This window comes from Ambystoma mexicanum, chromosome 7q (genome assembly GCF_040938575.1).
Source record: "Ambystoma mexicanum isolate Mex_15411 chromosome 7q, UKY_AmexF1_1, whole genome shotgun sequence".
Classification (NCBI taxonomy): domain Eukaryota; kingdom Metazoa; phylum Chordata; class Amphibia; order Caudata; family Ambystomatidae; genus Ambystoma; species Ambystoma mexicanum.
This window is the reverse complement of record NC_090941.1, coordinates 657,101,622-658,255,054: the sequence shown is the minus strand read 5'-3', so window position 1 is coordinate 658,255,054 and position 1,153,433 is coordinate 657,101,622. Positions and strand designations below refer to the sequence as shown.

Genomic DNA, 1,153,433 nt, shown 5'->3' with positions numbered 1-1,153,433 from the left:
GATGAGAGCGACAGTGTCGCCGACAAGGCTCCTCAAGAGCCCTCGCGCCCGTCGTTTCCAGTGCCACAGGACACCTCAGCGGCCATTTTGTCAGCGATTCAGTCCTTATGCTCGGAGATAAGGTCAAGGTTGCCCCTTCCCCCCGACGGAGGTACCTGAGCCAGACCCAACGGGGGAACCGGAGCCAGGACCTTCGGAGAGTCCACCGCATAAGAGGAGGACGCAGCATCCTACGCCACTTCTCCCACCTCTGCGGCCTGCTCTGCCTCCCCCCCCCCCGGTCTACTACCCACGGGATGATACAGGCACAGACACGGCTACGACAGGTACAGATGATGACTGAGGCGACAACGGGACGTGTCCCCCGTCGCCCCCTGCTCGGGCGTCCCCGCCCGACGAGATTGGATCCTTTCATGCCATGATTTCCAGGGCATCCGAGCTTTTTCAGCTCTGCCCAGAAGAAAAGAAGAAAGAAGGGTTCCTTTAACAATGGCGCGAGGCTAAAAGGAAGACGGTCCTTGCCGTACCGCTTCTCGATGACATCTGGGATGAGGGGCTCGTCCTCCTCAAGAACCCTACCAAGGCACCGGCAAAGAGGGACCGGTACAAGAAGTAGTACCGGGTCCCCGACGCTGCCCCCTTGTGCCTTTGGGCACAACCTACCCCGGATTCAGTCATCTCGGCGGCGGCAAAGAAGAAAGCTGGGGGGACATCGGCCTCGACATCAATTTCCCCGCCGGACGGCAAGGGCAGGAAGTTGGACACGATGGGACGAGGGATCATCTCATCCGTAGCGACGACTATCAAGGTGGCCAGCGCCCTGGCTATCATAGCCCGCTACGACAGGGAGTTGTGGTTCAAAATTGCCCCTCTGTTAGACTTCCTTCCGGATGCCAAAAGGGCTGAGGCCCTTGAAATCCTACAGGAGGGGGAGATTGCTTCGGACCACGCCATCACGGTGGCAACGGACATTGCCGACACCGGTTTCCGTCAGTTGGGCAACAGCATTTGCTTGAGACGACGATGATGGCTCAAGGCCCCGGATTTCCGCCAGGACGTACAAACCAAGGTTTTGGACATGCCCATCGACGGGAACAACCTGTTTGGGAAGGCGGTTGATGAGTCCCTTCAGGCCATCAAGACAGACAGAGACTGCCCGGGCACTGGGAGTGCTCCAACAACGACAGCCGTCCTTTCGGAGCTCCGGAGGCAGACAAGGTGCCTCCAAGGGATCCGGCAGTGGCTCCTCCACTTACTTCCAAGCGGCAAGATCTTTGTCCCAGGAAGCCTACAGGGGACGCGACAAGTCAGGTGGTGCCCGTCGTCGTCGACAATGATGTCAAGGAGGCAAGGCGGCCTCCAAACAAGATTGAACAGACTGTGGGGGTCGGGCCCCCGCCGAAGCACCCTGGTGGGAGGCCGGCTGGCAAGGTTCGTCAGCGTGTGGGAGTCCATCTCCTGTGACCGTTGGGTGCTGGACGCCCTGGCCCAAGGGCACGCCCTCGAGTTTCAGAAGAAGTGCCCTCGCGTTCCACCCGTGGCCAGGAAGGAAAATCACGTCCCTCAACTACTGTTGGAAGTAAGGGCGATGCTCAAGAAGGGTGCCATCGAGCTCGTCCCAAAGAGGCTTCGGGGCTCCGGAGTTTACTCAAGGTACTTCCTCGTAAAAAAGAAGACAGGAGGATGGTGCCCCATACTGGACCTACGACGACTGAACAAGTACATCAAGGCACAGAAGTTCCGTATGGTCACCCTCCATCATGTGCTGGGACAGCTGGAGGAGGGCGATTTCCTGTCGTCGTTGGACTTGGAGGATGCATACTTCCACATCCCCATTCTAAAAAGACACCGAAAGTTCCTCAGGTTCATGGTCCAAGGGCGGCACTACCAGTTCAAGGCCCTCCCGTTCGGATTGAAGTCGGCACCCAGGGTGTTCACCAAGTGCCTCGCACCGGTGGCGGCGCGGTTCCGCCTACAGGGGATCCACGTCTACCCAGACCTGGACGACTAGCTCATCCGGGCAAGGACAAGGGAGCTCGCCGTGGAGCACACTGCGAAAACTGTCCAGCTACTCACGGACCTGGGATTCTCCATCAACTTTCCAAAATCCCACCTGGTTCCGTCGCAAGTCACCCTGTTTCTGGGAGCCAAGCTCGACAGTGGCGCGGCTGGCCTTGCCGTCGGAGGAAAGGACCAGGACCATTCTGGGCAAGGTGCAGCGTCTGCTGGCCACGCGCATGGCCAGGGTAAGATCTATCAAGTCTCTCCTCGGGATGATGTCCTCCTGCATTTATCTGGTGCGCCTTTGCAGGCTTCGGATGAGACCCTTACAGGAGTTCCTCGAGGCCCGCTGGATCCAGTCGACGGGCAGCTTCGAGGACAGGATCCCTCTCAACGAGATGTTCCGTCAGGCGATCTGGTGGTGGGGTACCCGCTCCCATCTGTCGGCGGGCACGGATTTTCAGACCCCAGCTCACCAGGTGACGGTGACGACGGACGCCTCCCTGGAAGGTTAGGGAGCACACTCCGGAGATCTTCACGCGAGAGGCCTTTGGCTCCCGGAGGAGAAGTCTCTCCACATCAACATCTTGGAGCTCCGCGCGGTGTTCTGGGCCCTCAGGTCTTTTCTTCTGTCCCTCAGGGGCAAGGTGGTGAGGATCTTCACCGACAACACCACCACAATGTTCTACATCCGGAAGCAGGGCGGAACCAGGTCCCGGCCCTATCCAGGGAAGCCCAGGATCTGTGGCATTGGGCCGTCGCCCAAGGGATGTTTTTGGTTCCTCTTCATCTGGCAGGAATAAAAAGCACGATCGCTGACTCCTCAGCAGGGAGCTGCGCTCGTGCCACGAGTGGGAACTACGCCAGGATCAAGTGGATCGACTTCCGACGATGGGGCGAACCCCAAATCGATCTCTTCGCGACGGCGACGAATTCCAAGTGCCGGAGGTTCGCCAGCAGGTTCCCCCAGCCGAGGAGCATGGGCGATGCTTTCTCGTTCCCCTGGGACGGCCTCTTTCTTTATGCGTTCCCTCCGCTGCCGTTGCTGCTCCGGCTCATCAACCAGCTCAAAAGGTCCCGGTGCAGGATGATCCTCGTCGCACCGGCGTGGCCGAGGCAGATCTGGCTTCTGGACTTGTCAACGTCCCCACCAGTCAAGCTGCCGACCGACGCAGACCTTCTCTCCAGAGAAGGAGGTGCCATTCTTCACCACAACCCGGGGTCGCTGAACTTGCAGGCCTGGCTACTGCAGCACTACAGTTTGGAGGGTACGACATCCCGGCCGACTGCAGAGAGGTTCTTGCAAAGGGCAGGGCGTCCACCTCAACGAGCCCTTGGTGTTGCCAGTTTTCTTCCCGTGGCCTTTGTCGCGGGCTGCGAGGACTTTGCACTCGCTGGATGTAGCTAGAGCGCTGAAGTTCTACGTGGACCGCACAAAGAGTTTTCGGATGACGTCACAGCTGTTTGTGAACTTTGGGACTGTGAATCAAGGGAAGGCTCTCTCGAAGACTTCCATTTCCAGATGGCTCTCCGGCTGTATCATGCACTGTCACCGGTTGGCAAACCGACAGCTGCCCGGCCGTCCGAGAGCCCATTCGACCAGAGCGATCGCTGCTACCACGGCGTTCCTGTCTGGTGTGCCCCTGCTGGACATCTGCAGGGCTGCGACGTGGAGGTCGACACACACCTTCACAAGATTCTACTGCGTCGATCGGGACGCAACCTGTTCGCCTAAGGTGAGCCTGGTGAGGAGGTAAGAGTTGCTTAATGTTGAGTTGTTGTATTGCTTAATGTTGAGCATGTTGCCACTTCCCGTGGTTGTGCATGTGTGTACTGCTATGTATTTTCTTATTCATGAGCATGTGAATCCATGCCAGACCCCATGCTGGAGAAGGAACAAGTTACTTACCTGTAACTGTTGTTCTCCAGCATGGGTCTGGCATGGATTCACATGCGAACCCTCCCGCCTACCCCTCTGCGGCTCTTCACTTGGTCATACTGCCACTTTACGTGCTACCAAATCTGAGGATGGCTGCCGGAGGCGGGGCTTAGGGAGAGGGCAGTCATTGGCTGGGGGCAGTATGACCCAGAGACCAGTGATTGGTTACTACTAAGAAAGACAGATCAGAAACGAAACCGATACTGATTTTTTCTTTACCGAGGATTCCCAGCCTGACGGGGAATATTCATGAGCATGTGAATCCATGCCAGACCCATGCTGGAGAACAACAGTTACAGGTAAGTAACTTGTTCCATCCACTTGTTTTATGTTTATTGTAACATGAATAACGTTCACGCGCCAGAATTTGATACTCATTGTGCCATAACAAAAGCGTCACCCACACTATATATTCTAACTTCCAGCTCAAATATCCATACTGACTGTAAGTAAGCAGGCTACTTGGATGTGTAACCAAATCCCATACTTCCTCTTCTTTGTACATTTGTCATGCATCGGCCCACTTTTAGTTAACACATTATGAAACTCAAATATTAATTTGTCCTCTAAAGATTTTGAAAAGACAAATGTGATGTTCAGCATCTCCTACATTACTAACTGTTAGGCAGAACTCTATGCAGTACCCTTTGGGAACACTACACACAATTAAGACTACAGGTGTTAGCACAATCTCACCTTTGGTACAGGCCTGTGCTACACATTTATGTGGTAGCAGTAGCTGAGCAGCCGCACATCTCACGAGGGATGTGAGCAGTACAATATGTTACACAAAGGACTTGCAATCACAGTAGTTCAAACAAACACTCAAGGTTTCTTGGTAAAATAATATACAATTATTTACACATTTCATTAGAAAACATTCCACTAGCAAGAAGCCGCTCAATATCACACTATATATAATACACTACAGTAGACAACCAATACGTTTCTGAACAAGTTAGGCTCCCCTGAAGTGGGAGCAAAATGGCACTTCAGTAACTTTCAAAAGGGGTAGAAAGACAAAGGTTATAAGAATCAAAGCACAATTAATTTCAGAGGCAGGGGAAAAAGTTTGAGTTCACTACAAGAGGCAGTTCAATTCAATAGGCCTGGGGAAATCTCAATGGTTCAGTGTCTTGGATAGGATAGCGCAGTTCTGGTAGTAAACGGTTAAGTCTTTGCCAATGGTCTTAGAAGTAGTTTGCCAGAAAAAGTTATATGTTGGATTAGGAGCAAACAAGACTCCAAAGTTGGGAAAATTTCACAAACTTTCACTGCGGCATAAAGGATTTCCACACCGCATTTGCACAGTCCCTTATGGATGAAGAAAAGCTGTAGCTGTGGCAGTTGTTCCTGGCAGTTCCTGCAGATCTTTCAGTTCCTGAGCTTCAGTCGTGGGAACAAGAAGGACGACATCGGGAGGTTCCTGCACTGGCCAGGGAAGAAGTTGCAAGCTTGTCTAAACGTCGGTTTTAAGGTGCGAGTGCCTTAAAGTCCACAAACTAGTATCCTTCTCACTGGCTATCCGGTTTTCAACATCACTCTGAAGAAAATTCGACCAGTATGGAGACGGTGTCCAGGCGGCTTGCGAGTTGTTTGTTCCCACCAGCTCAAGGGAAGAAGTCGTCCTTGAAGGGGCTTCTCTGTCGAGGGGGTTTCAGGCAATTCGGACCTGCAGCAGGGCTTCACCGGGCAAACCAACGGTCCAGGATTTGCAACAGTCATCTTCCTTCAGCTCGTGTTCGGTTCTTTCGTTCTATTGATCGACTCTACCTTCCAAGTCCCATACACCTGCTTTTAAACAGTTTTCTCCCATTCATTCCAGCCTAGCTGTCACTCACCCAGCAGGGTGGCTCTCCTTGCCGGACAGTCAGCCAGCCAATCACGCCAGTGTGCATTCATGTCTCCCAGGAGACTAAGCACAGGGAGTTTTGGGCTCCTCCCTCACATCCTGTCAATCCCAGACACTCAGGAGCCAGAGGAGGGCTTCAGCACTGAAGCCCGCCAAAGGCCATCGAACAAAGGGACCAAACCTGGTTTGGCGCGCAGAGACAAACACTAGAAGGACCTTTCCTTAAAGAAACTGCAAAAAAGATGACTGGAGTGTGTTTTTACAGAGGGGTCTTGGGCGCCATATTGAAAAACATGGCTTGATCAAATTAGATCTTTACAAAATAGATAAAATATTACAACTATAAGCTTTAGATAAAAAAACGATATCAAAAGGTTTGTTTCCAATTTTGCAGTAAAAAAAAAAATAATCAAGAGAGATTATTTAAGGAACTTCCCAGGCAAAACATATTTTTGTTACCAGGACCCAATTTATTTCGTTCTCGACGTAACAACATTTCTAGGAACTCTTTCAAGGAAAGAAAGTGAAAGAGCAAGGAGTTTAGTGGGGCCCATACCCTTGTCATTTTCCACTCTCCCTCTAATTCTTTAAAATGTTTAAGTCCAGTATCCATGTTCTGCTTGGCCTCTATGGCGGTATTATGACCAGAGATCAGGAAGTTCCAGAATTTTTCAGATAACAGGCCTTCCAATGTGTTTACAAACTTGGAGAAGTATATTATTTTGATTTCCCAGGTCCCTTCGCAGTCTCGAAGCAAATGCTGCAGATTTTGGATTTTTGGATCTGCACATCTTTTACAGAGGATGATGGCTTTATGTTTTGGACCTCTGACATTCAGGATTTCGCCTGGATATTTTTGCAGATATTTTGGCAATACTCCCAGCTTTTTATCCACAGTTAGGAAGCTATTTCTTGGTTTTATAAGCTTAATTTCCGTTCCTGTATTAATCCAATCCATTATTTCCGTTTCCTTCTTTACTTTCAAAGGATTTTCTTTTAATATGTGTACAGATTAATTGATCTGAGTCAAGAGACTTAAGACTTTCACTTCCAACTTTTGAAGAATCTTTGATTTTTTCAATTGCAGCTGTATTTCTATATCTTTGTAAAGTGAGTTTTCTTTTGAGGTTACTAACAGTCTATACAATGAAAGCAATTTCCAACATACTTGATGCTCTAATGATTTTTGCCCAAGTTCGAATCTTAATACATGCATAGAGAGGCTTATTGGTAAACCAATGTTCTTTTCCTCAATTGCCCTTCCACTTTTTGCCAATCTATGTCCCAGAGTGTTGGTTGGGCCTCCAGGCCGTATAGAAAAGTCTGCAGTATTTTTGCAGCATAGAATTTTAATAGTGGTATAATGGAAAATTTACAGAGGTCGTATGAGTTTTTTTTCATTTGTGGCACCACTGTATCGACTTTTTGGTTCATTTCAGTTTCCGCCTTGCTGGTTGAGGGTGAGGAGAGGATCGTATAGCTTAGATAAACCAGATCCTCTGTTCTTTTGATTGCCTCCCCCTCAAAAAACCATTTACATAGTCAACGATCTTCTTTGGATGTTTCATCACTAAGATTTTAGATTTCTTAGGGTTCACTTGAAGGCCTTTCATTCTGGTGTAAACGCTTAAACCGTTTAATAAGTGCTGTATTCCTATTGCTGTCCTGTTTAACAGGACAATGTCATCGGCTTATGCAAGCCAAAAAGATTTTGGTGGAGTTTAATTTAGGGCTCGCCTTTGTCCAAGAATGCAGAAAAGCTCCTATATCTGCCAAGTATAGATTGAAAAAGAAGGGTGCTCCCAAACATCCTTGTCTCAAACCTCGTTCTACGTTGATCTTATTAGTGAGATGGCCTGCCTCATCCAGTCTCACCATCAGGGAAGTATCTCTATGTAGCTCGATTAGGATGGCTAGCAACCTTCTCGGTAGACCCCAGTCTCTTAGTTTCTGCCACAGTTTTTCTCTGACTTACCAGGTCAAAGGCTTTCGAGAAGTCTATCCAGGCTCCATATATTGGACCTTCTCCTTGCTATTTCGCATGTTCGGCGAGAAGATTCAGTGTTAAACCATTAATCGTGGTGGACATGCCGCGTCTAAAACCTGTCTAAATTCCAAACAGGACATTCAATGTTTTGGCCCAGTCCCCTAGTTCTTGTATGAGGATTCGCATAAATATTTTGCTTTCAATATCAAGCAAGGCGGTAGGCCTATAGTTCTCTGGTTGAGATCTATCGCCCCCACTTAAAAAATTGAATAACTATTGCCTGCTTCCATGATGAAGGGAAACTCTTCGATTCTAATATTGCATCGTAAAGATTATAAAGGAGATTTGCCCATGTTTTTTAATACCTGATAGGTCAGATCATTAGGCCCTGCTGCTTTTGATGTGGTGGCACTCCAGATTAGTTCTTCTATAAACTTTGTCATAGTTGAGCTCCCATTTTTCAGATTATTGTTCCTCTTCTGGGATTTCCTCTGTATTCTTAAAGTTTTTTGTAAGATAGTCTGTCCATCTTTTTTCAGACACCAAATTGCATTGAATGCTGTTACTGCCAGATTTGTTCCCTTCTTTATTTATTATTGACCAAAACTTACAGGTGTTATTTTCACATAAAGCTGTGAGCATCTGTTTGTTGTCCTGTTGAAGTCTCCGTGTTTTCCTTGCCCTTGACCACTGCTTGTATCTTTTTAGCTTTTGCAATTCAGCTCTAAGCTCTATTTGGTTTTTGACATTTTTTCTTCAGATGTCTGCATTCTTTCCTGTGGAGCTTTTTGTGTTCCCAAGTTTCTTCATGAAATATGTGTTGATGCTGCCTAGCTTTCTTTGAGGATCCTGAATTTGGCAAATGGACTGACCAAATGTATGATTTGAAATATTCCGGCCTGCAGTTTTCTCTATGATCTTCCAATGGGATACAGTGCAGTTTGTCGTTTAATTTTTTTCCCCTCTCTTGTATTTTGACAATACCACTTTACCTTTTCTCAGAGTGAGAGCGTGGGCATATTTGTCCGTTATTTTTGTAGAGTTCCGAATACATGCTTTTAACCGATCATGGTCGCTCCCTTCTCCACTTACGATCTCCATTAATATTTCCTTTGTTTGTAGGTCTTCAGAGACAAAGAAGTAGTCCAAAGTGGAAAAGGACTTCCCCCGTGACCAAGTTGGCTTTGATGGACTGTCTCCCTTTGCCAACCCGTTCAGCATAAAGGCCCCAAGAGTTAAAATAATTTACCCACTGTGTTCCTGTTTTCGATTTTTTTTTTGCCCATCTTAAGTTGTTCTTAGGGTCCTGTGTTGTTATGCAGAATTGAGCATTTAGATCACCACCCAGGATCACTTTGGCTTCTACATGAAACGGTGCAATCTTTTCAAGTACTGTAGACAATAACAGATGGAAATTTTGAAGACTGATCTGTGCTTGGTTCCAGTAGACGTTTACTATTATGAAATCCGCTACTCCCTCTGTTTGTACTCTTATTTTGCATGCGAGAATGCAGTCTTTCTCTATGGAAATCTAATACTTCTTTAGTCAATGAGTTATTTATTCCAATTAAAAGCTCTCCTGATGGGCGGCCTTTAGGTTTTTGGAATGCCGGAATAGTGAAAATTGTGAGGCCTTCTATTTCTATTGGATGCGTGTGCCAGGTTTCCTGAAGCAGAATAATATCAGAATTAATGAAGAGAGTTTTCTTTATGCTGCTCTTTGTGAAGGTGTTTGGCCCACGGGTATTCCAGCTTGTTATATTTATTTCACCTTGCCTAAAGATTCTGTTGCCCCAGGCCCAATCTTTGGAGCACCTTTGTGAGGATCTCTGGCAACGCCGCTAAGGTGTTGGTTTTTTGTATCTCTGTTGTCCCGCTGTGGGTTTGTACAGGACTTCTGATTTAAAGATTCTGTTTTTCTGGAGTTTGTCTATTCCGTAACAGAAGTTGTGCTTCCTTTTACCTTTAGTAGCTCTAGCGGGAGAGTTTCCAGAATCTGTAAATTGACTTTTTCCAGTTCTTTCTTATTACTTCTAATTGCGTTCCATGCTTTTAATGATGCAAACCCCACTTCTATCAATTTTGTGTTACTTTTATATGGAAATTTTACATATTCCAATTCTCCTGAGCTGAAGAGGTAAAGATTTGGGACTTTACCAAAGTACCCAAGTATCGCAAAGGGAAATGTGCTGTGGAATTTAATTTAGTGCCCTGAGCCATAGTTTCAGTACAGCATAGTCTTGCCCTTCTGAGTTATCTACCAATGCCTGGAGATGAGTGCTTTCCGCCATTAGGCCCTTACTCAAAGTTTCTTGCATTTGCTCTTCGCATTTCTCTGCTAGCTCTTTTTTTTTTGCCTTGGCCATTTTTAATTTCAACCAGCTTGGAGGTTGTTGCTTTGTCGTGAGGAGCTCTTTTTAGAAAAATGGGTGCAATTCTTTTTGGAAGGGCCCAATCCGAATTCTACATTCTTTTTTGGTGCACTTATTCTCCCTTTTCCCAGGAATATCGGGCCCATGGTGGTCCCTTTTTTGGGGAAACAGCTTTTTTCCCCCCTTTTGCCCTTTTCCTATTATTTTCTCTGGAAGGCTTGTGGGGTTCATGACCCCGATATTTAAGGTCTGTAGATCTTCTGTAAGGTCTGTTTGTAGACCTACATTTATCTTCATGATCTTTTTATGTTTTATTTCTTGCTTTTTGGTCCTTGGAACTGCTTCTTCTGTGCTCATTTTGTTTTCTTCCTCTAAGATTATTATGGATTTTTCTCTACATTCCATAGATTTGTTCTTTCTCCGCGTGGCCATTTCCAGGCTAACCCCATTAGGTACTTTTCCCAGTCGATCTTCTTGGGGAACTTTCTTCACTTTATTTTGTTTTTGTTCTTCCCTTAACAAATGTATCTCCTTTTGCTTTCTCACAGAGACCTTTCGTTGATGTTTTCTAAGGACAACTGGGAACGCAGTTGTACTTATTCTCTTTGCCTCTTTTTTTCCTGGCTTTTCTTCTTCCCTTGGAAACTGGTTTGCTAGCTTCTGTCCAGATTGGGGACCGAGCATTATTTGGGTTTTCCCTTTATTTGTGTTCATGGTGCCCGGTTTCTCTGTCCTCTGTTTCTTCCACAACATGAGCAAGCATCCTGAATTCTTACAGAACAGATTCTGAAAGCGGGGTGTCATCAAAATGGTAATTTCCATGTTCTTTACTTGTCGAGCACTCTAAGGCCCCGATCTTTTTCGTTTTGTCCACTTTTAGTAAGGATAATACCTCTGAGAGAAGACTTTTAGTAGAGTTCTTTCAATGGCTGATAGATCTAGTCCTTGCTTTGCCAACTCCACCCTTTGCTCTCTCAGAACTGGCATAACGGTAGTGTTAATTGTTGATGTCAACCCCACTATTGTTGATTCAATCCCAGTTGTTTCTCTTGACAGTTCTAGCAAGGTTCCTGATTGTAAATGCACTTCAGATTTTAGTAACTCAAAATCTGTTACCAACGAGTTTAATACAAAGTTCAGTGCTCCCAGAGTGGCAGAGTTAGCTTCCTTTGGGATCTCTTATTCCAGTGGGTAGTTGGCTTGTACGCCCACCCTCAAAGGTGTATTATTTAACTGTATTTCACTGTCTAGTTCTTGGATGGGCATCCCCCCTTTTGCCTCTTCGCTTTCTGTTGTAATTTCCACCAAATTTTGGTTTAAATTTGCTTCATCAGTGGCTGTCCGGGGGGGTGGGGGGTGCTTTCCTTAGACAAAGACTCATTGTCTTCACATTCTATGATGTCTTTGTGTTTTTGAAGAGTTGCATTCGAACTTTGGCTTTGTGTCTTTTTACCAAAGTGTTCCTCAATCTTTTTTTTTTATTTTGTTAGTAGTGGTCATATATTCCAGGCCACATTTCCATGATTGGGTAAAGTCGGATGGTGTACTTGCAAGTTCCGGCATCCCCATGTGGCTTACATGCACTTGGGCTGTAATTTTACTAGCTGGAATTATATATATATACAAAGTATGATTGCAGTTGTAGTAAGATGTACCTGAGTTTGCCTTAGTCCTTATTTTCGAGTCTGCCTCTTTGTTGGACCAAAGCTCCCCTGCAGCTCCCCTCAGCTCCAAACAGCCTCTAAATAGCGAACTCACGTCCGCCCTTTACTTCACTCTGGGCTTCACGCCACAAGTGTGACGTGTCGTTGTTTTTGGCTGTAGTTCCTGCGCACGAAATGTATCACGTGGTGCGTCAATCTCCAGAAACAGGAACAGTCAGTAGTTAAAGGGACACAGCCCCGCGCTCAGGATTTCCGATTCCAAAATGCTGCAAACTAAGGTTTGTCCAAAAGTTCCCGCGCCGTCTCTCCTCCTCAGTTGTAGATGCGAGGTAGCAGCCGCGGGATGCCAAAATGAATTATGAACAGCTCTACAGCCTCTAAACAGCGAATTCACGTCCGCCCTTTAATTCACTCCGGGCTTCACTTTCTTCTAAGGGGTTCCTCTAAAGCACCTATCATGCTCTTCATTGTATGGTTAAACCTCTCTACCAATCCATTTGTTGGTAGGCAGTTTAGAACTTGTAATTCACTCCACAGTTTTTCTACATGGCCTGCATGTAGTGGGACATAACATTGGATCCCCTGTCAGAGATGACTTCCTTAGGAAAACCTACCCTGGTAAAAATACCAAGTAGCACCTTAGAAACAGTCTGAGCTGTAACAGTCCTCATGGGTATTGCTTCAGGATACCTAGTAGCATGTCTACTACAACCAGGATAAACCTTTTGCCTGAAGAAGTTTGAGGGTCTAAGGGACCGACAATATTGATTCCTACCCTCTTAAAAGGGACTCCCACCACTGGGTGAGGCACCAAGGTTGCCACATTCTTGGCTCCACTCTTGCCAGATGTCTGACAAGTGTGACAGAGCCTATAGAATTTATCTACATCAGACCCCAACTTAGGCCAGTAGAAATAAAGAGAAATACTTTCCTTAGTTTTCTTGAAAGTCAAGTTACCAGCCAAAGGAATCTCATGGGCTAACTGTAGGAACTGTTCTCTGCTCTCTAGAGGCACTACAAGTCTTATGTAGTACCCTGGGATAGACCAAGTTGGTTCACTGTAGAAGAGACCATATTCCCAGTATTATTTGTAGGGTGAGCTATCCGTCCTGCGTTTCTTGTGTAGGGGCGCTTGACGTTTGTTGGCGTTTGTTGGCGAGTTGCTTCACTGGTGCAATACGCCTTCCTTGGGCCCAGGCCTGCTGTGACCCGAATCTGCTGGTAGGCAGGTAGGTTTGTTAATTGTAAGTCTGTTCTGTTTATGGTGGGAATTAGTTTGTCTTGATCTCCTTCTCTTCAGGTGTGAAGGTCTTGATGCTGGCGTGCCGGATTGAGAGGCACGTTTCTAGGTAAGAGAAAGCGCGAAGCGCAGCGCCTTTATTGTCTTTTAAAGCTAACCTGTGTTTTCTTCTTCTCCTCACAGGCCGCTGTGGTGCTGCGAGTGGATGAGAGCGCGATGAAAAACGGGCCCCCGGAATCCATTAAGGTAAGTACAGCGCTGTGCAGTTCAATATTGAAAGCAAACCTGAATATGTCTCTTTTTCTTTGCAGATGTTGCTGTGGTGCTCCAGATGGAAGCGTGGCATAGCGCAATGGAATTCAGGTAAGACTGATGGAATTCAATGTCTCTCAGACTTCCGGCAAAAAGGAAGTCTTAAACTAGTACTCACAGGTGAGTGATGTTTCTTCTTCTCTCGGTTTCCACAGATTGCAGGCCAGTTGAGATGCTGAGTGCTGGATGGTGTTTTCTCCGGTAAGACAGAATAATCTTGTTCTTGCAGGATTACAGGAAGATGCTGAAGACGAGGAGCTGGACACAGTGAGAGTCACGCTGCGGGTTGCAGAATAACTCCAAGCGTGTTCTGCAGTCAGGGTGTGGTTTATATAGCCCAGGTAAAGTAGTACCAGGGAAAGTAGTACCAGGCCTGCCACACTCAAAACACTAGACCGCATGGCTTGGGTTCTTAGAACTAGACTGTGTGGGGGCTTCCATGTTTGATTTAAAGGCCCATGTACATACATGGGACCTAGTTTGTACAGCCCTTCCTTCCAACATATGAGCCTGGTGCCCAAGGCGCCGGGACTGGCTCCAGGAGCCCTTTTGCAGTGGTTTTAAGACCTTCAGGTTTCTGGTGGGAGCTTGCTTGTGGCACAACTTGTGCGCCCTCACAGTCGTCATGACAGTGTTTAGACATAGGAGATGCTAGGCAACCCCTCCAGCACTCTATAGGAAAATAGTTTGTGCTGGGTCTATGAATTTAAAAAGACTAGCAAAGTGAATTTAATTTTACATGCACTGGGAGAGAGGAGTCAGTCCCAGAGAAGGTATTTAAGCCTTGGGAAGTCTGAAAGACATCCCTGTGCCATTGCACTGACGGTGCTGTGTGACACACAAGAAAAAGATGATGCCTATGGGGTTTGTCTTAAAACTCCATATCCAAAGAACACAAAAGTAAAACACACATCAAAATACATGAGTGGGGAAAAAAGGCTCACAGTCTTTCCAGGTAAAAAAATGTAAGTCCTAGAAATTCAGCAAAGTTGCTGGGGGTCTCAAAAGGTAAGGGAAATTAGCACATTTCTGAGAATTCTCCATAACACTAACTTTATCCTATAAGTAGAGAGCAACATTGCAATATCATTTGCTTAGCCTGCAAGTGATAACGGGTATGGACTATGCCTGAGATTACTCGTCCATAGGCACCGGATATTCATACAGGAGAGTACTTTTCACACAATCTGCATCATTTCCAAGTATTCAGAGTTCCTTTGGGCATAGACCTTCACACATTATATATGGTAACTCGCTTCTATACAAAATAATTTTCACTGAGCACTTGTGTAATCCTACACAATGATATAAGGGTGGGGTATGTTGCAAACAATCTTGTAAGCACTGCAAAATAATTGTGTACATGCAGAGTCAGGACATTCTTAAAATGCACATATTTTGAGGCATTTAAATATGCCTTGCTTGCAAAGTATTGTGGGTCTGCAAATATCCCAGGGACTGTTTACTGCTACAATCCCTCACTTTTTATAGTGCTCTATCAACTATTATTGGAGGCAAGCGCACAGGGGCCGGTGAAGCGTATGGGTGGAAGCATCACTCTTAGCGGGTGATGAACAAAGCAGCAAATTTCAAATACCAAGTCCGACATTTCGACAGTACACTGAAGGAAATGTGTTGCGTGTTTGCTAAAGGATAGGAAATTGTAGTACCCATCTAGGCAGCAGCACCTTCTTTTTCTTTCTATGCTCAACTGCTGAGGGCTTTTCAATATAAACATGTGTTCTGTGTGTGCAGTCTCTAGCATCTCCCTGCATCTTATTTAACTGATCACAAAGAATTACAGAAGCGAGGTCCATAATTATAGAAGAAGGCATAAATCATTTGTATCTCTGATGAATTGATGCAAATAACTTAAAAGGCACATGTGTGTGATTTTCTTCAACAGGGCTAGATAATAAACCCAAGTAAGGCTCTTGTTTAATTTTATCTAGGCTGTGGTGCGGCAGGTTGGGCAAAACTATACACTTTATTATGTGCCCTGTCATTTCACTCCCTATGTTAGGGGTACAAGCAGAGCTCTAATCAAATTTTGCTCCCTACTTGAAGTCAAATGATTTTTCAGGGAGTAAAAAAAGTAATTCGCTTTGCCAATAGGAATACTTACTGCTTATTAAAAGATGTTCTTTCCCCATAAAATTCCTTTTGCGATCGGGCATTAATATTATTAGAGTTCCTTCCTTACTATGCCACTGCTCTACTGGTCACTAATTCGAAAAAATATCAGTAGAGCTTTGTGGGTTGAAGCAATGATGGGTTCATTGTTTCTCGTTTTTGTTAGGCACATTTTCCTTTTTTAGGGAGTAAACATGCATGGTGCATATGTCTCTTAGCTCTAAGGCTGGTGTTATCACTACCCACAAGAGAACGCAATGTGGATAGTAAGCAGAGGCACAGGGATTTTGGATCATCATATTCTACATACATTTGGCCCATGTGTTTGGAAAGAGTATTGTAAGATTTTTAAGGAATTGCAGTGGCTGGGAAGAGGAAATTCCTTTCCAAACTCTCTTCTGCGACGGTAGCTCACAAAGTGGCTTACCTCATTAGTCAGTTGCACACATGGACAATAATGTGCGCACAACAGCCAACCAGTTCCGCACATAGAGAAAAATAATTAGAGGCAGCATTTGTTGGGAGTGAGTTGTTGTTATGATTCGTGGGTGCTGGGGTCCACTGTTGTAATGCCAGACCTCTCAGGGTGAACCTAAGGACATGGGAACAATTGGGATCATAAACCACTGTGCTCCTACTTTACCCACCACCTCCCCTGCTGCAGACTGTCCTGACTAGTATCACCCCTGCTCACTGTGATAACACCTCGCTGGTGCAGGCTTCTCCAGTTCCTTCACTGGATTCAGTGGCCCAGGCCTGCTGTGGCGCACCTGGTGCCCTTGGGGTGAAAGTCTTTATGGGCGTTTGAGTATGCGGTCGATCTGCGCTCTAATAATGTTCTTGCAGCGCTTCTATACTCATAACAGCTGTTCCACATTTATTGCACGTGTTCAACTAGATAAAGCAAACGTCCAAAAGCATGTTGTGTATCACGCACTGAAACAAAGGTTCTGATTTGGCAAATGTCCCTTGCAGTAATGTCTCTCTGTTTTCCCTCTGTTCTCACCTCCACGTCTGGAGCTGCTGCCACGTTGCATCCGCTGGATCGCATTTGCCTGAGGACTCCTGGTGTATCCAGAATCGCATTTGCCTGAGGACTCCTGGTGTATCCAGAACGCGGAAAGTCTGTTTTCTCCTTCCTTCAGCTGCTGAGGAGAAGCCGTGCTGGAATCTGAAGAACCCTGCGGGAAGATGAAAAGGAGGATCCGAAGTGCTGTAGACTCTGGAGTTGCAGGTGTGTTTCTGGACACGCGAGCCAATGCAGAAGATCCGGTTCCACTACACGTGGATGCTGAGCCGGAGGCAAGCGTTACGCTGCCTGTGAGCAGCCGAGGAAAATGCTAAGTGCTGGGTGTGGCCCAGGGCGTGGCTTATATAGCCCTGGGCTGCACCCAGCACCACTAGACCACCAGGGATATTGCAGAGTTGCTTAGTCTGGGGCCATCTTGCTTCCTATCTTGTGGCCAGCCTCGGGAGCCATCTTGGAAGTGGCGCTCAGCCACATAAACAGCCTGAAGCCTCTTCTTGCGCCAGTCAGTGACTTTAAGGCCTCAGAACTTGCCTGTGGTGATCTGGGTTTTGGGGATCGTGACAGTCAACAACTATGAGTGGCAGTTGAACGAGGATTTTCTGGGAGAGATCTTCATCAGGTGGGGCCACCCTCAATTGGACCTGTTCACCACCCGGAGCAACAAGAGATGCCACCAGATTGCATCCTGGATGGGGCAAGGTAGGGGCTCTCTGGGGACCTGGTGCAGATTCAGTGGAACAACATAAGCGCATACGCTTAACCCCCACTCGTTGATTTGCAGGGTCATTGCAAGGTAAAGGAGTCACGGAGGCTTTGACTCATCTTGATAGCGCCGTTGTGGCCAGCCAGACCTTGTTTCTCAGAAGTCATCCGACCATTGGATCAGCCTCCGGTCCCCCTTCCAGTGGGTCCAGCCCCCCCCCCCCAACTATCCCAGCAGGGAGGCACAGTAGTTCACCCTGCTCTGTAGACGTTAGCCCTGGCAGTGTGGTTCCTGAACAGGTCACCTTGAAACATCTGCACTGGTCACAGGACAACTTGGCTATAATTCAGGGGCTGAGAAGCAGCTCCAGAAAGAGTCAGTACAGAAGCAAATGGACCAGGTTCTGTCACTGGGCCAAAGCAAACAATATGGATCCTCTGGCATGCTCACTGGGCGACATGTTATATTTCTCTGCGCATCTGGCTTATTCTGGGGTGCAGGTAGACACCTGTCGCACTTATGGCGGCCATAGGGGCCTACAACAACTCCGGAGGTAACATCATCTTCTACTCCTCCAATCCGGTGGTCAAAAAGCACTTGGCGGGCCTGACCAGATTGTATCCCCCCAGTCAAGCGACCTCATCCAGTCTGGGACCTTAACATTGTGCTGGGCGCCCTGGCCTTGTGAGCCCATGGCGTCAGTGGATATCAGGCTGGTTACTATAAAGACTGCTCTTCTGGCTGGCCTTACATCATCGTGCAGGATCAGTGTGATACAGATGCTGGGGGCTTCAGAGCCCTATACCCTATTTCACCGGGACAAGGTCGTGCTTAAGACAGAGCTGGCTTAAGCACCACCTTGTCCCTTGTGCTTAAGACGCACTCTTCATTTCTCCCTAAGGTCATGTCATCCTTTCACCTTAACGAGGAGATAGTACTTCCGACATTCTTTGTGGATCCAAAGGATGAGGCTCAGAAAGTATTGCACTGTCTGGATGTCTGACGTGCTCCAAGATTTTACCTGGACATTGCAAAGGGCTTCCGTAATTCGGATGCCTTGTTCATCTCTTTTGATAAAACATGACATTAAGCAATTATAACGCGTCAAAGGGGACTGATGAATGGCGCTGGTGCCCCCACGGTCTTCCAAATTTAATGGTTAAGACAAGTTTTTCTGGTGAAAAAGGTTGTTTCACGTCCATAGCGAGGGACGCCCATAAAGTATGGAGGAAAGGGGACTATGGACTTGGAGTACGTTAGTCACTGCGGTGAGTTACATATAATTCTTATCAAATAACTAGCAACTTAGAAGGATGCTTATGTCACAGCATTTGCATTGCAGCGTTTAGTCTATCTACTTTATTACGCTATTTTCATGAATTGTGAGTAATGCAAAATGCCTCAACTTTACTCTTTTTTTTAATTTATTTTTTTACCCAATGTTTAACTTGGGCACCATAGATTAAAGATGCATATTTTCTTTTTATGCTGGAAGAAAATCCCACTCTGGATGGAAATGGTATATCTTTTGTTGGATGATGTACCTATATCTGCATCCAGGATTTCAACAAGGATAGTTTTATTTTTTTTGGGATGCATATACAAATTCAATCTGAGTATTATGACAATCGGTGTGTTACATCGTTTTAAAATTATTCAGCATATATCACGTTCTGCTTTGTCAAAGATAAAATCCACTGCCAGTTTAGCCTATCCCCAATTCATGCAAATTGCTTGCATGACAGGTAGCAGTAGTCAGCCAAGGAAAAGACAAATCCTATATTGTTGACTGCATCAAAGTTGACCCGGGCTTTTTGCGACCCAGCACCCCAAATGTTGTTCTCTGTGTAGTTCTAAGAAAAATCACTTCACAACTCTTACAGTTCAGTCAAGTTCTTATTTCAGAATGAATGACAGCCAACGCGTGTCCTTCCTCAGCATTACAAATTAATTCCAACAGTTTTAATTCCAGAATTGTCACACACCAATATTGGTTATAAAATTAACATTGGTATGAATCATAGGTCAAAAAGACACAACAGTTTTATCCATAAACCACACACAATCCAAGTCCATACATTTCATATACAATAATGTAAATGTGCACGTTGTGTGATACATGATTGTTATTCCCAAAAATAACTAAGAAATATTTATTTCAACAATTACAAAATATATGGAAGAAAAGGAAAAAGAGGAAAAGATTTTAAAAAACACAAGATATATAAAAAAAGGCAAACAGAAAACAATAACAGTCCAATAATCAATTTTTCAAAAGTTGCATTCTTAGTACAGGGTTAAATTTGTTCCAGTGCTGATTATCCATTCAAACTTCAATCTTTTGACATTTTGCATTCCGTTATAGGATTACATGAATGCAACGGTGCGAAGAAGCAACCCGGATTCCCTCGGTCTCATGGCACATGCATCCAACACCATACCACACCTCCTAAAGTGCTCCCTTCATACTCTAAACCTCATATTCTTTAAACACCAATCTAGGTAAAGTAAACAAGCAAAAGGCACACCTTACGTGGACCGTACTCCTCTTAGTCAATCCAATTCCTCCAAAAAGATGTATGTTCACAGGGTGCTACTCTGTACTCTGGAACTTCCTAATATAGACACCACAACATTAAATGAAATGAACACAGTTTAGATATAAGAATTTCAAAATATGTTCTAATGATGTACAATTTCTCCAGCATGGGGTCTGGCATGGATTCACATGCTCATGAATATTCCCCGTCGTCAGGCTGGGAATCCTCGGTAAAGAAAAAACCAGTATCAGTTTTGTTTCTGATCTGTCTTTCGTAGTAGTAACCAATCACTGGTCTCTGCGTCATACTGACCACAGCCAATGACTGCCCTCTACCTAAGCACCGCCTCCGGCAGCCATCTTCAGATTTTTACCGCACGTTCATGTGTTGGGATCCTCGTGCTATTGCTCTCGAGCATTAGTGCTATTTTTTTTCACGTTTTTTCTCAAAAACTTTGTTTTTTCGGTCTAAAGAGCCTCAAGCTCCACCGACTCTCCATCCGATCAACGGGGACCCGTGTCGGATTCGTCTGCGCCCCTCAAGGGTGAAGATTTCGTCGAGCTACGCTTTTGGAGGACTCCAGAAGCTTCTCAGGCCCGGACATGGCCCAGGAGAAGGGAAGCTCGACGCCCGGAAAGCTGTTCAGGATCTGCCCTGGATGCCAGCTGCAGAACGTCTTTAAGGAGGACGAACACTCCTTTTGTCTCTACTGCTTACATGAGGACAAGACGCACGTGGAGAAGGACTGCGCGTTTTGCGGCAATATGTCGCAGCGGACCATGAAGGACCGCCATCAACGTCTCGCCAACTGGCTGGAAGGGAAGAGCCCGTCAGGCGAGAAGAAGAGGAAGAAATCCGAGCGGTCTTCTAAGACCTTTGAGGACGCCCCGGCGACGGGGGTCCAACACAAGGCCAAGCACCGCGAGTCCACTGGCTCCGGGAGCGCCGAACGGTCGGGCTCTACGGGCGCCAGGCAGGGCGCACCCTCCCCGGCACCTTCAGCCACGAGCCAACGCTCTGGGTCGGGTAAGAGAAAGGGCGAGCACCCGGCGAAGTTCCTGGAGAGGCCCCGGTCGAGCTCGAAGGCCCCATTGGAGGGAGAGCGAGGCAGTGTCCCCCCCTCAAGGATAAGGCGGTGAGCGCACCTAAGGTGGTGAAGGCCTTAATCCATCCGGCCAAGCCCTCTATCGATACTGTCGCGGCGGCCCTGGCTCAGCCTGTGGAGGCTACACCAGTGGTGGCGACCTCGGGGCTCAGAGTCTCCCTGCCACCTCGGAGGGAGTCCTCTTTTGTGCCCATCGATAGGACCCCCGTGAAATCCCCGGCGGGGAAGAAAAAGGGGGGGGCAGGGCGTCGTCGTAGATTCGGCCTCAGCCTCGGAGGAAGAGCTGATTGAGGTCTTAAGCCACGGCCTTGGCGTGGAAGAAGACCGGCCCGTCGGCCCCTGATCGCCCGTCGGATTCCCCTCTGCCAGCGCCGCAAGACAACTCGGCGGCCATTTTGTTGGCTATACAGTCCTTATGTTCAGAGATCAGGACGAGACTACCGTTGCCAACGGAGGAACCTCTCCCGTCGGGGGATCCTGAACCGGGACCTTCTGGTGTTCCCCCGCCCAAGAAAAGGAGGATTCACCCTCCACCTCCTTTTCAGCCGTCGCGCCCCGTCCAGCCCTCCTCCCCGTCCACCCGAGGGGATGATACGGGGACTGACACGGCAGCGACGGGTACGGACGAGGTATACGACGAGGATCTACCGTCGTCTCCTCCCACCAGGGCTTCTCCGCCCGACGAGATTGGATCGTTCCACTCCATGATCGCCAGGGCATCCAAGCTTTTCCAACTCTGCCCTGAGGAGAAGAAAAAGGAAGGATTCCTTTATCAACGGCGCGAGGCCAAGAGGAAGACTGTCCTCGCGGTGCCTCTACTGGACGACATTTGGGATGAGGGCCTCGCCCTCCTCAAGAACCCTTCCTCGACGCCAGCTAGAAGAGACCGGTACGAGAAGAAGTACCGGGTCCTGGACGCGGCCCCCCTGTGCCTCCGGGCGCAGCATACCCCGGACTCCGTCGTCTCCGCGGCGGCCAGGAAGAAAGCAGAGGGGGGTGCGGCCTCCACATCGACTTCCCCACCGGACGGCGAGGGAAAGAAATTGGACGCTATGGGACGCAGGGTCATCTCGTCTGCAGCGACGACGATTAAAGCGGCCAACGCCTTGGCTATCGTGGCCCGCTACGACAGGGAGCTATGGTACAAACTGGCTCCCCTGCTGGACTTCCTACCGGACGACAAGAGGGCGGATGCCCTGGAGATCCTACAGGAAGGTGAGGTGGCGTCGGACCACGCCATCACTATTGCGACGGACATCGCCGACACTGGGTTTCGCCAGTTGGGCAACGGCGTGTGCCTTAGGCGGCGTGGATGGCTCAAGGCTACGGACTTCCGTCAAGACGTACAGACCAGAGTCCTGGACATGCCGTTCGATGGGAACAACCTGTTTGGGAAAACAGTGGATGATTCCCTTCAGGCCATTAAAGCGGACACTGAGACGGCCCGAGCCCTTGGGGTTCTACAGCAACGACGGACGCCCTTTCGGAGCAGCGGAGGCAAGGGCGCCTCCAAAGGTTCCGGCTGTCAGAAAGCACCACAGTATTAACCGAAAAGGATACGGTACTCAAAAGGATACAGGTGGTAGGGTCTTCTGGATCCCTGTTCGAGCGTTTTGATAGTTGTGAAGTCAAGTTAAGACCTTCCAAATGATACAACTCTCTGACCGGTAAAACAGGCAGAGCGATGGATCACTGGAAAGGGCGTGGGTAAGGTATAGGAAGTCAGCCTAGAACAACATAAAGTATCATGAATAACTGCCCCAACCTGGATATGATGGAATAGAAAATGTCATGAATGCACACACTGACCTTGAGTCTAGGGCAGACAATCCAGCAGAGTCTCTTGAGGAATCCAAGGTAGAACAAACGACAAGGAAGGGAAGATTAGTAAGGGAGACTTATCCCGAACGGAACGAGGCTCACGCTAGATACCGGGTTGATGCACCACAGGATAGCGTCCAAAGTACTGTTCACTGTCACCTTCCAATTATCCTTGAAAAGCTTCCTTCCCACGTAGAGTAAAGTATAGAAATGAATCAATCCCCCTGTTAATATCACAGGTGCAGGAGTTGGAAATAACGATCCTTTTAAGGTATAAACAAAGTTCACGCGGTTCTGTGCAGCCGCAAAGAAAAGAGCGTGTGCGTGTGGATTTACACGCGATTAGGATTCACGCAGTCCAGGCCAGCAGCGCTTGAAGATAGCGTGCGCGTGTGAATTTACACGCGAGCAGGATTCGCGCAGTCCAGGCCAGCAGCGCTTGAAGATAGCGTGCGCGTGTGGATTTACACGCGAACAGGATTCACGCAGTCCAGACCAGCAGCGCTTGAAGATAGCGTGCGCGTGTGGATTTACACGCGAGCAGGATTCACGCAGTCCAGGCCAGCAGCGCTTGAAGATAGCGTGCGCGTGTGGATTTACACGCGAGCAGGATTCACGCAGTCCAGACCAGCAGCGCTTGAAGATAGCGTGCGCGTGTGGATTTACACGCGAACAGGATTCACGCAGTCCAGGCCAGCAGCGCTTGAAGATAGCGTACGCGTGTGGATTACACGCGACAGGATTCACGCAGACCAGGCCAACAGCGTTTGAAGATAGCGTGCGCGTGTGGATTTACACGCAACCAAACAGCTCCAGGAATCAGCGTGTGATGGAAAACACGCTATAGAAGGCCCAAAAAGTAGCTGTAGTAACCTGCAAGGAAGCAGACCGGAGGTTCAGCTACACAACGCCAAATGATTCGATCAGAAGCAGCGAGTGAAGTTTCCACGCTGCTTAAATACGTAATGCCGTAGTTCACGTGACGAAGCAGAATATACGTGAAGTTAGCGACGTGAAAAGTGCAAACGTCGTTTTCCCGGCAACGTATCGAACAACCGCCATTTGGAATAGAACGGTCTAGCTGTTCTACGCGTAGGAGGTGGGACCACGTCCAGCATGCATGACACCGGCGGCGGTTTCTCCACCTACCGTCAAGCGGCCCGCTCGTCGTCTCAGGAGGCCTACAGAGGACGAGGCAAGTCTGGCGGACCCCGCCGTCGTCGCCAAGGAGGTCAAGGCGGCAAAGCCTCGTCGAAACATGATTGAACCGGCCGTGGGGTCGGGCCCCCGCCGAAGCACCCCGGTGGGAGGCCGGCTGGCGAGCTTCGTCAGCGTGTGGGAGTCCATCTCCACCGACCGTTGGGTGCTGGACGCCTTAGCCCGGGGCCATGCGCTCGAGTTTCAAAGAAGGTGCCCGCGCGTCCCCCCCGTGGCCAGGAAAGAGCTTCACGTCCCTCAGCTTCTCCTGGATGTAAAGGGGATGCTCAGGAAGGGCGCCATCGAACTCGTCCCAAAGAGGCTTCGGGGCTCCGGAGTTTACTCGAGATACTTCCTCGTGAAGAAGAAGACGGGAGGATGGCGCCCCATCCTAGACCTGCGACGTCTGAACAAGTTCATCAAGGCGCAGAAGTTCCGGATGGTCACCCTCCAGCACGTCCTGGGTCAGCTGGAGGAAGGAGACTTCCTGTCGTCGTTGGATTTGGAGGATGCCTACTTCCATATTCCCATCCTAAAGGGGCACCGAAAATTCCTCAGGTTTGTGGTCCAAGGGCGTCACTACCAGTTCAAAGCCCTCCCCTTCGGACTACGGTCGGCACCCAGGGTATTCACCAAGTGCCTTGCACCGGTGGCAGCGCAGCTGCGCCGCGAGGGGATCCACGTCTACCCCTACCTGGACGACTGGCTCATCCGAGCCAAGACGAGGGAGCTCGCCGTGGAGCACACGGCAAGGACCGTCCAACTTCTCACGGACCTGGGATTCTCCGTGAACTACGCCAAGTCCCACCTGGTACCCGCTCAAAACGCACTGTTTCTGGGAGCGAAGCTCGACACAGTGTCCCTTCTGGCCTCCCCGTCGGAGGAAAGGACCGGGTCCATCCTGGGCAAGGTACAGCGGATGTTGGTTTCCGACGCGGCCAAGGTGAGGTCCATCAAGTCCCTCCTCGGAATGTCGTCTTCTTGCATCTACCTCATTCCCATGTGCAGGCTCCGGATGCGCCCGTTGCAGGAGTTCCTGGACGCGCGCTGGATCCAAACGACGGGCGGCTTCGAGGAGAGGATCACACTTGACGAGAGTTTCCATCGAGCGGTCCGGTGGTGGGGCAACCGCGCGCATCTGACGGCGGGCATGGACTCCCAGACCCCAGACCACCAGGAGACAGTGACCACGGATGCCTCCCTGGAAGGGTGGGGAGCGCACATCGAAAATCTGCATGCGAGAGGCCTTTGGCTCCCGACGGAGAAGTCCCTCCATATCAACGTCCTGGAGCTCCGTGCAGTGTTCTGGGCCCTCAGGTCCTTCCTTCCGTCCCTCAAGGGCAAGGTGGTGAGGATCTTCACCGACAACACCACCACCATGTTTTACATCAGGAAACAGGGCGGAACCAGGTCCCCAGCACTGTCCAAGGAGGCGCAGGACCTGTGGCATTGGGCCGTCGCCCAAAGGATGTTTCTGGTGCCGTTTCATCTGGCAGGGATAAAAAACACCATCGCCGACTCACTCAGCAGGGAGCTGCGCTCGTGCCACGAGTGGGAACTACGGCAGGATCTAGTGGATCGCCTCTTCCGACGGTGGGGCACACCCCAGATCGACCTGTTCGCGACGGCGACGAACTCCAAGTGCCAGAGGTTCGCCAGCAGGTTTCCCCAAGCGAGGAGCATGGGCGATGCTTTCTCGTTCCCCTGGGAGGGCCTGTTCCTCTACGCGTTCCCTCCTTTGCCACTGCTAATCCGGCTCGTCAACCAGCTCAAGAGGTCACGGTGCAGGATGAGCCTCGTCGCACCTGCGTGGCCGAGGCAGATATGGTTCCCGGACCTTCTGGACTTGTCAGCGTCCCCGCCAATCAAGCTGCCGGTGGACGCGGATCTACTCTCCAAGGAAGGAGGCGCCATCCTCCACCACGACCCGAAATCGCTGAACTTGCAGGCCTGGCTCCTGCAGCGCTAGAGTTTGGAGGATACGACATACCGGCCGACTGCAGAGGTTCTTGCAAAGGCGAGGGCGTCCTCGACTCTTAAATGCTACGGACACAAATGGAAGAGGTTCTCTGTCTGGTGCCACGCACAGAAGATTAACCCTCTACGGATTACGGCTCCCCAGGTACTGCCGTACCTGCTGACGCTGGCCAAAGCTGGACTGGCACATGCGTCCATCAAGATTCATCTTGCTGCGATCTCCCGATACACCAGAACCACGGGCCGGACATCCTTGCGGTCTCATCGTCTGGTGAAAGAGTTCATGAAGGGACTGTTCAGATCGTTCCCACCGGTGAAGGCTCCGGCCCCGGTGTGGGAGCTCAACGTGGTGCTGACCAAGCTCATGGGACCTCCGTTCGAGCCTCTGCACTCGGCCCCGTTGAAGTTTCTGTCGTGGAAAACAGCGTTTCTTGGGGCCATCACCTCCGCACGACGGGTGGGAGAGATCCAGGCCCTTTCCTGCAAGGCCCCGTACTTGACTTTTCAGGACACAAGGGTGGTGCTCAGGACGCACCCCTCCTTCATGCCCAAGGTACCGTCGGACTTCCATCTCAACGAACCCTTGGTGTTGCCTGTGTTCTTCCCGTCGCCTTCGTCGCCGGCTGAGAGGACTTTGCACTCGCTGGATGTGGCTAGAGCGCTGAAGTTCTACGTGGACCGCACAAAGTGTTTTCGGAAGACGTCACAACTCTTTGTGAACTTTGGACCTGTCAATCAGGGGAAGGCTCTCTCGAAGGCTTCTATTTCCAGATGGCTCTCCGGCTGTATCATGTACTGTCATCGGTTGGCAAACCGACCGCTGCCTGGCCGTCCGAGAGCCCATTCCACCAGAGCGATCGCAGCTACCACGGCGTTCCTTTCTGGTGTGCCCCTGCTGGACATATGCAGGGCTGCTACGTGGAGGTCGACGCACACCTTCACGAAATTCTACTGCGTCGATCGGGATTCCAGGGAGGAGTCCAGGGTCGGCCAAGCAGTGCTGCGCAACCTGTTCGCCTGAGGTGAGCCTGTTGAGGAGGTAAGATGCTTAATGTTGAGTTTGATGTACTGCTTAATGTTGAGCCTTTACCACCTCCAGTGGTTGTGCATGTGTGTACTGCTATGTATTCTTTATTCATGAGCATGTGAATCCATGCCAGACCCCATGCTGGAGAAGGAACAAGTTACTTACCTGTAACTGTTGTTCTCCAGCATGGGTCTGGCATGGATTCACATGCGAACCCTCCCGCCTACCCCTCTGCGGCTCTTCACTTGGTCATACTGCCACTTCACGTGCTTCCAAATCTGAAGATGGCTGCCGGAGGCGGTGCTTAGGTAGAGGGCAGTCATTGGCTGTGGTCAGTATGACGCAGAGACCAGTGATTGGTTACTACTACGAAAGACAGATCAGAAACGAAACTGATACTTACCTGTAAGTATCAGTTTCTTAAATGACAGTTAACGCTTGGATTCCTGAATAGGAACACGCATAGAGGCGCGCTCCTCTATATCTTGCCAAATTCCATGTTAACCTTTAATACAATTGGGGGTATTATGGCCTTAAAACAGAGAACTCGGCATCTTCAAATACAAAGAATATATTTATTTAGAGTTTTACTATAAACAGCAATACCTAGCGCTAGATGTATCTTTTTTCTTGCAAGCTGGGACTCACACGGATTGTTTTTCTCCACACACACACCAACACACATACACCAAAAAAAACGATTACAGCTGCAGCTTTATTTTCCTTGTTCTGATTGAAAGCCTATGATTTACCAGCATAAAAAGTAACACGCACTGAAATAAATCTGAAGAAACCCAGTGAGACTAAAATGATTTACAGCCCCAGTTTTTTGTCACATGGTATCGAGGTAAATGCACCAATTTGCTTCCTAATAATCCATACTTGGCCTCCTGCTGACAATGGCCATTATACACAATTCCCATTTACTTTTATTATTGAGATATATTTTTTTTATTTGTTTATTGGTTTTTTCAGTTACAACATCAATTTTGAATAACCCACCACCCCCCGCCCGTCCCAACTCCACTAGCCCTTCCCGCTCTGCCCCCTACCCCTGGGAAAAGATAGGTCGCTTAGAGAATATAGTTTGTAGGTTAAACTAGAAGTGCCAATTGATTCCCTCGACTTCTGATAGTGATCATGCAGAAAGGCGAGGACCAGTCCCCATTCGGTTTAGAACTTGGCACTGTCCCCTTGAAGTTAGTAGGTGAGTCACTCCAAAAACAAAGTGATTTTACTCCATTCTCGGCAGCCCTAACAACGAGGGTTCTGCCGTTCCAAGATGGCCGCCGCCGTATTTTTGGCTTATTCCAACACCCTCTGTGCATCACTCTGATTGGCCAACTTTGCCTGATAGCCAATTGTGGGGCACCTGTAAGCGAAAAGAGAAAGCTGGCCCCCGACGAAGGCAACCGAAAAAGGCTCCACCTGACTGAGCCTGCCCAAGCATTACCGAGCACCTACGGTCCTACTCCTCTGCGTTCTACCAACCTGCCTAAACAAGGTGTGCACACTTCTATCCCTCTGCCGTGTAACTGCCTTATCCCATAGCCCACGCTATCTGCTCTAGGCTCAGCCCCCCACCACAGCTGCTGCCTGCCCCTTAATTGCCTCCTACCACCTACCTGCGGCATCGCCGTTCCAAGACAGCCCACTTTGGTCTGCGCTCGTATCCTCACCAGCCTCAACTGGCACCCAGCCTCCTGTTAGATGCCCGGCCGGTCGCCGCATAACTTTGAGGTTACTAACATTTGCCCAAAGACTCCACGTTATGCAAGCCACGGCTCCTCGGATGCCTGCCCATATGTACAATTGTTGCCCGGCAATTATTATCCCTTCAGCGCTGTGGCCATTACTTTGAAAGCTGCACTGTGCTGTTGTCCTACATTGAATGCTGCACTATGGCCTTATCTTGAATGCTACACTGCGCTGTGGCCCTACTTTGAATTGCTGCACTGTGTTGTTGTCCTACTTTGAATTGCTGCACTGTGTTGTTGTCCTACTTTGAATTGCTGCACAGTGTTGTTATCCTACTATGAATGCTGCACTGTGGCTTTATATTGAATGCTACATTGTGCTGTTGCCGTATCCTGAATGCTACACTGTGCTGTTGCCCTACATTAGATAGTACATTATACTGGTGCCTTTACTCTAAATGCTGCATTATACTGGTCCCATCACCTTAAATGCTGCACTGTGCTTAAGTGCTGTTGCCTCTACCTAAGAGTTGCTTTACGCTGTTATTAATATTACTTATATTAGCTCCCCACTGCCCCTCAGGTACCAGTTCCCTAGAAAGTGACTCTCACCAAACACTAGTATGCGCATTACAGCTACCATCCAGACTGCCTGCATCGCATTACTCATACAGAGTTTTATACCCTACCTTATGAGACTTCATACACCGACCCTTGGGAATTTATCCACCATGGCACCCACCAATTTGTCCAACAACACCACAACCAAACAACTTTCAGATATGAATGACCTTAAACACCCAACACCATGTAATCCCTGCACAACGGAGGCTAGGAACACTCGTCTCAGAGCTAGACTAGCCAAAATATATGAGCCTCCCATCAGCTCACTACCTACCTCTACAGTAAAAAGGACACCTAAAACCTTGCCCAGCCCAATGCCTGCAAGCACTAATTTAGCATACAACTGCCCTCCTAAGACAAAAAACTGTATAGGCGGGACCGCTTCCCATCCGACAACCACAACTGCCATGAGCCTGCCTATTAAAGGAGCTCTAATAAACTCCAGATCTTTAGTAGCACACGCCACGGAAATTGCTGACCTGATCCAGAGTGACAACCTAGACTTCCTCGCCATCACCGAGACATGGCTACACACTGCAGCAGGCCCTATGCTTATGCTAGCAGTCCCTGACAGTTATACAATCTTGAGACAAGGGTCTAGAGGCAGAGGTATCACCATTATCTGCAAATGCAGCCTCTCTATGAGATTAGCCCCCCCCTGAACGACATTCAATCATGTGAAGTATTGTCAGTCAAAGTATCTCTGACTAACTCCGAAACCCTCAATATCCATCTGATATATTGCCCCCCGGGCCCAACGAGGACATTTGAGGAAGATATTAACACTATTCTATCTAGTAATCTTAAAAGCTCTACTTGGGGACCTCAACTTGGGGTTCAATGACCCCTCGGACCAGCCTGCCTTAGCAACGGCAAATATTCTATCAGAACTTTGCTTCACCCAGAGAAGCAAAATATCTACCCATAACAAAGGTAGAATACTAGATTGGGTGGCAGGCTACAACTGGCATGCCAACATCCTCTCCATCTCACTGCTAGCTTGGACCGACCACTACCTACTCTCATTCATGCTCTCTACCAACAGACCCCTGTCTACACCTGCCCCCAGGGCTCCACCTACACTAACTAGAAACAAAAAGAGTATCACAGTGGATGGGCTTATCCCTGCCTTACTCCCCAACCTTAACTCACTGCCCGACAGCACTGACTGTGAGAGGCTGGTCAGGGAGTATAATAAAATTCTGGCCTCCTCCTTGGACCAGACCGCCCCCCTCAAACTTAGACTAAGTAAGCTGAAAATCCATCTGAATAAATGGTTTACACCATTTAAAATAAACCTAAGACAACAAAAAAGAAACTGCGAGGCTGCATGGAAATTACTACCATCAGAAGCCAACAAACTCAAGCTTACCAAACTGTCATCCCTCTACAAAAAAGAAAGATCCCTAGCTAAACTAATATCCTACGACACTCGTATATCCCAAGCTAAGTCTGATATGAAGGAATTATTTGCCATTCTTAAAGAAATAGACTCCCATGGCAATACCAGACATCTGTACTAAAGATAAAAAATGGTGCTCAGACATCCAACATGCACTAGCCAACAAAATATCTAACTTACAAAATAAAATATCCCAAAAAAATGTTTCTTTAAAGGACCTACCACTACCTAAAATAACTGGGAACACTGACGAAGCTCAACCCTCCCAATTCAACTTTTCCAAAGTATCTACTTTTCCAAAGTATCTATCCTCGAGGTGGAAAGAATTATTCTGTCCCTCAAGCCTTCCAACTATCAGGGTGATCTCTGCCCAGCACAGCTTATCAAGGATGCGGCTCGAGACCTATCACCCTTCATAACCAAGCTTATCAATGTGTCCTTTGCCACCGACAACATCCCTACTAACCTCAAACAATCATGGGTACTCCCACTCTTGAAGAAACCGACCCTTTATCCATCTACACCCACTAACTATAGGCCAATCACAACAGTGCCCTTTCTTCTAAAAATTTTAGACAAGGTGGCCTATATGCAAATACAAAAATATTTGGAACTACACCACTTGCTAGGAGCCAGACAATCAGGCTTCCGTCCACAACATGGAGCAGAGACTGCACTCATCGATCTCAAGACCCGAGTCGATGAGCTTAGAGACAGTGGTAAATCAGCTCTGCTCCTCCTTCTGGACCTCTCAGCTGCATTCGATTTGGTGGATCATACAATTTTATCCAACCATCTTGACACAGCAGCATATTTCTCCAAGGATGCCATAACCTGGATTAGATCTTTCCTAAGTGGCAGAACAATGATGGTCTTTTCCCCCTTAGCAGCGGCAGACCCCATACCCATCACCTGTGGCATGCCACAGGGGTCCTGTGTCTCGCCCACACTGTACAACATTTTTACCAAGCCCCTTTTCGATGATCTGGACCATCTCTGCATCACCTACACTAGCTGTGCAGATGATACTCAGATCCTCCTCCCTCTTTCAGGGGATTATGACAAGGATTTGGCCTTGGTGAACAGTGTGTACATCATCCAGGCATGGATGGCCATTCATGGTCTATGCCTGAATGATGATAAAACAGAACTTATCATCTTGGGTACCCCTACTAACTTAAAAAACCAGGACCTGACTATTCTTCATTCATAATTGACGGCAACCTCATTGGGTAGCACAGGAGGTAAAAACATTAGGTTTTTATCTCGACTCTACTCTCTCCTTTGCCAAACAGGTTAACTCGCAAGCGTCCGCCACGGCCTGTACGTGTAAACTTATTAGAACCGGTAAGCCATTTCTCTCTAACAGTAGCTGCACCATCCTGGCCAGAGCCCTCATCCTGTCCCGATTGGATTATTGCAACGCCCTTTATTTAGGTTCTAACAAATCCACCATTAGAAGAATCCAAACCCTACAAAATAATGCCCTTAGAGCGGCATTGGACATCTCCAGAAGAGACCACATCTCCGAGAGCAGTCGTCAGAACAACTAGCTCCGGACTAGCGACAAAATCCTTCTGTTTCTCACCCATAAATCTCTTAATAAAGCTGCCCCCATCTACCTCTCTGAGAGATTCCACAAACAGACTTCCATAAGACCAACCAGATCAGCAAACGGGGATTGCTGGTCCATCCCTTGATTCAAACTATCCACGATTGGAGGTAAGTTTCCCCGTTAAAGCGGCCAAACTTTGGAACTTCTTGCCTTCTACACTGAGAATAGACCAATTTTACCAAAACTTTACAACTAATATTATCTTGTGGCTGAAATCCAATGACAACTAAATCGCACGATATAGAATCCTGCACGAAAACTAGCAATGCCCATCTGCTAATTGTAAATAACGACATATTCTGCCTTTGTAAGAAATGCATCTCTCTTCTTGACTTGGCTACCCCCACGGTGATAACCATAACTCTATATACACTGCCTGTAATATTTGTAAATATCTGTGCTTATCTTGTATTATCTGTAAATACCTGGAAATACCCTTTTCTGTAAGCGATGCTTTGTAAGTAAGGTATCTTATACCACGATTCTCTGTAACTAAGCTTTGCATATTCTTGTAACTGCTGTGCCCTGATACCTCCGGGTCTGATGCGCATTATAAATAAGAAAACAAACTAACTCCAGGGCTACAAAGTTCCACGCTTTGGTAAACCAGTCTTGTTCATGCTGGGGTTCCTTTGCCTTCCAGTGTTGCGCTATAACCAGGAGTGCCACTGGGGATGATATTGCATATGCCGTCCTCTAAGGTTTTGGCCAGGCCCCGTTTACTTAGTCTCCCAACCACAGTATGCATTCTTTTATGCCTCTCTTGATCTGTTTGCTGAACACTTATTTCATGTTATAGTTGACTGTTCTCCAGTAGTCCCCTAGTTTTGGACATTTCCACCACATCTGGGCCCAGTCTCCCTCTGCCACCACTAATGGCGTGCAATCGTACTGGCGTAAAGTGCCACTGTTTCATTACCTTATACCATGTCTCCCTAGCCCTCTTGAGCATTGGGATATCCCTCCACAGTTGCTCACATATTTCCGTTCCTATGGGACCCCCCCACAGTCCGCTCTCATCTGGTCGTGTATGCATTGGATGATCTAGGAGTACCATCTGCTAGGAATTTGTAGACTAGCTTCTTGTCTCCCGGGTTAGTAGTAAGATATTTCTCGAATGGTGTAAGGGGTCTAGTCTTTGCTGCCTTGTTAGAGGGGGACAAACACCAATGGCTAAGCTGTAGATATTTTACCCTGTCGCTTTCCCTTAAGTCTAACTCCTGTTTGCACTGGTTGAACTGTTTTATCTCCTGGCCCAGTATCATGTCTCATCTTAGTGCACCCCTTTGCCTTCCATCTGGCAAATACGCCTGGCTCCATCCCTGGCGGGAATTGTGGGTTTTGAAACGGTGATGTGAAGGGGCATGGGAATGTGTAAATGCTGCTTTGGCGTATTGCTTGGTCCCAGGTGTCCGCTAAAAGGCCTGTAATGGCACTTTTGTGAAAGTTTGGTGGTCTATCTCTGCTGCTCAGCCACAGAACCTCCCCTGTAGGGGCACCAGTCACCACTCTACGCGCAGCCATATTTTTTGCTTTTAACGTGAACCATTCCTTAATATATCATAGTTGGGCTGCTTTATAGTAGAGGGAAAAGTTCAGTAAACCCAACACCCCCACACCCCATTATGTGTTGGGGCCATCAATATGTGCAGGGCCACTCTCAGAGCTTTGTTGTTCCAGACAAAGGTTGCCAGTATCTTGTTTAGTGCCCTGAAAAAGTGTTAGGGGACTGGACTGGGGAGTGCCTGGAAGTAGTATAGCAGTTTGGGTTGAATCACCATCTTAACAGTATTTATTCTCCCTGCCCAGGAGGCCGATAAAGGGGCCCAGCGACACAGCTGGGCTCTAGTTTCCTCCAGTAAAGGCTTGTAGTTCACGTCGTATAGCCCAGTTAGGGAGTTGGTGATTGTTACCCCCAAAAACCTAGTGGCCAGTAAGCTCTAGGTTCAGTATTTCTAATTTAGCAATATTAACTTTCAGTCCTGCCTCCACCTTAAACGCTTTTATCTCCCGAACTACCAATGGTAGAGTCTTCCGGATTAGTGAGGGCGAGGGGCATGTCACCTGCAAACGCCATAACCCTCTGATCCTCGCCCCAGAATGGGATCCCTAGCAGGTCTGCCAGCCCTCTAACTTTACTCAAGAATGGTTCTAAATGAATGGTGTAGAGGAGAAGGGATACAGGGCAACCCTGCTTGGTGCCTCTTCTGAGCGGGGTAGTATTTGATAGTTGACAGTTGATGCAAAGTCTAACGGTTGGATTGCAATAATTGGCACAGATCTTTTCAGAAAGGCATCACCAAAACCCATCATCTCCATCGTGTGGAACAGGAAGGACCACTCCACCCGCTCAAATGCTTTTTCTGTGTCGAGTGATAGGAGGACCGATGGAGTGGCCTTCTTTGAGACTTTTTTGATTAGGTGGCAAACCCTCCTAATGTTGTTGAACGTCTGTTGTTGCTTAATAACGCCTGACTGGTCTGGGCATATTTAGATTAGGGAGGAGGTTTTCAATTTGGTTCCCCAGCACTTTCCTATGAAGCTAAGCGTCTCTATTGATTAGGGCAATGGGCCGATAGGACCTGCAAAGTGTTAGATCTTTGAATGGTTTCAGAAACTGGACCATCTTCGCTTCATCCATTGATCGGGTTTCGGGATCCGGGTTCTGAAATGGGTTTAAAAAGGTTAGTCTGGAGGCCACCAGGGGGCGCAGGCAAGATGGCCGCCTGAGCCGATAGCTCCGCACCCAGCACCAGGAAACTTGCGGAGTTGAGTACGAAGAAGGAGCCCATCCCTCACAAGCCCCTCAAAAAAGGCAGTTTGAACCCTTGCCCTCCAGGGGGTCCAAACCAGGAGTCTCTACGACACCCACGGGCTGAGTTCGGCCGCCCGAGGTCTCCACGGCCCCTCCCCCTGCGGTCCCGAGCAACACGCAGGCGGTGCACGCCAAGGCAGCAGCAGAGAGCAGGAGCGGGGAAACACTGCGGCTGCCTGCGGGTGGTGTACCCACTTGGAGCGAGGAGAAGTCAGGGGCAGGGGACCCTGGAGGTTCCGCCGAGGCCTCTGGTGCCCCGCTCCTGGGCGCGGTGAAGCGGTGCGGGGCCGACGTGAGGACACGCTCGACATTGAACGTATACGCCTGCGGAGCTGAACACGGACCCACATCGCCCTGGCGAGAATCGAAGCAGCCCGGCACACTATTCATCCACAGGCGGAGTTGAACGGGCCCGCCTACCCTCACACCAGAGCTCCCCAGTCCGGGCCGTCGCGGGAGCGCGCCCACTCTACATCCGACTGGGGGACATTGGAGACGGCACGTTCCAGGTGAGAGGCCCTCGGGCCTGGACTTCATGAATTGGCCCCCACGAGCGCTGCTTGCCTAAAGGGTCCCTCCATACCCCGCCACAGAGGACCCCACCGACCACGACCAGCCATCCAGTGGTTTCCCTAACCATGGGGGGGGGGAAAACACGCTCTCCCACTGGCGCTGAAGCCCTTGAGTTACTTGGCTGGCACATCCATAGACAGTCACTCCGAGGGCACCGCCCCACCGTGGATAGCTCCGGTTTCTCCCAGTCTCTCCCCCCACACGAGTCCTATCGCGGCCGTGGGCCCCACGGCGGACAGTTGCCATACTCTGCCGCAACCAGCACCCCATGAGTTGGAAGGAGGCCCTCTCCAAGTACCAGTTTGCGGCCGGAGGGGACAAAATGGCCGCCGGGTGCCCATCAGGGCCGCCTCCCGACCTAGGAGCCATCCAAAATAACATCCAGATGATCTTGGAGGAGACACGTGGGATTCGGACCGACATGGTTGCTAAGTTGGCCGACCTTACCACTGAAGTCACCACCCTGGAAGACCGCGTGGAGGGAGTTGAGAACAACCAGCTCTCCACGGCGATCCTGGAGACGCAAATGGAGGCCAGGTTTCAAGAGGTACATCGTAGGGAGGAGGAATTACGGTTCAAGGTGGATGACATGGAAAACAGGGAAAGGAGGAACAACTTGCATATTTTTGGCCTAGTGGAGTCCAAAGGGGAGAGCCCGCAGGCACTGGAAGGCAAGGTTCACGATATCATAAGAATCTTCATGGGGGCGGAGGCCGACACCGAGATTAAACTCGACAGGGTGCACCGAGCCGGTGGAGGAGGTAGGGGCCCGAGGTCGGTGCTGGCCCGACTGCATTACTACAAGGACAAAGCCAGGATCCTGGAGAAAGCGAGGAATCCAATATATCCAATATGGAGACTCTAAGGTGGCAATCTATCAGGACCTCTCAGCCCTCACCAATGCGGAGCCATCACCAGATAGTTACAGGGTAAGGGGGTCAGGTATCGCTGGGGCCACCCCTTCTGCTTGGCATTCGAGTGGTCGGGGGAAAGACACCACCTGGTGACAGAGGAGGACATTCTGCGGGCCACTGGTGACCTGGGGGGAGACCGTGCCGGTCCATCTGGCGGATCAGGGGGTGAGGCCAGGAACCCCCCGTGGGACCCCGACAGACTGGGGCACCTCAGTGGCAAGACCAGGGACAAGGGGGCGCGCAAGTTCCAAAAAACCAGGCACCCATCATCGGCCTATGAGGACCACCTGAAATGACAGCAACATCACTTCATCACTTGAGCATGAGATTTCCCAGGGACCATGGTCGCTGGGGGCTATGCCGCTGGCTCGCTAGGGCCGGTGATCGGGGGTCACATGGAGGAGCGCCACGTTGGCGGCAAGTTGGGCCTGCATGGAGTTTTGGGTCTGTTTACTTTTTTTTTCTCACAATGTTTATTGACTTGTTCGATGGACCCGCACGTGGGGTACGTGCCTGGGGACACGGGGGGGAGGTGGGGGACCTCGAACGCAAGGTCACGCCCCACATGTTTGTTTAAAGGTTCATACACGTACATTCTGATTTGAAGGGAATGGGTTATCCACATGTTCACACTACCCGGGGCTGGGGTAGAGTCCTTGGTGGTTCTGAAAGGGGCCCCTAGGGGACCCTGACGTCTATGGAAACAAGGCGGGTCACCACACACGATGGAGACGCCAGACACGAGGTTGTATTCCCAAAGCTAGGGTTTTATTGCAAAGCAAAAGTCTCAGTTGGCCAACTCGGTCTCACACCCCGCGACGTGTATCTCTAGACCTCGAGGGACGCAAGAGAGTGAATTACGTACATCAGTTACATATATACAAAATGCCTATCAATCAGCTATGACATGTATAACACCCCTCTTCATTGGGTTTCTTTGAACTTGGTGTGACACTATGACACCTTCAAACATCTATTCTAGTAACAATTTGCAATTTGTGAGTGCGTAGGCATCTTTCGGTTATTGAATAGAACACAGCGCTTCTGTTCTTGGAAGCGAACTACATACAGGGGGGAGTTGCATTCCGGACCTTGCTATCTATCAGGTGCTATTCGTGTCCTGGGAGCTGACATGCTCTTAGCGGGCTCAGCAAAGGGGGGCCGTTAGAAAAGCATAATTCAAGCCTTTAGCGGTATTATTCTAACATATTCTACCATATAACGAGACTGGCTGGCAGCTGTGAAATGATTAAATGCCCTGCGGCTCTGCTTCAAGGCTACATTAAGGAGGGAGCCGGGCATTCTTCCTGGCGCTGCCTACGTTTGTGTTTCAGCGAAGCTCTTGTTATCCTCTCGGCCCTGTGGCCTTGTCCTTTTCATATACAGACAAAAATGTTCCACAGTCGAGCAGTGTAAGCGGAAAATATACTGCGAAGCAATAAGAACAGAAAGCAATGAGCAATGGTTAGAAAACAAAATGGTAATTCTTGTTACATCAAAATGGCCGTTCATTGGAAAACTCGAAAACCTATATTCTGTCGTATCGTGCATGAGACGGTTGGCCCACGGCCACCAAAATGCGTTTGCGGTCTCAAATTAGATTTCTAGACTGACAGTTCGTTGACCGTCCCCGAAGGATACCGGGAGACACGAACGAACGCCTCAAGATCGGTGGAGGGGATCGGGGGGAGGAGGAAAGGGTCATTCTCCCCCTCCCCCCTGTCCATCACCAAGGTCAAAACGGTTACACCTAGAGGGGTTTACGGGGCGGCTGAGGGGACTAGCCAGTTTGAACAAGATTCTTCTATTTTACAGCAGGCCGCACACAAGCATTACATTACGGTGAAGATAGAGATGGACTACCTAGATGAAAATGGTTGAAGGCAAGATGGGCACACTCAATGTCAAGGGCCTCAACTCTCAAAACAAGAGGTCATTGACCAGTAATATGTTCCGCAAACAACAGCTAATGGTGCTGTTCCTCCAAGAAACCCACTACAGACAGGGGAGGGAAATTGGAGCCAATTTTTGGGCCTCCCACAGAAGCTCGAAGAAGGAAGGGGTGGGGATCCTCTTGAGCAAAACATTCCACCTCACTAACATAGAAACCAAAAGAGGCTTTGGGGGGAGGTTCCTGGGGATTAAGGGTACCTATGAAGGGGAATGCATAACCCTGGCCACCCTCTACGCTCCCAACTCAGGTCAGATAGCTTTCCTGACCCAAATTCTGGGGGTAATGGATGAATGGGTTGAAGGGGCCATGATACTGGGGGGTGACTTCAATCTTATAATAGACCCCGGGCTGAACTGGTAGACGGCAAGGGCGACTAAACCAAAAGGGACAACTAAAGATAACCTAACGTTGCAGACCCTTCTGAGGTAACATTACTGGGAGGATGTCTGGCGAGTGGCACACCCGGAGCCCGGGGGATACACATTCTTCTCCCCCCCCACACCACACCTACACCAGAATTGATTTCCTTCTAACTTCTAAAGAGGGGAGTGGGGTAGCTACAGCCCCAAGGGTTGAGGCAATAACGTGGTCTGACCGTGAGCTTCTTGTGTCAGATTGGTCGCTCCCCCTGTCCCCCTGGTCAGTCCGGTGGCGGTGCAACGACACGCTCCTGAGGGATCTGGTCTTTAGGGACTTCCTGAGAGGCAAAATGGAGGCGTATTTCGAGTCGAACGACAATGGGGAGACAGATATGGTGACAGTGTGGGAGGCGGCGAAGGCCACCTTTCGTGGTCTCCTCATAGCTGAGGGTTCCAGGCGCAAGCGGGAAAGAGGGCTCATTGAGGCCAAAATACGGACGGAACTCAAGAGCCTGCGTGGTAGGCTTACCCAGGAGGGGGCTTACAGGGAGTCCCTCCTATCGGAAATGCGTGAGAAGCGCCAGGCTCTACACACGGTCCTCATAGGGGAGGTGGTCAAGAAACTGAGATACACGCGACAAAGGTACTACGAAAAGGGAGACAGGGTGGGGACCTTACTGGCACGTAGAGCCAGGGGTTGCAGACTGGAGAGGAGGGTCGGGCCTATTAAAGATGGGGAGGGTATGGTCCTCGATAAAAAGGCAGAGATAGGGAGCTCCTTTACAAACTTTTATAGGGACCTGTACACAAAACAAGGGGGGGGGAATCGTTGGGGGAGATCTGGGCTTATCTGGAGGAACACCGGCTGCCCCGCTTAACGGAAGCCGAATTGCAGAGGCTGGAGGGGGATCTAGCAGTGGAGGAGGTGGAGGCAGCCATCAAGAGACTTAAAGCAGGGAAGGCCCCGGGGGGAGATGGGTATACGGCCGATTTCTACAAACAATTCCAGCCCATACTGATGGAACCCTTGGCCAAATTGTTTAACCAAATCCGTAACAGAGACGATCCCCCCCACATTCCTACAGGCCCTCATCACGGTAATCCCCAAGCCAGGAAAAGACCTGACCGAGTGCGGCTCCTATAGACCCATCTCCCTCTTGAACCTCGATGCTAAAATCTTTGCCAGGATCAGATCAGACGGGCTTCATATTAAATAGACAAGCCTCGGACAACATGCGCAAAACCATCCATGTGCTGCATTCAAGGGAAACCCGGGACAAGGGGGTCCTCCTGCTGTCCCTGGACGCAGAAAAGACCTTCGACCGGGTAAGTTGGGCCTTCATTAGGGAGGTTCTTTCAGCAAGAGGGATGGGCCAGAGGGGGTTGGGATGGATGGCAGCACTATATTCCGCCCCCACGGCCAGGGTGGCCGCCAATGGGATGGAATCAGAGGCCTTCCCCCTGGGGCGAGGAACGAGACAGGGTTGTCCACTATCCCCCCTGATATACGCCCTTGTCATGGAACCCTGGGCGATCTCGATCCGCAACAATGAGGCTATCACTGGAGTTCAGATAGGCGGCTCCCACTGCAAGATCAGCTTGTTCACCGATGACGCTCTCCTCTGTCACTAAACCGTCACAGACGATCCGCCATGTGTTGCGGGCATTGGAGCGCTATGGGGACCTCTCAGGGTACAAGGTTAACGTGGGCAAATCTGTGGCTTTTATGGGGGGTTGACTACCGGAAACCGAGAAGGAGTATGTGGAGGGTCTCCCCTTCCAATTGCAGAGAGAGGGGTTCCGACACCTGGGAATTCAAATCACAACTGACCCAACGGACCTCGTCCCGAGCAATTTCACCCCTTTGTGGACAGAGGTCAAGAGAGACATAGAGAGGTGGGCGGTCTCGGGGTTCTCATGGATGGCACGACTCAACCTGATCAAAATGGTGGTACTTCCCAAATTTCTATTCCTCTTCCAGATGCTCCCCACTCGGGTCCCTACCACGTTCCTACAGTCAATGAAACGCACCCTGCTCAGGTGCCTCTGGGCGGGAAAGAAACATAGGATTTCCTACGACATCCTAACGAGGCCGAAGGAAGACGGAGGGGAGGGATTCCCAGATTTTGACACATACTACAGGGCTTCCCAGTTGAGGATTCTGGTCGACCACTTCAACCCTGGGTCAGAAAAGCAATGGGTGGCACTGGATAATAGGCTACTCGCCCCGGTCACGCTCGACAAGTGGTTGTGGGTCCCTAGAGCACACATCCCCAGGCGGGTTCTGGACCACCCGGTATTGGGTGTTCTGTGGTCCGTCTGGAAGGAGGGGAGCTACTACAGATGGCTCACAACCTGGCCCTCTCCGTTGAGTTGTATTTGGGCGCCACCATTCTTGGCCAAAGTAGCGGAGCCTGCCGCATATCAGAGGTGGTACGAGGCGGGCCTCATTAGGGCATGCCACTTGTGGGTGGGTGGGTCCTTCATGCCCCTTCTGGATCTGGAGGAAGCCCTGGGGCTGGGCAAGCTATCACCTTTCCGCTACCTTCAACTGAAGGGAGTCCTCTCCGAACCCTCATGGGGCGACACCCTCAGGAGGGACCTCACGGACGTCGAGAAAACGATCATCTCCACGCGAGGCTCCAGGGCGGGGGGGGGGTCATATCCCGTTTGTACAAACTCCTCTTGCTCTCGATACCTAGGGATCCCCTGCCAGCACGGACACAATGGGAAAAAGATCTGGGCATGGCAATAGATGATAAAAGGTGGACTAAAATGTGCATCCAGGACCACCGCTCAACGACCTCCCCCCAGTACAGACCCCAAGCTCTAAAGGTTTTACACAGATGGCACTACCCTCCACAGTTGATAGCCAGAATGAGCCCCCACTGCTGGAAATGCTGAAAGGAAAAAGGGGACTACATGCACATGTGATTTTCTTGCCCAAGGGTTCAGTCATATTGGGGAGAGGTCCTATCCTGGACCAAGGGGGTTGATGGAGTTACTAGGCCCCTCTGTCCCTGGTTGCTTCTATTTGGCATTGAGGTGGGAGATGACCAGGAGGACACCCAGGGCCACATGTTACAGGTCATGCTTGTGGCGGCCAGGAGCTGCTTGGCCCAGAAATGGAGGAACCCGCACATGCCTGAGGAGAAGGAATGGGTTGCAAAGGTTCGGGCGATATACGATATGGAGTTTCTAACCCATGTCCTGGATGAATCCAGATCTAAGATTGAGGAACTCTGGCTCCCCTTCTTTGAAAAATACGAGCGGCAGACCTGAGGAATGAGCCCTAGATCTGTTGACCTGTTCAGGTTCTAGGCCAGAAGGAGTTTGGGGACATCATAGGTACCTGTTGTACGAGGCACGCGCCTCCGCATGGGGTGCTACTAGGTTGAGCCCTAGACTATGTGTGCACTAATCTATTTGACAGTCCGAACTTAAAAATGCACAATGCGTCCCTGCACGACAAGCTTGAAATCGACACGTGTTCACTGGCGAGGGGGGGTGGAGGGGGGAAAAGGGTTATTGACTGAACGTTTTTTCTGGGCATGGAACCGAATTGAAATTATATGTTTGTTGTGATAACCTAAAAAATGCCAATTAAAATTATATTTAAAAAAAAATGGTTAGTCTAGGACCGAGGAGTTTCTTAAAGGTTTTATTGAAAATGGCAGAATAGCCATCAGGGCCGGGAAATTTGTTGGGCGGGAGTTCCCTGATTGCTCTTTGTACCTCTCTGATGGTGATGTCTTGCTCTAACTGTTCCCTTTCTCCTAGAGTTATTTTTTGAATGGGTACTGAATGAAAGTATATATACTGCCCGGCACTGTCGGGGCAGTCTGAAGCATAGCAGGTCATATATAATGTTGATAATTGATCAATGATGTCCCGAGTGGTGGTGTCTTTGTCCCCCCTAGGGTCATTATCTCGCGAATGGTCTGCAATTCCACATTTTGCTTCAACCTTCACACTAAGAACCTGTCAGCTTTATTGGCCTGGACATAGTATTTCTGTTGGAGATGGAGTAGACCCCTTTCTGCCTTTCTGGTATAGAGGAGTTAGTTTGCTGCAAATATTTCTATTTATTTTACGAAGTTGCATCCCTGTATCTGTTTCCATTTTGTGCATGACCTCCTGGAGCTCACACATCTCAGGTTCAAGTGCATAGGACTGTTTTACCCTAGCCGCACGTATTGCGATTAGTTCTCCCAGCAGGGTTGTTTTAAAAGCATCCCATAGACACTGTTCCGTGATGTTGGGTGAAGTTTTTTTTTTTTAATTTTTTATTTGCATGTGGTTCTATCAAAAAATGACAGAACCTTTACAAAATTTAAAACACAATAATTGTTACAGTATAATTCATAAAACATGTAAAAACATCATTCCATATAAATTCATAAAAGGACATAGCACATGTGCAAAGAGCAAGGCAGTTATTGAATTTGAATTTGAGAGAGTGCAAATACAGACATTCTTAGGTATAACGAAGATGAAGAAAATTCGGCATCGTTCGTATAGGTCGATCTTTACCAAGATTTACATATATGGTTTTCAAGCATTCATGTCCGCATGTTTATCTAGCTCTCTCTCTATCACTTTACAAAATCTCGTAAGGGCAAAAATAAGAGGTTTGTGATTGCCTTGCATCATACGGGCCCATAAAAATGGTAAACAATCAATATAATTAATGTTTACGAAATCCATAAATAAGACAGTTATTGCATATTTAAAATGAGGACAATATAAAATCAGATGTTTTAATGATTCTATGGTTTCAGTGCACATCGGAAATCTACACTGCTTATTTTCGCTATTCGTCCTACTACCAATCCAGTTTGCAGTTCTTTCTTTGGTATACAACAGATTAAATTTAAATCGTAAGAAAGTATTGCGGGTATGATTGCAGGGAAATTGAGTAATATGATCGTATCTTGGTGTCTGCTTTTTGGTAAAAAGATAGTATTCGTTATAAAGTTTGTATGAACCCATCTGGTCAATAGTTTTGCACCAATCGAACTCAAATAGCTTTTTTTTGGCATAAACCGGTCTGTAGTAAACATCCTCCACTGTGACATTAACTTCCTTCAGAATGGCATTAATTCTTGTCAAATATTGGACCATGGAAATCGTTGGTCTTGAGTTAATTGATTCCTTCATATCTATGTATAGGGAGTTTGGTTTAGGATATGTTATTTTTGCGAAATTGGTGAAGTCGCCATTTCCAGCGTGCGGATAGCGCTATGAGGCCTAGTTCGTGTCTTAGGACTGCATTGGGCAGTGACATTGGAAGAGACATCGCTCGCTTCAAAGATGTCCCTTGCAATTGATCTAAAATCACGCCCATTTCACTCAGACAGATATCTAATGAGTAGAGAATGACACTTTCAATTTTCAGTGTGAAAAATTCGAGGAGAGGCATTAATGAGAACTTGCAATACTTTGCATGTATTATTTTTAGCTGTGATGTCAGTGGTCGGATCTTGGTGTTCAATAGATCGCTCCATATTTTGATGGAGTTTTTCTCAGCTAAATAGTAACCTAGGTAGATGGTATCAATATTTAAAGGGATGATAGTATGCATAATATGCCATTGAGTTTTTCCAGTTCTCTTCTGGACACCGAATTTCATCACTGCTGTTTTTGCTGGGTTAGGAGCTAAGTTATGAGTTATGGCATATTATTCAAATAATCGTATTTTAGTTTGAAGGCCACCAGGAGTTGGATCAAAAAGGATGTCATCTGTGAAAGCGAGCCATTTCAGGTGAATGAGCCCAATTTTCACAGAGAATAGATTTTGCTCATCCCAGCCTTTGTCAAGGTCTGCTAAGTATAAATTGAAAAAGGTTGCGGCTAAGTTGCAGCCCTGTTTTAGGCCTATTGATTGGTTTGGTTATGTGGCCCTCTGTGGTAAGTTTGATTCTATAAGAAGTGGTAGTATGAAGAGCAATGAACCAGTATATTAGCACTAGGGGTACTCCCATTTTTATTAGTTTGGACCATAATACGTTCCGAATGACCGTGTCAAAGGCTGAAGTCATATCAATCAGTGCAATATAAACAGGGTTAGCAGATTTTGGCTTCGCTCCGGCGATGGTAAATGTCATCATCAAGGCGTTGAGCGAGATGCTCATCCCCATCCGGAATCCAGTTTGATATTTGGAATATGACTGATGAGTTTCAATGTATTTTTCTAGATCGTAAAGAAGTAAGATTGAGAACAGTTTAGCCTCTGTATCTATTAAAGCAATGGGCCGATAATTTTGAGGTAAAGAGGGATCTCCTATTTTAAATATCGGTATGATATTAGCCGATAGCCAGGAGATGGGTACAATTCCTGATTTGTGAATGGTCTCAAATTTACTTTTTAAAATTTGGGCCCATAAATCTGGATCTGCTTTATATAGGCAGAGGGGAAAACCATCAGGGCCAGCAGATTTGGAGTGGTTCAATTTAGAAATAGCCCATGTAATATCAGCAGTAGACCAACTTAAGCGCGAAGGTCTTTGTATCTTAACTTACTGATGATGGTGTTCTGGAATAGATCGGGCATCTGAAATTTGTGCGTGATAAAGGTGCGCCAAGTTGCTTCAGAAATGGCGTGTAATGATAATAACGGAACTTGAGTCTGATTATTTTTGATGGTTTGCCAGATGGTGCGCGTATCATGAGCTATAATTGCTATAATAAGATTGTAATTGATTTCATTGTTTCTTAGAATTCTTAAATGTTTGAGTTTCTGTTTGTAAGATGCTATGATACGGTTGCGCTGTATTTTATATGTATTATAAGAAATAGTCTTATTTTTTTCCAGAGCTTGGAGAGCTTTGTTTTTTCCACGCTTCTGTATTTTACAAAGGGGATCAAATGAATGGCGATGGGTAGTAACAGTGTTTCTATATTTGCTGAAATGAGATATGGCAGCCTGAATGATTTCTGGATAATTTATCTCTGTGATATTAATAGAGAAATTGCCAGAGATATGACGATTGGAAATAGCCAACGTTACGTATTGAATAAGTTGTTTACATAGAGCTTGGCTCCATCTAAGAGAGAGGTGGGGACGATCAATTTCACATAGCGTTGTAGAAGAAGCAACTGCAAGAATGGAGAAATTAATCTTTAAAGTGCCAAAGATTTGAGCGTGGCACCATAAGAGGTTGAGATGATTTTTAATGGGGTAGATATTGTAAGTAACGAAAATAAAATCAATAGTTGAGGATTTTGCTTCCCTAGACCATGTGGTCCATATCGTTTGTGAATCGGGAATAATGATGTCTAAAACCCAATCTTTTAAGAAGTTGCGCCATTTAGTGCCTCTCTGCTTAGATAGGATATTATTATTTTTTTTAGCCTCTAAGCTCAGTGGTGGTCCTGCAATCACAGTTGAAATCGCCACCTAGTATGATTTCAACGTTCTTGTATTCGTGAATGATAAATTCAAGTCAAGACTCCACCAGATCAAACATCTCATCAATTGGAGTGTGTGCAAGGTTCCAGTATATTGTAATGACTATTAAATGCTGGTACTGGAGGAGATCTATCTTTAACAGTACTGCTAATAAGTTTGCAGCCTTCCACACAATATTGGAACTGAACCCCAGTGCATTATCAACTGCTATAAGGATGCCTCCGGAGGGACGACCAGCTGAAGCTTGTATCGCTGGAATGCAATGAGTTGTATAGTCGGGCAGCAAGAAGATAGCAGTTTTCATGGTTTCTTGGATCATAACGATTGAAGGCCGATTGTGGCCATCGATCGTTGCGTGCCATTGGATAAGATTATGATAGCCACAAGAGTTCCATGATTGAACGGTTAAACAAGTTGTTGGGTGAAGTGTTAAGTTTGAAAAGCCTGAATCTTGGATTCTATTTCTTTTCTCAATACTTGGTCTGTTAGGAGTCCCCAAGGGAATGACCAGTTCCATAGGCCTCTCCCCGCCTTTGGCAAGTACAGCCTTATGGTCAGCAGGGCATGGTCTGAGTTCTGGATAGCTCCCAGGTCCATTTCACTAACCAAACCCAGTATGGAGATCGAGGGCCAGATTTAATCAATGCAGGAAAAGGTTTTGTTGAAATGTGTAAAGGTGGTGTACCCTTTCTCTTTCCCCTCGAGGGCTAGCCAGGCGTCTCAATACCAGTTGGTCTAACTTAGCTCGGAGGGCTTGTGATGGCTGGGGCTGCCCATGGTAAATGCACAAGCTTCTGTCCCTCCTCTGGTCCCATGCTAGGTTGAAGTCCCCCATCACAAGTACCTCCCCCATTGCGAGTTTTGAGGTCTTCCAAAGTGGCTCTAAGAAAGACGTCTCATCCAGTATTTGGGGCGTCGATGGATGCTATCGTTAGTGTTGTTGTGCCCTTTTGAAGAGTGAGGAACAGATACCTCCCCTGATTATCTGCCCTAGAGTCTAGTATTCAAGAATCAGGATCTGAGCGCAGGGCTATCGGCACTCCGGCCACCTTGCTTTTGGCATTCAAATTGTATATATGCGAATAGTGTCGTAGTTTAAATGTGTGCTTATCCTTTTTTCATGTGTGTTTCTTGGAAAGTTGCTCCCTTGAGAGGAACCACTCAATTTGTTTTCTTTTTGTGTTTTTTTTTTACCCCGAACGTTCAATGTTAGGCACTTGAATATAGGCTGAAATGGAGTGTTAGTATTGTTGTCACCCCCTTCCCGGCCACCACCTGTGCACACCTTACCCATCTGAGCATCCCCACTCCCTTCTCAAGACCTCCCTAACCTTTCCTGTGCCACCTTCCCCAAATCCCTCTCTCCCACCTCCCCTCTCTTGCCCTCCCCAACTTCCCCACGTCCTGGGGTGAACCGTGTAGCCCTGAGGCTCTCCCGGCCGAATGCCGATGAGGGAGGTTCGCTTTCCAAACCAGGACATAATAGAAGGGTGTCCTGGACGCCCCTGAGAGATTCCAAATGCGGACTGTTGTGTAGTCGCTCCGTCTCCTGCACTCCCGTTATCCATTGATCTTGCGCAATGACCTCGTCGGCCATAATAGTCTGCGTATGATGGCGAAATTTATTGGCAGTGTTTTGGGCTGGTGCCCAGTCGGTCTGCCATCTGATGGCCATTTCTGCGTTTCATCCCTGGGTTTTATACACATTTCCAAGGCTACCTCTGGTGGTGCCTTCTCGTTCTAAGTTCTTGGGGCTGGTGTCATCTTCCGTTAGGTGCAGAATATGCTCCCTTTATTCACATGAGTGGATCCTTTGTTGGCGCCCCACCAAATTGAACAGGAGACCGAAGGGGAATATCCATTTATATTTATTTTGTTTAGCTTGGACAGACCGCACAATTGGCCCCATCTCTCGTCATTTCTGGAGCGTCGTCTGGGCTAGGTTTTGAAATAATTGGATTTCTGTGCCTCACGCCTGGCTTCCCATAGGATGAGTTATTTTTGGGGGTAGCGTGTCAACACGGCCAGGGTATCTCTGGGGCCTGTCCTGTGGAGAACTTCTTCTGCATTCCCCTCTTCCAGAATGTCTGCAAAGATTTGTTGCACGGTTCCCTTAAGTTTAACTCCCACCAACTCTGGATTCAGATGTTAGATCTGCAGGACCTGTTCTCCAGGTCCTTGCATTGCAGTTCGAGATTGTGAGAAAGCCTTGCCAGATCTTCCATCGGTTCATCAGACTTTTTTCAGTCTTCCGCAAGTTCTTGAAGCGCTCTCTCTGTGGTGACCGTTCTCTCTCCTAATGATGCAACATCTCTTTTCAGGTCCTGAATTGACTATTTGAATTCCGCCGTGAATGTCGCAATCTGGGCTTGGAAGGTGACCGAGAGTTTCTCTTGGAATACATTGAAGTAGGCCTCGAGATCCTCCTTATACATCACCATTTCTTTCGCTGGCGTGTGGGTGGTCAGCGCTATACCGCTATTGCTCCTGGATGCTGAGGGGGAGGGGGAATTTGTCCTTGTTTTTGGACCAGCATTCGCAAAGGGTATCTTCTCTGGACTCCACCGGCCGGAGACGCTCTGCGCATCGGGTGGCCACTCCAATACCCCGCTAGGTAGCTCTTCGCTGTTGATAGGGAGAGCGAGCCTCTGCTGATAGCTGATCAGGGTCTCAGTGGTTCCTTGTGGGACTTGGTCTGCCGCAGGTTGTTGATATGCTCTAGGCTGCTGGTCGTGCCACTCGATGAGGATCCGAGATGATGGCCCCCAGCCCCCAAGTGGGGGACCTGCTCCTGGCTGACCCCCTGATCCCCTTCCTCCTTTTGAAGGGGTTGCCTCCTTTCTTTACTCTGCAGCCTTGTGGCCTTTTGGATACTCTGTGGTGGGGCCCGCGCTCCACTCCCCATTTTGGGGTGGGGGCGGGGTGGGCATTGTATTTGGCGCTGTGTGGGGGCCTCCTTGCCTGAGTTCTCCTGAGGGTCTAACGCCCCGAACTCAGAGCTTGCTCCTCACCTCCTGATGTGCACTGCCGGCTGTCCATTTCTTGAACGGTTTTGTTATCCCACAGATGGAGTTGCTGGCGCCACTAAGGGCTGGCGGGTTTCGGCAGGCAGCAGGCTCGGGGGCGCTAAGTTGTGGAGGGATTCTGGCAACCCTGATGCCTGATCCCTGTATTCTCACTGCACGTTCCAACCCCATTTATGGGGCCGCAGACGGCCGCTCAGTTTCCTGCAAGCAAGTCTGTTCCCCACACGGCTGCTCCGTATGCAGCGGGCCGCTCTGTATGTTACGAGGTGGCTTTCTACTTGCTGGGTGCTTGTTCCGCGGGACCTCTCCTCCCCTTGCCTTATCCCTTGTGTAGGGTGCTTTATTTAGGTCTACACCTGCGGGTTCCAGACCCCTTTGGGCTGTCGGCGCCGATGACCGATGTCAATCTACATTGCCGTTACTTATGTTGTCTTTCCCGATTTTAAGGGGCTGCGCCTGCTGTCTGGATGTTATGAAAGCATGGGGCCGTTGGGCCTCGGGAGTACTCCGGAGCTCGCGTTCTCAAGCTGTGTCGCTGGTACCTCCCGGGCTCCTTAGTTGCCCCACAGAAGTTGTCTCGGTGGCATATATTTCTCCGGGTGTTTTTATTGGGGGTCAGGGTGCCTGTTTGCTGCCTTTGCGGGAAGCAGGAGAAGGAGCATCAACAGACGCGACCTTACTCCGTCGCCATCTTGGAAACCCAATTATTGATAATAAACCCCTTGTTTGGACACTGCCACAAGCCCTTCAAGCCCAGATGCAGCCCCTCCTCTCACCGTGCACAAAGCTTTTGACTGTTTGCTTTGCAGGAAGAAGAAAAGAAGGGGGCGGGGAAGAGGCCAAGGGAATTCAGACAACAAAATAAACACACAGTGCTTATTTTGGTGTCTGATACAAGGAGCTACTGGGAAGCCTCAGGCGAGCTCCCAGTGGCTCGATCTATGCGTTGGAGACTTCAATGCCTTGTTTTCTCTCATCCAACATTTTTGAGGTAAGTCCCTGCCTACTCACTCATGCGCCTCCACTTATCCGTGAGGTCCTAGAGGTGCATTTAAATACACTTCTCAAAAGAAAGAAACATGACTTTGGGACTGTAGGGGGGGGCAGCAGGGGGGCGCTGGAGATAACTAGTTAATTTGTCCCCCAAGTAAGTGTGAATGCTGGAAGAGAACTACAATGCTAGCATTTGCTTTTGAAATTCCCAACAAAGCTCCAAGTTGTCTACTTAAATCAAGGCTTTTAAAGAGTCCGAAAATATACCTCACATTTTGAACCATAATGATGTATACTTGTGGCACAGCCAAAACGGGTTTCGAATTTGCCCTGTAACAATGCGTGTCTGTACAAACAACGCCTACAATTAAATAACCTTTACTATTGCTTGTTTTATATACATTCTCAGCTGTATTTGTTGCAAGTGCTACTTTTCAAGTCATTGCTAAAAAAAACAGTATTCTTTTATCTCTTGAATGCCAAACAATACATTGTAGCAACCAGAGCTGAGAGGAAATGTGGTCAGGTGTCAAGGACTGAGCAGGTTCACAGCCTGGCTTCAATATTTAATGTGCAAGTACAAACTGCCTCCCTTTCATTTAGTGCCCCCAGACCATTTCCCTCACCACACCACCACCCTGCCTCCGGACCCCATCAGCGGGATGGAACTGGTTGTGTGCGCAGAATGAGGCAAAATGTTGATATTCCACTTATTTTCTGGTTCTGGAGGAGGTCTTGGGCTTACAGCCAATACTGGATCTGAGGCTTCCGAATTTGTACCTACAAAAGGACAAATTCAAGAGGGTGACTTTAGCTCAGATTATCCAAACCCTTGAGATGCAGGACTGGTTGGTATCACTGGACCTTCAAGATGCATACTTCCATGGATTGCTGTTCTCCCTCAGATTCCTCATCAGATAGATATCCCCTTCCAGCTTCAGCTGCTTGGAAAAAACTTCGACAGGGCATGTAGTGGGGCTCGACTCCATCGTCGATGCTTCTTGACTCAATGCTCCATCGTCGGCTCAGGATGCAACGTCAGTTGTCTATATAAATATATACTGCGTCACTACACCCCGCACCTCAGTTCCTTGTTTCCACGCACTCGGCACTCTTCTTTTGAGGAATGCTAGCGATCTTTGATTTTCACTCAATGGTTTTGACAAAATGTAATTGCGAGCTCCCTTGTCCGCGCCTCGGATTTCGGTTCTTCAAGCACTGCTCCGATTGCAGCTACAAGATGTCAGTTGCAGTAACCGACCCGCATAACATCTGTGTGTGGTGCCTCGGCACTGGTCACGACACTGAGGGGGTCGCATCCTGCAGCAAAGTGAACCCGAAGTCCCTTCAGGACCGGGCAGCTATGCTCGCTTTGGGCACCGACTGCTGTCCAAATCACTGGTGCGGTCCACCATTCGGTCTTCGGAGGCCGAAACAGAGGGCCCCACACCTGAAAAAGAGAGTAGGCACCAGCGCTAGGTGAAGAAAAGATCACATTCCAACAGCCACTTGTCCTCGCATAAAAGAAAAAGGCAACACTAGTGCAACTGCTGAGTCTGCATCGGAACGCAGTATGTCATCGGTTGGGTCGGCGTCCAGGCAGGAATGCGAGGATTTTAAGTCCCAATTTATTGGCCATCTTTAGAAGGCGGCTGCAAGCTCTGGTAGCTCAGAGACGCACAGTGATTCCAGCCCCAGGGTAGCACTGGTTCTGACACCATCCACTTATGAGGCGCTTTCAGACTTGGCGCCGAGCAATTCTGACCAGTCGCCGATGCCGGGAGCTTCCCCCGTACCGCAGACCCTGATCGTTCTTGATGCACCATCGGCGCTGATAGCCATCCCTTCGACATCGACAGGCAAGCCCTCGACGAACCATCGGCGATGTGTCCTTCGCACTGTTATCTCGATCTGATTTTTTTCAGGTTGATGGTACACATTTTCATCGACAGTGACAAGGGTGATGTCGACCCCACTTATTTTGGGGCTAGCCAGGCGTACTATTTTGCTGACCAGGCAGACCTCATTGCTTTGGTAGAGGGACTGCAAGCCGCCAGTGGACTGAACACTTTACCAGACATCAAATTACAGCAGGCCCACCCATAATACACCTACTCATGCAAAGGTAAGGGCCCTCATTGACAGGGTAGGTGATACCTTGGGTGTGAATACCCCTGCTGTACCTGTCCAGGGCTATGAGCTCACGGACATCCTCAAAGATGCTCCCACCACAGAGAGAAATATGCCATTCAATCCGGCTATAGCCAACAGTCACCTCCTTATGTCAATGACCCAGCTCCATCCCCCTGCTTAATTCGAACTTGATCAGCAAGTATAGACTGGCAAGAGGAGACACTTTCTCTCCTCAATGGAGGGTTTGGTTTTTCAGGTGGCCACAGTCTCCACCAAGGGGGCTTCTTCTATGTCCAATTTGCCTACTGACAGGGAGGGCAAGAAAGTGAATGCCCTTGCAAAGAAAGTTTTCTCCTCTGGGAGCATGGCTTTAAAGGCCACTAATGTTTCCTGTGGCTTTGTGAAATATTAGTTTGGACTGTGGAAAACAGTTGAGCATGCAGCTCAATACGTCCATGAAGGAGTTGCGGGACCGTTTCTTGCAACTGGTGGATGACTGGAGGGATGTGGCCAGGCGGTCTTTGCAAATGGGCCTGGACATGGCAGACTGTGTTTGGCCGAGCAATGGGTTCCGCTATGGTCCTTGAGAGGCAGGCCTATCTGTGCTCCTCGGGATTCTCCCCCAATGTCGAGAATAAATTGTTGGACCTGGGTTTTGATGGGGAGAATCTCTTCGGCCCAAAGGCTGACTCCTTGGAGAAATTCAAGGAGCCCAAGCTTGCCGCAAAGTCGCTAGGCCTAGCTGCACAACAGCTTGCCAAAACTTCCTTTAGTTTTGCATCGAGGGGAAGAGGCTGCACGTGCAATATCCCCTACGGCAGGAAGGATCAGCTCCCATAAGCCAGCAGGGGCAGAGGCATTTCTTGTGCCCCTGAAAGGGGCAGAAGGGCCTCCAGAGGTCAGCAGCAGTGGCTAGAGCAGCTCTGTCCTCAAAGCTGCTTTGATTTCCCTTTCCACAACTCACTAGTTGGAGGACGGCTGTCCGAGCATTGGCTCCAGTGGCAGAAGATTACCTCCATTGCCTGGGTCCTGCAGCTCATGCGGTGGGGTTATTGTCTGCCTTTCTTATGAAAACTTCCAGACAGACCCCCACCACCTCCTTGCCAGCCGGAACAGGAGTCGATGAAGAACTGTGAAGGATGCTGTGGAAGAGGTACCCACCAAGCAGAGAGGGTTGGGCTGGTATTCCCAGTATTTCCAGGTGCCCAAAATGGAGGAGAACTCCATCCCTTCTTGGACCTCAGGGCCTTGAACAAGTTCTTGAGAAAACACACATCCAGGATGGTTACGTTGAGAGATTCGCCATGCTCTTTAGTTGCAGGACTGGTTGGTGTCCATAGATCTTCAGGACGCTTACTTTCATGTGCTGATACATCAATAGCGCAGGAGGTTCCTGAGGTTCCTCCTAGGGGACAAGCACTATCAGTTCAAGGTGCTTCCCTTTGGGTTGACCTCTGCTCCGAGTGTCTTCACCAAGCTCATGGCGGTAGTCGCAGCTCACCTCAGGAGATCCGGTGCCCACGTATTCCCGTACCTGGACAACTGGCTGATATGGGGGAGGTCGGCGGAGCAGGTCTTGTCCCATCTCTGGAACACCTGCTCACTACTCCACAGGGTGGCCTTCTCCCTGAACTTGCAGAAGTCCCACATAACAGCAGCTCAAAAGCTCCAGTTCATGGGGGCAGTCCTGGACACCCAGGCCGGGAAGGCTTTCCCACCCAGGGAGACAGTAGCCAGCATTGCCCAGATGCTATATCTTTTCCAGAACCACGACACCTTACCAGCGGCTTCCTCTGCCTCTTAGCCCTCATGGCCTCCTATATTCTTCTAGTGCCAGAGGCCAGGCCGGCAATGAGATCGTTAAAGTGGCTCCTGTGAGGTCAGTAGTCATTGTACCTCGGAATCTTGAAGGACGTCCTCCCTTTCCAGGTCCTTGGTCAACAGCCTATCTTGGTGGGCCAGTAGCATCAATTTGCTTACAGGGGAACCCTTCTGTTGTGCGCCATGAGGTTAGCCCCCTGATGGCTTTTGCTGAGTCTGAAGGGGAAGCATGTCCTGATCTTGACAGACAGTACAGTGGCCATTCATTACCTGAACAAGCAGGGTGGAATGCACGCCCTCCCCCTCTGCAAAGAGGCGATGCAGCTATGGTTCTTGCTATTGGAGAACCAGATCTCGGTCTCAGTAGTTCATCTGGCGGGGACAGAGAACAGTTGGATGCTCTGAGCATGCAGACCATGGTCTCACATGTGTGGGAAGTGTGCCAGGAAGTCCTCTCTGGGGTACCCCAGTGGTGGATTGGTTTGCCACAGAGCCCAGCAGGAAGTGCAAACAGTTTTGCTGGAGGAAATTCCCCGCGGACGGTGCGGTAGGGTACACATTTTTTTGTGGACTAGATCTTCCCTCTCCACTACACCTTCCCTCTTATTCCTGTCAATCAATGGGTTCTCTGGAGGTTGAGGAGGTTTCGAGCAATCTTGATCACCCTCGATTGGGTGAGGAGGACATGGTACTCGGCCCTTCTGGACTTGACTGTCTGCACACCTCTCTGGTTGCCGCACCGCCTGGATCTCCTAACCCAGTCGGAAGGTTGGGTGCTCGACCCAAAAAAACGGAATCTCTCAACCTACATGCGGGGCTATTGAGAGGATTATATATGACTGGGACCTTTCTGAGGTTGTGCTCAAGGTGTTGCTGGCTGCACACAGACCATCTACAAGATCTCTGTACACATGCAGGTGGAGAGGATTTGAGGCGTGGTGCAGGGAACGGGAGATTAACCCTATCTCTTGCCCCACCACTACAATGATGGAATTTCTTCTGTCACTGGCCTCTTCTTCAGGTCACCACAGTCAAAGGATACTTGGCCGCGTTGTCTGTGTTCAAAAGGTCTCCGGATCAAGGCTTGTTCTTCAAAATCCCAGTTATGGCCCAATTCCTGAAGGGCTTTGTAAATAAGTTTCCACCCATCTCTTTTGTTCCTGATTGGGATTTGAACCTGGATCTCGCCTTCCTCATGGCATCTCTTTTTGAACCGTTCCATTCTTGTTCCTTGCGGCTGCTGTCACTGAAAACAGCCTTTCTGGTGGCCATTACTTCGGCTAGACAGGTCAGCGAGTTGCAGGCCCTTTGTTGCAAACCACCATTTTTGTTTTTTCTGTGAAAATGTATCTCTTAAACCGAGACCCAGGTTCTTGCTATGGTGTTATCAGAATTCCATCTTTCAATGGATTGCTTTTCTCCTGCAGATTCCTCATCTTGATCGATATCGATCATCCAGCTCTGCTGCTTGGAAAATCTATAACAGGGGGCGTAGTAGACTTAGACTCTGCTGTCGATCCGTCTTATGCGGTGGTCCATCGTCCACTCCAGCAGTGATGTCAGGCACCATATATTTATTTCATTTTTTTGTCTTGGTTTATTAAAACCTTTACAAATTCACTTATTTAACATTAAACACCAATTATATACACAATAATACTTACAATTTTCCTTCATTTTTACATATCTAAAATCCTTAATTCATATAAAGATATATCTTATCCTTATGTTGTTCATTCATTTACAACCTTAATTCACTTTCAGAACTTCAAAACCAGCACTGAGTTTGACAAGCGGTTCATATCAGTATTCTTACTCCAAACTGCATACATTTTTTAGAAAAGCAATTGTTCTTATTTTTAGCACCATCGATTTCCCATGTAACATCTCATACCACAGTAATTCAGTATTTACACATGATTTATCTACAACAAACTGTTCAAAATATTCTAATTGCTTTCCCATGAGAGACGGGCATTTTAGTAGTAGATTAAATAATGTTTCATTTACTCCTTGTATCATACAATGTTTACAATATTTAAATTCTTCTGCATCAGGAAACGGTACATTTTTTATCTCTTAGGTATTTAGCACATTAGTTCTAAATCTCATCGTGCAGTTGCGAATCGTACGAGAAGGGTATTTAAGTAAATATGGTTCCGCCTTTGGCTCCCATTTCCAATATGATACAACATTCATGTATAATTTCAAATTTATTAGAGAGGCATTATTTTCAAGCCAATCAAAGGCCTTTAATATCTTTTTTATTTTCAGAGGCTTTTCTATCAACATGCTTAAGGATAGTCCGCAACTGCACATATATTTTTCAACTGATGTCTTAAGTTCCCTTGAAAATGTTCCTATGTCATTAAACATCCTATTATACAGCAATTTAGGTCACTTAACATACATTTCCTCCATAAACCCGCCTTTTTCCACTTCATATAACTTTCAAGTGAATATAAGCCAAGATCATATCTTAGAGCTTCAAATGGTAGACATTTGGGTACAAAGAATAGAACATTCCTCCATATCATACTTTCAACAATCTTTAAGTAATATGATAGTGCATCAGGGACAAATTCTAAGCCATATGTTTTTCTGGGTATTATTTTTTTTTAGTAGAATTCCAGGCAGTGCAGTATAGTGTATTTCCCATATTTCCTTTCTACTATCCTTAGCTGCTTGGCTGAATCCATGGCATTTGTTTTAAACAGTGTTTTATAAAAATTATTTGTTGGCATATTTGAAAATACAAAACCAAGATACTTCAACTTTTTTTGTGATTTGATTTTAATTCCTTCGCAATACCATGAGTATCCCTGTGTGACCTTAGTACTTCTCCCTATATTTATAATCAATGTTTTTTCAGCATTTATTGTGAGTTTCAGTTTCTTAATAAAGTCCTCAAAGGCACCTATTGGTCTTTGCAGCTCTATTTCAGTTGTATCAAACAACAAAAAATCATCCGCATAAATGCACCATTGCAAATAAACTTTTCCCATTTTCGGGCGGGGGGGGGCAAACGTTTCTCTTCTAGCTCAATGCCTGCTGAAGATGCATATAGATTGAACAAGATAGAGCCAGTGCACATCCCCGTTTCAATCCATTAGCAACCTTTATTTCCGATGTCTTTAAGCCTATATTACTCATTCTTACACATATCCTAGTATCTGAGTATAAACAAACCAGAATATTTAGCAAGTCGTTGTCAATGCCGAACTCCATCAATCTCCTCCAGAGTAGGGGCCTGTCTACCCTATCAAAAGCGAAAGAGAGGTCCATTGATGCAATATATAGAGGTCTCCTACTTTTAGTTCTGGGTGTACCTTGCAATTGCATCAATAACATACCTCCCGCATCAGTACTTATACCTTTCCTAAAGCCTATCTGCCTTATATCCAATAAGCTGTTATCTTCAATCCATTTTAGCAATCTATCCGAAACTATGGAGGAGAATATTTTTGCCTCAACGTTCATTAAGGCGATTGGTCGATAATTCCCAGGACACAATCTATTTCCTTTCTTAAATATAGGTATAACATATGATAGTAACCATGCTTTCGGTAGCCTCTCTTTATGTAATACATCATCAAATAATATATGAAGTATATTCGCCCATAACACCTTATTGTTTTTTTTTATCATAAAAGAGAGGTTATTTGGTACTGGGGTATTTGAGGCTTTAGCTTTTGTTATATATTTCTGAATATTTGTGGCAGACACATCAAGAGTCCACCCTGTGGCGATTAGCATCCCATTCAATATCCTCAGAATCTGATTCCCTATACAGATTTTCAAAATATTTTCTCCAATCCTCGTTAGCTATTGGATTAATTACCATCTGGATTTGGGTTTTCTCTGTGCTATTTATCAGAGCCAAAAACCATCTTGTCGTAGAGCTCCTCATAGATTGAAACAGAAGTTCAGCTTCATTTTGTTGTATGAGTTTCTGATGATTTTTTACCAATTTCTGTAGTACTGTTTACATTGTTTGATCTTCCTTCTTAGTGCATCATCATTCGAGAAGGCTTTTTTTAATTCACAAATTTGTCTATTCCTGGCGCATTTCTGTTTTTTTTTAATTGCTATATCATAATTATGCTTGTGATCTTTATGCATAGCTTTTTTCATCCTACCGGGCGTATGATATTCCTCTAACACTTTTTCAATAACTGTCATAATTGCCTATGGTGTATGCTTTAATTTTAGTCTCATAGGTCTGAGCATCATAAACAGTTAGCATCAGGTTATTAAACTTTTCAATTTTACCTGGATTCCATTTTATCTTCGAACCTCTGATATTTACCTCTATATTCACACTATACACATCACAATCATTCATTGTACTTTTTTTTCCACCAGGGTAGCACACAGGATAACATAGAATGATCACTTTGTTCCACCTCAGAAACAACAGTATATCCCATAGTTAATAATACAGACATGCCTACAAAAATATAGTCTAATATGGACTCTAGACCTCTAGCATGCCAAGTGGAATTCGTATTATGCATAATTTCAAGACCCCAGCTCTCCGCAAATCTTAGCCATAATCTTCCTCTGTTCTTTTTACTTTTCTGCAATAACTTTTCATCACTCTCCCCTAACAATGGGGTTAACATATCACTTTCGTTTAAGTGGCAATCAGCATTTAAATCACCAGCCAAGATAATTACACCTCCAGTTTTATAATCCTTCCATTCCCCCACTATGTTATCCATCATCATCATAACCTCTTCGAGATCATTATCAGATTTAACTAAAGCATTCCAGTAGATATTTATCAACATAACATCAATTACTCCTTCATCAACATGTATCTCCAATGTTACAATCAAAACAGTCCTCTAGTTGAACATCAGAGATTCTTCTCACTTTATTATCTTTTTTTATTGCAGTCACCACTCCTCCCTTTGGGCGACCCTTATTGCCTGTCTCTGTTTTTATGCATATGATCTCATACCCGTCCCATAAAAGGGATCCTGTTACCCACGTTTCCTGCAAAAATATTATGTCGTCATTTTGCATAGAATCACATAGCTTTTTGTCAGAAAGAAGGTGAGACCATCACCTAGTATTCCATGATAACAAGCCATAACACACTTTTGTGCTAAAGGGGTTTTCCCATAATCTTTAGTTGAGATATAGATTCTTTGAGTGACATTGCTAACTCCTGCATGTCTTTTAACAGACTGGTGTCGGTTCCATGAATCTCACGAGGCTCGTGTCTCTCTTCAGGTTCTGTATTCCTGATGGCACTAGGGTCGAGCCCAAAACAATCTTTCTCCCTTTTTTGATGGAACTCATATATATGAAATCCCTTTTTCTGCATTTTGGCAGCTTCTTTCAGGATCAGAGCTCTAACCAGAGGAGAGGGTATTACCATACACACAAAGTCAAACCTATACATATGTATAAAATCGACCAATTTAATATCTGTCGAGGAGATCAGATTTAAATCTGGGATCTCTGAAAATATGCTCAAAATAAATGGTCTATTTAATGGGTGGAATCCATCTTCAAATATATTACACATGATTTCACTATGCTCTTGCGGATAGATTGGTTTTCACGATTTCTAGTTTTTTCATTGGGATTTTGTTCACGTGTATTTCTTCCAAGTCCTTCACCACACACAAAGTCTACATTCCGAATACTATCTCTTCCCTCATCAGTCATACATTCATTCCTTGGTCTCTCATTTCCTATTACACCATTCTCCTTCGTACCAGTTGTGTTTATTTCAGGAGAATGCTGTTTCTTCCTCAGTATTTCCTTTACGATCTTTCTTATATCTAATTCAGAGTTCAAATTCTGACTATTCCCCTCTTTACTTTCATCAATCATGTGGCATGATTTATCTTGCCTCCAATCATTTCCTGCTGGTTCCGTTACCACCTTCAACGCTGTATTACTTTCACCGTTCATGTTACTAGTAGATTGCACTCCTTCACCCATTCTTTGTTCTTTTCTAATAATCTCTGAATATTCCTTAGAATCTTTAATTTTATTTATTAACCTCTCTTCATTCCGTCCATCAACATTCATCTCACTATTCATAGCCACAATGCCTTTGTCACAATTTTTATATCTTTTCAAGGCAGCTTACGTGTTAACACTCCAACATGACGCATTTGCAACCTTTGTTGATAAATCTGAGACCTTTGGTGCCTTTATTGGTACATCTGGTTTTGGACTATCTATATTCATGGGGGCGTTTGGATTTTTAAATATATCAAAGATATATTTCATTTATAATCCTATAGATTTCAGATTTGTGTCTATTCTTCCAGACATTTCCTTGTTTTTCATAGCCTCGGTTAGTGTATTCGGACCTTCAATATAGGTACATTGAGATGCTTTATCCTTTATCTGATCTTCCTTCAGACTCTCATGATTAGTATGTAGTGCCTCATTCACGAAGATGACATCATTCACCATTTTGTGTTTTTCATTTTCCCTTATGTTTGGATCTCTCAGGAATTTCCTAGACGAAGTTGTAAGCACTTTTTGCGCCTGTGCTTGCGCCTGGGCATTCTTTCTCCTTGTTTTTTTTCCGTTTTTTTAAAAAAAACTTTATGAAATCAGGCAAAAGAGGGTTTTTCTCATCACACACTAAATTTCTATCGTCCCTTTGGGGCGGAATATCTTTGAACGGCCCCCTAGGAGCTGCATCGAAGTCCTTTTTAGCAGCGCCTTCTGGAGCCTCACCATTATCTTTTGATTCCTCAAAAGTGCTTTTAAAAGCATTTCCCTGCATGTCGAAGTTGTTCTTAGTGGTTAGTGCTTTCATTTCCGTCATTCGCAACCATGTTTGGCAACATATATCAGGCATTGCAGTCAAAACCATAAATATTTCATTTGGCAACCTTGTGTGTTTGCGCAGTTCCTCCAACATCCCATTATTAACCATTGAACCACAACTGACTTCACACGATTGTTCCTGAGTTGTGCTTAATTTACCAATTTCATCATTCTGTTCCCTGTTTTCAAGATGCTGTGTTGAGCATAGTAACGATATCTCTCTCACCTGTGCCAAATATTGGCGGAGTATTCAAAAATGATTGCAACAAAGTAACAACCTTATCCATATTCGCCTCCCCCGCCCTGTCTGTACTAGGAGTATCCATTGGATGGTCATCGCAAAATAAAGATTGAGAAGGTTCCAGGACAATGGCCGCATTACCTACTTCCCCGCTATTTATGTTGCGTGTAGGTTGTAAAGAACACGTTTGCGCACATTCAAGCAATTCATCGTCAGTATCATTAGCCGCTTGTGGCGGCACCTCTGTCGCTTCTACAGAGCTCATTCTCCTGGTTTTCACGCCGACATGCAAAGAAAATGTGTCTTTCCTAATTATGCTTGATTTTTCATATCTCCGTTTCATCTCGGGAAACAATTTCTTTTGCCGTGTCTATTTCATGATTGTCCCTCAAAATGTACATGTATGTATTGCGTGCTAAAGCTTCTATTGACCACAGTATAAGAACTAAAAGATAAGAAAATCAGAAGAAAGCTTCCTACCAGTACCATGCACCAGCCCCCAGCCTAACAGGCGTAAAAGGCCACTTCTCGGGGCACTTCACATGGGCGCGCGCGTCCCTTTTTCAAACGCGCGATCAAGGGGCGTGGCCACTAGAAACAAATGGATAATATTGTGTTAAATGTAGTATATACGTTCCCTGATGAAATAAGGTGAAAGCAGTACTTAAATGTCCAAGTATTCAAAGTGCTGCACGTATTCCTACAGGTTCTTGACATGTTAGCAGGCACACATGTAACAATCCATAGTTAGCCACTCAGAGTCTCCCAGGCGTAACAGGCCACTTCTCAGGCCACTTCACATGGGCGCGCCAGGTGCCATATATATACCACGTCACTACGCCCCATGCTTCTGTTCCTTTTTTCTGCGTACTCAAACGCTGCATTGGGACCCCACTTGAGTATGCTCTGTTATCAGATGAAAATATTTCATTTTTGCCTCTGTTTTGCAACAGATCTCAGGTTTCAAGTGGTGCTCCAATTGTAAGGCCAAAATGTTGGTGACGGACCCAGACGATGTCTGTTTATGGTGTTTGGGTTCCACTCGCGACATGGAGGTCTGTGCATTGTGTGCCCAGATGCAACCCATGTCCCTGGAAACAGCGCTGGTAAGCTGGCCCTGGGCTGACCGTCGTCCAAATCCTGGCCCGGTCGGAGGCCAAGACTGAGGAGCCCACTCGTCACAACGAGGGCCAGCACCGCAAAAAAATGAAGAGGTCCAACTCCAGTCGCCATTCCTCTTCCTCACAGAAGAAACGATGCCACCATCAGCGGGAATCAGATTCTTCCTCAGAGCGAGGTAAGCACTCTAAAGGGCTGACTGTGATGCAGGAAATGCATTGGAGGGACAGTGCAGGTCAATGTGGGACTCCTGGCAGTGCAGCTCTTCCTCTTTTTGGTTGTGGTGAACAGACCCTTGGGACACTCTTATGGCACCCATGGATGGGGGTACAACCCTGTACCCCTAGAGTATGTTTTTGGGCACCACAGAGAAGGGTCTGGGCTGGTGGCAGCTCCATGCTGAATTTGACAGGTGCTCGGAGTATCCTCCAATTTGGGATACCCGGGCCCTGCCATTGGAATCAGTTGGTTCCTGATAGGAAACAAGATGGCCCCTGTGGCCCCTTGCTTTCTTTTGCCGGTTACCTTGTTTTCCCAAAGTCCCTTGCGCTTACTGGCTGTTGGGTGAAAGTTCCATATGTGGTATTATGGGGACGTCCAGGCCAGACTGGCTGGATCCTTCCCAGTGACCATCCCTTGGGGTGGGACCTGGGTTAATGGAGGTGTGACCAATATACATTTCATGTTATGGGTGTCTCGTTTCTAGTGTGTGACACAATAAATGAGACAGCCCTGCCCAAAACTAGTATGAATGCATTGTGGGCTTCTAAATGGCTTGGTACTTGTCCCAATCCACATTCCTTGCTGTGAGTGTCTGGATTGAGAAGAAAGGCCTGAATGCAATGTGAGCCTGATTAACTGCCTGCCTGCTGAATGCCCTTCTGAATGATTGGCTGCCTGAGCCTGGCTCAGCAGTGTGAATGAGAGACAAAACAGTATATCTGGGGACCTCTCTCTCACTGGAATTGTTCAGAAGCTGAATTCAAAACTTGATACTTGGCTTGAAGCCCAGCTGGAAGAAGAAGGCATTGCTGCTGCTTTCCTTCGACGCAATCCAAAAGCTGTCAAAAGCTGGCATGTCTCCAAGAACCGATCCAAGAGAGGACCTGGCTAGGAGACCTTCCCGAGCTACGAGTGAATATCGTGCACCAGCTAACCTTCACCAAGGCTCCCTGGAAGTCGGTCATCGAAAGGCTGCCGAACGGAGAATGGGACCGCCGATGAATCTGTAGCGAATCGCCAGGATGTCGAAGCCATCGACAACCGCCACCGTCGACCAAGGTTCGGAGGACCGGTGTAGCCTCATCGACTGGAGCCACAACACTCCATTGCATAAGACACTTAGAAATCAAGGACTCCCTTGCTCATCACCGTCGACCGCTTTGTCCCGCCGGAGAAAAGTCAAGGTCGTCAACAAACCGAGGAGAATCCACCGGTGGGTTCCCCGCCACCCAAAGTCCACAAAGACGCCGACGAAGATCTGAAAGCCAGCCGTGCTCGAGTCCCGATCGTCAACGCCAGTGCCAACGACTCGACGCCCTTGTTGGGCCTACGTTCTTCATTCAGTACTCTTTGCGGCAACAAACTCTTATCATCGAGGTGCACTGGCCTCATCTTCCAGGATGTCCACGAATGATCGTCGACTAGCACCGCAAGGACCGAAGCTGCTGCTTCAATGACATTGTTCACCTTTTCTTCAAGGAATCTCGATGATCCGTGGCTCCTGCCTTAAATGAGTTCACCCAAGAAGGATCCGTCTATGACTCATCGAAGAACTCTGCTAAACCAGGTACATTGGGGTGGTAGAATATTTTTAGAAGGAAACGAGACTCTGCTAAACAATATATGGACTGGGCTTGTTAATATGCTTTATTTCCAGTTTGCCCAGGTTGGGGGGGTCCTCACACAGAACTGTCTCTTGCGGTAGGGACCCAGTGTTCTGCCATTTGTTTAACCCAACTTGTCTTCCTCCTCATGTCTATTGTTGAATCCCTTTACTATTTGATGTGTATGCCATTGAGACAGTCAGCAGTTGGTGCAAGGATTCAAGAGTTAACTGTGGTACCACATAGACATTGTACATATTAACCATATTAGAATTGCCAGAGTACCAAGTGTGTTATTGATTTTGTATATATTCTCAACCTTATTTATATAAGGAACTGTTTTATCACTTACATAGTGTGTGGACATTCCTTTGTGAGGGCTGGGGGACTACACTATACTTAAGAACCAGCCTGCATCACCTCCTGAGAGCTAACCCTTGATGGTTCGTCCATTGCTACCAACAATAGAGAATCTTGGCTAGGATGCTCTCTGCTTCTACTCTGCCATATACAGGGCAGGAGTACAGATAACCCCCCCCAGTCTTTACACCGACCACCCGCGAAGAGTGGGATTCTTTTAAGAAGGAAATGCTCTAAATGTTTCGGCAACAGATGGCTGTTTGTCGGCTTCAGCGCCCGACCAGCAGGCCTTGGCAGTTAAAGAGGCGCTCAGCACCCCGACCCCACGCTTGCCAGGAAGTCAATGACTTCGGCACTGACTGACCCTTTGGGCCCCAAGAGGCGCGAAAATCACCCTCTACAAGCCTCTCCCATGGCGCCCCTCGTCTGTCGGTGCCATCAGTGCTGGTACCATTCCATCGGCCTCGTAAGGTTGCACTACAACCAGCTAAGCCCCCTGCCTCGCAGTCAAGCCACAGTGCGGAATGAAAAGCCCTCCACCTCGACCATCGACTTCGGCATCTTTCAACCGTTATCAAGGACAAATTATTTGACTCAATGCCGTCGATTTTCAGAACCGATCAGGCCGAGGAGTGCGAAGAGGTCGATCCCATCTTGGTGGGATCAGGCGGTGTCGACTATTTCGAGGACCAAGATAATTTGATGGCACCTGTTCAGAGCCTATAAGATGCCAGTGGTTTGGACACATCTCGAGAACTTGAGATGCAACAAAAACAGCCATACACTCACTCTCAAGTTTAGGGCATTAGTGGAGAAGGTGGATGACACCCTCAGGCTCAAGTTGTCCGCCAGTCCCCATCTTCCTTCCTTCCTTCTCCTGCAGGCCCGCAGGATCCACGTCAAATCTCCCTACAGACTGGTAAGGGAAAACAATGGACGCTATGGCCAAAACAGCAGCATGGATCTCAAGGCCACAAACGTAGCTTGCGGTTTCACTAAATTCTCCAACAGTTTATGGAAGGCTGTCGAGCATGCAGTAGAATATGTCCCAGAAGGTCTTATGCGGGACGGATTCATACAGCTGGTGGAGGATGGGATGGAAACACACCTGGATATTGCTGTGTTGGCCACTCCATGGGGTCAGCAGTAGTTATGAAAAGCCAGGCCTAATTGACAACTTCTGGTTTCTCCCCCAATGTACAAAACCGCCTTCTAGACATGCCTTTTGAGTGGGAGATGCTCTTCGGCCAGAAGGCGGATGGCTCTTTGAAAACATTTAAGGAGTCTAAAATTGCGGCTAAGTCGCTGGGTCTAGCTGCTGCACAGTCGACTAAGCCTGCCTTCAGCTTTGCCTCTAGAGGCAGAGGCTATGGGCGCTATGTGCCCTATGGCTGGAAAGTGCAACTCCCACAAGCCAGGCAAGGGCAGAGGCGTTTCTTGCATCCCGGAAGGGGCATATGAGCTTTTTAGGGCCAGCAGCTGTGGCTGAGGTGACTGCGCCTTCAAAGCCATTTAGATTTTTCCCCTCCCACGACGTACCGGTTGGTGGACGTTTGGCAGGGCATTGCTCCCAGTGGCAGGAGATAACCTCCGATGCCTGGGCTCTACAGTTAATTTGGTGGGGTTATTGTCTGCCCTTTTTAAGAAAACCTCCAGACAGACCCCCATCATCACTGATCCATCCGGGACAGGAGCTCCAGGAAGAACTGACAGCCCTGTTGTCGAAGGGTGCCATGGAACAGGTGCCTCCCGATCAGACCGGGTCAGGCTGGTATTCCTGATATTTCCTAGTACCCAAAAAAAGGTCGTCTCTATCTCATTCTGGACCTCAGGGCTCTAAACCAGTTCCTAAGAAAAGACTTCAGGATGGTGACGTTGAGAAAAATTCTCCACGCTCTCGAGCTTCAGGACTGGCTGGTGTCCATAGACCTGCAGGATGCCTACCTCCATGTGCCCATACAGCAGAAGCGCAGGAAATTCCTGCAGTTCCTCATTTGGGACAAGCACTATCAGTTCAAAGTGCTGCACTTTAGGTTGTCCTCCGCTCCAAAAGTCTTCACCAAGCTCATGGTGGTAGTCGCTGCTCACCTCAGGATATATGATATGGCATTTATAGAGCGCCTGTACACAAGAGTTTCTAGGCGCGACAAGACAAGGAGGGGGGAAACAATAGGGAGGACAAAACAACGATATTACTAGGCCTTGTGTCATTCAGATAGCACAAAGAGCAGGGAAGGGGGAGGAGAGAAGTGCGGGACAAAGGAGAAAACAGGAGTGCAGACAACTGGTGGCAAATAAGTGCAAGAGAGGGGACTGTAGCGTTACAGATACAGACCACAAGTGCAGTGGGGGACCAAGAGGCTGTGCAGGATTGCAGCTGGACAGGCAGCGGCCTGGGCCTGGGCCTGGGCCTGGATTCAGAGGGTTACCAGTGCATGGAACAGGCAGGTGATGAGCACTGGAGAGGAAGAGAGAAGGCAGAAGTAAAGCTAAAGGTCTTGAGTTGCTTCTGCTCTCAACTCTTTGCCTGGAAAAGCGACTGACCCTCAGAGAGTTGAAGGTGGAGGAGCGGAGAGCTCGAGAAGGCAGATATGTAGGGGGAGAAAGTTGGAGGTAGTGTGATCCCAGGCCCCAGAAAGCCTTGTGGACAATGCAAAGGGTCTTGAACATGATCCTTGCTGCCACTGGGAGTCAGTGAAGGGATTTCAGAGCTGCAGAGATATGATCCCTGGGCTTGAGGCCAAGGACAAGTCTTGCAGTCCTGTTCAAGCAGTTCTGTTGTCGCAGTCCTATTCCAGAGAACCGGAGTCCACATATTCCCATACCGGGATGACTGGCTGATCCAGGCAAAGTCAGCAGGACAGGTTTTGTCTTACCTGGAAGACACATGACTGCTACTGCACAGGCTGGGCTTCTCCCTTAACTTAAAGAAGTCCCACATGACACCGGACCAAAGGCTCCAGTTCATCATGGCAGTCCAGGAAGGCCTTCCCTCCCGAGGAGAGATCTGAAAGCAATACAGCAGATGGTCCATTTGTTCCGGAACCATGCCACCTTATCAGCCGCTTCCTTTCTCCACCTTTTGGGCCTCATGGCCTGCTGCATTTTTCTGGTGCCAGAGGCCAGACAGCACATGAGATCTCTTTAGTGGCTCCTACGGCAGCAGTGGTCTCAGCATCTGGGGCTCCCTCGGATCATCTCGGGGTGTCCCACCAGGTAGTTTGCGGACTCAGCTGGTGGGACACACGCAGGAATCTTATGGCGGGGGAACCCTTTTGGCCTCCATGACCTCGGACCTGAGTGGTCACGGATGCCTCCTTGAAGGGTTGGGGCGCTCACTGCGAGAATTTGCAGGAGAGCAGCCTTTGGACAGCTACAGAAGCCAGGTGGCATATCAACAGGCTGGAGTTGTGAGCCATCGGGCTAGCCCTGAAGGCCTTCGCCCCATCGCTCAAGGGCAAGCATGTTGTGATTCTGATGGACAACACAGTGGCCAAGAACTAAATGAACAAGCGGGGTGGAGTGCATTCTCCATCCCCTTTGCACAAAGCGATGCATCTAAAATCAAATCTTGGTCTTGGCAGTTCATCTGACGGTGGCAGAGAACAGTTTGGTGGATGGTCTGAGCAGGCAGAAGCACGGTCTCACATGAGTGGGAATTGTGCCCCAGAAACATTCCCTCCGATCCCAGTCATTCCTGCCATTTTCAGGAGTTTGTAAAGGTTTCGAGCAACCATGATCTTGAACGCCCCAGTTGGGGTGAGGAGGACGTGGTACTGTGACCTCTTGTCCACCTCACCGGTTGTCTCGGTGGCTAGATCTCCTCAGCCAGTGGGAGGGTCGGATGCTGCACCCGACCCCAGATTCCCTCAACCTACATGTGTGGCTCTTGAGCAGATTCGGTATGATGACTGGGACCTCTGAGGAAGTTCTTGATGTGTTGCTGGCTGCATGCAGACCATCAACAATATCTTTGTGTGCGTGCAGGTGGAGAAGATTTGAGGCATTGTGTAGGGACCCTCTCATGCCCCATCACAATGGTGGAGTTCCTTCTGTCACTAGCCTCTGCAGGCCGTCGAGTTACAACGGTCACAGGGTATCTGGCTGCCCTTTCTGTGTTTTAAAAGGTCCCTGGATCAAGGTTCTTTTTTGCCCATACCCGTCATGACCCAATTCCTGAAGGGCCTTCTCAATACATTTCTGCCAACTCCCTTTGTTGTTCCGGATTTGGACCTTAACTTAGTTCTGACCTTTCTCATGGCGGCTACGTTTGAGCCTTTGTATTCTTGTTTGCTTAAGTTGTTTTCCCTTAAGGTTGCCATCACATCGGCCAGTAGGGTTAGTGAGCTGCAGGCCTTATGCTACGAGCCCCCCTTTTTGCATTTCTTCAGAGAAGTGGACTCTCTTAAGGTTAGACGAGGATTGCTTCCGTAGGTTGTTTGGGAATTCCACCTTTCACAGTCCATTGACTTGCCACTGTTCTACCCTTCTCCTCACCCCTCAAACGAGGTTGAGCGCTTTCACCGTCTCGACCCGAAAAGAGCCTTGAGTTTCTATGTTGCCTGCACAGCAGAGTTCTGGAAGATGGACCAGATGTTTGCCGCCCTTTCTCTTTCCTGCAAGGGTCTCCCGATCTCTTCACAAACCATCTCACGCTCCATCATTTTATGAATCCGACTGCTACCAGTCGGCGGGAAAAGAAGGCCCACCGGGAATCAGGAATCATTCTACCAAGGGAGTCTCTGCCTCCACGGCCCTTCAAAAGGGGTTCCCTGTTCGGGACATTTGCTGTGCTGCCATGTGGTCTTCATTACATACTTTTACTAAGCATTATGCTTTGGACATTGCACATGGGGCTGATGCACATTTTGGCAGAGCTATTCTGCAGAACCTGCTTGTATAATCCTTTCTGTCCTCCCCATTTAGCTTACTGCTGGGGGAGTCTATCAAGATGAGGCGTCTGCAGAAGAAAAGCAAACCATTGAAGGAGAAATTACTTACCATAATGATCTTTCTATGGATTCTTCTCCCGCAGATTCCTCATCAACCCTTCCAGCCCTCCCCAATCAAAGTGTTGTGGCTCTTTGCTTATGATTTCAAGTGTGTTGGCATTGGCTTTTGGGGTGCTCATCTCTGTTACTAAATTGAAAAACAAAAACAAAAAACATTCTGATTGGAATATTTTAGCCTGTTGGTTTCTGTTTCATAGTTGCTTTTTAAGGCTGGTTAGCCTCCTTCCATTTTCTTATGCCGCGTTTGAGCACAAGAAAAATTGAGGAACTGAAGCATGGGGCCTAGTAATGTGGTATATAGAGGGCGCCTGACGTCACTTCCAGAGCCAACGATTGACCACCGCGCAAAACCGATCAACGGCTGAGTCGAGTTCCACTACACCCCCTGTCAAAGATCTTCCGAGCAGCAGAGCTGGATGATGGATGATGGATTTCTATCAAGATTAGGAATCTACGAGAGAAGAATCCATAGAAAGATCATTACGGTAAGTGATTTCTCATTCTCGGGTGATAGATCTTCCAGTGTTCTACCCACCCCCTTCCAAGGAGGAGGAGTATCTTCACCGGTTGTACCCCAAGGGAGCATTAAGCATCTATGTAGTAAGAACGGTAGAATATAGAATAATAGACCAGTTGTTGTTGGCCTACTTCCATTTCAAGAAAAGGTCTAGCTGTATCGCAGCTGACCATTTCACGATGGATCACATTGTGTATTTCTGAATGCTACCATACCGCAGGCAGAGAATTGCCTTCTTGCATCACAGCCCACTCTACCAGAGAGATTTCCACCGTTTAGAAAGGACTGTGTTGCCGAATTTTCTGCTGTAAAGCTTTCTTCCTGCCTCCATTGTTTTCCACTGTCAAGATGGATCGATGGCCGAGTCGAGGTCCACTTCTCCTCCCTGTCGAAGTTTTCTCCGAGCAGGTTAAGTGGAAGGGGATATCTATCTGATGAGGAATCTGCAGAAGAATCCATGCAAAGAACATTGCAGTAAGTAATTTCTCCTTCTACATGCCCATTCATCGAAAGCACAGGAAGTACCTGAGGTTCGTTTTAGGCCAAAATTGCTACCAGTACAGAGGCTCACCATTCAGTGTTTCTTTAGACGCCCAGAGTTTTTACCAAGCTGCTGGCAGTAGTAGTGGCTCGGCCTCAGGAGGGAAAGGCTTTCATGTTGTTCCCTACCTGGATGACTGGCTCGTCCAAGTTCGCTCCCCAGAACAAATGTCTGCACATTTGTTATGTGCAGTCTATTGCACCAACTTGGGGTTTTCCCTGAACTTCAAAAAGTCTCATGTTTCGCCATCCCAGTCCCTCTAATTCATTGGAGCAGTCTTGGACACTCACCTGGACAGACACTTTCCCCAAAAACCGAGTAGCGAAGATATCTCGGATGGTACATGTCCTCCAATGCCAGGGTTTAGGTCCTGCCTCAGCCTTTGTGCATCTGCTGGGTCTCGTGGCCTCCTGCATGCTGGTGGTCCCAGAAGCTTGGCTGCACATGAGGTCACTCTAATGGCTGCTCCATTGCCAGTGTTCGCAATTTCATGAACACATGTCAGATCTTCTGCAGCTGTTCAGTCAAGTGGCTCAAGACCTCACGTCATGGGACCTGAGGGGGAACCTGCTGAAAGGCACTTTGTTTTGTCAACCCTTGCCTCAGGTGATAGTCATGGGTGCATCCTTGACCGATTTAAGGGGCTCACGTGTCGAACTTGACAGTGAGCAGACTGTGGTCTCCCTCTGATTCTCAGGAGCACATCAATTTGCTGGAGCTGAGAGCAATCAGGCTGGACCTGTTTGCCTTCCTCCCCTTTGTAAATGGCAAGACCATGGTGATCCTGACTGACAACACAACGGCCATGCACTACCTGAAAAAACAAGGTGGTATAGGGTCATTGCTGCTATGCAGGGAAGCAATGAGACTGTGGTTCTGGGATCTGGAGAACAGTGTCTGTCTGACAGCTGCCATCTTGCCGGAAGAGAGAACGCCACAGTGGATGACTTGAGCAAACAGACTTTGGCACCCCACGAGTGGGAGCACTGTCAGGAAGTTCTGGAGGAGATAATTCTCCTGCTGGGGACCTCCTTAAGTGGATCCTGTCACTTCAGTGTGAATAGGAAGTGGGAGCTCTGCAACAGGGAATTTCCTAGACTGATCTCTGGGAACTTTCAACCTCCTATGTGCATTTCAGCTGATCCCCCATTATTTCGCTGGTTTTAAGGAGACGGGTTCACGTTAATTCTGATCACTCCAGCGGACTGGGCCTGGAGGACGTGGTACCCAGAGTGGATGGACATGTCCATTTGCCCTTGCTGGTGCCTTCCACAGAGAGTGGGCCTCCTCTCCCAGTTAGAGGGGCGGGTTCTGCATTCGATCCCTTAGCAGGTTGAATCTTGATTCTTGGTTACTGAGAGTCTAAAATACAAGGAGTGAGACTTGTCGGCAACATCCTTGATGGTCTCCTGTCAGCCTGGTTACCTTTGACAGTCAATTTATGCCTGAAAGTGGCGTACAATTTGGGCTTGCTTCCAGGAAAGGGATCTGGACTCTTTATCCTGTCCTGTATTGCATGTTTTCTATTATTTTGCTGTTTGTGGCCCAATTGGGCCTGCAGATCAGCACTGTGAAGGGATACTTGGCCAATATTTAACTTTTGTGAGAGGTCCTTGGAACAGGGCTCATTCTTTACAATCCCCACAGTTATGCAGTTCTTGCATGGTTTGAGAAACTAGTTTCTTCCACGCCAATTTGTGGTTCCAGCACGGGATTTGATTTTTGGTTTTGACATTTCTTATAGGAGCTCTGTGTGAACCCCTCTGATCTTCTGTTAGATTGATCACCCGTAAGGCAATTTTTCTGGGAGCCATTACTTCCGTTAGATGGGTGAGTGAGCTCCAGGCATTGTCTGTTAAACCTCTCTATTTGTTTTCCTCCAAAGAGAAGGTGATGTTTTTTTATAGATATCTTTTTATTGTTTTTTTAACACAAAAACCATGCAAACATTTTCTACCTTACACTTGTTTGTCCTGTCTAACTACATCCCTAAATCCCTGTGTTCCTGTGTTCATACATTGAAACAAGTCACAGCATATCACGTACACCCTTATCATGACCTTCCTGGTTATCCTAATCAATTTACCCCAGATTTTCGTGGCTTTCACCCCCGTGCCGTATATATTCGATGTTCCACTGCCACACACATTTCCACATCAGCAACCCATTGGGCCAGGGCCGGACACTCAGGCGAGCCCCAGCGTTGTGCTACATTATGTTTTATCAGTCAACTGCAGTGAATAAGAACAGTTTCTCCCATCGGCTGGTAGTGTCCTCCTCAGGAATACCTAGTAATAGCAGTTTGGGGTCCATTGGTATCGTTCTCCCCAGAGTATCTGACAGTTTCTGGCAACATCGGTGCCAGAAATCTCGAATCCAGGGGGCATTCCCGCAAGATGTGCATAAAAGTACCCTCTTCTCCCTGGCACTGTAAGCATTTTGGATCAGAGGCTCTGTTCCACCGGTGCAATGCGACCTTGGGGTAATATACTCTGTGCAGAATCTTTCATTGTATCAGGCGGAGCCTGGAGCTAATTGCAATCTCCTGTGGGTGCATTAGGGCCAATATCCAATCTTCAGGTTCCCACATCTGCTTCCCATTTCAGTTTAAGATTGACCAGTTCAGGGGTGGCAAAAGCCATTATAGCATTGTACATAATGGAAGTGACTCTAGTGGGTATGCGGTCTACTAAGAGGTTACGCTTCAAAGGAGTGTGCTGAGGTGTTTGTGTGAGTGAGGGTAGATGTCTACGTAGTGCATGCAAAATTTGCATGCAGTGATATCGCTCTGTATCGGGTAGTCCGAACCTTTGTTGTAATGTCTCAAATGGAGTGATATCACCCTAAGTGAGAATTTCCCCGATTTCTGTGATTCGGTCCTCAGCCCATCTCGGCCATATTGGCAATTTACCCATTTCAGCGTGGTTCTTGTTATTCCACAGGGGTTGCATCTGGGTCACCCTACCTTCCCACCCAATGCATCTATGAGCTTCCCTCCATACTAATACGATGTGCCATCGTCTGCAGATTTTTATTTTTGTAGAGGGGCTGGTGAAGCATTGCTAGTGCTGACATATTCTGTCTACTGAACATCTCGGCTTTGATGTGTGGTAGTTCCTGGTTACCATGAAATATGTTGTTAATTACTGTCATTTGGCTCACCCATTAATATGACAGAAGGCGTGGCAGTCCTATTCCTCCTTCCCATACTGACCTATGTAATGTGCTGAGGGCGATGCACGGGTGTCCCCCTCCCCATATAAGTTTCCTGAGGAAATTGTCTATCCAGTGGCATTCTGAATCAGGGATACAGAGCGGGGTGTTTTGCAGAATGTACAAGAAGCATGGTAGGGCCAAGGTTTTGAAGAAAGCTGCTCTGCCCATTAGTGTCAAGGGGAGAAGCATCCAATTTCGGACATTGTTGGAGAACCGTTCAGTGATCCGGTGTAAGGTATTGTGTACATAGTCTGGGAAATCTTGTGATATTTGAATTCGCTGATAGCGGAAACCATCGCGATTGACTCGATATGGGCAGTCCGATGGTATTGTGTGTCCCCTCCCCTCTTTTAACAGGAAAAGGACAGATTTTCCCCAGTTGACCCGCAGTCCGCTAAACGCACTGAAGCGTGCCAGCATCTGTGTAACCACCGGGCAAGAGCGGGCTGGGTCGCCTCAGTATATTAAAAGGTCATCAAAGTTCTAGGGAGAGCCTGTCCTCCTGACCATCCGGCCAACAAAAACCCAACCATGTGTCAACCTGTCGAAGCCACAGTGCCAAGGGCTCAATGGCTAGCGCGAACTGTAGTGGGGACAGGGGACATCCCTGACGTGTTCCTCTGCCCAGTGGAAAGGACCTGGAGGGCCACCCATTGACCCTGATCTCTGCTTGTGGGGCTTCATAATTCCCGCTAGCATCACATTGGCAGAAATTCCATCAGCTTGATCTCAAACAAAACATTAGATTTGTAGGGCTTGCAAAAGTGACATTACCACAAAGAGGCGGTAACCTCACTCTGATTCTCCGCCGATTGGAAGCACGCCTCATATGCCAATACAGAACAGTAATTGAGGGTCTGAACACGGACCATGAACTTTCAGTTTTTCTATAATAATGTTTCATTTAATTTGCTCAGACTATATCGTAAACCCTTCTATTATTGCCTAATTTAGTTTCAAGTTTCTCCTCCTATTGCCTTTCCTGGTCTGGTTCTATATCTAATTGTGTTCGTGTCTTTCACATAACATTATTTAACTTAGTTTTATCCCATGACTATAAGAAATTTTAGCAATCGCTGTGCACAAGGTTTTGGAGTGGGCAAACAGTTTTAGACAAACAATTCCCGGAATCCATCAAATTAGTAGAGAGCGAGTCCGTCTTATCACTCTTGCCAAGAGTTGTAATCTACCTCTTAGCTGCTCAATGCATTTATATCTCAAGGTATACATATAGTTGCCAATCATAATTTATCAATTTGGCCCTCTATAACACTTTACATCACCATATTGGAGAGATGTATTTGGTCTCCATGGCAACCTGAGATTTTTATTGGAACACCATTTAGAATTCTGTTATTTCTCCATAACTTTCAGTTGGACAATTGCTTAAATTAGTTTCAATATATTAGGTTTTGAAAATATCATGCACTATTTCGCGCGAGGCGTCTCTTTACCATTTTTCCAATTGAAAGTAACAGTATTTTAACCCTTCCAAAATGGCCGACATGAGTTTAGATGGGGTTCGACCATTTTGGAGTATACAGCGATAAGCAGGTCAATAAAAACAACAGTTCACACAGCGCATGCGTGGGGAATAGATCGTTCAGTCAGGACCACCGGGGTAAGTAACTGTCGCCGGTCCCTAGAACACCCTTCAATATGTGTTCGCATGCCCACCTGTCTATAATTAGACAAGCGGCTAGCGCTCTAACCTAATGATTTACCTCTCTTTCTTTTACGGCTTTGCTCCAATGGAATGCTTATTCGGATCAACTGTTTTGTTACATCTACAGTCGGATATATTAACTGGGTAGCTTTCCGCAATTGCGAGGAATATAACAAGGTATGCCATAATTATTTTAAAATTGCATAATTTAGCAACTCCAAATTGATTTATTACGACCAATGCCATAATCAATATCATTTACTTTAGGTTTGTACCTTCAGTACAACTACAACACGTAATCACGTATGTTCAACACTCAATCCAAGGTACCTTATATTTAGTTTTTTAAATCAAATTAAACCTTACATTTTTTGGCCACTGTGAATACACTGCAATTATGCACTAACAGTTTTCCCATTGTTTTGTCTCTCTCTTTTTCTCCGCACCCTCTCAACTCTACAACTTTGTTTCCAAACTGTTTATGCAACTTGAACCCACCATATTAACACGGTGGGTTTTCTTATTATCTGGTTGACAATGCTAAATGTATACAAATGCATCTGTGGGATCACCCAATAATGTATTAATTCCATATGCATTGCATGGTATAATGTTTTCTGCTACTTTTGGACTTAAAACGTTTTTGCCTTATATAATTTTACTCACGCCTCACAATTGGGGCATAAATGTGACCTACTTATCTTACAAATTGGGGGTCATATCACCCCTACTGCCCCATGGTACTTCTTAAATTTTGAAATCCATGAATTTGCATTTTATGGTTGCTTTACATTTATTTCTATGTTTTTCTCGTTATGTATTTTGTTACCTTTACAACCCCTTATATGGTTGACCATTATTCAATTTAATTTTAATTTTGATGTACAAGCCTCAGAGGAAGAGCAGTGTTGCTCGAAACACGTGTTAGGCTGTACCATACTCACCTAATAAAACTGCAAACCAAGCAGTGTCTTAAATCTGTATGTGTTGGCGCAGTGAGACTGGAAACACTCCTCCTTGGCTTCATAAAGTAGTTTCACCCATCCCAGAAAGGTCTCACCGAAACCCATCCTACGCATGGTTTCCCAGAGGCTCTCCCATATTACAGAATCAAATGCTTTTTCAAAGTCAATGGCTAAAAGAGCGAGAGATGTATCAAGGATCGGGCCGCTCCAAGAGCAGGTGAAGACGTCTTATATTCATGTTGTTGGATTTATTCGGCATGAAGCCGCATTGGTCTGGGTGAACTAAGGAGGATATAACTGCTTGTAGTCTAGTAGCGAGAATTTTAGCGAGAATCTTTGCTTCCCGGTTAATCAAAGAGATTGGCCTGTATGAGGAGCATAATTCTGGGGGTTTCCCTGGTTTAGGAATTACCAGAATGCTGATCTTTCACAGGTCAGGGGCGAGAACACCCTGGTCTCTGCTATGAAGAAACATCTTATGGAGGGGGCCTGCCATTGTTTCCTCAACCAGTTTCTTCCAGGTCTCCACCGGTATGCCGTTGGGGCCTGGTGTTTTCCCGGAGTGTATCTGGGCTATGGCCTCTGCTATCTCCAATTCCATGAGGTTCTTATCCAGCTGTATGCGTTGCGGCTCAGACAGCCGGGGGATCTCAATATAGTCCAGTATGGAAAGATCCACTGGGTCAGTTGGACCCTGGTAGAGTGTAGCATAATAATTCGCAAACGCATCAGCTATGCCCAGTCTTGCTGAACCAGTTCCTCCTGTGCATTTGTGATTCCCCTGACATGTCTGCCCCTCAACCCTTTTCTCAAGCCAGGCCAGCATCTTACCCACCTTCACACCCTGTTTGTATATTTGTGCATGCGCTTCTTGGTGGGCGTGTCTGCCGCTAACCAGTGCCACATTCCGAAGGTGCTCTCTGGCCTTCAGGAGGGACTGGTGCTTATCAGGAGTAGTATTTGTACGTATATGGCCTCCCAGTCACCTGCCTCTCTCTCAGCCTCTATCACCTTTTATAGTTGTTCCTTTTTCTTAGCCGCTGTCCAGTAGATCATCTCTCCCTGGAGCACCGCTTTGTAGGGCTCACATAGTACTACAGGGCTTTCAACCGTGGTGGAGTTAATCTCAAAGTATTCACTGTTTTTTTTTGTGTATATGGTCTACAAACTCAGGGAAGCCGAGGTAATAGCTATTTATCCTCCACGTTCTGGTAGCGGGGCGGGTTCATTTGTATTTATTTCTATTACCAGAGGTGAGTGTTCCGAGATGCCGCTGGGGAGTAGTGCCTCACTGGTTACCCTATATGTTTCCGGAGTCGGGAGAAAAAAATAATCTAGTCTGGATAAGGAGGTGTGAGCCCTCGAGTGGAATGAATAGCTACAGTCCAGTGGGTGAATTTCTCTCCACACATCACGGAGGCCCAGGGCAGATGCGAATGTCCTGAGTTTAGTGGGAGTGTTGGGATTACGTCCGCGGATGTGAGTTTGGTCGATTACAGTGTCCATCACATCATTAAAATCTCACCCAAGGATCCATAGATCCGGTTGGTGTTTTGTAATTATAGCCACAATATCCTCCATGAGCTCGCCCCCCAGAGCTGGCGGGGCATATACGGCCAAAAGCCCAGTTTCTCCCCCACAGTGTACCTTGTATCACCACGAACCTTCCTCTGGGGTCATGTTCCACCGAGGTCAGCGTGTATGGAAGACATTTGTGCATTAGGATCAGGACCCCCCAGGAAACCCTGGTAAATTCGGAATGTAACGCAGTCCGATAGTTTGTCCTTTGAAAGAGGGTGCCAATTGTGTCAGCTAGGTGTGTCTCAGTAAGGACGGCGACATTAGGGGAGTATCTGTTAAGCAATTGGGTGACCAGGCATCGCTTAATCCAGGATCCCAGGCCATTGACGTCCTAAGTAAGGAGTTTGAGGAACTGACAGGTAGCAGTAGCCCTTAACTGAGTCTGGGTGCCCACTATGGGTGTTAATGTGTGTTCAGCGTTGTGCCGGTATTATTTTCTGTGGACTTGGTTTAGACAAGTGACTGTATGGGATTTCTCACTCAGACCTACAACAAACTTAACCAAAGAACTTGAGTAAACAACCCTTCCTGCCCGTCACCGTACTCTGCCCCAATCTGAAGCATCTGTTGCCCGAACATTAACTGACAGCACAAACCAAGAACATGATCGGCTCAAGTATCCGTCTATGGGTCGTGGGCGGTAAACTAGCAACTGGCTCTGACACAAGGGTCAGTCTAAGGCAGAGCCAAGAAGCTAAAAACGGGGTGGGGTGAAAAGAAGGGGTAGCTGGAATCCAAGGCAAGAGCTGCCATGGCAGGTCCGTGGCTCATTTAGCTTGGGTTTCAGAGAGCATGTTGAGTGATTCACAGGTGTGTACCCTCACAGTTCTCATCTCTTCCTATGTGCCCTCGGCACCCTGGTTACTACCTTCAGGAATCTTCTGCTTGTTCAGGGCCATTCTGCTCCGGTGGCGCTGGGTGTCTCTCCGGGGGGGCTCGATCGAGGCGGGAGCGGGGTCTCACTCAGGCCTTTAATCTCTGTTCCTCAGTCTCCATCAATGTGTCTTTCAGCCCATTTCCAGGCCTCTTATGAGTCGGTAAAATGCACTGTAATGCTTTTATGGTAGATCTTAAGTTGGGCCGGAAACAGTAGTACGTATTTTACATTCATGGAATTCAGTCGCCTCTTCAGCTGTTCGAATGATTGGTTGGCGCGTTGCACCTTGCGGTGAAAGAAGGCGATCTAGGAGCCATTATATGTGATTGTTCCTTTTGTGCACGCCATCTGGAGAATCGCATCTGTGTCCCTATAATTTGGCAAGTGGTGCGCCAGGGGTGGGTCTTCTGGATGGCATCCGATGAGCTCTTTCCATAGAGGAAAATTTTGAAAAGGATTTGGGTGCGAAGATATCTGCCAGTTCCAAGAAAGGTTCCTTGCTGGGTCCTTCAGTTTTCTCAGGAAGCCCCAATATGCAGACATTATTCCGGCGCGACCTGCCCTCTCCCTCATCGACCTGTGCCTCCGGAGTCTTCAGGCAGGTCATTTACCTGCGGGAGCTGTTGATTAACTCCTATGAGGCCGTCCTCCACCCCAGAAAATACGCTGTTCCGCAACCCCGGTGTGGGAGAGGTCATCACAGAGAAAGGAGACCTCTGCCGTAAGGCCGTCCATTTTTTTCTCCATTGAGGAGCAAGAGTTGGCTATTGCAGCCATCACGTCTTTCAAGGAGAGGGGCTCGTCCGTGGTCGGGGTATCTGACTGCAGTGTATGGTTCACTGGTGCAGTCATAGTCTTTGTGGCGTATTGGTCCATCTTGCCCTCCGTGGATGTCTTTTTGGGTTTATCCTTAACCATGTTTTGATTCCGGTGGTCCTAGTCCCAATCACCTTATGGAGGGAGCAGGATGGTATTGTCTGCAGGCCTGACCGCAGACACTACCGTGGGGGCCAAAGTACTTAGGCATTGCAGGTCCTGACGGGCATACCATCTGTGAATCAATGTCTTGAAAGTGATTCCTGCCTATGTTGGCTTATTGCTTTGCATGGTCGTCGACCGTGCTGAGACGTGTATCTTTAGTGCGGGAGGTTACTTGGGTCCTCTGAGAACAAGTTCAGGCGCAGTTGCACTTATTGTAGCATGGTTCTAACTGTAGGCATAACAAACCTGGTAGGGTTACAGATGCGTTTGGGTGGGTAGAGTCCAGGAGTCCAGCCACGTCTCAGACCACTTTCTGTTCCTTTTAGCTGCTCATAGGTTTCTGGTGGGGAAGACTACTTCGCACCGGATGCCTGGGGTGGTGCCCTGCCGAAGAGTGTGGTGCTCCGGCCAGATCCCCCCAAGTCTCAGTCCGCGCAGCCCTGCCCTGCCAAGTCCGGTTCTTGTCTGTGATTTTTCCAATCTCAGAGGGCCAGGAGGAGTGCCAGGACAGGTGGATGCAGCCTCGGTATCTGTCTGACTTTGCTTTCATTTCTTGTGCATCATGTAATCGTGTTGAGGGCACAGCTGTACAGTGATGTTGATGAGTGCTGGATGCTAATGATGCATTAGTATATCAACCGTCGGTCTCAGGGTAGATGATTGCTCTGGGGGTCCCAGTCAGATGCTGCTTCGTGCACTGTATAACTGTCTCCGGGGGTGGTGCATAGACAGTGTGTGCACTATTGCGATGTTCCAACAGTGCGTATTTGAGAGTTTTATTGTGCTCCACCGTGTGATCAACCCCGCAGCACAGAATCAGTAATTAATTTGACCATTGTGGAGTATGGAACCCGTGCTCTGCCGGGGTCCTCGGATGGTAGCCTAGCCTTGGCTCGGTGGGCTCAACCCGTGTGCACCATTGGTCGGCTCAATGATGATGCTGCCGCCGAGGGGTCTGGGCTTTGTTAGTACCTGGTGGGTCCCTGTTGGTTCGTGCCTCAATGGGTCCGGTCTTCTACCTTCAATTCACATCGATAAAGGTCGATGATGGTGCAGTTTCAGCCAGTCACAGGGTCTGTAGCTCTTGCACAGAGGGCCGGGGGTCCCCACACAGAGCGATCTCTACCTCCAGCCTGCCTGTGGGGTGCCTGCCACTTCACCCACCAGCAAGAGGTCACATTGCCTGCAGTGGTTCTCCAGTTGTTGCAGAGGGTTATCAGAGATCTCACCGTCCCAATCTGACAATGCCCTCCCACAGATCCCAGCTATATGGTCATTATGTGGCGACAGCCCACCACAGGAAGTTGAGTTGTGTCCCTAGGGCTCTAGTGCTGGGGGATCAGCTGGATGTATTATGCACATACCATCTCTGTTGCGGGGTGCGTCTTTCTGAGGCTGTGGCTGCTGTTGTTGTCGGGGGCCCACCCTGTGAGATCCGGGCTATCCCTCCGGAGCCAATGGCAGCCTCCTTCCAGGTTCGGATCAGTTAGTTTGGACCTCGCTCCTGTCCCTGTTGAATGGCGGACCCACAGAGTCCCGAGACAGAGTGGGCCGATGTGGTCCAGCATACTGTGGCAGGGTTGGGGGCAGTCCCAGCAGATGCCGCCACCCCAGGCGGTCGCCCTTTGGGAAGGTGATCCAAGTAGTTCCTTGGGGCAGGCTGCTGCAGTAATCATGTATGCCTACTTATTATATATGACATGGGTCACTGCAGTGTCACAGTGAGGCCACTTTGTGTCGGGGTCTGGGGCCAATCAGTCTTGCGTTCCAAAAGACTGCACTCCGCCTGAAAGGCACAGCCGAAGCTTGTTGCTTCACCCTGGCATGCCGGGTCCGTACAGTGCGTCCGTGGGTCTCTTGCAATAGCTTTTGGGGGGAATCCTTGGAGGCCCCCACCACCTGATGGTGTCTCCAAGTTCTGGCAAAATTGAGGCCGAGATCACTGCCGTCAGCCGATGTCAGTGTCCGGGAGGTTAGGCTGGTAACGTCTCTTTGCTTGGTCCGCAGGATGATTGCCTCTGTGGGTCGAGATCACCACTGCACTGGGGCAGTGTAAGCTCTCTCATGGTCCGGTGCTCTGTCGGTGGCCCACGCTAGCTCAAGCAGGGCAGAGCTCGCCCGCAGCGGCTGATAACTAACACGTCAGGCTCCTGGTTCTGCTGCGTAGACAGCACGGTTCGATGGCCACAGGTGGTGTTTGTGTGGTCTCATTCCGCATCTCAGCACTTGTAATCACCGCTCCTCCAGATCTCAGCCTTCAGCTCATGGCCATTTTGGCCATGTTTTTCTGCATCTGCATGCCTTCTGTTCCGCACTGTTGCTCAGTCAGGAGTCGATTTCCAGGGATCGTTTTTCGCCCAGCGACTCTGTGTATTCATCTCTCGGCAGGTGTGTTTATTCTGTATTGCGCTATGGGTAGCAGGATTTTATTGCAGGATAATGTTGGCCGCCGTGGGAACTCGCAAGGACTCGCATCCTCATTGCTCGCCTGCTGGCCACGCCTTCGAGAAGGTGATGTTGAGAGTGAGACAAACCTAAAACAGTCTTGGATTTTCTTCTCTCTCAAAAGATCCATCTTCCTGTGTTTTTTTCCTCAGCCCCATCCTTCCGAGGCAGGGGAAAGATTCCATCGGCTGGATCCAGAGCGGGCTCTCAGTTTCTAGGTCTCTCGGACGAGGGACGTTTCGAAAGATGACCAGCTTATTGTGGGTTATGCTGGGCCACATGCTGGCAGGGTTGTGACTAAATAGACCCTATCGAGGCCAATCATTCTCTGCATTTTGGAATGCTATGATCTGGGTGTTGAAGGTGCCCGATGGTTTCAGAGCTTGCTCATTCTACCAGAGTAATGGCTGCCACTTCTGCTCTGCAGAGAGGGGAGTCCCTGCCGTGAACATCTGCCAGGTGGAAATGTGGGCTTCTCTGCAAATGTTTTCTAAGCATTGCTGCTTGGATTATCTTTCGCGGGAGGAGGCCCGCTTCGGCAGACTGGTCCTCCAGAGGTTTTTTTGGTATAGGTGGTGTCCTTGCTCTCCTCCCACCTTCAGGTCAATGTACTGTTGGGGTAGTCTATCATAAATTATGAATCTGTGGGAGGAAGGGAATCCATTAGAAGAACAAATGACTTACCTCTCTGGAATGGTCTTTCTGATGGATGTTCCTCCCATGGATTCCTCATTGCCCTCCCAACCTGCCCCTAATAGGGGATAGCTGGTACACCTTTTTATTTGCATGGTCTCTCAGCATCAGAATGCTAGGGAAAAGGGCTGGAACAGAGTTCATGCGGTGTGGTGCTTTGATATATACTGGCCCTGACCTCTTGTCTGGTGCATAGAGGTGTTGGATGAGTGCACTGCGCCCCGTTAGTGGAAACGTTTCCAAAGATCAGATACTCTGTGTATGGGATATCATAGTTGAGTGATCTGTGAGAGGAACATCCATTAGAAAGAGAGGTAAATACTGTGTTCTAGTTGTACACACACTTTGAAGCCTGGGATGTAGCCGTGTGCAGGCAACAAGATAATGGAGTCCTTTTAGGTTCTACATTTTATGGACAAAGGAGTATACGTTGCATTTTGGAAAAGCTGAAATGCATTATGCAGACACTTTGTTCAGGTTGGGCTATTCGAGCACGAAAGTTCAAATTTGAGCAATGAATTGGGGTGCTTGGAAGCTATGCACTGTCCCTGGATTACCACTATGATGATGCCACATACCACACTGCCAATCATAGCTGTTTCTCGGTCATAAAATAAAACCTGCTGTTTTTTCCAAAACCTAGGCAGCACACACTGCAGAAGTTCACTTTGCATGAACAGAAGGAATATAGGAAGCAACTCTACCAAATGTAAACTGTGCAAGGGACCAACGTACACTTAGTTTGTTCCCTCCCAGTTAGAAATGGGGACTGTGCCCTTTCAATAAGCTAAACTTATTTGAAGGATACACACCATGATCAGGAAATATTTGAACAGAGTATTGCCATATTTTACTGCAGCAAGGATATTTATCAGGTCACACGTCCTGAAAAAAAGTATTGGAGGGTTCAGGGCGTGGGGGGGCCTCATTAACTTTCAGTTGCGTTTCCCAATTGAAGAAAGTGCATAGGACAAATGAACCTCCACTCCGGTTTCTGTAAAAGTATGAAGGTGGTAGTGGTTTTAAAGCAAAGAATCGTTATCAAAATAGTACCTGCTGGGCAAAATTCCAATGTGAGATATTGTACACATAATTCATTACATTTCCCTAAGGCTGTGTGTGTGCACGCGTCTGGCCTGGCTAACAGACCTGTGTTCAAATTAAAACTTCACCAGTCTCTGAGAAAAGATACTGCCTCAGCTGCAATTGGACGGCCTAGTGGCAATACGCCTTTGCTAATGATTAGGAAAAGTGATAATCATAGGGATACATTGGGACAAAGTAGCTCAAACTGATAAAAAAACATCCAGGCTGAGGGAACACGGACCCATCTATTAGATGCTCTTACTGGAATTATTAGTACCAGAGTGTCAGTTAAAAAAGGGAGAAACCACTGCACTGTGTTGGAGTAAGGATAGTGTTCCAGAGAGTGGGTGTTGTAGCAGTACGAAGAGAAGAGGAATCTGAGAGAGGGAGGGCAGTTGACCATGCCAAATAGGCCACAGAAAAGTGGTGGAGGGGGCTAAACCAAATAGGCCACACACTGGGCCTCTTCAGGAGTTGGCCGGTAACCCGGTGGTAACATCGTGTGATACCGTCCAACGCTAATGGTGCTACCGCAACTCGGTCCTGCGCAATGCCATGTTCTGCCCAACTCGTGATTTGGTCAGCCCCTAATTGCGGCGGTAATACTGTTACCGCCGCATTTAAGGGCTCAGGCCAAACTCGTGATGAGGCCCACTGTGGTAGAGCTAAGACTTGCAGGAGAGAATGGAGAAAATACCTTGCTGTGGGGTCTTGACTCTGAAGCTGGACATGCCAGAGGATACTGAAAAAGGAGCATGTTGGGTAGCCTGCTGAGGACGCTAAACCAGATCGTACTGTTAGCTGCACAGCCATGAGAACTGTAAGAAAGCTGATCACCCCGAGATACCGGCGAAGAGCCTGTTGTGAGCTCAATCCCAGCAGTGTGACCCTTTGCTCAAGGGTTATAATTACTGCAAGCTGGAAAGATACCGGGGTGTGTGGGGGTAATGGGAAGTCCTACTGAAGGGAAACGGCTGCATGGTCTTGTCCCAGTAGAAGAGTGTAACACTGCTACTCTTCAGACAACTAATCTTCAGATCTGCCAAGGCCATGTCAACTGTGAAGCCCCCTAGAACTGTTTGGTTAAGAATAAGGACTGAGCATTGGATTGAAGACATAAGGTCTAATATGATGCCCTCTTCACTTGTGTTGGTTATTTCTGTATCCCCACACTTATCTGGAGTTTATCCCTTTCATCCCATAGGCCCTTTAGTAGTTTGCCCATCCTCATCGCTCGGACCTAAAACCATGCATACAAACATATCCTTAAGTCAAGGTTTGAACATCATTGATTGAAAAGGATGTGATGCGAACAACATTTTCCTTGCTAGTTTTTTAGTTCTCCATTCATGTTCTCTATTTTCTACAGTTGCACCAAGTAGGCCATCCTATTTTGTTTTGTCTTGCCACTAATCTCCTATACATTCTTCCAACATACCTGGATGTGTAAATAAAGAAGTATTGATTGAACCAGAGGGAGTATTCTATTGATCCGCCCCTGCCTGTGACAGGATTCACACCAGAAACTCAGGCACAAATCATTTATATGGATTTTGATGGCCAAACATTATTTCTTTTAAAGTCAGTGGATGACTAGTAAGACAAAACCGTAAACTAAAATTAGATGGCAGGGCCAATGGGGACATTACCAGTACATCCTTTTCATAAATTGACTGTTCCCAGCAATGGCAGAAATCTGCATTGTCATCACTAGATTATGGACAAAAATGTTGTCAGTCTTCCTTTGGTTGACATTGAAGCAAGCAGCATGTGTCTGGATTCAGAACTTCATACAAACAAAGATCACAAGGTCTGAGAAGAGGTCCAGGTAGAAGAACCACTTTCTCATAACAGTAACTATCACCATACCCTCCAATCACATCAAGCATGTAGAAGGGAGACTCAAATTCTTCCACTTGTAGTGGTTAAAGTCACAAGGGACAAATGGTTGTATACATTTACCACATGGCATTTGTAAAAACACAATCAAAAACTCATGCCGAAGATCAAAAACAAACTTCAACGATTTGTTAGGAGATTACCATTCTACTTGCAAAGGACGCCATAGAACTCGTCCCGGGCAACCAGGTATACAGGGGTATTTATTCAACCTACTTCCTTGTGCCAAAAAAAGATCTAACAATGCGCCCAGTATTAGACTTGCGCCCTGAAAACAAGTATGTCAAGCCACAAAAGTTCTGCATGACTACACTCCAAGAGGTAATCCCCCTACTAAAAAAGGGGGGATTACATGGCGACATTGGATGTGAAAGATGCCTATTTTCATATTTCAATGTTCCCAGCGCACAGAAGGTTCTTGTGTTTCAAAATAGACAACCAGCACTACCAGTTCAAGGTGTTGCCCTTCGGAATAGCCTCGGCTCCAAGGGTATTCACCAAGGTACCTGGCGGTGGTGGTGGCGCACCTACGCAGGGAGGCAATCCCAGTGTACCCTTACCTGGACGACTGGCTCATCACAGGGGAAACCCCCTTAATTTGCAGACTAAACATCCAAAGAACTATTAACCTCTTCTTCCAATTGGGCTCATCAATGAATGAGAAAAAATCAAGCCTAGTGCCAAGCACCTCAAAACGGTTCGTAGGAGCTGTCCAAGACACCCAAGAGGGGTTAGCCTTTCCATCAGAAGAAAGAATTCGGAATATGTTGCTGCAAATTCTTCAATATCGGGCCGGTCGCCAAATAAGGGTACGCAAAGCAATGCGTTTGCTAGGCATGATGGCATCTTGCATTTACCTGGTTCCACACACGCGCCTGCGACCCATGCAGGAATGGTTGGCGAAACAGTGGTCTCAGACAAGTTGTCAGTGGGACGATCTAGTGGTCGTTTCGCCAACACTAGTAGAGAGTCTTCGCTGGTGGACAATAGAGAATCTTACGAAGGGGAAACCCATCTACGATCCAGAGATACAGGCCGTTGTCACAACAGACGATGTCACGATCCATGCCCCTGACTCCTTCAGGTATAACAGCCCCCTGACAGCAGTGGGGCTAAAGCCCTTCACACTGACCCCAAGGGCCTTAAACCTCCAACAGAAACATACATGGAGTCAGTCCTGGTGCCTTTGGCGCCAGGCTCACTATCAGGAATAAATCAATACCAGTTTTGGACCTTAGTCCAACATGGAGGCCTGTTACACAGCTCAGTTCTTTAGAACCAAGCCATGCGGTCCAGTGTTTTGGGTGTGGCTGGGCCTGGAACTACTTGGCCTGGAACTACTTTACCTGTGCTATTTAAACCACACCCAAATAGCAGAACACGCTTCGTGTTATTCTGCACTCCTGCAGCGTAACGCTCACCGTGTCCAGCTCCTGCTCATCTGCTTCTCTGGCAGCCCGATCCTGAAGCCCTAGATCTGGATTCCATAAATAACCAGGAAGAACAAGAACAGCATTAGCAAGCAAGAACACTTACCTGTGAAGTAACCGGTCTTCAATCCATCCTGTGCTTCGCTTACCTCGCCCATCTCAGGAGTTTGCCGCAACCTGCAAAGGTAAAGAAACGAGGACAACATTAATAACAATTCTTACCTGGGCAAGCAGCAAGTCCTGGCAGCACCCTGCGCTTCTCTTACTACGCCCATCTTTGGGTTTCTCCGCAACCTGCAAGGGAGAAGGAACAAGGTCAGCATTAACAAGCACTTACCTGGGCAAGCAGCGCTTCGATCGCTCATCACTCCGGAACATCACTGCAACCTGTACCAAGAAGAGAAGAGAACACAGGTTAGCAATTAACACCAATAAACAGTGCAGCGCTCCGTGCATCAATAACTCACCGTGGTCTTCGCCATCGGTATGGCAACTCTGAGATCGCAACCATCCCTGTTAAAACAAAAAGAGATATTGTTGGGGAACAGCTTAGTGGAGCAAGACGCTGAGGAGACAGAGAAAACGGAGGGAAAGAAAGAGACAGAATAAAGACGGAAAAGACATAACTCACCTGGAAGACAGCAAGCAGAGTCGGAGTCACAGTCGGTCTGGACCCGACATAAGGGCACACAGACCAGTGAAGCAACTAGGTCCACGGAATGCCCACACCAACCACGCGCCCCTGCACAGAGATGCAGGACGGAGAGTTCAACGGACAAAAACCTAAGGTGAGCAATAACCACAAGGGAGGGGATTTGGACCAGAGGGAGGTGGGAGTCCACCCATCACAGAACCAGTATCTTAACCCTCCATTCTCCTGTTATAGGCGCTATCCAACGTCTGGCACATAACCAAGCAGAGAGCGGTCTGGGATAGCGCTTAGACCTCCATCCAGTATCATGTGGCGCCCTTGTGGATACCAGGTGAGCGTAACAGACGCCTCCCTAGCAGGGTGGGGAGCCCTCTACCTGCACCATACAGCTCAGGGTCTCTGGTCTCACACAGTGGCTCAGAACCACATCAACCTGCTAGAACTTCTGGCAGTCTTCAGAGCGTTTCGGGCATTGGAACCCCTCCTATCCAACCTCTCAGTGCAGATCCTAACAGACAGCACAACAGCAATGTCATACTTAAACAAGGGGGCACTCGTTCGCCAAATCTGTCCAAGCTTGCCCAGAAGATTTGGAGATGGGCACTCAAACGGAAGATTTACCTGTCATCCCAACATGTTCCGGGGGATCTTGACTCGCTAGCACATGCTCTGAGCAGGGATCCCCTCCCAGAAGAACACGAGTGGACACTACACGAAGAAGTCGTAGGAGACTTCTTCTCTCGGTGGGGTTTCCACACTATAGACCTATTCGCCACAAGCGAAAACAGGCAATGCCCATACTTCGCATTCGGGTTCCCCACAGCCAAGCTCCAAGGGGAACGCCTTATGGATGAATTGGTCAGGGATGTTTACCTACGCATTTCCACCAGGAAATGCGTAGGTAAAGGTGGTGGGTAAAGGAAGGTGGTGAACAAGATCCACAGGGAACCGATGATGCTCATCCTAGTTGCTCCTATGTGGGCGAGACAACCATGGTACCCACACCGACGCAAATTGGTGGTGTGCAACCCCATCAAACTCCTGTCCCGGTACAACCTACTCTCCCAGCACGAGGGGCTAACAGTGCATCCTCAGCCCAACTCAATGAACTTGGTTGCATGGCTCCTGAAGTCACAGAGTTCGGACATCTCAATTTACCCCAAAGATGTTTGAATATCTTGCTTGAAAGAGTCAAGAAACCTAACACAAGGCACTGTAACTATGTCAAATGGAAACAATTTGTTATTTGGTGCCAGAATAAGCAAATCAACCCAGTGGATTGTACGCTTTCTAATGTCATCACCTATATGCTCCACTTATTGGATGCAGGGTTAGTGTTTAACTCACTTAAAGTACACCTGGCAGCTTTAGCAGCCTACACCACTTCCCATAATAAGGGGTCATGGTGGAAAATGCCAGTTGTCAAAGCATTTATGCAAGGGGTAAAGAGACTCCACCCCCCAATTTCTAACCCACCCCCAATTGGGACCTTAATGTGGTACTTGCTAAGCTCATGGGACCCCCCTTTGAGCCCATGCACAAATCTAGTCTCAAACACTTGACTTATAAAACTGCCTTCTTAGTAGCCATCACCTCCATAAGAAGGGTCAGTGAAATTCAAGCTCTGTCATTACAGGATCCTTTCTTTACTGTTCATAAGGATAAACTGGTTTTACGCACTCACCCTAGGTTCTCACCTAAGTTCATTTCCAAATTCCATGTTAACCAGTCCATTCAGCTACAGGCCTTCTTCCAGGAACCCAAAAGCTCTGCTGAGGTGAAACTCCACACACTAGATGTGAGGAGGCGGTCCTCTACTATGTAGACAAGACCAGACCGCTAAGAAAGACAGATCAACTGTTTATCTCCATAGCTCCAGGCAGAGAAGGGAGATCATGTCTCTAAGAATGCAATCTCTAAGTGGATAGTCAGATGTATCCAACTGTGCTATTCCCTTTCAGATAAAACACTGCCTTTTATGCCAAGCGCCCACTCTACAAGAGGTAATGGAGCCACTCTGGCTTTCATTGCAAATGTACCCCTTGACACCATTTGCAAAGCTGCTACATGGAGCTCTATTCACACCTTTACTCAGCACTACTGCATTGACACTCATTCCAAGACAGATACTCAAGTGGGACAAGCGGGTCTAAGACATTTGTTCGCTCATGACCCGTCTCACATCCCACCTCCTTCTTCTAACACTGCTTGCTAATCTATGCACAGCATGTGATCTAAGCAGATTCCACAAGCCTCCAAAGGGATACATTACTCACCGTAATCATATTTCTGAGGCTTGTATCTGCTTAGATTCATATGCGCCCGCCCTTCCTCCCCTCTGAGAGAAGGTGCATGGATGCTTAGTCTCATCTATCTTATCTGCTTGGATACTCTGTACTCGCGCTACTCCTCATGCTACATCATGTCAGAAAAAATACAATCTGAGGGTCCTACCTGCGTGAAGGATCATGGGTAGAGGGGACGTCACACTAAAGATAGTATTACTGGCACGCCCTGGTTCGACGCCCCTTTTCGGGTTTCGAATAAACAAATTGTAATACTCTGCAGCTTCCACTAGATTTTGGCCTATGCGCTGCATGTGAATCTAAGCAGATACAAGCATTAGAAATACGATTACGGTGATCCCAAGATGTCACTTATATTTGATACTTTCTTGATGCCTTATAGAATATCTTCATTCTCTTGTCTCTGCATCTCTTCCATGTATGCCAGCTCGGCCCCGTGTGACGTCACCATTCTTCTCTTCCATTAATTGGTCCTGCTTCTTCTGGGATTTCATTCAAATGGCCATCATACTGTCTCGTATGCAAGTATGGCTTTCTCAATGGGAACCTTGCCTCCAGGATTCTCTTCGATATCTGTATTTTCACTGGTACCGCACGTGTCACACTCTGGTTCCCAACATATAGGCAATATGGGTGAAGTGGTCGAGGTGGGGTACTTGACTCCTTCTGTACACTCCCCCCTCTGGGCGATTCATCGACCACTCTACCATCATCCTTCATATTTAGACATCCTTATCTGAAGAAATGCTTCTTTGGGATCCATAACTTTGAGTCCCTTTAGGCATCCAGCTGATTTCACATGCTCATCCTTGTTCCAAGTAATAGTCATGCACTGTCCACTTGGACTGCAATAGATCCACTTTCCCACATATTTCTTATGGTTCTTCGGATACAGGAACTTGGTTCCCTCAGGTGCATGGATGCTGGCCTTCACAAAGTCCCTGACTTCATCTGTTAAGTCTTTGGCCTTCCATCCTGATTCAACATCAGTCATGATTTTCATCCCTATGGCTTTCTTTGCTGTCTTCTGGCATTGTGTGATTATTATCTTGATCACACAAAATCCAAGCAATACCAACATGATCAGGGCTCCAAGGAACTTGAACATGTCCACCATCCATTGTGGAACCCAGGAAAAGAGTGATACAAACCAGCTGTCATCAGCAATGTCTTGTACTTTGTCTATCATCTGAACGTGTAGCTTTGTTAGCATTTCTATGGCCTCTGTCAAGGTGCCATTCTCCTCGTCATGAGAAGGTATGAACGTGGAACATGATTCTCAGATTTCTGCACAAACACCTCCATCCATAGCTGTGATCATGTCCAAGATCTATGTATTCTGAAGTCATCAGTCGTATGGCTCTCATCTCTTCTCTGATAGCATTGAATCTCTTTATGGTAGTGTTGATTGTCTGTAGCAATTCCCATCTGGTAATCTGCAGCCATTTGGTATTTGCTCCAACCTGAATTCTCGGCGTGAAGATCAGTGTGAATACCGACAGTGTCTGGCTGAACAGTCTGTGCAAATAGTTCTCCCTCCTCATTCGATTAATCAGCTCCACAGATCTCCTCTTCCTCAGGTGAGCATCTGCTTTCGGGAAACTGTCCAGGTTCAAATCACTTTTAGGAATTGCCAATGCTGGGACATTCACATTCACTAGTGAGCATACTCCTCCCCAGTCTGTGGGTTGCTTCATATACGCTCTAGATCCACAAGCCCAATAGTGATCCATTATCACTGCTGTCCCAATGCTCATTCCTTGTGGCTCAAAAATTTGACTACAGTTCTGATTCACTCCAACTTTTCTTGTGCCATTCTTTCTGAAACACAGCTTTGCACTCTCCAAAGGCACTATCTGCAAGGGTCCTCCCCTGTCTTCGACCCAAGTCAGTAACTTAGCAAGTTTCAACCATAAAAGTGTACACAGCATTTGTGCATTCTAAATAGTTGGCTGGTAGTGACCCATTATTACCCAGTCTCTGCAGATCACTACACCTTCTTCCCAACCATCTGGTGATAACACGGATCCCCAGATCTGCATTTTGCCTCTGTTCTTCCATCTACAAATTTCTTCTGCAGATTTTCCTGGACTCTCCAGTCTTTTGTTTACCTCCCATCTGATTCCAGCTCCTTTCACTCCAGGTTTTCCAAATCTGATCACAAGGTTCTTAGTATGATCGCTTAGCCTTGTTTTTGTATCCTGGACATAGTCATCTGGACCTGTCCATTCAGTTGTTCGACCCATGAATTTGGCCTCTTGTACAACAGAATGCTAGGTGTGATATGCAATGTGCTGTCTGGATAGCTATTTCAATAGCTATGAAGATCTTCGACTTCCCATGCTATAGGGTAGGAGTGCACATACAAAGCATTCCTCCTTTGAGGTCCTCCTTCCCACTTCTTTCATATGCTGATACCATATGTTATTCCCCAAGTGTGCTATACTATCCAGGTAATCATTCAGCTCATGATCATCCTCCCTAGTGTTTCTCTTAGGTCTTGTTCTTTTCTTATGAGCCTCTATAATTATTTCATGAAACACATGTCAGTAAATCTTTCTTATTGGACCAATCATAGGAACATTTGTCAGTGGACTGGGTGTTTTTACATGTACTACCTGTGTAGGTTCACTCCTAAACACTTTCTTCTTTTGTCTCTCCTTTAATCAGGCAACATCATGCACATTTCTGGAAGCTGCTGAGTCGGCTCCAAATGTTCCCTCGATCAGCTTCAGCTGACTATACGATGATGAACAAAGGTTCCCAGTGAAGACCACGAATTGGCCTTTTACCAGAAGACATGAAGATTCTTCTTCCACATGAAAGAATGTTCCTTAACCAGTAGACTTTTGGATCTTCTCCCTCGAAAGTCTCATTCAGTTCTCAGTGTTCTCTGAGTACCAATTCACCTGCGCGATGATGTCTCTTAATATTTCATTATTCCTCTGATCCCTCAGGAACGTTCAGACATCAGTGTGTCTCCCAACGAGATGTGGGCATTCCTCAATCAAATAATAGAAAACTTAACTGACTAGTCTATGTGCATTATCCGCTGATAGGGGCATTTGCGTTTTCCCCACTGTACTCTGGAAGTGGAAGGATTTGCTCAATGATAGCTGTAAGCAATCTCCTCATGATTAGACCATTCTTAGGATCTTGCAGGAACATATTAATGCTAGCAGTTCTCCCCACAAGTGCTGGGTATGCACGCAAAATTAACAGAAAAACTGCAAGAACAATCCGTGAAACGTCATGGGGCACCACCATGGGCACCTCTGAAAAGAAATTCAGTGAGAAAGGAATCGGGGAACTGTTCCCTCTTCCAGTCGTCGAAAAGAAACTCCAAATCTGGCATGCTCTCCTTTATGATCAATACTTAAGCAGGTCTCGGTCCAATGTCAACAAACTCCTGTGGCTCAAGAACAAGTAGCTTCCCTTATCCTTTTTTAGTGACTGAAAAGAGTGTCCCAAAATAAGCCACAGTCCAATGTACTCTTCATCTTTATTCAACAGCTTCTGTGTCCTCCTTCCTCGTCATAGACCTAGTTTGCATGTGTTGTGGTTCTTCCCCGATGCTTGCTTCCAACGGGGGTGAAGGTGAAGAGGGTTCTCCAGCATAGATGTTCACGTCTCCAAGGAAAATCCAAGCGTGTCTGCCTTGAACTTTGACTGCAGACGGTGTCACGTCCTCCACTGTGAAGGGGCCATTAAAACGAGGCTCGTGTCACCTTCTAGTGAAGTTGCGGATTAGGACTGCATCACCAGGGAAAAGTTTGGGAAGACATAACTCTTTAACTCTGGTTGCTGTAGCATCTCCTGTGTTCTGAGTTGCCCCACACCCCTTCCGCTTGATCTGAAATGACAGATACTAGAGGTCATTCATGTAAGATAATCACGTAACTCCTTTACTAACAATTCTGCTGTTGTATGGGCATTGCTTCTAGTTCTAGACGGAGGTGTGAGAGGTGTCCTCATTCGCCTCCCTGTCACTATGTTGTGGGGCGTAAGATGGTGGTCTGAACCTGGCTGATTTCTCAACGCATACAATGCCAGTGGTAGCCAATGCAACCATCCTTTCTTCAGGGTAAGTTTCAGTTTGGTTATTCTCTCTTTAAGCAAGCTGTTGAGTCTCTCCCAGATTCCATTCGCTTGTGGGTGATAAGCTGATGAAAACGTGTGCTTTATGCTAAGCAACAGGCTTATCTGCTCAAAGACTTCATTAACAAAATGAGGGCCATTATCTGATCTTAATACTTCACAAATTCCCCATCTAGGAAATACTTCTCATACTAAAAATGTTGCTGCAGAGGTGGAGTCTGGGTGTGTTGCACCGTCCAGCTTCAATCCACCTCGAAAAGGGTGTAACGCTCACCTGATTCCCACGGAGGCGCTGGTCTTGGCAGGGTGGTAACTGTATCTTGAAAAGTGAAGTGCAGGACTCGATTGGCTTCCGGGGCTGGGCCTCTTCGCACGGTGTGTCTAACTCGAAGAGTAAGATGTCTGCAGGTGAAAGAATATGGGGTTAATGACCTGGGATTGTCGGGTGTCTCTCTCTCTCTCCCCCTCTCACTTTTCCGTGGAGCCCCAAGGTCAACGTGCTCACCTTAGATAGGTGAATGCTGGACTCTCCATCTGCGTCTGTTGCAGGGTGCCGTTACCAGTTCCTTCACTGGGTTGAAACATAGGCCTCTTGACTTCAGAGGATTGCTAACCGTCGTTAACTGCACGAACGGTGAGTTTCCGGGCACCTTGAATGTCCTTACAGTCTTTAGGTGCGTGGGCACGTTAGTATGGAATAGGGCTCTGTATAATGTTCTTTTCAAATGGTGCCTTTTGTCTTGCAGGGCTCTTGAGGCGGAAGATGGTGGTTTGAAGAGAGCCGGAGTTCGAGCCAGCGCATAGGAATGAAGCGCTTGGGAGTGCGTAAGTAAGTGCCTGTTGCCTGCTTTCGAAATGCATTCCAACTGTCTCTTTTCTTTTGCAGGTATGAGTTCGGATGCTGAAGAGACTCTGGAAAACGCTGGGGTATTTGCAGGCGCCTAATTGTGGATGGCGCTTGAGTAAATAGCCTGCCTAATGTCTCTCCTTTTCTCTTTCAGGTGCAGGAATGCAGCGTTGAAGAAAACCGGAATTCGAGGGGTGCCGGTAAGTAAATTCCCCACAGGAATAATTATGCTTTTGTCTTCACAGGCTTTTATAATGGCGGACGAGCAGCGCGAAGAGTTGGTAACTGCCGATGGATCAGGTGAGGAAAGCGCTGCGAGTGAGGGTTGCTGTGCTAACCTGTTGTTTCTTTGTCTTTGCAGGTGCTTCTGAAGGCTGGATACAAGAAAGGTAAGCTTTTGTTCTCACAGGTTCAGGATCGGAAGAATGAAGACTGGAACTGACACGGTGAGCGTTCTGCTGCAGATGCAGAATAACACGAAGCACGTTGCATCAATCGGGTGTGGTTTAAATAGCCTTGGAGTGATGAGGTGTCTTCCTCCACTGCCTCGCCCAGGAAAGAAAAGAGTTCCTGTTCTAGAAGAGTTCCAGTGTTTTATCCAGGGAGTGGAGCCTGCCCCACCCAGGTAAGAAACTAGTCCCGGCTCGTAGAGGATTCCCATATGGCTGGTAAATAAGCAGCATGGTCTGCTGCAGGTAAGTCCACCCAAGCATCTTTATACATGTTATGAGCCCGGCGCTTCCAGTGCCGGGACCAGTGATTTTGATGAGCCTGGTGCCACCGGCGCCAGGACAGGGTCCAAAGGTCCCAATGGGGACCGGCTGGTGCCTAGGATGAAGGTTAGAGGCCTGCTTCCAAGGACGTTGGGCTGGTCCTAGCCCCTTGGAAGCAGTGATTATGACAGCACCCCCCCTCAAGGCCCCTCCCAAGCGCGTCTTCTCCAGGGGTTTTGGCTTGTCGGGGTGATTTAGATGGAATTTCTTGACCAGACGAGGTGCATGGACATGTTCTGAGGGTTCCCAAGACCTTTCCTGGGGGCCGTATCCTTTCCAATCAACCAGGTAGTATAACTTAGATTTGGAGATTTTGGAGTCTAGGATGTTCTTTACTTCGAACTCAAGTTCTCCATCCACTAGAACAGGTTCTGGGAGTTTGGTCAATCGGGTTTCTGGTTGTACTGGTTTTAGTAGGGAGACATGGAATACTGGATGTATTTTCATATGAGAAGGCAATTCCAATTTGACAGCCACCGGATTAATTATGGCAGAGATGAGATAGGGTCCTAGGTATCTCGGGATGAAAGTGCGGGGTCCTTTTAGAGGCAGGTGCTTAGTGGATAACCAGACCTGATCTCCCACAGAGTAGTGAAGGGCATCTTTACGGTGTAGATCCGCTCCTTTCTTGTATAGTGCTTTAGCTCTTTGCAGATGGGCAGTGGCTTCTTTAAAAGCATGAGTGATTACCGAGTGCAAGTGATCCACAGCAGGTGTTTCGAGTTTTTGGGGAGGATCCAGGTTAGAGGTCCTAGGATGGGTTCCGTATAACAGGAAGAAGGGAGTCTTCCCGGTTCGAGAATGGATCAAATTGTTATAAGCATATTCAGCGATCCAAAGGATGTCCTTCCAAGGGTTTTCAGTTTGTTGGAGCATGCAATGTAAATATTGCTCCAGAGTTTGATTTGTCCTCTCGGTTTGTCCGTCAGTTTGGGGATGGTGACTAGTTGAAAGTCTCACATCAATCTTGGCTAAGCGACAGCAACTTCGCCAAAAGTGGGAGATGAATTGACTTCCTCTATCGGAGACCAAAACCGAGGGAAAACCGTGTAACTAAACAATGTTTTCTAGGAATTCTCGGGCTAACACTGAAGCTGAAGGTAGGCCCTTTAGGGGAATGAAGTGAGCCATCTTGGAGAATAGATCCACGACTACTAAAATGGTATTATACCCTGAGCACGGAGGTAAGTCAGTGATGAAATCCATGGACAGGGTATGCCATGGACAGGGAGGGATGTCAAGCGGGTGTAAGAGGCCGGCTGGTTTCTCCTTCTGGCTTTTATTCTGAGCACACACACCGCAGGAGATTACAAAGTCTCTAATGTCCTTCTTCCATGATGGCCACCAGAAATGTCTTTTGACCTTTTCCATGGTTTTGGTAATGCCAGGGTGGCCCTCCATTAATGAGTCATGATAACAGGAGATTACCTGTTTTTGTATTTTCTCACAGGGCAAGTACAATCGTCCTTGGAAATATGGTAGGTCTTGATCCACTGAGAAGTCCTTCCCCTTGAGTTGCCAGTCCTGTAATTCTGCCGGAGTTAGGAGTGATTTGACCGTTGTCTCGATGTCTTCAAGGGATTGAGTGCTGACCAAACCCAAAACTCTTTGTTCAGGGATTATGGGTATTGGTTCAGGATTGGTCAAGTGTTCATCTATTCCCATCCGGGAGAGGGCATCTGCTTTTCCGTTTTTACTGCCTGGTCGATAAGTAATTATAAAGTCAAACTCAGCCAAAAACAGAGCCCAGCGGAGCTGCCTGGAAGACTGAGCTTTGGCCGTCTTCAGATATTGTAAATTGCGGTGATCTGTCATTAATGTGACTGTGTGTCTAGCTCCCAAAAGGTAATGCCGCCAGGCCTTAAAGGCCGATCTGATAGCTAGAAGTTCCTTGTCTGTAATAGTATAGTTGATCTCGGGAGCCGAGAATTTGCGGGACCAAAAGGCTACAGGATGTAATTGGTGTGTAACTGGATCCCTTTGTGATAAAACTGCCCCCATAGCAAGACTAGAAGCATCTGTTTCAACGATGTAGTGGAGTTCTGGGCGGGGATGTTTCAGAACAGGTGCAGAGATGAATTTAGCTTTTAAGTCTTGGAAAGCTTGTTCCGCCTCTGTAGACCACTCAAAACGTTTGTTTTTCTTTAACAGAGCGGTGATGGGCTGGACTATTCAAAAGAATTTCTGGAATGAACCTGCGGTAAAAGTTAGCGAAGCCTAACATGCTTTGAACTCCTTTTACAGAGGTTGGTGAAGGCCACTTGATGATTGCATCGACCTTTTTTGAATCCATATGGACTCCGTTAGGCGACAGTATGAATCCCAGGAATTCAACTTGTTACGTTGAAAACGCATTTTTCAAGCTTAGCAAAAAGGTTATGTTGACGCAATCTCTCGAGGACCTCTTTAACGTGTTTCCGATGTTCCTCTTCAGATGGTGAATAGACGAGGATGTCGTCAATATAGACAACTACACACACACATCTATGAGTTCTCTGAGGACGTCATTCATAAAATACTGGAAGGCGGCCGGAGCGTTGCATAGTCCAAAGGGCATAACTTGATATTCAAACAGCCCATACTTGGTGCGGAAGGCCGTCTTCCATTCATCGCCCACTTTTACTCGTACCAAATGGTAGGCTCCTCTGAGATCCAACTTTGTATATATACATGCGTTTTTGACTTGGTCCAGGAGTTCAGGGATCAAAGGCAGCGGGTATCTGTTTTTAACGGTGATTTGGTTCAGGGCGCGGTAATCTATACAAGTTCTAAGGTCTCCTTCCTTTTTCGGAACGAAGAACAAAGCCGAAGAAGCTGGGGATCTTGAAGGACGGATAAACCCGTTAGCTAGGTATTGGTCCAGATATTGTCTGAGGTGGAGATTCTCTGGCTCGGTGAGGGCATAAATCCTACTGCAAGGAGGAGTAGATCCGGGTATCAGGTCTATTTGACAGTCATAAGACCTATGAGGAGGCAGGGAGTTAGCTTGGTCCTTCTGAAAGACGTCTTGGAATTCCTGGTATTCAGGAGGTAGTTGGGGAACCTCAGAAGAGATTGCTGCCAGTGAAACGTCGGGCCGAGGATAACAAGTGGGGATACATTCAGGAAACTGAACCGTCTTTGCTCGCCAATCGATCTGAGGATTGTGCTTCTCTAACCAAGGAATTCCTAGAATGATCTGGAACTGAGGGGCCTTGATCACATCGAACACGATTTTCTCCCAGTGTCCATCTTGGCTCACTAACGTCACTTCCTGGGTGGTGTGAGTTACTGGTCCGGAGGCTATGTCCGCGCCATCCACTGTAGTAATGACGTCTTTTACTGCCTTAGGACAAAGAGGTAGATTCATCCTTGATACCATTTCACGGTCCACATAATTGCCGATTGCTCCGCTGTCGATGTAAGCTTCAATTGCATGCAAACGATCCGGACGTTCAGGGCTAATGAGGACCATAGGCACCACGAAATGCGAGGTCACGGAACAGATTTTAACGCTCGGCAAGAGGACCTCTACACTTGTCGGGCTAGGTCGTTTCCCTGCTCAGAATTTGTGGTACAGGTAACTGCAGCTCCTACAGCCTTCTTAGCTGGTTTCACTGGACAGTCTCGAAGAAAGTGCCCCGAGTTTCCGCAATAGAGGCATAATTGCAGCTGTCTTCTCCTTTCTCGCTCTTTTTGGGTTAATGGTCCTTTCATGCCCCCTATTTGCATGGGTTCCACGGTGTCAACTCCCCTAGCTAAGGTCTGCGGTTTGGAAAACACTCGGGTATCAAATTTGGAACGATCAGCCTTCCTGTTCTGTAATCTGTGGTCCAATTGAACAACTAGGTCAATATAGTCTGAGCAGTCTTGTGGAGGATTCACAACTTGAGCTAACACATCCTTGAGCTCTCCACGCAGGCCTCTGTAGAAAAGCGTAATTCTCTTATCCTCAGGCCATTGAGTTTCCACTATAAGTCTGTTGAATGATGCGATGTAAGTCAAAAGGTCTTGATTACCCTGTCGTAACGAAAGGAGTTCATTGTCCAAGGCCTGCCCTTGTGAATGTCTTGCGAACAGTTTCTCCATGCTGGACTGGAAAGCCTGGAAATTATGAAGAACAGGATCATCCTGAGTGACTAAAGGGATCGACCAATCTGCGGCACTGCCACTGAGATAAGAAAGCACGAAGGCCACCTTGGCCTGATCTGTTGGGAAGGCTGCTGGCCTACATAAGAAGTGTAAGCGGCACTGGTTAATGAACACTGCAAATCTCTTTGGGTCACCAGAAAAGCGTTCGGGTGGAGCCAAGGGCACATTACCGGGTAGATTGATTTGCACTGGGTTTGTGGAGGATGCTGAGGGATAGTTTCCTCCTGAAGCGGGCAGAGGTGTTTGTCCTGCCTGCGTTTGTAGCAATTGCCTAGCGAGGTCATCTGTTCGCTCCTTGGATATAATCAGCTCTCTTCTTAGAGCGTTCGTTTCCTGACGAGCTGCATGTACTTACACTTTTAGTTCCCCAAGTAACTGGGCCAATTGATCGGTATCTGAGGTTTCCATTGCGCCTGGGTAGGAGTTTTGCGGTGGGCTTCGCGTTCTGTAACGCTCACCTGATTCCCACGGAGGCGCTGGTCTTGGCAGGGTGGTAACTGTATCTTGAAAAGTGAAGTGCAGGACTCGATTGGCTTCCGGGGCTGGGCCTCTTCGCACGGTGTGTCTAACTCGAAGAGTAAGATGTCTGCAGGTGAAAGAATATGGGGTTAATGACCTGGGATTGTCGGGTGTCTCTCTCTCTCCCCCTCTCACTTTTCCGTGGAGCCCCAAGGTCAACGTGCTCACCTTAGATAGGTGAATGCTGGACTCTCCATCTGCGTCTGGTGCAGGGTGCCGTTACCAGTTCCTTCACTGGGTTGAAACGTAGGCCTCTTGACTTCAGAGGATTGCTAACCGTCGTTAACTGCACGAACGGTGAGTTTCCGGGCACCTTGAATGTCCTTACAGTCTTTAGGAGCGTGGGCACGTTAGTATGGAATAGGGCTCTGTATAATGTTCTTTTCAAATGGTGCCTTTTGTCTTGCAGGGCTCTTGAGGCGGAAGATGGTGGTTTGAAGAGAGCTGGAGTTCGAGCCAGCGCATAGGAATGAAGCGCTTGGGAGTGCGTAAGTAAGTGCCTGTTGCCTGCTTTCGAAATGCACTCCAACTGTCTCTTTTCTTTTGCAGGTATGAGTTCGGATGCTGAAGAGACTCTGGAAAACGCCAGGGTATTTGTCGGCGCCTAATTGTGGAGGGCGCGATGGCGCGTGAGTAAATAGCCTGCCTAATGTCTCTCCTTTTCTCTTTCAGGTGCAAGAATGCAGCGTTGAAGAAAACCGGAATTCGAGGGGTGCCGGTAAGTAAATTCCCCACAGGAATAATTATGCTTTTGTCTTCACAGGCTTTTATAATGGCAGAGGAGCAGCGCGAAGAGTTGGTAACTGCTGATGGATCAGGTGAGGAAAACGCTGCGAGTGAGTGTTGCTATGCTAAGCTGTTGTTTCTTTGTCTTTGCAGGTGCTTCTGAAGGCTGGATACAAGAAAGGTAAGCTTTTGTTCTCACAGGTTCAGGATCGGAAGAATGAAGACTGGAACTGACACGGTGAGCGTTCTGCTGCAGATGGAGAATAACGCGAAGCACGTTGCATCAATCGGGTGTGGTTTAAATAGCCTTGGAGTGATGAGGCGTCTTCCTCCACTGCCTCGCCCAGGAAAGAAAAGAGTTCCTGTTCTAGAAGAGTTCCAGTGTTGTATCCAGGGAGTGGAGCCTGCCCCACCCAGGTAAGAAACTAGTCCCGGCTCGTAGAGGATTCCCATATGGCTGGTAAGTAAGCAGCATGGTCTGCTGCAGGTAAGTCCACCCAAGCATCTTTATACATGTTATGAGCCCGGCGCTTCCAGTGCCGGGACCAGTGATTTTGATGAGCCTGGTGCCACCGGTGCCAGGACAGGGTCCAAAAGGTCCCAATGGGGACCGGCTGGTGCCCAGGATGAAGGTTAGAGGCCTGCTTCCAAGGACGTTGGGCTGGTCCTAGCCCCTTGGAAGCAGTGATCATGACAAAGGGACATACCACTACAATCCTATCTGTATCCATTACATACTTGCAGCATGTCGACATAGTCGATATGCAAATGCTGAAAGGGTCCATTAGGTCTTTTGATAAATCCTCGAATTGTGTGTAATGTGTGCCCAGCAGTAAACTTTTGACATATGATACAATTTACTACATAAAATGCAATGTGTTCTACAATATTTGGAACAAACCAATCCTCCACAATAGTTGCGGCAAGGCTCTCAATTAAGGTGCACAGGGTAGTGCAGCTGCTCTCACGCTACCATTAATAAGGCTACAGGCATCACAGGTTTACCAATGCTGTCTTGTCACCACAATGCTTCAGAGGGGTTTAAAGAACACCCTCTCTGCATCCACAAGTCTTTCTCATCTTGAGGTGCTTTCCCTTGAATCTCTGCTAATTGAGTCCTAGACAAATTATTATAACATTCAGACACTCCTCATCCACACCATGCTTTAATTCACATCAGGTGTATTAAATGATATGAACATTTGTGTACATGCAACTCGCTTTCCTTCCTCATCTGCTTTTTGATTCTCGTGTGAGATAGTCTGCTCTCTTAGTGTGCGCTGCACATTTAACTACGGCAATGGCTTCTGGGAGTTGTAGTGCTCTAATAAGTCTGTCCAATAAAGCTGCGTGTTGTACTGGAGTTCCGTCCGCTCAGAGGTAGCCTCTTCTTTTCCAACATGCTAGCCCTGCGTGCAATGTTGATGTCACATAATTGTGCAGCTTGTCTCAAAAGTGAAACGGTAGTCGTGCAGTTGTCAATACTTCAAACTCGTCATTGGCCATGTGCTTCACCAAAGCGGCACCTGTATATCTTTGTCCATCATCCTGATCGATTCTTGAAGAACCGTCAATAAACAGAATTTCCCCAGCTGCCAACGCATTTTCCTTCACCCTCGGGAGTTCATCATAGAATTCCTCATAATTCGAGCATTCATGTGCATGCCTGTCCTGTGCCAGGGGTTCTGCTACAAACATGGCAGGGTTCACAATTTTACATCGAACTATGTTAATCGCCGGATTTGATAAGACAACCTCATAGGCAGAAGCCCTTTGAGAAGTCAATGTGCCTTTTAGGTTTTTCCAAAATGGCAAGCAATGCATGTTCAACCAACATCGTCCTGGAACACCCCATTACTATGCTAGCAGCCTTCTCAAAGGCGAACGCAGCGGCAGCCAAAGACTGTTTGCATGGAAAATGGCCTCTCATTATTGGGTCTAAAATACCACTGTACTATGCAAGGGGTTTGTACCCCAACATGGTTCTCTGCGTGAGTATTGCTGTCATAACAGTGCCATTCTTGTGCAAGAACAGAGAGAATTCTTCAGCATAATTGGGAATCCCTGAAACTGGAGCGGTGCAAATTGCCTTTTTCAACTCATCAAACCCTCTTCCATTTCCTCAGTCCAAACAATCTTCTCCTGAGTTGCCTGTGCTTTCTTCAGAGCTTGCAACAATGGCCTTATGTATGAACTGTAATCAAAGACCCATGCTCTTACATAGTTACACAGTGCCAAACATTTCTGCATGTGCTTTATCGTGAGTGGCTTTACTGTTTTCAAAATAGCCTCAGCTCTCTCAGGGAGTAACTTTCTTTCCTTCATTCGAAATTAGCTGACCTATATATAACACTTCCCTTTGACAATACTGTAATTTCTCCTTGTCTGCTTTATATCCTTTGTCTGCAAGAAAAATAATCAATGAAACTGAATCGTGTCTGCACTCTTGACTGAGGTGCTACGGACCAATATGTCATCCATGTATTGCAACACACTTTTCAAATCAACATAGCTTAAGTCCATCTGCAGGACTCTATTGAAAATCGATGGAGACTCACAATATCCCTGGGGTAGGCAAGTACTTTTCAGATGAGTTTGTCTGAACGTAAATGACATCTGATCTTGCGAGTCTTTATGGAATGGGATTGAGAAAAACGCATTTTTCAAGTCAATCACAGTGAAATATCGTGCTTCATCAGATTGTTGCATAATTAGGAACTAGAGGGAAATAGGCCTCAACAATCTGGTTAATCGGGTGTAAATCCTGAATTAAACACCACAAACCCCTTTCCAATCAGATAAATTGTGGTAATGCACGGTGACTCTGACGTCTTAAAAATACCTTCATCTGCCTCGCAAGACATGGGATACCATTGTGCTCGAGGTAAAATTGCCCCTGGTTTCAATGTATTCTTTACTTCTCCAGCCCCCTTCAATAGGCCTACGTCATAGGGGCCTGTTGTCCATAATGAAACTGGCACTTTCGCCATGTCTTCATCGAAATACTCAGGGCGTTTATGCACTAGCAACATTTTCTGAGGAACCTCCCGTTTAATTGCCCTTACCCAATAAGTAATGCTCATCTCAAATACTACTTTGTCATCTGATGGATGGTCTGCAAACATATCCTCATCAGTCAATCTGTAACCTTCCCCAATGGCAATCACTGTGCACCCTTGTCCGCCTTCATAATCATTCCCATCAAGCAAAGTCATGTCTCCCCGCACTATGGCTGCTTGTAATTCTAAAGGAAAGATTCGCCCTTCCTCTTCATACATAAGTATCTGGTATTCTCATAGTCCTGCCCACTAACCCTGGCAGCCATGTCAACAAAACAAAAGAAGGCTAAGCTAGTAGAATGCGTACCCCATAGTGAAAAACGTCTGGTTCTAACGGTGCTCCTTGCATGGCTATTTGTCCTGCAAATGCCATAATAAATTCACTCACCTTTTAAATAATGCATTCCTGTTGTTGAACACACTATGCCTTTATCAGTGAACGAATTTGTCATGTTCAACTTGGTCACTAAATGTCAACCGAATATATTGACAGGTGTATGCCTTGATTATAACAATGGCACAGACATGTCACACTCTGATCACAAGGTTCTTAGTATGATCGCTTAGCCTTGTTTTTGTATCCTGGACATAGTCGTCTTCATCTGGACTTGTCCATTCAGTTGTTCGACCCATGAATTGGCCTCTTGTACAACAGAATGCTAGGTGTGATATGCAATGTGCTGTCTGGACGTCTATTTCAAAAGCTATGAAGATCTTTGACTTCCCATGCTATAGGGTAGGAGTGCACATACAAAGCATTCCTCCTTTGAGGTCCTCCTTCCCACTTTCATATACTGATACCATATGTTATTCCCCAAGTGTGCTATACTATCCAGGTAATCATTCAGCTCATGATCATCCTCCCTAGTGTTTCTCTTAGGTCTTGTTCTTTTCTTATGAGCCTCTATAATTATCTCATGAAACACATGTCAGCATATCTTTCTTATTGGACCAATCATAGGAACATTTGTCAGTGGACTGGGTGTTTTTACATCTACTACCTGTGTAGGTTCACTCCTAAACAATCTCTTCCTTTTGTCTCTCCTTTAATCAGGCAACATCATGCACTATTTCTGGAAGCTGCTGAGTTGGCTCCAAAAGTTCCCTCGATCAGCTTCAGCTGACTATACGATGATGAACAAAAGTTCCCAGTGAAGACCACGAATTGGCCTTTTACCAGAAGACATGAAGATGCTTCTTCCACATGAAAGAAAGTTCCTTAATCAGTAGACATTTGGATCTTCTCCCTCAAAAGTCTCATTCAGTTCTCAGTGTTCTCTGAGTACCAATTCACCTGCGCGATGATGTCTCTTAATATTTCATTATATGCAGCATTATTCCTCTGATCTCTCAGGAACGTTCAGACATCAGTTTGTCTCCCAACGAGATGTGGGCATTCCTCAATCAAAAAATAGAAAACTAAACTGACCAGTCTATGTGCATTATCTGCTGATAGGGGGATTTGCGTTTTCCCCACTGTACTCTGGAAGTGGAAGGATTTGCTCAATGATAGCTGTAAGCAATCTCCTCATGATTAGACCATTCTTAGGATCTTGCAGGAACAGATTAATGCTCGTAGTTCTCCCCACAAGTGCTGGGTATGCACGCAAAATGAACAGAAAAACTGCAAGAACAATCCGTAAAACGTTGTCATGGGGCACCACCACGGGCACCTCTGAAAAGAAATTCAGTGAGAAAGGAATCGGGGAACTGTTCCCTCTTCCAGTCGTCGAAAAGAAACACCAATTCTGGCATGCTCTCCTTTATGAACAATATTTCACCTATAGAAACTGGCAATTCTTCAGTAAAAGGAACTGTATGTGTAGCTCCTCTGAACTCTTGAGTATTCCTGGCATTTCCAGACATCAAAAATGTTCCTTCTCGTATACATGAACGTGTTGCACCCATATCTACTCAAAATGAAAGGATGCGCCTCCTATATTGAGGTCAACCCTCGGTTCCTCTTGAGCATTGGGCGTCACTGATAGTATTGAACACATGAAGTCTCCCAGTGAGTTGTCCTATTGTGGATACATTCTCATCCCCGTACGCGTGAAAGGATTTCCTTCTTCGACAGTGACAGCCCCAATTCTAGGAGTCATTAACTGACACGGGCTTGTGCTCTGCTGTATCTGCATAGGTGACCTCTGTGACTGCCTTTGTGGCGGATTCATTATTGCTTGCTGTGTTTGAAAATCTTGTTGCATTCTCGGCGCTTGTGTTTGCTGCACTGTCTGATTCTGAGCAAACCCATCTCCATTCTGCTGCAAATATGCAGGCAGGTTTACTGTCCCCCCCTCTTGAGAATTGCCCATTATGCACAAATCCTTGACTTCTACATGTGCGAGCATAGTACCCTGACATACCACATGTCCAACATATAGGACGAGGAAGTCACCTAACTTGCCCCTCCTGCATGCCTTGACTATCATTCTGCATGTTTTGAAACCCACTTTGATTGCTCTGGAAGTTTCCCTGATTATTCTGAAAGCCTCTATCTCGGAAACCTCCCCTTGCCCGTGGTGCAAATCCATTGTTACCTTAATCAAACTGCCTTTGGTTAGTCACCTGCGGCATACTTGCTGCTTGCTGCAAACCCAATCCGTTTCCACTTGTCAACATCGCCCCTTCAATGGCGTACATTGATAGTTTTTTTGCACTAACTTTGCCTCTTCGCCTTTCCTAACATAGTCTTTCTTTCGATTCTTCTCTTGCAAAAGCCTGCAATAATGCGCAATGGTCAGCTGAATCTCTGCCCATAGCTTTGCTTCCATGCCCACTAATTTCTTGAGCTACTTTTGTACTGCTTCTGGCAGCCCTTGGCATAATATATGATAAAATACAGGCATGGATTTCCCCCAAGCCTCGTGTATCTCCAAAGCCCACTGCTCTTGGAAATTCTGAATGTAAACAAGAGGATCCTCCTCTTCCTGCATCTTTTTTGCCATTTTAGCTTCCATGTCGTACATGTCCGGATACAGTACTCTTAAGTGCTTTCCAGACCGCCGTCCTACTGTTATGGAACGGTGCTCCATCATGAGCAGTGGTTACCGTGGTAACACTAGAATACCCTGCTCTTGACCAAACATCGTCAGCCCTTTTCCCCAATGATAGCGATCAGGAGACCCTTAATGTCCCCTATAACTAACGTGTTTCCTCCTGTCATTTTCTCTAACTCATGTATCCATTTCCCAGCACCAGAATTTAAACTCAGGAGTTTGCACGTTAAATTATCCTTATCCATTTGTGGCCAAGGTATATACTGTGGCCTAGCTCCTCCCTTTTCTAACAAAGGAAACTGCGAGATCCCAAACTCACATTCGTGTCCCATCGTCTGTCTATCCATAGCATGGACAATGGTTCCGCTCCACCTTCTACCTGGCAGCGACCTTAACCTGCTTACATAAGGTGGCGAGTCCCCCCCCCCTCTCACCATGGGAGCACCCTCTAGATGAATCTAGTCGCGTCAATGATTCTGACGCCTGACATTTGGGTAGGTCTAGATCCGACCATCTTACTTCCTTGTCCATTGAAAAGCACCCTGCAGGGCCACATGCATTGTCTTCCTCCTCCCCATGGAAGGTTTCCCTGTCCTCGACTGACATATCCTGTCCCCAACTCGTGTGACTTCTCTCCTCTTCATCTCCATTTAGAGTCAGTCTACCTAATGACAGCTCCTTTTGCTCAAAACTGCATGAGGCTCTTTCTTTGTCGTACAACTGCGTACTCTCAAGTCAATCATTTTTACCCTTCCCTTGCAGCACTTTCTTAGTCCTCATATCATGATAGACTTTATCAATTGTGTCCCCAATGCTTCGAGAATCAAACTCATCCTCTAGATTTGCTCCAGACAGACCTGCTATTGGCTCGTCTAATGGGAAGAACTCTTGCATGTCTTCCCATGCCACTGCTGGATTTGGATCTATTAATTCCTCTTCCACATGTTCAAAAATGCGTGCGCTCTGCCTCCTCTTTCTTTCTAGTTCGTCAGCTAACTGTTTTCTTGCTTCTTCTTACTCTTGTTTCCTCTTTTCTTTCCATCTCTCCTTTCGTTTGCCCTTTGTATCCTCATCTTTTTGTCTTTGTATTCTTTTATCCCTTAATTTATGTTCCTACTCTTCCTCTTTCTTTCTAGTCTTTCTCGTTCTTCGATTGCCCTCTGTCTATTGTCATACTTTCTCTGTTCCTCTGTTCTTTTCTGCTTTCTCAGTTGTTCCTCTTGATACAACTGTTCCCGTCTGTCTATCCTTCCTTTTAGCTCCATCTTCTTTCAATCTTCTCTTTCTCTAACCTTTTTATCCTGTTCGTCACAATCTTCCTTTTGCCTTACGTCCTTGATACTCTTACCATCGAGTTTGAGCAAAATCTGACCATCCATCCATTCGTTCTGTAGAAGTGCTAACTCATCAGTCTTCTCTTTTTCTCCTTTCCATTGCTTTATTTCTCGTCCTATATCTACGGATGTACTTGGTCGATCACTTCTCTCCTTATTGTGTCTCTCCTTGTCCCTCAGGACCTTAGAGATTACATCTCTCTCAGTATTTTTCTCTAGGCCCTCGTCGCTCCTTTGCACAGGGACACTCATATGCCAGACTACTGTACTCTGTCACTGCCTTAAGCTCTCTTAATGGGTATAACCCATCATCTTTCTTAAGCTCTCTTAATGGGTATAATCCATCATCTTTCTTACTATTGCCATCTGCTTCATGCGCGGCGGGGGAGCAGAAGGCTCCTCACCCCCCCTCTTTGCATATATCCAATATCCAGTCTTCAGGGGATGGCTCTTCTCTTTCCTCCTGGTACATTTTCCGGAGCTCTAACCTCGCTAGTCGCTTGTCTAACTTTTTTCCCGTACATGCAGCATGAACATATGTCATCATATGCTGCAAAACTGCCTTCGATAAAGATCCCCATTTTGGCCATGGCATGAACATTTTGTCCGCCATCCCTTTAACCCATTCCGCACTATATAGTCTAAGCGTGGGTGGGTGTTTCGGAAAATGTTTGCAAAGGTGCATAAGTGGAGTAATATCCTCCATTCCGACTCATCACTCTTGACTGTCAATCCCCACCTTTGCTCTTTGCAGATTTCAAAAAATACATTTCAGAAAAACATCACAATATGAGCGTGCACCAATCGTTGCAGGCTCCAAAACACTTTCATATTTTTTACTTTAATCCTCTTTTTCATTAAACACCATCAATTCAAATTCCACTAAATAATTAATTCTCAAACCTTATGTTTTCTTTTCACATCTATCAATTCCTCTATTGTTTGTTCACGATATTCAGTCACATAAAACAAACAGAAAAATGGCATACTCGTCCGGCCATACACATTTCAGTCATCTCCTAAAGACCGACCTTTACCTGCCCCTAAAAAATATCCCGATTGGGATGTAAATTGCCCTCTTTAAACTCGTTTTTAACCGAGTTCGTACTCTACGTCACCCATCTGTAGGGCTCTAGGAGCGACTTCTTCTGTTACGTTCTTTAAAATGCAGGAACACTGGGTATATCCTTTACTGTGGCACCTTCCCTCACAATACCTTGTAATTGCTTGGCCTCTCCTCAAGTCAATTACCTTAATATTTCAATGCTCACCATTCTCAAGTTACTTTACCCCAACCTCCCTCAGTTACTTGTTTTTTTCCCTTATCACTTTCTTCACCCACTGCCCATTCACAATTTTACCACCTCACTCAGTTTTACTCACCATTAGTTTTTCAACTTCCAACTCTCGGGATCATGCGCCTCCTTATCATCCGTTTCAACTTTCTGTTCGTTCAGCTTCCTGTAGACGCCGGGAGGGGTTTCTGCCTGAAAACAAGGGACCCGACTGACCTGGCTTGCAGGACTTGCTTTACACCATTATCCGCTATCTACAGGGAGCTTCACATGCTTTCAGCTGAACGGCAGAGGTCGTGCTGAAAGGGGCCCCTAGGGGACCCTGACGTCTATGGAAACAAGGCGGGTCACCACACACGATAGAGATGCCAGACACGAGGTTGTATTCCCAAAGCTAGGGTTTTATTGCAAAGCAAAAGTCTCAGTTGGCCAACTCGGTCTCAACGCCCCACGACGTGTATCTCTAGACCTCGAGGGACGCAAGAGAGTGAATTACGTACATCAGTTACATATATACAAAATGCATATCAAACAATCAGCTATGACATGTATTACACCCCTCTTCATTGGGTTTCTTTGAACCTGGTGTGATGATGGACATCTCCGACTACTATGACACCTTCAAACATCTATTCTAGTAACAATTTGCAATTTGTGAGTGCGTAGGCATTTTTCGGTTATTGAATAGAACATGGCACTTCTGTTCTTGGAAGCGAACTACATACAGGGGGAGTTGCATTCCGGACCTTGCTATCTATCAGGTGCTATTCGTGTCCTGGGAGCCGACATGCTCTTAGCAGGCTCAGCAAAGGAGGGCCGTTAGAAAAGCATAATTCAAGCCTTTAGCGGGATTATTCTAACATATTCTACCATATAACGAGACTGGCTGGCAGCTGTGAAATGATTAAATGCCCTGCGGCTCTGCTTCAAGGCTACATTAAGGAGGGAGCCGGGCATTCTTCCTGGCGCTGCCTACGTTTGTGTTTCAGCGAAACTCTTGTTATCCTCTCGGCCCTGTGGCCTTGTCCTTTTCATATACAGACAACAATGTTCCACAGTCGAGCAGTGTAAGCGGAAAATATACTGCGAAGCAATAGGAACAGAAAGCAATGAGCAATGGTTAGAAAACAAAATGGCGATTCTTGTTACATCAAAATGGCCGTTCATTGGAAAACTCGAAAACCTATATTCTGTCGTATCGTGCATGAGACGGTTGGCCCACGGCCACCAAAATGCCTTTGCGGTCTCAAATTAGATTTCTAGACTGACAAACCCTCCTTTGGCCGTATGCCAAACGTCTCATCTATTTATTGAAACCTCCTCTAGTGATGATGAATCTGAAGTACTTATGTCTGAGTCTCGCATGCTATCGTGGTCATCATTGCCTTCATTAATATCTATTGCCATCAACTCTTTCATTACTCTCATCTCATTTGGCTCTGGGCTAGTTCGATCATGAGGTTGTTTTTTCTTTATCATATGCATGCATCCTTCCGTACATCCCTCAGTTACCTCTGCACAAACTATGGGTAAACAATGTATACAACAACAACCCGTTAGGAATATTCCGAACACCACTACTAATATTGAGATCAGCTTCCATACCCAAGAACGTAATATTCCCCAAAACCAAGATCCTATTCCCCAGCTCCCTTCTCCAGTGGGGAGTTCAGAGCTTAGAACGTGCATTTTCTTTATTGCTTCAAAGATCGTGGGGGAATAGTCATCGACATAAACGCAACATGCTGATCCCACTATTTTGCAAATTCCCCCAAGATCAACCAGGATCACATCGAGAGCCATTCTATTTTGCAGCGTCATTAACCTGATCCCTCTTTCTTCCAACATCATGTTAAATAATATATCTGTTGTTGTGTTTATTGTATTCTTTAGGATTCTGGACAATTGGCTTATATTATAGGAGTTCACTATCTGTCCTAAGAATGGAATGAATGATTTCGCTACATCAGTTGCTATTAAAACACCTTCGTCAGTCCTCTTGACTCTAGTTCTGGATAATTTGGCCATGGCTGCTGTTTCCAAGAGGAATACTCCTGGGAACAATAGCCCGAGATAACATGTACGTCCCCAGTTTCTGGGCAACCAAGGGTATGCTTTCTCTCCTCATATAAAAGAAACTGGATCACCTACGTATACTGGTTCTATTTCACATTTTAGTACCACTGTATTCATACAACCAGTATATGTTCCGACTGAAAAAGATCCTTTCTTTTTCAGGCAAAACGGGACAGTTCTTGGGCTATAATTCACTGTGTAAGATGGGGGAATCGCATCTTTGTTCCCTTCTGTTCTTACACGAAACGTCATTACAGATGTTTTTTCTGGCGGGGACAATCTATCTCGTCTATTTTGTCATGTTATCTTTCGTGTGCTTTTCCTCGTGGGCTCTGGGGCTATTACTTGTGCTTTATGGAAAATGGAACAACCCACAGTCTTCATTATTATCTCCTCAAACTCATTCATGTTGGTTCTGTCTAATTGACCCATATTACTCTCATTCCACTTCCCTAAGAACATTGCTCCTAAAGATGCACTACATGCAGAACTTAATGGTAATGGCTGCACATGCCACCCTATTCCGGCATGCTGTGGTAAATGGGCACATACCCAGCAGTTTGTTTTCTTCAGGATTGCATGTGTCATATTCATTATCAGAAGTAAGGTGTTATTTCCAAAACCTTCCCTGTGTTTTTATTCCATTGGGGGTAGGGTATAAGTGATCACCTGAACCGGGCTTTCAGTAGTGGATATATTAATTATTGGTAAAAACATTTCTAATGGGTGTATTGTTTCTACGCACCATAGTATTAGGGCTGTCGATATTGGTGCTACCACGCTCATAAAGCACATTATTATCGTTAGTGTCAGCATACAATTTGTTTTACCATGCGTTTTTCTTAAACTTATAGTCTTTATAACTGACTCATTTTCAGCAGTGGTGGTGCAGGAGGAGGCTGGAACCGGTCCCGGCATGTTTCTCGTCGTCCTCCTTCGTCCTTATCACAGTTCGTTGTGGATATCTCTCTTCGTCCCGCTTGCTCTGATGTCTATAAGTTCAATGGAATTCTCACAGTTCAGTTTTGCCTGTCCTTTTTAGCCTGGAATTGATTATTCGTTTTTAGGCGAGATCACTTGTCCCTTCTTATACTGCTCAGCGGACCTTTGATCAGTTTTCGCCTCAGTATCATGTACGCCCAGCTTCTCCGCTCTGGTTCTGGACACATGTACTTTTATGATCGCACCGAGGAGCCGCAAGTCTTGAATTGTCCGACTTGCACAATTCTCACGCTTCTCTCCTCTACACCCCTGGTTCCTTCTCCGTCCATGAGCTGAACCAGAGGTTGACATAAACACCAAAAGAAAAAGAATGCGGATCACTTTGTCTTCCGAGGCTGCAGGTTGTATCGCCTTGCTCCTGGTATCGTATGATCCGTGAACAGTGCCGGTGCACTTTCAGATTCAGGCTTGAAGTCAGCCTGTGGCGCTTCTGCAGGTGCTGGTGTGTGCCGCGCCAATGATGCAGATTCGGTCTTTGGCATCCTGGCAAGTGCTGGTGGGCGCCAAAGGGGTACACGATTTGGTTTTGCTGGTATCTGCAAGGCAGATTTCACGTCAGTCAGCAGTGATGTCGATTCTGCTGGGCAACGTTGGGGCACTCTTTGCCCCTCCCCCTCTTTGGCAATCGTCTCAGGCTTTGTTTCGAGTTTCACTTCACGTTTTGGCAGATCAGGTGGCTGCACACTGGCAACAGTTTCTTTCGTTTCTGCGACCGCTGTCTCTTTCCGGTCATCGGTGTCAGGCAAGTCTTTCAGTGCAGTTGGAATCTTCTTGGCATGGGTGGCATGGATCCACAACTTCCTTCCATCCACCCGTATAGCCGTCTGCGTCGGCAAAAGTACTTGATAGGGCCCGCGCCACCTGGGTGCTAATGATGACTTTCTTTCGAAGTTTTTTAGCAGCACCCAGTCTCCTGGCTCCAGCGCGTGCCCCGGACCGGTATACCGCACGGGTAATGCCTCCTGCACCTGCTGATGAATCAAACGCAATTTCTGCATTAAAAGGCCACAATAAGTACTAAGCACAGGATGTTCTATCTCACTGAGTCATTTTGGCTGAGGTGCGCACCACACATTTGCCGGCCTCCCCATTATGATCTCGTATGGGGAGAGCCCAGTTTTAGCCTGTACAGACGTACGCATGCATAATAATGCTATTGGTAATGCATCCACCCAACTCAACTTGCTTCCCGCACAAATCTTGCTAATCTTTGATTTAAGAATCCCGTTGTGCCTCTCCACAAGACCGGCAGAACTTGGATGCCTTGAACTATGGAATCTCTTATCAATCTGGAGACCTGCACATATCTGTAACACCACTGCACCCACAAAATGTGGTCCATTATCGGACCATAGGACACGGGGCAAGCCAAATCTGGAAAAATACTCCTTCAACATTACTTTTGCCGTAGTCATCGCTGTGCAGTCTTTTAAAGGATATGCCTCCACCCACTTACTGAATGCACATATTACCACCAAGACGTATTTTAAGTTTTGGCACCTTTCCATCTCTATGAAATCAAAATGAACTACCTCAAACGGCATGGAGGGTGGGCCAAAACTGCCTGTTGGTGTCACTGTTCCCTTTCCTACATTGTGTTGTAAACACGTGATACAGTTCTGCACCAACCTCTCTGCATTCTTTTTTATGTTTGCATTCTGCCATACTGTAGAAAGGTGCTGTATCATTTTTTTTGGCACAGATGTGCTTAGGGCTGTGGGCCATTGTGACCATTGCAGTCACATATGAATTTGGCAACATCCAGTTTCTAGTTCCCTTGTCCACCCAACAACCCTCCAAATCCAACTCAGCAGATCCCTCTGCCCATCCCTGTATTTCATCGGCCGTAGCCTCGGCCTGCATTTCTTTGACAGTCGCAACTCCATCTTCTATCATACAGGGTACTTCCTCTGTCTGAACCGTCATCATCTTGGTATTCAAATCAGTGGCAGTTTGTTTCGCAATCCTGTCTGCAAACGCGTTTCCCTCTCCTATTTTGCATGTTACTTTTTTATGTGCCTCGCATTTCACTATTGCTAGGCGCTTTGGAAACGTGAGTGCAGACAGCAATCGTACAATCAAAGAGCCATGTTGAATTCTGGCACCATGTGATATCAAAAACCCTCTCTCAGCCCAGAGTCATCCAAAGTAATTAACCACTCCAAACGTGTATTGACTATCAGTATATATATTCACATTCAAATTTTCAGAAATCTCGCAGGCTCTGGTTACTGCTACTATTTCCGTGGCTTGTGCTGAATTGTAGGGGATTCTTTTACTTTCTACAACACTCTCTCGGGTAGTGATGGCGTATGTGGCAGTTGTCGTGCCATCTGGTAATTTAAAACAAGAGCCGTCACAAAATAACTCTCCATCCGGCAATTTCTGTGGAATATCACTTAAATCAACTCTCCCCTTGGTTTCTTCCTCAGTGACCATTAAGCAATCGTGGGGGGGTGATTAATTCTTCCCAATTTCTTTTATGGTTAATGGCATTAATTCTGCAGGATTCAAAGCGCTACACCTCATAATTTGGATATGGGGCAGCAACAAGATGATCTCATATCTTGTCAATCTAGCAGAGGTGAGGTGTTGCGTCTGTGTCCTATTTAATAGAACGTCTATGGCATGTGGCACCATCAGAATTAAAGTGGGCCCCAATACCATCCCTTCCGTTTTTTTCACTGACGCAGCAGCCGCCGCGACAGATCGCAAACATCGTGGTAGTGCGCGCGCTACAGGGTCCAGCACAGACAAAAAATAGCCGCACGGCCTATTTCTTCCACCTTGTTCCTTTGTCAAAACTGCCAATGCACATCCTTCACTTTCACACACAAATAATCTGAACATTTTCTTATAGTTCGGCGTACCCAAAACTGGAGCCGAGCATAATGCAGTTTTCAATCCATCAAATGCTCTCTGACATTCCTCATCCCACTGCAAAGGCATAACCGCATCTTTTATAGTCAAATTCACTAATGGTTTCACAATCAACGCAAAATTACCAATCCATTGTCGGCAATATGAAGCCATGCCTATTATGGCTCTGACTCCTTTTTGTGTCTTTGGAATAGGCATCCAAGAAATATTTCTATGAGTTCTGGCGTTAGTCTTCTCCCTCCTTTCGGAAGTAGGTAGCCCAAGTAAACTCCCTCCTTTCGATTATACTGACATTTCTTCAAACTAGCTTTATGGCCATGTGCCGCTAGGTGTGACAGTAGTGATACAGTGCTTTCTTTACAAATCTCCTCTGTGTCTGCAGCTAGCAATAAATTGTCTATGTATTGAAAAAGTACACAACCCACGGGTAATTCCAGCATGTCTAGTTGTTCTTTTAATGCTCTACTGTAAATACTTGGACTTTCTGTATAACCTTGCGAAATCCGTGTAAATGTAAATGATCATCCCCCTAATGTGAACGCGAACAAGTATCTACTGTCCTTGTCCACTGGAATACTAAAGAATGCGTTCTTCAAATCTATTACACTAAAATATTCTGCTGAAACAGGTATCATTGTCAATATTGTAGTGCCGTCTGGCACTAGAGGAAATTGCGGATGTACTACTTTATTCAATGCGCGTAGATCAATTATGAAACGGTATGGTACCTCATTACCTCCTTTTTTATAAACCGGGAGGATCGGGCTGTTACATGTACTGCCTGTGATTTCCTATATTACCCCTAATTTCACCAAATCAGTAACAATACTCTTCAATCCTTTCTCACCTTCAACCGAAATTTTGTATTGGGGTATTCGCGGTAGGGTAACACCTTATTTTAAAATAATCTTTACTGGCTCTATCTTTAAACATCCCAAATCGTTGTCATGCATTGCCCATATACAGGATGGTACTTTACTTAGTTCCCCTGGTAACGCTTCGGACATGAATTCTGACACAGGGGCATTGTGTGGCCATATCGTGAGAAACACTCCGTCTGCCGTGCAATGTATAACAGAACCTAGTTTTTTTCAACAAATTCAATCCCAACAAATTTTCTCCACAATTTTCTGTTAGAAGGAAAGGACAATGTTCGGTAAATGGTCCTATGGTAACTGGGACTGGTTTGGACACTGGGTTTATGAGTGGTGTACCTGCGAACCCTACGGAAATATTCTTTTGCCCTGACAGTGGTATATTCGGAACCAGGTGATGGTCTATTGAACACTTCTGTGCTCCTGTATCTACAAGAAAGCGGTGTTCCTCATTCCCGACTCTCATTTCTACGTAGGGTCCTCTCTTATTCATGGGAATAGACACTGGTTCCGACCCCTGTCCTGGGCTGTCCTATTGGGGAAATAACAAATCGTCCGATGTGTAATCATTACTATTACTGTAATACGTGTTTGGCTGTGTATCGAAAACATTTCCACTCTTCCCTCTATTTCCCCCACTCTGATTTCCATACTGTTGATTTTGCTGTCCCTGACTCTGGTTTGGGCCATTTTGGTTTTGGCCTTGGTTTTGATTACCTCCATTATTATGATAATGCTGCATACTATTCCTATTTGGTCCATTCGCTCCTGGGTTGCTGTCTCCTCTGACCAGACCCATTTCTATTCTGTAGATGCGGGCATTGCGCTCGCCAATGTCCTTCCTCTTTACAATATGCACACTATTTCGGCCCCACTGTTCCCCCATGCATATTCGAACTACTCCTTACTTGTGCGTTCCCTCGCCCTCTATTATGTCCTACTACTTGCTGCATTAATACCCTTGTCTTTAGATTTACCCTATCCCTCTCTTCTTTTTCTTTTCCTGCAGTCACTCTGCGCTCATAATATTGGGCCATATGCAGTACTTCGCCAACGTTTTTGCTTGGCATGCACACTCTGATGTCATTATTAGATCCTGAATTGGAAGTTTTAACCCCTTCACATATTTGTCAACAAATAACCTCTTCCCTGCTTCTGAACCTACATCCTGCCCGCTGAAGTCTGTGAAAACTTCTTCAAATCTATTAAAATAATCTGTAGCCAACTCATCTTTGCCTTGAACACATGCAGTCATTTTGTCCCATTGGATTCTTTTCTCTGGAACAATTGTTTTTAACTTCTGTACTATACGTGCTGGTAATGCCACCAGGTTCGGTCCTGGTGTTCCTCCAACTGCTTTATTTCTATCCTCTATCATCAAATCCGCCCATGTGGCGCCAAAGGCAGTTGTCATCTACCTTCCTTATTTGTTTCCATACATCTGCTGGCAGGATCACCGGGAATATTAGGTCTATATCACCCATGGTAAGCACGGATGACTGTAGGCAGGACTTGTCACGCTCACCTGATTCCCACGGAGGCGCAGGTCTGGCTTCGAGTGCTGATGCTTCTTCAATGGTGAAGCGCAGGACTCTGATGATGGACAGGAAGGGCCCCGCTTTTCTGGCTCGCAGGAATATTCCCCTGTGCGTGAAAAGGGAGTATTACCTACTGACGGAATAATGCGCAAGCCTCCCACTCCCTTCCAACCCTCCACGATTCCCCGTGAAGTCTCACCTTAGGGTCTGGAAGGATGAGTTTGCCATCCTGCTTCTGATGCAGGGGCGCGTTGAAACCCAGTTACTTCACTGGATTGAGGTTTGATGGGAGTTCAAAATAAGCTTGAATATTCAGGTGAGGCGCTGTAAGAGTTCTGTTGCAAGTTCAAAAGTTCAAGCTTAATAATAATGTTCATTGTCTTATTGCAGCAAGCGCTAATGCTTATGTCTTTTTCCCGTTAGGGGCCAGGGTTCGGAATGCCGGAGATATGGCGCCGACCCGAAGTGAAACGTGCAGTTCCAGTAAATGACAGGTAAGTTCTGGATGAGCGTTCAGGTAATGTCTTTGCATTCGCTCATTCAATGTCTTTGTCTTTTTTCCCCATAGGGGCCGGGGTCCGGAATGCCAGGAAGCGACAGGACCCAAAATGAAATGGGAATGATCCAACAGGTAAGTCTTAGAAGGAAACTGAGCTTTTCCTATTTCCCTTCCTTCTCTCACCTTGTTTTCTTGTCTTTTCTCTCTAGGCTCAGGGAAGTGGGTGCGGATCCGGATGATCGCTGCTGAAGATGGAGGCGCCCAGGAAAGGTGAGTGAAATGCAGCGCTGCAGCGATCGAAGCGAAATGCTTTTAAAATGTCTTCCCTTTCAGGATCGTCGGTGTGACGTCTCCGTGATGCAGCTTTAGCTGGTAAGGTCTTCTTTCTCTCCAATTCTCTCTAATCTCCCTTTGCAGGCGACCTAGGATGCTGACAGGCGTGGCTGAAGTCCAGATGCAGGAGCGGATACGGTGAGCGTCCAGCTGCGAGGAGCAGAACAACGCGAAGCGCGAGTTGCTGATCGGGCGTGGTTTAAATAGCTTTGGAAGAAGTTCCAGGTATGTATCCTTCCACCGATCAGGTATGTATCCTTCCCCGACCACACCCAGGTGGAAAGTAGTCCCACAGGTAAAGTAGTTCCATTCAGGCCTCAAGAGGGCCTGGATGTAGCAGCATGGTCTGCATCAGGTAAGTGCACATTAAAACACTTGAACACATGTCTAGCTTTATGAGCCTGGCGCCTAAGGCGCCAGGACAGGGGTCCAACATGAGCCTGGCGCCTAAGGCGCCAGGACTGTGTCCAAAGGGCCCCAGCTTGGGCCCGCTGGCACTTCCCTGGGGGGAATGATGCCTGCCTCTGGGGTTGCTGGGTCGGACCTGGCTCCTTGGAGGTAGGCATCATGACAGGACTCTACTTCCTTGTAAAACCCTGCAGGATTCTTTCTTATATCCAGAATCGTCTGCTTTGTGTTGTTCACCTCTTGTCTGGAAAAGGAGACATGCACGTATTGGGCGGTGTAATGGGCTGTTGTTACCTGCGCTGCTACATTGCCCGCTGCGGGAACCTCCACTTTGGGCACAAAGGTAGGTGGGACCTCTCTCATAGGAAATGCCCCACTTACCGTCCCTCCCCCTTCTCTTAGATGCAACAATATTCCCAGATCCAATGATAGGGCTGTTTCTCCTGTTCCTTGTTCTAATGCTCTCCTATATACTGCCATTTTTTCAGGTGGGCTGGCCTTATCGTTTTTTATATCTTTATCTAATAAGTGTTCAACCATCGATTGTAGCGCTTTTCTTTTCATAGGCATGGAATATTCATCAAATATCTAGTGTATCTCCATTGTGGGAATACTAGGATCTGACATCCATCTAGACGCTTCTCGCATACATACTTTAACTTGTCGCCCCTTTGTACTGATGACATCGAATGTCATCGCTGTATATATGGCTCTACACTTTCCTTTCTATTTCTCCCAATATCTTTACTCCTGTATCTGGGTGAAGTAAACATTTCGGCATAGTCATTATCTAATTCATCTTATAAGCTCAAAAAGTCTATACACATGTTCTCTCACTTCTTCATCCCTCTCCCTACAGCGTGCTAATGCATTCAAATCTAACAATCGCTGCAGTGGTAATTTCCCAATTAGCTGTTTCCATCTCTCCACCAAATATTCACCCATGCATTCCAACACTACCTGTCTTCCATTGCTTCTACGAAAGTCACATATCGAAGCCAATGTTGCCGTCCCATCATTCCCGTCTATATACACATCTCTGCCTGTTGCTGCAATTCCACCTTCCTTTCCTTGCTGATTGCGCTGCGGGTTACCCTTGTGCACTGCTGTCGGTCAGTCCCGCCTCTTGCCCCCGTGGTTTCAACTTCAACCACGGGAGGAACGGACGGTACCGAGTCTGTGTCTAAGGCGGGAGGTGCGGATGGGACAATGGGAACAGCGAGTGTCTGTTGTGGGCCTGGTTGGCTAGTAGGAAGTGTTACGTGCGCGGTCTGTGGCTGTGGGAGGGCTTGAGCTACAGGCGGGGTCTGGGCAATATCTACTGACGTATCTGGTCTTACTTCTGATCTTGGGCCTTGTTTTGTATGGGTCAATATATTTTCTATCAATTCATCTGCTATGTGTAATTCTCTTTGTGGGTATATCTTTTCTATATTCAACTGGTCACGCCTGCCTGCCCTTCTTAGACTCTCAGTCCACACCTCCTCTTCTTTTTCTTCCGCTACCTCACCTTTTGATTTATGCCTGCTCGCATGCTTTGCTCTGCTTTTAAATCGGAGCATTGCTTCCATTCTCCAGTCTTAGTTTCAAATGCCGCAGGACACGCTTTCTTTCTTATCAACACCCTTTCCAAGTTATCTATCCTCGCCATCTCAAGACTACCATTAATCGGCCACTGATGTCTTGTTGCTTTCTGGTTTGCCTATGCCAAGTCTCACAGAATATTATCGCACCCACTCCATACTTCACATACATCTCATACGCCGGTTTTCCCCCAGGTGGTACAATTTGGCGATTTTCCAAAGATTGTCTACCGCAGCGGAAAAACCCCGCTAAGGTGGACAATACCCCAGGCATGTTTCAACCATCCCCTTGGTTAATCAACCTTACCTAGGGCGTTTGATTTTGCAAAGTCAACTCTCAACCAATATCAGGATGCTTTGAATCGGGGAATGACTCACCTGATAAATCAAGTCGTCTGTATACTGACGCACCAAAGGACGTCATGACTGCGTTTCTTGGCTTCCGCCTCGTTTCGGGACCCTCGCCTCCTTGTTCTCTAGCCAGGCACGTCGATTAGGGATCAGATGTGTGCAGATCTGCAAAGGAGTCTCATCACTTTTACAGGGCGCCCCGAACACCTCTTGATCCCGGCTTGATCGTCCCATCCGCACCGTTCTCTGCCTTTCTCAATTACAACGTTACGCAAAGGAACAAGTGGGGGAGGGTCCCTATTCGGGCGCCATCTTGAAAGGGGCTCCGAGGGGACCCTGACGTCTATGTAAACAAGGCGGGTCACCACACACGATAGAGATGCCAGACACAAGGTTGTATTCCTAAAGCTAGGGTTTTATTGCAAAGCAAAAGTCTCAGTTGGCCAACTCGGTCTCAACGCCTCGCGACGTGTATCTCTAGACCTCGAGGGACGCAAGAGAGTGAATTACGTACATCAGTTACATATATACAAAATGCATATCAAACAATCAGCTATGACATGTATAACACCCCTCTTCATTGGGTTTCTTTGAACTTGGTGTGATGATGGACATCTCTGACTTCTATGACACCTTCAAACATCTATTCTAGTAACAATTTGCAATTTGTGAGTGCGTAGGCATTTTTCGGTTATTGAATAGAACATGGCGCTTCTGTTCTTGGAAGCGAACTACATACAGGGGGAGTTGCATTCCGGACCTTGCTATCTATCAGGTGCTATTCGTGTCCTGGGAGTCGACATGCTCTTAGCAGGCTCAGCAAAGGGGGGCCATTAGAAAAGCATAATTCAAGCCTTTAGCGGTATTATTCTAACATATTCTACCATATAACGAGACTGGCTGGCAGCTGTGAAATGATTAAATGCCCTGCGGCTCTGCTTCAAGGCTACATTAAGGAGGGAGCTGGGCATTCTTCCTGGCGCTGCCTACGTTTGTGTTTCAGCAAAACTCTTGTTATCCTCTCGGCCCTGTGGCCTTGTCCTTTTCATATACAGACAACAATGTTCCACAGTCGAGCAGTGTAAGCGGAAAATATACTGCGAAGCAATAGGAACAGAAAGCAATGAGCAATGGTTAGAAAACAAAATGGTGATTCTTGTTACATCAAAATGGCCGTTCATTGGAAAACTCGAAAACCTATATTCTGTCGTATCGTGCATGAGACGGTTGGCCCACGGCCACCAAAATGTGTTTGCGGTCTCAAATTATATTTCTAGACTGACAGTGCGATATATCCGGGACCCCAAAGCCTATTGGGTCGATGGATTTTAAACCATCCTCTCCACTACCATGTGAACTGGCGGACTCCAGCCCTTTAAGACGAGGTAGCAATATCCTTGAGATGGATGAGGATGCAGAAGTTACTCAAACATCAATAATCGAAACGACTCAGGTAGTTGGCAAAAAGGTAACTGTTTTAATATCAATGATCTAAAACGGGGAGTACAACGGATGTCAGGGGACGTCTCAGCATCAGATCTCTCAATGCATCTTATAAAAGACATTCTTTTATAGCAAAAAATCATCATTGATGATGTCAATCTACGTATTACTAATGTCATCCTACATGGCAAACTACAAAAAACCGAGTGGCAATTGTGATAGGCTCTTAAGGAACCTCGAAGTATACAATCCATACTTGTCTATAAGAGTGAAGAAAAGTGATAGGTTTCTTAACATCAGGTGTGGCAACTAAGCCCTCCCCTTAAACATGTCACTAAATACACAACATTCCATTGGCTACACAAACTATAGGGCCCTTAATCACATGGCCTCCTACAATTGGTTGGCACTCTAACTTCCGTCAGTACTTTTCCACCTACGGTACCAGCACACAGGCTGGACTTCCAAGTAGTGGTTAGCTAGTCTACAACCATAGCTTCCCACCAATTAGCATATTCAGACATCATCACCTAAGTGGTCTGCTGTCAATTAAGGCTTTGAATGTGTTCTTTTGTTCTAGAGAATTCAGAGGAGTGAAGGCACGCTCTGCCCTCATGTGTAGGTGTGACCGTCGTGTCCGTGCAACTTCTTCCTTCCACGCGACTGAAGACCACAAAATCGAGCCCTAGTGTATCTAAAATATTATTTTCTAATAGACCTCTGACATCTTCCTTGTTTTTGTCCCTGCCTTCTGAAAAGGAGTTTCGTTCTTTCACACGATTTGTATCCAATGACTGCTCACCCCAGCCTAATAAGACCTTGGCTTCTTGGCTCATCCAGCCTTCCCTTTCAGAGAGATGCTTCTGTAATTCAATAGCTTTTTTAACTGCGACACACTGGAAGCAAGGCCTTCCTTCTCTGGTCCAGCTCTGCTACAATATGTAATGGAAACATCCATTCTTTACTCACTTATGTGTATGTATATGTATGTATATGATGGTGCATGCCGAAATGTATTCACTATAAAGCTAGCCTCAAGAATACTTTGTCTGCTTGTGTTTCTTTGCATATGTACACCTGTAATGTAACTTGATATCTTGCAGCATAAGTTTCTTAATCTTGATCCCAAGATGTCACTTATCTTTGATACTTTCTTGATGCCTTATTGAATATCTCCATTCTCTTGTCTCTGCATCTCTTCCATGTATGCCAGCTCGGCCCTGTGTAATGTCACCATTCATTCTGCTTCTTCCGGGATTTAATTTAAAAGAGCCATCATACTGTCTCGTATGCAAGTATGGCTTTCTCAATGGGAACCTTGCCTCCAGGATTCTCTTCAATATTGGTATTTTCACTGGTACCGCACGTGTCTCACACTCTGGTTGCCAACATATAGGCAATATGGGCGAAGTGGTTGAGGTGGGGGTACTTGACGCCTTCTCTACACTCAACTTCGGCAAGGAGGATAGTCTTTTTCAGTTCTGGCCACGAAATTGTGTAATACCCTACCCAAACCAACCACTTTGAAAGAAATGAAAAATCATAGCAAACTGCTAAAAACTGCATCAAAAACGTGGGTTAATTTTATGAAAAGCATTTTCCAAAACTCTTGGCACTACCATCTGCGGGCAACCAATCTGACTCATGGAACCTCTTCTGCTTTACACAGTTCTGCACCTTTAATATCAGTGAAATCTACCACCAAGAGCCAGGAAGTGACACCACCCTCACCTCATCTCCATTCCCCTTGCCCCTCAACTAACTCCTCACTACTAAAATCTTGCACCTCCCACACTTCTACAGACCTCCTAGGTCTAGTGTACTCACAGATTCAAACCCTATCCATCTTCTTTCAACAACCATGCTGTTAATGTTTGCACTCCAAAATTTCACGGGCTGCACATATGGCTAACTTGCACGGTTGGTACCAAACACAAACAGCTAAGAGATGTTCATATCGACACACCGGTAATGGATACTTCCGACCTGCATCCATCAATGCTAAAGGTTTGTGCATCTGCCTTCCCTTTATCCGTCTAACACGCACTGCCCTCCTTTGTTACAGACCCATGCGGACCGAGGCCAACATTATTGGCATAGGGGAGCTAAATAATACCACTTTACATGTCGCAGTGAATGATGTCATGAGGGTAATGTGAATGTTGGAATGCCCATCCTAGGTGTTCCAATGATAGTTGGAGATATGTTGCCTGGGTGGTGGGTACCAGTGGGTCCAGCTCCATGCTATCTGAACTTGCGAAGTAAGTTACCAAGTAACTGAATAAAGCACTGTACAGAATCATACCCGAGCATCCTTGGCGTTTGCTTTATAACACCACCGAGGAACCTGTCTTCTGTGAGGACAAGGAGACTGACTTGTGTTTGCTGTAAGTGAAAGGAAGGAAGATAAATAAGCTGTGGTAGTTGGGAGCAGCAAGTGAAGGACCAACTGCTCCCCAAGGAAGACCCCACCACCAGGGCTCCCAGCAGGAGAAAGGTAGGACGAGTGGAAATGAAGTGAAATGGAGTATTGCAGGACCACCACGGGAGCAATAATGACTCCAGAATAGGCAAAGGGAACGGCACCCCAAAGTGCCTATTGTATCGGGCTCTAGTAGGGGGAGTGTTTTATGTTAGATGTCTAAGGCTGCAAAGATGTATAGGTGGATCTTAACAGGCCTCAATGTTGGGGCTTGCACCGTCATCGTGACCTCTGAGGATGGAAGGCAACTGAAGAGTCTTAGGAAAGGACCCAGTAGTCTCTGCACGCACGTGATAGCCCTCTCGTGCAACACCCTGGTGGATGTGTGAGGAAACACGGAAGGAGGAAGCGCCCAGTGCATAGCAGTGAGGCTGTTCAAGTAGCCAGCGCGACATTATGAGAAGCTCCATTGGCATGAATGGACCACAGTGTATTCGTAGCGTGGCATTGTTGGCAGCTGCACGGATGAGATTCAGCATGCAAACAGTTAAATGAATAGGAAGGCTTGTGCGTGGGACCTGTGTTTGTGAGTGTTTTGTAATTGATTAGAAGGGGAAGAATTAAAGTGAATGTTCTTTACGGTCATTATAGTGAAGGAAGAGAATTAGTAACTGTGAAGTTGGCAACATGATTTAAGGGGTGTTCCTGGCTTTAAGCACAGGACGCCTATTCATGTTTTCTAGACAGGCATGGCGGTCTTTAGTTGTTTACAGATAAGGACATGTGGGAGATATTGATGCTCATTCCAAGCTAGTGAATAACAATTTTTGAAAGATATTCAGGTTTAGTATTGCAGTGAAATACAGCAAGGACTTTTAGGAAACATATAAAATGTGATGTTACATTGGCATTGTGACGTAGGTAGGATGGAAAATTGGTGTAAATGTATTAATGGATGGAGGTATGGAGTTATAGGAATGCATAATTTGTCTTGTATAGGTCGGATAGTATCAAGGTGTACTGTTATAGATGTATTGGTTGTAATTGAAGCATGGAAAATGAATGCATTTCAGCATTTATTAATGAAGCATTGCTAATAAATGCATGCAATTCAAGATGTATTGTTAATGAAGCGGTGCAAGTATATGCATGCAAGTCGGGATGTGTTATTGAAGCATTGCAAGTATATACATGCAAGTTAGGGAGTGTCATTATTGAAGCATTGCAAGTATTTGCATATAAGTCGGGATGTGTTATATTGAAGCAGTGCCGGTAGGTGCATTCAAGTTAGGATGTGTTATTGAAACACTGCAAGTTGATGCATGCAGGCAAGGATGTGTTGATGTTGAAGCATGGTGAGTATATGCCTGCAAGTCTAAGAGTTTGCTTGAAGCGGAGCATAGTGCTCTTAGTTATTGTGAGCCATGTGGAAGTGGATCACACAGGTGGAATGGAGAGGATGGTGTTAAATAGGAACCTATGGGGTGTGTGACGCATGTAGCCTCTTGCATATTTTTGTTGTAACAGTTTATTGAAAAGCCACCCTCCCCACTCAAAGTGTTACGCATCAAACTGTTAAATGGATTCTTTTATTCAGCCCTAAATTGGATGCATATCATATCATGCCCTTTGGATCCCTCCCCCTGAGCAGGACAGTGTACAGGAAATACATTTGTATTTATTTAAATTAAGTTATAGAAATCACACAACTAAACATGCCACCTTCTTTTTGCCTCACCATTAACTTCTTGTTACACAAATCAATTATACAAATTAGTTAAGAAAAATAAACCGCAAATCACAATTCTTTGCTTTTTACAAATTTCACTTCAGGAAATAATCAAAATAATTATAAATGTAGTGCTGTGCAGTTTTAATTTGCCTGAGGGCTTAAAAGGCTAGCAGTAGGGTTTCAAAATTGGTACAAATACATGTGTCAATTCTGATTTCACCTACACTTTTGGTTTAAAATAAACACAGGGTGATTTAGCGGTTTGTTTTTCAGAACCCCCGCTTCCCCTGCATTGGTCTGTGTTAGTGTAGTCGGACAGACACATTTGAATGATTTGGGGAATTTTGGATTTCAGACCCCCCCCTCCACTGAAAGGCCTGTGTTAGGGGAAGCTGGATAAAACGATTGGACTGATTTAAGAACAAAGACACCCCTCTTCCATAAAGACGTCTGGGTCAACAGGACAAAAGAGATTACCCTATTAAATAGGCTGTAGTCTTTCAGCGCACACTGGGAAGTGAGCTTTGTTCATTTTGAAGTTAAACAAAATCACGCTGTAGTGTTCCACCAAATGGGGAAATAATTAAATTAATCTTTTAGCTAAGTAGGCTAAGGATCTACACCATTTTTCACCCCCCCTGCCCACTATGAAGGGACAGGATTGAAGGTAACAGATTCCCCAATATTTTGGTTTCCTGGGGCTCAGTTCTACTTGCATAGAAAGCCTCTGTTTAAAGTTCAGGAAAGCCATCTGTGTTTCAGGACACTGGAAAGATATAGGGCAGGGGCCTGGTCACTGCACTATCAAGGAAGGCCTCCCGCTCTCCACCATATGACCCAGTCAGCATTTAGGCCTTCCTAGCTATAGACAGCTCCACCCAGATGCACTCTCAGCAGTCTCCTTTTCTTTGCAGCTGTCAGATGGCAAGTTGCAGCAGCACTCTTCTGATGGTAAATTTCAGCAGCCATGTCCTTCCTCCTAGTGCAGTCCCCCTTTTATAGCAGTGATGATGCCACCAATTTTGCAATCTTGGGGAAGTACCCTGCCAGAGTTCCTACAATTAGGAGTGGACAGTTACCTTTCTCTCTCCTCTCCACTCCAGCCCTTCTCTACAGATTTGTTTGAGTTTTGAGCAGACATATGGCAGCTTAATTTACAAGCCCCATTTGTTCTCATGTCAGATTGGCAAAAACTAGTTATGTGGCAAAACCTCGTAATTTTACTAAGAACTGCCATATACATATTTTCTGATTCAGCTAATCATGGGGAATGAAATGACGGCCAGGTCCGCACCATTTTGCACGGCTATATGGCAATTTTCTGCCGTTTCCGTAAAAAGCATAAGTTATGAATGCCATTTATTACCCATATTCCATTCCTAATTGTATCCTCCACCCGTTCACCAACTCTCACATTTGGAACATTTTCAGATCAGCCAGAAGCCTAGTTTAACTGGCCATTACAGTTCTCTAACTCGTAGGTGCATGAATTTATATCTCCAAAATCGCCTGGAAATTACCTAAAGAATTGTATGTAAATGAAGAAAAACCGCCTTATGGTTGCTGGGGAAAAAGGCCTTAGTTAAAATAGTCCTTTTAAATTAATTGTAAATCTTCATGTGGGACAAATGGCAATTCTCCTGCCTTCAGGCCATAAGGTCTCACTGGGTCAGCCTGTAACCAGAGTTTTTATAATTGTTTGTAGCTTGTTCTTTGAAGTTGGTTGATTGTTTGAAGCTGTAGCCCCTAGTCTTCATACCTGCTCCAGCCAAGGGCAATAGTCCTGCTATCACTGCTTTCAAAGCCAGAAAGTCTGGGATCACTGGGGTTTCCACACCTTTATCAGGACACACTTTATTGCAGTTGTAATTAGATGGGGAATGATGTAACATCTAGACTGGCAGTGGGTGATTTCTTTGTGACATTATCCCACCCACAAGCCAAAAAGATTTTCCTTGGGCTGATATTTTTCCATGGGAAACAAAGTAGCTCTTCAAATGTCACTGGTATTTTGAATGCAAAACATAATATACATTACTTTTTGTCAACACGCACCATGTCTTTTTCTCTGACATTTTTCCTATTCGGAATGGTACAGTTTTCACATTTAAACTGTAAATACACGTGGCTATCCGTTTTTGTGAAAGTGTTTAAAAATCCTGTTTTTCATGTGAAAGGGACCCTTGATTTTTCTTCTTGCTTTGTGAATTAAAATGCTGCTTTTCCTTTGGCAATTACAGGTAGGCCTTTTTCACGGGGCCCTTCAGTTTTCATTTGCAATCCCACATACAAAGCCGTTTTGTGTCAGTATTGAAAAATCCTGCTTTTCCTGTGCAAGGGACTTCAATTTGGGGCCTTTGAATGCACCCCATAGTGTGGAAAGAAAGGTGGTGTGTTGTTAGTGTCTGTGTTTTGGCAAGAACAGATTTGTTTTATGTGCAATCTTGTGTCCAGTGTGGGGTTAAATGAGATGTATGGGTGATGTCAGAGTGAATTATGTCATGAATGGAATGTGCATGTGTGCCCATCCTAATTGTTTGACTGAGAGTCAGTTGGAGAGATGTAGACTGGGCAGTGGGCACCAGTGAGTCCAGATCCATGTTTTCTGGATTTGAGGACTTACCAAGTGACTGAATAAAGCAACGTGCAGAATCATACCTGAGCATCCAGGGAGTTTGCTTGATAACACACCTGTTGCCTCTCGACAACAGCAACCCCGTGAGTGGTTACACCAGAAGTCAGCAGCCCTTCCAAAAGGGTCACAACTAACTTGTCACCTTGTTTAGATCAAGTACCACACAAGTAAGAAATAGTTTAATTTCTGTTATATGCAGCCACCAAGCCTTTGAAGTATTCTTGACCCTGTTCTCTTCAGTGCCATTAGACTGAGTGTGTATACCACTTTCGTATTACAATTTAGTTTCAACATACTATAAATCATTCTAGGGGTCATTGAAAAATGGTCTCTTCCCGGCTGCATCCAGACGCAGCCTCACAGGTGGGAGTAAAGCACATGGTATCTTTTTCTCCCTGAGGATCTTTTTAACATTTTTAAATGCTTTTCTTCACTTCTGTGATTCCGTACCAAAATAAGCATAGGATAGCTTTGTTCCATTGAACGTAACATTACCCTGTAAATGAGCCACTGCCAGTTATTTAACTTAACTTTATCTTGATATCTCAGCAACAAAATCATCACCACTCATGGAAGAGTTCCCGGCAGTTGCATCTGCGCTTGCATTCGATGTGCTCTATCCACTTGTATCTCTTTCAAAGTTGCACCATTGTCAAATAGCATGGGGGAGAAGCCTCCAGAGCAGGTGTCCATGTTCCCTTTTTCACTTCCCTCCGCTAAACCCAGCATTCTCGCATTCCTATTCTAAAGTGCTGTGTTTCATAGCCTGTGCTGCTGTCACTTCTCAGAGATAAGCCAGCACTTTTGCAGGTTTGTCCATTGTCTTCCAGATTCAAGATTTTTACCAACTTCAAGAGAAGCTTCCCTTCAGAGGATTAGTGTTAATGTAGATTTGTCACAGCTCAAGTAGTCTAATGGGACATGAATGTATGACATGGCAAAGTTGCGGGGCGGAGTGGCTGGGGATCAGACTGAGGGATGGATTTTAACATTTGTTCCTCTTGATTTCAGCCGACATGCGTTTCGACCTATACGCAGATATTTTTCAAAGCTGATCAAATATTCCATCAGGTGCGTCAATCATGTAAGCAAATCGGGATCCGAATATGCACTGAGTTGCCTCAGTGGGACATAGATGGCGTACTGTATTCTCATGTGAACACGCAGCATGCCATCCATGGAAAGGGACTGAAGTGTGGGTTGATGCAGGTGTTGGCTGTGGTCGGGAGGAGTGGATGTCTAGACTTGTCATTCTGGCTAATCTTTGGTTGTTCAGCTTTGGAGTTGTGCTGTCGGTTGTTCATATCCTATTACATGATGGTCGGGACATTGTGGCCGACCAGCATGGGAACGCAACCAGAGACAGACATAAATAACCTAGGAATACTCATGGACTGCAGACTATCCCTGGAACTGCGGGTCAATGCAATCAGCAATAAATGATTCTTTCTCCTACGACTGCTGAGAGGATTAATCCCCTACATTCCTTTCCCTTACAATCATATCCCAGCTACTCACAAGATTAGAATGTGCAAACAGCCTCTACATAGAAATGCCGGAAAGACTCACCAAGAAACTCCAAAGGGTGCACAATAATGCAGCGAGGATCCTATTAAGACTAAACAGAAGAGCCCACATTACTCCAGCACTGAAAAGCCTACACTGCTTACCAGTGAAAAAGCACATCAAATTCAAAGCACTCTGCACCGCCCACAAAGCCTTGCACAAACAAGGTGCTGAATTCCTCCAAGATGAGATTAGCCAGTATCCATGGGCCGACCGCTCTAACGGGCGTTCGGCTCCTGGCCGAATGCAATTCATCCTTGGGCCGGTTTTGCGAATAACATATGATTAAGTAACTTAAGGTTGCTTCCTGCTCCAAGTTGCTCTGCTCGCTTCGCACATAGTGGATGGGATGGATGCAGCAGGCATTTATTAAAGAAAGTTAACACTTAGTTACTAAGTGTTAACTTTCTTTGATTAATGCGCACACACAATAGTGAGGCAACCGTGCGATGCTGGGCAGTGTCCCCAGAAACCCAGCCATCTGTCGGAGTGGCGCCAGGAGGCAGCTGCACTTTGAAAAGAATATACAACATCAACAAATTCTAACAAATTGTCCTGTAGTGGGAGGGAGTGAGCTGAGAGCTCATCGCCACTTGCCTCCTGCTGTGGGCAACAGGCAATCTGGGCGGCATACGCATGGTGTGGTGTGCTGCTGCCTGGGTGAAGACTGCAGATGGTCACTCACACGACACACCCAGGCAGGCCCAGCAAATTTGGGAAGGAATGAACTCTATTCCAAAGGAAGAGTTGACACTGGCCAGGGGGTGGCCTGCAGGCCTCTGCTCTGGCAACCTCAGGCAAAGCAAAGCACGTGCATGGTGACACAGTGCAACAAGTGTGACGACGGGGCCTCTGCAGCCATCAGGCCGTCAGCAGCCTGCGCCTGGCTCAGGCCAGCCCAGCCCTGGCTACAGCCCAGCCGAAGTGGACCTTATTTGGGCAGGAGTGAAGACGACGCAGATGTGCTGGCGTACTTTACTGCTCACACAAAGCAAAGACAAGTAAGTAAACATAACAATATAAAACGAAGAAGCCGGTGGCAGTCCCTGGCTCACCTAGCTACCCTTACACTTGAAGAATGTAGTGTCTCGAGTGCGTCCTCCAGGCGTTCAAAGGTATATAAAAAGGCGCAATGCAAAAGCAGGCTATCCCATTTAATAACGCGGCTAAATTTAATGTGTGCTTACCTTAGACAAATGCGTATAATGCGTTGGTCTTCCTTCACATGCCTCGCGCCCACGGGCAGAAAGAAGTTTGGCTAAAAGAGCTGCCATCGTCCCAAAGGTTTCCCTTTTCTCTCACCGCATGCCCACTTTATTACTTGCACGCAGTAACTCTTCATTCGCACATCACATAACGCAAATGTGACTGATTTTTAGCTACTTCCGGTTTCTATGGTAAGCTTTATTTTGAACACGAGTTTACCTGCATTATAGTGGTAAAATGACTGCACAATTTCACACGTACATCAGTTTGCATACAGATACATGTATGCAATACCATGGATTAAGTATAAGTGCTGAATTGATCTGCCAGAACACAACTTTAGCAGTTCTATAATAAAATGTATTGTGGGCAACAGATTGTTGTTACTGCTTGCGGGTGGCAGTATTTATACACACCTTGCTAAATATGTGATATCGTGGTCTGGGATGAAAGCAGAAAGTACATGCTCAACAGGACAGGCTGTTCCATTATTTCCATTGTACTGCATTGGTATGATCCAGTTTCGCCCATCTGCATCAAGCCTAGCTCACGCAGACGAGAAGGCAATCCGTGTCAACTTGCTGTCAAGAGCACAATACACTGGTACACTGGTGAATGCTGCAATACAAGTGCACCGAAATTACTTTTTCTTGCAACAGGAATTTCATTGAAGTTAAAAGAATACTTGATGTAAAGGTAGCAGCTACATGCACTTCCATGAACATATTGCCTTCTAATTATTGGGTTTTCCCTGTTAGCCGGAAAGGTCGCTCTTGAATTTGGTTCACATTGCTGATGCAATGACAGAAAGCTAGTGAATTCTGATTTTTGTATGACAGAATGGTTACTTTGCATTTCCAGGGATGGTCAGATTCTTGTGGCTGGTGATGGTATTGGTTTCTCAACCGAGATGTCATGACAAAGTGGGTGGCTGTATTATTAAGTCTGCATGACCTATCCATTTTGGTTACAGGTGTGTCAGTCTGTCCAATGTATTCATGTATGTTTGCGTTGTCTGTGTGGGCTTATTCGTGGTACATGCTGCTGCGTCTTGGGGAAAGACATATCGATGACGCAAAAATATTTTTGATCTCGATGTATTTTTCACTTTTCGCCCAGGGTGGTTTGAGGGAACGTCGCTGGGGGATTCCTGGGCTTAGCATAAGGTCTACATGATGTGTCACTCACACCCCATTATGCAGGCATGTTGTATAACATGACTTTAAGCGGTTTTGTACTTGTACAGCCCAGCTCCGACAAGACTCCAACGAGCTGGAAGTCGAAAAGGTAAATTTGAGCTTGGAGCGGCCCTGAACTCCCAAATTACCAATCACGAACATCAGCAAATGTAAACAGACTCCGCCCTGGTGATGCTGCTCTGCTACCAGTGGGAACTGAAGAGCGCCTGTGGTAAGGGAGGCTTGGGACGTAAATTGCATAAATGATTTGGATTGGCTATGTGGGCTCTCTCCACAGTCCACAAAGGTTCCTCTGTTGCAGAGAGAACTGTACCTAAAAAGACCCAGACGTGGGGTCCGGGTCCATGCATGCATAGATTAAATGCTTCTGCCTGAACATGGATTTATTGCACTTTAATGCTGTCTCAGCTAAGTGCTTCTGTGATGCAGCTGCCTTTTGGTATCGGCTGCGATTCAAGAATACTGCAGTGCCCACCATTGCACTCAACTCAAGTGCACAGTTGCCAGTTGGCCCATGCACAATTATTTATCTTTCTTTAACAGCTGTTTTCAAACATCAAAATGGGGTAGGATTTACAGAGCAAGGAGAGAAAGGGAGCAGGAGGAATGGTAGTAGAGACAAAAAACAATGAGGGTAGAAGGATGGGGGAAAAGTTGAGGAAAGATGGTAGACAGGAAGGAAATAATGTGAGAGAGGAAGGAAAGGAGGGAGAGGAGAAGATGCCATGAAAGAAAGTTGCGAGAATGGAAGGGGAACAACAAAAAAGGAAGGAACAAAAGAAAAAAAAGGAAGTAAGGGAGGGGGCGAGGATGGAAGTTAGAAAGGAACTACTTGCTCCTCCTATTTCACTCCAGTAATATAAACCAGCAGGTTGAGCACTCGCTTTCGCTGTTGCGATCTGTGTGTGACCTGCAGGTTCTCATCCTGGCAAGGCCAACTCAGCCTTTCATTAGTCTGAGTTTGATAAATGAGTATCAACTTCATTTGGGAATAATTGTATGTAAATACGTTCTATGTATAGTGCTTTGGAAAAAGTGCTATATGAATAGCAAATCATTATCAAATGCCAGGGAGGGCAATGGCTACTGCCAGGAGTACCTTTGTGCGTCGCTCACAAAGTAAGTATTCGCCTGCTGTTGTCGCTCACGGTGGAGCCAGCCTGCACTTCGCAAGTTCGAATCCTGCATGAGCCCATTCAGCCTTTCATATTTCTGAGGTGGTTAATACACTGGCCACTATTCATTGCAATAATAGCACCTGCTATTACAGCACTTAAACGCAGGAGCTGTCAGGTGCGAGTATAAAGCACACTATATAAGAATGCAAGTTATATGATGTGTGGAAGTGGGAGCCTGAATGCAGTGTGTCTGGTGTGGTCAGATGTCTGCATTATGCTTGTTTTGTTGGTTTTCTCACTGCCCTGTAGAAATGCTGTACTATCAAGACTCATTTAATTGTGGAATAGTTATAGTTTACTTGTTGTATATATTTCTGGAATATTATGTTGTGCACTACTAGTTCTTCACTGTGCAGCCACAGAGCTAGCACCTGGAATATTATCACTGGTTTTCTCAACCGTTTACACAAAACATTACATGCAGCATTAACCCTCCATAAGTAGCATTTTCTATAAAGTCGTGAATTGACCTGATTCACGGATGAGGGTTTGAGGGCCACTTTTTTTTTAGGTGAGATGTGTGCCACTTTCTTTGTAGGAGCTTGGGCCTATTTCTTGTCCCAGTCTGCCCTGCCAGTATTGCCCAAGAAGGGACCTAATATCCAGAAAGGACCTACAAATAGAGGCAAAACACTACGAAAAAAGAAAATCCGGTGGAACAGCATTGACGTCTAAATGCCAACATCTCGAACACCATGCACAAAGAAATTAGAACCACAGAAGACCACATTACCTTCAGGAAACGGCTCAAAAACTCGCTATTCAATAGGCAATGACAACCTCAAAGGACACCAGCAACAATAACACAACCTCTAGAGTGGGGACGAGATGGGCCAACGCACTACAAACAAAAACTGGGCTAGATACCGTCAATCGTCAACCAAAGAGCTGCGCCAGAGGCTCCAACAAACTGACCGACTTACTGACTCATTCTCCGCTTCCTGCTTCTCCAACATAACTGACGCCATACCAGACCTTGGGCTAGCCACGCCACAAAAAAACTCAAGAAGAAACAGTTCCTTGTACACACCCAGCATCTCTAGATGTTGAAGCACACCTAGAATGAACCATCCACATAGTCCATAAAACCATCAACAACGCAACTACACACCAAGACACCGGATAATCTTACAGATACGGCCATCTGTGACTCTGGATCCCTTATGGACAATATCCAACCAGTGTGTACAACCAAACCCACCACAACCCCGCATAACAAACTAACACCAACACAAAACACTACCCCACACCTGAGGCACTGAATCTTACCCATATGGTCACTACACACGAGGCCTCTTCCAGGTGGAGTTCCACACCCACAATGCAGTGCATTATGTTAACTTCCACCAAACTTTGCACTCCTTTACTAGTTGGTACTTGTTACCCCTTGAGCCCATGCAGCCTGTTTCAGACACTTATGAAGTAGATACTATTTTTCTTCATATAGTGGAACTCCTAGTCTTCCTCAATGTGCTTTAGTGCCCACTTCCCAGTATGCACTACTCTCTCATGCCCACTCGTAGCACCAATGATAAAATGCAGTTGACATACCACCTCAATATGCACGTTATCCAGATGTTTCCCAGGCGAGTACTGAGTAGGGATAAAGTGGTCCTAAGTCTGCAGCCCAAGTTCCTCCTTCCTAAAATCATCTCTGAAATAATACTTAATGAACGCATCTCACTCTAATCTTTCTTTAGAGATCACTTAATGTTGTCTGACAGTACCCTATATTTGCTTGACGTGAGGACAGGAAATTCTATGTCCAACAATTTCTGTCCTTCAGAAAATCAGATTGATTAGTTGTGGCCTATAGAGGCCCCTAGAAAGGCTATGCTATCAAGGAAAAGAGTGGAATATTGGGTGGTTATCTGGATCTTTTGCTGCCATGAACTTGAAGGCCGAATGATAACTGGTTCAGTGACGACAGTCAAGCCGGGGCAGGGCAGCTATGGCTGCTTTCCATGCCGGTGTGTCGCAGGAAAACATCTGCAGGTCAGCCATCTGGATGTCACTTCACACCTTCTCCAGGTATTACTGCATTGATGAGAACACCAGGTCAGAATCTACAGTTGGTCAGGTGGGGCTGCGGCACAGCTTTCTCTGAAGGTAAGAGCAGCCTCACTCTCCGTTTCTGATGCCATTTTTGTGCTTTCACATGACCTTGTACATTATATCAGTAGTAGCATGCCCACTTTGGGTCTGTTACTCTAGAGGTGCGTGGCATGTGCATGTCTTACTGCTTGGTAATCTATTCAAATGTGAATCTGTGAAAGATCCAATGCTGGAGAAGAATTAGTTACTTGCCTGTAACTGTAGTTCTCCAACTTCGATATCTTTTATGGAGTCATATGCAACCCATTCTCCTCCCCATTGAGGCTGCACTGGGAAACAACTTTACTCGCACGGCAAAGGATTTGAATCTGAAAAAGCTCCTGTGGGTGGAGCTAAAGGCTGGCCACCTCATTGGGTAAGGCTAAAAAGAACCAAAATCAGGTGGAAAAGCTGCAAATTAGATTGTAAGAACAATGGATTTGGTGTATTGCTATTGTTTCTTTTCTCTTGTATACCAGGGGATTCCCAGTCTGATGATGGGGAATATTTAAGCGTGTGAATCTGAGAGATGCCAACACTGGAGAACTACAGTTACAGGTAAGTGACGAATTCTTCCGCTTTACAACTGTCATATTCACATTGAGTGCTATAAACTCCTCAATAATGCTTTTAATGTCTTCCCTGGCTGCCCTAGCTCTCAGAATTGTTTAATTTTCCTCAAATGTTCCCTTATGATTTTCCATCACCTTAGCATATTAATTCTGATTGGAGCATTATCTAACATCGTCCCTGCCATAATGGCTACTCTTTGCACTCTGGCGCAAAGCTGTAGACACAAACACATCATTTATCCTAGACTAAGGGAGGTGTGAGCGTGAATGATGTTTAGTGCCCATCTTCTGGATGTTGTTATCACCAATCATCTGATAGGTTGCTGTTTAATAGCTCTTTCCTTAATTTTGCTGAGGCCTCCCCCAAACCAGTGCATACTGGTATCCTACCGTTACATCGCAGCCCATTACCGCAAATTCAATTATATTGAATGTTTTTTGCAGGTTTTGCTGCAATATAGAAGGGGCAGTTGTAGAGTGGGTGCGTATTAATTAAGGTTGCCAGGGATGGGGGATGAGGCAGCTGTGGGGTGGTGGGGTCTTCCCTGTATTTATTTGCAATGAAAACTGCACAAAACAATTAGATGAAAAATGAATCACAGTAATGGTTTCAATGTAATCACATAGATCTGTGCATGCTTAGCATTTGTAGATCTATGGAGGCATCCAAAACCAAGTTGAAATCCCTGGCTACCAGACAACCCACAACTGCAAATATCTTAGTATATCTAGAAACGGTGCACAGATATTTGGCACTGTAGGCAAAAGACCATTTTGTTGCCCCCAATACCAACCCCATTTTTCCCGACTATACAATCCCCCCTCATCCCAAATGTGTAATGTAATGTAATGGCCATTTGTATAGCGCCTTTTACCATTGGTAAGGTCTCATGGCGTATCGGGTTCAACACGCCTGACAACCAAAGTCCAGGTATTGGAAATTTGTTAGAGTTATAGAATGTGTGTGTGCGCATTTTAGCCAATACGAAGGTAGGTAGGGGTGGCCAATCCCAGCACGTCACTCATGTTGAGCTGGCCAGTGGGTGGGTGCACAGAGGTAGTCTGGAGAGAATGATGTTGTGTGCAGCTAGACTGAATTTTAATGTGGTGGGTAGCTGCGTTCTAATGGCAGATGTGTTATGCAAAGTGTCTCAGAGTAATTCATGGGTGCTCAGTAGTCTGGAGAGTGTTTGAGAGAGAACATTATGTGTGGCGCTAGACCAAATTATATCGTGGGGGGTAGCTGCATTCTAGTGGCAGATGCTAAATATGTGAAGCAGGAGAGATGCTATGTGTGCAGCTAGACAGAATTTTATCGTGAGGGATTATAATTTTAATTGTTCATTCATAACACGCTTAATATCAACAAGTGGTTTCTAAGCGTGGGCTCGGGATTCAAACCTGTGTTACGCTGCGTTGTCTTGCTTCCTCCAAGACAAACGCGTTGCCCCTCAGCTATCCTTCCTTCCCATTTGACTGAGAGACATTATGTACACAGCTAGACAGCATTTTATCATGGGTTATAGCTGCATTCTAGTGGCAGATGCTAAATATAGTTGCATTCTAATGGCAGAGGTGTTGTGCAAAATATGCGAAGCAGGAGAGACATTATGTACACAGCTAGACAGCATTTTATCATGGGTTATAGCTGCATTCTAATGGCAGAGGTGTTGTGCAGAGTTTCTTATAGTAGTTGATGTACTGGAGGGTGCCGACAGGCAGACCAGCCTTAACCTTTCATCTAAATACACTAAATTAGCCATCCTTACAATACATCCAAATGCAACACGTTGGACTCCCCCAAACTCATCCAAATGCAACACCTGCACCACCCTAAAATTAATCTAAATGTAATGCATTTAAGTGTGTCTTAGTGCCATACCTTTGCTCCCCTCAGATTTATAAAAGTGCAACACATTGGTCGCCCTGGAAATGCATCTAAATGCGGTACATTGTATATTCTCCAATTCATCGGAATGTAATTAAATGCAATACATTAGCTATCCCCACAATTCAGCCATTTGGAACATCTGGGCTACTCATGAAATCTATCAGAAATCCAATCCACCGGCAACCCTCAAAAGTTCACCCGGATACATAATACTGACCTCACAGTTCATCCAAGTGTATTATGTAGAGCACCCTCACATTTCATCCAAATACAACACAATGGCTCATCAGTTGTGGGTGATTTGTTCATTACGCGGTCCTTCTGGGATTAAGTAGTTAATGCAGTGTGGCAAGTTCATTAATTGTGCTTACGGGAATAGCAATATCTTGAGGGCCCGCCGGAAGGTCAGTTGATTCTCTGTGTCGGATGTTGAGCGGCAAAAAGTTCCAGATAGTGAAGGCTAGGATGGAAAAAGTGGTGTCTCCAATTCTGGATGATTTGAAAGGGGGGGGTGGAATTACCAAAAGGAGAGAAGTGCCTAATCGCAGGTTTCTGGTGGGGTGACAGAGGGTGATTTTCTGTTGCAGGTATTTAGGGCCTGTCTTGTGTAATGGTCGGTGAGTGATGCACATGACTTTGAAAGTGACCCGCGATCTGATTGGGAGCCAGTTGAGGGTTTGGAGGGCAACCCTGATGTACTCTCTTCGGCCGATGGCGAGGAGAAAAGCCTGGCTGCAGACTTCTGGATTCTTTGGAGTTTTTGAGTTGGTAGGCAGGGTCACCCAGATAGATAGTTTGCGTAGTCTAGTATGGAGAGGACAATGGACATAATTGCTGTCACTCTGTGGGCGTAGGAGAGGTAAGGAAAAAAGTGTCTGAATATGCCGGGCTATAGGTAGCAGGATTTTGCCAGAGTGGATGTGCTGAGATAGTCCGGTCAGTGGCCATTGTGCATACCAGGTTTTTGACCGTGGCAGATGAAGTGAGGGGGAGCCTATGGAGGGAGACCAGGTGGTAAGTTGTGGGAAGAGGGTAGTCATCCAGCATTCAATGTCTGTGAGGAAGCATGCGAGGTAAGGTGGTGGGGAGGCAGATTTAGGATTATGAAAATGATTTGAGCGTCATCAGTGTAATTGTAGCAGGTGTGGTTGTGTGCACGTATAAGTATGGCGAGAGGCCTCATGTAGAGGTTGAAGAGGAGAGGGGGGTATAGGCAGGTGCCTTGGGGGACTCCCATTACTGATGGGTCGAGAAGGTGAAAGGAGAGGTTTGCAAGTGCTGTGTCCCTAATGCCAATTGGAGTTAAGCCTGTCAATTAGGACGCTGTGGTTAATTGGGTCAGATGCGGCTGAGGGGTCAAGTAGTATGAGTGCGGCACAGCCGTCTGTGTCTGCAGTTTTTTTTAAAACATATTTTTATTGTTTTTACAGTATTGTTTTTACAGTAAACACATAATGCACTTTAGCAACATAACTTCCCATATGTCCCTCCCCCCTCCCTTACCCACCTCCCCCTGAAGACGTGGTCCAGGTCCAGTTGCTCTCGGGAATGTTTGAGCTAAATATATCAGTAATTCTGATGTTGTGCGGGCAACATTGTTCCATATAGTCAGATTGTAGATATTCCAACACCCCCCCATTCTTTTGTGAAGGATCCCTTCGAGCCCTGTAAGTGGTGTGTGAGCTTTTCCATGGCCATTTGTGACCAGACCTTCTGCAGCCACGTCTATATTAGTGGTGGGTCGAGCTTCTTCCAGTTTTGGGCGATTGTTGCCCAAGCTGCAATGACTAGTCCCATGAAACGTCTCCTTTGCGCCTTATTGTGCTTCTTGGCCTGTTCTTTCATTCTGCATAACCACACTTTCTCCCCCAGCTGATCCGCCTCTGGGAACATCTTTTTCATTTCCGTTATCATTTCCGACCAAAATCCTTTGACCCCCTGGCAGTCCCACCATATATGCCTCCACGTACCTGCTTCCGGCCAGCCCCTCCAGCAGCGGTCGGACGATTTCGGATACATGTTATTGAGCCTCTCCCGTGTGTAGTGCCACTGGGTAACCACTTTTATCCACATTTCCCTGGTCTGCACTGCTTGTGTCAGTTTTGGAATGCCAGCCCACAGCTCCTGCCATTGCTCTTTTGGAATTTCTTCCCCTAGTGTTCTTTCCCATCTTTTCATATAGGCCATCCTGCGTATTGATAAAGTTGTATAGTGTGGAGACAAGTCTCTTGGCTCCTGAGTTGGTTATGATGTATTTTTCGAATGGGGTTAAATCCCTTGTGGCCGCCTGCGTGATCCCTGGTGATGCTAACCAGTGTCTGAGCTGTTCGTATTTGTACCTGTCCGCCTTTGTCAGGTTCCACATGGTTTTACATTCTGTAAATGATCTTACTTCTTTAACATGGAATATTTCCCCTGTTTTTCTGCACCCTGCATCTTCCCATTTCTTGAAGGATCCCATGTTCTAGTCCAGGTGGGAATTGCGAGTTCCTGCAGATGGGCATGAATGGGGCGGTCACTGTAGTCATGAAGCCCTTCCGTGTTTGTTCGTCACAAGCGTTCAATGTGGACTTCATGATTTCACTGATGCAGAGATTTGGGTGTCTGTGTTGTTTGAGTTTCCATAGGACATCTTCTAACGGAGTTCTGGCGACCACCCTGTCTTGGGTTACCCAGATCGTTTGTTGGTCATCCCCCAGCCATTCCTCAGCACACACAGTTGCGCTGCTTGATAATATATTTTCTGAAGTGTGGGAGTGACATTCCCCCTGCTCAGACAGGAGTCGTGACAACGGTTTTTGCAACCCTAAGGTGTTTCTTGTTCTAGACAAAAAGTGAGATTGCCTTTGAGAGTGCCTTAAAGAATGAGTTTCGAATTGTTATCGGGAGGGCGTGGAAGTAGTACAATAACTTGGGGAGAGTGTTCATTTTCACAGTTTGTATCCTACCCCACCATGATATATTTAGCGGGCACCATCGTTCCAGGTCCTTTTTTAATCTGGCCAGTAATGGGGGGTAGTTCGCTTTTATATAGCAGTTCTACCCTGTGTGTGAGCGTTATACCCAGATATTTGATTCCCTCATCCACTATTTTTAGACCTAATGGTCCTGCCTCCCTTTCCAGTGCGCCTCTATCCCCCGCTAGGTGTAGCATCTCTGATTCTTTCCTGTTGATTTTTTGGCCTTAGATCTCCGCAAATGCCTCTAGTTCTTGGAAAATATATGGCAAGGTCTTCCCTGGGTCCTCTAGGGCCATGAGCATATCGTCAGCATAAGCTATCACCTTATGTTGTCTGCCTGCCATCTCTATCCCCCTAATTTGGATAGATTCCCTGATTTTAATTAGTAGCGGCTCCAGAAAAATGGCATATAGGAGTGGGGATAGCGGGCGGATGTTTGGTTCCCCTGGTAATCCTTACCCTATCTGTGACTTCCCCATTAACTGCTATTCTTAGGGGGAGGGTAGTTGCCTTTGACCATATTTATGTAGTTTTCTCCAAATCCCATGTGCTTTAGTGTTTTAAATAATATGGACCATTCTACCTGGTCGAAAGCCTTTTCGGTGTCTAGTGAGAGTAATATTGCTGGGGTATGTGTAATGCCTACCTTTTCTATTAGGTGTATTAGTCTTCATAAATTGTCATGCGTTTGCATACCTGGGATAAAGCTTGATTGATCAGGGTGTATTAAGGAGGACAGCAACGGGGATAATCGAGCGCCCAGAATTTTCGTGTAAATCTTTTATCAATGCTATGGGACGGTATGCGCCAGGGAGAGAGGGGTCTTTGCAAGATTTGTGGAACACCAGGACCTTTGCCTCGTTCATGGACGGAGTTACATTTCCACTTTCCTTGAATGTGTTTAGTAGTCGTGTTAGGATTGGGGTGAGGATGTCTGCATATTTTTTATAGAAGGGGGCCGTGAAGCCATCTGGGCCTGGTGCCTTGTTATATGGGAGTCCTGCTATTGCCTTCTTCACTTCTTCTGTAATCTGGGCTTCCAATGCTACCTTGTGTAAGTGGTTTCAATCCAGCACTCCAACTAAGTCAATGCCTAATATGGGATGCCTAATGGAAACCCTTATTTATATATTTTTATGTCAAAAGTTTGTTTAATTCTGGATGATGTACCCTTATATAACGCCCCTCTTTGAATTCCCCCGGTCTCACTTAACCAAGAAATAGGTTTGTTTTGCAATTTAAAAGATTTATTTGAAGAATTGAACAATATATAGATTATACTTTTATGAATAATATCTGAATATCACACTTATGAATATGAACAATGATCAGCAATGGGTAATATTACAATATCAACAAGCTCTTTAATCAATTAGGAATAGGAAGAATAATCTAGCAGAGAATACTTTGTATGGGTTCAAGAGATTGCAATGATGGGAAGAAATGCAACACAGAAATAAAACTTGATATGACTTCAATCAAAAGACAATATGATCACTCTTTCCCGTTACTACTCACTCCCCCAACATGCAATATGAAGATATGGAATGAGGGCACACAGGTATCGGGAATAACAATCAACAATGCAGTTCAATCCCACTTCCCCCCCCAGCAAGCTTAGAGAGAACAGGTATGATTTTAAACAGGTCAATTGCTTTTAAATGTGGTTTGAATTGAATGGGAAAATGCTAAAAATGATTTTAATTCGCTAAATGAGATTCAGAACTAGTGAGAGTGGCTTGGGATAGGTTCAGGTCAACGCTAGCAATGATTGTAGAATGATAGCAGATGGAAAACGAAATTCAGAAGTTGAAAGCAAGAAATAGCTGTTTTACATGGGGTGAAATTGAGGCAAATTGCGGGACAACCACCAGAACAGGGCGCCTTCCGCTCCGATTTCTGTGCGCCAGGACACTTGACTTTCTTCAGAAAATATCAGCGCATAGATGATTATCCCTACAATTATCACAGACTGTATAATGAGAAGAATTCAGGATGGACACAAGATTATATAATGCAGTTCTGAATAGGTTGAAATGGATTGAATAGGATTACTTTAAACTAAGAGATGACTATGGACAGTTCTATACCAAATACTCACTCCTATGGCTTTGGAATGGAATGGGCCCGTCAAAGATCTGGTCAAGGGTTTGCCTGGGATTCTCTCGCCACCGGACAGGTCTCAGGCCCTGGGTTCTGCTCTCAGCAAGGCCCTCTGGTCTGCGCGGCCTCTTGGACTGGATCTGACGGGTTGGTTCTGGGTACAGCTCTGCTCTATGGGTCTGGATCTTGGTTCTAGCACAAGGTTCTTAGCTAGAACAGCAAAACAGCTCAGCCAGACTGTTGGATTTTGTGGTGCCCCTTGGAAGTTTAAGGGTTAAAATCAGGTTTGCAAGATTTTTTAAAGGCCTGCTGAAAGAGTTAATCTTTTTGGATTAGGCCTCTGCTTCAAAGTTCTAGAGTCTGGTTCTAGAGTCTGGATATGGAGTCTGGTTCTTCCTGCAGGGTGCTTCACCAGGAGATCAGTTGATGAGTTGAGAAAGTGTGGGTCTGTGGGTCCTCAACAGTCCCTATTTATCCATTTTCCGCAGTGGCTGGGGAGGCTGATTGTCTATGCCCTACCCTCTAAGGATCTGATAGATCAGAGAATTCCCTGTCCCCTGATTTGAGAAAGGAACAGTGTGTCATCATGTGTCAGAGTGATTGCTGCCATTTACAATCTAGAGAAGAACCTCCCCTTTGCTTTTACTTAGAAAATCTATTTTTCCCAAAAAACATATTTCCCTTATGCACAACTTGTTCATGTTACATATACACATCACAGATTAATTAAGGCACGTCTCTGTTCAAGTCCCATGTTCCTACGAGTTTCGGTTCACAAATGACGTTTTTTTCCCGCTTTTGGTGGGTTACACATTTTCAGATCTGTACAATTTTTTACATATACATGCACATACCATCTGGTCATACTTCTGTAATTTTCATGTGCCTAGCACAACCACACTAGCTACAATATTAAAAACATTAGTGGTTCAGTCTCAGAACATCGCACAGATTCCAGATTAGTTCTAAACTGTGAGCGAATTTTTCATTTTAATAATCTCTAAATTTCATATTTTTGTCAGTTCGCTACAATATTTTAGAAGTATTTTCCTTAAACATATATTTAATCCAATTTCAAATCCACATTTTCAGTCTGGCCCGCCTCCAAAGCTTGGCTGAGTCAGAGAGTCACATGGCTTTTCTTCCTGCCAGGGCAGTTTCTATTGACGCCCCAAATTAGCATTTCCATTCAGCTCAAGGGAGCCCTTTGTCTGCACTCAGAGCAACAGGCCAGGGTGCCCCTCCCAGTTCCTTCTTACACCAGCCTGCCAGTTTCTTAGCAGAGCACAGGAGAAAAGATTCCTTTGTTTAGGGAAGTGGTGTGGAATGTGTTTGAAGCCCAGTGTGGGAAACATTGACTTTTAAACCCAATGTCTGAAATTGTCTTGTCTTAAAATATAACTTACATTTTTAACAAATAGATCAACCAATTTCTTACTTCAAGCCTTTTTAGAATATAGTTTTGAATTGTATCCACCTCTTAGGCTTCTGATAGCAAGTCTTTCTTTGGCATAGTTTGAGTTCAATGTACAACTTTACACATGACAAGTTTTAAATCGCCGGCTTCTGACAGAGGTGAGTAACGGTACTACACCCATTTTTGACAGATTTCTTCCAGCTCAACCATCCTCAAAAGTGGACTTTGTTCAGATAATATATACTTCTGTGGACATTGTATTTATGTGGATTCTCGAAGTTGAATGATGTTCACCACCCAACAAGGAGGTTGGATCTTTTTGGGTGGTTTGTGAGCCATGATTTTTGCAAATTTGACAGTCGGGTAAAACAGATTTTTAAAACAGCTCTGTATTTCTTTTGCAATGATTTTGCTCTGTGGGCAGCCAAATGATGGGTTTTTGCAGTGGTCTCCTGTGTTCCCACTGACATAGGCAAAAGTGGATGGCGGCCTATTTTTCAGATTGTTACTGCGCACTTTCTGGTGATTTGAGCAAGCAGCATGATTTCCGGCGGCCATTCTGATGTTTCTGCTGCAAGCAGTGCACAGTAATGTTGCAGGGCCTGGACTAGTAGGTTGAAACATCCCACACTTGTCTTCCTCAGATATTTTTGGAATGGCCAGAGATTGCAGGAATCTGTCCTGCTCGCCCTCGTCCGGGTGTTCTGTCGCATATAACTTTTGGTGGAATGTCTTAAATGTCTCCCCTATATCCTTGGTGCGTGTTAGAGTCTCTCCTTGTGCATTTTTCTATGTCTAGAATGGCCATTGACTTTTGTTTTGCGGATAGTTGTCTTGCTAGGTATCTGTGTGCCTTGTTGGCTCTAATATAATATCTTTGTTTGAGGTATAGGAGGGATCTCTCTGCCTTTTTGTTGCGTAGCAGTTCCAGTTGTTCTTGGCATGTCTCAACGCCTTCTTGAGGCTTCTGGTGGGATGAGTCAATAGTCCCTCTCGTATATCTGTGAGTTTCTTTTCCAGTTCTCTTTCCCCAGCCATATCTCTGTTTATCCTTGGTGGCTTTCAGGGCTATCATATGCCCCGGATAACTGCCTTAAAAGCCTCCAATACCGTCCCCTGTATCGTTTTGCTCAAAATACTCCATCTTGTCCCTAATTGCATCACCCGTCACCGGGTCCATAAGAAGGTCCTGCGGAAGCCTCCATCACCAGAGCCCTCCCCCCTTCCCTTGGGTCCGTATATCCAACCATAACGGAGCATGATCCGACAGCGCTACAGGACCCATCTCCATTCCTTGCACCATGCCCATCATCCCCACTGACACCCAGAAGTAATCAATCCTCGACATTGTGTTGTGTACATGTGGATAGTATGTGAAACTGTTGTTTTGGCCCTTCAGCTCCCTCCATACATCGCAAAGCGCCATCTGATCAATTATTTGCTTGAGATGCTTGGACAGAGAACCCTGGCTTTGGGGTCCCCCCCGCACTCCTGTCTAATCGTGGGTGCCATGCCATATTCAGATCGCCCCCCAATACTACCTCTCCCTTCGCAAACCCCTCCAATTTCCCCATCGTGTCCCATAGGAAGCCATCTTGGCCTGTGATTGGTGCATATATCAATGCAAGAGTGAGCCTGGTCCCGTCAAGCATTACATTGGCAAACGCGAACCTCCCTTCCCCATTTGTCTGTCTATAAGAGTTGTGTCAACTCCCGCCTTTATTGCTATCATTACCCCCGCTCTTTTATCCGTTGCATTAGATTGTACCAGTACGCTGTATCCTCTGAGGTATACCTTCCTTCTATCCTTGGCTCTTATGTGGGTTTCCTGAAGTAACTGGATATCTGCCCTCATCCTTTTGAGCATATTCTCTACTTTTTTCCTTTTCACAGGGGAGTTCAGGCCCCTTACATTTAAGGTTAGTGTTCTGATCATCCCCATTTCGTCTTGCCCAGATTGGATGCCATAAGGCCCCTAGTACTATGAACCCGGCCATCCTCCGGAGTAACCCTCCCCCCTGATCCCCCTAACAATCCCCCAACTAAGAACCAAAAACCAACTTGGATCCCGAGGAGGGCCCAGGTACCTATGGGTGCTAAGGCGTTGAGCCTCTCACTCCCTGCCCTCTGTGAACTTGGGTTAACCTTTGCAGGGAGTCCTAAACCCTGCATCTTCCTCCGACCTTACTATGTGTCTGTTCCTGATTTCCAGCCGGGCCACTGGGTATAGTTATTTCCGAGTTCCTTCAGTGTGTACATCTCCAGATTCCAGTGGTTGGGGGCTGTCCCCAGCTGTCATCTTGCATGGGTGTTTCCTCTACTCCACCAATGGCGGCTTGGTGCGTCCCCTTCCATTTTGTTTCTTTTTTTGCCGAATTACTTCCCAGTCTTTTCTGCTGTTCCCCTTTTGCCTTTGTGCCCCTGCTGACTGCTTCCTCTGCCTGAATGCCCATTACATGGAGCCCTTCTTCACAGGTTGTCACTCTCCTTTGCTTTCCTTCCCACTCGAATAGAAGACCGAATGGGAGTGTCCATTTGTACCTTATTTCTTTTGTGACTAGCTCCCTTACCAGTGGGGCCATTTCACTCCTCTTTAGAAGCGTCACTGCCGCCAGGTCCTGGTAAAGTTGAATATCCGCCCCATTCATCCTTATGTGGTCTACCTGCCTCGCTCTCCTTAGGATCTGTTCTTTCTGCGGGTACGAGGAGAATACCAGCACGTCTCTTGGTCTTTCCCCGGGGGGCGCCTGTTCATTTTGGGCCAACTCTATGTGCTCGGTCGATCCCAATGGTGTCCTCCGCTTGCGCTTCGATTATGTCTCGGAATACTTCATGTACCGCATTCTTAAGGTCCTTGTCCAAGACGTTCTCTGGCATATTTTTGATGCGGATATTACATCTGCGGGACCTCACATTGGATCTCCAAGTTATGAGTTAAACACGCACTAGGTGTTCCTGGGTTTCGCTGTTCTGTAGCACTTCTTCTTCTGCATTTTTTCCTATTCTCTCAAGGGTGTCCGTCCTTTCTTCCAATTTGGCTACATCTAGTTTCAGTTCATGAACTGCCTGCTTCATGTTGTTCCTCAGTGTGGCGAACTGGTTCTGTACCGTCAACATGAATTTGTCCTGGAGTTCCATGAACCAAGCATGTATGTCGTCCCTTGACGGGGGAAGGTTACCCAAGTTGGGGGGATGGTGTCAGATGTGGGGTCTTCCTGTGTCCTTCCCCTGGTGACTACCGGGGGTATCTGACGACCACATTTGAAGAATGCTCAAGTCTTGTTTGGCTACCTGTGGGTTCGGCTGGTTCGCACCCCCTTTCTCCTTTGCCTTGGACATTACCCCCAAATCGTGTCAGACTCTTTTTGCTCCTTTGGGAGATGTCTGTGCTGTGCCTCCGAATTAGTGCCAATGCGGTCCTCTTCCCATTTTGATGGATTGGGCTAGTTGGGGCGGTTGGCTTTAAGGTTTTGTTGCCTTCTGTCCTGTGGGAGGCTTATATTCCCTCCTGATTCTTGGCGGCGGGGGGCCCTGGCTTAAAGAACCCCTCTTGTAGTGGTGGGTCTGGGGGTATTAACTTGTCTGGCTCTTCAAATTTTATCCGCCCTGCCCCTCTGCTGCTTGTAGATTTAGTGACTTGGGTGCGGGGTGGGAGTCTTCCCCCTGTTGTTTCATGGCCTACTAGGCCTTTTGTGGTTGCACGGTTGGGTAGGGGGGTGTCTCCCACCCTGCTTATGCAATCCGGTGTCCGCTGTTTGTAGTGCGCTGCTTCCTCCGCCCGCTCCTCCCCACGGCACTCCTTGCCCAGTCCGAGGCGCTGGAGCGGGAGCGGAATCTCCTTCGCTCTGCGGTGCTATGAGTTGCTTGTTCTTGTGGCAAACGCCACGTTACTGGTGTCCCTGCCTCTGGGTTCCCCTGCGCCTTCTATCCCCCTCCGCGGCTCCGTCCGTGCTTTTCTCGGAGGGGGAGGGGCAGAAAGTGCAGTGTTTGTGCTCGGCTTTCCGTGCCTGTCAACTTGGCACCTTTCAGCCGCTGGATCCCACAGCCTCACCAGGGCGCGAACTACTTCCCAATAGTGCTGTTCCGAGTCCTCGGCTGCTGATGTCCCAGTCGTGGCAGCCTCCTCTGTCTCCCTTGCCACGTGGGTCTAGCTGCGAACCTCAGAGGGGGAGGAGTGCCTCGCGGAGCGGTGCTGGGTCTGTTCTCTCCCCCAGGGGAATTTCTCTTATCTGCTATGCCCGCAGCATCTGGAGAGGTTCGACTGCGGTTTTTAGAGTGGATGCCCTCAGAATTAGTGCTCAGTGTGGTGCTTCAGTGCGGCCCGGCAGGAGCGAGACTCAAACGCGTCTCCCTGCGCCGGCGGCCATCTTGATCTCGTCTGCTGTATTTTTGAGGTTGTCCCATATGGAGGCAAGGGATGATTCAGTTCTGTGAAGGGGTCTGAAATCGGCCTGGTTGGGGTTGAGGAGGTGGTTTATGTCAGTGAAAATACTGAGTTTGGGAGTAGGCAGTGCGGTAAGTGAGTTTACCTAGGAAACGGGTGTTAGAAATTGGTCTGTAGTTTGTTGGACGGAGGGGGTCAAGAGATATTTCTTTATGGAGGGGTTTTATGTGGGGTGTTTTGAAAGCTTCTGGTAAAATGCCTGAGGTGAGAGGCGTTGAGGATGGATCTAGCAATGCTGCCTGCACAGGTTGATGCAAATATTTCTTTGAGGAGGGAGGGGGGAGCAAGAGTCACTCTGGCATCTGGATGGGCTGCTGCCAGTCAGTAGTTTGAGGAAGTCTGGTCTGAGATGGGGAGAAAGAGAAGACAGGGGTGGGGGTGGACTGGTCAGTGGGTTCATTTGGGGCAGCGGGTAGATGGTTTGAGAGTGCTGACAGTTTCATGTTGATGGTGTGCGTTCTGTCTAGCGCTGTGTTGTGGAATTGGTCAGAGAGGGTGTTGCAGAGGGATTGGGGAGATGTGTGGGGGAGAGGTGCAGGGGGCATGCATTCTGTGATGATCTTGTGAAGTTATTTGCTATTGTTACAGGAGTGGCGATTCTATTCTTGTAAAAAGAGTTTTTGGCCTTACAGATTTCAGCTTTGTACATGTGATGTTAACAGATGCAGGCTAATTTATTTTGGACGGTTGGGTCCGCTTTCTACGATCGTGGGAGTGATTTCGTTTTTTGAGAGATTTGAGGACAGGGTGAACCAACTGGGTATGGGACCTTGTTGTGAGGGTGTAGGTTTTGAGAAAGTGAGTGCTAGAAGGCTAGGTCTGGAGTTATGACCTTATTCCACAGCTTGACCTGGGATGATGGACCAGTCCTTATTCCAAAGCGTGACCTGGGATGGTGGATCAGTGTTTGTTTTCCATAGAGGAAGGGTTGGTGATAGAAGACAGAAGATGTCTTCATGTTCTGTCCATATGAGTGGTCGAAGGGATAGTTCAGGTCAGAGGAGCTAAGGATAACGTCAAGAGTGTGTCCTGATGTGTTGGTGGCACCTATTACATGCTGGGTCCGGTTGAGGGCTTCCTGGTTATCTAAGAGTGGTCATGCCATGGTGTTATCAGGGGCATTGAACCATATGTTGAGGTCTCCTAGTAGGGTGAGGGAGTGGTGGGAAACCTGTATGGCTTCTAGGCACTCACTTAAGGTTTTAGAAAAGTGTCTGTCATAGCTGGGTGGCTTATAGGTGAGAAGAAAGCTGAGTGAGTGATTGAGGGGTGGATGGATGGAGAATTTAACTAGGGGTTATTCCCACACTGCGCTGCATTCCTGTGTTTCTGAGTGTGAGATAACTAGGTGAGGTTTGTATACCACTACACATGCATCTCCTGACCACCATGTTCACAAGCTTTAGCATTTTTAAAAAAAGAAAATATATTGTGTTCTAGCCATATATAAAAAACAAAAGAACAAATGGCTTCCACCAACCCCACTAGCGCTTTACGAGCACCCCTGATTTGGAGATGGAGCTACCACTGGCTTTGTTTGCCATATGCCTGCCTGTCATGATGCCTACCCCCGGGGACCCAGACCAAGTCCAGCAACCCCGGTAGCAGGCATCAAGTTATCCCAAGCAAGCCCAACAACCCCTGCTAGGGGCTATTTGGCTGGAGTCCTGGCGTCTATGGCGCCCAGGGGCGTAGGAGACACATAAAATCTGGGGGGGACAGGGGACATCTTGGGGACTTTGCTTTATTTATTTATTGTGTTTTAGTCAAAGAACTCGACTTTTCACGAAATTAGAATTAAAATATCAGTATGTATTAAAATACAAATATCACTATATAAAACGAGAGAAAAGAAGAAAAGAAAACAGAAGAAAATTAAAGGATGCAGCAGCAAAGAACATGTCTTTGTATGATGCATTTCTGGATTTTTCATCTGACTATGTGGGCCACAGCTAGGACGCCAGCTCGTTAAGAGGCAGATCACCTATAAGTGGACTCCTGCCAAATAAAGGAGTTGCAGCCTTTTCTACCAACTGCAAGTTGCTACTTTTTTTGTGTGGGGCAAGGAGACGTGTGTGTCTCTTGGAATGGAAGGTTGGGGTTTCAAAGAAAGAGGAAATCTTGTTTGTACCTCTGAGTAAGTCCTGTTATGGGAGTAGAGGGACCAGGTGTGTGATGTTGCTGCTTTGACTGTCCTCCGGGGGCGGGGGGATACAGCAAACGAGGTTGAGCGATCACAAGCCCACCTCCTTATAAGCACTCCCCAGGTCTGTGGCCGGATGCGTCGGACCCGGGGGATGCCTAGTAGGTGGGGTGTATGTGGACCTAGGGGGGGTGGCCAGAGGGGCAGCCCGCTATGTGGGGCGAGCCTCTCACGATGAGTCTGGTCCCTCTTATTCCATCTCATGCTGGCTTCAGAGCCTAGCCTTTCATTGCCTTTGTTATTCTGAATGCAGAGTTGGATTCCGTTCCTTTCTCGTTTAACATTTGCTGCAAAGCCTGATCTATTTGATTCTCTCATATGTTACTAGGACGGCAGAGCATGGGTCCACTGCCCTGTTACATTATTCAAAGAGACCCTCTGGCCTTTCTTTGCCTCTCCCTTGTCTCACTCCTTGCTTGCTTAATACGTACCTCCTTGCTTGAACACTCAACATATTCTCCCTAACACAGTAATGGCAGCTGTTGTCTGTCTTAACTTCTATTTGTTGCGTGTCTTGAATTGGCCTCTTATTTCCGCTTTTCTGTCTGCAGGGGAAAGGCATTTGCCAGTCACTGCCATGATGGTTCTACCTGGCCATAAGAGGGCAACAGCTAGCCAATATTGAAAGAACATGGGCATAATATGCCAGAGGATGGCAACTGCCTTCCTAATGCCTACATATTAGACACAACTCTTGCCTTTGTTTCTAACAGTAATTCAGTGGATGAAGAAAGGCGAGAACACACATTGCTTATAAATGAAGGGGATGATGTCACACTTGTTTAATGTATGTAATCTGGAATAGGCGTCCCCAACCACAGGGACCCAGGGGAGTAACAGAATAGATAACAGAGGAAAAAGGGGGGGTCACATGAATCATACCATAGAGTAAATCAACAGGATAAATTGCCCACTGTGCAGGAGCTCAATGAGGGGATAGACCAGGTCAAGGAAATGTATAAAATCAATCAATCTTTAATGTACACATATCTAATAGCAATACACATAGTGCTGAAAACACAGTAAAAACAGCATAAAAACCAACAATCAATACTAAAGTACATATTAGTCTATAAGCGTCCTATAATGTAAAGTGGACACAGTGTGCATACATTGATTCATAAACATATTGCACAAGAGCATAGCTTCAATCTCCAATTAATGCCCAATATATATTCAAAAACAGAATTATATAGTCAAAGAAAAACAAAAAAGAGAGGAGAAGAGAAAATAAGGAGAGTCAAGAAAAAAAGTGTGTGTGTGTATATATATATATATATATATATATATATATAAGAGAGGGCACCATTCAACGCAGGTCAGAACAATCGGTATTGCCTGCAAAGTTAAATGGTTAACCCTAATGGAAAGTTAATTTAACCATAAACTGACAAGTTGAAATTGCATCAAGAATAATCGAGAACGGATGCAATACTTGTCTCCAATCCGACCAAAATAGTCAACGACCAGTACCTGGTGCAGCTGCCAACAATCTCATGGGCTGCACTGGTATCTTACAAAGGTAGTTTCGACGACTAGCAAAAATTGTCTAAGCTGTCTGTCTCTTTACCTGAAAAGAGAGAGAAGGCTTGACAGTAGTCTTCCTCAGGACAGGACGGAATTGGTAATCAATTGTGGAAAATTCATACAATTACTTCACATATAGTTTATCCAAGGGCACTTCTTAACAATAAATGAAGAATGTCTTGGTATTATTATTCCATGTGCCCCTTCTTCTTATGGTTCTTGCCTAGTTGATGAGGATGATCAGTGTGTTCCATCTGAGTTCAACTCAAAACTAAAATTACATCCAATAGGAAAAAACACAGAAAAGAAAAGGAATTATGAGAAAATACATCTGTAACGGTTAAAAACACATAATTAAAACCATTCCTTGACCTGATCTAACAACCCCACAGAGAGCCACCCGCATAAGCAATTTAGAAAAATGTTCTCGAAACTAATCGAGAAATGTTCCCACAATCTGCTCCGAAGAAGTCAAAAATGGGGAATCCTCAGTGAATGAGAAAATGTCAAGAACATATAGTCCCTGCATCCTTGCTGTGAATATGCTAATGAGTTAATCCAACCAGGCAAAAAGGGAGAGGAAAGCCTGATAAAATCATGGCGTTCACTAACATCCCAGTGGTAAGAAAACTACAGTGCAGAGTAGTGAGCATCCTAACAGTTCAATATACAACAATTCGTAAATCCATACCTTCAAGTCGAAGTAAATCACTCTTCCTGAATGGACCCGAAGAGAAGAAATCTGAGAGAAGTGCAAGTCTCTCTGTCGTGAGACATCAAAGTTTTGAAAGGGTGCAGAACAGATCCAGATGTACTCGGTATGAGCCCCATCTCTTAGTATTCTAATGCACTCCCCATCCTAAAGAAGATAAAAATAAATACAAACCAATTGAGAAAGAAGGGAAGGGAGGGGAAAAAATTGCAGAACCTTTAATTAGTCACGCTAAAATAAAGGTGCCAACCCCTAACGTGATCTGACCCTGTGTCTCAGAGTGTAATGCTCATACAAGAGCTCCGTTAATTATATACATAGGGATTTGTACCCTGTAAAATGCTTTCCAAGGCTATGCAACTAGAACAGTAGCAATCCTGCAACCTATGCAAATCTAGCAATAACAATCCTGCACTTGGGCGCTGGACGTTGAAAAATGGTTAAATCCCTAACATATAATGCAATGGTCATATGTCAACACTAGACAAGAAAGGATAATGTCGGAGGAAAATAGCCGACAGAGAGAGGACCCATCAAGTGGGAGCGAAGGAGAGAGAGAAAGAAAGAAGAGAGTGGCTCCATTCTTACGTGCCTCTAACCACTGAACACAAGACACGTCCAGTAATAACTGTGGCACACGCGGGACCACGAAGCCCGTTCCAAGCGAAGCTTCTGTATACGTGCGTTCCTCGAGCAGCTCCAAGATAAAAACGGAAGTCAAAGTGAAGACCACTTTGACTTCCTAAAATATTGTATCATCACCTCACGTGACTGTATAGAATAGTCACGTGACTTGAACTGGAAAACCCAGTTCTAAAAGGGGCACACCATGCAAAGCGCGTTGCATGGGAAAAGGGAGGAAAGAAAGTAAACAATGGTCGAGCGCGTCTGCAAATTGCGGGGAACGGCCAATAAGAGAGCCCACCTCGCCCGGGTCGGATTGTGAAACAATCTAAGCAGGCAGCAGAGTGCCTAAAAATTGTGTGCAAGTATAGGACTTGGGGTAGCGAAAAAATTAAACTAAATAAATAAATATCTAGCCCGTCTATATCGGGCAGAGAGAAGTGGAGAATGGCTCATCCTCCTGTGTAACCCTTATGAAGGGTCAGAATAGCCGTGAAAAATTGTGTATTTATTTAGATCTTGCCCAAAATTCCCGTAAAGGTCACGCAGATGACTCAAATAGCCTGAACTAAAGGGAAAGGTGAAAACAATGCCCCACGTGATCCAATAGGGGGTCAAAGCAGTAATATTGATACCTAGGACCTATTTAAATACCCATCAAGGTCGCCTAGATGACCCCAGTTACAAGACTGGTGGGGGGAGCACACAACCCCCAAAGGTGTACCTTGATGTCCTCATCAAGGGAGTTCTATATCTGAATCATACTTTAGGGAAGGTGAATCCACATAAAGATAGGCGCAACAACAGAGCAGCCGCTAGATACACACTGGCATGAATGTATAATGCAGGTCCATGGAAAAACTGTTGGACAAACGGTAAGAAAGATACAGGATCAATACTGGACTATTCTCTAAAGGTGGGTATGTTTCCAAGTGGGGAGAGCAGTACCAGCCTCCATTTTGATCATGCCAGGAGCTAATTTCCCGCTGCAATTAAGCGATTACCTTTTAGACTTCTGGCTTTAAATAACGTTCGTATCACCTGGAAAGCTCAGAGGTTGCTCAACAGGGTTCCTGGAGCACAAGGGGTACCCTACTCGTGGGCATGGATGATTGGAGGGCATTCTTGCCCTAGTTTGGAGCCTGGCCCCTACAGCCATGATGGGGCGAGGGGCCTATTACTTTTGGTTGTACGTACCCTTTGAGGGTGGGCAGACATTGCCTTCTGCTTTAGTCCACTAACAGCTCTGCTTTGCAACTTCATCACACATACCTGTCAGGTGGCATGCAACTCAATGCTACTAATGTTATCAGCCTCAGAAGTCTGGAATCCTTTGCCACATCAACTAGGGTACAGTCTTGCCACCTGAGACTTACCCATGTCTGAGTCGGCATCTGTCGCCCTGTGGGGAAGACACACACAGAATGAGCAGGGCACAGTGCCCTTGTGGGTTTTTCCCACTTCTTCCTCGGGGTGGGCACAATTCACTCCGCAGAGAAAGTGGCACATGCTGGGCAACATTCTCCAACTTTGACAATGTCACCCAAAGAGCTAAATTGGCCATTTGAAATACCTCTGTTGACTTATTATTGCGCAATCCACACTGATGGGTTTAAGTACCTGCTTAATGCGAGATGGGAATTAAGGGCATTTGCCAACACACTCAAGAAGCACAGGACACCCTCTTACCAGCGACATGCCATGCTCACTCATTCTGATCATGAATTGCAGTTATCTGGGGTCATGTTAAATGTATGTATTTATTTATTACATGTGTAGCATCACGCAAAACCCCCAAGCATCAAGGCGCAAAGTAAACTGCATGGAGTGGACCACTTCCATTGGCGCACGTTTTTACTTTTCCGCCACAAAATTGAAGATTTTAGCGTAAAAGGCAGGTGAAATCACATTGCTTTTCCACTTTGGAAGAGTGTAAATACCTCGCGCAATTAGCGATTGCTGGCATTATTGACAATGGCTTCCTCTGGACTCCGCCTGCTTTTACCAGGTTTCATTTTCAAGCAGATCCCAGAGGAATCCCTTTCCTTATTTCCACCATGAGAATCCATGCTGGCAGTAAGGCCACATTTGTCTGGTGGAGGGGGAAATACAGGGGGCCCTGGTGTGTCCACTCAGCTCCTGAACTCCACCCAGAAAATGCACAAAAATCTGGCCAATTAGAAAAAGCGACAGTATTAGTGTTTTCCACCACTTTTTCTGAACCTATTGACCTGAAAAATGCTGTGTTACATCGGAAGCTGAATGCATTCACTCTGCCTTTTATCCCACTGGAAGATTAAGCCAGATGCTGAACACAGGTGTTACATATCCCTATGCACAATCTGCATTTGGAGCATTAACTAACTGAGCTACCTTACAAACGATATCTCCTCTGGGGCTTTACCGTCTTAACCCCTTAACTTCCATGGGTATTCCCCTCCAGTGCCAAGGCCTTTTTTGGTGATTTCGGTATGTCGCCATTCAATCCCTTGTAACTTCTTTGTTACATGAGATATCTCAGCCAAAGTTGGCCCCTTTTTTCCCACATGTAGGCGGTTGTAATGCCACCCAGGAATCCTAGTTTGTTGTAGGGGGGTGAAAATGGCAATAGAATGTTGTACAAAGGAGCCTGTGGTGTTGTCCTTGTAAGAGCTAGGAACAAATGGTTTGTTGTGCTGGATTCGCCATTTTCCAGGCTTTCAAGAACAGATTGAGTGGAAACCAAAATAACATATTTTGATATGCTAATCAGCCGTTTTGGGAAAGGTAGGCGATTTTGGAATTTTTTGTCCAATAGGACATGCGTGGACGGAATGCAAGAAAAGGGTAGGAAAGCTGAATGGGAAGCCAGAAAGGCATACATTTCTGAAAAGTAGACAATATTCAAAGTTTAGGAAGCGTTGATTTGCACAGGTCAGGCAACAACTATGTAGGGAAAGATTCCATAGTTTGGGGAGAAATCGGGAAAATGCCAGAAAAAAAACCACAATTTCCGCACATTTCACTTGGGTTACCCACCAAAACACGCAGCCAATAACACATGGCCTACCTTCCCGTGTTCCCACACATTTCCTGACGAAAACGGTACCTCACATGTGTGGGTGCACCTACCTGGGTGCAAAGGGAAAAGCCTAAAACACTGGTAACACCTTGTCTTTTCGCACAGCAGATTTATAGCAATTTTGTTCATGTGGGCAACCTACAGATTTGGCCTAGGGTGTCGAAGCCACGAAGGAAAACAGGGTACCCCATGCATTTCTGAAAAGAAGACACCCGTGGGAATCCACAGAGGTCTGACTTGCGTGAATCGCCCCATAATTTATGACCCACAATCCCTGACAAAGTCTGACATTTGGTGGAAAAAATTTCACTTTGTCTGGGATTGTGGGTAATAATTTCTGGGGCGATTCGCGCAAGTCAGACCTCTGTGGATTCCCACGGGTGTCGTCTTTTCGGAAATGCATGGGGTACCCTGTTTTCCTTCGTGGCTTCGAAACCCTAGGCCCAAATCTGTAGGTTGTCTCCCCAAACCCTTTGGGGGTTACCAGTGGTTAGCCTTTTCCCTTTGCAGCCAGGTAGGTGCACCCACACATGTGAGGTACCGTTTACGTTGGGATACCTGTGGGAACGTGGGAAGGTAGGACTGGTGGTGTTGGCGGCGTCTGAAAATTGTAGTTTTTACACCAAATTTCAGACTTTGCCGGGGATTGTGGGTAATACATTCTGGGGCGATTCGCGCAAGTTAGTCCTCTGTTGATTCCCACGGGTGTCCTCTTTTTAGAAATGCATGGCTTTCCTGTTTTCCTTGGTGGCTTTGACACCCTAGGCCCAAATCTGTATGTTGTCCACATGGGCAAAATCTGCTCTGCCGAAAGGCTTGGGGTTACCAGTGGGTTAGCCTTTTCCCTTTGCACCCAGGTAGGTGCACCCACACATGTGAGGTACCGTTTTCGTCGGGACACCTGTGGAAACACAGGATGGTAGGACATGTGTTGTTGACGGCATGTTTCAGTGGGTGGCCAGAGTGAAATGTATGAAAATTGTGCAGTTTTTCAACCAAATTTCAGAGACATTTCCCTCTGCCCACCCACCGAAAACACGCAGAGAAATCTGAAATCAGAAATCTGCCCCCCGGGAAGGCTACATAAGGTGCCCCCATCCACTTATGCTGGGGGAAGAGGGCCACCCACCCTCTCAAACACAAAAAATCCTGGTGGTCTAGTGGGCCCACCCCACCCAAAACAAGTTATAATATATATATTTTTGTTTTGCACTTCCCTAGAGGCAGATGGGCACATGTGTGTGTGGCCATCTGCCCAGGGGGGCAAAACAAACTGCCCCAGGCTTGGGAGGGGTGGGGTGGCTCTGCCAATATTTGCAGTGGCCTATCCCCCCCACCCCTAATGGATGGAGGGCATCTCATGTACCCCTTCCTAGGGGCAGAAATCTGCCCCCAGGGAGGGCTACATAAGGTGCCCCCCATCCACTTAGGGTGAGGGGGAGGGGCCACCCCCCTGGCAAAAATCCCTGGTGGCTAGTGGTCCCAGTCGCACCCACAACACCCAAAACTACGTTTTTTAAAAAAAAATCGATTTTTTAGTTTGCCGCCCTTCCCTGTGGCGGATGATCACCCATCTGCCCCCAGGGTATTTTCCCCATGCTTTGGGGGCCAGGGGGGAGAGGGCAGCTTAAAAACAGATCCCTGCACAACACACCAGACACATATTCTGGGGGGGATAAATGACATTACATCCCCCCCACTTAAAATTGTGGGGGGGATTTGTCCCCCCTGTCCCCCCCATGGCCTACGCCCATGCAGCCAGGCCACCATCTAATGGAGTGAAGATGTAGTGAAAGCTCTGCATCCACTAGGCTTTCTAAATAGGGGCTTTAGTACAATGTGCAGTTGGAAATTTTAACCATTTTCACTGGCTGAATGTTCTTTAAAACAACAAATTTCTCGCAAACCTGTCCTGGTGCAACTTAGTTTGCTGCTTAAAGTTATAAATTGTGTTTCATGAATGTGTGCTACATTGCTTCCAGGCCTGGACTGGCCCACCGGGACACCAAGAGTTTCTCTCTCCTGCTTCTGGGTAACTTGTCTGACTTTTTCCTTATACGTGTATCTCTCGCTCTCCGTTTGCTCCTTCCTCTCCCTTAGTTTCTCTGTTATAGACCTCCATCTATAAACTTTCTTGGCTTCCTGCGGCCTGTTTTGATCATGCTTTGCTGTATGTTTTCATAAATATAATTTAACCCACTCAAAATGCATTTTATAAGAATGATAGATGCCCACATAATGGTATTTTCAAAGCTCTGTTATCTAAAAATCGTTTTGTAGTCCATGATTCACTGGAGGTTTGTGATTTGTATACACGTGTGTCAGTTGCATTAATAGGCGGTACTCAAATTAATCTTTCCATCATGGAACGGCCCAGCGTGATAGCAGACGGGGTGCCTGAAGCAATCATATACTAAATTAAAATAAACATATTTTACGGGAGAAAATAGATTTGTTAAGCTTCAGAATGGGACTGGAGCTTACATGCCATTCAAAGCCTTAACCGACCAGGGTCACACTAGATAACCTGAGAATAGTTATTACCCACCCAGTCCCACACCTGAAGATTAGGTTCAGACGCACCTACCAATCTAAACTATACTCAATAGGATAAAGATGGATCAGTGCAACATCACCAAAACGAGTCAGCCCACGAGGAACCAGCGAAACCCCAACCCACAGGTATACAACTGTAACGGAATCATAAGTACCTGAATCAGAACACAGACCCCACTAACCCAACTATCAAACTTCTGCATACTTAAACCCACACAAAACCACACAACCATCTCTCTCCCAGCAATCCGCATGCACTTTACCACACCGCATCAACACATAAACTTCACCCACAGCATTCGAGGCCTTCGCCTGATCCGATACTAGCACCAAAGCCCAGCACTCTGTGTATACCGAGCTGAAGCTGCCAACAGCACACCACCTCTCCCACTCTCCTTCTCCCCTCTTCCCGACTAACCCTACCCACCCTTCCTGTTTACAGATCCGCCAGAGCGCCTGGGGACCAATTCCGTTGGTGACGGTGTGATATACAAGTACCGCTAACATAACAAACATAACATTCTGGGACTTGTAGTCTCAGATTTCCCCATTAGAAGCCCAGGACTAAAAGTCCCACAATGCAGTGTTAAAACGGTGACTGGATTAGCATCTCCCATTTGGAATGAGGCATGTTGGCCTGTAAGATGGAGGCTGCCCTATATTTACCTCATTTAATGGAGACAATTTTTAAAGAATAGATTGTGCACACAGGGCAAATTACCAATAATCTGAAATGCTGGTGAGGAACATAAAGCTCTATACAGGGGTGGACAAGCCTACAGGGTTGGATTGGGCAATAAAATTGTCTCTGGCACCAATTGAAAGGTGGCCCACAGTTGCAAATGGCTATTCATTCCTTTTGTGACAGGCTGTGTAGTACACAAGGGGGAGGTTTTTGATAAAATGTTATGCAAATTGTGCATATTAAAGAATATTTATTCATTTACACTGGTCAACACTATTAGGAGCACAGTGAAGTAACTTATCAAACTGGCCCACATTGGCCAAAGAAGTGGCCCACATTGACCCAAATAAAACTGGCCCACACCAGCATTTTGTGTTTTTGGTTTAGCCATGGGCCTAATGCCCTATAGACCAGTCCGACAATGCTGGCCTATAGGGAACACTGGAGGTTACACAGTAGGCCTCTGCACCCTGGGCCTCTTGTGTGGTAACATATTTTATTTCCACATTTTCCCATAGGAAACAGTTTGGTCTTGCTGAAAATGTGTAATATGGGGCCACTTTTGGTTCCCAGTCCAGCCCTGATTGCTTCCTTAACTCACTAGCAGGTACAGTACTGGAACACACAGTGCAAACGTTCTTTACACTGTTGGGGTGGTCAGGAAGGTCCCTATGATTACGAGGAGTTCATGTTTCCGTGCCATATTTATCACTGGGGGTGGCGGTGAACTGGGCGCGCAATGCTGCAAATATATATGTATCAAGTGTAGTTTATTATGGACGAGATATGTTGCTTTTTAGTGTTACTGTTTGTTTGGAACTGATACATATTAAAGTTGCACACGCGTAGAAAGATACAATGTTAAAACCGCAAATGTAACATGAACACGATGTACACGGGGTGCTCGAAAGTACATGGAAACTGGAGACAGAAAGGGTTTCAATGCGCATGTAGAGTGGGGCCTGTCCTGAGTTCCCGTGGTAAAGAAGGAATAACATTCATAAAACACAAAAACACAAAAACACACATATATATATATATCCTAGTGCTAATGGGTGGTTTTCTCCGGATATTCTGGCAGCTAGGCAGCTCAAACGGGTGGCTGAAAGAGGATGGCGGAAATTTCCCACAACAAATACTCTGCCCTTATATAAAGAGGCGGACAATTATTATAAAGATGCTATTCTGAGAGCAGAAAAAGCCAAGATGGAAGAGCACGACCTGGGGGCAAAATCAAGCACCAGTGAGCAGTTCAATATTTTGAGTGAGCTTAAGGGGGAAATCACAAGAACCACAATTAGCTGTGGATGACACATGGTGTCAAAAGCTCCAGCAACGTTTTGTACAAAAGGTCAAACAGCACCAAGGGACCATATCAACAAACCCCTACATTTCTCATGTGGTTGGCATGAAAACTAGGACCTTTAGCTTGGAGGAAAGAGGCGCTGATGCCGCCTTGTTTAAGCAGGTGTCCGTTTTTGAGTTATAATTGTTGCCAACAATAAACCCACCCCATGTAAAGGCAATATTTTCCCTGGATCTGTTTTCAAGGAATACTTCACCAGTGTTGCCACACCAGTTATGTCCTTCATGAATCGGTCCTTCCAGGAAGGGAAACTCCCGGAATCTATTAAGGAAGCTTGGATCACCCCTTTATTAAAAAAGGAAGGTCTAGATCCACAGAAACCCCTGAACTATCGCCCTGTAACAAATGTCCCTTTCCTACTAAAGATCATCAATAAAGTTTCCTGCATGCAGTATGATGCCTTTGTCGAGGAGCAGGGCCTTCTGTCGAAGGGCCAGTCTGGCTTTTGGAAAAACCACGGAACGGAAACGGCCCTAGTGGAAGTGAAATCTGCCCTAGCTGAAATCGTTGATCAGGGTAGCTTGGCCATGCTGTTGCTGTTGGACCTGTCCACCACTTTTGATCTGGTTGATCACGATAGGCTGGCGGACAGACTAATTGAGGTGGGCAGTTGCTCAAAGTTGGCAGCAAACTGGTTTAGATCTTTCCTTGTACCAAGGAAGGCCAAGGTAGCCAGGGGGGACTTAAAGTCAGAAGAGGTCCTCCTTCGTTACAGTGTTTCACAAGGATCCAGTGTGTCCCCGCTGCTATACAATATATATTCTAAGCCTCCTTTTGATCTCCTGGATGCCTGGGTGTCAAATATGTAAATTATGCTGACGACACCCAGATTATCCTGGAACTATCAGGCTCGCATGAGGCAGACTCACTGTTGGTTGGTAGTCTTTGATGCCATTAATGTTTGGATGGGAAACAACTTTCTGGCATTAACTGACAAGAAAACCAAAATCTTAATTCTTGGCAGTGTGGCCAAACTTAAGACACTGGGCCCTCAATGTGAGGCCTGTATAATTGAAGGGGCTAGTGTCCAGGCTTCTAGCCATGTTCAGACATTGGGGGTGGTTTTTGATTGTAATCTAAACTTCAACAAGCATGTCTCTTATTTAAGGTCCATTTGCACGTATATGACTCAACTGCTATGGCAGATTCAGCCATACTTGTCAGAGGGAAATGGGGCCTTGATAGCCACAGCTACCATTAATTCTAGGCTTGACTACTGCAATGGGCTACTAGTCGGCACTACATAAGCAAATGTAAAAACATTGCACATGATTCAGAACGGGGCAATCAGAGCCGTATATGGCATTGGACATAGGGACCATGTTGCCAATGCCTGGAGGAAACTACACTGGTTCCCCGTTCATCAAAGGATTACATTTAAAGCATCCTGCCTGGTGTACAAATGCCTTGCAGGTATTGCTCCTAGTTATCTTGAATCATGTATCAGGAGACTGCCTCACAGACTAACGCAGTGCTCCAATAACAAGGAGCACTGCACCCACGCTTCAAACTGAAGAGATATGGAGGCCTGAGCTTTAAGGCCTGGGGTCCAAGGGTCTGTAATGATGTACCCCTTTCAATCAGGCAGCTTCCGTCATCTGCCCAATTCAGGAAAGCCCTAAAACCCACCAGTTTGATGGGTGAGGAATTTAGGTCTCGTTCACTTCTCTCGCCTCCTGGTCTCTGACTTCAACCTCATTGCGTTCTGCTTTTGTGTTTTTTGTTTGTACTGTTTTGTGAGCAATTAATAATAATTCATTAGAATAGAATAATATATGATTTACAGGGCCTGCGGTAGCGGCCTTGTAGTTATGGTTCAGTTGCTCAACTCATAGCAAGAGCACTTTTTGGGCAGCTTATTACTTTGCCCCCTCCTGGAAGAATCCTCACGAAACTCTGCAAAAAATGTATATGGCCCGTCAGATTGGTCCAGCAAAGGCTGAAGAGGTTTTGTGCAGGGGGGGTCAAAGTTATTAGGGGGGTCCCAAAATGTGTGGGTTTTCCCATAGACGCAACGCAAAAAATATTTTGCTCACGCCTACAGCCCAAACTGCAGGACGGATTTTCACCACATTTGCGGCAGGAGTGGCGGCTTGGTTCTGAAAGCGTGCTTTTGTAAATTTGGTGTAAATCTGTCCAGTCGTTTTTTTTTGTTAACGTAGGTAAAAATAAATGAGTGATATCTGTGTCCACTGATTGGATGGTGAAAAGCATGAGGCGTGTCATATTTTTTTAATCCATATTGGATTCGCAGACAGCGCCCGTTGTCCGCTAACACCACAGTAAAAACATGTTAATAACGCAACATTGCACTTGTCAAACTAATGAAACCATCTCTGGGGAGTTGAGGGGTGATGAGGATGGAATGGGATATGGCCATAAAAAGCCAAAAAAACAGGCATTTTTCTTCTCTGTCGTCTGCGAAGAATCCAGGGCAGTCCGTTGGTGTTCGCGGACATCTTTGCTTATTCCTGCTTTATAGGGTTGGTGAAAAGCAGTTTTTGGATGGCTTATAACTTTGGCGCCACTTGATGGAACTGCATGAAATTCTGGAATTTTATTCTAGACCCGGTTCAGAATGGTTTTGCAAATTGTGGTGCTGTTTTGTCAAGAGGGAACAAAATTAGAAGGGGGTGCCAAACTATTGTAAAGGCTTATAAATGTGGTGCCATTTGACGAATCTGCACAAAGGTTTACAAAAAGATTTTAGATCACGATATGAATGGTTTTACAAAGTTTGGTGGGATTTTGTTACGAGTGGACAAAATTTGAGGGGGTCTTAATATTTTTAGATGGCTTATAACTTTGTTGCCATTTGACGAATGCGGACAAAAGTTTTCAGCAAGATTATAAACCCAACCTTGAATGTGTGTGCAACGTCTGAATGAGTTTTGTCAAGTGAGGGCTAAATTATGAGTATTGTATTCATGTTTTTTTTTATGATTTAGTTTGAAATCAAACTTTACATTGTTTTGTTTTCCTCATAAAAGCTTTCAGAAAATCACATAAAAACATTTCAAGTGTATTTAATTTACAAGTTTTGTCACAACTTTTAAGTTACATATGCAAAGGAAAGAAAAAACAACACAAAAAAGAAAAAGTCCCTACATATTTCATCCTAAATAATTGTTAATCTTTGTCTATATACACCAGCTTAACATTTCCTCCACTTCTGTTCAGTTTTAGTGAGTCCCAGAATTGCACAACTCTCATAATCCATAATTTATCATGTCCCAACATAATATATGGCCAGCGATCCTTAATGTCCAAATTTCTTTTTCTCTACGGAAGCATACTGGCAAATATCTGTCGTTTATCGATCAAGGCATTACATGCCACAATCAGATGAAACGGGGATTCAGATTGTTTATCTTGTTTACAGAATCTACAAACATTCTTTTAGTTTTCAATTTGATGAGTCTGCGCCAAGTATTCCCGCGTTGGTAACACATTGAGTCTTAATTTTAGAAATGTGTCTCTTATCTGCCGATATGGACATTTTTTCAAGTATTGCGGAAATTCGTTCAGTATTCTAATATCTAGACCGGATGTATATCCAATTTGCATTCTGATTTAAGTTTTTTGTGTCATTATCCAATCATCTCTTTTGATTCTCGATTCCAATTTCTGAGGCCTAGTTATAAGCATTTCTTCTGTGGTATCCACCAATTGCAGACTTTGTTTACAATATGTTTTCCAAACATTTATCATTGTATGCATGTACGTTTTGACACTTTTGAAAAAATACAACATGGGCGGATTTGCAGCAAACTCGTCTAAGGAGCATTGGACCTGAAAGCATGGTTTTGCAAATGTGTCCGTGTTTTTTTTTTTTTTTAAAGTGTCATAATGTAGATACAAATGGCCATGACTACGAGGGACCAGCAATGGGGTTAAAGTGGGCATGGCCACCAGGGACCGGCTATGTGGTGAAGTGTTTTAAAATTGAGATAGGTTTCAAAGGGGAAGAAAATGTGCTTGTGGGCACAGGTTGAAGTGCTGGATGGGATTGCAGCAAATATGCACGAGGAGGGTCAGCAAAGTATGGTTTTGCAAATATGTCCTGTGTTTTTTAAGTGTAAAATGTAAGTACACACAACAGTGATATAACATTGGTATCTGGGCAATGGGCCTGTCCATCAGCAAGGAGAAATGTGTACTGTAATTTGCTTATTGGGCCATGCTGCATGGCCAAAGCGGTAGGTTTGAATGGGAAAACATATTCTGCTTGCGGGTTACAACCTGAAGTGGTGGACTACAAAAAACCTGCGAGATGAGTATTAGCAAGGACCTGAAAGCATGTTTTTGGAAATATGTCTTGTGTTTTATTTTTGAAAGTGTAAGAATGTAAGTATAAAATGTAGGGATATACATTTGGTGTCTGGGTATGTGTACTCTGATTTGCTCATTGGGGAAATCGGCATGGCCGAAGCCTATGCCCCATGGATTTGGAGACTGGCCATGGTTGCAAGCCATGAGCACTGGCCATTGGTTGCATTATTAGGGTATGGTGGACACTGAGCTAGGATGCAGGGTAGGTATAGTGAATAATGGGGTTGGTTTAGTTTGGCTTGGGTTATGGTGGAGCCTGATGACATAGGCAATTGAACAAGGATTTCCATCCCCAGCATGTGCTACTGATAACGACAGACATAAGTATGTGTTGCAAAAAATATGTTTCTATATATGAAAAGAGGAATTGTTAACAACTTGTATATAGTGCTGCAACACCATGAAATAATTTCACTTCTAAAAACCTATTACATTGACGGAAATAACTTTGTTAAAGGGACGTAATGGTTAAGATGCATCCCGACTCTTGGAACTCCTTTGCTCCAATAGTTACCCAATGGCGTCCCACCTTGGTATACCTTGGCATTTCCCTCCTGGGTTCTCATGAGCATTTGTCCATCCGTACTGCCAGTTCTCTTTATGCAATTCTCTCACTGCACAATTCATATGTGCATTTATAGGAGTATTGTGTACAATACTTTTGTATAAGTAAGGGTAATGTAGATGCAAAAGATTTTTAAAAGATTAAGTGGCAGTTGGTGTGTGAAAGCTTAATATGATCATAGAGTTATATGTACAGTTTGTGGAAGTGATTGGTGGATGGATGTGTGACTGTTTGAAAGGAGGCATTGAGGGAGTGTTACAAATATACAAAATTAAAGAGAGTAGAAGGGCTGCCCTATGTGATGGTGTGCACATGCCATCCGGGTCTTTTAATGATCCATGGGGTGGAAAGAGGACTGTGGAAACCGTGGATAGTTATAAAGGTTCATCAATTATGTTGCTTCTTGTATGGTAGAGAAAAGTATTTGAGATAGAAAATTGCTTCTGTCATTTTATATTTTTCACTAATATACAATTGTACATTAGCACTCTGGGCGGCAAGCCAGCCAATCGGGTGGGTAGGAATGTGGGCTAGAATCGCTGGTACAAGCCTGCGTTCCAAGCCGCCTGACGGCCGCCTGTCCCTGCCACCATCTTCCTCCCCTCTCTCCATCCCATTTTTTATTTATTTTTTCACCCCCTACCTTATTTCAGCAGCAGCAGCAGCGGTGGCGGCGGGTGCCGCCAGTGCATTTGCTCCTTCTTTTTGCCTCCCGTAGTCCACCATGGAAAGGGAAGAAGGGCCCCGTATGGGCATCTTTGGGATGCCGTGCGCAACCCGCTGTAGGGAGGAAAAGCCTTTTTTTATGGACCTCGGGTTAACGCTTTGGCAACCTGAGGTGATAATGGCCTTCATCCCCTGTTGCAGGTGCTGGAATGGGCCAAAATGGTCCGGATCCCTGGTTATCCGCCTTCGCTTTGCATGGCCCAAAAATGTGGGATAAATGCCACATTATTCCCATTAGCATAACACAAAATGCTAATGGTGATGTTGGAAAATCTGAGAAATGTAAAGTAGATAAACTATAAGATTATTTTTTTTCTATTTCTTTTACTGTGAAAGGTGTTGCCTAAAGGAACTTTTTAGTTTTTTTGCAGAAGAGTTCAGAAAGTAAGGTGTGGGAGGGAAATGAGGAAAGAGTCACCAATATGGAGGGCTAGGTGGACAGGGGAAGATGTTTCATGTGTGGTACATCTAAGGTAGGGGGCAGTGTTTCTCATGCTCCTTGATTACAGCTTCAAAAGCACTTAGAAATTGCTCCCCCTGCAGAGTGGTGTGTTGCAATATATACAGAGTACTGTTGTCTTCGTAAAACATGGATCAACAGCCTCTTTGTTCGCTTGCAAGGTAGCTTGTGGGATTTTGTGTCCCACATAAGTAGGCTGTGTGGTTTCAGTATTGGTTGAGGAAGATGAGGTGGAGGAAGACAGCCTAGTACTTGCTAAGAAAGGAACAACCTTTCTGAGAGCATTGCAGCGATTAGATTGGGTGTGGCGGCACATGGAGGTGGTCCCATAGGAGTACTGTCCAGATAGTCCGCGACTGAGTACAGCGTTGCACTCAGTTCATTTCACTTTGGTAGCTTTAGACTTTGGTATATTTCCAACAGTGGTAAAGAACTGCCACACCCATGATTCTCTCTTGGTGACAGAGGTAGGCACTTCCTCTGTCATCTTTTGTCCTCTCTATTGTCTTTTGAAGTAGTGTTCTCCTTTTGTTGTGTAGGCCCTCCAGCTGGTGCCAGTAGTGGTGGTGGCTCTTGGGGAGGAGGGGTGGTAATAGCTGATGCTATTTTTAAGATAAATAGCAGTTTTGCTAATATTCTTCAAAGTATGTGCTCTGTGCTAGATTGTTAATGGATAATGGGTAAGAATAGATGTAGGAGTTGTGCAAGGGTACATTTTAAGCTTGAAAGTTGCTAGATCTGCAGAAAATGCAGTTCCGAACTGTCTGCGAAGCAGGGAGCTGATTGCGAAGTGCGGGCATCATGCCGCATGCAAGGTCATGTGACTCTGTCTAGAAAATATGCGATGACGTCAGACGTTCGTGGATGTTGACAAACGCAAAAAAGGTGGAATAAGTTGCAAAAAGTGTATAGATGTGTTAAAAATGATGCTAAAAGGTGTGAAATGGCAGAGTTTTAAGGTGAATCTTTGTAAATTAGACAAGTGTTTCTATGTTGAGTAAGTATGATATTAGTAAATTGTAGGAAATTAGCGTGCACGTTGTTAAAGCAATGGTATGGTTAAATTGCACCAATAAAAACCTATACAATTCACTGAAAAAACGTTGGTAAAGGGACGTTATGGGTACAAGTAAAACTGAAAACCCCAGAAATTTGTCTTTTATGGTAAGATAATCAACCATAACTCGCACCACCATTGTGCACTGCTAAGACTAACACCCAGGACATGAACGATGATGTCACAAATGTCATTGATGACATCACTGATGACCTCACATATAAAATTCATTTTAATAAACAGTGCCTACAAGGGTATGAGTTTATAATGTTGGAAACAAGATGTTAGGGGTGATTGGGAGAACTATCATGAACTACTTAATGTATTAAAGAATGTACACATGTAAATAAATCATTATATTCTAGTGTTGTTGGTAGCAAAACCTAACCATAGATACATATAGGCAATGGTTGCAGCATTCACCATATAAGTACAATATTTTTAATCTGGTCATTTCTGATAGTTAAATAATAAATGCTACCTTATGAGAGTTTTGAGTAATGTTAAACATGGAATAAATAGTTAACAATTGAAAACTTACCACACACTTTTGTTAGAAGAAGAAATACATATAAAAACACACCATGCATTCGAATTAGAGGCACATACAGGGAAACTAGAGCAAGGAAGAAAGAAACAGCACCAAAAAATGACTAACGGAGTTAATCATCATGTACACAAATTGTATGTTTGAGGCACGCTTATTGTCCCATGGATATGCTCTATGAGCTCAGATTAAACTCTGAGGAAAGTACTTTTAGAACATGTAAAAAGGTTGTCTAGATATATAGCACCTTTTCAATTTTGGAAATTCTTTGTCATTAAAAACAAAAAATGTGCCTAATCATGTCAGTAAACAGAAAGAAGTGGTCCAGATATGTGATGTCATCAGTGATGTCATCTTTTACGTCTTAGCAGTGCACAGTGGTGGCGCAAGATATGGTTGCTTAGCTTACCATAATTGCTGAATTTCTGGGGGTTGTCAGTTTCACTTGTAACCATAATGTCCCTTTAATATTTTTTCATTGAATTTCATAGGTTTTTATTAGTGCAACTTAACCATAACATGGGCAAAGTTTAATAATGAGTTTATATAAATCTGCATGCAGGCGAGTTTTGTGAGTTTACTCAGACTTTGCAGTTAGGAGTTACATGATGCATTTTTAGGCTGCTGGGACATTCTGGTTTTTCGGGCCTGTGGGGTTGAAGAAGGCAGAATGAGTCATCCAGTAAAAGGTCAGCTTACGAGCAGGACAAAGGTTTACAGTTTACCAGTTCCGCAAAGGAACAGACATAGGGGGTTGGCCTGAGACCTGGGTATCTTGTGGTCGATTGTTTTCACAGGTTGCAACAAGAGGCTGTATGTACTGGAGTAGTGATCGCATAAATTAGTATGTTTTAAGACAAGCCAAGAGTCGGGGACAGATGAGATCATAATTTATCGTTCTAAGAAAACCTGTTTATTCAGACCTTCCTCGTATTGCTAGAATTTCCGAGCAGAACATGTGCAAATCACACTTAAGGTTAAAGGAGAGTTCCGGGACTTTTTTTTTATTGTCCCTACGGGTCGGCCATGTGTTTGTAAGCATAAATCGGTAGATCGTAGGAAACTTTCCTATGGACCTTACCCGACTTTTCGCCCCTTATCGCACTCGAAATCAGCCTCCATTTTGTGATAATCCTATCATTCCGCCGCATCGACCTGGCTCACCTGCCTTTGCGGCACTAAATCAAATCCCCCGCCCCTGAGCCTGACATCAGCAGACGCGTACTGCCCATTTCAAGCACGTCTCGTGTCAACAATCGCTGCGCCTCAGCTATTGACGTGTTGCCATGGAAATGGCAGGACGCCTCTTTCCCCAATAAGTATAAACAGACCGTTTCACAACATACAGCAGCAGATTTTCGATTCCATTCCTCTCTCTGTGTTACTTTGAGTATTCTGTGACTCGTTTCAGTGCTCTGGTCAGCTACCTTCGCCGCTTGTAGCCCGTGTGAACAGATACCAGTACCACCGCTATAAATTATTTTACTATCTTTACCGCACAATGGCCACAATAATGCCGTATATGTACGAGCCCGAGTACACCGAGGAAGAACTACTGGAAAGGCAAGCACGCGAAAACGATGGGGATTCGGACGGCAGTTGGGAGGACCAGTCAACGGATGAAGAGCCTGGACCATGTCGCATGGACGGCGTCTCCACCTGGTGCACGTGCAATCGGTGCGAGCTAATGCCAACTGAGGAGGAGAACTGCTGCTGCCGTGAAAATTCCGGGTGCTTGGCCTACATTTCGGAAAGCGAGCAAAGTCAGCAGGAAGGCGAGCAAAGTCCGCAATGCATCACCGAGCTGCCAGAGTTCAGGGAAGCCTGCCTCTCACGGACAGTGTTGAGGATGATGATGGTGCTTATGCACGAACTTCGTGGCACTGTTCGTCCGCGTAATCCGAGTAACGAGTAAGTATACTCTGTTTGTGATGTCAGTGATGCCACCACTATTTCATGGTCGTCTCCCACATATAAAATTACATTTACATCTCATTGGAACGCATGTAAATTGGTTCCATATAGTGCATTTTCTAGATATAATTTTTTTCTAAGGAAAATGACATGTGTTACCTGAATCGACATTGATAAGAAAGTTTGGTCAGTTTAATACAGTTTGCATCTTTTTTTTTCACAGGTGGTACAGGCTGGTGGCCTATCGTTGCTTCACTTGGTGGCTTCACGGGAGGCTCGGACACCGCGTTCGGAGAGTAATACCTGCCTGTGCGGTACTTGCCATTAGACAACATTTCCCCAGTGACAGTGGACAATACCGCGGATTTTCCCTCGATGTGCTGCAACCTCAACTTTACAATGTGTAATGTTTATTATTTATGTTTAATTAAAATCTAAAATAAAGCCCAACATATATTTTAACAATGGTTGTTTTGATTTTTTAAATGAATCTAGTGTATATTCTCCTGGGAGGGTGAGGTATTTATAAACTCACCCCCCTGCCTTCCATGTAGTAGATCCTGCAGCCATCCTCTTACATTCAGTTAGATGGCCTCTCCTTGGTGAGGCCCTGCGGCAAACGGGTCTTGTCTGCACGACCACCGCCCCGATCCACCCCCCGCCCTATCAAAGGCAGTTCGCACCGGGGTACTTGAGCTGCTGGCAAGTGGAGCTGTCAGGGAGCGATAAAGGCCAAGAGGTGCCAAAGACCATGTACACTTCAAAGTGGTCTATAGAGCATGGGTTTGTTGTTCCCATGTCTACCTCCAGACCCCGTGTCTCCTGCCAAGCATCCCCCTCACGCTGGACGGCCCCCTGCAATCCACATAAGTGTGTCTCCATTCACGAGTCTTCCTGTGTCTTGTCTGCACGACCACCGCCCCGATCCACCCCCGCCCTATCAAAGGCAGTTCGCACCGGGGTACTTGAGCTGCTGGCAAGTGGAGCTGTCAGGGAGCGATAAAGGCCAAGAGGTGCCAAAGACCATGTACACTTCAAAGTGGTCTATAGAGCATGGGTTTGTTGTTCCCATGTCTACCTCCAGACCCCGTGTCTCCTGCCAAGCATCCCCCTCACGCTGGACGGCCCCCTGCAATCCACATAAGTGTGTCTCCATTCACGAGTCTTCCTGTGTCTTGTCTGCACGACCACCGCCCCGATCCACCCCCCGCCCTATCAAAGGCAGTTCGCACCGGGGTACTTGAGCTGCTGGCAAGTAGAGCTGTCAGGGAGCGATAAAGGCCAAGAGGTGCCAAAGACCATGTACACTTCAAAGTGGTCTATAGAGCATGGGTTTGTTGTTCCCATGTCTACCTCCAGACCCCGTGTCTCCTGCCAAGCATCCCCCTCACGCTGGACGGCCCCCTGCAATCCACATAAGTGTGTCTCCATTCACGAGTCTTCCTGTGTCTTGTCTGCACGACCACCGCCCCGATCCACCCCCCGCCCTATCAAAGGCAGTTCGCACCGGGGTACTTGAGCTGCTGGCAAGTGGAGCTGTCAGGGAGCGATAAAGGCCAAGAGGTGCCAAAGACCATGTACACTTCAAAGTGGTCTATAGAGCATGGGTTTGTTGTTCCCATGTCTACCTCCAGACCCCGTGTCTCCTGCCAAGCATCCCCCTCACGCTGGACGGCCCCCTGCAATCCACATAAGTGTGTCTCCATTCACGAGTCTTCCTGTGTCTTGTCTGCACGACCACCGCCCCGATCCACCCCCCGCCCTATCAAAGGCAGTTCGCACCGGGGTACTTGAGCTGCTGGCAAGTGGAGCTGTCAGGGAGCGATAAAGGCCAAGAGGTGCCAAAGACCATGTACACTTCAAAGTGGTCTATAGAGCATGGGTTTGTTGTTCCCATGTCTACCTCCAGACCCCGTGTCTCCTGCCAAGCATCCCCCTCACGCTGGACGGCCCCCTGCAATCCACATAATGCCACGACATATACACGTCATTCATTCACAAACACACCCCTGGTTCGAATTCTTTATAACCCACTTCATATTTCTAATGAGAACTTCTTTGCGCTTTGCTAGTCAACCCGTGAAGGTGCTGGTTATCTGCTCTTCGTCTCTGTGAACTTCCGTGACCACTTTGAGCAAACTCGTCAGTTTGCAACCTGTGAACTGCTCCCTGTTCTACGACAAGAAACTACTCTGATCCCTGCATCTAACTGTTTGTTCGTCAAGGTAAGTCCATGTACCATAATCATTTTGCGTCCAATTTTTTAATTTATATCTATTTGCTAGTAGTCATCAAATTGCATCCATGTTTTCTTTTCGTTCACGACAGTACATGCAAGGAACTAGTCACATGTTCTGAGTTTAGTCAAATTACTTTTTCTATTTTTTGAAAGTTATTGAAATACTTATCCGCATGTGAATAACGTGTATAGTTCCAAGAACCAAAACGGACCTTGCATTGAACCTTTTATGTGTCATTTACTGTTTTAACACATTGGTATTCATAGAGAATTGTTGATCTTTACTTTTCAGAACTTTCCATAATGCCTGCCTGTTCCATTGGCGGTTGCCCTTCGAAGACCCATAACAAATCTGAAGGTACTATAATGCATGTTTTCCCTAAGACAATAGATCAGATAAGAGAATGGGTCCGATATTGCGGATATCCAGCCTCTGAGCTAGAAAGTAGAGTCCTAGAAGTCTTTGCGGACAAGAGGGGTGATCGATACCGCATCTGCAGCAGGCACTTTAGCCCAGACATGTACTCCACATCATTGCTAATAAAGAAGAAAACACCGCGAGCGAGGCGAAAATTGCTCTCAACCACTATTCCCACTCTATTCGTCCACATCCCTCCACTGGTGAGTCAAGTTTACGTATTTATCTCTCGGCCTTGCGGTAGTGTGTAGCATTAGCTAACAATAATTTCCCCATTTATGTATCCACTCAATATGAAGGCGGAAGATTCTCCATCCGTGTCGTTATTGCAGTCATCAGCCACTTCAAGCGCCTATCGGGTAATCTTACTTAGCTATTCTGACACTGACTTGTTTTAGGCATGTAAATCAATAGTTTTAATTGATCGTGTAATTATTTTACCTAATGGTACACCCTTGTACTCGTCCTCTAGTCTTTGTTTTCAGCTATAATTATTGTTATCCAAAATAATGCAAGTACTGTCTTTCAGGGAGATGCTGAGGAGTCCAACGCATTGACGACAACCGTAGATGTCACTCAGATGCTCGAGGTACGTTTCCGGACAGTTCCATCGATGGAGATCATCAGATCTTGCATTCTTGTAGCGTGATTGTTACACACAATGTTTCTTTCGTTTTTAGCCATTGATATGTCCTTCTGTCGTCGCCCTCCTATTTGTCTTCTTTTTTCAATATTGTGTTCATTACTAATGAAAGTCCTATGTTTCAGGGAGTCGATGGAGCATTAGTCCAAGTAGAAGGGGGAGCATGCAGTTACGGGTCGGCGCAACAGCTTGCAGAAGTGTGCACCGCAGTTACATCGTCCCTTGATGTTCTTATGCATTTCGAGGTATGGATACTGACAGTTCGATCAAGCGAAATCATATGACGTGATTACATCCGCTATACTTCCTTCTTTATTAACGCAAGTACTATGTTTCAGGGAGATGACGGAGCTTCTTCTACAAGAACATCACCCCTAGTAGTTGATGCAGATCTCTGGGTGGTGACACTTCCAACGATCGAGCAAATCGAATCATATTTACATATCCATTATTTATTTTAGACAACTGATCATTTGTGCAGGTCTATTTAGATGAGCCGTTGACGCCTGCTCAAAGTTTATGTTCTTTTTAACAAAATAGAAAAGCATACTAATGCAATTACTGTGTTTCAGGGAGTTGCTGAAGCGTCATCTTCAATAATATCATCAATGGAAGTCTATGCGGAGCCCGAGGTATGGATCTTGACAGTTCAATCTAACTAGATCAACAATGCGTGAACTATTGTCGTTTGAATGTTCTACACAATGCGTTCATTCGTGTTTTGCTATTGAGATGTACGTATGGGTATTGGTCCCCAAGTACATTTTGTGTTTTCAATATTATTATACATACTAATGAAAGTTCTATGTTTCAGGGAGTCGATGGAGCCTCAGTGAGTGATGGATGTGCTTATCATGAAAATATAGTCGTTGCAGCGCGAGAGGAAGTGGAGACATGCACACACGAGTCGGAGCAACAGCGTCCAGATGTTGAAGTTCGAGGCAAGAAAGTTTCAAAGAAAAGAAAGCAAAAGAAGGTTAGTGTCCTGTTCACTATATTATGTTGTCTTTCACTGTCAATAGTTCAATACTGTAAGTTGTGTTTAAACTGAACATCCCTTTTCTAATCTGTCCTCTAGTTGCGAGTGGGTGTAAGAACTAGATCTACACAGACAGTGAAGCGAACGAGAGATGTTGCTTGTCAAACCTTTTGGCAGGGACTTGAGACTGGAGATGCATCGTGCCAATGGGAAGAATATGAAGTGATTGACAACGGAGCTATACCACCACCAGCCATTGATAGTGAATGTCCTCCTGGTAGTTTGGATGCAGTCGGAGATCAATTCACAGAATCCACACCCGCAAAAAATAAGAGCGTGCGAAAGTTGAAGACATTGTTTTTTTCTCCCATCTCCGGACAAGGAACAGATGTTGCAATGGAAGAGAATGACGTGGACGACAATGAAACACCATCAATATCACTCAGCATAGCGGAAGACGATATCAGAGATTGTACCTTTCATGCGAGTGACATGTCCTCAACGTTACAGGCCGAACCAGCTGGGATGCAGAGTGACAGTATAAGGAAAGAGGCCAAATTCATTGTATTCGATAGCTGTTTGATGGATATTATTATGATGATGAAATGTGGGCATTCGGTTGGTGGGGAAGTATGTGGGGAGCCATTGATTAATGTGACTCGTGCAATTCGAGGCACTAACCTTAAAATACATGCCACCTGTACACAATATCATCCGTTCGCATGGTCTGCACAACCCATGCTGGGGCAACTGCCAGCAGGCAATCTACTTTGTGCAGCGGCCGCACTTTTTAGTGGTTCAAGTTTTAAAAAGTTACAGTATTTCTTTCAGTTTGTGGGAATCCATTTCATTGCGAAAAGTCAGTTCTACAAATACCAAACCGATTATCTATTTCCAGCCATCAGCGAAGCTTGGAGAATGGAAAAAATGTCAATGGAAAGTACATTCGCGGGCAAACGCTTCAGGCTAGCCGGTGATGGACAGTGCGACAGCCCAGGATTTTCAGCCAAGTACTGCACCTACCACTTTCAGGACATGGAAAGTAAGAAAATTGTGAGTTCGGTGGTCGTGCAGGTGTCACAAAGTACATCCTCAGTGGCCATGGAGAAAGTTGGCTTTGTAGCATCATTGCAAGAACTACAATCGCGGGGAATGGTGATCGACCTGATAGCCACGGACAGACACGTTTCAATTGCCAAGACAATGAGAGAAGAGTACAAAAATATAAATCACCAATTTGACGTATGGCATCTTGCAAAAACAATCAATAAAAAATTGTCGGCTGCAGGAAAAAAAAAAGATATGCAAGGTATTTCACAGTGGTCCAAGTCAATCAGCAACCATCTTTGGTGGAGCTCAAAAACATGTGAAGGGTCGTTGGAAATTCTACTGGAAAAATGGCGGTCAGTAATGTTGCACTGTAGCAACGTACATCGATGGTCGACAAATGAGCATTTCCACAAATGTGAACATGGCCATTTGTCCACAGAGGAGGCACGGAAGAAGAAGTGGTTGATTCCTTCATCCCCCACTCACAAGGCCATTGAAAAGATTGTATTTGATAAAACTATAACAAGAGATTTGAGGGGACTCACGGAATTCTGCCACACAGGAGATTTGGAGGTGTTCCACAATATGTGCCTAAAGTACAGGCCCAAAAGATTGCATTTTGGCATGGAAGGCATGAAAAATCGGACTCTTCTAGCGGTCTTGGCACATAACCATAATGTTGGCCGTCAACAAAGTAGGACGACCGGAACTTTAGGGACGCTTCGCTACAATAAGGCCTTCACTAAAAGAAGTAAACAATGGGTGATCAAACCAGTGTTTGAGGATATGCAATATGAGTTTATTGAGAGACTTATCGTAGATGTCCTCGATAGGCACATACATGGAGTGGTGAACGAACCTATGCAGGGGACAACTGCATTGCCACCCAACATTGCCTCTGTTCCATGTCCACCTAAAGCAGAGCTCATTGAGAAATACACATCACGGTTTAAATGATTGTAATTTGATTGTCTGTTCTCTCGAGTCTCCTCATGTTGCAGGCCCATTGCAATTAAACCAAACAGTAATATAAATCATTTTTACAAAAATTATAGAATGTTTCCGTATTGCAAAAACATGGCCGACCCATAGGGACAATAAAAAAAAAGGCACGCAGACAAGATGTCCCTAAAACTAACTGCAGCTAACTAGAAATGTGTGCTCGCTCAAAGTGAAGGTCAGCTGCTTTGATGTTTTGCTCGGGTGGCGGAACGGCCCACGACCCAATATAAGGTTCTATTGTGATTTGACCTTGACAGGCCGGGACCATCCTGAAAGACTAAGAAAAGATAATGAATAAAATTTCAGAAACGAAACGATGAGCCACGTTCATTAGAAGAAGTAACGTCGGCAAAGAAGGAGTGGTGTTTCGGGTCTGCCCTACACAGAGACACAATGGAAAATGCAAATATAATGTAAGTAACTTTTGATGAGTTTATACCGCAATTTCATTACTATACAGTGGCTTTAAAGACGGGTTCAGTTGTACTTGTTCGTTCTATGTGGCATATTGTTTTCTACCGCGCACTATCTTGAGGAGAAACATCTGCTTTTACTGAAGCACCTCAAAACCTTCCTCTTTGCTTCTGCTTTCTCTCTCCCTCTCCCCTGCTACAACTGGTCCACTGTCTGCGACCTCAGTCCTGGGCCCTTCCACTCTCCACCTGCACTGCCTCCCTGTCAACCCCTGCACTGGGGGACTGTCTCAGTATCCTACAGCCCCCCCTTCCCAGCACTTGTTCTGCACTTACCTTGCACTTGCCACCAGCTGGCCCTATTTATTTATTATTTTATGCTACTTACCTTGTACTCCACTCCCCCCCCCTCCATGCCTCGCCACGCCTTTAAACACTTGTGTACACCCAGTAGCGCTGTCCTCGCTATGAAATGAATAATTTTAATAAGGATCTGATGGTGAGACTAATTTCATTTTTTATGTTTTTAGGTACATCATTCACTACTGTCTGTGTCACGAGTACCAGACACCGGCGGACGGCTTCTACAGCCGCCAGTTGCTTCTCCGCGTGAACAACGTTACCACCCTGACCATTTTATGGGACGATCGCCAAGTACAAGTATGCCCTTATGCGGTACTAACGGTTAGATGCAACATACCTACCGTTGTGGTGGCCTAGTGCCTCGTTGTTGGAACAGCCATGCGATTATCAGTGCGACCGAAGAGCTTATTTTTATCGTAAACCAACACCCTGTGTACTGCACACGAACATCGCTTCCCTCAAGACGAACTAATTTGGATCGAGAGCAAAGAAAAATGCAAATCGCTGAATATTCTCTAAACATTTGATGTCCAATAAACGTACTTTGCCAAATGTACAATCTTGCCGTTTGCTTTTAAACCACGGTTTCACATTCCGAATTGTGGCGCTGTATTGTGAGATGCTCTAAGACCCTGTGTACAGCAAAGGACCATCGCGTTCCTCAATACGAACTTTTTGGAACGTGAGCAAATAAAAATGCAAATCGCTGAATATTCTCTAAACATTTGATGTCCAATAAACGTACTTTGCCAAATGTACAATCTTGCGGTTTGATTTCAAAGTACAGTTTCATATTCCGAATTGTGGCGCGCTGTATTGTGAGCTGATCTGTGTTGATTTCCGGGGTCTGTGTGGAGTCGCGTAGAAGACGCCTGGGCGCGTTTGCCTACGCAGCTCAGTCACGTCACGGATAGAGGCGGGGAATATGAATGTTTTGATAAAGTCTGTTTCAGGGGCGGGGGATTTGATTTAGTGCCGCAAAGGCAGGTGAGCCAGGTCGATGCGGCGGAATGATAGGATTATCACAAAATGGAGGCTGATTTCGAGTGCGATAAGGGGCGAAAAGTCGGGTAAGGTCCATAGGAAAGTTTCCTACGATCTACCGATTTATGCTTACAAACACATGGCCGACCCGTAGGGACAATAAAAAATAAGTCCCGGAACTCTCCTTTAAGATCAAGCTCAGCCGGCCTCCTAGTCATACCGAAGACAAACTCAGTCAGGTTAGGCGGATCATCATTCTCAGCCTTGGCCCCCACGCTATGGAACTCACTCCCACTTCACATCCGCCTAACTGAGGATTTAACGTCTTTCCGCAAAATACTGAAAACCTGGCTCTTCCCCCTAAAACCAACCCGTACCAAACTAACCCAAACAGACTAACAGCATCTCAATGACACTAATCCAACAAACTACCTGATGCAAGAAATTGACAGCTAATAACCCCTAATATAAACTAGAAGGACAATCGGAATTAAACAAGTAAAGTAGATCAAAGCAGTGAAATGGTTAATAAGAGTAAATCATACGGAAACTGTAAAGAGATTTAAACGCCTGAAATGGACATAATGCATGAGGAGTGAACAAAGTGAATGGCGTGGATGAAATAGCTAGAATGGATGAAGCGTGTGGAACAGATGAATGCGCTGAGTGGAAGAATTCATGAATGGAAGAACAGATGACTGTATAGTTCGAATGAGTGTGTAAATCGAATGAGTATGTAGACCGGATGAGTGTATAGAATGGATGAACATGCTGAGCGGATGAGTGTGTAGAGCGGCTGGATGTGTAGAGCGGACGAGAGTGTAGAGCGGATGAGTGCGTAAATACGGAGAAGCGAGTAGAACGCAGGAGTGCGTAGAACAGATGAATGTGCAGAACGGGTGAGCGTAAACCGAATGAGTGTGTAGAACAGATGAGTATGTAGAGCAGATAAGTATGTAGAGCGCATGAGTGTGGATAGCGGATGAGTACGGAAGTGCAGAGAGTGTGTAGATCTCTGGAGCAGATGAATGTGCAGACCTGGCGAATGTATAGAGCGGATGACTGGATAGAGCGGATGAGTGGATAGAGCGGATGAAGGTATAGAACAGAACAGATGAGTGTACAGAGCAGATGAATATATAGAACAGGATTACTGCATATTAGCAAATGACTTTATAAGGCTGATGGGTGCATATTGCTGTTGAATGTGTGGAAAGCACGAGCCCATAAAGCGGATGAGTGCTTAGAGCGGATGAGCGCGGGGAGCGGAGGAGCGCGGAGAGCAGGATGATTACTTAGGGTGGGTGAATGCGTAGAGCAGATGAAGGTGTAGTGTAAATGCGAGCGGATAAAGCGGACAAACGCCTAGAGCGGATGAGTTACACAGACCGGGTGAATGCGTAGAACGGATAAGCATGTAGAACAGATGAGTGCGGAATGCATGCAGAGTGCGGGAAACGGATGGATGAGCGGAGCGGGATGGATGAGCGGAGTGGAAGAATGTGTAGAGTGGAGGACTGCATAGAACAGACTTGTGGGTAAGGCCGGCAAATATATAGAACAGATGAGTGCATATGAGCGAATGAGTGCATATGAAAAAAGGGGTACGTCGAGGGGATGAGTGCGTAGAATGGGTGAGTTAGAAAAACAAGTGAATGCATAGTACGTGTGAGGGCATAAAGTGGATGAGTGCCTGGAGCGAACGAGTGCCTGGAGCGAACAAGTGCCTAGAGTGAACGGACATGTTGCGTAGAGCGGATGAGTACGTAGAACGAACGAGCGCAGATCGCATCCTGTACTGATGACTGCGTAGAATGGATGAGTACGTAGAGCTGCTGAATGCATAGAGCATGGGGCAGACAGGAGGGCATGCGTGGGGCAGACAGGAGGGCATGCGTGGGGCAGACAGGAGGGCATGCGTGGGGCAGACAGGAGGGCATGCGTGGGGCAGACAGGAGGGCATGCGTGGGGCAGACAAGACTGGATCGCGCGGGACAGACTGGAGCACGCGAGTGCATCGAGCGGACCGGAATGTGTGGAGCAGACTGGGGTGCATGGAGTGGATAGGAGTGCATGGAACGGACTGGAGCGCATAGAATTAGGTGACGTATATAGTATGGTTTGGAATGCAGAGAACGTTTGAAAGAGCATATAACCCATCGTATCACACCACCACGCTTACTCTCTCCTTTACACCACCACTCAACTAGAACACAGAGATACTATGACACCATTCGGTATAACTGTTCTCATACCAACATCCGCCGCACACTCCACATCTTTCTAAGTAAACACTGCTGGTTACACCCCCCCCCCCCAGCCAGGCGTTCTCCTCAGGCCTAACGCAGCCACATTCGGTATGGATAAATCCTGCCAGAACGAACACATACTGCTGATCTCTCAACCACCACACCTACCGCTAAGAAGCAGTTATTACACAAATTCCTGCACCAGCTGCACACATACCCGGTGCTCACCCGCACCTTTGACTCTCTCTACTGATCTGAACTTCGGTTCCCAAGGGCGTTCAACCTACCAGCGCCTTCAGACCATACCAATGGTATATAAGGTGCTCCATAAATGCAAAATAACATAACATAACGTTTGGGGCAATTAATATCGCCTGCAGTAAGGAAGGTAATGCCAGAGAGAACCACTGCAGTTCAGAGCATGCATCAGCCAGTTACTGTGAAACACATGCAGCAGTGTGTGGGGCTCTAACTATTGTAGATCATAGATCTTTGATTACTCTACTTATGTGAGGCCCTTATTGCAATGGCTCAAGGAAGCACAGAAGGTGAAAAGGCTGATAGCGTGGTCTGAGGAAATGAGGGCTTGTTTCGGGAGCTCAAGGCCATGTTCAGCAATGCTTTGGTCTTGGCGACACTAATTTACAAGAAGCCATTTTATAATTTTTTCTCATTCGAACGAGCAGGTGTTGACAGCGGTTCTGACCCAGCAAACATCGCTAGGCCACAAACCTTTAGCGTATTACAGCAGACTCCTAGACCCAGTGATGCAGGGTCAGTTCCCCTGTGAGCAAGCTCTTGCAGCAATGACTTTTGCGAATCAAATGTCTTCGATCAACATTGCAAAGAAGAGTGCTTAGGAGGTCTGACAGATCCCCTGTCCAGCATGCTGCACTGCTATTCCAGCTAATTGAAGCGCTAACTTTGCCAGCAGAGAGAGATTTAATCAAATGCGTGGCTTATACTAACCTCACTAATTCGATAGGGAATGAGGCCGCAGACAAAGCAAGGAAGGAAGCAACATTTAATTGTGCATAGGTTGTGCTAGGTGTACCTTTTACCGATACCCACAAAATGGAAACCGTGCCGCAACAGGTACAGGTATCAGCCCTGTGCACCGCAGTCCCGGTGCTCCAGAGACCAGAAATGCAAGGGGAAAGCCTTGACAGAACCATGAACTCCGGAAAAAGAGAGGCTGTGTTCTCTCACCCACAGATTGGCTTTGGAGACAGGAGGCGATGGGGAAGGTAGTAATGCCTGTAGAGCTTCTTCTTTTGGCTTTAGAACAACTACATTAGCTGTTAAATACATCTCGATGACAAATCACAGCAGAGCTGCAGGAGGACTGGTCTATCCCTAACTTACAAGTGCAGGTAAGTAGATTTGTAGGGAATCATGTCGTGTGCAAGGAGTTCAATCCTGGAAATACCATGAGGTCGGTCGGGGGGGGTCTTGCCCAGGCCCTCTCGTTCATTCAAGGAGCTCCATGTCAACTTCATGGTCATGATCACGAGATGCAGCAACTTCAGATATTTAATTGTTGTCGCTTGTTCATTCTCCAGGTAGCTTGAGGTTGGTCCCTGTGTACATCCTGATACTAAATCAGCGGAGAGATTTCTGGTGAGGGAGGTGTTTCTTTGGTGGGGAATTGGTGAAGTTTTAAAATCTGATAATGGAACCCACTTCTTTAATGCCTTGTTCATGTGAAATCACTTTGCTGTTATGAATAAAGCATGGGTTGTGCTAGGTGTACCACCTACATGCCAGCAGGATTGTGCAGAGACTCAATGGGGTCCTTTAAGGACTGTTTAGCTAAAATATGTTCACAATTAAACAAATCCTCGTATGTGTTCCTACCACTGGCACTATTTTATTTACGCAGTCAGCCAGGGAGGGACCACCACCTGAGCCCTCACAAAATTGTGACTGGGCGTAGGCTACAGACACCTCTCTCACCTACACACATGGTATCAGACACACATAAGACCGCAACAGTCCTAGGAGAGGAGTTTAGGGAGAACCTTAGGGAGTTAATGAAACATGTTAACATTATATCTTCACAGGATGTGTCTTCTCACCAACAGGAGAAAACGGCAAGACTACCAACGATCACCACAAGACACAGCATCTCCCCGGGGACCGCATCTACATCGGCACCTTCATGTGTCATTGGAACAAGAGGCGTTTCTATGCTATAAGTCATTTATAACGCGCCTGTGCACAAGTGATTCTACGTGCAACAAGATAAGGGCGGGAAGACAGAGGGAGGACAAAACAATCTTACTAGACCTTGTGCATTCAGATTGTGCAAGTGTAATTCACAAAGTGGAGGGAGAGGGAAAGTACTGGGGGAGGGAAGGGTGAAGTACAATCAGGGCAGCGCAACTCTGAGTAAGTGCAAAGAGACAGGGGCTTTGGGTTCCAGATACAACCCCTAAATGTGTGGTAGGCCCCGGAGGCAGAGCAGGGGGAGGGAGAGAGAGGGGGAAAGAGAGAGAGAGAGGGAGAGAGAGAGGGAAGGAGAGGGAGAGGGAGAGAGCGGGAGAGAGAGCGGGAGAGAGAGAGGGAGAGAGAGAGGGAGAGAGAGAGGGAGAGAGAGAGAGACACAGAGACTCAGAGACACACTCTCACTCTCTCTCGAGCTGCTTCCGACACTTCAGGTGGTCCGGCTCAAGTTTGGAAGGGTCAGGCAGGCCATTCCAAAGGTAGGCACCTGCAGAGGAGAGAGCTCTACCCCCACTCTCTGCCTGGAGAAGCGGCTGATCCTTGGAGAGTTGGAGGTGGTTGAGCGACGGGCTCGAGAAGGAAGGTGCTTAGAAAGAGAGAGTTGGAGGTGGTGCCGGCCCCAGAGGGTGGAGAGTAGAGGAAGGCAGATTTAGGAAGAGCCTGTTGCAGTACTCCAGCCTAGAAAGAACCAGGGCTCTGGAGAAAGTGAGCTTCTGCAGGAAACTGAGGAAAGGATACCTCTGAGGAGGTGCAGCTAGTAGTGGGCCTTCTTGGCAAAGTGAGAGAAGAAAAGCGAGAGAAGGGGTCCCAATGAAAAGGCGCTCAGTCTTACTGGCAAAAAGGCAAAGATAGTTGCAGGCACGCCATTCCTGAATCACGGATAGACTGTTGGGAATGAGCAGGAGAGGAGGTTGAGGGTAGCCTGGATGAGCGCTGAGTGTCATTTGCATAATACTGAAAGTTAGAGTAAAAGTTAGAGATAAGGTGGGGCAAAGGGGCCAAGTAGACATAGAAGAGCGAGTGTGAGAGGTTAGAGCCCCGAGTAACACCACATGTGGAGAGAGAGGTGGTGGAGAGAAAGGACCCAAGCTGGACCTGGGAGGGTCGTCCATGAGGAAGGAGGTCGACCAAGCTAGGGCCTGGTCCGTGATGCCCAGGTTCTCATGGAGACAATTGATCAGGATGGCAAGATTGACCGTGTCAAAAGCAGAGGGAAGATCAAGGAGGATGAGGACAGAAGGAAGGCTAGAATTAAGATTAGTGAATAGGTCTTCACGGGTGTTCAGGAAAGTGGTTTCCATGCCTCTAGCTGCTCTGAAGCCAGATTGGTGGTCATGGAGGCAACCAACAGATTCAGTGTGGAGAGTAAGCTGAGAGGTGGCCAGCTTTTCCAGAAGTTTGCCCAGGAAAGGAGTGACGGAGATCGGGCGGTAGTTTGCCGGACAGGAAGTATCGGCAGAAGGCTTTTTCAGGAGGGGGGACTTGAGTTCAGAGGGGGAAAGTTCCAGTGACAAAAGAGTGATTGCAGAAATTGGCAAAGGCTGGAGTGAGGGTGTTAATGTGGTCCTTGATGGTTCTGGAGGAGAAGTGGAGCCACCTGGTCAGCCACCTGGTCTGATCACCTCCTTCCTCTCAAAGTGGGCGGACCTCTCCTCCTCCCTCCTGGCCTTGACCACTCAACTCCTCCTTCTTGGGGACCTCAATATCCATCTTGATGCTCCCTGAACCTCCTCTGGACTATTTTGCGACCTCTGCAATTCTCTCTCTCTTTCTATTCTCCCCTCTGGCCCGACTCATTCTGCAGGGCACACGTTGGATGTTTTGATCTCCTCTGACCTCCCCCTCCCCCTCTCCATCCCTCTGACCCCTCCTCTCTCCTGGAGTGATCACTCCCTCCAATCTCTACCCCACAGGCCAAGCCAACTCCAACACTTCCACCTACCTTCTCGGTCATCCAACCCATGAAGCATGTGTCAGTTGAGGCTTTCACTGCCACCTTATCTCCCCCTACTCCTCCTCTGGCTGATTAGCATCCTGACATAGCCCTTTCCATGCTCTACTCTTCTATCTCTGATACTCTGGATGTGATTCAGACCTAGCTACCCTTAAACGTGAGTGTAAGATGGCTGAGAGGAAATGGCGTGCTTCTTGTATACCCTCTGAGAAATTGGCCTGCTGCCTGCTCCTAAGGCAATACCGGCTCCTTGTCCAAACTAAGAAGAGAACCCACATCCAAGCCCATGTCTCTGCAGCATCTAACAACTCGGCCGAACTCTTTAGAATCTGCAAGGAACTGGCCACCCCCGCTGCAGTCTCTACCTCTCCTGTCGCCTCCCAGGCCCTTTGCATGGCCCTTGCCTCTCATTTCACCTCAAAAACCCAGGACATCCTGTCCACTCTCTCGTCCTTGTCCTCTCCTTCTCTTTCCCCTGCTCTCGCTGCTTCCTCTGGCCCTCCTATAGTCGTCTTCCCCTCCCACTTTCTCTTCCTTTCCTCTATTCTCCACTGACAAGATTTCCAGACAAGTCTGATCTATGAACGTCTCATCAAAATAGGTTCTTCACTGTTCAACCAAATTGACATCCTTGCTCCTGCTCTGGCCGACTTCTGTAGCCTCTCCTTTGCCTCGGGAGCCTTCCCCTCTGAAGCACTCTCTTGTGCACCCTCTTCTCAAGAAACCCAAAGCCGACCCCTCATGCCCGGCTAACTGTCGCCCGATCTCCATCACTCATTTCCTGGGCAAACTCCTGGAAAAGCTGGCCATCTCCCAGCTTAATATTTGCATTGATTCTATGGGTTGTCTCCTTGGCCATCAGTCTGGCTTCAGAGCTGCCAGAAGCACAAAAACTGCTCTCATGAACATCTGTGAAGATCTGCTCTCCAACCTCGACTCATACATCCCTTCTGTCCTGATCCTACTCGATCTCTCTTCTGCCTTTGACACAGTCAACCATACAATCCTGCTCAACCATCTCTGTGATAACCTGGGTATCACCAACCAGGCACTGGCCTGGCTGACCTCTTTCATCGCTGATCGACCCTCCCAGGTCCAACTTGGGCCCTTCCTTTCCTCTATCTCACTCTCTACCTGTGGTGTTCCCCAGTGGTTAACCTCTTTCCCTGGCTTTTCAACCAATACCTGGCTCCTCTCGCCCACCGCAATGGTGCTCTTTGCACCAACTTTCAGTGCTATGCGGATGATACTCAGCTCGTTTTCAGGCTTCCCTCTGCCACCTCTTCTCCTCTCATCTCTGACTGTGTGTGTGCTATCCAGGAGTGGTGTGCTGTCAATGATATCTGCCCTAATGCCAGTAAGACCGTGATTCTCCTCATCGGCACACCTGCACCCTCCTTTCCTGCCACTCTCTGGCCGGCCTCCCTTGGCCTTCTTCCTGCTCCCACCTGTGAGGCTAAGAACCTCTGGGTCATCTTCGACTCCACACTCTCCTTTTCTTCACACATCTCTGATGTCTCTAAGAAGTCAAACTACCAACTGCACCTCCCCAGAGGCATTCTTCCATTCCTCTCCTTCCCCCAGAAGCTCACTGTCTCTAGAGCTCTGGTTCTCTCTAGGCTGTCTACTGCAACAGCCTCTTTCTAAATCTGCCTGCTTCCACTCTCTGCCCTCTGCAATTCATACAGAACAGGACTGAGACACTTGTCCTTGGCCTCAAGCCCTTCGATCGTATCTCTGCAGCCCTGAAATCTCTTCATTGGCTCCCAGTGACTGCAAGAATTAAATTGAGGACCCTCTGCATTGTCCACAAGGCTTTCTGGGGCCTGGGTCCATATTACCTTCAACTCTCCCTCCGTAAATACCTTCCTACTCGAGTTTTTCACTCCTCCACCTCCCTCAGGGGTACTTGCTTCTCCAAGCAACAAGTTGGGGGTAGATCTCTTTCCTCGGCTGGAGCCTCCCTCTGGTACAGCCTCCCTGCCTCTCTGAAACTTGAGGAGAACCACCTTCAGTTCCGGAAGCACCTCAAAACCTTCCTCTTTCCTTCTTCCTTTGCTCTTCCTCTCCCCTGTTGATCTGTCCGCCTCGGCACTGGGCACCTGGTTACCCTCTGATTTTGGGCCCAGGTCCCTGCCCACCCTAGCCACACTCTCGCACTGCCTCTTAGCAACCCCTGCACTTGGGTCTGTATCTGCAAGCCTACAGTCCCCTTACCTGCACTTATCCCTTGTCTGCGCTTTAACCTTGCACTTGCCACCTTGCTGGCTGCACTACCTATTATTATCTTATCCTTTGCTCTGCACTCTCTACTCCTACCCTCCCCCTTGCACTCCCCCCCGTCCCTGTCCTCTGCACTTGGGTGTTCTTGATGTCACTGGGCCTGCTTTTGCCCTCCCTTGTTCCCCTCCCTTGCCTCGTCACGCTCTGAAACACTTGTGTGAGAGCGCAATACAAATAAAATATCGCATCATACCTGCTTGGAAGACACTTTCATAGATCGGACTTGTCTAGAAACCTTGTCAGGAATGGTCGGAGAGAGAAAGGAGGCGAGGGAGAGGTGACCAGAGGGGGGCCAAGAGAAATAGAGGAAGAGGTTTTAGTGGTGAAGTGAGAAGCCAAAGCCATAAAAAGGGCCTGGGAGGGAACAGGAGAGATGGAGACAGAGTCATCTATGCCACTCTGACTGCCGTAAAGGTGAAGGGCAGCATGAATTGGATCCACCTTAATGATACTCGAAGGGATACCAGCAGCCCTCCTCCGGCGCAGGCATACAAGTTAACTACACCCTAAGGATTTGTTTCATTGCAAAGGGTGTTTTGCGAATAGAGGTCTGTAACTTAAATTGTTTTTGTTTAGGAAAAGAAATATTTAAAATTGTTAATTGTGTGTAAAATTAATATTTTTGTGGTTCTCTTGGTTCTTGGGTGGTCATGTCTGAAGATGACAACTAGTGTAAACAGATTGTCAAATTTTATGAAGTCAGAGGTGAAAATGTTGAGTAAAATGAAAAGCTGATAATCTTTTTGATAATGACAATGATTAATTAAATTCCACAAGGGAATGCACATGGTTTTGCAGCAGATAACGTATGGTATAGCCATATGGGGAAGGTGGGAAGGGAGAGATCGGTAGGATAGTGCTACATCTACTCTTATCCCCCATGCTTCTGGCGTTCCGAAGGTATTTATCCTGAGTGAAGCAGAAGTAGCAGATGCGCTATGTCTAGTGCACCTGGCACCAACGAGGGTTCAGGGGCAGTTTAAAGGGCAGTCAATTATGGCATCAATCATACCAATTTATGATGATTGGTCAATTGCCGAGCGTACAGAGCACACAAAGATTAGATGTGTTCTAAGAGTCCAATTGACCTTGGAAGGAGCTATTTTTTCTAAAAATGGATGGGAGCAAGGGGTGAAGTTGTAGAGCTTGAGGAATGAGGGGATTCTCAGAAAAAGGGGTGGCACGAATAAATCAAAATTGTGGGACAGTATGGAGAAATCATTGGCAGTATCTGACATGGCTCAAAGAGCTAGAAAAACCTGTTAAGATACTGACACCCATTATTTCCCTTTGTTTGAAGGGTGATAGCACAGTGCCCATTGGTAAAAATGGGAACTGCAGCAGCATGCTTTGCATCACAGACCTGGGTGGAGGTACAGCTGCTCTAATCATTTATTGACCTCTGGTCCGTATGCCTATAGGCAGTTGCCTCCAGTCTGGCGAGGTGTGTGCAGTCTCTCTACCCTTCATGTGCCCATTCCCATAATCCCAGAGGAGCACCTGGCTTTTGCCTGTCCAGTTACATCTGTGCCCCCTTTCTCCCCCTTGCCTCCCTTGCCTCCCCTAATATGGACAAATCAAAGACTATGCTTGACGGCTATAATCACAAACATTTGATATGCAGGAGAAGATCTAACTACCTGTCAGCAGCATCATCACAGGCTCTAGCTGACATTACCAATTGATTCCAGCTGCTCTGCCACACATACCTTTTTTACCTCCCTCCTGCCGCCCAATTAACAGCCAATACCAAATGGCTCCAGGTATGAACTATTACTCTTCAAGAACAATTCTCAGTCAGCGTTCAGTCCCTTTAGTGAAGAGTTGAGGGAACTCTGGCTTAGGACTTTGCAAAATCAGTATACACTCGATCTCCTAAGTATGCCGTAAAATTGGATGTACCTGTTGTACTTTTGTGCCTCCCAATGATGCCAAGAATGGTCCCCTCATGCAAACTATTGCTGACTTGCATAAATTGAAAGTGATGATGGAGACTGAGGCTGGGTTCGCCAATGACTTGTGTGTCAACTCCCTGTTCTCCTGGGTACCTTCTTGGTTGAGCCTCGCTGCAAAGATTGTTACCTATTTTTGTCTTTTTTTCCTCATTCTTTTCTGTTCTTGTCAAATGCTCTTATGATGTTGCTCTCCCTCAGTCCTCAAACCCAGCAACCACATTTCTCCAGCCCTGAAATCGCTCCACTGGCTCCCAGTTGCTACAAGGATCAAGTTCAAGATCCTCTGCATCATCCGCAAGGCTTTCTGGGGCATGGGCCTGCACTAGATCTAGCTCTCTCTTCCAAAATACCTTCCTTCTCAAGCGCTTCGCTCAGCTACCTCCAACTCTCTAAGGGTCAGATGCTTCTCCAGGCAGAGAGTTGGAGGTAGATCTCTCTCCTCTGCAGGTGCCTCCCTCTGGAATGGCCTCGCTGCCCCATTCAAACTTGAGCCGGACCACCTGAAGTTCCGGAAGCAGCTCACAACCTCCCTTTTCTCCACTGCTTTCTCTCTAACCTGCTGACCTACCAGTCCGCTGTGCTGACTGGTTGCCTAGCTACCCTCAAAGTCTCAATGGGTACCCGGCTCCTCCATGATCAGTCTCCCCTGCACTGCCTCTGGCCCTACCGCGCACTTAGAGTCTGCAACTGTAACCTCTACAGTGCCCTGCCTCCTTGGACTCACCCAGAGTCGTGCCGCCTGTGCTGCACTTACTCAGAGCAATTCTGCCCTTATTGCACTTCCCCCTAACCCCCGCCACTCCCCTCTCTCCCTTTCCCCTGCACTTGAGTTGTCTCACTTGCACAATCTAAATTACACTAGGCCTATTACGATCCTTTGCCTTGTCTTCCCTCTGTCTTCGCTTCCTTGTCTTTTTGCGCCTAGAAATACTTGTGTTCAGGCACAGTATTAAAGACATGACATATATCATATAAGGTACCAACATCTGCTGCAATGATGACTGTAACCCGGTTCAAGGCTAGGGCCACCACTGATTCATCCCATATGGGTTCTCAAACTGATGTTGTCTTGTGTCCTCCACCAAATTGGCATGCTTGTGTGGGGCAGCGGGTAGCTCATGGAAATAGTGAGAGGATGATATGGGGTTGTTCGGCAGAGGGATATACCCATATTGGGGTAGGTATGGAGGATGATTTGTTAGTTAAAGTATTACCTAAAGGGGGGAATGTTGGGGTGGTCAGGAAGGGTTGCCAGGATTACACAGAGCTCATGTTGCATACACCATATTTATGGCTGGGTGTGGCGACGAACAAGGCACAATGTTGCAAATACATATGCATCAAGTGTAGTTAATTATGGGTGAGAGATGTTACTTTTTTAGTGTTAGTTTGTTTAGAATTGATACATATTAGAGTTACACGCAGGAATAACATTTATAAAACACACACACTCTCTCTCTCTCTCTCTCTCTCTCTCTCTCTCTCTCTCTCTCTCTCTCTATATATATATATATATATATATATATAGCCACAGTAGTGGCCATGTAGTTATGGTTAAGTTGGTGTTTCCATAGGAAGAGCACTTTTTGGGCGGCTTATAACTTTGCTCTCCCTGGACGGATCCAAACCAAACTTTGCAAATGAAGTATTTGGGTCACTCTGATTATTTTTGCAAAGTTTGGTGAGGATTCGTCCAGGGGGGACAAAGTTATAGGGGGGGGGTCCCAAAACTTTTTTTCCCCATAGACATAATGGGAAAAAACTTTGCTCACGCCTACAGCCCAAACCGCTGGATGGATTTACACCAAAATTGCGGCAGGAGCGGCGGCTTGGTCCCGAAAGCGTGCTTTGCTTTATTTGGTGTAAATCCGTCCAGTAGTTTTTAAAAAAATGACTAAAATGTAAGTGAAAAACATTAGTGATATCTGTGTTCGCTTCGCGGACACACTTCCCTGTTCGCTCCGCGGACAGGACGGTGATTGGGCAAGCAGCTTGTGTGATGTCCGCGGACATCTGACGTGCTCTCTCATTGGATGCGGTGAAAGCGTGCAGTGAGTCTGGCTTCAGAGACGCTCGCCATCTTTGTTCCTCGCCGCCTGCACAGTAAGTCTTGTGTCGTCTCCTGTCCCCCCACCCATGCTCCGTGTCTCCCCTGTTCCTCCAGCCCCCCGCTCACGCCATCGGCACACGGTGGCCAGCGGAGGGCCGAGGAGCGGGATCTGCCGCCTGCACACGAACGCGTGTGTCTCTCTCCGTCCCCCCCACCCCCCGCTCATGTCCCGTGTTTCTCTCCCCTTCACCCACCCCCCGCTCATGCCCCGTGTCTCTCTCCCCTTCCCCGCACCCCCGCTCATGCCCCGCGTCTCTCCCTTTCCCCCTACCCCCGCTCATGCCCCATGTGTCTCTCTCCCCTTCCCCCCACCCCCCGCTCATACCCCGTGTGTCTCTCCCTCCCCCGCTCATGCCTCGTGTGTCTCTCTCCCACCCCCGCTCATGTCCCGTGACTCTCCCCCACCCTCCCACCCCCGCGACTCTCCCCCACCCTCCCACCCCCGCTCATGCCCCGTGACTCTCCCCCACCCTCCCACCCCCGCGACTCTCCCCCACCCTCCCACCCCCGCTCATGCCCCGTGACTCTCCCCCACCCTCCCACCCCCGCTCATGCCCCGTGACTCTCCCCCACCCATGCCCCGTGACTCTCCCCCACCCTCCCACCCCCGCTCATGCCCCGTGACTCTCCCCCACCCCCGCTCATGCCCCGTGACTCTCCCCCACCCTCCCACCCCCGCTCATGCCCGTGACTCTCCCCCACCCTCCCACCCCTGCTCATGCCCCGTGACTCTCCCCCACCCTCCCACCCCCACTCATGCCCCGTGACTCTCTCCCACCCCCGCTCATGCCCCGTGTCTCTCTCCCACCCCCGCTCATGCCCCGTGTCTCTCTCCCACCCCCGCTCATGCCCCGTGTGTCTCTCCCACCCTCCCACCCCCGCTCATGCCCCGTGTGTCTCTCTCCCTCACCCCCACCCCGTGTCTCTCTCCCACCCTCCCAACCCCGCTCATGCCCTGTGTGTCTCTCTCCCCTTCCCCCCACCCCCTGCTCATGCCCCGTGTGTCTCTCTCCCCTTCCCCCCACCCCCTGCTCATGCCCCGTGTGTCTCTCTCCCTCCCCCCAACCCCGCTCATGCCCTGTGTCTCTCTCCCTCCCCCCACCCCCGCTCATGCCCTGTCTCTCTCCCTCCCCCCACCCCCGCTCATGCCTCGTGTGCTCTCCCCGACCGCCCACCCCACGCTCATGCCCCGTGTGCTCTCCCCCGACCGCCCACCCCCCGCTCATGCCCCGTGTGTCTCTCCCCCTCCCACCCACCCCCTGCTCATGCCCCGTGTCTCTCCCCCTCCCACCCACCCCCTGCTCATGCCCCGTGTGTCTCTCCCCCTCTCACCCACCCCCTGCTCATGCCCCGTGTGTCTCTCCCCCTCCCACCCCCTGCTCATGCCCCGTGTGTCTCTCCCCCTCCCACCCACCCCCTGCTCATGCCCCGTGTGTCTCTCCCCCTCCCACCCACCCCCTGCTCATGCCCCGTGTGTCTCTCCCCCTCCCACCCACCCCCTGCTCATGCCCCGTGTGTCTCTCCCCCTCCCACCCACCCCCTGCTCATGCCCTGTGTGTCTCTCCCCCTCCCACCCACCCCCTGCTCATGCCCCGTGTGTCTCTCCCCCTCCCACCCACCCCCCGCTCATGCCCCGTGTCTCTCTTCCACCCTCCCACCCCCGCTCATGCTCCGTGTCTCTCTACCACCCTCCCACCCCCGCTCATGCCCCGTGTCTCTCTCCCACCCCCGCTCATGCCCCGTGTCTCTCTCCCACCCTCCCACCCCCGCTCATGCCCCGTGTCTCTCTCCCACCCCCGCTCATGCTCCGTGTCTCTCTCCCACCCTCCCACCCCCGCTCATGCCCCGTGTCTCTCTCCCACCCTCCCACCCCCGCTCATGCCCCGTGTCTCTCTCCCACCCTCCCACCCCCGCTCATGCCCCGTGTCTCTCTCCCACCCTCCCACCCCCGCTCATGCCCCGTGTCTCTCTCCCACCCCCGCTCATGCCCCGTGTCTCTCTCCCACCCCCGCTCATGCCCCGTGTCTCTCTCCCACCCCCGCTCATGCCCCGTGTCTCTCTCCCACCCCCGCTCATGCCCCGTGTCTCTCTCCCACCCTCCCACCCCCGCTCATGCCCCGTGTCTCTCTCCCACCCCCGCTCATGCCCCGTGTCTCTCTCCCACCCCCGCTCATGCCCCGTGTCTCTCTCCCACCCCCGCTCATGCCCCGTGTCTCTCTCCCACCCCCGCTCATGCCCCGTGTCTCTCTCCCACCCCCGCTCATGCCCCGTGTCTCTCTCCCAACCCCGCTCATGCCTCTCCCCCACCCTCCCACCCACCCCCGCTCATGCCTCTCCCCCACCCTCCCACCCACCCCCGCTCATGCCTCTCCCCCACCCTCCCACCCACCCCCCCTCATGCCTCTCCCCCACCCTCCCACCCACCCCCCCTCATGCCTCTCCCCCAACCTCCCACCCACCCCCGCTCATGCCTCTCCCCCACCCTCCCACCCACCCCCGCTCATGCCTCTCCCCCACCCTCCCACCCACCCCCGCTCATGCCTCTCCCCCGCCCTCCCACCCACCTCCGCTCATGCCCCGTGACTCTCTCCCCTTCCCCAGCCCCCCGCTCATGCCTCGTGTCTTTCCCCCTCCCGCCCACCCCCGCTCATGCCTCGTGTGTCTTTCCCCTTCCCCAGCCCCCCGCTCATGCCTCGTGTGTCTTTCCCCCTCCCGCCCACCCCCGCTCATGCCTCGTGTGTCTTTCCCCCTCCCGCCCACCCCCGCTCATGCTTCGTGTGTCTTTCCCCCTCCCGCCCACCCCCTTTTCGTGTGTCTTTCCCCCTCCCGCCCACCCCCGCTCATGCCTCGTGTGTCTTTCCCCCTCCCGCCCACCCCCGCTCATGCCCCGTGTCTCTCTCCCACCCCCGCTCATGCCCCGTGTCTCTCTCCCACCCCCGCTCATGCCCCGTGTCTCTCTCCCACCCCCGCTCATGCCCCGTGTCTCTCTCCCACCCCCGCTCATGCCCCGTGTCTCTCTCCCACCCCCGCTCATGCCCCGTGTCTCTCTCCCACCCTCCCACCCCCGCTCATGCCGCGTGTCTCTCTCCCACCCCCGCTCATGCCCCGTGTCTCCCTCCCACCCCCGCTCATGCCCCGTGTCTCTCTCCCACCCCCGCTCATGCCCCGTGTCTCTCTCCCACCCCCGCTCATGCCCCGTGTCTCTCTCCCACCCCCGCTCATGCCCCGTGTCTCTCTCCCACCCCCGCTCATGCCCCGTGTCTCTCTCCCACCCCCGCTCATGCCCCGTGTCTCTCTCCCACCCACGCTCATGCCTCTCCCCCACCCTCCCACCCACCCCCGCTCATGCCTCTCCCCCACCCTCCCACCCACCCCCGCTCATGCCTCTCCCCCATTCTCCCACCCACCCCCGCTCATGCCTCTCCCCCGCCCTCCCACCCACCCCCGCTCATGCCTCTCCCCCGCCCTCCCACCCACCCCCGCTCATGCCTCTCCCCCGCCCTCCCACCCACCTCCGCCCATGCCCCGTGACTCTCTCCCCTTCCCCAGCCCCCCGCTCATGCCTCGTGTCTTTCCCCCTCCCGCCCACCCCCGCTCATGCCTCGTGTGTCTTTCCCCTTCCCCAGCCCCCCGCTCATGCCTCGTGTCTTTCCCCCTCCCGCCCACCCCCGCTCATGCCTCGTGTGTCTTTCCCCCTCCCGCCCACCCCCGCTTCGTGTGTCTTTCCCCCTCCCGCCCACCCCCGCTCATGCCTTGTGTGTCTTTCCCCCTCCCGCCCACCCCCGCTCATGCCTCGTGTGTCTTTCCCCCTCCCGCCCACTCTCGCTCATGCCCCCTGTGTCTCTCCCTCCCCCCCGCTCATGCTCCGTGTGTCTCTCTCCCCTTCCCCCCCACCCCCGCTCATGCCCCGTGTGTCTCCCCTTTCCCCCACCCCCGCTCATGCCTCGTGTGTCTTTCCCCCTCCCGCCCACCCCCCGCTCATGCCCCGTGTCTTTCCCCCTCCCGCCCACCTCGCGTCTTTCCCCCTCCCGCCCACCCCGCTCATGCCCCGTGTCTTTCCCCCTCCCGCCCACCCCGCTCATGCCCCGTGTGTCTTTCCCACTCCCGCCCACCCCGCTCATGCCCCGTGTGTCTTTCCAACTCCCGCCCACCCCCGCTCATGCCCCGTGTCTTTCCCCCTCCCGCCCACCCCGCTCATGCCCAGTGTCTTTCCCCCTCCCGCCCACCCCGCTCATGCCCCGTGTCTTTCCCCCTCCCGCCCACCCCGCTCATGCCCCGTGTCTTTCCCCCTCCCGCCCACCCCGCTCATGCCCCGTGTCTTTCCCCCTCCCGCCCCGTGTGTTCCCCCTCCCGCCCACCCCGCTCATGCCCCGTGTGTCTTTCCCACTCCCGCCCACCCCGCTCATGCCCCGTGTGTCTTTCCCCCTCCCGCCCACCCCCGCTCATGCCCCGTGTCTTTCACCCTCCCGCCCACCCCGCTCATGCCCCGTGTGTCTCCCCCTCCCGCCCACCCCGCTCATGCCCCGTGTCTCCCCCTCCCGCCCACCCCGCTCATGCCCCGTGTGTCTCCCCCTCCCGCCCACCCCGCTCATGCCCCGTGTGTCTCCCCCTCCCGCCCACCCCGCTCATGCCCCGTGTGTCTCCCCCTCCCGCCCACCCCGCTCATGCCCCGTGTGTCTCTCGCCCACCCTCCCACCCCCGCTCCGTGTGTCTCTCGCCCACCCTCCCACCCCCGCTCCGTGTGTCTCTCGCCCACCCTCCCACCCCCGCTCCGTGTGTCTCTCCCACCCTCCCACCCCCGCTCCGTGTGTCTCTCCCACCCTCCCACCCCCGCTCCGTGTGTCTCTCCCACCCTCCCACCCCCGCTCCGTGTGTCTCTCCCACCCTCCCACCCCCGCTCCGTGTGTCTCTCCCACCCTCCCACCCCCGCTCCGTGTGTCTCTCCCACCCTCCCACCCCCGCTCCGTGTGTCTCTCCCACCCTCCCACCCCCGCTCCGTGTGTCTCTCCCACCCTCCCACCCCCGCTCCGTGTGTCTCTCCCACCCTCCCACCCCCGCTCCGTGTGTCTCTCCCACCCTCCCACCCCCGCTCCGTGTGTCTCTCCCACCCTCCCACCCCCGCTCCGTGTGTCTCTCCCACCCCCGCTCCGTGTGTCTCTCCCACCCCCGCTCCGTGTGTCTCTCCCACCCCCGCTCCGTGTATCTCTCCCACCCCCGCTCCGTGTGTCTCTCCCACCCCCGCTCTGTGTCTCTCCCACCCCCGCTCCGTGTGTCTCTCCCACCCCCGCTCCGTGTGTCTCTCCCACCCCCGCTCCGTGTGTCTCTCCCACCCCCGCTCCGTGTCTCTCTCCCACCCTCCCACCCCCGCTCCGTGTCTCTCTCCCACCCTCCCACCCCCGCTCCGTGTCTCTCTCCCACCCTCCCACCCCCGCTCCGTGTCTCTCTAACACCCTCCCACCCCCGCTCCGTGTCTCTCTCACACCCTCCCACCCCCGCTCCGTGTCTCTCTCCCACCCTCCCACCCCCGCTCCGTGTCTCTCTCCCACCCTCCCACCCCCGCTCCGTGTCTCTCTCCCACCCTCCCACCCCCGCTCCGTGTCTCTCTCCCACCCTCCCACCCCCGCTCCGTGTCTCTCTCCCACCCTCCCACCCCCGCTCCGTGTCTCTCTCCCACCCTCCCACCCCCGCTCCGTGTCTCTCTCCCACCCTCCCACCCCGCTCCGTGTCTCTCTCCCACCCTCCCACCCCGCTCCGTGTCTCTCTCCCACCCTCCCACCCCGCTCCGTGTCTCTCTCCCACCCTCCCACCCCGCTCCGTGTCTCTCTCCCACCCTCCCACCCCGCTCCGTGTCTCTCTCCCACCCTCCCACCCCGCTCCGTGTCTCTCTCCCACCCTCCCACCCCGCTCCGTGTCTCTCTCCCACCCCGCTCCGTGTCTCTCCCACCCTCCCACCCCGCTAAGTGTCTCTCTCCCACCCTCCCACCCCGCTCCGTGTCTCTCTCCCACCCTCCCACCCCGCTCCGTGTCTCTCAACCACCCTCCCACCCCGCTCCGTGTCTCTCTCCCACCCTCGCACCCCGCTCCGTGTCTCTCTCCCACCCCGCTCCGTGTCTCCCTCCCACCCCGCGTCTCTCTCCCACCCTCCCACCCCGCTCCGTGTCTCTCTAACACCCTCCCACCCCGCTCCGTGTCTCTCTAACACCCTCCCACCCCGCTCCGTGTCTCTCTCCCACCCCCGCTCTGTGTCTCTCTCCCACCCTCCCACCCCCGCTCTGTGTCTCTCTCCCACCCTCCCACCCCCGCTCTGTGTCTCTCTCCCACCCTCCCACCCCCGCTCTGTGTCTCTCTCCCACCCTCCCACCCCCGCTCTGTGTCTCTCTCCCACCCTCCCACCCCCGCTCCGTGTCTCTCTCCCACCCTCCCACCCCCGCTCCGTGTCTCTCTCCCACCCTCCCACCCCCGCTCCGTGTCTCTCTCCCACCCTCCCACCCCCGCTCCGTGTCTCCCTCCCACCCTCCCACCCCCGCTCCGTGTCTCCCTCCCACCCTCCCACCCCCGCTCCGTGTCTCTCTAACACCCTCCCACCCCCGCTCCGTGTCTCTCTCCCACCCTCCCACCCCCGCTCCGTGTCTCTCTCCCACCCTCCCACCCCCGCTCCGTGTCTCTCTCCCACCCTCCCACCCCCGCTCCGTGTCTCTCTCCCACCCTCCCACCCCCGCTCCGTGTCTCTCTGTCACCCTCCCACCCCCGCTCCGTGTCTCTCTCCCACCCTCCCACCCCCGCTCTGTGTCTCTCTCCCACCCTCCCACCCCCGCTCTGTGTCTCTCTCCCACCCTCCCACCCCCGCTCTGTGTCTCTCTCCCACCCTCCCACCCCCGCTCTGTGTCTCTCTCCCACCCTCCCACCCCCGCTCTGTGTCTCTCTCCCACCCTCCCACCCCCCGCTCCGTGTCTCTCTCCCACCCCCCGCTCCGTGTCTCTCCCACCCCCCGCTCCGTGTCTCTCTCCCACCCTCCCACCCCCCGCTCCGTGTCTCTCTCCCACCCCCCGCTCCGTGTCTCTCTCCCACCCTCCCACCCCCCGCTCCGTGTCTCTCTCCCACCCTCCCACCCCCCGCTCCGTGTCTCTCTCCCACCCTCCCACCCCCCGCTCCGTGTCTCTCTCCCACCCTCCCACCCCCCGCTCCGTGTCTCTCTCCCACCCTCCCACCCCCGCTCCGTGTCTCTCTCCCACCCTCCCACCCCCGCTCTGTCTCTCTACCACCCTCCCACCCCCGCTCCGTGTCTCTCTCCCACCCTCCCACCCCCGCTCCGTGTCTCTCTCCCACCCTCCCACCCCCGCTCCGTGTCTCTCTCCCACCCTCCCACCCCCGCTCCGTGTCTCTCTCCCACCCTCCCACCCCCGCTCCGTGTCTCTCTCCCACCCTCCCACCCCCGCTCATGCCCCGTGTGTCTCTCCCCCTCCCGCCCACCCTGCTCATGCCCCGTGTGTCTCTCTCCCTCCCCTCCACCTGCCTCGTGTGTCTCCCGCTCATGCCCCGTGTGTCTCTCCCCCTCCCGCCCACCCCCCGCTCATGCCCCGTGTGTCTCTCCCCCTCCCGCCCACCCCTCGCTCATGCCCCATGTCTCTCCCCCTGACGCCCACCCCCCGCTCATGCCCCGTGTGTCTCTCCCCCTCCCGCCCACCCCCGCTCATGCCCCGTGTCTCTCCCCCTGACGCCCACCCCCGCTCATGCCCCGTGTGTCTCTCTCCCTCTCCCACCCCTGCCCCGTGTCTGTCTCCTGTTGCCCCCCACGCCCCCCCACTCATGCCCCGTGTCTGTCTCCTGTTCTCCACCCCCTGCTCATGCCCCGTGTGTCTCTCTCCCTCTCCCACCCCTGCCCCGTGTCTGTCTCCTGTTGCCCCCCACACCCCCCCACTCATGCCCCGTGTCTGTCTCCTGTTCTCCACTCCCTGCTCATGCCTTGTGTCTGTCTCCTGTTCCCCCCACCCGCTCATGCCCCGTGTGTCTCTCCCCCTCCCGCCCACCCCTGCTCATGCCCCGTGTGTCTCTCTCCCTCCCCTCCACCTGCCTCGTGTCTCCCGCTCATGCCCCGTGTGTCTCTCCCCCTCCCGCCCACCCCCCGCTCATGCCCCGTGTGTCTCTCCCCCTCCCGCCCACCCCTCGCTCATGCCCCATGTGTCTCTCCCCCTGACGCCCACCCCCGCTCATGCCCCGTGTGTCTCTCTCCCTCCCCCACCCCTGCTCATGCCCCGTGTGTCTCTCTCCCTACCGCGCACCCCCGCTCATGCCCCGTGTCTGTCTCCTGTTCCCCTCATGTGCCGTGTCTGTCTCCTGTTGCCCCCCACAGCCCCCACTCATGCCCCGTGTCTGTCTCCTGTTCTCCACCCCCTGCTCATGCCCCGTGTCTGTCTCCTGTTCTCCAGCCCCTGCTCATGCCTCGTGTCTGTGTCCTGTTCCCCCCACCCCCTGCTCATGCCCCATGTCTGTCTCCTGTTCCCCCCACCCGCTCATGCCCCGTGTCTCTCTTGTTGCCCCCCACCCCCCGCTCATGCCCTGTGTCTCTCTTGTTGCCCCCCACCCCCCGCTCATGCCCCGTGTCTGTCTCCTGTTCCCCCCACCCGCTCATGCCCCATGTCTCTCTTGTTGCCCCCACCCCCTGCTCATGCCCCGTGTCTGTTCTCCCCACCCCCCCACTCATGCCCCGTGTCTCTTGTTCCCCCCACCCCCTGCTCAAGCCCCGTGTCTGTCTCCTGTTGCCCACCACCCCCGCTCATGCCCCGTGTCTCTCCTGTTCCCCCCCACCCCACACTCATGCCCCGTGTCTCTCCTGTTGCCCCCCACACCCTGCTCATGCCCCGTGTCTCTCTGTTGTTCCCCCCACCCCCCGCTCATGCCCTGTGTCTTTCTCCTGTACCCCCCACTCCCCGCTCATGCCAATTTCTCTCTCCTGTTCCCCCACCCGCTCATGCCCCGTGTCTCTCTCCTGTTGTCCCCCACCCCCCGCTCATGCCCCGTGTCTCTCTCCTGTTGCCCCCACCCCCTGCTCATGCCCCGTGTCTGTCTCCTGTTCCCCCCACCCGCTCATGCCCTGTCTCTCCTGTTCCCCCCACCCGCTCATGCCCCGTGTCTCTCTTGTTGCCCCCCACCCCCCGCTCATGCCCCGTGTCTCTCTCCTGTTGCCCCCCACCCCCTGCTCATGCCCCGTGTCTGTCTCCTGTACCCCCCACCCCCCGCTCATGCCCCGTGTCTGCCTTCTGTTCCCCCCACCCCCCGCTCATGCCCCGTGTCTGTCTCCTGTTGCCCCCACCCATGCCCCGTGTCTGTCTCCTGTACCCCCTACTCCGCGCTCATGCCCCGTGTCTCTCTCCTGTTGCCCCCATCCCCCCGCTCATGCCCCGTGTCTGTCTCCTGTTCTCCCCACCCCCGCTCATGCCCCATATGTCTCCTGTTCTCCCCACCCCCCGCTCATGTCCCGTGTCTCTCTCCTGTTGGCTCCACCCCCCGCTCATGCCCCGTGTCTGTCTCCTGTTGCCCCCACCCCACGCTCATGCCCCGTGTCTCCCTCGTGTTCCCCCACCCACTGCTCATGCCCCGTGTTTCCCTCGTATTACCCCCCCACCGCCCGCTCATGCCCCGTGTCTCCCTCGTGTTCCCCCCACCCCCTGCTCCTGCCCCTTGTCTCTCTCCTTCCCCCTCCACCCCCGCTCATGTCCCGTGTGCCCTGTACCCCCCCCCGCTCATGCCCCGTGTCTCCCTCGTGTTCCTCCCCACCCCCCGCTCATACTCCGTGTCTCCCTCATGTTCCTCCCCACCCGCTGCTCATGCCCTGTGTCTCTCTCATGTTCCCCCCACCACCGCTCATGCCCCGTGTTTCCTTCCTTTTCCCCCACCCCCTGCTCATGCCCCATTTGTACCCTGTTCCCTCTCACCCCCCGCTCATGCCCATGTCTCTCCCCTGTTCCCCCCCACCCCCTGCTCATGCCCTGCTGTGTTCTTTATACATCTCGCCTTCCCTTTCCATGGTGGCCATCTTGGTAAAAGATTTTCCTACTTACACCGGGACGCCGCAGGCGTCCCGGTGTAGGAAGGAAAATCTTTTTGTTTTTTTTACCACCCGGCGTTCCCACTTTGAGGACATAAGATGTTAGTGGTCGTCATCTATTGAAAAGGATGTTATGGTGACGTTGCACTAATAAAAACCCTTAAAATTTAGTTAAAAAAAAATGTTACAGGGACGTTATGGTTAAGTTGCACTAATGAAAACCTATGAAATTCAATGAAAAAACTTTGTTAAAGGGACGTTATGGTTAAGTTGCGCTACTAAAAACCTATGAAATTCAGTGAAAAAACTTTGTTAAAGGGACGTTATGGTTAACTTGCGCTACTAAAAGCCTATGAAATTCAGTGAAAACACTTTGTGAAAGGGACGTTATGGTTAAGTTGCGCTACTAAAAACCTATGAAATTCAGTGAAAAAACTTTGTCAAAGGGACGTTATGGTTCCAAGTAAAACCGAAAAACCCTTGAAATTCGCCAGTTATGGTAAGCTAAGCAACCATAACTCGCGCCACCACCGTGCACTGCTAAGACTAACACCCAGGACATCAAAGATGACATCACAAATGACATTGATGACATCACTGATGACATCACATGTCTGGCTCACTCTTTTTTCTTTTGCTGACATATCTAGGCCACATGGTTTTCTTCAGTAACAGTCAGAAACTAAAAATGTTATTTTATTTATTGACGTATCCTTCATGTAGGTTCTCTAATTCCCTTAGAGTCCAGTCACATCATATGAAACATACACATACGGGAAGAGACACGCTTGAAAGACAGCAATCCTTTTTGTGCATAAAGATGGCTGTACTTTCCCTGTATATGGTCATATTTGTATACATTGTACTCACACTACTTTCCTTAGGGTCCAATCACATCAAGTGATACATATACCTAGGGTAAATAGCAGCTTTGCAACAGAGAAATCATTTATTTGCATGAAAATAATCAGTTAAATTATGAATTATTTCTGCTACTACTTGTGCTTTTTTGCTAACTTCACTTTCCCTGTATATACCCATATTGGTATTTGTTCTTGGGTCTTAGTGTTTTGTCTATAGTAATGCAATTATGGAATACATGTGTTTTGTTAGCTACTTATTACATATTTTACACTACACAAAAATCTATTAAGAAAACAATTATTTCATTATTCAACATATTAACATTACGAATATTATACCTTCATCTTGTTCACTGCACACAGTTATGTTTCTGTATGAGTAGCTTAGTATACTAGATAGAACCCCATAATAGAATGCTATTTATATCAATGCATCGTTCAATGAACTAATTAGGGTATGATATTTATTGCAATGATCCTTGACACTTGTTTCGCAACATTATAATAAGAATCCCTTGTACACATATTTCATGAAAAGTACATACACATGTGATGTCATCAGTGATGTCATCAATGACATTTGTGATGTCATCTTTGATGTCCTGGGTGTTAGTCTTAGCAGTGCACGGTGGTGGCGCGAGTTATGGTTGCTTAGCTTACCATAACTGGCGAATTTCAAGGGTTTTTCGGTTTAACTTGGAACCATAACGTCCCTTTGACAAAGTTTTTTCACTAAATTTCATAGGTTTTTAGTAGCGCAACTTAACCATAACGTCCCTTTGACAAAGTTTTTTCACTAATATTCATAGGTTTTTAGTAGCGCAACTTAACCATAACGTCCCTTTAACAAAGTTTTTTCACTGAATATATATATATATATATATATATATATATATATATATATTACGTTACACAGCCACGGTAGTGGCTGTGTAGTTATGGTTAAGTTGCTAATCCCATAGGAAGAGCACTTTTTGGGTGGCTTATAACTTCGCTCCTCCTGGATGAATCCACACCAAACTTTGTAAAAAAAAGTATATGGCTCACTCTGAAATTTTCTACAAAGTTTGGTGAGGTTTGGTCCAGGGGGGGGGGAAAGTTATAGGGGGGTCCCAAAATTTCTTTTTTTCCTATAGACTGAATGGGGAAAAAACTTTGCGCCCGCCTAGAGCCCAAACCGCTGGACGGATTTTCACCAAATGTGTGGCAGGAGCAATGGCTTGGTCCCGAAAGCGTGCTTTTGTAAATTTGGTGAAAATCCGTCCAGTATTTTATTTTTAAAACAACCAAAAAGTATGCCACAAAAAATTTGTGATATCTATGCCCGCTCCGCGAACACACTTCCCTGTTCACTCCGCGGACAAAACACTGATTGGGTAATCGGCTTGCGTCATGTCCGCAGACATGCAACGTGTTCGCTGATTGGCTGGGATGAAGCGTGAGGTGTGTCGGATTGTTTCGTTGCGCCAGCCATCTTGGGTCCGTGTTTGGTGTCCGCGGACATCACAGTAAACACAAATTAAAAAACACAACATTGCACTTGTCAAACTTATCAAATAATCTCTGGGGAGGTGAGGGGTTATGAGGATGGGATGGGTTATGGCAGCAAGAAGCAAAAAACAGGTGTTTTTTTTGTCGCGTAAGTCACACGGTAGATTTGGAGGTGTTCCACAATATGTGCCTAAAGTACAGGCCAAAGAAATTGCTTTTTGACATTCAAGAGATGGAGATGTATAATCATGGAATTGTGGACTTGTAAAGATAGATTGTTGCTTCTGCAGTCTGCAACCCCAACCTTACCTTGTGGTATTACAGCGTAATACTACATTCCGAATGCCTGTTCCTCTATATTGTTTATATTGGTTGCCCAATATTTATTGATATTAAATAGAAGCAATTTCAGGTTATTTTACACTCTTAATTAAAACGCTTGATGTTTATAAATTGATGTGCTGGTGCTACACCCAGAGCGCGGCAAATAAAGGGCTAATGATGTCTGTTAAAATGTAATTAAAATAATAATGGAATCAGACTGGTGCCGCCTAGAGCCTGGCACCTCAGGCAGCCACCTGCAGTGCCTAATGCAAAGACCAGCCCTGCACGTATATCAGAATATGTTTTCATGGATGCAGTGAGGCAAGTTGTTGCAAACTAAGAATGTATGTTGATTCTGAGTGAAGGTCACCAGCTTTGAATTTTTGCTTGCGAGCTAAGGAAGCCCACGCATCGGACACACAGTATAAGGTTCAATTGTTTTTTGACCTTGAGAGAAAGGGACCATTCCTGAAAGAAATTGAATGAAAGGAGGTTTTTAATAATGAAAGACATGATAAGGTTATGCATTCCAAAACTGGGCTAAGGAACATGTAAATTCAGTTCATGAAGAATCGTTGGTGCATACTTAGTGTGCGTTACGGTCTGAGTTGGGCCAAGAAAATGGAAATGGTGAATATAATGTAAGTTTGATTTTCGACGATTTTATACTCGAACGACCATCAACTTATTCATTATTTCTGGGTTACATTCTACTTGTTTGTTCTGTGTGGCATATTGCAATGAAACGCAAGTACAACCTTTGTGTGAAGTGGTCTTTCTAACGTGCACATGGGGAGTCCAGCATCGAGTGCATGTAGACCACCACTCGGTTCCCCCAGGTTCAACGCTAATAGTTCGTTATAATGTCATGTATGACCATCTGGAATTGTGTACCACTTTCAACGTTGTTTTCTCTCTGTTGAGATTGTTTCATGTCTGTGCTAATTGTTTAAACTGTATGCCGAATTAATTAGTCAATAGGTAAATTGTAATAAAGATTGGCTAGTGAGACACATTTCTGTTATGTTTTTAAAACGGGTACATCCTGCCATTCTGTGATTGTCATAGATTCTAGATGCCAACTGACAGGTTTTTTTTAACCGGCAGCTGCAGATAGTTGTGAGCAACTGGATCACAGTGACTCTTTTTTGGGACGATCGCCAAGGGCCCATATGTGTAACGCTCACCTGATTCAACTGGCAGGTAAGTAAGCAGCATGGTCTGCTGCAGGTAAGTCCACCCAAGCATTATGAGCCCGGCGCTTCCAGCGATGGGACTGGGCATATTTATGAGCCTGGTGCCACTGGCGCCAGGACAGGGTCCAAAAGGTCCCAATTGGGACTGGCTGGCACTCGGAACCGGGGTTATGGGTCTGCTTCCAAGGGAGTCGGGCAAGTCCTGATCTTTTGGAAGCAGAGATCATGACAGCACCCCCCCCCCCCTCCTCAAGGCCCCTCCCAAACCGGGCTTCTCCGGGGGTTTGGGCTTGTTAGGAAATGTTCGATTAAATCTTTTGATTAGACGAGGCGCGTGGACATATTCTGCAGGTTCCCAGGATCTTTCTTGGGGACCGTAGCCTTTCCAGTCAATCAGGTAAAATAGTTTAGATTTGGAGATCTTGGAATCCAGGATGCTTTTGACTTCAAACTCGAGTTCTCCATCAACTAGAATAGGTTTTGGAGATGTAGTTAGTCGGGTTTGAGGTTGCACGGGTTTTAATAGAGAGACGTGGAAGACCGGATGTATCTTCATGTGAGGGGGCAAGTCCAACTTGACCGCTACTGGATTTACTATGGTAGTGATGGAATAGGGACCAAGGTATCTTGGGTTGAATGTGCGTGGTCCTTTTAGAGGTAGATATTTGATGGATAACCAGACTTGATCTCCTACTTGATATTGGGGGGCTTCCTTCCGATATTGGTCTGCTCCTTTCTTGTATTGTTCTTTAGCCCTTTGAAGGTGAGAAACGGCTTCCTTAAAGGCTTGGGTGATTGTAGAATGCAGGTGGTCTACTGCTGGTGTTCCAAGATCTTGGAGTGGATCCAACTCCGAGGTTCGAGGGTGACTACCGTATAAAAGAAAAAACGGGGTCTTCCCAGTTCTCGAGTGGACAGAGTTATTGTAGGCATATTCGGCTATCCAAAGGATATCTTTCCAAGTTTTTTCAGTTTGTTGTAGCATGCAGCGCAAATACTGTTCCAGAGTTTGATTGGTCCTCTCGGTTTGTCCGTCGGTTTGAGGGTGGTGGCTGGTCGAAAGTCTCACATCAATTTGAGCCGACCGACAGCAACTTCGCCAAAAATGAGAAATAAATTGACTACCTCGATCCGAAATTAGAACTGAAGGAAAACCGTGCAGTCGGACAATGTTTTCGAGAAATTCTCAGGCCAGAGTTGCTGCTGTTGGTAAGCCTTTGAGTGGAATGAAATGCGCCATCTTGGAGAATAGGTCCACGATTACTAGGATCGTATTGTATCCGGAGCATGGAGGTAGATCGGTGATGAAGTCCATAGAAAGCGTATGCCAAGGGCGAGGCGGGATGTCAATAGGGCGTAAGAGGCCGGCTGGTTTTTCCTTTTGACTCTTGTTTTGGGCGCATACTCCACAGGACATTATAAAGTCTCTGATATCTTTTTTCCAAGACGGCCACCCGAAGTAGCGCTTGATCTTTTCCGAGGTCTTGGTCATACCGGGATGTCCTTCCATTAAAGAATCGTGATAACAAGAGATTACCTTTTTCTGTAAATCTGTGCTGGGCAGGTATAACCGTTCTTGGAAATATAATAGGTTGTCCTTCACCGTAAAGTCCTTTCCCTGCAGATGCCAATTCTGTATGTCTGCTGGAGTTACCAGTAGCCTGGCTTTATCCTTAACTTCCTCTATGGATTGTGTGTCGATTACACCTAGAATTCTTTGTTCGGGAATGATAGGTTCAGGTTTAGGATTGATCAAATGTTCTTCCACTCCCATCCGAGAAAGGGCATCAGCTTTACCGTTTTTTGTACCAGGTCGATAGGTAATTATGAAGTCAAACTCGGCAAAGAATAGTGCCCAACGGAGTTGCCTAGAGGATTGAGCTTTTGCGGTTTTCAAATATTGCAGGTTTCGGTGATCTGTAATCACAGTAACGGTGTGTCGGGCCCCCAGAAGATAATGCCGCCAAGCCTTAAAGGCGGACTTGATAGCTAGAAGTTCCTTATCAGTAATAGTGTAATTGATTTCAGGAGGCGAGAATTTGCGGGACCAAAATGCCACGGGATGCAACTGATTGGTTACTGGGTCCTTTTGTGTAAGAACTGCCCCCATGGCAAGGCTCGAAGCATCAGTTTCAACGATGTAGGGGTGTTCTGGGCGAGGATGTTTTAAGATCGGTGCAGAGGTAAATCTAGTCTTCAAATTCTGGAAAGCTTGTTCCGCCTCGGTAGACCATTCAAAACGTTTGTTTTTCTTTAACAAGGCGGTGATGGGCTGGACTATTCGAGAGAATTCGGGGATAAACCTGCGGTAAAAGTTAGCGAAGCCTAACATGCTTTGAACACCTTTTACGGAGGATGGCGATGGCCATTTGAGAATTGCATCGACCTTCTTTGAATCCATGCGCACTCCGCTAGGTGATAATATGAATCCCAAGAATTCAACTTCAGTCACGTTGAAAACACATTTTTCCAACTTAGCGAAAAGTTTGTGTTGACGCAATCTCTCGAGGACCATTTTCAGGTGTTTCCAATGTTCATTTTCCGATGAAGAATAAACGAGGATGTCGTCAATGTAAACAACAACACACACATCTATGAGCTCTCTGAGGACATCGTTCATAAAATATTGAAAGGCGGCCGGGGCATTGCAAAGTCCGAAGGGCATGACCTGATATTCAAATAGCCCATAAGATCCAGCTTTGTATATATGCATGCTTTTCTGACTTGGTCCAGGAGTTCAGGGATCAAAGGTAACGGATATCTATTCTTAACGGTGATCTGGTTCAGGGCGCGATAATCTATACAAGTTCTAAGGTCCCCTTCTTTTTTTGGAACGAAGAACAAAGCTGAGGAAGCAGGGGACTTGGAAGGACCAATAAACCCATTCGCTAGGTATTGATCCAGGTATTGTCGGAGGTGAAGATTCTCAGGCTCGGTGAGGGCATAAATTCTACTACAAGGAGTAGTAGATCCAGGTATCATGTCTATCTGGCAGTCATAAGACCTATGAGGAGGTAGAGAGTTAGCCTGATAATTCCGGAAAACATCTTGGAATTCTAGGTATTCAGGAGGTAACTGGGGAGCCTCCGAGGAAATTGCTGCCAGTGCAACACCAGGTGGAGGATGACAAGTAGAGACACATTCTGGAAACTGAACCGTTCTTGCTCGCCAATCGATCTGAGGATTGTGCTTCTCTAACCAAGGAATTCCTAGAATAATCTGGAACTGAGGGGCCTTGATCACATCGAACACGATCTTCTCATGGTGTCCATCTTGACTTACTAGCGTCACTTCTTGGGTGGTATGCTTTACTGGTCCGGAGGCTATCTCCGTACCATCCACCTTAGTAATGACGTCCTTTACAGCCTTTGGACAAAGAGTCAGATTCATCCTCAAAACCATTTCATGATCCACATAATTGCCGATGGCACCGCTGTCGACGTAAGCTTCAATCGCATGTAATCGATCCGGATGTTCAGGGCTAATGAGGACCATAGGTATCACGAAATGCGAGGTCACTGAACTGGTTTTAACGCTCGGCAAGAGGACCTCTATTCTTGTCGGGCGAGGTCGTTTCCCTGCTCAGAGTTTGTGACCCTGGTAACTGCAGCTCCTACTGCCTTCTTGGCTGGTTTCACCGGACAGTCTCGAAGAAAGTGCCCCGAGTTTCCGCAATAGAGGCATAATTGCAGCTGTTTTCTCCTTTCCCGCTCCTTTTGTGTTAGTGGTCCTTTCAGGCCCCCTATTTGCATGGGTTCCCCGGAGTCTACTCCTTTGGTAGGAGTTGGTGGTTTGGAAAATACTCGAGCATCAAACTTGGAACGATCGGCCTTCCTGTTCTGCAGTCTGTGGTCAATTTGAACGACTAAGTCAATATTGTCCGAACAGTCTTGCGGGGGATTCACTACTTGGGCTAACACATCTTTGAGCTCTCCACGTAGACCTCTATAAAACAGCGTAATCCTTTTGTCCTCAGGCCATCGAGTTTCCACTATCAGTCTGTTGAAAGACGCAATATAAGCCAAAAGGTCTTGATTACCCTGTCGCAATGATAGGAGCTCATTGTCCAAGGCCTGCCCCTGTGAATGTCTTGCAAACAGTTTTTCCATACTGAGCTGAAAAGCTTGAAAATCATGGAGAACCGGATCATCTTGATTAACTAGAGGGATCGACCAGTCTGCCGCATTGCCACTAAGGTACGAAAGCACGAAAGCTACCTTAGCTTGATCAGTTGGAAAGGCTGCTGGCCGGCATAAGAAGTGCAACCGGCACTGATTAATAAATACTGCAAACCTCTTTGGGTCACCAGAAAATCGTTCGGCGGAGCCAGAGGTACATTCCCAGGTAGGTTGATCTGCACTGGGTTCGTAGAGGATGTTGAAGGAAGATTTGCCCCTGATGCGGGTAACGGAGTTTGCCCGGCTTGTGACTGTAGCAATTGTCTAGCGAGATCGTCTGTTCGCTCCTTGGAAATAATCAGTTCCCTTCTTAGAGCATTCGTTTCCTGACGGGCTGCATGCACTTCTGCTCTTAGTTCCCCAAGTAACTGGGCTAGCTGGTCGGTATCCGAGGTTTCCATAGCGCCTGGGTGGGAGTTTTGCGGTAGGCTTTGTGTTCTGTAACGCTCACCTGATTCCCGCAGAGGCGCCGGTCTTGACTGGGTGAATGCCGTATCTTCAAAGGTGATGTGTAACACACGGTTGGCTCTTTGGGCTGGACCTCTGTGCACTGTATGTCTGACTCGAAGAGTAAGATGTCTGCAGATAGAACATATGGGATTAATGAACTGGGGTTATTGGGTGCCTCTCTCCTCTTCCCTTTCTCTTCTCCTGTAGAACCCCAAAGGTTAACGCCCTCACCTTAGGTAAGTGAACGCCGAGCTCTCCATCTGCCTCGGGGCAGGGTGCCGTAACCAGTTTCTTCACTGGATAAGGGTGCAGGCCTCTTGACCTCAGAGGACTGCTGTCCGTCGTTAACTGCACGAACGGTAAGTTCTGGGCACTTCAAATGTCTTAAAAGTCTTTTGTAATGATATCTCTTGTTTTGCAGGGTTCCGGTGATGGCGGATGGCGGGCTGATGAGAGTTGAGGATCGAACCCGCGTGAGGAATAGAAGCGCCTGGAAGCACGTAAGTAAGCGCTTGTAGCCTGCTTCACGATGCGCACTAACTGTCCCTTTTATCTTGCAGGTACAAGTTTGGAGCTTTAGAGAAGCTGAAGGGTGCTGGAATACCCACTGGATTCGGTGTGGGAAGGAGTAATGGCACGTGAGTAATAAAGTTGCCCAATGTCTTTAAACGCACCTTCTTTTGTCTTTCAGATGCGGGATGCAGCGCCGAAGGCCTCCGGAGCGTGCGAAGAGCTGGTAAGCTTTTATCTTTCAGATGCCGGAATGCAGTGCGAAGACCTCCGGAGCATGCGAAGAGTAGGTAAGCCTTTGTCTTTCAGATGCCGGAATGCAGCGCGAGGCGTTGGTGACAGCCGATGGACCAGGTAAGAGATGCGCTGCCACTGAAGACCGTAGTGCTAACCTGTTCTTTCTTTGTCTTTACAGGTGCTGCTGAAGACTGGATTCCAGGATGGTAAGCCTTTGTTCCCTTAGGCCCAGGATCAGAAGCAGAAGACACGATGAGCATTCTGCTGCAGAGAATGCAGAATAACACAAAGCAAGATTCATCCATCGGGTGTGGTTTAAATAGCCTCCTGTAGTGCTTAGGTGTCTCCTTCCACAGCCACGCCTAGGTAAGAAAAGAGTTCCTGCTTTCCAGAAGAGTTCCAGTGTTCTGAACCTAGGGAGTGGCTCCTGCCCCACCCAACAGGAAAAGTAGTCCCAAACAGAAGAGGATCAGGGGTTCAACTGGCAGGTAAGTAAGCAGCATGGTCTGCTGCAGGTAAGTCCACCCAAGCATTATGAGCCCGGCGCTTCCAGCGCTGGGACTGGGCATCTTTATGAGCCTGGTGCCACTGGCGCCAGGACAGGGTCCAAAAGGTCCCAATTGGGACTGGCTGGCACTCGGAACCGGGGTTATGGGTCTGCTTCCAAGGGAGTCGGGCAAGTCCTGATCTTTTTGAAGCAGAGATCATGACAATATGCCCTTACGCTGTACTAGCGATTTGGAGCAACATAACATCCTTTACGGTGGTCTAGCCCCAAGTTGATGGAGAAGCCCTGGAATTCACAGTGCGACCCAAACGCTTCTTTTACCGAAAACAAACACCTTGTGTACGCAAAAAGAACAACGCGTGACTCACGATAAACATTTTGGATCGCGAGCGAAGAAACAAATTTGCAATTTGATTGAATATGGCAATAGTCGGATGTTCTCTGAGCGTTTGTTGTGAAATAAAAGTACTTTACAAATTGTACAGTGTTGTTTTCTTTTAAAGTACGGTTTAATTTTCCGAATTGTGACGTGCTGTGAGTCGATGTGTGTTGATTTTCGGGTTCTGCGTCACGTCACGTAGGTGATTATGGGTGCATTTGGCTACGCTGACGAGGAACTTCACCGAAAAAGGTGGACAATATCACTAGGTTTAATGATGTGAGGCTCAGGGCATATGATTTAGTGACGTCAGGGCAGTTTACCTTAGGCCGATGCAGCAATGGATAAGATTAGCACAAGATGGCCCCGCCCTGCTGCCAGATTTCACATGTTTACAAAAGAGGAAAACTAAGTTAAGGTGCATTGGAAATGTTTGTGGGATGGATCAACGCATGTATAAAAATACATGACCGAACCCTCGGGACAATAAGATTTTCTGAGCACTGCACTGAGGGGTGATGAGGATGGGATGGGATATTTCTGACCTGATTTCGAATGAGTTTACAAAGTTTGATGGGATTATATCTTGAGGGGGGAAAATTAGAGGGGTGGTCCTAAAATAATGTAATGGCTTATAAATGAGGTGCCATTTGACGAATCTACACTTAATTTGGCAAACTCATAATAGATCTAGATATAAATATTTTTGCGAAGTTTGGTGGGATTTTGTTCAGAGGGGGCAAAATTAGAGGGGGGCTGCCAAAATAATGCAAAGGCTTATAAATGAGGTGCCATTTGACGAATCTACACTTAATTTGGCAAACTCATAATAGATCTAGATATAAATATTTTTGCGAAGTTTGGTGGGATTTTGTCCAGAGGGGGCAAAATTAGAGGGGGGCTGCCAAAATAATGCAAAGGCTTATAAATTAGGTGCCATTTGACAAATCTACACAAAGGTTTGCAAAAAGATTATAGATCTAGCTATAAATGTTTTCGTAAAGTCTGAATGGATTTTGTGAAGTGGGGGCTAGGTTATATGACGATTGTATGTACATTCATTTGACACTTTTGAAAAAATAAAACGTGGGTGGATTTCCAGCAAACTTGCGTAAGGCGCATTGGCAAGGATCTACAAGCATGGTTTTGCAAATGTGGCAGTGTTTTATTATTTGACAAGTGTCATAATGTAGTTAAAAAAAAAATAGCGTTATAGCTTTAGTGACTGAGGGGTAGCCTGTGGCCATGGGAATAAGGTCATGATCCGGACAATCTGGCTACTGGCCATGACCAGAAGGGACAAAACATAGGATTAAAGTGGCCATGTCCACCTGGGACTGGCTTTGTGGTAATGTTATTCGAAATTAGGATAAATTTGAAAGGGAAGAAAAATGTGCTCGTGGTAATATGGTCATAGGGTTCTCTTTTTGCCTTCTGAAGGCTGCCATGGAAAGCGAAGAGGGGCCCTGTATGGAACCCCCGCCTTCCCTTTCCATGGTGGCCATCTTGGAAAAGGATTTTCCTTCCTAAACCGGGATGCATTAGGCGTCCTGGTACTTTTTTTTGATACTTTTTTGCCAACATTACATTCACAACCCCTTGTATGAAAAGTAAATGCACATGTGATGTCATCAATGATATTTGATGTCGTCTTTGATGTCCTGGGTGTTAGTCTTAGCAGTGCACTGTGGTGGCACCAGTTATGGTTGCTTAGCTTACCATAACTGTCAAATTTCAGGGGATTTACTTGGAACCATAACGTCCCTTTAACAAAGTTATTTTTACTGAATTTCATAGGTTTTTAGCAGCGCAACTTAACCATAATGTCCCTTTAACAAAGTTTTTTTACTGAATATATATATTCACTGAAAGAATGTTCTTAAAGGGACATTATGGTTAAGTTGCACTAATAAAAACCTATGAAATTCAATGAAAAAACATTAAAGGGACATTATGGTTACTGGTAAAACCAAAAACCCCCAGATATTCGCCAATTATGGTAAGCTAAACAATCATGACTCGCGCCACAGCCGTGCGCTGCTAAGACTAACACCCAGGACATGACAGATGACATCACAAATGTCATTGTTGACATCACTGATCCCATCACATATCGGGGCCACTTGTTTTTGTTCAATGGCATGATTAGGCTAGTTTTATGTTTTTACTAACAATGAGAATTTCAAAATTTGAAAAGGTGTTATATATCTGCACATTAATCTTTGTATATGTTCATAAAGTACTTTCCATAGAGTTTAATCTGAGCTGAAAGTGCACATACGTGGGCAATAAGCAGGCCTCAAACACACAATTTGTGTACATGACGATTAACTCTGTTGTCATTTTTTGGTGCTGTTGTTTCTTCTTTACTTTAGTTTCCCTGTATGTGCCTCTAATTTGCATGCATTCTGGGTTTGTATATGTATTTATCCTACTAAAACATGTGTGGTAAGTTTTCAATTGTTACCTATGTATCCCATTTTTAACATTACTCAAAACTCTCCTATGGTAGCATTTATTATTTTACCATCGGAAATTACCAGAATAAAAATATTGTACTTCTATGGTGCAAGCTGCAACCATTGCCTATATTTATGTATGATTAGGTTCCTCTATTAACAATAACGCTTGAATATAATGTTTTGTTTAGATGAGTACATTCTTTAATACGTTAAGTAGTTCATGATAGGTCTCCCAATCGCACCTGAGATCTTGTTACCAACATTACAAACACAACTCTTTGTAGGGGATGTTTATTAAAATGTATTTAATATGTGATGTCCTCAATGCCATTTTTGATGTAATTTTTCATGTCATGGGTGTTAGTCTTAGCAGTGCACAGTGGTGGCGTGAGTTATGGCTGCTTAGTTTACCATAACTGGTGAATTTCTGGGATTTTTCAGTTTACTTGTACCATAAAGTCTCTTTAACAAAGTTTTTTCACTGAATTTCATGGGCTTTTACCAGTGGCCCCTAATTTGCTACAACTTCCTAATATCATACTTACCACCAATATAGCAGCTTTTTTGTCCAATTTAGAAAGTTTCACCTTAAAGGAATAGTGCGATCAAAAATATTATTGTCCCGAGGGGTCGGGCATGTGTTTTTAAGCATACATTGATTGATCGTACAAATATTTTCTATGCACCTTACCATAGTTTTCCTCACTTTTACACATGCGAAATCAGGCAGCAGGGCACAGCCATCTTGCGCTAATCTTATCCGTTGCTGCATCGCCCTAAGGTGAACTGCCCTGGCGGTGCTAAATCATATCCCCTGAAGCTGACATCGCTAGACGCGTAGGGCCCATTTCACAACACCAATGCACCTCTCGTGTCAACGTTCACTGTGCTCCAGCTAATTATGTGTTTCAATGGAAATGGCAGGACGCCTCTTTCCTCAATAAGTATAAACAGACCGCTTATCAGACAACATCAGATTTGCTTTTCCAATCATTTCACTGTCTTTTTTTGTGTATCCTGTGCCTCGTTTCTGCTCCGTTCAGCTATCTTCGTTGCTCGTAGCCCATGCGAACAGATACTAGTACTATCATTATTATATATTTAAATTTTCTCGCAGAATGGCAACAATACAGCCCTACCAGTACGAGCCTGAGTATTCCGAGGTGGAATTACTCGAAAGAGAAAGATTCGGAAACAATGGGGCTTCGGACGACAGTTGGGAGGACGAATCACCATATCAAGAGCCTGAGCCTAGTCGCATGGACGACGTCTCCACCTGGTGTACCTGCAATTGGTGCGCAGTGATGCCAACCGCGGAGGAGCACTGCTGCTGCCGAGAAAACTCTGGATGCTTGTCCTACATATCGGAAGACGAGACACAGCTGCAATGCGTTACCAAGCTGCATGACTTCAGGGCAGCCTGCCTCACACGGTCCGTGTTGAGGATTATGATGGTGCTTATGCACAAACTTCAACAGTTCACCCTCACAATCCAAGTAATAATTGTACTCTAGATGTGATGTCACTTAATCTCCAATGCCAATGCATGTTCAATTGACGTGTAAAGTGCATTAACATCTATTGTTACAAGTATGTCATTTTCCAAATGTTGTATGTGCATTGAATTTCTGACATATTAATCTAATTTGGTCACCTTTCACCTTTTGATCTGATTGCTTTGTTTATAAATTCAGAAATATTTTCTGATATCCTTCCAATGCCACTAACTATGGGTCTCATTTCTGGTAGTTCATCGAACTGTTTATGGATTGCTGGTAAAAAATAAGCATTATTGATCACATGCAAGGAACCATCTTTCATTGTCTGTTAATCATTTTTTTGTGCCATTTCATAACCATTTCTTTTCTTTTGTTCATAATAGTTCTGGTGGTGTACTCTGAGTTTAAACAACCTGCTGTATTCCGATGTTCTGGCTCAATAATGTAGTTTGATTTGTTAAGTATGACAACATTACCTTCTTTATCAGCTTCTTTTATAACACGGTTATCTCTACTTAATTTTAATAACACATTTCTTTCTCTGTATGATAGATTTTGTCTTACTTTCTTATGACTGTTTTTATCCATCTGTTTTGTCTGTTATCACTGTTTTATGGGATGTGTTGATTAGAGTTTCATTAGATAGGAGAGGCACACATTTCGATTTCCTCTCCATTTTGATAGTTCAGATACAATATTGAGATCACTAAGTAATGGTGTTTCTGTAATAACAGTTGTCTCATTTCATGAGAACATAGTAATTATGTGTTCCTTTGGTCCTGTATAGTGAGGCCACCCACTCTGATTTTAGACTTTTCTAGATTATGATGTGGAATTTTATGTTTGAAATATTTCTTCAGTTTTAAATTCCAGATTAACTTAAAAGTATCAATTTGAATGTTTATGTAATTATTCTTGATGGCAGGCACAAACGGTAACCGCTTATTGATTACATCAATCTCAGTTTGGGAATGTTTTTTGTCAGACCAATTCATTAAAAAGCTCATAATCTGTGTCTCTTTAGTTGATTCTTCAGGCCTGATCTCATCCCGATTGATGTTTGCTCTTCTACTACTCCCACATCTCTCATGTCCTCCTTACCTCTTGACCTGTTAAACTTGTTGAAGTATCATCTGTTGTGTTTCCTTGAAATCTTACTTTTTTGATTGTGTTTCTCCTATTGCCTCTTGTATCTATGAATATGAGCTTCCTCTCTACCCCCGCTTGTATCTCCCCAGTGCACACCCCTGCCCATCTTCCTATTACCTGAAGGGTTAGAGGCCGCTATGGAAATGGAAGAGGAAATGGAAATGGAAGCATGGAGCTCCGCTTTCCATCTTCATGGTGTCCATCTTAGATAAGTATTTTTTTTCAATGAATGGGATGCCATAAGCATGTGACCTGTTCATTCAAACAAAAGATTGCTGTCAGTACCCTGGAACAAAACACCTGGGGTGCTAATAGCTATAATACCCAAGCTGGTGGACTGGATTGGGCAGTAACTGGGCCCTGGGCCGTTACTGCTCGATCCAGCCTGCCAGCCTGGGTATTATAGCTTAATTGTGAACCCAAATTCATTATTTTTTCTTTTTACTCTTTGGGTGGTTATTAAAAGAATCTTTTGGAGGTTATGGAGGGGATGTGGTTGGGGAGCACGTAGGAAAGAAAGGTGGAGGAAATGAGGAAGGAAAGTAGACTTTGTATGTTTTATATATATTTTCAAATTAAAAAAAGAGTAAAATAACTCAAGAACTACTTTCAGTTTCTGCCATGCTCCACCCAGGCATCCTCAATTGTCTCATAACTTTTGGTGTCCAGTGCTTTTGTCATTTAGCCCTTCCTGCAGTTGAAAACGCACCTACAAGAGACCTTTGTTGGCATGGTATGACCAACGCAGGGGCAGCAGAGGCAGGATTCCCATTATTGGCACCTGGAGATGTGGCAGTAGCAAGAGGTCATGAGGAAGCTGCTGTATTTTCCTCCATTTCCACTTCCTCTGTAGATGGTCCGGATATGGGGTCCACAGCACTGCAGCAAAGTCGAATTGCTTGCTGCCTGAACCGATCCCTGTACTGTTGGTCCACTTGCCGCAAATGGTAGCAGACCGGTGGTTCACAAAAGGAGTAGTCCCCAAACTCTGTGCATAAACAGTAGAAAAACCTCTTTGTCGGACCTCAACACATAGGGTGCACTGGTCCTGCTCCAGGTTTGACAGAGAAGCGTTCTTTGGTACTTGTAAGTACCTCCAGCACAAGGATGGTATGCAGCTCTTACGTTTGTATTTTTTTGGGGAGAGCTGGATGCTCGACCCACTCAATTTCCTCTTCCTCCTGGTCATTGGATGTTCCTGGGACTGTCACATCCTGGATCTTCTCATCACTGGCAGGTGCCTCGGGATGTCTATGGTCCATCTCCAGAAAAGATGAAAAAATAAAAACCAAAAGAAAAAAATAACCTAAATGTCCTAAGGAATAAAAAAAAAATATATAAAACAAACACAGAACAAATCCCAACAAAGGGAAAACACAAATGGAATGTCAATGGTAAAATGTGTGGATGGAGAAAAGTGCTCAGATGACAGAGGTGGTCCAAGTCTGCACAATGCCATCCAAAATTTGTCTGCATAAAAATGAGCAAAATTACATTTTACCTGCAGTATGTGTATGGGAATCGAGATCTGCATATCTGCCAACCAATCAGGTCTCAATTTGAAGAGCGTGCGCATAAGCCAATTGGTTCACAGTTTTTTCTACGTAGAAATCAGGTTCTTAAAAGAAATGAGTGTTTACTTTCTCTTTATTTATTCTTGTGTGTATAAAGTGAGCAATTTTATTATAAGTTAAACTATATATTAGTCATTCATTTTCATGCATGTTTTGTGTATTTTTTTTCTTAAAAGTATATTTTGACAAATCTAGTTCTATGAATAACATTGCTAATTTCAACATGGCCTGTGGTCCTGTTTGGGACCGAGATCTCAGGCAAAATTGTGTTGATTTTTATTGGAGCACATTCTACCTTTTGCCAAAGGGACTGTAATTGCATTTTCCATAGCCCTTGCATTCTCCCTTCAGAGAAAACTGTTACTCAAAGGTTAAGCTCTAGTTTTTATTTCATTGGGCATATGTGAAGATTGAGATGCGCAGACAGGAAAAGTTTGCATTGAGAACTTCTTGCATTAATCACCATTCTCCTCTTCCCCATCTCAGTACTATATTCGTAATTCACAGCATTACCTGTACATCCTTCTTACTCATCCCAGTACTTTTCTTAGATGTTGATATACATATGGAAAGCAAAAATCCCTCCCATTGTGGGTTGTGTGCACAATTTGTACAGTATTTATTTTCTTTGTCGTATCTGTACATCCCTCTTACTCGTTTCAGTAGTTAGCTCTTGATGTAAATATGAAAACAGAAAGCAACAATTTGAGAAATTGTGATTAGTGTGCTAGGTAGTGTGGTTATCATATGTGAATAATGTTCAATGTTTCCAGTGTTTAATATTATTTTTTTAGCCATTGTGAGGGGTCAGAAATGAGAGGCGGACCCAAGGTTGTTATATTTTCAGAGTCAGAAATTTTATTCAGCATAAAAATGGGTTGGAATAACGCCTCTCTAGCCCTATCTAAAGAAAGAGATTACCTGCATAGGAAACTAAATCTACGAACTAGCACGTGTCAAGTAATTAGTAACTTGGAAACCACCCTTGTGTCCAAAACATTCTAAACTGACCCTCACACTAGAAACAAACAATTAAGGGTGCAGGGAAATGTCTCTCACTTATGTTCGGTGTAAAGTGCTTGCTCATAAATAAAACATAAGGATAAATCCAAGAGGTGTTTTCCAAGGAGAAACCCTTGGATGCAGAGGATGGTTGCGGTCCTCTGGATTGCTAGATAGGATAGTGTAGTGTCTCTTTTAAACAACAATTCCTTGAGACTTTTACTCTGATTTGGAATGTTCTTGTTCAACTAACACATTCCGTAATATCCAATAATGTCTTTGTAGCAAAAGCGTTGTTCTTGAACAGCAATTTCTTTATATTGGATTCACAAGGTTCTGGTTCTTAAAAGATTGGCTGATGTACATCTCTATCAGAGATCCTCTTGTTTTTAAACGTATTGATATACACCCAAGCCAGGTATTCTTCCAAGATGTTAGAGGCTTGATATAACTTCAAAAGCCTGGTGAATTTGCATGTCAGAACCTCTTTCATATATTTTTCAAATTCTCTGGTACACTTCCCTGCCAGGTATTTTATATCACTGTTAAACTTTCTTTCATAACCTTCTTCTTTGGTGGATTCCTGATACATACTCCTTTGTCAGCATTCCCTTTCATTGGACTCTTCAGATTCCCTGGTATACTCCCCTGCCAGGTATCTCTCCTGAATGTTTAAAGTTCTTTTATAGATTCAAATGCTTTGCATATTTGACTGTCAATACATCTTTTATGGCCACAGTGTTAAAGTCTTTGCATAACTTTGGTGGATTGCCTGGTATATTCCCCTGCCCAGAAGTCCTGCTCTGGGGTTTTGCAGAGGCCCTGGTATACTCCCCTGTCTGGTATCTTTCCCCTCGAATTTCAACTGCCTGGTGTTTTTCTTTACCACGACTACTTATTGATGTCAATGTCCTTTTCAATATGCCACATCAGCACCTACTTTGTTTTGTTTGATGTATTTGCTTAAGGTAATACTCGTTTCAGCTCTCCCCCACTTTGACATCTCATACAAAGTTATTTGTTCAATTTTCGTTGTTGCACTTTCTCTTGTCAGTATTCAAATCTGTTTTCTTTCAAGCATCGATTTAATATTATATCTTGTCTGTTTTTAAATTGCCTTTGAGCATTGTCCATAATATCGATCTCACATACTTCATGCACTTCATTATATGAGTGTTGGCATGGCTCTGTGGCAAAGCTTCTTCCCTTGATTGTCTTCTGGCACGATGCAGACGTCTCCCCAGCGTTGCCTGACGCTCTGAATTCACTTGCCAGTTTCCCTCTGTGACCTGGCCCGGAGAATGCTGTTTACCGGTGCGATCATACCTCCAGGAGCTACGCTGTCCCTCTTGGTGCTCCTATGATCCTTCAGGCTGCTCTCCTCCCTCCTTCACGCCAGTAAGTATGACTTTGCTTTCACGAGCCGCGATACGGTTGTGTCCGTCTTCTCTCTGTCGGCTTTCTCCAGTATGGATTTATCTTGTACTGCTTCCTCCTTGAATAACATGGATGCCATTTTTAAAGGTCCCGGGTACTTAAGTTCCAACAGAACAACTAGTCTGCATGTTAGTCTTTGGACTAGGTTTGCATCAACTCTTTGCTCCTCTTCTTCGTCTCAGTACTTATGGGAGATGAAGTCCATAGATGTAACTATGGGGTTTCTGAATTTTATAATAAGGGAGAATAGTGGGGTGGACAACAAGCCATTCAAAATGTAGGTTTTAACTTGCAGGTGAAATCTGCTCTTCATGTCCCGGTGTCCCTTAACTGATCACACTTCCTCGTGAACTGCCAGCCTCCTTCTGCTACTGTTGCCAGCCTTGCATCTCCGGCTCCTTCTCTCTGCTCCTTCCTCCTGAAGCATTTTATACCTCTCACGTGGGGCAATTGACTTCAGGTGCAGGCCCTTAATGTTAATTACCAGACCCTGGCAAAGGCTATTAGGCCTGCATGCCTGTCTTTGTCTTCTGCATGCCTTCTCAGCCCTCTTCTTTGTGTCAGTCCCTGTGGGATTCCGGGACACGTAGTTCATTTTAAGGAAATCAGGTTTTTCTATTACTTGAGATTGGCAAAGACTCCTCAAAATGGAGGGATTACAGGGAAAGTTAAAAAGGGGTTCCTCCCAGACTTCCTGGTCTGATTCCACCCTCATGTGATCCTCCCGCAGTACACCATCCCCAGGGTCTGGATCAGAGAGTGCCTGTATTTTACCTGGCCACATGTGAAGGGTCCCAGACAAGATTCCTGGGGGAATCCCATTGGATTCTCCACAGCAGGTCAAATGATTGTCATGCTTTCACAGGATGTAATACTGGAAAGGAGTGGAACAGGTTTGTCTCTGTATGGCTTTTGACTAGCAACTGATTTAAACAAAGAGTGTGTGTCTTGCAGATGCACATCCCGCATGTCACAGATTCACAAAGTGGATATTGAGGGGAAGGTGTGTCTTGACAGAGGTGATATATGGAAAGCACTTGTATTTGTCTGAACAGGGTCGACTTGCTCTCACTGAATCTCAGATATTGTGCAAGTATTGTTTCAGTAATATCAGAACATGTACAATGCCTTCAAGGAGTATGGAGGTGTGTGTTATTCCCTCAACTCTCCAGAACCCGAATATGTTTGAGGTGGTTGCAGCACAAACAGGCATTATCAATTCACTGATGACTCCCAATGAGGCTGAAACATGTCCCGGGATACTTGTGATCTCGTGCAGAAGGGCTGTGACCTAGCAGTTTGGGCAGTCCAGTTTGGGGTAGGACCAAGCCTGATTTGCATATGGTCTTTTCCCTTCTGTAATGGCTTGGCAGGATGAAACACGATAGTCTACATGGTTGCCCAGAACAATGACAGAGGTTAGGATTTGTTCCAAACCTTCCAGCCATCACCTCTGTTTTGTTTATGAAGTAACAGACGACTACTCATAATCACAATGTGGATGGCACATGTCAAAAGGAATATTTCGAATTACGCGATTGTCCCTGGTGCCTAGTGAGACATAAGAAAGAATCTCTCATCAACCTCATAAAGCTTGCTGTCTTGTGAAACTGCAGGGAAAAAAAGCATTGTTCTACTTTTGTATCTTGCAGTTATTTTTACCGTGGTGTAGTGAGGATGGCTTGCTTGGTACTTTTGAGTCTTATCAAGCAGCATTTGAGAATAAAAAATGGGATAACATTTATCCCAAATGTTAAAGTTATTTAGTGATACTAGAAGAGGAATTTCGCCATGAGGTAAAGGTGGAAGCTGAAATTGCAGAGAAAACTCCTGAAGGAAGACAATAATCCATTGATAAGTCAAAATGCTCTTCGAAATTCACTTTTAAGCAATGAGACTGAAGTGGCTATGGAAAAAGTAGAAAATGTAATGCATCAAGCTAAGGATTCCGAGCTTCAACTTCCTGGTTTAGTAGCAGAATGAAATGATGAGCAGGAAGCAATTTTCAAACAAGTTACTGAACATATTTGTCATGGCTTGGCCATAATGGAAAACTGTGCTCATGCTCAGATTTTTGTCTGTTGCTGTACGTTAGTGGACTAGCTGGTGCAGTGAAACATTTTTTAATTCATGCCCTTCAAGCATTTTACCAGGAAAATACCAGCTGTTCTCTGTCTTGTGTACTGGCTGCTCAGACTGCCTCAGCAGCGTTTGACATGAGGTGTAACTTGCACCACTTGTTGATGTAACCTGTTGAGCATGAAAATAAGCGGGAATGCCAGCTCCTCTGGAGAAGCTGCTCTTGAAGTTTGTAGGATTCTCCGGAAAATTGAAGTTCTCATTGTTGACGAAGTTAACATGGTATCCAATTGCGTGCTTGCTTGTGTACATTTTAGAATGGCCGTCTAGGGAATGTGAACCTCTGAGCATACTTCCAATATCATGAACTTAACTTACTGTTAACATGAGGCAATCTGCAGATCTTAAGTATGCAGATATGTTTAAAAATGTCAGTGTGGGAGTGTTGAATGATGGTGCATGTATGGCCTTACATGTTAATGTATTTTCTTGTTGTCTACTATTGCAGAATGTGAGCGATTTAATTATATAATGATGGAAAGTGAGCAAGAAGACATTGTATAAATAAAGTCTGTAGATATTCTGGAAGGCCAAGCAATGCCATTAAAGTTAAATTGGAAAGCAAAGACACATTTGGTTGACTTGGAAAAGTCAATTTCACGAACAGCAGGTTTAGAATCAACTTTAAAACTGTGTGTCAAATCCAGAGTTATGTTGAGACTTAACTTGAATGTAGAGCTTGGACTTGTTAATGGAACAATGGAAAGAGTAGTTGGTGTTGTGCCTTATTCCCAGAGTACTTCAGTACATATCATTCTTGTGCAGTTTAACGACATTAAAGATTCACAGTTGGTAGAGAGAGCTTCTGCACATTTCTGACCTTTTTAAAGAATTGTATGTCTAGAAGGCTCAGCTTTCCCTTTGTTTTGCCTATGCCATCACAGTGCACACATATGAAGGTTCATATTTAGATGTTGCACTAGTGGATGGTATGTCCACTGAGTTAAAGGAAGGCATGTCTTATGTGGCACTGTCTCATAAAGGGGTTCTCTAGGATTAGATTTAATAGCGTTTAAGGACTCTAAAGTTGCTACTGATGTGGAATGTGTTATAGAATATAACAGTCAATGTTTATATTATGCTGTTCAGTGGGGTGCACTGCCAATCCTGTCATATGCTGTTACTGAAAGACATAGGGGGGAAATTATCCCTTCTAAAAAGTAAACCTTGACGGAGCAAGAGAACAATAGTGTTTCTTCTCATGAATACACTGAGTTGGCTTTCGCTAACACAACAGGTGTTGAATGCTATTACAATTTAAGTTGGACTTTGCTGTTTCAGATGATGTTAACGAAAAATGGTAAACACTCTTGCAGAATCTACACTATGTGGTGAATTAACCACTCTCCAAACACTGCTTAAGGCAGCTCCTGAGGATGTGCATTGTGCTTCTTCAATTAGTCCTGTGGTTGCTCATATTTTTCTTTCGACTCAACAAGAAGCACATGAGTTTCTTATGTCAATCTTTGAGGTTTTACAAAATGAACACGTTCATTTGGATTCTTTTGTTGGTTTGTCATGCGAGTGGTTACATGTTTGCTCCGGTTGTCATCAAATTATGGACAATGAACCTTTTCAGTGGTTTGTGTACCTTTCAGTACCAGACCAAGACATTGTTTCATTTTGTGATCTGGTTAGCAAAGCGTTCCCAGGACATGGTCTGTGGTCAATGTGATGCTTGCTACTAGTATACAATAAGACATTTGCAGTTTAAAGGTACTTGATGGTTTTGTGGCAAAGATATAGAGATGACGGTTCAAACATCAATACCAACATTTTGAAGTTTGTACATAATCACGTTTCTATATCACAAATATATTTGAAACCATTTGAATTATATTCCATGAAGGATTAAGCATTCTCTGTGTTCATTTTACAAGTTAGCTGCATAGAGAAAGTGGCTTGCTTGTGATGATTCTTTGATTTCTTTCAAGCCTCGTTTGCCTAGACATCTTAAGAGTACTTATCTAATTTTATTGGAACTAAAATGTACAATGTAGTCTGAGTTTCGAATAAAGATCCCCGTTTTATATTCTATCAACATTGATTTATACAGTAATCAAGGTTTGTGCCTAATTAGAAGTATTTTTTACATGCAAATATAAATAGGCAGTTGAGGCAGTTGTTGATATGCACATGATCCTATATAGATATACACTATATTTAGATTTTAAAAGATAAGCATTTAATAGTTGTAATTGTTTCACTATAAGTATTAGTAATTTGAATTACTAAAGATAGTAAAAGCATTCTGCAATCTTTTGTTTCTCCTTGTTATATAAAATTTGGTCTACAAATGCATAGTTGTAGTAACATTTTCCACTGATAGTTATGGTGTGAAATGATGTTGAAATGATGTCCCTTCTACATTATTTCTGGTGATAGTGGAATTCTTATGACAATGTATTTAATGTTAGGTAAATATTACGTTGAGGTAATAGGAAATGACGCAATGCGTGATGTTCTTAAGTTGAACATAAATTGGAGCCTCACTTTATGGATACAGAAAATGGTTATGTTAACTTAACTTTTATTGACACTTAGGTTTTCAATGGGGGAGACTAATTTTCAATGTGTAAACGTGGCCCAACTGTGGACGCACACAATAGTAAATTAGTGATTTATAGCCATTTGTCATTATACTTTTGTGTAAGTGAGTCCATGATTTATGAACTTTGATTAGTCAATTAGAGTTCTTTAAAAAAAAAAAAAAAAAAAGTATATTGGTATAGTGTGCATTGTTTGTCAAATACCTTACTATGTTACTACAGGAATATGTGAAATGTCTAAAAGTGTATTAGTAGTAGTATTGTATGTTTGTATATAGTATGTACTTTTACATTTTGCATTCTACTAAATAAAGTAGCGTATAATTGCACTCTACAAATAATTCCAGAACTAACTGTAGCACACTCTGTTGGTTTCATAGAATTCTGTAAAATATGATACACTTTCATTTAGGCGTCAACGTTTCCTTTTAAATGGTTAGATAATGATTTGAAAATGTAATTCAATATTTCTAAAACATTTTCAAGAAATCTATAGTATTTTCTATAAAAACAGTTTTTATGTCCTTCAATTTAATGGTTGACTGTTTATTAATTTAATATTCAAAATAATGTTAATAATACTTATATCTTTCCAGGTTAGAAATACAAAACCAATGTGATTCATTTAACAAAAATAGAAATAAGTATTACTTTTGTGAAATTTGAAAAACATTTATTTTGTAATTTTAGCAGTGTAATAAATGTCTGTTATCATGTTTGTTTTTCATACTTTTTCCTACATTCTTTTTTTGCTGTTTTGAAAGTTGCAGGAAACTGACACTGATCTTAACTATTGACAAATCATTCTAATTAAGTGAGTCTTCATGTTAAATGATTGATACTATAGTACATTCAAATACAAACTATAACATTTGATGTGGAGGTTTTTTACTCTCCAGTGAGTTGGGTTTTTCCTCCACTTTCCATGTGATAACATTATACAACCTAAGTGGTTTGGTACATGAAACATACATTTCTTTGTTTCTGTAATCATATGCTTTATTTTATTTTCAGAGTGAAAAATTTTGAATGTGAGCCATCATTTTATTTTCTGAGAAGGGTGAGTAGTGAACTCCTCGAGGTAAGATTTTTCTTCTATTACTAGCTGTACCCGGCGTCACACACCGTTCTAGCATATCTTAAAGGTTATTCATTAAATTTCGTCACACATTTATTTGTTCACTCATATATTTCATTGTAAACACAATTAACAATATCGTTATTCTCAGATACAACACTTAAGGAGCCGAATGATCGAACACTTGAGAGAGCAACATCTGTTTGCCCATGACTGAATACAGGTTTTGGAAGGTATAAGCAGATTCTGTCAAAGGTCTGCTCTTGTGACTTAATGGTCATTGAAAAGGCTAACCATATAGAAAAGTGTATTCTTTTGAATTTGAAAGGTATAATTGTATCAGATGGAATGCGAGGTATGCATGGTATAAGAACAGTATCGAAGTTTAATCCATCAGTTACACAGGCCTCTATGGATGTGCTTTGTAGACATGTCATTTTCAACCTTGTTCCATTGCAGAGAGTCCATCGCAAAGTTCCTGTGATGCTTAAGATTGCATAGCAGTATAATTACAGCACCCAATTTCAGTTTTAGCTTAGGAGGAGGCATTTGTCCTACAGCATTTCGCTCTTTAATGACTGAAACATTGAGCTAGCAATTAACTGTTCATTGACACTGGAACTGACATGCCCTGTGTGAAGTGAAGTGGCGTTGGAAAGAAGTAACTTGAAATTATTCTGAATGTTTGCAATAGTGGAAGGTGAAGGTGACCATATAGAAACATGCTCATTGTGAGAAACCTGAAGGTGTCTCACCTGTTAGTCCCCGGGGACCTGTTGTCCAGATGGCCAGGACATGGCCATTACCATTGGATCCAGTTCCTGGGGGTGACTAGTGCAGGAAGATCCCCTGGATGAGGGGTCCTTCGGGGAGTGGAAGTGGGACACCAGAGGTTGAGAAGTGGTACCCCCTTCCTTATAACACCTTTTCCCCATCCTACCAGATAGGATATTTAGGAACACAACCACCCTTCCCAACACAGACACTTTCTCACAGACAGCTTACCATGAGCGACAACAGGACTACCCCCTTCCTCAACAGTATTTATCCGGATTTTCCTATATTTACTAGTGAAAACTACAATCCCCATAATTCCTCCCCTCTGTTCTTTTCTAAAGTCACTGAGACAAGGAGGATAGAGATTGGGAGGATGAAGATTACCAACAGGGAACCACAGACACAGAAGACAGACTCTCCCCTTTCTACAGCAGACTGTCCCATTAATGAGGACAAGCTAATTTTATTTATTTATTCACATTTGTTAAGCGCGCAGCAGCCCGTGGGCATCATGGCGCTGGTTACAGTGGTTACTCATAGCTTAGTTACACACAAGAGAGCAGTACAGGCGCGGGAATCATTGAGGAGCTTGTTATGGTAGATGAACATGGCATAGATGCATACAAAAAACAGAAACTGAGCTACCATACTAGCGTATAAATCTGTGATATTGGACGTAACTAGTATGTGTAATGGAGGAGTACAAATAGTGGGTGTGTTATTGTGGCTATTAATTGAAGAGGGCAGTTTTAAGGTTTTTGCGGAAGGCGTGGAGAGAGGTTTTGGCTCTTAGGGCAGTAGGGAGAGCGTTCCATAACTTTGGGGCAAGGTAGGGGAAGCCTATTCCTCCTGCGTTGGCCCTATTGATTCGGGGCACTGTGAGTTGGTTGGTGTACCCTAGTCTGGTGGGCCATGTTGATAGTGTTCTGGCTAGTGTGTCTGATAGGTATGAGGGTGCTGAGAAGTTGATGCCTTTGTGTGTGGTAGTGCACATTTTGAATGTGATGCAGTCTTTGGCTGGGAGCCAATGAACAGTTTTTCTTGCTTGTGTAATGTGTTCTCTTTTGGGTATACTAAGAGCTGCTCTAAGAGAGTTATTTTGGGTTGTTTGGTGTCTAGCTAGGTTTCTGTTGGAGGTGCCAGCTAGGAGCGCATTGCAGTAATCCAGTTTTGCTCCTATGGTGGTTCTGGCAATAGAGAGGCAATTGTCCTTTGTTAGAAATGGCTTTATAGCATTGATGAGTTTAGTACTCAGTGCGGCGGCCGAGACAATGGCGCTAACTTGTTTATCCATGGAAAGTGTAGCCTCAATGTGGACTCCAAGCGTTTTAACAGAGGATAGGACTGCGATGACACAGTTGCCGATACTGAAGTTGAGATAGGCGGAACCTAGTTTGGCTAGTGTGGACTTCTGACCAAGAATGAGGATTTCAGTTTTGTCCCCATTGAAGTACAAGCCATTCGTGGCCATCCAGGCTTGGATTGTGGAGTAAATTTGCTGAAGGGTTCTAGCGTCTTGATGATAGCTCCCAGTGAGGGTAAGGAGCACCTGGGTGCCATCAGCATAGTTTGTGTATGTGATCCCAAGTGCATCCAGCTTATCAAAAAGAGGCTTGGTAAATAGATTATAAAGGGTGGGGGTAGTACAGGATCCCTGTGGGACACCACAGTGTATGATAGTGGGCTCTGCATTGGCTATGTTGGAGAACACTTTCATATCTCTGCCTTCTAAGAAGGAGGTGACCCAGGTTGCTGTGTGATTGTAGAAGTGCGCAGCATGCATGAGATGATTGGTGAGGGTGTTGTGGTCAACCAGATCAAACGCTGCTGAGAGGTCTAGGAGCAGGAGTAGTGCAGGCTTGCTCTTGTCAAGGATGTTGGTGATTTGGTTTTTTAAATCTAGTAAGGCAGTTTCAGTTCTGTGTCCTTTGCGGAACCCCGACTGTCTCTTACCTAGGATTGAGTTAGTTTCGAGGTAGAGTTGAATTTGTCTGTGGGCGGCCTTATCTAGTATTTTAAGAAGAAACGGGACGGTTGTTATGGGTCGGTAGCTATTAGGTTGAGAGGGGTCTAGCATGTTTTTTTAGGAGTGGGCACACCCAGGCCTCTTTGAGGCTGTCAGGGACCATGCCAGTTTTAAATGAGGCGTTGATGAAGGCAGTAAGGTGAGGAGCGAGTTGCTCAACGCATTCTTTGATGATTTTTGGTGGGCATGCATCGCCCTTACATTGGAAGGGTTTGAGATGTTCAAGGATGTCTATACATCTGCTTCAGAGATTTCTGTAAATGAGAATTGGGGAAAGTTGATATTTATGGGTTTGGGCCTGTTCTGCTTCTGGTGGTTCTGCTTGGGTAGTGCTTTGTAATGGTCTTAGATTTTGTTTTGGAGGAGGTCTATTTTTTTTTAGCATAGCAGATTGTATGCTAGTGCACCAATCTTCATCTTTAACGGTCTCGTCAGTGCATATGGGAGGTACTGTTAATTATTTAAAGATAGTAAAGAGTTCTTTAGTTTGGGAGTTAGCAGAGGAGATACGATTATTGTAAGCCTCCGATTTGACATTGAATATGGAGTCTTTGTATTTTTTAGCAATGGAATGAAAGTTAGCTTTGGTGATGTCACAGGGGTTAGTTTGCCATATTTTGAGTGCCTGGCGTTTGGAATTGCACAGGTTTTGGAGCTCCTCTGTGAACTAAGAATTGGAGTGGAATGATTTTTTCTCTTTTTCTAGTGAAGCGAGTGTTGATGACACTGGTAACTGTGTCTTTGAATAATTCTGCTAGGATGTTAGGGTCTGGTGAGAATGGTAGTGATAAGCATGGGAGGTTAAGACAAGCTAAGTCAGGCCTCCCTCTTTAATTACTCACACCTGACTCCACTTGTCTCTCCAAGGCAGCGTAAAAGGTGGTGCAGGAAAGCACACTTTGAGCGATTTGGGGATGATGGAAGGTGCAGGAAGCTGGAGGAAGACCAGAGGAGCTGCAGAGACCCTGGGAAAACTGCCTTGACACTGTCCCTGTGAGTCCAGAGGAGACTGCACTGAGGAGTGGGAGCTGTACCTTCAGAAGGCAAGACCAGGGGCAGCTGGGGTTGCCTGGTGGTACTTAAAGCAAGACTCCTCCCCTGGGCCAATCACGTGAGCCCCGGTCTCTTAGGGTCAGCAGAAGAGACCCTGACCTCTGAAGAGTATCCCCTCTTTGCTCCTGCAGCTCCCAAGGACAGAAAGTGCACTTTTGGGGAGTTGCAAAGTGGGAGCAAAATCCTAACAGTGTATTCTGGGACTGGAAGTCCCAAAACCCTTTTGGAAGTTTGTGAACCTTGGCAGAGGGGTCAGAGCCCGGAAGAGGGTGGCCCTAAGTGAACCATGTGAACTTTCTGAGAAGGCTGCGAGCCTGGAAGAGGGAGGCCTTTTGTGAACCCCAACAGGGGTCCGAGCCCTGTGGTAGGAGACCCTTAGGAACTTTTGTGAAAAGAAACTGGCACCAGAGACAGAGTAGTCCGGCGCCACGTAGGCGCTCATTCAAAGGTCTCTGGCAGGTGCCCCCTCTCGAGAACAAGGAGAAACTACAGGTACCACGAGGCCCCTGAGGAGATCGGAGTAAAGTGTCAAATTGGTCATTTGAGGGTCACACCAAACCCCTTGTACAGTCAAAAGTCTTTGACAAGTTGTGGTGCATGAACTGTGGAAAGCCTGACTGGGGGCTTTAGAGAGCCTGACTGGGGGCTTTAGAGAAAACCTCACTGGGGCTGAGACCCAGACTTGGTAGAGTGTCGAAACTAAGGGGTCTAGAATTACTTTCTGACGAATTGTGTTACTGGGACAAACGTGAATCCGACTGAGGGCTGCCTGCTAATTAGGGTGAACAGTAATACACCCCTAAACATTGTGATGAAAGTGTGAACCCGACTGCACAGCATTCCCTTAAGCCAGGCACAAACACCAGCTCCACAATACCTTTAAACTGTGAGTTGTTGGTCTGAACCCGACTGAGGGAGGCTGACGTTGAGAGGAGGATCGGATCCTGGCTGATGATGATCAAAGGGTGAAGAGTGATTACCCGATGTGAAGATTAACAGTGGGAACTTGTGCTTTGTGTTATCAGGCCCGCTGAAGCAGGAGACTTTGCGTGGAAGAGACTTGGGTCCTGAAGGGCCTGATATTGTGAAAGGAACTGTACACTTGTGGTGGAGATGCCCAGGAGTGTGCAGTGCTCAGGATTCCCAGCTTGTCCTGTGCTAAAAACTTGGGCAAGGGAGACCCCGGCTATAACATTCTGACTTATCATTTTTGTGAACACTTCTTTCTTTTCTGGTGAATATTGTCCCACACTATTTTTTAACTTAGCAGTAAGGATTGGCAATATATTCTTTTTAGTATAGGCCCTTTTTATTTGACAAGGCGCCACTAGGACTGCCTTATTATTTGATGGTCGTAGCTTGCCCCATGTTAGATTTAGGTTTAGATTAGGCGTTTTTCCTCACCCATTTATACAGTTTAATAAACACCCTGGAACTGTGATCACTTGTGTCTGTCTTTACTGTTGCCGCCATGAGTTCCTTACATCAGTCTGTTTGTTAAAATGATAGATGTTGTTGAAGTGGTATGGCACCCAGAGGTGCAGTTTGACCAACAGAGGCCAACCTAATACCGATAAATTGCATCAGGTGAGTACGTAAACATACCTAAGTGTTTTATATATAAAGAGATTGTTCATATGATGCATATTACCTTGACCCAGAAATGTCGATTATTGTGCTAATGTCACATTTTTGGAGTAAAAGCATGTGGTATATTTCAGGAGCAGAGATTTTACATTATGTCACCCTTTCTCAACTCTCATGCTGGACTTCCTTTGCATCTTGTACTCATGGTGGCTCTGAATCATGCTGTTCCCATCTTCATCTTGTATCCTGGCTTGCAACATTGTGTTACTACTGACTTCTGCAATTGTATTCACTCTCCCCTCTTGCTTCTCCACTCTTTGACGGCTTACTCTCTCTCCTCTCCCTTTTCCTATTTCCTCCTCTTACTTTCTTCTATGCACTTATTCTATCAGAATTGTCCCTGGACATAGTATGATAGCAACCTCGTCTGTCGCTCCCCAAACCCCTTAATGCCCCCCCCCCAGCACTATCTGAAACGTTGTCAGGCCTAGTACGATAGTCGCCTGTCTGTTTCCATTTCCTTCCCACTCTCCCCCTCCCTTCCTTATCTATGTCTTAGCTCTTGCACTATCTGAAATATCATCAGGCCGAGTATGATAGTTAATTTCACATCCTTACTGTTCATGGCCTGTAAGAATGTCATTGTATTTTCCCTTGTCCCACCCCTCCCCCCCATTGCCTTGAAGTGCATTGGAACACATTGTGTATAGGCGCTGTATAAATAAGCTATCATATCATAGATACAGTGGTATTTGTGACGTTAGGAGGAAAAGTGCTAGAATTACCGGTACATGAAAGGTATAGCATAACAAAACACTTGAAATTCAGTGAAAACGCTTTAGTTGAAGCACTGTTAAAGTGAAACAATCTGATGCCATGAAACACTTAAAATTCTGTGAAAAAAACGTATTTGAAGTGACGGTAAAGTGACGATTTAATGCGACAAAACCCCTGAAATTCACCAGGTGTTGGCACCTATGGCGCCTTAACTATAATGCCCCCATTGCATATCCACTAAGCACAATGATTACATAACAAATTACATCACTGATGACATCACTTATGGCATCATCAAGGACATCACTGCAGCAGTTCACATGAGAGATGCAACATTTGAAAAGGGTGTTTCTGCATAAAAAGGTAGATTCAAATGCAAAGCTTGATTGGAGTTTGCATTTAAAAATACTGTCCTTTTACAGCCATGGTATTCTTACACACCATAGTTACTCTACTGAATTACCATTTACCATGATGATGAACTGAGATGTCCGATCCAGCCCTTTAAGACAAGGTAGCAGTACTTTGAGATGGATGGGCATGCAGAATACACTCAATAAGCAAACTAACTCAGGAAGTTGGCAAAGTGTAACTGTTTTAATATCAATTATCTAAAACAGGGAGTTACAACGAACATCAACAAATTCGCTCGATGTTCACACTTAATGCATGTCATAAAAAAAGCAACTTTTATATAAAAAAACTCATCATCATTGACGTCAACCTATGTTGCAAACTACAAAAACCTACTTGGGAAAGTGATAGGATTACCGGGAACATCTAGGTATACGTTCCATACTTGTTGGGAAGGTGATTGGGTCTCTAACATCAGGTGGGGCAACTAAGACCTCCCATAGTGCAGGTCACTACGAATGTCATCAAATACATGACATCCCATTGGTTATACAAACTATAGGGCTCTCTAGTACGTGGCCCTCTATAATTGGTTCACACACTTGTACCCCTCTGTAATATTCCACCCACGCAAGCAGCATGCAGGCTAACATCCAGGTGCTGGTGGACTGGTCATAACCATAGCTTCCTACCAATTATCCTGTTCATCTATCATCACCCTTGCAGTCTGCCAGTCAATTAAGCTTTGAACTTAGCCTTGAAAATGTTCTCTGAGCTCAGGAATATGAGGGAGCATAGGCATACTCTGTATTCTCGGTTTTGATACAGCTCGTCCCAGTGTCTATTTTCATCCAACCACGTGACTGCAGACCATGTTTTCGAGTCTTTCTGCATTTAAAATACTATTAAATAATGAACCTCTGATGTCTTGCAATGTTCTCATTTCTCACCTAAGACAGGAGTTTTGTTCTTTAACACGTTCTGTAACCATTGCTTCGAACATTCAGGCCCAAGGTGGCCTTCACTTCTTGTTGTTGAGCCAGCCAAACCCTTCCTTGGTTCATCTCCATGGTTAAGTTTTCTGATTTCTAACTGCAACACACTGAAAACCTTCCTTTTAACTGGATCTAGCACTGCTAAAGTGCGTTGTGGAATCATCCATAGTTCATACGTTTCCTACGCATATATGTTGGCGCATCATCGCAATCTATTCACTATGTAGCTAGCCTTAAGAATACTTTGTCTACTTGTGTTACTGCATCTGTACAATTGTAAAATGACTTGATATCATCTTCATTATTTCTGTAGCATGAACATCGTCATTTCGAGCCCAAAATGTTGTTCATCTTTGGCACCTCCTCCTTAGAGTACCTATAGAGTGTTTATATTCTCTCGTCTCTGCATCTATTCTAGGTGCCTCATCTCTGTTCTTCATGACGTCCCCTATCTTCTCTTTTACTCAGTTTTCACGCTTCTTCCGGGATTTCATTCAAATGGCATTATATTGTTGTGTATGCATGTATGGCTTTCTCAATGGGAATCTTACTTCCAGGATTCTCTTTGTTATTGGTACTCTCAACGGTAGTGCACGCGTCTCACACTCTGGCTCCCAACATATAGGCAACATGGGGTTGGAGCTTTGGGTCGCAGTACTTGGCTCCACTTCTACGATGAGATACTATAGTACCTTTATCACATTGTTCTAAAAGCAGTGCCCTATGTAAAGAAAACATTTGGGTAGTACAATTATGCCTTTGCACCAAACCCCGAAAAATACAACATTTATTGGAAGGAACAGTTTCCGAAGTCATTGTGTCTTCATATATCTGACTACTTACTGTCAGTATACCAAAATAAAAGGTAGGTTTTGGCCATGTCAAATGGTAAAGGTTAGGGCATGTGGTATGCAAAGTGGGCCATGTTGAAAAACATTTTCATGTTGTGAGAGGATAGGGTTATCAAGAGTAGAGTAACTAATGTACTGAACGGAAGAATGTTGTAATGGTTTTAGTGCTGGGGTTTGAAGCTTATATTCCGCTACATGTTTTGGACTATAACTTCCATGATCCCTCACCATTGTCAGGATAATATGTCAAATGCATGGGTTTAGTGATTCAGACATTTTGCATTGTAAATATAAAAAGATAAAAATGGAAATGCATCTGCACTAATAACATAATAAGTACATATAACCGGTCAAACCCCCACTTTTTTTTATTTCCGGGGAGCGAGTGGTGTAATGGGGAGGAACATACAACACAGTTGGCACAAACCACAAGCTACCCCCCCCTCCTCCAGTTTAATTATTTTCTAGCCTATAAATGCCTCATTGAGCAGTTAAATAGCTTACACAACTACAAGATCCAACCTTTTCAGTACAAACATTTTCTACAACATATTTCATTTGGTTGGTGACGTGAGTTCACCTTTTATTCTCCAAATTTAAAATACTTAAAACAGACATTTATCACATATCATATTGTACAGTGCAATTGTGAAAAATAGGGTTAAAGTACCACAAAAAAGTTGTGCAAATGAGCAAAATATAGTACACATCAATGTTCTAATGATTCACGAACATTGGACTCGGGGAGTGCGGAAGTCCTTCCAAGCTTTATCCTTCGGTACACTTACAGACAGTACAGTGAGATACCTAAGTGACAACTACATCTATTTTGCTTCTATTCTCACTAGTCGCTCAGTGTCTTGTCATTGCTTGGTCTGACAAATGCTAACTTCCCTGTGGTATTCTGACTGTCCAATATCCCCTTAAATTGCTGTTACATGATGTACTCCTAGTATAATGTCGACACAGAGCGTTTTGGCCTTTTCATAAGGGATTCGCCCATACGTTGCGATCTCTACACAGATATCTTGTAGGCCTTCGTCAGGACAAACATTATCTTATTGGGATCAAGGGTCTTCTCTAACCCACTAAAAATACATTTGTGTCTGAAAAAATACAGAATACATATCAAGAGCCAGAATGTCTTGTAAATACACGGATTGTTTGCATAATCTGACATTTATTGGGCGAACTACTGACCTTGTTACGTAGGTATACAGGGGAGCATGTATTTATTTCTTCTGGCCGCATCTTAATCACATGGCATCATCTGAAACCAATTATAAATATTTTATATTTCCATTTTTGTATATATATATATATTGCAGTATAATATATAGCGCCTTGAAGTTTATAGCAACTCACTGAATGTGATGGCATTTTGTTACCAGCAATACTGTGGCATACACATATAGCCAGTCCTATGTTGTCAGTATAACAGGTAATATGTGGCTGGAGGCATGCAAGGTATGGAATTCATAATGCAGCCAAAGCCCAATATAAAACTACAGAGAGTAAAAGTGCATCATTTTTTTTTCTCTTTCTTTGGATTCCCTCATGCATAGAGGACTACATTATTGAATATTATTTATATAACTGACTGATTTAATTGACAATTACTAATCACTAATGCTAACTCATTAACATTATAATGTAGTCCCATGTACAAAGTGTGGTGAAAATACATATTTGGAAATTTGTTTTTAAACGTGCACTGGATTTTTCTCTTCTTTTCTCTTGCTGTGTAGAATGCAGAAAGCAGGAAGGCAGCAGGAAATCGAAAAAAGATAGTTATTATAATCTGAAGCTACCATTGTTTGGGACATGAGGATGTTAACAGAATACATTTTCTGCTAATATGATTGGAAGGAAGTGTATCTGCAGTTGTGCCACGTATGCAGAATGGGATGGTGCAGAGTTTTGCTGGGAAAAGTCTGACAGAGGGAGAGGCAGTTGGCTTTTACTGGGCTTCCAGATGGACGTGTCTGGTTTCACTTAGCGCTGTCTTGAGAACTCTGTTTTCGCCACACACTCCAAATATGTGAGATAACAGAGAAAACCCCTGCTGACTGGGCCTGTTCGAGTGAAAAGGAGATCGTATGGGAGAGGGGACTGCAAATATTTGGTGAGCATCCAAGGTCGAAGTGAGGTTATTTTTATGCGACTGTTTGGCGAATGTGTTCTAAAATTACCAGGCAGCTAGTATAGCAAAGCAAAAGAAATTCCCTGCATTTCATTTGTCATATGATAATGTTGCAAAGTGAATGTTGCTCTCTCTGCATTGTTTCTTTTCTTGGTTTTTATTTCAGAGAACAACGCGATGTAATTGGTAAGATGTTATTTTGAATTGCAATTGTTTTTAATACACACAATATAAAAGCAGAACATGTAGAGAGTTTTTTTTTTCTCTTTTCTTGGTGCATTTGGAATACCATTTATGACACGGGGAAGATTTTTTTTTAGGTAGTACATTTGTCCCCATGTAGATGAAATAACAGACAGAATAAGCTGTCCTAAAATAAGGCTTCGCAGTGATAAATAGTTGTATGCGTGTGTTCCCCAGTGCAGGCTGTCTGGGTGAAATATAATATAATACAATATATAGATTACTGGGGGTCTATGAACCAGTAATGGGGCCATGGACGCATAGTTCACTGGTGTAGATAAATCAGTGATAACAGCCACAGGTGGCACTCTATGTGAAAGTGTGGTGTTCCTGAATGTAGGTCCAAGGCTCTCCATAGATCACAAGATTATTATAAGAATAAGGAAGGTTTTGTGTATGATGGGGCTATAAATAGGGGAGGAAATTATGTTCACTACCAAGTAGTTTACCACCAGAAAATACTGGCAATAGTGTATATTACCCAATATAGTGTAATAAGATATGGTCACTGGAAGGAGGTAGGACCAAACCCAATCTAGATGCAAGGATAAGTTATCACCAAGTTACCACTCTTCTTTTGGCAGTAAGAAAATACCGGCAGACCCCAAATACACACAAAATACCCAACAAATATGGTGTGTTGCATGCCGGGAATGTGATTATAGAGCACCTACTGGGCGTGGCAAGTGTGTATCACACTACCATCCGTGCATTAGACGAAACCCATTTCATAATAGCAGTGTGACACTAAAAGTGAATTTCAGAATGTCTCAAATAGAAGCCACATTCTCAGACCAAGTGCAATATCTGGAGGCAAAGTTATATGCACACGGGACATGGTCATCAAATAATGCCACAGAATGGCATGACCGCATTTATGGTGAAGTACAGAAAACCATTAGGCAGCATTTTTGCAGAAGGCGGCATAATCCAGGTCTGCCTTTTGAGACTATTAAATGCAGCTGATAAACATGCAGAGAAAGGCTGTTTGATATGGCTATGTGCCAAGACATGGTTTATCCTGAACAGATCCCTGCAAATGCAAGAAAGTGATACAAAGCTGATTAACAGGTTAAGAGCTGATCTAGATGGAGCAATTTAAAAAGAGGAAATGTTAAGAGCAGAATTGGAGGTATGTCAAAAAAACATGCAGTTAAACATGTCTAAAAGCAAGAAACAGTTTGAGGATAGTGAACAAGAATTGGTACATTTGAAAGCGTTGGTAGATCATATTAGACAAGACAAAGATGAGGTTGTTTTGGAAATGCAGATTTTGTAAAAAGAACATTGTGAAAAAGAAAGTGATCTCCAAAATGCTGAACAGGAAATGGTTAAAATGTTTCAAGAAAGAGACAAGAGAAACAAAGAATTCAATGAATGCCAAATGCAAATGTGTGATATGCAGGAGGTAATAATAAGATGAGTGATGAAAACAACTATTTGCATAAGGAGGCAGCTAGGCTCCTTAAAAAGTGCAAGGATTTGGAACAGCAAATGTGCATTTCCAGGTCCCAGGATAGAAGGCAGGGCACCACATTCAATGGAGTTGAGGTGAATCCTATTTCTACCCAAAGAGCTAGTGCCTCAGTGATTGGGCCGGTGACTGAGCTTGGTTGTAGGGCCATTGTGGGATATGATACACCCATTGGGGGCCGCCACCAATCCCATACACCTGAAACCAGAATTGATTCACAAAGTAGTGCAATTCCATGCATAGCAACGAGTAGCCCCATAAAGATAATGAAATTCATCAAAGCCCTGATCAAACCATTTAAAAAAAGGAGGGGAGTGCTGCATAGAGGACCACTTTGAAGCAGCGCATGACATATTTAAAGCCCTCCAGATACCTAAGGAACAATACAGATACTATTTTCATTTAACTCTGGACGCCCCCACAGCCAGTATCATTAGGGGATTGAATGAACAGCAGAATATGACATGGGCAGAGTTTGAAAAAGAGATTAAACGTCACTTCTCTCCTTTCCAGTCATTCCAGGAGGCGAAGAAGGTTGCTTACACAATCACTGCTGGGCCTAATTCATCCCCTTGCCAGTTTTTGCAGGACTTAAAAAGAGCTTTTTCTCGTTTTGATGCATCTTTTGACCCCAATTCCAATGAGTTTAAAACTGCCTACTTCTATGGGCTACAGAAAGACATCATATCACAGTTGGTCCGTGAATTTGACCGTGACAAATCACTTGAATGGATTGTACACCAAAGCACAAAACTATATGAGGTACTCTATTGTCAGGGTAGGGAAAATGATAAATGAAAGACACTAAAACAAAATCTAAAGAACCCTCAGTAACAGTGATGGAAATCAGGTCAGCCAAAATGTCCCTTGAGTCTGCTTAAAGTCCAGGTAAAAATAATTTGACACCTGAACAAAGGTCGTCACTCTCTGCACCAATGTTTCAATCACATGATCCTAGTAATGGGGTGAGCTACATCAGCCCTAGGTACTTAGGAGATAGGCCCCGGGCAGGATATCAGCCTGATGCGGCAGGTATGAACAATAATCGGAGACAAAGTCAGGATTAAAGAAATAATGGTCCCTACCAGACATTGGGAACACAGAGCAGATTTGATCCCAACACCATGATATATGGTAATCAGGATAGACCCTGATATGTGGATCGATTTACTGATAATGGGAATCGACATAGGGGTCAGTACCCACAACATGAGAGACAGGACATGAGGCAGAATATGAATTGCACTCCACGTCAATACAATGATTCACAACCAACAGGGGACTACAACCAAAGGATGGGCGCACCCCGCTCCCCTCCACATATGAATCAAGAATTCAGGAACAATCCCAATAGACTTCATTCCCCTGAGAGGTATCAGAATAGATTCAATCAGGGGGAAAACAACCAATATTGATCTAGGCCACAGAGAGAGGATTCTAGAGGAATGGAAAGATTCCAGTGTCTCGAGGCCCAAGTGAAAAAGTTGGCTGAGCAAATAGGAAAGCTCTGTACAACACAAAAACAGTCATCAAAGGAGGGGGCAGAAGGCCATAGCACTGACCGGGTGGTCTCTGATAAGTGACTAAGTATTTATGATACATGAAGTGCCAAGAAAACAGATTGCTCTGATGTGAATTTGCATAATGGCTCTGAGATGCCTAATGATTTAAAAATGAAAGTACCAGTAAATGAACATGTGACAGAAATTGCAAATACATCTAAAAAAGAAGTTCGATTTAACCTAGAGCTAAATTAAACATTGGAGATTTGTACCAATGAAACAGGAAAACCTGAACTTCCAAAATAATAAAGACAGATTTAAGAAAAATGACTCGCGCATGGGGAATACCAGTAAACAGGAAGTAAGTGGGGATGCTATAACTCCTTCCCTGGGCAATCAGAACTATAACCAAACACAGGCAGAAAAAATAAATGCTCAAAAGGAGGGTACAGTTCAATCACCCGAAGAATTCTTTGAGCCACATATTGTTGAAGAAGTTAAAAGGACTGGTACCATACTAAATAACTACAAATGCACAGAGTTAGACAATGACAAATTGCCAAGTGATGTTGTTACACATGTTCAGTTGGAGGATTGTAGTGTGACCTCTGATGATACCTGGATGGATGGGCGAACAATGGCCACACTCCAAAAAACCTCTGAATATGGGGAAATGAATAAAGTCTCTTACACAGAAATGGACAGAAAGGAGGGAAAAATGTCTTTCCATTTACCAATGTGCTTAGCCAAAAGTGAAAAAGGCCTGAGAAAGGCGAGTCCTGAAATTAGTAAGAATTCCACTTGTGTGTTAGAGGAAGTTGAAGACAGGTATTATGCTCCCATCACTGTGGATGAGAAATGCAGTACATTTGCAATGATTGACACTGGCGCACAGGCCACAATTATGTCCAATTGGTAAAAAGTATTAATGAAGGGAGATCTCCACAGAATCAGATCACAATGAGGCAAAATGAAGGTCCCGTGCATAATTTTAACGGGGAGGAGGTGCCTATTATAGGTATTACCGAGGTTGACATAAAAATAGGAAAACACAGAATGAAACAGGAGGTACTGATCACATCTATTTGTGAAATTCCGTTACTGATGGGGACAGATTGCCTGAAAAGATTGTCTCCTCTCGTAGATGGGGTGAATGGAGTACTGTGGCCCTTAACCAAAAAACCATTGAGACCTAAGAAAATAAAATCACAAAACAGCAATATAAATGAATGTCACAGCGTTGCCAAAACAAATGATGCAGTAGAGGTATACCTTCAGAATAGCTGTAGACCTAGCTTCACTGTTATCTTGACGTGTCAAGATAAAATGCAAAGTGAAAATGAGAAACAATCTGTACAAATTTATTTGGACCCTAGGAAAAAATAGCAAACTGCAATAGATGAGCACACATTATGTTTTTATTTAAAAGAGAAGACATGCAAACAGAATACTACTCCTAAAACAGACACAGAGTAACACATTACTACTCTTGCTGAAATACACATGGAAGATGAGCAACCATGGGTTCACATTGGTATAAGTGACCAGAGGGAGGCCCCTGCTGCAGAGAGAGATCTCCCCTCAACTCGTTGCTTGGAGAAGCGGCTGACCCTGAGGGAGTTGGAGGGGGAAGAGCGAAGTGCTCGAGAAGGAAGATATTTAGGAAGGGAGAGTTGAAGGTAATTTGGCCCCAGGCCCCAGAAGGCCTTGTGGACAATGCAGAGGGTTTTGAACTTAATCCTCGCAGCCACAGGGAGCCAGTGTAGCAATTTCAGTCCTGGAGAGATACGGTCCCTGGGCTTGAGGCCAAGGACAAGTCTCGCAGTCCTGTTCTGGATGAGTTGCAGAGGGCGGAGAGTAGAGGCAGGCAGATTTAGATAGCGGCTATGACAGTAGTCCAGCTTCGAGAGAACCAGGGCCCTGGAGACAGTGAGCTTCTGGGGGAAGGAGAGGAAAGGAAGGATACCTCTGAGGAGGTGCAGCTGGTAGTGTGACTTCTTAGAAACGTCAGAAATGTGAGGAGAAGAAAGAGTGTGGAGTCGAAGGTGACCCCAAGGTTTTTTGCCTTGCAGGAAGAGGGCCAAGAGAGGCCGGCCAGAGAGCTGCAGGGAAGGAGGGAGTGGGTGTGCCGATGAGTAGAATCTCAGTCTTACTGGCATTAAGGCAGAGGTTGTTGGAGGCACACCATTCCTGGATAGCAGAAAGACCGTCAGAGATGAGGTAAGGAGAAGAGGAGGCCGAGGGTAGCCTGAAAATGAGCTGGGTATCATCCGCATAGCACTGAAAGCTGGGGCAGAGAGCAGCGATGCGGTGGGCGAGAAGTGCCAGATACTGGTTGAACAGCCAGGGAGAGAGGTTAGAACCCTGGGGGACACCACAGGTAGAGAAAAAGATGTCAGACAGGAAAGACCCCAGTTGGACCTGGGAGGGTCGATTTGAGAGGAAAGAGGTCAGCCAAGCCAGAGCCTGACCAGTGATACCCAGGTTATCACGGAGACGGTTGAGCAGGATGGTATGGTTGACAGTATCAAAGGCAGAAGAGAGATCAAGCAAAATGAGAACACATGGAATGTTAGAGTCAAGGTTCGAGAGCAGGTCCTCACAGATGTTCAGGAGAGCAGTTTCCATGCTTCTGGCAGCTCTGAAGCCAAACTGATGGTCATGAAGGCTACCAACAGATTCAGCATGGAGATTAAGCTGGGAGATGGCAAGTTTCTCCAGGAGGTTGCCCAGGAAAGGAGTGATAGAGATAGGGCGATAGTTAGCTGGGTAGGACGGGTCGGAAGAGGGTTTCTAAAGAAGGGGGTGCACAACAGAGTGCTTGAGAGGGGATGGGAAGACTCCAGAGGCGAAGGAGTGATTGCAGAAGTCAGCAAGGGCAGGAGCCAAGGAGTCGATGTGGTCCTTAATAGTTTTGGAGGAGCAGGGGTGGACCTGTGTTGACAAGACTTTCATAACTCGGACTTGTCTCGAAACCTCATCAGCAGAAAAAAGGGGAAAGGCAGAGAAGGAGAGAGGAGGGGTGGCTGCAGAAGGGCCAGAGGATGGGCAGGGAATAGAGGGGGGGAGGTGATGGGAGGAGAGCGAGGACAGGATGTCCTGAGTTTTAGAAATGAAGTGAGAGGCCAGTGCCGTACAGAGGGCCTGGGAGGGGACAGGAGAGGTAGAGACTGCAGCAGGGTTGGCCAGCTCCTTGCAGATTTTAAAGAGTTCAGCCGAATTGTTAGATGCCGCAGTGATTCGGGCTTGGATAAGGGCTCTCTTCCTGGTGAGAAAGGAGAGCCGGTATTGCCTTTGGAGCAGGCGACAGGCCAGTTTGTCAGAGGATGAACATGAAGCACGCCATTTCCTCTCTGCCACCCTGCACAAGCGTTTAAGGGTGACGAGATCCGTGTCATACCAGGAGTTACACTTGGCTTTGGGCTTCAGGCGGATTCTCATAACGGGGGCAAGGATATCAAGAGTATCAGATATAGCAGAGTAGAGAGTGGAGAGGGCTGTGTCAGGGTGGGAGTCAGCCGGAGGGCGAGAAGGTGGCAGCAAAAGCCTCAACTGACACACGCTTCAAGGGTCGGATGACCGAGAAGGAAGATGGCAATGATGAGGGTGGCTTTGCCTGTGGGGTAGGGAGGGTGAGGTGGGAGGAGAGGAGAAAGTGATCCCTCCAGGAGAGAGGGGTGGAGAGAGGGACAGACAGGGGAAGGTCAGAAGAGATCAGGGCATCAAGAGTGTGCCCAGCAGAATGGGTTGGCCCAGACGGGAGAATAGAGAGTGAGAGAGAGTCGCAGAGGTCGCGAAATAGTCCAGAGGGGGGACAGGAGGCATCCAGGTGGATGTTGAAGTCTCCAAGAAAGAGGAGTTGAGTGGTTGAGGACAGGAGTGAGGAGGAGAGGTCCGCCCACTCGGAGAGGAAGGAGGAAATTTGACTAGGTGGCCGATAGATAGTAGCCACGGTAAGGGAATGGCTAGGAGAGAGAGAGAGAGAGAGTCGGCAGATAAGACATTCAAAAGAGGAGTAGGTCTGCGTGGGAATAGCAGTGGCAGGACTCCACTCAGGGAAGATAAGGGCCACACCCCCCCAGCACGGTTGGGCCTGGGCACGGAGAGGATCTTGTAGCCGTCAGGTAGGAGTGTGTCAAAGCTGGTGACAGAGCTGGCCGTGAACCATGTCTCAGTGAGACCGAGTACGTTCGGGTCCAGTTCCTCAAGAAGGCGGCAGATATCAGAGGAATGTTTGACAGCAGAGCGAGAGTTAAAAGTGGCAATGTGGAGAAGGTTGCCATCTTTGAAGGACTTCCGGGGAGGCGTATAGATCAGAGGTACATCCTGGAAGTATGGAGTCCCACACCTTTATTGTTTTATTTAATTATTTTAATTTGTTATATTAATTCTTTGTTTTAATTATTTATTATTTTATAATTGACTTCAAATGTTTTGTTCACAATTTTAAAAAAAACATTGGACTATGGACAATTCAGTTGGAGAAAAATATGTACAATATTTTAGGAGAACTAATGGACTAATTTGAGATGAATTCTGATTTTATGGTGGTTAAGCAGTGATTTATTGTGTAAAATGTGAATATTCGTTTTGTTGAATTGCTATGATGGAAAAAAAAAAGGAGCGCAATTTGGGTATCTTCAAATTGTGGCTTGGGCCACTGCCAAATTGTCAGAAAAGGAGGGATAATGTAGTATAATATATAGCGCCTTGAAGTTTATAGCAACTCACTGAATGTGATGGCATTTTGTTACCAGCAATAATGTGGCATACACATATAGCAAGTCCTATGTTGCCAGTATAGCAGGTGAATATGTGGCTGGAGGTATGCAAGGTATGGAATTGATAATGCAGCCAAAGCCCAATATAAAACTACAGAGAGTAAAAGTGCATCATTTTTTCTCTTTCTTTGGATTCCCTCATGCATAGAGGACTACATTATTGAATATTATTTATATAACTGACTGATTTAATTAACAATTACGAATCACTAATGCTAACTCATTAACATTATAATGTAGTCCCATGTACAAAGTGAGCTGAAAATACATAATTTGAAATTTGTTTTTAAACGTGCACTGGATTTTTCTCTTCTTTTTTCTTGCTGTGTTGAAAGCAGGAAGGCAGCAGTAAAATCGAAAAAGATAGTTATTATAATCTGAAGCTACCATTTTTTGGGACATGTGGGTGTTAACAGAATACATTTTCTGCTAATATGATTGGAAGGAAGTGTATCTGCAGTTGTGCCACGTATGCAGAATGGGACGGTGCAGAGTTTTGCTGGGAAAGGTCTGACAGAGGGAGAGGCAGTTCGCTTTTACTGGGCTTCCAGACAGACGTGCCTGGTTTCACTTAGTGCTGGCTTGAGAACTCTGTTTTCACCACACACTCCAAACATTCGAGATAACAGAGAAAACCCCTGCTGACTGGGCCTGTTCGAGTGAAAAGGAGATCGTGTGGGAGAAGGGACTGCAAATATTTGTGAGCATCTGTTATGCTTGATTTATGCTTGATTCAAAATGGCGCGGACGCGCAATGCATTCTGGGAGCGCTCGGAGCCATGTTGGATATTTACTTCACACCGCAGTGAAAGGCTGCACACATTTTGCTGAAGTGTTAAATTCACAATGCTGAGACAAACATGCTTTTCTAAACCTGGTATGCGGTCAAGGCCATTTCTGCTGGGAAAGCTAACGTTGTTATGGCTTGCTACTGTTCTCCGTGGAGCATGTTTTTAGAGCAGGGAGGCCCTGCGTTCCTTGAGGGGAGCTCTCGATTGACCCAGCTGGCAACCGACGGCTGTTCCTCAACTGCGCAGATGCAATTTCCAGAATGTTCAAGAATTAACTCCTCTTTGTGGAGTGTGTATATATGCAGAAACCCGGAGGGGGTCCGGTGAGACTTCAGCCAGAGAAGGACTCTTACGTCTGGCCTTCCTGTGAGCTGTGATACTCTCGGCCTGGCTGTTCCCGGGGTCTTCCAGCCGCTTCTGGACGAGATGAGGACTTCTATTACGCTCACGGTGATGTATTTCTTTTTGACTTCTTTATTTCTTCTGTGATCTATGTCCATATTATTTTTAGGAGTTATTTCTATATACTTGTAAGCTTTGAATAAATAGCCGTAAAGAACTGATTTATCTTCTAAGAGTGCGTGGTTGTGAGTTATAGTGTCTGTCTGTTTTTTGGTTCAAAGTACTTGCTCTATAACTGCATTGATGATTTATGGTTGTTTCATGCACTTTTTGGGGGAGAGCAGTACATTTTTGGCATCATGAACAGGATGTACGTGATGAGTTGTTCCGTGCATCCAAGAATCTGTTGAAACGTAGATAAGATTTGGTTGTCGTGTAAGTGAAGTTTTTTGAAAATTGAAGTTTTTTGTTGTCTTTTTGGTAACTGTTTGAGTGCTTGTGGGAGTGATTGCAGTGTGGAGAAGAAAATATATAGGTTCAACAAGGTTTTGCTTTGTTTGCGATAATGAGTAGTTTGTTCAAGAAGAAGGTTACCGCTGGCGGTGACTGTTCTGATGTTGTTATTCCAGGTTGGACTAAGAGTCCGTATGATAAGTTGGCTCAAGCGTGGGCATGTGGTGCCGGTTTAAGTGAAACTTGGGATCCAAGGATTGGGAGATACCGATCCGACTGATGTAATTGCATGCTTGCAACAAGTTCCAGTAGAACGTGGTAAAGAATGTGCAGCATTAGGTAGGCGAGGTTGGGTTCTTTTGCATGCTTATAGGAAAATACATCAGAGGCAATTGGACATGAAAAATGAGGTTTTGCGATTAGAGAGAGAACTAGCTGCAGAACGGCAGACTGCGTTAATGCAGCAGATTCAAATGAAATTGTTTAAAGATAAGGCCGACACATATCAGGCGGTGGCCGAGAGGGCAGCAGTCAGAGTAGTGCGATATAAGTATAGGAAAAGGCGGGGAGGGGTCAACAAAAGAAAGGTGGCAACTGTAATCGCTACCGCTGGTGTAGACTGGGATCCAGACAAATGGGACAGTGATATGTTTGATTCGACCAGTCTAGAAAGTAGTTCTGTAGAAGAGTCTGACCCCAAACCAGAGGTGAAACAGAAAACAGTGGCGGCAAAGCCTGTTAGAAAGCGGCGAGCCGGACCACACCTGCAGAATCCTGGTGGTGGTATGGTGCATTTAAGTACTTTTGAAGATTACACACAACAGGAGGTTGGGGAAATGATTACCCGTTTGAGGCAAAAATCAGGGGAAGCTTTATTGACATGGATGGTGAGATTACTAGACGGGGGTGCTGCAGGGTTGTTGGTAGATTCTACTGATTCACCGCGTTTTTTACCACTGTCAATTGACACCAATGTACAGGAGGTCTTAAGAGCAGGACCGCCCTCTGATGCAAATGGTCAAGATACGCAGGTGTCTTTGTTGCACCTGATAGCCCAAGCATGTAACCGTAAATACCCTATTACCACAGATTGGTCCAGTGAAGAAACGAAGTGGTATACGTTGAGAGAAGCAATTCAAAAAGTCAGAGAGCATGCTATGAAAGAGGCGATTCACATAGACGCTCCTGATCACATGGGAGCCGTGTCGCTCTCAGTTTCAACTCGAAACATGGTGATTAGAAATGCGCCACCCGCATACAAAAGTGTCATTATCACTTTGCTCGTAGGCATGACGGGCAAGGCTACTGATGAGGTAGCATATGTCATTCAGCAACTTGCAGATTTGGGAGAGTGGGATAAGAGCGATAACAAGCCACGAGAGAGAGAGGGGCGTAGTGAGAGAAGAACCGAAGGCAGGCGGCAAGATAGTAGAGACTCCCGAGTGTCCCGAAAAAACATGTTTTTGGCTTTGTTAAAAGATGAAGAAATGAATGGCATTGAAACCAGTGTAATGTATGAATTATACAAAAAACGAGGACTTGCAGCAAAAAGAACGCTATAAACAGGTTAAGAAACAAGTAGTCACCACGCCACAGGGGGATACCTCACCTTCTGCTCCCCCTGCGGAAGAACAAGACAAAGGATCTATGGGGACATCTTCCCCGTACTAGCCGACATACACTGATTTGAGAAAAGTGGTGAGTGCAATGTTCGAGGCGGAGATGAGTCACACTCATTCGAAGTTTGACTAGGGCTTCGGCCAAGCTCCGGCAGCATCTGCCCGCATAAAAGTGGATAGGCGGCCTCATGTTGATGTTAGGATTTTTTGGGGGCCAGGAAACACACAAGGGGTGTGAGCATTGATAGACACCGGGGCGCAGGCCTCTTTGATTCATGGTAATCCGACATGATTTAAAGGCACACAGTTTACGATTACAGGTTTAGGGGGAAAGGAGACCCCCGCAGTGCAAACGAGAGTGGAGATGAAAATAGGCAATTTAAAGAGGCAGAAATACCAAGTGTTGATTGTCCCGATACCTGAATATATAATTGGCTTTGACATTTTGGAAGGGCTAACCTTGGGACTTGGCGGTAAAACGTACCAGTTTGGGGTGTGTGCATTAATTTGTACACCCATTACTGTAGGCAAATTGAAGATGCCCCCAGTGCAAGTGCCAGTGGCAACCAAGCGGGTAGCCATGAAACAATACCGCATTCCTGGGGGGGCACAAGGAAATTTCAGACACCATCAAAGAGTACGTGGAGGCAGGTGTATTACGCCCTATTACCACCTCATGGAACAATCCGCTCTGGCCGATTAAAAAGGGAGATGGGTCGTGGAGGATGACAGTGGATTACAGGGAGTTAAATAAACACACTCCTCCCTTAGTGCCCGCAGTCCCAGATGCTATTACTTTGATTGAAAATGTCCAAAAGTTTGAGGGGACTTGGTATGCAGTGATCGATTTAGCTAATGCATTTTTCTCCGTGCCAATTGTTGACGAGTGTCAAGAACAGTTTGTATTTTCATGGGGTGGACGTCAGTACATTTTCACAAGACTACCCATGGTGTACATGCACAGTCTGACTATTTGTCACCGGCTGGTGGCAGAGCATTTAGACAAGATACCTTGTAAACCTGACATACATATCTCTCATTACATTGATGATATTTTGGTCCAGGGCAAGGATGAGCACAGCGTGCAAAGTCAGCTAGATGTCCTTATAGAAGGATTGAAAAAGGAAGGGTGGGAGATTAATCTGAGTAAAATTCAAGGTCCAGCTGAAACAGTGATATTCTTAGGGATTCAGTGGCATCATGGGCATCGAGAAATGGTGCCAAAAGCATGACAGAAAATACTTGAATTCACTACTCCAACGAGCAAAAAGCAAGCTCAGCAGTTTATAGGACTGTTTGGCTTTTGGAGACAGCGCATTCCACATTTAGGGCAGATATTGGCCCCCCTCTACAAAGTGACACGAAAGAAATATGAGTTTCAGTGGGGGGAAGAGCAGCAGAGAGCCTTTGAGATGGCGAAAGACACAGTGCAGCAGGTGCTTGATTTATGGCCCTTGAAGGAAGGCGAAGTGGAATTAAATGTGTCTGTGCAAGACAATTGTGCTAACTGGAGTGTGTGGCAGAAACAAGACAGGAAACGTGTGCCATTAGGGTTTTGGAGTCGTAAATTGCCCGATGCTGGTAACTCATATACTCCGTTTGAGAAGCAATTGCTGGCATGTTATTGGGCTCTTGTTGATACCGAGCAGATGACCTTGGGTATTGATGTATTCATGAGACCTGAAATACCAATCATGCAGTGGGTACTGAGCTCTCCTAAAACGCATCGTATAGGACATGCTCAAGAAGCCAGCATAATTAAGTGGAATTGGTATATTCAAGACAGAGCCAAATCAGGAAAGGGTGGAGTGGCAAAATTACATGAGCATGTAGCCAACATACCGCCCTCAGATTACATACCACCGGAGGTGCCTGAAAAACGTGAGTCTCCCGTGAAATGGGGAGTCCCTTACAGTGATTTGACCGTGGAGCAAACAGAGCATGCTTGGTTCACAGATGGTTCAGCTCGATATGTGGGAACAGAGCGGTACTGGAAAGCAGTGTCGTACAATCCCAAAACAAAAAAGATGTTGACAACGACAGGGAAAGGGAAGAGCAGTCAGTTTGCAGAACTTTACGCAGTCTACCAAGCATTGAAACAAGAGACCCCTGGTCAATGTCATGTGTACACAGATTCATGGTCAGTGGCGAATGGATTGGCAGTGTTGTTGCCGACTTGGCAAAAGAATGGATGGAAGATTCATTCAAAAGAGTTGTGGGGAAAGGAACTGTGGCAAGATATTGCAGAAATGTTGTTACAAAGTGAAGTCACTGTATATCATGTGGACGCACATTGTGCCACAGATTCATTAGAATGTTGGTTTAATTCTGTTGCAGACGAACACACCAAGATTGCGACAATGGATGCAGAGACTCAGGAAGACGATATGGAGGGTTTGGCCAAATGGGCCCATCAGAAAAGTGGGCACCTTGGGGAAAAGCCTACTATCAGGTGGGCACAAGCTCGAGGCATCAGTCTTCCGTTAGAACTAGTGAAAACAATTATTTTACAGTGTCCCGTGTGCCAACACCAATTGCATAGACCTATACCTCAGATTGTTCGAGGCACATTGAGAAGAGGAAAATTACCAGGTCAAATTTGGCAGATTGATTATATCGGTCCTATGCCAAACAGCAGAGGTTGTCAGTATGCATGCACTATTGTAGTTACATACTCGGGATATTTGATGGTTTTGCCGTGCAAAGGTGCAACCCAATTGAACACCATCAGGTTGTTATACCAGATCATATTACATTATGGAGTGCCTTTGCAGATTCAAAGTGACAATGGGTCACATTTCAAAGGCAAATTGATCCAAAAATTTTGTCAGGAAAAGAGCATTGAGTGGATTTACCACATCCCCTACCATTCAGCTGCGGCAGGGCTAATTGAACGAATGAATGGGTTACTGAAAGAACAGTTGCGCAAATCTGGAGACGGCAGTTTGGCAGGCTGGCATGATCGTGTGTTTGATGCAGTGCAAGTCTTGAACAATAGGCCTGTGTATGAACATGAAACTCTTTTGATGCGATTAATGACTCCTAATTTACAGGTTCAACCCAATTCAGTTAGAGAAACATTGTTATACTGGGAAATTACGCCAGGTTCTTTAGCTCCCTATCGAGCAACTCCAGAGTCAGCAGGGGTAGACTTGCATTCTAATGAAGAAATCAGATTAGATCCAAGAGGAATAGTTGTCATTGAAACAGAGATTGGAGTGCAGATTCCCCCAGAGCATATGGGATGGATTGCCCCTAGATCTGGCCTAGCATTGAAGGGAGTTCAAGTGTTGGGAGGGGTAATTGATGCTGATTACCAAGGAGAGATCAAAGTCATCCTAATGAATAGTGGGGATCAATTGTTATCAATCCACAAGGGTGATTGAGTGGCCCAATTGATAGTCATTCCCATTAAATTGTCCATGATTAAGAAAGGGGAGCCTCCTACAGTGTTAACTACCCGTGGGGATTGTGGTTTTGGCTCTTCAGGCAGTATGGTACCGGGTGCAAAGGTGTGGGTGGAAAAGCCAAGTGGCCCACCAGTGCCAGCAGATGTCATTGCATCAGGCAAAGATCAAGTGGTTTTAGTAATGGAGCCTGGTAGAAAGAAATGGCAATATGTACCTGCAGACAAATGTTACCTAAGAGAGTGATGTGCAACACTGATATCTCTTTTCTGGGTTTGCTTTGTAGATCCTGGGTCTGGTTGGTGTAACTGTGGCACTAAATGGACCCCATTTGGGTGAATTAGACGATCTTCTGTTCCCAGCGATAAATGTCACATCTGTGCCAGTGATCAAGGGGATACTGATGGTGATGAATAATGTTGTCCCCAAGCAGCCCTATGCCAGTGCTGACAAGGCCGCCAGACCGAAGACATAGATCTGTGAAATGCGACAAACGCATCAGGAGCAAGTGAAAACGACCTTGATGCCAGTTGTGCAGGAGACCTTTGTAAGACGGAGGAAACACTCTCCTATGATCACCCAAGAAGAGAATATGTGGATATATCTGGCACAGCAAGTACTGAATATATCACACTTTTGTCTTACTGATGTGCCCGATGCTGAAGCTTTATTGACTACATGTTTAGTAGCGGTGCCGATGCCTGTTCCGGTTTTAAAGCATATTTTCGGCGTCACACATAATGATTCTTTAGTTCAAGACTCAGACATTAGAAAATCTTTTTCAGTTTATGAATATTGTCGGTTCTGCCAAGAAACCGACAAGAAATGGAGAAATTTGACACGTGTGATTACGTACAACATAACCCAAGGCTATGTGTGTTATATTATAATGTGCAAAGCACAATAAATTGGTAAATGCAGACAAATGGAGTTGACCAATCAGTACAATCATACTACGTTCGAGAGGAGACTGTGTTCACGAATGTCACGCAAATGCACCAGTGTAAATAACACTATGTCTTGCAATCATACAGTGATAAGTGCTAGTCATTTGAATCATGTGAAACTTCCAACAGGATGTCTCTTTTCATGTGGTAACATTACATATACTTATATTCCAGCTAACATTTCTGGAAGTCCATGTGCTTTGACTCAATTAGGCCTAATGATGATTCCTTTACACTCAGCGATAACTCGAGGTAAAAGGTAAACCTTTGAATCAGTAGGGCTATCTCCTGACTGTGATTCACATGTTCATTTGCTATCAGAAGCTGAGGTTTTAGCATTAACCCTTTCATTGGTAGGTGTTTGGGGTTTAGATGCTGGAGGTTACAAATCATTGATGAAATTAGCATGTTTAGTAGTTAAAAGTCTTAATCATACTTCGCAGGCTTTAGAAGAATTACTCCTTGATAGTCAAGTTATTAGAAAAGCAACTTTGCAGAACAGAGCTGCTGTTCATTACTTATTGCTGAAACATAATTTAGGGTGTAATGCCTTTGAAGGTATGTGTTGTTTCAATTTAAGTGACCATTCACGATCCATTGAAAGTCATATTCGAGGTTTGAGGGATCTCATTTCTCAAGTGTCTCAAGATCGTAACAGAAACTGGTGGGATTGGTTATTTTCATGGATACCTAATATTGGGGGTACACTACGTTATATTTTTGCTTGCTTGTTTGTTTGTTTTATTTATTTATTTACAATTATTGCATTTTATTATTTTTTATTCTGTCTATTATAATTGCTTGTTGTTGTTGCATTCAATGTATTCCCAATTTAGTTTTAACATTTTGTAGGTTTCAGTGACCGGTTCCAGTGCCACCTGGCTACGGAAGATAAATATCCAAAGGGTGGAATTGTTATGCTTGATTCAAAATGGCGCGGATGCGCAAAGCATTTTGGGAGCGCTCAGAGCCATGTTGGATATTTACTTCACACCGCAGTGAAAGGCTGCACACATTTTGCTGAAGTGTTAAATTCACAATGCTGAGACAAACAAGCTTTTCCAAACCTGGTATGCGGTCAAGGCCATTTCTGCTGGGAAAGCTAATGTTGTTATGGCTTGCTACTGTTCTCCGTGGAGCATGTTTTTAGAGCAGGGAGGACCTGCGTTCCTTGAGGGGAGCTCTCGATTGACCCAGCTGGCAACCGACGGCTGTTCCTCAACTGCGCAGGTGCAATTTCCAGAATGTTCGAGAATTAACTCCCCTTTGTGGAGTGTGTATATATGCAGAAACCCGGAGGGGGTCAGGTGAGACTTCAGCCAGAGAAGGACGCTTACGTCTGGCCTTCCTGTGAGCTGTGATACTCTCGGCCTGGCTGTTCCCGGGGTCTTCCAGCCACTCCTGGACGAGATGAGGACTTCTCTTACGCTCACGGTGATGTATTTCTTTTTGACTTCTTTATTTCTTCTGTGATCTATGTCCGTATTATTTTTATGAGTTATTTCTATGTACTTGTAAGCTTTGAATAAACAGCCGTAAAGAGCTGATTTATCTTCTAAGAGTGCGTGGTTGTGAGTTATTGTGTCTGTCTGTTTTTTGGTTCAAAGTACTTGCACTATAACTGCTTTGATGATTTATGGTTGTTTCATGCACTTGGGGGAGAGCAGTACAGCATCCACGGTCGAAGTGAGGTTATTTTTATGCAACTGTTTGGCGAATGTGTTCTAAAATTACCAGGCAGTTAGTATAGCAAAGCAAAAGAAATCCCCTGCATTTAATTTGTCATATGATACTGTTGCAAAGTGAATGTTGCTCTGTCTCTGTATTGTTTCTTTGTTGATGTTATTTTGAATTGCAATTGTTTTTAATACACACAATATAAAAGCAGAACATGTAGAGAGTTTTTGTTTTTCTCTTTTCTTGGTGCATTTGGAATACCATTTATGACACGGGGAAGATTTTTTTTAGGTAGTACATTTGTCATTTTTCCCATGTAGATGAAATAACAGACAGAATAAGCTGTCCTAAAATAAGACTTAGCAGTGATAAATAGTTGTATGCGTGTGTTCCCCAGTGCATGCTGCCTGGGTGAAATCTAATACAATATATAGATTACTGGGGGTCTATGAACCAGTAAAGGGGCCATTGACGCGTAGTTCACTGGTGTAGATAAATCAGTGATAACAGCCACAGGTGGCACTCTATGTGAAAGTGTGGTGTTCCTGAATGTAGGTCCAAGGCTCTCTATAGATCACAAGAGTATTATAAGAATAAGGAAGGTTTTGTATATGATGGGGCTATAAATAGGGGAGGAAATTATGCTCACTACCAAGTAGTTTACCACCAGAAAATACCGCCAATAGTGTATATTACTAAATTATCCATATTGAAGTTCCCATTTTGTTGAGATATCTAGTACTTTGAGTAAAGTGCATAGTGCATTATAGCAGCAGTTGGTCTTTCAGTAAAGTGCGATATACTCATATTGCACTTACCATGTTGCTGAAGTGTCTAGTGCTTTGAGTAAAGTGCCTAGTGCATTATAGCAGCAATTATCCAAAAGTATTGATAATTTCTTGATGTTATTAAAAGCCTAAAAATAATATGCATTGTGCTCACAATATACAGAACCATTTCATTATCCAAAGTATTCTCAATTTCCAAATACATAAAAATGTTAGTTATAAGGAAGGCAAGAAGGTAATAAGCATTTTTTTCAAGTGTTAAGAAAGCCTGTGACAAATTAACAAGGTGCAAACATATTAAAAAGCTCCCTACATGATAAAAACATGTAAAAAGTATTATTTGAAAGAAGTGCATTAAAAAGTATCAAAAGCTAAGAAACAGTATTGTAGTCTCACATTTTTAAACACAGCATCAATATTACATTATACCAGTTGTACCCAAGAAGGTCTAATTTCCCAAAAAGGTATATAGTTCCTCGTCATTGTTATGACCACCCAGGTTTTGTGTCTGATAGTCAATGATATATTTACATTCAATTTGTCTCAATTTTAGTTCTCGATTGCCTTCTCTCGGGTGTGATAAAATGTTTATCTATGCCAAAATATTTAAAAGAAGAAATATCTCCATTATGTTTTTCTTCAAAATGCTTGGCAAGAGGCTAAGTAGGATCTTTATTTTTGATGGCTCAAAGATGTTGTAAGATTCGAAGTTTCACCTCTAACTTCATGCTGCCAATATACCAGAGGTTACAGTCACATGTGATTACATAGATCACAAAAGTTGTTGCGCAAGTGATGTGTTTGGTAATAGTCACTTTCCTCTGGGTACGTGGATGTACATAGTCCTTAATGGATGTCCCATGTTTGCATGCCTTGCATTTTGTGCATGTATAAAAACCACCCTGATTGCTTGTTAACCATTGACTTGTTGGCTGTTTCGAAGTTGTAAAGAGACTTGGTGACAACTCAGTTTGTAATGACTTTGCTTTTCTAAATGTCACACTGGCATTCTTTTGAATGAATCCTTTAATATCTGGATCTCTTTGTAACAGCAGCCAACGTTTGGCCAAAATCCTCTGGATGTCTTTTGCCCCATTGTTATAAGTTGTAATAAAGCGTATATTTTCAGATTTGGTTTCCTGTCGTTTCTGTTCACTTTTCTCTACAATTTTCCTGAAAATATCTGCTCTTGTTTGCTTGGCGCATTGGGTGAAAGCACTATTAATTGTCAACTTTTTGTAGCCTCTTGCCATGAAGTTATTCGCTGTTAATTTGGCATTCTCTTCAAATGATTTATTTTTGCTACAGTTTCTCTTCATTCTTAAAAACTCACCATATGGTACATTTCGGGTGTGCACTTTCTGCATGAAGCAGTGAATTTGTGCTCGTTGGTTTTTCGATAGGTTTCTGTCGTTATTACTTCATTTCTTATCTTGATCTTAATGTCCAAAAATACCACCTCTCTTGGGCCATGTTGTTCGGTGAATTTAAGATGAATGTCCCGTGCATTCAAGATGTTAAAAAATGACATCCTTTCTTGTTCATTGCCTTCCCACACAATACACAAATCGTCAATGTAACGACGCCATAGAGCCTTGTTGGTGTGTATCTGTGGGGTTTCTTCAGAAAACAGTTTAGCCTCCAAAGCCCCCGTAAAGAGGTTTGCGTATGTGGGTGTTACTGTTGTCCCCATAGCCGTTCCACACAATTGCCTATAATGTTGGCTGTCAAACATAAAAGCATTGTGTGTAAGACAGAAAGAAGCATGTCTAATAGCATATGCGAGTGGTCTCTGAAGCTTAATGACCTTGTCGAAAGATACCTTTTAATAGCTTCCATGCCTTCCTAATGTTTAATGCATGTATATAAAGAGACAACATCCAATGTTATTAGTAGATACCCCGGCTTCCATGGTATTTGATCGATTTGTTGAAGAAAGTCTGATGTGTCCTTCATTTAGGATGGCAATGTCTGAACAAACGGAAACAAAAATTGGTCCAGATATTTCGATGTATTTTCTAGCAGAGAGTCAATTGAGGCAACTATTGGTCTACCCGGTGGTCTTCTCTTGTATTTGTGGATCTTGGGTAAAAAATGTATAATTGCCAAAATTGGAAAATCCTTTGTCAAGAAAGCCTTTTCCTGTACAGTTAATAGACCTATTGCATGCCATGTTGAAAGTTTTTGATCATATTCTGTTTTGTATAGCTTATATGGATTAGCAGATAGTTTCTCATAGTTATTGATTTGTTTAAGTTGACGCATGGCTTCTCTTTTGTAATCCTGCGTATTTAAGAACACTATATTCCCTCCCTTATCCGAAGAGCAGATGACAATTGTCTCATCTTTTTTTAGATTATTTATAGCTGTCCGTTCTTCTGAGGTTATATTGTGGTTCACTTTGTTCTTCAAAGAAGCCAATTTTTTCAAATCATCTATGATTAAATCCTCAAAGAGATCTATATGTGCCATGTTGTTGGTTGGTGGAATGAATCTCGATTTTTTTCTTTAAATGACTTGGTGCAGGCATATTGGTAAAAGGATCCTGTGGTACATTAGAACTCCATTCTAGTTCAGATGGGTTTAATTCAGTTGTCTCTTCGTCATTTTTTTGTAATGATGTTAAAGTACATAATGTTGGTATGTCTTTGATAGTCAATGCCGGTGGTATTTCTGGTCTTGTGTGGCCAGGTGTATTATTGTTGTTTAAGCCAGCAAAGAATTTTTCCAATCTGATTTTTCTAATGAACAGATGTAAATCCACTCTGCATTGAGCATAATCGAAATTAGACGTTAGGCAGAAAGATAATCCCTTAGACAGGATTTTGATTTCCGTGTCAGTTAATACTCTTTCTGACAAATTAACAACTTGTGCATTCTGGGTCTTCATCATTGTTTCTGTTTCTTGGTCTTCCCAGAGCGTGACTGTGGGGCTCCTGATTGCCCTCTTTTTTTTTAGTTTGCCTTGGCCCCTTCTCCCCCGTCTGTTCTTCCTCTTGTGTGCCTTGACTGGTTTCTGCCTTGCATATGTTTCCCAACTTGATGCAGGAGTTTCATTTCCTCTAAGAAAAAATATTTTGGTAGAGGTTCATTGGTACTACTTGAGGTCGAGGTATCTGTAGATGATCCCGCACTTGTTTCCATCTCTGAATCTTCCTCTGAAATAGCCAGAGTTGAATTTTGTTTTTGACTTTGTATTCCCTTTCTGATGGAATCATATTTTCTTGAGAAAGTATATATTCTTCCACTGGCATAATCCTCCTTGTCACAAAGGAATTTCCTCTGTTTTCTCTCTTTTATTGCTTCTTCATATTTGCTAATATTTTTGTCCATTAGTACCGTGAGATCGGTTGCTGTTTTAGATTCAGCTCCTGTATAAACACTTGATTCTAGTGCTTCTATTTCTTTCAAAGCGTTTGATTATCACTTTTGGCATACTTAATTAGGGTCGTTAGCATTTTGAATGAGCATTCATTGGTGGCCTCACTCCATTCTTGTTACATTTGAGGGTCAGGATCTTCATAAGTTTGGATGGTCAAAATTCTTAGACCCCTTGGAATTTGTTTATTATCAATATCATTTTGCAAAGATTTAATTTCCCACCATTTGTTTGTTTCTTTTTTGTGTAATTTTTCCAATAATGCCATTGACTGCTGTATTGACTTGGTTTGGCCAGTCTGTGCTTGTTGTATACTTTTCTTTGGGTTGATATTTTCATTAAACAAAGCGGAAGCTTCTGCATCTCTGCTTTGCTCCTTGTCCACCATAATTTGCTGTGTTAAAACATATTCGGTGATAAGCGGTGTATAATGTTACTTTCCTTGAAGTTGGAAAGCCCTGTATTTACAATGGCAATATAATTAAATGTTAGCCTTGGATTTTAGGACACCGTGTTTATAATATATGAGCGGATGACATGCTGGGTCATCAGAGTTTCCAGAAAACAGAGATCCGGGAAAAATATGCACAGTGCAATACTTTATATACAGACTACGGAGAAACAAGATCGACTGTGCTTTTGCACTGCCTACCTTACACACGCCTTCCGGGTCCTTCGACTCGAATGGCGTTGTGGCAGAGCTGTGCCCGCACGGTTTCTTAGGTCTCCGTATGTTCTGATTCCATTTCCCTGTTGAACGTTCCTCCGATGGGCGGCTGCGTTGCGGATCCTTGATAACTAAACACTTCTTTCCGACTTGCAACCGACACGCTCTATCCTTTACTTAGTAGCTGGTAGTTCTGCAAAGCATGCGTGCCTGTCCATATACGCAATGGGCCGCGTTAATATCCAAACAAAACAAAAAATGAAAGCGAATTGCAGCTTTCTGGACGGCACTCTCCTCAATAATAATAAAAATCACCCGGATGCGAGCAAAAGGATCTCCATCAGACGTCCTTTATTGTAGCAAAGTGGACAAGTAGCTCAGGAGAAAACAAAACAACAACGTGTTTCACCCTTACGGGCTTCGTCAGATTGTAGACATAAACAACAGGCTTCTCTTTTTAAACACTTTAAAAATAGGAGAGTCCTTCGTTGCTTTCCATTCAACAAAATCTTTATTCACAGTTCCTGTTTGTCTGAGTGCCATCTTGGAATAGTCAGATACAATGAGAAAAGTTGACAGAAAAGGGGTGTCTTGTGCTTTGCAATATATATATACTGAAAAAAATGTTTTAAAGAGATGTTATGGGCATGGATGTTTTTCTTGTTGGCCCCAATTAATTATGCATTGCCATAGTCCAATCTGGAGATCACGATTGCACGGGCCACTGAGGAGCAATTAGATGCTGACAGAAAGGGACCCAGGTTTCTCAGCAGCCTAAGGTAGTAGGAACCATGTTTTACCATCTGGTTGATATGAGCATCTGCACTAAGCATTGTAACACTTTGTGAGACCGGAATTGGACAACCGTGATTGGAGAACGATTGGTAGCTGGGGTTTAATTTTGCTCCAGCATGCTTGGTGTCAAAAACCATCAGCTCGGTCTTATCCCCATTCAGAAACATCCAGTTGTTTCTCATCCAGGTCTCAACGTGAAAATAGATGGTCTGAAGAAGGATGGCGTCCTTGCCATAATGCCCTGATAACTCAAGAACTAGCTGGGTGTCATCAGCATAGTTCAAGAAGTACACTATAAGCTCATCCAACAGGTAACAAAAAGGTTGAATATAAAGGTTGAAAGGTAGGGGGGACATAGATGCTCCATGAGGGACGCCACAGGAAATGGGGAAAGAGGGAGAAGTGGCCTCACCCCAACATACTCGAGAGATACGATTCTGGAAAAATGATCTCACCAATTTAATTGAGTCAGGAGTGCAGCAACCATGTTTCTCTAAGGCAAGCAGAAGTTGGTCATGGTCAAGAAGATCAAAAGCCGCTGATAAATCCAGCAGAACCAGCATGCCAGAGCGCCCTCCATCCGAGATTCTCAACATGTGCATCTGCAGGTCAAATAGAGCGGTCTGGGTACCGTGTAGGGGTCTAAAACCAGACTGTCTAGTATGCAAGATGTTCATCTTCTCCACAAAGGCTTGTAGTTGGTTAGTAGCACATTTATCAACCACCTTGAGGAGAAAATGACAGTTGTAGATAGGGCGAAGGTTACCAGGGTCACTTTGGTCCAGTCCTGGTTTTTTACCAGAGGGGTGATGATGGCTTTCTTTATTGAATCGGGACTTGCTTATTGGCAAAAGAGGAGTTGACAAATCTTATTGAAAAGGGTGCAAAGATATCCTTGTAGTCAAAGAAAAAAGTAGGGGGGAATGATGTTCTCTGGACACTGGGAGGGGCACATAGTCAAGAGCATGTCGGCAAGAGAGACAGGAGCAAAGCTAAACATATGCTCTAATTTATTGATCAGAGGTATAGGAGGAGGACAAAGAGGTAGATGTTTATCAGCCGAAGGTTTAGCTCTAATTTTGTCCCACACCTTGTCCATCTTGGCTTCGAAGGCAGTCTATATCAGCACAGACTTGGTCTGTGGGAGCCATGGTGAGGGAAAGAGTACTGGGTTTCTCTAAAGACTTCTCAATCTCAAAATGTTTTTTCTAACTGTTGTTTTTAGCTTCGTTATTAGCTATTCTGTAGTGTTTATCGAAGATCATCCACTGGGCTTTGTTGTCTACGAAAGGCATTCAAGCCATTTGGTCTCCACTTGACGTTTTTGATTTTTCATTTGGCACAGATCCTGTGTGAACCATTTCTGTTGAGAAGGATTATCAGTAACCAGTTTACTCCAAACAATTGCACTGATTGCACTTTAGAATGTGACATGTGATATGTGATAGATGTTGTCTGTTTATGTATTTTACATTTTGAAAATAAAAAGGTGAACTCACATCACCAACAATATGAAATGTGTTTTAGGAAATGTTTGTACCGGAAGGGTTGGATCATGTAGTTGAGTTAGCTATTTAACTGCTCAATGAGGCATTTCTAGGCTAGACAATAATTAAACAGGAGGAGGGAGTAGCTTGTGGTTTGTGGTAATACAAACATAAAACACCAATATGTAATGAGAGATGCTTGGGGGAGATCCATTGATCTGAAAGATGCAGTTTCTAAAAGTACAGTAAAAATCAGAGTGTTAAAATACTAAAAACAGCATATAGGGATGACTTTCACGATGTTAAGGATTAAATTGCAAGCAAATTACAATGACATTTTACAACATGCAGTTTAGGAGGGAAAGTCCTTAAAACGATAATTGCAGAACAAAAGAACTTCTTCACTCAGAGCAAACAAGAATCAAAGATTTGTAACATTTAATGGGAAGGAAGTTTGTATCTTGAGTTACTAAGACTAATTGTCCGTGAATGGAGTGAGCGAATGAAAGAGATGACATCAGATGGCAGAATGTGCAAGCGTAAAAATGATTGGTGAACTACGAATAGAAACCGCCAATTCCATAAAATATGTGCATGGCACAGAAGGACAGGGGGGACTGATCAGAAAAGAATATACTCCATATGAATACAGGAGTCAAAAGAATGTGTTGAGAAATTTGTGGGTAGAAGAACTAGATGCCAGAAGTATGGATGTTCTAAATGGTAACACAAAATGTGACATCCCCCCGAATGTTACATGGGAGAGAGATAAACAAAGAGCAATGCTAGATTATTTTGTTACATCATAAAACATGACTAATTACATAAGAGAGCTAATAATAACTAATACACCACAAAGTGATCATAACTTGGTCCGAATATACTTCAATAATGAGGCATCTAATCTCTCACAGAACTGGAATCAAAACCTTAAAGTAGAACCAGGAGGGAATCGACTTTGTCTAAATAGAAAGAAAATTGAAAACCTAACAAATGCCCTTGGTTCCAGTGACTATCAACAAGCAGCGAAAGAGTTAGAGTATGATGATTTATTCCAAATCTATATGGTGTAAAACTCAAAATGTGGAGAACTAATTATTAGAAGACATGTATATGACCTTGAAATAGTTAATGAAAAAGAGCACTTAGGAAGAGCCTAAGAGATACGGAGAACACGCACATGACGAAACAACAAACAGAGAAAGGAAAAGAGGCAAAATATGAAATATAAAAATTGCTTAAAATGCCATAAAAGTGATATGGAACAAAATGATGCAGAGAGAATGCTACTTTCACTGGGACAGAGAAACTCAAGGGACGTCTGCGCAGTTATAAATGAAATTGAAATGAAATTGAAAGACCTCAAAACATGAATCAATGGATCCAACACTATAAGGAGGTTTTTCATAAACAAATGAGAGATGACCCCCTCAGAGATAAAGCATGAAATCCTATGGGATATATCAATAGAATGCGATGATATATACAACAATATAAAGACTCTCAGTACCTCACGGGCTCCAGGACCTGATGGGTTAACAAACCAGATGCTTAAGGAAAACCTGCAAGAATTGTCAGTCTTTTGCCACAAATTATTTAAGATGATCATCAAAGAAGAAAGAATACCGGCTACCTGGAAAAGGGCTATAATTGTGCCTATTTTCAAAAAAGGAGCGCAACTTGAGCCAAAAAACTATCGTCCAATAGCGCTACTGGATGTAGTGGGAAAGATCTGTGCTAAACAGCTATTAAAGCAATTCACAGCATGGCTGCTACAGGCCGATGTGTGTGTTGTACGACAAACAGGCTTTATAAAAGGTGTGGGTTGTAGTCTAAATCTCTTCATGCTTAATGTAATGAAAATGGAGGCAATCAGAAAGAATATCTCGATTATATATTGCCTTCATAGATTTAGCTCATGCCTTTGATGGCGTGGATCGAGAGCTCTTATGGACAAAAGTGAAACAGAAAGGATGCCGTTCAAGTTTGCTGAATGCAATAAGAGAACTATATTCGGATACCTCTGTCCAAATCCATCTACACAAAAATGGACACCTAACTATACCCATCAAAACTACTCGAGGGGTGAAATGGGGTTGTCTGCTAGGAGCTACACTTTTTAATTTCTTTATATCAGACATTGGATCAGCATTAGAAGAGGTTCTTTCATTTCCACCTAAGTTAAATGGAAATTTGATTAACTGGATGATATATGCGGATGACATTGTCCTGCTGGACCTCACGCCCATTCGCCTCCAAAGAAAGATAACAGCGATGAAAGAATATGTAGACAACAGTGGCTTGGAAATGAATGTGCAAAAAAACTCATATTCTAATCTTGACGACAAATTTGTAAGGATGAAAGCATTCAAGAAAGAGCGAGAACTTCTGTTGGAGGCTGGGAAAAGAGAAGTTGAAAGTTCTGACCGAGATGCAATAGCTGGGAATCACAATGAATTCAAACATCAATGATGAACCAATAGCACAAAGGATGGTGTCGAAATGCAAACAGCTAGCAGCCCAGGCAGTCAGGATCCACACTAAATATGGAAAGTATTCCCTAAAACCAGTTGTACAATTTTATAGAAATAAAGTTGTTCCGGCCCTTACTTATGGTGCCGAAACCTTATTTGGATGCTCATTTAAGCTGTGGCTGAAATGCGACCACATCATATGGAGAAGAATTCTCCAATTACCTAGAGGTTTCCCCACTGCATGTATGAGGCTTGAGATGAGCTTGACCTCCATGAACGCAATAGTGATATGGAACACCTTGAATCTATACAGAAAGATAGATGATAAAGACTCTCGTCCTCAATTTAGGATCTTAAAGAATTGTTCGAAAACTGACAAAGATGATCTCCTTGAAAAATGGAAACGAAACTGAGAGGATATATTAACAAGCCTCCATACAGATCAAGAAACTTTAATACAAAACCCGAATGCAGTTAAAAAGAAACTTTTTGTGAACGGTTGGATCTAGACTCAACAGCTAAGAAAACTGCAGGAACATATGAAGAACTCCCCTGCTGAAGCAAGAAAACTAAATGCTTTACCAAAATATATGATTAGGTTTCCATGTAAGAGATATAGAGATATCTTTACAAAGTTTACATTAAGTGCATTTAAAACAAAAGATAATGAATTTAGAAAGAAAAGGCAGAGTCTCTAAAACATTTGCTGCTATTTTGCCCCAATCTGAGAGACGAACGAACACGATATATGGGGGCTGCAATTGGTAAATATCCTACAAGGACCGCTGACGATAGGTGGCTAAGAATGCATGAAGGCAACGATAAACTTATATTTGCCCTAGTTTTCTTCTTGGAACATCTGAAAGAGAGTCTGAGATCTAAGCTGAGAACAAATAGTACCTACTACTGCTTGAAAGACAGTGAAAGTCTAGATGAGATTAATGAACGTGATCAATAAGCGACAATGAGAAAAGTGGAGTTGCCCTCTTATCCCTGCTATCTGATCTCCCACTTTTCCTTCAGTCTGGTGTTGCCCGATCCTGTATTTTATTTGAGTTTGATGAGCACTAACTATTTCACTGTTTTATCGATGAATTGATTGTACATATTCTTTTCTTATTATACTGTTGATGTTGCTTGTGCTACATTTTCTTGTTTGTTTTCTTTTTCTGCTTGCTTTTTCATTTTATTCTTTCTTTTCTTTGCTGTATGTTTCCAAATGTGCTAACAAATTTAAACTATGTGCACAACAATACAAAATGTTTATGGATTGATTGGAAGAGGCCTGAAAGAGGAGAAGGGGCCTACATTTGGGAGACATGGGTATGCAGTTAGAATAGGAAGTAGAGAGTTTTTCTAAGGGACAGGTGCCCCCCTTTCTGTGAGAGAGAGAGGCACCTGCTGTCAGGCCAAGCTCTCTGGACTCTAACAGGGAAAGGCATCTGAGTCTGGCATTCCTGGGAGAAACTACAATGACTATAGAGAAGAAAGCTGAGGTCAGCAAGTGAGAAAGACTTCTTCACACATATAGCTGACTCCTTTGAACTATAAAAGGAGGTTGGGAAGAAGGCCATTGACTCTGCGAATCATCGTTGTGAGCGGAGCTAGAGATATCCGTAGTCCAGCAATGGACAGCCCAGGAAACCAGCAGAACTCTCCTTGAATGTAAGTATGTCCCAACACAGAAAAAAGAGATTTTAAGGTATGAACACTTCAAGTTAATTGAAACAGCGAGTGCAGATTGCACATTATTGAAATACTATTATGTTTAATGCTTTGAAAACTGAATAGAAAGACATTTTTGGGACTATTGATAAGAGGGAATTCAGTTTATTTTAGAACTAGAGATATTAGTATAGACACATACTTACATCACGCATGATCCATTGACCAGTTGCACTTTGAATATGTGATGCTGTGTTTTGTCTTCAATGGTGGATGAATTTCTAAATGAATACAAATGATCTAATCAGTAAATCCACTTAATTTGTGTCAATTTCAACCTATAGAGTTACTTGAGCTTGTGCCAAAAAGGTAAGACAAAGTATTCTGGAGATTGTAAAATGTATGTTTTATGGCTCTATGAACCTTGAATGAAAATGAAATATGAATTGCATGCAAATAAACAATAGGGGTTTTAGACATGACAGTAAACTATTATGCCATATAATCTCTACACCACTGCCTATGGTTGGTAGGGCTAGTTGAAGTCATAATGAAAACCTCTGGCCCGCCGAAGTTTGCAGACCACCCTTTGTATTACATCTGAAATTGTAGATTGCTATGGGCAAGACCATCTTTCTGTAGTTATCCTAGCATTAATTACAAAGCTTGACAAATGGTGTTGCACCTTCATAAAAGATATGGCATATTTCATCTGAGCTGGAATTCACGCTGTATATGCAAATGCAGCAGAAATGTTTGCTTACTGGCCAGTAAGGTCATTAAAGAGGTCATAGTGGGTGTCCTAACTGATTTCTGATGTGATTAATTTCTGATGGCATCCATCTGACATGTCATATGTGATACCATCAGTGTGTTTAGGGGCTGCACAATGATTGTCTCCTAGTTAAGATGTCATAGCTTTAACACCTGCTGAATATCCGAATATATAAATATATATATGAACAAGCACTCAGAGTGCGAAACGCGTCTTTCCTCTCTGTGTACCCTGTTTTGTCAGTTCTATTTCGTTTAATTAAAGACCTGTATCTTTCACTTTGTCAAGGTGTTGCCTGGATACTACTTTGCCCCAGACCTTGGAGTGTGGTCATTGCCGGTCTTTAACTTGGTTAAAGGGACATCATGGTTAAGTTGCACTAATAGAAACCAATGAAATTCAGTGAAAAAACGTTGAGTGTTCGAGTCCTTGAACAGTTTTGTGGACAGCACCTGCTTCACTGCTGTGCCTATTGGAGATCATGGCATCTCTTATGGCCATTGCTTCTGCCCAGCCAGACCACCACCACCATCACCATCATCTGGAGGGCATGGAGAGGGGAACAGGCATGGTGATACAGGAGAGGAGGATCAAGAGGAAGAAGAGGATGAAGTGGAGGGAGTCTTGGGTGTGGCCATTTTTTACGACTGTTGGAAATGTCCCACAGGCTCGTGCAAGCAAGGTTCGATGCACTGAGTGCAAACTTGTACTTGGTCATGGGAAACCTGGCTTGTATTCCTAAGGGACTACTTCCATGAGGCACCACACCAAATCGACCCACCCGACTGCTCTGAGAAAGGTGATACCTTTCTCAGGTAAGAGCAGCAGGTTGACTTCCTCCACCCCATTATCTTCATCTGCTCCTGTCACCACAAAGCATACTCTTTTGGGGCATAGGATCCCAGTGGCGGCTTCACAGGCCATACAGAGCGCTATTGACCTGTACCTTTCGAGGGACACAGTGCTATGCATGTACTGTGAAGCACCGATCTGTAGGGGGGGCAGTTAGAGTGCTTTTGAGGCTGCTGTCAAGGAGCATGAGAAACACTGCCACCTACCTGAATAAGGCCTGCCGAACATCTTACTCTTTCCACCTGCCCCTTCCTCCCTGTGGTTAGAGCCCCTTCCCTCCCTTCCCCCCCTACATTGCCTCTCATGAAAATAAATCATGAAAAATAAATGTAGAAAAAAACACAAAAAAGGTTCCTTTAGGAGCACCTTTTCAGAGTTAAAAAATAGAAGTGAGAAAAAAAGTCACAGGCCCCCTGTGTAGCCTGCATAGTCCGCGGACACCTAAAATATTCCAGGTGTGGGACAGTTGAAATAATTTTAATTGTTTTGCATTCAAAAAGGGTGGTTCTTAAAATGTTTGCCTTTTTATATATTTTTTTATTTTTAGTTTTGCAAACTGAACTAAGAAAACATTTCACTGAATTTAATTATTTCTTCTCACTTTAACAAAAACTGCTTCAGAGCATTGTTAATGTTTTCCACAAAAATCTGATTACCCACATCAGCTAGATGGACTCCATCTCGCTGAAAAATGTGGCCCTATCAAATTTAATGTTCTCATTCTGAAACGATGTCATGCCAACATCTCAAACAAAAGCACACACAGCTTTATTGAAGTTGCACCTCGATTTTTCCATTTGTGGACCAAACAAACTGGAATGCATCCACATCGGTCTCTGGGCCATGAGTGAAAAAATCCTTTTTGAATTAGGGAATTGTAGAAACTGTTCCCTCCACAATTAACTATTATAATGTCTGGATGTTTCAATTCAACCATATTTGTACAAAATGGGAGCAAGTCCACCCACTTCATGCATCGCACTCCATATCAGAACACTTGCAATTCAGGGAATCCAAGATTTTTAGCTATTCCACAATGCTCAGCATATGGCTTCAACCAATGGACTCGAGAGTCCCCCAAAATCCAAACATTCTGCCTGCTGAAAGACATTGCCATGGCTATTTTCAATCCTCTCAACTCCTACTACCAAAACTCCTGCTACCCTCTCTTCCTGTGCACCACACCCAGAAAAGCCGATTGGCTGAGCCCCCGATGTCCGCGGACACCACGACTGTCTGCGGTCTCCGCAGTCCCCTTTCCATGCTGGATAACCTTAAAAGACCGGATGTGGCATCTGCTGTCCGCAAACTACCGCAGTGTCCGCAGACAGATTGTCCAATTAGAGAGAGTGCCACATAACTCAGTGTACTCAGTGTACCTTTTCAAATGATTCACCCAACAATCTCCCAACATCCACACAGTGAGCTTTCGCGTCCACACAAAGGGGTGGTGGAAAAATTACACAATCTAAGTTATTTAATCTTTAGTGGTGACACTGAAAAGAACCTTTTTTGGGGGGAGGGTTACAGTAGTACTGTACACTCTGCATCTTCCTTTACAATTTTCTTACAAGAACTTTTTCAATGCATTCCTAAGATTGCAAAGCAAAATTGCATTTCCAACATCTGTGAAGTGAATTCCATCCTGACAAAAAAAATCAGACCATCAGAATTTATATTATCATTCTCAAAGATGAAATTCATGCAGGCAGCATATCAAAAAGCAGATACGGCTTTATTGACAAGCTGCCTTGATTTTTCAATTTGTGGAGTCAAAATGTTTGTTGCACATCTCCATGTTCGCCTCTGATTTATTTCAGAAAAAATAATCTGAGCAGCAGGAAACAGTTGATTTAGGCTTTTAAAGCAATACTTCAGGGAAACTTGCAAACACACTGGAGCCACACACCTCAAAATGTCCCCTCCACAATGCACAATCCTAATATCTGGACATTTAAAGTAAGCCATACTCTCACAGAATGAAAGCAAGCTTGCCCAGTTTAATCCACGAACTGCATGCCACAAAACGTCCACTTTTGCCAATTCAATATTTCCAAGGATGCCATGATTGTCAGCATACACCTTAAATGACTGAATGGAAGAGTCCTCCAGAATCCACACCGTCTGCCTTCTCAAACATATAGACATAGCTATTGTCCGTGCTCTCACAACTCCTGCAAACAAAACTCCTACTACCCTCTCTTCCTGTACACCACACCCAGCAAACCTGATTGGCTAATCCCCACAGTCTCCTTTCCATGCCAGGCATCTTCAAAGGACCCGGATGTAGTAGTGCCCGTGTAGTTATGGTTAAGTTGCTGTTTCCATAGGAAGAACACTTGTTGGGCGGCTTATAACCCCGCTCTCCCTGGACGAATCCTCACCAAACTTTGCAAAAAAAATATATGTGCCACTCTGAATTGTTTTGCAAAGTTTGGAGATGTTAAGTCTAGGGGGGTCCCAAAAAGTCTTTTTTTCCCATAGACTGAATGGGGGAAAAACCTTGCGCACGGCTACAGGCCAAACCGCTGGACGGATTTTCACAAAATCTGTGGCAGGGGCAGGAGCTTGGTCCCGAAAGCATGCTTTTGTAAATTTGGTGACAATCCGTTTTGTAGTTTCCTTTAAAATGACCAAAAAGTATATCTGAAAAAATGTGTGATATCTATGTCCGCTCTGCGGTTACACTTCCCTGTTCGTTCCGCGGACAAGTTACCGATTGGCTAAGGGGCTGGCGTCATAACCGCAGATACGCGACGTCTCTTCTCATTGGCTGCTGTGAGACGTGTTCTGCATCAGATTGTTTGGATGCGGCTGACATCTTGGATACGCCGAAAGCGGAGCAAGAACCAGCGTACATATGCTGTATTTATAAAACTGTTTTGCTGTGTCACAGACCGTTGTGGAAGGTTCAGACACTAAGACATGGGTGATCAATGCATTTGTTCTGGAGGTCGGTCTTCAAGATGTACTTTCCATGGACAGCTTGTACGCACAGAAAATGAGGGGTGTAATAACGATAGCATTTCAGTCCATGCAGTGGACAGGAAACTTCTAACTGTTGAAAGCACACACGTAGTGGTAGCCAACATTGAAATTAACAACATGCCGTGTTTGCATTACTTTTCCCAATGCCCATTATTATATTCATTAGTGCGCCGCCATGGGTGTCACATGCAACAGTGGTTGTGGCCAGGGCCTAGAGTCTTGGATGCATGGCCGTCGGCCGAAGGCCTTACTTCCAAGACTGTAGGCTCTGGCCACAACCACTGCAGCATTTCACACCCATGGATACACTCGTAATATTGCGTTTCGATTGGCAAGTTGTGGGGAGTGCGTGTAGTCTTGGAAGAACAAAGTTATAAGTAGTAGACGTGGAAGCCACTGCACACCCATCGCATGTAAGATCTATGGACATACAGCTAGGAGTGAAGCCTCTGGCTAGAAGCACTGAAGGATACCACACCTATAGAAAAAACCCCACTACCACACATCACTGAGGTGGTTGTGGGGAGACTCTGTAGCGTTGGGTGCATAGCCGTCGGCCATGCACCCAAAAACACACTTATACCTTCTTCATGATGTCTTTTCTATGGCTTCCTTGTACGCACAGAAAATGAGCGGTCCAATAAGGGCAGTATTTCAGTCCGTGCAATGCACAGGGAACTTGTAACAGTTCTAAGGACACGTGTGGTGTTAGTGAACATTGAAATTGACACCATTCCGTAATTGCAATACTTTTTCCTATGGTTATTGTATTCATCAGTACGCCGCTATGGGTAGCACATGCTACGGTGGTTGAGGCCAGGGCCTAGAGTCTTGGATGCATGGCCGTCGGCCGAAGGCCAAAGGCCTTACTTTCAAAACTCTAGGCCCTGGCCACCAATACTTCAGCAGGTCACACCCATGGATACCCCCTTACTAATACTTATCGATAGCCTGGTTGTGGGGAGTGTGTGTACTCTTGGGTGCAAGGCTGAAGGCCATGCCCCCAACAACAAAGCTATAACCTCTTCACTTACAAGTCCACATGGGTTTCATGTAGTGCTGTGGTTGTGTACAAAATGTGTACTTTTGGGTGCATGGTTGCAGGCTGTATGCCATACACCCAAGCATGCACCCAACAGGAAACTTGTAAGCTCTGCAGTTATAAGACACTTCACAAGCATATATTGAAATGTATGGCCATACACCTACAATTTTAGGCCCTGCGCACAAACAGTGCAGCATTTCAGAGCTATAGAGACACCCCTAGTATTGAACATCAGTCAGGTGGCTGTGGGGAGAGTCTCCAGTCATGAGTGCATGGGTGCAGGCCGTGCACCCAACAGCACAGTTATATGTAGTGTACTTACACGGTACAATGGGTACGAAATGGTGTGGTAGTGCATCACTCTGGCAGCTGTGGGGAGGGGCTGCAATCATGGGTGCATGGCAAAAGGCCATGCCCCCAAAAGTACATTTTTTCGTACTGTACTTATATGCCACAATGGATGTCATATGGTGTGGAAGTAGTGGCCAGGATGCAGAGTATTTGAAGAAAGCAAAAAGCACTGCAGTTGTAAGTAACTATGCATTTTAAATACTGTATACTAATACGTTCATAATGCTATGGCCTCAAACTGACCTCTGTAGCCTGTGGCTACAAACTACTGCATCATATCACAGCTATTGGTACACGTGTACTATGCAACATCATTAGGATGGTTGTGGGGAGGGCGTAGCGTTTTGGCCATTGGCCATGCTCCCAAAACCAAGTTTGTACATAGTACAATGACAAGGCACAATGGTTCCGATATGCTGTGGTGTTTCTAGCCAGGACCCAGACTCTTGATTGCTTTCCCAAAGCCCATGCACCCAAGACTGAAGTCATAAGCAGTGAAGTTACAAGTGAATATGGGTGTAGTGTAATGCGCTTGTTGTGTGGACGCCCTAGTGTCTTGCCTGCATGACTACAGACGATGGTCTGAAAAGTACATTTATAAGTAGCTAATTTAAAAGGACCATGGTTTTGATGTGCAGCGATGTTTGTGGCTAGGACCTATACTCCTTGTACCTTGGTGGTAAGGCGTACATGGTAGGTTACACACCGAAGATGCAAGGGCCAGCCTACAGGAACTGCAGCATATTAGTACCATAGATTAGACGTGTAAATTCACATGTGTAGAAAATGACTGCCAATATACTTACTCCTTACTTTGTTCAGAATCCACATACAATTTTTTAATGGTTATCGTACTTGGCGGAAGTATCCCTTTTTCCATTTCTGTGATAAAAGAAACAGCTATGTTAGTCTTTGCGTTTTTTGAAAATGTACTACATTGCTTAATAGACAGTTTACCTTTTTCTTTTACCCTCATATTTAGTTTACAAACCAGTGTACTGTGCATTGCGCTCAGTTTCTGTGTTTGCTTTTCTAATCCTTGGGTCTGGGGAAAAGAAATCCTTGTCAGATTAAAAAAAAACTTCATTTACTATGGTACTAACTACTTCCTTGTTTCCTTTGAGTGTTTCCTTCATCTTTCCGATTAATGTTATGTTTATTGCCTTCCTGCCTATTTTTAGCAACAGTTAGAGACCTGTAGGCGTATTCTACCTGTGCATTTGTTGCCAACGATCTCTGATATTCATTTCTGTGTGTCATTCTTACATCCTCTTGGGTAGTTAGATACCTGTTGGCGTATTCTAACTGTTTGTAGTCTTTCACATAATTTTTTTTTAAAATCTTGAAGTACACATTATTTCATAAATTTTGGCTTTAAGAACATTAAATACGCATTTGTAAGATTAGCCTGCAATCTCTGCTTTAGAGTAATGGTGCTATCATTACATTCGAACCATCCCAAATTCTTTTTAATGTATGCAGTGTAGTGACCCGCATTGGTTGTAGCTCCTGCATGGTAGATTATACCTACTGTTGTAAAGGTTTTCTTTCCAAGTGACACTTGACCGTGTGTGAATCCAGTCAGTTTGCAGTTGTTTTAGGTGCCATCTGCATTATAGCGTAGAAGCAGAAGTATTATGTTGGCATTATGTGATTGTATCAGTAAGGTGGAGCGATTGTCTGAATTGCAAATAGTACATAATCTGCCATGGTTTGCATTTTGTACAAGTTGCTGAAATGGAATGTTCTCACAATTTGGTATGGAAACCCACACAAATCGCTCATTTGGGATTTCTTCCTGTATGGAAGATTTCATTTACAGGTATGCTTTTGTTTTCCAATACTAATAGTATGTACATTAGAAATTCTTGTGGATCCTCTTGTGAGTTCATAGTGAATCTCACCATTCCAGCACATTTGTCCAATTGTTGCCTTACTCCCTGAACACTGTATTTGTTGTCAGGATTGCTTGTTGCATTTCTTTGCAGCACTAACATTTGCAAACACAATTGGTCTGTACTGTGGAGGTAAATACTGTTAACAATTGGTGGCAATTGAAATAGAATATTCATTGCTACATTTGCATCGCAATTTACCCCACTTTCATTTGCAAATTTGAATGGCCCAACAAGTTCTGTATCTGAGTTCATTTTTGGGAATTTTTGTTGCTTCTTTGCCGATGTCCCTGGTTTACATTCCCTACTAGGTTCTTCTATGTTTGCGGTAATTGATGAAACTTTAGCTTCTTTTCTTTTCTTTCCGGAATTTGATGTTTGATTCTGTTGCATTTCTGTTTCATTTAGTTTTCTTTTACCATGTTTTACTTTATCTGGAACAGGGTATTGTTTCAGATGAGGGGTGTACAGTGAACGCAATCTATTGTATTCTAGAATGCAAGGAATATTAGCTTTCACTTTACTTGCATCAAAGTTCATTAGCAATAGACCGTCAAGTGTATGTAAGCGTGATAATTCTACGTAGCTCATGCCCTCCTTAAAGACTGTTTCCTATATCTATCAATGCTTTGTCTAGGGTAAGACCTTGGGATTTATGAATGCTAACAGCATATGCAAGAGTTAGAGAAAATTGCTCTCTACGTATATACATGTCTTTGAAGAGAAGGAATCCAGCAATTGAGCGCCCTATCCTTTTCACTTCTAAAAGTTTATCAAAGCGAATATTCACAAACTGAATGTTGCTATCATGTGGGTATGATTGAAAGCCAACAACTGTGCCCAGTGCTTCATTAACTAGCCCTTGCTCTACGTCAAGGTTACGTTTAAGCATTACTCTACAATTTAAGGATAATTTCAATATTTTTTCCAACCCAGCTGTGTTGGAGATTGAATTTTCTAAACTATTTAGTCTTGTTGTGGCTTGCTCACATATGGGCACTGTCATACCATGTACGTCTAGTTTGTCCATGGGCGCTAATTTCCAGTATTGGTTGCATTTCTTTACTTAACATTGTTTCATTGAATTTGAAACAGCTTGCAGGAGTTGGCATTAAGGCCATACAATTGACACTTTTGTTCGCTATTTGTTCCATAACATCAATTGCACATGCATTGTCGCCATAAAGTGCATGTATGTGCCGGTTTTTCAATAAAACTTGTGCTTCTTGCGATAATACACCAACTCTAATACTTTTTAAGATGTTGGCATAAGTAAGATCTGCAGATTGCTGCATGTTCTCAGTTAATTCTCTATATTGGAAATGTTGCCAAAGGTTAACATTACCTATGCTATCAACAGTTTTCCGGCAGAGTTTGTGGCCTAAGGTTTTAAAAATCGGTTCACCTTTCACTGGTGTCAATTGTAGAAGATCTCCGAAAATGATAATGTGTTTCCCTGCAAAGAGTTCTTCGTTGTTACTTTTAAGTACTTCTTTCAATCTGAGATGAATCAAAGCCAACATTAGGTTGGAGACCATGCTCACTTCATCTATTAGTAGCATTTTCATTTGTTTCAATACTCGGCGTAATTACATTGCAGCTTCTGCAGAAAGTTTGTATTACTCTAATTTATTTTGATGCTCTACTGGAAGCAGTAGTAATCGGTGTAAAGTGACACCACCTATGTTGTAGGTAGCTAGACCTGTGGGGGCCCTAACAACAGCTGACAGTTTTTTGTTTGTCAATTGTTGAAGGAACTTGCTGATGATTTTGATTAAGAATGTTTTCACTGATCCAGCTTCACCACTGACGTACAGCAGTATAGTTTTGTAATTTTGGCAGGTACATTCTTTATTTTCGTGTTGTACATCATGTACAAATTGTTTTTTTTCATGTCTTCAAAACTGGTGCGCTGATCGTTGTTAAGTTTTGCTTGTTGTACAGTTAAGTCTTCTGTATCTTCTTGATACTGATACATGGTGTTTTCTACTCCTGCCATAGCTACTTCAGCCTCATTTGCTATTAGTGGGTGTCCTAGTGGTTCCTGATTTCCTGTTACAGAAGGTTGACTACTGTCAGAAGAGTCCTTATCTAGTTGGGCCTGAAGTTCTTCTTCCTGTTGCTGCTCATTGTGTAACATTGTTTTGTACTGCGTAAAGTTCACTTCGGTCATAGCGCTTTCATTTGCTTTGCAAGCATCTTTATAGCAGTCATAGTTTTCTAGTATGTCTTCCTCTTTTCTCCATGGTTTGAAAAGTTGTAACAGACATGTAATACAGTTCTTTCTGTTGAGGACTTTTTAATGACAATTTTACATGATTAATTAAGCTTCGTTTGGTTAGTAGCACTAAGCTCCCTTCACAATCGGTCACTCTATATCTATGTTTACTTTCATCGGGTTTTACATTATTTGTGTATGCAAAGTTTTGAGCTATGTGGTATAGACACATGCTTTCCAGACTGCTACTCCTGTTTGGATAGTATGTGTCCAGTAAATTGTTTTTCAGAATGTCTTGGCTGTTGGGATCATTTCTGGCAATTGTTTCTATGTCCTCATATGATTTTAGCACTCTTTTTCTAGATTTTGCAGGACCAAGACTGAGCCATACTATGTTGTCTGATTTTCCATACAAAGCAGTACCGGTTAAACGATATGCTGCTTCATAGGCGCCACATTCTCTATGAGAGAGCATTTTTATGCCCAGGCTGTGCAATTTCTGTGATAATGTTTTCTGATGCTAGGTGATCCCAGAGGTCTTGAAGCTCTGTTTTTTCTGCTTTTGTTAAGTAGGCTGTAACATATCATGCAACAGCAGTGGAATTGTCTGCAATGTGCTGCACATCTACATTTGCATTCCATAAGAGGGCAATGATTGCATTGTAATCATTGATATATTTTGATTCTTCCCTTCTTTTTATGTAATACGTGTTCTTAACACTATGTCGAACTGAAGACATGAAGTTGTTTACTTCACCTGTTTCTGTAAGTGGTCTAGGGAAACCAAAGCGGCATTTGGTGTAGTATTTACCTTTGTTTTTGTATTTGCAGCGACAATATTTGCCACATTTGTGTCTTTGAAATTGTAAAATCTGCTCATGCAGCTCACTATGTGTCTGTTCTGAAGGGATTTCACAAGTGACAAATTTTTGAATAAACTGCAAAACAGTGCTGTCACTGTCGTGACCAAATTTCGGTGCACCTTTGATCCATAACAGCATGTGAATGTGTGGTGCTCCTCTCGCTTGATATTCTTTTCTCCAAAAGAAGTGCTGCACTTCTCCAAGGGGAGAAACAGTTTTATTGCAAATAAAGTGTAGCATGGCAATGAAACGTTGATGGAAATATCTTGACACATTAACTGGATATAGAGAGCAAAGTTCTCCAGGTGTTAATATATCTATGTTGTTTTTGTTGCTGTTTGCTATGCGTAGGAACTCATGTAAATCTTCCCATGCATATTCGGCACAACTTAGCGTAACAAACCAAGTCCGTGGTCCTAGGTTTCTGATCATACAACGCACGTCTCCGTGCTGTTGGAACCAGTATTCCTTTGTACCACGTATGTTTGCAAACAAATTTGTTATACTTTATTGTAAAACCTCTTCTTTTTCCTGTACTTTTTATATTAACTGCGTAGCTGACATATTTTGAAAGTGGGTACCAAATTTAAGAATATGTGCAACTCCGTAACATAGTGTTGCTAATTCACTTTCACAGAGTAGGTGGAATATGTATTCCCAGATTTAGACAAAATGTGGATCTTGCGAATACATTCGTAATGAATGGTATTCTGATGCCCCAATCTGAGTGGGTCTATCATTGTATCTTCCACCTTTGCCAGTAGGAAATAGCAGTGGAAAAGCACATGCTTCTATTCTTTTTTCCCATATACTCATTGGTGACCCTTTGATTTGTCGCATTTGGTAAGTTTCTAGTGCATCATCTATGCTTTCATTGGAATGCAATGGATGAATTGTGTAATTTTCCAAAAGAGTGGATACTGTACCAGGATCCAGAAGTTCGAATTGTCCAGTTTCTGATGGCTCGTCAATCATTTCAGTTGTTTCCCTTAAGCTTTCATCAATATTTATTTCCTTGTAGTACTCATTATTGTCTTTTAGATATTGCAATGCTTGTCTAACTTTGTGTAAGTCCACTAATTGTTGCCACATTTTTTTGTCCTTTGTTGGTACTCCATTTACCAAGACTATTAAAGAATGCTCTATTGAACGTTCTACTCCTAGAGTGTGTACATTTTCCGTTAGATCTAATGGCAAATAAACTACTTTGCCACGAATGCCTTTCACCAATTCAGAGGAAGGTAATTTTGCTGTTTTTGGATGAAGGCGTATAATTGCTTGAAATGGGTGAACTGTTTGCATTATTATGCTCTCATACAAATTGAGCTGCTGTAGGATTTTTGGTAATGGAAACAATTCCAAATTATTTGTAATAGCATGTGAAGGAGTATTGCTGTTGTCTAATTTTGTAGCACAGTAACTGCAACATATTAGGCGTTCAGTTAGTTCATATTTGTTTTCTGCTAAAAGGTAGAGAGCTAATTCAAACCATTTAGAATCTTCATTGTCTTCTATTTTGTATGCTATGTCCACATTTTTTGTGTTCCTTTTGTAAAATATTCTGCGGCAACACACACACACATGGTTTGGTACTGAAGCCGATGACCTTTTAAATTTTACTATTTCTTTTCTGTATGTGTGTAGTAGAAGGTTGCTTTGTGCAGAATTGTTGCTACTATGGTCTAAAACTGTTGCATTTTGTAAGTGGCTCTCACTTCCAAAATACTTTCTCTAATACGGTCAATTTCTTCTTGTAAGTATTTGGTTGTACCATGCAGAAGAGTGGTATTTAAGTTGCCTAATTCTGAAGCTGGACTTTTTGCATAGTATATTCTATACAAAAGATTTCTTACATTGGAATGATGTATTGATATTCTTTTGATATCATGGAAGGTGCTTTTGCAAATAGGCCCAGAAATACAGGCTAATGAATGTCCTTTTAGTCCGGTGTATTTCCGCACTGGACAAATATCCATATCTTGCAGCACTTTCATTTTACTTTTCTCTTTACCTTTTACATATTGATTAAGGAACTGACGTAAAGATTTGAACGCTTTGTTTGGAATGGTACACATTGATGTGCACGGCCATTTGTATACTGCATGGTGTGGTTCTGCTGGATCGAGAGGTAATTCTGAGTTTTCAGGGAATACATTTGTAAGCAGTGTTTCTTGTTCCATGATGGTAGTATTGATTTTCTCATACCCTCGTCCACTGCTATGGATGGCAATTGTTTGTTTGATTTTGTTTGTATACTTCTTCATTAAAATATGGTTTTGTGGTTGTTGTGTGACTCCATTCACCACCACAAACATGTAAGAAATTAATTTTGTTCACATTCCGTTTATTGCTCAGTTTCTTTTGTAGTTTAGTACTTAGTTTTGTTAGTGCTTTCATCCTATTTAACACTAATATAAACAACTTCCTTTTGAGAAGGATTGCACTGTCCACGAGACCTTGTAGGATTAACTTTCTACGGTAGGTTTTAAAGGGTGAGGATGATTTTGGTCCTCTTCTTAGTAGATTCTGAAGTACTCTGTAACGAAACATTTTTGATAAAATACTTTTTTTTCCATTGTTAGCTGTAATGGAAGTCGTTTGTTTGACAACATTTTTGTGTTTTGTGACACATTTTGATGGAGGAGGTAAAGTTTCGGTAGTTGAGACGCCCTTTGTTTTGCTAACCAACTGCATTAGCTGGCTTGTTCTAACATTCTCTACAAACTCTACAACAGGTGGATGCTTACATTGGGCACTTTTATTTTTATTTGCTCTACTTTTGCGTTCCTTTCTACGGAGTTGCTTGTTAGTAGGCATTCTTTAGTATCTGTTGAAAAAAAAGGTATACGTTGGTCTGTTGTCCAATGTCTGTGTGCTGTGTGCATGTGTCTGATGGGGAAGGTCTTTGTCATGGTGTGTCAATGTGCATTGGACTCGTGCAATGATTTGGTAAGGCTACTTTATTGTTTTTATACTACTACAATGTGATTCAGATGAGAGTACAAAGTGGCTTACTTGTGACGAAACCCATTATTAATGAATGAAATGCCATAAACTTGCAACAGCAAATTCTTTTCTAAATCTAACCTTCAAAGGATTACGTATGTTATTTGAGTTCCAAACACATAGGGATTTGTGAGCCATTCTGCTTGTTATTCTTTGTTCAATAAATGGATATTTGTAGGTAGAATGGTTTAGAAATCAATGTTTGCTTTGGCGCCCAAAATAAACAAATAACCCACACAGCCTCTTTGAGGAGTAGTTACAATATAAAGGTAGTACTGTACTTACTTTTCTTTGCAAAATAACCGGGTTTCGTTGGGTATGTCGTCTGCAGACTACTCCCCTGTTGATTCTCAGTAGAGTAGTCTTCACTGCGGTGCAAAAAAACAAAATCAATGACTTTGTGTGTTTACAGCAGTGATGATACTGCACACATTAATTGTGATTCTTTCGTCACACCCTTCTACTTTCATATTTCAACCCAGTGCATGTGTGGATTTCAGTTCACTCTGTGCAGTCTTTCCATGGCATTTGCAATATGGTACTTGAAAGTCATTCAAAATTTCTAACAATGTTAAGTTTATGGAAAAGTCTTGTTTTTTTACACAGTGTACTATGTATAGGCGAGAGGTTTGTAAGCGATGGGGCACAGTAGTAGATGGGGGGAAAAATGTTCTACTTGTAATTAAAAGCACAATGCCAAAACAATCGGGAGACCCTCAGAGGGAGATGTCACCACATCAATCGGGAGCGCTTACTTTTCTCATACGATTACATTGCAAGTAGCATTACTGTAGCCCGTACACAGTACACAACTCCGACATTTTCACATACAAAATTGAGTTCCGCCCTAAATAGGCATGCTTGCAACATATGTATAGGTTCTGCGGAAGACAGTAAGCAGTTGTGCGGTTTGTCAATCATAAATCGGACATCTTGCACTTAAAAGAGGGATCGTTGGTATGTATTGCCTGTGCACATTTAGCGGCATTAATTTGTCTAAATTAAATCATAAGGGTTGCACATGTTCTCTGATTACAATATACATACCTGTATTCTATACTCATGCATGTGCGCATGCATGGAGCTGTACGTAGACATTCGCAATACTTGCACAGTAGCTTATGAAATAGGTGCTTTGCAATGATATGCGACTTCCATTCACAATAATCAACAGTAATTTTGAAATGCGCAATGTTGATGACGGAGTTAGGATTAGCAATGTTCAATGTGATTGGTGGATGGTTGTGTGACTGCTTAGTTGTGTCCAATGAGGGACTCGACTTGCTATCGCTGTGGAAAGGGTGGAAGGACTGGGTAAGAGTTACATGCCGCACGTAAGCAACGCTTGTCAGCAGGTAGGGTGTGTCACATATGGGTTTCTACAGCAAATCCTGCATGGAAAGGGGACTTTAGGCATCAGCCAATCTGATGTTCACATTACTCTTTTGTGTGGAAAGACGGTGCGTACAGTGAAGATGGCAGAGGTGCAGAGTGTCAGGGTTTTGGTGATTGGAGACATTTTTGTGCATGGATTACAACACTATGCTGAGAGTAGGTATGTGGCACACCATTTCGATGTCAGAGGAGTAGAGGTGGTGTGGAGCACTGACACTGATGGCAATGCTGCGGCAATTCTGCAAGTTTGCAGAGACATGCGTACAATGACCACTCCTCATGTGTTAATTTTGCGCAACGGTGCTTCCCATTTGGGATACTTGAGTTCACGTACTTTGTTGGCCGATTTGGCACAGTTGGTTGAAGCACTCATGACCATCTTCCCAACAACGAAAGTCATTTTTTCTGCTTTGCTGCCTAGAATAAAATGGGACAACAATTCGGTTTTCTGTCCAGAGCAAAGTATTGGGAGGTGTATCATCAATCGCGGCATGCATGCATTCATGATACGGGCTGGTATGTTTTTCTGCAGCCACTATAACATTGCTTCAAGCAATGCAGATTATTTGGAAGCAGATGGTGTTGCGCTATCTTCTTTGGGAAATGCAATGTTCTTTTGGAACGTAACGCTTGCTTTAGAGAAGGTTCTGTAATGGTTGTAGGAGTAAAGCAAGGACAAAAAATACAAAAGAAATAATAAAATAAGAGATGTCTGTACGGTATCTGGCCAAAAATAAAAAAAGGCTCTTTTCAGAGCCCATCTTAAAGGGGAAAAAGGGGATTGACACTTTAATGTACCGTCGTCATGCTCTGATCCTATACATGTCTGCAAACATGGCGGTACTTCGCAGCCAGCGTGTATCACCAATGGGGATTCAGGGGTGGAGACGCATGCAAATGAGAATGAGCGGAGCTAGAGATTGGTCCATAAAGTTCAGTAGGTGTGTTCTGAACTGGGCACTTTAGTAAGACCGTCTTCTCCCTGACAGGTCACCACACAGCCATGGCTTTCCATGCTCGAAAACAGATTATCTGGATTTTGGGAGACTCATGGATACATTAGTTGAAGGTGCATGCAGAAAGCTGCAGTTTGTCTCCAGATCTTGGATTTCCTCATGTGGAGGTGCACTGGCATGGCGTGCGTGGCATGAGGTGGCTGGACTTGGTACCTCTCTGTGTTACTTTACTGACAGAGTGTCCTCCAGATATACTTATCAATCACTGCGGAGGAAACAGTTTGGGCCATGTCTTTGGAATTTCTTTGCAATTTGCAATGAAGGAAGGACTTGCGAAGCTCATGGACATGTTTCCAAATTGTCACATACATTTTTCCTGTATTGCACAAAGACAAATATGGCTGCGTTCTTCTGCTTTTGGTCCACAAATGGAGAAAGCGAGACGCAATGTGAATAAGGCTGTTTGTGCCTTTTTAAGAGATGTTGGCATGTCCTCCTTCCACAATGAAAACATTTTGTTTCACAGCTCTTTCATTTTCCGCAGAGATGGAGTCCACCTCACATATGCTGGCAATCAGATTTTTCTTCGCAATGTACAAAATGCATTGCGACCTCTTCTAAATTCACACTAACCTATCAGACAATCCATTTTCTCCAATCCACAGTTTTTGACCCACACAACACACCACCGAAAGGCTCTTTTCAGAGCCACTGCTTACTCCCAGCGTCCACTTCATTGTGTTTGCTCCGTTTGCACCCTCCCTTTTTCCCCTATGACTGTCCGCGAACTTTTCCACCACTCCGCGGGGGTTTACGACCATCACTTCATAGTTCTATCTTTAAACTGAGAAAGGCGGCTCTGAAAAGAGCCTTTGCGGTAATTTTTGTTGTTTTCACGTTTATTGCTTCACAGCACACGACGCACTAGGAGAAGAGGCCAAAGGAGGGTAAGGAAGGGACATCAGCCACAGGGATAAGAAAGGGCAAGTGAACAGAGAAAGATATAGGGTGAGCTTTATTTAGGTAAGGAGCAGATCTTCTGGTGCTCTGCGACCGTAGCCTCAAAAGCACTTCGATAACTCTCCCCCCTGCAGAGTACTGCGTCACAATAATTACACACTATTGTCACCTTTGAAAGGAAAGGGTCAACAGCATTGCGAATGGCCTGTGAGGCAGCTGGAGGGAGGCGCTCCCCCACAGGAGTGTCTCTTGTGGTGGGAGGATCGGACACAGAGGATGCTGTGGAGGAACTCAAGCGACTACGCTCTTCACATGGCACCACCTTGCGAATGTCCGCAGTGTGGAACGAAGTGAGGTGTCGCTTCATGGTTGTCGTACCAAAGCTGTACGAACCAACTCTCCCACGACTCAGCACCAACTGGCACTGGTTACACTTCACCAGGTTCGCACGTGCTTTTGGTACGTTCCCATAAACAGAAAACAACCGGCACACCCACGACCCCCGGCGAGTGCTCCTACTGCTGAGTTCCTCCACTTCATTCTGTTCCTCCTCTTCTTCTTCCTCGCTCTCTACATCCTCACCCATATGTCTCTCTGAAGGCTCTTGGGGAGGTGGTGGTGGTGGCGGGTTTGGGGGTGGTGCAGAGGTTAATGAACCAACAGCAGCCATGGAAGCCATACCGATTACTTTCCTTTTGGTCACTACAGCAGTAAAGGCACTACACCTCAATCTGCTATAGCTAGAAGGAGAATGAAGATGTGCTCGGGGGTGTGGCCATTTGTAGGGATGGAGGGGTGTGCCTCATGACCGTCTTCATCACTGCAAAGCGGTACAAACATTTTACACATCAAGTCCTCAGGTCAACTATTGTCTGGGATATGTGAAATTATATTTTTACACTCTACAATATTTTGCCTTGTGTCTACAATTTCTTTTGGACTGTTGCGGAAGCACACAAACTGCGCAAATTAGTGCACACGGTCAGCGTGGGTACGGTCACATGATGATGTCCTGAACACATCCGCACCAGAAATGATAGTCCGCTAGATAGCAAATGCCAAGTACCAAGCGTGCGCATGCGCGCAAGTGTCCTACGGACAGTGTTCGGGTTCTCAAACAATTTCAAAGTGCGACACAAGTGAGACGGTCAGTTAGGGACATACTGCGCATGTGCATACATGATATGTTCACTGTACGGACAGTTCCAGTGTCCTTAGGACAACTCCATTTTGTTTGCCTACAAACTTGCAGGCCACCGCGCCTGTCCTACGACGGCACCATTTTGGCTGCGCCCGATAAGTACAGGTATACTGTCCTACACACACTCCCATTTTGCTTATTGACAGTCATCCCGGATATCTGGTGTGTTCTACGAACATGTTCCATCTCGTTTACAAGCGGTACGGCGAGGTATAATGTTCTTAGGACACCCCTTTCTGTTTATGTAAGCACAACTTCAACAGATGGTGCGGTCAAACTTCAAGTCCATCTTACCTGACATTAGTAAGGGTAGGTGTACTGCCTTTACAGCACCCACATTCCATTCCTTACTGATAGGTTGAACAGCCGCGCTGTTCGTGAACATTTTACCTCTTTTTTTAAAAAAAAATGTTTTCCTCACTCTCTTTCACTACAACTACTGTACAAAAACATTCCAAACAAACACACACTTCAGTCCAAAGAAATAGCGGGGGAAGCGGACACTGACACAAATATGGGGAAATTAGGATTCAACACAAGCTGGTTATGAGAAGATTTGTGAGGGGAAGAAGGGATGGATATTTCGTCAAACGTCTATTTTCATCTTCAAGGTTTGGGGATGGTTCACTAGGGAATGGAGAAGCGGGGCAGGTGTACAGGTGGGGCAACAGTAACAACCTTTTCCTCTCACACAGTCCTCCACAAACTTGTTGCCCTTTCTTCTTTTCTTTCATGGTCTGTTAAAAAAAATATACATATGTTAAATGCCTATAAAATACTGGTCATTATTTTGGATATGCAGAGCAATGTGTACCATTATTGTCGCTACCTTCAGACATTTCCCCATGCGGAAAATACTCCTCCAGCCACTCCAAAGTACTAGCCATTTCTGAGTTAAAGGAACAGAAAGAAATTATTATTTCTGCACCACATACCAAAAAGAAACACACACATACAAAAAAATGGCCTCCACTCACTCTTTTGATGTAATGTCCCTTCTTCCTACTGCGTCCGTCCACTGTCGTTCCAGGCTGCCGACTTTCTGTGAAGTGGTTACGATGGAGGCATCCTTTTTTCTTTTTTATGGTACCATCCATTTCATTCTAAATGCTTATTAAATGTGTCCTTTTCTTTTCACATCTTCAGGCTTCCATATTTACTTATTACTACTTACAATATCTTTGTCCTTTTTCTACGTTGTACACTTTTTGTGTGAGACAATAGTACATTTTCAGATACCCCCCGCCTCTTTGGGTAATGTTGATGCTGTCTGCCCCCGTCCGCAAACAGGCGCTCAGTCCGTCCCTTTCTATTATCAATAGGGAGGGGGTTCTGTATGTTCTATGTTAAATGTATATCAAGTACGTACATTATGCTACATATCTCCCAAAATCACATCAAAGTGTACATTCCACACAACACCTCCTTTGACACACTGTCATGATTAAGTTCCCATTCCAAAATCCTGTATAATTCACTACAAAAAAAATACTTCGTTGAGGGGACGTTATGGTTAAGTTGCCCTCCGAAAAACCTGTAAAATTCACTACAAAAAAACTTTGTTGAGGGGACATTATGGTTAAGTTGCCCTACCAAAAACCTGTGCAGTTCACTAAAGAAATAATTTCGACCTCCCCTTTCTGGTTCAAATTAAAACCGAAAAACCCTGGAAATTCGACAGTTATGGTAACCTAAGCCCCCAAGCCTGCCACCGCCCCTGTGCACTGCTACCACCAACACCCAGACCGTGAAAGATGTAATCTCAAATGTCACTGATGACCTCACTGACGACGTCACATGTTTAGTCCCTTATTTTTCTTTCCCTGCCATATATATATATATATATATGTACATTCAGTAAAAAAACGTTGTTAAAGGAATGTTATACTTAACAGCGAAACCAAAAAACACTACTCATTCCCCCATTATGGTAAGCTAAGCAACCATAACTCGCACCATCTTCGCGCATTGCTAAGACTAACACCCAGGACATCAAAGTTGACATGACGTCGTCAGTGATGTCATCAATGACATTTGAGATGACATCTTTCATGGGCTGGGTGTTAGTGGTAGCAGTGCACAGGGGCGGTGGCAGGCTTGGGGGCTTAGGTTACCATAACTGTCGAATTTCAGGGGTTTTTCAGTTTTAATTTGAACTAGAAAGGGGAGGTCGAAATTATTTTTGTTAGTGAACTGCACAGGTTTTTGGTAGGGCAACTTAACCATAACGTCCCCTCAACAACGTTTTTTTTGTAGTGATATATATATATATATAGGTTCCTGCTATTCACGCTGCAATAAGCTTCTCAATAAGCATATTATTTTTTAACCACTCTAGCAAATGCAGCATTCATCACCTGCTCACATGAAGCAGCAAAAAATAACACTTCAAAATGTTTCTATTTACAATCAGTGTGATGAAAGTTAAGAAATGCACACGTGCATCTATAGCAGCACTGTGTCAGTGTTTCATGAAATCAAGGAAAAGCCTATAAAATATATATTTAGACCATTTTTAAGTGGCACTCAGTGCCATTTTGTTATGTTGGCAGCACATGCATACATCCCACCATCACCCATTCCAATCTATACGTGCTTAAGTCTTTATTTTTTCCTTTGCATTTTGTCACTGCCAATTAAATTTGCTCATTATAAAACTTGAACTGCAACTCCCAGAATGCAAAGAAAGAAACACAACTTAACTTCAAGATTCAAAACTGTCACATGTATATCAAATAAACATATAAAATGCTGTGCTTTTCAAAATATTTTTTTGGGAAGCATTTTGAAGAAAGTATAAAAATGCATATCTGCTTTTACAGCAGCACTCTCACTTTTTCATAAAAGAAAGTAAAAGCAGATAAATTAGATTTGTACACCATTTGTAATTGGCACTCTGTGTGTGTTAGTTTAATGTATTGACATTACATGTATACTTCCTAACATAACTCATTGCAATATTGAGCTGCTTATGCAGTTGTACTTTTTTCTCTACCTTCTGTGACTTGTACTCTCAGCTTTTACAACGGAAAAAGTGGAACTACAAGTCCCAGAATGCAAATAAAACATCAAGGACTACATAAACACCTACAGATTTGAATGCATCATATTTGCAAGTATGCATATACTCCTAACATATTAAACTTCCAGACACCAACTGCCATTTAAATGTGCAATACAAATCTTTTCCAGCAACTTTTCTTCTCTTTTACAAAAGTTAGAGCTTCTATAAATACACATAAGCATTTCTTAACTTTCATGGAAATGCTCCTAAAAGCAACAATTTTTAACCATCCACCAATATCATTAACTGTCTTTCTCCACCACTCCTCGTTTCTTCATAAATATGAACCTTGCTTACTAAAAGTACTTCGTCATTACGACATATCCCCACTAACTTTAAGAAAACACCCACAAGTCGAATACCCTTTACATCTAATAAAGTACATTAAAGTACCATGCATATGTATCTAACTACAGCAGCACAGTTCCACTGTATATTACCCCTGACTTCTTTTTTCAAACTAACATTTCTTTCACTCTACCCATTATATTCGACTTCTTACTATTCCCATCTACACACCAAAGTTTCAACACCCACTCTGTTGCTCAAAACAGCACAATCACCCTACAGATTCATCATACCAACAGTCCCTTACTCATTAACCCAACACCATTACACCTCTGCAGACTCTTACTCTCCCAACCTTCCCAATTACACCCAATATACCACCTCCCAATCAAACAGCACTCTATTCATCTCTACAATCACACCCACAAACCGATGCACCATACATGCATATACATTGCACAACGTTCAACTGCAAACATTCTCTTTTCCCAAAAGACACAACAAACTGCCTACTAAAAAGCAACCCCATAGAAAAGAAAGAAAAAATAGAGCAGATAAGACTATAACTACACCATATAGTCATCCATCTCTAAAACAATGTATAGAAAACATTAAAACAAAAGAGCTAGTAACCCCACTCAACAAAACTAAACCAGCTACGACTAAAAAAGGTAAGGACCCTCTTCCAAAAACAAAAGTAAAAAAAATATACAAAGAAAAGCAGACCTACTAATGAACCTAAACCTCTATCTACTAGTGTTAACGTAGTCACGGTAAAGAAATCCAAAAAAATGATGTTACTGATAATGTTCCACCGTAGAGTTCTTCACAATCTTATAAAAACATCTGAAAAGTCATAATCGACCCTTAAAAACTACAATAGGAGACTAATCCTGCAAGCTCTAATTGACAGCACGTTTCTACTAAAGAGAGGACTGTTTATATTGATTTTAAACAGAATGATACTGCTAAGTAAATTAATCAATAAATTACAAAAAGTACTGCTAAACATGTGCAATGTCAATATAGAGGCCTTTTCAAACTTCTGAGATGGTGAATGGATTCACACAAGCAGCACAGAACCATACTTCAATGAAGAAGCTTATGAACAAGAATGGTTGAGGGTATGAAATGGTGGAACACACCATTATGACAAAAGAAACCCTTATAGAAAAAAAGTCCCCAACAAACTTTTAAGCAAGTGCTCCTTTCACCCAAACAAAACTGTCCAGTGTACAAATAAACATGCAGCTCAATGTGTAATGTACGCCAACAATCCTTTAAATCTTTACAACAATTCGTCAATCACTATGTGAAACTAAAAGACAAAAGTAAAATTAAATCTTTACAAACCATAGACTCCTGTCCAGTGCACAGCCACACAGGTCTGCATATTAGGAACTGATTGCAAAAGCACTTTCCACCACATCAAAATGTTAGCGACACACCATTCTACTGTACGGAATCTTGTGCATCAACTATACTGTGCTAAATGCCTGCTCTAGAACTGTGAACTTTAAATAAGATTCTCCTACATGTAACAGCCAAAGAAGTGCTTCAAGAAATAGAGCACATCCAATGTAAATACTTTGGACGCGACAGTGACTTAGAAGATTCTGTACCTTTAGAAAACATTACTGAAAACCTCATTAACACCAACGTCCTAATGAAGACATACAAAAAGAAATAGCTAAGCTTCAAAACACATCTGTTGAAATACCAGACCAACTATGTGTCTGTTGTCGCAGAACGTTTTATAAAAAGAACACAAAAATAGTAGATGTAGCCTACAAAATTGAAGACAATGAAGAATCCCAATGGTTCTAATTAGCTTTATATCTAACAGCAGAAACTAAATACAAAATAACTGACCCCTCAACAGTTTGCACGTGCTGCAACACAAAGCTTGACAATAACCAAATGCCATCACATGCTATCACTAATAACTTTTAAGCTATAATATGCCTTCAACTGAAATCAGCCAAATTGCCTCCATCCAAGTTACTAAAGGGCATCCGTGGTTAAGTAGTATATATCATTATATCTAAAAGAAAATGTACAAACTCTAGGAGTAGAATGGCCAGTTAATGGTGTGCCAACAAAGACAAAACAATTTGGCAACAACTAGATGACTTAAACAAAGTTAGACAAGCCCTCCAATATCAAAAAGAAAACCATGAATACTACAAAGATATAAACATAGAGGAAAACTTAAGAGAAACCACCCGAATTACTCAAGACTCGCAAGCAACTGATCAATTTGAATGTGTAGATCCTGTTACTGCAGCCAACATTTTAGACCAGTATACAATTCACCCACTAGACTCCAAAGACACAATTGACGATGCATTAGAAACATATCAAATGCATCAAGCCAAAGGATCCGCAATGAGCATATGGGAAAAAAGTGTAGAAGCACGTTCTTTTCCTCTCTTTCCTACAGGAAAAGGAGAAAGATGTGATGAAAGGTCAGCGCAAATTAGTGCATCAGACTATCAGTTTTTAAGAATGTATTTGGAAGACCCCAGACTCAGACAAAATGTCGAATACATTTTCCAACTCCTCTTTGAAAGTGAACTAGCAACTCTATGTTATGGAGTTGCACACACATTAAAAACAGGCTCTAACTTTTTAAACATATCCACTACCCAACTGCTTCAGAAAATAAAAGACAAAGAAGAAGTTTTGCAGTCAAGTTTCACTAATCTCTTGACAAACATGCGTGATACCAAGAAATGCTGGTTGCAATGTCACGTTGATGTACATTGTATGCTAAGGAGCCTAGGCCCACCCATAGGGTTTGTTACTTTAAGTTGTGCAGAGTACACATTAGGATGACTGGCAGAACTTCTTGCACACTGTAAACCAAAATAAAGACGGAATAGATATAAAAACACCAGGAGACCAGGCTACAATTTATCTGCAATAAAACTACCCCTCTGCTCTAAGAAGTGCAACACTTCTTTTGGAGAAAAGAATATCAATCTAGAGGAGCACCACACAGCCACATGCTTTTGATGGTGACACCACTGTTTTACAGTTTATTGAAAAATACATTGCCTGCAACATCCCTTCAGAAACCACAGATAGTGACCTGCATACACTTCCAACAACTTATATGTGGCCAATACTGCTGATGTAGATATAAAAACAAAGGCAGATTCTGTACCAAATGTTGCTTTGGCTTTACTAGACCAGTTTGCAAAAAAGGACGAGAAAACAGCTTGATGTCTTCTGTTGTACACAGTGTAAAAGGGAAATCCCCTAAAAATACATATAACATTAAAAGGGACGAGGCATTCAAGTAAATCAATGATTACAATGTAATCATTGTCCTCTTATGGAATGCAAACATAGACATACAATACATTGCAGACAATTCCAAGACAAAGTTGCAAAACATGTCACAGCCTTTCACAAAAGCTGAGAAAACTGAGCTAAAAGAACTCTGGGGTGGCATATCTGACAAAACACTATCACAAACATTCTACAGCTTTGGTATACAAATACTCTCCCATAAAGAATGCGGGTGCTATGAAGCTGCAGACTGTTTAACAGGTACAGCCTTATATGGAATATGTGAACACATTTTCTGGCTGAACCTTGAACCAGCTTCATCCCGAAAAGAGTACTTAAATCCTACCAAGAGCTAGAAAACATAGCCACAAATGATCCCAACAGCTAGGACATTTTAAAAAACAATTTAATTGACTCAAACTACCCAAACAGAAGTACTGCTTTGGAAGACATGTGTCTGTACGACATTGCCCAAAACTACACTTACAAAAACAATTTCACACCAAGTGAGACAACTGGCACATATTCCGTCTCAACTTGTGAAGGAAGCCTAGTGAAACTCACCAAACCCAGTCTAATCATATAACGTTATCATTTAAATCTCCACAAGATAGAGAACTGTATTACATGGCCATACTCTACCCTTTTAAACCTTGGAGAAAAGAAAAATAATTATTAGGTGATTGACTCATTTGAAGCTGCATTCAAAGCAAATGAAAGCAGTATAACAAATGACAATTTCCAACCATACAAATAAATGTTGGACATTGAGCACCAACAAGAGGAAGCAATTGAAGCTCAATTAGACAAAAACACTCCTGAGGGCAGTCAACCTTCCCTTACAGGAAGCCAAGAACCACTTAGAGAACCACTCATTGTAAGTGAAGCAGAAATAGCCATGACTGAGGTAGAAAATACCATGTATCAATATAAACAATCTGAGGAAGACTTGTCAATACTGAAATCACAGCTAAATGATGAACAGCTCACCATTTATCTAGAAGTCACTCACAAAATTAAACATGGTTTTAAACATGAAACTAAAACCTGTAGCTGTAAACATTATAAACCTATGCTCCTGTATGTAAGTGGCAAAGCTAGCTCTGGTAAAAACATTCTTAATAAAAATAATCTTCAAATTTCTACAAAACGTAATCAACAACCTTTCGGCTGCAGTAACAGTCCCCACAGGTTTAGCCGTCTACAACATAGGAGGTGTAACTTTACACTGACTACTACTCCTCCCTGTAGATCACCAAAACAAATTAGAATACTACAAATTATCAGCAGAAGCTGCTACTGAAGTACGCAGAGTTCTAAAACAAATGAAAGTGCTCCTGATAGATGAAGTAAGCATGGTTTCCAACCTCATGTTGGATTTAATTCATCTCAGAAATGCAAGAGGTCCTAAAAACCAACTGTGAAGAACTGTTTGGAGGAAAACATGTTATTGTTTTTGGAGACCTCCTACAGTTCACAGTAGTGAAAGGTGAACCTATTTTCAAAACATTAGGACACAAACAATGCTGCAATACCCTTGGCAGCATTGGAAATGTAAAGCTCTGGCAACATTTTCACTACAGAGAACTAACTCAAAACACGTGCCAGTCTGCAGACCTCACCTATGCTAACATTTTGAAAAGCATTAGAACTAATGATGCAAAATTAACAATTAACTCATCAAAATCTAAAATGTATCTCCTTAATGCCAACCCTTGCAATCTGTAGTCAATTCAATTAGACAATGTTGGAAAAACAAATGCAACCCATACTGAATATCAGCTCCACTGACAAACTAGAAGTGCACGGCATGATACTTCATATGTGTAAACAGGCAACAGCACAACTAAATAGCTTAGAAAACTGTATCTCCAACACAGCCATATTGGAGAAAATATTGACTTTGTGTCTAAACTGCAGAGTCATTCTAAAACGTAACCTTGACGTAGAATAAGGTTTAGTCAATGGAGCAATTGGTACAGTTGTTGGCTTCCAAACTTACCCACATGATAACATTGTCAACATCCACTTTGACAAACTTGCGTAAGTTAAAAGAAATTGGCTGGCTAGCTGGACATTGGCTGGCTGGAATGGAAATTGGCTGGACAATAGCACTTTTCCTTCTTTTCAAAGACATGTACGTATGCAGAGAACAATTTTCCTAATCTACTGCACATGCTGTCAATATTCACAAATCACAAGGTCTAACCCTAGATCAAACATTTATTGACTTTGGCAGCATTGTCTTTAAAGAAGCTATGAGTTATGTAGAACTTTCACGTCTGCATACACTCACTGGTATATTTCTAGTTAACTTTGATGCAAAGAAAGTCAACGCTGACATTCCTTGCATCCTGGAATACAACAGGCTATGGTCACTATACACCCCCCATCTAGATATGTACCCTGTACCTCACAAACAGAAGCTATTTAAAAGACAAGTAATACAAACAGGAGCTATAGCAGATCTCCCTACAATACTGCTAAAAAAATGACAAAGTCCTTCTGCATCAAACAATACAACCACAGAACTGTCTACTACAAAGTCAACTGCACATCCATCAGAAAAGAAAGACACCAATGTCTTTTCTCCAAAAAGATCTGCAGGCACATCAAACGATCCACAAACTGAACTCTCTGGTCAATGTAAATTCAGCATCACAACTGGAGTAAATTGTTATGCTAATGTGACAATGAATCTTCTCTTTCAATTGCCACCAATTGTTCACAACATTTACTTAAACGGCTCGGACCAGTTGTGTTTGCAAATGCTCGTCCTTCAACAAAAATGCCAATAATAATCCTGACAACACTTAGTGTCTCAGGTTAAGGCAAAAATTGGACTACTGTGCAGGAATGGTAAAATGTATCATAAACACACAGGACGATCCACAGGAATTCCTAATGTACTTACTAAAAGTACTGGGAACCAAAAACATCCCTATAAATGAAATCTTCCAGATTTCACACACGTGAAAACATACATGCACTCTCTGCAACCATGTTTCAAAAGACCACATCCCTAATGAACAATTTTGTTTATGTATCCATACCAAATTCTGAATCCATTGCATTTCACCAGCTACTGCAGAATACAAATCATGGCATATTAGGCCTTTTTTGCAATTCAGACAATCGTTTGACGATACAAATAAACTCACATAGCCATTAGGTACCAAAAATAACTGTAAGCTTTCAGGCTTCACATACGGCCAAGTATCTCTTAGAAAGTAAACCTTCACAACAGTAGGTATAGTATACCACACTGGTGCCCCAACCACTTCAGGGCACTACACTGAATGTGTCAAAAAAGAAGTGGTTGGTTTAAATGTAACAATACCTCTTTTACTCCAAAACATAGGTCACCAGCAAATTTAATAAATGCCTACTTAATATTCCTTCAACCCAAATTTAGTCATGAAACTATAGCACAATTAACAGTTACAACTCGCCAGCATGTATCTGACTACATCCGTAATACTACAATACTACTTTTGAAAGTCAATCTAGTTAGAATACGCCAACAGGTATCTAGCTACTTGAAAAACACCCTTCATTCCAAAACACTACACATGCGCAATCTCAAATTCTTATATGACAAAACATCTTCTAACCTCTAATGTAGTTAGAATACGCCAACAGCTATCTAACTACTTCAAGCATTCCCTTATTCACAACATACTTCAAACAAACATACTATCACACTTACATTCACGTTACTGTAACCAGGTATTTTTAATCCAGTACAGATTTTCTTCCCATTGATTGTTTAATGTCAAAACAACAGCAGTGTGTCATACACTAATGTTGTACCAAACATAGTACTTACAATGTACTGTTTGAGGCTCTAACAAAAATATATATGTACAATTGTATACAACTACAGCTTTTCAACTATCCTGCTTAACAAAGTGTACTGTTTTTTTCCACAGAAAATAAACCAGAGATTCCAGCTTCATACCGCTACAAAACTAAGTAACCAAAGCAATTATAATCAAATACATATTCTATGAGCACTATACTCAATTGTGCTACAATCAGAAGTACCTTATACAGTTCAATTAAATAATTCCTCCACATTACGAACACTTTGTACTCCCACTACATTACCTATAATTGCTATATACATCTTTTTTTATTATTATTGATATCGTTGAAATAAATCAACTTTTCAATACAAAATATTACATACAATTGATCTTAAAAAGTACATAGAATTTAAGAAATAGAAAAGGATGGATAAAAATTCATTGGGCATTGAAATTGATGCATTAAAATGATATACATATACAAAGTACCGAACAAGAAACAGTGAAAAAGAGGTTATTCAATTCAATTCATGTAAAGCACATTTAACTAGAAATACTGATTCAACATGTCATTCTCAAATAAAGGACCGGGAGGTCGAATAAACAGCAGCAATTATTTAACAGGTTAGGTTCACTCCGTAAAGAAATTTAACAATGGCAAGTTGAAGAGAAACGTTGGTCATTAGCAATAATGTGGACCATCTTTCTACTGAATCCAAGTTTCCTAGGTAGCTACAATGCCAGGTGAAAAATGTTAAGCGTTTTTGAATTAGCGCCGGGCAAAGTGAAAGTATATGCTCTAAGGTTTCTACAACTTTAGTATCACCACAAAATCTGCAAAAGGAGACCACCTCTTCACTGCCCTTCCATTTAGCCAAAAGGTCACGAGTATGCCATAAGTTCAGACGCATTCTCTTACAAGGAAATTTTAAGAGATAAGGTTCAATACATCCCAATCTCTTATGTCGAAATTTTTCAGGAATTGCAGACTTGTATTGCAAACATTGGTTTCGAGTGTCAATCCAATCATTGCGGTAAATTAATTGTTTTACTTTATTTGGATTAGTCAAGAGCAATTCAAGTGATGCATCTACGTCTACCAATGTGCGATAAATTGCCCGCAACCACTGTTTGACAAAAGAGTGATCAGTGTGAAAGATGTAATTTGATAAAAATTGCAAAAGATTGTACTCATGGTGGGGTAGAAGAGTTTTCCGGAGTAAGGCACATGTTCTCCACTGATACTGAGCATAAAGAGAAGAGAGACCCAATTCATATCGTATCCAGACGGTCGGAACACATTGAGGCAGCTGAAGAATGGCTTTCCAGAATTTACCTTCGAGCTTGTCAAAAACTTTTGGTAGCCATGGTGATTGAGACTCTAAACCATATAAGATACATGGGGAGGCTTTTTGTTTCCAAAAGAGGACAGCTGGTTGCATAGAAAAGGCACCGTACCGATGCATTATAATTTTGGTTTGGGAGATGGCAGAGTTAAGCTTACACTTAATTGCATCAAGGTGAGCATCAGAAGTGATACTGACATCAAAAACCATACCAAGGTAAACATAGCTCGATACTATCGTCAGATTTATGTGGTTAATAGACCAAGATGAAAGAGATCTTATTGTATTATAGGGTCTATAGACGACAACCTGAGTTTTGGTTGTATTCACATGTAAGTCATTGGACCGTATATAGCTATTAAAGCCATCAAGAAGTTTTTGAAGTCCAACTGGAGTTTTAGAGACTAACACCAAGTCATCGGCATACATTAAAGTTTGAATCTGGCAATTGTTTAACCTGGGGGAGTCTGATGTTATTTCCTTAAAAACCTTGCGCACGTCATACATATAGTAGTTAAAGATTGCGGACGCTAGAAGGCAGCCTTGTTTGAGGCCACGAGCAGTTGGAATTGCTCTAGATAGAAGACCTTCTAGGTTCAGTCTAATGCGCACTGAGGTATCCCCATGTAACAATTGAATAATTTGTTGTAGGGTGGGCGGACACTTGTCTCTAATAAGTTTTGCAAAGAGAATCGGACGAGAGATGGCATCAAATGCCGTGTGGAGATCCACAAAAATGCAAAATAAAGTGCTTGTTTGGTATTTTGCGCTTGAGCTTTAAGGGCGTTAAGGCAGAACAAATTAATGTTTGTGCCTAACCCTGCGAGGAAACCTGTTTGGAACGGGTCTCTTGCATGGGCTGCTTTGGTCCAGATGTTAAAATCCCTCAAAATAAGTTTGGAAAAAAGCTTGCCAGGGGCATCAAGAAGGGCAATGGGTCTATAATTGCACGGTAAAGTGCGGTCGCCCTTTTTGTGAATAGGAACTATAATGGATGTTTTCCAAGAGTTGGGAATCTCGCGAGTCCTGATGATAGATTGAAAAAGATTATTTAGTATTTTAGCCCACTTTATAGGGTTCAATTTAAACATATGGTTACTGAGGCCATCTGGGCCTTTAGCCCGAGAGGAGCTAATATGTCTAATATAGTCTTCAAGTATAAGTGGGGAGCAAGCAAGAGACCAGCGCTCGGAGTCGCTAGGTAGTTTGGTCAAAGGCACAAAAGACTAGTCTGCATATAGACCAGAATAATGTTCAATCCATTGGGTCTCAGTAACACTAGAGACCTGTAAAATACCTTGAGATGTATTACCACATTGATTAAAGATTGCCCAAGTTTCGGCTATATTTTTATTCGCTATTAATTGGAGCATATGTTCACCATCTAGTTGTAAAATGTATGCACAATGTTGTTTCATCCAATTATGGAATTTGCTCTTCGCAATTCGCAACTGTTGGATGAAGTTAGGCAAGTTCATTTTTATGATCATTCTTTTTTCACGATGATATTCAATCTTTTTAGCCTTGATTAATGGATTGAAGGTATGCTTGTGTGGAAGATGCACTTGACTTTCTGTACGAGACTCAAAAGTGTGGAGAAGGTTAGTGTACTGTTTTGGACAAGTAGAGCTATCATTTAAGATGATTAGACGAGCCAAAGCGGACAGGTTACTGTTTGACCAACGAAGGCGCGTTTTAGCATTGTTAACTATTAGGTCATTCGTGTAGTACGACCTTTTGATAGGTACGTAATTCCACTTGATTGTGAGCACTAGTAGATGGTGATCACTATGTACTTGTGGGAATATTTTGAAAGTGCTTATTTGTCCAGATAAGTTGGAATGTGTATAGATATAATCTATTGTGGTAGATATGGAGCCTCTATGCCATGTGGGCTGAGCCGGAATATCGCCTTGAATTACACCATTGGCCATGTGAAAATGGCGATTGGACATGAAGGAGGACCAGCGCTTAACCTTCTCCATTGTGATCTTTCCTTTGGGGTTAATACAGTCCAAATTAAGATCACCTACGATAAGGGTATCCGTGATATCTTGAGAAAGGAATACCAAGTCCAAAAGTCTGGACAGACCTGTATAAAAAGCAGTATCAGTCAATCCTAACGGATTGCGATATATATTAATCAGTGCAATGATGTTTGTTGGACCTGTAATCTTGACAAGTTGAATAAAGGCAGAAACAGAATCCCAGGCTTCAATAGCAAAACCACTAGATATGTTTACTCCTGTCAATAAACCTGATGATGGTCGACCTCTATGATTCTCAATAGCTGGAAGCAGAACAAATTCGTAATTGTTCCATACAGGTGCTTGCAGCAGCCAGGTTTCCTGTAATGCTATTATGTCCATAACTGCTGGAAAGTTAGCAATGGAGGTTTGTAGATGAGAATGACCTCTAGTATTCCAGCTAGCAACACTAATAAGATGGTCTTTAGGTGTTTCTAATGGTTATGACATATACGGCTCGACATGAACACTGTTCTGCATCGAAGGGAGGCTTGCGCCGGATTGATATGATAATTGCTTTGCATTAGAGTCCCCATTTATAAATGCGGGGTCTTGTGCTAATAGGAACCCCATTGAGAATAGTTGCATTTTTGATTTCCAGATGGTATTTAGAACGATACCCGAAGGAATCCACAAACGCACCACCGAACAAGTATTCTCAGAAATGAATTCAATCTGCTCAATATCGCTCGAGCTTATGTCTTCAAGCTCTACCACTTCAGAAAAGATGTTGAGCACACTACGGCGATTTAAATCATAGATGCCAAAGTTTCCTCCTCGGCACTTCAAAATTAAGGAATGGCATTTGCGCCGTGACAAGGGAAGAGAAGTGGGTGCCACAGGGATGTTATTTCGGGAATTGTGGGTTACAGAAAGAAAAGGAGTCTTTGGATTAGGTTTTGGTGGATCTGAGGCGTGAGCTGGAAAAGCGTGAGGGCGATTGTCAGTACGCAGAGAAGGTCGTTGAGTTACTATGGATGTTGGCATGGAGCTCGGTAAGAGCCACTGGCTCAACGACGAATTTAGACCACTTGGTTTTTGGGGAAGCTTAGAAGGAATAGACTGGGAGCATGAGGCCAAATATGCATCTACAGCCTCACGTATTTGTTCCGTCGAGACTGTGATTGGAGAGTCTGTGCTCTTTTTGATGACTGCAGACACCATTTTGTCACCAACAGCTAAATTTGTTTGGCCTTTACATTTGTTTGTAAGTTGGCAGGTGGAGGCTAACTCAAGTTCGCGGATCAAAGCATCTAAGGGAGGATGACTAGAGGCCATGGTAATAATCGACACTGGAGGAAGCACTGGGATAGTGGACTCAATATTGGACTGGATAGGGTTCTGATACGGCGGTGGGGCAATTAAAGTCAGATTTGGGGAAGGCGCTTCAGTATTAGCCAAAGGAACAGTGGGTACTCCTAAAATGAGTTTAGGATTCTGCAGACCAGGGATAGGGAGCACTAAAGAGGAGGATGTTGCTATCGATTGTGTAGAATCAAGAATTTGAGCTGGCTTGCCTGTCGAAGGAACTGTTCTTACTTGGGTCAAGGAACAAGAATTTGCACTACTAATAGTAGGAACAGAACCGGAAACCAGCGTAGGTGAGAGTTGTTTAGACACCAGCGCTTGAATTGAATCTTGGGGAGCTTGTGGTGCTACCAAGGATTCAGATGCCGGAATTACGTTTTGAAAGAAAGTTTTCATGGTTTGCTTCTGTAATGTTAAGGTAACTAGATTAGAAATGTTCTTGTTTTTTTTTTTTTTCTCGGTATTATGAGAAATTTTTGAGAACTTTTTTCTGTTTCTTCTTCCTGGTAAGAACGGAGTATCATTTTCTTTCTCAACAGTAATTGCGGAAGATACAAGGGCTGGGGCAGGTGAAAGCACTAAAATAGAAGAATCAGTGGGGAGAATGATATGTGGATCAGTTACCAGTTCACAAATGGTGGCAGGATTCTGCCGTCCTTCGGAAGTAATAATATCCGCAATTGCCGGTATAATCTGCGGAGGTGGGAAATTAGAGGACATGGGACTTGTAGACCCGATGGTCATAATTGAGATATCGTCATCAAGAGCATTATTAGTTGGACAAGAATGGCGAGAATTTGATGACAGATTATTGGCTAAAGTCTTGAGTAATACTAAGGTTTTGTGTGCTTCTGCTGAATGTGAAGTAACTTTAGCATCTAGACATTCAAATAGCTTAAACAGACTTAATAAATTTAGCTGCATCGCGGCCAAAGTAATGTCGGATGTTGATGGGGCACCCCTAGCTTCTGTAGGGCGAGTAGCCAGTGGGAGATGAGAATCAACTGCTAATATGGGCCACGTTGGTGATGTTATTATAGTAGGAGATGGGCTCTTGGATAGTATGTTTGTATTGTCCACCAAATTATCTAATGAAGTGTTGAATGGATTCTGAGAAATGGGTTTTGCCACAGCACTTTGAAAAGAAAGTTCCTGTGGGACTTGTATTTGGACTCTGCGAGGAGTCGGATAAACAAAAGAAATAGAAGGGGAATTTGGTGAACACTCCAAACATGAACTAGCTGAAATAGGGTTAATTACGCTTTGAGAATCCTGCAGTATCGAATTATCCAAATCAGAGTGTCTGGCATGTAGTGAGAGTTCAGGCTCGAGACATGGAGAAGACGTTAAAGGTCTATCTAAATGCTTAGCGCCTCTTCTTTCCGTAGTCATACCTGGCAAGGGTGTATGCAACATTGTGTTGTCTGAGAGGGGAAGGGCCGCTCTCATAGCGTCACTTTTAGTGTGCTCCTTCCTTAAGGGCTGAGAGGGAGACAGAATGCCCAGAACTGGCAGAACTTCACTAGTGTGATCAAAGATTGATGGGATCTTTGTGCAATCGGGGCTACCTAGCATGGTAGCAGAGGGAAAATGGACAATTCTACGAGAGAGACAGGGGAGTCGGGCCGCTGGTATTGTCAAGCCCTTCTGGCGCAAGTTTTGAGGCATACCGGAAGTTAATAAATAGGCCATATGGATCAACTTTTAAAATGTCCAACAATTCAAGATTGAAAATTAAAAGAAATACAAAATTAAATTTCTCTTAATGATAACACAACAATCGAGGCACAGTAATTAGATTAGGAGCTTTCAAGGTTCAAGTGGATCGCTTAAAAATTGAATATGATAGACACTTGGATCTCTAAAATCATGTATGAGTTCAGTTTGTCCAGCCACAGGGTAAGGAACGCCCGACAGCTTAAGGAGCTGCCAGAGTCCGTCTCTCCCCCCTTACTCTTGTGGCAATTAAGGGCTTATGTAGCTAACGTAACGTAACAGAGTACCTCTGGACTGGAGGACACGCTGCACACGAACACAGCCAAACAGCGTCTCCAGCCCTTACTGCCTCCAGGGCTCTACGCCGCAAGGGTGGTTGTGCCGGCGATTTCACTGCTGGATGAAGTCACGTGATGAGACACGTGTCGGAGTTCAGCTCCGCCCCCTCCAGGAAGCGGATTACTGCAGCAAGAGCTACGCTCGCAGTGCTGCCAACGAGGTTCGCACGGTGAAAGTGATTAGGAGACACAACACACAACACTCCTGTATTACTATTGTGGTGGTTGTGCCCAATGCACATATTCATGGGGCCATGGCTGGCGGCTATGCCCCCCAGAATCTGGCCACTGTCCTCAACCACCACAATACAATTAACTATATAACAAGCATGTACCATACACTGTTAACTAATAAAACTCACCCTGACCCCCTGCAGTCGAAATGATGTTTGCGGACACAGAAATTGACAGCGGACTGAGCAGCATTCACAAACCCTTTTTTCACCTATAAAAACTGCATAACCTTCATTCCACTTCCCTACCATTTCTATGCCCTCTTCCAGCCACCAGATAACCCCAAATCTCTTGTCCAAGCTGTCCATCCACAGCGCTGTCCGCGAACTACTGCAGTGTCCATGGACAGCCACGACAACTGCCCAACCTTTTTACACCTACAACAATAGCACCATATCATCTTTTTCCACTCTCCACCCTTCCCAGCTCTTCTTTCTACCACCAAATAACCCAAAATGTATTCTCCAGACTTTTTTCCCCACTGCGTGGTCCACGGTCATCTGTGGCTGTCCGCAGATCTAACATGGCAGGCGTTTAAAAAAAAAATGACGCACCTCACGCTCTTCACTATCCAATCAGCGGGTGCATCTGATGTCTTCGGACCTCACATCGGCCCTTGGACCAATCGGAGGCCCGTTCGCAGGCTGAACAGGGAAGTGAGTCCGCAGACCGAACCCAGATATCACTAATTTATTTTTACCTACTTTTTGGTCATTTTTTAAAAAACTACCTGACAGATTTACACCAAATTTACAAAAGAACGCTTTTGGGACCAAGCTGCCACTTCTGCTGCAAATTTGGTGAAAATATGTCCAGCGGGTTGGGCTGTAGGTGTGAGCAAAATTAATTTTCCATTGCATCTTTGGGAAAACCCACGCATTTTGGGACCCCCCCCTTTAACATTGCCCCCCATTGATGAAGCCTCACCATACTTCGCAGGATCAATCTGATGGGGCCATATAGTTATTATTTAAAGAATAGTGAGGATTCATCCAGGGGAGACAAAGTAATAAGCCACCCAAAAAGCACTCTTCCTATGGGTTGAGCAACTTAACCATAGCTACAGGGCCACTACCGTAGGCCCTGTAATTACACAACCTGCGGTAGCAGCCATGTAGTTATGGTTAAGTTGCTCAACTCATTGGAAGAGCTCTTTTTGGGCAGCTTATAACTTTCTTCCCCCTGGACGAATCCTTACCAAACTTTGCAAAGAAAGTATATGGCCGGGTCTGAATTGATTTGCTAGGTTGTGTGAGGTTTCGTCAAGGAAGGGCAAAGTCATAGGTGGGGTCCCAAAACCTTTTTTTTTCCATTGACGCAATGGAAAAAAATGTGCTCATGCCTACAGCCTAAACTGCTGGACACATTTTGACCAAATTTGCAGTAGGAGCGGCTGCTTGGTCCCGAAAGAGTGCTTTTGTAAATTTGGTGTAAATCCGTCCAGTAGTTTTCTTTAAAATGGGCTAAAAATAAAGTTAAAAAATGTGATATCTGGGTTCGGTCGCACCCACTGATTGGATGGTGAAAAGCGTGAAGTGCGTCAGGTTTTTGGAAACGCCCGCCATGTTGGATTCGCGCACAGTGGCCGGTGTCCGTGGATTTCGCGGTAAAAACATATTGAAAAACACAACAATCTCTGGGGAGGTGAGGGATGATGGGTGATGAGGATGGGATGGATACGGCCATAAGAAGTAAAAAACAGGTGTTTTTCACCCCCGAAGTCCACAAACTGTCCGGATGTTCAGGTACGGTCCTGTGATGTTCAAAAACACTTCAGATGTTCGGGGATATCTATGCCTATTTCTGCCTTACTGGGTTGGTGAAAAGCAGTTTTTGGATGGCCTATAACTTTGATCTGGTTAACAAAATCTTTGATCCACTGTCCTGTTTAAGGTGCAATGTATGTGTTCAATCGGGCGGGTCCCTTGGAAATATGTAAATGAAGAGGGAATATCCAACTGAGCAATTTGTTGTGGTTAATATCACTGATGATCAAAATATTGTATGTATGTGGAGCAGACTAAAGGTACACTGTTTTTTGAAAGTCTACATGTGGTAACTATAACATATATGCTTCGTGTTTTTCACCCACGTTGGGTTTGCTATGAGACAAACATATTTATTGATCAAAAGGGATTTGTGACAGAAGGTGTTCCAGCAATGACTATAGTATTACAAGGACTGTTGCAGCCTTAGGTCAATGGCCACAGTTACAACATCTTCCTTAGTACTTTTTTTTCTGACTAATGAATCAGACTTGGGTTAATGGCTTTTTTGATGCCACTACTAATGGACATACTAGTGCCGTGTGTTTAGCGTATGATTAGAAGTGACATATATGCAAATTTAGTGACCATGCAGGTTGGCAAAAAAAATGAATAAAAAGAAAAAAGGAGTTGCCGTGAAGTATGGCTATTATACGCTGCAGTTTTGTAAATAGAGAGGGTGTAATGACACGTGTATTTCCTCAGCGAAAGAGGTAGGTGAGAGGGCTAGTGTGCGGCTGTGGAACGGTTGCTAAACATGGTACAGTCCTCTGTCTATTACTAACGAAGACGATCATGGGTAATTGTTTTGCTGGCCTGGTCGGCATTTCAAACTGGTTAGAGAGAGACCAGCAGTGTTGTCAGTCGGACACGGTTGGTTTTGGACGTGACGCGGAGCGTTTTATGTGAGGTAAGCTAGTTTGAATTCTTATCGTTTGTGAATGTAGCGGTTTTCACGCCGACACGCATGCAAGTGTCAAACCCAGTTATCTCTGCATTTAAACCCACCTTGGTATGTAGATATTATTTTGGGTGGTGTCTTAGATTAATAATGAGCTGTTCCGTGCTAGAGAACAACAGACTTTCCTGAGATCTGTGTCTGGTTTGTAGGCTTTGGAAATAGCGAGGCTAAGAAAATATTTAAAAAGGAAGGCTTTATCTTGTGGAGATACAGTTTTGCAGGTGCTGTTAACACACTATACATGGAATGTCACTGTTGTGTCCTGACTCCGCGTGGAGGCAGAACGTTGTAGGCCTCTGAGGTAGGCCGCAATGGTGCAGCTCCAGCCGGAGCGAAATGAAACACACCACACGTTGCTGGAGTCTGTGCCCGGAACTACCTCCCATGCGCGGAGGCGGGGCTTTTATTCATACGTCCTGCATCACCGCGCAGCGGGGCGCAGGGCGGATATAACATTCCTCCTTTATTATAAACAAACACAACAAATGAACACACCCACACGAGTGGGCCTATGCTTATGAACGCAAAAACTGCAAATGTTTCCAACTTTCACAGTTCTCAAAATACAAACTACCACACATAGACCTTGAGCCGAGCTGGTGGCTGGGTGGCTGTTCGCAGGCCGTATCTGCCACCCCGGGAGGTGGGTTCTACTGTCTCATCAGATCTCTCACCTTCCACCTCCGGCTCACCCAGGTCCGGTTCACTCCACTGCTCCCACGTTCGGTCACCTGCATTTTCTCCACCCTGGTGAGTCTCCGGTTTGTCCTCAATCAGCGGGGAATCCTCATCTTCTTGGGGACAGTCCCCATCAGTCCAGAGGTTGCGCGGCACCGCCTTGAACCACGACGCGTTGCGCGTCACTTGACAGTGCCCCCTTTGTACAGTTATCATGGTCCCTTGTGTCTCGCGGACGGTCCATGGGAGAGTCTCGTAGCGGGAGTCCATTTTGGACTTCGTCGGGTTCCGTAACATGACCACCTGGTCGCCCACCTGGTGATTGGATGGTCGTGGCCTCCTCTTGGCACTCATGTGGGCGTTGGCGTCCCTTCTCCGTCTTTCGGTGCGCCCATCGTCGAGCTCGTCCGGTCTTCTACTGGGGTGATGGGGAATGGACGACCTTATGACGGTGCGGAACATGAGGTCAGCAAGTGGGACCCCTGTCGTGCAGTGCGGGGTGACCCTGTAGTTCCTCAGGTACCGATAGAGGTCGACTTTCCACGGACTGGAATTTGCCTTCGATAGCCTCAACACTTTGTTAATTGTTCTCATGAACCGTTCCACATCGCCATTCGCCTGGGGCCACCTTGGCATGATGTGGTGATACCGGATGTTCAGATCTTGCAGGTATTTTTTTAACTCTACCCCTTGGAAGGGAGCGCCATTGTCACTTTTGATCGTAGTGGGTAGTCCATGTGTCGCAAACATCTTCTCGATGGCCGGGATGACCACTTCCGCCGCCGTGGATTCGACCACCTCGACTTCGGGGTATCGGGAGTGGTCATCGATAGCCACCAGGAGGTACAGGCCCTCTCGTAGTTTGCAGAAGTCAACGCTTATTGCGTCCCACCTGCCAGAACCTCGTTCTGCCGATAGGATCGGTTCTGGATCAGGTGGTGGTCCGGTTATCAGGCATGATAGGCAGGTGTTGATTAGTTTTTCCACTTTTTCGTCTATCCGTGGAAACCACACTCTGTGTCGAATTCGGGCCTTCGTTCGAGCCATCCCTTGGTGGCCCTCATGGGCGAGGGCCACTATCCGGTCATGCCGGCCTGGTGGAATGACGATGCGATTTCCGCAGAGCAGCAGACCCTGCTCTGTTATTGACACATCCGGGCGGACGGTGAACGTTCCTGTGAGGAACGCCTTTGCCTCTTCCGTCCTGTTGTGCGTGTTTTTCATGAATGACCTCCAGTCACCCGAAATGATGGCGTCTTTTACCAAATCGCAGCAGGGGTCATTGCCTGTTTCCTCCGCGATGTCCTCAATGCGACCGCCTTCGGCCTCATGGCCTGCACCACCTGGCAGATGTGCTCTTTGGTCTCTTCGGCCACCTGAACCTCCTGTGGCGTCGCCGCTCTTGGGTGCCTGGAGAGAAAGTCCGCCGGGTTGCCACACCCCGGCTGATAAATCAACTCAAAATTGTACTGCCGGAGATGTAGCAGCCATTTGGCTATTCTGGCTGGTGGGTGCGAGGAGGTGCCCATGAAAATTGGTAGGGGGGGGTTTGTGGTCCGTAATCGCCGTGAACCTGTGGCCATACAGATAGAGGTGGAAATGGCGGCACCCCCACAGTACAGCAATTGCCTCCTTCTCGATGTGAGAGTATCGCTGCTCCGTCGCCGTAAGAGCTCGCGACGCATAGGTGATGGGTCTCTTCTCGCCCTCTTTGGTGACTTGCATGAGGATGGCCCCGAGGCCGACAGGGCTGGCGTCCACGTATAGTTCAGTCGGAAGTGCTGTATCATAGTATGCCATTTTCGTTTCCACGGACAGCAACTCTTTAATGCTCTCGAAGGCATCCTGGCAATCTTTCCCCCATTACCACTTCGCATTGAGCTTTGTGAGTTCTCAAAGGGGTTCCGACAGAGTGGCCAGGTTTCGAATGAATCTCCCACAGTATGTGGCCATCCCTAGGAAGCTGCGGACGTCAGTGGGTGTCCTGGGCGGGCTCGCGGCCTATATGTCAGCAACCTTCTGGGGGTCCGGTGAGATGCCAGAACTGCTGAACTTGTAGCCAAAAAACGATATCTCCGTCTTGAAAAACTCGTATTTTTCCTTATGGATGGTTAGGCCGGCATCCTCCAATCGGCCCAGAAGCATCTGTAGTCTTCTCAAATGTTCAGCTTTGTCCTGGGCATGGATCAGGATGTCGTCACTCACATTCAGGACACCTGGTATGTCCCGGATAACTTCTTGAATGGTCTGTTGGAAGACTTCGGCCGCCGAAGATATGCTAGAGCTTAGCCGCTTGTATCTTCGCAGACCCAAATGTGTAGAAAATGTCGTTATGCACCGAGAGTCTGGTAACCTGCTTTCAAGTCGACCTTCGAGAAGACTCTCGATCCTGTGAGGTCAACCACAATTTCGTCGAGGGTTGGTGTGATGTGGCGCTCCCTCTTGATGGCGGTGTTCGGGAGGGGCATGTCTATGCAAATGCGAACCTTTCCTGGCTGTTTGGGTTTCCTAGTGACCACCATAGGGGACACCCATGGTGTCGGCCCCGTCACTTCTTCGATGATGCCAGCTTCTTCCAACGCTTTCAATTCTATCTCCACCTGTTCGTGCATGTAGAATGGGGTCCTCCGATGTCTGACGGCCCTTGGCTGGACCGACTTATCAATGTGGAGCTTGATCGTCTTTCCTTTGAGACACCCAATCCTGTTTAGCAGGTTGGGGTATTGTGCAAGGATTTTCTCGACCTCTTGGGCTTCCTTGACTTGACTGACAAACTGTTCCAGCCCTAGGTGATCCGCCACATCACCACTCAGAAGGCATTAAAACCCCGCATTTACCACGTATATTTTGGACGGTAGTCTGTTTGCACCATGGCTGAGGGTGGTGCGGAATCTGCCAACCACCGGTAGCAGTTTTTTGAAGCCATATGCAAACAGGAGAGTGTCAGTGTTCTTGAGGGCTGGTCGTGGTTGCAAAGTTTCGAAGGTGCACGTGGGCATGACGTTCACCGAGGCTCCCGTGTCTATGGTCATCCATATCTGCTGGTTTTGGATGTTGACCTGGCATTTGCGCCTCCGGAGCCCTTTCTTCTGCGTAGCATGCCCACGATCCAGGGCTGACACTAGGTAGACTTTCCTTCCCTTGGTCTGCTGCTCTCTACCAGGGTCCAGTTGGGTCCTTGTGATGTCATCACCGTCTTCCTTGGTCGACGAGTTGGTCATTTCGACGTGCCTCGTGACTGCTTGCTTCTTTTTCTTTGTACCACTCCTCTCCTGGGGGTTTTGTGGAGGCGTTAGTGTAGTGCCAGAAGAACGGCATACCTTGGCATAGTGGTCCTTTCTGCCACATGCCCCACACGTTGTGCCTTGTGCTGGGCAATTCCGCCGTCCATGACGCGATCCACCACACCATCCATACTCCATGGGCCCGGGATTCGTGGTGCCATCTAGCCGGCGCGTAGTTTCCGCCAGATTCATCTCTAGAGGACTGTCTATTGGTGACATGGGCCTCCATGGACGACGCGAGGGCCGGTTGTAGTTTTTGCAGAGTCATGCCCATTTTGGCGGCCCTGGCATGTGCCAGCTCCCTTTGACGACCCAGCTCCAGAATGCGCATCAGGGAGATCCCCTCTCACCCAGCACCAACCTTCTTAGTTTCTCGGATTGGATGCCGTTGATGAGTTGTCTCCGGATTTCTTTCTCGACATCCGTGAACTCACACGACATCGCCAGTTTTCTGAGCCAGGTTTGGTAGGCATCCAAGATCTCCTCTTCTGCCTGAAACGTGGTGCATAATATAAAAGTCTCATAATCAGGGTTGAGTTGCGGGAGAAAATGAGCCGTCAGAGCGTCTTTCGACAGTTGGTAGATGTCCTGGCCATCCGCAATGGTTAGCGCGTTGAAAATGCGTAGTACCTCATCCCCCACATTCAATAGTAGATGTAATCTCATCTTCCTGGACGAGGTTACGTCTTTGCACTCCATGGCCATCTCGAATTTTTGGTGCCATAGCAGCCACCGGGGGCCAACCGAGGATGGATCCGTGAACGGGTCGAATGGCTGGATCATTGTAGATGAGCTGCTTTGTGGGCGAGCAGGCGGTGGCGTGATCGACAGATTTGCCGCGAGTCTGGAGGGCGTGCTGGGCCCGGGGGTGGACGTGCCGGTCGCCATGGCGGGTCCAGTGCCGTGAACGCACGTGCGCACTGCGTGTACAGTAGGCCCACACGTCCAAGAGTGGTGCCACTGCCCGTGGATGTCGGTCGGCCGTGCGTTGCAGGAGGAATGGGATGGTGTGGCGCCGAGTGCGTGTGCGGGGTCCCGTTTCCCTCGTCGCCGGTATTGTGTCCTGACTCTGTGCGGAGGCAGAACGTTGTAGGCCTCTGAGGTAGGCCGCAATGGCGCAGCTCCAGCCGGAGCGAAATGAAACACACCACACGTTGCTGGAGTCTGTGTCCGGAACTACCTCCCATGCGTGGGGGCGGGGCTTTTATTCATACGTCCTGCATCACCACGTAGCGGGGCGCAGGGCGGATATAACAGTCACGTGTGAAGGTAGGGAATGGAGTTATTATAAACATAGTGGAACTATTGTGATCTTGGTGTATTCTACCCCAATGAAAAGTGATACATATATTTTTGGTTTTTATGCAGTGTATCTATCTTGTACCAATTTGTAGGGTTTGGAAGAATTTTTTTTTTTAACATGTGTTTATTTTAAACCAAGGCAGGACAGTTAACAAATAGCGTTGCATGATAATATTACTAATTTTTGACAATTCCCTTTAGGTCATACTCTTCCCCCCCCCCCTCCTCCCCTCACCCCCCGCTGGTCCCCAGGTTGCCTCTCCCAGTTCCTTCGCTCTGTGGCATTGTCCACTGCCCACTCCATTCAGGTGATGTCTTGATCCTTCAGGGCCCATCGAGTGTTGAGCGGTTTAAATGTTAAGGCGGGGAATCGCTGGTCATAGTCCAGTACTGGGGCCCAGGCATTCTGGAAGCGGTGCAGGACTCCCGCCCTCGCTGCGGTCACTTTTTTCCGCGATTAGGATGTCCCATAATTTAACCCACCAGTGGGCCATACAGGGGCCGTCCGGGGACTTCCAGAAGCGGGCTAGCACAGTTTTGCCTGCCAGAAGGCATTGCGTTTCTAATTTCGCTCTGTTTCCGGAAGGGGGGTATACCCCGGGGGTCGGGACCCCCAGTAGGACGTTTTCGGGTTCCAGGGGGAGTGCCATCCTGGTAATTTGTTTGATTGTTTCCAGGCACGGTTCCCAGAATTGCCAGATCTTTGGGCAGGCCCACCACATGTGAAAGAAGGAACCAGGCTGGGGCATCCTCTCCAGCAGGAATAATCCATCAGTGGGTTCATATGGTGTAGCCTAAGAGGGGGGGTAGTACCGGCGCAGCATGAGCTTGTATGCGCATTCTTTGTTGGTGACACAGGTAGATGAGGAGTGGGTGCGTGTCCAGATGTCCAGCCAGGTCTGGTCGTCAATCGGGTGACCCAGGTCGGCCTCCCATTGGTCCATGCATTGCGTTCTTGCACTTAGGAAGTCCACCAGGAAGTGTCTGTACAAGGTCAAGATCCTGCCCCGGGATGGTAGTTCCTTGAGCGTTAGCTCAATGGGGGTAAGGGGGCGAGTGGCCACCTGTACGGTTTGGGGATGCAAGCACCAGTGGCGGAGCTGGCAATATGTAAACCTGTCTCTTTCCTGCAGTTGGAACATCGCCTTACATTGTTCGAAGGTGCGGGGTATGTTCCCGGCGTATAGCTGTTCCAGGGTCTCGAGGCAACCGTCTATCCAGTTCTGGCAGTTACAGGAGTTTGTCCCCGGCGAGAAGTTTGGGTTAGGAAAGATTGGAGCGAGAGGGCTTTGTCCTCTTGGGAGTCCCTTTTGTTTCAGAGCCCAGTCCCAGGAGCTTAGCGTCTGTTTGGTTGTTAGTAAGAGTCTCTTCCTTGGGGAGGGTTGGATATGTGGGAGGAATCGCAGGGGGAGCGGTAGTTGGGCTTGCTCCAGTTCCACCCATCTGGGGCGGTCTGTGGTTATCTGCCAAGCGTGGATGTGTGCTAGCTGTGCTGCCGCCCTATAGGCCCGAAGGTCAGGGACCCCTAGCCCCCCCAGTCTGGAGCTGCCAACCAGAGTTTTATGGGGGATTCTGGCCTTCTTGCCTCTCCATATGAACTTCAGCATTTTCCTCTGTAGGTCCAGAAGAGCTGGTGTTGGGATGGCTACTCCGAGGGAGGAGTAGGCATAGAGGAATCTTGGAAGCAAGTTCATTTTGGAGGCTGTGATCCGTCCCATTAGTGAGATTTCCTGAGTGGACCAGCGCTTCAGATCCCCTTCCAGTTCTCGAAATAGTCTGGGGAAGTTTGCCTGCTATGTGTCTCTTGGGTTTGCCGTAATGTGAACTCCCACGTAGGGGATGGATTGTCTCTTCCATGTGATCGGGCACAGCTTGGTAAACGCCTCTCGTTCCTCTCGGTGGAGGCCGATACCCAAGGCTACTGATTTGGAGAAGTTGACGGCGAAGCCGGTGACCTTCCCATAGTTAGCCATCTCCGCCAGGGCGTGCTTTGCTGAGATGCTGGGCTCTGAGAGCGTCAGTAAGACATCGTCGGCGTATAACGCAATTTTGGGGACCCTTGATGAGCTTGTTCAGCCTAATTCTTTGGGCAAAAGGTTCCATCGTTAGCGCGAAGAGAAGGGGTGAGAGCGGGCAGCCCTGTCTCGTCCCAAAGGTCATGGGGAACGGGGTTGTTAGGGAGCCATTGATCCTCAGGAGGGTCTTGGGGGATTTGTAGTTGGCCATTATCATAGACTGGAAAGTTGGACCAAAGCCAAAGGCCTCTAGGGTGAGCTTCATGAATGACCAGTCTACCCTGTCGAATGCTTTGGTGGCATCTAGGGCCATCAGTGCAAGGCCCTGGGAGTTCCGATGGGCGATGTCTACCAGGTTCAGGGTTCTCCGGATATTGTCTCCTGTTGCTCTGTTCAGAATGAAGCCCGTTTGGTCGGGGTGAATTATGGCCGGAAGGATGTGCGACAGCCGGTTGGCCAGGACCTTGGAATAAAGGTTAGCGTCTATGTTCAACAGGGCAATTGGCCTGTATGAGTCAGGGTCTCTCGGGTATTTCCCTGGCTTGGGGAGGAGGATTGTAGTAGACTCCTGCATCGAAGGGTCACCGCGCCGGTTTCTTTGAATGAGTTGAGGAGTGTCGCCAGAGGGGGGGATCAGTTGGGATTTGAATACTTTGTAAAATCTCGAGGAGAATTTTGAGAGATGGCTTCGTCAACCTCCTCGTCCGTGATCGGTGCCTCTAGGCTCTCTCTCGTTGTGGCGGGCAGGTGTGGCAAGGCTGCCCCCCGTAAGTATTCCTCCTGTTTGGATCTATCCCGTGGAGGTGCAGACATTACTTGGGTTAGGTGGTCCACTGCCAGCTGTTGTTTCTCTGACTCAGAGTAATGCATCACCCCTCGTGGGTCGCAGAGTCCCTGATGGTATTGGTGCGTCTTGTTTTGGCCAGTTTGGCTACCAGTAGCTTGTTAGCTTTGTTGCTCTTAGCGTAGTAGAATTGCCTAGTCTTGGCCATTAGTTGTGCGGTTCAGCGTAGTGGGCCTCTAGTTTCTTTCTGGCTGTGTGGATGGCTCTTTGAGTCCTGGGGGACAACCCCTTCTTCTTTTGGGCATCCTCTGCTGTTTGCAGTTCCTCTTCCAGGGCCTGCCGGGTTTGTCGGCGGTTCCAGTGGAATGCCACCCCGTGTGCAATCAGTGCTCCCCTGATCACAGCTTTAATTGCGCCCCAGTTGTTTGCGGGGGAAGTGTCTGTGACCGGGTTCTCCTCAAGGAAGTTTTTGATAGTGGTTGCGATCTTGTCTCTAATCAGCATGTCATTGAGGATCGGGTCGTAGAGTGACCATCTGCGCAGGGAGTTGGCTTTAGGGTCCTGGATTCGGAGTACCATGATTATTGGTGCATGGTCCGATAGGGAGGGTCTGGGGAGAGGTTAGAAGGAGGTCGATTCTCGAGAAAATTCGATGAACATGGGAGAAAAAGGAATAGTCCCTCTCGGTAGGGTGGAGCACCCGCCACGAGTCCACCACTTCCAAGGTCCTGAATAGGCATAAGAGGCTAAGGGCTTGCGTGAAATCACCCGGGGTGGGGTGGTGGGATTTATCTTTGGTGGGGTCCGGCACTCCGTTGAAGTCCCCCCTATTACTGACTGGTCTTCTATGAAGTCCGACAGGGATGCGCCCAGTGATTCATAGAAGCTTACTTGTCCTGAGTTGGGGGCATACACTAAGACGAAGGTGTAGAGATCTCCCAGTAGAAGGCATTTAACTGCCACGAAGCGGCCCTCTGGGCACAATATTGAATCCAAGATCTGGGGATTTTGGTCTTTCCTAAAAAGGATCGCCGTACCCCCCTTCTTGGATCCTCCTGAGGCGAGGCATTGACATGGATATAGGTCGGATCGTAGGCGCCCAAAGTCTGCTGGAAGGAGGTGAGTTTCTAGGAGCATCGCCACCCCGGCTTCTTCGTCTTGTAGTTTCTGTAGGATCGACTTGCGCTTAGAGGGGGAGTTCAGCCCATTAACATTCAGCGAGAGGCATTGTAATGTCCGGTGCTCAGACGCCGGAGATCCAGTTGTCTCTTGGTCCAGTGGGAGGGGGTCGGAAGAGAGCCAATTAGTCGCTGTCATAGGTGCAGGCTAAATGCGTGTGGTCCTGCTCTTGGGGTTTTAACAGAGGCCCACAACAGGGGGGCAACCTTTTAACTGGCGGGGTGGTCGGCATTGTGAGTGCGGCCAAGCCCCTGGCCAACTGGGCTAATTGAGTCAATAAAATAACCTGGCTTTCCAAGGACACAGAGCTGGAACGTACCTGGAATGGGCATGGGCCGTGGGTGAAGCCCGCCGTAGTGGGTAGTACTAGTATTGAGCTGTGTCGGAAATGGCGAATCACTGTAGAAGAAGGCTGGGCGCCTAGTCCGAAGATGCAGCCATGGTCATGTCGTGTGGACTGATTATGGTTTATCGCCTCCTATTGTTTCGCGATGCTCTCGACCATGAGGACCATCTAGGTTGTGGGGAAGGGGCGGACTCCGAGTTCCCTGTCACCTCTGAGTTCGCTGAGGTGGCCTCTTTGAGGGAAGATGGGTGCATGATCTTGCTGGCAACCTCCAGGTGGCTAATTCTCCGCAGAGTACCATTATATGAAAATTGGAGAGCTGTTGGGAAAAGCCATCTGTACCGGACCTGACGTTCCTGGAGAAAGAGGGCTAAGGGTCAGAGTGCCTTTCTCCTCTGAAGAGTTAAGAGCGATAGATCTTGGTAAATCTGGAGGGCGAGCCCTGAAAGGTGAGATCATCTCGTGAGCGGCTGATGACGGAAATGGCCTCTTTTGTGGAGAAGAAATGGACCCTGGTGATGACATCTGGAGGGAGGTCTGAGTCCACCCCCTGATGTGGGCGCAGTCTCTGGGTGCGGTCCAGCAATAATTGGGTTTTGTCTAGTTGTCGGAGAAGGGTTTATTGCGGCAGCTTTTTGTCCGGGACCGAGGATGGGATACCCCGGATCCGAAGGTTGTTGCGGTGGGCTCTATTTTCCAAGTCTTCTTGCTTGAACTCCAGGATTTCACACTTGTCTTGGAGAGCTCTAACTGCTTGTTGGATGTCTCCCAGCGTAGTTGCCTGGTCCTGGGAGTGGTCCTCAATCTCCCCTAGCCTCTGCTCCACCTCAGTCACCCTGTGATCGGTTTGCTCCAGTTTGGTGGAGAGTTCTGTCATGCAGAACCTAAATTCGGCCTTAATATCTGCCATGAACACTAATAAATCACCCCTGGTGGCCGGGGGATCACCCTCCTCCTGGGGGTCCTGTGGCAAGGTCGGGTTTATTCCCCTCTGTCCGGGGCTGTAAGCATTGTGGCTATGTCTGCGTTTTTTGCTAGCTTCCATGTGTTTGGACATAGTGCCGGTTTGTGGGGTGGAAGATATGTCCGGGAGGCAGATTTGCGTTCAACTTCAAGGGCGCTGGTTTAGGTTGGGGAGTGTTGGTCCTGGAGTCTGTTGGCATAGGGCTCCCACGCATAGGAAAAGGAGTCTGAGTGGGGAGGTGGAAAGCCGAAGGATGTGCCGATTTAGGAGAGGTGCGGACTCAGTGCTTCCTCCCTGGAGGGGAGGGCAGGAGCCAAGGCTTAGAAGCAGGTTCTGGTGCACAGCCCACCTGCACCGAAGATTGGGGGGCCGGTGGAGCTAGGGCAGCTGCTTGGTGGGTCTGCTTGCTTTTGGTGTGTGGTGACTGTGGGTTCCTGTCAACGTGGAGATGGTGGTTGGGGGGCTGTGGTCCCAGAGGTAGGTATATCAGGGCCCTCACCGCCTACCAGAGGGCACTGCCACAGGGAATGGTGAGCGAGGCGTGGGGCCAACAGTTTTGCTGAAGAAGAGGTAAGAGTTGGATCCTCCGCTTCTTTAAGTAGGAGAGAGGAGCTGGATGGCGGAGTGGGCCGGGCGCCCCAGGAATTGTAAGTGCAGGCCTTATATTTGAATTGCACCTTCTGGCACGGATCAGCGAGGAGAGGGGTCCGGTGGAAGTTCCAGGGCTGCCGGGGGGGGAATGTTATGTTATGTTCTTTTGCATTTATATCGCGCCTTACATACCATTGGTCTGGTCTGAAGGCGCTGGTAGATTGAACGTCCTTGGGAACCGAAGTTCAGATCAGTAGAGAGAGTAGAGTGAGGCAAAGGTACGTGTGAGCACCGGATATGTGTGCAGCTGATGTGGTATTCGTGTAATAGCTGCTTCTTAGTGGTAGGTGTGGTGGTTGTGAGATCAGGAGTATGTGTTCCTTCTGGCAGGATTTTGTCCAGACTGATTGTGGCTGCGTTACGCCTGTGCAGAACGCCTGGCTGGGGGGTGTGTAACCAGCAGTGCTTACTTAGAATGATGGGGAGTGTGTGGCAGATGTTAGTATGAGAACAGTTTTACCGAATGGTTTCATAGTATCTCTGTGTTCTAGTTGAGTGGTGGTGTAAAGAGTAGAGTAAGCATGGTGGTGTGATATGATGGGTTATATGCTCTTTCAAACGTTCCCTGCACTCCAGACCATACTATATACGTCACGCAATTCAATGCGCTCCAGTCTGTTCCATGCACTCCAGTCCACTCCATGCACCCCAATCTGTTCCACACACTCCGGTCCGCTTGACGCACTCATGCACTCCAGTCTGCCCCATGCACTCTAGTCAGCACTGCGCACCGCAGTCTGCCCCACGTACCCCTGTCCACCCCACGCACCCCAGTCCGCCCCACACCCCCCTGTCCACCCCACGCACCCCTGTCCACCCCACACGCTCCTGTCCACCCCACGCGCTCCTGTCCACCCCACGCGCTCCTGTCCGCCCCACGCACTCAAATCGGCTCTATTTACTCCGATTCGTTCCGTGTATTCTAGGTTGTTTTATGCACTCCATCCACATATTTCGCCCGTACCATTCCGTGAATTCTAAGTTGTTTTATGCACTTAATCTACATATTTCATCCATACCATCTTCATACTTCATCATTTCCATCCACATATTACATACGTTTTGTCCACATAAGTCACCCAATCCATCCATATACGGCACCCGATCCACCCACATGCGGCACCCGATCCACCCACATGCGGCACCCAATCCATCAACATACGGCATCCGTTCCATCCACATACGGCATCCGTTCCATCCACATACGGCATCCGTTCCATCCACCTAAGTCACCCGTTCCATCCACATACGGCACCCATTCCATCCATATGTGATCAGTTCTATTCACATATATGACTCGTTCTATCCATATACGACACCTATTCCATCTGCATACTTGACTCGGTCCGTCCGCTCCATGCAATCAGCAGCTCCACGTACTCTTGCGCTCTACGCAACTCTTGCGCTCTACGCAACTCTTGCGCTCTACGCAACTCGTTCACTCTAGGCACTCGTTCACTCTAGGCACTCGTCCGTTTTATGCCCTCACATGCTCTACGCACTCACCCGCTCTACGCACTCACCCGCTCTACGCACTCACCCACTCTACGCACTCACCCGCTCTACGCACTTACCCGCTCTACGCACTCACCCGCTCTACGCACTCACCCGCTCTACGCACTCACCCGCTCTACGCACTCATCTGCTCTTCATGCCTTCATTCGTTCTACATACTTATCCGATCTACGCCACTCATCCAGTCTATGTAACACATCCGCTCTAGGCATTTGTCCGCTTTATTCCCTCGCCTGCTCTACACATTCTCCTGCTCTACACATTCGCCTGCTCTACACATTCGCCTGCTCTACGCTCTTGCCTGCTCTACGCTCTTGCCTGCTCTACGCTCTTGCCTGCTCTACGCTCTTGCCTGCTCTATGCACTCACCCACTCCCCGCACTCACCCGCTCCCCGCACTCACCCGCTCCCCGCACTCACCCGCTCCCCGCACTCACCCGCTCCCCGCACTCACCCGCTCCCCGCACTCATTTTTCCACGCATTGAACTGCTATATGCACTCATCAGCCCTATAAAGTAGTTCGCTCATAAGCAGTTATCCGTACTATATACTCATCACGCTCTCTACACTCATCTGCTCTATACCCTCATGCGCTCTATACCCTCATGCGCTCTATACACTCATGCGCTCTATACCCTCATGCGCTCTATACACTCATGCGCTCTATACACTCATGCGCTCTATACACTCATGCGCTCTATACACTCATGTGCTCTATATAATTATCCGCTCTATACATTCGTCAGGTCTGTATATTCATCTGGTCAAGTGATTTACACACTCTCCGCACTTCCGTACTCATCCGCTATCAACACTCTTCCACTCTCCATACTCATCCGCTCTACACACTCATCCGGTTTACACTCGTCCGTTCTGCACGTTCATCTGTTCTACGGACTCCTGCGTTACGCACCCATCCGCTCTACATGCTTGTCCGCTCTACACACCCAAACCGCTCTACACACTCATCCGCTCAACATATTCATCCATTCTATACACTCATTCGGTCTACACACTCATCCGATCTACACACTCATCCGTTCTACATACTCATCTGTTCAACGCATTCTTCCACTCGGCGCATTCATCTGTTCCACTCGCTTCATCCATTCTAACTATTTCATCGACACCATTCACTTTGTTCATTCATCATAAATTACATCCATTTAATTTGTTTTTAATCTCCATACTGTTTCCATATGATTTATTCTTATTATCCACTTCACTGCTCTGATCTACTTTACTCGTCTGATCTACTATTCTGTTTGTCCTTTTAGTTTATATTAGGGGTTATTAGCTGTCGATTTTGCATCAGGTAGTTTGTTGGTTTGGTGTCGTAGAGATGCTGTTAGTCTGTTTGGGTTCATTTTGGTACGGGTTGGTTTTAGGGGAAGAGCCAGGTTTTCAGTAGTTTGCGGAAAGATGTCAAATCCTCAGTTAGGCGGATGTGAGGTGGGAGTGAGTTCCACAGCGTGGGGGCCAAGGCTGAGAATGATGATCTGCCTAACCTGACTGAGTTTGTTTTAGGTATGACTAGGAGGCCGGCTGAGCTTGATCTTAGGGTGCGTGGAGGGTGATAGGGTTTTAGCTTGTCTTGAAGATATTGGGGTCCGGTTGTATGCAATGCTCGATGGGAGATGCATAAGGTTTTGAAAGTCTCCCTTCGGGCCAGTGGAAGACAATGCAGCGTCTTAAGGGCTGGGGAGATGTGGTCTCTTGGGCCAAGCGCAAGTAGCAGTTTGGCTGCAGTGTTTTGTGCCCTTTGGAGTTTATTCAGTTGGTAAGCGTGGACTCCGAGGTATAGGGGGTTTGCGTAGTCCTGCCTTGATATAACGATTGATTGGACTGCGGAGAGTCTGTTGGGGAAGAAGAGATATGGAAAGATGCGCCTAAGGGTTTTAAGGTGGTAGTGGCAGGACTTTGAGACGTTGCTGACTTGGCGCGAGAGTGTTAGGTCAGAGTCAAGGGTGCATCCAAGACTTTTCACTGAGTTGGAGAGGTTCGGGCAGTTGCCCATGGCGGATGGCCAGGGTAGTGGGTGAGGAAGAAGTTCGGAGTTGCCACATACCATGATTTCCGTTTTGGAGGGGTTTAACAAGAGGTGGCTTTGGGTCATCCAGAGCTCTATGTCAAGGAGGCAGTGGGCCAGGTCAGGTCAGGAGTTTTAGAATTAGTTGAGTGCCGTCAGTGTAGTTCTAACACAGGATGTTGTGTGAACGAAATCTTGGTGGCAGGGTGATCAAGTAGAGATTGAACAGGAGGGCAGATGGGCATGCTCCTTGTGGGACTCCTGTGTCGACTGTTCAGGCTTGGGAGGAATAGGTGGAGAGTTTCGTTATTTGGTACCTATCTTTGAGGAATGAAACTATCCATTTAAGAGCGGTTCCACAAATTCCTAGGGAGTGGAGGCGGTCCAGGAGGATTGAGTGATTGATTGTGTTGAAGGCGGCGGATAGATCAAGAAGGATTAATGCGGCGCATCCCGCGGAGTCTGCCGTCATTTTAAGGTCATCCCAGATTGAGATTAGGGTGGTTTCAGTTCCGTGACGGGCTCTGAAACGCAATTGTGCGGTGTCTAGGAGATTGTTGGCTTCGACAAAGGTATTTAGTTGGGAGTAGGCGGTTCGGTCAATGAGTTTGACAAGGAACCTCGTGTTTGAGATTGGGTGGTAGTTTTTGGGCTCGAGAGGGTCGAGGGAAGGTTTTTTTTATTAGAGGTTTGACATGAACCGTTTTGAATGTGTCGGGGAAGATAACAGAGGAAAGGGAGTCATTTATGATGGATCTTGTGTGTTCTCCTGCGCAGGTGGAAGCGAACATTTCTTTGAGGGTTGTGGCCGGGCAAGGGTCCAGCAGAGAGCGGGATGGTTTGCAGGCAGATAGAGGTTTGAGAAATTGGTCTGGTGATATTGGACTAAAGGATTTGAGCGTTGGTTGCATGGTGGTCGCAGGCAGTGGGTTGGCTGGTATGGGGGGGGGGTATTGCCTGGTGGATGTAAGAGAGCCAGTTTGGTGGCTAGAGCATTTGTTCTTTCAAGAGCCATGGTGTAAAAGTGGAGAGAGAGTGAGTCACACAGTGATTGTGAGGGGGTCGGGACGGTCGTGGTGCATGCCGGTTTGGTGAATTCAGAGATGATTTTGTGAAGTTCTTTGCTGGGGTTTTTACAGTTTAGGATTCGGGAGGTGTAGTGGGCTTTTTTTGCTTTCTGGATTTCGGCCTTATACTGATGAAGTTGTCGGGCCAAGGTGTCCCTGCTCTCCTGGGTTTTGTCTTTCTCCCATTTCTGTTCTAGATATTTATATAGCTGTTTAGTGGTCTACAAACTCAGGAGTGAACCATTTGGGGAACAGGCCACGGTGGGTTGATGGTTTGCAAGAGGGTGTGAGCCGCACTAATGAGGCGTTGAGCCATGAGTCAAAGGCATCGGGGTTAGTTGTTTGATTTGGCAGGTAGGTGGTGGAGACTGGAGGAGTGCGTCGGCTAAGTCCGGAACGATTATTCGTTTTTTCCAGCATTTGCGTAGATTCGGAGATTCAGATTTGAGTACGGGAAGGGGGTCGGGTGAGTGAATGGCAAAAGAAACAATTAAGTGATCGGACCAGATGATAGAGGTGGGGGGGGGGGGTTTAAATGAATCCGGTTGTGGGAGCTAAAGATGGCATCAAGAGTGTGTCCTTTATAGTGAGTCGGGCCTTTCATGTGGGGTTGGAGGTTAATTGCGTCTAGACCGTCAACCAGAGAGTGTGTCATAGGGTTAGGGGGGATATCGAGCCGTATGTTGAAGTCTCCAAGAAGGGTGAGGTTGGGATAGTTTAGTTGAAGGGTGGCAATAGAGTCGCAGAGGTTGTTTGAGAATTGTCTATCGTAGCCCGGGGGTCTGTAGATTATCAGGAAGCTGTGTGAGAATGACAGGGAGAGGGATAGTTTAACGAGGAGTGATTTGCCGGAGGAAATGGAAGGTTGGTTGTCGATGATTGAGGCGTGGAAGTGAGACTTAAAGACGAATGCTACTCAGCCACCTCTAGAGGGACGGACCAGGGGGGAAGGCTTCATTGGCGATTGGGGCAAAGTCGTCAGAGAACCAAGTTTCCGTGATGAAAACCAGGTCAGGTTTGTCAGAGGCGAGGAGGTCAAAGATGAGGTCTGTTTTTTGCTACAGATCGGGCATTAAATAGGATGCAGTTCACTTCGGCAGGCGAGGATGGTGTTGGAGCTGGAGCGGAAGGGGGTGGGGGCGGAGGGAGTGGAAACTGGAGAGGGATAGGGTGGTTGATGATTGATGGGAATAGTGGACGAGCAGAAGAGTTGGCAGGCGAATGAAGGGTGGCAGTTTCCCAGTGCCACCCTTGGCCTGTGTTCCGCGATCTCCCCTGGGGGGTTTCGGGCCAGGAGTGATTCGTCCCCCACCCCACGCTCCCCAGAAGACCCTACCTGTGCATGCGCCGACCGCACCGCCCCCGTTGCTGGTGCTGATGCCGGGACTCACAGCCGGAGGGAGACCGCACTCTGCAGGGGCCGGGAGCCAGCCTGGAGTATGCTGTAGGGGATTCCCCCGGCCTTGGGGGCACCACGGGCTCCGCTGAGTGCTGCCGCAGAGGTCAGCCTCTGAGATGGTGTTGCGCGGGGGTGACACGAGGGCTCCTCCTCCTCGGGTTGGGGATGGAGCTGCGTCTCACCGGAGGTCTCGGGTCCACATTAGCCGTAGGTGGGTGATGGTCTGTGGGGCTTCAGAGTGCCATGGGGCTCGTCAGTGCTGCCTCTGCTCTCTCGGTGGAGGCGCGCCCGCCATCTTGGATTTCAGCGCCAACCGATGCCAGGGCGATTCGATGGAATTGCTGGGTCCAGGGAGCGCGTTATACTCTCATATTCGGACCCTGGGCGCCCTAGGATTTCCGACTGCCCTGATGTCAGCAGGGCCCCAGCTGGATGTCGGGAGACCGCATATTTTTGCTGTTATGGCAGGCTTTTCACGGCTAGCCTTAGGGGAGTAGCCACATTGATGGCGCTCCAAGCCATGCCCCTCGTTTGGAAGAATTTATAGAGTCCAACTGAGAAGGAGTCGGTGAAAAGCTCATCCCCCCATTGAATGGAGTTTTGAAATGTAATTTTTAGCAGATATTGTGAGCAGAATTTCTTGTGCTAATATGCTCATCAACACATATTCGGGTGTTTTATTAATTAAGGCATGCCCTGACTGTTGTTGTATGCATTAATCCTTTTAAAAATCAAAAGGTGCTGGCACAGTGAATTTTTTGTTTTTAAGATGAGTGTTTTCATAAAGAAGAACCCTCACCAGAATTCAAGTGTGTGGACACCGGAATATAGGCTGGAATAAAATATCCCCTGATGAATGTCTGACGCAAGGGGTACTTTGGACAGAAACGTGTTGGGTTTGATGTAAACACAACAAATAGACCTGTTCTTTGAATATTAAGTGTTGGCTCTGTTGTGTGTAAAGTCATTTGTTTAATGGTGTCTTTCTAATGTACATTTGTGGTTAGAGAGTATCCCTTGTCTCTGACCTGGTTATAGGGTTTTGAATTAACAAAAAAGGAAAATAGAAAAAAATGTTTTATAAAAATGAATTACAGTTTCTATTGTTCACTAAATGAATTTATAAATACAAAGCGTCTATTTTATACCGAATATAATGTCTGTGAACATTGTGTTTAAAAAAGAGCAATGTGTCATCACGTTCGAAGAAGAAAAGATATGAGTTTGTTGATCTCCTTGATTGAATATCCTGTTATTGTCTTTTTCCCTGGACAGTGGAGTCAGTTAGGTCTTGCAATAGACAGTCTTTAGGATGCGGGTTTTGTGTTACCTCTATTGTATTATTATTATAACTTTGGCACCAGTCAATGAAACTGCATGAAATCTATTCTAAACTTGATTCTGAATGGTTTTGCAAAGTTGGGTGGGATTCTGTCAAGGGGGGCAAAATTAGAGAGGGGGTCCCAAAATACTGTAAAGGCTTATAAATGTGATGCCATTTAAGAAATCACATGTTTGCAAAAACATTTTAGATCTAGACATAAATGTTTTTGTAAGGTTTGGTGGGATTTAGTCAAGAGGGGGCTAAATTAGAGGGGGGCTATCAACATTTTTAAATGGCTTATAGCTTTGTTGCTGTTTGACGAATGTGGACAAATGTTTCCAGAAAGATTAAAGACCCAACCTTGAATGTGTGTGTGGAGTCTGAATGGGTTTTGTCAAGTGGAGGCTAAGTTATATGACTATTGTATGTAAATACATTTTGACACTTTTGAAAAAATAAAACCTGGGCGGATTTGAGGAAAACTCATGTAAGGAGCATTGGCAAGGACCCTAAAGCATGGTTTTGCAAATGTGCCCGCGTTTTATTTTTTGACAAGTATAATGTAGGTACAAAAAAATGGTGAGATACTTTTGTTGACTGAGGTATGGCCTGTGGCCATGGGCAGTGTCCAGATTGTCTGGGTCATGGCATAAGGTCATGACCTGGACAATCTGGCTACTGGCCATGACCATGAGGGACGACAAATGGGGTTAAAGTGGCCACGTCCACCTGGGACTGGCTATGTGGTAAAGTTATTCAAAAGTGGGATAGGTTTGAAAGGGGAAAAAATAATTGTGCTTGTGGTAATATGTTTATAGTGTACTCTCTTCGCCTTCTGCAGGCTGCCATGGAAAGGGAAGAGGGGCTCTGTATGGAGCCCCGCCTTCCCTTTCCATGGTGGCCATCTTGGAAAAGGATTTTCCTTCCTACAGCAGTATGCCACAGCCACCCCTGTGTAGGAAGAAAAATCCTTTATTTTTTTTAGCACCCTTGGTTACCGCTTTGGGAATCTGGGTTGCTAATGGTCTTCATCCCCCATTGCAGGGGCTGGAATGGGGGATAATGGTTGGAGCCCTCATTATCCACCCTTGCTTTGCTTGGGCCGTAACTTGGGCTGCCTGGCCGTTATCCCCCTTTCCAGTCTGTGCAATGGGGGATGAAGACCATTAGCAACCCAGTTCCCAAAGCGGTAACCAAGGGTGCTAAAATAAATAAAGGATTTTTCTTCCTACACGGGGATGGCTGTGGCATACTGCTGTAGGAAGGAAAATCCTTTTCCAAGATGGCCACCATGGAAAGGAAAGGCCGGCCTGCGGAAGGCGAAGAGCGAACCCTATGACTATATTACCACAAGCACATTTCTTTCCCTTTCAAACCTATCCCAATTTCAAAAAGCTTTATCACGTAGCCAGTCCCTGGTGGACATGGCCACATAATCCCCATTGGTCGTACCTCGTGGTCATGGTCAGTAGCCAGATTGTCTGGGTCATGACCTTATGCCATGATCCGGACAATCTGGCCACTGCCAATGGCCACAGGCTATACCTCAGTCACCAAAGGTACATCACTATTTGTTGTACCTATATTATGACACTTGTCAAAAAATAAAACACGGCACATTTGCAAAACCATGCTTTCAGGTCCTTGCCAATGCTCCTTATACAAGTTTGCTGGAAATCCGGCCAGGTTTTATTGTTTCAAAAGTGTTAAAATTGTGGGCTACATTGACGCACTCAGCAGAATTCCCATTCATAACCAAGCTGCGTTTTTGCAGTCGACAGGAAAATGGCTGCGCTGGCTCCTTGGAGCACCATTGCATCAAAACTGCGTTTTGCAGCAACAAAAGGATGGCTGCACCATCTTGCCAAACCCCTATTGGGTGAGTTGGAACAGGGGGCACACAGAGAAAGGTGCCAGTGTGTTCTTGGGTGAACCCAAAAGAAGAGAATCAAAGCAACGCTGCTCTGCTGCTTGCAAAAAGTTCCCACTGAAAAGGGAATATTTTACACTGTAAAGGATGCTGCTCTGATGCTATTTTCAACTATTCCACATCACAATGCTTTTATCAAAAAGGCCCTGCCATGCCCATCTATATCCACATTGTGCTTCAGCAGAAGAAAGCATGATCCCTGAATGATAGGCTGTGCCAGCCAAATCTGAAAAAAAATCTACAGAAACTTCATTTTCAGGTGCAGAAAATGCTTGACATTTGAGTCACAAAATGTCAAAAAGATCAATGCTTCAACGACACCCCAACTCTCTGGGCCTATGTCAATTTCAGTGCATCTGTGTTTCAAACAAATTGCTGCATACAAAAAACTAACTATGGCTACAGAACAATGTGGGAATTCAGATGGAAGAGAAAAACCGAATTTGAAAGGAAAATGCCAGCAGTCACCACATGTTTAAATGTACTTTTGCAAATAAGAAAAATACCTGTTTAAAAGTGTATGTTGTATAAGGTCCTGCCCTTATCTAGCAATGTAAAGGGATTTGTGCTGTGAAACATATATGGGAGGTTTTATTCAACAGGCTTTCTTCTGATTCAGAACAAAATTAAATAAAATAAGGATTTAAATTGCATTGGCTACCTGGGGGAAATCGGCCCCAAACAAGTTTCTGCTTGCGGGTTGCTAGCAACAGAAGGCCCCGCACAGTAGACTCTAGGGTACACATGGGCGATAACTGCTACCTTGGAAGACTTTTGTCTGGGCTGAGGCCTCTTACAATAGAAATTCAGGGACACCAACCTGTGAAGTGGAGAAGTGGTACTAAACATTCAATCAAACTGGGAAACCCCCATCCCACCCTAGCCTGAAATGACAGTTGGTGGTAGCTGAGGAAACAATGGGCCAAGTGAAGGACAAAGGCCCGCCCCATTCATTTCCAAAGACTGTTATTAATAATATGTTAAGACTTTTATCTTTGCAACAGGACTTTGCAAAAATGTAAAAAGTTACCGGTGTAAATGTAATTTTGTGGTTTTTAGTTTAAGAAGTGGTCGCTTTCACTGCCATTTTGGGAACAGAAATGCCAGAGAAGTGGACATTCTGAGGAATGTGTAAATGATGCCATTGTGAAATTGAATACTGATATGCCTAATAATAATGTACAGACATGTATAGAGTTATAGAATTTTTAGGCCGAATATTTCTCACTGAAAATGACAAAAAATTGTTAAACGGACGAAACAAGGTCCTACAGCTTTGAGAATTGGACTGCCATGCTCTACATAAAATATGTAATCTGCCCGTGTGATTTGTTAAGATGCCACAACTGTAAAAATGTGTCATTTGTGTCAAAACTGGGTTGTGGCAAAATTAAATGTGGGAGGTTCTGTACATAGTAAATCCACATCATAAAGCTGATGTCATGTCTCTAAGAGTCCAATCAGTTAACAAGACAGCAGTAACAATCACCCCTGACCAATCCAGTTGTTTAGGGGCATACTCGGCTAGGCCTCCTCTACCATATAATTCTGTGATGTCACCATGCTTTATATAAAGGGTTGCTGACAGGACTCTAAACAGACTCTCCTGAATTTCCAGCGCCTGCGTTCCTGATCTTCTACATTCATCTTGCCAGATTCAGGATTCCACTACAAGGCCAAAGTATAGCTGAACCAGCTCCAGCCAGGCCAAGACATAGCTGACCCTACTTCAGCAAGGCCTTGATCTAAAAACCACACTAACCAAGGGGAAAAAGCAGTGGTACTGGTGTGGGGAGCATCCTGTGACCAGCTTCTTGCCCGCTAGCTGCATGCCTGCTGAACCTCTTATCATCCAGCTGTACTGCTATCCAGTGACCAGAATTGCCCAGTTGTTCACTACCTGGTGACCCGTGCTGTGCAGTGACCAGAACCCGGTTAAATGTTCTATAATCCCAAAATTCAAGCGTGGACTGTGAGTATTTCCCATCTCATAGAACACATAGCCTACCTCATCTCGACCCTTTTGTCTTTATTCCACTCTCTAAGCAATCCTATCCATGCCTTGGTAATTTGCCTACTGTCAGAATTCTTGTGCATCTTGTCTGTGATTTCCTAGTGTTAGTGCCATTCTTTCATTCACCCCATCTTGTAACTCCTTAGCACAATTTGGAATAATTGAATTTAATTCCCATATAGATCTGAACGCAGGGTGAAAGGGTTAAGTTGCAAATTAATGCGGAATTCTACTGTGTCTTTCTTTAACAATATAGTCCTAATGATCTAGTTTAAGTAAAATCTGTTCTTTTTCAGCGGATTTTCTCTTTTTCACTGCTTCATTTTACCAAAATCGAACCTCCTTTTATTTTGCAAATCTCATCCAAATCTTCAGCTACAACCATTCTTTCACTTTTATATTGTCCCTGTGATGTGCATATATTCCCCAGCCCAAAAACCGCATTCCAAATCTGAGTATTTCACCAGTTTTTCATAAAAATCATTTGTGTCATTTGAAACGGCAATTGAGAAAAATGCAACTTTCCAACGTGTGATTCGGTTGCATCGTGTTCTTACTTTCAACTTGTTTTTGGACTGTGTGCCTTTGTTGAGAACTTGCTTTGTGATTGCCAATGTTTATATATTACTGCCATTATGAGAAATCATATTTTCCTCATAGATTTAACCGCGCATTAATTATTTGTCAATTTTTGAGTGTCATTTCATGCCGTTACAAAAGGTGTTTTGCCTCTTATTTTATGAGGGAAGGTCGGATTTTGATTGTTTGCTGCACAATATCCCTGACTCCCTGCTTCTTATTTCTGTCCATTCCAATAGATATTTGATTTATAGGGGTTTGGGAGGGCATTGAAGGGGGAAATGTTAACTCGGGTGCTATCTACCCAAAGAGAAAAAGTTCTCCTATTCATTAGTGCTTTGTATATGTTTTAATAGAAGGTTAACCAAGTGTATTGCTACAGTTTCCATTGTAATTATCACCCCATTGGTGATTGCTGCCCAATATTAAAATGTGTATGATATCCTTTCAATTTTTTAATAAACAAATATTGCATTTTCACCAACCGGCCTGGTTCATCTTCCATTGTGACCCGGGGTATTTGAAAAAGGGGGTGTGAGACGGGTTGTGTACCATCTCAAATTGAATTCGTAAAAATAAAGAGAAAGGCATCTCAATTGAGCGCTACCTCCAAAGCTAGGGGCAAGGGTCCTGGTCCGGTGTGTGTCGCCCGATTGAAATCCTTAACAAACAGTTCGTACATGCGTCCTTCTAGAACTTCTCTGTCTCACACTTGACTTCCTGCTAACTAGTTGAGAAGTGGCTCAGCTGCCCAGCCAGCCAGGCCATAGAACCGGAGTCAGGACAGAGGTCCGTCAAACAGCCAATGCAGTACCGGCAACAGATTCTACAGAACATGTCTCCAACATCTCTTAAGATGATGTTCAGGTAGCTCACAGAGGGTGCCTCCATGACCTTTCATGATATACCAGCAATGGAATATAGACTCAGCCTTGCATGCATGAGGGGACATGATTTTTATGAAGGGGTGAGTGCAGTGCTGATTGATAAAGACCAGAAACCGAAATGGAAGCCTGCTGTGATAGAAGAAGTTACAGAAGAATATCTGGACAGTTGCTTCAAGTCATTGGGAGCCAAAGATCTGAAAGTGTAAATGGGGAACATAATGACTGTGATTTGTCTGCAGTACATGCCCCCGGCATTGGGAATAGAAACTATTAAGAAGCTTGCTTGTGGGCAACTTAGACAAAGTTAGGATTCTGTCAGAGTTTACTCAGGCTTCCCATATTCAGGTCATACATATCATGCGTGGCAGGGAAGAAGTGACCTGTTATTTCAAACACTATAGAAAAGTTCAAGTGGATGGGGTGATAATGGCAATCCCCTTTTATTGCTCTGAAACTCTCTCTCAGGTGGGTGGGCATGATCTTTGCAAATGTTTTATTATACGCCTGTGATAAACCTGTCATTTTGTTACTGGACAGTTAATCATGCAGGAAATATATTCTCAAGAATGACATAAACATTTTATTTGGATACAGAAGCAGTTTAATGCCAGTCTACAACAGTTGGGAATTAGATAGTCTTTTTATGGCATACAGTAGATATTTAATACAAATTCAAAAGTATAAGATGTGGATCTTGTAAACAAACTGTGATTTGTAACTGACTGAAAGGAATACATTCAAATGTATTGGGCTACCGTTAACGCTTACCTCTGGTGCCCTGCAGGAGTGCATGGTCCTGACTGTTCTGAAGAGTTGCCCCCACAGGATAACTCTGCTATGGTGAATGCCCAAGCCACTCCTTGCCCCGCTGGTCCACTGAAGAACCAAATCCCAAGGAGCAATGAGGTTGGGAGGGACCCGGTACAACTTGGAACCTCTGGTAAAATGTGCGGGGGTCTGGTTGAAGACGTAGAGGTAAGTAAGTGCAGATATTTAGTATGCGTCTCCCAGCTTTCCCCCACCTACCCTTTGTGTTCCCCTTAGATAGGCTGGCTGGCACGCAGGCCGTTGTGCTCACCGTATTTGGATGAAAAGGACAGGCTGGAGATATCGGGTAAGCATCCGACTCCAGTTGCTTCACTGTGAGTAGTGGTCCAGGCCAGCTGCGACACACTGGATGCTGGAGGTATGGAGGCAAGTCTTTGTACAGCGCGGCATCGGCCCTGTAGAGGTTTACAGTTTGCTGCATGGAGCGTGGCGTGTTTCGTGCTGTTTGTTCTTGTCAGGTGGCGCTGTGCTCTCTAACAAGTCTCTTTATATTCCTTTCCACAGATGTGGGTCTCGTAGGATACCCTTGGTTAGAGCGACTGCTCCACAAGATGTGAGTGGAGCGGCGGATCGTCTGTTTAGGTAACGTTGTGCTGAATGGGGAACTCGGGTGGGTTTTGACAGTTAAGTTCAGTCTCTTACTGTTTGTTTTCTCGTTTCAGAAGCTGTGATTGCTGTGGACTTTGCTCGTTGAGTATCCGGACAGAAGCTGGAAGCGGAACTCTTAGGGCGAAGTCTGCGAGAATATTCAGCTTGCAGGTGAGTCCAAGCTGCGGTTCCAAGTGAAATTCAAGACGGAGGCGTAAAGCAGAACTCTTACGCTGAAGTCCCTGCTAAGTAGGGCTGCGGATGAGTCTGGGCGTGCACTGGTAGGCTAAAGTTTCTGTGCACATGGTATACAGGAGCGGTAAGCATTACACTGCTCTGGTAGGTAGCAGACGAAAAGCTAAGCGCAGGGTGTGGCCCGGCCGTGGTTTTATAGCCTCGGGCTGCACCCGACTAACACTAGACCAACAGGGATGTCAGATCTTTGGACCTGCCGGGGGCCATCTTAATTTCCATAGTAGGTTCTGTCTTGACGGCCATGTTGGTGTGGCGCAAGACAGCTCCCACCAAATGCCTGTGCCAGCCAACCACCCTTTATGTCCAGCTTCTCGCTACACTGTCCTGGGGGGGGATGAATATGCCTTGTGTTCTGGCGTGTCTGCTTTGTGACCTTGCTGGGGTTGTGACACTACCTAATAGAAGAAAAGAAAATTGTACGTACATACATAGTCATATAACTTAGCCCCCACTTGACATAATACATTCAGACGTTGCACAAAAATTCAAGGTTGGGTCTATAATCTTTCGGAAAACTTTTGTCCACATTCGTCAAATGGCAGCAAATGTTGAGACCCCCCCTCTAATTTAGCCCCCTATAGACACAATCCCACCAAACTTTGCAAAAACAATTATATCTAGATCTAAAATCTTTTTGCAAACCTTTGTGAAGATTCGTCAAATGGCATTACATTTATAAGCCTTTACAATATTTTGGAAACCCCACTCTAATTTTGTTACCTCTTTTCAAATCAGCACCACACTTTCCAGAACCATTCAGAATAGGGTCTAGAATGAAATTCCAAAATGTCATGCAGTTTCTTTGAGTTCTTCACCATCCAATCAGCAGGCGTGTCCGATGCCCGCGGACCTCACGTCAGCCCCCGGATCAATCACAGGCCCATCCGCGGACTGAACCCAGATATCACTATTTTTGTGTTTACCTACTTTTTTGTTGTTTTAAAAAAAAAACTACTGGACGGATTTACACCAAATTTACAAAAATACGCTTTCGGGGCCAAACCGCCGCTCCTGCCACAAATTTGGTGAAAATCCGTCCAGCGGTTTGGGCTATAGGCGTGAGCAAAACTTTTTTCCATTGCATCAATGGGAAAAAACACACATTTTGGCACCCCCCTATAACTTTGCCCTCCCTTGAGGAAACCTCACCCATCTTCGCAGGATCAATCTGATGGGGCCCTATACTTGTTTTGCAAAGGTCTGTGAGGATCTGTCCAGGGGGGGCGAAGTTATAAGATGCCCAAAAAGTCCTCTTCCTATGGGTTGAGGAACTTAACCATAACTGCAGGGTCGCTACCACAGGCCCTGTAATGTTACAAGTGGAAAACTGCTCCAGAAAACAGTTGTTCAGCCTCTTTAAGCAGCGGGTGCTTTGAGCAAAGAGGAAGCCACTCCATACAATTAAACACAATACGCTTCGCCTGTAGGGCCAAAAAATGTAACTGCTGCATTCCTTTGCTTGCATGTCTGGATGTCTACTGATACTTGCAGTGTGTTGGACGCAAACCACAGAGAGGAGGTTCATTTTGGGGCGGGCCAGATCTTCACGACACTGTCCATCGTGTCCCCATCCGTGTAGCGGGCCCCAGCTATCACAGGCCCTGACACAGGAGCGCCTCTGTTGTGCTGTCAGGTGGCCAGATCGTCAGTGCTCTGCCCATACACCTTTGACTCAGTTTCCTCGAGGCGCACCACCTCCTTCCACCTTGAAGCTCCAAACGCAGAGCATGTTGCCTCACTGCCAACTTGGTCCAGGACCATGAGGCGCAGCAGCTTGAGAGAGACGTGAGGGGCCTCTCCCTCAGCCCGGCTGAAACAGCTGCAGGGCATCCACACCACAGGGCGCCCCGGGCTCAGCTTGTGTGCAGCGGGCTTCCTTCACAGCTCCGGGCTGGACCAGCGCAGCACCACTGTCATCTGCCCTCATGAAAACGGCCTTTGCTTGTAGATTGTGTTCTCGTGATCTGTATGGAAGTGCCCGCAGCCAGTCGGCTCCTTTAGTTGCCCTTGCAGGCTTAAAGGATTCCTTTCCGGCAGCAATGAGTTCATGTATGAAGCAGGTACTCCATAAGGGCTTATGACTTCAGGGTGCACACCACACGATGCAGCGAATTGGGCAGATGAACTGTACTGTGGGCACTGTGCAAAGAGGCGGGGACAAGCTCCCCTCTAGTGCTCTAGCTCTAGTACAGGCACTGCGTCATGTGGCGGCGCGGGACAGGCATTATGCCTCCCCTCTTCAGCGGGCACCGCAGTTGGGTGCCGAGATCTCCTGGCACATTGGGGGCCTCTCTTTCAGGGCAGCGGACGCCGCAACATTGCTTTGCTGCAGGGATCACCCTCCTCTCTTGTGTGGGCAGCCTGCGCTACCTCTTAGCGTGGTTGGGTGTTCACATGTGTGCAGCCTGCACTTTTTTCCCTTTGATAGCTGCGATCCCGGAGCTTCCTTTCACTTTCCTTGCTCCCGAAAGGGCACTTCACCAGTTTCACCGCCAGTGGCCCTGTCCTGCAGCAGTTGGGGCCTCTGGTACAGCAGAGTGCTGGCTGCACCCCTGCTAGTAGCGGCCCAGTATGACTGCAGCCAGGGCTGCAGATTCAGCAGAGTGCTGCCCGCTTTGCTTGTTGAGGCGGGCAGCCTCTGATCACCCCATTCACCGCCCGGCCCGGGACAATTGGGGGCGGTCACTCGACCTTGGGGTACCCTTTGTTCATGTGTTTATGCAGCTACGGCCGCCTCGTTCCTCGACTCCAGCTCCGGGCGGGGCATATGTTCATTTCGGCTACGGCGGCCTCGTTTCCTTTTCTTTTATAGCTCTGCACCGGAGCATCTGAACTGCACCCCTTCTTCACGGCGAATGATGCAGAGCTTTCGGAGATCAAAGGTCTGACACCACACTTCGATCCCGGCCGCACGAGCATCCTCAGGGATGAGGGCCGCGGCGAATCGTGCCAGGGCCACCACACTGCCTCCACTACGACAATGGTCTGCCGCTCCTCCTCCCCTGTCCCTCCTCCTCCCCTGTCCCTCCTCCACCTCGCGGGAGAAAAAAGAAAACAGATTGTGAGGGACAGCGGGGGAGCGGCGCATCGCAGGGTTTTGCTCCTCGTCACCAATGTGGTGGGGGGCCCACCATCGACATCCAGCAGGCCCCCTGAGTGCCATGGCCACCAACACTCTACAGGCCCAGTGCCTGTGGGGGCTGGGGCCTGCCCTGGTCATCCGGCAAGCCCCATGGTTCTATTGGACACCAGCACCAGTGGGGGTATGGGGCACAGCCTGCCAAGCCCCTGACCATGCAGACCTCTGCCACTGTCCTGGCATGAGGGTGCCATGGCATCAGGGCACGCAAGTCTGTGCCTCCACGTGTAGGCCGGCCTACATGAAATGAGACAAGGACTCAGGAGTTCCTCTTCTGGAGTCTGCAGCCGTTCTGTCGCGTATCTGCCGAAGCTCCTTTGTGTCATGGCCCATGTTAAAAGGGCAATACTCAAGGGGAGGGATACATTCCATTAAAGGGGCAACACTCGTGGGAGGGTCACACACCACAGTTACTATCCTGTGAACTGTATGTTGAACTGAAAGGGCAGGTGGCCTGTATGTTGCACGGCTCTAGGGAATGTTTGTTTCTTTTGTGGACTGGATCGTAGAGTGAGCGCTGTCAGAATGCTGGTAAAGCTGTCAACCGCATCTTTATTGTTTAAATACTGTTTTTCGTTTCCATGTTGTGGGCACTGTGGTTGGAAGCTGTACCAACGAAGATTATCTGAAGAAAACTTTTTCGGTCAAACGGCAGGCTGGGCCACTGCATGAGAGGGACCTATAAAAAAAAAAGTCAAGTGCAATTTGATTTCTTTTTGTTGCCATGAAACTGAACAAATGACGTTCAGCTGTGATCTTTTACTTATATTGCAAAGATTTGTTTTTACAGTGGAGTGCACAATAGGTGTCAGAGCAATTTATCGGGGGGCCTAGTAATTGAGGAAATGTCAACATTTTCTGAGTGCACAGTAGAAGTGGGGCAAAGGTTGTGTTGCCATCTATGGCATCTGCCTACCGTCATAGTGTTTCCACTTATGGTTTCAACATTCCTTGACTGTGCCAGAATTAATTTTTTTAGGAATCGCAGCGTTTGTGAACCTCTCGCGCGGTTTTGAAATGCTATTTTTAAGTCAGCCGTTTTTGTGCAAGATATGTTAATCTAACAGCTTGAGGAATTGCAGGTGTCACGTTGCAGCCTACGAGAACGCTATGGTCCTAATGTTGTATGTGATTTGCGTCAAATGTTCTGTGGCCACTGCAGTATTCAATTAGAAAATGTATACAGGGACAATGCATGACATGTTTAGAGTTCCTCATAGTGGCTATTATATCGTTTAGGTGGCAAGGGAACAGCGACATGAAAATGTTGGACTGTGTGCAGTTTCGTCTCCATGTTCCCTTTATCAATGTTGTGGATTGAATGGGCACCCCCTTGCTGTTTTGAGTCATAGGTGAGAATGGGTGGCCCATTGATGTTGGGTAGTGTGGGAGCCAACAGGTGTGGGGCATGGCCCTGCCCACATTCTGTTTTTGCATTGGTGTGGTTTGGGACGCCTCCACATCCCGTTTGTTGGTGTTTTAAAGTGTCCAGTGGGAAAAGACCATTGCGCAGGTTTGCTGGACGGGAGTGTCTACTAAGTGTAGGATTAACTATCCAAATGCAGTGTTAGTTGATCTGGATGGAGACATTTTGGAACTGAGATGGCTAGAGCCTGTCTCGCAGGTGGTGGATATTTTTGGGATACGGTCCCCTGGTTATTTGGCTGAGAGTGTAGCCCGACCATCTCATGTAATTAGCGTATCTATTGTTCTTCCATTTTGTTCACATTGAAAAGGCCAAATAAACATTTGGTGTTTTCATGAGTATGCGGCAAACATTTTTTAAATGTCCTTACCATCTGGCCGCCGGAGGTTCATTTTGTTTGTGTTGCGGTGTTGGATCCTCCCTCAGGACTTGGACATCAAATGGCCCAGTTTGTATGGCCAACAAACTGGGGTTGGTGAAGGTTTTTATGACTGGAATTCTACTCTGCGTGGTTGTTGCCATGGTGTTTGTGGTGTGTTTGTGACTCTGTGTGTGTGGGTGTTACCCTACATGGTTGTTCTATGTCAGATCTGCTTGTAATGTCCATATGCAAATGTTAGCTAGGTCCTCGTTTAGTGCAGTGGGACCACACACCAGTCCATATAGGGACAGCATGTGCTTGGGGTGGCAGCCCCAAGATCCACGAGTGGCAGTTGTGGATAGGAGCTTTGTGTCTACTATGGTTGTCTGTGTGGTTTGGTGGCCCAGATGGGGCAGGTAGAGGTCAAATGTGGCAGGTCTGAGGCCATCCGGTGGCAGCGGTGGTGTTTGGTGTTCTTTTGGTGGTTCAGTTGGTAGTTTTGTTGGTGTGGTCCTATTGCTAATGTGTTAGATATGCCTCTTGGATAGCCACTCTTAGTCTGTGGAATGGGTTGAGTGTTTCCGTTTTGGTGTGCAGTGATGGTGTTTGTGGGAATGTGTCTGGCTCTGTGGAAGGAGGGGAGGTGTGTTATGACTGGTTCCCTTCCCTGCTTGCATCCTCTTCCCTGAATGCATGGTGAGTGAGGTCATGAATGGAATGTTCTGTGTGTGTTTGTGTGTGTGTGTGGAATGCTTGGGTTTGCGTGAATTTTCCACCCAGGCAGTTGGTAGACATGCAGCCTGGGTGGTGGGAGTCAGTGGGCTCCTCTCTGTCTCTGTGTATACTTCCTTTCTCCTCTTGGTGTACCTGATGACATCTGAAGAGCTTGTAACCTGATTAAAGCAACTTGATGATCAGACCTGCTGGCTACTTGAGTATCCTTTACATGTGATTTTAACAACAGCTCTGTTGATTTTGCTCACCAGGCTGTTGAATGTATCTGTCGAGATTGGCAGTAGGCCCTTTAGTCTAGTAGGTGCTTATGGTGTTGGCTGGTTGAGGTGGTTGGTGGTGCTTTTTGGCTTGCTCTTCAAGATTGGCTGGATGTTTGTGATTTTGACCCTGAGGTGGGCAGCAAGATCATTGCATAGTTTTTGTGAAGGGGTTGGTGTCTCGTTGCACACTGCTGGGGTTCTTAGCTTGCTCATGATCTTGAACAGCTCTTTCTGGGTGTTGTTTGGGTCTGTGATTTGTATGTTGTAGAATGTCTTTTTTGCTTTAAATATTTCGGCTATGTATAGTGTAATATGTCTTTGTTATGCAGTGATTTTGAATTGGTTGTCGTTTTTCCTCCATTCTTGTGCTAGTTTTCTGTTTGTTTCTTTCAGTGCTTTGAGGTGGGGTGTGGACTATCTTGCCATTGTTTTATTTAGTGAGGGTGTGAATGGTTTTTCTGGTGCAATGTCATCCAGTGTTTTAAGCAATCCATTTTTGGATTGAGTTGTTTTTTTCTTCTATGCAGTCTAGAATGGTGGTTGATGGTTTTGTAGCTTCCAATCTCATGTTTAGGTCCAAGCTGTTAATGTATTTCCAGTTTCTTTTCAGAATTTGAGGATTTTCTGGCCGGTTAGCAGGTATCTGTGTTGGTGGTTTGATCCCAAAGAGTACAATGAGGTGGTTGCTCCAGAGTATTTGCATTGGAGGTGCAGTTGTGAACAGGTTTTTGTTGCAGAAGATTGCATATAGTGTGTGGCCAGCTATATTGTCTCTCTTTTCACCGGTTGTTGTAGGTGCATTGCCACCTGCTGATGATTTCTTAAGGTTTTGGGTGAATTGGGTTCTCTTCTTTGAACCAGATGTTGAGGTCTTCAGGGATGATTAGCTGATCATGTTTAATGGTGATGTTAGCAATGGCATCCACAAAGGTGTCTATGAAGGTAGGGTTGTAAGTCTGTGGCTTGTAGATGTGTAGAAACGTTAGGCTGGTTTGAAGGCCTAAGGCTATGCGATGTTTAATGGAGGTGCTGTTATTTTTAGAAGGTCCTTGTATGCTATGGTGAGACCTCCTCCTCTTTTTCCTTCTCTGTTTGCTTGTTTAGTTTTGACATTTTTGGGTAGGCAGTCATGCACTATTACCTTGTATTTTGGGGTTAGACAGGTTTCAGTGAGGAATAGGATGTCTGAGTCTCCATCGCTTAGCAGTTCGTATATTTCTGTTGTGTGTTTGGACATTTATCTTGCATTGATTAGGTAGTAGTGTATATTTTTCTTTTCTTCAGGTTATTTGTATTTGGCTGTGCATTTTGATGATTGTGTTGGCTTTGGCTATGTTTTCCACCGGCTTGTTTGTGTAGATCGATTGTTGCTGTTTCTTCATTGGTTATTTGAGCCAGGTTTTGTATTGAATTGATTTCTTCTTCATGTTAGTCCCGCTGATGATGTTGATGATTCAGTTGGTTGTGCCAATTTATTGTGATGAATTGCTTGTTGGTATTGTTTCTTTTGGTTTTATTCTCTGTTTCTCCCATCTTTCCACTGGATTTCCAGTTATCCTACTAATGTGGTTATGGTTCTTGAGGATAGATGGTTGTCCGAGTGGGTGGTAAGTTGACAGGTAGGGCAACAAGTAGAGCGATTTCAGTCTTGTTCTGGCAAATGGACTTGTTTGCATTGAACGTGTAGGTGTGTCATCTCTTGGTATGGGTTGGTTTCCGGTTGTGATGCTCTGAGATGGTGCCACTTCATTTGTTCTGTTTTGGTTATTCCTTGTGCATCAGTCTTTCCTAGTGCACGGCATTTTGTGGTTGGGTCCATCTACGGAGTGGGTCTATCCCAGTGAGCCAGATTATCAAGGGGTTGGGTTGTCCCAGGAGGTGTGGTTGACCCGGGGGTTGGGAGGTATCCCTGGGGTTGTAAAATGTGTTTTTCGGTCTATCCAGGGATGGGGTCTATTCTTGGGTGTCTATCACAGGCGCAGGCTGTCCCAGGAGTTGGGAGTATAACCCAGTGCAGTCGGGGGACTAACCCTTGCAGTCTGGGACCAACCCTGGCGGTCTTGGACCAACCCTGGCAGTCGAGGACCAACCCTGGCAGTTGGGGACTAACTTGAGTGGTCTGCGTTATGGTTCCTGATCCCTTGTGTGGATGAGTGACTTAGATTGGTTTAGTTCACCCAATTGTTTGATCTTCCCTTGTGGGGTCCTGTGCAGTTATTTGCTTCACAATGGCGAAGGTCTCTCTGTGGTTTCTGTGTTTTGGTCTCAGAGACTCGAGGTGATTGGGTGCTTCAGGTTGCTGGGGTTCACAATGGCAAAAGCCTCCCTTTGGGGGCCTGTGGTTTGATCTTCCCTTGTTGCCCACTACACTGTGGCGAGTGCCTCTCTGTGGTGGTTGTATTTCATTCTCAGTCTTGTGACACTTGGGTGCTTCAGTTTGCTGGGGTTTTGTTGCTGCAATTGTCTCACAGTGCTGAAAGCCTCCCTGTATTGGCCTGTGGTTTGAGCTTCCCTTATCGGTCCTGTCTAGTTATCTGCCCTTTCTGGGTCCTGTATAGTTATCTACTTCACAGTGGCGAGGCCCTCGCTGTGGTGTTTTTGTTTGAGTCTCGTAGGGCTCGGGACCTCCAGCTTGCTTGGGTATTGTAGTTGTATCTGTATCTGGCTCACAGTGGTGATCGCCTCCCTGTGGTGACCTGTGGTAACCTGTGGTTTGATCTTCTCTTTTGGGGTCCTGTATAGTTGTTTCTCCTTGTGGGGTCTCATTTAGTCATCTACTTTACAGTGGTGAGTACTGTTCTGTGGCAGTTGTATTTCAGTTTCTGAGTCGTGTGGGGCCTGGGAGTTTCAGGTTGCACTTGTCCACAGTTGCGAAAGCCTCCCTGTGCTTGCCATTGGCTTGGTAGATGCAATATTAACCAAACTTACATCCAAACTGCGCTGTGGGAGGGAATGCAATGTGGTGTCATTCACCACCTCTAGACTCAGATGAACCCAAGTCTGAGTTAAGGAGATGTTGTGGATGAAGAGTGTAGTGTGGTGGAACACAGTATTATCTAGTTTCAGAATGCATCACTACCACTCTGACCTAGTCCTTTACCTGTGTGTCGCTGTGGACGGCTACAGCTATCCTTTGCGGGGATGTGATGCCAGGGTTGAACCAGCAGACAGAAGATGGATATGCCCCGATCCAAGGCTGTGGCTGGCTGCAAAGGGTTCCATGATTCAACCCAATGTCCCACCCCCGAGCGCAACACGAGTGGCAGACACACACGCCAAATTCAGAGTGCAGCAAGACCCTCAACAGTGGCGAACTTCAGAGGGCTGCTGGGTTCAATACAATGTCTAACTTTAGAGCACAGCAGTTTTCAGAACAGTGGCATACAGAGTGGTTCATTTCAGTACGCAGAAAGTTCTAAAGAGGTGCCAAACCAAAGAGCATACTCTAATTCAAACAGGATGGCTAATCTCAGCGCACCGCAACTCTCAAGCAGTGGTCAACACAATCGCTAATTTCAGAGCGCAGCAAGCTTCAAAGCTGTGGCATACTTCATAAGACACTCGGACTCAACACAAAATTCAACTTCAGAACGCAGCAACTTATAAAGCAGTGGCAAATGTCACAATGATCACTGCCTACTCAATCCTTTACAGTCTGGCTTCCATCCATTACATGGGACAGAGTCTGCATTCACGGCGGTCTGGGTTGACATGTTGCAGGCAGGAGATGCTGGGAAACTTTCCCTGCTTATGATGCTTGATCTTTCAGCCGCATTTGATACGGTGGACCACAGTATTTTGCTAGATTGCATAAAAAATCTGATCAATGTGGGTCCTGGGGCACTTGAATGGTTTACATCTTTTCTTACCGACCGTCGGTAAAATGTTCGAGTGGGGGAATTTTTCAGAAATACTCTCTCAGTGCTGTGGTGTGCCACAGGGATCGGCTCTCTCTCCACTTTTGTTTAATATTTATCTTTGTGCCTTGATGAATATCCTGGAAAAATATCATCTCAGGTTTCATTCCTATGCTGACGATACTCAGCTGTACATCAGGCTTGATGTAGAGGATTCTCTTGCCCTGGTTACAAGATGCCTAGACGAGATAGGTGCCTGGATGGAGGAAATTTGGTTGCAATTGTACCCAAAAAAAACGGAGGTGATTTTGTTTGGGCCTAAACATCTCCTTGAAGGAGGAAAATTTCCCTCTCCTCCTCAGTTTTTGGGAGCCAGCCTTAAATATTCCACCAAGGTAAAGAATCTGGGCTGCATTTGGCAGAGCGACCTGGGATGTAATGCCCAGGTCTCAGCCAAGGTGCAGTCCGTATTCTATAATATTCGCCTTTTGCGCCAAGTTCTACCCTACGTGCCTAAAGCAGATCGTGCTGTAGTGGTGGGGGCACTGGTCAATTCAAACCTTGATTACTGTAATGAACTTCTGACTGGAGCACCGAGTAATCAAATCCATCGTCTCCAGAAAGCACAAAATGCCGGAGTCAGACTGGTGTTTGATGTATCTGAAATACTCATATATCTGGTCTCCGCCGATCACTACATTGGCTGACAGTCGAAGATCGGATAAAATTTAAAACCAGTTGCCTGGTTTATCGATGCTTGCATGACATGGCACCAGCATATTTAATAAACAAACTGAAACGATACCAACCCATTTGCACCCTTAGGTCGGAGGACCAACTCCTCCTTGTAATTCCTAGGATGAAGTACAGGTCTAGATGAGATCGGTGTTTTTCAGTGACCGGACCCAGATTGTGGAACAGTCTCCCACTATATCTGAGACAAGCTAACTCCTTCATGACTTTCAGAGCAGGTCTCAAAACTCATTTCTTTAAATAAACTTGTGATTTTGGATTACTTTTTGTCTGTATGGTATCGTTTCACCCAGCTGGTCCTCCTGGCCTTCTGAGCTTTGTTTGGTTCCATCTGCGCCAGGATACAATTTGGTTCGCTGTGTGCGCGTTTACCAGTGTTTCAAAATTCAAACATTCAAATTCAAAATTCAAATTTACAATTGAGTAAAATGGCCAGCTTCAGAGCACATAAACTTTAGAGCAGTAGCAAATTTCACAAAGTGCCTGCATTGAACAAAATGGCTACCTTCAGATCCCAGCAACTTTTAGCGTGGTGGCATATTTCACATTTTCACAAAGGCGCCTGGGTTCTACAAAATGACTAAAATAAGAGCGTAGTAACTTTTATAGCAGTAATATACTCTATGGCGAACTTAAGAGCACAGCAACTTTTAGAGCAGTTGCAAACGTTGCATGTGCCTGGATTCAACAAAATGGCTAACTAGTTTAGTTTAGTTTATTATTTTTATAGCGCTGCCTGGCCCTGGGGCATCCAGGCGCTTGAATTGATTACAACATAACAATATAATACAGCATGGTCCGTAGGTGGACACCACAAAAAGTTTAGAGCATTATCAAACAGTTACAGGTAATGTGCAAGGTATTGCAAACAAGGCAGAATGTCCACAGGTTGCAGGCAGTAGGTGCGATAATAGGGTAGAGATGGCCGTTCTAGGCTTCTTTGGTCAGTAACCAGGTTTTGGCACTGTGTCTGAATCTATTAAAGGACGGTTCAGATCTAAGATCGAGTGGTAGTGCGTTCCAGAGTTTAGTGGCAAGCACAGGGAAGCTAGAGCCTCCTGCTTTTTGGAGTTGGTATCTGGGGATATTTAAGCAGTGTGTTTGAGCTGATCTGATTGGACGAGATGGGGTGTGGTGAGTGAAGTTGTCGGATAGGTATCTGGGCTCTTGGTTAGATAGGCATTTGTGAGTGAGTGAGCGGGTTTTATATTCAATTCTCTGCGGTATAGATAGCCATTGGCATGAGCGTCTGACGTCGGAGATGTGATTATGTTTGGGTATGTTCAGGGCTGCTCGAAGGGCGTTATCTTGGATAACTTGCAGCTTATTAATGTTTTTCTGGCTGGTGCCCAGGTATAGAGCATTACAATAATTGACTTTGGAAAGGACTAGCGCTCTAGCTAAGGTGGTGCAGTTGGAGGGTGAGAGGTAAGGTCTGCTGGCATTGATGAGCTTACAAGTGTAAGCAGTGGCGGATGAGATGGCGTTGATCTGTCTTGTCAGTGTGAGGGAGGAGTCGAGGTAAATCCCTAGGGTTTTGAAGCTGTTGGAGACGGAGATGTTATTGCTGTCGATAGTGAATGACTGGTAGAGTTTGTCAAGTTTGTTGAGTCTGGGTTGAGAGCCTAGGAGAAGAAACTCAGTCTTGTCATCATTGAGGCACAGGCCGTGCTTGGCCATCCATTCTTGGATAATGGAGTAAATGTTGTTGAGTGCTGTGTTGTCTGTGGAGTAGTCGCCTGTTAATGGGATCAGTATAACTACAGAGCGCAGCAACTTTTTGAGCCGTAGCACACTTCACAAGGCATCTAGATTGAACAAAATGGCTAACTTCACAAGGCAGCAACTTTTAGAGCAGCAAATGGGTATAATGGCTAATTTCAGAGTGCAGAAACTTGGTAAACACACTGGCCAACTTCAGAGTGCTGCACCCCCAAGAGCAGTAGCACACCCCGCAAGGTGCCCATATCAAAGAAAGGGCCAAATTTAACAGTGATTTGATTTGAACTTTATACTGCGCTCTGGTCAGACTTAACTGTATAAAGGCGCAGATGGAAATTAAGATCTCAAGATGAGGTATGAAAAGGCTCATGTACATAGACCCTCCCTAAGCTGGGCAGCTTCTATTCAAACAGGAAGGTTTTAAGCGCCTTCCGGAACCGGGACAGTGACTGGCAAGACCCAATCTCCAAAGGTAGCTCATTCCATAATATGGGTCCATAGACTCCAAACCTCCTATCGCCTCTGGAGATGCACACTGTGTGTGGAATGCTCTGCAGCAACCTTTCCCCTGAGCGTAACGCCCTTACGTGGTAGTATCAGCAAACTTTAGCACTGTGGTACTCTGGGGCTAGCCCATTAACATACTTAAAAATTAGACAGGCCTCTTTAAATTTAATTTGATCCTCAACCAGCAACCAGTGCAGGTTTCTGCACAGCGGAGAAACCTGTTCCCTTCTACTCAACTGGCCTACCAGCTGGACCACAGCGTTCTGAGCTCTCTGTAACTTGTGTATTTGCTTGGCCGGGATGCCCGCCATCAAGCTGTTACAGTAATCCAGGTGACTCTTTTGTCATAGCCCACACAACAGCCGCATGATCTTCCGCAGGTAGGAATGGTAACACATTCGTGAGCATCCGCAGTGAGTAATAAACTGCCTTAACTTAGAATCAACGTGGCTATACTCTTCATGTTCACCTACATGACACAGTGGCTATACTCTACATGTGTACCTAAATTTAACAGTGGCTATACTCTACATGTGTACCTAAATTTAACAGTGGCTATACTCTACATGTTCACCTACATGACACAGTGGCTATACTCTACATGTTCACCTAGATTCAACTGTTGCTGTACTCCAAATGTTCACCTGGATTGAATGATGGCTATACTCTACATGTTTACCTACATTTACCAGTGCCTATACTCTAAATGTTTGCCTAGATTGGGGTGGCTATACTCTACATGTTCACCTATATTCAACAGTGACTAGGATCTAAATGTTCACCTAGATTAAACAGTAGCTATCCTCTAAATGTTCACCTACATTCAAGAGTAACTATACTATAAATGTTCAACTAGATTCAACATTGGCTATACTCTAAATGTACACCTCAATTCAATGGTTGCTATACTCTGTGTTCACCTAGAATAAACAGTGGCTATCCTCTAAATGTTCACCTAGCTCTAACTGTGGCTATACTCTAAATGTACACCTAGATGAAATGGTGGCTATAGTCTACATGTTCACCTACATTCAAAAGTGGCTATCCTCTAAATATTCCCCTAGATTCAACAGTGACTATTCTCTAAATGTTCACCTACATTCAATGAGGACTATAATCTACTATGTTCACCTAGAATCAACGGTGGCTATACTGTAAATGTTCACTTAGATTCATCACATACTATAAATGTTCACCTAGATGCAACAGTGGCTAAACTCTACATGCTTACCTAGATTCAACAGTGGCTATACTCTAAATGTTCACCTCGATTAAACAGTGATTGATTCACAGAAGTGTTTTATAATGGTACAATCTCATTGGAAAATGCTCTGTGAATCAGGCCCTAAATGTTCACCTACATTCAACAGTTGCATTCAACAGTGGCTATACTCTAAATGTTCACTTAGATTCAACAGTGGCTATACTGTAAATGTTCATCTAGATTCAACAGTGACTATACTCTGAAGGTTCACCTAGATTTAACAGTGACTCCACTCTAAATGTTCACCTACATTCAACAGTGGGTATGCAGGTTGAATCCAGTAAGTTAGAGACAAGTGTCATGAGTACCATACTCGCTAGTCACACAAAACGTCATCTCTTATCTTGTGGTTGCTATAGAGAGCTTAATAGACTCAGTTAGGGCTTCCACAGGCAAACAGATAGGGATGTGCCCTTTGCCTTTGGCCCTTTGTTGGCTGCTCGGGCAAGGCTGACCTGGGAGGTTCTCAGAAGCGGTGTAGTTCTGGTCATGTGACCGTTGAAAGTGCCAATCAGCTCTGTCTGGGCGGGTGGTGGGAGTAGCAAAGGAAGGGTTAGGGTTGGGAATGAAGAGATGAGTGATCGAAGCACCGGGAAGCAAAAACTATGGTGCGAGGGTCAACCAATGATTTTGAAAAGGCTCACCAGGTCACTCCACTCATGGGTGTGATTGGAAATGGGCATCGGAGCCTGGGAACACAGAGAAAAGTCTCTGGTCACATGACCTTTACAAGGGCCAATCGGCTCTTTCTGGGTGGGCAGGAGGAGTTAGGGTTGTGATTGAAGAGCCGAGTGCTCGATGCACCAGGAAGCAAAAACAATGGTGCAATGGTCAAACAATGATTCTGAAAAGGTTTACCGGGTCGCTTCACTCACAGGTGTAAGTGGAAAAGGGCTTCAGAACCCACAAGCATACAGAAAAGTCTCTGGTGCTTTGCCGTAGTTCTGCCCATGTGACCATTGAAAGGGCCCCTTGGTTCTGTCTGGGTAGGCGGTGGGAGTGGGGAAGGAGGAGTTAGGGTTGGAAACAAAGAGCCGAGTGCTCGAAGCACCGGGAAGCAATGACAATGGTGCAAGGGCCAACCAATGATTCTGAAAAGGCTTACCAGGTCGCTCCACTCACGGGTGTGATTGGAAATGGGCATCCGAGTCTGGGAGCACAGAGAAAAGTCTCTGGTGCCTCACAGCGGTTCTGGCCATGTGACCATTGAAAGGGCCAATGAGCTCTGTCGGGGTGGGTGATGGGAGTGGGGAAGGAGGGGCTACAGTTGGGAATGAAAAGCCGAGTGCTTGATGCAACGGAAAGCAAAAACGATGGTGTGAGGGTCAAACAATGATTCTGAAAAGGCTTACCAGGTCGCTCCTCTCATGGGTTTGAGTTGAAATGGGCGTCACTATTACACTGTCAGTGACCCACTGTACCCTGGTCTTGGTGTTGTAACAGTGGCAAGATTTGCATGGTGGTAGTACCATTGAGATATCTAAACATAGCTTGGTTTTGCACTAGCATGATGTGAGAATTGTCATAGTTGGAAATGCCAGCACAAGTCCTGTCCTAGCACCAGCACTAAGGCATCACCGATTGGGCCATTGCACCAAATAACTGATAGCAGCCGCTTCACAGTGACCACGTAAAATTGGTACTGGACTTTGTGCTGAACATATCCAAAAACGTTAATTGCATCTGTGAAAATAGACAACCAGAATGTCAAGGTTGCCATAAAAGTAATCACTGATACAAACCTTGCTTAACCCTGGTATCCAATCTCTTTGCTTGACGCAAGTAGCAAAATATTATCGATAATGTTACTCAAGGAGCTGGAACAATGGGCCAGGCAAGAACAGGTGCTGGATGTTTGCCAGCCCAGCTTCTGGAAGGGGGTAGGCACGGAACAAAATTGTCTTTTTCTTTTTGTTGCATATTCTTGCGGGTCACGTAAATCTACAGAAGAAAGCTGTGTATATTGCCTTCCTGGATCTTTCCCAGGCATTTGATTGCGTTAACAGAGGGACTTTTTGGAGGAAGATGCATGAATTTAAATGCCCCAACTACTTGCTGAACATTTTAATTGCACTGCATACGAATACTCATGTCTGTGTAAGGTTGGGCCATCAAGGTAATTGTAGCAGTTGGATTAAGTCCAGTTGTTGGTTGCGACAAGGTTGTGTTTTAGCTCCATTTTTATAACATTTTTATATTCAGGACCTCGGTCTAGCTTTTAATAATGTTTGCACCTTTCCCCTGTGACTGGGTCTGCTCCAACTGCGGTATATGGTCTATGTGGACGACCTTATTATTTGTGACCAAACTGTGATTGGTTTACAACGGGTCTAAATGCAGTCCATGGGTTTCTGAAAGAGTTGGATCTGACCATCGAGGTGCAGAAAACAAAGGTGATGATTATGAAACCCAGCACTCCATTTCGAACGAAGGGCAGTTTGTTCTGTTTTAAACTGTGAAATGCAAAACTAGAGACTGTGGCTCCATATAAATACGTAGGGGTGTTGGTTCAGGATGTCCCCAATAAGCAGGCCATGTTGCAAAAAATGAAATCGCAGGCTAAGGTTGCTTCCATTTAATTAAGGCTTTGAGATTTCCAGTTACTCCCCCTTTGCAGTGCTATCAGCAGAGAATTCTCCCGAAGTTAATCAATGGAGCTCAAACCCATGGATAGGATATGGACTGGTCTATCATTGAAGCAATAATAAGGAGCAGTCTCCTGGCAACAAGCCTGATCCGTCATGAATTAGGTCTTCTTTCTAGTCAAGCTCGTATTAAGTGGCAAATGCTTCAGTTATATATGAAAGTATTAATACCCCCTGCATTTTCATTATTTGTAAAGCTTCAAGGACAGTTGCAAGGTTCTGGGGAGTCGGTAGATAAATGTACAACCATCTTAGAAAATACAGGCTGCTCTGTAACAGAATTGATTTCTTCTCCCTGTAAGGTAAAACGCAAACTAAGGTAAAACGCAAACTAAGGTAAAACGCAAACTAAGGTAAAACGCAAACTATTCCAAACAGTTTGGATACATAATAGAGCCAGGTGCTCTGAATATCAGCTGTTTGATTGCTGGATGTATGATATGAGACCTTTTACTGTATTATCATGCTATTTATACAAATATCCCTCTCGTGATTTTAGAGCAAAGTTTTTAAGATTCAGATTAAATCTGTTTTTAACTAATGAAGTATCTGGTGCACGACAGGGGATTCTGAGAAGTGAAAAATTGTGTAGGTATTGTCATGGGGAGGTAGAAACACTGAGACACTTGGGGGTGGTGTCCCAATATTAACTCCTTTGAGAAAGCAAACGTTCTTAAGGTTTATGAATATTGATTTTTGTTGTCCCAAGATTATCTTTGGAATCGGATTTTAAAATCTAATTTAATATCTTTACGAATCGCAGTGCTAAATGTGATAGATTCCATTTTAAAGGTTGTTTTAATGTGTATTAGGTTAATTATTGTTTTATTGCTATATGATTATCTTGTAATGGAACTGTAATTGTACTTTGTGTTTCCTTTTTTGCAAAAGGTTACTTGTTAACCATAATGCAAATATATAAAAACCAAAATGTGTGGCTAAACTATTATTTGAAACCAACTTGGAAAGCATGAATGTAAACTTGGTAGAAAAAGCAATTTGAAAATCTTAAAAAGCCCAGTTGGCGCAAAAGGATAATACCTGGAAACGCAAAACTAGGAATACTATTGTACAGTCAAGATAGGGGTATATACCTATGTAGACAAATGGAAACCACAAAACCCGCCAATTGGTAGTTTATTGACTGTATTTTTTGCATGACCAACATAAAATAAAGTGTTTAACCCTTGTGAGGTAAAAGACAGCCCCCAGAGCGACAGAGATGGAGAGGTAATGCTAGGCCTTTATTGTGCGATTGAAGCTGGCTAATGTGGAGTTCCATTGAAATATAAAAGCCAGTACAAGACAGTGATTTCGACATAAGGGCTAGTGTAATGGAAAGAAATGATGTAAAACTGCAGCAGTGCGCGTGGAAAGAAAAGACTCATTGGAAACGCTGCGCATTTGGAAGCTAAACATGCCTGACATATAAGAAATAAAGTCAAGTGACAGATTGCGTTTATCAGGAATAAAGAGACTTAATTTCCACCATATAAAATGACAGCCTGTAAAAGTGAACACTGGTTGCCTATGTGTGCATTAGATTAAGAATGAAGCTACCTCTGTTCTAATATAGTAGAAATAAAGATTGTATTTTATTTTTAAAATTTGTTTATTGGCATTTTCAGTAACTTCACTTACATAGTTTTCAAATTTGCCTTACACGTGTAAAATTGCAATACATTTTAACTTAACTTAAACTTTTACAAACAACTATAACTGTCTCCTTGTTTTGTTTCTGTGTTTCAGTTTCCTTTGTCCAGGGGGGGAGCGTGGGGGGGAGGGGGAAGTATCCGAGTTGTGCAAATATGGGCGTGGGTGGGGGGTGACCGCAAAAGGCCAGCATAGTCTTCGGAGGGCTCTCTTAGGTAGCCCTTGTCTGTCTAGCGGGCTGTTCGTCTAACGCCTTTGGTTTAGGGGGGCTTGTCGTCCGAGGGGTGGAACAATTGTCTGGTGAGGTCTTTCCATGCCTCGAGCGCCTTACTAGAGTCATCAGTGGACCTGGAGACGCATTCCTCCCAAGCCTTGGTTTCAGCCAGCACCCATCTTTCGCCATCTGCGCCATGTGTTGTACTGAGGTCCAGCAGGTTTCTTCCAAGACATGGCAATATTTCTCTTGGCCAGAATGCACGTAATGTCCAAAAGTCTTGCCATGTGCTTGTTCTTGGCTAATCTGGTTTAAGTCCCCAATAGGCACTCCTCTGGTGTCCATTTATATTTGGTCATGCCTGCTTTCTCACACGCCTGTTTTACTATAAAGATTGTATTTTAAACCCCATACCCAGATATAATGCTAAAATGTTACATGTAAGCACATCTTGTCAATTTAAAGCTGTATTTTCTGAAGTGTGCATGCAGCTGGTGTTTTCCCCACTGAACTGAAAGGTCTGTGCCTTTGAAAATGTGAACTCAAGACCTTTGGCTGGCCCTCCCAGGAAAGGCAGGCCTGGGGCTCTGTTGGGCAGCCGAGGAAAATGGCTGCCTAGCCTCGGAGCTCCGTATGTCGGCACTGTGATCTTCCTAATTGTGGCAGAACCAAAACCTTCCAGTGCCTGAAAATGCACCCCTAAAGCCACTGGGAAGCTGGGTGATACATACGCCTAGCAGGGACCCAGAGACCTGTCTGACAGCGCGGCCCCGACCTGCTGGGCCCAGTGTCAGATTGTGGGACCTGCTACGCAGACGTGATCTGACAGTAAAGGAGCTATGGCCCTCCTGGCCACATGCCTCTGGTGTCCGGTAATCTTCCTGCGGTGTCGGGGGTGGTGTGAGGGGGTATGCCTGAGGAGGGTGGAGGCCGCCCCAGGGGGGGGGGGCAGACACCCCCCTACCAGCCCCAGCTACATAACACCACACTCTCCTGAATCCTGATTTCGGTGGCCGGGTCGCCCATTTTGCCCTGCCCTGACAGACTCTGCCTAACGGGACCCAGGCAAGACGACAACACCCCTCGATCCCCCACCCGGGGGACACTGGACTCAACATCCCGCTTGCAATCACGGGAACTTACTTCTGCATCATTGGGGGCCTGCCTCCTAACGCTCGCCGTAGTCCTGCTCTTCATCCATACCCTGCATCCTGGTACACTCTGTCAGAGCTGTGCGGCCTCCCCACTGGTGCCCCATCTGTATCCTGCACCTGTCACTCGGGAGGGCTGAATACATACTAAACAAACTGAGGAGGCAGCTGACTGCCTATGGATTTACTGCTGCTCCTTTCTATTTCATGGTGAGTGCTGCGCGATACTCCCTGGGAGTATAGGCTTACCTGCTGATCCTCTGGCTTTGATGCTGAGCCCCTGCTGCTGGGGCACCTCTGAATCCCTGCAGTCTCCTTGGGAGAGGCTGTAGGAGCTTGAGGGGGGAAAACTGAGGCCGCCCGAAAGATGTAACCCCTGATCCTCCAACTTTAGCTACGGGCGGCCGCTCTCCATCAGTTCTCTGCTTCTGGAGGCAAGCCCTTAACCTTGCACAGAACCTTGGCAGAGGCTAGCCCCCGGCGAACTTGGGCTCAACGGCCTGCACTGCAAGAACACTTGTCTGCTCAACTAGATGGGCCCCCGCTCCCAGCGTTCGCCCCATCTTAGCCCTCCAATTTAAATACCCCTTCGCCAGAGTCACAGGGCCTCCTCACCTGTGGCCCACATACACTCTGCGACTGGCCCCCTGGAGGGCCTTACACACAGCATATAATCTATCAGGGCTGCTGATCACCTGCTGTACCCACTGCTCCCTTTTTGCAGGTGAGTCCTGTGTTGTCCTTCCCCGGAGACATAAACTTGTTTGTTGCACTACTCACCTTGACCTCAGCCGCACCAGCGGACTCTTCCCTGTAATACCCCACATGGTACTGCAACCCCCCAAATAACCTGAAACCACATCATGGTCTGCTCTGATTAGCTCAGTGGCTACTTTCAGCGACCTGCTGGGAGCTCCTTCCAAGGAATGCTAAGCTTCTTGGCCCGTGGCTTAACTCTGGATAATAAGGGCTACCATACTGGATATGCTGCACAACATGCCCCCCCACCACCTGTCAACCTCTATTCTCATGCAATCTTTAAACATGACTAAAGGGGCATTCAGGGGGAATAAAACCGGCGCATGGACAAATTCACCAGAGTGGCCTCTTGGGGGGGGGGGGGGAGGGCCGGGATCTTCCTACCCTACCTCTAGAGGGCCCGCCATCCGAGGCATCTGCTCCAGACCTTGAACATTTGATGGAGGCTATGACGAGGGGTTTCGCAGTGGTACACAACAAGCTAAACGACATAACAGCAAATGTGTCATCTATGCGCTCCCGGCTTGCTAGAGAGGTCCAACGTTTTAATGAGGTGGAAGAAAGATTTGGCGTGACTGAGGACAATGTGCAATCCCTCCAAGCTGCTCTGGTCTCCCTTACTAAAGACATGAAACTGGTCAAACACAAGTGTGATGATTTGGGGTCCCGGTCGAGGAGAAACAACATTTGCATCGTGGGGGTCCCTGAGGACCCGCTGTATGGGGGAATGGAACTTGCGGTGGAGCGCCTGCTTAGGGAGCTCCTAGATGATCCACAACTCTCTACATACTTAGCTGCACAACGGGCGCACCAAGCACTCACTCCAAGACCTAACCCTGGTGACTTCCCCCGTCCGATCATAGCTAAAATCCTGAGTTACCATGACACAGACCAAATACTCAGGCTGGCAAGGGACAAGAAAGAACTGCGATTGGGGTCCCAAACCATTTGCAGCTTCCCTGACTATTCTGTTGCAGTCTAACAAGAATGCTGTCTGTTAATTGGAATCAAGAAAATGCTGAGAGATCGCAATATTAAATATGCAATGTTATTTCCAGCCCGCCTACACTTTCAGTTCTGAGGGAAGTTATATTTTTAAAGTCCCGGAGGAAGCAGAGAAATGTATTGAATCTCAGATTCCTGTAGACAATCCTGATGGTGCCCACCCACAAGGAACAGCATCCTGGTTGAAATATCCCCATATTGGTTCCATATGTGATGTCATGTTACCTTCTTGGGTACAATACACACTTGTTTGTTCTGCCACAATGTTTAATATGCTCATCGTAACCTCGTTACTCTGCTGACACGGAGACAGCTTACCCCTTAGCAACTGCTCTGTATCTGTTAACATTCAGGGGTCTGTCCACTAGAGGTCCGTGGGCCGACAAGGGATGGGTGGTGGGAGGTCAATACACTGCTGGTTAGGGGGTGGCAGTGAGGGTGCTGGGATAGGGCGGCAACCTAGCTGTTGTTTGGGGATGTTTATTTTGGGGAGAGTTGATTGAAACTGTTAAAACCTCTTGGAGGGCGGGCAGTGAGCTATGTGCGGGGAGGGGCGAAGATATGGCAAGAATTTATGAGAAATACACACTGGTCGATAATCTGGTCTGATGGGTGAAAAGTGTGTCACTATAATGAGCTGGACTATTAGGAGATTGGGAACCTACACCAAATTGAGGAAAATAATGGCCTTTGCTGTTAGGCACGGGGTTAATGTTCTTATGTTACAACAAACCCATGCAAGGGCCGACATCTGCCATCGGGTGGGAACAGATACTTCACCTCTTATTCGACCCAGTCCTGCGGAGTGTGGTTACTGGTGCATAAAACTATTACATTTGTTGAAAAGAAAGCACACATTGACCCAGCTGGGCGATATGTTATTGTACACTGTATCCTTGAAACCCTGCTGGTAAACACATATTGCCCCAATATTGACTCCCCAGAATACTTTGATGGGATTGTAGAGATTGTGGCCCTCATTATGAGTCTGGCGGTAGCTGTGCCAGTAAAACCGGCAGGCTGCCGTCGGACCCATAGGGATTTATTGGCTCTGGACTTGCCGGAATTACCGGGGCATTACAGCCCCAGTGATCCAGTAATTCCAGAGCCGGCATTCTGTAAATCCCCATTCCCATTGAGTCCCATAAGACTCCATGGGAATGGGGAAGTGGAAACACTGGCACCATGTGGTAATGGTGCCGGTGTTCCCGTGTCCATCTGCGGCTGGTGGCGTTACGCCCACCAGGTCAGACCTGCCGTGTGTAACACCACACAGCCACAGAACTCGTAGTTAGCTGGTCTGGAAAACGGTGCCGGTATGGTTTTACCGGCACCGTTAAATCCGGACCGGCTAACTTGTAATGAGGCCCATTGTCTTCATAAGTTGGGGCTCGCATCTTATGAGAAGGGGATATGAACCTTATTCTTGATCTCGGACTTGACAGAACAAGTGTGGCGCCAAGGCCCCAGTCCAGGGCAGCCTGCCGCCTTATGCATATGAATGCATTGTCATTAAGGGATGCCTGGAGGCTCACACACCCGCAGACACGTCAATATACTTTTTATTCCTCTGTACACAATATGGCCTCTTGCATTGATCTTTTTCTGGTATCCAGCTCAATCTTGAGCAGGGTGCTCGGGGGTTCAGATCCAGCCTTGCACACTATCTGATCACTCCCCAGTGATTTTAAATATGAGAACTGATAGACCCCTGTCCCACAATTCTACCTGGAGATTCAAGTCAGAAGCTTTGAAGGACATAGTGTTTAAGGCCGATAGTACATCTGACATAGACACCTTCTTTGCCTGTAACGCTCTACAAACACATCCTTGGGAACTAGGTGGCAGGCCTTTAAAGTCTTCATAGAAGGGATGTCTATATCCAGCAAGGCAGGGCCCTAAAGACGATCAGAAATGACCTTTGCCTTAGTGAAGCTCGACTTAAGGCCCTAAAGAAGAACATGCCCATTCACCAGAGCCGAAAACTCTACCTCTGATATGTACTGAGCTAGAGAAGTTCCGTTCACATGCCACGTGTGAGGTCCAGCTTGCTAGGCCGGTAGGCACCAGAAAATATGGGGAGGGAGAAAGACTTGGCAGGACACATTCTACGGCAGTTTGTGCCAAACGAGAGAGAACCCAAGTCGACAGTATTCTCAATGCGCAAGGGAGACTCAAATGGGAAGCACTAGATGTTCTGGAGGTGTTCTGGTACTGCTACAGGGCCCTATACGAAGAGAACCTGCAATATGACCCTATTGCCATTAATGTCTTGTTGGAGGAAGTGCCCCTGTCAAGGCTGAGGCCACAAGCTACTGAAAACCTTAACAGCCTGCTTACTGTAGATGAAATCCTAGCCATCATCAGGGACCTCCCAAGGGGAAAGGCTCCAGGTCCTGATGGTCTAACATCCGTGTTCAATCGCGGGTTTGGAGCTCTCTTGCCCTCATATCTCATTGAGGTCTGGGCGGAGTGGTTAGCTAACTCCCTCCTACCTGAATCCATGCACAAGGCCATCATAACCGTATTAATGAAACTGGACAAATCCAGTAACGAGTGCGGTTCCTTTCGACCTCTTTCACTCATGAATGTGGACACAAAAATCGTCACTAAGGCCCTGGCGAACCGCTTGTTACCTTAATGCCCCACATTGTCCATCGGGACCAGGGGGGGTTCAACTGTGGCAGAGTGACCTCTTTTAATATCCGTCGACTGTTTAACGTGATGGCCAGACTGAACCCCGAAGTAGAGGCTGTGCTCTGTTAAGCGACTTCAATTCAGCACCCCGACTAAGTCAATGCCAAGTCTGGGATGCCCAAGGGAAGCCCTTATTTATATATTTTTATGACCAGTTCATGGATCTGGATGATAAACCCTTGTATAACGCCCCTATCTTTGAATCCCCCTGCCCTCACTGAGCCAAGAAGTAGGTTTGTTTTGCAAATTAAAAGATTTATTTGAAAATTAAACAATATATATATCACACTTTTATAATAACTTTATATTTGATCGCACACTTATGAATATGACAGTGATCAACAATGGATAATATTAGACTAGCACACTTTTGGAATCACTTAGGAGTTAGTATAGAATGGATAAGGTAGCTGAGAATGCTTTATGGTTTCAAGGGAATGCAATGATGGAAATGAATGCAGCACAGGGATAAACTGATATGGTTTCAACAAGAGATAATATAATCACTTTTCCCCTTGTGGCAATTCACTCCTCCCCCCCCCCTATGTAATGTAAAGAGATGGAAGGGGAGCACACAGTTTTCAGGAATACAATCAAAATGAAATTCAATGTTCAATTCCCCCCAACAAGCCTTGAACAACCGGTATGCTTTTAAACACAGGCAAAAATACTTTTCATGGGATTGGCAATGGAGTGAAAATATGCTAAAAATGATTTTAATTCCCTATGGGAGATTCAGGGTAGGTGATAACTACTTCAGATTGGTTCAGGTCAACACTAACAATTATACAGGAATGGTCATCAGATTGAAACGAATCTCAGCAATGCAAGCAAAAGCAGCTATTTTTTTACAAATGGTGAAATTCAGCTAGTTGCAATTCGCTGCACTTTTTCCGAGTGCGTTGAGCGTGATTATGGAAAAATTATTAGGAGTATAGTTCCTAGCACATACGGATCAAAAGATATGGACGTTTTTGTGGAGGTAGTTTCTCGAAATTAAAGTAAACTTCAGAATGACAAAATGACACTTTTACACGTTTAAAATCGGAGAATGGACACACGATTTCTATGATGCAGTTCTGGACAGGTTAAAATGGTTTGAATCAGATTATATTAGACTAAGAGATTGGTTCTGGCACAGTTTTCAGGATACTCACTCCTAGTCTTGGAAGGAATGGGCCTCCGTCACCGATCTGGTCAACAGGTTTGGACTGGACTCCGGGCGGTTGGTTCTGAAATCACAGCTATCTGGGTCAGCTCTGCTCTGCTGGTCTGGATCTCTGGTTCTGGCAAAAGTTCTTGGCACTGCACAGGGGTCTGGTCTTCTGGAACTGGATCAAGTGGTTCTCGATACAGCACTGCTTTCTGGGTTCTGGCACAGGGTTCTAGCCAGAATCAAACAGCACAGCCCGGCTGCTGAAGAGTTGAGTTAGGTAGCAAAAGATTTTGAGGCCTGCTGAAAAGGGATTCAGCTGGTGGTTCAGGCCTCTCTGCTACAAGTTCTGGAGTCTGGATTCTAAGTTCTGGTTCTGGAGTCTTCTGGATATTGTCTGGTCTGGCAAAATGCTTCGCAAGAAATCAGTTTGAAGTGGAAAGTGAATGTCCTTACCTGGATTTCAGTGGGTCCTTTTATGTCTTTAGAAAGTGGATGGGGAGGCTGACTTTCTATGCCCCACCCTCTGAGGATCATGATAGGCTACAGATTTCTCTGGGCTCTCACTGGGGAACTAAGTTGTGAGTCATCCAGTGTCATTTTTATGGCATACAGAAAGAACACTCCCCTTTGGTTTCACTTAGAAAATCAATTTTACCCAAAACACATATTTCCCAGATACACAATTTGTTGAAATTACATATACACATCATAGATTGATTAAGATACAGTTCGGTTCGAAGCACATGTTTCTACGAGCTTGGGTTCAGAAATAACAACATTTTGCATTTTTAGTGACTTTCGCCATATTGGTTTTTCCTCAAAATTTACACAGACCTGTACTCTCTCCCTGAGCATATTAATATAAGTTATCATGTCTCTAGCAAAAATACAGTGTCTACAGCATTAATAAATTTCGGGGTTCGGTCCCAGAACATCACACGGAATTGAGTTTAGACTCAAATTGTAGGTACATTTTTCATATTAAGGATCTCCAAATTGTACATTTCTTTCAGCTTCATACAGTATTTTATAAGCAATTTAACAAAACATACATTTGGTGCAATATGAAATCCACAACCCAGTCTGGCCCGCCCCCAGAAACTTGGTGAGTCAGAGATCACTTGTCCTTCCTTCCAGGCAGAGCACTGTTTACAGTCACACCTCAAATCAGCATATTCTTTTCAATTGAAAGAGCCTATTGTGGTGTTTCTTGCAGGCTGCAGGGAAGTCCCCACCTCCCAATCAACAGGGCCGTGTGATATCCTGGGCTGTTGCTGGGAATGCTAGGTGTCAAGACTTCTCATGGACAGAAGGCTTCTTGAACTTTTAATTAAATAAGACCACCTTCTGATCAATGCACAGTTCTGCAAGACAGCTCTCCTGTCAGGATTTATAGAGCGCCAGCGCCGGTCAGTGCCGTGCAATGATACTGCACCCATTTTCTTTTTGACAGCTGTTCTTAAATTTAAAAGGGGAATTTGGCTTGACAGTTATGATCCTTGCTGACAATGTTTTGATGGGGATCCTTGCCATAGAGTGATGTGAAACACCCCGCAAGAAGGTTGAATCTTTATAGTGGTCTTGTGGGCCATGATTTTAGCAAATTTTGACACCAATGAAACGAATTTGGAACAGAACCATCTCTCTTTGCACTGGTTGGTGGCAGGTCAGGCGACCATTTTGGTGTGCGCAAAACTGCGCGGTTTTCCTGGATTCTGGCACAAATGTGGGCTTTTCAGCCATCTTGGATTTTCTAAGCCCACAGCACCAAATGTTGTAGCATAATAGTTCAAACATGGGTCAAGACACCTGACAGGCCATGACGATCGATGCCCAGAAAGCATTTGATGTGGTGTTGTGGAAATATCTATATCTAGTACTGGAAAAAAGGGGCTTGGGGCCTGAGATGCTCAGATATATTAAATTACTGTACGCTAGTACCCCAGCGTGAGTCCTCGTTAACTGCAGGGTATCCAATCAATTTGAGTTGCGTAGAGGTACCTGCCAGGGATGCCCCTTGTTCCCTATCCTGTTTGCACTTGCGATTGAACCAATGGCAGATTTTATCCGCTTGCATCACAGTAGTCGTCTGCGACTCAGTGGCCCCCCGAAATATTCTTGTTATATGCAGACAATGTCCAGCTCTATATCCGCGACCCACAAGCTAATTTGGACCCCATCATCCACATTACTCTTTTTGACAGACATTCAGGTTTTGTTATTAATTATACCAAATCCAAGATCTTCCCCCTGACGCCCTGCCAAAAGAACCTTATAGGGACTTCCCCCTTTTATGGGCTCCGAATGGCATTAAATGCCTGGGTGTGAAGGTGGCCAATGAGGGTGCCTCCCTCATCCGCGATAACTACACGGCCCTCGAAGAATACGTCCGAGAGGAGATCACCAGGTGGAGGCTTTTTCCAATATCCTTGGCAGGTAGGCTTGCCCTAATCAAGAGGATTCTACTTCCCAAATTACTCTTCACATTTGTTAATGCCCCCCTATGGCCTGGCAAACCGTTTCTCATTAAATTACATGGGTACTATCGCAATTCTTAGGGCAGTTCGAAAAAAGTGGTTAGACCTGACTTATTCATACTCGGCCAGTGGACTGATGGCTCCACATTATGAATTATACTGGCTAGCTGCCCAACCCCAATTTGCATCCTACTGGTACGGGAGGACCCCGCACCCCCATGTGAGGCTGGAGAGCCTGGCTTCAGGGAAAAATAACCTTTGGTCACTAATACTAGAGGATAAATACACTGATGACTGCCCCTACGACCCGGTGGGGACAACCTTGACTGCGGGGCGCTCAATCTTTGCAAAACCTGGGATCAAGCACCCATACTATAAACAGCTCCTACTATGGAAATTGCCCAGGTTGGGCCCCACATAGGACAAGACACTGATCTTACACTGGGAAAGATTGAGCTTCCAGGTGTTGACTGACCTGTATCCAAATGGATCCTTTATCACTCCACAAACCAGGAGGCAGGGCCACAGGGACTCAGCCATCGAGCAGATGCAATACTACAGGATTTGCACTGCTATCACTGCATGGTGGCCGGATTACCCCAATGAACCCCCCAAAAATGCTGAATTGGCTTACATAGCAAACACATACATAACAAACTGTTGCGGCTGACTTTCCACACTATATAAGATGATATTGAATAAAATATCTGTGAATATACCAGCAATCAGGTTGAAATGGGTGGAAAGCCTAAAGGTGGAACTGTCGTACACCCAATGTAAGAACATGTCCCTCCATACACGCAATGCATCCCAGAACTCCAGATTTAGAGTCATGCAATTTAAATTGGTAAACGAACTTTACTATAAGCCCAGGAAACTGGGTAAAATGCTCAAGTCTGGGGAACAGCTATGCCTGAGGTGCCATGCAAGTGGGGCTGGCCACATGCTCATATTCTGGAGCTGTCCCTCCCTGGTACAGTTTTGGGAATCATTTTAGAAAACGCTGTCAGAAATAGTGGGGACTGTGCTGGAATGCTCCCCCTTGGGCACACTGTCTGTAGGTTGGTTCACACTTCTGCCAAAACGCCTCAGACTGTTTGTAAATATGGGGTGCATGATGGCTAAAAGGTGCATACTGCTCAAATGGAAAGACCGAAACCCCCCAACAACCAAGGTGTGGCTGGTTGACCTTACATGGGCTCAGAACTGTGAAGAAGCCTACATTGATACCCTTGCTATAGACATCTGAGTGGAATTCCATTCATATCTAGCCAGCGGTACCCCTAACTAACCACCTTACTACCCTGTTGAACTACTCCTCAATCCCCAATGCCTTCCATCCGTAACTGCTGTGATTTTGAATTGTAAATTCCCACTGTATGTAATGTTGTCTCTGTATCATTGTAATACTATGCATGTTTACATCCGTATGCTCATATGTGTCTTTGTTGCTACCCATTTATCAATACATGTGTCTCCCGCTGTACCTGCCAAGAGTTAATAAATGACAGTTTAAAAAAAAATCAAAAAGGAAAGGCAGGCCTGGTTCAGTTAAAAATACAAAGGATGAAGAGAGAGAGATCAAAATTAGGGGATTTACAAATAACATGACCAACAGAAATGACCCTTAAGGTCAAACCACCCTATAAATTATGCATTAGCTCAGAGCAAAGACCTTTGAAGCCAAGGAGGAAGATGGTAGAATACACATTGGGCCAGCAGATGGCCTGGTCACATGTTTAAAGATAAATGCAACTTAATGGAAGAAATGGTGGGGCCATCAGTGTGAAACTAGGAGCACCTATTATGTAGTGCCATTGATTAACATTGGACTCCCCTTTCCCTAATAAAAAGAAAATCTTGTGTCCCAGTGAGCCCAGCCTGGATTCATATTAAAGGGTATAAAGAGCATGTCTGGTACATATAAAAACGGAATTTGTGTGATGGATGCAATTTAAGTTATGATCAAAATTATGATTCTGGCATTTTAATACATGTGAGGAGCTGGAAAAATTGATAGTGATAGATGGTGAAATTAATGTTGGAAGTAAGTATTGTCCGAGTTTTAACTATTACGGTGCAGCCACAAATCATGAAAAACAATAGCTCTGCCCGGGAAGGGTGTGCCGAAATAAATTAATAATGGCTTACTCGCCATAAAATGTAGAATTCGAGAAAATAAATAGATTCATATAGTTATCTGAAAGATTAGGTTAGCTGCCATGTTAGTAGATTTTCAGAACACAAAAAGATAAAACCCACCTGTCATTTTGGGATGACAAATCTTTTTCTTCCCTCAGCCTCTCTAACCCACACCTCTCAACTCCTGGTCCTATCAGCATGCAGTTGGAGTATTAGTGGGGGGTGAAGGGAGAGTGCTAGCCAATCCTTATCATGGGAATTATGATAATGTAGGAGTGTCATCAGCCCTATAATAGGTCAATTTTGCATCAGAACAGGGCTTGTCGAGTTTATTCCTGTAGGTAGTCTAATGCGGGACTCTTGCGAGGAACAACTACCAGAGAGGCCTCAATCCTTGCATTGGAGACAGTGAGGGAAATCTAGAAGCTAGCTGGGACCCCCATCATAGGAGCCAGAGGAAATCTGGGTGCAGGAGAAAATCCTTGACTGAAGCCGTTGACCAGATCTGTGCTGTCCTCAGAGGAGCCCTGCTGTTTTTCCCTGGATGCCCCATAATCAGTATGTAAGTAGTTTAATCTAAATTCCATCAAATGTGTGAAGGGGGAAACTGTAAGATGGAGATTAAGGCTGGCAGAGTGGATGGGTGGTGGTACTGGGAAGACCCTTGGCACATTGTATTGAGTCTAATTCAAATTAATTCCACTATAGAAAATCCCCCTATCCATTTAAATTGAATTGTGTTGGGAACCGCCTGCCTTAATCCTTTACTTTGAATTGTGGGGAGGGGGAAAGCTGTGTAGATCCTTAGCGCATTGAATTGAAGTTCAATAAATTAATTCCTAATATAGAAAATCAAGGGATGAGTGTTGTTAGAGTTTGAAACAAACAAAGTTCATGCACAGTGTGTTAGAGCCAGTATAGACAATAAAGTCTTGGGTAACTGTCCTTCTGAAACCCTTGACTCCTGTCCAGAAGGGAGGGGGGGTCATGAATCCCAAAAGAAGTCATCCTAAAATGCCACCTTTCAATTGTATGAGGAGGGTGTGAAACGAAATATTCAATGTATTCCCTTGCATCCCACACTAGAATTACCAAGCAATACATCTCAATTGTATGTGTGTTGTAAAACTAAATTTCCCATTTACTCCCGTGCATCCCAAACTAGAATTTCCAAACACTACATCTAATTTATATGTGTTGCAAGACAAAATTTCCCATTTATTCCTGTGCATCTCAAACCAGAATCCCAAAGCACTGCATGTCCTTTGAATGTGTGTTGAAAAACGATTTCCCCATTTGAGTTCCTTTTCCAAACATTGCCTTTCTCAAAATAAAGCCAAAACTATGTTTCCATTGTATTATGAATGTTTTCTATTAGTTAATTTCCAATTAAATCTGATGTAAGTTGTGACTGCCTATTTCAAAATTCTTCCTGTGCTGTTTTAATAATGGAAAGTAATTTGGAGTTGTGATATTGTGTAGTGACACAATATTGGTTGCTATTCCATTTTGTCAAACCTTAAATAAATATATACTTACTATACACCGGCCTGGTTCCTAGCTCATTGGAGGCATAGAGGGTGTTTGGGCATAGAGGGTGTTTGTTGGGGTGGTGCGAGATGGGTTGGAGGCCTCACTAAAGTTGATTCTGTGTAAGTGCTTTTGGTGCGCGCCACCTTTCTTGGGAGGGGGGGGGGGAAAGAAACTCCCTGAGTTGAGTGACCGCCTAATAAACCATGACACCCTGGTATACTCCCAGTTTTCACATGGCATATGATGGCATGACATCATGTCATATATCATCTCATGACGCGCCTTGCTATGTTATTACATGATAGATTTATTTATTTTTATTTATTTGCATTTATAAAGCGTGCATCATCCCTTGGGCATCATGGCGCTGTTACAGTATACTTGCTTAAGCGAACAACAGTTTGCATATAGATTCACAACAGTTTACAGAGTGTGTTTTCATGCATAAGAAGGCAAGATGCATTGGCAATGGCAAAAAACATTTGGTTGTAACATCCAAGAAGGGGTGCGCCTATGAGACGGTATTGTACAAAAAGACTGTATCTAAACAGTTGCATGAACAAAAAGTTCTAAAAATGCTACCACCAAAGGTTCGAACGCCAAAAGTTCGATCCTTTGGTGGTAGCATTGCAGGTAAGTAAAAAAAAAATGTTTTAAAGACTGCAGGGGCGGCAGCGGTGTCCCCCGCAACACCACGCTCACTATACTTTGTGGTATAGTGAGAGGTGTGTTGCGGTGGACAACCTCGCAGCACACCTGCGAAAAAAGTGAGCAGGGGTTGTGGGGGAAACCCCTGCAGCCCCCGTAAAAGAAAAAAAAAGAAAAGGACCCTGCAGCGCCGGTTCCCGATCACGGAAGTGAAAGGGAACTAGCGTTGCAGGGACTCAGCATGAAGAAAAAGGTAAGTGGGGTTAGTTTATGTTCGGGGTGTGGGTGGGGTGTGTTGAGGGTGTGGGTGGGTGGGGTGTCATGGTTGTGTTGTGGGAGGGGGTGGGGGTGTGTGTATGTACGTGTGTTTGCATGAGAAAGGTGCAAACTTTTGGTGGTTCATACCTTTCTCATGCAAACTTTCCGGGCTCGGCAAAATCAGCCGCGGTCGGATCACGTAGATCCCATGAGACAGTGGTTATTGGAAAAGTTGCGTCTTCAGTGCCTTGCGGAAGGCTGTGAGCGAGGTTTCTTTCCTGAGTACGGGAGGTAGTGTGTTCCAGTTTATTGGGGCTAGGATTGCAAAGCTTGAGCTTGCTGCTCTGGATCTTTTGAAGGTCGGGACTGCAAGTTGGTTGCAGTGCTCGACATGCTTGGATCTTTCAGATGTGGCACGGTGAATGGTTTCTGAGAGGTAGGGGGTGCTGTGTTTCATAAGCAAGTGTGTGTGATGGAGAGGGTTTTAAAGAGGATACGCTTTTTAACTGGGAGCCAATCGGCGTCCCGCCTAGGTTGGGATATGTGCTCCCTTTTCAGAATGCTAAGAGCTGCTCTGAGGGTGTTGTTCTGTGCGATTTGGATTTTCTTCAAGTTCTTGGATGATGTGCCTAGGAACAGGACGTTGCAGTAGTCCAGCCTTGCCCCCACATTGACTCTGGCTATGGACAAGCAATTTTTTGGGGACAGATAGGGTTTGACGGCGTTAATGATCTTAGTTGTCAGTGCGGCTGATGAGGTGATGGCGCTGACTTGACGTGACATGGATAAAGTAGAGTCAAGGTATACTCCTACAGTTTTGGCTGCCGCTGATGTGGTGATGTTAGTGTTATCAATGTTGAATGATGAGTATTTACTATCCAACTTGTCAAGGGTTTGTTTGGGCCCTACTAGTAGTATTTCGGCCTTGTCTCCGTTGAGACAAAGACCATTAGCCGCCATCCTGTCCTGGGTGAGGGCGTAGATCTTGCTGAGTGTGGCTGCGTCTTGTTTGTAGGAGCCGATGAGTGGGAATAGCACTTGTGTATCATCGGCGTAGTTAGTATAGCTATGCCGTGATCGTCAAGGTCATTGAACAGAGGGAGGGTAAAAGTGTTGTAGAGGGTAGGCAAGGTACAGGATCCCTGAGACACTGGACAGTGGATGGGGGTATATATGAAATACTGTATCTTGCTGTGACATGTGCCATGATATATCACAACCTGATTTAATGATATATCATGACAAAGCATTATATGGCATTCTCAGTAAGGTCCCAGTTTGACATGCCGAGTAAGCTTGGCGTACCCAGTAATCTACCAGTTTGACCTTGGCAGTGGGCTTGGCATGGGCAGCCGGCTCCCAATTTGTCATTCCTGTTAGTTCTAGTTTGATATTCGCAAGTAAGATTAAGAATCACAACACATTCCCTGTAGGTTCCCAGTATGACTTTTCCAGTTAGCTTGACATTCCCAGCAAGTTCCTAATAAATTTGGTATTGCAAATGAGCATCCACTGAACTTGACTTTCCCAGTTTGACATTCCCGGTAAGACCCGCTTTGGTTTTCCCAGCAAGCTCAACAAGTGACATTCCCAATAAGCTCTCAGTACGGCATTCTCAGTAAGTCCCCATTTGGGTGTTCCCATTAAGCATCCCCACTCAGACTTACTCCTCTTTCGAATGCCTTGTCTGTAGGCTCTCCCTCTCTCCGAGCCACTCCCTTACTGTTGCTACACTCTACTGGCCACCTGGTCAATTCACCTCTTTTCTCTCTGAGTGGGCAGATCTCTCCTCTGCCCTCCTGGCCTCTACCTCTCAACTCATCCTCCTTCGTGACTTTAACATCCATCTTGATTCTCCCTGTTCCTCATCTGTGCTCTTTCGTGACCTCTGCGATTCACTCTCTTTCTATCCTCCCCTCCGGCCCGACTCACTCTGCTGGCCACACACTGGATGTCATGATCTCCTCTGGCCTCCCCCTATCTACTCCCCTCACCACTCCTCTTTCCTGGAGTGATCATTGCCTCCTCTCCTCTAATCTTCCCATCTCCTCCCCTCAAGCCAAGCCTACCCCAAGACTGCCACCCACCTTCTTGGACATTCGGCCCATGAAACGTGTGTCCGTCGAGGTTTTCGCTGCCACCTTCTCATCCCCTCCTCCACTCCTGGCTGACTCACACCCTTACACAGCCCTGTCTCTCCTCTACTCCTCTATTTCTGATGCTCTTGATGCTCTTGCACCTGTCATGAGGATCCGCTTGAAGCCCAAAACTAAGTGTAATTCCTGGTTTGACTCTGACCTAGCTACACTCAAAAATAAGTGTAGGGCAGCCGAGAGGAAATGGAGAGCCTCTTGCTCATCCTCTGACAAGCTGGCCTGCCGCCTAGTCCAACGGCAATACCGTCTCTCTGTACATACCAAGAAGCGAGCCCATATTCAAGCCCGTATCTCTGCGGCATCTAACAACTCGGCCGAACTCTTTCAAATCTGCAAGGAGCTGGCCAACCCTGAGGCAGTATCCACCGCTCCTCTCGCCTCTCAGGCTCTTTGCAATGACCTTGCCTCACACTTTATCTCTAAAACCCAGGACATCTTGTCCTCACTCTCCTCCTCTCCCCTCTCTGCTTGTTGATCCACCCTCAGCTACCCCTCCTCCCTCTTTCTCTGCCTTTCCTCTTTTCTCCCCCGATGAGGTCGCTAGACAAGTCCGATCCATGAAAGCCTCCTCAAGACAGGTCCATCCCTGCTCCTCCAAAACTATTAAGGACCACATCGATACCCTTGCTCCGGCCCTTGCCGACTTGTGCAACCTCTCCTTTGCCTGTGGATATTTCCCCTCCCCTCTGAAGCACTCCCTTCTGCATCCTCTCCTCAAGAAACCCACAGCTGATCCCTCTTGTCTGGCTAACTATCACCCAATTTCCATTACTCCCTTTTTGGGTAAGTTCCTGGAAAAGCTTGCCACCTCTCAGCTTAACCTTCACTCTGACTCAGTTGGCTCTCTCCATGACCACCAATCTGGCTTCAGAGCTGCCAGAAGTATGGAAACTGCTCTCCTGAACATCCGTGAAGTCCTGATCTCCAACCTTGACTCTAACATTCCCTCTGTACTCATCCTACTTGATCTCTCCTCTGCTTTTGACACAGTCAACCATACCACCCTGCTAAATCGTCTCTGTGACAACCTGGGTATCACTGATCAGGCTCTGGCCTGGCTGACCTCTTTTCTCTCTGATCGACCCTCCTAGGTACAACTTGGGTCCTTCCTATCCTCTATCTCCCTCTCTACCTGCAGTGTTCCCCAGGGGTCTAACCTCTCACCCTGGCTTTTCAATCAATATCTGGCAACTCTCGTCTACTGCATTTCCATTTTCTGCTCAAATTTCCAGTGCTCTGCTGATGACACCCAACTCATTTTCAGGCTGCCCTCAGCCACCTCCCCTCCTTCCCTCATCTCTGACTGCCTAATCGCCATTCAAAATTGGTGTGCCGCAAATGATCTTTGTTTAAACGCCAAAAAGACTGAGATCCTCCTCATTGGTACACCCCCTCCATCCTTTCCCCCTCACTCTCTGGCCGGCCTCCCTTGGCCCTCATCCTGCCCCTACCAGCGAAGCTAAGAACCTTGGGGTCATCTTTGACTCCACACTTTCCTTCTCTGTACACATCTCTGATGTCTCCAAAAAAGTCTAACTTCTTACTGCACCTCCTTAAAGGCACTCTTCATTTCCTCTCCTTCGCTCAGAAGCTCCTTGTCTCCCAAGCTCTGATTCTCTCTAGGTTGGACCACTGTTACAGCCTCTTTCTAAATCTACCTGCCTCCACTCTCCGCCCTTTACAACTAATGCAGAACAGGACTGCGTGACTTGTCCTTGGCCTCAAGCCCTGGGATCGTATCTCTCCAGCTCTGAAATCTCTCCATTGGCTCCCAGTGGATGCAAGGATTAAATTCAAAACCCTTTGCATTGTCCACAAGGCTTTGTGGGGCCTGGGTCCAAATTACCTTCAACTATCCCTCCGTAAATACCTCCCCTCTGGAGCCCTTCGCTCCTCTACCTCCAACTCCCTCAGGGTCAATCGTTTCTCAAAGAAACGAGCTGGTGGTAGATCTTTGTCTTCTGTGGGGCCCTCCCTCTGGAACTGCCTACCTGCTACCTTGAAACTTGAGGAGAACCACCTACGGTTCCGGAAGCTCCTCAAGACCTTCCTCTTCGCCTCTGCCTTTCCCCGTCTTCTCCCCTGCTGATCTGCTTTCTCTCTCAGCAATGCTGCACCTGGCCACCGTCTGCCTTTTTGGCCCAGGTACCTGCTAACCCTGTCGCCCTCCTGCACTGCCCCCTGGCCACCCCTTGCACTGGGGCCTGTATCTGTACCCATACAGCCCCCCCACTCTTTGTCTGCACTGATCAGATACTCCCTATCTGACCAACCTTGCACTTGGCCCATCTGACTAACCTTGCACTTGGCCCGCACAGGCTGCACTACCACTGTTTCTGATCACCGTATTTATTTATTTTGACTTTTTATTCATCCTGTCCTCTCTTATGCTCTGCACTTTCCAATTTCTCTCCCCTCACATGCACTTACCCCCTTTTCCCTTCCCCATGCACTTGCGTGTTCTCAATGTCACTGGGCCTAGTAAGATCGTTGTGTTTGTTCTCTCCACTGTTCCCCTCCCTTTGCCTGGTCGCGCTCTGAATTACCTGTGTATGAGCGCGATATAAATAAAATATCATATCAAGCCTAACAATACCAATAAACTACCGTTAAATTTGCATTTGCAGTAGGTTCCCAGTTTAGCATTACTAGTATGCTCCCAGTTTAATATTCCTGTAAAGCTCCTTGTCTGACGTTCCTGGTGAGCTTGACATTCTAAACAAAATCCGCTATGGCAATACCAGTAATGTTGACTTTAACAGCAAAGGCCTAGCTTGACATGCTGAATACAATCTCGGTTTGGCATTTCCAGGAAGCTCCCAATTTGACATGCTCCCTAGGCCTCATAGACCCAGTAAGTGCCCAATAGACTCGGAATGTCCAGTAAGCTCCCATTTTGACATTACCGTAACACTGATATTCTGAGAAATCTTCCTGTTTAGCGAGCCATGCAAGCTCAGTTTTACATTTCATGGCAGCTCCAGTTATTTTAACATTTCGACTAAGCTTGCAGTTTGACATTCCCAGTAATTAATACATTTGGCATTCCCAGTAAACTCTGTGCTTGTGTGCGCGCTCTCTTACACATGCGTTCTACCAAGGAACAAGAGAGACAACTTCAGGAGAGTTAAGTTTATTAAAGGCAGCTACAGCAATTATCAAAACACGTTTTATTTTGAAAAATTGTTTATAAATGTGGGGCAATCATTTTTCATTCATATCCACAGTACATGTTCAATACCTTTTTTATATATATATAAAAGTACATTTAAAATTCCAGTTTCTTATCTTCAATATTTATGAACAAAACAACTATAGGCGCACATACGGTTGCTTTCATTTTGACTGTCCGTAACTACACATTATTTTGGCAGCAGTTTTACGAAATAAGAAGACATTTCCCTGCGTGCATAGTGGTAGTTACTGGGCAAACCACAATTCATAGATGAGTTCGCTGAGAATTATTTTGAATGGCGACATTAAATTACCAATAAGATGGAGACACCTATTCAAGTGGATGACAAGTTTACAGTCGATAAAGTCACGCCAATAACTGCCCATCATTGAACTGCCTTGGGGTGCAGGCAGAAGAAAGTGTAGGGCGGGCCAGTACTATCAGCACGTGCTCCCTCTAAAACCTGCACCCCCAAGTGCTATCTGAGAGCCAGAAATTGTACACATTACACACCTCTGGCTTCACAATGCCTGGAACATTATTGGCTCAATAAAAGGTTTGTTCTCATAGTCATGCTAACAAAACCTCACCAATCGAAACCGCCTCTGGGTGGCAGTGTCTTTCCACAAGCAATAATACACATTTAACATCGAAAACAAAGAATGAAAGTCATATTTGTCTGTTACTATACAAAGAAAACTAATATAAAAATATTGATATAAATAAACGTATTATACACAAAACATTGTCCATTTAGTTTTATAGGTACAGATCAATATATTAAGTTGACTTAGAGGGAAGAGGTTATGCCAACAGTAGGTCTTAAAGGTGTCCCTTTTCCATTTCTACAGCCTCATTTTCTTTGGTACATAGCTCCCAACTCACACGCTTTTGGCGGGTGTCACCCGCCTTGTAACCAGCGGACTCACCCGCCAAACCTCATGCACGCCCATTCATTTCAATGGGCCGCTCACCCGCAAAAAAGTAAAATCGGGTGTTTTCACCCGCTTTTGCAACATAAATGGTTGAGAGCTGTGTTGGTATATAAGCGTGCAGAGCACCCGAGCTGTCCCGTCACATCGCCCACTGCCACCATGAATATAAACAGCAGTGCCAGTGCAGTGTGGTGTTGACATGGACCTCCAAGAGGTGGAATATAAACTTGTCAGTATTGCAGATTGGCTTTAGTAAGGGGCAGCTAGGCAGGCGCTGAAGCCCAACACGAGGGGAGTACTTGCGCTCTGGGTTTGCGCTGGCAGTATGGGCGTTCCCGGGTGCACGTTGCGCTGTTCCTGTGTGTTACTCCTTGATCTTGAGTCTGGGAGAACTGCTCCCTCTGGACCATAAGGAAAACTAGAATAAGTGAAACGTGGCATCCACTCGGCCAAATGTGTTTTTAAAATGTATGGGCAGCGCTGGAAACGGGAAAAAAATCATTGTGGGCCCCTCTCCTCCTTGGAATCGCTGGGAGGAATGTAGCGGGGGTGGGGGGTTTCAGGGGGGAGGGGTCGGGGCTCAAAGGCCCGACCCCATGCCAGGTCACACAACACTGTTGAGCAGTGGCACCCAAGCCTGGCGATTTGCATGAAAGCAAAGAGCATTTTGGGTACATAAGAATAGCCACATATTTAGTTTGGGCTATTAGGTGGCAAAAACGAATGCATACGAGTACAGATGGGGAGAAATGGCATAGGAGGAGGGGCGGAAAGCTTGATGGTGTTGCTTATTTGCCCAACCATTCACTGCTCATGGCCAAACTGCCGTGCTAATTGCCATGCCCACTCCCACCCAGTGCATGCCTCTCTCTGCCCACCGCTCCCCCTCATGTGAACTCTTTCAGCTTGCTTTAAACACACCTTACCATCAAACTTTGCACTGGAAATGCTGGCAGTCTTCTGAGAATTAATGACTTAATTGGAGTTGTAAACACGCTACTGGTGTAATAAAAGTCTTAACCAGGTCTGCCTTCAGCCATTTGATTTATAAACACTATGAAGTCCTGTTTAAAACTAGCACTGGCAAAGCCAACAGCTTTGGCATCAATGACCGGTTAATACCAGCACGGCAGTGCCTGGCAAGTGCCTTTCCCATGTCCACACAAAACCCGAAACTGTTGACATTGCTAATGTTGGTTAAATGTGAAACATGTCTTCGATAGTTATTCAGCAAGAAACCGTTTGTGCAAGTAATGGAAGTTGCACTCTGCTCTTTTCATTAGTCACAATACTCGCCCTAAAAAAACATCTCTGTTAAGGGTGTGAGGCTTTGCCGGTTTCTGCCTGTGGTCTTGCATGCTGCCTCTTCCAAAGCCCGGCTGCTCGTGGGTGAGAGCTTTGCTTGGCAACATATCTGGAAGTTTCCATAGCAGCGCTGGGCCTTGGGACAGAGCTCTACTCTGTCTTGGTCCAGCCCATTTCCAGGGTTCAAGTCAGGGATACACGTAGGTGGACAGCATCTGCCCATTTTTTTCGTAGGGCCGACGCCGTCCCCCGTTTATTTTAGACTAGAGGATGTGTGTAAAATGAAAATCATTGGCTGTCTTTTCTGAATTTATGTCAACCTCGCAGTCTTCAGCTTTGCAGGCTCCATATTATCTAATGAGAAATAGCAACCAAGGTTGTCACACACTTGACATTTTTTTATGTGTCTGCTTTTTATTCAAAATGTATTTGAATGCTGGGACTTGATTTATGGGAAACTACAAGACCGAGGACCAAGCATGCTGGTGATTAGAAATCCAGGACTGGATCGAAGGTGACAGTCACGACATGGGGCATCTTTTGTGGTCTAATCTTCATGAAGTCTCCATTGCTATTATTTTCGCTTACTGTGCCGTCTGTAGCATGACCAGATGTCCCGGTTTTGCCAAGGTTGTCCTGGAATTGGGTGCTCTGTCCCCCTTTCTCAAGATTATTTTCCATTTGAAAACTCAGTGGTCCCGGTTTTTTAAAGTAGGTCTTCATAGTTGGCAGGCAGGAATGCACAATCTCGCACAATCCTGCATTTTACAATTTAAGATAGTGGTAGTTTGTGGTAAATTAGTTATAATACGTGTTTATTCCAACAGTAACACTTAACACCCCGTTCTCCTAGAACTGGACAGCCACGGTTGAAAGTTAGCCCTACGTTTATGTTAGTTGCCCTGCCCCGGTTTTTTAGTTTTGAAATCTGGTCACCCTAGCTCCCTGGCCTCGTGATTTAAAGCAATCTTAGTTTATCCCATGAAGAACGATCTAAAAACCGCACCATGATATTTTGTACATGGCAGGGGGGTGACAGACATTCCTCACACAGCAAAACTTATGCAGATAAGTCGGCAACATGTGCCAAGGAACGCTTGATAGTCCTTCCAGACAGACGCATACACAGGAAGTGGATGCATTTCCCCCACCTTCACCAGAAGGGGGCTCCCAGGGTGTACAATATGTTTCTAGAAAGTGACTCTATAGACCGCTTGTGTACATTATTGATAGAAATTTAGAGCGTAGTCACAATAGAGCTCCCAACAGGGCCACTTTCCTACGTGAAGTGAAGTGCATATACATCGGGCAGTCTCCGGAAACGCCACGGCGCTTCTGGCAGCTCGCTTTCAAAACATCCTTTGACTAAAATGTGACAGCATTTCCTAAACAGGCGAGGACGTGTATGATATCACCGAGTTGTAGTCTGGAGGTGGCGAGCAAAGCGGCGTCCTTTCTTCCTGCACTGCCACGTCGTGGCAGGGTCTGTGTAGGGCCTCTGTAAGATGGCTGCAGCTCGCGTTGTAGGCGTGGCGCCTTGGCGGACCCGGGGAAAACATCGACTCCTTGCTTCTGCTGACACCTTTGAAACTGAAAAATATAAAGCATATGCATGTTAAAATTCAAGAGGTTTACTTGCAAAATGGTTTTCCAAAGCATTTTTTGCTTTTGAGCACCTGAATCCAGCCTCAATGTATGACATTTCACTACATGCCGTGTCTTTCCTCAGTCACAGATTACATACTTGCCAAACAGTCTGCGACCAAACAGGGGTAGGATTTTTCAAGTTTCAAAAATAGAAATTGGCAAAATTGTATCATCGCAGGACATGACATCACACGAAATGTGCCCCTGATCAGATGACGCATCACATAACCAATGAGTCACTTGTGAGAACTGTGGTACGCCTTTTTAGTTTGGGCTATTTAGGGTGTTGTGAGCGCTTCCTATAAGTCAACAATTGGCCAGGAAAGTCTGATAACTAGGCAAGACACAAGGGCTAAGAAGAAGGGAACACACCCTGTGGGGGGTGTTTGACTTTTTGCCGACCCATTGACCACGCTAGTCCAGGTGCCCATTCCCACCCATTGCGTGCCCCTCCCTGTGCAAAACACACATCAATGGGATTTCAATAAGCAAGCCTTGTGCTTTGAAGGTTTCTGAAATGATTAATAAGCAGTCTATTGAAAGGCAATGGCTTAATTGGATCTGTAAACCAGCTCCTAGTGTGAGAAACATGTCTTGATTTGACCGAGTATGCCTTCAGTCACTTGATGTATAAGGAAATGGGTGTCCTTGCATCTGTTTCTTGCACTCTTTTACTGTTAAAAACAAGCATTGGCAAATCCAACCGTTTTGGATCTTTATAGGCATTCAATAGGCATTTACCAGGCCCAACCATAATGTATTCAGTTACTAAAACCATTTTCTGTGTGTTAACGTTTAATGGCAGGTAGTAGTACCATTTTGGAAAAGCCTGGAAAGTGCCTTTGGCATGCATACAGAACAGCCAAAACGATTGTCTTCGCCAGTGCTGGTTTTTGACAGAAATGTAGTACAATGAACAGATGTTCTAGGACACACATTTGCTTACAATCACATTTAACAGTTTTGGGTTTTGTATAGGCGTTAGTAGTATTTGCCAGGCACAGCCATAATGTGCCACAGTATTACCATTTCCCAACTGTTGGCGTATTATGGGAGGAAGTACCATTATGGCAGCGCTTGAAAAGCGAATATCGCCCATCTACAGAAAAGACAAAACATTTGGCTTTTACATTGCTTTAAGAAAAATATTATTTAGTAGGGAATCAACATACAAACACAAGAAAAAGAATGTAACCAAATGCTGCTTTTTTATATAACTGCTTGTAGAGGAGGAGGCGACTACCCCCACCTCAACCACTTCGACTATAATTACCTATATGTTGGAAACCAGAGCATGTGGCATACGTGCAACAGTTAAAACGACAAAGGCCAGAGTAGGAAAACTGCACAGTACCTTTAGGAATACCAATACCCAAGAGATTCCCATTGAGGAAACCATATCTGCATACGAGGAAGTATGAACGTTGTTTAAATGAGATTTCTGAAGAAGCAGAGCAAATAAATGGTAAAGCCAAATGGTGACGTCTCACTGAGTCGAGTTGACGCACACAAAGGATGCAGAGAAATAAGAGGATGAAGATATTCTATAAGGTATCAAGAAAATATTGAGGATAAATGACATCTTGGGATCAAGGTGAAGAAGTTTATGCCACAGAAACAATGAAGATACCAAGTCATTTTACATGTGTACAGTTGCAAGAAACGCAAGCAGACGAAATAATCTTGAGGCTAGCTTTATAGTGAATGGATTGCGGCAAGCGCCAATATATACATATATGCAAATGATCAAGTAAAGGATGGATGTTTCCACTACGCATTATAGCAGTGCTGGACTTTAATAAGAAGGCCTCATGTTCAGTGTATCACAGTTAAAAAGCAGCTTGAATTAATAAAGTTAATCTCAGAAAGGCTAAATTGAATGAGCCAAAGAAGCTAAGGTCTTATCAAACTGACATTGGATACAAATTGTGTGAAAGAATAAAACTCCTGTTCAGAAGGCATGAACAAAACAACAAAGACGTCAGAGGTCTAGTAGAAAATAGTATTTTAAATGCATGAAAGGCTCGATTTCATGGTCTCCAGTCACGTGGAAGGATGAAGCTGGATGAAAGAGATGGTCACACCTACGCATGAGAGCAGAACGTGCCTTCACTCCCTGAGTTTCTCAGAGCTAAGAATACTCTCAAGGACGTGCTTCAAAGCCTAATTGACAGTAGACCACTGAGGTGATGATGGATTGATATGCTAATTGGTGGGAAGCTATGGTTAAGATGAGCTCACCACCACCTGGACGGTCAGCCTGCATGCTGCTAGACATAGATGGAAAAGTACTGCCCCTAGGTTTTTGTAGTTTGCCACGTAGGATGTCATTAGTAACACGTAGATTAATGTCATCAGTGACGTGTTTTATGTATAAGAGCTCAGTTTTTTATGAAATGCTTTGTGTAAGCGGATCGAGCGAGTTTGTTGATGTTCGTTATACTCCCTGTTTTAGACAATTGATATTAAAACAGTTCTCCTTTTGCCAAACTACCTGAGTTGTTTCTATTATAGATGTATGAATACAATCTGCACCCCCATCCATCTCCAGGGTATTGCTGCTCATCTTAAAGAGCTGGGTTATCCAGTTCATACTCAAACAGCCGAAAACAATACACATCACAAACCTTAAAAACAGAGAGAATAAAGACCCAAAGATAAGTAGGTACGAAAAGAAAATGAGACTATCAGAAGTTCTAGCAAAAGAATTCATGAATACACTGAATAAACATCAGCATATATATATATATATATATATATATATATATATATATATATATATATATATAGTAAAACGTAGTGGGGTGCTATCAATCATCCACAAATGTTATCACATAGGATAGTGTCGGGGATTTAAGTTTACTGTGGATGGGCGTAACCTCATGCATTTATACTTATTCATAAAACGTGCACTCCATCAACAACACACTGTGGGATGTCTCAACCCACTTGTCCAGGCCCTGCAACATTACTGTGCATTGCTGGCAGCAGAAACCTCAGAAATGGCCACTGGAAAGCATGCTGCTCGCTAAAAATCACCCAAAATTGCGCAGTAAAAATCTGAAAAATAGGCAGCCATCCACTTTTGCCTATGTCAATTTTGCCTATGTTGCCTAACACAGGAGATCACTGCCAAAACCCACCACTGGGCTACCCACAAAGTAGCCTGAAATCACTTGAAAAAGCAATGCTGATTGCCAAAAAGAAACACAGAGCTGTTTGGAAATCCGTTTTCTTGGTTGTCAAAAATGTGCAAAAATCATGGCTCACAAACCACCCAAAAAGATCCAACCTCCTTGTTGGGTGGTGAACATCATTCTACTTCAAGAATCCACATAAATATAATGTCCACAGAAGTATATGTTATCTGAACAAAATCCACTTTTGAGGATTGCTTGATGGAAGAAACCTGTCAAAAATGGGTGTAATACCGTTACTCACCTATGTCAGAAGCCAGCGATTTAAAACCTATTTTGTGTAAAGTTGAACATTGAACTCAAACTAAGCAAAAGAAAGACTTGCTATCAGAAGCCTAAGAGGTGGATACAATTCAAAACTATATTCTGAAAAGGCTTAAAGTAAGAAATTGGTTGATGTATTTGTGAAAAATGTGAGTTATATTTTAAGACAAGACAATTTCAGACAGTGGGTTTAAGAGTTAGTTTCCCACAATGTGCTTCAAACACATTACACACCTTCTCCCTGAACAAAGGAAACTTCCCCCTGCATTTGGCTAAGAGAATGGCAGGCTGGTGTCAAAAGGAACTGGGAGGGGCACCCTGGCCTGTTGCTCTCAGTGCAGACAATGGAGTCCTTGAGCTGAATAGGAATGCTAATTCGGGTGTGACTGACCACAAACTGCTCTGGCAGGAAGAAGGACATGTGACCCTCTGACTCAGCCCAGCTCTGGAGGCGGACCAGACTAAAAATGTGGATTAAGGTTGAGGCAAATGTATGTTTTAGAAAAATGGTTATAAAATATTGTACCGAACTGACAAAAATATGAAACCTATAGGTTGTTAAAATGAAAAAAGTCGCTCACAGTTTAAGACTAAGCTGGAATCTGTGCGATGTTCTGAGACTGAACCCCAAAAGTTTTAAATATTGTAGCCATTGTGTTTATGTTAGGAACATGAAAAATTACAGGAACGTGCCCAGATGGGATGTGCATGCATGTATAAAAATTGGTGCAGAACTAACATTGAGAAACCCACCAAAAGGGCAAAAAAGTTGTCATTTACGAACCAAAGCTCGTAGGAACATGGGACTTGAACAGAGACGTTCCTTAATTAATCTGTGATGTGTATATGTATTATTAACAAGTTGTGCATATTGCAAATATGTTTTTTAATGAAAAATAAGATATACTGTACAGACACAAAGGGGAGGGTTTTTCCCTAAGCCATAAACATGACACATGATGACAAACTGCTCCTTTCTCACATCAGGGGACAGGAAATTCTCTGACCTATCAGATCCATAGAGGGTTGGGCATAGATAATCAGCCTCCCACCCACTTTGGAAATGGATAAATAGGGACTGTTGAGGACCTAGAGGGACACACACATTTTCCACTCTTCAACTGATTTCTTGGCGAAGCACCCTGCAGGAAGATCCAGGCTCCAGACATAGATCCAGAGATCAGACTCTAGAACCAAACTCTAGAACTTTGAAGCAGAGAGGCCTAACCCAAGAAGCTGAACCCTTTTTCAGCAGGCCTCAGAATCTTTTGCAAACTGATTCTAACCCCTAAACTTCCATGGGGCCTAACTAAATGATTCAACAGCCTGGCTGTGCTGTTTTGCTTCTCGCTAAGAACCCTGTGCTAGAACCAAGATCCAGACCCACAGAGCAGAGCTGTATCCAGAACCCGTCAGATCCAGTTCAAGAGGCCGCGCAGACCAGAGTGCCATGCTGAGAGCAGAACCCAGTACCTGAGACCTGTCCAGTGGCAAGCGAATCCCAGCCAAACCCTTGACCAGATCTTTGACGGGCCCATTCTATTTCAAAGCCATAGTTGTAAGTATTTAGTGTGGAACTGTCCATAACCAACCTCTTAGTATTAAGTAACCCAATCCAACCATTCCAACCTATTCATAACTGCATTATTGTAATTGTAGTGATAATCATCTTGGCGCTAATATATATTTTCTGGAGAAAGGCAATCATCTCGTTCAGACAGAAACCATCCGGAGGTGCCTCTGGATAGGTGGCTGGGCTGTCGTGTAGTTTGCGGCTCCATAGACTCTCTAGTGTTCAGAAATCTTTGTTCCAAATATTCAACAGCGCATCTTTCATTTTGAAATCTTGACTTTGTTTCTGAAAAATCTACCTTTATTAAAACCTCTGTAACTTTTGAACCATACGTCCTAGAAACGAAATTTAAATGTAAGTTTGAAGCAATTCCTGATAGTTTTGCTGTAACTGCGTTTCCCGCACGTGGAAAAGTTGCTGTGAATTTGCAATTTGGTTCAATTTCACCACGTGTCAAAATATTCGTTTTCAATCTGCTAATCATTCTACCATCATTGCTAGTGCTTACCGGACCTAATCCAAAGCAACTATCACTAGTTCTGAATCCTATTTAGCGAATTAAAATCAATTTTAGCATTTTCCCATTCATTCAAACGACATTTAAAAGTGATTGACCTGTTTTAAAATCATACCTGTTCTCTCTAAGCTTGCTGGGGGAACTGGGATTGAACTGCATTATTGGTCGTTATTCCTAAAACTTGTGTGCCCTCTTCCACCTCTTCATATTGCATACTAGGGAGAGTGAGTAACAGGGGGAAAGAGTGATCATATTATCTGTTGATTGAAGTCATATCAAGTCTTACTTCTGTATTGCATTTTTTCCTATCCTTGCATTTCCTTGAACCATACATAGTATTCTCTGCTACGTTATTCTTCCTATTTCTACTAATTGATTAAATAGATTGTTGGTATTGTAATATTACACATTGCTGATCATTGTTCATATTCATAAGTGTGATATTCAGATATTATTCATATTCATAAAAGTGTAATCTATATATTGCTCAATTCTTCAAATAAATCTTTTAATTTGCAAAACAAACTTTCTTCTTGGCTCAGTGAGGCCGGGGGGATTCAAAGAGAGGGGCGTTATATAAGGGTACATCATCCAGAATTAAAAGAACTTTAACATAAAAATATATAAATAAGGGTTTCCATTGGGCATCCCATACTAGGCATTGACTTAGTGGGAGTGCTGAATTGAAATCACTTACAACACACACACACTCATATGCACGCAGGCACCGAGTACGCGGGTGCCCCAGGGACCCGGGCACCCCCGGGAAAGGCCATCTGCGTAAAAGTCCCTACACTTATAATGGGACTTTTTTTTTTACGGGCGCCGGCAACCCCCAAGGGAAACATGAAGTCGGTGCCCCTGCGCACACACACCCCATGCTATAAAACGCGCCTCTTTGAACGATTCAGTCATCTAGAATTTAACAAATATAGAATGTAAAATAAATATGCCCAGTATCTTCCTTCCTTAATACTGATGCTAAAAACCAAGGGCACCGCAATAAAGCAGTCATTGTGAAAAAAGAAACATGTTGCATTTTATTCAGCTCCTGCCATTCGATCACTGCAAACAATTGCATTTGTTTTTTGCAGGATACTGGATAGGGCAATTACACTCTAATAACAACATCGCTAGGTTAGCTTGCTGAAAAAAGTGCTTGCCACTTGAACCCACCTCGCTCAGAAAACGCGGACATGATGTTTTCATTACTATGGATGTGAGATGAGCCAGTCAGTACGTGAGAGCAAGCGGGGCAGCAGTGCTTCTGTGCATACCTGACTATACCCCTGTTGCTGTAGTCATAGTCTGAGAAACATGTGGCGCCATCAATCACTAGCAGGAGTTGACATATAATAGTGGGTAATGTTACGTCATGTCATGAGTGTCACAGACTGCACCAGTTTAAAAATTGCGGTAGGATACCATTGTAAAAATATGTAGGTGGTAGGTCTGCCTGAAAAGCAGTAGCCTACCGCCTAAATCCGTAGGGTTGGCAAGTATGAGATTAATTGGAAAATGACCATCTTGGGAACTTCAGGATGTAGCCAGCGTATTCACTGGACTGTTTATGAATGGGTGACAGACCTAGCCAGATGGGTGGAGGGCAGGGACATCGACTTCAGGTTTTCACGGGGGATTGATTAAGGGAGGGTTTGGGGGGCTAATCATTCCACTTTGGCAGTAGGTTAATCCTGGCACTTGGGGAGCAGAACTAATGGGTCGTTGAAGCTTTTATTCACTGTCCAAGAGAAAACCAACATTGCAATCCATAGAATAGCAGGGAGACAGTAAGGGGCGAGTGTTGGGGTCAGGGAGGATGAAGAGGGAGCCAAGATTGCAATCCTTGGGGGAACGTGTGAGGAGGTTACGGGAAGGAATAAGGGGTGGCAGTTAGGATCGGAAGGATTCTGACTTTAGTCTTAGATGTGTTGAGTATTAGACACCAAAGAGGGAGACATGTCAGAGAATGGCTCAGGGATGAATGGCTGACAGAAGATGATTGAGAATGGGAGCGGGACAAGCATAGGTGGAGATTAGCTTACAGAGAGAGTGGGTGCAGAGCGTGACGAGAAGTGAGCCAAGGTCCCTGATGCTTTCCGCTAAGATGGGGGTGTTAACCAAAGTTACAGTGTTCCATGGGATGGAGCAGGGCCGGTATAATAGGTAAGTGGTGATGCTGTGGAGGGCAGGGCCACGAATACCAAAGTTGGAGGTGATAAGGAGGAGCAAAGCGTGATTGACGGTGTCAAAGGCAGCAGAGCACTCAAGAAGGATGAGAATTGAAATGGCGAACAGCTGGGAGGAACCTGGGGGCTAAGGTGTCGTTTAGGCAGAGTACCTATTGCGGTGCAGTGTCTCTGTATAAATCCTCAAATGCATGCTACTAGTAAGAAGGGATATATTTGAGGCCTTTGTAGACCTCGGGCTGCCTTTTATTCTGTTGATCGCGGGTTGCTCTCAAGGGCACTCGCCAGACAGGCCATGCATGAGGAATTGGTGATATTATGAAGGGCCCTTTCGGACAAAACAAGAGTCGGCTATGGGCCATTAGGATGAGGTCTACAGGTGACTTCCATATTACTAAAGAGGTCTTGGGGTGGCGCTGGCGCCCACATTATTGAACTTGTCATGGAATGACACCAATATTTGAGTGCAGCAGATTGGAGCAAATGTACCTAAAAGCTCTACATGAATGGTGCAGCCATGCGTCGGTCAGAAAATTAAGTCTGTCCCACTGAGAGGTTTGAGGAAAACAGTTGCCATGAGGGTCTCATCATCAGCTCAGTAAAGCTCCAAAGTACTGGTCCTGGACCGTGGACCTTTCAGGTTGGAGCTCCCCACCTCTTAATCAAGTTACATCGGTAGTGTTGAAATTTAGTGCAAAGTTTATAGGGCTCTCTATAGCGCCATTCTTCAGAGGTTCATGTGGCTAAGCACAGAGTGTGGCGCTGTATGGCTCTGAGCACTCTTTTGGCCCAGTAAAACAGCTTAACGTATTTTATTAAAATCTCATTTGCCCATGCCAAAAAGAGCCACTACTTGGTTCATGCATGAAGTGGCCGACATATGACACATTGATGTCAAAATATCTTTACATTCGGTTTCATTCTGCATCTTGGTTAATTCTCTGGCACACGTCCACCAGAAAGTGTTCTTAAAGGCTGTGCTTATCGATGGGGCCATACATCCATGTTCCCCATCATTGCCAAAAAATCCACCCAGAAGCATGTGAGAAGCTGGAGAAGAAATGCTTGGTCTACGATCAATTCCTCCCATTTTTATAGGACGACGCCCTGCCACGTCATGATGCAGCGGGATCCAACAGCATAATGGCTTATTTTGACAATAACCTTCTCCCTGGAGTTTTGTGTAAAGTAGGTTAGACCAAATGCCTCATTTGCACTACATAATACATTGGCTTGATATCATACTATTTGGGTGGAGACTACTACGCGGCATAGATCATCCTGAGGTCTGGTGAGGTTGTGGAAGTTGTATTTGCATTTGTATGCTGCTGCCGCCCTGCAACACGGGGTTACGCACCATGTATCTGCCGCCTCATTGACTTTGCATTTGTATGCTGCTGCCGCCCTGCAACACGGGGTTAGGCACCATGTATCTGCCGCCTAATTGACTTTACATTTATATGCTGCTGCCGATCTGTAATACGGGGTTAGGCACCATGTATCTGCCGCCTAATTGACTTTGCATTTGTATGATGTTGCCGCCCTGCAACACAGGGTTAGGTGCCATGTATCTGCTGCCTAAAGGTCTTTGCATTTTGTATGCTGCTGCTGCCCTGCAGCTTGGGGTTAGGCACCATGTACCTGCCTCCTAATTGATTTTGCATTTGTATGGTTCTGCTGCTCTGCAACATGGGGTTAGACAACAAGGGCCTGATTCATGGAAGTAATTTATGATGGCACAATCCCATAGGAAAACGTTCTGTGAATCGGGCCCTATGTATCTGCCACCTAATTGACTTTGCATTTGTATGCTGCTGCCGCCCTGCAACATGGGGTAAGGCACCATGTATCTGCCGCCTAATTGTCTTTGCATTTGTATGTTGCTGCTGCCCTGCAACACGGGGTTAGGCACCATGTATCTGCCGCCTAATTGTCTTTGCATTTGTATGATGTTGCCGCCCTGCAGCTTGGGGTTAGGCACCATGTGTCTGCCTAATTGATTTTGTATTTGTATGCTGTTGCCGCCCTGCAACAAGGGGTTGGGCACCATGTATCTGCCGCCTAATTTCTTTGCATTTGTATGTTTCTGTCGCTCTGCAACATGGGGTTAGACACCTGGGGCCTGATTCATGAAAGTGTTTAATAATGGCACAATCCCATAGGAAAGCATTCTGTGAATCAGGCCCTATGTAGCTGACGCCTAATTGACTTTGCATTTGTATGCTGCTGCTGCCCTGCAACATGGGGTTAGGCACCATGTATCTGCCTCTTAATTGTTCATCAAGTTAAGAAACGGGTTCTCTACCTATTAATCTGAGGCTACAGGGCGACAATGTCTTTATGCTGGTTTGTAAGGTCAGGCTTTATACACAATACATGTATCATTTGATCGACTGATACTTTTGAGGTGCTTGGGGATCAGTCCATTCTAGAGCCCCACCCCCCCTTACTCACCATTACGCTGTAATACTGCGCGCCATTACAGCAGTTTTGCTTTTGACAGACACCCATTATTGTTTGGAATGGGGCAGGGCACGGCATGCATAATAAATGTGTGCACTTCTAAACAAGGAAATGTGAAATGATTAGCAAGCGGCTGCCTCACACCCTTCTATTGTCAAGTTGTCAGAATGAAATCTAGCGTGGCATGTGCAGTCATAGCCGTTTATAGTGAGGTGATTTACAGTAGAAAGGGGTGGGGCGTACAGCGTTTGTCTAGATGCCGCTTGCCTGGCCTGAGGTCGGTCATATGCAACAGATTTCAATAGCAATCAGTGTGAAAGGAACTTTCCTAGCCCATATTTCCTATCATTGTGCTGGAAAGGAAGGTATGTCTTCTTTGATGGCGGGAAATGGTGAGCTCATCCATGGGCATAATTATAGGGGGGGGCACGGGCTTGTGCCCCCCCAACTTCTGTGCCATGCCTTTTTGTCCCCCCCCATCTTTTGGAGGGAGGGCAGGGGGGCTGCAATCATCAATTACGTAATTGGGTCAGTGTTAGCAAGGCTTGCGCTTTATAATTACATAATGCAGAGATGCCTGGCAGCCGCGCTGCAACACATTCAGGGCTGGGATGCCCTGCGTTGCTCAGTCCCTCACCCTGGCTTGGAGGCTGCTGAACTGGGTGCTGCAGGGCCTGGCGCCTGGGAAGTGCACACTAGCAGCAGCACTTCCGGGGGCCAGCGGCACAGAGCATCTCTTTCCGGCTTCATGTGACACACCGACAGGAACTAGGAAGCTCATTCAGCTTCCTGATTTCTGTCTGGCGGCGCGTCAGTGCGAAGGGGTAGGTCGGTGTAACATGAGACGTAGCCCGGGTGGCATTTGAAAGCAGAGCAGGGGTACTTTTTAAAAAACAAAATCATTTTTAGTTGTTTGTGTATGTTTGTTGGGGAGCTCTGTCCAAGCCCTCTGAGGCAAAATACATGCAAACTTCCTAATTAGCATATGGGTGGCACCAACAGAGAAATAGAAAAGCACATTGCAAGACGCATCATCAGTCTTTGATACTTGGAGGCACCATGGAAGTGGCTGTAGAATAAGTTGCCATAAATAAGCCTACTGGCAATTAACTGTGGTGCACAATATCTAAATTGCACTATTGTTATATGTGGAGCAACACTATAGTCATTAGGCTTTTCCATTATAATAGCATGATACATTAACATAAGCTTTGAAGTGAATCGGAATCACTTACAGAGCTGCAGATAAGGCACAATGTGATTAAATAATTTGCTCAGGATCACACACTTGGTTAAATGGTGAGACTGGGATGTGGACAATTTAAGTGACCGTGCACATCTTTCCAGGCTCAGTTGATATATATTTATTAAGGTTTTGCTTTACATTTCATGTGCTTGTTATTTATATAATACATATAATTATTCATAGCAATGCATTGGAAGCAAACCACATTACAGAATAAACTAGCCTTTCATAGTAAACTAACTATACACTATATACATTGTCATAGAAATATATTGAGGAATGGGAGTATGGCTTTAGTTTCATTCTCCCCATTCTGCATGCAAAGTCACAATAGCATCATGCAGATTAATGTGAGCCTAACAAATCCTCTTTGGGTTTTAAAGCCATAGACATTTATTTCATAAAGCATGCAACATTATGCACCCTTCTCTCTTCTGATCACTCCCTCCGATTCCCAAAGAGACAAAAGTCCCTGCTAATGGTAACCCCCTCCCTCCCATCAGCGCCTAATGGTTCACATTGTAATGCTCTGTTGATACAGAACAACGTGAGGACCCTCTGCTGGCCGGAGCTCCTTGGGACATTCTCCTGGCAGTGGGACACCTCTACTATTCGGAAAGGGGAAGGTGCCCTGCTGCCAGGACAATGAGCGTGCTGAGCAGGAATTGCCAGCGGGACACTTTTGCCGTTGGGCACCCTCTCTGAAGTGCCGAATAGGAGAGGTTTCCCAATGACAAATGTCCCGGTCTGGCTAAGGGGGGTACCTTGACCACCCCCTTGCGACTCTCCCGTTCGGTACTCCACTGCTTGGAGCCATTTGCACACAGGAAAACATACCTTAATTTTAATAAGTCAGAATCCTGTAGACAAAATCTATCAGCATCTAGACATATAGGGTGCTGTGCAGAACCCAAGTATGGAGATATATGGCATTTCAAAATCTATAGCAATTATACTTGGTCACCCACTGCACTGCATTAACCAATGGTTTCACCCTTTGAATGAAAGGAAAAATCAGGAAAATTGCCGGCATTCCAGTGAATGTCGTCCTTTCGGCCATGGCTTTATAGTTCAGCTAGGTCAAGTCAACATAGCCCAAAATCTCAGGTATCAGGGGATGATAAAGTCTGGTCTGCCCAATGGTTGCACCAATATTTTCATGTGTTATTGTAAATGTACATATAAATGTTGTGTGCATACATTGTATGTCAGTGGAGGTGCTGGGTGCATTTGTGTCTGAGTGAGAGTGTGTGCATGATAAATGGTTTGTATATTCTTGTGGAATTAAGTTTGTGAATATTAAGTTGTGTCACTGGGTGCATGGCAGGCCGGCTGAAGATGTGTGGGGCCCCAACTGAATTTTAAAGATATGCCACCAGTCTTATGAAAGTTATAACCGAGCATCAGCAATGGACTCTTGTGGTGTAGTAGTTCAGTGTTATCTCTCAGGGATTTAGGTTGTTTGACCGACGTACAAAATCACTGCGGCATTAACCGTAGTCATTTTCGCTGCAAATATATTTTTACCTCGGTACAAAAAACCAAACCCATGTCCCCTCAAACCGCCTGTACACCCATAAACCCCCCCACTTACCTTTTCTCCATCCGCTGCCTCTCCTGTAACCTTCAGCGTCAGATCCATCCCTCCATCGGATCTGATGCTGCAGCACCTCTTTTCTTCTTTTTTGTTGTTGGGTGCCCTGCCACCAATGCTGAGGAAGCGGGGGAAATACAGAACATGGCTGAGGGGGCCACCCCTGCAACCACTGCTCTTCATGTACAGTATCTTCAGCTTCGAACTAATGGTGGTGACCAAATTCGGTCAAATCTACCATTTGACCAAACTTCTTTTAACAATTTGGCCGAAACAATCCCTCAGAGCCACGTTCCGCCCTCTCTTCATCCCACCCCTTTCCTTCAGTTGTCATGTCCCCCCCAACATTTTCAGCAAAGTTACTCCACTGACCTCATCCATAAGCGTGGTGGATAAGCCATGGCTAATAAGACACGGTTTAGCATCCCTGTATAGTATACAAGGTAGGGTGATGAGCGTCAGCCATGTTAGATCCATATAACATGTCACTGCTTTATGAGCAAGGAATTGCAGTATTCCATCCTACGTTTCAATATTTTTCATCCATTACGTTTTTTATAGACTTAGCATGCCTTCCACCAGTGGCGGCTCTTCCCTAATGGGCAGGGGGTGGCGACCCACCCGTACCCTCGCCTGTTATGGAGGTACTGCCATAGCGCAAACTGTCAAAGGGTGGTTTCCCTTTGACATTTTGTTCCCCACCCGCATGTCCAATGGATCATGCAAGGCTGGGGGTGTTTTGCTTTCCCAGCCTTTCACGGCCCAATGGGGGTGCATGCTTGGGAACTGCATATTTGAATGGGCAAGGAGGCACACCTGCTTCCTGCTTCTCCCCGGACATTAAAATGGATTGGGCTATGGACAATGTGGCCCTTTTGCTCCTGCGTGCATGTGCAGGAATCAGGAAGCGCTCTTCTTTGCTTCCTAGTTCTGGTTCTTGTGCATGGGAGCAGGAGCGTCGTCATCAAAGGGAGGTGGCATCTGGCAGGAGTAGCATCCGGGCTGAAGGTAGGTGAGCATTTTGTATGATATGTGTGTCTGTGTGTGTGTGTATGCATGCATGTGTGTGTGAATGGGCAAGTGTATGATGTATCTATGGATGGTTGGGTGCGTGTGTGAATGAATACGTCTATGGTGCATGACTGTGTGTGTGACTGAGCGAGCAAATGGGTGTTTGAATGAGCAAGTCACTATGCATGTGCTTGTGTTGGGTTTGTGCCAGCTGAGATACTGATTTCGGGAAGTTTTGGGGTGAGGCGAAAAATTTCTTTACATCTATGATAAAGCAACCATGATAAAAGTTACTGCATAGCTAGACTGGCATTTTGGTGCAGCCAGTTTAGCCATTTCTTACTGTGGCATGACATTTTTACTAGGCATCAAAGATAAAGCAAGCATGAAAGTGGTGTTATGTGGCTAAACTGCCATTTTTGTGTAGCCAATCTAGCCATTTCTTACTGTGGCATGACATTTTTTTACTGGGCATTTATGAGAAAAGCAAGCACGTTAAGTGTTATTACATGTCTAGACTGGCCTAGATTGGAGCAGCCACTTTGGACAGATGGAAAAAGCCAACTGCAGTACGTCACTAAACTCGGGTACTGACATATATTGGCCAAGCCAGCATGGACATGTTTTCTTATAGTACAGTTACTGCCATTATGCGCAAAGCAAACAAGAGTATGTATGTTCTTATATGGCAATTCTGGCATATATGAGTGCTGCCAGAATGGAAATGTTTTTTATACTGGCATATATTCTGGGGAAAGGCATCATGAAATGCATTGGGAAATACTCCTGTGCACTTTGGTGACTCACAGCTATTGGATTATTTAATGAGTTACTCTTCCGACCCGATTGCAAATTGTCTGGCTTTTTACCCACTTTTTCACAGAAAATGTGCTCTATACTGCACCATTTTAACCCATTATTCAAAATATTTTCTCTGAGGTAGAACCACCCAGAATCCTCCTCTGTTGGTTTGGGTCCCTCGCTATGCTCAGTTGCTCTCTCATTTTTATGGCAAAATAAAAAACTCCCCTTACTGCAGGTACTTCTCACATATGTTTGCTTGTATTCAATAAAGGTAGAGAGATTTCAGCTGAAAGACCTGTTGCACAATTATTATTCAGTGCTGTTTTAAACTCGTTTGCATTCCTTACTTGACAATGTCCTACCTAAATCAAGTCTCGCAGCATTTAAAATGAAGAAAGATGAATACAATAGAATCTAAAATGTTAGCTACTATATGGAAGAAGAACTTGCGGAGGATGCCATTATCTGTCTGTCTATCGATGTGAGCTAGAACATTAGAAGATTTTGTATTATGCCTGCAAAGAGTGGGATTGGCCCCGAGCTACAAGCTCGAAAGGAGACCGTATGAAGGAGAGGGTGTTGGGGTTGAGGAGACAAAGATCCAAAACCCTGAGGGAGGGAGGCATTGAGAGCCTCAGACAGAACCTCATAGACAGTCGAGGGCGGCCTCCTACCTTCCAGTGATTGAGTGAATCCCACCACAGAACAGTCAACTTTTGAGTTTACCCCAATAACCACATCCTGCGGAACAACTTTCTTACCACAGATTGTGTTATTTTATGCACATTTTGGTCAAAGAGAGTTGATTTGGTTTCCCCTGTAAAACTACTCTTAGACGAGAGTGTAACTACAATTCCTCAGTGTCTGGTCTTTGTTTCGACCTCCGCGGCTTTGCGGCTTTGCATATTGCTAGAGAAAATCCTTCATTGGTCCTTAGTTCACGTGCCATAGATTCTTTCACTATAATCTGCTCAGCACGCTGAGATCAGTGTCCGATTCTAAGCTTGAAAATAAATGCTTGAAAGTTATAATTTATAAGAAAAAGTTTGAAAAAAAAGATTTGAAACAACAATCATGGCAACCTTTTTTTGTCTTACAAAGCAGGAAATATAAACACAAAAGTGATGGAATGGAAGGCCAAAGGTATAGGGGTAGTTCCCATTAAAAACAACAAAGACATAAACCAGAAAAAGGAAAAGGACAGCGGGGAATGAAAAGATGGAACAGGAAGGGGGAGAAATGGGAATACGAGATATCCGGCTACAGCAGTGCGAGCAAAGAAATGAACATATTAAAACGGAATGCGGATCACAGTATGAAAAGGGATACGAATCGGGAGGGGGGGAGCATAATTATACAGGTCAGCAACAAACAATTGGAACATACATTTCCGAATTTGCGGAAACCGTAGTACAAAGTATACTGAAACACCCAATTTTGGAATCGGAAATTCTTTTTTCCAGCTTAGATCCTAAAGAAATCCAAGTTGTGTTATCATTTATTGGACTAACGGAAAATGTTCTTTTGGGGTGGCAGATGCATAAGCTGTCGAAGTCCCATGCGTCCAGTAAATGAGAACAGGTGCGCGGCCCCTTGCTGTAGACTCGGGTGGTCTGAGGCATGCTCTACGACTGGCTGTCAAAGCCAAGGCCAACCATTTCCTATGCCAGTGCCTGTCAGAAAGCAACCTGCCATTTCCTGAAAGGAGATTATATTGCAGTTTCATAGGATCACTCAAATTGCGCGAAGAAATCTGCTCTGGTGGTAGGAAAGTATCAAATATAATTTACACCATGACGGACGTAGTTAACTTCATTGTGGGTAAGATCAAAGACAGGGCTGGTGACTGAGCAATGCGCATGATGTTGCAGCTAACCGATGAGCAAACAAGTTGTATGGGACAGTCGTTCTCTCATGGCAATATTTATGTAACCTCATTGAAGTTAATACATTATTTTCAGTGACATTCATCTTTCTTATTTTATGTATACACCTCCTTCAGATTTCCTGGTCACTGAGAATGTGTCTTCATAATGTGAAAGCATATCAACCTGATTAATTAGCTAAAATGAATTCTTTTGCAATGTGATCATGTGGCCTTTTGGTCCACTTTTGTCTTTTCTGTTAGCCAGGTTTCAGGTCACTTTCATGTAGTGCCTTGTGCCCTATTCTTCTGCACCTAAGCACTGTAATAATTGTTATTATAACCCAATTTAATAGTATTCAATGTATTGCCTTAAAAAGGTTAAAAAGGTTGGAGGGCATGAGCTGGCCATGTTAGGTTTGCCACCTGTAACTTCAGGTTGCAACATGGATATCTGCGGGGAGCTCTTAACTCGCTAAGTTATCGCACTGGCTTAATCAAAACCTAAGAGCTGTGTTTGATATAAAACTTGTTTGCCTTTTTCTTTTTTGAATCGATTATAGAATGTGCTTTTCTATCATTTGCCCACTTCTTTCTGCTTTTGTTTCCCTGTTGTTCTTGAAAGAAGTTGAATCCCTTTCCATGGGCTGATAGCCGTTATAATGCAGCAACTATCATCCTAATGTCTCCATTTTTTAACTAGATGATGTCCACCCGATCATCTCTATGTTTTGGGTTCATAAACCTCTATTTTGCTGGCAGAGGCAACCATGTAGTGGCCAGAAATCTTTGTTCCAAGCTGCTCTGAGTGGGTCTTAAGGCAAAGACTTCCATAGGCGTAAACGGTAGAGTCGGGTTTGCTCGATTTGCTTCCTGGGCGCAAACAAGAAATTCAGGGCCTTGTGTAAAATATCGAAGTATACTGTTCTTCTCTGTTGGTTGGTAGAGGTAATGTGTTGAGCAGGTGGACCCCGGTTCCCATGAAAGAAAGCCTTATCAGAAATCCCACAAAGCTCAGCCGTGGGACTAATGAGGGTTTTGGAAAGCATTGCGTGGCACAGTCTTCTGGTGCCTTCTTGATACCAGTAGCCTGAAGAGCCACAGGACAGCCAGCAGCCTCTATGAAGAGGTGCCAGAACCTCTGGCAAGGTGGCGTGGCTCCTACAGCTCCGATGAAGCTTTTTGACATCTTGGAAGGTTTGATATTGAAAGCGATTTATGTCTGTGAATTTTCTCCGCCCGGTTCAAACTATTCCAGCACAGCTTGAGTCCCTCGTGTGGACACTGGTTGTGAATGAACCAGAGAGCGGGGAGATCACTGCTCCGCTTTTGTTTGAATCACTAAAACTCCATATTTTGTAAAGTTTGCTCTGTTTGAACTTCCTAAGGTCTAAGGTGGGGTGGGTGGTTATTCACTCCCGACCATATACGATCCTACTCAATCCGCAATTAGCCACGTTAAATGCTTCTGATTGTTAATAATATCTGCATTTATATTCAGTAAGGCAGAGAACTGTTGTTCTATCTTCAACAGACCTCCCCGCAAAGAAGCTTCTTTACTTCACACTGCTCAGGACCCAAGGACGCAATGCAATAGACCAGAAAGAGCAATAGTGAATTCCGCCAAAGTTGAAAAGAAATGTTTTCAAGAAAGATTCTACAACTATCTCGATAATGCCTATGTAGATACCCTTTGTTGCCATTGTAAAATTTTTTCAAACTCTGCCAATGACAACTAATTCCACACCACAAAGCTGGCTCTCCGTATGTAAGGCACAATTGCTATAGACATCAGTATGTGAGACTTATCAGCAGCCCAATCTCTCTCCCCTTATCACTCTAGAGCAGGGGTCTACAGCCTGTGGCTTTCTGGATGTTTTGGACTCTAACATCCATGATCCCTTATCTTTGACTTTGCTGGTTAGGGCTGATGGGAGTCGTAGTTCAAAACAACCTGCAGGCCAAAGGTTGCAGACCCCTGCTCTTGAGTTCTCCAAGATATTTTAGAAACAATTACACTTTCTTTACCTAAATCAATCTGCTTTCTGTCTGTATTTATTTATAAAACAAATACAGAAAAAAGGGTCTTTCTGTCTGGTTCTCCATGATTTCACTCATATATCGCAGGCCAATCGCATTGCAGATTGATAGAATGGAGAGTGTAAAGGTTGTATAAAATAGCATTAAAGTTATTCAAATTGCTGACAGCATATATCTTAAGGCAGCAACAGTCACAGGCGCAACTGTTTGTTTGTTTATAGTGCGCTGCAAACCCTGCGGTATCAGGGCGCATTTCAAGGATATGCAATATCTTAGTTACACAATAAGCAATACACAGTAAGTCAATGCGATAAAAGAATACACCGTTTCTTCGTTACAGAGGCACTCTATGTTGCAGACATGTATAATTGCTTAGCTGCAAACATGTGCATACAGATTAATGATATATAATAACATTGTCTGGGAGATTTGGGATGTCAAAATGGCAACAGAGAAAGAAAGAAATGGCAGGTATAATGCAGTGGACTAAAGATGGTGTTGTTATACATGGTTCGATTTTAAGGATGGTTAGCAGGGGCTACTGTGGTGTGTCTTTGGAGATGGGCCAAAGTTTGGTGTCTTTCCTGAATTTGTAGAAGGATTGGTCATCTCTTAAGGTGGTGGGTAGGGAGTTCCAGAGTTGAGCAGCCATAACTGGGAAGCTGCTGCCACCTGCTTTTTTAGTTTGTACCTGGGAACTCTTAGGCTACCAGCGTTGGTCGTCCTAGTAGGTTGGATGGGGTTGTTTTTGCTGAATTTTTCCATAAGGTATTGAATTGTTGAGACATTTGTAAGCCAGGGAAGCTGTTTTGAGTTGTATTCTCTCCTTAATGATGGAGAGCCAGTTGTCACGTCTAGTCGCTGAGATGTGTTGCCTTCTGTATATGCCTAAGGCAGTTCTGAGTGCATTATTCTGCAGAATCTGGAGTTTATTAATGAGATGTTTATTGTCACCTAGGTACAGTGCATTTCAATAGTCAATCTTTGACAATACTAGAGCTCTAGCCTGGGTGGTGCAGCTTTTTGTGGAGAGAAAGGGTTAACAGGCGTGGATGAGCTTTCAGGTGTATGCTGTCGCTGATGCTGTTGAACTGACCTGTTTGCGCAGACTCAAAAAGGAGTCTAGGTAAAAACCCAGTGTTTTTACCTCTTTTGCCACCTTAATGTCGTTTTCATCAATATTGAAGGAAAGGTGTTGGTTGCTCAGTTTTTTCATATTGATGGGTGAGGCTAAGAGGAGCAGCTCAGTCTTCTCATTATTCAGGCACAGAATGTGTGTGGCCATCCAGGCCTGAATGATGACGTAGATTTTATTGATAAGAGCGAGGTCTTTGTCGTAATCGCCTGTCAGAGGTATGAGGATCTGGGTGTCATCTGCATAATTAGTGTAGGTGACAACCTACACTAATAGATAGAATGGAGAGTGTAAAGGTTGTATAAAATAGTATTAAAGTTATTCAAATTGCTGATTGCTGTCCAGATCATCAAACAATGGTTTAGTGAACACATTATACATGGTAGGGGATAGACAAGATCCTTGTTGGACTCCGCAGGATATGGGTATGGGATTGGCTGCTGCCAAAGCTGAGAAGACTCTCGTGGATCTATTGTTTAAGAAGTATTGGGTCCAAGCCGTTGCTTCTGTTGAGAAATGGGCCGCTGTAAAGAGATGCTTACATAGCACCTTGTGATCGACCAGATGAAAAGCGGCTGACAAATCCAACAGGAGCAAGAGAGCTGATTTCCCTTTATCTTTCAAGTCGTCAATCTGGATCTCTAGGTCAATCAGGGTTGTTTCTGTGCCATGTTGGGGGTCTGAAGCCAGATTGACGGAGTCCGAGTAGCTTGTTGGTCTCCAGATATGTTTGTATCTGGTTGTAAGCAGCTTTGTCGATGATCTTTAGTAAAAAAGGGACTGTTGTAATGGGTCTACAGTTAGTGGGGATGCTAGGGTCCAATGATGGGTTTTTTTTAGAAGTGGGAGTACCCATGAGTTCTTCAAGTTGGTAGGGACAGTACATGTGAGGATGGAGGTGCTAATTAACGATGTAATGAAGGGGGCAAGTTCACTGGCAGCTTCTTTTATGACAGATGCTGGGCAGGTATCACCTTGGCAATTGAAAGGTTTGAGTGAAGCAATAATGTTTTGCACTTTTTGGGTAGACAGTGAGGTGAATTTTAAGCACTGAGATGGTTTAGGGGGAATGGGGCCATGTTTCAGGGTATTAGCCTGAGGTAACAGGTTTAGTTTTTTGGCAGCTATTTTCTTTCGGAGCAGAGTGATTTTATTGGATAGAGCCTCTTGAATTGTAGTGCACCAATTTTTGTCCTTGATGCAATTATCTGTAGGAGGGATGAGAGATTCAAGTTCTCTTAGAATGGTTAAGAGTTCTATGGAACTTAAACTGGTTTTATCAATCCTGTCATTGTAGGCTTCACGTTTTGCTAGAATTTCTTCTTTATAGTTAGCAGAGATTTTTAGAAGGATGTCTTTGTTGGCTATGGATGGGATATTTTTCCAAGTTGTTTCACATTTCCCTTTTTTCATTTCTTATGGCTTTAAGTTTGGGAGTGAAACAGGTGTTAAGGTGTGCTTTAGGTTTACTTCTGCACATTTTTAGAGGTGCAATGCAATCTAGGGCTGTGGGTATGGTTTTGTTATAAAGATCTGCTAGTACAGCTGGGTCGGAGGAGGCAAGAGAAGGTTTAAATAGAGGTTGGAGAAAAGGCATAAGTTTATCCACTGTAATGTTCTTTTTGTTCCTGGTCGGAATGGGTGGAGAAATAAGCTTTTCTCTATTAGGAGGCATGCAATCTTGAAGATTAAATATCAGTAGAAAGTGGTCAGTCCACGTTGCGGTTTGATAGAGTTGAAATTAGTTGCACGGTTGAGGTCTGCTACCCAGTCAAGGATTCTTCCTTTTTCATGTGTAGGGAGTAGGGCTCTTTGAGTGAGGCCTAGTTCAGCCAAGGAATTAGCCATAGTCAATGCAGATTGGTCTGTAGGGTCATTAAAACCTAGATTAAAGTCGCCTAGTATGAGGATTTGTGAAGAAGGCTTTGTGTTAGTGGAGAGAAGTGTGATAAATCCTTCTTCAAAGGAGCCCACAGGTCTAGAAAGTCTATAGATTAGATGCATTGTTATAGTATGTGAGTTAGTGAGGGGATGTTTCACAGTCATTAATTCACATGATTTGGTCGGGGTGTGTGAGACAATTCTGAGTCCCAGTGTGGTTTTGGCTATAAAGGCAATACTGCCTCCTCTGGAAGATTCTCTATCTGATCTAAGGATCGTATAGTTGTCTGGAGTTGCGATGAGGAGGGGGGAGGGGCCTGATGCTGCATGCAGCCAGGTCTCGGTAACTGTTAAGACATTTTCTTTCTAAGATCAAGTCTGCGATGTCTGTTGCATGGGCAACCAGGGATCTGGCATTAATCAAAGCCCCATAGATAGCAGTAGGGCTATTGCTGTGGGCGGGGAGTTCAGGTGTGGCCGAAACCGATCTAGTGCTCTTGGAAGTTTTGTGGATTTTCAGTGGGGCTTTTTTCAGGCATTGTGTAGGGCTATTTATAGGAAGAAGGGCAGGAGGTATTATGTACGATTTTCCTAGTCTGGCTCCAAGCCTGGTGTTTCTCATTGTTGTGGGGCATGGGCAATTGGGGGCAGGTGTAGTGAGGACGGTCAGTTATTGTAGAGTAGTATCAGGTCTATTAGGCATGGTATCTTGTAGGTTGCCACGTAGCCTGTTGTGGTTGTTGCGGTTGTCCGCTTCTACAGGTTGTGGGGGGGTCTGCTAGGAAGGGTCTTAGGCTTCAGTGGGGGTAGGAATAGAGTGGGCTTAATCCTGGCAGGGAGAATCAAGGGTGGAAGAAAGTTGGTAGGCTTGATACAGCATTCAGTATTGGAATGCTTGGACATGGTGATGGGACTTGTAGACATAAGGGTATGCGTACTGACGCTTGCGAACTGGGTTTTGGGCTGGATGACGATATCGCTTATAATGGTGAGATGGGTGTGAAGGCTTACCAGAGATATGGCACTGAGGATTCTGGTAGAGGCATGCATAGTAGCAAACACAAGGTGACAGAGTACAGGATTCAGACATTACCCTGGACTACCCTGGGTTTGTACACCAATTTGCAGAGTGCTGATGTGGGCTGTTTGTATCTGGTACAGCTTGTAGATATGGGTCATAATCATGGGCACCCCACGGCAAAAAGAGGTGGAAATAGGTCTTAGATATCAACATGGTAACAGGTGGTGGAATGCAAACAGAATGTCTATAAGTCAGGTATCGATCTAGCATTTATTTAGTGTGCATGTCATTAATACAGATAGGCCTTACACATTGATAATGAGGTCACCACAGTAATTGTTATATATGATCACAAAACAGATAATTGGTCAGTTATTCAGGCTACAGCGGTACGTTAGTTAATAAGGCATACAGATGCATTTATCTTAAGTATAGATGTACACAGTTAATGTCCCAGTCATAACCAGAAGATAAGCGAGGGCTCAACAGAAGGTATCAACTCCCCACAAGAATATTATATGGACATACAGGCGTTATACTGTGTCGGAAAGCAAGTAAGTCATTATATTGTGGCAGACGATTGGCTAATTAATCAATGACATAGGTACTGAATATGTCATGCACTGAGGTTACGTTTAGGAGGGGCAGTCGCTGTGACTACGGGCTATGTGTCTTATTGTTCAGGAGTCTTGACACCTGAACAGACTGTTGGGACAGAGTGCAGGGGATCGGGATAACAGCACAGAATGATACTGACTAAGAGAAGAGCGGAACGTACCTTTGCAGCGGAACTGCAGGAGGGCGGATCAGGCAGTGGGTCTGTAAATTGGAAGTAATGCACGGTGTGTGCCGTAGATGTATCTGCGACGCTGATGGGCGGCAGTGCTGTAGTGTGGGGTCAGAAGTGTGATGAAGCTTGAGGAGTATGACTTGTACATGCCTCACCTTGGCGAACAGGGGCAAACAGGGCCTTTTTCTTCAGCCTTAATCTGGAGGCCAGCTTCCGCCTGCCGCCCTCTACAATTGGTTAGAAAGGATCTCAGTTGCCTAGCAACAGAGAAGCTGCGTTGTTGCGGGGCCGCGTTGCGCCCACCATTTTAGAATCAGGCGTTGCGGTTAGATGAGCGCAATAATCATGTCGCAGGCTGATATTTCGTGGGGAAATCACAAAAAAGGATTTCTGCCATCAGGTTGGCCTCACCTCTTAAAGCATAGGTTATAGGCTATCAAGCAGTAGAAAAATTAAATGAGGATATAGGTTCTGTTGATTGAGGCAGTCTCACAGCGATTTCAGTTTGTTTTTATGGAAAAAATGGAGCTAGCATTTCTTTCCTACATGGCTGCATGTGTTTTTTAATAAATTATTTTTTTTATTAGAATAAATGTAGAAGAATACTCATTGCAAATTATCTCTTTATATGACAAAAATAAATGTGGATACATACAGAAAAAAAGGCCAAAACATAAATATGGATAAATACAGAGAGACATGGCAGAAAAATAAATACCATAAAACCGAAACCTTATGTATAATAATCATGATTTGACTCCTCCATACAAAAGTATTCTTTGGGCTATACAAATGCCCAATAACTTAATAGGTCAGTAGTACAGCAGTATGGTAATGGAAGGTCTGAGCTTGCGTCGGTTGATGGCACCGTCTAATTTTTTAAATCATTTTTAAAACATATCTTTTTCGGAGATGAACAAAAATGTCAACAGTTGGAAAAATCTTTTTCTGAATCATCTGCTGGAAAGAGTTTTCATTGGAATACCATACTCCAAAATATGTATTCTTTATTGTGCAATGACCCCCTGCGTCTGGTCCTCAGGAGGCTGAACCACATCAGGCTTTCAGAGTAACCACAAATAGCTTCCATTTAGAGTCACTGAAATGAAATGTATTTGGAGTGGATATCCTAAAAACGGGTGGTGGATTTGGCTATTGAGGGTCAGATTTGGAGACCTCTTTTCTAGTGGGTATTTAGTTTTTTGATTTGACTACAATGATTGCAAACGTAGGCCATGTTATCTTCCATCTCCTTTTCTCATTTACAGAAAGAGACTAGGGCTGGCAATGAATCGGCAAATGGGACCGGCTTTTAAACTGATTTTTCCTACAGCAGGCGTTCCATGTACGATATTCTAGACTAATGCAACATGTTTGTTGTGGATGAACTGGAAAGAGCACCAAGCGTTTCCTATAGAACACCACACCCAAAATTATAGTTTTTTTAAAGTTTAAAGTAAGGCTCTTAAGTCATCCAGCCAATAGGACATTTTACTGATGCGACTTAAGTGTGTATGTAGGACCTAAACAGTCATTGTTTCTTTTGAAGTATTCTGGACCATTAGTGAACAGTTTAATACTCTTTGACATACCCTTGGAACTGTACGTGCTTTGGCTTGCTCCCCGTCCACGTGAAGCGCTTGCACTCTTCTGAAGCAAGAACCATGTCTGCTCGGTAATCCTGAAAGAAAAGAGTGCCATTGTTCAATTAAGCAACTTTCCTGCGGGCGAGGATTCCTTGCTAAAAACAAGACCAATCTAAAAATAAATATAGATAGCAGCTAAACATGACTTCAGATCCATTCCTCTTGATGTCCTTCTCCTTGCTGAAAGTGTTCAACATGCATTTCCTTGTGTCCTGTTCCAGTAATGAACAGGAGTGGTCAGGAGTGTGGTCTTGCAACATTCTCATGTGGGCCACCGAGCCCAAGATAGTATAGTTTTCACTTTCAAATTTGGCACCATTTGCAATTACGCAATAAAGATTTCAAAGGCTCAAATCAATACTTATCATTTTGCAAAAGAATCTATTTGATTGATTACCACAGCAATTGACCTGCTAATCCATGAGTCCTCCTTTACCCGGTTTGTCACTTACTACTCTTATATACCATAGCATTCTGATCTAACAGTGCCATGATATCTAATAGCAGACCTTTGGGCCATCACATTAGTCCACTTTAGAATTGAGCATTCTTGCTTTCTGTAATGTGTCCAACTGACTCATTTTGTTGAGCCAGGTGAAGTGGGAGGGCCCTCAAAGATGGAATTAAAACCCACTTGATCCAACTGACTGTCTTCTACTAATCTGAATGCTACTAAAATAACAAGTTCTCTTTGATGATGTCAATAATGTTCTCCCCCCAAAGAAACTTTAATACACACCCTGGACCTAAACTGATCTCAGTGAGGCCCCTTACTTTCCAGGCTAGATTATTGCAATGGTAAGAAATCCATCACCCATCTGTGATTGCTTATGGGCAAGGTAGCAAGGATGATCTAGGCCTCAAGCTATAGGGTCAGATCTGCTGAGCTCTGGCAAATGCGAAATTCTGACCCCGGGAACAGCATGCAGTAAGTAACAACAGAAAGGTATCTGTTAACAGTGCGCTGGTAAAACAGGCCCAAAGTATGGAATACACGGCTTCAAGCAATACACCCTCTCCTCAACACCCAGATCTTTGTCTGCCATGAAAATGCAAATAAATAGAGCTAGAAAATGACTCAAAATGACTTCCCACACAACTCACTTGTCTGTGCAAAAATCTCCCCTCGGTGCAGAAAGCACCCAAATTCCAAGAGAACATTTCTTCAACAAAACCAGGCACTGTTACGTGCACCTAATATTAGCACATTCAATCATGGACAACACCCAAGCAGGAAAATGAACTAGGCCATCGTGAATGTGTAGATGCTGCCCTACCTGTCCCCCCCAGCCCCCTCTATAGACTCTGCTGGTATTGTTGCATTTATTGGGGGCTTATAAAGTATCAATGATTGAAAGTTGAGGCCAAGGGTGGGTCTTCAATGAAGCTTTGATAGATGTCACTAATTATTTACTTATTTTGTTATCTCATTTTCGGTACCGAAAGTATGTGAAGGGGACAGCCACACTTTTTCAATTTTAAATCATCAAACACACATCTGAACATTCTAAACCCATGAAACCTATCAAGCTGTTCCTTTGCATGGCTGTTTCCCTGTTACGCAAGTTCCTCCTCCCCATTGAGAGGCGGAACTTCTGGCTCAGGGTGCTTTTTTTTTCTTTTCTTTTTTAAAAAAAACGTCATTTGTCCCCCGCTTTCCTTTTTATGGATGCGGGGGACACCACGCCACCCCTGAATTCCATTAATGTCGAGTAAAGGGAGGGAAAGGGGGACACCCACGCACCCTTGCTCCCCTTACTCAATTTTATTTTTCTATGGACCGCATTACAAGTTTGCCGGTCCGGTAACAATGGTGCTGGTAAACTACTGGCACCGTTGTTACCGGACAGGCAAACTATGAGTCTGCGAGCGGGTGCCCGTCAGCCCGCCAGGTCTGAACTGGCAGGCGGAACGGCACCCGCTCGCAGGCCTTGACGGATGCGCCGGTGCATCCTTCCTCCCCATTCCCGTTGAGTCCTAGTGGACTCAACGGGAATGGGGAGTAATTTTTACAGGCACCCGGCAATGGTGATTTACCGGGTCCGCCGAGGCTGTAATGCCCTGGTAATTCCCCATTGCCGGGTGCCAGTAAAAAAATGACTCTGGCGGCAGCCGTGCCAGTTTTACTGGCACTGCTATTGCCTGAGTCATAATGAGGCCCAATGTTCTTTTTTAAAGTGCCAAATTCGGCATTTCCTTGCGCTCGTTTTTTTTCCTCGATTTCTTTCATTGAATACCGAGAAGCACTTGATTCTGTTAAATAAATTAGAAGAATTTTCAAAAGAGGATCAGAACCAGTATGCGTTAATTACACAGTGCATGCGTGAAATTTCAGACAGAGGCTTTAAGACCAGACCTTCTGTGACAAAAAGATGAGCATCGAAACTTAAAAAGTGATGACATGTTGAAGCCAATCAGAGACATTTGTGTAAGGGCTGTAGATCAAGTCTTATCTTTTCTGGACATGCGTAAAATTACCCACCAGGTGGTTGAGTGGTGCTGTCCCAGTGAACTGCCTTTCACATGTCTAGCGCTGGATGAAACTGAACTGGCTTTTGTTTGAAAAAACAATCGACAGGCCTAACTCTCTAGGCAACTGTTGGGTAACCGCAAGTCCCCCTCACCTTTTGGCCTACAACTCCCATCAGGCCTAGCCAATGGCGAGGGATCATCTGAGTCAAAGGTCAAAACATCTGGAAGGCCATTGCTTGCCCACCACTGCTCCATGCCCACTGCCAAAAAAGTCAAGAAAGCAGGCAAGCTTGGAATTCTAATCGACAGTGACCTCGCTTTCACATCACAAATAAACTCTGCCTTAAAATAAAATGTATACCAACAACTGTGGCTCCTTAGAGGAGTTCTTCCTTGCTTAAACATGGCCCACAACGTTCCATTCCTTGCAGTTCTATCATCTCACTTACACTATTGCTACTGCTGTTGGAGGAGTCAGAACCATGTTGCCCAGCTTATCTTTGGTTTGGAAAGCCATATCCGAATAATGCCAGCCCCTGGATCACTGCATTGGCTTCCAGTCAAGGAGAGGTCACACTCTCAGACTCGATGCATGGTCCACACATGTCTGCAAGGCCGCAAACTGTGTAACAATCACTGATCTTCTAACAATACCACCCACCCAAAAGCTTTTGTTCTTTTAAACAGAACCTAATATATGTGCACCTTCTTAGAAATAGAAGGTTTTTGCAGTATATCTTTCCACTTCCAGGTCTCTACCCTTTGAAATGACCTCCCGCTACAACTAACACCATAGAAGGAATTCCTTGGGTTCGAGAGAGGTGAAACGAAGCACCTCTTCCCCATAAACGCCCCCACTGTTATTGTTCACCTCCCCCAGCCAGTATGTGGACATTAACTTATCAAAGGTTCTCCATTGACAGAGCATGTCACAGACACCTGCCTTTCAGAGCATCTCATGGATCTGAACATTGACTACTATCCTTCAAGTATTCCGAGCCAGCTGGCGGTCTGGCGGAGCAGCTTGAAGCAAGGTGTAGCTCTTAAACACACGAAATAAAATAAATCGGTCAGTTGTGGCTGTCTTGTTGCCTTTGCTAATGCCGGCAGTAAAAGCTTCAGGTATTAATAATCTGTATTGCATTTATGTAAGTACATACAATGGGCCGGGGAATGCCAGATAGGGCATTCATACATACAACCACCATGAAACTTAAAACTGAATCCAACGTAGATAGAATTCTTCCCTTTTGGAAATCCCACAAAGCCCAAGCAAGTTCAGCAAGCTTCGGCAGGCATGAAACGCGATGGAGTCTCACAACATCATGCACCTCAATCAAAGTATCTCAAATTTATCAACAACAATGAGCTCTCATTAAAGGCACATATCTCCCAAAACCGTAGACTGCTATCAGTTTTCCCTATTCAGCATCGTTAAGCCTTTTCTCTCCACAAAGGATTATAAAAAGGCTGTCAAAGCCATGGTCCTCCCTACCTCAATGGTGACCGGACCCTGCTCAGAGTTATCCCGGCCTCCAGCCGGGCCCCTTGAAATCCTGCACCCCATGCCGCTGCATGGATCATCATTGGTATAAATAAATGTGGCCACATCACGGCAGACCCCAGAGAAATACACAGGATATTCATATGGGCCTACGTCACCTTCAAATTCACCTGTGTGACCTAAGCAGCAATTTTACAAGGATCACCAAAAAAACTCAACATAGCTGGAGGCCAATGCATCAAGCATAGTCACACAAAAGAGGTGATGGCTGGAAGGTTTTACCATTTCTTTGAACATTGAGCATAGCTCCTGGCCATCGCTTTTCAGCCTACCGGGGCCTTACAGAAAAGGAAAAGAACATATGCCAATTTGGCTTGGTCCCACTCCAAAAGAGGCACTACAGCCAGAATTTGTTTGGTCGCATCCCTCATGCATGAGGCCACAATCACCCTAAGACATGTTGCAGCCTCAGTTGGCATCATCAGTGAGCTATAGCTTGGCTCTCTGGACTCGGTGTGGAGTGACTGTTTCGCTTTATTTAAAAAACATTTAAAAGGCTCGATTTATAAAATCTGCTCGGAGGCCACTCCGAGCTATCTTTCTGAATCAAACTGTCAGCTCCCGCGATGCACACGAGTGAGCCCAGAGGCTGACAAGCATGGCAAGGTCAGAAAAGAGGGGAGATGCTGGTGCCCAAGGTAAGGGGGCGGGGGGGTGTTTGTGTGTGTGTGTCTGTGTGTGTCTGTGTGTGTGTCTTTGTCTGTGTCTCTCGTGTGGAAGGGAAGCAGGTAAACGTGTGTATGGATCAGTGTGACTGGGGTGTGGGAGGGTGAACCCACCCCCAGGAGTGTGCTATTTCTGCTTTAGAAGGGCGCACAACAAATGGGTGAAATAAATCAGTCTTTTTGATGTGCAGCCTTTATAAAGTGGATATATCACATAGAACCCTAAGTCCAGCAGCAAAACCTTGACATTGCGAGGCTGGTATTCTAGAAATGGAGAAAAGTAAAAAAAAAAAAACTGCAAAAAACCTTCTGCCGTGCTCCAGGAATCTGCAGATTTTGTACGACGTGTCATTGCTCACTCGCTAGGTTTGTGCTTTATAAATCCCTATACACTGTCATGAGCCCAGTGGCAATCAGTAAGAGGCACACGGCAGAGGAGTGGTGTTAAAATAGCGATAGATTTATTTGAATGACCATAAGCAATTTAAACAGAAATAGCATGATGGCGTCTCCTTGGGTTTCAACAACCCAAAAAAGTCTCTAGATCAACAAACAGTTTTTCTATCGCGCCACCCTCCTGATAACCTTGGCTCATTCTCAGCCACTCACATTTGGGGAATGGTTAAGTGTCCTCTGCACTTCTTTATTTGACTTTCTGGATGTCTGGAGTTCAAAAGAGGCCTCTCTAAAAAGGTCTCTGGTCCCTGCGTGTTAGACTGATCTGTAGGGACCCTCCTGCTCCTGGCATATGGGACTTGGCACTGGTTCCTAATACTCTCTTCTCCCTGATAATTTGCGACAATCGCTTTCCTGGGGAACCTCTCCTTTCTTCTCTCCCCTTCTTACTCCTAAAGGCCTCCCTCTCGTCTCCTGACACCTCTTAGCTACTCTGCTCTTGGCTCTCCCATTTCTCTGTCCTCAGTGTGAGGAACTGCCATCTGGCAAGGGTGCAAAGCCCTGGCTTTTTTTGATTTCTATTGACTAATAAAATGATGCGGGTATTTCCATCTCAGAAATGGTAATCTGCTGATCATGTTTCCCTTTCACCAGCTCCGGGCCAAAAGAACAGTATGTATCTGTAGCCTGCTGCATCAGTATCCGGAGTCTCAGCACCTGCTCTACCCATGGCACCGAGCAGGTGCAGAGGCCACAGATGCCCATGTGACCGCGGCAGTGACAGAAAGCTCTCTGCCAAAGAGGGGGAGGGATTTAACCTTACCCCATACCCAAATGACGATGATCATAAATAGCCCATGAAGGTGCCAGCCTGTGGCAGGGAGAATACAATGGGGGTCAATTTGTTAAAAGTGGTAATTGCATGTAGGGAAACAACAATGCTAGCACTTACTTGATGTTGTGACACTGCATGCAATTTTCCACTCCTATGAAACAGAGTGGAAAATGAAAGTGTAAAAATAGGTGGTCACTTTTATTTTTTCATTTCACAAGTAAATGCTGTGTGTATATTATGTTTTGGATCCGGTATTAAACATTGCCCACAAAATTGGGCACATCCTTGTAGGGGGAAGACTTTATATTTACACATTGTAGATTTTGTTGAATCAGAGATAGAAAAATAAGCAAGATATAATTTATACAGCGCGCTAGTGGAAGTGAAAACTAAAGTTCCCAAACTGTTTCAAACATTGTAAAAAATCAAGGTTAGACGCATCGTTAGGACAAAAATAAAGAAATGGCGCGTGCAGAGGACAGCGTAAAGAAGAGAGTAGCGAGTAAGGCCCTGCAGGTGGACGGCTTTCCCTCTGATGGGGTAGGGAGTAGACTGATCGCAATAAGAGAAGTCGTTGACGCTGGGAATATCAATCTACACTTTAGGCTCAAGAACTCCAGATTCAGCCGGCGGACATCTATTATGTAGAATAACTGGTGTAGAGGAGCCTGTGCTAATGGCTCAGGCGAGTGGACAGCGTAAACATTTTAGAGAATGATTTGTAAAGTTGATTCGAGTTTATCCGAGTCTTAGCTCATCTATAAAGTCTCTGGCCAGTAACCCTTTACACAACATGGGCAGTATCAGAATTCTACATTTGTAATGTACGTGGCCAATTTTCATTTTCTCAAGGCCATACAGCACCTCTGCTAAAGGAGGATCCCAGGGGCATGGTACTAAAAGAGAAGACGTTTTGTGTTCTAGGCTGGGATCACTCGTGGTGAATATCGCTTTATTTTCACCTAGGATTTGCCCCCTGTTCTATTTTTAAGATTGCTGTCAACATATTGGCCTCTCCTATCTGTAAGTGCACGGAACTTGGTTTGAAACTTCCCTTGACAGAATCAGAACAAATGTTTTTGTTAAGGGGCAAGATAACAATGGCGCATTTTCTTTGAAGGGCGTCCATCTTGGCGTTCAGCAAAAGTGCTAGGTTTTGAGTTCTCCAAAGTGTCTGTAAACAATGCTGTATTAAGTCTCTCTGGATAGTCTTTGTCAAAATACCACTCTTCCCTGCAGGATTTTATCTTTGTTTCACCCTGTTTAGTCGGAGTTTTCTTGGCATGTTCTGCAGTTGGTAGACATCAAGGGAAGAAAGGAACTAGTTCTGGAGCCAGTAATGCTAGTTTTTCTAATGAGCTGTTTTTTGGGAATTATATGTCTCAAGAATCCCCCTAGCATTTATGTTTATTTCAGCCTGTATGTTTGGAAAGAAGAATTTATAAATTCACTTGTGTGCACTAGTTGCATCATGAAGAATCAGACTGCACAGGCAGCAGGCACAATGATATACGTGGTTTGTGTTTTTGTATACTCTTTTAGCATGGGCTATACTTACAATGCCCTATATATATATATGATATAGTACCCTATAGTGATATCACGGCTACTATCTGACTATCAATTTCCTCTCGGGGCAACTCTTTTCTTCCAGCCTTCTTAATCATTCCTTCAACCCTGTTCTCGTCTTTCCTCTTCCCTCATCCTTCCCGATTGTGCACTTCTTCAACTCTGTCCACACCCTGATACTTCCTCATCTTCTCTGGCGTTCTAACCAAAATGGATTTTTTTTCTAGTTCAAACACAGGTGCTGGAGTTCATTCTTGGGGCTGATATAGCTCTAAACTCCCTTGCCATGGATCTGTCCCTGTATATTATTTAATCCAGGTTCACTAGAGAATTGGGGCAATGAGCACCTTACTAGGGATATCTGGGCCTCGTTGGAGGACAAATGTGATTGGTAACTGGCCAGTGAGCCCTCCTCTTGTCCAGGTCTACCTAACCACAGCTCTGCAGACAAAAGCTTCATCTGAGGGACCCGCCATCTCTGAGTAAGGTGGTTCTACAATGGTGGTCACCTGATTACTGGGTTAATGTGTGTTCTATCTCCACACCTCACTGTATCCCTGTCAGTCGTCCACCAGCAGCATTCCCTATACTCCTGCTTGCCAACTTTCTCACCATCATTGTGCATTGGTGTTGCACGTCGGCATCAATATTTGCAATCACTGTTTGCGGGTTGCACTACCCACACCCCCTATTCTAATAGTGTCTGTGAAGTAGCTGGACTAAGTCAAAAGTGTTCCCTGGTCTGGAAAAAAGGCTAGTAAAAATGGCAGTAATTCCAGCACTGGCATTTTCCCCACCGAGGAAACACAAGTTTGCTGGTGGGGGAAGTGACTGCCGGCAGGCCTGTCCTGCCAAGTGTTAAGGCCTCTACTGTTAAATAACTGCCAGACTCATCGGCACCAGTATTACTGGTGCCGGTACTTCCGGCATGCCATCCCATCCCAATGAGTCCTAAGGGACTCCATGGAATGGGAACTTAGCCTCGTCTTCGCTACCTGATATTGGGAGGTGGATACGGAATTACCAGTGGGATACCAGCAAAACTGTAATGAGTGCCATGTGTAAGGAATTCGACCATCTGCACGGGGAGTGTGTGCTCGCCTTTACTTTTTTTGAAATTTTGTAATGGAATGGAATGTTGGGAGATCAACCTTCGGAAAATGTGTGGGGCTAATCCGCACACATTTTCCTATGCTCGCCGCACAACAAACACATAATCACATGCACTCTGGGTGGACATAGACTACAGGCGCAGTCCTCCTGTCATGTTCAGCTGGAATGTGACAGCCAAGGGTACATAAAAGCATCTCTAGAAGGGGGAAGGCAAAACCTTCCTCCTGCTATGGCTAGCCACATTAACTGATGAAGGCTTCATGGATCGGCCCTATCCTTTGTCTGCCCTGCTGGTGGTGGCGCATACTGATGAGAATTCATTGAAGCGGGCCTGCGAGAGGGCTGGTTGTAGAGCTGACAAAGGGAACAGGAAACCCAACACCTTTTTGATATGCATCTGTGTCAACCTGAAATGAGCTCACGCCCCTTAATAGCAAGGGCAGTGAACTGTCATGTCTGGGGCAACTGTTTACAATAGGCAACTCCCGCAGGGGGACCCCATTTCAGAGGGTAGAAGTATGTGATTTGATGGAGACAGAACGTCAGTTCTCGCCACAACTTCAATGGAGACCTGTGCTTTGATCAGGAACCACAGAGAGCTCAATTAACCAGAGAGACACTTTGATCCACAACAGACATGAAGGTGGGTGGGACTTAGTAGTACATGTTTTCACCCCTTTACCTTTCCTGTTGCAAAGTAGTCTGGTTATGATCTCATGCATAACAGAAGATTGTTGATGGGGGGGTCCCAGGATTGGTTCATTAAGGTAGCCTTAGTCTGCACCAATCACTGGGGCCCATTTGGCTTTAAAAGAGGGCTGAGCCCCTCTCTTAGCCGATCATCCAAAGACTTTGCAAGGAGTAACAAGAAGAACTAATTTGGACCCTGGCTGAAGGTACAGTCTGCCTTACAGCTTCCTCTAGTGAAGGAAGACCATGACTTCCAAGAGGGAAGCAAGATCCCTCTCCTAAACATCTCCTAGGGAACAGAGGGAGATACTGAATCCAGAGGACTCTCTAGCAGCTCCAGAACAGGTACCCAGCCAGCACACAGCATGCCCTGCTGGCTCTACAAGCCAAGCAAGTGTCCTAGGTGTGAAGTGCCAGAGAGTCTCTGAGCCGAAAGAAGGACAAGGCTGTTGCCTGCAACACACTCCTCAGATTTGGGCCACCCGCCTTAAAGGACGGCACGAGCCGCTAACAAGCTAGGAGGAGTGCATCGACAAGCATCAACCAGAGTCCACATGAAAGGACATTTTCGAGACAGTCGAGTCCCTTGAACTGCAACCGACTGCACCACTGACTGTTGTCATGCCGCAGTCGCTAACGTCGTCCGAGATGCCTTGACCAGTGTTTCAGTTTTGCCGACCAGCACTGAGACAACGATTCCTGACCCAGAGCCGCCATGGAGGCCAGCCTGCATCTGTCCATCCAGCCTTGCTCGCCAAACCGCCTGCCGCCTGATAACCGCAACTGTCTCCCATCCGGAACTCTGTCATAGAAGCTGCAAAGCACCCTGGCACCGACTCAACGCTGTGGAGCACCAAGAATTTCTATGAGCACAAGGTACAGTGTGGTTCTGCCCCCCTGGTCCTTCTCCGAAGGCTCCTAGTGACATTTTACGACCCCTTGCTCCCTTTCTGCTGAGACCAAGTATCTTTGAACATTACGATTGATTACTTTACTGACTACCCTCCTTTCAGTATCCAGAGTGCATACTCTTTCCTTCTTGAAACTGTCTGTCCTCTGTACTTCTTTAAAGGGTGGGTTGTAGTTTGTAGTGTTGCTAGAACTGTCTGTTGTAATAATAATCAAGTAGATATTTTTATACAACCTTGACTGGACAGTCCCTTTTATCATTGGGGAATAATTGTATTTTTGCTGTGTTGCAACTAACCAATGATCCACGACCTTGTGGAGATAAGCCTGCCGTTCCATCCATGTTACAAAAATTGGACACAGTGGTTTATAATTTACATCAGATCCCTTCTGATGTACTAGAGGTGTGGGGTTGATTGATGGTTTAGAAACCGATATTCATCCCTAGACCACTGGTGCCCCGAAAATTGATTTGTCACACCATGATTCTAACAGTGTCAGGGAGAATGTCGGTAGACTGAGTTCTGAGTATCTCATCCCTCACAGTAAACCAAAGCAAAACACCAAGGTGCACACCTAGTGAAGTAGTAAATGATGAAAGTAAGATATTTGAAGAAATTCAATAACAGGTCGTAGGGTGTGGAGGAGGTAAAAATAGTGCGGGTAAAAAAACAAATGAAAAACATTGTGTCCAGAGCTATAGGACACCCCCACACCATACACTGGCATGGCAATGGACAATGCTACCCCTAACAGTGCCATGAAAAATGGGGTTGGACCGAATTATGTGGCCTGTACGTCTTGCTCTAATGATGTCAGAGAGAATAGGGTTAGATTGAATTATGATTCCGGGAGTGTGCGAGTACCGAGGCATTACAGGGTGGGCCTGCATTCCTTATGCTAATTTACCCTGCCCCCACCAATATTGTTGGCTCTGAATGCTGGCTCAATATTATAGGGCCAATGGTAAATGGAGCAGATCCAAGACACTTCAGGCTGGCTCACAGGTGGTTTAAAATTAGGCAGATTTGTCAGCGGGTTATCCACAGGTCTCAAGGGCATCAAAGGGGACCCCAAAAAGGTCCCCACCAAGGTATAGGGTTTCCACCCTCTCCTGGTGGGCGTATTATTCTGCCCATGGCCAGGCAACACTTTTTGCTGCACTTTTTTCGGCTCGGGAGGATAGCTCAGCGGCAACGTGCTCGCCTTGGAAGAAAGACGACACAGAGCAACACAGGTTCAATGCGCAGGTCTACGCTTAGAAACCTCTGGGTATTAAGCCTGTTATAAATGACCTATCATACCATGCTTGTGTGGAGTGGGAGAACGTCTTGTAATCACACTCCACCCGGGCTTTACCGCCTGGCAGGAATAATTATGCTCCACCTCAGAGGAATTAAGTTATTTGGTAATGAGGCCTGAGGTATTATGCAAAGGCACAGAAATGTCAACATCCTACTTATTTCACAAACAATAGTTAGCTAAACATGTGCAGGAATGAAAGTACTAACATGCAGCTTGGTTGCAGTGTTGCTGCATTGTGTTTGCTTTCCCTGTGCCTCCTGATGTTTTCTTAACAAGCCTTACTCCCTGGAGCTTGTCAAAGATGCAACCCTGATGTGTGCCCCCAGAACCCGAGGTTCCGAGGCAGGGGCTACACCACGTACTCTCACTCCAAGCAAGTCATCTTGAATGGCATACTGTAAGGAGCCATTACTGGTTGGTCATAGTTTAGATTATTTTTAAGGTGTACAGTACAAATGTACCCTGGGGCTAAGTCTCTTAGCCCCCCCTTCCAGAATCCATAGGTGAGGTATTATAGCTGGACATTATTCCCATGGACAGTGTGCGAGACACACATATTTATTTATTTATTTAAATTTATATAGCGCGCAAGCAGCCCAGGGGCATTGAGGCGCTGTTACTTGCAATAACTTAGTTACATGGTACATATGATAGCGATTGTTGACACATTATGAGTAGTACAGGAAATCATACTGTTGTTACAAATATTGCATTTGGGCGTAAATTACAAACATAAATGATAAGTATTTGTGCTGATGTGTCGGTCCTTATGTGAAGAGGGTAGTTTTCAATGTTTTGCGGAAGGTGGTGAGGGAGTCCTCGCCACGGATAATAAAGCAAAACAAAAGAGGTGATGGATGAAAGGTTTAGAAATAATCTTAATCGCAACACTCCAGGACATCCAGGATATATTCAAGAGCTGCCTGCCTGGGATTTCCAGGGGAAGCAAAGATCAACACCTGTTCCTTCCAATGTGATAGTGATATCTGGAGTCATGAATCTAACCTGTGATCTTTCCCAGGAAGGCGCCTGCGAAGTTGAATGTGCCAGTGCCTATTAAATGGATGACTGCCAGAATGTTTGAAAGGATGCAACCCTGAGATTAGGATTCAGGACCTCTATCATAGCCCCGATTTCCCATAAATATGTACTGCCTACCCAAGATACTTGTAATTTTTTTAAAGAATCTTCTGACCTGTTAACCCTGAAGTACTGTGGTACAAAACCTGCAATACCACCCTTCAGGGAACCAGCTTTCAATTTCCTAGAGCAGAGGTCTACAACCTGCTGCTCTCCCGATGGTTTGGACAATGATTCCTATGATCCCTCACCATTGACTATTCTGGCTGAGGCTGATGGGAGTTGTAGTCCAAAACATCAGGATAGCCAAAGGTTGCAGATTCCTGTCCTAGAGGGAGACCTGATGCTTACTTCCCTTGAAAGAACCATTCAAGGCTAAAACAGACGTGGGTACCGTGCCTGCTGGGCTTAGAGACCCAAGCTACTCCTCACTGATGAGGCCCAACAAGGCCGAAACACGTTGGAGGATGCTTGTGGTCTTGTGCAGAAGGGATGTGACCAAGCAGTTTGGGCTGGATTGCTTTTGGGTCGGGACGAAGCCTGATTTGCATATTGTCTTTCCCCTTTTGTAATGGCTTAGCAGGCGAAGAACGATGTCCTGGAGTGTTGCGATTAAGATTATTTCTAAACCTTTCATCCATCACCTCTTTTGTTTTGCTTTATTGTGCCCCTGCCTGGGATAACCAGACCATACTCTGTAGAAGAAGAAGAAGGGTGCAGGGAAAAGCGGAAATAGGATAGGTATGTAATGGACTAACAAATAGGGAAGATACAAGGGGAGTGTGATAGAGGAAATAAAATAGTCTACAAAGAAAAGCAAAGAAAGAGAGCATTTTCATTGAAAATCCAGGCAGAAAAAACAGGTTCTTCTCACTGCCTTCATTTGGGAGAACACTGACGAACACTGGTTCACTGAGACTCCCACATGAACGGCCTGCACAAATGGAGAGGGAGACAGGCTCATTACTTGCACCCAGAGGGTTTGGAGGGGCACTTCTGGTGACTGTTTGCACAAATGTACACGTGTTTTATGAAATGGCATTTATAACGCGCCTATACACAAGTATAATTAAAAAGGAAAATGCAAACTCATTTTTTTTGGAAGGCAATTAACACTACTACTAGCATTACTAGTCCCAATACCAATATTCCCCAGACCAGAGGAATCGGTAATAACCACCAAGGTATGGATTTGCGAGTTACTGGCAACTATAATTAGAGCCTATATTGACATAATCCTCTGTTTCTGATCCAGGTTTCTGATGCCAGCCAATTTAAAATCACAAACCTTACGGTACAAAACGCATCTATGTAGCTCATATAGGGCCTCATTACGACCCAGGCGGTAAGTTACCGCCTGGGTTGTACCTTTACCACCATGGCGTAAACTACGTTTACGCCATGGTGGTTGGCGGACTTACCGCCCCATTCCGAGGTTGGCGGGGCGGTAAGTCCCCAATCCCCATTTACCCTTCCCCATTTTTGCCCCATAGGGCATAATGGGAGTGGGGAAGGCGTTAATTACGCCACCGTAAATTACGGTGGCGTAATTAACAACAAGGTCCCTTAGCGCCATGGATTTTAACACCTGCTAAAAGCAGGTGTTAAATCCTCCATGGCGCTAAGGGACCTCGGAATCAGGCGGTAAGGGTCGGCGCTGTTTACGCTGCCGTAAACCCCTTACCGCCTGGGTCCTAATGAGGCCCATAGACTTTTTCAGAGGCTCTTGACCATAGACCTTCGGTGGTTCAAATAGTTATTCCAATAAACCCTAACCTATGGCATAGGCTATCCTAGAAATGTGTTCAATAGATGGGTAGGTCATGCCGACACCACCTCCCCCCTCCCACCCAGTTGATAAGCTTTAGACACAATAAAGGCCCACATCTGCAAAAGGAACCTTTTCTATGTATTGCTATTTCTAATGCCAGTTTAGTTTTGGCATGGGCCTGGGTGCATGTGAGTCCGCGCTTAGTAGGCCAAAGGTACCAAGAGATGATCCAGGCACATCACTTGAAACCTGCTCTCCCTGTGCAAAAGGCACAAGGGCCATTTGCAAAGCAGGGGCCGCTTTGGTAATACAAAAGGGCCAACTATGCCCTTTCTGTGATACTAAATATGTGCCCGGCTATCTTTGCTGCAGTGCATTCAAGAGGGGCTTTTACTTCATTTGCATGTGGGCGTGCCCAATGTAAATGAGGGAATCTGATTGCCTGTAGACATGGTTTGTATTAACAAGCCATGTGCATTAGCAATCAAGTCCTTTGTGGGTGTGGCCCTTGGCAGTAAGCGGAAACACACTGCACACTCGTCACACTGCCCCTTTGAATGGGTATACCGGTTCCCAGGATCCCATGGGTTGGGCCACCGGCGGGTGGCGCATTTACAGACTGCACTGCCACCCATGGGGTGACCCAAGCCCCTCAAGAGGAGCAAATGGCTTTCATCCTAAGGGGCAAGCAAGACAACCCAGAGTCACGAGTTTGAATCCCGATCCCGCGCGCTCTTAGAGGCTGGTCTCCAGCTTGAAGCGCGATATAAAAGATCCATTTATTTTTTTATCCTGACAAAAGCTGACGCAATGGAGTGGAAATTCCAGTTTTTGTAGGTGGGAGGGGTTGCAAGTGCTCTCCAACATTAGGAAATGCTGCACCGCTCCCGTATACACTCGGGAGTGGCTTTCATTTTTAAGAATGAGATACAAAAGCCTGGTCTGTGCCTGTCATAGCCTGTCTACGGTGACCCAAGTGCAACCGAGGCCTTTTTTATTCTGGCCCCTGAAGTCTATTGCAATCTGGCACACCTCGTTGCAGTGTCGGTTTCACCAGATTTTCGGTGGCATTTGGTTTATGTGAGGCGAACCCTCATTCCCCTCCTCCCATGCTAAAAATCATTATTATAAATTCCCTGACCCTCCGCCCCACCAAAGAATGCGTCAAACGGGCCATTTCATCAAATGTGGTCAAGCGGCTGCCTGCCATGGGGTGGGCTATCATATATTACAAGTGTATTATACTTGGGATGCAATTATCTACTCTTCTGGGTTGGGCTGCAGGCGGGTATTTCCATTTCATCCTTTCCCCCTTTTGTCTATCTGTATCACTACGGTGCGTTTCTATTTTCCGTCAGATATGGTATGTACGGGTGTGCTAGTTTCAGAAATAAACCAGCAATGGCCATGCCAACAGTTTGGGCTTATGTGTAGGCCTGGGAAGGAATTTTCCAGGCAATGCTATAATGGTACTAACTGGCCATTAATGATAGCAGTTGAAAAAAGGTGCGAGTACCAAGGCATGTAATAGCAATGGCTGGCAAATGCCTGTACACAAACCAAAAATGTTGGCTTTGCCAATGCTTATTTTTATAGGACTTCAGTGAGGGACACGCACACTGCTTATGATTCAAGTGGCTGAAGGCCGACTTTCTTAAGAATTTGTATTATACCCATAGCTCATTTACAGCTCCAATGAAGCCATGAAATCTCCGAAGACGGCTTTGAAATAACAGGTCAAGTACTTTGAGTGCAATGGCTGATTTTGTTGCTTAACAATTTACCTCAAAGAGATCCCAAAAGAATGTGTTTTGGGCAGAGAGGGGTCGTTAGTGGGTGGGAATGACCGTAGGGAATTAGCATGGCCATGGGCAGTCAGTGGGTGGGTAAATACCCAAACGCCACCTAAAGAATTTGTATCTCTACTCATATGCCATCCCCCCCTAGCTGCACTCTAATGCAATAGTTTTGTCTTACAGGTGGTGCTTAGCGTCACCTAATAAGCACAACTAAAAAGGACAAAAATATCCTGCAGCCTACTTTCCTCTGGTCTTTCGTAAACTGTGAATGCTCATCATATGTGTAAAACACTGAAATGAGTACCACACAACATCCCTTCTTCTTTTTTTATATATTTATTTTTGATTTTTTGTAAAGTGCTTACACCACCAAAATCATCTTCAGAGCTCGTGGAAACCAGGTTGGGATGGGGGTGGGCGGGACGGAGCAATAGTGAAAGAACAAGTTACTTCTTACCTTGTAACGTTCTTTCGACGGGATGTACCTCCGACGTATTCCTCATCTTAGATATATATCCTTCCAGCTCTGCTGGCCTCGGAAATTTTTTTCTCTAGAGGGCGCTGCGTGTCGACGTCCCTCGAGTCGATGTCCCTCGACAGCCGCTGTATCGACGCTCGATGTCATCCTGCCTATAAAGGCCGCGCGCAGCGTCCGTTGCTCAGTTCCGTTTTGTAGCCCACAGTATTACTGCCTGGACTAGACTAATCACCCTGAAGGAGCGTAAGCTGCAACAACAAGGGAAGTAGAACTGCGGGGATGGATGGGAGGGTCGATGAGGAATACGTCGGAGGAACATCCCGTCGAAAGAACGTTACAAGGTAAGAAGTAACTTGTTCTTCGAAGGGATTGTGTCCTCCGACGTATTCCTCATCTTAGATAGGCTCCCATAGCAGTATTCTATATTCGGAGGAGGGAGTACTGACTTCATGCTGTCTTCTATTGATGAATAGAATGCAGTACAGCCCTTCCAAACCTAGTCTCTTGACTGGAGGTGGAATCCAGATTGTAAAAACGTGTAAAGGTATGGACAGACGACCATGTAGCGGCCGCACATATGTCTTTAACCGGCACGCCTCTTTTGAGGGCCGATGAAGCTGCAATACCTCTGGTCGAATGAGCCCTAAGGTTTTGGGGGGGCTCTTTCCCTGCCAGTTTATAACATTCCAGAATGGCTAGAATGATCCATCTGGAAATGGTCTGCTTAGTTATTGGTAACCCCAGCTTGTGACCTGCGTAACCTACAAACAGCTGGTCTGCCTGTCTTATCCTGGCTAGTCTACTAATGTAAAAACTTAAAACCCTCCTAGGGTCTAGTCTGTGTAACCTCTCTTCCTCTTTCCCCGGGTGAGGAGGAGGATGATAGAAAGATGGTAGGGTAATCTTCTGAGTGATATGGAATTCAGAAACCACCTTTGGGAGGAAATTAGGCTTCACTTGCAGGACAACTTTGTCTTTGTGAAAGATTGTATGAGGGGGTTTACAAGAAAGAGCTTGTAATTCGCTCACCCTTCTAGCAGATGTAAGTGCTATTAATAAAACAGTTTTAAGGGTAAGGAATCTTAACGAACAAGAATGGAGAGGTTCGAAAGGTGTACCCATCAGGAAAGTTAGTACCAAGTTTAAATCCCATAGGGGAACTTGGAATGGTCTTGGGGGATAAACATTGGTTAACCCCTTTAGAAACTGAATTACCAAGGGTAATTTGAAATACGATGGTTCTTCCGCAGTACGCTTAAAGATAGATAGCGCTGCGAGATAGCCCTTAATGGTGCCAACTTGAAGGCCTGAATTTGCCAAATATAGTAGGAAGGACAAAACCATTGGTGTACCACATGAAAATGGGTCGATATTCTGTTCTCTACACCAGCTGCAAAATCTGTTCCAACGGCAGCGGTATAAAGACTTTGTTGCTGGCCTCCTTGCCGAAAGCAACACCTCCATAACATCATCAGGGAGGTCCCAATCCTTGTACCTCAGCCGTTCAGAAGCCAAGCGTGAAGGTTGAGGGTTTTGATGTCTGGATGGAGAACCTGACCTCCCTTCTGTGAGAGTAGGTTCTCTCTGAGAGGAAGTCGAATTGGAGGGCAGATGGACAAGTCTAGAAGGTCCGGGTACCACGTTCTCCTGGCCCAATCCGGGGCAATTAGGATCATGGTTCGCCGGAATCTTCTCAACCTCCTGATCATTTGAGGAATGACAGGGACCGGTGGGAACGCGTACAGAAGCGGAAACTCCCAGCCCACTATGAACGCGTCTCCCAGAGCTCCTCTCGGAGGAAATTCCCTTGAGCAGAACAGGTCGCATTTCCTGTTTAGGCTGGTGGCGAACAGATCTACCTGAGGGGCTCCCCAAAGGGCGAAGATCTCTTGAAGGACTTCCTGAGCTAGCTCCCATTCGTGGGAGACTGTGTTCTGCCTGCTCAGAGCATCCGCTGTCAAGTTCTTCTCTCCGGCTAGGTGAACTGCCGATAGAGAGATTCCTTCTTGGATTGCCCAAAACCAGAGCTGCATCGCCTCTCTGCACAGGGGTAGTGATCCTACGCCTCCTCTTTTGTTGAGGTAATGCATGGCCACCGTGTTGTCCGACATTATCAGGACGTTCTTCCCTTGTACAGCTGGCAGGAAAGCCTTCAACGCAAGTCTGATGGCTCTCAGCTCTAACAGGTTGATGTGTAGTCTGGACTCCGATGAAGACCAACGACCGCTGATGGTGAAGTCGTTGGCGTGGGCTCCCCACCCCGTGAGTGAGGCATCCGTGACTACTGTTATCTCCGGCCAGGGTTGCCAAAACTGTTCTCCTTTCAGAATGTTCTCCTGACAGGCCCACCACTGAAGGTCTCGAGCCACCCTGCCGGGAACCTGAAGAAGATCTGTCATTCTCCCTGAGAATTGTGACCACTGAGTCCTCAGTGCCCACTGGAGGGATCTCATTCTCAGGCGAGCCTCTGGCACAAGGAAAATGCAGGATGCCATGAGGCCTAGCAACCTCAAAAAGTCGAAGGCTGGGAGACGTTGGGCATGCTGGAACTTGGTAACCATCTGTAGAATATCTTGAGCCCTCACCTCTGGTGGCGAGGCTTTTCCCAGAGAAGTATCCAGGATCGCTCCTATGAACTGGAGTCTCTGCGATGGTATCATTTGTGACTTCTTTAAATTGAGGGAGAAGCCCAGTCTGTGAAGGAAATGGCACACGTGATTTAGCTGGATCTGAGCTTGCTCCGGAGAAACAGCCCTGATCAGCCAATCGTCCAGGTAGGGGTAGACGTGAATCCCTTCCCTCCTTAGACTTGCAGCCACTACCGACATTAACTTGATGAAGACCCTCGGGGCGGAGGTCAGCCCAAATGGCAGTACTCGAAATTGATAGTGAGAGTTGCCAATTGCGAACCTCAGGTACTTCCTGTGTTTGAGATGGATAGGCACATGGAAATAAGCGTCCTGAAGGTCCAGAGATACCAACCAGTCCTGAAACTGAAGGGCCTGGAGGATCTGAGAAAGAGTGACCATCTTGAATTTGTCTTTTCTGAGGAATTTGTTCAATTCTCGCAAGTCCAAGATGGGTCTCAGTCCTCCGTCTTTCTTCGGAATGAGAAAGTAAGGGGAGTACCAGCCCTTGTCCCTCTCCGCTACAGGTACCGGTTCTATGGCACCTTTCTCTAGCAGGTCCAAAATTTCCTGCAAGAGGAGCGGATCTGGAGCTTTCTGAGAGCTGATCCCTGGTGGATGACTCTGAGGTATACGTAGGAAAGGCAGGCAGTAACCTTGGGCGACTGTTTCCAATGCCCAAGCATCTGACGTGATAGCCTGTCATACCGTCAGATGTTGAGTCAACCTGCCTCCTACAGGTGTCCTGTGAGGGGAGTCCTCAGAGTGGTTTTGGGCGGCTGATGCAGATGCCGATGGTAAAGAGGCACCTGCTGTTGCTGCGGCTTTAGAATATCTACCCCGTCCACCTCGGGTAGTTCTTCTTTGACCTCTTTGAGCCGGTCGTCCTCTACCTCTTCCGAATGCGGAGTAGAAGCGAAAGGACTTGTCCCTCGCAGAGGTTCCTGTGGGACGAAAAGGAGTCTGACGGATTGCAGCTCCTAGGGATTTTGCTGCAGCTTTTGAAGTTTGCAGTTTCTCTAAACTGTCATCCGCCTTTTTCCCGAACAAAGAAGAGCCATCGAATGGCATGTTCAAGAGCCTGGCTTGCACATCTGGGGCAAAACCCGACTTTCTCAACCAAGCGAATCTCCTGGTTGATGTACTTGCCGCCATTGCTCTGCTGATACTGTCAGCCGAATCAATGCCCGTCTGGAGGGATTCGCACATAGCGTCTTTACCGTCCTGTATAATATTCAGGAACGCATCCCTTTCTTCTCCCTCCGGGATGCAGTCAGCCGCTGTAGAAGCACACTCCCAAAGTGTATGGCTGAACCTAGCAAGGGTGCAAGTAGCATTAACAGACTTTAATGCCATGCTACATGCTGAAAAGACTTTCTTTGCCATAGCATCATATTTTTTATCGTCCCTGTCCTGTGGGACTGTAGGATAAGCCGTCTTGACATCGGTAGAGGATGCTGCTTGTACCACCAGACTTTCTGGGGATGGATGTTTAGACAAAAACTCTGGGTCTGTGGAAGATACCCTGTACTTTGCAGACAGTTTTTTATTTACTGCTGGTATTACATCTGGGGTTTCCCAGTTTGTCATGATCTTTCTCTGAAGAGCTTTATGAAAGGGCACCACAGGATCCTCTTGTGGGCCTTTGTCGAGAATATCCATGAGGTCATCTTGCTGGAAAGATTGTGAAGGTGCAGACCACCCCATGAACTCTGTAATCCTGGCCATTAAGGCTCTGTAGGGGGTTTCAGCATGCTCCCCCGGGTCTGGCTTAGCAAAATCCACCTCAGGGGAAGTGTGTAACCCACTTGCCTCATGTAAAGAATCATGAAGATCCTTTAATCTGCGCTCTTCAGAGGAAAATTCCTCTCTAATTGGGGTTACAGGTCCCTGTAACTCAAATGTGTCTTGTTCAGACAAATCACCCTCTTCTAAAATTGAGGATATAGTTCTCAATTGTTCTGAACTCATAAAGGGAGTAAATCCCATTTCCAAGGCAGAGGGTGCCGAACTTGTCATTATTGGCCTCGAAAACGTCGATGTCGTCGACGCCGACGTCGAAGGCTTCGAGCGTGGCGTCGAAAACAGAGGTGGAGGCCTCGAGGACCTTGACAGAATTGGAATTCTACTCGACAATATCGACGCCATCGACGTCGAGGGCCTGGGGATAGTCACTGGATGTGTGGTCACCGTGACTTTTCTTGGCGTCGACGCCGGTGTCGAGGCCGGCGTCGAGTCGACAGACCCGTGTGTCGAAGGTCCCTTCGACAACGGCGTCGAAGACATCGACCTCGACGTCGACGGAACCTTCGTCGACGGCGTCGACGAAACCTTCGAGGAAGGTTTGGAGGTCATAGTCCTGCTCGAGGGTTCGAGACGCGCTCGAGAGGTTTCTTTCGCCGGGTACTGTGACTCGCGGCGTTTTTGACCTTCGGGTCTTTCGACCAGAGCATCGCTCTCGGCAGTCTTCGAGGGGGTCGAGGCCGCTTTCTCGAAGACGCTCATCATATTTTTTCGGAATTCCTCCCATTCAGCCCGGGAACTATGTTTCGTGGGGCAAGGGATTCTTTTTGGCGAAACAGAGGAAGAGGAAGACGGAGAAGGGGATCTTCGACGTCTCCTCTTCGAGTGCTTCGATCTCGAGGAGTGATGAGACCCACTCCGAGATCTGGAGCGCGAATGGTGACGAGGAGACGAATGTCTCGACTTCGTCGACGAAGAAGAAGCTTTAAAAGTCTTACCTTTCTCCAGCTTCCCCCTACGCTCCTTCAGGGCCTTAGCTGTCATGGACATACAGTCCTCGCATTCCGAACAATGGTGTTCAGCTCCCAAGCACCACAGACAATTTCTGTGAGGATCGGTCAACGACATCTTTTTCCCACAATCTCGACATTTTTTGAAGCCGGATAGAGGAGTTGTCGGTTCCGACGAGGAAGCCATCGAGTACGGATCGAATAACTCGAGGTAAATAGGATTAATCTGACTAAGAACTGAGCAACGGTATTCCGAGGCACCGAGTAAGCGCGGAAAAACGGAACTGAGCAACGGACGCTGCGCGCGGCCTTTATAGGCAGGATGACGTCGAGCGTCGATACGGCGGCTGTCGAGGGACATCGACTCGAGGGACGTCGACGCGCAGCGCCCTCTAGAGAAAAAATTTTCCGAGGCCAGCAGAGCTGGAAGGATATATATCTAAGATGAGGAATACGTCGGAGGACACAATCCCTTCGAAATATATATTCCATCTGCCCATAAGGGTGGTTTTGCCCTCGTCAGAACCTCATACGATCAGGTTCACTTAACATTAAACTACTGAAGGTAGCCAAGATGTACTATGCATTATGAACCATTTCTCAATATTACTTTAGAAAGTCAAACACACAGGGCCTGATTCACAGAATGCTTTCCCGTGGGATTGGACCATTATAAAACGCTTCTGTGAATCAAGCCCACACTCTCGTACATCAAGGTCAACGTGTAAAAACGAAACATCCATTCTGTCAGCAGGAATTTCATTTTTAAAACCTACCTCAAAAACTGACGGATCTTTCGGAGAAAGTTCTTCAAAGGTTTTTACTCTCTGCGGTTGTTTTAATTTGTAGGTGTTTATGTACCTGTTTAGAATAAAAATAACGAGAATATTAACTTTAAAAGAAAACTTAAATATGAAGTATGGACTCATGGTATTCTAAGACACCAGGCTGCAGAATATGAGTCTGGAATTTCATGCTAATTCTCTCTTTGCCTTCCCTTTCACTCGGTTGGCTGTGCAGAGAGTTGACAAGGGAATGGCACAGGCGAGAGGAGAGGGAAAAATGTGTTTCTAGAGTTATTGAAATGTGTGGTAGCAGTGACTGCCTGAGGAAAAAAAATAATCTTGAAAATGACTCCTAGGGGCCATGTTGGCATTCTTCAGAGGTTGAAGTGTTGAGTCAGCGGTTTACAGGAGATCATAGGGCAGGGGTCGGCAACCTTTGGCTCTATAGGTGTTTTGAACTACAACTCCCATCATCCCTAACCAGCATAGTGAATAGTCGGATATAATGGGAACTTTAGTCCAGAACATTGGGAGAGCCAAAGGTTGAAGACCCCTGTAGGGTATTGCAAATATTGAGGGGGTTTGTACTGAAGAGTTTTCTGAGAGATGCAATTTTTTAGGTGGTGTATGTTTGAACGGTGAGCAGAGAGTCCTTGTCGAAGCTCTGTCCCATTCACAGTACGAGGGCTTCCGAAGGAAGTCAGTAGGGTGACGATGGAATGGCGATGCCATGGAACAATGGAAAACCATCGCGATTGAAGTAAAAGCCATTGATGCCAACATCAACAGCAGAAGGAAACGCAACATGGCAAGCGCTAGAGTTCCTAAGGTCAGGTGAAGCTGAGAGGTGGGAAGTGGCACGACTAGCTATAAGGAGGAATCGTTAAAAGCCATTGTGGGTGGGGCCTACGGCATATAAGAATTGCCCTTACCAAATCCCTGAACCTGGCAGGATCACGTGTCATGGTAAAACAAGGAATGGGGTTTCACCAGGAGATTTGGGATATTTTCTCTGGGAAGTGGAAGCTTGATACAGGATGAAAGGAAAGACGCATGATGAAAGGAGGGCTGTTGTGATAGTAGCATTAGAGGCATGCAAACTATACTTATTGAAATAAGCTCCTTGGATGCTAATAAGGGAGCTATAGTGGGCTGGGCAGGTCTTATATTTAACAGTGAGTGTATAATCGGTAGAACGGGGATGAAAGTGGTCGAAGGGGGATCAGAAAGCAAAGGAAAGAGTAGCTACCACGGTCCAGAGAGAGATGGGTGTGCCTGGCGAGAACATTTGTTGAAACACACCATGGAAAGGCAAGGGAAGTAGGGCCTGTGCAGCCACATCCGGGTATCAGTAGTGCTACAGATTCACCATGTGTGGGAAGCACCATTGCCAGGATGGAGCAGCTACAACGACTTTTTAAGATTTATGTGTTCCCCGCTATCCCACCAGTAATTCTTGTGGGATACTGGGGAACTACCATACTGTCTCCCCCACCAATATCCCAGTGTTACCGGGATACTATGGGCAGCAGAGATGCCGGTAACTCCCTCTTTCATGGAGTCCCATAGGACTCCATGGGACGGGGTTGCCCGAGTTACCGGCACCATTAGTAACGCCAGTGATTCAGGCATTTATCTGCCGGTAGGTGTCTGATCTACTGGCAGGTCAAGCCTGCCGTTAGATCAGAGCCTCTATCAGAAGACTTGGAGTTGGCCTGTCCGGAAAGGTGCCGGTATACGTTGTTAACAGTACCTTATTTCCGGACCAACCAACTTGTAATGAGGGCCTTAGAGTGGACGTTATCTATGGACATGCAAGACATGTGAACGGAGAATAGCACAGGAGCAATGCGCTGGCTGGTCTTGGAAGCAAGACCACGCAGAACAGAGGCTTGAATCCCGGATCTGTTCTTAGAAATTGTACTCGGGTACGGTATTGGGCGCGTTATAAAAAAAAAACAAATAAATAAATAAGAGAGTTCGGTGTGTGAAGGATGCCATTTCAAACTTAAGATCTTGCAGAAGGCTCTTCTGTTCCTGCCCTCCCACCTGTGTGTCCCTGTAGTCTGCACTTCTACCTTTGGAACCTTAGACTACTGTAACGCTCTTCTCTTGTCTCAGCCTGCTTAAATTCTTCACCACCTTCAAGTATTACAGAACACTGCTGCAAGAGTGGTTACTGGTATCTCTGCTCGGGACCACATATCTCCCGTCCTGCACCACCTTCTTTTGCTTCCGGCCGGACGTTGCATTGAGTTTGTCTCTTTGCATTGTGCATTGGGGCTTTTACGGCCATTGTGCTGACTTTTTGCAGCAGAAGTTCTGTCACTATAGACCCACCAGAGTGCTTCGCTCTGCCTCTGATTTTTTTATTCAGGTTCCCAGGTTCCATCCGACTAGGTTGTGTGGCCGAGCTTTTTCTGTAGCTGCTGCGGTGCTTTAGAATAAACCTTGTTCTCTTCACGCCATTGATAATCATTTTCATTTCTGTTGCCATCTAAAAACCCATTTGTTTTGAAGTTCTCTTAGGTGGCCGGTTCGCGCTTCCTCTCTTCAGCGCCTTGGTGCCTCCGGGTGATAGTGCGCTTTATAAATGCAGTTAACATAACATAAGTGTGGGGCCTTGATGGGTGCCGCCATTATCGAGCGCACACCACCTCCCGCTGCTCCTTTCTGTCTCGTGTCCTCTCGTGGGCTCCCTCCCATCACTCGAAATATAGGGGTGGTGGTTTGTCTTGAGAAGAACATTTTGGCGAAGAGTAATGGATAATTGATGACAACTCCCGAGTGTTGGAAATACCTGATGGCGCTTGGATTGTACAAGGGAAATACATGGATATAAAGCGTAGGAAGCAAGGGTCTGGATTCAAGGCACAGCCCTGGCTTGAAGCATACCTGCCTAACCTCTGGGTGTTTTATGCTCTTCTCCGGGTCTCCGGGGAAGAGTGTGGAGTCTCTGAGTTTTCTGGCCGTAGATTTGTGTGCTTGGATTCCTTTCCTGCCATGCAATACCGGCAAGTAACGCTGTGTCTTTTGTCGCTTTTTAACATCTCGTCTGACGGGAGTAAATGAGAGAGTTAACGGTAATGAAGAGCACACATTACGGCCTCCACTATGGGGAACACGTGCTATGCCACATGGGGATAAAAAAAAAAAAAGCTATTTTGGCGTGTTCGAGGGATCACATTGATAATGCACTCTGTTAACATTCACGTTCAAATTTGAAATATATATATATATATATATATATATATATATATATATGATGCATCCTTTAATATGTTCTGCACATTTAGAGCTTATTAGATTCCTGTGAGTTTTTATACACATATAGTACCAACTTAAATATACTGCAATGTGTGGGCGTGGCCTTGCAGACGTGTGGGCGGAGCCTTCCGTTGACGTAGATCTCTGGGTTTTTCATTTTGGAATGTAGGCAGGTGTATGGCTTGAAGGGAAGGACAGGTCAATCAGGAGGATATAAAGAACATTCCAGGAAGGAGAGACTAAACTTGGAATTACAGTTGAAGTCAGGATCCTAGAAGGGTAGGCCTGGGAGTGGGCATGAAGCAAGTGAGTAAGGCTCTGCGAGGTGGAGGCGTTCTTGTGCTGGATATCAGTGAGAGGTGCTGTGCTGTACAGAATCGCAATAGTCTGCAAGCAAATGTCCTTTCAGTGTGCAGGAGTATGCTCTTCCACTGGCATTTCTGAGTACAATACTCCATCCTCAGGGCTATACACATTTTATAATCACACCATGTAATTCATTAGCACACCACATTAAATGTTGTATACATACCATGACCGTAGTCCATGTTCCAATATCATTAGAGAAAAAAGAAAATAAACATCAATCAGCTTACGAACAACATTTAATGTGGTGTGCTAAGGAATTACATGGTGTGATTATAAAATGTGTATAGCCCTGAGGATGGAGTATTGTACTCCGAAATGCATTGGCACTTAATCACTCTATGACTTTGGAATCATTGTTTGCTTATTGGACAGTTCTGGCTCTGAAGAGCTGTTCATAAATTTAATTTTATTGAAATTAAACATTGGAGAGTCTATTAGTGCAACAAGGAAATTACAATATGACATTTGATATGGGAACAAAGACATTGGCACAAAAACAGAAGAAAAAGAATACTGTTTAAATACATTAAAGTCAATTGTTTGAGCTGAGCTTGATTGACACTGATGAAAGCTTCAGGTAGTATCAGGTGGCTTCACCTGGTTGTGGCTTGTTTTAGGTTCCAACCAACCCCATCTTTGAGTTGGAAAGCAGTCTCAGGCAGGGTTCAGTGAGGCTGATGGGTGCTGTCCGAATGTTGGGGTGGTTGGGCCTGGGCGGGGGTGAATGGGCCACACCGAAAAATCTTGCTCAGGGTGCTGACAGACCTTGGGGCCGGCACTGATAATGGCTGCACTCTTTCAAGGCTCTGAGCCCTTTTGAACTCCTCCACGGGTGTCCAAAACCTCCCATTGTGCAGTGGTAGGACATTGTGCCCTGCTCAATCACTTCACAAGCAGTGGTGTCGTCGGCAATCAAATTTAGGGCGGGCACAAGACAAAAGTAGGGGCACAGCCAAAAATAAGGGGGCCGCCTATGAAAGGGAATGTGTGACATCACACGCACTCCTGCAGAGCACAGAAGCTTTGTGCACACCAACTACCAAACCCCGCTGCACCTCCCCTCCCATCAGAATGTAGACACTAATGACCCATCATTCACAGTTTTGTGCGCTATATTCTGATTGGAAGGGCTGGTTTTGACGGCAGAGGGAACTTACCAGTTCTTCATTGTTGATTGCGGCCCTGTGCGTGCGCCGTGTAGGCGAACACAGCACTGCAGACAGTGCAGTTAGTAGTCCAGCTGATGTAGGGGGGCCCAGGATTTCAGAGGAGGGGCCCAGACTCCCCCGGACCACCTATAGCGACGCCACTGTTCACGAGTGGGTAACCTCCCTGTTTATCCAGAGCGGGCTGAATTCTCCAGGGGTACACAGCCGGCCGCCTTGGGAGATGCACTGTGCGGGCAGGGGAATGGCCTGCCATAGGGTTGGTGTTGTGCTCTGCTCCAGACGTACGACAATGCACTCCTGGCTTCCCCTGTGCCGTGAACGGTGAGGAATCGCCAGATGCATTTCCTGCCGATCAAGGGCAAGGCAGCATCGACGTGGGATTCCTGGCCACACAATGCCGGGAGGCCATTTCGGGTGAGAGTTTCTTCCAAGCTGGCCAGTGCTGAAATGAAGAATGTAGGGGAGTGACCATGTGGGCAGCAGGGACTTACATTTCACCCTTGAATAATGTATAACTGAGGCTCGGATTTTTACTGCACAGGCTCCTGACAAGCATGATAAAGTGAGGCGGGCAGTATGGATCCATGCACAGTTTTCACACCGCTCTCAGATTATGGCAATTTAAAATGTACAAGTAAACAGCAGACTACACGGCTTTGCAACAGAGGTGGGAGCAATTTCTTCGTTATCATTGGGTGGTGGTAACTAAAGAGGGGAGCCGGAGAAGAGTGCCCCCTAACATTTAGATATGAGTTCCATTTTCGGGATACTCTCTGGTGCTTCTGGGCTATCTTTGCTTCTACATACCTCCAGGTGAAGAAATTAAACTATGGCATCTGGAGAAAATAAGTGATCTGACTTTTTTGCACCACATGGCTTGACAAGTAGATAAACCAGCCAAGACTCGTCCAGACAATCATCGCCTGTGAGGAACCCGGTAATGGTTGTTGCGGGCCGCATCGAAAAGTCTACGACGCTCATTGCGAGTTTGCTGGTATCCTGTCGTTATTACTTGTGGGAGACTAGAAAACTGAAGTACCGTTTCCGCTACTTGGTCTGCCAGAATTACCGGCAGATACCAAATGGTGGAACAAAGGTAAATTCCCATTACATGCGGCAATCTTGGAGTGTGCCGGTGTGGTAACGGGCCGGTATACGGTAATACCAGCACGTTATTACCGCACAGACACACTAATAAACAAAACATAATGAGGCCCATAGGTTAGAGGGCAAATGTGACAAACTGAATGAAGAGATGGCCCAACAAGAATCCAGAACAGCCACAATGGGACAAAAAAAAAACAACACATAGCTGGAACAGCAGTGAGGTCAAACAGCTGCTGCAATGGAGAAGCTACGAAAAGAGATGCAGGCAATGATTAAGGGAAATGGGGCCATGGAGACCAGACTCGAGTACCTGGAGAATGTGGTAAAAGCAAAGCAGGTTAGAACTATTGGTCTCCCCACAGGAGCAGAACGATGCAATCCAATCTCTTTCACCCCCCACCTGGCTTATTGATGTCTTGGCCCTAGAAACAGAGCAGGATCCTCTATACATCAATAAGTGTTAGGATCAAGATGCGTTCCCCAGAAAAGATCACAGATCCAACAGTGGGGCCAACACTCATCGTTAAGGTGTCTGACGCCCAGGACAGGATACAATATTGAAAGGTGCTAGCGGGAAATGGGCGTTAGAATATTAGCACCGTAAAGTTCTGATCTTCCAAGTCGTTGCGCCTGTAACTGAGAAGAGAAGGGGGCAATTGAAAAAACTGAAAAAATCCTTTCTGGCATGAGGAGTGAAAGCCGGCCTACTACGACCGGCTAAACCGCAAGCCACCTGGAGAAGGAGACTATGGCCCTTATTCACAGAGCGTTTTTCAATGGGGTTTTGCCATTATAAAACGCTTCTGTGAAGTAGGCCCTATAAATTCTGCGATGCTGAGAAGGCGCAGGGACTACTGAAATCTATACCAAAGACGATGCGATAAAAGGTTGAAGAGTCACCAAGAAACACCCATTGTAAACGTGAGGCTTCTCATTTTGCTTACACAACCTGTTTGGGACCATTTATTTAAGTGGGAACCGGTTAGAGACAAAATGGTTATGGAAAGTTGCTAGGAGGCTGCAGTTTTATTTTTCTGGCTACAAGCAATTTAGAATCGGGATCGCGCGAGTGTGCATGGGTCTAAGATTTGGTGCACTATGTGAAACACTGTACATATGAGCACTTTACTACTTGTTGTGGTTTTTAAATGTTGGAGGCGTAGGGGGGTGGTGTATCTTACAGGAGTTGTGTATACGACCGAGTATAGAGGGTATAGGCCGGCTGGGAACCAGAAAATTACATTGGAGGGGATGTTACGGCAACAACGAGTCATATATATATATATTTATTTTATGGACTGGTTTTGGGCTCTGAATAATAAGGGAAATGTCTTTTTCTACCCTGCGGACAGTTTTGGTCACACCCACGTAAATAACTGGACATCCAGCGAAGCCCCATTGTTATTTGGTTTTGTTATTAGAAAACAGATTACTTCTATGGGATTTTCCAACGTTGAAAGCTCTGCTCTTGTTCTGATTCGTTTGTAAAACATCAATAAACAGAAATGTACTCACAAAAAACGGGACAACAATATGGCGGTATGGGAAATAGAAAAGGGATGTTGTTCATTTTCTTTTTCCAGTGCGTGGCAGAAGGTACACTGTGCCAGAGCAGGAATAAGCAGCTGGCAGGTAAGTGGGTAGCAGGGGTGGCTGGCCGAAGGAGGAAGGTGGGGGACATGAATTAGGGGTTGAGGGACTTCGGGGAAAAAGTGACAAAATGGCAAAACGGGGCAGAGGCATGAGAGGGAGAACTGGAATCCAGGATTTCACAAGCAATTCACACCCATGCTCCGAGTGTTCTGATTGGCTGGCGCCACTCACCCAGGTACTAATAAATGTTAAACTAGCAGGAGAATGAGCTCTAACATGGTTTTGAGGTTTCGTTACTGAGGTAACATGGGCATGATATTTCCAGTGAAGGAAAGGAAACGCCATGACCCCAAGAAATACACTTGTGTTCACAGCAGGGTAGTCATTTGCCGCTTAATGTATCTTACCTACAGTTTTCGAAGCTCTGGCAGCTGAATCTTATGGTCACTGAGCCTCCCTCCACACAACAGTCTGTTGACGTTGGGTTACAGCTGACACAAGCACTGCTGGGTGCTAGAACAGTGTTAACTGGAATGTAATCGATGCCATCCTAGAAGGTTGGAAGGAGACAAGAGGTTATTTCATATTTTTCGATACTTTTAAATCAGACTAGAGATATTTGCATCTGTGTAGATTGTGAACTCTCCCGTGAGGTAGCCATTGTGGATTTAGGAATGAATTGTTACTTTGAGGGTATCCCACATTTCCTCTTCGACTTGCTTGAAGTGCTTGCTGTGAGCGTGATGGGAATGCCATCACTAGTTTTCTCGGTAACTAACACCTATTACTAACTCTTTGCTCCCTTCATCTTACTTCACTCACTAACACACTGGTTCCCTCGTAATGTATTCACTGACAGGCTCTCTAACAAAATTAGGCTGAAGCACAGGTTAGAATTAATTATAAAATTGGGAGGGAAGTGATGCCGTCTAGGGTCTAACCTCCTGGTTTTTGAATATGGAGACTTGGTTTTAATCCTGGGTTTAGCATGTGACTAAAAACCTTGTGATTTTGGGCAAACCTCTGTATTTTCATGGGCTTCGAATTGCAAATATATGCATTTTAAATGCTATGCCATCTGCCATCTAGTACTGTGAAGTTCGATGTTCCCAACACCAGATCATTTCTAGTATCTGGTCTTCACAAGGACCATCACGCAATTTGCTTCCATGTTCAGCACTTGTGCAAGCAGTCCTCCCGCTGATGTAAAGCGCTCCGCTGCTCTTGAGCTAGGTTTGCACTATAAACAATAAAAAAAGATGGTTCTGCTAAAATAAATGGAGCAATCTGATAGACATTTCTGTTCTGTTAAGTATGCTTATCCATTCAAAGGTTACGGGATGTCAAGCCTTCTCGAAGCCACACACGTCAAAAATGCACATGCCATCATATCTAGTTCACAGCTGCACATGATGTAGGTTGCCACAACCTGAACACTGGTGAGTGTCACCGAGTTATTTGCTTGTAGGATTTGCCAGAGTTATGGTGCTGCCTCTAGTGTACTAATGCAACAGGGTCTTTATTGGCCTGCCCACAAAACATCTCCAAAAACTGCAAACATGAGACTTTGCCACCAGAATCTGCCCCTGCTTGAAAAAATATGGTCACATTGCTCTTACCCATTATATTGCCTTCCAGCAAAATACGGGGACAAATTCAAGGTGAACATGCACAAACTCACATGTCTTAAGACAAAGGATACCCATAGTCTCACCCCTCAATATACCCCTACCTGGAATCACTGATCCAGAAGCTCATTCCCCATTTGCCAGACTAAAAGCAGAAGGTTAAAGCATGGAGTCAAAACCATTTGGATTCAGGGCAGCTGACTCGGGAACGCTCTATGCCCCTCCCTGCGTTCTCAAGAGACCCGCCTTATTCTTAGGAAGCAACTCCAGGCAACTCTATCCAAACAAAGCTTTGGCCCTGCTTCTGTTGCAGTGGAAGAAGTCTCTCCCCACGCGGTCATAGGTGCCCAACACGCACATTGTGATTCTCCTTCAAATACACAGCCCAACAAAGCAAATTGAGAAGATGGAAGGCTGACGGAGAATCCCATTGCCTCAAGGCAACGGGAACGTGGCTCCTGTGAATGGAAACTCGCCCCATTCACCTGAAGACCTTCCTGTACAGTGAACTACTCCAAACTGTGCTCAATGGCATGAAGTGGCCATCAAGCTGATAACACAGGGCATCATAAAAACCTGTAATATGTAAACACATTTCAGTATTATAAAGACGTCCACCCACCTGCCTCACACTGGCTTGAAGAAGGTCTCCGAGCTGTTCAACCAGGTCAGAGAATCTGGGTCTTTCCTTCGGGTCGCCATCCCAGCAGTCTAGCATGGCTTGATATCTGTAGCAAGAAACGAAGATCCTCTTGATACGTTTTCTACCAAAGTGCTCTCCCAGAGAGACATTGTGGTGTTGCGGCTTATTGATATGATATGATGGGTCATTTATAACTTGCATAATACCCAGAGGCTTGTGCTCCGTGTCGTCTTGCCTCTAAGGTGAGCATGTTGCCCCTAAGCTATCCTCCCGAGATTGATGTTCCAGGAACTCTTGTAAAAGCCAACCACTTGTTCAGCTTTTCGGACCATTGAGGAAAATTGGAACATACCCTCCCAAACGTATGGATATTATGCAGAGAGATTTTGCAAGCAGCATGTTTAAAAAAAACAAAAGATATTCTAGTCAACTTTACACAGATCTTTAACTCAAACTAAGACGTCTACTTTTCCTCATATTTGCATTGGTCAAAAAAATGACGTAATTGTTGACTTTTTTCCTTTTTGAACACGGAACCAACGAAATCATGAGTTTGGAGCATACTGTCCATCTAAGAGATGTGGCAAAAGAGCTCCATTATTTTGTTCCTAAGTATCAAACATGGCACCCAGTCAATATTAATGTTAATGCTAAAGGATATTTGTACCGCACACTATCACCACCGGAGTGGTCCCCTGGCACTCTTGCGGCTCTGAAAAAGGGAGAACGGGGGTGAGTTAGTGGGAATGAGCTGGAGAAATGCAAGATAGCAGTGATGTGCTGTTGGCAGCCTCAGCCCGGTGGGTCCGTTGACTGGGCTTGGGATGTTTTACGGTCGGTAGTCGTCGTGTGCTGTTGTGCAAGTCTATGTGCGGTTGGTTATGTTGTTGCAGTGTAGTGAAGTTTGTGCGGTTTGCTGCTTTAAGACTTGCGGTTGTGTTTGGTTCGAGTTTGAGAGGTGCATGCAGAGGAGTGGAGTTGTTAGTGGGTTGGTTAATTCATGATTGCACGCTAGGTCCAGGCGAGGCAGGAGAGTAATATATCAGTCATTGAATTGCCTCTATGTATGCACATGCTAACATTTACAATTCTATCCAGATGCGACGCAGGCTAGGTTGAGGATTCCAACTAAGTGAGGCACATGCTAACATTCACAATTCCATCTAGATGTGGCGCATGCTAGGCTAACGAATTCCCTCTATGTGCGCATATGCTAACATTTACAATTCCATCTAGATGTGGCGCATGCTATTCTAGCGAATTCCCTCTGTGTGCACATGCTAACATTTACAATTCTATCCAGATGCGACGCAGGCTAGGTTGAGGATTCCAACTAAGTAAGGCACATGCTAACATTCCCAATTCCATCTAGATGTGGCGCAGGTTAGGCTAAAGAATTCCCTGTATGTGTGCACATGCTAACATTCACAATTCCGTCTAGATGTGGCGCATGCTAGTCTAGCGAATTCCCTCTATGTGTGCACATGCTAACATTTACAATTCTATCCACATGCGACGCAGGCTAGGTTGAGGATTCCAGCTAAGTGAGGCACATGCTAACATTCACAAATTCCATCTAGATCTGGCGCATGCTTGGCTAACGAATTCCCTCTGTGTGCACATGCGTACATTTACAATTCTATCCAGATGCGACGCCGGCTAGGTTGAGGATTCCAACTAGGTGAGGCACATGCTAACATTCACAATTCCATCTAGATGTGGCGCAGGTTAGGCTAAAGAATTCCCTCTATGTGTGCACATGCTAACATTTACAATTCTATCCAGATGCGACGCAGGCTAGGTTGAGGATTCCAACTAAATGAGGCACATGCTAGCATTCACAAATTCCATCTAGAGGTGGCGCATGCTAGGCTAACGAATTCCCTTTATGTGTGCACATGCTAACATTTACAATTCTATCCAGATGCAACGCAGGCTAGGTTGAGGATTCCAACTAAGTGAGGCACATGCTAACATTTACAATTCCGTCTAGATGTGTTGCATGCTAGTCTAGCAAATTCCCTCTATGTATGCACATGCTAACATTTATAATTCTATCCAGATGCGACGCAGGCTGGGTTGAGGATTCCAACTAAGTAAGGCACATGCTAACATTCACAATTCCGTCTAGATGTGGCGCATGCTAGTCTAGCGAATTCCCTCTCTGTGTGCAGATGCTAACATTTACAATTCTATCCAGATGCAACGCAGGCTATGTTGAGGATTCCAACTAAGTGAGGTACATGCTAACATTCAAAATTCCATCTAGAAGTGGCGCATGCTAGGCTAACGAATTCCCTCTGTGTGCGCATGCTAACATTTACAATTCTATCCAGATGCAACGCAGGCAAGGTTGAGGATTCAACTAAGTGAGGCACATGCTAGAATTCACAATTCCATCTAGATGTGGCCCATGTTAGGCTAAAGAATTCCCTCTGTGTGTGCACATGCTAACATTCAAGTTCCTAAATGCCATATCATAATCATATAATATCATCTAGGTGTGGCATGTGCTAACATTCACCATCCCATCCAGAAGCAGCGCAGGCCAAAGTTAGGAATTCAGTCTAAGTGTGGCACATGCTAACATTTACATTTTCATCCAAGTATGGCGCATGGTAACACTTGCAATCCCATCCAGATGCGAGGCAGGCCAAAGCTAAGAATTCTAACTAAGTGTGGCGCATGTCAACATTCTCATTTCTATCATAGTTCTGTCAAGTGTGGTGCATGCTAACCTTCCCAATTCCATCCAAGTGAGGCAAATGCCGACACCCACAAACCTACCCAGATGCAACGCAGGCCAGCGTCCACAATTCCCTCCAGACGTGATACTTGGTAACATTGACTAGTATGTTAGGATGCAGTGCAAGGCAACATTTCAAAGACTGTCATGGATAAGATCAGGCTGGTGGTTACAAATCTTTCTAAGTATGCATGGGCTACGTCTGTGGCAGTCTATGTTATGGGAAGGTAAGGTGGAGTGACGGGGGCTTTCTGGTGTAGAGTGATTGCTCTACACCCCACCCATGCCACACTTAAAGTTTTTGTTGGTGTCTATTAACTGCTAGATTCACTGGTTTCCCCTGGGGACAGCTGCTGACACGTCTTGGAGCCGCCCTTAGCTGCAGGGGCTGCTGGACAGGGGGCTGCCCTTGGAAGATGGCTTAAGAGTACTGAAAAGAGCCAATCTGGGTGATGGGGTGGGGAGGGAGGAAGGAGGAGGGAGGGAAAGGGAACCGAGGAGCACGGGATGATAAGGGACAGGAGCAGGGGCCTGGGGGCAAACACTAAGATGGAGGCATGGTGCCGAGGGTCCCAGGAGTGCCACGCTCACCTGCAACGCCGAGATGGAATCATCAGGTGTGCAGGGAGCGCAGGCAAACTCCATCCAAGCCTGGCTGCCCACAGCCAATCACGGGACGGGGTGGGCAGGGAGGCAGGCGGAGGGAGGGAAGGAGAACCGAGGAGCAGAGCTGATTGGGGACAGGAGCAGGGGCCTGGGGGCAAACACTAAGATGGAGGCAAACACATTTTCTTGCCAGTATCAGCGGTTTGGTGGGTGATATAATATGATTTTTTTGTTCAGAACTTTCAGGTGAGCAGAATAAGCTACATGCCCAGATTAATGGGTGATACGACCATTTTCATTGTGTGCCGCTGACCTATGTAGCTATGACATCCCTCAGCAGTAGGGCAAAGAATCTCAAAGTAAGAGGAGCGCATCCACCCTCAGTTCGCATGATCCTCGCTGTGACACAAATAGAGGCCAAAATATGCGGCAGCGTGGTGTGAAAGTCTTATCCGCTTTGGGATAGGTCATTTGAGGGATATCTGTTGAAAGAGTGTGTAACCACTTTTTTCTATCAACTGTAGTCTGCCTGGTTCTTTAGCGTGTTCCCCAGATTAAGCACTTTCAGCAAAATACGTGTACCAATTTAAAGCCACCTTTCATTTTTAAACAGGGTAGCTGTCCCATCCTGTTTTACTCCCCTCTTCACTTCCTCACATTACTTATTAATAAATCCCTCATTTACCTTTACAATTATATAATTTAAATTCAGTGAATGCAAAAATTGGTGAATTCGTGTCAGTGACTTGCAGTAAGGCGGATTCTCATCATTGAAACATAAGCTTATGGTCTATTCCAGTGATGGACTATTCCTACTCAGCCCCCATTTTGCAGACAGTAGAAGATGTAGATCTGACGCAGGGGAATGAGAATTCAATTTTTAAAATCTCTCTGTGTATCATCTTATTTAGAGTAAAGTGGCTGCAGACATAGAAGAGGGGCGGGGGCTTCGGACCCCTGCACCTGTTAGCAGCATTGCCTGTACTTGAGTAAATAGATCATCCATAGAATAATATCGGCCTTTACCGTCGTGCGCACCAGCAACAGGACAGCTCATACTTTAACCTCTCATTTCCAGAAATGCTTGAGCGTTGTTTTACAAAGAGTTATCACACTCATCAATGTTATAATACCCGCAGGAACTTTATGTAAAAGCAGGGATCAGACTGTACCAGCTTTCATGGCAATGAGTGGGCAGCAACGCAACTCCAAGGTTGGCATTCTGCCTCTGCTTACCTTGGTATCGGGGGGCAGTGTCTTCAAAATCAAATCTGAAATTACCCGAGTAACTTATCATTCGGACAAGAACATTATTTTGTCACACTGCAGTGTTTCCTGTCAGAAAACTGTGAGAAAAACTGAGATTAATAATGTCGACAGTCTAGCAGTGATGAAGCTTCTTTTTTGTGTGGGCATTAATCATTCTTTTAAATAATGACCTGTCCTCAACCAATCGGAAAGCAGCAATCCTTTATTGCCGGCTTGGTCTGCTTCCAATTCAAACCATGTCATGAGAATTAAGAGTTACGTAGGAGTCCAATCCACATGGAAGCATCTATTAGATATTGAATTTCTAGGGTGCCCAATCCATCTGTCAGTGATTTGTTTTGTCACCAGTACTTATCTGAAAGCCTTAATGGTGCATTACCGACTTTTATGTTTGTTTGTTTTATTACTTGTATTGCGCACCAGACCCGAGGGTATCAGGGCGCATAGCATAAGAAAGTTTACAGCTTGGTTACATAACAAAGTGATAGAGTACATAAGATTGGTATAAGATGTAGAAACATAACATACAGTGGGAATAACAGAGAGTAACTATTAATTACATACAATACATAAGGGCACAGAGTCGTAGATGTCCAATACAGTATACAGTAGTGGTCAAAATAGGTGACCAATAGCATAATTAGCATAGGTGCACGATGTCGGGAACAGGCCAGTTTAAAGACATTCTGTGAGCATCTGTTGAAGCCATTGTGTGGGCCTATAGTAAAGTGTGAGGTGATTGCCCAGCCTTTATAATTTTTTGGCTCATATGTGTCTCTTTAGCAACATCTCTGTGACACAAAACTAATGGTATAGAACACTGTATAGTAAGCGAACACTCTAGCAGCATTTGGGGCGGGTTACCGTCCTTTGATTGTGGTCACCCAGCCACTGCTCCATCAATCATTTGTCACATTATTTTGATTTTCTCTAAGTGGGCATGTCTAAGCAACCTCTGTTATCTTCATCCCTTGGTATATTGGCTGGCAATGGTGTCACTCCAATTTCTGTCTGCAAGGACACGTCTTAAAGGGAATGAATGGGTTAAAATTGCATCCATTTAGCGGATCCTTATCTAGATTCATGTCACATTGAGGTGATTTAGTACAGCCATTTCTTCTGCATACCGGGTTACTTGCAGACACCAGATTGTGTTTTAATACAACTTTTTATCCTCTCTTCCTTAGCACGCTTCTCCCCCAACGCAACTGCCTGGATCACCTCATTCCTCCAAGGTAGAGCCATGAGAGTGTTCTCTGACCATGCCGCCAAACTCTATAACATTTTCACAAGACCACTTTTTCACATACTTGACTCGCTCGGCATTGCCAATACTGACTACGCCGACGATACACAAGTCCTCCTCCCCTTATCAGGTGACTACGACGCAGATGCCAAGACCCTCAACTCAGCCTACTCCACCATCCACTCCTGGATTATTTATTTTGACATTTATATAGCGCACCAAACCCTGGGGTACCAAGGCGCTTTAACTTAAGTATATGGTTTTGGCACAATTACATTAAGTGCTTCAGGTTGCAGGAATAATGAGGATTGGTGGGCAAATAGACGGTGCCAGCCACATGTTACACGGTGGAAACTACACACCAAATGTCAATTCAGGGGGCATAAACATGGTGCCTACCCCATATTGCAGGGTGGCAGCACACACAGATGCAAGAGTCCAAATAACAGCAAAAGAACATGGTGCCTACCCCTTGTTGCAGAGCGGAAGCACACACAGATGCAAGAGTCCGGAAAACAGCAAAAGAACATGGTGCCTACCCCATGTTGCAGGGTGGCAACGCACACAGATGCAAGAGTCCAAAAAACAGCAAAAGAACATGGTACCTACCCCATGTTGCAGGGCGGCAGCTCACACAGATGCAAGAGTACGGAAAACAGAAAACGAACATGGTGCCTACCCCATGTTGCAGGGTGGCAACGCACACAGATGCAAGAGTCCAAAAAACAGCAAAATAACATGGTACCTACCCCATGTTGCAGGGCGGCAGCACACACAGATGCAAAAGTCAATTCAGGGAGCATAAACATGGTGCCTACCACATGTTGCAGAGTGGCAACACACACAGTTGCAAGACTCCAAATAACAGCAAAAGAACATGGTGCCTACCCCATGCTGCAGGGTGGCAGCAACACACACAGATGCAAAAGTCAATTCAGGGAGCATAAACATGGTGCATACCCCATATCGCTGGGTGGCAGTACACATAGATGCAAGTGTCCAAATAACAGCAAAAGAACATGGTGCCTACCCCATGTTGCAGGGTGGCAGCACACACAGAGGCAGAACTTTCAATACAGGACCTTGTCTGGCTGGGTGAGAGGGGTGAGGGGAGACAGTGGCAGGAGAGAGGGTAGGGGGCAAACAACATCATAGGCGACCAGGAGGTGTGGCCAGCGTACCTGTAGTGGACAGGGAGCTGACAAGGGCCTTTGTGTGGGCCTTCGTCGACTGGTGCCGGCTCCCGCCTCCCGGTTTAGCTGATTGGCCTATCATGGCAGGCCAACCAATGGGAGAGGGAGTCCGGGGAAGACCACACAAGAGGAGGCAAAGTGAAAATAATCTGGCCATCTTTGAAAGGCCAAAAGCACACGAGGAAACAGTGACCAATGCACAAACAAAGCAAAAAACCTGGGAAATGGGTTTTGTCCATGTAGTGGGACTGCGCTTCTGCAATCATCGTGCCGTCGGTGAGATTAGATGATTTTAGAAAAAGAAATGGCCAGAAATGCGCATCATGCGCAGAGAAGACCCCAAAGGCCAGGCTTATCTTGGCAGGGTGTAGAGGGTCCGGAAAGCTGGAGGGCAAAGCAGATGCCGTAGGAGAGTCATGGCAGCCTCTGAGATGAGAGAGTACAGCACAATGATGGTGGAGAACTGGCTATGCTTGAAAGGAGATAAGACAGAACTACTACTGATAGGACCCACGACACACTAAAGAAACTTGATAACCAATACTCATTCTTCACTATTGATAATGCTCAAATCCCAGTCTCTCAGGCCGTAAAAACTCTGAGTCTATCTAGACTCTAACCTCTCCAATTCAAGGCAAGTCTGCGCTATTGCGTCCTCTGCAGCCTACTACACAAAACTACTAAACGCAGCCAGACCCTTCCTTACCACCGAAAACTGCTTTATTATTGCACGAGCCATAATTGGGTCTAGACTAGACTATTGCAATGTCCTCTTCACAGGTACATCAGTAAAAACCCTTGAGAAACTCCAAACCATCCAAAAGAATGCTCTCCGTGCTGGAATAGGCATCCTCAGAGGGGATCACATCTCCACTGCAAGAAGACAAGCCCATTGGCTACCCATCAGAGAATGTGTCCTCTTTAAAACACTTGCCTTACCCCACAAATGCATCAACCATACAGCCCCACCCTACCTATCGCAGAAAGTAAACAGATCCCTCTCCTCCAGACCAACCAGAACACCCTACGCTAACCTACTCATACTACCCAAAGTGAAACAAGCCAGAGGGGGCGGCGCCAGCTTCCCTTTCATTGCCGCGAGGCAATGGAACTCATTGCGACTCCACCTTAGAGCAGATCCCTCCCACCTCACTTTTTTAGTAAAGCAATCAAAACACTGCTAGTTGTCTGAACCTGCAAGTTGAACAGCACACACTGATAATATGTAATGTGTAATATGACAATGCGTAATGCAATGTCTCTACATGCAACACAATATGTAAGCTCCCTGTAACTAAGTCGTCCATTCATGTAACAGTGCCATGATGCCCCTGGGCTGTTAGTGTGCATTATAAATGCAAAAAATAAAATGAATAAAAAAGTGTTGATTTTTTAGCAATACAGCATCCCAGAATACATCATTGAATTAAAGTACTTACTTTGTCTCATGTTTACCCTTTTGTATAGACAGTGCAAAGCCTAGCGGTAGTAGCGTGTTACTGTTGTTTTGGAAAGAAAACAAAGACCCGCAGGACCATGTCATTAAACGTTTTGGGACCATTTGTACAACATTGTGGGGTTGGGGGTTAGACGAGGGTGAAGGGGCCGGGGGCCTAGAAGAAAGGAATTGGAATATAGAACTTTAGTAAGCAAACATGAAGAAAGGTAGTATGGGGGAAGAAAGAACTAAGAAATAGAATACTAAAGTGTTAGAAATAGCAAATGAATAGAAGATTGAATGTAAGAAAAGTTCATGAATACCAAGTGATAAAAATAGAAAGTTAGAATTTTAGAAAGAACAAATTGTTGGGGGTCGCCTGCCCTGGTCATCCGGCAGGCGCCCCTGGGTGCTATCTCTGTTAGCACCACACAGTCCCACTATGTGTGGGGGTTGGGGCCTGCCCTGGACATCCGGCAGGGCCCCTGGTGCTATGGGGCATCAGCACCATGAAGTGGGGTCACAGCCTGCCAGGCCTCTGACCGTGCAGACATCGGCTGCCATCCTGACATGCGGGTCCCACGGCATCAGGGCGGGCAGGCCTGTGCCTCCACGTGTAGGCCTGCGGCCTACATCAATAATGAGACACAGACTCAGTCGTTCCTCTTTGGGAGTCTGCAGCCGCTCTGTCTCACGTGCCTGCAGGAGCTCCTTTTATTAGCTTGGGCCATGACAAAGTCATGGCCCATCTTAAAGGGGCAATACACGTGGAAGGAACACATCCCCTTAAAGGGGCAACGCACATTGGGAGGGTCACCCATAACACAAATGAACAGAATTGTAATTGAAGAAAGTTCATGAACTGAAAAAAGCAAACAAAGAATTAAAGAAAAATAACGAAAGTAAAGTAAACAAATAAATGGGCATGGGTAGAGAGGGAATGTTTATAGAGGGACAGGTCTATCAACAGGGTGCTATGGACACTGACGTAGGGGGGAGGGGCTTAAGAAGCCACACCCAGCATAGAATAATCCTGAGGCTTGGTGGGGAAGCGGATCACCTGTAAAATAACTCCTGACTTGATGCTTAAATAAAGCTTGCCGTGGCATTTGCCACTTCCACCTTTGAAGCTGGTCTTGCCTCTTTATTTCGGGAATCCTCAAGAGGGAGGTCTGTGGGGGGGGGGGTGGGGGCGGGAGTATTGAATGAAGTGATGGATGCTACAACTATGGGAGGCGCAGCTGTGGGCTGTTCCCGCTAAGGGAAAACTGGCTTGGTTATATCGGGAAGACTTAAACTTTGGGGAAATTGATAATTGATTATGTATAACGCGCGCAGGCCAGGGAAACGACCCTGTGTTGCTCCCATCGTCTTGCTTCCAAGGCGAGCGCTTTGCCCCTAAGCTATACTCTCAAGACAGAGAAAACACATTGCTCCATGAAGAATTTCTCACTGGAATTAAAACTGAGGTGTGCTTCAATCTCTGCTATTTGGTATTAGTGCCCGACTTTCGCTTGAATGCTTCGCCCTCTGCCAAGTTGTCACACTGCACCCAAAACTTCCTCCTTACAGCACGTAGTCAGATAGTGTGGGAAGCAGAGATGCGGTGCCTGGGCCGGCTTTATTGAGCCGCTTTGATGACACCCTGAAGTCCGGTTCCTGCCATTGACCTTGTGCTTGTGGGAAGCCCTATCCTTTGTACTCGCTTGACCCCGCTCCCCCCGTCCCCGCGCTCCCCGGCTGGTAATCAAGCCTTTGAAGAGCGCACTTGCTGCTGTTTAGGCTGCGAATGCTGCTGGGAACCACCTCAGGAAAAGGCAGCGCCCTGGGCCTGTGTCCATAACCAGCATGACAACAACATCGACGGGTGGCATGCGACGGCCGCGCGATAAGGCGGGAGGAAACCTACATGTCTGGCGTGGCGTAGTTTGGCGCCCGCATCCTCGTTCCTTCCTTCAGCCTGTTGCAGAACTCTTCGTCTATTTGAACTCCTGGGTAGGGCGAGGCACCTGCGGAAAATACCAGAATTAGCAGGAAAATAAACGAACATGCTATTATGTGGCGCATGACAACATACAAGGCATGAGAACTGCATTGAATTCAATGGGAATGCTTTCACTGACCGTGTATTTGCCTTCAGAATTGATAAAACACATACTTTTGTTGTGGATCACAAGACTTCTATTGTATACTTGTGTTCTATAAAACTGCAGTTTTTTTACTAGACCACTTTCCACTTTTTTTAAGTGAAAGTATGTTTGGGAATGTTTGCATACACTGCACGTGACGCCTAGAATATAACAGAAGCAACTCGGATTTTCAGCCACAATGTCCAATTCCTGTGACTGTTGGCTTAAGACTGTCTTGAATTTCAGGGGCAGAAAATCGGAAATGATGATATGAGCAAGAAGCATATTTCTCTGCTAACAGAGCGGCGAATGAGGGCTCTCATCATTGCTGGGTGTGGAGGTTCAAAAGGCACGAATCAGAAAATCATGACATCTCTATCTCTGACCTCATAACTAAAGCACTGGCAAAGCCAACAGTTTTGCTTTTGTATAGGCATGGGATAGGCATTTACCAGGCACCGCCAAATTGGTACTACTTGGCCATAAGGTGGAAAAAGGTGGAAAATGGTCTGATGCCGTCGGCATATGATAGCAGCGTCTGGCAAATACTTATCTAATAATTATGCACTGGCTGTTGCCTTTGTCAATGCTTGTTGTTGGCAGGCCTTCATTTCAAGTAACAGATATACATCAAGTGGCTGAAGGCACACTTGGTAAAGACAATTTTATTACACCAGTATCACGTGCACTATTGCAATTAAGCCATTAACTCTCACCACATTGCTTAGAAGTAGCATGGCAGGCCAATGTTACTGCTTGGTAGAGCTGGTTCAAAGAGATCCCAGGAGGGTGTGTTTTGGGAGGGGAGGGGAAAGTAGTGTGTGGGAATTTCCATAGGGATTAGCATGGCCTTGGGTAACACATGGGTGGGTAAATAACTTAACAAAACCCAAAAGCTGTGTGGCCCTCCTCACATTTCATATCCCTCCTAGCTGCACTCTTTTATGTTATCTTGCATTTGTGTAGCACCTGCTACCATAGTTTATGGCCTCGAAGCTGTTAGGAAGAAGCAAATTCAGGTAGCTAGTTAGGTTGAGGCAAGGGATAGATAAGATGCTCAGGAAGGCATGAGAAGGAAAAGATGGGGGACCGATGTGTAGAAATGGACCGAATTTATTGTGGTACTCAACTGCATTCTATGGGCACAGCGCCATGAGTAGAGAGAGAATGGTTTTGGCTTATAGGTGGTTCTTAAGTGCCACCTAATAGCTCAAACTAAAAAGGTGGAATAGCGTGCAGTCAGGTAAACTGAAGAAGAGCCAAAGACAGAGCTCCACCCTTGGAATGCACAAAGTGCCCCCAGTGGCACCACGAGACAAAGATTTCACATGGGAGGAACATGTGACTGTGGGAACACTGATCCCAGAGGGGACCATCAAACCACTGGATCTTGCTAAAACATCTCTCTCTCCACCTCTCAGGGTTAAAGTCGAGTCCACCCACTTTTTTCAGAGGGTGGACTCAGACCCCCCCAGCTAAAATGAGAAACATTGAATGTCCTATTTGAAATAATGAACTAAAGCCGACCTTGGGGATCAAACTGCAGTCATCAGGTTTGCAGGCCTGACACTTCACCGCTGCACTGTATAACCTGATGAAACACTTCATCACTGCACTATATAACCTGATGAAAGATAAACAACTAAAGGCGAAATGTCACATTTCGGTACTGCAAGTTCCAGGGAAAACATTTGTATTGGTTCTTGGAGTTTAAAACATGCACACCTTTTAACGTTTTGAAAAACACTATTAGAAGAAAATATCCTATCTTGGTTTTGAGTGTGTGTTGATTTTATTAAAAGCAAGTGACATTCGCCCTGTGCAATTTGGGTGGTTATGCAAAGCCAATTCAATGAAATGTGCATATTTCACCTTGATATGCTAATTTCCGGCCACGTCACATCCCATTGCACTTGTTGATGAGTCCCCCCACTTTAATTTTTAGGACTTGACCCCTGTTCCCTCCTCTTTTACTCTCTCTCACCTTTTCTCCGGGCATCATCCATGCTGAAGGTGGATTCCCCACCGCAATGATAGACGCCGGGCAGATGGCAGCCAGCTCAGTTTATCTTCTTAATATTAGAACAGCTAATGGACTAGAAGGGGCACATGAGTTGCAGTCTCACCCGGCAGACCTTTGCTTGTCATACACACACATTACCACCACGACCCACCCACTTGGATATCAATGATTTCCCAGGTATGTGCCAAGGCCTCTCTACTCTGATGTATGCATCATTCAGCAAGTTATTTATGCAAGGTCAAGCCCGGGTGTTGGCAGGTCCTGGCCTTCACAGATGCAGGGGTTTCATGAAATTTACATGTGCCAGAATGATACTTAAAATCAGCAGTGACAACGACATCCATTTGAGTAACAACAGTGGTCAAGTGAATGTCCACACATATACACATTTGGCAGGACACATGTATGCATAGAGCACTTCAAATGTACATTTCTGCAACACACATCCACAAGTGATTACCTTTGGTGTGTGCATCTGGCCATTCACCGAACATGAAATAATTGGGTAATTTATAGGCCCACTCAGAGGAATAGTGTCCAAGAGCAGTGACGCATGGGAGGCACTGCTTGTTTTACAGGGGTTATAAGGGTTGAGGCGGCAGTGACACAGAGTGATAATGCAGCTTTGTTGTGTCACTGTGACAAATCAACTTCTGGGTCACCAGTGATCCAGGGATGAATATCTGTTTCTATTCCATCAATCAGCCCCACACCTCTAGTACACCGGAAGGGATCCAAACAGATTGGAAACACAAGCAAATTATAAACCTCCTTGTCCAATTTTGGCAACATGGATGCAACGGCAGGTTCATCTCAGAAAGGTTGTGGATCGTTGGTTAGTTGCAACACAGAGACAATACAATTACCCCCCAATGATAAAAGGGACTGTCCAGTCAAGGTTGTATACAAATATCTACTTTATTATTATCACAACAGACAGTTCTAGCAACACTACAAACTACAACCCACCCTGTAAAGTAATGCAGAGGACAGTTTCAAAGATGGAAAAGGGATGCACTCTGAATACTGACAGGAGGGTGGCTGGTATAGTAAATATTCGCAACAGTTCAAGGATGCTTGGTTTTAGCACAAAGGGAGCAATGGGTCTTAAAATTTCTCTAGGGGCCTTCGGAGAAGGATCGGGGGACAGAACGCCAATGCACCCTCCCGCCTGTTGCAAAGGCAATACCGGCTCTCTGTCCTCACCAAGAAGAGAGCTCATATCCAAGCCCGCGTCTCTGCGGCATCTAACAACTCGGCTGAACTCTTTAAAATCTGCAAGAAACTGGCCAATCCTGCCTCCGTCTCTACCTCTCCTGTCCCTTCCCAGGCCCTCTGCACCGCACTGCCTTCTCACTTCATCTCTAAACCTCAGGACATCCTCTCCTCACTCTCCTCCTATCCACTCCCTCCCCCTACGGATGTATACGAATTGTTCGAACTACAATTGTTCGAATCACAATTGACCTTTGCACAATTGACCAAATTGTGAAGGTCAATTGTTACATATCTGCGGGGGGAAACCCCCCGCAACCCCCCATTTTATATATATATATATATATATATATATATATATATATATATATATATATATATACAAAAAACAGCGCTTTCTTCCGACTTGTTTGCGACGCGCTCAATCCTCAGTTTGTTTGCTCAAAAAACATTAAGCAGTGCATGGGTGCCCGTCCCATACGCGGTCGGTCGCGTTAATACAAAAAAGAGAAGGAAAAAAGAAAGCGGAATATCGCTTCCTGGACGGCACTCTTCCTCAATCATTAAAAAATCTACCAGACACTTCAAAAAAGGATCTCCATCAAACGTCCTTTATTTGTAAAGCATGGTGGACAAGTTGCACAGGAGAGAACAAAAACAACTACGCGTTTCACCCGAGAGGGCTTCGTCTGGTTGTAAACATAAATGACAGGCTTCCCATTTAAACACTCGTGCATGCAAGAAAGAAGTCCTTCTTTACTTTCCCTTACGTTTCCTTCTCAAAAATCATGTTTCTCTGAGTGACATCTTGGAGTGGTAAAAAGCATATACATATATGTCCTGTATCCCATGTGTTACTTCTAAAAATGTTACAAAAATAGCCCATCAGGTATTCATGGGCTAATGTATTATCCCCATTTCTATAAAGTGCATTGTGCAGCATGACAAAGTGTGTTTCCACACATTTCAAAACGTTTGTACTGTTATAGGTCTTGTATTCCCACATTTCTTCAAACTATGACCAAAAATTCTTTTGAGAGTAAGTCATTTCCATTTAAGTTACCCCAACATAAAATCTTAGATGCCCTTACCAAAAGTGCAAAGTGCATTATAGCTGCCAATTTGTCAAGTCTTCTAATACCTTGAGTAAAGTGCTTAGTGCACGATAGCATCGATTAAACTGCTTTTTTTGCAACATAATTATCTCTCAGTCTTACAGGGGGTAAAACATAATTATTTCTCATCCTGAAGAATATAGTACAAAAGCCAGCATAATAATTAATATTTCATCCCCTCTACTGTTGCTTCAATGCAGGATAAAGTGCAGTATGCATAATAGCAGCAAAAATTCTATTTCATATAAATGACTGATAATACAAATAAAGTGCTAGGTGCCACATAGAAATCTTGCCAAGGTTTACACTGGTTATAAAAATGGTCTTCCTATTCCATATTATTATGCTGGCTTTTGTACTATATTCTTCAGGATGAGAAATAATTATGTTTTACCCCCTGTAAGACTGAGAGATAATTATGTTGCAAAAAAGCAGTTTAATCGATGCTATCGTGCACTAAGCACTTTACTCAAGGTATTAGAAGACTTGACAAATTGGCAGCTATAATGCACTTTGCACTTTTGGCAATGGCATCTAAGATTTTATGTTGGGGTAACTTAAATGGAAATGACTTACTCTCAAAAGAATTTTTGGTCATAGTTTGAAGAAATTTGGGAATACAAGACCTATAACAGTACAAACGTTTTGAAATGTGTGGAAACACACTTTGTCATGCTGCACAATGCACTTTATAGAAATGGGGATAATACATTAGCCCATGAATACCTGATGGGCTATTTTTGTAACATTTTTAGAAGTAACACATGGGATGCAGGACATATATGTATATGCTTTTTACCACTCCAAGATGTCACTCAGAGAAACATGATTTTTGAGAAGGAAACGTAAGGGAAAGTAAAGAAGGACTTCTTTCTTGCATGCACGAGTGTTTAAATGGGAAGCCTGTCATTTATGTTTACAACCAGACGAAGCCCTCTCGGGTGAAACGCGTAGTTGTTTTTGTTCTCTCCTGTGCAACTTGTCCACCATGCTTTACAAATAAAGGACGTTTGATGGAGATCCTTTTTTGAAGTGTCTGGTAGATTTTTTAATGATTGAGGAAGAGTGCCGTCCAGGAAGCGATATTCCGCTTTCTTTTTTCCTTCTCTTTTTTATATATATATATATATATATATACGGTCAATTGTGCAAAGGTCAATTCGGACCCTTGACTTTGGATCAATTGGGTCATTCGAACAATTGTGTTCGAACAATTTGGGTAATACCCCCCCCTACTCCCTGCTCTTCCTCTGGCCCTTCTGCAGCCACCTCCCCCTCCTCCTTCTCTGTCTTTCCCCTTTTCTCCACAGACAAGTTTTCTAGACAAGTCCGATCTATGAAAGTCTCGTCAAAACAGGTTCACCCCTGTTCCTCCAAAACCATCAAGGACCACATTGATTCCCTGGCTCCTGCTCTGGCTGACTTCTGCAACCACTCCTTCTCCACCGGCGTCTTCCCATCCCCGCTGTAGCACTCCCTTGTGCACCCTCTTCTAAAGAAATCCTATGCCGACCCCTCCTGCCTGGCTAACTATCGCCCAATCTCCTATCACTCCCTTCCTGGGCAAGCTCCTGGAGAAACTGGCCATCTGCCAGCTTAATCTCCACATTGAATCTGTTGGTTGTCTTCATGACCATCAGTCTGGCTTCGGAGCTAACAGAAGCACGGAAACCTCTCTCCTGAACATCCGTGAAGACCTGCTCTCCAACCTTGACTCTCACACCCCATGCGTCCTCATCTTGCTTGGTCTCTTCTGCGTTTGACACTGTCAACCATGCTATCCTGCTCAACCATCTCCATGATAACCTGGGTATCACTGGTCAGGCTCTGGCTTGGCTGACCTCTTTCCTCTCTGACCGACCCTCCCAGGTCCAACTTGGGTCCTTCCTCTCCGCTATCCTTTTCTCTACCTGTGGTGTCCCCCAGGGGTCTAACCTCTCTCGCTGGCTGTTCAACCAATACCTGGCACTCCTTGCACACCGCATCGCTGCTCTCTGAACCAACTTTCAGTGCTATGCGGATGACACCCAACTCATTTTCAGGCTACCCTCGGCCCCCTCCTCTCCTTCCCTCATCTCTGACTGTCTATCTGCTATCCAGGAGTGGTGTGCCACAATGACCTCTGCCTTAATGCCAGTAAGACTGAGATTCTTCTCATCGGCACATCCACTCCCTCCTTCCCTGCAGATCTCTGGCCGGCCTCTCTTGGCCTTCTTCCTGCTCCCACCTGCAAGGCTAAAAACCTCGGGGTCATCTTCAACTCCACGCTCTCCTTCTCTCCTCACATCTCTGATGTCTCTAAGAAGTCACACTACCAGCTGCACCTCCTCTGAGGTATTCTTCCTTTCCTCTCCTTCCCCCAGAAGCTCACTGTCTCCAGAGCTCTGGTTGTCTCCAGGCTGGACTATTGCAACAGCCTCTTTCTAAATCTGCCTGCTTCTATTCTCCGCCCTCTGCAACTTATCCAGAACAGGACTGCAAGACTTGTCCTTGGACTCAAGCCCAGGGATTGCATCCCTCCAGGACTGAAATCTCTGCACTGGTTCCCAGTGGCTGCGAGGATTAAGTTCAAAACCCTCTGCATCGTCCACAAGGCCTTCTGGGGCCTGGGCCCTCAATACCTTCAACTCTCTCTTTCTAAATATCTTCCTTCTCGAGCTATTCACTCATCCGCCTCCAACTCCCTCAGGGTCCATCGCTTCTCCAAGCAACGGGTTGGTGGTAGATCTCTTTCCTCGGCTGGTGCCTCCCTCTGGAACAGCCTCCCTGCCTCCCTTAAACTTGAGGAGAACCATCTCCGGTTCTGGAAGCACCTCAAAACCTTTCTATTTGCTTCTGCTTTTTCTCCTCCTCTCCTCTGCTGACCTCCTAGCTGTAACTGAAATTGAACTGGCTACCTGGACACTCTCTGATCTCGGGACCAGGTCCCTCTCTTGCCAGCGTCTCACACCTGCACTGGCAACCCCCACACTTGGGGACTGTTTCTGTATCCCTACAGCCCCCTTCCCAGCCCTTGACACCTGATGTCTGCACTCACCCATGCGCTTGCCACATGCTGGCCGCTACTTACTTAGTGTTATCATCTTTTGCCATGTACTGCACTGTCCCTGACCCTCTCCCACGCACTTGCGTGATCTGAATGATACCTGGCCTAGTAGGATCGTTTTCCGTCCTCCCTTTGTTCCCCTCCCTTGCCTCGTCGCGCCTTGAAACACTTGTGTTGCCATATCATATCATATCACCTTGTGCTTGTAGGTGTTCTTGGTGCTCAACAGGGTCGAGTCGGTTTCAGAGCACTTTGCAGCTTTTGTGACAGAGTTCAAGAAGGGAGACAGCTGTGGGTATTAGGAGGCAAACAGCTGGGTGAGCGAAGCTGGACAGATAGCTGCCGGCTGGTCTATACAGCGGCTCGGGCTCAGGAATCGTCTCAGTGATGGCCGGCACTTCTGAAGCACTGGTTGAGACGTCTTGGATGGCTTTAAGTGACTGCAGCATAACAGTCAGCATTGCAGACCATTGCAGTTCGAGGGACTCGACTGACTCGAAAATGTGTTTTAAGGCAGATGTTGGTAGATGCTTGTCGATGACCTTCTCGTAGTTTCTTCACTCGGTTTGTGTCGCACTTTAAGGCGGACTGCCCAAAGCTGAAGAGTGTGTTTCAGGCAGCTGCCATGTTCTTTGTTTTGGGTTCAGGGACCTTCTGACACGTTCTACCTAGGAAGCTAGCTGCAGAGCCTAGCAGGGCATGCTGTAGGCTAAGCCTACCTTAATGAACCAATCCTGGGTCCCCACCAACAATCTTCTCTATGCGTGAAGTCATGACCAGAGTGCTTTGCAACAGAAAAGGTAAAGGGGTGAAAACATGGAATATTAAGTGTGAGGGGTCAGAAATGTGAGGCGGAACATGCTGTGAATTTTTCTCAACAAATGCCATTTTATTATAATATAAGGTTGGATGAACGCCTAACTATCTCTAACCTGAAGAGGATTTCCCTGCCTAAAATAAACTGAAGGAAACACTCTAACAAAGGTTATCTGCCCCTCACACTTAAACATATAACAAATTAACAAAGAAATGCATGTCAGTTCAAAACAATAATGATTGAGTTCACAAAGTAACCAAAGTATTTCTTCAGAACCTCGGGATGTGAGGAATTCGACCAGCCGCACAGGGATTTGATTTTTTTTTTATTTAAAAAGAATGAATGTTGGGAGATTAACCTCTGAAAATATGTGGGGCCATTCCCGCACATATTTTCCACGCTCACTGCACAGCAGAAAATAGTCATGTAGTCTGGGAGGACACAGCTTACCAGTGCCGCCTTCCCCTGTCATGTGTAGATGACACCTTCGTGGGGACCCAGGATAAGTTAATTAAGGTGGGCTAAGCCTGCACCAATCACTGGCGTCCATTTGGCTTTAAAAGAAGGCTGAGCCCCTTACTGATCAGATAATCTGAAGACTTTGAAAAGGAGTAAGAGGAAGGACTAATTTGCACCCGAGCTGAAGGTACAGTCTACCTTATATTTTCTGCCAGTGAAGGAAGGCCAGGAGTTCCAAGAGGGAAGCAAGATACCTCCCCTAAACATCTCCCACAGAACAGAGGGAGATACCAGACCAGACTCAGAGGACCCGTCCAGCAGCTCCAGAACCGGTACCGAGCCAGCACACAGCATGCCCTGCTAGGTTCTGACAGCAAACTTCCTAGGTGGAAAGTGCTAGAGAGTCTCTGGACAATGCTGTTGCCTGCAATCACTCTCCTGAGCTTTGCACCGTCTTGAAAGGGCACAGACCCTGCGAAGAGGCTAGGAGGAGTGCCACACAAGCATCATCCAGCGTCCATCTTTTTAAGGGCAATTTCGAGACAGTCGTGTCGTTGAACCGCATCCGACTGCACTGCTGACTGTTGTCAAGCCGCAGTCACCAGAGCTGTCCGAGACGTCTCGACTAGCATTCCAGATCTGCCAACCAGCACAGAGACAACGATTCTTGGCCCCGAGCAGCTGCGCCAGACAGTCTTCAGACGTCTGTCCAGCCTCCCTTGCCGAACTGCCTGACGCCTGGTACCCGCAGCTGTCCCTCATCACTAACTCTGTCTCATGGGCTGTAAAGCATCCTGGAACCGCCTTGATGCTGTCGAGCACTAAGAAAATCTTCAGCACCAGGTACATTGTGGTTCTGCCCCCCTGGTACTTCTCCGAAGACCCCTAGAGACAGTTACGACCCTTTGCCCCTTTGGTGTTGAAACTAAATAACCTTGAACAATAAGACTGATTACTTACCAACTACCCTCTTGTTAGTATCCAGAGTGCATCCCTTTCCTTCGTGAAACTTCCTGTCCTCTGGGTTCCTTTACAGTGTGGGTTGTAATTGTAGTGTCCTAGAACTGACTGTAGTATAAATAATAATGTAGATATTTGTATACAAGCTTGACTGGTTAGTCCCTTTTATCAGTGGGTAATAATTGTATTTTTGCTGTGTTGCAACTAACCAACGATCCATGACCTTGCAGAGATAAGCCTGCCATTCCTTCAACGTTACCAAAATTGGACAAGGAGGTCTTATAAATTACTTGTATTCCAATATGTTCGGATCCCTTCTGGTGTACTAGAGATGTGGGGTTGATGGATGGTTTAGAAACCGATATTCATTCCTGGACCACTGGTGCCCCAGAAGTTGATTCATCACAGGTGAACTCCCCTTCCCCGGGTTTAAATGTGATTCTGCTTCACAGTTCAAGGAAAGAACGCAAGGAAATCCTGATTCGCAAAACAAAGTTCCAACATAGTCTGATGTAACTTCAACTTGTCAACAGAAAGTTCCAACACATAGGTTATAAGATTCTTCTTGGAACATGCTCTTAGTTCCTCAATAGCAACAATGTTTATATTGGTCAGGATGATTTGCCACTTTAACAACTCCATGAAATATACTCTACAACAGCCTTTCTTGGCTCTTCCTCCAGTACTATTAACAACATACAATTAGCCTCATGCAGAGTTTGCCGGTCCGGGAACAAGGGTGCCGGTAAGCTCACCGGCACCCTTGTTTCTGGACCGGTAAACTATGGGCTTGCCTACTGGAGCTGCTGTGCCCGACAAGTCTGATCCTGCCGGGCGCAGTTGTCATGGTAGGCAAAGCCATCACGGAAGCACCGGCACCATTAACAACGGTGCCGGTGCTTCCGTGTCCCCACTCCCATAGAGTCCTGTGGGAATGGGGATTAAAAAAATTACTGGTGCCTAACTTCCCAGCCACCGGACTTGTAATAGCCCGGTGGCACCGGGAAGTCAGGCGCCAGTAATTTTTTACAGGTCCAGCAGCAATCCACTGGTAGCACCGGCAGGTTTACCGCTGGAGCTGTAATGAGGCTGAATGTCTCTGTCAGAACCACCTTATAGCACTTCTCCAACTACCACCTGGTCTGCTTCCTTGTCAGGCCTACAATCTCCAAAGGTTTGCCATTCAGGAATACTACCCTGCCCGAGCAGCGTTTCACAACAGAAAGTGCTTTTTGTGGTCAATGTCAATTGACAAGAAGTTACAAGAGCTTCACAGCATTCAACAAATGACAGCTTCAAGACTTGCAAAAACTTTTCAGGCAAGACCAGATTCACATTGATGCTCTTTAATACTTTTCTGCAAATGATGCTCCTCTCCTTCTGGATACATTTTCCCAGAAGGGCAGCCTTTTTGCCACTCTTGTTTCCCCACTTCACAAACAACCAAAGACTGACAGGGATAGGGTATCTTCCTACCTCTTCCCTGGTTTTGACAATGTGTGTGTGCTCCAATTTGTACCAGATGTTGCATATAATATAGGGAGATTTGAAGCAGAAGGAGGTTAGGATGAATTTGATAAACCAAGGAGGAGAAACTTCACAATAGGTAAAATTAAAAGAGAAACTGAGAAATCTATCTATACGAGAGTTGCAGGGGAATTGGTCTGAGGTACTCGAAAAGCTGAAGAGCGATTCTGGTGAAGGAATTGTTTTGGAAAGGGAATCTCTGACAAGGGAGCCGTTAAGAGTAGCTGTGCGGAATACAAGAGGATATAACAGCTTCATGAAACATGAAAAACAGAATAAAATATTCTCGAAGGGGGATCTTATTTTACTACAAGAAACATGGCTGTTAAATTCAATTTGGATAGCTGGCTTCGAAATAATACAACAATAGACCAAGAAATTTGGTGCAGGCAGACCAGTGGGAGGTTTGTTGTGTGCCTTTCGAAGTGCTAAATTCGACTCCATAAAGATAACCTCAAACCATGCCTGCGATTTTGGTTCTCACAGCTAATTATAAAATGTAGGGATCTCACCAACAGATCTTGATTATAAATGTATATTGGAACGAGCAGCTAGTGGGGATAGCAACTTTGTACAACACATTGAGCGTTGCTTGGTGGACTGGTGCCATATCAGGGAGTGCCACGTAATAATGACAGGTGACTTTAACACAAACCACCTAGGTGAATATGAGGTATCTAGTACCGCCATCAGTGTAGCGTGTGAGGAATGGTCTGAGCTTTTGGAAGATTGGGACTTGCTGATAGTCAACAGGAATGTGAAGGGGGGCTTGGAAAAAAGGGCTACATGGAAAAGGGGTAGCCAAACATCTAACATTGACTATTTAATAGCATCTCGTCCAATGTACAAATGGTGTGAAAAGTTTGAGATCATTACCACACACTTGATCAATCATAATATACTGGTTGCCCCACTTGAGTTGTATGTTAAAATTCATCCCATGGAGCAGATACAGGGGCTGGTAGGAAGCGGGGGGGACAAACTCAGAAAATGTTGCCTTAATGGAGGTAATTTAACGAGCAAACTAGAGCTTCTGGCTAAGGATGATGGGAAAGAACATATCTGCAAGAATTGCACCAGTGAATCCTTTAATGAGTTCAATTGTGAGATTGAAAAACAGAAAAAGATTACAAAAAGGAAGATCCCTCATATCCATGTATTCAATGCGTTAGTAGGGGAGCACAAGTAAAAACACAGGGCAGATCTTGCAGCACTACGATGGGAGGTATTGGATGTTGAAACCTATTGTAAAAATAAGATGGTTTGGTAAGCAAATATAAGAATTGGATGCGTGACCAGAAATTCAAGGTAATTCAGGATGATGGTGAAAGGATGTTGTCAGCTTTTATGGAGAGCAATACCAGGAATTTCTGGTCGCTGATTAATTCAGATGCAGCGAATCAAATTGAATTACAAAGTAACTCAGTAGGGAAAGGTCAATAGGCAATGGCAGGAACATTGGGCTGAAATGAGTAATGAGGCAATAAGACCAACTATCGGTGTGAATCAGTACGGGCTCCTGGTTGGTAGAATTTGATCAGGAAGACATTAGGTGTTTGATTATAAAATCATCAAACTCTAATGCCTGAGGACCTAATGGACCTACGAATTCTATTCTTAAGTCTAATGCTGGTACCTGGTCTCTGGTACTGTCGTATTTGTTTAAATACATTCTTAGTACATGCTCTACACTTATCACCTGGAAAGAGTCCATCATTGTACCTATTTTCAAGAAGGGCAATTGGTCTGATCCTAATAACTATCGGCCGATTGCCCTCTTGGATTGTGAAAGTACATTTTCTCTCCATTAATGCTGGAGAAATTGGAACTATGGATTAAGGATAACAAAATCTTACCAAGGAATCAATGTGGATTCAGAAAGGGCCAGTCGACCACTTTTAATGGTCTTATTCTGTCGGTGATCAAAGATGGTACAGGGAATGCTGTGAAGGGGTTCCCAAATCAAATGTATGTTGCACTAATAGATTGCTCAAAAGCGTTTGACCTCGTAAATCGGCAATTGCTCTGCAAAAACTGAAGAAGTGGGGATTCCTCCATCACTCCTAGCTATACTGGAGTACGCACATGAAGGAACCTCAGTGAGATTGAGACTTGATGCATGGGGTTCTTTGACAGGGAACCTCTGTACAACGAAAGTACTTTGCCAGGGCTGTGTACTGCCTCCATACCTATATAATCTGTATTTAGCAGATCTGAATGAGGCTTTGGGTAAGCCTGCCCTAATTATTCTAACGATAGGAGGCCTTCTGATTAGTCGCCCCTCATATGTGGACCATGTGACACTTCTGGATGGGTTGCCCGTTGGGCTGCAGAGGCTGCTTGGAGCATTAACTGAATATGCAAAGGCCAGTGATCTGAACATTAACAAACAAAAAAGTAATATTATTATTTTTGGAAACACCAAAAGGAGATCTAACAGGGCATTTTGGTCCATTAATGAAATAAAGATTGAGACTAAGGAAAAAGCTCCATACTTGGGCTTCAGTTTGTTTAAATTGTCAAATAAAATAATACTCTTGAAGAATATGAAAGTTGGCCTTTCAGGCTAAAGGATCCTAAAGAAATTGTGTAGATTCTCCATTAAGCCTCTCATTCCGTTCTACACGCGTCTGGTCATACCTAAGATTATGCATGGCATGGAGATTGACTTGGCTGCATATAACATTTCATGGGAGCGTGTAGAAGGTAGATTGTGGGAGAAGGTATTGGGACTCCCATGACATCACTATGTTTAGAATTGGGATTATTATCTCTGCAGTATTGGTTTAATTGGCAGGTACTGTCTCTGGTGGGTAAAATCTTGTCACCTGTACAGCATTCTTTATATGTGAATTTATTAGATTGCAGGAGGGGGAAAAACTCACCATTCTTGAACAAGATGTAATCCTTGACCAATGGTCTCTTGACTGATATACAGAGAGAGACTGGATGCTTACTATCTCTAAAACAAGAAGTTATAAACTACAATCAACCTTTTCGTTCACTGACAAACCACTTGGACAACTTCCAAACTATCTAGATCGCTATCCTGGTCCAAACACAAGAAATCCATTTTTAAGATTGTGTTTAAATGTACTACCGACTGGGGAAGTAAAATATGCTCGCACAGAACAAAAAATTGAGAGTGACAATATATGCCCTCAATGTAATTCTGTAGGAACATCTGAAATGCTTAGACACATACTTGTGGAATGTCCAACTTTGATATTAGTTAGAACAACATTTTTAGGTTGCTTCTTTCATATGAACAATGGGTTTGTATATGTGGATGATATATGGTTCCGTATGTCAGTGGGAACCAAACTGTTCTTAACTTATGCAATAATATAAATGCTAAATAAATGCTAAATGAGTTAGGCTTAACGAGGTATTAGCTATGGTATGTAATGTTTTACTTTTATGAGATTGTTGTTTTAGATGATCATTATGTATCACAGAGATTTTAATATGAGATAAGTGTAATAATGAATGTACTGATTGTATACATTTAACTGTAATGAATGTATAAATTGAAATTTTGTGTAAAAGATCACATTCATGATCAAATTCACAAATAAGAAAAAAGAAATAATAATATGGGCAACCAGTTTCAGAGTTTATATACCTTGCATTAGACCCCTTGTGGTGTTGGTAACTTAGATAGATTGTTTTTGCTTTACTTTGTTTCTCTTGGCTTGGGCAACGCTGATTAACTCTTAATAAAGTCGCCCCCACAGTTAGTTGGGTTTTCCACAAACTCCCACTTTCAAGAATACAGTCATTTGGCTTTGGTATATTAGATCTTCGCTGCTTTTCCCTAGTTAGGTATTCAGAAATAACTTGGGGAATCAGATTCACTCGTAAGTGAGTGCTGCTTCTGCTGTTTTACAATTGTTCAATATTCAAAACAACGTGTGGATTACTTTCATTCACATGTGAGTGCTGCCTTGCACTCGGTCTGTTTCTACGCGAGAGTCTCTCACTCGCACACCTACTTCCAACCTGCGAGCAGGGTCACAGCGCTCGGGGTCAGTAACAACCTTTGAACTCACTGGTTTAGATGTGTGCCTCTGTTCCCCTAGCATCTCACAGGACTTCTGCTGCTTTGGCTCTTCATGACTCGGCAAACCTCTTCGGTAAGTCTGCCTTCGTCCATGCCACTTCCAATTGGAGCTCCTCTTGCTCCCAAGGCACTCTGGTGCACATCAACTACCAGAGACAGCCTTGAGGCTCAGAGGTGCACGACAGCCCCCTGAAACAGCCTCCTGCACATTTCCCGCTGCACAGCCTCTGCTGAACGGCTGTCGCAAAGGGGAAGGCCTTCCTGCTACGTGCTGCCCACTGCACAAACTCTGCACTTCAGATTTCTGGGGACATGGACCCAGCTGATATCTGCCATGCAGCAGTCATCCTGCCGTCCTCTTTCCTCCAGATTCTGTCTGGGCTGCCAACTCGAACTACGTGCCTTCTGCTTCAGACTTCCTCTGTTCTTCACCAGCAAAGCCAACTCTACGGCCCGTACCTGAGGGATCTTTTTAAGCCTCTCTGCCTCCCTCAGGTGCTGGTCATCTACATTAAAGAACGGACCACTCCTACAGCATTGCACCTCTTCATCCCTCTTCCTCATCCCAGTACTTAGGGACTTCTTCTAAATTTTGTTGTGCTACATTTAAACCCCAATTTGTTCCTTATAACATTCTTTGAAGTAACATTACATAAATTAGTCATTTGTCTGGGTTGTGAAGTGAAAGGCAATTCTTTTACGCTGGTGTTAATCCTAGATTTCCTTTCACTGCACTTGTGGGTATTGGGGAGTTTTTCAGTTTTATAACTATCTCGAATTTTAGAAGGGTTTTGATTTCTTTCATTGCCTAGGAGTGAATGATTAATTTCGCCCTAATTTACATGCATCTTTTGTGGAACAGAAGATGGTTATGACAACAAGTCATTACATACTGTGGCATGCGCAGCCATCCTTACTAAAGGAAGACAAATACTGCGTCTCATCCCATGGATTCCTCTCACTCCACTGGGCCTTTTCTCCTCCCAGTTGATCCTCCCACAGAACACCACCCCCAAGATCAGGATCAGAAAGCAACTGCCTTTCTCTGGCCACCTCAAAGGAGACATTAGGGAGGGAATTATTGAGGAGTCGGTAGGATTCATAACATAAGTCCCACCCATCTTCCTGTCTGTTGTGGCTCAAGGGGCCGCTCTAGTTAATGGAGTTCTCTGTGGTTCCTGATTAAAGCGGTAGGTATCCCTTGAAGCTGCAGTGATACCATACTTTAAGGCTCTGTCAAACCACATACTCACACCTTCTGAATGGGGTCCCCTGCTGGGATGACTACTGTAAACACACAGTCCCAAAAACTTAAGTACTTGGCAGTGCCAAGCTTGTCAATGAGCTCATCTGCCCGAGGAATGGGGTGAGCATCTGACTTCATGACAGAATTGAGCCCCCTGTAGTCCACACAAAAGCGGACTCCAGTCTTCCCACCAAAGGTCCTTTTAGGGATCAGTACCACTGGGCTACCCCAAGGGCTGTGGGGTGACTCTATCACTCCTAGCAACAGCATCTTGGAAACATCCTCCTTGATGCTGTCCCTCACCTTATCGGACATCCGGTGAATCCTGCTCTTCACCAGCTTATTGTCTTCAGTGTCCATGTCATGGGTGCACCAATATGCCCGACCTGGAGTCAGCAAAAACAGACTGGAAAACTGTCTCAGTAAATGGCAACAATCTTTCAGTTGTGGTTCTGACGAGTCCGTTGCAAGGTTGACACCTTCAACTGACCCATCTGTGGCTTCAGTGTCCTGGAGTTCTGGGAGAGGATCGGTCTCCTCCTCAGTCTCACCATTTGTCACTCATGCCATGACCAAGTCATCCTGGCTAAAGTGGGGTTTTACCCGGTTGACGTGAAAGACCCTGTACATCTGTTTAGGTCCTTTCACATCAATGAGATAATTTACTTCACTGACCTTTTCCAGCACACTGTTAAACGGGAAATCATATCGAGCCTCCTTCTGATATATATTGGCCTAAGCCTAGTCGCTCTGCGAAGAAAACCACATTGCAAAGTTCCGATTTTAGATCGACTTCGCCGCCATTTTAGGATCATCCGCCATTTTGATTTCTGTTCATATGTGATTCTATGTTCTAAAATGGTGGGCTGTGTTTCCAACTTGTAACTAAGCCTTCCCGACCTTTGTATCTAGTTAATGGTGAGACTGTCCGAGGGCCCAATGTTTAGACTAGATAATGAGACCTTGTCCCAAGCATGACTTGTAGTCTATGGATTGTCTGCACTAATAAACCTCATCCACGAACACACATCGAGGACAATGTAACGTAAATGTCGAGTGTGGACACTGGCAGAACTGCATTGTGAAGGGATGTGTGCTAGGGCTTACTGCTAAATCCAGGAATACACTTTGCCATTGTAACTTGCTGGCAATATAAACCTATGTAATCCATGTGCATATTATTGTATGAGCCATAAGTGAACTCGGCACAAACTCTAGACCACAGATTATTAAGCTGAAGAGGGGCTGGACAATATCACTAAAATGTATAAAAAGCTGAATGTCCAGATGTCCAGCACTCTCACTCCTCACTCTGATGGGCTGGTACTCATTGTAATGTATTGAGAGCTAGATAGCTATCTGTATTTCTGTTTATTTGTAACTGTACATTAGATTAAAGATCTGCAAATCTTTATAGCTCGTGTTTGGTGTATTTCCTTTTGTGGTACTCAGCCTCGATATTTCCTTGCTTTTACAGACGACGCCCAAATAGGGACACACAAGATTGATGCCATCTCGTTGAAGTGTTGACGCGACTATTGGACCGGGTTCGGACGGTGAAAAAGGGGGCCCCTTTCTTGGATGAGACACGATACCTCAACAGTACTGCACAACCCAATCGCAGGACGGTGAGCCCGCGATCCGAGACGGCATCTTGACGTCCATATATCGAGGCGGGCAGTTTTATCGAAATCACCAACCACGAGGGTCCTTAGTTGTCCTTAGTTATCCGATCAGACCTCCTTTAGTTCTTTGATCAGGTGAGTCGTGACCCAATTCTTAAGTATCCTGATAATTTGTTTTGGCGCATTGTACTCGCGAGCACAATTATTGACCAGGTAACACCAGGAATCTGATATGCCTGAGAAATGTTCTGCCTGCTTCAGGGCATTATTCCGCAAGGACAGACAATCTTTGGAATTTAGCCATCCGGCGCCACAGGAGGGGTCGCCAGCTTGTACTATGTACTGTAGTACTGGCATGGTAGTATAGTGTTTAATGATATTTGGCACAGACAAACTAGACATGCTTCCGAACTTCAGTGGCCAACCAATGGTAGTTTTGAGATTCCTCATATAGAATATTCAGAGTCTATATTGTTAAAGAAAAAAGCTAGACCTGCAGCATTCGATGTATTACAGAATTGGAAGAAAGAAGCTATGCAGCAACTTAAAAGTAGAGAGAAACATGCACGCCGTCATATGTCCAAAGCCGAAAAAGCGTTGTTGTATGATCAAAGTAAACAGTCAGAGTCAGTTAGAAATATGGATAGGGCTTTTCAACTTGGTATTCAAAAAATATATCCGTCTAAAGATTTTCATGTGTCTGATAAATTAATTGACAAACTTCTAAATGAACAAAGGCCTCGTGCCACTGTGCCACCTCCGTATGTACCTATTCCGGTTGCTTTACCTCTTCCTGCTGTTGTTCCTCCTCCCGTAGTAATTCCTGCTCCTCCTATCGTTCCTCCTATTGCTCCACTTCCTCCGGTTATTGTTCCTGCTCCACTTGCACCTCCGCCTTTGCCTACTATTACAGATCTGTTAGATTTGCCTGCTGCACCAGTGATAGCACCTTTGTTACTGATTGCACAAGATTTGCCTACTCTTCCTCTTCCGAGTGATTCTGTCCCACTTGTAGTTTTTTTTTTTAAGAACTTTAATTTTGAATTTTCAACTGTTATACAACAATCACACCCACATTAGGGCGTATTCCCCGTCCATCGACCGAATCCCCACCCCCACCTCGCCTCCCCCAACCACTCCCTCTCTCAGTTCGTTAAGTTGATGGTACGTTGATTCATCCTCCTCGTATATCTGTTAGCGCGCTGGCTTTAAATATTAGGAAAGGTCAGACTCAGCGTCCTGGAGCCGTGCTTTTCTGACGAGGACGACAGGCCTTTGTCTGCTTCGTTTATTAGGTATGTTATAAACGGGCCCCAGATATCAGGGGGGCGTGCGTGCTGGGGTAGTGTCTTGATGAAATCGGATTCTATGTCTTGACAGTAGAGAATGTCTTTCCGCCAGTTTATGACCGTCGGCGCTGGTCCCCGTGACATGGCAACGCTTTGCACGCTAGAGTTAGGAGTAACCCAGCCAGTTTCCTCACTGCCGGCGACAGCTGATTTGTCAATCCCAACAAGGCTATCGCCGGAATCGGTCGTGTTTCCTCTCCTATAATCGATGCTGTCATTTGAAGGACCTGAGTCCAGAACGGTGTCAGTTTCGGACAGTCCCATGGTAGGTGTATGAAATCAGCTGCGTGACTTCCACATCTTTCACACTTTGCGGGTATCTCTGGTTGTTATCTGCTCTTTCTGGCGGGGGTGATGTATGTTTGGAGAAGGAAATTAAAGTGGATTTGTTTGAAGCGTGAGTTGAGGGTGATTTTTTGTGTTTGATGTAGGATGAATGTCCAATCTTCATCTGGAATTGTGAATTGGAGGGCGCTTTCCATTCTTGCTTTTGTGCGTGGGTTGGCTGGCACTGTGTCTAATAGGATGGATTTGTAGATGGATGATACTAGTCTTCCCTCGCCTTGTGCTTGGATCACGTTATGTAATAGTTGCCAAGTTGGGGGTTTCTGCGGAAATGAGGGGAATAGTGCTTGGAGCGCATATCGGGTTCTAAAGTACAGGAACCTGTCCAGGGGGGTGTCGCCACCCTTATCTATTGCTTGTTGGGGTGTGATGAAGGTTCCTCCACTGAAAAGGTCACCTAGAGTGCTTATCTGTAGCTTCTCTACCCATTGATGGAATACCTTTTCGGAAGTCAGAGGGATCCCAGGTATGAACTTCACCGGGAGGAGGGGTGAATATCTTACTTGGATTTTGTACTTTTGTGCGAGCTTCCTACAGATGCCGTAGGTCGTGAGGACCACGTTCATGGTGTTAAAGGGTACCGGGAGCTGACTTTCAATAACTGCCCTCAATAGGTTAGGGGTTGCCAGGGCACATTCAATCTGCACGTGTGGCCTGATGAAATGTGTTGTGTACCAGTGGCTGAGGAACTGCGCCTATGCTGTCCAAAAATAGCATTCGAGGTCGGGGAGGGCTAGTCCTCCACTGGATACTGGAAGTGTCAGAGTTGAGTAAGCGACCCTCCCCGGTTTGCCCACCCATAGCAGCTCGAGGACTAAGCTTTTGATTCTCTTTAAAAAGGATTTGGGGATCAGAATGGGGATGTTAGTAAAAAGGTATAATAGTTTCGGCAGGATCACCATTTTGACAAGAGAGGCTCTTCCCCAGAGGGTTAGCGGGAGAGACTGCCAGCGGTGAGCTTTCTTTTGTAGTGTTTTTAATACCACCTCGTAGTTGTCTCTGAACACCTCGAGGTAGTTTAGTGACATTGATATCCCCAGGTACCGCACCCATGAGGTCTCCCATGTCAAGTGGTAGTCATCAGTAAATGCTCTGGTCCTTGGAGTGAGTGGGAAGATAATGGATTTAAACTGATTGATTTTTAAGCCGGATATTGCCCCAAACTTGATTACCTCTCTCATCACTGGGTTTAGGTTTTCGCTGGGGTTGCGAATGAATAGTGCTATATCGTCTGCATAGAGGGATATGATCAGCCTGTGTGGGCCGAAGATGAGCCCTCTGTGGAGTTGTTGGGGTCGGAGGTTCGACGCCAGGGGTTCCATTATTAGCACGATTATCAGCGCCGACAGCGGACATCCCTGTCTGGTGCCTCATTGTAGATGGATTGTGGAGGACCTTGCAGAGCCTACTAGTATGTTTGCTTGGAGGTTTTTGTATATGTTTGCTTGGGGGTTTTTGTATAGCACGGAGACTAATCCAATGAATCATGCACCTAGACCCATCTGAGTGAGCACTGCGAATAGGAAGGGCCATTCCACCGAATCGAAGGCCTTTTCGGCATCTAGCAGTACCGCCACGGCCTGATGAGCGGGGTCAAGGGCCTCAATGATTCCAAACAGTCTCCTGATGCCAAATGTTGTATTGCGGCCGGGCACGAACCCGGCCTGATCTGCAAGAACGAGGGCGGGTATCAGCGGCAGTAATCTGTTTATGAGTATTTTTGCTAGAATCTTGTTGTCGAGGTTTAGAAGGGATATGGGCCTGTAGGATGCACAGTCCTCTGGGGGTTTTCCTGCTTTGTGCAACAATATTATATTGGCTTTGCGGCAGGACTGTGGAAGGCAACCCGTGTCTAGTGCTTCAGCGTACACTTCTACCAGAAAGGGGGCTAGGGTGTGGGCAAATGCTTTATAGAATTCTCCCATTAGGCCATCGGGCCCTGGAGCCTTGGTGTTTGGAAGGGTTTTATTATCTCGTCAGGAGTGATGGATTCATTGAGGGGTTTGCGCAGCCCGCTTTCCACCCAGTAGAGTTCAGTGTCATAGAGGTATCTTTTTAGGGTGTCAGTGTCTGAGTTGTGTTTCGAGGAGTACAGGTTTTGGTAAAAGGCTTTGAATTCTGCTATTTCTTCGTCAGTGTGCACCAGCGTGCCCTGTCTGGTCCGTATCCTTTCAACTGTCGTCGGTTTCCTGTCAGCGTTCAGAAGCCTTGCGAGGAGGGCACCTGGCTTCTGGCCTTCTCCGTATTGACGGACTTGGATATTTCTTCTTAAGAATTTTACTTCCCGTTCAACCGTGGATCTGAATGTTTCCAGCTCCTCTTTAAGTCCTGCTTGGGAGCATGGGACGTTTGTGGTGGAGATTTTAAGTTCAAAGTGTTTTAGTCGGACTTCGCTGGATGACAGTTCCTGTCGGATCAGCTTAAGGATGCCGTTCTCCTTAGCCAGGCAGACGCCTCTTACAAAACATTTTAGTGTTTCCCAGATTGTGCTGATCGAGTTCACGGTGCCCAGGTTTGTTTCTAAGAATGCCAAAATTTCGTCCCGGAGTTCCGAGGCAAACACTTGGTCTTGCAGGGACCCGGGTTTGAAGCGCCAGTGCAGTAGGTGAGATTTGGTGGTTGCTGGGCTGCAGACAAGGGTTACTGGGGAGTGATCTGACAGCGTTCTGGGAAGGATTTGACATGGCCCCCATCGGAGTGGACCCTTGGCCGAGATGAACAGGTAATCAATTCTGGAGCTGGTGTTATGCACTGTGGAGTGAAATGTAAATTTGCGTAGCTCCCGGTTGCTGTGTCTCCATGCGTCCACGAGATCGTAGGCTCTGTGTATTTCATGTACCTGGAGGCTGGCTTTGGACCTGGTCGATATCGTGGTCTGCGACTTGTCTTTCAAGGGGTCAAGGGTGGTGATCAGGTCGCCTCCCCAGATTATTGTTGTGGAGGTGTGTAGCAATAGGTTTGTGAGCACCCAGTCAAAGTTATTAGCTCCATCCACATTGGGACCGTAGGAGTTGACTAGGGTGATGTCTTTGCCATCTACGATCCCTCTCACCAAAAGTGATCTGCCATCAGTATCTTTTGCAGTGTTTATCAGTCTGAAGTCTGTTTTACGGTTGATCAGTATCGCCACTCCTCTGGCATATGACGAAAATGAGAAGTATCTATGGCAGCCCCTGTGATGGGCCCATTGGTGTTCTTTTTCAGGTAAGAGATGCGTTTCTTGGAGCATGGCCACATCAATGCTGTGTCTTTTCAGGTACTGAAGGATCTTCCTGGTTTTTGAAGGGCGGTTGCCTCCCCTAATGTTCCATGTGGCGACTTTTCAATTGTTCGCTCGGCTTGTGAGTTGGAGCTGATATTTATACTTTTGAGTTGTGAGAACACGGGGTCCCATTGACGGTTCCCACATCTGGGCGTGGGGGGGTTTCCATAGTGCACGGGAGAGAGGGCATAGTGTGGCCTGGTGGACTGGGGGATTGTTGCAGATGGGTGGCTCGGGGGTGCATGCCCATCCCCCTCCTTCAACTTCCTTCCTTACAAGGGCAACCCCCAACTCACCCGTTTGTTTGCTTGAACAGAGTAAGGATCGCAACGGTGCGCGTCCGTTACCAGTAATCCCACCCATTAACAGTAACAACTGAGGTAAATTTGCTGTGCAAGGGGCACAAGGGGCCTCCCAGGCTGCACGGCCTCGGAGTACATGACTCCTGTGGTTATTCCGGTGTAGAAGCTGCGTTGTATTCGTAGGATTTGTGCCTTCGATCTCAAATTATTTATATTGGGTTTCTGTGGAATCTTTCCCTCTGCGCACGTGACTGATTGGGATTTGGTCTGGGGCAGCCTGCACGGTCCAGGAAAACGTTTGCTTCCTCTGGTGTCGGGAAAAAGTGTACCGTACCCCCATGTTGCACTCTCAGCCGGGCAGGGAAGAGCATGGAGTAGGGTATTTGATTGTCTTTAAGCCTTTGTCTGACAGAAGTGAAGGATCTTCTCTGTGACTGAACTGCCGGGGAGAAGTCGGGAAAAATGTGTATCTTGTCTCCATCATGTTGTATTTCACCTTTTTCTCTGGCCAGTCGAAGGATGGTGTCGCGATCTTTATAGTTAAGTAGTTTCGCTATTATTGGCTTTGAGGGCGCACCTGGAGCGGGTTTGGAGGATGGAATTCTATGGGCTCTCTCTACTACGAACATGTGAGAGAGTGCTTCTCTACCAAACAGGGTGGTGCAGAGCGCCTCGATGAAGTCTTCCATTTTGGATTGCGTTGTATGCTCTCTCACTCTGACAATTCTGATGTTATTTCTTCTCGATCGGCCTTCCAAGTCTTCACATTTAGCATTGGCTACTTTCATTTGCGTTTCTAGGTGGGAAACTTTTGCCACCAGGGTCACTGCGCCGTCGTCTAGATTGGATACGCGCTGCTCCACTTCGTTCAGGCGTTCGGTGTGGGTGTTCATACGGGTCTTTAGTAGGTCTACTTTGGAGGAGAGTCCGTCCATCTTGTTATTTAGGTTTCCAATACCGGCTTTTAGATCGAGGAGGAGTCCTTTGATGTCGGTAGCGGAGGTTTTGTCATCCGTTGGATGTGAGTTGGCCCTCGGGGGTTCTGGATTTTCTTGGAGTCTGGGGGTTTTGGGGACGGTTCCTGTCTCAAAGGTCAGCTTCCTTTGGGATCTGTCCATTTTACCCATTGGATTTGGGTGGCTGGGGGTGGCCTCGCGTAGTAAGTGGGGTTCGCCGCTGAATATCGGAACACCGGCGGTGTCTCTGTGTCATAATGGGGCGTGGACTGGTCGGGAGGCTGCTGCCGGTTGTGCCGAGGCCCTTCGGGGTTAGGTGGCAGGGTGCAGCGTATAGTTCAGGTTTGGCCTGCAGGCCTGCAGTTCCCAGAAGGGCTCAGGGCCCTGGAGCAAGGTTTTTAGGCTGGAAGTGCGCTGTTTTTTTGGAGGGGAGGCTCAGAGGTATTTTTCATGTGGATGAGGCGGGAAGCCGGGGTGCAAGGGAGTCACTTAGCTTCACCTGATTTAGGAGAGGATGGCCCAACGTTGTGTGGCTTTATGCTGCTGTTGCATCCTATGGAGGGTGGTTTGGAGCGTAGGAGTTAGCCTTGGAGAGGTAGGTTGCATGGGTGCAGTGGGATTTATGCAGGGGTGCAGGGCGCCAGGCCCGTACAGAGAAAACACGCGCTGTACCTGTGTATCCAGTCGCTGGAGGGGTGTCCGCTGCCAGGCTCCACCGGTCTTCTTATGGCAGCCGCTTGAGGGTTCTGGCCTGGGGGGGCGGTGATCACAGCCCCCGCACCCCTCTGCACACCTCCCCTGTCATAAGCGCGGAGAGCGGGAAGCGCCGCAGCCAGCCAGGCACCGCAGGTGAGGAAAGAGCAGAGGAAGGGGAGGCCTTGGGGAGGAGCGCACCACTGCGACTCATTTGCCGCCTGCCACCATTGCTGTTGTTGGAGAGGTCTGCTCCTCTCGGGCGTAAGCCACGGCCCACTGGGGACCGCTGCTCTCACGGTCTAGGGCTTCTGGCTCCGATATTGTCACTGCGAGGGGGCAGGGAGGGGCTGGACTCCACTCCCCGGCCTCCAGATCACTCGACCCGCTCCCCAGGGGAGTCTGCTGGAAGCAGGGGGGCCCTGCCAGTCGGGTCTCTGCGCGGCCTCGGGTTGCTTCACGGCACCCCTCAGACTGTTGGGCTCCCTCGTCCTCGGTTGGCGCCGGAGCAGGATGGTCATGTTGGGGATCGCAGCTTCCCGTTTTGGCCTCAAATTTCGTATGCGTGTGGGTCAGTAACTCCTCGGTTGGGATGATGTTAGTCGAGACGGCAGGTTACCGAATTACTGAGGATATTTCAGGATTGATTGCGGCCGTGCAGGAGCTCGCTAAGAAGCAGCCATCTTGGGTGGTCCTCTAGCGCCCTCTCCTGTCCCACTTGTAGTTGATAAGGGAGCGGAATCAAAGATTGTAACTCGCAATACTGTGTCTAAAGAGAGAAAGTGCGATTTGACTTCATGGGCTAGACAGTCCATGGAGAAAGGTGAACAATCTGATGTTTTTGCCACACTCTCTAATCTAGAAAGTTTTTCTGAGAAAAATGTCTTTATCAAAGGGCTGGGAATTCATTTATCTGTAATGTGGAACAGACTGGATGATGTAGATCTCCCACAAGGGTTGAGGGATCTGAATGTTTTAGCATATTCAAGAGGTACTGCGGAGAAAGTATTGAGCACGTCGAGAGGGTTTTTGAGTGTAGAAGGGAGTTGGAAAGGTTACAGAATGAAGAAATTGATGGTGATAGTTTGAATGCTATTTTTGTACAGAAACGGTTCCTTCATCTTTGTAAGTCGATGAGTGAGGAAACACGAATTTGCACAAAAGATGCGATTAGATGGATTTCGGACATGTCGATATCTCCTGCAGAAGTATATGACACGTTTAGTCAGACAGTATACGCCAGAAATGCAGGAAAGTGATACAGGTTATGGTACAATACCTGCAGGGTGTATGTATAAAAAGAAAGATTTGTTGTCCCGCAGAATTATTGAATATTTATAAGAGAGCTTTTTCGTCTGACACTCCTTCAGCTGCTTTAGCGCTCGATTTAGCTCTAGTGCTCAGTAAGTGTTCGGAGTTTCCTATCTCTCAGTTGCCTATGAGAGAAGTTCCGCCGACATTTGTCCCAAATGTTGAGGTTCCAGCTAATGCTGCAGCAGGTACAGCTGCTTATGATATTCCTGCTCATTATGTATCACAGTTTGTTCACGTCCCGTTCTCAAGGCAGGAAGTGAACACCATCAGACAATCCATCCCAAATATAAGAAAGAATCCGACAGGGTTCTATAAAGAGATAGAATCTGTCTTGCAGTCAGTATTTACTCTGAGTGATATAGATTTGTTATTTCCCGTAATCCTACCCATTGATGTGTGGAAACAGATTAGGACAGTAAATGATGTACCAGGGTTAGGGGACACATGGGATAATATGGTTAGACTAGATAGAGATAGACCAGCTGGCAAGAGACCGCCACAGGTAATACTGACTTTGCCTGATAGAATAGTGACGAAACTGAAAGCCTTAATTCCTGAGAGAAGGATTGTTTGGAACAAACTTACTGCTTGTGTCCAAGGGAAGTCTGAGGGTGCTACCGAATTCATTAATCGGTTTGAACAAGTGTTTTCAGATTTCAGTGGACAAGATTTGAGCACAGAGTCTGGAAAACGACTATTTGTAGACACATTTGTGCGTGGATTGTTGCCTGACGTCCAGTCGCAAATTATGACTTCTGAAAACGCTTGGCAGGCTAAGTCTTCGTCTGAAGTATTGCATATGGCTCAGTACTATGAAAACCGAGTCAATAATGTAAAAGAGAGAATCGAAAAGAAAAAGGGAGACCTGAAAACTAGAGTTTTATTGCAACAGATTGTTAGAGGCCCCAGAGGGGGTAATACACAATTCAGGGGACAATATGCTCCACAGGGTAATGTGCCGTTGGGCCCTGTACACGCGAACCAATGTGCTTATTGCCGACACGAGGGTCATTGGCGAGCACAATGCCTGATCCTCCAGCAGAGGTCGAATAACACATTTGGTATCATGGGTGGGCGATCCAGAGGCCGCCCTGGGGCAGGGGGTCCTGGTAGAAGCCAGTTTTCTCAGAATTGACAACCTTTTTCACAGGACAATCAGTCACCCAGTGTGGATAATAGAAACATTTTTGATCATCCTTCTACTGAATATCTCTCTGAAGACCTTGCTTTTGATGACATTTTGTTTCGATAGGATTGCCTGAAGCAGGGTTTGGAACCAATGCCTATTTCCGTTAATCAGAAAGACCCCTACGTTGAAATGATAGTGGAAAATAGGAAACCTTTATTCTTGATAGATACAGGAGCACAGAAGTGTTCCATTGATCATTCACGGGTTCCAAACATTCCACTATCAGGGCAAACTAATGTTTCTGTAGGGTTTTCTGGTACACCAGTGGTTAGTCCGGTTTCTTTGCCGGTACCGATTACACTGGGTCCATTCACGGATCACTGTCCATTTCTTTTGACAACGAACTGTGGAGAGAATTTGTTGGGGTTGAATCTGTTGAAAGAATTAAATGCGGTAATTCATTGTTCTTTGGATGGTGTGCATTTGACGATTTCACCACAGCAACTTTCTGTCTCTCAGTTCCTGACTAGACCTTTGCCGCCAGAATTTACTGATGTTCCAGAGTGTTTATGGGCGATTGATGACAATTATGTCAGTGTTTTATAAATTGAGCCTGTTAAATTCATTTTAAAACAAGGTGTAAAATTGCCACATATTCCTCAGTATAAGATTTTGGTTGATGGTGAGCAAGCTTTGAAGCATATAGTTTCTGATTTTGTACACCGTGGGGTAATTGAGGAAATTGCAGGTAGTTTGTGCAATAGTCTGATTTTGCCTGTGTATAAGAAAGGCGATAATGCGATTCCTTTTCGTTTTATCATTGACTTACGCGCTATCAATAAGATTATTGCTCCACAATTTCCTATTGTGCCTGATGTGACGACGATGCTAACCATGATCCCAGCTTCTGCTACTCACTTTAGTGTTGTAGACCTTAAGAATGCTTTCTTTAGCATTCCTATACACAAGCATAGCAGATATCTGTTCGCGTTCACCTTTGGGGGACGCTCGTTTACATTCACCCGTGCGCCACAGGGGTACACGGAAAGTCCGAGCATTTATAGTAGGGCTTTGAAAGAGCAGCTTGATGCACTTGAGTTGCCTACAACTTGTACATTGCTTCAATATGTAGACGATCTTCTTTTAGCTGCTGACTCAGAACGTTCCTGTAAGGAGGGCACTGTGTTATTGCTTATTCACCCAGCAAAACATGGACACAAAGCTTCACTCAAAAAGTTTCAATATTGTCGACAGGAGCTCGCCTATTTAGGCTATCTCCTGTCAAAGGAGGGAAGAAGGTTGACGCCTGAACGGATTAAAATCATTTCTAGCATGTCTGTCCCAAATACACAGAAGGAAGTCAGAGCCTTGATAGGAATGGCTTCTTACTGTAGGCAGTGGATCCCCAATTTTTCGCTAGTGATTAAACCAATGTTGGCTTTGACAAAGAAGGGCATTTCTTTGCCATTGCCGTGGAACTTGGAACACCAGAAAGCGTTTGATCTGCTCAAGACTGCACTGTGTTCAGCACCAGTTTTGGGCACACCAAATTAAGAAAAGGCCTTTGAGTTGTATGTGCATGAATGTGATGGATGTGCTTTGGCTGTATTAACGCAGGAACATGGAGGGAAGAATAGGCTGTGCAGCAACTTTTCTTCCGCCCTTGATCCTGTTGCATGCGCTTTGCCAAGAAGTTTGAGAGCTGTCGCTGCTGCTGCTGCGTCTGTAAAACAGAGCGAGGGTATGGTCCTAGGCCAAGCTTTAACCTTGTTGGTACCTCACTTTGTAGATGTTCTATTAAAGAGAACACAAACGCAGCACCTCACCTCCGCACGATTAACAAGATACAAATTGATCTTGTTCACAACGCACATTAAAAATCAGAGGTGTTGTGTATTCAATCCGGCTGAACTATTACCTTTCCTGCAAGATACTGCTTGCAGTGAGGAAGTGTCACATGACTGCCTTTACTCCACAGAGCAAGAGACTAAAGGCAGGAATGACCTGAAAGGTACTCCTTTGAACAACCCACAAGGGGAGCTGTTTTGCGATGGCTCCTGTTTCAAACTTCCGGATGGTACATCCATGGCTGCTTATGCCATCACCACGTTGAGCACGATTGTGGAAACCAAGAGAATCACGCATAACTCCGCGCAGGCCGCAGAGATTATCGCATTGACTTGAGCTTGTGAACTTTCCGAAGGGCTTAGAGTAAACATATATACTGATAGTCAGTATGCTTTTGGGGTAGTTCACAACTTCGGTAGGCTTTGGGCAGAACGAGGTTTCTTGACCTCACACGGAACAAAGATCCAATATGGCTCCTTGATAGTGTGGTTACTTTTAGCGCTTGCACTCCCCACTCAGTTAGCGATTAGGAAATGCGCAGCGCATCAGAAAATCATAAATGATGTAGGAAAAGGGAACGCTTTCTCTGATCAGATAGCCAAACAAACTACAACTGATCTCTATTCAGAAATGTACACTTCAAGGGAAGCCACAAATGTTTGTACCATAGATGAGGGTATTGAATCTGTAAAGAATATCCAAGCTGATGCCACGTTAGAAGAAACTAAGCAATGGGCTGAGGGTTTGGCAAGGTTGGATGATGACGGGTGTTGGGTGGATAAGTTAGAGGGAAAATGGATGCTGCCAGGCCTGTACATTACAGTGATGGTCGCAATGGCTCATGGACCCACCCACATCTGTGCAAGGAAGGTTTCCAAAATGTTAGAAAATGTCTGGGTGAAAGATAAAATCTCGAAAACAGCTGAGCGCTTTGTCCAAAGTTGCATGATCTGTCTACAGCATAATATGGGAAAGGGTACATCGACACCAAGGGGTAGTTTTGGCCCACCTTCTGTCCCCTTTGAACTCATCCACTTTGATTTCATTGAAATGGAGCGTTGTAATAATTTTAAGTATGTCTTAGTTGTTATTTGCGCCTTTAGTAAATGGGTTGAAGCCTTTCCTGTGAAAGACGCTACAGCAATGACAACGGCGAAAACCATGCTCAAGGAATATTTTCCTAGGTTTGGTTTGCCAAGGGCCATCTGGTCGGACAATGGTCCACATTTTATCGCTGCTGTAATTCTGCAGATATGCGCGGGATTACAGGTCGATAAACGGTTCCATTCGGCTAGACATGCTCAGAGTGCTGAATTGGTAGAGAGACACAACGGGATTTTGATAAATAAGCTCGCTAAGACGTGTGCCGCCTCCAAATTGAAATGGCCGGACGCCTTACCGATAGTGTTACTATCTATGCGCACCACCCCACAGATTAAGACTGGGCTCTCCCCCTATGAGGTGGTTATGGGTAGGCCAGCTAACATTTGGAATATGCCAAAGCCCAAGGCCCTGAGGGATATTGAACATGTACTTCTTTCTGACTACTGTGACCGGTCAACTAAAAATCTGTATTTGATTTACCAACAGGTGCGAGAAGCCCTTCCAGTAAAGTACGAGGGGCCAGCTCACAGCATCCGACCTGGGCAGTGGGTGCTCGTGAAAGCATTTGAACGAGCATCCTGTCTTGCACCCTGCTGGAGAGGCCCGCACCAAGTCCTTCTGGCCACACAGACTGCGATCAGGGTGGAAGGAAAAAGGCATGGATACATGCGTCGCATGTCAAGAGGATTCCCTTCCCTTTGCCACACGATACAGAAGATATGGAAAATCTTACCTGCTCTGCTCCCAACGGTCATTCAGCATTGAGCAGTACTGAGAGTGCTTCGGAGACACTCCCTGAGCCTGTGGGGCCCAGGGAAACAGCCGCTTCATCTCCACACTCTCCTACAGATCCTTTTTCACCACTGTTAGGTTCTGCTGCAAATTCACCACTTGCATCAGGAAGCAACGACACGTTGTTCGCAGATCACACCGTACCAGGAGTCACAAGGTACAATCTGCGTCCACGGAGCTATATTTACTGCACGGTTTGGCTGTGCCACCAGGAAAACCATCATAAGGCTTGTCTTTTGGCCCTGTCTTTTGCATACCAAGGAAAATTGTTGGCTAGGGATAGGGAAGGACTAGGAAAACATGCGATCAGGAGATCGCCAGCAAACGAACTCCGGAGCTTTTTGTTTTGAAGAAACAATGCCTGCTACCGCCTCCACCCGTAGGGAACAAACAAGTGATAGTGTGGCCAGCACAGACAATGGATGATCAAATACATGGTCTCTTAAAACTTATTGTTTTCTTGTAATCATGTTAACCGGTTTCACAATAGTAATTGCTTTCGGTTTTTGGTACATGGAAGAAGTACGTCCTCTTGAAACTCTTTTGCCCACCGAAAATGTACATACTGTATCTACACCTTTCGTGCATCTGCACACTCTTATCTCCTAGAGACTCTTAGCACAGATAGAGTTACCACAATAACACACTACTGCTTATCATGAATGCAACATGGAGACAAGGGGTTTGGCTGGTATATTCATCCTTTGCCTCCGACTACTGCATGCTATGCTTCTTTAAGGGCACTGTTCTTTGGCTGATGGAATGATAGCATCTCGGGTATTTTGATGGAACAAATTTGAATGAATTTGAAAAATGAGTTTTAACGCCCCTGGGATGCTCACTTTTTGCGAATAGGAGCAAGTTTAATGTCGCTTTCATTAGGCCTTCTGGTAGACTGTCTCGACCTTTTCAATCTCTGATCTCTTTCAAGATGGCTCCTATAGGCAATAGGGATCCCACGCCACCTTCCTACACTGTTAATCACAGCCGGATTCAGTGTCTTTCTGCATACAGAGGAATGGTACTCAGTCAATGGGTGATTTCAAGGGTTGCGCCAACGTTGCAAACTTGACCAGTGAGGACAGACCTTTGTATGTAGGCGAACCTGTCTACTTCGTTTGCGGTAATGAAGCTTTCCCATGGTTACCTAGGTATTGGCAGGGAACCTGTTATTAAGGAATTCTGTTACCAGGGGTATTCATAGCAAGTACCATAGAAATCTCTAAAGCTCGTCCAAGGCGGGATGAGAATGGCGATACTTCATCACAAGTTCTGGGTGACGTAGCAAAATCCTTTGTACCATTTTGGGGACAAATACTAAACTCTGAGGATATCAGAAGACTAGCGGAGAGAACTATCAACCGGACCACTGACCACTGACATACTCTATAACATGACTCTAGAACAGAAAGCGATAAGGTTAGTGGCACTACAGAACTGGATGGCATTAGACGTCATCCTGGCTGAGCGTCGTGGAGTATGTAAATTAGTGGAGACCGCTTGTTGCGTTTTCGTACCGGATTCCTCCCCAACCATCTTTAAGGCTATACAAAATCTGCATGTCCTTAGTTCAGAAGTGCACGTTCCCGAGGGAGATTGGGATCTTAGCGCTTGGTTCTGGGACTTCTTACGATCTAGGGGATGGAAGCTACTCTCGGTCTTATTGATTATTCTGGGTATTCTGTTGTTCTGCTGTTGCTGTATACAATGTCTTCCTATCATATGTTCAGTGTTAGGAGGATGTTGTGCACAGACTATGGGAACAGTAGGACAAAAGGTACGCGCACCGGAAAGAATGACCAATGAATTTGTGTTTAAGGACATTTCTGTCACAGACCTTATGGTGGTCGATATCTCCGATGATTGTGATTCAGGTTGGATGGCTATTGAGATGTGGAGTTACTCGTAAAGTGACTAAAATTAGTTTAGCACTTGGCTTAGGCCAAAGGGAGGGTTTTTTAAACGGGAAATCATATCGAGCCTCCTTCTGATATATATTGGCCTAAGCCTAGTCGCTCTGTGAAGAAAACCGCGTTGCAAAGTTCCGATTTTAGATCGGCTTCGCCGCCATTTTAAGATTATCCGCCATTTTGATTTCTGTTCATATGTGATTCTATGTTCTAAAATGGTGGACTGTGTTTCCAATTTGTAACCGAACCTTCCCGACCTTTGTATCTAGTTAATGGTTAGACTGTCTGAGGGCCGAATGTTTAGACTAGATAATGAGACCTTGTCCCAAGCAGGACTTGTGGTCTGAGCATTGTCTGCACTAATAAGCCTCATCCACGAACACACATCGAGGACAATGTAACGTAAATGTCGAGCGTAGACACTGGCAGAACTGCATTGTGAAGGGATATGTGCTAGGGCTTACTGCTAAATCCAGGAATACACTTTGCCATTGTAACTTGTTGGAAATGTAAACCTATGTAATCAATGTGAATATTATTGTATGAGCCATAAGTGAAGTTGGGCCAAACTCTAGACCACAGATTATTAACCTGAAGAGGGGCTGGACAATATTACTAAAAAGTATAAAAAGCCAGATGTCCAGATGTCCAGCACTCCCACTCCTCACTCTGATGGGCTGGTACTCATTGTGATGTATTGAGAGCCAGGTAGCTATCTGTATTTCTGTTTCTTTGTAACTGTACAGTAGATTAAAGATCTGTGAATCTTTATAGCCCGTGTTTGGTGTATCTCCTTTTGTGGTACTAAGCCTCGATATTTCCTTGCTTTTACAACACAGTAAGGCTCAGTCCATTTGTTATGAAGGGCACTGGGTTTGACGTGCTTCATAATCCACACCCAGTGGCCTGGAGAATAGACTGTCACTGTGGCCTTCTGGTTGAGCCAGTGCTTCATCAGCTCCTGCCTGGCCTTTAGGTAGGGTGACCAGATTTTAAAAGTAAAAAATCGGGACAGGACAACTAACATAAAAGTAGGAGTAACTCTTGAAAGTGGCAGTCAAGGCACTACACGTCAGTAGCTTTTGGATGAGAAGGGGGTTTAAGTGTTACTGTTTAACGAAACACATATTATAATTAACGTTTCACAAACTAACACTATCTTAAGTTGTAAAATGCAGCATTTCTTCTGTTCATTCCTGCCTGCCAGCTATGAAGACTTACTATAAAAAACCGGGACCATTGCAGTTTCTAATGGGAACATAATCTTGAGAAAGGTGGACAGAGCACCAAATACTGGGACACTACTGGCAAAACCGGGACATCAACTGTTCCATGTACTTTGTCATTGTAGACCAAAGGCCAAGTACATAGTCGTCCACATCTCGCATAGGGGATGAAGGGTTGCCCTCCAATCCCTCTTTCACTAGACTGAGGGGACCTTGTACAGGGTGTCCAAACAGAAGCTCAAAGTGGCTTAACCGTACTCCGTTCTGTGGCACCTCCCTGTAGGCGAACAATAGGCATCGCAGGAGAATATCCCATTTTCTCCTTTGGTGCTCTTCCAAACCACCTATCATGCCTTTCAGGGTCTTGTTGAACCGCTCAACAAACCTGTTTGTGGATTGAAGGATGTAGAGAACTGGTAGATGAATTCACACTCTTCCTGCATAGCCTTCATATAGGCTTTTATGATGTTTGATCCCCTGTCAGAAATGACTTCCTTGGGGAACCCAACAAGGGAGAATATCCCAATCAGATCCTTTGAATCCACTGGGGCTTTGATGCCGCTCAGATGGACTGCCGCAGGGTACCTTGTGGCATGGTCTACCACCACCATGTATCTGTTCCCTGAGCTGGTTTGAGGATCCAAAGGACCTACAATCTCCATGTGCATTCTCTCGAAAAGCCACCCAACAATGGGTAGTGGAATTAAGGGGGCCTTTGTGACACTACCTGACTTGCCAGAAGCCCGACAGGCAGGCAATACCGGACAAATTCCTTAGCCTTTACGCCAAACTGCAGCCAGTAAACATGCACAGACAACCAGTCCAATGTTTTAGTCACTCCCAAGTAACCCACTAAAGGAATTTAGTGAGCCAAATCGAAAAGGAACTTTCTGTGGCATTGGGGAATCACCAACCTTCTGGTGCCCTCACCCTCAGAGTATTTTGGCTCCCGGTATAGGAGTCCATCCTCCCAATAAACTTTGAACAGCCCAGGGACCTTACCCTTAGCCTGCTCTTACACCTGCTTTCACAGGCCCGCCAGTGTGGGACACTCTTTCTGGGCTTTAAAGATGTCAGGCTGATCTCCGCCCCCAGCTGATGCAAACTAATCCAGCTTTGGCAAGCACCTGGTCCTCCACCTCAGGTTCCTGCACTGCGCCAGGCAAATATGAAGTCACTGAGTCCCCTGCTACCAAAGTAGGGTCCTCAGTGGCTTCTGGCCCTCCTCCCACAGGAGTAGGTGACTCAGCAGTCTGTGGAACTGGACCGGGGGCTACCGGCCATGCCGGTCCCTCCAACAAGCCCTCCGGAAGTACTCCAGGCCTTAAGGCTCTGAGAGTCTTCAATCTGGCGACCTCTTTGGCTCCCGATTGGGTAGGCGCCTTGACTATCTCGGGGTCAGGAAGACCTTTACCCAACAGACATGGGATAGGATGGAGCCTTTCACCACTATACACCACTCACCTTTCCAACGGAACTCTACTATTGCCAAGGGGCACTTACTCTTTCCGTCAAACCCACTGACTCTACAATCAGGCCCATAAAATTACTGGCCTGGCTGTATCCACTGCCGGGTGAAAACAGTGAGGTTAGCTGCGGTGTCTCGGACCGCAACAGTTTTTGTCCATTCATATACACATGTTCTAAATAGAGTTCAGTATTATTGAGAACTGAGATCTCTTCTGGAGACCTGATACCATTCCCACTCAGTGAAACCAATCCACATTCGGCCACTCCTTGGCCTAATGGGAAGTTGTCCTCTAAGAGGCCCACATTAATAATGGCCTCCTCCATGAGTCGAACTTTCACTATGGCTTGCTTGGGTAAGCCCTTGCAAGCTGGATACCCTTTCCTATTCCACAGCTACTTACACATGAAACAACCATTGGGTCATGAGAACGTAGGTGTCACAGTGTTAGGGGTGCCTGCGCTTTTCTTTTCGTGCGTACGGCTGAACTAACGTTTGGGGATTTCCTTTCAGTCTTTTGGAGACCTGACTTCGAAGAGTAGTGGGTTGGACCTTTTGTCCTTCCCATCCTTTTTAACTTTTTTGTCCGAAGATTTCTCTTCCGGTTTAGGTGTGCTCGTCTGATCTTTTGTCTGGACTCAAGTACTTAGAAACCTGTCGGCAGCCTTTGCAAGCTCCCTAGGGTATGTAATAGTCTTGTCCACAAGATGCTAGTGTAGGTCAACTTCACAATTCTTCAATGCATGCTCACATGCAATCACATTGTGCATCCCTTTAAACGGGTCAACTTTGTTACCAGACACCTAACCACGCATATATTTCAACGACAAGTGTTTGAACGCTTCTAATGTCTGCCCACTTTTCTTTCCAAGCTCTCTGTAGCGTTTTAGATACTGTTCCAGGGTTTTACAGAACTTCCTGAGGAGGGCCACCTTCATGCTTTCATAAACAGGCCTTTCTTCAGGAGTTAACTGAAGAATTGCATCAGTCACTGGTGTCGGTAAGCTACTCATTAAGCCTGCACCCCGCAGTACCTCGTCCACCTCCTGTAGCTGAAAAGCAAGCTCAAGCACTTCAAACCAGTCAAAAACATCCTTCCCCACTTCATAATCCTGTACTAAGTATTGGGGGATGTGCCAATGGGGCTTATCCCAGGCTCCTTGCTTTGAGCAACTACCACTGCTTTCCCTAGAGATGGATATGTTGGCCTCCTTGTCCCTCTGCGTCATTTCCTCTAGCGCTTGTCTCCTTTCTTCCAGCAGGAGCTTTCTAGCTGCTACCTTGTTAACAGCTGTAGCAATTATAGGCCCACATAGAGACTCTGCTGAGGCCTAGGACCTGCGGGATGCTGCACTAGGCCCTGACCTCCCTGACACTCTAGAGTGTTGAGAAAACACGCTTGACCCCTGGAGGAATGGTTGGCGAGAAACACGGCTCATGCTGTCTTCCTCGTCATCTTCCACTACCCATCCCAGAATGTCTTCTTCATTCTGCCACACAGGGCCTAGCCTGTCCCCTGGGGTCTTCTCCCCAGCCTCCCTCGCTTCTACCCAAGTTTGGCAGCTGATCAGCAGCTCATGTTTATTAATCATGGTGCTGTGGGGAAGTCCCCTTTCTTGACATAGGACGTGCAGGACATCCTTGGTCATGACTTTCACAGTCTCTATGTCAAGATCCATGATTATTACAAATACCTAGCAGTGTCTAAACGTTGCCTGCAACAGTACCTTTATCGTTGGGTGACTAAGCTGTGCGCAAGGCTCCAACTAGATCTGACCGCCTGCCACCTATGTGACAAATCAACTTCTGGGGCACCAGTGGTCCAGGGATGAATATCGGTTTCTAAACCATCAATCAGCCCCACACCTTTACTACATCAGAACGGATCCAAACAGATTGGAAACGCAAGCAAATTATAAACCTCCCTGTTCAATTTTGGACGGAACTGAAGGCTTATCTCAGAAAGGTAGGTAAAGAAGAAAGTGAAACCATTAGGCATTATTCTTGATCGGAATTTGAATATGAAAGCTCAGGTGAGCAATCTGGTATTCACTTTGGGCTACTATATCAAGTTGATGGCTTCAGCTTCTTATATCAGAAAATAATGCGGAAACTATAGCTAACACTATAGTTGCATCAAAGATTGATTATTGTTGCAGCCTCATCATCGGCATTACACAGGCAGAGACTAACCGTTTGCAGGTCATTCAGAATGGTGCAGTCAGGGTGGTTAAACACATAAAATGGAGAGACGATGTGTCGAAGGCCAGGCAGAGTTTGCATTGGCTCCCTTTGAAAGCAAGAGTGCATTTCAGAATGCTATTAATTACTCACAAATGTGTCATGGGTTGCATGCAAGCCTAAATGATGGAGGCTATAGTGGAGAAACAGACCTTGAGATCTCTTACATCCAACAATACTAAACTTCTGAAAACATTACGATGTAAAGCAAGCAAAGCTGTTAAGGGAGCATTTAGTATAGCGGCTCCTATAGCTTAGAATGCCCTTGCACCGGACCTCATAGATATTAAGTCTACTGACATCTTTAAAAAGAAACTGAAAACGATCCTATTTTGTTAGTTTCCCAGCCTTATGCGGTTTCCTTTCCAATCCATTTTTTAAAAAAACTTTATTTTATTGAGAGTCACATCGGTAGCAGCACAGTACAATTAAAGCAATGATAAAGCAATGAGTACAACATCATACTTGTGAAGTGGAATCAATGGATCATGGCGTGGAGGTCGGAGACAGGTCACTGTCAGACAACCTATAAGCACAAGTAGCCTCTAAAAGGTGCCTCACGGTCCCTAGGGTGGCTAGACACAGGTACAGTCAATACATATTGCTCTTTGCATTCGTTGACAAATGTAAGTTCACGAAGGAAATCAACAATTAGGGGTGCATTCGGGGCTTTCCAGCACTTCAATATACAATGTTTTGCAACAACACAGGCCACATTGAACAGACGCCTGGTGGTTTCAGCCTCCTTACCAATATTGCCAAACAGATATTTCACGGGGATAGTGATGCTGGGATCGATGTTATTTGTTTGAGGATCTCTGCCACCTGACCCCAGAACTCTGTGATTAGAGGTCATGCCCAGTACATATGGAAAGCGTTTGCATTTGGTATACCACACTCCGGACATTCCCCGGAGCAGGTCAGTGTGAACTTGGCCATCTTGGCAGGGGTATAGTGGAGTCGATTAAGAATTTTGAATTCAATCAGGCGCAGGCCAGCATTCAAAGACACAGATTTTGTCATCTGGCAGCATCTGAGCCATTGACCTTCACCAAGCGTTACACCCAAGTCTGTTTCCCATTTAGTTTTGATGGTGTTCAGGGATTTGGAATGTGCTTGTAGCAAGGCATAGAAAGTGGAGACCCCCTTCTTCACCCCATCTTCACATGTCATTACACGCATACACTCATGCATAGGGGGCACTGCAGGAAGCGACGGCCATCTCGCCGCAAATGCAGCTTTTTTATACAGTGATATTTGAGCAGTTTAAGCTGCCCATCTTCAACAGTGTTTACAAAATCCTAAGTGCTCACGTAAGTGCCCTCAGGAAACATATCCTGCATCCTCAACTGCCTGCCTGGGTCTCATGTCCTCTGCAATGACCCATCAAATGTGGGGGAGATACCAGGGAAGTGCCACAGTGGGGCAGCAGGATCATAGGGTGTTTCCACCCTTATTGTTTTGTATATCCTGGACCAAGCATGAATAGTGGTGCTAACTGGGTCGAATTTGCAAGTGTCTTTTGTGGTGGGGACTGAACATGACAGATCTGAGGTCAGTTGAGGATGCTGCATATTTCTCTATGGAGATATGTGTGACAGTATCGCTCGGGTGTTACCAGTGTTTGGCGAACTGGGCTTGAGCTGCCAAATAATAGAGCTTGAAGTCTGGCGCAGCAATACCACCGCCGCTCGAATATGGTTCCACCAGTTTGCCCCACTTCATTCTTGCAGTCCCTGCACCCCATACGAATGCAGTGGCTAGGGATTGCAGTTTCGTGAAGAACGCCCTTCTTGGCCAGAGAGGGATATTTACAAAGTAGTACAGTAGTCTGGGAAGGATCACATTTTAAGGAGCAACACTCGGCCATATAAGGAGATGGGGAGCTTAGCCCATAATTGGAGTTTAACTGCTAGTACCTGTAGGAGTGTATCATGATTATCCGCGTATAGCAAATGTGACTCTCTGGAGACGACTATGACCCGATAGCGGACTCGCACTGGGTTCCACCGAAATCTGCTGATATTAGAGGGGCACTTGGTAGCGGGAGTGAGTGGAAACAATTCAGACTTGGTGTTATTGATTTGATACCCAGAGTAGTATGCAAAGTCATCTATGTCCTTCATGATGGGTAGTAGGTTTGTCTCAGGGTCCCGGATATACAGGAGAGTATCATCCACAAAGAGAGATATTATCTGTGGCAGACCAGTCATTCTGATGCCCCCGTGCGCATCTTTTTTCCAGACGAATTCAACCATTGGTTCAATCGTGAGGGCAAACAACATGGGGGAGAATGGGCAGCTCTGTCTGGTGCCTCTGCCCAGAGGGAAGAGTGTGGATAGTGTGTGGTTGGTAAGAACCATCGCCCCTGGGTTAGTGTAGAGTAATCAGACACATCTTATAAAGTATGTCCCCAAGCCAAAGCATTTAAGCACTGACAACAGATAGACCCAGGAGACCGAGTCGAAAGCCTTCTCGGCGTCTAGTGCAGCTATGGCCGCGTTAGCATTTGGGCAGATCTGTGCCATCATCCAGAATAGCCTGTGGAGATTAAGGGCAGTGGACCCCATTGGGATAAAACCCGACTGGTCTGGGTGTACCAGACTAGGCATGTTTGGGAGGAGTCTGGTCAAGAGGATTTTAGCAAAGATTTTTGCATCAGTGTTAATCAGGGAGAGAGGTCTGTATGAGGACATATCGTGGGAGGGACGGCAAGTCTTTAGCCGCACAGTTATTATAGCTTCACGCATTGAATCTGGGAGCGTACCTCGGTCTATAGCCTCCTCCCACACGTTCAGTAAGATGGGGACCAGCTTCTCGTGACACACCTTACATAGTTCAACACTGAGACCATCGCAACCAGGAGCTTTCCCGGAAGCCAAGGCTTTAATGGCAGTAGTTATCTCTTCCAGGAAAATCGGTAGGTCCCACAAAGCCACACCTTGAATGTTTCCCATAGTATTGCATGGGAGCTGATAGAGCCCTCATTGATTTCAAAGGACTCCTCTATCTCCGTAACTAGGGATTTGCACACCACAGGATCATAGAGGATAGCAGAGGGCATCCTCCAATCTGTGGCTTGTGGGGGGACATTGCGGAGTACGAGACCTAGGGACATCTGTGAATGGTCCGAGAGCGTATGCGGGTGGATGTTGCATGTCGACACCGCATTTGAGATTGAGTAGTCGATCAGAGTCATGGACCATGGACTAGTACATATATTGTTTGTCCATCGGGTGCAGCATATGGCAGGTGTCAGTCAAGGGTATCTCTAACAAAATCTCATGTAACGTAGAAGCCTCCTTCGTGAGCATGCAAGGGGCAGTGGATGACCTGTCCAGTGTCTTGTCAAGGATTGTGTTGAAATGCCCACCCCAGAGTATTAAAGTCTCGTCCATCGGAACGAGCATGTCTAACACAGCCCGGTAGAACCCCGGGTCGTCAACATTCGGCCCGTATGTGTTGCCCAGGACCACTGAGCGGCCCACAAATTCACCCCACACCAACACAAACCTCCCCATAGGGTCTATTTTGCTATTCAAATATCGGAAGCCCAGTGATGGATGAATAAGGGTAAGGACACCTCTAGGCTGAGCAGAATATTTCGTATAATATTGAAGTGGGCCTCAACGTGTAATGAAGTTGTCATTTACTTTCTTTAATGCATGTGTTTCCTGGAGCATCAATATCTGCGGGTTTTGCCGTGACACATATGCCACCACTTTCCTGACCTTGCCCAGGTTATTGAGACCCCGTACATTCCATGAGAGCAGCCCGCTGCCCGTACGAGTAGTGTGTGCCATTTATAATCTTAATGTTTTATGCGCATAGTACAATTTAATACTGTTCGCAACAACAGGTCTCTCAATTTACAAACTTTTAACAATCACAACTTAACCCTGACCAACGTCAAATGTCGAACATCGTAAACCCCCCCCTACCCACACCATCAACCCCAACACAATGATGACTTTCTCCTTCGAACTTGTGGAACTTTCTGGGGGTGTGTATGCTGTCTTTCGCACCTGCCACAGCTGGTCGCTACCGATCCGGTACAACCTTACAGTTTGATTCACTGCCACCCAGAAACCTCACCCTGTGACACAATAAAAGGATATTGCAGTTAGCAACATTCAATCTGCAATCTGCTTCGGGTCGCAGGGATCTGTTCTGGTCTGCTCCTTGGTCATGAGGCGGCAGTGGGATTGAGGCTTCGATGTAGTCCATTGCTGCAGATGGATTTTCAAAAAAGTGAGCTCTGCCGCTGTGTTGTATCCATAGCTTCGCTGGGAAGATTAGTGCATATGTGATGTGTTGTAATCAGAGTTGCCTCCTAACCTGCTCATAGGATCTCCTCTGTGCCTGCACCCATGCAACAAAATCTGGGTATATATGAATGTGTTCTCTATCGTGGCTCAAGGTCCCATCTCTCTTGCCATTCTAAGGACAGCATCCCTGTCTCAATAGTTAAGTAACTTGGCAATGCTGGTGCAAGGGGGGGGCTCCTGGTTTAGTCACTGGGGCCAGTGTGCTGTGGGTCCTCCCCACAAGAAAATGGTCTGAGAATGAAGGGGCTCCAAAGAGGTATTTCATGAGGGACTCGATATGTAACTCCATAGGTACTTTACAAGAGGATTCTGCCACACCCACAATACAAATATTGTTTCTCCTGGCCCTGGATTCCAGGTCGTCACATTTGCTTCACATCTTGGCAACCTCACCATTCAGTAGATTGATATCACGGCTGTGTTGGCCAATCGTGTCCTCATTAGTGCTTATCCTGGACTCGGCTTCAACAACCCGGGTGCTCTCCTTATCCAGGCGCCCCTTGAGAGACCCAATGGTGGATACAATGTCATCCAGTTTCACGTTAACGGCAAGGAACCCACTCTACATGGTGGCGAGGAGGTGATTGTCCCTAGAAGTATTTGTAGACATCGTCGGAGGGTCTCCAGCTGCCAGCGCCATGGTGGTCGGGGCTTGAGTGTTTGCAAACAAGTCCATTGGGCCTTTCTTCCTGGTGCCAGTGCCCTTTGTCAAAGGATTGTTATGGGGGTGCCGTCCTGCACACTTCGTGGTGGGTTAGAGCAAGTTACCTAGTGGGAGAGCTGCACCAAAAGCCTAATTCACAGCATGGCAAGGTTACACGTGTGCCGGCACCATGCTCGGGGTCCCCCCTGGCAGCGTCCAGCTTGGAATCGTTAGGGCAGCTCCCTCCTCCCCCAGCCACCCTTAAGCATAGCCAAGCTTGTCAGGGTGCAGAATCGTAGTATTGAAGTGGGGACTTATGTATGGCTTGAGGCCAGAGCTGTCATCCTAGTATCCACAATATCAGATACAGGATGAACCGACTTGAGTTTAGCTCCACGCCTGTATGTCAGCATGTACAAGTGCAGGCCATGGCTCGCAATGTGTTCAGGCAGTGTTCTCTTTAGTATGAGAAGCCGTGGTCGGCCAACAGTAGGGCATCAGGTGAGTATGCTTACGTGGCACAGTCACAGTATCTCTTACCCTGCTACCCGCAGACTCTGGCATATTATCCATGAAGACTGGAATTATGGCACATAGGACAGCCAAGAGTAGGCACCTGACTGCTTAGCAGCATGTCTCCTCTGCCGTGCACTGTGTACCAAGACAGATTGTACCCTCCCACGTACAGTGGTATTGACTGCATATCTGAGTCTCAGGGGTGGGTCCCAATTCCCTCTATACCAGCTTGTACTGTGAACCAAGTAATGACATCTGTGTGGAGAGTTCACAAGAGAACGGGGACACTCTGTACGTTTCTCTGCACCGTTTTTGAATGTGCCGCCAACCTTACAGCCCGAATGAATGTGGAGTGTAATCCCACAGGTCTCTGGGAGCCTTGCCCTCACCGTTGCTGGGGTTAGCAGAGAGTCTGCCAGGCATACAAAATCTGACAAAATTGAAGGCCGGCGCACCAATGTGAAGTAGTGTGCAGTTTGATCACGTGGGGAAATGTTGGCAATCCGGGTAAGAGTCTGCTGCGTCCCACCTGGGACAGGATATTGTGTAGCGTGTCCAGTGTCACCCCCCACTGGAGGAGTCTGCTGTTATGTGGGATCCGTTCCGTCGGACGTATGTTTGCCAACGGATGTTGGTTGTGGAGGGCGCTCTCCGGCACTCGCCCAGTTCCTCCACCTAGGTCTCACAACTGTTTCAGCGGGATCCACCATGCAGTCCCCCGCATTGGTGGTCTCACAGGGGCTGGGTGCGTGTGGGTACAGGGCATAACATTGAATTCCAAAACAATGCAGCGAATATAGCAGTCACCACACATCATGTACAGCGTCGGTGGTGGTCGCTGTTGTGAGCTGGGTGCGGGTGCACTCTGGGTGAGCACAGCTCCGTCTCACGTGACCACAGCCAGCGGCCGTGTAGATACACCAGAGTTGTCACTCCCGGCCGGTAAGGAATGAGGTTGCACAATGTTCAAGCGGCTGCTGTGCGGGCGGTGCACCGCGAAAGTCGTAGCAGGGGGAGGGGAGAGGTCACAAACTTGCTGTCTTCTCAGGGATTGTTAGAGCTTGCTTCCACCCTGAAGTGTCCGGGGAGGTGTCACAATTGGTTTCAATGCGTGGTGAGCTTTTGACAGGCTCCTCCTCTTTTCTCTTAGCCTGAAGAGCAGTGCCTCCCCAGCGGATTAGGGTTCTTGGCGTATGGTTCTCCCTGCTGGCCTCCAAAATACAGCATCCACGGGGCTGTCTTTCGGCTCAGAAATCTCTGGTATCTTCTAGCAGTTTGCCTCACAAGTGCAGTCGGATGTTCCGTGACTGTTCATGGACCGATGCAGCAACAAATCAGGTCGCTAGGTGGCTCCCAAAAGGTTATTTTTAATCAAAGGATCTGTGTCGGACCGGAGCACAGCAGCTAGGCAGCCATCACGTATGTGTGCAACAGCGCCCCCTCCCGATCCCTTTTGAGTGTGAATATAATCCTCCACTCTTGTGTATGTCTGTTTTTTCTGTGTTATGTTGGCGCCCTTAAGCCTTCGGGTACCTGGTGCGCGGTAGAAATGTAAAGTAAAGTTGTGCATTTTTGGTTAGTTGTAACACAGCGAAAATACAATTACTACCCAATGATAAAATGGACTGTCCAGTCAAGGTTGTATAAAAATGTCGACTTTTTTATTATCACAACAGACAGTTCTAGCAACACTACAAAACAAAACCCTGATTTGTGTTGTTTTACTGAAGTAGAAATGATTGCGGCACAATTGGCATAGCCGATTTTGCCACAAATCAGTTTTTACTTTGGCAAAACAACCCAAATTTGCCCGTAGACCAGCCCCCATACTTACAGGGCAGATCTGATGCGGCAGGGTTCCTTTTTCTTTTGTGATAAACCCATAATACCAAATATGGGGAGTGGGGGACACCCCTGCAATCCCCGCTCCTCATGTTTGGTACTTTAGGCTTTGAATTTTTAGTACTGGTGGAATTCGGCCAAATGGTCCATGAAACCATTTGTTTTTAAACTTTTTGGGTGTTTCCATACAACTCACCCTGTAAAGGAATGCAGAGGACAGACAGTTTCAAAGAAGGAAAAGGGATGCACTCTGGATACTGACAGGAGGGTGGTCGGTATAGTAAATAATTGCAACAGTTCAAGGATACTTGGCTTCAGCACAAAGGGAGCAATGGGTCTTAACATGTCTCTAGGGGCCTTTGGAGAAGGACCAGGGGAACAGAACCACAATACACATTGTGCTTGTACATCTTCTTCGTGCTCGACAGGGTCGAGTCAGTTTCAGGGCACTTTTCAGCTTCTGTAATAGAGTTCAAGACGGGAGACAGCTGCGGGTATCAGGAGGCAAACAGATTGGTGAATGAAGCTGGGCGAATGGCTGCAGGCTGACCTACATGGCGGTCCGGGGTCAGGAAGCATTGTCTCAGTGCTGGTTGGAGGTTCTGAAGCAGTGGTCGAGACATCTTGGATGGCTCTAAGCGACTGTGCCATAAGAACAGTCAGCATTTCAGTCGATTGCAGCTCGAGGGACTCGACTGGCTCGAAAATGTCCTTTAAGGTGGACATCAGTAGATGCTCATTAATGCACTTCTCCTAGCTTCTTCACTGGGCTCATGTCATCCATTAATACGGATGACACAAAGCTGAGAAATGCGCAGCTGCCTTGTCCTTTGTTTCTGGTTCGGGAACCTTTTGGCACTTCCCATGTAGGTGCTTGCTGCAGAGCCTAGGAAGGCACGCTGTGTGCTGGCTGGGGACCCGTTCTGGTGTGGCTGGAGGGTCCTCTGGTGTTCCCTGGGAGGTGTTTAGGGACAGATCTTGCTTCCCTCTTTGGAAGTCCTGGCCTTCCTTCACTGGCTTGGCCCTCTTTTAAAACCAAATGAACCACAGGGATTGGTCTAGGCTAAGCCTAACTTAATGAAACAATTCTGAGTCCCTATCAACAATCTCCTGTATGTGTGAGGTCACAACCAGAGTGCTTTGCAACAGAAAAGGTAAAGGGGTGAAATCATGTAATATTAAGTCCCACCCATCTTCCTGTCTGTTGCAGAACAAAGGGCTCCTCTGGTTAATAGAGCTCTCTGTAGCTCCTGATTAAAGCTTTAGGTCTCACTTGAAGCTGCGATGAGACCAGACTTTCTGGCTCTGTCAGACCACATACTCGTACCTTCTGTATGGGGTCCCCGCCTCTGGGGATGACTGCAGTAAACACGCAGTCCCAGACATGACATTTAATATGATATGAGATGATATTTTATTTGTATCAGACTCGTACACAAGTGTTTCAGAGCGTGACTAGGCAAGGGAGGGGAACAGGGGAGAACACAGCACAACATAAAAACGATCTTACTAGGCCCAGTGACATTGAGAACGCACAAGTGCATGGGAAAGGGAAAAGGGAAAAAATTCATGGAAGGGGGAGAGTGGAAAGTGCGGAGCCGAGGAGCGCAAATAAGTAAAATAAATAAAAAATAAATAGAAAATGGAGGCAAAATGTGGTAGTGCAGCCAGCAAGTGGCAAGTGCTGTGTTTAAGGCAGCAGACCGGGTAAGTCTGAATAAGTGCAGAAAAAGAAGAAAAAAGGGGGAGTGTTGTATGGGTACAGATACAGTCCCCAGTGCAAGGGGTGGCCAGGAGACAGTGCAGGAAGGTGGAAGGGTGAGCGGGTACCTGGGTCCAGGGGACAGAGGGTGGCCAGGTGCACAGTGCCAAGAGAGAGCAAATCAGCAGGGGAGAAGGGGAGCAAAGGCAGAAGCAAAGAGGAAGGTTTTGAGGTGCTTCCAGAACCGGAGATGGTTCTCTTCAAGTTTTAGAGTGGCAGCGAGGCTGTTCCACAGGGAGGCCCCAGCGGAAGTTAGAGATCTACCCCCAGCTAATTTCTTTGAAAAACGATTTACCGGGAGGGATTTAGAGGTAGAGGAGCGAAGAGCTCGAAAGGGGAGGTATTTGCGGAGGGATAGCTGAAGGTAGTTTGGACCCAGGCCCCAGAAAGCCTTGTGGACAATGGAGAGGGTTTTGAATTTAATCCTTGCATCCACTGGGCTCCAGAGCTGGAGAGATATGATCCCAGGGCTTGAGGCCAAGGACAAGTCTCACAGTACTGTTTTGGATAAGTTGTAGAGGGCAGAGAGTAGTGGCAGGTAGATTTAGAAAGAGGCTGTTACAATAGTCCAACCTAGAGAGAACCAGAGCTTGGGAGACAGTGAGCTTCTGAGGGAAGGAGAGGAAAGGAAGAATACCTCTGAGGAGTTGCAGTAGGAAGTTTGACTTTTAAGAGACCTCAGAGATATGGGCCGAGAAGAAAGTGTGGAGTCAAAGATTACCCCAAGGTTCTTAGCCTTGTAGGTAGGGGTAGGAGGAGGGCCAATGGAGGCCCGCCAGAGAGTGAGGGAAAAGGATGGAGATGGTGTGCCAATGAGGAGGATCTCCGTCTTGCTGGCATTCAGACAAAGATCATTGGCGGCACACCAATCATGAATGGCAGTTAGGCAGTCAGAGATGAGAGAGGGAGAGGAGGTGGCCGAGGGCAGCCGGAAAATGAGTTGAGTGTCATCAGCGTAGCACTGGAAATTTGAGCAGAAAATGGCAATGCAGTGAGCGAGAGTTGCCAGGTATTGGTTGAAAAGCCAGGGTGAGAGGTTAGACCCCTGGGGAACCCCACAGGTGGAGAGGAAGATAGATGATAGGAAAGACCCCAGTTGGACCTGGGAGGGTCGATCAGAGAGGAAAGAGGTCAGCCAGGCCAGAGCATGATCGGTGATACCCAGGTTATCACGGAGACGGTTGAGCAGGATGGTGTGGTTGACCGTGTCGAAGGCAGAAGAGAGATCAAGAAGGACGAGGACAGAGGGAATGTTAGAATCAAAGTTAGAGAGCAGATCTTCACGGATATTGAGGAGAGCAGTTTCCGTGCTTCTGGCCACTCTAAAGCCAGACTGGTGGTCATGGAGGCAACCAACAGAATCTGAATGAAGGTTAAGCTGAGAGATGGCCAGCTTTTCCAGGAGTTTGCCCAGAAAGGGGGTTATGGAAATTGGGCGATAGTTAGCCAGACAGGAAGGATCAGCTGTGGGTTTCTTGAGAAGAGGATGCACAAGGGAGTGCTTCAGGGGGATGGGAAGGATCCTGAGGCAAACGAGTGGTTGCAAAAATCAGCAAAGGCTGGAGCGAGGGTGTCAATTTGGTCCTTGATGGTTTTGGAGGAACAGGGATGAACCTGTTTTGACGAGGCTTTCATAGATCGGACTTGTCTGGCGAATTCATCAGGGGAGAAAATAGGAAAGGAAGAGAAGGACGGTGGGGGGGTGGTTAAAGAGGGGGTCTGCAAGCACAGACTGAGAGGGAATAGGAGGGGGAGAGGAGGCGAGGGTGGACAGGATGTCCTGCATTTTAGAGATAAAGTGAGAGGCAAGGGCATTGCAGAGAGCCTGGGAGGCAAGAGGAGAGGAGGAGACTGCTGCAGGGTTGGCAAGCTCCTTGCAGATTTTAAAGAGTTCCGCCGAGTTGTTGGATGCTGCAGAGACACGGGCTTGAATGTGGGCTCTCTTCTTAGTGTGGACAGAGAGTCGGTATTGCCTTTGGAGCAGGCGACAGGCCAGTTTGTCAGAGGATGAGCAAGAAGACCTCCATTTCCTCTCAGCTGCCCTACACTTACGTTTGTGTGTAGCTAGGTCGGAGTAATACCAGGAATTGCACTTGGATTTGGATCCTCATGACAGAGGCAAAAGCATCAAGAGTATCAGAGATAGAAGAGTAGAGAAGGGACAGGGTTGTGTTGGGGTGTGAGTTAGCCAGAGGAGGAGGAGGGGGAGAGAAGGTGGCAGCGAAAGCCTCAGCTGACACACGATTCATAGGTCGGATGTCCGAGGAAGTAAGTGGCAGTGTTGGGGTGTGGTTGGCTTGGGGGGAAGAGAGTGAGAGATAGGAGGAGAGGAGGCAGTGGTCACTCCAGGAGAGAGGAGTGGTCAGAGGAATAGAGAGGGAGAGGCCAGGGGAGATCAAGACATCAAGTGTGTGTCCTGCAGAGCGCGTTGGGTCAGAGGAGAGGATAGAGAGCGAGAGGGAATCACAGAGGTTGCGAAAGAGCAGCGATGAGGGACAGTGAGAGTCAAGGTGAATGTTGAGGTCACCAAGGAGGAGGAGTTGAGTGGTTGAGGCCAGGAGGGAGGAGGAGAGGTCGGCCCACTCAGAGATAAAAGAGGAGATTTGCCCGGGGAGGGGGGGAGGGCGGTAGAGAGTAGCAAAAGTAAGAGAGTGGCTAGGAGAGATTGAGAGCCTGCATTCAAAAGAGGAGTAAATCTGAATGGGAATGATAGTCCACTCAATTTCACTGTCAATCGATACTGAGGGAGAGAGATGCATCATGTTGACACAGTTGCATATGAAAGTTTGTTGGGGTTTCCTGTCTTCTTTGTTAGCCTCTGTAGCCAGGCCCCAAGTGGGCCTGTTCGAATTACTTTCTGATTAGTGAATTGCTGCCACCCGTCACAGGGCCCAACAAAAAGAGAGGGAGCTGATCCATGAAGCCTTTTTTAGTTATTTAGGCTGGCCATGGCAGGGGGAAGGTTTGGCCCTCCCCCTTCTGGAGATGCATTGTGTACTCATCCTGTAATATCCCAACTAAATATGACAGGGTGGACTGCGCCTGTAGGCTGTGTCCACCCAGAGTACATGGGTATATGCGTATGTCATGCGGTAAGCATAGGAAAATGTGTGGGGCTAATCTGCACAGATTTTCCTATGCTCACCGCATGACATACGCAAGACCCCCGTGGGCGTGGTCTTATATAAGTAGTTGGCACATCCCATTAGGACCCCTATTTTGCTGGGTTGTGCTTATGATAATTGACAATTGATACTTAGCATTACACATTACAATTGAGCTGGCTTTACAAATCGAAACCACAACCAGTCTGCCATGTTGGCAAACGCGGCTGCGCATGCGTCGGTTGCTTGACAACCGGCCGACACAAGGATATCAGTGTTCGCTAGCAGGGACGCCGGCTCTTTCGAGCGGCACACATTATATTCATTTGAGACGAGTCGAGGTGAGCACGAATCAACCTCTGCGCAGGAATTGATTAGAAAGTTATTAATGACACTCTGCCAACGGAGTAACGAGTGATTGCATTTTTTCCTGTACAGAGTTATACTTGAGGTAGCTGATACGAACTTCTCAGGTAGGAACTTACTCCTTCTTTCGAGCTGTATACAGTCAGCATTGGATATTGACAATCAATAATATTGTGCCTTTTGTGAACTTGAGGCGCATATCGTTCTGCTTTAACACAGACATTGCCACTTCAATATACCGTAATTTCTCACATATCTAGGTGATCGACGCTCCTAAGAATACATGCCACGGTCACACACAGTGACCAACAAGATCATTAAACTGAAATGTAATACATTAAAAATATGAAGACGAAAGTAACAATATATATCTTGATTATGAGTTTTGTTTTCACTTCATTCTTCTCTCTATTCTCTCTTTCAACCGAACATGCTTCCAACTGATGGTATGTGGCATTTATATTATTGTGTAACACAATGGACAATTTGACTATGACTTCACGTGGCTTATTTGCTTGCATGAATGAAATCAAATACAATGACGATTAATTGTATTTGTCAAGCTGATTGGCCCGAGAGGACCGCGTACCTGTAGTCTTGGTGGTTGGTCTCGCAGAGGTCGCCAGTCTGGAGTCCAGGAACTGATGAGATAGCGGCACGAGGAATCAGCCTCTCCACCACCCAAATGAGGAACTGGGTGAAGGATGGACCAACCCCCAATGTCACAAAGGCACTCTCCCAGGTAAGCGTGACAAGAGGATGTAAGCTCAGATGGAGGGATCCATAGTCCAGGTAGAGCTTGTTGTCCAGACCATGAATCTTCAAAGAACCTCTTTGCAGCGACAGTTGATAGATAGACCAGTGTAGCAGATAGGTATTCGTAGTAGGCAAAGGAGCTTGGCTGGTGCAGATAGTTCCAATGGTACACAGGATGAGATTCGGAGTCAGGCAAGACAGGAAAGAGTGAGGACAGTTGGAACTAGTTGTCTGGCCAATTAGAGAACTGTAGGAACGTGCCCAAGATGGAACAGGGGGAATGCAGGCTAGTGTGGGATAAGTCCCCTCTACACAATGATGACTCAGGACAGAACTCCGGAATGGGCTGAGGGAAGACTGACCCAGGGCAAAACCTAGGTAGTAGCTGGAGGCTGGCTGGCCCAGGGCCGAACCCAGGTGAGGATTGAAGGCAGGCAGACCCAGGACAGGACCCGGATAAAAACTGGAGTCAGGCTGGCCCAGGGCAGGCCACAGGTAAGGACTGGAGGCAGGCAGGCCCAGGACAGGCCACAGGTAAGGCTGGAGGCAAGCAGGTAAGCCCAGGACAGGCCACAGGTAAGGTTGGAGGCAGGTAGGCCCAGGACAGGCCACAGGTAAGGCTGGAGGCAGGTAGGCCCAGGACAGGCCACAGGTAAGGCTGGAGGCAGGTAGGCCCAGGACAGGCCACAGGTAAGGCTGGAGGCAGGTAGGCCCAGGACAGGCCACAGGTAAGGCTGGAGGCAGGTAGGCCCAGGACAGGCCACAGGTAAGGCTGGAGGCAGGTAGGCCCAGGACAGGCCACAGGTAAGGCTGGAGGCAGGTAGGCCCAGGACAGGCCACAGGTAAGGCTGGGCAGGAACAACGAGGAAAGCGAAGCGAACCGCGTTGAGACGCGGCCCGCTTTGACTCGCGGCCTCTTTTATGGGCCGCCGGCGCCCGAGAGGCCTGGAACGCAAACCGTTCCGTTTCCGGGCGCCGGCGAACCCAGAACGAGGCTTGGAAGGCAAGCCCCCACGGCGCATGCGCGGAACCGAGAGAGAGGACCTCCGCGCATGCGCCGAAGGCCGCCGGCCCTGTAATCCGTTGCTCCCCTCCCGGCGAGTCCCCAGACGCGAACGCGCGGGTAGACTCGCCAGGAGGAAATGGGAGCGGCAGACCCCAGTCTCCCGCGTGACATGACACTATGCCCCCTCCCAGGAAGACCCGGGGCCCCAGGCTTCCAGGGAAACCGTACGTAGAACTCACGTATCAGCCGGGGAGCATGCACGTGCTGGCGCGGTTCCCAGGTACGATCACAGGCCGGGTACCCCTTCCAGTCAACCAAATAGTGGAGCACCCCTCTACGGTACCGGGCATCACAGATCTCGTGTACCTCAAACTCAGGGACCCCCTGTACCAAAACAGAGGCCGGACGAGGAGAGGTGCGGCCATAATCATCGACCACATAGGGTTTTAACAGGGACACGTGAAAAACGGGATGTACACGCCAGGAAGAGGGTAGGTGAAGACGGAAGGCTACAGAGGACAACCGTTTGGTGATAACAAAGGGTCCCAAATATCGAGGGGCCAGTTTGACGGGCAGATTGCGGAGAGGCAGGTTCTTTGAGGACAACCACACCTTGTCGCCCTCCTGGAAATTAGGTTCTGCACTCCTCTTCCTGTCTGCCTGTCTCTTCATCCGATCCTTGGCTTCACTTAAGATCTTGTGTGCAAGTTCTTGCTGTTCCCGGATGTGTAAGACCAGACCATCAGCAGAGGGAACAGTACTAGATGGAACTGGTTGAAAAGGCATTAACCGAGGATGTAGACCAGTGGAACAGAAGAATGGGCTGACTCCAATGGAGGTATGAACAGTGTTGTTGTAGGATACTTCGGCCAGATCTAGCCCACCTTTCCAATTAGACTGTGTGGCATTGGCAAAACAGCGGAGGTACCCCTCCAAAGTCTGATTGGTCCTTTCGGTTAGCCCATTTGTCTGTGGGTGATAGCCTGAGCTTAGAGCTCTATGTATTCCCAGATGACCACACACCTGTCTCCAAAATGATGAAAGGAACTGGGTACCTCTATCCGATATGATTTTCTCCGGTAGGCCGTGCAACCGGTAGATGTCGTGCAGAAACGCTGAAGCCATTTGAGTAGCTGTAGGGATTTTCCGGAATGGGATGAAATGGGCCAGTTTGGTGAAGCTGTCCACAACCACCATTATACAGGTGTACCCTTCAGATGGAGGCAAATCCACAATGAAATCGGTGGCGATGGTATGCCATGGATAGGGAGCCACTTCGGTGGGCATTAACAAACCCAATGGTCGTCTTCTGGGAACCTTGCACTGGGCACATATTGGACAGCTGTCAATGTACTTCTGGACCTCAGTCGCCCAACCAGGCCACCAGAACTGTCGGGATATCAACTCTCGAGTGGCTCTGACCCCGCGATGTCCTCCTATGGGTGAATCATGGAATCCGTGTAGAATGCCCCTTCTAATGGCTCCTCTGGGTATGTAGAGTCTTCTTTGAAAAAACAACAGTCCGTCTCGTTCTGATACTAGTTGCCGACTAAGAAGGGACGTTCTTTCTGGATCCGACCGAGTGGCTTCCGCGATGGACTTAAGGTGAGAGGACAAGGCCAGCAGAAAATGGCGAGGAGAAATCAGTGGCTGTTCTGGACAGGGCGTCCCATCTACGTTTTCCAGGGACCTGGAAAGCGCATCCGCTTTCGTATTGGAGGTTCCCGGGATATAAGTAACATGGAACTCATACGGAGAGAAGAAGAAGGCCCACCGGGCTTGACGAGGAGTCCGACATTGCAGAGAGCGAAGATATTGCAGATTGCGATGGTCTGTCCGCACCTCCACAGAAAAGCGTGCTCCGAGGAGAAAATGTCTCCATTCCTCGAACGCGGTCTTGATGGCTAACAGTTCCCTTTCAATCACCGCGTAGTTTCGTTCGCTGGGACTCAACTTGCGAGAATAATAGGCTACTGGATGTTCCACCAACGTGATAGGATCTTTCTGAAGAAGGACTGCCCCTACAGCAAAGCTGGAAGCATCGGCCTCCACTCTGTAAGGCAACTCTTCCTGGGGATGGCGCAGGATCGGGGCAGCCATAAAGGCCGACTTCAATACGTCGAAAGCCCGGGAAGCCACGAGATCCCATTCGAACGTGATCTTGCTGCTGGTTAGCCTGGTGAGGGGCGCCGAGATCTGTGAGAACTGTGGGATAAAGCACCTGTAAAAGTTTGCGAATCCCAGGAAGCGTTGGAGAGCCTTGATATCGTGTGGATGTCTCCATTCTTGTATGGCTCGCACCTTCTTGGGATCCATCCCAATGCCTTCTTGATTGATAACAAATCCCAAGAATTCAATGCTGGGTTGGTGAAAGCTACATTTCTCCGCTTTGGCGAACAGGTTATTGACGGACAGCCGATGAAGGACCTCACGAACATGTTCCACATGCTCGTCTAAGGATTTAGAGAATATCAATATATCGTCCAGATAAACCCAAACGGATAATCCTAACAGGTCACCAAAGATGTAGTCCATGAATCGTTGAAAAACAGCGGGAGCATTACATAGGCCGAAAGGCATAACCCTGTATTCAAAATGCCCAAAAGATGTCTTGAAAGCTGTCTTCCACTCGTCCCCTTATGGCTCCTACTTGCATGGGCTCAGGTCTGGACTCGGTCGACCCAAACGAACCAGCAGGTGTGTTGGTTGTCCGGGGACCGCTTCTGTCAAGCCGACGTCTCTCAGCCTTTCGTTCGGCTAGCCTTTGGTCAATACGGAGTACTTGATCGATCAAGAGTTGAAGGCTCTCTGGTTCAGGGATGTGAAGTAACTCATCCTTGTACTCCTCTCTCAGGCCTCGACGAAACAGTGTCTTCTGTGTAATTTCGGGCCACTGGGAGTCAGTAGCCAAAAGTCGGAAACGGCTGATGTAGGTGATGACGTCATTGCTTCCCTGTTTGTAGTCCATCAATTGATTCTGTGCAACGGAGGCCAGGTTCGGCGTCTGAAATACCTCAAGAAAGGCCTTTTCAAAGGCAGCAAAGTCATTCAAAATAGGACTGTTCGTAACCACAAACGGAGTTGCCCAAGCTAATGCGTTCCCGGTTAGGTTCCCCAAGATGTAACCAATCTTGGCCCTATCAGTGTTGAAGTAGGTAGACCTCAAGAGAAAGTGTATTCTGCAGTGGTTACAAAACTCCGCCACCCGTCTAGGGTCTCCGTCGAATTTGATGGGTGTTGTATGAGCCAATGATCCCTCTCCTTGAGAGGTACTAGGTGCTCCTTGCGTTATCATTTGTCGTAATGTTTGATTCTCCTGACGCAGGGCGGTCATCTCGGCCCTGAGCGCTAGCAACTCGTTCCTCATGTCCTGCGAATCATCCATCTCTGAATCAGGAGGAAGGCGTCTCAATCTGTCAAGCTGATTGGCCCGAGAGGACCGCGTACCTGTAGTCTTGGTGGTTGGTCTCGCAGAGGTCGCCAGTCTGGAGTCCAGGAACTGATGAGATAGCGGCACGAGGAATCAGCCTCTCCACCACCCAAATGAGGAACTGGGTGAAGGATGGACCAACCCCCAATGTCACAAAGGCACTCTCCCAGGTAAGCGTGACAAGAGGATGTAAGCTCAGATGGAGGGAACCATAGTCCAGGTAGAGCTTGTTGTCCAGACCATGAATCTTCAAAGAACCTCAGTGCAGCGACAGTTGATAGATAGACCAGTGTAGCAGATAGGTATTCGTAGTAGGCAAAGGAGCTTGGCTGGTGCAGATAGTTCCAATGGTACACAGGATGAGATTCGGAGTCAGGCAAGACAGGAAAGAGTGAGGACAGTTGGAACTAGTTGTCTGGCCAATTAGAGAACTGTAGGAACGTGCCCAAGATGGAACAGGGGGAATGCAGGCTAGTGTGGGATAAGTCCCCTCTACACAATGATGACTCAGGACAGAACTCCGGAATGGGCTGAGGGAAGACTGACCCAGGGCAAAACCTAGGTAGTAGCTGGAGGCTGGCTGGCCCAGGGCCGAACCCAGGTGAGGATTGAAGGCAGGCAGACCCAGGACAGGACCCGGATAAAAACTGGAGTCAGGCTGGCCCAGGGCAGGCCACAGGTAAGGACTGGAGGCAGGCAGGCCCAGGACAGGCCACAGGTAAGGCTGGAGGCAAGCAGGTAAGCCCAGGACAGGCCACAGGTAAGGTTGGAGGCAGGTAGGCCCAGGACAGGCCACAGGTAAGGCTGGAGGCAGGTAGGCCCAGGACAGGCCACAGGTAAGGCTGGAGGCAGGTAGGCCCAGGACAGGCCACAGGTAAGGCTGGAGGCAGGTAGGCCCAGGACAGGCCACAGGTAAGGCTGGAGGCAGGTAGGCCCAGGACAGGCCACAGGTAAGGCTGGAGGCAGGTAGGCCCAGGACAGGCCACAGGTAAGGCTGGGCAGGAACAACGAGGAAAGCGAAGCGAACCGCGTTGAGACGCGGCCCGCTTTGACTCGCGGCCTCTTTTATGGGCCGCCGGCGCCCGAGAGGCCTGGAACGCAAACCGTTCCGTTTCCGGGCGCCGGCGAACCCAGAACGAGGCTTGGAAGGCAAGCCCCCACGGCGCATGCGCGGAACCGAGAGAGAGGACCTCCGCGCATGCGCCGAAGGCCGCCGGCCCTGTAATCCGTTGCTCCCCTCCCGGCGAGTCCCCAGACGCGAACGCGCGGGTAGACTCGCCAGGAGGAAATGGGAGCGGCAGACCCCAGTCTCCCGCGTGACATGACAGTATTAACCATGTAGAGTGCCTTGAAGCCCTGATGACGGACCCAGTCCGAAATGCATTGGCATAGACAAACCTTGGCACCGAATAGTCAGGCAATCTTCATGCCTCGAAAGTTGGGAGAGTGGCTACTTTACCATGTATATATACTAATTTTGGTCTTTTAACTCCCATTGTGTGGACATTCGACATTAAACACATTTTTTGAAGCAATTCCATAAGGAGGGCAGTGAGTGAGCGCACTTCGAATCAGATTGGTTTATGGTTCTCTCTTCTGTTCAATTCCAGAATCCTTGCCACATCTGCTGGAGGCACAACAAAAGCAGCAGACAAAACAGCCTCTCAGGAACATGTGCGTGTCCATCGGGTGTTGGCAACTGCAACATAAGACCAGACACAGGGTGGTTTGACTACACAACATAAGCCTCATTGCCGCCTGCGACAACATATGGTGGACATTCAGGACTAGTGGGAGGGACTCTTTTTCCTAACACCTAATTTAACTCTTAGGGCCTCATTACGAGTATGGAGGTAGCCATGCCCTTAATAGCTGCCTCCATACCAGGTTCCAGGACCGGGTTCCTCCAATGAGAACTTACCGGGCCATTACAGGGCCATTCCAAGCCTGTTATTAGCTCCCTGGTCTCCCTGGTCCCCTCATGGGACCCGCTAAGGATGCCTGGCTTTACCACGCATCCTTACCGGGTCCCGCAAATGGAACCTCGTAATAGGGCGTCCCGTAATGAAGGGTGCCGGTCCCGTACCGGCACCCTTCATTACGGGAGCGCCAGCCTCGTAATGAGGCCCTTAATCTGGAGAAAATATGTACCTGGAGCCATAGGCAGAACATAACATTTGATAGGTGAGCCTATAGGGTGCAGCCTACACAAGTGAGTGCCCTATATTTTAATTATTTATCTATTTCTTATGCCCACAGGCATCAGGGCGCGGAGAGGGCAGATCGAGTAAAAGGAGAGAATGAAAGACAGAGGATTAATAGTCCATAAGGCAGATGTAATTGCTTAGGAAAATAAAAAAAGTCTTTAATGCTTTTATGAAGGCAGACAGTTTTCCTTCACAACTGAGGATTTTCGGTAATTTGTTCGATGATGCAGAACCTTTCACTGGGTATGACCATTCTTTTCCCTCAGCCTGTATAGATCTAGGGCATATCAGTCACATAGAATCCTTAAATCTGGTAGTCCTGGCAGAATCCTGAATGGTAATGCACGCTTTTAAATATCTAGGTGCATCTCCGAACAGGCACTTATTAGTCGTAGGGCCTCATTACGAGGCTTGCGCTCCTGTAATGAAGGGGGGGCCGGTACGGGACCGGCCCTCTTCATTACGGGAGCACGTATTATGAGGTTCCCTTTGCAGGACCCAGTTTTACCAGACGTCTTTTCCGGGTCCCGCGAGGGTAAGAGGGAGGTAAGAACGGGACACTTGTAATGTGCCCATTGTTGCCTCCTCCCCCATTCCCACTGAGCCGTATGGGGGCTCAAATAGGAATGGGGAATGGTTCCTGCAAGGAGGATTTACCGGGTCCTCCTATGTCGTAATGACCCGGTAAGTCCCTGTTGCAGGAACCCGGTAATGGAGCCCGGTTTGGAGGCAGCCATGGAGCTTATAGCTCCATGGCTGCCTCCAAACTCGTAATGAGGCCCATAGTGTTAATTTTAAATTAATTCTATTCTGTCTTCCACAGGAAGCTAGTGGAGTTATCTTCTGTGCAGTGATATGTGCTCATGTTTCCGAACATTTTTGATAACTCTAACTGAATCATTTTGCAAAATCGGAAATTTTTAACTACGTGATTTACTGGATCCACCTAATAAGACATTGCAGTAATCCAGCCTTGGAATAATTAAAGCTCTGACCAGGGTAACATAGTTTTTGTCTGACATGAAAGGCTTTACCAAACGTGGGAGCCTTTGATAGTACTGTACATTTTTTGTGACATTTGGAACTTGAGCATCCGCATTAAGAGATGTCTCATTTCTGACCCCAAATGTTTTTACCTTGCTAACTGTTTTTATAGAATGTTCATCTATGCAGAAATTGGTATAGGCAGCTCATAGTTTTTCTCTTGCTTCAGCCAAACCGAAGATTAGAAGTTCAGTCTTCTCACTATTGAGACACAGCCACTTTCTGCCATCCATATTTGTATTTGTTCATATACCGATGTGATGAAACCAGCGTCTCTTATGTAGTCTCCACTCAGCTCAAATACAAACTGAGTGTCGTCAGCATAATTAGTGAAATGGAGCCCAATAGAGTCCAAGAGATCACACAGCGGATGACAAAAAATGTTGAAAAGGGCGAGGGATAAGCATGCCTCTTGGGGGACTCCACATGTGATAGACTCTGGGTTTGAGGAAGCACTTCCTCATACAATCTTAGACATTCTATTACTAAGAAATGCCCAAAACCATTCAACTGTGTTGACAGAGCAATTGCCTATTTCCTGGATTTGCATTAAAAGTTTAGGGTGGTCTACAAGATCGAAGGAAGCTGCAAGGTCTAAGAGCATCAGCAGCCCTGATCTACTTTCATCTTTGTTTGCAGGTCAAGCATTGCGGTCTCTGTCTCGTCTGAGCTCCTATATGAGGCGAGTCCCTTCAACATCGAGGACCCTGAACTAGTCACCGGCAATCCACAGAGTAGCCTTCTCAGATGCCCGTTCACATCCACGTTTGGCAGGCCATGTGCAAGAGTTGCTGATGTCAGTGTGCGCACAACACATACGTATTTAGGGTGTGGTTGTGGTGTAGGGGGAATGTCAGGCCTCTGGACCCAGTCAGGGTGTATTGAGGTACTTGGTAGGGTGAAGTGTCTGCTGCAGTGCTGTGCAATAGCTAGGTTACATGATAATTAGACAGTTGGACAAGGAGGCAGAAGGATTGGACTGTTGGAAAGTACATTTGCTGCCAGAGCGGTCGATATTCTAACTTCCCAGTAAGACAATCTGATGAAGGGGTCATGTATTGCTATTTGTGTAGCCGATCTCGGTGAATATCCTCTGCACACATCTAGATTGTAAGCCCTTCACATGCTCAAGAGTCCTGCTTAAGAGAGAGATTTGTCAATGAAGCTGCCTCATGTCTGCATGGCTGCCTGTGAGCCAGATCCTGGTGGACCAACAATGCTGGCTTTGTGTGCATAATCCTTAGGTATTCCTAAAACCCTGTCTTACTGCTATATTGTGTAATATGCGGGAATATAGCACACAACCGTGGACTGTTGCGACCTATTGGCGAGCACCTTTGAAGGACTGCAGGCTCTACAATTGTGGGTTAATTATACTGAATTATTGAACTTTTGAATGAACTACGGCTCGATAGGGTTGCAATTCATCTGCCATCCAACCTTGTGAAATGGACCTTATTAGTTGAGGTGCCCTCACTATTACATGTGGGCTTTGATTTGACAGAGTTACCAGAGCTGCGGAACAATATAGATTCAGAGCGTAAACAGAGAGTAAGCCCCTGAGAGCCTCTGAGGGGACAGTAAACAACAACACTACCCCCTTTCTGCATTCTGCAACAGCGGACCACATTTTTGCTACTACTAGAAGAGGGTTAACCAAATTAGGACCCTCAGAGTTGCAGGCCCATCAAAGCTGGAGTTGGTTGTCATAAACTCTGAAATATGGCAATCAAAGTGCATAACTACCCGACCTGGCAAGCAAAAACCTCTCACTTTAGCATCCTGGAACTCTAGAGAGCATATCCACATGTTTGGAAGTGGGGATTTCAAATTCGACTTATACAATGTGGTCTGTCTGCATGAGACATGGTTAAGTAAACCACTGATTTTTGATGGGTTTACGGTTTATCTGAATCATGTTTTAAAGGGCCTGAAAGGGAGGCCAATGTCGGGTTTGATGTTAGCAGTCAAACATTGTAGAGGATTAACTTTGTTGGAAACGTTCAATCCTACCTCTTAAATCCAATTGTTGGTATTTGAAGTGGAAAGGGGGTGTTTGGGTGATTACAAGTGGCTGCTGTTGTTCAACTTATACTGGAACACAAATGCTGAGGGCTTTAAATCCTTCCAACCATTAGTAATAGGACTGTTTGATAGAGCCTTTGAAATGTGGGCAGACCCAGCGGTAATTCTTTGTGGTGATTTGAACATTCACTGTTTTGAGGGATCAAAAGCTTTGTTCACTGAGATTAAGGTGGCCTCTAGACCCTCAAAAAGGCGAGGTCTCGCTGTTTGTGAGGAATTGACTAGCAGGAATATACACATGTCGACTGGCCACTTACAGGGAGACATACCAGCTCAGGCGACTTGGAAAAGGGGTAACAAAATGTGTATACTAGATTATATTTTCGTTTTTAGGTAAGATCCTCCCTAGATGCTTAAACCTAGAGACAATTCATACAACCCAGAATGAATATAACATTGTGCAACTTACATGCAAAGACTGGGAGTGTAAAGCTACAGAGGTTTACCACACGCAGGCCAATGAAGAGAGCAGAAGCAATAGACTGTTTATGAATTAACCTTGAATAGAGGATCTGACAGAGAGATTAATAAATTCAGTGAATAGGCATCCCCTGGACAAAGTTGACCTGACCTTGGATTACACTAGACATCTGGTAAACTTCGTGGTAACAACTAAATCAGACTCTAGGCCATGTGGATGACCTGGAGGTGAACAGGGCCAAAATAAATGTAAAAGCTGAATTGAGAAAACTCAAAAACAAGGCAGTAGGGGTTATGGAACATCAGACCAAAAATCTGAAACAACAGCATCGAAATTGGCTCAAATTGAGAAAATACCTAATGCTACGGGCATGTCGCTGAATCAATGCTTACCAAAGTAGAACATAAAAAGACAGGTGAAATGTGGGATTTTATAAACTCTATGCATGTACCTAGAACAGGATTGACCATTGATGTCGTTTTGGCAAAACCGTGGGTTGACCATTTCTCTCATCTTTTTTGTATAAGCAAGGTGAGTGGCATAGTGGCAAGATCATTCTCTCAGGGTAAATGGGAATTTCCAATTGATCTCAAAGACATCATAGACTTAATCAAAAAGGCCAGTAACTCTAGGGCGCCAGACCCGGATGACATCACAAATGTGATGCTTAAGGAACATCCGGTTGAATGGGCACATTTCTTATGCGAGTTGTTTAAGCACATAGGAAAGACAGGGATGATTCCAGTCTTGGAGAACCTCGGTTGTGGTCCCGATATTTAAGAAGGGGGAAAGGTCTGATCAGAGAAACTACAGGCCTCTCGCCCTCCTAGACACTGTGGGAAAGATCTACGCCGGTATGGTGCTGAGAGCACTAACAGAGTGGGTTGAGCACTAACAGAGTGGGTTGACCACTCTGGTAATTGGGATCCTCTGAGTCAGGTTTTATAAAGGGGATGGGCACCTCACTAAAAGTGTTCTTAATTAGCATTCGGAAAACACGTGTAGAGGGAAAAGCAAATTATATCTAGCCTTTGTTGATTTGGCTCAAGCCTTCGATACAATTGATAGGCAGAAGCTGTGGGTAAAGCTTGAAGCCTGGAGGTGCCCGATCGACATATTAGAGGCTATAAAATGCTTATATACTGACACATCTTTCAGGGTGAGATTAGATCTTGGTAGATGTCTCTCAGACACCATTGTAACAGACAAGGGCCTTAAAAAAGGGTGCTTTCCCGCACCAGCACTTTTTTAAACTGTTCATCTCAGACCTGAGTAAGACACTAAAAATGGTCTGCAGCTTTCCGCCAAAGGTGGATGGTAACTCTGGATAGGCTGTTATACGCGGACTATTTGGTCCTAATAGACCAAATGCAGGTGGGCCTGCAAAGGCAGTTACATGCAGTGCATACGTATGTTACAGAAAACGGTCTAACAAGTAACCCTACTAAAACCAGAGTGCTTACCATACAGCAACCATGTGGAAAGGCAAATTGTAAACAGCAATGGCACTTAGGCAAGGATAGTTTGCTTAAAACAAACTCCTTTGTATACCTGGGGATGCACCTGGGAAAAAGAATCAGGGATGCCTCTAGAGAAAAAGTTCTGCACTCTAAGGCAAGAAATTTAGCGACCCAGGGAAAGATCATCTTGAAAAGATATGGAAGATTCTCTCTAACTCCTATGATATCTGTGTACCGATTGAAGGTGATTACAATCCTTACTTATGGTGCAGAGGCTTTCTTTGCACTCCCGGCTGGAGTGTCTGCAACCCTGGAGGGTCTATTTTAGAATAGAGTGTTGTCTCTTGCGAAGTGTGTACCCATTCAGGTTACAAGAGCAGAGGTGGGTCATATTTCCATGGTGGTATGGAAAGGTTTAATGCCTTACAGGAAATGTATAACATCTAAGCCAGTGAGAGGGTTCACTATTAGGAAGGGGGGTTTACTAAGTGGGTCTGATCAAATGCTAAGGTAATGGAGGTTTATCTGCAGTGAAATACTGAGTGAGCTGAATATTTCTTCAGATATGATATGGCATTTGTAACACGACCTATACACAGGTGTACCAAGGTGCGACGTGGCAAGGAAGGGGCAACAGAGGGAGGACAAAAACAATGATTTTATTAGGCCAAATGACACTGAGATCACGCAAGTGCAGGGGAGGGGAAGGGAAAAGGGCCAGGGAAGTGCTGTACATGGGATCAAAACAATAACAAGTGCAGCCAGCAGGTGGCAGGTGCAAGGGTAAGTGCAGACAGCAGGTGTCCAAAGGTTAAGGTAGGGGGACTGTAAGGTTAGAGATACAGACCCAAGTGCAAGGTTTGCCGGGAGGCAGTGCGGGTGTGCAACTGGGCGGGTAGGGACCTGGGCCCGAAATCAGAGGGTAGCCAGGTGACCAGTGCAGTATAAGACAGGAAATCAGCAGGGGAGAGGGAGAGAGAAAGCAGAAGCAAAGTGGATGGTCTTGAGGTGCTTCCGATACCAGAGATGGTTCTCCTCGAGTTTCAGAGAGGTAGGGAGGCTGTACCAGACGGAGGCCCAGCTGATGAAAGAGATCTACCACCAGCTTGTTGCTTGGAGAAGTGACTGACCTTGATGGAGTTGGAGGGGGAGGAGCGAAGATCTCAGGTAGGAAGGTATTTATAAAGAGAGAGTTGGTATTATGAAATACTTGTTGCAAACCCAACCTCTGTGAAGGATACATTATTGTCAAAGGACTGGATAGAGTCCCAAGACCAAAGACAATCCTACAAACTGTACAGGCAATCGACTCCTGAAACCCAAAGATATAACAGTCTGCCCCAGTACCTAGTGAGATTCCCAGACAGCAAATACTGCACACAGTACATGATATTTAGATTAAATCTTTACCCTACTAAAGTGATTTTGAATGTACGTAGTAGGGACAAACATTCTGACTCTTTGTGTAGGTTGTGTAAATTGAACAACGAAAAAGAGACCTTGAAACATCTGTTTTTATTTTGCACATCATTGACGAAGCTGAGAACAAAGTTTTTGGCTAAATGTATCATCAACCGGAAATTGAGATGCACTGCGCAATGGTTGCTAGCATTTATGCATGGAGAAAGACTAACTCTAATATTAGCTCTTGTTGCATTTTTAAATGAAATATTTTTACTCCTGGAGGTCTGAATCAAACTTCTTAATTATGGGAGGTTCGTTGGGGCACCTAGGAAATGAATTGTTCTTATACTGGTTTTCTTGTAGACATGGAAAGAGTGAGGCTGTCTTCAATGCAATAGTTTTAAGGAAATGTATGTGTTTTTTATCGAGTCTTTCTTTTTTCATTTCTTTCATGCTATTGTCCCTTTTTTGCTATGTATTACTCTTGCTTAGTATTGCTTTTATGTCTGTGAAGATTGGTAAAAGGTTTAATTTGTTAACCAAATACCAAATCAATAACTTATAGAACTTTAACGAAAAAAAAGTATGTGGAATTTCTGGTAGTACCCAAACTGATTGTTTCCAATTGATGGTAGTAAATCTGGCCGAATTCGGCCAGGATCATTCGATGTTTCGGAAATGATCAGTTTGGATAATCACTACCAAACATGCAGAGTGGGCTTTGTGATGGCCTTTGGGGATAGAAGGGTGTCCCCACTTCCGGAGGTTTACAGGAGGGGGCAAAAAAAAAAGAAAAGCGGACCCTGCGGCGTCGCATCTGACCCACGTAGGAGGGACTCATCCAACGCTGCAGGGTCAGAAGAAGAGCAGACGCCAAAAAGGTAAGTAGGGGGTCTGTAGGGGAAAGTATTGGGGACTCTGAGAGGGGTTAAGTTTGGCCAGATTTGGCTGTGGCAAAATTGTCTTCGGGGCCAAATTGACAAGGTCAATTCAGCTGCAAAAAATTGTGCCACGGCCAAATCATATACACCCGAATTTCTGCTAAATGATACAGCATATTCCTAGCATATTCCTAGTATATTCCCTTTCAGAGACCTTTGTGTATTGACGAAAAACTTGCTTTTGTTGGTCTGTCTCTTATATATGCACCTATTTTGTGATTTGTGTTTTTCATTATGATGTACGTCTATCAGTCTGCTGTGGTGCACTTGATGATGGTTATTTTTGGTTATGCAGCTCTTAAACCTTGTTTGTTTTTTGAATAAGGACAGTGCTTCGATTACACACTCTGTTCAAAGTACGGTGAGCAGAGCACTGCCATTGCAGGGTGCTTTACATGAGATAATGTGATAACTGGGTAAAGACTTAACCAGGTGGTGGAGGGGGAAGTTACAAACTGACAATATATGCTATGTACAGGATACACAAATGCTCATATGCAGCTCGGATATTTCAATATATAAAATATACAGTTGATAAATTGATGGAGTTTAAGATCCCTGTCTGAGAGTATCCCGTGGTTGCAAGGTTCGGAGGATGATTTGAAAAGATCATGGGGAAAGTGTAAGGGTAAAAGAAAGGGCGGGGGAGCTTGAGGTGCTGTGAGGAAGATGGCTGATCTTGGGGGAGCTGAGCATTTGACAAAGCGCCATGCAGTGGTGGGTGGCCAAGAGACAGTGACTGGCAGTGACCACCAGAATAAGACCGTATGCCCACAGTGCCCAACATTCAACTAGCAGTTCGTGAGGCCTTGGGAATATTGGGTGTTGCACAGGGGGTCTCAAACAGCAGTGACGAGGCAGAATGGTGGTGGTACCTGGATGGTGGTAGTGGCGCTCAAATTGGTGATTGGTAAAGGGGTGCGGAGGGAGTGAAACCCTTTGCCAACGGCACTACTCCTGCCCGCCAGATGGACTGCACACGCCTGACGCATGGTAAGAGTGAGGGAGGTCTGGTCACATGGGCCTGTCTCCTCCAAAGCATGTGCTAATTGCTGACTGGGGATATTGGACTGGATTGGCAAAACACCTGCTTTCAGCCTGATGACTTCACTGTTTGGCCAGAGTGACGGGTATCAGGCTGTGTTGTGGGGGGGGGCTGGGAGGGTGACGTTTTTCCTTTTTGTTGCAGATCAGAATCCTGAAGGTTTGGCCTGGTCATTTTGTTGCCCTCCAGAAATGGTGAGTTTCTTATTCTAGTAGAGTGGTGTTTTGATTGTGAGCACATAGTCAGTGCTAACAAAATATTTTATCAGCCTCGACTCCTGCGGGTCTCCGCCAGAGCGCCAGTTACATCACCCACAGTTTCAAAATCAACAATAACCCGAGGTCCCTTTTTCACATAGGAAGGTCTTAGGACACCCTTAGCTGCTGCTGAGAAAAGAAGCGAACTAAAGTAGTGGGCATCTTTGGAGTCGTTTGTCGACGCCCTTTCTGGATCACAACATTGTTTATGCTATTTATGTGTTAATGGATGGCTTTAGGTATGTTCCTTAATGTTGAATAGTGACCATGTTGCACCCTCAGCTTGGCCAATAATTGTAGACCGCAGCGATTTGCAGGCAGGCCCTATGCAAATAGGACTAGTGACTCAAAGGACTAGTGACTCAAGGGAGGGGCGGAATGAGAAAAGAAAACAGAAGATCCATGCTTAGCGCCTACAAGCAACCGAGGCCCACACACCCTACATCAGACTGGGCGATCTGATCCCCACTGTTTCCTCCCCTAGCTGCTTGAAGATCACTTGCTGACAATTTGTCAACCTTCTCCCTCTCCCATTGTTAGCTCCTCGATCTCTTACTTTTCTTCTTGCCTCACTTTGTTCTTTCCCCAATGATTGCAAAGTTCTCTGTTGCTTCGAGAATTATAATAATAAAACCATTTGAGAAGTCATGGAAAAAGACGGTTGAAATTAAATAAGTGCTTTTCCCTCCTGACCTCGAAAACTTAGTGTGTTAGGAGCATTGTAAAGCTTCGGTGCCCCCTGCTGGTCAAGGGAAGCTCTCCGACTCCCCACATTTATGAATATAAAAAAGAGACTAGTTAGAATGTACAATTTTTGTATTGGACTTGTTCTTTTTTTTTATTAAAAGGAACTTAAACTCTATGCTCTCACAAAACAGAACAAACATCACAGAGTCTGCAAGCGAATCCTAATGAGTCGTTTTTTTACCTTTGGGTTAAAAAAGAAATAAAACGTCCCATTATAAGTATAGGGACTTCCACGAAAATAGCCTTTCCCCGGGGTGCCGGGGCCCCGGAGCACCCGCGTACTCGGCGCCCCTGCTAGAGACCTAGAATGCAGTCTTTTATTATTAGTACTTGTAGTTTTTTTTGTTATTAAAGGTTAAGGCTCTGATTCCAAAGAATCCGTTTGGCTGGACGCACAGGCTTCTACTTGTAAGCACACTTATACTTATGCCTAAAAATGCTTTCATAGAAGATGACCACCGAGCAGAGAGCTGCCTGCTGATTCTGAAGGCATCTGCATCTTACATATATGCCAAAAGAGTTTTTTCTTTATTTTAATCAACCAACTTTTTATCAATTCAAGCTTGGCTCATTGCCATCGCAGTTTATGCACTCCTGCAATGGATGCATTCCGTGCCACAGCCTTGGAATTAGTCAATAATTCCCCGTTTTACATTCAGGACACATTGCTCACCTGTGATCATTTCACTACACAAATGAAACCCCCTTAATTCCTGATTCACATTTCACAGTTCTTTGCTGGTCACCTCAAATCGTCCCTCCTATGGTCAGGCCCGGGCTGGCCTATAGGGCAATAGGCCTATGGCCGAACCAAAAACACAAAATGCTGGCGTGGGCCATTTTGTTGAGTCAAAATGGGCCAATTTTCTAGCCAATGTGGGCCAGTTTGGCGACTTACTTCACTATGGGGCTAGTAGTTTTGACCAGTGTTGCTGAATAAATATTGTTTAAAATGCACAATTTGCAACACGCTTTGTCAAACACCTCCCCCTTGGGTACAACTCAAACAGCATCACAAAAGGAAGGAATTGCCATTTGCAACTGTGGGCCACTTTTTCATTGGTGCCGTGACAATTTGATGGCCCAGGCCGGCCATGTTTGCGGTTTAGAACAGATCTGCTACGGGCGATATATCGATTAAAGCCGCTCCAGAGGAGGTGCCTTTTTGGTGTTCCTACCCCCTTATAAAAGGACCAGATTTGGTGTCTTATGGCTTCTATGGCCCCTTCCTGTGCGCCTCTGCTAATGGGACCATACTTGCCCATGTATAATTGCCTTATTGCAGCATTGACCCTGAATTCTTCACACACCTGCTGGACTGCTTAATAAAGCCAGGGCAGTTGACCTTAACTTCAGCTTTGGCTGTTAGGTGGCGCTAAGTGCCACCTATAAACAGACATTATTGCAAGGAATTGCAGCTAGGACATGTGAGGAGGGATACACAGCTTGTGGGTTTTGTTTGGTTATTATTTTTCTACTCAATGACTGCCCAGGTTTATGCTAATCTCTATGGCCTTTCCCATCCACTACCTGCCGTTCCCATCCAAAACCCATCTTTTTTTAGCTATCTCTTTCAAGCAGTAACATCAAACTTTGGCATTTCTACTCAATGACTGCCCAGTGTTATGCTAATCTCTATGGCCTTTCTCATCCACTACCTGCCCGTTCCCATCCAAAACCCATCCTCTCTTTGAGCTAGCTCTTTCAAGCAGTAACGTCAAACGTTGGCCTGCTAGTGTCATTTCTATTTGTCTGATGCCAGTTCATGATTTAATTGCAGCTTTAAATGTGCTACTGGTGTAATAATAAAATTCTTAACCAAGTGTCCCTCCAGCCACCTGATTTTGTAATGTTCCTTGCTCTGAAGCCATATCTAAAATAAGCATTGACAAATTCAACAGTTGCAGCTTGTGTATATGTACCATAATCCCGGGTAACCACACCATTTTCCAGCTGTTGCCATCTCATGGCCAGGTAGTCCCGTTATGGTAGTGCCTGGCAAATGCATATCACATGCTTACACAAAAGCCAAAACGGTTGACTCTTCCAATTATTGTTCCCATTATCTACCCCCTTCATGGATGGCCCCTAGATGTACTCAGTTCTTAAAACATTACATTTGTGTGGAACATTGGCTTTGTACGGTTGTCAGCACACACCTCAGAGCAGATTAACACCCCCTGCCTACAGAACCCCAGAATACTCAACCAGGCCTTCTCATTGCGTGCCCCTTGCTGTTGGAATATCCCCCCCGCTTTGTTTGGTGTCATGGCCCTTCTATGATCATTTTTCCTAACAAGCTGACACCTTTTCTTGGTCAACAGTATCACAGGCACTTATGAATAATTGTGCTTTGTGCTTCCTTCCTGGTAGCCTGGTGTTTATCTGTGGTGTTTCTGAAGTGTGGAGCTTGTCAGTTCTAAATATCGCAACTTCTTCTCTGTGGTAATGTGTCAGGTGATCTTTGTGTGCAAACTCTCTGCATCCACCCAGACAGATAGATCTGTGCACTATAATATTGTAAATTAAACGACATAAACTAGAGACTGACTCCATGGCCATACGTGACACACCTGCAGAGGCAGGTAAAGGAGTGTGCCACATCTCTGGAGAAGAGTCTTTCTAGCTCAGCAGTGCGCGGCCGCTACCCAGGGAGAATTCCCTTACTGCGCTCAGGGTAAGCTTAGCTGCTGCTTTAGGGAAACTAGGCAGTTAGCATGAGCAGTTCTCACAATCTAAATACTGAATGAAAAAGTGATTGGAGCTGCATTGGTGATGAACGCGAGTTCCACCTGTTGCACAATGACTACTACTGTCACTCCAAAAGTGCCATCTCTAAAGGTGATAGCCGAAAAGAATATGACACAGAAATTAATAACTTCTGAAGCACCTGCGGTAGCAGTTTAAGACAAGGACATAGAAGATTTTGAGTCAATAGATCGCGTGGCAGATACATTTTGTAACAATAAAGCTAGTGCGAGCTGTCCTCATAATGACTTGATCAATACTTTACACCAAGCCACTCATTTAACAGAAACTGTACCTTCATGGCCCAATGAGCTCGAGCCATTGGTTAATTCCACCTGTAGGGTTTAAGTTGACCCTGTAAGTGGTGAGTTAATTCAAAAACATCTATCTATTAACCTTGATGAATCCCTTTGTATGTCGATAGAGAATGACACAGAGACTTACTTGCCTCACGCTCCTATCCTTGACTTTCCATCTGATGTGAGCTATGCTAGTATGAGATCTGGGGAAATGTTTGAGGCACAATGTTTGAGGCACTCGAAAATCTTCTAACAACTTCAGTGGATACATGTGACAACATGGAGCGCAAACTTGATGTCAATTCCCTGCTGCTACATAAAAGTATAAACAAAGGTAGACAAGTCCTTAAAGATAGTAGCACCAATACAGAGACGTCTCCATTAAAAAATATAGTGACACACTGCTCTAGATGTATGATAAATATGGACATCGCTGTTCAATCGGTTGAAGCAAGTATAGGATATAATAGCATCGAAAATAAAATCAACCCTAACATGAAGGACACTAGACATGGAAATAAAAACATGTCTCAGATCAAATTGAACAAGAATAAAATCCTTGCCAAAAAGAAGAAAACATTTTCACAAGCAACAATGTATAGAGAAAAGACCCATCCACGTATTAATAATGGGTGCATTATTATAGACAGCTCATCTCAAATTGAGAAAGATATAACTGTACCACTCCCCACAGAGGTCACATCCAAGAAGGATGGACCTCTAAGGCCTCCCATGATCTAGCTCTGTTCATTACCACTCCCCACAGAGGTCACATCCAAGAAGGATGGATCTCTAAGGCCTCCCATGATCTAGCTCCATTCATTACCACTCACATTAATTCATCCTTCAGCACTGGGATTGTACCCGACAATTTGAAGGACGCTTGGGTTATACCGCTCCTAAAAAGAACAACACTGAATGCTAACATACCAACTAACTACAGGCCCATCACTACTGTGCCTTTTCTACTAAAAATCCTTGATCGAGCTGCTTACTTACAGATTAAAGAAAACCTTGAATCTAACAAACTCCTGGGACTGAGGCAATCCGGGTTTCGACCGCGGCACGGCACTGAAATTGCTCTCAATGATCTTAAAACTTAGATTGAAGACCTAAAAGATAAGGGTAAACTTGCCCTACTACTTTTATTTGACCTCTCTGCAGCATTCAATCTTGTAAATCACCAAATACTGTGTCGACACCTTAAACTAGCGGCCCACTTCTCGGATAAAGCAACGGCCTGGATCAGTTCATTTCTGGACAACAGATCCATGCGAGCGTTCTCCCCCTTGGCAGCAACCACACCTTCACCAGTCACCTGTGGGGTACCACAAGGATTGTGTGTCTACCCTACAATGTGTTTACAAAGCCATTATTCGATATTCTAGACTATCTAGGTGTCACACACACTAATTATGCTGACGACACCCAGATACTCATCCCTATCACAGGAGATTACACAACTGACTCTCTTGCTGTTAATTCCATCTATCAAGTCATCCAAGCCTGGATGTCGCAGCACAGACTCTGTCTGAATGACGAAAAGACAGAGCTCCTGATCCTCGGCTCTCACCAAAGACTCAACAAACTAGACCCCTTGTTTAATTTCTTCACCATTGATGGTAATACTATCAAGGTCTCCAAGGATACTAAAACATTAGGTATCTACATTGATTCCACCCTATCCTTGGCTAGATAAACGAATGCAGTCGCCTCTGCAGCTGCTTACACCTGCAAGTTGATCACAGCCAGTCGTCCTTTCTTATCACCATCCAACTGCACTATACTAGCCAGGACACAGGTGCTGTCTAAAATCGATTATTGTAATGCCCTTTATCTTGGCACCAACCTTTGTAACCTAAACAAGTTTCAAATTATCCAAAACAATGCCATCAGAACTGCACTTAATATCCCCAAGAACCAACATATCTCAGACACCAGACGTTGTATACGTTGGCTCTCAGTACCACAATGAATCTCCTTGAAAACACTTGCTCTCACTCACAAATGCCTCTCTAACCAAGCACCCAGCTACCTGGCCAACAGATTCCCCATCCACAACTCTAACAGACCCTGTAGAACTGCTCACACTAACTGCCTAACCATACCACACTTCAACCTTCAGAGATCTGATGGGACCAGTTTCCCAGTAATGGCTGCCAAACTCTGGAACTCGCTTCCTAACCCGCTAAGAGCCGAACCCTCCTTCCAGAGATTCAAAAACATGGCTAAAACATGGCTTTCCGCCCAGGACTCGCCCCTGACCACTCGCTAGCCTCCATTCATGTGTTAGCCACCAGCCTCACCTTTGTGTAAATTTGTAACTGTTTATCCTGTACTTTATATGTATGTATATAGCTTTAACTTACTGTAATGATCTGTCTGCTTTTATCATGTACCCTAAGTGATGCACCCGGATGCCCTTGGGCCTGGTGCATTTTATAAATAAAATAAATACAAAAATACAAGAAGCAGTCGCAGAAACCCACCCCCTCTCTAGAGAGCCGAATTGTGTTGGGGCTCATACGGTGGCTGTACATATTAACAATGAAAGGCCACTTCCAAGAGGACCGGTTGGGTGAACCTGAACGTACTAAAAACATTCAATCCTTCTTAGCGAACCCTACACAGAGGGAGTCGTCTCAACCAATTGCTCGCTGGCAGGGAGCCTGCAAAACTATTTTGAAGAGAAAAGAGAAGGCAAAGAAAAACGTTGCAATTTCTGATACAGTGGTGATTGACATACAGAATATCTTTGAAGAAAAACAAGACAGCGAATGTCTTAATAATGGAAATGCTGTAATCTTAGGTAACACAACCTCTATTCCTGATAAAATGAAAACTGCGACTGAATCGGCAGTATCTGAAATGAGGCATTATATATGTAACAAGACTGTAAAAAAGAAGGATCTTCTAAAGTATACACGTGCTCTACAATTCCAAGCTATAGATTTAACCAAAGAACGTGTATTGCTGAATAAAAGATGTATTGTCGAACTATGTCAAGCAATAGTCCTTTTACGTATGGTGTCATCTAAAGACTTTAAGATACTTGACCAGTTAGTGACCCCTTCAATGGTAATTACCAATGTATGGTGCACAGATATTTCTACTCTTGAATATATTCGACTCCATAGTAGCCACTTTGAGAGCCTAGGCTACACTTGCACTGAAACGTCAATGTGTACAGTGAAAAATACGCCTACCTGCACAAGTACTAATTCTGATAAGAATAAACACACACAATTAGTTGAGAAAAGCGTGAAAGACATCAAAACGACAATGAAACAGCTTACTACAATAGTGAACAAGAATAGAGAAAACACTATAGAAGGAATGTTACCTGGAGATAAGCCTGAAGGGTACTGTCAATGGTTACCAGTGGCTTTCAAGACCCACTTTGAGAATCAGTCCCGATGACAATCGATGTGGTGATATCGTGGAATACGAGAGGGAATTTGCACTATCTTAGTGAAAATGGTTTACTTGCTAATATGCAACATTTTCTGATAGTTGCCTTACAGGAAACGTGGCTTTCTGAACAATGCAACATAGATGGCTGTTGTACAATATAAAGTTTAGCAACGAAAGGTCCAAGAGGCCGACCGAAAGGAGGCCTACTGATCTCTATTAGACACCCCTGGATAGGATCAAATACGAGTTGGTCTACTGACAAGGTACTAGCGGTGTCTATAATTAGTAAGAAGTCTAAGACTCCTCCACTGTTAGTCGTGAACAGCTATAATCCTCCTAATGGAGTGCATAATAAAGCAAATATTGCAACTGTCGCCAAGATCTTGGAAGAAAGTGATCCAAGCACTGCCATCATAATACTCTGAGAACTGAATGCTAAGATTGTGTATTCGAATGAATGTATGGATGAAGAGCCTTCATCTGCTTCTATAGAACTTGGTGTTTCTAATACGCAAGGCATACCATGGCCAAAATTGTTCCTTCAACAGCAATTGATTTTGTTGAATGGAAATTCCCTTAGTGATTGTCATCGCAGTGCAACACGAGGAAGTGGGCATAGTCTATCTACGATTGATTACATAGGGCCTCATCACGAGTTTGACTGTAACCCTTAAATGCTGCAGTAACATTATTACTGCGGCATTTAAGGGTCTGCCAAATCCCGGGCTTGGCAGATTTCCCCCCAGCTCCGAGCTGGGGGCAAATCCGCTGCGATTTTGCCGATATTCAGCGCTAATACCGCCGACGGTAATAGCGCTGAACATTCCCCATTGGGTCCAATGGGCAATGGGAAATTCCCAAATGGGCCGAATGGGGACTTACCGTTCCGCCAAACCTGTGATGCAGCACTTAAACCCTTGACGGTAATACCGCCGGGGTTATCACCTCGTGATGAGGCCCATAGTGATTAATGAGAGTGCCAACTCAATGGTAGTAGATATGGCAGTAGGATGCTGCGAGGAAAGTGATCATTTGCCACTGTACTTGCTGCTTCCTCCTACCAAGGAGATCTGTAACTATCAATCGAATGGCAATATAAGCATTGACAAGACAGTGGCAATATAAGCATTGACAAGACAGGTAATCAAATTGTTTGGAATCCAAACAATTTGGGCAATGGTAAAATAGTAGCTGAATGTGAGCTAACTAAATTCATCGAAAATTCAGTCTCCTTAAAGAACAATCATGAAGAAATAATGATTCAAACAAATGGTTGGAACCATTAAATTAGTAACAACACAAAAACATAAATACACAAGCAATAGTGAGAGATGGAATGTTTGCCATGCTGAAGCCAAAACCCTTGATAGTGTAATACATGAGGCCAAGAAAAAACGTATAGTAACAATTAAAGACTTGAAGAACTCTAAATGTGTTGATGTTACATGGAAAATAAAGGTGGCTAAAAAACAGTACCAACTGTGGCTACGACAGCATCAAACATCCAAGGCAAATGAAACCTGGCGTACTGTAGCCTCATTGGCCAAGAACAATAACAATCAGGGTATTTGGTCAGTGATTAATGGCTCGAAAAAGAAAACACTGCCTATAAACAGTGTATCCGAAGAAGAATGGATCCTGCATGTGAACAAGACACTAGAAGTATTTGTAGAAGATGTAGTGTCGATTAATGTGGCACTTTGGAGTGGCACCTATACGTTGGATAGCCTTACTAAATTCATTAAGAATTTACATAGTTTAAGGGCTGTAGGCCCTGACAGCACTTTCAATGCGCTTGTCCGTATGTCCTCCGAGAAATGGGCAGTAGCACTGAACATCTTGTTTCAGTGGATATGAAATCATGGTTGAATACCGAAAACATGGCGAGAAAGTATCATCCTACCGATACATAAAAAAGTAAGCTGGAAAGATCCAGCCAATTACAGGATGCTGGCAATGTAAGACAACCCTGCCAAAATATTTGCAAAACTCCTCCTTGCAGAACGGAATCAATGGATAGGAACCCACCACATTCTCCCTGAAAAACCAATCAGGATTTACAGCGAAATCATCTACCTCGCACAACATAGCTAATTTAGTGGCCGCAATTGAATATTCATGGTATAGGTGCAAATTACCTGTCTATGCTGCATTCATAGAATTTAGAGCAGCCTTTTATACCATAGTGAGAGAAAAACTGTGGATTAAGCTAAAAGCAAGAGGAATACCGGCAGGGCGGTTGTCTATGATTCAGCTTCTGTATACAGATACATCTGTGAGAGTGTGATTGGATGGAGAGGGAAAAATGTCTGAATCTATTACTACTCTGTGAGGTGTCAAGCATGGTTGCATTCTGGCGGCTACATTATTTAATTTGTACTTAGCCGATTTTCCGGCTGACCTCAATGCAATACCTTCTGATGATATCAAAATTGGCACCCTGAAATTAGGCTGGCTAGGATATGTAGATGACCTTCTGTTGTTAGATTATACCCTTAAAGGCCTACAGACAGTTGAATGCTCTAGAAGTGTTTGCAAACTCAAACGGTCTAAAAATTAATATTGGAAAAACTAAAGTGATCACCTTTTTAGGAAAAACCAAACGCTCTATGCCAAAAATATTAAGTGGTTTATTAATAGCCCGAAGATTGAAGTGCTAGAGTGCTACAAATATTTAGGTGTGCTCATAGACCATACTTAACTTGTGCTGTAAACAGCACTGGAGTGAAACTAAAACGAAATGTATGAAGACTGTTGTGGCATTGAGTCATTTCATAGGGCGCCAGCGTGGTTTTCAGTTAGTGCACTTTTATTACTGTATTCTGCTAAAGTTGTACCATGCTTATTATATGCTGCTGAAATCTGCTGTAAAAATTTTAAAAGTGAAATGAATACGTTTGAAGCAAAAATGTGAAGAATTGTATTTAGAATTGCTAAATTCTTAGCTCGTGAATATATTCTACTTGAGTGTACTATGATGTGCATTACTGATATTTTAGATTATAAAACTGCAACGTTATTTGCAAAATTTAGTGAATTAGACAATGAGACAATGAGACTTTTATTGTTGAGTTGATGAAATGTTTTAATAATATGGAAAATAACTATGATGTGTGTGTGTAATAGATTTTATGAGAACTGTGTACCTTAAATGGGCAAAAGATATATGCCCAAGTATGGTTGGAATACTGTCATGCGGAGATTAAGCATTATCTGAAAGTGTCAATATATGAGTATGGGAAAGAAAGAGATATGATTAATCTCGCACCAAAGGTAAATAGTGGTTTATTTCTACAGTACTGGTCGAATGCCTCTGGAAAACCTAAATACCAGGGGGCCTATCTAGATTGCAATACCATTAGGTGATACTTACCTTATAAATTCAACATGTGTGATACATTAGAAATAATGGGGGCGAGATATGGTATTGAAAGAGCCAGAGGCTATGCAAACTATATGGTACTCCTTCTGTAGAATCTGCTGAACATATTATATGCCATTGTGAGAGTCTCAATGCCCTAAGAATTAAACATTTAAAAGCATATGATAATTCTAACAATTCTGAGGATATGAATCAAATACGGGAATCTCTTTTACATGGAAATAACTTGAATCTAATTTTTCATATGATGAAGTTTTATGACTTAATTTTATCTATTCTCAAACAATTGTCTGATGGAACTCTGTTTTAATAGTAACTATTTTTACCATGACGAATTTCTGACTTTGGGCCTCATCACGACTTCGGCGGTAACCCTTAAATCCGGCGGTAGCGCTATTACCGCCGGATTTAAGGGTCCGCCGAATCAGGGCTTTGGCGGATTTCACCCCAGCTCTGAGCTGGGGGGAAATCCGCCGTAAATTTGCGCTATTACTGCCGGCGGGAAATCCGCAGGCAGTATTAGCGCGAAGATTCCCCATTGAGCCCAATGGGGAATGGGGCATTCCTGAATGGGCTCAGTGGGGAATGGGGACTTACATTACCGCCGAACTCGTGATCCGGCGCTATTAGCGCCGGGGAGTTCGGCGGTAGGGCTAATACCGCCCGCGCTAATAGCGTTACCGCCTAAGTCGTGATGAGGCCCTTTGATGGCTTCTTTTTAAAATGATATGTGAGGAAATTGGATTTGATTTGTGTTAAATATATGTAAACCCTTTGTTGGCAATGATCATGTTTAAATAAATACATACAGATTCAAAGCAAACGCTTCTGTAGATGGAATGAACTAACCTGACCAATCTGAGAGCTCCTGTTGTAATGGTAGTTATTGAGGAAATTCACTGACACCGTAATGGCGTCCTATAAAAGTTATCTTTTGCCGGCCATGCATTCTATGCCCCTGAAGATGGCTGCTATGTGCAGATCTCTTTTTCATCAAGGGTAGTGAAAAGCATGTGCCACTTGTGTAGTGCAGCAGTAGCTGACACACACAAGCACGTGCGCGTCACAGTTATTTCCAATGTTGTCCTTTCTGATGCATTGTGACTGGCATCGGCCTCCAATGCATGTTAAATCCATCGTACTCCATTCCACGGAACTCAACGCAGCTTAACACCATGCCCGCCCCCTCCTCCACCCGAGTCAGACAGCTGCACATGCAAATTCATTCCTTTTTTGACCTACCTTTTGAGTAGTACGCAAGGGGGAGGTTTTTGATAAAATGTGATGGAAATTGTGCATTTTAAAGATGATTTATTCAGTAACACTGTTCAAAACTACTAGCCACACAGTGAAGTAACTTATCAAACTGCCCCAAGTGGGCCAAATAAGGGACCGACTTTGACACCCAGAAGAACTGGCCCACAGTAGCATTTTGCGTGTTTGGTTCGGGCACTGCCCTATTGCCCTATAGGCCAGTCTGAGCCTGACCACCACTATCCCTCGCCACATGCTGCCTGATAAATCAGCACCTAAACCTCCATGTTTGAAAGCTGAGTGCAAGGGTGCAGTTTTTGCACAAGGAAACCCTGTTAATGACTTCTACTCTCCAGAGTACAGGATCATTTTTGGCTTTTTGGACTCTTGCGCTCCTGGCGTGACGTCCCCTGTGCATTAGCGGGCCCTGCACCGTATCTTGTTAATATGGTGTGGGTGATTGCGCTCCAATTCCACCTGCTTCAGTTCCAAGCGTTCAGCCCCATTTCCTGGAAGACATCCTCAGACAGAAGACATTGTGCTTAGAACTTCCAAAGAGATTTGTCCTGTTGCCCAGAACCTTCCAGAAACTGGCATAAGGCATTACTCTTCTTATGAAATAACAATAATAACGTCCTGGTTTCATATAGTGCTTCATGCTGCATTCCTCTGGCTTCTTAGTTCTGAACTATTCATATAACGCAATATGCATGTACAGAGAGCAACGTTCACCCCTGCGAGGGGATCTTGGCACTATTGGTAGATAACAGATGTATATTGTTACCCAACTCATTGACACTCATTTTATCAACCTTAGGAACATGAAGGATGAATGGAACTGCTGCCTCCAAACCTGTGACTGTGAGTTCAAACCAAGATCTCTGCACTGGATGCATTAGTCCACTGAGCCACAGCCCCATCATCGTTGTTATTATGAATCAATTTAATGGTATCATGTTTTCTGACCTCAGAAAGATGAAGGGCTGAGTTGGCCCTGCCAGCTTTTGAACCTGTGTCTTAGAGGCTGACACAGATGGTTGGGTGAGCGGTTAACTCACTGACCCACGTTATGCCTTCGATTCATAGATAGGTGGCACAAGATTTGCTAGGATCAATGGGGCACTTTTCCGAGCTCTCAACTTATTCAATTCCACCACTAGTGGCGTGAATACATACCATGTTCTGGAATAGCAGAAAAACAAAATGGCTTCAGTGCTTCCGGGATCCTAATTTTACAGGAAGGATTTTTCCCTGAGGAGATCAGTCACATAGATAAAGGCAGACAATGCAACATATACCGGGGTCAGATGCTCCCTGCAGGTCATAGCCAAGGTGGCGGGAGGGAATATATTCTCAAGAAAGCACACAGTCTATATGAAGAGAAGATCCAGCGAAATTTACAAAATATACTTGGATCAGGAAGATATTAAAAAAAAAATCTCTATCACACCTACCTAAGGAAAATATTTCCCACAGCAAAACTCCATAAGACCACACATCACTTTTTGTGGTATAGATTTTATCGAATATAGATTCTGGAGCCATCCATTTCAGGGGGAGCCGTGCCTGTGAATGTGTGAAAACAAAGACACAGTCAAGACAAATGTAGAATGTACAACTTCCTTCTTTTTGATATCCATGAACTGCCTGATTTCTTTCAGTGCACTCAGAAATTCTGATTTTACAAAGGTACAATTCATCAAATGAGATCCCTTACAGATAAGCTCCTGCTAATGATAGGAATCTACTAGCAAATGCCTTCTGAAAGAGTAATGCACTTTTTTTTTTTTTTTTTACAAAGCAGCAAATACAACTGACAATGTCTTAAATTACATGCAGGAGACCAAACACCCTTAAGTGCAATTGTTGGTGGTCCAATGCATACAATACCTTCAAAGTCATTTTGTAATGGACCATCTGGGAAATGGGAGGCATAAAAGACAATGAGCCTCATCACGAGTGTGCCGGTCCGGTAAAAATGCCAAAAGAAATGCTGATAATACTGGATCAGGCATTTTTACCAGACCGGTCCACTCTGAGTTTACCGGTAGGGGCAGTGAACTACCAGCAGGCCTGACCTGCCGGGAGTTCAGACCCCTACTGGCAAAGAATTGCCCCAATCACTGGCACTGGTAATACTGGTGCCGGTGATTGGAGCACCCATCCCGTCCTATTGGACTCCATGGAATGGGAACTTACCGTCATTGCGTGCACCCATAATATCCCAGTAACACCGGGATATCGGGCACTGGTAATGGTAAGGTGAGTTTGCCGGTAACCCACCAGTAGTAGAGGCAGGTTACCGGCAAACGTGTAATGAGGCTCAATGTGGACTTATGGTCACAGGAAGCTTGTGTTCAATAAAAGCAGGTAGTTATACCTGTGTAAAGCGCTCCGTTGCTTCTCGAAGATAGGTCCGTGCTCAATAAATTCCAAAATAATGATAATAATAATTTGCGCCTTCATTTCCCACCCCAGTCCAATTTCGCCTGCTTCCAAGTTGGAGCAGGGTCCCATCGTAGAGTTTGCAGCTCTGCTGTGCTTTTCTCCTCCATCTTGGAAGAGCATTTCCTTTACACCTGCATGCGATCCAATGAATGGATTCCTATAGAATCTGCCTCGAATCAGCAGCTGCTAAAAAGCAGGCAGATTCCAAAGGAATCCATTAGCAAACTCTATCTGCAAAGCAAGATTTGCAGCCAGCGTTTACTTTTGTAAGAGACAAAGAATGAAATTGAAGAGTAAAGGCGATTTTATCCGTTTTCCTTTCTGCCTTGCATATGTTTATAATTGCATGCAGAGAACCCCACAGTACGCATGCGCCACAGTTGGCGGTCCGTTGCATGTAGTTTGCATTTGTTTTCAAGTGACACCCATAGCCCTTTTCTGAAGGAAGAATCCCAAACAGCTGACACACAGTTTGCATTTAGGATCTCCTGCAGTCCAAAGCTGCTGACTTACATCGCCTTTTCTCACATAGTCGGGATCCTTATAAATGTCTCTTGCAAGGCCAAAGTCGCAGATCTTCACCACATTGTTCTCCGATAAAAGGATGTTCCTGGCTGCCAAGTCTCGGTGAATGCACTATAATAAAACAGTCACACAATCAGAGAGCGTTTCCTCAATCCTGCCCACCAATTTCCGCAATCCCTTTCAATGTCATTTGCTTTTTTTCATTTGTTAGAGATCAGTTTCATATTTTGAAAAGGATGTGTGCCAAAGGGTCCAGGAAGTCCTTGTTCTGGATACTAAAAAACTTCTTAACAAATAGACTCTGCACAAGGAGCAAGCAGCCGGCCTTAATGTGAATACTGTGGTGTGGGCTGCACCGCGTGGCAAGTCTATCTGTGACGCGAATAGTGGGAAACTGCAGGTGAGCTGCTATAACCACATGTCATCATCATGTTTATCTTCTTTGATGCATCCGGGGAGTGGGTATCACACAGAGAGCCATTTCACGCTCCAGCCCCTTGTCTTGGTGCATAATAGGCAAGAGCATGCCCGCATGCAAAGTGCAACCTCAAGAGAACATCGCCTGGACCACACAACTTTGATAATTTCCATCTAAACCATCAAATTAAAAATGTAAGAGCGACACCAAGGGGCCACAAGTGTGCTTGCGGGGGGCTGCATGGCCCTTTAGGAATGCCAAATATCGTGGTCCATGAAAACAAATAGTGGTGTGCATTCAAAGTGCAGCAATTCCTACATTTGCACGAGTGCTCTATTCATGTACAATGGTCCATGGTATACCGAAACATGATGTATGTCTCACACTATGTGGCTATGGGCAAATACATCAAAATGCCAGTGGGAAAGGGAATTTCTGCAGCCGCTTCAGGAGCGTAGCAGGTTCAACCTGTTTTTCCTGACTCCCCCTTCATTTGTCATTGGCATAAGAGCCAAACTGTGACATGCAGGGGAAAAGTTGCCTTGAGGGAGGCAAGATACCAAAGACGCAGGTGGTGTGCTTTTTCACCAAACCTGCCTGTTTTTAGCAGACATATGTGCGATTCCTATATTGAAAGATGGAGAGAGTGCAAGGGTGTGAGGGCCGGATGTGTAGGCCGTTCGCTGCACCATGCAGCAAGGACATAATCATGTCTAGAGTAGTCCCTTTCGCCGGCTGCTTATAGACCTGTACAAAGTCATAATATAGTAGTTAATACATTAAACCAGCTATTGGTGGGGAAGGAGATGGAGCCAGTAAATGGTAACAGCACAAGAAAGACTTCAAATACATCTTCAGTCTTGCCAATACATATGCACACATGCAATCCATTATGGATGGTTGCAAGGGATTATTGGGAGGGGAAGGATGACGACAACAAAACTCTCTGGGATTCCCTCCTGCGAGAGAATGTGATTAATGGCATTCATGAAGCCGGTCCTCCATTTCTGAGGCTATGGAGTTGCAGGAGGGTGAAGGACCTCAGGAGTATGGAGTGCAAAGGGGTGATTTCCAGGAAGCAGATTCAGCCTGGTGGGGAGGGGTGATGTTGTTAGACGACCCCATGGGAACTGAGGACACAAAGGTGGGTCAGGAATATGAGAGGATGTAGCGGGTCGAGGCAGCAAAGAGAACCCCAAGGATGTGAGCCTTAGGAAATGGGTGAGGAGGTCATGGCAAATGCAATGTTGCATTTCTAGTCCAGGAGAATCATCACTTTGGTTTTAGAACAGCTGACCATTAAGCAACATGGTGCAATGGACTGATGCAGATAGTAGATAGGCCGCTAGTGATGCAGGCGGACAGCCCAGCGATGAAGGAAGGGAATGAGGAGAGGATTTGAGCACCAGTGACAAATAGATAATGTGAGAATCCAAAGGAAGAGATGCGAGGAGGAGAGGAGAGGCCCAGGGATGGACCCTTGCTGGGCCTCTACCAGGTGTAGGGTGGAGAGGAGGCCCCTGTGTTCCAGGAAATGGAAAAGGGGTAATCAGCCAGGTAGGAGGCCACCCTTGTTTGTTTGTTTGTTTGTTTGTTTGTTTGTTTTATTCACTTATAATGCGCACCAGACCCGAAGGTAGCCGGGCGCAGCAGTACAGAAAATGCGAAGCTTAGGTTGCAGGGTGGGGTCATGGGATACATACACTGTACAAATACAAAATACAAACATAGAATGCAAAATATCACAGTAAGGCAGCAGTTGCGGTTTACATGCAGAATAAATACAAAATATGATCAAGACAGTCTATGTACAGGTACTGTGTGGGCGAAAGCTCATCGGTCAGGTGGGCAAAGTGAGTGGGACCATAAGATCATGATGAAATGTATGTTCTAGGGTGGGGTGAAGGATAAGTGGGCGCCAATAGGCTATTCATTGGCAGTCCTTAGCAGATTGATGTAGTTATTTCTGAATTTAGGGAAGGGCTGTGCCTTGCGTAGAGGATTAGGCAATGAGTTCCATAATTGAGCTGCTTGCACCGGGAAGCTACTACCCCCCGCCTTAGATAACCTGAATCTCGGAATGATGAGGCTGTTGGCATTTGCAGTTCTGGCAGGGCGCGAGTGATGTCTTTTTGTGAGGATGGTGCCCTACAAGAGAAGATGCAATTTAAGATGAATACACCAAAAATGGTTGACAATGTCAAAAGAGGCTGAGAGATCAAAGAGGTGAAGGATAGATGACAGCTGGAATTGGTCAGCTGTAGTGAAGCTGTTGGAGATGTGGATGTGCACTGTCTCTAATGAGTGTCTGCTACAAAACCCTACAGGGAACCAGTGATGCAGTTAAAAATTACACATTTGAGAACTTTGCAATAGTGAGGAAGTAGAGGGATGGGTTCATAGTTGGCTCGGTTGTTGGGGTCAGCATTGTGTTTCTTCACAATGTGTGGGATGGTGGTCCCTTGAAGCATGCTGTGAATCTAAAGTACCAGAGATAAGCGAAAAGTTTAAAGAGGAAAGTGTAGGATAATTTCAGGGTTGCCAGATCCTTGACGGTTTGTGGTGCAAAGGGTTGGCACGAGAACCAAAGAGAATAGAATCCCAAGTTCCAACCTCTGAGGAAGTGGCTGGTGGAAGTCGGATGTAGAGGAAAGGGTGAAGGTGTGGGGTGCTGGAGAGAAGGAAGGAGGAGGAGGGAGGGAGGGAGAGAGAAAGAAATAGAAGGGTAGATTTGGTGTTCCACTAGTACACCAGAAGTGATCCAAACAAATTGAGAACACAAGAAAATGATAAAACTCCTTGTCCATTTTTGGTAACGTGAATATAAAGGCAGGCTCTGCAAGGATGTGGATTGTTGGTTAGTTGCACTACAGCAAACATACAATTATTACCCAATGATAAAAAGGACTGTCCGGTCAAAGTTGTATAAAAATAGCTACTTTATTATTATCACAACAGACAGTTCTAGCACACTACAAAATACAACCCACCCTGTAAAGGAATGCAGAAGACAGACATTTTCAAAGAAGGAACAGGGATGCCCTCTGGATATTGACAGGAGGGTAGTCGGTATAGTAATTAATCGCAATAGTGCAAGGATACTTGGTATCAACACAAAGGGAGCAATGGGTCATAAAATGCCATAAGGGACCTTTGGAGAAGGACCAGTGGGACAGAACCACAATGTACTTTGTGCTTGTAGACGTTCTTGGTGGTGGTAGAGTCGGTTTCAGGGTGCTTTACTGCTTATGCGACAGAGTTCAAAACAGGAGACAGTTGCGAGTATCAGACAGCAGGCAGTTCAGCGAACGAGGCTGGATGGACAGCTGCAGGCTGGCCTACACAATGGCTCAGGCTCAGGAATTGTCTCAATGCTGGTTGGTGGGTCTGAAGCACTGGTCAAGGCATCTCGGATGGCGTTAGTGACTGTGGGGTAACAACAGTCAGCAGTGCAGATGGTTGTAGCTGGAGGGGCTTAACTAGCTCAAAAAATGTCCCTTATGGCGGATGCAGTGGATGCTTGTCGATGCACTCCTCCTAGCTTCTTCACTGGGCTCATGCCGTCCTTTAAGGTGGACGGCCCAAAGCTGAGGAGAGTGTGGCAGGCAACTGCCTTCCCCTTGGTTTGGTTCAGAGACTCTCTGGCACTTCCGACCTAGGAAGCGTGCCACAGAACCTAGCAGGGCATGCTGTGTGCTGGCTGGGTACCAGTACTAGAGCTGCTTGAGGGTCCTCTGGATTCAGTATCTCTCTCTTTTCCTTGGGAGATGTTTATGGGAGGGATCTTGCTTCCCTCTTGGAGATCCTGGCCGTCCTTCACTGGCGGAAGATATAAGGCAGACTGTACTTTCAGCCAGGGTCCAATTCTGAGTTCTTCTTGTTACTCCTTGAAAAGTCTTCAGATGATCTGCCCAAAAGAGGGGCTGAACCCACTTTTAAAGCCAAATGGGCCATAGTATTGGTGTGGGCTAAGCCTACCTTAATGAACTAATCCTGGGTCCAAACCAACAATCCCCTGTATACATGAGGCCGGTATCTGGTCATTGCATTGAATGCAATACCATCGAATGCCTTTCCATCTAAAAAAATTGCATCGAAAAAAAGCATTGAATACATGTTTTTTTAAGGTAAAGGGTATAGTTTCATTTTAACGGGTTTGAAAGGGTAAAAAAAGGGTGGTTGGGGGGGCCCCCACCTCCATTAAAAAAATAAAAAAATTTAAATGCATTAGATGCATTTTTTTTCGATGGAATGGTCTGTCGATGGTTAGACTTTGATGGAAAACTATAAACCCATGAGGTCATAACCAGAGTGCTTTGCAACAGAAAAGGTAAAGGGGTGAAAACATGTAATACTAAGTCCCACCCTTCCTTCTGTCTGTTGTGGATCAAAGGGTCTCTCTAGTTAATGGACTTCTCCGTGGGTCCTGATTAAAGCGGCAGGTCTCCCTTGAAGCTGCGGTGAGAAAAGACTTTCTGTCTCCTGCAAACCACAGTCTCGTACCTTCTGGATGGGGTCCCCCTGTGGGGGTTGCCTACTGTAAACACATAGTCCGAGACATGACAGCTCATTGTCATTGATCCTTTAGGGTGGGAGCTGGCTTCAAGTCGACACAGTGCATATGAAAGGGGTGTTGGGGTTTCCTGTTTCTTTTGCTTAGCCTCTGCAGCCAAGCCCCATATGGGCCTGTTTGAATTAAACTTTTATTAGTATGCGAAGCTGGCACCAGCAGCAGAGCTTAAACAAAGTGAAAGGGTAGGTCCATGGAGCCTTTGTTAGTAAATTAGGCTGGCCATGGCAGGTGGAAGGTTTTGCTCTCCCTCTTCTTAGATGCCTCTTGGCTGTCATATCCCAACTAAATAGGACAGGCGGGGTAGCACCTGTAAGCTGTGTCCACCCAGAGTACACAGGTCTATGTGTATGTCGTGCGGTGAGCATAGGAAAATGTGTGAGGAAAACGCTTTTGTAAATCAGGCCCTAGTGATTGCGGGTTATGCAAGAGGGGGTTATGCAAGATTTTGGGCAGTGATGTGTTAAAAAGAAGAAATCAGAGGTGGCATGGGGGCAGTTGTGCTGGATCTGTTGATTATTAGCCAACACCAACACCTTTCTAAGGAAGTGTGTGGAGTGAGAAAAGGCAGTGTGCAAGGCTGCACGAGTGGTAGGATCATATGGGGGATCTATATTTCAGTAACAGCTCTCAGGTAAAGGGGAGTAGTGGGAGTCAAAGAAATGGGGTTTTGTTATAGAGAGATTAGTCATTCTAGAGTGATTTCAGTTGGGGGAAGTAGGATTTCCTTGAAGGGGTAAATGGGGTTGCCATGGGTGTAGGTTCCCCAACCAGAATGTTGTCATGGAGAGGGGAGGGTGATTGGTATAGGGTGGGAAGAATTGCGGAGAGAGAACCAGTGGTGGGACCATGCAGCAGAAGGCATTGACTCGCCACATGAAGTGTAGGGCGACGGTTGCTAGGATGAGGCTATGCAGGATTATGGCGATAGAATAAAAGCAGAGGACAAAGAACATACTTTGGGATGTACCAGAGTGGGGTACAGCTGCCGGGAACAGGTGATGCAGTCCTTTTTTTCAGCCGCCATTCACGGGAGAACCCGACAGGGCAGGTTTGCCTGTGTCGTGAAGGCGTTCCGGCTCGAACCTCCATCTCTGGGCCTAACAGGCACCAACACGGATGTTGCCTAATGGATTAACCCTTTGCTGCTTTTTGCTCATGACTTCAAATGCCACAAGGGGCACCCTTGGTAAAATAAACAAGAAGGGGGGTTGAATGCGTCACACCCTGTTGGCTCCCTATTCAGAATGCAAAGCTGGTCATACACCTGGCTTGGTCTTCTGAACCCATCTCACGTCTTGTCTCCTAGAGGTGGAACATTGGTTTTGGATGCAGGGCACTTCACATGGGCAGCAACTCGGCTGATAATCTGCTCAGTTTGCTATTGAACCAGGAGCAAATTGGGGTCTAGTTTCCGAATAACTGAGATCAGCGAATACCGAATTGCTTCTTTATTCAAAATCGATTCATGTGTTTAAGAAAATGATTTACCGATATTAATTGGTAAATTATTGGTAGCAAGACTATTGCTTCTTTTTACCAAATCAATTTGTTTCTCTAAATAATAAAGGTTTTTTTCTTTTAGCAGAATATTGACACCATTTTGCACTTTGGGGGGGATGGGGATGGGGGGTTTGGGTGACATGGAGTCTTCTACAATTCCCAAAGCATGTTTTGTGGCAAGCAGTGCAACATTTCCTCACTCCTTATAGGCTAGCATAGACTGCAATCAGCCACACCTGCAACCAGGTCTGCAAGTGCACCGACCTACCCAACGACATTAACGTGCCCATACTATTATCAAGACGGCCCTATCGGAAATGAAAGTATTTTCTCTGTGGATGGCCTTGGCCTTTGGAGTAGATTAATTAAAGCTGGGTTCTGGATAATAGACCCCTTGTGTGAAAGTGCACTTTGTTTGCACGTGCCAAGGTTGGCGTAATTCACACATGCAAGAGTTGCACATCAAGGAACTTTGATTGCAGTTATTTTTTGCAGAATGCTTGTATTGATTCGTTTGCAGTTGTTTGCTTCTTGTAGACTTTGAAATGGTGTTATTTTTCTGAACAGCGGTGTCATTTCAGCCCAGTGAAGTCCACATACGATGAAGAAACAGACAGTTGCACTAAATAATGGCCAGCAAAGGCTGACCTTTGGGGATTTCCCCTGATAGCACCCGGATTTAAAAGTGGCAAGACGATGGAGAACCATAAGCTACGATAGTCATGTGAAAACATGAACGATATTCTAATTATAGCCGAACTGGTACATAAATGCATTTTTAGTTTTGGCTCATAAGTGGCGCTTTCGCATCACATAGTAAAGCAAAACTATTGGCATGAAAGTATATCTATTTTAAAATTGCATTTAATTAAAGACACACAACCTGTATGTTTGCTTTGGCCCTGCACTCAGCTTTCGACTGCCCAAGGCTATGTTATTAACTATGTATATCTGTCCACTCCTCACTCATCTACACCCAAACCACTTGCCTGGGGGTATTGCCCTTTCATTGCATTATACACTTAGGGCCCGATTCATGGATTTTTTTGCACGGGTTGAAAGTGCAAAGTTCATTTTATAGGTATCCAGGGATTTTGACACTCATTTTCAGAGAGGGATGTTTTAAGGAACCATAATAATGAAAAAACAGAATGTTTTTCGTTTTTTACATATAAAGATGGGGTAATATTATGTTAGATAAATTTGTTATGTGCACTTTGACCCAAGGGAATCTTGGCACGAGGAGGAACACAACGGGTCTGTAGCCAATAGACACTTTAGCAAAAGAGAGTAGTTTTTAGTAGACAACGGAAATCCAGATGGTTTAAGTGGAAAACTGTTCCACAGCTTACCGGCCACTACAGAGAAGGCACGGTCACCAACTCTCTGAAGGCGGTACCTAGGGACTACGACCAACTGGTCACCACCAGAGCGGACAGTCTGGTGGGGAATGTAAGGTTGGAACCTATCTAGAAGGAATTCAGGTCCAACCTGGTAGTAGGCTCTGTGAACGAGACATAGAGATTTGAAAGCTATGCGCTGTTGCACTGGAAGCGAGTGTAGGCGACGCAGCACCGGGCTGATGTGGGAGCCATAAGGGGTTGCAGCGGCAACCCGAGCAGCCAGGCTCTGTAGGTTCTGTAGCAATTGCAGCCGGTAAATAAGACCAACGGCTGAGCCAGATAGAGAGCGTTGCAATAGTCAAACCTACTAGAGACAAGAGCAGCCACCACTAACAGATGAAGCAAGGATGGAAGAAAGGTAGAATCTTATGGAGAACCCGCAGCAGGAATTGTCCAGACTGACATACCGCACTCACTTGTGAGGTCATGGACAATGAGGCAGACAGATAAACCCCTAGGTTCTTCACCACTGTCACCAGAGTGGGAAATACACCCAGTGAAGTAGGCCAGAAAGAAGAGGACCAAGAATCTGATGCAGACGAGGTGCCAACCACCAGGTCCTCTGTCTTATCCCTGTTAAGCTTGAGCCAACTGGTGCTCATCCAGTCACCCATGGCTGATAGGCAGTGACACAGACGAGATAACACTCAGTCCTGGTCAAGATCTAATCGGACCAGGATTTGCGTCGCCCATGTAAGAGTAACATCTAAAGCCATGGGAGCAGACGTAGATGTTGAATAGCATCGGGGACAAGGTGGCGCCTTGGGGGACCCCACAAGAGAGAGAATGAGAGGGAAAAAGAAAAGGAGGCAGAGATACAGACTGGCCACGACCGGTCAGGATCGAAGTGAACCAAGCGAGTACGGGACCAGAGATTCCAATGGAGGCCAGGAGAGAGAGAAGGAGGGGGTGGTCAATGGTATCAAAATCCACTGATATATTGAGCAAATTCAGGGCCCCTACCCTGCCCACCATCAGCAATACTGGTAAGATCATCCATTACTGATAGTAGGATGCTCTCTGTACCCCTTCCGGACAAAAGCCAGACTGAAAAGGGTCAAGCACCAGAGAAGACTCCAGAAAGGAAGACAGACAAGGAGAAATTAGAGCTTCAAGAAGTTTCATAAAAAGAGAGAACCCACAGTGGCCTGTTTCAATTCACTAGGAATCGAACCTAGGCTACAGGAAAGATGAACAGCGTGGGTCACCAAAGGAATGATCATAGGCAAAACATCCTTTAGGATAAAGGGTCTGGCTTGGACGGGGCTGCTGATTTAAGATGGGAAATGGCAGTCAAGACAGCCTCATAAGGGGTTATAACTAGTGGGGAAGGGGCTGGGGTGGGTTTAACATCATAGGGGAATGGAGGCTTGAGGGGGAGCCCCACCCACATAGAAAACAAAATAAAATGTGGTGATTTTTTCGGTGTTTTGCTTTACGGTAAAACATCCCTCTCTAAAATGCTTTCGTTAAAACCACATAGAACCCATTTTGTACTGCAAACATGTCTTTGCACTGCACAAATACACTTTGCACAGTTCCATGAATCTGGGTTTGTGTTAGCAGTGCAAAGTCACTGTGAACCGTGCAAAAAGCTCCATGAATCAGGCCCTTAGTGCACAAATTGTGACTATGTCTAGAGCTCAAATGCACGCAATCTTGTAAAAGTGACAGTCGTTCTACAAGTAGTTGGTAATTGCATACAAAATATTTGATGATCCTATCCCAGTTGGGCTTTAAACCTGGTCCAACTGGATTTCACCTCGATGGGTGCTGTGCTTTGCCTGTCCCACTGCCACGTTCCCCTTTAGTGAGGGGGCTTTCAATTCTGAACTATGGGAGGTCCATCATACCCTAGCTTGGATTGCTCTACACAACAATCTCTGAAGGGCTGGCCCAAGAGCACAGTGTGGGCCATTATGGACGAGTTTCATGGCTAGGCGCAATATGCGGCTAGCCATTTTAATCTCTATTTCTAGCTCAACATGCTTCAAAATTAACCAGGTGCTATACTTTGCCCAGTTACTCCCAGGTACAACTGAAAACACTTTTCTTGAAATCTTACGAGATGTGATTATAAATGGGGCTGGTTGTGTGCTGCGCTCTCCTTGGGAATCTGAAAGCCTAGTTCCTTCATGCACTCTTCACACACTCTTCCTCCCGCCTCAGTGGCTGCAGTCTGGTCTGAGAGGCAGGTCCAGAGTGGGGCGGCAATGCTTCTGTTCGCAACTGCCTTCTGAACCGGCCGGTTTTGCTAAGTGCGGTCATTTCTGCCCAGAAGTCAGCAGTGAGTAGGGAGCGGGGGATAAGGGGAAGCGCACCTGTAATTACTCCTCTCTGAGAAGTCTGAACATGCTAATTTATGCAACCGATAGATCTATTGTACTTTTCAAAGCCAAATGCAAACCACTGCTTTCAGTTTGATAAATTAGCATTCGCTTTCAAGAAACAAAGGGCCTGATTTACAACAAAAAAACGTAAATTGGAAAGTCCCATTGAAAACATGTTTGTGATTCAGGCCCAAACATGTTCACTAAACACATCTAAAGCTTAAGAAATCGTTCAAATGTGGTGTGCTTGTTTGACATCATCGAGCATACTTCATGGTTCCTTTTTTTTGCACCACTGCACATTTTGTTCACACCATCTTTGGTTGTGGAGGCTGCCTTTCTGATCCCAGGTAAGGAAGAGTTGACCTGTTCAGGCCACGGAAACCCGACGCTTAATCTATAAAGGATGTCCCTGTCAATGCTTCCTTGCCTTGCACGAGCCAGTCACTCGCATACACTGGGAAAAGATGCATGTTTCATGGGTACCAATTCCCTAAGAGCATTTGCACATACCGGACTCATTGTGCCTCTGCCCTGCTCTTGAGACGCACATTTCTTCTCAAGGGATGTGGCCGAGGGTCCTTCTGGTTCACAGAGGCATTTCTTTCAAAGGAGGCAACTGTGAAGTGTCTCGTGCAGAAACGGTCTGTAGTGCATTGCACGTGCACGCTGGAGTTATGGTGGAAGTGGAGAACTGGAATTCCTGTCACATTAGCAACATGCTGTTGGGAGCAGCTTTCAGAGGGTTGGGGCCTTGGTCATAAACGCATGCTTTCAGGCAAGGTTCTATGTAGGAGTATTTTACTTCCTATTTTTTTGAAAATACGAACACAATAATTCTTTCAGGGAGTGAAAACGAATTTCCTATTTCCAATGGGGTGTTTTTGATGTGAGTGAAAATATAGTTTAACTCTAAAACAGACATCTTTTTGTTATCCAAACCTCCTTGCACTGGTATTTCATGCACATGAAAAGATGCATTTTACCTCAAAGTTCCTCATAGGATCGGGTGTCATCACAGATCCAAAAATATCTGTAAAGCTGAGGGTTGACGCGGAGGCCACACTCCTATGTGTCCATCCTATTCTTTGTTGCATTTTGGCTCTCTAATTTTTTGCTGGGATCATCTGCCTTTTTTAGGGAGTCAAATTGGCAGGCACGTGACTCATCTGTAGGGCTGCTTTAAATCCACTACCCATGCGGAGATTGGGTGCCAAAACACATGGAGTAGCAAAGAGTATTCTTTGTTTCCAGTTTGTTTCCAGTCTGCCTTTCATGTTTGCTATTGGAGGCGGCCCGGGACATCTACATAAAACCACTGCCACACTGAGGGGCGGCGCGGAGTAGAGAATAATAGCAGTCCTGCAGTTCTTGCAGCTCACTGTCCCTGCTCCGTGTACGTCTTTGAAAATCTTCTGTGCAGTTGGTTTGTTTTTCTGCAGTCCAGCAACTTTGGGAAAGCATGGAGCTGAACTTGCCCGCTCAGTGCCCGAGGAGTCAAGCTCGCCTACTGTCTAGGACCAGCGATCTACAAATTCTGCCTTCCACCAGAAATCAAGCAAGACTCTTCTCTGTGTCTGAAACCGTGAATGACTGTATGGCGCCTGAGCCCTTATATGAGACACACCTCATTGATCCCCCAGCGCCTTCCACCATCACTGGTACGTCTTTCACACATGAGAATACTTCCTCACTTGCATCTGCACCACATACAGACATTGACATTGATCCACACAGTTCATCTAACCAGGGCCCAACTGCGTGGATTGTGTCCACCGACCCGATAACTAATGCTCATTCCTCCCTGTCATCCCCGCTAGGCCCGGATAATGTGGCCCAACTGTGAGGATTGTGTCCACCGACCCGATAACTAATGCTCATTCCTCCTTGTCATGCCCGTTAGGCCTGGATAATGTGGCCCAACTGTGAGGATTGTGTCCACCGACCCGATAACTAATGCTCATTCCTCCTTGTCATGCCCGTTAGGCCTGGATAATGTGGCCCAACTGCGAGGATTGTGTCCACCGACCCGATAACTAATGTTCATTCCTACTTGTCATCCCTGCTGGGCACGGATAATGTGGCACTAGAACCACAACATCGGTTGTCTGTAGGTTTTGAAGTATTCACCCTTGCTGTCGGGAGGGCATAGGGGAGTCTTGCAGCACCTATTCTAGACTTCCAGCTTCCAGAACCCTTCCCTTACGTCACTCAATACTCGACCTACCTTACTACCATTCCTCGCCTTCACCACACTCTGTGCAGAGGCCTCAGGAGGTATTGCAAGAACATGCTAGGATCCCGGCGGCTCAAGTAAACAGCATGGACTTGCCACTTAGTAAAAATTATGCCAGTCCAAACTCACTGCGACGGTCTAGAAACTACAGGAGAGAGTGTGAGGAGGACAGCTCGTAATGAATCCTGGGATGATCGGGGATATAACGATCACCCCTCTTGCGACCTCTAACCAAGCCATAATCCCAGATCCACCTTCAACCACACAGGATCCATGGTGGGAAGGGACCCATTCCATGTGCCTGCATACGTCCATACCAACAGTTCAGAGCGTAAGCCAGATTCATCGCCGCATGAAACCTCTTCTTCAGGAGCTAACTTTTTAAACAAAAAGAGCAAACTACCTGAAGCTCACGACACTCAAAAACACCTGAGTACAACTTTGTTAAGATGTGCACCGTTTTCTCTGTGCCCTAGTTCACCTCAAGATTTCGAGCAGCTATACAGAACTGAGAGACAGGCTTACAATACCCACAATATCAACGCCATACTACAACACAATGAAGACCAATTGTATGCAATCACGTCCCAAATGACGAAAGGCCGTGCTTGTCTCCCCACTGCCAAAATTGTTTGTCCGCAAAACCCAGTTAATCATGTCAAGGTCTGCTCCTCGCCATCTTGTTAATATCGTATAAATCATCCTGAAAAGGCAATCTGCAACAATACTGATTTGACCAGAACAAACACAAGTCATCCTAACCCTTCAGATCAAGTGACTCGACAACTCGAACGCCATCATTTGGATTCTGACTCTAACAGTGATTCATCTGATGTGGGCCCCTCACAAGAATCAAGGGACTAAAATGTCATAAATGGCTAATACAGAATGAACGCCACTGACTACCTATGATCTAAATTGTAGTCTTGTGTCAGCCCTAACAATCTCTCTAGCCTTGTTCCATAATCTATATGAGTCAATAAATGAGAACTTCCGAGACCAGGCAACCTAGTTAGCAATGACCCACACTAAATTGCTTCATATTGAAACTTTCAATGTGAATCTCCAAAAGAAACGGGATAGAGAGTCAAATTCAGAAGGGTTACTTCAGAAGTTGCTAGTGGACCAGGAGCACGCAAATAAGGTCAATTAGAAGCAGCGAAAGAAATTCTGATACAGGGGAAAAATGCTGCAAAAGTAACTCATCTGAACGCCATGGTGGTAATCAAAGGTACTTGCCTCTCAACAACTCCATCAGCAATACCATCAAACGCTAATATCTATCTAGGACATTTTGAAGGAATAACAAAAATCACAGACAATCAACCGATTGAAACCTCTCATTCCAGTGAAATACAAATTCCAACAGACTCACTGGACTTGGAAAATGGGACAATCGAGAACATCATCCCTCAATTACCAGCAACTCTGACTGCAAATATGAGTTCACCATGCAAAGCGGAATGTCCCGATGCACCTAGAGCAGACTGCTCTAGTGCTCTATCGAACAACCCTTCTGTTGATGTATCGCTCTATTTACCGTGTGTGATAGACCACGTAGAGGAAGTTTCATCAGATTTAACTACCAAGACCCACACACCTGAGGATTTATCCAATGTGAACTATATATTTTTTTTTTATTTACCCGTATATAATTGCTTTAGCAATTTTTACAAGAATCTTGCAGTATTCCTTAGGAGCTAAGAAATTACAGATATAAAAGAAGAAGGAAGAACAAACGCAGATAAGTCCAAAAGTCGAGCGGAGCGAAAGCCCTGGTGGCAAGGTCGCGCCCAGAAGTCAGGAGAGAAGAGGAAGAAGAATAAGAAATGTCGCTAGATTAAGTTAATTGCCTCCGTCAGGGTCTTTGGCTACACCGATGGGTCTCTGTTCAGTTCGTTTGTTTACTTTTTGGAAGGCTGCTTCCAGAATTTTTGCTGCGGCCAAGGTCCAGGGAGTCTTTTCACCTGACATTAGTCTATTCCACCAGGTGGCTTGTTCCTCTCCCTGTACGCCTACCCAGCTGGTACACAGGTTGTTGAGGAAGTCCGTCCATATTTTTCTTAGCTCCGGGCACTCCATTAGCAGATGTCTTATTGTTTCCGGTTTGTTAGTTTCTCCACGTAATCTGCAATCTTTAGGTGCTGTTTTTATTCAGATTGCCTGAATTTCTCGTGTCGGGAGGAGATTTAAACGTGTTCTCATGTAGAATGCTCTTAATCCTTTATCCGGAAACTTTGTACAGTATGGTAGCGGTTTATTCAGGCTATTGAAGGTCGGTGGGAGATGTTTTGCCAGTTTATTTCCATGTGCTTTTTCCAGGGTGTTTATCCAATCTTGGGCCTTCAATTTGTCTTTTACTCTTTCTGGGTTTGCTTGCAAGTCTGCTTCCGTGCATGCCACCTCCTCCAGTTTCTCTTTTAGCTTGTCCACCCAGCTGTTTAAGGCGGTCAGTTTATGACTTGATATTTCAGTTCTGATAATCTTGTATGTTGGTGGGGCCTCTGGTAGTAAAGTATTTCTTAAGATTTGCATAGCGCTCAATGTTACTGATTGTTCTAGAGAGAGCAGGCCTAACTCTTGTCTAATAAGGTCCATTGAAACTGAATTTGGTAGACCTAGCAGAGTTTTCCACAGGTACCCTTCCAATTTCTGCCATATGGTGTTCGGTATATTCAACATGGCACCCATCCCATAGGTGATGGTCGGGACAACTTTCCCTTTATAGAATTGGATGACCAGAGTGATGGAAAATTTCCCGTATTTTCTATCCAGGGTTCTCATCTGTGCGGCCAGGTTTTTTGCTTTTTTCCAGAGATTTGTTTGCGTGGAGTCCTCTTGGTTTGAGGGATCTATCAGGACTCCTAAACGTGAACTATGAAATATTCTATTCGAGAAAAAAAAGAAAGCAGGGATAAAAAAAATAGTAAACTCCTTCAACAACAGCTACAACAATAAAAAAAAACATGAACTCAAAAACCTTACCTAAAAAATTGTTTGAGTCCCTTTATAAGAAATGTAAAGGCTCACCTACCCTCCACAGAAAACAATAAGCCTATTGTGCCCACAAAATTGGGCAGCAGCGCGTCAACACTGCAAAAAAGAAACATTGCCCCTTCAGTCGTTGAAATGACAGAGCAGTCACTCACGCAACCACCAACCATTGAAATCCAGGCCTCTAGTGATCTTGAAGTAATTTCGATCTATGAAGAAGATGATGCCGGAGAACTGGTCCGCATATTAGTTCCCCTGCTATCTCCAAAAACCAAGAGGCCCTTAGTATCCTCACAAGATCAGACTGGCACCGGAGCTCCAGTCTTAATCTCTCCATCGACTGATGACTTAACTGAGATAGCCTTCCTAACAATAGAAGAAAGTCGTCAACAGACTCTTACATCCACACAGAATAGAGCCTTGACTGCTAACGGATGACCAATAAATGGCCCTGCAAGGTCGGCTGTGTTGCCTACATGTACTTCCTCTCACCAACAAGGTTTTGATACCCAGACTGACGGGTGTCTCGGTCTCAAGCCAACTGCTCACGACCTGCAACCCCACTATGCTGATGTTGTCAATTCCAGACCGACTCCAGTAACATTAACTCACAAACAAAAAAAAAGTTGAGCTGAGGTCTTCGTCCCAATGCCCATCTGAGATCCAAATACATAGATAAGTGCCCTTTGGTCAAGTTACGCATATTGTTGGAAAGAATACTGTCTGTGGATGATGGACTCAGAATGAATCACTCAAACGTGTTCAGACTGTTCCAACACATTCCAAAATGGAGTTACCTGAAGTCTAGTGATATCTCTGCAACTGCTTTTCCAGTTCCTGACCGATTTGATAGCGTATGGCCCTCATTACAAGTCAGGCGATAAGGGGTTAACAGCGCCGTAAAGAGCGTCGGCGCCGTTAAACCCTTAACGCCTGATTCACACTTTAACGGCTGCTATTTGCAGGCGTTAAAGTCCAAGGCGCTAAGCGACCTTGGTGCTAATTACGGCACCGTAATTTACGGTGCCGTAATTAGCGCCTTCCCCATCCCCATTATGCCCTATTGGGCAAGAATGGGAATGGGGAAGGGCAAATGGTGAATGGGGAATTACCGCCCCACTCACCTTGGAATGGGGCGGTAATTCCGCCATCCACCATGGCGGAATCTGGCATGGACCATGGTGCTAATAGCACCATGGTCCACCGCCTGACTTGTAATGAGGGCCTATGTTTTCACTTCAACTCGAAAATCATTCACTCACTAATCTTGGACTCTGTCGAGCTCTTCTGACCCATGGGGCTTGATGTTAAAGCATTTAGCTCCAACTTGGGACCGTTCCATCAGTGAACCTTAGAGCTCTTGCCGTCACTACAGACCAGCTAGAAACCCAGAAATGGGGGGTTAATGGTAGAACCAACTTACCAAAGCCCTTTTTCCCTTTGGAGGAACCTGAAAGAGATCTAGCAGGTGCAAACGTTACATTCAAGGTCATGATCAAAAGCCAACAAGATGGGAAATGTGAATTCACACTCTTGGGCTCCAAATCACAAATCCACCATGATGAGTTGGACTGGGGATGGCTTGCGGGGTCATTGAACACAAAGAACCCCCAATAACAGTAAACTGACTGGTCAGAAGACCTTATTACTGTAGGAAGCTGGAACAGTTTTCAAACATCTCTATACCAACAAATCTTAGATCAATTTGATATCTTGTGTTTGCAAGAGACCAGGACCTCAACTGCGCCAATTATGGATGATTACTCACTGTTTCTGAATCCTGCGACTAAAGGCCAAAAAAGGCAGACCGTATTCTGGCCTTATGATACTGATCAAAATTGGAAAAGGCCTAAACATTATAAACCAAAAGAATCTTAACTCACACATGTAGATTATGACTTTGGAGCTAACCCAACCATTAGATACTAAACCTCTCTAGCTGGTTATTATGAATTTATATTGGAACCCTGTAGTGTGGATAAATCAGTGTTTCATTGAAACCGCCATGGCAGTTATTAGTGAGACCATTACAGTGAACGAGGATCCTATGATAATCTCATGTGATGATTTCAATATGAATTGCATTGGAGAATTTCTATACAATGTAAAAACTAAGAGTGGCATCAAGCCGAATATCGAAAGCTCCAAAGCAAAAGCCTGGAAAATGGAAATGGAGGAAAGGGACCTCCATCTATTCAATGGTCAGGTTTGCAGCGATACCCCTGCTGCTCCAACATGGAAGCAATGTGATCAACCCTCAATCCGGGACTAATGCTTTGTGTCACAAAACTTGCTAGCACTGGTGAAATCTCTAGTTGTCATCGAAAAGCCTCACAGTGACCACGACTTGTTAGAGGTTCTTTTTCGTTTACCAACCAAAAATACTACTGCTGTATGGAATCACAAAGTCATGCTTGGATCTGATAGAAATTGGCTTTATCTTCTACCCCACGATATCCTCCAACTAAATGATAACTACAAGCATGCGAGAGAAAACCAGTTTATGGATGTAAACTATGCTCCAGTGTTCAGTGATTATGTCATCTCCAAAAGGTTTGGTGGGAAACCACAATTCAAGCAGAAACATATGTACAACCCCATAGTCGCGTGCAGGAAACGAGAACTGAACAAAGAAAACAGATATTTACATCTGGCGCATGGGAATGAAATGAGCAAATACATAAAAAGGTGTCGCCAATATTATAAACACTGAGTTAAGCACCACAAAGCCAACATGCTCCAAAGATACGCTGAACGCATGCTGAGGTTTCTGGTAGCCAACGACTAACGAACCTTGTGGCTACCATTAAATGAACTAGATGGGAAGCAAACAATGCTAAAAAGTAATCTGATACACGATGATGCATGAGTGTGCTTTTTTAGCACATTATATAGCCTCCCTGCAGGCAACGTGATTCTAGAGAAACAAGATGTCAATCTTTAATGGGTGCTCTCATTCAATAAGGAAGAGATTGAAGGTCTTATTCGCAAATCAAACAACTCCAGGGTACCAGCCCCAGATGGACTGTCTAATGCTATGCTCAAGAAAGCAACTGACGAATTGGCAGTGTTTTGCTAAACCTTATTCAACACAATTCTAACAAATAGACAAATTCCAGATTCATGGAAAATGGCTGTCATCATTCCCATCTACGAAAAAGGCAGCAGATTAGATCCAAAGAGTTACTGACCGATTGCCTTTCTTGACGTCCTTGGTAAACTATTTGCCACTTTGATCCTTGCCCGGCTAAAAGACTTGGTCAAGAGCTCTGGTCACTTTGATCAGAGGCACACAGGATTTTTTAAGGGAGTTGGCTGCTCTCTGAATGTGTTTATTCTAAACGTTGTTAAATTTCAAGTCCCAAAGGATAAAACAAAGATCTACGTAGCTGCAGTAGACTTAGAGCAAGCATTCAACAGCATCGACAGAGCTTTATTGTGGAACAAAATGAAGAGTTGGGGCTGCCCAGGTGAAATCTTGGATCTGATCAAGGCCCTGTATACAGCAACCTCAATTCAAATAAGGCTAAATCAATCAGGCCTACTAACCAAACAAATACCAACCTTTTAAGGTCCAAAACAGGGCTGCCCTCTTGCAGCAGAACTGTTGAACCCTTTCCTTTCAGATATACAACATCCGATGTCATCTGATGGGTCCTCCTCTCCGAAACTTCAAGGATCTTCAGTCGGATGGATGCTGTATGCTGACAATCTTATCATTTTAGATCAAACTCTGATCGGCCCACAGAGAAAACTCGACAAACTAAACACCTACATCCAAACAAATGGACTACAAATCATTGCTTCAAAGTCAGTTGTCCGGATTCTGCAATCATTAACAGGGAAGAGGAAACGCCCAAGTCATCAATGGCGAATCAACAACCAAACTCTAATTCAGGTGACCAATAGGAGATATCTTGACTTAGACATAAACTTGAGCATAAATGATACACCACGGATATAGGAGCTAAAGTCTAAAACTAAAAACCTGACAACTCAAGGATCCATCATCCATAAAAAAAAATTGAAACTTTTCACTGTTGCCAGGACTTACATTTTATAGACAGAAAGTAACACCTATACTCACCTACGGCTTAGAAGCTTCCTTATGCCTTCCAAGGGAGTCATGGAGTATCCTGGAGTGTCTGTTCAGGAGAAAAATCCTAAAATTGCCAAGATGTGTCCCTATAAAAAACATACACCAGGAACTGGGCCTGATTTCTATCTATGCAGCTGCTCTGTGGAAATCCATTGCCATGTTTAGGACTCTGTCCATGCAAAGTCGCCCAAAGCAATATAATATTATCCAACTGGATACCACAGTGACCCAAGTCCGGGTTCTCACTCTCTGGTCTAATCAGTGCCTAGCAGTAATGGCAGAAATGGACATAACTCCAGACCTCCTCATGAATAATCCAGATGCAGACAAAAGAAAAGTGTGGGACTGGATACAAACGGTTGAACTGACACAGAAGCATAATCCTTATGGTCTCATAACAACTGATATCAAATTAAGGAGTGTTGTCCCGAAATATCTAATCAAATTTCCCAGCCCCCATCACCAAACACTGCTGCTACGTATTAGATTGAATCTTCTTTTAACGAATCAAGTGCTGACAAGAAAAATGGGCCTCGGCACGTCTGATGCTTGTAGATTGTACAAAGTTTAGAGCGAAACGCAAATGCACCGACGGTCCTGCAAACTAAATTCCTAGGTGCCCTGGTTTCCGAAATCTGGAAGCTGAAATGTGGCGGGAGTTGTTGTGCAAAGGCGATAATGTTAGAATGTCTTTTGTTCTAACCTCTTTTATGAATTAACTATTTAAACAATTTTAGTATAAAAATGAAGGAAGACTGCTTTGGACACTTATTTATACGAACACGCTTGCACACTTCTTTTAATTGTATGTCCTGCGAGAACTGTAACAAAACAAATGCCAAATAAATAAAATTGAATAAAAGAAGTGTTGATTTGCCCAACATCCCGATGTGTATGGAGGGCAGTGCTGCCCAAGACTTGTGACTGCAGATCAACGTCCCCACAGCACACACATCACTTTTGTAACCACAGGGATCTGCATGTTGTGTGCCTCTGTCACGCGATGCAATGCACAGCAGGTGCACCACATAGTGCCAAATAGCACTTTTGGGAATCAGGTGCTTAGTGCTTTATTTTGAGGCATGCTCCCATCCCCACCCAATCACAGCAGGGTTAACATGATGTTTAAGAATCGTCAGAAGACTTTGTTTTGCTTCTGATGTCCCCCTAACGTCATGGGTGGTATGTACTTTACTTGGGACACTGAAAGCAAAAATCCACCCACCTTTCTTGAAGACAGGAATTCCATGCCTCTGGCCACCTGGAAGCTGTAGGAGATCAGGTCTTCCATCGTAATGGGCCTCCTGTAAAAGTCACCTGCATCTGAAGATAATGACATCCCCCATGAGTGCGCCTGGTGTTTCACCCACAAGACATATTCACAGCATTTCATTTATTAGCATCCGTGGTGGGTGAGCCAGCCAATCGGGTTGCTTGCATCGCAGCCAGTACACGCCTGTGTTCCGAGCAACTTGAAGGCTGCTCACACTCCGCTCCACCATCTTTCCCTCACCGTCCCCTTCCCTCCAGTCCCTTCCATCCACACCCCTGCACTTGGGCCAATAACGTGGGCCCCGGGCCATTATCACCCGATTCCCTATAATATAAATGTGTGCCAGAAGGCCCATCGCCAGCTGGGCTATGCTGCACGATTATTAGGAATGCCCAGCATTTGGACGCACCGGATCTACTGGGATTCTTTCTTCTGCTGACATAATGGATGTCTTCTTTGGGTTCACTGAACTGAAAAGTACTTTCGGCCAGTCTAAGGGTTGCGTTCCAGAATCACCATCTCTGGCAGCTGATGTACGGTGCTCTCAGTCAACCAAAGAAAGGAGACGGGTAATGGCTTGAGGCAGTGGGTCTCCAACTCAGATCCTCGAGAACAACAAGCCAACCAGGTTTGCTGGATAAAAACGGCATATATACATAATTTCCATTTAGGTTCAGTGAATTCAGATTTAACTTGTAGGATATCCTAAAAGAATGAATTGATTAAGCTCTTGCCCACCGGACATGGATATTAAATTGTGTTATTAGAAGAGAATGGCCTTATTTGGTAGAATGGATTTAAAGCCCTCTGATTTGCCAGTTTTAGCCCTGGGTATTATCACTTTCCACACCTTGGAAGACACTGATTGGGCAGGTTGGATGCAGTCCTCTTTCCATACATTCCCATACGGTTGAGTAGCAGGTGTGTTGGAAGCATCCCTTTGGCCACTAACACTTGAGTTAGTCATTTATCCTATGATACATGTAAAGTGTATTGTCAAGACATACCATCTAAGAAAATTGGCTGTGGTCTGTCATATAGATGCGTGTTCTGTTTCGTATTGTGTATGTCATCTCATGTCCCTGCTCCCTCCTTCAGGTTTACAACCCTTTGTTCTGTTCCTGCATGGGGCACCACCCTTTGTTTGGGTTCGCAGCACACTCTTCGAGAGCAGTGTGCTTGAGAACGATTGTCAGATACCAGGAACCCCGACCGCGTTCACAGCACTTTACTGTGGGAAACATTAATGTCAAATATACAACATGAATGGCCTGTTACATTATCTGTGGGTCAGCAGGTGATAGGTTTGGATGAGTATCTAACACATATTTTAGGTGTACCTTGTGAGAGTGCATCTAGTCACCTGGACCAAAAGGAGGTTCCTTGTGCCGACCACAGTGTGCACAGTGAGTGGGATTATTAGAATTCACAGCACAAACATGTGTGTGGCAGCACCGGCTGCACGTTGTGACAGAGCGTCAGATAATATCCTGGCTAGGAATGGCCTATAGGGCAATAGGGCAATACCCAAACCAAAAATGCAAAATGCCAGTGTCGTCAAGTTTTTTACGTCAAAGTGGGCCACTTTTTTGGCCAATGTGGACAAGTTTGATGAGTTACTTTACTATGCGGCTAGTAGTTTTGACCATTGTTGCTGAATAAATATTATTTAAATTGCATAATTAGCATCACATTTTTTAACAAAAAACTCCCCCTTGGGTACTACTCAAACAGTCTGTCACAAAAGGAATGAATTGCCATTTGGAACTGAGGGACACTTTTTAATTGGTGCCCTAGACAATTTGATGCCCCAGCCCGACCCTGATAATATCACATTATTATATAGAGCTTTACAACGGATTATTATTATTTCGGGGCACGACAACAATAGGTGTTATCACAACCTGAATTAATGATCCTCGTAAGGATAAAGGACTGAGACGGCGCCAGTAGGAATCAACAAAGGTTTTGCTGGCTGAAAACAGATCTCTTGAGTGACCGCTTAACTCGCTGAACTATCTTCCCGGCTCAGTTGCCCAGATGTTTCAGCGGGTTGAGGTTACCCACTGTGCAGGGTTATCCCATAGGGCAGCTACAAGTGCTACTGTCGGAAAGACCGGTTGCGCAGCTGCATTCTGTAAAGCCACTGACATGACCCTAGAAGCATCCTGAAATGTGTATTGAGGCGCCACACAATGGAACTTGGCCACAACTCAAAAGTTAGCACCCTTTTTTCAATTTCATTAGCCTCAAGTCAGGGGACGAACTGAGCCTTTGAAGGAGTTAGTAAATTTCCTCTGCTGGTACTAAATGTAAATTGACTTACAAGTCACAGGATCTGGAGCAAGAGCAGAAGATCTGAAATCCATGAAACCCCAGAGTCACAAAAACACTGACCTATTTACAGACAATGTTTACCCGACAAACATCCCTTGGGAGAGGTCCTGGTCTGTTGTCACAGCTGCTGGTGCAACGCTTTATGCCAGTGCCACCACATCCTATAATGAAATAGGGCCAAATATGGTATCTGCAGTGGCATCCTGGTGCCCCTTTCTGGTACCGCCCTGGGAAGATGGCTATGAGCTTGCTGCATTTTAAGGTATAGCAGATTGTGGAATGAAAATGGTGACCTGGACCAGCGTGGTGTCCATGGTCTATGGTTCCGATATTGATGACACGTTCGGCTTTTTGCTGCCAACCCAAATACTTCTGCATTCCAACAACAGGAGTCTGATGAATCAATGTCCCTAACCTAACTACCCTGCTCCCGTGATCCCAACACATTCTGGCAATTTTCCATTGGTGTTATTTGGGCTTATTTATTTGAATATGAAATGTGTATTTTCTGTCGTCAAGACATTATACATGGTCTCAGCGCAGGGTTGTACAGGAGCGCATTCAAGAACATCTAATAATATTCTCTTTAAAGACAACAAAGCTGAAAGTTTATTGACGTCTCGGGATTCTTTGATATTTCTGGGCAGTGCATGGACACTAAGCACTTTCAAGCAGGCTCACAGCCAAAGAGTAACTAAGTACAACAGAAACACGCCACAACAACCCAACCCAAACCGTTCATCATTGCAGGATTCTTTTACTGAACGGGTTAACATCATGCTAAGAATACCAGACTCTCTTGGCACTTGACGTGCACTCAGGGCAATCTTTCTGCAAATCGTCCCACCTCTGGTTCTGACCTTTCGGCAGTCTTCCTGTGGATGTTTATCAGTGTAATAATTAGAAGGAAAACATTTTCGGGATGCACACAGCCCCTGGAAAACATATCTCAGACTAGTGTAGAAACAGGAAGGAATTAATACCTACCCGCCTCTTCCTCCTCAACATCACTCAGACTTTTATCCACTTCATTTCCGGAGCTCGAGGAGCTCTCGCTGCTGGTGACACTGTGCAGTCTCAGCTTCTCGGCCTCAGCTTGGCTCTGGTCTCTCTTCTCTTTCATCTGCTCGGGTTGGAAGGCTGAGCCCTACAACCGAATCAACAAATGGTAGTGTTTTCAACATGTCCCGCCATTGACTGCAGCAGCAAATCAGAGGCAGTATCCTCAGCATCTGATACACAATTCATTAGTACTAATTGGGCCTCATTACAAGTGTGGCAGTCCGGAAATAAGGGTGCCGGTTGCACCGTACCGGCAACCTTTCCGGACCGCAACACTGCAACTCTGCGGGCTGGGGCCGAAGCACCCGGAAGGTCCGACTTGCTGGGCGTAACGGCACCCATCTGCAGAGTTTTCACTGAAGCACCGGCACTGTTAGTAATGGTGCCGGTGCTTCCGGGTCCCCATTCCCATGGGGTCCAATGGGACTCAATGGGAATGGGGACTTACACTTTCCGCCGCATGATATCCTCGGCCACCGGGACTTGCAATGTCCCGGTGGCACCGGGACCTCGGGCGGTGGAAACAGTGTTACGAGTCTGGCAGTAACCCGCCGGTAGCACTGGCGGATTACCGCTGGACTTGTAATGAGGCCCATTGGCTTTCGGTCATCCACATTTTAATCAGTTCAACATCTGTGCTACAGAAACTCTGCACCTGTGCAGTGTTATTTTTCCCAATATTTGCACCCAAGCAAAACCTGCCCAAGAACAAATGCGCATTGAAACAATACGTATTTGCACAACAACGATTGCCCCATTACTACATAAAAGATGCATAATCCAGGCAAAAACGAAAAGCAAATGCATGATGCCTGCATCATCAACTACAGCGATTTCTCGTTCATCTATTAGCACCACCCGTAGCTGACCCTACACGCGGGAGGTTTACCCGAGTCGCCTGTGTCACCTCGTGCATTAACCAGAAACTCTCTTAAGTCTTCCCATGTAGATTTGTGTTTCTGTTGTATGGAAATGATTGCAATCCACAGCTCTCGCAGTCCCAATCCCGAGTCCAATCCTAAAGACAGACCTCAGCAGGGAGGCACCGCTCTGGAGGACCACTGCTTCAATAGACACTGCGCTGCAATAAACATTGCCACATTGTAGCAAAGGGATATTGCCAAAAGCACGGAAGGGGTGTCTTGCACTAGTCCTAATCATTCTGGCAATCACACCCCCCAAGAACGGGTAAAGGTAGGGATCATCCGCAAGACGCGGAGGAACGCGGCCTCTCAGAGTTGCACCTCGACAGCAAACCTTGCAGTCAAGGTTAAGTAACTGTATCCTAGCATCACAGTAATGCAATCTATTAAGGATCTGACATTGAATTAATTTAAATCATACATAGATAGATAGATAGATAGATAGATAGATAGATAGATAGATAGATAGATAGATAGATAGATGGATAGATAGACAGATAACCGTCCTGGTTAATTCAGTCACCCGGGTAAATGGTGCAACCCTTGGCATGGGGTATGCTGCACCAGAATAAACAGTCAGGAGTTCAGCCGTCTGCAGACTCCTGAAGGCAAACTATAATGCCGCTGTGGGCTGTGACTCTTGTCAACAGACCAGCATCCTCAACCTTAAACACTTCTCTTACTTGAATTGATTGAGAGTAGGATAGGCCATTTCACTGAAAAAGCCACATGTGTCAAATCACCTACTTTTAGCCCTCCCTGGAAGCTAACCTCCAGTTAAGTGCCACAAAGCAGAGCAGTATGGATGTGCAGCCATTAGACGAAATGTTTGCCTTTTTGCTCAATATTCCATCAATGTTAAGATGGGTTTAAAGCATCCAAGTACATGGCTTGAGAGGAGGATAGTCCATTTGAGTTAACAAGCTCCACCCTGTGGCTATCCATGGAAGTTCATCTCCAGTTCAGAGCCACAGAGATATGCAGCTATTAAATGAAAAGCTTGCATTTTTGCTCCCTGTAATGTTAATGTTAATCTTAAAGGACATTTGTACTGCGCACTATCACCACCGGAGTGGTCCCCTGGTCCTCTGGCGGCTCTGAAAGTGGAGGGGAGGTTGAGTTAGTGGGAGGAAGCAGGAAAAGTGCAAGAGAGCAGTGATGTGCTGTTGGCGTCCTCAGCCCGGTGGGTCCATTGGCTGGGCCTGGGGTGTTTGCGGCCGGTAGTCATCGCGTACTGTTGAGCTAGTCTATGTGCCTTTTTGTTTTGTTGTTGCAATGTAGTGAAGTTTGTGCGGTTGGTTGTGCTGTAGGTTTGGTTGTGTTTGGTTTGGAGTTTGAGAGGTGTATGCAGAGGGGAAATTGTTAGTGGAGTTGGTTAGTTGGCATCTATATCCTGAATTGAAGCGCTAGGCTTGCGTAGTCCCCCCTGATTCGGCTCTGTCCTGATCTGGGTCCATCTGACATTCCAAGGTTCCTTACTTCTCTGGTCCCCACCTCTATCCGGCTCGCTCATATCCCCCCTGTCCTCGCTTCATACTCCTATGGCCAGTGCACCTGTCGATGTCCAGAAGTCAGGTAGTGTGGTCAATTGCCAATATCTCGACAATTCCACAACACTGTGGTATCTGGTGGTAACTAAGGGGCGGGTGGGGATGTTAGGTGGGATTGGCTGGGGTTGTTGACTCGGTCGCCGTGCGTGTCACCTGTGTTCCAGTCTATCCGGTGTCACCCGTCCAGGTGCCGTGGGAGCTTCCTTGTCATTTCTGGGGCTGTCTGTGTCCTTTTCAGTTTAGTCATCCTTTTTCTCTTTTTTGTTTTCAGTTTGAGTCTGAGGTGTTGAAGAGCCAGCTTTTCAGTGATTTCCTAAATTTTAGGTGATCTTCGGTGTTTCTTATTTCTTTTGGGATGTTGTTCCAGGTTTTTGTGGCTATGTGGTAGAAGGAGGTGCCTCCAAGTTTTTTCTTAAGGTATGGTTTGAGTTCCAGGCGGACTTCATTGCTTGATCGGAGGGGTCTCGTTGGTTTGTAGATTGTTATTTTCTTTTCTAGGAATTCTACTCCTTGTCCGCTGATTGCCCTGTGTGTTATGCACATTGTTTTGAAGGTAATGCGATGCTTTACTGGGAGCCAAAGTAGTGTTTTTAGGGCAGGAGTGATGTTGTCTCTTCTGGATAGTTTGAGGAGTAGTCTTGCTGCTGCATTTTGGATCTGTTGCAGTTTCTTCAGGAGGTATTCCGAGGTAGAGGCTGTTAGCATAGTCGATTCTTGACATGATTAGGGCGATGATAATGAGTGTTTTGTGCGTGAAGGAGAGGAAAGATAGAATTCTTCTTGCCCTGTGGAGGAGGAAGAAACGTGTGGGCAATGATAAACTGCAGGCATGTGTGACTAGTATAGCTGTCCATCATGAATCGACTAACATTTACCTTTTATTGCCTCTCATACAGGTGATAGTGGCTATCCCTTGAAGCCGTGGCTCCTCACCCCTGTCCAAAACCCACAGAACAGACACGAGGAAGACTACAATCGTTCCTATACCCGTACCTGTGTGGTCATCGAGCAGACCTTTGGCCTGTTGAAGGCACGATTTCGCTGCCTCAGCCGGTCGGGTGGGGCGCTCTTCTACAGGCATGAGAAGGTGGCCAAGATCATCATGGCATGTGTCATGCTGCACAATATGTGCATCCGCCTGAACGTGCCCCTGACCCCTGACATTTGACTGCTACCACCTGGTGATGATGAAGGGGAAGAAGAAGATGTGGCTGGACATCATCGCAGTGCCGATGCACAGGAGGGAAGTGCTGTGCGCCAGTCAGTGATTGCACAATATTTCTGACACACATGGCAGCAGAGGGTGACATGATGGTTGGACGGAGGGCACTGGGTGTGGGGGTACATGTACACTATGCACTGTAAATGAATAAATGACACATGCGCAATGATGAATGTCCACTCAGGTCTTGTTTTTCACACAACGGGTGTATTAAATATAGCAATGTAAACGTAAGTGCAAAAACCCTCCACCACCCTCAACCCCCTCCCTCCACAACTCCCCCACACACCCTCACCCCTCTCCAGTCTCCCCATCCCCCACAACTCCCCCACACACCCTCATACCCTCCCCCTCCCCCTACAACTCTCCCACACATGTCCATTGAGTCTCCAATGCCTACATGAGGCTGCCCTGACGATCAATTGGCACTCCCTGGTCCAGGTGGCGGCATGTCTTGCTGGCACAGGGTACGTGCCGAACTGCGGAGCAGGCTTGTCTGGGTGGAACTGGATGAAGACGGTGTGGCCGCCTGCTGTGATTGTGTAGCGGGATGCCCTGACTCCATGGCATCCGCTGTGCGGCCTAAGACCTGGCAGAGGGCCGAGACCTCCTCGCAGAGGCGGCTGGTGTTGTCAGCAAAGGATTTGGCCATGGAGACAGTGTTGTCCATGATGGACCTGCCTAGAGAGGCTAAGTCCTCACTCCCCTCCTGTCTGGCCAGTTTATTGTCCTCGACAAACTCCCGCACAAGGGCAGTAAGCTGGTCAGACCGCTGCGGCCCTGCGGGTGCACCTGTGGATGTTGTCGGTCCCTGGCTGTCCTGCCCAGCCTGCTCAGCCTCCCTAGTTGTCAGAATGGGACTGAAGTGCCCTTCCGTCTGCTCCTGACCAGACTGCTCAGGGGTGGTGGCATGCTCTGTATCGAGGGCTGATATTTGGGGGGATGCCAGCGGACTTGGAGTACGGACCAATTCTGATACATCGTCCTCAATGGGCACCCCTATGTCATCCTGTGGGTCCTCCACAGCCAGGGGTGCTGTGGCTGCCACCTCCCCAGACAAACTGTACTCCTCTGATTGTGGTGCCTCCCTTGAATCCTCTGGATGGCCAATGGGTGGTGGTGGTGCTTTGCCCTCTATGGCCTTGGTGGCACCAGTGTAATGGGTACCTGGGGTGGCTTGCCTGTTGGTGCACGGCGCCCCCTGGGTTGTCCCCTCGAGGTCGAAGGGCGGTTGCTGTCATCCCGGGACCTCTTCCGGGGGGTGGACTGTGCAGGGGCTGCATCCTGCCCACCACTGTCATGATCAGAGCCTGTGGGGGTCGAAGAGAGGGACGGCATAAGTGATGTTTTTGTAGGCATCATACATACATTAGGACAATTGATCATCCACACAATTCGGGGTAATAGGCATTTGTGTTTGGATGAGCACATTCTTTGATACATGGGTGGGTTATGCAGGCATACGTCAGCATCACTCCTGTTGTCCTAGAGCAATGCTATCTGACATGCTTAGTGTTTTGGGCCTGCACGCTGTGTGACTTATGGCATTTACATCTTGGTGTAGTATGTGTCATGTACGGCATTGCCTTGCAGCAGGCATCTGCATGTGTCTGTGATGCGTCCACCTACTTTGCTGGGAGTGTGTGTGTGTGTGTGTGTGTGTTGGACCATGGCTTGACTCTTTGGACTGACGTATTGGTTGACTTTCATCAGATCTGGCATTACAATGTTTACTTTGGACACTCACCTCCACACTCCATCTTGCCAACACCTTCTATACCCTCCATTCCTCCATTCCTATCATGCTGGTGCAGATTTCCTCCCATGGGGTGAGCTTGATTGGGGAACTGGGACCTCCTCCTGTTCCCATTGCCTGGCTGTGGTTCACTGAGAGGATATATCGTACCCTAAGTCGCAGGTCGTCCCAGTGCTTGCGGCAGTCTTTGAGCATGCGTGGGGTGTTCCCAACAGCACTGACCGTCTGAGCAACAAGTGCCCAGATCTCCTTCTTCTTCAGTACTGCCTCCCTCTTCATGTTATTGGAGAAAACTATGGCAGCATGCTCCTGCAGTGTGTCAACCAGCATCTGCAGCTCATCCTCATTGAATCTTTCTTTCTGCTGGCGGGCAGCTCCGTTCCTCAGGGCCTTGGGCATAGTGATGTAATAGGTGGATCTTTTCACGACAACAGCAGAGTCCGAAGGTTCCTGTGTGGTGAGGATGGCAATGGATTGTGTTTTTAAGGATGGCCGCCGTGCTCCTTCCCGTTCCTGTGCGATGAAGCTACTTCCGGTTCCGCCTATTAGCGGTGACAGTTATTAGCGGTGACCGTTATTTGCAGTCATCGCTTCCAACGGTCACCGCTAATGACCTTACCGGCATGGCGTAAAACTCGTGCCTGTGAAGTCGTAATAGTCCTTTTTTAGCGGTCTGATGACTTGCCCGGACACGCTATTAACACCATGCCTGTAAGGAGCGTTACTTACCTCCAAACTCGGAATGAGGGCCTTTGTCTTTTCCCTCTCAATGGGCTTCATTCCGAGGTGGGCGCAAAGGGATTACCGGCACCGGTAAGGACCGCGGTGCCGGTAATCCCTTTGTGTCCTTCCGAGGTCCCTTTGTGGCCCCGTCCTTAATGCCTGGTTTTACCAGGCGTTATGGGCGGGACCCGCAAAGGGACTTCAGAGCTAATAACGGTACCGCAATTTGCGGTACCGTTATTAGCGCCTTCCCATTGAGCCCTATGGGGGCTGAAATGGGAATGGGGAATGGCTTTTTCAGTGGGGACTTACCGATCCCGCAAAGGTCAGACTAGACCGGTAAGTCCCCATTGAACAAGGGCAGACACGGTACCGATATTGGTGCTAATCATGACTAGCACCAACCTTGGAATGAGGCCCAATGTCTTGATGTTATTGCTCTCAATGTGGTTGCTTCGCACTGAATAAAGTTTCTCTCTGTTTTTCTCCCAAATAGGTGGAAATGCAGCCTAACCACGGCTGTGGAGGCACGGAACGCAGCTAGAGGAAGATGGATGCAACCGCGATGTCCAGCAGCAGGTGAGTGATGGCTCTAGGGAAGGCATAAGGTTTTAATGGCAGCGAGCCCTTAACGTAATGTCTGTTAAGTGTCTAACCTTGTCTTTTGCCTTTTCTTTGCAGGTGCTACGAGTTTGGATGGAGTGCGTCGTGCCGCGGTGCCTAGATGATGCTGTCTGCGTTCCGGGGTGTTTGCCGGTGTGCCGCATTGTCAGGAAGATGTCTGCGCTCCGAGATGTTAGCAGGTGAGCCGCGGCGCCAGGAAGAAGATGTCTGTGCTCCGAGATGTTTGCAGGTGAGCCACAGTGCCAGGAGGAAACGTACAGGTAAGAGCAGGATTCTCCAGTGACAAGCACGGATTAAGATGGCAGGATAGCTCCAGGTAAGACGAATCCCAGGCGACAGTGAGCGTTACGCTACACGGAGGTGCAGAATAATGCAAAGCGTGTGCCTTGGGGTTGGGCTGGCTTTTATAGCTGAGCTCTTAAGGCCACACCCCTAGCAACGTTCTGCATGCCACACCCTGCCACTCCTAGAAGTTGTACGTGCAGATGCAGATGAAGATGGAGACCAAACCCGGACTAGTTACACAAATGAGAGTTCATGAGAGTATTCTTGCTCATAATAAAGGAGTTCCTGTTCATTCTAAGCACTTCTGCCCATAATGGAAATGTCCTGTTTAAATCCTTCCATGAGCCTGGCGCCAAAGGTGCCATGACTGTGTCCAACCAGGCCCCCAATGTATAAATGTCCCAAAGGTACGTGCGTGACCCCTGATGCCCCTTGCTCCCTCTACTTGATGGTACCACTATTGTGATCCTGGGCAAGTGGCCATGACAATTTTGCAGCGAGTTTACAAGCACAAAGGAGGTCATATGAATCGGTAAACCGACAATTCCGTCTGTAAGATAAATATCATTGTCTTACAGGTTAGTATTATTGTATAGATAGCTTTATCAACCAAGGACTCACAACTCTCAGGGATGCAGCGAGCACGTACAAGTTTCACCCTCATTTGGGATCAGTGTAGTGTGGTCGACAAAGTGCAAAACTGTTGCCTTATAAGGCAATGACATTTATCTCATCAGCAGAAATAAAGGAAACCTTTTCATTAAATGGTCACCTATCCATAGTGATTTGGTCTGGGTCTCTGAACTGGATATGAAGTTGCAGGCATGTCTACAAGGTTGCGCGGTACCATGTTTGACTTGTTTGCTGAAAATACCTATTTTCCTCACACATGAATCTAGCACTGGTTGAACGCTCCCCCCTCCCTCCCGGGGCCTGAATACTGACATCATTGGGGAGTTCCATATCCACAGGGTTCCAAATGCAGCCATTATTTGCATTATGCTGTTGAATGTACAATCTCATAAATATCTTGCTGCGCTGATTAAACTGTGACATGGACCGGGTCAAATCTTCATCGCTGCTCATATCTGGAAGCAACCAGTAGACTATAACCGTGCATAGTGGGCCGCGCGTCACTCTGAGGTCACGCGACGCATGGCACACTCACACAAACGCTCTAATTACGTCTTTCCTCATTGTTAGGCTCACTAATCCCCTTCGACACTCCATCCTCACAGCTTCCAATCCCTGAACAAAACCTAAGACAAGCTTTTGTAGTTTGTTAGCAAACAACCATCCAGGCCATAGGAGCATCTCTTTAAAGGGACAGGGTAACTTGAGAAGGAGAGTCATTTTAAATTGAGGTATTCCACGCAACCAAGAACCTCGGAAACACGCACACCTATGCTGCCCACAGCTGTCAAATACTGCCATAGACTTACAACCTTGATGCCACCACTAACTCTCATGTCCCATGTGGAATTCCACTGGGATCATCCCTTTCCTCTTTTATCTTATTTACATTTTACCTCTGTATTTTTCCCATTCAGAAATGTGGCATTTTCTATGACTTATATGGCAATAACATCCAACTATTTCTTACCCATCTGACACATATGATCAGCTCCAGCTTAGCCTTGCGGACATGAAGTCCTGACTGTCCAATAACAAACTTCAGCTCAATTTAGCAAAAACTGAAGCTATGCTCTTTGGTCCTAAACATCTGCTGAATTACCCTACTCGTAATCCTCCTCCCCCCCTACTACTTGGTCTTCCTATAACCTTTTCAATGCAGATACAAAATCCTGGGACCCCAAACTTACACTTACAAAACAAATAGGTTTGGTGGTAAAATCATTTTTTATGCCTTCGTCTCTTCCTTCCCTTTCTTCTAAATCAGATCATACCACCGTGATTTATTTATTTGAATTTGTAAAGCGCACTATAGCCCAAGGGCATCGAGGCGCTGTTGCAGGAAAGTGTCTTAGTTACAGGTAGGAGGCTTTGCTCATGGTTACAGAGAGCGAAAACCTAACAGGGTGAAGTGACGCAAGTACATAGGTGATGTGTTTTGTACTCTGATTAATTCCCGGCTGAATTGTGCTAACGCTTTATACATAGGTTTTGCAGACTTTCTTATCCACTGTCTCCGAATAGTACAAAATGCAGCCACACTTCCTATCTCCTATCTTCCAAGAAATTCCTTTATTTCCAGCCCCAGGCGTTCCTTACACTGGCTGCCTGTCAATCAGTGCATTACTTTTAAGGTTCTTTGCCTTGTATACAAAAATATCAATGGGTTGGCACCACACTTAGACTTAGCCATGCATCACACTAAGAGTGAAATGTGAAGATTCTGCATGCGTCACACTTAGATAGAATTGGGAATTATGGTCATGAGTCAAATTTAGATAGGATTGAGAAGATTAACCATGCGTCACACTTATTTTGAAATGTGAAGTTTAGTCATGCATCACGCTTAGAGTGAAATGTGAGGATTAACCATGCGTCACACTTAGAATTATGGAGATTAGTCATTTGTCACAAAGATAGGACAGTGTAGATTAGCCACATAGAAGAATTTAGCTAGTAGCCAAAGCACTATCCACCCCGCTTCTACTTCCTGAAACACACCACCCAAACACTATACATGCCCACTGGACTAGCCAACCTATACCAGAGCACACACCCAACACAAGCGACATACACAACAAACAAACCCAGACCAGACACAACAAGCCAGTGCGCACAACCTTTAACACCTGCCAATATACACATAAAACACACAGACACACCCCCAACACAACAAACAGCCACACACAAAACTTCCCAGATACAACAAGCCAGTGCACGCAACTTACCATCTGCAAGCCAACACACACAGACACAAGTTTCTCCTGGTTCTGGACCTATCCTATCATTCTTCCCACACTAACCAACCCTATCGGTTTTCTTGCAGAGACACATGAGCACTTGGAGACTGCCCTTGGGTGGTATAGGTGCATGGTATAAATCAACATAACGTAATATAACATAACAATATATCGCACACAAAATCACACTGTATCAGGCTTCATGCCCTATTCAGTCCCCGCAGCTTCACCCCTTAGTTGTTCCCTCATCCCGGTGCAGTACTCAAGGGGATCAATACTTTTCTGAGGCTGGCCCCCGTCTATGGAATAATTTTTTACTCCAACTTCGTTCCTCCACATCTTTGTTAGCCTTCCGTTTGCATGATCTCCTTTTTATGTCTTTTGTTTTGTTCAGTTTTTTGCTCCATTATTTTCCAGCTGCACCTGGATGCAGGATGTTCCTGTTTGGTTCACTGCTGGTGCACATTACAAATACAAAAATCTAATCTAATCTAATCTAATCTAATCTAATCTAATCTAATCTAATCTAATCTAATCTAATCTAGCCTTGCTCAATGAAAGGCAACAATCACTGGTGGCTTTAATGCAGCAGTGTGGGGGATAGATTTGACTTTCACCAGTTTTTTTCAAAAACTTTAAAGTTCAGCACTGAGACCTCAATAATGATGGGCCCCAATATAAAAAATAGTAGTTGTTATGGAGCTTTTATATTAGGTCAAATCACCACTGTGATGGTGTCTAAGTGCCAAACTTGTGTGAGAGTTTGTGTTTTGTGTCCCAGCCAGTGCTTCCAGATTTAATCTGTCAAAGAAAAGAGGTCATATAGAGGCAGTGAGAGGGCTTGGGAGGGATTGGGAAGTGACGAGGGTAGTGGTGAGGCATCTGCATGGAGGGTGTTTGGAAATCATGTTGGTCCTATTACATACAGGCCCTATGTAAATGTAGCGGTATAATAGTGAGGTACTTGTATACAAAGACTTGTGCAAGTACCCCTGCACCAATCGTGCCCACGTGGCCAATAAAAGCTAAGAACTACAAGCTTGCAAACTCCCTAGTCATGGTATGTGGAGGGTGTGAGGGATTCGACCATCCGCATGGGAAGAGTGCTGGGCTTTTTTTGTTGGTTTAAAAGAATAAATGATGCAAGATCAACCTCGCCATTCCCGCACATATTTTCCACGCTCACCGTAGAGCAGAAAAATAGTCATGTTCTTTGGGAGGACACTGTTTACCAGCGCCGGTCTCCACTGTCATGTGAAGCTGACAACTGACAGCCGCGGGTCCATCAAAAGACGTTCTCCGTGGGCAGCCTGATTAGAATTTCAAGGCCCATGGATTTGAATCTCCATTGTCAGACCTTGCTGGTGGCGGTGAATTCTGAAGAATGCAGGAAGTGACAATGGAGACCAGACACCAACACATCTTTGTAATGCAGTGTGTCAACTTGGTACTAACACTCCTCCTTGGTATGAAAGGGCAGTGAATATCCTGTCAAGAACCACTCCTTTCCGAGCAAGGAAGTATATGAATTGTAGGAGATGAAAGTCTGCCTGCATCCTCCTATTTCAAAAGAGGCCCATGTTGTCATCAAACGCCACATAGGGCTCAGTTAATTAGGGAGACACTTTAATGTACAGCAGACAGGAAGATGGGTGGGTCTTAGAAGTATATGTTGTCATCCTTCCCCTGTCTGCTGCCAAGCACTCTGATTCTGATCTGAGGCATCACTGAAGATTGTTGGTGGAGACTCAGAATTGGCTCACTTAAGTTAGGCTTGGCCTACACCAATCCCTGGGCCCCGATTGGCTTTAAAAGAGGGCTGAGCCCCTCACTGATCAGATCATCTGAAGACTTTGCAGGGAGTAAGAATGAGGACTCATTTGGACCTGAGCTGAAGGTACAATCTACCTTACATCTTCTGCCAGTGATGGAAGGACAGGTGTTCCAAGGGGGAAGCATGATCCCTCCCCTTAACATCTCCCAGGGAACAGAGGGAGACACCAGACTCAGAGGACCCGTCCAGCAGCTCCAGACCGGTACCCAGCCAGCACACATCCTGCCCTGCTCGGTTCTGACTGCAAGCTTCCTAGGTGGGAAGTACCAGAGAGTTTGTGGACAAAGGATAAGGCTGTTGCCTGCTAACACCCTCCTGAGCTTTGGGCCGTCCGCCTTGAAAGGACACAAGTCCTGCGAAGAAGCAAGGAGAAGCGCCACACAAGTATCATCCAGCGTCCATCTTTTTAAGGACAATATCGAGACAGTCGAGTCCTTGAACCGCATCCGGCTGCACGGCTGACTGTTGTCACGCTGCAGTCGCCAATGCCGTCCGGGACACCTCGACCAGCATTCCAGATCCGTCAACCAGCACAGACAACGATTCTTGGCCTCGAGCCGCCGCGCCGGACAGCCTGCAGACGTCCGACCAGCCTTGCTTGCAGAACTGCCTGTCGCAGTTGTCTCCCACCTCGAACTCTGTCTCATAGGCTGCGAAGCGCCCTGGAACCGCCTTGCCGCTGTCGAGCACCAAGAACTTCTTCAGCACCGGTTACATTGCAGTTCTGCCTCCCCTGGTCCTTCTCTGAAGGCCCCTAGAGACAGTTACAACCCTTTGCCCCGTTGGTGTTGAAACCAATTAACCTTGAACAGTAAGACTGATTAGTTTCCAACTACCCTCCTGTCAGTATCCAGAGTGCATCCCTTTCCTTTGTGAAACTGTCTGTCCTCTGTGTTCCTTTACAATGTGGGTTGTAATTGTAGTGTGCTAGAACTGTCTGTTGTAGTAATAATAAAGTAGATATTTTTATACAACCTTGACTGCACAGTCCCTTTTATCATTGGGTAATAATTGTATTTTCGCTGTGTTGCAACTAGCCAACGATCCACGACCTTGCAGAGATAAGTCTGCCATTCCATCCACGTTACCAAAATTGGACAAGGAGGTTTTATGATTAACTTGTATTTCCAATCTGTTCAGATCCCTTCTGGTGTACTAGAGGTGTGGGGTTGATTGATGGTTTAGAAACTGATATACATCCCTGGACCACTGGTGCCCCGGAAGTTGATTCGTCACAGAGGGAAGCACCACTGCACCATTGGCCTTAACTCCAAACCGAACCACACATTGCTAACATCTACAAGCTTTTTCCAATCTAATGATCTTAACAACCTCATGACAACAACAAAGATACTCTTAGTAAGAAAATGCTACATGAGTCTGACGTTTTTGCCTAGTACTCCCTCAGCTGGTGTTCTAGGTCTTTCATGAACACGGACTCTCTGCCAGCAGCATGCAAATGATCTCCTGGTTGAGGTTCCCGGGGCTGCTCAGTACTCCAGATGCAAAAGCCCCTCCTCCCTGCTGTCAATCCTATGCATGCATTTGTCCAAGGCAAATTGAAGGAATAAAGGGATAAAACCATTTATAGTAAATGTGGTAATTGTTCAATTCTCTCGTGGTATGTGGTAGATCTTGACTCGTCGACAGCGTTGCTAAATCTTGATACAGTTGCAGCTCTGATACAGTGTAGCAGAGAGGGGCCTTTTTCCTGGCTTAAAAGAGATTTGTTTTCTTTTAGTTTGTATGACATCAGCATAACTACAATGTCGCTTGGTCTGCCATTTTCTGTTTTGTGTTTGATGTCAACAGTGTGTATTCTTTCAATTTCTGATGGAACCCCCGATGTGGAGCCCCAGATGACCAGAAAGATGGATTGCATATATTGGGTGAGGTACAGCACCTCAGACCCCTCCTGAAGATTCTTAATATGAACATTCTATCTTGAGATCAGTCCTCAAGTTCCTCACAAGGAATTCATAGGCAACATGTGATGCACTTTAGGTCATCAATTTGCGCTGCTATTGAGATAGACCCTTCTCTTAAGTCAAGTATCCCCTGTTCTGTGAAGTGCATCCTTTCTTCAATCTTTTGGACCTCTGAGCTTAAGTCTAGGATTGAGGATGTGAGCTCTGACTTTAGCTGCTGGAATTGATTGGGAAAGGTCTTGGCTAGACACTCCTGAAAGGTTTCAAGGCACTGCATACATTCTCACTCTGTGAGGGGCCCTTCTACAGACTGCTGTTGTTGGTGGTAATCGGATTGCAGATGGTGGTATATGGCAAGTTTGCATCCCTGAGCTCTTAGTCCAACAGTTTGGGATGGACGCTCAATCGTGATGACTTCTGAGGGTCTAGAGGCCTTATTGGGGAGTGGATACCTCCCTGACCTTGAGATAGCAAGGCATACCGTGGAGGGCAGCCAAGATAGCATGTGAACCCAAGTGCTATAGATGTCCAGTGCATCTCTGCAGACCTAACATTGAGCTTTGGCAGGGGGCACGCACCCTCCTGTTTCTCGGCCAGTTCATTCGTAGCCAGTGCAGTCTCGTCCAAGCATGGCCTGCATTCTAGAATCAATGAGGCATCAACTGATGGGCCACCAAAGGACATTTTGGATCTCTTGTGATGAAAGCGTAGCAGGTCCACAAGCAACTGAGCAGTAGCAGCAGCATGGCAATCTAGGATCATCCAAACCCGTCTTTGACCCCCAACTGCTTGGACGCTCTCCAGGCTTAGTCAACCAACAGCTTAGATACCAGAAGACAGCTGCCACAAAACACCAAAAACCATCCAGGCAGTGTCATGAATCAAGATTTGAAGACGCTCGTGGGGGAGCATTATTTAGAATGTAGGCTAGCCCATGTGGCCAGCCTTTAAAAGTGACCATCTTGTCATCTGATACTCCAAAACCACAAAAAAACATATTTTTTCATCAAATCTGGCATTGATAAAGGCCACTATGAGGGTCATAATAGAGTGTATTGGGATGTTTGGTGGAAACTTTCCCACATAAGGAGTCCAGTTGCCTAATTCTGTTACTTGGGACTGTGTGAGGACAACCAAACGGGCACAGTCAGCTACAGCATTAGTGTACCCCTAATGACAATGAATCAATCATCTATCTATTTTCATGGTATAGGAAGGCTCTCCCAGGTGCATACACTTGATTTGAACCACATGCACCTCTTTATTATTATTATTAGGGTATTTATTGAACATGGACCTAGCTTCGGTAAGCAACAGAGCACTTTCAAATCATAGGGGGAACAACAAGGTTAGGGAAGCAGAGAAACAGGGTATTGGATATATAACGACAGGGGAGGCTGGGACATTTGTCAGCAATGGATCAACAAGCAACGAGGGGAGGAAACAGTGGGGATAAGATCACTCAGCCTCAGGTAGGGTGGGAGTGGAGGGTGTGTGGACCTGGGTGTTAGGGAGGAGCAATTCCTTGAAGAGGGGTGTCCTGAGTTGCTATCTGAACTGTAGAAGTGAGAGGGTGAGTCTGATGTTGACGGTGAGGAGGTTCCAGAATTGTGCGGCATAGACAGAGAAGGCCTATCCTTTGGTTCTTTCCTTCCTGCAACAGCAGAGTTCAGGTCTGCACATGTCCTTAATTCTGGTGCATAGTAGGCCTCCAGAGACGCTAGTTTTCTCAATGAGGTAGCTTGGGGACTTCCGAGTGACAGTCTTGGAGATGATGCAGCAGGATGCCACTTCTGATCACCCTGAAGCACACCCACCCTCCCCAGTCTCAGCAGCAGTGTGCTTTATTTCTCTGCCAACAAAAAGAGGCACCTGATCACCAGAAGCTGCTGCATCCGCTATCTGTTCTGCGAGGATAGCCTAGGTGAGCTGTGCAGATGGTGGCACATCATAGTTAGAGCAGGTATTAAGCTGATCAGCATCTCCCTCAATGGGGCCATACTTCAAGCAGAGAAAGAAAGAAGACAACGGGGAGTCATGGATAGTCAAGGGTAACACACATACAATACAGCCACAGTAGATTTTTTCAAGAAAGCAGCCCCGAAACATATCCTCGAATCTCCCACCCCATCCTAAATTAAAAAATTGGAATGATGGAGCAAAGTTCGTGAGTTCAGCTGCCTCCCCCTTGATGGGGGGAATGCAGAATCAGCCTGCCAGCAATTTTCATGGTTGTTGGGTTTTAAGTACCTCCAGAAAAGGCTTGAGCCCATTGTAAGGAACTTTCAAAATAAACCCAACGAAATACATAGGGCCTCATTATAAGGGTGGCGCTCCCGTAATGAAGGGTGCCGGTATGGGACCGGCACCCTTCAATACGGGAGAGCCGATTACGAGGTTCCCTTTGCGGGACCCGGACCAGACGTCTGGTAAAACCAGACGTCCATTCCGGGTCCTGCAAGGGGAAGAGGGAGGTAATAACGGGCCATTTGTAATGTGCCCGTTATTACCTCCCTCCCCATTGAGCCCTATGGGGACTCAAATGGGAATGGTTCCTTCAAGGAGGAATTACCGGGTCCTTCAATGTTGGAATGACCCGTTTATTTCTCATTGAAGGAACCCGGTAATGGAGCCCGGTTTGGAGGATGCCATGGTGCTAATAGCACCATGGCTACCTCCAAACTCGTAATGAGGCCCATAGTCTTTCTTTCTCTGTGGAAGACCACCAGTGACATTTTAAGAGGCCTCATCCCCCTATTGTAAATGTTACTTATTCAAGAAGCAGGTGCCCCTTAGGTAAGTGACAGAAAGAGGATTACTAGTAATGAAATGTAAGGGGTCTTCTATAGTTCCCTCTGCCACTATTGGGGCCTTGCTGCCCATGGTCCCCCAAGAAAAAAGCATGGGTTGGGTTAATTACTGGCAGAGGTGAAACCTGTGGTGTTGATGGGTGCAGGCTGTAAGTACTGCATTCCTGGGTGGCAATCTGCTTACTATGGGCTTTGCGGAGACATTTGGAAGTTTGCAATTCATAGGGAACAGCCCCGTTTCTACTACAGCCCTTTGGGCCAGGCTAGCTGCTGATGTGGAAGAGTTCAATAGGGGTAAAGAGGAGAGCTTAGTCATGGTTCACTGAGTGTTGATGTGCTAATGGCTAGGCCTGTGGTGGCTGCTTCAGGAGGGTGTGGGGGGGTGTAGTGTAAGGTGGTAGAAGATCTGAGCGGGGGTCGGTAAATTGGAGCAAGGGATGAGTCTTACAAAGCAAAACAACCTGCTATCCTGCACTCCTACCCCAGGCCATTTTCAGAAAGGTCACATTTCTCTAAATGCCAATGCCCTCGCTCACCACCCACCCCCCTTCTCACTCCCTCTGTCACTCAAAAACATACATTGTGCCCCACGAGGAACAAAATACACATCTGCGAGTTTGCAGATGAGGGAAAGTGACATTTGATTTCCTGGAAAGTTGATGCAGAAAAAAGAATCTTGTCAAGCAAATTCTCCAATGCTGTGCTCTGTTGAATAATGTGGCATAAAAAATGCGTGCTATTGCGTCCGGACATAGTTGAACAATGGAGCAGCCGGGCGCGCATGACTTTGCTACCGCTGAACGCCTTCTGAATATAAACATACGCCACAGTAGTCAAAGAGAGGAGAGCGGCTCTGCTGAGGCTGAAAGGAGATGAGAGGACGGGCCCGCCACACTCCACCAACAACGTGTGCAAATTCTGGCCTCACCCATGGAGGCCCGCCACCGCCAACAAAGAGCTAAGACATAACAACAAATGGCACAACACCACCCAAACAATGGAAAGGAACCAACTCCAAAACTATTCCGATGCACTCGCAGACAATCACAGAAAGGCTATTCAAGACTAGTCGCGTGAATTGAAGAATCAGGTTTTCTGTAGTCATGTCCCATCTGTTCCCTAGATTTGAAAGAATTCCCTCGAAGCCATCGCTTGTTCAAATAAAACAAGCACAGGTTAAACTAAAGGTCAAATCGTAAACAAGAAATGCCAAAGCAAATAGGTAGGGCATTTTGAATGCAGAGGGCGTGAATAGTTGGCCTCTTGGGGCTCTACAAAAAAATGTCACCCTCAACATGAAGAAAGACAGACCTAGTGACTTGGATAATGCTAGTTTTAAATGTGTGTTGGTATGTTGGTGATACAATAATCTGGCATCCCTTTCAAGCACGAAGTTGACACCTGCCTTGGACACAGAAAACGTCCTTGTAGGCAGTGATAGAAGTGTTCCAAAAAAGTAGTGGAGCTATGACTCTGGCGGGGGACAGAGTAGGAAAGAAGGTGCAGCACATTTTTCAAGGGTTGCAGGCATGCTGGTTGACAGCCAATTGACTGGAAACAGATGTAAGTTTAGCTGTAACTGATATCCTGTGGTAAAATGGAGAAGTGTGCTTGAACTTCACAAAGAACAGTGAAAATGGTTGCAAAGAGTATTGGAGCTGTTAATAGTAAAAAATAAAAGCAGTGGAACACTGCTCCCGACCGTTGGCGCAGACTTCGACCTGGGGGGAGAAGCTGCCCAGATATGCCATTGGCTGAAGAACATTGGGCGGGCACATCAAAGAGTTAACACGAGACAGGCAGAAGGAGAGGCATAAAGGGCAGAGTTTGGATGCAACAGGCAAATTGGGGACACTGAATCATTTAGCAGTTGATTGACAACATGGCTGATCATGGCTGATTCACAACATGGCCCCTCTTGAAGTACCTCAAATGCTCTCTTTAGACAGACCTAAAAGTCACTATGGGGTGGAGTTTGTGACTCACCTATTTCGACTGCTTGCAACACAGGGCCATGTTTGAATTCATTGTTTTATTACTGACTTGAGCAGTGAGTTCTAAACTTGACACTGGTCCATTTTCTAGCTCATGGCATCAGGCGTTGTGTTTACATCTTTGTATAACTCCACATTAAATTGTGGCACTTGCAACAAAGTCCCTCCAAAGACATACAGGGGTCGCTGCAAATACTAGAACGCTACGGTGGTTGTTAAGGACGGTCCACGGTGAAGATATAAGGCCAAACCTTTAAGACACGTGCTATTATACACGATCGACTTTGAATCTACTCAACAATTTGAACTTAATTAATGATCCTGACATAAGCATCCTTAAGCATGCCCAGTAAAATCACCTGACCAGAAGAGCTGAACTGAACAGAAACAAGCAGGAGTGGACTGGGAACCAAAAGAGGCCCTGGAAATAATCACTGGGAACCAAAAGAGGCCCTGGAAATAATCACTGGGAACCAAAAGAGGACCTGGAAATAATCAATGGGAACCAAAACAGCCCCTGGAAATAATCACTGGGAACCAAAATAGGACCTGGAAATAATCACTGGGAACCAAAACAGGACCTGAAAATAATCACTGGGAACCAAAAGAGGACCTGGAAATAATCACTGGGAACCAAAAGAGGACCTGGAAATAATCACTGGGAACCAAAAGAGGACCTGGAAATAATCAATGGGAACCAAAGGAGGACCTGGAAATAATCACTGGGAACCAAAAGAGGACCTGGAAATAATCAATGGGAACCAAAAGAGGACCTGGAAATAATCAATGGGAACCAAAAGAGGACCTGGAAATTCTTTTCAAAGTGGCCCCATATTACACATTTGCGGCAAGCCCAACACTTCTCCTATCAGAACATTTGGAAATACCACACAACCCATGGTGGAGAGGCCTATCGGGAAATCTCAAGAGTTCCCTATAGGCCAGACAACCCCTAGAAACAAGAAGGGAACAACCTGTATGACTAATAAAGTAGCAACACGCTGAATGTCCAATTGCTTATAGCATTACAGGAATTTAAACTAACTAGGTTTATATGCATGACTGCGTACAAATCTAAAATGTATTCTTTAAACTTTTGTTTTTATGAGCCATGAGGAAGAGCAAGAGCTTGAAACAAGTGTAGGCTCTAACAGCACCAATAATTTTGAAAGATGCTTTAATAAGAATAAATCAGAAAACAATATAAATATACAGAACTGTGCCGCAGAACTCTGCTTATATGCTGATTTACTGAGATTTATTATCTGTGAATAATTTACTCAGGATTGGCGCAATCCTAATCTAAGAGACATGATTCCTGAAGGTTATACCATAATTCTAGTTTACGTATTCAGCGTAGAAGAGCCGGGAAAACCAGAGTGTAGAGAAACAAGCGGAGGAGGAAGGATTCAAGAGGAGCAGATCAGCAGCAGTGGCCAGCTGTGCCTTGGAGGAGGGCGGCAGGTATCTGCATTGAGCTACAGGCCAGATTTCAGCCCTGGTGGCTGTGCTCCGTTCTTTGCTCGCACGAGAATTAAAAAGAGCTTCAATTCAGCGGCCCATGCCTGCTCTCTCCTAGCACTAAACAATTAGACTTTACAGGGAAACTGGACACAAAGTTCCCTTCCGTTCGTAAACTACAGCCTAGCCTGACTAAATTCTTACTTAATGGGCTACTGTGACATTTCAATAGACATTAATCCCAGAAGCTCCAGTGATCACTGACCCTGTTCTCCGTCAATGTTAGAAGAGGCATTTTGCACACAACTTGCCTTCATGGCAGGGTTATCCCCAGCGCTGGCCAATGGGCCGGCTCTCGCCAGATCTGAGATCTGCCATCAGTTGTGTAGCCGGATCTCGGGATCCAGCCAGCCTCAGGCCCAACGCACTCGCCTATTTATTTATTTTTTAAACAAAGAAAACCCAAACCAAGGCGCTTGCAGTGGTACGGTATGGAGTGGGGCGGAGACACACAGAGCACACTGGCACCATGAGCGCTCTTCTGGCGCCACCACCCTACCGATGTCACAGCAGTAGCCAAGGCAGACCCTCGGCGAACCTCGGGGCTCGCCTCAGTGATCTAATGTGCTCTGTGCGAGTACACTGTGCACACAGAGCTTGTGTGCAGAGTGCGCTAGCAGAGAGCAGATTAGGTTCGCTGAGGGTCTACGACCCTGTGACAAAGCTGAAAGCGCACATTGCACACAAAGCAGAATCCATTTGGAAAACGCAATTCTCGGGGCTCGGTGATCATTGCCTTTCCCAAATTAATTCTGGTATTTGTAGTTTTGGGGATGTCAGCACGGATGGTAATGCTCTACACAGAAAGAGGGCTTGAAAACTACACAAACTATAGTAAGGTACGCTTACCAAGGTGTTTGTACTTTTCAAGCAATGAAAGAAATTGCCATTTTTACTAACATTTCCTTTGATCGGAGTTCAACTGGCAGCTCTGGCCCCTCTGAACTCCCTCTTCTTGGAACTCTGCCCCCACACCGGCTCTTGTGGGATCCCCCTCCACATTTTTTCCATTTCCACCACTGGTTATCCCGTTGTGAGGGACGTTACATTTTCATCATGGATCCATCCTAAAAGATAACTTGCTGTCCAACCTGGTCCCCAGTGAGGAGGAAAACGTGTATTTGAAATGGCCGCTTTGTTACCAAGTGTCTACAGAGCCTGGTCTTGTTTGGCTTTGGCAATTCTGTACGCCCATCAAGCACGGAGTCCAACACAGATTTTAGATTGGAACAAATGGCAGGGGCGGCTCACATGGTCGGACAGAAACATGAAACTGTCTCAGGCACCAATGTAAGTGGTGGCCCGCAGTTGTGAATGGATATTCATTCCTTTAGTCACAGACTGTTTGAATAGTACCCAAGAGAGTGCTTTGTGTTAAAGTGTAAGTAAATTGTGATATTTAAAGAATATTTATTCAGCAACAATGCTCAATGGTCAAAATCTAACTGCATAGTCAAGTATCTCATCAAACTGGCCCACATTGGCCAAAAAGGTGGCCCATTTTAAATGGCCCACACTAGCATTTTGTATTTTTGATACATGCATTGCCCTATTGCCCTATAGGCCTGTCGAGTTCAGTTCAGTGCCCCAGCCGCACATGCTCACAAGCCATGCAAGGCTGGGACGTTTTGCTTCGCCAGCTTTGCATAGCCCATTGGAAATGCTTGCTGGGGCACTGCATGTCTGTATGTGCGAGGGGGAGCTCCTGCGCCTCCATGCACATACGGACAGAGCAGTCTGGAGCAGGGCGTTTCAGCACCCACATGCAGGCCAATGCAGAAGGTATGTTTATGTTCATGTTTTTTATTTAAACATGTGTATGGATGCGTGTATGCTTGTGTTATGAGTGAGTGTATGGTGATGGATGCTCTTGTGAATGATAGAGTGATTGCTGTATGAATGTGGTGTGTGTGTGCTAGTTTGTTTTGGTCTGTTTAGCTGATTTTGGCAAGTGGTGGATAGAGGGGGAAGGAGGGTTGTACAACAAAGGCATTTTAAAAATGCCTAAATGCCTTTGCTGCACAATCCCCCTACCCACCTGCCAAAATCAGCTCTCCTTTTGAGGCACTGTGGAGCCCAGGGAACAGAGATGGTATTTTTTTACTGGATTTCTATCATAGATGTCCAGTCAAAAATACCATGCCTTACCCCTTGGCACCCAATGCCTTGCATACACACATAATCATGTTGATTGTGTTAGGCTCAGTGGGTCCCAGGTGATAAGGAATGGTATTTTTTTACTGGACATCTATCATAGATGTCCAGTAAAAAACGTCATACCTGCCCCCTGGCCCCCCAGCACCAATTGCAAACTTTTTGGCTATTAACGCATTTCTTTTTTTAAAGTATGCTCTACAATCCAACATTTTAACCCATTATTTAAAAAAAAATCATGGGCGAAAACCCCCCGATCCCTCCTTGATTGTTGGGAAGGGGATGGGGGAGCCCAGGGACTGTGGTGGGAGCAGGATGGGAGGGAACCATGGGATAGTGGTGGGAGCAGGGTGGGGAAAGGCCATGGTGTGTGATGGGGTGGGGAGAGCCCAGGGACTTGGTAGGAGTGGGATGAGGGAGCCCAGCGACTGTGATGGGAGCAGGTGCGGGAGCCCAGGGACTATACTGGGAGTAGGGTGTGATGACAGCACGCAATAGTGTTGGCAGTCCGGGAGGACAGCTCAGCGGCAGCGTGCTCACCTTGGAAGAAAGACGACATGAAGCAACACAGGTTCGATCCCCGGGTCCGCGCTAAGAAACCTCTGGGTATTGAGCGCGGTATAAATAACCTATCATATCATACATACTGTCCATTTGGCATTTTTGGGGGGTCTCGGCCTGCCCACATTTTGCTATGTGGGGGCCCCGGCCAAAAAAGTTTGAAGACCACTGCTTTAAAAGAAGCCCTGGCCACTCCCAACAGAGTCGGCGACTGCACCTCCTGGGGGGTCTTATGTGGGGCACTATCCCAGGGCCTGCTTCCAGGGCTCTCTCTTGAGCAATACACAGGAAACAGGGATTCCCTTCTTTGCACGGGGCATGCTTGCATGCCCCTTTTTTGAAGGGCCCCTTTCGTGATACCAAAGGTTTGCGTCCTAAGGGTAAAAGGTTATCCAGTCCTTTCACCGAAAACAAAACAGAGAGTTACGTTATAACGAGAACCATACTACCGAGAAAAAAAAAAGAAAATATTAATGAAATACATACATGGTCGTGGGGTAGGTGTTTAAATGGGTGGGGATGGGGCTAAAAGCATAGAAGAACGGGGACCCCCTACATTTTAAAAAAAAGGGTATTTTTTCTGTATTTTGGCTTTGTTGAAATGTAGCACTAAATCACATATAACCGGCAAAAGGTGCAATGTTCTTTGTGTGGGGTGCACACTATTGCTAATGAAACCCTAGGACTTGCTCATGTGGTGTAATATATTTGAATGCCTGCCCTTAAGACATAGCCATGTGTGCCAATTTCCATTGGAAAACATTGAAGTTCTGGCAGTGAAAGACCTTGATCAATGTCACAGGGCCGCCCTGCCAGGCTCTCTCACATTAGAGGTATTACACAAATTGTTCATTTACAATTGTTCGAATGAACAATTGACCGAATTTAAAGGGTCACAATTGACCTTTTCACAATTGACCGTATATATATATATATATATCGGCTTGGTAATATATATATATCGGGGTTTTGGGGGGTCTGGCGTTGGGTGGGGGGTTATGGGGGGTTTCCCCCCACATATATGTTACAATTGACCTTCACAATTCGGTCAATTGTGAAAAGGTCAATGGTAATTCGAACAGTTGTAAAACGAACAATTCGTATACAACCACATTAGATACCATCAACATAAAGGCCACCTGTCCCATGAATCACCACATGGCTCTCGCTGGCTCTCCTTTGGTGGGTGAACTTGGGGTTTTAAAGGGCCTTGGATTTCAGCAGGCGCCCTTCTCGAAAGTCCCTCTGCTCTGAAACCAGCATGGCTGCCTGCGGGAGATCCTGATACTTCAAACATATGAAGATGGATGCCTGAGAAGCCAATCAGCAGGTCTCGGGCAGTTTAGGCGATCAAGACCCTGGAGATCTCTTGCATCTGGGAGGAATATCAACACAGAGGGGGCCAGTTGTCCTAGGAGGAATTTGGAACTTAAGGGGGTGTGAGTGGTTTAATCCACGCCTGATACTTAGATCCAGGTGGGAGTCAAATGCCAAGATACCCGTCAATCTGATCTTAGTTGCATGATTTTACATGTTTTAGCTTTTGGGCTGATTACTTGGTTTTCATGGCAAAAAGTGATGATTTAACACTGAAAGAGTAGCGGGGAAACATTCTTAACATTTTAAATAGTGTCCTTGCAGGGGTGAAAAGGACACGCATTGAGAGCGTTTGATGCGTTTGATGACCACAGTGAGCAACTATAACCAAAAACATGGCCGGTGTGCTGAAGCCCGTGCAGCCTCCAAAGACATTCTCCTTTGTACCAGAGATCCTGTCCAAGCGTTAACCTATCAGAGACATCACAGCGCAGTTTAAGAAGACCAGCCGATGACACGCTGTACTGGTAAAAGCAGGCTGTTTGACTGCTTGAAATAAGGTGAAATATACTTGTATTTTCAGGTCAAGTTTCACTGAAATACGAACAAATTCAGGCTTTGACATCTTATTGTGTCAGGTTTCCTGATATGGGGGGAAAGGACGAACCTTCCTCATGGAAGCTCTGCTCGATCTGTACACAAACCCGGTGGAGTCCAGCCATAATGGGGGACGGGGCGCAGCCCTCCTATTATGGGAGGGCCCAGTAGTAGGAGGCCTATGGAAGCATGGCTCATGCAAGGCCATGACGGGGTCAATTTAGAAGCTTCTCTCATGTCCTGGTGGGGGCCATGCAGAGGCAGGACTAAGGAAGGATCCTGCTAATCACTTACTTTCCAGCTTCTGCGTGTGGTGCTGCCCGCCTCGCAGCGCAGGGTGGCCATAGAGTCAAGGAAGGAGTGGAGTGGAGAAGAAGGACCGGGACAAAGATAAACTTTTAAAAAACGAATAGGTGTGTGGATATGTTTGTGTGTGGGCGGAGGGGTGGGGAGAGGGAGGGCTGATGTCAGAGCAGTAAGAACAATGGGGCATATCTCTGGCACCGAGATGACATTGCACAGACTTGAGGCAGGGTGGGGGATATTCGGATCGATTTTGGACAACAAGCAACACGAAAATGTGCTTGATAGTGGCAGTGCTGGCATATATTGTTGTGCTATAACCAAAAAAGGTAATCAGTGGAAGGTTTTGAACAAATCTGAACCACTGGCACTGCTCTGGGCAACCTTCCACATAACGGTTTTAGCCTGTCTGTGCCATTGCAAAAGGGGGCCAGCCATACGCAAATCAATCTGGTACTGCCACCAATGGGAGCAGCCAAGCCCGAACTGCTAGGCCAAGTCCCCTCTGCAGGGAAACACAAGCAACCCAGACATGTTTCGGCCTTGTTGAGGTGAGGTGCAGCTTGGTTTCCTAGGGCGCAGCGAGCAAGGGACCCACGTCTGGGCATACACTCTCTCACACAGGGAGAACAACTATAACCAAAAAAGTGATGGGAGGAACGTTTTGAATAAATCTGAACCACTGGCACTAATCTAGGCTCTGATCTTTCCCCTTCTGTAATGGCTTGGCAGGCGAAGTACGATGGTCTGGAGGGTTGCCCAGAGCCATGCCACAGGTTAAGATTTATTGTAACCCTTCAAGCCATCACGACTTGTGTTTTGCTACATTGTTGTGAGACATCGGCAGAATGAAAATGTGTTTTACAAATCAATCCTGACATATTTTGTTGGGTACTGTTAGCATGAAAACCTGCTGACAAATTGCTGGGCACTTGCAACATGAACACAAGATCACAAAACACGATGGTGTATGCTTTAATTGTTTTATTATAACGCAAACCTAGCTGGGCAGCAGCAGAGCAGTGAACAACAAAGGGATTCAGGAAATCTTTAGCATAATATGACTACAACTAACTGCACCCGGAGTATTATATGCAATTCTAGCACTCCCTATATCTCTCTTTTTCTCTTTCACACTCACTCTATGAACTCTCTCCCTCACTCCCTCCTCTCTCTCTCTCTGTCTCACTCTGTATCTCTGTTTCTATGCAGGTAAGAGCTGTGTAGTAGTCAGGTACACTTTTGTTAGAGCCACCCCAGACGTTGCTGACAGTTGACTGACCAGAAGAAACAACACAGTTATCTTGGGGTATTGGAACTGTGTTTTTTTTGTGAAAGGAATGATTAAAAAACAATTAAAGGAAATGTTTAAATTGTTTAAATTGTACTAACTTTGCAAACCAGCACTTTTGAAGATTTGACAATGTTTATTTTTAGTGATCACTTCCAGTATACATAGTAGAATTAGTAATAAGAATGTTAGACTTGTCTTACTGAGCAAACATTATCAAAACATCTCTTTATATAAAACCGAAAATCTGTTAGTTTGTTCCTTATTCAATTCCACACCGTTCCACCAATCTACACTAAATTTTGCATAGTTACCTGTGAGGACCCTCCAGACGTCACTGGCTACATTACATGTGGAAACCATACCCCGTTCCCCAGATTTCAGCCCCTGCACACATGAGACGGTTGTTTGGAAGCGGAGAACCATCAAGGTGGGCATTATTTTAAGCATCTGGATGCGAGGAACAAAACTCGAGGACCCTATGGCACCTTTGAAAACCACATTTCAAGGCCCTAGGACACACTTTTCCGAGAACGCATGAAATCGGTGAAACATCAATGTGGTCATAGAAGAACCGGACAAAGCTACTTTTAAGCGTCTCAATGCCAGAAGCCAAACTTGAAGGTCTTTAAGCTCTAAAACTATGTTCCAAGGCCCTAGGACTCACCGTATCTGAGATGTTTACACCACAACGCACAATATTGGCGAAACATCAAATCAATGTGGTTGCAGAAGGCCCGGACAAAGTTCAGTTAAGCGTCTCGATGTCAGGAACAAAAACCAAGGTTCAAGGGCCAAGAATGCACCGTTTCCAACTTATTTGCACTGCAACGCACTGCGCCATGGTGAGGCAACAGTTGGGGAGAGCGCACAGAAGGTCTGAATATGCTGCAGCATGCCAACTCTCACTTCCCCTCCACGTCTGCTCTCGGATATGTAAGCCAGCTATACGCACCCATTCTCAGTGCACTTTACTTCAGAGTGTAAAGCACATCAAACGATAAGCGACTTGGAACAGGGACCTACAGGATAATTGATTTTCAAGTATTAATGACAGTGTTATCATGTCTGTCTATTGGCTACATGACATTTACACACCCCGCCCTTTTCCCCGGATTTCATCACCTCAACACATGACACGGTTGCCCAAGATTGGCAAAATGTCAAGGTGTTTGTAGAAGGATCGGACAAAGCTCATTTTAAGCATGTTGACATGAGCAACAAAACTCAAAGGTCCCTATGGGTCCTAAAAAAAACTAATTTTAAGGCAGTAGGATGCACCCCATCCGAGATATTTGCACCACAACGCACCGCAACACTCACAGGTGACAGGTGGGGAAGCGTCTTGATGCGAGAAACAAAACTCAAAGCCTCAAAATCCACGTTTCAAGGGCCTAGGATGCACCATTTTCTAGATATTTGCACCGCAACGCACAGCACTGTCCCAAGGTGAGGTAACAGGTTGGGAGAGCGCACAATGACAGGTGGGGAAAGCGCGCAGTAGGTCCCAGTATGCTCCAGTATGCCAACACTCACCTCCCCTCCATGTCTACTCCGGGTTATGTAAGCCAGCCCATGCGCCCATTGTCAGTGCAGTTTACTTAAGAGTGCAAAACACATCACGTGATAAGCGACTCAGAACAGCGACCTACAGGACCATAGATTTTCAAAGATTAATTAGTGTTGTCATCTATGTCTACAGAACCCGTGCGGAGTACAGGTACTTTTTGGTAGTGGAACATAAAATATAAATTAATTTCTGGTAGGAAGTTATCCAAGATGGACAGTCTGTACACTTTATTATTCTCATTCAAAATACTCCTATGAGAAAGGGGAAGGTAATGAATAGCGCATGTGAGGATTTCAGCCTGCTTTGCATGAAATCACAGAACATTTTGGGAACATAAGCATGATCACAGATCTTTATATCTGACAACTTTGTCTGTGATAAAAGGGTTGCATGCGTGAATCACTATGTACATAATGCACACTGGCCATGGTGCTAATATCATTTTTCACAGCACTAACTCTAGCATTAAAGTGTTTTTAACATTAATTAATATATATTCATTTGGAATGCCTCAGGTTTGGAATGCAAGGGTAAACTGGTTCTGAAATCAGTCATACCATTGTTGACTGAAAGCCATCCAAAGTTTAATTTCCCCCTTCAGAGGTGTAGTGGGGTCTCAGACAAAGGGATGGAATTATGGCAAATTTAGAATGATAAGTAGTCAGAAGATACAGGTTACAGGGTTCTGGTAAAATGACTCCAAGTTCTCAGAAGGCTTTAGGCTCTGAGCCCTTGGTGGTTCACTATTGCGAGTCGAACACTTCCTTTGATGTACACAGAGGTACTAATGTATCTCGGTACTAAAGAAGGAAATGTTAATGCGCTCATTCATGGAATTATTTGCATGTAAAACGTGGATTCTGTACGCAAATCCTCATTCGTCAAGCAGGGATTTGCGGGCAGAATGGCATGCAAATCCCCGTTTTACACGCAAATAATTCCATGAACCAGAGCCATAATATGGGACAATGGCTCGCAATTTCTTGTATTTACTGATGGCTGGCATGCATTGATCTAACATTTAAACTCTACAGATTTACACCTTGCTTTTTGGACCTTTTGTTTGAAGCATTGCACAGTGATGATGAGTGTGTTCGGTTGCTGATTCCAGTGAAAAATATCTTGTATTCTTGTTTAACGAACAGGGACAGTAAAGTTAGTTTACTGAAACCTTTGCTTACCTTGCTACAGAAGAAGCCCCTTTTGCTTTTGAGGTAGATGGATAAATTCCCATACTTGCAGTATTCCACAATGACCATCAGGGGGCCTGCGAAAAGGAAAAGAAAAACACGTGAAGCAAGGGATTCAGAATACATTGCATAAGGACGGCTCTAAAGAAGCAAGTGCTGGTCAAAAAGTGCAGAGAATCACATTTTGGGGAAAAAGAACTAACAACTTTCAGCAAGATAATGTCAGATGAGTTGTCACCTTAAATGGAAAATCAAAAAGGATGATTCTCTGTCGTGTAAACACCTTGTTGCCATGTCCAGACCCAAAATGACTCCCAGGGTCGCAACGTTTTCCAATAACATTTGTAAGTGATTTCTATCCGGCACTCACCTAAGTCAAAGCCTAGCTTGTAATGCACAACTGAAATCCTTATTTATTGTTGTCTAAAAGTTATTTTATTCTGAACGATATACCACTCATATCATGTCCCCCTCCTCAAACCACCCCGGTCACACTGAACCAGGAATCAGGCTGGTTTGCAAAGTTCAAATATTTATTTATGTAGTTACAAGTTAATCAAACTATGTTTAATGGGTATACAATAATCACCAATGTTAATGTTAATGTTAAAGGACATTTGTACCGCGCACTATCACCACCGTAGGCGTCCCTTGGCGCTCTGGCGGCTCTGAAAGAGGAGGGGAGGTTGAGTTAGTGGGAGGAAGCAGCAAGAGTGCAAGAGAGCAGTGATGTGCTGTTGTCGGCCTCAGCCCGGTGGGTCCGTTGGCTGGGCCTGGGGTGTTTGCGGCCGGTAGTCGATGTGTACTGTTGTGCAAGGCTATGTGTGTTTTTGTTTTGTTGTTGCAATGTAGTGAAGTTTGTGCGGTTTGTTGTGCTGTAGGTTTTGGTTGTGTTTGGTTTGGAGTTTGAGAGGTGTATGCAGAAAGGGAAATTGTTAGTAGGGTTGGTTAGTTTGCGTCTCTATACAGAATTGAAGCGCTCGGCTTGCGTAGTCTCCCCTGTTGCGGCTCTGTCCTGATCTGGGGCTGACTAGCATACAGGTTCCTTACTCCTCTAGCCCCCGCCTCTAACATGCTCTCTAATAGCTCCCCTTATCCTCCATTCAGACTCTTGTGGCCAGTGCATCTGCCAATGACAACCTCTCAGGTAGTGGGATGATTGCCAATATCTCCATAATTCCACATCGATGTGGTACCTGGCGGTAATTAAATTAAGGGGCGGGCGAAAGTGTTGGTGGGATTGTCTGGGTTAGTTGACTCAGTCTCCGTGCGTGCCGCCTGTGTTCCTGTCTATCCTGTGTCACCCGTCCAGCTGCCGTGGGCTTTTACTCTCCCGGATCAGGGATGTCCGTGTCTTTTCGGTTTAGTTATCCTTTTCCAGTTTCGGTTTCTAGGTTTAGTCTGTGGTGTTGTAGAGCCAGGTTTTTAGTGATTTCCTGAATTTTAGATGATCTTCAGTGATGTAACACTAATCAATATCTTTAATGCACAAGGAGCAATAGTGAGCAAACAATTCAGCACAGGAATAATACTTTTGTGTGTGTGTGTTCAGAACAGATAGCTGTGTGGTTACTATTTCCCCCTGCACACCCCTCAACCCCCCAATAGACAATGTAAAGAGATAGGAGGAGAGAGCTGGTATTCAGGAATTGCAGAATTCAAACAAAATATCAATCCCAATTCCCCCCCAGCAATACAAGAGCAAAACAGAATTGATTGGCAAGCTGTCAAAATGGTTTTAAAGTTATCTTGAGAATGGATTGGGAAAAACACTAAATATGGGCTAAATTGCTGAAAGTGTTTAAATTCTTATGGAAGCCGCTTTAGATAGTTACAGACAAACACTAGCAATGATTTAATACTAAGCAGCAGTGTGAAATCTTAAAATTGAGGTCGGAAGCAATCAAAAGCTGTTTTACACGTGTCAGAAATTCCCTAAACGAAAATTCGTGGCAAACTTTGGATCTCTTGGTTCTGATGATAATTATTTTCAGCAGGCAAGCAGTACAGCACAGCTCGGCTGTATTTTGATTCCCCTTAGGTTTATGGGGTTCTGGTTCTGGAATTTTAAGGCCTAGCTGAAAATGGTTCAGCTAATGGAATGGCCTTTCTGCTTTACCAAGTTTCTGGAATCTGGAGCAAGTAAGATGGATGGTTCTGCTGCAGGGTGCTTCACCAGCAATTGGTTAGTGGGTGCATCTGTCTGTCTTTCTGAGTGCTCAGCTGTCTCTATTTATCCTTATGATAAAGGGGTGTGTGTGCTGGTTTATCCTAAGCGTGCCCCTTTGACAGGGATTGGTCAGGGTCTCCTCTCTTCCTTGATAGTTGGAGAAAAACAGGGGGTCATCTTTATGATGTGAGTTTACGAGGCCTAGAGTCCACCCCTAGCCTCTTGAACACAATCTACTTTTGGTACAATACCTATTTCCATGTGTGCAACCTCTATAACAATCATATATACAGACTACATATTTTGTGTAGCAGATACTCCTCCAAACTGTAAGATCTTGTGTCTGCTTTTTACAGAATTTTGCCTTTTTCATCCGGAACACAATGTCCAGTTTCGGAGCAAATTTCTACAAATGTGCGCATTGGACATGGGCATAAGTGTATGAAGTTTCATGCTTCTATCAAAACTACATTTTGTGTAATATCACATTTTCCGCCGTTTCTTCCCAGAACATGTCACAGAGTTCCGGTGCCTTTTAAAATGTGCAGCCAATATTTACATTAACAATGGTGTTGTTTTTGTGTTTTTGACAATTTTACACAGTACGTTATCAGCCTTTTAAAATGTGTCTTTTGTCCTTGTTAAGCAACAAATGGTTGTTTGTCTCTGCCTTCTTCTATCTCCCTGCAGTTCAGAAACAGTCTACTCCCAGTTCCTCCTGGGCCCAGGTCATTTTACGACCCTTCACACTTGGCAGGCCTGTAGCTGGAGGATGTCCATTGTCTCCTTCCCACTGCAGCCCAAATTCTCCTCCCACCCTATAATCATCACTTAGGTGTGATTTCCTGGTGGAGGGAAGCAAAAGGGAGAGACCCTGCCTCTGTGGGGGAAGCTGTCATACTGGTTTGGTTGCTTTTAGCCAGGCTTAAATTCAAATGTTATTCTGTTGCATTTTTCCTTTGCTTAAAACAACTTATAATTTCAAACAAGCAGCTAGAACACTTATTCCAGATTCTAAACCATGGGATTTAAACAATTACAACATAGGTTACTCTCAGTAACAGGCCACTTAGTTTTCAACCATTTGATTTCAGTATGTACAAGTTTAAAGCTTCTCATGCAGGCTTCTGACAGCTGTCATTCAGGCGTCCGAGGGTACTGCGCCCAGATTGTGACAGATTCCACAGACAGACAACTCTTTCTGTGGATGTTTTTATGACAAATTCAGCTTTGCAGGACATTGTATGTTCACAATGATTTCTTGGACTCAGTGAATTGTAGCACCCAGCAAGAATATTGGATGTTTGGGTGTGTTTTGTACCGGCATTCTGCAGTTTCAGCAACCAAGAAAAAGGATTTAAAAGCAAGATTTTGGATTTCTTTCAGCAAAGCACTGCTTTTCCCTCTGTGCTCCATGTTTACTTGTTGTGAAGCCCAGTGACATGTTTCAGGAGTGAGATCTCTGTTCCATCACTGACAACATGCATGGTAGATTTGGCAGCCATCTTTTTGTGTTGTAAAGCGCGATTTTCAGAGGTTTTGGCGCGCACAAGGATTTTGCGGCCCTTTTGATATTTCTGGCACCATCAGAACACAGGGATGCCGCATGGCAGAGCAAAAGTGGGTCAAGACATCCCACACATTCATGAGAACTCGAGTGACCATATGAAACCAGGAGAGGCATTTTTTAATTTTTATTTGTTTATATAGCGCCAAAGCCCGCAGGCATCAAGGGCGCAGTCAACACAAACACACAGAAAAGGTGCCTCATTACGAGTTTGGAGCCAGACATGCCCTTAGTAAGGTAATGGCTGTCTCCAAACTCAGGTCCGGGTCTGTGGTCCCTGAATGGGGAAATACCGGGCCATTCCGACTTTGGAGGGCCCGGTATTTCCCCATTCAGGCAACCCAGGCCATCCCCATTCCCATTGAGCCCCCATAGGGCTCAATGGGAATGGGGATGAAACTAACAACGGACCCGTTAATAACGGGCCCGTTGTTAGCTCCTTGGTCCCCTCGCGGGACCCGCAAAGGACGTCTGGTCTGACCAGACGTCCAGAGCGGGTCCCGCAAGGGGACCTTGTAATAGGGCGGAATGGGTTTAACGGCACCGGCAGCTCTACAAGCGCTGTAAAACGCATTCTGCCAGGGTTATAACGAAGCCAAAGATCACTAGGGCCGGACAGGACCTAAACAGTTAAAAGGCTGGGGGAGATAGGCAAGGTGGAGGATTATTTGAACAGTCAGGTTTTCAGTTGCTTCCTAAACGCTAAGTGACATTCCTCTAGGCGTAACATCTGAGGGAGTGTGTTCCATGCTTGAGGTGTCAGGACGTCCAAAGAGCGCCCACATCCTCTGAGTTGTTTTGCACGTGTTACTTCCAGTTGTCCTTGGGTACCTGATCGTAGGTGCCTGGAAGGAATATGTGTTTTTTAAGACAACAGCTCTATCAGCAGAAGACCTAGCAATACAGACCCACATGAGCATTCATTACCGCCAACTGGCCCCATGCCATGAGGGCCGCCTTCTGCCAGTCCTGGAGTGTTAGAGAGAGAATACTGGCGATTGTGGACTCTTACTCCTAATTGCAAAAATATAATAAAACTTGCAAAAGTCCAAAGTGCTGTCAGAAAAAGGCGAGGATAGGCTAAAGGTGACCGTCATCGCATGCATTGCAATAGTTGGCAGTTATGCCACTTGTACCACTTTAGAACGTTGAGGAGAGCATTCAAATGCCAGGCCAAAAACCTGCTGTTGTCTTGGATCCTCTCACATATGGCCACAGCTGGACTATTAATTTCCCCAAACACAAACAGCAGCTGTGCTCTATGAAATGAAGAAAGATCTGGTTGTGAGGTTACACTTTGCAGTCATATTTGCTCAATGTGGCATTTACTGGCACTATAAGACAGTTGAGTCATCACACAAATAATACCTGAAATAAGTATCAGCAATGGCCAGGGTTTTGCCTATTGTGTAGGTACTTGCCAGGCACTGCCATACTGGTATTAACTGGACATTGAAAGTTGCAGGTGGAAAATGATGCAAGTACCTGGGCATCTAATTGCAGTGTCTGGCAAATGTCTAATACTTAGACACAAGCCAAAACTGTTGGCTTTGCCAATCCTTGTTTTGAACAGGACATCAGTAAAGGGCACGCACAGTGCTTATATATAAATTGACTGGCTGAAGGCAGACCTGGTTAAGATATTTTTGTTATACCAGCTGCGAGTTTACAGCTCCAATTAAGTCTTTAACTCAGAAGATTGCTTAGAAAAAAACACTGACAGGCACTTTGAGTGCAAAGTTGGATGGTAAGGCTGGATTAAAGGAAGCTCAAAGAGTTCCCATGAGGTGGTGTTTTGGGCAGGGAGGGGCATGAAATGGGTGGGAATGGCCATAGGCAGTAAATGGTAACCAAACAACACATATAAGCTTTGTGCCCCTGCTCATATGGCACTTCTCCCTATCTGTAATGTAATGCAATAGTTTAAGTTTATAGGTGGTGCTTAGTCCAAACTAATTACGCTTTTGACATTCCAGTTCAACACAAATGCAGTTGTGACACATGGGGTTTTGGACGTTGGACTATGGTGGCCTAATTCACACATTTGGCTGGGTTAGCAGGCATTATAACTATACCACATATGTCTCAAAGGGGATTCCTTTGAAAGGGAAAGGGCTGGGTTGCTAACTTAAGTGCGGCACAGTCCGGCCTGTCTGTAGTCAACTGCCAGGTTCATAGATGTGCATTGGCTTCCAGCACCGCTGTGGGTGGAGAGCTTGGCGCCTGCTGACATCAGCAGACCCACATTGCGCCACCCACATGGGTGCAAACAGAGCCTATGAATGGTGGGCTCTTTTAATACTGAGACTGAGTGCACTCCCCTTAAATCATACATGTTCTCAGAAATGAGCATCACACGCCCCTGTCAAGGCCATGAATGCAAAAAACCCAAATATTTGACTTGGGCAATGTTCGTGTGTAAAGTAATTTTTGAATTGGCTCCATATGCAAATTACATTTTTCCCTCACACAAGCAGAAGGGTCACACAAATGTAAAACAATGCTTTGTGAATTGGGAGCTATAAGCCGAGTGAAAAAGAAACCCAAGGCAAATTCTACCTGCTTATTATTATTTTTATTGTCATTATTGTTAGGGTATTTATTGAGCAGTGTCCTAGCTTTGGGAAGCAATGGAGCACTTTACAAGTCATAGGAAGAAGGACACAATGACGAAAGCAGAGATACAAGAGAGCGGGGAGCTAAGATGGGGGAGGGCGGTCCATTTGGCAGCAATGATCCACAACCAGGGGAGGAACCGGGGCAGCATATCTCAAGTTAGGAGGGGAGTCGAGGGGGAGGATGTGTGGACCTTGGTGCTAGGGAGGAGCCATTCCTTGAAGAGGAGTGTCTTGCACTCCTTCCTGAAATGTAGAAGCCAGTGGGCGAGTCAGACATCAAAAGGTCATAGGTGGGAAATCCTTTCCCAATTTGAAGAGACAACTGCAATACCCACCAGGAGGTGGACTTGGACAATTGGTTTCTGTTCCTGAACCGCCCGCTGAGCTGCAGTGACTGTGCTAGAATGAATGCCAACAAACCACAGCGCTTCCAGAAAAATACTTCAATTGCTCCTCATTTAAAACGCTGTAGACATGTTTATACACAGATCTGCTGATCTCATCTTGTGGGTGTAGCGAAATAGCATGAGGAGATCAATGTGTCTGCAAACATTCCACAGGGAAGTAAAATAGCAAATAACAAGCGTTCTCGGTCTTTGCATCCATGATCCGGAATAGTTCACGCACACATAAGGCACACCTGCCAATCTTGCATTTCAGAAAACACTGCCCTCCTGATTAAACTCGCCTGCAGCCCAGACAAGATGTTCTTGCTACAACCTACGACACCTTCTCATAGCTCCCTGATGGGATATTCTCTATTGCTGTCTCTGAAAACCTATTGACTCCCACAATTTATAGCCAAACCAGAATAGTTAATTTGTTTTATTTTATTGGTGACAGATATCATGCTTAATGTTGGTCTCATCTGGCTGGTTATTTAAGTGGGATAGGAAACTGAGTGGAGGCTGTAATCAAGGGGACACAAACTAAGTGCTCGGTATGGCCTAAAGAGTGCAGAGTGTGGCCTAAAGGAGGGCGGGTGACTTATGCATGGGCCGTCTAACTCAAACAATACACCATGAAACCCTGCAAATATGTATTTTGGTTCACTCAGCATGTCGTCAGGTGGTTTTGTTTGCCTACAGTGTGCACAATGTAAACAAAACAGTCTCTGGCTCGGTCTGTAAATAAACAGCAATCTATACATAAACCACAAGCTGACTCAGTATATAAACAAACTTATTATGCAAATAAATCACCTGTAAGAAAGGGAATAGACCAACAGCACCAATGTGGGTTTCTTGCTGAGTTGCATAACATCAATGAACATTTAGGCGACATCATAATGACCACAGATTTTTCTATTGGATTTCTATGTGCCTGATAGTGATTCAAGCATGCAATCCTTCTGAGCATCTGATGCACACTGGGTTTAGTGTTCATTTAATGTGTCACAACACTCACCCTAACAGTAAAATGTCTGCAAACCACTTATACTCATTTGGACAGCCCAAACCTTCAGTTGTAAGGCTTGAGCTCTTCTGCTTCAACAAAGTACAACTTCCCTTTCCTTAATTGCATTTCCCTCAGAGCTTGTCAATTGATCAGAAGGTACCTGCAATTCAGTATCTACTGCAGAGCTTTTTCAGCCTTCAGAGCAATTGCTTGGGTGCTAATTAGAAGTGTTCTGAGGGAGTCCTCACATCACCCCAGCTTAACAGTAGTTTTCAAGACTGCAGGAGTGGCACCCTGGCTAGCCTCGGCCCACTCGAAGCCCTGCCATCACCTTTTAAGCAATGGACTGGGCATTGACCCGATGTTCAACAACATCATCTTGTGCACAAGGCAAGCATGCTGCCCTTGAGCTATACTTCCACCCCCATCAGATTTACAAAAAACTGTTAAAAGAGAAATGTAAAGGCTCACTTGTTTAAAGTGGTGCATGCCACAGTGGAATGCATACATTAGGTAATAGTACAGACAATTTATGAAATAGCCATAAGCTAATTCCTATAACCATAGATCTGCAGAAACACTGATATCAAAAGAGATACAAGACCTGCTTATCCATCGTTCCCTCGGGATGTACTCCCACTACCCTGCACCACAACAGGCACTCCCATTACCGTAAAAGAAAGAAATCAGAGCCACATCCCACCTCCTCACCCCCCACATTTGTCCTTTAAATGAAGCCATGCAGGGGGTTTCTGTTCATAGTGATGAAGGGGCTACTTTACCTCCTGGCCTTGTGCAGGCTCCCAGCAGGTTCACCACGTTGAGGTGATGTCCAATATGAATCAAGATCTTCAGCTCCGTCATCAGGGCTTTGTACTCGCTGGCTGTCGCTCCCTCTGTGGACACAGACCAGAGTGTGGACAATTAGAGTTTCTTCATTTGTTGCAACATCCCTGTCAACACTTGCAAGTTTGTCTTGTCTTTGCAAACAGACCAAACACTCGGATCTATGATGTTTTCCACAGGCCGATTTTGCCACAGCACATTTTCCCGGTGCCGTTCTCGGTGCACCAGGAAAACAACATTTCTCCCTTTGCCTTTTCTTGGCATTCCTTCAATGCAGGGAACACCCCTGCATCCAGGGGAATAATTTTAAGGGGGTACAAGGGTGTGGCCAGTGGCATACCGAGCCGGGGGCAAGCTGCCCACCATGGCTCTTTTAAGAACCAGATTGGGACATTTGTCAGTGGGACATCTCTCCCGTTCAACATCTCAATGAGGGTGCCCAATGAGAAAGGTGTCCCGCTGGCAGGGCATTGTGTGCAGAGCAATTCCTGCTCAGCACGCTCATGGTCCTGGCTGCAGGACACCTTACCCTATCCGAAAGGGAAAGGTGTCCCGCGGCCAGGACAATGTCTCAAGGAGTTGCGGGCAGCAGAGGGGCTCTCACTTTGCTCTGTGTCAACAGAGCATTACAATGTGAGCCATTAGGCACTGATGGGGGGGGGACTATTACAAGGACATTTGCCCCTTTAGAAATGTGAATGGGAGGGAGTGAGAGGGTGAATAACGGTGCATGCTTTATGAAATAATGACTATGGCCTTAAAACCCAAGGGGTAAAGGGGTATTTTTTAGGTTCACATTAATCTGATTGATGCTAGTGTGACTTTGCGTGCAGGATGGGGAGAATAGAACTAAAGTGCTACTCTTATTGCTCAACATATTTCTATGACAATGTTTATAGTGTTTAGTGTACTATGAAAGGCTAGTTTATTAATTAATTAATATATTTAATGTGATTAAGTTTAAAAAATAAACTTTACACATATATATCAGTTTGTAAAGAAACATAAAATCAGTCATAATTCATACATTAATAAAATACACTTATTACAAAGAAATCCATCCATTAATCATCCTTCATTACTAAAATACAATTCTAATAATTCCTGGCACTAATCATCGTTTGCCAATAACTTAGCCTAGCCGCATGATCCTGTTATATTAAGTTGTGTATTAGACCTCATTCTTCATGCTCATACCAGCTATTCATACCAGTACAATACAGCTTACGCTGGCCTCGGCTAATATATAGTGTCTAACATCACAAGAAAATGCCCAGTTTGGTTTCCACTTTCAACCAAATATTGTAAATTGCAGTTAACTAACAGGCTCATGCTTTCAGAGTTGACACAATGGTTCCAAAAGGATTTTTCCTTGATCGTATCATTCTTATGTACATACATTCCCAAATAAATAATATTCTATCATATCTCTCATTTCATAGCATTCGGTCAGAACATGTTTGGCAGTCTCCGGGATATCCCTATTCTTACAAAGGCGACAAAATTGCAGTTCTTTAGGAGTCTTATCTAACACCCATGTGATCACCTTAGTGGAGAGGTGTTCTAGTCTTAATAAGAGAATAAGGCGTCTTAATCTATTTGAGGGGCATAACATCAAGTATTGTTGAGGCTTCTTAAACATATATAATCTAGATTGCACAAAATTATATGATTTAAGTTTGCAGAGGTGCTCATAATTCTCCAACCAATCCCATAATTCTACTCGTCTTCCCAATGCGAACTGCTTTTTCTCCGTGAAGGGACCTGCCCGGTGTGTCCAACATACATCCTTTAGAAATTGTTCCATTTGGTTTATCCATTGGCATGTGGAGCTTTCTTTATTAAATTCTTGAGCAACTGCCCTCAATAAGGCATTGCCTGCTCCATTCACCATTTTTAGATACAATCCTGCTCTCTTTTTCAGGACCAATGCTTTCAACGATATCAACCCAAGCGCAAGTCTTAAGAGAGCCATTGGGATGCATGTCGGGAGACCTAATATCTTGCGCCAATATTTTCCCTCAATTAGCTGCAACCAGTTTAACTCCATTTGTATAAGTACTTCCAATCCATACACCATTATAGGGGACAAAACTTGGATGTATAAATGTTGTGATCCCCATAGCGTATAGCCCCCCCTGACTTATTGTAAAACGTTTAAAGAGGGCTGTGATTTGGGCTGCTCTTATAATACGGTTACGCTTACATATGAGGTAACTACCTGAGGGTTCGAACTCAGTCCCGAGATATCTATAAACCGGAACATATGTAATTTCAATGTTGTCAATAAAGAGCTTAACACGTGTAGTTCTTTTATTTGTGTATCTTATCACGTGAGTTTTTTCTATATTGATAGTGAGGCCATTTCTTTCAGAGTAGTCCCAGAGGGCCCGTGCCGATCGGCGTAACCCACTTATAGGGTGGTCAAATACTACTAGGCCATCTGCATATGCAAGAACCAGACAAGGATCTTTACCAATTTTCGGAGGACAGTTACTAGCCATGGCTATTGCCTGTGGTATATTGTGTACATATAAGTTGTACACAACAGGGGCAGTAACGCACCCCTGTTTAACTCCTCTGTTTTGCAAGACCTCTTCTGTCATATGACCTTGGAGATCTAATTTTGATCTCACCTTGGTGTTCTGGTGTAGTAATCTAAGGTAGTATAAAAGGTCAGCTGGGCAACCTAACATTTCCAGCTTCCTCCACAATCTCACTCTTGGAATAGTATCAAAAGCTGCCTTAAAGTCGACGTAGAGCGCGTACAGGGGAGGTTGCCCACTCTGCCGTGCCCTACTTCGCATTGTATCCATAACCAAAAGGTTTTGAGAAGTGGAATAGCCTTGTCTAAATCCACATTGAAACTTACATAGTATATTTGCTTTGTCCACCCATTCTTGCAATTTTTTCAATATTAGCGAGGCAAATAGTTTACCTGTAGTGTCGAGCATAGATAGCAACCTATAATTATTAGGATCCATGCGAGTTCCCCTTTTAAAAATCGGAATTAAAATTGCTGTCTGCCAAGAGCTCGGAACTTTACCTTCATTCAATACCTTCTTATATAAGATGTTGAGTAGATTGGCCCAAAAATTGGGATGACTCCTAATTACAATGTTCGCCAGGCCGTTAGGACCTCAGGCTCTAGACGATTTCAATAATTTGATCTCTGCCAAGATAGAATTATGTGAAATATCAGAGTTGGGTGGTACTACGCTTAACTGCATCATTTCCTTAGAATCAATAACTACATTACGCTTTTCCAAAAACCTAATCCACGCAGCACTACCAATGGGGTTAACTGTTTGTTTTATCTTGGTCCCTCTAGCTTCATTCAATACTGCCCAGATATTAGACACTTTCTTAGAGCAAATAGTCTGCACTAATCTTTGCCAATTTTTATTACGATCCGCACTTCTCTTGGCCTTAATGTTAGCCCTAGATCTATTCTTTAATCTCTTGACAATCACGCTATATGTTTCCCACGTTGAGCTAGATTTCTTCGCTTGACGCATATCCGCCCTCAGGGATCTTTTTGCATCCCTGATATAACTATCATATATGGGAGGTTTCCCCTGGTCACTGTCCATTGCTCTACTCGGCATTGTTGCATGTTTGCCAGAGAACAGGAGAATCCATTCCTCAACCTCATTCATGGACATCATATTAAATGCGTCAAGGTCAGGTAGACACTCTTCATTTAGGGCCTCCATTGCTCATTGTATGTTAATATCAGACCATTGTATTATAGTACCAGCATGGTTCACCTTAACATTGCCCTTATCATGCCGTGGGATCTCGGCCACTATGATATCAAAGGAGCACGTCAACATGGCATGGTCGCTCCATTTGTTTTGTACCACAGCCATATCATCCACAACAAGTAATACATTCGGCGAGACAAAGATATAATCTAATATACTGATAGATGAGCCATTGTTCCATGTATGCTTTCCTGGATGATCACTATCAGTACGCCCATTAATCATCTCGAATTCCCAATTTTGAAAAAATTGTACCCAATGTTGCCCTTCCCCATCCTCCTTATCATGTATCATTTCACATTTTGGATGCAGTTTTGAGTTCTTCATACTCACATCTCCCCCCAACATATGCGCATTTAAGTCTCCCATCACACAAACCTCAGAGTTATCTTGGACTATTAACCAGTTTGCAAGTAGTTTGTGTAATGCTTCTTGTATTAATTCACTCATCGCAGCCCCTGGCAGATTATATAAGCAAACCATTAGCATACTATCTAGACTTTTCTTTCCTTTATGTGCTATTTCAACAGCAATCATGTTATCCTCTAGGCTCTCCTCAATCCTTTGTGAGCTAAAAATGTTTGATACCCCAATCCAGAGTCCACCAATGGGCCTCCCCCTTTCGCCTTTTTTGGCAAAAGTCTGATATCCAACAAACCCGTCTAAGAACAAAGGGTTAATCGCCAAGGTTTCTTGTAAACAGATACAACTGTGTCCAGCTAACTGGGTTATCAATCCTTTATCCTTTAATAAGTGAGCAAAGCCCTGGCAGTTCCATGTCACTAATGTTAATTTTCATTTGCATTCAACAACCGTAGGCACAACCTCGACTAACCACTTCAACAGCAGTTGGACATCAGTCATCTCTACCTTCTTCCCAGTGGGTAGTTGAGGACCTAATGTCTTAATATTGGAGACAGCTGTTTCCGTCTCTAAGTGAATAGGATCTTCATATTTTATGTCAGCATCTACCTCGATATCCACAGTTCTCAGCTCATCTTTATATGTCCTTAATAACTGGGCAGTAGCCAAAAATGTACAATGCAAAGCTGACACCTGAGGATTAGTTCCTGACAAAGGTTCTAAAAATTGAAAATCCTCAGAGCAAAGTACTCTTAATTGAGGTACAGAGAACATTCTTTTCAGAAATTCCGATCGTGAAAGCCATTTACAGTCACCACTCTGATACAAACTTTTTATAAAGCAGATATGATTTCCCTCCACTTCATTGCCCTCTTTTTTGGATTCAGCTATACAAGGTGTTGAATCGAGAGGCCCACTTGGGCATGCTCGACCTTGGGTGTATTTGCGGCAATAAGATCTTCCTCGGATAGATAATCAATCATCGCTGTTTCCATTTCCTTAGCCTCGAAGGCTGCCACCTTCTCCGTTATCAGCCAGCTAGTCAGGCTTCCTTCCCCCGGAGCATTTCTCCTTTTAGCTCAAGCCGCTCTCTTTTTGGCTTTCTTGGAGCGGAGATTGATCATCTCTGGCACTATCAATGATTGATCATGGCTATCAACTCTTCTCTCCACCGATGCTTGCCTGGTCGTTCTGCGCTGTTTACAAGTAGTTATAGCGTCATTAGGCTCCTCCGGTGCTCAGTCTACTTCCGACCCTGGCTGCTGCTGAAGCTCAATCCCAATCTGTATGACATCGGACAGATTGCTTTCCACGTCCTCAGTGGGAATCTGACTTTGAGGATTATCCTTAGTCAATGTGTCGGTGTTGACTAAAATACGCCCAGCCATCTGTAATAGGATTTTTAATGCAAACTGCAGGGACGCCACTGATGCTTGTATTTCGGCTATTTCCATGGCTCCAGGAAAGTTGCTTATGGCCCTCTCGGCCTCAGAGCCGGAGGTAGTATCTATCATAAGGTTGGGTGAGGCAGATAGTCTTCCTATGGACGCCACCCCAATCGAGGGATCAGGGTGCTCTTTTACTTGACTCTCCATCTGAGGGATAGCCGGACTACCTGCAGGCACTGGTAACTGTGGAGTCATGCCTCTCTGTATATTTAAACATAGATCAAAAAGTGAATTATTGTCAATGTCTCCAAAGTTCAGCGAGCTACCCAGGTTAGTAATATTTAACTCTGTCCCTATGGGTGCCTCCAAAACCGTAGAATTAATTTCCACTGATGGATTGAGAGGGAAGAAACCGGTAATCCTGCTTTGATCTATGTGAATGTTCCTCTTAGGTTTATTCTTTTAACCCTTCGCATCCTCTGCGGTGGTCACCATCACTTTCTCCTTTTTCTTTCTTTTCAAGTTATATTTATTTGTTGGTGCAATAATTCGCTCTCCCAACTTTAATAAGAGTCCTCCTCTCGACCAGATACTGTCAAAGATTGCTAAACTAAGTGTCTTAAAACGTTTGGCTCAACAGGCTCTATCTATATCTTTTGTGAGCTTCCCTCAATAACCTCAGTCAGCGTCAAGGCTTAGTATCCTTAACTGGGCTCAGGATCAACGGGAGTATATCCCCGCAGTCTCCTGGCCGCTTTCTTCCGAGAGCTTGTTAAAGAGGGTAGATCGTATATTACAGTAAATGTCAGTCTCCAGCACAATTGAACATACACCACAGCAATATTTATTCTAAAATAGTACAATGCACCCGTGCATGTGAATGAATGTAGCTGGAGAGTCATATAGTCCTATTACATATAGGAGCCAACTTACAAAAATACTGCAATTATAATGCCCTTAGCATTCCAGGAGACCCAATGCTCACCGGTTCCTGATCACACCCCTTATCTCCAGGGAGCTTGAGCCGTCCTCATATAGCCGCCCCTTGACAGGACCTTGCAGGCAATCACCCCGCGGACTGTCACAGTCGAACACTTCTGCCATGCGAACCCGGAATAAGGCTCCCTGCTCTCCGTGCCTGGAATAAAGCTCCCTTCAGCTCACGGGCTCACAGCCTCACGGGCCCGCGGACTCACGGGCTCACGGGATCGCAGGTTCGCCGCCGTAAGAGGAAAGGACCCTCGTGCCTGGCTCAGCCTCTACAGCAGGCGCGTCAAGCCGTGAGCCGTAACGTGATGTGTCAAGCCGCACCTCTGCTCTGCTCTGTGCATTAGCCTCGCAGTGTAGAGAGACGTAAGGAGGCCGCTTCCGACACTGTCACTCACAATCCTTCATGTTTATTATGTAATGTGGTTTGCTTCCAAGGAATTGCTATACATAAAGTATTATTTAAGCACATGACATGCAAAGCAAAACCTTAAGAAATAGCTATATCAACTAAACCTGGGAAGATGTGCTCAATTACTTGAATTGTCCACATTCCGGTTTCACCATTTAACAAAAGTGTGTGATCCTGGGTAAATCATTTAATCACACTGTGTTCTGTACAGCTCTGTAAGTGATTTCAATTCACTTTACATCTTATGTAAATATATCATGGTAACTGTATATATAAAATCCTCAGGTATGTTTCCGTACTAAGCTGATGCAATTTATCAGTGTTAGGTTGCCCTCTGCTGTCCAAATAGCAAAGTGCACCTCTGTGTGCCATTTCACTTCAACAACAGCTAGCTATCATTTTAACAAACAGAATGACCACGGTTTTACACGGTCACCTTCACCTTCAACTTCCACCCCACTTTTCTTCACACAGGGCACAGCGGTTTGGTTCCAATGTCAAGGAACAGTTCATTTCTGGCTCAACGTTTCATTCTCTGAAGAGCAAAACGTTGTAGGACGAATGCCTCCTCAAAAGCTAAAACTGAACGTAGGTGTTGTAATTATACACTTTAATGATGCTACAATGCAATCTTATGCCATGATGGGACTCTGCAATGGAACAAGGTTGACAATTACGCGTCTACAAATACACATCATAGAGGCCCGTGTAATCGATGGATTGAACTTAGATACTGTTCTTATACCTCTCAGTCCATCTGATACAAATATGCCTTTCAAATTCAAAAGAAGACAGTTTCTTATACGTTTTTCCTTTTCAATGACCATTAATAAGTCACAGGGACAGACTTTTGACAGAATTTGCCTATACCCCTGAAACATGTATTCAGCCAAGGGCATCCATTTGTTGCTCCCTCAAGAGTCCGATCATTTAGCTTTGTATTTGAGAAGAATGAGATTGTCAATTGTGTTTACAATGAAATATATGAGTGAGCGAATAAATTAAAGTGGGATCATATGTAATTAAGAACAGTTAAGATATGCTAGATGGGTGCATGTTACGCTAGGTACAACTAGTTATAATAATATCTAATGCCTATAGAGTTGCTCCATATATAATAAAAGTGCAATTTAGGTATTTTGCACAACAAAATTATTTGTAACTTGGCTTACGTATGGCAATTTATTCTAAAGTCCCTTCCATGGTGCCTCCAAGTATCAAAGACTGATGATGCTCCTTGCAATCTGCTTTTCTGTGAAGTCGCTTCTGTTGGTGCAATCCATATGCAAATGAAGAGATTTGCATGTATTTTGCCGCAGAGCACCTAGACAGAGCTCTAACAGATGAGTGTCCTGCATCTGTAATGGTCCTGCAGTTTTATTTATTTGTGTTATGTGTTGAAATGCCATCTGTCGATAATATTAGGAACAGTGCTGGCCCCAGGCCTGCCACTGCCCTCTGCGAGATTGGTGCGCCCCCCGCCCACCACAAATGCCGAACAACAGAACTGACTCTGAAACTGGGGGGTGGTCCTACCCTCTGGAATTTAAATCTTTACAATGATTAAATGCAAGTAGGTTCAAACCCTAGTGAAGACACATCTAAATGGGGTTTAAAGTACGTTTCCATTTAGAAAGCTACTTGTGAAAACACATATACATTCAGGTGAATTGACACAGCTTTTTATTATTTAGCTGGTTATTTAACTTTTTTCAACATATCAACAGTAGTGCCCAAAGTGCAATCCACAAGCATCATTATTTCAAGGCATTATGACTGAGCATAAGCATATAAACAACATAACTCATCAATAAGTGGGAGCCTCATGAAAAACAATTCTATGAACACAGAGTCTTAATGAGTTTTGTGAATGGGAGATTTAGGTTAAAGATCTCCACTGCCCGGCTGAAATATGATCTCGTGCTTGGTCAAATGTGACCTCGTGATAGGTCTACGTCTAAATGTTATTTTAGAGATATCGGTGCAGCCGTTTATAAGTGCTCAAGGGGGTGGCCATTGGTGCTGCGGACGTTTCGGCTAAGATGATGGAAGCCGCCTTCTGGGGCCATGAGAGTCAGGTCACTCTGTGTGAGGAACAAGTAAAACATGCGAAATGTGTTAAAAAAGCAGCTAGTTGCTTGAGGGGGTCAAAAGTAAATATATACACATGGTGACAGAGCCAATGCAGTTCCAGAATCCAGACCCACTCACCTAGAGCTGGGAAAACCACTTGTTGCTAGCTTGGGTGGAGTTGCGGGGTAGCAGGTGGTAAAGCAGAAGTCCGAAGGCGGACCGCAGGCTGAGTGCTGGGCCAAGCCTGGAGTGGAAGGGGTGCCCTGGATGGGGTAGGGGTCCTCCAGGATGGTCTCATAAAATCTGAGCACTTAGATGGAGGCAGAAACCCTAAAAAAATTGGAAAACCACACTAAATACTGGGACCCAAATAATAGGTGCAATCTAGGTGTAGTATTACGATACAGGTAGTGACAGTACCTTGGAGCCCGAGTGAATTTAGGCAATGTGCAGGAGTCTGGATCAAGGTTAGGCAGCCCACGGGGAGTCCATCCGGCTGATTTGGATGGTCAAATGACGATACCTTAACCAACGCACGCAAGAAACTCAAAGAGATTGATAAAACGCTGGACACATTTATTGCCTCCACGCTTGAAGAGAAGCATAAAAAACTTGCCAAGGATATAAATAACTTTAAGATAGAACATGTTTACCCCTACCTGGCCGCTGATTACAAGGAAACTAAAGATAAAGAAAGGATGGTGAGGTAAGGAGGTACCTCAAGAAATAGGCGTAGAGGTGTCTCATTTTCAGACACCACTAGTTCAGATTCATCCACGGACGACCAACCCTAACCCAGAGGCAGACAAACTAACTTTGGCCAATTCCAACAATTTCAGCAACCACCTATGATGCCTTTTTTAGGCCAAGGGGGTCCCAGAGGAGGATACTGGGGCCCACACCAACAGCCTCAATTCCCCTTCTACAATTACCCCCAGTGGGGTCAGCCGAACAGACGGCGCAGAAACAACCGGAGGCAACAGTAACAAGCCCAATCTTCAACTTATCAGGAACTCCGCTGACTAAAGATGAGACATCAACATTGGCCAAGGCACTGTCATTCGTCCCTACCAATTATACTGATTGGTTTCAATTAGACCTTGAACTGTCCAACTTCTTGAGAACAATCAGAAGGAAAGTTTTCTTTCTTGACAAGGACCTCCCACCTCCACCAGAAGGCACAAGTCTAAGGCGTAAATCTGACTTTAATCCTACGGATACTGAAACACCGGCCTCCATATTATCCTTTGAAAAATGTATCCGGCATGAGATCCTGAAACTCCTATCAACACCTGAACAGCACAGACAGAACATAACCTCAGGGGAAAGAAAAGCTCTCAAAACCCTAGGCGAGAACAAATCTTTGTTGATCAAACCAGCCGATAAAGGCAGAGGCATAGTGGTACAAAACGCCACCCAATTCCATGACATGGTGATGACCCTGCTTAATGAACAAGGGAATTATAAAAAACTCAAAAAAGACCCTACATTGGAGATTAAAACCAAGATCCAAGAAGTCACCAGATACGCGCTGGTTCGGGACTGGATCACTGACAAAGATGAGGCATTTTTGAATACTTCAGAAGGTAGCACTCCGGCATTATATGCCCTCCCAAAAATACACAACAACAGTACTCTACCCGCGGGGAGACCGATAGTCTCAGGTTGTGGCTCTATTCTAGAACCCATTGGGAAATGTATTGACCATTTCTTGAAACCATTGAGCCAACGCACGCCGACCTATCTCAGAGATACCATGGACATGATTTCTAAATTTGAAAACCAGCCATCCAACCCATTGGAAGATCTTCTTGTCACTCTTGACATTAAGAGCTTATACGCCAGCATCCCTCAACACCAGGCATTGCAATGCATAAGAAGCCACCTTACCCTGTACATGACACAAAGAAGGGTCCCCATCAACTTCATAGTTTAATGGCTTGAAATAGCACTTAGCAATAACTTCTTCACATTCAATGACAGCTTTTACCTGCAGACATGTGGGACAGCCATGGGAGCCATCTTCGCACCCAGCATGGCCATCATTTTCATGGCTGAATACGAAGAGTGGCACATGTACTGAACACCTCCAATCTGTTTCTCGACTCTGTCACCCTATGGTACAGATATATCGATGACATTATTTTCATCTGGAAAGGAGACAGCAACACCCTTGAACGGTTCTTTGAATGGCTTAACACATGAACCCAGGAAATCCAATTCACTGTCAGCAAAAGTAATCTGAAAATCAATTTCCTTGATCTCATTATCTCACCTAAGGACAACAAACTGGAATGCACCATTTACAAAAAAATGACAGACAGGAACACGGTGCTCCACTATACCAGCCATCATCCCAAAAGCCTCAGGGATAACCTCCCCTATGGCCAGTTCCTTAGAATACACCGCAATTGCTCCTAGTTTGAAGAATTCCAGAAACACTCTAGCACTCTGCAGCTCAAATTGGCGTCCAGGGGATACCGCAGAAAACTCATCAAAAACACTGAATGAAGAGCCCACTACACACCTAGGGAAACGCTCCTGATACCCAAACAACATGACAACATAGCAGATAACATCATGGCCTGCGTCTCGACATTCGGTCCGACCACCTCCAAACTTAAGGCACACATCAGGAAGTTTTTGGCCATTGGTCCAAGTGAGTCTGCCCGCTGAACCCAGACCTAGGATGGCACTCAAGAGGTCTAAAAACCTCAAAGATTTACTGACCAACACCAGAACCAGGAGGAATACTGAACGCTCGACTTTATGGAACATGAGGGAGATATTCAGACATCACCCCTGCGGTGGATGCACCGCATGTACACAAACACGCAAAATCAACTCCTTCTCTATTGACGGCAAAGAATGGCAACTGAAGCATTTTTCAAATTGCAAAACAGCTAATGTGATTTATGTGATCTAATGCCCTTGTGGACTACGCTACGTAGGGCAAACCTCCATCTATTCACAAACGCATAGGAGAACACAAATCCAGGATACGATGTAAATGTTTTAGCGCTCCTCTGGTCAACCATTTCCATGAGTTCAAGCACAGCCCGACTCTTTCTCCTGGTGGGTGGTCGACAAAGTTCAAGACAAGGTCAACACTGCCAACTCATTGAACTTTAAAGAAGCATGGTGGATGTTTAAACTTAAATCCACCATAAAGGGCCTCAATGAGGCCCAACAAGGACAATATAGCACTCAATACACTTCCCAGGACTCCACCCAGTCCATCACTAGTCCTGTCCCGCCTTGTCCCGCTCACCCCCAGAGCACTGGGAACATGGGGCACATCTAAGCCCGCTTTTCCCGATCTGCATGACACCTTACCCCGGATTTGGCTTGTCAATGTCTCCCTCCAGGGAGACCCATAGGGAACTCACTTCCATCTAGTAGCCCATTCGATTAGACCCTTATGGGTCCTACCACAACAAAACATTTTTTTCCCTAGAGCCTTCCCTTCATCTGCTCTAGACTGGCTCCGCCCTTCTTACGTTCCATCCCCAGCTGTTTACTCACTTGGTATCCAGACGGGCAGCCCCATAGGGTCATTTAGGGACACTAATGAGGGTACATTTAGAGGGACTATGCGGAACCTTTGGGCTTCTCTAGGCATACCGAGATCTTGACAGTCACCTTGGTCACTTGTAGCCATGCTTAATTCATCTTTCAACATCAGTGGTGATAATCTACATATGCAAAATGTTGCTCTATCTGATAATGACTTCTATGTGACAGGCTGTAATCACTGTTGTCATCATTGTTTGGAAATAGTGGTGGCACACACAGTCTCTTCCTAGTACCACACTCATGTCTATGGGATTCCGTGTGCAGCCTGCCCTCATTTTTTGTCCTAACATTGGAGTTAGATGCATTGAGACATGCTAGTGACGTGATTCAGGCTCAAAATGTTGCATGAATGCTACAATGGCTTTGCCCCTGTATACATCACCTCCGGAGGTCTCCCATTCCATGCTTTTGAGCAACCAGCAAACTGGACTTACACCCCACACGCACGCATGCGCCCGATGCAGGGTTACTACCCCTGGACACATGCGCGTGCGCCCATACAAACACTATACACACGCGCCTGCGCCTCACGTGGGGACACTACCCCCGGGTGCATGCGCGCACGCTCGGTCTTCCCCTAAACTGCAGAGCCACAGCTCGTTGCCAGAGCCAGCACAGGCTCCAATAGAGGACAACAGCCTCCACTCCAAGTGCCTAGATTTGCAGGTAACTTCGCTGCTCCCCTTTTTTACCCACCGGCCTCTCTTCATGGGGCTGGGTCTGCTCAGATGACCTTGGACATTGTTCTTTTCTATAAATTACTTACCCACCCCTCCTCCTTTCCTGCTCATAGGAGGCACCTGTCCCACTCTTCTCTTCCAAATCAGCCGGATGGACTCCCCGTGGGCTGCCTAAGGTTGATCCAGACTCCTGCACCTTGCCTAAATTCACTCGGGCTAGAAAGCTACTGTCACCACCTGTATCGTGATACTACACCTAGATTACACCTATTATTTGGGTCCCAGTATTTAGTGTGGTTTTCCAATTTTTTTAGGGGTCCTGTCTCCATCTAAGTGCTCACATTTTCTGGGACCATCCTGAAGGACCCCTACCCCATCCAGGGCACCCCTTCCGCTACCAGGCATGGCCCAGCACTCAGCCTGCGGTCCGCATCCAGACTTCTGCTTTACCACCTGCTACACCGCACCTCCACCCAAGCTAGCAACAAGTGGTTTTCCCAGTTCTAGGTGAGGTGGTTTGGATTCTCGAACTGCACTGGCTCTGTCACCATATGTATATATTTACTTTTGACCCCCTCAAGCACCTAGCTGCTTTTTTAACACATTTTGCATGTTTTACTTGTTCCTCACACAGAGTGACCTGACTCTCATTGCCCCAGAAGAAGGCTTCCATCATTTTAGCCGAAACGTCTGCAGCACCGAATCCCACCCCCTTGGGCACTTATAAACTGCTGCACCGACATCTCTAAAATAACATTCAGACGTAGACCTATCACAAGGTCATATTCGACCAAGCACAAGGTCATATTTCAGCCGGGCAGAGGAGATCTTTAACCTAAATCTCCCATTCACAAAACTCATTAAGACTCTGTGTTCATCGAATTGTTTTTCATGATACTCCCACTTATTGATGAGTTATGTTGTTTATATGCTTATGCTCAGTCATAATGCCTTGAAATAATTGTTTTTGTGGATTGCACTTTGGGCACTACTGTTGATATGTTGAAAAAAGTTAAATAACCAGCTAAATAATAAAAAGCTGTGTCAATTCATCTGAATGTATATGTGTTTTCACAAGCAGCTTGCTAAATGGAAAAATGCCTTAAACCCCATTTAGATGTGTCTTCACTAGGGTTTGAACCTACTTGCATTTAATTATTGTAAAGATTTAAATTCCAGAGGGTAGGACCCCCCTCAGTTTCAGTGTCTTTCCAGCCCGTTTGTCCTCCCCGTTCTAGAGCGGCCCCTCTTTGTTTTAGAACAACAGAACTGAGCCCCCTTCCAGCTCAGTGTCCTGTAAATAGCGCCTTTCAACAAATCATGCAGTGATTCGTTAGTGGGCACTGTTTACATGACGCTGAGATGGAGGCAATGAGCCCATTTTTGCTGCACCATAGGGGCATCCTTGTGCGGCCGCACCCTCTGAGCGCACCTTGAGACAGCGCTGGTTACCAGAAAAGTAGATTTGAGCAGGGGTGGGCAGTTTGGGGAACCGTACGAGACCGTATGGAATTGTGTGCATTGTTAATTTGGCAGGGGCCCCTTTCCTGTAGATGTCATGTCCTCACCAACATTTTCAGCAAAGTTACTCTACTGCTCTCAACCTCATAATCCCCCACTGCAGAATCCCCCACCAGAAAGTGGTGCGCCTCGTCACAGTTAAGGTGGCTGACTGTGGGTAGGTGGAGGAATGGGGGTGAGGTCCGGGTATGGGGAAGGGCTAAGGATGTGGGAGGGGCAGGGTCCCTTGCAGAACGCACCTTTTTCCCACGCTCTCTCCTCCCGCCAAACCATTGCACTGCGTTCTGCAAGGGACACCCCTGTAACGCTCGACCTTCTTCCCGCTCCCTATCACGTCTGTCCCATCCACCCCTGCCCCTCCCACATCCTTAGCCCTTCCCCATACCCGGACCTCACCCCCATTCCTCCACCTACCCACAGTCAGCCACCTTAACTGTGACGAGGCGCACCACTTTCTGGTCCCTTCTCTTTTGTATGCGTGGAGAGCATATGCGCTCATTCCTGACAGGCCACCATCAACAAAGCATTGTGTCAGGGACATGTTTACAATGAAAGTGGGTGTTACCAAAAACCCCACGGCATATCCATCATAAATGGAAAGGGTCCCTCAGCCTTTCTTCGGTAAGACAGTTTCCAATATTGCAATCGCGCAGGCAAAAACTAATTTCGGAATGTAGTTGTTTGTTTTGATAGCTATTTCTAATCTTATAAGGACCTGTAAGTTGATGTAGGGTTTCTCTAGGGTTCCTTCCCCCATATTTTGCGGACACCTTCAACATGATACAACCTAGTACATATCCTACCCCTTCAATGTGACATAGCCTAGCTTATCTCCCCATACCTGCCTTCATTAGAGAACCAAAAACCCAGAGTTATGTCACCCAAGCTCTGCCCACTGGCCATGGTCACATATTTTTAAAAAAAACACGACTGCTAAGAAATATAAAAAAGTGCTAAGAAAACAGGGCAGTTTTTCCCCAAACTAGCAATTGCAATAGAAACAGGAAAACCTGGTAAATGAGTCAAGTTTTGTTTTCTTCCTTGTCAGACTCCACAATGCATTTCTTTCCCTTTAAAAAGGGAAAGTAACTTCATACACAATTTTCTGCACGCAGCCATGTTTATATAAACTCTATAACTTGACAACAAGACCAGTGGATTTTCAGGGACAGTCGCGTAACGTTCAGCGCATAATATCATGAGCCAGATTGCAGAAATGTGTATTTTTGCATGGTGTTCGCACTCAGGGCCCGATTCTCAACTGGGTGTTAAGTACCGAAAAGGTTGTTTAAAGTGTTAACAACCTTTTCGTTACTTAAGACCTATTCTGAAGGTGGCACATTCTTCTGAAGTCGGTAGGAATACACCACTTTTGGAATACATGTGGTAGTTGCTAGGATGGGTTGGAAACCAACCTAGCAACCGCCACATTTGTAACCTGCCACTTTAGACTGGTATTCTTGTGGCACTCCTCCAGTTTTATATGTGAACTAAAGGTGCGCACAAATACGGTACCATTTTGGTGCTAGTTTTTTGCAGGAGTGCCACAAGACGTCTTGTTGCAGTGCAGGGTGTATATGAACACTTTCATATACACCAAAGTAAGCAGCTTCAACGTTGTATTTTGCAACGTTGAAGCTGCTTACTTTGGTGCGTATGAAAGTGTTCTCAGCAGCAGTTTTGTAAAATAATGAATATGTCGCTATTTTAAAAAATGCTGCTGAGATTTCAGGATTGCACCCATTATGATAAAAACAGGCGCAATGCTAAAGGTGCACTGTCGTGCACTACGAGGACGCCCAGGCTCACTTGAGAATACTAGTGGAGCCTGGGCGTCCTGATTTGGCTCAGTGAACCCTGCTATTTAGCATGTTCACTGTGCCAAGTTAAGAATCGTGCCCTGAGGCAGCAATTAGCCTAATGCAGGAATGTTTACGGCTCATTTATATAGTGGTGTCCTGAATAGCCAGAAACCCAGAGACTCCATGCTCTTCCCAGGAGACTCAGAAAAGAGCATACAAACCCTGCCTTTAGCATGATATAGCCTATCACACACCCACTGCCTTCCACAACAGGCAGCCTACCACACCCCACTGCCTCCCACAGGAGGCAGCCTACCACACACCCACGGTCTTCCACAAAAGGCAGCCTACCACATCCTCTGCCTTCCACAAGAGGCAGCCTACCACTCACCCACGGCATTCCACAAGCGACAGCCTACCATCCACCCACTGTCTTCCACAAGAGGCAGCCTACCCCACCCCACTGCCTTCCACAAGTGGCACCCTACCACACACCCACTCCCTTCCACAAGAGGCAGCCTACAGCACACCCACTCCCTTCCACAAGAGGCAGCCTACCACACTCCACTGCCTTCTACAAGAGGCAGCCTACCACACACCCACTGCCTTCCACAAGAGGCAGCCTACCACACAGCCACTCCCTTCCACAAGAGGTAGCCTATCGCACACCCACTGCCTTCCACAGGAGGCAGCCTACCACACCTCGCTGCCTTCCACAAGAGGTAGCCTACCACACCCCACTGCCTCCATAAGAGGCAGCCTACCACACCCCATTGCCTTCCACAAGAGACAGTCTACCACACACCCACTGCCGTCCACAAGAGGAAGCCTACCACACCCCACTGCCTTCCACAAGTTACAGCATACCACACACCCACTGCCTTCCACAAGAGGCAGCCTACCACACACCCACTGCCATCCACAAGAGGCAGCCAACCACACTCCACTGCTTTCCACAAGAGGCAGACTACCACACACCCACTGCCTTCCTGAAGAGGCAGCCTACCCCACCCCACCGTCTTCCACAAGAGGCAGCCTACCACACACCTACTGCCTTCCACTGGAGGCAGCCTACCGCACTCCGCTACCTTCCACAAAAGGCAGCCTGCTACACACCCACTGCCTTCCACAAGAGGCAGCCTACCACACACCAACTGCCTTCCACAAGAGTCCGCCTACCACACCCCACTGTCTTCCACAAGGGAAAGCCCACCACACCCCTCTGTCTCCCACAAGAGGCAGCCTACCACACCCCACTGCCTTCTACAAGAGGCAGCCTTCCACACTCCACTGCTTTCCACAAGAGGCAGCCTACCACACACCCACTGCCTTCCTGAAGAGGCAGCCTACCACACCCCACCGTCTTCCACAAGAGGCAGCCTACCACACACCTACTGCCTTCCACTGGAGGCAGTCTACCGCACTCCATTACCTTCCACAAAAGGCAGCCTACTACACACCCACTGCCTTCCACAAGAGGCAGCCTACCACACACCAACCGCCTAACACAAGAGGCAGCCTACCACACCCCACTGTCTTCCACAAGGGACAGCCCACCACACCCCTCTGTCTCCCACAAGAGGCAGCCTACCACACCCCACTGCCTTCCACAAGAGGCAGCCTACCACATACCCACTCACTTCCACAAGAGGCAACCTACCACACACCCACTGCCTTCCACAAGAGGCAGCCTTCCACACTCCACTGCTTTCCACAAGAGGCAGCCTACCACACACCAACTGCCTTCCACAAGAGGCAGCCTACCACACCCCACTGTCTTCCACAAGGGACAGCCCACCACACCCCTCTGACTCCCACAAGAGGCAGCCTACCACACCCCACTGTCTTCCACAAGGGACAGCCCACCACACCCCTCTGACTCCCACAAGAGGCAGCCTACCACACCCCACTGCCTTCCACAAGAGGCAGCCTACCACATACCCACTCACTTCCACAAGAGGCAACCTACCACACACCCACTGCCTTCCACAAGAGGCAGCCTTCCACACTCCACTGCTTTCCACAAGAGGCAGCCTACCACACACCCACTGCCTTCCTGAAGAGGCAGCCTACCACACCCCACCGTCTTCCACAAGAGGCAGCCTACCACACACCTACTGACTTGCACTGGAGGCAGCCTACCGCACTCCACTACCTTCCACAAAAGGCAGCCTACTACACACCCACTGCCTTCCACGAGAGGCAGCCTACCACACACCAACTGCCTTCCACAAGAGGCAGCCTACCACACACCCACTTGCTTCCTCAAGAGGCAGCCTACCAAGACCCACTGCCTTCCACAAGAGGCAGCCTACCATACACCCACTGCCTTACACAAGAGGCAGCCTACCACACCCCACTGTATTCCACAAGAGGCAGCCTACCACACCCCACTGTCTTCCAAAAGAGGCAGCCTACCACACCCCACTACCTTCTACGAGAGGCAGCCTACCACACCCACTGCCTTCTACAAGAGGCAGCCTACCACACCCGACTGCCTTCCGCAAGCGGCATCCTACCACACACCCACTGCCTTCCACAAGAGGCAGCCTACTGCACACCCCAAGAGGCAGCCTACCACACACCCACTGCCTACCACACACCTACTGCCTTCCACAAGAGACAGCCTACCACACACCCACTGCCTTCCACAAGAGGCAGCCTACCACACACCCACTGCCTTCCACAAGAGGCAGCCTACCACACACCCACTGCCTTCCACAAGAGGTAGCCTACCAAACAACCACTGCATTACACAGGAGGCAGCCTACCACACCCTGCTGCCTTCCACAAGAGGTAGCCTACCACCCCCCACTGCCTCCATAAGAGGCAGCCTACCACACTCCATTGGCTTCCACATGAGACAGTCTACAACACACACACTGCCTTCCACAAGTAGCAGCCTACCACACACCCATTGCCATCCAAACAAAGGCAGCCAACCACACTCACTGCCTTACACAAGAGGCAGCCTAACACACACCCACTGCCTTCCACAAGAGGCAGCCTTCTTGACCCCACTGCCTTCCACAAGAGGCAGCCTACCACACACCCACTGCCTTCCGCAAGAGGCAGCCTACCACACCCCACTGTCTTCCACAAGAGGCAGCCTACCACACCCCACTGTCTTCCACAAGAGACAGCCTACCGCACACCGACTGCCTTCCGCTGGAGGCAGCCTACCACACTCCACTACCTTCCACAAGAGTCAGCCTACTACACACCCATTGCCTTCCACAAGAGGCAGCCTACTACACACCAAATGCCTTCCACGAGAGGCAGCCTACCACACCCCACTGTCTTCCACAAGGGGCAGCCTACCACAACCCTCTGCCTTCCACAAGAGGCAGACTTCCACACCCCACTTTATTCCACAAGAGGCAGCCTTCCACACCCCACTGCCTTCCAAAAGAGGCCGCCTACCGCACACCCACTATCTTCTACGAGAGGCAGCCTACCACACCCACTGACTTCCACACACCCACTGCATTCCACAAGAGGCAGCCTACCACACTCCACTGCCTTCCGCAAGAGGCACCCTACCACACACCCTCTGCCTTCCACAAGAGGCAGCCTACCACACACCCCAAGAGGCATCCTACCACACTCCAGTGCCTTCCACAAGAGGCAGCCTACCATACACCCACTGCCTACCACAAGAGGCAGCCTTCCACACACCCACTGCGTACCACGAGATGCAGCCTTCCACTCACCCACTGCCTTCCACAAGAGGCAGCCTACTGCAGCCCACTGCCTTCAACTTGACATAGCGTATTACACAGCCAACCACTTCAAAGTGGTAGGTTACTGCGCACTGTACCCTCTTCAATATGACATAGCTTAACAGACCACACACTGAATGCCTTCGACATGATGTAGCTTACTACAACCCTCACCACCTTCAAAATTACAAACCCTGCCACAGGCTCTACTCGACACCTGCATCGAACAACCCTATTTTCTCAGGTACTGCTGATGGGATAGACCTCTAAAGTGTTTCAATGACATACATCACGTTCATACAATGCTATCTTAATGCTGTATGCGTTGACAACATCAGCATTAAGGTGTGCATACAACACATAGATGTGTACCCGACCGTGTCATGAGGTCACGCATGTCTTGAATTGTCACAGTCATGTGGTTGCCATGTAACACATATCAGTTGAAAATGTGTAATATACTATATACACTGTCATTTGTTATGCGTAGTCTGATTACTTTGTAGCAGAAGCACAGAACTGCCCATCAATGTCCATAAAGATAGCCAACAGCATTATGAAGCCACAACTATGGCATATTCGGGCTCGACAAATGCCATTTAATAGTCACATATCTTGAAAGCTGGTTACATCACAGTCTCAAAGTTCCAGATCACCACTGCAAAACTACATGGAATCATGAGCCAACTTCAGGGATCGCACCATACACTGCAAATGGAAGGGGGATTGGATAATCATAGATTTCTCTATGCAGTTCTATCATGCTACGCCTGAGATTATGAAGTCTCTCTGCCTCTCTTCCCCTCTTCCCTTAGCCCCCATTTCCCTCTGACACCCTCCTCCTCTCTCCCCCCTACCCTGTTCCATCTCCCCCTTGTTCTCCCTCCCAACAAAGGAGCCTGTTGTGTCAGAAGGTCGGAGCAGAAGGCTTCAAGCTTTCCCACTTTCCCTATTGCTCTTAGCTGGAGGTGAATCCTACCAACCCAGCCGGCCAACTTGTAGTTGGCCAGTCCGGTAAAAGTGCTGGGACTTTTACCGGTTACGGGCCAACTCATACTACGACCGTGTACTGGCCAACTCATACTATGACTTTGTAGCTCATGAACCACATACCCCCCTCTGTCCTGATCCGAGTTGTGGTAAGGGTGTGCACAAGCTAGTGTGGAGCCTCTTCTTAAGCCTTGATGCAGCAAATGGTTATGCAAATGAGAACAGCAGCAATGAAATAAAAAGGCAACACAGATCCCTGGGGAGGCAGGATCACAAGGGGGAGGAGGCGGGTCTAGCTTGTAAAGAAACATCATGACAGATGTGAAAACAAGGGAAATAGATGAGAAAATCCGAACCTGGACTCACTAATCCTGTCCATTCAGCAGTATATAAAAGGAAATATAAATCACCAGAGTGTGTGGGGGTGTTAGGGAATAGGAGAGATAGTTTTGGAGGAGTTAGAATCAAGTAACGAATCACCATCCAGTGACACATGGTGGCCCAGAATGTCATCAGCAAATACATGATACGAGAACCCCAATGATGGGATGAAACGGCCAAGAAAGGAGGTATAGAAAGTGAATAGGAAATGTTGAGGAGAGGCCCTGGAGGGAAGCCAACTAACATTGGTTTTTAGAGGATTTTCCGGCATTCCAGAAAATGCAAATTAAGTGACCAGCTAAGTAAGTGGCAAACCTGACATAGGCAATGCCCTGGTAGCGCAGGTGAGTGTCTGTTTGGTGGAGAGATGCGTGTTTGGCAGTGTCAAAGGATGCCTAGAGATCAAGGAAGAATAGGCTGGCGGATAGGTGGAAGTGGCGGCCCACAGAAAGGAGGTCAGAGACGTGCGTGAGTGCTGTTTCCCTGGAGTGACAACTGCAAAACCCAGACTGGAGGAGGCCACTGATCATTTCCTGGTCATTAATGATATGGTTGAACATTGCACATTTTAATATTTTAGAATAGTGAGCAACGAAGCTGGACAGGTCGGTAGTTAGCAGAGTTATTGCCGTTGGCTGCAGGTTTTACAGGCGGTGTGAATGTCCGAGGACAGGGAGATGATAAAAAGAGCACCGAGGAGGTAGGCGATAAGGCCTGCCAGTCCTTAATGCTGTGAAGGGAACCTAAGGATTACAAAAAGGGTTGGCAGACTGCAATGTGAATGCTAATTTGTCTGCAGTGGTGGAAAGTGAAGGAGGGACGGAGAGAGGGAGGGGAACACAGATAGTGGCAAAGCTTTTTCTTAGAAGTGGTAAGCAAAGTCATCAGCAGAGAAAGAGCAAGGAATGGAGAGTAGTTGAGTGCAAGGCAAGCATTGACCGGAGGGTCCCCCCTGGATTGCTGACAGGTGTGAGAGCAGAGATAGGGATAATGAGGTTGTTGTAGAAGGAAAACTTTGCAGAGTTGAGGACCGAGGAGAGCAAGTTGTGCGATTTAATGTTGAAGACAAACAGTGCCAGAGGAAAGGCGTTACACCAGTGGAGTAGATGAATGGCATATTAGTTCTGGGCTATTGGATGGCCAGGGAAATTCATGGTTAAGGACAAGACTGAGATGGAAAAGTGGTTGAGTGTGCCAGAAGGCTATGGTGAGAGGAGGTGGAACAAGGAGTCAAAAGAAGATGGGATGAAGTGGAGGGGATGAGGAGGGTGGATGGAGCATTTTTGCTTATGAGGAGACCCCCCTGCTACCCTTCTGGAATAAGCGGGAGAAGTGGGAGAAGGTAAGACAGTCAATGTACAGGTTTACTAGTGCGTGGCTATGTCTAGGGGTGATCCAGGCTCCTGTGATGGTGTTAGAGACATGTCTGTAGGCTTTATCACTTGAGCACTAATATTTTTGTATTCGTATTGGTTTGAAATGTATATAGCGCCTTATTCCAAAGTGCTGTACATATCAACAAAAGGGTACAATAATATGAAGTTTTAGAAAAACCAGTCTATTAAATCAACCATTCTGGAGTAGATGAGACTTTGGCAATTTACGAAACACAGAATAGACAAAGATAGATAGTAAAGAAAGAGGAAGAGGATTCCAGTGCAAAGGGGCAAGAACAGAAAATATGCAAAAGTGTGAGTGCGCACATGGAGGATGAGGAACTACAAGGAGAAATTGAGAACTAGAGCAGAGAGAATGGGAGGGAGTATAGAACGAAACCAGAGAGGAGAGACAGCTAGGAGCAAGACCATGTAGAGATGTGAAAAAAAGGCACAAAAAATGTAATTTCAGTTGATCTTGAAAAGAAAGCCAACCAGGAATGAGAAGAGCAGAAGAGATGGAATCCCACGGGCCAAACAGAAAAGTACACAAATAGGGCATTAAACACAGATTTCAGGGGAGCAAGTCGAGTAAGTGGGAGACCAAAGAGTGCAGTAGAACAGTAAACAAGGTGTGAGAAAATTAAGGAAGATATCAGTAGTTTAGCAGCATCAAATGTCAGGAGGGAACAGTAGAGGAGCAGATGTCCATATCCGCAAGAGTTCCTACCCCCCTATATCCCCTGTATTGGAGCCAAGAGACCGTGCCCTGTCTAACACCAGCTATTGTACCAATACCGCAGTGAGTATATGGAAGACGGTATCCATTAAAACGACCATATCGAATGCCTTGAGTTGATGACAGCCTACAAGAGGAACTCACTGAAGGAATATGAGAAAGAACTAAGAAAATGGACTGATGACGCCATATGAAACGAGTGTACGACATCCTGAAATACTGAATGAACACGATGTATGGATCCTCGAGGTGAAAGGACGAAGTAAAGAATCAAGTGAACCTCAACGTTTAAAAGAAGAAGATTACTGCTTAAACTACACACTCTGGACCCTAACGTCCCCACCAATTATTGGCCCATCACCATGATTCCATTTCTCCTGAAAATACTTGACAAAGTAGCCTACCTACAGATACACACATTCCTGGAATCCAACAATCACTTAGGCCTCAGACAGTCAGGCTTCCGCCCGGGCCACGAAACAGAAACAGCACTTCTGGACCTCAAAATCCAAATGGACCAAATTAAGGATAAAGGGGATTTAGCGATTCTCCTTCTACTCGACCTATCTGCAGCGTTTCACCTGGTTAACCACAATATTCTATGCCAACAACTTGCACTAGCTGCTCAATTATCACCGAAAGCCATAGAGTGGATCAAATCATTCCTCTCTAACCACACAATGAGAGTCTTCTCGTCCTCGGCTGCAGCCGAACCAGCCCGGTCTCCTGTGGAGTGCCCCAAGGCTCATCTGTCTTACCAACTTTATACAATGTGTTCACCAAGCCTCTTTTCGACCACCTAGACAAACTGAGTGTCACGTATACAAATTACGCAGATGACACCTGTTAGGAAAGATTCCCATTTATGTGAAGTTTTCCTTTCAGTTGTGTACCTCCCAACTTTTTGCTGCTGTTTTAACACCATAGTCTGACTTTGCCAGTGGCGTACAGCATTCAGCTGCACTCCCCTGGGCTTTTCGCTCACTTTGCTATGGGGAAAATGACATGCCCTTAAAGACAGTTAGTACTGGAGACTTTGTTTCCCTTAGTCCTTTCCAATGTTGCAAATTTTCTGCAACATGTTACAGTGCGCTTGGGTCTTCCTGTCATTTCCAAAGCCCTAGACACCCTCGAAGGATTTTTTAGGAGAAGTGCAGATGTGCCTTACAGGGCTGGTGGCAGCTTATCTTTTTGTATATTTTTAACCCTTTTCTTGCATTACAAACCGCGTTAACCGCGTTTGGAACAGAAAGGTGGCTTTGTCTCCAAAATGGCCATGCCACGAGGAACTTTGTCCTGTCCTTTTGCCATCTTGCCCCTTCACCTTCCCCAAGTCGAGCCAACTTGGGTCAGTGCTTATTTGAGCATGCATTCTCCTGTGAAACGCCAAGCTTTCACTGGCTTCTGCATGCCTTGTGTGTGTGCCTCTAGGATGTGGACTGGACTGTCTAGCTGCAATCCACATCCTGAGTGCCAGGGAGTCTGGTGTGCTGTGAATGACTGGGACCACTGTGGTCCATGATTGGTCCACGTATGGTATGCCTGTATGTGAGCAGATCTCCCATTGGGGCTGCTTCGTTTTGGCGCGAAGGAGATTCTGTATAAGAGAAGGCTCCAAACACCCATACCATGTCGATCTCTTGAGTGCTCACTGAACGAAGGATCGGATCCAAGTATCCTGAAACCAAGAAGACGAGTCGAGGAACCGCTGGTGACCCACTGGAAGGTTTGGCACCCTGAGCCCACTCTTGTCCCGCTGGACCCCTTTGCATCTGATTGAACAAGAAGGTCTGCGAAGATGCTTTGACCTATTAGAATAGTGAAATCAACTATTCTCGGCACCTTCATCAAACCCTGCAAGTAAGCCTTGTAGGAAGTGTCCCGGGGGCAACCAGTGGGCTGACCAGCTTGCGCAGGAACTTTGCTCTCATGCTGCCTCCATTTTTGAGGAGACTCTTGAAACTTTGTACATCACAAGCTCTGTGTTCACGGCACTGTCACCCTGAATTTTGTACACTTGACATTGCCAGGTCTGGAGTATAGAGAGTGCCCAAACCTGAGAACACACAGTTACCGTGTCGCCCAGCCGTGGTGACAAACTTTGCAGGTGCCTTGCTGCTGTGCCCCTCTGTGCCCTGAAGCCTGCTACAGTGAGACTGTCCTGATCCATCCACCAGGAGCGCAGAAATCACCACTGACCTGCTGGGGAATCAACACTGTATCTTCGCCGCTGAAAGCCACAGGGCCGGACAACTGCTGCATGTGAACCTGCAACTGAAGTGGACTCGACTGCTGAAGTTTGGTCCGGAGTGTGCCGGGGTCAGTGAGTACTTGCAACCCTTACCGGTGGCCCCTAGTGCATCCATCAATTTTTACGCACAAGTGCCCCCTGACAGCCACTCTCCCCTCCACAGATAGCCTGGGCTATCAAACCATTCCCAACTCCTGGAACCTGTTCTTGGAATTGTATATATGTATTTTAGTAGGATTGTGTTAGTTTAAAAGTATTACTGTTGATTATTACTGTGTGTTGAACTTCAAAGGCCTTCAATAAATGTACTTGTATATTTTTTAATTTTTTTAAATTACTTGTGTTTAATCAAATGTGATTTTTACAAGATTGGTTTCGTATCAAATCAAATCAAATCAAAGCTGCGATGTGTCATCAATTCATCAGAACATCAAAACGTCACAGTGAGACTGAACTAAAGACCTTAATCTTTCACATCAGTTAAAATCAAGAAAAAAAGTCTAAGTGGGGACCTTCTCTCGTTTGAGGAGGACTCAGGAGGGGGCAGTTATGTATAACTAAACTTTCGATTTGTTCCTGCTCAGTCTTTTGGCTGTTCGTGTTTTTCAGTGCCAAGTCCACCATTTTTACGGTTGCCAAGGACCATCTTGTGGTTTCGCCTGAAATCAGTCGGTTCCAGAGAGTGTCTTCGTCTATGATTACAGATCCTTTGAGTAACGGCCAGAGGTACACTGATCTGTATTGTCTCATTTTTGGGCATGACATTACCAGGTGTCCTACTGTTTCTGGCTGCTCCAGATTTTTGCAGAGATGGCATTCGTTACACCTGGAAGTCGATCCTATGGACAAGAATTTGTGTGTCATTAAGAGGTTAAGTCTTGCTTTCATTAATGTTTTTCGTAGCAGTTTATTTGGGAATTTAATACAGTAATTCAGGGGAGTTTTTACTTTGTTGAATGTTGGAGGGAGGTGCACTAGGAGTTTGTTCTCATTTGCTTTCTCGTTGGTGTCAATCCAATCTTTGTATTCCATTTTTATTTTTACCCTTTGCGGGTTGTTTTTCAGGTTGTCTTCTGTGCATGCAATGGCTCTCAGTTTTACCTTTTGGTGGGCGACCCATTTGTTGAGTTTTACATTTATCACCATTGATTTCTTCTGCTATAACTTTGTAGATTGGTAATGAGTCTGGTAGCAGCGTTTTTCTGTAGAGTTGCATGGAACTTTGGTCTACTGAGGCAGCCAGAGATAGAAGGCCCAATTTGCATCTACTTGCTATCATAGATGTCGATTTGGGCAGGCCCAACACTGACTTCCATATCATGCTTTCTAGCTTTGACCATATTGAAGTGGGTATAGTAAGGGTTGCGTCCATTCCGAGGGGACTGCTTTTGTTTTATATAATTGAATTGCTGGCAGCAGCAAGAATCTTCAAAATTTGATATCAATCGATCTTATTTGAGCTGTTAACTGCTTTGCTTTATCCCATAACGTTCTCTGCATTATAGTCTCTTGAGTTGAACCATCGATGGTCACTCCCAGGTATTTGTAATGGGACACTATTTCAAGTTTCGATTTTTCCAGGAACCAATTCTGTTTCTTGCTACTTGGAATCTTTGGCTTCCTTTTGTCCAAAATCTGAATTTTTGTTTTGTTTTTATTGATTTCCAAGTTGTTATCTTCAATGTAGCAGGTTGGTCACTTTGCTCTGTAGACAGATTTGGGTGTGTTCTATTAGAATCAGGTCATCAGCGTATAGTATTCTTGAGATTGGTTTTTTTCCAATTTTCGGAGGGGAACGCTCTAATTTTGGCTTCAGAATATTGATCATCTCCCAAGAAGGGGGTAACAAGAGCCGGGCTAGAGGGCAGCCTTGTTTCACTCCTCTGTTTGTTGGAATTTCTTCAGACAGGGTCCATTGGCGGTTCAGTTGTACACGTATCTTTGTATTTGAATGCAGAGCAATCACTGGGTCTAAGATTGAATTTGGACAGTCCCAGGCATCCAGTTTGGACCAAAGTTTTTTACGGTCGACTTTTTTTCTTGAAACGCATTTGAAAAATGTCCGCGCAGGGCGCATTTTTTGCCCATTTCTGTAAAGTAGTTAGCAAAAGGGTTGCGTAAATCTTTCCGATAATATCAAGGAGCGCTATCGGTCTGTAGCTCTCTGGATTTTCTCTACTTCCTTTTTTGATATAGATACACCTCTCTGTGAGTGATTTGTAAGTGTCCTTTACTCTTTGTGCTCATTGAGGTCCTTCAGTCACCTTCACCCCTCCTGAGACATAATCTTGACCGCCGCCAATGCTACCTTGATTGGTCTGGCTTGTCCAGAAGGTTACCCTGTTCCTAGGCTGGCCTGCTAAACCTCTGCCCACCAGGTCAGAGTACAGAAATACATCTTAACACCTCCCAAATACTCTTACCTATCACTGGATCATATGACACTGATTCTAACCTATTAAACAAAATGTACCTGACCATCGAAGCATGGATGGCGCAAAACGAAATATGTCTGAACAATGAGAAAACTGAATTACTCATCAGCCAATCCAAATTGAACAATTTACTCCAACCTTACAAATTATTCAACAGACGGCAACATCATAACTGTAGCCAAGGAGATAAAAACACTAGGTGTCTACATTGACTCTTCACTCACTCTAGGCAAGTTAACGCTATAGTCTCCTCAGCAGCCTACACCTCTAAACTGATCAGAGCTACTAGACCCTTCTTATCTACAGACACCCTGGCAAGAGCACTTGTCCTATCCAGGGTTGATTCCTGCAACTCCCTTTTTGCTGGCTCTAATGCCCGAAACATCAGCAAACTACAAGTTGTGCAAAACAATGCTATTAGAGCAGCACTCAACATACCCAAACATGAACACATCTCTTCAACCAGCCGCAACATCCATTGGCTTCCGGTACGAGATTGGATAAAATTCTAAACCCTCTCACTTACACACAATTGCCTCTAACAGTGCCCCAGCCTACCTGATCAGGCAAGTCTCGAAAACTCAGTCCAATAGACTCACTCGTTCTATCTACGCTGGCCATGTCGCTATACCCAGGTTTAGATGACAGAAAGCAGACGGCTCTAGCTTCCCAGTGTTTGCTGCCAAATTATGAACTCCATGCCCCTATCCTTGAGGACAGACCCATCACTATGATCTTTCTGCAAAGCCCTTAAAACTTGGCTCTTCACCCAAGATCGCATTTAATTTAAGGTTGGTGATTTCACAGGTTGCTAATAGTGGGCACCCATGCATTGCTGTCTGTATATTCTGTATCTCTCAACTGATTCACTCGATGCTGCCTGTAACATATGTAACATATGTAACGAATGACCCTTTCAGAGAACCTGCAACTAATACAAGATAATGATTTAACTTGTAATCTGCACCACTGCGACCTTACTATGACTGTAACCTGTTGCTACAAGCATCTAATGTAACCAAACTCTTAAGCAAAAAGCGCCTAGATGCCTCTGGGTTATGTGGCCTATAAATATGTTAAATAAATAAATACATAAATAAAATTACACAGTAAAAAGTGCTGCAGAAATCAGTAGTATGAAGAATGTACATACGCTGAAATGCAAGATAGATCAAGTCATCATATAGGCTAACTATAAGTAGTGAATAGAATGCAGGCAGAAGCCATGGGTAATGAGAGATTGTGGGCTATTTGGGTGGCAGAGCAGCCTCATGTCCTATCTACTTGCACCTGGGTCTTGGCTTACTTGCTGCTAATTGAACCAAATGTTCCAGACATGGCACAAGCGTGCCAGACCAATACTATTTGTCCACATAACAAAGGATCTTCTATCTTAAGAAACCAATGAAACACTGTTTAACTGATTTTTCTTAAATTCCACGTATGAAGAGGTAGGCATACGTTGTCCCCGTGATATCGGACAGCCAATAATAAACCTTGCTCCTATATGATTGTATATCTAGATGTGTCCCTTAACCAATCCCAATCCTTGCCTTGATAGGTTTTTCATTATTGCCACGTAGCATGATGTCATTCTAGCGCATAAAGAAGTATATATAACTGTATTTTATGTGGAAATCGCTGAGAATGAGCATAAATCCCTTGATGTTCATTGTAAACTCCCCGTTTTAGATAATTGCTAATAAAACAGCAACTTGCCATCTTCTTGAGTTTGTACAGGTTATTTGGATTCAGAATTTCTCTGGTGTAATCCCATCCAGTAGTAGATGCATGTTCCAAGGGCCATATATGCTCATGTGGTAGCAGAGGATATTTTCAGATCTAAACTAGTTTGGCTTCAGAGTTTCAGACGATTGGGCATCCTCTGCCATTAGCTGGAAGATCGTGGAGTTTCCTGTGGGGAGTGGCTGATAGAAATAAACTTGCAAGAAGAACCGAGACAGTGGGCAGGTTCCACTTTGAAAATATCCCTGCTCGGTTTCCAATGGCGCTCCACGGACGTGAGGCGATGTGGTCGGATTGGAGGAGGATTTGATACTGAAGGCCTCAAGTCGATTAAACAGATGTAAGTAGACAAGGGAAATGGCAATATAAAGGGGCAGCATCATGATATTTTATGAAAATAAGTGGTTAACGGAATGTTTTGTGTGGATAAAGGACGCCTAGGTAATCCTATTTCAAGGGAGATAGAAGAAGACATCTCAAATTACAGTCGGAATAAGAGAGAATACACACAGTCAGGACTGTGGAAGGTGATGTCTTAAACTCTGTATGGGTGATATAATTGGAGGCACAGAAAGAATACCTCTTACCATAAATGATTATAGGCAATAGAGTAGGTGATCACGGGGTTTGTTGTTAATGTGTATTGTGTTATTATTAAGTATTGCGTTATTATTATGATTGTTATTTTGATGTATGAAGTTTTGAAAAGTGATAAATTGTGAAAGTTGGAAGTAAAGTTGATTTGCATTAAAGTGCAGTAAACGATTGGCACCAGTCAGAAGACAGATAGGTTGTTGAGACAAAAGAGGATTGAGCAGCGATAGATGGTACTTACTTGTATTTATTGTTTTTGAGATTAAAAGAGTTGAGCAATAAGCTTTGAGATAAGTAGAGATTTGTTAAATATAACAAGGTAATGATCTGGCAAGTATCAACAGTTAATTGTGACTTGTCATTATGGAGGACACTCCTCTTATGCACCTTTGTAAAATATTACCATGACATGCGCCCAAGCTCACCATACAGTGCAGAATAGGTAAAGGGAACAGCTGATAAAATGTTCATACCATGGCCACAAGGGGGATCATTGGCAAAAGCAGTATTACAACACATGACCGCATATGTGCATGCTGCATACATGGGAAAGGAATTAGATAAAAGACTGGCAGTTTTAGAACTTTGGAAAATGTATCAAGAGGAGAAAGAGGACCAACCACCGGAAGAGTGGATGCTTAAACAGCATTAAAGGGGAGGGCATTGAGCCCTCTGTTCCTCTTACTCCATCTGAAACTAAGACGGTAGATGCAGAAAAGACAGGATTTTATCCTTTAAAAGAATTGAAAGCAGTGGCAGGGTAAAGTAACCTGACATATGCACCCCGAATTTATAATAGCAGTGAAAGTCCAGAAGAGAGCAAAAAGAAGGAAGACGCGTGTACGTTCATACGAGATAAAGAGGAACGAAGTGAGAGATCAGATATAGCGACAGATATAGACAGTGAAATTAAGAGATGGAAAGGAGAAAATGATAGGGCTGATGAGGTAATGCTTGTACAGATCGAAGGGATGGGAGGACAGATATTACTCAAGTTAGATGGTAAGAGCATCGAGGAAGTTAGACAAAAGGAAGACAATGACGAGCAAGAAAAGAAGGATAGGGAATGAGAAAATGGTTGAGGGAGGATGAACAAGGAAGGAAAAGCTGGGAACGACGGGAAAAGATATAGAGAGAAGAACAATAGAAAGACGAAAAGCGGGCAGAGGAACGGAACAAAGGAAATGTGAAGAAGAATGAAATAGAAGAACGGGATAGGCGAGAAAGGAAGAGAGAAGAAGAAGAAGAGGCACAATGAGTGGAGGAAAAGAGATTACAGAGAAGAAGAAGAATGAAGAGAAGAAATAAGAAGGGAAGCCAAAATTAAGAAGCGAGAGCAAGAAGGGATGAAATAAAGCAGAAGAAGAAATAAAACAGAATAGAAGGCAGGAAGATCTTGATGCCAGTTTCGTTCTTAAAGAACGAATAAGACCAATCGACAAAATACAGGGGCAATGGGAAACGGTAAGCAACGTTTTCCCAATGACTCAAGAAATACCTAAAGTAGCACAAGAAGAGGAAAGATATGATGCAGAAGGTATTGGAGAGAGGATCTATAGGCTATATCAGCAAATAAGGCAGAATAGCAAGTATGGGACTCAAGGGAGCGGCAGACGATACCCGATACCAAAACCACGGGATGAGGAGGAAAACTAGTTTAGTGATTAATGCAGAGCATTGTCTTTGAGTAGATTAAATTTAGATAGGGAGGAGGAGGATGATAGTCACACTAGTTGGGGTAGAGCAATGTCAGATGAAGAAAGAGAGTTAGGTCATGAGATAAGGAGGTAAGATGGTCAGATCTTGAACACACTAAGGAAAGAACACCAGATCCTACACCATATCCCGAACTTCCGCAAAGACGATTGTGCAGTGAGAGAGGAGAATCTCCACCTTATGTGAGTAGGTCAAGGTCATTACCAGCACGAAGACGAATAGGAATGATTACCTCTGCATTGGGTAACCGAATAATGGGGTTCAATAATGGGATGGGGTTCTCACAGTTCCCTTTGCTAGAGAAGGGGGAGCAGACTGCAGTATATTCCATGGCCTCAGATGGATAAGGATAACTTAGAATGCAAGTTATCCAGTTTGACTTTGGGGGCTGGGAAGTGGATATACGAATTAGAGAAAATGACAGGGGGAAATACATTAGCCATAGGGGACATAAAGGGACTGTTGGCAGCTAATCTTGGAGAGAGAGCTGACAACATTTCGAAACGAGCAGGACATGTAAGTGTTACAGCACAAAACACAGAGCATGATGGAGCGCCATTAAATAACTGTAGGGCGGATGTTTGGAAGGCTCTCAGGGTACAGTATCCCGATACATCAGATATGGGTGCAAGTATTGCCAAGAGTCAAGCAGGTGACAACAGACTAAATGCAGTTGTAGGGGTGCCGAGCAGGCTACACGAGATGTAATTTGCTAATGTAACTGTTAGACCAGGCCGTTTCAAACAGTCTACATCCAATTTGTAGGGCAAACCAACAGTAAACAGGATTATGGCGCACTGTCTGCCGTTTCTAATGTGCCACAAGCGAGGCGTGGTAGTAATGGACAGAAAGATATGAGTCATGCGCCCCAATGATAGTGTTATGAAAGGCTTAGAGATGTTGCTGGATGCCAATTAGAGAGGGAGGCGGAGCGAGGGCTTACCACAGGTTGATAGGAGGGTAACAGTGAGTCCACGGTTGTGCTGGCAGTAATTGGGCAGAGTTCCTAGCCCTGAGCCCTGACAACTCCTGACAGGCTCAGGACAAGAGCCTTTTTCTGAAAGCCTTCTTCTGAGGGCCGGCTCGCCTGCCGGCGAGATCCGATTGGCTGAAGAAGGCAGAGGCAGCAGTTTTGGACTCAGCTGCTCACCACCACTAGGCATTAGTGGCAATGAGAAATATGTCGGCCATGTTGAAAATGCAGAGCCCTCGTGGACTTCAATGGCGAATGCTGTTGAAATGGGCAGTGATGGCATGCATTCATCGGCGGTGATAATGCACAGGCAACGCTTGTGCTTCAGTGAAATGCTGCCGAGGATTAGTGCGGTTTTGCGGCAAAAAGTGCCGCGTGTCAAAGGTGCTTTGGGGCAGTAGGGAATTAGCCCAGAGCTTACCTAGACATCTCGTGGGGTGGGGAGGTGGGTCTTGCTGCTCCTGCAGCACGGCTAGTGCAGCCAGAGCTCCTGCTCAGCTGTAGGGCTTCTGGGGCTGTGAGCCTCAGGACAGGAGCATTTTTCCGAAAGCCTTCTTCCGAGGGCTGGCTCGCCTGCCGGTGAGATCCGATTGGCTGAAGAAGGCAGAGGCAGCCAGTCGGAGCAGTTCTGGACTCAGCTGCTCACCAACACCAGGCATTAGTGGCAATGAGGAATATGTCGGCCATGTTGAAAATGCAGAGGCCTTGTGGACATCAATGGCGGATGCTGATGCGGATGCCCTAGAACTGCATTTAGCCTGTTGTCACCTGCTTGACTCTTGGCAATACTAGCCACTCAGTAACTTCATCTAGTCTATTGTCATTTTCCTGACTACTGCCTCTTAGCTGCATATTTATCACCTAAATGCCTTGGTTGCTCAAAGTTGATTCTAGACGACCCACTGCCTGCGCATATAACAATTGAACTCACCCTCAGATCCTGCATGTCACTGCACTGAATATTACTGAATCTCATTCTGCTTTTTGTGCTGTACATTGTACCTCCCACTGTCGTAGGCCTTTCTTGTGCTCTCCAGTCACTAGCGTTTTAGGTCTCTGTGCTAAAGTCGAACCTAGATGTTAGTTTGTTTGAACATCCTCATTGCACCTTTTACAACTTAAATGCACCAGAATGTACTAAATGTTAGCTCACTGTACTCCCACAGTCAGTGCTCTCCAGTCATTAGTGTTTTAGGTCTCTGTGCTAAAGTTGAACCTAGATGTTAGTTTGCTTGAACATCCTCATTGCACCTGTACAACTCAAATGCACTAAAATGTACTAAATGTTAGCTCACTGTACTCCGAGTCAGTGCTCTCCAGTCATTAGTGTTTTAGGTCTCCATGCTAAAGTCAAACCTAGATGTTAGTTTGCTTGAATATCCTCATTGCATCTCTACAACTTAAATGCACTAGAATGTACTAAATGTTAGCTCACTGTACTCCTAATCAGTGCTCTACAATCATAGTGTTTCAGGCCTCTGTGCTAAAGTTGAATCTAGATGCTAGTTTGCTTGAATATCCTCATTGCATCTACATCTTAAGTGCACTAAAATGTACTAAATGTTAGCTCACTGCATATCCCAGTCATTAACGACTCAGGCATATCACTGAAGTATCTACGGCCTAACTTAATATCTAGACGCCAGCTCACAGTATGGTCCTGGCATAGTCAGAAAATGCCCCCCACTTGCCTCACTAAAGTCACCTTGACCCTAATACTTCTCACTGCTATATCCAGCATAACGGCCTTTACTCTCAAAACCATCCCTCCCAAGGATAGAGATCTGAGACTCAGGTCCAGACTACCTAGTATCTATGAACCTGTAGGAAACCACCAGAATAACGGCAACAGACGTACCACTACCCAATCTAAAAACCTGTATGTTCAGTCAAGCAATCCACCTACACCGGTGATCAAACCTCTACTATAACTTGCACAACTACAGATACCCTACCACTTAAAACCTGTCAAACTAGCAAACCCAATAGCTCCCTAACACTACTAGGATCTCTCATTAATGCGAGATCAGTGGTGGCCCATGCCGCAGAAATTGCGGACATCCTAAATAACGACAATTTGGACCTATTGGCCATAACTGAGACTTTGCTGCACGAGGCTGCAGGACCAACACTAATGCTAGCAGTGCCCGATAAATACCAAATTCTCAGAGCTGACAGGCCAAATGCCAGAGGCGGCGGACTAGCCATCATCTGAAAATCTACCCATCCCATCAGACTTGCCACATCAGTCTCCTACTCATCCTGTGAAGTACTTACAGCCAAAATGCCACTCTCTAACAACCGCACGCTCTCAATCCACTTAATATATAGACCCCCAGGGCCTCTAGGCACCTTTGAAGACGACTTAACTAGCCTTATAGCCAACAACACTAAAGACCACTCCCAAACCCTACTATTGGGAGACTTTAACCTCGGCTTTAATGAAACTGACAATAAACACGCAGAGTCAGTTGCAGCACTGCTCAAAGACCACGGCCTTGACCAAACAGTCCTCCCCCCTACCCATATCAAAGGAAGGACCCTTGATTGGGTATCGGAACTGAACTGCAACATCAGTATCACTGATATCGTTCCACAAACATGGACTGATCACTATCTAATAACCTTCTCTGCCACTCTAGATCTCCTTAGCCCCAAAATCAACAACATGGTTCCCCCTCTGCCGACCAGAAATAAGAAGGACATGACTGCTGAAAACATTATCCCTCTCCTCCTTCCAGCCATATCAGGATTGGAAAGTAACAACCCGGACACCTTGGTAAATACTTTCAATGATGCTAGGACCAAAGCATTAGACGCAGTTGCTCCAGCCAAATTACGTAAAGCTAAACAGGAAGCCCACTTAAATGCCTGGTTTACGCCCCACCTGAAATCTATGAGACTACAAAAAAGAAAGCTCCAATCCATCTGGTGCCACTCACCCACTGAATACAACAAAAACAACCTAACCGAATTTGCCAAATCTTACAAAAAAGAAATTATCAAAACCAAGAAGAACACCTTTAATGACAGGATTGCAAAAGCCAACTCTAATACTAAAGAGCTCTTTGCCATCCTCCGCGAACTGTAATCCGCTATTCAACCAATAGACAATGCCCTAAAAACAAAGTTTGGTGCACAAACATACAAAACGCCCCTGCGAACAAAATGTCCTCGCTTCAATGTAAAATTGCTAAAAAAAAGGCCACACTGCCACCACTGGACCAACAAATGCCCCATTCTCAGGAGAATAAGACTATTGCACAGTTTAGATTCAAGGCTATCTCCATAATTGACACAGAAAAAATAATACTCTCCCTCAAACCTTCAAATTGTAAGGGCGACTCCTGCCCAGCACAATTAATAAAAGACACAGCCAGGGATCTAGCTCCCTTCATTTCCAAGCTCATAAACTCTTCCTTTAAATCCAACACGGTACCCACCAACCTCAAAGAATCATGGGTCCTCCCATTACTGAAAAAACAAACTCTGGACCCCACCATCCCCACCAACTACAGACCAATCACCACAGTGCCATTTCTACTTAAAATCCTCGACAGAGCTGCCTAGATACAAATCCCGGATTACCTGGAAGCTAACTACCTGCTTGGTTCACGGCAATCTGGCTTCCGCCCACTCCATGGCATGGAAACAGCTCTGCTAGACCTCAAGACACAAAAGGAACTTAAGGATAACGGGAAAACAGCCCTGCTTCTCTTACTGAACTTGTCTGTTGCTTTCGACTTGGTGGACCATGCAGTTTTATGCAACCACCTCGAATCTGCCGCCAACTTCATCGGAGATGCCATAGCCTGGGTCCAATGCTTCTTAGCAAATCGCACCATGCGAGTCTTCTCCACCTCCGACCCAGCTGACCCTATCAAAATAACCTGTGGTGTCCCACAAGGATCCTGTGTCTCCCCCACCATGTACAATGTCTTCACCAAGCCTTTGTTTGACAAATTGGACAGACTGGGTGTCATCTACACGAACTATGCAGATGACACCCAGATCCTCATACCACTCTCGGGCGACTACGAGACAGACTCAGCCTTGGTGAACAAGATATACACCCTCATTCAGGCCTGGATGGTCTCACATGGCCTCTGCCTGAACGATGATAAAACAGAGTTACTAATCCTAGGCTCTGAAGCCAACATAAAAAAAATTATGCCCAAACTACACATCCTTCAGCATTGATAACAACCCTATCAAGGTGATGCCTGTGGTTAAAACCCTTGGATTCTATCTAGACTCCTCCCTCACTCTTAAGAAGCAGGTCAACTCCCTCGCCTCTTCTACCACCTACACCTGCAAACTCATCCGCGCATCTAGACCATACCTTTCCAGTGCCAGCTGCATCACCTTAGCTAACGCCCTTATCATGTCTAGGTTAGACTACTGCAACGCCCTGTATTCTGGAACCAATAAATACATCACAGACAAACTTCAGAGACTACAGAATAATGCCCTCAGAGCAGCTCTAAATATCCCCACAGAGAGCACATCACTAATTGCAGGAAAGAGGTTAACTGGCTAAAAATCACGGATAGAATCCTACTTAAAACAGCATCCCTCACATCTTAATGTCTTAACAACCTAGCCCCCCCCCGTATCTAACGGAAAAAATCAATAGGAAAATGTCCACGCGACCCACGAGATCTGCCAACACCTTCAAACTAGAGATTCCAAGGTTTAAACGATCCACCGCGGGAGGTACTAGCTTTCCTGTCAAAGCTGCTCACTGCTGGAACAAATTACCACTTGACCTTAGAACTGAACAACCGTACACGATATTCAGGCACAAGATAATCAATTGGCTGCAAGCCAATGACACATAACATGACTTACACCTAGCTTACCCCCACCTTAGCCACTACCTACCTTTTGCCTGGACACCCCAAGACATGCCCTGTTCCTGGGCATATGTTTGTATATATTCTTGTATATTTTTGCTTTTTTTGCTGCTTGTTTTATAGGCATATGCTTGTATATAGTCTTACATATATTTGCTCTCCTGCTGTTGTGTTGTATATACTCATGCCTAATACTGTAACAAGCTTAAGTCATCATGTAAACTGTTGCGCCTGGCTACCCACGGGTTTGGCGCGCATTACCAAATAAACGAACAAATAAAATGAAACAAGATGAAGACCCTACTGCTTATGTTCAGGATATTCAAGAGAAATGGCAGCGTGAGACGTGTGAGCCTTGGGAAAAAACAGTGGCACTATTCTATCATATTTTGTGTCAGGGATTGCCAGAACAAGTACCACAAATGAAAAAACATGTAGGAATGGAAGCAAAGCTGTGGGCTGAGATACAGTTGACTATCTTGCATCATTGATGATTATTACAAGAGAAGAATAGAAAGAAAGATGAGAACAGAAAGTTTGAGGAAGCCAAGTTAGTTCAGAAGAAATTGTCAACATTTGCTATAGAAGGGGCAGTATTGACAGGTGAAGGAGGAGGAACACAAGAAATAATGGGTGCATCGCAGGTGAATAATGTACACCCAGTGGATTAAAGTGGGTATGGGTTTTGGCCATGAGATAGGGGTTCCGGAGGATTTAGAGGAAGAGGAGATGGATTTCAGAACACCCACGGTGGATTTCAGAACACCCCACGTGGATTTCAAATTGCCCAGGGTAGAAGTCAGAAATCTCAGGGAGGATATAATGGAGGGTTTGCCAGAGGGCCACCCCCAGTTTGTTGGAATTGTGGGATAACAGGGCATATTGCCTGTGTATGTAGAAGCTGAGGAAACATGCAACAGAATGGACAAAATTCAAGAGGGGATTCAGGTCATCTACCACCATACAGTTCACAAACACAAGAAGGCTATACCCAGGATCCCACATCTTATCAGACACAGATGCTGCAAGCACAGCAGGTACAGCAGCAGGGGTCAGTGCAAATACACCCACCACAAGGGCAATCGCAACAAGCACCTATGCAGACACAACTGAATGCGAACACAGGGCAAATACTAACACCTAGGATAGGGGGTATCACTGTGGTAGGTGGGAACCCATTTACGGGGACAGGGATGAATTTGTACACTCAACAGGACAGCTCAAATGGTGACTTGATGTGTTCAGTACTATCAGCAACACCAGACCCCCAAGAAGAACAAAGGGTCGATGTGATAACTGGAGGCAAATCTTATTCTTTCCTTGTAGATACTAGGTGACTCACTCTTGTATAAGGGAGAGAACATACCCAATGTCAGGTATTGCCATGAATGCTCAAGGGTTCTCTGGAGCTACAAATTTAGTTCCTTTTACTGATAAATCACTCGTTTCTATAGTGGAATGTGACATGTCTGTCCCCTTGTTATATTCACGACATAAGCCAGTTAACCTTCTGGCAAGAGATTTGATGACAAAATGTAACATGACGATTTCATTCACTGATGAAGGAATAGTATGCTCTACTTCAGGAATAGACTATTTAAATGTAGGAGAGTTTATACTGGCATTTACAGGACAAGTGGCTCTACGAGGAGTTCTGGTAGACCCAGAAATCTTCAAGCATTTTATTAACATGGCTACCTGGATTAGTGAGAAAAATTGTGAGGATACCTGATGTATTTATATTTGGACCACAAGTACCTATGGATAAGGAATAAGCACATGCTATTCCTATAGAATTGGAAGCAGCTATAGTACGAGGGGGAATAGCAATGCTTAAAGGAGTAGATGACAAAGGTAGATCAAGGAGAACAGTGATAGCTCCTCAGGAGGGATACTGATTAATTGACATAACAGAGGTGAACGTATAAATGATGAGGTAGTGTTTTTATAAGCATTACATAGTGGATATAAATAGAGAAAAGGGAAGTCCCACAGCGAATGGCACTCATGCGGCAAAGACCAGCGCTCTTTCAAGAAGTCATAGAAAAGGTACCCAGTGTCCTTTGGACTACGGGCCCATATGACATAGGCCTATTAAAGGGAATAGGGGAGGTTAAAATAATACTCAGGCCAGGAGCCCTTTTACCCCGAGCAAAACAGTACCCCATGTCTCGAGAAGCTGATGAAGGCATATTTAAGACTGTTTCAGCATTGATGAATCAGGGATTCTAAGTGCCATCAGAGTCCCAGTGCAATACTGAAGTGTATCCAATTAGAAAATCTAAAAGGGGGTCATGGAGATTTATCCAGGACTTGTGCCCTCTTAATTAGATTGTTGAAGCTGAGTTTCCATTAGTTCTGAATCCTGCGACAATATTGTGTAGCATCCCACTTGAAGCTAAGTACTTCACAGTGATCGATTTGAAAAATGTGTTTTTCTCGATCCGATTGCACAAACACTCACAAGACCTTACTTCCTTTGAGTTCAGAAAAAAGAGACTAAAACATACTCATTCGCCTCAGGGGTACTGTGAGTCGTGGTCGATTTTTAATAGGGTCCTACAGGTGCATGTAGGTAACATTGAGCTCAAAAGTGTGGTAATTCAGTACGTAGATAACATATTAATATGCAGTGAAACAGAGGATGAATGTAGGCTGGACTCTGTTCAGTAAATGTCTGTATTGGAAAACAAAGGATACAAAGTAGATAAGGAGAAATTACAGTATTGCCAGGAAGAGGTGTTGTATATAGGCCAGTTAATATCACATAAAGGAAAGACAGCTGAGAGAGGTGAGGTTATCGTGAAAACACCAAAGCCAAATACAGTGAGGCAAATGCAGCAATTTCTGACCTTATGCAATTATTGCAGGGCCTGGGTGTTCGAATACAGCACATACACAAAATCGCTATTGCAAGCACTTAAGAAAGTGCAAGTTGGTAAGGAAAAAATAGAAAGGACAGAAGAAATGGAGGAAGGATTTGAGGAATTAAAAAGAGCAATTTGTACAGCTCCAGTTTTGGGTATCCCAAACTATAGTGAAGAATTGTATTTGTTTTTGCAGACTAATGGGTCAGTAATGACAGCAGTACTCACACAAAGAACACCACTATGGTATAAACCTTTGGCGTATTACAGTGGGATTTTAGATCCAGTCATGAGAGGACATTTTCCATGCGAACAATCTTTGGCTGCTGCCATATGTGCGACTGAGAAGTACACAGGTATTACCATGGGCTGTGCAATGACGCTATATGTGGAGCATGCCTTATTTGCCATTTTGGAGAAACCCAAAGGTACATTGACAACACAAAGAGCTTTTGAGTATGAAGTGATGTTTTCTAATTGAGCAATTAAAATTGTAAGGTGTAAAATAGTGAATTTAGCCATGTTTGTAGCGGAACCTGTAGAAGAAGGTGATCATGTACACGATTGTACTATGTTGAATTTTATGATGATATACACCATGTGAAAGAAAATACTTTAGCGGGAGGGGAGATTCTCTTTATTGATGGTTCTTCAAAAATTGACCGAACACGTGGAGAGAGGCATTCAGGATCTGAAGTTGTAAGACATAGATTAAATGGTGAATTTGACACAGTGGCGAGTACAAGACTACTGTGCCATTTTTCAGCATAGACAGCAGAATTGGTAGCGCTTATTGTTGCGCTCGAGAAACGCAAGGATTAGAAAGTAACGGTGTACATAGACTCCACCTATGTGACATCAACTGTAGAAACAGGGCTGTCACGTTGGAAAAGGAGGGGTTATCTCTGCACAGACGGCACTCCAGTGCAACATGCATCTTTATTGGAAAGGCTCATTAAGGCCCTACAACTCCCAGTAGCCATTGCAGTCGTAAAATGCACAGCGCATACTAAACAGACTTTATCTCTTGCGGAAACAAAGCCGCAGACTTAGAAGCCAAAAGGGTTGTGTATTCCTTAGAAATGTCAAGTTTCAAAACTGAAAATATTAAAAAAGTATTAAATAGAAGCACGTTAGGACAAGAGGGGTTTTATATGCTGTCAATTACACCGCTAATAGAGATACAGGGAAGAACCGGAGCTATTGAGATGAAGGGGGTATTCATTATCCTCCATGGAAGCATCACAGAGACAGGAAAGCACTGGAAATCCAGTGATGCCAGCGGCATTACAGAAAGTCACACTTAAGCAGCTGCATTAGCCGTGCATATAACCCGAGAAAGTCTTGCTGCCACCATTGCAGAGGACTGGTTTGTTGCCAATTTATTGGAACACGTTCCACAGTTTATTGTGAATTGCATTGTGTGTCAGAAATGTACAGCTGGGCATACACTAGGAACAATCAGAGGAGTAATACCCCATCCAAATGGTCCATTTCAGCATTTACATATCAACAACATCGATATGCTGCAGATATTTAATTGCTATAGGTATCTGTTGGAGGTGGTGTGTCCCTTTTCTTGATGGATGGAAATCGGTCCTTGTACACATCCTGATGCCACCCGCACAGTGAAGTTCCTAGTACGTGAAGTATTTCCAAGATGGGGTATGTCCAAAGTATCAAGGTCCTATAATGGGCCATTTTGTCAATGGGCTCTTTGAACAAATAGGGCTTCTATTTAGCATAATGCATATGTTTTCATCTGCTAATCACCCACAAGCAAACAGGATATGTGAGAGGCTCAATGGCCTCCTAAAGGAAAGAATAGCAAAGATCAGATTAAAGTTGCAGGAGGGGTGGCTATATTGCCTAACCCTAGCCTTTTATGCCCCCTCGAAATCAGGCAGGTTCAGAACATCACTGTACACCTCATGAACTAGTAACGGGGAGCTGCATGAGACGCCCCTTGTGCCCCTATCTAGAGTCAAGAGTGATGCCCAGAGTGTAGCGCAGACTCTAGGTGATGAGATGCACAATTATTTGACATGTATGACTACCAGTGTTTCTTGAATTTCAGATCAAGTCAAGCACCAGTGTGAAGGGTTGAGGGAAATGGAAGAGGAAGACCCAGCAACAGATCCAAGCAAATTATTGCCACCACCAAAGTTGCATGTGGATCAAGTACTTATCAAAACTGCGGTTAGGGTGGCTGGAACAAGAGCTTGGTTACAGTTGAGGGACGTAAAGATCTACAAAGGCGAGACCCTCCCTCTGGTACCCGCTGACTGGTAAGCAAGACAAGAAGAAGAATTGCCACGTCTGCATACTTGTTTGATGACCAGGAAGAAGGATGATAAAACAGTGTGTGATTAAAAACATTTCTTTTGGACTGGAATTCATTGGACAGTCCTTAAAATATTAGCAGGCAGTGCGAGGACTTGCAGAGAATACCAGAGCTTAAACATACTTTTTAGAGATTCTTTGAAAAAGTAAAATGCATATCGACACCATGCCCAAGAGCCAATTCATTCTTAAAAATTGGAAGAGGTCTCAATACCTAGGTTCATTTTTGGGAAGATATCTATTTTAAGAATAACATATGACACCAGCCGAAAGTGATCCACATAGGTTTGTGGTAGCAGTTTTTGTGTTTATACTCCAGTCATACCCTATCCTCGTTAGGAGAGATGTCAATATTCTCACTTTTCTCTACTATCCAAAGAATGGTCCAGTTGTAAGAAGGCTTTTAATTGCAATCATTGAGCAGATTGTGCAACTGCGAATGTGAGTGGAGTAATTGTACTAAACATGAGTCAGGAGAAAGAAGATGCAGTTTCAGGAAGACTAGCAATTGAAAGAGAAAGAGAAATGGTGCGGCATACAAAATGTTTTCCTAGACTCTTATGCATGATATACATAGAATGTGCTTTCTTTTCTTCTTTTTGTATCTTACATTCCAAAGTCTTTATCATTCTGATGGTTCAATTGAAAACATGACACGTTTAATCTTTCCCAGTATAAAATGATAACTTCTTTAACCTATTTGGGCATGTTAGATGACATAAGAGGGATACAGAAGAAAACCAGGGGATAAATGCCTATCTTGATAATTCAGCTCACTTGGGGAATGATATGTGGTACCAACATATGAAAAAGGTGGGGGAAAGAGCATCTGATGAGAGCTGCTATGTCTGCTCTCTCTCATCCCCTCTGCCGTGGGTACAGTAAGAACATTCATTTCAAATGAAATCCTGGTACATGATGGGAAGGGCCTCAGTCATCTAGCTACATGTACCACCAGAGGACAGTTCCAAGGGAGTTTGGTAACCCTGCAATGGCAATCATGACAGTCATTCCCATACCAGGATAACTATGTCAAGACAGCACACTGGAAAAAGAGCCTAGATGGACAGACAAGTTGCTTGCGTATCTGTCCATGGGACAGGACAAAGTAATAATTGAAGAAATGAAAATGATGAATTGCTCTGACAAACTGAAAAGACTGGAATGCCTGGATGCTGGGAGTTCTCACTGCTGTTGATCTGTGTACGAGTGATTACAACCAAAGGATGGGAAGATGTTCTGTGCAGCCCATCTACTACGGAAGGAACCAGTGCACAGGGTACAGAAAGTGAACGATGAGTGCCTAAAGTCATGGGCCAAAAACTCTAAACTGCTGACATGGGTGGACTACGAATCAGGACCAATGGCTGTAGTCACATTGATTAATGCAACAATGGTCTTTCGAAGCAAAGGTAAAGTCCACGTTGGAGAGAATAAAGGGTGCAAGAACATCATTGATATCCCAGGAATGAAGAGAAGGAATGCCGTCCTAATGTATCAATATTGGGCATGAGGATCCAGAGCATATATGAAGTTGTCCAGGAACTGGGGCGGAGTGTGTTCCATTGTACTCATCCATTTTCCAGCCTTGGTGATTCCCCAAGAGCAACCTCAAAATCAAGGGATTTCCAAAAGAGGATGAGCACTTGAGGAAAAGAAGGTCACTTGCACTCCGGCAACAATAAAGGCTTATGAAGATGTTCCTGAAGAGCACAAGTTGTTCAGCAAGACTGCCATGATAATGACATCAATGTTCATAATAATTAACATTGCCTGGACTCCAAACAGTAGTAAATGCCAAATGGCTGCATATTACCAGGTGGGAGCTGTTACAGACAATCAATGCCACTATAAAAGGATTTAACGCCATAAAAGAAGAATGGGGATCCATAGTGTTAATGACCCTCCAGAACAAGTATGTCCTTGACATGATTACAGCAATGGAAGGAGGTGCTTGGGCCAAGGTCGGGCCTTCTTGCTGTACTTTCATACCATCTCATGATGGCGAGAACGGAACTCTGATGGATGCTATAACCATGTTGAAAGAATTGCACACGCAAATTGAGGAGACAGAGCCTACTGGAGATGACAATTGGTTCTCATACCTGTTTTCATGGATTCCCGACTGGATGGCGAGTATATTCAAGTTCCTTGGAGCAATATTGGTGATGATCATTTTTGGATTCTGTTTTATAAGGATAATAATTGGACAATGCCAGAAAACAGCAAAAAAAGGCCATGGGAATGAAGATCATGATTTATGAAGGGTGAAACAGAAGGCAACGCGCAGACTGAAAGTACCATTAGAGACTGCATAAAAGCAAGTATCGTGACACCTGAGGGAACAAAGTTTCTGTATCCAAGAGATCCTAAGAATTACGTGGGACATTGGGTCTTCTGTACCCCAAGTGGCGAATGTAATAACATGACCTAGAGTGTGGACGAACACATTACAAATGCTGGCACCCTGAGGGGGGTGACGAAGATATGGATACCAAAGAAACCTTTTTTCAAGGGAAGGTTCAAAGAAGCAGGAAAACTTGAGGAAGTGGTCGAGGACTCGACCAGAGGGGAGAATGTAGAAGGGCAGACGTACATATTCACAGGAGATCCTACCTCCTTTCCTCCCCTGTATTGGAGCCATGAGACCGTGCCCTGTCTAACATGTTATTGCACCAATACCGCAGCTAGTACATGGAAGACAGTATCCATTAAGATGACCATATCGAAGGTAACCTCGGGTGGATGACAGCATACAGGGGGAACTCCCTGAATGAATATGAAAAAGAACTAAGAAAATGGAATGAAGACATCATAAGAAAGAGTGCACAATGTCCTGAAAAACTGAATGAACACGATGTGAACTAGATGTGAACTAGAGGAGAAATGACAAAGTAAAGAATCAAGTGAACCTTAAAGTGTAAAAGAAGATGATTACACAGTAAAAGGTGCTAAAGAAATCAGAAGTATCAAGACTTTACATACTCTGAAATGCAAGATAGATCAAGTCATCATATAGGCTAGCTATAAGTAGTGAACAGAATGCTGGCAGAGCCGCCATTGTACAGAAACTGGACATTGGTATCATGAAATAATAAGCCAAAGAATCATGGAGAGAAAATGGAAGGCTGTGTCACAGTAGAATAGCTGATTATTGGAGCTGCGTTGGGAGGCTGTCTGGCCTGGAGTCAAGAACTGAGAAGTCCAGGTCAGGTATCTACGCTGAAGAGGAACGTGTGTGCAGAGGATGAATCCTCTCACATTAAGGTGCAAGGAATAAAACAAAGGATGCCAAGTCTTCATTCATTTAAAAACATTTAAAAGCTTGCAGAATGAGCAGAATCGTGATATGATATGATATGATATATGGTATTTGTAACGCGCCTATACACAGGTGTTTCAAGGCGCGACGAGGCAGGGAGGGGAGGAACAAGGGGAGACAAAACAAACGATCCTACTAGGCCAGGTGTCATTCAGATCGCGCAAGTGCAGGGGTGGGGGTGGGGGAGGGGGGAAAAGTGCAAGGGGAAGGGGAGGGGGGGAAGTGCAGTAAAGGTAAGTGGCGTAAGTAATAAATAAAAAAGGGCCAGCTAGTGGCAAGTGCAAGGTAAGTGCAGAGCAAGTGCTGGGGAAGGGGGGGGCTGTAGGGATACAGAGACAGTCCCGTAGTGCAGAGGGGTTCCAGGGGATCAGTGACTGGGACCAGGACCAAAGGCAGTTTAGAGTGGTCAAGTTGCAGGATCAGTGCAGTTTAGTGAAGAATTTAATTAGCTGTTCAGCAGGGGAGAGGGAGAGAGAAAGCAGAAGCAAAGAGGAAGGTTTTGAGGTGCTTCCGGAACCGGAGGTGGTTCTCCTCAAGTTTCAGGGAGGCAGGAAGGCTGTTCCAGAGGGAGGCCCCTGCCGCGGAGAGAGATCTACCCCCAGCTCGTTGCTTCGAGAAGCGGCTGACCATGAGGGAGTTGGAGGCGGATGAGCGAAGGGCTCGGGGAGGAAGATATTTGGGAAGAGAGAGTTGAAGGTATTTAGGACCCAGGCCCCAGAAGGTCTTGTGGACAATGCAGAGGGTTTTGAACTTTATCCTCGCAGCCACTGGGAGCCAGTGTAGAGATTTCAGTCCTGGAGAGATACGGTCCCTGGGCTTGAGGCCAAGGACAAGTCTCGCAGTTCTGTTCTGGATGAGTTGCAGAGGGCGGAGAGTGGAGGCAGGCAGATTAAGATAGAGGCTGTTACAGTAATCCAGCTTCGAGAGAACCAGGGCTCGGGAGACAGTGAGCTTCTGGGGGAAGGAGAGGAAGGGAAGAATACCTCTGAGGAGGTGCAGCTGGTAGTGTGACCTCTTGGCGACGTCAGAAATATGAGGAGAGAAGGAGAGTGTGGAGTCGAAGATGACCCCAAGGTTTTTTGCCTTGCAGGTAGGAGCAGGGAGGGGGCCAAGGGAGGCAGGCCAGAGAGCTGCAGGGAAGGAGGGAGTGGGAGTACCGATGAGTAGAATCTCAGTCTTACTGGCATTAAGGCAGAGGTCATTGGCGGCACACCATTCTTGGATAGCAGACAGACAGTCAGAGATGAGGGAAGGAGAGGGGGAGGCTGAGGGTAGCCTGAAAATGAGCTGGGTATCGTCCGCATAGCACTGGAAATTAGGGCAGAAAGCGGCGATGTGGTGGGCAAGGAGAGCCAGATACTGGTTGAACAGCCAGGGAGAGAGATTAGATCCCTGGGGGACACCACAGGTGGAGAAAAAGATGTCGGAGAGGAAGGACCCCAGTTGGACCTGGGAGGGTCGATTTGAAAGGAAAGAGGTCAGCCACGCCAGAGCCTGACCAGTGATACCCAGGTTTTCCCGGAGACGGTTGAGCAAGATGGCATGGTTGACAGTGTCACATGAGTCGAGGATGGAAATAGGGCTTGAACTTGGAGTTCCACATACGATAGTGAATGCCTTCAATCCTGTTGCATTCCCAGGACAATAATACTCTGCAAGGCCAAGTACAAAGAGAATTTCATGGCAGAAGGCAAGGGAGATGAGAGATGTTGGGCTAATTGGGTGGTAGAGCAGCCTCTTGTCCTACCTACTTGCCCCTAGGTCTTGGCTCACATGCAACTAATTGAACCATATGTTCCAAACATGGCACAAGCATGCCAAACCAATTGTATTAGTCCATATAACGAAGGACCTTATAGCTTAAGAAACCAATGAAACACTGTGTAACTGATTTTTCTTAAATAACACGTATGAAGAGGTACGCATAATTTGTCCACTTGATATCGGACAGCCAATTATAAACCTAGCTCCTATATGATTGTGTATATATAGATGTGTCCCATAACCAATTCCAACCCTTGATAGGTTTTTCATTATTGTCACGTAGCATGACTTCATTCTGACGCATAAAGAAGTATATCATTGTATTTTTTGAGGAAATCGCTGAGACTGAGCGTACGTCTGTTGATGTTCGTTGTAAACTCCCTGTTTTAGATAATTCCTAATAAACAGCAACTTGCCATCTTCTTGAGTTTGACCGGTTATTTGGACTCAGAATTACTTTGGTGTAATCCTCTCCAGTAATATATGCACGTTCCATTGACCATAAGCTCAGAACAGACTTTTCAAATGTTATACAAGTGAAAGCAACAGGCACGCAGAGATATAGAAATGTGATGTTTCAAAGACAAAGCAGTGTCAAAGTAGAGTCCCATATTACGAGCAGCAGATGAAATAGGAAGCTGAGAGGGTGGGAACAGAGTAAAAGGCGGTGGTAGAGGAGAAGGAAAGGTATTAGAAGGGAGGAAAAGAACTTCAGTTTTAGCAGTGTTAAGTGTAAGATAATGAGAAAACATCCAGGATTTAATAGAAAGTAGACAAGGAGACAATTGAGTGTGTATACCAGATGAAATGAATGATGAAAAAGACAGAAAAAGCTGTGTCATCAGCATATAAATGATGTGATAGACCAAAGGAAGAAATGACTTCAGCCAGGGGTGAATCATAGAGAGAAAAAAGGAAAAGGACCGAGAGCAGATCCTTTTGGAACACTGTGAGCAAGAGAAAGATAGTTAGAGGTTGTCCCAGCCCAGGAAACAGAAAATTTCCTATTGGACAAATAAGACCTAAACCAAGAAAGAACATAACTAGAAAAAACAAATGATGAGAGAGAAGCTAGTAGAAGTGAGTGATCAACTGTGTCGAATGCAGCGGATAGATCTGATAAAATAGGAAAGGAGGATTGCTTAGAGTAAAGTTCTGTAAGTAAAGAATTCATAACTGATAGAAGAGCCGTTTCAGTAGAATGCACGGGGCGGAATCCTGACTCAAACCAGGAGAGAATAGAGGTATTAGACACAAAAGAAGAAACCTGAGAGTAGACAAGATGTTCTCGTAGTTTAGAAAAATAAGGTAAGAGAGAAAGAGAGGGATCAGCAGAATGCCTTTTTAGAAAAGAAATAATTGAAGCATGTTTAAAGGATGATGGAAAAGTAGAGATCAGGTGACTAGTGTTGTGAAAGGACGTGAGATAAGAAAGGAGGCAGGGATAGGCTTTCGAAATAAGAACAGAAGGAATAGGATCAGTGGGGGCAGCAGTAGGATGAGTCTGAGTCAGTAAAAGAGAGGTCTCCTCATTAGTAATGGGAGTAAAACAAGAAACAGAGGCAGTAGGGAACGGAGTGGGAGGAAGATGTACTGTTTGTGTAGAAGAAGAAGAAGAATCAATGGTGAGCCGAAGAGAAGCCACCTTTGAAGAGAAAAATAAAGCCAGGTCAGAAGCTGATAAAGTAGAATTGACTGAATAGTCTGGAGTAGGGGGAGAAAGGAGACAAGAAAGAGTTTGGAAGAGGCGTCTTGGATGAGATGATTGCGCATGAAGAACATCAGAAAAATGGGAATGTTTAGCAGAAAGAAGACAATCATGGTACAAGGCATGATATGATGAACATGAGTTATAATCACCCACAGACTTAGATTTAAGCCAGCGTCTGTAAAGGCGACGCATGGACTGAAGGTGAGTGAAAAGCCAAGGCTGTGAAGGTTTTTGAGATGGGTAGAAAACAGAGGTAGGTTAGAGAGTACCAAGAGGTGAAGAAAGTGAAGAAAAGAGAGCAGAAGCTGCCTTGTCAGTAGACAAGGCTATGAATGTAGAATGAGAAGGTAGGGCAGAGATACATGATGAAACAGAAAGTGGAGTGTTGAAAATGTGCAGATCACGCCGATGAAATGGAAGCGAGGCGCAGGAAATAGGTGAGAATGGAGATGTGGAAAACATTGAAACAGAAAGAAAGGGTAATGGCCCAAAATGTCGCCCTCAGAATTCCGACTCCCGAAATTCTGACATTTTTTTTCCATCCCCCCCTTAACACCACATATATATATATGTGGGGGGGTATGAGATATAATAGTAGTATGGGGGACTGTGGGTGGTCTCCCCTGCATGTGTATGTGGTGTAAATGGGGTTTAAAATAAATAAGTCATAATTTTCGTCCGTCAGAATTCTGGGGGTCATAGTGATTAGATAGATCCTAAAGAAAGTGGTAATTAAAAAGATAAACAGGGAGAGATGCAACAGAGGAGGTGGACCAAGAGTGGGTAATACAAATAAGATCAAAACAAGAACCAGAGATGGGTGAAGTAGGTGTAGAAAGCAAAGAAAGGAAGTAAGAATCAAGAATAGCAAGAAATGGAAGAGAAGTGTGAACAGAAAACAGATGAAGACTAACATCTCCTAAGGGTGTAAGAGGAGTAGTAGACAGAAGAATAGTGGAAAGAAGATTGTGAATGTCGGCAAAAATGAATCAACAGTCCCAAGGGGGCGCTAAATTAGTAGGAACGAAATAGAGTAAGAAAAGCTAGGGAAAGGAGAAGAAGAAGGAACAGATGTAGAATATGAATTATATAAGATGCCAATGTCTCCACCGCAAGCAGAGGAGCGTGGGGTATGACAAAAGGAAGTCTGAGAAGTAGTCAAGAATGCAAGCATGGTAGTATTCTATTAAGGGATCCAAGTTTCAGTAATGCAGAGAAAGTGCAAATTGAGGTCAAGTACTGGGGAAGACTTGTTGCAAAGAGATCTTGCATTCCATAAACCACAAGTCAACAAGATTGGTGTTAACAGTACAAAGAGGGTAGATAAGATTTGAGGAGTTCCGAGAGGCAGTAAATCGCGAGACATCTGAGCAAACCATTGGCGGCATTAAGTTTATGGTCGTGGAAGAAAATTACTAGCATAAGACTGAGAGGACCAGGAGATCCAGATGGGTGTACTGGCCATGCTGGCAATGGAAGAACAGGCCAGGCGGCCATGAGCTGCAATGGGAGACCGACTGTGTAGACAGGTGGTAGTGGTAGAAAACCTGCTCTATCGTGCTCCCAACCGTGGACAGCCACAGACATCAGGCAGACCTTGCCTGACTTCAAATGGGCTTCACCCAGGCAGGATATGATGTAGGAATATCTGGTATGTCCAGGCCGCTGGATTGTACTGGGCGGGGAGGAGGGCTACAGATGCCATGCTGCCATGGAAACCGGAACATGGTGACAACACCGGAGGAGCGTGCTGCAAAGTTGAAGGCCGTACGGCAGTACGGGAGAGTAACAGTCAATATGCAGCCCTCACATATGGCTCATACACTGCCTGACGAGCTATTCAGTCATCAGTTCTTCTCTCGCTGCAGACAGCAGGCAGACTTTGCCAGACTTCGCCTGTACTTTGCTCAGGCAAAATATGATGTAGGAATATCCGGTATGTCCGGGCCGCTGGATTGGGCTGGAAGGCTGGATACAGACATCATGCTGCCATGGAAACCAGAATGCTGGTGACAACACCGGAGAAGCAGGCTGCAAAGTTGAAGGCCATACGGCAGTATAGGAGAGTAACAGTCAGTATGCAGCCCTCAGAACCGGGTCACACGCTGCCTAACGAGCTATGTAGTCCGCAGTTCTCTCGTCGCAGACAGCATGCAGACTTTGCCTGACTTCACCTGGGCTTCGCTCAGGCAGAATATGATGTAGGAATATCCGGTATGTCTGGGCCGCTGGATTGGGCTGACCAGGGAGGCAGGCTACAGACGTCACGTTGCCATGGAAACCGGAATGCTGGTAACAACACCGGAGGAGCGGGCTGCAATGTTGAAGGCCGTACGGCAGTACGGGAATGTAACAGTCAGTATGCAGCCCTCACAATCGGGTCACACGCTGCCTGGCGAGCAGGGTAGTCTGCAGTTCTCTCGCTGCAGACAGACTTCTTGACTTCTTGGCTCTACTTGGCTACGGGGCGTTTTCCTTTGAATTCTTGACTCTCCAAGTGATAGATGACCAGAGCAGTGAAGGCAATCCTCCAGAAGAAGTGAACTGGTTGAAATGCACAGTAAATACTTCTGATTATCAACCAATAAGGGAATATCCACTCAATACATTTGTAAAAATGAATTCTTTTCATTATAACGTTGTGTGTCCGATTTAACTAGAAAGTAATCATGTAAAGTACACAGTGAAACAATATAATACAATAGAAACACAGAAAGTGGTCTCACGGGACCATGGAACTCGAAATAAATCACTGAAGTCCAACGGGTCTTTTTGGGAAGAGCACAGACCTCAGTAACTCACTTCAACCGCAAGCCCAACGTTTAATTTAAGGGCCCTTAGGAAACACTAGACCAATGTTATCCTACGGAGGCAAGTAGATCATAGATTCAGCAATGGGGGCCCTCAGCCACAAGGTTGCAAGTCGCTGTTCATAAAAGGTGCAACAATGCATGCCACGGGTGGGCTCCACTCCAGGAGAACAATATGGGATCTGCTGCACAGATGAATCATTGAGTAAAGGGTACAGAGGGGGAGAGAGCCACACTAGGACGCCAGGAGGATGCGGTGCTCAGTTTCAGAAGTTTCGTGAGCTCCTCGCTGGAATTCACATTAGAGAAATGACCCTATGTTGTATTCTTAGGTCCCCACCCAATCACACTAAAGGCCAACAAAGCAGAGTTGCCACAACGCTAGAGTCTCCATTTTGGAGTCCTGCAGGAGTAGAAGGCTTCTGTTGTGCCAACATGGCTGCAATTCGGGAATACACTATATTAAAGTACATTGCCACAAACACGAACCATTACAACTGTCTGGATCAGTGAACTGCCCCAGGGAGGCCAAGGATCAGTTTGACAGTATCCTCCACCTTTGGGATCCAAAAAGGTCCCCAAATGGCCACTTAGGTATAAAGGTTGCGGTCCCAATGAGACCTGCATGGGTTTCACTGGGGAAGAATAATCAGGGCCTCATAAAGGGCAAGCAAAAATAGAGGGACTCACAAATGTGAGTAAAAGAAGACGTTCTTCCCTCAGATGGCTGTAACTGTGAGTTAGAGGTGAGAGTCAGTGGTTGGTTACGAAGAAGGATTTATTTCAGAAAGATTAGGAATTCCAGAGTCATAAAGATAGTTTGGTGGGGGACCAGCGTGAGTTCAAATGAGATAGATGTTCCAGCAGGTAAATTAGAGGGGTGGATGAGTTTACATAAGGTATGAGGAGAGCGCCTCAAGCATAATTTCGAACAATTAAAAAAAACTGAGTTTGGGTTGCAGGAGGGGTGAGGGTACCATGTCACTAGTGACCAAAATGCAGTTGAAGGGGCCACAAGTGCCATCAACTGTAACTAAACCAGACACTAGCGACAGCGCAAGCATTGTTGATGATCTGCTGACTCAGACTCTCTTAATGTTGATAATTCGATATTCTAATCATATATCATAAAACGGAATGAATCTGTGACCAGATACAATTAGTTATGGTAGTTAATGCAGGATGTTGTCTGTTTGGGCTGATGAAGAAACGAGGAAACTAAGTCAAAGTTATTTCTTAACAGAATGTTCCAATGCAGGCTTGACCCAAAGATGGCCGACAGGGTTCTTTAATGTGATATCTTTGTCTTCAAGAAAGACAAACGCGGCGGAGTGATGTAACTCTGCTGCGTGTGCTTAATAAAAGGGGCACGTCACATGCACGCCAGAGCGCCGTGGAGCCCGGACGTGTAACAGTGTCCCGTGTATTCTTTGTGGACCAAGGGCGCTCGTGTTGCAGCACAAGGGCCTAATACCGCTCTATGACAGCATACAACTTTGGCAACAAGGTGGTCGCATCCAATCACACGGACCTGTGCGATCATTGCAGCGGTGAGTGCAAAGCGAATTAGTTTGTCCCGGACGTTTGGCTCATGCCACGGGGTCAGAGCCTGTGAAATGTTCGGCCGCCATTTTTTGACCATGTGGTGAGGGAGGTCGCTGCTCCTACAGGAATGCGCGTGCGCCACCCGGGCATCAATTATTGGAAACCACTCTGGGAGGATGGGGGGGGGGGGGGGCATTCTTCACACGGGAGTGTGATCCCCGTGCTGCAGCATTTTTAAGCAGGATTCTTCATTTTTGCATTTGGTGAATGCAGGGGGCTGATTGCCGCAGGGGGCTGATTGCCGCAGGGGCCTGATACCGCCCAATGACAGCATACAACATTTCATACAGTCCTGGTTCAATGTTTGGTGATGCAGGGTGACACAACAAGAAGTTGGCTAATGAGTGGTTAAGAGGCGTTTTCCTTATGTGCTTGCTGTTTGTCTACCTGATTTCAAGATGCACACATTTAAATCAATTCAATGAAGTTGAGTCTTTGAAACATATGACGCTAAAATGGTGGGCCTGTGGGTGCATGCCACCTTCTTGCTGCTATCTCTAGTGCCAACTAGCATGTGCCAGTCCTTTCCCTTCGCACTCCCATGCAGCTTGAAGGGTTCCACATGACGAGTGGGCAGCCGGTGTGGGGAAAGCAGGAGCAGGTTGAATGGACCCAGATCTAACAAGGAACAACCGGACAACAAGAGGACAACTAAAAGCGTAAAGCATATGCTGTTATACGTTTGCTTCATGGTTTCTATCGAGCACTTAAATCAATGCAGCTAATCTTAGATCAAAGTCACAATGTCGAGCAGCGCTAAGTGGAACGTTAGCAGCACACTTTGCAGCGTTTACGGCCAAAGAAGATGCCTCTCCATGGATTGGAAGAATGTAATTGCGACCTACCTTTCAACATTTTAACGGCAACTGTTGTACACGTTGGTGATCTTTTCATTCCAAAAGCAGACGCTTGAACCACTTTACCAAATGCTCCCCATCCCAGAGATTTTCCTGGAGAGAGAAAAAATCAAATACACAATGGCTCATTTTAAGATGCGACGCACATTCCTTGAGCAAAACCCTAATTGGCGCAGAGCCGTGCCCTTACATTAATAATCTTTCCACCCATACCCCTGGCCTCCCACACTGACAGGTGGCGTCCATCACCCATTTCCATGGTTCTTCATAACACATAATTGATAGAGCTGGACTTACAGTAGAACTTTGAACTCAACAGGGAAAACTCTTAATTTCCCGTTTGTTTTACACATTGCACCCTGAGTGATAGAAATGGAATGTGAAATTTTGGGAGTCTTCTTTCCTGAGCTGACACAGAAGCGCCAGGGAGCGGACATCTTGAGATAGCGACTGTCAGGAAAGAGCACATTCCGTTAACCTAATGCGTCAAAACATTATGATAGCCAGGGAACCTCTCGGGCACCGCCTGTCCTGGGAGGCGAACAGCCAGCAGCCACACACGATGGCAGTGCTCGGCCCCACCACGCTATCACACTGCCCTTCTTATCCGCCAATGCGCCCATTTATTTTCTGTTTCAAACTATGGTGAAGTTCTTTTCTACCGCTTCTTCCAGGACGTCAAAGTAATGTTAGGGATTAAATCATGCCCACAACGAGTTAATTTGTTTCTAGGAGCTTTAATAAGAGATTGATGGCGCATTCATGATGCCAGTGATATTTGCACAGCGCCCACTCCCATTGTTATGGCCTAGAAGCGTTTCGGGGTGGAAGGCCCTTCGGAAGACCATATGCTGTGCAAACATGAAAATAAAAATTAATTACATTGTATGCAGAACAAATGAACACTGATTGACATACAGTCACATGCAAATTACATACACAACTGTCAGACATGTCAAATATGCATTCAAGGCATGTTCACTTGTCTGTAACATTGAGTTAATGCAGTAGAAATGTTTTATATTGGATACAAACACGGTGTTGCAATGTCGAATGAAGTGGAAAGCCATCTTTGGTAATGTCGGTATTAGATAAACATTCTTAGAAAATACAGCCTGAGCTACCCCAGCAGACTGAGTTTATAGACTGTGTGAAAGGCAGAGGCGTGTCCTTAGAATACCTTAAGGAGGGAGAAGAGCAAGGGATCATAGAAATAAATCTTGTTTTGTTGTGCAATTTCAAGAAGCTATTTTGCCATATACATCCACAGTAAGACATAAGTATGATCCTCAAAGTGAAATATAATTTAAACTTCAAAAGTGCGAGTAGTTTGTAAGATTGTCCCAAAGGAATGATTCCACATGGATGCCATACAAGTCAGCAGTGCCTGATAAGTACAATCCACCAACAACAGGAAATATCATTGCAAAGTATCAAAGGTCTATGTGGTTAGTGAAGTTAGTAAAGTAGCAAAACAAAATAAAGATGTCCCTATGTTATGTTATCCGATGTTTGGATAGCACCTCTTGCCATAGGTAATGGCTTTGTAGCACTGTGGGAAGCATGACACTTAAGTGGACTGAAATGACAAGAGAGCAGAGCATAGAATGGCATGCAGCAGACGTTTTAGTATATAGGTTACAAAAGAATGTGGGAGCCCCTCTACTGAGAAGGAACATGGGCCAAATACACTGTTCTATGGGATTTCTTCCACTCAGGAAGGTCAACAACCAAGTTTTAGCTCAGCACACCCTTCACAGAGGAGAAATATACATTTGCACATCAGTCTTTGTCCCACCCACAAGGGCAGTCCTGCACCAAAGTGATAGGCAAATCTCCTCTGAACAAGAGTGCCATCAGCAACCCCACACACATGTTTCGGCCTAGTCAGGCCTCATCAGTGAGGTGAAGCTGAGCCTCTCTAAGACACAGTGAGCAAGAAGTCCACGTCTGGATTACCCTGGGTTACTTAGGGTGAAACCCAAAGTCCCTAAACATATATACAAAAGGTTTCACCCTAAGTAACCCAGGGTAATCTAGCATTTGGGTGCTGGACTGCCCTTGTGGGTGAGACAAAGACTGATATGCAAATGGATGTGTCTCCTCTGCGAAGGGTACACTGATCTAAAACCTGGTTGTAGACCCTCTTGAGTGGAAGAAATTCCATAGATAGCAGGGTATTTGACCCATGTTCGTTCTCAGTAGAGGGGCTCCCATTAGATGCATAGAGGGGAACATATGTAACTATACATGAGTGCACAGAGAGGTATACATAAGGCAATCTGGCATACTGGAAAGACAATAAAGAGGCAATGGGTCCAGGGAGACTTAATGAGCATCATCACCACTGCTGCTTTCTGCTATGAATATTCTACTGTGGAATTCTGATAGGGAAGGAATGTGTAGCAGAGGCTGAGCCTGAACCCTGACTTAAAAGACTCAAAGGGTGTGGGGGGTAGAGCACATAGTTATCAGGAGTTCAAACTGTTTCCCCTCCTATTTTCCGATTCCACCCACATTTCAACTGACCAAATATGTGGATTATTGTTTTGCAGCAACTATCACCTAATCATTTGGGGGAGATGTGCTGCTCTCTGTGAGAAGCCTAAGGGTATTCTCTCTCCTACTCACCCTGGATCCGCTTTTCAGGGGGCCAGGGAAAGGTCATCGCTCTTGGATCCTCACCCTAGGGGTGGAGAAGCGAGGGAAGATCACCTGGGTGGAGATGTCCTCAGGTGAGACATGATATTCCACATTCCCTTTTCCGAACAAGTCCTCTATCCCAGACGCAGTCATGGGATATTGTTATCCCTGCCCCACTGACAAAGAAAATGACAGGAGATATCACCAGTCTAGAGGCATCAGACAGAAGGTGAAAAGAAAATGGATTAAAGGTTGGGTTTCCTGCAGGCAAGACATGGTATGCCTCTTTCTCTATTGAAGATCAACTTAACCCTCCACCGACCTTCATAGGCTACTGTAAGACCTCTCTCCTCTTTTCCCCATCTTTTACCTTTGACAGTACTGGGACGAGGAAGAGGCGACTAGGAGTGATGAACACTAACACCACATTTCACAACTATAGTACTAGGACGAAGAAGGAGCCTGTGAACTGTTTCATAGGTCAGGCATGTCCTTTTAATTATTGTCAGGCAAGCCCAATTGCAAATCCACAGCCTGTCAGAAGGTTGCAGGTGTATAAAGGGAGACCCAAAATTGCAGCAGAGAGAGCAACCGGGAGGCCTGGGTGGCAGAGACCAGCAGGGGACCCGTGTTGCAAAGAGGCAGCCATGGTGGGGCCTGAGAGACAGCCAGGATGAATACTGAACTGATTGAAACTTTGAAACACAGCTGATTTAAATATATCGAACACCGAAATGAGTCAAAATCTTGAAACTAAGCTAAAGTAAACTTATTGCACATGGAACTGAATAACACTTCATGGGAAAAGTTAACAACGAATGACAACCAAAAGGAAAAGTGCCAATTTACAAGTAATTTACCGAAAAGAGCACAAGTGTGAAAGAATATCACAGCAAGGTGGGGCAGGGAAAAAGACCACGTAAAGTGAACTTTATAAATAGATACAATACGGCAAAGCCAAAAGCCGGTAAGAAGTGTACAACACGTGGTGACAAAGCAAAGTGGCTAACCAGGAGAATTCAGTGTAAAATGGTACATAAAGTCAAAAAGGTTTTCTAGTTGCGCGACCTGTGATGGGTGGACTGTGTGGTCTGATAACTGCGCCTAGACCGGTGAGCCCTAAGTGATCAAAGTTAATAGACATTGGGTCTCATTATGAGGTCGGCGGTAACCCGCCGGTGCGACCGTCGGGTTGCCGCCAACCTCATAACACCATTTCCGGCACCTAGCTTCCCGGTGCCACAGGCACATTACAAGTCCTAGCGGACCGGGAAGCTAGGTGCCAGAAAATGTTAGTCCCCTTTCCCATGGAGTCCCAGAGGACTCCATGGGAATGGGTTCACGGAAGCACCGGCACCGTCATTAATGGTGTCAGTGATTCCGTGATGAGTCTGCCTACCGAGGCAACTGCGCCCGGCAGGGTTAGACCTGTCGGGCACAGGGGCCTTGACAGGCAGACTCGTAGTGTGGCGGTCAGGAAACAAGGGTGCTGGTAAGCTTACCCGCACCCTTATTTCCAGACCGCCACACTTGTAATGAGGCCCATTGTGAAATAAACCAAAGAGCACTGTGAGTGAACTGGTGAACCGAACCAGAAGTAGGGTCAAGTGGGCCTATTTTTTGTTGGAAATTGAAAGGTTGAAACCAGTGCAAGTGTTACATTGAAATCCTGGGGAAGGGAACCCTGAGATTTGAGGAATTGCAAATGCAATCTTGCAGACAGAGCCACAATACCCCCTCTTTTGTGTGATTGTGTGAACTGTGTTACATTGAACTTGGGGAAGGGAACCACAAGACTTGGGGAAGGGAACCACGTGATCTTGAGACTTTTGCAGAACCTCCCTGAACTTGGGGAAGGTGGGTTGAAATGGAAACTAAGAGCTGGAAGTAGCTCAGAACTTTATGATGAACACCATTGCTTTCATTAATGACATCTCTACACATTGTTTAGCTTTAGTTGTGAGAGCAAGGATACGTTTTGGACACAGATGGACTTTTAAGTTGAACTCTTTGACCCAGACTTTCCTTAGTTCATTCAAGTAGGGAATTCTCACCTTAGCATAGGGCAAGGTTAGGCCTTGAACCATCCTGACATTTAAGTTAATAAAGTTATTTTGTTTGAACTTTGAATCTGTTGTCTGTGTCTTGCTTCATGGTGCCTTCACATCTCTCCTTATCGAATGGAATATTTAATTATGCTCGTATGTTCTGGCCGGTCCCGATTGTGGGATTTGTGATCAGAAATGTTTGTGTTACAGATGATTGATATATTTTTGCTGTTTGGATTGGTACATCCGTAAATGGCAGAGCAGATACCCGCTCATGATATGAAAGAAGGAAAGACAGTTGATGTATCTGAGTAATATGAAGAGCATTAACAATTAAAGATGGCAGATCTATAATGGATATAGAGGAAAGAATGTTTACAGATAAAAGATTGTTATACAGGAACCAACAGTAACCACAGTCACTGCTGGAGGATTGGTGGAGTGATATAGAGGGATAGTCAAGCAATTTAGAGCGTAAATTACTGCCTTTAAAAATGTGGAGAGGAGTGCCAGTTAGATTGATTGAATCTTGTTCTGAAGGAGGGAGCTCTGTGTCACGAGAGAAAGAAAAGACCGCTGCAGATTCCAGACTTAACGGATCTAGAGACCCTGAAGAAGGGCAAAGAGCTCAAGAAAGACTGACATGTTGATAATCCTTGTATGAATGAGCAGTTAGTTCACACATTGCCCCCTTTTCACATCAAATATGTTTTTGAGACAAGATTGTTTCTAAATTTGAGAAATCTATAATGTATATTTTCAAACTGAAAAAAGAAGAGGGGGAATAGAACACTTAAGAGGATGGATGAATACAAATTTTATGCATAGTTTTGGAATTATAATATTATATGTTGTGAAAGAGAAAAACACACCATATACAGGTTTTAAAGAATTTCCAGCGTCCTAATACAGTTGGGAAGCAGCATTGTGCACACTTTATTCCCTTGGACCAGGGAGATTTCTACCAGAATGACCTGGAAAGTTCTGAATTATTTGTAATGATTTGATTGGATGACCTTGTATCAAATTGGGTTGCGCTAACGCAAGGCATGAAGATACAAATATACTGATTAAAACTGAGAACCAGCCATGAGTGCTCTCTCAAAGGTTAGTTTTGTTATGTATGACCTGATATATTTCCCATGTGCCTTACAACTTGATGATTCTGTTCTCAGAAACACAATCCTATTTTAACTGGCACAGTGTAGATTTTTGGGCACAGTGGCACAATACATGACTTAATGGTAGGAGGTAAGTGGAAGGAATCTCATTGTGAACTGTGCAAAGGTCATGGCCTCTGCTTGTATGATGTGTTTCAGAGCCGGGAGCAGTATTATTTGTTATAGAATATTTTGTGACACAACTGCATAATGTCTGTGAAAGTGACCGCAATAGACTCTGGTAGTGGGGTATATTGTTTGTCACAGTTATGAGCATAAACGCTCACATAGTAATTGGCGTAATCTCTGGCACACAAATCTGAATAGTCTTTGGCGGTCTCCAGCGATTTTACCCATTTTGTTTTGGAAGAGACATTTTTTACCAGAACTATTTTACTGACAAAACTACTGATTTAAAACATATATCTCTCTCTATATATATTTATATATGGGGGGGTTACAGATTTACAAACATGGGGAAACAGTGCCTTGCAAATTCTATGACATAGTTACATATTATTCTGTAGAGGAGCAGATGAATGCCTCTGAAGGAAGTCCCGCCCCCATTCTGCCTATATGTTTGAAGATGGAAATTGCTACGTGTGCAACCCCAGTGATGGTGCCTATTCCACAAAGAGTCTTTGAGACAATGTATCCGTTCAGAAGACCCTATGTGATGCACCCTCACAGAGATGACAATCTCTTGGATGAGGTCCCCAAAGGAATATGAAGATGAGAAGAAAAGAGGCTGGTGACGTCACAAGAAATCAGCGTGGCGCACTGAGAAGAATGGTCAAAGAAGAAGATGCATAGACCTTATAGAATCTGTAGACGAAGTAAAGAATTGAGAAGACTTTCATATGTGGAATGAAGATTGCATGTGTGAAGAGCAGTGCAAAAAATGCAAGCCGTTTTATAACTGTACAGATGCTGTAATGCAAGTAGATTAAGTAATCATGAAAGCTTGCTATACGTAGTGAATAGACTGCAGGCAGTGCTGCCATTATATAGAATTCTGGATATCGGTGTCACATATTTAGTAAACTCAGACCTGTGAAGAAATAAGAATCGGAGGTCTGTGTCACAGCAAGAGAACAGCTGAAGATCGAGGAAAGGCCTGTTAGAACATGTTGCATTTTATGTAGTAAACTTTATCGTATGTCAAAGGTTTACCGCTGGGCATACACTGCGAATGATTAGAGGAGTAATTCCTCGACCGAATGGTCTTTTTCAGCATTTACATAGCGATTATGTTGATATGCTGCAAATATGTAGTGGATACCGGTATTTGATAGTGTCCCCTCTCTAGGTGGATCGAAGCAGGTCCGTGTACACACCCTGATGCCACTTGTGCAGCAAAGTTTTTAGTATGTTAAGTCTTTCAAAGATGGGGAGTGTGTGAAGTGCTGAGATCCGATAATGGGTTACATTTTGTCAATGAAGTATTTGAATAGATAGGTTTAGTGTTGAGCATTAAGCACAAGTTGTCTTCTTCTTATCACCTGCAAGCAAACGGATTATGTGAGAGACTCAATGGCCTCCTTAAACAAAGGATTGCTAAGCTCAAGTTAACATTCAGAAAGGGATGACTATGTTGCCTGCCCTTAGCTTTATATGCCCTAAGGAATCAGCCTGGTTCGGACCACCACCTCACACACCACGAACAAGTAACAGGAAGAATAATAATAGCGCCTTTAACTCCTCCATAAAGGAGTAGATGTGATGCCCAGAGTACAGAAAAAATGTTAGGAAATGAACTGAATTAATATTTGACATGTGTGACCGCTAGTATCTCTGTCATTTCAGATCAACTCAAGTGCCAGGGGGGGGTCGGTCTCAGAACACAGATGAATACCATTCTGCAACCGGATCTTCAGAACTATTATCGATGCCTAAGCTCTTTGCTGGTGATGCCACGCTGATCATAAATTTCACTAGGAAGTGGCACGAGCCCAGGTACGATGGACCATATTTAGTAGAGAACATTACTCCCTCAGCAATGAAGGTTCAAGTCTGGCGAGCTGGGATTCACCTGAATGACGTCAAGCTCTACACCGGTGAGACCGCAGCACCCCCAGTGATCGATACAGAAGCAAGACAAGAAGAAGAATTTCAGCATGTGCAGACTCGATCGATGACAAAGAAAAAGGACGATAATCTGGCAGATTAATAAATGCAGATTTGCATTTGGACTGTGGCTTGGACACTCCTTTATTATAGCAGGCGTGCAAGCCTTTTGCTTGAGTCACAGGAATCTTTGGAAATGAACTTTAGAGAAATACTGATATATCGTGATTATGCTTAAAATGACAACACTTGGTTAAGAATTGGAAATGTGAACAGTAGCCAGATTCATTTGTCACTGAATATTTGTTTGGCTGATTTTATGGTTGTCCACGAAAGTGATGTGCATCGTATCATGCTTGCTATTTTTGTGTTTATTCTTCAAGCTTAGCCGGCCCTTGTTAGAAGAGATGTGGACATCCACACATTTTTATAGGATCCTAAGAATGACCCTGTGATTAGAAGGCTGCTCGTGGAAATAGTAGAGGAACTACTGCAGCTGCTAAATCTATTACAGTTACCCGAGTAAAGTGTTTTCCTTCGTTAAATTGCAGAAGAAATGAGAAATGTTGAAGATAACACAATTTCAGAGAATGAGCAAACTCAAGAAATTCCAGAGTGGCACAAATGGTGGGGATTATTTTGTTGGTTCACGATATACATATGCACAGTTATGTTATGTGTCTTTTTGTTTCTTATGATTCACCTTTTTTATACTTATGATCCAAAAAAGGCAGAAGTCCCTTTGATTCTCCCCACTCCAGGAACTCTTTCGGTTTGCCCATCACCAATGTGCCAAGGTCTCAAGTGTTTTCTTCCCAGCATAGAGCTGTTTTAGTGTTGTTTCCATGGGCTGCTAAGATTTTAAGGGGAAGACACAGGAGAAGTGCAGAAGACGATGATAATGGGATCAGCACATATCTAAACAGTACAGCACACTTGGGTAATAACATGTGGTATCAACAAATGAAAAAGGTGGGAGAGAGGCACATCTAAGGAGAATTGCTATGTATGTGTACTCATACCTTTTGCCATGGGAACCTCTAAGATATTCATAGCTACAAACGTACCAGTGCAAAGAGCTCATTGCCTGTCGGATCTCGCACTCTGCCAGACAAGAGGACAGTTGCAAGGCAGGACAGTATCCCTGATATGGGTAACTGGAAAGACATCTCAAAGAGAAGATAAATATGTGCAGATTTGAAGACAATAGGGAAGCCAGAAACGAAGGATCTAGTGATCAGATATGAACGGCCTGGGATGAGTGGAGCAGGAATTCGGAGGGAAGAAAACAAGATGCTAGATTGTCAAGGAAAAAATAAAGAAGAAATACTGAGATGCTGGGAGAGAGATCAATTACAAATCAAAGGAACAGTACTGACTCCGGAAGGATGGGCTGAAGCCCTGAATATGTTTAAAGCAGCAGCATTAACCAGGTATTATGAACCAGTTATAGATACTGCAGAGAACGAATGCAAGAATCATTGGTCAAGAATTGTGAATTGTTGACATGGGTTGACGATAAGGGAGGACCATTGCAGATAGTACATGGCACGAGGAAGGTTGGAGAAAATCACCAGTGTGGCCGAATCTTTGATGTACCAGGCATGAAGGATGGGACAGTAGTTCTAATGGACCACTATTGGGCTTGTGGGCCCAGAGCCTACATGAAGCTGCCCAAGGACTGGGGAGGGATGTTTTTTATAGTGCTTATTCACATTCCAGTGTTAGTGATTCCTCAGAGTGACCTTAATATTGGAGAGTTTCCAAAAGCAGATACCCATTTGAAGAGGAGAAGATCACTTGAATTCCTCAATCGAACAAGAAGGGATAATTATTTCTCTGCTAAATCAATAGATGCCTTTGATGCAATTCAATATGAGCAGAGGCTGTTCAGCAAGACTGCTTCGATTTTCACGACTATCTTTATGCCAGGAATCCAGACAATGGCGAATGAAAAGTGGTTACAGATCACTCACTGGGAGCTCCTGCAGACGATCAACACCACCATAAAGGGATTCAATACTATCATGGAAGAACTGAGGGCAATACGACTGATGACCCTTGAGAACAGATATGTCCTTGATATGATCAACGCAATGGATGGAGGAGTTTGCATGAAAATCAGAGAATCATGTTGCACATTCATACCTTCTCATTATGGCGAGAATGGGACCTTGACAGTGGCCATAACGTTGCTCACAAAGGTGCACGACAAGATGGAAGATGAGACAGAAGATATTGCAAATGACAGCTGGTTCGCGTCTATCTTCTCATGGGTTCCACAATGGATGGCGAATATCTTTAAACTCCTGGAAGCAATAGTGGTGATGATAATGTTTGGATTCTGTGTGATCAGGATAGTAATCACCCAGTGCAAGAAGACAGCAAAGAAAGCAGTAGGAATGACAAAAATGATCTATGTCGAGTCAGGGTTTGCACCCAAGGAGTTGACAGATGAAGAGATCAGAAGATATATAGAGGCCAGCATTTTAGCACCTGAGGGAACGAAGTTCCTGCATCCAAGAAATCACAGGAAGTATGTGGGACGATGGATCTACTGTAATCCAAATGAACAGTGCAGACACATGACCTGGAGTGTTGATGAACATGTAAAATCGGCGGGATCCCTGAGTGGGGTAGTGAAGATCTGGACTCCAAAGAAGAAACAACCCAATCCCCTAAAGAAAGTATACTTAGATGTTCCCCTTGAGCCTATCACAATCTCACATAGGTTTTCTTACTTTACCATGTAGTATGATGTCACTTATGACAAATCTTTAGTACTTAAGTGTGTTCTTAATACAAAATGATTGAGAGCATGACTGAATGTCTGTTGTAACTCCCTGTTTTAGACAATTGCAAATAAAACAGTCAGAGGAGACATTTTCCAACTTCCCGAGTCAGTCTTGTTATTTGGAGTAAGAGTTGTTCTGCATCCCCATGCGTGTATGACGTGTTACCAATTTAAAAGGGCCCATTTGTGGGTTCATTTCTTTTATAGATCTTATTAAATCCGTTCTTGAATGTATTTTCCCCTTGTCCTCCACATCCAGCTGTACCCACTCCTTCCTGCTTCTGTTAATTTTCTCTAACTGCTGTTATTTGGCACGATATCCCGAGAGAAAATAATAAAGTTACTGACTGTAGTGACTACCTTACTCCTAGTCCATAGTCCCCTTTCCTCAATACTTGTGGGACATTCCGTCCTGTGGGACGGGACCGGAGCACTTTTGTAAGAAAGCATCAAATTGAAAATGTGTCCTTCTTTCCTTTTTATGTGGGGTACCGCACAGGGCCATAGCCTCGCCCTCCTTAGCTTCGCCCCGCGCATCGCCCTTCAGTCTTTTTATATTGCCAGATCTGAGACCATTTAAGCAATAATAGAGGATACCTATTAGAGGGGACGGCGGGTGCGCGTATGGAGGAACGGGGAGTATGGACTAGGAGTAAGGTAGTCACTACGGTGAGTAACTTTATTATACTCCCACGTCCCTTCCCTTTTCCTCCATACTTGTGGGAGATTACCAAGCACTCCTTACAGAATAACGGCTGGATGGAACTCCTTTATTGAAAGAGGTTTTTAAGAACAGCTTGCCCGAACTGAGCATCAGCCCTGGAGCTCAGATCTAAGCAGTAATGTTTCACAAAAGCTGATGGGGAAGCCCATGTAGCTGCTTTGGCAATGGTTTCCCAGGGAACATATTTTTGGAAGGCCTTGGCGGCTGCCTTGTCCCGCACAAGATGGGCATGAATTCCCTTAGGAGACTGAAGGCCCTGAACAGCATAAGCTTCAGAGATACAGGAAGCAATCCATTGGGAGATAGTTGCTTTCGTAGCCTGCTTTCGTTTCAGGTCTCCGAAGGTCACCAAGAGTTGGGAAGAGCTCTGAAGATTAGATGTTCTGTCCAAATAAAACTTAAGAGCTCGCCTTACATCCAGATTATGCAGAACCCTCTCGGCATCTGTAGCCGGTTCTGGAAAGAAGACTGGTAAGGAAATCGACTGGTTCAGATGAAAATCAGATACCACCTTTGGAAGGAAAGAAAGATTGGTCGGGGGGACAACCTTATCCTTGTGAAAGGTGAGAAATGGATGCTCTATCGACAAGGCCTGAAGCTCGCTTACCTGCCTTGCCGAAGTTACCGCAATCAGAAAGGCCATTTTCCATGAAATGAATTTCAAGTCTGCCATAGCCATGGGCTCAAAGGATTTATGGCATAAAGCAGTAAGGACCACATTAAGATCCCACTTGGGATGTGGGTTGCGTACAGGTGAATATAGATGCAATAGACCTGCAAAGTACCTTTTCATGACAGGGTTTGTCAAAGAAAAACAGCAAGAGTCCGTGGACAGGTAAGCGGCAATAGCCGACAAATAAGTCCTACAAGACAAGACATGCATGCCCGAAGCTGCCAGATGAGAAATGTAAGCCAGGACCGTATTGATGACAGCTTCTCTGGGGTCCAGCTTTTTTGCTAAACACCAGTGACAGAAACAGAGCAATTTGCTCCTGTACTGAGACCTCGTTGAAGGCTTTCTTGCCGCCTGGATGATACGCATATTATCTGTGCACAAATTGAAGCTTTCTAAAGATTTGAACTCAGGTACCAGGCCGCCAAGCTGAACGAGTGTGGGGAGGGGTACCACATTTGCTGATCGCTCTGGTGAAGCAGGTTGGGAATCAGCGGAAGCCTGATCGGTGAGCAGACTGACAGATACTGAAGCTCCGAAAACCAGAATCTGGCTGGCCACCACGGGGCTATGAACAGGAGAGTGCAATTCGACGTGTTTCTGATCTTGCATAATGCTGGTGAATCAGAGGAAGAGGTGGGAAGGCGTAGGCCCTCATGTTGTGCCACGGAATCTCGAGAGCATCCCCCAGGGAAGAATCTCTGAGTCCGTTCCTGGAAGCATAAAGAGGAAGTTTCCTGTTTGATGACATCGCAAAGAGGTCCACTTGAAAAAGGTCTGAGAGGATCTCCGTGATCAGTTCCCACTCATAGCTGGCCACCGCTCACCAGCTGAGAGAGTCTGCCGTCACATTCAGCTGGCCCGGAATGTGTACCGCCAACAGCTAAACACTGTGCTGAATGGCTAAGTCTACAAGGGGAGGTGACCTGGTACCCCCCTGCTTGTTGACGTAAAACATGGATACCGCATTGTCCGTGCAGATGCGGACCACCTTGTTCACAATCCCTCGCTTGAAAGCTTTGAGCGCCAGGAAAATCAATAGTAGTTCCAGATAATTTATGTGAAATTGTCTGTCCTGTCCTGGTCGAAAACCTGAAGATGATCCATCGACGCGCCCCACCCGATAAGGGTGAAGTCCGTCGTAATGGTCACCTGAGGGGAGGGCTCCTGAAAAGGCGCACCCACCGACAGACTGCTGGAAGAAGACCACCAAAGGAGATCTGACATCATGTAGGGTGCACCGAAATCCTTTTGGTGTCCGGGTCCACCGCCTAGAGCCAGGAGCTCCAAAGAACTAACTGCATAAGTCACATCTTGAGACGTGCCAGGGGAAGAGCAAGCATGCACGAGGCCCAGAAGCCTCTGGAACCACCAGCCAGACATGCTCTCTGACTGAATAAAGACTTGACACATGGTTAACAGATCTGCCATCCTGTCCACCATCAAGTACATCCTGCAGTCGATCGGAAACCCAGGAATATCAGGTCCTGAGAGATTGTCATGGAGGATTTACGCCAGTTCACTGAAAGCCCAAGATTGAACATGAGCTGAAGGAGAGACTGAAGTTTGCTCGAGGCTTTCACCGGACAGGGGCTGCACAGAAGCCAGTCATCCAAATATGGATACATATGAATACCCTGTAGCCTTAAAAAAGTTGCAATGACTGACATCATCTTTGTGAAGACACGCGGTGCAGAGCTGAGACCAAAAGGGAGCACTCGAAACTGATAGTGCTCCTCTCCCAGGGAGAACCACAGATATTTCTGATGCTGGCTCCAGATCAGGATATGCATATATGAATCCTGAAGGTCCACAACGCTGAGACAGTCACCCTTCTGAAGAGAGGACTTTATTTGGCAGGGCGTAATCCTCTTGAGTTTCTCTTGGAGAAGAGAAAGGTTGAACTGGGAAAGGTCTAGAATGGTGCGCAGGCCAGCCTGGTTGGGTTTTGGCACCAAAAACAGATGAGAGTAGAAGCGCTCCCCTCGTTCCACTAGAGGAACGGGTTCTACAGCCCTGAGATCTAGAAGTTTCTGGACCTCAGCTCCCCGACTGCTGAAAGGGAGGATTGAAGAGTGGGGTAGGAGAGCGGGGCAAGCGGAAGCCCACCCGAGCGATGGACAAAACCGGTCATCAGTGATGGTTTGCCACGCCTCCAGATGAGACGAGATTCGTCCTCCCACCGGAGTCTCTTGCGAGCGCCAAAAAATATCATTTTGCAGACTTTTCGGCAGAGAGACTACCTGTCCCTGAAGTGAAGGCTGACGGCCAAGAGAAAAACCAGCCAAGTTGCTGCCTCCAGCAGGAGTTACCCAGCGGAGGACCAGTCCTGCGCGACCTGCGATCGTGGAACCCTCTAAAGCCTGAAGACAATCAAGATAGGGACACAGATCTCTGACCTTTGACTGGGGCCTTCATGAGCAGGGACAGATACTTGGCAGTTTGCGTGCTCGCCTTAGTCTTGGTGAGCTCATCATCTGTTGAAGAATGAAATAACTCTTTGCTCTGAAAAGGCAGGACCAGCACTTTATCTCAGACCTCCTTCGAAAACTTTGTTGCATGAAGCCAAGCCTGACGAGAGGTGTCCACCCCCATCATGAGCCGAGGTGTCAACATGGTGCGCAGCAGACTCTAGCATATCCTGCGCCAACACCCTGGCGTCTGACAAGCCACCTTTGAAGTCTTCTAGCATGTCAACAGGAATGAACTCCTGGAAGTCAGCCAAATCTCTCCACAGTTTCATATTCGCCGCCGCCAGGATGAGCTCTGCATTGGCCTGATGCAATTGCAGCGCTGAATTGGCAAAAATCTTCTTGCCCAAGGAATCGAGCAATTTGTCCTCCTTGGACAGAACTTGAGCCGCAGCTGCGGAAGACGCAGAGGCCGGCTTGGATTGCAGAGGGGCGGCCGCTACCACCGTCGAGGACGGGAGCGGACATGACGCCAAGGCTACTTCCTCGGAGGTGTGGAGCCTGTAACGGGCGTCAATCCTTTTATTAATGTGCAGCCCGGTGTGGGACTTTTCCCAGACCTTGCGGGCCTCGGCCAGAACATCCCTCTGAAGGAACAGGCTGGTAAACTCCTGTGGAGACAAGGATAGGACTGCTGAAAGCACCCCTTCCTGCGGAGAGGGGGCCTCAGGCACTAGTATGTCAAGGAGTGACATCATGTCTAGTACACAGTCATGAAATGCTCAGACAGAGCGGGGCTGGTCTTCACTGTCCTGATCTGCCAAAAGGTTGTCTAGAACATCCGGGTCCCCCGGCTGCGACGCGACCGGCGTCAGGTTGACATCACGCTTTGCCGGAGTCTTGTCCACCGATGACAAGGGAGGCAGAGGCGGAAGAGCCGGGGGAGGGCCGGAAAGCAGAGGAGGTGCTGCCGCCAGGACGACAGGCGCCGTGACAGGAACTGTCGGGGCAGGCAACGGAGCCTGAGGGCAGATTTCTCTAAAAAGGCCCTTAAAGTACTCATTCATGGGATCAAAGTTCATTAGACTATGACATTTCCCAAAAAAGGCATCCTCTGTCGAGACCTTAGGCGCTGGAGTGGACAGAGGCCTCTCATGAGGAGCATAACTCCACAAAGGAGACCTCGGAGCGAACTCCGGTACCCAACGCCTCAGCACGACTATGCTGGCTATTAGCACCTGATCGGTGAACCTCGGATCGTGTTCCGGTATAGGCAGGCCCCTCGCGGAAGCCCTCGGAGAAAACCCTGGTACGCCTATCAGGCCTGCGAGGCACCTCAGGGATAACCCTGGTAGCAGAGTTTGTAGCCCCTCCCGGACCTGGAGGACCCCGGGAAGGAGTCCCCCGGCCGGGGTGCCCTGAAAAGTAAAGAACTTACCGGGCGTCTCTTCTGTCTGTCAATCAAGAGTTGGAAATGCGATGGAGGAACCTTCTGGAAGATTTCTTCCCACCTGCGAAGACGACGTTGAAGTGCCCGGACCGAAAGGGATTCGCAGAAGAAACATGAGTCCCAACGGTGATCCAGTCCCAGACACTCCAAGCAGAGAGAATGGGTATCCGCCCTAGCAAAGCGACACTCGCAAGAAGAACAAGTGGCAAATCCCAGAGGCTCCGGCATAGACAGAGGACTACGCGACCGAGAACCGGTGTCACAAGTCTCTCCCCTTCTCACCTTTTTCTGTTGTGTACTTGCAACCTTCTGGGATTTCTTCTTCTTTACGGTCTGGGATTCGTATAGTCCCGAACTCCGGTCTTCGGCGTCCAGCGTGAGAGTAGCGGTTCAGTTTCCAGGGGCGTTCTACAAGTCCAGGGTAATTCCAGGAAGTAATTAAGGTACGCTCGGAGGCACGGAAGACCGTGAATCGAGCGCGGAAGGTTTTCCAGGAGATTGGGGAGGAAAGGGAACAGGAGGGAATTCAAGGAACTGGGAACAAGGAATCAAGCGAGATCCCCGATCGAACTCCGGCTAAGCACGTCCAACTACAGGTAGCGTTAGCGTTGAGACGCGCAGAGCCGCGGGGGCGTGTCTCTTTTGTAGGATGAGCAGCGTGGAACGCATAGACTGATCCGGAGTATTCTGTTCCGGGCGGCCATGTTGGAAGGATAACTGCATGCAATTCCCTGCGAGTCAGGGACCAGGAGGTCCAGAAAGGACGTAGACGACGGTTCATGACAACCGGAGCGGGAGAGAAGGACAACGGGAAAGAAAAAAGGTCTTCCAGGTGATGCAAGTGCGTCCGTCCCCGACCGCGTGGAGAAAAGGACTGAAGGGGGAAGTGCAGGGCGGAGCTAAGGAGGGTGGGGTTACGGCCGCATACTGTACCCCGCGTGAAAAGAGAAGAAGGACACATTTTCAATTTGATGCTTTTTTACAAAAGTGCTCCGGTCCCGTCCCACAGGACGGAATGTCCCACAAGTATGGAGGAAAGGGGACGGGATGTAGGAGTATATGGAAATATTCTATGACACAATATTCTGGGATCATAAAGTGTCATTTTTGGTGACACAACATTCTGAGGATATTTGCCAATATTTGGCGTGTGAGTAGCCTGACTATATATGGTCCCCTTAACTAGCACAATATGTTAAGCTAATAACATATACTACAATAATATCAGGCATATTGCATGCAATAGTCTAATGTTGGCCACAATGGCATAGTCTGTGGTAAAGTTACCTGTTTTCAGGCACAGTGCTGCATTCTATCGTGAGCATTAGAAGCTGTCAATCCTGATGTAAACACTCACACGCATCTCCTTTTAGTCGGACACCTTTATCGTTTTTTGTAACATTAATGTACCAGAAATCCAATTGTTTTTTTCAAGGTAATGCTTTATTTGTGCTGTGCTCATATTCATTTCACCCATTTGGATCAACCTGCCTTGAATGATTAGATGCACACCACTGGCGTAACGGGGCCCCCTTGCTGCCCATGCCCAGCAGGGGGCCCAGTGGTGGGGAGGCCCTAAACATGGCTTGCAGGGCGTGGGGGGGACATTTTGTGTTACACCACTGATGCACACAGGCTGTTAGTTCCAATGTCTGATATATTCATAGCTTGTTCAAAATTATTTGGCTGGTTTCTGTAAATTAACTCTCTGAATAAGGCCTGTTCAAGATTTCTCTGAGAAGGTGCTTCTTATTATTCTTTTGCACAATCCGACTGGAATGTTCTTTTATAATTAAGTGGTTGTCTGGTTCAATAATGTAGCCTATTATTGGCTTCGGCAATGTCCTATGCATTTCAGCATTGAGAGTAAGATGTGCCCATATGAAAAAAAGGCTTAATGTTCCAGAGAGGATCAACGGGCTATGTGTACCACCAGCCCAGAGAAATCTATTATACAAAAGAGGTAAGAGTGTGTTTTGCGTGAGAAGAATAGTGATGCACTTCTATCAGATTTGCAAGCTTCTAAACGGTACAATACATTGTTAAGCTGAGCGGCCTACTGGCGCAACAATCAAAATACAGTGGACTAAACGGGACAAGGGCACATGCACAGTATACACACAATCATTCATTATCTGGCAAATTAATATATTTTCCAGAACAGTGACGAGCAATGACCCGCATCGACTATAGTTAATATGTATGGGTAGAATCCTGCTGAGATCATCCCTCGGGAGGATAGCTCAGCAGCAACGGGCTTGTCTTGGAAGCAAGAAGAGGAGCAACACAGGTTCGATCCCTGTTAGACGATCCTCTGCACACCAGTTCACTACACATCAGAACACTGCTCACATTTCTCCACCATCCCCTCCCACGGTTCCAGGCTCAGGTGATTCGGTTAACCCAAAGAACCGAAAACCCCGTACCAGCTTTGGTGTACGGGCTCGATTGCAACCCTTTCTGCATTGGCAATTGCCTTGGAGAGCGTATAGCAGAAGGGGCGGTGTTACGTCACCACGTCGGTCACGTGATCCAGAGTCACGTGACCTTGTTGGACGTCACATGATCCAGAGACGTCACATGACTCCCAGACACACAGTATAAAGGTCTGAGAGACAGAACACTCATTGCTTCTCAGCTGGCTTCAGACCCTGTTTGGCGTTACTACTTGCTCCTTGCTATCTTGATCACGGAACTCTACCTCGGACTCCCTCGGACACCCCTTTTGTACCTTTGCTTGGAACTGTTGACCTGTTGCCGGATTTTGGACTTCACCTCGACTTGTCTTTGGATCATCCCTGGTTACCTTGCTGAACTTCTACGCCCTTTCCCTTCTTGGGATTCAAGTCAAGCCCTCTCTCCTACAGGTGGCTAACCCTTCATCCACGCTAACCTGCGGTTCTACCATTCCAGGGACCGCCGCATCATCTGAGTCTCGAACGTCTCTACTAGGTTACCTGGGTTACCCTTACACCAGATAGGTAAGACATTTTAGATCCTTTTGTTTATCTGACTGTATTGTGATTGCCTGGTACTTAACCCCGTTCCTTCTCGACAGCAGCATCGGTGTTCCAAAGGCTCCGTGGATCTGGGAAGACATCTCCCACCTGTGGCCTCAAAGGTCGCACAGCGGGTTTCTATTAAGTTCCCCTGTGCGTCACTTGGGGACAGAGGACTCATCGGTCTACACGACACTCAAGTCAGAACAGACTGAGAAGCCGTTTAGTCGTGTTTGACGATGCAGGGATCCACGGAAGAACCCAATGCTGCTTTAGTCCAGGCAATTACAGTATTAAGGGCAGATATGGCAGCCGCAAACACAGTGATCCACCAAAGGTTGGATTCCATACAGAGTGTTCAGCATTCCCTTCCTGCAGACCCTGAGTTTGGAGATGCCAGCTCCTTCACTACACCCCCTCCCTTGGCTACTTCTACAGTCCCAACTCCAATGATCCTCCCAACTCCTTCCCCCCTGGCTGCTCCGGAACGCTATCAAGGTGACCCCAAGAAATTCAGAACCTTTGTTAATCAGTGCAAGTTACACTTCTTATGCAGACCTTTGGCTTTTCCTACTTCCACTACTAAAGCCGCCTTCGCCCTCTCCCATTTAGCCGGAACGGCTGCCGCTTGGGCTAATCCCCTGCTAGAGAATAATAGCCCAGTCCTTTACGACTTTGATTTGTTGGTTCTAGAAATGTCTCGAGTATTCGATACCCGACACAAGGCGCAGTCTAGGGATTTGGAGTTTTTAGAACTGACTCAGGGTAGAAGGACTTTGATAGAATACATCACCCGTTTCAATCAGCTAGTTGCAGAAACATCATGGCCAGAAAACAAGCGGGCGGTGGTCTTTTATAGGGGGTTGAGTAACACCATGAAAGATGCTTTATCAGTGATCCCTTCTATGCCTACTCAGTATCAGGAATTGGTTGATCTCGTCTTGCAGGTAGATGCACGACGATCAGAGCGTAGAGCTGAATTGGGGGTCTCTTCCCATCCTACTCTTGCTAGTACTCCTGCTTCCAGTACAGAAGAACCTATGCAAGTGGGAGGTTTACGTAGTCCTATCACAACATCAGAGAGGGAACGTAGAAGGGTGGACAATGCATGCTTTTATTGTGGCACCACTGGACATATTGTGAAAGAGTGTCCTCGACGTCCCAAGAAGAGCCAGGTTTTTCGGATGGCTCGACCTTAGATCCGGAGAACAGGTCGAGTGTCCCGTCATCCTCTCCGGGTACCTCTCTTGCCTTTGCTCGTGTCCAACCCATCTCTGTAAAGGCTACTCTATGTCCCTCTACAGGCCTTCGTCATGCAGTCAATATCATCATTGATTCAGGTGCCACTGGTAATTACATAGATATTGATTTGGCCCATTCCCTCAACCTACCTTTAGTGGTAAAAACACGACCGGAACATGTCCAAGCCGTAGACGGCTCTGCATTAGTTTCTGGTCCTGTTAGACACCAAACTGCACCCCTCTTGTTGAACATACAAGAAACACACACAGAAACCTTAAGTTTTGATTTAATTACCACACCCCAATTCGGTATCATACTAGGAATTCCATGGTTACGTGAACATAATCCACTGATCAATTGGCAGTCAGGCACTGTACTCTTCGAGTCCGAAGTCTGTCAGAATTATTGTCTCCCGGTCCATCAAGCCTCTGACACACCTTCTCGGGCCTTGGGAGCTTTAGCTCAACTCACTGTTGATGATCCAGAGATTGTTCATTCACATACTGTTGGGGGGTTGGTGTCTGGGATTCCGCCTGAGTACAAAGCATTCGAATCGGTTTTCGATCGGGGCTCTTCCGAGGTACTTCCTCCACATAGACCATATGACTGCCCAATCGAAATACTTCCCAATTCCACTATCCCTTCGGGCAGGATCTATTCTTTGTCCCCATTGGAGGAACAAGCATTGAAAGAGTATGTACAGAACGCCTTACGTTTAGGACACATCCGTCCCTCCACTTCACCAGCAGCAAGTCCCATATTCTTTGTGCCCAAGAAGGAGGGGGATTTACGCCCTTGTGTGGATTATCGACGTCTTAACGCTATCACAAAAAAGGATAGATATCCAATCCCGTTAATCACCCCACTTCTGGACTATTTAACTCATGCTTCCATTTTCACCAAGCTTGACCTACGTGGCGCATACAATTTAGTACGCGTTCGCGAGGGAGACGAGTGGAAAACGGCTTTCTGTACTCGTTACGGCTTGTACGAATATTTAGTCATGCCTTTTGGCCTATGTAATGCCCCAGCCACATTCCAACGATTCATGAATGACATATTCAGGGATATTCTGGACGTTTACATGGTTGTGTACTTGGACGACATCTTAATCTTTTCTCGTGATCTTGATGACCATGTAAAGCATGTTCGAGAAGTACTATCCCGTTTGAGAGAACATTCCTTATTTGCCAAACCTGAGAAATGTCAGTTCCATAAAACTTCTGTTGAGTTTCTGGGTTTCCACATCACCCCTGGGGCGTTATCCATGAACGAATCTAAGGTCAAAGCAGTATTAGATTGGCCAGTACCTCAAACACTCAAGTCCTTGCAGGCCTTTTTGGGATTCGCCAACTTTTATAGACGTTTCATTTCTTCTTTTTCCACAATTGTTGCGCCGCTCACGGCTCTGACTAGTCCTCAGGTACCCTATCATTGGCACGGGGAACATCAGGAGGCTTTTGAGGCTCTGAAAACTGCTTTCACTACCGCACCGGTACTCCAGCACCCCAATCCTGATCTTCCGTTCATAGTAGAGGCAGATGCCTCTTCTTTTGCTCTCGGTGCGGTATTGTCACAAACGTGTCCTACAACAGGCAAATTACACCCAGTGGCATACCATTCCCGTAAGTTCTCCAGTACTGAGACTCATTACACTGTTACGGAGAAAGAACTCTTGGCTGTCATGGATGCCTTTCGTGTTTGGCGCCATCATCTTCTGGGGGCCAAACATCCCATCACTGTATACTCAGATCACCGGAATTTACAGGATCTGGCCTCATTGAAGTGCATTAATAGCAGACAGGTCCGATGGCATCTTTTCTTTTCCTCTTTTGATTTTCGTATTATGCATCGTCCTGGCACTGCACATGGAAAAGCAGACGCCTTGTCACGTTCCCCAGGGGGGGTCGAGTTGCCAACCTTTCCTGACACTGTTCTCGGAAAGAGTCATGTGATTTGTCTTTGTACACCTTCATTGTCATTAATAGACTCGGTCCGATCCTGGACTAGCAATCATTCCGACCAGTTGCGAGAATGGGACCCCGTGTATTCTGATGGGTTGCCTTTCGTACATGAACGTCTATTCCTTCCCACACCTGACACTCGTAATCTGGCCCTTGAGTGGTCTCATGATGCCCCTTTTAATGCCCATCCCGGTCAAGAGCGCACTTTAGATCTTCTCAAGCGTTGGTGTTGGTGGCCCTCTATGAAGCGCGATGTAGACTGCTATGTCAATTCATGTGCAGTGTGTGCTCAGGCTAAACATCGGAGAGGCCGACCGGTTGGGTTGCTACTTCCGCTTCCAGTTCCTCCCAGGCCTTGGCATACATTGACTATGGATTTCGTTACCGATCTCCCCAAGTCACGAGGCTTTGACTCCATCTGGGTAGTGGTGGACACGTTTACAAAAATGGCTCGTTTTGTCCCTTGTAAAGGTATTCCTTCGGCCCCGGTCTTGGCGGACCTGTTTTTTGAACATGTGTTCATGTTATTCGGCCTCCCTTCGGTCATTATATCCGATCGAGGATCACAGTTCACCTCTCGGTTTTGGAGGTCGTTGACTAAATTGTTGGGCATTGATACCAGGTATTCTTCGGCATATCATCCTGAGACCGATGGGCAGACCGAAAGGACGAATCAATCTATGGAGCAGTATCTTCGCTGCCTTATATTGCAACATCAGACCTCCTGGTTGGCCGTTTTGTGGCTTGCTGAGTTCGCGTACAATAACGCGGCTCATTCAGCTACAGGTTATTCTCCTTTCTACGCCCTCTACGGCCAACATCCCAAGGTCTTGCCAGTCCCTGATGCTTCTAGTTCTTCGAATCCTGCGGCCACGACGTGTCTTAGGGATCTGTCTGCTGTACATGCTAGTACTGTGGGTCATCTCACGGAAGCGAAGACTGCCATGAAGGCCCGTGTGGATGGCAAACGTCTGGCTGCTCCCCCTCTGGTGGTGGGTTCTAGGGTCTGGTTGTCTTCACGTCACCTTCGCCTAGTGGGTTGCCGGAAACTGCTACCTCGTTTTGTCGGCCCGTATGTAGTCTCACAGGTAGTGAATCCGGTGGCTTTTCGTCTAGTGCTTCCTAGTTCTTGGCGTATCCATCCTGTATTCCATGTATCCCTCCTCAAGCCTTGCCCCGATTCTGTCCGCCTTTGTACCCCTGTTGCACCGGTGTCCCTGTCCTCTCCTGATGTCTTTGAGGTGTCGGCCATTTTAGGGTCCCGATGGTTTAGGGGTAGGCTCCAATATCTGGTGGATTGGAAGGGTTACGGCCCGGAGGAGCGTTCATGGGTTTCCGCCTTGGATCTGAACGCCCCTCGGCTGGTGGCCCGCTTCCATAAGGATCATCCGTCCTGCCCACGGGGTCGTGGGCCGTTGGGGGGGGGCTATGTTAGACGATCCTCTGCACACCAGTTCACTACACATCAGAACACTGCTCACATTTCTCCACCATCCCCTCCCACGGTTCCAGGCTCAGGTGATTCGGTTAACCCAAAGAACCGAAAACCCCGTACCAGCTTTGGTGTACGGGCTCGATTGCAACCCTTTCTGCATTGGCAATTGCCTTGGAGAGCGTATAGCAGAAGGGGCGGTGTTACGTCACCACGTCGGTCACGTGATCCAGAGTCACGTGACCTTGTTGGACGTCACATGATCCAGAGACGTCACATGACTCCCAGACACACAGTATAAAGGTCTGAGAGACAGAACACTCATTGCTTCTCAGCTGGCTTCAGACCCTGTTTGGCGTTACTACTTGCTCCTTGCTATCTTGATCACGGAACTCTACCTCGGACTCCCTCGGACACCCCTTTTGTACCTTTGCTTGGAACTGTTGACCTGTTGCCGGATTTTGGACTTCACCTCGACTTGTCTTTGGATCATCCCTGGTTACCTTGCTGAACTTCTACGCCCTTTCCCTTCTTGGGATTCAAGTCAAGCCCTCTCTCCTACAGGTGGCTAACCCTTCATCCACGCTAACCTGCGGTTCTACCATTCCAGGGACCGCCGCATCATCTGAGTCTCGAACCTCTCTACTAGGTTACCTGGGTTACCCTTACACCAGATAGGTAAGACATTTTAGATCCTTTTGTTTATCTGACTGTATTGTGATTGCCTGGTACTTAACCCCGTTCCTTCTCGACAGCAGCATCGGTGTTCCAGAGGCTCCGTGGATCTGGGAAGACATCTCCCACCTGTGGCCTCAAAGGTCGCACAGCGGGTTTCTATTAAGTTCCCCTGTGCGTCACTTGGGGACAGAGGACTCATCGGTCTACACGACACTCAAGTCAGAACAATCCCCGGTATGGGTGAGAAACCATAAATAACCTATCATATCATTTATTGAGGGCACCTTCCTGACGTCATTACTAGAATCAGGGCCATCATAAGGAAGTTGCATGACCGAAGTCACGCAGAAAGCGAGGATGTAATGTAACTTTATAATGCAAGCAATGGATCATTGTACAAGATGTGTGTACACAGGGTACAATAACACTAGACTAGTGGGGAGGCGGTGGGTTAAAGGAAGGAGATACCTGATCAGGGAAGGAAAGGTGGGTCGAGTGTTGTGTAATTTGTTGGTGGATCCACAGCTGGGCTCCTGTTGAAGCTATATTTCTGTGTGTGTCACTCAATCTGACCTTCCCAGCTGCTGCTGAGTTCCCAGGTCTGCACCTGCGGCTTACTGTCTCCCACAAGAGAGAAGTCAACTCGGCCCCTTTAACCCAACCAGAAGACTCCAAAGGAGGGTAGTCACTAAGAAACTCCTGCAAAACCTTTGTGGCCGTTTTCTGTGCCAATCTTTACTGCTTGGTGAAGAAAAGGCATTTATGCTGCCACCATTACCGCCATGGTGGCCCCCCGGCACTGAGACTTGTGCAAATAGTTATTGCGTCCACGCCTGGGTTTCCAGACCTGGCTCTGTAGTGGGAAGAAGACGGGGTTGGCTGAGCTGGAGAAAGTGGGAGCAGGAAGCACACAGTCAGTGTTGGGTAAGGAAAGAGAGCAGTGAGATGGGGTAGGGTTGTGTATGGTTAAGGATGGATGTGTGTCAACATTTCCAGGGGTGAGCGAGAGGAAGTGTACATTGTATCAAATGCTCATTTATATAGGGAACCAGGTCTGCCCTTACCTGCCCCATCACTTTAGAACATCACCTCGTTTACCCTAATTAGTAGCCCCACTGCAGCTTCTTGAGCAACTTGTTTTACCCTATACCTATAGGCATACCCCAGCCATTACTTTGCAGGTCGTCGGGCCATAACAAGAGGAGACCAGTCTTACGCTAATCTGTTTAACCCCTATTGGTTGGGTGTTGTCAGTCGGATCTGCATATGGTTGGACTGTCCATGCAATGGCTGCCACAGAGGAGCTAAAAAAATAAATTGGTACCCAGAGGTATTTCCAGTGTTGTTTAAGAGTTAGTTCAGAATATTCATCACACCTCTTATGAATCAATTTAAGTAGAGCTTAATAATGGGAATTAAAGGCAGATGTGAGAGACAGCTTCTTCTGCTGTAACTTAGCTCCCTTTCTGAAGCCCCACATTAAAGGCAGTGGAAAGGGATGGGCTGAGGAAAATAACCGCCCTCCCGCCTGCGCTAGCTGGCGACCAGAGCTCCATGTCCAGGATACCTCCTTCCTTCAAAGATCACAGCTCTCTGCTTCCTGAGGCCTTCTTCAACTCACTACTGAGGTTGTAATTGTCAAGAACACGATTCTGGGAAGGCAGGATCCAACATGTCTGTACGAATGATTCAGCACTAATGTAGCTTCTTCAAGTGCTGGTTAAACTTTATATTTACTGTTGTTCTGCATCATCTCACCCATTATTACTCCTTCATCTATTTTTTTTTATAAGTTACTATCTATAACCCACTGCCTACCTTAGCCTGTATCTTTCTTCATATCTTTTATGCATGTATCATATTAAAGTTGTTTGAACCTTGCTGATTTATTTTTTCAGTTACATATCAATCAGTTACCATTTTTCCATTGTATTTTTGTGGATAATGCATTCACTCTCACTATTTCACAACACGCATCCTATTCCTACCAAGCCCCCTCTGCCCCCAAACCTGCTCAAAACCAGTTAAACTGAGAAATGTCTGAAATAAATGTTGTTCAGCCAGTGAAAACTCAGATCATGCTTTTTTTCAAAAGAAAACATCATGTTTACCTAGTTGCAGTCTTTCCATTGGGAACTCCCACTTGCTCGCGTCATAGGGAAGGCGATCACACTGCTCATCCAAAGGCACTTCTTCAGGGTCCATGATGATTGAGAGGTAGTCTGTCTTGGCCGCAGCAGAAACCGGCTGCAACACAGAAATACTGCATTTTAATTGAGGGAATTTAGGGAGGATAGACAGCATTTCAACGGGCTACCTAAAATAGTATGGCATTGAATGCCCCACACTTGTTAAGTCAGGTCTACAATGTCTCCTCTCATGAAAGAGGAATCTGCTTTACATGGTAAGGAGGTGTACCCGAACACTGTTCCTTTAAGAAAGAGGAGCACAGGGAAACATGTAGTGAAGGACTCAAACCCCTTTGCCAAGACCTCGCATAGACATTCAGCACATTGCATTTTTTCTCTGGCACTTGTAAAACCCACCTGGACATCGAGCACACACACCGGTGTACTACGGCACCTGTAAAGCACGCGGACTAAAATATCAGAGGCACCTTCCAATTTCCTCCATCACACCAAGCTGCTCAGAGACCTTGAGCAAAATTCAAACCTGCATAAGTGCTACTTACCATTCATTATCTGACATTTACCCAGAATGGGAACATGTGCTCGGTGACGTACATTGACAGTGCTGAGGCAGGGGAAGGGAGCGACGCGCACAGCCTGCGGTTGCAGCGTTCCCACAGAGGGAGGACATTCATGTAAACAAACAAGCGTCAGGGAGATTTTCCTTAAGCCCTTTGGTCAGGGTCTTTAGGTATGTTTTCCTGACTTAACTGTGAGTCACTGTCAGGGATGGCACTCTATTAAGAGTGGCACAGGACACCCAGAAAGGGTTTGGGTGGTTGTGCCAAATAAAGTGTACAGATAAGAACACACACAGCGGAAAGGAAAGAGAACGAAGAGTAGGAAAGAGTAGCAAGGGAAAAGATACAGAATGAATACCCTCTTGGGGTGTATGCAGATATAGGAAAAGAGTATTCTACGAACCTTGGATGGAAATACTCTAGCCTTCTGCACAGTTTGCTATAACAGAGGCCCACGCTGTTTGCTCATGACTTGGAACAGCAGCTATGGGTGTCTGTAATGTAGAAACGAGACAAGGGAAGGGGCAGAGGTTGACTGATGGGAACCAACAGACAAGCTCTGTACAAAAGGGTCTACAAACAGTACAAGAGAAGATACTACAGACAAATCCAGGAAAGGAGGTGATAGCAAACTAGCAGAAGGAAATGAAGGGAAAGTCGTGTAACAGGATAGGATAGCAGAGGACAGTAAGGAACAAGGTTGAGAGCTCAGAGGAGCAGGAAAGCAATGAGTAAGCCCACAGGAGTAGGACTGTAAGGTAGAAAGCCCAGAGGAAAAGGGCTTAGGGCAGCAGAGTAAAGCAGACTGCACGGCAAGGATCCCATAAGGGCCGGGCAGTAAGGCGTGAACCCTGAGGGACAGGGCCGCTGAACGTAGAAGGTAGCAGAGGACTGTAGAGGGCTGCTAGGCCGAGAACCCAGCGGAAAAGGTAGGCAGCGGAGCGTGATAAGCTGCAAAGTAGGAAGGCCCAGAGGACAAGGGCTGTAGGTAGCCAGAGTGAGGTAGGCTGCAGAGCAGGGAGCCCAGAGGACAAGGGCTAAGGCAGCCGGAGTGAGGCAGGCTGCAGAGCAGGGAGCCCAGAAGACAAGGGCTGAAGGCAGCCGGAGTGAGGCAGGCTGCAGAGCAGGGAGCCCAGAGGACAAGGGCTGAGGCTGGAAAGCAGCAGAGCGTGATCAGCTGCAATGTAGAGAGCCCACAGGGCAAGGGCGGAGGCTGGAAGGCAGCAGAGCATGATCGGCTGCAATGTGGAGAGCCCGGCAGGGCAAGGGCGGAGGCTGGAAGGCAGCAGAGCGTGATCGGCTGCAATGTGGAGAGCCCGGCAGGGCAAGGGCGGAGGCTGGAAGGCAGCAGAGCGTGATCAGCTGCAGTGTGGAGAGCCCAGAGGAGCAGGGCTGTGAGGCAGGGAGCCTGGAAGGCTATGGCTGGAGGCAGCAGGGTGGAGCAAGCCACAAGGCAGGGTCCAAGCAGGAGTGAAGGTAAACAGCATACAGGATCCGTAGGAAGACGCGAAAGGTGGAGGAAGGACTCTCAGATGCAAGAGGCTGAGCCACTGCAGGCAGCAGCCTTTTATACTGCCTAGCCCAGCACAGAGGCAGGCTAATTGGTTGCACCTGGCTAAGCACACCTGCAGGCAATCGGCCACCTCCCTTTCTGTTCCTGGGCTGGTGGAAGCAGAGCAAATCCCTAGGGCTTCTGGGGGGTGTAGTTCCTTTGATGACCAATAGGAACAGCCAGGAATCGATGCTTGTAGCCAAGTGCATTATGCCTCTAGCCAGTGCTATCCTGCCTCTAGAGCGCCTCAGTGGGGGATAAAGACCACAACAGTTTTCTCCAAAAGTCTTGCTCCTCCTGTGAGGTTGGATCTTGTATCTCAATTAACTGAACAAAAGACAGCATGTTAAAACCCTCCATTACCAACATACAACGTCCAAACATTTGTTTAACACGTTTTACTTCAAAATCAGAAATATTTGGGAAATATGTTGCCTTTTTAACTTCTAAATCTGCAGCTTCGTTTACGTGAGAAATCTTGTCTGTTCTTTTAGTACGAGCTGTGCATTTTACGACTGCAATAGTCAATAGGAGCCTTAAGCATATCCAATAGGGCCGCATGTTGCACTGGATTGCCGTCTGTGCAGATCCGCCCTGCGCCCCTGCTTTTCCAGCATGAAAAATATGGGCGTACAGTTAATGTCACATAGGCAGAGTCAGAGTACACCGTCACTTCCTCATCCTTGTATCTTTGAAGTGCGGTGATAAGTGCCACTTATTCTGCAGCCTGTTTTTGAGCAATGCAAGGGCAATCTCATGCTTATGACTACTTCAAATTCACCTTCTCAATTCATGCTTTACTACTGCTGATCCAGTATGCCTTTCACCCATCTTTTGGTCAATTTTTGAAGAACCATCAATAAAGAGCATTTCCCCCCTCCCGAGAATATTTTCTCTAACACAGGGAATATAATCATATAATTCAGTATACGTTGTGCGGTCATGTACGTAATCATCCTCCTCTATTGGTTCTGCTATGAATGTTGCTGGGTTCACTATTCTACATCTAACAATTTTGATTGTAGGATTAGAAATAATTACCTTGCATCTTGATGCTCTTTGTTTTGTCAGTGTACTTTTGGGTTTTTCTAAAATAGCAAATAATGCGTGCCCAACAAATAATGTTACTGAACACCCCATTGTTACCCTTGAAGCTTTTTCAATTGAAAATGCAGCCGCAGTTAAAACTTGTTTGCAAGGCTAAAGCCCTTTCATAACTAGATCTAAAATCCCACTGTAGTACGCCAATGGGTTGTGTCCATGTCCAAATGTCATTTTCTGTGTGAGAACTGCTGTCATGACTTCTCTATTTGAATGGGAAAAAAGGTACAATTCTTCATGATAGTCTGAAATTCCTAGCAAAGGGGCTGTACTGATTGCCTTTTTTACTTCCTCAAATCCTTCATTCATTTCACCTGTCCATGTTATCTTACTCTTGACCACCTGTGCTTCTCTAAGTCCTTTTAAAAGTGGTTGAATATATCTACTGTAATCAAACACCAAGGCCCTGCAATAGTTAAATAGGCCTAAAGATGTTTGCATTGCCCTCACTGATTTAGGTTCTTAAGTTTTCATAACTGCTTCTCTCTTTCATGTGCCACTTTTCTCCTTTCTTGAGCGAGGAACTGTCCTATATACAGGACCACTTCCTGACAATATTGTAGCTTTTCCTTACCCACTTTACATCCTTTCTCTGCTAGAATGGTCATACGTCGGCCTGAGTCTTCCCTGTATCTTTCTTCTGTCTCACTGCAAACTAAAATGCCATCTGCATACTAAATTATTACACTCTCAAGCTGTACATTACCTAAATCCATCTGAAGGACTCTGTTAAAGATCGAGGGGGACTCACAGTGCCCGTGGGGCAAACAAGAATGTTTCAGGTGGGTATTTCTATATGGAAATGAGGTCCAATCTTGTGAAACCTCATGAAGGGGAATTGAGAAGAATACATTTTTTTTAAATCTATAAATAAAATATGTGTCCTTAGATAGGATATTACATAATATTGTAGCAGGATTTGAAATTAAAGGAGATTCTGCTTCAATAATATTGTTTAGGGGACAGAGACCCTGAATAAACATCCACAATACCCCAGTTGATTTCTTCTCTGGTTACACAGCCATGTCACATGGGGACTCGGATGGCACCAATATTCCCAGCTTCATTAAAGCGGAAAAAGTCTCAAATATACGTTCACCTGCTTCTCTGGACATAGGATATTGGTTTGCTCATGGCAAAATTGCTCCTGGTATAAGTTTGATTTTAACTGCTCCTACTCCTTTCAATAGACCCACGCCATATGGAGTGGTAGTCCATAAAATATTTGGCACTTTTTCTAAATCTTCCTGGAAACATTACGGTTTCTTTTTTACCATTGGCATTCTCTGCGGTATTTCTCTATTCTCAACTTAAATCCAAGTGAGACTTATGAGAAATACTAATTCATCATCGGAATAATCATCCCTGAAAAGCTCTTTGTCTGTTAAGTCTGTCAACCTGTATCCTTCACTGAGGGCTATCACTGCTCTCCATCCTCTTGCCTCATCATCTGTCCTATGGAAAACCACCCTTTCTTCTCTGACCACTGCTGCTTCTAACTCTAAGGGGATGACCTGTCCTTTTTCACATCATAGGCATTGCTGGTCTAAACAACAACTCTTCAGGTATTCTCAAATTTTACCTACCAACATGGGCAACCAGGATAATAAAACAGTCACTCCATAAAAAAATACTTCTGGACCTAAAGGGACTCCGTGTAATGCCTTCTGGCCAGTGAAGACTAATATAAACTCTTTTACATTCATGTAATGTATCCCTGGAGTAGAACACACTATTCCTTTGTCAGTAAAATATTTCGTCATATTATGTTTTGTCATCAAGCCACACTCTAATATGTTAACTGGTGTCTGCCGAGAATATAATAATGGCATAGACATGTCATGATTTCCTATAGAGATTGGTAATTCATCTGTAAAAGGAACTAAACTCATCGCCCCAGAGAATCCCTGCGCATTCATGGCAATGCCTGACATTGGGTATTTTCCCTCACAGGCACAGAAACAAGTTGCTCAAGTGTCTACAATACAAGAAAAATGTATTGTTACCTTGACCCTTGGTTCTTCTTGGCGGTGCGGTGTCACTGATAGTACTGAACACATCAGGTTTCTCTGTGGCTGTCCTATTCTGTATGTAAATTCATCCCTGTACATGTGAAAAGATTTCCTCCTACCACAGTCACACTCCCTTATCTAGGTGTGGGGTTTGCGGTACTCCTGTGTACTTGTTCCATTGTGGTACCATGGCCTGTTGTGTCTGTACCTGCTGAGCTTGTATGTGTTGTGTTTGCATAGGCACTTGCAGGGGCTGCCCTTGTGGCAAATGCATTTGTAATGGAGCTTGCTGTGTTTGCGGCGCACGTGTCTGATTCTGTGTGTCATCTTGGGCATACTACTCTTGTGGTTCTGTATTATATTGTGGAACATAGCCCATCCCTCCTCTTGGAGCTTTCCAATTTTGCTACATACCTCCTCTACTTGTACATGGTCGGACTATGTGTCCTATCCTTCCACAATTCCAACATTGTTGTGGCTGTCCCCCATTAAATCATCCTACTCCCTAAGGGTTCTAAAATCCACTTCGTCCTCCTCCCCTGGTTCCATTTCCCTCTCCTCTCGGCAAACATTTTTACCCACTCTGATCCATAGGCTAAACTAAATTGCTTTGCTGCACTGGTTGCATTTTTTGTGCCACCACACCTTCACCACTCCTCAATACTGCTCCCTCTATGACTAGCTTTGACAATTTTTTCTGAACTAAGTTCGCTTCCTCAGCTTTCTTTTTATTCTTCTCCTGTCACAATCGGCAATGGTACACGATGGTCAATTGTATTTCTGGTCATGGCTTAGCTTTCATCCCTACCTGTTTCTTCATCTGTCGCTGCACTGGCTCGGGCAGTCCCTGACATAAAATGTGGTAAAATAATGCTAGTGTTTTATCCCACAGTTCTCTCGTCTTTTCATCCTCACCCATTTTCCTAGTCATAATCACACCCATATCTGATGTATCAGGATATTATACTCTGAGCGCCCACCATACATCAGCTCTGCAATTATTAAATGGCGCTCCATTGTGTTCTGTGCAGTCACACACGCATACCCTGCTCGCTTCCAACTGTCTTTTCAGAGAATGGCTGCCAGCAGGTCTTTCATGTTGCCTATTGCTAACGTAATTCCTCATGTCATTCTCTATAACTCATAAATCCATTTTCACGCACCGAAAGTTAAACTAGGTAATGTCATCCTGTTTCCCTCGATAAAGAACCTTTAACATTCTGTTTGGTTTTATACCCATTTGTATCCCTCATCTACCTATATAAATCTCCAATATGTTTCCCTGTATTTTCTGCTTCATGCTCGTCAGCTCATGTTTGTATTCTCGGCATCCTTTGCAGCTCCCAATGGGGCTGTTGTGACCTCTCTCTTCCTCAGCCCATTATCATGCTTCACTCGGCACTATACTTCTATTAAATAGATTATCTATCTCATCATCCTTTAGTCCCCTACTTCTGTTAATCTTTTCTTCCCTTCTTATCATATCTCTCATCTCTTCTTCCTCTTACCTTCTTTGCAACCTTTGTACTTTCCATCGCTGTGCTTCTATCGCCTCTCTTCTCTTTTTGTCTCTCCTTTTCTTTCCTTGCCTCGTACCTTCTTCCTTCTTCCTCTTGCTTCCTCTCTTTTTCCTTCTCTTCTTTGTATGCTCACTTGTGTTCTCTTCCTTTCTTTTCCTGCTCTTCTCTTTGTTCTCTTTCTCGAACCCCACCAATGCCCTTATCATCTAGCTTGAAGGATATTTGTCCTCCCATCCATTCATTCTGTACTATTGTTACGCCCATAGCCATATCTTTCACTTCCCTTTGTCTCCTTGCTTCTTCCTCTATCTGTCTATCCTGCCTGTCCTTTGCCTCATCACAATGTTTAATTTCATCATTTGTTGACATATATTTGTGTTCCCTACTTTTGCTTTCATCCGCATTATCCTCACTGTTATAAATTCCTGCTTCTCAGTATCTTCGCTCTTGGTCTCAGAAGGGGAAAAGCAGCTGAAGGCACCACATCCTCACCTTTATGCTGATTAAGCATCCACTCCTTCTCAGGCGGATCTTCTTTCTCACTCTGGTACATCTTCCACATCTCTAAAATGGCCAACATTTTCTGTAACTTCTTCCCCTAATATGTAGAATGCAAATATGTTGTCATATGTCACATGAGTGTTTTATTAGTTTTGCCTCTGGCCCACTCCGCGTGATACTGCCTTATCTTTGGTGTATATCTCTGCAGTGTTCTGCATAGGTGTTAAAGTGGAGTGTCCCCCATGATGACAAGTCAATCTCGACTGTCGATACTTACAATATCTTTTATTATTTAATTCATTTTTATCAAATATACCACACTGATTAGTTTGGGCACCATCAATCTTCGATCATTACTAAAAAAAACAATTTTCTTAACCACTTTACAAATTTGTGCAATTATGTTCCTTTTATTCCTTTCTATCAATTTTTGCTATCTCCTTGTTTTAGTATTGATGTTTTAAGAATCTCTTCTTTATTTATTTATTCTTCTTCTTGATTTTTACCCTCCTGATTGACGTCAATCTCTTGATTTAAAAATCAGATAATTACCTTAATTTTTTCTATCATCTCACATCTCTCAATCTAGACACAATTAAAGTTTTATATTGACATTTTTATAACCCCATACACATGTGCACTTTTACATTTTCTGCGTATGCCTTCCTTTACTATCTTTAGTAAATGTATCTCATCTCACTTTTTACCCCATCTTTGAGTTTGATACACACTCTTCTTTTTGGCCTTGCCTCAGGAATCCTTAATACCCCTATTTGGAGTTTTAAGTGCGTACCCTCTTGGAACAGGGAATAGAGGTATCTATTTCTCTTCTTAATAGTCCCCAAAATCCAGTTACTTCTAGACATATATATACAATATGGTCCCCCCCTATATTTGCCACTTTCAATGTTCTACTTACATCCGTGGCTAAGCTCGAGTCCCTCAGCATCAACTCTTCCCCAATCGACCAGTTTGCATTCAGTCCGTGGGGCACCTGCCGAGACCGGACAGGAATTTCATGAAAGGGGCCCCTGTCAACTGATTCGTCTCACACGTGTGTTTTACAAGCTGCTCTCCGCAGGAAGCTCTGTGATCTTCCTGCTAATGGTGAAAGTTGTCGAGAGTCAGAGAGTCTAGATCTGGGCCCAGGTCCACTGGACCAGAACCATCCTCTGCTACCAAACTGTTCTCTAGCACCTTGAAGCATCTTGTGTGCTAGGTGGAATTACCAATAGTGATCTCAGACCCAAATAACTGGATAGACTCAAAGAATATGGACAAGTTCTACTTTATTATTAGCATAAAATAAAGTACGGCCGTTTGGCGAACAACAAACTGTAGTCGACACACACTCTCACTCAAATTTGATTATACAATGGTTTTATACCCTGATATACGTCAGCTATGACATCATCCTACTTGGAAAACTGTAAAACCTATTGAAGGGAGGGCTTGGCTAAGGGAGCATATGCACCTATATATCCTATAAGTATTAGTAATAGTATTAGTAATACTAGTAATACTATTGGATACCCCTCATCTGGTAGGCACCCCTTAAACCACCTATACATATGTATAATACAGTTTATAGCAGAATAACAGCAGTGGGTTGGCCTGTGCAACACTGTATAGCATGTTGCTACATACACCCTTTGATTGGTTGGCATGCTTTCCCAATCTTGGATTTGGGCTCGTTAGCAGCATGTAAGCGAAATGAAACTCAGGTGCAGAGAGCAACGTCAGCCTACTACAAACTTCCCCAATTAGTCCATCATCTCTCATCGGTCAGGCTCCAAGCCAAGGCTTCTTCTTTATAGTTGACCTTGCATCCAGTTCTGGAATTTTTAAGGGAGTGTAGTTACAGCATTATCTTTGTCTGACACTTAATGAATAGCCCTTGTTTTCAACTTCTGAATCACATGTGAGGATACCATGATTTTGTCCATTTCTACCTTTTATTTACTGCTATTTGATTTAAGCTGGGTGTGATTACTCCACTTGGCCTCTGGAGACTTGCTCACTCTACCTTGCATATGTTTCTCACATCTTTACCTGTCCAATACTTGGACCTTGCAGATGTTTTCCTCTTTGCTTATTCTAAGAGAAATATGTCTTGCGTACATGGTTTATCCTCTTGAGACCCCTTTGTGCTCTGCAATTATTCCTTGATGTGGCATCCTTGATCCCAGGCCAATAGACTCCTTTTTGTTCTTCACACAAAACTGCTTTTCCAGCATCTACTGACTATAGCCCTGGTCTGCTTCTGAGTTAGACTGATTGGTTTCAATACAAGTCCGCCATCCATCTTTTCATCATGGCCACCTTAGCTACGTTATGTTTTCTTCTGCAGCAAGCTTCTATATGTCTCAACTATCTTGCGTTTCTGTGTATATACATTCTCTTCTCGCTTATTTCTTTGGTGCATATGATTTCTTCGTATTCGATTACATGTTTCTCTTGTTACTCCAGTTACACATTTATTCTTTAAGTATTTGCATATCATTTCAGTGCGTCTTTGTGTCTTTGTTTCATGACGTCATTCTGCTCTTGTCCGATTTTACTTATAACTCAATGATGTCCAATGGTGTGTGCAGACATCCTTCCACCCTCTCAGTGTGAGGGTACATTCGATACAGTTGTCCAAGTGCATATCGTCTCTCATACACTCGATATGGTGTTGTGATGATACCTTGTGTCCCACACAGGGCTCGTCTCCTGCTGTTCCAGTATGACAGAGGTGAGGGGGTGGGAGCTAGGGATGACATGTCCACCTGCTCCTCTACAATGTTCTAGTCCAATCCATAGAAAACACCTGGTGATGAAGAGGGGACCCAGAGATGAAGGGTTAAACAAAGAAAGAACTCAACAGCAGTGCCAGAGAGCCAGGAGAGCTATACCCTAGATCCAAAGGGTAGTTTTGCCCCAGGTGATTTTGTGTGTTTCCAGAGGCAGTAACTGTGCATGTTGTTTGGTGACCACCAAAGATTTCTAGGATGACGCACTGGTGCAGGTGGGACCCAAGACGTTGAGAATAATTATTATTGAAGATTCCGTTTCCTCAGGGTTGAGGGTCTGAGCCAGAAGGGCTGAAAGGTGAAGAACCTGTGGCCATTGATAGTCAGCAATGCAGGGCTCTCCCGTCTTGGGCATAGGGTTCCGTTTCTGAGGCTGGAGCCATCTTGAGAAGACCCAAAGCAAAGAACGATTATTGAAGATATTCTGCCAAAGTCACACCAGAGAGCCACCAGTGATGAAAGAAGGACTGGTAAAAATGTTTGGCAGTGTGGTTGCAGGGCAGAGGGCAGCAGAGGCCCCTGTAGATGCCTGGAATGGGGATATGGAACTGGGGTGCTTGCCTGGGTCCTGAGACTAAAGGGGCTCCCACTTCTGGATCCTGCAATGTAGGCACAATCTGCCATTTCAGAGAAACGAGGCCTTCAAGCAGGAGCTTTGATTTGATCCATTTGTCTCCACTGGATGAAGGGGAAGTAGTGCTGCAGTCAGTTCCTCTGGTCGTTCTGTGGAGACCGAGCTTTGCTATCAGATTCGGTGGAGCATATAGGATGCTGGTGCGCAGTTTTGGTCCTTCATTGTGCAGCAGGCCTTCAAGGAGTACAGTTAGAAAGTTCCAATAGTGGACATAGTGAATGGGTAAGGGAATCAGTGTTTAACCCCCTCAAGGGGCAGTGATTGAACCTCACACCCAGTCACACACCAGGCCTTATTCAAACAGAGGGCGGGCAGCCAATAGGTGGCCAGCCCTTCAAGCACACATGTGCACTCAGGAAGGGCTCTCACACACAAAAGAAGGGAGTCCACATTATCCCAGTCAGCCATATGCAAATGCCAGTCAGAATTGATTTCTGGCTGCCTTCGGCTCCCATTCCTGAGATACAGGCATCCGGGGATCAAGGATAGCCATTTCCTTTCACACACACACAAACAAAGAGGGAGAGGGATAGGCATGCAACCCCTCAGACAACCTCTATTTTGGGAAATGGAGGAGGGGGTTAAGAAGGACATAACCAAGTGAAATGGTCTATTTTACACAAGCTATAAACAATATCCCCAGCATATCCACTTGACTAACAGAGAGGGGGGCCCTTTCAGGGACATTAAGGGGTACATTTTGGGTTCGCACGACCTTCGGAGTAGCGAGTACTCTTAAGGCAGAGCACACAAAACCAGAGCCACAATCTAAGTCAGGCTTGGGAGCAAGCCTGGCTGGAAAGAAACATTTGAGTAAAAAAGCAGAAAAGCCACCAGAAATAAGTGGGGGCCCTCAAAGGTAGTCAAAAATGGAAATCTGACCTAACACCAATACAGCAGACCGGCCTTTTAAATGTGTTGTCCACCTCCAAAGCCCTCAACTAAATGTGAAACAAAGGAAATAACAGGTTGTCTGAGCAGAAATACCTCATCACCATCACTCACCTATGTACCTTTACATGTGCAATCTCTTACCAAGAACCCAACCTAGGGGGACAGTTTACAGGGTTACTAAAACCCAGAATCCCAATCGGTCGACATGGGAGCTGGGAGAAGGAGCTTGTTCGGAGATGACTGATGCAGATAGTGGAAGGAACTGGAGCAGGAGACAGGAGGCTAGAGGGTAAATCCAGGGGACAGGGGAAAGAAGATAGGTGGCTGGTGGAGAAACCCATTGGTCTATGCAAAGTTAGGCACAGGATGCTGGGATAGGTAGACCCAGGAGGCTGTGAGACACAACTCCAGGAGTCTGGGAAAGATATGGAGGTTGTTTGCTGGAGGACAGCCCCAAAATGCTGCAATGAGACAAGGTAATTGGAATTGTTTATTTATAACGCACTTAATACCCAGAGGTTTCTAAGCGCAGAACCGGGGATCGAACCTGTGTTGATCTGCATCATCTTGCTTCTAAGGTGAGCACGTTGCCCCTGAGCTATCCTCCCGAGACTTGCAAATAGTGGGGAGAAGCTGGTGTGTAAAGTTGAAAAGAGGTGGGACTTGAGATAGACATATCTGAAGAGAAGCAGGAGAATAACACGGAGGGTGATCAGAGAGAAGAGATGGAAAGGAAAACTACCAGGAGGCAGCGAAATAAGGAAGTGGAAAGAAGGTCTAACAGAAGGTGGAAATAGGAGTAGAACAGGAGGGGAAGAGGTGTGTGCTAGTAGTGGAGAGAAGGAGGGTATGTCATATCATGAGAAAGTAAGGCGGTGCTGCGGAAAGTGGTGAGCCCTAAATCTGAAAGAAAACGGGGATCCTGTAGATGGTGGAGGAATGGGCGTGTGGTGAGAAGTCGAGGTGGAGTGAGAGAGAGGGAGAGAGAGAGAGAGATTGTTTTGGCAGGCTGTAGAACTAGGACTCTGAGAGATAGTGTTGCAGAGGCCTCGTAAGGGACTTATAGGCAGCATAGGGCTGCCTCCTGTCCTACTATACTTCACGGCCTTGGAAAGGCAGGCACCCAGGCAACTGATGAATACTGATCCAGCCAACAGACTCCACTCCAAGCTTGAGACAGGGGAGAAGGTCTCCTCACTGTACTTGTTAAAAGACTGAGATTGAGGGGAGGTAACCTGTGAAACCTTAAGTGATATTCAATTTGGAATCCTTTGTGTTTTGTTTTGCTAGAAAGGAATGCCGTTAGACATTTCATTTGGACTACTCTGGATTTTGTTTTCAGAACCCTGCATAGTCTGCTCATACCTGTTTTGTTGTGTTAGGCTGCCGGGAGGGATCAGCGTCCAGCCTTTACCAGAACTGAAGAACTTTGCTTTTGAACACTTTTGTGCTCCAGGAGAGAGACTGTGTTGGTCCTTGTGGTGTCACGTGCCGGAGAATAGCCGTTCACGTGACACAAGAGAAACCATGAAATGAAAAAAAGAAATAAAGAAACCGAAACTGACTTAAGGGTTCAGTTCGGGGCTAGAAACCATAATAAACGGTCGTGTTTCTGTCTGCGCAGCGACGCGCTGCGCAATACAAGTTGAAACTTGGTGGGTGCGAGGCTAACTCTGTGGGGATCACCTGAAAACATCACACTGGCGACGTGGGTAGTAAGAGCCCACACACGATTGGTGCCGTGACTGACATCCACGTATTAACACGCGTATGTGTTTACAGCCTCGTTTTCACCCCCCCAACATTCTATGTCAAACCTGATTAATTATAGAGACAGCAGAGCCGTGTAACAACACGCGTATATGCCCAGAACTTTGAATTCTCAGTCCCAATGTTCTGCTGCACGCCCATATGAAGATAAAATAGGGCAGCTTTAATCCAGCAACCCTGACAGACTGTAAATATTTTACATGAACAAAAGGAAACAAAGTAAACACGATTTAAGTCTTTAAGTCATTATATGTGATTGGGAACACAGACATAACAGTCAGCAAGGAGTCCACATCTCTCCTTAATCAAACAGACAGAAATAAAACTGTTAATGGGATTATACAAACATCATTAGAACATAAAAAATAAAAATAAAAGTTTGGATTTTGGTGATTGTAACTCAGCCAGCCTTAGCTCACATTGACTTTAAAATAAGTTTTTCTCTTTTGATTTTTACTTAAGGAAATATTATTTATTTTAATTTTTGTAATGCGCCAACATGCTCCCAGGCCTCAGGGCGCACACATTGGTAAAACGCCACAGCGCTAGCTATGCCAAGCACTGAGACAAGCCCTCGAGGACTGGTGTGAGCTCAACAGCAGGAAGAAATTTCAACTTGGACCATCCAGACCCAGCACTAACCACTCTCATGCCACCATTTGACCCATTTGCTACGGGTGCAGCAATTCGGTGGGAAATCTGGTTACAACAATTTGAAATGCACCTGGATGCAAGAGAAATCACCTTAGCCAAGAAAAAGCGCACATTTATTCTACTCAATATAGGGGCAGCAGCACTACGTTTATTCAACGCAATCCCAGACCGTGGTGATGCAAACAACTACGATGCTGCAAAGAATGCTCTTACCAACATGTTCAAGCCCGAACTCAATGCAGACTATGATTTCATTTTTGCATGGCTAGACAACGTGAAAATGAGACTGTGGATAAATTCCATGCACGCCTACGTGAAATAGCAGTAGACTGTGATTTCCCCAATGAAGAGTTTGCCACCCGACTTCAAATCATAGATGGAATTTCGTCCAAAAAACTGAGGAGAGCCATCCTGTCAGAAAGAAACATAACCCTGTCTCGAATTTTAGAAATGGCACGCCTGCGTGAACAAACAGAAGACCAAGTGGCAGTAATTGAGGCAGCAATCCAAAAGCTTCCGATCGACAATCCAAAGCCAACGGAAGATATTGCTGCCATATCAAAACATCAAAACACCCGAGAACAGGGTGAGCGAAAAGGAAACACTTCAAAAAAGCAAACGTCACAATGGAGAGACAAGACATGCAAATGGTGCGGTGGTCCGTGGCATAAAGGAGAATCGTGCCCTGCCTGGGGATCAATATGCTCCAAGTGCAATCGCCTCAACCACTATGCAGCTGTTTGTTTAAACCCACCAAACAGAAGTAATCGAGAACAAACGCCAGGTCAAACGCATGAAAGCCGGAAGAAATTCAGACCCCAAAGAACACTACGCCAGTCAAGGAAAAAAGGAAGGGCGAGAGCAGTAGAGCACTGCCAGAGATCACCGGATACCAGTGAAAGTGAAGACAGTGCATCCCGTGCATCCCTCGATAGAAATGACAGTGATAAATAGAGAAAAACAAGCAAAAGGAAACACTGCATGCACCTCATTTCAGCGGTAGAGCCACAACGGTCCAGACAACGGCCGTCTTGCACTGTCATCTCTGACGGAGAACCATTGAGAGTAGTTATAGACACAGGCGCAATGGTCAATGTAATGCCAGTATCGGCATTTAACAAACGCCATACAAAGCCCAAACTCCAAGAGAGGAAGGTCGGATTATACGCATATGGCTGCAAGAAGCCTCTACCGGTGCAAGGGTTGTTCAAGTCTGATTTCGCCCATAACAGCGCCATGTGTCGAGCACGAGTTTATGTTGTCTGTGCTGGCTGTGAAACACTGCTAAGCTGTAAAACCGCTGAGAAACTGAAATTAATTCATTTTGCTTTCAACATTCAGTGCAATGAAATTGACGAATTGCTGAAACAACAGCACAAAGTATTTCAAGGCATCGGGTGTTTAAAGGGCAGATCCGTCAAACTTCACATTGACCCCACCATTGAACCAAAAGCAGTACGTCATCGCCGAGTACCATTCCACATAAGGGAAACTGTAAAAAAAGAATTAGACAAACTAGAGGCGTCCGGCATTATCGAGAAAACATCAGGGCCAGCCCCATGGGTATCCCCCATGGTAGTTGCAAAGAAACCCAAACAACCCAATGCTGTACGAATTTGTATTGACACGAGGCTCCCAAATGCAGCCATCGGAAGAGAACGTCACATTACACCAACCATAGACAAACTTATTGTTGACCTAACAGGGGCGACCATCTTCAGCAAACTTGACCTAAGGTCAGGATACCATCAACTCAAACTAGCTAAAGAATCAAGATACATCACTACGTTCTCTTCCCACCTTGGACTACGGCGTTACAAGCAGCTAAACTTTGGAATATCATCAGCTGCAGAAGTATTCCAGCATGAAATTCAGAAAGTTCTCACTGGCCTAGAAGGAATGATGAATATCAGTGATGATATTATTGTATACGCATCCAACAAAAGTGAACATCTCAAGCGCCTTGCAGCGGTCCTAAAGAGGCTAGAGGAATCTGGTTTGACCCTGAATGCTGAAAAATGTGAATTTGAAAAAGATTAACTAAGTTTTTTCGGCTACGTTTTCAATGCAAATGGAGTATCACCAGATCCTGCCAAAGTTAATTACATCAAGAACACTAAGCCTCCAACATCTGTCACAGAAGTACAAAGCTTCATGGGAATGACGACATATTGTGCGAGGTTCATTCCAGATCTCGCCACCATCGCAAATCCTCTCCGTGAACTAACTAAAAAATACCAAAAATGGGAATGGTTGCCTGCCCACCAACAAGCATTTCAGCAGATCAAAGACACCTTATCTGTGTCCACAACAATGGCTTTCTTTGACATCAAGAGGCACACAGAATTGTTAGTGGATGCTAGTCCAGTCGGCTTGGGAGCTGTACTTACTCAGACTGATAAGGATGGAAATGTTTACCCAATCACTTTTGCCAACGAAAACAGAACAGAATTATGCACATATAGAGAAGGAGGCCCTTGCCCTCTTATGGGGATGCAGGCATTTCAAAGTTTATTTTCTAGGCAATCAAGTTAAAGTGTTCTCAGATCACAAACCACTTATTCCAATTTTCAGAGGATCAGCACCTCACCCACCAGCACGCATAGAAAAGTGGATCAACTCCAGGCCTACAACATTGAGGTGGAGTACCGACCAGGCACAGATAACCCAGCTGACTATCTGTCTCGCCACCCACGACCTGCTACAAAGCAAGAAGAACGCCATGCGAGAGAAACAGAGCAACATGTGTGCCATGTGGTAGCCTGTGCCCGACCGCGAGTCTTGTCTTTGTAAGAGATAGCCAATGAAACTGAAACAGACGCCATCCTAACTCACACCATGGCGGCCATCCAATCAGGGAATTGGAAGAACTACCTTGCCTCCATGGCTCAGCGCACTGCAGCAGCTCAGACCAAACTTCAGTCCCTGTTTGGAATTCGACACAAACTTACGGTAGCCACAGAGTCGATAATACGCAAAGGTCATCGCATTGTATTGCCAACTTCGTTAGAAGAACGAGCCCTCAGACTAGCCCATAGTGGGCACCAAGGTATTGTGAAAACAATGGCATATTTGAAATCCAGGATATGGAAGGCTAACATGCAACAGAGAGTGCTAGAACTGGTAGGATCCTGCGCAGCCTGCCAAGCTACCCGGAAAGCTGAGAGACCAGAACCCATTATCAGCGCGCCACAAAGCAGTAAGAGGTGGGAAGGGGTCAGTGTTGATTTCTGCACCATCGCTGGGGAAGATTACCTACTTGTTCTAATTGATGAATTCAGCAGATATCCTGAAGTCTCGAACACGTGATGTCCACTGATGCTGAAAACATGACTCTTGCATTGGAAAAGATATTTGCAATACATGGGATCCCATCAGAAATCAAAAGTGAGAATGGACCACCTTTAACCAGTCAAGAACTTCGTCAATTCTTTCGAGATCTTAACATATGGCATAAACAGATCACCCCAGGATGGCCACAAGCGAATGGCGATGTTGAACGATTTATGGGATCACTTAAAGTTATTCATATCGCCAAGGAGAAAAAACATTAATGGCTGAAAGCAGTGCATCGATTTCTGAGAACCCATAGGCAGACCCTGCACTCTTCAACAGGAATCAGTCCTGCAGCGCTCATGTTTGGAGTACCCATACAGGCAGAGCTCCCTATACATCCCTGTTGGATAGCGCCTGAACCAGATCTTCCGATCATAGATGCTAAGAGAGTGAAACAAAATGTACAAGAAAGCATTTCTCAACGAGCCAATCACTGAGAGCTTAGACCTGGAGACTCAGTCATTGTCAAGAACAGAGCCACTCCTAAGAAGATGTCTCTTAATTTTGAATACCAGCCTTGGACAGTCAGTGAGGCTAATCATAGTATGGTTACGGCCAGGCGAGGGAGTGAAACTGACAAGAAATATTTAACACTTCAGGAAAGTACCAGCTGAAATGTGGGAAGAAAACCAGGAAACTATGACATAAGGATCTGAATCACCTTGACTGGTATCAAGCAAATCTCCTTATCGATCACCCAGCCGACTGACACCCAGGCTCAATGATATATTGAATGAACCGTTGACTACTAGTCGTCAAGAAGAGGAAGTTCAGCCAGAGAGCTCCCTGACAAACAACCCAGAAAGATGCAACCCACGATACCACCTGAGAGAAAGACCAGAACCATCATCCCGACTACAAGGCTATGTGGTAGATGGGATCTACTCGCAAGTGAGCCTATCCAATTGAACTTAAGAGACTAGAACAGACTACTAATGTTATATTGAGTTTTGTTAAAAGAAGGGGTGAGGTTACAAACATTCCAAGTTGGGAAGGAATGTGGTGTCACGTGCCGGAGAATAGCCGGTCACGTGACACAAGAGAAACCATGAAATGAAAAAAATAAATAAAGAAACCGGAACTGACGTAAGGGTTCAGTTCGGGGATAGAAACCATAATAAACGGTTGTGTTTCTGTCAGCGCAGCGCTGCACAATACAAGTTGAAACTTGGTGGGCGCAACGCTAAACCTGTGGACTGACCAAATGTTTCTGAGAAACCATCCTGACCACAACTACGTTACTTTAATGCTCTGGTCCTCAAGGATTTTGTTTGCTTCCCTGTAAATTATTAGAATTAAAATAATCTTTTGGCATCTGGCTCATGGCATCTGGCTCATGTTTGATGCTTGAGTCCTTCGTGTTACCCCAGTGCCCTCTCCTTGGCCTCGGGAAAGCAAAACCCTGAATTGGGCAGAGAGACCACCTCTGGGTCTGGCATCCAGGAGGCGGAGTGGAGAGCTGGCAAGGCCTACTGTTAAATTGGGCCATAAATGTAATAACAAATAAATATGCTTGAGATGCATGTTTGAGCACATTCTAACACTGCAAGATATCTCATGGGTAAAGTTTTCTGAAACAGCTTGAAATACAACATAAAGCATTCATGGATTTGGATGATGGGCAGCATGTTCTGGCCAAAATATCTGCAATTGACATTTTCCATGATATCTGGATACAATTGCATAGGCACATGGTTGGGAGCCGCAGCCGTGAAAATAGTGGAGCACCGACTAAAGACACACCGTCTATAAGCCCTCTAGATGTACTGATATCCTACAATGGCCAATTGAGTTATACAACCCCATTGGCATCTGTAAGACATTTATCAATGCCATGTTTATAATATGGCTATAATTAAACAGTTATGATTGGAGTATGCCAATCTGTGGCGTGTCGGACTACGACTTGAAGCGAATAGCCCTTGCTGACTTATTTCATTATCCCGCTCAAGAGGGGTCACAACCTCCTGGATTGCTACAGAGTAAAGGTGGTGTCTTCACATCCAACTTACTTATGCAAATTGCGTCCAGGATTCAGAGCTGATCAGGACGGGGCAGATCATCGATGGCACGCCGTGAACCCTGAACTCGCATGCTTTCCAGAGGGATGCGCTGGCGCAGACCCCTTCCTCGCCTGCTCTATGGTGCATGGGGGATTTCTGCAATGCAATCCATGTGGATGTTCTGCTAAACAATTGCCATATGGCATGATAGGTCAGCTTTCAAGAATGAGAAGTATTTTAATAAGTGGACCAAAAAATAGCCAATGCAAGTATGTCTCACGCAGGTTTATGTACAAATGTTCCCAAAAATGGATTACAGATGGCTATGAACTATCAGCACTTGCGCCCTAATTTTGGCAGTCGATTATATTATAAGGCTAAAGGTTACCAGTGCAAAATAAGCTGATATGTCCACTCCCGTTGCCAGCTGCTCTGAAATTCATATTCCCCAGTTCTGGCCAATCAAAGAGCGAAGAGTATGTGCATGAATCGGCTATAAACAAGTTGCAATTCGAGAAACACAAATATTTCTAATGTCTAAGAAAAAACTGGGGATCTCCCTGGCATAAAAGACATCATGGCCATCACCGCCACAGATGCCAGGCGGAGTGGCATTAGGCTTCCAGTTGTTCACAGGCAGACCTCATAGGGCCTCATTATAAGTTTGCCGGTCCGGAAACTACGGTACCGTATTTCCCAGATCGGCAAACTACGAATTCTGCTCGCGGGTGCCATTACGGCCGCCAGGTCCGGCACCGGCGAGCAGGGCATGTCGGATGCACCGGCACCATTCTGAATGGTGCCGGTGCATCCGACCTAATGGGAATGGGGAGCATTCCATTCCGGCGCCCGCGAATGGGCAATTACTGGGCCCGGCAGGGCCGCAATGACCCAGTAATTGCCCATTCGCGGGCGCCGGAAATTTTTGTAAGTTCGGCAGCAGCCTGCCAGTTTTACCGGCAAGGCTACCACCAAACTTCTGGAAAGGGTGCGTTTCCCAAAGGTTTGGGTGGCCGTGCCTTTCCTTAACCGAAACAATTGCTACTTTGTAAGCATGGCTTCTGCCTCTCGCTTATGTTTGCATCTTGAAGGGCATACTGGTAGGCATTCTTTCATGAAAGCTCTATAATACTTTATTGAGTTCATATACCAACCATTTTAAATCTGTGGTTGCATCAATTGAGAAAAAATGGGTGCGTTGGAGTGGGACATGGCCGAGCTCTGTAGCAGAGCCCTAAGTAAGTCCTTAGTTATAATTTGTCCTAGCAGTTATCACCTGACCTAAGAACTAATGTGGGATCAGCTTGGTCAATGATAGGTTAATAGCTCAGATTAAAAAGAAAGCAATTGTTATCCCATTATGTCATTTAATAGTAGCTCACAAAATCATATGGGGGGTTTAATGTTTGCTTGGAGTGCGATCATTACAACTTGAGGTGCCACTAAAGGGCATGGGTGGAAAGACATCGAGGGGCTGATTCATGGAAAATTGGCATTGATTCAACAAAGCCTGCGTGCCCAAAACGACTTTGCGCGCCCCGCGTATTCATGGAATTGTTCCCGCAAAGTAACACTATGTGCAAGTAGCGGCCGCAAGGCCCACGACATGTCCTCACGCATAACAATTCCAGACGCGTATACCGACCTTTGCGCACTCCTCGACCACGAAGTAATGCACCCTGGCAATGCAACCCCCTACAACCAAGGCAGCAGCCCATTGTTGCTGCGTAGGGTCGACCCCGTAACTATTCCAATCCCCCCTCAACATTTTATTTATTTTTTTACTTATCAAGCGCCGTAGCCCGCAGGCATCAGGGCGCCCCAAATTGCATACCATGTAGCGTAAAGGTAGTCGTATCCCAGTAAATATGCGGGCAAACCCCTGTAAACCATGTCAGCACCCTGCTACACTGCTTACACACACTCCTAACTTCGATCGGAACCCAGACTGCGTGCACGCACCCCTAAATCCAAGTTCTGATCTTACCTTTGTGCAGTGATTCCTATGTGCATGGGTCTCTACACCTGCCTTCGGGTGGCGGTTGGCTCGCAAACTTTGCATGGTCATTTTCCAGACGTGAAGTTGCGTGGTCACATGCATGAATACGCTTGGTTCAGCGCAGTTCTAGGGGTGCGACTGACCCGCCTGTGCCGTCCCTCGACAACTCACAATTTCCCTTGTAATTCCTCATTCTGCATGTTGCGCCCCCTACTTTGAGCTCTGCGTAGGCCCAACCTACCCTCTGCATGGAGTCTCGCGCAACGTGCTTGAACGCACACAGGGACTCGCTGAAGCTGCGCGAAGGCTCCGCAGTGCACGGATTTCTCACGCAAAGTCAATTTCATGAATCGATGATGAGGGTTTTGCACAGAATGGCACGCAAAGTCACGATTCTTCCCGCAATAAATTCCATGAATCAGGCCCCTAAAGTAGATTTACTATTAAGGGTGCAGTGTATATATCCACTTGGTATTTTAGACCCAATTCACTGACTGTTAATCGTGCTGAGGTTACTAAAATATATATAAAACTGATACTGGCGTAATCCCTGGCCTGTATGATTATTTCTTCTGACTTTTCAGTCTAAGCCTAGATAGATAAAACTCAAAATATGATACGGAACAGTAGAGCCAACATTACTGTTATGGAGAGTAGGGACACACCATGGCTTACAGTCAATGGACATATTGTGCTACAATATGTTTCAACTCTTTCTAGACAAAATAGTGATATATTTAGTAGACAACGATTACGAGGCCTTTGATTAACGTCCATAAAGTCAAACAAGCTGATGAGTAGAATGCTTTGAATTAATCATAACCACAGGGAGTTCCTCGTGCAGTGAACTATGTCATAATTTCTTAGCTTGACTGTGCCAACCATTCTTGGTCCTGCTACCAATGGAGACAGGCAGGACTGAATGGCTGTGCTGCATCCCTTCTGCAAGGGAGCACAAGCCACCTCATACATTTAGCACCAAAAGTACGGTGAAGATTGGCCAGGAAACCTAGGACCCATGTTAAATCACGCCCACACAATGTAGAGCTACTCGCAGAACAAAAAACCAAGCTTGCTGTGCCTAGAAATGTCGGCTGCATGTCAAGGACGCCCAACAAGGCCAAAGTGCATATGGGGTGCCATTAAGCTATGTTGCTCCCCTGTGGGCCCAGGCAAAGACAGTTCATCTTCTGCCAATGGAGGCAAAGTGTCTGAGAAATATCCGGACATTTTTCCCACTCACTCTGATAAATGCAGTTAGACCAGAACTGGGCTGCAGAAACATGCAGTTTAAAATAGCACCACCGATTACGACCCTCGAATGCAGTTCTTTGTTAACTGAACAGCAGCAACACGTTATCAATCACAGGAACATACAACGAGTATATCTCAATAAATGTGGTCAGAAGGCACCCGTCCAATCAACTAACCCTCGACTTAAAACATATCCTGGAAATGGACAATTAAATGCACAAATTAAAAATGGTATAGTCCTACAAATGAAACAATGGTATCAAAGCATTGTAAAGAAATGCAGATTTGAAGATCACTAGCAAAGCTTAACCAGCATTGGCAAAGCCAACAGTTTTAGCTTTTGTGTGGACATGTGCTAGGTAATTTGCAGGCACCGTTGTAATGGTACTACTGGGCCATCCAATGGCAACAGCTTCCAAATGGTGTTAGTAGCTGTGCATATTATGACAGCGCCTGGCAAATGCCTATACAAGAGCCAAAACTGCTGCCTTTACAAGTGCTTGTTTCCACCAGGAATTTAGTGCAAGGAACAGATGCTAAGACACACAAATTCTTGTAAATCAAGTGGCTGAAGGCACACACTTTTAAGACATTCTTACTGCACATGGGGCAGGTTTAAAGCTGCAGTTAAGCCACTACCTTCTGAAGACTGCTTAGAAACAACATTGGCATCTTGCTAAAAGCAGAGAGCTAGCTCAAAGCGATTTGAGGGTTGAGGTGAAAGGGGCCTGGCCTGGGTAGGTAGTGGGTGAGATGATCATAGGGACCAGCGTGGCCAAGAGCGATTAACGGCTGGGTAAACCCCCAAACAGATGGTTTGCCCCTCAAACATCACATCTTCCTCCTATCTTCACTTTCCCTGCCAATAGGACTGCTATCCAAAACGGACTGCTTACAGGCAGTCCGTTTACCACCCAACAGACAAAACTAAAAATGGCGTGTGTCACTCACACGGGCAGAAGGGTGTATGTAGTTTATAAGGGTAGGACTAAATCGGCGGCTCCTAATAGAGCTAAAAGGTCACTGCAAGATGATCCCTCAAAGCTTGAGAACTTGTATTTGTGACAATAACGTAGATGACTCCTGGAAACAATTTCTATCGCCGTTGCCCCGCCCCGTGGCTGTCCCTTAGGGGAAGGCTACGTGCACCAATATTGAAAACATGTCAAATAAAATAGACTAAGTTGCGTAACTATCAAATATAAGGGATGAGCAAAAGAGAAACGGGCGGCAGCTAGAGAGTAAAGGTGTTTTATAGAAAAGTCGTTCTTTCTGAACTGTTTCAGACATTTAATGAAGAGTTTTTTAAACACAGATGCTCTGAGGCGCTCGCACTTGCATGCACACACCCAAACACACAGGCTCGGCGCTAGGCGTGTGCAGCATGCGGGTCTGCACTTGGCCCAGTGCCTGCAAGGGCCCCGCGCCGAGGGAGCCGTTGACTGCCTCTTGCCTTAGCTTGCTGCTGTCCACTCTGAGCACACAGGCGCACAAACTGCAGCCTGCATGATTATGAGAGAAGCTGGCCGGCAAATCTTTCTCAAAAGTGGCTGTCCCTTAAGTTTTCTGATGAGGTGCCTCCTGCGAGACAAACGCCACCCCCCTACCAGAGGCCCAAAAGGCTCTGGGGGCCTACTAAGCACTGCTAATCACGTTCTTTCTTAAACCAGAGCGTTTAAAGTGGGTGCAATTTACTATTGATGGCCTATTTAAGAGACCATTGTTGTGTTAAGAACTGCAAAGAAGCATTTTGTTTAAAGCACATGCAAAGCAGCAGTTAGCTGCCAAAAATATGTACCTTATTTCCTCCAGCACAATTAAACACATTGAAAAAAACCCATTTTAGCAGTTTGCCTTATTTCCACATATTTATATTTACCAATCCAAAAAGCGTTAAAGTAGAATGTGACATTTTCTTCACATTATACATAAAGTAGGCAAGTGAGCCATCAATATTTACCAAGGATGTGACAAGAGAGGTTGTCATCCGGGACACTGGAGGGTATATTTTCTCTGGTATGGCCCTGTACTGATTTTCAGGGCACAAGTCGATAGATATGGGTGGACAGAGTCTGCCCACTTTTTTCAATGGGTAGACCGAACCCTGGTTCTGTGATTTTGAGGCCAGCATTAAATAAAGGTTTGCTTGTTTAAGTGTTCAGCTACTAGGATTTCACACCAGTTTGTCATGTTTCCAATGCAGGCGCTAACCACAAGAACACATAAAAGTACCGTTAAAGCTCATGTCTCATGTTTGGATTTTGTTTTCTTTGGAATATTTCATTATAAATTGTTGCTCTTAAAAGGTGGGCACCTTTTATACTTTGCTAGTGTAGTTATTGGAAATTCTCCTCTCGGATTACCATGTTTTCGTTGCTGCCTACATACATTGTGGGTATTATATTGTGATCTTACATCCTGTGATGTCACTCCCTGTGATGTTTTCAAACGCAAATTAAGGGGGTCGCACTTAGTTTGCCGGACTTGGACCCGCAAATCCTAGGGCCGTCTCTGCCCAGACATGTATACATTTCTTATTTTAACATAATGTTTCTACTGTATAGTTATGTCCCCGTAACTCACGGGTGCACAACTTGCGGCCCGCCATGCCATTTTGTCCGGCCCGCGAGGAACAAAGACTTTCCTAATGGAGGGCGGCCCGCAAGCAGCATCGGCCGCCCTCCATTAGGAAAGTCTTTGTTGTCTTCCGGGCCGGACAAAACACTGGCCCTCATTGGTTCAGTGCACATAAAACCACGCAGGTCCTACGAGCAATGTAGTGCGTGTGTGCTGCACCAATGGAGGGCCAGCAGATAGGGCTGGTGTGGCCAGTAAGGCTTGATGCCGGAAGGCATTTCAGCCTTGTCACGCCCACGCCAGCCGTAGTGCGAGAAGCCTCACCAGCATTCCAGCACGTCTGGTAAGTACATGGTGGGGGTGCTGTATGTTGGTGTGTCTGTCTCGGGTCTGTCCTGACTGTGTTTTTTGTTTTTGTATGTATGTTGAAATGCGGGGGTGGGGTGTGTGTCGGGTCTGTATGGGTGTTTGTATTTGTATGTCTGCAGTGTATGTTGACATGCAGGGGTGGGAGGTGTGTCGGGTGTGTATGGGTGTTTGTATTTGTATGTCTGTGCAGTGTATGTTGAAATGGGGGTAAGGGGTGTGTCGGGTCTGTATGGGTGTTTGTATTTGTATGTCTGCGCAGTGTATGTTGAGATGCAGGGGTCGGGGGGGTGTCGGGTGTGTATGGGTGTTTGTATTTGTATGTCTGTGCAGTGTATGTTTAGATGCGGGGGTGGGGGGTGTGTCGCATCTGTATGGGTGTTTGTATTTGTATGTTGTGATGCGAGGACGGAGGGGTGTGTCGGGTCTGTATGGGTGTTTGTATTTGTATGTCTGCAGTGTATGTTGAGATGCGGGGGTTGGGGGGTGTGTCGGGTCTGTATGGGTGTTTGTATTTGTATGTCTGCGCAGTGTATGTTGAGATGCGGGGGTGGGGGTGTGTCGGGTCTGTATGGGTGTTTGTATTTGTATGTCTGCGCAGTGTATGTTGAGATGGGGGGCTGGGTGGTGTGTCGGGTCTGTATGGGTGTTTGTATTTGTATGTCTGTGCAGTGTATGTTGAGATGCTGTGGTGGGGGTTCGTGTCTGTATGGGTGCCTAGTGTATTGGTGTATGCTTGTGAGTTTGTGTGCTGAGTTGCGGGTGGGGGGTTCGGGTTGGTATGGGTGCATAGTGTATTGGTGTATGCTTGTAAGTTTGTGTGCTGAGTTGGGGGTAAGGGGGGTTCGGGTCGGTATGGGTGCATAGTGTATTGGTGTATGCTTGTGAGTTTGTGTGCTGAGTTGGGGGTGGGGGAGTTCGGGTCAGTATGGGTGCATAGTGTATTGGTGTATGCTTGTGAGTTTGTGTGCTGAGTTGGGGGGTGGGGGAGTTCGGGTCAGTATGGGTGCATAGTGTATTGGTGTATGCTTGTGAGTTTGTGTGCTGAGTTGGGAAATGGGGGTTCGGGTCTGTATCGGTGTATGGGGTGGGGGCCATGGGGCATAGTCTTTGGTTGGGGTGGGAGTCATGGGGCATAGTGTTTGCTTAAGGGGTGAGGGTCATGGAGCATAGTGTTTGGTGAGTGGGGTCCATGGGGCATAGTGTTTGCTTGAGGGGTGGGGGTAATGGAGGATAGTGTTTGGTTGGTGAGTAGGGGCCATGGGGCATAGTGTTTGGTTGGGGGCCGTGGGGCATAGTGTTTGGTTGGGGAGTGGGGGCCATGGGGCATAGTGTTTGGTTGAGGGGTGGGGGTCATGGGGAATAGTGTTTGGTTGGGGAGTGGGGGCCATGGGACATAGTGTTTGGTTGGTGAGTGGGGGCCATGGGGGATAGTATTTGGTTGGGGAGTGGGGGCCATGGGCCATAGTGTTTGGTTGGGGAGTGGGGGCCATAGTGTTTGGTTGGGGCCATGGGGCATAGTGTTTGGTTGGGGGTGGGGGCCATGGGGCATAGTGTTTGGTTGGGGAGTGGGGGCCATGGGGGATAGTGTTTGGTTGAGGGGTGGGGGCCATGGGGGATAGTGTTTAGTTGGGGATGTTTGCCATGGGGCATAGTGTCGGACCCCAAGCGAGAACCCAATAATAAAGCTAAAACAGGCACAGTTAGGAGATGTACATCCTATGCTTTTTGTGGAAACCTGACTCAATGAAGGCAACCCAAACAGCAAAGTATAGCAGTCCAAAATAACGGAATGTCCAATCAAGGGTCAATAAAATATAGATCATTAAACAGACGATATTCAATAACTAAATAGAAATAAATGAAAACAATGGAAAATGTGTAGTGCAAAATGTAAGTTTGAAATACAAGTAAAAATCGTTACACCTCAAAAACCAATTCTTTTTGCATGTGTTTAATAAAAATTGGGGGTTGAAAAAGCCTCCTGGCATGCCGCGCCTACCGCCCCACCCACATTTACTTTTCGGCAGACCATAGCCATCATGTAAGGTACTTTCGGCCCTCTGTCAAAATCAGTTGTGCACCTCTGCTGTAAATGATCAGAACAGTTCAATTGCTGCAGGAAATGGAAAGGGACTCAAACAGGGGAAGAGTAGTGCAGGGAAAGTATAAGGACTAGAAGGACAAAGGAGTTGGTGGTGGAAAGTCACCTTGCAGTAAAAGACCAGAGCCAGGCAACATGTAAACCATAGAGCTGGATGGTGATGTGTCTATGGGGGAGCTAAATGTGGGCATGGTTGGTTCAACATCAGTCTCAATAATGCACGTTCAAGATAGACCAGCCTACAAAGCGACTCCTGTAGAATGGGACTACTGGCAGAACTGAGATACAGAGGAGACAAGTTAATATAATGATAGCAGCACTTCGCCACTGATCGTGCAAACCATGCACAATAAGTTTCCATTCACAAAAGGAATGCAAGGTAAACGGTATCCAGTGATAATAATGAATACATATTATAGAATCACGTTTTTAACGAATAGAAAATACAGAAAAAACATAACTTTTTTATAAAATATATATACGGGGTGGGGTCAGGGATTAAAACGGGTGGTGGGGTTGTGTTATAATCATAGAGAAACAGGGGGTTTGAGGGCGAGACCCCCCAAATATTTAAAAAAATAACATTTGAAGTTTTTTGGGTGTTTTCATTTTGTTAAAAAAATGGGTTAACATTTTTTCATTAAATTTACATAGATCCAAGGAAAACATGTTGCAAAATAATTATAGAAGTCTCAAGACATCATCTAACAAATTAATCAGACGACATACAAACAATTTTTCTAAATAAATCCTTACACAAAAAAGTATTGTAGGGTTCAGTAAGGTTTGGGCTTTTCTGAAAGGGACTTGTGGCAGGACCGGATAGACTAAGCTTGTAATAAGGGCACAGTAGAGAGTGGCATTATGATGGACGGTGCCACATGGCTGCCATCTTCCAGGAACTGTGTGTTGAGGCAGCCACCCTTTTCCACCCTGTGGAGGAAAGCAGATCTCTCCAGCCAGGTGGAGCTATATCTGAAATAATCTGAGCCACTGTGTCCTGCTCCTAAGGTCATTTGCATATGTTATGCTATGGTAATAGGCATTCATACTGCACCAATTCACTACCACCGTCGTTTCAGAACACCCAAGCTTGTCCATGGAGTGGCGCACTAGCCCCTTGCTGGGGGTATCCAGGCCTAAGTCTGCTGAAGGAAAGAAAACGAGTAAGGAGAGGATAAGAGGATGGAAGAGCAGAAAATGGATACTAGCACAGGGTGCAGGAGCAGGAGAGGACAGTTTTGTGATAGCATGGCTGCATGTCAGGCCTGTTAGATGGAGCATAGTTCTGTAAAAGAGAGGAGTAGCATGTGTCCTTAAGTGTTTTGATAATTGGACTGTGCTTACAAGGCCGATTTGAAGAATTGTGAGTACACAATTTAAGTGGGTGCACCGAATCCCTCACATAGCACTCAAGCCCTAGTTCAGATTTGGAAAACAAGTGGATGTGCTACGTTCCTTGAACATACATTTCAGAGGCTCTCAAGAACGCAATAGGCAGCTAACATTCACATTATAAAGGGAAAGGAGCAGTACAATTTAACATTTCCTGCCTCAGCCGTTCATCCCACGAAAAAATGTGCCAATTAAATAAATAAAATAAATTCATAAATTGAACTAAAGAGTAACCCACTCATCTGCTTAGAGTTGGTGTCATTGAGATGTTTACTTTTAGCCGATATTCCATGAGCACCTTCTTGACCCTGAACGATATGCCTCAGAATGCAGCTTGGTGCTTAGTAGGAGCTTGTCAAGATGAGAATGAAAAGAAGTGTAAACTGTATACTGTTTACTGTGCTGTACTTTATACTGAAGTAGCTGGGGTACCCGGCGTTGCCGGTGTCCTGATCGAGTGGTGTCTCGTGTTCCCTGGAGGATGTTGCTCTTGTCTTCTTGTTGGCAAGTCGTGCTTTAGTTTGCTATGGCATCTCATTTGCCCTGGAGAATGTTGCTCTTGTCCTCTGGTCGGCAAGTCGTGTTGCTGTTTGTTATTGTGTTTCAGAAGCTCTTGGTATTGATTTTCGCTTTGCATCAGATGGAGATTTTCCAAGTGATGTTTGTTTTTGTGCGGCATGTTTCAGTCACTAAATCGCTTCAGCACATTTGAAAAAATATTTAAAGAAAGATTGATTGATTGTGCTCTCTTCTTGTGAATGAACTTAAGTAAACTGTAACCTTGCCATTCCCATATTTGGAGTGGCGTGATAAAAAAATAATATATTTTGTTTAATTCCCTTTAAAAATGCTTTCATAAACACTTTCGAACTGTATACAGTATTAGTACCCGGTGGGAGTCAAGCAGAATGCAACATGCATTCCGATTGGCTCTCGCCGGGTCCTTACCCGGCTGAGAATCCAGCCGCCTTGTCCTCTGCGGGGGCACGGCAGCCACTCAGCCAATGAGGAGGCTGTAACCAGGGCCATCCCTGCTCTGAGCCTCCCCGCGGCTGAGAGGCTGCCTTCGCCCCCCACCGGGGACTCGGGTAAGGCTTTTTTTTTATTCCCTTTCCTCCCTCCTCCCCCACACCCTCACTTATCTTCTTGTTCCTGCGTCCCCGGGGACGAGGGAAGCCTCCAGCCATGTGGAGACTTGAAGCGGGGCCATCCCCGCTCTGCGCCTCCACACAGCTGGAGGCTTCCCTCGCCTGGGACGTGGGTAATATTATTTTTTTTAAACTTTTTTTTTTTATTCCTGTCCCACTCCCCCCCTCCCAATCCCACTTACCTTTTTTTTGGATCCTTTTTTCAGTAGCAGGGGCGCTGGGGACACTTGTGTTCCCAGCGCGTCCGCTCCCGATGGCTGCCATGGAAAGGGAAAATGGACCCCGTTTTCCCTTTCCCGGTGGCCATTTTCTTGGTCGTTTCTTTTTCTTTTTTTTGTCCCGAAACGCTGCAGCGTTTCGGGACAGAAGAAAATGCTTTTAGTGCCCCGGTCACGCAGATATTGCAGGCCGGGATACTAGTAGCAATATGACCCTCGTGGCTGGGGTATTACCGACTCAGGTAATGCCCCGGGGCCTTCGTTTGGGCCCCGGGGCATTACCCGAGTCGGTAATGCCCCCGCCACTTGGGTCATATTGCTTAAGTAATAGATTTCAAAGGAATAACCAACACATCGAAAATTTAGCTTCAGACACTTGCACATTTTGCCTCCTTCTAGTACCTACTGTAGTGAATCGGGTCGAGCATCAGTAAATGAGGGTGTGTACAGAGTTAATTTTTTGCATCCAAACATAGACTACAATCTTGCCCCAGACAAATGAGGAATCCATGCAAAATTGGGTAGCAGTGGGTTCAACGGTGTAGATTTGTATAGCCGGACAATATATATATATATATATATATATATATATATATATATATATATATACAGACACACACACACTCACTCTCTCTTTTGAGAGAGAGAGAGAGAGAGACAGAGCTGTGACCAATACCCTATTTAACAATATGTGCAGTACATTACACTTGCCAAGCCAAACACATGCATCTCCTGTCACAGATGCAAAAGGGTACTGCATCCTCAATACGTGATAGCTTTGCAAAGCTCGATGTACAGTCTGGTGCCCCTAGTCGATACATAACACATAGTGTATCTTGGATGTTTCAGGTGCCACACCATGCAGAGAGGAGAGAGCGACACACATTTTTGCCACAAGGCCATCATTGATAGGCAACAAAAAACAATTGCCACAGGCCATTCGCTGATAAAAAAAAACAGGGTGCTGTTCAGGGTCAATGGAGCCTCAAAGTATTGGTTGACATTACAAAAACTCAATGCTCAATGACACCAACTGTATCTGTCCAGTCTCCTGCACTCCTTAATCAAGCCCTAACTCATCTCTGAAAACAAAGTAATGTACTGGATCCCTTGAGATGGCAGCATAGGCCTTCATGCTCCCTCCTTCTGTACTCAAGCGCTAGGACCATCTTGAAAAACAAGTAGAGGCACAAGATTCCTTTAAATAGTATGTATGTCTATACTCTCAGTCACTCGTACTCAAGCACCAGATTCGTCTTTGTAAACAAGTGGATGCACTAGATTGCTTGAAATGGTGCAGTGTGTCTCTGAGGAATTCGATCATGCGCACAGTGGGTGTGTGGTCGCCTGTTTTTTTTTTTAACTTTTTAAATGAAATTGAATGATGGTAGATTACCCTCTGAAAAATGTGGGGGGCTAATTTGCAAACATTTTCTATGCTCACCACACGACATACACATAGAGCTGTGTACTCTGGGTGGACACAGCCCATATTTAGTTGGGATTTGACAGGAGGAATACACAATGCATCTCCAGAAGGGGGCGGACCAAACCTTTCCCCTGCCATGGCCTGCCTGATTAACTAACAAAGGCTCCATGGATCCACCATGTCCTTTTGTTGGGCCCTGGTGGCAGTGATTTACATAATAAATATACTAATAGAGAGTACTTCAAACAGGCGCACATGGGGCCTGGCTTCAGTGGTTAACAAAGGAGACAGGAAACCCCCCTTTCAAATCCACTGTGTTAACCTGAGGTCAGCTCCTGCCTCTAAGTATCAATTGACAGTGAACTGTCATGTCTGGGCCTGTGTGTTTACAGTAGTCAACCCCACAGGGGGACCCCATTCATAAGGTATGAGTATGTAGCTTGCAGGAGCCAAAAAGTCTGGTCCTGTCGCAGTTTCAAGGGAGACCTGCCACTTTAATCAGGAACTACAGAGAGCTCCATTAACCAGAGAGACCCTTTGATCCACAACAGACAGGAAGATGGGTGGGACTTAGTATTACCTGTTTTCACCCTATTAGCTTTTCTGTTGCAAAGCACTCTGGGTATGACCTCACGCATACAAGAGACTGTTGGTGGGACCCAGGATTGGTTCATTAAGTTAGGCTTAGCCTACACCAATCCATGTGATCCATTTGGATTCAAATGAGGCCCCTCTTTTGGCAAATCATCTGAAGGCTTCACCAGAAGCAGAAGCAAGAACACATCATTGGACTCTGGCTGAAGGTACAGTCTGCCTTATATTTTCCGCCAGTGAAGGAAGGCCAGAACCTCTAAGAGGGAAGCAAGATCCCTCCCCAAAACATCTACCAGGGAACAGAGGGAGATACCAAATCCAGAGGACTCTCCAGCAGCTCTAGAACAGGTGCCTAGCCAACACACAGCGTGCCCTGCTAGGCTCTGCAGCAAGCTTCCTAGATGGAAAGTGCTAGAGAGTCTCTGAACCTGAAAGAAAGGACAAGGCAGCTGCCTGCAACACACTCCTCAGCTTTGGGCTGTCCACCTTAAAGGACGACACAAGCCGAGTGAAGAATCTAGGAAAAGTGCAATGATGAGCATCTACCGATGCCCTCCTTAAAGGACATTTTCGAGCCAGTTGAGTTCCTCGAGATGCAACCGACAGCAATGCTGACCGTTGTCAAGCCACAGTCACTTAAAGAAATTTGAGACGTCCCAACCAGCACTTCAGAACCGCCAACTAGCACTGAGACGATTCCTGCTGCTGAGCCGCCGTGTAGGCCAGCCTGCATCCGTTTGTCCAGCTTTGCTAGCTGAACCTTCTTGCCACCTGATACCCGCAGCTGACTCCCATCTTGATCTCTGTCTCAGAAGCCTGCAAAGCGCCCCCTGGAGCTGACTCAACCCTGTCAAGCACCAAGAACACCTACAGCACAAGGTACATTGTGGTTCTGTCCCCCTGATCCTTCCCAGAAGGCCCCAATAGACATGTTAAGACCATTGCTCCCTTTGGGCAGAAGCTAAGTAACCCTAAACTGTTGTGGTTATTTACTATACCGACAACCCTCCTGTCAGTATCCAGAGTGCATCCCTTTCCTTCATCCTTCATGAAACTGTCTGTCCTCTGCATTCCTTTACAGGGTGGGTTGTAATTCGTAGTGTGCTAGAACTGTCAGTTGTGATAATAATAGAAAAGATATTTGTATACATCCTCTACTTTTATCATTGGGTAATACCTGTATTTTTGTTGTGTTGCAAATAACCAACGATCCACAACCTTTCGGAAATAAGCCTGCCGTTCCGTCCACGTTACCAAAATTGCACAAGGAGGATTAAAATGTGCTTGTGTTTCCATTCTGTTCAGATCCTTTCTGGTGTACTAGAGGTGTGGGGCTGATTGATGGTTTAGAAACCGATATTCATCCCTGGACCACGGAAGTTGACTTGTCACACTGTCTACACTCTCTTTCACTCAGTATTCAAGCCCTAGCTCCATCTTGCAAAACATGTGGAGGTCTTAGATTCCTTGAAATGGTGGAGTATGTCTGCCGTCTCTCCTACTCAGTACTCAATCACTTGCTATTCTCTGGGAAATTGCGTTGGGGTGCCAATTTTCTTTTAGGGTATCATGACTGGTTGGGCTCAAGTCGAGGGTACACGCGGGAGGACAGAGTCCCCCCACTTTATTCAGAGGGTGGACTCAGCCCCCCCCAGCTAAAAGAGAAACACTGGATGTCGTCGTTGAATTTATGAATGAAAGCCGATCTCGGGGCTCAAATCTGCAGTCGTCAGGTTTGTAGGTCAGACACTTCACCAATGCATTATAGAACCTGATAAAAAATAATAAACAACTAAAGGTGAAATATCCCATTTCGATACTGCAAGTCCCAGAGAAAACATTTGTATTGGTTCTTGGAGTTTAAAACATGCACACCTTTTAACGTTTTCAAAAATACTATTAGAAGAAAATATCCAGTCTTGGTTTTGGGTTTGTGTTCATTTTATGAAGGGCAAATGCCATTGCTCCTGTTCAATTTGGGTGGTTATGCAAAGCCAATTTAATGAAATGTGCATATTTCACCTTGGTATGCTAATTTCTGGTGACATCACATCCCATTAAGTATGTTGATGAGTCCCCCCACTTAAATTTTTAGGACTTGACCCCTGCTGGTTATTATCTCTCAGAGAACACGTGATCCCTGGCTGTGCCCAGGAGACTTTAACTGGATGAACTCGATTGCTAAAAAGACTTTGGGGCGGCGGATTGGCTGAGTGCAGCAGGGTGCTAGCTGCATCCGGGAAGTGGGAAGGTTGCAGCGACTGCCTTGCTATTTCTGCAAGTAAAGAGCTGCTCCAATCCTGACAGAGCATGGAGTCAACCTGGGGATGCAGGGTAATTTAACAGTCGGCGTTACCCCACACCTCCTCGCCTTTCTGCTTTCACCGGCAATGGACGTTCAATGCAAGAAGCTGGACAATTGTTCGTGTTTTGCTGAAAACGAATGAGATGTCTCGCATTGAAAGTTGGACACTGGCCCCTGCATAATAGAACCGAACTGCTGAGCAGGTTGTTCACGCTGGAAAGGCTTCTCGTCCTTTGCTTTTGACATTAGCATTAACCGAGCCCGACTCACGATGACCCTGACCGCCCACCTCAAAGCACATCCTAAATCAGAATCCGAAACAGCCCTATTGATTAGCACCCGGTTGTCAACCGCTAATGGATCACTTTTCAGCAAAGCCCTGAATAATGGTGTCACGAGTGGGGGAGGGGGTTAGGGGTGTCTGAAACGACATCCTGGAAGAGCCGAGTCCATAGAGTTGATCTGTTTCCCGGATGTTGGACCATGCTTAACTCCCTTCCATGGTGAACTCATTTGCAAATTATGCTCTTGGAGAAGCGACATGCCAACGTATTTTAACACCTCAGTGCTCCAGTAGCTTCAAGGCGCTATCTGGAAGGAAGGAAGCAGCTTAGCCGTGAGATATAGCGGTTGACCTCGGCAAAGAACTATGCTGACCTTTTCGAGAATACAGCTGTACAAAGAACTCCAACATGTCTCTCAGCACCGAGCCTTGCGTGGACAAAGTTATAGTGTGGTCGCTGGCCAAATAACACAACACCTCAACAAACTAAATGGAGAAACTCACAAAATAGACAGAATTCTAGAATAAAAGCACGTGTATTATTGTGAAGTGTGCACTCCGTCGTTTCTATTAGTAAAAGTTCTTAATTCCCTTCCAATCAAGTCTATGCGCCAAAAAACAGTTACCTCAGTTAACTTGTTGGTCTTGGGTCGCAGTCAGTCACCCTGCCCCAGCCTTTGACACCTCAGCATCATCAGGTTTCGTGCCCTTTGGTCCAAATTCTCACTTCTGTGGGCTCTTGGAAATAGTTTTAAAAATAAATATTCCCCTTAATTTACACGGCCACAGTGTATATGCATTTGGGTGTAAGCAGGGGTGGAAATGGAAAAAAAGGGGGATCTCACAGGGGCGGAGTTTGGAGGAGCGAGTGGAGTTCCGAGGGGGAAAAGTTGGCATTTTAACTCCGCTCAAAGGAAATGTTCAAAACAATAGTTTAAAAATGGGGCAACTTTCTTTCATGCTGCTTCTTTCAAAACTGCACACTGTACATCAATTCTAATTGAAATCACTTACATGGCAGTGGTGCACCCAAAATGCCGTTTCTAATGCAGTGTCTGTTAGTACATTAAGGGATCCATAGACAGGCTGTGCAGTAGAAGGTTACTAAGGTAGCTCAGCAGGTTGAGAGACCATTGCTGAGATGCTATATATTAAAAACTGCTTGTTAATTGTTTGACTTTTTGAAATTCCTTATAAAAAACAACAGTGCATAAAATGTGTTTGGCCAGAGCATGGGTTGGGCTGGTCGCTTGCTTATATTCGGGGTGGATGTTTCAGGTATTTCTGCTCCTTTAGTGAAAATCAAAGGTTGGCACTCATAAACCCACAGTTTAATTTCCTAATAACTGCTGTCAGCACAAAAGAAACATTTCTGCCAGGTCCCGCCCGTCAAGTTGCACACCCGCACTGCCTCCTGGCATCCCTTGCAGTTGTGGTCTGTATCCGCAACCGTACAGTCCCCTTTCCTGCACTTACTAGACACTTGCTGTTTGCACTTTTTACCACATGCACTTGCCACCTGCTGGCTTCACTACTTGCTGTTGATCCCATACCCTGCACTTGCCCATCCACCACCCCTAGCACTTTTCCTCTCCCCTGCACTTGGGCGATCTCAATATCATTAGGCCTAGTAAGATCATTGTGTCCTCCCTGTGTCTCCCCTCCCTTGCCTCGTCACGCCTTGAAACAGGTACGTTATAAAGGCCACATCATATCATTTAATCAGTTTGACAAGCATATAACATCTTTATATAGCATATAAACAACATGTTATAAAACACAAAGGAAGGGGCACCAGAATTACAGGGCATGTGTGTGGTAGTCCGACAACAAAAGAAACACATTTCTAAGAAAACTAATGAATGCATGTTAAGCAACATTTTTGAGTTTGGAGATGACATTTTTTCCATAAAGGTGTAAGTTGCACATTTGGAAAACAATAGGATGCCCAGCATGTAAGAAGCCTGCTTTAAATAGTGATGGCCTCAACCCCAGTGACTGTAAGCCGGAAGAAAGAAACAGGCTGGGTAAATACGACCTGCAAACACGCAAGTGACGCCTGGGGAAAGGAGGAGAGAGCAAATTAGATCCCCGAGCCCCCAGCTTCCCTCAGCGAAGCTGGGGGCTCGGTAAAGCCTTGTCAGGGCTGAGGCAGGCTGGGTCGAGATCCAGCCAGACATATGATGCCGAATCTGAGATCCGCCAAGAGGCGGCCCTTTGACCAGTGCTGGGTTTGAGGGTGCACCTGTGAATATGCATGCACGTGTGTGAGAGGGTATGTACGTATGTGCGCATGCGTCAGTGCCCACGTTTTTCTGTGCGTGTTGGTGGACAATGCGAGTGAGATGAGAAATGTGAACTTCCGTAATGTGTCTTAAGACATCTAAACCTAGTATAAGGAATTTAATTTCGGTGTCAAAGCTGGAGTTGATTTTGGCTTCAAGTTTAAACATCTGAGAAGGTGCGAGAAAAATGAGCGCCCTCTGCCCTCCCGGCCCAGCAGCAGTGAGCAGCCCAGGCCTGGCTGGCGCATGTTGCCGCTGGCGGGAAAACACATCTGCTCTTACCCGTTTGAGCTTGCGGATAAATAGGGTTAACAGGAGCCAGAAAAGGGTCGCGACAACACACGTGCATGTTAGAGTTATCAGCTCCAGATTGGCTCGCTCCGAGGGCCCTGGGAAAAAAAGAATTACAGGCATTTACAAAACAATCGGTTTCAGTTAAAAACTATTTTTTTTTTAAAGCAGAGAAAACACAATGAGGAATTCCCTCTCCCCAGTTCACAAATCAGTAGAACCGCTGTCATAGCCCGAAACAAACGCACTTAGTACTTCATTCAGAGTTTGGTGGTGCAGTAAAAAAGTTGCTATAACTGGATTATTGCCACATTTACCGCTCCACCATGTTAAGGACCTGATTCATGGAATTTTTAGTGTGGTGGAAAGTGGCTTTGCACGGCCAACAAACACCCTGATTCACCAAGCACTGCTAAGTGTATTTTGGCAGTGCAAAGCCACTTTGTACCGCAAAAGTACTCTTTGCACTGCGCTAAATGGGCCTAATTCACGGTGCAATGAGTACTTTTGCAGCGCAAAGTAACCATTCTAAAAATTCCATGAATCAGGCCCTAAGAGTTTTTTTAATAAAGCGGTGTCAAACCGCCTGTGTTTCCGAGGAGGGCCTTTCCTCCATCAAAACCTTGAGCGCATGTGCTATTTCTTTACATGCTGTAATTACTAATCACCATGGAGTCCAATGGGACTCCAAAATGGGGAATAACAGATGGGCCATGTTATCACAACGCAAAATAACTTTTTGGCTTTGCTAAAGTCACCCCGAGTGGGACGGGTATGCCCATAAGTGGGTCCTGAAATCCGTTGGGCCTAGAGACCCAAGCTACTCCTCACTGATGACGCCCAAGGAGACCGAGCATGTCTGGCGGTGCTTGTGGTCTCGTGCAGAAGGGGCATGACCAAGCAGTTCATACTGGACTGCCCCCTTTTGAGGTGGGACCAAGCCTGATTTGCATATGGGCTTTCCCCTTCTGTAATGGCTTGGCAGGCGAAGCACAATGGTCTGGAGAGTTGCCCAGAGCTGTGCTAGTGGTTATGATTGACCTTTTGGTTTTGCTCACGTTATCACGTCATCTAAATCATGCTGGCCCTTCTCGTTACCGCGTGATTACCTTATGCAGTAATGGTAATCCCGTTTGGCTGCATTACCGGAGGTAGTGGTGCTAAAGTCTTAATGAGGCATTCGTTTTGTCACTCCTTCACTTCGGAAATAAAACTTTGAAATCAAACAGACAAAAGTGAACGACTGAAGTGGAAATAGACACATTTACTTCCTGCGTTAGCCAATCGCGTCGTATTTTTTAAAGTTCAGAACTCCTGCCAGCCAATCATTATCTGACTTATGCAGGGTGCTCACTTACTTATGAAGAAGCCTCCTATGCCACGACAACGAAATATCAGAGGGACAAGGCGCTTATGGCACACAGCAGCAGATTCATTTATTCATTGGGGTTTTGTTTAGTGCCAAATTACGAGCACGCTGCTTCAGAGGGCCACGGTGGCGGTAGGGAGGTGGGGAAGTGACAAGGTAGAAAGGGAGCCACTCACAGCCAGCTCAAAGGTTGATTTCATCGACAAGTAGACATGGTTTAAACTAAACATCTCAATGCCAGACTTTAGATGCATTTTCAGTGACACGTGACATCGCGGGCAGGAGGACCCTTGTCCCAGGCTGGACCGTTCAGCTTAAGGTCCCGTTCAGCCTGTAGGGCAGCCAAGGACATTTTGAAGTCATGGGGGAAAGGAGCCTCCCTGATTTTGAGGTGTTTTTCTTCGCAAGAATTAGGCTGGGCTCTGTGTCCAGTGGGACAGTCCAGACGTTCGTGACGTCTGCAGTGAACGTGTATGAGACACGTTTTCAAGTCTAGGATTTCTGAAGAGATCTTTGTCCCATGTGTGGCTCATTATGGGAACCAGACAGTCTGGTGGGACGACAAATTCTGACTTACCCTGCACAATGGAACGGGAGGAATATCTTGTAGTGTACTGCCATAGGAAACAGAAGAGCGGCAGTCGTCGGAGTCAGAGGACACAAACGAAAGCTCTACATTTAAAAGGACTTCTGATTTGGTGGCAATTCATTCTGCTAGCCACTCTGGAACCCCCCTCCCTCCTCTTCTCCACCACGCACCTCCTCACTTTATTGCTCCCGGCTGTTTTCCTCGATAGTGTGGCCCCAAGAACTGACACCCAGCGCCTTGCTACCAAACAGATTTGCAGTGGCCATGGCATCACCCGCAGCCAGGGCACCCAAGAGCGTCTACGCGCAACCTCCTGCTGGCCAGTGCAAGAACGGGTGTAGAGCAGAGCCCTACCCTTCAAAGGATCCACACTCTGGAGCTTCATGAACACAACCACCTGTTCAGAAGACCTGAAAATACACCTGTTCCACGGAACCGCTGTACCGCTGGCCCTGACACACCTCCAGTATGTTGTTTCCCCGCCCCCTTTTCCTACGTAAGTAATATGAGGCGGTCTGCTGTTGGTATAGACACTATGGAGATCCCTGCAAATAAATGCATCTATTGACTGGGCTTGACCACTTACTGCTTCCACATAGACCAATCCCAGCAAGCACTGTGATTGTTTAAAGAGCCTGGTTAATCCCACAGTCTGTCATCCCCAATGTGAAACCAAAATAACACATTGTTTTATCCGCTAGCAGAATAACTTTTCTAAAAGAGACCTAGAGAAGCAGACGGTTTCCTTCCTGAGTAACACAGAATTTTTTTCGAGATCCTTTTGGCGGGGCGCGCGCTCGAGCCCACTGCGCTGTTGCTTAAATTTTGGTGGTCCAGACATAGTGATCCTCCAAATAGCACAGACAACAAACAAACCGGAGGGCCATTCGACTACAAAGTTAAACGCCTTCTCCAAACATTAGGCGGATACTCATCCTCTCTAACCATGGGTTTACCGTGAGCGGAAGCATTGCAATCCTTCGTTCACCTAATTATAGAAAATGTTTTTTTTTGCAGTGCTCAAAGGATTTTTCGGTATTAAACGATGTACCAACAACTGTGCTTTGGAGGTTAAATAAGATCGCTGCTTGACTGTGGAGCAAAGTTTCCGCAATCACTTGCGTCAGCGCCATCATTCACCAAGGGCACACTTTTAGTATTTCTCCCTTACGCCCTGGAGGATAATTCGCAATGTATTCCTGCCACACTTTCCTAAAAGTAATGAACACACAACCTGTAAATAATTCTTGCTGGTGCATTGGCAGTTCAACTAATATAAACTGATAAAATATAACACATTGAAGTGAAAACTGTCAAGTCTGAAGGTCCTGGGCAGCTATGTTGGGGACATTCTAGTGGGATGCTGTCGTTTTGGACATAACTGGCTAGAGGAACCAGAAACTATTGTTTATTGGACATTTATATGGCACCTATACACAGGTTTTTCCAGGCGTCACAAGACAAGATGGGGTGGGGGGGACATGGGAATCGAAAAGTAGAACACCAACAAAAACGGTTATATTGGCCTTGTGGCAATCCTACTGTGCAAGTGCATGACAAGGTGATAAGTGCAAGGGGAGGGAGTAGAGGGAGAAGTGCAGGAGTGGAGTACCCCCAAAGGTGGGGGCGGGAATGTGCAGGAAGGGTCAAGGTGGCAAGTGCCAGAGGAAGAAGGGGGGGGTTGCGCTGGACTGGGAGGACCAAGTTGGACAATTTGGGGGAATGGTGCCTCAGGGCATCTGCTGTCAAAGGATGCTAGGGGGAGTGATTGGGGGTGGTCTGGCCCCTGTATGACTCTCAAGGGACCAGGCCCAAGTCACAGTGGCAAATGGAGAGTTTAGCATGGGAGGGGGAGAGGGAAAGAAGAGGAGAAGAGGATATTCTTGAGAAGTTTCCAGAACTCAAGAAGATCCGGCTCAAGTCTGAGGGTTGGAGGGAGGCCGTTCCAGAGAGCGGCGCTAGCCGAGGAAAGGGATCTACCTCCCACTCTCTGCTTGGAGAAAACTTGACATTCAGAGAGTTGGAGTCAGAGGACCGCATGACTCTGTCCAGGAGGCTTTTTGGGACGGAATGCTGGATGTAAAGAGGTCCCAGGCCCCAGGCAGCCTTGTGAATGACGCAAAGGGTCTTGAATTTAATCCTTGCGGTCACCGGGAGCCAGTGGAGAGATTCTAGGGCTGGAGAGATCCATTCCCTGAACCTTGTAGTCCTATTCTGGATTAGTTGAATGGGGCAAAGGGAGGAAAGAGGCAGGTTGAGGAACATGCTATTGCAGTAGTCCAGCCTAGAGAGAACCAGGGCTCTGGAGACATTGAGCTTCTGGGAGATGAGGAAAGGTAGAATGCCCCTGAGGAGATCGAGCTGATGATTGGACTTGTTGGCTAGGTCCATGATGTGTGGAGAGAAAGAGAGAGAGGAGTCAAAGATGATCCCAAGGTTTTTTGACCCACAAGTGGGTGAGAGGAGAGGACCCAAGGGGTCTGGCCAGAGAGTGGAGGGGAACAATGAGTAGGCATCCAATTGGGGAGGATCTCTGTCTTACTGGCTTTAAGGCAGAGATCATTGGGAGAGCATCATGCCTAAAAAGCTGTCAGGCAGTCAGGTTTGAGGGAGGAGGGGGAGGAGGCAGGCGAAGGCAGCTTGAAAGAGAGCTGTGTGTCATCTGGAAAACACTGGAAATGAGGGGAGAAAGTGAGAGCAGGTGCGCCAGAGGGAGCCAGGTAGATGCTGAAGAGCCATGGTGATAGGATAGAGCCCTGAGGGATGCCACAGGTAGAGAGTGAAGTGGAGGAGAGAAAAAGGACCCAAAGGTCTGTTTGAAAGGAAGGTCGTCAGCCACGCCAGTGCCCTGTGCATGATGACTAGGGTATCATGTTATGTTAAGTTACTTGGCATTTATATAGTGCCTTATATATCTTTAGTTTGACCTCAAAGCGCTGGTAGGTTGAACGCCCTCAGGAACCGTAGTTCAGGTCAGTAGAGAGAGATAGTGTTGTATGGTGCGTGAGTACACCAAATATGTGTGCAGCTGGTGTAGTTGTCGGATGATAGCTGCTTCCTAGCGATAGGTGTGGTGCTGAAGATATCAGTTGGATGTGTGCAGTCTGGTGGGTGGACACCCAGACTGGGTTCTGGCTGCGTTAGGCTTGAGGAACGCCTATGTGAACAGCTAGGCTGGAATGTGCTTAGCTAGCTGCGTTTTATTAGGGTGATGAGGTGTTCTTGGGGTCGTATTCGTATGTGGACAGCTAGGCAGACTTATCAGGGGTATAGCTGTGTTCTGGTTGGATGATGGTGTATAGTAGAGAGTAAGTGTAGTGGTAGGATATGGTAGTTATCTGTAAAGCGCCTAAGACCAGGCATGTGGACAGGACAGTGGGGACATACATAGCGACATATGGATAAAGGGACAGGGGTCAGTACAGGTATATATGGGGATACAGATATATAAGGGGATACAGATATATAGCATATATAGAGGATACAGATATATGGGAACAACACAGGAGCAGGTGCACAGTGATACAACGTGTGGAGTGCGTTTCAACAGTTTCCACTCATTCTATTCTTCCCCAGCCATTCAGTCTACTCCGTCCATTTTTTCTGCTTTGTCTACTCAATCCATTCCATCTATGTTATCTAGGTCGTCTATTCCACCTATTCTGATTACTCTATTCATTCTACCTATTTCAGTGCAGGATATGCTATCATCCACAATTCTAACTAAGTGAGAGGTATGCTACCAATCATGATTCTATCTAGATGAGGCACATGCCTTCATTCACAATTCCATCTAAGTGTGGTACATGCTATCATTAACAATTCTATCTAAGTACGGCACATGCCAACATTTACAATTCCAACTGAGTGAGGGATATGCTACCATTCAAAATTCTGTCTAGATGAGGCACATGCTATCATTCACAGTTCTATCTAAGTGTGGCACATGCTATCTTTTACAATCCCAACAAAGTGAGGGATATGCTATCAATCATAAATCTAGATGAGGCACATGCTATCATTCACAATTCCAACTAAGTCAGGGATATGCTACCAATCATAATTCCAACTAAGTCAGGGATATGCTACCAATCATAATTCTATCTAGATGAGCGCACATGCTAACATTCACAATTCCGTCCCAGTGTGGCACATGCTATCCTTCACAATTCCGTCTACATGTAGCACATGCTAACATTCACAATTCCGTCTAAGTATGGCACATGCAATCCTTCACAATTCCGTCTAAGTGTGGCACATGCTACCCTTCACAGAATGCAAAGTGTATTAGTGATATATAAATGCCATTACTGTCCTTGTGAATGAAGTCACCTCTGGGTGTAGGAAGTGTGTAAAAAGTATATTAAATTGTTACATATCTTGCCCTTTTTAAAGAACGCTTATTTAAAAATTGATGTTAAATCATTATAACTGAAACCTTGATTTTAAGTGTTAGCTACTTGTATTTGCGAATTTCATTGCTACAGCTCTACAGCTCACATTTACTGCTCTTGAGATACGCCTGGCTGCTTAGTCATACTACCAACTTGTGTAGTAAAGCCCTACACCAAAAGGTGGGTTACCCAATACCAAGTAGACAAGTGCTGCTGTGAAGTCTCACAGAGTGTTACTACATCAATTCTTGGCTAACAGTGGGATGCATGAAGGAACATTAGCAAAGAGGCCTTAGCTCCACCTGTCCCACCTGAGAATCAGTTTCTAAGCATGGAGACGGTTTATGAGGATGGAGTGGTTCATAGTGTCAAAAGCAGAAGGGAGATCGAGGAGGATTAGAACAGAGGGAGTGTTAGAAAGTAGGTCTTCACAGGTGTTCAGGAGATCAGTTTCCGTGCCTCTGGCTGCCTTGTAACCAGGCTGGTGGTCATGGAGGCGGACAGTCATTTCTGTGTGGAGGGTCAATTCGGGGATGACCAGCTTCTCCATGAGCTTGCCCAAATAAGGGATGCTAGAGATAGGGCGATAGTTAGCCGGTCAGCATACAGCTTTTTTAGGAGAGGGTGCACAAGAGAGTGCTTAAGGGGTCGATGGAAGGAGCCTGTGGCAAATGAGTGGTTGCAGAGGTCTGCTAAGGCTGGAGTGAGAGACACAATGTTGTCCTTGATGGTTCAAGAGGAGCAGGGGAGCACCTTATTAGAGGAGACTTTCATAGAGCCGACAACTGTAGAGATCTCATCTGGTGCAATGGGAGAAAAAGAGGAGAGTATGGAGGGGACGGGGAGCCAATGGGGGCAAAAGAAGGTAGGGGATGCAGGGGGGAGCAGGTGACAGAGAGGACAGGATGTCAAGAGTTTGGGAGGAAAAGTGGGCAGCCAGTGCAGAGCAGACGGCCTGGGAGGGAGGAGGAGACTGGGGTAGGATTGGCAAGTTCCGTCCAGACTTTAAAGAGTTCAGCCATGTTAGTGATGGCTCCAGAGATGTGGGCTTGGACATGAGCCCTCTTCTTGGAACAGATGGAGAGACAGTATTGCCTTTGGTGTAGGCGGCAAGCCAGTTTGTCAGGGGATGAGCTAGAAGTCTGCCGCTTTCGCTCTGCAGCTTTGCACATGCATTTGGAGGAAGGCTTCTTGCAGATCCTCATGACAGGGGCAGGGATGTCCAGGGTGTTAGAGATAGAGAGATTGAGGTTAGTTAGAAGAGAGTCAGAAGGAGAGTCCAGCGAAGTGGGCGGAGGAGGGATCAATGAGGAGGTAAATGCAGCGATTGACACGCACTTCATCGGTCGAATGACGGCGAAGGAGACTGGCGGTTTGGGCAGTGGAATCTTTGGACAGGGGAGGTCAAGGAGGGAAGAGATGAGAGAGTGGTCAGACCAGGAGAGAGCATTAGTGAGAGGGTTGGAGAGAGGAATGTCTGTTGAGATGAGAGCATTCAAGGATTGCCCGGCAGAGTGGGTTGGGCCAGAGGGAAGGACAATGAGGGAAAGAGTGTTACAGAGGTCACGAAAGAGAACAATGGCCATGTCGGGGGAGTCGAGATGGATGTTGAAATCCCCAAGGAAGATAGGTTTGGGGGAGGAGGCAAAAAGACAGGAGGACAGGTCGGCCCATTCTGAGAGGAAGAGGGAGGTCCCTCTTGGGGGTCTGCAGTTGGTAGCGAGAGTGAGAGAAAAAGTAGGTGAGACAGACAGCCTGCAGACTAGGCTTTCAAAGGATGAATAGGTTTGGGTGGGGATGATAGAGGCAGGGACCCACACAGGGAAGATCAGAGCCACTCCACCACCAGACGGGCAGAGCCTGGGATTGGACAGGATCTTGTAACCCTCAGGAAGAAGAGTGTCAAAAGCAGTGACAGAGCGGGCCATGAACCACATCTCAGTGAGAGCAAGAATGCCAATGTCAAGGTCTTCAAGGAGGTGACAGATGTCAGAGGAGTGTTTGATATCAGAGCGAGAATTGGGGGTACCTGAGTGAAGCTGGTTTCCCCTTCAAAAGATTTGCGAGTGGAAAAAAGGGCCGGGGTGCCACCACTGGGGGGAGGCCATAGGGAGGATGAGGGAAGGAGGGTTGGAAGGAGAGGGTGGGAAGTTGAAGAGAGAAGACGTCTGCCAAGAAGAAGGAGGTTGCTATAACAAGGGGGTTGTCCTACCCTCTATAAATCTGAGAGGTGTACGGAGGAAGTTCAGTAAACACTGTTTTTTTTAGACCCTAATGGGAGCACATGTCATTCTGGGCAACCATTGAGAAAAGCAACATGCTTGCTGATGCTAAACACATGACTCAAAAAATATATAAAACGAATTTTTAATTTTTCATTTAGCTTTCTATTATAAGCTTTTTTAAAAACTTTTTTGTGCAGCAATTTCAAGTTGTTTCTTTGCATAACAATCCATGATGTCCATTCATGAAATAACATACATAGTTGAAAATTCATTGTAGAAAAACTGTGCTCAACTGTACTCAATGACATGCGATGTGGGTTAGTCATTTGTGCATATGATCAACAGCTTACAAAACAGTGTCCCATGTCATTGAGAATGAAGAACACGCTGTGAGAGTGTACGAAGAGGAGACGTGAATTTAGGTCTCCTGTGCCCGGCTAAAGTCTGATCTTATATTCGGTCAAGAAGGAGGTTGGGCTGATAGCCCTGGGCCATGATAGTGCCATTATGATAGACATTAATGGTGCATTTGGAAGATGTGAAGTGAGCCAATAGCACTTCCCATCTTGAGCCGCCAGTGATGGGAGAGGAGAAGAAAGCGGAGCGGACAGATACCATATGGGGGTTCATAGGTTAGAAGAGGGAACAGCAAAAAGAATGTCAGTAAAAGTCTGTCTGGAGGAAGCATTGATCTATGTATCTGCGATGGGCAGTCCCGGGTTAGATCTCAGGAGTGCCTTTTTTAGTTTCTTCCTTCCTGACTTTGTGAGAGAGGGAGGATAAGAGATGGAGAAGAAGTTAGAATAAATACGGGAGACAGAGAGCACCAAGGCGGCAGAGACAAGAAGGAGAGAGGGTCAGAGGATGGCAGGGGACAGGGTCATAAACACTATGCAAAAATAGAATCACACCTGGCGGCCAGGCAGACAGAAATCAGTGGACACGATGGAAATGCCCAGATGTACAGAACATTAACAAATTGGTAAGGACACCAGGATTCGAATTGAGCAGAAAGCACTCAAAAACAGTACAAAATGGTGGATGCACAGTTGGAAGAACTCCAGAGAATAGCAAGAGTTAAACAATTAATTGATTTTTCTTTTTTCTTTTGAAGCTGGGCCTTCAGAGAACAGTAGAGAAGCAATCAGTACGAGGCACTAATGATGCATAGTAATATTGGTGCTGAGATTAGAGGTTACAGGTTAGGCAGGTAGGAAAAAGGAGTAGGGAGCAAATTTGAGTAGGCATAGTGTCAAGGAAAACTAGCAAGGGAATGAGTGTACCTTGGTTACAGTAGCAGACTAGGAGTAGGTAGTTAGGCAACTCACCCACCCATACCAGCAACCCTTGCAAACCACCACGAATACGATGGTTGAGCTGTCTCTCTTGGGCATTCTCATTGGGTGTGGCAGGGGCTAAAATACAATCTAAGGCCCTGTTGCAGGCAGAAGGCGTAACTTCTGTTCCCTTCTGTGCTAAAGTCTTCCTTTTTTCCCAGAGTGACAAATGGTGATGCCAATATACAAATGCAGACTCAGAAATAAGTCAAGCCTTTACAGGCTGGGCGCAATGTTTATGCCAATATATCAATGCAGCCTCAGAAATAAGCCTAGCCTTTAAAAGCTGGCCACAGTGGTTATGCCAATATGCAAATGCACCCTCAGAAATAAGCCTAGCCTTTACAGGCTGGCCGTAATGGTTATGCCAATATACAAATGCAGAAATAAGCTGAGCCTTTACAGGCTGGCCGCAGTGTTCATGCCAATATACAAATGCAAACTCAGAAATAAGCCCAGCCTTTCCAGGCTGGCCGCAATGGTTATGCCAATATACAAATGCAGGCTCAGAAATAAGTCTAGCCTTAACAGGCTGACCACAATTTTAGATGTTTCCAGCAAACCATTTGCCAGGCCCCGCTCATTAACTGGAAACAGCAAACCAGGGATCATTTGATTGGCCTGCATACCAAGGAAGAATTTAGCAGGACTAATTATTTGACAACCCTGTGCTTAATCCAGCTCCATTTGGCCAATAAGTGCTGCTGCTGGAAATAGGCAGGTTTCTGATATATGGACAGCACAAGTCTATACTTTGAATTACATAACTGGAGATTTCAGTGTGATAGAGGATTGCTGCTTCCCATCTTTGAACTGTACTTTGATACTCGAGCGCAAGCAAGATGCCATTATTTCGGAAGGACTGTAGCAAGCACATAGTTCCACAATGGCTAACAGCATGGGTGGATTTTTGCACAATGCAATCTGATTTAAGGCATGTCTATTAAAGCTAAGTACCTGTTTTGCCTTTGTTTATTGACATCAGAATCAACGTTTCCCAAGAAAAGGGGCTCATCCAACTTAACTAACAAGGTAATAATATGAGGGAATGTACATATTGCTCTAATATACTGTGTTATCATTTCTAGGCGGCTTACTATTGGTTTAAGATCATAAGCCTTTAAATCAGAACTACACTTGGGTCTCGGGATCCCCCAGCATTGTTTACTCGAATTCCTACAATAGTGATATTGAGGGTCTCTTTCTAAAGCCAATACCCCCTGGCCATAAATATTGCTGTTAACGGGTTTTCACTAATTGAGAAATCCAAAAATATGGAAATTGAAGGCAACTATTAGTGGTTAGGAAAGAAAGAGTTTATAGTTGTGCCTCCTGATTTGCCACAAGGCTGCTGGAAGCACATATCCCATCTATTTGAGTGATCGTATTAATATCCCACAAATTAGGATCTGGAAGAAGGGCTCGAAATAATTAGGTATACACCTACGGTTATATGGTTCATAGGCTTCTAAACATTAATGTGGGAAGACATAGGTAATAATGTTAGGTTCCATGTGATAAAGTCGCCAGGCAGGTGCCCTTTTTCCTGACCCCTAAAATACTTTCCCTAAATATTCTAGGAGGAGTATCATTTTATGTTATAAACTCCAATACTACAATACCGGGGAAAGGGTTTGATTTTACCCAGGGTGAACTTTGTGGGGAAATGTCACCCCCTGGCGGCCATTTACCAGGCGACTTTATCACTGAACACCTGATATTCTGGGTGCTACTGTGACTAGAAAATCGTTTTTAATGAAAACCGTTTTTCTCTATGGTTTAAATCAATTTGATGTATATATTTCAAACACTGATGTGTTTTCAGTGTTTATTAACTAGTGAATCATTATCATGAATGCATTGAAATTATGTGTGAAGAATAACCAGAAGGACCGTAGCCTTTTTTGGCTTTTTGGATCCAACCATTAAGCTCGGCAGTAGAATACTTACACTCAATGATGCATTGTATTATGCTCCACTTTAAAAACACTGACACGCTCGTCACTCTTATGTAGCATCTCAATACTGTCGACAGAAGCTATTCTCACTTCTGTTAAAAACACGCATAAATTGCTGATCTGACATTCCCTCCAGCATATGAGCAAATTGACAATGCTCACTTGTTCATCGCCGAATACTATCTCCAAGTTATAATCTCTGTGTGCTTTGAATGCTCTTTTCTTTGCAAACAAAATGCAAATGACCAACCAATTCACATCAATACATGTAGCAAATTCAGTCATTGTGGTGTATCTAAGCACAGTGAATATTGGAGACCAACAGGCTCATTGCAAGTATGGTCCTAACAGTGGAAACAAGTGGTATTTCAAACACCTCCTATTTTTAAAATGCTATGCAATGAAAGGTTGAGATTGCATGTGATTTTTACGTACGCTACACGCCTCCCTACCTCTCACAAAGACTCAAGAAGTACACCTCCTCCAGACCCACAATATCCATCTACAGCCACGGACTAACAACACCGCCTTTCAAACGAACAAGAGCAGGGGGCTCCAGCTTCCCAGTCACTGCCTCCCACCTCTGGAATAACCTCCCGTCCCATATTTCGACGTGAACCCTCTTACTGGCCGTTCCGGAAGCAACCAAAGACCAGCCTGTTTCAATTACTATATGCTTTGTTGCTATGATACTATGTACGCTCGAATTCTCTGTTCCTTGCTCTCCCTTCCTGTTCCCTCCCCCTTGGCCCCCTGCAACCAGCACCTTGATGTCTGTGGGGTTTTGTGCACTTTATTTATTATGCTTGCATTTGTAAACAAATAAATAAAAAGCACAGCATTGTGTAAATAACACATATTTACCCCATACCGATACATGCCTTAAATAACCCATGCGATCCCAATTCGTAATTAGGTGGCTGGTATTTTTTAAGTAAGAGCGATTTAAAATACCCCTTGTATTTATATGATGTGTTCCGTCTACTTCATCACGCACGTGACGGAAATCATGTGCATGTCCACACTACAGAACTCCAGGACTTGTCTTCTAAGGAAAGGTTCATGTCCTCTCTGCAGAGTCAGCTAGAACCACCATTTCGAGAATTGCTCAAGCTGGGTTGCACCACAACTTCCATTCATGTTTGGGTATATTTCTTTTACAAAAGGCACCTGAAAATCATATAAGGGAAGCAAGGGGCCACTTACCTTCCTTTCCACAGAGAGCAACACCTGCACTGGGAGCTTAGAGAGTAGAGCAGACAGAGTAGTGAAAAACGAGTCAATCGGATCCAGGAACAGAGCTTGTGGCAGAGGCTTCTGTTGCTGCTTCCACACAGACGTTACCTTGCACAGTGACGTAGGCCGAGCTTTCCACCGAGCCTCTCTGGTTGGACACAATGCACTGGTAGAGCCCTTCGTCGTCTTCTTTCACTCTTTCAATGATGAGCCTGTTGCTGTCCGGCCCTAAAGCTATTCCTGGGAAGTGAAGGGGACATGTCACTCAGTGTTATGTGGTGCAGCAAATCATCTGTTAGGCTCTGTCAGTAAACTAGAAAAGTCGAAAAGGAACCGCCTTGAGTACGGTGCTTAATGTCACTGCCATCTTAGTAAGAGACACCTGTGCTTTCCACCGACTCAAATAATTACACTCTCTAGGAGATTTTCTTGTTTTTAACTTGTTTTTATTGTTTTTCAAACTCTGTCCTCAACATTTTCTTTACACACAGTATACATCTCAATAAACTGCTCATTACATCACATTGTCTCTGTTATCGTCTTTCAGTGTTTACTTCTTCACCCCAACCCTCCCATGCCCCACCCACTCTTACTCTGTAGATGGCGCCCAGCACATTCTTTCAATCGTTAATGCGCCCCTGGCCAGCCCACCGACATTATTTATGGGGATAATTTATGGGGTAAATGGGAGCAGTGATGTCCCCCGCTCCCTTTAAAAAAGAAATGGGGGTTGCAGAGGTGTCCCCCGCAGATTCCATGGGGTAATATCGCCACAAAAAAATAGCGCCATTCGTGTATGGTGACATTTGTGCAGGGATATTATCACATGGAACCCTGCAGTCTTGGAGTGCCCCTGTCAAATTTTCCATGTAGTAGATGTCTCTCACTTTCGCCACCCACTGCAGCTCAGTCAGCGGCTGCCAGCGTATTACCAGGCAGGAGATTGTCTCTAAATGCACAGATGTACCAGTCATCTTATACCACGTGTGAAGGGAATGCATATTTCCTTGCAAAAGACTGAGTTTTACAGTCAAATAAACACTGTTACGCGTACCAAGGAAAGTGCGGAACCACCGTCAGATCTGCTCACTGACTGCTTCATCCTGCATGATCACACAGATCTGCTCACTGAGTGCTGTTCATCCTGCATAGTCACACGTCTGAATCTTTGTGCCTCCATCACTGATTAATGGCCACATACTTTGACATGGGTTAAGACTCTCGAAAACAGGAAGAGTTCAGAAGAAGCTTCCGAAGTCTGTCGGGCAATACCTTGGCATAGGCTTGCATGGGATTTATAAAGTGCAATCCTTGCTGGGAATCAACAGAGTGCTGTCCATAGGAGACCCCCACTGGGGTTACCGGTGGGATGCAGTGGTAGCAGAGGTATTTGGAAAGGGTATGGGGAGCACGGGAGTAGGGACCTCCTGGAGGGTACTCCAGCCCCTTCCTTTGGTGTTGGTGGGGTAATGTGAATCCCCACCAAATAGGTTGTGTCTTGGCGAGACCCATGGCTTACCCATAAGGAAACTGCCAGTATTAAGGCCAGATTTTTGTTGGACTTAACAGTGGCCAGTTCCTACATAGCACAAAAACGATATCTAGCATAGCTTGAGCCTAAGGGGGGGGGGTGGGGCACCCATAGTCTTTTCTTTAGGGTAAGACTCACAGACATTATCCAATACAGCCGATGTACCATATCGTCATCTGTATTTTACCAAGGGAACAGCAAAGGGGATCGCAGACTCTGGGTGCTTAAAGGATATACGCCTTACTCACTACCGAGACCTTCAGCTCGGCAGGAAAAACGATTCAGTCTTTGTCTTTGGAAATTCTTTCTTTCCGCACAGGCATGAGTGGTTTACCTCTGCTCTCCGTCGCTTGATTAACATCAAGGGATGTTGGGACCTGTGACTCACAGACCTTCTGATTTCCCCTTCCGCCAAGCGTTGCCGGCATTAGGTCGTCTCCAACTTCCGACAGCCAATTCCTTGAAAAACCTTGCCCATGACCCATTGCTGAACCCTCAGAGGGGTGGCTTCAGCCACTGGTGCTAAACATCATCTGGGCCATTTATACTTGAAATCACCGCTGGGGAACTCTCGTTCTGAAGAGGTGCAATGAATCACTCTGGATCGTGAAAATCTTTTTTCTTATTCTGTACATGCTTTAAAAAGATTGTAATTTACCATAAAATATTGTTAAAATGTATAGAGAATAAGAGCATTTTTATCTACCTATTGTGATTCACCTTCTGAAAGATTCTATTCTTTCTTGTTCATAAATGTTATATATCCTGAACATGGATGTCTAAAGGACCAATCACAAAAATAAAGTTCAGGAGTGGGACTCGCACAAACAGTTTGAGAGCCACGCTCTCAAGTCACTGATTATCACTCTTCCGCAATTGTAATTGTAATAGGTCATTTATAACGCACTTAATACCCAGAGATTTCTAAGCGTGGACCCGGTGATCAAGCCTGTGTTGCTCTGCGTCGTCTAGCTTCCAAGGCGAGTGCGTTGCCCCTGAGCTATACTCGTGGCCTTGTGTGATGCAACCGACTAAGGCAGGATATGGTTACAAGGCACTCACATGCATTTGCAGATAATTTAGCCTGACATTTCTACTGTCTATCCTGGACTCCAGCCACAGGAAGGAGTAGCTATGCTTATCTGGTCTTAAGAATATTTGGGGTGTTCAGTCCTCTGAAGAGAAATTATCTTTCAATTTTTTATTGGGATGCAGAGCAGGGAGACAACAAAACTTTAGAAACATTCTCCTGGCCATAAAGGATGAGGAGAACAATTCAGAATTGTTCTCCCTCTCCACAATAACCAATTACCATTAACCATCTGTTTAAAAAAAGGTTGTATTGTCCAATTGACACAATTCTTAATTTTGCTGAATTCAACTTGTCCACCACCATGAGCATGGACATTCCCACTCTTGCTCTTTCAAATTTTAGAACCCTGTTTATGATTTATTTTACTCTTACTGTGCAAGCCAATCTTCCTCAATCCCCATATTTACATCCTCCCGTTTTAAGAGTCCCAAGATGACCCTATGTCCAGGGTGATACCCTTTTTCCATCACTGACATTTCCTTCGAAACAGCATATCTATATGGTAATTGTGTCCAATTTATGCAATAGAGGTGAGAGAAGACTACTCTAGTCTGAATTTAATAGATTGTTCAATGAGTGTCTATCTTGGACTCCAGCCACAGGAAGGCATAGCCCTGCTTATCTGTTCTTAAGAATATTGGGGTGTTTAGTCCTTTGAAGAGAAATTATCTTTCTATTTTTTTATCAGGATACCGAGCAGGGATACACCACAATCCTAGAAAAATTCTCCTGGCCATCAAAGTTGAGGAGAATAATCCAGAATTGCTCTGCCCTCTCTACAAAACAAACATACATATACCTTTATTGGTGTTTCATTTAAACTTTCAAAAAGTAATGGGAACATCATAAAACATAAGATACGTCATGTGTTAAAAAAAGGAGCAACTAAAAATATGTTGGCCAGGCTCGTTGTCTTGGGTCAATGTTTCCAGGGGAAAATAGTTAAAATAGGAACAGAAATGAGGGAAACCTCCAAATGTATTAACCCCTCAGTTCTATCCCTCATGAAGACATGGCTCTTTTGTTAAAAAGAGGAACACATATCTTCTAAATAAATAGCAGATAGAGTATCTCAGCAAATAATGATATCCCTTTTCATGGTCGATTTCATCAACATACACTGACTGACTTTAAGTCACATTCATCAGGGCAAAAATATGTTCTCATGTCTAGTACTCCCTTATCACACAACCTCTGATATTTGGTCTTTCCATATTTCTTTTGACTCTGCTGTTTTCTGAATTTCTCTTTTTATTTTATGTGTACCTCTTCACAAGGTTTAGTCTTATTTCCTTTATTTTCTTATCTTTCTTAATTGTACCTTTTTCTGGATACTTGAATTCACCTGTGGTCCATTCTGACCTGAGCGGCAACACCACTGACTAATGTCAGGATCCTAGCAATCTGTGGCCACACAGGAGGCCATTTATGGGATGCCACAGGATGGACGCCTCTAGGGAGTTCAGAAGTGATGTCACATGCTCTTGTCACTTGATCAGCTCGTCTATCAGTGGTTGGTCTCTCTGATTTTATCCCGGGTGTTGCTGAGGATGAGGTGTTTTCTTCCTGATTGGTGTTCCCAGAGGAGTCTCTTGTGGCTTTTAGCTGGAAATTTGGCTGACTCAAGTTGACTGCAGGAAGTGATGTCACTCATCCAAGGTGGCCACAGGAAGTGATGTTACTGATCCAAGATGGCCACAGGAAGTGATGTCACGGATCAAAATGGCTGCAGGAAGTGATGTCACTGATACAATGCCCACCACAAGTGATTTCAGTGATCCAAGATGGCAACAGGAAGTGATGTTGCTGAAACAAGATGACCACATGAAGTGATGTTACAGGCAGAAAGTGAAGCCACAAACCAGAGGTGATGACACACACTCTTGTCATCTGATCGCCCAGTCCATCAGTGGTTGGTCTCTATGATTTTGTCCCCGATGTTGCTGGGTATGAGGCAATTTCTTCCTGATTGGTGTTCCCAGAGGAGTCTCTTGTGGCCTTCAGATGGAGATTGGGCTGACTCTAGACTTTTCATGCTGCCTAGCCACTGATGCGCTGCGATTATGACAGAATGCATGTTTGTGCCTATTACATTTTTTGGCTTAGAAAATGAGGGACGTGGTTACCACCCATGGCCCTGGAAAATAATGCTCAAATATTACAGTCAGAACATCACAATATGGGTACCCAAGTAATAATAGTGCTTTGACATATATTGTGTCAGATCATACTAGAGAAGACTATTCATAATTCGAAGATATAGCTACCGTTTCATGCCGGAACAAAAGTCTCTTGTCTTTGGTGTAGGCGTAACTACGCAGCATCGGACCCGCATTCACCCTGTTTACAGTACCTGGGGTCTGTCCAAAAGTGGGACGTATGCTATTTTTGTGACGCGCTTTCCACTCGCGCTCTGTAACATTCATGAACGAGAAAGCCAACATCACACCGAAAAAAGACATCAAATGGCCACGTTATTGGTAGTCAGTATACCAACGTCATCTTTACTATCACATACCCAACACAAAATACCTTGGAAAACAGAAGAATCGGAATCTCAACTGTATTTCAAAGAACTTGCCAGACATTTATAAAATACGGTTCTAAATACTGACAAGAACCAAAGCAAGGAAAATGTAAGCCACAATGTGAAGAATAACACATTACAAAATAGAGGATGTTTCAGCAATAGTCTGAGTCTGTCTAAGAAGTGTTTGGACAAAAACAATGGCTGATCAGCTTTATTTTTAATGTCACATATCTAATAAACAATACCCTAAACGAAAATATAATAATACTTTCAGTTATTTAGGCAAGGAACCATCTAATCCTTAAAATAATCTGTTTCAAACGTTGTTAAAAAAAAATAATCAAAACTAGAGCCGAAATGTGAAGAACATTACAATGGGCCACATTACACGGACGGCGGTAAGGGTTAACGGTCACCGTTAATGGCAACGGTGACCGTTAACCCTTACCGCCGTACTACGAGGTCCCTTTGCGGGTTGGAGGATTTAACGCCTGCTTCTTGCAGGCGTTAAAATCCAACCCGCTAAGGGACCTCGGAGCTAATTACGGCACCGCAAAATAGCGGTGCCGTAATTAGCGCCATCCCCATTTCCATAGAGCCCTATGGGGCAGAAATGGGAATGGGGAAGGGCAATGGCGGAAAGGGGATTTACCGCCCCTCCAACCTTGGAATGGGGCGGTAAATCCCCTTTCCGCCAAGGCGGTGCCGGTATTTTACCGGCATGAGCCATGGCGCTAATAGCGCCATGGCTCACCGCCTACCGTGTAATGAGGCCCAATGTAATTAGACTAGTCTGCCTGCAGCATTTGCAGACAAAAACAAGAACAACAAAGGCCTTCTAATTGCATCCGTCTGCAATACTGCGTACACATAATGCACAAGATAACAATATACATTGGTCTACAGCCTCACTGTAAATTTAAGAACTAACGATTAAATACTCAAGTGAGTGAAAATGAAACCCCATTTATAATACCTTTTAAGTAGTTACAGAACAGTTACCATGCTCCACTAGATACAGGCACCAGTAACAGCATAACATAACATAAACCACTGGAGAAGTAGGAGCTCAAGTAGCAGGAGTACCAGATGTATATTCAGCAGGTATATATGTTTACAAAAGAGAAATAGGTTGTTCTTAAACAAATGTTCTTTTCTTGCAATTCAAGTTTTGCAATCAATTTTCAGATGGACCAACATGTCCAATCATAACTAACAATGAACAATGGTTAAGAAGTGAGACCTAGAATATAGATAAAGAATACATTGCAAACCAAACCAAAATCAACATTTAGCAAGTAGTACAAAACTACAGACTAAGGGTAAAAAGGGAGATGTGGCCTTATCCACACAGTCATGAGAATTGAAACAATAAATCTAATGTCTGCATTGCTAACATCTGAAAATAGATGTTTGAGCAAGAAAAAAGTAACTCAAATAGAACATGATGTTAATGCCTATGGCACGTCCCTTCTCTGTGCAAATATTGAATAACTTGTATTTAGTTTGGAGGTGAACATATTTTGAAAACTAAGAAACGTTTCAGATTGAAAATAATAAATGTTCTTGTTTTATTTCTGTTCTTTTTTTTTCTTTTTATCATTTTTGTTTGCATTGAAATACCCCGTTTTTTTAAACACTTTTACTAACACTGATTAGGAGAAACAAACCTTTTGAAAATGCACAACAGAGCGAAACACGTGTTGGCTTCCATGTTATAATTTACTAACATCAAACGTACAAGTGCACTTCAGAAATGTATTAAAATAAATTGGCAAATAAAAAATTCAGATTCAGATTTAACATCATTGACTTGTCACATTTTGAAAAGAAAGTAAATAGGCGCGGGGCAGTACTCTGCATGTTCAATAGAAGGATATATATCAAAAGGAGAGGAAAAGGTAACCTTGGTAAAAATGAGCCGATAATTTTGAATGTCTAAAGCAGATAAACTTTTATATTATTGCTTTAACCATAAATTAATTCCTAAACATTGGTGTTGCTTTTTAACTGTGAGTCTTCAGTCTTTCCTCATCTTTGTTCAGTACATTTTATATGCGAATTATCACATAGTAGCCTCTCTGCACTGATGCTAAAAAGTGTGAGCTGCAGAGTAAAGAGTACATTCAGCTATGTGCAGAGGCGTAGCCAGGATTGTCTAACAAGTGGGGCCTGAAGCTGATGGAGTTAGGGCCACAACCGTGTTATTAACATCTGTAAATGCCCACACATCGCTGCTGAGTGGCATGTACAGATTGTGGGTGGGCCTTGCCCGCTCATGCACTTCCCTGTACAAGCCTCTGCTTAAGTCATCAATGATGTCAGTGTTGATTTTATATGTTACGTCATCATAACCTTACTTTGTGATGTCATTATTAATGTCCTGGACTGTGTCATTGCAAACTATGTAAGTGATGCCATCAATAAAGTGATTGAGGATGTCATTTGTGATATCATTTGTCAGGTTCTGATCATGGAGAATCAATGTTACCATTATTTCTGCTTTATTTTAATTTAACACAATTTGATGTAATGCACCTGTAATGTAGTATGTTATATTTTATTTTTTAGATTTAACTTCAAAGAGCTTAATCTAAGACTCTAAGACCATAATCCTCCTGTTTTTATTACCGCCTCCTTCACTCAAAGTTAAAAAGAAAGTACTCAGGTAGTGCTTTACTTCTGATTGTAGGCAGGGTTACAAATGAAAATCTAGGTAAAGCCCCAGCCACATGTGGGATGCCTCCATCAAAGTTAACTTAAGAGTGATGAACAGCTCATTACACTTCATAGTTCATCCTTGCAAAATGCATTCAGTTGTTTGTTAAGGCAGGGGAGTGGCAACACCTTGTAATGGGAAGTAGTGAAGCTAAGGCACAATTGTGAATGATAGGTTATGCTAGGTTATTTATAACGCACTTAGTACCCAGAGGTTCGAACCTGTGGTGCTCCGTTTTGTCTTGCGTCCAAGGCGAGCATGTTGCCCCTGACCTATACTCCCGCACTCCTCCTGTATCTTAGCATTTGCCAGGTGATAGAATCTGGAGGACTTTTATTTATGCAAAACTGGCACTCGACAATTGGGTCTCAGATCGCATCTGCCAATATAATGTGAGGCATAGACAGAAGGGCCCGCTCCCTTTACCCTACTCGTCAAAAGATGAGTCATAGACGGGTGTCAACATGTAGACCAACATACATGCATTGATGCATACACCTCAATGAATGACACCGTCCATGTTTCAGTGATTCAATACAAATATTGAGGTTGGCCTCTTGACAAATGGTTTTTAATATGCCCAGTTTCGCAACTTCATAAATTCTCAAACAGGGACATTTATGAAAGCCATTTTTCTTTTTCAGGAGTCAAATAAGAACCCCGCGGCTTTAGGCAGCCGAGCATAGTCGTTTGCTAGGACTTGTTGTGAAAGATCTTTACTGGAATTGAGAAAGGTGGAGGCCCGGGTCTACATGCATCAGAGATAAACCTTCAGAAAATAACAACACTTTCTGTTAGTCTAATGTCAATTGCTTGATAATCTCTTAGGGGGAAAGCAGAGAAGAAAGGCCAACCATGATCACTACAAACATGGTGCTTAGTGGGCTGGGAACTTTCCACTGTGCATCGGGAGACTGGAAGGGGCTAATTTTGCAGTTCCCATGGATCGTAAAAAAAAAGGTGCTAAAGTTAGGCCTGGATGTATATTCTTAACACCTTTTTGGGGAGATTTTCATCATTTTGCTAGTGAGGGGCGGCACATAACAGGATACATGTTCCTGCCTTGCATTCCAGCTCTGCATGCAAAAACGTTTGGTTTAATGCTAGCATGTTATTTTCATGATGCATTTGAACCAACGCATTCCAATGCAATATGCATGTTTTTACCACCTGCAAAAAGCAGGCGGATGCCGTAGGAATTCATTGTAAATGCCTCCCACAATCGTTAATTGCGGGCGACAGTTACACTTTTTCCAGAAAGCACAGCAAAAGAAACGTGTCAACCTGTAACTGACAGCTTTAAAACATCCTAGTACAGTCTATATTCGAGAGGTGCAGAGCACTGAATGAGGGTTCCTGAAATCTATTGAACTGTTGAAGAATGATCTATGTGAGGTGTGGCGGGTCAAGGTAGTTCATTGTCCAATAGGGTCTCTTCAAGGCCTAGGTGCACTGCAAGTATGTGCCGTGGCAGCTGCCCAACGCATTGGGGGAGGCAGGAGATGGCAACGATCACGCAGGAGAGGGTACAACCAATAGAGGACATCCCCAACTCCCCATCAACAAGACCAATAGAGAAAACTATTCCAGTTTTCAAACTGTCTGACATAGGATTGTCTGACACACAAATTCAACTTCTGGAAAAGAACGGATTGGTTCACTACAGAGGTGGAGATAAAACAATTTTGTAGGAAACTACGGCTCAGCCATTTCTTCGGAGAACAAGAGAAATGCGACAGTAGACAGGACTCGGGCTTGAGGATTCCCTCGATGTTAACCCCAGCAGATAACCAGGTGGCACAGGAAATAGTGCTGTTTGAGAAGTGTGTCATGAACGACCTTAAAAGACTCCAAAACCAAACCCACAACATCAGAAACAACCTCTCGGATAGTGAAAGACAAGCGCTCGAGGAGCTAACATCGAATCCGCGTTTGATGATTAAACCAGCCGACAAGAGGGTTGGGATTGTTGTCTTCTCTTGTACGCAGTACAACCGTATGGGTATGGACCTACTGGAGGACACACAGAGCTATCAACCTCTACGGAAGGATCCTTCTTTGGAAATCTAAAAGGAAATTAGGGAAGTTACACAAATTGCAGCAGACCGTTCATGGATTACACGACAAGAACTGGAATATCTGAATTATTCAGACAAAAGAATCCCTTCTTTCTATGCCCTCCCAAAAATCCACAAACATCAGACCTACCTCCAGGAAGACCTATAATGTCGGGATGGGGCTCCATAGTGGAGCCCCTATGTAAATTCATAGAACTCTTCCTACAACCCATAAGTCAAAAAAACCATCACCTACCTTAAAGCCATGACCGCCACTATTAACATATTTGAAGGTGAATCATTTAATGAAGAAAATGAGTTCCTAGTTACTATGGACATAAAATCGCTTTATACGAACATACCCCAAGAGGAAGAGATAGAAGTAGTCCACAGGTTCCTCACTCATCAGACGACCCCACATAGAGTTCCAGCGGGTTTTATTGTGGAACTCATGTCCATTGTCTTACAAAAAACGTCTTTGTATATCCGGGCCAGTTCTATCTTCAGACAAGGGGCACGGTAATGGGTGCTGCATTTGCACAGAGCCTGGCCATTTTCTTTATGGTCGCATTTGAGGAACAGTTTGTACTCTGAGAAAGTAATTCCTTTAAACCACATATCAGGGAGTGGTTCAGATTCATAGACAATGTCATTTTTATTTGGCAAGGCAACCTCGAGTCCCTCAATGATTTCCTCGCAAACTAGTTAATGACCTGAGGGAGAGAGGCTACCCAAAAAAACTGGTGTCACATGCGCTCAAGAGTGCAAGATTCACACCTAGGGAGAACCTCTTTGAGCCTAGTTTAAAACGATCTACTCAAGAGAGGATCACGTGTGTCACCACAACAGTACACAATCATTAGCCATTAAGAAAAGCCTCATTAAAATACTGGCCCATGATCAATACCAGTCTCCCAGATATAGGCAAACCTGTATTTGCCTTTAAAAGGTCGAGGAACTTGAAAGACCAATTGGTACACTCATCGTGCCATGCTAAATTGAAAATCAGTCACAGGGTCCTTCGCCCTCTTATGGGATATTTCCCCTGTGGTAATTGCTGGGCTTGTCAATTCACAAAAAAAATTACTTACTTTCAAATTGAAAACAGGACGTGGGATATATGATTCCTATCCAATTGTAAAACTAGTAATGTAGTGTACTTTATCAAATGTCCATGTGGACTGAGATATGTGGGGAAGACCACAAGGCCAATCCACACGAGAATCAACGAGCATCGCTCAAGAATCAGATGCAAAAACCACTTAGCACTGATGGTTTCACACTATATTGCCTTGTCAAATTCACCGGATGACATGAAATGGTGGATTATTGACGTTGTTAAAAACAGCCCCAACACACAGCGAGCATTGCTCATTAAGGAATCGGGATGGATCTACTGCCTCCAAACACTGGACAAATTGAGAGGGCTCAATGAAGAGAGTCCAATATACCAGTTGCCCTCATAGGCCTCCGTGACAAATTCCTTCCATCTCATTATCATATGTCAGGCCCCCCCTTTAAACACTCTTTTTCGTCCAGGTATCTAGATTCCCTTCCGCTGAGGGCCATTTGTCCCCAAGTACTGACACCCATGATGCAGTTCATGAGCATGACACATTTCCCTTTTTTCATCCATTCATTTCCTTTTATTGTACCCACCCTCATAGGCCACACCAGGTGTTTCAATTCTCAGCTCCTGTTGTGCTTATTACATTCTATTTATATGGTCTATACCACGGACTCCCATGCAGTACATGAACTGCCCTCTATAGCCATTTGGCACACTTTGGTCTTAAAAAGCCATCGTAAACATAGCATGTTACCATGGTAACCAGAACCAACAGGAAGTAGACGCTCTGACGGTTGCCAGCCCACTCCTCGAAGGTACACGTTAGTGCCTAGCTTGAACACATACTGCTATAAGTTTTTGGGTCCCCACTGTCCCGACTGTCGATTATGTACCTTCATTTTACAGGGCAACGCCACTCTGGGGCTCACGCCAACCACACGTGAAGACCACGGGACGCCAAAGTCTCACTTGCTCTGTTTAGTAGCATACTACGGACCACTTAAGGTTCACATATCCAGGCACACTATCTTTGGTGCCCGCCAGGTATTCCAACTTTTTATGTATAAGAACATATTAATGTGGAGTTTCATATATATGTAAGGACTCATAGAAGATCTGTGTTCCCTTTTCTGTCCTCATGTTCCACCTAAACAATAAAGAGCTTGTGACATCTGATCTATTGAACCACTTCCCACAATACGGCTCTTGATTTGGTCCTGTTGGGAATTAGGACGTGCTCCAGCATACCCCAGCTTCTTAATATCCGCAGACATTGTGAGTTTATCTTTATTCTCCACCATGAAGACTATGTAGTATGTCATTCATTCTCACTAAAGGTGAGCATGCATCTTATAATTATGGTTTGTGCACTTATTTAGAATGCACCGCAGCCCATTGCTTCACTACTCATGTCTGTGTACCCCTCGTATTAGTTTGGGCCAACACTTTCATTGTTCAAGACTCTCTGCCCTCACTCAGTAGCTTTTTATCCCTATTTTAAATTTTTAACCGGTATGCATGCTCAGACTGGAGCCATCATTTTTTTATCACGTGTAATGCCATCCAGCACTTCTCTACGTGGACTCTTTTTAGTTTACTCACTGGTGTCCTCCTGGGCTGGTGATACATTTGTTAGTTCTTATACTCTTGACCATATACATTTTCCCTTGCGTTGTTCTTTCTCCTCAGGGGTCCCCCCCATTTCTTATCTGACTCTGGTCCTGAGAAAGGTGGTTACTCCACAAATACGCCAAAATGTACTCCACGCCTGCATTTGACATACAGTTATGCACGAGTGGGACGCCCTTTAAGAATCATACAGGCATCATACGTAGACCCCGAGTAGATCTGTAAAACACTGAACTCTACCTAACAGTAGAACCAAATCACATGTTTAAATGTTGTGTAAAATATGAGATGTTGTTTCTCAATGATTAGTTTTTGGTCCTAAAATAATGACTGTGAATCGATCTGTAAAACATTGAACTCTACCAATTAGTAGAACTAAAGTATATGCTCAAGTGTTGTGCACAATATGAGTTATTGTTTCTCAATGAATAGATCTTGGTCATGAAAAAATACTTGACTTATGAAACCTTTTGTTTTTGAAACAATCTAATGGTATACTCAGAAGAATGCTTGGGTCTAAAACCCCAATTGTGTTTACTTTAGACCTTTACAATTTCCTTGTCCTTTACCTTTGCTTCATTCTACTTTCTAATTAAAAACTTTTATTAATTGAATTTGTATAATTTTGACAGCTATTGAAATAAATTGTGTTATTTTTGCCATAAATAAGTTGTATGTCCAATATAGAGTGTTTGCACATTGCTACATTTGAAAAATCGCCATGAGGGCGAATTAATATGTGTGACTCAATTTTACATTAAGACGGTTTCTCGTTGAGCTGCGAGCCAACGTAAGGACACTATAAGAGGTATCAAATAATTGCACCCAGAGATAAATGATCCTCTCCTAACCATTATATATTGAGACAGTGGGCCTCATTACGACCCTGGCGCTAATGGCTCAATGGCGCCATAAAAGGCTGCGGTGCCGTTAACCCATTAGCGCCTGATTACGAGGTCCCTTTGCGGGACCCGACCTTAACGGCCGGTCTACACCAGCCGTTAATGTAGGGACCCGCAAAGGGACCTTGGTGCTAAGTACGGTACCGTAATTTGCGGTACCGTACTTAGCGCCTTCCCCATTCCCATAGAGCCCTATGGGGCGAAAATGGGAATGGGGAAGGGCCATGGTTCAATGGGGAATTACCGCCCCGCCAACCTTGGAATGGGGTGGTAATTCCCCATTGAACCATGGCAGACCCGTTACAAAACCGGCACCAACCATGGTGCTAATAGCGCCATGGTTTAGTGCCGGTGTTGTAATGAGGGCCAGTGTGCTGTGAACTTTTTCACTGCTTTAATCTAGGCCTCTTTCCTGCTGGGACACATTTGCTTGCTTTTGTACCCCAACGCATTGCCGCCATTTTATCGCATTTCACGAATGGCCATTTTACTGCAGTTTCTCACAGCATAGTATATCTATTGGTTCTGTAAAATGGATTAAACAATAGCTATGAATTTGGAATGAGCTGTAGCCTTCAAATGTGAATTCACAAGCATTCTGTTCCACGTCACTTACGGCAAAAAGTACATGGAGCTGGGGAGCATTGGAGAAAAGGAATTTTAACTTCTCACCTGGTTCTTTATGGATCTCCTGGTTGTTTTTGTACCAGGACACCTGTGGGCGCGGGATACCTTCAGCTGCGCAGTCCAGCGCCATGGTGCTGCTCTTGTTGACGCGCTGGTCATGCAGTTCGAGCAGCAGATGTGGTGCTTCCAGGGCTGTAAAAGGAAACAAACCACGCATCATTGACTCCTTGTAAAGAACAAGCAGTATTACATTCTCACCTTCCAAAAAGTATTTGCCATATAACGTGCCCTCAGACACATAAGTACATTTCATTTGAATGATACCTTTTAAAATCTTTTTCAGTGCTTTGGTGTTTTCGTCAGCACAATAAGTGTAGTCGATGAAACCACATAGAACCGTGTGCGCACAATTACTTTGCGGAGCACATTTGAATCAGTGGATTGGTATTTCTTGCCTTTTTCTACTTATGCAAAGCGTGTTCTTCCGAGTGGCCCAATTCACAGAACGTTTAGCGCTCTGCAAAGGGACTTTGCACTCCAAAAATACACTTTGCACACATGGCCTAGTTCACAGAGCGGAGCAAAGTGACTTCGCAAAAAAAGCACTACGTTTGTGCTACTTGATGCTCTTTTTTGTGAATTAGGCCCATTTAGCGAGGTGCAGAGTACTTTTGCACAGAAAAGTCACTTTGCTCCTCTCTGTGAATCAGGCCCGGTGCAAAGGGTATTTTTGGAGAGCAAAGTCACTTTGCACTGTGCTAAACGTTCTGTGAATTAGGCCCATAAAGTTTTACTGTGTTTGCGCCTAAACAGTTATGATTAAAAAAAATGGCAAAAACACACAAACACGAAAACATTGAAAAAGAATGCAAAAGTTATCATTCAATTGAAATGGGTTCTACATGTTTTCATCGACCACACTTACCTCGTTGACTTTTACTTCGACTCTTGTTGGTCGTACAACTTTGTGTTTTTTTCCTCTAATGGAGGTGACGCCCACTGGGTGCCCTCTAGATTTTTTTATTACACCTCGTCCCCTTTCATTCAATCTGTTTTTTTTATTCTCTGAAAAATATAAACCGATGATCCTGCACTGATGCATTTACGTTGATGCAAAGGCATGGACATGTCTTTGCAGTGAAGTAGAGACATGTCACATGTGTAATACACCCACGAGTAAAATGTGACTTAAACTGAAATGATGTCGACACCTGGGCATACCCATGTGAGTTAGTTCTCAAAATTGTAGCGTCGCAATACAATATATGCTGCACTCCCCACGATTAATTATTTTGGAATAATCAAGTCTTTTGTTATTAGTGTGAAACCTGCTGTGGCAATAATTGGAAATCGGGCTCCCACTAGCTCATGTTGCAATTGTTGTTGAAAGAGAGGTCGGTTGCTGTGGCACTTGCTCGGTTTAAATAGTGTGAATAAAGTTTTATAGCGTGGTGCACAACCACGCTTTTTAGACAGGTAAACAAATACATGTATTCAGTAGCCAGTTATCATAGAGATGAAAAGCACATATATAGCATCAGATATAGTTGTTTATTCTGTACGTGATACTGGGGACTTCTCCATAGTCAAGGACACCCATCTGCGTTAATCTTTATGATCAACCTGGTCCTATTTTGTGATATAGGTTGGTCCTGAGGGCTAATCGTTTTTCAATTCTGGATAATGACTGGTATTACAGCATAAGCCACTTTTTCTGCTTGAGGGCACTTAATGTGTGTCCCTTTTCTTGGTTGAGAAGTAGGGAATTGCAGCATGACAGTCTTTCTGACTAGTAATTTCTCACATGATATTCCTTCTTTGTAGGGACGCATGACGCTGATGCATGTTTCACCAATGGAAGCTTCCTCAGGGCTCTTCGATTAGTGAGTTATTACGTTATGGGTAATTTGGAGTCTGAAATGATTACATGTTTATCACATACCCTAATTGTGTGTGATAGTTGCTATTACCATGTATGAGTCACTGCTAAAACAGTCTGAGGATGGCTATAGATCTATACTCTTTCCAAAACAGGATCAGCTAAGATACAACAGATACACTTTTCCCAGTGTGCACATTTGACAGAGATTTTGCGTTTCCCTTTATTGTTCTTTTCAGCTTTTGGAGGTATTTTCTCTTTATGTCCACTTAGCCCCTGAGCCCAACGCAGCCGATTTTCACACTATTTATAAGTGAAGTATTTGAAAAAGGAATGGCAGACCCAAAGTGACTGTTCTTTCATTTTTCATCACACAGTGTTTTTCCACTATTACCCACATCATAAAAGTCCTTTATAACACAGTCCTGAATGTTATCCACATTTGCACACATGGGACCCAGCCAGATCCTGATCCTTTCATGCTTATTGTATGATAACAAGAAGTAAAATAAGCACAAAAAAGCTAAATAATGTCTGCCACTATGGAGCGAATCTGTAGTCTTACTTAAGTTGGACTTGCATGCAAATGACGATTTTGGAATGCTTATAACTTTTTTTTTCTACAAAGCTTAGAGTCCACTTTTTCTCAATATTTCACGGTGTCCCATCCAGAAATGTGGCAGGAAAAGTAGGTGGGTGCAAATATATCAACCCTATAGACTTCTGCCTAAGAATGTATGTGGCTAAATATATAAACACAGACAGACACAAATACACGATATATTAACTTCTCTTTTATATATTTATGCACAGGCATACAAATATACAAATGTTGCGGTTTACATTAATAGATGAGAATATATATATATATATACATATATACACATATATATAGTAACAGTGATAAATGATTACAAAAATCGAAAATGCATTTTTGGGGTTATATTGTTTACATTTGGCCTATGCCTTATTATAAAGGAATGATATCTTGCACAATGCATTTTAAATGGCTTTGTTTTTTAAATTGGGAATGTCTTGCCGTTGTGTTACCGCCTTCTGAATGAACTGTTTAATCTTGGGAAATTAATTGCCTGTTTTATGCCCGTTTTCTCTTACTGTCCATTTTAATTGTTGTATAGAATGAAAATATATTATATATATATAAATATAATATGCACTCATCACTTTAGATGAAGCCATCAGAGATGTGTACTCCAGGATGTTTTTTTAGTCATAGTCATAAAATACAGAGCTTCAAAATAGACGTTTTCCCAACAATTCCAGGAAAGTTCTTCTTTTCCTGCTGGCAAGGTCAGCTATAAATACCCCAATTTCCTTCTGCGCCTGCTTCTGTGAAGAGCCACCACACGACATCCTCTTGGCTACGGCACCATGCAACATAATGTAATGTCCCAGGCCAAGGGTGAATGGGTCTCTGTGGCTTAACTCGATCATTTACTCCCTCGTGTTACCTTGCAAGGAGTTTGGCATTTTCATTGCCATCCCTATTTTTGATGCTGTAAGAACGAGGCACTATTAGGTTAGATTGCCATATTCTATTAGGACGAGAAATGCCTGAATCCTGTTATGGAACTTCCTAACAGATTCTTTAACATGTTTTAACTTCAATAGAATTGCAAAGAATGTTGATATGTGGCTTCTCTTGCGCGAGTGCTAAATGCGCTGAAACGTTGGTGACTTACCGAGGTTTTATCAAGAATTGTCAAGTGAGCCATTTCTCCAACATCTTAGAACATTTCACCACTGCCCCAAGAAAAATTAGATATTACATTTTATCAGAGAATAAAAACTCTTTCTGGTAGTCTGGAAAAAACTGCTTGGATAAAAAAGAACACCCAAATTCCTTCATCTACAATTTGTGATTTGCATCAAGTCGTATTGTCTGTCCCCCAAAGTACTCAACTCTTTCAAATATATTTTCCTCATTTGTTAAATAAGATCTGCCCCAATTAACCGGTAAAAGGCAGCACTCGCAAGAACATGCTGCCCTGAGAAACATGTGGTGCTATTGGAGAGTTTAACCTGCTGCCCTACTTCTGTATGAACAGATTAATTAGTACACAATACTTTATCAAGCTATGAAATCATGCATTGGTGGATTCTCTTGGTCAGGAAGTCTCCACCAGTTACTGCGCAAGTTTCAATTAGTTGCACATCCTAGTCCACCGTGACCTATTCTCCTACCTCACGGAGCCACCTACATCTCAACTATTTGTGTCCGCGCTTCCCACGCACAGAGCTTTTAGCCCAATAGAAATCATGATAAGCATGGAACAATAGGTGTTTTAGTGGCCCCTGATGCCCTTGCTTTCATTCAAGTAGAAACCTAATCAAAAGTGGACCAATGACCTCATGCCAGCATCACTGCAACCTAGGGCTAGGCATGTCTGCCCAAACATTATAAAATCTAGTCAGATATTCAAAATGACCAAAAGAGGTCCTTTTTCACACTAATATTCACTGTGAATTTCCTGAAAACCTGACTGGATTAACACCCACGCAGACAAACAGCCATTTTGCAGCCACTGTACCACACAGGACACATCTTTTATCATGCCGTTTCCAAGCTTTCTGATACGCCCTCGTTGAGTAACACTTAATTTAACAACATTTTCTGCTGCACTGTGAGTTCTCTATAACAAACTACGTGCCAACATCACACACAGTAGGCTCTTCAGCCTGTTCTCATATGTGAACGTTTGAGGGCACCCAATGGACGCACGTTCGCACATACACACACACTTTCTCAGAGACAGTAAGAACCAGCAACAACCTGCATTGATACTGAGCCTGCAATTGCAAAACTCATCCCCTTATTCACGTCATTGCTCTGACAACTTCCGGGTTAACAATTGTTTGTCAAGCACATTGGGTTCCATGGAAAGGCCCTTACGGGGAAGTGCCATTGTTTACTTGTCCACACTGAGCAAATGCGATTCCCACGTGAAAGACAAATTTAGCCGTGGGACCTCAGCCCTTACACCTCAAAAAGGAAACTGTAGCCAGTTTCCCAAGCGGGAGACACTGTCATGTTATCAACGACCAATGAGCTACAGGGACACTGTTTGCTGGGAGCTATTTTGGTGCGTCCTGTCACGGCCTCTGTGAATTCGACTGCTGATGCTGATCAGAGGGCAATGTGTGTGAGGAAGCGGAACCTAACCTGTCAATCAACAAGAACATCCTCTGCCACTGGTTCTTCCTGCTGTGCTGCAGCATTTGCAAATACAACTAATGCTTTGTAGCCGGAGTGAAATGCACGCACTTCAAAGGAAGGCGTAACATGTGTCCGTCGCTGTGGCAGCAAAATTGCATTCGAACAAAACCACTCATATTGTGCCCGGGGATACTCCGTTTGCACTATGAAATGGAACGTTCATCTGCATCAGTGGTGTACAACATGCTGCCTGTGTACCAAATGCGCCCTTAAGGACATTATTTCTGGCCCTCCAAGTCAAATGAATGTAATGATGAATGCAGCCTGCCCTAAAGTCAGTCAGTTACTAAGTCTGTCACATCAGGTGTGTGAAACTGTGGTCCCGTGCTTGGCCCTGTTTCATGGAATTATTTGCGTGTAAAACAGGGATTTGCGTGCCCTCTGCCTGCAAATCCATGTTTGATGAATGGGTATTTGCAGGCAGAATGGCACGCAAATCTCTGTTTTACAAGCAAATAATTCCATGAATCAGGGCCTTTGTCTCTGCATCAGGATATGTGCAGTTTAAAAGGGGTACAATGTCTTAAAGTAAAACAGTAATAAGTACAAATTAGACCTTAAAAAAATGTTTTTTTAATTCAAATCTGTGAACCGATGTTCCTACCACCCGCACATTTGCATTGACAGTTTGGCCCACTGTATGGGACTTGTGTGGTACATTCGCCCCTCCAGCAAAACAAGTTGTGTACCCCTGATCTACACCAATGAGAGAAGTTCTGCGATGGGATTCAAAATACATTTGTGTAATTTGTCATGCTTTACACAAGTCGGTACATCTCAAATAACCACGGTGATGCTGCATATGAAGAAAGTGGGGTGAAGCTACAGGATCCTTTTCAAATTTCAGTTTATAGGGCCTTACGTCTGGTGCCAATGTTTCATAAACTCCCCAAACAGATCCTTAATCCTGAGAGCACCCATCCGTTGCAATTTCCCACAGCATTGTTGGGATTTCTCGATGATCGCTGATGCTACCATGTAAGACGTTCGATTGTCTATCAATTTATAGTTAATCTTCATCATTTGCTAAAAAAAAACAGGCCTCATACTCAGAAATATGGTTGAAACGCTCCGTTTCTGCTGAAGTGTACTATGTGTTCTTTGAAATATGAACGTTTTAAAATGCTTGTCCTTTTGATGGTGTGATACAGGTCATAGGGGCTGTATGAGCAAGTATGCACGAAGGGCAGTAATAGTGGGGTGGGGGCTTTTATGGGTCCCAAGAAGTTTCCATGCACTACGGTTAAGTGTAATAACGCTGCACGCGCCATATATGCTAGCGCCAAAGGGCCCACTACTGGGTCCAGGATTGGGAGATGATGGCTAAGCGTCAGTGCCACACCTTGGCTAGAAAAGTCTTTACTGCCAAATTAATTAATCACACAATAGCTTTGTCACAAAAATAAGTCACTTTTTAAGGTCCTAAATTAAAATTGTGGCCTCACCTTTTAAAATAAAAGATTAGTACAAGATGTAATTTGCGTTGTTATTATGAAATATCAGGGCATTTGTGGTCAGTGAATTTTTAAGGATGTGTGCCAGTTCTGGTACATTGACGTATTTCAATTAAGGTGCGAGAAGGGACTGCATTGGACTCTTTGGCGTTCCAGGGGCATGTAGGCCTGCTTGCCGTCATACCAAGAAGATGCCAGCTCAGTACAGGAATAGCAGAGATTGACTATCCATAGAGCATCGGCATTCTGCACTCAAGGACATGTAAAGACCGTACCTATGGAATTTTAGCCTGAATTGGAAAAATAATCTTTGTGGATTTTGTTTTACTTTTCGGTGCTAATACACAGCAAAGAGTCTTCTGTAAAATGTGGCCGCAGGCTTGGATGTTGCCCATAACCCTCCTGTACTGTGTTTCTTTCCCTTAAGTGAGCTTGGTGCATGGCAGTGCAGGACCACAGGGAGGGGAACGGCGGGTACCTTTGGGCGTGGCAGTGGTTCTGCAGGGCTGGCCTTGTTGAGGTTCCTCGTCATTTCAGCTAGGCAACAGGATCAGGGTACCGCCATTTATGTCATCTTGCCTTTTGAAAGTTTACTACCATAATTGATTCTATAGAAATACTTATTGAAACTTTGGTCTGCAAAGCTTATTAATAAACATTTCATAGAGTCAATTAAATAAAGATATCAATTGAGTCCACAATGATGACTTTTGCTACACAAATTCTCTTCCAAGTGGGGTAGAGAGGAGGTTAAGAAAGCATTAATTTGCAGACACTACCGACCGGGAACTTTTCCCAGCAAGTGTAGTATACCTATGCTTCTCTACTCAAAGTCAGACTTATAAATATCACACATCTGTTTTGGTGTCTTGGCATCTGGAGTCCGGTCCCAAACCAACTCAAACATTATTTATTTCTCTGAGGGAGGGAATAAGAAACAGGTGTAATGGAAGGACACACGAAACCCCCACCCCCCAGATGAACACTGTAGAGTCATGCGATTAAAGCCAATCCACCTGCTACACCTGGAAGTGATATGTGAGAATTTTAGAAATGGGTGAGCTTGTCCCTATTCGCTAAGCAACACTAGGAGAAAATTGGTGTACACACTAGGTAGCAGCTCCTCGTGTGTACACACTAGGTGTAGCAGTTCCTTTTTTCTTTTAGGGGCACTGGCAATACCCTGAAAAGAGGAAGGAGATCGAAATACAGCACCTTGAAGATTCCAGCACCTTTTCTTATTGTATTCACAATGAGCGACGATCTTGAGCTCAGCTAGTCCATCTACAGCGAACGATCTACCAAGGGCTGTCCAACTCTTGAGGAATCATTCATGCTCTGTTGTGAAGAGCTATTTATTTATTCTTCATTTGTAAAGCACACTAAGGCCAGGGGCATCAAGGCGCTGGTTACAGATTACATGCTTATGGTGGCAGATACAGATGGATGAGAGCAAGCAATTCAGACAAAGATAAAGTCCTTTTCCGATCTGAGCTTGGCCGTAGTTACCTCCTGCGTGAATTAGACTGTCTTAAGCTGATTGTGGAAGGCCCAGTAGGATTGCTCTGCTCTTAGGTTAGGAGGTAGGGCATTCCAGTTCTTGGCAGCAATGACCAGAAAGGCCTGATCGCTGGAGCCTGAATCTCGGAATAGTCAGGTGGTGTGCGGGTAGGTCTGGTCGATTGAGCGTTGGTAAATTTTTGCGAGATGCATTTAAGTGCAGCATTTAGATCTTCCTGTTCCTTTCTGCCTTATCATCGCCACGGATAATTTTGTGTTATTTACTGTTGCTGCCTTTTTAAATGTATTTATTGTGATATAGTTTATATACATTGTTTCATTGGGTACATGTGTTGTGAATCTGTCCGGTTTAATATTACGCATTTCTATGGGGAAATAGGCCTGTTCAAGATTTAAAAAGTCAAATAATATGATCAAATAAAATTAATAGTTCCACTACAAGGTCATTTTCAGGTTCTGTGTCCTCCTTACTGTCCTAAAGGGCGAACATGGAAGGAATGACTACACACAGATAGCTTTACACCTGGATTTCTAATGAACCCTTCTGGAGTTTTGAAGCAATTAATGCTTTTGAAAGCGCTTTTATTTCGGGTCCTCATACTATGGAAATGTGATTTGAACGTGCAACAGTTGTGCTCTTTCTGCTCAGAGAGTTCACGCATGCACCCTATTTCTAGCAGCGGCACTCAAAGAGTAACCTTGGATTACTTATTAAAATGATCACTGATAAAAGCATTGCGTCTCTAGCACTAAACAAGGATGTAACAAATCTGATATCAGATCAGCATTGTCGAAAAAAGTCAAAAGAGCCCTATGGGCGGGCTTCAGCCTAGTACTAAAATAGAGTCGGTTTACAAGAAAGTCATAATGACCATGTCGGAGAAAAAAGGGACCTTTATAGAAATCCAGTGGATACTATCTGCAAAAGTTGTGTTTTTTAAAGGCCCAGCTGGGGGTTTTAACTTGGAATTCTGGGAATGCTGGGACTTGTAGTTTCTTTCGCATTTTAAATTTAGGAAAACTCCAGGTCCCAGAATTCCAAGAAAAAACAAGGGCTTTTTGGCTTTCTCACACATATCAAGGGTAACTTGAGAGCTCTGATTTTACTGCGTCGTAAGTCAGCAGCTTAAGATTATTATGAATCTAATAAGACAAAGAAAGAACAGGCATTTTATTCAGGAACGCCAGTGATTCCAGTTATGACATGCAAGCGTGATTTCTCTCCAATGAATTACTCTAGTAAACAACTGTGCCTGCAAATCTTTTGCCGACGACCAACAGTGAGCTTTCCAGATCTGGAACACCTCTGGATATAAACTAATGTTGATGGATATGGCTCTTATGGGAGGACTATAATAATACAATGCACTTTGCTGTGGTCTCCAGCTAAGAAGCTGTAATTGGCCCTGGCCCAGGACCAGGGAACTTTCCAGATGAGGATTTTGGGATTGGGATCTTAAAAATCAGGATCAGTAGGAGCTCCTCCAGTTTTTTACTCACCAGCAACTTGATTTGAAAGCCATGTGCTGCCCGAGGCCTAGAGGATTCTGGACTGAGGTTCTGATGCAGGATAATACCTCTGAGGTGGACCATGAAGCTTGGTTAAAACCAGGCAACCAATTTGGTGATCTTCAGATTTAAAAAAAGAAGGCTCAGTGGTGGGGTTTTGGGTTCTATAATTTCCCAAACCCCAATCAAAGAACCTAAAACAAGTTCCAGCCACTACTGAAGACCTATCTGTTTGGCTAATAATACCTGAGTTAATCCATTAACATTTCATTTTGTTAAGTACTGCTGATGACTTTAGGGGACTCGTATGCCTCGTTTTCACTTTTCTGTCATTTCATTTCTATGTATAGTTAAAACACAACCTAAGGTAAAGAGCATCCGGTGCTATAAAAATATACCCAAACAAAACAAACACAAGAGAACACAAAGCCACAACTAATTGTCAATCCAAACTCCCAATTCTCATCTTCATCACCGTGCTCTGGCAATGGACTTTGCTGCCCTGGTTGACATCTGGGTGGCAGTTTGTGGTGATTGCCATTACAGTGATAGGACACCAAGACCTCTTCTTGGACTTCACCAGGTGCTAACATTTCCCTCATCAGAGGGACTGAGAATCTGACCACCCCTGGAGAGCAGCCATCCGGGTGGTTATTGTGAGCAGAGATGATGCATCTATGAGGTTGCTTCTGCTTCAGTGAAGGCTGATCTTGAACTGGGGAGACAGCCCAGATTAAATCCCAGGTGTTTGGAGGACACAGTATCCAAAGTTGGACCGTAGCGAACCAGCTGCACCGATGCTACAGCTCCACCAACTCCTGGACAGAGCAGATCCAGGAGCTTCAAGGTCTTCCAGTGCATCACTCTATCCCACCCCCGGCCCTCATTTCCACTCTCCCCATCAATTCTCCAGCACACCATCTGAACAGGCACCTCCACGAGCCTTAACGTATCTGCGGCAACAAATCACCAAGGTTTGAGACAGCTGTTACTTTAAACGAGTCCTTTAATGGTTTACAATGCTCTGTGTGGTACAGTTATTTTTGCTGCCTTTGTATTTAGAGGTCCATACCAAGGCTGTCTTTTTGCTCCAGTGCTCACCTCTAATGGTAATGTCCTTCCTTTGTTTCACTTCCTCCTTGGTGTACACGTTCCGTGCCCGGCAGACATAGGTGCCCGAATCTTCCTGCGAGGCATTCTTTATGAGAAAAGTCCGAGTGATGGAGTACTCCCCAGTAACGGAGTCTCTTTGCCCCCTCACGGCGTGAGAAATTGTCCTGTTTTGAACTGTCTTCTGCAAAAGCCAAGAAATGTCCGTGTACAGGTACTTGTTCACTGTGCAGGACACTGCTATATCGTCCCCCTCAGTGGGTGCTTGATCCAAACTGATGTGGAATCCTTGCGGAACGTCTGTGAAAAACCAAACACATTCAAATCAATAAGGGAGTAAAAAAAAATGTACAGATATTAAAATGATTCGTAGCAACTTGATGAAGATGGTTCGTTAAGTAAATGGGGCAGAAAGCCTTAATCTATCCAAGTGGGGCTCAAGGTGGTACATAGTGCATGTAGCTACCGAGTGAGTGCTGTGGCATCCAGAGGAATGAATACAACTCCATGTACTTTTCAGTCTTGCCTATGTCTGAACTGGCCACTGCTCTGTTTCCAGTCTTAATAGATACTCAGGCTTTGCTGCCCATGACTCACTGACTGAATGCTGGCCTAAAGGCTTCCTAGGTTCAAAACCCTTATGATCTTGGAGGAGTCACTGCCCTCAGTTAAATGCCCTGTGGTTGGCTTGAGCTTTAGAAATGACTATGCCATCAGGAATGCCAGCCACCGAAATGTAATTGTCAACAGCATTTTCTTTTTTATTTAAATGTTATTGTTCCGACAAAAGTATGAACCTTTCACTTGATACAAAAACATGACAAACAAAATCAAATTAACATTCCCATACAAAGCAAGTATTAAGGTATTCAAACAGATTACATAAAACAATTTGCATAAAACATCACTTCAGCATTTGCTCCCATGATACTGATCCCATTGACATCTCTTAAAAGGGCGAACTTTAAAGGCCAGTCTTGGTTTGGACAGAGGTTTCAGGAAATTATTCCCTCTAGTAGCATCCTCAAACGTAATGGGCATTTTTCTCAAATGACCCGAACCAAAATTATCTTCAATTGAATACAAAGTAGCAAAAGAGTGGTATGGGCATTTAAGGGAATGTTTGAATCCTTTCTGATAAGACTTATTTTCTCATATGAACTAACAGCCCTCGAGGACCAACATATGACATGCAACAATCCATGGTTACGCATTATGTGATAGGGGCATAAGTCTGCATCACTAGCACTCCTCTGCTGTTTGCATTAACCTCCTCAACATTCAGAAAATTCGTCTGTTTCTTACTAACCACTCTACAAAAACACTAATCTCCACTCTCGTGTTCAGCAAACTTGCATACTGCTCATGCGTAATCCTAGACCTTCCTCTCTACTCCCTCCCTCTGTAGATAAAGTCATGCTGGTTGGCTCACCATGCACAACCGCTCTCATTTCAAGTTCCTTCTCCTAGTCAACAATGTTGTCAATGGTCTTGCTGCAGTAACTGTCTGATTATATCTCTGTTTACTCGCTATGACGTTCCCTCAATACTCCTCTTCACTGAACTTCACTATCCCATACCCTCCCTGTGCCTTCTCTCACTTCTGCTCTTTTTCCCTACACTCCATGCTTCACTGGAACCCACTGACTAGTGATTTCTTTAAAACTCAGATCAAATGTCACTTTCTTGCTATAGAGGGCACTCCCCCCTGCTCTCTATCCCATCGTCCCTACCTGACCCCAGCACTGCTTCCAGTGAAGCTTAGTAATGTAATTTTGTATATTTAAATAGTACTCCTCTTTAGTTTGACGCACTTCCCTTCTTAGATTAATGTTACCTCTGTAAGTCACCTGTTTTAAATTTATATATATGTATATATGTATTTGAGTTAATTTGCATACACACAAGGCCTTGCTGTTCTGGCTCAGAACTGAAGGTGAACTTCCAGCGATGGCTACTAGGTGGCGTTGTGGATTGTGTGACTTGGCTCAAATGAACTTTCCTACTATAAATAGAAAAATCCATTGGAGCCAAGTTACAATATGTATATTCACTGAAAAAAAATGTGCTAAAGGGATTATATCAGTGAATTTCATAGGTTTTTATTAGTGTAACCTAACCATAACGCCACTTTAACAATGTTTTTTCACTGAATTTCAGTGGTTTTTAGAAGTGAAAACGTTTCATGATGTTACAAAACTGTATGTTATTACTAATTCCTCTTTTAACATATATGAAAGGATTATAAATCTCCTTTAGCAAACATCTTTTGTAGCGCACACTGATGTGCGTCATTTCCAGCACTGCATGCTGGGGAGGCAAGTCATGATTGAATTGCCCAGGCATGAGGCTCAACCATGATGCTGGCCCCACCAAACCACCCTTGTTATCCACTGCACCTAGCCTTCATCATGGTTGATTGTCCACTCTACCCACATAATGTGACCATTGGCTGATGTTCATGGCACAATCCATGGGGCATGGGATTCGGCCACGCTGTGGACCCAATAAGCAAATCGGAGTAGACATGTGTCCTTGCGAGGAGCCAGGCCCACTGCCCAAGCACCAAATCTATATCATAATTTTTTTTGTAGCTACCTTTTACCACTTTGGAAAAAATAAAACACAGGACAGATTTGTAAAAGCATGCTTTCAGATCCTTGCTGATGCTCTTCTCCAGGTTTGCTGCAAACCTGTCTCACAGTTTGGGCTCTTGCCGTGAGCAGAATTTCCTTTCCCCTTCAAGCCTATCCCAATTCTGAAAACTTATGGACCCATCTACAGTTTTGCCCCCACTTGCCAAAATCTCTTTAAACATTGCACAAACATTCAAATGTGAGTCTCTAAGCTTTATTGCAAAGTTTTGTGTGGATTCGTCGAGCGATGTCAAAGGTATCATCTGCCCACACATTTTGGGACCCCCCTTTAATTTTGTGCGCTCTTGACAAACTGGCAACAAACTTTGCAACAACATTCAAATGTGGGTCTACATTTGTATTGCCGTATTTCAGGCAGAATTTTGTTGAATGGTGCCAAAGTAATACGCCGTCTATAACTGCTCTTCATTGACCCTGTAATGCCTCGAACATCTGTCAAGTTCGAGAATATCACAGCAGTGTCCAGGAACAACTGATATGTTTGTGGACATTGGAAAAGAAAAAAACACCAGATTTTTGGCTTTTTCAATGTGTAATGTGTTTTTTAATATGTGTTCACCGTGATGTTCACGCGGACTACAGGTGCAGTTAGCAAATCCAACATGGTGTCCATTTCAAATGTTTTGCCGCACTCATGTTTCACAATTGACCAATCAGCGGCTGCAGATTATGTCCGCAAACAGTACGCAGCTCTCTGGTAAACTCTAATAGGCTCAGAGACAGCGAAGCAGGAAGAAAATATGCGGACCGGACAAAGATATCACAAATAGTTTTTACCTACCTTTTGGGCATTTAAAAAAAATCTATTGGATGGATTAATACCAAATTTCCAAAGGCACGCCTTCTGGACCAAATCGCTGCTCCTTGCGCAAGTTTGGTGCAAATCCATCCAGCGGTTTTGGCTGTAGTCGTGAGCAAAAACATTTTCTATTCATGTCTAGCCAGATTTCAAATGTTTTTGGACACCCCTATAACTCTGCCCCCCCTTGACAAAACCGCACAAAAATTTGCAAAATCATTCAGAGTTGGCTGTATACTTTTGTTTGCAAAGTTTCGTCATGATTCGTCAAACAGCTCAAAGTTATAAGATGCCCCAAAACTGCTCTTCCTCTGGAAAGAGAAACTTAACCATAACTTCAGGGTCACTACCACAAACCCTGTAAAATGTATAAGATATATATATATATATATATATATATATATATATATATATATATATATATATATATATATATATATATATATATATATATATATATATGTTCTATTTATTTATTTTTGTTCCTGGTATATGTCCCACTTTTCTACACCCTTATAAACTGGCTCGCCACTTGTTCTCATATTTGTGCTACTGTATGGGTGCCCTTAGTGGGGATGCCTTCACCATCTGCAAATGCCTTATTGTAAGTCATTTCTGATCGAAATTGACATCCCTGTTCTTCAAATAAATGCCAACAAACGGGACTCTCCAGATATTTTGGATGTCAACCATGATCCCTAGCCAGCATAGTCATTGATAAAGGGCCATGGGAGTTTTCTATTATGCTTGTTCACCTTGTTTGACAAAGTTCTCATTTTGCAATGCTGGGAACACGTTTCGCCCCCTTTCGCGTCAGTGCATGTCATATCATTTAGCACTGTGAATATTTGATGACTTAAGACTATTATGCTGCATCAAGTCTGCAGGCTTGTGTTGTCTGAGGTCTCATGCTTTGGCCAAGTACAAAGTCCTGTGCCCATTCGTGCCCATTGATGAACCTTCCAATACAAATATTATTTTCACAGCTCCATCAAGATTCGTGGATTTATGTTAGGCTTCCATGTTTTGGGATAAATTGATGCTAAAGGAGGTGTAATCTTATTCTATAAAGACCAACCTTGGTTCCCTAAAGCATGTTGTGGATCCTGGACAGAGTAGTGTATTCTGGATTATAGACCATGACCTGTATTGGTGTACTCGGGTCAGAATAGCTGGGCTCGGCTCTGCGTAGTAGACTCATGCCCAGGGTCTGCGTAGGATGACACAGTTGACATTGATGCACCCTATACCATGGCAAGACCTGAATGGGGAGGGATGGACCCAGATAGGAACAGGTGGAGCTAGGTCCATAGAGAGGAATCTTTTATTTATTTTTTATAGTCAGAATTATACCAATGATGGGCTTGTTCTGGGGGAAGCCAGTGTTATTTTTAATTTGCCTTCTCCTAACTTTGATGATGCTGGTGTCTTCCAGAAATTGTCTAGGTTACCATAGAAACATTGTCTACACATGTGAATAAGAGTAAAACGGTTTGTGTGATAAAAAAGGTAAATCAAGAGACATAACTAGAATGCTATAAAAGCCTTCTGAAAGTTATTGCAGAGAATCTGAAATCATACCATTTTGTTTAAACGAAATATGAAAGAATAACTTATGAAAGTTGAAAGATGCTTACTGTACTTATGTCAATATATATATACATGGTTCATTTGCCCATAAAATAGAAAGTGGCATCGACCTGGTTGCCATAAAGAACAGGAGGACAGTATATAGCCTATACAGTGAAAATTGGGTAGGAAATATAACGTGTAGAGCCAGCAAAAAGAAATTAATACATTCCCATTACAACTAATTTCTAGCATAAAGTTTAGTATAGACTAGTCCAGACAATAGAGGTGCCTTTGCTTACCTTACAAACACTAGGTACACATGACTATGATTCTCATCTTAGGAAAGAGACACAAGATCAGAGGTGTGCTTGCTTGGCTTGTGTAAAGAGGAAAGGGTCCCATGGGCCAGTCAACCGCTAAGGACCATGCAGGCCAGGTCACACCTGTCCGAAATATTAAGGGGTATAGGTCTGTCCACAGCAATCGCAAGACCACATTAGTGAAACAAACATTCTAGGTTTGCCCCCCCAGAACTGAGACCAACTTGAGGAACTAACTGTATAGTCCGACATGGGCAATCAATAACGCCAATGCTTTTACACTGTTATACATTTGCATTGGTGCATTGGTATTGATGCATAAACATCACTTAAATGGGGCAAGCCCACCTAGCGCCCCCTTTTGCAATATCCCATCCTGCTTTTTCACAGTAGCCCCGACTCTTGTTTAAGCCTGTTTTGCTTGTTCCGTGAACAGGCAAAACCGCTGTAAATGCACGGATGCAAATGGCCATTAGCCAGTCTTTAATCATCTATTCAATTAACTCCACAACTACTTGATTATATGTAGAATTGTAGATGGGGAGGTATCATCAGTTGGGAAAATACATTACAGAGAGGCTCTGAGTGACATTTGAGAGCCAACAAGTATGAAGCTTGAGTTGTCTATCATGTCACTGGGACCCGCGAAGTGGACTACACCCGATATTTGAATTATATATTGTGTATTCCCTCATTGTAGAGAGCATTTCCGGCAGGGTCGTAATGGGACATAACATTGGCTAGGGCACCATAGAAAAACTGGCCTACAGCTGACAATTACAATTCAATCCTTTTCTAACTAACTATTGAGAAGACCACAATGAGGAATGTTTGGGTAACGTGTGGAAAATAGTGCATTTGAAAGAATATCTCGACTCTAACAAAACAAAGGGGGGTCTGGGAATCTCTCTACCAGCACAAACACAGCCCAATGACCTCTTTCTTGGGTGAATAACCCCTGGGAGAGACTCTACCAAGTCTTTAGCTCACTGTCCCTTTCACGGAGAAGAAATGTCCTCTTCTCTAACAATGCCAAAACTGCTAGCAGCAGAGTGAAATAGCTTGTCTAACAGTCCCGCTTTTGCGAAAAAACGCCCCCACTTTCTCTAAAACAAAATGGCCCCAAACAAGCATTTGAGGTTTTCAATTTCGGCATTGCCCTATTGACCAGTACGAGCCTGATTGCTGGCATTAGCTCCATGGACTAAAGTTTCAGGCGATTGACAGGGAGACTTGAAGGAACTATGTACAACATCAAAAATATCGGGATCCATCTCCCTTATCCAACAGCAAACAAAAATTTAAAAAAGACCTTTCAACCTGCACCCTATCTACTTTCCTTGTGTGCTTCCTTTGCACTCTCCATGACATATTCACAGTGTCCTGCCTTCCATCGCCATCTCCTTCTTCTGTCCTATTCTCTCGCTCGACCCCAAAACGTGGTAAATGTACCTTGAATACTGCCATCCAAACTCCTCCTCCCCAGCACCTAGCAGGAAAAGATGCCTGGTGGCTTGCCAAGTGCTCCCACCTTCCTCTGCATTACCACACCCTCCCTCTGGGCATGGCTCTCTGACAGTGTGGGAGCCATGTAGCAGATAGTTTGGGAGGGACAGATTCCCACGCTGTCAAAAGCGGAGTGCAGTGCTGGCCAAAGCTCTCAGAGCCAGACTGATAGATAAGCAGGTATACATCTGCGGCCTTCAACCTCATCGACCACCCAAAACAATGCCACCACCTGACCTCTTCAGCCTACTTCTCGCCTAACGCTGCTAAATGGGAGGCCTCTTTTTGGCCAACAGAACCTTGCACGTCTTTGTAGGGGATGCTGCTGTTCATCCCACGCCGATATCCTGCAGAGTACCCAAGGGCTCGTGCGTCTCCCCCACATTGTACAACGTGTACACCAAGCCGCTGTTTGACCATTTCGACTCACTAGGCATTTTGTACACCAATTACTTGTATGACATGCAAATTCTCATCCCCTTTCCGGAATCCACCTCCAGGACACCCACAAAGTTAACACAATCTATGAAACTATCCAATTCTGGGTGGCTGCACACAGCCTCTGTCAGAGCTACTCATCGTTGGCCCGCCTGTCTAAACTGAGCCATGTCTACAAAGCCTTTACCATCTACGCCCACACCATCCCAGTTGCCACTTCCGTAAAAACCTTGGGTGTGTACCTAGACTCCTCTCTAAGTAGGTCACAACAGGTCAATCACATGGCTTCGACTTCTGGCTACACCACCAAGCTTATTAACGCTATCATGGCCTTTTTGTCAACCAAGAACCGGCTTGAGGTAGCCCGTGCCCTTATCAGATCAAAACTTGACTACTGTAACGCTCTACTCTGCAGCACATCTGAAAAAAACTTGTATACGTTACAAGTAATACACAACAATGCCCTCCGGGCTGCACTCAGCATGGGCAAATTCGACCACATCTCAGAAGCCAGGAAATCTCCCGCTTAAGGATCAAATCACGTTCAAGATTCTGTCCATCGCCCACAGATGCCTGTCGAACGAGGTCCCAGCCTACCTCATTTTAGAAAATCAAGAAACACTCCCCCAGCAAGGCCCATGAGAACAGCCCACAAGCACCAACTCCTCACTCTGAGATTCAAGCGCAAATTGCCGGGGGTGCCAGAATCCCCATCCAGTCTGACATCCTCTGGAACGATCTCCCACCCCTGTTGCGTAATGAGCCACCCTGCAAAATGTTCCGAAACCAACTTAAAACCTACCTATTCAATTACTGTGCCTCCTTTTACCTGTTCCCCCTGTATTCTACAACTGTCACATCCATGTAACAAGCGCCTAGATGCCCATGGGCTTTGCATGCTCATATATATGTTTAAATAAAAAATACAAAAATAAATAAATACAGATGGTGTGACGTTGTTACATCGGCAAGGTTCATTTTGTTTGCCAAGTTTTTTACCAAACATTTTTGGCTGAAAAACTAATTAAAAAATATGTGTGGTGGGTAAGGGGCTATAAGGTGTAGAGGGGTGTGGGGAATATGAACTATATAAACTAAAAGAGGTATTTTGGGGGATCCCCCAAATATAAATAAAAAATGTCGATGAGGTATTTTGGCTGAAAATATTCGGCAAAAAACTCACCGAAACAAAACCTGGTGATCAAAGAACATAGAACCATACAGATAGGGTGCTGCATTTTGCTTCCGTCTTGATTTAAGAGACTTGCGAGAAGCACAGAAAAATGATGTATGCCCCGCTGAGAAGTCACAGCAGTTGGGTTGTGAATTCCTTATTCCTTAGCCCTCTGCCGTGAAGTCAGAGTAGCAGGATACAGCATTTTGAAAAGGCGGTAGTCAGTGCTTAATTTGTGGGAGTGTTTGCCAAGGCTCAGCCCCGGCACTTATTTCCGAGCCCTGGCACTAATTTCTGAGCCCAGTTTGTGGTATTTTGGCAATTTTATTATTTAAAAGTCGTAGTAACACAACAAGCAACAACAATGTGGCTTAGGTTGGCAGGCCAGGGCTAATTATCCATTTTCATTAATAATGAGTTGTAAGTAGACAATGCTGGTCACCCATGCTAGCCGTGCCTGCACAGTGAGCCATTCAGCCTGCATGACATTGGCGCAAATTCTCTACCTTAATAACCAGCAGCACTGCCACAGCAGGGTGGGTTGGCAACATCTGGACAGTCACCTGTGAGCCGCCCCAACACAGGGACATGGTCAGTAAAAAGGCCAATGTCGAAGACGAGTGTCTGTCATGAGTCCCAACCTATACAAGAAGACTTTACAGCAGTGTTGGACAGGAAATTTCATTAGTTCATTAATGATTTTGACTGTATTTGTCCATAAATTCACCATAGGTGGAAAACGCATCTTAGCTCTTTTGTCTGTGGTTAGATGGTCAATATGTTCCACTTGCCACTGATAGAATCAGGACAAAATGTTAACAATGACGTTATTTCGAGCCACAACTAATATGTTATGTTGACACTGCCATAGTCGGATCCTTCATCACGTTCAATGAACCGGTGGGAGTTGCAGCTTTAACCCCAACTATGTTGATAAGTGTATGGAGCAGACGTGGGTGGTGTCACATGCTGCATGCTAGAACATATTTGAGCCCTGGCACTTATTTTAAGCACTGGAGATAGTTAATGATGGCTTTCAATATAAGCTATGCACAAGAAGCTTCTTAATGATCTCCCGGCTGCAATGGCTAGCTGTACTGTTACTATAGGACAAACATGCTGTTTAAAGGCTTCATCGTCGCATTGAAATAACCTGCACGAACTCCCATTTGTTAACACGTTCGCTGGCGGACAGGCACAGCGTGACGGTGGGTGTGTTTGCAATTACCAAGGGTGAAACAGGAACAGCGCTCGCCTTATCGCCCTGGCTTCCCTATGTCACTAAACGCATTTTATTTTGAGATTCCTGGTGGTGCTTGGCAAAGATAAACAGAGTCTTCCATCAGGAAACCTGGGAGCTATTTCCACAGGAAGTCTCAAATCGCTTAAGTAAATAGAACTGTTTCTGCATTATTGTAGCCACGCTCTTCGAGAGGACGTGAGGCTTCAGCAGCCTGTGCTCAAAGTCCTTAAACAGAAGTGCCTGAACTTTACAAGACATGGGAAAAATGAAGTGTTGAACGTGTTATGTCTGTGCGCCAAGATGCGTGCATTCCTCGCGGATTGTGACGTGACTTAAAGACAGGTACAGCAGCGTCTTGAACCTGCTATCATCATGTGACATGGGAAGCACCCTGATAGATTGCTGGTTTGCACCACTGTTTTAACTATTTATTTATTTAATTATTTATTTATACGTTTATTTCAGCGCACCAAACCCTGAGGCATATGGGCGCAAGTTACACAACTATGCTGGATTAATTGCCCTGTGCAGTAATAAGGAAAGGCCACAGTAGGTCACAGTAGTAGACAGCATAACATACCCTCCAACTTGGTCTGCAAGCTGCAACCTCATGCCCTAGAACTCATGGCGGAGCCATGTTTGCAACACGTTCATATCATTTTTCTCTTTCAGGTTGGGAGATTTTTGGGGTGTAGCTATTTGCCGCAGGCGTGGTTTAAGTGAATGTTTCTGGATTCGTTGCGATTTCGGAGTACTTTTTGAAGTTGTGTGGGTGGCCCCTTCATCATTGAGCTCCCATTGTTTAGTTGTGTCTTCCCCGTTGCAGTCTTTAGGTTTGTTCAATGAAAGAGCCCCACCAGGACTCCCGTTCTCTCGCTTTCCAGAAGAGATGGTAAGTATCGTGAGCTGCCTCCTTAGCATTGTCTGTCAATGACAAGCTGTATATTAATCTACTCATCCCTCTTTTATTATTGGAGGTACCGTTCAGTGTTTTAAGTGGAGTGAGAAATCGAATTGGGGGGGCGGGTAAGGAGGGTGTGTGGCCTAAATGAGGGTCATGGCATGAAGTGACCTCAGAATGGGACAATTAGAAAAAGTGGCTTGCTTTTTTTTTTATTGTTCCGTGCTGGGGATTAGAACCCGAGCCCTGCCGCCAGTCACAATGCATTGTCACATTGCACTGTGCTGTTTCGTAGGTGCTGGATTTCGTTTGTTTCATTCAAAAGAGTGATTGACAAAGGCTTTATATGTCAAGCAATCTATTGATAAAACAAAGGTAATTCAGCATCTCTGAAATAGCATAGAGGGATGTGACATTGGCTTGTTACCAGCAGGACTAGGGTTCTAATCCCCAGTTTGTGATCATAAAATAAAAAGTGCCTTTCCTTGCTGGTGAGGTGGTGGGGACCGAGGGAACCCTGCCAGAGCCCCCTTAATCAAAGTTTCAGAAGACTGCCAGGGCTTAGCCCCGACCCACTTAAAGCCTGGTTACATTCCTCCACCTCCCCACATGCAGGGAATCAATGGTTGGAAGTTGTAGGTCATCAGGGATAAAGCTATTCCCATATATATCTGATGGAAATGGAAGACACGTTCTATTTGAACTGTGCCCAAATCACCAGTAGTTCAGAGCGCATGATCCTTGTTAGTGGTGTATTGTGCCCCCGCCCGTCTTCCGGATCGTGGTCTACTTGGGGAATAGTGTGCAATACTGAGGAATGCAAGAGGGGAGAGTGGGAAGAGAAGAAGAATATTTGGGAAATTGGGCAAAGGGAAGTGCTTGTTCAAGGCTGGGTGTGTGCCACTCCATTTTATACAGATTGTCTTTCTAGAGAAAATTAGAGAATATACAGATGTATTGAGATAGCATAAGAAATGTGGTTCCGAGACAGTTTTGGAGAGCTATGGATGAAATTATCATGTTAGCGTTGGGTGTGTGAGGGGCTCGAGAACGTGCTCGAGCAATCCATGCCACTTGCCTTGTTCCGTACTTTCGACACTCTGATTATATTTCGTATGTGACTTTCTGATTAATATCCCTTGCTAAGTATTTGGGGCTCAACGTATGATTACAGTGTAGGAGTAAAAGTGGGCGCATCCAATCAGATAATTGCTTCTTGAGAGGGAAAGAGGGCGAACGCGAAGGTACCTGCCTCAGCTTCTTAAACTGGGCATCAGGGATCCACCCGCCTTGAAGCTGTGCCCAGCTTCCCCCTCATGCCCACGTGTTAACCATGCAGTGGTGTGGAATCAAAGTGCTGTCCCATTGACCATAATGGTTCAGTCTTGCATGGACTTAGCCGGGCACCCTGACTTTCTTAACATCCTTCTTATGGTCCCTAAGGCAGACAATAACTGGGGTGGCCAGATCGCTGGTGCTTAAGTTCCACACATCCCTCTTCGCCATCCAACCCGAGAAAGAGGTGAGATTCACACATTGCGCAACTATCAGGGCCCATAGACACCACTAAAGAAGCAATTTCACCAGCGTTTTCCATCCGTGAAATGAAGACAAACATGGGCGAGTGGATGAGAAACTCGAGGTGAATTGTTAAACATTCTACTTAAGAGAGAGGGAGCGAGAGTGTGTCTGCCATTTAGATTTCACACTCTTTGCAGTGACAGTTGTGTCAGATAGTAGAGTGTCATCTGCAGATGGTGGGTTCCTTATAAGTGGTGCCCCGGAGGAAGGTTGGGTCTTTTAAACTTCCCCAACACTGTGGGTGTTGCCTTCCCTGCTGGGATCTTGACCATCGGCTGTCTACAATTCTATGCAGGGTCTGGGTATGTGCATGCATGCGTACTTATTTGCGCATGTCTTCTCACCGCCCAATGGTATGACACTGGATAGGAAGGATTGATTAAATGAACTGGCCCAGAATATTGCCTGTAATATGTTTGGGCTCAATAAAAGGTTACAGAGGGCTTCTTCAATGTCTCGGTGGGTGACTCTCCTGGAAGTTAGAAGTTTCGAAGGAAGTTGAAAGTTGCATGATTGAGGGAAGTAGTTGATGAAGCACAAAAGGGGAAGGGGCGTGGTAGGAGTTTGAAGGAGCTCCCGGGGGAAGTGTTGATTATGCAAAATGAAAAAGTTGTATCCTGGACGATGTCTGGGCCCCCGCTCCATCCCTCTGCTATGGATCTTGTTGTGAGTGCAGTCGATCTTCTGTGTGATGTACCAGCCATGACTGAAGATGTCAAAGATGTGTGTGTACATGGAGGTGAGTCAAATTTCTGTGATTAAGAGTGCATCTAGATTGTGAGGGGTCATTGTGCCACCCATATCGGTGGCCTGTTTTCTTGGTGGATCGAGCAAGAGTATTCAATCAGTGGAATGCGTTGGAGGTTTTTGGGATTTAAATGAAAGATGAGCAAGAGATGAGTGGGGATTTGGTAAATTAAACTAACAAAATAGCAGGTTCTTTCTTCAAAAACATAAAGGCTTCATCTTGATGCTTATGTGTATTCTGGTGGGTGAAACTGCCTGGGTATCGAGTCAAGGTGACCTGAAACACACCGGGAAGGCGCTTAGGACATGAATCACCAGCGAGATTGGAACATCTACTGAGGGAAAGCAGAGGGACATCTAGTAGCTGATGCGAGCACTGCCTATCCATTAGCTCCCATTCTCACTGTGATAAGACGACGCAGCCTTGCCAGGCATGCGCAGGAAAGACAACACAAAAAAGAACCTTCCTGGGTACTGACTCGCATGCTTTGCCGCTCGTTCATTCATTCCAAAGGCAAGCCTACCCTTTGCTGCTGTGCCCTCCTTCACTGCTGTGTCTCCCCATTAGCTTGCTGTGTCTTCTGAAAAATCAGGGAGAACGAGACAAATGGGAGAAAAACAAAAATGAAGGCTATATTTTTATTAGGGACAGTGGCTCTCTTAATAAAAGCCTTGCATAAGGCTTTTACACCATTCATTCACGTTACGGCTCATTTGCAATCATTTGTATGGTGGAGAAGAGGGGCAGAACGCAACTTGCGTTTCCGCCACCTCTCTTGCTCTCCACCATAAAAGGGCTGCATCGTGTGCACCAACATGGATTTTCATGCCAGCACAAATGCTGGAGATCCCTATGGGGGCCAGCTTTATGCACAATCTTAAAGCATGTGGACCCATTGTACACCCTGCCTGCCAGGCAGCGTGTACTCACTTTGCACGGCGGACTGCAAAAGTGCAGAGCTAAAGGCAGCGTACACACGTGTGGGCTGCCTTTTGCTCTGCTCTTTTGCACTCTGCAGTGTAAATGACGAAAATATAGCAACAGGGAGCCGCCCGCGTGTATGTCAACATGTAACGGCTCACAGCCGCCAAATTACACTTTTCACTACATGAGCTCCATACAGTCTTTTTTAAAAAAAATATATGAAAACCAGTATTTAGAAGACCTCTATTTATTTGAGTTAGGCAGAAAACAAAGGTTGTCACCAGTGCTGGGATTGGAAAAAATGTACTGGCGGAAGTGTCACCGCTTAAGAGGGGCGGGGCTGAGGGAAAGAGGGGCGTGGCCCCCGGCCAGGTTGCGCAGCACAGTATCTCTTCATAGAACCCAATCCTGGTGATTTGCATAAACGGAGCGGCGCTCCGGCAAGACGTTTTTTGCCAAAGCACAGCGCTGTCTTGTTCCAGGCCATTCCCTGCACTGGTTGTCACTGAAAGTCCCCGAAATCCAGCGTCAAAAATGCATATTTGCAACGCACATGGTCGTATTTAAAAAACATTTTCGAATGGGGGAACCCCATTGAAAAACGCTTTATAAATCAGGCCCATACTCTGGCCTTGAACGACATTGGTGCAGCAGCAGTCAGTGCATTCCAACCCGATAAGCTACTGTTGGCTCGATGTGTATAGGTCAGACAATCACTCACGAATAACACTTGCACTCCCTGACACAGACAGGCTAATGATTTCAGAAGAACAGAGGAAATGACGGTTTCCTGAAGAAGACAATATTGTAGATTCTTTTACCACACTCGGGTTAGTTGTAAGGTGACCCAAAGGACTAAACTATAGCTAAATGCGCCAGAGCTTTTGTTTTCAGAAAGCTGTAGCAAGGTGGCGGACATCTTGTGGAGACGTTTTCTATATTTCGTCTTTGCTTAAATAAGCTCCAAGAGCATATGCGCTATGATGTCAGAAAGCACCAAAAAGTGTCTGGTCTGCTAGTTCTGTCTTAAAACTCTGACCCATCGGCTAGCCATGGACGCTTCAGGCGATACACAGTAGCAAAGCACAGGCCAGCACAGACTCACTAGCGATGAAAGCAACATGGCAGCATCTCAAAACTGTTCAACTTGGGTTACTCATAAAAGTGATTGAAAAATGTGAAAATTCCTTCATAAGGAAATCCCTAAACTACAATTAACTTGCATGACGATGTTAGCAACTGCCCAGGGCATAATGCTTCCACATAAAGCTGTGGTCTTCAAACTATGGGGAAGGATGCCCGGGAGGTGCGGGGGTTGGGAGGGGCGTGAGGCCCTTCAAAAAGGGATTACGGTGACTGCTTATAATAGAAAATATAGCAGATATGGCATGTTGGGGGCCCAGCAACAATATTTGTACTCAAGGGTGGTGCGGGGGGGGGGGTCAGCAGCCATATTTTTTCTCAAGGGTGGCTAAGCAGGAAAACGTTTCAATACCACTGCCATAATATTGGATGCTTATGTGGCATACAGATCCTGTAGCAAGCTATCATAGAGGTGATGCAGCCATAGAGAGAGTGCACACTCTATCCTTAGGATAAAGACCAGTACTGATACAGAATAAAGAATCAAATTCAGGCATTCCAGCAACAAACATATATGTTATTAGCACATGAAAGTCATTATTGACCTCCTCCCTGCCAGTCAGAATGTTTGGAATGCAGTCAATACCTACCGATATTGACTGCATTCAAGGCGTTGTGGCATTTCTCTACATTTAAGAAACAGTAATGCAATTTTCCAGCATGATGTTCTTCAACAATACTGTCCTCTAAACTAATTTAACACAAGAAAGTGAAAGCTAAAAAAATGAACAATGCTTTAACTTTGGCAAAGAAAAAACGCATTGCACCTAAAGCAATATCATGTTAAAACTATTCCAGTTTAACCGAGTTTATAATTAAAATACTAACCTTATAAAGACAACCTAGGTATTTCAATATTGCAAAATGAAAGTACATTTAATTATTTACTAACACGTTTTGTGTACTTTACTCATTATTAAACTAACATCTTTTACTCCACTATCACAACTCCAAAACCTTAATTGCTACTATAACTATGTACTAATAGTCTTATAGACCTCGATAGGGATCATCTTCGCAAGGAATGATGACCCTTTCTTCACATTTGGCCTGAGTTGCAAAAACAGGTAATTATTCTGTGATAATGATCCGCTCCCTCAGTCTATAAGGGTATACTAATATGATGAGGCATACTATTATCACAATCAATAATCTTTAAAGCCCCACCTGATTCTGACAAATGCCACAGCCAACCTACTTTCTGAGTCTAATGACTGTTTCCACTCACCCGTCACGTAAAAGTTAATATTCCTTCGGTCTTTTCCTATTTTGTTGGTTGCCACGCAGCTATAGACGCCAGACGATTTCGATTCCGCTACGACCAGAATTCCAGCAGTCTGGAACAGAAACCATGGAGTTATTCCCTAATTTATTTATTGTGCATTTGTAAGGCATTTATTAATCAAGTACAGTGATTAAACATTAAGTACAGTGATTAAAACAGTGTTTTTATAAGTCAATGTTTTCATTCCATCCCTGGGGCCCACGAGTGGCTAGGAGACTATCAACTGTATAGCGTTCAACCTACGATGAAACCAGAATAAGACTGCTGCTCTTAATAGACTTTTCTCTATCAGATCCACTGCGGTTACCTAAATTCTAGCAATACAAGGTACACCCCCTGCACATCTCCCGCCCCCCCTCCACCAGTGCACCAAATTAATTGCAATGTGTTTCTGTAAATGTGCATCTTCTAACTTTGATACCAGCCAATACAGAAACATAGACGGGAGCAAAGGTGATACTGCGCACAGAGGCAGGCTATCTGAGGGGCCATAGCACAACATGTGCAGAGAACTGTATGCTCTGTGGTGGAACGACAATGTGCACAGTTCAGACACAAGTGCTTTATATGGGAAGAGTTTAAGCTGGGAATGTGAACCACAAATCTAAAGTGTGACTGCTCAATGGAAAACAAAGAATCCTGACTGGCCACAGGAACTTTGAGGCTCTGGGGGGTTCTAGCACCTTGCACTATTTCATTGTCACAACAATTGTAAGGATTTATGGACATTCCCTTCTTGCATATCTGTGCTCAGTGCCCATTGTTGAGTTTTCTGGAGTCAATCTATTATAGGGCACTTTATGCAGCAGGCCAGCACAGTAACCGCTAATTGGCACCAAAGAAGCAAGACATTCATTGGGATAGGAGGGAAAACTACAATATGCGAACACGTTACACCTGACCATGCCAGAGCATATTAAGGCCTTCAATACTGGCAGGGAAGTATAGACAGTTCAGTTGACAAAATGGATCCCACTGCAATTAAAACGCTTATAGTGAAACATTCAGGTATCGGGTGAGCTAGATAGTTCTAATGTTCACTTGTGTGGCCCCACTGACCCCCGGCCAGTCATGAGATATAGTCCTAACAAAATCGCTCAAATGGACAATGTCCAGTTGGAAGAATAAACACAGTAACACGTATTATTGACATTCCAGATTGGCAGCAATCACTCCCATTTAAATGTAAAAGTAAACAAGGGAAAATGAAAAATGTTAGTGTCCTTTGTAAGAAGCATAAAATATGCAAGCAAAAGCCTACGAGGTATACAGTTCATAGAATCTGCAGTGCCCCAATAATAAAATAACAACAGAGGTTTGTACGAAATGAAAAATAATCTCGAGCGAAGACTTTTGGTTCCGGCCATTTTTAATCAGAGTTTTCATGGAAGGAAATTCTTGGCTTTCATCACAAATTCCACTTTCTATTCTATTTTATAGAGTTTTTATATTGCGCCAATACGCCCAAAGGCCTCAGGGCACTAACATAATGCAGCATGGGCATCAAGGTAGACATCATGCATTATCAGTCAGCTGCTTTATAAAAAAAAAGAATTCAGACTCTTTTTGAATTGTGCAACGGAAGGAAGTTTTAAATCAAAGGAAGAGCCGCTATAAATGGAGACAGAAGATGAGCTATGTTGCAGAGTTAGGGAAGGAGGTTTGTTCAACAGCCGACCCAAAATTTTGAGGCTTAGGGCCTCATTACAAGTTTGGCAGTAGCCTTGCTGGTAAAACCGGCAGGCTGCCCCCAAACTTGCAATTTAAACCGGTGCCCACAAATGGGCAATTACCGGGTCGTTACGGCCCTGCCGGACCCGGTAATTGCCCATTCACGGGCGCCGGAATGGTATGCTCCCTATTCCCATTGAGCCCTATAGGGCTCAATGGGAATGGGGATGTCGGATGAACCGGCACCATTCAGAATGGTGCCGGTGCATCGACATGCTCTGCTCGCGGGTGCCGTTACGGCCGCCAGGTCAGACCTGGTGGCCGTAATGGCACCCGCGAGCAGAACTCGTAGTTTGCCGGTCCTGGAACTACGGTACCCGCAAGCTTACCAGTACCATAGTTCCCGGACCGGCAAACTTGTAATGAGGCCCTTAGACTCTCTAAAGGTGCCGATAGCCAACCCAGAGGCGCCCAACAAAAGAAAGGCAATTGAGTGTGAAATGCACTCTTCAGCACTTCGTTTGATCAAGCGGAATCTAGATGCTTCTGAAAAAGAGAAACCACTACTTTCTTCAGAGACTTGCAACGACATATACTGGATGATGACTCTTAATAGTTTGTGCCCTAATGACGGGCACCTGATTGGCACATTTACATGAAACAGCTGGAAGGCAGCATGAGCACTACACTAACATTTTGAATGTATCACTCAATGTGGTCCTGCTCATATTTTCAGAATAGGGTATCCCTAGCATACACTATAAGATACGCACACACATCCCATGCAAGCAAGAACTCAAGTTTGTCTCTGAAATTGAGCTAAACGTTTCATATAGTGTGACAAGGTAGTGCGGACAGTCAGAGAATGTGCTAAGTGAGTGGTTTAACCAGTGGAAAAAAAGGAATCCGTGTTATCAGTATTACTGACTAAATTTGAGGTCAGTAATGTCCTCTTAATTGACTACTTTCTTTTAACGTATTGCAAATGCAGTCTCAATTAAACTAAATTAGCACATACAAGTCATTATTGACCACCTGCAAAACCACTCAGAATGCTTGGAATGCAGTCAATAATCTCTGTTATTCCAAATAGCCTGACTATGTCAGCCTAACCGGCGATATTACATACAATGGGGGTCATTCCGACACTGGCGGTAAGGGGTTAATGGCGCCAGTAAAGGTGCCGGAGCCGTCAACCCCTTACCGCCTCATTACGAGTTCTGCTCGCGGGACCCGCTAACGTCCTTAGCGGATCCCGCGAGCAGACCAGGGTGCTGACAACGGGCCTGTTATTAACGGGCCCATTGTTAGCACCCTCCCCATTCCCATTGAGCCCTGAGGGGGATCGAATGGGGATGTACCGGGTCCGGGTTCCTTGAATGAGGAATTACCGGGCCCGCCAAGATCAGAATGGCCCGGTAATTCCTCATTCAAGGAACCCCGACCCGGTACCCGGTATGGGGGTAGCCATACCGCTAATAGCGGCATGGTTACCTGCATACTCGGAATGACCCCCAATGTCTTATTTAATCAACTTCCAGGTGTTAATAGCCTTAATGATCTCAGGAGGGGTTATTATCACTTGAGATGATGCCCCTCAGAAATTATTATTCTTGGGTTGACTTCAGGCAGTAACTTGGGGATGGGTATTAACCCACAATAATGTCCCCGACCTTGGTCTATACAGCTTAATTATTTTGTATTTATCCAGACAATATCCAGCACTCATGGGGCATCATATCTGAGTAGAGCTGGAAAGAGTCACAGTATTCCATCTAGCCCTTATTCTATGGGCCTCTTCACGAGTTGGGCCGTATCTCGGCTGTAATGCCGCCCGACTGTAATAGCCTTAGCACCCACCGGTCCGGCAGCATTACTGCCGGATCACGGGTTGGGCGTTAACAGTAAATCCCCATTCCCCATTGGGTCCATTCGATCCAATGGGGCATTTTCGGCGCTAAAACTGCGGGCTAATACATCCGGCAGTAATACTGCCGAAAACAGGGTGCTAAATGGGATTTTCACCTCCAGAAAAAAGCTGGAGGTAAAACAGCCCATTTAGCGCCCAACCCGTGATAGGGCCAGCCCTTAAATGCAGCAGTAATACCATAACCACCACATTTAAGGGCTACAGCCCAACTCGTGATGAGGCCCTATGTCTTTAATAATGGCAATGGAAAGGGTAGGGCTCAGTACGGATTCATGCAGCATTCTACTAGCCATGTGTTTTCAGGACAGGGCTCAGTGCGGATCCATGTTGTGCTCTATTAACCATGTGCTCAGGATAGTGCCCAGTGCGGATTCATGTGGCACTCTAGTAAAGCAATAGAACCCGAGGAGGGGGGCATTACTAGTTGGGTAATGCCCCGGGGGCGATAGTTACAAGGCCAGGCTTTTCCTCGTCAGTGTAGGGTAGGCATGGTAAGGTAAAGTGAAAGCGCCTGTAGGTGGTCAAGGGTGCCCCATTAGTGCTACTACCCCATGCCAGCTTTAGTATAATACAGGGAAGGGAACACTGCCTCCCAGACATGTTTTCAACTCAGCCTAAAATTGGTTTATTCAAATTTTTGGTTGGTAAAATTAAAAACGTATTGGGGGATAATTTACGAGGGGAGCCCCGGAATTTCGACTGCCTAGGGGCCCCCATAGGGTTTAATCTGGCACTGTTATAACGTGGCTACATCCTTGATTAACAGTGCTCTGTCACCACCCATGCAAGCAACGTATTGGAACGGAGTCTTACACAGTGTGATGTCTGCCATTTCGTTTGCCTCTTGGTGCCAGGTTCTGGATGAGAGCGAGTGGGAGGGGATACGGGGAGCAGGGTAGGGGCGATGCGCCTATCCTGATGTGTTGATGAGTGCAGATTCTGAATTACCCACTGTCTGCTAGTGAGAGTCTACGTGAGTTGGGCTCATGGGTTTTGTTTTGCCACGTGAGCACCAGGTGTAATGCTCTTTTGCATACTAACTAGGGCTCTCCTTCGAGTATGAGTAGGTGTGGAAATACAAGTTTTTGGGTGATAGAACTGATAAGAGTGTTTAACCTGTTGTGGGTGTTATCTGAGCAATAGAGCCCCTGCTTGGTGTGCTTTGTTGCATTGATGCATGGAGTGTAAGATTTAAATTGATGATTGGAGGTGGTGATGACTATAGGGCGATAGGCACCATGGGATCGTCTAACCATTCAGTGGGTCCTCTTGGGCATGGGGGCCTGGTGTTTTGCTATTGATGATGGCCAGTTTGGTATTCAAGTCAAAAAGGTTTATCCTTTGGTATAGCACCCATACTTCTCTGTGTGTTATAGGGTCAGGGAATCAAATGAAATCCATGTCACCGGGCCTCACTTTGGCAGTCCCGCAGTGATATAAGTGTACCGGAAAAGTAGTGGAACTGTGACTCTGGCGGGGGACAGAGTAGGAAGGAAAAGAGCAACGTGCAACACATTTTCCAAGAGTTGCAGTCAAGTTGGTTGACAGCCAATTGAGTTGAAATGGATTTCAGTTTAGCTGTAATTGGTATGCGGTGGTAAGGTGGAGAAACGTGCTTTAACGTCACTAAGAACAGCTCTGAAATGGTGAGAATGGTTGCAAAAAGTAGTGGAGCTGTTAACAGTAAAAAATAAAAGTAGTGGAACGCTACTCACAACCGGTCCCTCTCACATTCGACCACTGCAGCCCTGTGCTTTCATTTAACAAAGTGAAACATTTTAGGGCTGGTAGTCATCAGTAACATCAGTGGACTTCACTGGACGTAAGCGTCTCATTCCACTAATTTGTACATGGAAAGCGCAGGAGCAGAAAGGGGTTTTGCCTGTGATGTCCAGTCAGCCAGTGCCCGTGTAATAGAAACGCTGGTTTCATGGTGTCATCCAGGTTTAGATCTGCTAGCTCCAGCGTTACTAATGTCTATCTCTTCCATGTGTACATTGCTAACTACACGTTGGACAGACACCAATCTTTCTCATGTTCCTTTCTCCAAATTATCCACCCATTATATTTTGTCATTATACAAATACAGCCTCGTACCTTATTCTCTTACTTATGCATCAAGAACGTTCTTATCACCAGTGATGCACGTGCTGTTTTCTTCTGTTTCATCTATAGCTGCCCTGTAAAGCTTCGCTTCAGCAAAGCTGTTCTACTGGCATTACCTGGCATTCTGAAAAGTGAAGGTGTTTGCCCATATTGACTCTACCCTAATCAAACATCCCTATACTCGGGTCATGGCCTGTATCCACAATGCTAGCCATTGCTTTTCCATGCTTGTAAGCATGACCATGTTTCATGTGTTATCACAAACTCTATGCTAGAAAAAAAGAGGAGCATGTGCAGTCAGGAACTAAAAATAGAGGTCTTTCATTTTAGAAAGTTCAAGGGAAACTCACACATGGGAAGTCAAATGTCCCAGGGTGTGGGAACTGGAGCATTTAAAAGTGGAAGTAGCTATTATATCATTATGAATCGACGTGTGTGTGTGTGTGTCACGCATTTGTTTGGCAATATCACTTGGGCCCTCTAATGTGTCTTTGGAGAGTTGGCAGAGGAAGTGCTGCTCAAAGACTTGTGGGCTGACACTGTGGCGTGGCCTCTTCCAGGAGGGGCTAATAGGCCAAGCTTCCTGTGCACTGGAACCATCAAAGGCCAAGGATATTTAACACACGGGAGTTAACTAGAGGTTACACATCACGTGTGTGGCTACAGGAGCGTAAACCACCACCAGAAGGGTTCTCAAATACAACGGCGTCCATTTCTTAAAGTGACCAGCACATAGGTTCTCCTGTTTTATTTGTTCCGTTCCCACCAAGAACGTATCACATTCGTGTATGAAACCTAACTGTGTTCAATCTGATCCATGCCCCTCGTGCCTTACCGCGGGCAACCACTTCCAGCAGCATATGAAGGCCCTCAGTTAACGACTGAGGATAAATGTTCTCGAGGACGAGCTGGACAGGATGGAAAGCCACTATCATTGTGTTTCACGGTGCAGAGTGACTCTAGCCATGGGCAGGAGTCGACGTGGTATTTGGGGTCTCCCGCGTGTTTTGAAATGCCATCTGTGCAGGTTTGCAATCCTGAGCTTGCTAATGCAAAATTATACTGGTTCTCTGCCTCAGAATGTGAGCCTTGCTAAGCAGGCCCTACATTCTAAATGCTCAATGCTGAAAACGTATAGTATACATGTGTTTTATTTACTGGACCTTGTCCACTGATATCCCAGCCACTGTTTGTGGTTTGGCATCATGGCAGCCCCACAGTAACATGTGTGTTCCTACTGGAATCCAAACTATTCCACCAGCCACGGGCTGCCTTTAAAAGCAGGCACAGATGGCTGAAATGATGCATATATATGTGCGTGTGTGTGTGTGTGTGTTCCCAAGGCCTGCTGGCATTTTGGTTATATATAAATATAATGCTATGTCTGGTTTCTTATAGTGGTCTATAAGGAAATACGGTTATTCATTGCCAAAACCATCTGATGTCATTTTATCGTCAACTTGTTTCCTGTGATTATTTGAGTTGTTAGAGCTTTTGCATATTACTGTCTGAGGATGCGGTTCACCCACAACAGGTTGGGCCTGGCCCTGAAGGCTCTCTTTGTTCTATGCCTGGGAAGGTTTGGCACCTTCTCGGTAGAACAGGACATAGTCCCAGTGGGTAGGGTGTGAGCCGGTGCTTTAAAGGAAGGTCTGCCAGCACAATGGGGAAGTCACAGCAGTGGGATCATATTTGGAGTCTCTTTGATCAGGCGGATGTGAAAGGGAGGAAGTCTAGAGGAGTTTACAAGAAGATTTGTCCCCGAGGAAGGGTCCCACCATGTTAGAAATGTTTAGGTCCAACTCCTTCCCGTGCCCCCTCCTAATCTCCTCTATGAGGTATGCTAATTCATTTATTAGTTATTAGTTTATTAAAACATTTATTTATAGAGCATTACAAGTCTGGCATCTAGACAAACCTACCCAGACAAAGATGAGCTAACCAGATTGCATCCAGCACCCTCCTCAGGGTGACCTTCCGACATGCGCCACCACGAGCTTGCTCATATAACTTCTGCCTTGATAAAGACTACGGTCGAAATGTGCGTCAGCTTTTTTGTTTCACCACACATGGCACCAGATGCCAGACTTGTCATGCTCTATAAGTACATTAAACTACCATGCGGAATAAGAACTCAAGACTGAGGTGTCAATAATTCTCATGCAAGTACAAAGAATCTTACCACCAACAACTGCCAGCGCCCACACCAAACAAGGGTTTGTCACCCCACCCAGTTCTGGGCAGATTAGCTTAGGCATGCGATGTGAGGATAACATTGGAGAACAGCGTAAGTGGTTCTCCACTATTACAAGAAGAAACGGAACCTGGCACGAGACAAGTAAAGCCTTAAAGATGCCCTGTCATCATCATTTGAAAAACCCTGAAGTCAAGCAAACAATCCAGATGTTATATAAGCTAATACAGGAGTAGTATGTCTTTACGTGTCATTTTGGTTTTCCCCGTTAATAGTATGCATGCAACGATGAATGCCCTAACGTGCTTGCATTCCCCACTATGATATTTTGATTGATTTTGATGGATGGCGTAATTCTAAGATTGAAATCCTGGCAGACACAGGTTTCTGTATTCAACTTACACTATTACCAAAACAGGCCCAAATCCCATATCCGTGTCAGGTGGATTGTATGTATTATATATATATATATATATATATATGAAAAAAACATGCATTTTTCCTGAGAACTCACAGCATCTATGCCCACTTCAAACTTGCATGTACGTGGAGATGCTGATGGATTTGTAAGGTGGGGCAGATGGTAAAAGGATTTGTTGCCGATCTTACATAATCAGTATTTAGGAACCACAACCAATAAGTGAGAGAAGGGACAGAATTTGTTGGCGGGGGATGAATGGTCTGAATCTACAGAACAAAAAAGAGGGTCCAAGTCCCCTAAAGGCACAAAGCACTGTGGACGGAGATGTAAACACAACTCGCTTACTAACAGGAAGGCAAGGCAATTCCCTCAAAACAAGGGTGATGTTGTCACGATATACATTGAATTGAATGCCTATGTTCGTTTTAAGCAACCACAAGTAAAACGAGACAAAGAACTTTATTACGGAAAAATAATCATCAAAGTAAATGCATATAAATAACCCCAGAATACAACAACAAAATATAAAAAGCAAAATCGTAAAAGTGAAATGAACATCGGGTGCTAAAGCAAACATTGATCTCATCACACTGCTACAAGGGAGTCAAAAAAGGGGATCAGGGACTTGTACTGACATGCAGTATCTGTGCAAAGTCTAAACCCAAATGACTTCCTTGCTTCAGAGCAAATAGTCCTTACAGTTGGTGAATTTACTGTCGGGATGGACATACTAGCTTGCAATTAAATAGGGCTGAGTGCAGGTTAAAGCTTAGCACTCTAGCCAATGACAATGCCAGAACACCACCTCCTCTCCCTGGCAAGAGACCAGCATCATATGATGGCATCATCCCCTCAAGACAATCGACAATCCAGCGCTTCCTTTGCACATAACGAAAAATAATGTCTTTTCTGAATATGGATTCAGGGTTGGTGTGTGCTGTGTCCTGTGTATGATCCCAGCTGGCACCACCCGGAATTGCATCATCCCCTACAGAATGTCTTATAAAACCACTTCCTATATAATCTCTTTTATTTGTGTTTCCTATAGCACCACACGAGCTCGAGAGCAGCCGAAACAGCATTTGGCTTGCCATTTAATATACTAGCGCAGTGCTGTTGGTGGAGGCAGGCAGGTTTTTATTCGTCTGGCAGGTATTTGTGAAGTCTCCTGTAGAAGCACTTTGTTCATCTTCAAGTACACAAACACAAAAAAGGCCCTTACGCCAAATCATTTATTTTCTGTGCCCTTTTAATTGCTTCACTACAACTGTGGACAACAACCGCTATAATTAATTCATCTTTTGTAACGTGCTTTATCCAGAGACCAGTCTCTATGCCTGGGTTTCAAACCTATCATTTTGTTGCTTCCTAGACAAACACATCGCCCCTGAGCCATCAAACCAGCCCTATGAAGCAGTCATTCTGTCTTTCTGTACTCGAGTTACCCTAAATCCACCACAATGAAGATCTTTCTTTGGGGGTTAGCGTGAAACACCCATATGCTCATTCAGCTCCATATTTTGCACCCCAGCACAATGAACCCCAAAATGTATGAATGATATCCTGCACAAAGGTTAAGCAATCTTCAACACCAAAAGCTTGTATTCAGCGGAAACATGGAGTTGGCCATTTTATGTGTCAATGCAATGGTTACAATAAACATTGACGGGAAAAGGCTGTTGCACAAAAAGTGTATATATGCCATAACAAAACAAAGGCACACTTTCTGTAATGTTGCTGTGTCTGAACATTTAATGTGGCGTTAAGCCCCCGTTCCAAGGGATAGAATGGGGGTAATGACCCAGCAGCCCAAGTAAACGGCTTAAGGCCATTAGTACCCCGGGTTACCAAAATAAACAATTTTCAGTAATAGTACGGGATACAAATACTGTCTTAAGAGTTTTAAGATGGCTGACATGGAAAGGGAAGGCAGGGCTGTGTACAGAGCCCCTCTTTCCTTTCCATAGTGGCCTGCGGGAGCCAAGGGGAAGGAGCGGCTGCGGCGGCGGCACTTGCTGCTGCTGGCGAAATAAAGTAGGTAGGGGGGGAAAAGGGGACTGAGGGTCGGGGGAAGATGGCGGCGGGGGAAACCAACTGTCAGGCAGCTTAAAACGCGGGCTGAGTTTGTAGGTTTCAGCCCATGCTCCTAGCTACCTGATTGGCTGGCTCCCCCCACCAGGGTAGTAATGAGCAGTGGAAGGATTACTAATGTATGATTCCCGGTAATGCTAGGACAGCTTTTAAAATGCAACCCATATCCTGTTGTTGTAGATTCTATAGTTAATGCCCCACCAAATAAGCTGATTAAATGATATCGTAAATGAAATATATTGGTACAAGGATTAATATTAAAGTATTACAGTGATTGCAGCTGCTTTCAAATACTGCACCTCTGCTATTTTTTCATAAATGAATTTTCTTGAAATCTAACTGAACATATATAATTACATAGTTTTAGAAAAATAAGAACATAGGGCCTCATCACAAGTCCCGCGGTAACCGTGCCGGTAAAACCAGCCGGTTGACGCCGGACTTGCGAATTTTACCGGCGCATTGGCTTGCCAGAACCACCAGGGGATTACAACCCCGTTGTTCCGGGAAGTCAAGTGCTGGTAATTGTAAATTCCCATTCCCGTAGGAGTCAATGGAGTCAATGGGAATGGGGACCACAGAAGCACCGGCACGGTTAACAACGGTGCCGGTGCTTCCGTGAAACTCTGCTGGCAGGTGCCGTTCCGCTCGTCAAGCCTGACGCTCCCAGGCGGGACGGCACCGGTGCACAGAGTCGATCTGTGCCAGTCCGGTAACAACAGTGCCGGTAGGCTTACCAGCACCGCTGTTACCGGACCGGCATAGTTAAAATGAGGCCCATAGTGTCCATATTTGTTATTACAAAGTTTGTCCTGTGTTCAGACACCTGAAAATGACCTTTCTCCATGACTCAACTAGTGCCGTATTTTCACTGATCATTATTCTAATATGTGCAGCATTTTTTCAGAGCATTCCCATTTTGTTTTGGAGCCATTATACAACTTCCTGCTGCTCCTGTACACAGATCTATTCTCCACCGCACCACTGCACCCGGGTCTCGCACTATCAGACTAACGTTATCACTACTAACATTTGTACCAGTGGTAAAAATGGAGCACTTGGATTAAGCACTTCTGGTGCTTAGGTATTATAGAATGGAGAAAACATGTTTTGTCCCAAGCCATAATATCTAAGATGTTTGCACTGGGTAAAAGGTCTGAGACTTTGTTGTATTATGTATGCTACATAATATAAAAAGAAAGCTGTTTACTGCATTTCTTTTATGTTACGCTGCAAACATAGTGTTTTCATTTTCCCATAGTGAAGATATTTTTTAGATAATACTGATAGCGGACATGTTTTGCTTCATTCCCTATTATACAATCAGCAAAACTGGTTCTACATTCATTGACCCAGTTTATTGTCTAATGGCAAAATTTAGATAATTTGCCCCCAGTAGTGGCTACAAAAGCATGCTGGTCAATTATTCTCTCGCCCGCCTGCTCTGTGACCTATGCACAGGCATGGATACACACCAGCCCTTGACTGCCCATAGTATAAGCCTGCTCGATTAGATGTTATGCATTGAATCAGGGATTTTCAGGCTCACGTTTGAAAATAAAACTTTGTAAAGACAAAAGATTGAAAAGCAACTCTGATGCAAATGGAGAATCAGAATTATATAAAAAGAAGTAACCTGTACAAATAATAAGAAGGAAGAGTTCAGGTGGTTGTGGCACAGAAACAAGGGCTGTACCCTCATTTTATTATTAAAAGAAAAACCTTTCTAAAAAGGGCAGAAGGGCATTTGGGGAAAAGGGCAGATAGAGTAAGCAGGGCAAAAGGGGACTGAGTGGGGTTGTGCCCTGCTATAACACTAGCAAAAAAAGGATTGAGTATAAGGATTGGAAGACGAGGAAACAGCACTTAAAACATGATTTTAATAAATAAAATGCACCCAGAATAAAATATTTCCAAACTTGCATTTTCTTACAAATAGGATACTTTTGAAACCTTTCAGTCTTGAGATTTAATTGCCAAACCTTGGGGTTTCAAACTTTAAGATTTCAAACTAAAGACCTATAATCTAGAAAACAAGAGGTCCATGTACACAAACTGCCTTTAAGCATCTAGTTGACACCACAAGCCAGAGATGACAACAATCTCTCTGTAACTCCTTGGCATTAGGCATAATGCTTGTGTTAGGCAAAATGCACAGAACAGGCGGATCGAACATTCAATTCTAAGCACAATAAAGGCAGCACACCCCAAAATTGGGGTTTTCCTGGTATAGTTTCAGTTTATTGCTCTGTGCAACCCTCCAGACCATTGTTCTTTTTAGCCTGCTATGCCGTTACAGGTGGGGAAAGACCATATGCAAATCAGCTTTGTTTCACCCGATGAGACCAAAGCTACACCTCCTTGATGATGCCCAATGAGACCAAGTCTGATTTGCATAGAGTATTTCTCCTTTCTGTAAGGGTATGGCAGTTTGATGAACAATAATCTGGAAGCTTACTCAGAGCAATGTCAGGGGTTATGATTCATTCAAAACCTTCCAGTCATCACCTTTATTATTTTGGTACGGACGTACTCTGACTTTTGTACCACACCGCCATCTTGTAATGGGGCCCAACGTGTCTAACTCCAAAGAAAATAGAGTCTCACTAACTATCGAAAACATTATTGCCTGTTATTCACCAAGGAGAAGGGACAGCCACAGTTGTGTTGAAAGTCCGAAAAGGACACATTGGGCCTCATTATGAGACCGACGCCCGGGAATGGGCAATTACTGGGTCATTACGGCCTGCTGGACCCGGTAATTGCCCATTCCCGCGTGCTGAAAAAAATGCTCCCCATTCCCATTAAAGCCCCATAGGGCTCAATGGGAATGGGGAGGCCGGATTCTGAATGGTGCCGGTGCATCCGACATGGTCTGCTCACGGGTGCCGGTCCGAAAAGGCACTCGCAAGCACAACTCATAGTTTGCCGGTCCAGTAACTATGGTACTGGCAAGCTTACTAGTACCGTAGTTACTGGACCGGCAAACTTATAATGAGGCCCATTGAAAGGAGGAAAGGAGGGCACCGACATAAACATGTTTCTGTTGACTTTAGCACTGTGGACTATGGCTTTGTCCTTAAGAACCTCAAGCCATTCTAGCATAGAGCTACCATTCTTTGCCTCATTCCTAACAGTCATATCTGGAAACTAAACTTCAATGGCATTCTCCCCAACATCACACCCATATCCCGAGTACCACCCCAGGACTCGTTTCTGTCCCAAATAATGATCTTGTAAGACCACAAATTATTTAATGGCGGACAGTCTATTCAATTTTTCATACAAGGACAATTGGCAAGTTTACATATGCATTGCTGGAAAGACTGAGAAACGCCTGTGCAAAAACAATGCCTCTGGCACTGTCAAACTTGGGATGTCCCCAAGCATTTGGAAACTCAACAAGTGCAAGACAGAAGTAATATTTCTAGGATCCGTTTGATACCCAGCCCCAGTTGCTTTGCAGTATAACAGCAGAAGCGCAGGTTCGGCTCTTTGTCATCTCCGGGAGCCTGTGTCCAAGAATCACATCACAGTAATGGCCCTACAAAGTGAACTCCTCACCTAGACGGTTGCAGGCCTTCCCCTTTTCAGGTACTGGTGCAAGGTTGGCAGTGACAGGAACGTGGGCAGCTCCCCCCCAAGCAGGTGGGAGATCTCACAAGAATTGCAGGGTCACAGGATGAAGGACATGAAGACTGAGAGGCACCACAGGGATCACTGGGGCGGATTCCTTGTGTGCAGCAACATCATGGAGTACATGCTGTGCATGAAGAGGCATGGAAACAAAAAGAGGACTGCAGCATGATCCCGCCAAAAGCAAGAAGGAAGGAGTGTTTACAGAATCTGCGTCCCGTCATAGTCATAGTCAAACCAGTCATCTTCTCAATGAATCCATGGAGATGCACAGCCACCACGGTGCTGGAATTCAAATTCAACAAATAGCCATCACTGTGCAATGTGGCCACCCAGATGCTGCTCACTCTTTGGCCCCTGATCTATGCCAAGCCCATAAGAATGTCCTTTGATACCATCTCCTCTACCTTTCAGCAGCTCAGAACACGGCACATAGCAATAATGCAACTGAAGTCTGTCATCCAAACCCTGCAGAATACTGCCCGTCCCCCACCAAAGTGACCTTTAAGACCCTTTGCATAATTTTCAAGGGCATGGATAGCACAGTTGCTAGAAACCTTAGCAGTAGATTCAGTAATATCTCCCTGACCTCCACCTCGGCTCTCCCAATATCATCCCCTACGCTAACCTAAACCTTGATGTGACACACATATATATATATTGGCTTTTTATCCACGTTCCCACTTTCTTTGCCTATGGTCTTCGCATGCCACTTGGGCTACTGTATATCATCATATTTTATCATAACCCAATCCCAAGGCAGATAAGTGAATGCCAATGTCTCCCGCTGAGCTGTTAAGGCACACGTGTGTGGGTTGCTTGTTTAAAATGGCAAAATACCTTATTCTTCCCTTCGATTATCTGAATGCGTTCGCTGATACTAATCGGGTTGCCTTTGCTGCTTCCAGAATTCAACAGGAAGGAATTTCTTTCTGCGCCGGAGCGGAAGTCACACCTGAAAGCAAAGGGGCACGTTAGCAGATTTAATGCTAAGGAGGCTAACATAGGCTGTGCTCAGAAGAAAGCATTACACACACCACAAGGGTCCTGGTTCACAAAGCGATTTTCAATGGGAGTTTCCCATTGAGACAAATACATTAGGAAATAATGCACAACAGGGGACATTTTGCGCAAATACACTCTGTTCAGTTTTTCCTTGCAAAAATGTGATCCACAATATTACTCGTATGACAAAGCTTAAGACCCCACTGCTTTTGGGGCATTTCCCTTTTCTTTCAGAATTACTAGGCTCTTTATTTGTCAAAGTCTCCAGTGCTCGGGCTCATTGGTGTTCTGAAGGGCCCTTCATGTAACTGTATATGAGACATAGGGCCCCATTACGAGTGTGCCGGTCCGGTAACAATGATGCTGGTAAGCTACCGGCAGTTATTGGACTGGCACACTCTGAGTTCTGCGGGCGGGTGCCATCCAGCAGACTTTGACGGAAGCACCGGCACTGTTGCACACAGTGCCGGTGCTTCCGTCCTCTCCATTCCCATTGAGTCCAACGGGACTCGAATGGGAAGTTACTTTTTCTGGGCCTGGCTTCGGGGAATTACCGGGACAGCCGGGGCTATAATGCCCCGGTAATTCCCCAAAGCCAGGCGCCGGAAAAAAACACGACTCGGTCATAATGAGGCCCATTATCATTCCTTAACACGTGTACAACCTGTAAGTGCAAGAACAGCATCCATATGTATTTTGGATTGGGTGCTAATGGAGCGCAAAACTAGCTCTGACAGCAGAGGAGCACCAGACAAGAACGGGGACAGGTTGTATTAATGCATTTAGAAAGAATGGGACACACCAGAGGCCAGATTACAGAAACTCTGCACCGTTGCAAGCGCAATTTTGCACAGTATTAGCATTAGGGAAAAGTTTGCCCTAGTCTAAAAAAACCTTGGGGCCATATTTTAAAACATGTGCATCATGGCAAGTGCAATTTTGCAGAGTATTAGCACCAGGGCAAAAAAGATATACTTTCAATGAATTTCTGCACCAGGGCAACGTTTGCACAAATGCTAATACCATTCCGTATTAACACAAGAGCAAAGATTTCCCTGGTGCAAAGAGTCATTGAAAGAGTAGGATTTGCCCAAGGTCACAATGATAGTGGCCAGCGTTATCCAAAAAGAGGTCAAATGAATAGGGTAACACACAAACAATATTACTTTAGGGGTCACCATGGTTTTACAAGACCATGGCTTCATTTAAAAATATTAGGCATCCATATATCCAGAATGGAAGTCTTATTGTGGCTGTTAAAACATTATTCGACTTTCTGACACATTTTATGCCATTCCATGATCTAGTCAAGGGACATCAAAAGGTAATAATGGGTAGTCGAGTATTATGGTGCTTTAATGACATCTTAGGGTTCTGGTGACTTCTACACATTACTGGAGCTTTGGCCTTGGCTTTATCATGCCACTAGCACCCATCAATGTCATTATGTCTAGATCAGCGCTGGTCATTGGGCCGGCTCTCGCCGGATCCGAGATCCGGCACCAGATGTGTAGCAAGATCTCGGGATCCGGCTAGAGTCAGCCGCCAACCCATCCTCTGCGCTGGGTTACTTACATTTTTTTTTAAAAAGAGCGCCTGCAACGGCGGGGTGGGTGGAGTAGCTCCTTGCCGAGCCCGCAATCTAATCTGCCATGTACTCTTTGTGCACAGTGCTCTGCTTGCACCTTGGTGGGCTCGGAGTTTAATCTGCCAAGCAGACTGTGCACACAGCACAGAGCATTTTTGTTATTTTGTACTCTCCCCTCGGGTGCTTTAATTTTCATTGTGCACCAGTTTCCTTTGTCTCGCTGGTGTTTATTCTCAGTTGGTTATACTTATTTGTATAACCAACTAAGAACAAACACCAGAGAGACACGCGGAGCCATCTCACATTCAAATATGACCTCTATAAAATGCAGCACATCAGATACGTTATATATTATGTGATGTGGTGCATTTTTTAGAGGCCAGATTTTAATGTGTGCTGACTCCAGTGACCTTGTGTGATTTGTCTTGTTTAGGTTCGTGCACGGAGAAAAAGTGTGGTTTGTGAATGATGCTGTGGGCAAATGTTATGCGTCCGCATACTGGCTGCCAGGGTTGGACGGGGACATAAAATTGGCTCGGCTCCAATGCAAAAGTGGCCCACAGTTGCACATGGCCATTCATTCCTTTTGTGCCAGAATGTTTGATATTGCTGTTTTAAACTATTATTTTGGACATTTCCTTTGATCGGAGGTTAACTGCCAGCTCCGCCCCCTCTAAACCCCGTCTCCCCAGACACCGCCTCCCCCACCCCCGGCCCTTGTGGTATCCCCACCAACTTTTTTCCATTTCCACCACTGGTCTAGATGTATAAATATGTAAAAAGGAACCTATATTATAGCTGCATTAGTGACTGTATAGTTAAGGTTACATGAAACTGTACATAGGAAAATGAAAACATCTTCTTGCTGTAATGTTTCTTCTCTTACTTGAAAGTTCACCAAATTTGGCAGACAATCCGGACAGATCTGAACACTGATGCCAAATTTCATGTGCGATTTTATGCAGAAAAGCATATTTAATATGAGATATTCGTGCATTGGGTATTCTATAGACTCACAATCAACAGGCTCCCCAACAAGTATCCTGAAATTGTCTGCTTTGTTTTCCCAGATCTGTGGCATACAATAGCCCTTACATTGAACTGGTGCAGATCGCAAATAATTCGAGAATTGGGACAGCCAAACTCGAGATATTCACTTTTTAAGCAAACAAACTGAGTTGATATATTTGTACATGTACAATATGACCGTTGTGGAACTGATGCGCAATTTCATGGATAACTCATACGCATAGTAGTGGACACCATGAACGTATGATGATAAGAGGTTCAGAATAATATGCTTGGAATGACCCAGAGATAATAAAATTCAGGTCAACTGCCATACACAGTGGACACTCCCTACAAGCCCCGCATGACCAACAGCAATACAAATGGAATAACACGTGTGTAACAATAGTCAGTAAAATATTCATATACAATAGGCACTGCATTGAAGCCCATGCATGACCAAGAACAACATGCATGGACCGATGCACACACAATAAAATTCAGCACAATAACCACAGAAATGGCACTGCATGCTAGCCCACACTGTGACCAATAAGACATTCTGAATAATTCACTCAGAGTCATATATGAAAGGTCACCAAATTTGTCAAGCAACTTACCTGGCTACATCTGAATTCTCAGACCATACATGATCACCTTTAATGAATATTTACATGTGAAAAAAACCTGTTTTTGCATTGGGTTTTCCATGGCTCCACAAAAAGATAAAACATGCTTACGGGATGCATAACTCGAAATTGACTGCTTTGATTTTAGAAATGTTGCAATTACCCAACCTTTACCTTGAACTGTTGTTGCATGCCATAAAGATTGGGAAAAGCATCTCAATAGCACTCAAGATCTTCACTTTGAAAGTAGAAGCAAGGAATACTATGTTTGCACATGTGCCGAAAGACTACTGTACAAATCATGCATGCTTTCGCAAATGGAGCATACTCAAAGCCAGCCCACACCATGAGCACACCATGAGCACACTGAAAAGAATATCCTTGGAACAAACTTGCATAATTAAATCCTGCACAGTAGCCAGAGATGAGGCGGAAAACAGGGGTTTTTAGACAGATCAGGCACAAGGACATGTGGCAGGGGAGTAGATCAAAGCACAGTGGCTACATGACCTATCACACGTAGTTCCAAAATTAACACGATTTATGCTGTGACATGTTTTCATTGAATTCCCAATGACAGCTTACAGGTTTATACTGAAAAATGCGTGGGGAAATGATTGTAAATCTTATTAATGTGATCTAGCCAGTATTTAATGGCTAAACAACCACAGTTACATATATTGTTGTAATAGATGAATACAACAACACAGATAGTAAATTAGCTTTCAAACTCTACCTCTATAGTACAAAAAAAAATTCTGTCAGGGATCAAGTCCCCCCCAAAAAAGGTGGGGAGTCTGACGTCACAGACAGTGAACGTAAAGTGAAAGAAATGTGCACATTCAATGTTAGGGTCACATTCCCAACTCAGGAAGTGTACAGGACAAATAAGCATTTGCCAAAATACCATGTGTTCTAAAAACATTGCTTGCTAAATAGAAAAGGTGTGCACCTGTTGTCTGAAAATGTATACGAAAACATATCCTGTACAGCAAAGAGTCAGTAGGCGTGGTTTACAATGATCTGATTCAAGATAATTGTAGTCTCAAGGCTAAATTGCTTGTCTCTGAACAGAGCGACCTGGGTTCGAATCCCGGACACTGCTCTATTATTGAAACAGCACAAGTGCTTTTAAAAATGTTTTCATTAATTGAAAACACACAGGGAGGACGGAGCCCAGGCTCGGAATAAAAAAAGTGGGCAGACGCCGTCAACCCACACGTTCACTCGAATTAAGGCCCGTTTTCTGTACATTTCGGTGGAGTTGTTTGAAGGGTGGGTATAAAAAGCGATGTGAAAGTGATACTGTGGTTTCCCAGATGAATGCAGTTCCCTTATGAAACGCTGTCGACAGGAAGCCTAGAAATAGGACTGCTCAACCAATCACAATGCATCATGACTCATAGCCAAGTCTTTGACACACATTTAAATTGAAATTAACTTTATTAGCATGATAGTTAACCCCAGTTTGGCTGAAGCTAATACATGGCCCAGGACCAATGGGCAGAGGAGCACAATGGGTTAATGATTATTTTTCAGAAACGTGCACTTTGCAGCTGTGTTTTCTGGACGTGCTACATTATAAAGTCTGTAAATAGGAGAAAGAACCAGCGCTCTTCGAGGAACAGCAAATTCACTGTGAAAGTGCTGAGTCACAAGAGTAGGTCTCGGTATTTTGCAATTCGAGCATTTCGTCTACGTTCTTTTAACGTGCATCCCTCCAATGAAATATCTGCCAGAAAGACTGTACGCCCATGGAAAGCGGAATCTTTAGTCACAGTGACTCAAGGGCTCTTCGTCCAGATCTACGTGATTACTGTATTCCGAAAACGTCGCATCTCCAATAAATCGAGTAATAGAGCAACGAAAGTAGAGTTGCGGGGAATCATTTTTTCCCATTTCGGCACCCTACACTTCAGTTTCCTAATGCAAGGGACACTCCACAACCCCTGTACCCACCCATTCCCTAACGACTATTGAGTGGGTCCAATCCCGCCACCACCGACCCAGTTGTCCTGTTTCCTTGACCCAACCCACCCATGCATAACACACATGCAGGCACATTCACCCTGCCCTCACACATACACAGACCCCCCAACCCTTCCCCAAACCCCTTCCATACCATCCAGACAACGGCCTCTTTTTGCCTGCGCTGTGCGCAGTAAACGAGTGTGCAAGAGCCCAAAAGGCCGCGGTTCGATGAAAGCAGCCTGTCAGGAAATTCTTTCCTGCAAAATCATTCCATACCCTTCATCCCTCTAGCACTGGATGGCAAAGACTTCAAGGTAAGGCTTCTGCTGAGTAGCAGGGCCTCTGAGCCTTCTGCCATTTGTATATATTGAAGAAGCCCCCAAACGTTCTCAAGCACAGTGGTCCATGTATGAGCCCTACCAGACTGCAGCATGAAATCAAGTTTTTCGAACAGCAGTGTTCTAGAGACCCTTGATGTTATCAGGAAGTGTACTTTTTAGCCACGTAAGATGGGAGATGCATGGGAACTAGGAAAAGAGTTTAGGCCTATTTTGTGGCTGCATTTTCAAACAGAAAGAAACTTTCATGTGAAAAGAGGCCTATGTTTGCCTCTTGGCCACGCCCTCTCTCTACCATTAGCAAACCAAACCTCCTGCAGCCTTTTTCCAACACACACGTCTGGGAAAATGGGAATTCCCTGTGCAGTTTTAAAGGCCCATGTCTGAAATAAATCTATTTTTGCTTGCATTATCCAAGCATATATTTGATAAACCGTGTAGAAAATCCCAAGGAAACCCCAACCGAAGCCCTTTGTATTCTATTTCCTGCAGCAACAGCATTCCTTCTAGGCTCATGAATGGTGGAGCCTGTTTTGTGGGGCCCTTTGGGGAAGCGCCACACTGCTTTTGATCTTTCTTGCTTCTCATTTCATCTTCCTTGCCATTAATAGCAGAACACCCTGCAGTGGTTTCAGCATCGTTTTGATGCTGAAGTAATGGAGCTGCCTCAGCGCCAGGTGAATGGGAGCAGGTGCTGGGGGATTCACGTTTTGACCTGTCGCTGTGTAAACTTGGTGAGAGGGGTTTGAGGCTTATTGCAGGCACCGGGGTAGACGAATGGGAGACATTTGCAGAGATTCTGGCCTCTGGACCCTTGCCCACTCAAAGAAATTACCCAACAAGCCCAGAGAGCACAGCAACAGAGGTATTTAGAATGAGATTTGTGGCAGCTCTCAGCCTGCCAACAAACACATTAAGGAAGGATAGCTCAGGGGCAATGAGTTTGTCTTAGGAAGCATGACAACGCAGCCCAACATAGGTTTGAATCACAATCCTGCACTTAGAAACCACTCGCTGGTATTAAGCTCGTTATAAATGAACAATAAAATAAATTTTTTTTAAAGGAAGCTCAAAAGAGTGCCTGTGGTTGTCATATATAAGGCAGCCCTTTGCCTGGGGCTTAAATGTATGCCTCGTATAACACTTAGCACGTTGCTTATGGTAATGAGTAGAGAGTCTCTAGATTGCCCCTGCCTCTTATCTGCCAATTCCCAGATCCTTGTTGAACACAGGGTACACTGTGGCGAGGGAAGGGAGAAGAAGAGGGAAAGAGAGAGGGTGAAAGATCAAGAGAGAGGGTTTGCCAGTGGCATCGTGAGAAAAATAAATGGGAACGAGCGCAGGTTGGCCTGCCTTGTTGGGCCTTTCTCAAGCTTTGTAATGACTTCTAATGCTTTTTTGTATTCCTTTCATGCCTTGCTATGTCATGTTATGATTTGCTATATGTGGCTTCAAGATTGCCCGAGTCTCTCACCAACCTGCATATCGAGGCATCCAGTGACTGCTTCCCACACCAGCATGCTCACATTCTAAAATTCTCTGTTATAACCCACAATACTTAGATAAACGAAGCCACACATGCACGGCAACAGAACAACAATCCCAACATGCATCAAACAGCAGACCACCACAGCTCAGCAGCCAAGTAACATATCAGAGCCCTGGTCAACGCATCCTAACACCACGGGCATATGAGGCTCCCCTCTGGACATACACGCCTCCATACTCTCGACAGAACTCATAGAAACAGGCCTGCACACCCTCAGGGCACTTCTCGCCTGCATACCTGTTCACAGCAGCAAAGCGTGCTTGCATGTTCCCTCTCTCCCCACTGACATAACCCCACAATCCCACTGTTAGTTCAGATGCGCCCGAGCGCCTGGAGAAGATGCAAAATGGCAGTGCCGTGTAAATCCCAGTAACATGAAATAACATGCATGTGAAAGGCAGTGGAACAGCAGAGTCCGAGCGCAACATCATAAAAGAGTGGATAATGGTCATGACCAGGGGTGGTTGACCGCATACTTTTTCTAATCTACTAGGCTTCTGCCATTTATTTTGCCGAATAACATAATGCCATCTTTTTTTGGGGCTGATTTTGTCCTGTTTATTACCACACAAATGCAGGGGGAGGCCCCATTTGCCCCCTTTTTAATCCCCAACCCCACCTCCCTTTATATACAATTCAACAATTTACCACATATAGATTTGTGGTCAAATGGATGGTAAAAAAAAAATGCCATTCGACAAAATGGAGAAACACCTTTTTTCAACCGGGAGTGTTTCTATTGGAGACACAGCTTGTGAAAAGGTCAGTAATGAGAAAGTATACACTAGAAGAGGGAAGGGTGGTCATTGCAGAGGATTTGCTCTGGGGAATTTTGTATTGGAAAGCAGCTGCACCCTAAATATAGGGTGACCAGATTTTGAAAATAAAAAATCAGGACAGGCCGCTGACATAGAAGTAGGACTACAGCTTCAGCAGCGAAGCTAGTCCTACTTCTATGTGGGTGGCCTGTCCCGTGTCATGTTGAAGCAACAGAACGTGTGTTGGATCCGGAGGAAAGTATGTGTGAGGGGGTGAAAATCGAGTGAAGAGAGCGCCTGGGGTTCCAAGACTATTTTAAGTTTTAAAACCCTGTCTGGGATTTGCGGATCAGGTGGATACGATCCCGTTTTTTGGCCAAACTGATGGAAAAATCATTACATCCGGACAAAAAATGGGATGGTATCCACCCGATTCCCAAATCCCGGGACAGGGTTTTTATACTAAAAAAGTCATTGGAACCCGGGACGGAGGCGCAAATACCCTGACAGTCCTGGCAAAACCGGGATGTCTGGTCACCCTACCTAAATATCGTAACTTATGGAAGATGCGTGATTTGGGCTGTCTGCGTCCTTGATTTCTCACGGCTGTCTACAGGGTTGGCATTGTAATTCATTCCTTTTGCGCACCTTGAAGTATTTGGCCACAGTAAAACATTTTGGGGCAGGGACCCTTTTTGGAGGGAAAGCATAATGACCAGGGGAAAGTATAAAAACGTTGTTAGCCATAATATGGCTATGTGATGTGCGCATCATTCTAGCTATCTAACAGATTAGAGCAGTCCACAAGCCAGTGGCCTGTTGCCCTTCACAAATCCATCCCAGGTCCGCAGTCCCGGGCTTCCATTCTCGCACTAACTTTTGCTTCCATTAGGCTCCAGGGCCCTCTCCAGCAGAAGTCATTAGTTCCTTTTTGAATGCACGAATCAGGAAAGGGGGAGAGGAAGAGGGCGCCAAAGTAGAGATCCTGGCACTCGGCATCCACAGGAAGCTCGCAGTGCATAGCCATGATCTGACCCAAGGAACTAGCTCTGGAGGCCGCGGTTCCCAAGGACAGACGGTGGGGCCTGTTGTGAACTGGCATTACCTCTGCTGTGCGACTCCAGTTGTGAATATTTATTTCTGTGACTTTTTTAAATTATTTGTAAAAATAAATATTGGCCCATGTTGCTTTTAAGAAGCAACACTGAAGAGTGTGTGGGGGTGGGGAGGAGAGCAGGCCGATTCTTCAAAATACCACAAGTGCTTAAGGATGTGGATTGTGCCATGTTTGAAGATGCAAAGATAATTACTGGACTGGGAAGGGTCTCGTACAGGGGAGGAAGCCAAACAACGAGAGGAAAGCAGCATACGCTCCTGATTTCGCACAGGAAGCTCCCAGCACCTCCTGACAAAGTCAGATAAGAAAACTCCCATGGCCTATTCTGGACAAGGCCATAGTTATCACCCTCCGCGACGGCGCACTGTCCTCCCGCTGCTCCGCTGCTCTCTGCCTTTCTTAATGAATCTCGAGGCTACCACTCGCTCTCTCAGACAACCTGCCAAGCACAATAACATTGTAAATTTAGAATCAGCAGAGGGAAAAGATATCTGGGCTAAGTGTGCACCGCTCCACATCTAGGCATTGTGGCAGAGTTGAAGCATAAATGAGATTACGGAGAGGATCTGCTTACCCAATACAAAGTCCATTAATCGTATGTCGAACAGGGGTTTCGATGACATCCCTCCATCTGCACCACTTTAGGCCTTTTCTACAGGCAATCAACTCTCTTCAATTACCCCCCCAGAGGATCTCAACGTTGAGATGCTTAGTAATCACAGTGAGGTAAGTACTGGGGAAATACAGCCAAATCTTTGGCACCAAGCTCCTCAAGAGTAATACGACTGAATGTCTGGCACTGAGCTCCTCAAGAGTAATACACACGAATCTCTTGCACTGAGCTCCTCAAGAGTAAGACAGCCACATCTCTGGCATTGAGCTCCTCAAAAGCAATATAGCCAAATCTCTGGCAACAAGCTCCTCAAGAGAAATATTGCTGAATCTCTGGCACCAAGCTCCTCAAGTGTAAAATGATTGATTCTCTGACACCAAGGCCCTAAAAAGTAATACAGCCAAATCTCTGGCACCAAGCTCCTCAAGAGCAAAGTGGCTTACTATCTGGCACCAAGCTCCTCAAGTGTAATACAGCTACTTCTCTGGCACCAAGCTCCTCAAGAGAATACTGCTGAATCTCTGGAACCAAGCTCCCCAAGTGTGATATGGTTGAATCTTTGACCCCAAGCTCCTCAGGTGTAATATGGCTGAATCTCTGGCACCGAGTTCCACAAGAGTAATATGGCTGAATCTCTGGCACCGAGCTCCTTAAGTGTAATATGGCTGAATCTCTGGCACCGAGCTCCGCAGGAGTAATACAGCCAAATCTGTGGCACTGAGCTCCTCAGTGTAATATGGCTGAATCTCTGGCACCAAGCTCCTCAAGTGTAATATTGTTGAATCTTCCCAACGTAGAAGGAGGGACTGATGATTTCTTTTTATTTTGCTCAATTGCTCCTTTAAATCCACTCCTCTGTCATTCAACCTGTTTGTATCTCTGACCCCACACATGTCCACCTATAACGTACCGTACAACAACAACTGAGGACTCTTTACTAACGGGGGCTGAATGAACTGTCTGCTCTGTGGTGTGTTATCGTCTGCGGTGACGGAAATCACAACATTGCTGAGCAGCCCATCACAGCGAATAATGGTAATATTGGTTCATTTCGAAAGAGCTGCTCGGAAGAACGTGATTACATTCCAGTTTTTAAACTGAATATGATGTGAGATTTACAAGATTCACTTAAAAGTCTAATGTGTGCAGTGCGGTTATGCCTTTTTTAGATGGATGCCATGTGATTGGAAGGTGGCCGGGAGATCCCACATCTGCCACCATTAACAGATGGCAAACCACAACAATGGCAGTGCAAGGGCTGACAGGTCCAAACAGATGTCTCAGCAAAGCAGCTTTTTTTTTGGCAAGCAGAGGTAAAGGCTCAAATGAGTTGAGTGTGTTGAAACCTGTTTTATTCTTCTTTTAGACCCATTCAATTGGGTTGCTGAGAAATTATCTTTACTTACTGAGCTGTCTTACTGGCTATAATACTTATAGCTTACTGCAGTTTCAGCCTTTTTGTTCCTCCACACAGCGGGTGAGATGTCTTCAGGTGGCTTTTCTCTAGCAATCCGAGCACGGGCTATGAAACTTCGAGTATTCCCACACCCACATCAAGTCTTTACCATCGATATGGCATCCGAGTGAAGACAGTCTGTTGCAGCCGGAAAACCAATGTTTCCACTGCATAGGTCCAATGGCTGCTTTTCTGCCCTCTCCTCCTCTTACTGCATGGCAGTAACATTTCGATCTTACAACTGAAGTGCTATGAATCTTGTGTCCTTTCACCCTTTGTAATTCTGCGCAAGACGTTTGTAAGGTGCTGGGTAGCTCTTTACAACAACACATAAAGGAATGACCCCATTTCTTTATCCAGTGACTGGAATTTCATCAGAATTCAAGACTCCTGCCAAAGGCAGCGTGAAGTCACTTCTACTGCCCCTGTGATTTTGGTGAAATGAGGACAGTACACAGATAGGCATATTCAATAGCACTAATTAATATCCCCTGGAAATGTGCATTGGGGTTGTATGCAGCCCAAACCTAGCTCTAAAGCAATGGAGCACTGCACAAGGTTGGAGGGCAACATGTGAGGTAAGGTGGTGTTACAGCATAAGGCACTGATTTTCCAGCCGTGGGGAAGGGGTGTGATGCTGAACGCAGGGTGCTTAGGTGGCATGCAGTTTACCATCTTGATGGACACTTGCATATGGTAATAGGATTAAAGTGCATCACTGCTCAGTGTGGCAGGTGGTACTCAACACCACCTTATGGCCCTAGAAAAGTATGGTGTGCGGTTGAGATGGGATTAGTAACTCAGAGGTGGGGTGGGGACCAATGAGACAGCACTATGTGTCACACTGCACAGTTGTTTTATACATATCCATGTTACATTGCACTTGTTTACAATTTGAGGCACAGGTATGTAAAGCGATACGCAAGAATCATATATCCGCTAGGAAATAACTACACTGGCTGCCAGTGGCTGCGAGGATACACTTCAAAGTTATCTCCTTGACCCACAAATGTCTCTATGGAAATTCACCCTCTTACCTCATAGTCTCAAGCTATATGAACTTTCTTTGTCTTTGGGGCTATGTCGTGTAATATACAAACAAATACAAATAAATAAATGAACATCCTGGTGCCAGAACCTGGATGAGAACCCACGTGTCAAGGGACCACGGGCAGCAGCTTAGCCACTAGGCAACCTCATCTCTCCGCAATAAAATACTACAGAGCTGGGATCAGAGGCATTGCTGGGGTGGGGGGGCTGAGGGGGCTATAGCCCTGGGTCTTTTGGTTGTAACCCAGGATAGAAGCTCAGGGACTACAACCAAAAGGCTAGCTAGCCCCCAGTCCAGACAGTCCCAGCATTAGCTTAGCCCCGGATCTTTTCCAGACCTAGCAACACCCCTGGCCGGGATCTGAATGGGATTGGCCCCTACTATGTCTTTTTTTTCTTCATTTCAACTTTTGGTAAATACAAATTGAACAAAGCTAAAATAATGTTCTTACCAAGGCCGGGAATAATTGTGCCCACAGGGTTGCCATATCCACTTGATTGTCGGTGGAGGGACGCCATACACGGTGCACGTCAGCGTTTGCTTGCTGCCCAACGGGTATAGACTAGGGTCTTGAAAGGAGACTGCCTTTTCATAAATCTGCGGCTTCACTGAAAAGACACAAAGAAGGGTGGAATCGCCACCAGGCAGTGCATTTAGAACCACACACACATAGCAGAGAAACATGCATGAATGAGAGGAAGCCTGAGGTAAGAAAGACACCCCAAAATGGCCACCGTGAGTACATCATGCGGTGAAGGCCAGGTGAGTCGGCAGCCCAGCAACTGGAAACGCAAAGACCTTAGGCAGACTTACCATTCACAGTGAGTCTGCTCGTCAGGGTTTTAGTCAAGTTCCATTGTGGTATTTTCAACACGATGGTGTAACTTCCAGCATCCTCTTCAGAAACGTCCTTTATAGTCAAGACGTAGTCATTTACTATGTAGCGTGCACACTTTTCAGCCGCGAGTAAGTCATCCTTATACCTATTGAAGAAAAGACAGGATTGTATTGAGATTGGTTTCTGGTTTTAGTGCAATAGAGCGGTCTGGGCCACTGTGGGGTCATGGCCTCTGATCTGTGGGCACATAAAGTGATTGATTTCAGTATTCATGGTATTCTTCCTCTGTTCAGACAGATCATTCTAAGTTGCCCACTCTACAGATCGCATTCCACCTCCATGTAGAGGGGGCAGAGGCTGTACATGTTTGAGCTACCTATCACCTGCTTAATGTGCTTCAAATACATGTGAAGTCAATGACACTGCAAGCCCCCACACCTCACAAGCAATCTGACTTACACAACACACACCTTAAGAAGAGCTTCTAGACCAGGCCCAGTGGCTGCTTTCCGTGGCTCACCAATGGCCAGGCACTGGGAGAGGTCGGCCATGCTCGCTCTGCACAGTACAACTGCTATTGTTTATCATGAAAAGAAATTGCAATTCAGGGAAGAAGCGTTCATTCACTGAAGTTATGGCTAAAATACTCTGAAATTCATCGGACAACATTCCTAAGGGGGCTTTTGGGTTGCAGCGCAAGCAACCCAAACCCCAAAAGTGCTCCAGTTATGCTCTGTAAAGCAAGCATTACTGCTCCTCCGTCATGCGCTGCTCAGGACATCTCTCCTCACGGGCGACCTTCTTTTTACTTCTTACCGTTGTTAGGAAGTCTTACTTTGGATGGTCCCTCACATGACATATCAACAAAGGCACCTGGCTGCAGGATTGCCCAGGCAGCTGTCTGTAAGCATCTCTGCCTGGTGCATATGTCCTCCTTAATGAACACAAATAGAACATCTTAACCTCTTAATTGCAGCAACACAAACTGCATTCATGCGGCCTCTTAATTTTACCATGTGGCCCTAGGATGTGGCTGTCAAAGTCCTCCACTGTTAAGTGATTAAACTTGCATTGATCCATTAGAATCACATAAAGTACCAGTTCTGAACACGCCGTGATGATTTCTTGTCCCAAGGCTGCTCAAGACACCTGACTTTGAGCATCAGAAAGACAATTTTAGCTCCCATAAGAGGAGAAAAGGCATGGACAATACAGAGCCTCAAACTCCCTCCACGGCCCCTGCAGCAGTCTCTGGGCAGCCCCCTGGCTCGACATTCCTAAAAGTCATACATGCTTCCTATGCACGGAAGAGTAACAGACCCTTCTCTGAAAATGGGAGCCTGTCTCCCCCAGATGCTACTAATTTTTACAATGGAAGACCCTTTGTCCTCTGTAAGGTTGACTCTTTCAGTGTCTCCTCTAATGTTCCTGTTCGTGCTTCATCGCGCCTGGTCATTATTTCACAAGCAGCCCTTGGCCCTATGTTTCATTTGGGTTTCCATACATCTATTGGTTTGTGATTTGTAGTTTGGTGTAGTATATTACCATTCTGATAGAAGCTGCCTGATCTCTGTGGGACATGCCTGATCACATCATGGTATGCAGAATCAGAACACTAAGAACTCAGGTCTCAATAGAGTTCTAGAAGAGAGGACTGCAATTGAACGATAACTGTCCAGCTCTCGTTGCTACAAGCGGTCTCCCTCCTCTTTCCTTCCTTGTAACCTATTTGTATTATTATATATACTATCCATTAAATATACTTATATTTACAACTGCCTCCTACTGTTTCATAACTTACTCCTGTCCCGGTCCACTTCATTTGGCGACGAGGATGGCTCCAATTGAACTATTGCCTCATCATTGTGTACGGAGCCGCTCCGCTCATGCCCGGGCGTAGTAGTGGCCCCGTCTTCTAGTTCCTGAAGGTAACGTTTCCCATTTCGTCTCAAATATTTCACGCCAGTGCCGCGTTTCATTCGCTCCATATGCGGCATGTGTGAAATTCGATTGCTGTTGCTGGGCCGTGCTACACATCACTAAGCCGTCTTAGCCCTTCCTTTCGGCTTCTTCCGTTTACACTTCTAATTGGACTTCGCGCATGCGTTGAATGCGCTGAAGAAGGAAGGCACCTTTAAAGGCACAGTACGCCGTTTTTCTTCCAACGCAAGCCTGCGTTTCATACACACGTTGAAAGCGCTGAAGAGACAGCACATCATCGAAGGCAGAGTTACCTATTTTGCTTTCATCGCAATTTCATGGAATACTTTATGTTAACCACTATACAAGTTGAACGCTCACCTCCTGATTTATATTAAGAATCCATTTCTCTACTGATAAAAGATGTATTTAACATATTTGCTTAATCAAAATTAAAGACACACATACTTGTAACGATTCTGTAGGAAAGCACTGTGCACATCACGCTTCCCGGACATTACTGTGACCTATACACAGTATTCAGGCAGAACTTGGACTTGCGCAGTTTTGCACTTTACGGGGCCTTAACTGAATCATACATACACAGTCTGTGTTCTAATAAACACAAATTGTCATGGCATTTAGCAGTGTGCCTCCACCTGCTTTCTTTATGCCTAGCACTGATGAACCTGCTTTGCCTTGGAAGAGGTGGATAAAGTCCTTTGAACATTATGCAGGGGTGATTTGTGGTCCCAATTGTAGTGCAGAGAAGAGGAAGTCATTACTCTTGCACTGTTTAGGTCCTGTTGGACAAGAAAAATATGAAACACTTCCAGAATTACCAGAAGAGGAGAGTGTGGATCTAAATGAATACCAGCAAGCTGTAAAAAAAATTGACAAACACTTTGAGGAGAAGGTGAGCATAATTTTGGAACGTTACAAGTTCGGCAAACGCACACAGGAGGAGGGAGAAAGCGTGGAAAAGTTCGTCACTGCATTAAGGAAATTAGCAAAGTCATGCAATTTCAATGAGCAACTGGATGAGAGACTCAGAGACCAGTTTATGTTAGAGTGTCGCAGTAGCAAAGTGAGGGAAAGATTGTGGTCTGAAAGTGATCCTTCCCTTGACACTGTTCTCCGAGTGGCAAAAGAAGTAGAACACACGGAAGAGTGTGTTAAAGAATTGGAGAGTAAGATGAAACAAGTAAAAATAGGAAGCAGCAATAGTAAAATGCATGATACACCTGACGAGGAGTCAATTTCCATGATCAATGATAATACCATTAAGAGGAGATCTGTCACTAAACAATACAATTTGTTGAGAACGGACAAAAGGTCAAGCAAATATGGTCAAAAAGGTTCATCATACGAAGTTTCTAAGAAAAACAGTCCAGAGAATCAATTAAGGAAATTGGGAAAAAAGCGCCAAGGAAGGTGTTACAGATGTGGCAACGTGAATCATTGGGCTGATGACCCAGATTGTCCAGCATTGAAGATCATTTGCAACAAGTGCAAAGGGAAAGGTCACTTCTCTAAATGTTGCAGATCACGTGATAATGCCATGAACTGGATAGGAGACAATTCTGATAGTGATCGCAGTGAGAAGGAAGTTCAAGAGGATTGCGTATGTACCATAACTGATGATGATGATGATGAGGAGGTGTTGGAAAGTCCCAGAGCTATGGTGTCCATTGATGGCAATGAAGTATGTATGATGATTGATACTGGTGCAAAATATACGCTACTACCAAGACCATTTTGGAACAAGAATAAACATGAGTATCTACATGAGACGGATATTAATCCAAGAGCCTATGGAGGTGTGAAGATCAATGTCATCGGGTGGCATTGGGGAAAGTTGAAATTTAAGAACAGAACTGCCAAAGGCAAGATATACATCACTGGTGAAGGGAAAACTGCTCTACTCAGCTGGACTCACCAGAGCAAATTACGAGTGAAAGTGGATTCCACCAGTGAGGAATCAGTTTTGTCTATAAGTAATGGCAATTCTGAATTGATTAATGGCAGTGATGTTATACGTAAAGCTGGTTTGCAAAAGGTTTTCCGAGATAAGATAGGATGTCTTCAAGGTTATACCCATCAGATATTACTCAAACCAGACCAAAAACCTATAGCCCAAAGATTAAGAAGCATTCCTTTAGCTGTACGAGAAGAAGTCAGTAAGGAAATAAGGAAAATGGAAGAAGATGGAATCATAGAAAGTATTGATGCCAGCGAATGGGTCTCTCCACTTGTTGTTATAAGAAAAAAATCAGGAAAACTTAGAATTTGTGTTGACTTACGTGAATTGAACAAATGTGTCATACCTGATCGCCATCCTCTACCAAATATACAAGAAATTGTTTCTACTATTGGACCCTCTAAAATATTTTCAACGTTAGACCTATCATCTGCTTATCATCAGATTAAACTTCACAGACGTTCAAGGAAACTTACTGCTTTCATAACTCCTGATGCTTTGTATCAATTTAAAAGAATGCCTTTCGGATTAGTGTCGGCAGCATCAGTCTTCCAGAAGGTTATGTATAGTATTTTCAAGAATACTGAAGGAGTGATTTGTTTTCAAGACGATATATTAATTCATGCCGTCACTCAAGAACTACATGACAAGAGGTTATTACATGTATGTCAAAAATTATGTGATGCAGGCATGACTTTAAGCAAGGACAAATGTAAGATAAATTGCACTGAAATCGAATATTTGGGACATAAAATTACAGCAGAAGGAATTTTTCCAAAACCACAATTGGTCAACACCATTGTGAGAATGCCGAGCCCGAGTAACAAAGATGAGATTCTTACATTTATTGGTATGGCTGAATATTACTCAAAATTTGTCAAGGATTTTGCCATCCATACCGTTCCATTACGAGAGGCGCTCAAGAGAAAGTTGTTTGAATGGAATGTGGAATGTGAAAATGAATTCAATTTTATAAAAAATGTGATAAATTCTGCTCCTGCATTAAAGAATTTTTGTACGGATGACAAGATTATCATCACTACGGATGCCAGCAACATAGGCTTGGGAGCGGTGTTGTCTCAAGAGAAGGATGGTCAGGAAGCAATAATTGCTTTTGCATCGAGATTGCTTAAGGGAGCAGAGATTTCATATGCCACTATAGAGAAGGAAGCTTTAGCTATTAAGTGGGCAGCTGACAAGTTTAGAAGCTTTATATGGGGAAACCAAGTTGAGTTTCGAACTGATCATAAGCCCTTAACTCAAGTGTTCATGTCGAAAGGACTTAATAAAGTATCCAACAGGATGAGAAGATGGGTCATGATGTTGGAAGAGTTCAACTACAATGTGATATATGTTCCAGGAATTAAGAATGTGTCTGCTGATTGCTTATCTCGCTTAACTAACATTTCCGAGATTGTCGATGAAGATGAAGACATGGAAGTTGTCTTTTGTGTGGAAACTTCTTTAATCTCTAAGGATGTTTGGGATCACGCTGAATCAAATGATAATAACATCAAGAAATTGAAAGAATTAATTCAAAGCCATGATTTTATGAAGAAATCTAAATTTGAAGAGGCCGACTTGAGTGCTTTTTGGTCTGTTGCAGATGAACTGCATGTTCACGGTAATTTTGTAATGAGAGGAGATAAAGTCATTCCTCCGACGGATCTGCGTTTGAAGATCATAGAATTGGGACATGAGGGTCATCAAGGAGTGATAAAGACCAAACAAAGAATTAGGAATGACTATTGGTGGCCTGGTTGCGACCTGCAGATTGAGCGATATATTAGGGAATGTATCCTTTGTTGCGATGATGAAAAAAAGTGTGTGGGTTCCAGACAACCAATGGTTATGACTGACATTCCCAATAGTGTGTGGAGGGATATAAGCATGGATATTTTAGGTCCCATATGTTGCAAAGGTGTACAAAAATATTGTTTGGTAGTCATAGATCTCCTCACCAGGTGGGTAGAGATTTTAATTGCCTCTAGTATCACGGGTAAAACCGTAGTTGAATTTTTATCAAATATATGTGAGAGGGAAGGATATCCGGGAAGTATTCTTTCCGATAACGGTACTCAATTTAAATCTAAAGAAGTAGCAGACTTCTGTAAAAAATTTGCTATTGAGCACAAGACTAGCTCAATTTACCATCCCCAAACCAATGGATTAGTAGAACGTTTTAATAAAATCTTGAAAGAAACCATCAGAATGGCTTGGGCTAATGGGATGGATTGGGAGGATGCTGTCAGGGAGAAAGTAATTGCCCATCGTTTTACTCCACACACCAGTACAGGTCTTTCTCCCTTTGAGCATAGTAGGGGAAGAAAAGCAAACACCAAATTAGCTCCCATTTGGCTTATCAAGGGGAGTAAGGAAATAGAGAAGAATCTGGTCAATGCAAAGGACAAAATTAGGGAAACGCAAAAGAGAAACAAGATAAACTATGATAAGAAAGTACGTAGCAACAAGTATGATATGTCTACAGCTGTTGGTAAGTTTGTCAAGGTTTTACTTCCTCCTGCTCTAAGAATTGGACCATGCAAATGGTCCAACCCTATTAGAGTTATAGAGGCTTTTCGTCATGCTGTCAGGACAGAGGACAAAAGGATATGGAATGTAGAAAGAATTTGGATGTGTGAAAGTAATGATCTTAACAAGAAAGAAAAGAGAAATGTAGACCAGAGTACAGTTAGCAATGTTAAAGTTTCTAGATATTTAAGCAGTGGTGTGAAGAGTAAATGTGGTAGTGCTGTTGAGAAGAAATGTGAAAGCAATTCTGAGCAATTTCAATTTTCCTTGCCAACCACCTCCAGACACGGAGGATGCATGTCCAGATCTGGCAGATCTTATCGTCTGCCGAAAAGGATGGAGGACTATGTGGAGTTTACGTGAACCAGCTGGAACTTCTGTTTCATCAGTTTTTGTATATAGTTTGTGGACAATATAAAGGGAAGGAGATGTGTAGTATATTACCATTCTGATAGAAGCTGCCTGATCTCTGTGGGACATGCCTGATCACATCATGGTATGCAGAATCAGAACACTAAGAACTCAGGTCTCAATAGAGTTCTAGAAGAGAGGACTGCAATTGAACGATAACTGTCCAGCTCTCGTTGCTACAAGCGGTCTCCCTCCTCTTTCCTTCCTTGTAACCTATTTGTATTATTATATATACTATCCATTAAATATACTTATATTTACAACTGCCTCCTGCTGTTTCATAACTTACTCCTGTCCCGGTCCACTTCATTTGGCTTGTGTATTCTTGCACTGCTGGGAGGTACAGTTCCACATGCTACCTAAACCTAATCCATGAGGGTTCTTGCAAAACACTCATCGTGTATCAGCCTGAGTGTTGATTCGGAAGGAAATGTGCCCTCACTGGGTACTCTGTTTGCATACAGTACTACTAAGGACAATGAACAATTGACTGTCGTTTTGCCTACGTCACGTCCCTGGGTAGGTTCAAGTAATAAACAGGTTACCAGCTGATTTGACAGATCTGCTTTGTGGTTTGTTGCAGGACAAGGGAGCAACAGACGACTAATAGCCAGGTGCCAAGTGCTCAGCATCTTAACTGTAACTACAGAAACTAGGGGATTAGCTTTGACTGAGGTGAAAAGAGAGTACAAGATACAAGTCAACCTTTCTTTCAGGACAGCAGTCCTCGGTCCTTCTCTCTTTCCCTTGAGTTCTGATTTACTGGCAGTGAACACAGTCACTCATAGTCTCTGGGGATTTAAGTGCCCCGCAATTCTTTTTTGGCTGTGACATCTTTCTCGTCAGGATGTTGTCATTCTGATTCTCATCCTATATACCTTTGGCCTTGCAACATCAGGATGGGTCAATCGTCCAACTCTCTATGATACCCGGTAGGATTTAGGCCAGGGGGTTGTTGTGCTTAACCCCTTCTAGATAGCATTTTCTGCCAAGTCAGGACTCTCGTCAGAAACCGAGCTCCAGGCCAGTTCTCTCTCCTGCTTAATAGTCTCTTGTCTTTCCTCATTTCCTGCTCTTTCCTCATAGTCTTACTCCTTCTCTCTTCCGTCTTGTCATCTCTCCTCATTATCTCCTTGATGTTCCACCACACTCTTATCTGACTTTTGTTTTCTACCCTTTAGCCTGGTCCTTCATTTTCTCTTCTTCCCCTTTCTCCATTCTTCTCTTTTCTTCTCCACCTCTTCAATACCCTGCAGTATCTCATTAGGCTTCTTCACTGCTCTTCTTTTCTGTAATGGACTCTTTGACACTTCTCCACCACTCCTTTGCTATATGGTCACCTCATCCTCTGCTCCTTTTGCTGATGTTCTCTTCACCTCCTCTCCTTTCCTTTGTACCTCTTCCAGCTCCTCCTCCTGTCCTCCTCTCTGCACTACACCACCTCTCCATTTCCTCCTATCAGTGTTGTTCTTTTCAACCCCAACCATTCCGTGCTCCGCTATCAGATGATACTCTCCTCCCCTCACCGCCTCGGTTATCCTATCCTCTCCACCTTTTACTGTTGTCCAAAAATGTACTTATCTAGGGGTGACATTTAATAGCAGGGCAAATTGGGTCGATCACATTACCGAGACAGCCCAGAAATTCACCCAGGCCTGTGGTGCGTTACATAGGTTTGGATTAGAGATGGATGGGTCAATCACCAACACCACACTTGACATCTGTCGGGCTAGGCCTATTGCATTGTGTGTGTGCAGGCTGAGATATGGGGTCAGTCCTCAGCACATCCAATACAGGTGAATGAAAATAGATTCCTTTGAAATATTTTGGGAGCTCAATCCATCTGCTCCATCAAGAACTTAGGTTGGATTTTATAGGTGACCACTTTGGTCTGCAGCCCTCCTATTTTGGATAAGACTATGGTCTCAGGCCAATTGTCACCTAATGCAAGAGATAATAAAGGATCTGAGACACTGTAAGGAATATCTCCTGGTTAAATCGTCTGGAAAAAGCATTCAGAAGCCTTGGGGCCTCATCATGAGTTGGGCTGCGGTCCTTCGATGCGGTGGTAACGGTATTACTGACGCATTTATGGGCTGGCCCCCTTCACAAGTTGGGCCCTAAATGGGCTGTTTTACCTCCAGCTTTTTTCTGGAGGTGAAAATCCCATTTAGCCCCGTTTTCGGCGCTATTACTGCCGGGTGTATTAGCCCGCAGTAGCTGCCCCCTTAGATCCAATAGATTCAATGGGGAATGGGGATTTACCGTTAACGCCCAACCCGTAATCCGGCGCTAATACTGCCAGAACGGTGGGTGCTAAGGCTATTACAGTTTTGTCACTCCTGCAAGCATTTCCAGGAATGATTTATACCTGGTACGGCAAACATGATTGGCCCATAGAAAGGAGTTACATGCAAGTCTTGAATCCAAGAAACAGTCCATTATTAAGTACAATGACTATGGTGGTAATGGGCTTAATGCAGCCTATCTACATTGGTTTGTCAGTAAACGCAAGAGGAGGGTTTTGTTCCTTTTAACGGAAAGTCATTTATTGTCATTAATCACTACACATGATGTCAGGAATTTTTCTGACCACGGAGATCATGTTTTCGGTGCCGATGCAATTTTATTCCAACAGGCGATCTAACACACTTTTGGATTTGCTGTGCTTTATTTTATTTCCCAAGGTTGAGGGTTTTAAAAACTATCCTAAGGAAGTCTAATTGCAGAACAGTCAAGGAGGCAATTAAATATCTATATTTATTGCCAACAAGAGAGGCAATAATGTAGCTAATCGTGAGAAACTGTTAGAATGTTTAAGCTCACACGGAGCTCATTGCTGTTAATTTAGGTAGGGTGTTAATATATGCATTTTTATAAATGTACTTACATAGTTTTAATATTGCATTTTGTATACCTTGTATTGGGAGTTTTTGATATGCCTTTTATGTTCTTTTATGATGTTTTAATATGTTTCAAAATAAAGATTGTTTTACTACTTACTGATGTTCTCAACTCATTTCCACTGTTCTGTTCCTGTGTCACTTTCCTCTCTTATCTCTGCTCCTCTTTCCCCTCCTCCTCCTCCCACTGTTGTCTTCGCACCTCTGTTACTCTTCTTGCTCTTGAACTCGCCTCCTCCTTTCTGCTTCTCTCCTCACCACTCCAACATGTACTGTCTCACTCTGTTCACCTCCAAACCCAACACCCACAGTTCTCATGATTGTTTGTACCTGCTTATAATTGAGTGGTTGGCCCGTTGACTTGAGGATTGTATTATTAACCTGAGCTCGGTGTTTGCCCACAGCAGTGGAGTGCCCAGACTCTTTTGACTGGGGTGGCCCAAGAGTGGCACTGACTTATGCAGGGGTGGCATGAAGCGCAAACACACATAATGATCATAGTTTAGGATAATGGAGTGGCACCTGGGTTGGCAAATCAGATTCCAGGGGTAGGACATGCCACCCCAGACCACTCCCTGGACATGCCACTGGTTCACAGTGAGCTTCCTGAATGGCTGCCTTGCGGACAAACTACAAAGCCCCCAATAGCGCTTGTTTGGATTTCAAGTCTTAGCATGGGTCCATGGACATAGGGCTTAACAAGGGCATCCTCCATCTTGGATTGTTTTTGTTCCAGTCCACAGTCAGACCGGTTCAGTAAAGACTTGTACATTTCGGCACAAACAGTGACTGGGTCAAGGTTTTCAAGTTATGAGTATTGCTTTGCCTACCCCGACACTTCAGACTAACAGGAAGTTGTGTGGAAGAGTGGGATTTGTGAGTAACATCTCCACTCAAACCAGGTTGTAATGTTCCTATTGCTCAGGTTGCTGGTGTCCATGGTATCAGACTGCTGTGTACAGAAGTGCATGTTGTCCATCAAGCACAGTTCTCGTTATACAAAGCTCAAGGCCCCTTTGGTTCTGATATCTGCTAGATGTCAGTTAATAGCAGAATAGCGGGGTCTCTATCTTTACTACCCGGGCCCTGTTGCCTACCAAATATAAGATGGGGGGGTCTTAAGCAAAGTTGGTAAATGGGACTCTGGGTGCTTGAGAGTACTCAAATATAAAGGTTTAAGGGTGGAATGGGAAGCCTGGTGTGTCCACCATTTATCGCCTCCGGGCTTACTTCACAGAGCAACCGAGTGGTGGTCCCCGGCCACATGGCTTCCCTGGTCCTATCCTTTGGCCTCGGGACTTTATCAAAAGTCCCTATTAAATAGCATTTTCCCACCTTAGGGACATTTCTGAGATGGTCTATACTGGGTTCCAAATCCTACACAGAGTTGCTCTGGGTTCTTGTTGAAGGAATTTCCAATTTTCAGTTTGGCAACTCCAAAGATGACTATAAATAAGTGAGCAGCTGCAGCTGCATGCGGTCTTGAGAGTGCATTTCCTGGGCTACCCTCAAATGTTGCCCACAAAACACTGCAAACGGAAGAGGCGGCACACCGAGGATCATGCAGTAGGTGCTGGTAAGAAGACAGAGCTTGAGGGGCAATGTGGGTGCCCTTGAAGGGACCTGCGTGGTGAGGTGAGCGGGTCACCATGCATAAGTCAAAATCTACAAGCAAGGGGGCAGCGGGAAATAAAAGTTTCATGTTGGTGGGCACAAGGGTGGGCAGATGGGAAAGGAAGGCAAGGGCCAGATTGCATCTATAGGGGGTGGGGAAGTACGTGGTGAGGGGGCCTCAGGGGTGGATTTTCCCCCAGTGAAAAGGAGGGAAACAGATGGGGTTTGGTATTGGATGGTCAGTGAGGTGGGCTCAGCGTTTAACATGGGTAGCCCCACCATGACACCAAAGGATATAGAACAAGTTCCAGCTCAGTGTTTCGCAGAAGGATAGCTCAGCGGCAACGCGTTTGTCTTGGAAGCAAGACAACGCTGCGCAACACAGGTATGAATCCCGATCACGCGCTTAGAAACCACTCGCTGGTACTACGCACGTTATAAAAGAATCATTATTATTATAAGGATGAGAGTTTAGTCATAGGGAGACCCCATGCAAAAAATGTATGACAATTGCAGAAATCTGGCTGTGGCCCAGTCCAACGAGGCGGCTACGTTACTTAAATCTAGAGCAACGCTCTTGCTTGTACACAACACTCACAGGGAGGCGGTGGCTATCAGGGTCGCACTGGGACGTACATTTGTCCCAGGCACCAATGAAAATGTGGCCCTCGATAACCAACTGTAATTTACTTTTTTTCGTGAAGACGGTTTGAGGTCTACTCAAGAAGGAGGTTTTGGTAAAATGCAATGCAAATAGTGCATTGTTCTAAAGTATGTTTGGCTAGTAGCATTTTGTAACACCGGTGCAGTAACTCAAAAAACCTGGCCCAGCTGGAAATGTGGGTCAGTCCTTTCGGGCATTGCCCTAATGCTCTATGGGCAGTCCGAGCCTGGTGGCTTTGCACAGGGAATCTGCAAGGCAGTAAAGCGCACAGGCTATGCTAACACCTGCTTTAGGGGGTGTGTCTTGCATGCTCTTACATCTGTTACTAATCCTCAGAGCAGGCACGCAGTGAGAACCAGGATAAATACACGTGCATTGTTTCTTGATTTATGTTCACAGAATACACCTTACTCGTGTTCCCACCCTCCTTGAGCGCTTTGAAACACTGCCTGTGTGTAGGTGCTTTATAAATAAACAATACAATACTCACATTATATTTTCACGAGAAGTATGCCATACAAGTCCTGCTTACATAATAGTGCGCCCATTTTGTGGTTCTGCTAGAGTTAAATATTTGACCAGTCACTTCAGAAATTCATAATTTAGCAAAGATTAGTCATGGAAAATCAAAGACGAATATTCCCCATTTTCGATTTTGAGATCATGGGGTCCACCTATTTGGTAAAAATCTGTTGAGTGGTACACATGCCAGAGAGTCATGACCGGTAGCAATTATCGCTGTTTACCAGCCCCCCCCCCCCCCCCCCCGATCTTTGCACTTGTTTACTTTTGTTGGCCGTTAGCTCCATTTAAGGTACATATGTACATGTGTTGCTTCCTTAAATTTGTGTCGGGATACAAAGATTGGCCATTCACATGGTTGATCGTTGATGACAAGAAAATGATTTGGGGTAGGAAGCTCTGTTTCACGTGTCGCCTTGCATAAGCCGTTTCATTGGCTCTTCTTCAGAAGTATTAAGTGTGTTTGTGAAGCATGAAAGCAACCATCACTACTACAAGGCAAGACCATATCTTTCCTGTTGCTTTTCGTGGGAACACGCATGCGTGTCAGCTATATTGACGACTTGGCCAATTAATGGATGCTTGCCAATCACCAGACGATACCTTGCAGCGAGCGCCGGTGCACATGTGCAGTGCTTATCTTGTCTTTGAAGGGCAGCTAGTCCAAGATTGACTCGAGAATCTGGCACGCCTCAATAAGTAAAGGCAGATACCTCAGTTGGACATGAGAACCTGTCATGGCTGACATGTGCTGTTGAATGGCTCAAGCAAGTGAATATAGAAACTCAGTGGGCCTCATTACGACCCTGGCGCTAAGTGAAAAACGATGGCGGTAAATGGTTACCGCCATCGTTTTCCGCCAGGTCCGATCATGACCCGTGACCGTTAACTACGATGCCATTAGCGGCATCGTAGTTAACGCTGCCGCTAACTGCGCTAAGGGTGCGCGCACGCGACCGGCCACACCGTACTTAGCGCCATGGCGGAAAGGTACGCAAATGCCGACCCAAGCAGACATGCACCTAACGCCATCACCCAGCCCGTTAAGTACCTTACCGCCATGGTGCTAATTACGCCATCGCGAACCAACCGTAAAGGGCCATGTAAAGTGAATGCAGCTGCCACAGGTGCACAGAAACAGCACAGGTGAAGGCAATACAGACTCAGGAAGTACAAAAAGAGCACACCCCACCCCTTCCCACACCCAGTCACACTCCACAATGATACCAATACGACTAGCAATGTTGGGGCTGGAGGACCTGATAGCAATGCATGTGCTACAACAGCAACAACAACAACAGGCAGCACAGAGGAGACGCAGGAGGAGAAGGAGGGCAAGGCAGGCCCAGCAAGCCCCACCAGCACAGCCAGTGCCACCAGGCAGGCAGCCCCCAATCCCACGCATCAGAGCCAATCCATTCAACCTCACTGCTGAGCAGATCCACACCCTGTACCGTTTGGACCGGGACACCATCACCACCATCGTAGACATGATACACAACGACATCGTCAGCATGATAGAAACTCCAACCGCCATCCCCCCCCTACTGAAGGTAGTGTCTGTACTCCACTTCCTGGCCACAGGCACCTACCAGCACACAGTGGGGCACTTGCATGGCATTTCACAACCATTATTCTAACGAACACTCATCCAAGTGCTCGATGCCCTCCTCAAGCACACAGACGACCACATCTCATTACCACGGACTGCCCAGGACATTGCAAACACCAAAGTGGGTTTCCATGCACTAGCCGGCATACCCGGTTGCATTGGTGCCATCGACTGCACCCATGTGGAATTGGTGGTTCCACGTGCCATGGAGGTACCGTACCGCAACCGGAAACAGTTCCACTCAATCAACGTGCAAATGGTCTGTGACTCCAACAAGATCATCACACATTGTTGTGCCCGATTCCCCGGATCAACCCATGATTCTATGGTCCTGAGGAACTCCACAATACCACGCTACATGGAGCGACATGCAGGCCCAAGATCCTGGCTACTCGGTGAGTCCAATGTCATGGAAGTGGGCAGGTGAATGACGTACCGATGCATACTCCACCTGGCTGAAAGGGGGGGGGGAATGATGCATACTCCACCTGGCTGAAAGGGGGGGGGATGATGCATACTCCACCTGGCTGAAAGGGGGGGGGAATGATGCATACTCCACCTGGCTGAAAGGGGGGGGATGATGCATACTCCACCTGGCTGAAAGGGGGGGGGATGATGCATACTCCACCTGGCTGAAAGGGGGGGGGGGGATGATGCATACTCCACCTGGCTGTGAGTAACACAGAGAACGGAGACAGAGGATGGGCACTCACAATGCACTCAACCCCTCTGCATACATTGGGTGATGGCATACAAAACAGGCCATGGGAGCCATGAGCATATACTGGTTGCATTGTGTGAATCAATTAGTGCATGTAGAAGTGAGCCAAAGTAACAGTTGGATGCAAGCCATGTTGGCACATCATGTTCTTGATCAGACGACATGACTGACGCATGCATTCTCGCCTACATACAGGTGATGCAGGCTATCCCCTGAAGAGGTGGCTCCTTACACCAGTCCGTAACCCGCAGAACCAGCACGAGGAGGACTTCAACCGTGCACATACACGTACTCGTGTGGTCATAGAGCAGACATTCGGCCTATTGAAGGCACGGTTCCGAAGCCTCAGCAGGTCTGGTGGGGCACTCCTGTACCACCATGAGAAGGTGGCAAAGATCGTCATGGCATGTGTCATGCTACACAATATGTGCGTCAGACGAAATGAGCCCCTGCCCCCTGACGCAGAACTGCAACCACCTGACGATGAGGATGAGGAGGGTGCAGATGGGGCGGCACCCCATGGAGGAGGCGACGCACAGGAGGGGCGTGCAATGCGCCAAAGTATCATCGACCACTGCTTCTAGCACACACGGCTGGTGTGAATCACATGGAGACTGCACTTGGGGCACTGTGTGTCTCTGGGACATGCACACTGTGGACTGTACACCAATAAAGCACACATACGCAATGAAAATGTCCACACATTTCATTTTGGGAAAGAAAAAAGTGTATTTAAACTATGAAACGTCGTGACACACCCCCTCCCCCCTCCCCCCTGCACACCCCAACACAGCCCCTCCACCCTCCCCCCTGCACACCCCAACACACCCCCTCCCCCCTGCACACCCCAACACACCCCCTCCCCCCTCCCCCCTGCACACCCCAACACACCCCATGTAGGTGTAAACAGATGCCTGTGACAGTGGGCACAGGCTGTTACAAGCCCCCTCTCCCGGCCCCCGGGGCACCCCTGGCTGTGGAGCACAGGTTACGTCCGGAACGTCGGACGGGGCTGCTCTGTGCAGAACTGGCAGTGGAGGATGTCCCTGCCTGCCCCCGTGCATGCACGTCCTGTAGGGTGTGGGTGAGCTCAGTGAGCGGACGACGCAAGCCGGCAAGTTCAGCACAGATGTCCCTGGACATGGCCTGCATGGCATCCCTCAGGGTGGCAGTGCTCTGCGCAACTTCAGCCCTTAGGGTCTCCGTGGCCTTTTCAATGGTTGCCCTAGCCCCCACACATTCCGCGGCATGCTCAGCCAGTTGTTGCTGCCGTTCTGTGATGTCCTCGAGGGACTGCTGGCCCTGCTGGCCCATGGCCAGTGCTGCTCGTATGATGGAGGGGCTGCTCCCCTCCTGTGGACTGAGGACTGGGCATGGGGTAGAAGGCCACTCCTCTACCTCTGTGTGCCCCTGTGTGTGATCCTCATGGGGGCTGGCGTCTGACAAACAGGGGGAATGTAGTAGGTCAGTGGGGCTTCTGACTTCGTGCTCCTCAATGTCTGAGTCTGAACATGCAGCTATTGCAGCTGTCTCACCCATGTTGCTGCTGGCCGCTGACCCGGTGCCTTCTGTGGCAGGCAATTTTGGTAGAGGTGGAGCAGCTGCTGCTGGCCTGCTGACTACAGGGGTGCTTGCCGGTGGGACGTCCGGTATGCTTGTTGTGGGGTCTGCCTCACTGCAGCTGAGGTCGAGGGTGCGGGGACGGTATAATTGGCCTTCTTGGCTCTCTTCGTCGCAGGGGTGTCCTGGTCCTCGGGGTGTGAATCTGTGCCTGTGGTGGAGCAAAGGAGGGAGGGCGTTATTGATGGGTCTGCGGACTTTGGAATGACAATGATAGACATTATTCTGGTCAGTAGATGAGGCAGATTTCAGGCAGGGCCATGCAGGTTGTCTCCTTTTAGTGTGGAATGTGGATGCAGGTATGCGGGTGCCAGCAGTGTATACAGGGTGGTGCTCGCTTGTGGCTATGGGCAGTGTGGAAATTTGTTGCATTTACACTCTAGGGCAACCTTGTGCTACACATGAATGGACTGCAGTGACTATGGCATGTCTTGTTTGAGGCACCTACCTTCATCGCCTGATGTCGGAGCTCCCCTTTCCATCCCTCTGACGCCTTCAATGGCTTCCATGCCAATCGTGGTTGCACAAATCTCCTCCCACGGTTGGAGTTTTAGTGGGGATTCCGACCCTCCACCGGTACCCATTGCAAGGTTGCGGTTTGCAGAGATGACCGCTCTGACCCGTATGCGGAGGTCGTCCCTTGCGCTTCCTGCACTGCTGTGGGGTGCGGGGCACGGTCCCCACCACGCTGACGCGCTCGGCCACCAGGGCCCAGATGGCCTTCTTTTTCCCTATCGCTGTCCTGGTCATTTCAGGGGAGAAAACGACAGCTGCGTTGTCTTGCAGGGTCTCCGCAAGCATGCAGAGTTCCTCCCGGCTGAATCTTTCCTGGCGCTGGCGGTCACATGCCTTCTTAACAGCTTTAGGCATTTTTGGGTAGTTGGATGGGTGGGTGATTGGTTGGGACAGGTGTCAGGGTTGGATCTGGTGTTGTTCGGTAGGATGGCAATGGATTGTGTTTTTAAAGATGGCCGACGTGCTGTTTCCCGTTCCGGCGCGATGACGCTATTTCCGGTCCTGCTTTTTACGGCCACCGCAAATTACGGTGGCCGCAAATTACGGTGGCCGCTAATTACGGTGGCCGCTAATTACGGTGGCCGCTAATTACGGTGGCGGAAGTGCACCTTGCTCGCTTTACGATGCCGGTAGGGGCATTTTCCGCCATGGCGTTAATTGCATTACCGCCATGGCGTAATGCTCATGCGCGATGGGTCGTAATGTGGCGCTCTTTACGCCATCGGCCCACGGCGTAAACGCTCATTACGCCATGGCGGTAATGACGGAAGATTACCGCCTGGGTCGTAATGAGGCCCAGTGAGTGCTGACGGATTGACCTATGTTATGGAACAGTGGACAGAAGCTGGTAAGGCACCACATACTGCACACATTATACATGCAACCTAAGCAAATGAATATAAGAAAACACATGAGGGCATATAGAAAGCTGCCTAGAGACAAACACGTTGCTAAATTTTGAGCCCCGCTATAAAATTTTCGTCATGTGCATGGCAGAGTGAAAATGTGCAGGGCAAAAAGCAGTGTCCATGTGTGTACGATGCCTTTTGCCCTGCACTTTTGCACTCCTCTGTGCACAGTAAGTAAACACTGCCTGGCATGCTCGCATGCCGGTCTGGATTTACTTGTAATTGTGAATGCTACTTACCGTACACGCTTAGCAAGCAGCATTTACAATAACAATTAAGTGCTGCCCGAAATGCGAGCATATCGAGCAGTGTTTCATTGTAATTGTCAAAGCTGCTTGCCACGTGAGCATGGCAGGCAGCGTGTACAAGGGATTCCTATGGGGTCTGCCTGCTTTATGCGAGTGCATAAAGCCGATGGACCACATAGGGACCCCCAGCATTTTCACAGCCATGAAAATCCATGCCGGCGCAAATGCTAGAGCATTTGTGTGATGGAAAAGAAGTAAGGTGGCGGTGATGCAAGTTGCATGCCACCCCTCTCTGCCATACAAATGATTGAAAATGGGGCGTGACGTTAATGGAAGGCATTCTAGATTTACTCAGGGCTTCTGCGACTTCATTAACATGACGCCCCTATGGAACCTTCGCTCCATAGTGGATTGTAGGGCTATTGATGTGTTGATCATATTAATTAGTGAAGCCCGGTGATCGTATTGAGTGGGAATGGTCTGGAGCGGTGTTCTACTACTTTTTTTTCTGTTTACCATTCCTCTACTTTTTATGGCCATATTTACCATTCGATATCTGGTCATTACATCGACTGCCAAACCGTCGAATGCCAGATCATTGAAAAAAAAGCATCAGAGAAAAAAAAGCATCAAATGCATCATTTGTTTAAATAGTAAAGGGTTTAGTTTAATTATAATGGGTTTTAAAGGTTATAAAAAGAGGCTTTGGCTGAACCCCCCCAATAATTTTTTTTAAAATGCATTTGATGCTTTTTTTTTTCAATGGTATGGCATTCGCCGGTTTGGCAGTCGATGCAATGACTAGGAACCTTACCATTCTATACAGAGGATGTGTCCATCCATGTCCTTGTGCAAATGTAAAGTTGTAATAGGAACCTTAGTTACTAGTCACTTAGACTATTGCAATGCCCCAGCCGCACCACCTTGTCACATGTTGCACTATGCTTCTGCCTACCCTCTCCCCTGTCGGGACCACAGTTCCACTACTTTTTTCGGTGCACTTCTACCACTGGTGAAGCTGTTGTGATGCAGATTATTGATCTTGTGTATAGTTGGTAGTTGGGTGAATGATGAATCATTGTGTAATATTCTGATGAGATTTGGCCTTTGCTAGTAGAGGGAAATCCTTGTATTTGGTTAATGAAAGTGGTCCAGGGGTAAAAGGAACATGGGCAGTGCGGCTTGGCAGGGTGTTAGCAGTCTGGCATGGAAGGATTTGGGGTGTCAACGGAGAGGTATTTGCTGGCCAATGCGTATGGGCAGCTCGGTAGCAATGCATGAGAATGAGCATCACTAACCAAGATGCTGGTGAAGAGGTCAGCATTCTGCAGAGCAGGCATTCGTATATGAACATGGCAAAGAAGCTGGAAGACACCTGGAGACAGTCTGGTTTGGGGATGGGGGCAGAGCAGGCATCGATTCCTTTTTGTATGCTGGCATGTTTCTGAAGTTTGGATACTGGATAAACTCATGGACAGTGCACCCGTCGCTTCGCTTCAAGCGTCTTGGATAATCTTCAGAGATCTTTTATTTATTTATTTAATGTTTATTTGTATAGCGCACACAAGTCCTCAGGCATCAGGGCTCTGTGGACAACCAGTTACATAAAGCCCGGAAGCAGTGAAGACATAGCCAGATAGGGCTTCATGTTTTAAGTATGCAACATTAAGTAAACATTTCAACAACAAAAACAGCACATTTCTTATCTGGCAACATTTCATGTCAGAATTTGTACTCCATTCCTTTAGGGTATAGTTGCAACTCTGGAAAGTTAAGGCTATTGATTGATCACCAGGGAACCTCAGTTGCCACCAACAGTTCTCAATCTCCCAAAACACAAAGAATTTCAAGAGTCACGCAGACGGGAGAGTAGCGCTGGAAACGTGCAGGGAACAGACGTTCCTGCTTCTACTCACACCAAGTCAATGAAACAAGAATAGAATCCTGGCAGAGAATATAAAGTCGCGGCGCCGGAGCCCACATACTGCCCTGATGTAGATTGCTTCCTACTCAGTCCGCTCACGCAACCTTTGTTGAAAGCTAATGAACTGAACCAAGGCCAAGACTTGAAGAACCTTGAGATCCTCTGCGGATAAGATTGTTTTCTATTAAGGTGTTTGACCTGGTGTTGAACGAGTAACCTGAGGTTATTCTTGATGCACTGGGCCGTCGCCAAAAAAAAACCCAGCGTGACTTACTGTAGGGGGTGTGTCGGATTACTCAGCGTCCAGCAGGATTAGGTCTTGGTGCAATGCTGTCAACTAGGGTAGGGAGCAGGACTTTGTCTGCTCTGCAATGTGGGGGTAGAACAGTCTGATACAAAAGGGCTACCAGAGTGTAGCTGCTTTTGAGGGCAGAGAGTCATAACATTCTGTGTCTGGAAATGTGGAAGCTATTCCATGTTTTGGGTGACAGGTCTCCAACCTATGGCTGACCAAATGTATTGGCCTACAGCTCCCGTGAGCCCTCACCAATGTATATGCTGGCTAGGCCTGATGGGAGTTCTAGTCCAAAGCGTCTGCAAAGCCAAAAGGTGCAGACCGTAGGTTTTGGGAACTCAAAGTACTTCCAAGTTTAAATTGTTGGGAATAAATAACTGCTAAGTATAAAGGACAGGTGGTATTAGCCTGTCTTTTGTTTTTCAAGCCTGACAATAGAACGTAAGTCAGAGGAGCGATTTCATGTAAATACATCCTAGTTAGGGTGGGGCAGGACGGACACTGGAAGATATTCATTAAAATACAAATTCCCTCAACGTGTTTAAGAAAGCTTCTCACTGCACAACTGGATTTCCCATTCTAGGTCAGTAGTCTTCCCACTGGGAGGCTGGCCCCACTATGGAAGCTCAAAGAATGTCCAGGAGGGCAGGGGTGTTGCCTCTTTAAACAAGGATAAAGATAACTGTCTAATTCAGAAAAGTGTTAAGGCGATTGCTTTTATCAGAACATATAAGCAGTAGAAAATCTTCTTATATTTTAAAGAGCATGGGCCCCCTGGATATTCTTTAGGCTGCTTAGTGGGGGCAGCCCCCAGGTGGAGGCGCCCAGAAACAATACATTTTCCTGTGGTAGGTCTACCATCATCCATTCATTTAATAATTTCAAAAAAGCCCAGGCAAGCCCACGCCCACCATGTAGATGGTCGATTCCTCACACGGTGCAAGTACCTGGCCATCTAATAGCAGGGCCTGGCAAAAGTTTAAAACATACGCACAAGCCAAAAACGTTGGCTTTGCCAATGCTTGATTGAAAAAAGACTTCAGTGGATTTGCCAATGCTTTTTTTTAACAGGACTTCAGTGAACGACACACAACGTGTTTATAAATTAAGTGGCTGAAGGAAGGCCTGGTGACACATTTTTAGTATACCAGTAGTAAAGTGTGTAAAGAAGACTGCTTTGAATAAACACAGGCAGGCACTTTCAATGCAAAGCTTGATGGTAAGGTTTGAATAAAGTGAGCTCAAAGAGTTCCCATGGGGAGGTGTTTTGGGCAGACAGAGGTAGGAATGGGTGGGAATGGCCATTGGGATTAGCATGGCCATGGGCAGGCAATGGGCGGGCACATAACCAGAGTACACCTAGAGACTGTGTCCCCCTCCCCATATACCATTCCTCTGTGTCCCTCCTCATATGCCATTCCTCATCCGTACTCCAATGCAATAGTTTCGGTTTAGTTTCACCAAGTGACACCTAAGAGCCCAATCTTAAAAAAGGGTTCAGCACTTTAACTAAATCCTTAGATGTGGATTCTGAATGAGGGCAAGGAAGCCTTTCTACATGGACGGTGTATTGAGCAACTGGCACAGCCTCTTCGCAAACATTTCAGGGCCAAGAGAGTGGCAGCATGCAGGATAGGTGGAAAAGAAACAGGGTCTTTAACCATGAGCAAGAGAGGGCATCCCTAGGACCAGTGTGTGGCCATTTATTTAACAACAGGTTAGAACAGTGACACGTTCCAGGAGGTTTTGGTCAAGTACTTGTAGAAGCGTGATCGTTCAACATCTGCAACCTTTGTAAAAGTGCTGTTTCGCTTGCTTTTTCTGTTATTTGGTGGTGGAGTGTTCACAATTACAAATAAACGGTTCCATGTGATAATGTCCCTGCAAAAAGGCTGTGTGGCAAAAAAGTTGCGCAAAAAAGGCTGTGGTTTGCGGCGACAGATCACTATGAACCTGCAGGGACACCCCAGCAACCCCTGTTTTTACATTTTGTGTGTGTTTATTTTTCCCCCAAGTCGGGCGGGGGACAGCCCTGCTCCCTCCACAAATGGTCACCATACATAATGTCGTCACAGCCTTTTCCCGGCAACTTTATGTATGGCGACCATTTGTGTGGGGGTAATATTACCGAATACCAAATAAACGCAGCCCAGCATGTTAAGGATGTGGGGAAACATTTAATTGTAATTGCATGTTTGCATGGCAGGCATCATGTCCAATGGATCCCTATGTGGTTGGCCTGCTTTATAAAGCAGATGGACTCCATAGGGATCTCCAGCATTTGCACCAGCATTAAAATCAATGCGGGCACAAATGATGGAGCATTTGTGTGGCAGAGAGGAAGAGAGGTGGCAGAAACGTGAATGGAGTTTCGTCCCTCCTCCATACAAAAGAATGGAAATAAGCTGTGGCATGAATGGAAGGCATTAAAGCCTTACTCAAGACTTTTACGCATTGCATTTACATTATGGCTCATTGGAACATGAGCTCCAGTGTCTTTATTACAGAGTGGATGCAGGGTTACTCCGTGGACATTACCACAAAGAAGGGTTTACGCGCAGGTGCTACCTGCACATTGAGGCGCGGCCGAAGCAGTGGTACCAAAGCGCTGCCTCTCCGGCAAGAGTTAGGCATCTGCATGCCATCCGGGTGATTTGACTGGAAGTAACTTTATGCCTCATTGAAAGTGGTAAACACAACAAACAATGCAGCAGTGCCCACAATACAGACACCAGCGCCGCTGCAGAATGGGTCAGAAAACCGCTGACAGGTCTGCAGTTGTCATTGCGTGTCTTGCACTTTAAGATGTGGCAAAAATGACCTGGAACAAGTGAAAGTGTGTGTTGGTGGTGCATAATGAATATTGTGCTTAGTGCACAATGAACACACACAGCGGAAGCAGTTCAGACCTATACGAAACATGGCGATAAATACAGAAATTAATGCAAAGTTCAAGAGTTCTTCTCTGTAAAGGTTTTCAGGAAGGAGCAGTAGAAATATTCATACGTGAAACCTCCATTTTACTGGAAAACAGAATCATTGTGCCAGCGTACAGCGGCAGTAGCCGCCATCTTACCATAACACCTCTGGTGGCGGAAACGCTTTTACTTTCATGGCAAGGCGGTAGGACTTCTGGCCAGCGACCACTTCCAGGGCACCTTGCCTTCGATTCTTCACCTTTATGAAGGGTTTTTCTTGAAAGGGAATGAAGAGTCAAGACATTAAATAGATGGTTAATTAAGCATTGAATCCATAATGGACACACATTCCCATACAATGCTTCCCCTGCCCCTGCTCTGCCCACCATGGGCATTCAGCTTGCTGAAAAGCAGGTATCCCATCAAAGTGCAGAGGACATGAACGACAACTCTACCAGCAATACATGTTACCAATTCATACTAAAACCTATGGTGGCCGTTACAAAGGACATTCTGCCAGTGGTAAATTGCGAATGCCCCCCTGACTACTGGCAAGATGGTCATCAATAATGGCGGTCATGCAACTACTTATTACCACTTGTAAACATGCCACTACTGCTGCTGGCTGGAATGACAGTGCTAGAAATAACACTGGCAGAAGGCATATTTCCCTGCACTTTCTGCAGGCAATGTAAAGCCGAAGGGGGCTCATTTACCACTAGATAACATGCATTTTGTCGCCTATAACATTTTAGTTTCAGGAGCAGTAGTAGGGCATCCGTAGCACAAACCAATCTTCCATAGTTGAGTGACGTTTTAGTGAATAAACATCAAAGCTCATTTATCAAGCCCCTGTAGCGTAAATGCAGGCACTACAGCCAGACCCACAAGAATGGCCAATGCTAATAGGATATCCGTTCCTAAAACCCTGAGAGTGCGTGCAGGAGGATCTAGTTTCCCAGTCTTGGCAGCAACACATTGGAACACATTACCCCCTTACGTTAGAAGTATTGGACCACATTTATCCTTCAGGAAAGCAATAAAAACCATGCTGTTTGTCTAAAAAGTATCTTTGGCACCACTGTCATATGAAGACTGCATTATCCAGTCTTATTGCCTTGTAGCTCTCACTGCAACCGCAATGCTAAGCCAAATGTAATCAATCACCTTTGCATGTTCTTTGATACTGTATTATTGCGAGGATACATGGTCACTGTAACCAAGAGCCAAGTACCCATCTGTAACTAAGACAATTTCGTGCAACAGCGCCTCGATGCCTTTGGGCTGCTAGTGCGCTCTACAAATCCAAGTAAATAAATAAAATAAAGAGAGGCAAAATGGTGTTCCGCCTGTCTTAACGCCTCCATTCACGCTATGGAGGATTTTCATTGTTTTGGAAGGCTGAGGGCGGAGGCGGAACGGGACTTACGTTTCCGCCTCCCGTTTGCCCTCCGCCTTAAAAAAAGAATTGGTTTTATGGCAGCATGAGAGGTTCATGCTGATGTAAAACCAATGACTGCCTGTGGAAACCGGCTGCTTTTCGCACCAGCAAAGAGCAGGCGGTTTCCATAGGAAATAATTGGAAGCGCTGCCTGCCATGCATACATGGAAAGTGGCATTTACTATATTTGCACTGCAGGGAGCAAATGGAGAAGAGGCTTCTGGTGCCTCTTCACACTTCTCATTTGCACTCCACTGGTGCAAATGACGAAATTACCCAGAAGGTACCTGTTGGCACGTAAGTGTAAATGTAAGCGGTCCCCTCCGGGCAATTAAGATTTTGTTTTTTAATGAGCTCCATCTGGTCTGCACTTAAGTTAACAGACGCTGCTTCTGGTTTAGACACTTTTTAGCGCCTTCTCACATATGATCATGTTTGCAGTGCCATTGTCCACCTTCTGTTGGTATTATTTTCTTCAGTAATGGGATTTCCGTCACTCTCAAAGCAGAGAGTAAAACTAAAGAGTAACACGATGCGAAATCGCATTTACTCTTTACTCTCTGCTTTGAGGCATATAAACCACAGTCTCCAAATACACTTTGCAGGCCGCGCTTTAAGATAGATTCCAAGCATGTACTGCACCGATGCCAGTGTGAGGCATATTCCATTGGAATCCATTAGTTTAACACCTGCATGAAATTCTCCCGAGACGGAGGAGGAAAGCAAAGCAGAGATGCTGTCTCCCCTTTGCCGCCCTCCTATACCCCAGGACAGCTGGAAAAGTAGAAATGTTACGCTTTCATTTTCCACACCACTCATTACTAAATGTGCCCCCCCCCCTAAGTACAGGGGACAGAATAGGAACCCAAAGTCCGAAACGAAGCACGTCCGGATCATCGCAGCAAATTCGTCATAGGCAATTAAAGAAACAGGCCCTTTAGATTGCATGAAAGGAAACATTTAGTTATTTTGAGATATTCTTTTTGGCAAGAAAATACTTTGATAATTTGAGAATTATAATGTAAAATTATCATATATCCAAGTGATGACATTTAGTTTTAACGTTCACTTCAGGACATTTAGCAAAGTAATTTATTCCTCAAAATGGCAACCAGAACCCTAACAACCATTGCAAAAATGTTCTTCTATTTTTCCAAGCATTTCAGGCATCATTATCTCTCGTAGACTTCGGGAGAGGCATATGGTTGAAAAGGTCAACGGTCAGTAATGTGTGGTCTAGGGGCCAATTGTTTTTGCCCCCTGTTTATTTTTATGCTTAGTCACCTTTGCTCAAGGTTTTTGCATAGGTTTCGACAAGCGCGTGTTGTCTGTCCAGTGTTCTTTTTGAACAAGAGCTGAAACTGTTTTTTAAGTCCAGTTTTCCTCTGCTTGATGCTGCTGGAATTTTAGGCTGTCTTCAGAATGCCGTTGTAAGGAATTCGACCATCCGCACTGGGAGTGTGCGCTCGCCTGGGCTTTTTGGATTTTTTAGAATGAAAATGAATAATGGGAGAACAACCTTTGAAAATGTGTGGGGCTAATCTGCACACATTTTCTAATGCTCTCTGCACAACAAACGCATAGTCCAGTGTACTCTGGGGACACAGCCTACAGGCGCAGTCCTCCCTGTCACATTTGACAGGTGACAGCGAGGGGTGCACATAAATATCCAGAGGAGAAGGGCAACACCTTCCTCCTCAAATGGCCAGCCTAATTTAATATCAAAGGCTCCATGGATCTGCCCTGTGCTATTGTTTAAGTTCTGTGTGGAGGCGGCGCATACTGATGAGCGTTAATTGAAGCACTTCTGAGAATAGGCCTGGTCACAGAACTTAACAATGCACAGGAAAACTAACACCTCTTTGATATGCATTGTGTCAACTTGAAGCTAGTTCCCACCCCTCTGTGTGAAGGACAGTGAATGGCATGTCTGGGTCCACTATTTACCGTAGGAAACCCCTGCAGAGCAGACCCCTTTCAGAGGGAGAAGTATGCTTTCATCACAAACTTCAAGGGAGACCTGCGCTTTGATCAAGAGTCATAGAGTGCTCAGTTAAGCAGAGAGACACTTCGATCTACAACAGACAGGAAGATGGGTGGGATCTAGAAGAAAATGTTGTCATCCCTTTCCTGTTGCAAAGCACTCTGGTCCTGACCTCACGCATAACATTGTTGGTGGGGACCCAGGATTGGTTCCTTAAAATAAGCTTAGCCTGCACAAATCACTGGGGCTCATTTGGCTTCAAAAGAGGGCTGAGCCCCTCACTTAGCAGATCATCTGAAGGCTTCACCAGAAGCAGAAAAGGAGGACTCATTTTGACCCTTGCTGAAGGTACAGTCTACCTTACATCTTCCGCCAGTGAAGGAAGGCCAGGATTTCCAGGAGGGAAGCAAGATCCCTTCCCTAAACATCTCAGAGGGAACAGGGTGAGATACCAAACTCAGAGGACCCGTCCATAAGCTCCAGAACTGGTCCCCAGCCAGCACACAGTGTGCCCTGCTAGGTTCTGCCAGCAAGCTTCCTATGTAGGAAGTGCCAGAGTCTCTCTGGACCAAGGACAAGGCCGTTGCCTGCAATCACTCTCATGAGCTTTGGGCCGTCTGCCTTGGAAGGACACGAGCCCTGTGAAGAGTCTAGGAGGAGTACCACACAAGCATCATCCAGCATCCATCTTTTAAGGACAGTTTTGAGATAGTTGATCCCTCGAACCGCAACCAGCTGCACCGCTGAGTGTTGTCATGCCGCAGTGAGCAGAGCCGTCCGAGATGCCTAGACCAGCATTCCAGGTCCGCCAACCAGCACAGAGACAATTATTCTTTGACCTGAGCCGCCACACTGCACAGCCTGCTGACATCCGTCCAGCCTCGTTTGCCTAAATGCCTGCAGCATGAAACCCGCTGCTGTCTCCCATCCTGAACTCTTTCGCAGGAGCTGCAAAGCATCCTGGAATTGACTCGGCACTGTCGAGCATCAAGAACATCTCAAGCACCGGGTACATTGTGGTTCTTTCCCCCTGGTCCTTCTTCGAAGGTCTGTAGTGACATTTACGACCCCTTGCTCCCTTGGTGCTGAAACCAAATAACCTTGAACAGTTAATCCTGATTGCTGACTCGACAGTCCCTTTTATCATTTGGTAATGGTATTTTCGCTGTGTTGCAACTAAGCAATGATCCCCGACCTTGCCGAGAAAAGCCTGCCGTTCTGTCCACGTTACCAAAAATTGTACAAGGAAGTTTATAATTTACTTGTGTTCCAATGTGTTCCGATCCCTTCTGGTATACTAGAGGTGTGGGGCTGATTGATGGTTTAGAAACCGATATTCATCCCTGGACCAGTGGTGCCCCAGAAGTTGATTTGTCACAGCTGTTGCATCCTCTTTCCTGTTGGCATAAAAAACGGGGCTCCCTGAAATGCCACCTCTATTTTTAGCCTCCCTCCCACACCGAAACAAACTATCCTGAACCTCCTGCTACAACCACCCCTTGAAGCTGCCACAAGTGATGCAGGAAGCGGTTCCTTGTGCATTTTGAGACGGATTGGCAATGCTTCAAGTAGGATGCCAAACCGAGAGGGGACTCTGATAAGGGGCGTGGTCTAACGGCAGCATGCAGCTTTAGTAAGGGCCACCTCCCGCCTCTCCTTTTGCTCCTTAATCGTGGCAACGCCAATCGACAGGCATTGCTTTGCAGCGATCATCACCCTGTCACCTGGGGTGCGAGGGTGATGATCGCTGCATCTCTTTAGCTAAAGGGATGCCTGGTGGAGATCGGCATCACAATTAAGGACCAAAAGGAGAGCACGGTACAAGCCAAGGCATTTTTTTCATAAAGCCTGAAGCTCTCGAGGATACATGAGAAATTAGTTCGGGCTCAAGAGGCTTCAGACAGTAGAAAAAAATGTCTTGGTTTCTAGCCGCCACATTGGCCCGTACTACTAGGGAACTTTAGGGAAACCCGCCAGTGCCCTGTGTCTGAATCGCTTTTTAGAAACTGCTGGCGCTCCACCCCGGCTCACTTAAAGCCCTGGTGATAGGTGAAGGCTTGCACATACCTAAGCTATTTATGAAGTGTAAATAAGTTGATAGCTCACAGAAACATAAACATGAAAGCACTCGAGTGGTCAATGTAGTTTATAGGTCATTTAATAAATCTGACATCCTAACGAACATGGTGTGGGGGTTTTTGGGGAGGGGGGCATAATTGTGTGAAGCTAAAATGGGATCTGCCTTTGAGGACCAGTGGCCAGCACTCGCGGGGGCAACATGCTGACGGAATTATGGGTGCCCTGAACGCACCTCGCAGAGGCTGCCTCAGCCATGAGTGATGGTTCCCATCAGGGCGGAGGGTGAAGATGAAACGAGAGAGCAGCGCCCTTGGGAATGGTCCGCGACGCAGTAATGAGGGCGCATTAGCACGTTGGATGAACTCGCGAGTAGTTTAGCAAGCGAGCATTCCCAAAGTCAAACACATAATGCAAAACCACAACAGCCCCAGGGAGGGAGCCAGTTGGACTCACAGGCGAGATTATACAGTCAGAGCAAGAATGCACGGAATTCTGAGTAAACAAGTCTGCTTGAAAACACAGCTCAAGTCACGCGGCAGAGGCTAACGTGTAACAGGCTGTGACGGGGGCGCAGATAGCGCCATGTTTACGTCTCTGTCATTTTAATTCATGTGCTAGCGAAAGATGATTCTGGGATGCCAAAACTAATCACGCTGATCTCAAGTACACGCGGTGGCTGCGTATATATCGCGACAGAGAGCAAGAAAAAGTGAATATGTGTTATGAAGTGCTGGCGATGGGCAAAACTCCAATGGATTGTAAAGTGGTGTAGGACTATTTAGTTTAGGGAGCTCAGGCCCGTGACAGGTCTAAAGTGTTACGTGCATATAATTTCTAAAACACACGTGCATCTATCTTTCCAGCCCACGATATCTCTAACCTCTGAGTTCACTTCCGGAGCAAACTGACAGGGGAGATTAGAAAAGCAATGATATGTTATGTTATGTTACTCTGATCTTTACCGCGCACCACAGTATGATCTTCAAGGGCCTTGGCGGATCTGAAACAGAGGGGTCGGGGTCACGCTAGAGAGAGAATAAAAGGCGAATGAGCTTTGTTCTTGTGTTGCTGCATGCAGACCGGAAGTACCGAGGTGTTATTTGTCCAGGGCAAAGGATATTATGAGTAACTTATATCGCTTCACCCATTGTTCCTCAGTGTTGCGATGTCACGCAAAGAGACGCAGGTATGTCCAGATGTGAGACACAAGCTTGCTAAGCCTGGAGCCCAAAGCTGCACCTCACTGATGACACCCAATGAGGTTGAAACATGTCTGGGGTTGCTTGTACTGCACTGCTCTGTAGAAGGGATGTTGGCTGGCAAATTGAACCGAACTGATGCTTTTTGTGTGGGACAAATGCAGATGTTCTCTTCTGCAATGGCAGAGCAGGCAAAAAAACGATGTAATGGAAGCTGCCCATTACAAGTTTATGTACCTATGATTCAACAAAAGTGATTGTTCTTTAGAAGGTAAGTGACAGATGACAACCTAACCCACCACAATGACTAATCGTGCTTTTAGGGTTAGGTTTTAAGCCTTGTTGTGTTGAACCTCTCTGTCCAGGAGGTATAGGAGGTGACAGCACTTAATCACTGTGGCATTGGTGGCAATGAATCTCTTTTGAAGCCAAATGGATGCATCGCAGGTACACAAAGCAGCTTCTTCAACCAATGCGATAAGTAGCCATGGAGCGGGATTCAAAAAGTAATCTGTTCCGCCATTGTTAAAGACCGCACAATGGGTATTTTGTACAGCTCTCTTAAGCAGTGTCATCAAAGGGAAGAGTTTCTCAGGGCTCTGAGCAACTGAGAGTGGACACCAGCAACTCCCCACCCACAGTTTTAAGAATCTCCACGGACTTCCGGTGGCACAGGAAATCGGATGAAATATAGTCTTCCCAAAAAAATAAAAAAAACACGCACACTCCTAAAAACCGAACTGAGACTATGCATCCTTACTCCCCAAAATGAAGGGCATTCTTCTGAGGCATTGATAGGGCGGGAGGGGCAGGGTGGGTAAATCGTTAGTAAAGAGTCAATGTTATGACATCAAAGCTAGCTGACGTTTCCCTGCCTCCCCACTAACTTTACCCACCACCTCTGTTACAGATCTGCCAGAGTGCCTAGAGACCACATAAGTGGCAGCGGAGAGCGCTATAAATCCCAGTGACATAACATGACATAACATATATATTGTCTAATCAAATACAGTCAATCATTCATACTACATTTGAAAAACATAGCATTTACGCAAGCAAGTCTAACAGAACTGCAAGTCTCGGTTTTGCAGCTTTATTCTATTCTAGCTCTTTATAAGCTCCCCCTCTCCACTTCCCCCTCGTTGTTAGCTCCCCGTTCCCTTGTGTCACTGTGCTTCCCCCGCTGTGTACTTCCCCCTAGGATTGTAAAGCACTCCGTTGCTTCCTGAAGCTAAGACCGCTCTCAATAAATACCCTATTAATAACAGTAATAATAATTACAAATCTTGTATGGAATATAAATCAACAGACACATCATCAGCTTTATACATAAGAAAACCACAGAGAAGTAAGTGACTGTAGGAAAGTATCAGATTCATCAACTGATAACTACAAAATTTGTAAGAACTCTTTACAAAAATATAATTGTATTTCCCAGTTTGAGGATTTCATTGTCAAAAGAAATGAATACGACTGTGTTGTACCGTACGCCACAAAACAGACTTATACAGGCATTTCACATTCTTGCGTGGATCAAGATATGACTCATAGTGTGGAGAATGCCAGCAGGAAGTAAAGTTCATGACCCGGATGTCTTCTCTCATGACCTTTGTTGCCAAGCATTGATACAAACACTATCGTTCTTCCTGTTCAACCATATTCTGACACGTTTGCATAACAATGCCATGTGCTTTTATGCTGTTATCTTAGAGGTGACATCTTAAACAGAAATAGTGCATATTTTTGTATATATATAAAACGAAATCCTTCGGCTCCTGTGGGTATGAGTAACTTTTTTTTTCCAGCACTTGTTCCATAGGGGCATGGTGGCGATTAGGCCTGTTAATCTGCTGCATACGAAGAAGTGTTTTCATGAAGCCACATATGTTTTCCACTATTTCCTAATGCTATGGATTTTATGAAACATAATATGTGGAATGTTGTGTAATTAAGTTCCCACATGCGTCTGAGCAGGGTATGGGGTAAATACACCAGCTCAGCACAGGAATCCACCGGCTGATTCAGCCCATGTCAGACCAAGAGAGCTCGAGTTTGCGCTTGGTGTAGGCTTTGTGGGGGTCGTAAACAATGCAGTCTATGACTTTACTCCTCTTAAAGGGTACGCTGGGGTGGGGTATTTGGCACAGAGGCGGACAGCAAGGGCCAGGTTTGGCATCCTAGCTCTACATCAGGGCCTGCTTTCGATAAGCGATCAGGCCTTTCCAAAGTGGAGGTGCCTTTGGCAGCGCCTTTCAAGGCGGAGTAGGATGTGCAAGTTGGTTGGACCTTTCTAGTCCTTTCCAATGGCAACCCGTGGTAGGAAGGGAAGGTACACATTGCAAAACATCATTTGGTAGGCAAACTATAGGTGCTCTCTTAGGAAGGCACGCCTCCACCAGTGCAGGTTCCACAATAGGACATGTGCCGCGCAAGCAGTCGTTCCGTCGTTTGCATCGGGGACACTCACTTGCAAATTAGAAAATATTCTCTATATTCAAAAGTCTGTACGATTTACACTACTTCTCTAGTTTATCTGGCTTTAGTAATTGAATAGTCATAGCAACCTGGTGTATTCTGGAGACCGGCCTGTCTGGAAGGCACCATCATACACTTTCCTCAAATACGGGGCAACAGTATCTATGTACGTCTTGTAAAAACTCTGTGGTCGGCCATCCGTCCCCGGGGCCTTCCTGTTGGAAGTCGTTTAACTGCCTCTAAAATGTCTTCCACGAGATATCCGAATTCAGTTTTTCTGCTTCTTCATAGGTCAGTTGCTTTAACTCCACCTTGTGCAGGAGCTCTATTATTTCAGTGCTTTGGATGTGTATAAATCCCGATCGTAGTTCAGGACTATATAGTCAATGTCTTTTTCACCTAGACACTTGGTTCCAACCTGGTCCACCACTGCTTTAATATTGTGTTGGCCTTTTCTCGCGTCGCAGTAGCCATGCCAGGAAGCAGCCACATTTATCTTTCTCCCCATAGTTCCTGGACTGTATATTTCCCTCAAGCTATCTTTCTTCTGTGTTACTTAGGTCCTGCAAGGTCATGATTAGCCTTTTGATTTTTCCTAGTGTCTCCTCATCTCGGTTTTCAGTATACCCTAATTCCAATACTTTAAGGCACTCCTCACTTTTCCTCAGTTCCCCACCTATTTTTTTAAGACCTCCAGCCCCCCACTCCCGTGAGATGCCCCCTTTGTAGCACTTGAATGCCTCCCACACCGGAAATATTCTGCATTCAGGTGTCAGATTCTGCTAAAAGTATAATATGATATATTGCCTGATGCCCTGCCTGAATTAATCCTCCAAGAAAGCTTCACTTTTGAATCTTCATGGCTTCATACCGGCTGGATGGGCAGGTATACTATACTCCAGGTCCACCGTGGCATGCCCAGATAGCGTTCTTGGCAAGAGTCTGCATGAGAAGTCCAAGCAATCGCTTGAGCATTAATCATGATGTAATCTATCTGTGTAACACGTGTATTCCTGTTTCCGGGTGTTGCAATGTCGCCATACGTCTACTAAAGTGCATAACTGTGCGATGTTCAACCAGGTGCGCATCACGCAGTGAAAGAGGCCTTTCCTTTGTTGATGTTCTGTCCAGTTTTAATCCATTATCATATTAAAGTTCCCTGCCCAAATAGTCAAGCACCCATTATATTTATTCAAATATTGAGCTGTGGCCTCAACAAAGCTGGGTCATCTAGGTTAGGAGCGTAGAGATTAACGAGGACCACCCGCATTCCTGAAATCTCCCTTGCTAACAGTGACATGCAGCCCTCGATATCTGACTCAGTATTTGATAGTCTAAATCCTACGCCCGTATGTACAAATGTAGCGACTACTCTGGAGCCCTATGTATATGATGAGTACTCTCTGTGCTCGGTCCAGACTGGAGCCAGTCTGTTTTTGCCACCTGCATGCAAGTGCATTTCATGCACTATTAGAATGTCTATGCCATGTCTCCTGGCATATTCTGACACCTGCCAGGGTTTCTGTAATCCCTGTTCCTTTTTATGTTCCGGGTCATTATGCTCAGTGGATTAGCCATGGTGCTCAAACTATTGCTGTAAATGCTATTATCACGTTCCATGAACTCTGCATAAATATCAACACAATACAGCCCGCTTGTGGCCCGTATTGATAATATTTGCCTACCTACCCATGCGGGCTCTCCAATCTGACCAGCATAATCCCAAACATGTAAGCAAACACAACCCTAAAGTAGCAATGTACGCTTTGGGAGCAGATAGATTGGCTTCCAGGCCGCAGCTCTGTTGGCAAAGGCATGTTACCTGCATAATGCTGTGCTGCCAGCGGTAATATTTAAACATATTTTAGTAGTAGCTCCTTCTCAAAGCAGTCAATGGTAAATTGATCATTGCCTTCTGTAGAGGCAACAGCCAAAGGGGGTCTCTACCTCTTTTCTCGTGGTGAAGTCCTCAGCTGCCTTCGGATCCGTGAAGTGATATCTCACCTTATGCAGTTACCCTTAGCTTGGCCACTAAAATCATGGCATAGGGTAGGCCCGCCCTTCGGGAGCTTCCGTAGATTTCTGAAATTACTTCGTCTCTTGAATCATTGGGTTGAAAGCAAGAAACAGCAAAAGTTTGGCTGAGCCGTACTGGAGAGACTTTTTTCCCCTGGCTGCAGTGAAGAGCATATCACAATCACTGTAGCTGAGCACTCTAATGATGATTGGGCAAGGCGGTGCACCCAGTAGCAGCCTCACTGTTAAGCATCTGTGCGCACATTCCACTATAAAGTGTTGCCACACTGGTGGATTGTCGTATTTTTACCATCAATTGTTATATAAAGTTCTCAATTTCCCTTTCTATGTTGGTCATTTCTGGTAGGCCTGTAAGGTGAATATAGTTTCTTCTGGATCTTCCTTTCAGACCTTCGCACTTGGCTCTAATTCTTGTAACCTCCAGGATCAGTCTGTACGTGTCCGTCCGCAGTAGAGCACAGTATACTCTGTTAAACTAATCTGTGTTTCTGCCTCTGTTATTCTGCTGCAGAGCTTCTCCATTTGGACCATCGATATGTCTACTTTACTAGATAGGAAGTCCAACTTCTGTCCCATTGTGTTCATGCTATCTCTGAGCGAGGATAGACTGGCTCTCCCTTTGCATTGTTAGCTGTGGGGTCCACGGGGTGCCAGTGTATGCATCCAGCTTGGCCTGTTTTTTATTATTACTCATTGTGCAGTTACATGTTGTGGTACGCGTATAACTATTTCCTACAGCTAGGACTTGTGTGCCTGTAGAGTGATCAGCTGCATGTAAAATATACATACTTCACATCTTGTGGACAGGTTCATCTGCAAATCTGCTGGCGGTCAGGTATATCATGTGGTGCACTCGAGGCAGGCCGCGACCAAAGCGCAAAGCGAGCACAGGTTTTAGCAGTGGTTAGAGAGTATACACATTGTGGTAGGAAAATGGAAAATAATTGTATGGCAATGTAATTACATTTGTGCTGAGCAGTCATTTTCGTACATAATCTCAATTATTAAATGATTTAAAAGCTAAACCATCCTTCAGAACTGACATTCTGAGGATGAACAAGGACTACCAAAAGCACTATGGCCCTCGGAAACTCCTGAGGATTGTAGAGTCAAAAATACTCAATGGAAGAGAGGAAAAATATGAGTGTGAATGCAATGTGTACGTACACTGCAGCGTAAGCACACAAATACAAGTCACATCAGATTTTCATTTGCGCCTGAAGAGACTCATTCTACATTGCGTGTTATAGATGGTGAGGTGCCACAGTAAACTCCCCCCCACTATGCTGTGCCCCATTCAATTTCCAGGTGACCCCTTTTCCCCCGATTATTGCTTAGTAATACACATTAAGTAAGTCACATTTCTTTAGAACTGCATTGAGGTGATATGCCCCGAGGTGGCGGGCCGACCCTGTAGGTAACAGCCGGCCACCTAAGTTAAGGGCCAGAGCACAGCAAGGGTCCCTTAACGAGGGTGGCAGTGCCGTTACCTACAGGGTTGGCCCGCCACCGAGGGGCATATCTCCATTAGCACCCGTGTAGATCCTTACGTGGGGGCTAATGTTTTTTTCTTTACTTAAATAAAAAATAAATTACTTACCTTTGCGGCGCGGCCCGACGCCACAGTGCTGTCATCCAGCAAGTCCCTCCTCAATATTCATAACTGATGTCATGAACATTGAAGAGGGACTGCCGGGAAAACAGCACTGCACAGCGCAAGGCAGCTACAGAAAGGTATGTTTATTTTTGGGGTGGGGAAACACTCTTACCACCAGTGTTGGGAACTAGGCTGGTGCTAAGAGGCGAGGGGGCTCAGGGAGCAGCGAAGGCAAGGAGCACTGGTTGCTCAGAGCACGGGCTGTCCTGGATGAATACAGCCCACATTCCGAGCATTTTCATTGGCTTAAAAAGCCAACCAGGGTGCTAATGGCGTTTTCGTCTGTCTTTGGCATGCATATGGAATTGCTCTTTGGAGAAAGTATTATCGTTTTAGCCTAGCATTTGGTTGACCCTATGTTTGTTTCTTGTCTGGGTCATGGGAAACACCACAATTATAATCTCTTTGGGAGCACTGGTCAGGACTGTCTTATCATTGGCACCACCGTCACCCACCCTTCCGCTCAAGAGCCCACGAAATCAGGAGCACCACCTCAAAAGAAACAAGTTAAGCAGAAGGCGGAGTTGCGGATATTCCACACACCGTACATTTCCCATAAACGGGAATGTCCTCTCAGACCGACTCCCTCCTCTTATTATGTTTATTCTTTAACATTCTGCTAAAAAGGCGTCAATAAATGGGACGGGCTGGCTCTGCTGGTAATGGCCCACCACGCTAGTTAAGGGCCCAAGTGAAATAAGTGCCATTACCGACAGAGTTGGCCAACAGTCCCAGTGATCAACCACATTAGCACTGGCAATGTCAAGACACGGGTGATAGGGGCCTTTGTCATCCATAAAAAGAAAACGTACCTTCCATCTCCTTGCGAAGACCCTGTGAAACCAGCCCTACTGTGACAAGACCACACAGACCAAGAAGAATACAAACCCACAACTACATACTCAACCCGAGAAGATGGAGTAATGAGGCTCAAGTCTCGGTATCCAAAAATCACCGCAGATGGATAAAAATCTATCAGCAAGATGAAGAACAAGCGCTCGGGGCATCTCCTTGACATTGGGCCTTTTTGAGAAAGTCTGTTTTCAGTGTTGATTAGACGAATGTCAACCATTTGGAACGTAGGTGAAAGTAAGGAGGTGCAGTGTCTCCGGGATGAAAAGTAAGTTTTCTTTTTTTAGGCTAGAAAACACCTTTGGCACCTGTGTCTTGACATTGGCGAAAATGGCTGTGAGGGCATGGATGCAGAGCACGCAGGCTGCTCAGGAAGCAGGCTTGTACTTGTGAATGCTGTGCTCCGAGCAGCAAGATTGGCTGGGCGCCCCTGCACAGGGTGTCATCATAGTTTCTTGCTATTCAGGTTTAAGCATTATATTTATTTATGGTAAATCCTTTATACAAAAAATGTAAATACCAATTAAGACTTTCCATTAAAATAATATGCCTTGGTGTTACACGATGAAGAAAGAGAGACAATGGGAAGCGAGAGAAGGGTCTTTGGAAGAAAGCGTGCTGTATTAACTAAGCTTCGAGCAGGGCTTACCATACGTGTGCACCGTCGTGTTGACAGATACTTCCTGCGGGCCACTCTTCACAAGGCACACATAAAGGCCCTTGTCAATATCGCGCACTTTCTCAATAACTAGGCTGCTGTAGATGATATTGTCTTTCCTTTGATTAATCCTTTGTATTATTGATACCCTCTCACTTTCCTGCAAAGAAAAGACAATACTTTTAATGTGTTACCTGTACATGCCCACATAGAGTATAAACTGTTCAATGGAATACTTCAGTCTATAAACAATAACTGTACACTCAACAATACAATAGCAATCATGCGTCACAGAGCTATTAATCTCAGTCGACAATAGTGCTTGTCGCCTATCAGTTCAATGTAGTCAATTTGAAAATTTACGAGGATAATGAAGAGCAGAAGACCCAAAAAAAAAAGGCCCAAGTCAACTATTGGGCTAATTTGCTGAGCCTGGAGAATCCATGTGAATGAAGGTGGCTTCTGCCACTTCTGCACGGTCAAGATCTTTTACCCGGGTTCCGGTGATTCACCTCACGCAGCAGCCCGATGTAACGCAGGTGGATGGCGAGCTCCAGTGCCTTTCACCATTTTATGCAATGCACCGTTAGTGATCTTCACTGCAGATCAGCAGAGGAGGCCACTACCAAGCTTAGTTGATCTCGTGGCGGCTGCCTTGTGTAATACAGGCAGAGTCTGGTTTATCTGGCTCAGGAAAAGTGGGATTACTGCGTGGGACTTTACCCACTCAGCAGGGATCAAAATACTGATCTCCACGGATCTACATTGGGAATCTTAGCATGGTGCAGGAATCGCAGGCAGAGACTTCAATACTCTAGGCTTTGTATTTTTTTAATAGAAAAAACTCAATCCAGGCTAAAATGTAGAGCGATTTTGGAAAAGGATGACAATATTACAAGCTGTTCACATATCGAACCTGTGCAGAAAGACTTGTATAAGAGATTCATCGAGTCCTTGCTACAATCAAACATAGCATAAAAACCCAGTGCACTTGATTTAGTTCTGCAATGAGTGTTGTCAGTAATTAGACTAATTGTTGGCATTGCAATAAGGCGTGTAGTCTGTTTTCTCTTTCCATACTGCAATGTAAAGATAGCCCAAGAGAAAGCCACTCTTTTTGAAAGGCTGTGCTGCAGAGTGTTTTCTTCTACAGCCCATGACAGAACTGAGCAGTCAGAGAAAGAGGAACCTCACACCTCGCCTGCCACTCTGCATGTGATGCAGACAGAGTGCATCGACAGTGCTCTCTTCTCCTGTGGTTGCCTCCTTTTCAAGGTTGGTACATGAGAACAGAGCACAGCGATGCTACATTCTTCTCCTGTGCCAGCTTCTCAAGAGTTTCAGAGCGTGACAGAAGCATACACTGTTGTTTAATTTCTCTCATGTGTACCAGTGAAGTAGAGGGGCGTGGCCTGACATTGTGAGCCGATGTAGCAATAGGACAGTACTTTGAAAATTGATGGCAATCCTTTGAAAAGCAGCATGTGTCGAGGCAGCTGTTTCAATCAGTGGCAATGAGGCATGTATTGTGACTGTTGACAGCTATGATTGGCATTGGGGCAAGTGCCTGGGCATGTAATGACAATCCTAGGTGATGGGGTGAGTACCTGGGCAGTTGATCATCACCCCTAGCAATGCGGCAGATACCTGGCAATGGTATGACAATCCTTTTTAATGAGGCGTAGATTAAGAGCTAATTTAAGATTGTGACAGAGTTCATTAAGGAGAGTCTTGTTTGAAGAGCAGGGTTTTCAGGTCTCTACGGAATGACCGTAGTGAAGAGTCATTCCTCAATGGTGCGGCAGGGTATTCCACAGTTTGGCTGCGATCACTGGGAAGCTAGATCTGGCTGCTTTTTGTCTCCCGACTCTCGGTGTGACAATTAGGTTGAATTGGGTAGATCGCGTGGGTCTTTTGGATTGGGTTTTGGAGATTAGGTCGCAGAGGTAGGCTGGAGCATTATTAGCGAGAAATTTGTGTGTGAGTGAGAGGATTTCGAATTTGATTCTATTATGTACAGGAAGCGAGTGAATGAGTCGTCTGGCTGATGAGACATGATCATGTCTAGGTATATTAAGAGCTGCGTGGATTGCATTGTTTTGCACAACCTGGAGCTTGCTGATATTTCTGCTATTGGTTCCTGCGAAGAGTGAATTGCAATAATCAAGCATCAGTGCCCCACAGTAAGTACATTCGACAATGCATTGCCAGATCTTTGCAGAGCTCTGCCGGAGTGTAAAGCTTCTTTGCTCAACCAATGTCAGCCATCCTAAAGTGTGTCAATAGTCATATCACACCATCTGGCCCTAATAAACATGAAGCAAAGTGAATCTGTCTGTATTTGGATCATGTAGAGATTACAGCTAAAATAAGTCTTTTAGCTTTGGATCTACTTGACAAGTTGTACCACTCCAGCTAAGAGTATATCTTTCACAAGTTTTTTGACATCCACTAGACACAAGATGGTTTCCTTTTTAGACGATAAAGCGTACCAGTTCTGGAAATTACAATCACTTTGCCCATGAGAGTAATATGTATACAGTGGGCTATGCTGTTTGGTACCAACTAGCAAGCAGGAATACCTCTCGCAGCTGATACTGGTGCAGCCTGGGATGGTCTACTCCATCTTAACCAGCAGCAAGTCTGCTTAATGTTCAATTGTTTACTTTGGGAGTGACACCACTTTTGGGTCTTCCGTGACGGTTCCTTTGGCTGGTAGACAGGCATAATCACAACTTGGGTTTATCATTATTGACACCGCTGTAGCATTGTTCTTTGGGCATCATGAGCACCACCAACCACAGTACCAAAACAAAGGGTGAACTTGACTTTTCGGAGGGATGGTAAACATACAAATTGGCTTTTGTTTGCTTGTGTGGAGCTAATAATTCTACCTGTATGTAATAACCATAGAGTGGTAGACTTTGGTTAAGCATGGCTAAGAAGAAAAAGTACAAAAGTGGGACTGCATAAATCAAACTGGCTGTGTGCCTGGTAGACATGTGGAAATATGCCAATGATTCATATGTGCTATAAGAAAATATAAGAAAAACATACCTTAGCAGGATAGCGCCACTTGATCTCCACACGTGAGTTCCATGCGGCTCTCACTGTGCAGTTAAGGGCCAGCCTTTCCCCTCTTAATAACTTGATGGGGTTCAACCCATTGAGCCAGACATTGTGGATTTCATTAACTGTACGTGGAGGACAAAGATAGACCATGTATTCAATTATTGAGAGATTTCGTCTTCTAACCCATACACATTCATGCTTGCGTAAGAGTACCCACCTTGTCTATGAGTCATATACTTTGTGCTGTGCACATGGCCATTAATGCTTGCTTCGCAGATCAGGAGGCCAATGAACTTGAAGGTTGCCTTTGGAATGACAAACCCTTTCTTGCTGTCCCAGATCACTGTCTTTCCATCAGGAATCAGAGTTTCAGCGAGGAACTAAATGGAATAATGGAGAACGAAAAGTATTTAGTAATAAGGTTCAGATTAAAAATTGTAAGTATTAACAGTTAGACTGTGCCCTATACGGAGCCATTAATAATGCACGTGTGTGGCCTTTTAGCGCTGGGTCCTAAGGTCTGCACTGATCTGAGATTTCCAGAGGACCATGATCTGACACTGCACCACAATTGTCATTTCATGCTTACAGTTCAGAGGGATATGAGTTACAACAATTGGGAACTTGGCTGACAGAGGCATCAACAGGTGTTTGTTTCGATGAAGGATCATACTGTGCACAGACGTACCTCTCTGATGACAGCCATGGCTTCTTCTTTTTAACATCTTTTTATTATTTTCATATTAAAACAACTTTTTCTCTCCTAACCCTCCCCCAACCCCACTGGAAGAAGCTACTTCACATATCCTATTTTATGGGAAAATGTTTAGACGTGATAGTACCTATAATGGGTCAAGAGCCATCCGTTTAGCTGCTGAGACTCATCTTGAGATTCAAACAAGCAAGTTCAGCAAGCGTAGTCTATGAGGGCAGTGAAGATCCCAGTAGCTCAAGGCCGGGTATCTCACATCGGGGATCAAGACCTTGAGAAAGGCTGCACAGTCAGCAAACATTGAGAAATTGAGAAAAATTGAGGAAAAAAAGAAAAGAAAATAAGGGCACTTGTTCTAAGGCCATAATGTTCCAGAGGACCTGGATCCACTGCAGGTGGGGAGCGTTCCAGGGGGGAGGGGTGTGTTGGATATTCTTCTTCCATGAGCTTGCTATTTGAAGTTTTGCTACCATGATGAGTAAACAGAAGATCTTCCTTTACCTGTGAGCCATGGCTACTTTTGAGCTCTCTTTGTCTGAAAGAGATATCCTTGGACTAGACAAAAGCTACATGTAACGTGTATCAGCGCCTTTGATGAGTGCGATGATCAGAGATCATGCAAATACTGGACTAGTGCGTGCACTTTTCAAACTGTTTTCACTGTGAAAGGAAATGGTTTTGAAAATTACATTCACAGTGAAAGCAAAGGCATGGCAATGGCAGGTGACCTGCTAGAGTCTTTATTGCATACAGCATGCAACGTTATTTATGTTTCCCTACCAGCCCCTAGTCACACCTCTTAATGGGCAATAGTTCTTCCCCAGGTACCCATGTGGTTGGTCCATTAACCTCTAATCACCCTTATTGTAATGTTTTCCAGACACAAATGGAAACTTCAGGGGCAGCTGCTGTGCTTTTCTGCGTTTTGCCATTTCCCAAGAGAAAGCTTGAACGCTGAGCTTGGATAAGGAAATATGGGACAGTGGCAACGTTATTGAGTACCAGCAGGTCTGGAAAAGATCTGGGGCTATGCTAATGTCGGCACTCTCGGGACTTGGGGCTTTTTTGGTTGCAGCCCCTGAGCTTCTATCCAGGGCTACAACCAAAAGAACCAGGACTATAGACCCCTATGCCCCCCCTATAGCAATGTCTCTCAGTACCTGTACTCTCCTCAAGCTTCGAGAAGTCCTGGCCCTCAATATGGGCAAGAATGAGAAGGACAGTTACTGAGGGCCAGCTAGAGCCGGCCCATTTAAAGCACTTGGCATCCCCGCCGTGGTAGTGGCATTTGGGCTTCAGGTAAGGGGTGGTAGTATTGTGAGACTTTTTCAAAAGGCAAGTGTAAGAGAGGGAAAACAGGAAAGAGAGAGAGTTACAGACAAATGCAATGAAAAAAGAGGAAGGTTGGAGAAAGATGAAAAGAGAGAGACATCTGATGAGCCATCATTGCTAGCCATGGAAAGCTGCTCTTCTACTTTCTTCTTGATGGGGATAGAAGCCATGGTCAAAAACACCACTCTGCTCCCCTAACTCGCTATACCAGAACCTGATATACTCCTCTCTGTTGATTGCGTAGTGTACATGATAGATTCCTTTCACCCACACCTCCGATGCCAATCATTCTGCCAGATAAAACTAGGAGTTCAGTGGACGAGCACCAGGGACTCATTTCATCTACAAAATATTTCCGAATATCCTAGCACTGTCGCCTAAAATGGACAAATCGGTGGTCACTATCTAGCGGTTCCTGAACACAAGGGGTGTTCATGCCGTTGTATAAAAACGCATTACACAAACATGCCTTGGAACAAAAAGGTCCTGCAAGCACATAAGCATGCCAGGGCATTTTCACTGTTTCCACTTCTATTTCTATGTGTTTTATCTTGTATGCTTCATATTATCTAAATGATTTTCTTCTCTCCTTTGCTCACTATTTGTTGTTATTGTTTGTATGTTGAAAACTGTTCTCTAGTAGGGACTTCCTTGTTGTTTCCCCGTCTTTTGATAAAACCCATAGGTTGAAAAGACCTGTCGCCTTCTGCCAAATTCTAAGCCACACAGCTATACGGGTCCATTAGCCATTAGCCTCTTCAATAAAATAATTAGATATGGTCTTTGTCTAAAGATTATTTCTTGATCAAAGCCATTCCGGGTAAGGTAGGTGTAAAAATGTCAATGTAAACTTGTCAGCTAGTTATATGAAGAAAAGCAAGAGATTGGTAGCATAGCTGTCAGCAGGAAAGCACAAGAGGTGATGGCTGTAAAATTTAGAATTATTCTTAACCTCTGGCATTGCTCTGGCAACCCTCCAGACCATCGTTCTTCAGCCTACCGGGCCATTACAGAACGGGGGAAGACCATATGCAAATCAAGCTTGGTCCCACCCAGAAAGGGGCAGTCCAGCCCAAACTGCCAGGTCACATCCCTTCTGCATGAGACCACAAGCATATCCAGACATGTTTTGTCAGTCAGAACATCAGTAGAAAGTTGCATGTTGAAAATATGTAGCAACTGCAGAACAGCACGCACAGAGAGAGCAGGAAAGGTAGCACAATATCTAGCAACCTACAGCACCATCAGAATATAAAGAGCTCACATCTAAACTATTATTGTACTCCACTTAGGAAAAAAAGCTCCAACGCAGTGGGTGTACCAGTTAGCAATGGCCCACACCCCAGGTTAACAGGCCCAAGAAAAGTATCACCATAAAGCCTCTGCTTTTCATGTATTGTTTTGTTGATCAAGATCCTAATAACATTGCAGCGAGTGGAGGGACCAGATGTTTGAATTCTTCCCATCCTACTATGTTTTTCTCTTGTAGGGTGTCCGCTACATTTTGTGCTCTGCATCCTTCCATCTGTCTTCCTTGACCAGTTCTGAGATGCCTTAGAAGTTTTCAATTATGCCATAGTTTAGAGTGCTCTCCACCCTCGTCTACATCCTCCGCACACCAAATATTGCTTCATTTCTGGATCATATTTGTATATGGTTTTCTTTGGGTCTTTGTTTAAACCAAGATATATATAGTGTGTTCGTCCTAGGAAGAAAGTATTCGTGTGGTAGTGCCTTTACGCACATTATGCTGATATAGTTATAAGCAAAAAAACCTACAGTCAGCTTCTAGATAGAATGATGCAAGGGACTCTACAATACCAGGCAGGCTTTTGGCATTATCAGTATCAGCAAAATACATAGAAGAATGCAGTGGTGTATTAAGCAAGAATCACAGTCTACCCCCTCCTCCTGTATCTTGTAGCTTAAGGCCAAATGCAGTGGGACATGTCAGACATGCCAATCCTTCCGATTTAGGCAGTAGACTCCTGATTCTTCAACGAAATATATTGCTATTTTTCACATTCTCCTGCCCAAAATAATTCTACCCCAATGCATTCCTATGGGAAAATGTATATCTCTCGGTTTCTCTGGCGAAATCTCTCTCACAGGTGCTTTGGAATGTTGGCATGTATGACATATGCACGAAAAAAGTCCTAGGAAAGTAGGCTACCTAAATGGCGAGAAGTGGAAAACCAGGTATAGTTTGCACTGCACGATAATACATAAAAATAAAAGGAGAGAAAAGCACATTCATCAGCTGAATATAGCTCAGTCTAGCCAAGTGCACGATTGTGGCCTGTCTCTTGGCACCAGGGGCCAACAGAGTTAGTTACGGAAGTGGGCATTTCCACTTGGAAAACGCTGATGAGCTTACGCCACAAATGATTTCTCCAGATGCCTCAACACAAGTTAATGTCCCACTGGAAGTACAGATCCACTGCATTTTCCCTTTTACATTAAAGGAAGAAAACAAAGCTCCAGAGTCCCATTTAGAGAACTCTGCTGCTGGCTGCTGCCTCGAGTCGTTAGGTCTGTATCCTGTGTTGAAAGGAAATTGGAAGACAGGTTCTTAGTCACGCTCCTCACATCCAAAGGATGAAACCCTTGAAGAAATCACTTTTGACATTGATTTTTGCCTTGACATACGTTTGAATATTATTCTCTAAGGAGGTTTGTGCTTTAAGGACTGGACATGTGCTTCTCTGGTGAGCCCCGCCTCTTTTGAAATACTGGCCTTAATGGACCCTGTGTTCACCATTGGTGTAATAGATTTCACAGTCATTTTGTCCTGACATCAAAACCCTAACTCTATCTAAAAGAGTTTATATGGTTCATGTCTACAAACTCTTTAATGTTAGGGTGAATGTTATGAAAAAAGAAATGAGCACCAAGCCCAGTTTGCCTTATGTACTTAGTGATTCAAACGTACAAACCTTTTATCACAAGCATATTCGTCAAAAATAAAGATCTGTGGTCATTCCTGTTTTTCCAAAAAGCTATAAGATGTTATGCAAAGCATCCATAAACCCTCATTGGTGCCCTTTGTCTCACTTCCCATCATCATATTTTGGAAAAGTAACCTTCTGTTAGAAAAATAATGTATATGGTTATTCTATGTTTTGATAACATGGTTTGCTCAGTTATGCAAATGTAATGTTCTTATTACGCCTGCAATTATACTGGAAGTGGACTTCTGGCAACACATCTGAATGAAATTGAAAGAAGATAGGAAACAATTGTGCATTGAATTATATCAAATGTACTATGATTATAATGATGTATACAAGTGTTCAATTGTTAAACATATACTTTTAATAAACAAAACAAAAAAAACATATGCTGGAACTGATCATTAGAAGTGAACATTGTACAATTTTAAAAGGAACCAGTTTTCAATGTTTGTACAATTTAATAATGTCCTTTTTAATAGCTTATTTTTCCTTCTTGGAAACGGTAATTAAAACGGAATATTAAAAGAACACAGCCGTCCCTCCCCCCTCCTTCCAAATAGATGTGTTTTTGATCTGGGTTGTTGTGCAGCAGTGGGTGCGGAGGATCTAGCAAATGTCCACTGAGGATATCTTATTTTTAATTGAGCATTACATACTTAATTTGTGTTTTGATTTGCATAAACCCCTTCACAATTTCTTGTTCAATATATACACATGTATACATGTTAGACAATGCACATTGAACATATACCTTCTTGGTGTCTGGCTTATTGTTTTTTACGACAGAATCCTTACAGTTGTTAGCAACAGAAAAGCGTGATCACGTCAAACTAATCCTAGAATTTGAAGCAAACCTGTTCAATGTCTGGTAGCAGGAATCAAATTCTATGAATCTGATTGTAAACAATACTAGATCCAGAGTGAGGATTTTACATGCAGTAATCAGATGCCTGAGTATTCAATTGACCATCTTATGGAAGAAGTCTCGTATTCAGGAGAAAGGGCAATTAACCTTTCCTTTAAGGTTTAATCGCACAATCTGGCAGTACATTACCACACCCTCACACACAAATGTATTGAGGGGGGACCATTCACTTGCAAGTATTTGTATCCCTATGATACTATTATTAGAAATATAAGGTAAGTAAGAGATGCAAAAAGTAGGTCATTGCAAATTATTTCAAAGTGTCAGTGTTCAGATAATGTATTTAAAATCATAAGAAAGATTAAAAAAACAATATAAAAACTGGTTAAGAACCAATAAATTAACTAGGACAATCTGGGATACTCAGAAGATGATAAAACATGTGCCGTGTAAAGATCTTCAAGGGATATGGTCTATTATCAATGGCAGAGGAACTCAACATCTAATGCAAGCTGCTTCTAGCTCAGAAAGTATCTGGGTAGACCCCTTTCAGAAAGTTTATTATTTGGTTGGCGCTGTTGACCACTGTGTCATTGAGGAGAGGGCATACAAATGGGCCCACACATTCGATTAGGAGGATTTATACAATGTAATAATGAAATAACTCAGCTGCCTGTGGTCCAAATGGACTCCCCAATATTGTTTAAAAGTCAGATCCCACTTTGTGGTCGAATATACTCTAGCTACTTTTTCAACAGCTAATTGACTTTGTTACAGTGCTGCCAAGTTGGAACAAAGCTATAGTCATACCCATTCATAAAAAAAGGTTACCGTTTCTCACCACTAAATTATTATCTGATAAAGCCAATAAATACGTTGAGTACAATCTTTGCATCATGTGTATTAAAAGACTTGGATTAGTGGGCTTTAAAAGCTAAACGGTTATCAATATTCCAAACTGGCTTTAGAAAAAACATGGGGCCCACTTTAAATCGACTAGTTTATGAGCTCTGTCAACAGAAAGCCCTGCTATAAGCGGCTGTGCCATTATATTCTGCTGCCCTGGACATGTATGTGGCCTTTCACAGGGTGATAAGGTATACAATTTGGAGTAAATTAAGAGGTTGGAAAATCCCCTTTGAATTGTTGAACAAGCTTATGATATTCCACATGGACAAAACGTTACAGATTAGATTAGACACTGCAGGCTTTCTATCTAGGGAAATAAAGACACATGTGGGCCTGTAACAAAGGTGTGTTCTTGCCCCTTGTCTATTGAACCTTTATATGGTGGACATGTCCAAAGCCTTGGCATAATCATATCTGTTTCCACCACAAATTGGTTAGATCCAAATTGAGTGGTTATCATATGCTGAGAACATCATTTTATTGGACAAGACCCCACGTGGACTACAAAGAAGCCTGGAGGTCAACCCCTCAAAATCTAAAGTTATAGTTTTCTCAGGAAGTCAGAAAAAGCCTAAGTTCTCATGGTCAATTGATAATTCCAAGATGGAGGAGCTGCAGAATTTGATTTAACTTGGTTTCAGTGTCAGCAATAAGAATAGACTAACAGTAACAAACAAACAAACAAACAAACAAATAAGGAACGATTGGAAGACAAGGATTTGGCTGCCTTGCAATTTACTTAGAAGTGTGAACAAATATTGCTAACCATGAACGTAAGGAATATAGTGTTAATGATAATTCCATTGTCATGGTAAAAAAACTGAAGGAGCTAGATAACATTAATAATGGTGAAGCTCTACCACATCTTAAATTATGCAGGTCATCTAGAGAAGCGTTACCTACCCTACAATCACCTCTCACTTATATAAAAACATGTATTTCTTCAGTAGCAAGATCGTGGCTGCTAAGATTCCAGTTCAATGTTTTACACACAATGGAAGTTACTGGCCCTAGATAAAATCTGCTGCATTCCGAACAGACTTGCAGAATTTGCATATTGAACTATTTGGAATCACTTTACCATCTGATTATAGATTGTCCTAGGTTGGTTGCAATGGGACAATTTTCTTTTGAAATGTTTGTTCACTCCTCTAGTGTAGCCTGTTACGATGCTCTATGGGCCACAATTATGGCAATGAGAGTACTGAGCCTATCATTAGCGCTGATAGACTTTTTAAAGATTTTAAAAGAAAGTATGAAGTAATTATTAGATCATTTAAATTGTATATGAAGTCACCATGGCACTTTTCTATTTGTTCAAACAATTCAATAATGTATATCTGAAGAATTTAATTTTGTACTATTATGTAACTGTAATTTGTTTGCTCATTTTAGAACTTTTGGTAGAGTTGAGTTTTCTCTGTGGCTTTTTCTTTTTTCTTTCTTTGATTGTTTATTTGTATTCATATATGAATGTCTCACTGTTTTATTTCATGACGTCTAAAGGTTAAGCTTTTAAACATATATACGTAACAATAACATAAAAACATTAAACCAAATATATCTCTGGACATGTCATCCTTTACATAAAAAATAACATGCAAAACAATATGCGGATTCCTAAAAAATTATTTCCTGAGATAATTCCCCTACCAGGATATATATCCTCCACTCTCACGATCAATTATTAAAACAATGTTTCAAATAATGTTTCCCCCCTCTATTTTATAAACATGAATTGCAAATCTTACTGTCTCTAAGTTCAATGAGACTTGCATCCCAGATAGGTTTCTTTCCCAGAAGGCTTCTGAACTGATGGAGTTTTCACCCTGCAGAAAGCGTGTGAAATCTCAGGGATGTTTTCTCTCTAACTTCTTACAATATATAATAGCATGCTTCAAGGGTTTTGCATCATCATCCTTCTTACATAACCTATGTAGTCTTAGATTCTTTGGGGTTCCTCATCTTGGTCCCATGACTTCTAAAATGCAGAGTGTATTCATTCTTAACTTTACAACTTTTTATTATTATTTTTTATTGGGGGCACTTTCATTTATCTCAGATATGTTGTGCATGGGTGAGGTTCATAATACCAGCCCTTTTGTCCCACCGCACAGATCAAGTGAAAATGTGCGGAGACATATGTTATCTCAAAGATCAAGGGGAGAATTAAAGAGAATTAAAGATGAATGAAGACTACCTGAATTAAAAGTGTAAGGTTCTAAAATAGTGCCTCTTTCTGGTTCACTTATGTAATGGTTTTTCAATTTGTGCGAATTGGATGCATCTGTTGGATGCAGGTTATTCAGCTACACACCTGAAAGACAGCACCCAACACATGGTATGAAGAGTGCCACAAACTAAAATGATTCAGAAACATGAATGGCCCTTGAGTACCTTTCACCTAAAGACTGCTTTTTTTTACCATTGTAAAGTGAAAACATGAGAACTGTGCCTACCACACTGGAACAAAATGACTGACAACAATATACAAACTCAAAGCATTGGTGGGATATAGAGCATTTATACATTTCAACAGATACTGCTCATTCTTGACAAATCATAGAACAAGCCCTGTATTACAGATATCTTCACTTCAGAATGCAGTTCCTATGCTGTACCTGAAAAATGAAGCCAAAGCGAACTGCTTGTATTCAAAGCCTCAAAGTGTCAAGAACACTCTAATGTAAGCAGTGTAATCATTTCTTCCACAACTGTCAGATAATTGTACAAAGCTTATAGAATATGGTGGGATTTAAATAACAACTTACAAGGTAAACAAATGGAAAAGGTATGGTTTTGCATTGTCTTGAAGAACATTGGTGTTCATTTCAAAAGCCCTATAGTGTGCTGACTTCAAGTTGACCCAGGTTCCAACTCAATGTAAACTAACCCCACACCTTCAGGAGTCTTCCAGAGGAACTTCTTATAAAAAACGGAATGTACCAAGAAAAGGAAATCTATGTTGTTCTCTGAAGATTGTGGCCTGGTAGTCTGTTTTATGACCATGCCGCAAAAGTAATTTCATCTATTAGCTGGCTCATTTTCAGCCTGCTTTCTCATTAAAATCAGCCAACTACAAGGACTAATGCGAGCAGGATAAAGGTGTCTGTCATAAGTGCCTGATAAATCATTGACTAATAGTTTCACAGAAAGGTCTCTGGAGATCTGTTGCATGACTCATCCTGTAAAGGATAAGCCCCTGTGTATAGTTCAAATGCACCCAGAAGTTGCAACCATAATGCATATGGAAAATATTTTGTTTTATAACTTTGAAACCTTTCCAGGTGCAAACAAAGGACTGGTTGTATTCTGAAGCTAAGAGTCTCCTCCTGGACACCAACTTAGCATTCTCTGCAATTTTCTATAATTAATAAAATGATTAATATTCATAACATTATGGATATTTATCAAACACATTAATGTTACGTGTGCAGGTGTGCTAGGATAGACTTTTGAAATCCATATCTCATTAATGTGGCAGCTTGCTAAAAGCAATTGTGAATGAAAATCAATTTAGCATGTAAAGTCTTAAGAGTACATAGGACCTCTACCCTTTTTGGTCACACATATAGAAATAATAATCATCCAATTATGATTGGCAGTGTGTATTCAAAAGGAGTGTCTTACTATGAGGCAAGCCAATGGAAACATTGGGCTGATCACATAGTGTGGCATAATTATGACATACACATGGGAATATTTGACACTTTAAAAAAGTGCGAGCACAGAGGAGACAGGATTCTGACAATCGAAAAAGCTGCAGGAAAGAACACCACCTTTAATTGATGTATTTAAATACATTTGAGTTTTGATCAAAACTCTGGTTTCTTGCATAGAATTGTAGGATGGGACTGTATATTAAGGGGCATTATATCCGGGTCCCCATTTCAAGAGCAACTCAAATATCAACATATTAATCAGAGTGTTACTTACACACTGCAATGAATGGTTTAAACTCTTTTGTACATGCAAGACATATGTTGATATGCAGTAGCATGAATGTAGCCATTTCAAGGATATACATCCATTACAATTTAGATATAATTTTCATGATATTGATTGTGTACTTATGTAAATAATGTATGTTTCCTGTGATTATTGTACCCATACAAAGTAGAAATACTTTGAAGAATGTACGCACAACAAAGGTGTAGAGTGACCTGTGTGAATACGATCAGTTTAATAAGATGGTTTGGGAACTGTCCTCTGGGTTTTCATTTAATTTTAAAAGTAGATGCACTGTACTAAAACCACATTTGATTGTTTCACTGCTTACATTTAAGAAGACATTTATGGGGGGGCGTGGCTTGGAGCGCCATCGATGTGGTCGCTCCCTTGAGGCCGCCCGTGGGAAGTCCGCCGCCGCCGCCAAATTCAAGCGGTTCTGACCGAGTATCCAAGTCGCCAATGCCATCTACGGCGATCGGAACCGATGAGGCACGACCTGGCTTACAATGACCTCCGAACGCTGGAGCGTTCTCCTAGAACTTAGCGACCGAACTGCTCCCCCGTCGCCATTCGAAGAAACCAAGATGGCGGCCGCGCCGGAACTCAACAATATACTGCGAACCTGATGGCGACGGGCTTCAGGGGGACCGAAGAGGAGCAGCAGACGGACCCGCCAACACGGATCTAGCCAGATCGTGCCGGGGTTGCCCGGTGAACATGTGAGGACTTCATCAGGGGCTGCACTCGGCCGGGTCGACAGGGGAAACACGGAGGCCACGAGATAAGCCCCGAGAGCCACCCAGGGAAGCCCGACCTCGCGGGCCCTCCTTTAAGGCACCACTCAGTGCTTCCTGGGGCGCCCCGGTCCACCCATCCAGCTAGCGACCCCGTCTACTGCGGAATCACAGCTACTCCAATGTCTCACTCGCACTCCCATGCTTTAACTCTCCTAGGCGGCTGGCACACAGCTTTGGCCTCGCCGCAACCCTTCCAGCCAAGACCGCCAAACACGATCATCATGTCTAGGCAAACGAAGGTTGGCAAGGGCGCAGATATCTCCACCATGCTCACTACGCTAGATGAAAGCAGGAAGAAAGAGCCTCCCAAACTCACTCCACAGAAACAACAAGAGGACGGGGGAGCCCTCGCTACCAAAGGGGACCTGATAGCCTTCATGGCGGACATCAAGTCGGAGTTCCGCTCATGCCTATCAGAACTCACCACCAAAGTCGAACAGACGGACCAAAGGGTTACGGAGGCCGAACAGAGGCTCGGAGAAATTGAAGACCACTCGCGGGACCACGCCACCACTCTAGGGGAAATGCAAAGAGCCATTGACTCCCTGCATCAGAAATGCGAGATCCTGGAGTTTAAACATGAGGACCTTGAAAATAGGGCGCGCCGCAATAATCTCCGTATTCGGGGGGTCCCAACCTCCGTCCCCGACAACAAGCTAGCGGACTATGTGGGACGCTTCTTTGAGGCCCTCCTCCCAGACCTGGATAAATCTCAGCTCTTGCTAGATCGCACCCACAGACTTCGCCCGCGTCGTGGGGCTGTCTCTGACCCCCCCCAGATGTCATTACGAGGGTCCACTTCTTTACAACCAAGGAAGCGATTTCGGCGATCAGCCGCCAAGGGGAGGAAATTACATTTCAAAGCACGCCACTCCAAATATATCAGGACCTCTCACCACTCACCCTCCAGAAAAGAAGAGCACTCCGACCCCTGGCACTGTTCCTTCAGGAGCAGCAAGTCCGCTACAAATGGCTGTTTCCAGCGGCTCTACAATTCACATACAAAGGCACCCTACACCGGATCAGTCACTTGGAGGAATCGGAGAGGATCATGCATCCATCTTCGCCTCAGGAACTCTCCACTCCAACCCCGGAGGGAGCTGAGGACTCCGGGCCGCTTTCCTCCCCGAAACCTAAGCGTACGCCATGGTCATCAACCCAGCGGATTAACAAAAAGAGATGAACAATGGCGCCCCCCGCAACCTCCAGGTTCCAACTACATCTCTCCCTGGTCTCCTCTGACCCGGCCTGAATTCAGATCCGCCACATAACGCTTAATCTGACGAGCTTCGAGGGCGGAGACGGCCGACCATACCCACGGTTCATACCCACTCCAAGGACACTTTCCAACTTTTGTTCCTTGGAAACCCACAGTACTTGATACACGATGGGACAATCGGCCCCGTTGGCCAAGGGTAGGCCCGTACCTACAATGTCGGTCTACCCACCAGTTAAAGTTGCGGCCCCCCGTTGGGGTCCCACGTTAAAACCTCAAGTGCAGGATGGTACTACAAGATCTCATGACAAACATGGCAGCTGAACTATCGACCCGGACTCCCCCCCCCCAACTCAAGAGATAAAGAATGGGACACCTCTTGACCACCAGGTTCTGCGAATCCTCTCCCTAAATGTTAACGGACGGAACTCCCCTAACAAACGAAAGGCAATTTTATTAAAGCTCCAGGACGAAAACGCTGCGATAGCTATGCTCCAAGAGACCCACTTGCTGCCGGCGGACGTGACCCGGCTTCTTTCTCGATCATTCCCGCTTCAATTTTTTGCCGCCGGCCCAAGCAAAAAGGGGGGCACGGCGATTCTCTTTAGAAAAGACCCGAACCCACAAATCCTGGAAACAAAAACATGCCCGGAAGGCCGATACACAGCAGTCAAATGCCTCCTGTTGGGAGACCTATACACCCTCATCTCGGTATATGCCCCTAACACGGGACAATCACTCTTCTGCGACTCCTTGGGCACGACCCTCGCAGTTTTGTGGAGGGCCAAACAATTGTCGGAGGGGACTTCAATGGGGTTCCCGACCCCATTAAAGACCGGTCACACCCCCCGACTCCAAGCGATTTCGCCCAAGCACTCAGCCTCCTCCGGCTGTTCAGGTCTCTGGAGAAAATAGACTTGTGGCGGGTGTTTCACCCCGACGAAAGAGGCTATTCCTTCTACTCGTTCGTACACCGCACTTTCTCAAGGATTGACTTATTCCTGATCTCCCGCACACCTTCCCCTCAGTCAAAGAGGTCTCTATCGGCACGAGAGCCATGTCCGACCACGCTCCAGTGTTCTTGGAACTCCGGGTTCAGAACCCCAATCTCAATAACCCACGCAAATGGTCTCTACATGACCCGATTCTCAATGACATGGCTACGAGAGACAAGATCGCGACAGGAATTAAAAACTTCTTTGACGAAAACCCAGCCTCGGACACCTCACTGGCAAATAACTGGGACGCCATGAAGGCAGTAATCAGGGGCTCCCTCATCGCTCAGGGAGCGGCCTACCACCGGAACAGACGCCAGACCCGAATAGCTTTAGAGGACGAGCTAAGAGAGGCTGAGGCAATCCACAAAGAAAAAGGCTGGTCCCCTAAGACGCAACGGATCATGCCAACAGCGAGGAAAAAGCTTGAAGCCCACTATGCGGAACAAACCGCCCTAATGATGGCTAAAGCCAAACAATCATATTACGCGAAGGGCAACAAGGCAAACAGGTTCCTGGTGGCCAAACTAGCCAAACGGAGACGCGTCAACACAATTGCAGGCCTACGTGATCCTGAGGGGGTCACCCGATACTCGGAGCCCGAAAAACAACAGCTCGCGACAGACTACCTGACCCAAATCATGAAGGCAACCCCTCGGAACCGACCACAACAGGTGGAATATCTACAGAAGGCAGCGGTTCCCCGTCTCGCCAACACAACGAGAGACGAATTGGAGGATCCCATCACGGAGGAGGAGGTCGAGGAGGCCATCAAGTCGCTTAAAACACGAGCCCCAGGCCCGGATGGCTTTTCGACCAGATTCTATAAACTTTTCAGGCCACAACTGACCCCCCATCTGGTGACCCTGTTCAACTCCTTCAGAGACACAGGCGCGGTCACCCCATCGATGCAGGAATCAACCACCATCCTTCTGCCCAAACCAGGAAAGGACCCAAGGAGTCTAGCCTCTTACAGACCGATAGCACTCTTAAACATTGATGCAAATATATATTCAAAAATCCTGGCAAACCGCCTGAATCGCGTTCTCCCGAAGATCATTCATCCCGACCAAGCAGGCTTCATCCTCCATCGATCAGCGGGAGACAACATACGGAGAACCCTGAACCTGGTAGACCTCGCCTCCCGGAACTCCCAAAAACTGGTCTTAGTGACTCTGGACGCAGCCAAGGCATTTGATCGAGTAGATTGGCCCTTTATGAAACTTACCCTAGAGGCCTTCGGCTTCGGGTCAACTTTTCAGACAATGGTGCTGGCCAACTATAAGAACCCAAGTACGAGTCTAAGAATTAATGGGCACAGCTCAGCTCCGATCCCCCTATCATGCGGAACTCGGCAGGGCTGCCCGCTATCACCCTTACTCTTCGCTCTCACCATGGAGCCTTTGGCCCAAAGGATTAGGGGAAACGATCAAATTAAAGGGCTGCAGAACGGCCCCAAACAACATAAAATCGCCCTATACGCGGACGATGTCCTACTCACGATCTCAGAAGCCCAATCATCATTGAAACAGGCAATACGAGAACTTACCACCTATGGTGAGGTCTCAGGCTTCACTATAAACTTTGACAAATCCTCGGCCATGGGCATCGGGCTCACTCCAGCAGAACGGGAGCCACTGACGACGATGTGCCCGATGACATGGGTGAAGAAGGCTATCCCCTACCTAGGGGTCCACATCCCGGCTAACCCAAGAGACACATACAAAGCCAACTTCCCCCGGCTACTGAAAGAACTGGAAGGCGACTTGAAACGATGGGAGACCCAAGAGATCTCACTGCTGGGCCGCATCACAGCATGCAAGATGAACCTACTGCCGAGGTTCCTATACGCCTGCGCCTCCCTCCCAGTAGCGATCCCCACACCAACCCTCAAGGACATCCAAAGGAAAATGCTGAAATTCATCTGGAAAGGTAAGAGAGCGAGAATCCCTCTCAAAATGATGCTGGGGGGCTCCAAGCTAGGAGGTCTGGGGGTCCCGGACTTGAGGGCCTATAGTGTGGCAGCACATCTAGCACAGTTTCAGGCATGGCAGACCATAACAAACCACCCCAGGTGGGTAGAGCTGGAACAATCACAAACACCTTTACCCTTGCGATTTCTGCCACACATTCCGCCCCCCCTTAGAACACACTGGGGAGACCTCCTCCTATCAACTAAACACACCCTTAGCTCCTGGGACTGGGCTCTAAAGCAGAAGGGAGTACCCAGAGGACTGAGCCCACGCTCCCCGGTCTTCCATAACCCATCCTTCTCACCCGGAGCAGACCCCCGCAATTTTCGGAACTGGATAAAGGGCGGGCTGGAGACCATAGACCAGCTATATATGGGAGGGACACCCCTCACCTTCACCCAATGCAAGGAGAAGTTCCAACTCCAGGAAAGGGACAGATTCACCTATAACCAGCTACGCCACTGGTGCTCGCACCCCCAGACTCTGCAGGCAGCAACTCGCCCGCCCACCGCCCTGGAGCTGACACTGGGGGACCTTCCAACTCGGGGCAGGGTATCCACCCTATATAGGCGCTTCTTAAGGGACTTCCTGTCCACAAAGACCCGCTGCATGGCTCAATGGGAGGCGGACCTGGGCCATCCGGTCGAGGACCAAACCTGGGTGGACATCTGGACCAGAACACATACCTCTTCCACCTGCGTTACCAATAGGGAATTTGCGTACAAGGTGCTCCTCCGGTGGTATTACCCGCCCCTTCTACTTCACCACATGAACCCACATGTGGATCATGCCTGCTGGAGAGGATGTGGTCACCCAGGCTCTTTCTTCCATATGTGGTGGGCTTGCCAAAGATACGACAGTTCTGGAGGACATGCCTAGAGACTATCGCACAAATCACAGGAACGGCGATTCCTCTGGAACCTGAACCAGTCTTGCTGGGAGCCCCGATCCCCGCGATCTACCCGCGCTCCGGGACCAAGTCTAAACTATTGACACACTGCCTTCTGGCGGGGAAAACAGTGTTGGCCAGGGCCTGGAAATCCCCAGAAGGACCTCACATAGCCCAATGGTGGTCTAAACTCTGGGACATCCTGATCGCGGAGAAGGTCACGGCAGCACTGGCGGGAACGCTCCACCGCTTTCACAATGTTTGGAGCCCAGTGCTGGAATACGACCAGCGCTTCCCCGCCCAGACCTACAAACTGACCAGGGCCCGATGGATCTTGAAACACCAAGAGGACCCGGAAGAAGACACATAGACGCTAAGGGGCGAACTGGATAACCCAGAAAGAAAATTCCGCCTCCAAACATGAGGGGGGGAGAGGCCGAAGGGAGGTGGGAGGGAGGAAGCCTGATGGGGGAAATGAGGATTGGGGATCGAAGAACCTGAATACACATTGCTTGTGATATGTCATGATTTGTATATTTGCCATCCTGCCTTGATTTAAAATAAACAAAGTTTTTAAAAAAAGAAGACATTTATGTAGGAGCAGTAATGGGGTGGATGGGAGGCATGGCAAGAGGCACCATTGCATCCCCTTGAGAAACGGTCAGGGTTTTATTGGAGTAGAATGACTTTGGAAGGTGACATAACTCCATGGGTTATAAAGTGGTAGGTGTAGACAGCCTGTATTGTATATTTCAGGACTGTTCCCCAACCAACAAATGTGTAAGGCTTAGAACGCAAGCCATTAGTGCATGAAGAGGTTTCAAAATGCTGTGTCAACCTATGACATCACACCAGTGTAATGTGGAAGCCATAATCCACTAGGGAGACTAGGTCTCTGGTGGTATGGAGAGGGAAGCAGTGTGTTAAAGGGAAGCGGTGGGGAAGGGTGTCAATACACAGAAACCCCAGGGGTAGTAGATGTGAAATCACTGCCCCACTGACATCACTCAAAGTGACACCAAATGATCTTCATATTTTGATGACAGTGAGTGACATCACAGTAAGTGATGTCATATGGCCTCTGACCATGATCATATCACTATAGGTTACACCTGTTTTCATATGCCAGGCCAAATGCAGCCTCAGTAACGCCCACCCATGTCAGCTAATAGCTAATGCACATGTTATAGTGCACACAGATAAGATACAAGTGAACATGTGGATGTGCTGCCATTGTATGCAAAGTGCAACCTTAACTGCTGCAGTGAAGTGGAGCTAATGCTAGTTAATGCTTCATATACCTGGGATAGTCACCATATGTAAGCTATAGCTTTACATGATATGATATATGATATGGTATTTATAACGCGCCTTTACACAAGTGTTCTAGGTACACATGTGCAGGTGATGCCATCATATGCCAAGTGCAGCCTTGAATACCCAAGAAATGCCATCATATGGTCCAATGAATGTTTAATATAGAGAGTATAGTTATGATATACCGGGTACATACCCACATGTCTGGGCACTGCCCCTAAGCAGTGCAAGACTGATGTGCAAGTAGCTGGCCCTCTTCTCCAATTGGTACAGAGGGACTAAAAAAGGTGGTGTGGAAGGCTGCTCAGAGTTAAGTGGTTAAGATAATTTCAAAACCATCCACCATAAAAATGTTTTGGCTATAGTGTGTGCCCTACAACCAACCTTTTCCTACAAAGGGCCCACATTCCTGTGGCCATGACTCTGACTCAGAAAGCTGCAGCTTTTTCAATGACTCTCTTCCTCCCTTTGTGAACATTTGGTTGATGTGATGCAAGTAGGAAGAGAAGCTCCTATACCTTCTCCCTACTCTAGTCTGTCAGCAGTGAATAGAAAACTGGAGTGGAGAGGGGACAGGCATGGTCTGAAAACTGCAGAAAGCAAACACATCTCTATCAGAGTCGTATTTTGCTTTCTATTCACTACACTTTCTCTGTGATCCCCTAACCAGAGGTAGCAAGTGCAGCACCAAGGGTACCAAGCAGGTTTCTATAGGTACCAACAGGTTCGAGTGTCCTGGTTACCCCTAAACCTTCCAGCCATCACTTCTTGTGTTTTGCTACAGTCATCCCGAGTGGGATGGGTAGGCCCAGACATGGGTTCCGTGCCTGCTGGGCTTAGAGACCAAAGCTACTCCTCATTGATGAGGCCCAACAAGGTCAGAACATGTCTAGGGATGCTTGTGGTCTCACGCAGAAGGGATGTGACCTAGCAGTTCAGGCTGGACTGTCCCTTCTGGGGCGGGACCAAGCCTGATTTGTATATGGCCTTTTCCCTTCTGTAATAGCTTGGCAGGTGAAGAATGATGGTCTGGAGGGTTGCCCAGAGCAATGCCACAGGTTAGGATTGATTCTAAACCTTCCAGCCATCACATCTTGTGTTTTGCTATAGTCACCCTGAGTGGGAGGGGTATGCCCAGAAGTCGCACCTGTGCCTGTTGGGCCTAGAGGCCCAAGCCACTTCTCACCGATGAGGCCTAACAAGGCAGAAACATGTCTGAGTATGCTTGTGGTCTCATGACGAAGGGATGTGACCTAGCAGTTTGGGCTCGACTGCCCCTTCAGGGGTGGGACCAAGCCTGATTTGCATATGGTCATTCCCCTTATGTAGTTGTTTGGCAGGCAAAGAACGATGCTCTGGAGGGTTGCCCAGAGCAATGCCGGAGGTTAAGATTAAACCTTCCAGACATCACCTCTTGTTTTTTACCTCCAATTGTAATCCAGTGCCTTTCTCCCACCAACCCACCAATGCCTTCACTGATGCCAATACCCAGCTGCTGACTGTAACAAAACCACCACCTCATCAATAATACCTGCTACTAGTAGTACTAAATGTACTGGTAATAATAGTAGTAGTAGAATTGCTATTTAGACCAAGATATTTTACTATTATAATGGGAGTAATAGTAGTAGCTGTGGTATAATTGGTCGAACTAATATTGATATATATTGATTGGTAGTAGTACCAATATTAATAGCAGAGTTATTTATTTAAAACATTTCTAGCGCTGGCCCTACCCAGAAGGTTTCGAGGCACCTTACATCATTCAAATATTGAAAAGGTGGGAGTTGAAAAAAGAAGTTACAAAATGTTTTCAGGAAAGGATATGGAGATTAGGATACACATGTGATAGCAGTGAAGGAGGGCAGTTTTATTTGTGGGGAAACAGGTATGTTTTTCTAAAAGTGGTGATGGAGAATGCAATGTGTAGGTATAGAGGTAGGGTATTCCATGCCCCGGGTGTCCAGTTGTTAAATGCTTCTTTTTGAGTGCATGTGAGTCTGCACAGTGGAATGTGTAGAAGGTGTTGACTGGCTTATCTGGTGTTTGTGAGGGTGATGGGTTTGAGTGTGTCATGAAGGTAAGATGGAGTGTTGAGGTGATGGCTTTGAATACAAGTCCTTTGAAGGCAATTATCTAGGGTATGGGGAGCCAGTGGATCTTGGCAAGAGCGGGGGTGATGTGTGAATGTTTGGGTAGGTGGAGGAGGATGTGTCTGGCTACTTTGGTTTGTATGGCTTGCAGGAGGGTAAGGGTGTTGTTGGGGAGTCCAGTGAGGAGAGTATTTTCACAGTCCAGTTTAGAGAGAACCAGTGCTTGGACTGCACTGCAGAAGTCGTCAGGAGGAAGGATATGTCTGATTTTGCATAGGAGGTGTTGTTGTAGATTGCATGTTTTGGTGGCAGCAGCTATGTGGTGTGTGAACGAAAGGGGACGCCGTCTATGGGGAAGCAAAGGAAGTTAACAGGTGTAGAGAGGGATATTGTGGGCTGTCTGTAGAGAGTTCTTGGACCCAAGGGGTGAGGTTGGGATTGTGCCTTGGAGGGCAGATGATGGGGTGTTCTGTTTTGGAAGGGTTGGGTTTGAGGAGGTGGGTAGCCATCCAGTTGGTGATGGTGGAGAGATAGGTTTTGAGGGTGTGGAGCTGCGGCAGGGATGACGTGGAATTATATCTGTGTGTCATATTAGTATTGGTAGAAATGTATGTTCTGTTTGCTAAGGGTCTGTCCAAGGAATTCAACATGTAGGTTCAAGAAAAGTGAAGATACAGAGGGGCCTTACATGACCCCCAACTTGACAGGGTGGGATCTGTTCGATAAGGGGGCATGGAGACAAAGTGTGTCCTGTCAGGGAGAAAGGAGGTGAACCAGTTGAGTACGGTGCCAAAAAGATTCATCCTGTTTGCTAGGATGTCTAGTAGAATGGTGTGGTCGATGGTGTTGTAGGCTGCAGAGAGGTTGAGGGGTATGAGTAGTGCTGTGTGTCCTTTGTCTGTGATGCTGTGGAGGTCATCAAGGATGTGAAGAGTAGCCGTCTCAGTGCTGTGTCCAGGCCGAAAGCCATAATAGAAGGGGTTGAGTAGGTTGTTTGTGGTGATTTGTTGTTGCAGTTGGGTAGTTACAAAGCGTTCAATAATTCTGGCGAGGTATGGTAGGATAGTAATGGGGGCAGTAGTTTTCAGTTTTCCTTCTGCATCATCTAATGGCTGTAGATGGGTGCGTGGCTCCATCCTGCAACAATACAGCACCGGCCCTGCTTAGAAGGGCTGCAGTTCTCCATGTAGGCTGGCCCTACGGCTGTCCTTCTCGGAAGGAAGTAGAACGTATGACACAGTCATGGCCTGCATGTTGCTTCCATTGCATGCAGTATGAACGAGGCAGCAAACTCATTTTATACTTGACGAGACACAAAGAGTTAAGCAGACATGTGAAAACAGGGGACCAAATGTAACAGCAATGCCTATAAACAGGATTGCGGACTGTTAGCCATGTACCTTTTTTAGAGTGACAGTGATATTTGGCGCTGTGACTCGGCATGGGATCACCAGCTGCTTTCCCTCTGACGTGTACACGACGTGGGGTATTTCACTGTGCGTTTCCACAAACGGGTGAGTAGTATCTGGGCAATAAAGAAAGAAGATGAGACACTATTTTGAATATCACTCAAGCTTTCAACATACGTTTTATGTATTTGGAGTTATAAAGATCGTACGCCTAAGCATGTAAAGAACTGAACAAAGGCAGTACAAAAATACATGGGTAAAACAAGGTGCAACCTGATGAATGTTGGCTACTAGGAAGTTTATTTGTTTGTTTGTTTGTTCATTAATATGTATGGCACACCAAAGCCAAAAGTAGCTGCGAGCAACAGAGAACTGAATACATGGATACTTAAAGCTTAGTTACAGAGTAAGGTACAAAGGTACATGAGAAGCATTACAGGTATTCATCAGAACAAGACTAGTGGTAAAACATATATACAATATATTCAATATATACAAGCGAACTAGGTTGGAGTCAGGGCGAGATTTAAGAGACAGGCTAATATCTGGTAAGTCCCGAGAGTCGTTGGATTGTAGCCATTTGAGAATGTTGCATCTGAAACTGTAGTATGATTGATCTATTCTGATGTCAAGTGGGAGTGCGTTCCAGTACTGAGCCGCCTTAACCGGGAAGCTACTGCCGCCTATTTTTTTTAACCTGAATCTAGGTATTTGTAGGCAGTAGGGTTTGTTAGCTCTGGTAGGGCGGGTCGATGTTCTTCTTACTATTCTCTCCGCAAGGTAAGGGGGTGCAGTGTTGTTAAGGCACTTGAAGGTGAGTGAGGCAGTTTTAAGTGCGATCCTATCGCTAATTTTTAGCCACTGTTCTCTTCTTATATTAGAGAAGTTAAGAGAAGGTGAGCATTGAGAAGGGAATGAAAGAAGTAAGATGTAGCAGCTGAATGCAGAGTTATGGGTAAACTATTTCAAGTTTACCAGTAAGAAGAGTGAACGGATGGAACTGGGACTGCACACAAGGAGGCGTACCACAGATGGGGAAAAATACAGATGGGTGCTAGAAGTGTGGACGTCTATATAGAGAATTGAGACCAAACATTAGAAAGAGCAAGAAGACCAGGGATGTGCAAGCTTTGGATCTCCAGATGTTATGGGCACTAGTTCCATCAGCCATAGTCGGCATAGTCAATCGTGTGGGATAGTGGGAGTCGTAGTGCAAAATATCTGGGGAGTCACAAGTTGCAGACCCCTGATGTAGACACTTTAACACAGTACAAAATTGAGGAGGAGCAGGGAAATTGGGCTCAATGCGTATTGGGAAATGTTAGGGGCTTTACAAAGTGGCATTGTATATTCTTGGGGATGGTCCTACTATTGGCCAAACGTCAAGTTGCTCTTCATTGGTGCTTGATAACCTCCTCTATGATGTATGCCTGGCTTAATGACATGCCATGGTATATTGCACAGGCAGGCACCTACAGAGAATTAGCAACCCCGAATAATCGACCTAACGGCTACTGGTCTGTGTTTAAAACATATCTGCAGAAGAGTTTGTCTGGCACAAGGCCAATTTAGAGTTAACTTCTTATATGATTTTCTGGCTGTATTCTATGTTGTAAGTGCAGGAGGCTCAGGCATATGTGCTATTCACGCACAGGCATTCGTGTTACACACTGTGAGGCTTGCCCTTGTTCAGCTGGAACTTACTCTCCCCTCATGAAGCTTGTTATTCTTTGATAGCTCCCTTATTTGATCTGTAACACCTGAGTAGAATTAACAGTAGATACTAAGTAATTGCAGGTATTGGTGTCATCTTTATATTTTTATTTATATTTTTAAAATAATTTTCCTTTGTTTGTATTATGCTTTCCATGCTGGGTATTAATATAAAAGCATAAAGTTAAAAAAGGAAAATCGAGTACAAGTGAGTACGAATGTACATGCAGGGTCCCACAAGAAGGGAAGAGCAATGGTCAAGTAAAGACAAAGGTAAGCATAAGAACCTTAGCAGCAGAAAAACTAAGAAAAGGGTATGTCTTGTGAATAGTGAAAAGCTGATAGCAGCAAGAACGAGCGACAGTAGTGATGTGAAGTGAAAAAGAAAGAGAAGGATTGAAAATAACACAGGGAGAAAACCTAATAGCCAACAGCCATCCAGAAATGGGAGAGTGAAGATTCTCAGAGAAAGAAAAGGAAAAAAGGTCTGGGGATTGTATACTAGAAGACAAGGGAATAATGTGCAGAGTGAATAGAAAAGGGCCAAGGATATGGGGAGATGGGTGAGCATAGCCCAGGACACAGAATGAGAAAACACTGTGAGATAGGAAGACATCCAAGATAAAATTGTGCAAGAAATCTCAAGAGACAAGCGAGAAGAAAAAAGAATGGACTAGACCACCATGTCGAAGGACGCAAATAGGTCCAGTCGGGTAAGGAGCAAGGCGAATTCAGAGTGTTGGGAGGAAGTAAGGACGTTTTTTAACATAAAGAAGAGCCATTGTGCTATTTGAAAATAGGAGAAGAACAAACAGTATGATTAATATGTCATCTTGGTTCAAACTGTTGTTTCCTTTAGCATCATGGTGAAATATTCTAGTCCTAGTGAACAATGATGACCCCTATATGTTTAAAAGATTCATTAACACATGTGTCCCGGAGGCACTGTTTACAATGTTTTGCTTGACTTCTCCTCTCAGATCGAGCTGTCCATAAAACTCTATTACCACTTAGTGTCTTCCTGCCTCTTGATTTTATGCTATCAATGTTGCTGGGAAAATATCATCAAGCCATGTCTTGCATCCCCTTTGCCTAGACCCCTAGAATCTTCCCCTACTTACCCCTTGGCAGCGCCTCTCTTGCCCCTTCCTCTTGGGTAGAATCCTTTCCATGATAGGCAACAGGGATGTATTCTGCTATCCGGTTAATGGGGGCATTTGTGCACCCCGGCAACAAAAACATACATAGACGAAAGAAATGCAAATTTACCAATTTGATGGCAAACTTTGCTGTGAAGAAAAGGATCAACCCTACCCCTCCCTTCTCCAATTTCCACATGGTACTGATCAGTACAAAAATGTACCTGGGCTATTCCATCGCATTTCATTTGCAATAGTCCTCTGCTGCAGTATATCATCAGAGAATAAAGAGAGAATAAAGAAAAAACATTCATGGTTGAAGGAGGGTGGATGAGAAGGATATGTGAATAAATAAGTTTTGGGGACACATGATACAAACATAAAGAAAAGTATTTCACATTATTTCTCCTCAAAATGTTATTCCTGACAAATGTCCAAAATGAGCGACAGACAGTTAACTTTTTGGTAGAGGAAGCCATCAAATTTCCAAGCTTAAAAATGTGGAAATCATTACATTTGTTCAGAAGCCAAAATACTTTCATGCTTAAAATGTTGGTAAATTACTTATGTGACAAAATGGAAGTCAATAGATGGGTAAGAAGACGACAGAATGTTCCTATCTTCTGTTTCTCAAGTTTGTAAGGAACTTGGAAGGCTGAGTGGCAACTGGATTTTGCAGTAGTCTCAAACTGTCCACACAGAGTGGAATGAGGGCTCCAGTAGAGGTTATAGGAAAGTAAAAACCATCACCCTATTTAAGAATACCTCTAAGGCCGCACAACTGGAAGATATACTCCGAACGCACCACAGCATATTCAAGCGTTTTCAGTCGGTGCTTCGTTTTGGCTTTTCATGGACTTCAGCGAAATCCAAAAAAGCTAAAAAAGAAGCCCCACATTTGCCTAAATAATGGTTCAAAGGACATCTTTCTGCACGGAAGAGTGCAGCATGGACTGTCTGGTGAACTATGGAAAGCGTGGAGTTAAGAATTGCGAACCACAGCACATTAGTGTTGCAATGAAAGGCAACAGTGCAGATGCAGTGAGGCAGAAACAAAATCAGAATTGAAGCATCACATGCGACAGGCACAGGAAATCTTCTGTTGTGAACAAACAAGTGGAAAGCTGGAGACCATACCGGGTATGGAAACAGGAAGAAAATTGACAGACTGCGTGAACTTTCAATTCTTTATCAGACACAATTGTTGATGTTATCAAAGAGAAGGAAATCAACCTGCACTCCTGTGTAATTACCTTAGAATTGAATTATAATAAATTCACAAAGAATGTTAAATTGACTTAAGGTGCGGAAGAGATAATAAACAACCCTGGCATATGGGTTGTGACATATGAAACAAAGAATAAAGTTCCCAAGTGTGGGAACTCACGTCCTCTGCACTCTATTAATAGCTCAAAATTAGTCCTGGTAATTTGAAAGAAAGTATTATATTAGGTTTCTTTTCTGAAATCACATTTAGTTTAAAACATCAGATAAACAATTATATATACGAAATTCAATACATATCCGACGAACTGCAAAGAAATCCGATTGTGTCTTTCGGATATGTACTGATTTTCGTATATATAATTGTTTATCTGACGTTTTAAACTAAATGTGATTTCAGAAAAGAAACCTAACATAGTACATTCTTTCAAACTACCAGGACTCGTTTTGAGCGATTAATAGAGTGCAGAGGACGGGAGTTCCCACACTTGGGAACTTTATTCTTTGTTACAATTGTTGATGGTCTCTTATTTTCAGGTACTTGATCACTGGATTCTGCGCCAGCAATCACACAGCGAAATCGAGTGGTAATCTCTGGCTTTGTGTGCCCCGCACCGATCTTTATGAAATGGGCCTGCCCATGTATGAACACACGGGATGAGTAGCATGATCCTAATACACACGGATGCGGAAAATCCAGAAAAGGCCACGTTTCTTTACACATCTATCAGCACTCCAATGATGCATAGGGCTTATTGCTTCTTGACACAAAGGGCCTCATTACACGGTAGGCGGTAAGGGTTTACCGGTACCGGTATTTTACCGGTACCGGTAAACCCTTACCGCCTTACTACGAGGTCCCTTTGCGGGTTGGAGAATTTAACGCCTGCTTTTTGCAGGTGTTAAAAACCAACCCGCAAAGGGACCAGGGAGCTAATTACGGTACCGCAATTTGCAGTGCCTTAATTAGCACCTTCCCCATTCCCATTATGCCCTATGGGGCAAAAATGGGAATGGGGAAGGGCAATGGGGGAAGGGGGAATTACCGCCCCACCAACCTTGGAATAGGGCAGTAATTCCCCTTTCCACCAAGGCGGTGCCGGTATTTTACCGGCATGGACCAAGGTGCTAATAGCACCTTGGTCCACCGCCGTCCGTGTAATGAGGCCCAAATTCTTTTCTTTTTTTAAAAACACTTCCATAGGAAGAAGGTGTTGCAGTGCAGCTTCCTGAAACCTACAAGGAGGATCCTTACCAGAGTAGGAAAAGGCAGCCATAAAGACAAGCGTCTGCAGACATTACGTCATCACTTGCTGATAGTCATCAAATCACTGGTAGAACAGCAGGAAACAGGGAGACCCCACTTTCAGCTGCATACTCGGTGCTCTAAAAGCAAGGCAAGGAAGGATGCAAGAAGCGGAAGTTTGTGTCTTAGAAAAAAAACACACAATAGGCCGAGATTCTTAAAGATTTGCGGTGGAGCAATTGAGGAGATGCTCCAAGCATCTCAGGTTTGCAACTGTTACCGAATGCCTAATTCTCAAAGTCTAAACTGGGAGCAAATCTGGATGTTTGATGCAGCCCTCCATTTTCCCCATCATTCTGATTGTGTCTGTGCTGCTGGTCAGTCTGCTGCTCAAATGATTTTCAGCTGCGTAATGGCAGAGAGGAGCACGTGCAGTTAAAATACCCACATTAACAAACCACAAACATGAAAGATGTACAATCTATTGTTGCTGATTCCATGTTTATTAAATGAACATTATAGGTTTTTGTGTGTGTTCTGGGGAAAATGCACTTTTCTTTTTAGTTACACAATTCCAGATGCTAATAGCATGACAGAGCTGGGATAAAGACCTCTTTCGAAACTACAGCCATCTGGCTGGACTCCAGCAATAGGAGGTGGATAGTAAGTTTGCCCTATTTCTAAGAACACTGGGACAGGTTTGCCCTGGTGCAAAAAGGCATTGAAACTGTATCTTTTTGCACTAGGGCAATGTTTGCCCCAATACCATGCCATTCGGCTCTTGTCATGGTGCAAAGGTTTTCTAATATGTCCCAGTGTTGAAAGAAATAGGGCAAACTTTGCCCCAGTGCTAATACCATGCAAACTTGCACTTGCGCCAATACAAAGTTTCTGTAATCTAGCCCCAGTTATGCTATTTAGGTAACCGGAGCAGAGCAGACCTGTTGTATGACCATGTCTTGGTTCTAGACGCGTTTCCCTTGGGCAGAAATTGACCAGACTGTTTTTTTTCACTACGTGTGCTGCGTAGCAGAAACAGAAATGTCACATATTAACAAAACATTCTGCTCCATGTTTGCTCTAGTAGCAAGTTTAGATGATATGAATTCGGGCAAATCTTGTTTGTCCCATTCCACACTATAGAAGCAGCAGAATTGGCGCAAAATTAATTTGCACATGGGAAAGGTTTAGACAATCTGGTCCCTTCCATTCGTTCTGATAACACTCTGCGGCTCATTCGGGTACTGCCCACACACTAAGGTGCACGGAAGGGCTGGCCTAACTTCTGGACTGTCACCAGCTCTGGCAATGACCTGACAATGTGGTAGCACTAGGATAGCTGTATAATTAACTCATCCCACAATGACCTTTGACAATTCGATTAATTAATCCGAGCACTCTACAATCATATTCTCACTCCCAGATTCCAAGGACGCTAACATTCATCATTATTGAAAACTCTGTATTTCACCCCAAATATGTTACCTAAAATGTACATACATAACACTAATAGCTGGAGGCGCGAAAGCATCAGTTAAGGAGAACCGAGGGACTGCCATAGGCGTACTAAACTCGTGACTGAAAGTAGGATCCGAAGAAAAATGGCTCGAATTGCTTTTTAAAAGCCAGTACATTGGGAATCTGGCAGGCAATTTTTTTTTTTTTTTTTTAAGTGTGCTGGCCTGAACATTGAATCTGGCATTGGGGGAGGGGGGATCAATGTTAAAAAGGATGAGAGCAATATTATGAGAGGTTTATTTGAGAGGCAGAGTAGCGATGTTCTATAAGCACTTGTACACTAAAGTGGCCAATGTACATTGTATTCCTGCTCCCACAGGCAGCCAATGAAATTGATGGACAAGTGGCATGGCGTGAGCTCATAACGCTGCCTCTGGAACTATCTACACAGTTGTGGACTATCCTGAGGGGAAGCGCAAGGCATTTAGGCGCTCCAATGTCAATGGCATTAGCATAGTGCATCTTAACCCCGACAGCTGCTCTAGCAAAGATGCCTTCCTACGAGAGACAGGGACGATTTGAGGAAAGGCCCTTGTGAAGCAGCTGGGGCAGCGTAACGTATTTATCGACAACTCATGTGAGCGAACGGTGGCAATGCATTTGTCTTGGAAGCAAGACAACGCGGTGCAACACAGGTCCCAATCCCGATCCCACGCTTAGAAACCACTCGCTGGTATTAAACGTGTTATACATGAACAATCAAATAAATAAATAAAAATAAACCACAACGCTGAGATTTTTGGCTTTTGGGACCATGAACAATAGCTAGGCCTAAGGCCCGAGCAGAGGGCTGAGCTCGTGACTTAAGTGCCACTGGAAAATGAGCCAGGGGTCATCAAGGGAGCGTGGCCTAATAGAGGGTGGGGTTGCCTGCCGCTCGTTAAGGCACACCCCCTCAACGAGCCCCGACTCAATGGGCTACAGGCACCCCTGCCAGGCAACCTTTTGTAGAGATCAGCACCCTCTCCCCATTAGAGGAGAGGGTGCTGATCTCTGTATTTATTTGCTAAAGGCTTGCCTGGCGGGCCAGTGCCTGGTATTTTCAGCCTTAATGGTGGCGCTGCCCCTCCCCAGGCTGGGGAAGGGCAGCATCAACATTAAGGCTGAAAAGGTGAGGCTGGTGAAAGTCAAGCCCTTTTTTCTTAAATCCTGAAATTCATGCGAAAGAACGGGCGCTTCAGGCTCTAGAAAAAAAGGCCTCTGCTTCCAGGGGCCTCAGCTTTCTTCCATATTTCTTCCCACAGGCATCTCTTGCTTGAAGGAATGCTTCGCAGGTGCGGTGACACTATTATGGATTAAAGGCATTTTTCTGAAGCCTGACACTCTCACCCATGAGCGAGAGCTTCAGGCTTTAGGAAAAAAGCCTTGTCCTGTAGCAGCCAGGGATGCCAGCGGAGACTAGTGAGCCCTGCAGGGCCACGCCTCAGAAGGGAGTAGTTTCTTACCTATAACTCCATTTCTCCAGCGTTGGTATCTTTCATGGATTCACATGCTTAGAATATTCCCCGTCGTCAGACTGGGAACCCTCGGTACACATATATAGTCGTTTCCTATAGGAAAAAACTTCCGACACTTGTGTGTCCTATCCACATCTACGTCCTCCCCGAGGACGTCCATGCATGCCCCATAGGACGTAATGGTATAAAAGCCCCGCCCCCGCGGGTTCCGTCAGATTTCGACCCCTCCAAAGAAGAAAGGGGGAAACCTGTTTATGCACATATCCTGCACATTGCATTTCGGGGAGGCTGGTGGGCGCATGTGAATCCATGACAGATACCAACGCTGGAGAAATGGAGTTACAGGTAAGAAACTACTCCCTTCTCCAGCATTGGATCTTTCATGGATTCACATGCTTAGAATAGATTGTATAGCAGTATCCTAGAAGAAGGAGGTGAGAATGCAATGCAACATACATTACAAAAATAAACCACTCCCAGTTCAAATATATATATATATATGCACGTAAGCAGTAACATATTTATATAAAGGCGATACATCAAGGAAAAAACCAAACATCGGCAAGGTAAAAGACAACAGTTTCACCATTTGGCTTACCTCATTGAAAAAGATGGCGCAGCACTGCCCTCCCCATCTGTACTTCATCCGCATGCTGCCTTTCCAGGCAGTAATGGCGTGTGAACGTGTGTGGGACTGACCACGCCGCCGCCTGGCAGATGTCTGTCAGAGGAATTCCTGCCCATAGCGCCGCGGAGGAGGCTGTCGATCTCGTGGAATGGGCTCTAGGGTGCCCTTGTAGGGGTCTCCCGGCCTTGGAGTGACTAAAAGCAATTGCCGACGAGACCCATCGGGCCAGTCCTTGCTTGGAGATTGCCCTTCCTCTCGTCGACGGACCATATGCAATGAACAGCTGTCTGGTAGTTCTGAGTTCTTGAGTTCTTTGCAGATAAAACTTTAACGCTCTTTTCACATCGAGCGTATGAAGAGCCTTTTCCGCCGTCGACGACGGGGTCGCAAAGAAAGTAGGGAGAGCAATGGTCGAGTGCTTGTGATAGACCGTCGGTACTTTCGGGATGAAAGTAGGATTAGTTGATAGTATCACTTTATCTTTAAAGAATCTCATATATGGAGGGTCTATGACTAATGCCTGTAATTCCGACACTCTTCTAGCTGACGTAATGGAAATTAAGAAAGCCAGCTTCCACGATAGGAACTGCATGGATGAAGAGGACATTGGTTCGAAAGGAGGTTTCATTAAAGCCGCCAACACCACATTTAGACTCCACGACGGTGGGAACCGCTTCGTAGGGGGAAAAGTTCTAAAGAGACCCCTCATGAAATGTTTCACCAGTCTGTCGCTGAATAACGGTGCGGAATGTCTCCTTCTCGTGAACCTTGAGATGGCCGCCAGGTGCACCTTGATGGATGACGAGGATAGCCCACTCTCTGCTAGGTGCAGAAGATACGGTAAAACTTGTTCAGGAGTTACTTCCCCAGGCCGTATTTCGTGCTGTGTTTGCCACCACATACAGAACCTTCGCCACTTGCATATGTATGACTTGTTAGTGGAAGGAGCCCTAGCCACCTGTAGAATTTTCCGGCAATCCGACGAGACTTTCAAATTGCCAAATTCTGCAAAGTCAGGAGCCATGCCGTCAGGTTGAGGCTGTCCGGTTTGTGATGCCACAACGTTCCCTTGTCCCTGGATAGGAGATTCGGAACTTTCTGGAAAGTTATCGGTTGTTCCAACGATAGGTGTAGTAGGTCGGAAAACCACGGTTGTCTCGGCCAATACGGTGCCACCAGAATGACCCGGCATTTGTATCTGCGAATCCACTGTATTGTCCTCCGTATAAGGGGAAACGGAGGGAAGGCGTATAGGAACTTGTCTGTCCACGGAATTGAGAACGCTTCCCCTAGGGATCCTTTCTGAGGCCATCTGCTCGCGAACTGCTCGCATTTCTTGTTTTCTTTCGTTGCGAAGAGATCGACTGAGGGGTGACCCCACCTTTTGAAGATTCTTTGCAGCTGAATGGTGTCCATCTCCCACTCGTGTATCTGAGCCATGCTCCTGCTCAGGGAATCCGCTTGTACGTTCTTCACTCCTGGGAGATGGTGAGCCACTATAGATATGTTGTGTTTCAAAGCCCAATGCCAAACCTTTTGAGCCTCCACAGAAAGGGTCCTGGATCTCGTGCCTCCTTGTTTTATCAAGTAGAACATGGCTGTAGTGTTGTCTGTCAGCACTCTCACTCTCGACCCCTTGATATGTGGGAGGAATGATTTCAAGGCCCATCTCACTGCCCTCAGTTCCAGTATATTGATATGTAGGCGTGATTCGGTGGGAGACCATCTGCCCTGGGTTTGGTGGTTGTCCATGTGTGCTCCCCAGCCCGTCAGGGATGCGTCCATGATGATGGTATTCTGAAATTCGGGTTCTTGTAGAGGAACCCCTCTGTCCAGGTTGTGAAAGCTTTTCCACCATTGGAGGGCTCGGATGATTTCGTCGTCGTCGACGCTTAGCCTGTCCGACCACCGACCCGTGGACTGCTTCCATCTGTCCGCTAGGAATTCCTGAAGCGGCCTCATGAACAATCGACAGTTGGCTACTAGATGGATGCAGGAAGCCATGGAACCTAGGATCGCCACATACTTTCTCACTGAGAGTGTGCCATGTAGACGTAGTTGACTCGTCAGCCGATTGATCTTTGACATTCTATCTAGGGAAGGCTTCACTATTCCCGACTGGGTTTTGAATTGAGCTCCCAAGAACTTTAAGTTCTTTGATGGCCTTAGAGAGGACTTTTCGAAGTTCACTGCGAACCCCAGTCGTTGCAGAAGCTGTAAGGTAGCCTGTACGCTGTCGTTGGTCGACGCCGAGGAGGATCCCCTCACCAGCCAGTCGTCGAGGTACGGGTATACATGATGCCCTTTCTTTCTCAGCCAGGCTGCCACGGGCGCCAAACATTTTGTGAACGTTCTTGGGGAGGATTTGAGACCAAACGGGAGCACTGCGAATTGGTAGTGTGTCTGACCTACCATGAACCTCAGAAACTTCCTGTGTTTTTGACACATAGGGATGTGGAAGTACGCGTCCTGCAAATCTAGAGATGCCAAAAAATCTCCCACTTGAACAGACCGTGAGCATTTTGAATTTCTGGCTCTGTAAGGTCTCGTTGAGGTCGCATAGGTAAAGAATGGGACGCCATTTTCCGTTCGGCTTTTTTACCACGAAGCACCGCGAGTATACCCCTTGGCCTTTCTGCGATGCAGGGACTAACTCTACGGCACCTTTCTGTAACATAAGTGCTACTTCCTGCAGCAAATTGTCCAGATGTGGTTGGGGTAGGGATATAGGTGGACACTTTGGAGGTTTGCATTTGAATAGTAGAGAATGTCCGTACCTCACTGTGTCCAACACCCACTGATCTGTTGTGATGTTTTCCCCTTCTTTGACGCAGCTTGACACTCTTCCTCCCAGAACGGTGCGCTTTCCGTCATTGCTGGTCTTTCTGTTTGCTCGTCGACGACGAATAGGTCGGTCGTCTCTTGGATGACTGGAAGTTTCTGCGCCGGCTTGAGTTTTGAGAGGCGCGTCTATATCCTTGGGAAGGGTACGCCGATCTGCCGAAGGATCTATCCCTGGGTGTAGAAAATCTTGAGTTGCCAGATGCCCCTCTAAAGGGACGAAAGGATCGAAAGTGTTTACCACCCTGAAGAGCACCCAACGACCGTGCCGTATCCGAATCCTCCTTCATGCCCTTCAAGGCCTCGTCCACCTTTTCTCCGAAAAGAAGGTCACCTTCGAAGGGCATGTCCAATACCTTATACTGCACCTCGGGTCTGAAGTTGGTGCACTTAAGCCAAGCCTGGCGTCTTAGAACAACTCCGTTGTTTATCTGCTTAAAACCCGAATCTGCCAGGTCCACCGCTATGTTAATAGCATGATTCGACGCCTCTTCGCCCTCTCGTACCAGAGACATCGCCGTTCTTCTATGTTCCTCCGGAAGGTGGTCCAGTATAGGGGCCAGTCTGTGCCACATCTCCCTGTCGTACCTGGCCACAATAGCCAGAGAGTTGGCTGCTTTCACAGTTGCAGCACCCACGGAAAGAACCTTCTTACCAAACACGTCTTGGCGTCTTGCCTCATTATCCGGAGGGGTAGAACACTTGTGTTGAGCCTTGGCTTTCCTCGTCGCCGCTGCCGACACCACTGAATCAGGTGTAGGTTGGGACGAAAGACACTTCGGGGTAGAGTCTGGCACTTTAAATTTCTTTTCAATGCTGCCTTTGACGGCCGGTTCAGAAAACGGGTGACGCATGGTTTGAACACCCTCTTTCCAGACATGATCTAAAATGGGTATTGAGAATATTGAGCGTCTATTCTTACCCATATGATCGAATAGAAAGCAGTCCTTTTTCTCCTCCTGCTGGGCCAGGCCAAACTCCTTACATGCTTTTTCCATCATTGAGTGAAAAGCGCCAATATCGTCTGGTGGCGATGGATGAGTGGGGCTCTTTGGTGTTTCCAGTTCCACATCCGAAACCCAGGATGGATCCCTAGATGGAGACAGGGAGATATCCGATGCTGACCCACGGTCAGATAAAGAGTCCGAAAGCTCACCCTCCTCCTGGACTACTGGAGTCACCGGAATTCCACTCGTTTTGGTTGGACGGTGTGACGGGCCGGGTCCGTCGACGGGGGGGGTCGACGCCACAGGTGGAAGCCTTTCATCCAACGATTTTAGCAGCGAGTGTAAGGAGGACAGGACCTCCATGGACAGGGCCGATTGCGAGTTTGGAATATTGGTAAATACCTGAGAGCAGGTTGCTCCTGATGGCGACTTGGCTCGTAGCCCAAGGTCTTCCGGGCCCGCAATCCTGAAACCGTCGTCTTCCTTCGAGGAAATCGACACTGTTTGTTCCTGCAGTAACGTGTCAGTCAACCCCATATCAAAAACTTCTGGTCTCCAGGCCAGAACTTCGGTCGACGAGGACATCGTAGCCGTCGTCATCGGGTTGATGACGGGGGAAACCAACTGCGTCAGAGGCAGTGAGGGCACTGACTGGTTCGTCGTCGTCGACGGTGGGCCTGCAGGCGGCTTAGGCGGTCCCGCCTTAACGGTGCTCTCCCTGCGTTTATCCAATTCTCTACTCGTGGCAGATCTATGAGGATCGCCCGAGGAGGATTTTGGCCTTTCCTTTCCTTGTTTTTTCGACGATGATGATGATGGTATCTTTTTTGAAGATTCTTTTGAAGACTCCTTGGAAGAGTGGCTTCGTAGAACATCCCTTTCCGCCGGTCGAGTCTTCTTCGCCGGTGGTTCCGACGAGGTTGAACGGCGCGGGGCTCCCGATGTTTTCGTCGAGGCGACGCTGCGCACGGAGCCCACCTCCGACTGAGGGTATGCTCCCGCCCCGTCATTTAACCACGACACCAGCCGCCGAGTCCGATCTTTCAGGGTTTTCTGAGAAAACCCCTTACATATTTCGCACTGGTCTGCGGAATGGTGAGGGTGGAGGCAATAAATACAATCTAGATGGCCGTCCCCCTCGTAAACCTTCTTCAATCCGCACGTGGCGCACGGGCGAAACAACGGTTTGCCCGACATTCTGGTAAGACCAAAAAAACCTCAGAGGCTCATTCGGTCAACCCAGCGAGTAATTTCAACGATAGCCTAGAAAGTAGAGACTACGTGAGGAGATCCCACTATCTTTGGAGACGGTTGAAATCTGACGGGACCCGCGGGGGCGGGGCTTTTATACCATTACGTCCTATGGGGCGTGCGTGGACGTCCTCGGGGAGGACGTAGATGTGGATAGGACACACAAGTGTCGGAAGTTTTTTCCTATAGGAAACGACTATATATGTGTACCGAGGGTTCCCAGTCTGACGACGGGGAATATTCTAAGCATGTGAATCCATGAAAGATCCAATGCTGGAGAATGAGATTTCTCGGCTCACTTAAAGCCCTGTTTCAACTTGATTAGCTCGTCCTTTTTATGGGAATACATCTACATCAATGAGTGTTGCTGCTATGTAGACTCAACCAGTTCCCTTGCAACCAGCACTTAATGCTGAGAAAATCTTTCTCCAGGCATTGTTGCCAGAAATGCGTGCAGGCCTCCGTAGCCAACCTTTAATTTAATAGCTTCCCTTATTTCTTTTTCTTTTTTTTTTTCTTCGTTCTAAATGTATAAAGTTTGTAATAAACTATGTACAAGAAAAAGAACGAAAAAAATAGCTGCATTTCAAATTTCACTTTTTCTGGGGTAAGCACACAAATATTGTCCTGCTTGCCAAAATAGTTTGTCCCACGTACTTTGATGGATGGGCAACGGATGCCGGTTTGGACATTCCACACTTGAATAGGTTGTCCTTATTGCTAGTCTCTAGAGGCCCCCACTTAACGGAAAGGCATCTTATATGTAGACCTGAATTGAATTTGCAACAGTGAAGATATTTTTAAAGAAGAGAAAATGTGGCCCCATCGCACCACTCCCAACACAAGTCCAGCGGCAGCGTTCTGGCTAGTTGGGGATGGAGAAGATGAGAGAGCCAGGTGCCCACATGCAGAGTTTCAATGGTGCAATCTGGGCAGAACGGGGGCTGAAGTGCACATATCACAATCAGGAAGGGTCAGTAAAGGCTGCAAAATGGGCAACCAGGGGAGGACACTTTTCTCAGCCATTCCCATAAAACTTGAATGCTAAGTTTCATCTAGAAGCACATTTTTATGTGACGGTAAGTCTAGTAACAATTAGTAATAACGATGATAATACTAATCATTATTTACACATAAGTGAACTGCACCTTGTGACTTACACAAGAGACCTTCCTTTTAACTAATCGAGTCAATGATATTCAATGTGTTGATCTCGGAAGGATGAAAGGCTGAGCCGGCCCTTCCAGGATTCATGTCTGCAGTATCAAGCATACCTGCCTAACCTCTGGGTTTTCCTCAGAGACTCCAGGTTTGTAGCCTCTTCTCCAGGTCTCTGGGGAAGACCCTGGAGTCTCCGGGTTTTTGCTGCAGTTTCCGGGTCCCATCCAATCCTCCATCCGATTGGCTGCAAAAGACTGCTGCCGGTAGCCAATTGGGTAGAGGTGTGTGCCGGAGCAAAAATAATGCAGAATGGAGCAAACTAAACGTAGAATACTGCTTTGAATCTGGTGTGACACCGGATTGAAAGCAGTATTACCGCATTTATTTTGCTTATGCTGTCTTTCTTTTTTGGCCAGTTTGCCAGGGCTCAAGTCGAGGGTACACGCAGGTGGACTGAGTCCACCCATTTTTTTCAGAGGGTGGACTCTGTCCCCCCATCTAAAGTGAGAAACATAGGGATCCTCTTTGAATTAATGAATTAAAGCCAACCTCAGTGATTGAACCACAGCCATCAGATTTGCAGGTTGGACACCTCACCATTGCACTATATAACCTGATGAAAAACGAAAAACAACGAACAACTAAGGTGAAATGTCCAATTTCACTACTGCAAGTTAAAGGAAAACCTTTATATTGGTTCTTGGAGTTTAAATCATGCACACCTTTTAAAATTTTCAAAAACACTATTTGAAGAAAATATCCTCTCTTGGTTTTGTGTGTGTATTGATATTATGGAAGACGTATGCCATTCGTCCTATGCAATTTGGGTGGTTATGAATAGCCAATTTAATTACATTTATTGCATTCCACTGTAAAGTGCAAACTGCACATTTTGACATGTGGGCAGGGCGTGTGGGTGGAGCCGTGTGCAAAGGGGCGGAGTCTTGTGTGGCTGTAGGCAGGGCATACATCTGAGGGTTTTTGATTTTCAATTGTAGGCAGGTATGGTATGCAGGCCTCTGGGCAAGTTTCTGCCCTGATGCCACCTAAAGACCTCTTTGCTTTCGCGCCCTTGCTGTTTCAATGTTGTGAAAGCATGTAATGTTTGCTTTAAAAATGAGAAACGTTGAAGACACACTTCGCTGCCTGGTTTCACTGGGACCGGGATATTTTCTGGGAACCAACCCTTCATATGGACAATGTGGCTGCACACGTGCTCTTTCCGAGGCCTATCGTTGCATGATTTGCTTCTTGTAGCTCTGTTTCTGGGGATGGCTTTTTCGGGGATGGCCACCGAAAAGGAGACCTTGGGCCTCATTACGTGGTAGGCGCTAGCCATGATGCTATTAGCACAATGGCTACCCCCTTACCACATTCCGGGTCCTGGTTGTCGAAATAGGGACTTACCGGGTTATTCCAACCTTGGAGGACCCGGTAAGTCCCCATTCCGAGAGCCATTCCCCATTCCCATTGAGCCCCCATAGGGCTCAATGGGAATGGAGCTAATAACGGGCCCGGTAGTAGCGGGCCCGTTATTAGCTCCCTGGTACCTTAGCGGCTCCCGCTAAGGGCGCCTGCTAAAACCAGGCGCCCATAGTGGGACCCACTAAGGGACCTCGGAATAGGGCGGTAAGGGTTTACCAGCACCGGTCTCCTTACCGGTGCCCGTTAACCCTTACCGCCCAACTCGTAATGAGGCCCCTTGACTGAATGCATCCATATCATGAGCTAAACTCACTGAGCATCAGAATGTTGGATGAGGGGGGTCATCAATTGTATTTTAGGTGTTTTTAATGTTCTGTAATTGATTTATGTTTTTAGAATGCGCTGTGCTCCGTTGTTCTTCGGAGTTAGGTTGCGCATCAGATGCAGACACATTTCCGTTGTGAACTGGCAATCATGTGTACACTTTGGTTCCACGTGACACAGGCTTTGCATTTCCATTGGCAGGCAGGCAAGCCCACTTATAGCAGCATGTGCGTTCCTACACCAGGCAATCACGCAAAGACTGCAGCGTCCCCAGCACCACACAAGCAGCTTCCATCTCTCTATGACTTGAAATGCCCTTTTCTAAAAACAACAGCAGGCGGCTTCCTGAGCACACAATGGTACCCTGCTTCATTATGTTCCTGTATTGGTAAATAGCAACACTTTGTTGTAGCCTAGCACGCTACCACGTGGGAAAGAGGCACCTAGGCCGCCACAAGGATCTGATCAACAATTCTGCACCTACTGCAGGAAACAATACCACGCCGCTAACAGAGAGCAACCTGCTCGCGGACAAGTCGTGCTTGCTTCTTGCCAAAGAGCCTTTAGTAACAATCTCCTCTAGTCGCTGGCGGGATTGCCCACATGCCCCAACCCATCACACCAGGGAACCCTGGTAGGATTCTGGTTCACCATTTCATGGTGGGCCATTTCATACAAATTGACCATTTAATACAAATACGCAATTTGGTGGCGGTGATCATTTCCTCTTCCTAGTCATGTCTTTCTTTGTGCATTCTGAGGGTGATATCTTGTAGCCCTGCTTCGTCTCTGACAACATACCGCACTTTCTGCATCCAACATAGCTCTCATTTTTATTGGAGGAAGGTGGTGTTGGGAGGAACGCCTTTTGGGAATAAGTTTACTGAAAGGGGAGGTTCTACAGCCAGAGGTGTCAGAATTGGTTGTAAAGAAGTCCTGTTTAACTCTTTTCTGATAGACCTAACGTCTTGACCCCCAGTGGCTAATTCCCTGATCTAAATCCCAAACTCCCAGGGCCAGGGTTAGACTGGGCCATAAAATTGTCCCGGGCACCATTGAAAAAGTGGCCCACAGTTGCAAATGGCAATTCATTCCTTTTGTGACACTGCTTGAATAGTACCCAAGGGAGAGTTTTGGGATACAATGTGATGCAAATTGTGCATATAAAACAATATTTACTCAGCAGCACTGGTCAAATCTTTTAGCCACATTGTGAAGTAACTTATCAAACTGGCCCACATTGGCCAAAAAAAGTGGCCCACTTTGACCAAAAAAACAGGCCCACACCAGCATTTTGTGTTCGGCCATGTGCCTATTGCCCGATAGTCCAGAACGAGCCTGCCCAGGGTGCCTGCATGCAGGACAATGTCCTTCAAGTCATTCACAGTCTCAGGGAGGTCTATAGTGCCCCAACACACTTCTTTGTATTTGTGTGCGTCTTACTCTTGGCCCCCATTCATGACTTGGACTGTATCTTTATCTTGGCCTTATATTACAACATGTAGCAAAAAGGTGACTTTGACTATGCTACACGGGCAAAAACCCTATCGTACCCCTCTTTCCACAAGGTTTTCTCAGCCATGTTACTGAACAGGATCAGTGCTGTACACCTCTTGCCCCTCGAGGTGGTTCTCTTGGATTTGAAGGTAGGTGTTCCCCATATCAGGGCACTTACAGGGAGGATGTTCTGCCCTGTATTAGGGTCAAGGATGTGCAATATTCTATACCCTTACCCACTGACTTTGTGGCTACCACCACAATCCTGCTAGAGCCACAGCTGGCTCCTCCTGTTCTAGGCATAGCACCCGCCAGCCTCTGGTACAAGGTTCTCAGCTAGCCTCCTAATCTAACCTGTCCACCTAACAGAGCCCTTCGAATATGGGGGCAATCTGCCAGTCATCTCCTCCTATCTCTCCTTGTATCGCTTTGTTTTTTTTGGCTTTGCCTTGCTGATACTCCCTCTGCACTCACATTCCCACTACTCTCTCCCTGGAATGCCAACCTCACACCAACAAGGACAAGAGGTTTCTGGCTCTTTTTATACCAGTACTAAAAGAACGATTGTTGCATTGAGGAGTCAGATGTGTTGGTCCGTTTCCCCCTTCATTTAATTTCTCATGATTGGCCTATGCTTTCACCTCCTCACCATGCGTGTGTGCCTTTCCTTCATTTAATCTAAACTGTTTTGTATTCCTGGATTAGCTGGTTCTCTAGGCCCTGTTGACTAAGGTTACCAAACCCTTGTTTGCCACGGGACATTACGGATCGTGAAACCAACAATAAAACAACCACACATCCTGAGCCAAAACCTACTAACCACCCCCTGCTCCTTCTCCTCTCCTGCATACCTCCCACGTACTACACATGCCCAAAAAGGGCCAGCTATAGTACACACAGAAACACACAAGCCACACAACCACTCTAACCACACCACAAGAACAGTCACTAACAACAAACAACCCAGATACTGGACATTACCCTTTGGACACAAGCCCAGTGCACACAACAAAGCACACTCAGAAAGCCGACACGCACAGACGCCAGTTTCTCCTGGTTCTGCAAGCATCAACAGAAGAGCACAACTTCTTTCCTATCCCTCTTTCCTCACTAACCAACCCCACCCACTTTCTTACAGAGCCACGTGAGCGCCTGGAGACCATGCAAATGCCACAGTGCACTACATAAATCAACATTACATAACTTAACATAACATTGTAGGGATGGACAGGAGTTTCATGGCCACTGCGGGAGCTGGTGGTCTGACTCTTTTGGGGGCTAAGTGTAAATGCCAGTGCTCCGGGGTCGTGCAAAGCGCAATTCTCTGTGAATTTCCTTTACTGATATAGGATGTAGTTTTGGATCCTGTTTGGGTTCCATACCAGGGTTTGCGCTCCTGGCGTGCACTGGATTGCCAAATCGACCTTTGCATGAAACAGTGAATGGGATCAAAGTGTTTGAAGAACCGCTTGATTGTTCTTTGAACTCCCCCTCCCCCATCGCCCAAACATTGTCTGAGGCTGATCATTGTGTGTTATTTTCCCTAGGGAATCAAAGATCAAGCTGGATATGTCTCTAGACCAGGGGTCTACAACCTTTGGCTCTCCAGATATTTTGGACTACAAATCCCACCAGACCCAGCCAGCATAGTCAATGGTGAGGGATCATGGGAGTCATAGTCCAACACATCTGGAGAGGCGCAGGTTGCTGAGCCCTGCTGCAGACCCTCTTTACTATGTCACGAGATGCACTTATTTCCTTGGGAATTTTAATACTCCTTTCCTAAACTGGACAGTCACTGTCATGGTGAATTGCCCCAAGGCATGGTGAAATCTGGAGCATCCTCCATGCACTATCTCCAGGGGCTTGCATCCCCAACCACTGGAGTTCCCCAGCCTCCTCTTTGCACCATGGACATGTGGTCTTGCCAGAGATCACTGTGTAATCCCTTATGATATGCAAACAATTGTAAAGACATTGCGGCTAGATAGCATAACTAAACATAGGTTTATTTGAAACCAGCCTCTCTAATCTAAGCCTGTTGACTAAATTACCGATCAACATTATCCAGCTAACTTGGACATCACAGATGCTCTGGATCCATCGCATGGCAGAGTCAATCCCGGCATTGGTGCCGAGTCTGGGGTCAGCTCTAAGAGTGAGCGAGTGAATGCATTAGTGTGGCGTGCGCCATACAGAACAACCATCGCGAGACTCTGGAGAGCATGCATCACTGCAACACTATCTACATTCCTACAGAACTAAGAGAATCAAACTAACAAAATAGCCTCCAACCTGGGAAGAGGCGACCATATGTGTTTCGGCTGCAGTTCGAGTGGGAGCCTATTGCGAACAGAATGCCTGAATTAGAAAGCCTCACATGCCCAGCAATAAGATGTTCAGCCTTCTCGGAGCATAGCGCCTCAAGCGAGCATTGCAGGGCTTCTCTGCACAGACAGAACTGCCATTCTTAGATTCTGTGACAACATCCCACCTACCAGCCCTAAAAATGAACCCAACTGCAGGATTTCCCTTTATCTTGAGCAACTGTAGGAATTTTGATCGAAGGGTGGCGAAAAGGCCCATTCCATATTCATGCCTGACTATCCCTAGCGCCCCGGCCACTATGGGTCTGTCATTCCTCAGAATACAGCGCAGCAGATATGTTTGGCCTGTGAAGCTCTAAACAAGCAGACCCAACACTTGCGTAACCCTGAGAAGTGACAGACAGGTGTGCATCGCACAAACAGCCTACATTTTACCTTGCTTCGAAGGAACAATGGATAGTATAATAGGCAACAGGGTTGGAATAGGAAATAAGATGGGCCCAGGTTTTGGATAGCTCAAGGGTCAAAGCCAGTACTTTCTTAATCATCCATAAAGCAGTACAGTGACTGGTACACTTAACAAGCAGAAGAAATTCCAGAAGCATGACCCTCTCTGTTCTGGCCCCTCCTATGGATCTAAGATTTGGGTCTGACCTAGGATTAGCACTAATGGCCTCATTATGAGCACACTGGTCCGGAAACAATACTGGTAAAAACAGCTGGTAATACCGGCTCTGGCATTTATTCTGGACTGGCATACTCCAAGTCTGCCGGTAGGGGCAGCGAATCACCAGCAGGCCTGACCTACCGGTAGTTCAGGCCCCTAACGGCAGAGAATTCACTGAACCACCGGCACTGTTGACAGCGGTGCATGTGATTCAGGGGTTCCCATTCCATGGAGTCCTTTGGGACTCCATGGAATGGGAACTTACTGCGGTAACACAGGGATATCAGGCACCGGTAACGGTAAGAGGAGTTTGTCGGTAACCTGCCAATAGTACCAAAAGGTTCCTGGCAAACTCCTAATGAGGGCCTACATCTTTGATCGGTTGGGCCGGTGCGATGCCTACATCCACCTGCTCAGATTAAGTCCTACAACTTCCCACTATCCTGCCCCAGCTGCAATACATTACTCTATTAACAGGTCTATATCATGGGCATAGCAACACATTCTCTCTTCCCAGATATACATATTCATTTTAATGTCGACGTGAGCTGCGGAGAGCATATCCCACTGCAATAAGAGACACAGACATGATGCAAAATTAAGTGTTGGTATAAATACTCTGTTCTGTGAAACCGCGAGTTGGATGCCCTCATGCTCCTCACATCTGTATGGCTGGCCTCTTATGTCTCTTCTTCTCTTTAATGAATTGTCTCTTCCCTGATCTAGGGCGCTATATAAAGCTAGCATGGGACAGCTAGCTTGGGAACAGCAATTGCACCAGAGCCAAAAATCAGTTGGACAACCAGCAACATGGACTAGTAACTGGCGACAAACCAGTGCGCTACACTGAATCGAGAGAAGATAACTGCACTGCATGGAATTCACTAGGCAACTGGTGCCAGCAGATCTTCTCTGTGCACTGAAAACTTCTCTGGTCTTCTTTGAGTGGCCATGCTGGTTGCGTGATGGCTCTATGCACTCTGAGGATTACACAGGGCCCACAACTGATGGCTTACTGCCATGAAGTTATTTAAAGCCAGTTGTCTCTTCAAGGCTTGATGATGCGAAAGGACCCTTCCTCCCTTACACTAGTAACATCCAATTATGATACCAGAACTTTTTATTTCTGATTTTGACATTTCAGATGCAACAGATGTACCTCAGGCACACACTGAATTCTATAATATATACCTCTTCTGCATTTGTTGACATTTACAAAAACAGAAAACACAGTGCATAGTTCATGTCAATGGCGCAAAAACATGTATTGTGTGCATAAAATACCAACATGTTTGGTCGGATAGGACACAAGTGCACACCTCTCTCACGAACATTGCAAGTATGAAACCAATGGCCAGCTCAGCTCTTCATCCTTCTGAGGCGGATACATTACTACCATTAAGTTGAGTGATAGTAACACCTAAAATTACAGCGCTTAGAAGTAGGACATATTCTGTATTGAATTATTGATCAATGCTGAGTAGGGGAAAGCTAGTACTTTCTTAATCAAGTAGCTTTTGTGTTATGCATTTATTTTATATAGTGCTCTGAGACAGTGGGCCTCATTATGAGTTGGACAGTGCGGAATTAACGTGTCAGTATTACCGTACAACGGCACGTTTCTGCACCGGCCAACTACAAGTTTGCCTGTGAGGTGGCAGAATGACCTCCAGCTAGAAACTGGAGATCATTATATCACCTTACTGGCAAACAATGCCGGTATTACAAGCACTGGTAATACCGGCGCCTGAATTACTGGCAGACTCCCCCATGGATTCCAGTGGGTCTCCATGGAATGGGGAGTTACCACCATCACCGGAAATTCCACGGGACCGAGTGTCTGTAACAGTAATACAGTTTGCTGATATCCTGGTGGATTTACCGCTAGGATACTGGCAAACTAGTGATGAGTGCCATTGACTCTATAGCGTCTTGACGCTTGGACTCTTAGGGATGTTTACTGCATCCACAAACAACTCACATGAGAGTTTATATTTCAATCCATTCTTGTAAACGGAATCAGCTTGCTCCGAAACGTCTTGAAGCTTGGCACCCGAAAAGAGACAACCATCTGATTTCTCCATCCGTCTGATTTTGCCATTTGTATTAATCACCAGCTGTTATGCGGCGTGTACCTGTATGTGCTACAGGTCGCTAGTGGGCAGCTGCGACTGCTGGGGAACTCTCGTGGGTGAATCAATAGAAAATGTGAGCCATTCGCGAATGATGAACTTCTTATTGGCTAGCACTGGATGACCATATCATTCATCTTTGCAACACCCTACATTTCCGTGTAATAGTGAAAGAAACGGGACAATCTCGCCTTTTTTGGTTCACTGTAGGGCAGTGGTCTTCAAAATGTGGTGCTGTCTGCCGCAGAGGTGGATTGGGGTGAAGGGTTGCAGGGGGGAGGTGGATACGAGGCTCTTCCAAAAGGGAGTACAGTGACTGATTTTGATAGAAAAATAAGCAGAAATGACATCTAGGGGGGCCCAGCAGCAATATTTCTACTCAAGGGGGAGGTTCGGCAATAACATTTTTACTCAAGGAGGCTCGACTTAAAAAAAGCTTAAATCCCACTGCTGCATGGGGCTTCAGGAAGGACTGGCAACTCTTCCTCGTGAGATGCCTGATCAAGTTACTGAGGGTGCTATCGGAAATAAACACTGACCCCCCTCGCACCCACCCTCGTGCTGCAAACAACAGTACTCACTCATTAAACATATAAGATTCTGAAATTAAATGATGTATGCAAGGAGCCAGGGGTGTGTACTTTCGAACAACAAAAAAAACAACTTCAATGCAGCCAACCACATTTTTCTGTCTCCCCAACATGGTAAAAAGTCAGCTTGTCTTTAGTTTTAAAAAAAGGCCCATGATAAAGAGAGATCAAGCAGACACCAGATCCCTTTGCAAAAGGAAATGAGTATTCCACCATGGCCCAAGAGTAAGCAGAGGTCACATCCAGGTGACTGCCACCACTACTTAGACAAATGAAAAAACGCGCTCTCACAAAGGGTGATGGATGGCTTATCAAAGTGATGACAAACAGGACAGTAGCTCTGAGTGATGAGACAAGCACATAACGATGAATGAAGAAGTTGATAATGTGATGTTCAGCAGGGCCGGGGAAGACACCGGCACATGTGCTGAAATCCTCTGAAAACGTATCATTCTAACTCTGATTGGATAATTAAATATTTTTTTAAAACTGGATATACCATGCGAGAGAAGGTGGCAGCTAGTGTCCAGCACTTGGAACCACAGGTAATTGCTTGCGCCTCTGAAGGAAGGACTTTATGCTATTGATGGAGGTATCGAGCCTTGCTGCAGAAAATGTAACTTATCCTCTGTCGGTTTCAAGGGTTTACTGTTGCAGTCGCCTAGTCTGTGCCCAAACAGATCCATGGTCTCCTTAGTGATCAGTTCTTCAGGTGTTCAAGGACAGCCCTGCTTTAAGTCCAAGAGTGCCAATCAAGTCTCTTGTGTGCGAGCAGCATCGGAGCCAATAGGAAAAATCACCAGCAGAAGGGCTGGCGTCTAAGAATTCTGAGAGTGGGTGTGATTTTCTCTGAAAAAGCACAACTTTACACCCTGACATAAACACCACATATTTCCAGTAGTACTAGTTGTAGATATCAACCGTGTTCTCTGCAGACCTCTGCTCAGTCTCTCTCTTCTCGGAAAGGTTATGGACTGAGTTCTCAGTTTTACAGGATTCTGGCACAGTGTGATATATTCTGGTCACCCCCCTCAGCAGAGTGGTGCAGTTGTTGCTGGTGACCAGGCGCTTGTTAATAACTCTTCCTGCAGGTATCATGCACTCTGACGCCACCGCTGGCAGATGGTAGCAACAGCAACAAAACTGGTAATGAAGCAATCCGCAGGCCCACTTCTAAAACTAGAACACATAGTATATGCAGCATCCCTAGGTACACCGGCTTTTGTATTTCTGTTTATGCTTTTTAAGTATTACTAACTGTCAGGGACATTTTTGTTTATATACTTAAATGCTGGTGAGGTGCCAACAGGCTGCAAAAATTGCTAGTAATCAAATTGTGTTCGTGCATGAAGTGACACAAACATTATTAAAATCTGAAATCAATTTAAGAATAACTCTAATTTCTAGGTTTTGAGCCTTTGTAGCGAAGTGAATTGGGGCAAATGGAAAGAAATGGCTATTCTATATGCATACTTCCTGTCAGAGGGTACCTTCTCCGTGATTGCTGGGCAATTTTGCAAGTGCAGTTATTAATATGGCTTTCACCCCCCCCCCAGTGAGGGGCGGACATGGCCGGTAATGTCACCCAAGGTAGGACCAAGCAAAGCGAGGGACTCGGCGGCAGCTTTCGGCCGTTACCGGCCATGTCCGCCCCCCACTTTGGGGATGAAAGCCATTCGCACCCCAGCATGTGCAGCAAATCTCCAGAGGAAAAACAAAAAGGAAAAAAGATGGCCGCTGCCATAGGGAAAAGGGACTAAATCCCTTTTCCATTTTGGTGAATGGAGGAGTGTTGGGGCCGGAGCAAACAGCTCTGGTTCAGCAGGTAGGTGGGGAGGGAGAGAGGGGGCGGGGAAGTGGTTGCGGTTATTTTGGGGTGCAGGGAGTCAACAGGGAGAGGCTCCCTGTTGCCTAACCACATTAAAAACAAACAAAACATGGTGCCACCCAGGGAAGAGCATCAGGTGGCTGGAAGAGCAGGCAGAGAATTTGTATTCTCCTCTGCTGTTCCAGCCATCTAATTGGCTAAACTATCTTCCGTGGGTGCAAATCCAATTTTCTTATCGTGGGAATGGACCTTGAGCAACGTCCCCACTTGCTAAGTGTGCCTCTGCCTTTGGGCGAACCCCTCACTTCTAATATGAGTCACATGGAATGCACTGAATGTTTCATTAGATCTACAAGTTACGGATGGCGAAATATTTGCGAATCACTGAAACATGCACATTATGCACTGGTTACATATTATACCTGAAACCAGATCTCTGGGTGAATCAGCCCCATGTCTTACAGATCTAACTATAATAGTGGTGTACTCAGTTCACACTCACGGTAGAGCCCATGGCCTTTAATAAGACTTCAATGGCGGCCGGCTGGTCACCCACCCAAAAGAAAACCATCTGGTGTGACCCGCTCTCGGCACTGAAAAGGTTCAGCGGTATGAGTGCCCCTTCTGGAAAGGTTCCTGCACATTTCAAGACATCCATACCAGTCCTCTCTGCTCCAGCTGCATCACGGCCAGAGGGCAATAAAGGGGAGCTCTATTTACACTTTGAGAAGTGCCCACGCCACCATTTCAGATGAAATGGAGGCGATCCATGGATCCAAGCACAACAAAAAGCAAACTTCACATCCATCAAGATTTTAGGATGCTTCCATTCATCAGTACAAAACACTAAATGTCTAACGGTTAACAAAATACCACAAATAATGATCAAAATAATAATATAATCAATTTTTATATTTAAAAAATCACAACCCCGACAAACGTAAGCATATACATAACTCACCATGTAAGAAAAGCGCAACAATACATAAAACAATCCATTGCACCAAAGTTCATACAATTGTGACTGTGGGAGCTCTCCATTGGTTTATAAAGTACACAACATATAAAGATGTGCCACCTATAAAGTGCAAAGGGCTGTGTCCTGTCAGTATAATCTAGGACACATCATCTGAACCTGATCGCATTACAGCCAATCAGATTCACAGAACAGCTTATTTTAAACATAATAGCAAAAATAATTAGATTAAATGCAATTCACAATAATAATCACACCACTTCTCAAGGCCTCAACTGCCACCAAGAGAGTGTTATTATTGAAAAACAGTGGCCCATTAACCCAGGGATGCTACATTAATAGCCATGTATAAGGCTGTTCACTTTTATGCATGTATTTATTTGTGTTTTTATAACGTGCCTAATATTCTAAGCGCGGATCTGGGATTCGGACCTCTGTTGCTCTGCGGGGGTCTTGTTTCCAAGACCAGCGCGTTGCCCCTGTGCTATCGTCTGTGCACTTTGATTGGAAGGAGCACATCCAATCATCATAGACCAGTTCTTCTAAATGCAGTTGCCTTAACAGGCCACCACAAAAGAACACGAAAAGCCTTTCAGACTGGACAGCCTTACCGTTAATAAATATATAGATATGTGTCGCCATCTTGTTCTTTTTCGCCAGCGTTGAGGAGGAATACCGGCAGCTGTAATATCCCGTGTCACCGGCTTCCGCCCGGCTGAGGGTCAGGCTGCTGCAGTAGTGCTTCCCTTTCCTCCCACAGGCGTACCTGACGATGCTCAACCTTTTGTTGCTATTATTGAATGCTTCAGGCAAAGTCCAGGCGTGGCGGGCGTCCCCCCTGGAAATGCAGACAAAAGGAAAAGAACCGTCAGGGGTCATTCTTTCCTGATCCCAAAACGCTGCAAGGCATTTCTGCCTCTCATTCAATATTAGATCTCGTTATTTGAGCACTTTTACAACATACTGTAATAGATGCCTTCAGGTCTGGCGTGCATTACAAATAAATAAACAAACAAACAGAGACATGAGGTGGTCAAACGCACAGACAATTAGGCTGGAGGATACATAGATAATATCTGATTTAAATATAGAGCTTCATGCTGTATTTCTCCTGCTCCCAAGCGCTATATTAATTGCTTTCATTACCCAACTCAATGGTAGTCCATTTTTGGACCTGCGAAGGATGAAGGGCCAAGTTAGGCCAGCCAGTATTAGACCGGACAGCCAGCCTGCACAAATGTCAGAAGCAAGCGCTTAGTGTGTGAACTATTCTCAGGGACTGTACTAGATAGTGAAGCAGGGGAGGAAATAGGGGTTCAACACCCTCTAACTGATCTAACTAATAGCCACATCCATCTGTTCTATGTCATTGGACCTCATTACGACGTTGGCGGTAGCCGTGCCGGTAATTACAAGGAGCTGGTACATCCCCATTGCCAGGAGTCGGTAATAATTACTCCCCATTCTCATTTGAGCCCGGGCTCAATGGGAATGGGGAGGTCGGATGCTCCGGCACCATTCGTAAATAGTGCCGGTGCATCCGACATGCTCGGCTCGCAGATGCCGGTATGCCCGCCAGGTCAGACCTGGCAGGCGGAAAGGCACCCGCCAGCAAAATTCATAGTTTGCCGGTCCCGTAGTAACGGTGTCGGTAGCTTACTGACGCCGTTACCACCGGACCGGCAAACTTGTAATGAAGCCCATTATCTTGAATATTGAAGGCTGCACCAAAATAAGACAATTTTATTTCAGCCGATTTTGGGAAGCCTTTAATGTTCAAAATACTTGAATTCCTCCAACTCCACCCTTTGAAATGGGGGTTTCCCCCGTTCAACCTCTCACCCACCCCAACCCTGCCTCATACTCAGACACACCTTTTCCCCAGCACCCCCTTACATACAAAAACACTCAAACACACACATGCAGACACACTCCTTCCTCCAGCCCCCTTCCCACCACAAAGACTGTCCTCTTTCATACACATAGGCATGCAAACACATACTTAACTGTAACCCGTCTCCCCCTGCCCATCTCGGTCAACCTGTCAGCCCCCGCACGCACTCGTGTGCGGCAGGTACGTGACAGTTAACATTTTGAAAGAGTGCTCTGAGCGTTCACAGTGGTCTTTCTAAATCCTTTTTTTAAATCGATTTTTTATTAAAAGGTCTTTTGAGCTAGAAGGCATCCAGCTGCTGCCAAACAAATACCTAATTCTAATTTATGGGTATCTGAAATGGTGACTGGAGGCCGATTGGGAGAAGCCTCCCTCCTGGCAAAGCTCTGCTTTTTTGATAGGTTCAAAAGTCCATGATGCAGAAGTGTCATTTCATCTAGGTTTGTGCCCACATCCCTGATAACCTACCACTATTACAGTCTTGCACAGTGGCCATTTCCCTTTCCGGTCTGTGGAGAAGCGACTTCCACTCTATTGTGCATGCCAAAGGGGAAAGGTGGTGCTGGAGGTAGCAGAACACTGTATCTGCTGTGCATATTGCACACGATATGATATGACTGGTTATTTATAACGCGCTTAATACCCAGAGGTTTCTAAGCGCCGACACGGGGATCAAACCTGTGTTGCTCCGTGTCGTCTGGCTTCGAAGGCGAGCAAGTTATTCCTGAGATATCCTCCTGAGACACTAAACAAAGTCCAATGCTTAAACTAATTAGATTTGCCTCATAATTTTGGTGCCCAGTCCGAGTTTCTACACTCCTGCTTGGGATCAATGGGCACAGTAGGAGACGTGCTGTCGGGCCCAAAACGGTGTTATGGCCCTTCCCCTGTCCGGCGAGTGTCCAATGTGGCAGGCTTTAAGGTTCACGGTGTGTCTTGAGATGGCTCTGCCACACTTCACCTTGATGATGGCTTCGATAACATTGTTATAGTGTAAGGGCAATTGAAAGTCACTTAACACGCCAAGGCTTAGAGAACAGAATCACCTGGGCTGAAGTCCATAGTGAAGTTCTAAGAGTGGTAGAGTCATATTAAAATATGTAGAGGTTCCACAAAATACTTTTGGGCACCCTGAGATAACGAGATGTCCACAGAGGCCACCGGACAACTAGATGGACTGGTGAAGGACAGATCAGTTGGAGATGGAGAGGTAGAGTCCTACTGAACTGAGAGCACCTACATAGAAACAGACTGTCATGTTGCTATTGAGAGCACTGGGACAATCACTGCTACAAAGTATTTCCTTAGCCTGCATTATTTTGCTATAAAATCACTTGTTTGTTCTTTTTTAGTTCATTTGTAAGCTATATAAAAATCTTCAATTTTATTATTTTTTAAAATGTATTTATTTCATTTGTTGGTAGTGCCCAAGACCCGGAGGTATCGGTTCCATGTCGTTTCATCGCTCGATGTTTTTCCTTGGGTTTATTTACCACAAATATTTGAATGAAAAAACCCATCGAATTTTTTTTTATTATTTTTGGGGTGGGTTTCCACATTTCGTTACATTTTTTATCTTTTCCCAAACACCCACATCCCATTTATATAATTTTCTAAACCCCAAAAAATAAAAATTGTTTTTTTTGTCGTGAAAAAATTTGCAGTAAAAACCCTGTCGAAAAAACGTCCCGCGATGAAAGGACGTTGTACCGAGGTATCACAGCGCTAAAGATGGTACATTCCAGTCAGATTATTTTGACACATTGGTTACAGAGTAGTGTCGGCGCACAGTTATCGTTTTAGGCAAAGCACTACAGGCAATGTTTTATGCATATTTGTTGAACAGTGCTATTTTGAGTTTTTTGCAGAACGCCTGGTAGGAGGGTTCTTCTTTGATGTTGGGTGGAAGGGTGTTCCATTTAGTACACAAAGCTCTTCAGGATGCCTGCATATAACCAAAAAGATGGGCTCCTCAAATATGCCATTGAAAGCCTGTATGTACTGATGAACATGTATGTTGTTTTGATGGTCAGGGAATGAACAGACAACGCAGGACTCAAAATATGTGGTACAAACACATATATTTAGAGCACACACAAGGCCTGGTTTTGGAGAGGACGGGGTCATTGAATGACACGTTTCTGAAGAAACCAAAGGGTGCAATGCCAGCTTAAGGACTGTAGTCTGTCAGTTCATCCCTCACTTCCCCTTGGGCTCCACATTCTGGGGAGTCAAATGCAAAGTCACCAGGACAATGGGGTCCTCTGCACATCTTTCTTGGGTAGGTTGCTGCTTCATACTATCTTTGTCTTGGTCAGGACGATGAGGTCTTTTGGAGCACCCTTCCACCTTCCCAGAACGAGGGGCCCTGGTTCACTTCAGATGGTGCCACACCTCATTCAGGCTTTTCCAGATCTCAGGGTGCCTGGGGAGCATCACGTGGTGAGCTATGTGGTGCCAGCAGATGATTCTGCCAGCACTGGTGGTCAGATGCCTTCTCCACGGATGCTTCTACATCCCCGCACTGTCCTGATCTCTCCTACTTTATCTGACTTTCCTTTGTCCTGCCCTTCATCCTCCGCGGACTCACACAGCTGTCATTGTCTCCTCCTTTCCCAAGACTTCGAGTGGCTTAGCAATCTCTGCGGTCTCTCTCCCCACCCTTCTGCCCTCTTTCCTTCTCCCTTTGCTTCATTTTCCTTTTCTTCCCCTTCCTTGACCCTCCTTATTCTCTCTTACGTCTTCTGCTTTCTACTCACTTCTCTAGATCTTCCTGCTCGTTTCAACCTCCCCGACATTTCCTCCTTCGATGCTATCCATCCACCCTGGTCCATTCACTCCTATGCACGGCCTTCACCTCCTTTCTGCTTGCTCTCCTCTCCACTCCTCACTCACTCTTTCCCTTTGCATCACATCACCACCACTTGCCTTCTTCCAACACTCACTCTTGGCTGTGGGTGGGTCCTGCTGCTGAAGAAGCGTGAACTGCCAGGTCTACGGATTGTGAACCGCACTCAGCTGTGGTGTTGGTTTTGCAAACGCTGGGATTTGTCCCCGCAAGTCTGAATTCTTTTCAACATGGGTTTTGCATTCTTTCACATTTGCATCCGAGCAAACTTACAAGAGGTGCATTCACCATTTTGAAGACTTGTTTTGGAGACTCAGATGGACAGTAGGGTTTTGGGCAGGCAAAGGCCTCTCACATGTGTCGGATTCCATAACTGGTTAGTAGGGCACAGCAGGGAAACTCCACATTGTAGAGATGGTATGGAGGTGCTGGGGAACCCTCTATATTCCTACTCCGTGCCCTAAATGAATTAGCAGATGGTGGCACCAAGCAAGCCTCTGTTGTGTCCACAACCTCATCTCCTAACCTAGAACATGTGACTTTGTCAGAGTGTGTACATATGGAAGTGCAATCATGTTGTCCTCTAAGAAAGACCTAGATAACTGGTGATCCTGAAAACCTTTATATTCTGTGAATCCATACGTGTACCGCTACCATTACGTGGCCCAACGTGGTGCCTTCCACCAACCTCCACCAACACGGCATGACTAACATCCTCAAGGAGCGCTACTTGTCAACAAATGGTAACCTCCCCCATGCATCTGAGGATTTGCATTACCTGCACATAAGATGGAGCGTCTGCTCTGCTTGGATCACATGCTCTTTGCCTTTAATATTCAGTTCCGGCGCTTTCAATTTTGACTCAGAACTAGACCCTAGAAAACAAATGAAGGCTAGTATTAGAAAACGCATTCCTCAGCTTGTTTATGAATGAAATTGTCTAATGCATTAGTGCTTAATCTGCAATGTATGCTACATTAGTATGTTCACATCTGTACAGTGTTACAACCAACAAAAGAAGAAGACATTGAAAATGTGAGGTTAACTGGCACATATACTTAATGATATACAGAAAAATGAGGATTGTAGCTGTTCAATGAAGAGAAAGCGACCAATTCAAAAAGCTCTTTCCTAATGAGGGTGAAACGCCTATGTGGTTGTCTGCATCATCTCTTGCACACATAAAGCTATGTACAAAATAGTGCTCCCCCATAAAACAAAAGACAATTTTCTGGAGTCGAAAGCATTCATTTGAGCTAATTTGCATACCCACAATGCAGTGCTCAGTGTCTCTGAACTAGAGGTGAACCTATGGTCACTGTAAATAGCTTTCACGGGCAGCAGAGACAGTATGGATACCGCTTCATAAAATGTATTTATTTAATTTATTTAATTTGTATATTCCGCTGCACACCCACAGGCCTCGGGGCACACACAAAACACTAAACAAGACAAACAGGACAAGTAGACAAACAAATCTGGGAGCAGTCAGCAGTCAAACCGTCAACAATATAGCGTTCATAACCCTGAACCTAGAACATCAGTCAGTCGAGCAGACACCTCATTCACAACTGAAAATTAAATAGTCTTCAGGGTTTCGCTTAATCTGAAATAGCGGACACATTTTTCTGAGGCCACAGTATCAAAGACTCTGCCACAGTATTTCTGAAGCTTAAACCATGGTTGATAAAGTTTATTGGCATCGTTAGAACTTAAGGTCCTTCTGATCGAGGCTTGGAAAGCTAAGGCGTAGCCTTGTCAGTCCTACCTTTGTGAACTAGTGTTAGAACATTGTGCAAGACCCGGTGCCTGGCAGGAAGCCAGTGGAGCGTCTTCCTGAAAGGGGTGATATGCTCTCTACTTTGCAAATCATAAATTGCCCTGATAGCACCATCCTGAATGGGTTGGAGCTTTTGAATGCTAGGTAACGTAGACACCGGCAAGAAGCCTATTACAATAGTCAAGTCATGAGTTAACAAAGGCAAGAACAGAACTGTTTTCTTTCAGAATTATATGACCTGATTTGCCATAAAGCTTTAAGAGTGTAATAACAGGAGGATCTTAAATATCTCACATGCCTCTGCATAGTCATTTAGGAGTCAAAGTATACACCTAATGCCTCAAAATGGTCAGCCACAGGAATGAGACAATTAGCAATCACAAATTGCTTATACATAGGATCGAGTTTTTGTAAATGGCCAGAACCAAGAATCAAACGCTCAATTTTACTGTTGTCAATGGCCAGAGAATTAGCTGCCATCCAAGCCTGAAAGGTAGAACACATGCATTTGATGCTCTCAGTATCAGTAGCATGGTCCTCTGTAAGTTGCACCAGAAATTGGGTGTCATCCACATAGTTTGTATAGATAACACGCTGCTCACCTAAGACATCAAGAAGGGGGCATGTATAGATGTTATAAAGTGTCAATGACAGGCATGAGCCCTGCGAGACACCACACCATAATAGAACAATATTCAACATGTTATCATCAGCAGAGACCCTGGCAGTATGATCACTCAAACATTTGTTAACACAAGCCGCTGCATCCTGGGAGAAATTAGCTACCTCCAAAACCCTATTAAAAAGTATGGTATGATCAACCAGGTCAAAGGCTGCTGAGAGGTCCTGTAACATAAGCAGAGCTGTATTCCTGCTTTCTATATTTAAGGACGAGCAATACGGTCTCCCTGCCCTGCTTTGCATGAAAACCTTACTGTCGTTGACCAGGAGGCTATTTGTGTGTTACCCTAGACAACCTATAGTAAATTATATGGCTTTTTACCATATTTTTCTCCCCAAAAACATGCTGTAAAATGCACCATTTCAACACATTACTTTCAAATATTTCTCGGAATAAAACACCCCACCCTCCAAGCTCACCTACATTATTTTAGGCTCCCTTTCTATGCTAAGTCAATCCTAGCAATTTGGGGTTATATTTAGGCCCCTCCACTGAAAATATTCACCAGCTGTGACTGACCATAAATCATTTAGAATACTGGTGCCCTAACAGGAGCTGCTAAACCCCTGCACCATCACCAAGAGCTGCCGCTGATCCACTCTGTATGCTGCAAACTTATCAGACCCGCAGTGGACAGCGGAATAAACATAGAAAATGGAGCAAATAAGAACTAGGTGTCGGAGAAGAGTTCTGCCTTCGCTGGCTCTAATCTTGAGACTTGAGGCGAGAGTGAGGAAAAACAAGGCCCCAGGTCAATTTACAAGGCATGAGCCAGATGGGGACTTTCAATGGCAAGGACCCTGTGTAGGGTAGATCCTCAAAGTAACAGGGATATAGTAAGTTGTGAGAGGAGACCGAGCACAAAGAGAAGCGGTTAACAGCTCAAGGCATGCAAGAGTTTAACAAGGAAGGACACCTCTCTGTAGGTGTGAGCTGCAGTATAAGGTGGCGAGCTGCAAACTATAAACTCAACGATAAACCCTAGTTTCCACCTACCAGATCTTTAGCCAGTGGTGGAGGCAGGGGAGATGTACCCCCATGGTTCCCTGTGCACCCTCCAGCCTCCCGCTGGTGCCCTATTATCGGTTGTATACTAATTGACCTAATTTAGAAGGTCAATTAGGACATATATGCGGGGGGAACCCCCCCACAACTCCTCACCCAATACAAAACCCCCTGCAACCACCCACCCAATCCCCTTATATTATTTATAATCCAAAATCAACCCAATACATAAATAAAATAACTAAAATAATATAAAGGTCAATTGGGCAGAATTTCAATTAGGACCACTATAATTAAGTCAATTGTGCAAAAGGTCAATTGTAAAAGGTCAATTTGGGTAATACCCTATTATCGGCCTCCACTCCCCCGGCACCAAAAGCTGCCTCTGCTACTGTCTTTAGCAATACAGAGCTTTACACCTTTCAAATAGTTCACTTTGCTCAGTCTGGAACATGCCCTACACCAATGCCAGGCAAGGTGAGTGGCACAAAGAACAGTGCAGAATTCACCAGAGCTGGATTTATAGCTCAAAATAGCCATACTGCTCTGGAAATCAGGGGTGCCATTAGCAAAGGTCCGTATCATAGCCGGTGGTGGTAAGTGATGCCTACCACCGGAGTTAGAACAATGCCCATGATAGAAGTAGAACACCTTTCACCGTAGGTGGTAATATTGCTATGCATCAGGGTTGTTGCTAGGTTTGTGAAAGATCTGGGGTACGTGAATGTCGGGACTGTCGGGACTCAGGGCTAGCCAGCCTTTTGGTTGTAGCCCCTGAGCTTCTATACAGGGCTACAACCAAAGGACACGAGACTTGAGCCATCCCAGCCCCCACTAGTGACACCTCTGCTGTGCCTGGTAAATGCATCCCTGCTTTTGGTCCTTACATTAGATTTCACCAGTAATCCCCAGAGCACAGAAAATGGTGCAGAAAAATGCTGTAAATACCAAAACTAAGATCAGCTGTGAGATGCTGATAAAAAAAGGGTGAAAACGTGAAAAGGCTGCTGCTCCCTTAAATCCAGATCATGCCGCTAATAAGGCATATATCGAGAGAGGAATCATTTGTGGTGCACGAACCCTACAACTACCACTAAAAGTAAAAATGTGTCCACAGACAATATTATTTATTGGCTGTGGCAAAGTTCTACCCAGACTAGAATTTTAGGAACATATGCGTTCTGCCAGTGATATTTTTTTTCCAGCGGAGGTATTTCTCTTTGGCAGTAAATTCCTGGATTAATGTCAGAGCAGAAACGTACCACTGGCATCATTCCCTGTGCAATAGGCCCCTGGGGTTTCCTTACAGGTGTCTTATATCAACACAATGCCTCATTTAGAGATCAACGACCCACTGCGCCAGGTTTTCCAGTTTCCCAGTGTCTTTAGTGGGTTATCTGTATAGGCTATGACGAAAAAGGCCTTTCACACATGCCGAAGCGTGGTTTGGCAAGAAAGAGAATAGGACTCTTGCGGCAAAACAGTATGCCTAAATGTGTATACTTGGACTGTGACAAACGCGTCTCCCTCTGCTGCAGCCCACGGCCCTCTTCTCAGTCGCAACTCTTCACCGTTCGCATCAACTTCCAAGCACACCCACTGCCCTAAACACCCTGACAAGCCAGACGTTTCAGGGACCTCTTCTGGAAACAAAATGCCTGTGGTGTACAAATCACTATCCACCTTGAAAACACCCACACAGAATCCAATTGCTCCTGGCTCTGCATGCATCTACAGTAGCACACCTGGGGGCTCATTACGGGTTGGGCTGTATTTAAGTGGTAATCCAATCATCTGGACTGAAACTTGAGTTTAGTAAACTTTCTAATTAATGCAGAAAAGTAATCATTCATGCCAAGGCCAACTCTTTCAACACAAGAATTGCAAATAATATAGGATATGATATGATTGGTTATTTATAACGCACTTCTTACCCAGAGGTTTCTAAGCGCAGACCCAGGGATCGAACCTGTGGTGCTCTGTGTCGTCCAAGGCGAGCACGTTTCCCCTGAGCTATCCTCCCGAGTCCAACTCCAAAGAAATCTTCACCATCTTCAGGGAACTGGAAACTCCTGCCCCATCCCCCCAGGCCATAGCCACAAGTTAGACACCCTCTACAACAGACTACGAGCCAACCAACTCCACCCTCCCCTCCCCTCCCTAAACCCGTCCACTCACCCGCCTCAAACCATTAGGCCACCAACTCACCACACTTCTCATTCAGGGAGGTCAATGAAACGGAAGTCATCTCGCTCATGAAGAACACTAAACCATCCTTGTGCAAAGGGGTTATATGCTCTGCCACCCTCTTCAAAGAGTGTGAAGACACACTTGCACCCTTCCTCACTGCATTCATCAATGCCTGCTTTGCCTCAGGATCTGTCCCATCTAGCTTAAAGGAAGCGTGGGCATGCCCCCTCATAAAATAAAACTCACTAGACCCTACCAACCCTAACAACTACAGACCCATACCCAGAGTGTCCTTCTTCCAAAAAATTCTGGTCTTACTAAAAGTTCTGGACAAAGCAGTCTACCTACAAGTCTACCTACAAGTCCAGCACTCCATAGAATCCTTGGCTCCCGACAATCTGGCTTCCGTCCTGGTCACAGTAACGAAACTGCCCTGCTAGATGTCAAAAACCAAATTGACGACATTAAAGACATGGCAAACCCACCTTACTCCTCCTGCTAGACCTCTTGGTCGCCTTTGACTTGGTGGACCACAAGCTGCTCTGTCAACAGCGCTCCTCCTCAGCCCACTTCTCCCCCAATGCCATCACCTGGATCTCCTCCTTCCTTCAAGGCAGAGCCATTTGGGTCTTCTGTGACCAGGTTTTTGTGAAACCAGCCACCATTCAATTCCGAGTCCCACAGGGCTCTTGCCTGTGCCTCACGCTATACAACATTTTCACCAGACCTCTCTTCAACACACTTGATTCGCTCGGCATCATGTACACTAACTGCGCTGATGATACTCTAGTTCTCCTTCATCTGTCCGGTGACTATGATACGGATGTCAAAACCCTTAACTCCACCTACTTCCATCATCCACACTTGGATGGCGGAAAACTGGCATTGCCTAAATGGGGAAAAGACAAAACTACTGCTGCTAGGACCACAGACTCACTGAAAAAACTTGACAACCGATACTCATCCTTCAATATTGACAACACCATCATCCCAGTTTCCCAGGCAGTCAAAACACTTGGGGTCTACCTAGACGCTAACCTAACCATGACCAGACAAGTCAGTGCCATTACCTCCTCAGCAGCCTATTACACAAAACTTCTAAATTCAGTCAGGCATTCCTCTCTGCCACAAACTGTCTGTCCATCGCTAGAGCCCTAATCAGCTCCAGACTGGATTATTGTAACGTCCTCTTTATGGGCCCTCGACTAAAAACCTTGACAAACTTCAAACCATCCAAAACAACGCCCTTCGCGCCGCCATAAGCATCCCTAAAAGGGAACACATCCCCGCAGCCAGACAACAAGCCCACTGGCTGCCCGTCCATGAACATGTCCTCTTTAAAACTCTTGCCCTTAGCCACAAATGAATCCATCGTACAGCCCTGCCCTACCTCTCTTTGAGAGTTAACATACCCACCACCCACAGACCTACAAGAATACCCTATGTGTTGCCTGTACCCATAGTAAAACGTACCAGAGGAGGGGGTGTAAGCCTCCCATTCATCGCTGCCAGGCAATGGAACTCCCTCCCACTCGCCCTCAGATCAGAACCCTCACCCCTCGCATTTCGCAACGCGATTAACAGACTATTCGCCTAAACCTCGAATGTAATCCAGTAAAGTTCCCCAGGGCTAGCCATATGTGTACTTAGGCTATAACAGATATATGTAATGTGCTATGTAATGATATGCTACACACTATGTAACCCTGTGCAGCCCGTTTATATAGTAGGTCACACCCAATATTTTTTGTTTTCGGGGGATCCGTGTTGTAGTAGGGTGGGGCCAGTATGAGGTAAATATGAAGCACAGATTACCCTTGTCTCCTGTTTGTTAGCAAAGTGTAGACCAAACACTATGATCTATAAGTGACTTGTATCATTATACAATACCCAGACTTAGACGCTCTTATGGTTATATCCAGGAAACGTATTGGTTAATTTATTTTTCAACAGTGGTTTCCTTGTTATAGCATTTCATGTATAAAAACATAATCAACGACATAATAATATAATACAGTGCAGCCTATCGCTTTCCATTTAACACATCATGTACAATTAAGTACTCATCCGTGCAACTGTAACTAAGCCGATTTCCATGTAATAGCGCCACGATGGCTCTCGGCTGTTGTGTGCGCTTTATAAATGCAAATAAATAAATACATTCCACTGGAATACTGCCCAACGGAATTACTGTTTCCGCCATTTGGTTTGGCGGATTTACTGCTGGATTAGAAGTGGTGGCGGCGGTGTTAATCCCTATTCATTTGGAGTCCATAGGATTCCATGGGAAATTGCGGCAGTAATTCCGTCTGTGGTAATTCCACCAATTTTGCGGCGGAAAGAGGGAGGAGTTGCCGCCAGCATTATGCTGGAGGTAAATCACCCACTACATGGCTAAAGTGGTAGTATGGCAGAGTGGGAAAAGTGGTGGTAATTCCGTTACAGCCACTTTTTTCCTGCACCACCATACTCGTAGTGAGCCCCCAACCAGCTAATGTTTTTCCCCTTCAGATCCATGCGAATGGCAGCTGAGTGGGCTTAAATCCCAATAGCATGGCATTTGCTGCTTCGTACTTAAACTTTTGCTCCAGTGCGCTTGATGTCACCTGTCTGCGCTTCCCTAATCTTGACAGATACGTGCACCCACTCCAGGGGTCGAAGTGTGCGAAGTTGGGAGCGGCGTTCCTCTACTTTTTTAAATTAAGTTTGACTGTTCCTATACTTTTACATTTGAAATAAACCTTTGGGGTGTGTGGGGAGGGGGCAGGCCAGCAAGGAACATTTCCACTGCTCCTCTTCATACACTTTCGACCACTGACTCACTGCAAAATATACGGCATTCGTGATGTATTTTTTTCTGCAAACAATGAAATGGGAAGATATCCAGCACATGGGCCCTTTGAGGGCTGTTCCCCTGATTTATTAGGGAGAGGGCAACAGCGCAGGCCTGTCCCCAGAAGGACTCTAGTCTGCACATAACCTGCTAAAATCTTTGCATATGCATGGAATGTGCGTCCCATCCACTGCGTGTGCAGTGAGTGAGATGGAGGTGCGGCACGCGTGCAGTGCACTTCACTTTCATTGCTGGAGTGAGAATCAGCTATCCACAGACATCAGAGGCGAGCGCTTCACTCTCAGAGGTATCTGTACAACAAAAAGAAAGTGTGGCCGTAACCTGTTGCAGGTTACACAACCTACAAATAAATAATTGCTAGTTAGGTAACTTTATATTAAATATGTTCTCGGAATGAAAATGCAACAAATTATTAAGTGTGTTCAAAGGGGGACACGTAATAATATTCTTGTTCTCTAGGTGCTTAGCAATACAATGCACATGTGCATGCATTAAGCTTGAAGCATGGGGTAAACAATGCACTGTTCTGTATAGCAGTGTCTTCACGGAGGCAACACCTCTGACTGGGAAGCATGGACTCTACTGACATTTTCCCTGCCTTTCTTTATGAAGGGGAGCTATTCCTGCCGCAACCCGCAGGACACACTCTTGACACGAGCTCTTTCGAGGGGTCAGGGTTACAGAAGGAAGATTCATTTATCACAATGTCTGTCATACAGAGGCCAAGAGAAGGCTGACCGTACACTGACCTTTGCTGTATCTGCTCCTTGAGGGGGGAGGGGGGAGAAAGCGCACGTGTGTCTCAGTTCTCAGTACTTGCTTATTCCTGGAAGGGCTAGTGAGGCACCACCGAAAACATGCCAGCACATTTGAGGAGTGAGTAAACAAGTGAGTGAGAGAATGAGTAAGTGATTGAGTAAAAGCATGAGAGATGCAGGCAGTGCATTTTCTAGCCTACTTGGTGCCCAGGGTGAAACACTAGAAAGCGCCCCATCTGCTCTTTCAACCCCCCACCCCCTGACTGGCACACGTTACTCCCAAACTACACCTCTGTGTTGCGCCACAAAACCCCTCCTCAATATACACAAATCATTGCTATGCAAATGAATCTGGTTTCATTACATTGTATTTAAGTACTTTACAGTAGAAATCTAATGTGAAAACACATCTATTGCAGCCCAATTCAATGGTTCTTGTCACCTGCTCTTAGGGAAGGCCTTGCCTGAATGCAGTTTCAAACTGTCCCCACTGGCACACTACAGTGTGACCAGCCTGTCGGGGTATGAGGGCCCACTGACCACCAGCCCTGTGTTGCAGGAGTTCTGTTCGTAGCCCTTCATTTGTATTTCGCAAAAAGCCTATACTAGACTAACCATATGAATTATTTTCTGATAGAAGGTTATCATTCCAAGGTGGATAGTCTGGTACACTCATATGGTACTCTTTCAAAATTCCTCTATGAGAGTGGGAAAGGGGACAAATAGCACCCATGAGTGTTTCTGTTTGCTTTGCATTAAATCACACAGCATTTCAGGAATATAACAGTGATCAGAGATCTCTATATTTGATAAACAAGTCTAGCACACTGCAATTACAACCCACACTATAAAGGAATACAAAGGACAGACAGTTTCACAAAGGAAAGGGATACACTCTGGATACTGTCAGGAGGGAAGTTTGTAAAGCAATCAGTCTTACTGCTCAAAGTTATTTGGTTTCAACACCAAAGGGGCAAATGGTTGCAACTGTCTCTAGGGGTCTTTAGAGAAGGACCAGGGGGGCAGAACCACAATATACATAGTGCTGATGAAATTATTGGTGCTCCACAGCTTCGAGGAAGTTCCAAGGCCGCTTCGCAGCCCATGAGACAGAGTTAGTGGCGGGAGACAGCTGTGGGTACCAGGCAGCAGGCAATTCGACAAGCGAGGTAGGACTGATGTCTGCAGGCTGTCCGGCGCAGCAGCTCGGGGCCAAGAATTGTTGTCTCTGTGCTGGTTGGCAGATCTGGAATGCTGGTCGAGGCGTCTCCGACGGCTCTGGTGACTGCGGCATGACAACAGTCAGCAGTGCAGCCGGATAAGGTTCGAGGACTCGACTGTCTCAAAATTGTCCTTACAAAGACGGACGCTGGATGATGCTTGTGTGGCACTCCTCTTAGCTTCTTTGCAGGGCTTGTGTCCTTTCAAGGTGGACGGCCCAAAGCTCAGGAGGGTGTTAGCAGGCAACGCCCTTGTCCAGAGACTCTCTGACACTTCCCACCTAGGAAACTTGCTGTCAGAAACTAGCAGGGCACGCTGCGTACTTGCTGGGTACCGGTTCTGCAGCTGCTGGACGGGTCCTCTAAGTCTGGTATCTCCCTCTGTTCCCTGGGAGATGTTTAGGGGAGGGATCTTGCTTCCCTCTTGGAACTCCTGGCCTTCCTTCACTAGCAGAAGATGTAAAGTAGACTGTACCTTCAGCTCGGGTCCAAATGAGTCCTTCTTCTTACTCCTTGCAAGGTCTTCAGATGATCTGATCAATGATGGGCTAAGCCCTCTTTTAAAGCCAACCGGGGCCCAGGAATTGGTGTAGGCCAAGCCTAACTTAAGTGAGCCAATCCTGGGTCTCCACCAAGAATCTTCAGTGATGCTTCAGGTCAGAATCAGAGTGCTTGGCAACAAACGGGAAGGATGACAACATATACTTCTAAGTCCCACCCAACGTTCTGTCTGCTGTACATCGAAGTGTCTCCCTAATTAACTGAACCCTATGCAGCGCTTGATCACAACATGGGCCTCCTTTGAAGTAGGGGGTTGGAAGCAGACTTTCATCTCCTACAATTCCCATACTTCCCTGCTCTGAAAGGAGTGGTTCCAGACAGGACATTCACTGCCCTTTCATATCAAGGAGGGGTGTTAGTACCAAGTTGACACATTGCAATACAAAGAGGTGTTGGTGTCTGGTCTCCATTGTCACTTGCTGCACCCAGGCCTTCCCTGGGGCCTGCTAATTAACATTCTTCAGTATTCACTTCCACCAGCAAGGTTTGACAATGGAGATGCAAATCCATAGGGGCTTGAAATTCGAATCAGGCTGCCTACGGCCAAAAGCTTTTGATGTACCCATGGCTGTCCGGTGTCGCTTTTCGTCAGACATCCTCCTACGGATCGTGACAGGAATTTCTAGCAGCGTTGTAGGATGCCAACTGTCACAGGACTATCTTTGACAAATCTTTCTCCCTATCAGCATGCCCAGTTTCCCAGCCTTACCCTTCTGCTCTGGCAGGATCCCCTCTCTCTGATCATTCTCCTGAACCACTGGATTTACTCTCACATCATGACGAATATTGACAACAGACTGCAGATGCTGTATTGCTACAGGCTTTAATGGGGACACTTCACATTAGACTATACTACAATCAGAGCCGAGAGTTTTAGTAGTAACGCTAGAAACATACTCAAATCTCTCTTGCATGCAGCATACTAGAGGAACAAAGGCGACCACCATCGAGAGGCGGGCAAAACTTCAAAAACAGTGTTCTCCTGGACTCAGAGAGCCTATGACCCAGGTAACGTTATGCAGTTCCATGAAACTACGCTGGTGAGAAGTGGCAGAGGCAGCACCTGCTGCCACTACTTGCCCCAGGCCAATCGCGCCCCCGCCACGGCAATGTGCCCTGACCCCACCTCCCCATATGGGAAATTTCACCTCCTAGGGCAATTGCGCCCCGGGCAGCCGACCGCTTCGCTCAGGCCAAGAAATGGGTCTGGGTGCAGTGTTAACATGAATACACAACTGAGTGAAAGAGTCGCTAAGCAGAATGGCTATACATCAATGATCAAATGAGTTCGTGAATGAATGGATGGGTGTGTGAGTGAGCTTTCTCGTAAAGCACATATGCTAAGACGACTGTGCTTTAAAAATAAAACATCAACCCATGTCCTCTCTTCCTCGTCACAGTGCTTAACAGGTGATGACAATCTGCCTCCCCCCGACCTTCTCCAAAGAAACCCTTTAAATAAAAATGTCACTCCATCTCCAGGAGTCCTCACAGGATAATCAGGGGTTAGAACTCCCCACCCCCCTTTTGGACCGCTATGATATTACGAGAGGAGGAGCAGTCTTTTAATTTAAAGGGATTCTTGGAAGACTGTCTGGGGGAAGGCAATCTGCTAGTCGTCTGTTAAGGGCTGTGACAAGGGATACAGTGACGTGCACTAACGGGCATTAGCGGTAACTTACCAGAGCATTGTTTCTAAGAATGAAAGTTGGTCAATAAGAGCCAGAGCTCCCGAATTTCCACATTCTATATGTGGATATGTTTTTTTAAAAATTAATTTAACGTGATTTTTACGGTTATACATTAGACAACCTTTGATCACATGTTTTAACTTCATATTTAGAAAATAAAAAGATGGATATGACATCGAATCCTGGTTTTGTTTGCATGCTGTGACTTGTAGTTCTGTTTTTTTTATTTTTATTTTAAAACTAGGAATGCAAAGTCCCGGAATGCAATAGAAAAGACAGGGATGGGTGACCTAATCATCACTGAATGCGGATACCTGAGAGTTCTGTAAAAGCATCTGAAAACTTGAGCCTGACTCAGAAAATAAAAGGCCTAACAAGAGCACGCTGGTGCACAGCGGGAGATCGTCCTCTATGGAAAACAAGCGCATGACACCGGTTAAGGACATGTATTTACACCAAAGTTAAGGAGGAGCCCGTTTTACAAGTGCGTAGTACAGCTTTAGTTAGCTCTTCTTTCAGCCAGATTACAAAACGCCAGTGATTTCAACACATCGACTGGTGCCGCCAGTGCGCGTGACACATATTTGAGCAAGAGTCAAAACGTGTAGCGCATTAGTTAACCAACCGAAGGGCGGGTGCTGCTGGACACATCTGTCAGCTAGCTGCTTCAACCTGAAACGGCTCCTTGAAGTTAACGATATTTCGACCCGCCCTCTACAGGAGGCTCGCCTGAGTGCAAGATTTGAATGGAGGGATCCGAGACTGTTAATAAGGAAATTAAGACATACAGTACATTGCACAGGTCCACCATCATCAATATTACAAAAATAAATACAGATTCCAGCCACTTCTAAGCACTGCTATAACAGGCGTTATTGTTCGATTTAATATTGCTCAATGTATTGACCTCAGATGGATGACGGTCTAGTCACCCATGCTGGGGTTCGAACCTGCAGCTGGTTCACATATTTCCGAGGAATGCCTGTAGTGAAGCCACTAAGCTGTTTTACCAGCTGCACAGGGAACTGATATGCCATTTCTTGCTTGTCTTCACGCCCGACATACCTGCTTTGCCTCTCTGCCCTCAGACACATTAATCTGCAGAGGTTGGGTGCTAAAGGTGAATAACGCCGGTCAGCACTCCGTCCAAACAGGACTGGACATGAAGCCTACATGCTTGTTGATTTGCAACTTTGAGTCGTTTACAAATCCCTTTCTGAACCCAAGGGAAAGGGTATGCTAAGAATGGTAGTTGCGGTTCAGCAGTCGACATGCTCTCGGCTGTGTTTAAGCCAGAACAACCCAAGACTGAACACTGCACCCGTGGCTGTGAGTGGCATGAAGGCGGCACGGAGGCGGGACAGTCTGTATAGTACAAAAGGCCTCCACTCTGCCAGGACCTTTTGTCTCGTTCAGCCAAACCATGACTGCAGGCTAGTTTTCATGACATTAATACTTTAAAAAAGGATTAGGTCCTCATTTCGAGTTTGGCGGTATTAGTCATGCTAGTATTGCCCAACAGAAAGGTTTCCAGCGGCGGCAACAGTGGGGTCGCACTCATTTGTGAGAGTGCTGTTGTTCCCCATGCCGAAGTCCCGTTGCACTTCATCGGGGAATGGCGGCATGACCGCCAATAAAATACAGCTGACACCACTAACACAAGTTTTTTTGTCTGGAATACAGCAAGGCGTTTCCCCTTCTTATGGAATACCAGGCAGGTCAATAAAACAGGTGTTAATGGCATTGCTGCCTGTTTGCATCACTACTGTCAAAGTCACAGAGTTGAGCTGCCGGAAGTGACTATTTTCATGTGTGTTAGTACATGCACTTGTCCTTTTGTTTGCTTAGGTAAACCACCGACGCCTACATTTATGGAAATAGTTTTTTTTTCCATCTTCCACCATCGTGTTAGATTTGTTAGTGTGACAAAATATGACATGGCGGGAGCAGAATAGCCGGAACCTTTTACATTTTCAGAAAAATAATGATGCAGGTAATTCTGCTTCTTAAAGGGAGGCCTGCTTATCAGACAATCTTTTCATAATGCTCCGTGCCAAAATCCTACTGTGCACATCTGAAAGGGCAGTGCCAAAGGTTACACATGCATTCCCCCACAGCTGCTGGAACACTCATTTCTAAGAGGCAGAGGTGGCTTTTTGATCATGTGCAGCTCTGGTACAAAACATAATTGTGTACTGTGATATGAATATAAAAATACGGAGCAAGACATCTATACTCCAAAATTGGGTCCCTATGTATTATACAACGCCATATCCCAACTAAGAAGAGGTCAACAAGAACATTTTCAGTTTACATGCCTCAGATAAAGTATTCTCCTCACCGTAATGACACTGCAAGAGAATTCCAGGTTCCCATACTTTACCAGGAAAGGATTGGTTTGGTCTCAATGTCCAGTTATCAAGAGCTAGCCCTACTTACGTTTTCAGGATATCGAGACAAATTACATTTCAGTACAGTGAATCAAGCTGGGAGTTATTTACACAGTGAGTGGTTATCCTAAAAATGTGGCGAGGATGGGGCCCTCAAGGAGCGGATTTGGAGTTTACATTTGTAAATGATATTCAAATCAGAGGGACCTTCCGTTTCCTCATCAGTTGAACAGTCTTGAAAGTCAGACAAGTCTTCTTATATTATGGTCTGCCCTCGAAGATGAGGCAATGTAGGACCCCGTTGGATAGTGGTGATTGGATCAAACCTGCTGGCTCCGCTATCATCTGGGTTGCAGCACAATGCATTGCAGAAAATTGGCTTCAGCGAAGCCAGCATAAATTTGGGTAGGACTTCTAGAGGAGCTAGCCTGAATCCAAAAGGTAAGGCACCATGGCTTGGACCACTGCCTGGACATCTGTGGCAGCGAAAAGACGTTTGCTTTGCTCAAAAGAAAGAACTAACTGTAAACTAGCATACTCCACCAGTGCTTTAACAGGCAGTCTAATTATGCACCAGATTACCAGTTCATCCTCATCCTCAATTCATTCGTGCAAATCAGGTTTGTATGCTTTGCTAGAGACTGGAAGGGAAAATAATTCTCCGGTTTAGATCTACTTGGTCGAAAATATTTGACCTTTACACATTTGACCAAATTATTTTTGGTCGTTTTTTGGTCGAATATACGGGCAGACCCCCGCAACAACCTCTATTCCCTTTCCGCACCCTTATATATATTCTTTTAAATTTGACCGCATTTTGACCAAGAAAACAATCAAACATTTTCAGTCAAAAGTAAAAGGTGAAATGTTTTTAGAACAAATAGACTAATAACCATTCTCTAACTGGTACAGAATGTTTACTATGTCTGTTTATTCATAATTATTTTCTTCCTACTTCATGAGGTACAACACTATGAAGGATTACCATGAAGCAAACTGTTCTGTTCCACTTTTTGTATTGCTAGATTAGTCAAAGCTAGCAAGCACATCATTAATTCGGCAAGTTTCATGAAACTTAAAAGTGTCACTTCACACTAATTAGAGCAAATTGAGTTCCACTGTTATGCTATCTACCTTCATAGCAGTCGTGCTACATCATTAAAATGTATACTGTGCAGCACAGCCATTCACACCAGGAGCTCTGGCAGATCTCAGTAGGTGGGTTTGGTTAGTGGGTGGAGAGGGAAAATGCTGCAAGCTTTACTCTTCAGCTGATGTGTGCAAACCGGAAATACCCTGAACCCTGCACGCAGATGAGTTCCCAGGTGTTTTGTAGCATGAGCGTTGAGGCATGTGTGTCCACAGAGGAAGCTTTGTGTGCCCATGGTTCTAGGGTGCATTGGACAGGGCTGAGATATGCAGGCTGCTTAGTGCAGTGTAGTGGTGTGTTTGTAGTTTGGTGGCTAGGGCTGCTAAGAAGCTGCGTGTAAGTGGCTTGCTTGGTTTGTGTGTAGTGTCTTTGAGAGCTGATATTGTGTGGTTAGTGGGTAGGTTTAGCAAACGCTTCAGAGAGACAAGAGAGAGTTGATAGAGTTTCATTGCCCTTATTACAGAGGTGCTCACGCGCCAGTTAATACTTGTTGGCCTATTACTATGTGCCAATTAGGAGGAGGCTCCACCTGTGAATTAGGGAAGAGATAGGGTGTCACACATCTAAGTGGAACTAAAATCTGGTATTCAGTGGAGCAATCGGAAGCAAAATGTGCACTATGGCACAAAGTGGTGGCAGAGGCGAGCCTTAATTGCATTCCCTGGATGTTTGACTGAGGTTCAAAGGGTGAGTGGACGCCATGGGCAGAGGTCCGAGTTGCTGGTACGCATCGAAATGCTGAGGACATCCAGTTAATGCGTGGTATATTGATCGATTAGACATTGAGTCCCAGGTCTTAAGTGTTGACTGAAACTGTGGTGATCCTAGATTGTTGAAATTTCTTTTGGCAGTGTTCTAGAGTGTGGCCAACATGTTGGAAAAAGTGGATAGCTGTGTGTGGGTGTGTCTCTCTCTCTCTCTCTCGTTTAACGCGTGGTCTCTAGCAGTTTATCATCAGGGGGTGTTCGTAGCCTTCTGAATTGTTATTGTATGATCTTTCCTTGCATTATTTCAGTTTAGTGGCCCTGAAAGGCTCTCCGGGCTTGGTAGAGTGCTTTAAGGTAGATTCTTTTTTACTGGTAAACCGTGTAGGGCTTTTATGGGTGGTGCTTTGTGTTCCATCTTGTTGAGTCTGAATAATATTCTTGCTGCTGTGTCCTGGATGTGTTGAAGTTTCTTTATGCGGTAATCCGGCAAGTCGAAATATATGCGGTAGAAATAGTCAATTTTTTCATAAAAAACAGTGATATGATGCTGAGGGTCCAGTACATGAAGATGGGGAATGCCATTATCCATTCGAATGAATAGAGATGGTAGAAGCATTTTGTTACTAGGGTGTTGATTTGTATGGTCAGAGTAAGTCCATTGTCTATAAGGGTCCTGGGATTTTCTTGATCACCTTAGTGTTTTTTTGTGAGGCACCCATTACCATGGAAAAGGACAAGACAATGGTGCTTCTGGTGCGTTATCGGATGAAACAATCTTAGTTTCTGTTTGGATTGAGTTGAGTTTTAAGTCATTAGTCATCATCCCTGTGCTCACATGTGCAGGGCAGTTAGTGGGGACAGTGTTAGCGGCATCATTGTTGGTAATTTTGAAGAAGACATCTGTGTCATCTGCAAAGTTGTAGCAGGTGAATGCATGTTCTTAAGGAGACATAAGTGGACATGTATATATTGAAAAGGAGGGCTGGCAAGCCCGAACCTTGCAGAACTCCAGAAGTAATTCTGCGTTTAGAGAGGCATCAGCTTCACCTCACTGATGATCCCCAACAAGGGTGAAACACGTGTATGGGGTTGCTGGTGGTACTCTCGTTCAGATTGGATTTGCCATTGTATTTCGGTGCTGGACTGCCCCTGGGCAGGACAAAGACTGATATGCAAATGGATATTTCCCATCTGTGAAAGGCACAGTGAGTAAAAGCAGTGGCTGCGAACTCTCAAGTGGTTAATAACCACTGAACAGGTTATCATGTCTGTTCTTGCGAGAGAGGGGCGCCCGCTACCTTTGTAAAACTAGTAATTCTGCGTTAGTTGAAACTGAAAGGAGGTAGTCAGGTGATATCTGTTTTATCAGTAAGGAAGGATCTCCTTCACTTTCTCATTGTGTTTTGTAGGACGGAGTCTTACAGTTTCTTTATTAATAATCCATAGTTGACAGTGTCAAAACTGCTACGATCTCGAAGAGTATGAAGGCCAAGTTAATGTTAGCATCTGTTATGATTTTACGGTCAAGCCAAATGGATACGAGTGATGATTTCTGCTCCTCATCAGTTCAAATCCTACTTGTGTGAGGTTTAGAATGTTGTTGGACTCTACGTGTTCCGGGATTTCACTCTATGCAAAGATTTCCAGGATTTTAGCTGTGGTGCTATATTGGAGGTTGGCCAGTAGTTAGTGGGTCAATTGGTTTTCAGATCGTATTTTTGAGGTGTGATTTAATGGAGACCATCTTGAAAAATCCAGATACAATTCCTGTGTCAAGTGTTATATTCATCAGTTTGTGAATGTAGAGTACTGCGGGTTCTTTAGCAAGTATCTCTTTGTAGGTGTCTGGGTGGCAGGGGTCCGTTGGGGAGCCTGCTTGTTTGTTTATTTCACCAGTTTTTAAAGTGCACTTCCATAATTGGCTTGAATTGGTTAAAAGATGGGGTTGTTATTGTGTTGTCGTCAGGAATTTCATATTTTCCACCAGTCTGTGCTGCATTCATGGCTTGATGGATGTTTGCAACTTTATTTAGGAAGTGGTTGGTGACTTCCTCCCACAGATGCTGGGAAGGTGTGGGTGTTTTGCTATACGAGGGTAAGGTTGTAATTTCCCTGAAGATTTTGTGCATTTCTTTTTCTAGGTGAGTTGCCGCTCAGTTGCATTCTGTGTCGTGTAGTTTCTTGGTCTTTAATATTGGTGCTTTTTAGTGTTGAATCTGTCACTGACATGCTGCCTTGTCCTGCTGGTTGTTCTAGTTCCCAGTTTGTTTCCTTCTGAGTTCGGGATTCGTATCTGGGCGGTAAACCACTCTGCTGATGCCTTTTAATCTGAAAGGGTGATGCTTTACAAGGGTGTGAGGATGTCCATTGCTTTCAAATTCAAATTCTGTGGCATCGCTATATTTTCCTAAGGGAGTGCTCTCATTACCATGAATTTGGCTTGGTGTTCTTCATCAATGTTCCATGTTCCTCTAGGCCATTGGTCTTCAAACTTTTTTGGCCTGGGCCCCCCCTGAGCAAAATTTGGGCAGGCCGGGCTCCCCCAAATGTGCCAGATGAACTTTTGTGTTCCCAGTACAGACCCTGGCCTCTCCCCACCCTGCTCCCACCACTATCCAAGGGCTCCCGCCCATCCTGCTCCCACCACAGTCCAATAACACAATCATGCACGCATCCATACACATATTTAAATAAAAAATAAATCACCATAAACATACCTTCTGCAGCGGCCTGCGTGTGGATGCTAAAATGCCCCGCTCCAGCTTGCTCTGCCCATATGTGCGAGGAGGCGCAGGAGCACCCTCTCGCACATACATACATGCAGTGCCCCAGCCAACATTTCCAATGAGCTATGCAAGGCTGGCGAAGCAAAACGCCCCCAGCGATGCATGGCTCAGTGATCATTTGAGGCTGGGGAACTGAACTGTCAAAGGCAAACAGTGTTTCCCTTTGACAGTTCAGCCAGCCCAGGTGCACTCTTTCAGAGGGGGAGCAGACGCCCCCTCACCCATTATGGATGAGCCGCCAGACTTGGACTAGCCTATAGGGCAATAGGGCGATGACCGTACCAAAAATGCAAAATGCTAGTGTAGGCCAGTGAAAATGGGCCACTTTTTTTGGCCAATGTGGGCCAGTTCGAGGAGTTACTTCACTATGCAGCTAGTAGTTTTGACCATTATTGCTGAATAAACATTCTTTAAATATCACAATTTGTTTACATTTGAACAAAAAACACCCCCTTGGGTACTATTCAAACAGTCAGTGACTAAAGGACTGAATATTCATTTGCAACTTGCTGGCCACTTTTTCATTGGTCCCTAAGACCGTTTTATGGTCCAGTCTGACCATGTAAGCTGCCCGTGGCCATTTCCTCAAATCTAAAAAAAAAAAAAAAACATTTTAGTATTTTTTTTTTTTTTTTTACACATTTCATGCTGGGCTCTCGCCCCCCCCCCTTCCCCTGGGATGCGGCTGCGCCCCCTGGGGGGGGGCTCGTCCCACAGTTTGCAGACCTCTGCTCTAGGCTGAGTGTTTTCCAGCTTCCTGTGGCCATGTGATATATTTACAGTGGGCCTTATTACGAGGTTGGCGGTACAACCCGCTGGTAGCCGGTTTGTTTCCGCCAACCCCATAACACTGTTTCTGCCGACTGACATCCATCCCAGTGCTACCTGGAAATCACAGGCAGCGGCGGAATGGTTATTTATCATTCCCATGGAGTCCCATAGAACTCTATGGGAATGGGAACCCTGATGCACCAGCAGCATTACTAACGGTGCCAGTGCTTCAGGGAAAAGCATGCCGGTAGGGGCCTGAACTCCCGACAGGCCTGACCTGCCGGGAGTTCTGTGCCCATGCTGACAAACTTACAGTTTGGCGGTCCAGAAAGGGTGCTGGTACGTTGCTACCGGCACCGTACTTTCCAAACCACCAAACTTGTAATGAGGCCCAGTGTCTATGGTTCAAATTAAGAAACAAAACATAATTCTTGAATTCACTCCTTTTTCCTTTCTTTTTTTGTTCTTTTCTTTCCTTCTTGCTTTCTTTCTTTTTTGTTCTTTCTTCCATTCTTGCTTTTCAAATAGAATTTATATAAAGGTGGCAATTAGGACTTTAGTGACAATGTATTATACTATATTTTAATCAGTAGGACTCATATCATCATCTTGAGAAATATAATTCACTAAGTTCTCTCATAGTAGAAAAAGGGCCACATTCGTAGTTTACCGTACACGAACTAAGATAATCTATGAATGTGGCCCTTTTACAATAATGTCAGTGTGAATGATGTAAAATAACTACTATAACCTTTATGCTCTGATTCGTTGGGCAGGTATTGGTGTAATACTAGCGAAATTATTTTAGACAGATAATTAAAACATGCTTTTCAGCCTCATGTTAGTCTGCAGGTTTCACAAGTGATGTCTGAACAAGCCCATTTTAGTATGAGTGAGTGATAACACTTGAATAGCACACGTAGGAAATTAAATTGGCTCTGCATGTCGCCTGTTACAATATTATAATATTCTGGACTATAATAATCTGGACAGCCTGGAGCCTATTAGCGTACTCCAATACGCATGTAACATCAAACACAAAGCTGTAGATCAATGATTCCATGCTGTTAGCTGACCGAAGTGGTTTCCAGGAGTAAACTAGGAGAGTAAGAAACTGTGCTCACTGTTACTGGTCTTTCGGTTGGACTGATGATGATTTGATGAACCCACAACAATGCGTCAGCGTTCGTCCAACACCCACAATCATAACCGTAGTCCCTTTTTACTATAATATGTATATCATGTAAAACATTTGGTTCAAGGTACGTTATGGTTACGCTTATGCTTAAAAAATAAAGCAAATGATTAAAGGGATGTTACGGTTGCAGCGCATAGTCTCAAAACCATAGAAATTCATCAATGATGTTAAGGTGAGCACCATGCACTGGTAATAGAGACACACATGACACCACAAATCTTCGGCTGTGACTCTCTTATTCACACCCATGAAATACATATTTTCACTAATCATTTTGACTTGTGTATGGGTAAAATGTGCAATTTTTGAAATAATGCTCTTCCTGTGAATTTTTGGTTATTGTGCAGTATCGACAAAAACAAATTACAAAAAACATAGAAAAAAAATCAAACATAAAAATGAATTTAAATATTCCCCTTTCTATCCCAGTCAAACTGCACAAGTTGGATCAGCATAAAGCCGACCCAATGGAATGAACTCGCTACAAACTGAGAATGCAAGTGCGGCACTTGACCAAAGAATCAAAGTTCAGTGGGACTGACATACAAAGGCCACACTAAACAGAGGCGAAAAACACAAAAAGGAGAAGAAGGAGAGAAAAACAGAAGGCTGAAACAGAAAAAAAGAGAAACTCAATGCATTCTACACTCCATACAGGACCACATGTGTACAGTGGTAACGGACATACAGCACCGTAAGAGAGATTGGTAACGGACATACAGCACTGTAAGAGAGATTATGGTCATCTTTACAATCTGCCAGAAGAGAATACACATACATTATGTGGCCTTCACGCTGCAAAGAAGACATTTTTGTAATGCAGACATTTCTGAGGTGAATACAAGCATACCTTTAAATACTTAGTGTAAAATGGCAAAATGTCCTAGTTATCAAGTACAACAGGTGGCAAGAATACCTACGGCGGTCAAGGACAGACTTTGTTCCATACATGAGCCTCAATCGCACACAATGTCAAACAATTGTGAGTCCTAGGGTTTCAAACAAGACATTGTTGAACAGCAGTAAATTAAGCATGGTACAACAGGTGAGTGGCTGAGTTTGGAAAAGCAGCATGTAATAGTTACAAGGGATGATGTGCAAAAGTACAACATTGGTCTACAATTGGATGTAAGTAGTATATACTACTGAAGTATGTGGGTTGGAGAGGTCGTTATTTTGCCAGGGACAGGGGCGTGATTCACAAAGACGGATACATTTTGGTCATAGACTCTGTCACAGAGGCTAGACAGTGCACGCACAAATAACCATGCACACAACTTTTCGTAATTACGTTTTGCTTCCCTTACAAAAATGTTAAATGAACGTTCACCAAGAACTCATTCAAGGCAAGTTGAACACCACCATTAGTACCATTGAAATTCAAACAAGTTAAGCTCTCAGTTGAGCACTTTCACTAAACCAATGCTCATCAAACTCTCCCTTCAAGACTTGCTGAAGTGTAGTTGAGCTTTGATTGAGCACTTACAAGGATTGCATGGAGCTGAGCAATCTAATTTGTATGTGAAAATCTCAACCAGTGCTCCATTTCAGTTCAGTTGAGCAGTAGTTGAAAGTTCCTGGTTGAGCACTGCATTGACTTTTTGGTAGGTGAAAGGAAAAGAGGATTTTTTAGGTTAAGTCGCCATTGCTTTCATAACATTTAGCCAGGTAAGATTCATCTTTGCATTTACTCAATGTTGGTGTGCCAAATGTCCCTCCCCTGGGCGGACTCACTTTTTTTATGCCTGTTAGTCATTTATGTGTGCATAATGTACACATCCAAGGCAAGCGTACTCAACTTTAATTTGAGTTCTTTGCTTTAACTCAAATTGGCCCCATAGAATTACACGTGCAAGAGATGACAGAGATGCAGATGTGTTTAAGAGATGGAACTGCTGGTTCTAGAATTAGGACCAAGTTACCAGCCAGCGATTTAAGACCAGAACCATTTAAAAGAAGTTAATGTTATGCATCACCAAATTAAATAAGTAGTAGTAAAGTTTTTGGGCTTTAAGGTAAAACTTTGTAATTGCTATTGTAGGTTTTTTGTCGAATGTTGGCAGCTTTTGAACTGTTCCCTATTTGTCACAGATTGTGGTGGTCCAACAAGACAAGAGAGTGTGCGGTTTTGTTTTGAACTGTCGCAAACCACTCCCAAAACCCAACTGCACAGTATGCTTGATACAGTGTTTAGATCAATTTGTCACTTTCCGTTGATGGAAAAATAAATATACCTACCCCTAGCTGATGTCATTGCTCTTTAAAAGCAATTTAATTGCAACAAAAACAAACATTACCTCGTTTTACCAACACCAACTCTAGAGACAAGGGGCCTCATTACGAGGTTGGGTTCCATGTGTTAATATCCCCGCAAAAATAGTGCGATACAAAAATATTGCCATATTTATGCTGCGATATTGAGCCATGGACCCTGCGGGGGACACGCCCGCAACCCCGGCATTATTTTTAAATGTGCGGGGGACAACCCAGCAACCTCCGCTCCCACAAATTATCACCCCCAAAAATATTTCCTATGGCGAGACAAACGACCATATGTACGGCGATATTTTTGGTGGGGATAATATGTAGGGATACCCGAGGTTGGAGTTAGCCGGTTTTTCCAGCAAGGCTACCTCCATACCGGCATGAAAATCTGGCACCCGTGAATGGGCAATTACCGGTGTATCCCCATTCCCATTTCAGCCCCATAGGGCTCAATGGGAATGGGGATGCCTGTAGCACCGGCACCTTTCATAACGGTGCCGGTGCTACGGGCTTGCTGTGCTCGCGGGTGCCTTTCAATCCGCCAGGGCAGACCTGGCGGAATGAAAGGCACCAGCGAGCACAACTTGGAGTTTGCCGGTCCGGTAACAATGGTACCGGCAAGCATACCGGTACCGTTGTTACTGGCTCGGCAACCTCGTAATGAGGCCCAATGTGTGCTGTGTTGCAAAAATGTCCTCCATAAAACCGATCAGAACCCTAGCGTCATATTGCTACAAACTGCACCTAAAGCCATTTGAAAAAATAATCAGCTAAAAACGCTGACGCTCCTTAACACAGGAAGAATGTCAAAAGGCCCCATTCAATGACCTCTTTTGTTTTTCTATATGTACCCCGAGTGGGACGGGTAGGCCGAGACCTGGGTCCCGTGCCTGCTGGGCCTAGATACCCAAGCTACACCTGACTGAGGAGGTCCAACAAAACATGTCTGGGGATGCTTGTTATCTCATGCAGAAGGGATGTGACCAAGCAGTTTGGGCTAGACTGCCCCTTTCGGGGTGGGACCAACCCTGACATATGTCCCGTGCCTGCTGGGCTTAGAGACCCAAGCTATACCTCACTGATGAAGTCCTACGAGGCAAAAACATGTTTAGGGATGTTTGTGGGCTCTTACAGAAGGGATGTGACCAAGCAGTACGGGCTGGACTGCCTCTTTTGGGGTGGGGCCAAGCCTGATTTGCATATGGTCTTTCTCCTTTTGTAACGGCTTGGCAGGTGAAGAAAGATGGTCTGGAGGGTTGCCCAGAGCAATGCCAGGGGTTAGGATGAATTCTAAACCTTCCAGCCTTCACCTGTTTTATTTTGCTATCGTTCCCCCTGAGTGGGATGGGTATGCCCAGGCATGGGTTCCGTGCCTGCTGGGCCTAGAGACCCAAGCTACGCCTCACTGATGAAGCCCTAGGAGGCAAAAGCATGTCTCGGGTTGCTTGTCGTCTCTTGCAGAAGGGATGTGACCAGGCAGTACGGGCTTGACTGCCCCTTTTGGGGTGGGACCAAGCCTGATTTGCAAATGGCCTTTCTCCTTTTGTAATGGCTTGGCAGGTGAAGAAAGATGGTCTGGAGGGTTGCCCAGAGCAATGCCAGAGGTTAGGATTAATTCTAAACCTTCCAGCCATCACCTCTTTTGTTTTGCCCCATTCAATCAACTGACAGGAGCCATCAGGTAACTACTGCAACCAGTGGTAGTGACCTCAACTCTGGCTCTTATCACTGCTTGAACATGCTGCCCACTCCTTGATTACAGCCAACATCCAGAAACGTAGCCAGTCCAATATTTTAGTTACAATAGCTCATTCCCTGTTGGTCTACGGCTGTGTAAAGGGGTTCACATTGTTTGCTTTCAAACAAATGCATTTCTAGCCATAGTAAACAGAACATCGAATAATAATTTAAAAATACAGCAAACGGCTTTTTCTTGTCTTAAAATTAACCAAATTGCAAACAAATGCCTGTCTTACAAACTCCCTGACCCCATCACCATTTTAGCATTTTCAAAACTGGTTGTTTTATCTGGGGTCCCACCAACAATTTTGGGAAGCTGAGTCCCCTGCAGATCATTCTGACGTGTTATCATAATCTGCTCATATTGACAGCACACGGTTAAGTGTGCAACTTGGCCCTCTCTACCAAGTCTTGGCAAAGCCATTATAATTGTGTCACACATAACATTCCCCCAAAAGTTTAAATAAACATGTGAAGTGGAAATCCAGAGGCAGTCCCTTTTCGCGTGCTGGGGTCATCGTCTTTTAGCTTGATAGGGGGACAGTGGCAATGTGTCAGGGTGTGCCTCAATTCTGGAGTTATAGTGTTGTTTTCTGGTGTGTCCTTTGACTCTGCCTCTTCAAAGAATTGGGAAGTCTTCGAAGATATATTTTGGAAGTCATCCTTTTGAGAACCGTCGAAGTCTGTGCCTTGGGGTAGCACTTGAGATTTTGCTACAGGTCTTGCTTCTTCTCACGGTTATCCTTACAGTCTTAAGTATGTTGTTTTCCTTGTGACTGAGTCATTGCCGTGGGTTCCAGTCATTAGTGTCCCTTGCCTGTGAGCAGGGCTTGAAGTGTGCCGGGTCTAGCCAGTGCACAGCTTTGGCAGGCTCTAAAAAGTGCTCCCGATCCGTGGCCCGGCCAGGGATACCCCCCTGACTAGCCCCAGATACGCTGACCCCCTCAGGCAGCCTATTTAGCCAAAGAGCCACATGGTTAAAGGGCTGGCTGCAGGTATCTGTGCTTCTGATTTGCTGTTCAGCTAATGAATCAGCAAGGACATGCGATTGTGGCGTCTCTAGGATGCGTTGTACAATGATGCAGTGTAATGTAGTATGTTATGGTGTTGTTTGACTGACATGCAGCCCTCGGTTACTTTTGGTTGAATCTCAACATTTCATTGACCAGCTCCCAAGATCTTGCAGGTTCTGGCCCGAGTATGGTAGATATCAAGCGATTTACCTGGTTGATGTCTGGAGTAGATTGAACATTTTGTAATCCTCATTGATTTAGGGCTGAAAGTATGCAGATAGGGCTGTTGTTGCAGCAACATACTCATCCAATTGTCCACTACTGGGGAGAGAGAAGAAAATTTTGTGAATATCGTCCCTGGCGAGATGGAGGAAGGTGGAGCTCACGACTTCAGGATCAAATTCCCTTGTGGTCTTGAAGTAGTTGTTCAGGTGACCTAGCCACAGGAATCGTCTAAATGAACAAGTTACTTCTTACCTTGTAATGTTCTTTCGATGGGATGTTCCTCCGACGTATTCCTTATCTTGATAGATCACTTTCAGCTTGCTGGCCTGGGAAATTTCTTTCAGTAGAGGGCGCTGCGCGTTGACGTCCCTCGAGTTAGTGTCCCTTGACAGCCTCCGTATCGGCACTGACGTCATCATGCGTATAAATAGACTCGCGCAGCGTCCGTTGCTCAGTTCCATTTTGAAGCTTAAGAGTAACTGTGCATGAATTGGTTATTGACCTTGAAGGAGCGTAAGCTGCAACCACAAGGGAAGTTTTACTGAGGGGATGGATGGGAGGGGCGATAATGAATACTTCGGAGGAACATCCCATCGAAAGAACGTTACAAGGTAAGAAGTAACTTGTTCTTCGAAGGGATTTAAGTCCCATAAGGGAACTTGGGACGGTCAAGGGGAATAGACATTAGTTAACCCCTTCAGAAATTGTATTACTAGGGGTAATTTGAAATATGATGGCTCCTCCGCAGTGCGCTTGAAGATTGATAGCACTGTGAGGTAGCCCTTGATCGTACCAACTTGAAGACCTGAATTCGCCAAATAGAGTAGAAAAGATAACACCATTGGTGTACCACATGAAAAGGGTTCAATATTCTTTTCTCTACACCAGCTGCAAAATTTGTTCCAACGGCAGCGGTATAAAGTCTTTGTTGCTGGCCTTCTGGCTGAAAGCACATCTCCGTGACGTCATCTGGGAGGTCCCAATCCTTGTATCTCAACCTTTCAGAAACCAAGCGTGAAGGTTGAGGGTTCTGATGTCTGGATGGAGAACCTGACCTCCCTTCTGCGAGAGAAGATCCTCCCTGTGTGGTAGACGAATCGGAGGGCAGATGGACATGTCCAGAAGGTCTGGGTACCACGTTCTCCTGGCCCAGTCTGGGGCAATTAGGATCATAGTCTTCCGGAATCTTCTCAACCTCCTGATCATCTGAGGAATGACAGGGACTGGAGGAAACGTGTACAGAAGTGGAAACTCCCAGTCTACCACAAACGCGTCCCCTAGAGCTCCTCTCAGGGGAAATTCCCTTGAACAAAACTGATTGCACTTCCTGTTGATACTGGTGGCGAACAGATCCACTTGAGGGGTTCCCCAAAGGGCGAAGATCTCTTGAAGGACTTCCTGAGCTATCTCCCACTCATGAGAGACTGTGCTCTGCCTGCTCAGACCGTCCGCTGTCAAGTTCTTCTCTCTGGCTAAGTGAACTGCCGATAGAGAGATTCCTTCTTGAATTGCCCAAAACCAGAGCTGCATCGCCTCTCTGCACAGTGGCAGTGATCCTACGCCTCCTCTTTTGTTGAGGTAGTGCATGGCCACTGTATTGTCTGTCATTATTAGGACAGTTTTCCCTTGTACAGATGGCAGAAAAGCCTTCAGCGCTAGTCTCATAGCTCTCAGCTCCAACAGGTTGATATGTAGCCTGGACTCCGATGGAGACCAACGACCGCTGATGGTCAAGTCGTTGGCATGGGCTCCTCGCCCCGTGAATGAGGCATCAGTGACTACTGTTATCTCCGGCCATGGGTGCCAAAACAGTTCTCCTTTCAAAATGTTCTCCCGACATGCCCACCACTCGAGCCACTTTGTCCAGAACCTGAAGGAGATCTGTCATTCTTCCTGAGAATTGCGACCACTGAGTTCTTAGTGCCCACTGGAGAGATCTCATTCTCAGGCGAGCCTCTGGCACAAGGAACATGCAGGATGCCATGAGGCCTAGCAACCTCAAAAAGTCGAAGGCTGGGAGACATTGGGCATTTTGAAACTTGGTGACCATCTGCAGAATATCTTGAGCCGTCACCTATGGTGGCGAGGCTTTCCCCAGGGAAGTGTCCAGGACCACTCCGATGAACTGGAGTCTCTGTGATGGTATCATCTGTGACTTCTTTAAATTGAGGGAGAAGCCCAGTTTGTGAAGAAAGTGGCAGACATAGGGCCTCATCACGACTTTGGCGGTAACCCTTAAATCTGGCGGTAGTGCTATTACTGCCGGATTTAAGGGTCCGCTGAATCAGGGCTTTGGCGGATTTTGCCCCAGCTCTGAGCTGGGGGGAAATCTGCTGAAAATTCGCGCTATTACCGCCGGCGGGAAATCCGCTGGCAGTATTAGCGCGAAGATTCCCCATTGAGCCCAATGGGGAATGGGGCATTCCCGGATGGGCTCAGTGGGGAATGGGGACTTACATTACCGCCGAACTCGTGATCCGGCGCTATTAGCGCCGGGGAGTTCGGCAGTAGGGCTAAAACCGCCCGCGCTAATAGCGTTACCCTTACCGCCCAAGTCGTGATGAGGCCCATAATCTAGTTGAATCTGAGCTTGTTCCCAAGATACAGCTCTGATCAACCAATCGTCTAGGTAGGGGTAGACGTGAATCCCTTCCCTCAGACTTGCAGCCACTACCGACATTAGCTTGGTGAAGACCCTCGGGCGGAGGTCAGCCCAAATGGCAGAACTCGAAATTGATAATGAGAGTTGCCAATTGCGAACCTCAGGTATTTCCTGTGTTTGAGATGGATTGGCACATGGAAATAAGCATCCTGAAGGTCCAGAGATACCAGCCAGTCCTGAAGCTGGAGGGCCTGAAGGATCTGAGAGAGAGTTACCATCTTGAACTTGTTCTTCCTGAGGAACTTGTTCAATTCTCGTAAGTCCAGGATGGGGCTCAGTCCTCCGTCCTTCTTCGGTATTAGGAAGTAGGGGGAGTACCAACCCTTGTTCCTCTCCGCTACAGGTACCGGTTCTATGGCACTTTTCTCCTGCAGGTCTAGAATCTCCTGCAAAAGGAGCGTATCTGGAAACTTCAAAGAGTTGTTCCCCGGTGGATGACTCTGAGGGGTGCGTAGAAAAGGCAGGCAGTATGGGCAACTGTCTCCAATGCCCAAGCATCTGACGTAATAGCCTACCATTCCGTCAGATGTTGAGTTAACCTGCCCCCTACTGGTGTCTTGTGAGGAGAGTCTTCAGAGTGGTTTAGAGGCAGCTGACGCAGATGCCGAGGGTAAAGAGGCACCTGCTGCTGCTGCGGCTTTTGTACTTTTAACCCGTCCACCTCTTGGGTGAATCGTTTTTGGCCTCTTTGAGCCGGCTGTCCTCTGCCTTTTCCGAATACGGAATAAAAACGAAAGGACCTACCTCTCCAAGAGGTTCCTGAGGGGCGATAGGGAGTTTGACGGATTGCAGCTCGAAGGGATTTTGCTGCTGCCTTGGATTTTTGTAACTTCTCTAGGCTGTCATCAGCCTCCTTACCAAATAAAGAAGAGCCGTCAAAGGGCATATTCAAAAGTCTGGCCTGTACATCTGGAGCAAAACCAACTTTTGCAACCACGCAAATCTGCAGATTGTAGTACTTGCCGCCATGGCCCTGCTGATACTGTCAGAAGAATCAATGCCAGTTTGAAGGGATTCGCACATTGCGTCTTTACCATCTTTAATGATGTTCAGAAAAGCTTCCCTTTCTTCTCCTTCCGGGAGGCAGTCAGCCGCTGATGAAGCACATTCCCAAAGTGTATGGCTGAATCTTGCAAGCGTACAAGTAGAATTAATGGATTTAAGCGCCATGCTACACGCAGAAAAGACCTTTTTTGACATAGCGTCAAATCTCTTATCATCCCTGTCTTGTGGAACAGTAGGGTATGCAGATCTACTGTTCGATGAGGTTGCTGCTTGAACAAGCAGACTCTCTGGAGTTGGATGTTTGGACAAATATTCAGGGTCATATTTGGCAGATAGTTTTTTGTTAACTGCCGGGATAACCTCAGGAGTTTCCCAGTTGGCCGATATTTTCCTCTGCAATGCAGTATGAAATGGAACCACAGGATTTTCCTGTGGGCCTTTAATTAAAGTGCCTGTAAGATCATCTTGTTGAAAAGAAGGTGAAGGTGTACACCAACCCATGAATTCTATTATTCTGGCCATTAAAATTCTGTAAGGGGTCTCAACATGTTCCCCTGGGTCTGGTTTAGCAAATGCTACTTCTGGGGAAGTAGGTAACCCACTTGCATCATGCAATGATTCTTGAAGGTCCTTCAACCTATTTTCTTCAGAGATAAATTCCTCTGGTACAGGTGTTGTAGTCCTCTGCAACCCAAAAGGTCTTTCATGATCAGAATCCTCCCCTTCCTCATAAATAGAGGACAAGGCTCTGAAATAATCTGACCTTGGGAATGGTTTAAAACCCATTTCTAGAGCAGAAGGGGCCAAGCTTGTAGTAACCGGTTGAGAAAACGTCGAAGTTGTCGACGTGGAAGTCAAAGGCTTCGAAGAAATCGAAAAAGGTGTCGAAAAGGTATGAAGAGACCTTGAAGAACTCGGGAGGATCGGAATCCTACTCGGAGTCGTCGAGGTTATCGACAACATTCTCGAGGTCATGGTCGAAGCCCTCAGTATGACTACTGACTGCAAAGTAGTGACAGCAGTAGGTTTGTCCTTTATCGGCATCAACATCGGCGTCGAAGACGGCGTCGATTCGACCGATCTGTGTGTCGATGGGCCCTTCGATAATGGCGTCGATGATGCAGATTTATGAGTCGGAGGGACTTTCGACGATGGCATCGATGACGCGGTCTTACTGCTTTTGCTTAAGGGTCCATGACGCTCTCGGCCAGTTTCTTTCGCCGGGTGCAACGACTCGCAGCGTTTCGATTTTTCGGGTCTTTCACCCAGGGAATCACCTTTAGCCATCTCCGAGGGGGTCGAGCCGCTTTCTCGAAGACGCTAAGCATCTTTTTACGGAATTCCTCCCACTTAGCTGGGGAGCTGTGTTTTGTGGGGCAGGTAACCCTTTCCGGGGAAACAGAAGAAGACGAAGAAGAGGGTGATCTACGACGCCTCTTTTTCGAGTGTTTGGATCTCGAAGACTGATGGGAACCGCTTCGAGACCTCGAACGGTAATGTTTCCTGTGACGGCGAGGAGACGAATGTCTCGACTCTGCCGAGGAAACTTTCGAAGGAGTAGAAGTTTTAACAGTCTTACCTCTTTCAAGCTTCCCCTTATGCTCCTTCAAGGCTTTCGCCGTCATGGACATGCAGTCCTCGCATTCTGAACAATGGTGCTCCGATCCCAGGCACCACAAACAGATCCTGTGAGGATCCGCCAATGACATTTTCTTTCCACAATTACGACACTTTTTAAAGCCGGACTGAGGGGTCGACGGTTCAAATGAGGAAGCCATTGAATAGAGTAAGATATCTTCGAGGAATAAGTAGAATCTACTTGAAGAACGAACTGAGCAACACGATTCCGAGGCCCACCAAGCGCGGAAAAACAGAACTGAGCAATGGACGCTGCGCGAGTCTATTTATACGCATGATGACATCGGCACCGATACGGAGGCTGTCGAGGGACACCAACTTGAGGGACGTGGACGCGCAGTGCCCTCTACTGAAAAAAGAATTACGAGGCCAGCAAGCTGGAAGTGATTTATCAAGATAAGGAATATGTCGGAGGACACAATCCCTTCAAAATACAGAGGTCTGCAACCTTTGGCTCGCCAGATGTTTTGTACTATAACTTCCACCAGCCCTAGCTAGCATAGTAAATGGTGAGAGGCACTGGTAGTTGTACTTGAAAACATCTGGAGAGCCCAGGTTGCAGACCCTTGATCTACAACCTTGCAAGGAAGCCCTGATGACCATGCAAATGGGTCGGCCGAGCAGTCAGGACTTGATTGTAGCATCCTACCATGCAAACAGGGACAACAGTGGAACCTTGAGCAGACATATCAGTCGAGGATGGGACTGCATTGCCGAATGGATGACGCTGCTTTCCCCATGAAACTGGAATGGGGCTCCAAGGCTTGGTGGGCACGGTCCCTCTCACTTCAGTGCAGACACCATGACAGAGATTGAGAATGGTGTCCACGGTGTTAAACACATAGCAGGTATTGGCAGATAGTGGCTTGAAATTATAGGTGGTGCAGGTCGAACCACCTTGTTGACAGTTATTGTATAGCCAGGTGAGCATGGCATGAAATTGCTCTGGTGATTGCTGTGAGTGTGACTCTCCCTCTCCAGCACTCTTTATTAATATGAGCTGCAATGTGTTACCATCACCTGCTCAAGTTGACGTGTGTGACTCTTGGCATGTGCCCAGTCGACTCAACGTTGGATTGACAGGACCATGTGCTGCCCAGAGAGCAGGTGCTATTTGAAATGATTTTAAAGCCAACCAATATCCACCCAAGTGACTTCCTCCTGTGCTGCACACATTATCATTGTGTCTGGAAAAGGGCCTGATTCACAGAAGGTTTTCCTATGGGATTGCACCATTATAAAATGCTTCTGTGAATCAGGCCCAGGGGTGTTGCTAGGTCTGGAAAAGGCCCGGGGCTATGCTAGTGTCGGAACTGTCGGGACTGGGGCTAGCCAGCCTTTTGGTTGTAGCTCCTGGCATTCTATCCGGGGCTACAACCAATAGCCCCCTTGTTCCCCCCCTCGCCCCCAGCAACGCCTCTGATCAGGCCCTATAAGTGTAGACACCCACCGAAGTAATAAAAACTGAAGCAACGTCCCAGGCGATGACAGGCTTTCCAAAGAGGAACATGGGACATTAATAGCGTTGGATGCCATTTCGCAGGTATACCTAGCGAGAACAGACAGCCAAACGGTGCTGCCCCTGCCTGACATCATCGGCCGCTGTCCCTCCTTGCAGGGCACGTCTGCAGCAGCCGCCTTCATTTGACCTCTAAGCCGCCAATTTAAATTAACTTAACTATGCGTAACGCCTGATGGATCCTGCGTGGGCGTCAACCAAATGCGTCAACCAAAGCGTGGGCCGCTGGTCTGCTGACCCCAGCGTCAGAGAGCATTGGATTAAATGCTCGTGTCAGAGTGAACAACGGGAGGGACTGGCTGATCAAATGTTGCTCACTGGGCTCACAACCCTCACAGGTCACACACAGCAGGTGCTTTGACACTCTGAGCAAAATGTTGGCATAGCAAATAGTCCGGGCATTTGCCCCAGTAGCCTTCTTTTACTTAGTGGCGCCGCTTTAGCAGTTGACCTCATAAGGAAGTGGAATGCAGGAGAAGTTGGTGAGGACCATTGGCCTGATGTCCTTTTTTTGTTGGCTCAGCCACTTTGAACTGTGTGCTTTTAGGCAACTCGGTTTCAGTGTGCATCAAACAAACACGACACACACTTGCTGGTCGTCGTGCGATTATGGAAATAGGTATTTAAAAATTAATGTATGGGTAGGAAGACCTATTTTTATATGTCAGCAGGACATTACCATCCAGTCCTTTGTACTAGTTTAATATTTGTTTCATTTTGGGGTTGGTTATCTTGATCAGCAAAACATCAAACATTTGTTTTTTAAGCTTTGTTTTATTTATTTATTTATTTCTGGTACGATTTTGCGGGTTTAAAAGCTTTATTGCAACATTACAAAATACAAGCGTCATGAGTAATCAATATATCCTCTAGACAAATAATTAACAGAACATAGAAGAAAAAAAAAGCTTTTTTAAGCTTTGTAAAAGTCAAGTCTGTGGGTGGAAAAGGGAGCCAGGAGCCAGACATAAATCTGCACGTCTTCCTATTTTAGGAAAATGTGATGATCTGAAATTAAGAACTATCAGTACAGTCACAACGAATGCGTTGAGTAATTAAGCTGGGTTGGAGGACACTCCCTAGCCCACATCTGATTCGAATACGCTCTAATAACATTCAATAGTAGACAAAATTTGAAGGTGATGAGAAATATTTTTATATTGCAAAATTTTTACCATCCCATTGTCTTTTAGCCAGCGACAAACAGTCCGAGTTCTCATTATTACATTGCAGAATGTACTGCTGATGTACAAATGACATTTACTGAATGTCTGTACATTCATAATGCGGATTCCTGAAAAAAAGTACAAACATCACCTTTTTAATGTATCATTGGCGTAACCCAGAATAGAAGCTGTGCTGTCCAAAATACCAGTGGGGACAGTGCCCAGTGGGAGTTAAGCAAATAGGGCAATAAGTACAATTCCATTTGGATGATGTTAGTTCAGTCCGGTTTTTGCTTAGCATTCTGTGATTTATATTATTATAATTATTAGGGTATTTATTAAGCGTGGACCTACCTTCAGGAAGCAATGTAGCGCTTTACAACCCTTGGAAGAAGACCACAGCGAGGCAAGCAGAGAAAAAATGAGCGGCGCGCTATCAGGGGAGGGTGGGCATTTGGCAGCAGATCACTGAGTCTCAGGGTAGGATGGGGAGTACAGGGTGTGTGGACCTAGGTGTTAAGGAACAGTCATTCCTTGAAGCGGAAGATATTGAGCTCTTTCCTGAACTGTAGAAGTGATGGGGCAAGTCTGATGTTGACGGGGAGGAGGTTCCAGAGTCTTGGAGCGCAGACAGAGAAGTCCTGTCTTCTGGTTCTTTCCTTCCTGCACTGTCGTAATTCTAATCTGCACATTTAATTACTTCTGATGAATTCCAGGCCTACAGAGATGCTCAGTTTCTCAATGAGATAGTCTGGGGACATCAGGATGAGAGCCTTGTAGATGATGCAACACAGTTTTAAGATGATACAGGCTTGCAGTGGGAGCCAATGCAGTTCATTGAGGGATGAGATGAGGTGGTCGAATTTGCAGAGTCCTTTAATGAGTCGTGTTGCAGCATGCAGGACATATTTCAGTGAGGCTAGGGTAGTCACCATCCAGGTGGGAGAGGACCAAGGTTTTGGACAGCAGATCTGAAGTTGTTTTCCGGGATGAAGGGCTTGATTTTCAGCAGGAGAGAAAGTTGGCAACAGGCCGTTTGTGTCTTCCTTGCTATGTGCTGGTTGAACGGGAGGTGCTTGTCGATGTTGAACCTAATGGACTTGGCACAGGTGGCCAGCTGGGCTGTGAAGCCCTCACGATGCATAGAGAGGCAGGTCCGGTGGTCCAGGTGTTCAGTGTTGTTGGTCAGCAATAGGAATTCAGTCTTAGAGGGGTTGAGCTTCAGGTAAGCACTGGACATCCAGGACTGGATCAATGTGAGGCAGGCATTGAGCCTGTGGATGTCTTCGATGGAGGTTATCTTGAGGTAGATCTGCGTGTCATCTGCGTATTGGTGAATGTGGATGTTGTGTGGAGAGAGGAGGGTTCCGAGTGGTTCCATGTAAAAATTGAAGATCACGGAGGACAGGATGGATCCATGCAGGACTCCACAGGTGATGGGTAGAGTTGGTGATCTGGAACAATCCATTTGTACGAACTGTTGGTGGTTCGCAAGGTAGAATATGAACCAGCTGAGGCCGATCTCGATGATCACCATGCGGTTATGTAGCTTGTCGGTGAGGGTCTGGTGGTCTACTGTGTCAAATGCTGCTCAGAAGTTAAGGAGAACTAGGAAGCAAGGATGGCGTTCATCAAGGATTTTAAGGTCATTGTCGATCACCTTGGTGGCAGCCCTATCTGTGCTGCGTTCGAGTCTGAATCCAGATAGATAGGACTGAAGGAGGTTATTGGCTTCGATGTGCTGGATGAGTTGTGTGGCTACTGCTTTCTCAAGGATCTTACTTATGAAGGGAAGATGGGTGATGAGGCGGTGGTTGCTGAGATCATCAGGCTCCAGTGTTGGTTTCTTAAGAAGCAGGAGGATTTGTCTGGTCTTGATGGTCAAGGGAAAGGTGGCTTGAGTTAGGGATCTATTGATGATTGTCAGGTAAGGGAGGAGTGCTTCAGTGGGAAGGGTCTTGAGTAAGGAAGCAGGGAGGAGGTAACCTGCATATGATGTGGCCTTAAGGGATGCTAAGGTGGCAGTGAGGCCTTCCATAGTTAGTGTCTTGAAAGTTGTCCAGGATGTTGTGGTTTTGCGAGATGCAATGTGTAGTGTGCTGTCAGTTGTGGCGGGGGTGTCTATGTGTTGGTGGATCATGTTGATCTTGTTAATGAAGAAATAGTTGATGGCAGTGGATTCTTTTCGATGGAGTGTGTTACAGGTGGGTCGGGTATAGGGTTGATGCAGTGCTTGATGGCTTTGAAGAGGGCTCTGCTTTCATTGTCGATCTTGGCTATGGTGTTTTGGTAGTATTGGTAGTTTTTCATCAGTTGCCTGCGTGTAGCACAGAGTTCCTCGAGAAGGGCGAGGTCAGATGCCCTGCAGGATTTTCACCAATTCTTTTCTTGTTTTCTGATGGTTCGTTTGTTTAGATTGAGTTCTTGAGTGTAGCAGAGAGCAGAGGGTTTAGGTTTGAGGGTGCACTGTTTCACTGGGGCATGGTGGTTGATGTTGTTTTTGAGGGTGGTGTGTTCTTGGTGAAGCAAGCTAGAGTCCAGGTTCGTCAGAGGTACATCAGCCCATGTTAGATGGAGTTTGGTGAGATCTTCTGTGAGAGCCTCCATTGGGAAGTTCTTGAAGGATCTGAAGGCTTAAGCTATAGTACCATTTTAAAAACAAGTCCCAGAATGTAAATTAGAATGGAGGTGACTTGTGGCCTGCAAATGGGGATATGCAAAGGATTAAAGTGTAAAGGAAAGGATGTACGTTAAAAGAACATCCACCAAAACACTGAAGCTAAACATTGCAAGGCCGAAATGTTCGCATTTTTTAAACTGTGCCTATTTTTTTTAAATATATGTCCCCCGCTTTTAATGTTATGTAAGCGAGAGTCCCCCCGCCCCCAAAGCCAATAATGTCAAACTGGGCATGTAAGGGACACCCCTGCAACCCACGCTCCCCACATTTGGCATTATTGGGTTCAGTATTTTTTACTATCCCTAATGCGGTATAAACGTCCATATGTTTTTTTTGTGTCTCGATCATTTGGAGTAACCCCAAAGGAAATAGCTCTCTGGACAATGACTTTGGGTGTTCGGTCCCTAAGCTCCTGCACAGGCAACGGAAGCATGCACAAGTGTCCCTGGCCAGGGTCCGACAGACCATCCTTTCAGCCATTTCACTCAAAGAGTGAGTACTTTCTCTCCACAGGGAATACACATTTTACATCAGATGATGGAAGTCAAAATGCAGAGCGGTCAGTCTTTATCATCCATGTCCCGTTCCAGACCAAAAGTGCATATGTACTGGAGGTGTGCACCTGTGTCCAGCTGCACCTCTAGAATAATGCTCTCCTAGGTACTTGCATGCCCAGGGTTCCTGGTCCCCAAGCTCCTGCTCTAGAAGGTAGGAGCATTGTTAATCACAGAGCACTCGGGAAAGGGGCCCATTTAGGAACTTGGGTACTGTGGAAACTTTGCCTTTCTCTTACATATTTCTAATAGTAGCCCCACCGCCATTCCTACGCAAACCACACCTTCTTGAGGAGAAATAACTTCTCATTATTGTGTTTGACCAAAAGTATGCAGCTATCCACAAGCCGCCGCAGTTGGTGACAGCCACCGGCACACTAGCAAATTATCTGCCACACAGACTGTCTGATGCTGTTGCTACCTGAAGTAAGACCCCCTGGGGCTGGTGAACTGCTGCATCTGGAGCAAAGGGGTGTAAGAGAGTAACAATGCTGGGCTCCGGTAAATGCAATGCAGGATATGAGTGTCATGGCCCAGGGACAGGGTTACCCCAAGATAAGAACCCCTGCAATTGTCTTGCTTGGTTCCCACTGACTCAGACTGCTTCGCAAGCTTATGGAAAAGGTCCCCAGGGGCAAATGAAGCCACGGGTTACATCTGTAGGCAATGTCGTGAGTGAGAAGACATTGTCCTCTGCAGAGAAGATGGAGGGGAAATAGCTGCTGCTGTGCGCTTTGGGTATTAATCCTGCGCAGAGATTTGAAGTCTAGGGCTGAGCTTGTCGATGCACCAAAAAGGGCACGACATTGTTACATCGCCCGTTTGTTTTTTTCAATTCCTTTATTTCCGAAAAAACGTATCGAAAAACAATGGGAGGGGCTGGTAGGGGGATTTAAGCGGTGGGAGGGTGTGGAATAGGAAGTAAATATCAGGGGAGGGGGTTTAAAAAAATAAAATTGTAGATGAGTGTTTTCAGCAAAATACTGTCGGAAAAGAAATTATCTAGAAAAAAAACAGGGGATGTAAGAACATAGAAACCCAACTTGCAAGGTCCAGATTATGACCAATCATAAAACATTCAAACAAGCTCCACTGAAATTGATTTATTGCAACTTATGCTTTTGTTTAGTGATTGTAGATAGTTTGACAATCAGCCACTTTTTTTTACCAATCAGTGGTTCAGCCAACCCAGCCCTATTCAAATGCTAACACCATGTACACAGTGCACGCCACTTACTCTACCTGCCACTATTGCACCTAAAGGAAAAGCTGGTTAAAAAGTCTGTCACAAAGTGACTTTCACCCTTAAAATGCCAATTTAAATTCTTTCCATCTGGAAAGAATCCCAAATGGCGAGTGTGCTTCAAAATAGATCCTGCTAAACAAAAATACAAACTGAAATCAATCGACATCATAGACATTCCAAAGTTGCAACTAATAATGATAATTATGTGTTATTTATATAGCTCTTTTGCCTGTTGAAACTAATTACAAAACAAAGAGTTATACACTATGCACATTGGGAGTGTTCCTTCCATAGGCGTCCATATTCTGGCAATAGGTTCCTTTCACCACTCTGCAGATTGTTTGCCACTGAAGAAAATCCCTGCACCGGAGAAGAGGAATTGAAACATGTAGGGCTACCAATTCAGGGTTCAGGATTATCCGCAACAAGACACACAGAAATGTGTGGGACCCTTTAGAATTTCAACAATTGTCCCTATGTTTATTGATATCTATGTCAGAATGTGGTGATGAAAATCATGCTACAAGAAATAAGAACAACGGCTTAATTGCAACAATGTATTTTTTGCACTAGGTTTTGTGGCAACTGGTTTGCACATTTCTAATGTCCCATTTTATTATAAGTGTTTTGAATGCATTCATGCAGTTATACATGTTTTTTGAATAAAATGTAGTTTCATTTTTTTACGAGGTGACTATAATTGTGTAGTCTACAATGTTTCAGGATATTATTTCCCCCTTTCCCACTGTTTTTTGGGGTCGCATACACCACTGACTAGGGTATCTTTTGTTCATACTATGTGTCCATAGCTATTCATTAGATGTCAGGAACTGGATCCGGCCAAAATGTTTGTAACTGGTCCACTAGAATTTCTGCCAGTGCATACATGCAAACAGTGCGCCCGAATGAGCGGAAGTGCGCACTCTCCCGCCCCATCCTCTACCTGGTCTGTAAATTTGCACAATAAATCCAACGTGTATGCTGTTAGCATAATAATTAGAAAGACAGCGACGGAAATGTTGGTTGCAGGTGAAGCAAACAAGCCAGCAATAGGTAGTGGTAGCAAGCGAAAAAAGAATGCATAAATCCATATTCTTATTTTTCAAAACAGATACCCCTACTTACACTGAGGACCACTGCATACTGATATCTGGCAATGCAAGATTCCGACATAGACCTTAAACCTCACATCGACACATTTGTGAAAGACCCCTTTTCAGCTAAACCCCGTAAGGATATATACATCCGTGCCAGTCAGCAGAGGACCACCCTCGGGCAGCTGGAGAGCTGATGGTCGACGGTAACGCTGTCTATGCAGTGTTCCTCCCCACCTTCCGAATCAAGAGGATGCAAACATGTGAAAACACTACTCTTCAGCTCATCTTAGACTTGAATCACAGCCAAGTGCTCCCAGACCCTACTCCCAAGTCCTCTCCTGGCGGTTTCCGAAAGTACCTATACGGCCTCATTACGACCCAGGCGGTAAGGGGTAAACGGCGCCGTAAAAGGTGGTGGCGCCGTTAACCCCTTACCGCCTAATTACGAGGTCCCTTTGCGGGACCCGACCGTAACGGCTGGTTTTTACCAGCCATTAAGGATTGGACCTGCAAAGGGGCCTTGGAGGTATTTACAGTACCGTAATTTGCGGTACCGTAACTACCGCCTTCCCCATTTCCATTGAGCCCTATGGGGGCAAAAATGGGAATGGGGGTGGGCCAATGGTGAATGGGGAATTACCGCCCCGCCAACCTTGGAATGGGGTGGTAATTCCGCCATTCACCATGGCGCAATCGGTAAAATACCGGTGGCAACGCCATGGTTACCGCCTGGGTCGTAATGACCCCCATAGTCTCTCCCCCGCATTACCTCTCAAATTCCCCAGCATTTCCCCCTCCACTATTCATGGAAGGCCAGCCATCTCAGTACCACGTGGGCAGTGGTGCTGGATGCTTCTCTGCACCAGGTGCTGCAGATACTCAAGCTCCCTCCTGGCTGGCCTAAGACCGGGCCTAATCATTCATGGACCTCTAAGCCGCTTCGAAGCTCATTATGATTCTTACATCCCATCAATCCACAGTCACAGTTCAAGCTCTCAAGAATCATCCCCCGGCTTGTGTTGGCAATCCAGAGGCAGAAGGCTCTCAACTACAGACATTTCCAATCTCGCGCAGTGCAGCAACACATCTGAAAGGAACAGTAAATGCACCAGCAAACATTCAGGATGATCAGCTAGATCCTCTAGATCAGTGGTCTTCAATCTGTGGGGCTGCCCCCCCTAGTGGGGGTCCCGAAGTATGTCTGGGGCTGCGGGCGCATTTCTCTTCCAAAAGGGAGGATGGGACTGCTTTTTGTAGAAAATGTAAGCAGGTGTGGCTTCTGGTGGTGCGGGGTGTCCCAGACTCCCAGCAATAATATTGTTACTCAAAGGGGGGCTCTGCAGAAAGAAAGTGTGAATACCACTGACCTAGATCAAGGTCACCATGCACAGATCAGCCTCCCTGACTTCACAGCTCTTGCCATTCTTCTATACATATTTAAAAGGTGAAGGCGAATTTCAGGGATTACCCTAGAGTGCATCCAATTTGTACCCTAAAGCTGCAGCCAACATGCATAGGTTCAAGCAGCAAACGTACGGGAGGAGGCATGACTACAGGACCCAGGCTGTGCAATGATCTTGATCTTTCCCTGAGCCCACAGTCAAACCATTGGCCATCCACCAGATTCCTGAAAGCTTAACTGTCAAAAAAGTATTCGACTCGTGTATGATACCAAAGGACGCGTAGCACAGCAATGCTAGGTATGGTTGCACCCTACTTACTGGCTATGGCGTACATTCTTCACTCCCTTCTCTACAAACCATCACCCCAACACCCCCACTGCGCCCTTCAATAGCCCTCGGGGTTCTACCACAGACGCACACTATTGTTACCCCATTTTCAGGCCCGCAGTTGTGAGTCTTCTCATTGGAACCATCACCACTGACAGCGCCACGTCAAGGAACGAACGGACCCGAGCAAGGCACAAATCGAGGCACCGCGCTGTGGATGGCGCCCGCCCACTTTTTTGAGAGGGCGTTCTCCATCCGCCAGTGTTTTTAAGGAATTCAAAAAAATATCTACATTTCCTTCACACACTTGAATTGTGCCATCCCATGGCCGGCATACGTACACACGTCGCACGGTTGAAATGCGGCACACTCCGCTGCAAAACCAGATCTCTGTAGCAGCGCAATAAAAGGGCTTGCATTTTCACTTCCTGTGACATTACTTCCTATTGTGTGCGTCACAGTGCGCCCACTTTTTTTTATTTAGGACTCGAGCCCTGGTCCTGGGGACACCATCTCCAACCTTTTCCAAATGGACCACCTAAACCAATATGTATCCGTAATTAGGAAAAGGGTTCCAGTGTGCTTGGACCACTTGTGTTCCTATTTCCAAGCACTACAAATCATGATGAATAAGAGAAAGAGCGCACAAGTGCCAAGAATATGAATGTGGGATGTTTGTGTGCATTGAAGTATTGCATATCTGCCCCATGTGGTAAATATACCACGTGGTACCAAGTTCTAATTAGGGTACCCCCTGTACCTCTACATTTGTCTCTGCTACATTCATTTCAGACATTTACTTCGACTCGCATCTACTTCCCTCTGTATCTTCGTATAGTCAAGGTGGCAATGGGTGTGGTTGAGCTTAGCAATAATGTCAGGGATGTGCTCAAGGGAGGGGGTATGGGGAAGAATACGGGCTAGAAAAGTAAGGGGGCTACATAGGGGTATCCCTCCTGCAATGATAAAATTAATGGCAGAAGATGTTAAGGTAAGACGAGGTAACAGTGACTAAGTGAATGTATGGCGAAGTGAATCGCAGAAGACCTAAAGGCGGCACACATCCGGTAATTCGGTGGTAGTTTAGAAAGATGGGTATTTGAAATAGCACACGCTTTCCCAACACCTTTATACTCATAATGAGGGCTCTACGGCACGCATCCTCTCCATCGTCATTACGAGTATTGCACGTTTAAAACACAAATTTGGGTTCCTTGTACTGCACAGAAATTTCTATGTACAGAACTCAATCCCAACACATAAATAGGTGGTATATATATGTATATATTTTTTTTTAAAAGAGTGTTACATATAAACCCACAAGGTTTTACCGTTAGAACCGGACTCATAGTGTATGGTGCATTATCCGCGTGAAGCCCAGTTGCCTGCAAGATTAACATCAAACATAATACAACACAATGGAACACACATTAATGTAATGTGCAATTACGAGCGCGGATCTACATCGCAGTTTCGGTTCACATTTGTAATATACATGTGTCCCGGAAGTCGATGGCTCCTTAGCAAAGGAAATGAAGTAAGAGGGCATTGTGGCGGGCTTCTCGGCACACAATCGACACTTTTCGATATGCAGAGCGCGAGGGTGTGAAAAGGAAGGGATTAATCAGGGTCCACAATGACAAGAAATTGACAGGCATCCACGCTCACACGCGTCACAATGGACTTGGAAACAGATGCAAACTCACTTCTAGGACGTCACGTTCGACACACACACGCCCGTCAGAAGTAAAGGTTTAGTAGTGCACACTCTATCACAGCGTTCTTAAAACCCAACACAAGTTTCCTCTTCCCCATTTTTGGTTAACATAAATTTATTTCACAAGGGGGAAGCTTTGCGGAAGCACAATGAATATAAGGGCAACTCCTACTTTCCAGAATTATATCAATTATAATGCATGCATAGTGACAAATACAGGGGCAAAAGGGGCACCTGCCCCACCTGGTGTTTAGCAATGAGGAATGAACCTCACATTTTCCAGTTCCACGATGTTTACATATTTTAAGTTGCGACTCTGTACCCTAAATAAGACTGAACTTTGTCGTTTGTTGATGGTCATGCAACACCACGTATAAGTCGTTTACAGGCCTGCACTATTGGTAATGCAGTGATATTGATCAGTACTATGGGAAATACTTGTGATGCTGACTTCATTGAAAGTCCAGTGATGATGAGTCTTGAGAAAAAAAAGGCTGGAAAGGTAGCTCAGCAGGTGGAGTAAATGTTGTTAAGAGCTCGTGTTTTCAGAACGGACTGTAAATCAAAAGTTGGACCTATGAATAACACATCAGTACCTAAATAAATTAACTAGTGCGAACCCCAAAAGTGACCGAGTGTACGGAACACAGAATTGGATATTCAAGTTGCCAGCCTAGCATCTGGCACAGGAAGGGAAAGTTTCCATGCAGGCTGAATCTCGTGGTCTGCCCAGACACCTTTAACGGTTGCCTTGTTAACACATCACTTACACATAGAACGTACATGTAGCTGTCACCTTGAAAGAGCTCTTCCCCTTTCCTAATAATAAGCAGGATATAATGGGGGGAGTAAGTCGGGGGAAGGTTGGTCCTAGACAATGCTTTAAGTGATATGTGAAATTGAGTGCTGAAGGGCTATGATATGGGGCATGGCCTAAGTGCTAAGCGTGAACTAAACAGTGCTGGTTTAGGACTAAATGGGGGATCCTTCTACCCTAGATCTTCCATCACTAGAACCTGCAAATATGTATTTTGTGCCACTCAGTATGGTTTCCGCAGGTCTTGTTTGAATGCAGTCTAAATATCAATCTCCCTGACTCGGTTTGTAAGCAAATAGTTGTCTGTAAATAACACACACTCTCAGTAGATGAACAATTCAAACACTGAGTGATCACACTCATTCTGTAAAGAAATCACCAATGAAAAAGGGCAGAGGTGACAAATAGCATCAATTTGGATTCCTGGTTGTTTTGCAGAAAATCGAAGAGCATTTTGGGAACATTAGAATGACAACAGATTTCAATATTTTTACCAAATATGTCTCTGAGTTATTTCAACCCACGTACAATGAGTGCTTAAATAAACAATATAGACCATTACGTTGTCCAATTTTAAAGCGAGTAAAACATCTTCACACCTTTGATCTTGAAGTACAGCAGAAAAAGAGGCAAATGAGATGCAAGTTTAACACACTAAACGACCCTTCTCCAAGCAAAAAACGAATTCTAAGACATCAAATTAAATATAATTATAACAACTGGCTACGTCAACATAAACGTTTACAAAGAGATGCAGAACTGATGCTAACTACCTTAAGCAATAGGAACAATGGGCAGTTCTCGGGGATCATTAATAAACATATTAATCACCAGGAGGACACCCAACTTAATCCAATTCCTGTGACTGGATTGTCTTCTATTCTAGAATATATTTAGCTTCACTGCCGGACACAAACGTACGGTTTACCTCATTCTACCGAACATTGGAATCTACCTCTAGAAGAATATATTATCACTAGAATCCAAAAGAGCAAGAACTCAAGAGCCCTGGGCCCTGACGGTCTCTCAAATATTGTGCTGAAAGAGGATCCACCTTTATGGTCACACCTCCTCTTAGTCTTGTTTAAACATGTGATTGCCTCTAGACAAGTCATGAATACTTGGACAACGTCGTTAATAGTTCTGATTTTAAACAGAGCAACCATTTGAATCCCGCGGATTGCCCTTCTCGATGTGCCCGGGAAGATCTTTAACTCATTGATAGAAGCTCAATTGAGATTGAGGTCAATTAAGGTTGGGCTTTTGATCCATTTCAAACTGGATTAGTCAAAGGCAATGGAACCTCTTTGAACGGTTTTATCATAGCTTGCTAAAGATGAAAATGTTCAAAGGATGTTCAAGTCTCTATTTATGTTTCATCGACTTCATGATGGCATTCAACAGTGTTGATCGCCTACTTTTAGGGCAAAAACGGACAACCTTTGGTTGTTTGGTTTACTTGATAGAAATTATCTGTGCACTCTATGAGGGAACCTTGATAAGGGTGAGACTCAATGCAGAAGGTCTCATTTCTGCTCCTATTATGACAATGAAAGGACTCAAGCAAGTTTAGGATTTTAATCTCTTTCTAGCTGATATTGTTAAGGCCCTGGGAGTGATAAAGACTTTTCTGCCAAGTCTAGACACTTTTACTATCAACTGGTTACTATAGGCTGATGAGCTACTTTTGATAGCTCTAATGCCAATTGCATGAAATCGTAAATTCAGATTTTACACATTTCTTACAATAAATATAGATAAAACATGGTAATGAAGCCTCACAAGAGGAAAGGTAGTCTATCCTTTAACTGGTCCATGCTAGGTAATAGGTTGGCGCTTGTCTCAGAATTCATTTATCTGGGCTTCCCGATTGCAGATACCAACTGCATTTCACCCATTATATGCTCTTTGCCAAAGAAACTTCAGATCCTAACCAATCAAGCAAAAATCCTTGATAAACGTTGTGGTCGCTTTTCTCTTATTCCTCTGCTAAAGTCTAAAATAATTTCAATTCTTACCTATGGCAGAGAGGTTGTATTGATATGGGATAGGATACCATGCGAATGACCAGAGGCCTTTTTTTGGAAGCGTGTCCTTTCCCTCCCTTTTGGTACTCCTATTTCTCTTATCCGTTTCGAGTTGGGCCGAGTTGGGCCTATTTACATTAGGGCCATGGTAAATTGGAAAATACTATCCATTTACCGAAAAATAATTGTTGCAGGGAAGGCGACACTGTTTGCTCAATTGCTCCAGGTTTTGAAAGGAAAGAAAATTGAAGTTTTGAACGTTTTGGATAATTAATGTTTATCAATCCTGAATACCATAGATGCCATGAGCGACCAGTTCGTCGCTAATCCCTTGCGAGTTAAATGGAGTATTTGGGAACAGGACTGGGTTTTACTGATAGCCTGCAGCAAATTTTACACCTTCCACCATTACGTGATTTTAGATGGGAAATCTCTGGCTGAATTACCTTTTTACCTAGCTATATTTCCAGATGTTAGTTGGAGATTTTTTTCTGAAGATAAGATTACATTTGTTAGAAAGAAATGACATTTTGGGTTCTAGGAAAAAGTATTGCAGCAAGAGAGGAAATGTCTCTTCTGCAAATCAAATGAAGTGGAAACCCTGCTTCACTTAGCACTTCAGTGTACGGTTTTTAAGACTGAAAGAACCAAATGTTTAAGGGTCTTTATAAATGATTTTAAGCAACCCTTTTATTGAGGATGTTCGGTGTATGGTTTTAGAAGGTCCACAGGAATAATTTAATGCATTTTCTAAGAGTAATACTCGAAAGAAAGATTAGTGGTTAATGCCTTTATAAGGCTATGAGATTATGGATTGTTGTGTTATAATCTCTACTTTCTTTAAACTTTGTTCTTTTTTATTAAACAGTGATTTTTTTTAACAAAGTTAAACAAAAAATGATTTACACTTTTTACAGCATTACAGGAATTCATTGTTTACTCTTTCTCTCTTTTTCTTACCATTGAACTTTTAATGAATTTGAACAATTGTAATTGTTTGGTTTTTGTTATTCTTTTATCGTTGTGAAAAGTGAAAATATGAACTAAAACACAATAAAAAAAGATGTCTCTGATAGTGATTGAAGAATAAAACCCCTTTGAGGGTGCAATGCACACTCGCTTTGGTACCAATCTTAATGCAAACAACTTTCTCATGTCATATACTTCCATATTACATAAACGATGTACAAATGGTGACAAATTAAGCAGTCTGATTTGTGTACTGTGTTTGCTGCTTGACACAAATTTTGCCCCAAACCATGTCCTACCTTTCACATTAGAAAAATGAAGCAACATTTTGTTGTTGTTTCTTATTGAATAAACAGAAATAAAAAAAAATGTGTTTGCATGCTCAGTTTTCTTTCCTAGTTTCAAAATATTACCAGGCCTTGTATCATGGTCTTTCAAACTCTTCAGTTGAAATATGCTTCCGCACCTTGGGGTTGGGGGCGGGTGGGGGGGATTCCTATAACTCTGCCAAGGAAACCTTAATCGCTTTTATTAAATAGGAATGTAGGCTTTAAGCTCCCTGCTGGCTTGCAGACATTCTTTGTTCTGCTGTGCAGAGGCTAATATAACTGTCTTCTGGAAATCTGCAGCTACCACTACCCCAGACTCCATTGCTTTATGTAGGATTTTGCCACAGTGTGAAGCCGCAAGTTGGGTACTGATGGTAAGTACCCGGTTGACAATCTACCGTGGCAAAAGTGGGGTGCGTGAGTGGGGTGGTGAACTATAAAAAGTCCTGATTTTTTTGTTGTGGAAAGCGAGGTTCTCCTAATGTGTGGTCAAAAAAGGTAGCAATACCTAAACGGCCATCTTTGTGGACTTCCATTCCCAAATCCTATGATTGCACTGCAGTTTAGAGCAGTTACAGGTGGTGAATTAGTAAAATTGAGAGGTGTAAATGTTTTGACATTTTTTTTTAAAAACCAAGTGAATATGCCTAAACTTAAAACTGTAAGGTTTTGGCTGGTGCTTCCTCTTGGAATTCTTTTTTTAAATAATGGGTTTCAAACGTGCATTTCACAAAATAAAATGCAGAAAAATGTGGAAACAATGTACATTTAGACTCTGTTCTGTAGGGCAGCACATGAACCACTATCATTACACAGAAACAGGCTGTAACAGATGTTGATGCGGCTTGTCCCCTAAGAAAAATCAATAGGTATCACAAACAATACCTGCCAGCACTGTTTCGCTTTCAAGCAACTTCTGCTCAAACAATATGTTATGTTATGTTATTTAAACTTGTACAGCGCACGCTCACCAAAGGTATCTTGGCGCTAAAGGAGAGAAATAGAGGACCACCAAATATCTACTACAGTTTGCTATAATAAAAAAGTCTTTAAGGCACTTCTAAAGGCCAAATGATTTGACAAAGCCTTAACTGATAGGGGATAGGTCTACCCCTTCATGCTTTTTGTGCCCAAAGAAAGTAATTAGACTGGCCTTGAAGCCACATGCCAGCAGTGCATAAAAAGTCACTAGGGGCCTTCGTAGAAGAACCAGGGTGAAAGAACCACAATGTCCTTGTAGAAGTTCTTGGTGCTCGACAGGGTCAAGTCGGTTTCAGGGCACTTTGCAGCTCCTGAGACAGAGTTCAAGATGGGAGACAGCTGCGGGCATCAGGCAGTTCAGTGATCGACGCTGGACGGCAATTGGTTATAACCCCTGAGCTTCTATCCGGGGCTGTAACCAAAAGACCTAGGGCTATAACCCCCCCAACCGTCCCCCTAGCGACGCCTCTGAGAGCAAGTGGTGTGTCTTTCCAACTGAACGCCGTACATCAGGTCTCGAAGACCCAATTGCACAGGTTGGCATGATGTGCCTTTATGCATGACCAGGCAGTGATATTTATGTATTGTTCATTTATAATAAGCTTAATACCAGCGACTGGTTTCTAAGTGTGGGGTCAGGATTTGAACCTGTGTTGCCCCACGTTGTTTTGCTTCCAAGACAAACACGTTGCCCCTGAGCTATCCTTCCTCCGTAGCACAAAAGACCTCGTTACAGAATCTTTACAATGCTGCAAGGGCAATTTTGCATGGTATTAGCGCTTGGGCAAATCTTACCCTAGTGCTAATACGTATTCTTTCAAGCATTTTGACTGCATGGCCATATTTGCCCTGGTACTAATATGAAATAGTTTTAGCACCACATTGCCATGGTTAAAAATACATTTCTTAACTGGGCCACTTCTTATCCTAGTGCCAACCCCGTGCTAAATTGCACTTACACCAGTGCAAATGTTCTATAATGATGTCCCAAACTGTTCTTTTTGGATCAGATTGATCGATTTATCTGGAAATGTGACTCCTTGTCGCAAGGTAAGTATATTATATTAATGCCTCAATTGTCAACCACTCCTTTGTTATGTCTGCCCTGTTCAAACCTGCACATCTGCAAGCATGTTTTGCATATGAAATAATTCCCTATTACTGGAATATGTGAGAAATATGTGTACATCGCTGGAGTTTGCTGATCGTTAAGATTTGAATAACATATAGGGTAGAAAAGGAGCTACTTTGGTGAAGAACAAATGCAGGTGGCCCACACTGCACACTACCGGCTCGATCAGGGATCTGCAACCCTGGGCTCTCCAAATGTTTTGGACTACAACTCCCATTAGCCCTATCCATCATAGTTAATGGTGAGGCATCATGGGAATCATAGTGCAAAACAGCTTGGGAGCCACAGTGGTCCCATGTTATTTCCACAAATCAAATGACTTAATTGTAATTTACTTTGGTGGCATTGCTTTGAAATGTTACTTCACATTTTCTGGGGTAGGGGGTACCCATCTTCTCCCTTTCTCCATTACTACCATCGCCACCCCATTTTTACCTCTTAACCCACAAATACATATACAAATTCAAAGTAATTTGAAGTAATACCCACAAAGTAAATCACAATGAAGTAACAGACTTTGTGTAAACAACGGGATACCGCTGCAGGTTGTAGACCTCTGAGCCAGATAAATAGAGAGAGTAGATGTCATGTTGTCTCAATGTAATGCAGCAGAAACAGTTGGCTGGTGGCCCTTTTCAGACCCATGCATCCTTCCACTGCCATTGTGGCACAATCGTTCAGACCCTGAAGTACAGCCTGCAGTGCCCACCCAGAACCGCGCTAAAAATTACATGAATTGGGCCCTAGGTGTCTGCGTGATCACATGCCAGAGCCCCCACATCCTGAGAAAGGGAACTCGTGGATACTGGGCATAATGATTCCAGCTCTCTTGTTTGGATTGCCTGCAGATAGGAAGGAATGGGAGTGGGAACCATTTTACCTCAGTAAGAATCACAGAGTCAGACTGTTCACGCAATATCTGGGCTGTGCACCTCAAAAATACTTGTAGGAGATTGCGGGTGGACAAGTGCCAACTTAACAAATCAACAGCCTCATCACGAGTCTGGCGGTAACTCTTAAATGCGGCGGTAGCGCTATTACTGCCGCATTTAAGGGTCCGGCAGATCATGACCTTGGTGGATTTCCCCCCAGCTTTTAGCTGGTGGGAAATCTGCAGCAAATTTGCTGATTTTCGGCAGCATTACTGCCAGCGGGAAATTCGCCGGCGCTAACAGTGCAAATTTTCCCCATTGGGCCCAATGGGGAATGAGGAATTCCCGAATGGGCCCAATGGGGAACGGGCACTAACCATTCCGCCAAACCTGTGATCTGGCGCTAATGGCGCCGGGGGGTTTGGCGGTAGGGCTAATAGCGCCGGCATTACCGCCCAACTCGTGATGAGGCCCTAAGTCTTGCATACCTGATTCAACTGAATTTTCTGCACGATTGTAAGTGACTTTGCACTACTGAAAAGTGACTTTGCACTGCGGACACAATCCCTGATTCATTAACTGTGCAAAGTGAATTTTTGCAGTGTAAATTCAGTGCAAAGTCATTGGGCCTCATTACGAGTCCAGCGGTAGCCGTGCCGGAAAAACCAGCAGGCTGCCGCCAAACCCGGAATGAATTACCGCCTCCGTGATTGCCAGAATCACTGGGGCATTACAACCCCAGTAACCCGGTAATTCCAGAGGCGTAATTCCGTTAATACCCATTCCCATGGAGTCCGATTGGACTCCATGGGAATGGGGACAATGGAAACACTGGCACCGTAAATAACGGTGCTGGTGTTTCCTTCCATTTCCATCTGCAGGTGGGTGGCGTTACTCCCACCCACCTTGCGAACTCATAGCCTGCCGGCCCGGAGACAACGGTGGCGGCGGTTTTACCGCCACCGTTGTTTCCGGGCTGGCAGGCTTGTAATGAGACCCATTGTGTACTGCAAAAATGTGTTTGTACTGCCTTTGCACTGCAAAAATACACTTTGCACAGTTCCATGTATCAGAGTTTGTGTCCGCTGTGCAAAGTCCCTTTTCAGCTGTGCAAAGTCACTTTGAACCATGCAAAAAATTCCATGAATCGGGCCCAAAATGTATAGCGCCATGGCATGCACGTGGAAGTAACATCAGTATGAAGGTAGCGGGAGAGCGGCAGGCCACACGCAGACAGCAGTGAGATAGTCAGACTAAATAAACCTGATTGTCTTCTGCTTGCTTGTTTGTTGATCCTTACTTGAAGGCGAGATGCAAAATTGTGATATGCTTGGGCAGTTTTATGCTGTTCGAACACCTGAAGGTGTCTTTATATTTCCACTAGCAGCGTCAGATTCCCAATGAAGGAACATGTGCGCTGATTTTTAGTTTTGGCTTCAGCACCACCAGCAAGTCAAAACTACTGCATTGGAGTACAGATACGAGGAAGATGGAGTGTAGAAGGGACAAACAGCTGTGGGTCTTGTTTGCTTATTTACCCACCCACTGACTGCTCATGCCCATGCAAATTCCTAAGACCATTCCCACCCACTACCATCCCCTTTACACCCAAAACACAAACTCCTGGGATCTCATGCAGTAACATCAAACGTGTGCTGTCTAGTGCCTGCCATGTTTATTTATTAGCAGTCTTCTGAGAGTTAATGCTTTATACGCACCTGGGGAAGGGTGCTCAGCCAATCAAGTGGCCACCTGCATCATCCAGCCACCTTAGGCCCTTCCATAGGTGGCGCCATCTAAGTTGTGGGCAGGCAACAGGTAGCCTCTCCCTGATGCCTCTCCATGCCCCTTACCCTGCTCTGACCCCTCTGAAACATCCGGCACTTTTCCCCCCACCTCCCTCCCCACTTACCTGCTGGACTGGAACTTTGTGCTCCCATCCCGGCAATCTATCCCACCTGTGGCCGCTTGCACAATATGCACGGCGCCCATCTCCCGAAAAAAATACAAATAAAACTATTCACACCCCGGAGGAACCACGGATGCGAATACCAATCACCCCCACTTAGGGGGAGGGGGTACAGGGCCGGCAACGTCCCTGAGCCCTCGCTGAGGCTCTCGTTTTGCTCGGGCCTGCCTAGGCTTGGGCTAGCGGCCATTACCGGCCCTGTACGCCCCCCCAAGTTGAGGTGATTGCTACATTTGTCATTTTAAATGAGCTTCTAGTGGAATTAAAATGTCTTAGTCAAGTGTGCCTTCAACCACTTGATTTATAAGCAAAATGTGGGTCCTTGCATCTGTTCCTTGCCCAGAGTTCCTGTTAAAAACAAACACTGGCAAAGCCAACAGTCTTGTTATATAGGCATTTGCGAAGGACCATTTTGCGTTATGCTCAATTGCATGTGGCACATTTGGTATTTGGGAAAAGGTGCTGAAGGATCAGCGCTGGCCCCAGGTATTGACATTTTTATCTTTTCTAGTGTGGTCTAAAAAATGGCAATATATAGGTTGACCTTGAGGGAAAAAATATGTACAATTTGTTTTATTGTGATATGGTTTCCACATTAAAACCTTACACAATCTTAATACTTTAAAAACGTGCTTTTGTCTTCCACTTTTGAGGGACATTTAACAGGGCTCCATGGGAGATCAGTGTGGTCTATTACAGCCCCCTACTCCTTGTACAAACTGCCCCCTGCATCAAACAGAAGCAGGGGAGGGACAGAACAAACTATTGGCGGAGTAGCGGAGCGCGTCGCCTAGCTAATGTGATTCAATACCAACTTCGCAGACTTTTGCTAAAAACGGTGCTACTTTCTACGGCTGCGGTTTGGTCAACTACTTTTGGTCGACCAAAATTCGAGCATTTTGTGTTGTTATGGGTGTTGATTAATGCCACACCTCCCTACCTCACGCACCCAACCAACCATAACTACCCCCCACTCCTCCCTTCACTGCTCCCATGTGCACATATACATTTGGTTGAATTTACCAAAAGTGTTCGACTAAACAGCAGATCGTTTAAATAAAAGGATGCATGCACAAATATTTGGTTAAATGATGCCGACATCCTAAATGTTGACTTTTGTTTGTTTTGGTTTCTGGCGTAAATCCTGTAAAACGCTCAGTGATGCCCTTCCTTACAACAGTGTCTCCCCCAGCTAGCCCCTCCCCCGCCTACATTGAGCCTTGTTTAAATTCCACTCACCTATCGTAGTACACAACCAGTACCAAGCGCATTTTGGCATTCAAAATGTTAACTTGAATGTGTTTGTCAAAAGCCGACTTTTTAGCTCATTTTTCAAGAGTAACATAAATGATGAACCCGTACTTTTCAATCGACCTTTTTACTGTCGAAGTTTCTTTTTACAATGGACTTCTTTATTGACCGGATAATCCCCGTGTGCTGTTCCTATTGCAAAACTACATGCAAACCCTAAAGACAGTTCTCTGTGGTGGGCTCACAATACCAAACTGTATGCGCCCACCCCACAAACATTGAAACGGAACTGGAACCATAAAAACGTTCCATCCTGATGGTAAACAGTGCTGCAAACTGCTATGCCATATCAACAACAGGCAGGAACTCAAATGGTCGAGTCTAGCGTTAAACCGCCTCTGACGCAAGTCCTCCCTAATCCCATCTCCTTCTCTTACCCAATAGGGAAGGGGTGCATCTCCTTCTAAGACCACCTTACTCTACTCACACAGTCGCACACAGCGATCTGCCCACAAATACCACATTAGCCTTACCTCTTTAGCTCTATCAACCCCTCGCCAGCCACTAAACCAGCCTCCTACACCCCCCCCCCCCAACCCGCCCTGGATGGGAGGCCCGGGGCCGTAAACTGGGAGGTTTGTGCGAGGTCTGGTGGGGCAGCACCTTCAGGTGCTGCCCCACCAGGTCCGTCCTGAAAGGTGCTGCCCCACTTAGCATGCACATGGTGGGGGCGAGCAGCTGGGTCCCCGAGACAAATGGGGTTCAGACTGCATGTCGCCAGTGCAGGAAAGCGAGGTGAGGGGGGCAGGTGACAACAGGTAGTCCCTGCCCCCTGTCACCTCGCTCCAACTTCAAATGTCCCCCCCTTCCCATCCTGGCAGATGCCGAGCGGGGACCTTTCAAGTTCAAAGAGGGGCCGCCTTGCCCCCAGGCAGAATTTTGCCTTTATCTGGCACGGGCAAGGTGGACCCTCTCATTCTTTCTCCCCGCCATCTCGCTGCCAGCAGCAGGACAGCTGCATGATTAAAAAATACCTCCCTCCCACCCTGCAAATAGCTGTAAAGAACCCCAGTAGCGGGGGTCAGGTAGACTATGGAACGTACATAATTACAAGGCGGGGCTAAAACGCCTCACAATAAAAATAAAATTCAACTCCAAGAAGGGCTTTAAAAGGCACCAGGGTTTGTCGATTATTTAATTTTTCTATGAAAATACAGTTATGCAAGACCCAGGCGCTCAGAATCCACCAACAAAATTGGATCACGAGACAAAAGGATCCTCATCAAGTCTCCAGGAACCCATTTCAGATAAAATCAATACAGGTTAGAGCACTAGGGGTCTTACAAAACAGAAAAGGAGGGAGGACCTTGAGCAGAAACATGTACTAGTAAGCCTCAAGTATCCACCTCCATGCATGCATAGGGGGGTCTCACCGCATGTGGATCAGGAGCAGGGTAAGTTCCTAGTAAGGCTCCGGAACCCACGCCCTTTGCATTTTATATCCAAGATAAGCGTACTGGGGTACACGGTACACAAGTGGATCGTGGGCAAGGGGAAGTTCCCAGTAAAGCCCTTAGAACCCACCCCAGCGGTGAAATAGTACAACACAAGCACTGAAGGGGTCTCACAACACAAGTGGATTGGGAGCAGGGAGAATCCTAGTAAGGCTCTTTGAACCCACCCCGGCTGAAAAACAAGCAACCTAAAGCGCTGAGGGGGTCTCACAACACAAGTGGATCGGGAGCAGGGTAAAAACCTAGTAAGGCTCTTTGAACCCACCCCGGCTGAAATTTAAGCAACCTAAAGTGCAGAGGGGGTCCCATAGCACAAGTGGATCAGGAGCAGGGAAGACCCTAGTAAGGCTCCTAGAACCCACCCCCGAATAAATAACTATCCCACAAACAGAGCGTGGGGGCTTCAAAAAATCAAGTGGATCATGTGAGTAGAAAATGCCTAATTCATCTCCAAAGATTACACCAAGAGACTAAATGCCTCCATCCATGGAAAACTCCAAAACACATGAGCAAAAAATCAAATGGCTCTAAGAACCCCCCCCCACCCAGAACGGGGGTTGTTTTGTCAAAAAAAGCGGATCAAGAGCCATAACTTCAGCAAAAATCACTCTGTGAGCAAGCGAGAGCACAAGTGCTAAACCTGGTCAGGTTGGACATCAATGAAAGGCACATAAGCGCACACCTCCCCACCTCACATGGAAAGGACAAGAGAAAGCAGGAAGAACCTGCTCCAAAAGACAAGCAAATTATGAACAAGTCACAGCTCACACGCTGTGTCCAAACAATTGTCACAAGCTTTCATATGAATGGCGTCGGGGATCAGCCTCGAGTGGGCCCTAATTGGGAGTAGGGCTCCCCCTCACCTGATCCCTCTGTCCCAAAAATATATTATTGTTATCCTTCTTACGTGATGTTATGTTGGTTTTTCTTTTGCGCCATGGTTGGTACTAAAATAAAGCTTGTGGCCAAAGTTTTTCCACCTCACATCCTGGTTTCAGTCTCCTCATTCCTGTAACTGTCATTACTGTCTTTCCTGTCATGTCATACTTGTCATCCATAACACCTGTCACTCGCATGCCACTCCCCAGCACAAAAACACTTCCAGGCTCCTAGTCCAGGCTTTCAAAGGATGGATACTGAACTTGAACACTCTTACTCAAGTGTCACCACCGCAAACCACTTAGGAACATGCCTGCACTCGCGACTCGCTACGTCCGGCCCACACCTTCAGCATCTCAGGATTTGCAACCGCCCCCCCCCCCCTTCTAGCCCACCAACCCCCTTTTCTTTCGCCGAGCCAGACACCTGAAAGGAGGGTGCCAGTATAGCAACGTATGCTATACATGCCTCTTTACATCACACGGACACATAGCTAGCTATGTGTTTCCCACTGGAATTAGGTCCCTCACCATGAAAACAAAGGTTCAGTGAATTCCTAAAAGCGACCATGGGTGTATTTCTTTAACTGCCAAGCCTTTCTGTGTTCTAGTACTTTTTTGGTATGAATCGATAATATGACCCGAACATTGTGTGCTGCTCGGCAGAAGGCCTGTACCTTTCATTGTATATAATAGGTAATGTCCCAGACTTGCCCCCGCCTGGGCCACGCCCCTGTAAAGTCATAGGTCGGGTGTAGCAGGATGGAGCTCAGGCACAATGGCCCTGACTAGAGCCCTCCTGCCAGGCCCTGAGCGACGAAAGAATTATCGCGAACAAAAAAAGGGAGTTAATTTTCCATAATGCTATGTGCCAATTAACTGTGACGGCCAGGGTGGAAATTCGTGCGACAGTGGTCGGTGTTGACTGAAAGTTTCCCCTCGTCAGTAAACGTCTCCAGGAAGCGTCAGTCATGCCGCGGATCCTCCCCATAGGCCTCTCGACACGGCAGTGGATGAGCAGCAGGTGTGATGTCCAATAAAGATTAACGGCGCTCATATCCGCACCGCCACACAAAGACGCCCGGGTGTCTATAAAGGTGCGACATTAGCCAGGACACTAACAAGCGCGTGGAAACAAACACACAGCTCACCGCGACTCGCAGGGAAACCACAAAACCTTCACGAATAAATATTTCGGATTTCAGCAAGTGACTCGCGGGTTGCATATCCACAGTCGGGGTCGGAGAAGGCGCACTGATTCATACGACGGCACAGCTCACACGGGCGCTCGCTTTGAATCACACACACACACTCAGCCTGGGGCGGGCCCACACAGCACTATGCCAATACCCGAAGGGTTAGTCTGACAGACCAGTGTGGGTCTGTGTTTCAGTCAACGTGGGACACTCCAAGGACTTAAAATGTTAACCAATGTTAATTGCACACAGTATTTTAAATGCACAATGTCCTACACATATTCCTAAGGAGTCTGCCCCATGTGTTGAAATCTGTGACTGTGGGACCGTTTTTTTGTGTGCCCCAAGATGTTTTTGTCTTAGTCCAACCTTGTGCACACAGACATGCACACAAAAGCACTGCCTCAGACCCAAACGCACACAGGTACATGCACACTGGCAGACAACCCACCCCCGCCCCTGAGTACACACTGTCCTGCACAGGCACTCACTGGTCCACGCGTACACATATGCACCGCACACCACCAGTCACACAAAGACAGACATGCACACAAACGCATTCTCGAACGTAAACACACACACACACACACACACAAACAAACAAACACACTCTGGTGATTACAGGCAGGCAGCGAACGACGCTTGAGTGGACACAGATACAATTAGTATATACACTCAATGACACCGGCACATGCACGTCCACACCCACAAACTGTCAGAACGCATTCTTCTAGCACGTGCACGTACACGGTCACACATTCCCTTTCAGCGCGCTTGAAATACACCCGAGATCTTCACGTTATTCACAAGGTTTGCTCTCTAGGACACTTGGAGATATTCTGAGTAATTTACAGATACTCATCATGTGCCATCATAACTCACTAAAATGTGTTCGGGTGCATTTTGCGGAGGCTTGGACACATCGAAGTCGCTCAATGCATCTCTAGGATGAAGTGTTTCAGAGTTACAAACATGCCCCTCAAGCTGAACATAGCTATCTGGGACAAGCACTTAACTCGCTGAGGTATCCTGTCATCCTCTGGCCATTGACTCATTGTCACCAGAGTACATCTTTGCAAATAAGACCCACGGAGCAGTAAATGTGCCAATGATCTTCTTACTCTGAGTCACCTTTTTCTCGTCACAGTCTTCACTTTGTGTGTGTGGTCTGTCCACACCCTGAAACATGCATGTATGTTGGCATAGTAAAAAAAAACATGTTTTGCTCCGCCCGCACATGAGGTCCTCCTATTCAGGTCCACATTACTAGTAGACCAGTGGTTATCCCAGTCATAGGGATAAAAGGGGCACAGACTGACAGGTATACTACCTCCGTTGCCGCTTGGGGTAGCGCAGGCCAAGGGCAGGCTGTACTCTTTGGGAGGGGTGTGAGCAAGTACAGAATGATGTGCCATTTATTTAACGCTTTGGCCAAAGCGCTTTACATAGATATTTACATACAATATCACCCAATTGAAGTTGGTACTCATTTATCGACCTCGGAAGGATGAAAGGCCGAGTTGGCCTTTCTGGAATTCGAACCTGCAGATTGCACATGGATCGCAGCACTGAGCGCTACAGAAGTAGACCAAACAAAAATAGTACTACGTACCAAACAAAAATAGCACTGTGGTACCAAAATAAAAGAATGTCCAACCCAATTCCATAATAAAACAAGGGTATTTGAATTGAATGAAACTAGAAAATACAGACAACTAATAAAAACATGAACCTACCGTTGTAAAAAAAAATCACAGAGAATACAGACTTAGAAATGAAAGGGGCACTCTGGGTTTAAAGTGAAGATTCGTAAGCAATGATTTTAGCAGCAATGGCAAAGTTACTGCAGATCCCTTTAAAAGATCTAGAGACTGGGGTCTTACAAGTCACTAGGGCCCTTTAAGGCAGGCCAGGGGGATACAACTACTTCAAATACCTGTACATGGTTATTCTGGGGCTCAACAGCCTCCAGCCACGATTCGTGGCACTTTAAATGATTCTAATCAGTGACTTCCACTGGATTACAGGCATCGAGACGCTCGAGTTGACTCGAGATGGTCCAACGATGCAGTGCAGTCGTGTAGCAGTGATCACCTTGAATCTGTTAAGGGAACCAGGTGGCAATGGGGTCGAGTCAGTATCACAAATTGATCGAGTCAGCTTGAAAGGGTCCCACAATGAGATGAGGTTCTTCAATGGGATCTGCCAAAAACGCTGGAGTGCAAGCAGGCGATAAGTGAATTCAGAGGCTTGATGTCTCAACAACTCGACCACAGATTAAACAAGCAGTAATTGTCAAAGACAGCTTCATTGTGCTGATAGCGGCCGAAAAGCATGTCAACATAGTGAAACCAGCTCAAAACAGATGAGATCAGGAAAACAGGGACCAGAGTTGGTGCTTGACCCCTGGGTGCTGGGACAGGGTACATCTTTTCTTCGGTACTTCCCAACCAGAAAGGTATGTATAGAGCACTTGCAGGGTTCTGTCAACTCCATTAAGCAGGTTCCTTGGTACCAGTAGTCTTAGCTGCAGTAGGTCTTGTCCAGCCTGCTGGTCCCCGCAAATATTTCCTTGGGATGGCTAGGAAAAAGGGATTGGTCTTACCCTCTAAGGCAGAGGACTTAAGAGAAGACTAATCCCAACCTGGTAGCAGATGAATCCTCTCTTTTCAAGTGTCCAACAAAGAAATAATCAATTAAGGGCAGGGTCTACCTGCCTTATAGTCAATCTTTGACAGTGCGTCAATCTTTGACAGTGCGTTGGCTACCTTCTAGTATTTTGTTTGAGGGGTCCAATCGTGGCTGCTGTTCCAGAATCTTCTACCTGGTGATGCTGTACCCAGAATGCTTTGTCTGCAGGAAATAAGCATGGGGTTACAGGAAGTTTGTGATTCCTGGGAGAATTCAAGATGGTTGGACCCTTCTGTCAACTGACACATCTCTTCTGGCTACTATAACCCCTTCTTCTGTCTGTCTGCATACATCAAAGAGTATGTGCTATTTACCACCCTGGTGTGAGTTCCTTTGGCCAAGCAGAAAATGGCCTTTGAAGCACATAACCTCTGCCTACCCACAGGGCTTGAGTGCAGTTCCTGGCTTAGTGGAATGTGGCAACTCTTTCCCAAGGAAGACATAGGCTTTTGCTCGGGCTGAGCCAAATGGTTTGTTTTGGTGAAAGTCAGTCCCAGACAGTGAATAGACAGGAGGTCCTGACCAGCAGGGTCACTAGAAACCAAGTTGATAATAAAATTACACCAAACGGATTTGACCAATATAATTGCAGAGTCCTAGAGATCACCATGTCATAATCAGATTTGGCTTATGTAAAGATGTGCCATCTCTCACCAGATCCTGGGGCCCATAATTCTTTAATTTCATTTAATTGCAAGATTGCCCACGGTTAAAGGCAGATGTTGGCTGATGGACTTTTGGTCCCACCTCGTGACTGCCATGTTGCCAAACCACAAGGCAGCTGCTGAGAGGAGTCAGTAGAGGTACATGTGTGCGTTATGCTTTTAAAGATGGAGCATTAACAAAAGGGGTCTGTTTAGCGGACGTCCCTTTCAAAGAGACCATGCATGCAAAACCTGTGTATTTTGCTTTGCTGGAAAATAAAACATAAGTCCTAGTACCACCATAAGGATACGTGCGCCTTTAAAATGCAGAGCTGAGCATGGCTGAACCAAAAAGGACACCAGCACCATCTGCCATTTGCATGCAGTAGTGTCTAAGAAATGTAGTAGGGAGGGCCTGAGTGGCTCTGCTGCACATGCCTGTTGTGGAAACTCCCCTCAGTTCAGCCCACAACGTTGAAACACTCCTCGTGGACCTTGCCTATGTAGCTTTTGGGAGTCCAGCATGTGATTGCATTTTTCAAGCACTTCGATAGGGTGAAAGGCATTGGTTTAGTTCCCCTGTGCAAAGCCAAAGAGTAATGGCTGGAAGGTTTCAAAAGAAGCAGAACCACTGGCACTAGCCTCAGCAATATTCAAGACCAGCGTGTTGTAGTCGGCTGTGCCACTGCAAAAGGGAAAAGACCGTATGCAAACCAGACTTGGTTCCACCCCAAAAAGGAGGATAGTCACCCTTCAGTAATAGCATGGCAGACAGAAAAAACATGCTCTGGTGGGTTACCCAGAGCAATGCCCCTGGTTTAGATTGATTCAGAACTGTCCACCATCCCTATTCAAGATTGCCAAAGTATGCCTTGCCTAGACAGCCAAGCTACACCTCACTGGCGACGCCCAATAAGGCGAAACATGTCTGGGGTTATTTGTGGTCCCTTGCCGAAGGAATGTGACCATGCAGCTCAGACTGACTGCATCACCCATTTTGATGCCATTAGAGAGTGCATCAATATCGAGCTGTGAGTTATGCCGTGTTAATAATATGCGTTCATGCTGCATATTAAGTAGCTTTGGGTTTTCACCCTTAGTTACTAGGTAATCCAGACGTGGAACCCTTGCTCACTGTTCTTAGAGAAGCACAGCGCCACCTCACTGACGAGGCCCAACTAGGCCGAAAAACGTGTCTGGGGTTGCTGTTGGTCCTCTTGTTCAGAAGAGAATTGCCAGGGATTTCGATGCTGGACTGCCCTAGGGCAGGACAAAGACTGATATCTAGTGGAAATGTCTCTTTTGTGAAAGGATGGTGAGCTAAAGACTCTGGTTGAGACTCTAACCCGGTATATAGGGCGGTAGTAGAGAAACTCCCAGAATCCCCCTTGTTCATCCATTTTGATGCCATTAGAGAGTGCATCAATATCGAGCTGTGTGTTATGCTGTGTTACTAATATGCTTTCATGCTGCACCATATTACCACACTAGCAGTTTCAGAGTGCCCAGGCTCGTCCGTGGAGCGGCATAGGGTGCCCGCGCCAGGGGGATCCAGACGGTAGTTTACTGGAGGAAAGACATAATCAAGGGGGCGATAAGAGGATGGGACATTCTAGAAACACAGGGAGGGATGGATGCAGAGGGGTACGCGCGTGCACTTTGTGATAGCAGGGGTGCATGCTATTCTTGCTGGGGGGACTATTTTTCTGCAAAAGGGCGGGTATGCATGACCGTGTTGTGACGATTGGGTTGTGTGTCCAAGGCAGATTTGGAGAAGTGTGAGTTAGTACACAATGTGATGGATGAACAGGCAGTCCTGGAAGTTGCATGCTAGATGATGGGTGAACGGGGGTAGGGCTGGAGAATTGTATTTATGTATTATTTGTAATGCTCACTATGCAGCAACGCTGTGTTTCAAGGCGCATAGAGAACGAGAGAGGAGTATCACAGATGAAAGATGTGTGTGTGGGTGGAGGCGGGGTATCTCTTCTTGATAAAGCTGCATGTTATACCAATTGTACCAATACCGATTGGGTAATAATAACAATGATAATAATGTATGTAACTATGTACTATGTAAAGCGCTTTGGATAAATGCGCTATATAAATATTACATTATAATGAGATTTTCGTTTTGAAGATCGGATTCTTGGTTGTTTGTGGGGTGTATGGGGAGAAGGGAGATTGCCACACAGAAGCTTGTGGGGCATCGGGGTCTTCCCTCTGCGTGATACATGTTTTTCTTCTATCCGGTCTTTTTTCTTCCAAGCTCTCGCTATTGGGGCTAAAAAGAGATTCGTTTTCTCTCTTCACTTCCATCCGAGTCCCGAGCTGCGGTTTACTGTGGAGGCTGCTGTTGCTAAAAACAGTGCCTCATTGCTAGTATGGCGGCAAGTAGTAAAATTGGAGGTAACTGGAGGGACGGGGTGTTTGTCCCCCCCAACTTTCATGGAATACCATTGTGTCCCCATTAATTTGGCGGAAGCACCTTTTCTTCAGATGTCATGTCCCCCCCCAACATTTTCAGCAAAGTTACTCCACTGTTTGTTACCTCCAATTTTACCACTACGCCAAATTATGCATTTTGGTGTTGAGTGTAGGATTTACCTCCAGCAAAACCCTGGAGGTAAATCTTCCCACGCAATGGCAAAAAATCTGCGGAATTACCACTTGTAATTCCGTCGGTGGTAATTCCGCCAAAAATCCTCACTCCAGAAAATGGGGATTTCTACCATCTACCACCACTTGTAATCCGCTGGTAAATCCACAGGACCAAGTGGTGGCAACTGTAAATCAGTTTGGTGGGTGTTTCAGAGTATTTACCTATGAAATACCTCCAAAATCGTAATGAGGCCCATGTGTTGAGCTTTCTTCGGGAGGGATCGTGCATGTGTTCTAAATTCTACTCATTGGATATGTGTGGTCGGAGCAATGTATGTGTGTCGAGGTCCAGGAGGGCATTCCCCTCCTTGCATCCCATCCAGAGATAAAATAAGGAGCGCCTGAATTCGGTGCTCACCATGGCAGTCCAGTGCTTTTGCTACCGACTTTTCGCATATTATGTGGGTCCTTGTTGTACAGTAAGTACCGTGTTCTCTCCTCCGCCGTGGCAGCTAGGGCCGCGGTTTGCGTAGCCTGTATCACGGACACGAGTCATTGCGCTTTTGGGTACAGGCGCCTGCTAGGAAAAGCCCCTGGGATTTGGGATCTGACACCTGTACCTGCCGCTCTAGCCAGACATGAAGAAACTGCAGCCCCCACCAAGGACCCGTTCTTCTACTATAGGAATCGGCGTGCGTCCTCTCTGCTCTTTCGCACGTTATTTTTGGTAAGCAATGCTTCGAGCCACGTCTGAATTCTGAGGCAAAAAAGTGATTTAGCAATCATCTGGTCTTTGATTTTGTCAAGTTTTATTTCCGTGGCTATGTCTAGGGTGTGGTGAAAGTGTGACTTGGCGCTGCAGATGCAGCACTTTCGTCGCTTACAAAATGTCGGTGGTATCCTAAATAGCACCACATCTGGTCAGATGACTGGATCGGACGTGTCCGGAGACCGCTTCCCCTGCCACACCTCAAGTAATCGCTTTTACATTCTCGCCTGAATCGTGGTGCGGTCGGCTGGCTAATCTCCCACCAATGGACATATATTTGCTCGTCTAATCCCCGCTTCCCCTCTTGCTTTCCTTTGATCCTGGGCTACGCGTGTTTCCTCCGCACCCTGTACGCTAAGGTGCGGTACTAAGATTGCTGACCAGTAGCAAGAATGCCATGTCTTCAGCTAGTTACAAAGTAGCTGATCGTAATTTAGATGTGGCGATTTAAGGACCCTGATGTGTGTTTACTCAATCTGATCAGCGTGCTGCCCTAGATCCTAAGGGAGAGGGCAGGGTCGCCTTGAGGCGGTGTGTCCTATACAAAGCCCTACACGATGAAACGGTCACCGGGATCTGGGTGTTAGGTCGGACTTAAGATACATTTATAGTCTTATATAGCACTTCTTGCGGAGTTGCTCCAGCTTCTAAGCGCTGTAATAACAGGCATTATTATTTATTATCACACCATTTGTTAGAGTACTTGATGTGTCGTTCTCACAATGATGAAAAGCTCATTTGGGCTAGCCATTGACTCAGGAGCTGTCCCCCCCCCCCCCCCTGTGCCATAATACAATTCACCACCCTGCAGAATTGAACGATTTCACTGTAAATAAAAGGAGAAGTAAAAGGACGAAAGGCGGTTATACTGAACCCGAAACCACAGATTCGGAGATTCCGGCCGTGACAGGTCTCTCCTGTGTTGAGACTGGCGTTCACTACCCCTGGGAAAGTTCGCGGTCACCAGCCAAGTGTATAGAAAAGCAGCGGAAAGCAAAGAGCCCTGCCACCCACGAGGCCACACCAGTGGCAGACGAACACCCTCACACGTGGCATGGCACCAGGGCACACAACTCGCTATCCTCGTGGGGCGTGATTTGGCAGCAACTTATATACGTGCAACATTAAAATACCTCTATCCAAAAGTAAGAGAGACAGGGATAGAAAGAGAGAAAAAACGCCTCATTGGTTGTCTGTGATAATATAAATAAATATATATATATATATATATATATATATATATATATATTTATATATGAACACGTCCCATAGCAGAGTTTCTTGCTGTGTACCGCGATACATAGTCACCGCCAGTTCCAATTAGATCATTATAATGATCTCAAAGCATCCACTCCAAAATACAGAGGGTCCACTACAGCTCCTCATAGTTGGGGCTTAGTGGAGGCGACTTTAGTTGGTGGGGGAGCTCCTTTGTGCCTCCTACACTCCCCCTGGGACGTTCGCTACTTTCTTGTGGACGAAGGCCACAAAAGCACCTCCAACTTTAAGAAGTTTTAAAAAGCCCGCCGTCAAGAAAGTTGGCACCGGTCCTATTATGGCTTGGTTTAAGTATCTTTCTACCCTTGCTCCCTTCCTCCTCTATCCCGCCCCCACGCTCCACCAACAGACCCACCGCTTACCTGTCAGCACCAGCAGGCATCCTAACACCGGGAGCACGCGGACCATGGCGCCCGCAGCGCGGCCGCGCATCACCGCAGCTGTCCGCACCTCAGGGTATCCGCGACCACCAGGGGCCAGGCTCCGCGGCGGGGGAACTCAAACGAAACGCAGCCGGTCTCTGCTCGGTGTCTGGTGAGTCCTTTCTCACGGGGAGCCCTCGAGTTGTAATGCCCGCATCACTAGGGCGCTCCTGTCCCGGACAGCGTTGTACCACACGGGGATCTCCCCTAGGGAGTCCTGTGACACTAGGATCTCTCTTCCGATGAGTCTTGGATCAATTCAGGCTCTCCAACTCCAGTGAGTGCAGTGGCATTTACCCCCTTCAGGGACTCCTTTGAAAAGCGGGATTTGGGGGTGCTCCTACCCCCGCTGAGTGCCACTTTCCTCCTTTAGCAAATGCGGTGCCAATCTCCCATCCAGGCGGCCCCTTTCACTTATCCAATTAGCTTGCAGCTGGGGACGCGCCTTCTCCTGTCAGCCCCAGGCCTCTACAAAGTCTTCCCTCTTCTCCACCCAAAATCACCTCCCCGGGTCAGCCCAACAGCGCTCCCTGGAGACGGGCCCAGCCTCCCCGGTCGGCAGCGGATCTCGCACAGGGAGCTGGAGGGATCGTGCAAGGTGGTGGGTCCAACTGTAAGCACTCCTGGGAACGTCCTCCGAGAGCCGCTGCCCTTCCCTTTATAACTTCCCATCATTTCCCTTCCCAGCCCCTGGGAGGGGGCGCCAGGCCGCCACTGCCCTTCAAACGCCCCACTCACGCCCTCGCTGCAGACGTGACCACCACATCCTTTCCTGCAGCATCACACTGGCGCAACCGTTGGCCACGGCCCCCAGGGGTTAGGGGTACCCAGCTGCAGTGAAGACAAAGTAATCGATCACTTGTTTCTGAACTTATCCGAAACACCTACAAAGCACACACGACACACGCATTCTCTCGAGAAGTTATGCAGACCGAAGTGAGCAGTGTATGTATGGAAAGAGCTACCGTTCTAGAGAGAAACACATGTATGATGGTAAGGTGGTCTATAGATGGGCGGATGTAGGAAGGGATGCCTGCGTGTATTGACAACTTGAAGCAGGAAGGGTGGGGTGGGTGGGTGGGTTACGTGTGAATGGATGGACAGAGGGGTGGATTCCGGTGGGTTGTGGTTGGATGGGTAGATGCGTGGATGTATGAATGTGTGGGTGGGTTGATGGGTGTGTTTTGATGGTTGTGTGGTGGATGTCAGGTGGATTGATAGGTGTGCTTTGATGGCTGTGTGGTGGATGTGGGAGTGGGGGAGCTAGTGGGAATGCAAACCGAATGAATGGATGGACAGATGGGTGGGTGGATTCCTGCTGGCTGTGGGTGGATGGGTAGGTGCGTGGATGTATGAATGTGTGGGTGGATTGATAGGTGTGTTTTGATGGCTGTGTGGTGGATGTGGGATGGGGCTAGTGGAAATGCATACCGAATGAATGGATGGACAGATGGGTGGGTGGATTCCTGCAGGCTGTGGGTGGATGGGCAGATGCATGGATGTATGAATGTGTGGGGGGATTGATAGGTGTGTTTTAATGGCTGTGTGGTGGATGTCAGGTGGATTGATAGGTGTGTTTTGCTGGCTGTGTGGTGTATGTGGGGTGGGGCTAGTGGAAATGCATACTGAATGGACAGATGGGTGGGTGGATTCCTGCAGGCTGTGGGTGGATAGGTAGATGTGTGGATGTATGAATGTGTGGGTGGATTGATAGGTGTGTTTTGATGGCTATGTGGTGGATGTCGGGTGGATTGATAGGTGTGTTTTGATGGCTGTGTAGTGGATGTGGGGGGAGGGAGGAGCTAGTGCAAATGCATACTGAATGAATAGATGGACATATGGGTGGGTGGATTCCTGCCGGCTGTGGGTGGATAGGTAGATGTGTGGATGTGTGAATGTGTGGGTGGATGGGAATAGTTTCTTACCTGTAACTCCATTTCTCCAGCATTGGTATCTTTCATGGATTCACATGCTTTGAATATTCCCCGTCGTCAGGCTGGGAATCCCCGGCACATTATATAGACCCTTTCCCGTAGGAAAACTTTTTCGACGCTTATGCGTCCTATCCACCTCGTTTTGTATCATGCGTGCCCGTGTCGTCAGGACGTCATGATATAAATACAGGCCCCGCCCCCGCGCTCCCTCAGATTTCGGCCCCCAAAGTAGTGGGGGAACCGGTTTGCATGATCAGGGGAGGCAGGTGGGCGCATGTGAATCCATGAAAGATACCAATGCTGGAGAAATGGAGTTACAGGTAAGAAACTATTCCCTTCTCCAGCATTGGATCTTTCATGGATTCACATGCTTTGAATAGATTACATAGCAGTACTACCCCCAAGAGGAGGCGTGCATGCAAACCCATATACTTTCTTCGCAAAGGCCGTTCCCTATGATCATGTATACATCAGTAATAGTTAACATAGGAAAAAAACGGACCACATACAGTCATAAATTCCACAGGATGCAACCCCGCAGCCGGGGCTTACCTTACTGGAATAGGTGTCGAAGCACCGCCAGTCCCATCCGGGTGTCTTCGGCATGTTGCTGCGACAGGCAGTAATGGCGGGTAAAGGTGTGTGTAGTCTCCCAGGTAGCCGCCATGCAGATGTCCCCTAGAGGGACTCCGGCCCATAGTGCCGTCGACGATGCCGCTGCTCTAGTTGAATGAGCTCTTGGCCGTCGTAGAAGAGGCTTCCCTGCCCTGGAATGGCAGTACGAAATAGTAGATGACACCCATCTTGATAGTCCTTGCTTTGAAATGGCCTTTCCTCTAGCACCCAAACCATATGCCACAAACAGCTGTCTCGTTTCTCTGAACGGTTGCGTACGATGAAGATAAAACTTGAGAGCCCTTTTTACATCCAATGTGTGTAGCATGCGCTCAGCTCCCGAGCATGGCTCCGGAAAAAACGTAGGTAACACAATAGAGGAGTGTTTATGGAACACCGAAGGAGCTTTTGGTATGAACTGTGGGTTAGTGGCTAGGACTACCTTGGTCTTGAAAAATCGCAAGTATGGTGGGTCTACCATTAGAGCCTGAACTTCTGAAATACGTCGGGCTGAAGTGATGGCCACCAGGAAGGCCAATTTCCACGACAGAAACTTTAGAGACGATGATGACATTGGCTCAAAAGGAGGCTTCATAAGAGACGTTAAGACCAGATTGAGGCTCCACTCCGGCGGAAATTTCTTCTCTGGAGGGAAAATCCGAAAGAGGCCTTTAAGGAAATGCTTAATCAGGCGGTCGCTGAACAATGGTGCCGAGTGCCGTCGACGAGTAAACCTGGAAATGGCTGCTAGGTGTACTTTTATTGACGACACCGACAGGCCCTTTTGAGCTAAGAACAGCAAGTATGGAAGGAGCTGTTCCGGCTTAATCGACTGCGGTACCAAACCTGGTTGATCCTCACACCATTGACAGAAACTTTTCCATTTGTACGCATATGAGGCGTTTGTGGAAGGTGCTCTTGCCGCTTGCAGGATACGTCGACAGTCCTCCGGAATCGTTAGCCGACCAAATTCGGCGAAGTCAGGAGCCAGGCTGTCAACTGGAGGCTGTCCGGGTCGTGATGCCAAACGACACCCTCCTGTCGAGACAGAAGGTCGGGGGCCTTCGGGAATCTCATTGGTTCCGCCGCTGCTAAGTGTAGTAGGTCTGAAAACCACACCTGTCTGGCCCAGTATGGGGCCACCAGAATTACCCGACATGGGTACCTGAGGATCCATTGCAACGTCCTCCGGACAAGGGGAAATGTAGGGAATGCGTACAGGAATTTGTTCGTCCATGGGAATGAGAACGCATCCCCCAGTGAGCCCTTTTGAGGCCATCTGCTTGCGTATTGATGGCATTTTTTGTTGTTCTTCGTTGCAAACAGGTCTATGGAAGGTTGTCCCCATTCCTGGAATACTTGTTGAAGTTGTTGGTCGTTCAGCACCCATTCGTGGACTTCGTTCATTTCTCTGCTGAGGGCATCGGCTTCCACGTTTTTCACTCCTGGTAGGTGGAACGCTAAGATTTGCATGTTGTGTTGTAGGGCCCAATGCCAGATTTTCTGTGCCTCCGTCGATAGGGACCTGGAACGTGTCCCTCCTTGTTTCCTCAAGTAGAACATCGTAGTGGTGTTGTCCGTCATGACACGCACCACCGAGTCCTTCAGTTGAGGAAGAAAAGACTTCAGAGCCCATCGCACTGCTCTCAGTTCTAACAGGTTGATATGCAGGGAGGACTCCAGCAAAGACCACTGGCCTTGTACCTGTAACGTATCCAGATGAGCTCCCCATCTGCTCAGCGATGCATCCGTCACCACCGTCTTTTGGAACTCTAGTTCCAGTAGAGGCATTCCTTTCGTTAGATGAGTCGACACTTTCCACCAGCCGAGTGCTTGAACTAGTTGTTCGTCGACGACCAGTCTGTCGGACCAGCGACCTCTGCTCTGCGCCCAACGGTCCGCTAGAAATTCCTGGCAAGGTCTCATAAACAGACGGCAGTTGTTTATTAACGGAATGCAGGACGACATGGTCCCTAGCAGGGACATGTACTTGCGCACTGAGACTTTGGAACCGTCTCTCCATTCCGACGCCTTGTTTAGAAGTTTCTGAATTCTTTCGCTGGATGGTTTCACCAGGCTTGTGTGTGTATGAAACTCCGCTCCTAGAAAAACCAAGGTCCTCGAAGGCTCTACAGAGGACTTGTTGAAGTTTATTGCGAAGCCCAGTTCCTGTAAGATGGACATTGTGGCTCGTAGACTGTCTCGTGTTTGTTCCTTGGATGAACCTCTGACCAGCCAGTCGTCTAGATATGGATAGACATGATGACCATCCTTCCTTAAATGGGCCGCTATAGGGGCCAAGCACTTGGTGAACGTCCTGGGGGAGGACTTGAGCCCGAACGGGAGGACCTTGAACTGAAAATGCTTTCTCCCGACGACGAATCTTAAATATCTCCTGTGTCGTGGGCGAATTGGGATGTGAAAATAAGCATCTTGAAGGTCTAGTGATGATAGATAATCCATGGGTTGCACCGACCTGATAACCTCTTGGAGTTTTAACATTTTGAATTTGAGGCTCTTTAGCCACTTGTTGAGTACCCTCAGGTCGAGAATGGGCCTCCATTCGCCGTTTGGCTTTTTGACAACAAAGAACCTGGAATAAACTCCTTGTCCTTCCTGTGCCACAGGAACTCTTTCTACCGCCCCTTTTCGCAACATAAGCGCCGCCTCTTGTCGTAGGATTCGGAGGTGGGGCTGTGTCGAGAATAAAGGGGGAAGACGCGGAGGCTTGTCTTTGAATTGCAGCGCATGACCCATGCAAATCGTGTCTAGGACCCATCGATCTGTGGTGATGCATTTCCATCGGTCGAAGTGATGAGCGACTCGACCCCCCAGGACGTTCCGAAGGCCGTCATTGGTTGCTGGTTTGCTTGTTCTTCGACGACGACGGACCTGAGCCTCGCCGCCTGGAGGTTTGATAGTCCCTGCTTCTGCGTGCCGACTGGGACGCACGTCTAAACCCTTGTGAAGAGTACGAGGGCCTGTTGAATCCACGGTCCCTCGAGGCTCCAAAGCGGGAGTTTCCAGAAGCACCCCTGAAGGGGCGAAAAGAGCGAAAATTTCTACCCGTTTGAAGGGCGCCGAGGGACCTAGCAGTATCCGTGTCTTCTTTCATCCCTTTCAGCGCTTCATCAACCTTTTCGCCAAACAGGTGTTCCCCTTCGCATGGCATGTCCAGGACTTTGTACTGTACTTCAGGACGGAAAGTAGTGCATTTGAGCCACGCTTGTCGACGAAGCACTACTCCATGGTTGATTTGTTTAAAACCAGACTCTGCTAGGTCAACTGCGATATTAATAGCGTGGTTCGAGGCCTCTTCGCCGTCCCGCACCAGTAACATAGCTGCTTTCCGGTGTTCGTCTGGCAGGTGTTCCAGGATAGGGGCCAGTTTGTGCCACATTTCCCTATCATATCGTGACACGATCGCTAAGGAATTTGCTGCTCTTACTGTCGTCGCTCCGACCGAGAGCACCTTTTTTCCAAAGGCGTCCTGCCTTCTAGCCTCGCTTTCAGGTGGCGTTGAACATTTTTGCTGGACCCTGGCCTTCCTAGCCGCTGCCGCCGACACCACCGAGTCAGACAGAGGCTGTGATGTTAGACATTTCGGAGTGGACTCCGGAGCTTTAAACTTTTTCTCGATCCGTCCCTTTATGGCTGGCTCCGAGAACGGATGGCGCATCGTCTTGAGACCTTCTTGCCACACATGGTCAAGGATTGGGATGGCAAATACCGATTTTCTCCTTTGACCCATATGGTCAAAAAGGAAACAGTCTTTCTTCTGCTCCTCCGGAATCAAGCCGAATTCAGAACAAGCTTTCCCCATCATTGCATGGAAGGCTCCCACATCATCAGGGGGAGATGGCTGTGTCTGGCTCCTCGTAGACTCCAACTCTACATCCGAGTTCCATGTTGCGTCCCTCGACGGTGACAAGGAGATGTCTGACCCGGAGTCATCCCGTATAGAGTCGGACTCCGACAACTCACCCTCCTCCTGAGCCCGAGGACGATCTTTTACCGCCTGGGGAGCCGATGGGTGTTTCGACGTCGAGCGAGTCGTACAAGTTTGCTCGTCGACGGAAGGTACAGACAAAAATGACGATGACGTCCCAGGTTGAGGGACCTGCGCATCCAGCCGCTGTAGGAGCTTCTGCAGAGTATTAAGCACATCCAGAGACAAAACCGTCTGGGGGGTCAGTAACGTGGATGATATAGGTACCATACCCCCGCACGCACTCGTCGTCGTCATCGTCGACGTGGAAGGCCGTAAGCCTAAATCCGATGGCTGCAGAACCATGTCACCTTCCCCTTCCGCCGAGCAGGCCGTGTCTGGCTGCAGTAAGACCTCAGGGGGGATCGGGTCATAGACCTCAGGCAGCCAGGCCATAGACTGAGTCTCCGTCGACGAAGGAATCCCAACCGCTGCTGCTTGAACGGTAATAGGCATCGTCAATGACACCGAGGTCGACGAGCCGGTCGTCGTCGTCGAGCCCTTAGACTTCGTCGTCGATTTCGATGCCGACTTCCCGGCTGAAGCGTCTCGACTCATGGAAGACCTGGGACGGTCCCCTGAGGAGGATTTTGACAGCGCTAGCCTCTCCGTCTTAGATGATGAGGAGGAGGAGGGCTTTTTATGTGATGAGGAGGATCCAGCATGTTTCCCCTTATGCTTGTCCTCAGCGCAAATTTCTGCTGGCCGTACCTTCTTCGATGGAGGCTCCGACTTGCCCCTGGAGGCCGTGGAGCCAACTTCCGAAGCCGGGTAGGCACCCGCTCCGTCATTAAGCCAGTCGACCAGCCTTCTTTTACGGTCCTTAAGGGTTTTTTGGGAGAAACCCTGGCATATCTCACATGTATCCGCCGTGTGGTGCGGGTGGAGACAGTAGATACAGTCCATGTGGCCGTCTCCTTCATAAACCTTTTTTAGGCCACAGGTTTCACACGGACGAAACAACGCCTTTCCAGACATAATTTTCCAGAATTTGAACTTCGCCGAAGCGAAACAGACAAAAACAACCTAGTTTTCACTAGTAGTAAAACACGAGGATCCCACTACTTTGAAAGACGGTTGAAATCTGAGGGAGCGCGGGGGCGGGGCCTGTATTTATATCATGACGTCCTGACGACACGGGCACGCATGATACAATACGAGGTGGATAGGACGCATAAGCGTCGAAAAAGTTTTCCTACGGGAAAGGGTCTATATAATGTACCGGGGATTCCCAGCCTGACGACGGGGAATATTCAAAGCATGTGAATCCATGAAAGATCCAATGCTGGAGAATGATAGGTGTGTTTTGATGGCTGTGTGGTGAATGTCAGGTGAATTGATAGGTGTGTTTTGATGGCTGTGTGTTGGGTGTGGGGTGGGGCTAGTGGAAATGCATACCGAATGAATGGACAGACAGATGGGTGGGTGGATTCCTGCAGGCTGTGTTTGGATGGGTGGATGCATGGATTTCTGAATGTGTGGGTGGATTGATAGGTGTGTTTTGATGGCTGCATGGTGGATTGATAGGTGTGTTTTGATCGCTGTGTGGTGGATGTGGAGGGGGGGGCTAGTGGAAATGCATACTGAATGAATGGATGGACAGATCAGTGGGTGGATTCCTCCAGGCTGTGGGTGGATGGGTAGATGCGTGAATGTAGGAATCTGTGGGTGGATTTATAGGTGTCTTTTGATGGCTGTGTGGTGGATGTGGGGGGGAGCTAGTGGAAATGCATACCAAATGAATAGATGCACAGATGGGTGGGTGGATTCCTGCAGGCTGTGGGTGGATGGGTGGCATGGGAGAAACCTTGGAATTGAAAATGTTATGTACTCCCCTTGCACATTACTGCTTTATAATATTGAGCAGACACTGCAAACTGCAATTTTTAAACCATGTTTCTTGTGCGAGGTGAGGCTTTAGGCTTTAGTGTGCATGCTTTTGCGATGAAGGCTCTTCACCTATAGTGCTGCTAATGTGCAGTAGCACTTTTTGGGCATTTCTATGCGCAGAACGGAATTACCATAACAAATAATCTTGGACCCAAATAACCAGAAAGACTCAAAGAATATGGCAAAATACTACTTTATTATCAATGCAATAAAGTAGGGCAATCTGGCGATCAATGAATTGTAGTCCACACAGTCACAGTTACATTACAGGTACATAAATTATACCTCAATATGCGTCAGCTATGATGTCATCCTATGTTGCAAATAATAAAACCTATGGGACTTGGGGATTGGCTAGGGGAACATGACTACTTATAGATGCTATAAGTGTTAGTAACCTTATTGGCTGCCCCTTCTCTGGCAGGCAAGCCTCGAACATCCCTCTAACTACATATAATACAGATTATAGTAGCATAACAGTAGCAGATTGGCTAATGCAAGATTGTATGCTCATCATTGCATAGGCCCTGATGAAAGGTTGGCAGCTTCTCCCAACCATGGACACCTGGCTCACTTTCAGCAGGTAAGCAAAATGAAGCTCAGGTGCAGAGAACGTCAGACTAATGCCCACTTGCCCAATTAGTTCTATCATCTCTCATCTGCCAAGAGTTCAGCCAAGGCCTTTCCTTTGTACTTGACCATGCAGATGTTCCTTTCTCTGCAACTTTAAAGGGAGTTCAGGTACATTGTTATCTTCGGCCAGGGCTTATGAATAGGCCTTGTTTTCTGGTCTTGCACCACGTGTGACGAGACCACGATTTTGTCAATTTCCCCTTTTATTTAGTGCTATTTGATTGAATTATTTCAGGGGTCATTACCCTCTTCGGCCTCCAGAGACTTGGTTGCTCCGTCTCACATAGGACTTTTTTAATCTTTATTGTTAATACTTGGCACTCGTAAATGTTCTCATTTACTTAATCTAAGAGACATATGTTCTATGTACATTGCTTATCCTCGGTATGTGGAGCAAAATATAGTCCTTGGATGCCAGAAATAAGGAGGCCAGAGTCAGTCATGAGGGCTCACCAAAATAAAAGGCCAGCGCAGAAAGGATGTTGGACATAAGGCCTATGGAACCCAAATCACAAAGGAAAGAAAGTGGGCCTCAATTTCAAGAGGCTAAAATGTGTACAGTGCATTTCATGAATGGAAAGAATGACACGTGGAAATGATGTTTTGACAATTTATGGAGAGCTGCACCAACAGATATGGAAACCGCAGTGTTTAGTATCTTCAATCGGATCCCAGAATTGTGTTTCAAGCAGCTGCAGTAAAATGGAGCATTTTGCATGGACATTAAAAAAAATTCATTTAGTTTTTGCCTTCAAACTGACAGGATGCCAAGTGAAATGCCCACCAGACTTTCAAGCTTGGACATGGTGTTCTCATGTACATGTACCAGTCAGAAATAATATGCATATATTGTTAAATTGTGTGCCGTATAAAATGTCATTTAAAGAAACCGTGTGTAAATTTGAAAGGCCATGTGCTGCTGGCCATTTTTTCAGATGTGAAACTAAACTATAGGACCTCCCCCTGTTGCCCTGGAGATTCAGGCGTGGTTGTCTTCAATCCATCAGTGCCCGTCCTTAAAAATACAAGCAGAAATACTTTTGGGATCAGAAATGTAGTTGATACCAGATAAAGCCATTTCTGTTCTGGCAGCACTGGCGACCTCCAGGTCACAAGTCCCATAAAAAGTTCATTACAGTGGCTATTAGGCAGCTCTGCTTATGTAATGGCCCTAAAGAGAAATTAAACTTTAAAAAAAGAAGGAGGAGAACAGAGAGAGACAGAGGATATGAAACTGCACCTTGACTTAAAATGGGATAAATGCATTGGATCACATGAAATGGACAGCATACATCGCACAAAGGTCATTCCAGGCTTTTCTAAAAGGTGACAGTCAACCCCTTCTGACTATGCTAAAACGGTTTTGGTGGGATAAACACAACTGATAACATGCATGCAATGGATGGAGATGCAGAAGAACTTTGACAACAAATAATCGAACCAACTCAGGAAGATGGCAAAGGTGCTGTTTTATTAACAATTATCTAAAACAGGGAGTTACAATGGACATCAACAGACGTTCGCTCGAGCTCCCAGTGCATTTCTCATTAAAACATCCTTATATGCAAAAAATACGTCAGATGTGATGTCATACTACGTGGTAAATTAAAAAAACCTATGAGGGAATGTGATAGGTTCAAGGGAATATCTAAGGAACCTTTATATAGGGACTGGGATTGGGATTGGCTGTCTACTGTCAGGTGGATAACTTATGCCTACATCTAAATACACTATTAAGTAAACGGTTTATCATTGGTCTTCAAACTATAAGGCCCTTCATATAATTGGTTGGTACGCTCATGCCATGTCTGGAACATTCGGTTCACTTAGCAGCACGTGAGCGCAGACCCAGGTGCCAGGAGGTGGACCTCCCCACCCAATTAGCCCAAAATCTCTCATCACCCATGCCTTCTGCCATGAAGATTGTCTTTGAACTTGGCCTCGCAAAGTAATCTTGTCTCTGGGAATAAATGGGAGCGCAGGCTTTCACTATTGTTGTTCTAAGACTCTACGCTCAACTCTATTTTCTTTGTTGGCTCACGTGACAGGAGACCACAAGTTGGTCCATTTTGCAGCATTTAAATGTCTTAAATGAATACAACTTGGCACTCTTGGTGTTCTTTCTTGGACCCTTAGCAAGGGATGATTCAGCTTGTCACGTTCACTGCCTTCAAGAATAGATAACCAACCTTGGCTTGCTTCAACTTTGGTACTAAACCAAACAGCCTCACCATTTTGTTTCCACGATCTCAGCTTTTTCTTGCTGCAACACAGTTCTCGCCTTTTCTCTCTATGGGTCCTGGCTTACTAAATTCATGACAACGATGTCCAGTTTCTATACAATGGCAGCTTTACCTGCAGTCTATTCTCTACATACAGCCAGCTTCTAAAATAACTTAATCTACTTGCGTTACAGCATCTGTAAAGTTATTGAACAGCTTGCATTTTCTCCAGTGCTTTGCACATGTGCAATCTTCTTTTTGCGTATGAAAGTTTACTCGATTCTTAACTTCGTCATCAGTTTCCGCAAGATCTATGCATTCTCTTCAGCCAGTATCCTCAGGGCGTTACGCTCGTCTTTTGTGACATCACCAGCTCCTCTTTTTACTCCTTTTCATATTTCTTCAGGGAGTTCCTCCCTCAGATTATCATCTCTTCGGGGATACATTTGAAAGGGCTTTCTCAGTGGCTACCTTACTTTGAATACTGGCCGTGGTATGGTCACAATTGCTGGTGTTAAGCATAGCACAATCTCAGGCTTCCAATATATAGGAAGTAGGAGGGTGGGATTTACTGCAGAGGCATGTAACTGCTCCTCTACACCCCCTACTCCTTCACTGCTGGGACCCTGAAATGGCTGTTCACCAATTCTGCTGGGGGGGTGTCTTCCGCCCTCCCCTTCACACTATTCCAGCTCTGGAGTCCCGCGGAAGGGCATTAAAGTGTCCATATGGTCCTACCCCCTCTATCGCCCCCCCACCCGCACAAATGTTCTCATCACTGCCAAAAAGTTCTGTAGTAATAGTTCTGTGCCTCATTAGGATAGGTGAACCCTGTCCTGATGGCAAGTCCTCAGGCCCCTAAACAGGCCATTCTCTATGATCCGCAGGCGCAAGTCATAAGCTGGGCTATCTTTTTATCCATCTTTTGTTCCGAAATGTTCAATGGGTGTGTGGGCCCTGATTTAATATTGGGATAATTTGGGACCAGACGAGCAATGCCCCCGGGCTGAAGCATCCAAACCACCCAAAAAGTGAGATTGGCCCTTGATCAGCACCCTTCTCCCCAACTGTGCCAAGTCGCTGCCCCCTACATGTAAGATCACCAGGTCCGGTTTAGGCAACACCCTCTTTTTTCTCCGAGCTTCCAACACCAGGTGCACCTGGCACACCTGCAAGCCCCCAGAACCAATCTAGTGTATGTCAAAGGCAGCTGCGTCTGCAGACAGTCATGGGCGTTCTCACACTCTCTGCTCCATTCATCGTACGGACAATTGACCCACAACCCACACCACTGACCTCGCCATCTGTCCTATGCAGATACAGAAAATAAAGTATGTTAGCTATGTCATTAACAAAACAGCCAGGGGAGCTCCTCAGCCCCCTGCACCACCAAATCACTGTAATCCTTATTCCCACCCCCCTGATATTGAGGTTCTTCAACATGTTAAGTGTGGCCTAATGTAACCTATATATTCCTGGGACTTCCATCACCCATTTTCCTTGATCTGCTTCTCGATGCACCCATAACTGGAGGAAGTAGTGGCTTCCCCAATACGGAAGGAATAGGGGGCGAACCCCAATCCCCCTCCAATGAATGCTACGCTCACCTGTTTTCCGCAAGGGTATTGGGGCACGGTTGGAGCCCTTCCTTGGTCTGGTTCCTCAAAATCACCTTTCCCTTCAGAGAGTGGTTGGACCTGCGGCTCATGAGATGGGTGTTGCCCCTGTAATTTTGTGATGTTGAGCTATCCGTCCTGCCTTTCCTAGCAGGGGGGCGTAGAATGGACCAAGTTACTTCACTGGCCCCTGGGAAGGTTGATCCAGACCAGCTCCGACCAATCCACGTATGAGGTAAGTCTGTAGTATGATTATAGTTCGATCAGAATGACAGTATTCCATCTAGCGGTAATTCTTTCAATGTCTCATTCCATTTCCACAGGTACGGGAAGGGAGTCCGGATTGAGGAGAGTCCAGAAGACCGTAGGGGTTGATGGAGTTTCCACAGTGACAGGTAAATTGGTCTTTACAAGGGAACTTTAGTCTCTTGTATATATGCGGGCGTGTGAATGCATATGAGTTCTAACTTGTTTGTTCTTTTCCCTCGTAGGTGCAGGCCGACGAAGAAGAATGGTGTCTGGGTCCTCGATGAAGATTCGCGGTTGCAGGAGGGCGTCTCCGGCTCTGATCGTGGTGGTATGTCGGTTAGGAAGAAGACTCGGCTCAGGCCGTAATGGAATGGAGGTAAGAAGAAGAGTCCGACACAGGCCCCAACTCGTTGCAGGTAAGAGGCGCGCTCAATGATGTAGCAGCTGGAGCGTTCAGTGATGTAGAGGCTGGCAACAGGTAAGGTGTGTGCTCAGCGATGTAGCGGCTGGCGACAGGTAAGATGCACGCTCAGCGAAGTAGCAGCTGGTGACAGGTAAGATGCACGCTCAGTGATGTAGTAGCTGGCAACAGGTAAGATGCACGCTAAGCGATGTAGAGGCTGGTAGCAGATGGGAAACCTGTCCAGAGATGGAGCGGCTGACAGCAGGTAAGACGCATCCACAGCGACAGAGTAGATGGAGAGAAGACGCTCACAGTGATGAGGCGGAAGACTGCAGGTAAGAAGCGTTCCCAGGAAATCTCGAAGATGAGGCTGTAATCCAGTGAGGCACAGGTAGGTACAGCAGAGAGTGTTACGCTGCTTGGAAGCAGAATAACGCAAAGCGAGGGCACGTGGATGGGCTGGTCTTATATAGGCTGGTTCAGGCCCCTCTCATTAGCTCCGCCTATAAACTCCACCTTGCCCTTCTTTGGGCCTGTAGCAAGTGCCTTCCAGTTCTGTTCCTTGGGCCACGCCCGGCCCAGTTGCACACGCCCCAGGCCTAGAGTGTGCAGAGCACACTTTAACACGAGCCTAGCGCCAGAGGCGCCAGGCCTGGATCCAATGGGACCCTGGAGATAAGGAAGGACTGGCCCCATGACTAGTGGCCATGACAATGATCTCTCATAGATCTTCCTGAATTGAAATCTTGAAAGGCACGAGCCATCCCTATGTTGAAAAAGAGTGCCCTTGTGCTCACCCCTGTAGGCTACAAAGAATCCCAATAGCCTTACTGAGCGAATCTCAGCCCTACAATGCACAGTTACTGTGACCCTGGTTCCCCTTCCATCCTGATCAGTTTCTGACTTTCTGAGTCAGAGGTGCGCCACACTGCTTCGCTGAAAGGTGAGGTCCCCCAGGCTAATCCTCCTGACCAATTAGTTGTCGAGCCGCACACCAATTCCCTTGTTCTGAAGGCTCCATACAATGCAGTGTCAAAAGCTGCCCTGAACAAGGATGCCTCCCGTTCATCCCTGCAAAATCCCCCTAAACCCTTCATGATAGAGGCCAATTTATCGGGATACAATGTTTTCCTTTTGTCCCTACGAGAGCCCTCCTCCAACCTATTTGTGCCTTCTTTTCTGCAAACAAACTCTATGGAAGCCATCTTAGTTCTGGCCACCCTCACGGATACTCCCAGTCCTCGCAGATGTAGCAGGAACTTTCACACCATCACCCTTTGGACTAAGCCCACCAAGCCCCAGCTCTACAAAACTCCATGAAACATTTTTCATAGGCTTTTCCTGTCTTCTGTGATATGCAATGCTCAATCAGTAAAGCTAAATCTGGGCACCAAGCCCCCAAAGTATCTCAGGAAATGGCGTCATTGCCAGGTCTGCTCTCGTTAGGCAACGCTGGAACTCCTGTAGTTTGAAACGGGGCAAAGCATCAGCCACATTGTTATAAATGCCTGGCACACGTTTAGCCTGAAAATGCAAATTTCTATCAGTGTGGGGTGTAATCAAGCCCCCAAACCAACAGAACTGAAGGGCCCACTGAAATATTTATAGCAAAAACTTCACACTGAAAATGGGCCTATTAAGGCAGACTATGGGGCTTCTGCAAGTAACACAAGGAGGGGCAATGTGAAAAAGGCCTATCTGTCATTACAAAAGGAAAAGCAGCATTTTAATTCACAAGTGGCAGAACAAATTCAAAGGTCCCTTTCACATGAAAAACAGGAGTTTCAAACATTGACACCAAAATGGCTTTGCATGGGCATTTGCACTTTGAAGCAAGACATGAAAAAATGCTACCCCTGCTTACATAAATATGTCATGGAAAAGACATGGTGTGTGTTGAAAAAAGAATGTATTATGCTTCACATGCAAAATACCAGCAAACATTTGAAAAGAAAAGCCCACTTGGTTTCCATGAAAAGGTGCTGTAAGCCTGAGGTAGAACCTTTTGCTTTTTCTGGGTCAAATGTCACAACAGACTCCCCCACTGAAAGCCTGTTTACAACGTCAATAAAGTGTGGCTGCCAAGGTTGTTGAAAACAAACTTTCCCCATACTGGGAGCATCTAAAAGCTCATTTCTGTGGAGGGCAGATGACCTAGCCAGTGCATGACTGGAATGTAGGGGGGCGGTGTAAAAGCAAGGGCTGCAATCAAGGCTGAACTCTACAAAATAGAAGCTTTCTAGATTGAAATTGTAACGCTCACCTGACTCCCACGGAGGCACAGGCCTGGTTTGGAGTGCTGTTGCCTCTTCTATGGTGAAGCGCAGGACTCGGAAGATGGAGAGGACCGGGCCCTCAAATCTGGCTTGTCTGGCTCGCAGAAATATCCTTCTGTGTGTGAAAAGGGAGTATTAACAATCTGCGGGATAATGTGTAAGCCTACCACTCCCTTCTCACCCTCCACGAAACCCTTCTGCGATTCCCAGTGAAGCCTCACCTTAGGATCGGAAAGGACGAGCTCTCCATCCTGCTTCTGATGCAGGGGCGCGTTGTAATCCAGTTTCTTCACTGGATCACGGATTGTACAGAGTTCAAGTTTGCTTGACCTTCCCGGTAAAGTACTGTGAGAATTCTGTTTATAAGTATGAGCCCGAAATAATAATTGTCCGTTGTCTCTATTTCAGGTGAAGAACAAAGATTCCGAGATGAGCAATGGAACCCACGATGGAAACTCAGGTGAGTTGTTTGATGAGAGGTTCCTTTAGTGTCCTTGCATTAATACACTAATGCTTGTGTCTTTTTTCCCCATAGGGGCCGGGGTTCGGAAATGCCAGAGATATGGCACCGACCCGAAGTGAGAGGTGCAGTTCCAGTAGATATCAGGTAAGTCTTTAATGAGCGTTCAGGTAAAGTCTTAGCATTCGCTCACTAACGCTGATGTCTCTTTTTTCCCCTTAGGGGCCGGGGTCCGGAAATGCCAGGATGCGGCACCGACCCGAAATGAAGTGGGAATGACCCAACAGGTAAGTCTTATGCTGGCGAATTAAGGTTTTCTTATTCTCTTCCCTAGCTCACCTTTGTTCTTGTCTTTTTCTCCCCAGGCGCTGAAATGTGGCTGCGGATCCAGATGGTCGCTGATGAACATGGAGGCGCCTGGTAAAGGTGAGTGAAATGCGGCGCTGCAGCGATCGATGCAATGTGCTTTCAAAATGAATGTCTTCCTTTTCAGGATCGTCGGCGAAATGTCTCTGGAATGCGGATTTTAGCAGGTAAGGACTCTTCTTTCTCCTGTTCTCTTCTCTTCTCCCTTTGCAGGTGTTTCAGGATGCTGGCGGGCGTGGCAGAAGTCAGGATGCAGGAGCAGACACGGTGAGCGTCCAGCTGCTAGGTGCAGAACAACGTGAAGCGTGAGTTGCTGCTTGGGCGTGGCTTAAATAGCCTTCAAAGTAGTTCCAGGTATGTATCCTTCCTCTCAGGTATGTATTCTTCCTCCGGCCACCCCCATGTGGTTAAGTAGTCCCCAAAGATAAAGTAGTCCCATTCAGGCCTCTAGATGGCCCGGATGTTGCAGCATGTTCTGCATCAGGTAAGTTTACACCAAGCACCTTTAAACACAAAGTCATCTTTTATGAGCCTGGCGCCTATGGCGCCAGGACTGTTGTCCAATATGAGCCTGGCGCCAAAGGCGCCAGGACTGAGTCCAAAGGACCCCTACTTGGGGCTGCTGAGACTTCTCTCGGGGACATGATGTCTGCCTCTGGGGTAGCTGGGCCTGGTCTGGCTCCTTGGAGGTAGGCATCATGACTTTACCCCCTCCCAAGGCCCCTCCCAAGGTGGTTCTCTCCGGGGGTTTTGGCTTGTTTGGGAATTTTCGGTGGAAGTTTTGTATTAATCGCAGCGCGTGTACATGGTCGCTTGGTTCCCAAGATCTCTCCTGAGGTCTATACCCCTTCTAATCAACTAGATAGAAGAGTTTTGACTTTAACACTTTGGAATCCAATATGTCTTTAACTTCAAATTCTAATTCCACATCAATCTGAATTGGTTCTGGTGGTTTGATCAGTCTGGTTCCTGGTTGCACCAGTTTCAACAATGAGGCGTGAAAAACGGGATGAATTTGCATGTTCGCTGGTAGATCGAGTTTAAAGGCCACCGGGTTGATTATAGCTTTGATGGGATAGGGCCCTATGTATCTGGGGTTGAAAGTCCGCGGTCCTTTGAGAGGTAAATGTCTAGTTGCTAGCCACACCTGGTCCCCTATTTGGTACGGAGGTGCTTCACTTCGATGTAAATCAGCATTTTCTTTGTACTTTCTCTTGGCTTGCTGAAGATGAGTCGTAGCTTCTTTGAAAGCTCAGGTTATCGTGGAATGCAAATGATCTACCGCAGGCATTTCCAGGTTTTGAGGAGGGTCCAGGTCTGAGGTTCGAGGATGATGACCATACAAGGTGTAAAAGGGGTTTGTCCTGTTCCAGAATGTACAGAATTGTTATATGCATATTCTGCGATCCAAAGAATGTCTTTCCAATTGCTTTCAGATTGGTGCAACATACACCGAAGATATTGTTCAATGGTTTGGTTAGTTCTCTCGGTTTGGCCATCGGTTTGGGGATGGTGACTGGTGGATAGTCGTACATCAATTTGCGCCAGTTGACAACATTTCCTCCAAAAATGGGAAATAAACTGGCTTCCTCGATCTGAGACTAATATGGATGGAAAACCATGCATACGAACTATGTTCTCCAGAAATTCCTTGGCCAAGATGGAGGCTGAGGGTAACCCTTTTAAAGGGATAAAATGGACCATTTTGCAGAAGAGATCCACAATCACCAAAATAGTGTTGTATCCATAGCAAGGAGGCAGGTCGGTAATAAAGTCCATCGACAAGGTGTGCCAAGGTGCCGGTGGAATATCCAAAGGTTGTAGAAGACCGGCTGGTCTTTTCTTTTGACTTTTATTTTGGACGCAAATTCCGCAAGACATCACAAAAGATTTTATGTCTTTTCTCCAGGATGGCCACCAGAATTGTCGTTTGATCTTTTCCTCAGTTTTAGCGATACCAGGATGTCCTTCCATTAATGTATCATGATAATGGGCAATAACGAGTTCTTGCAGTTCTTTGTTAGGCAGAAATAATCGCCCCTGGAAGTACGGTAAATCGTTATTAACAGAAAAGTGTGACCCCTTTTGGCTCCATTCTTGTAAGGCTGTGGAGTCTAATAGTTGTTTAACTTGAGTTTGAACGCCCTCAATGGTTTGTAAAGAGGTCAAACCCAAAATTCTCTGTTCGGGTATAATCGGTACAGGTTCTAAGCTCGAATTTGTTTCTTCCATACCAATCCGGGATAAAGCGTCCGCTTTGCCATTCTTGCAACCAGGGCGATATGTGATTACAAAATCAAATTCCGCAAAGAATAAAGCCCATCGGAGTTGACGTGATGATTGGGCTTTGGCCGTCTTTAAATATTGCAAATTTCTGTGATCTGTAATCACCGTGATGGTGTGTCTTGCGCCGAGGAGGTAATGACGCCAAGCTTTGAAGGTGGACTTAATAGCTAGTAACTCCTTGTCGGTGATTGCGTAATTAATTTCAGGAGCCGAGAATTTTCTGGACCAAAAGGCTACAGGGTGTAGTTGGTTAGTTATTGGATCCCTTTGAGACAGGACAGATCCCATGGCTAAGCTGGATGCGTCGGTTTCAACAATGTAAGGGAGATCTGGGCGTGGATGCTTCAACACAGGTGCAGAGGTGAATTTAGTCTTTAGGTCTTGAAAGGCCTGTTCTGCCTCATGAGTCCATTCGAAGCGTTTATTCTTCCGTAAGAGAGCTGTGATGGGTTGGACCACTCGAGAAAATTCCATGATGAATCTTCGATAAAAATTGGCAAAACCAAGCATGCTCTGAACCCCCTTCACAGAGCTAGGAGATGGCCATTTGAGGATGGCGTCCACCTTTCGCGAGTCCATTCGGACTCCTTTAGGTGTCAGGATGAATCCGAGAAACTCGACTTCTGTGGTATGAAAAACGCATTTTTCGAGTTTTGCAAACAGTTTGTGCTGGCGCAATTTTTCAAGAACTGCCCTGACATGTTTTCTGTGATCGGATTCCGAAGAGGAGTACACCAGGATGTCGTCGATATATACGATGACACAAACATCGATAAGTTCCCGAAGAACATCATTCATAAAGTATTGAAAGGCGGCAGGTGCGTTGCACAATCCAAAGGGCATCACCTGATATTCAAAGAGCCCATATTTGGTGCGGAATGCAGTCTTCCATTCGTCGCCTTCTTTTATACGCACCAGGTGATAAGCTCCCCGGAGATCTAACTTGGTGTACATACAAGCATCTTTTACCTGGTCGAGAAGTTCAGGGATCAGAGGCAGAGGATAACGATTCTTAATCGTTATTTGATTTAGGGCGCGGTAGTCAATACATGTTCTAAGGTCGCCTTCTTTTTTCGGCACGAAGAACAGAGCTGAGGAAACAGGAGACTTTGACGGGCAAATAAAACCATTGGCAAGGTACTGATCTAAATACTGACGCAAATGAAGGTTCTCAGGTTCAGTAAGAGCATAAATCCTACTACAAGGCGGTTGAGCATTGGGTACCAGATCGATTTGACAATCGTACGACCGGTGGGGAGGTAACGTGTTGGCCTGTTCTTTTTGGAAAACGTCTTGGAATTCTTGGTACTCAGCCGGTAGTTGTACAGTGGCGGAAGTTACTGAGGCCAGGCCCATATTTGGATTTCTTGGATAACAAGTTTGTTCACAATCAGGAAAGGTTATTCTCTTTGCTCGCCAGTCTATTCGAGGATTATGTGTTTCTAACCAAGGAATGCCTAGAATTACTTGAAACTGTGGGGCATAGATTACGTCAAACACAATAGCTTCCCGATGTCCATCCTGACCCACTAGTGTCACTTCTGTAGTGGAATGAGTTACCGGCCCTAAGGCTATTTCGGTTCCATCAACTGTAGTAATGACATCCTTGTTAGTTTTCGGACGGAGAGGGAGATTAATCCTGGAGGCCAATTCACGATCTACATAGTTTCCAATAGCTCCACTGTCGATGTATGCCTTTATAGCATGCAACCGCCGAGGCTGTTTCAGATCCACGAGGACCATTGGCATGATGAAATGCGAGGTCAAAGAGTTTGATTTCAAGCTCTGCAAGCGGACCTCTATGCTTGTCGGGCTTGGTCGTTTCCCGAATCAGGTTCTGTTAAATTGTTGTCAGTGGCTCCAACCACCTTCTTAGGTGGTTTTACCGGACAATCTCGTAGAAAGTGACCGGAAGCCCCGCAATAGAGACATAATTGCTTTTGCCGCCTTCTCTCCCGTTCCTTCTGCGTTAACGGTCCTTTAACTCCACCGATTTGCATAGGTTCTGAAACGTCGGTACTCTTGGGGTTAGCGTGAGTTTTGATCAACACTCTGGTTTCAAACTTGGATCGGTTTGCTTTTCTATTCTGAAGTCTGTGATCAATTTGGACCACAAGGTCTATGTACTCCGCGCAGACTGGGGGTGGATTTACTATTTGGGCTAGCACGTCTTTAAGTTCTCCATGCAGACCTCGATGAAATAATGTGATCCTTTTATTCTCTGTCCACCCAGTTTCCACAACCAACCTATTAAAGGTGGTGATGTAAGATAAGAGATCCTATTTACCTTGTCGTAAGGATAGCAGTTCGTTGTCTAGGGCCTGTCCCTGAGAGTGTCGAGCGAATAATCTTTCCATGCTTGCCTGAAAGCCTTGAAAATCCTGGAGAATTGGGTCATCTTGATTTAGCAAAGGAACTGACCAATCGGCAGCACTGCCGCTGAGATAAGATAATACAAAAGCTACCTTGGTCTGGTCATTAGGGAAGGCCCCAGGTCTGCATAGGAAGTGTAAGCGACATTGGTTCATAAAAACGGCATATTTCTTGGGGTCTCCAGCAAAACGTTCAGGCGGGGCCAAAGGCATGTTTCCAGGTCGATTGATTTGTACCTGGTTATTCGAAATCATAGAAGTGGGATTACCCCCGGAACTAGGTAAAGGAGTTTGTCCTGCCTGACCCTGCAATAACCGTTTGGCCAGGTCATCAGTTCTTTCCTTAGATAGGATCAGTTCTCTTTTGAGAGCGTTAGTCTCCTGGCGGGCGGAGTGTACTTCTGCCCGTAATTCCCCCAAAAGCTGGGCCAGCTGGTCTGTCTCGGAAGTTTCCATAGCGCCCGGGTGGGAAACTGTAGGTAGGCTTCGCGTTCTGTAACGCTCACCTGACTCCCACGGAGGCACAGGCCTGGTTTGGAGTGCTGTTGCCTCTTCTATGGTGAAGCGCAGGACTCGGAAGATGGACAGGACCGGGCCCTCAAATCTGGCTTGTCTGGCTCGCAGAAATATCCTTCTGTGTGTGAAAAGGGAGTATTAACAATCTGCGGGATAATGTGTAAGCCTCCCACTCCCTTCTCACCCTCCACGAAACCCTTCTGCGATTCCCAGTGAAGCCTCACCTTAGGATCGGAAAGGACGAGCTCTCCATCCTGCTTCTGATGCAGGGGCGCGTTGTAATCCAGTTTCTTCACTGGATCACGGATTGTAGAGAGTTCAAGTTTGCTTGACCTTCCCGGTAAAGTACTGTGAGAATTCTGTTTATAAGTATGAGCCCGAAATAATAATTGTCCGTTGTCTCTATTTCAGGTGCAGAACAAAGATTCCGAGATGAGCAATGGAACCCACGATGGAAACTCAGGTGAGTTGTTTGATGAGAGGTTCCTTTAGTGTCCTTGCATTAATACACTAATGCTTGTGTCTTTTTTCCCCATAGGGGCCGGGGTTCGGAAATGCCAGGATGCAGCACCGACCTGCATCAGGTAAGTTTACACCAAGCACCTTTAAACACAAAGTCATCTTTTATGAGCCTGGCACCTATGGCGCCAGGACTGTTATCCAATATGAGCCTGGCCCAAAGGCGCCTGGACTGAGTCCAAAGGGCCCCTACTTGGGGCTGCTGAGACTTCCCTCGGGGACATGATGTCTGCCTCTGGGGTAGCTGGGCCTGGTCTGGCTCCTTGGAGGTAGGCATCATGACAGAAATTCAGATTAGAGGACAGGATGCCACATGTCTACAATAGGGGATCTGTATATGGCAGGTGCCTCCCAGGTATTTACAACCTGCAGCCTACACTTCAAACAATAGAGACTAATAATTAAAAAAAATCTCTGGTCACAGGCTGGCCCAGAGTGGCAAATGGCCTGGTGACCAGAGAGCTACAATTTGCATAACAGGAGGATTGGCTATTCATTTTAAAGGACTACTATAATTTAGGCATTATTCTGAGCAACAATAAGTCATACTGCCTTTATTTCTGTGTCATTTTTTAGATAATTTCCAGGCACATTTGCTGAAATAAAATTCATCCACATGTGCCTTAGGGAATTGTAATGACCAGCTAAAAGGTGTACCTGGCTGCTCTAAACATATTCCGAATTTGAGAGTTATTGAACTGGTGGAGAGTAAAATTAGGAATGTGGGGAGTAAATTGCATGTTCCTTATGATTATGCTTTTTTGTTACGCTCACCTGGTATCCACGGGGACGCCACCCAGCCAGTTGGTCGCTGATGCCCTTCTCAATGGTTCCCTGGTGTGGTTCTCGGTGTCGATGGGATTCCGCCTGGTTGTTGGAATTGGTGGGCTCTCCGTCCTGCTCTCTGGGCAGGGGCATGTTGTCTATGATGGGCGCGTGCTGTCCAGTTACTTCACTGACTGCGGCCCTAGTAATGTCTTTCAGGTAGGTCTTATTGCGAGTTTATGAAGTTGTTATTCTTGCATGCCTTTTCACTGTTCTAAAATGTCTCTTTTTATCTCCCTTAGGTGCGCGCAGTGTCCGCTTGGAGAACTGGGTAGGCTGGTTCTTGCCGGTAAACGAAAGCGCACCAAAGCGCTATGATGCAGTAAGGAAGCGCTTTGCGCAGCACAGCAATGTCTTGTCTTCACTGACCTGTGCTTTTCTCTTTTTCGTAGGTCGCAGTGTTCTCCCAGCACGGATGGAGTTCTGGAGCTATGCCGGTCAAAAATCAGCCAGCCAGGTAAGTCTCTAAGCGCTTCGTGGTTGTAATGTCTCTTCTACCTCCTTTAATAATGTCTGTCTCCCTTTTTCAGGTCCTTCGATCCGGGCGGCAAACTCTTCAAACGGAGCTGTTCAGAAGCTGCGAGCAGTGAAGGATGGAGATTACAGGTAAGATTCTGCTGCTAACGATGTTGTTTGTTTTTTCTGCAGGTGCGGAATTTGTCAGGCTCGTAAGAAAGTTGGACACGGTGAGCGTCATCTTGCTAGCAGCAAAATAACGCGAAGCGTGTGTCTTGTTCGGGTGTGGTTTTAATAGCCACTGCAAAGTAGTCCAGGTAAAGTAGTCCCTAGGCCACCACACCCAAAACACTATACTGCATTGCTTGGTTCTAGGAATCAAGCTATGTGGATGCCTTCATGTTGACTGAAAGCCCTAAAAAGTAGTCCCACAAGCAGATGTCTATCTTTGTATATGAGCCTGGCGCCAAAGGCGCCAGGACTGGCCCCAACAGGGCCTGAGAAGTGGATGCCAAGCCTTATAAGCGATCTGAGTCCTGATTCCACCTGGAAAATGGGCTTGCCAGTGGGGATCAGGGCGGAGGGTCGTGAAAGCACTCCCCCCAAGGCCCCTCCCATGGTGTGTCTCCTGTCTGGTCCAGGTTTAGTTGGGAAGTTCTGGTGAAACTTCTTGATCAGACGTGGTGCATGGATGTACTCACTGGGTTCCCAGGACCTATCTTGAGGCCCAAATCCCTTCCAGTCAACGAGATAACATAACTTGGCTCTAGAGTATTTTGAGTCCAGGATGCCTTTGACTTCGAATTCTGGTTCTCCATCAATTAGTATGGGTTGAGGTGGTGTCTTTATTCGTGTACCGGGTTGCATTGGTTTTAAGAGGGATACATGGAATAACGGATGGATTTGTAGATTAGGTGGTAAATCCAATTTGATGGCTGCCGGGTTGATAATTGCCTTGATGGTATAGGGTCCCATATATCGAGGATGCAAGGTCCGGGTCCCTTTGATGGGTACATATTTGGCGGCTAACCAAACCTGGTCTCCCACTTGATAGTCTGGGGCCTTTTTCCGATGCTGGTCGGCAAAGTGCTTTTGTTTTTCTTTAGCATGAATAAGATGTTCCTTTGCCTTTCTGAACACCTGAGTGATGGTTGTGTGAAGAGTCTTTACAGCAGGCATTTCCAAGTTGGCAGGAAGGTCAAGTGCTGGGGTACGTGGATGTCTGCCATACAGGGTGTAAAAAGGTGTTTGTCCCGTGCTACAATGTACGGAATTGTTATACGCGTACTCAGCTACCCAAAGTAAGTCCTTCCAATCTCACAATTCATGGTGCAGCATGCACCATAAATACTGTTCAAGGGTCTGGTTGGTCCTCTCGGTTTGGCCATCCTTTTGGGGGTGGTGACTGGTAGATAGCCGGACGTCAATCTGTGCCATTGCGCAACATTTTCTCCAAAAATTGGATACAAACTGGCTACCTCGATCGGAGACCAGAACTGATGGAAAACCATGTAGCTTGACAATGTTTTCCAGAAATACTTCTGCCAGGGTGGATGCGTCCGAGAGGCCCTTGAAAGGAATAAAATGTGCCATCTTAGAGAACAAATCCACGACTACAAGAATGGTGTTAAAGCCTTGACTCGGTGGCAGATCAGTGATAAAGTCAAGGGAAAGAGTGTGCCATGGAGCGGGAGGGATGTCCAGTGGTTGAAGGAGACCCGATAGTTTCAGTTTCTGTGATTTATTTTGTGCACAGACGCCACAGGACTGAACATACTGGACAATGTCCTTACGCCAGGTAGGCCACCAAAAGTTCTTTTTCACCTTGGCTAAGGTTTTAGCGATTCCAGGGTGTCCTTCGATCAGAGAGTCATGAAAGCCTGAAATGATATGCTGTTGTAACTCCTTCTTGGGTACAAATAGCCGGTCCCTAAAAAAAGGTAACTGATCCTTGATGCAATATTGTTCTCCTTGAGTTTGCCATGCGAGGAAAGCATCGGGGCTCATTGACTGTCGAATTTCGTTTTGTAGTTCGGCTTGTGATAGGGTTGTCGTGATACCCAAAAGTTTGTCTTCTGGTATGATGGGTACCGGGTCTGGAGTTGTGTACACTGTTTCATCAATGCCCATTCGAGATAAGGCGTCAGCTTTCCCATTCTTGACCCCAGGTCAAAAGGTAATCACATAGTCATATTCGGCGAAGAAGAGGGCCCACCGTAACTAGCGTGAAGACTGGGCTTTGGCTGTTGTAAGATATTGTAGGTTCCGGTGGTCTGTGATCACTGTAATGGTGTGTCTAGCTCCCAGAAGATAGTGTCGCCACGCCTTGAAAGCGGACTTGATGGCTAGGAGTTCTTTGTCCGTGATAGCGTAATTAATTTCCGGAGGTGAGAACTTTTTTGACCAGAAGGCCACAGGATGCAGCTGGCCAGTTTCTGGGTCCTTCTGTGAAAGGACCGCTCCCATTGCCATATTGGAAGCATCCGTTTCTATGATATAAGGAAGGTCTGGACGAGGGTGTCGCAGGATTGGAGCAGAGGTGAACCTTTGTTTCAGTTCCTGAAAGGCTCTTTCTGCTTCCTCGGTCCAAGCAAACCTTTTATAGCTTTTTCGTAGCAGTACTGTGATCAGGTGCACAACCTGAGAGAAGTCTGGGATAAATCGGCGGTAAAAGTTCGCAAAACCTAGCATGCTCTGTATCCCCTTCAGAGATGTCGGAGATGGCCATTTTAGAATAGCGTCAACCTTATGTACGTCCATTCTGATGCCTTTGGGCGAAAGGATGAAACCAAGAAATTCTACTTCGGTGACGTGAAAAAAACATTTCTCCAGTTTTGCATATAAACGATGTTGGCGGAGCTTGGTGAGGACTGAACGAACGTGCCTGATGTGATCTTGTTTCGAGGCTGAGTAGACCAAGATGTCACCTATGTACACCAAGGCGCAAATGTCAATCAGTTCTCTCAAGACATCATTTATGAAATATTGAAACGCTGCGGGAGCGTTGCATAGGCCAAAAGGCATGACTTGATATTCAAACAAGCCATATTTGGTACGGAAAGCGGTTTTCCACTCATCTCCGCTTCTGACCCGGACCAGGTGGTATGCTCCCCGAAGGTCTAATTTGGTATAGATCTGAGCATCTTTGACTTGGTCTAGCATTTCCGGGATAAGAGGCAAGGGGTAGCGGTTCTTCACAGTGATCTGGTTTATTGTGCGGTAATCAATACAGGTCCTCAAGTCCCCTTCCTTTTTCGGTACGAAGAACAAAGGACTGGCTGCAGGGGACGTAGATGGGCAGATAAATCCGTTTGCAAGGTACTGGTCCAAATAGGATTTCAGGTGAAGGTTTTCTGGTTCGGTGAGAGCTTAGATCCTGCCGCAAGGGATTTGTGCCCCGGGAATAAGGTCAATTTCACAATCATAAGGCCTATGCGGCGGCAATGTGTTAGCCTGGTCTTTTTGGAATACGTCCTGAAAGTCATGATATTCATCTGGCAAAGTATTAGTTACTCCTAGGGTAGAAGCTACAGTATTGGAAGTCTTGGAGATAAAGGAGTCGGGTTCTGGTTCAGGAGAGTAGCAGGCCAGGGAGCAGTTGCCGGAGAAGGTTAATTTCCGTGACCGCCAGTCTATCAGAAGGGTTGTGAGCAACCAACCATGGCATCCATAGTATCAACCGGAACTGAGGTGACTTAATAAGATCGAACGAAATACACTCCCGATGTCCATCCTGGCACAGCAAGGTTACTGCAGCTGTGCACTGAGTTACTGGTCCGGAGGCGATTTCTGTCCCATCCACGGTAGTCACCTTGTCCCTGGTAGACTTAGAACACAAAGGGAGCCCCATCTCTGCTGCCAACTCTTGATCTATATAGTTCCCAACTGCTCCGCTGTCGATGTATGCTTCTACGGCATGCATCTTTGACGATTGTTGGTGGTTTATTAAGATCACGGGTATCGCAAAGTGTGAGGTCAGTGGCTCTTTCTCATCACTCGACAAACTGACCTCTACGGTTGCCGAGCTTGGTAGTTTATCGATTCCTTAACTTCATCCTTTTCTGTGGCCCGACTGTCCTCCTTGGGGGTTTTACCGGGCAGTCTTTCAGGAAATGTCCTGATTTTACACAATACAAACAAAGTTGCTGTTGTCTTCTTTTATCCCGCTCTTGTTTTGTTAATGGAGGTCATATCCCTCCGATCTGCATAGGTTCTACAGCGTTGTCTGGCACCCGTGGTGCGTTGTCTCTAGGCTGAACATAAACTACTTGAGAGCCTGCTTTGGACCAGTCTGCTTTTCGGTCCTTCAACCAATGGTCCACCCGAATGACCAGATTCATGAATTCGGTACAGTCTCTGGGGGGATCAACTACCTGGGTCAAGACGTCCTTTAATTCGCCTCGTAAGCCTCAATGGAATAACGTGGTTCTTTTGTTTTCTGGCCACCTGGCTTCAGCAACCAGTCTATTGAAAGTTGCAATGTATGTTAACAAGTCTTGGTTCCCCTGCCGGAGGGATAGGAGTTTGTTATCCATTGCTTGTTCCTGGGTATGGCGAGCAAACAGTGTTTCCTTTTCTCTCTGGAAGCCCCCATAGTCCTGTAACAATGGATCATTATGGGTCACCAACGGCACCGACCAATCTGCTGCACTTCCACTCAAATATGATAGGATGAAAGCTACCCGAGCTTGGTCATTTGGAAATGCCCCAGGTCGACAAAGGAAATGAAGGCGACACTGATTTATGAATGCAGCATACTTCCGTGGGTCGCCCGAAAACTTTTCTGGTGGTGCCAGGGGAACTGTCCCAGGCAGCGTGATCTGTACGGGTGTGGGGGTATAAGATAGGATTTTGCATCAGTGGATTTCCTCCAGGCAGAGGAGTCTGCTGATTTTGTCGGTGCGCTCCCTGGTCCCTATTAGGTCTCTTCAGAGTGCATTAGTCTCTTGTCGGGCTGAATGAACCTCAGCACGAAGGTCCCCCAACAATTGGGCCAATTGTTCGATTTCCGATGTTTCCATGGTGCCCAGGTGGATTATTTATGTGAGGCTTTGTGTTCTGTTACGCTCACCTGGTATCCACGGGGACGCCACCCAGCCAGTTGGTCGCCGATGCCCTTCTCAATGGTTTCCTGGTGTGGTTCTCGGTGTCGATGGGATTCTGCCTGGTTATTGGAATTGGTGGGCTCTCCGTCCTGCTCTCTGGGCAGGGGGGTGTTGTCTATGGTGGGCGCATGCTGTCCAGTTACTTCACTGACTGCGGCCCTAGTAATGTCTTTCAGGTAGGTCTTATTGCGAGTTTATGAAGTTGTTATTCTTGCATGCCTTTTCACTGTTCTAAAATGTCTCTTTTTATCTCCCTTAGGTGCGCGGAGTGTCCGCTTGGAGAACTGGGTAGGCTGGTTCTTGCCGGTAAACGATGGCGCACCAAAGCGTTATGATGCGGTAAGGAAGCGCTTTGCGCAGCACAGCGATGTCTTGTCTTCACTAACCTGTGCTTTTCTCTTTTTCGTAGGCCGTGGTGTGCTCCCAGCGCGGATGGAATTCCGGAGCTATGGCGGTCGAAAATCAGCCAGCCAGTTAAGTCTCTAAGCGCTTTGTGGTTATAATGTCTCTTCTACCTCCTTTAATAATGTCTTTCTCCCTTTTTCAGGTCCTTCGATCCGGGCGGCAAACTCTTCAAACGGAGCTGTCCAGGAGCTGCGAGCAGTGAAGGATGGAGATTACAGGTAAGATTCTGCTGCTAACGATGTTCTTTGTTTTTTCTGCAGGTCCGGAATTCATCAGGCTCATGAGAAAGCTGGACACGGTGAGCGTCACGTTGCTAGTAGCAAAGTAACGCGAAGCGTGTTGTCTTGTTCGGGTGTGGTTTAAATAGCCACTACAAAGTAGTCCAGGTAAAGTAGTCCCTAGGCCACCACACCCAAAACACTATACTGCATAGCTTGGTTCTAGGAATCAAGCTATGTGGATGCCTCCATGTTGACTGAAAGCCCTAAAAAGTAGTTCCACAAGCAGATGTCTATCTTTGTATATGAGCCTGGCACCAAAGGCGCCAGGACTGGCCCCAAGAGGGCCTGAGAAATGGATGCCAGGCCTTATAAGCGATCTGAGTCCTGATTCCACCTGGCCAATGGGCTTTCCAGTGGGGATCAGGGCTGAGGGTCGTGACATTTTTGGAAAAATGGCAGAAAATTGCCAAACGGCTGTACAAAATGGTGCAGACCCGGTTGTTGTTTTATTAAATTCACCACGATTATCTGAAGTGAAATCTATATATATATTATGGCAGTTACTAGTAAATCACAACGTTTTTGACACATAACTAGATTCTTGCCAAAAGTTGACATGAAAACAAAAGGGGATTGCACATGGGAATTGCCGTATGTCTGCTCCAGACTCCTAAACGAATCATTAGAGAGAGTACAGAGAAGGGTAACTGTCCAATCCTGGTTGCCCAAAATTGAAATCTTGATGGTGTCATCACTGGTATATAAAGTGGATGCACTATGCGTGTGGGGAGGGAGCTGCTGAAATCTACCATCTGACAGCCACAAGGAAATACCAAAGGGAGATTTTGCTGAATTTGCATCTGGGTGGAGTGGTCTCTTCCTGGGAAGGCCTTAATGCTGACTGGGTCCTATGGTGAAGAGCTGTGGACGGTCCTTCAGAGTGGAGTGACCAGACCCCTGCCCTGTCCTCCCAGAGGGTCCTGAAATACGGTTGGCTTTCCTGAACATTAAACAGAGATTTTCAATGTAAGTAGAATTGACCCCTTTGAAACCAAAAGGTGGGGGAATCCTCTGGCTTTAAATCCTTTCCCTTTATAGTGGGCTGGTGTGCGGGGGGAAAACTGTGCAGATCCTTAGCCTATTTCACTAAAAATATTAATTTAATTAATTCCCCTTGGCAGAACAACATGGGTGATTTTGTTAAAATTCAAAAATGAACAAAGCGCAAACGCTGAAAACTGTAGACTAATTTAATTGGGTAATCCCATGGGTCCAGCTTCCCCAACAGAGGCCTTTAAGTGGGGGGGTCTGAACATCCCAAATTCCTAAATCATCCCAATTTGTACTGCCCGAGTTCCCTTAACACAGACCTTTAAGTGGATGGTGCGGCGGGGTTGACAATCCAACATTCTTAAATCAACCCAATTTTTACTGCCCAACTTCCCTTAACACAGGCCTTTAAGTGGAAGGGGACTGAAAGTCCAAACATCTTAAATCATCCCAATTTTTACTGTCCAACTTCCCAAACACAAACCTTTAAATGAGAGGTGTCTGAAAACAAACTGCTAAATCACCCAGTGTTTATTTTAAAGCAAAAGTATGGGAGAAATCATAATTTCCATCTGCATTTGTACCAATCTATAAACCAGACTGCTAGCTTTTAAGTGCACAGGAAAATCGAACTGCGCAGCACTATAGATGTAAATGGATTTTGTTCATTGACCAGTTATTTCTTGAAGTGTAATCTGTAGAAAGCAAAGACTTGTGATTTGTATTTTTCCCCAACCAATTTGTGTCATTTATTTCTGTAACAAGAAGTTTAATTGTCACAAAGAAGGTGCTGCGTGTCATTTTAGGGTGACCTCCATTGTTTATCATTCAAATAAATACAAATATATTTCCTATACACCAGCTTGGTTCCTGGATCTCTGTGGGCAAAGGAGAGGGGGGGAGGGATTTGTGTGACTCTATATGTGTCTTCAGTAAGGCTAGAGCGAAAAAACCTAAGCAAGTATTACAGGGCTCCTTGCTTGGGGTGGAATGGAATTCCCCAGGTTAAGGGTGGTCTCAATATAACGTGACAAATTGGGGACCCGTCCACCGGGATCTGGTCTATAATTGTTGACTCATGATAAGTGCATTGGTGACAGGATATTCATTTGTATGTAACCGCATTGAGGTAGACATAAGATTGCTGTGCATTCGTAAAATGCCACTGTAGCACTTGACCCCTGAGCTCCAGGGAAGTGTATAGGTGTAGCAAAATAAGACTGTGTAGAGTGCTAAGGCAAAAAGAAAACTGAGTAAGAATTGATCTTTGATTTGGCATGGATTGTAGAAATCTAGCAAAAACAAGGTGATTTTTGTCCTTCCGAAGGTGGGATATTGCACAAAGCATAAGAGGCATTTTATATGACCCAAAACACTCATGAAGAACTGAGTTAAAAGGCTCAGCTCACAGCTTATTTATACTTCCACTTTCAGCTAGTGGAAGAGTGAGTGCAAAAGAGTGAGGCTGATGTAATGAAGCAGACTGAGGCCTGGAAACAGGCTCGGAAAGAACTCACACAGCTTGGAGAAAAAGTGCAGCAGAGCTCACGTTTTGAGTTACAACAAGAAAGGCTCATTGAGCAACTACAGGATGAGCTGAAAGCACAACAGCAAGCCAGTACAGAGAGAGAAATAGAGGTTGCTGCACTGCATATGCATGCACTGAGGGTACAGGCACTGTAAATTGAATGACCAGACTGTTATAACAGAGGGTTGTTAGATTACATTGTGTCCCTCAAACAACAAATTAGGAATTTGGAAAGGGAACATAGTCAGTCCATCTTTAAAAAGACAGTAAATATTCTGAAACAACAGAATTAACAACTAGTCAGAGACCAAGACACATTCAGGTTGAAAGTGGATGCAGAGAAGGAAGAATTATAGAAGAAATGAATGAACTAGTAGAGCGTGTGAGACAAATAGAAGCAGAACTATTTGAGGCAGTGAATTGTAGGGATGAGCAAGATAAAGAGATTATTCTCCTAAAGGAAAAGAACCTTGAATATGCATGCAGCATACAAGGCTCACAGAGGGAGAATGAATTACTTCAACATGTGATGCAGCAAACAAAAGATCGGTTGGTAGCCCAGAGCAAGGTGCTTGACGCTAATCAGGCCTTAGTGTCAGAATTAAAAAGCCAGCTCTCTGACTACCAACAGGAACACAGGTGTTAAGAGTCTCACCAAGGACATTTAAAATTATAAACAGGCCCTGAGGTACCCTGACCAATCAGGATATGGGACAATGCCCACTGATCAAAGTGAGGTGCCCCTCCCAGCAGGGACCTCATGCCAGTCATTTACAACTTCTCATGTACAAATGGGAACTGACCTTATGTATGTCACCTATCAAGAACATTGTGACATGTGGCAGTTAGACTTACCCTGGCCTAGCCCAACTGACACAGAAGGCCAGTCCATGTCTGATGCTGATGACTATTCATCTCTACCACACAGAAGGGAAGATGGCCGGGTCAGTGTGTCCTTGGCAGCCAAAAGGAATCTTGTGAGTAATTCTGACCCGGAAAACTCCTATGATGACAAGATCAGCTGGAAGATGAGGATACAAAGAGACCACCTGGCCCGCTTTGCCAGAAGAGATAAGCCAGAAAATCAACCCAGGAAGAGCATATTAAAAACCTCCACCCATTTAGGGAATGGGGGATTTCTCCAGACTACTTAAAATTAACTACCGCGAAAGTGACCCTGAGAGCTGACTGCGGTCCAGACGAAAGGAGTCCAGATTAGGGGTGTACCGAACATTGGCTTCGAGTAAGTGTTCGGCCGAATTCTGGCTGAAAAAAAGCTATTCGGCTCCGGCCGAATAGTTTCTTGCTATTCAGCTCTTGCCGAATACTTTTACATTCTCATTAGAATACAATGCAACAAGAACTCAGAAAGGCAAATATAGACTTCAATTTGCAAAACTGAATAGAATTAGACCGGACACTTAGTCACAAGACCAGACCATCACACAGCTGTAAAACATCTTATATTGTAATCTGCTCATTAGAGCATGTTTTGTTACAGATTCTTAAAAAAGGTACTCATCTTTTATACTTAGCCTGCAACAATACAGGAAAATCTTTTCTTTTGACGAATGTCTATATGCAATGTGTACTTTTTTCAGTTGGAAAAGAAACTGAAACAAATGTACATATTTCACTTTAGGATACTTTCAGTTCCTGCCATGTCACTTCCCATCGCGTACGTCATAGTGCCCCCTTTTCTTTTTATTTAAGCACTTGAGTTTAACATTATCTGATATTTTATCAGGAATGATAAGTTGCATATGTTTGTGTATTGGCGATAAGGAGTGGTGAGGATAAGTGAAAAGTGAGCAGCATTTGTTTGGGTGGGGTGAATAGTTGTGAGATCGAGTTCACGCATTTCAGATTTCCTCTTGACTTTTGTCCTGCATGAGCTGACATGAACCATTTTATACATTTCTATGTGAGCTGCAAAGAAGTTTCGAAACTCCATTGCAGTGACTTTGCAACTGGATAGAGAAGCAATGCGTCTGATTCACAAAGGCAGTTGCAAATTGCATTATCCATTTTGTTCATTGCAATGCGGTCTTTTTGCATTTGTGAAGCCTCCTACTTTAACTTGCACTGGTTTTGAATATGCAACAACCTTCTGTACATTTGGTCTCTTCAGTTTGGTTTAATCAGCTTTTTTTCCCGGCTTCTTAACTTTAAATAAAGATTCTACATTAATTACAATAAAGAGAAATAAAAGTATAGAATGGATTTAAAATGGTGCTTCGTTTATTTTTAATAGGTGTGTTTTTTTCAAGTTTAGAACATGATTTATTAAATAAAGCAACTATTCGGCTTCATATTTGGCTTTGGCTGAATAGTTGACAAACTATTCGGTATTCGGACTAAATATGCTATTCGGTACAGCCCTAGTCCAGATCCTATCACTCTGGGAGATATTCCCGATCTCATGGAGATAGAGAGCACCTAGAGGACAAGGAATGGAATACACAGAGTAGCTGAATGGACTAAGGTGCAGAGTAAGAAATAGACAGGGAAACAGAGCAAGGGTTTTGTGAAAGACCCAATAAGACAAATCAAGGCCATAAAGAGCTTCCTGACCCCATACCATAAGATTATCAAGTATTCGGTATGAGAGCACTTGGAACTTTATGAGTAGATGATGGCATCATTCCAGATAGATCAGAAATGATGTGAATTGCATGGACATTTGGTAAATGGACTTTCTCGCCTGAGTACTCCAGTTTCTTTGAAGGACTGGAGGACCAGGATCATTATACATGGTCCACCTATAAGGCACTATAAAACACACAAAGGACTGTTCAGGGTTGCCATCTGTGGGTTACCCACGTTCATTATCACACCAAACAAACCACACAGGAAAAAGTATTTATAAAACTTTTAATCCATCACCAAGTGTTGCTCTTAATTTTGATCTTGCCTTTATCAACAGAATCCTGTTCAGTCCTCGTCAGAGAGTGGCGGGACCGCCGGACATGTAGGATGACCCTTTTGGGGGTCAACGATTCATGTGACAGGATGAGTTGTTTTTGGCTAAAAGATACATGCTAAACCAGGGTAATAGCTCTATGTCATCTGCTACTCAAGTGAAAAATCTGGATTTTATTAGGGATTCTATGACTAGCAGAAAACAATTTAAGAACAGAAGACTAAACTTAAAAATAGGGTTATCTTGCAAAAGATGGGGAAAAAATTGTTGTCCTCTCGTATGATGTTGTATGATACTTGTTAGTGTACCATTAGTGAGGACACACTGCTGCATACACTACTTGCAGTGCGATTGATTCCTTTCAATTGCTAGGGGTTGCCTCCGATCCTAATGCCTCAGATGCTAGTACTCTAGCCACCACTAGCAACTGCCCCCACACCATCCTACCTAAGCCACCTCCATCAGCCACCCCCTCTCACCTAGAGCCCCACCTTAAGTGCACCCTGGTCAATGCCCGCTCCATCAATGCCCACGCACTAGATATTCATGACCTCCTTACCACCCAAGGCTTGGACCTCCTTATGGTAACCGAAACATGGCTGCATGATGCCTCTGGTCCTGCCCTAGCCCTAGCCCTCCCACCTGGGTACTCCATCACCAGACAAGAACGCCCATCCAAAGGGGGAGGTGTAGCCCCCATAGCGAAAGACTCCCTCACCATCAGGAAGGTGGACGTAGACATGAACAACAACAGCGACTATCTCCAATTAAAACGTAAACTATCACCCCATACCACCATTACCCTTCATCTTGTCTACTGTCCACCTGGACCCATAGGGGACTTTCAGGCGGCCATCACACACCTCCTATGAGACAACTTAAAAAACTCCACCTAATCCATATTACTTGGAGACCTCAACCTAGGTCTCAATGACACCAAGGACCCAGGTGCCAAATCACTTAACCTAGCCCTTGACACCCGAGGGTTCTATAATTCTGTTACTGGCCCCACCCATACACCAGGCACAGCCCAAAACAACTGTCCCATCCTAATCACTGACAACACTCCTGCCCAGTGGTCCGCCCACCACAATTTCATGTTCCACATCCTTACTACCAGAGTCAACTCTCACCTCTCTCCCCCTCTACCATCCTCACTCGCCAGAAGCTCCCACCAGCTCACAAAGGAAAGGATCCTACCCTACTTACAGGTACCAGCTCTCAAGCCCCCATTCTCAACTGACCCAGAGGCCCTAGCGCTAGCATATGACACTGCCATCACTGCAGCGGTCAACACCATTGCCCCACTCAAACCCCACAAATCTAAACCTTAAAGCCACACCAACGCCTGGTTCACCTCTGACCTCCTCGAACTTTGCTCCAAAAAACGGACAGCCTTATCCCTCTGGCAAACTCTTACAAACAAAACTTCCACAAACTTTCAAAAGAGTATAGAAAAGCTATAATTCCCAACCAGGATCTCTGAGGACAAATCCAACTCCAAAAATATATTCTCTATTTTCGGAGAACTAGAGTCCCCTATACCCCCACCCCCACATAACTTCACCAAAGGCAAGGCGTAGTGCGAGGAAATCCAAACCGCCATGCGCAACAAACTGAACTCCCTCCAAACCAAAATCCAAATCACCCAACATTCACTCATCAAAACGCCTACCTCCAACATTGGTGCAACCACCGACACCATTGCTGACACCACCGAACCACAGTCGGCCCCTCTATTTTCATTCAAAGCAATCCAGGAACAAGACATGATTAACCTGATGAAAACGTTAAAGCCTTCCAACTGTAAAGGAGACATTTTCCCAGCTGCCATTATTAAGGACTGCGCCAACACCCTAGCGCCTTTCCTGACTGCATTCGTAAATGCCTCCTTTGCCTGCCTCAAGGAAGCCTGGGTTCACCCCCTATTAAAAAAGGTAGCTGGACCTTAAAAACCAGATGGTTGATGCTAGAGATGCAGGTAAACCAGCCCTACTCCTACTTCTCGACCTCTCTGCGGCCTTCGACCTGGTAGACCACAACATCTTATGCCACCACCTCACTACCATGGCCAACTTCTCCCCTAACGCTATTGCCTGGATCACCTCACTCCTACAAGGACGAACCATGCAAGTATTCTCTGACCTAGCTTCCGCCTCCCCTACCATCATGTTATGCCGCGTGCCCCAAGCGCCTGTCTCTTACCTACACTCTATAACATATTCACACGCCCCTCTTCCTCATCCTTGACGCCCTGGATATCTCCTACACCATGAAAACACTAGGAGTATACCTGGACTCTAACTTATCCATGACCAGACAAGTTAATGCAAGCGCCTCCTCAGCAGCCTATCATGCCAATTTCTTGAATGCAGCCAGACCGTTCCTCTCTAAAGAGATCTGCACCAACATTGCAAGAGCCATCACAGTCTCGAGGTTAGACTACTGCAATTTTCTCTTCCTGGGCACTTCGGTAAAAAACCTAGACAAACTGCAAGTCATCCAGAATAATGCGCTTAGCTCAGCAAAGGGCATCCCCAAAAGGGAACACATTACTGCCGCCAGGCAGCAAGCCCACTGGCTCCCTATAAAATAATGTGTTATATTCAAAGCCTTAGCTTTGACACACAAGTGCATCCACCTCACCACACCGGCCTACCTATCACAAAGGATTCACCCATCCACATCGGTGAGACCCACCAGAACACCATATTCTAACTTGCTCACTGCACCACTCATCAAAAGAGTCAGAGCAGGCGGCGCTAGCTTCCCGTACTTAGCATCTCTTCAATGGAATGCCCTCCCACCACCACTACGTGCTGAGGAATCACACATGGCATTCCGAAAGGCACTGAAAACAATGCTCTTCGCCTAACCTGCCTCCGCAAGAAACACTGCATACCCACACACCTTTATTTTAAAACTGCAATTGTATATTTAACCTATGCAAACATGTATGTTTATAATGTTTAAATTAAGAAAATGCAAATGTACACTCACCTGTACCCCCTCCCTGTAACTGAGTGCCCTCAAGTAACTGCGCCACAATGCACGAGGGCTGTTTGTGCACTATACAAATGTAAAAAATAAAATAAATAAAGTCATCTCGTATGTGAGCAAGACTTTGTCCTCTGTAGAGGACAAATTAAATGACTGTGAGAAGGCACCCCTGGCAATGGTGTGGGCATTGAAAAATTACTACACATTCATCCAGGGGGAGCACATCATTGTCGAGACTCCGTACCAACCCTTGCAATATCTACAAAGTAATAGAATCCAGGTGGGGAACGTTAGTAATTCCAGAATTATTTCCTGGATTCAAGCCATCCTCACTCCAGTGCACCATCAACTCAATGAACTGGTCAAAAACACTGACTCTGATTATGTCAGGAATGGGTTTGCAGAGCATTTGATTAACTGGAAGAATCAAGGCATGTGTTGTGCCAACAACAAACCCCTAAAGCATGGCAAACAAATCCAATCAATTGACGATCTGGAGACCTCCAATGAGATTATTATAATTGTTCTTTTATTACACGCTTAATACCAGAGATTGGTTCCTAAGTGCGGGATCGGGATTCAAACCGGTGATGCGCTGCATTGTCTTGCTTCCAAGACAAATGCTTTGCCCCTGAGCTATCCCCCCTCACCTAGATGACCATCTATTGGAAGAAGATAAGAAGTAATTCCAAAATAGATGGGCTAGATAAGACTGGGAATGACCTGGCTGAACAACTGGTTAAAACCAGATCCCTGCAGGAGGATTTCATGGAAAAGGAAGCCTTGCTGGGGGAAATCTAAGTTACCGCTGTCACCAGGTCACAAACATGTGCAAATAGTGAGCTCTCAACTGCCCAGTGGAGTAAAGATACCCCAGATGCAGATTTGATGACTGCATAGAAAGAGGACCTGATCATTGAAAAATTCTATCAACACATTGAAGACGCCTTGAGTTTTCCTTTAACAGAGTCAATTTCTACCAGTAAAGAGGATCTCTGGGTGTTGATGAAATATTCCAAAATGTTCTAGATCCAGGACGGTTTGTTGGTAAGGAGAACCTTATATGGCTGTGACCAGTGGGTGGAACCTACTGCATTCCAAAGCCTGATGTTGAACTACACCTATGACGCAACCACTGCCGGTCAAAGGGAGTTTCACATCACATTAAAAATCTAGTGCGAGGTTGCCTACTGACCACCCATGGGCCAAGACCTCCACACTTACCGAAAGGGGTGTCTTGTGTGTGCTCAATTTCAACCCAGTGCACTCACACACAGAGCTCTCATACCAAAAAGAGGAACGACACTGCCTTGGTCAGATCTGCCAGTCGATTTCACTGGGTCAGATTTGCTCGTCTAGAGGAAACAAGTACATGTTGACTGTGACATGCTTGTTCACAGAATGGGTAGAATGTCTGCCAACATAGAATTGTAAGGCTAAGACAGCTGCCGCACTAATGATCAACCACATCTTCTCTCGTTGTGGCCTCCCACAAAGGATTGAGTCGGATCGAGGAAGTCATTTTACCAGTGAGGTGATGGTGAAGATGGGGGAGATTCTAGGGGTAAAAAGAAAACTCCACATTGCCTACTGCCTGGCAGAAAGCAGGCGTGGGGATTGAGAGATACAACAAGACCATTGTGAGCATCCAAAGACGATCGTGGCAGACTCTGGGACCAGTTGGGACATCCGATTACCACTTGTCCTGATTACCACTTGACCTAGTCAAGTTATGTACCCCTACCCTCACACCCATAATCACCAACTTCGTAAATGCCTCTTTCAATTCCAATTTGGACCCAGTCAGCATTAAAGCAGCGTGGGTGACCCCACTATTAAAAAAGCCTACATTAGATCCACTAGCCCCCACAAATTACCGGCCCATAACGACTGTCCCCTTCCAACTCAAAATCATTGACAAAATAGCCTACAACCAAATACAAACCCATCTTGAACAAAACAATCTACTAGGAGCTAGACAATCTGGCTTTAGGCCCAACCACAGCACTGAGACGGCCCTCTTAGACCTAAAAATTCAATTGGACACTATCAGAGACTCAGGCAAACTAGCTACCCTACTGTTGCTGGACCTATCAGCGGCATTCGACCTGGTTGACCATGACAAATTATGCGACACAGTAAAAAAAGATTTCAATCTCTTAAACAACGCCACACTCTGGATCAAATCCATCTTAACAGACCGAACATCCAGAGTTGCCATAGGAAACTATGCAGCGGACGCTATAGCAGTTCCCATAGGAGTTCCCCAGGGATCCTGCCTCTCCCCTACCCTTTACAATGCATATACCATACTCCTATTCTCAGCCCTCGATGACATGGGTGTCATCTACACAAATTTCGCAGATGACACCCAGATCCTTATCCCCATGATTACACCCAATAATAATAATAATAATTTGGCATTTATATAGCGCTACAAACCCTCAGGTATCTGAGCGCTGCTTATTACCCACGGTGTGTGGTGCTCATTTATCGACCTCAGAAGGATGAAAGGCTGAGTTTGGCCCCACCGGGATTCGAATCTGCATTAGCAGGCTCTGCACGGATGTCAAAGCGAGCGCTCTACTCGCTGTGCCACTTGACCGGCCAAGACACCTATACCATCAATAAAGTATACGCCAACATTCAAAACTGGATGGCCCTTAACAGCCTTTGCCTTAACAACGAAAAAACAGAGGTTCTCATTGTGGGCTCTCAAAAAGAATAAGCACCCTCCACTCAGACTATGCTCACATCAACATTGACGGCACACAGATCCCAGTACTCAAACAGGTCAAAACTCTGGGGGTATATATTGATACCAACCTCACTATGCATACACAAATATCAGCCATTTCCTCCTCTACAGCATACACAGGCAAACGTATTGCTCTCAGCCGTAAATTTCTTACTCCCACAAATTGTATTACTTTGGCGCTTATCTTAACGAAACTGGACTATTGCAACATCCTTTTTCTAGGAACTTCCAAAACTAACAGTAATAAGATCCAATTACTACAGAACAAAGCCCTTAGAGCGGCACTAGGCATAAAGAAATCCGAACATATATCCAACATCAGTAGAGAAAACCACTGGCTGCCAATTGAAGCTAGAATCATATTCAAAACACTTAGTGTCGCTCATAAATGCATCACAAACAAAATGCCTAGTTACCTCAACAACACCATCAAGAAAGATATCTCCTGCAGAACACTTAGATCCAATAAACTAGTCCTCCTGGAAGTACCACACTATAAATACAGTAGAGCAGGAGGAAGTAGTTTCAAAGTCCTAGCCCTGTCGCATTGGAATACATTACCAATCAGTATTAAAAACAAGGACACCCTACCAGGATTCAAAAAAGCGCTGAAAACTTGGTTATTCAATACATACTAACCCATTTGTATGTCCATATGTATTGACCATATGTTGGGCCAGTGGGCACTACTAGGCCAGCATTTATTGATAGATTCTATCTGTGATCACATTGCCTGACTGCTTGTAACTTGCGTATAAGAAATGTTTTTATATGACTATAACCGCAACATTGTAAATAAAATGTGTTAATATGCTTGCAATTCGCCGTGATACCTTCGGGTCTGGGTGAGTAATAAATGTAATAAATAAATAAATAAAATAAATAAACTATTAGGTCTACACCATCTTCTGCAACAAAGATATCTCAATTTGAGCTCATGACCGGACAGAAAATGGTGTTACCTCAGCATCTGCTCTACAGAACCCAGGAGCAGACCCTGATAAATGCATCCACCACTAATGAGTACATTGAAAATGTAATGAAGTGTAGAGGAGGAGCCAAAAAACCTCTACTGGAAGTCCTGCCCCTAACATGCCTATTTATTGGGAACCAGATACAGTGACAGATACAGTGACAAAGACGACACCAGTAATGATGCCAATGACACGAGCAGCCTTTGAAGCAAAGTACCCATTAAGAAAGCCATTCTTTATGTATCGCACAGTCTCTTGGAGAAGATCCCCGAAGAGCTGGAGAAGATGAATGAAAGAGCAGACTGATGACATCACATGATGTAACATTATGCACTGAGAAGAAATAATGGTGAAGCACGTAAAGAGAACATATAGAATCCAATGGCGAAGTAAAGAATCGAGTAACTTGTTACGTGTAAAAATGAAGATTACACGTGTGAAGAGCACAGAAGAAAATGCAAAATGTTTTTATAAATGTACAGAGCCAGCAACGCAAGTAGACTAAGTGATCATAGAAGCTAGCTATACGTAGTATAATAGACTGCAGGCGGTGCCGCCAAGTTATGTATAAGCATACGAAATCTGGATATTCCACATCGTGTTTTAGCAAACTGGGATCTCAAGAGCAGGAAGCCTGAAGTGTGTCGCAGTTAATGAACAATAGCTGACGAGCAAGAAAGAATTAAGGCGGCTTGTTTGACCCAGTGTCTAGAAGGCCAGTGCAGCCGAGAAGTGGGTGTCTATTCAAAAGAGACAATTAATACAAGAGACGAGCCAAGCTACTGCCAAGGTGCAGCTGAGAGACAATGAGTGTCAAGTAGTATTCATTTTAATACCATTTAATATTGAATGGAAGCTCGGATCGTGGTCTTCAAACATGTGACTTTGATGGAAATAGACTCGAGCAGATTACGTTGAGGCGAGAAGATGCGAGTATACTCATACTCCTTTTTTATTCCCAGGAGTTTGTGAAGCCTGCAAGGCCATGTTAAAAGACACATTTTATGACAGACAGCTTGAGTGATGATAGATGTTGGGCTAATTGGGTGGGGAGGTATGGTCAAGACCAAACCACCCGCACCTCAAGTACCAGCTTGTGCGCTGCTAGCGAGTGGAATATTCCAGAAGGGTACAAGCGTGCCAACCAATTATAGAGGGCCACGTATTTAGGATCCCTATAGTTTGTGAACCAATAGATCGTTGTGTATTTTGTGACAATGAAGATGACTTGCGCTATAGGAGGGCTTAGTTGCCCACCTGATAGTAGAGACCCAATCACGACATGAAACCCCATAGAAAGTATATGTAGATGTTTCCCATTACCCATCCACAGCCCCACATAAGTTTTTAAGATTTGCCACAGTTTAAAAGTGTTGTTTATGAAAATCTTTGAGCTTGATACTGTAGACATCTGTAGATGTCCAGTGTACTCTCTGTATTAGTTTAATAAGGTTACTCACCGTAGTAACCACCTTACTGCTAGTCCATAGTTCCCTTTCCTCCATACTTATGGGACATTCCTTCGTCCTGTGGGACGGGACCGGAGCACTTTGTAAAAAGCATAACATTTTTTAAAGAATTGTCATTCCTCTCTTTTTATGCAGGGTACCGCATGCGGCCGTAACCCCGCCTTCCTTAGCTCTGCCCAGCGCATCGCCCATCAGTCCTTTTCTATCACCAGGTCAGAGACCTTTAAGCAATAATAGAGGAACCGTATTAGAGGGGACGGCGGGAGGGCGTATGGAGGAAAGGGGACTATGGACTAGGAGTAAAGTGGTCACTACGGTGAGTAACCTTATTATACTCCTACGTCCCGTCCCCTTTCCTCCATACTTATGGGAGATTCCCAAGCACTCCTCACAGGGACTACAGGTGGATGGAAACCCCCTACTGAAAAAGTTTTTTCAGCACAGCCTGGCCAACTGAGCATCAGATCTGGAGCTCAGGTCCAAACAAAAAGCCGATAGGGAGGCCCAAGTAGCCGCTTTCACGATGGTCTCCCAGGGGGCATACTTTTGAAAGGCAATTGCAGCTGCCTTGCCCCGTACCAGATGTGCATGAATCCCTTTAGGAGGCTGGAGACCCGAAACAGTGTAAGGCTCCTTAATACAGGCATCAATCCACCTGGAGATAGTCACTTTGGAGGCCTGCTTACCTTGCGGATTACCAAAGGTGACCAATAGTTGAGAAGAACTCCTAAATTCAGATGTTCTGTCCAGATAGAATTTAAGAGCTCTTCTAACATCCGGGCAATGCAAAACCCTCTCAGCTTCTGAAGCTGGGTTGGGAAAGAAAACAGCCAGGGAGATTGTGGAAAACCAAGAAGGGATGCTCCACCGACAAAGCTTGGAGCACACTCACTCGCCTTGCCGAAGTAACGGCGACCAAGAAAGACACCTTCCACGAAAGGTGCTTAATATCTATGGTAGCCATTGGTTCAAAAGGCTTATGGCACAAGGCCGTAAGTACCACGTTCAGATCCCACGTCAGATGCGGTTTGCGAACAGGAGGGTAAAGAGGCATTAAACCCGCAAAGTGCCTTTTAACCACAGGATTTGACAGTGAAAAAGAGCACTGGTCCATGGATAGGTAGGCGGCCACAGCCGAAAGATAAGTCCTGCATGACAGGACATGAATGCCAGACTCTGCTAGATGAGAGACGAAGGACAGCACCGTGTCAATCGTAGCCACCCTGGGATCCAGCTGTTTGGCTAACCACCAGTGACAGAACCGAAGCCATTTGCTTCTGTACTGAGACCTCGTCGAGGACTTCCTGGCTGCCTGAATAATGCACATGTTGTCAGCAGACAGGTTGAGATTTTCTAAAGATCTGAACTCAGGCACCATGCCGCCAAGATGAATGATTGTGGGGAGGGGTGCCACAGCTGGCGATCTCTCTGGTGAAGCAGATCAGGAACCAACAGAAGCATGATCGGTGCACACACCGACAGATGTTGAAGCTCTGAAAACCAGAACCTGGTCGGGCAGCACCGAGCTATGAGCAGAAGAAAACAGTTCACTGTGTTCCTCAGCTTGCAAATCATCCGATGAATCAGAGGCGGAGGTCGGAAAAGTATAGGCCCTCATGTTGTGCCAGGGAATCTCGAGAGCATCTCCCAGAGAGGAGGACCCCAGCCCATTTCTGGAGGCATACAGAGGAAGTTTCTTGTTTGCCGATGTTGCGAAGAGGTCCACTTCGGGAGTGCCCCAACACAGGAATATCTGTAAGAGGACCTCTGCTTTCAATTCCCACTGTGTACTGCCACCAGCCAGATGCCATGCTGAACCGCCCATTCCCAAATCTGAATGGCAAGATCCACAAGAGGAGGGGACTTGGTGCCCCCCTGCTTGTTAATGTAAAACATGGACACCACATTGTCGATGCGGACACGAACCATTTTGTTGCTAATTACTGGCCTGAACGCCTTAAGCGCCAGGAAGATCGCCAGAAGCTCCAGATGATTTATATGAAGGAACTTGTCTTGGGGCGACCAGAGGTTGGAGACCTGAAGAAGATCCAACGTCGCACCCCACCCCAAAAGGGAGGAGTCAGTCGTGATTGTCACCATTGGAGCAGGGTCTTGAAAACCCGCGCCCACCGACAGGTTGCTGAGAGACGACCACCACACAAGGTCCATTCTCATGAAAGCCGGAATCGATATTATCTTGGAGTCCGGATCCATAGCCTGACGCCAAGAACTCCGAATAGCCATCTGCGTCCGCCTCATCTTGAGCCGAGCAAGAGGAAGAGCCAATACGCACGAGGCCATGAGGCCCAGAATCCACTGGAACCACCAGGCCGAAATGCTTTCCGACTGCACAAACATCTGACACATGGCCAACAGATACGCCATTCTGTCCCCGGTCAGGTAAACTCTGCAGTCGATCGTGTTCCAACGAAAACCCAGGAAAGTCAAGTCCTGGGAGACCGTCATGGAAGATTTCCGCCAGTTCACAGCCCAAGGTGGAACAGGAGCTGGAGGAGAGACTGAAGATTGCTCGAGGCTTTCAGCGGGCAAGGACTGCGCAACAGCCAATCGTCCAAATACGGATACACATGGATACCCTGAAGCCGAAGATAAGCTGCGATAATCAACATCATCTTCGTAAAGACACGCAGAGCCGAGCTGAGGCCAAAGGGGAGCACTTGGAACTGGAAGTGCTCCTCCCCTACGGAAAACCATAGGTATCTCCAGTGTGGATTCCAGATCAGAATATGCATATACGCATCCTGAAGGTCCACCACGCTGAGCCAATCGCCCTTCTGCAAAGAGGACATTATTTGACAAGGCATGATCATCTTTAATTTCTCTTGGGGTAGAGGAAGATTGAACTGGGAAAGGTCTAGGATGGTGCGCAGGCCAGCCTGGTTGGGTTTGGGCGCCGTAAACAGCCGGGAGTAGAAGGCCTCCCCTTGCTCCCCTAGGGGAACGGGTTCCACCGCTCCGAGATCCAGTAATTTCTGAATTTCGGCTTTGAGGGAGGACGACCCTGACTGCTGGAAGGGAGGATTGATGGGTGGGGTAGGGGCAAGGGGTAAGCGGAAGCCCCTCCAAGCGACTGACAAGACCCACCGGTCCTCGGTGATGGTCTGCCATGCCTCCCAATGAGACGCAATGCACCCTCGCACCGGGGTCTCGTGCAAGCGCAGAAAACCCTAATTTAGCTGGTTTCTCGGTGGCGGCACCACCTGAACCTGAGGAGGAGGCTGAGGAGCGGGAGAAACACTGACTCTGTTGCTGCCTTCAGCGGGAATTTCCCAAAGGGGTGTCAACTCTGCAGGATTTTCGATCTACAAAAAACCCTGAAACCAGAGGAAGGCCGAGGCTGCGACAACGATCTCTGTGTCCTGAAAGGTGGTTTTACCAGGACAGACAAGGACTTGGCGGTCTGAGTGCTGTCCTTAGTTTTGGTCAGCTCCACGTCTGTTGTAGAATGAAAGAGCTCCTTGCAATCAAAAGGCAGATCCACAACCTTATCCTGCACCTCAGAGAACTTGGTGGCGTGCAGCCAAGCCTGACGAGAGGTATCCACGCCAAACATAAGGCCCCGGGCCGAGGTGTCGACATGATGCGCCGCTGCCTCCAGCAAATCCTGCGCCAGGACCCTGGCATCTGACAATCCCGCTTTGAAATCTTCTAGCTTTTCAGCAGGAATAAACTCCTCAAACTCCGACAGACCTTTCCACATTTTCATATTCGCCCCCGCTAACACCAGTTCTGCATTGGCTTGACGCAGCTGCAGGGCTGAATTAGTGAAAATCATCCTCCCAAGGGAGTCAAGAAGCTTGTCCTCTTTGGCCAGAACCTGTGTAGCCGTCATAGAAGAGGATGCCACAGGTCTGGATTGCAAAGTGGCCGCAGCCACTACCGTGGAGGAAGGGGGCGGACACAACGCTAAGGCCACCTCTTCCGAAGAATGGAGCCTGTAGCGTGCGCCAATGTTCTTGTTGACAAACAGTCTAGAGTGTGGTTTCTCCCAGACATTACGGACATCGGCCAAAACATCCTTTCCTCAACAACAAGCCGGTAGGCTCCGAAGGAGACAAGGTGAACGCCCCCGAAAGCACGCCCGCCTGCGGAGCGGGTGCCTAGGGTACTGGAACATCCAACAGACACATCATGTCCAGCACCCGGTCATGAAAGGCTCTGACAGAGCGGGGCTGGTCTTCACTGTCCTGATCGCCCTGTGCGTCGACCGACAGGTCCGGATCAGGCTGAGTCGCATCAGGCACCACAATAGACTTGTCCACTGGGCAGACCTTCCAGGATTTTGCGGCATGAAATGGCAAATTTTGCGGCATGAAATGGCAAATTTTGTGGCACAAACCTTTATTTATTGCGGCATTTTTTAGGGACATTTTGTATTAACTGGAGGGTGTAAGATTGCCACATTGCAGGAAATAGGCAGAGTGCAAGGCTACAAGAGAGCCAGGGTATCATTATTATGTATCTTTTGTATTAATTTAATAGGAAGAGTCCCAGATGTCTCTGGCTTGGCAGAACAGTGTTTGATTTGGCTACATTTCTGGTTTAATGTTCATGCCTATTTAATAGTATTAACTAAATTGATCATTACCAATTGTAATTCTGAAAATATTCCCCTTCTATGTTCTCCAATCCCCCAAACACCCACACACCTCTCTCACCAACACACATCTCACCAACTCTCCATCGCAAATTACATTCCTTAACCTCTCACTCTGTCATACAAATACTCACGTCCTATGTCACACTGTCAAGTCACAATTTGCACTGCCCAGACCCCGCCACACTCCAAATCATACTCCCAACTCACACCTTTACGCCCTACAATTCCTCCTGCAATATACAGTCCTTTATTCTTTTGTGCTGCTTCTGCATCTTGCATCCTTTTTCCCATTCTATCGCACTCTTCCCTCATCCTTTTTCCCAATCTGCAGCTCACTGCCTCTTTCTGGCCAACCGCTTCCTCTCTGCTTTCTGGCTCACTGACCACACGCTCCCTCTACTTTCTGTACCTCTGCTCGCTCTCAGATTTCTGGCCCACCGCATCACTGCCTTCTCTGCTCTCTTGTGCAGCGCTTCCTCCTCTGACCCACTGCTCTCCCTCTGCTTTCTTGCCTATCACTTCACATCTCACCCATCACTCTCCCTCTCTCTCATAGTGTAACCATTTTTTTATTTTTTTTAAATGTAGATTTTGACCCAGTTCCTCAAATAATGGGGCATTTAAAAAAGAACGGAGGATATGCTATTTTTAGACAACCCATTTTTGGAAATGAGCAGATCACCTTATTCTCAAGTGACCGGCGCATTTCCACAGTCTTGAGCTGTAGCGCAAATTGTGCCCTGGCCAGCTGCCTTGAATGGTGTTCTGGGTTGTTTGACCGAAGTGTAATTATTTGCGGCGGAATTGCTGCGAATTGATTTGCACTTCAGCCAAACAACCCAAAATGTACCTTTCACCACCACCCCACCCCCTCCCCTACTTAACTGCTTGGTCGCTGCCGCTTCCCCTGCAACCTTGCGGTGCCAGATCCGTCCCTCTAACGCGGGTCGGATCCGACTCCGCAGGGTCCCTTTTTCGTTATTTTCTTTTTTTTCTGTCCCCGCCTCCAATTTGGAGGAAAAAGGGGAAAACACTTCTGCAACCACCCCAGACCAAAAATACCGAACAGGGGGAGCGGGTGACACCTCCGCAACACATGTTCAGTATTTATAAAAATCGATCAAATAGTACTGGACGAAATAGGTCACATTGTAACATTCGATAGATTTGTGTCATCAAAATGGGCAGTACTTTGAATAGAATCACTCTCCCGACAGTGTTCTGCAAGCTCCCAGCGCCTTTCACAGGGACAGGCCCTCCAGGTGCCTGCTGCTGTAAAATGCGACCCAAAAAATGCATTTTTATCCTGTTTGAGGAACAGAAATGCAAGAGACACAGCAGCGGTTCATACCTTAAAAGAAAGGCATGACAGGGTCAGGAAAGACCCTGTCATGCCGTGGCAGCCCCACATCCCGTGCGCGTATGGTTGCCTACAATTTCTGCACATTTAAAAGCGCATTTTGCTTGGAAATGAGGGATACGCTTTTAAATTGAAAGAAACGCCACTTTATTTGATCAAGGAGGTGAAAAAGGCCATCTGAATGGGCGCGCATATAAAATGTGCCCATTCATGTGTCCCTTGTGGATTGGGCTGCACTTTTTTGGGGCGCAAGTGATGAGATGTGTTAGTGCATTTCTTGTGTAAAAAAAAAGTTGAGAACCTGGCACCCTGAGTGTAATTTTTTTTAAAACAGTATTTTTTGCAGATTACTTAAAAAAAAATGTAAAAAAATTATTTTATTTTTTTTAAAGATTCTGTTTTTGCACAAAACGGCCGTTTTCGCGGCATTTTGCACAAAACGGCCGTTTTTGCGGCATTTTGCGTGATCGCAAAATAGCTATAAACTGGAGGGGCTGACTGGGGACAACGGAGGCAGGGGTGGAAGAGTTGAGGGGAGGCCCAGCCGGTAAAGGCGGCGCCGGCGGAACCACAGGAACCGCAGCTGGGACCGTCGGCGCAGGCGGGCATATCTCCCTGAACAAGCCTCGAACGTACTCCTTCATGAGGTCTGAATGCATAAGTCTTTGAAACTTGCCGAAAAAGACGTCCTGCGCTGACGATTTAGGCGTGACTGGAGGAGGCCTCTCATGAGCGGGGTAATTCCAGGGACGCAAGGGAGAGGGTTGCCAAGAGGGCCCTTCCCCGCTGGTGTCCAGATAAATCAAGGGCGCCGATGCCGCAGGAAGCGAGACATTGTACAATAGGGGCATCCGAGCGTTCCAGTCATAAACTGGATGAAACGGATGTGCACAAGGAAACCGATGTTCACCTGAAAAACCACTCCCTACACCTAGGGCCGATGGCGTAGTTGTAAGGGAGGTATCCAAAATGGCCACCGTGGTGGAAACAGCCGCCATTTTGTCGCCACCTGGGGAGAACTGCGACACGTGTACAAGTGAGGCAGGGGTCCCCACAGGTGGGTCAGGGGTCTTCGTTTTAGCCTTAACAAAAGGAACCTCGGCCAAGCCAGTACTGTGTGCCCTCGGATGTTTCTGTGACGTGCTATGAGCCAAACTAGGAAGGACCTCAGCAATGCTGGTAACGGAGGGATTACGGTCCAAGACCTCACTCCGTGCCCCCTCAACAGATCTGGAGTCACAGCTAAAGCGGGAACGATGAGGAACACATCTCACCGACAAGACCTTAACAGGCCTCTCAGAACTGTTGGTCACCTTAGCCTCTAAACGAGCGACCTCGGACCCTAGTCCGGGAAGAGCCTCTTCACGACAGACCTCGAACTTCCGTTCGGTATCAACAGCCTCAACTGAGGCCTCAGGGCATACCCCAGTGTTTTTACGGGATGCTGCAGTCAAGGATACCTCGAAGCAAGCTCCGGTACTCGATGCCTCAGTAGAACTGGGCCCACAAAGAGCCCCCACAGGAGGGGCCTTGGATTGTAATCCAGTGTCAATAGGCCCCTTACGGAGGCCCTCGGAGAAAACTCTGGTACACTTTTTAGGCCTAGAAGGCACCTCAGGGCAAGCCCCGGTAATAGAGCTTTTGACACTCCTCATGGACTAGAAAGACCCCGGGAAGGAGGCCCCCGGCCAGGGTGCTCTAAAAAGTAAAGAACTCACCGGGCGTTTCTTCTTCTCGTCGATGAAAGTTTGAAAGTGCGCTGGGGGAGTACAATGAAACACCTCCTGCCACCGCTCTAAACAACGTTGAGGGAGTCGCAATAATAACACGAGTCGCACCGGTGGTCCGGACCCAAACACTCTAAACAAAGAGAATGGGGATCCACCCTAGCGAAGCATCGCTGACAAGAACAACAATTTGGAAAGTCTAGCTGAAACGGCATAGACGGGCTACAACGTGACCGCTAAGCCAGAGCAAGAGAGGAGGAAACTGGAAGGCAAAAATCTTCCAAAGATGCAAGTGTGTCCAGTCCCGAACGAGTGGAGAAAAGGACTGATGGGCGATGCGCTGGGCAGAGCTAAGGAGGGCGGGGTTACGGCCACGTGCGGTACCCCACGTAAAAAGAGAGGAAGGACACATTTTTTTTTAAATGTGATGCTTTTTACAAAGTGCTCAGGTCCAGTCCCACAGGACAGAGGAATGTCCCATAAGTATGGAGGAAAGGGGACGGGACGTAGGAGTAAATTGTTAATAAAACAGCATACCCTTTGCCAACTTCCTTGGTCGACCTTATTATTAATGTTTGAGTAATTTCTGCATCCCCATCAGTCACATAAGAGCGCCACATGGTCTTAAAGAGCCCCACGGATTCAAGTGGTAGCAGAGGATGGTTTAAAATGAAAGGTCTGTCTATTTAATACACTTGAGATTCTCAGATAATCTGACATCCTCCGCCATCTAGCTGGAAGGATGCAAAGTTTCCTGTAGAGAACGGCCAATATAGTCAAGCTTGCAAGTAAAGAAGATACAGGTGGGACGGGTCTCTCTTTGACGAAATCCCTCCTGGTTTCCACAGGCGCCGAGTGAACTGAAGGTAACAGTGGCCGGATTGCAGGAGGGGAGACGATACCGAGGGCCTACAGCTGAAAAGCCAATGGTGAGTAGACTAAGAGACTGGCAAATTGTGGGGAAAGGGGTTATGATAGAACAAAGTACAGGGTTGTTTTAGTGTGTGATGGGGAAGCGTCAAAGATATATGATATAGTGTTAAGGAGAGATATATAGCATCTTGAAGCCCGGCAGTCCTCGTTCAAGGAGCATAGAAGAAGTCATTTCAAAATCCAGGTGTATAAAAATAGGCTACAAGCAGATAGATCTTTGAAAGGAATTGACTTAAACTCCCATTGGGGTATATTTTAGGGGCAAGTGAAAAGAGGTGTCATGACGTTCATGTAAGAGTCGACTAAGTTTGTCTGTTTGTGGATTTTATGTTTTAAAGAAGTGTTGGAAAAAACTGCAAATGTAGGCTGTGTTGAAAAGTTTATTATCTGCTCTCTCTAAGTTAATATAAACGTCAATCATAGAGAAGATTGACGTTATTGAAATTGAAATTGAATTATTGTGAAGTAAAGGTTTTGAGCAGCGTGTGTGGAGCACGCTCATATGTATTATTTTTCTGAAAGTGTATTCTTGTGTAAACACTGGTAAGTATAGACAGTCACTTGAGACTTGTGAAAATGGGAGAAGACAAACCACTGATGCACTTGTGCAAAAATATTGCCGAAACACATGCCCAAGATCAAACAGTAAAGTGCAGAATGGGTAAAAGGCACGGCAGATAAGATGTATATGCCGTGGCCACAAGAGGGATTACTGCCAGAAACAGTTTTGCAGTACATGGCCACATACCTGCACGCAGCATTCACTGGAAAAGAATTAGAGAAAAGGTTAGCTATACTAGAGCTCTGGAAAATGTACCAGGAGAAGCGAGAGGATCCTCCCCCTGAAGAATGGATGCTTAACCAGAGCAAGGAGAAGGGTGTTGAGCCTTCTGCTCCCCCTACTCCATTGGAAATAAACGACGATAGTACAGACGATATAGGGCTCTATCCGTTAAAGGAACTGAAAGCGGTGACAGTATATAGTAATCCAATATACGAACCACCTGCGTATAGCAGTGGTGATAGTTCAGAAGAGAGTAGGATAAAGGGAGAAATCTTTAAGGCCTTGCAGAACAAGGAGGAGAAAAAGAACGACCAAATATATCTTTAGAGCTAGAACCAGAAATGAAGAGATGGAAAGGGGAAAAGGATAAAGCTGGCAAGATAACGCTCGTGCAGAACGAATGGATGGGTGGACAGATATTGCTTAAACTTGATGGGAAAAGCATTGAGGAAGGTAGGCAAGGAGAAGATCAAGCCGAACAAGATAAAAAAGACAGGGAACGAGAAAAAAGATTGAGGGAAGATGAGAATAAGAGAAAGAATAGACAATGGCGAGAACAAATGTATCAGGAAGAACAGCAAAGAAAGGAAGAAAGGGCAGATGAGCAAAGGAGACAAGGCAACAGACAGAGAGCACTCGAAGAACATGACAGGTTAGAAAAAAGAGAGAAGAACAGAAAGTGTGAGACAAAACAATGCAAAGACGAAGAGATGAGGAAGTGCGTAGAGCAAACAAGAGAAGAGAAGAGAAAATGAAGGAGGAGGAAAGAGTTAAATGGGAAGCGAAGAAACGAAGAGAATTAGATGAAGAAATGGAACAAAAAAGGAGACAAAGAGAACGCAACATTGAGCATAGAGGAGTTTGCTCCGTTAAAGGGGGCAACTGCAGGACCATCTACGGTAAACCTAGATGAGAGTTTCGAGATAGGAAGCATCGGAGATAGGATTGATAAAGTTTAATTGCCCAATTGCGAGGCAAAGAAGGAAGCCTGTATAATTTTGAGCATAAAGCCTTGTCGTTAGACAGGCTGACTTTGAACAGAGGTGAGAAGGAAGAAAGCCATGGGGACTAGATATGTCAGACAAGGACAGAAAAGCCTTCCAAGGGGAAGAAGGAGAAAGAGCATGTGGTCCGGAAGGATGGATGCTGTTGGACAAGGAAGTAAGATGGTCAGATCAAGAAAAATTCGAAGATAGAACGCCAGAGCCTATGGTATATTCTAAGCACCCTAAAGAACGAGCATATAGGGAAAGAGGAGGATCGCCACCATATGTGAGCAGACTAAGTTTATTGACAGGAAGAAGGCGATGCGGAACCCTTGTCCTGACGGGCCCCTGGGGACCCTCACAGATGGAATCAAGGCACAATCACCATACACGAACTGATATGCCAGACACAAGGTTCAATTCCCAAAATCTAGGGTTTATTGCAAAGCAAATAGTCTGAGTCGGCCGACCGGTCTCACATCTCGCAACGTGTGTTACCCATACCTCGTGAGACACAAGAGAGTGAACATTCTACAACAGTCACATATATACACAAAGACCATCATATTATCAGTTAGTGACACATCGAAAACCGCCCATAGTTTATCTTCCTTAGCAAGGGTTTGGTGATTGGCAATTATGATGAGAATGACACCTTCTAAGACATTTATTCAGCAATAGTTGCAATCTGCGAAGGCGCAGACACTATTCTTTGTTACAGAGAAGAACTAGTTACTCTTACCTTGTAACGTTCTTTCGATGGGATGTTCCTCCGACGTATTCCTTATCTTAGATAGAAATCCTTCAGCTTTGCTGGCCTCGGAAAATTTTTTCGCCAGAGGGCGCTGCGCGTCGATGATCGCCGAGTCGATGACCCTCGACGGCCTCCGTGCCGACGTCGACGTCATCCTGCCTATAAAGGCCGCGCGCAGCGTCCGTTGCTCAGTTCCGTTTTGTAGTCCCCAGTAATGTTTTTGGATTAGACTAATCACCTTGAAGGAGCATAGGCTGCAAACCCACAGGAAGTCATACTGCGGGGATGGATGGGAGGGTCGATAAGGAATACGTCGGAGGAACATCCCATCGAAAGAACGTTACAAGGTAAGAGTAACTAGTTCTTCGAAGGGATTGTGTCCTCCGACGTATTCCTTATCTTAGATAGACTCCCATAGCAGTGGTATTGTGACTGGAGGCGGGAGTAATAAAAGTTATGTTACCCTTCCAGAATGGACAGAGTGTAACACAGCCTTGCCGAATCTAGTTTCTTGACTAGAGGAGGAATCCAGGCTATAGAATTTGGTAAATGTATGTGCGGACGACCATGTGGCAGCCGCACATATATCTCGAATTGGCACCCCTCTTTGAAGGGCTGAGGATGTTGCGATACCCCTGGTAGAATGAGCCCTTAGATTTTGAGGAGGCTCCTTTCCTGCCAATTTGTAGCACTCCAGAATGGCTAAAATAATCCATCTGGAGATGGTTTGTTTTGTTATTGGAAGGCCCAACTTATGTCCTGCATAACCTACAAAGAGTTGGTCTGCTTGTCTGATCTTAGCCAATCTGCTGATATAGAAGCTCAAGGCTCGCTTAGGGTCCAGCCTGTGCAGTCTCTCTTCCTCCTTCCCCGGATGAGGAGGAGGGTAGAAAGAAGGTAATATAATCTTCTGAGTGATGTGAAACTCCGAGACTACCTTCGGGAGGAAGTTAGGCTTCACCTGAAGAACAACTTTGTCCTTGTAAAAGATTGTATGTGGAGGTTTACACGATAAGGCTTGCAACTCGCTAACCCTTCTAGCAGATGTCAATGCTATTAGCAAAACAGTTTTGAGGGTGAGAAGCTTCAATGAACAAGAGTGTAGTGGTTCAAAAGGGGCACCCTTTAGGAAGTTTAAAATTAGGTTTAAATCCCATAAGGGAACTTGAAAAGGTTTCGGGGGATAAACATTAGTTAATCCTTTTAGGTATTGTATTACCAATGGAATTTTGAAGTATGAAGGCTCCTCTGCAGTGCGCTTAAAGATTGATAGCGCTGCGAGATAGCCCTTAATTGTGCCAACCTGTAGGCCTGAATTAGCCAGGTAAAGTAAGAATGACAACACCATAGGTGTACCACAAGAAAAGGGTTCAATATTCTTTTCTCTGCACCAGCTGCAAAATTTGTTCCAACGGCAGCGGTATAGAGTTTTAGTTGCCGGCCTTCTGGCCGAAAGCAACACCTCCATAACATCATCCGGAAGGTCCCAATCCTTGTACCTCAACCTTTCAGACACCAAGCGTGAAGGTTGAGGGTCTTGATGGCTGGATGGAGAACCTGACCTTCCTTCTGCGAGAGAAGATCCTCTCTGTATGGCAGTCGAATTGGAGGGCAGATGGACATGTCTAGAAGGTCCGGGTACCACGTTCTCCTGGCCCAATCCGGGGCAATTAGGATCATGGTCTTCCGAAACCTTCTCAACCTCCTGATCATTTGAGGAATGACAGGGACCGGAGGGAACGCGTACAGAAGTGGGAACTCCCAGTCCACTACGAACGCATCTCCTAGAGCTCCTCTCGGGGGAAATTCCCTTGAGCAAAATCTGTCGCACTTCCTGTTGATACTGGTGGCGAACAGATCCACTTGAGGGGTTCCCCAAAGGGCGAAGATCTCTTGAAGGACTTCCTGAGCTATCTCCCACTCGTGAGAGACTGTGCTCTGCCTGCTCAGAGCGTCCGCTGTCAAGTTCTTCTCTCCGGCTAGGTGAATTGCCGATAGAGAGATTCCTTCCTGAATTGCCCAAAACCAGAGCTGCATCGCCTCTCTGCACAGTGGTAGTGAGCCTACGCCTCCTCTTTTGTTGAGGTAGTGCATGGCCACTGTATTGTCCGTCATTATTAGGACGTTTCTTCCCCGTACAGACGGCAGAAAAGCCTTCAGCGCTAGTCTGATGGCTCTCAGCTCCAACAGGTTGATATGTAGTCTGGACTCCGATGGAGACCAACGACCGCTGATGGTCAAGTCGTTGGCGTGAGCTCCCCACCCCGTGAGTGAGGCATCCGTGACTACTGTTATCTCCGGCCATGGTTGCCAAAACATTTCTCCTTTCAGGATGTTCTCCCGACAGGCCCACCACTGAAGGTCTCGGGCTACTTTGACCGGGATCCGAAGGAGATCTGTCATCCTTCCTGAGAACTGTGACCACTGAGTTCTCAGTGCCCACTGGAGGGATCTCATTCTCAGGCGAGCCTCCGGCACGAGGAATATGCAGGATGCCATGAGGCCTAGCAACCTCAGAAAGTCGTAGGCTGGGAGATATTGGGCATTCTGAAATCTGATGACCATCTGCAGAATATCTCGAGCCCTCACCTCTGGTGGCAAGGCTTTTCCCAGGGAAGTGTCCAGGACTGCTCCAATGAATTGGAGTCTCTGTGATGGTATCATCTGTGACTTCTTTAAATTGAGGGAGAAGCCCAGCTTGTGAAGGAAGTGGCAAACATAATCTAGTTGTCTCTGAGCCTGTTCCGAAGATACAGCTCTGATCAACCAATCGTCTAGGTAAGGGTAGACATGAATCCCTTCCCTCCTTAGACTTGCAGCCACAACCGACATTAGCTTGGTAAAGACCCTCGGGGCGGAGGTTAGCCCAAATGGCAGAACTCGAAATTGATAATGAGAGCTGCCAATTGCGAACCTCAGGTATCTCCTGTGCCTGGGATGGATCGGCACATGGAAATAAGCGTCCTGGAGGTCTAGAGATACCAACCAGTCCTGAAGCTGGAGGGCCTGAAGGATCTGAGAGAGAGTCACCATCTTGAACTTGTCCTTTCGGAGGAATTTGTTCAATTCCCGTAAGTCTAAGATGGGTCTCAGTCCTCCGTCCTTCTTCGGTATTATGAAGTAGGGGGAGTACCAACCCTTGTTCCTTTCCGCTACAGGTACCAGTTCTATGGCACCTTTCTCTAGCAGGTCTAAAACCTCCTGCAAGAGGAGCGGATCTGGAAGCTTCAAAGGGTTGTTCCCCGGTGGATGACTCTGAGGGATATGTAGGAAGGGCAGGCAGTAACCTTGGGCTACTGTCTCCAGAGCCCAAGCATCTGACGTAATAGCCTGCCATTCCGTCAGATGGTGAGTTAACCTGCCCCCTACTGGTGTTCTGTGAGGGGAGACCTCAGAGTGGTTTTGAAGCGGCTGATGCAGTTGCCGAAGGTAAAGTGGCTCCTGCTCCTGCGGGTGCGGCTTTCTTTCCCCTACCCCGTCCACCACGGGTAAATCTTCCTTGTCCTCTTTGAGCCGGTCGTCCCCTGCCCCTTCCATATGAGGAATAGTAACGAAAGGACCGTCCTCTCCACGATGATCCCGAAGGACGAAAGGTATTCTGACGGATAGCAGCTCCCAATGACTTGGCTGCTGCCTTGGACGTTTGCAGTTTCTCCAAACTGTCATCCGCCTTCTTTCCAAAGAGGGTAGAACCGTCAAAGGGCATATTCAAAAGCCTGGTCTGCACGTCAGAGGCAAAACCAGACTTCCTCAACCACGCATGCCTGCGGATTGTGGTACTTGCCGCCATGGCCCTGCTGATACTGTCAGCAGAATCTAGGCCAGTTTGTAGGGTCTCGCACATCGCATCTTTACCATCCCTGATGATGTTTAAAAATGCGTCCCTTTCCTCTCCTTCTTGGAGGCAGTCAGCCGCTGATGAAGCGCACTCCCAAAGGGTGTGGCTGAACCTAGCGAGCGTACAGGTCGCGTTAATAGACTTTAACGCCATGCTACAGGCAGAAAAAACCTTCTTAGCCATGGCATCATATTTTTTGTCATCCCTATCCTGCGGAGCAGTGGGGTATGCAGATGTGCTGCCTGATGAGGTTGCAGCCTGTACAACCAAGCTCTCAGGAGTAGGGTGTTTTGACAAATATTCAGGGTCTGAACTAGCCACCCTGTATTTTGTTGACAGTTTTTTATTTACTGCCGGGATAATTTCTGGCGTTTCCCAGTTTGTCAAAATCCTTCTCTGTAGAGCAGAATGAAATGGAACCACAGGATCCTCCTGTGGGCCCTTGTCCAGTATGTCAGTGAGGTCATCCTGCTGAAAGGCAGGAGAAGGTGCAGACCAACCCATAAATTCTATGATTCTAGACATCAGAGCTCTATATGGAGTCTCCGCATGTTCTCCTGGGTCTGGTTTGATAAATTCTGCTTCAGGAGAAGTGTCCAAGCCACTAGCTTCCTGAAGTGCATCCTGAAGATTTTTTAATCTTCCTTCCTCAGAGGCGAAAGTCTCTGGCTCTGGTGATGTGGTCCTCTGTAAATCAATATCTTGGTCTGAATCCTCCCTTTCCTCAAAAATCGAGGTTAAAGGGGGATACATTGGTTTTTGGAATGGTATAAACCCCATTTCCAATGCAGAAGGAGCCATCATCACAGGCCTTGAAAACGTCGATGTCGTCGACACCGACGTGAAAGTACTCGAAGGCGCCGTGAAAAGCGTCGAGAAATGTGTACTAGGCCTCGAAGAACTCGAAAGGATCGGAGTCTTGCTCGAGAACGACGTCGACGTTCTCGGCGTCGAGTCGGAGGTCTTTTGTCTAACCGTTGGCTGTGGAGTAGCCGTGGTTCTTTCCTTCACCGGCGTCGATATCGGCGTCGACGTCGGCGTCGACTCGATCGACTGATGCGCCGATGAATCCTTCGACAACGGCGTCGATGGCGCCGACCTCTGTTTCGAAGGAGTTTTCGACGATGGCGTCGATGATGCTTTATCTCCCGATGGCTCGAGGCGCTTTCGGGTTGACTTTTCCGCCGGGTACTGCGACTCGCGGCGTTTAGATTTTTTGGGTTTTTTACCCGGGGTATCACCCTCAGCTGTCTTCGAGGGGGACGAGGCCGCTTTCTCGAAGACGCTTAGCATCTTTTTCCTGAATTCCTCCCACTCAGCTTGCGAGCTGCGTTTTGTGGGGCAATGAACTCTCTCAGGAGAACTCGACGAAGATGACGAAGGGGATCTCCTACGTCTCTTCTTCGAGTGTCTCGATGTCGACGAGTGGTGGGAGCCACTTCGTGATCTAGATCGAGAGTGTTTTTTATGGTGAGGAGACGAACGTCTCGACTCTACCGAAGAAGCTTTCGAGGAAGTTAAAGTTGACCTACCTCTCTCGAGCTTCCCCCTACGCTCCTTCAAGGCTTTCGCCGTCATGGAAAGGCATTCCTCACACTCCGAACTCTGGTGCGTGATTCCCAGACACCACAAACAGACCCTGTGAGGGTCCGTCAACGACATTTTCTTCCCGCAGTCTCGGCACTTTTTGAAACCGGACCGAGGGGTCGTCGGGTCGGAGGAGGATGCCATCGATATCGAGGTAAATAGTAGTTATTATATACGTTATCTTGACGAGAACTGAGCAACGGTGTTCCGAGGCACAACGAAGCGCGGAAAAACGGAACTGAACAACGGACGCTGCGCGCGGCCTTTATAGGCAGGATGACGTCGACGTCGGCACGGAGGCCGTCGAGGGTCATCGACTCGGCGATCATCGACGCGCAGCGCCCTCTGGCGAAAAAATTTTCCGAGGCCAGCAAAGCTGAAGGATTTCTATCTAAGATAAGGAATACGTCGGAGGACACAATCCCTTCGAACATAATGCTCTTGTTCTGCAAGCGAGCTGTGTTCGTAGGAGAGACACATTCCGAGACCTGCTATCTCTTGGTTTCTATTTGTGAGCTAGAGGTCGGCTCAATCTAATGGGGCCCAGGAAAGAGGGGCCATGAAAGAGTATAATTCAAGCCATTAACTGTCTATTTCTACAGTTTCTGCTGTTTCAGCGAGACCAGTTGGCACCTGCTTGGTGATTAAATGCCTTTCTTCTTACTTTCAAGGACTTGTGAGGGAGGAGAACAGTGTATTTCTGTCTGGGCTAGTCTCTCAGCATGTAACTTGTGGCCTTGCTCTGTGCATGGGCAGAACGAAATAGAATCCATTTTAGCAAAGCGTTTGAACAGAAAAAGCAAGAGAAAGCAAAATTGCAAAATGGCGAATTCTGTTGGTACAAAATGGACGCTCTATGGTTATGCTGACGATTCTGTACTGGCGATGCTAAGCATATGATGCGGTTGGTTTTCGGCCAACATAATATAACGTCTATGCTATGGTAGGGTATTTGCTAAACTAACAGTTCCTATCTTGGATAGACAGACAATGGGAGCTGATGACGGAGCTGGGTATACGCAGTTCCCCTTGTTAGAGAAAGGAGGAGCTAGGCCACAGTATATCCCATGGCCACAAAAGGATAAGGATCATTTCAAATGTAAACTTCCCCGCTTAACGATGGGTGCAGGAAAAATAATTTATGAACTAGAAAAAATGACAGGAAAGAATACTCTAGCAATTGGAGACATTAAGGTTCTCCTAGCAGCCATTCTTGGGGAAAGGGCTGACGACATTTGGGCACAAGCAGGCTATTCTAGTGTCACAGCACAGAATACCGCTCATGATGGAGCGCCATTTAACAATTGTAGGGCAGATATTTGGAGAGCGCTGAGAGTACAGTATCCTGATACCTCAGATATGGGTGCAATTAAGGCACGTAAAATGCAAGAAAGGGAAGATCTGCTTGCTTACAATCAGACTATTCAGGAACGGTGGTCTTTGGAAACGAGGGAGCTTTGGGGGAAATCAGTGGCGGTATTATACTACATTCTATGTCAAGGACTGCCAGAGCAAATATTGGGTATGGAAGTAAAACCGTGGGAAGAAATACAGTTGACCATAGTGCATCATTGTCGACTATGGCAAGAGAACAATAAGACAAATGAGGAAACCAGAAACCTTGAAGAAGCCAAGCTAGTACAGAAGAAATTGTCCAACATGCAATAATGCAGTCTATCCAATAAAAACATCTAAAGGTGGGTCATTGTAAAGACTGGAGGTGGGTGTCTGTACTCCTGCTTTCTATATGGTAGAGGAGAGGCACAGAAGACCCCAGCCAAGATTCTCTATATTGTTAAACGTGGCGAGCAATCAAGGCCTAGCTTCTCAGGAGGTGATGCTGGCTGGTTCATAAGTACAGTGTAGCCCCAAGCACCCACAAAGGAATGTCCACACACTGTAGTAGTTAAAACACAGTCTTTATATAATTAAGGTTCAAAGTTATACACAATCAAAATAACTCACTTTGTGCTCAGTTAATCTAAAATGGCAAATATATACACAGCTCTATGTGGTACCACAATTACTATCAGGTTTAATTAAAGTGCATCAAGTGTACTTAGTTTAAATGTCCCACAAATCAAGTAATAAAGAGAACCAACAATAGACATAGGAGGAAAGCAGTTGGTTAGAACAATTGCCAGAATACTGGCACCATTAGCTAGACACAGCTCTGTGTGGAGATCCCCCCACCTGGGCAACCAGTAAAATAAAGATATACTACAAGCCCAGTCCATATATTGTTCACAAGAGTCTTATTTCCTTCTAAATAGTTCTACAACCCCAATGTACCTGGAATAGCAGAGTTTGCTGTCGGGTCGTCGACGGATCCTTCTTCAGCGGCTTCCTTTAAAGCAGAACCCACGAGGAAAAAGGGTGAACACTGTTGTTGCGGTAGCAGCTTCGGTTCTTGCGGTGCTCGTTGACGATCAGTCGAAAACATCCTGGAAGCTGAGGCGTGCGGTGCACCTTGACGACAAGTGTTCATTGACGCAAAGAGTTAATGAATAACTTTGGCCTCGCAAAGGGCATCGAGTCGTCCGGCGTCTCTATGGTCTTCGGGTGGCGGGAAACCCACCAGCGGATTTTCCTCAGTCGTCGACGGACTTGACTTTCTCCAGCAGGACGAAAGCGGTCGCCGATGATGAGCAAGGGAGTCCTTGGATCAAATGTCTTAGGCAAAGGGAGAACTGCGGCTCCGGTTGGAAACAGTGGATGGCTGTCCGGGGCTTCTCTTCTTTCTCCTTGGTGGTAGCGTTTCGTAGGTCTGTCTACCAGGGAGCTTTGGCAAAGACCAGCTGGTGCACAATGGCCCCTCGTAGCTCGGGCGAGTTGTCCTAGCCAGGTCCTCTCTTGGATCAGTTCCTTGAAGGCACAACAGCTTTCAGATAAGCGAAAGACACTAGCAGTTCTTCTTCCAGTGGGCTTCAAAGTTAAGCATCAGTTTCTACTTCAGCTTCTGAACGGAATCAGTTTTGATGTCAGTTTCTACTTCAGCTTCTGAACGATTTCTAGCAGTGAGAGGCCCCAGATATACTGTTGATCTCCCATTCACTCTGCTGGGTCACACTCAGCCAACCACTCAGAAAGGCATCCAGGCAGTCAGTCAGCCAATGAGGCGCACAGTGCATTCAGGCCATTCTTCTCCATTCAGACACTCACAACACAGAACGTGGATTCGGACAAGTACCCAGCCATTCAGCACTACACACTGCATTCATACCAGTTTCGGGCAGGGCTGTCTCAGTCACTGTGTCAAACACCAGATACTAGACACCCATAACACAGAATGCATATTCCTCACACACTCCATTCACCCAGGTCCCACCCCATGGGCGTACCCACAACATACAGTCATTGGGAAGGCTCCAGCCAGTCTGGCCTGCACTTCCCCACACTACCATACATGGAACTTCCACCCAACAGCCAGTCAGGGGGAAGGGACAGAGTCAGGGCTTCCCGGGACTTCAGTAAAAGTAAGGTAACTGGCGATAGAAAGCAAGAGGCCACGGGGGCCATCTTGTTTCCTATCAGGAATACACAGATTCCAATGACAGGGTCTGGGCATCCCAAAATGGAGGACGCTCAGGGCACCTGTCAATTCAGCAAGGAGCTGCCACCAGCCCGTACCTTGCTCTGCGGGCAACACACAGGTGCCCAAAAACATACACTAGGAGTACAGGGTCGTACTCCCACCCATGGGTGCCATACGGGTATCCCAATGGTCTGTTCACCAAACCAAAAAGAGGAAGAGCCGCAGCGACAAGAGTCCCACATGAACTCCTGCGCAGAAAACAAGACAGAACATACATGATAAGGCAATAAAGGACAAGAATTCGGAGGCCCTGTCCCTCCGATGCATTTCCAGCATTACAGTCATGGCGTTTAATTCAGGACATGAGAGCAATTAACCAGATTGTAGAGGCAGAGCTTCCTCTAGTTCCTAATCGTGCAACGATATTGTGTAATATTCCTGCTGAAGCACGATATTTCACAGTGATTGATTTAAAAAATGTGTTTTTCTCAATCCTGTTACATAAAGACTCTCAGGATCTAACGTCATTTACGTTCTATCAGACAAAACTGAAGAGCACAAGATTACCTCAGGGGTACTGTGAGTCTCAGTCGATCTTTAATAGGGTCCTTCAGATGGACCTAGGCAATGTTCAATTGAAGGGAAAAGTGTTGTACTGTAATACCTAGATGATATTTTGGTTTGCAGCACGACAGAAGATGAGTGCAGGGAAGACTCGATTCAGTTTATGGTTATTCTGGCAGAAAAGGGATATAAGGTGTAGTAAAAGCTACAGTATTGCCAAAAGGAGGTGTTGTATATATGTATATAAGCCAGTTTTTTTCACATGAGGGAAAAATAGTTACTTCTGAAAGAGCAGAGTGTCACGACCCGTGACCCAGAACCCCACTGACATGGTCACATGCCAGGTAGGGTCAGGACTCAGGGTTCATTTGAGGCCCCAAGGGCCTTGCATTATCATCATAGACTCTCCTGGAGTCAGATTGGGACTTTACCTTGAAGGAACTTTACCTTGAAGGGACTACTTTTCCTGTGAAGGCCTGCAGCCAACATGGAGGCACCCACACAGTCTAGTTCCTAGGAACCAGACTGTGCAGTGCAGTGTTTTAGGGTGTGGTAGCCTGGACTACTTTACCTGGACTACTTTACAGAGGGCTATATAATCCGCACCCAAGCTACAGAACGTGCTTCGCGTTATTCTGCAGCCAGCAGCGTGACGCTCATCATGTTCAGAGACCAGCACCCGGCGATCCTTGAATAGCGGACCTGCAGAGGAGACAAAAGAACATCTTTAGCAGTCTCTGCATACCTGCAACTTTCCATCCGTCGATTCCTGCTGCTTGCGGTCTTCCATCCAGTTGGCAGCATCATCAGGACACCACGCTCGCACCGGAACGAAGCACCTGGAGGGAGAGAGAAAGAAGGACACCGTTAAACAGGTTACTCACAGCATTCACGGCAGTAATCACAAAATTCTCACCTGGCTGGGCATTTCTTGACTGGTTCCGTTCCGGAAATCTTCACGCGCCCAGAAAGACCATTGTGACCTGAAAAGGAATAAAGAATACAGGTTAGCAAGAAAAGACATTACCGCGCCGCCCTTCGCGCTTAACCTACCATCCATCATACGCTCCTGCATCCATCATCCTGGCAGGAGCCTGATCCAAGTAGCGCACCCACCGAACCTCTGTGGACCTAAGGGGAAACAAACAAGAAAAGACATTAATAGCAAGAAAGGAAAGCAAGGACATTTAAAGACTGCTATAACCAGACTTACCTCCTTAAAGACACCTGAATGGGTTAGCACCAGTGAAGTTAACTTGGTCGCTTCAACCCACAGAAGACTATGCGCCCCTGCACAGAAGGCAGGACGGAGAGCATGCCAGACATCATAACAAGGTGAGGAGTGGGCCATCAGGTCGAGTCCAGGGGGCTGGTGGGAGGAAACAAAGTCTGTTCTTAAGTCCAGTCCTCCAGAAGGCATCGTCCAGAATTGGGAACGTCCAGGGTGAATCCGGCAACCAGGGCATAAGGGCGTCCCCGTGGATACCAGGTGAGTGTAACACAGAGGCACTTATGAAAACCACAAAACCGCATACGATAAAGCAGATGCAACAGTTTCTGGGATTGTGCAACTATGTTAGAGCGTGGGTATTTGATTATAGTTCTTAAACAAGACCACCTTTGCAGGTTCTTAAAAAGGCACAAGTGAACCAAGATAAAATAGAATGGACTGAGGATATGGAGGAAGGATTTGATGAATTAAAGAAAGCAATTTGTACAGCTCCAGTTTTAGGAATTCCCAACTATTCTGAAGAGTTTTACCTGTTTTCGAAAAGAAATGGGACAGTTATGACAGCAGTGTTGACACAAAGAACTACTCTAGGGTATAAACCTGTGGCATTTTACGGTGGGATTCTAGACCCAGTTATGAGAGGACACTTTCCTTGTGAACAATCGCTGGCTACAGCCGCATTTGCCATTGAGAAGTCTACAAATATAGTGATGAGATGTTCTATAACAATATTTGTGGAGCATGCCTTGTTTGCAATTTTGGAAAAACCCTAAGGGTACACTGACGAACCAGAGAGCTTCTGCATGTGAAGTAGTTATATCGAATCCTGCTATTAAGACAGTCAGATGCAGGATAGTGAACCCTGCCACTTTTGTAGCTGAGCCCGTGGCATAGGGTCAGCAGGTACATGATTGTGCTAGCTATGAAGAGTTGTATGATGACATACTGGGTGTAAATGAAAACGGATTGTCAGAAGGGGAGATTCTCTTTATTGATGGGTCTTCAAAGATCGATCAAAATAATGGAGAACGATGGACTGGTTCAGCTGTAGTGAGATACAGGGAAAATGGGGAATTTGAAACGGTGGCAGGAGTAATGCTGCCATCTCATTTTTTGGCACAGGCAGCAGAATTGGTGGCGCTTATTATCGTGCTTGAGAAATATGAAGGAGAGGAAGTGACGGTGTACAGTGACTCCGCCTATGTGTTGCCAACCCTGCACGCAGGGTTAGCACGTTGGAAAAGGAGGGGCTACCTCTGAGTGGACGGCACTCGAGTGCAACACACAGTCTTATTGGACAGGCTTATTAAGGCCCTACAGCTACCAGCAGCCATTGCAATAGTTAAATGCGCTGCACATACTAAGAGAACTGATTTAATTTCATGTGGAAACGCAGCAGCAGAGCAAGAGGACAAAAGGGTTACAGATTCTTCAGATATTTCAAGTTTTGACACTCCTAGTATAAAGAGGGGGGTGACTATGGCTATGGTAATGCAAGAATGATTGAATCATTTGCTGAATACACAGTTGATGGAAGTTCAAGGAAGTGCTCCACATGATGAGAAGGAGCTACGGGAAAGGAACGGGTGTTCTTTATCCCCCACCTAAGCCTTATGGCAGCAAGACAGCACTGGAAAGCCACTGATGCCAGTAGTATTACTAAAGGTAGCGCTTGAACAGCTGCACTATCCCGTGCATGTCACTAGGGAAAGCCTTGCAGCAGCTATTGGAGGACTGGTTTGTACCGAACCTGTTAGAACACGTTGCATTTAAAGTAGTAAATTGCATCGTATGTCAAAGGTTTACCACTGGGCACATGCTGCAAACAATCAGGGGAGTAATTTCTAGACCAAACGGTCTGTCTCAGCATTTACATATTGACTATGTTGACATGCTGCAAGTATGTAATAGATATAGGTATATGATAGTGGTAGTGTGCCCGTTTTTGAGATGGGTTGAAACCAGCCCATGACTCACCCGGATACCACTTGCACAGCAAAGTTTTTGGTATGAGAAGTATTTCCTAGATGGGGAGTATGTGAGGTGCTGAGATCCGACAATGGTCCACATTTTGTAAATGAATTATTTGAGTAGATAAGTCTGTAATTGAATATTACGTATACGTTTTTGTCTGCTTATAACCTGCAAGTGAACAGATTATGTAAGAGACTCAACGGTCTTCTCAAGGAAAGGATTGCCAAGTTGAAATTGACACTGAAGAAGGGATGGATGTATTGCCTACACTTAGCATTGTATGCATTAAGGAATCTGCCCGGGTCGGGCCACCACCTCACACACCATGAACTAGTAACAGGGAAGCGAATGAGAACGCCTCTGACTCCTCCATCAACGAATAGAAGTGATGCCCAGAAGACAGCTGAAATGTTAGGAAATTAGATGAATGACTATTTGACATGTATGACTGCTAGTATCTCTGTCATTTCTGATCAATACAGGAGCAGGGGGTGTCGGTCTCAAGATGAGAGCAAAGACCATCCAGCAACCAGAATTTAAGAACTTTTACCTGTAGATAGACTATTTATTGGAGATTCGATCCTAATTCACAACTTCACAAGGAAGTGGCACGAGCCCCGTTTTATTGGTCCCTTTATAATAGAGAACATTACCCCTTCAGCAGTAAAAGTCCAGGAAAGGCGTGCCTGGATACATTTGAGTGACGTCAAGCCCTACGCCGGTGAGACCGATCCGCCCCTACCCGTTGAAACAGAAGCAAGTCATCACGAAGTAGTTCAGCACGTGCAGGTTCGATCAATGACGAGTAAGAAGGATGCGGAAAGTGCTGAATAAATAAATGCAAGTGTGCATTTGGACTTTGGCTTTTCGTGAACACTCCTTATAGATATTATAGCAGGCGTACAAACTTGTTGTTTGAGCCACAGAAATATGTTTAAGCTTGGACTTTAGAAAGTATTGAAGTCCAGAAAAGTATGCCAAATCTTGAGTTTTTGTTTGAAGACTGGAAGAGGGAGCAGTTCTCAGACTCGTTACTTGCCGAGTTCTTGTTTGGTCTCCCTAATGGTCCTGTCTGATGTAGAAACACTACAGCTCTTAACTGCTGTTTTTCTTTTTTTATTTTGCAAGCATATCCTGCACTGGTGGGAAGAAATACTGACGTACTTGTTTTCTTGCAAGATCCTAAAAATGGTCCAATCGTAAGGCAACTGCTATCAGCAATAATTGAGCAGTTCCTGCAGCTTCCGGAGCACCTGACAAATGTGCCTAATTAAAGACGTTTTTCCTTCCTTAAAAAGTAGTTCACAGGCAAAATGTGGAGTCCTAATGATGATACTGTAGTGGACAACGAAAGAGCACAGCACCGTATAAGGAATCACTGCTGGTGGGGATTGATGTATTGGTGTATAACATATGCATGCACCGCATTCATTATTCTTTTCCTGTTTCTCAATATACACACTGTTTATTTTGTTGGTCCAAAGAGGGCAACAGTCCCTTTGATCCTTCCCACACCAGTGACCCTGGCAGACATATCTGTTACACAAAGGCCAAGGCCATATGTGTTTGTCTCTACACCAATGACACGTGCAGAATCAACTATTTCTGTGACAGGTGGCCCTACACTTCCCTTTGGGGGAAGGTCGGTTTTTGATTTGCTCCATGACCATTGGGTACACACCCAGTATACAAGAAAGAGACTTCAGAGAGGTATACGAGAAGATGATTATGAGTTAAATGATTATCTTGACAGCACAGCACATTTGGGGAATAACATGTGGTATCAGGACATGAAAGAGGTACGCAAAAGAACCTCTGAGAAGAGTTGCTATGTTTGTTCACTCCAACCTTATGCATTGGAGAACTCTAAGATATTCATAGCTATAGAAATAGATGTCCAGACAGCTCATTGCCTAACTCACCTTGCACTCTGTCATAAAAATGGTCAATACCAGGGCCGAACAGCATCGTTAGTACGGGTGACAGAATGGACAGCACCAGATGAAGATGATTATGTTCAAGATTTGAAGACAAGAGCAAGAGCACACACCAGAAATCGTGTGATAAGATACGAACAGCCTGGAATGAAGGGAGCAGGAATCAGATGGGAAATAAACAGAAAGCTCAATTGCCAAGGAAAGACTGAAGAAGAAACTAAAAGTTGCAAAGAAAGAGGCCAGGTGCAAGTTTGAGGAACAGTATTTTCACCAGATGGGTGGGAAGATGGTGTAGTTATATGCAAAGCAGTGGCCGTAACTGGACATCGCAAACCATTTATAGACTGTGTGGAGACAGGATGCAAACCACTACGGTCGAAGCTTGCTAAACTGCTGACCTGGGTTGAAGATATAGGAGGCCCAGTGCAGATAGTACCTTAGAACCTCTAGCAAGTACAGAACTGTGCTTCAGAAACAATGGCACAAGAAAAGTTGGAGAGAATCAACAGTGCAATCGAATATTTGATGTACCAGGAATGAAGGATGGAACAGTACTGATAATGGATCACTTCTCGACGTGTGGATCCATAGCTTATATGAAGCTACCCAGAGACTGGGGAGGACTGTGTTCTATAGTAATTATTCATGTTCCAGCATTAGTGATCCCGAAAAGTGACCTGAACATTGGGGAGTTTCCCAAAGTTGATGCTCATCTAAGAAGGAAGAGATCGCTTGAAGTTCTTACTCAAATGAAGAGGGAGAATTATTTCTCAGCTAAATCAATAGAAGCTTTTGACTCTATTCCATATGAGCACAGGTTGTTCAGCAAGGCATTGTCAGTATTCACGATTATCTTCATGCCAGGAATCCAGACAATGGCAAACAGTAAATGGTTAAAAATAACCAGATGGGAGCTCTTGCAGATGATCAACACTACCATAAAGGGATTCAACGCAATCAAAGAAGAGTTGAGAGCTATAAGACTAATGACATTTTAGAATAGATATGTCTTGGATATGATCACAGCCATGGATGGAGGTGTTTGTGCCAAAATCAGAGAATCATGTTGGACATTCATACCTTCTCACGATGAAGAGAATGGAACCTTGACAGAGGCCATAACGATGTTGACAAATCTACACATCAGGATGGAAGATGAAGTAGAGGACATTGCAGATGACAGCTGGTTTGCATCAATCTTCTCATGGGTACCTCAGTGGATGGCAAACATCTTCAAGTTTCTTGGAGCACTTCTAGTGATGATAATGTTTGGATTTTGTGTGATCAGGACAATAATCACACAATGCAAAAAGACAACGAAGAAAGCAACAGGGATGAAAATCATGATCAATGTTGAATCTGGATTTGAACCAAAGGAGCTGACTCATGAAGAAATCAGAGACTATATAAAGGACAGCATCAATGCACCTGAGGGAATGATGTTCCTGTATCCAAGAGACTATGAGAAGTATGTAGGAAGATGGATCTATTGCAGTCCAAGTGGACAATGCAGTAACATGTACTGGAGCGTTGATGACCATGTACAATTAGCAGGATCTTTGAAAGGGGTGATGAAGATTTGGACCCCAAAGAAGCACTTCTTCAAGAAAGGATGTCTGAATATGAAGACTGATGAAGGAGTGGTCAATGAATCAACCAGAAGTGCCAGAGGGGGGAGTGTAGAGGAGGAGCCAAAAGCCTCTACCTGAAGTCCTGCCCCTAATCTGCTTATATGTTGGGAACCAGAGATAGTGACAAAGACGACACCAGTAATGATGCCAATGACATGAGCAGCCTTTGAAGCAGAGTACCTATTAAGAAAGCCATTCTTTATGTATCCACGAAGAGCTAACAGTCTCTTTGGAAAGATCCCCGAAGAGCTGGAGAAGATGAATGAAAGAGCAGATTGGTGACTTCACATGCTGTAACGTGATGCACTGAGAAGAGATAATGATGAAGCACGCAAAGAGAACATATAGAATCCAATGGCGAAGTAAAGAATGGAGTAACCTGTTACGTGTAAAATGAAGATTACATGTGTGAAGAGCACAGATGAAAATGAAAATCATTTTATAAATGTACAGAGCCAGCAACGCAAGTAGACTGAGTGATCATAGAAGCTAGCTATACATAGTATAATAGACTGCAGGCGGTGCCGCCAAGGTATGTACAAGCATAAGAAATCTGGATATTCCACATCATGTTTTAGCAAACAGTCAGGGATCTCATGAGCAGGAAGCCTTAAGTGTGTCGCAGTTAATGAACATTAGCTGACGAGCAAGAAATAATCAAAGAGGCTTGTCTGGCCCAGTGTCAAGTAGACCAGTGCAGCCGAGAACTCATTGTCTATTCAAAGGATGCAATTAATACAAGAGACGAGCTAAGCCACTGCCAAGGGGTAGCTGAGAGACAATATGTTTATTCGTTTTAATACTATTTAATATTGAATTGAAGCTCGAATCGTGGTCTTCAGACATGTGACCTAGATGGAAATAGATTTGAGCAGATGATATCGAGGCGAGAAGATGCAAGTATACCCATAATCCCTTTTTATTCTCAGAAGTTTGTGAAGCCTGCAAGGCCATGTTAAAAGATTCAGTTTTATGACAGACAGCTTGAGTGATGATAGATCTTGGGCTAATTGGGTGGGGAGGTGTGGTCAAGACCAACCAACCCGCACTTGTAGTACCAGCTTGTGCGCTGCTAGCGAGTGGAATATTCCAGAAGGGTACAATCGTGCCAACCAATTATAGAGGGCCACGTATTTAGGAGCCCTATAGTTTGTGAACCAATGGATCATTGTGGATTTTGTGATGATGAAGATGACTTGCACTAGAGGAGGGCTTAGTCGCCCACCTGATAGTAGAGACCCAATCACGACATGAAACCCCATAGAAAGTATATGTATATGTTTCCCATTACCCAACCACAGCCCCACATAGGTTTTTACAATTTGCCACATAGCAAGACGTCAATAATGATGAGTTTTTAGTATAAGAGTCTTTTTTATGAAAATCTTTGAGCTTGATACTGTTGACATCCGTAGATGTCCGTTGTACTCCCTGTTTTAGATAATTGACAAAAAAAACAGCATACCTTTTGTCAACTTCCTGAGTCAACCTTATTATTGATGTTTGAGTAATTTCTGCATCCCCATCCTTCCCATAAGAACGTCACCTCGTCTTAAAGAGCCCCTCGGGTTCAGAAGCACCTACAGCATGTTTTTGCTTATGCTCAGCACAATTTAGAAACGTCGGCTGAAGGAAAGAAGACCTATTATGATCTAAAGATCACCAAGAAAGAGCATGAAGTAGGAGACAAGGTTTACCTGTACAATTTTCAAAGGAATCAGACCAAGGAGCGGACATTTCTTCCGTCTTAGCGTGTTGCCTTTGAAATTGTAGATAAAATATCACCTGTTGCCTATAAGCTCTGCATGCCAAAAGAACAGACAGAAGAAAAATGGGTCCACATCAATCAGTTGAAAAGCTGCCATCCCAAACCAGCTTTACGAATGATTGAGAAGCCAAATGAAAGTCGAGCAGGGGAACCATTTCAGGAATGCAAAGGAAGTATGAAAAATCGGACAGTAACTAAGATAGATATATATATATACAGGAAGTCATTTGCTCATTGTACAGAGAAAGAAAATACATTAATATGATTTTGTGTAATGGTGAAAATGTCTTGCGTTATAATTGTGAGCTAAAACATGGTTGTAGACCCTCCCGAGTGGGCACCTTCCCATAGAACAGGTTATTCGGCCGTGCTTGTTCTTGGTAGAGGGGCTAGCAGACCTTTTTGTGGGTTATAATTGTATGCTGTTGTTGTTTTGTTAATTCTGTCTAAATCTTCTGGGAAACATGTTGTGTAAAAAGTACTGAACCTCATTTTCTTCTATTTGCTAAACTTCATTCAATTCCAGCCAGGAGGCAAGAGGGGAGTCCAGGGAGGACCCCAGGGACCCCGGAAAGAAGGACAAATGGGGGTGCCGTGCTATATCCCCCAACCCAAAGACGGAATTAAATCTCGGAGTGCCAACTACGTAATGAAGGAAATTGTGCCGGACGGAGTCCAACTGAAAGAGAAATATGATTAAAAATATGAGAAAACGATGGATGAAAACCCCACTCTGCCCTCCTCTTCCCCATGAAAGAATCATGGACGAACAGTAGGGGGGCATGTGGGGTGTGTTCAAAGGCCACAAACCAATGGAACTGAAGGGCCCATTGAAAAAATGACCTGTGAGCCCTTATAACAAAACCTTCATACTGAAAATTGGCCTATTAAGGTAGACTGCAGGGTTTCTGCAAGTAACACAAGGAAGGGCCATGTGCAAAAGGTCTACCTGTCATTACAAAAGGAAAAGCAGCATTTGAATTCACAAGTGGCAAAAGAAATTCAAACGTCCCTTTCACATGAAAAACAGGAGTTTCAAACATTGACACCAATTCAGCTTTGCATGTGCGTTTGCAGTGTAAAGCAAGAGATGTAAAAAATGTACCCCATCTAACATAAATATGTCAGGGAAAAGACATGGGGCCTCATTACAAGTATGCCGGTCCGGAAATAGCATTGCCCGTAGCTCCGTACTGGAACCTTTTTCCAGACCGGCATAGTATGAGTTGCGATGTCGGTGACACCGGCACCGTGAGTAACCCACTGCCTCCGGCAACACCATTGCCAGAATCTGTGGAGAGGCGCAGCTATCCGTACCTGAGATACCGCTATGGCGTTAGTAAGTGCACATTCCGAGCTGCACGGACACACAATTACCGGCATGGACATGCCGGTAGCAACATGAAAACTGTGCCCGGAAACACCAGCATCGCGGACCAGGCGTTAAGTTAATTCAGGTGTTATAAACATGCCACAGGTGCCCAAAATCAGCACAGCTGGACCCAATGAGCAGTGCTACAGCACAAAAGGACCACTCCCACACCCTACAACCCTTACAAGACCACCATGCTAGCAGTAGCAGTACTTGAGCTGGAGGCCATGCCTGCAAGCCTACTACTTGAAGAGGCAGGGAGGATCAGGATGCAGCGGAGGTGCTTGAGGAGAAGGAGGGCCATCATGGCCCAGCAAAACCCCAATGTCCAGCAGATTGCATCATGCAGGTAGCCACCAATTCCCTGCTTAAGGGCCACACCTTTCAACCTGAGCCAAATCCAGATCCACACCCTGTACCGGCTAGACAAGAACACCATCACTTCAATAGTGGACCTGATCTATGACGACCTGGTCGGCCTCATAAATATCCGCACCGCCATCCCCACTTGCTCAAGGTAGTGTCTGTGCTATACTTCCTAGCCACAGGCACATACCAGCACACTGTGGGTGAGCTGCAGGGGATATCGCAACCCTGTTTTTGCCTGTCCTGTTCCAGGTCATTGATGCACTCCTGCGTCATGTTAGAGACCACATCAGCATACCCAGGACTGCCAACCAGGATAATGTCACAAAAATAGCCTTCAATTCCCTTGCAGGCATGCCAAACGTCATCAGTGCTTTGGACTGCACACATGTGGAGCTGGTGGCCAGGCATGCTGTGGAGGCAGTGTACCACAACAGAAAACCTTTTCAATCACTGAACGTGCAGCTGGTGTGTGATGCCTGCCACCTCATCACCCATTGCTGCGCAAGATTTCCCGGTTCAACCCCCAACTCCATGGTACTGCGCAAATCCACGCTGCCTCGGTACATGGCATGTCACGGTGGACAGCATACCTGGCTGCTGGGTGAGTCTAACTACAAGGGCATGTGCACTGTTAAATTGAGGTGGCGGGTGGCAGAAAACACCATAGCTTACCTGGCTGCTGGGTGAGTCTAACTACAAGGGCACATGCACTGTTGTATTATGGGCATGTATAACACCCATCACCAGTGACTGATCACAGTGTATGCATCAGTCCATTATTTCTCCTACTTCTATGCGCTCACATAATTATTAAAACACCATGAAAGCACACAGAGGCCGGATAGGGTGGTTAAAGGGGAAGGCAGAAAACGAATAAGAGCAAGGATCATTAATTGTGACAATAGTAAAACAAGGAAAGATACAAAAGTCAATGGGAGATGAACCTACTTTGTGTTGTGAGTGCATTAAACATGCAAGTGTACATTATGTCACTCAAGGTGCAGCACAGTAATAGCATACCTGAGTGCAAGGCCTTGACAGGCGTGTCTCAATTTAGGAAAATGATCCAGTGCATGCATGACAACATCAATTCCGTACAGCAATATACAAAACAACTAGATGTACCAGAATGTCCCACACCAAAGTGACAAAAAGAAGCACAAACACAGTCACTCAAACCCACAACATCTGATGCACAGAGAATACTTATGCCCCCACCCACATAACACCATTTGCCTGCACACCAATTGGCCAGGTCCCCTGTCTGTTAGAAGTGTACAATCACACATGCATCTCATTTGAAATCGAAGTCCAGGAGAAAAGGCCTGAATCCCTCTCTGCAGCTCTGCTGCGAGGAGGGAGAGATCAGCTGTTCCAGCATCCAGCTGCAGCTGCTGGATTGTGTCCGCAAGCTCTGCAGAGCAAGAAGACTCAGATCGACTCCATTTGTCACCACGAGGCCGCTGCGACCATTAAGATGGCCGCTGCTAAGGTTTCTGTGGAAACCATAAACACAATACAGCCCCAGCGCCCGGATTCGCTGCAAAACCTCGCACGGCCCTCCCCTCCTGCTTTAAATGGAGGCGAGGCGTGCCGGGAGGCAAAGCCACGGAGGGAAGGCCAGGAGAAAAGGCCTGAATCCCTCTCTGCAGCTCTCGGCTGTTCAGAGTCGCTGGCTGCCGTCTCACGCTGCCCCGCCCAAGGTAAGGGTCACGTTGCCCTGCCCCCTGGCCAGATCCACTAACCCATGTTCAATCACCCTGAGAAACCAGCGGCTCCGATCGCACTTTGTGGGCGGGCGCTGTCTGTCCATCACCCCGACCCTAGCCCACAGGAATGCGCGCCTAGGATTCAGGAGCCCGCCGCCTCCCATTGTCACATATTCTCATCCCATTAGCCTATCCCACATGATCGGTGCCCACTCCACACGCTCGCTGAAGAGCATATGCTCACCTCACTTCATGCAACGTCCCTCGTCCAGAACTTGTCACTCCAGCACCCTCCATGATGATACGCATTCTGCCATGTTAGGCACTGCACTGGACACCCACTCGCCGCAGCCACACGTTAGATCCCTGCGGTCGCCTGCAACATTTAAAGTGGCGCTGCAGTCTTCTGCTTCCACGACACTCTGCACTGAAACGCCGCCACATAGGGGTGCATGCGCCCAGACTCCTTCTCACTCTCACTGTGATGCCACTAGCCCTGATTCAATACTGTCATGTGATGCTGCTAGCCGTGATTCTATGCCCGCAGCCCATTTACCAATACTGTCATGTGATGCTACTAGCCCTGATTCAATACTGTCATGTGATGCTGCTAGCCCTGGGTCTATGCCTGCAGCCCATTTACCAATACTGTCATGTGATGCTACTAGCCCTGTTTCAATGCCTGTATCCCATTTACCAATACCGTCATGTGATGCTACCAGCCCTGATTCTATGCCTGCAGCCCATCTACCAATACTGTCATGTGAAGTTACTATCCCCGATTGTATGCCTGCAGCCCATTTACCAATACTGTCATGTTCTGCTACTAGCCCTGTTTCGATGCCTGCAGCCCATTTATCAATACTCTCACGTGATGCTGCTAGCCCTGATTCAATACTGTCATGTGACGCTACTGGCCCTGATTTTATGCCTGCAGCCCATTTACCAATACTGTCATGTGATGCTACTAGCCCGTTTTCAATGCCTGCACCTCATTTACCAATACTGTCATGTGATGCTACCAGCCCTGATTCTATGCCTGCAGCCCATCTACCAATACTGTCATGTGATGGTACTAACCCTGATTGTATGCCTGCAGCCCATTTATCAATACTGTCATGTGATGCTACTAGCCCTGTTTCAATACCTGCAGCTCATTTACCAATACTGTCATGTGATGCTACCAGCCGATTCTATGCCTGCAGCCCATTTACCAATACTGTCAAGTGTTGTTACTAGCCCTGATCCTATGCCTGCAGCCCATTTACCAATACTGTCATGTGATGCTACCAGCCCTGATTCTATGCCTGCAGCCCTTTTACCAATACTGTCATGTGATGTTAGTGATGTTACTAGTCATGTAGCCAGGCCTGCAGCCCATCCACCACTCCTGTCCTGCACTACTACTACAGCCACGGCTTCTACTATCAGCCAAGCTTGACCAAAACCTAGGGCGATTGCTCCTGACCACTTGTGCACCGTGCCCCTTCCCTCTGCCCCCCCCTCCCGTATCTGGTGCCCCATTTAAATGTGCTTTGGCCAACTCCCGCTTCCTACCAGCACACACATTGGATGTGCACAACCTTATCATCAAGGACACTCTGAACCTACTCTTTCTCTGCAAGACTTGGTTAAATGAGACCTCTGGCCCTGCCCTTTCCCTTGCCGTCTCATGCGGCTACACTATATTTAGTCAAGACCGGACTGGTCAAAGGGGTGGTGGAGTAGCTGTCATCGCCAAGGACACGCTTGCCATCAGAAATATCCAAGGGGTATTGGATCAGAACTCCGATTACCTCCTACTTAAACTGAAGCGCTCCCCGAACTGTACCATTGCCTTCCATCTTGTCTACCGCCCGCCAGGCTCCTCCACCGACTTCCATGAGGCCCTTATCCACGCACTATCAGATAACCTTAAAAAATCTTCCAAAGTCATGCTCTTGGGTGACCTTAATCTGGGACTTAATGACCCTAATGATGCCAACGCCTCCACCCTTCAAAAAGCCCTATCCACCCTAGGGTTTACTCAAGCCATTTCTAAGCCTACCCACATTAAAGGGTGCATGCTAGACTGGGTATCTCATCACAATTGTTCCCTCCTCATCTTTGAAATTTCTCCCATTCCCTGGTCTGACCACTTTTGCATCAAATTAGACACCATTACCTCCAAGGGGCCTACAAAGTCTACCATCTCTCTTCCTGCAGCATTCTCGAGAGGTTCACGTAAGGTCACCAAGGAGAATCTATCCCCCGCCCTCCTGCCCCCCTTCCCTAATGACCCAGAGCTTCTGGCAATAGCATTCAATAGGGTAATTTCCCAAGCAGTAGATGTCATTGCTCCCTCCGCTCACCCTTAAAAAAGCCAAGAAGGCAAAGCACTCCAATGCCTGGTTCACCCAGGAGCTCCTTGAATTTCGTTCTATAAAAAGGGCAGCGCTTGCTAACTGGAAAAACAACCCCGACAACGACTCTAAAGCAGCCTTTAAGACAATCTCCAAAGATTATACAACTGCTATAATTCAGGCTAAAGCCACCTCATTCAACTCTAGGAATGAAAATGCTAAATCTGGGACAAAGGAAATCTTTGCCATCTTTAGAGAACTGGAGACTCCCTCACCACCGCCTCCTACTCTCCTGAAGGATGAGACCTGGTGTAGTAAAATTCAAGCTGCCATGCTTGACAAACTGGACACCTTGCACACCAAAATCTTAGCCCACAAAAAGGCCCTCTTCAATCTACTGGCTAATAGTCACCAAACCTCTGCCCCTGTACCCATCTTAGACAATCCCCAGTGTTTGAATTCAAGTATATGAGTGAACCTGAAGTCATTGCCCTACTCAAATCCATCAAGCCATCTAATTGTAAAGGTGAGGCCTGCCCGGCACAGGTCATCAAAGACTGTGCCTCCTCCCTCGTCCCATTTATCACGCCTTCATTAATTCCTCTTTCCAGTCTGGCCATGTCCAATTGGGTCTAGGCTTGACTACTGTAATGCCCTCTTTGTAGGGACCTCCCAAAAGAATCTGGCCAAACTTCAACTAGCTCAGAACAATGCCATGAGGGCCGCAACAGGCGTTGTGCGAAGGGACCATATCTCGGAAGTCAGAAGACAGGTACACTGGCTCCCCGTCAAGGAAAGGCTTGTTTTCAAAACCCTTGCCTCGACACATAAATGTTTCCACGGCCTGGCTCCCCCTTAACTAGCTCAAAGGATCATCAGGCACACGCCATCTAGACCTTCTAGAGTGGCCTATTCTAATAGAATCACTGTTCCTCTTACCCACAGAGTGCGTGCGGATGGCACCAGTTTCCCAACTATGGCCGCCACCTTCTGGAACACCCTCCCGTAACAGATTAGGTTGACTCTCATGCTGCCTTCCGGAAAGCCATCAAAACTAGGCTCTTTGTTTGAAAGAGCTTTTTTATCACCTTTTTGTTTCTCTGCCTATGCCTCTAAGTAACTTTCATCAAATGTATTATGCAATGAAACAATTTGTACCAAGCAATACCCTGTTGGGCCGCAATCTTGTAACCCTGAATGAAGCCTTCTTACGTTCCTCATAGCGCCTCAATGCCTCTGGGCTGTAGTGTGCTCTATAAATCCAAAATTAAAATAAAATATGTCAGGTTTTGTTTCATGGACATATTGGTATTTCTGCATTAACACAATAATCACACATACACCAATTCCATTTGTGTCAGTTGTACTAAAAGGGTCAGAGGTCATGTTGTCTGTGAATGGGCCATGGGAATGCCACTGCACACCACACATCCAACACTCATTTTCACAATGTGCATTTCTGGTACCCGAAATGGGACATATGCTAGCTACACCTCCTTTTGCAGCTGCATATGTGTCTTCTCAAATGAACACTATACAGCCAGTGCCAACATGATAGGGGCAGAAGTATGGCATTGTGCACTTTCTGTTGCTCCTGTGCAGGTGATGCTGGTTATCCCCTGATGCCATGGTTGATGATCCCAGTGAGGCAACCACACAACATCCACAAGCAGGCATACAACCGTGCCCATGTACGTACTCGGTGCACCATTGAACAGACATTTGGCCTGTTAAAGGCGAGGTTCCGGTGCCGGCGCATATCGGGCAGAGCACTAAAGTACAGCCCTGAAAAGGTGGCAAAGATAGTGCTTGCCTGTGCCTGTGCCATGTTGCACAATATGCTGAGGGATCCGGCAGGACTTTATTGGTGTTGTGCACAATGCACTTGACATATTTTGCAGTGGTAGTGCGTGCAGGGTGGACAGGGAGGTTGATGTGACATTGGGTTACGTGTACTCACCAGCCTCCGCGGATGTCATGGCTCCGGCCTCCGCAGTACCAACCCCTTCTATGGACTTGAGGTGCAGCACACTGCTGCATGTCTACTCCCAGGGCTGCAGGTGGATGGGGGATGCGCTGCCGCCACCTGTGGCCATACCCTGTCTGCGCTGGGCCGATAGGAGGTTGCAACCCCTCAAGCGCAGGTCATCCCACATTTTGTAGCAGTCACGCACAGTGCGGGGGTTGTGCCAACTGCTGTTACTTTCTGTGCAACATCCTCCCATGTGGCCTTCTTTCAGAGCTGTGCCTGCCGGCTTTGGTCGGTGGAGAACGGTTGGCCTGCATGTTGGACAATGGTGTCCGCCAACATGTTTAGCACCGCCTTGCTGAAGTGTGGCTTGCGCCTCCGAGTTGCACAGACTCTTGATGTCATCTTGCTTTTTCCAAATCTGTACTCAGGATTCAGGTGTGTGTCCTGTGCTCTCAGGATTGCAATGGATTGTGATTTAGTAATGGCCGCCGGTCGATTCCCTGTTCCGGCGATCACTGTGTTTCCGGTCACGGTAATTGCAGCACCGTTGTTCCCGGTGCCAGTGGAACCGGGAGCGTGATGCTGGATTCGGAGTCACCGGCACTGAGGGTGCCAGTGTTGACATTTTGGGGGGTGATGGAATTACCGGCATGCCGGTGCCACCGTATCCGGCATGCCGGAATGCATGTGCAAGCCAACACGGTGTTTCCGAACGCTGGAGTTCACGGACATGGTGGCACAGGCATGGAAATAATTAGGATTTCTTCCTGGCAAACTCGTAATGAGGCCCATGGTGTGTGCTAAATAAAACATGTATATTATGCTTCCTGGGCATCACAGAGCAGGCCCTGGCATGGCTAACGTCCTTTCTCTCAGATCGTCCCTCCTAGGTGGAACTTGGGTCGTTTCACTTCGGTTTCACTCTCTCTACTTGTGGTGTTCCCCAGGGATCTAATCTAGCCTTCTGGTTCTTCAATGTCTACATGCCCCCTTTGGCCCACAGGATCTCTGTCTTCACCTCCAACTTTCAGTGCTATGCTGATGACACACAGCTCTCTTTCAAGTTAACCTCTGCCTCTTCCTCCTACTCGCTCATCCCTAATTGTCTGTCTGCAATTCAGTCCTGGTGTGCTACAAATGATCCCTGCCTTAATGCCAGTAAGACAGAGCTCGTCCTCATTGGGACCCCTGCTCCACTTTCACACTTTCACTCTAGCCGGCCTCCCTGGGTCCTGCGCCCTCACCCTCCAGTGAGGCAAAAACCTGGAGGTCATCTTCGACTCCACTCTCTCCTTCTGTTCTCACATCTCGGACATCTCTAAAAAGTCCCACTACCAGCTGCACTTCCTCAGAGTCAGCCTACGTTTTCTCGCTTTCCCCCAGAGGCTCACCATCTCCAGAGCCCTGGTTCTCTGTAGACTGGACTACTGCAACAGTTTATTTCTCAATCTTCCTACGTCTAATCTCTGACCTCTTCAACTTATCCAGAACAGAACCGCAAGACTTATCCTTGGCCTCAAGCCCAGGCACCGCATCTCCCCGGTGCTGAAACCCCTCCACTGGCTCCCCGTGGCTAAACATCAAGTTCAAGTCCCTCTACATAGTCCACAAGGCCTTCTGGGGCCGGGGCCTGCACTATCCACAATGCCTAAATACTCACCTTCTGGAGCCCTCCGCTCAGCCTCCTCCAACTCTCTGCGGGTGAGCCGTTTCTCCAAACAGAGATCTGGGGGTAGATCATTATCCTCTGAAGGTGCCACTTTCTGGAACAGCCTCCCTGCCTCTCTCCATCTTGAGCCGGCCCGCCTCAAGTTCCAGAAACTCCTCAAAACCTTCCTCTTCTCTTCCTCTTCCTCTCCCCTGCTAACCTCCTTTCTCTTCTCTCCTGCTTCCCTCCTCCTTTATTCTCCCCAACTCTGCTCAGTTTTGCTGACTGGTCGCCTGGTGCACCTCCAGAGTCTAACAGGTCCCAGGCTCCGCCGCCAGTCCTACACTTGCCTCTGGGCCCCTGCACTCTGCCTGGGACTACTGCACTCAGGATCCGTTCCATGAGAGGGGCAACCTCTCTGCACTTAACACAGGCCCCTGATGGACTGGGCACACATGTTCTCTCTCTCCCTCCCTTCTTGCACTTCCTGTCTGTGCATTTGCAGGACCTTGAATACACCAAGCCTAGCAAGATCGCTTGTCCTGCCCTCCCTATGTCCCCCCTTCCCTGAAACACTTGTGCATAGGTGCATTAGAGATGACCAATTATCAATCAATCTGATTGTCGTCAGGCCTAGTACGGTAGTTTATTGTTCTGTATGTCCTTTTGCCCTCCTCGCCCCTAGTTCTCCCCCAACTCTTGTCATGCACTTGGTCTATCTGGCAAATCGTTAGGCCTAGTACATCAGCCTATTGATTGTATGCCCTTCCCTTCTCCTCCCCCCTTCTCTCCTTCCCTCCTGTCATACACTTGCACTAGTAGAAATGCCTCAGGCCTAGTATGCTAGTTATTTTTGTCAGATCATTCGGAAACTTCAAGGCCTAAAAATAACCACTGTATTCCCTTCTTTCCTTCTTGCATTGAAGTGCTTTGAAGCACTTCACCTGTGTATAAGTGCTTTACAAATAAACAATTACAATGCTTCACATGCAAAATACCGACAAACATTTGAAAAGAAAAGCCTACTTTGCTTCCATGAAAAGTTCCTGTAGGCCTGAGGCTGACTCTTTTGCTTGCAAATGAACTCCCACACTCAAAGCCTGTTTACAACTGCAATAAAGTGTGTTCAGTAATGGTGTTGAACACAAACTTTCCCCAGACTGGGAGTCTCTGAATGGTCATTTCTTTGCAGGGCAGATGACCTAGCCAGTGCATGACCAGAATGTAGGTGGGAGGTGTGAAAGCAGTGGCTGCAATCAAGGCTGAAAAAAAAACTCTGGTCACATGCTGGCCCAGAGTAGCACATGGCCTGGAGACCGGAGAGCCGCAATTTGGGTAACAGGAATATTTGCTATTAATTTAAAAGGACATTATAATTTAGGCATTCTTCTCAGCAACCGTAAGTCGTGCAGCCTTTATTCCAGTGTCATTTTCTAGATAGTTTCCAAGCAATTTTGGTGAAATAAACTTTTCCCACTTGTGACTTAGGGAATTGTAATGACCATCTAAAAGGTTTTCCTGGCTGCTCTGAACATGTTCCGAATTTGAAAGTTGTTGAACTGGTGGAGGGTAAAATTAGGAATGTGGGGAGTAAACTGCATGTTCCTACCAATTATGCTTTTTGTAAAAACAGCAGCAAATTGCCAAACGGCCATGCAAAGTGGTGCAGTCCGGCCTGTTTTATTAAATTCACTATGATTAGCTGAAGCTGAATCTATACATACTATGGCAGTTACTAGTAAATCACTCAAGGTTTTAGACAAATAACTAGATTTTTGCCAAACATGAAAACAAAAGGGGATTCCAAATGAGAATTGCCATATGTCTACTCAGACTTCTTAACCAATCCTTAGAGAGAGGCTGGACTTAGGAGGAGAGAGAAGGGTAACTGTCCAATCCTGGTTGTGAGAACTCTTGCAGGGCACTTCCCAAAATTTAAATTTGATGGCGTCATCACTGGTATTTAAAGTGGATGCACTATGAGTGAGGGATGGGAGCTGCTGAAATTTCCCATCTAACAGCTGCAAGGAAACACCAAAAGGAGATTTTGCTGAAATTGCATCTGGGTGGCATGGTCTATTGCTGGGAAATCCAAAATGATTAAATCATCCCAATGTTTACTGCCTAACTTCCCCTAACACAGGCCTTTAAGTGGAGGGGCGCTGAAAATCCAAAATTCATAAATCATCCCAATTCTATTGTCCAACTTCCCCAAAACAGACCTTTAAGTGAGGGGGTCTGAAAATAAACTGCTAAATCACCTTGTGTTACTTTAAAGCAAACATGTGTGTGATTGTCATCTGCATTTGTACCAATCTATAAACCAGACCCTCAGCTTATAGCGATTTTGCGATCCTGAAAAATGCTGCAAAAAAAGCTGTTTTTTAAAAAAAAGCACAAAAATGGCTGTTTTTGCCAAAATGACTGTTAAAAAAGACACAAGGGCCACCGTTCCCTAAACTGTTTTTGCTGCAAGAAAAGAAATACGCAAACTCCTCACATTACTTTCACCAAAAAAAGATCAGCCCAATCCACTTTAGCATCTGAATGGGGGCATCTTATGTGTGCCCATTCAGATGACCTTTTTCACCCCTTTGCACAAATCAAGGGGTGTTTCGGCACATTTAAAAGCGCATCTCAAATTTATAAACAATATGCGCTTTTAAATGTGAAGAAATTGTAGGCAACCCTATGCGCCTGCTTCGAATAGGCACACGGTGGGTGCCACTGCATGATAGAGTCTTTCCTGACCCAGTCATGCAATTTAAAAAAGAAAATGTTTTAAGTGTGAAAGCAGTGTTATGAAAAGCTGCTGTCTCACTTGCATTTCTATTCCTCAAATGGGACAGAATGCGTTTTTTGGGTTGCATTTTACAGTGGCAGGCCCCTGAAAGGCCTGCCACGGACAAACGCGCTGGGAGCCTGTAGAACACTATCAGGAGAGCGCTTCCAACACAAACGGATTAAAGGCGGCTGGCCAGCGCATTATTTGCTTAACAGCTCAGCCCCATGGAAATGCGCAGGTCACCTTTGAGAATAAGGTGACTTGCTCTTTTCCAAAAATGGATTATCTAAAAATAGCATATCCTCTGCTATATTTTTAGAAGCCCCATTCTTTGAGGATCTGGGCCAAAATCAAACATTTTTACAAATTAATAAACTGGTCACAATATGAGAGGGAAAGGACAGAGTGGGTGGGGGTGATGGGCAAGATGTGGAGTGGTAGGCAATAAAACAGAGGGAGAGCAGTGGGTCTAAGGCGGAAGCAGTGGGACGTGGGCCAGACATCAGAGAGCGAGTGGCGGGCCAGAAATCGCAGAGGGAGCAGAGATGCAGAAAGCAGAGGAAGCATGGCTCAGGGGGAGCATTGGGTCAAAAAGCAGAGAGGGGGCGGTTGGCCGGAAAGAGACAGTGATTTCAGATTGTGAGAAAGGATGAGAGAAGAGTGCGATAGATTGAGAGAAAGGATGCAAGATGCAGAAGTAGCACGTAAGAATGGAGGACTGTGTACTGCAGGAGGAATTGGGGCACTTAAGGTGTGAGTTGGGAGTATGATTTGGAGTGTGGCAGGCACTGGGGAGTGCAAAATGTGACTTGGCATTATGAGAGAGCACATGCGTGGGTGTATGACAGAGAGTGAGAGGTTCGGGAATGCAAGTTGCGATGGGCATCAGGTGCAACTTGTGAGGTGTGTTGGTGAGAGGTGTGTGGGTGTGTGGGGATTGGAGAACATAGAAGGGGAATATGTTCAGCATTACAACTGATTTTGATCAATACTGTCAATAATATTAAATAGGCATGCACATTAAATGAAAAAAATAGCCAAAACAAACAATGTTCTGCCAAGCCAGATATATCTGGGACTCTTCCTATTAAATTGATACAAAAGGTAAAAATAATGACACCCTGGCTCTCTTGTAGCCTTGCACACTGCCTCTTTCCAGCAATATGCCAATATTACACTCTCCAATCAATAAAAAATGTGCAGCAAAAACGTAATAAATAAAGGTTTGTGCAGCAAACTTTGCCATTTCATGCCGCCAAATTTGCCATTTCATGCCGCAAAATCCTGGAGGGTAAACCAAACTGCCAGCATTTTAAGCTCACAGGAAGTCGAAATTGCACAGCACCATAGATGTAAATGGTTTTTGTTCCTTGACCAGTTTGATTATTTCTTAAGTGTAATCTGTCGAAATCAAAGAATTGTGATTTGTGTTTTTCCCAACCAATGTGTGTGATGTATTTCTCCAACAAGAAGTTTAATTGTGAGCCACAAAGAAGCTGGTGTTTGGTGGTTTAGGGTGATCTCCATTGTTTATCATTCAAATAAATACAAATATATTTCCTATACCCCGGCCTGGTTCTTGGCTCGCTGCGCGCAATGGGGGGGGGGGGGATTTGTGTGACTCTTTATAAATCTTCAGTAAGGCCAGCACTAAAAAACTTAAGCAAGTATTGCAAGGATCCTTGATTGGGGGTGGGAAGGAATTACCCAGGTTAAGGATGGTTTCAATATAACGCAACATCAGACATGACAATACCAATTTCTTCAACAATCTGAGTACCATATAGCACACCGCCTTCTGGCTGTTAATGGAACACACCACTGACATACTGTCTGACCAAAACAACACATCCCTGCCCCTTAACTCCTCTCCCTCAGCTGATGGGCCAACGCTGCCCTCACCATTTATCGCCCAGGATGGCACCAAAACCTACACACCCATGGCACAGGTGTAGATCCCAAGTTGCATGTTGTCTTTCACTTCAGTGGGCCAAACCTGTACCCCGTTAAAATCAATCAGGAAAGTGTTCCAGATTTTCTGATCTTGCTTTTCCTCCCTGGATAGTCTTGTGTGGTGGTGCGCCTTGGTCAGCCCTGACATGGCCCCTGCAATTGCCCTTGGGAATGGCCGACCGATCGTTATTATCCGTAGGTCAAATTTAAGTTGTCCCACCAAACTCTGCATCTGCCCCAAAGTTACCTTCTTAGCTCGCAGATAAATGGCTACCGTCTCCCTAAAATCCCGGGCCGTGTCCTCTGGGAGGCAGCAGTCCCCTCCCGTGGAATCATTTCGATACCCAGGAAGCAAAGTGATGTAGTTGGCCTGCCAGTTTTTTCCGCTGCGAGAGGTACCCCAGCTCCTCTGCCACCTTCTGAAATGCCTGCAGTGTCTTCCCGCACTGGTCCGTGCCCTGACTGCCATTCAACAAGAAGTCATCCAGGTAATGAAGCATGTGTGCCCCCATATACTCGCTCTTTGTCTCCCACTCCAGAAATGTACTGAAGGCGTCAAAATAGGAACAAGATATAGAACATTCCACTGGCATACACTTGTCAAAGTAGAACTCCCCCCCCCCACTTCAAAGCCCTACAGATGGTAATCTTCTGGTTCTACCGTGAGTAAATGAAAAGCAGAATTAATATATGATTTTGCCAACAAAGTTACTCTAGAACTCTACACAAACACTGCAATAATGCCAGTGTCCCATTGAAATTGGTGCATCTCGCCCAGCACAACTCCCCATCAATCGCATCGTTTACTGAGGCCCCACTTGCGAATGACAAATTGTGGATCAATCTGAACTTTCCAGGCTCCTTTATGGGAACAATGCCTAATGGTAAGCACACCAACATTCTGCAGGTGGGAGATGGGAATGGTCCTGCCACCCTGCCCAATTTCAACTCTTTATCAACCCTGCTCAGCAATAGTCCTGGTTGGCTTCTATGTGACCCTCTATTCTCAGGGACCGGTGGAGTTGTAAATCCCCAGACCGGAATCCGAAAACCCCTCTACCAGCAGTTTTGCATCTCCCTTGTGATGGTACCCATTTGCCAATTCTCACAACATATCCACCTGCACGGGGAGGCCAAGCCCGTTGGGGGATCTCCAAGAGTCTTACCCCTTCTTATGCTCCTTGTTGCGTTTTGCTCATTTGACTTCCCCGTGTCCCAGCATCCTGCAAAAGTAACAAACGTGCTTAAACCTGCAGACTGGACTTGCTCATGTTTTATTAAAGGCCCAGTGAGCACCCTTCTTGTGCCCGGGTCCTGTGTTACTCCAAAAGGGCTTGGACGGTCTCCTGGCTCCAAACCCCTTGCTTCACGTGGGGCGTGCCACTGTGCATCTCACCCATAGGTCCATAATCCTAGTAACCCAGTCCATCTGTGCATTCCCAGCCTTAGCACCCTTGAACCATTCGTCATACATCAACCAAGCCTCAAAAGCACAATCGTGGTACATGGTCAACACTAGATAATTATATGACAATAGCTTCTGGAGGAACTCTGGAAACCTTTCAAGCAATATAGCAGAGAAAATTCCACAACCTGTGACCCAGATAGCCAAAGACTTATCCACAAAGAACTTCATATCCTTCCCTTCTCCTTTTGAGTGCGTACACTCTTCCACCCACCTATAATCAAGCAGGGAAAACATATCAATGTACTTGTCCCTCCAAATGTTTTCCTTTGTGTCCTGTGACGTGCCACGTAAGCATACCTGGCATAGCCGCCTGAGCTGGGGTGCAGTCCCACACTGCCCTCCCGCTCCCTGGCGGTGTGTCCACTGATGCTGCTACTGGTCCACTGATGCCCCCTCTCAGCCCCTCACCACCTGGACTACTTGTCACCACTTGTGGGTTCCCACCCAATCCATATGCCCCCCCCCCCGTTACAGACAATGGATGACTTTGTGTACCACCAATTCCCCCGGGGGCCAAAGGTGGGGTCACCTGACTTGCCTGTGTTTCTTTTTCACCCCTGGCTGTTGGTGGTTGCACCACATTACTTTTTCCCCCTCGTTCCAGATTGGGGACATCCCTGTAACCCAAACTACCTGCGAACCAAGTACTTGTGGCAGACACGGACCCAATGGGGGAAGTCAGGCCTGGTGCTGTGGTCCCCCATGCCATCCCCCAAAATTGCCACCAAATGGCCATCTTTACCGCCCTCCCCGGGATACCAGATATGGGAGCCCCAAAACTGGCTCCCGCACACTGACACTTGTTCTTTGACCAAGGGTTATGTGTGGGGCCCTCAAGCCCCCATTGCCCTCCCATTGGGTGGGGCAAAAAGGACCTGCGGGGCAAGGGCACCCCTATTGTCTCAGGTTGATTTCCTTTCTGCTGAACCGGGCCGGACCTGGACCCACCTCTGATGTCCTCTACTACCTGAATCTGCGACAAGCAAACTCCCCTAGCACCCTCTTCAACTGTTTCCAATGACCTCCCCTCACTGGGGCCTGTTATTACTGTGGCTGTAGGTGTTACCACCACCATTACCTTCACTGGTGAGGGGGGAGGAGGTTCCCCCTTTTTTCAGCTCTCTTCCTTCTTTTCGCCAGGGGGAATGCCACCCTAGGGGCCATATTCGTCTGCCGCAGCCATGCCATTAGGGGGACCTCACCGCCACTCCCTCATTCACTGGTACCCTATTCCCCGCCACTGTCGGTTTTCCAGAGAGGGAAGTATGGCGTCTAGGTCCCTTCCCTGCATCATGTCAATCACAGCTGCACATTTTCCCGGGTCCATGGTGCACTCAATCACTCTAAATTGCAGCCCTTGAATGCCTTAAAAAAGTAAATATTTTCACAGAATAGTTCCAATCTTAAACACAAAACGTACGGAATTCTTTGGGGGTAGGGACCCTAATCACCTTAACCCAAAGCGGGCCCACCGTTTAAGAATCGAGTGCATGCTTGTACATAAAGCAAGTTTATTGTACAATCATCCGGGGAGGGGCTAGATGACGCTGTAGAGTCAACCTAACCTGAGTCTCTCTGAACCACATAAGTTGACACATTCTATACATTTTTGCAACAGTTAAAGAACTCCCATATATTTTATTACAATCCATCCCCCGCCCCCACATTTGATTGTACAAGACCTGTAAAAAGGAAATCCAATCTTTCTCCAATTCTCCCATTATCATTGCTTGCAGTTATCTTTACTCCCATCTTCAGATCATATTCATAGCACACCCCTTATTAGGATCCGTTCATGGCAGGTCATGACATTGCTACACAGTTACACATTCACATACAGACATAATTCATTACAAGTCACAGCTGGTCTGAGACCTCTAACCCTAAATGTAATGGCACATGGTTTGCACGGTTACTTCAAACAACATGAGGGAGAGCAAAATAAACATGTTCCCTTTGAACTGTCAATAACCATTTCACCCACCCCGGCTTACTGGCGTCATTGAACATTCTAATTTATACGACTGCCAATGCAACACTCATGGCCTCGAAACACAGGGAGTATCAGTGACTCCAGCCTTGAGCGTCACTTCACCCCACATTTATTGTTGCTCAAAACAAATAGCGGACCCTTCTGCAAGCTCCCATGCACTTAAGAGAGATTATATATGATTTTGCGATACTGCCAATCCATAAACACCTTGGCCGGTTTACCGGTGACCATCTGCTCAGTTAATCATTACTTCTCTTTTGGCCTCTGAAACCCTGCAAAGCCAGTTGTTCACAGACACTGAGAATTCAAAGTGTGAACTCCTGGCTGCAGAGTTTAATAGATGTATAAAGAAAGCAAACTACATGTAGATTTATAAGTTCCCTGTGTATGCCTATTAGTGGGTTTATAAACACTGTTATCAAACCCAGAAACACCCACAAAAATGTGTATCACCTTTCTCTACTGTTGTAATTATTATAGCATTGCCCTATGGGCTTGTGTGTATTGCAGTGTGTGGCCAGTTGAGGCTTTTCAGAATTTTGTAGGGCTATTAATAAATACTGGAGATTGAGAAACCATACGATCGGAGATATCATTCATAACGAGCAGGTACCAATTTACTGAATATTTGTGCTTGGTGTTGCAAGCAATAGACAGACTGAACATACTCTTTGTTTTTAATCTGTGTTTTGTAATTATACAAATGTTGTATCTTGGAATATGTGACTTTTTCCTCTTTTTATTTAGTTTTGTGTTACAATGGTGCCAACATTCAGAATTATCTTTTGAAGTCCACAAAAGAGTCTGAAATCATGCCAGCTTTCACTTTTTAGCCCCTGATGAATGTCCAGGGCATTTAATTTGGTGATAGGGACGGAAACTAGTAGGGCCAGTTTATACAGAAATTGGATTACTGTTTATTTGTTTTATGTTCGATTGTGTTGTTGTATCATTTGTTTTATAAATGAGAAGGAGCACTATTGTTTTATACGCACAAATGAACGCAGCGCTCAAAGCCGTGTAGAATTTAATATGTTCCCCCCAAATTCAGCACAGCGACATACACAGAATGCACAGTGAACCGTGAAACTGAAACAATTGTTATACACAAGCTCCAATGCGGCGCTCACGGACGTGTGGAACTTAATATGTTCTCCCCACTCAACATTCAATACTGTGACACATGCAGCTTGCGATCCTTCCCGAACATGGCCCTGCAGCCTGCCAAGCCCACACAGCTACAGTATTGGCAATCCCACAGTCCCTGCCGAGCCCGCTGCTTTACAGCTTTGCCCTTAACTCCCTTGCAAAGCACCTCCCTGACTGTATCCACAACCGCTGCAACCTCCTTCAGGACTCTCTTCACCCCCCGCCAGACCTTACCTCACTGCACGTGCTCCAACAGCCGCGTCACCAAAACAAAAAAGCCTCCGTACTTCACTTCTTTTCTTGAATCGTTGACTAGGAACAGCAGCAACAGGGTGGGCAAGCACGGGTGTAAGGATGTCCCAGAAAGGCAAAACGGTGGTGGTGGTCGAGGTCACACGGGTCCAGATGGCAGCAGCACCTTGCAGCAAAAGCCCCAGGTTAAAGCAGAGAAACTGTGCCCCTTGCACTTTTGCCTACCCCTTTTATAGGTAATTTCGTGCCAGTGCACCTCCCACCCCCAGCCAGGCCTGAGCCGGCAAAGCTGGCCCTGGCCCCTACTGGGGAACCAGTTCAGTCAGGCGTCCCCTGGATGCCACCAGCCATACTCCAGCCCCCGGCCGGCCCAACCCAGCATCTTTGCAAGGGTGGGTCCTTTTCCTTTGATTCACCTTCACTAAAAATATCACATTATGCTGCCCTCCCTGAGAACACTGACTAACATGTAAGAACACAACTGGTATTAAAGACATTCATAGTGGGGCTTTCTTCCATGATTGCAACATTGTTTCAGTATGATTCCTTGCCCTGTCTGGACCACCCCTTCCATTGAAATGGAAGTGTTCCTTTGGGTATAAGAGAACAATGCTCGGAGGGAGGGGGGTTCTTACTTGTGCCGAAGTCTCGTATTGTCACTGTTTTTTTTGTTCTGTGTTTGCTGTTACTAATTAATAAATGATACATTGTTCACCAATCCACCGGAATAGTCAGTGGTTACTTTTCCATGACAAGTTTGGTGTCTTAGACAATGGATTCCCGCTGCTTTGCGCCCAGGTCCAAGGGCTGCTGAGCGCACATCCTGATGATCCCTTTGGGCCCAGGAGAGACGATTTTGTAGGTGGGGAGAGCTGTCCAAAGCACCCAGAGACTTGAGGAGGGCAGACAGAACAGGTGCAGAAAAAAGAGCTGACTGAAGAAAATGTGGGTTAGAGAACACAGGTAATTGAGTCACTGCATCGTTATGTCTTGTAAAGTGTTGTTGAAACAGTTTGGAGTACATTTTTGTCTCTGAAATTTGAAATTTGAAATCTAAAATCTGAAATCTGAAATATGTTGTAATTATCCAAGGATACAAGAGCAAAGGCACCCTACTGATTTAAGAAAATATGAGACCGCTGTAGTAGTCAGGGTAATGTAGTATGGATTAGGGTGAGTGTGTGTACAAAAAATATTTTGGATGAGAGCCCATGATTGTCCCGTTTTAACCTGTAGCATTGACACTTGAAACCCTAAATGTGCAACCCAGTTTGCAACCCTGCTTTATATTTCACAATCTCTTCTACTCTAGTATGGGAGCTGTAACAGACTTTGTTTCTCCCAATTATGTGTTTTGTCTTGACCCTTAACTACTCGAGTTTCTGAAAAATCAGAAAACCATTCAGTATTGTGGGTAGCGTGAGGGGAAATTTAGGCTGTGAACCAGCAGTAATCTAAAACCTGACCAACACTTGCGAGTGTCACTGACATTTCTGTACTGGTGGAGGATCGGAGGTCCGGTGGTGAAACCTGAGCCTGCGATTAGATGTAGCATTGCAGTCAGATAATGAGCTGTAAGCACGCCACCAGCCATGGGTCACAAAAGGGTCCCGATGCAGACAGAGTTAGTAATGGATCTGGATCCATAATAAGTCATACCTTGTCTTATGCCTGTCAGAATGGGTTCAGGGCAATCTAGACAAGTGCCACTTCCTCCTAAATAATGTCCAGTACACTCCATGTTTACTCACTATTCGCTCTAAGGATGTAAGTACCTGCATAAATGGAACTAATATCTGAATATACACAGAGGGAGTCACCTAGACACTTCCCCCATAAAGGCACATACGACTTAGACAGAATTGAAGAGGAGCAGTTGCATGCCTCTGCAGGAAATCCCACCCCCCTTACCTCCTATATGTTGTAAATCTGAAATCGTGCCGTGTTTGACACCAGCAGTTGTGCAAACACTGCAACGTATGTTCAAAAGAATATACCCATTGAGACAACCCTATTGAATGTATCCCAGAAGAGAACTCCCTGAAGGAATATGAAAAAGAAGCAAAGAACAAAGTCTGTGACATCAAAAGAGAATATGAACAACTTCTCAAAGGATTGGCTGAAGAGGGTTTGAAGAGGAATTGAAAATCGTGTACTTAATGGTTTTTAAGATGAAGTGTTTTAGAGGTAGGCATATATTGTCCACCTGACAGTAGGCAGCCAATCGCAATCTTAGTTCCTATGTAATGTATACTTAGATGTTCCCTTTAAGCCTATCACAATCCCTAGTAGGTTCTTCATTATTTGCCACGTATTTTGACATCATTTCTGGTGTATTTTTAGTATAAAGTCTATGTTTGTGAAAAGATTGCTGAGAGAAATTGAGCGAACGTCCCTTGATGTCCGTTGTAACTCCCCGTTTTCAATAATTGTTAATAAAACAGTACTTTGCCATCTCCCTGAGTTGGTTCGGTTATTTGGACTCAGTTATTCTGTGAACCCATCCACTGCATTCATGTTACTAAAGGGCCCTAAGCTCACGTGCAGATGTTTTAAAGTTCCAAACCAGTTTGTCCCCAGATTTTCAGATGATCGGGCATCCTCTGACATTAGTTGTAAGATTGCGGGGTTTCCTGTGGAGAGCGGTCGATAGGAAAACATTTTTCCCAACCGAGATGGTGGGCAGGTCACCCTTTGATGAAATTCCTGCCCGGTTTCCACGGGCGCTCTGCGGATGGAAGGCAAAGTGGTTGAAGGAGGAGTCGATACTGAAGGCCTCGAGTCGATTAACGCATGGTGAGTAGGCTAAGGGGAATGGCAAATAAGGGGAAGGGATTGTAATAATTTTTGAGTAACGGGAAAATATTGTGAAGAAGACATAGCGCCTAGAAGCCCTGACTAAAGGGAGTAAGAAGGAGACATCTTAAACTCCAATGGGAGTAGAGTGAAAAGTATAACGCGTAATCAGGATTACATAAGGTGATGTTTCAAACCCTGTATAGGGTATAGAATAAAGGCGGGAGAGATAAGGTGATCACAGTGTTTATAAATGTGTAATGTTTGACTAGTCTGAATGTTGTTTGTTGAGTAAAAATATCGAAGAAGCAATAAAGATTGTAAAAATTGGAAAGGTCGAGGTGCAACAGTGATTGAGTATAGCAAAACGATTGGCACCAATCAAGAGAATAGATACGTCAAGCAAGAGAATAGATAGGCTGCTGGAATTAGAGGCTTGAGCTGCGATTGATGGTGCTTGCTCATATGTCTTGTTTTAAAAAATGTTGAAAAGTGATGATTTAAGCAAAAGGTATAACGTTAATTTAACAGTCTGGTAAGTATCGACAGTCAAATGAGACTTGTCATTATGGGGGATACGCCTCTCATGCACCTATGCAAGACACTGCCAAAGCATATGCCCAAGCTCAAACAGTATAGTGCAGAACAAATGGTCATGCCGTGGCCACAAGGGGGATCATAGTCAAAAGCGGTATTACAACACATGACCACATACTTGAACGCTGCATACACAGGGAAGAAATTGGAGAAAAGATTAGCGATTTTTGAGCTCTGGAAGATGTATCAAGAAGAAAGAGAAGACCCGCCACCTGAGGAGTGGATGCTTAATCAGCATAAGGAGGAAGGCGTTGAGCCCTCAGCTCCCCTTGCCTCACCTGAAGCAAAGGGTGTTGCTATAGAAGAAATATGTGAGTGTATCCTTTAAAATAACTGAAAGCAGCAACGGGCTATAGTAATCCAATATATGCAGCCCCTGCTTACAGTAGTGTCCAAAGTCCAGAGGAGAATAAAAGAAAGGACAAGATTTATAAGATCATACAAGACAAGGAAGACAAGAGTGAGCAGTCAAAATTATCGACAGAGATAGAAAGGGAGATTAAGAGATGGAAAGGACAAAAGGATAAGGCTGACAAGATAGCGCTTGTGCAGAACAAATGGATGGGAGGACAGATATTATTTAAGATAGATGGCAAAGGTATCGAAAAAATTGGGCAAAGAGAAGATAAGGACCAACAAGAAAGAAAAGATAAAGAACGAGGGAAGAGATGGAAAGAAGATGAGCAGAAAAGGAAAAGCATGGAGTGACGAGAGCAGATATATCAAGAGGAGCAAGAGAAAAAAGAACGTGCAAAAGAACAAAGGAAGTACGACAATATACAGAGCGATAGAGAAAGGGATAAAAAGGAAAGAGGAGGAACAAGCACAAAGATTAAGGGACAAAAGATTACAGAGATGAAGGGAAGAAGAGAAAGAGCAAGGAGAGGAGAAGAACGAAGGCAAGTGGAAGAAAGAATTAGAAGGGATGAGAGAAAGCAAAGAGAAGTAGATGAAGAAATAGAACGGAAAAGGAGATAGCAAGGTCTCGATGCCAGTCTCATTCATAAAGAACAAATGAGGCCGAGTACAGAAATATGGTGGGATAGCGTGTAAGCAATTCTTCTGATAAAGGAAGTAATGCCAGCAGCATCTTGAGTAGTGTTAGACGAAGAAAGTTTTGATGCAGAAAGCATTGGAGAAAGGATCGATAAGGTCTATCAACAGCTAAGGCGAAATAGCGAGTATGAAACTCAAGGGAACAATGATCAATCCCCAGTACCTCAATCACGAAGTGAGGAGGGAGGCCTGTTCAGTGATGAATGTCGGGTATTGTCTTTGAGCAGACTGAACTTGGACAAAAGGGAAGATAGTCACTCTAGTTGGGGGCTAGACATGTCAGATGAGGAAAGAGTCTGGTCTTGGGGCAGAAGGAGGGAGCGGGTGTGCCCCTGAAGGAAGCCTGCAAATGAATAAGGAAGTGAGCTGGTCTGATCTAGAACAACCTAAAGATACAACACCAGATCCCATAGCATATCCTGAGCATCCCCAAGGACAATCATATAGTGAGAAGGGAGAGGCGCCACCATATGTGAAGAGGTTAATGTCATTACCCACTAGGAGACAGACATGGACGATTATCCCTGCTATGGATAGATTAATTGTGGGATCCCATTATGAGACAGGGTGTACGCAGTTTCCCTTGTTAGAAGAAGGGGGGAGCAAGACCACAATATATTCCATGGCCACAGATGGACAAGGATGACTTAAGATGCAAGCTCCCTAGATTGACTTCGGGCACTGGGAAAATGAATATATGAATTAAAATTATTTGTAGGAGGAAATACACTGGCCATAGGGGACATAAAAGGTCTCCTGGCAGCTATTCTTGGGGAGAGGGCTGATGACATATGGAGGAGAGCGGGATATTCAAGTGTGACTGCATAAAACACAGCGCATGATGGAGCGGCGTTTAATAATTGTAGAGCGGATGCTTGGAGGGCACTGGTGGTACAGTATCCTGACACATCAGATATGGGTGTAATTATGACATGTAAGATGAAGGAAGATGAAGACCCTATTGATTACATTAAGGATATGTTCTGGAGAAATGGCAACTTGAAACCCGTTAGCCGTGGGAAAAGACAGAGTTATTATTTTACCACATTTTATGTCAAGGGTTGCCTCAGCAAGTACAGAGGCAGATGAAAAAACAAGTGCGGATGGAAGAAAAACAATGGGCTGAGATATAGCTGATGATAGTGCACCATTGTCGGTTATTACAAGAGAAGAACAAGAAGAAAGATGAGAATAGGAAAATAGAGGAAGCCAAATGAGTTCAGAAAAAGTTGTCAAAATGTGCCATAGAAGAACAAGTTACTTCTTACCTTGTAACGTTCTTTCGATGGGATGTTCCTCCGACGTATTCCTTATCTTTGATAATACGTTTCCAGCTTGCTGGCCTCGAAAAAAAATTCTGTATTGGGCGCTGCGCGTTGACGTCCGCCGAGTCGATGTCCCTCAACGGCCACCGTATCGGCGCTGATGTCACCATGCCCATAAATAGCCCCGCGCGGCGTCCGTTGCTCAGTTCCGTTTTGTAGCATAACAAAAGTCATGCCTGAATTGGTTATTGACCTTGAAGGAGCGTAAGCTGCAACCACAAGGGAAGTATTACTGCGGGGATGGATGGGAGGGGCGATAAGAAATACGTCGGAGGAACATCCCATCGAAAGAACGTTACAAGGTAAGAAGAACTAGTTACTCTTACCTTGTAACGTTCTTTCGATGGGATGTTCCTCCGACGTATTCCTTATCTTAGATAGAAATCCTTCAGCTTTGCTGGCCTCGGAAAATTTTTTCGCCAGAGGGCGCTGCGCGTCGATGATCGCCGAGTCGATGACCCTCGACGGCCTCCGTGCCGACGTCGACGTCATCCTGCCTATAAAGGCCGCGCGCAGCGTCCGTTGCTCAGTTCCGTTTTGTAGTCCCCAGTAATGTTTTTGGATTAGACTAATCACCTTGAAGGAGCATAGGCTGCAAACCCACAGGAAGTCATACTGCGGGGATGGATGGGAGGGTCGATAAGGAATACGTCGGAGGAACATCCCATCGAAAGAACGTTACAAGGTAAGAGTAACTAGTTCTTCGAAGGGATTGTGTCCTCCGACGTATTCCTTATCTTAGATAGACTCCCATAGCAGTGGTATTGTGACTGGAGGCGGGAGTAATAAAAGTTATGTTACCCTTCCAGAATGGACAGAGTGTAACACAGCCTTGCCGAATCTAGTTTCTTGACTAGAGGAGGAATCCAGGCTATAGAATTTGGTAAATGTATGTGCGGACGACCATGTGGCAGCCGCACATATATCTCGAATTGGCACCCCTCTTTGAAGGGCTGAGGATGTTGCGATACCCCTGGTAGAATGAGCCCTTAGATTTTGAGGAGGCTCCTTTCCTGCCAATTTGTAGCACTCCAGAATGGCTAAAATAATCCATCTGGAGATGGTTTGTTTTGTTATTGGAAGGCCCAACTTATGTCCTGCATAACCTACAAAGAGTTGGTCTGCTTGTCTGATCTTAGCCAATCTGCTGATATAGAAGCTCAAGGCTCGCTTAGGGTCCAGCCTGTGCAGTCTCTCTTCCTCCTTCCCCGGATGAGGAGGAGGGTAGAAAGAAGGTAATATAATCTTCTGAGTGATGTGAAACTCCGAGACTACCTTCGGGAGGAAGTTAGGCTTCACCTGAAGAACAACTTTGTCCTTGTAAAAGATTGTATGTGGAGGTTTACACGATAAGGCTTGCAACTCGCTAACCCTTCTAGCAGATGTCAATGCTATTAGCAAAACAGTTTTGAGGGTGAGAAGCTTCAATGAACAAGAGTGTAGTGGTTCAAAAGGGGCACCCTTTAGGAAGTTTAAAATTAGGTTTAAATCCCATAAGGGAACTTGAAAAGGTTTCGGGGGATAAACATTAGTTAATCCTTTTAGGTATTGTATTACCAATGGAATTTTGAAGTATGAAGGCTCCTCTGCAGTGCGCTTAAAGATTGATAGCGCTGCGAGATAGCCCTTAATTGTGCCAACCTGTAGGCCTGAATTAGCCAGGTAAAGTAAGAATGACAACACCATAGGTGTACCACAAGAAAAGGGTTCAATATTCTTTTCTCTGCACCAGCTGCAAAATTTGTTCCAACGGCAGCGGTATAGAGTTTTAGTTGCCGGCCTTCTGGCCGAAAGCAACACCTCCATAACATCATCCGGAAGGTCCCAATCCTTGTACCTCAACCTTTCAGACACCAAGCGTGAAGGTTGAGGGTCTTGATGGCTGGATGGAGAACCTGACCTTCCTTCTGCGAGAGAAGATCCTCTCTGTATGGCAGTCGAATTGGAGGGCAGATGGACATGTCTAGAAGGTCCGGGTACCACGTTCTCCTGGCCCAATCCGGGGCAATTAGGATCATGGTCTTCCGAAACCTTCTCAACCTCCTGATCATTTGAGGAATGACAGGGACCGGAGGGAACGCGTACAGAAGTGGGAACTCCCAGTCCACTACGAACGCATCTCCTAGAGCTCCTCTCGGGGGAAATTCCCTTGAGCAAAATCTGTCGCACTTCCTGTTGATACTGGTGGCGAACAGATCCACTTGAGGGGTTCCCCAAAGGGCGAAGATCTCTTGAAGGACTTCCTGAGCTATCTCCCACTCGTGAGAGACTGTGCTCTGCCTGCTCAGAGCGTCCGCTGTCAAGTTCTTCTCTCCGGCTAGGTGAATTGCCGATAGAGAGATTCCTTCCTGAATTGCCCAAAACCAGAGCTGCATCGCCTCTCTGCACAGTGGTAGTGAGCCTACGCCTCCTCTTTTGTTGAGGTAGTGCATGGCCACTGTATTGTCCGTCATTATTAGGACGTTTCTTCCCCGTACAGACGGCAGAAAAGCCTTCAGCGCTAGTCTGATGGCTCTCAGCTCCAACAGGTTGATATGTAGTCTGGACTCCGATGGAGACCAACGACCGCTGATGGTCAAGTCGTTGGCGTGAGCTCCCCACCCCGTGAGTGAGGCATCCGTGACTACTGTTATCTCCGGCCATGGTTGCCAAAACATTTCTCCTTTCAGGATGTTCTCCCGACAGGCCCACCACTGAAGGTCTCGGGCTACTTTGACCGGGATCCGAAGGAGATCTGTCATCCTTCCTGAGAACTGTGACCACTGAGTTCTCAGTGCCCACTGGAGGGATCTCATTCTCAGGCGAGCCTCCGGCACGAGGAATATGCAGGATGCCATGAGGCCTAGCAACCTCAGAAAGTCGTAGGCTGGGAGATATTGGGCATTCTGAAATCTGATGACCATCTGCAGAATATCTCGAGCCCTCACCTCTGGTGGCAAGGCTTTTCCCAGGGAAGTGTCCAGGACTGCTCCAATGAATTGGAGTCTCTGTGATGGTATCATCTGTGACTTCTTTAAATTGAGGGAGAAGCCCAGCTTGTGAAGGAAGTGGCAAACATAATCTAGTTGTCTCTGAGCCTGTTCCGAAGATACAGCTCTGATCAACCAATCGTCTAGGTAAGGGTAGACATGAATCCCTTCCCTCCTTAGACTTGCAGCCACAACCGACATTAGCTTGGTAAAGACCCTCGGGGCGGAGGTTAGCCCAAATGGCAGAACTCGAAATTGATAATGAGAGCTGCCAATTGCGAACCTCAGGTATCTCCTGTGCCTGGGATGGATCGGCACATGGAAATAAGCGTCCTGGAGGTCTAGAGATACCAACCAGTCCTGAAGCTGGAGGGCCTGAAGGATCTGAGAGAGAGTCACCATCTTGAACTTGTCCTTTCGGAGGAATTTGTTCAATTCCCGTAAGTCTAAGATGGGTCTCAGTCCTCCGTCCTTCTTCGGTATTATGAAGTAGGGGGAGTACCAACCCTTGTTCCTTTCCGCTACAGGTACCAGTTCTATGGCACCTTTCTCTAGCAGGTCTAAAACCTCCTGCAAGAGGAGCGGATCTGGAAGCTTCAAAGGGTTGTTCCCCGGTGGATGACTCTGAGGGATATGTAGGAAGGGCAGGCAGTAACCTTGGGCTACTGTCTCCAGAGCCCAAGCATCTGACGTAATAGCCTGCCATTCCGTCAGATGGTGAGTTAACCTGCCCCCTACTGGTGTTCTGTGAGGGGAGACCTCAGAGTGGTTTTGAAGCGGCTGATGCAGTTGCCGAAGGTAAAGTGGCTCCTGCTCCTGCGGGTGCGGCTTTCTTTCCCCTACCCCGTCCACCACGGGTAAATCTTCCTTGTCCTCTTTGAGCCGGTCGTCCCCTGCCCCTTCCATATGAGGAATAGTAACGAAAGGACCGTCCTCTCCACGATGATCCCGAAGGACGAAAGGTATTCTGACGGATAGCAGCTCCCAATGACTTGGCTGCTGCCTTGGACGTTTGCAGTTTCTCCAAACTGTCATCCGCCTTCTTTCCAAAGAGGGTAGAACCGTCAAAGGGCATATTCAAAAGCCTGGTCTGCACGTCAGAGGCAAAACCAGACTTCCTCAACCACGCATGCCTGCGGATTGTGGTACTTGCCGCCATGGCCCTGCTGATACTGTCAGCAGAATCTAGGCCAGTTTGTAGGGTCTCGCACATCGCATCTTTACCATCCCTGATGATGTTTAAAAATGCGTCCCTTTCCTCTCCTTCTTGGAGGCAGTCAGCCGCTGATGAAGCGCACTCCCAAAGGGTGTGGCTGAACCTAGCGAGCGTACAGGTCGCGTTAATAGACTTTAACGCCATGCTACAGGCAGAAAAAACCTTCTTAGCCATGGCATCATATTTTTTGTCATCCCTATCCTGCGGAGCAGTGGGGTATGCAGATGTGCTGCCTGATGAGGTTGCAGCCTGTACAACCAAGCTCTCAGGAGTAGGGTGTTTTGACAAATATTCAGGGTCTGAACTAGCCACCCTGTATTTTGTTGACAGTTTTTTATTTACTGCCGGGATAATTTCTGGCGTTTCCCAGTTTGTCAAAATCCTTCTCTGTAGAGCAGAATGAAATGGAACCACAGGATCCTCCTGTGGGCCCTTGTCCAGTATGTCAGTGAGGTCATCCTGCTGAAAGGCAGGAGAAGGTGCAGACCAACCCATAAATTCTATGATTCTAGACATCAGAGCTCTATATGGAGTCTCCGCATGTTCTCCTGGGTCTGGTTTGATAAATTCTGCTTCAGGAGAAGTGTCCAAGCCACTAGCTTCCTGAAGTGCATCCTGAAGATTTTTTAATCTTCCTTCCTCAGAGGCGAAAGTCTCTGGCTCTGGTGATGTGGTCCTCTGTAAATCAATATCTTGGTCTGAATCCTCCCTTTCCTCAAAAATCGAGGTTAAAGGGGGATACATTGGTTTTTGGAATGGTATAAACCCCATTTCCAATGCAGAAGGAGCCATCATCACAGGCCTTGAAAACGTCGATGTCGTCGACACCGACGTGAAAGTACTCGAAGGCGCCGTGAAAAGCGTCGAGAAATGTGTACTAGGCCTCGAAGAACTCGAAAGGATCGGAGTCTTGCTCGAGAACGACGTCGACGTTCTCGGCGTCGAGTCGGAGGTCTTTTGTCTAACCGTTGGCTGTGGAGTAGCCGTGGTTCTTTCCTTCACCGGCGTCGATATCGGCGTCGACGTCGGCGTCGACTCGATCGACTGATGCGCCGATGAATCCTTCGACAACGGCGTCGATGGCGCCGACCTCTGTTTCGAAGGAGTTTTCGACGATGGCGTCGATGATGCTTTATCTCCCGATGGCTCGAGGCGCTTTCGGGTTGACTTTTCCGCCGGGTACTGCGACTCGCGGCGTTTAGATTTTTTGGGTTTTTTACCCGGGGTATCACCCTCAGCTGTCTTCGAGGGGGACGAGGCCGCTTTCTCGAAGACGCTTAGCATCTTTTTCCTGAATTCCTCCCACTCAGCTTGCGAGCTGCGTTTTGTGGGGCAATGAACTCTCTCAGGAGAACTCGACGAAGATGACGAAGGGGATCTCCTACGTCTCTTCTTCGAGTGTCTCGATGTCGACGAGTGGTGGGAGCCACTTCGTGATCTAGATCGAGAGTGTTTTTTATGGTGAGGAGACGAACGTCTCGACTCTACCGAAGAAGCTTTCGAGGAAGTTAAAGTTGACCTACCTCTCTCGAGCTTCCCCCTACGCTCCTTCAAGGCTTTCGCCGTCATGGAAAGGCATTCCTCACACTCCGAACTCTGGTGCGTGATTCCCAGACACCACAAACAGACCCTGTGAGGGTCCGTCAACGACATTTTCTTCCCGCAGTCTCGGCACTTTTTGAAACCGGACCGAGGGGTCGTCGGGTCGGAGGAGGATGCCATCGATATCGAGGTAAATAGTAGTTATTATATACGTTATCTTGACGAGAACTGAGCAACGGTGTTCCGAGGCACAACGAAGCGCGGAAAAACGGAACTGAGCAACGGACGCTGCGCGCGGCCTTTATAGGCAGGATGACGTCGACGTCGGCACGGAGGCCGTCGAGGGTCATCGACTCGGCGATCATCGACGCGCAGCGCCCTCTGGCGAAAAAATTTTCCGAGGCCAGCAAAGCTGAAGGATTTCTATCTAAGATAAGGAATACGTCGGAGGACACAATCCCTTCGAAGTAATTTGTTCTTTGAAGGGATTGTGTCCTCCGACGTATTCCTTATCTTTGATAAACTCCCATAGCAGTGGCATGTAATTGGAGGTGGGAGTAAGAATGTCATGTATCCCTTTAGGGATGGACCGAATGTAATACGGCTTTGCCAAATATGGTCTCTTGACTAGTGGAGGAATCCAGGTTGTAAAATCTTGTGAATGTATGTGCGGACAACCATGTGGCAGCCGCACATATGTCTATGACCGGTACCCCTCTTTGGAGGGCCGAATAGGCTGCGATACCCCTGGTTGAATGAGCCCTAAGATTTTGGGGTGGCTCTTTCCCTGACAGTTTGTAACATTCCAGAATGGCCAAAATAATCCACCTGGAAATGGTTTGTTTTGTTATGGGTAATCCCAACTTGTGACCTGAGTATCCTACAAACAGTTGGTCTGCTTGCCTGATCCTAGCCATTCTGATGATGTAAAAGCTTAGAGCTCGCCTTGGGTCCAACCTATGTAGTCTTTCTTCCTCTTTCCCTGGGTGGGGAGGAGGGTAGAACGAAGGTAAGGTCATTTTCTGAGTAATATGAAATTCAGAAACCACCTTTGGGAGGAAATTAGGCTTCACCTGTAGGACAACTTCGTCCTTGTGGAAAATTGTATGTGGAGGTTTATAGGAGAGAGCTTGTAGCTCGCTCACCCTCCTAGCAGATGTTAGTGCTACCAATACAACAGTTTTAAGCGTGAGAAATCTCAGCGAACAAGAGTGAAGTGGTTCAAATGGAACTTGGAATGGTTTTGGAGGATAAACATTAGTTAATCCCTTGAGAAATTGTATCACTAGAGGTAGTTTGAAATACGATGGTTCCTCCGCAGAGCACTTGAAGATTGAAAGCGCTGCGAGATAGCCTTTTACAGTGCCAACTTGAAGGCCTGAGTTTGCCAAGTAGAGTAGAAACGATAACACCGTTGCTGTACTACATGAAAAAGGGTCGATATTCTCTTCTCTACACCAGCTGCAAAATTTGTTCCAACGGCAGCAGTATAAAGACTTTGTTGCTGGCCTTCTGGCCGAAAGCAACACCTCCATGACGTCATCAGGGAGATCCCAATCCTTGTACCTCACCCTTTCAGAAGCCAAGCGTGAAGGTTGAGGGTTCTGATGTCTGGATGGAGAACCCGACCTCCCTTCTGCGAGAGAAGATTCTCTTTGAGTGGAAGACGGATTGGAGGGCAGATGGACATATCTAGAAGGTCCAGGTACCACGTTCTCTTGGCCCAGTCTGGGGCAATTAGGATTGCGGTTTTCCGGAATCTTCTCAACCTCCTGATCATTTGAGGAATAACAGGGACTGGTGGAAATGCGTAAAGGAGTGGAAACTCCCAGTCCACTACGAACGCGTCTCCTAGAGCTCCTCTCGAGGAAATTCCCTTGAACAGAACAGATCGCACTTCCCGTTGGTGCTTGTGGCGAACAGATCCACCTGAGGGCTTCCCCAAAGGGCGAAGATCTCTTGAAGGACTTCCTGAGCTAGCTCCCACTCGTGGAAGACTCTGTCTGTCTGCCTGCTCAGAGCGTCCTCTGTCAAGTTCTTCTCTCCGGCTAGGTGGACTGCCGATAGAGAGATTCCTTCCTGAATTGCCCAAAACCAGAGCTGCATTGCCTCTCTGCACAGTGGCAGTGACCCTACGCCTCCTCTTTTGTTGAGGTACTGCATGGCCACCGTGTTGTCCATCATTATTAGGACATTTCTCTCCTGTACTGATGGCAGGAAAGCTTTCAGCGCTAGTCTGATCGCTCTCAGCTCCAATAGGTTGATGTGTAGTCTGGACTCCGATGGAGACCAAAGACCGCTGATGGTCAAGTCGCCGGCATGGGCTCCCCACCCTGTGAGTGAGGCGTCTGTGACTACTGTTGTCTACGGCCATGGTTGCCAAAATAGTTCTCCTTTCAAGATGTTCTCTGGATAGGCCCACCATTGAAGGTCGCGGGCTACCTTGTCCGGAATCGGAGGAGATCTGTCATTCTCCCTGAGAATTGTGACCACTGAGTTCTCAGTTCCCACTGAAGAGATCTCATTCTCAGGCGAGCCTCTGGCACAAGGAAGATGCAGGATGCCATAAGGCGTAGCAACCTCAAAAAGTCGAAGGCTGGGAGACGTTGGGCATTTTGAAACTTGTTGACCATCTGCAGAATATCTTGAGCCCTCACCTCTGGTGGCGAGGCTTTTCCCAGGGAAGTGTCCAGGACCGCTCCAATGAACTGGAGTCTCTGTGATGGTATCATCTGTGACTTCTTTAAACTGAGGGAGAAGCCCAGTTTGTGAAGGAAGTGGCAGACATAATCTAGCTGGGTCTGAGCTTGTTCCGAAGATACAGCCCTGATCAGCCAATCGTCCAGGTAGGGGTAGACGTGGATCCCTTCCCTCCTTAGACTCGGCGCCACTACCGACATTAGCTTGGTGAAGACCCTTGGGGCGGAGGTCAGCCCAAATGGCAGAACTCGAAATTGATAATGAAAGTCACCAATTGCGAACCTCAGGTATTTCCTGTGTTTGAGATGGATTGGCACATGGAAATAAGCATCCTGAAGGTCCAGAGATACCAGCCAGTCCTGGAGCTGGAGGGCGTGAAGGATCTGCGAGAGAGTTACCATCTTGAACTTGTCCTTCCTGAGGAACTTGTTCAATTCTCGTAAGTCCAGGATGGGTCTCAGTCCTCCGTCCTTCTTTGGTATGAGAAAGTAGGGGGAGTACCAGCCCTTGTTCCTGTCCGCTACAGGTACCGGTTCTATGGCACCTTTCTGTAGCAGGTCTATAATTTCCTGCAAGAGGAGCGGATCTGGAACTTTTCGAGAGCTGTTCCCCGGTGGATGACTCTGAGGGATGTGTAGAAAGGGTAGGCAGTAACCCTGGGCAACTGTCTCCAATGCCCAAGCATCTGACGTAATAGCCTGCCATTACGTCAGATGTTGAGTTAACCTGCCCCCTACAGGTGTCTTGTGTGGAAAGACCTCAGAGTGGTTTGGGGGTGGCTGATGCAGATGCCGAGGGTAAAGAGGCACCTGCTGCTGCTGCGGTCTTAGTACTTTTGACCCGTCCACCTCGGGTGGATCTCCTTTGGCCTCTTTGAGCCGGCTGTCCTCTGCCTTTCCCGAATGCGGAATAATAGCGAAAGGACTTTCCTCTCCGAGAGGTTCCTGAGGGGCGAAAAGGAGTTTGGCGGATAGCAGCTCCTAAAGATTTTGCTGCTGCTTTAGATGTCTGCAACTTTTCCAGACTGTCATCAGCCTTTTTTCCAAATAATGAAGAGCCGTCAAATGGCATATTCAAAAGTCTGGCCTGTACATCTGGAGCAAAGCCAGACTTTTGCAACCACGCATGTCTGCGGATTGTTGTACTTGCCGCCATGGCCCTGCTGATACTGTCAGCGGAATTGATGCCAGTTTGAAGTGACTCGCACATGGCATCTTTGCCATCTTTAATAATGTTAAGGAAGGCTTCCCTTTCCTCTCCTTCGGGTATGCAGTCAGCCGCTGATGAAGCACACTCCCACAGTGTGTGACTGAACCTGGTGAGCGTACAGGTGGCATTGATGGACTTCAACGCCATACTACAAGCAGAGAAGACTTTCTTTGCCATAGAATTGTACCTCTTGTCATCTCTATCCTGTGGGACAGTAGGGTAAGCGGTCCTGCTGCTTGATGAAGTTGCCGCTTGGACCACCAGGCTCTCTTGAGTCGGGTGTTTCGATAAGTATTCAGGGTCGGCAGCAGCTACCCTATACTTGGCTGATAATCTTTTATTGACAGCAGGGATAGCTTCAGGAGTTTCCCAGTTAGATGCAATCTTTCTTTGTAAGGCTGTATGGAAGGGGACCACAGGATCCTCCTGTGGACCTTTGTTTAATATGTCTGTTAGGTCATCCTGTAGAAAAACAGGCGAAGGCGCAGACCAACCCATGAATTCAATAATTCTTGCCATCAGGGTTCTATAGGGTGTTTCGGCATGTTCCCCTGGGTCTGGCTTAACAAAATCCACTTCTGGGGAAGTGGCCAGCCCACTTGCCTCATGTAATGACTCCTGTAGGTCTTTTAACCTTCTTTCCTCAGAGGTGAAATCCTCTGAAACAGGTAGTGTGGTCCTCTGCAACCCGAAGGTTTCCTGGTCAGAATCTTCCCCTTCTTCATAAATTGAAGATAATCCAGGGTACTCTGACCTCTGAAATGGTATAAAACCCATTTCTAAGGCAGAAGGAGCCAAACTCGTCATTATTGGGCGAGAAAACGTTGATGTCGTCGACGCCGATGTGACAGGCTTCGAAGGCGCCGAAAACTGCGTCGAGAAAACCGGAAGAGGCCTTGAAGAACTCGAGAGGATCGGGATCCTACTCAAGGACATCAACGACGGTCTCAGCGTCGTGCCGGAGGCTCTTGGAATCACCGTTGGCTGTGGAGTATCCGTGGTCTAGCCGTGGTCTTCTCTTTCATCAGCGTCGATGGCGTCGAGTCGATCGACCAATGCGTCGAAGAACCCTTCGACAATGGTGTCGATGGCGCCGATCCATGCGTCGAAGGGATCTTCGACGACGGCGTCGAAGAAGGTGCCTTCTTACCCGATGGCCTGTGCCGCTCTCGGGTGGAATGTTTGGCCGGGTGCTGCGACTCGCGGCGTTTTGATTTTTTGGGTTTTTCACCTGGGGTATCACCCTCAGCTATCTTCGAGGGGGTTGAGGCCGCTTTCTCGAAGACGCTTAACATTTTCTTCCTGAATTCCTCCCACTCAGCCTGAGAGCTGTGTTTTGTGGAGTAGGAGACCCTTTCTGGGGAAACAGAAGACGACGAGGAAGGGGATCTTCGACGTCTCTTTTTTGAGTGTCGTGATCTCGACGAATGGTGGGAGCTACTTCGAGATCTAGAATGGGAATGTTTTCGACGGCGAGGAGACGAATGCCTCGACTCGGCCGAAGAAACTTTCGAGGAGGTTTTGACTGACTTACCTCTCTCGAGTTTCCCCTTGCACTCCTTGAAGGCTTTCGCCGTCATGGACATGCAGTCCTCACACTCCGAACAATGGTGCTCGGCTCCCAAGCACCACAAGCAGATCCTGTGTCGATCCGTTATCGATATTTTTTTACCGCAGTGTCGACATTTTTTTAAGCCGGATCGCAGCGTTGTCGGTTCCGATGAAGATGCCATCGAGAACGAGTTGGTATATATCGAGTAGATGTAGATTAGATTATCTGACTGAACTGAGCAACGATGTTCCGAGGCCCCACGAAGCGCGGAAAAACGGAACTGAGCAACAGATGCCGCGCGTGGCTATTTATGGGCATGGTGACGTTGGCGCCGATACGGTGGCCGTCGAGGGACATCGACTCGGCAGACGTCGACGCGCAGCACCCTCTACAGAAATAATTTCCGAGGCCAGCAAGCTGGAAACGTATTATCAAAGATAAGGAATACGTTGGAGGACACAATCCCTTAGAAGGGGCGGTATTGACAAGCGGAAAAGGATTGGGAATGCTGGAAGCAATGGGTACATCACAGGTGAACAATCTGCACCTGATGGATCAAGGTGGATATGGATTCACACCGTGAGGCAGAGGTATGGGTTACAGAGGAAGAGGAGGCGGGTTTCAAAATAATCAGGGTGGATTTCAAGGCACACAGAATGAGAACCAGAATGTTCAGGGAGGATATAACCAAGGTGGGACTAATAGGAGAGTTCCTCCAGTATGTTGGAATTGTGGAATGACAGGACATATTGCGCGTGTATGTGGGAGCCAATGGAATGTACAGAATGGACAGTTTTCAAGAGAGGGGACAGTTTATCATCCACCATATAGGGCACAGACCAGAGGAGGCTTTTCCCACGATCACACATCTTATCAGACACAAGCGCCGCGAATAAAACAGGTACCATAGCAGGGAAAAGTATAAATGAATCTGCCACAAGGGCCGTCACAACAAGCCCCAATGCAGACACAGCAATATGCAAACACAGGACAAGTATTGACAACCAGAATAGGAGGTGTCACTGTGGTAGGAGGCAATCCTTTCACAGGGACGGGGATGAGTTTGTATCCACAATAGGACAGCTGACAGGGTGACTTGATGTGTTCAGTAGTATCTGTGACACCAGACCCTCATGAGGAACCAAGGGTCGATGTGACGATAGGAGGCAAATCCTTTTCTTTCCTTGTAGACACTGAAGCAACTCGTTTGCATGTACGAGAGGAAAAATATCCAATGTCAGGTACTGCCATGAATGCTCAAGGGTTCTCTCGAGCTACAAGACGGGTTCCTTTTACTGATGAATTACCAGTCTCTATAGGAGAGTGTGACATGTCTGTTCCTTTGTTGTATTCACGGCAGACACCAGTTAACATTTTGGGAAGAGATTTAATGATGAAACATAACATGACGTTTTAATTTACTGATCAAGGAGTAGTGTGCTCCACTCCAGAAATACACTATTTAAAAATGGGAAAGTTTATACTGGCGTTCACAGGGCAAGTGGCTCTGTGATGCGTAGTGAGCATTTTACTGACATGGCTACCTGGCCTGGTGAGAAAGATTGTGAGAATACATGATGAGTTTCTGTTCAGACCACAAATACCTATGGATGAGGAAGGGAAGGTGGACTATTCCTATAGAGTTGGAAGCAGCCATAGTATGAAAGGAAATGGCAATGCGCAAAGGGATAGATGATGAGGGTAGACCATGGGGAACAGTGATAGCTCTTGAGGAAGGGTATAGATTGACTGACATAACCGATGATGATATGTTCATGGAGGACCTAAGAGATGACAAAGTGGTGTTCGTCATGAGCATTACATACTGGAAAAGAATAGAGAAAAGGGAAGTCCCACAGCGAATGGCGATAATGCGGCAACAACCAGCATTTTTTCAGGAAGAGTTGGAAAAGGTGCCAAGTGACCTATGGACCACAGGCCCTTATGATGTAGGTTTATTGAAGGTGATGGGAGAGGTTAAATTAAGGCTTAAGCCAGGAGTGATTTTACCTTGAGCAAAACAGTACCCCATGTCTCAAGAAGCTGATGAGGGTATATTCCAGACTATTTCAGCGCTGATGAATCAGGGAATTCTGGTGCCATCCGAATCATTGCGTAATACGGCAGTGTATCCGATTAAAACATTTAAAGAGGGATTGTGGAGATTTATACAAGATATGAGACCTATTAACCAGACTGTAGACGCTGAGTTTCCTTTAGTTCCTAATCTGGCGACAATATTGTGTAGTATACTGGTGGAAGCTCGATATTTCACGGTGATCGATTTGAAAAATGCATTTTTCTCAATCCCGTTGCACAAGGACTCAAAAGATTTGACTTCATTTATGTTTTGCCAAAAACGACTAAAACATACAAGGCTGCCTCAGGGCTACTGCGAGTCCCCATTGATCTATAAAAGAGTCCTACAGATGGATTTAGGCAATATTGATCTCAAAAGTGCAGTGATACAATGAGTGATGACATCTTGAAATGTACCCACAGAAGATGAGTGCAGACAGTATTCCGTCAGTTGATGACTATTCTAGCAGACAAGGGCTGTAAAGTAGATAAGGAGAAGCTACAGTTTGCCAAGAAGAGGTATTATATATAGGTAAGTTCATTTCACATGAAACAAAGAAAGTGACAACTGAAAGAGCTGAGGCGATTATGAAAACCTCAAAACCAAACACAGTGAATCAGATACAACAGTTTTTGGGTCAATGTGCCTATGTTAGAGCCTGGGTTTCTGATTATAGCACATACACAAGACCACTTCTGCAAGCATTAAGGAAAGCACAAGTTGGTAAAACAAAATTAGAATGGACTAAAGAAATGGAGGAAAGATCTGAAGAGTTGAAAAAAGCAATTTGTACAGCCCCTGTTTTAGGAATTGCCAATTATGCCGAGGAATTCTATTTATGTTCACAGACAAATGGGACAGTCATGACAGCACAGAGAACCACATTGGGGTACAAACCTTTAGCGTATAACAGTGGAATTGTATACCCAGTTTTGAAAGGACACTTCCTTTGCGAACAATCTTGCGGGAACGAAGCCGCAGATGAAGTAGCCAAAAGGGTTGTATATTCCCCTGAAATTTCGAGTTTTGAGGCTGAGAACATTAAGGAAAAAGTACTTACAACAATTCTAGTGAAAGAGGGGTTTAATACGTTGTCGATAACCCAATTAATAGAGATTCAAGGAAGAGCAAAAATTATGGAAACGAAGGGGGTATTCTTTATCCCCCACAGAAGCTTTACGATGATAGGACAGTACTGGAAAGCCAGTGATGCCAGTAACTTTATTAAAGGTTGTGCTCGAACAGCTGCATTACCCTGCGCATGTAACTAGAGAAAGTCTTGCTGCTACAATTGCAGAAGACTGGTTCACATTGCACTATTTATGGTAAACTGCATCGTGTGTCAAAGGTTTACTGCTGGGCATACACTGAGATTGATTAGTGGAGTAATACCTCAACCAAATGGTCAGTTTCAGTACTTGTATATCGACTATGTTGACATGTTGCAGGTATGTAGAGGATTTAGATATCTATTAGTGGTGGTGTGTCCCTTTTCTAGGTGGATCGCAGCAGGTCTGCGTATACACCCTGATGCCACTGGTGCCTCAAGATTTTAGTACGAGAGGTATTCCAGAGGTGGGGGGGTGTGTGAGGTTCTGAGATACACTTGTGTATAGGCGCGTTACAAATGCCATATCATATCATATCATACGATGATGGGCCGCATTTTGTCAATTAACTATTCAAACAGATAGGGCTTCTATTAAGCATAAAGCACAAGTTTTCTTCTGCTTATCACCTGCTAGCGAACGGGATATGTGAGAGACTCCACAGCCTCCTCAAAGAAAGGATTGCCAGGATCAAATTGACTTTGAGAAAGGGATGCTGTATTGCCTACCCCAGCTATGTATGCCCTTCTGAATCAGCCAGGATGAGACCACCACCTCACCCCGCATGAGCTACTTACAGGATGTTGAATGAGAACGCCCCTTACACCTCTGTCTAGGAGTAAAAGTGATGCCCAGAGTGTAGCTAAAACTTTAGGTGATGAAATGCACGATTATTTGACATCTATGACCTCTTGTATTCCTTTCACTTCAGATCAAATCAAGCGCCAGGGGGGTCAGTCTAAGAACAGAGAAGAAGATAACTCAACAGCTAATCTAAGTGAACTTTTACTAGCACCTAAGTTATATGTTGGTGACCTAGTCCTAATAAAAAATTTCACCAGACAGTGGCATGAGCCATGTTTTCATGGCCCTTTTATCACTGAAGAATCGTCCCCTTCCGCGATTAAAGTACAGGGAAGAAGAGCCTGGCTACACATGGGTGATGTGAAGCTCTATAAAGGAAAGACCTGAACTCCCACCACTGCCGATCAAGAAACAAGACAAGAAGAAGAATTTCAGCGTGTGCAGACCCGATCGCTGACAAAGAAGAAGGACGACAGAACAACGACTGATTAATACAGATTTTATATTGTACTGGGCAATGGACACTCCTTATAGATATTTTAGCAGAGAGTGAAAATAGGAATTTTGAAATGAACTTTTGAAATACATATTCAAGCATCAGAGTTATGCCTAAATTGGAAATGATATCAGTATCCAGACTCATTTCATGGAGAATACTTGTTTTATGTGATTAAACATATGGTACCTACCGATAGTGACGTTCATCGGCTTGTACCAGCTGTCTTTGTATTCATACTTCGATCTTACCCTGCTCTTGTTAGAAGGGATGTCAATATTCACACTTTCTTGAAAGATCCTAAAAATGGCCCAGTGATAAGAAGAATACTTATTGCTATAAATGAACAGATTTTACAGTTACAAACATAAATCAATGTGATGTTTGTATTCAAAATTATTAATGAAGAGAGTGGCACATTTCTAGAAGATAAACAAGTGCAACTAGTAGTAGGATGGTGTGAGAGATGGATGCCTATGTTCTTATGCATAATAGATCCTTGCATGATTGTTCTTTTTGTCTTTCTGCTTGTCATCTTTCACAGTCTCTATCATGTTAGTACTTCCACTGAAGAAGTCCCTATGGTTCTCCCTACTATGAAAACTGCTTTTGATTTACTCCATGATTATTACACAACCTTTGGGAGACACAAGAGAGATTTAGACGAAGATAGTGAAGGGATAAATACCTATCCAGATAACACAGCACATTTGGGGAATAAAATGTGGTACCAGAACATGAGAAAAGTGGGGAAGAAAGCATCTAAGGAGGATTGCTACGTCGACTCTCTCATCCCCTTTGCCATGAATACAGTACGAACTTTCATTCATTCCAAAGCACGATGTAAGGTGCCTCATTCATCTTGCAACATGTATAACTCGAGGACAATTCCAAGGAAGCTGGGCAACTTTGCGATGGCGATCAAAATGGTTGTTTCCATACCAGGATGACTACATCAAGACCCTACAAATGGAAAAGGAGGCTGGATGGAAGAGCAAGATGCTTGTGTATCCTGCTGCACGACAGGATGAGGTGATCATTGAAGAGATGAAGAGAATGAACTGCCCTGATGTGACAGAAATAGCTGGATAACCTGGATGCTGGGAACAAACTCAAATTTTGATCTATGGATGAGTGAAGTCCAAGAAAGGATGGGAAGAAGGAATGAAGTCCTGCGCAGCTCATCTGCTGAAGACAGAATACATACAAGAAGTGCAAATAGAGAATGATGGGTGTTTGAAGTCATATGCTAAACACGCCACACTACTGACATGGGTAGAAGATGAATCAGGCCCAGTAGTTGTAATCCCGTTGGCCAATGCGAAACTGTGCTTCTGAAGACATGGAAAGAATTATGTGGGATATAACAAAGAATTCAAAACTACAATTGACGTTCCTAGAATGAGAGAAGGAACAGCCGTCCTTATGGACCGATATTGGGATTGTGGATCTAGAGCTTATCTAAGGTTGCCCAAGGATTGTGGCGGAGTATGTTCTTTGGTGCTCATCCATGCTCCTGCATTAGTGATTCCACAAAGCGACCTGAACATTGGTGAATGTCCAAAACTGGATGCCCATTTGAGAAAAAGAATGATCGCTTGAACTTCTTTGTTGGACAAGAACAGATAATTACTTCTCAGCCAAATAAATAACAGCATATGACTCCATTCCTGATGAACACAGGTTGTTCAGTAAGACTGCCACAATATTTACGAATATATTCATGCCTGGGATCCAAACAATAGCAAACGCCAAGTGGCTACAGATCTCCAGATGGGAGCTTCTGCAGACAATCTATGCTACCATCAAGGGATTCAACGATATCAAGGAAGAGTTGAGAGCCATACGACTGATGACCCTCCAGGCCAGATATGTCCTTGATATGATCACAGCAATGGAAGAAGGAGTTTGCGCCAAAATCGGGCCATCATGTTGCACATTCATACCTTCTCACGATGAAGAAAATGGGAACTTGACAGAGGCCATAACATTGTTGACAGACCTGCATAACAAGATGGAAGATGAGACAGACGACATTGCAGATGAAAGTCGGTTTGCTTCCCTGTTCTCATGGATTCCGCAGTGGTTGGCAAATATATTCAAGATCCTTGGAGTAATATTAGTGATAGGGATGTTTGGATTCTGTGTAATCATGATAGCGATAACCCAATGCAAGAAAACAGCAAAGAAGGTGGTAGTAATGAAGATCATGATCAATGTAAAATCTGGACCTAGACCCAAGGAACTGACTGATGAAGCTGTCAGAAAATATAGAGGCCAGCATCGTAGCAGCGGAAGAAACAAAGTTCCTGTATCCGAAGAATCATAAGTACGTGGGACGATGGGCCTATTGTAATCCGAATGGACCATGTAACTACATGACCTGGAGTGTAAATGAACATGTAAAATTAGCAGGCACCCTGAGGGGGGTGATGAAGATATGGACACCAAAGAAGCACTTCAAGAGAAAATACCAGGATGTGGAAACAATTGAGGAGGTGGTCAATGACTCGACCAGAGGAGGGAATGTAGAGGCGCATATGCAGGAAATTCCTCCCCCCTACCTCCTATATGTTGGAAGTCTGAAATTGTGCTGTGTTTGACACCTGCAGTTGCGCCAGTACCGCAGGGTATATTCGAAAGAAGATACCCATTAGAATACCCTATCAAATGTATCCCCAAAGAGATGACCATCTGAGGGATGATCTGCCTGAAGGAATATGAAAAAGAAGCAAAGAACAAAGTCTGTGACGTCATAAGAGAATATGAACGACGTCTCAGGAAATTGGCTGAAGAAAGTGTATGGATACTACAGAAACTAATGACGAAGTAAAGAGTCAAGTGAACTTTTAAATACGAAAAAGATTACACGTGCACAAAGTGCTGCAGAGAATCAACCGTTCAATAATTGTACAGACGCTGAAACGCAAGTAGATTAAGCAATCATAGAAGCTGGCTATTTGTAGTGACTATAATGAAGACGGTGCCGCCACTGTATAGAAGCTGGACATCGGTATCATACATTTTAGTAAGCCAGGACCCATGAAGAAGAGACAGAGAACTGTGTCGCAGCAAGGATATGCTGAAATCGTACAGCTGTATGGCGAGGCTGTCTGGCCTGGTATAAAAACTGAGGCAGCCAGGGTCGGCTATCTATTCTTAAAACGAGTGAATGTGCGAAGGATGAATCATCTCCCATTAAGGTGCTGAGAAAGAACACCAAGAGTGACAAGTTTTTGTCATTTAAGACATTTAAAATGTGCAAAATTGACCAAATTGTGGTCTCCTGTCATGTGAGCCAAGGATGAAAATGGAGTCGAACTGGGAGTCCTAGAACAGCGATAGTGAGTGCTCGCACTCCCATGTATTCCCAGAGACAAGGATACTTTGCAAGGCCAAGTTCCAAGACAATCTTCATGGCAGAAGGCATGGGTGATGAAAGATGTTGGGCAAATTGTGTGGGGAGGTAGAATCAGGCCCACCTCCCTGCACCTAGGTCTGGGCTTACGTGCAACTAAGTGAACCAAATGTTCCAGACATGGCACAAGAGTGCCAACCGATTGTAGAGGTCTGTATAACGAAGGGCCTTATAGTTTGGAGACCAATTGAAAACCGTGTACTTAATGGTTTTGAAGATGACATGTTTTAAAGGTAGACATACATTGTCCACCTGACAGTAAGCAGCCAATCAAAATCCTAATTCCTATGTAATGTATACTTAGATGTTCCCCTTATGCCTATCACAATCCCTAGTAGGTTTTTCATTATTTGCCACGCAGCATGATGTCACTTCTGATGTATTTTTAGTATAAAGTCTATGTTTTGTGAAAAGATCGCTGAAGAAATTGAGCGAATGATGTCCATTGTAACTCCCTGTTTTAGATAATTGTTAATAAAACAGTACTTTGCCATCTTCCCGAGTTGGTTCGGTTATTTGGACTCAGAGGTATTCTGTGAAGCCATCCATTGCATGCACGTTACTAAAGGGCCATAAGATGAGAATAATGAATTTATGCACGGCATTATAAAAGAAAGGTGCACGTGTACACCAGTGTCAATGGGACAGTTATCTAGATTGGTATACTGGAGCTACTAAGAGACAGAATGAATCTTAGACCTGGTCATTGAAAGACACTCTAGAATAGCTACAGGAGCAAGTTAAATCCCTGAAAACCGATTACTGTAACTTGCAGGTATCAACCTATAAAGCAGGGCACAAAGGATTTAAGTCTATAATAGAAGGGGAGCTCCCATTAAAGGAAAGTCCCAAATATATTTTGTACACTTACAACCCTACCATTTCAAATGTTACATCCAACTAACAACCGGTTAGCGTAGACTTTACTCGACCGCTAACTTATCTTCAGTCCACCCCAATATATTCTATGTTCAGTCCTTTCACCCATGAAATACGAGCTCAGATCTCTAAACTTTTTTTCCATCCTCAGCTACGTTTGAAGTGTTTTAGAATTTGACAGCCAATACCTGTACTGGTACATTCCCCCTTACACAACTCCAGGGAGGAGGCAATCCTTTAGTTACTATCCATGCCCCCTGGAGCACTACTGATTTGTTCAATTTTGTTCAGAGATTTCCAAAGATACGAGAAGATCCTGTTAAGTTCCAGGAGGAACTTCACATCATCATACTCTTATCATCCCAATTGTGTTCATTTGAATCAATAGTTTCGAGCAGTGCCACCCACAGATACATTTACCTTGCTTAAAGTGCATGCCAATTGGCCTGCTGAAGAACCTGCCACTGCTAGAGATTTGAAACCTTTATTGATAGACTGGTGAAAACTATCACTGAAATGTGTCCTCGAAAGTCTGATTGGTCTAAAATAAATGCATCTAAGCAAGGCAAGGAAGAAAATCCTGGGGAATATCTCGAGCATTTGAAACAGTGCTTTGAACAATATACTGGGATTGTTGATGCAGTGCTTATAGCACCTAAAGCCCTGGTGGCTCATAATAGGATGGCAAGGAAGGGGTTTGGTTAAAGTTTTATTAGCTGCACAGCACTTCCATGAGAAGGATAAAAGACAAAAAGAAACTACTGAAGCAAAATGTATGGCATTGCAAATACAGAGTTTTCAACCTGCCAGGGACGGGGAGTTTTTCATCCAATGCCAGGTGGGCGAGGGCGGGGACGCCAGTCATATGAGCCAGGGCAACCTGTTGAAAGATATTATACAAATACGTACAGTGGCCAATGGAAAGCCGAGTGCCCACATCATCCTCAGTATGACAGTCGAGGCAGAGGCCAGGATTGCCAAGGGGTCTCTGAATGTTATGTTAACTGTGCTGTTGCTGGTCAAAAGAATACATGTTTGGCTGACACTGGAGCATAACGCTCCACATTAAAAACATTGAATTTTTCATAAACGATGCATTCTGATGAGGTAGTTAATTTTTTGTAATTTTTTTTATTTTTCCATTTGTAAAGCGCACTGCAGCCCGCGGGCATTGAGGCGCTGTAAATGGTGCGTAGGAAGGCTTGATTAAGGGTTACAAAAAAGCCGCCCCAGAAGTGTTCTTAGACATCAATACAGTGTTACATATGCAGAGGTCCTAGGTTGCGGACAAAAAACAGGCACATTTATTTGAAGAGACTAGTCTTGATGGCCTTGCGAAAGGCAGCAGCCATAGGAGTACTCCAAAACCTTATCCTGTGTCCACTCTGCTTATAGTCACCATAGGTTCAATTTCTGACCAACGTGCATTCTTGCTGAATCCCTGTTCACCAGTGAATTTGTTTGGATTAGATTTATTGTGTAAGCTAAATTGCTTTATTTACCGTTCCCCTGATTGTGTATACTTTGATATTCCTGCTGACTGAGAGCATGAGGTGCTGGCATTATTACAGGAAATTACCCATTAGAATCCTGGAGACTGGGGTAACACTCCCTGTTCGCAGCAGGAACTGTTGGATCGAGTCGCCAGCCAAATTATGTCAACCCATGGCAATGACACTGGTTATATGGAGAATGCTGAGCCAGTTAAAATTACTCGGAATCCTTCCAAGCCCCTGCCATGTGAACCTCAGTATCCTATTTCCCGACAGGCTAAAGAAGGCATTCACCCAGTGAGAGAATCCCTTCTTCAAAAAAGTTTCATTGTACTAACATGCAGTCCCTGCAATACTCCTAGGAAGCCATGTAAAGAGGTTTATCATTTTATTTAGGATTTACACACAGTTAATGCAGCCGTATTACCAGCTTGTTCAGTCGTACCAAATCTGGCTACCATTTTGCAATGCATTCCCTACTCAGCCAAGTACTTCATTGTTGTAGATTTATGTTCTGTATTTTTCTCCATACGCAAACACCCATAAATTCACACAGTATACGTTCACTAGGCCTCCGATGGCATACGTAGAAAGCTCTACTTTGTTTTCCCAAATTTTAATGAAAGATCTTGATTCGGTTCAGTTTCCAGGAGGTTCGATGCCGGGGCATTACGTAGAAGATCTACTCCTAGCCACCCCCTCCTTAGAAGTTTGTGAGGAAGACTCACTTATACTACTGAAAGCACTTGCTGTAAAGGGTCACAAGGCATCTAAAGAAAGACAAATTACAGTTATGTCTGCCTCATTTGTGATATCTGGGCCATGAGATTTCTGCTGGGGAAACACGTTTGTCCCAGGATCGGATTGCAGAGGTCCAGAAATTCCATAGCCCCAGACTAAGAAGCAGATGAGGGGGTTCCTCAGGATGGTAAGTTACTGTAAGCAGTGGGTTCCGAGATATGTATCCATAGTTAAGGCCTTCAGAACCTCATGCATGATTCAACCCCTGAGACCCTGGCATGGTCTTAGGAAACCGAAGATTCCTTTGTCACCGTTAAACAAGCACTCGCAATGGATCCGGTTTTGGATTTGCCGGATTGCAGTAAGCCCTGTGCTGAAATGAGTGCAACGTGTTTGCTCAAGGTGTGTTGACTCAGTTACACAGTGATAAGCACCGGCCATATCTTACCAAAGTGTAGCTTCAGATGCTGTGGGATTCCCATCTTGTCTGTGAGCCGTTGCTGCTGCTGCCCTGTTGATAGAAAAAAGACTCCCTTGTGTAGGTCATTCTGTCACAATTGCAGTTCCCCATGCTGTGTTGTCATTATTGCTTAAAGGGAAGACAGAGCATGTGTCAAATTCCTGTCTCACCTGATAGGAAAAGAAGCTTATTTCCTCTGCCAATGCAACTTTGAATCGATGTACAGTTCTAAATCCTGCATTTTTTGTTACCAACCTCGGGGGATGGGGAGCCGCATGACTGTCAGGTTGTTGTGAAGACAATCTTGTCATCCCGTGTTGATCTATCTTGTGTACCTTTGTGTAATCCTGACCTGATTATTTTTATTGACAGATCTTGTATCCGTGTCCCAGAAGTGTGGGACTTGGTCTCTGGGTATTCTGTATGTACCTCCCATGCTGTTCTAGAAGCATATCGACTACCTAGGGCAAAATCAGCGCAGGTCATCAAACTCATGGCTCTCATTGTGAGTGTTTTCTGGCCCAAGATGGATCAGCTATGATTTATACCATCTCTAGGTATGCCCACAGTGCCCCTTGGAAGCAGCATGGATATCTAACATCCACAGGCACTTCATGCAGCTCCACGCATGTATGAACTATGGTTATTGTTTGGTCCTTGCTTATGGGTGGGTGGAGGCCTATCCATGTATAAAAGCAGATGCTGTTACAGTGGTTAAGAGGTCATTAGCACAGTGTATACCTCATTTTGGATTGCCCCTTAGTATAGACAGCCACTGAGGTACCCATTTCACTGGTCAGATTATTAGAGAAGTGTGAAAAGCTTTAGGAATAACGCAACAGTTCCATTGCTCTCATTAACAGCAATTTAGCATGCATGTAGAACGCTGTAATGGCGACTTTAAGTTGAGGCTGTCCAAAGTGTGTAAAGAGACAGGGTTGAAATGGCCCCACGGCTTGCCCCTGGTTCAGTTTGCCATGTGCAACAATTCACTACATAAACACAAACTGCCCATGAAATACTCGCTGGTCTCCCAAGGAGAATGGGAACTGCACCCCCAGAGCAGTCCCCCACATTTAAAGTCTGCCTTTAGAGGATGATGCTTTGCTCCAATATTGTCACATGTTGATTAAAATAGCTCGATCTCTCCATGCTCAGATATGTGAAGCCTTGCCTTAACCGGGTACTGAACCCTGAACTGCACCCCCGGCAGTTCCCCACATTCAAAGCCTGCCTTAAGAGGATGATGTTTTGCTCCAATATTGTCGCATGTTCTTTAAAATGTTTCGATCTCTCCATGCTCAGATCTGTGAAGCCTTGCCTTAACCTGTTACTGAACCCTGCCACCCTATGCAGCCAGGACACTGGGTCCTGGTGAAGGTCTACCAGTGACAATCTGCACTCTAGCAGAGGTGATGTGGCCCGTTCCAGGGTCTTGTAACCATGAATTCTGCCGTAAAGTGTTAGAGGATGCCGTCTTGGACCCATAGGTCGGATTGCCACAAAGCCAGCACTCCAGCCAACGACACAACCTCTGCGATGACCTATCTTCCTCTGCTAGGCCCTAGCCACACCGTGACCACCAACTCCACCACCAGTGATGACACCAATCATTTGCTGATGTCAGAATCGTCCTGTGTACTGGAATGAAGTGGCCAGTACCAGGAGGCGAGGGCATGGCCCTCAATCAGCCAATATGCTCAAGTGCTGAACCATGATCTGCAGCTTCTGAATCTTTTCCACAGAGTGAGGTCCCTGCGGGAACTATTGCTAAGGCTCCTTTGTCAGGCGGTCAACATTCCCAAAGAAACTACCTCGATTCAGACCTCACTGCTGGTTTACCATCTTCAGTGTATGACCCCTCTGGACCTCACAGCTCAATCCCCAAAAGGTACGCTTTGAAATCCTGACATAGAGTTTCTGAAAGTCAATAGCTCTGAACAAATTGGCAACTGGCCAAGTGACTCACCCCTGGATTTGTCCCCTCAATGACAATGAATTATTCCCCTGAGGTGGCGGTGCACTGGCAGGGAGTAGAACCCCATTCATCGATATCTGCAAGTTATGGCCCCTGCCGTTATCCTCTGTTGGTCATTCGTTTTGTTACAGTGACCCTAATATGCATGTGGTTTTGAAACTTTCAATCATAAACTGTGGATTATTGATTTCTTTGCTCAGTACCTGATTCCTGATGGAACTTGTGAACAATGATGTATACTTTGTTGCATCTTCACTGAGCCTTTAAATCTTTGAACTGGAAGATTTGGTCTGGTGATCTTTTTTTGTTTGTGGCCCACACATCACCTGCCTAGATGAACTAAATCAAACTTTGTCTTCAAGCCACGAACCTTCGTGCTGATGGTACAACCTGATTCCTGAACTTGGACATTCAAGGATTGTACCTAGTGTACACAATGTCTGGATACTTCTCTGTTTTCTTAGTAATATTTATATATTATTGCTTCACTGCAACCATTGCTTTTCAGACCACCTGTAATGAGAATGACGGTCTCTCGGCACATCCCTGGGTTCACAGTAAAAACTAGGGATCTACCGAATAGTTAGATTTACTATTCAGCTGAATACCGAACAGTTGGTTCAGCTATTTCAGAAGGAACCGAATAGTGTGCCGAATATTTTCTTTTTTAAAGTAAATATGTTCTAGAACATAATAAACAATATTTCAATTAATAAAATAAGGAGGCATTCTATTGCGTGAGTATGCATGTTTATAAATTGGACATAAGCTTATTAAAAAGATAAAAAGAAACAAAAGAAAGATCTGAAACAAAGGTCCAAGTTCACTTTACTCCAAACCTTTAAGGGGAAGGTTATATTTAAGAAAGACAAGGCCTTCAACATTTTCTGCTAAAAGGCTACTTTGGTGTTCTGAATAAATATCTCCAGCTGTGCTGAACTCTCTCTCGCTTCCAAACTGATAAGAGGAGGTGCCAACTACACACAAGCAACTTCTGCCAACCCTGGAAATCGCACGCTGTTGGATATGCATACTGAATGAATGGATGGACAGATGGGTGGGTGGGTGGATTCCGGTGGCCTGTGGGTGGACGGGTAGATGCATGTATTTATGAATGTGTGGGTGGACTGATAGGTGTGTTTTGATGGCTGGATGGTGGATGTGGTAGGGTAATGGAAATGCATACTGAATGAATTGATGTACAGATGAGTGGGTGGATTCCGGTGGGATATGCGCGGATGGACAGAGACGTGGATTTATTAATGTGTGGGTGGATTGATAGGTGCATTTTGATGGCTGGGTGGTGGATGTGGGTGGGCTAGTGGAAATTCATACTGAATGAATGGATGGACAGATGGGTGGGTGAATTCCTGTGGTCTGTGGGTGGATGGGTTGTGTGACGAATCCCCAGATGTTGTCACTTCTCCCTTAGGTGGAGCCCCTTCCAATGAGGCCAGGGAGGTGAGGAAATTACCTGATAGTCCCCCGGAGGTGGTACTCAGCAGGTGGATCTCATGGGGAGGGAAACCCCCTGTGGGAAAAGTGACAACCTTGGGAGAACATGGTATTCCCAATACACACAGACACCTTCCTTCCTTAGCTTCCTCTAACCAAGTATCCTCTCCTATGTATGGTTGTAAGATCAGTGAAAAGCCCATTACTGTGACGAGGAAGAATAGGCTTGACTCCAGTGTCTGCCCAATGCAAGATACTGAGACGAGGAGGAGGCGCAGAGCCAGCATTAATCACCATCCGAATTGGATTGAAGGTCCTAGCTTTCGAATGCCCAGTGGCCTAAAGATGGAGGATGGACTGACACAGTTGTCAGACCCTTCTTGGAGGTACCGCGAGCGAAGCACCTATACTGCAAAAAGAGAAGCTGAAGCTGCTGACCGGGACACACTCGGAGGAACTATAGCATCCCTCTCTGGCCTGCCATGTACTGGTACACTGAGAACAGAGGAAGAAGAAAGTCCAGGCATGAGAACCCGCTAAACCACGTGGTCGAGTAGATATGCGCAGCCCGACTCCAGTGAAGTGCTACAAAGCTGCGGGAGGCAGCACGAGGACCAAAGAACCAGAGAGGAAGCCATCAGAAGCCTCTGGGAAGACTGACAAAGTGGACTTGGACCTCCGGTTGAAGGGACTAAGGGTGACCGGGTCCTCAGAGGGAACACTATAGACAATAAAAAGAGGGTCTGGGACCCAGAACTAAAATATAAGAAATATAAGAAAGTTTGGGCAAAGCACTATACCTGGCACAGTAGTGAACTGGTATAACAGAAGTCGAACAGAGGGAAAGAGACCGGGTCGAGGACCTGCAGGTGAACAAGGAGGAGTTCCTCAACTGTGTATCTTCGTGGCAGTACCTGGCAGGGAAGTGTACCAGGCCTGCCTACCCGAGCCACTGGAGAGGCTCACAACAAACAGAAAGTTGAGAAAGTCCAGAGAAAGGGAGACATTCCCCCTGGTGTGTTGAACTGCCATATAAAGCCTGAGAAAGACCAGGGCAAGGGAGACATTCCCCATGGCGTGTTGAACTGCCATATACATCCTCAGAAAGGCCTGGGGAAGTGAGTCATTCCCCCCAACATCTGTGAAGTATGACAAATGCCTGAGAGAGATCAGGGGGAAAAAGCCATACTCCCTGGGGTTGTGTACTGTGAAACCAAAAGAGATCAGGGGAAAGAAGCCATATCCCCTGGTGTTGTGTATCGTGAAGCCAAGAGAGATCAGGGGAAAAAAGCCCAGGTCTAAGCGGCTTGGGGGCGGAGTGGCCCTGATCTTCTCTGAATGGGTCCCTGCTACTATCATACCCACTCAGACCTACTCTTCGTTGGAATGCCTCGTCTGCAGGCTTGGTGTCTCTCCAATCCTATCGCTGACTTGTCACCATCTACAGGACCCTGGGTCCAGTCTCCCACTTCCTTTTGGAGTGGTCTGACCTCACCTCTTCTCTCTTAGCCTCCACCTCCAAGCTTCTCTTCCTCTCAGACTTCAATATTCTCCTGATGCGGCCTCTGGACTCTTCTGCAGCCTCCCTGACTCTCTTTCCCTCACCATTCTTCCCTTCCGGTTCGACGCACTCAGCCAAACACCTTGGATGCTCTCATCTCAGCAGACAGCCCCATCTCCAACCCTCTCACTACACCTGTCTCCTGGTCTAGCCAGGCCCTCCTGCCCTCTCACTTGGACCTCTTGGGTCTCCTGGCTAAGCCTCTGCCCGCACAGCCAGTCTTCTTCTCTGTCATTCGACCAATGAAGCGATTGTCTTTTGCTGCTTTTGACAACACTTTCATTCCCCTCCCATTCCGGCCACAGATTCTCACACTCACACAGCCCTTGCTAACCTTAACCTCTCGTCTCCAACACTCTGGACAGCCTTGCCCCTGTCATGAGGATCCGCATGAAGTTTGCCTCCAAACACAACACCTGGTATGATTATGACCTAGCCTCTCTGAAGTGCAGAGTTGCTGAGCAGAAGTAGCAGGCCTTGAGCACATCCTCTGACAGACTGGCCTGCCGCCTGCTCCAAAGACAATACAGACTCTCCATCCGCTCGAAGAAGAAAGCCTATATCCAAACCCACAACTCTGGGGCCACTAACAAAACAGCTGAACTGATCAGAATCTGCAAGGAACTCACCAATCCTTCTGCAGTCTCCACCTCTCCTCTGCCATCCCAGACCCTCCGCACTGCACTGACCTCTCACCTCATAACCAAAACCCAGGATATCCTGTCCTCACTCTCCTCTTGACCCCTCCCTTATCCCTCACCTGCTCTCAGGCTTCCCTTGGCCCCTCTATCCCCTTCCCTCCTACTCTCCTCTTTCTCGCCCATACATTGGATGAGATGTCTAGACAAGTCCTCTCTATGAAAGTCTCCTCCAAACAGGTGCTCCCCTGCTCCTCCAGCCATGGCTGATTTCTGCAATCACTTGTTTGCCAGTGACTCCTTCCCACTACCCCTCAAGCACTCCCTTGTGCATCCTCCCCTCAAAAAGCCTTCTGCTGACCTCTCCTACCCAGCTAACTACCACCCTATCTTCATTACCCCATTCCTGGGAAAACTCTTCAGTAGCTGATCATCTCCGAGCTGATCCACCACACTGAATTTGTTGGCTGTCTCGACAACCACCAGTCTCACTTCAGAGCAGACAGAGCCACAGAAGCTACACCCCTAAACACCCATGAAGACTTGCTCTCAAATCTCGATTCCAACTCGCCTTCCATTCTCATCCTTCCTGACCTTTCCTCTGCCTCCCGAGGAGAGTCCAGTTTTTTCCAGTCTTCATTGGTTTTCTTCCCTGAGTGGAGCTGCAGCGACGTGGTGTGCTGGAAAACATTACTGGAGCGCTGTATCTTTTAACAAACAGCCCCTCCTATATAATCTGCCACCGGGCGCGGAGTCCCGAGGAGAGTCCAGACTTCTCCAGTCCACTCCACGGATGCGAGCAGCGATGTGAGGTGAGACACCAGTGAGCTGAATGACTCGGATGTCAAGTCTTGTTTGTATTGCATTAGCCATACGAGCACTTACTAATTTACCCTGCTGAATATTGTGCACATGTGATCGTAGAAGTCAGGTCTCACGTCTTGGTTATTGAGCGCAGTAGACAAGGTGCGCGAGGCGACATGACCTTTGATCCCCTTGCACGATTACCTAATCTTGAGCGAGTATTTACCATACTTAATCTGTGAGACATCACATTTCTATCAGGAGCTATGGTGAATACCATAATGCCATTTACAAACATCCCACTTAACGCTACAAAGACTCAAAACACTTTCAGTGACCGACATCTCGCAATCCCTCGCTGGCAACCTTGATATCAAGGTAGATCTGAATCCGGTCTTAAGCGGCACCCGAGAGACATCCCAGACACATCCCACACCGGGACTGACCAATGTAGACTGACCAATGTAGAGTCATCAACTGAAGGGGACGAAGCGGTACAAGTGGTACTGACGGATCTAGCGAGGGAAGGAAACACGTTTGAGTGCCCCTCCCTAAAGAGAGCGACGGTCATAGAAATGCAAGATACGACAGTTCCTTTTGAAACTAATGGTCGGCCCGCACCCCTCGAATGTTTCGGATACAAACAAGGCTGATTCGAAACCAATGGAAGACAATGCTCCACAACAGGAAGAGAAATTGGAAATGGAAACAAGCAAAGTGGTGAATCCACGTGGATACCCCCCTCAAATGAAGAAGAACTTGATAACAGGAGAACAAATGATTTATCACTTGGAAAAGAAATGAATAATTTCTTGGACATTCCAGTCCCACAGAGGAAGTCTTCAGATACTCGAAAGATTGGCTACAATGAACCTGCATCTTCAAAGCCTTCAAAGAGCAAACAAAGTAACCTTATTGCCACCAGGAGTCTTGTAGGGAGAAACTCCATCACAGAGCCTCACCCATATGATTTTGACTTGAGCTATTCCCTCGCGCCAGTTAAATGGGAAATGTCCCAAAAAAAGAAAGCTCTGCTGGCGAAACATCGATGGCAAATGAAGCAAGAGCAACTAATAAAATCCGATGATGAAAAGTTCCCTGCTTCTCACACGCCAAGTGCGCGTGCAGCACGACTTTCACTCGATGTAACGGAAATCGAGTTACTCATGTCAAATCAGGAAAAAAGAAAAGAGGGTTTTCTGGAAACCAGAAAAAAGGACACATAAATTCAACAGCCAAAATCAACGCCATTGACTACTAATTCCATATGTCAACCACTGGATCAACAGCCAACCCCAATACACAATGGGAGTCTAAAATTGCCAATAAAGAAGGAGATTGCAGAGAACCCCAACTTGGACAATTTCCCACCCATGGAAAAAAAGAAACTGAAAAAATGTCAATGCACGCCGATACGCGAATACCACCGGAATCCAATTCCGACCACAATGTTGGACCTTAAAAACATGCTGGTCACAATTACATCACAAGCTCTTATTCTACTCTGGCAGCTTCATGAAACAAATGTAGAAGCAATTAAAGATCAAGCTACTTTACTGGCCCTAATCCATTCAAATCAGATTTACATGGAAACATTTATAAATAAAATACAAGAACATATGAACATAGAAGCAGAAGCAAGCATACATCGGCAGAACAGATTATTTGACCATATGAGAAACGATCGAACTGACAAAACTGAATAGAACAAGATGCTATTAAGCATGTTGAATCCAAACACCATATCCGAAGAATTAGTGTTGATAAAAAGAAATATTGGGCAACTCAATGAATATCTTACCACTCAACCAATTGAGATCTCGAGACCTCTGAACATAAATTCCTTGAAGTGCAACGCTAATCATGAGAAACTTAATAGCAATGGAAATGTGCGGCAACTACCACCACCCCATATCATCACAATCCAGCCGTCCAAAGAAGTGGAAAGCCAGATTAATTCAGGCAAAGCAGATGAAGCGTTGCAGTCAACCTTGGAAGCTTTGCAAACAGCGGAACAAAGAGAGACTTTGAAATAAAACTACGATATTTTTGTGTCTAAATCAGGACAGAAAAAAAGATGGAGCAGAAATAAGAGTCCAAGACCAAATAAAAAAAGAATCAGAAAGGCTCAAGGGCCTTTCTAAGACACCTAACACTATCGGTGAAGGACTCCAAAAAACAACAAAATAAGACAAATAATGTGCTGGAAACAACACACAATATCCCCCAGAGCTCAATGAAAACCATAGAATTGGCCTCCATGGTACCAACAATAGACTCATCCATGCAGAAGACTTCAGGGCAAGAGGTAAAAGACAACGAGACAACTCCGCAGAAATGACCCAAACACAAGTTTGTTGATAGTCATCGACCAATATGATGAGGATGAGCTGGGAGAAGTGGTGAAGAACCATCTGTCCTGCGAAGACATAACAGATGACGATTTTCAAGGCTCTATTTTGGACTACTCATGTGATGATGTGTCTGATGACAACTTAGAAAGTACCTATGGCAATCAATCAAAAACCATTGATATAATCTCCAATCTCCAATGATGAAAATTAAAGTATGGAGACCATCTCGACCAGTAGTCCAAACCAACCAAACCCGAGAACAAAAGCAAAAGCATGAACAAAAGCAAAGGGAACACAACTGATACTGCCCAAATTCATCGACCCTAGGAAGAAAAAAGTGGAGAACAGAGTACAGATACAACGAATATCTGAAGATAACGAAGGTCTGACATTAAATAGAGCCAACGTAATACGCTTGCTGCATGTGATATCACAACTGAACTCCATTTGTTCAAATGACATAAAATTAGTACAGTTCCTAGATGATTACTACTTGGACGATGTATGGGTGGATTTTCACGACAGAGCAGTAATGGCAAATATCTTGAGATATGATAATACACTACATCAACTAGGCTTCCTTTGTACACAATACACCGAACATCAGGTCGATGAAATAAAGTCCACTAGGAGACAGAAACAAGAACGGGACCCTGACTCAAAGCAAGTAACGAGAGGCGATGAAAATACTACCCCAGAGCTATCTCACAAAGATGAAAGAAAATGGAGCAATTACATAACTCCAGAGCTATCTCACAAAGAAGAAGAGAGAAAATGGAGCAATTACCAACAGTAAAGGAAAGCAAATAAACATTTCCCCAAATACCCGATATGGAGAGACCTGGACTACATGGAAGCGTCACAAACTGAGGCAAATATCTCCCATCAGTAACAACTAAGCGGAGTGAGAGGTTATGAGATCTCTCTCTGCTCATGGAATTCGCGACGCCATTCTCATCTACATCAGAATAAAGCAAATTTCAGTAACTCCCAGATTATCTGTCTACAAGAGACATGGCTGATGCAACAACCGGTATGTGAAAATTACCTCACCTTCATGAATCCAGCGCTACAAGAACAGAAAGGTCGCCCGGCGGCAGGTCTCCTGTTCCTGATAAGAGCAGATGCAAACTTTGAAATCATTGATAATATCAACGTGAACCCTTGGATCCAAATTATCACCTTCAGCTATCAGCCTGTGAGCCTCGAGGCTGAAATGGAAGGAGCCTTAACAACCAAGGAAAAGATGCTCACAATTGTGAATTTATACTGGAATCCGATGGCGATAAATGATGAGGTTTTTATAGATGGCGTATTTACGGCTATTGATGACATTACAAGTCGCCTTCAAAAAACTGAATTCATTATATGCGGTGACTTAAATCTACATCTTTATGATCACCAAGGGATAAGACTAGACGATAGCTCCCTGCTTCCTAGAGCAAGACTCTGGATCAAAGAAGTAGACTTCCGACAGCTTTCACTCATAACTAAACCCTTGAACACCAAAGGGGAAATGCAGCCGACCTGGTCGAGTGGCTCCTCCACAGCAATTATTGATTATATCAATGCCTCACAAGAGTTTAAAGACAGACTTACTAAAACTGATAAAACATTTACTCCAACAATAGCGACCACTGGATACAACATCTAACCTGGTCGGTAACATATCAAACAAGACCAAAACTATGTCTACCACGAGTAGAACCGGATGGAAGATTAACGTGACTGCGCTTAAATACCAACCACATAAGCTCCCTGTCTGAAACCTTCCTTGTAACGGAACGGATTGGAATGGCTAGGTTAAATTATGAATGGCTTTTAAAACCTTTTCAGCACAAAACAATCTATAAGAGCAAACCTCGTCTGCTACATCTTCATATTTTCAACCCCCAGCGAAAAGAGAAGAAAGCAGAAATGCGCAGGAATATAAAAATTATTATCAACAGCCAAGAGGAAAATAAGCAAAAGCTGATCAAGAAAGAGAAGAACAGGTATACAAACTGGAGCAAAAACAACAGATTTATGGTAGCTCAATATGATGCAGACAAAATGCTTGAAGCTTTGAGAGACAAAAACAACAGAAATCTATGGAACATCTTAAATCAACGTGACAACATCAGTTAAAGATTAATTTCAAATGTTCCCGAGTCCATCTGGATAGATCATTTTACAGAATTATACAAAGCCCAGTACTCCAACTCAAAGGACGATCTGGAGAAACAACCGGCTAAATGGACACTTGAGCATAACCAAGAGGATATCACTGCAGTTATAACCAAACTAAATATGTCTCGCGCCCCAGGTCCTGATGGGCTATCCAACGCACTCATCAAACAGAACCTCCAACATTGGACGGAATTATGTATGCAACTGTCTGATTTGATCTCATAACTAAATGCTATTCCTCGAACATGGCAATCTGCAATTCTGGTCCCCATTTTCAAGCAGGGCGACCGAAAACAGCCGAGTATCTACTGTCCCATCGCCTTGCTTGACCCGCTTGGGAAAGTTTTTGCTTCTTACCTATTGCAAAAGTTATCTAATTGGGCTGCAAAGAACCATAGGCAAGCGAAAAGATAAACTGGCCTTGTCAAAAAGGTTGGCACTAATCTTAATTTGTTCTTATTAAATCTCTTAAAACAAGAAGCCATTCAAGAGAAAATCCAGATATATGCCGTTTTCGTCGATTTGAAACTTGCTTTTGATATGATCAATCGACAAGCACTTTGGAGCAAACTGAAAGCCTGGGGTTGCCCCTCAGACATTTTGGAGCCAGTTAAATTATTATACAGTAACACCAGTATCCAGATACGTATGAAGGCAGATAGCATTGTTTCTGCACCAATTATAACACAATGGTTTGAAACAAGGTTGCCCCTTGGCGGCGATACTCTTCAACCTTTTCACCTCTGATTTTGATGAGTACATGAATATTCCGACCCGAAATCTGCCGAAAGTCAATGCGACTGCACTGCCACAGATGATGTATGCAGATGACATTGTGATTTTCGATAAACCACAGCGTGGTCTGCAGATTTGTTTGGACCAACTGGAAAATTACATGACACTGATTGAATTAAAGATCAATACACAGAAAACGCAGATCATGCTGTTAACTAAGAAACGGATGAAGTCGAAATTTGCCTGGTTTTACAGCACAATAAACTCACAAAAGTTAACACCATGACATATCTAGGTGTATGGATCAACCAATCCAAATCTGAGGTAGAATGGTCCATGCACCTTAAATCTAATGCCCATGCTCTAGCTAGACAAGGCACTTTCATCCATAGAAAATATGGAAAATATTCACTGAAACCAGTGCTAGCTTTTTTTCAACAGAAAGTGGTAGAGATCTTAGCTTATGGAGCTGAAGCCATTATTAGCCTTGACCCTGATATATGGCAACAACTAGAAGCCATATTCTGGCGCAAGGTGTTATCATTACCACCAATATTCCCTATGGCGGGAATTTGCTACGAGATCGCAACCCAATAACTGCAATCCATCATAATGTGGAAACATCTTGATATGCATCGGAAAGTCCAGAATGATGATCAAGTCCCAGCAAGGGAGATTCTCTGTAAAAATCCAGCAACAACTGGGAAAAATGCACTAAACACCTGGAAAAAGAAAATGGAGTTTCCACTTGAGAAGTCAGACATTTCAATTGAAATGTTAATTCAGCGTCCGCAGCATGCAAACAAAAAAGAATAATGTTAAATGACTGGATGCACACAATGCAAGCTAAGACGCAATACCGCATGAACCTTAACTGTGACTCAGAAATTTGGGTGGTTAACCAGCTTCTGAAATATCTGAAATGATTTCCAGACAAAGACATAGGAGATCTATTCCTGTGACTTCGCCTTAACTTGCTGCCAACGCGTGAACGGTTGGTCAAAATCAGACAAATACCGACTACACAGTCATTCCGCAGGTTCATTCTCCGGCTGTTGCTTTGACAAAATACAACAGCGGCAGGTCAGATTCTAAGAATATTGAGCATAGTCTTTTGTTTCACTTTTAACGGCCCATTTACCACCAAGAAAATTACAAATATTAAAGAGGTACAGCAACAAGACCCAAGGTCTTGTGCCAACCCACCATATGAACGAATATATAAGTGCCGGAACAAGCGACCAGAGAGAGCGCTACATGATGCATAGTGCAATACATAAAGCCAATGCGCCCTTTGAAAATTGTTTTGACATATTCTCACAAAATAGAAGAGTCATTTTTTGGTCTTCAATTATAACAGCAGGATATGAGCGATAGTGCGTTGACTTGGCCACCTGAAAATATGTCCAGTCATTTTTGCCCTACTGACCAGGTGTGTTCTCTTGTTACCTCATTTTTTTAGAAAACGACCCTTCCATTACCCCTGCTACTATTTACAAGACGGCAGAGAAGTAAGCCTCCACTTTATGAATTTATTTCAGAAGGCAGGGAACTACTATAGCATTTTTTTTCTTTAACAGCCCCTCCAGTTTATACCGATTTTGCGATCACGCAAAATGCCGCAAAAACGGTCGTTTTGTGCAAAATGCCGCAAAAACGGCCATTTTGTGCAAAAACAGCATCTTTAAAAAATAAAAAAAAAAATAAAAAATGTTAAAAAATTATTTTAAGTAATCTGCAAAAATTACTGTTTTAAACAAAATTACACTCAGGGTGCCAGGTTCTCAACTTTTATTTTACACAACAAATGCACTAACACATCTCATCACTTGCGCCCCAAAAAAGTGCAGCCCAATCCACAAGGGACACATGAATGGGCACATTTTATATGCGCGCCCATTCAGATGGCCTTTTTCACCTCCTTGATCAAATAAAGTGGCGTTTCTTTCAATTTAAAAGCGTATCCCTCATTTCCAAGCAAGATGCGCTTTTAAATGTGCAGAAATTGTAGGCAACCGTACGCGGACGGGATGTGGGGCTGCCACTGCCTGACAGGGTCTTTCCTGACCCTGTCATGCCTTTCTTTTAAAGGTATGAACCGCTGCTGTGTCTCTTGCATTTCTGTTCCTCAAACAGGATAAAAATGCATTTTTTGGGTCGCATTTTACAGCGGCAGGCACCTGGAGGGCCTGTCCCTGTGAAAGGCGCTGGGAGCTTGCAGAACACTGTCGGGAGAGTGATTCTATTCAAAGTACTGCCCATTTTGATGACACAAATCTATCGAATGTTACAATGTGACCTATTTCGTCCAGTACTATTTGATCGATTTTTATAAATACTGAACATGTGTTGCGGAGGTGTCACCCGCTCCCCCTGTTCGGTATTTTTGGTCTGGGGTGGTTGCAGAAGTGTTTTACCCTTTTTCCTCCAAATTGGAGGCGGGGACAGAAAAAAAAGAAAATAAAGAAAAAGGGACCCTGCGGAGTCGGATCCGACCCACGTTAGAGGGACGGATCTGGCACTGCAAGGTTGCAGGGGAAGCGGCAGCGACCAAGCAGTTAAGTAGGGGAGGGGGTGGGGTGGGGTCGTGGTGAAAGGTACATTTTGGGTCGTTTGGCTGAAGTGCAAATCAATTCGCAGCAATTCCGCCGCAAATAATTACACTTCGGTCAAACAACCCAGAACACCATTCAAGGCAGCTGGACAGGGCACAATTTGCGCTACAGCTCAAGACTGTGGAAATGCGCCGGTCACTTGAGAATAAGGTGATCTGCTCATTTCCAAAAATGGGTTGTCTAAAAATAGCATATCCTCCGTTCTTTTTTAAATGCCCCATTATTTGAGGAACTGGGTCAAAATCTACATTTAAAAAAAATAAAAAAATGGTTACACTATGAGAGAGAGGGAGAGTGATGGGTGAGATGTGAAGTGATAGGCAAGAAAGCAGAGGGAGAGCAGTGGGTCAGAGGAGGAAGCGCTGCACAAGAGAGCAGAGGAGGCAGTGATGCGGTGGGCCAGAAATCTCAGAGTGAGCAGAGGTACAGAAAGTAGAGGGAGCGTGTGGTCAGTGAGCCAGAAAACAGAGCGGTTGGCCAGAAAGAGGCAGTGAGCTGCAGATTGGGAAAAAGGATGAGGGAAGAGTGCGATAGAATGGGAAAAAGGATGCAAGATGCAGAAGCAGCACAAAAGAATAAAGGACTGTATATTGCAGGAGGAATTGTAGGGTGTAAAGGTGTGAGTTGGGAGTATGATTTGGAGTGTGGCGGGGGCTGGGCAGTGCAAATTGTGACTTGACAGTGTGACATAGCACGTGAGTATTTGTATGACAGAGTGAGAGGTTAAGGAATGTAATTTGTGAATGAGAGTTGGTGAGATGTGTGTTGGTGAGAGAGGTGTGTGGGTGTTTGGGGGATTGGAGAACATAGAAGGGGAATATTTTCAGCATTACAATTAATAATGATCAATTTAGTTAATACTATTAAATAGGCATGAACATTAAACCAGAAATGTAGCCAAATCAAACACTGTTCTGCCAAGCCAGAGACATCTGGGACTCTTCCTATTAAATTAATACAAAAGATACATAATAATGATACCCTGGCTCTCTTGTAGCCTTGCACTCTGCCTATTTCCTGCAATGTGGCAATCTTACACCCTCCAGTTAATACAAAATGTCCCTAAAAATGCCGCAATAAATAAAGGTTTGTGCCGCAAAATTTGCCATTTCATGCCGCAAAATTTGCCATTTCATGCCGCAAAATCCTGGAAGGTCTGAATTTAGAGTAATACAACTGATTTGCCCTGTTTGTCTTTCTCCCCCTCGTTTAGGTTGGTGCTTCACATTAATAGAAAGCCACCCCAAAAAGAGCTACCTTCCTGTTTGCATCACGTTGCACAGAACGTATACTGAACAAATTCAGTCATGGACATGCTAATTGTTGATTAAAAAGTACTCCCCTGATGAATTTCTCGTTATCAATCTTTCTAAGGACAATGGGAATGAAACATGTCGAGTCAATAAGACTGTGAGAATGATGTCACAGTATCAATAAGGCACTAGAAGCTGAATGGTACTCAGAATCATTTAAAGAATCCTGCCACTTGTATAGGAGATTCCAGATTAGACATCACAACTGTATACCTATCATAGATGCTAATAATGCAATTTGTGTCATCTGTTCTGTTTAGTATACAATTGAATGTGTTGTTTGTAGTGTCGATTGCAACCACACATGAAATCATACTTTGTTCTCAGTAATTTCTTTTTCTTTCTTTATTAATGGTGTTGGTTTCTAATATATAAGCACATATATTTCATAGTAGTTACCTGGGTCCTACCATAGGACCACCTCTTTAGATTTTCTTTCACTTTTTCCTTTTTAGTTGTTTTTTGTCTATTACACTGAGATTTAATGTGTTAGATATGCATTTTAAAAGATTTAAAAAAACATTTTTGTAATAAAACAGAGTTATATATATTTTTTCAGAAAACAATTGAGTGTCATTTGTTGCAACTGAGGAGGGTAGTTCTCAAGGATTCTGGACAGATGGTCTTAGATCCCTAAGGGTGAGTTTTGAGAGGTGTTAGGATCTTTCTGTAGACGGTACGTGTTGCATGGGGCACGGTCGTAACCTCTGACTCTAAAAAAAAACAGTCCTTTCTTAGTTTTACAGTCTGCAAGGATCCAGAACATATTGAATCCCTCTTCCATGTGATAATGGAATATAAGGAACTGATGGACAAAAGAAGTTCCCATAGAGAAATGTATTTGAGATCCATGAAACAGCGGGACGCAAAAGATTGCTGGGATCAGATCCTGTTAGGCAATAACAAGAAATTAGTATGCACCATCATCCAATTTTGGAGAACCATCATAAAAGAAGACTCAAAGTCATAGGATAAATGTTATTTGAACTTGTTCGATTATTGTTTTAACAAGAATATGTAACTTACTAAAATTTATAGAAATGAAAAGTTTAGAAATAAACAAACATTTAAAAAATAAAATTAAAAAAAAGATGCAGTCCATCATGCCACCCTTATAAATCGGCTTCTTGATACCCTTGCCATCATGTACCTGGCACTGGACTAGTTCACCTCCTTCCTCTCTGACCGACCTTTCCAGGATCAACTGGGCTCTTTTCTCTCCCCATCACACTTTCCACCTGCAGCGTCCCTCAGGGCTCTATCCTCTCACCATGTCTCTTCAACATCTGCCTTGCCCCTCTAGCCATTTGATCTCCACCTTCTCGCCTCACTTCCAATGTTATGCAGATGACACGCAGCTCTCTGTCAAGCTTCCCTCCACTTCCTCCTCTATTTCCTCACTCATTCCTGACTGTCTAACTGCGATTCAGGCATGGTGTGCTGCTAACAACCTCTGCCTTAATGCCAGTAAGACTTAGATCCTTCTCATTAGGACCCCTGCTCCCTCCTTCCTTCCTTCCTACTCCTTGGCCGCCCTCCATGGCCCCCCTACCCTCACCCTGTTTTGTGAGGCAAAAAACCTTGGTCTCATCTTTGACTCCACTCTCTCATTTTCTCCTCACATCACGGCCCTTGCCAAGAAGGACCACTCAGTTGCACCTCCTCAGCAGCATTCTCCCTTCGCTCACCTTGCCCCAGAAACTCATTGTCTCCAGAGCTCTGGTCCTCTCTAGGCTGGACGACTGCAACAGCCTCTTCCTCAATCTGCCTAAATCCTCCCTTCATCCCCTTCAACTAATCCAGAATAGGACTGCGGGACTTATCCTTGGCCTCAAGCCCAGGGAACGCATCTCTCCAGCCCTAAACCTTCGCCACTGGCTCCTGGTTTTTGTGAGGAACAAGTTCAAGACCCTCTGCATCATCCACAAGGCTTTCTGAGGCCTGGGACCCCGCTACCTCCAACTCTCTCTCCCTAAATCTCTCTCTTCCACAGGAGCCTCCGTCTGGAATGGCCTCCCTGTCTCAGGATTGGGTTCCAAAGCTTCTCAAGACCCTCCTTTTCTCTTTGTCCTTCCCTCTCCCCTGCTAATGTGCCCCTCTGCTGCAGTTTGACTGGCTGCTGGTTCCTTCTGAGTCATACAGGGCACCAGGCCCTCCTAGGCCAGTCTACCCCAGCACTTCGTTCTCCCCTGACCACCCCCAGCCCAATACCTGCACTTGCCCTACCGGGTTCCATCCCCCTGTACTAGCCTGACGGGGCCTACACCCCTCCTGAGCCCAATCCAGCCCCATCCTCACACTTAGCGTGTGTACCCTCATTCCCTGCACTCCCTGCCTTCCAATGGCACTTGTACACATGGCCTCCCCGTCCACCTACCTAGTCCACTCACCTAGTTCAGGGGCCCTCTTCTGACATCCCTCTCTCCCACCCAGCACTCACATGCTCTCCACTCTTCCCTTCCCATTTTAGCATTAACGGATCCTCTCTAATCAGCACGTCCCCCCACTCTCTGCACTTTTTGTTACTGCACTTGCACAATCCGAATGACACAAGGCCAAGTAGGACCGTTTTTTGTTATTCTTTTTTTCTATTTTTTTTTCTCTATTTGTTCAATATTTATATTGCGCACCAATCCCTGCGGTAGCTGGGTGCTAGAGAAACTTAAGAGTTACATACATGAACAGGCAGAAAGATACAATCAGGCGAGAAGACAATAAATACGTAGGACCCTGGTTACATATGGTATATGTATCATCCCTGCCTCCCCCCTCCCCCAACACCCCTTTGGCTTGCTTTGCCTTGAAACACCATTTGCTGTATATGCACATTATACATACCCACTAAATAAATAAATACCCCCTGGTGTTGTGTACTGTGAAACCAATGGAGTCATTCTCTCAGGCATAGTTCCCACCTGCCAATTGGAACTATAATCCAGTATCCTGAAGAAGGGAACCATTCTTCTGGACCAAGAAGACTCAATATCTGTTTAGTTAACTTAATAGTGTAAGGGATAGAAGTAGGCATTTTGACCCACGAAGGCGGACTCTTTTTCATTTATTTGGACATTCTGGCAGATTCCTTAGTTCTTTAGTGGAGGCAGGCAAATGCCTCTTAAGTGTTAGGGAGAGGGTCTTTAATTCTGAACAAAATAAAAGTCTGTGCCAACAATCATGCCACCTGTGTGTCAGTCTCCTCCTTCTACACCCTTGCATATGGAGTGGGATGCTGATCCACCTGATTAATAGTGGAGGATCCAAAGATACCCATGATCAAGACCCTTATAACCTTTTCTTTCGTCCTATAAGGGAGTTCTATGATCATAACCATTAAAGAGTTACAAGGGGAGGACATGTGTTTGCACGTTTCTCCATGGGACCAAGTCTCTACAATGAAAACCTTAATTTTAGAAAAATGCAAGTTCTCCATTAACCAGCAATGACTGCTACAAGGGAAGGGCCCTAGTGAATGAATTATGACTTTACGATTATTCCATCAGCCCAAACTCTAGGCTAAACCTGGTAGTGAAACCCAGCAGGGAATACCCATACATGGGCTCCCTAGGCATAAAACCTAGCCTAAAACAACACTCTGTTAGAGTTCCCATGGGAACTACTTGAACCTCTCCTCTTCCCGATATCTCAGTAATCTCAAAGAAAGGGAGCTTAGAAGAACCAACGATATCACAGAATGAAACCAGTGCTCCGAAACAGTGCGAAGAGAGGAGCTTCTTAGAAGAAAGACCAGAAACCCCTTTCCCGACAACATCAGGAAAAGTAGAGGTTTCTGAGGTCCATGTTCCACCCATAAAAGCAACATTTTGACAGACTCGCCCAGCAATTTCATTGGAGTGAAAAAAGTAAAACTTGCTATCTAACCACATTGTTATAAGACGAACCTCAGGCCTCATATCAAACTCTAAACCCCCTTGGGACCACTACCATTAACGAAATCAAACAGAGGTTATTGCATTTTGTTGGTCAGACGGAAAGCTTTTACTAGGAGAAATTCAGGGAGATCAAGTTGAACCCTAATGAAACCCCTTTAGAATTGGGGTACGAATACAAAACGCCATCTCACTGGCTGGGAAGAAGACCTTACCAGAGGTTATGGAGGCCGTAGTCCTTGAGCAATTGATTAATAGCTTTCCCTCAGGTGGTGTTAAAACTAAATAATCCCACAATGAACACTGCCATTAAAAAAGCCCAAGTGTCACATTCCCTTCCCCGTGGCGGCTGTGGGAACGATGGAAATTCCACCATTAATGTGCCTTTACGCCTTACTCCCGAACGCGCATCAGCACACTAGTTGATTTCATCATGGCCACCGCCCGAAGCATTATATGCCATCGGGACCGCTCAGCACTGCTTTGCGGTCCGTCTTAGGGGTAAAACGCTGTTCTAGGCTTATTGTCCTGTGCTGTCCCTTTTTGCTTGGCAGCTTTTGTGTTCCCGCCATTGTTTTTCATGGGACGCTCCTCCTGCCTTACTTCTTCTACCTTCTGTTTTGTATTTCCCAGCCGGGAACAGGCTCCCCCGGGCTCTGATGGGTCTACTGACTTCTCTTCCTTCTGGTTCTCTCCTTTACCCCGTCTCAACGGGTCCTGGCTTGCTTCCTGTTTCTATAGGATTCCAACCTGAGCTACCAGCCGTAGCATTTTCTCTGTGTTTGCACACAGTTTTGGATTCTCCATTTCTGTCCTCCATTCTGTGCTTGCTACCATTGTGCCCTGCGTTCGGGCTGCCATCTTATTCGCATCTTCCACCGAAGACCTTGAGGCCTCCCTCTCAGCACTACGTCCTCCCAGTGGTTTTTGAGCATACCCAGGCTTTTCCCCTGCCTGTCTGTCTCGGGGAAGGTGCCGCTAGTCCGCCTAGTAGGCAGGCAGACATAGTGGCTTCCCCTGTGACAGGCCCTACCTCTTCAAAGAACAGAAGACCAGTAAAAAAAAGAAAGGAAAGAAGGGAAGAAAGAAGGGAACCTCCTCTTCAAGCCCAGAAGAAACAGGTGAGGAGTTGGGGGTCCTCTCAGACACTGAACACAATCCTGACACCAAGCTGGCTTAAACCTCCAAACAAGTAAGGGCTTTACACAAAAATGAAGAGGGGCAGAAAGACCTGAAGATAGCCTCCTGACATACACCTCCTAAGGAATTCAGGAATTATTTTAGGGAACACCCCACCACATCTGTGAGAGAGGGGGCTAGGGAAGCTGAGAAAAGAGATGAAAAAGATATCCTCTCATGAAAGAACAGGGAATAGGGAAACCAGAAGATGGGAGAGGGATGAGAACACTGTTATTAACTTGTTTTTCTTGTGGTGAGAAAGGACATCTACAAGGAACCGCTCACAGAATAAAAAAGAGGAACCTATGTAGATAGGTTGGATGGTGGGAGAAAAGTGGGAAAATACAGAACTCCAAGAGGTCACAGATATCGACACAAAGAGTAACTGTTTCTGTCTGTCCACCCCCTCTAAGACACATGAAGCTGACACTATAAATGGAATCCAAGTATCAGCTTTAATAGACTCAAGGAGCAAACACACGGCAATGAGGGCAGACCAAACCTGTGCTGATGGCTTACAGAGATGGAGGCCAGTTAAAATCACCTGTGTGATTGGGGATCATGAAGTGTATCACCGGACTCCAGTAACCATCAAGGTCAGGGGTCAAAAGCCCCTCATTAGCTCAGCCGTCATCTCCAGAACTTCTCGGGGAGACAATTATTGTTGCAGACCTCCCTAGGTTTGTGGAAATCATGGATGAAATAAATAAGACAGCCCAGATATACTGCCCATTAACACCTGGGAAGAAGAAGAATGTACTCCTGTCACCCCTATTTGAACCTGGGCTGTAAACCTTAAAAAAGCCCCTATGTAATCCAAGATGGAGGAGCCAGCGCCATTAGGGGAAGAGTATGTGACGAACGCCCAGATGTCATCACTTCTCCCCTAGGTGGAGCCCATTCCCATGAGGCCAGGGAGGTGAGGCTGCTACCCGATAGTCTCCCTGGGGGTGCTACTCAGTGGGTGGATCTCATGAGCAGTGCCGTATTACCCATCAGCCCAAGTAGACACCGGCCTATGGGCCCAATGTTAGAGTTTAAATGTGGAATAAAGACAACACTCCTTATTGTGTGTCAACAGTAACTTTATTTGAACTATTTATTAAAGGATACTGAGTTCTGCAGCTGCTCTCTTCACCATTCAGAAGCACTTGTTCTTGGCTGAGAGGGTCTTGGGAGTTAGTTCATAGTTTAAAGTATGCAATACTCTTCTGCTTTCAAGTTCTTTCAGAGAATTAGCCCTTTGAAACTCTCAGTATCTCTATAAATCTTCAGAACTTATCCGAGTTCGCCCCCTCCTCTGTCTTCTTTTATTGTCTTGATAGTCTCTGGGGAGATTCTCCTTATTTCTATAATCAACAGGAGCTGGTTACTAATGCCAAATTTCCCTTTTTTGAACTTGGAAAACAAGTCTATATTGAATAATATAATACGTAGGAACTACAGGTTTTTTCCTTCCCAACGTTCCTTCAGACTTGACGCGCTCCCCTTATATATGTATCTTTCTGACGTACGTAGTGAGAGAGACCTTCCCTCAGTCTCACCTTCTTCTGACCAGTCGCCGCTATGTGCGTTTGAGCTTCATAAGTTTCAGCATTCCTTCTATGAGGCTCGTTTTCTCTCAATCCTCCGATCCGAGGAAGCGGATTGGGCTGCAGCCTCTGGCTGGTGTGCCACGCCCCCTGGCAGCTGCTCCAATAGCGAGCCGACGCCGCACAGCTATTCAGAGCTGCAGGCGTCCGAAATCGCTCAGTGAGGGCCTCGGCATTAAAGCTAACAGGTCACTCTCCTCAGGCGGCAATCTTCACCCTCTGGTCGAAGCCGAGCGCAACAGATAACAGAACGTAGTCTCTACTTGAAACAGAACTTCACCAACTAATGTTATTGAACTTGAACTGCCCTCCGGCTTACATGGTTTTCTTTTCTTCAGGCGCTCGTATCAATATGCTCACTCATAACGGCCATCGTCTTCCTTCTCAGTCGTATCCTGGCAACCAAAAACAAAACAACAGCCAGCTTAGAAGGAAGAACCTATATATAAATGTTCTTTCCTTATTGGATCCATCTCCTGCCAATCACCCTTTTAATCTGATACTGCCGTAACACTTGATGTTCCCAGATACATCCTCTTGGCTTGCCTTCTTTACTTTAACCCTTTCACAGGGCCCTACTCCTTTTAGGGGCCCCACGCCCACCAGTGCTTAATTGGATTGTGTATTTAATTTCCAGGCTGCAGCCTGTGCCTCATTAGCATTTTTAAAAATCTGTCTCCCTCCATCCACGTTTGGGCCCTCCCAGTCCCTGCCAAGACCGACTTGCAGCATTTATTTTCAGTTTGTTTCAGTTTCTACTTGCGTTCCTATGAGTGCCAAAAAGGGCCCAAGTGCAGACACAGTGGCACTCATTATGAGACCGGCGGTAGCCAGACCCGGTAATTGCCCATTTGCGGGCGCCAGAATAAAATGCTACCCATTCCCATTGAGCCCCATAGGCCTCATTGGGAATGGGGAGGTCGGATGCACCGGCACCATTAGTGAATGGTGCCAGTGCATCTGACATGCTCTGCTCACGGGTGTCAGTACGCCCGACCGGTCAGACCTGGCGGGTGGGAAGGCACCCACGAGCAGAGCTCGTAGTTTGCCAGTCCGGTACCGTTGTTACGGCAAGCTTACCAGTACCGTTGTTACCAGACTGGCAAACTTATAATGAGGCCCAGTGAGTCTAAGACACACCCTGGCTGTTGCGCACAGGCAGGTAGACAGGCCCAGAAGCACTGCAGGAGGAATAATAGTAAGTCGTTATCAGAGGCCGACAGAGGACAAAAAAGTAAGATGAAAAAGGCAGGACCTGACAGACTTTGTGAAAAGGATGCAGAGGAGAAAACCCAGCCAGCTGGGAGACTGGGTAAGAGAGTGGAATGAGTAGAGGGAACAGGTTGGGCAGGAGAAAGAGGAACTTTGAGACACTCAGTGCAGGAAATGTCACCTATAACCTGAACGAGGCAGTCCAGTGCCACTGTGCCAGACCAGACCCGAACTAAAACCCCAGGCGAACTACAGTACACTTTTGCACATCGTGTCACTGAAATACACCCGTATGGGTATATTGCACCGAGGTGTGCGTGTAAGAGACACCCGCACAGAGTGCAGCTGATATGAGGGGTAACAGATAGTGCACCATTGTTTTCTGGAACAAGGGAATTGTTGGACCAGAGTGTGTGCGTAGAAATCTTTCAGTTGCGCGTCACATGCATGTAAATGGACACACTGCAAAGAAGGGCGCGTGCACATCAGCACATAGGGGAGAGAGGGGCCCTAAAATGTTGACTGCCTAGTGGCATCCACAGGGTTTAATCCGGCACTGATCCTGGGGAGGGAAACCCCCTATGGGACTAGTGACGACCTCTCAGCGACAGGCCTTACCTTTGAAGCTTTATGAGACTTGGGAATGAAGCGGTAGGGCCTGTCACCCCAATTAGCTACCCCACCAACTGGAAATATACACAGGAAGGCCTGAGGGCTACCCTGAGATGGCAAGTCTAAGAGGTCGAGGAAAAACCTAGTCCTGGGAAAAAACCTTGTGGCTTTGGCAAGTCAGAAGCACAGGAACTCGGGAGTCCAAGGAACATTGTAGTGAGGGAACTATAGCTGTGGATATGAGTAGTACTGTCATCAGATAAGGGAGGCCCGTACGGACTCGAACAGATCTCCTGAATCCCGGAATCCCCCCTCTCCCAATACCCCATCCTGCTGTACACTAAGAGACTGAGAATGATACCAAGACTAGGAGACAGTTAAATGTTGTTAAGTTAACTTTTCAAAAGAAAAAATGTTACTGTTTATTATGAAATGTTGTTAATCCTGCACTTAATGGCACATTCAATTTGACATGTGTAGCTGTACAATAACAAATGCCAATAAACAAATTTGAAAATAAAATGGCATGTGGAGAAGGTCTTACAAACATGAGTAGTACTGTCAGATAAGGTGAGAGTTAGTAGCGTGTAAACACAAGTTCTTGGTTACTGGGAGTCCAAAGGTCGTGATAGCTAGTTGCACAATGGTAGCTGAATAGAGGAGATTTGTGAGAGAAGTACGGAGCAAGGAGCGAGATCGCCAGACAGAAGGAACATGTAGGAGTTGACCAGGGTAAAGCAGTAGCTCCTAGGAGTACCAGGGCAGATTAAACAGACTAGAGAAAACAGCATTGTTAGAATGGATTTCTAAACTTTGCTCTGGTGAACACACATTTAGGAGGTCTCTCTGGTTAGTGAAACAGGGAACAGTTCTGAGAGGTTAGCCAGGAAAATTAAATGTAGCTTGGAAATAAGCCAAGGCTAAGTCTCAGGAGTAGTGGGGGTGCTCTGAGGTCGTGGATGAGCACATACAGTAGGACGCCAAGAATGACCCCTAGGCAGTAGTATATCAAAACTATACAATTTATTAGGCCAAGGAATTAACACACGTGAATAAAGAAATCATTATTCAAACACACACTATGTAAAATATATGTACAATCACGTTTGGTCAATGCTGTAAAGTGTGGATTTCTGCCAAAACCTGTAAGAGGGAAATCAGACAAATTTTATCACATTGGCAAACTCCAGAGATGGATAACCGTAAAGTCCAGCCCTACAAAGTTTGGAGCCTTGTGCTCAATGTTAGATGGGCGTGTAAAAGCGATTGGTCGTGTGTCAAGACACAAAGTGCAATATTCTTTTTTTTTTTTTTTTAATTCTTTTTATTGGTGATCACAAGAGATACAAGAACTTACCACATCACATCTCAATAATACACAATAGGATGATACATAATTAAGACATTAAAGACTACAGAGACTCATCATCATCAGAAACCATATCACACAAATACATTCTTAAGGGGCCCCAAATATCTTTGAGCCTGCTCGCAGTAGGCTGGGTCAGGACAAATTGTTCTTCAGATTCATTAACGTATGTCAATTCCCAAAGGAAGTTGTTCATGCTAGGCGAGCCAGCGCTTTTCCAAGTCTGTAAGATGCATTTCTTGGCCACCGCGCATGAGATGTTAAACAATCTTCTGATTTGTTCAGAGCACTTGCGAATGTCCCCAAATAGGTATTTTTGAAGGGTCAAGTCAGGAGGAATCGGCATAACATCCTCCAGCATCACTGCCACATCCCTCCAGAATCCCGCCACCGTCGGACAATCCCAGTACATGTGCAATGCTCCAGCATTTGGAGCCCTGCATTTGGGGCATTCGCCAAACTGTTTGCTGTAAATTTAGCTATTTTAGCAGGTGTACAATGTAGTCTGTTTAGAATCTTAAACTGAATTAGGCGCAGGCCAGCAGTCATAGATACATTTTTAGTAAGCGAGCAATACCTATCCCATATCTTTCCATCAATGGGGGTTTGTAAATCTCTTTCCCACTTTTCTTTCACCTGGTTTATTGTGGGGGCATGGGCTTGAACTACAGCATAAAGTTTAGAAATCTCCAGGCCATCTCTAGTCGTAATAAACCGAGTGCATGGGTGTATAGGGGGATTCATCAGGGAAAAGTGGCCACCGTTTTGCAAAAGCTGATCTCATACGATAGTATTGGAGTGTCTTTAGTGGTCCCCCGCCCAGGGCCTTCAGCAGGTCATTAAGAGTCGCAAATTTTCCGTTAATAAACATGTCTCCTAGTTTCATTTCGCTATTTGGCTCCCAGGATTCCTGCACGCTACTATCATGTGTTGGAGGTATACCCGGAAAATTCCATATGGACACATCTGGCTTATAGGGAGCTTCCAATCCCAGTCTTTTGTATATTGCTTCCCATGCCCTCACCGTGCAGCTTACAGGGTTATACTCGCATGAGTCCTTGTATTGTGGGTCGAAGATCACAGACTGTATGTTTGTGGGGTGTACTGTGTATTTTTCTATCCATGCATGGGGTGGGCCATCAGAGTCCCCATACCAACACTTTGCAAATTGTGCTTGAGCGACATAGTAGTAGAGTTGAAAGTTGGGTGCCACCAGGCCACCTGAAGAGTATGGTTCAGTCATTTTTTCACACCCTATCCTTGCTGTTTTCCCGTTCCACAAGAAGGTCACCACCATGGATTGGAGTCTGGAAAAGAAGGGCCGCCCCGGCCATATTGAGATGTTCAGAGAAAAATACAATAACTTGGACAATATTATCATTTAAGTACTGCAACTCTGCCATATAGCGAGATTGGAAGGCGTCCCCACAGCTGTAGTTTAGTGTTTAGTGATTGTAGTGCACTTTCATGGTTATCTGAGTACAGTGTAATCCTATCTCTGGAAACAAGAATCCCCAGATATCTAATATTTTGCTCTGACCATTTGAGTCTGTGTATCATGTCTGGGAACTTGGTTGCTGGTGTAAGTGGATATATTTCGGATTTGGTATTGTTGACCCTATACCCAGAGAACACTTCTAATTCTTGTATTTCAGCCATAATGGGTGCAATATCTTAATCTGGTTCGCGGATAAATAACATGGTATCAACTGCGTATAGGGAGATCAATTGGGTGGAGCCTTTCATCTTTATTCCCCTATCTGCATGCCTTAGTCTAATTGTGATTGCCATTGGCTCTATAGTAAGTGCAAATAATATAGGCGAGAATGGGCATCCCTGCCTGGTGCCCCTTCCCAGTGAGAACAATTCGGAGATGGTACGATTAGTTAGCACTCTAGCGCTGGGTTCCGTGTACAGCAATTTCACATATCTGATGAAACCAGGGCCCATCCCGAACGCCTCCAGAACCGCTAGCAGATAAGCCCACGACACCGAATCAAAGGCTTTTTCGGCGTCGAGTGATATAGCCGCTGTGCTTCTACCCGGGTTTATCTGTGCCATTATGCTGAAAAGCCTAAGGAGATTTAAGGCCGTAGATCTCGTGGGAATGAACCTGTTTTGGTCTGGATGGACCAACGTCGGGACTGCTGGTAGCAGTCGATTGGCCAGGACTTTTGCAAATATCTTGGCATCCGTGTTTATGAGTGAAAGGGGTCTTTAAGATAATACCTCCTGCGGTGGTCTACGAGGTTTAGGGAGTACGGTTATCACTGCCTCCCTCATTGTCGGGGGCAGTATATTGGTCTCAAGGGCTTCCTCCCACACCTGCATCAATATTGGTGCCAACTACTTGCGAAACTCCTTATAGAATTCGGCGCCTATCCCGTCTGACCCTGGAGCTTTGCCTGAAGACAGCATTTTAATTGCTTCTGAGATTTCCTCGGTGGTTACAGGTTGCTCCACTGCCAGTCGGCTCTCCTCTGACAGTTTAGGAAGGGATAGTGCCATAAAATATGCCCTAATTTCACTATCTGTTTTGGTATCTTTATTCGCATATAGTTCTTTATAGAATTTTGCAAATACCCCATCGATCCCCTCTTCACTCAGGAGAACATCCCCTTGTGACGTTTGTATACTGGTAATCTGATTGTGTTGCCTATCTTCTTTAAGTAGGTTAGATAGTGTTTTCCTTGTTTTATTACCATCTCCGTATCTACGAGCTCGCCCAGGAGCAGCCATATATCGGGTTTCTCTGCTGGCTAACTTGCCAAACTCTTGTAAGTGTGTATGTATTTCTGCCAATATTGCTTTGTCCTGTGTGCGAGTATAAGTCTCCTCTAATTCTCCCAGCTTACGTTCAGTTTCAGTTAGCTCAGTTCGCACACCTTTAACGAGGCCTGCGGCCCTGGATATAAAGGCTCCCCTTATTCATACCTTGAAGGACTCCCAGACTGTGGAATATCTATCTACTGTCCCAATGATATTAGTAAAAAACTCTGTTACTTCAACCTGTAATGCCTCCACCACCCCAGGGTCACTCAGTATTCCTTGTGGCATCCTCCATCTTTGTGCTGGTTTGGGGCTATCGAGTAGTGCTAGCTCCAACAGCATTGGGGAATGATCGGATAGCGAACGGGGTACGCTATCCGATCACAGGTTTTCCGATCACAGGTTTTCACAGGTTTTCAGTGTAGTCATTACAGTAGGGGAAACAAACCAATAGTCTATTCTGGACTCCGAGTCATGGACCGAAGAGTAATACGAATACCTTCTGCTATCAGGATGTGATTTACGCCATGAATCTGTAAGTGATAACTGTGATAGAACATGGGTCAGGGTCTGGACTGTCTTATTCGGCGCTCTGATCACAGTTTTGGATCTATCAAGCCTGGGGTCCAGGGCAACATTAAGATCTCCACCCCATATTACAGTGGCCACATTTATTGTGGAAATCAACGGATTCATGTCTGTATAGAAGGTTGGGTCATCAATATTAGGCCCATACGTATTGACCAGTAGGAGTTGCTTGCCAGCAAGCTCACCCCATACCATGACAATTCTGCCAAGCTGATCAACCTTTTGGCCCTCCTGTCTGAACCCCAGGCTTGGGTGAATAAGGGTAATGACACCTCTGGACTGGGATGAATAATTAGTATGGAATCGCAATTTGCCCCATTTGGGCAGTATTTGCAAGTTGCTAACCCCCATATTGTGTGTTTCTTGCAGCATCAGGATTTGAGGGCCATGTCTGGAAATGTAATTATAAACTTTTTTGGCTTTTACCAGGTTTTTTAGTCCCCTGACATTCCAGGACAGCAACCTTACCCTCAGCCCATCACCAAGTTTCCATGGGGAAATGTTATGACGCTGTCACGTCTCTTGGGATTATGAAGCCTGTATATCTTAGGCAGCGTCAGCATCTCCGAGACTACAATTTTAAACATAACCAAACATTCTGCCCCCTTCACTCTTCTACCGGGGCTACCGACTTCCAACAGGGAACCGTCGCCATTTCACATTCTGTAAAGCCTGTATCAAAATAACAACAAACTCCAAGCCCTCTTCCGGCCCACCCACCCTCATCATCATCCCCAACTAGATGATGTTCCCACATTAACTTGTGGAATATTCCAGGAGTAGCCATGTTGCTTCACATGGCCACTAACTTCAGTACTCCAGCCCCACTTGACCATAAATCATGGGGCCGCCTTTAGTCGTTAGCTCAAAATTCTTTCAGACATAGGGGATATGCCAGCCCAGACATACATTCTTCCGGCACATGTCTTTAGTCTGCTGGACGGGGTCTGTTGTTCTGCACCGGTCTGTCCCCTCTGGGAGGGAGGGGTATGGAAGTTTCTATGTAAGACATGGCTTCAGAAGGGGATTCAAAAATGTGCGCCCTGCCAGCATGTTGTATTCTCAGCTTGGCCGGGAACATCAATGCATATGAGATTTTGCACGCTTTCAGGAGTTTCTTGACTGGTTCGTAGGATCTTCTGCTTGCCTGGACCCCAGCAGAGAAGTCTGGGTAGATATTAATTCAGTTTTCCTCATATTGCAGCGTCCCAGCCTCTCTTGCCAACCTCAGGATGGTGTCTCTGTCCCTGTAGTTGAGGTGCCGAACTATTATCGTGCGTGGTGGTGTACCCGGCTTGGGCATTGGGGACAGTGTGCGGTGCGCTCTTTCGACCAGGAATTGTTCAGAGAATGCATCCGGCCCAAACAAGGACTTGAGCAGTGCTTCGAGTTGCTTTTCCATCTGCCTTTTCCCAAAGGATTCTGCTATGCCCACCACTCGAATATTGTTCGTTCTCGATCTCGATTCGAGGTCCTCACATTTATTTTGTAGTTTGGACATTGTTTCCTTCATCATGATGATGTCACGGCTGTGATGCGCAATGGTATCTTTGTTTGTGCTTATTCTATTTTCAGTTTCGGTGACTCATGTGCTTTCTTTGTTTATTCTGGCCCTCAAGGAGCCTATTGTGGCCACTATCTCATCCAGCTTTACATTGACTGCGAGGAAGCCATTTTGTACCAATGTTGTTAGCCTGTCCACTGGACTTCCCACCTCAGTTTCTCCAGCCTCTGTGGATTCTGTGTGTATTTCCGCAGTAGTGGTTTGGCTCTGGCTGTTGGTGTAGGTGTCCATTGGCCCTTTCTTTTTGTTACCAGGGGTTTTTGCTGCCTTGCCTGATTTGTGTGGTTCCCCCATGGTGCCCCGGTGCAGTGTTATTGGTCTCAATGCTGTATGGGGTGAGCCGGGAAATCACCACGCATGGCAACTCAGTCCCTCTATGCAGTCTCTGGAGGGGTATAAGAGGGGTTCTAAGGTTGGGGTTATGCGGTCAAACACCCCAGCGTGTATAGGTTGCCAGGTCGTGGTCACCACAATGGGCTGTACACTCCCACGTAATTAAATATAACAATGCCCAATTCGTGTTACCTTGTTTAGAAGTTTCAGCTCAGCAAATGCGTAAATCCGCCATCAGCTTGTTGACTGTCCCACGTGGGTGTCGCTGGAGACGGCACCTGCGGGCAACCCAGTGGGCGGTCTACATGGTCAGGATCAAGTAGTAGCACACGTCTCACCCAAGTGCCCTCCAAGGCCCAAGCGCATGAGAAAACAGCAAGGAGGCCAGAACCGCACACCACCACCTTGAGCAGTCCAACAAGACCAGCCATCCAGGTGCGCCGGCCACGAGTGGACTGTGTCCCAAAAACAGAGAGTAACCAGGACAGAAGGTTCTCATCAAGTTGGGTTTTTAGTGTCCTCAACAGAGCGCCACATCCCCGCAGTCCTCCAGTCAATGGCGGATCAGCGCCAAGGATATAGCAGGGCTCAGTGTGCCCGAGTAATCACAGCATGTGTCCCGTGGTCCGTTGAGCTATGTTTCTCCCTGCACTTGCCGAGCAGTTAGGGCCCCCATGATCCGGGATCACGTGCGTGTGTCAGGCACCCGGCGCGGGACCCCCGCAAACGCGCCGGCCACAGCAGCCCAGCCACCGAGCAACCGCCACAGTGACGGGCGCCGGCTGTCGGCACAGTGAGGCCATGCCGTGCCAGGCGCTTCCCCGCACCCGTCCCGCAGCCAGTAGGCAGCCCACCAGCAATTCTGTAGGCCACGTTTCCTTCCCGGCCCGTTCACGACCTAGGCCAACCTGATGCCACGCTGCACCGCTGCCGTGGGGGTCTGGAGCGGGTGGGGTTCTCGGGGGGGGGGGGGGCCGCAGGCGCCGTCCGACTCCCAAAGGTTGTGTCCGTGTTCCCCACAGGGTTCACCGGTCTCCACTGCATCTGCCGCCCTACGCAGTTCGGTGTTCCCTCGAGGGAGGATGTCCCTGGCCGAGGCGCGAGCCCTGGTAACAGGCTCTGCCCCTCAGCGGCCTATCACCGTCTTCGCATCCCAGCCACTGGGTGAATTCTCGTGGTACTATCCTCCTGATCGCTCCCGACTCGCACCCCGGCTGATTTTGTCGCGGCAGTATCTCGGTCACCATAGATCGCAGCCCTACAGGATCTTCACAGTTTTAGCACCTGCGTCTGGGCTGTCAGATGAACCACTTTTCCGCTTTGCAGGCGGCCCTTAAAAGGATCTATTGGTGCCGGATATTCGTGTGGAGCAGGAGCTCCCGAATCAGGCAGCCATTCCTCTCCGTGCGCAACAGCGCCCCTCACAAAGTGCAATATTCAAGAGGGTGGAACAGTTTGGGAAAGGCACGCCCCCTCACCCTAAACCTATTTGCTAAGAGCCACATACATAGTAACCTTTACCAACTAAACCGTTTACCAACCAAACCTATTTACAATAAGCTAACCCGTTCCCGTTCTTCTTCTTGCTCCTCTTTTCCCTTCCTCCACCGCTCACAGAATTGGCACTGTGATAATCAATGTAACAAATGTACATACCATGAACTATGAATGTGATACAATTTATGCTGCAATACAAAACATGCATGCCTCACCTTTACTCACTTACTTACTTGTTGGTAAACACATGTCACTTACTTCACATATGGTATGTATACCAACCAACTGCTGAATATGTGTTATTGTTATTTTAATATCAGCCTTGATAAAGACCCCTCAAGGTCGAAACACATGTCAGCTGACCAACTGTAATGATAATAGAAATCTCACCTTAAAACCGCAATTAGCGTGGTAACCTATTCATATATAGAAGTTTCAAATTAACGCATTGCGAGGTAACCAGGACTGTCTTTTTTTATACCTACCAAGAGGTGTGGGTTTACCTCTACCAATCCGTGACCTTGCACATAAGAATTAGGATTACAAGATTAACAAATAGAGTTTAGCACAGGAGCGTTCAAAACTAGAGCCCGACTTCCCTGTATTCTATACAATTTATTAGGCCCAGGAATTAACACAAGTGAATAAAGAAAAACACAGTAATATCATTATTCAAACACACACTATGTAAAAAATATGTACAGTCACTTTTGGTCAATGCTGTGAAGTGCTGATTTCCACCAAAACCTGTAAGGAGGGAAAGCAGACAAACGTTATCACATTGGCAAACTCCAGAGATGGATAACCCTAACTTTAGGGTTAGGTTGGATAACCCTAACTCCAGCACTACGAAGATTGGAGCCTTGTGCTCAATGTTAGAAGGGTGTGTGAAAGTGATTGGTCGTGAGTAAAGACACAATGTGCAATATTCAAGAGGGTGGAAAAGTTAGGGAGAGGATTTTGAAGTGTAGAAAACGGGTCCCAGAGTCAGGGGAGTATCTGCTGCAGAGAACAAAGCTATTCCCAATTTTCAGATGGATTTAAGAAGCAGAGGCCACCCAAGCCAAGACAACGACCACAGGGATCCTTTGTGGGTAAAAATGCAATGGATGAACTAGGGGCCACTGGTAAGTGGTATGATTACTCACCGCCATTAGCTCACTCGGGGTCCAAACTTGGCAGGCCTGGAGAGGGTTGCTGGAGTACGAAATTCCACCCTTGGTTAAGCTTCAAAGTGCACAGGTGCTGCGGGGGCAGATGTGGGTCCAGTTTACAACAGGAGCTGTATCTCTCATCTTGATTGCGGGACAAAGAAAGAACAATGCAGTGGGTCTCAGGACACTTGAAGAAAGGCAGAAAAGTCACCAGCATCGACCGCCACTGTTGCACAGTGATGCAGGGACACCCAAGTCTTGCGGTCTGATGCATGCTTCTCTCTTGCGTCCTAAAGGAACAGGGACAACTACATTTAGCAAAAAGAGGCTTTGCAGTGCAAACTAGATTTCCCCAAAGCTCAAGGTAAAAGTCGATAAGACAACGCTCCGTTGCAGGTGCCAAGGTTGGAGCTGGTCAGTCCACTGCATGGCCCAAGAAAACTTCTGAGAAGGCTCTTTTGCAGGGAAACAAGAAGACATCGGGAGCAATTAGTCCTACCCCTCCATGGGGTTGAAGCGCCCTTACAGGTCTTCAGAGATCGAGCGCAAATCAGGGCTTTAGCAGACAACAGCAGGCTCAGGGTGCCAATCTTCTTCCGCATGATTCTGGTTAGTCCTTGGATCTGATCGGCTCTTCTGGATACTTGGCTCTGTGTGTAGGTTGATTTGGACCTATTGGTGATCTGCGTGTCTGCATTCAGGACCACTCCTCATATCCACAAGTCCAATGAGTGCTTGCACCCAGCTGGCCAATGAGGAGATCTGCCCCACTCATGCACGCCAGCAGTGGTCCACTCGGGGACCACTGCGGCTCTCATGCCCTTGTGCACACCAGACATCCTAGCACCAGTAGTGTGGATTGGGACCAGCCAGTCCCAGCTCACTTCCTGCGTACCTACGCACGTGACATTCATTAGCCTGGGAAAAGTGGCAGCTTTTTCAGGTGAAATCATGCCCATATAAGACTCCCCGGGTCACAAAGATCAGGATGAAGGCCAACAGACAAAATGGCCAAAGGAGAAGACAAAAGACCTCCTGGCACAGCCATGATGGACACTAGCCACAGTAATGAGCCAAACATGGTAAGTGAAGTATGGCTCTGTAAAAGTTTGTAAAAATACATGAAAAACTTCTGCTGCTCCATCCTACCTCTAGGCACATTGTCCAGTTACCAAAAAATCCTTAGTGGATGTCTAGGGCCCGCAAACGCAAGGACCCCATTGTGCGGTACTGTAATGTACTTTGCACAATGAAATACATTTGCCAAACGTGGCAATATAGTCACAAGACTAAGAGAAACAAAGTTTCTCAGTACTGACTGCCTGAATGACATGACAGTTTCCCCATAATGATGAGCGAAGGTCCAGTGGAGTGAAGCTGAAGGCTATGCTCCACTGGCAAAAGTCAGTACAGGAGGCTGAAACAAAAGCAAAAAGTTTGGAGGGGGTCCACAAATATAGAGGTAAAATAGCAGTAAGTAAAATGTTACCTAACACCCATCATACCAAAACAGAAAGAAGCTGTATTGCGACGCGACGCTTATCGGGTTCTGCCGACTCTTGTAGTCATTCCGGTCTGCTGTGGCACAACAGCATTCCGACGTAATCACGTGACGACATGGTAGACACGGACGCCATCTTTGTAGGGGCTGGATGCCCTTCCAGTGTTGCCATAACGATGTGGATGCTTGAAGTTGCCATGCCCGGGCCCAGCAGTGATGTTTCGTAACACGACCTGGGGAGGACATTGTATTTCCAACACACACACACAAACCTCCTCCCACCTCCTTCCTTGCCTTCCTCCAATCAAGTATCCTCTCCTATGTATGCTTGAGTAAAAGCCCCATTACTGTGACGAGGAAGAGTAGGCTTGGTTCCAGTGACTGCCCATTGCAATACACTGAGACGAGGAGGAGGCATGGAGCTAGCATGAATCATCATCAGAATTGGATTGAATGCTCTAGCTTTCGAATGCCCAGTGGCCTAAAGATGGAGGACGGACTGACACAGTTGTCAGACCCTCCTTAGAGGCATTATGAGCGAAGCACCCATACCGCAAATGGAGAAGTTGAAGTTGCTGACCTGGACACACTCAGAGGAACTATGGTGTCCCTCTCTGGTCCGCCGTGCACCCGCACACCGAGAACAGATGTAAGAAGAAAGCCTGGGTGCGAGAACCTGCCAAACCACACAGACGCTCAGCCTGGCTCCAGTGAAGTGCTGCAGAGGCACATGAGGCAGCGCAAGGACCTAAGAACTAGATAGAAGTCAGTCAGAAGCTTCGGGGAAGAACAAAACTGATGAAGAGGACCGGGAGCTCCTGTTGAAGGTACAGAGGCTGCCCGGGTTCACAGAGGGAACACAAGAGACCATTTTAATAGACTAGAACTAAAATCTAAGAACGTTTGGGCAACTGCAGGATAGTGAACCGGGCATAGTAGAAGTAGAACAATGGGAAAGAGACCAGGTCAGGGACCCGCAGGTAAATGAGGAGTTCCTCAACTGTGCTTCTTCTTCATGGCAGTACCTGGCAGGGAAGTGTACCAGGTATGCCTACCCGAGCCACTGGAGAGGCTCACAACAAACAGAAAGCTTGAGAAAGGCCAGGGCAAGAGAGAAGGGAGAAATTTCCCCAGGTGTGTTGAACTCCCATATACAGACTGAGAAAGGTCAGAGAAGGGAGATATTCCCCATGAGATATTGAACTGCCATATTAAGCCTCAGAAAGGCCAGGGGAAGGGAGCCGTCCCCCCAACCTTCTTGAACTGCGATAAAGGGCCTGAAAAGGGCCTATAGAAGGGAGTAATTCACCCAACATCCATGAAGTGTTACAAAAGCCTGAGAGAGATCTGGGGAAGAAAGCCATATCGAGAGGATTTGGTTGAGGAGGTGCACTCTCTGCTAGTATTTTCCTTAAATGAATCCAAATATTTTTCTATGTTGCTTTATAGTCTTAGGAGCAATCTGTTAAGTCTGTGCTACCAGACTGAAAAACTGAACAAGTTGTGAGGGTCAACCCTTATAACCGGAAGACATAACAAATGCACACTTTTGTGCTGAATTACAACAGCCAAACCGTATCAATAAACTTAACGTGTACAGAAGTGTATTTTTATAAGAAACACAATAATATGTGTACATTTATTTTTTCAAGAAAAAGGTTTTATACAATCGTTTTTCTATTGACTTACTTAACCTTCAATTCAACTCAAGCATTCTGTATATATAACCTTATATTGTCATATACATGGTTCTTCGTGATAACACATTCAACATAATTTTTCAACCAAAACATTTTTTTCAACAACAAAACTTCATTTAAATACAGTCAAATATTCCAAAATGTCCTGATATCCTTTGTCTGTTGTTCAAATTCAAAAAGCCCAATTTCTGGCTTCTAGGGTTTTAACCTAGGACTTCCACTACGCGTTTCGGGCGATCTGTTCGCCCTTCTTCAGGTGGGGATATCAGTATTTTCCTGTCTTTATTCTACAAAAGCAATATGTGAGAGTAACTCCATTAGTTTCTCTTTCTATCTTGAATCATTTTGCACATTATTAAGACTGTGCACTTTACTAACCTTGGTCCAGGTAAATCAATGAGCTGCAACACTTTGCACGCTTATATAAGATGGCAGTGTATCTCTACATATATCTTTTTCTACTCTTTCAGGAGTTCCCCTAAGGAAAGCTAACTCCAACCTTTTGTAAGTACCCAAATTCAAACTCACTAAATCTGGTGGGAGTAGCTTCGCTGTCAAAGCAGCACAATATTGGAACTCCCTTCCCCCTGCTCTAAGGGAAGATCTCCCCTACCGGCAATTCCGATCCAATCTGATTCAATGGCTAAAAGAACATGATGCCTAACCTCACCCCACTGACAACTGTGATCTCATGTATATCTTGTATATTTGTTCTGCTTTATATATATGTCAAATCTGTACTCTGTATACTTGTAAACATGCCTACAGCACTGTAACAGTAGCTGTACCCCATGCTTAATCTGTAACCTGTAACATAAGTTGAACAACCCTCTTTCTGCTTTCGCGCCCGAATACCTCTGGGCCTGGTGCGCAATATAAATAATAAAAACAAACAAACTCTTCTGGACCAAGAGAGAGCCAGTATCTTTTTGGTTTACTTTATGAGCAGGCATTTTGACACACTGCAGTGGACATTTACTTGGGCATTCCAACAGATCTCTTAGTTCTTTAGTGGGGGCAGAAGAACCCCTCCTAGAGTTGGTGAGAGGTAGGTTTATTCTTTAATTTTGCACAAAATAAAAGCCTGTGCCAACAATCATGCCACCTGTGTCAGTTTCCTTCTACACCCTTACATTAGATACATGGATTTATGAATGTGTGGGTGGATTGATAGGTGTTTTTGATGGTTGGGCGGTGGATGTTGGGGGGCTAGTGGAAATGCATACTGAATGCATGGATGGACAGATCGGTGGGTGGATTCCTGCGGGTTGTGGGTGGATGGGTAGATACATGGATTTATGAATGTGTGGGTGGATTGATAGGTGTATTTTGATGGCTGGATGGTGGATGTGAGTTGGGTGGGAATGCATACTAACACAGATAAAAATACACAAAGTCACATCAGATGACTAGGTGATGATCAACAGATTGTATGGATTTGCAGAGTTGATGGACAGTTGGATGGGTGGACAGGCATGGGAGGGCAGTTTAAGGAAGCAAAGGAGGGTGGATGGAAGCACGCTTATATTGGCTAGTTGCTTGAATGGGCATCATTTTGATGCGTCTGTGTAGTGTGTTTGGGTGGGTGAAAAAATGGATGAATGTGTTGCGGTGGATGTTAGACAGAAGGACTCATATAATTATTAGATATTCAAAAGTTAGAATGGGTGGATGGGATCCTGGATTTGGGTGGATTGGTGGACGAATGCGTGATGAATGTGAATGGAGCGTTGAGTGTATGAAAAAAGTACACGCACACACATAGCTTATTAAACAGACATCAAAAAACATACAGAACTAGGTGATCCAATGAATGGGTGGGTGGGTTGATAGGTAGGTAAATGGTTGAAAGGAAAAAAAGAAAGGACGAACTGGAGATTGGAAGTAGGGAAGTACATACATGCTCATATATCTAAATGCATACTAATACATAGATTAGTAAACAGAAAGAAGCGTAGGATGACTAAGTGATCAGTAGATTGCATGGATGGGTGGGTGGATGGTTGGGTGAGTGGCCTGGTGGAAGGAAGGAAGAAGAGAAGGAATGGAAGGTTAGTTAGAAAGACCCATGCAATGACTTGTTGTATAGTAACATGGATGGGTACATGAATGGTAATGATGTAAGGGCATTTGGACGGTGGTTGGGTGGAAAGATGAGCTTGAATGGCAAATGACAGGAAATACTGATGTATGATGTGGCGGATTTGTAGGTTTGATGTAAGGGTGGAGGGGGGATTTGTAGGTAGGTGGAAATACAAAAGTGCAACATATGCTCAGATCATCAAAAGGATGGGGGTGAATAGGTGGTTGTGGTGGATGGATGGATGGATGGATGGATGGATGGATGGATGGATGGATGGGTGGCTTTGGGCGTTGTGGTGAATATATGGATGGGTATGAATTAATGGATGTGCAGGTAGATTAATTGATCAGTGCCCTGGTGACCAAGTGATCTATAGATTATTTGGGTGTACGAGGTGACTGGATGGGTGGGCAGTTGAAGAAAGGAAGGTTGGAAGAAAGGAAAGCCCTTTTGTGGACATTTTAATTAATACTTTTTTCTGTCAGGTAGCCCATTCTTACGAACGTGTTGGACACCTCATGATTTTGCACTGTACCCTATTTTCTTTTGTGTTGAAAAGCCGGACCGGCCGAATGCTTATAAAAATTGTAAAAATTGAGGAAAGGGTGGAAGGATGGATATTGAGGGTGCTTGAATGGGGCAAGTGAATGAATGGATGGATACTGGATGAGGGGTTGTGCTTGGATGGGTGAATGGGTGGATGAATGTGTCAGGGGTTGGATGCTAGACAGAAAGAACCATACGAATAGGTGATCATTAGATTGTAATTATAATGATAATTGTTCTTTTATAGTGCACTTAATAGCAGCAAGTAGTTTCTAAGTGCGGGATTGGGATTCGCACCTGTGTTGCGCTGCGTTGTTTTGCGCGTTGGATAGTTATTTAGGTGGATGGTTTATAACATGGTGCATTTCGGTAGGTTGAAGGATGGATTGATGAGGAGTTGTATCTATGGATGGGTGAATGTATGGCTGTATGTAGAGACACACAGAAGTCATTTTATTTCAAGGGCAAATTATAGGAAAAATCGTTTGTCCTTGCTTTTACGCTCTGTTTTGTAGAAAATGTAAATGACACCTGTAAATTACACTTTTATGTACAATGGATTCCTATGCAATGCAATGCGCCTGCATTTAGCAAGTGATAAATACAGGCTGATTCCACAAGAATCCATTGGTTCAACGCCATCGTGAACATACATATTGGTGCCAACAATGTGGTATTTGAAGGCACAGGTGGAATGCACAGTGGAAGCATTATTTCTGCTTTGAGGCCCTACTCTGGCTTCAATTGGAAAAACAATATCCCAGTCTGGTAAAGCAAGGCGAACATCACGTTATTCTTTGATTTTACACCCTGCTTTACAACCCCAGGGCTTACACAATGACCCCAATAGAGTGTAAAGGGACAGAAACTAGGAAAGCCAAGTGATTAATAGGTTATATGGATAGATGGATGGATGGAAGTGATGAACGTATTGTTGGGTTGACAGGTAAGCAAGCAGTTGGCAGGATGGGAGGAAAGATGGGTCACGTGTGTGGAAGAATAATGCGTGGACGATCAACCAGTGGGTTGGTGAATTCTGGACAGCAGTAACTATATGATGGATAGATAATTGATGGGTGAGTGGGTGATTGCTGAATGGGTGGGTGAATGATTAGTCTGGAGGGTGAATGTTGTTGGGATGGTGGATGTATAGATGGGTGCCTTTGTGAATGCACATATGTCATGGGTGGAGAGATTTATTGATGGGTGGATTTATGGAAGCATCTTATGTTAGGTTATTGGGGTTTATACCATGCTTTGCTGCCATTTGGGGGCAGATGGAGGGCAGTGGCGGACACCGCACCTTCTCCCATGGAAGTAAAAATCTGAAAGAGTGGGGAGAGAGTGGGAAAACGCAAGATAGCTTTGCTGTTGATGGGTTCAGACCCGAAGTATTCACACAATAAGGGAAACAATTGGTAAGTTCTAAGTAACAGATACTGTCCACCAACCAACAAATATTGTAAAACACAACAATGGACAAGTCTCCAAAGTTATTACACTGGCTCAATGCTAAAATAGATGTCCCTCAGGAAGAACTAAGAATCCCTAATTCAGGCGGGACTGGCCCCCGATACTAGTGATGGGACACCGATTTAAAAGGGGATAGAAAGAAAAATGCCTCTACACTTGTTGCTATTAACAACTATTTGAGGTGTAGGGCAGGAAACCTCTTTAATTACTCATGATATTAAAAACACTAAAAACTGCTCTAGCTGTCCCCCGACGTGTATGGATTAGAACACTAGTGGTAAAAATCTATGATAACTTCCTTTGTCTCATATGTTGAAATCACTTTTAAGTTTGACATTTTCCCTAGTGGAGGTGCTACATTTGAGTAGGGATTCTGATCACTCTATTCTATCCTCCCTGTGTGTGTAGCTTTCAGGCCTTGTTCAAAATGCTTCTTTATTCATGCTGTGTATCCATTAGTGATCTATCTATCGAGCAAATAATCAGAAAATCGATTATCAAAAGGTATGCCGTAGACCTAGCAAGTTATATCGTATCAAATGAATGGTTGACCGGTTTCAATGACTATAACTTATTTCCACCACCTTCATCAGGACCATTCCATTTCATAATGCATCTGCGGTCTCTTGTCTGTAAATGTCTCACAGACTTCATATATCATTTTTGTTCAATCTGCATGTGAGAAAAACTGAGAGAAAACGCCATTTCTTCGTGTTTCTGATTTGCTCATCTCTTTTCATATCACAAACGCTTAGCTATAAAGGAGTGGCACTACAGCCATTATTAAGGCTTATCTACAGGTGACACAGTCACTCCACTATGAGTGGTGGGGTGTGTCCAAGGCTTTACTGCATATTGATGAGGCTGAGGACTTGCTTAGATCCTTCAGATAAGACTCGAGTCTACAGAGAGTAAAACAAAAGAGAAGCATTAATGCTCGGAAGACAGCATTCTACGCCCAAGTCAAGAGGTGGATTTCCGAACACCATTTTTACTTAAGTGCTGTCGGGAAACCGAAATGTTGTATCTGAAAAAGATTTACCTCTGCGTATGTCGCTCAGCCTGACATCCCGATCCGCAGCTCGTCTTGGAGTGACGGTTCTTTGGTCCCTATTAAATATGTGCCGGGTTTAGCAGAATATTAAGAGGATTCTCCTATCATCACATGATGTAGCTCACGTGCCGACGTATTGATGTTACCATGTTGGAACTCTGCAAACGCCCCTCATGACATTCCAATAGTCCAACCTTGACAATGGAGGTGTAGGTGCAAACGACTTTGCCATCTTACAGAGGCCAACCGAAAGGGGTATTCTCATTCCCAAGGGTACATTTATGCTCCATAATATATTCACTTCTCTAGATCTGACTGTAATTTCCTGACTACAAATTCATTATCCGATTATGGGCACAGACCTGTGCTGACCCTAAAAGGTCTATTATTTACCAAATGTTGTTCCCTACCACAAATTGGTAGTACGTCAATGTGGGGGGGCACTCTTCCGCTCTCCATCTATGGTCCCTGATACCACTTTGTGCTGGTGGCTCATATTATATTATAACATGCCCCATATCAGATATGTCTGATCATTGGCCTCTTTGCCATCCATATATCATATCAAGTGAGTAAAAAACAAGATTACTTAATTCGCTGGTCTCTTATAATCTGTTGAGACTTGTGTTTGTCTCTAGATAAACAATGTCTTTGTTGTATGGGCGCATTACTAATGGAATAGATACGTCTCACAGTCTGAAATCTCATTAGTCAATGCTCGCAGAGCGTGATGTTTATATGCTTAGATGGACCAAAATAAGTGGAGAATAACTAAAGACTGCTGTGATAATCTCGGGTCTTGCCACTCTGTAGGCCGGTGGTAGAGTTACAGATCACAGGATTTCTTTGGCTCTTTTTGAGGCTTGTCTTAAGATATTATGAGGACAACCTCTATTCACCAGTTAGTCAATGAGAACCTTAGTTTTATGAACATATTTCTGAGTAGTGGAACAGGGTCTCCTCTGGCGCAGGAATTGCCCTAAGTTCTTTGATGATAACTTCTAAACAGAAGCAGGGCATTGCGGTGAGTGGTCTTTTTATATACTGTTGATGTCAGGTGGTCGCCTATTACTTCAATTTGTAAGTCTAAAAAATGAATTGCTCTATCACTTGATGTGTGTGTAAAATTCAAGTTTGTATTACGTTCATTAAGCCAGGTATGTGTCTCTCTATTGAAAATTACAATAATATCATCAATGTACCTTCACCAAATGCTAATGTGGTGTTTGAATTGATTATTTGCCACATATATGTGTTTCTTCAAATTCTGTGACATATATAGTTCCTAGGCTCCGGCAAAAGTTGCCTCCATTGCAGTGGCCGTTATCTGCTCAAAAAAGTTCCTCATACATGAAGACGTTTTTGGGTAGTGCTAACTCGGGCAACTGTAAGATAAATGTGGAAGGAAAGATTATTTGATAATTTGAATTAAAACTTTTTATTTCTGAAATTGATCTTCTTGTGCCTGCTGCAGTCAAGTATACAGATTTATTTGCTAGTTTTTCTATCTACAATTGAACAATGGTTCTAACTTCCTCCTGGGGTTATTGAAATTTGAGATGTTAAGGTTAACAAACGTTTGCATATTTATGATCTGATCTATATTCCTGGCCATTCCCTATTTATAGGGCACGCACGACTATAGACTTACGTAAGACTATTTGGAATCTAGGTTCCCTAGGAGTGAATATGGGGCTATCGTGTGGCGACACACAATTCCGTTTTTCAGTTTTTTAAATGTGGAAAGAACTTCAGTATTTGTTTTGCATGTCCCTAGTAGTCTTTGTATGGCCAACAGAGTGGCTTCTTGAGGAATTTTGAAATGGAGGGATTCAATGTTGAGGGTCACCAGCAATTGTGTCCCTCTGAAGTAAAAAAAATGCAACATTTCTGTTGAGTCTTTAATATGTAATTTCATTTTGGGAATTTCGTCCCGAATGAAAAAGTCAACATATTGTGACAAAGGAATGAAAGCGCACTCAAATCTCTAATGCACCAATGCCCAATAAAATATTGATTGTTATTGAATATTCCGTTTTTAATTGAAAATCATTTTATTGATATATCAAGGCAAGGCAGTTATGTCTTGACACCAAGTGAATTGAATGAGCCAACACGTGTTTTGAGAAAAACGTATCTTCCTCAGGGCTTTCTGTCTCATTCATCAAAAAATACAATAAAAAAATACTATGATTCTTACATAATCATTATACAATTCATGAAATTAAATTGCATATGTGATGTTAGTAATGTGATCAAATTATATATACATGTTATTCTTACATTGGTCTAAAGCAGGCTGTTATGACTCATATAAATACAAATTATTAATAGGTAACAGCAACTCTCATATAAAACGAGCATTCGCCCAACTGAATAAAATATGAAAATGCAATCGTCAGCAATGGTAAATGTATTGACTTCGCTAACATTTGATAGAGGGACACAATTGCCGCTGCGTCCGTTCTAATCACCAGTTGGGGGCACTGGTCTTAGATCACGTGACTGTGGTCCTGGAGCCGAAAGTGGCAGTCATCTTAAGGAGACCTTGCCCTGTCACATAATTTAATAGCTCCATATGGGTGGCCAGCTCGTGGGAGTCTTCAGTTAAGGGCATTGAAGTAAAGGGCAATCTCCCAGACTTCTTCTCTCAGCTTCTTGCCTATGAGCCTTTGCTTTGCTGTGCCCTGCTACTTTTCTGTAAGTAGCCACTATTCCTTTTTCTCAGCCTCACCCTCATCATGCAATTCTATGTCAAGACCAGAGGCTCACATTATGCTTCTCTTCCTTTATTATTCCAAATAAGGAAAAGCTCAGCAGCAAGATATTTTGTGCACCTCACATATTAACATACTTATAACGAAGGTGCGTCAAACATATAATGAACCTATAATAAAACACTCTAATATGAATCCCAAGTCCATAACAGTTCCTTAATGGTTAAAAACTTAATTTCCCATGATGCTCCCAAAGGTCATCTAGTGTCCCTTGTCCTCCAATGAGCGTGCATGTATCCCCGTAAACAGTCTTGAACAAGAAATAACTTCCTCTTTCTTAGCTGCTCACAGCAAGAGATAAGTTATTTCTTGTTCAATTCTGTTTATGTGATTATTTGATCAAACTTATCATTATACGGATGTTTTTATCATTATACGGATTTTCTGATAGGCTTATTGCTTAATGAAGGTTGCGTAGTGTATGACTGTTTATAACCGCTTTTCTTGTTAATAGTACTTTCCTTTCCTTGTTTCTACCGACGCCCGCTGCTTCCTGCTGGCATCGGAGACTTCACTCCGTGCGAACGTTTTCGTTCGCGTGTGCCCGCTTTCAACGTTCTCCCCGAACGCTGCAGCGGGTACTGCTGAGACCGCGCTGCTTTCCCAGCCCGAAAGAGTTTAACGCAGGCTCGGGGAAGGCAGCGCAGCCTCTCCTGGTATGCGGCGCCGCTCGCGACCCACCAGGGGGAGCTCCTGCCCTCCCTAGTCCTTTTCTTTGGGCTCTGGCGCTCGCGTGAGCATTTTCGTTTGAAATAACGGTTGCTGAATGCGAGCACCGCAGCCTTTGACAGCAATTGAACAATTTCATACAAAAAAAAGGAAAAAGGGAGGAAGTCAGGAAGGCATAAGGAAAACTCCTGACATCTACTGCTGCAGCCTGATAAATGCATGTTCAGGAGCACAAGACTTTGAGACAGGAGTACAATTGAGTACTCCTGTATACAACAAAAAAGATATAATAACAATATATATTGATCAATCACAATCACTGGGCTTTGAGAGAAGGCAATCAGTGAGCCCAGAAGAAAAAAAAAGGGAAAGGAATAAATAAGGTGCTTATAATCATCATGGCAGTGCAGTATTCCCCTCAATCTGATCAGGCTTGGTCCGAGGTGAGGAGGATTCATGTTATATTGATGAGGTGGCTATGGAAAAAAGCCTTCAAAAGGCATTGGGATCTACTGTTGAAAACAGTATTAAAAAGGCTGCATCAGGCATGCTCCTGCCAATGCAGCAACGCCTAGATGACATGGAGAAACGCATGCGAGGGACATCTCCGTCAGGGAGAAAGAAGACCCAGGAGAGGAAGCACCTTACACAAGGGGGATGTAGTCCGGCTCGCAAGAGCAGAAGCTCTATGACGCCCCTGAGCTAATTGATTCCTGCCACCACTGCCGTATCTGGTGCCTTCTCCAGGCTGAAAAAAGCCTTTATGAGTCAGAAGGTAACCCCTTCCTTTGAAGGACCCTCTATCCTGGAGGAGGAAAACAGGGGAACGAAAGCCTGAAGCCCGGAGGGAGACGGACAGGGCATGGAAGACAACCAAAGGGCAAGAGTATATGAAGAGCTATCGCACTCTTACTCAGATGAGGCGACCCTGATATGGGGTTCCAAACCCTCAAACTCAGGGATTGGGGCAACACCCATCCCCAGAGGCTCTGGGGAACAGCCTCCTGAGAAGGGGATGTTCGCTCCCGAAGACTTAGTGCATCCCAGATCCTCCGTCTGGGAGCCATCAGCCAGAACAACGGACTATATTTTTCATAGGCTGCGCAAGCATCTTAACAAAGAGATCAGAGCAAGGCTACAGGCAGAATGCCCATGTCCTGAAATACCAGATAAAGTGTCTCTGACTCCAGAACTCGATTCGAAAATTATCACGTTCTTGGGCAAGCACGTGAAGGATCCCAGAAAAGGCATCAACCGAGCCTGGAGATCTTGCCAGGATAAGCTTCTAGACATCACCGGTCCACTCACAAAGATCCTAGACCTGGCAGAAGAAGCTCCTAACTCCTCAAAACCTATTGACTCAGTGATCATCTCCGGTTGGGTCCAGAGAGCAATTTGTCTACTGGGTAACGCAAGCTGTGCTATTTCCACAGAACGTCGGAAGGGCATCCTCTTCAAGATCGACTTGAAGCTAACTGAGCTAGCAAACACTGGTCTGGTGCTGCCGCTCAAGGCTTACTCTTTGGAGATCCTTTTGTCAAGGAAATTGCTAAGTTTGTCGGTACCTTTACCACTTTAGACAAAGCCCAAGCCTCCATCAAGAGGGTCTTTGCATCAAAGATTTTTTCCAGGGTCGGTCGAGGTCGCTCTTCCGGCCGCTATGCCTTTGACAGAAGACCTCAATACCAAAGGGAACAACACAATGTGTGGCAAGAGCGCACAGATACCTTCTTTCCGTCTAGAGGACGAGGCAGAGGGCGCTCCTGGAGGAGAGCTCCTAAGAACACAACCCAACATCAACCAACACGTCAGTCTGCTCGTACCAGCACCAGCGCCACATACACCCATTGGGGGGAGGCTAATGCTCGTTACACATGCTTGGGATGGCTTATCAGGGGACGCCTGGGTCAGGGACGCAGCGTGCAGCCTTCGACTAGACTTTTTTGCGCAGCCCTTTCAAGTCAGTCGCCCCGCCCCCATAGTTATGTCCCAAATAGATCGGAGTGCGCTAAACAGCGAGATTCTAAGCCTATATCAAAAGAACGCAATTCGCCGCTGCTCAAGTACGGATGGTTTCTTCAGCCCAATTTTTCTGGTGCGCAGAAAAGAGAAAATGAGGCCTGTAATAAATCTGAGAGCGCTCAACGTGTTCATAATCTACCGTCATTTCAAGATGGAAAGCATCCACATGCTCAGGGACATCCTGAGGCCAAACGATTGGCTTGTGCGTCTGGATTTAAAGGATGCCTATCTCTCTCAGTGCCCATTCATCAGGCACACGTGAGTTACCTAAGGTTCTCTTGGGATCTTCAAGATTGGGAGTTTACGAGCCTCCCCTTCGGCCTCTCTTCAGCACCTTGGGCCTTTACCAAGCTGTTAAGACCAGTGGTGGCTCGTCTCAGAGAACAGGGCGTCCGACTAATAGTGTACCTGGACGGCATTATTCTTATGGCTCAGTCTCAGGAGATATTGCAAGAACAAGCCAAGCTAACTATAGATCTGCTGCACAGTCTCTGCTTTCTCATCAATTGGGAGAAGTCAGTTCTTTGTTCCTCCTAGAACCTAGAGTTTCTGGGATCCGTAGTGGACACCCAAAATGCACAACTTCGTCTCCCAGCTGTCAAAATACATTCCATCAAGCGGGAGATTAGCAGGATTTTACAGAGGGATCTGATCTTTCTACGGGAACTAGCAAGGGTGATAGGACTTCTATCCTCGTCTATCCAAGCGATATTTCCCGGTCCCCTCCATTACCGAGAACTACAGAGACTGAAGGGCCAACACCTGAGACGCAGTCTCTCTTATTCTCAACAACTGACTCTGTCCCGTCAGGCGAGAACGGAACTCAATTGGTGGCTCACGCACATGGAGGCCTGGAACGGCAGAGCCATCTTCGGTTCCGCCCCGGATATCATCAGCGAATCAGACGCCAGTCGTTCTGGTTGGGGAGCAAGATGTGGCTCAGTAGCCACAGGAGGGACTTGGGGGGCTGGGGGGGGTCATTCCGAGTTTGGAGGCAGCCATGGTGCTATTAGCACCATGGCTGCCTCCAAACCTGGGTCCGGTCTGGCTGAATGGGGACTTACCGGGTCATTCCGACCTTGGAGGACCCGGTAAGTCCCTATTCAGTAGACCATTCCCCATTCCCATCTGAGCCCCCAATGGGCTCAATGGGAATGGGGAAGGCGCTAATAACGGGCCCGCAAATAGCGGCCCCGTTATTAGCGCCCTGGTCCCTTAGCGGGACCAGCTAAGGATGTGTGGTCTGACCACACGTCCTTTGCGGGTCCCGCTAAGGGATCTCGGAATAGGGCGGTAAGGGTTTACTGGCACCGGCATCATTACCGGTGACCGTTAACCCTTACCGCCCAACTCGGAATGAGGCCCTTGGTCTCCAGAGGAGCTGAAAATGCATATAAACTGCCTAGAGCTTCTTGCGGGCTCATTCGCAGTTCGCTCCTTTGCCAGGAACAAAGTGAGCTGCTGTATCTTACTGAAGATGGACAACATCTCCGCAGTGAGATACAGCAATCATCTGAGCGGTACCAGATCACATCCACTAGCAGAACTAGCCAAAGACTTTTGCCATTCCTGCCTGGATCACCAAATTTCCGTCACAGCGGAATATCTTCCAGTTCTCCGGAATGTAATAGCGGACTGGCATTCTCGCCATTACACCGATTCCAGTGACTGGTCACTAAACAGAGAAGTTTTTCTCTGTCTGCAACTGATCTGGGATCCAATGTCCAAAGATCTCTTTGCCTCTCGTCGCAACATGCAGCTTCCAGTTTTCTACAGCTGGAGAACCGACCCAGCAGCCTTGGCGACAGATGTTTTCTTACAACTCTGGACGCAAGGGATCCACTATGCCTTTCCCCCATTTTCCATGATACCGAGGACCCTGGCGAAGGGCCGTCAGGACCAAGCAGAGCTAGTCCTCATAGCCCCAGTCTGGACTCCTCAAACTTGGTATCCAGTTCTTCTGGAGCTTTCTACGGATTCTCCAATCCTTCTACCCCGCTTTCCAGATCTTCTAATGAATCAGCGGAACCAACCTCATCCCCAGCTCCTCTCCGGGTCGCTAACTCTGGTGGCTTGGAGGATTTCAGGGCGAGATGGAGAACTCCGGGCATGTCCCTCAAAGCAGTCCATCTCATTGAGGAGAGCTGGGCTCCCGCAACTTTCAAGAGGTATTCCAATTCCTGGAGTGCCTGAAGGATCTGGTGTCCGGTCCAGGGTTTTCACCCAGTTTCGGCACCTTTAGAGGCAATTCTCAATTTATTAGCCTCTTTAGTGGATAGAGGGCTGGCGTACAGAACAGTGAACGCATACCGCACTGTGATTTCCACTGGTCACAACCTCATACAAGGGGCCCCAGCCGGGGAGCATCACCTCGTTTGCAGATTGCTTAAAGGCGTCCGGCTTACAGTCCCGCCTCCGGCCCGTTATGATAAACTGTGGGACGTTAACAAAGTGCTCAATCTTTTTCGGTCTTGGCCGTCTAACGAGAAGCTATCCCGTACGGCTCTCTCTGGCAAGCTTACTACCTTGCTTTGCCTAGTTTCTTGCAGGAGAGTTTCGGACGTTAGAGCTCTAGACCTAGCGGGCAGGTCTTTTTCCCCAGACGGTATTGTTTTTCACATACGGAGAAGAACTAAGTGCGACTCAAGGGTGATTTCCTACCGAGCTTTCAGGGAACAACCCAAGCTTTGTTTGGTGCAATGTTTGAAAACCTACAAAAATGTAACAGCTTCACTCAGAACCTCGCCTAATGGTCAGCTTCTTATAGCCATTTGCAAACCCCACAAAGCAGTATCGGCCCCTACTTTAGCACGCTGGATGCGCTGGACCCTAGCGCAAGCAGGGATAGATACTCTTCATTTCGGCGCCCATTCTGTTAGAGTGGCCATGGCCTCCAAAGCCTTCCAGGTGGGTGTTCGCTTAGAGGACATTATGAGGATGGCAGATTGGGCAGGAGAGTCAATATTCAAAGAATTCTACCTGAAACCGGTAGAGCAGCCTGCTTTGATTATGTAAGTAAGCTTTGAACTAGCATAATGTGAGCCTCCGGTCTTGACATAGAATAAAGATTTTCCATAATAACTTACTAGAAAGTCTTAATTCTATTAAAGACACAGAGGCGAGCATTATCCCACCCAGCGAAGGAAAAGGGTTGCGCATCGCTGCAGAGTATTTTATTAAGCATAGCAACAGACTATTGTTTAAAGTAAATTACATGCATAGTCATATTCTAATACGATGATCTTTTCCTTCCCACCCCGCAAGGGAACTAGGGTTACCATATGCATGAAGTAATTATAGCTCTGTATTTTTTCTTGACAAGTCCGGCTAATCAGCTGTTCGACACTTCATCTTCTGGTTGACCGCAATTGTGTTTCTACATGTTATTAACGGACAGCCAAGTTCGTAGCCTCGAAAGAGGAAGTTATTTCTTGTTCAAGACTGTTTATGGGGATACATGCACGCTCACTGGAGGACAAGGGACACATGGCCATGGACACTATATGACCTTTGGTTTTTAACCATAACTGTTATGGACTTGGGATTCATATTAGAGTGTTTTATTATATGTCTATTATATGTTTGAAGCACCTTCATTATAAGTATGTTAATATGTGAGGTGCACAAAATATCTTGCTGCTGAGCTTTTCCTTATTTGGAATAATAAAGGAAGAGAAGCATAATGCTCGCCTTCGTGACTTTATTAGAATTAAGACTTAAGTTATTATGGAAAATCTTTATTCTCATGCTGTCTCTACCTTTCCCTTCTGATTCTCTTTTCTCTCTTCTCCACTCTGAACCATCTGAACTCTTTTGCCATCCCTATCATCTTGTATCCTCGCCGCCACCACTCTTCTCGCTCCACTACTCTCTCCATTCACAAAGCCTATACCAACCCCAGCTTTGATTACACTTCTTCCTCTCAAACATACCTCCAACACATCTCTATTTCTCAGACTCAACTTCGTTATGCTTCTATATCTCACTCTTTCTATTGCTCTTTGGAATGCACGGTCTGTCTGTAATCAAACCTCATTTACCTTTGGTTTCTTCCTTTCTCATTTTCCTTCTCTAGATCTCATTACCCCTACCGAAACCTGGATCTCTCCCTCTGATTCTACAACCATTGCTGTCCTTCATGACCCTGCCTACACCTTCAAGCACTCGCCACATCTCACTGGAAGGGGTGGTGGTGTAGAACTGTTTCTATCTTCAGAACTTCCCATCTCTCCTACTCCCCTATCTCTCACTAAATCTCCCTCTCCCGCAAATACACTATATGCACAATCACTGCCCTCAACGGCATACATATTATCTTTCTCTACCATCCACCTGTTCCAGTAGATCAATTCTTTGACCACCTCTCCCAAGTAATTGACTCGCTCCCTCCTTATCGCCACCTCATTGTCATTGGTGACTTTAACCTCACCTCTCTCTCTGCTGCTCTATCCACTGACTTTAATGCTCTTCTCCTTAAGTACTCTGTCTCTTCTGTCCAAATAACCTATCATAGCATATCACTCTCTGCCCACCCATTCAAATGGAAAATCCCTCAACCTTATTCTCATCTCCGCTCAACTGTCTGCCTCTAATATCTCAACCGCTCCTTCTCTCTCCGATCCCTCTATCGTCTTTATCTCAATATCCACTCCTGCTTGGTCCTCACTCTCTCCATCTAGTACTACTGTTACTAAGCACATGTTTCCCTCCTCCAAACTCTCTGACTACCTCTCTGACCTACACCACTCTCTCTCCTCCTATGCTGAACTCACCTTTGCGTCCACTGAAGAAGCCTTCACTAACTTTAACACTGCTCTCTATGCTCCATTCTACTCTCACTAACCTCTTTCCATATTTACTCCTATAGCCTCCCCTCCATGGCTTTCATTTATACCCCTGATCCGCACCCTGAAAATAACAATGCAGAAAAAGCTACGCACTTGGCAAAGGTCAAGACACTCCTCAGATCTCCAACTCTACCTCACTGCTCTTCAAAATTACTCCTCTGTGCTTGACTCTGCCAAACATCACTTCTATATCTTTCTCATTTCATCTCAATCCTCCCAACCCTGTCACTTCCAAAAATCCATCAACTCAATTCTCTCACCTCTTAAACCTTACTCCATCTCCTCCACTCTTTCTGCACTGGTTTTTCTCTCTACTTTGCTTCTAAAACGTCTAGCATTTGCAGTACCCTGAATACTTACTTCCCATCCCCTCCTCCTGCTCACTTTTTTCCACCACTCCTACCCTCCTTGCCTGCTTATGTCTTTCTTTGCCCCAATCGGCCCTGATGAGATTCTTGCCTTACTCCGCATGGCCAACCCTTCCTGTGCCTCCACTGACCCACTGTCCCCACACATTGTGAAGCACATAGCTCCCAGTGTTGTTCCACATCTTACTTCCCTCTTCAAAATCTGTCTTCATATTGCTATGTTTCTTTGATCCTATAAGTCAGCTACTGGCATCCCTCTCCTTAGGAAACCCTGTCTTGCTCCAAACTGCCCTGCCAACTTTCTTCCTTTCTGTCTTCTAATACACTATTCCAAAATCCTAGAGTGAGCAGTACTCAATCAACTCATGGAGTTACTTCATAGTCACAACCGAAGAGACCCTCTTCAAACAGGCTTCTGGGGTCTGCATTCTACTGAGACAGTTCTCCTCAGTTTCAGCAACTTCATCTCTTCCGCACGTCATGCAAACCGTTCATCTCTTCTTATTCTTTTCTACCTCTCTGCTGCCTTCAATACTGTTGACCATTCTGACTTTCTCTCTACATCATCTCTCCTAGGCATCAGAGATCAGGTCCTTCCTTGGTTTACTTCATACCTTGCCCCTAGTTACTGTCAGGTGTTCTGGAACAGCCTTACCTCCCCACTCACCCCCCTTACTGTTGGAGTTCCCCAAGGGTCTGTCCTTGGTCCACTTTGCTTCACTCTCTATACTTCATCTCTTGGTGCCCATATCTCCTCTTACGGCTTCTCCTATCAACTCTTTGCTGATGACACTCAGATCTTCTCCTTTCCATCCTTATCCGATGAGATGTTCACAAAAAAATGTCTAACTGTGTCTCCACCATCAATATATTGGACAGTGTCTCACTCGCTTATGCTCAACTCCAATAAAACTGGAGTACTCTACTTTCCAGGCAAACAGGCTATGGGCCTCATTACGGGGAAGTGCGCTAAAAACGGGGTCATTACCGGCATGGAGGAAGTAGCGTGTCTGTGCTCGTTTGACGCCGGTAATAGCGGCTGATTCCGAGTGCACGAGCACGCGCGAAACCCCATGCCGCTAAAGGCCCTCCAACCCCCCCGATAGCAGCATCACGGGACCCCATGATACCGCCTCTGCCTAGGAGGCACCCCTTAATACCGACCCGGTAATAACACCAAGTAAATACCGGACTCGTAATACTGGACCCGGAAGTAACGTCATTGCGTCGGAATGGGAAATGCGCCAGTGGCCATCTTCAAAAACACAATCCATTGCAATCCTCCCAAACCACCAGTGTTGCATAGGAGAGACCAGGGCCATTGAAAAGAACATGTCCAAGGCAACCCGGATAACCAACCCGCGCCTGTGCAAGAAGCATTTCTCTGATGACATGTTGGCAGACACCCTTGCTGCCCATGCTGATGAGATCAACACCCATAACCTCAAAAGGGAGGCGCAGCAGAGGAAGAAGGAGATATGGGAGGAGGCAGCCCGCAAGGTGTCTGCAGTCGGCACCACCCCACGCACAGTTAAAGACTGCAAGAAAAGGTGGGATGACCTCCGCCTCAGGGTACGCAACATCCTCACCAGCAATAGTCGGGAGGCCATAGAAACAGGCGGGGGTGCCCACTCCCCGGTCAAACTAATGCGCTGGGAGGATACATGCAGCGCTACCATCCAGATGGAGTCGATCGAGGGCTTTGGGGAGATGGAGACGGGTGCCGCAACATCTGGAGATGGAGGTGAGTGACCCTGCAAACCCCAGTAGGGCAAACCATGACGTAGCACAAGTGATGTGGAATAGAGCCTAGGCAAGGCAATGCATGTCCCATCACACACACATTAACATATCCATGTCCAGATGGAGGCCCAAACCCTGCCACACTGAAATGCATGCTGAGTGCCAATCCCATTACCAACAGAGAGCCAACACACAGGGACCATTCCCATGTCACACATCACACAAACCCCAATACAACAGCATGCCACCTGGCATGCAGCATTGCCGAGTTGAGACGTCACGGCTAATGCCAAAATGCCCCCCCTTCAAGCTACCCTATGTGACACACCTGTAAGATAAGAATGCATGAGGAATTAAAAACTCCACAGCACCATCTAATGCATCTTGCATGTAACACCATCACTGATGCCCTGCATCTCTTCTACGCCCCCAGGCACCGATGGAGAAGATGGCAGTCAAGACCCAGCCACAAGGCCATCCACGTCCCAGGCCCAACCACCTGGCACTGGCAAAACCACCTCCGGGGCAGCATCGCGGCCCACAGTACAAGCCAGGGCAAGTGCACAGGCCATGCCGGCACATGAGGGCCCCACAGCTGCGGATGAGACTGGAAGCACAGAGCTGCCAACAACAGTGGAAGGGGAGGCCAGTGGCACCCATTCTGCTGCAACAAGTTCTGTGGGTGAGGCAGCAGCCACAGCCCCAATGAGTGACATTGACATAGGAGCGGAGGAGTACGTGGACCAAGAAGGCTTAATCCATGTGGCATGTCCACACACCCCAAGCCCCCCTTCCACCTCCAACCCCACACTCAGGCCACACTGTCCAGCCCCATGGCGGATCCTGCACTGCACAGTTCCGACCTCAGCACCACCCCCGAGGCCAGCCCCGCAATTGCACGCCCAGCCGCAGCACCCTCAACCTCTCCTGCTCCTGCTGACTTTGAGGCACGGCTATCAGGGGTGGAGGCAAGGCAGGACTCCATGCTTCAACTTGTTCGCCAATATGTGGCTGACGGAGAAGACACAAGGCGAGAGATCGCTCAGGCCATTGCAGGGCACACTGCCGCCATAAATGCCTCTGCGGTCATGATGGGTGACAGTCTGGGGGCCGTCACGCAGGTCCTGACCGCCATACTGCAACACATGCAGCAACAACAACCGGCGCCAGCCGTGCCAATCACTACGGCATCCTCCACACCCGCATCCTCTGCACCCTCCAGCCCTGTGCGACTGACAAGGCAGAGTGTGAGGCAGTCCGAAATGCTGCCCCCGGACACAAAGAAAGCACACAAATAGTGTAGGTCAACAATGGGAGTGGGGGAGGTGGTGTATAGGTGAATAAGGGGGTGTTCATTGGGGGAATGGGGAGTTCATTGGGGGAAATGGGTAATTCATGGGGGGGTGGCAAGTTGATTGGGGGTATGGGGAGTTTTGGTGTGTTGGGGAGGGTGGAGGGCATGTGAGTGGTGGAGGGGTGAAGCACTTTTCTGTAGTTTACATTAATACACCCGTTGTGTAAAAAATGATTTAATGCCTGGACATTGTTCATTTCATGTGTATTCATTTTATTCATGACAGTGCACAGTGCGCAACTCCCCACATACACTGTGTGCATGTCCACATGGACCCAGTGCTCAGTGTAGCACTGACACATATCCATCAACGTCCCTGTGGTTCAGAAGTATTCGTCAATCAGTGATTGGCGTACAGCACGGCCATCTTGTGTATCACGTACTGGCAGGGGTGCTGCTTCTCCTCCATCTTCATCCTCATCATCATCACCCGGTGCATGCATGTCAATGTCAGGTGGCAGTGGTACATTTCTCCGGACGCACATGTTGTGCAGCATGACACAGGCCATGGTGATCTTTGCCACCTTCTCAGGCCTATAAAGGAGTGCTACACCAGACCTGCTTAGGCAGCGGAACCACGCCTTCAACAGGCCAAAGGTCTGCTCAATCACGACACGGGTACGGGTATGAACCTGATTGTACTCCTCTTCATGGCTGTTCCGCGGGTTCCGCACAGGGGTAAGTAGCCACGGCTTCAAGGGATATCCTCCATCACCTGCATGGGAGTACAAAGAGGTCTGTGTGAGTCATTCTGAGCTGCCACATTCAGGATTCACAGCCATGGCCGCAGCTATTTGCTGTTGACATGCACATGTCCCTGTACGTATGCACAAAGATTATTTGGATGCATTGTGTACTGCAATATGGTCTGGTAGTCGGGATGGCGTTGTACAGATGATGCAGGGTTTTTACTTGCATGCTGATGCGGATGTACTGTGGATGCAGAACGATGTCTTGCCTCCCATGATTGCAGTGTATGCTACTCTGTGCCTAATCACACTAGCCACATTGGCACAGTTGTAATCATGTTTAGTCATGCATCGCTTGACATACCCATGGTGGCCTGGTTGTGTGTCTTACATGTTGTCATTGATATACGGCATTGGTCCAATGTGTGGCAGTGATGTGTCATGTTCGGGTTGGGAGGTTCAGGTCAGAAGTGTTTAGCTCTGAGTGCATTGCCCACTCACCGCCTATTCCCACCCAGGTGGAGTATGCATCCCCCCACATCACAACCCTGATGCACTGCCATGGGCCATTCAGGCAACTCACCAAGCAGCCAAGCACGTCGTCCAGCATGTTGCTCCATGTGACGGGGTAGCGTGGAGTTACGCAGCACCCTGGCATCATGTGTCGATCCGGGATATCGGGCACAGCAATGTGTGATCTTGCTGGAGTCACATACCATCTGCACATTGATGGAGTGGTATTGCTTGCGATTGCGGTACACCGCCTCTATGGCATGAGGGACTACCAATTCGACATGGGTGCAGTCGAGGGCACCGACGAAATTGGGCATGCCTGCCAGTGCATGGAAGCCTACTTTGGTGTCGGCAATCTCCTGGGCAGTCTGTGGTAGGGATATGTGGGTCCTAGCGTGCTTCAGGAGGGCATGCAGCACTTGGGTCAGGATGCGTGAAAAAAAGAGTGGTTGTGATATACCATGCAGCTGGCCCACTGTGTGCTGGTAGGTGCCTGTGGCCAGGAAGTGGAGCACAGACACCACCTTTAGTAGCGGGGGGAGGGCAGTGCGTATTTCAATGAGGCTGACAATGTCGTCATGTATCATGTCCACAACGGTGGTGATGGTGGCCCGGTCCAACTGGTACAGGGTGTGGATCTGCTCAGGGGTTAGATTGAATGGACTGGGTCTGATGCAAGGGATTGGTGGCTGCCTACGAGGTACTACTGGCTGCACTGGTGGTAATTGCTGGGCCTGTCTCACCCTCCTTCTCCTGCGTCTCCTCGGTGCTGCCTGTTGTTGTGGCTGTGGTTGTTGTTGTAGTTGGTGTTGTTGCTGTAGTTGTAGCAGTACAGGCATGTCCTCCAGCCCCATGATTGCAACAACTAGTGGTATCTTTTTGGTGTGGGAAGGGGTGCGGTGTGTGGGTGTACTCCTTTTATACTGGGACAGACTCCATTGACTCCACCTGTGGTGATTGTGTGCACCTGTGGCAGTTGCCTGCACTGCAGGTTGCTATTTACGGGTGGTCCGCGATGCCTGTATGGCCGCCGTCGTGCAGGCCCTATTTACCGCCTTCGGGATGCCGGTAAGTGCATGCCCACGTTACTTGTGATGTCCTCCTATTAGCGGCATCCCGGTATTTCCTCCGTGAAGGGGCACGTGTACGCGCGCATGCCGGTATGAAGGGGCACGTTACGGGCAGTGGCGGTATTGGCAGGTTGTCGGGTCGTAATGGCCCGGACCCGTTAACGATGCCGGTAATACCATTCCGCCTTCCTATTTTCATTACCTTCATTCTCGTAATGAGGCCCTATGTCTTCCTCTCCCCCTTGTTCTCTTCTCTTCTCACTCCTTTCCTTATGCTGCTTATACTTGTAACCTTGTTGTCATCTTTGACCCACCTCACAACTTCTAGCTCTTAATCTATAAATCTGCCACTGCAGCCAGATTGAACCTCCTCAATATCAGAAAAATCTAGCAATACTGTTAAACAGCTAATCTCCCCCTTAGCCCTTTCTAGATCTGACTACTATGCGTGTCTCCTCTATGGCCTTCCCAACTTTGCTTTTTCACCTCTGGACAAAGGTCTCAACTTTGCGGTCAACACACTTTTCAACCTTTCTCACCTCACCTCTACCCGTCATCAGATTGGCTGGCTATCTATGAAACCAAGATATAACCGTCTTCTCATCAACTTCAAAACTAGCCATGGACTTGTCCCACCCTACCTATCTGCTCATCTTACAATCATCCTCGGCTCACCTCTTTGCCACTACTCAAGCCCCCCGCGCTCTTTCTTGTTTCCCCTCTCTCCTTCTTCTCCTCCCCTACTCTAGAATGCTCTTCCTCTCCCTTTCCTTACTACTCCAACTCTCCAACTCTACCACAATTTAAACCCAACCTTAAAGCCCTCCTCCTTTCTGTAGAACCTGTTTCCTAGCACTCTACATTACTCCATCACCCTGATTCCCTCTCTCTCTACCCTCATGGACAACCCTACAGCACTTTTCCATCACCCCTCATCCTTAATTTAGCACTTCCCCCACCATCCCATTTCTATGTCATTCTGTCCTGTCCTCATCCCTGGTTTATGTTTCCACCTTCCCCTGCAACATATGGTCTTCAAGTCACATTCTCTCACCCCATTGTCAAGGACCCATGTCCTCCACTCTGTTATCAATGTTAAATTTTGTTAGTGTTTTTGTGCCCCGAAAATTCATAGCTTTCCTGTGATATCTATAAATAGAAAAAACTAAAAATAATCTGCACACTTTGAACTGTCTCCACATGCGGTGTCCTGGAGCCAGGAAAAGACTGCCCCCCCCCCCATAAATGTATTCTTGCTTTAAAAAAGGGTAACACAGGTGGGGAGTGGCTGCCGTACTCAAATGAAATGGGGCTGACTGATTTTACCCAAATATTTTTACTATTACACAATTTGGTATGATTTCTAGGATAGGTTTGTACTATATGTTTGCATGGTTTTAAGGATAGTGGCAAGCGGTATGAAATGGCATCTGTTTCGGCCACGCTGGCACCTTTTTTGGCTATTTCTAGGAAAATTGTACATGTTAAGATGTGGACCTTAAGTTGGCAATTTGGATCCCCCATGTCAGACGAATGCCATGTATGCTTTTTTCTGGCCCTGACATGTGAGGTGAATATGAGTTGAGTTTTGGACTAAGCATTCATTTCCGTTCCAAAATATATCTTGTCTGTCCCGTTTGAAAGAAGCTGATATCTTATACATAACTCTGTCTCCATGTTAATTTTGCAAATTTCAAACTTCTCTGACTCACACTTTTCAGGTAATATTCCTGATCAGTATACTTCTCTGAGAGTGTATGACTCCTTTCTGGATATCTACAATGAAATGTCATATTACAGAGTTTTATGCCATACTTATGTTATACTATGTTACTAATCTTTCATATGAATTTCAAACGTCTCCAAATCACGCTTATAAGATGTCATTCCAAATCAATATAGTTAACTGATAAGGAGTGACTACTTTTTGAACCTCTAAAATGTCATCTATTATCGTTTTATGTGCTATTCATGTTATGTTAACTCAGCTATAATGCACATTTCAAACTTCTCAGAATTAACTTTCAAGGGCTAATTCCACACTAGTAAACTTCATTCATTGGGAGTGACTACTATTTTTTAGACCACTGAAATGCCATCTTATTAAGTGGTATTCATGAGACATTATATGTTCTCAGCTTTTCCCCCATGCCAGTCGCCAATCATGAGATTCATAATAATCTTATTTCTGTACATCACAGATGGTGTTTAGACCATGAATATGAGGCATTAACTGGACTGAGGTGCTATTACTGCGGCTTTCAAACAGCGCTTGGAATATAATGTCAGCCTCTGCGCATATCAGGATGCACATTACATGTGTTATTGTATGGGGTTTTGTACCTACAAACACTTACATAGTTAAACATGCAGAAAGAAATGCATGTTAACTTGTGAAGGCATCATGAAGCAGACACAGACAACAGGCTCAAGTTTGGTTCACAAACTTGTATTAACTCAAACTGAAGGATGGAGTAAGGCCTAACTTGCCCTATGCTAAGTTGGGATTTCCCTACCTAAGGAAACTAAGGAGTCTGTGTCAGGAAGCCCAAAGCAAATGTCTGTCTGTGTCAAAACCTATATTTGCCCTCACAACTAACTGTATACTATGTGTAAGGATGCCAGCATCAAAATAAGTAGTGTTCAAAGTAAAGTTTAGAGCTTTTCCCAACTCTTGGTTTGTAATCCGCCCACCCCTTCCGCAAGTTCAAATTAGTTAATAAGGCATAGGGGTTCCCTTCCTCAAGAGTTCAAATCTTCCAGCTTTTCAAAACAACACAATTCCTTCAGAGACTTCTAAGCTCTTATGATGTTGCTATTTTTCACGCTGGTCTCCCTCTTGCATTCTGCCACCGGCCTCCAGCGTCCTTCAGCTTCACTTCACTCTGCATAAACTCTGCATCCTTTAATGGGTCACGAGCGCTCCACTTGCCACACCACTGATCCAGAGAGGTCTGCCTGCACCCAGCAGTTCGTAGCCCTGCTTCCACAGCTGCTGCCATTTCGGCAACGATTCTGGCTTTTAAAGTTCCTTCCACCAAAAAGAACTTGATCGCTTCCTGGTGAAAAGGTAGACCAGTCTTATTCTTACTGTCCTCCTCCTCATCTCAGTACTAAGCTGAGACCGGTATGTGTGGGAATTAATAAAATGAGGATGTGCTTCTCTTGTTGGTCTCTTCCTCATCTCAGTACTGAACTGGTGTTTCTTGAGGAATGTTTTACAGGCAGAACAGGGAAGGGGCTGACAATGGTCTATAAAGGCTTGCAAAATAGAGGGTTTGTTATTAAAGGGAAATGGGGGATACCATGACTCACCTAAAGACGTCCTCTCCCCACTCCTAAAGTACCCTCCAACCAGGTGATCCTCCCTCGCATATCTACCATAAGGGTCAGGATCGAAGAACCATAGCCTTTCCCTGGCCACCTGAGTGGAGAATACAGGGGAAAAAGAAGTGAGGATGCCCTCAGGTTCCTCACAGCGGGGTAGCAAAATGAAGGATGTATGGATGGATATGTGGATGATCGGGCAGGTGAATGGGTGAGTAGATTTGGGATGAATGGGTGGGTGTGAGGGAAGCATGGATGGATGCATGGAGAGATGGATTTTTAGACGGATGGATTGATGGGCCACTGTATTTAAACACAGCCAGGAAAATATACAGAAAGAACAATCTCGCCACTAGCTTGTGAACACATTGGATGAGCAGGGCAGGGCTTTGAAAAATCTATGGTTGGGTGAAAGGATGTGTAGGTGGGAAGGACAGACGTTTGGATGATGATTAAACACTAGATCGATCAGTGGCAGGACTGATGGGATAACAGATTGCGGGGTTGGGTGGAGGTGAGGTAACAGGAGGAGGGATTGGTAGGTGATGCATGGAATAGTGTGTGAATTATGGAAATAGAGCCTATGGTGACTAGTTGATCGAACGTTTGTGTTATGTTATGTTGATGATACATGGGATTTGAAACTTGCATCTCCACTAATTACACAAACTCCTGCCACTGATTATCTTCTGGTATGGCTTCTGAATCCTGAGGAGCACTGGAAAATCAAGGTGTGACTAAGCAGTGGGTGATGGAGCAGTCTTTCAATGTGGTTGGAAGCCTAGCAGCACGCCCTATCATATTCAAGTCTGAGTTTGTGAGGGTTTCTCATTCCAATGTCCTCTGCAGACAAATCCCATTTCACTTTCTCGCTGTGGCATTGCCAACATCTCCCCAGGGACGTCATTTAGGGGTCACAACTGCGACCCCTAAAATAAAACAAAACAAAAAATATATATATATTTTTTTTTTTAAATGCAAGGTCCTGGGTAGTGGCCAGCGTCATTTGGCTCTTTGCTTTGGGAGTGGCTGGCTTTCTTGGAACAGAGGTTCCACAAGTCTAACTCTTTCAGCAGTGACCCTAAATAAGAAAGAATGGGAATACGAAGTCATTCGTCTTTCTAGAATCTATACAATAATTGCTAGACTCATTAAAGGTTTATTTCAGGCACACTTCAGGGGATGAGTAAGTCACTGACAGTCTGTTCTTAAATACCTCAACTCAGCCTTTCATCCTTCTGAGGTCAATAAATGAGTACAAACACAGGTTGGGTGATAGTGTATGTGTATTTGTTCTATATAAAGCGCTTAAGAGTAAGTGCTATATAGTAGCACATCATTATCATTTAGCCATGGATGTCTGCTTGCATTCACAGTAATTTGGTAATATAGGTCTATACAAACTGATCTTAACGATACATAAGGCGATCCATTCTTGTATGAAATGTATCTCACATTATAGTGATATCGTAATCATATTTTACGTAGTGTGCTTAGGAACAATGCTATGTGAGGCCACTTCCTGTTTTGTCAAGGGGTGAAATGTTATGTTCCATCACTTCCCGTGATATCACCACAGGGAGGGGTCAAATGACATCACTTCGACTAGGTAATTGGTTTCAGAGGTATATCTAATGTGTGACTCAGACTGCACCCTCAGAACCCATAGTTCGGGTGCTGGTAATTAGGAGTCTATGGCATCTGGCATCTGACATGCAGTTAATACTGCACAGAAATTAGTACTCAATCATGGGTACCCAAAACAGATCTATGAATTTTGTTCTTTGTATGGTCGTTTGACCGTGTCATTAAAACACAGATTCACAACATAGGGGGGATGAGCAACAGCTATTATGGCAGAATGGGTAGTGATGCAGATGTGCCGAGGCACCCTCCCTTAGTGGTAACTGGCTGTGTATAAGCGAGTGCCTTCTTTGAATGGTTAACTTTGTGCCAGCCAGTCCGCTGCAAATATGAGAGATTGGGGACCTCCGGTATGCGGCTTTTGCAACCCTTTGCTTTTTTTTTTTTAAATATGGTTTTCAAACACAATATGATTGGAATTTGGTTGTGTTATTTTTAACACTGTATCCCTATTGACAAGAAATGAGAAATGGGAAGGTGTCTAGAAGTGGTTATTAATGACTCTTTTTCTCTGTCATGTCCTCTCTTCCCCCCCCTTCCCTTCCCTTCTCCTCCTCCTTTGTTTCCTTCTTTTCTTTTTTCCTTATGTTGTTAACCTGGACATCAAATATGTCAACTGGCAACACACATCAATGTGATCACAAATGGGGTCTTTCTATGTCCTGAAGATGGCTTGGGTATGAAAACTATGTAGAGTACCAAGCCGAAACTATTGATTTACATGCCTAAAACAAGTCAGTGGCAGAATAGCCAAGTAAGATTACCCGATAGGCGCTTGAAGTGGCTGATGACTGCAATAACGACACGGATGGAGAATCTTCCGCCTTCATATTGAGTGGATACATAAATGGGGAAATTATTGTTAGCTAATGCTACACACTACCGCAAGGCCGAGAGCTAAATCCGTAAACTTGACTCACCAGTGGAGGGATGTGGACGAATAGAGTGGGAATAGCGGTTGAGAGCAATTTTCGCCTCGCTCGCGGTGTGTTCTTCTTTATTAGCAATGATGTGGAGTACATGTCAGAGGTAAAGTGCCTGCTGCAGATGCGGTATCGATCACCCCCTCTTGTCCGCAAAGACTTCTAGGACTCTACTTTCAAGCTCAGAGGGTGGATATCCGCAATATCGGACCCATTCTCTTATCTGACATATTGTCTTAGGGAAAACATGCATTATAGTACCTTCAGATTTACTATGGGTCTTCGAAGGGCAACCGCCAATGGAACAGGCAGGCATTGTGGAAAGTTCTGAAAAGTAAAGATCAACAATTCTCTATGAATATCAATGTGTTAAAAAATTAAATGACACATAAAAGGTTCAATGCAAGGTATGTTTTGGTTCTTGGAACTATACACGTTATTCACATGCGGATAAGTATTTGAATAACTTTAAAAAAATAGAAAAATAATTTGACTAAACTCAGAACATGTGACTAGTTCCTTGCATGTACTGTCTTGAACGAAAAGAAATTGGACGCAAAATGAGTATGGTACATGGCCTTACCTTGACGAGCAAACAGTTAGATGCAGGGATCAGAGTAGTTTCTTGTCGTAGAACAGGGAGCAGTTCACAGGTTGCAAACTGAGGAGTTTCCTCGAAGTGGTCACGGAAGTTCACAGGGACGAAGAGCAGATAACCAGCACCTTCACGGGTTGACTAGCAAAGTGCAAAGAAGTTCTCATTAGAAATATGAAGTGGGTTATAAAGAATTCGAAACAGGGGTGTGTTTGTGAATGAATGACGTGTATATGTCGTGGCATTATGCGGTTTGCAGGGGGCCGTCCAGCGTGAGGGGGGATGCTTGGCAGGAGACACGGGGTCTGGCGGTAGACATGGGAACAACAACCCATGCTCTATAGACCACTTTGAAGTGTACATGGTCTTTGGCACCTCTTGGCCTTTATCGCTCCCCGACAGCTCCACTTGCCAGCACAAGTACCCCGGTGCGAACTGCCTTTGATAGGGCGGGGGGTGGATTGGGGCGGTGGTCGTGCAGACAAGACACAGGAAGACTCGTGAATGGAGACACACTTATGTGGCGGCTGATTTCGAGTGCGTTAATGGACGAAAAGTTGGGTAAGGTCCATAGGAAAGTTTTCTACGATCTACCGAGTTATGCTTAAAAACACATGGCCGAACCGCAGGGACAATAAAAAGTCCCGGAACTCTCCTTTAAGCTCCACCAGACAACAAAAATTGGACAGTCTACATGATTGTTATGGAGAATGTTTATATCTGAATTAGATAATTGATATATGCAAGCATTGTTATTAATTGTTGCATTTAATGTGAAAACAGCACTTTGCACTTTGGGTCGATTTATAAGACTATTGTCTTACTACAAATTGTTTACTATGCGCCCTTTACACTGTATGAATGGACCATGAATGTTAATGAATGAGGTTGGTTCGTATTAGTTACAGAGTGGGTCACATCTGGTTGTGTTGTGTGGTGCTGGAATTGAAACTAATTGTATAATAGATTTAGTCATCTATTTTTAATGAATGAGGGTATTTTTGTGCACTGTGTTTTCACCGTCTTTCCATGTATTATCTTCTATATAAATAAAAATGTAAATGTTTGTTTGTTCAAAATCTTAATTCTCTGAAAGTTCTTCACGATTGCTTTGAAATTTTGACACAACGTTGCATTCGAATAGGCGTGTGTTTTTATATACCTACTATACATAGATGTCACACCTGTGACAGGTAAAAACATGCTTTCTCTGAAAAACAACGCCATCTGTTGGACATAAAAGCAGCTTCAGATCTGCTTCGTTCTCAACAGAATGAACGCGACAGGCTGAGAGTGGCTGAAAGACATCAACGAGAAACAGCAGATCAGCGTCAAACACGACTCCGTGCTCAGCAATCACGCTATTACAATCGCCTTGCATTCCGGTACAACCCAGCTGATGATCATAGTTTGAGCCGGCATGTTCTCATCGGCACCATGACTGAAGTGTGTCCTTATTGCAAGGCTCTGAAATTTAATGGAGTAACGAAAGGAATGTGTTGCGCCGCCGGGAAAATTAAATTGCCTCAACTTGGAGAACCGCCAGAGCCATTAAAAACTTTGCTTGCCGGATATACCGCTGAATCAAAGCATTTCCTATCTAACATCAGGAAATAAAACTCATGCTTCCAAATGACATCGTTCGGCGCAGAAATCGTAACAGCTCAATTCATGCCAACTTGCGTATTTTGTATTTGTATTTATTTTATTTGTATAGCGCACCAGGCCCGAAGGCAAGCAGGCGTTTGCAATCACCACCAACAAAGCTCAATACCAATCGTTAGAATTGTGCGGTTTAGATCTAGAAACGAATTGCTTCTCACATGGACAATTACATGTTGCGTGTTCTACAGTCGGCATATCTGCACAGACAATGGAACAACAAAAAATATTGTATACCCACAAGCATTGTGAAATTAAACATATTAGAAACGTGCACTTTCTCTTTTCTTTCTTTTCCATTTAACCAGACTGAGCCACAGCAACGCGTGGCCGGGGACAGCTACTATAAAATAAAGAATATTTTTCGATAACAATTAAATGTTTGGTTCTATGTAAAGAGATTGCTACAAAAAGAATAACTATTAAATGGTATGAGAGTTTGTATACACCCCTGGGTTTATACATGTTGTGAAGATCACGTCCTGTGATGTCATCAGAGGTCAAGGGTCGTGTGATGTCACTTCCACTACCCCTGGCATTTCGGTGAAATGACGTCCCTGCATCTCCCCTCCCCTCTCTCTCTGTTTCTCTCTCTTTCTCTCTCAAATAGACACACTGTATACGGGTGATGAGGGAAGTGGGGCTTCTAGGAACACCCTTCATTTACCCAAGTGCAGGAGTAGTGCTTCTGGGAGGCATGCATGTTTGACTGAAAGAAAGCTCCCAGAGAAATGTCAGTATGTGTGTGGGGGGTCATACTGAGAGCTGTCTCAGACCTAACCGTACCTTGGACAACATATGTGCCCAATGGTGGCTTCCTGATTCTTTTGTCCATCGGCCAAAGAGAAGCATTTGCCAAGCATTCATTAAGAAATCAGGCCTGGGACCAGAATCAGTGGTCATTTGCCTCAATACTCTACTCTTGTGTCTTCAACAAGCCGGATTGGATGGATACACATACAGATGGAGAGAAACATGGACACAGGGACGAGTGGAGCTATGAAAGGACAACAAGAAGGAAGAAGAATCCTTGATGAGTAGATACATTTTTTCTAGGTGAATGAATTTGGATTGGTGGGGGGATGGATAAGTGTGGTGGGTAATGGGTGGGTGGATAAATGACAGATATTATGCCTGCCTGGGAGGCTGGTGGTTAGATTGACTCACAGAAAAAACTAATTTCTAAATAAACACTGGCACATAGGGAATGGATACTGAGAGAGGTGGAAATAGCTATAGAGGTTGTGATAGGTCTAGAAAGATGAATATACACATTGGCAAGCACATTGATACATAGACACAAAGCCCACTGATACAGGAAAATGAGGTGCTGACAGTGTTTGTCACTAGGCTGCATTCACGAAGAAATCTGCGGATTTACCACTGCGAAATTACCGCTCACAGAAAATCTGCCAACTTTTCCATTGAGTCCCATGGACTCCAGAAATGGGGAATTACACCGCCCTACCACCACTCGTAATCCTGTGGTAAATCCACAGAACCAAGTGGCAGTAACGATAGATGATTTCGGCAGTAAATTACCCCCAAACGTGTCATGAGGAAAGATATACTGATGAATGCTTTCCAAATAGGGACACATACGTCACTGTTCAGCCCCATCAAAGCACTCCAACATTCCAGGAGGAAGCCAGCTCTTAACCCATCTACACAAGGTCCACTGCTGCTAGCAAAGGCAGTTTTGACCTCTAGAGGGTTTTTTTAACTAACAGACTATGCATTTCCCCAAACAATTTCAAGGAAGAATTGCAAAATTAAATAATTAATTAATTGATTCCCCTACCCCCCTATTTTTTACAAACCAGCACTACCCCATTCCAATCGCCCCAGATGCAAACATCTCATCTAACACTCTGGGAAAGAAGACACATGGTTTTGTAGCTGTAAATTGTATCCGTTAACTTATGCAAGATTCGTACATGCTCAATCTCTTTACCATTCAAATACAAAGCATAAAGGATGCTCACACACGACACGGCATCTCAGAATGAGCACAATTGCAAATAATCTGCATCCATATTTATATATTTATTTAGTTATTTATATAGCGCACCTACCCCAGGGGTATCTGGGCGCATTCCTCATATCAGCAGTTATATTGCAATGTGAGTTTACAATAGGTTCATCTAGATTGATTGAATCATTCCAGTACACAGGTGTAAAAAATTACAAACGTTACAATACAGGTTCAATACATAGTTGCATAAAGTGATAGGTAAAACACAGCAGTACAGATGTTAATGTGAGAGAGGACCTAGCACTTTTTCACAAAGAGCCAGGTTTTTAGTTTCTTCCTCAATGTCCAATAGGACGATTCTGCTCTTAATATAAGTTGAGTCTACGTATCTACAACATACCCACGAGTTTTAAATATTGTTCAGAAATGTCACAAACGCATATTAATTCTATGAACAAATACTAACTACGTTGCATTTAGAATGGAGGGATAAGTACTGTGGAAATAATAGAATATAATCAGAACATTAATCAATGCATGACTCAAGTGGAAGCAAATTGAAATGTGGATTTACCCCTATAGTTACACAAGCTCGATGGAAAACAAGTTGACATGAGGATCTGCAAGATCTCACTTTTTGGATTGGCTGTGGACTCTTCAAGATAGAAAGGATACTGCTTGAGTTGTTACCGATGCAGTCCCTAGAGAGGGCGGTACATGGAGGGAAATGATGCGTAACCTAAAGGCGGCCATCAATGACTATCGGAATAGATACCTACCGATGAAGATGTTTCATGGAATCCACTATCCCATTGAAAGACCAACAAAATAGGGTTGGTATCTGATGAGCATGTGATGACCTTTCATTTTATGTGGTCCTGCCACATAAGTTTATTTTGGTGGGCAGTCATAGAAAAGTTTATTTGCCATCACCTTTAAAATGCTACAGTACCTTACCTGTGCCTTCCGCGGGAATTGGATGACATGTTTGTAAAAAACATACTTGGGTAGAAAGACCAGCGGAGGAGCAGGATTAGTAGGATAAATGCATTGCCATGCACTGGAAAAAGGATACAGGCTACATAATGTCCCTGTTGCCAAAACAACTGTCAAAGCATGGCGTCACCTGGACAAAGCTAGATATAATTACTGCGGTTGTCCAGAAATATTCCTCCAAATCGGAGTCGTGCTGTTGTAATACTAGGTACTCATGTGCAACCTTAAGAATATCAAGAATGGTTTCAATATAAATCAAGAGGAAAGTGAAGGAACTCGGCTGTTTTTTTAAAATTAACACACCAACCTTAATTTACAACAGGAATCTTTTCAAATTCTTGTTGCTCAAAAGATCACTAATCAGCTTGAGTCTTCTGATTGCAAAATGCATAATATTGCACTACCTCAAAAAAGTGTGTGTGAGGAATTTGACCATCCGCACTGTGTGTGTGCACTCACCTGTTTTTTAAAAAAAATATTTAATTAAATGGAATGATGGTAGGCCAACCTCAGAAAAATGCGTGGGGCTAATCCACACACATTTTCCTATGCTTACACCATGACAGACCTGTGTACTCCGGGCTGGACACTGCTTACAGGCACCATCCGCCCGTGACATATTTAGTTGCAATATGGCATCAAGGTGTGCACAATGTCATCTCCAGGAAGGGGGGGACCAAACTTGTCAGACTCTACTCCATGGATCCACCCTGCTCTTTTGTTAGGCCCTGCAGCTGGTGGCAGTGATTATCATACCAACATGAGGTATTTCAAACAGGCCCACACAGGGCCTGGCTGCAGAGGATAACAAAGGAGGCAGGAAACTCAACAACTTTTCATATGGAACTGTGTCAACCAAAAGCCAGTTCCCGCCTCTCAGTAACAAGGGAACTGAGCTGTCACATCTGGGTCTGTTGTTTACAAAAGGGGACCCCATTCATAAGGTATGAGAATGTGGTTTGCAGGGGCCAGAGAGTCTGGTCTCATCACAGCTTCAAGGGAGACCTGCCGCTTTAACAGGGACCACACAGTGAGAACCATGAACTAGAGACACTATTTGAACACAACAGACATGAAGATGGGTGGGATTTAGTAGCACAAGGGAGTGAGCCCAGAGCTCTTTGTGTTAAGAGAAGGGTTCTGCCATTTTAGTTCTGAGGAACATCTTCCTATTTTCACACCTTGACATTTCCCATTGCAAAGCACTCTAGTTAAGACCTCACGCATACAGGAGATTGTTGGTTGGGAACCCAGGATTGGTTAATTAAGGTAGGCTTAGCCTACACCAATCACTCTGGCCACCTGGCTTTAAAAGAGGACTGAGCCTCACTTTTGGCAGATCATCTGAAGGCTTCACCAGAAGCAGAAAGAAGAACTCATCCTTGGACCCTGTGTGAAGGTACATTCTGCCTTACATCTTCCACCAGTGATGGAAGGACAGGACATCCGAAGAAGGAAGCAAGAACCCTCCCCTAAACATCTCCCAGGCAAAATAGGGAGAAACAGAACTCAGAGCACCCTTCAAATGCTCTAGAACAGTACCCAGCCAGCACACAGCATGCCCTGCTAGGCTCTACAGCAGGCATCCTGGATAGGAAGCACCAGAAGGTCTCTCTGAAGCTACAACCAAGGACAAGGCAGCTGCCTGCAACACACTCCTCAGCTTTGGGCTGTCTGCCTTAAAGGACGACATGAGCCAGAAGTGCCTCAACAAGCATCTACCAACGTCCGCCTAAAAGGACATTTTCAAGCCAGTTAAGTTCCTCAATCCGCAACTGAAAGCAATCCTGAGAGGTGTCAAGTTGCCGTCACTTAAAGACATCCGAGGCATCTCAACCAGTGCTTCAGAACCGCTGATCAGCACTGAGCCAACGATTCCTGACACTGAGTCACTGTACAGGCCAGCCTGCAGCCGTTCATTTAGTTTCGCTCGCCGAACCGTCTTGCCGCTTGATACTCACAGCTGACTCCCGTCGCGGACTCTGTCACAGAAGCCTGCAAAGTGCCCTGAAGCCGACTCGACCCACCTACAGCACTACTACCCCCAGAAGGCCCCTAGAGACATATTAATACCCATTGATCCTTTTGTGCTGAAGCCACGAAATCTGAAATTGTTGTGGTTATTAACGATACAGACTACCCTAGTGTCAGTAACCATAGTGCATCCCTTTTCCTTCTTTGAAACTGTTGGTCCTCTGCATTCCTTTACTGGTGGGTTGTATTTCATAGTGTTGTTAGACTGTCTGTTGTGATATAAATAAAGTAGATATTGTTGATACAACCTTCACCCCTGGACCATTGGTAACCTGGAGGTTGATTCGTCACAATGTGCACAAAGAAAGTGCAAAATGCATTTAGTGAGTGAAATCCAATGGAAAATAGTCTCTTTGTTGAAACTCCCATGTTGCTCCAATTATCCATGGTAAAATGTCTGATCAGCTTGCAGCAGAAAACACCACGAGTAGCATGCATCAGCCCTTCCCGAGGTGAGCAGCATGGTTGCAATATAGATGCAGAATTTGATATTCATGAAAAATGGTGAAGAGATTAAATGAGTGAATGATTACAGTTTTGTTTGTTTACGGAATTATAATGTTGATAGGTTAGAGGTGCAACCAGGGTATACTAGTGGAGTCTTTCATAACGGGATTACATCTGTATATGGAGGGAAGAGTTTAGTGTTTCATAAAATTCGTGCATCTGATTCTTACTGTTCTAAAGGTTTTTTCATCAACAAATTAATTTTAATTGGTGCAATTATATTGTTGAGGAAATTATCTGCATTCTTGCAATTCCTAATAAAAGGTTTCCTTAAAAAAGAAAATATACAGTTTACTGGAACATTGAGAGCCGCCGCAGTGAACAGTGGCAACGTGTAGTTTATGTGTGTTTCTGTACCTTTAACCATTTCACTGCTGGGACTGCAAGCCTTACCTAAAGAATTAATATCATATATGCGTGTATACATCGTAAGGACAGCACAAGGGTTAAAGGATATCATGCACTTGCTACCTCTTTTCTCATTTATTTCCTCTACCAGCGTCTCGAGCGAAAACAAATTCAGTTAAGCTCTTACTCCAGCGATGGCCTACACACATTCATCAAGATATTTAATATGTGTGGCATTGCTTTTAAATTATAAATTCATATGTGTCTTTCTTCTAAGAAAGGTTGCTTTGCTTTGAGAAGATTGCCATCTGAACTTAAGAGGGGTATGTAGCTTGGAACAGGCTGGCTGCATTGGAGTGCAATCTTTGGCCTTTCCCCCTCTTCTGGATTGGAGGGTCTGGTCTCAGCTTCCTCTTTGGGACAATGGGCCATGGTGCGCTAATCTTGCCCTCTGTTTCTGGAACCTCCCTTCTGTCTCTGGAGTCTTAGCCTTCTGAAAGGAGTTTCTTCTGTGGATTCTGCAGTCTGTGGATACTGCCCTTCTGCAGTCTGTGCATACTGCCCTTCGGGATATTCTGTAGTTGTCAATTTTCTACCCACTGGGCCAAGCCCAATAAGGAGCCTTATCCACTCCCATAGTCTAGATTTCTGGCTTTGGATCACACACACAGCTGGTCGGAGTCAGATGTATATTCTGATCAACATTCTGTCGTTTCAGAGCAGGGCTGGGCAGTGAACAGTAATCAATATAGAGGTCTCACAACATCTTTGATGTTTTATTTTTTTAGTTTAATCAGATTATTTTTAAGATTAATGATACATATAGATATAAAAACTTGGTATAAGACATCAAAACATGGTATCCATAGCATTAGCATATAGGTTATGTATCACTCTATCAAACACAGTTAGTGACAGTGCTCTCAAAACTGTAAGGGGATGGGTTAGTTCATTTATTGTAGAAAAAGCAATGGTGGAGAAGGGCACTCGAGTGATATAACTCTTAAAAATGTAGGTGTAATATTGCTAAAGGAATAGTTGGAAGAGTATTCAATGTGTTTAGGTGCCACAGATTGTGTGATCTTGGGCTACAAGATCAATTTGTACAAATAGAAAAATGAGGCACACTGAAATCTGTGCACAACTTTTTATATGATGTATAAATGTATACATTATATTTTATAAATACTCCCCTTTTTGAAATAATCACTTTGTATTAATCATTAAATACTACATATTTTTTCTTGAATCTAGTTTGGCAATTTATTGCTAAAAAGTTGTCACAGAGTTCAGTCTCATTGTTCCAGGTGCGACTCATTTTTATATTAGTTCATGTATTACCAACTACCAACAGTAACCAAGTGCAAAAACCACATCTAAATATACGTTGAAACATGAAATGGCAAGATGTTGACATGCACACCAAATTCATGAGCCATGCATAGACATGTTATGAAAGGTTAAGTAATTGGTCAAATTAAACCATTTGATATCATGCTTTACTTATGAATTGAGACGTCTGGCCATACATTGTTCAATTCTTTGTACATGGCAAATTTGCCATGTACAAAGACTTGAACAATGTATTTTTTGCCATGTACAAAGAATTGAACAATGTATTGCCAGACGTCTCAATTCATCAGTTAAGCATGATATCAAATGGTTTAATTTGACCAATTACTCAGCCTTTCATAACATGTCTACTAAAGATATTTTTTTAATGTTTCCAAATTTCCAGCCAAAACACCTGGAATATGAACATTCATAAAACATGTGTTTAAAAGAGCCTGACGATTTCTTACAAGACCAGTTCCCATATGATCACAATTTAGATGCAAGTAGTTTCATTAGGATTACATATGCTCATGGAGATAGAAGAAGAGGTTTTGTGTGATGTCGGCTGAAGTGGATGTTTGCTTTACCTTGGACCAAATCAGAGACCAGGTCCCTTCATCAGACACATTGCCAGAGTCCATTTCCCATTAATATTCAGACGCCCACTTTATATTAGGTAATCTAACATGCAGCAACAAAATATACCATTTTACAGCTTTGACTTCAGAGGCATTTGCTACATGTTGCAATCTAGTGGGATCAGGTATTAATTCATTATTGATATAATGTTCAAACTTGTCAAGAGACACATTAATTAGGTTATTGTATAAGTTGAGATGTGACAAAGGTAAAGAAAAATAATTTCTGAGATCCTAGAAGGATCTCAAATTGGGTCCATGGAGAATTTGGTGAATATATCTAATACGTTTATTTAGCCAGAGATTCTGATAAAGAGATCTCCCATTAATAGTGATGAACTTATTATGCCAAAGATAGGGTGAATGTTATTTAGTGAAGGGGAAAAGGAAATCTTTGAGAACGCTACTGGAGGCCTTAATAGGGCTAGAAAATGTAGAGATGACATGGCAAAAAATATACACTAGATCATACATAATAATTGGTGAAATCATTTCCGACTCTATTTTTCAATTCTTTATTTATTGGACATTTGTATGGCGCCTATACACAAGTGTTTCCAGGTGCCACAGACAAGATGGGTTATATTGACCGCATGACAATCCTACCGTGCAAGTGCATGACAGGGTGGTAAGTGCAGGGGTGAAAGGGGGAGTGGGAGAAGTGCAGGAGTGGGGTGCCCCAAGGGTGGGGGCAGGCAAGTGCTGGGCATGCCCAGGGGGCAGCAAGTATCTGGGGAAGAGGGGCGAGGGGTGAGGGGAGGATAAGTGTGGTGGACAGGGAGGACCAGGTTGGACTAGTCCGGGAAAGGGAGCCCGAAGGTAAGGGCTGGCAAGAGATGCTGGGGAGACTTATAGGGGTGGTATGCCCCCTGTATGACTCTGAAGGGACCAGGCACTAGTCACAGCAGCAGAGGGAGAGTAAGCACGGGAGGGGGAGGGAAGTAAAGTCTTGAGAAGTTTAGGAAACTTACAAAGATCCGGCTCAAGTCTAAGAGGGGCAGAGAGGCCATTCCAGAGGGAGGAAGCAGCCGAGGAAAGGAATATACCTCCCACTCTATGCTTGGAGAAACGTTTGTCCTGCAGAGAATTGGAGTCAGAGGACCGAAGGACTCTGTCCTGGAGGTATTTAGCGAGGGAAAGCTGGATGTAGAAAGGTAATCCAAGTAGGGATAGAACCAAATACAGGCCTGTTTCAATAAAAAAAATCTGGCCCCTCCCCTTTCATAGAGAGCTTTAGGTCTGCTGATGTTTTGTTATGTTTTTAGGCATTTGTATAGCGCCTTTTACCATTGTATCATTCTGCTAAATACATTCCCAAATAGTTGGGATTTAGCAAAGAATAAGTGCTAGATGGCCCTCAGTATATAGTTCTGCTCAGGGATTTCCAGACGAGTAGGATTAGCAAGTATGTGCAGTTCTTCGGCTGATAGCATAGTGTAAATTAAATGGCATTGATGAAGCACATAGGTGCTATTAGTGCTTGGGTTACGAGTCTGGCAAAATCTGTCCAGATTACTGCAGATAGACATCTCTAGGCCTCTAGGCCTCAGATTGTACAGTATTCCTGGCTGAAGAAGGCAATGATTCAATTCCGGCATTTTAGTTTTGTTTTGTTTATTCATTTATAATGCGCACCAGACCCGAGGGTATCAGGGCGCAACAGTACAAAATATGCAAAGCTTAGGTTACAGCGTTACAAAGTACTATATGACACAGTATATATACATTACATGGTTAAACAGTAGAATATGGCAGGATATATGTACATGTCAGTAGATAAATAGATACATATTAGAGAGCATAGGTGATAGGCAGGTGGCTGCATGTATAATTACAAGCGAGGTGCCTGCGGGAGAGCTGTGTACACCTATGTGGAGCTAAGTATCCAGGGACTTCAGCCAGTTTATATAATTGGATCTGAATTTGAGGTAGGAATGCTCTTCTCTTATAGAAGGAGGCAAGGAATTCCAGAGTTGTGCCGCTCTGACTGGGAAGCTGCTGCCCCCAGCCATAGACAGCTTACATTTTGGAATGATCAGGCTGTTGGTGTTAATTGATCTCAACGGTCTAGAGGAGAATCTCCTCTGGAATCTGTGCGTGAGATAAGTAGGTGCTGCATTATTCAATGCTTTGTGAGTAAGGGATGCAACTTTTAGGTGAATTTTATTGTGGGTAGAGAGCCAGTTATTTTGGCGCCTCATCATGGATATGTGGGATCTTCTAGACACGCTGGGAGCCGCTCTGAAGGTGCTATTTTGGAGGATTTGAATCCTTTGGAAAGTAGATTTGCTATCACTGATATACAATGCATTACAATAATCAAGCCTAGATAGAATAAGGGCTCTGGCCAAGATGATGCAATTGTCATCCAAGATAAAGGGTTTGCCTGTTCTGATGAGCTTGCAGGTGTAAGCTGTAGCTGAGGCCATAGCCTTCACCTGTTTGGAGAATGAAAGGGTGGCATCAAGGTGGAAGCCAAGTGTCTTAACCTCCTTTGGCCACCTTAATAAGGTTGCCATCAATTACAAATGAAAAGTAGTCTTGGCCTAATTATTTTAGATTGGGGTGGGTGCCTAAGATGATAAGCTCGGTTTTATCATCATTCAGGCATAGACTGTGGGTTGCCATCCATGCCTGAATGATGAGATACACTCTATTTACCATGGCCAAATCCTTGTTGTAATCCCCGAAAAGTGGGAGGAGAATCGGAGTATCATCCGCATAATTACTGTAGGTGATACCAGGAAGGTCCAGATTATAAAAAAAGGGCTTTATTAAATATATTGTATACGGTGGGGGAAGCCACAAGAACCCTGTGGGACGCCACAGGTGATAGGGATCGGGTCTGCCGCTGCTGAAGGGGAGAACACCCTCATGGTCCTGTCGCTTAGGAAAGACTCAATCCATGTTATAGCTTCTGTGGAGAAGTGGGCGGCTGAGTCTAGGTGACTGCAAAAGACCTTGTGGTTTACAAGGTCGAATGCAGCCGAGAGGTCAAGCAGTAAGAGGAAAGCCGATTATTTGAGCCTTAAGATCGATATGGGCAGTCTCTGGACCGTGTTGCGGTCGGAATCCTGATTGTCGCGCACCTAAGAGTTTATGGAGTTCTAAGAATGTTTTTATTCGATTTTAGGAGACCTTGTCGAGGATTTTTAACAGAAATGGCACTGTTGTAATAGGGCGGTAGTGCTACGCTCACCTGGTATCCACGGGGACACCACCCTGTGTTATGTTCACCTGGCTCCCACAGAGGCGTCGATCTGAACTGGACAGCTGCGGTCTCCACCAATGTGACGCGTAGGGCCGAGATGACGGACTGGACTGGCCCACCTAGCTTCGTTTACTTGGCCCTTAGGAATATTCTTCTGCAAATGGAGAAAGGGAATTAACCACCCGTGGAGTTGAGCGTAAATCCCCCCCACTCCCGCTGTTCTCCCCACAGATCACCTTTGATGTCCCCTCTTATAGTCTCACCTGATGGTTTGAAAAGATGAGCTCTCCATCCTGCATTGAGCGCAGGGGCGCGTTGATAACCATGTCTGACTTTCACTCTTGTCTGATTCCTTGCAGTTTGCAGCTTGACCCCAGCGAAGAGTTCCTCGTGGTAGCTGACAAAGTTCAGGTAAGGATTTGGCTTATCCTACACAGTTCAATAAAATAAGCCCAGAATGTAACCTGTTGCTTGCTCCCTTATTCAGGTGTGGAGAGAAAATATGAAGTTCGGGGAATAATGCCTCCGGCGGTAAAATTAGGTAAGTCTACTGCAGTGAGAAGAGTTCCCCTTGTTTGTCCCTTTGTCTCACCTTGTTGTCCTTTTGTTCCCCTTAGGGGCCAGGGTACGGCGAGGATGCAATGGAGACTGCGCCGACCCGTGAAGAGGAATAGTACCCCCGGCGGTAATCAGGTAAGTCTATGGGGGTAGTTACTATTGCCTCTGTTTATTCCCTTGGCTCACCTTTGCTGTTCTTGTGTTCCCCTTAGGTGCCAGAGTGCGGCGGGAACGTGCAGAAGGATGCGGTGGATCGTGAAGATGCTGCGAAGGCCGGTGAGTTCAGCGCGGCGCTGCAGCAGGCGAGGCGGCACGCGTAAAATGCTTCTTTCTTCCAGCTCGAAGGCGCGGTGGATCTGGAATTCAGGTAAGGATCTAAGGTTTTGCTCTTATTCTAACCTTTTCTCCTTCTGTTCCTTCCTTTTTCTAGGAGCTGCAGACTCGAGGTGGGCGTGGCAGAAGACTGGATGCAGGCTTGCAGACAGGGTGAGCGTTACGCTGCTGGATGCAGAATAACGCAAAGCGTGTGCTGCTCTTCGGGCGTGGTTTAAATAGCCACCAAAGTAGTCCCAGGTAAGTATTCCTTCCCAGCCCCACCCGAGTAAAAAATAGTCCCTAGGTAAACTAGTCCCTTCCAAGCCTCATTTGGCTTGGAGCTCTGCAGCATGGTCTGCATCAGGTAAGTTCCACTCTATGAGCCTAGCGCCTATGGCGCCAGGACTGACTCTCCATATGAGCCTGGTGCCATAGGCGCCAGGACCGCACCCAAACAGCCCCTAGCAGGGGTTTTTGGGCTTGCTCAAAATAACGTGATGGCTGCTTCCGGGGTTGCTGGACCTGGTCTGGTTCCCCGGGGGTAGGCATCATGACACCCAGCCCTGGTTGGATGATTTGCACTCTCGAACCCTCTCCCGGTCCCTTGGTAAGGTCTCTGGTTAAAGATGGGTCTGCAATATAGGAGAGCTGGATTCAATACCAGATTGTCTTTATGTTTTCCCACCTCCCTTGGCCTCAACTCCTTCCTCCCCCTTGGGCCTTCTCCTCACCTTAATATTGTAAAAGCTGGATTCTCCGTCCTGCTCCTCGTGGCAGGGGCGCGTAGATGTGGGGGGCGAGCAGCGACCCAGTTACTTCACTGGTGCAAGCCCCCTTGTGGGAATCCAGGCCTGCTGCGACTCCGTAGGTTTGCTGCTTCACAGTCTTTATATGCAGTTCAGATGTTTCTACTAGGTCGAATAATAATGTCTTGCTTCTTTCCTTTCAGGTATGGAAAGGTATTTTGGTGTTGTCATGCAGTTTGAAGATGAGCATGGGCGGGTAGGCGAAAGCGCGGTGTGCGCGATGCTGTCCGGTGAGTAATGCGCGATGTGCGGCGCTATGTCGCCTTTTATATTGCTAACCTGTGTCTTTTCTCTCCTTGCAGGTTGCGATGTTGCTTGCCGAGCGCTGTAATGTTCCAGCAATGATACTGACCAGGAGATGACTACCCACGTAAGAATTGTGTGGCTTTCTTCATTCGGGAGGAAACGTGAGTAACCGCTTACTAATGCTGTCTTTCTTTCTCCTCTTTCCAGGTTATGGTATTCCAGGATGCATGCGGTGCCGGATGATGGAGTTTGTACCTTCAGGTGAGTGGAACTGAAGTCAGCGATGGATTGAAGACAGGATACTGTTCCAGGTAAATTTCGTAGTGTTCTTTCTCTCTCTGCAGGTCCTTGGTTTCAGGTAAACTGGCACCAAAGAACTGGACACAGTGAGCGGTACGCTTCCCACAGCAGAATAACGCAAAGCATGTTCTGCTGTTTGGGGGCGGTTTAAATAGTCTCAGGTAAAGTAGTCCAGGTAAAATAGTCCCAGGCCTGCCACAACCAAAGTAGTCCAGGTAAAGTAGTCCCAGGCCTGCCACACCCAAAAGACTAGACCACATAGCTCAGTTCCTTCAGTAACTGTGCTATGTGTGTGCCTCCATGTTGGCTGAACCCCCCCAAGTTAATAGTCCCAAGTAAATAGTCCCATTCTAATGTTGGTCTTCATGATGGCTATGAGCATGGCGCCAAAGGCGCCAGGACTGACTCCAAGAGAGTCTTGGATGAGGTTTTAAGGCCTTTGACCCGGCCCTAACTGGAAGGCTGACTTGCCAGTGAGGGCCAGGGGCAAGGGTCTTGACAGGTAGTTCGTAGGTATGAGTGGATCAAGGGTTTGCTTTATTAGTTGAGGCAGGACCCAGGATTGTTTAAGGTTGGTAGGGACAGATCCTGATGCAAATGAAGCGTTGATAAGTTTGGAAACAAATGGGGAGAGATCTCTTGCAGCATCTTTTATAAGCTGGGCAGGGCAGAGATCGCCCTGGCACTTAGATGGCTTGAATGAGAGGATTACTTTCTCTACCTCAAGACTGGAGGTTTTCGTGAACTTGAAGCAGGCAATAGAGTCATGTTCCTTCGAGGGAAGATCGGGGGTATTGTTATTGGGGTGAAGTACATTGAGTGTGGCTTTTTTTTGCAGTGTGGTTACTTTGTTATGAAGTGATTGTTGTATGTCCGAGCACCATTTTTTATCTTTGCTGCTGCAGATGTCTGGAATGGGGATAGGGGACTCTAATTCCTTAAGGATAGTAAACAATTCCCTTGTGCTGGAATTAGCATTGGATATGCGTTTATTGTATGAGTTACGCTTGGCCAGGAAGCTGGTTGAGGGTAGGTAGGATGGCAGGGATTACTTTGTCCACTGTGATGCTCTTTTTTATTCCTAGTTAAACATGGCGGGGCAGTCAAGTGGACTGGGGGTAGTGGTCTAATGGTGGCAAGTTCAAAGGACAGGAGGAAATGGGCCGTCCATAGTTGCGCAGAGATATTTGTGATGTTGGCGGTACAATTATAGTCCGCCACCCAGTCAAGGATTCTCCCTTTGGTGTGTGTGGACATAATGATTTTTTGGGTGAAACCAAGTTCGGCTAGGGTGCTGGCGATGGAGGTGGCATATTTGTCTAGAGGATCATTAAAAGCCAGGTTGAAGTCCCCTAGAAGAAGTGGTTGAGAGGTGATTTTGAGATTATTGGTAAGGTGTTGACATCCTCCTCAAATGTTCCAATAAGGCCAGGGGGTCTGTAGATAAGGTGGATAGTAAGGGTCTGGGAGTTGAGTAACGGATGTTTTGCTGTGAGCACTTCACATGAGTCGGTGACTAGTGAAGGTGTAATTCTCCTAGCTAGGCTGGATTTAGCGATGATAGCGATGCCACTGCCTCACTTCTTATCTCTGTCCTGCCTCAATATGGGATAGCCATCAGGGCTTGCTAATGCGAGTGGGGGGTCCTGCTGCTTCATGCAGCCAGGACTCTGTAATAGCAAGAAAGTCCAGGTTATCTGCCAATATCAGGTTGGAGATATCAATGGCATGCGCAGTCAGGGATCTAACATTTATTAGCGCTCCTTTGAGAGGGAGGGCCACTGCCGTAGGCAGGGTATGAATAGGATTCATTTTGGTAATTGGTGGTAGAGACTTAATGGTATTGAGATTAGTGATAGTGTTCTTCTGGATATTAGTTATTTTGTAGGCAGTGGGTAGTGATCTTGAAAAGGGGTTCGAAGAGTGTGGTAAGTCTCGATCGGCGTCTAGAATTTCTGGAGGCTAGGCTGCAAGGTTGACTTTGAGGCAGGCTTGGTAAGCTCAGTGCAGGTTGATCCATGATAAGTGGATTGTTTAGATGACCATTAACCAAGTTTAGTAGGGCTCGCTCTTTAACTATTAGGTGGCTGGCAATGCGCGATAGGAGGGTGATAAACAGAAGAGTTGTAAGTGCGCAAAGGTAATAGACTATAATGCGCATGATGTGATATAACTTTGATTGTTCCTTACTCAAGGTTGGGGGTACTTTATGGATCAAGGCAATTAGATGCAACTAGTCTCGGTATAGCATGCAGTTGCCTCAGGGGCAGTTCTTGAAACGGATGCTAGTTCTGCTTTGTCTAGGTAAAACACAGGCGCTACTAAGATTCGGGTTTCAAGTCTGGGGCAAAGGCTCCAGACAATGCGGGTAGATATTGTCTGGCCTGAGAGTCTACAAAAGGGCCTGTATGGAGCGAGTTACCATGCCATTTCTTGGTCGCGGTGGTAAGTCGAACGGTCAGGGTATTCCCTTGTACGTTTTTAGGTGAACAGCCAGGTTTTGAGTGCCTTCCAGAAAGCCATGTAGTCTTTGCTGTGTCTAATGCAGGGAGGCAGTTGAGTTCCACAAAGGTGGCTCCAGGGTTGAGTAGGCGGACCTTCTGATCCTGGCCGAATTGGAGGTGGGGACCACTAGGAAAAGGGCACTGCTTGACCTTAGGGTGCGAGTTGGGTGGTAAGGCGTAATCTTTTCTTGTAGGAATTTGGGGCCTGCTTTGTGCCCCGCTCGGTGGGTAATACATAGGAATGTGAAGGAGGCCCTGCATCCAATTGGGACACAGTGTAGGGTGCTTAGAGCAGGTGAGATGTGGTCCATTCCTCCCAATGCGAGAAGCAGTCTGTCAGCCTAGTTTTGTACTCTTTGGGGTTTGTATAGCTGGTAGGCAGGTGCACCCAGGTAGAGGAAGTTTGCGTAATCAAGTCTGGACATGGCAATGGACATCATTGCAGCCAGTCTGTTGTGGTAGGTGCGGTAAGGGAAGATGCGCTTCAGGAACTTAAGGTGGAAATGACAGGATTTGGATGCATTGTTGATGTAGTCAGACAGAGTTAGGTCTGAGTCCATTGTGCAAACGATTCTCTTATTTTTTCATGTCCCCACAAGACGTTAGATAGCATAGAATTAATGGATCCAAAAAAGTGGTCGCGAAGGGGGGCAGAGGGCATCTGCAGATAGAACAGAACAATTGGTGACAGCATAATTTTAATAGTTTCCAAACATCCCCACCAGGACAATTATAGAGGCAACCAGACGTTAAGTCTCTAAGGGCCTCATTACACGGTAGGCGGTAAACCATGGCGCTATTAGTGCCATGGTTCATGCCGGTAATTTACCGCCTTGGAGAAAAGGGGAATTACCGCCCTATTCCAAGGTTGGGAAGGCGGTAATTCCTCCTTCCTCCATTGCCCTTCCCCATTCCCATTTTTGCCCCATAGGGCATAATGGGAATGGGGAAGGCGCTAATTACGGTACCGCAAATTGCGGTACCGTAATTAGCACCCCGGTCCCTTTGTGGGTTTGTTTTTTAACGCCTGCTAAAAGCAGGTGTTAATGTACCAACCCGCAAAGGGACCTCGTAGTAAGGCAGTAAGGGTTTACCAGTACCGGTAAAATACCAGTACCGGTAAACCCTTACCGCCTACCGTGTAATGAGGCCCTAAGTCTACCAGGTAGCACGTCAGTATTAAGTTTAACGGTAATATAAACGATGAAGCAAATTGAAGTCCAAGATAGTTAAAGGAACTATTACACCATTTAATGCCAAAGGAATCTAATTCGTGTTTAAGGCACAATCGGTTAAGGGGCAAGACCTCAGACTTATCCCTATTGAACTTATATCCTGATACTGAATAAAAAATATCTAATTCATTCAATACATTTAGAAGATGGGCTTTAGGATTTTTTAGAAGTATAAGAATATTATCATTAGTGTATGCAGCTATTTTAGTTTCATGTTGGCCACTTTTGATCCCAGAGATATGTATATCATTTCTAATAGGTTCTAGTAAAGGTTCAAGAGAAAGAACATATAGGATAGGAGATGAAGGACAGCAATGTCTGTTTCCTCTTTTAAGAGGAAAAACAAAGAAGTCAGACTTTTGATGAAAATAGATGAAATAGGATCAGAATATAGGAGTTTGATGAGAAAAATGCAACCTTTACCACACCCGTGCCACTGCGATGCATAACAAGCATTGGCAAAGCCAACAGTTTGGGATTTGCATCTGCTACTATCACCATCCAGTTAATACCACTATGTCAATGTCTGGTTTTTCAATAGTTTTGTGTTTATGCAGTAGACAGGAAGCAAGTAGGAATCTGCAAGTAAGTCCCCAATGTAAGTTCCTTATTTAAATTCATTGTCACAAGTAAATAAGTACATAGCAGTGACCCTACATGTATTTCAAACCAAAGATATTTGTTTTTCCACTTACTCATTGCCACTTCTTGTAATGTCCCTTCTCATGTTGCCACTAAGTAGAGCTGGCAGAGGCAGGGAACACTGAGGACGGGCTTAGCCAGGACCAAGCCTTTGGGTCTGGCTCTAGAAGCCCAACGCGGGCCAAGTCAGAGTTACATGGTGGATGGACCAAGGGGGATGGTGGCACACAGGATGGGGGTTTTAGAGAGGCAGCCTCAGTCTTTTTTATGGGGAGAGGGGCTGGGAAAGAGAACAAGGGGATGTTGGTGCTGGGGGAGAGGGACAGCACTGCCGTTTTGGGGATGGCAGGAGGAGCAGGGAAAAAGAAAATGGTGGCACTTGGGGTGGGGTGTGGACAGCATGAGCATTTTTTTCAAATAGTGAGGAGAAGGCTGGGGGAGTATGGGTAAAGGGAACAAGCGCTGTAGAAGGTTGGCGCATGACTTACCTTTAAATTCCCCCCTCAGCCTCTGCCCCGTCGTTCCAGGAAGTGCTCTGGCCCATTCCAGCCAATAAAGTGGCTGCGGTGGGACAGGAAGTCAGGTGCTGGGCACCTGAATGTGCTACCAGCACACCTGGAGCATTTATTTAAATGATTTTCCATGTTACGGGGCAGCAGGTGAAGCTCTTGATCAGCCCCTGCTTTGGGCAGGCACTGACCCGAGAGAAGAGTCAAGCCATGACCCCAGTTTAGGCCCAGGCTGGCTAAGCCCCACCGGGTTCGCCCAGCACTATCAGTAACTATCACAGATTGATGATGCGCCTTGTAGTGCCATTTCCTGTGAAGTCACTTCTGTTGGTGTGAATAGGTGAATTAGGGGGTTTGCGTGTGGCCTGGAGAGATCTCTAGCAGTTCAAGTCAATGGCTCTACAATGTTGTTATTTGTTTGTGCTGCGTATGTGTTAAAATGCCATATGTCACCAATTTTACTAAAACGTTGATAGTGGAGAGGGGCATGGACGCGAGTGATACCATATGGAACTGCATAGACTGTGCTACTATGTGTAAAACGACCTGCAAATCCATTTTGTAAAGTTGGCCAACCTAGAAGAAAAAAGTTGTATGGGGAGGGGTGTGTGCGCCTGTGTGAGTGAGAAGATTGTAGACGAGCAGCTGAATGCCTCTACCGGAAGTCCCGCCCCCCTGCTACCTGTATGTTGGAAACCAGACATTGCGACATGCGCAACGCCAGTAGTGGTGCCTACACCACGAAGAATCTTCGAGACAAGGTACCCATTGAGAAAACCCTATCTGATGTATCCCCGGAGAACTGACGGTCTCCTGGAGGAAATCTCTGAAGGAATATGAAGATGAGTGAAAGAGAAGATTGGTGACGTCACAAGAAGCAAGTATGACGCACTGAGAAGAGTGGCTGAAGAAGAGAACACATAGTTTTTGTAGAATCTGATGACGAAGTAAAGAATTGAGAAAACTTCCATACGTGGAAAGAAGATTGTACGTGCAGAGAGCACTGCAGAAAATGCAAGCCATTTTATAACTGTACAGTTTCTGTAACGCAAGTAGACTAAGTAATCATATAGGCTGGCTAAACGTGCTGCCATTATATAGAAGCTGGATATTCGATGTCACAATTTTAGTAAGCCAGGACCCATGAAGAAAAAAGGCGAGAATTGTGTTGCAGCAAGAAATTAGCTGGAGCTGGAAGGTAGACCAAGAAAGGCGGTCTGGCCTGGTGTCAAAGGCTGAAGCAGCCAAAACTGGTTATCAGTCCTTGAAGAACAGTGAATGTGAGGCGCAGAGGCATCCCTTGTTAAAGTTGCAAAGAGAGAACATCGTGAGTGCCAGGTTTTTCTATTCAAGCCAATTAAATGCTATAAAATGGGCCCAGAAGGGAAATAGAAGTGGGCATGATGACCAGAATCCTGATAGGCATGTGCTCAATCTCACACCCAGATGAGAGCAACAGCCAAGACCTCTGCTGCTAGGAACGTTCTGTTGAAAAAGGGTACAAGCAGAGGCTTAAGAAGAGACACATCATCATAGTGATGCAATACATACAGTAAAAACCTATGCAGCTGGTTGGTTTGCGCCTATATAGGATCTGCCTGCCCCATAAGGGATGCCAGGTCATTGGTTCCAGCCCAGTCCATCTGTATTCCATCACATGGGTGCCATAGAGATCATCTTCTTCTCACCGACGAAGGTCAAAGAACAAATTAACTACACTCCTAACACAATCCTACTTTATCATTGTACTGTGCACCTGGCAGGCCTTACGACTGGCACAAAGGAGGTTCAGGGGCACTAACCTTCACACACACATTTCACTCACTCCCTTCTGCGCCATCCAGCTCCAAGATCTCCACCCTCGTTTTGAACTATAATGTATCCCTCCCAGCACCTCACAATACAAATCACATAATTAAGACGGGCAATGTCCGTCCTCTTTGAACATTTCAGGACTTGTTACTTTGG

General features: G+C 45.7%; 1 protein-coding gene across 1 annotated transcript; it reads right to left on the bottom strand.

The window, feature by feature from the left end:
* Positions 1 to 370,980: 370,980 nt before the first annotated feature.
* On the bottom strand, positions 370,981 to 948,273 carry FLT1 (fms related receptor tyrosine kinase 1). The gene is made up of 30 exons (XM_069639312.1): positions 947,566 to 948,273; positions 882,064 to 882,160; positions 877,155 to 877,381; positions 849,644 to 849,768; positions 828,458 to 828,620; positions 828,226 to 828,362; positions 825,160 to 825,328; positions 810,945 to 811,062; positions 787,453 to 787,622; positions 787,091 to 787,247; positions 774,397 to 774,511; positions 759,451 to 759,559; positions 743,208 to 743,516; positions 732,551 to 732,697; positions 718,457 to 718,588; positions 705,232 to 705,338; positions 667,622 to 667,757; positions 641,214 to 641,318; positions 585,535 to 585,648; positions 576,991 to 577,076; positions 547,899 to 548,058; positions 544,527 to 544,624; positions 523,737 to 523,859; positions 522,230 to 522,341; positions 442,060 to 442,159; positions 431,632 to 431,737; positions 429,789 to 429,931; positions 421,868 to 421,952; positions 399,012 to 399,100; positions 370,981 to 373,773 (listed from the first exon to the last, which is right to left on the bottom strand). The coding sequence occupies exons 1-30, from the start codon at positions 947,633 to 947,635 to the stop codon at positions 373,569 to 373,571; spliced, it is 4,014 nt and encodes a 1,337-aa protein (XP_069495413.1). The 5' UTR covers positions 947,636 to 948,273; the 3' UTR covers positions 370,981 to 373,568.
* Positions 948,274 to 1,153,433: the final 205,160 nt, after the last annotated feature.

What these genes read in the sequence shown, in the direction of transcription:
- FLT1 (XM_069639312.1), bottom strand. Translation starts at nt 947,635, where the DNA reads ATGCGCGGCCGCGCTGCGGGCGCCATGGTCCGCGTGCTCCCGGTGTTA. An exon ending in TCACTGTCACTCTAAAAAAG is followed by an intron (nt 828,621 to 849,643) that starts GTACATGGCTAA and finishes TATTCCATTTAG; the next exon opens with TTCCTCGCTGAAACTCTGAT. An exon ending in GGGGCTTCTTCTGTAGCAAG is followed by an intron (nt 548,059 to 576,990) that starts GTAAGCAAAGGT and finishes ATTCGGTTGTAG; the next exon opens with GGCTCAGCCTTCCAACCCGA.